At 40.9% G+C, this 1153433-nt stretch overlaps 6 protein-coding genes, 5 long non-coding RNA genes, 6 other non-coding genes and 6 pseudogenes across 50 annotated transcripts; 13 read left to right on the top strand and 10 right to left on the bottom strand.

Annotated features, from left to right (window-relative positions):
• Positions 1-4482: 4482 nt before the first annotated feature.
• On the top strand, positions 4483-13498 carry LOC135969070 (uncharacterized). The gene is made up of 3 exons (XR_010584143.1): positions 4483-4705; positions 6996-7260; positions 13368-13498. It is a non-coding gene; the product is annotated as an uncharacterized lncRNA (long non-coding RNA).
• A 17799-nt stretch (positions 13499-31297) lies between these two features.
• Positions 31298-39511, top strand: LOC135969351 (uncharacterized). Its single transcript, XM_065538843.2, has 3 exons — positions 31298-31828; positions 32218-33179; positions 36537-39511. Exons 1-3 carry the CDS (start codon positions 31578-31580, stop codon positions 37142-37144), a joined length of 1821 nt encoding a protein of 606 aa, XP_065394915.1. The 5' UTR covers positions 31298-31577; the 3' UTR covers positions 37145-39511.
• Positions 39512-62277: 22766 nt separating this feature from the next.
• Positions 62278-62721, bottom strand: LOC107128439 (protein shisa-5 pseudogene; annotated as a pseudogene).
• Positions 62722-74977: 12256 nt separating this feature from the next.
• Positions 74978-91739, top strand: DDX3X (DEAD-box helicase 3 X-linked). 2 transcript variants are annotated; one of them, XM_005593324.5, is made up of 17 exons: positions 74978-75115; positions 78168-78225; positions 79947-79994; positions 82424-82556; positions 83434-83592; positions 83671-83770; positions 84144-84279; positions 84664-84749; positions 84960-85058; positions 85167-85327; positions 86058-86202; positions 86606-86750; positions 87752-87933; positions 88025-88142; positions 88375-88528; positions 88831-88970; positions 89158-91739. In XM_005593324.5, the coding sequence occupies exons 1-17, from the start codon at positions 75071-75073 to the stop codon at positions 89235-89237; spliced, it is 1989 nt and encodes a 662-aa protein (XP_005593381.1). In that variant the 5' UTR covers positions 74978-75070; the 3' UTR covers positions 89238-91739. The 2 variants fall into 2 exon arrangements, with proteins under 2 accessions (XP_005593381.1, XP_005593382.1); XM_005593325.5 differs by having other exon boundaries at positions 88834-88970.
• A 6589-nt stretch (positions 91740-98328) lies between these two features.
• Positions 98329-109131, top strand: LOC123571257 (uncharacterized). Its single transcript, XR_006695437.3, has 3 exons — positions 98329-99282; positions 101127-101173; positions 108933-109131. It is a non-coding gene; the product is annotated as an uncharacterized lncRNA (long non-coding RNA).
• A 26169-nt stretch (positions 109132-135300) lies between these two features.
• LOC123571146 (cytochrome c oxidase subunit 7A2, mitochondrial) lies at positions 135301-135729 on the top strand. The gene has a single exon (XM_045383809.2). The coding sequence runs from the start codon at positions 135315-135317 to the stop codon at positions 135564-135566; it is 252 nt and encodes an 83-aa protein (XP_045239744.2). The 5' UTR covers positions 135301-135314; the 3' UTR covers positions 135567-135729.
• Positions 135730-201809: 66080 nt separating this feature from the next.
• On the top strand, positions 201810-266626 carry LOC102145523 (uncharacterized). The gene is made up of 3 exons (XR_010584141.1): positions 201810-201900; positions 202233-202310; positions 266378-266626. It is a non-coding gene; the product is annotated as an uncharacterized protein (transcript).
• Positions 224781-225156, bottom strand: LOC141409478 (gem-associated protein 7-like; annotated as a pseudogene).
• Positions 266627-270566: 3940 nt separating the features above from the next.
• CASK (calcium/calmodulin dependent serine protein kinase) lies at positions 270567-683874 on the bottom strand. Of its 25 annotated transcripts, none has more exons than XM_005593335.5 (27): positions 683318-683874; positions 609139-609251; positions 541314-541419; positions 500969-501046; positions 495130-495202; positions 422979-423081; positions 416528-416703; positions 410940-411062; positions 390933-391016; positions 380938-381037; positions 376296-376313; positions 365565-365686; positions 343527-343604; positions 340923-341003; positions 333322-333510; positions 325488-325566; positions 317346-317431; positions 315898-315966; positions 313146-313214; positions 311710-311745; positions 309832-310028; positions 298926-299041; positions 290816-290881; positions 290629-290709; positions 286939-287141; positions 279548-279631; positions 270567-276190 (listed from the first exon to the last, which is right to left on the bottom strand). In XM_005593335.5, the coding sequence occupies exons 1-27, from the start codon at positions 683374-683376 to the stop codon at positions 276014-276016; spliced, it is 2766 nt and encodes a 921-aa protein (XP_005593392.1). In that variant the 5' UTR covers positions 683377-683874; the 3' UTR covers positions 270567-276013. The 25 variants fall into 25 exon arrangements, with proteins under 25 accessions (XP_005593392.1, XP_005593391.1, XP_015298821.1 ...); XM_005593334.5 differs by having other exon boundaries at positions 290816-290896; XM_015443335.4 differs by having other exon boundaries at positions 609121-609251.
• LOC123571456 (U6 spliceosomal RNA) lies at positions 326615-326721 on the bottom strand. The gene has a single exon (XR_006695619.1). It is a non-coding gene; the product is annotated as a U6 spliceosomal RNA (small nuclear RNA).
• On the bottom strand, positions 349572-350383 carry LOC135969075 (uncharacterized). Its single transcript, XR_010584155.2, has 2 exons — positions 350073-350383; positions 349572-349754 (listed from the first exon to the last, which is right to left on the bottom strand). It is a non-coding gene; the product is annotated as an uncharacterized lncRNA (long non-coding RNA).
• LOC135969076 (uncharacterized) lies at positions 375213-407447 on the top strand. The gene is made up of 2 exons (XR_010584156.1): positions 375213-375350; positions 406115-407447. It is a non-coding gene; the product is annotated as an uncharacterized lncRNA (long non-coding RNA).
• Positions 438892-448934, top strand: GPR34 (G protein-coupled receptor 34). 8 transcript variants are annotated; one of them, XR_012430410.1, is made up of 4 exons: positions 438892-438995; positions 439656-439745; positions 441073-441160; positions 446206-447765. XR_012430410.1 is itself a non-coding variant. In XM_015443342.4 (4 exons), exon 4 carries the CDS (start codon positions 446212-446214, stop codon positions 447355-447357), a length of 1146 nt encoding a protein of 381 aa, XP_015298828.1. In that variant the 5' UTR covers positions 438892-438995; positions 439653-439745; positions 441073-441160; positions 446133-446211; the 3' UTR covers positions 447358-448934. The 8 variants fall into 8 exon arrangements, 7 of the variants coding, with proteins under 7 accessions (XP_015298828.1, XP_005593388.1, XP_045239327.1 ...); XM_015443342.4 differs by having other exon boundaries at positions 439653-439745; positions 446133-448934; XM_005593331.5 differs by having other exon boundaries at positions 439653-439745; positions 446206-448934.
• On the top strand, positions 479419-483443 carry GPR82 (G protein-coupled receptor 82). Of its 2 annotated transcripts, XM_065537863.2 has the most exons (3): positions 479421-479553; positions 482046-482116; positions 482268-483438. In XM_065537863.2, the coding sequence occupies exon 3, from the start codon at positions 482302-482304 to the stop codon at positions 483310-483312; it is 1011 nt and encodes a 336-aa protein (XP_065393935.1). In that variant the 5' UTR covers positions 479421-479553; positions 482046-482116; positions 482268-482301; the 3' UTR covers positions 483313-483438. The 2 variants fall into 2 exon arrangements, with proteins under 2 accessions (XP_073886430.1, XP_065393935.1); XM_074030329.1 differs by lacking the exon at positions 482046-482116 and having other exon boundaries at positions 479419-479553; positions 482268-483443.
• Positions 503528-504039, top strand: LOC135969127 (small ribosomal subunit protein uS8 pseudogene; annotated as a pseudogene).
• On the top strand, positions 585724-587648 carry LOC141409479 (uncharacterized). The gene is made up of 2 exons (XR_012430411.1): positions 585724-585895; positions 586220-587648. It is a non-coding gene; the product is annotated as an uncharacterized lncRNA (long non-coding RNA).
• LOC123571409 (5S ribosomal RNA) lies at positions 604003-604121 on the top strand. Its single transcript, XR_006695575.1, has one exon. It is a non-coding gene; the product is annotated as a 5S ribosomal RNA (ribosomal RNA).
• On the bottom strand, positions 679602-679697 carry LOC123571468 (U6 spliceosomal RNA; annotated as a pseudogene).
• Positions 683875-868565: 184691 nt separating the features above from the next.
• LOC102146297 (ATP synthase F(0) complex subunit C2, mitochondrial pseudogene) lies at positions 868566-869043 on the bottom strand (annotated as a pseudogene).
• Positions 869044-910345: 41302 nt separating this feature from the next.
• On the bottom strand, positions 910346-910451 carry LOC123571447 (U6 spliceosomal RNA). The gene has a single exon (XR_006695610.2). It is a non-coding gene; the product is annotated as a U6 spliceosomal RNA (small nuclear RNA).
• A 10822-nt stretch (positions 910452-921273) lies between these two features.
• Positions 921274-921358, bottom strand: LOC123571550 (small nucleolar RNA U3; annotated as a pseudogene).
• A 16748-nt stretch (positions 921359-938106) lies between these two features.
• On the bottom strand, positions 938107-938213 carry LOC123571413 (U6 spliceosomal RNA). The gene has a single exon (XR_006695579.1). It is a non-coding gene; the product is annotated as a U6 spliceosomal RNA (small nuclear RNA).
• Positions 938214-1090927: 152714 nt separating this feature from the next.
• On the top strand, positions 1090928-1091032 carry LOC123571432 (U6 spliceosomal RNA). Its single transcript, XR_006695596.1, has one exon. It is a non-coding gene; the product is annotated as a U6 spliceosomal RNA (small nuclear RNA).
• Positions 1091033-1153433: the final 62401 nt, after the last annotated feature.

The raw sequence follows: 1153433 nt of genomic DNA on the forward strand, positions 1-1153433 counted from the left end.
GAGCGCGTTGGCTCACACCTGTAATCCCAGCACTTTGGGAGGCCAAGGCGGGCAGATCACCTGAGGTCAGGAGTTTGAGACCAACTTGACCAACATGGTAAAACCCCGTCTCTACTAAAAATACAAAAATTAGCCAGGAATGGTGGCGGGCACCTGTAATCCCAGCTACTCAGGGACTGAAGCAGGAGAATCACTTGAACTTGGGAGGCGGAGGCGGAGGTTGCTGTGAGCCGAGATCGCGCCATCGCACTCCTGCCTAGGCAACAAGAGTGAGACTTCGTCTTAAAAAAAAAAAAAAATTAGCTGGGCGTGGTGGTGTGCGCCTGTAATCCTAGCTACTCGGGAGGCTGAGGCAGGAGAATCACTTGAACCCGGGAGGTGGAGGTTGCAGTGAGTCAAGATCATGCAACTGCACTCCAGCCTGGGCAACAGAGTAAGACTCCATCTCAAAAAAAAAAAAAAAAAATATATATATATATATATGTGTGTGTGTGTGTGTGTGTGTGTGTGTGTGTGTATATATATATGTGTGTGTGTGTGTGTGTGTGTGTGTATAGTTTGGCTGTGCACGGTGGCTCACACCTGTAATCCCAGCACTGGGAGGCTGATGTGGGCAGATCACTTGAGGCCAGGAGTTCGAGACCAGCCTGGCCAACATGGCAAAACCCTGTCTCCACTAAAAATACAAAAATCAGCCAGGCATAATGGTGGGCGCCTGTAATTCCAGCTACTTGGGAGGCTGAGGTAGAAGAATTAGAATTGCTTGAATATGGGAGGTGGAGATTGCAGTGAGCTGAGAGCCTACCACTGCACTCTAGCCTGGGTGACAGAGCAAGGCTCAGCCTCAAAAAATAAAAATAAAATAAAATAAATAAATAAAATTAAAGGCCAGTCACGGTGCCTCACACCTGTAATCCCAGCACTTTGGGAGGCCGAGGTGGACGGATTACCTGAGGTCAGGAGTTCAAGACCAGCCTGACCAACATGGAGAAACCCTGTCCCTACTAAAAATACAAAATTGGCCAAGTGTTATGGTGCATGCCTGTAATCCCAGCTACTTGGGAGGCTGAGGCAGGAAAATCGCTTGAACCCGGGAGGCAGAGGTTGCAGTGAGCCAAGACTGCACCATTGCACTCCAGCCTGGGTAACAAGAGTAAAACTCCATCTCAAAAAAAAAAAAAAAAATATATATATATATATATATATATATATATATATATATATATATATATATATTTATAGTTTATGAAAAGGAAAAGTTATGAATGAGCTGGGTGTGGTGGCTCATGCTTGTAATCCCAACATTTTGGGAGGCCAAGGTGGGAGGATCACTTGAGGCCAGGATTTTGAGACCAGCCCGGGAAACAGTGAGACTCCATCTGTATAAAAATTTTAAAATTTAGCCAGGTGTGATGCTGCATGGGTAGTCTCAGCTACTCGGGAAGCTGGGGCAGGAGGATCGCTTGAACTTAGGAGTTTGAGGCTGCAGTGAGCTATAATGGCACCACTGCACTCCAGCCTGGGCAACAGAGTGAGACCCCCATCTCAAAAGAAAGGGAAGAAAGGAAGAAGGAAGGAAGGAAGGAAGAAAAGTTATGTTGATGGAAGCAAACTGCAATAGATTGTTGAAAGGCTATTGGCCAGGTGCAGTGGCTTACGCTTGTAATCCCCACACTTTGGGAAGCTGAGGCAGGTGGATCACTTGAGGTCAGGAATTCGAGACCAACCTGGCCAACATGGTGAAACCTCGTCTCTACTAAAAATACAAAAATTAGCAGGGCATGGTGGTGTGCACTTGTAATCCCAGCTACTCAGGAGGCTGAGGCAGGAGAATGGCTTGAACTCAGGAGGCAGAGGTTGCAATGAGCCGAGATCACACCACTGCACTCCAGCCTGGGCGACAGAGCCAGACTCTGTATCAAAAAAGAAAAAAGCCACGAATTCCTCTCATCCTAGTGTACATACCACTGTGCAATCTCTGCCATTCATTCGTCCCATCCATTGCTGAGACTTATTTCTCCCCCTCTCCATTCTCCCTTCACCTCTCTAGTCTGGGCTGGCTTTGTGACTTGCTTTGGTCAATAGAATGGGGCAGGAGTGACTCAGGACTCTCACAGGTCAGGAAGTTTGAAGCTTCTGCCTTGATTCTCTTAGAAAACTCTAGGTGCTATATAAGGAGGCTCATCTAGCCTATTAGAGGATGAGGGGCCATCTTAGACATTTTAGGAGGAACTCCAGTCAAAACTGGCAGAGGAACTGCCCAATCCAATCACTGGAATAGTAAGAAATAGTAAACTATTGTTGCTTTGGGCCACTAAGTTTTGTAGTGGCTTGTTACACAGCCAAGCCTAACTAAAGCACAAGCTCAGTTTATCTTATCATTAAAAAATAAAAATATGCCAGGAGTGGTGGCTCACACCTGTAATCTCAGCACTTTGGGAGGCTGAGGCGGGTGGATCACCTGAGGTCGGGAGTTTGAGACCAGCCTGATCAACATGGAGAAACCCCGTCTCTACTAAAAATACAAAATTAGCCGGGTGTGGTGGAGCATACCTGTAATCCCAGCTACTCAGGAGGCTGAGGCAAGAGAATCGCCTGAACCCGGGAGGCGGAGGTTGTGGTGAGCCAAGACCATGCCGTTGCACTCCAGCCTGGGCAACAAGAGCAAAACTCCGTCTCAAAAAAAATAAAAAATAAAACAAACAAACAAACAAAAACACCAAATAAGTAAAATTAATTAAATAAAAATATATAATGGCCGGGTGCAGTGGCTTAAGCCTGTAATCCCAGCACTTTGGGAGGCCGAGACGGGCGGATCACGAGGTCAGGAGATCGAGACTATCCTGGCTAACACGGTGAAACCCCGTCTCTACTAAAAAATACAAAAAAACTAGCCTGGCGAGGTGGCGGGCGCCTGTAGTCCCAGCTACTCGGGAGGCTGAGGCAGGAGAATGGCCTAAACCCGGGAGGCGAAGCTTGCAGTGAGCTGAAATCCGGCCACTGCACTCCAGCCTGGGCGACAGAGCGAGGCTCCGTCTCAAAAAATAAAAAAAGAAAAAAAGAAAAATAAAAATATATAATGGGGAGCGTAGGTGAGGATATAGGTGAAAAAAATTGGCTCTACATTGTTAATTTTTTTTTTTTTAAAGACATGGTCTTGCTTTGTCAAAGTGGCAAGGTCACAGCTCACTGCAACCTCCTGGACGCAACTGATCCTCCCACCTCAGCCTCCTGAGTAAGTGAGACTACAGACACGTGCCACCACGCACAGCTAATTTTTAAATTGTTTTGTAGAGATGGGGGGGGGGTCTCACTATGTTGCCCAGGCTGGTCTCGAACTCCTGGGCTCAAGTAATCCCTCCTCAGTCTCCCAAAGTGCTGGGATTACAGGCGTGAGCCACCGCACCTGGCCTACATTGGTCATTGTTGAAGGTGAGGATTTGTTATCTACTTATCTACTTTTATGTATGTTTGAAATTTCTCATAATAAAAAGTTTAAAAAGCAAAAGAGAGGGTTAGAAAGATTTCATTAGAAAATTTTATATACATGCTTGATATTTCACACCTTTCCTAATGGTTTGTATTTCATTTTCTTTTTATGTTGCCTTTTGTTTTTAAATTTTTACCTAGTTAACTTTTTTTTTTTTTTTTTTTTTTTGAGACAGAGTCTGGCTCTGTCACCCAGGCTGGAGTGCAGTGGCGCGATCTCGGCTCACTGCAACCTCCGTCTCCTGGGTTCAGGTCATTCTCCTGCCTCAGCCTCCCGAGTATCTGGGACTACAGGCGCCCGTCACCACGCCCGACTAATTTTTTGTACTTTTTAGTAGAGACGGGGTTTCGCTGTGTTGGACAGGATGGTCTTGATCTCCTGACCTCGTGATCCGCCCGTCTCCGCCTCCCAAAGTGCTGGGATTACAGGCTTGAGCCACCGCGCCCTGCCCTTTTTTTTTTTTTTTTTTTTTTGAGACAGAGTCTTGCTCTGTCGCCCAGGTTGGAGTGCCTTGGCGCAATCTCGGCTCACTGCAAGCTCCGCCTCCGGGGTTCACGCCATTCTCCTGCCTCAGCCTCCTGAGTAGCTGGGACTACAGGCGCCCGCCACCACACCCGACTAATTTTTTTTGTATTTTTAGTAGAGACGGAGTTTCACCGTGTTAGCCAGGATCGTCTCGATCTCCTGACCTCGTGATCTGCCCGCCTGGGTCTCCCAAAGTGCTGGGATTACAGGCGTGAGCCACCGCGCCCGGCCCCTAGTTAACTTTTTTTTTTTTTTAATTTCCTCCTTTTCCTTTTTTTCTCTTGAAGTTGAAGCCTTGGAGGTGCTTTTCATTCAATTACAGAAAGCACCACCCCAGCTTAAAATGTATTTAATTTTATTTACAGGATTACATAATATATGGAAAATGAAATACATGTTTTTCCCACGGGGTCCCATTTTGACTCCCCCAATACCCTCCAGTTCATCCCGGAATGCCGTAGAAATCTATACATTTCCTGGATGTCTCAGGAGGTGAAGAAAAAAAAGGCAGGGAGTGAGCCCAGCTGACTCTACATCCAGAAACCTCTCTCGCCCCCAGGCAGGATTCCAACAGTGCGGAAGCCCCCAGTCCCCAAGTCCGGGGTGGCAAGGACGTCCAGCCTCCCCGGGGAGCCACCTTGGCCCTCCCTCCCTCCTGCTGGCTGGGTGCCGCGCTGCGGGGCTGCTCAGGTTGGTAACTGTGCAGACTGACGCCGGGGCCCGCCTGCTTGACGATGGGGGTTGGTGGGGTGGGGGTGCTGCGAGGGGCGACAAGGCTCTGCCTTGCTGCAACCACGGAAAAGGCGGGTCAGCCTCCATTACAAACCGCTGTAGGAGGGGCCAGAGGCTTGGCTTGGCCGGACCCGGCCGTCGTTGAATCCCTGCATCCATCCTGCCCAGGTCCCCTGCTGAGTCCCCCCTGGGCTGTGATCGTTGCGGATTTAAACACCACACTGTGGAAGCGGCCCTCCGTGTACCCATGAAGTGAAGGGGCGCGTGGCAAATAAGGCGGGGCGAGAGCGGCCAGAGCAGACCCCGGCGGGGTGGCCCGCCCGGGAGGTGGCTGAGGGTCCCCGGCTGCGGGGTGAGGGGTGGGACCGGGCGGCACCCCCTCCGTGATCGCCACCAGAGGCGCCTGGAACCCGAGTTTCAACCTCCCGGTGGATCCTGTCCCCGCTTCCTAGCTATGTTTGTCATGACTGCTGCGAATTCTCCGACCTCAAGGCCACTCTCCTTTCCTTCCAAGGACGCCCAGAACCCGCGGAGGGAGGGGGGGTGAGGGAGGGGGGAGGGAGGAGGGAGGAGGGAGGGAGGAACATGGCGGGGAGAAGAAGAGAGGGAGGGAGGAAAAGGAACGAACTGCGTTGGCCTGTCGCCTCCGCACTGTAAGATTCTGGCACCCTGGGTCCCGGCCCCCTCTCCTGGGGCCAAACGTTCCGGTTCCTGATGCCAGGCTGCAGAAAAAATGAGCACACAGAACACGTGGACTAGCACATAAATAAGGTTATTACCTCCTTTTTATTTTTTGCACACTAATTAATAAATAAACTACTGCAACGGAAAAAGAGAAAGCAGGCAGAATGCAAACAGCCTGTCGGTGGCTCTGTTATATAAGAGGGATGCATGGAGGCTGCTTGGTGGTCAAAGAATTCCTCCAATGCCCGCTCCAAAGCGGAGCCCTGCAATGGCCTTAAATCAAAAGGAAAGCGGGCGTCAGCAGCAAGCACAGAAAGTGGGGCCTGGTTCAGCCAGAAACTAACACAGTATTCCTGCTGGAGTGGGGATGGGGGCACGACTATTACAAAACTAGGCCCCCCTGAAAGCGCGCTGCCCCACCCAACACACACATTCACTTCCTTGCAGGTTTCCGCTGCAGGCAGCTTCCATTGAACCATACCCTGACCTCCACTCCCATGACCAGAGTTGCTGGGGCTGGGAGCAGGCACCTGCCCCAAGCACTGGGCCGCCAGCGTCCCCTTGCCCAGGAATTTAGGACTGGGGTAGAGAAAGGGAAAACAGTGTATATGGAAAGCGAGAGATCATCCTGTGTAAACAGGGGAGCTGGGGAGAGAGAGGCTACAGGGATTATGCCTTCCGCCTCACTGCAGCATCCTCCCAGCATCTGTAACCATCCCTGTTTTCCGGTTCCCGAGGCACCTATGACCTATAACGTCCTTCTGAGGCTCAGTGAGCTAGAAACTTCTGTTACTTGCACCCAGCAGAGTTCTAAATAATATGCCCTCAAAACCAAGCTTGCTTTCTCGTTTTACTTTTTTTTTTAATAGACTTTATTTTTTTTCGAGCAGTTTTAGGTTCACAGCAAAACTGAGAGGAAGGTGCAGAGATTTCCCATATTCCCCCCTGCCCCTGCACAAGCGCAGCCTCCCCCCAGCAGCATCCCCCTCCAGATGAGCCTGCATGGACATATCATTATCACCCAGGAACCACAGCTGACATTAGGGTTCACTCTTGCTGTGGTACATTCTGTGGGTTTGGACTAATGCATAATGCCACACATCCACCATTACAGTGTCATACAGAGTATTTTCACTGCCCTAAAAATCCGCTGTGCTCCACCTATTCATCCCTCCTCCCCACAACACCTGGCAGCCGCTGAATTATTTTTCACCTTCTCCATAGTCTTGCTTTTTCCAGAATGTCATATAGTTGGAATCATACAGTATGCAGCCTTTTCAGATTGGCTTTTGCTTAGTAATTCCTTTTACTTTTACAGTAAAAGTTTCCTGCTTACATTTTCCCAACCCTTCTTTCATGTAGTGTATGGTACATACACGGTACATCACATCTTCTAATTGAGGAAAAATCTCATTTCAGGCCTAGAAAAAAATTAGAATCAAGTGTTTTTCCTTTCAGAAAAAGGAAATTAACATTTGTGGAAAAGTTGAAATGAGAGATCCCAGCATTTCTATTTCCAGCCATAGTGCAACCTGTCTAAAGCGTTCTCTGATTTATCTTCCAGAGAGAGAGTTTTAAACACCTGGGGAGGCATGTGCAGAAGAGCGGTTTCCTCACCCAAGGATGGGCACCACCCTGTGGCCTGGCACCCATGGCACGGTTCTGAGGGCTTCCCCCTCTGCCCTGGCAGCGTGATTCCATCTGTCGTGAGGAGAGTCCAGCGGCGCTCTGCGTTGAAACAAAGCCATGGAGCCCTGTTGCAGGAGCACCTGCAAACACTCATCACCTCCTTATTTCTCCGGCGGTCATAATCGGTGTGCCATTGGCAGGTGTTTGTCTCATTTAATCCCCACTCTGTTTCTGCAACATTCTCCCGTCAGCCATAATAACAGCAACAGCAGTTTAAAGGTACTGACTGTTGATTATGTTCCAGGCACCTTCCTTTTTTTAATTTAATTTTTTTGAGACGGAGCCTCACTCTGTCACCCAGGCTGGAGTGCAGCAGTGCGATCTCTGCTCACTGCAACCTCCGCCTCCTGGGTTCAAGTGATTCTCGTGCTTTAGCGTTCCGAGTAGCTGGAATTACAGGCACTCGCCACCACATCTCGCACATCCAGCTAATTTTTGTATTTTTAGTAGAGATGGGGTTTCCCCATGTTGCCCAGGCTGGTCCTGAACTCCTGACCTCAGGTGATCCACCTGCTTCGGCCTCCCAAAGTGCTGGAATTACAGGCATGAGCCACCGCACCCAGTCTCCAGGCACCTTTCTAAGGGCTTTATTTTTATTTATTTACCTTTTTTTTTTAGACAGAGTCTCACTCTGTCACCCAGGCTGGAGTGCAGTGGCATGATCATGGCTCACTGCAGCCTCAACATCCTGGGCTCAAGCGATCCTCCCACCTTAGCCTACTGAGTAGCTGGGAGTACAGGTGGCATGTGCCACCACACCTGGCTAATTTTTGATGTTTTGCAGAGATGAGGGTTTCACTATGTTGCCCAGGCTGGTCTCCAACTCCTGGGCTCAAACCATCTTCCTGCCTTGGCCTCCCAAAGTGCTAGGATTACAGGCATGAGCCACTGCACCCAGCCTAGCACTTTTATTATTGTTGTTGTTGTTATTTTCTTTCTTTCTTTTTTTTTTTTTTGAGACGGAGTTTTGCTCTTGTTGCCCAGGCTGGAGTGCAATGGCGCGATCTCAGCTCACCGCAACCTCCGCCTCCTGGGTTCAAGCGATTTTCCTGCATCAGCCTCCCGAGTAGCTGGGATTATAGGCATGCGCCACCATGCCTGGCTAATTTTGTATTATTAGTAGAGACGGGGTTTCTCCATGTTGGTCAGGCTGGTCTCAAACTCCCAACCTCAGGTGATCTGCCCGCCTCGGTCTCCCAAAGTGCTGGAATTACAGGTGTGAGCCATGGCGCCCGGCATTTATTATTTTCTTAGAGACAGGGTCCCGCAATTCTTCTGCCTTGTCCTCTGGAGTAGCTGAGACTATGGGTCTGCTTCACTGTGTCTGGCTTATTCTCATTTTTCAAGATTTTTTTTTTTTTTTTTTTTTTTTTTGAGACGGAGTCTCGCTGTGTCTCCCAGGCTGGAGTGCAGTGGCGTGATCTCGGCTCACTGCAAGCTGCGCCTCCCGGGTTCACGCCATTCTCCCGCCTCAGCCTCCCAAGTAGCTGAGACTACAGGCGCCCGCCACCACGCCCGGCTAGTTTTTTGTATTTTTAGTAGAGACGGGGTTTCACCATGTTAGCCAGGATAGTCTCGATCTCCTGACCTCGTGATCCACCCGTCTCAGCCTCCCAAAGTGCTGGGATTACAGGCTTGAGCCACCGCGCCCGGCCTTTTTTTTTTTTTTTTTTTTTTTTTTTTTTTTTTTGAGACGGAGTCTCGCTGTGTCTCCCAGGCTGGAGTGCAGTGGCCGGATCTCAGCTCACTGCAAGCTCCACCTCCCGGGTTCACGCCATTCTCCCGCCTCAGCCTCCCAAGTAGCTGGGACTACAGACGCCCGCCACCTCGCCCGGCTAGTTTTTTTGTATTTTTAGTAGAGACGGGGTTTCACCGTGTTAGCCAGGATGGTCTCGATCTCCTGACCTCGTGATCCGCCCGTCTCGGCCTCCCAAAGTGCTGGGATTACAGGCTTGAGCCACCGCGCCCGGCATTTTTCAAGATGTTAGTTAACTTGCTCAATATCACTTACTAGTTGGGAGACAAAGTCAACACAGGTGGATCACTTAGCAAGGCAAATGGCTACAAATCCTGTTTAATAAAGCACACATTCAGTCCAAGAAAGTTGAGGCCACAGAGTGTATGATGTAGTTATCTATGGAAAGGTCCCTAAAAGTAAGTGCCTCTTCCTTTTTTCTGAGGCAAGGTCTCACTCTGTTGCCCAGGCTGGAGTACACTGGCACAAACACGGCTCACTGCAGCCTTGTCCTCCTGGGTTCAAGAAATCTTCCTGCTTCAGCCTCCCCAGTAGCTGGGAGTACAGGCACGCACCACCACACCCAGCTGATTTTTTACTTTTTGTAGAGACAGATTTTGCTATATATTGCCCAGGCTGGTGTGCCTCTTTCTTTCTTTCTTTTGGTTTTGTTTTTGAGATAGAGTCTCGCTCTGTTGCCCAGGCTGGAGTGCAGTGGCACCATCTCGGCTCACTGTAACCTCCGCCTCCCAGGATCAAGCTATTCTCCTGCCTCAGCCTCCTGAGTACCTGGGACTACAGGCGCCTGCCACCACGCCTGGCTAATTTTTTGTATTTCACCGTGTTAGCCAGGATGGTCTTGATCTCCTGACCTCGTGGTCCACCCGCCTTGGCCTGTGTTAGGATTCCAGGTGTGAGCCACCGTGCCCGGCCCTATTTTTATTTTTATTTTGAGACAGGGTCTCACTCTGTCACCCGGGCTGGAATGCAGTGGTGGGTTCATGGCTCACTGCAGCCTCAACCTCCTGGGCTCAAGCAATCCTCCCACCTCAGCCTCCCAAAGAGCTGGGACTACGGTTGTGAGCTACCATACCCAGCTACTTTTAAAAATTTTTGTAGAGATGTGGGTCTTGCCATGTTGCTCAGGCTGGTCTCAACCTCCTGGATTCAAGCAATCCTCCTGCCTCAGCCTCCCAAAGTGCTGGGATTACAGGCATGCGCCATCGCGCCCTGCCACAGTTCCTATTTTGTAATCTGCTGAGCTCTGCTGCAATGCCTCTGCCCTGTTCTGCCTGGAATGCCGCTCCCTCCCTTCCCTCACCTTTCTGATGGCTTCTTCAAAAACTGAATTCACGGCCGGGCGCGGTGGCTCAAGCCTGTAATCCCAGCACTTTGGGAGGCCGAGACGGGCGGATCACGAGGTCAGGAGATCGAGACCATCCTGGGTAACACAGTGAAACCCCGTCTCTACTAAAAAATACAAAAAAAACTAGCCGGGCGAGGTGGCGGGCGCCTGTAGTCCCAGCTACTCGGGAGGCTGAGGCAGGAGAATGGCGTGAACCCGGGAGGCGGAGCTTGCAGTGAGCTGAGATCCGGCCACTGCACTCCAGCCTGGGTGACAGAGCGAGACTCCGTCTCAAAAAAAAAAAAAACAAAAAAAAAAACAAAAAAAAAACAAAAAAAACAAAACTGAATTCACTATTCACCTACAGACATTCCTACCACCTCAAAAAAGGTGGGGTGTCACTGCCAAAGTGAAAGACAGGCCATACCACCTACCATTAAGAAAGAGGCAGCCGGGCGTGGTGGCTCACGCCTGTAATCCCAACACTTTGGGAGGCAGAGGTGGGCGGATCATGAGGTCAGGAGACTGAGACCATCCTGGTTAACACAGTGAAACCCTGTCTCTACTAAAAATACAAAATTAGCCGGGCATGGTGGCACATGCCTGTAATCCCAGCTACTAGGGAGGCTGAGGCAGGAGAATCGCTTGAACCTGGGAGGCGGAGGTTGTGGTGAGCCAAGATGGTGCCATTGCACTCCAGCCTGGGCAACAAGAGTGAAACTTCATCTCAAAAAAAAAAAAAAAAAATTGGATATTACATAAATACTGAATTTGGCCCAGGCCTGTAATCCCAGCACTTTGGGAGGCAGAAGTGGGTGGATCACCTGAGGTCAGGAGTTCGAGACCAGCCTGGCCAACGTGGCAAAACCCTCTCTCTACTAAAAATACAAAAAATTGGCTGGGCGCGGTGGCTCACGCCTGTAATCCCAGCATTTTGGGAGGCCGAGGCAGGCGGATCGCCTAAGGTTGGGAGTTTGAGATTAGCCTGGCCAGCATGGTGAAAACTCAACTCTACTAAAAATACAAAAATTAGCTGGGCGTGGTGGCAGGCACCTGTAATCCCAGCTGCTCAGGAAGCTGAGGCAGGAGAATCACTTGAACACGGGAGGCAGAGGTTGCAGTGAGCCAAGATCACACCATTGCACTCCAGCCTGGGCAACAGAGTGAGACTGTCTCAAAAAAACATATACAAAAAAAAACAAAAAACAAAACCAAAAAATTAGCCGGGTGCAGTGGTGTGCGCCTATAATCCCAGCTACTTGGGAGGCTGAGTCAGGAGAATCGCTCAAACCCAGGAGGTGGAGGTTGCAGTGAGCCAAGATGGCGCCTTTGCACTCAAGCCTGAGTGAAACTCCATCTCAATAAATAAATAAATACTGAATTTGCATAAAATTCAGATAAAATGACTATAACAGAGCCCACTGGCCCAAGAGCAGGAAGCTGAGAGCGTTCCACCCGTCATGGGCAAGAGAGAAGCCTGGCCAAAGGGTCCCCATGTGGTGGTGTATTATTTATCTATGGCTGTGTAACCAAACTTAGCAGCTTAAAGCAACAATAAATACTTATTATCACAGGGTCTGTGGGCCAGGAATATGGGCACAGCTGTCAGGGTCTCTCTAGAGGTTGCAGTCATGCCTGGGCTGCAGTCTTGAAGACTTGACTTGGGCTGGAGGACCCACTTCCAAGATGGCTGACTCACATGGCTGACAAGCTGGGGCTGGCTGTTAACTGTAGGCCAGGCATGGTGGCTCACATGTGTAATCCCAGTACTTTGGGAGGCCAAGGCAGGAGGATGGCTTGAAGCCAGGAATTCGAGACCAGCCTAGGCAATGTGGTGAGACCCCAACTCTACAAAACTTTTAAAAAATCTAGCAGGGTGGCCGGGCGAGGTGGCTCACACCTGTAATCCCAGCACTTTGGGAGGCTGAGGTGGGCAGATTGGCTGAGGTCAGGAGTTCAAGACCAGTCTGGCTAACATGGTGAAACCCCATTTCTACTAAAAAATACAAAAAATTAGCTGGGTGTGGTGGCAGGCGCCTGTAATCCCTGCTACTTGGGAGGCTGAGGCAGGAGAATCATTTGAACCTGGGAGGCTGAGGTTGCAGTGAGCCAAGATCACGCCATTGCACTCCAGCCTGGGTGACAGGAGCGAGACTTTGTCTCAAAAAAAAAAAAAAAAAAAAAAAAAAAAATCTAGCAGGGTGTGGTAGCTCACACCTGTAATGCTAGCACTTTGGGAGGCTGAGGCCAGTAGATTGCTTGAGCCCACGAGTTCAAGATCAGCCTGGGGGTCAGGCTGGGTGGCTCGCACCTGTAATCCCAGTACTCTGGGAGGCTGAGGTGGGCAGATCACTTGAAGCCAGGAGTTCAAGACCAGCCTGGCCAACACAGTGAAACCCCACCTCGTCTCTACTAAAAATACAAAAATTAGGCCAGGCGAGGTGGCTCACACCTGTAATGCCAGTACTTTGGGAGGCTGAGGTGGTCGGATCACTTGAGGTCAGGAGTTTCTAATATAAATATATTTTTAAATATAAAAAAATTAGCTGGGTGTGGTGGTGCTACTCGGGAGGCTGAGGCAGGAGAATTGCTTAAACCCAGGAGGCGGAGGTTGCAGGGAGCTGAGATATCACCACTGCACTCCAGCCTGGGGGACAGAGCAAGACTCAAACAAAAATAAAAACAAACAACAATTAACTAGGGGTAGTGGCATACACCTGTAGTCCCAGCTATTCGGTAGGCTGAAGTGGGAGGATTCCTCAGTTCCTCACCACATGGGGCTCTCTATAGGGCTGCTCAAGTATTTTCACAGCGTGGCAGCTGGCTCTCCCCAGAACAAGTGATTCGAGAGAGAGCAAGATGATGTGAAAGGAAAATAAAAACTTATTGGGACCTCAATTCACTCTGCCAAAAAAAAAAAAAAAAAAAAAAAAAGAAGCTGAAAGCTGAGTCATGCAAGAAGCTGCCTTTCCTTTTATTCCTAAGCAGATAGCTACAGATAAAAGGTTAAATACCTCCACAGGTAGCTATGTTTACCTTATCTTATGGAAAGTGGTGATTACTGAGTGCGAGTTGAATACATAATTGACTGTTCCTCTACTTGCTCCTTTTCTCTTGCAAGATGTGGATTCAGTAATGTGACCATACCCTCCCTCTTTCTCCTCCAGCTTGCTTTTCCCCTTTGAATACCGAAGCTCTCAAAATCATCTTTGGAGAAAGGCACAGACCACTAACTGTTTCTGTGACTCATGTTTATTTCTTCCGGGCATGTCCTTAACCTTGGCAAAGTAAACTTCTAAATTGATTGAGACCTGTCTCAGACACTTTGGTTTATAGTGTAAACAAACTGCAATGTCTGTAATGGGCTACCTTCAGAAGTCACACTGTCACGCTTCTGCAGTATCCTATTGATTACACAGGTCAGCCTACTGAACTAGTGAACACCGAGATGTGAGGATCATTTGGGGCTTTTTTTTTTTTTTTTTTTAAAAGACGGAGTCGCTGGCCGGGCGCGGTGGCTCAAGCCTGTAATCCCAGCACTTTGGGAGGCCGAGACGGGCGGATCACGAGGTCAGGAGATCGAGACCATCCTGGCTAACACGGTGAAACTCCGTCTCTACTAAAAAATACAAAAAACTAGCCGGGTGAAGTGGCGGGCGCCTGTGGTCCCAGCTACTCGGGAGGCTGAGGCAGGAGAATGGCGTGAATCCGGGAGGCGGAGCTTGCAGTGAGCTGAGATCCGGCCACCGCACTCCAGCCTGGGCGACAGAGCCAGACTCAGTCTCAAAAAAAAAAAAAAAAAAAAAAAGACGGAGTCGCCGGGCGCGGTGGCTCAAGCCTGTAATCCCAGCACTTTGGGAGGCCGAGACAGGCGGATCACGAGGTCAGGAGATCGAGACCATCCTGGCTAACACGGTGAAACCCTGTCTCTACTAAAAAAATACAAAAAAAACTAGCCGGGCGAGGTGGCGGGCGCCTGTAGTCCCAGCTACTCCGGAGGCTGAGGCAGGAGAATGGCGTAAACCCGGGGAGGCGGAGCTTGCAGTGAGCTGAGATCCGGCCTCTGCACTCCAGCCCGGGCGACAGAGCATAAAAATAAAAAAAAATAAAGACGGAGTCTTGCTCTGTCGCCAGGCTGGAGTGTAGTGGCAAAATCTCGGCTCATTGCAACCTCCACCCCCTGGGTTCAAGAGATTCTCTTGCCTCAGCCTCCTGAGTAGCTGGGACCACAGTTTTGGTAGAGATGGGGTTTTACCATGTTGGCTAGGCTGGTCTTGAACTCCCGACCTCAAGTGATCCACCTGCCTCAGCTTCCCAAAGTGCTGGGATTACAGGTGTGAGCCATCGTGCCTGGCCATTTGGGGCCATCTTTGTGGCTGCCTACCACAGATGGCCTCTGGAGAATGGCAAGAGCTCTGGATATGTGGCCCAGCCTGCATGAACTGTTGCTCTGGGCTATTCTTCTTCCTCAACTCTAATTTTGTGCTTGCTATACTAGCTAGGATTAGGTGTGGCTCATAAAACAGAAAATCAATTAAGTGGTTTAAAAAAGATAGATATTTACTTCTCTTTCACATAAAAGTCCAGAGAAAAGTCTCAATAGGCTCAGGTTGGTTCTTTCTATCTTTGTACATTTTCACCGACAGGACATGGCTTCCATCCTTAAGATCACAAAATGGTTGCTGGAAGTCTACCATCACACCCACATTTGAAACAGGAAGTAAGAGAAAGGCCAGGCGCAAAAGGCCTTTCCTAGCAACCCCATCCATCAACTTTCACTTACATCTCAATGGTTATCCCCACTCAGCTGCAAGGGAGGCTGGGAAATATCATTTTCTTGTCTGGGCACAATTCTGTCCCCAATAACATAGGGGGACTGTTAATAAGATAGAAGGGGAGAAAGGGGATCAGTTAGGCATGTCTACCATTTTGCTAAGCAAACTTCCCACACAATAATTTGGTCTCCCCAGCTCCTTTATTTACAACAGGAGGGCTCTCAATGGGGAACCCTGATGCTCTGTGCAAGCAGGATGTGAAGGCTAAGGTGGGATTGTCAGTTGCCTGGCTGAGTTTGAAGGTGTGCTCCAAAAACCCACAGTAAAGACCAGCAAAGACTGGGAGAGTTATGGTTTCCAAATACTTAAGGAAATCTCAATCCATTCATTAGCTGACCACTAAGCTATCCCAGTGGACTTCAGTGGCTGCACATGACAAAGAACACACAGAATTAGTTCAGAAGAAAAACAAGAATAGACAGCAGCAACACAATGCAGCCTGGAGGGGGAGAGAATCTGATTTCTAGAGTTATTCCATAATATTTCAAGGGTCCAATTTTCCAAAACTTTATGGGACAAAAAAAAAATAAAACTGAAGTGATGATAGTTGCAAACATCTGTGAAAATACTAAAACTACGGAATTATACACTTTAAATGGGTGGATGGTATGGTGTGAATTTTTTTTTTTTTTTTGAGACGGAGTCTTGCTCTGTCTCCCAGGCTGGAGTGCAGTGGCATGATCTCGGCTCTCTGCAGCCTTGCTTCCCAAGTTCAAGTGATTCTCCTGCCTCAGCCTCCCTAGTAGCTGGGACTACAGGCACCCACCACCACGCCTGGCTAATTTTTCTACTTTTAGTAGAGACGGGGTTTCGCCATGTTGGTCAGGCTGGTCTCAAGTCCCAAAGTGCTAGGATTACAAGCATGAGGCACTTTGCCTGGCCAGTCGTATGTAAATTATGAAGCTGTTTAGAAAAAAAAAGAAAGTGGGGCCAAGTGCGGTGGCTCACGCCTGTAATTCCAGCATTTTGGGAGGCCGAGGCGGGTGGATCCCCGAGGTCAGGAGTTCAAGACCAGCCTGGCCAACATGGTGAAACCCCATCTCTACTAAAAATACAAAAAATTAGCTGGGCATGGTGGCAGATGCCTGTAATCCCAGCTACTCAGGAGGCTGAGGCAGGAGTATCACTTGAACCTGGGAGGTGGAGGTTGCAGTGAGCCGAGATCGTGCCACTGCACTCCAGCCTAGGCAACAAGAGCAAAACTCTGTCTCAAAAAAAAAAAAAAAAAAAAAAAGTAAAGAAAAGAAAAAAAGAAAGTGCCTCTTTGAGAGGTCAAGGTGGGCAGATTGTTGAGCCCAGGAGTTCGAGACCAGTCTAGGCAACATGATGAAATCCCATCTCTGCAAAAAAATACAAAAATTGGCCGGGCATGGTGGCTCATGCCTGTAATCCCAGCACTTTGGGAGGCCAAGGTGGGCAGATCACTTGAGGTCAGGAGTTCTAGACCAGCCTTGCCAGCATGGTGAACCCTGTCTCTACTAAAACTACAAAAATTACCTGGATGTGGTGACATGTGCCTGTAATCCCAGCAACTTGGGAGTCTGAGGCAGGAGAATCACTTGAGTCCAGGAGGTAGAGGTTTCAGTAAGCCGAGGTGGTGCCCCTGCACTCCAGCCTGGGCACTATAGCAAGACTCCGTCTGAAAAAAAATACACATTGAGCAAAAAAAAGCAAGATACAAAATAATAAATGCTACATGATTAGATTTCTTTTTTTTTTAATTTTTTATTTTATTTATTTATTTATTTTATTTATTTATTTTTTTGAGACGGAGTCTCGCTCTGTCGCCCGGGCTGGAGTGCAGTGGCCGGATCTCAGCTCACTGCAAGCTCCGCCTCCCGGGTTTACGCCATTCTCCTGACTCAGCCTCCCGAGTAGCTGGGACTACAGGCGCCTGCCACCTCGCCCGGCTAGTTTTTTTTGTATTTTTTAGTAGAGACGGGGTTTCACCGGGTTAGCCAGGATGGTCTCGATCTCCTGACCTCGTGATCCGCCCGTCTCGGCCTCCCAAAGTGCTGGGATTACAGGCTTGAGCCACCGCGCCCGGCCTAGATTTCTATCTAACTGTAGAAGAGACAAATGTAATCTAGAGTGACAGCAGATCAGGCCAGATGTGGTGGCTCACACCTGTAATCCCAGTGCTCTGGGAGGCCAAGGCAGGAGGATTGCTTAAGGCTGGGAGCTCATGATCAGCCTGGGCAGCATAATGAGACTCTATGTTTAATGTTTATTAAATAGAGACCATCTCTATTTCATACAAATTAATTTTTAAAAAACAGAATGCCTGGGAGGTGCTGGGGAGACTTGTAATAGAGTTATGTGACAGCTGTCAGTGGTTTGGGTCACAGGAAGGAGAGAGGCTGTACTAAGGACATTATTTGGGTTTGATTTTTTTCAAGGACAGGAGATACGGATCCTGTTTACAACCTGCGAGAATGATGTCTGGTGAAAGAGAGAAAGAAAACATAAGAGGGATTTTGGAAATTAAGAAACACCCAAGAGACAGGGAATGAGTCGGATGGGTTCAAGGGCTAGGTCAGGCTTGGGAAGGTACATGACCACTCAGCCAGTCTGCTTCAGGAAGGATCTGATGGGCACATGGAGACACACACACACACACACACACACACACAGACACACACACACACACCCAGAGGTGAAGGCAAGGCCAGTTCAGCAGGCCTGGGAAGAGGAGGCCCCAGTGAACTGTTCTGTAGGAGCCTGGGGCTGGGGGAGAGCCACGGCTTTGAACCTACTCTTAGGAAGAGCAGGGAGCCGCCTGGGATTGTCAGGCATAGAGCTGGAACTTATTAATCAGTAATGAAGCCAGTCAGCGGGTTTATGGATTCTACCCTAGCAACCTGGGAGCAAAGCAGAGGAATAAACATTTCAGATGCCAGTTCCCTCGCAGTCCCCCGGACCGTGCTGGCTTCTCCCTGCAAGGCAGAATGTCTGGATGGGCCTGTCCCTGGTGGGGTGGGGAGGTTGCTGCCCAGATGAGGTTGCTGGCCTGTGCCCTCCAGCAAGGCGCCCACCTCTCAAGGGCCTCTGCTTGTGTGTGTCTTGGCTGCTGTGCGCTTGGCCATCTCAGACCCCTGACCAGGCCCTAGGTGTGTGTGGCAGTAGGTGAGACTGGATGTGGGGTGCATCTGCTGTGTTCACTCCCAGCCCCCAAGGTCCCTTTGCTCAAGGGGGAGAATGGGCAGAGGTTCCTGGGAGTCAGCTTCCTCCGGAGCCCTAACCTTTCATCTGCTTCTCAGTCATCCCCAGGGATTTACGTGAAAGCAGAGCCCCTGCTCTGAAGAAGGAAAACCCTCCCCTGAGGTGGCTTCCAGCCAGAGCCCCAGCACTTTTTATGCTTATCTGTCACATGACATCCTCCTCTGTTTAGTTTTTTCCACCTTTAATTATCTTATTGTTGCCAGATTACATGCTTATTGTCAGACATTCAAACTATGTAGAAAGGCTGGGCGCGGTAGCTCACGCCTGTAATCCCAGCAATTTGGGAGGAGGAGGTGGTCAGGAGTTTGAGACCAGCCTGGCCAACATGGTGAAACTCCGTCTCTACTAAAAATACAAAAATTAGCCAGGCGTAGTGGTGCACGTCTGTAATCCCAGCTACTCAGGAGACTGAGGCAGGAGAATCGCTTGAACCTGGGAGTCGGAGGTTGCAGCAAGCTGAGATCATGCCACTGCACTCCAGCCTGGGCGATAGAATGAGACTCAGTCTCAGACAAAAAAGCCAAAAAACCCCACAAACTATGTGGAAAGATCCTTTCTGTAGGAGATAGCTAAAGAAAAAAGAAAGAAAGAAAGAAATGATGTGGAAATGATAGAATATTCGCTATACTCTCACCTTCCAGAAATGACCACCGTTCAGTCTAGTCTATATTCCTCAGGACGTATAAGAATATTCTTATACATAAGAATGTAGTCTTTATTTATTTTTTATTCTGGTAAATATACACAACTTTAAAATATCTTGTAAAATTTTATAAAATATTTTTTAAAAGGCTGGGCACAGTGGCTCATGCCTGTAATCCCAGCACTTTGGGAGGCTGAGGCAGATAGATCACTTGAAGTCAGGAGTTCCAGACCAGCCTGGCCAACATGGTGAAACCCTGTCTCTACTAAAAATACACACACACACACACAAACATTAGCCAGGCGTGGTGGTGCACACCTGTAATCTCAGCTACTCAGGAGGCTGAGGCAGGAGAATCGCTTGAACCCAAGAGGTGGAGGTTGCAGTGAGCCGAGATTGTGTCACTACACTCCAGCCTGGGCAACAGAGCAACACTTCGTCTTAAAAAAAAAAAAAGAAAAATTAGACCAGACGCGGTGGCTGACGCCTGTAATCCCAGCAATTCGGGAGGCTGAGGCGGGTGGATCTCCTGAGGTCAGGAGTTTGAGACCAGCCTGACCAACATGGAGAAACCCCGTCTCTACCAAAAACAGAAAATTAGCGGGGCATGGTGGCGCATGCCTGTAATCCCAGCTACTTGCTGAGGCAGGAGAATCGTTTGAACCCAGGAGGCAGAGGTTGCGGTGAGCTGAGATCACGCCATTGCACTCCAGCCTGGGCAACAAGAGCGAAACACTGTCTCAAAAAAAAAAAAAAAATTAAAAATAGAAAAAATATATGATTTACTATTTTAACCATTTTCACGTGTCCAGTTCAATGACATTCCATGTATTCACATTGTTGTGCAACCATCATCACCATCCATCTCCATAACCTTTTCATCTTCCCAAACTGAAATTTTGTATCCCTTAAACACTAATTCCCTATTTTCCCCTTCCCACTAGTTGCTGACAACCACTATTCCACTTTCTGTCTCTATGAACCTAACTATTCTAGAGACCTCAGATAAGTGGACTCACAATATGTGCCCTTTTGTGTCTGGCTTCTTTCACTTACTAGAATATCTAAGTTTCACCTATGTTGTAGCATGTGTCAGAATTTCCTTCCTACAAAATTTAGTTTCTCCAAAAAATAAACAAAAATTAAAAATACAAAAATTAGTTGGGTGTGGTGGTGCACGCCTGTGGTCCCAGCTACTTGGGAGGCTGAGGTGGGAGGATTACTTGAGCCTGGGAGGTCAAGACTGCAGTGAGCTGTGATTGTGCCACTGTGCTCCAGCCTGGGTGACAGTGAGACCCTGTTTCAAAAAAAAAAAAAAAAAAAGAGTACTTCCTTTTTAAGCCTGAATGATATTCCATTGTATCGCACTTGTTTACCCATTCATTCATTCACTGATGGACATTTGGGTTGCCTCCACAAGAATGTATTCTTTTTTTTTTTTTTTTGAGACAGTGTCTCACTCTGTCACTCAAGCTGGAGTGCAGTGATGCAATCTCGGCTCGCTGCCACCTCCGCCTCTTGGCTTCAAGCAACTTTCCTGCCTCAGCCTCCCTAGTAGCTGGGATTACAGGCATCCGCCACCATACCTGGCTAATTTTTGTATTTTTAGTGGAGATGAGGTTTTGCCATGTTGGCCAGGCTGGTCTCAAACTCCTGGGCTCAAGCAATCCACACGCTTCTCCCTCCCAAAGTGCTGGGATTACAGATGTGAGCCACCATGCCTGGCAAGAATGTATTATTATATGAAAGAATATCAGTGAATCTTGTTGATTCTCACTCCCAAAAATTCATTGGATAGTTTTAGTTCCTGATCGACGCAGAAGAGCCCAGCAGGCGGGCCCTCTCTCCTTCCATGTCTATAATCAGATGGCCTCTTAAGCCAGGCCCCTCTCACATTCTGGATCCTGCGGCGCTTTTTGCCTCTGCACCTTTGTCCCACTAATTTTGCCTTTCTTCTGGCAGTTTCTGTTGCCTAAAAACTCTCTTTGTGCTCCTTCCTGCCTGGCCATTCCTTTCTTGGCCCCTGGGACTAGGCCAACTCTCCGTTTACCCAATCACTCCCTGCTGTTTGTATCTAAAGCAGTACTTCGCAGATTAGCATGAGATTTACCTCATTGTGTTATTTTGACTTTCCAACTAACTGTAGACACCCCTTGTAAGGTGTCCTTGTCTCTGGCATTCTCCCTGGCTCTAGGTTTGTTACTGGACACAGTCATTTACGGAGGGCTTGACTCCATAGGATCCTGAAAGTCCGGCCAAGCAATTGAGACTCTGTGCTAGCGGGACATGCTTAAGTAAAGCAGTGACAAAACCAAGAAGTATTTTATGCAGATTTGTGTTGGGGCAGGAGAGTAAACTAAATGCCCTTTGCAAGCCCTATGAACTGTGGCTTTCTCTCCATATCTGGTTAATGCTCCCTGTCTTATTAATAAATGGACAATATACATTTACTGCACATTTGCAGCTGGCATTCAGAATAATGATTACAAAGTCATTGTGCAGGCCTTGTGGCACGAGACTGGACAACAGTCAGCACGGTGGAGAGGAAAATGTACTGAAGAGATCTGAAAAATCACATGCAATCGCTATGAACAGCTTTATTTAATTTTGAAAACTAGATGACAGAGACAATCTTCTAGATGTACAATAACTAAATCAATTAAGAAATGGGATATCAGAATAACCAATAACCCTTTTTAAAAATACAAAACCGAAGGACTGGGCGCGGTGGCTCACACCTGTAATCCCAGCACTTTGGGAGGCCGAGACGGGTGGATCACGAGGTCAGGAGATCGAGACCATCCTGGCTAACATGGTGAAACCCCGTCTCTACTAAAAAAATACAAAAATTAGCCGGGTGCGGTGGTGGGAGCCTGTAGTCCCAGCTACTTGGGAGGCTGAGGCAGGAGAATGGCTTGAACCTGGGAGGCGGAGCTTGCAGTGAGTGGAGATCGTGCCACTGCACTCCAGCCTGGGCGACAGAGCGAGACTCTGCCTCAAAAAAAAAAAACAAAACAAAACAAAACAGAAAGCCAAAAATCTCTCCCAAGGCCCCCACCCTACCTCCACAAAAGAAAGAAAAAAGAAAGGAAGAAAGGAAAGGGAGAGAGGGAAGGAGGGAGGAAGGAAGGGAACCAGGTTCAGACAATTTCATGGATGTGTTTTACCTAATCTTCAAAAAAAGGGAAATCCTACCTAATGTAAATGGTTACAGAAAATAGAAAAGAGGGCTGGGCGCAGTGGCTCACGCCTGTAATCCCAGCACTTTGGGAGGCCAAGGTGGGTGGATCACGAGGTCAGGAGTTCGAGACCAGCCTGGCTAACATGGTGAAACCCTGTCTCTACTAAAAATACAAAAATTAGTGGGACATGGTGGTGCACACCTGTAATCCCAACTATTTGGGAGGCTGAGGCAAAGAGAATCACTTGAACCTGGGAGGCAGAGGTTGCAGTGAGCAGAGATTGCACTCCAGCCTGGGCAAGAGAGTGAGTCTCCATAAAAAAAAAAAAAAGAAAAAAAGAAAAAAAATAGAAAAGAGAGAAAGCTGCCCAATTCATTTTATGGAGCTATTAGAATCCTGATATTCAGTCTACGGCCATACCACCCTGAATGCACCCAAACCCATCTGATCTTGGAAGCTAAGCAGGGTCGGGCCTGGTTAGTACTTGGATGGGAGAATCCTGATATTGAAACAAGAAAGTAGAGTAACGAGATAAGAAAGAAATAGGCTGAACTCACTTATGAACAGAAATCCAAAAATCCTAAATAAAATCATACCAAATTGAATTCAGCAGTGTGTTAAGACACTAAAACATGGCCAAGCAGGATTATTGCAAGAATGCAAAGATGGCTCAACATCAGCAAATCTACCATGACATTCACTGTGTTGATAGAAGAAAACAGAAAGAACACTGGTATGGGCATTAAAAGACAGACTTAAGTTCCATCTCTGCTCTGCCATTAACTAGCTGTGTAACATTTTACCTCTTTCCCATCCCCACATGGGTTCCCAGCTCTTCTCTGGGGAGGGGAGCACAGCATTGAGAATCAGTCTGCTCCTCTCCCTGCCTCATTTTCTTCATCTGTAAAATGAAGAAACATTCGAATTTTATGATTTTGCAGGCTTTGTGAAGGAAGCATGATGGAGTCCAACAAACAGTGAGGGAAATTTGCTGTGTAGCTGGGTCCTGGTTAAGTCATTGCATCCATAGTGCTGGTGGCCACCTCAGAGGAGATCAAGCTGGCAGTGCCACCCTGTGGCCTATTGGGAAGTGCATAAAAAGCGTAGACATCACTAGGGCAGACTGCAGACCAGAAGAAACACTCTGTTACTAAATACAGTGGTGGATGAGGGAAGTCACCATCACCACATGAAGTAGTTTTAAACACAAAACGAAATATTTGGGAGGCCGAGGTGGGCGGATCACGAGGTCAGGAGATCAAGACCATCCTGGCTAACATGGTGAAACCCCGTCTCTACTGAAAATACAAAAAAATTAGCCGGGAGTGGTGGCAGGCGCCTGTAGTCCCGGCTACTCGGGAGGCTGAGGCAGGAGAATTGTGTGAACCCAGGAGGCGGAGTTGCAGTGAGCCGAGATCACGCCATTGCACTCCAGCCTGGGCGACAGAGCGAGGCTGCATCTCAAAAAAAAAAAAAAAAAAAAGAAAACTCTGCTCAAGCCTCTAGATCTACATTGTCCAATTCAATAGTCACTAACCACATGGGGCTATTTGAATTTAAATGAATTAAAATTAAATAGGCCGGGCACGGTGGCTCATGCCTATAAGCCAGCACTTTGGGAGGCTGAGGTGGGTGGATCACTTGAGGTCTGGAGTTCAAGACCAGCCTGGTCAACATGGTGAAACCCTGTCTCTACTAAAAATACAAAAAAAAAAAAAAAGGCCGGGCAAGGTGGCTCACACTTGTAATCCCAGCACTTTGGGAGGCCGAGGCAGGTGAATCACCTGAGGTCGGGAGTTTGAGACTAACCTGACTGACATGGAGAAACCCAGCCTCTACTAAAAAATATACAAAATTAGCTGGGCGTGGTGGTGCATGCCTGTAATCCCAGCTACTTGGGAGGCTGAGGCAGGAGAATCGCTTGAACCCAGGAGGTAGAGGTTGTGGTGAGCCAAGATCATGCCACTGCACTCCAGCCTGGGCAACAAGAGTGAAACTCCGCCTCAAAAAAAAAAAAAAAAAAAAAATCAGTCGAGCATGTTGGCGAACGCCTGCAGTCCCAGCTACCTGGGAGGATGAGGCTCAAGAATCTCTTGGACCTGGGAGGCAGAGGTTGCAGTGAGCTGAGATCACATCACTGCATTCCAGCCTGGGCGACTGAGACTCTGTCTCAATAAGTAAATACATAATTAATTAAATTATTAAATTAAATTAAATATGCAGCTCTTCAGTCGCACTGGCCCCATCTCAAGTGCTCATAGCCACACAGGACGAGTGGCTACCATCTTGGAGGATGCAGCTGTAGAACATCTCTATAATTGCAGAAAGCTCTATTGGATAGCCCTGCTTTCACTCTAACTTCCAATTTACAGAGAATACCAAGGACAGAGGAACATGTGAAACTGCACCATGAGTGTGCACTAAGCAATATTCAGGCAATGAGAAACTCTTATGGACAACTATTCAGTTTCTTTAACAACAACAAATTGCAAGAAAAAAAAATGAGATGGAGGATAAACCTACAGACTAACAGGCTTAAGAAACGTATCAACCAAATGCAATGTATGGACTTATTTGGATCTCGATTCAAACAAACTATTAAACATGTGTAAGATGGCCGGGGGCAGTGGCTCACACCTGTAATCCTAGCACTTTGGGAGGCCTAGGCAGGAGGATAACCTGAGGTTGGGAGTTCGAGAGCAGCCTGGCCAACATAGTGAAACCCCGTCTCCACTAAAAACAAAAAATTAGCTGGGTGTGTGTTCTGTGTGGGAAATGTGAGAGGGGAGAAGAAAAGACACACACACAATACCTTCAAGGGTAAACAACCTGTATCCCACGTAAATGGCAATGCAGATATAGTAGGCAAACGATATAATAAGCAAATTGCAATGGGAAGGGGAAAAGGGAAAAAATATATATATATATATATATATATATATATGTGTATTTGCATTCACCAGACTATGGAGGATTCACCACCAGACCGGGAAGCAACAGCCTGGGCTCCAGAGTCAGACACTGCACTCACCAGACTATGGAGGACTCACCACCAGACTGGAAGCAACAGCCTGGGATCCAGAGTTGGCCACTCGTCCGTGCACAGACGAGGAGAGGTCTCATGAAGCTTCAGCGTGGTCTGGGACCCTAGTTCTTTTTGTAACGAGTTGTTTAGCATGAGACCCGGTCATGAGGGCCCTTTGCGACTGGGCTCAAGGACCACAAAAAGGTCAACTTGTTTTTGCGATTGTCTGTTGTTTTTCTTTTTCTTTTCTTTCTTTCTTTCTTTTTTTTTTTTTTTCTTTTGAGACAAGTCTCTCTCTGTCACCAGGCTAGAGTGCAGTGGCTCGATCTTGGCTCACTGCAACATCTGCCTCCCGGGTTCAAGCGATTCTCCTGCCTCAGCCTCTCAAGTAGCTAGGATTACAGGCATGTGCCACCACACCCGGCTAATTTTTGGGTTTTTAGTAGAGACGGGGTTTCACCATGTTGGCCAGGATGGTCTCGATCTCCTAACCTCGTGATCCACCCGCCTCCGCCTCCCAAAGTGTTGGGATTACAGGCGTGAGCCACCGCGCCTGTCTGTTGTTTTTCAATAACTAACGTATAGGAATAGACTGAAATAGAGATTTCTCTGAAACAGTGCTGGATGAATGCCTCAAGGGGCTCACGCAAACTGTTCTGGGACTTGGTGACCATTGTTTGTGCCCATGTTCAATTTAGTTCAAGTTTAATATTTAACTTTTCCGGCTGGGCATGGTGGCTCACGCCTATAATCTCAGCACTTTGAAAGGCCGAGGTGGGTGGATCATCTGAGGTCAGGGGTCCAAGACCAGCCTGGGCAACATGGTGAAACTCTGTCTCTACTAAAAATACAAAATAAGCCGGGCATGGTGGCGCATTCCTGTAGTCCCAGCTATTTGGGGGGCTGAGGCAGGAGAATTGCTTGGACCCGGGAGGTAGAGGTTGTAGTGAGCTGAGATCACGTCATTGCACTCTAGCCTGGGCAACCAGAATGAAACTCGGTGTCAAAAAAAAAAAAAATTAATATTTAACTTTTCCTCCACAGTGTGGTGGCACATGCCTATAATCTCAACTACTCGGGAGGTTGAGTCACGAGAATCGCTTGAACTCCGGCGGTAGAGGTTGCAGTGAGCCGGATTGCACCACTGCACTCCAGCCTGGGCGACAGAGCGAGATTCTGTCTGAAAAAAAAAAGTGGGAAAATGTGAACACTGAGTAGATACTTGATGATATGAAATAATTATTGTTATGGTGAGTGTTAATGCTACTGCAGTTATACTCTTTTATAAAAGTCCTTAGCTCTTAGAGCTATCTTTGGAAAAATCTACAAATGATATGATAACTGGGATTTGCTGCAAAGTATTCTGGGCATGGAGGAGTGGGTGAAGGTATGGAGGCAATAAGATTGGCCATCAGTTTTTGTTTTTTTGTTTTTGTTTTGAGACAGGGTCTTGTTCTTTCACCAGGGCTGGAGTGCAGTGGTATGATCACAGCTCACTGCAGCCTTGACCTCCTGAGTTCAAGTGATCCTCCTGACTCAGCCTCCCGAGTGGCTGGGACAACAGGTGCATGCCACCACGCCCAGCTAACTTTTATTTTTGTAGAGATGGGGGTCTTGCTATGATGCCCATGCTGGTCTCAAACTCCTAGGCTCAAGCAATCCTCCCTCCTCAGCCTCCCAAGGTGCTGGGATTACAGGCATGAGTGACTGCACTGGGCCAGTTTTTGAAATGGGGTGAAGAGTACAATGAAGTTTATTTTACTGTTTCTCTATTTGGATATATGTTGAAAATTTCCATAATAAAAAGTTTTAAAGGCTGGGCATGGTGGCTCATGCCTATAATCCCAGCACTTTGGGAGGCTGAGACGAGTAGTTTACTTGAGCTCAGGAGTTCAAGACCAGCCTGGGCAACATGGTGAAGCCCTGTCTGTACAAAAAAATGCAAAAAAATAATAATAATAATAATAAATTTAGCCGGGTGTGGCGGCACACGCCTGTGGTCCCAGTTACTTGGGAGGCTGAGGTGGGTGGATCACTTAAGCCCAGGAGGTCAAGGCTGCAGTGATCTGTGATTGTGTCACCACACTCCAGCGTGGGTGACAGAGTGAGACCCTATCTCGAAAAAAAAAAAGTTTGAAAATGTTCAAATAAAAATGTGTGCATAAATATGTACAGCTGCTTTCCTGGTCGCACTACATTTACCATAGAACCGAATCCAGGACAGAGAAGAGAGATGTTCCAGGACAGCATGCCCATTGTAGATGGACTTCCAGCCACTTGGCCAACTGCAAGGAAAAGGAGAAAAAGAAAAGAAAAGTTGGGGCCGGGCGCGGAGGCTCACACCTGTAATGCCAGCACTTTGGGAGGCCGAAGCAGGTGAATCGCCCAAGGTTAGGAGTTCGAGACCAGCCTGGCCAACATGGCTCAACCCCCCTCTACTAAAAATACAAAAATTAGCTGGGCATGGTGGCGCTTGCCTGTAGTCCCAGCTATTCGGGAGGCTGAGGCAGGAGAATTGCTTGAACCCAGGAGGTGGAGGTTGCAGTGAGCTGAGATTGCGCTGCTGAACTCCAGCCTGGGCGATGGAGCAAGACTCTGTCTAAAAAAAAAAAAAGAAGAAGAAGAAAAAAAAAGAAGAAAGAAAAGGGAAGTTGGGATGATGATGAGAAGAGAGGGGAAAGGAAAGGAGGTTGTGGAAAGGGAATTCTACATGGTGAGAGAAGCAAACCAGAAGGGCCCAGAGGAGGGTGCCTGGGATAGTGAGATGCCTGGAAAAGGACAAGGTTGGAAAGGACCTTACTGCACAGCCCTGGGACGCCCTCTCCCTCCCAGCTGCTTTACCCAAAAGCCTCCATCTGCTTTTTGAACACGCGACTCAGACTGTATGCCCACTGGGACCATATGCCCACAGTGCATGCACACCGTGTGCCCACAGAGACTCTGGGAGAATCCCCCAGATAACCGGGGGCCTCTTTCACCAGTTCCGCCTGCCAGTCCCCTAACTGCTCCAGTGGCTGTTGCTGATGGTTCACACCTGTGACCCTTGACAGAGGTTTGCCCTCAGATGATTGGAGCCACTCAGACCCGAGGTTCTCTGGGGCTAGGCATCTTCAACCACTGATTGGTATAGAGGCATACAGTCACCTTTCCCTGGCTTCGGCGCAGAACAGATTCTGAGGTTCAGTGTCTGCTCCAGAGCTCCCCGTAGGATCAGGCCTGAGGCTAGACTCCTGGAACCACATCCTTGCTAACCTTCTTCTCTCCTCCCCGCTTACAGCTTCCTGCTGAGAGCACCCCCACTCAATAACTGCCACTTGTGCAAGAACCCATGTTCCAGGCTCCACTTTTAGGGAGGCTTACTTGAAACAGAAGGTGGGGTAGGCACGCAGTTTGTTTTTCTCTGGGTTGTCATGCTCAGAACACAGTGTAGAGATTATGCAGAGGCAGAGACCAAGTTTCATACATATTTCTTTCCTCTATCCGACCTGAAATGATTAAAGCCAAAAAGATCCTGGCTAGAAGTGCCCACTGGAAAGGATGTACAAGTGCTGGAGCTACTGGGCTACAAAGGAAACTGTCTGGTGCCTTGGTCTAAGCTGTGTAAGAAAAAGAAAAAAAAAAAACAAAACAAAACCAGAAAACCTAGCTCTGTGGACTGTTACACCCAAGCTAAGCCACTAGAATTCAGCTTGGGGACCTCTCTGGCTGATTGCGGCCTGAAAGTTTTCTTTTTTTTTTTTTTTTGAAATAGAGTCTCGCTCTGTCGCCCAGGCTGGAGTGAAGTAGTGCCACCTCGGCTCACTGCAACCTCTGCCTCCCGGGTTCCAGCGATTCTCCTGCCTCAGCCTCCTGAGTAGCTGGGACTACAGGCGCGTGCCACCACGCCCGGCTAATTTGTTTTTGTATTTTTAGTAGAGACAGGGTTCCACCGTGTTAACCAGGATGGTCTCCATCTCCTGACCTCATGATCCACCTGCCTCAGGCTCCCAAAGTACTGGGATTACAGGCGTGAGCCACTGCTCCTGGCCCTCTCTTTTTGTTGCCCAGGCTGGAGTGCAGTGGCGTGATCTCAGCTCACTGCAACCTCTGCCTCCCGGGTTCAAGTGATTCTCCTGCCTCAGCCTCCCGAGTAGCTGGGAATTACAGGCACCCACCACCACACCTGTCTAATTTTTTTGTATATTTAATAGAGACTGGCTTTCCCCATGTTGGCCAGGCTGGTCTTGAACCCCTGACCTAAGGTGATCCACCCGCCTTGGCCTCCCAAAGTGTTGGGATTACAGGCGTGAGCCACAGCGCCCAGCTGCCTGCAGGAGTCACACCTGTAATCCCAGCACTTTGGGAGGCTAAGGTGGGTGGATCACTTGAGGTGAGGGGTTCGAGACCAGCCTGGCCAACATGGGGAAACCCCATCTCTACTAAATATACAATGATTAGCCAGGTGTGGTGACACATGCCTGTAGTCCCAGCTACATGGGAGGCTGAGGCAGCAGAATCGCTCAAACCTGGGAAGTGGAGGTTGCAGTGAGCCAAGATTGCATCACTGCACTCCAGCCTGGGCAATACAGCAAGACTCCGTCTCAAAGAAAAAAGTAAAGTAATCACCAGGCTATTTCAGAAGCGGGTGTTACCACCAGCAAACTGGGGGAGAATCATGTCTTGAATGATTCTGAGACCATGTCTAATGGGGATTTCATTAGGATTCTGACTGTGAAGACGTTGCTTCAGGGATTGGGGGGGATGTTGCCTGCAGTTCAGAGGGCAGAGTCTAAAACTGAGAGCCAGAAGGTACTAACCATGTGTCAGGCAGATGGGGGCTGGCTAAAGGGTGAAGGGGTCAGGGATTGGGTAGCCAAGGGTCAGGGTCAGGTTTAGCAGGCCCCACAGGAGGTCCTGAGCTAGTTCTAAGAATATTACTGGAATGTTGTCTATGCTTGACTCATACATAATGAAAACACTACTTTTATTGAGTCTTCTCTAAAATCCATTCAATGGGCCAGGCATGGTGGCTCACACCTGTAATCCCAGCACTTTAGGAGGCTGAGGTGGGCGGATCACTTGAGGCCAGGAGTTCAAGATAAGCCTGGGCAACATGGTGAAACCCCGTCTCTATAAAAAATATAAACATTAGCCGGGTGTGGTGGTGTGTGCCTGTCATCCCAGCTACTCAGGTGAATGAGGCAGGAAAATCACTTGAGCCCAGGAGGTAGAGGTTGCAGTGAGCCGAGATCACGTCACTGTGCTGCAGCCTGGGTGACAGAGTGAGACTGTGTCTCAAAAAAAAAAAAAATAATAAAATTAAAAAATAAAATCCGTTCAGTGGACATTGCCTGGATGTGACATTGCCTGGATGTGTTGGTTAATTTTGTGAGTCAACTTGACTGGGCCACAGGGTGCCCAGGTATTTGGCTAAACATTATTCTGGGTGTTTTCGTGAGGGTGTTTTTGCATGAGATTAATGTCTGAATCCATCGACCCAGCAAAGCAGATGGCCCTCCCTAATATGGGCAAGCCTCATCCAAGCAGTTGAAGGCCTGAATAGAACAAAAGGGCTGATATCCCCCAAATAAGAGGGAATTTCTTCTTCCTATCTTCAAGCTGGGACATTGTTTTTTTCTCTCTTCAGACTCAGACTGAAACATTGGCTCTTCTTGGGTCTCCTGCTTGCTGAGTCACTCCGCAAATCTTGGGCCTTGTCAGCCTTCATAATCATGTGCCCCAATCCTACTGGTTCTGTTTCTCTGGAGAACTCTAATATGCTGGATAAATAAACAACTCCATTCCTGTATAAATGCTCCAGTGGGCCTGGTGATTTTCAGCTGAGTCTTAGGTAATAGTCTCATAGTTCCTCAAAGGCACAAATGTAGCCTCTCCCATAATCAGAATATCCAGTCTAAGAGATTCTTTATAACTTCTCCTCTCCCCAATTCAGGCCTGCTTCCAGTTGGAATCTTCCAGCAGGAAGTGGGCAGGAAGTGGATGTGGCTGGCTTCCTATTTCTCCACCTTGTACTTCCTTCTCCTTCCCTCCACCCCTACTAGCTTCTGAGGGTGGGGAATGGGTGGAGGGTGGAGTGGTAAGGGAACGGGCAAGGCCTCCCTTGGCCAGGTTCTCTCTGAGCCTGACAGGTGCTGAAAGGACACAAAGATAGATGTGTACCCGCCCCCCACCCGCTACACCCTTGTTCTGCTCTCTAATCTTTGCACATACCAGAGATTTCGTAAGTTCTGTGAGTACCTGGTTTTCTGCACGTACCAGAGATTTTGTTTTGCACATACCAGAGATTTTGTAAGTTCTGAGGCAAGGTCACAAGACGTGTTTAAGTAAGATAAACTCTTGCTGCCATAAACCTGCTCTCCCGCCTCAAAGTTTGAACCAAAATATCAGAAATGGCGGGAACCAATCATAGTTAGCCAAATCGCCTTGTTCAAACACTAGCCAATCATATATCTGATTTGTATAATAACTCTATGCCCACTTTTCTTAGACTATATAACACTGCTCGGAGCTCAGTGGGGGAGCTCTCCTGCCCGTCTCGTTTCACGAGCGAGGGAGAGTTCCAGGTTCGAACCTGTAATAAAGATCCTTGCTGCTTAGCTTTGACTCTGGACTCTGGTGGTCTTCTTCGGGGAATAAACGGTCTGGGCATAACAAATGGGGGCTCGTCCGGGATTTCCCCCAAGCCCACCAGACCCCCAAGTCAATGGATCTTAATCTGTAGGTAAGCCGGCTTTGTCACTGTCTCTGTCTTTGTCTCTGTCTGTCTCCCTGAAATTTCGCGAAATCCGTAATCTGTAATCTGTATTGGTCTGTTTTATAAGTGGCATGGTCTTGGCAGACGCGCTAAAAGACAGCCACTCGGGACTGGTGGGAGACGTCCCCCAGTGCCCATCTGGGGGCCTCCATCCTTGGTTGCCCCGTCTGACTCAGGTCGGAAGTCCGACACGCGCTCGCGAAGGCTCATCATTTCTCACTGTCTGTCCGTTATTGTTAAGTGTTAAGTGTAAGTCCAAAACGAAACATAAAACCTTTTCTTCCCCTTCCAGGACCAGACCTGTCGGATACTCCCCTCTGCTTCACACTCATTTTCGTCCCTCCTTCTCTTTGTAGGAGCAGTCCAAAGATGGGCAACAACCAGAGCACGCCGCTCTCACTCCTTGTTACCAATTTTAAGGATGTGAAGGCTCGGGGGCGTAACTTAAGCGTAGAACTAAAGAAGGGAAAGCTAGTTACTTTCTGCCGTTCGGAGTGGCCCTCTTTCGGCGTAGGGTGGCCCTCCGAAGGAACTTTCTGTCTCTCTATTATTACTAAGGTAAAAACTAAGATTTTCCTGCCAGGGCAGTCAGGACATCCTGATCAAATTCCTTATATTCTAGTGTGGCAAAATCTTGTGGAAGACCCACCGCCCTGGATAACTCCATTCATCCTTGAGCCTTGCAAGGTCCTAGTAATGCGACCTACAAGACAAAGGACTCCCTCTGCTCCCTCGGCCCCTGTGCTGCCAGACAGCCAGGACCCCCTAACGTTAGAACCCACACTTCCCCCACCATATCCGCACCTTATCCCGCAGGACCCAGTCCCCCAGGGTGGTGCTTCCGTAGAAGGAAACCGAGAAGCGGAAGCAGCCGAGAGCGAAAGTAACCCGGGGGGGCCGGCCGGCCGAACGCGAGGCCGCCTACTGTGGGACCAAGCTTCCCGACTCCCTGACTCCACCGTAGCCCTGCCTCTCAGAGAAATAGGATCGCTCGATGATACCGGGCTCTCCCGTCTCATGTATTGGCCTTTTTCCACTAGTGATTTATACAATTGGAAGTCCCAAAATGCTCGGTTCTCCGATAATCCCAAAGATCTAACCTCGTTGTTAGACAGTGTCATGTTTACTCACCAGCCAACCTGGGATGACTGTCAACAGCTCCTCCGAATCCTGTTCACAACGGAGGAGCGGGAAAGAATCCAAGTTGAGGACAGAAAACTGGTTCCAGGAGATGACGGCCAGCCAACTGCAAATCCTGACCTCATTAACGCGGCTTTTCCTTTGACCCAGCCCAGATGGGACTACAACATGGCAGAAGGTAGGGGACGACTGCTCATTTATCGCCAGACTCTAATGGCGGGTCTCCGGGCTGCAGCTCGCAAGCCCACCAATTTGGCTAAAGTATATTCTGTGTTACAAGGTAAGACAGAAAGCCCCGCTGTGTATTTAGAGAGATTAATGGAAGCTTTCAGACAGTATACCCCTATGGACCCGGAAGCACCGGAAAATCAGGCTGCGGTAGTAATGTCCTTTGTAAACCAGGCAGCATCAGATATTAGAAGAAAACTCCAGAAATTAGAAGGTTTAGAGGGAAAGCAGATTCAGGACCTCCTTCAGATGGCCCAGCGAGTTTATAATAATAGGGATACTCCAGAAGAAAAACAGTTCAAGGCAACCAAAGAAATGACCAAAGTTTTAGTAGCAGCTTTCCCCCAGGCAGGGAATGGCCAAAGCAGAAAGCAGACAAAGCAAGGCTCTAGGCAAGGATTAGAAAAGGATCAGTGTGCTTATTGCAAGGAACGTAGTCACTGGATTAAAGACTGCCCAAAGAAACGGAGACCAGCTAACCCTACCTCCGTACTCGTTACCCAGGACTCTGACTAGGGAAGACGGGGTTCGGACCCCCTCCCCGAACCCAGGGTAACTTTGCAAGTGGAGGGGTCCCCAGTTCGCTTCTTGGTCGATACTGGGGCGGAACGCTCAGTCCTAACCAAACCAATTGGAAAAATGTCTAAGAAAACATCCTGGGTGCACGGGGCCACAGGCATCAAAAAATACCCCTGGACAACCCAGAGGACTGTAGACTTAGGAATGGGAAAAGTCTCCCATTCCTTCCTAGTCATCCCAGAGAGCCCCTGCCCTCTACTAGGGAGGGACTTGCTGACAAAAATGGGGGCCCAAATCCACTTTGAGCCAGAAGGGCCCAAGATAACTGATTCCCAAAACAGGCCAATATCTGTCACCTTAGAAGATGAGTACAGACTCCATCAAAAGCAAAAGCCCCCCGATCAGGAAATTGACTCTTGGCTCCAGCGTTTCCCTGAAGCGTGGGCAGAAACTGGGGGCTTAGGGCTAGCTAAACATCCACCTGCCATATTTGTGGAAGTTAAGCCAGGGACGGACCCGGTTCGGGTTCGGCAATATCCTATGCCCCTGGAGGCAAGAGAAGGAATTACGCCCCATATCCGCCGACTCCTAGACCAGGGAGTCCTACGGGCTTGCCACTCATCCTGGAATACTCCACTGTTACCTGTTCGTAAACCCAACAGTACGGACTACAGGCCAGTACAGGATTTAAGAGAAGTTAATAAAAAGGTCATGGACATACATCCCACTGTGCCCAATCCATACACCCTTCTGAGTGCTTTACATCCCGAAAAACAGTGGTATACCGTTCTTGATCTAAAAGATGCTTTCTTCAGCCTTCCTCTGGCTCCCAAAAGTCAAGGACTCTTTGCATTTCAATGGACGGATCCTGAGAGGGGCATCAACGGTCAGCTAACATGGACCAGGCTGCCACAAGGGTTCAAGAACTCGCCAACCCTATTCGATGAAGCCCTTCATGAAGATCTGGGTGAGTACCGGCGGCAACACCCTGAAATAACTCTTTTGCAATATGTTGATGATCTCTTAATAGCAGCCAGATTCCCGGAAACTTGTGTTCAAGGGACTGAGGACCTCTTGAAGACTCTGGGGGAGCTAGGCTACCGAGCCTCAGCAACAAAGGCTCAGATCTGCAAGTCGGAGATAACTTATCTGGGGTACCTATTAAAAGGGGGGCAACGCTGGCTAACCAAAGCCTGAAAGGAAACAGTCCTACGCATCCCTAGACCCCAGTCGACACGGCAAGTGAGAGAATTCCTGGGGTCGGCAGGGTTCTGTAGGTTATGGATACCCGGATTTGCTGAGTTAGCCAAGCCCCTATACCAGGCAACAAAGGAACGGCAGCCCTTCAATTGGACGGAAGAGGCTGAGCTGGCCTTTCAACAAATCAAAACTGCCTTGTTATCAGCCCCCGCGCTGGGGCTCCCTGATGTCTCCAAGCCCTTCCACTTATACGTAGATGAAAGTAAAGGTGTTGCAAAAGCCGTGTTAACACAGTACCTAGGCCCCTGGCAGAGGCCAGTTGCCTATTTGTCGAAAAAATTAGATTCAGTGGCTGCTGGCTGGCCACCCTGCCTGCGGATAATCGCGGTGACCGCCCTAATGGTCCGAGATGCTGATAAACTTATCATGGAGCAAGAGTTGCGCGTTATAACCCCGCATGCCATTGAAGGCGTCCTCCGGCAGCCGCCGGACCGATGGATGAGTAACGCCCGGCTCACCCACTATCAAGGACTGCTGTTAAACCCCCTCAGAATAACTTTTCTGCCCCCAACCTCTTTAAACCCTGCTTCACTGCTGCCAAATCCAGACTTGGACGCCCCGTTCCATGAGTGCACTGAGATACTGGCTTAGGTGCATGGGGTGCAGGAGGACCTGCAAGATCGTCCGCTCCCTGACACAGAACTCATCTGGTTCACTGATGGCAGCAGCTACATCCACCAAGGCCAGCGGTATGCAGGAGCGGCTGTAACGTCAGAGACTGAGGTAATCTGGGCAGAACCCTTGCCTCCAGGGACATCGGCCCAAAGAGCCGAACTGATAGCCCTCACACAGGCCCTCACCCTAGGGGCAGAGAAAAAACTAACAGTATACACGGATAGCCGCTATGCTTTCGCTACTGCACACATACATGGGGCCATCTACAGAGAAAGGGGACTATTAACAGCCGAAGGCAAAGAAATAAAAAACAAGCAAGAGATCCTAGCTCTATTAACTGCTTTGTGGAAACCAAAGAAATAGGCTATCGTACATTGCCCTGGGCATCAGAAACCAACTACGCCAATTGCTCGAGGCAACTTCTTAGCCGACCAAACCGCAAGGAGCATAGCAAAAGCTCCCAGTCAGCTCCTCGCGCTCCAGCTCCCCGATCCTGGCCTGCGAAATTTGCCATGTTTTCCCGACTATACCGAACAGGATCGCGAATGGATGAACACGCTTCCCCTAAAACAGGTTAAAAATGGGTGGTGGACTGATATAAATGACCAAACCATCCTACCAGAAAAATTAGGACGGCAGGTGTTGGAACACATCCACCGGACAACCCACCTGGGTGCCCGGCGAATGATGGACTTAATCAGGCACGCCAAGTTTAGAATCAGGCGCATAGCTGAACTGGCCAGCGATGTCACAACAAATTGCAAAGCCTGCCAACTAAACAACGCTTGCCCCCAAACCCAGACCACCACAGGAATTAGGTGTAGAGGAACTAGGCCTGGTATCTATTAGGAAATAGACTTTACTGAGATAAAGCCTGGAAAATATAAGTATCAGTACTTACTTGTCTTTGTAGATACTTTTTCAGGATGGACAGAAGCGTTCCCAACTAAGAGAAAAACTGCTCAGGTTGTAGCAAAGAAAATTTTGGAAGAAATCCTCCCCAGGTATGGCTTTCCCGTCCAAATAGGGTCAGACAATGGATCAGCCTTCGTTGCTAAGGTAAGTCAGGATTTGGCTTCCATTCTTGGGGCAAATTGGAAATTACATTGTGCTTATAGGCCCCAAAGCTCAGGACAGGTAGAAAGGATGAATCGGACTCTGAAGGAGACCTTAACTAAATTGACCATGGAGACTGGCGCTAATTGGGTAGTACTTCTCCCCTACGCTCTGTTCCGGGCCCGAAATACCCCTTACAGACTAGGCCTCACACCATATGAAATCATGTATGGCAGACCCCCACCCCTGGTCCCCAGTCTAAAAGATGACTTACTCAAACCTGAAACTGAAAATGTCTCTGAGCTCCTGTTCTCCTTACAAGCCTTACAGAAAATTCACCAGGAAATTTGGCCCAGACTACGAGAACTGTACGAGGCGGGACCTCCGCCGACGCCTCATCCATTCCAGCCGGGAGACTGGGTCCTAGTCAAGCGCCACCGGCAAGAAACTCTTCAACCCAGGTGAAAAGGACCACTGCAAGTACTCCTGACTACTCCCACCGCTCTCAAAGTAGAAGGCATCGCTTCGTGGATCCACTACACACACGTCAAACCAGTGGACCCAACATCTGACCTTCTCGAGCCGTCTGGAGCACCGGTTACATGGACTGTAGACAAAGCTAAGAACAATCCCTTAAAGCTAACCCTGCGCCGTCACCCACATAGCCGTAACCATGTCTAGCTTGCCTATGCTTTTATGCCTTATACATCTGACTCTCCTAACTGCTGCACCGTCTAATCCCTATGTCTGGAGGTTCTGGCTCTATGAGAACAAAACTCACCCCGGGGAAACCCCCCAAGCGGGTAAACTGCTAGCTAGTGCAGACTGCCCCCCCTCCGGGTGCAATACTCCAATTTACTTCAATTTCACTAATTTCCAAATTGCCCAACCGGGGATACCCATGATTTGTTTTGAATATGATCAGACTGAATATAATTGTAAGAATTATTGGTGGCACCAGAATGCAGGTTGCCCATACCACTATTGTAAAATGCACTCAGCCAGGGTATAGGACGAATACCCGAGAAAGTCTAACCTCCTCAGGACTCGCTACCCGACAGGGACTCCCAACATATTCACTTGGATAATAACAGATCCAGGGCACTCCCGGTGGACATCGCCCCAACATGGGGCAGTCTACTACGATGCCAGTAGTAGCTGGCCTAGTAGCCACCTGTACTTGTGGCGGAGTCTAGTCCAGATTCGACCCTTAATCCATACACAAATCCACAGACAGGAAACCAAGCTATCACAAGACTTGCAGCCCTTCTCCTGGCTAACCCTATTACAAGAAGGGCTAGCATTCGCCAACCTCACCGGTTTAGGCGACCTGTCCTCTTGCTTTATGTGTGCAACCTTAGGAAGACCACCATTAACCGCTGTTCCCCTTTCCTCCCCACCCACAAACTATATGCCAGATTCTAATTCATCAACAGTTGCAATACCTGATGTAGCCCTGTACCGTGACCCATATCAAGAGAAATACCCCTACTGTTATTCAGCATTTAGTAGCAGCCTCTGCAACCAGACGGCTACATACCCTAATAGCCCCATACGTGCTCCCCCTGGTGTGTTCTTCTGGTGTAATATGACTCTGTTAAAAACTCTGTCCAAAAGCATCTCTGACGGACAGTTGTGCATCCCTGTTACACTAGTTCCCCGACTGACCCTGCTGACCCCGGCAGAGTTCATAGGCTGGGCAGGGACTGCCCCAACTGAAACTGCGCGACATAGACGAGCAGTTTTTCTACCACTAATTGCCGGAATATCCTTAACCACCTCTGTCGTCGCAGCGGGGTTAGCAGGAGGGGCCCTACAACACTCCATGATAGAAAACGACAAGCTGTTACAACAGTTCTCTGTTGCTATGGAAGACTCCGCCTATTCCCTAGCCTCCCTTCAGCGGCAGCTCACCTCCCTAGCACAGGTCACCCTTCAAAACCGCAGAGCCTTAGACTTACGGCTGAGAAAGGAGGTACCTGTATGTTCCTCAAAGAAGAATGCTGTTTCTATATAAATAAGTCAGGGTTAGTTGAGGAAAAAGTCCAACGCCTACACGAACTAAGCTTAGAAATGAAAAAGCAACAATTCACTACAGCCGCTAACAATTGGTGGAGCTCTTCAATGTTTTCCCTTCTGGCACCCCTTTTAGGCCCCCTAATGTCTTTACTACTTCTATTCACTATAGGCCCCTGTGTGGTAAATAAAATTTTACAATTTGTCAGAGAAAGGTTTGATACCATCCAACTAATGGTCCTCCGTAGCCATCACCAGCCTCTCCTGCACCCAGAAAGTGAGGCTATATTATAAGACTCTGGAAATCCAAGATTGGACATCCAGTTACTTATGAGAAGGGGGAAATGAAAGGACACAAAGATAGATGTGTACCCGCCCCCCACCCGCTACACCCTTGTTCTGCTCTCTAATCTTTGCACATACCAGAGATTTCGTAAGTTCTGTGAGTACCTGGTTTTCTGCACGTACCAGAGATTTTGTTTTGCACATACCAGAGATTTTGTAAGTTCTGAGGCAAGGTCACAAGACGTGTTTAAGTAAGATAAACTCTTGCTGCCATAAACCTGCTCTCCCGCCTCAAAGTTTGAACCAAAATATCAGAAATGGCGGGAACCAATCATAGTTAGCCAAATCGCCTTGTTCAAACACTAGCCAATCATATATCTGATTTGTATAATAACTCTATGCCCACTTTTCTTAGACTATATAACACTGCTCGGAGCTCAGTGGGGGAGCTCTCCTGCCCGTCTCGTTTCACGAGCGAGGGAGAGTTCCAGGTTTGAACCTGTAATAAAGATCCTTGCTGCTTAGCTTTGACTCTGGACTCTGGTGGTCTTCTTCGGGGAATAAACGGTCTGGGCATAACAGTGCCTAAAGCTGACTTTCTGTCCCCTGGCAGTTTTTATGGGCTCTTCAAAGATTCTCATGGCTGGGGGATCTCCCAGGCTTGTGAATACAGAGGCATGAGTGTCACCTCCTCAGCCCTGGGCACTGGGCAAGTACCCTCTGACTTCTTTATGCTGAGGCCTCCCCAGCCCCCAGAAGTCCTCTTGAGCAGCCTCCCAGACAACTCTAGGGACGTTGCCTCCTGTGGAGTTCAAGGAAACAGACAAGTTTTCTCCCATTGTGCTCTGGAAGGATTGGGTGATTCCAGTGCGGCAGCACTCCCCTGTCTTGGTCACCATGGTAGCAAGCCAGCCATCATTTACCTTTTATTTATTTTGATTTAATTTTTTTTTTTTTTCTGAGACAGAGTCTCACTCTGTTGCCTAGGCTGGAGTGCAGTGGTTCGATCTCGGCTCACTGCAACTTTCACCTCCTGGGTTCAAGCGATTCTCCTGCCTCAGCCTCCCTAGTAGCTGGGATTACATGTGTGTGCCACCACACCCGGCTAATTTTTGTGTTTTTAGTAAAGACAGGGTTTCGCCATGTTGACCAGGCTGGTCTTGAACTCCTGACCTCAAGTGATCCACCCACCTCAGCCTCCCAAAGTGCTGGGATTACAGGTGTGAGCCACTGCGCCCGGGCCATCATTTACCCTTTAGAAGTCCCAGGTGGGAGTCGACCCCAGTCTACTTCACCACAGCCTGCTTTATTCTTCTCAAGCGTGGGTCTGACAGGGTCCCCCATGGTTCTAGACAGTGGCACCTCCCTCAGCATCATGAGCACCTCTCACTCTGGCCCTGGGGCTTCTTTGTGGCTGCCCGGGTTGGGAGACTCCAACTCAGCATTCTGAAGCTTGTGCAAACACCCCGAGGGCAACCCTTGGCCGAGTGGGGCTAGGAGCCATAGATAAATACTGTCCTGTTCCAGCCTTCAGGCAGAGAATTCTGAGAGTCGTTTACATGGCCTGGGAAAGTCCCCAGTGATAGCAAGCCCCAGTTACCTACAATAATGAGGAGCTTCGATCAGCTTTCCCTCCTCCCCTGTTTCACTCTTTCCTGTCCCTCGCTCCTGTTCTTGCGGACCATTCCAAGCAATCAATTAAGTGTAAAGAAGCCCTGCTTTGGGGGCCAGGGTGGGGAGAGTGGCGGTGAGGAGACAGGCTCAGACAGATCCCTCATTAGACTTTGGTTAAGAGGTAAAACCTTCCCACATACGTCCTTCCCCATATAACCTTTCATTTTAAGGGCTTTGGTGGGGTCTCAGACACTGCAGTTACTACCCCTTTCCCCTAAATCTCTTCCTCTATTTCCCCTTTCTCGCTCTCTGACCTTTCCTATCTTTGATCTGACTGAGACCCTCCAGAGACGCTGAACAGGCCCGGGAACCATTTCTTTTGTAAATCTATATATGGCGATTTGGCACCTGACTGAAATTTCACGTTTATTGTAGCTCAGTGTCTCTGTAGAAGCTTCCATTTTTATATCCTGTTACACACTGATCATTCCACCCAGAGTTCCTCTTCCAGAAAACGCTGACACCTAGTTTTTTTAGTGTCTGTTACACAAGTTCCAGTTTTCCTGCCATCCCGGTCCACCCCTCTGGTCCTGTTCTGAGCTGGGTTAGTAACGTCAGTCTTAAAATATGCCCACTCCCTGCCCACTGCCAGCGAAGCCAATGAGGCACACTCCACAAAAGACCTGACTGGCAAATAGTCGATGACTACCTCTGCCTGAATACTATGCGGCTATAAATGCAGCCTCATCTTGTCCTCGTTTTAGCAGCCACGTCATCTGGCTACATAGTAACTGCTGATCCCTATTTCCTAATGCCTGCCGGACATTTCCACTGAGATGTCTTCAGGCTCCTCACATTAATAAGCCCACGATAGCTCATTATGTCGTCCCACAGAGCTCTGCCTCATGTATTTGTGGTCTCGGAGAATGGAGTCACCCGATCTCCCAGGCTAGCCACCTCAGAGACTCTCATAAAGACTCCAGCCCCTCCACCCTCCCCATCCAATTCCACCTCTCCCCGATCCTCTGGGTTCTACAGCTTGAACGAGTCTCCAGCCCCACTACCTCAGTTCACGTCCCTTCACTCCAGCAGCCTCCTATCTGCTACCCCTCTGACCTCCAAGGGGTCTTATCTTTCTGAGTTGATTCAGATCTTGTCACTTTTTGGTTTAGAAACTTTTGTGGTCTTTCCATCGGCCGTATGAGCGGCTAGCTTTCAGTTCACAGGTGAGAACTATAATAAAAGTATTCACAAATCAGCCCCAAGACCTTTCCCCAGCCCCAGCTGGGGCACATATACGACGCCCCGACCTTCCTCGAAGGTCACAATCTTGGGTCCAGTGGGACCAAGGTTTGAAGCTCTACTTTCCTCTTCATTTCTGCCACCAAGTCTCTGAATTCCTGCCTCTGACAGTAACCCCGTGACTGTGGTTCTCCAGTCTCCAGTCATTACTCTCGGCTCTCATTCTCTTCCTATATTGAGTCAGGTTTCTCAATGATGACTGCCTGCTATTAATTTTCAAACTCCCAAGCAACCTGCTGGCTGCATCCAAATAACAGTCATCTGAGTACATAGTCCCCAGTCCCCCAGGAAGCATCAAGTGGCCAAAGCTCATTAAGAAACTACAGAAGTGTCCTGCAATGTTCACTCTTCCTACCTGCTTTGAGGGCAAGATTCCAGAACACAGCGATCTTCTCCACCCACTCTTTTCAGTTGCTGATGTTGTCCTGAGAGACTCAACTCCAGCACATCAGAGTACCTGCATGAGTCCATTGATATTCTGAGGACAGACCCGCCTGCTCTTGGAGTGGTCAAAGGGCTGGGGGTGGGGGAGAAGTCTGGGGACCCCGGCACCACTGGAGTACATGCCAAGAGCCAACCAAATCAGCCGGGTGTGGTGGCTCACGCCTGTAATCCCAGTACGGTGGCAAGCGCCTGTAACCCCAGCAACTCGGGAGGCTGAGGCAGGAGAATCGCTTGAACCCAGAGGTCGGAGGTTGCAGTGAGCACACAACTACACTCCAGCCTGGGTGATAGAGTAAGACTCCATCTCAAACAAACAAACAAAAACAAAAAAGAAGAGCCAATCAAATCTATATACAGGGTGGAAGCCACCGACTGTAGATGAACAGTTCTGAACTCAGGGCCTATGAACCCCTAGGTTGTGAATCCCCAGAAATTATAGGTGAAATCTGATAATATATATACTGGCACTTCTGGGAAGAAGATCCACAATTCTCATCACATTCTCAAAGGAGTCTGTGACACAAATGAGGTTCAGGAAAGGAGAACAAAGTGGCCCGCCGGATTGATTATTTTGTTAGAATATGTTTCTTCCTGATTACAAAAGCAATCCATGTTCATTGGAAAACTGGAAAATAAAACAAGCACCAAGAAGACTGTAAAATCAGCCCTGGCTGGGCGTAGTGGCTCACGCCTGTGATCCTAGCACTTTAGAAGGCCGAGGCGGGTGGATCGTCTGAGCTCAGGGGTTCAAGACCAGCCTGAGCAACATGGTGAAAGCTCATCTTTACCAAAAATACAAAAAATTAACCGGTGTGGTGGTGCACACCTGTAACCCCAGTTACTCGGGAGGCGGAGGTGAGAGGATCACTTGAGCCTTGGAGGCAGAGGTTGCAGTGAGTGAAAATGGTACCACTGCACTCCAGCCTGGGTGACAGAGTGAGACCCCGTCTCGAAAATAAATACATAATTAATTGTAAAAAATCAGCCCTGATTCCACCATCCAGAGATAACCATGTCAATATTTTTGTGTGTATTCCTCCAGCCCTTTTCCTGTGCACACATAACATACCTTATCCTTCTAAACCTGGGGAAGATGCTCCTTTGTGATCTGCTTCCATCTACTTAAGATATCATGGACTATTTTCCAGTTCATTAAATATCCTTCTATAACTTTCATGACTTAGATCAATTCATAGTATTCAATCATTTCAGCGCCTTATTTTATATTGCTTTCTGGTGTTTTCTGCTATTATAAATAATGTGGGGAAAAATACCCTCTTACATACACTTTTTAAAAAAGAGATGGGGGATCTCAGTATGTTGCCCAGGCTGGCCTCGAACTCCTGGGCTCGAGTGATCCTCCTGCCTCAGCCCTCTTCATAGCTGGTACCTACAGGCATGCACCATCTTTACGTATACTTTTAAAAATATTTCTTTGTTTTCTTTTAATACAATTCTAGAAGTGGAGGGGTTTTTTTTTTTTTTTGGCAGAGGGGGGATTTTCTTTTTTTTTTTAGATGGAGTCTTGTTCTGTCGCCCAGGCTAGAGTGCAGTGGCATGATCTCAGTTCACTGCAACCTCTGCCTCCCAGGTTCAAGTGATTCTCCTGCCTCAGCCTCCTGAGTAGCTAGGACTACGGGCGCACACCATCATGCCCGGCTAATTTTTGTATTTTTAGTAGAGATGAGATTTCACCATGGTAGCCAGGATGATCTCGATCGCTTGACCTCATGATCCGCCCACCTCAGCCTCCCAAAGTGTTGGGATTACAGGCATGAGCCACCGTTCCTGGCTTTTTGGGATTTTTTGAGACAGAGTTTCCCTCTGTCACCCAGGCTGGAGTGCAGTGGTGCGATCTTGGTTCACTGCAATCTCAGTCTCCTTGGCTCAAGCGATTCTCCTGCCTCAGCCTCCTGAGTAGCTGGGATCACAGGTGCATGCCACCATGCCTGGCTAATTTTTGTATTTTTTGTAGAGATGGGGTTTTGTCACGTTTGGCCAGGCTGGTCTCAAACTCCTGGCCTCAAGTGATCCGCCTGCCTCGGCCTCCCAAAGTGTTGGGATTACAGGCATGAGCCACCGTGTCTGACCAGAAGTGGAGTTTTCGAATGAAAGAGTATAAACACTTTTATTTAAGGATTTTGTATTGAAAAACTATTCTCCATAAAGTTGACTGCAATTTATTCTCCTACCACCAATTTATGAGAACACTCACTCCCTTGCATCCTCTAGCAACCAATAGTTGTTGGGTGTTACCTTTTCAGGAGGAAGGAGGGGAATGTTCGTAATCTGGTAGGTAATAGAGCACATTTCAGGTTTTGCTGAAGCCCTGTGTAGATGCCGGTCAGGACTGCAGCTGTGGATTGCATGGTTAACATTGCCTGAGAATTTTCCCCAGAGTTTTAGCAACCCTCTGACAGGTGCTATTCAATAGAAGATGACTCTGCTTTTTTTTGCCTGTGACCTGGAGACATGGCAACGGCTTAATTTCCAGGCAGTGACTAGTTTAGAGTCCATGAGATTGAGTGGCAGCAAGTAAATATTTGGTGGCTCTTTAAAAAGAAAAGATTCCCTCCCCTCGCCCCGGTTTAAGTCAAAATTTCTTTCTTTTTTTTTTTTTTTTTTTTTTGAGATGGAGTTTCACTCTTGTCGCCCAGGCTGGAGTGCAGTGGCATGATCTTGGCTCACTGCAACCTCCGCCTTCCCAGGAGCAAGCAATTCTCCTGCCTCATCCTCCTGGGTAGCTGGGATTACAGGTGTGCACCACCATGCCCGGCTAATTTTTTTGTATTGTTAGTAGAGACAGGTTCTGCCATGTTGCCAGGCTGGTCTTGAACTCCTGACTTCAGGTGATCCGCCCACTTCAGCCTCCCACAGTGCTGGGATTACAGGCATGAGCCACTGCGCCCAGCGTAAGTCAAAATTTCTATGTCTTGTGAAAGTTTTAAGAATTGTGGCTCAGGCAGGGCACGGTGGCTCAAGCCTGTAATCCCAGCACTTTGGGAGGCCGAGACGGGCGGATCACGAGGTCAGGAGATCGAGACCATCCTGGCTAACACGGTGAAACCCCGTCTCTACTAAAAATACAAAAAACTAGCCAGGCGAGGTGGCGGCGCCTATAGTCCCAGCTACTTGGGAGGCTGAGGCAGGAGAATCTCAGTGAGCTGAGATCCGGCCACTGCACTCCAGCCTGGGCGACAGAGCTAGACTCCGTCTCAAAAAAAAAAAAAAAAAAAAAAAAAAAAAAGATTTGTGGCTCATCCCTTGGCCTGTAGTCCCAGCTACTCGGGAGGCTGAGGCAGGAGAATGGCGTGAACCCAGGAAGCAGAGGCTCATCCCAAAGCCCCCCTGGCATGCACCAGTTTTCTGGATAATTTGAGGAAATAATGAGCCTGTGTGAATAAATATTATTCATAATTAATAAATTAATAAGTATCTGCCTAAAGACATGTCTTATTCTACACAGTAGACTTGTTGGGGACTCCAGAAATGTGCATGTAACTGAAATCCTATTTTTTATAAAATTTTGTTTTAATTTACATACAACTTACATTTCTCTATTTTTAACTTCTCTAGGATTACCCTCAAAAGTAAGCCCAAGGCCCAACACAGTGGCTCACGCCTGTAATCCCAGCACTTTGGGAGGCGAGAGGATCACTTGAGCCCAGGAGTTCGAGACCAGTCTGGGCAACACAGTAAGACTTCGTCTCTACACAACAAAAAATAAAGTAAAATAAAGTAAGCTCAGGGTGATTCTTTTCTTTTGAGGTGGAGTCTCGCTCTGTCGCCCAGGCTGGAGTGCAGTGGCGTGATCTCCCACTCACTGCAAGCTCTGCCTCCCGGGTTCACGCCATTCTCCTGCCTCAGCCTCCTGAGTAGCTGGGACTACAGGCGCCCGCCACTACGCCCAGCTAATTTTTTTTTTAAATATATATTTAGTAGAGACGGGGTTTCACCATGTTAACCAGGATAGTCTCGATCTCCTGACCTTGTGATCCACCCGCCTCAGCCTCCCAAAGTGCTGGGATTACAGGCGTGAGCCACCGTGCCCGGCCGATTCTTTTATAAAGTAAATAATAACCTATGTTGCAAATTCACATTTTTGCCTAGCTAGAGTGCTGGAAGTCACTTATTTAGTTAATTCACTCTCCTAACATCGTTACCTCACATAGGGTGCCTAACACTGTGTTTGGAGTTGTAGAAGGGATTTTGATTTTTGTCTTGTCTCTTGGGGCTTTTTTTTCTTTTTCTTTTTCTTTTATTTTTTGAGACGGAGTCTCGCTCTATTGCCCAGGCTGGAGTGCAGTGGTGCGGTCTCAGCTCACTGCAACCTCCACCTCCCGGGTTCATGTGATTCTCCTGCCTCAGCCTCCTGAGTAGCTGAGATTACAGGCACGCGCCACCATGCCCAGCTAATTTTTGTAATTTTAGTAGAGACGGGGTTTTGCCATGTTAGCCAGGTTAGTCTGAAACTCCTGAGCTCAGGTGATCCGCCTGCCTCGGCCTCCCAAAGTGCTGGGACTAAAGGCGTGAGCCACCACACCTGGCTATGGGGCGTTAATGAGGAGTGTGGCAGAGTTCCCTGACAGCCGTGCCCCTACCATGGTGGGCTTGCGGACAGGCAAGAGTTGGTGTCACAGGCTGGGTGTACTGCTCTCCCTCCTTCCTGCTGGGGGCACTGCTGTTGCCACAACTCTTCCCTCCTCTCCTTTTGGGTACCAATAACTGAAGGGTACAGCTGAGGGAAAGCAGACACATGTGGACAGTAACCCCAGAGGTCACCAGCCCAGATAGCACTGATCCCAACTTGGCCAGTGATGTTAACCAGCAGTTTCTGCTTAAGTGGAAAATAGGTCCTAAAGGAAAGCTCCTGCCCTTCTGTGGTTTGCAGTAGGGCTAAGGGTTAGACTGGTGGAGACAGCATGGCATGGGGAAGTCCCAAACCGACACAGAGCCTGCCTGAAATGCCCGCATTGACTTTGCTTTTCAGTATTTCAATGTCATGCACAAAATCCAAAAGTTCATGGTGTATGTAGCTCAATGGAAAGAAGCAAATGAGCAGGCAGGAGTCAGATGCAAATGGGGTGTGTCCACAAAATGTCATTTTGAAGTTTGTGGTTTGGCATTTGGAATGTATTTTCCTAGAGGAAAACAGAACTATGTTTAAATGGATATTAGATTCCTAGACTAGACTTCAAAATTCTATATAACTCATAACGTGGCTAAATACCCTCCCTAGTTTTTTTTTGTTTGGTTTTTTCTTTGTTTTTTCTTTTCTTGAGATGGAATTTCACTCTTGTTGCCCAGGCTGGAGTCCAATGGTGTGATCTCGGCTCACCGCAACCTCCGCCTCCCGGGTTCAAGCGATTCTCCTGCCTCAGCCTCCCGAGTAGCTGGGATTACAGGCATGAGCCACCATGCCCGGCTAATTTTGTATTTTTAGTAGAGACGGGGTTTCTCCATGTTGGTCAGGCTGGTCTCGAACTCCCGACCTCAGGCGATCTGCCCGCCTCGGCCTCCCAAAGTACTGGGATTATAGGCGTGAACCACCGAGCCTGGTGTATACCCTCTCTTATAATGAAAAAACAGTAGTAAACAAAATGTCAGTTTGTAACAATAATTTTAGAAAACAAGAAAAACAATTTCCAAACAGAAAATAAGAGTTTTGGCCAGGTGCACTGGCTCACGCCTGTAATCCCAGCACTTTGGGAGGCTGAGACAGGTGGATCACGAGGTCAGCAGATTGAGACCATCCTGGCTAACACAGTGAAACCCCGTCTCTACTAAAAATGCAAAAAAAATTAGCCAGGCATGGTGGCGGGCGCCTGTAGTCCCAGCTACTCGAGAGGCTGAGGCGGGAGAATGGCGTTAACCCGGGAGGCGGAGCTTGCAGTGAGCCGAGATTGCGCCACTGCACTCCAGCCTCGGCACTCGGTGACAGAGCGAGACTCCATCTCAAAAGAAAAAAAAAAAAAAAGAAAAAAAGAAAAGAAGAATTTTTATTTATTTATTTATTTTTTGAGACAGAGTATTGTTCTGTCGCCCAGGCTAGGGTGCAGCGGCATGATCTTGCTTCACTGTAACCTCCGCCTCCTGGGTTCAAGTGATTCTTGAACCCTGGAAGGGGTTCAGGAGGCCTCAGCCTCCCGAGTAGCTGGGATTACAGGTGTATGCCACCATATCCTGCTATTTTTTTTTTGTATTTTTACTAGAGATGGGGTTTCACCATGTCGGCCAGGCTTGTCTTGAACTCCTGGCCTCAAGTGATCTGTCCACCTCACTTGAGGCACTGTGCCTGGCCAAGAGTTTTTATTTATCTGAACCACTAGTGCTTATAGAAACCAGACCTCATAGAAAAGGAAGGAAGAAGTCATTAACTTTTGGGAAGAGTTTGATCAGGTACTTCCGGGAACTCTCAAAATTAAGGGCTTGAAATCATTGGCTCTTTTTGTCTAATTTTATTTACAATTTATGGCCTTTCTTTTTAAAATACTGCTGTATAACTAAAACCACTTTGGTTTAACACCAGCAGTGATCGGAGGGTTGGGTTTTGGAGTTAAAAGCAAGAGAGATTTTACTGAGGTAAAATTAAACATTTAAAAAAATTTTCCAAGTACTGGTTGGAAAGAAGCCATAGAAGATAAAGATAAAAGGTGAAAGTGGTCGGGTGCAGTGACTCACGCCTACAATCCCAGCATTTTGGAAGGTAGAGGCAGGCAGATCACCTGAGGTCAGGAGTTTGAGACCAGCCTCGCCAACATGGTGGAACTCCGTCTCTACTAAAAATACAAAAAAGTTAGCCGGGCACTTGGGAGGCTGAAGCAGGAGAATTGCTTGAACCCAGGAGGCAGAGGTTGCAGTGAGCAGAGATCGCACCATTGTACTCCAGCCTGGGCAACAGAGTGAGACTCCGTCTCAAAAAGAAAAAAAAAATGGCAAAGGTGGACACGAATGAAAGAAGACTGTCGGCCGGGCGCGGTGGCTCAAGCCTGTAATCCCAGCACTTTGGGAGGCCGAGACGGGCGGATCACGAGGTCAGGAGATCGAGACCATCCTGGCTAACCCGGTGAAACCCCGTCTCTACTAAAAAATACAAAAAACTAGCCGGGCGAGGTGGCGGGCGCCTGTAGTCCCAGCTACTCGGGAGGCTGAGGCAGGAGAATGGCGTAAATCCGGGAGGCGGAGCTTGCAGTGAGCCGAGATCCGGCCACTGCACTCCAGCCTGGGCGACAGAGCGAGGCTCCGTCTCAAAAAAAAAAAAAAAAAAAAAAAAAAAGAAAGAAGACTGTCTAAGGTGGATTACTGTGCCCTGAGTGGTGAAAGATGGCGGTGAGCAGAGAGAATGGTGAAGGTAAGTAAGGCTCAGGCCCGCCAGTACCCTAAGCATGAAGAATGTTCTATGAGCACCCCTGAGAGCTTGGGTGCCGTACCTGGAGTGTTGAGGAAGGGCTAGAAGGCACTGTGTGTATCCAGCCATTCAGATTTGAGACCTGCTTTAATGGCTGGTGTTTGAAACTTAGGGCGTGTCTTGCTCTGTAGTACTAGACTATAGGAGCTAATCTCTAAAGATGGCCACCCCACAATGCACTGCTATTCATTCCTTTGGATGCTGGCTGACCCTGGGACTTGCTTTTTCGCTAAGAGAATCCCTTGGACTGATACTGCATGACTTCTAAGGCTAGGTCCTAAGAAGTCTTATAGCTACCACCCAGATCTCCTGGAACATCGTTCGCTCTAGGGGAAGCCAGCATAGGGAAGCCCAACTACTCTGATGGTTGTGCTGTGAGGAAGCTGTTTTCCAGCCATTCCAGCCACTCCAGCCACTCCAGACATGTGAGGAAAGAAGATTCAGATAAGTCCAGCTTTATCCACCATCTAACCAAAACCAAATTCAGATGCTCAAGGAAGAACTTTGCAGTTGAGCCTGTTATCCCCGAGAACTGTGAAGAATAATACATAGGCTGGGTGTGGTGGCTCATGCCTGTAATCCCAGCACTTTGGGAGGCCGAGGCAGGTGGATCACGAGGTCAGGAGTTCGAGACCAGCCTGGGCAATATGGTGAAACCCTGTGTCTACTAAAAACTACAAAAATTAGCGGGGCTTGGTGGTGCGTGCCTGTAGTCCCAGCTACTCGGAAGGCTGAGGCAGGAGAATCGCTGGAACCCGGGAGGCAGAGGTTGCAGTGAGCTGAGATTGCATCACTGCACTCCAGCCTGGGCGACAGAGTAAGACTCCGTCTCAAAAATGAAAAACAAACAAACAAATAAATAAATAAAATAGTCATTCGAAGCCACTGAATTTTGGAGGTGGCTTTTACACAGCAGCAGCTAACTGGAACTCGGGTTAAGTCCTAAACTTGCTTTCCTACCAAGCTCACCAACATTTCAGTTCCATCTACTCCCATGAGGATGTGTTGACCCACCCCAATCTACTTAGTGGGAGGGAACATCAGGAATCTCCCAGCATGCCAGACGCAGTGGCTCATACCTGTAATCCCAGCACTTTGGGACACACAAATGGGAGGATCACTTGAGCCCAGGAGTTCAAAACCACCCTGGGCAGCATAAGGAGACCCTATCTCTACAAAAAATTTTAAAATTAGCTGAGCATGGTGGCAGGCACCTGTGGTCCCAGCCACTCAGGAGGCTGAGGTGGGAGGATCACCTGAGCCTGGGAGGTTGAGGCTGCAGTGAAATGTAATCCTGCCATTGCACTCCAGCCAGGGTGACAGAGCAAGAAAAAAAAAAAAAAAGAAAAGAGCAAGAAAAAAAAAAAAAGAATCTCTTAGCACACTCAGCCTTCAGACCTCAATTAGTTTCTCCTTAAATCTTACTCACAGGCCCTTTGCTAGGTTAGAAGTCTAAAGATTATAATTAAGAAAAAGAAATAAGTAATAAAGACCATGAGCTCTTGAGTGAGGTTCATCCTGGAAAGTAACCAAGGTAACATTAGCTATTTGTAGCAGTCTGGTGGGGCAGCCTTGGTGGAACCTGGAGATAATTCTGGGTCAATGATCCAGAGCTGACTGAAAAATTGTTTCCTGTCTCTATAGTGAAAATCTCTTATGTTTCTGTATCATGTCTTTTTTTTTTTTTTTTTTTTGAGAGACAGAGTCTCACTTTGTTGCCCAGGCTGGAGTACAACGGTGCGATCTCTGCTCACTGCAACCTCCACCTCCCGGGCTCCCCACATCCTGAGTAGCTGGGATTACAGGTGTCCACCACCACACCCAGCTACTTTTTGTATTTTTAGTAGAGATGGGGTTTCACCATGTTGGCCAGGCTGGTTTTGAACTCCTGACCTCAAATGATCTGCTCGCCTTGGCCTCCCAAAGTGCTGGGATTACAGGCGTGAGCCACCGTGCCCAGTCTCTATCGTGTCTTCTTCTTCTTCTTCTTTTTTTTTTTTTTTTTTTGAGACGGAGTCTTGCTCTCTCACCCAGGCTAGAGTACAGTGGCACGATCTCGGCTCACTGCAACCTCTGCCTCCCAGGTTCACGCCATTCTCCTGCCTCAGCCTCCCGAGTAGCTGGGACTACAGGCGCCTGCCATCGAGCCTGCTAATTTTTTGTATTTTTGGTAGAGATGGGGTTTCACCATGTTAGCCAAGATGTTCTCTCTCCTGACCTCATGATCCGCCCGCCTTGGCCTCCCAAAGTGCTGGGATTACAGGCGTGAGCCACCGCGCCCGGCCTTCTCTATCGTGTCTTCTAAGAACCAGTTGCTTCCAGAGACATAGAGCAGTGCAGGTGTCTGTTTGTTTTTCAAAGACTAGTTTAAGCAATTGAGTAACAAAAGGCCTTCTGGGCACATTGCCGGAGATTTCTTGTGCTATGGAAATGACTTGAACAGAGAAGTCGTTTTCCAGATGAGTTGTCAGTGGGTTGTTGTTGTTTCTTATGACAAGGCTGGTAGACTCATGGTTGAACAATTACACAAATTCAGTCAGTCAGGGTAACACAGCCACTGAGGTGATGGAGGTTCACTAATCCCTCCCTGTCAGAAGAATGAAGCATGTGATTATGTTAGACGAACTGATAAGACCCAGAGTTTGAAGCCAGGGGAGGTGTCTCATGTTTGTAATCCCAGCTACTTGGGAAGCTGAGGCAGGAGGGTCCCTGGAACCTGAGAGCTCAAGACCAGCCTGGGCAACACAGAGAGACCCTGTGTCTTAAAAACACAACAACAATGGCCGGGCACAGTGGCTCATGGCTCACGCCTGTAATCCCAGCACCTTAGGAGGCCGAGGCCGGTGGATCTCTTGATGTCAGAAGTTCGAGACCAAACTGACCAACATGGTGAAATTCCATCTCTACTAAAAGTACAAAAAAAAAAAAAATTAGCTGGGCGTGGTGGCGCATGCCTGTAATCCCAGCTACTTGGGAGGCTGAGGCAGCAGAATCACTTGAACCCGGGAGGCGGAGGTTGGAGATTACAGCATTGCACTCCAGCCTGGGCAACGAAAGTGAAACTCCGTCTCAAAAAAAAAGAAAAAAGAAAATTACAACAGCAAGAATAAAAATAAGACACAGAATATGTCTGGGGGTCAGTGCTCCCTACGAGGTTGATAATCAACAGCAGTTGCTTTCCTCCGCCTACCTGCAATGCTGTCTTGAGGTGCAGATGGCACTCAAAAATGTCTGCCTAATGAATGAATCTATGACTTAGAAGTCCTGAAACTGAGTAGCTTGGAGTCAGGTAACCCACAGGGATCCTATAAATAGCAAGACTGAAAACAGTTCCATTCATGCAGTAATTGAGTTACACCCTAGCTGACTATACAGGGTGTCCATGCAGTCTGGAAACAGGCAAAAATATAGGATGTCATCAAGAATATCTTCAGAAAATAAATAGTGGGCCGTGTGCAGTGGCTTGCACCTGTAATCCCAGCAATTTGGGAGGCCGAGGTGGGGAAATCACTTGAGGCCAGGAGTTTGAGTCCAGCCTGGCCAACATGATGAAACTCCGTCTCTACAAAAAATACAAAAATTAGCCAGGTATGGAGGCGGGCGCATGTAATCCCAGCTACTTCAGCAGGCTAAGGCACGAGAATCGTTTGAACCCAGGAGGCAGAGTTTGCAGTTTGCAGTGAGCAGGGGTGGCGCCCCTGCACTCCAGCCTGGGCAACAGAGCAACACTCAGTCTCAAAAAACAAAAACAAAAAACAACAACAAATACAGTAATGGTATGTGCATTTCAAGAGTTCACAGACACCCTGTATGTTAACATCAACCATTTCAGATCTTTGACTGGCTTAGTCTCACCGGATGCGACAAATCATTTGGTTTTCTGAGGCTTTGTGCAAATTCCTGTATGGTGTAAACTCTCTTGTCAGTGCTGCCCAGGGGCCTCCCACAGGGAGGAACTCAGAAGTGACAAAGGTGACTGGGAGTCCAGCTGTGACAGACAGAGAAGCCAGCGGGCAGCAGCGCGAGAAACAGATCACCTCATTCCAGTCCTTCCCCAGCAGCGCTGGGCTGCAGGGCCAGAGGCAATAATGGCAACAGGGAAGGCAGGAGCAGACATGGGGCTGGTCCACAGAACAAGGAGGGCCCTGATTCCACCCCCACGCCGCTGGCTCCCAGGTCTTTCTGGAGAAACAGTTCCCCTAACAGGACTTGCCTTTCTTTTCTCTCAGCTTCCCCAGCCAACCCAGTAGAGGGTCACCTCAGATTGGAGGACCTGGGAGAATCTTCGTCACTTGTCCTTGTGATGAGGTCAAGAAATAATACAAGGGCCGGGTGCGGTGGCTCATGCCTATAATTCCAGCACTTTGGGAGGCCAAGGTGGGTGGATCACCTGAGGTCCCGAGTTCAAGACCAGCCTGGCCAACATAGTGAAACCCCGTCTCTACTAAAAATACAAAAAAAAAAAAAAAAAAAATTAGGCCAGGCAAGGTGGCTCACACCTGTAATCCCAGCACTTTGGGAGGCCAAAGCTGGAGGATCACGACGTCAGGAGTTCAAGACCAGCCTGGCCAATATGGTGAAACCTTGTCTCTACTAAAAATACAAAAATTAGCTGGGCGTGGTGGTACACGCCTGTAGTCCCAGCTGCTCTGGAGGCTGAGGCAAGAGAATTGCTTGAACCTGGGAGGGAGAGGTTGCAGTGAGCTGAGATCGCGCCACTGCACTCTAGCCTGGGAAACAGTGAGTCTCAAAAACAACAACAACAACAAAAATTAGCTGAGCGTGGTGGTGCACACCTGAGGTCCCAGCTACTAGGGATGCTGAGGCAGGAGAATCGCTTGAACTTGGGAGATGGATGTTGCAGTGAGCCGAGATTGTACCACTGCACTCCAGCCTGGGCAATAAAGCAAGACTCTATCTCAAAGAAAAAAAAAAAAAAGAAATGAAAGAATACAAGGAGGTTGTGATTGTTAATTACCAAGTAAGGAGGCTTTCCTGCTATTAAAGATAGGTTAATGAAAGAGCACAATTGGCCAATAAAACTTTGGGGAAAACAGTAAAAAGGATGCTCTAGCATGGGTGCAGTGGCTCATGCCTGTAGTCCTAGCTACTCTGGAGGCTGAGGCAGGAGGATCGCTTGAGTCTAGGAGGTTGGGGCTGCACAGAGCTGTGATTGCACCACTGCACTCCAGCCTGGGGGACAGATCAAGACTTGTCTCAACAACAACAACAACAAAAAAGAATGTTCTAGCATGTACAACGTCAACTGGTTTACGTTTCTAGACACTATAATAATCTTCCAGGATCCTCAGAAAACACTTCACCCCTGGCTGGTCCCAGTGCAGTGGTGTTTACAACTAATTGATCACAACTAGTTACAGATTTCTTTGTTCCTTCTCCGCTCCCACTGCTTTACTTGACTAGACTTAAAAAAAAAAAAAAGAAATAAAATAAAATAAAATAAAAATAAAAATAAAACACTTTACTCCAACATTTGTCAGAAGAGTTTTACCAAGGAGGAAGGCAATGATGATTTCTATGCTCAGGAAGGAAGGGGAAGGAACCTGTATTGGGCCTTTAAAAGAAATCCGCTCCCACTATTGCCACCATGAAACAATCACAAAAGATTCAAACTTTAAAGGCACATTTGAAGCTCTACATATGTTTATTGGCTGTGAAGTTCTCACACATCATGACGTAAGAAACAGTTTTAAAAGAGACAGTGTGGCCAGGTGCAGTGGCTCATGCCTGTAATCCCAGCACTTTGGGAGGCCGAGGCGAGCAGATCACCCGAGGTCGGGAGTTCGAGACCAGCCTGACCAACATGGAGAAACCTCTTCCCTACTAAAAATACAAAATTAGCCTGACATGGTGGCGCATGCCTGTAATCCCAGCTACTCGGGAGGCTGAGGCAGGAGAATCGCTTGAACCCAGGAGGTCGAGGTTGCTGTGAGCCGAGATCGTGCCATTGCACTCCAGCTTGGGCAATAAGAGCAAAACTCTGTCTCAAAAAAAAAAAAAAAAAAAAAGAGAGAGAGAGACAGTGTGGGCTGGGCACGGTGGCTCACCCCTGTAATCCCAGCACTTTGGGAGGCCGAGGTGGGTGGATCACTTGAGGTCAGGAGTTCAAGACCGGCCTGGCCAACATGGTGAAACCCTGTCTCTTTTAAAAATACAAAAATTAGCTGGGCGCAGTGGTGGGCACCTATAATCCCAGATACTTGGGAAGTTGAGGCAGGAGAATTGCTTGAACCCAGGAGGCAGAGGTTGCAGTGAGCCAAGATTGCGCCATTGCACTCCAGTCTGGGCAACACAGTGAGACTCTGTCTCAAAATTAAAAAAAAAAAAAAAAGAAAGAGAGTGTGCATAAAAAAAAAAAAAAAAAGTTGCGAGTCACAAATACTGACTAGTTTCTTTTTTAAACTTTTAATTTTGAAATAATTATAGATTCACAGGAAGTTGCATAACTATAGTACAAAATCAAAACCAGGAAATCGCCATTGGTACAATCCACAGAACTTATTCAGATTTTGCCAGTTTTACAGGAGCTCATTTCTGTGTGTGTGTGTGTCCCTATGCAATTTTATCACATGTAGGTTGCACCACATCAAGGTGCTTAACTCTGTCATCACCACAAGGCTCCCTCGGGCTGTCCCTTCATAGCCACATCCACTCCCCTCCCCCTCCCCCACCCTAATCCCAGGCCACACTAAACTGTTCTCCATCTCTAGAATTATGTTATTCAATGAATGTGATATAAATGGAATCATGTGTCATGTACCCTTTTGAGGTTGTTTTTTTTCCCACTCAACATAATTCCCTGGGGATCTGTCCATGTTATTGTTTGTATCAATGGCTCATTTCTTTTTCACTGCTGAGTAGTATTCCATGGTATGGCTGTATCAAAGTTTGGTTAACCATTCATCCATTGAGCAACATTTGGACAGTTTCTAGGCTTTGGCTATCACAAAGCTGCTGTGAGCATTCGTGTAGAAGTTTCTGTGTAAAAATAAGCTTTCATTTCTCTGGTATAAATGGCCAAAAATGCAAGTGCTGGGTTGTATGGTAAACCCGTTTTTAGTTTTAAAAGGAACTGCCATGGCTCATGCTTGTAATCCTAGCACTTTGGGAGGAGGATGGCTTTAGGCCAGGACTTCAAGAGCAGCCTGGGCAACACAGCAGTAGATAGATAGATAGATAGATAGATAGATAGATAGATACATACATACATACATACATAGGCCCGGCGCAGTGGCTCATGCCTGTAATCCCAGCACTTTTGGAGGCCGAGGCAGACAGACCACTTGAGGTCGGGAGTTCGAGACTAGCCTGGCCAACATGGTGAAACCCTGCCTCTATTAAAAATACAAAAATTGGCCGGGCGCGGTGGCTCAAGCCTGTAATCCCAGCACTTTGGGAGGCCGAGACGGGCGGATCACGAGGTCAGGAGTTCGAGACCATCCTGGCTAACACGGTGAAACCCCGTCTCTACTAAAAAATACAAAAAACTAGCCGGGCGAGGTGGCGGGCGCCTGTAGTCCCGGCTACTCGGGAGGCTGAGCCAGGAGAATGGCGTAAAAACCCGGGAGGCAGAGCTTGCAGTGAGCTGAGATCCGGCCACTGCACTCCAGCCTGGGCAACACAGCGAGACTCCGTCTCAAAAAAAATAAAAATAAAAAAATAAAAAAATAAATAAATAAAAATACAAAAATTAGCCAGGTGTGGTGGCACACGCCTGTAATTCCAGCTACTAGGGAGGCTGAGGCAGGAGAATTGCTTGAACCTGGGAGGCAGAGGTTGCAGTGAACCAAGATCATGCCGCTGCACTCCAGCCTGGGCGGCAGAGTGAGTCTCCATCTCAAAAATAAATAAATAAATAAATAAATAAATAAATAAATAAACTGCCAAACCATCTCCAGAATGGCTGTACCATTTTACGTTCCCACCAGCAATCTACAAGTGACCCAGTTTCTCTGTGTCTCCAGCATTTGATGTCACTATTTTTTATTTTTGCCATTCTGATAGGTGTGTGGTGATATCTCATTGTGGTTTTAATTTGCATTTCCCTGATGACTAATGACAGTGAGCATCTTTTCACATGCTTAATTGCCATCTGTATATCCTCTTCAGGGAAATATCTGTTCATGTCTTTTGCCCTTTTTCTAACTGGATTGTTTATTACCAATAAGTTTTTTTTTTTTTTTTGAAACAGAGTTTTGCTCTTGTTGCCCAGGCTGGAGTGCAATGGTGCAATCTCAGCTCACTGCAACCTCTGTCTCCTGGGTTCAAGCGATTCTCCTGCCTCAGTCTCCCAAGTAGCTGGGATTACAGGCATGCACCACCATGCCTGGCTAATATTACTGATAAGTTTTGTGAGTTCTTTATATACTCCAGATACTAGTCCTTTGTAAGATATGTGATTTGCAAATATTTTTTCCCAGTCTTTGCCTTTTCATCCTCTTAACAGGGTCTTTGGCAGAGTAATTTTTAATTTTGATGTGGTTTCTCCTTAAAAGTTAAAAAATAATAATGATCTCAGGCCGGGTTCAGTGGCTCAGGCCTGTAATCCCAGCACTTTGGGAGGCTGAGGCAGGTAGATTTCTTGAGTCCAGGAGTTCCAGACCAGCTTGGGCAACATGGCAAAACCCCATCTCTACAAAAAATACAAAAAAAAAAAAATTAGCCATCTGTGGTGGCATGTGCCTGTGGTCCCAGCTACTTGGGAGAGTGGGGTGGAAGGATCGCTTGAGGCCAGGAGTTGGAGGCTGCAGTGAGCTGCGATCATGCCACTGCACTCTAGCCTGGAGTGACAGAGCGAGACCCTGTGTCAAAACAATAAAAATTAAAATTATGAAAATAATAATAATCATTATCATCTCCTGGCTTGCCCTTTAATCCATGCCAAGTAACGGCATGTACAAATTTCATCTACCCATTCAGTCAACGTTTATTGAGTACTTACTATGTTCCAGGTTCAGTCCCAGGTGCTAGTGATCTGAAAATTAATATAATACAGTTGCCTTTAAGTGTTCATAGTCTAGTGGGGACAGAGACTTTTTTTTTTTTTTAGATAGAGTCTCACTCTGTCACACAGGCTGGAGTGCAGTGGCACAATTTCGGCCCACTGCAACCTCCGTCTCCCAGGTTCAAGTCATTCTCCTGCCTCAGCCTTCCAAGTAGCTGGAACTACAGGCCCCCACCACCACACCTGGCTAATTTTTGTATTTTTAGTAGAAATGGGGTTTCACCATGTTGGCCAGGCTGGTCTCGAACTCCTGACCTCAGGTGATCCGCCTGACTTGGTCTCCCAAAGTTGTGGGATTGCAGGTGTGAGCCACTGCACCTGGCCGGGACAGAGACTTCCGAGCACATGCCTTCCGTGGAAGTGTGGTAAGGGATGGAAAGCAGGCTGTGGGAGTTCAAGACAGAGCACCTGCTCTGGCCAGGGAAGTGGGGAAGGCCACTCCTTGCTTGTCAGTTACAAACCAGTTGAAATCTTAGTGTTATTCTTGCTATATACAGGTTATAGTATATTCTATAAAAACATTTCCAGCTATTATTTTCATCATGATTACCACTGGTTCATTTTCTGCAAGATTCTTTTCCCAAATGCCAAAATGGCTAATCCCCAAACTGAGATCTTGTGAAATTTGTGGAGGATGCACCCCTAGAAGTGATCGTTTTTCAAAAATACAATGACAACTGTTAGTTCAACAAGTGATCTTTGCTGTGAAGCTCAGGTATCAAGGAAAGGTGTAGATAGGTCTTGTTGCATAACAGTCCTTGGTCCTAATATAGCAACGTTCATCTGAGAAGCTTAAAGGACTTGCCTCACATGACAAGCTGTCTCATTTTTGCACTGACTCTTTGAGGAAGGCAAGATAAGATTTATTATCCAGTGGCCTATATTCCAAGTAGAGAAGGATCCTCTCTACCCAGGTAACTAGAAAAGTGTGTCTAATGACACATTTGGGAGGAAGGAAGGGATCCAGCAGTAAGAAGGGGATTGAAACTTTGGTTTTAGGCTGCAGTTCTCCACCAAGAATTTTTTTAAGTGTAAGGCCTGATCTTGCTTATATATGACTGATTAAATTTTTTTCTTTCTTTTTGTTTGTTTGTTTGTTTGTTTTGAGTTGGAGTCTCACTCTGCAGCCCAGGCTGGAGTGCAATGGTACGATATCCAGCAATGCAACCTCTGCCTCCTGGGTTCAAGCGATTCTCCTGCCTCAGCCTCCCCAGTAGCGGGCACTACAGATGCATGCCACCACGGCCGGCTAATTTTGGTGTTTTTAGTTAGAGACAGGGGTTACAGGCGTGAGCCACCGTGCCCATACTAAATTTTTTTTTTTTTTTTGAGATGAAATTTTGCTCTTGTTGCCCAGGCTGGAGTGCAATGGTGCGATCTCAGTTCACTGCAACCTCTGCCTCCCAGGTTCAAGCAATTATCCTTCCTCAGCCCCTCCAGTAGCTGGAATTACAGGCGCCTGCCACCATGTCTGGCTAATTTTTGTATTTTTAGTAGAGATGGGGTTTCACCATGTTGGTCAGGCTGGTCTCGAACTCTTGACCTCATATGATCCTCCTGCCTCGGCCTTCCAAAGTGCTGGAATTACAGGCATGAGCCACCATGCCTGGCCCTTAAATTTTCATTGCAATAAATACTTGAGCCTCAAAACCTGAGAAAGCTTTTCAGCCCCATGTCTAATTAGGACCTTGTCTTATCGATTTTCCCTCCATGAGACAGCTCTGGTGAAACAGTAACAGAGGGACGGGGAACACCGAGGTATTCATGTCTGGGCCAGAGCTGCCATCCAGGGCCCCACACCACACCTTTGGTCCAGACAGCCCCTTGGCCCAGGTGTCCCTGCTGCCAGAACACACTGGATGGACTGGGGTATAGGAGTTGCATATTCCATGAAGCCGGTGTCAGGGGAAGCAGAAACTCTCACATTAGCCAGGTTATTCCTCTCCTCCGGGCCAATTTCCCTCCACAACCCAGGGGTTTCAGTCTCATATCACCTATCATGGTTTTTTTTTTTTTTTTTTTTTTTTTTTTTTTTTTTTTTTTTTTTTTTTTGAGACGGAGTCTCGCTCTGTCGCCCAGGCTGGAGTGCAGTGGCCGGATCTCAGCTCACTGCAAGCTCCGCCTCCTGGGTTTACGCCATTCTCCTGCCTCAGCCTCCCAAGTAGCTGGGACTATAGGCGCCCGCCACCTCGCCCAGCTAGTTTTTTGTATTTTTTTTTTAGTAGAGACGGGGTTTCACCATGTTAGCCAGGATGGTCTTGATCTCCTGACCTCGTGATCCACCTGTCTCAGCCTCCCAAAGTGCTGGGATTACAGGCTTGAGCCACCGCGCCCGGCCACCTATCATGTTTTAAAACAGAAGACACACCTGTAATCCCAGCACTTTGGGAGGCCAAGGCAGGTGGATCACCTGAGGTCAGGAGTTCGAGACCAGCTTGGCAATCAAGGCGGAACCCCATCTCTACTAAAAAAAAAAAATTAGCCAGGCATGGTGGCACGTGCCCGTAATCCCAGCTACTAGGGGGACTGAGGCAGGAGGATCACCTGAACCTGGGAAGCAGAGGTTGCGGTGAGCCGAGATCGTGCCATAGCCCTCTCTCTAGCCTGGGCAACAGAGCCAGACTCTGTCTCCAAAAAAAAAAAAAAAAGAAACAAACAAGAAAACCCAGAAAATAGGCAAAACGTTTGGCTAAAATCAAATGAAAACACTGCAGGGAAGAGGCTTGAGTGTGCTGGTGGACAGGCCGCCCTGCTCACCTGTGGGAAGGGCAGGGCCAGCAAGGGCAGGAGAGCTCCCCGTGGGCAGCTAGGCTGGGTGTGGATGTGGCCCTCCAGGTGGTCCCAGGGAGGATGCAGGGACAGGAACAGTCCAGGTAGACAGCTCTCAGGTGAGCAGGGCTCTGCCTGAGGTGTTCTGGCTTCAGGAGGCTGCCTGACCCCCAGTGGGCATGACACAGGCTCCAGGGAGCAATGGGACATCGGCCCAAAGGATCAAAGCCCAACTTGGTCAGATCCCAAGCTTTACCTGCATTATGTCTCTGGCTCTGCAAAGGGTACCCCCAACTCTGGGGACAAGCTATGGCCTCAAGTGGCAGCTGGCTATGCTGCTGAAATCAGGACACATCTGCAAAATACTCACAGAAAGCTGCACCATCCTAGTGTGACAGGCCGCACTCTGTCGCCCTAGGGTAAGCTGGAAAAGAACTCCAGATGTGCCCTGGAGAGTCCCCCACCTCTCAGGGGCCACCTCCCAGGGTGCCCCCACCACCCCATTCTTCAAGTTTGACTTGAGATTCTAGGAAGCATAATTTCAGGTGAGGAAGAGAACAAAGTCTGGTCCCAGCCCACTCTGGCAAGGATCACTCCCCACCTAGTAGACATCAGATGAAGCCACATATACAGACAGGACACATGCAGCACACACGGGGTGTAAGGAACCGTGCCTGCACACCACTCACATACACATGACATGAACAAGTGGCAGCCAGAGAGGCCAGGGCACGCTCAGGGGGCCGCCTTCGAGGCATCCATGTAGGCCGGGTTGGAAGGAGGCTGGCTGGTGGGGTAGGGTGTGGCTGTTCCTCTAGCCAGGGTCTCGAGGTAGGCCGGCAGGCCCGTGGGCTGGGCCAGGTAAGGTGATGGGTACTGCATTGGGTAGGGTGCTGCTGGCATTCCTGGCTGGGGGAGGGGGGCATGGGGTGGTAGCCCTGGTAGTCCAGGGTAGCTAGGTGGCATACTTGGAGGCTGAAGGTAAGGGGCATGCACCACAGTGGGGGACATGGTGGTGGTCACAACTGGACGCGGTCAGCGGCACATCTTGTAGAGGGAGCAGCAAGAGCAGGTGAAGCAGATGATGATAGTGACGACAGAAAGCACAAAGACGGTCAGGCCGATGGCCACGGTCGCTCTGAACCCCACGTTAGCCTCTGACTTCACCCAGGGGCTTCCTGTACCCCTAGACTTCCCCTCTTTCCATCATGGGCCACTCAGTTTCAATTTCCTCTTCTTTCAGAGAAAAGGAAAGCAAATCTCCCGATGACGTCAGTCACAGGAAGGACCGCTTCACGAACTTTCAAGTCCACGATGGCATCTTCCTCCTTAGAATAGCTACTGTGCTTTTGGTACTATTCATTCATTTGCTCCACATTTACAAAGACGAATATAATGCAGGCCCCGCCGTAGAGGAGCTCACAGTCTAGATGGCCGGCAATACATATTGCCTCATGTTGTGTCATAATATTTTGTGCGTGTGTCTTGTCTCTCCAATTCCATGACAGTAGAGGCCATGTCCTAAACTTTTTTGTCTTCCCCAGAGCCCTTACTTACTTACTTAGCATGGTGTTCAATAAATATCCTTTTTTTTTTTTTTTTTTTTTTTTTTTTAGATGGAGTCTTACTTTGTCACCCAGGCTGGAGTGCAGCGACGCGATCTTGGCTCACTGCTTTCTCTACCTCCCGGGTTCAAGCGATTCCTCTGTTTTATCCTCCCGAGTACCTGGGATTACAGGTGCATGCCACCACACCCGGCTAATATTTTTTGTAGTTTTAGTAGAGACGGGGTTTCACCATGTCGGCCAGGCTGGTCTTGAACTCCTGACATCAGGTGATCCACCCGCTTCAGCCTCCCAAAGTGCTGGGATTACAGACGTGAACCACCGCACTTGTCCAATAAACATCTCTTGAATGAGTAAAATAATTTGATTTGATTTGGTACTTTCCTCCTCTGTGGTTTACTTCTGCCACCTAGATAAAATAATGTATCACACATATGTAGAAATGTATTTTATTTATTTATTTTATTATTTTTTTTTATAGAGATGAGGTCTCGCTTTGTTGCCCAGACTGGTCTCGAACTCCCAGGCTCAAGTGATCCTCCCACCTCAGCCTCCCAAAGTGCTGCGATTATAGGTGTGAGCCACCGCACCCAGCCTAGAAACTTATAAGTGAGGAAATTGAGGCACAGAATGGTGAAGTAACTTGTTCCAGGCTGCAAGTGACTCATAGTTACTTCATCCAAAATATGTGCTGGACAACTTTGGAACCAAAGACAGCTATATATCCTTGGTGCCAGTATTTAGATGTCTCTTAGATTCTGAGATGCAAATTGTGCCTTCATATACACACATACAGACTTTATCAAAATCATGAGTACGTTTGAAGTCAGACTTTGGTTTATGCAGAATGATTAATATTTCTTCTTATATTCAATATCAAGTTGTGTGAAAGGTAACACATGATAGGTTCAAAAATATTCCAGAGAGGAAAGAGTGGGCGGCAGTTGGTGAGCTGCAACATTTTTCCTTTCACAGAACAATTCTTGTAGAAGAAACAGCACTGCTGACTTTTTCTATTTTCAGCACAAAGTAACACTTAACTGATTAATATTCAAGTGAAAGTGTATAGCCACACACCTCATTTAATCGACAAGTACTGCAAAGCAACAAGCTAATACCCAGCAGGGGATGCAAATGGGTGGTCTGCCGGCAAAACTGAACTCACAGAAAAGGTTTTGAGAGTTCTCAATTTAATTTTGAATACATATGAAATGATATTTAAAATATTCTTTTTTTTTTTTTTTTGAGATGGAGTTTTGCTTTTTCACCCAGGCTGGAGTGCAGTGGTGAAAACTTGGCTCACTGCAACCTCTGCCCCCACCCTGGGGTTCAAGCAATTATCCTACCTCAGTCTCCTGAGTAGCTGGGATTACAGGCATGCACCACCACACGTGGTTAATTTTTGTATTTTTAGTAGAGACGAGGTTTCACCATGTTGGCCAGGCTGGTCTTGAACTCCTGACCTCAGGTGATTCACCCACCTTGGCCTCCCAGAGTGTTGGGATTACAGGCATGAGCCACTGCACCCGGCCGATATTTATATTTCTATAAGGCAAGAAAAATACAGGAAAACCAAACACTCATGTACCCATCAACCCGGCCTGAAAAACAGAACAGTACCAGTAGCCCTGAAGCCTTCTAGACACAAACAGTGCACTGAAATAATCAGAATTAGCTGCCAACAGTTACAAACTGGGACATTTTACACAAAAATCTGGATTTCCAGCCTCTCTTGAAAAAGCTGGCATCACTGTGCCTATATTCCCATAGGGAAATAATGGGCTGGCCCTTCATGGGGCACCCATGCCGATCACCCCATCCCACCCTCATCTGTTCTCGGCTGCCTCCTCCACCCACATGACCTGTCTAGCCCTGGAGGCATCTGCGTTGGTAACCCCTGCCATGGGTTTCCTTTCTGGGTTGGCTCCTTCTCCCTTGATGCTGTTCAAGCTCTCCCTTTCTCTAGTTCTCCTGCCTGTGTTTTGGGGCATCTCCTTTCTTGATGGAGCAGGACCTTTAAGAGGCCAGGCAAGGTGGCTCATGCCTATAATCCCAGCATTTTGAGGGGCTGAGATTGGAGGATCGCTTGAGCCCAGGAGTTCAAGACCAGCCTAAGCAACACAGTGAGACCCTGTTTCTACAAAAAAAAAATTTAAAACCTAGCCAGTCATAGCGGTACACCTCTGTGGTCCTAGCTACTGAAGAGACTGAGGCAGGAGAACCACTTGAGTCCAGGAGTTCCAGGCTGCAATGAACTATGATCATGCCACTGCAACTCCAGTATGGGTGACAGAGTGAGACCCTGTCTCTCAAAAAAAAAAAAAAAAAAAAAAAAAAAAAAAAAAAAAACCCACTAGATTCCATGGAGTGTGCAGACCAGGAGAAATGGTCTGCCCTCAGTGGATGTGTAGCTATGGAGGAAACTGACCTGTGGACCAGGCACAGTGGCTCATGCCTGTGATCTCAGCACTTTGGGAGGCCAAGGTGGGAGGATCACTAGGGTCCAGGAGTTTGAGATCTGCCTGGCCAACATGGTGAAACCCAGTCTCTACCAAGAATACAAAAATTAGCTGGGCGTGGTGGTGCAGGCCTGTAATCCCAGCTACTCAGGAGGCTGAGGCAGGAGAATTGCTTGAACCCGGCAGGCAGAGGTTGCAGTGAGCCAAGATCGCACCACTGCACTCCAGCCTGGGTGACAGAGTGAGACTGTCTAAAAAAAAAAAAAAAAAACCGACCTGTGTCTGATTACATATCATACAAAACAGGCAAAGATGGATATACAATAAGGGTTATGGGAGCGCAGAGCAGGAAAGACTGTATTAGTCAAGGTCTTCCAGAGAAACAGAACCAATAGGATGCACGGGTATGTGTATATGGGGGGGGAGAGAGAGAGAGTATGTTTGTATTTAAGGAATCGGCTTACATGACAGTGGGGTTAGCAAGTCCAAAATCTTTTTTTTTTTTTTTTTTTTTTTGAGATGGAGTCTCGCTCTGCCGCCCAGGCTGGAGTGCAGTGGCCGGATCTCAGCTCACTGCAAGCTCCGCCTCCCGGGTTCCTGCCATTCTCCTGCCTCAGCCTCCCCAGTAGCTGGGACTACAGGCGCCCGCCACCTCGCCCGGCTAGTTTTTTGTATTTTTTAGTAGAGACGGGGTTTCACCATGTTAGCCAGGATGGTCTCGATCTCCCGACCTCGTGATCCGCCCGTCTCGGCCTCCCAAAGTGCTGGGATTACAGGCTTGAGCCACCGCGCCCGGCCAATCCAAAATCTTTAGGACAAGCTGGCTGACAGGCTGGAGACCCAAGGAAAAGTTGATGTTGTAGTCTTGAGTCTGAAGGGAGTCTGGAGGCAGAATTCCCTCTTCCTAGAGAGACCTCAGTGTTTTAAAGTCATCAACTGACTGGATGAGGACTGCCTGCAATGTGGAGGCTAACCCACTTTATTCAGTCTACTGATTCAAATATCAGTCTCATCTAAAAAATACCTTTACATGGCTGGGCACGATGGCTTACGCCCATAATCCCAGCACTTTGGGAGGTTGAGACGGGTGGATCACCTGAGGTCAGGAGTTTGAGACCAGCCTGGCCAACATGGTGAAACCCCATCTCTACTAAAAATAAAAAAATTAGCCAGTGTGGTGGTGCACACTTGTAATCCCAGCTACTCGGGAGGCTGAGGCAGGAGAATCACTTCTACCCGGGAGGTGGAGGTTGCAGTGAGCCAAGATTGCACCACTGCACTCCAGCCTGGGCGACAGACCGAGAGACTCCGTCTCAAAAAATAAAAAATAATAAATAATAAATAATACCTTTACAGTGACATCTAGACTGATATTTGACCAAATATCTGGGTACCATGGCCTAGCCAAGTTGACACATTAAAATTAACCGTCATTGGCTGAGTGTGTACGCAGGGATTAGAAGGTGGAAGCACAGGTGCTGGGAGGGACGTGGTGAACAAAGGTGCAGAGGTGGAGAGATGTTGAGCACGCTCAAAGAATCGTGAGAAGTCCAGTGGAGGAGCAAAAAGTGCAGCCTTGGGGTGGGGTGGCAGAAGGGGGCAAAGTGCACAAGAGGGGTGGGGAACCGTGGAGGACAGGAGCCATCCTGACTGGATGGGTGCTAGGTCCGCAATGACCTTGAATGCCATGGGAGGTGTCAGAGGTTTTCGAGCAGGAAAATGGCACAATAGGACTGTGTTCAAGAAGAAAACTCTGGTAGACACACAAAGGGTGAGGTTGCGGGGAGAGATTGGAAAGTTCTACAGGACAAATGATCCATTTTGTTTGTTTGTTTGTTTGTTTGTTTTTTGAGAGGGAATTTCGCTCTTGTTGCCCAGGCTGGAGTGCAGTGGTGTGATCTCGGCTCACTGCAACCTCTGCCCCCCAGGTCCAAGCGATTCTCCTGCCTCAGGCTCCCGAGTAGCTGGGATTACAGGCGCCCATCAACACGCCCAGCTAATTTTTGTGTGTGTGTGTGTGTGTGTGTGTGTGTGTGTGTGTGTGTTTTTAGTAGAGATGGGGTTTCGCCATGTTGGCCAGGCTGGTCTTGAACTCCTGACCTCAGGTGAGCTGCCCGCCTCAGTCTCCCAAAGTGTTAGGATTACAGGCGTGAACCACTATGCCTGGCCTTTTTTTTTTTTTTTTTTTTGAGACGGAGTCTGGCTCTGTCGCCCAGGCTGGAGTGCAGTAGCCAGATCTCAGCTCACTGCAAGCTCCGCCTCCCGGGTTTGCGCCATTCTCCTGCCTCAGCCTCCCGAGTAGCTGGGACTATAGGCGCCCGCCACCTCGCCCGGCTATTTTTTTGTATTTTTTAGTAGAGACGGGGTTTCACTGTGTTAGCCAGGATGGTCTCGATCTCCTGACCTCGTGTTCCGCCCGTCTCGGCCTCCCAAAGTGCTGGGATTACAGGCTTGAGCCACCGCGCCCGGCCTTTTTTTTTTTTTTGAGACATGGTCTCACCCTGTGTCTGATCACGCCTCACTGCAGTGTTGCACTCCCAAGCTCGAGCAGTCCTCCCACCTTAGCTTCCTGAGTAGCTGGGACTACAGATGCATGCCACTACACCTGACTAATTTTTCATTTTTTGTAGAGATGGCAGCTTGCTATGTTGCCCACGCTGGTCTCAAACTTCTAGATTCAATGGATCCTCCCACCTTGGCCTCCCAAAGCTGCAATTACAGGCGTGAGCCACCATGACTGGCCCAGTTTTTCTTTTTCTTTCTTTCTTTCTTTTTTTTTTTGTTTTTTAAAAAATTTTTCTTTATTTAAGAGATGGGGTCTCGATCTGCTGTCCAGGCTGGACTATAGTGCACTTATAGCTCTCTGCATCCTCAAACTCCTGAGCTAAGTCATCCTCCAGCCTCAGCCTCCCAAGTAGCTAGGACTATAGGCATGAGCCACTGTGCTCAGTTTGTATTTCTTTTTTCTTTTCTTTTCTTTCTTTTTTTTTTTTTTTGAGGCAGATTCTTGCTCTGTCGCCCAGGCTGGAGTGCAATGGCACAATCTTGGCTCACTGCAACCTCCGCCTCCCGGGTTCAAGCGATTCTCCTGCCTCAGCCTCCTGAGTAGCTGGGATTACAGGAGCCCACCACCACACCCAGCTAATTTTTGTATTTTTAGTAGAGATGGGGGTTTCACCGTGTTGGCCAGGCTGGTCTAGAACTCCTGACCTTATGATCCACCCACCTCGGCCTCCCAAAGTGCTGGGATTACAGGCATGAGCCACCTTGCCCGGCCAATCAGTTTGTATTTCTTGAGAGGACACTGAGTTGGACAGTTATAGCAAGATGTCTTTGGGCCAGGTGTGGTGGCTCATGCCTGTAATCCCAGCACTTTGGGAGGCCAAGGCGGGTGGATCAGGAGGTCAGGAGATGGAGACCATCCTGGCTAACACAGTGAAACCCCGTCTCTACTAAAAAATACAAAAAATTAGCTGGGTGTGGTAGCATGTGCCTGTAGACCCAGCTACTCGAGAGGCCGAGGCAGGAGAATCGCTTGAACCTGGGAGGCGGAGGTTGCAGTGAGCCGAGATTGCGCCACTGCACTCCAGCCTGGGCAACAGAGTGAGACTCCGTCTCAAAAAAAAAAAAAAAAAAAAAAAGATGTCTTTAAAGGGCTGAGTGTGGTGGCCCATGCCTGTAATCCTAGCACTTTAGGAGGCTGAGGCTGGAGGATCACTTTAGCTCAGGAGTTTGAGGCTGCAGAGAGCTATAAGTGCACTACAGTCCAGCCTGGACAGCAGATGGAGATCCTGTCTCTTTTTTTTTTTTTTTTTTTTTTGAGACGGAGTCTCGCTCTGTCGCCCAGGCTGGAGTGCAGTGGCCGGATCTCAGCTCACTGCAAGCTCCACCTCCCGGGTTTACGCCATTCTCCTGCCTCAGCCTCCCGAGTAGCTGGGACTACAGGCACCGCCACCATGCCCGGCTAGTTTTTTGTATTTTTTAGTAGAGACGGGGTTTCACCGTGTTAGCCAGGATGGTCTCGATCTCCTGACCTTGTGATCTGCCCGTCTCGGCCTCCCAAAGTGCTGGGATTACAGGCTTGAGCCACCGCGCCCAGCCCCCGATCCTGTCTCTTAAAAAAAAAAAATTAAATAAATCAAAGTTAAAACCTTGAAAAAGTTTTAAAAGCTTTAAAAATGATTAAATCTAGGCTAGGCGCAGTGGCTCACGCCTATAATCCTAGCACTTTGGGAGGCTGAGGCAGGCGGATCACCTGAGGTCGGGAGTTCGAGACCAGCCTGACCAACATGGAGAAATCCCGTCTCTACAAAAAATACAAAATTAGCCGGGTGTGGGATTACATGCCTGTAATCCCAGCTAGTCGGGAGGCTGAGACAGGAGAATTGCTTGAACCTGGGAGGCAGAGGTTGCAGTGAGCCGAGATCGTGCCATTGCATTCCAGCCTGGGCAACAAGAGCGAAACTCCATCTCAAAAAAAAAAAAAAGATTAAATCTAATAGACATCAAGAAAGGTCTGTAGCACAATAACAGCAATAATCTGTAAGTAGGAAGGTGTAGGGGAGAGTAAATTGGTTTGAAGTAAATATATAATTCCAACACAGGACTGCTATGCAGCCCGCAGCCCTATCTGTGAGGTATGGCTAGGCTCTAAGTTCTGCATGGCCTGAGAGAGTGACTGCTAAAAATGCTCCTACTGCCTAAGAGGCAGCTTGGCCTCCTGAGGGCACATGACCCAACCCCCTTCACTGTACTTCCAAGACTTCAGTCTTCGGTCACTTTGCATAAACAAAGGCAGAAGTGCACTGAGCTTTGCTGTTTGAAAATATTTTTAGCAATTTTAGTGGTAGAAAAGATGCCCTTTGATACAATTTTGTTTTTGATCTTGTCTTCTTTGTGGAAAGTAAGCAGATTCCATGCTGGATCTGCTGTTTGGGAGTATAATAATTGCCTAAGGCCAGGTGTGGTGGCTCATGCCTGTAATCCCAGCACTTTGGGAGGCCGAGGCGGGCAGATCACCTGAGATCGGGAGTTCCAGACCAGCCTGACCAACATGGAGGGAAACCCCATCTCTACTAGAAATACAAAATTAGCCGGGCCTGGTGGCACATGCCTGTAATCCCAGCTACTCGGGAGGCTGAGGCAGGAGAATTGCTTGAACCCAGGAGGCAGAGATTGTGGTGAGCCGAGATCGCGCCATGGCACTCCAGCCTGGGTGACAGAGCAAGACTTCATCTCAAAAAAAAAAAAAACAAAACCACCAAACCAGAGAGAGTAAGTAGGGAACTGCATTTACCTCCACACATATAATTATCCTTCTTATTATAGTGAAGGTCCATGTCTTTGAACTTTATTCCAAATCCACCCTAAAAAAAAGTATGGATCAGCTGGACCCAGGAGGCCCTTCCCCTGGACCTTGCAGAAAAATGACTGGCAATCATGAAATTCACTAAAGGCTTTAGGGTACCTATCTCTTGGAATCCTTTCTACAACTCCTTTTCTTCTAGCTTCGGAATAGTCTAATTATCTTTGTCCCAGGTTTGAGGTTACTTGGGCACATTATTTATGTGCATCGCGATAATGTGATTTCAGTCTACCTCAGTCTCCATTCTGCATAGAGAGGTGTGGCAAACTTCCTGTCCTTTGTGGGCTCACACACAGCTGCAGTACCACACGGAATTACAATGGAGGTTTGAACAGTGGAGACGGTGGGAGTCCAGTGCCCAGAGCAACTTACTCTACTAGGGGAGTTGAGAGGATGGGAGCTAGACACGTGTATGTGGATCCAGAGCCACTCGGTACCAAGCTCTTACTTCCTGCAAAGCACTAAAATAAATAAATAAATAAATAAATAAATAAATAAATAAATAAACAAACACTACCTCTCCTCCCCACCCCCCGTTTTTTTTTTTTTTCTTGAGACGGGTTTCACTCTGTCGCCCAGGCTGGCGTGCAGTGGCGCAATCTCAGCTCACTGCAAACTCCACCTCCTGGGCTCAAGCCATTCTCCCACCTCAGCCTCCGGAGTAGCTGGGATTACAGGCGCGCGCCACCACGCCGGAACTCGTGGACTCAAGTTATCCCGCGTGCTTCGGCCTCCCAAAGTGCTGGGATTACAGGCATTATCCACCACGCCCTGCCTCGCAAAGCACTTTCAATTCATGCACAAGTCCTTGAATCAGAAACACTCTTGGAGGCAGAGACTACTTGTATTCCAACTTTATAGATAAGGAAGCCGGGGCACTGTCAACACGGTTGCCTGGTGCCTGTAAGCAGGGAGCTGAACTGCTAGTTAGAGGAGTTGCAATTCCTAGGCTCTGGTTCACTGCGCTACCTCCAGGAATGGGGGTGGAAGTGGGGCGGCGGCAGAAGGGGCGGTGTTGCAGGAAGTTCATTTGCTTCAATATGGGCACTTAAAATGCCTGGAAACATTAAGAAAGGGAGCGTGCAAAAAAAAATTTTCCTGGTTTCAGCCATTTCTAACCCTTTTTAGGTCACTTCAAATAAAATTTGCAAATAAGTGCCATGTGGAGAAAATATGCAAATGTTGCTTAATGGAAAAGTCATTCGGAGTGCTGTGAAAGTTGGCTCATTTATTTAGCTGCCTCAAGTGTGCACATCATTCTTTTTCAGAGTGAATGTGTTTGAAGACAAAGCTTTGTATGTTTTCCCGCTTCCTCTCCAATTGGATATTTCAATTATAACATATTGATTAACAAAATACCCTGTTGGTTTGAACTGAGTATGCCTATGAGCAGGGGTTAATTGAAAATAGGGAACTGCTGTATATTTTAATTCTTTTAGGTACTCCCATGGCGGTACCCTGTACTCGGCTCTACTCAAAAGTAAAACAAAGCCCAGAACCAGGGTAGTCAGTGCATCCCATTGTTGCTATATGCATTTTGAAGAGCTATCGGAACTCACAGTTTTTGAACCTGACTCATGTTTACCCTGGTTCATAGGAAAACGAAACTGAAACAAAACCGAGGTCCTTCACCAATACTCCATGAGAATCCACGAATCTCAGGGCAGGAAGGGACCCTAATATCATTAAACCTAGTGACTCTCCAAAGGGCATTGTAGAAATCTGTGTATTTCTGGTCGTCACAATGACTGGCGAGGGCTACTGGCATTTAGTGGGCAGGAGCTAGGCATGCTAGGATGTTCTGTGATGCTGGTCATTCCCATAGAGCGAAGAATTGAACCACTGGACACTGATGTCGGTGAAAAGCTAGTTCATTATCATCTAAGCCTAGAACTAACACTGTTTTACATATGAACACAAAGTATCTTTGCCCAGTTTCCATATATTCTGAATTTTCCACAAATGCAACTACTATTTCAACGGAAGGAAGACTGTACTGTTTTATTTAAACATTATTAATAGTTCAACATTGTGGAAAATGAGGTTCCTAGTAACAATGCTGTACATGGAACTCGAGTTGTGAAATCAAAACACCTTTCCAGTTCGCATTTGTGGCTCTACTGGGCAGGTATCTTCCTACCAGTTAGCGTAGCTGTGCAGCGGCATTAACATATTATAATACGTTGTTTTATTATAATCATTTTGCTTCCGTTTGTTAATAGGTCATGTTTTTTGAAATTGTGTTTGTAGGTTTACATAGTATTACCTATGATTTGTTATTTCAGTATAGGTAAAAGGGGCGTTAGAAAATACTAGTTATGAAAAGGAGTTGGGTCTTTCACAGGGTTATGGAATGTAGCAGACTCCTTTTACAGATGAGGAAATTGAGACCCAAAGCCGTTAAACCACTTGCCCCCGACAGTGTGATATTCTCTCCCTATCTCGTTCGAATTTCCATTTCGATTTTAAAAATTGGGGAGAGAAGTTTTGTGTATGGTAAATTATGTGATGAGCACGAACTATTTGAATCCTGCCAGCAGAAGACCCTTTGGAGGGTGGTGGAAACCACTGCGTTTTATTTAATTCCGTCGGGCTGAGGGTCAGAAGGGAGAGGGGAAAGCGGTCGTAAGAAACCACGGATGTGCGTGTGCCGGCTCAAAGCCGGGAATCCACTAGTAAACACATCTTCTTGTATTTAAGGGCCTGCGGCACCGAAGCCAGGACTTGGGGTGGCCTGCCTGGGAGGGGGCCACGGGAAGAGGTTCCTCCGACGGCAGAAACCTGGTTCCTGCCGTTCCTCATACACCGCAGCGGCCTGAGGGTCACCCCGAGCCCAGGCCGGTAACCCCGCTGCAGCCCCTCCTGCAGGCCCAGGTTGCACCGACCACAAACATTCCCGACACCCTTGGGCCCTAGAAGAGCCGTTCGCCACCCGCAGGCTCCCCGCAACGCCGGTGTTCACCTGCCCTAAGCAGCTGGGTGCCCAGCGAGAAGCAGCTAGGGGCAAATGTAGCCCGCATTCCTGCGGAGGGCAGGGGTCCCGGGAGGGCGCGCCAGCGGCGGCTCTGGATCAGCGCGTGACTGTCTCATTGTTCCCTCACCGCGGGGGGTGGGGGCGCGCGCGCACACGTCGGGGGGTTGGCCGGGAGGGGCCATTGTGTGTTTCTAGGCGGCGCCCCCGCTGCCTAGGCAACAGCGCAGGGAGGTGTCGGGCCACCAGCGCGCCGCCGGCTCCCCTCCATTTCCCCCCGACTCCCGCCCCGTCACCATCCTACCCTCCTCCCTCCTCCTTTCCCCTTCCTCCGCTCCCCTCTTTTTCCTCCCCCTCCTCCCCTTCCCTCTGTTCTCTCCTCCTCTTCCCCGCCCCCCCGTCCCGAGCACTCTATATTCAAGCCACCGTTTCCTGCTTCACAAAATGGCCACCGCACGCGACACCTGCGGTCACGTGGCCTGCCGCCCTCTCGGTTTCGGGACTGTCTGCCTAGCTCCGACTTCGGGGAGGCTACATGCGGAAGACCGAGGGCAGATTAGACCGGAGAAATCCCACCACATCTCCAAGCCCGGGAACTGAGAAAGGAAGAAGAGTGAAGGCCAGTGTTGGAAAAAAAAAAAAAAAGAAAAACAAAAAAAACCCAAGAAAAAAACCCCGAAAAACTAAAGCTGAGTGCATAGGGTTGGAAAGGGGAGCGAAGAGGCCTAGGTTAACATTTCCAGGCCTTTTAGCTGGTGGTAAACGGGAAACGCAAGTTCTCGCGAGATCTCGAGACCTCCGAGGCTGAGACTACGGTTTTAGCGGAGAGCACGGGAAGTGTAGCTCGGGAGAACTGGGACAGCATTTGGCGCTCCAAGCTCCAAGACAGGACTGCTAGGGGCGACGGGACTAAGTAGGAAATCCCGTGAGGTTAGACCTGAGGGAGCGCGCAGTAGCCGGGCATTAGTCGCCGCGACAGGGGATTGCAGTGTGAGAGGGAGGGCACACGTTGTACGTGCTGACGTAGCGGGCTTTCAAGCGGGTATATTAGATCCGTGGCCGCGCGGTGCGCTCCAGAGCCGCAGTTCTCCCGTGAGAGGGCCTTCGCGGTGGAACAGACACACTCGCTTAGCAGCGGAAGACTCCGAGTTCTCGGTACTCTTCAGGGATGAGTCATGTGGCGGTGGAAAATGCGCTCGGGCTGGACCAGCAGGTGAGCCGCAAGGACCCCACTGGGCTGGCTGCTGCGTGAATCCCTCCTCTGACCTAACCTGGCTAATGGCGCAGCGCTAACCGGGACCCTTACTTTTCATTTCCTGGGTGCCCCGGGGCTATGGAGGGACAGGAACGTTGGTTGGGGCTGTCGCCCGGGCCCGGTCTCGGCCCGCTGTATTGTCCCCGGGACGAGCACAATGGCGGCTTTTGTGTGTGCGTGCGCAGGCGGGCGGAGGGGGGAGGGAGTGCGCGTGCTCTCGCGGGGACGCGCATGCGCGAACCCCGACTGATTAGTGACCGGGGGGGTGGTTTGCGGGAGTGCGCAGCGCGGCGGGACGCGACTGGAGACCCTTTTGGCCTGGAGGGTTTCGGCCTTCACGGCTGGCGCAGCCTGGATTACCGTCTGGAGGACCCGGCGGCATTCGGTGTTTGCGTGCCTGCGAGCAAGGGGTGGAACGCGGCCCAGGAATGTGGGAGGGGGCGGCGCGGCGGGGAGGGGGTGGCCTTCGCTTGGGGTAATGGCGGCGGTCTCTTTTGTGTGGTGCTGGGAGGCGCTGTGGCTCACTCCCGGGAGACGGCGGGTCCCGGGCGGGCGAGGGCCTGGAAAGGAGGATGGAATGGGCGTCTTGTTTTTCCCGGGTTCCTTCCGCAGGCCTTTTCGCTTCAGCCCAGGTTCCGCAGGGTCCGCAGGCCCGGCGCCGCGGCCGGGGAGGCTGCGTTTCCGGAGTGGAAAGTTTTGTGACGCAGAAGATTGGGGAGGAGTGGGGGCGGGGAGGGGAGGCAGGAATGGGCCGCTGGGCTCTGAAGATAGAGGTTAGACGCGGCGGGGAGGTTAGCCAGCGAGGCCCTTTCTCCTCCTTGCTTGGCCCAGGTTGTCCCTGTGTGGCGAGTTAGCCGGGAGCCCCGCGTTTTTCTGGAGTGGAGGGGTCATCGCGGGTTGTGGGAGTGTCTTCATGTTAGTGACTTTGATCCAGGAATCCGCCTTTGGAAAAACACCCGGCTTTTGGGGGAAGTAAACAGTTTTGTTGTTGACTTGTTGCTGCCTGTGGAGTAGAATCTCGCGATGGGTCCGAGGCCCCCCCAGTCTTTTAGACAGAATCTCCTCTTCTAAGGATTTAGGGGCAGAGGAGAGGAGGACGTGTGATCTGAGAGAAGGTTTTGGGTTTTGGTGGCAGGAAGACTGCATCCCGCCGCAACAGTGGCACCACGTTTCAGATAAGCTCTTGTGTGGGTTATGCGGAGCCTTTAAATACACTTCTGATTAGGAGTTGATTTCACAAACTCCGGAATAATCCTGGGACTAAGTTTAGTGGCACAAATTAATTGAATACGTATTTTAATGTAGTCATATGTAATATTTTTTAGGAATTGATCTGTTCCTTTGGGAGCATTTTCTCCCTGTTAATGAACCAATTATATTAAATCCTCTAATTGTTGACACTTCATATGTTGAATTGAACACAGACATTTTAACAATCTACCAGCAGCACAGAGTATTCCCAGTTTTACCATTTTCCATTTAGCTACAGTGTCCTTTTAAGGATTCTAGGCAGCAGTGAACCTTATTTAAAAAGCAAAATTGTACTATAACAAGTGCAAAAGGAAAGTTTGTGGTTCTGCCGTGCTTTAAAGTATTAACGGTAGCAAGAGAAAGCGCGGTGGTGTTTTTTCTCATAGAAATTCTGGAAATTAGGTGCCTGAAGTCTTACACTCAGCATCTGCTTCCAGTTTTCAGTGACTCCATTGATGATGCCTGCAGTTTGGCAGTATCATACTGAGCTTTAAACACAAGATTTATAAACATGGTATATAGTGTATCTTTTGCAAACAGGTTGGCAACGGTACTGTGTAACTTGGTCTTTTGTGGCTTTTTTGAGAAAAATGAAACACTTTGCATGTACAGTTTTTTCCACCAACTACTTGTGAGTAGTTCCTGGTTAGTTATACAACGTTACGAAGGTAGCATATAACCCTTTTCAAGAATGTTGAGGCTTTTGAGATACCAGTGTAAGGGAGATGGGTAGAAATATAGATGAAAGGCACTAAAACGTCCTACTCCCTAAGAGCATTGAATGCCAGTTGTACCATTTATTCAAAGTCATTTTTGAACTTCTGTTACAATGGGGTAATAAACAGGTAACTACTTCAAGCCGGGCTCATGCTTGTAATCCCAGCGCTTTGGGAGGCCAAGGCAGGTGGATCACCTGACCTGAGGTCAGGAGGCCAGCCTGGCCAACATGGCGAAACCCCGTCTCTACTAAAAATACAAAAAGCCTAGCGTGGTGGCGCACCCCTGTAATACCAGCTACTCGGGGAGGCGGAGATTGCAGTGAGCCGAGATCACACCACTGAATTCCAGCCTGGGTGACAGAGGGAGACTCTGTCTCAAAAAAAAAACCAAACGAATTAACAGTCAAACTACCTCAGAGTTGTGCTTAACATAGTGTTTTGTGTAAGTGGTTGGTATATTGCTTTTTTTTGTTGTTCTTAAGAGTACTACCCGACTAAAAATACGTAGGCAATATTTGGGGATGAAGGAACTAAAGAACGGCCAATTCAAAATTTGTCCTGACATTTTTCAGGTGTGCTTTTTAGGTTTAAAATACCAGGTACTACAGAAAGTTGGCGTTGGAAATGTTTATGACTGGCACTAAAACGAATCCCTTATCTATTTGACATTGAAGAATAATTTTGAGGTTCAGTGTAAGCTTTAGTTTGGTGATTAGGGAGCCTGTGCTATGGAACATGTTGCAGTGAAAATTCGTTTTGAATGAATGAATGAAATTTGGACAGTTTCTACTGAATAGCACAAGCATCTTGGTGTACCGCCTTCTGTAGTATATACAATAGTAATATTTTGCATTTGCCTAGAGCGTTACAGATTTGAAAGCATTCTTAGTCACTTTCTCATTAAGAGTTGGTATCAGCCCTGTGAGGTGGACTGGCCAACTACTTGAATGCAGTGCTAGCAAATGCTAGAGGGCGCGACTAGTTTTCTCTTAATACAGTATTTGAGCACATGGGGTGCTAATCATCTCACTCTCTTCTAGTTTGCTGGCCTAGACCTGAACTCTTCAGATAATCAGAGTGGAGGAAGTACAGCCAGCAGTAAGTAAAACATCTTATGGATTTATTGAATATTAGAGCTTAATGTCTTAAGATTTCATTGGGCTTATTTAAAATTTAAGAAATTTGCCTTTCAATTTTTACTGCTTAAAGAATTATGTAGTCTTTGTGTTACAGGGTTATGTAGTACCTAGTGATCAATCTAAAGCATTGTTGCCTTTTTTTTTTTTTTTTTTTTGAGATGGAGCTTTGCTCTTGTTGCCCAGGTTGAAGTGCAGTGGTGTGATCTCGGCTCACTGCAGTCTCTGCCTCTGGGTTCAAGCGATTCTCCTGCCTCAGCCTCCCGAGTAGCTGAGATTACAGGCATGCACCACCACACCTGGCTCATTTTGTATTTTTAGTAGAGATGGGGTTTCTCCATGTTGGTCAGGCTGGTCTCGAACTCCCTACCTCAGGTGATCTACCTGCCTTGGCCTCCCAAAGTGCTGGGATTACAGGCATGAGCCACCGCGCCTGGAGAGCGTCGTCGTTGCCTTTCTAGCTGGCTCTCTTGAGTAAAAGCAGTTAACCATTGAAAGGAACCTTATTATATCATATTATCGCTAGAAGAGTTTTCGTCCATTATAAATCCTGAGCCCAGTTTAGAGGTGATGGGGATGTGTCCCTGTTAACTGACTATATTCATCGGTTATAGCTGCTCCTTTCTCCTGAAGAACAGAAGACTATACTGAATTTTGGATTGGTGGTTAGGTTAGAATTTCAAATGTGTCATTTCTTTTAAAAAGGCATTAGAAAAGTTGCTTTTTTTCTTTTAAGGGGGGTTGTTTAGAGACTTGTTAGAGGTTAGTGTTAAGATAGGGGATCTTACTGGTTTATTATAACGTAATAAGGCAATAGACCCTTATGTTTAGCTCAGATCTCTTCCTACTTATTAAAACAAGTGGGTATGGGCTGTGATGTGTCCTCATTTTTAGGCAAGAACAGGCTCACTGGGCACAAAATTGGTGTTTGCTTTAACTTTCACCTTATTTGTCATGCTAAGAATCTTTTAGGAACTGATTGTCCTAATGGAGATTTTTAAAAACGTTTAATTCAGTCTAGAAAAAGAAAGTTAAATGACATGTTTACTAGTTATAAAGCAAATTGATTTTATTTGGGTTTATATTATGTGCTTTTTTTTGCTTATCCATAGTTTAGGCTGTATTCCTGCCTGCGTACAGAGCAGCCGTCAACTTAAACTCAGCAAGCCCCAAATTAAAACCTGCAATTCCTTGAAATTAACTCCCCTTTGCAGCTTTTCCTTATATGTTTATTGTATGTTTTGCAACTTACTGGCATAGAAACAAAAGATTGTGAGATTTATTACATGAGTAATCTTAAATTGTTACAGTAATACTTAATGCTGTAAGTGATCCTCTTAGTTTTTATGACAGTTCTCTTAAATCTAGCAGGCCTTTAAAAAAAGTCACATTAAATGACGACTAGTGGCTAAATGTGCTCAATTTGTGGATTTCAACTATTAGGTTCCAAATCAGCTTTTTTTTTTTTTTTTTTTTTTAAATCAAACTCCTTTCAAAGTTCTCCTTATGAAGCAATAACCCATTTAAAATTAGATTCTTTTTTTCCCCCCTCTCAATGTCCAGGTAAGTAATCAGATTGGAAGGCTGGAGATTTTAATTTCCCGGAATCATTTTTTAGTAACAGAAATTTAAATGGAAGGTTTTTTGGCATTTAATTATATATATATATGTATTTTTTTTTAGAAGGGCGCTATATTCCTCCTCATTTAAGGAACCGAGAAGCTACTAAAGGTAGGTCCCCACAAGTAACTTCGTTGGTCTATTTTTTTGCCTCCTTTAGAAGTTAGTCAAAGCCTTAAGGAAAATGAGGCATTTGGGGGATGTCTAAACATAGTGTTCTTTTATGCTTCTGTCAGCCTTGGTTCAAATATTAGAGCTTAATAACGTTGGAAAAACTCATCTAATGTTACACAGTGGGAAATTCGGCATTCCTGTGTCAAACTGTTCTGACGCCAAGGGCATGGTTTTGTACAGTTTCGCTAGTCTTGTGCTGAATCTGTTTGTAATCATTCACAGCATGGTTTTAGTTTGGAAGAGGTGGGTGCCCCTACTGTGTCAACCAAGCTGCATAATGATAACAACCTGGTTATTTCTGTCTTGGCACAGTTGTCAGAAATGAAGATGGGCTTATCATAGAATAGTTAACAAGTTACAGCGTTGGGAGTGATTCTCTGGTTTCATCTCCTTGCCTTGCTGCTGTTGAAGGGTTTTGTCCAAAATATATTACACTATCTGGCGTCTTTCCCATTGCAATTGTAATGTAGCGATAGATAACAGCTAGTGTATGTTTCATATTATGAGACAGCTGTTCGGGTGCTTTATATTCTGTAAAATTAGACCATTCAAAATTTGGAGGAAAAGGGAAAGTCAGGAAAACTAAAGGAGGAGGGAAGATACTGTATAAAGAAGGCAGATAGGAAGAGTGGAGAGTCCACACGGGAGCACATGGTTTGCTGCTGTTCCTCTCCATATGTAGTCTGTGTTACCTTCACTGTCCTAGCGATACATGTATATAAAATCTGTATTACTTCTATGGGAAGATCACTTTGGCATTATATTCTTTTTTTATTTTTATTTTTTTATTTTTGAGACAGAGCCTCGCTCTGTTGCCCAGGCTGGAGTGCAGAGCCTCACTGCAACCTCCACCTCCTGGATTCAAGTGATTCTCCTGCCTCAGCCTCCCAAGTAGCTGGGATCACAGGCATGCGCCACCACGCCTGGCTAGTTTTTGTGTATTTTAGTATTTAGGGGTTTTGCCTTGTTGCCCAGGCTTGTGTGGAACTCCTGATCTCAAGTGATCCGCCCGCCTCAGCCTCCCAAAGTGCTGGGATTACAGGCGTGAGCCCCCGTGCCTGGCTGGCATTATATTCTTTTTAAGGGGAGGTTGCTGTGGAATTTGTCTTTATCGTCATGGATGTTCTCAGTATTCTGAGTATACTAGCTAGAATTGACCCTCATGTATATGGCAGTATCATAGAGGTTTTAGAGCTGGAAGAGATCTGGCACTCTAACTCAACTATTTCTTGCTAGCAAAGGCTGTTGGTCACCTGACTGGCCTAACAGTAGGAGGTAGAAGGCAGAAGGAAAGTAACTGAATTCAGAAGCTGTTTCTAATAAGGTGTTGCTGAAGCTAAACACTCTACTTGTGTTTAAACCCTCTATCTGTCTTTGGGCTAATTTACATGTTTGTCATCCACTTACTTGGATATTTATAGCTGTACCCAGGAACCTTGTCTATACTGAGAATATATAGTGATGAGGGTTTTTCTTTTTCCCAGGTATTCCTGATTGTCATCAAGCTTATAGTAGACGAACCACTAAAATAATAGTACCATTTGACAGTAGTATTCTTGTGCTTTATACTATTGAAACTGAAAAATATTGTATTAAACCAAGTAATCTGACAGTCTAAGAATGTTCTAAATGAATACCACCTCCAAGAAACATGGAAACAATAGTAACTGTTTCCTAGTAAACCCATTCACACCTATAAAATGAATGGAAATTAAATTGTGATGATCATACAACAGTATCATAATCAATGTGTTATAGGCAAAGCTGTTGACCACTTAGAGGTAGTATTCATTCAAAAACAAGTCAGATTGCTTGATTTAGTGTACAGTAAAATTTTTTTTTTTTTTTTTTTTTGAGACAAGAGTTTCACTCGTTTCCCGTGCTGAAGTGCAATGGCGCGATCTTGGCTCACTGCAACCTCCACCTCCCAGGTTCAAGTGATTCTCCTACCTCATCCTCCTGAGTGGCTGGGATTGCAGACATGTGCCACCACGCCCGGCTAATTTTGTATTTTTAGAGAGACGGGATTTCTCCACGTTGGTCAGGCTAGTCTCGAACTCCTGACCTCAAGTGACCTGCCTGCCTTGGCCTCCCAAAGTGCTGGGATTACAGGCGTGAGCCACCGTTCCTGGCCAGTGGACAATATTTTCTGGTGGGGAGAATTAAAAACTTTGTCCTGGTGTAAACCAGCTGTAAATCTTGGTTGTCTTATAGGACCATGGTAGGAATATCTTGAGATTGAACCTCGAGCCCACAGAGATAAGATAGTCAGTGGAGGCCTTCAAATTCAGAAAGATTGATAATACCTTAACATGGTTCCTATTTCTAATTAATAATAAAATGGATTTGTGCTCTTTTAATCGAAGGTTTCTACGACAAAGACAGTTCAGGGTGGAGTTCTAGCAAAGATAAGGATGCGTATAGCAGTTTTGGATCTCGTAGTGATTCAAGAGGGAAGTCTAGCTTCTTCAGTGATCGTGGAAGTGGATCAAGGGGAAGGTAAGTGATTTCTTGTCTTACCACCTTATGTGTATGTGTAATAACAGTTTAGTAAGTTCTTATCCTGACCACCCATTTGGATGTCAAGCATTATGTCTGTTTAGTCATTGTATTTTCTTAGCTGTAAGAGGCTTTTACTAAATTGAACCTCTTAGTTAGAAATTAGATGAAAATAGGAATATGTTCATTGGCATAATGAAATGAGTTATTCTATTTCTCGAGTTTTATATGTTCCACTTAAAAGAGTAAGTTCCTCTAGTGAATGGCCTAATTTGGTTGGGATTTTTGTGGACTCTATAACAATTTCTAAATACCTTGTATTTTTGGTTACACAAGTATGGTGAACTGACCCCATGTGCCTAATAGCTGTTGTTAGTCCTGTGTCCTGATTTTTCGCAAACAGGCCTAAAACTCTAATAACATCTTAGTTCAGGTAAGGATTATTTTCTACCTTTTATCCAAAGTCACACAGGTGAATTGTCCTTTAAGTGACATCCTATTATAACTAGGACAATTGATATTCGGTGTGCTATTTTCTTCTTTTCCCTACCATTAAATATATTTGGATGAGCACTTTAAATGAAGGTTGTGAGCTGTTTGCCAGTTTCAAGTAAAATCTTTATTCTTAATTTTGTCATCTGCGAGGCTTTTTAGGCTATACGACTTTATAGAAATATAAAGATTACTGATTTTAGAAAATGAGGTTATGTAAATGATGCTGGTTAGAGAGCCTTATTTGTCAAATAACTCAGAATTGGATTGTTGACATCCTTATAGTTAGCCATAACTTAAGTCTCCAGATACAGTTCTAGAGTAGGGATAAGAATCTGATAATGGTTAAATGATATGATTCTGATTAATTGCTTGTGCTGTTCAGGTTTGATGATCGTGGACGGAGTGATTATGACGGCATTGGCAGCCGTGGTGACAGAAGTGGCTTTGGCAAATTTGAACGTGGTGGAAACAGTCGCTGGTGTGACAAATCAGATGAAGATGATTGGTCAAAACCACTCCCACCAAGTGAACGCTTGGAACAGTAAGTTTTTGAAGTGTATGTTACTTGTGATGAAGCATTATAGTATAACAAATGAACTTACCCATCTTTTGATTTGAGGGAACTCTTTTCTGGAGGCAACACTGGGATTAATTTTGAGAAATATGATGACATTCCAGTTGAGGCAACAGGCAACAACTGTCCTCCACATATTGAAAGTGTAAGTATTTTTACTTGACTTTTAAAGACACAGGGAGGTGTAAATGTTTTCATGGTACATTAGAATGTGAGGTGAGCTTCATAAAGTCATGTAGACCAGCAGCTTCATAGATTTGTGGAAAAGGAGAAGTTGAGTTCAGTGTCACCATTATGAATAATTTATTACCTAAAATAGAAAATGGGTCAAACATAGGAACAACCCAAAGTCTTCTTTGTGCAGTAAGCCTGGGGGTTGTTTTTTCTCAAAAGTATAATATGGTAATTTTCTTAAACTATAAGCTGAGTTACAAATCAGCTGTTGGTTGTTTCCATTATTAGTATAAAACAGAAATAGCTTTAGATAGCATTTCTAACCCCATTGAATTTCTTCACAGTTCAGTGATGTTGAGATGGGAGAAATTATCATGGGAAACATTGAGCTTACTCGTTATACTCGCCCAACTCCAGTGCAGAAGCACGCTATTCCTATTATCAAAGAGAAAAGAGACTTGATGGCTTGTGCCCAAACAGGTAAGCTCAGCTCATAAGAGTAAAACATTATCATATTTTTTCTGTAAAGGACTAGACAATAAAATATTTTTTTATGGGCCATGCAGTTTTGCAGCTGCTCAGCGCTGCTATTGGACTGTGAGAGAAGCCATAGATGATACATAAATTATTGGGTATGGCTGTATTCCGTAAGAGCTTTATTTATAAAAATAGCAGGCTTTATTTACAAAAATAGTTGTCTCAGTTTGCTGACTCCTCTTAGAGATGGACCAAAGAAGCCACTTTTTGGAAAACTTAATCATAAACTAAAAGTACTAATTACTAGTAATAGGGCAGTTAAAAAACACTGTCATCTACCAATGTCTGTTTAAAATTAATGAGCAGGATTTGTTTGTTTTTGAACAGGGTCTGGAAAAACTGCAGCATTTCTCTTGCCCATCTTGAGTCAGATTTATTCAGATGGTCCAGGCGAGGCTTTGAGGGCCATGAAGGTAGATGTTTCTTTATAAAATGGGAAATTATTGTAGAACTTTGTAGGAGGCCATTGAGAGGGCTTTCTAAATGATGCTAAGACTTAAGTCGAATGAAAAACAGTTTTCAAGTGTAATCTGTAATCTATAAATTACAAAAGGGAATTATGTTGTGATGAACTTTTCAAACAGGGTAGGTAGAGTTAACTTAAAAATTGATTTATTTCTTAGGAAAATGGAAGGTATGGGCGCCGCAAACAGTACCCAATCTCCTTGGTATTAGCACCAACGAGAGAGTTGGCAGTACAGATCTACGAGGAAGCCAGAAAAGTAAGTATGAGTTCCAGTGATTATTAGCTTTTTCATTGATTCTAATTAAATGTTTTATGAATATGTAAAAATTTTGATCTTGAAGTTCATAACTTTTTTTGCTTACAGTTTTCATACCGATCTAGAGTTCGTCCTTGCGTGGTTTATGGTGGTGCCGATATTGGTCAGCAGATTCGAGACTTGGAACGTGGATGCCATTTGTTAGTAGCCACTCCAGGACGTCTAGTGGATATGATGGAAAGAGGAAAGATTGGATTAGACTTTTGCAAGTATGTTTTTTTGTTTTGTTTTGTTTTTGGCGGAGTTTCACTCTTGTTGCCCAGGCTGGAGTGCCATGGCACGATCTCGGCTCACTGCAGCCTCACCTCCCGGGTTCAAGTGGCTCTCCTGCCTCAGCCTCCCAAGTAGCTGGGATTACAGGCATGTGCCACTACGCCCAGCTAATTTTTGTATTTTTAGTAGAGACGGGGTTTCTCCGTGTTGGTCAGGCTGGTCACGAACTTCCAACCTCAGGTGATCCACCTGCCTTGGCCTCCCAAAGTGCTGGGATTACAGGCATGAGCCATCGGCGCTTGGCTATGTTAATTTTTAAATGTATGGGATGCAGTATTAAAGTTACTGGCCATTAGTGGTGGCAACATTGTCTAAATTTTAAGATTGAGAAGTGATGTATTTCAGACATCTAACTTTTACAAAAATCTTGTTCATGGTAATTTTAATGTTGAAAAATCAGTAGTAACATCTTGGTGGAGGCTTAGAATGATCAGCTCGTGGGACAGTCAACTAGGATGGGCTAATTTGGCTGTGTAATCTTGAATGACTTATGTAGTGGCAAGGATCCTGTGCTGGGTCTGTAAAATTACGCAGTGTGAGGCACCACCTTAATGAATATATAATTGTAGTAACTTACACAATTGCAATTATACTAACAGCCATACTAAAACCATCTTGATTTCTCCTCATTCTAAACTCAGGTTTTTTTTTTTCATGACATGACAGATACTTGGTGTTAGATGAAGCTGATCGGATGTTGGATATGGGGTTTGAGCCTCAGATTCGTAGAATAGTTGAACAAGATACTATGCCTCCAAAGGGTGTCCGCCACACTATGATGTTTAGTGCTACTTTTCCTAAGGAAATACAGGTACTGTTGGATGTTGCAAATTTTACTTATTTATTTATTTATTTTATTTTTTTTTGAGACGGAGTCTCGCTCTGTCGCCCAGGAGTGCAGTGGCGCTCAGCTCACTGCAAGCTCCGCCTCCTGGGTTTACGCCATTCTTCTGCCTCAGCCTCCAGGTAGCTGGGACTACAGGTGCCCGCCACCGTGCCTGGCTAGTTTTTTTTTTTTTTTTTTTTTTGTCAGTAGAGACAGGGTTTCACCGTGTTAGCCAGGATGGTCTCGATCTCCTGACCTCGTGATCTGCCTGTCTCAGCCTCCCAAAGTGCTGGGATTACAGGCTTGAGCCACCGTGCCTGGCCCCGCAAATTTTATTTATTTAGAAATTTGTTTATCTCAGGTAATAAAAATATTTTTTTTCTTTCAGATGCTGGCTCGTGATTTCTTAGATGAATATATCTTCTTGGCTGTAGGAAGAGTTGGCTCTACCTCTGAAAACATCACACAGAAAGTAGTTTGGGTGGAAGAATCAGACAAACGGTCATTTCTGCTTGACCTCCTAAATGCAACAGGTAACATTTTGATTTTTTTTTTTTTTTTTTTTGAGACAGAGTCTCGCTCTGTTGCCCAGGCTGGAGTGCAGTGGTGCAATCTCGGCTCACTGCAAGCTCCGCCTCCTGGGTTCACGCCATTCTCCTGCTTCAGCCTCCCATGCTCCCATGTAGCTGGGACTACAGGCGCCCGCTACCGCACCCGGCTAATTTTTTGTATTTTTAGTAGAGATGGGGTTTCACCATGTTAGCCAGGATGGTCTCGATCTCCTGACCTCGTGATCTGCCCGTCTCGGGCTCCCAAAGTGCTGGGATTACAGGCCTCGTGAGCCACCGCGCCCAGCCAGCATTATGAATTTTTTATTTTTTTTTTAGAGATGGGGGTTTCTCTGTGTTGCCCAGGCTGGAGTGCAGGGGTTATTCACAGGCGCGATCCCATTACTGATCAGCATGGGAGTATTTGACCTGCTCTGTTTCTGACCTGGGCTGGTTCACCCCTCCTTAGACAACCTGGTGCTCCCTTGCTTCCGGGAGGTTATCATGTTGATCCCAAACTTAGTGTGGACACCTGATAGGCATAGTACACTACAGCCCAGAACTCGTAGACTTAGACAATCCTCCTGCCTCAGCCTCCAGAGTAGCTGGGCCTACAGGCACGTACCACTGCACCCATCTAAAATTATGAATAATTTTCATTGCTCTGGTGGTGATCCATTTGGGCTGGGTGCAGTGGTACGTGCATGTAGTCCCAGCTACTTGGCAGGCTGAGGCTGTAGTATGCCATGATTGCACCTGTGAATGGCCAGTTTACTCCCAGCCTGGGCAATATAGTGAGACCCCCCCATCTCTTAAATGTATTTGGATTACCTTTATTACTTTTCCTCCTCAATTCAAAACATGCTGTTAAAAGCCCATTTTTAAGAAGATATGTATTTTAATTGACACATGAAAATTGTGCATACATAAGTGCAAAGAGAACTAAGCCATATTAGTGACAAAAACCTATAATTTTTCAACGACAGGCAAGGATTCACTGACCTTAGTGTTTGTGGAGACCAAAAAGGGTGCAGATTCTCTGGAGGATTTCTTATACCATGAAGGATACGCATGTACCAGTATCCATGGAGACCGTTCTCAGAGGGATAGGGAAGAGGCCCTTCACCAGTTCCGCTCAGGAAAAAGCCCAATTCTAGTGGCTACAGCAGTATGTATAAACATCCTTCTTTGATTCAAGTTGAGCATGTTCAAGTATTTTTCTTTTAAGTGGGCCATATCTCATATAAGTTATTTTTCAGGTAGCAGCAAGAGGACTGGACATTTCAAATGTGAAACATGTTATCAATTTTGACTTGCCAAGTGATATTGAAGAATACGTACATCGCATTGGTCGTACAGGACGTGTAGGAAACCTTGGTAAGTATTTGATTACTTGATGATTTCATGTTTTTAGCTGTGATGCGTGCAGCAAAGAACTTGCTAGGATCTAAAATACATTTTTAACAATGAAAGTGACAAAAGATTTTGCTCAAAGCACTTGTTTAAATAATAGATTGTAATATTTTAAATATTTCTGCATAGGAAAGTAGGGTAGCAAGTTACTTTGTGGAAGACGTTTGTTTATATAGTTTTTTGGGGACTCTTTTAGGCCTGGCAACCTCATTCTTTAACGAGAGGAACATAAATATTACTAAGGATTTGTTGGATCTTCTTGTTGAAGCTAAACAAGAAGTGCCATCTTGGTTAGAAAACATGGCTTATGAACACCACTACAAGGGTAGCAGTCGTGGACGTTCTAAGAGGTGAGGTATATATGGTGTAATAGGTGTTGACTTACAGTTTCTAGTGTTTCCTCTGCATGCATGATGTCCAGCGTTAACTTCACAGTATTTAAAAAGCTGAATCATCTTAGGCTTTCTAGATTCTTTGGTAAGGGGTTGTATTAGAATGGATGACACTCCATTCTAATGTTGGGGAAAATATGGCTGGATGGGGAATTGTTTGAATGGAAAAATAGAAATTGGTCATTGGGAAGTATGTAAGAGTTAGGTTACTTCAGTGGAATTTCATCTTCATGTGAACCAACATAAATTTTTTCTTATAGTAGCAGATTTAGTGGAGGGTTTGGTGCCAGAGACTACCGACAAAGTAGTGGTGCCAGCAGTTCCAGCTTCAGCAGCAGCCGTGCAAGCAGCAGCCGCAGTGGCGGAGGTGGCCACGGTAGCAGCAGAGGATTCGGTGGAGGTAGTGTTAATCTGTAACTTCATAGCTTTGGGAAGGGTTTTTTTCCGTTTAGTCATCTTTTTCAAAGTCTAATTAAACCATTTAAGATCAGCACTATAGAAACTTGATGGCAAAGTACTTAAGGGAAGGATTGTATTTAATGATGGATAACTTCATTAATTTATCTCTCTTTTAAATCTCTCATTAGGTGGCTATGGAGGCTTTTACAACAGTGATGGATATGGAGGAAATTATAACTCCCAGGGGGTTGACTGGTGGGGTAACTGAGCCTGCTTTGCAGTAGGTCACCCTGCCAAACAAGCTAATATGGAAACCACATGTAACTTAGCCAGACTATACCTTGTGTAGCTTCAAGAACTCGCAGTACATTACCAGCTGTGATTCTCCACTGAAATTTTTTTTTTAAGGGAGCTCAAGGTCACAAGAAGAAATGAAAGTAACAATCAGCAGCCCTGTTCAGAAGGTGGTTTGAAGACTTCATTGCTGTAGTTTGGATTAACTCCCCTCCCGCCTATCCCCATCCCAAACTGCATTTATAATTTTGTGACTGAGGATCATTTGTTTGTTAATGTACTGTGCCTTTAACTTTAGACAACTTTTTATTTTGATGTCCTGTTGGCTCAGTAATGCTCAAGATATCAATTGTTTTGACAAAATAAATTTACTGAACTTGGGCTAAAATCAAACCTTGGCACACAGGTGTGATACAACTTAACAGGAATCATCGATTCATCCATAAATAATATAAGGAAAAACTTATGCGGTAGCCTGCATTAGGGCTTTTTGATACTTGCAGATTGGGGGAAAACAAACAACAAATGTCTTGAAGCATATTAATGGAATTAGTTTCTAATGTGGCAAACTGTATTAAGTTAAAGTTCTGATTTGCTCACTCTATCCTGGATAGGTATTTAGAACCTGATAGTCTTTAAGCCATTCCAGTCATGATAAGGTGATGTATGAATACATGCATACATTCAAAGCACTGTTTTCAAAGTTAATGCAAGTAAATACAGCAATTCCTCTTTCAACGTTTAGGCAGATCATTAATTAATGAGCTAGCCAAATGTGGGCATACTATTACAGGGAAAGTTTAAAGGTCTGATAACTTGAAATAGGTTTTTAGGAGAATTCATCTACTTAGACTTTTTAAATGCCTGCCATAAATGAAATTGAAATGGTAGAATGGCTGACCACAGCAATGACCAGCCCTCATTAGGGCCTTGGATGATTTTTGGTCTAATAACGCATGCTAGTGTTGATGTTTTTTGGTCAAGAGGGTATGAACAGGAAGAATTAAATGCAGCAGGCTTTATTTTAAATGCCGATTCACATTACTCTGTTCAAGCTGCGTTGAGATGTTAAACTGGCTTACTATAGACTTTGTAAAATGGCTCCAGAAGAGTAACAAACTGAAATCTTTGAGATCACACAGGTTGGAAATATGTACATAACTGCACAAGGTGTCAATTCTGCTCTACAGTGCAGTTTTAGTCAGTTTTAGTTGCATAGGTTTCCATTGTATTTATAGTCTGTTTATGCTAAATCTGGCCAAAGATGAGCATTGTCCACCACTAAAATGCCTCTGCCACTTTGAATTCTGTGCTAATTTTGTGGCCAGAATGCAGTGATGAAAACGCTCCATCTTTTTACAGTGGCATAGGAAGACGGCAAAAATTTCCTAAAGTGCAATAGATTTTCAAGTGTATTGTGCCTTGTTCTAAAACTTTTATTAAGTAGGTGCACTTGACAGTATTGAGGTCATTTGTTATGGTGCTATTTCAATTAGTCTAGGTTTAGGCCCTTGTACATTTTGCCCATAACTTTTTACAAAGTACTTCTTTTATTGCACATTCAGAGAATTTTATATATATGTCTTGTGTGCGTGTCCTTAAACTTCCAATCTTACTTTGTCTCTTGGAGATTGTTGAACGCAGCTTGTCTAGGAAGGGGATGGGACTAGATTCTAAAATTTATTTGGGACCATGGGAATGATAGTTGAGAAGAAAACTATTTGCACACGACAGATTTCTAGATACTTTTTGCTGCTAGTTTTATGTAATATTTATTGAACATTTTGACAAATATTTATTTTTGTAAGCCTAAAAGTGATTCTTTGAAAGTTTAAAGAAACTTGACCAAAAGACAGTACAAAAACACTGGCACTTGAATGTTGAATGTCACCGTATGCGTGAAATTATATATTTCGGGGTAGTGTGAGCTTTTAATGTTAAGTCATATTAAACTCTTAAGTCAAATTAAGCAGACCCGGCGTTGGCAGTGTAGCCATAACTTTCTGATGTTAGTAAAAACAAAATTGGCGACTTGAAATTAAATCATGCCAAGGTTTTGATACACTTGTCTTAAGATATTAATGAAACACTTCAAAACACTGATGTGAAGTGTCCAGAATCTCAGATGTTTGTTGTGTGAATTTTGTTTAGTTGTGTGTTTTTTTTTGTTTGTTTTTTTTTTCAGTGAATGTCTGGCACATTGCAATCCTCAAACATGTGGTTATCTTTGTTGTATTGGCATAATCAGTGACTTGTACATTCAGCAATAGCATTTGAGCAAGTTTTATCAGCAAGCAATATTTTCAGTTAATAAGGTTTCAAAAATCATGTAAGGATTTAAACTTGCTGAATGTAAAGATTGAACCTCAAGTCACTGTAGCTTTAGTAATTGCTTATTGTATTAGTTTAGATGCTAGCACTGCATGTGCTGTGCATATTCTGATTTTATTAAAATAAAAAGTTGAACTGCACAGTCTCCTTTGTTGTTGTCAATTGTGGTTTATTTTCAGAGGTGAAAATAAAGTGCTCTTGCCTGAAAAATTGTAAAATGTTATTTTTTTGGTTGTCATCCAGTGCTGTTTTTTGAGATGCCTCTTGGATACAGAATGACTCTCATAAGTATTTGCAATGAAAGATGAAGATGTTAGCTTGAAATACAGTGAAACAGAATTTTTGTAATAGATGGAAATCTAAAAGGCCCTTACTGATGTACAGCATGTACTAGAAATTGGCTTATACTTCCCAACAATTTTACATGGGTGAGAGTCTCACCGTTCTTTGAAGTATCCGATATGAAGGATGGTTGAACAGTGGAAGAATGAGCAGGATAAAAGTCAAGTGTGTCAGTAGTCCAAGTAATGGTAAGTATGTACTTAGGGAAGGAATCAAGAATGTATTTGGGCCAGGTGTGATGATTGCATGGTCCTATGGTGAGTGCTAGCTTACTCGGAACCTGAGGGGCAGGAGGATTCCTTGAGCCCAGGAGTTAAAGTCCAGCCTGGGCAACATAGCAAGACCTTACCTCTACAAAGAAAAGAAAAAAAACAGGTAATAGACATCTATGCTTACCATACACACTGCTGCAACAGGCTGCTACCTCAAGTGCATAGGTGTTTGATTAGTTGTCGTACTAGCAGTTTGGTATGTTTCAACCTCTAAGGAATATGTGTATTCAGCTTTTGTTTCACTGTAGTTGAAGGTTTGCAGTATGATTTAAGAATTTTTTGCACTGTAAGGAAGTACAGTTCTGGATAGTTAACCTTTGTCCAGTCATGAACTCAAGCCTAAGTTTTTGGAGCAGAATTTTGAAACATGGCCATGTGTATTTTGAAGATAGAAAAGATGATCATACTTCGGTCTCAATTTAGTCAAACATGGAAAGGTTTAGGATGGCTAGATTGAATAGTCAATGGCTGAAAATGACTCGTGAAGTTGGATGCTAAAGAAGAGTTCAAGTTCCCCTTCATGTGAATGATGAGGAGTGAACATGACAATCAGCTTGGGGGAACTGCCAGAATTTGAGATTATTTCTAGTCTAGCATGGTTAGGATTATGGTGACAAATTCAGTACGTTTATATACTACATTAATCTGGTTTAATTACACTTAAATGCAGTTGTCACTCCTGTGCACTGTTTGTGTTTCCTGGATTCTTGGCTGAATTTCAAGATTTTTAAAATGGCTTTATAGGAGCTATGTCTAACCTTCATGCTTAAAATGTTTCCCTTGCTCCTATGCTCTAAGTGACCTGCTTGAATGGCCACAGGCTTGCTCTTTGGAGTTCAGTGACTTAATACATTGTTGATAGGGCTTCACTACTCCCAGAATACAGAGGTATCTACTTACTGTAGGTACAGGGCATTGAAAGTTATAAGACTATCTTTGGGTTTCGCTTTCTTCTGTTCCATTCTATTTTTAATACAATTATGGGTATATTTAAACCTGCTTTGTTGCTTCGTGTCATTTCAGCTTATGATCTATTTTTCAGCATGTTTAGTGTCATTGTTTCTAATGTGGCTGTCCCTTCTATAATGACTACTCTTTAATTTTTTTTTTTTTTTTGAGATGGAGTCTCGCTCTGTTGCCCAGGCTGGAGTGCAGTGGCATGATCTTGGCTCACTGCAAGCTCCGCCTCCTGGGTTCACGCCATTCTCCTGCCTCAGCCTCCCGAGTAGCTGGGACTACAGGGGCCCGCCACCACACCTGGCTAATTTTTTGTATTTTTAGTAGAGACAGGGTTTCATCGATTTAGCTAGGATGGTCTCGATCTGACCTCGTGATCTGCCCACCTTGGCCTCCCAAAGTGCTGGGATTACAGGCGTGAGCCACCGCGTCCAGCCTAATTTTCTCATTCTTCATTGATTTCTTTTTCCTCTGAGTTTTCTCTGCATACACCTGACTGGGTTTTCTTTAGGATAATTCTGAGACAGGACTTTCTTGACAAAGCACTGTTTAGTTATATTATGAAAGGGTATTTTGTGACTTGGAAAGATGTTTATTATGGGAGAAAAAACGGACCAATACGATTTAAGAGCAGGAAATAGGTGTCTCAAAACGAGATAAAGTCAGCAATTCCACTCGTAGGAGGATTCTACCCAGGAAAAATGAAAATGCTAAGTATGTGAATGTTTTGTAGCATTATTCATGGTAACCAAAAAGTGGAAACAAAAATGTCCGTCAACTGGCAAATGGACAAACTAAATATATACATAAAATGAGGCACTGGTAATATCTCCTCTCTAGGGGACCAGCCACATCTCCAATTGCCTTCCCCCTCTTCAAAGGATCATTAGGCAGGCTATCAGTACGTGACACATCTATATTCTAAGGCATTCTGTGGCTGTATTTCTGGTTTTTGTCCTTTACTGTGTGAAGCAGATAAATCATGGTTTATTGGGTATTTACTGTCTTCCTTGTTACATCGAAGATGTTTCATTTTTCGAGAGAAGTAAAGCGCCTCCTATCTTTCGCTGGAAATCCTCCATTCACTTCCTTTTCCACTCATTCTATTCACAACAGCCCATCTCATTTACCTAACAGTCAACATTAGTGGTGTGCAGAATGGTCCCTGAACCTCTCCTCCAGACCTCAATCACCTGATGGGATCTTTTAGTGCAAGGCGAGGGTTGACTTAGGGTGCAATCAAAACCTGATTTGGTGTCTGAGTATTGGCACTGGGAGATGTAGTGATTAATATAGATTAGTCTTTCCTCTCTTGGAACCTAGCCATTTTCCTTTTGTGTTTCTCCAACTTGGTGTTGCAACATAAAGTACCTGGGAAATGATTCTAGGGCAACTCTCCTAACAGGATCCTCCACCTCTGGGGTTTTCTCAGGAATCTGTGGTTTTAGTTTTGGTTTTTGCCTGTGTTTTTATTCCTAAAGCTCCCCAGGCAATTCTGATACAGCAGGCTTAGGTGTGGAGTCCACTGTTCTCTCCCCTTCTTTTTGTCATCTGTTTCAAACTTAGCATTGCCGTGATCATGTTTCTGGTTCTTCATGGTGGAAGCATCTCTATATTCCAAATTAAAACACTGCAAACAAATTAATGGCATTCTATTACGTGGCCCCTATGGTGTGGTTCTAATCTACCATTGCAGCTTTAACTTGCTTCCCAGATCTTATCCTGTAGCTGAATGTCATGCTACTGTCTATACAAATCCTGTGCTTCTGCCTCTGCCTGTTTTTGCTCACCATGTTCCTTTTAACTAGAATTGGAGCTAAATTAATGTTTTAAAATATTATATATTGTATTCAGAATATTAAGCTGCTGGCTGGGCATGGTGGCTCACACCTGTGACCCCAGCACTTTGGGAGGTGGGTGGATTGCCTGAGGTCAGGAGTTCAAGACCAGCCTGGCCAACATGGTGAAACTCCGTCTCTACTAAAAATACAAAAAAAAATTAGCTGGGCATGGTGGCAAGCGCTTATAGTCTCAGCTATTTGGGAGGCTGAGGCAGGAGAATCACTTGAACTTGGGATGTGGAGGTTGCAGTGAGCCAAGTTTGTGCCACTGTACTCCAGTGTGGGCAACAGAGTGAGGTTCCATCTCAAAAAAAGAAAAGTCTCTATACACACACACACACACACACACACACACATATATGTATATATAAAGCTGCCATTTACAATTACTAGTGACGGAGAACATACTTGCTCTGGTGGGTAGAGAAAAAAGTAGGTTACATCTCAGTGTGTAGAATGATCTTAAGTATTTTGAAAATACATAGAAGACCAGAAGGAAACCTGCTAAAATATTAATAATTTTTGCTTCTGGTTGAAATTATAAAGATTTTCTGCTGCTTTATCTTTTCCTGAGAAAATTTTATACAATTAAAATTATTTTCTTTTTTTTTTTTTTTTGAGACGGAGTCTTGCTCTGTTGCGCAGGCTGGAGTGCAGTGGCCAGATCTCAGCTCACTGCAAGCTCCGCCTCCCAGGTTTACGCCATTCTCCTGCCTCAGCCTCCCAAGTAGCTGGGACTACAGGCGCCCGCCACCTTGCCCGGGTAGATTTTTGTATTTTTTAGTAGAGACGGGGTTTCACCATGTTAGCCAGGATGGTCTTGATCTCCTGACCTCGTGATCCGCCCGTCTCGGCCTCCCAAAGTGCTGGGATTACAGGCTTGAGCCACCGCGCCTGGCCAATTAAAATTATTTTCTAATAAAACGGTATAGATTCACAGGAAGTTGCAAAAACAGCACAGAGAGGTTCCACTGTACCCTTCACCCAGTTTCCCCCAATGGTAACATCTGGCATACTGTAGTATGAAACCAGGAAATTGCCATTGGTACAATTCACAGACACTGTTCCAATTTCACCAGTTTTACTCATTTGTATGCACTCGTGTATGTAGTTCTGTGCAGTTTTATCATATGTGTAGATTTGTGTAACCTCCACAGAAAGGTTCCATCATGACAATGATCTCCCTTGTGCTACTTCTTTTTTTTTTTTTTTTGAGACAGGGTTGCCCAGGCTGGTGTGACCATGGCTCACAGCAGCCTCGACCTCCGGGCTCAAGTAATCCTCCCACCTCAGCCTCCTGAGTAGCTGGGACTACAGGCATGTGCCACCACCCCTGCCTAATTTTTAAATTATTTGTAGAGATGGGATCCCACTATGTTGCCCAGGCTGGTCTTGAACTGAACTCCTCAAGTGATCCTCCTGCCTCGGCCTCCCAAAATGCTGGGATTACATGCGTCCACAGTGCCCAGCCTGCTACCTCTTTTTAAATCCTATCAGCCCCCTTCCTGCTTCCCTAACCTGTCCCTAACCCCTGACAACTTTGTCTGTTTAACATCTCTAAAATGTAACTTAAAAATTGTTACATAAATGCAGTACGTGACCTTTTGAGACTAGGTTATTTTGACTCTGATCAAAAAAAATTTTTTTTTTTAGATGGAGTCTCACTCTGTTGCCCAGGCTGGAGTGCAGTGGCGCGATATCGGCTCGCTGCAACCTCTACCTCCAGGGTTCAAGCAATTCTCCCCAAGTAGCTGGGATTACAGGTGCACGACACCACACCCAGCTAATTTTTGTATTTTTAGTAGAGGCAGGGTTTCACCATGTTGGCCAGGCTGATCTCGAACTCCTGACCTCGGGTGATCCGTCCGCCTCGGCCTCCCAAAGTGCTGGGATTATAGGTGTGAGCCACCGTGCCCGGCCAGTTTGTTCTTTTTTATTGCTGAATAGTATAGATATTCCGTAGTTTATCCCTTCAGCCATTGAAGGATATTTGACTTGTTTCCAGTTTGTGACTTACAAATAAAGCTGCTATGAACATTCAGCTACATATGAACCTATATACAGGTTTTCGTGTAGACATAAGTTTTCATTTATCTGGCATAAATGCCCAAGAGTACAATTGCTGGGTCGTCTGTTAAGTACGTGTTAGTTTAAAATGCTGCCGAACCATTTTTCAGAGTGGCTGTACCATTTTACATTCCTACCAGCAATGCAGGGCAGATCCAATTTCTCTGCATGCTCACCAGCATTTAGTATTGTATTATTATTATTATTATTTTTTTTGAGACAGGGTCCCACTCTGTTGCCCAGGCTGGAGTGCAGTGGCCCTATCATGGCTCACTGCATCCTTGATCTCCCAAGCTCAAGCCATCCTCCCACCCCAGCCTCCTGAGTAATTGGGACCACAGGTGTGTACCAACATGCCCCGCTAATTTTTTTTTTTTTTTTTTTTTTTTAAGAGATGTGGTCTCACTATGTTGCCCAGGCCAGTCTTGAATTTCTGGGCTCAAGTGATCCTCCCATCTCACCCAGCACTCTCAAAGTGCTGGGATTACAGGTATGAGCCACCATACCAGGCCTGTCATTATTTTTAAATTTTGGCCGTTCTAATTGGTATAAAGTAATATCTCATTGTCTTAATTTGCATTTCTCTAATGGCTGGTGATGTTGAACATCTTTTCATATGCTTATTTGCCATCCTTGTATTCTCTTTGGTAAAATATATATCTATGTCTTTTGCTCATTTTTAAATTGATAGTTTTTTACTGTTGAGTTTTGAGAGTTCTTTATTCTAAGTACAAGTCTTTGTCAATTTGCAAATATTTTCTCTCAATCTAACTTGTCTTTTCATCTTAACAAGGTCTTTTGCAGAGCAAATACTTTTAATTGCTCTCAAACATTTAAAAGTTTGATGTAGTCCAGTTTGTCAGTTTTTTGTTTGTTTGTTTGTTTGTTTTGAGACAATGTCTCATTCTGTCACCCAGGCTGAAGTGCAGTGGTGTGATCTTGGCTCACTGCAACCTCTGCCTCCCAGGTTCAAGCCATTCTCGTGCCTCAGCCTCCCAAGTATCTGGGATTATAGGTGCCCACCAGCACGCCCAGCTAATGGCTAATTTTTGTATTTTTAGTAGAGATGGGGTTTCACCATGTTGACCAGGTTGGTCTCAAACTCCTGACCTCAGGTAATCCACCTGCCTTGGCCTCCCAAAGTGCTGGGATTACAGGCATGTAATGAGCCACCTCGCCTGGCCAGTATTTCTGTAGTGGCACAATCTTGGCTCACTGCAACCTGTACCTCCTGGGTTCAAGCGATTCCCCTGCCTCAGCCTCCCAAGTAGCTTGGATTACAGGTGTGCACCACCACACCCAGAAAATTTTTGTATTTTTAGTAGAGACAGTGTTTCGCCATGTGGGCCAGGCTGGTCTTGAACCCCTGACCTCAGGTGATCCATCCACCTCGGCCTCCCAAAGTGCTGGGATTATAAGCGTGAGTCACTGCGTCTGGCCGCAATTATTTTTATCTATATAGTAAGTCTTAAAATTGGGTAGGAGTGATTCCTCTCACTTTATTATAGTTTTGCAAAAGTAATTTAGCTCTTCTAGTTCCTTTGCCTTTCCACATAAATTTTAGAATAAGCTTTTTTTCTACAAAAAAACTTGCTGGGATTCTGATGGTAATGCTGCTAAACCTATAGATCAGTTTTGAGGAGAATCGACATCTTTACTATGTTGGGTTCAAAACTTTTTGTTTTTTATTTATTTTTATATTTTTGAGACAAGGTCCAGTCTTGCTCTGTCACTGGGCTCAAGCAATCCTCCTACATTAGCCTCCTGCATAGCTGGGACTACAGGCACACACCACGCCTGGCTAATTTTTGTATTTTTATTTTTAGCAGAGACAAGGTCTCGCTATGTTGCCCAGGCTGGTCTCCAATGCCTGAGCTCAGGCTATCCTACAACCTCAGCCGCCCAAAGTGCTGGGATTACGGGCATGAGCCACTGCGTCCAGCCTAAACTTATTTTTATGTTGTGAACTTAGAATAGCCAACCAACAGTAAAGATTACCTAGTGCTTCCTAACATGAGATTCTCCTATTTGTTCATCCTAGGATCGTGCTCCTCTGTGGAGCAAGTGCCTCTATGAAAAGCCACATTTTGTGACGAAAGTGCATGCAGGAATATTCAGGAGTCCAGTGTGTAGTCATGGCAGCCTTAGGTATTTGAGAACGACCGACCCTCCTGCTGACGACAACCATAACTCATGCAGGCATGAGTCTGTAAGCATTCTTAGTCTGTAAGCACCTTTTGGAAGGTTTCCTATCTGGGACAGAGAGAGACGCTTTCTAGTAGTCAATTAAGTAAGTTAATAACTGCCTGGGCAGAAAATGCAGTATTCAGCTAATCCCAAACTTGGAAGGAATTTTCTACCTTTTCAGTTTCATCTTCTTAAAACTCATCATTTTGAGAGTACTTTGGAGTTACTTGAATATTAATTCTCAGCATGCATTCAACTTAATTACCTTAATGTCCCAGGATTTTAATAACGCTTAAAATTTCCATGTCAATTTTCATCAGGGAACCTTGTCCTTGAATGCTGCTGCTGTGACTTCCTGTAGAAGTTCTTTAATTGGAACACACTTGGGCAGAGCCTTCCCTTTCATATGGAGCACAGAAGCAGCTGCCATGCTCAATTTGCAGTCCTCTTTATTGCACAGGGATTTTTTTTTTTTTTTTTTTTTTTTTTTTTTTTTTTTGAGATGGAGTTTCCCTCTTGTCGCCTAGGCTGGAGTACAGTGGCGCCATCTTGGCTCACTGCAACCTCCGCCTCCCAGGTTCAAGCAATTCTCCTTCCTCAGCCTCCTAAGTAGCTGGGATTACAGGTGCCCGACACCACTCCTGGCTAATTTTTGTAGAGACGGGGTTTCACCATGTTGGCCAGGATGGTCTCGAACTGACCTCAAGTAATACACCCACCTCAGCCTTCCAAAGTGCTAGGATTACAGGCGTGAGCAACTGTGCCCAGCCTATACAGGAATTTTGAAGAAATCTACAGTGTTAACAGAACCCGTGGTATAAATTTATCCCAGGTATCAGTGTCACAAATATGCTTTGCGTCTAAGAAACATGTTTTCTTAGAAGCAACACTAGGAAAACTATGTGATTTCACTTTTGCCCACCACAGGAATGAAGTCTTACTGCATTTATTAGCAACACCCATGGTTGAATCTTTTTTACTTATTTTCTTTTATCCAACCTTTTCATTTTCTTGCATGGACATCTGAAAGTTACCTCCAGGCCGAGCACGGTGGCTCATGCCTGCAATCCCAGCACTTTGGGAGGTGGGCATATTACCTGAGGTCAGGAGCTTGAGACCAGCCTGGCCAACATGATAGAAACCTCTACCAAAAATACAAAAATTAGTCGGGCCTGGTGGTGCACACCTGTAATTCCAGCTATTTGGGAAGCTGAGGCAGGAGAATTGCTTGAACCCAGGAGGCAGAGGTTGCAGTGAGCCAAGATGGTGCCACTGCACTTCAGCCTGGGCGACAGAGTAAGACTCCGTCTCAGAAAAAAAAAAAAAAGTGAGCCAAGATCATGCCATCAAGACAGAGCACCTGGGCGACACAGCGAGTCTCCATCTCTCTCTTTTTTGTTTTTTCTTTTGAGGCGGAGTCTCACTCTGTTGCCCAGGCTGGAGTGCAGTGGCGCAATTTGGGCTCACTGCACCCTCTGCCTCCTGGGTTCAAGTGATTCTCCCGCCTCAGCCTCCTGAGTAGCTGGGATTACAGACACACACCACCATGCCTGGCTAATTGAGACTCCATCTCAAAAAAAAAAAAAAAAAGAAAGAAAGAAAAAGTGTACTGTTTTGGCTTTTTACCAAGCAAGAAGGAATATTTTGAGACAGGAGAATTTAGATTTAATGGTGATAATAAAAAGAAGAATGGGAGGAGGGTGAGTCTTACCTAAAGTTTGGCAGCAGAGTAACCCAGGTCATCCTATTCATTTCCTGCTTCGGAGGAGTTGGGATACAACTCTTAGGTTTTATCTCATTTTACAGGGAGGTGGGGTTTTATCTTTCGGAATTGTTTTAGAAACAATTGTTTTATCTTCCTTACAGAAGCGCATCAAGACTGGATGGTTCCTATGACTGTATTCTCTACTAAGGTAGATAAAATAACTAATGAATAGTAGTGTCAATAGAGTGGACACAGCTATAGACTTACTATGTCTTAATGATTAAGCAGTCAAAATAAAGGTGTTGCAAGATGTGTTAAGTACTAGAAGACAAGTATGTATTTTGGAAATAGCTCTGTTTAAAACCCCAAGAGAGGAAGTAGTGTCACTCCAGCCATATGTGTGCCTTTTCTTCTCTTAGAAGCTTTCAATTTTCAGCTGGGCATGGTGGCTCACACTTGTAATCCCAACACTTTGGGAGGCCGAGGTGGGCAGATCACCTGAGGTCCGGAGTTCAAGACCAGCCTGGCCAATATGGTGAAACCCCCGTCTCTACTGAAAATACAAAAATTAGCTGGGCATGGTGGTGCATGCCTGTAATCCCAGCTACTTGGGAGGCTGAGGCAGGAGAATCGCTTGAACCCGGAAGGCAGAGGTTGCGGTGAGCTGAGACCATGCCATTGTATTCCAGCCTGGGCGGCAGAGTAAAACTGTCTCAAAAAAAAAAAAAGAAGCTTTCTGTTTCTTCCTAGTGGAGGAGGTATGGAGTGTTCCTGCAGTGGCATGATCTCAGCTCACTGCAACCTTTGTCTCCCAAGTTCAAGTGATTCTCCTGCTGCAGCCTCCCAAGTAGCTGGGATTACAAGCATGCGCCACCACACTCAGCTAATTTTTGTATTTTTAGTAGAGACGGGGGTTTCACCATGTTGGCCAGACTGGTCTTGCACTCCTGGCCTCAAGCGATCTACCTGCCTTGGCCTCCCAAAGTGCTAGGATTACAGGCATGAGCCACCACACCCAGCCTAGTGCCTCTGTTTAAGGCCAAATCTTCTATTTGTTTCTCAGGAAACTAGCGCTTGTGCTTGTCTGTCATCTATTCACGCATCATCTCTATTTCCCACTCTCCTGGCTCACTCCCTTAATATCACCCATCTTTTTTTTGGTTGGGGGCACAGTTGAGGCACAGAGTCTCACTCTGTCACCCAGGCTGGAGTGCGGTAGCACCATCACGGCTCACTGTAGCCTTGACCTCCTGGGCTCAAACAATCCTCCCACCTCAGCCTCCCAAACTGTTGGAATTACAGGCATGAGCCACGGTGCTCGGCCCAATATCATCCATCAAGCCCTCTTGATCTCATGTCCCTCTGCAGCTTGCTGCTCTGTTTTTTTTTTGTACTGCCCCCTGCTTCCTGCAAGACCTCAAATCCACTGTGTCTACTTCCTTGCCTTATTTTTATTCTACTGTAATCAGCTTTTGTCATCCCAATGAAGTGGCTCCTATTAAAGTCACAGTCGGCTGGGCATGGTGGCTCATGCCTGTAATCCCAGCACTTTGGGAGGCCAATGTGGGTGGGTCACGAGGTCAGGAGATCAAGAATATCCTGGCCAACATGGTGAAACCCTGTCTCTATTAAAAATACAAAAAATTAACTGGGCTTGGTGGCTGGCACCTATAATCCCAGCTACTCGGGAGGCTGAGGCAGGAGAATCACTTGAACCCGGGAGGTGGAGTTGCGGTGAGCTGAGATCGTGCCACTGCACTCCAGCCTGGCAACAGAGTGAGATTCTGTCTCAAAAAAATAAAATAAAAAAAAGTGATAGTCACCTATTCTTTGTCGTTATACTAGGTCTTTCAGCAGCACTGTACACTTAGCACATCCTCATGGACACGCTTTAGTCCCTAGGTTTCCATGCGTGCACACTTCTTGGTTCTCCTCCTCTTTGGCCTCTCATGCCTGGCCCTCTTCCTCCTCACAACCCAAATATTAGACAATATATCACAAACAAATATTAGAGACCCTCGGGGTTCAGTTACTGACCAGCCTCTCTGACTCTAGTCTCTCCCTAAGTGCCTTCACCCATCTTTGTGGCTTTGGATATCATCTCTTTTAATGATTTAATGTTTTTTTTTCTTTTCTTATTTTTTTTAATTTTTTTTTTTGGAAACAGAGCCTTGCCCTGTTGCCCAGGCTGGAGTGCAGTGGTGAGATCTCGGCTCACTGCAACCTCCGCCTTCCAGGTTCAAGAGATTCTCCTGCCTCAGCCTCCTGAGTAGTGGGGATTACAGGCATGAGCCACCATGCCCGGCTGATTTTGTATTTTTAGTAGAGATGGGATTTCACCATGTTAGCCAGGCTGGTCTTGAACTCCTGACCTCGTGATCCACCCACCTCAGGCTCCCAAAGTGTTGGGATTATAGGCATGAGCCATCACACCCGGCCAGATGCATATTTCATGTGGAGTTTATTCCTAGGTATTTTATTTTTTATTTTTATTTTTGAGACAGAGTCTCGCTCTGTTGTCAGGCTGGAGTACAGTGGCATGATCTTGGCTCACTGCAACCTCAACCTCCCAGGTTCAAGCGATTCTCCTGTCTCAGCCTCCCGAGTAGCTGGGACTACAGGCACACATCACCATGCCCAGCTAGGTCTTTTATATTTTTAGTAGAGATGGGGTTTCACCATGTTGGTCAGGCTGGTCTTGAACTCCTGACCTCAGGTGATCCACTCGCATCGGCCTCCCAAAGTGCTGGGATTACAGGCGTGAGCTACTGCGCCTGGCCTTTCCTAGGTATTTTATCTTATTCATTGTGATTATAAATGAAGTATATTCCATTGTATTTTCTAACTGGTAATTGTATATATGAAAATAATTGAGTGTATTTGTATATATGAAATTAATAAGTGTATTTTATTTTTTGCTACCTTACTGTAAGAATTTTCATATTAGGCCGGGTGTAGTAGCTCATGCCTGTAATCCCAGCACTTTGGGAGGCTGAGGCAGGTGGATCACGAGGTCAGGAGATCGAGACCAGCCTGGCCAATATGGCGAAACCCCATCTCTGGCCGGGCGCAGTGGCTCACACCTGTAATCCCAGCACTTTGGGAGGCCGAGGCGGGTGGATCACCTGAGGTCAGGAGTTCGAGACAAGCCTGACCAACATGGAGAAACCTCGTCTCTACTAAAAATACAAAATTAGCTGGGCGTGGTGGCGCATGCCTATAATCCCAGCTAATGGGGAGGCTGAGGCAGGAGAATTGCTTGAGCCTGGGAGGCGGAGGTTGTGGTGAGCCGAGATCGTGCCATTGCACTCCAGCCTGGGCAACAAGAGTGAAACTCCGCCTCAAAAAAAAAAAAAAAAAAAAAAGAAACCCCATCTCTACTAAAAAATAAAATAAAATAAATACAAAAATTAGCCAGGCGTGGTGGTGCACACCTGTAGTCCCAGCTACTCAGGAGGCTGAGGCAGAAGAATTGCTTGAACCTAGAGGCAGAGGTTGCAGTGAGCCAAGATCGTGCCACTACACTCCAGCCTGGGCAACAGAGCGAGACACCGTCTCAAAAATAAATAAATAAATAGATAAATAATTTTCATATTGTTTATAGTAGTTTCTCAGTTACTTCTCTTGGCTTTTCCAGGTTCACAATTATATCATCTGCAAATAATGATAGTTTTACTTACTCCTCTTCAATTCTTAGACTGCTACTTTATTTTCTCTCATCTGATTGTTTTGGTTAGTATCACCAGTACAATGTTAAATAATAATGGTGAATTCTTCTGGTGTTTCCCCATTTAGGCATGATGCTGGAATAATGTTAAAAATGTTAAGAGGAGGCCAGGCAAGGTAGCTCATGCCTGTAATCCCAGCACTTTGGGAGGCCAAGGTGGGCAGATCACTTGAGGTCAGGAGTTCAAGGCCTAGCCAACATGGTGAAACCCTGTCTCTACTAAAATTACAAAAATTAGCCAGGTATGGCGGCTTGCGCCTGTAATCCCAGTTACTCGGGAGGCTGAGGTGGGAAGATCTCTTGAACCCAGGAGGTGGAGGCTGCAGTGAGCTAAAATCGTGTCACTGCACTCCAGCCAGGACAACAGAGAGAGACTCCATCTCAAAAAAAAAAATGTTATGAGTATCTCTTCATGTTTTTAGTTTTTATTAAGAATAGGAATTGGGCTGGGCTTGGTGGCTCATGACTGAGCACTTTGGGAAGCTGAGGGAGGCAGATCACCTGAGGTCGGAAGGTCGAGACCAGCCTGATCAACATGGAGAAACCTGGTCTCTACTAAAAATACAAAATTAGCTAGGCATGGTGGCGCATGCCTGTAATCCCAGCTATTTGGGAGTCTGAGCCAGGAGAATCGCTTGAACCCGGGAGGCGGAGATAGCAGTGAGCCAAGATCACACCATTGCACTCTAGCCTGGGCAACAAGAGCAAAACTCCATCGCAAAAAAAAAAAAAAAAAAAAAAAAGGAATTTAGGCCAGTAGCTCATGCCTGTAATTCCAACACTTTTCAAGGCCAAGGTGGACAGAACACTTGAGGTCAGGAGTTTGAGGCAATCCTGGCTAACATGGTGAAACCCTATCTCTACTAAAAATATAAAAATTAGCCAGGTGTGGTGGTGCACACTTGTAATCCCAGCTGCTTGGGAGGCTGAGGTGGGAGGATCTCTTGAACCCGGGAGGTGGAGGCTGCTATGAGCCAAGATCCAGACACTGCACTCCAGCCTGGGTGACTGAGTGAGACTCTGTCTCAAAACAAGACAAAACAAAGCAAAAGCAAGCAAACAAATAATAGGAATTTAATTTGTCACATGTCTTTCAGTCTTTATGGAGATAGTTTTATTTTTTTCCTTTCTAGATTTATTAATATACTTAAGTATTTTCTTTTTCTTTTTTCTTTTTTTTCAGACAGAGTCTTACTCTGTCGCCCAGGCTGGAGTGCAGTGGCGCGATCTCGCTCACTGCAACCTCCGCCTTCCAGGTTCAAGTGATTCTCCTGCCTAAGCCTCCCGAGTAGCTGGGACTACAGGTGTGTGCCACCACACCCAGCTAATTTTTTATTTTTAGTAGAGATGGGGTTTCACCATGTTGGCCAGGCTGGTGTTGAACTCCTGACCTCAGGTGATCTGCCCACCTCGGCCTCCCAACATGCTGGGATTACAGGCATGAGCCACCATGCCCGGCCTACTTAAGTATTTTCATAGATTATCTAATGTTCAAATAATGCAATATTCCTCAGCATCTGAACAAAAGCATGGAATGGATGGTGGATAGCAAGAGATACTTGTACTTCCTCCCTCCCTTTCCCTGCCTTCTCCAGGGTCCCCCCACATCTCATTAAATGTCATCTTCTTTCACCTAGTCACTCAGGTCAAAGCTGATATAAGTCATTCCTTTTTTCTTTATCATACCACTTGTCATTGAATCTCCTAGGTTCTATCTCCACACCTGCCCACTGCATCATCACCACTGCTAAAATCCTGAGCCAAGTTAACTTCTTCTTTTTTTTTTTTTTTTGAGACAGAGTTTTGCTCTTGTTGCCCAGACTGGAGTGCAATGGCGCAATCTCGGCTCACTGCAACCTCCGCCTCCTGGATTTAAGCAATTCTCCTGCCTCAGCCTCCTGAGTAGCTGGGATTACAGGCGCGTGCCACCACGCCCAGCTAATTTTTGCATTGTTAGTAGAGATGGGGTTTTGCCATGTTGGCCATACTGGTCTCAAACTCCTGACCTCAGGTGATCGGCCCGCCTTGGTCCCCCAAAGTGCTGGGATTACAGGTGTGAGCCAACACGCCCGGCCGAGCCAAGTTAACTTCTTTCCTCATCTGAGCTACTGGAACAGCCTGCTTACCTGGTCTCCCTGCCTCCATCATGACTTACTATACAAGACTCCTGCCAACCTTCCCTCATCCACTGTGCTCCTATCATACCAGCCACCTGTCAATCCTTAACCACGCCAAGTTCATCCTTTCTGCTGGAACCTCCTTTCTTCACATGGCTGTCTCCTCCTCATTCAGGACTCAACTCAAGCGTCACTTCTCCAGAGAGACTCTCCCTGACATCTCTAGCTAACTACTCTAATTATAGAGTTCCAAGGAAGCGCTACAGAAAAGACATCCGTCCCCTGACAGGGCTCTGGGCTAGTCTCTTCCCTATGGGAGATGGGGCAGGAGCTGCTGAGGCTCATGATTCTTCTTTGGCCACCTCACTCCCAGCTGATGAGGGACAGGTCAAGGACAGCCTGTGCTTCCACTGGCTCGTGGTCACTACATGTAGCGCACTCCAGGTAGACATGTTATTCCTGGCTCCCATATTATGAGCTCATCAGACAGCCTCCTCTGCTGTCTTCCTGCCTTGAAAGGATCTAACATGAAAGCACTTTTACTTTCTAAAAGTAAAATGCTCTCTATTCATGTGCAAGAGATTACCACCTCACTGACTGGGACCTTCAGTTAATGCCTTTATGTCTGGGCATTGCTTTCTTTGCTATGAAGTAAGAAGAACCATACTTGCCGTATACAATTAAGAAGTGATCTATTCAGGCCGGGTGTGGTGGCTCACGCCTGTGATCCCAGCACTTTGGGAAGCCGAGGTGGGTGGATCACGAGCTCAGGAGATCGAGACCATCCTGGCTAACATGGTGAAACGCCGTCTCTACTGAAAATACAAAAAAAATTAGCCGGGCACGGTGGCGGGTGACCTGTAGTCCTGGCTACTCAGGAGGCTGAGGCAGGATAATGGCGTGAACCCTGGAGGTGGAGTTCTCAGTGAGCCGAGATCACGCCACTGCACTCCGTCTTAAAAAAAAAAAAAAAAAAAAAAAAAGAAGTGATCTATTCAAAGAGTCACTTGATGACCGAGTGCAGTGGCTCACACCTGTAATCCTAGCACTTTGGGAGGCCGAGGCGGGTGGATCACTTGAGGTCAGGAGTTTGAGACCAGCCTGGCCAGCATGGTGAAACCTTGTCTCTACTAAAAATACAAAAATTAGCCAGGCATGGTGGCAGGCGCCTGTAGTCCCAGCTACATGGGAGGCCAAGGCAGGAGAATCACTTGAACCCAGGAGGTGGAGGTTGCAGTGAGCCGAGATTGCACCACTGCACTCTAGCCCGGGTGACAGAGAGAGACTCCATCTCACAAAAAATAGAAGAGTTGATGATTTCATGGTTCCTATGGACATATAATAGTTGACTGTCACAAAAAATATAACCCTGGCCGGGTGCGGTGGCTCAAGCCTGTAATCCCAACACTTTGAGGCCAAGGCGGGCAGATCACTTGAGGTCAGGAGTTTGAGACCAGCCTGACCAACATGGAGAAACCCCGTCTCTACTAAAAATACAAAATTAGCCAGGCGTGGTGGCACATGCCTGTAATCCCAGCTACTTGGAAGGCTGAGGCAGGAGAATCACTTGAACCCGGGAGGCAAAGGTTGCAGTAAGCCGAGATCGCACCATTGCACTCCAGCCTGGGCAACAAGAGAGAAACTCTGTCTCAAAACAAAACAAACAAAAAACCCAAACCCTGCCCCAATCCTTCCACTACTCTCCCATGGGAGGAAGCTTAGAGCCACCCTGACTGCTCTTCATTTCACCACCTCTTTCTATTAGTCAGTGACCTAAGGCTGCCTCATTGTTTCTGAGCACTGCTCGTGTCAGCTGCTCTTCCGTGCTTGCTTCAGCCTAGACCCCAGAAACAGCTGCCCCTCCGCCTTCATTCTCTCACCCTTCTGTAACAGATATTCCCTTCCACTCCTTCCTTCCTAACAGAACCCCAATTTGGTTCGGGATGGCAATGTGCCTCTCTAAGAATACTTGGCTCCTCAGCCTCGCACCCCAGGAGAGACTTGCCTCCCAGTTCCGGTCAATGTAATAATGGGAGTAGGTGGGAGTCCATGGGGCAGGTGCCCCTTCCCAAACAAAGTCCCACAAAAAGAGGCTTTTGGCTCTGTTCTTTTTTCTCTCCTAGAACTTGGAGTGTGATGCCCAAAAGTGTGTGAACCAGTCTGTGACCACAAAGATGAGAACCGCACGCTGAGATTGGTGAAATGGAGACTTCAGTGAATCTACCTGCAGATGACACGGTGACACCAGTGCCCAGCCTGAGCTGTTTTCTTCTGGCTCTCTTATTACATGAGAAAAATAAACCCCTACGCACTTTGGCTTCATCCCCTGGGCTGTCTATTCTTGCAACTTTGGGGCAGGTTTAAATTTTTTTCTAAATTAAAAATTGGGGCCAGGTGCAGTGGCTCATGCCTGTAATCCCAGCACTTTGGGAGGCCGAGGCAGGTGGATCGCTTGAGCCCAGGAGTTACCAATGAAATGGAATGATGTCTGAGATTTGCTTCCAAATAGAGGGGAAGTGGGTCAGGGTATAGATGAAGCAGGATTGATCATAGTTGACAGTTGTTGGAGTTGGGTAATTGGTAAGTCTTTAAAAAAATATTCTCTTTGGATAAATTCCCAAGCATGTTTTGCGAACACTTGTGAGCTTGGCATTGTGTTATGAATTGATTCTTTTTTTTTTTTTTTTTTTTTTTGAGACGGAGTCTCGCTCTGTCGCCCAGGCTGGAGTGCAGTGGCCGGATCTCAGCTCACTGCAAGCTCCGCCTCCCGGGTTCACGCCATTCTCCTGCCTCAGCCTCCCGAGTAGCTGGGACTACAGGCGCCCGCCACCTCGCCCAGCTAGTTTTTTGTATTTTTTTTGTAGAGACGGGGTTTCACCGTGTTAGCCAGGATGGTCTCGATCTCCCGACCTCGTGATCCGCCCGTCTCGGCCTCCCAAAGTGCTGGGATTACAGGCTTGAGCCACCGCGCCCGGCCTTTTTTTTTTTTTTTTTGAGAGACAGAGTCTTGTTCTGTCACCCAGGCTGCAGTGCAGTGGCTCGATCTTGGCTCACTACAACCTCCGCCTCTGGGGTTCAAGCGATTCTCCTGTCTCACCTTCCCAAGTAGCTGTGACTACAGGTGTGTGCCAACATGCCCAGCTAATTTTTGTATTTTTTAGTAGAGACAGGGTTTCACTGTATGTTGGTCAGGCTGGTCTCGAACTCCTGACCTCAGGTGATCCACCTGCTTCGGCCTCCCAAAGTGCTGGGGTTACAGGTGTGAGCCACCATGCCCAGCCTTTTTTTTTTTTTTTTTTTTTGAGACAGTGTCTCGCTCTGTCACCCAAGCTGGAGTGCACTGGCATGATCTTGGCTCACTGCAACCTTTACCTCCTGGGTTCAAGCAATCCTTTCCCCTCAGCCTCCTCAGTAGCTGGGACTACAAGCGCCCACCACCATGCCTGGCTAATTTTTGTATTTTTTGTGGAGGCAGGGTCTCACTATGTTGACCAGGCTGGTCTCAAATTTCTGGGCTCAAGGGATCCTCCCACCTTTGCCTTCCAAAGTGTTGGGATTACAGGCCTGAGCCACCTGGCCCGACCTGGATCAGTTCTTCTCCACACTGCTAATGGTGCATAATTGCTATCTGCTTAAACCCCATGGTTTGTGGTTCCTGAAACACATTTGTCTTCTCCTAATGTAAATGATTTGAAAAGAAGGTAAAAGGTATGTTGGTTCCAGCCCCCTGCATAGACTAAAAGGACACAAAAGGAAAAGGATGATGTTAGTAAGAAAAGGATTACGCAGCTCAAAAAAGCTGAGCCCAGGCTCCCTTGACTTCCTGCATGGCCCCTGTGCCCTCATCAACACCCCAAAATGCTAACTCCAGTGGGCTCCATTGTCCAAGCTCCCCTCAGATGCCTGCTTCTCCTAAACTGCCTGCCGCCACCCTGATCGAGGCCCCCATCGATGCCCTCACCTTAACTGCTGCAGCAGCCTCAGAATTGGTCCAGCTGTCCTAAGGGCTCTCATATTCCATCCGTTCTCTACCCAGAAGTCAGAACCACCTTCCCAAAGGGCAAATCAGATTTATTATTATTCTGCTAAAATAAACCCTGCAGTGTCAGTTTTTTTAAAAAATGCAGAAAAAAGGCATATCACATAATTTAATTTATTTTATTATTATTATTTTTTTGAGACAGAGTCTCCCTCTGTTGCCAGGCTGGAGTGCAGTGGCGTGATCTCAGCTCACTGCAACCTCTGCCTCCAGGGTTCAAGCAATTCTCCTGCCTCAGCCTTCTGAGTAGCTGGGACTACAGGTGCGGGCCAACACGTCAGGCTAATTTTTGTATTTTTAGTAGAGACGGGGTTTCACCATGTTGCCCAGGCTGGTCTCGAACTCCTGAGCTCAGGCAATCCGCCTGCCTCGGCCTCTCAAAGTGCTGGGATTACAGGAGTGAGCCACCACGCCTGGCCTAAAAAAAAAAAAAAAAATTTTTGAGACAGAGTCTGGCTCTGTTGCCCAGGCTGGAGTGCAGTGGTGCCATCTTAGCTCACTGCAGCCTCGATCTCCCAGGCTCAAGTGATCCTCCCACCTCAGCTTTCCAAGTAGCTGGGACTACAGGTGTACACCACCACACTCTGCTAATTTTTTTATTTTTATTTTTAGTATTAATAGAAGCTAGGTCTTGCTGTGTTGTTCAGGCTAGTTTTGAACTCCTGGGCTCAAGTGATCCTCCCGCCTCAGCCTCCCAAAGTGCTGGGATTACAGGCATCAGCCAAGGTGCCAAGCCGATCATATAATTTATAACACAAATGCCAGCCTATTAATAACTGTCTCCCAGGCCAAGAAGCAGAGCTTTGCCAGCATCCCAGAGGCCCATCAGCGAGACTTTCCTGGCTGGACACGGTGGCTAACACCTGTAATCCCACCACTTTGGGAGGCCGAGGCAGGTGGATCATTTGAGGTCAGGAGTTCGAGACCAGCATGGGCAACATGGTGAAACCCAATCTCTGCTTAAAATACAAAAATTAGCTGGGTGTTGTGATGCATGCCTGTAATCCCAGCTACTTGGGAGGCTGAGGCAGGAGAACCGCCTGAACCTGGGAGACAGAGGTTGCAGTGAGCCGAGATCGGGCCACTGCATTCTAGCCTGGGCTGCAGAGAGGGACTCTATCTCAAAAAAAAAAAAAAAAAAAAAAAAGGCCGGGCGCGGTGGCTCAAGCCTGTAATCCCAGCACTTTGGGAGGCCGAGACGGGCGGATCACGAGGTCAGGAGATCGAGACCATCCTGACTAACACGGTGAAACCCCATCTCTACTAAAAAATACAAAAAACTAGCCGGGCGTGGTGGCGGGCGCCTGTAGTCCCAGCTACTTGGGAGGCTGAGGTAGGAGAATGGTGTGAACCCGGGAGGCGGAGCTTGCAGTGAGCTGAGATCCGGCCACTGCACTCCAGCCTGGGCGACAGAGCGAGACTCCGTCTCAAAAAAAAAAAAAAAAAAAAAAAGATACACTTTTCTAATCTTAACCCCTTCTTCCTAGGGGCAACCATACTCCTTCCTTGCTTTATAGTTTAATCACCCAGATACACAGCCCTAAATTTTGCTTTGCCTGTTTTTGAGCTTTCTTTGTTGTATAATATTCCATTTCATGAACACCACAATTTATTTGTTTGTTTGTTTGTTTTTGAGACAGAGTCTTGCTCTGTCACCCAGGCTGGAGTGCAGTGGTGCAGTCTCGGCTCACTGCAACCTCCGCCTTGAATCGGGTTCAAGCGATTCTCCTGCCTCAGCCTCCTGGGTAGCTGCCACCATGCCCAGCTAATTTTTGTATTCTTAGTAGAGACAGGGTTTCACCCTGTTGGCCATGCTGATCTCAAACTCCTGACCTCAGGAGAGCCGCCCGCCTCGGCCTGCCAAAGTGCTGGGGATTACAGGCATGAGCCACCGTGGCCAGCCAACCACAATATGTTTAATCCATTTTATTATTGCTGGACATTTGAGTTGTTTCCAGTATTTTGCTACTGAGAACAATTGCAAAGTAAGATTGGGGGTTACAGAATTTTCAAATCGACACGAAAGTAGAGAAGGAATGGCACAATTAACCCCCATAGCGCTGTCTGCAGCTTCAACAATTAACACTGCAATGCAATTGTTTGTAATGAGGGATGCACATCAGAATCTCTGGAGGTGCCTTTGCCAAACACATAGGCTCCAGCTCAATCTCTGGAGATTCTGAGTTGTTGGCTTGGCGTGTGGGTTGGGAATGTGTAGTTTGCAAGCATTCCCCATGTGACTTTGGGGCACACCTCTGGGTAGGAATCACTGTTTCAGTGGCTCCCTGTTGCCCTTATTCTTTAATGTGACTGATATGGCCTGGCTCCCGCTTTAGCTTTCCTACGGTTTTGCCTGCCTTTTATTTATTTATTTATTTAATTTTATTTATTTATTTATTTATGAAAGAGTCTAGCTCTGTCACCCAGGCTGGAGTGCAATGGCACGATCTCAGCTCACTGCAACCTCTGCCTCCCGGGTTCAAGCGATTCTCCTGCCTCAGCCTCCCAAGTAGCTGAGACTACAGGTGTGCGCCACCATGCCCAGCTAATTTTTGTATTTTCAGTAGAGATGGGGTTTTGCTATGTTGACCAGGCTTGTCTTGAACTCCTAACCTCAGGTGATCCGCCTACCTCGGCCTCCCAAAGTGCTGGGATTAAAGGCATGAGCCACTGCACTTGGCCTATTTATTTATTTATTTATTAGAGGCAGGGTCTTGCCATATTGCCCAGGCTGGTCTCAAACTCCTGGGCTCAAGCAATGATCTTACCTTGGCCTTTATTCCTAAAGTCGGATTATAGGTGTGAGCCATCGTGCCCAGCCCCTACCTTTTTTTAAACTGCTCCCTCCTTTACACTCTCACTCTAGTCACACTAAGCCACGTTTATTCTTCTGATGTTTTTCTCACTTCCTGACTTGCACATGCAGTTTCTTTCTTTCTTTTCTTTTCTTTTTTTTTTTTTTGGAGGCAGAGTCTTGCTCTGTCACCCAGGCTGGAGTGCAGTGGTGGGATCTCACAACCTCCGCCTCCCAGGTTCAAGTGATTCTTGTGCCTCAGCCTCCTGAATAGCTGGGATTACAGGCATGAGCTACCACACCCAGCTAATTTTTGTAGTTTTAGTAGAGATGGGGTTTCACCATGTTGGCCAGGCTGGTCTTGAACTCCTGATCTCAGGTGATCCGCCCACCTGGGCCTCCCACAGTGCTGGGATTACAGGCGTGAGCCACCGTGCCTGGCCTGCACATGCAATTTCTGTCAAAGACATGCTTTCCTTTCCCCTTCTTCTGCCTATTTTCTCCTTTAAATCTCTTTATAGTGACTGGATCAGTCAGGGGCCTGAGAGAAAGCAGAAGCACACCTGGCAAGATTTTTTTTTTTTTTACTTGTATTTTTTAAAGTTTACATAGAGTAAAACTGAATTTTTGAGGATGTGCAGTTCTGATTTTTACACATACACAGACTGTGTAATCACCACCACAGTCAGGACACAGACCATCTCCATCATCTCTAAAATCTCCCTCTTGCTGTTTCCATCACACCCTCCCCTGACAACCAATGATCTGTTCTCCATCACTGTGGTTTTGCCTTTTCCAGAGTATCATATAAATGGAATCATATCACATGTAACCTTTTGGACTGGCTTCTTTCACTCTGCATTCTTTTTTTTTTTTTTTTTTTTTTTTGAGACGGAGTCTTGCTCTGTCGCCCAGGCTGGAGCGCAGTGGTGTGATCTCAGCTCACTGCAAGCTCCGCCTCCCGGGTTTACGCCATTCTCCTGCCTCAGCCTCCTGAGTAGATGGGACTACAGGCGCCCGCCACCTCACCGGGCTGGTTTTTTGTATTTTTTTTTTTAGTAGAGACGGGGTTTCACTGTGTTCGCCAGGATGGTCTCAATCTCCTGACCTCGTGATCCGCCCGTCTTGGCCTCCAAAAGTGCTGGGATTACAGGCTTGAGCCACTGCGCCCGGCCCACTCTGCATTCTTAGAGATTCAACCATGTCGTTGTGAGCATTAGTACACCTTTCCTTTTATCTTGGAGTAAATACAGTATTTCATTGAATTGACGTACCACAATTAGTTTAACCATTGACATGTCAAAGGACAGTTTGATGACTTCCAGTTTTTGGTGATTATGAATAATGATGCCATAAGCATTCATGTACAAGTTTTTCTGTGAAAATAGTTTTTATTTCTGTAGGGATAAATACCTACAAATAGGATTATTGGATCACATGGTAAGTGGATATTTAACTTTATAATAAACTGCCAAACTGGTTTTTATTTATTTATTTGTTTATTTATTTTTTATTTATTGTGACAGAGTTTCACTCTGTCACCCAGGCTAGAGTGCAGTGGCACGATCTCGGCTCACTGCAACCTCCACCTCTCAGGTTCAAGTGATTCTCCTGCCTCAGCCTCCCAAGTAGCTGGGATTATAGGCACCTGCCACCACGCCTGGCTAATTTTTGTATTTTTAGTAGAGGCAGGGTTTCACCATGTTGGCCAGGCTGGTCTCGAACTTCCAACCTCAGGTGATCTGCCTGCCTTGGCCTCCCGAAGTGCTGGGATTACAGGCATGAGCCACTGTGCCCGTCCCCAAACTGTTTTCCAGAGTGGCTATACCATTTTGAACTCCCACCAGCAGTGTATGAGAGTTCCAGGGACTCTTCTGTCTCACCAGCTGGTGTTGTCAGGGTGTTTTTTATTCCAGCCATTCTAACACTTAAGTTAATATCTCATTGTGATTTTGTTTTGCATTTCCCTAACAGCCAACGATGTTGAGCATCTATTCATGTGCTTATTTGCCATCCATATTATTTTGGTGGACTATCCATTCAAATCTTTTGCCCATTTAAAAAATTGGCTTGTTTTCTTATTGTTGAGTATTGAGAGTTCTTCATATATTCTGGATATAGGTCCCTTGCCAGATACGTGATTTGCAAATATTTCCTTTCTGGAGCTTTTCTTTCCATTCTCCTAACTGTGTCTTTGTTGTTGTTGTTGTTGTTGTTGTTTTGAGACAGAGTCTCGCTCTGTCGCCCAGGCTGGAGTGCAGTGGCGATCTCGGCCCACTGCAAGCTCCGCCTCCCGGGTTCACGCCATTCTCCTGCCTCAGCCTCCCAAGTAGCTGGGACTACAGGCGCCCGCCACCATGCCCGGCTAATTTTTTGTATTTTTAGTAGAGATGGGGTTTCACCGTGTTAGCCAGGCTGGTCTCGATCTCCTGACCTCATGATCTGCCTGCCTCGGCCTCCCAAAGTGCTGGGGTTACAGGCGTGAGCCATCACACCTGGCCTGTTGTTTTTTGAGACAGGGTCTCGCTCTGTTGCCCAGGCTGGAGTGCAGTGGTGTAATCTTAGCTTACTGTAGCCTCAGCCTCCCTGGCTCCAGCAATCCTCATACCTCAGCCTCTTGAGTAGCTGGGACTACATGCATGTGGCACCACACCTGGCTAATTTTAAAGTTTTTTGTAGAGACAGGCCTCGCTATGTTGCCCAGGCTGGTTTCGACCTCCTGGGCTCAAGTGATCCTCCCACGTCCGCCTCCCAAAATGCTGGGATTACAGGCATAAGCCACGGTGTCTGACCCTAATAGTCTCTTTTGAGGACCAAAATATTTTTAAGTTTGGTGATGCCCAGTTTACTGATTTTATCTTGTATGGATCAACTTTTGGACTCATGTCTAAAAACTCTTTTTTTTTTTTTTTTTTTTTTTTTTGAGATGGAGTCTTGCTCTGTCACCCAGGCTGGAGTGCAGTGGTGTGATCATGGTTCACTGCAGCCTTGATCTCCCAGCTGAAGTGATCCTCCCACCTCAGCCTCCTAGGTAGCCAGGACTACAGATGTGCGCCACCACAGTCAGCTAATTTTTGTATTTTTTGTAGATGGGGTTTCACCATGTTGCCCAGGCTGGTCTTGAACTCCTGAGCTCAAGCAATCCTCCTGCCTTAGCCTCCCTAAGTGCTGGGATTACAGGTGTGAGCCACCACGCCCGGCCAGTTGGAAGGTTTTTAACTACAAATTCAATTTCTTTACATGGGACTATTCCACTATGTATTTCCTCTTGGGTAGTTATGGCTTTCAAGAAATTGGTTCATTTAATCTAAGTTGTCAAATTTATGTAAATAGAGTTATTTATGGTATGCCCTTACCTTTTTAATATCTATGGTATTTATTGTGATACCCATTATTTTATTCCTGACATTGGTAATTTGTGTCTTCCTTTGTTTCTTTGTCAGTCTGGTTAGAGGTTTATCAATTTTACTGATTTTTTTTTTTTTTTCAAAAAACTAGCTTTCAGTTTCATTGATTTTCCTTTCCCTCCCTCCCTCCCTCCCTCCCTTCCTCCCTTCCTCCCTTCCTCCCTTCCTCCCTTCCTCCCTTCCTCCCTTCCTCCCTTCCTCCCTTCCTTCCTTCCTTCCTTCCTTCCTTCCTTCCTTCCTTCCTTCCTTCCTTCCTTCCTTCTTTCCTTCCTTCTTTCCTTCCTTTTTGAGACAGAGTTTCACTCCTGTTGCCCAGGCTGGAGTGCAGTGGCATTATCTCAGCTCACTGCAACCTTTGCCTCCCGGGTTCAAGCGATTCTCCTGCCTCAGTCTCCTGAGTAGCTGGGATTATAGGCGCCCACCACTGCGCCTGGCTAATTTTGTATTTTTAGGAGAGACAGGGTTTCGCCATGTTGGCCAGGCTGGTCTAGAACTCCTGTCCTCAAGTGACCCGCCTGCCTCGGCCTCCCACAGTGTTGGGATTACAGGTGTGAGCCACAGCGCCCGGCCCATCTCTCATAAAAATACAAAAATTAGCCAGGCATCATGGCGCACACCTGTAGTCCCAGCAACTTGGGAGGCTGAGGCAGGAGAATCGCTTAAACCTAGGAGGCGGAGATTGCAGTGAGCTGAGATTGTGCCACTGCACTCCAAAATGGGCGACAGAGAGATACTCTGTCTCCAAAAAAAAAAAAAAAAAAAAAAATCAAAGTAGACTTCAGAGCAAGAAAATACCAGGGTTAAAAAGAGACATTACAAAATGATAAAAGGGCTAATTCACCAAGGAGACAGAACAATCCTAAATGTGTACAAGTATCTAAATTCAAAATATAGGGAGCAAAAACTGAGATAATTGAAAAGAGAAATGGACGAACCTACAATTATAGAGACTTTAACACTCCTCTGTCATTAACTAATAGAACAAGTAGAGGGAGAATCAGCAAGGATATAAAAGAATGGAGCTGGGGCGGAGCGCAGTGGCTCACGCCTGTAATCCCAGGACTTTGGGAGGCCGAGGTGGGCAGATCACGAGGTCAGGAGTTTCAGACCAGCCTGGCCAACATGGTGAAACCCCGTCTCAACTAAAAATACAAAAATTAACTGGGCATGGTGGTGGGTGCCTGTAATCCCAGCTACTCTACTCCAGAGGCTGAGGCAGGAGAATCGCTTGAAACTGGAAGGCAGTGGGTGCAGTGAGCCAAGATTGCACCATTGCACTCTAGCCTGGGCGACAGAGCAAGACTCCGTCTCAAAGAAAAAAAAAAAAGAATTGAGCAACACCATCAACCAACTGGATTTAATCAATGAATGTAGAACAGTCCATCCAACGACAGCGGAATATACGTTGTTTTGAAGTGCACATGAAACGTTTACCAAAGTAGACCATATCTTGTGTCATAAAACAAACCTTAACAAACTTAGGAGAATTGAAATAATATAGAATGTGTTCTTTGTCCACAATAGAATTAAACTAGATAATAGATACCTTTAAAATCCCCAAATACTTAGAAATTAAATAGCACATGCTTAAATAGCTTATAGGTCAAATAAAACGCCTAAAGAGAAATTAGAAATTATTTTGAACTGAATGGTAATGCAAATACATCATACCAAAATCCGTGGCATGCAAAGTGCAGTGCTTAAAGGAAAATGTCTAGCATTAAATGCTTATGCTAGGAAAATCACTGGGCGAGGTGGCTCACGCCTGTAATCCTACCACTTTGGGAGGCCGAGGTGGGCGGATCACCTGAGGTCAGGAATTCGAGACCAGCCTGGCCAACATGACAAAACCCCGTCTCTACTAAAAATAACAAAAATTAGCTGGGCATGGTGGCGGGCAACTGCAATCCCAGCTACTCCAGAGGCTGAGGCAGGAGAATCGCTTGAACCCAGGAGGCAGAGGTTGCAATGAGCCGAGATCATGCCACTGCACTCCAGCCTGGGCAAAATGAGTGAGACTCCATCTCGAAAAAAGAAAAAAAAAAAAAAAAAAAAGAAGAGAAAAGTAGTCTATCCTATTTACTCAGATATTTACCATTCCTTTTTTTTTTTTTTTTTTGAGACGGAGTCTGGCTCTGTCGCCCAGGCTGGAGTGCAGTGGCCGGATCTCAGCTCACTGCAAGCTCCGCCTCCCGGGTTCACGCCATTCTCCGGCCTCAGCCTCCCGAGTAGCTGGGACTACAGGCGCCCGCCACCTCGCCCGGCTAGTTTTTTGTATTTCTTAATAGAGACGGGGTTTCACCGTGTTAGCCAGGATGGTTTCGATCTCCTGACCTCGTGATCCGCCCGTCTCGGCCTCCCAAAGTGCTGGGATTACAGGCTTGAGCCACCGCGCCCGGCCGATATTTACCATTCCTATTGCTTTTCCTTTATCCCTAAAGTTCCAATTTTCTTTCTGGTCTCATTTCCCTTCTGTCTGAAGAACCTCCTTTAGCTTTTTAGAGCAGGTCTGCTGGTGGCATACTCTCTCAGCTTTCGTTTGTCTGAGAATGTCTTTATTTTGCCTACATTTCTGAAGGCTATTTTCACTGGATATGGAATTATGGTTGACAGTTTTTTTCACTTACAGCACTTTAAAAATATAATTTTAAAACTTGACTTTGGCTGGGTGCAGTGGCTTGTGCCTATAATCCCAGCACTTTGGGCGGACGAGATGGGTGGATCACCTGAGATCAGTCAGGAGTTCGAAATCAGCCTGGCCAACATGGTAAAACCTTGTCTCCACTAAAAATACAAAAATTAGCTGGGCATGGTGGTGGGCGCCTGTAATCCCAGTAACTTGGGAAGCTAAGGCAGGAGAATCACTTGAACCTGGGATGTGGAGGTTGCAGTGAGCTGAGATGGTGCCACTGCACTCCAGCCTGAGTGACAGAGCGAGACTCCATCTCAAAACAAACAAACAAACAAACAATCAAAAAACAGTATATATGAAGCACATACTGCATGCCAGACCCTTTGCTTACAGATACTATGGGGATACAGTGGTGAGCCAGCCAGCCAGTGATGGAAGTAAGGAACAGCCCTTCCTCCCATTGGAAGTCTCTCCAACTGCCCTGTGTCCTGCCCAGGCCAAGTTCAGGCCTCTCTGGCATCCTTTTTATCTCCTCCAGAACTCTGACCCAGCACACAGATATTTTTGTTTTTTAATTATTTTAAATTTATTTATTTATTTATTTTTGGAGACAAGGTCTCACTCTGTTGCCCAGGCTGGAGTGTAGTGATAATATCATAGCTCACTGCAGCCCGGAACTCCTGGGCTCAAGCAATCCTCCCACCTCTGCTTCCCAAAGTGCTGGGATTACAGGCGTGAGCCATTATGCCTGGCTGTGCACACAAAGAGTTTTCTTGCCTTTTCCTGTGAACTGAGTTGTGTCCCCCAAAACTCATATGTTGAAGCCCTTACCCCCAATGGGATTGTATTTGGAGAAAGGGACTTTGGGAGGTGATCAGGTTTGGATGAGGTCATGAGGGTGGGGCCCTCATGATGAGGTCAGTGTCCTTACAAGAAGAGACACCAGAGAGCTTGCTCTGTCTATGTGCACACACTGAGGAAAGGCCATGTGAGAACATAGCGAGAAGGTGGCCATCTGCAAGTCATAAAGAGAGCCCTCCCCAGAGCCTGATCGTGCTGGCACCTTGATCTCAGACTTCCAGCTTCCAGAACTGTGAGAATTGAATGCCTGATGCTTAAGTTACCCAGTCTGTGGCATTTGGTTATGGGGGCCTGAGCTAAGACAACCCTTGAGGTGACGAATGCCCCACACCCTGCCCCAGTTCTAGGGGTATGGCTCATGATCCTTGGCTTCAGAGGCTGCTGATGGACATGAGTCCTGGGAGCTGTGGTAACGGCTCAAGATGCTGGGGTCCTAGGGTGAAGTGCCCAACCCATAGAACTGGGGCACATGTGGGCCTGGCTCAGGGGATTGGCAGGGAGGGTGCTCTGCAACCGACCTAGCACAGCAGGACCCCAGCCTGAAGCGCATTTGGGGTTCTTTGTAGCTTCTCGAGTGAAGTTTAAGTCCAGCGCCCCCGCAGCCGTGCACCACTCTCCCCCCTTACCATGTTGCAGGTTCGGCTCCTTTAACAAGCAGGCTGGTTACGGAGAAGCAAGGATACATGGCACAGAGCATCCCCAGGGTCTTCAAGGGTGACACCCCCAGTGCTTAGGGCTTGCCCTGTGCCCTCTGGGTGGAGCTGGCCGGCCTCCCTTGGCCAACAGCCTCTCGGCACTCTGCAGCACAGTCAGGCTGGCCTGGGGTTGGGCAGGCGGCATCCTGTGGTCTCACCTCCACCCTCCTGCCCAGCTGGCTGTGTCACACTCACCCTTTTTTTTTTTTTTTTTTTTTGAGACTGAGTCTTGCTCTGTCTCCCAGGCTGGAGTCCACTGGCGCGATCTCGGCTCACTGCAACCTCCGCCTCCCAGGTTCAAGCGATTATCTTGCCTCAGCCTCCCGAGTAGATGGGATTACAGGCACGTGCTATCGTACCCGGCTAATTTTTGTATTTTTAGTAGAGATGGGGTTTCACCATGTTGGCCAGGCTGGTCTGGAACTCCTGACCTCAGGTGATCCGCCCATCTTGGCCTCCCAAAGTGCTGGGATTACAAACATGAGCCACCGCTCCCGGCCCACAGTCACCCTTTTAAGGTCAGGTTGGTTCCTGGCAAAAGTGTCCTTTCCGGGGGGCCTCCAAATATAGGATTTGGAAGACATAGGAATAGAGCACGCAGATGACCACGTTAGCAGAGCAGCTACACTCAAATGACGCCTTCTCCATTACTTGAAGCTTCTTTTTGTTCAGCCATTAAAGAAGAAACTTGACAAAATAGGAACAAGGTGATATTTCTCTTTTTTTTTTTTTTTTTTTTTTTGAGACGGAGTCTCGCTCTGTCGCCCAGGCTGGAGTGCAGTGGCCGGATCTCAGTTTACTGCAAGCTCCGCCTCCTGGGTTTACGCCATTCTCCAGCCTCAGCCTCCCGAGTAGCTGGGACTACAGGTGCCCGCCACCTCGCCCGGCTAGTTTTTTGTATTTTTTTTTTAGTAGAGACGGGGTTTCACCGTGTTAGCCAGGATGGTCTCGATCTCCTGACCTCGTGATCCGCCCGTCTCGGCCTCCCAAAGTGCTGGGATTACAGGCTTGAGCCACCGCGCCCGGCCACAAGGTGATATTTCTCAATTGCAAACCTTTGTAAAGGGACCGTTGGCCTCTAAAGGCTTTTTTTTTTTTTTTTCAAATTTTTAGTAGAGATAGGGTTTCACCATGTGGCCCAGACTGGTCTCAAACTCCTGAGCTCAAGTGATCCTCCTGCCTCAGCCTCCCAAAACGCTGGGATTACAGGCGTGAGCCACCACACCTGGCCACTTTTTTTTTTTTTTGAGACAGAGTCTCACTCCGTCACCCAGGCAGTGGCATGATCTTGGCTCACTGCAACCTCTGCCTCCTGGGTTCAAGCGATTTTCCTGCCTCAGCCTCCCAAGTAGCTAGGATTATAGGCACCCACCACCACACCTGGCTAATTATTATATTTTTAGTAGAGACAGGGTTTCGCCATGCTGGTCAAGCTGGTCTCAAACTCCTGACCTCAAGCGATCCACCTGCCTCGGCCTCCCAGAGTGCTGGGATTACAGGTGTGAGCCACTGTGCCCGGCCAAAGTATACTTACTTTTGAGAACAAGTTTTGCGGTTGCCAAATATGTACACAGATGCTGATGCCTCTCCTGTGAGCAGCATCCCAGGACCACACACCTGCCCCAGCTCTTGTCCTCATCCTCACTGCCTTGGCCAGCTGTTGTCCACGTGAACAGCCACTGCCATAGGCAGCCTGTTCCACTGTCCCTTCTGCCCGGCTCGCCCTCTGGGTCCTGTGGGGGCTTGGCATGTGGAGAAGGTTCTGATGCAGGCTTCCTCCCTGGTCGTTATGTGTGTGCTTTTCTTTATGTCCTGACCCTTCTTCATTGCACCTAAAAGTGCTGGCTGGGTGCAGGTGTAACCAATGGTGGATCTAGAAATAAGAGCTTTGTGTGATAAGATTCTTACAACTGTCCCTGTCTTACACCTGGTCAGTGACTGAACCCTTGGTTTTTTTCAGGAGCTGGGATGTCTAAACCTGTTGAAAATGAAACTGGAATTCCTGACATGGGAATTCGGTGTTTTCTCCTCACTCCACCGAAACACTCACTTCTAGCATCGGGATTTGGGAAATTGGCATGTGGCTTCCAGAGTCGTTTTAGAATGTCACAATATAGACTTTTTTTTTTTTTTCTGAGATGGAGTCTCGCTCTGTTGCCCAGGCTAGAGTGCAGTGGTGTAATCTTCGCTTACTGCAACCTCTGCCTCCTGGGTTTAAGCGATTCTCCTGCCTCAACCTCCCGAGTAGCTGGGACTACAGACATGCGCCACCATGCCCAGCTAATCTTTGTATTTTTAGTAGAGATGTTGGCCACCATGTTTAGCCACCATGTTGGCCAGGCTGATCTCGAACTCCTGACCTCAGGTGATCCACCTGCCTCAGCCTCCTAAAGTGCTGGGATTACAGGCATGAGCCACCGCGCCCGGCCTTTTTTTTTTTTTTTTTTTTTTTTTTTTTTAATGAAAGGCACCCATCAGTGGTCCTCACTGTGGGTCCCGGAATGTGGTCAGGGGGCAGGTTCTGTCTTCCTGCATCCCTTAGGGGTCCTGGGGCTGACTCCGCCTGTGAGCCCCATCCTGGGGTCATGTTAAGCACTTTTTGTAGACATCGTAATTTTTTTTTTTTTTTTTTTTTTTTTTTTTTTTTTTGAGGCAGAGTCTTGCTCTGTCGCCCAGGCTGGAGTGCAGTGGCGCGATCTCGGCTCACTGCAAGCTCCACCTCCCGGGTTCACGCCATTCTCCTGCCTCAGCCTCCCGAGTAGCTGGGACTACAGGCGCCCGCCGCCATGCCCGGCTAATTTTTTTGTATTTTTGGTATAGACGGGGTTTCACCATGTTAGCCAGGATGGTCTCAATCTCCTGACCTCATGATCTGCCCGCCTCAGCCTCCCAAAGTGCTGGGATTACAAGCGTGAGCCACCGCATCCAGCCTTGTATTTTTATTAATAATGTAAAATCTGACCGGTCACGGTGGCTCACGCCTGTAATCCCAGCACTTTGGGAAGCCGAGGCGGGTGGATCAAGAGGTCAGGAGTTCAAGACCAGCCTGGCCAACATAGTGAAACCCCGTCTGTACTAAAAATATGAAAATTAGCCAGGCATGGTGGTGTGGGCCGGTAATCCCAGCTACTCAGGAGACGGAGGCAAGAGAATCACTTGAACCTGGGAGGTGGAGGTGGCAGTGAGCCGAGACTGTGCCACTGCACTCCAGCTTGGGCCACAGAGTGAGACTTCATTTCAAAAAAAAAAAAAGTCTAATCTGTGTTCCTGTAACAATGCAGAGTAATATTTCTGAATCACTTGACATATGAGTCAGAATGGAAACTGTGAGCATTGTCTGTGTGTCTGCGTGGGCTGCAATCTGGGTCCTGGGGAGCCCCCCAGTGACGTGTGCAGCTGCAAGACCCATACCAGGAGGAGCCTTGCCGTCCTGTGGGGGTTTGAGTGCTGGGCCCCCTTCCATGGGCTCAACCCTTAGCTCCAGGCCTCCTGCCCTGTAGGACAGGTCTACAGAGTTGGGACACCCATGTTGCCTGATCTTGTGACAGCATGGGGTGCTCATGGAGTGGAGTGTAGGAACCCTGCTGCTCAGATGTCACGCTGCGCCAGGCTGACCAGGGCTATGATGGTGACCAGCTACATGGCCGTGGTTTCTAAGTACACCATTTGATATGAGGAGATGATTTAATAAAGCATTGTCTTAAAAAAGAAAAAAAAAAAAACTGGGGCAGATGAAAAAAGTTTTCATTCTTGTTGAACAGGGTATACTGGGTATCCTTCAACTGCAGCAGGAGAGATGTAGGCTAGACAAGGAAATCATGCTGCTGGCAAAAATGCTGAGCTCCAGAATGGTGCTGGGTGGAATGTGACCATTTCCTGTTTTTGTTTTTTGTGTTTGTTTTTGAGATGGAGTCTTGCTCTGTTGCCCAGGCTGGAGTGCAGTGGTGCGATCTTGGCTCACTGCAACCTCCGCCTTCCAGGTTCAACAGATTCTCCTGCCTCAGCCTCCCGAGTAGCTGAGATTACAGGTGTGCACGACCACACTTGGCTAATTTTTGTATTTTTAACAGAGGCGGGATTTCACCATGTTGGCCAGGCTGGTCTCCAACACCCGACCTCAAGCACCTTGGCCTCCCAAAGTGCTGGGATTACCAGTGTGAGCCACCGCACCTGGCTGAATGTGATCATTTTCTACATGAAATTGCCACATGAGCTCATTTCGAGCTTTGTATATTTATTTTGGTAATGAGAACTCTGTGGGATTATCCTTTAGAAACTAACAATATAGGCCGGGCACGGTGGCTCAAGCCTGTAATCCCAGCACTTTGGGAGGCCGAGACGGGCGGATCACGAGGTCAGGAGATCAAGACCATCCTGGCTAACATGGTGAAACCCCGTCTCCACTAAAAAATACAAAAAACTAGCCGGGCGAGGTGGCGGGCGCCTGTAGTCCCAGCTACACAGGAGGCTGAGGCAGGAGAATGGCGTAAACCCGGGAGGTGGAGCTTGCAGTGAGCTGAGATTGTGCCACTGCACTCCAGCCCGGGCGACAGAGTGAGACTCCGTCTCAAAAAAAAAAAAAAAAAAAAAGAAACTAACAATATATCTATTAAAACTGAACATGCATATTCTCTGACCCAGCAACTCCACTCCTAGGTAGATAGCCAAAGGAAATGCAAATATTTGATTACCCAAAGGCAAAAATGTTCAGAGCGGTGCTCTTTGTAATAGCCCCAACTGAAAACTACCCAAATGCCTACCACCTACAGGGAATGGAGAAATAAATGGTGTATTCACCCAGTGGAATACTATACAGTACCAAGAATCAGTAAACTCTTGAGAAGACATGGAGGAACCTCATGCATGTAATGTTGCACAAGAAGGCCAACAAAATATAGGAGTCCATACGATATGATTCCATTTATATTCCAAAACAGGCCAAATGAGTCCAGATACTACAACTCAGAAGAGTTGTTATAGTTCACTAAGTTTTGTTTGTTTGTTTGTTTCTTGAGATGGAGTCTTGCTCTGTTGCCCAGGCTGGAGTGCAATGGCACGATCTTGGCTCACTGCAACCTCTGCCTCCTGGGTTCAAGCGATTCTCCTGCCTCAGCCTCCTGAGTAGCTGGGACTACAGGTGCGCACCACAGCACCCGGCCAATTTTTGTATTTTTAGTAGAGACGGTGTTTCACCATGTTGGCCAGACTGGTCTCAAACTCCCGACCTCGTGATCCACCTGCCTCAGCCTCCCAAAGTGCTGGGATTACAGGCGTGGGCCACTGTGCCCGGCCATAGTTCACTAAGTTTTTAAAAATCTGTGTTAGTGCCGGGCGCGGTGGCTCACGCCTGTAATCCCAGCACTTTGGGAGGCCGAGGCGGGCGGATCACAAGGTCAGGAGATCGAGACCACGGTGAAACCCCGTCTCTACTAAAAATACAAAAAATTAGCCGGGCGCGGTTGTGGGCGCCTGTAGTCCCAGCTACTCAGGAGGCTGAGGCAGGAGAATGGCGTGAACCCGGGAGGCGGAGCTTGCAGTGAGCCGAGATCGCGCCACTGCACTCCAGCCTGGGCGACAGAGCGAGACTCCGTCTCAAAAAAAAAAAAAAAAAAAAAATCTGTGTTAGCAAATGGTTTACAGGGTACAAAGTGCCTTTGCATATGTGTTATCTCACGTTTTGCTCATTTTCATGCCAAGTGGACTTTACTGAGATACTATTTACATATAACAAAGTGCATACATTTTCAGTGATGACCCTAATGAATTTTACCACACATATACACCCAGGTTACCCACACCAAGATCAAACTACAGAACATTCCAGAACTCCTGAGAGTTCCTTCACATGATCTCTTTGATCATCATGACAATCTCAGGGCAGTAGAGCCACTATCTGCCCATGTCACCTCTGAGAAACATCAGCCTGAGAGGCCAAGACCTGCCATGGTCCCAGTGCCCCCTCTGGGTTGGGACGGTGCTGCCCTCATGGCAGAGAAATGGCTGAGAGGCTCTCAGCAGCTTTCTCAGAACCCTCTGACTTGAGCTGGCATCATTAGCCTATGAATTCACTTTCTGGAAAATGAGGTTCTGTCCCCTTGCTACACAGCTAGGCAGGGAGCTGGAGAGGTGGGGTGGGTGGCACTAGTTAGTTATATTTTATTTTATTTTATTTTTTGAGACAGTCTTTGTTGCCCAGGCTGGAGTGCAGTGGAACGATCTTGGCACACTACGACCTCTACCTCCCGGTCAGTTTGAGAAAGGGCTTGGAAATGGAGGGAGAAGACCTCACGAAAGCCCAATGTGCACCTTGTATTTGCTCTGGGCTTGCCTCGGGTCAGCCCTGAAACCTCACCCAGGCCCAGGCTGGGACTGGGGGCGGTGAGAATCAAACCCCGAGTGCGCTCACACTGAGCCGCTCCTGAAGCTTCAGCATGAGGCCCACACAGGCCTCATTCCCTTGCAGCATCTGCCTGTTTCTCACAGGAGCCCTGCCCACCCAGTTGGGCTGGTTGGTGGCCACTCCCTCTCCAAGGGCAGTTTCTCACAGACACTAGCATCCCTCACCTGGCACTGCCAACCTGGCACTGCCAACCCCCAGGACATGGCCCTGGGGGCGAGGCCAGAATCCCTTGTGGTCTCTTTTCTTTCTCTCTCTCTCTCTTTTTTTTTCCGAGACGGAGTTTCGCTCTTGTTGCTGAGGCTGGAGTGCAATGACGTGATCTCGACTCACCACAACCTCCGCCTCCCGGGTTCAAGCGATTCTCCTGCCTCAGCCTCCTGAGTAGCTGGGATTACAGGAATGAGCCACCATGCCCGGCTACTTTTGTATTTTTAGTAGAGATGGGGTTTCTCTAGGTTAGTCAGGCTGGTCTCGAACTCCCGACCTCAGGTGATCTGCCTGCCTTGGCCTCCCAATGTGCTGGGATTATAGGCGTGAGCCACCGTGCCCGGCCTTTTTTTTTTTTTTTTTTTTTTTTTTGAGACGGAGTCTCACTCTGTCGCCCCGGCTGGAGTGCAGTGGCGTGATCTCACCTCACTGCAACCTCCGCCTCCCGAGTTCAAGGCATTCTCCTGCCTCTGCCCCCCGAGCAGCTGGGGTTACAGGCGCCCACCACTACGCCCAGCTAATTTTTTGTAGTTTTAGTAGGGCCGGGGTTACACCATGTTGGCCAGGTTGGTCTCAAACTCCTGACCTTGTGATTCGCCCTCCTCTGCCTCCCAAAGAGGTGGAATTACAGGCTTGAGTCACCACGTCCGGCCGCGTGGCCTTTTTTCTGTAGGGGCGACCTGATGGGTTCATCTGGAGCAAGGATGCCCTTCTTCACTTTGCTCAGAGCTCTGGGAAATTTCTGGGCCCTCTTAGGAAGTTCTCTTGACTCTCCCAGTCATGAACAAAGGCCCCCATTCCCCACTGGGACTGGAAGTCCTTGTTCTGGAAAGCCGAGTACTACGGGGCAGGCCTGGGTCAGAGGCCACTGCCTGGTGTTCCCTCGGGGCAGAGTCCCCTCTAGCCACACTCTCACTGGCTTCTGAAAGAGGAAGGCTGACTAACTGGGTGACTCAACCCATTTCTGGAAAAGAGAGGATCAGAAGTTCAGATGAGCGTGTTTATGACTGAGGTCTGGATGAGATGACACGATAAACATAAGGGCTTAACAAAATTTAGCAAAGACTTGGGCAGCAGCCCATGAAGAAGCCTTTAGTTTCTCTATTAAAAACAAAAATACCCGGGCGCCGTGGCTCACGCCTGTAATCCCAGCACTTTGCGAGGCCGAGGTGGGCAGATCATGAGGTCAAGAGATTGAGACCATCCTGGCTAACACGATGAAACCCTGTCTCTACTAAAAATAGAAAAAATTAGCTGGGCGTGGTGGCGGGCACCTGTAGTCCCAGCTACTCGGGAGGCTGAGGCAGGAGAATGGCGTGAACCTGGGAGGCGGAGCTTGCAGTGAGCAGAGATCCGGCCACTGCACCCCAGCCTGGGCCACATAGTGAGACTCCTTCTAAAAACAAAAACAAAAACAAAAACATAAAAACCCAGAAAAACAAAAAACAAACAAACAAAAAGCCGGCCAAGCGGCTCACACCTCTAATCCCAGCACTTTGGGAGGCCAAAGCAGGCGGATCACCTGAGGTCAGGAGTTCGAGACCAGCCTGGCCAAAATGGTGAAACCTCGTCTCTACTAAAAATACAAAAATTAGTCGGGTGTGGTGGCGTGCACCTGTAATCCCAGCTGCTCTGGAGGCTGAGGCAGGAAAATCGCTTGAACCCGGGAGGTTGAGGGAGCCAAGATCACGCCATTGCACTCCAGCCTGGGCGGCAAGAGTGAAACTCTGTCTCAAAAAAAAAAAAAAAAAAAAAAAAAAAGCCTTAATTCCAAAGTCACAAATGAGCCTACACCTTTGGCTCATCTCTCAGCCTAAGAGTCCAATTCCAGGACGTAGGAGAGGGTGACCTGCGGTGGCCGAGAAGGCTGTGACGGCTTTCCAAGGTGAATAGCTGTTTATTCTCAATGAATAGTTCCACATGGACCCATAGACCCATTTCGGGGATTTGCTGTTCTTTAAAACATGGCAGAAAAAAAACCCAAACAGAAATTCCTATGTACACCAGTCACCCCCTTCTCTCTTCTGCTTTTTGGCTAACATCAGGCCAGGGACACATGGTGGCCCTAGCTCAGTCTTTGCTGGGACTCGGTGACAAGCCCAGGGACAAAGAAAACCAGCCTCTGCGGCCGGGCACGGTGGCTCACACCTGTAATCCCAGCACTTTGGGAGGCCGAGGTGGGTGGATCACGAGGTCAGGAATTGAAGACCAGCCAGGCCAAGATGGTGAAACCCCATCTCTACTAAAAATACAAAAATTAGCCAGGCATGGTGGCAGGTGCTTGTAATCCCAGCTACTCAGGAGGCTGAGGCAGGGAATTGCTTGAACCCAAGAGGTGGAGGTTGCAGTGAGCCGAGATCACCTGGGCCACGGAGCGAGACTCTGTCTCAAAAAAAAAACAAAAAACAAAAAACAAACCAGTCTCTATTCTGACCTTTCCCCAAAGGGTGCCTGTTAGGGACAGGGCAAATAAACGAGCTTTGCGATTTTTACATGGAAATCTCAAGGGACTAAGATTTCACGCACTCTGGTAAAACAAAAACAAAAAAAACCCTCCTTCTGTTCCCCGGAACTGAGCTTCTGAGCAACAACTGTCGGCCTCTGCCCACACACACAGCTCAGTCTCGATTTGCAGCAAGATCCTGGATGCTGGGCTTTGATATGAATTCTAACCCTTTGATTTCAGCACCTGTCTGTCCCTGCTGTGTTGTAAAAGTAGGGTGGGGGTGGGAAGCTATAACCACTTCTAGACAGGAAGTTATTTAGGCAAAAAAAAGAAAAAGAAAAACAGTACAAAGGTAGCCACACCTCAGGCTGAAAGGTTCCTTCCAGAGAGATAAGATACCGGACAGCAAAAGTCACACAGCTACATGTGATCTGGGTGAAATGGAAACTTCCTGTTTATTTTAGTTCCTTCAGCCTGGGGGTGGAGAGGGAGCAGAGATGGAAGCTGTGGCTGTTACTTTCGTTAAGAATCAAAACTGCTGGATCAGTACAGAAGATTGTGGCACCGCCTGTCCCATCAACCATGCCCTCCCGCTCCCACCAAGGACAAGAGATAATACCATGAGAATATATGAGTTGCCCACAACTGGCACCAGATGCTGTCAGCAGGCTCATTTTAACTTCACAGCATCCTTCTGGGGATGGGAATAGGAGGGAGTAGATACAATCGTCTTTTTTTTTTGAGGCGGAGTCTTGCTCTGTCGCCCTGGCTGGAGTGCAGCGGCACGATCTCGGCTCACTGCAAACTCCATCTCCCAGGTTCAAGTGATTTTCTTGCCTCAGCCTCCTGAGTAGCTGGGATTACCGGTACACGCCACCATACCCGGCAAATTTTCTTATTTTTAGTAGAGAAGGGGTTTCACCACGTTGGTCCGGCTGGTCTCGAACTCCCAATCTCAGGTGATCCACCTGCCTCGGCCTCCCAAAGTGTTGGGCTTAGAGGCGTGAACCACTGCATTTGGCTTTTTTTTTTTTTTAACCATATCAGAGTTGCGCTGGGGAGGGTAAATGACGCAATCACAGTCAAGTAGGAGCTCAGAGGCTGAGTCAGGACCTGGCTTGCTCTCAGGCCCTGCCCCTACCCCAGCTACTTCCTCCTAAATATCTCTACTTGGACCTTTAATTTTAGCACTGGGACTGCCCTGATTAATTCCTTCAGCAATGTTCACACCCATAAGTATGCCATTTCCACCCTCCCCACCCTAGGGCTCTCTGGGGAAGATGATGCAATCCAGGGCCACCTAACATCTCAGAGCAGTCCCAGGTAATTCTCAGGATGGTAGACAGGGCTTCTGAGCTCGGCACAGGGATGCTTGATCTTGTTCACACCTGTGAAGAAAGGCAGAAATACACATGCCAAAGACGTGGAGAGACTGGATCCCTCATGCATTGTGGGAGGGATTGCTAAATGTTGCAGCCGCTTTGAAAAACAGTTTGGTGGTTCCTCAAAAGGTTAAACATAGAGTTACCATACGCCCCAGCAATTCCACTTTTAGTGTAAATCAAAAAATGACTGCTGATGGCAGGCCTCGGTGACTCACGCCTGTAATCCCAGCACTTTGGGAGGCTGAGGCGGGCGGATCACTTGAGGCCAGGAGTTTGAGACCAGCTTGGGCAACATGGCGAAACCCCATCTCTACTAAAAATACAAAATTAGCCTGGTATGGTGGCTCACACTTGCAATTCCAGCTATTTGTGAGGCTGAGGCAAGAGAATTCCTTGAGCCCGGGAGGCAGAGGCTGCAGTGAGCCAAGATGGTGTTACTGCACTACAGCCTGCGACAGAATGAGACTCTCTCAAAAACAACAAGAACAAACGACTGAGGCAGGTTTCAATGAATTTAGAGGTTTATTTAGTCAAGGTTGAGGACCTGTCTGAGGGGGAAAGAAAAACACAAGTCACAGTAGAATCTGTGTCCTGTGCTTTTTCCAAAGAACAGCTGGGTGTGGTGGCTCACACCTGTAATCCCAGCACTTTGGGAGGCCAAGGCAGGAGGATCGCTTAAGCCCAGGAGCCCAAGACCAACCAGGGCAACATGGCGAAACCTCCTCTCTACTAAAAATACAAAAATTGGCCGGGCATGGTGGCTCACGCCTGTAATCCCAGCACTTTGGGAGGCCGAGGAGGGTGGATCATGAGGTCAGGAGTTCAAGATCAGTCTGGCCAAGATGGTGAAACCCTGTCTCTACTAAAAATACAAAAATTAGCTGGGCGTGGGTGCAGGCACCTGTAATCCCAGTTACTTGGGAGGCTGAGGCAGGAGAATCGCTTGAAGCGGGGAGCGGGGGGCGGAGGTTGCAGTGAGCCAAGACGGCGCCACTGCACTCCAGCCTGGGTGACAGAGTGAGACTCCATCTCAAAAAAAAAAAAAAAAAAAAAATTAGCCGGGCATGGTGATGTGTGCCTGTGGTCCCAGCTGCTCAGGAGGCTGAGGTGGAAGGATCACCTGAGCCCAGGTGGTGGAGGTTGCAGTGAGCCAAGATCATGCCACTGCATTCCAGCCTGGGCAACAGAATGAGAGCCTGTCTCAAAATAAATAAATAAACAAATAAAAATAAAAATAAGGCCGGGCGCGGTGGCTCAAGCCTGTAATCCCAGCACTTTGGGAGGCCGAGACGGGCGGATCACTAGGTCAGGAGATCGAGACCATCCTGGCTAACACGGTGAAACCCCGTCTCTACTAAAAAATACAAAAAACTAGCCGGGCGAGGTGGCGGGCGCCTGTAGTCCCAGCTACTCAGGAGGCTGAGACAGGAGAATGGCCCGAACCCGGGAGGCGGAGCTTGCAGTGAGCTGAGATCCGGCCACTGCACTCCAGCCTGGGCGACAGAGCGAGACTCCGTCTCAAAAAAAAAAAAAAAAAAAAAAAAAAAAAAAAAAAAAAAATGAAAAATAAAGGGAAAAGGGCCAGGCGTGGTGGGTGGCTCACACTTGTAATCCCAGCACTTTGGGAGGCCTAGGCCAGCAGATCACTTGAGGTCAGGAGTTCAAGACCAGCCTGGCCAACATGGTCATACCCCATCTCTACTAAAAATACAAAAATTAGACGGGCATGGTGGTACACGCCTGTAATTCCAGCTACTCGGGAGGCTGAGGTGGGAGAGTTGCTTGAACCCGGGAGGCAGCGGTTGCAGTGAGCCAAGATTGCACTACTGCACTCCAGCCTGGGTGACAGAGGAAGACTCCGTCTCAAAAAATAATAATAACAATAAATAAAATAAGGGGGAAAGAGCAAGCAGGAGGGGAAGAAAAAAAAAACAAGATGGGTAGGCAATGAGGCACCTGGTTACATTCTAATGAGACAGTGAATCTACGTTTTACATGTGAAAAGAAAGGGGAAGGGGAGGGAGTCAACTATGCATTCCTCCCCTGCTCAGTAAATCTGCATTTTACATAAGATAAAGTAAGCATGTGAAATTACAGCTATCTGTTTGGGAATGAAAGGAAAGCAGTTTTTGCATGACTCAGTTCCCAAGCTTAACTTTCCCTTTGGCATAGGGAGTTGGAGTTCCGAGTTTCCATTTTCGTTTCACGCTAGGTATCTACCCAAGAGAAATGAGACGTATGTACGCATAAAACTCCTACACGAGTGTTCATAGCAGCATTATTCATAATAGCCCCAAACTGGAAACAACCCAATTGTCTACTGAGAAAAGAAAAATAGCTCAGAGCAGGCCCAGAGAGACATGAATACGGGACTTCAGTTATCACCTCCCCAGCCCCCACCGCATGCCCGGGGACAATTGTTTAAAGTCACTTTGTTCCTGACTAGCTGGCTCACCTATTATGTTCATGAACCTGGGATTTGTGATATAAAGACAAATGTGTAGCCAACCAATAGCTTTTTTTTTTTTTTTTTTGAGATGGAGTCTTACTCTATCGCCCAGGCTGGAGTGCAGTGGCATGATCTCGGCTCACTGCAACCTCTGCCTCTTGGGTTCAAGCAATTCTCTCTCTCAGCCTCCTGAATAGCTGGGATTGCAGGCGTCTGCCACCACACTCGGCTAATTTTTTTGTATTTTTAGTAAAGACGGAGTTTCACCATCTTGGCCAGGTTGGTATTGAACTCCTGACCTTGTGATCCACTCGCCTCGGCCTCCTTCCCAAAGTGCTGGGGTTACAGGCGTGAGCCACCGCGCCTGGTCAGTTTATGTTATTTTAATGTACATTCATGGTAAACAACTCATGAACTACCACTTCTTTTACTTTAAAAATCCACTTGTAGGCCTGGCACAGTGGCTCACGCATGTAATCCCAGCAGTTCGGGAGGCCTAGGCAGGCGGATCACTTGAGGCCAGGAGTTCCAGACTAGCCTGGCCAAACATGGCAAAACCCCGTCTCTACTAAAAATACAAAAATTAGCTGGGCATGGTGGCACGTGCCTGTAATCCCAGCTACTCAGGAGGCTGAGTCAAGAAAATCGCTTGAGTTGAAAGGACACAAAGATAGATGTGTACCCGCCCCCCACCCGCTACACCCTTGTTCTGCTCTCTAATCTTTGCACATACCAGAGATTTCGTAAGTTCTGTGAGTACCTGGTTTTCTGCACGTACCAGAGATTTTGTTTTGCACATACCAGAGATTTTGTAAGTTCTGAGGCAAGGTCACAAGACGTGTTTAAGTAAGATAAACTCTTGCTGCCATAAACCTGCTCTCCCGCCTCAAAGTTTGAACCAAAATATCAGAAATGGCGGGAACCAATCATAGTTAGCCAAATCGCCTTGTTCAAACACTAGCCAATCATATATCTGATTTGTATAATAACTCTATGCCCACTTTTCTTAGACTATATAACACTGCTCGGAGCTCAGTGGGGGAGCTCTCCTGCCCGTCTCGTTTCACGAGCGAGGGAGAGTTCCAGGTTCGAACCTGTAATAAAGATCCTTGCTGCTTAGCTTTGACTCTGGACTCTGGTGGTCTTGTTCGGGGAATAAACGGTCTGGGCATAACAGAGTAACAGCCAAGATGCTGCGGAATCTGCTGGCTCTCCGTCAGATTGGACAGAGAACCATAAGCACTACTTCCCGCAGACATTTACAAAATAAAGTTCCAGAGAAACAAAAACTGTTCCAGGAGGATGATGGAATTCCACTGTATCTAAAGGGTGGGATAGCTGATGTCCTCCTGTATAGAGCCACCATGGTTCTTGGAGTTGGTGGAACAGCATATGCCTTGTATCGGCTGGCTGTGGCTGCATTTCCCAAGAAGCAGGAGTGACTTCGATCATCCCAGCAATCACTTGGTTCAGTTTCATTCCGCTCTCTATGGACCAGTAATCTGATAACCGAGCTCTTCTCTGGGGATCAATATTTATTGACTTGTAGTAACTGCCGCCAATAAAGCAGTCTTTACCATGAAAAAAAAAAAAAAAAAAAGAAAATCGCTTGAACCTGGGAGGGAGGCGGAGGTTGCAGTGAGCCGAGATCACGCACTGCACTCCAGCCTGGGCAACAGAGCAAAACTTAGTCTCAAAAAAAAAAAAAAAAGAAAGAAAGAAAGAAAGAAAGAAAGAAAGAAAATCCACCTATAACTGCTGCTAGGCAGAATGTATGTTCAGGGCAACCTGAATCTGTGCTCTCAGATAGCAATTTTAAAGCTTGACCCAAATAAACTCTCCATGTATTTTAATTTTGCCCCAGCTTCTTCCTTTTAGGTTGACGCCATCAAGTGACAAATGGATAAACAAATGTGGTATATCCAAACAATAGAATATGATTCATCAACGAAAAGGAATGAAGTACTGATACATGCCATAACACTGGTGAAACTTGAAGACATGTTAAGTTTATGGATACAAAGGTCACATATTGTATATTGTGGGATTCCATTTATATAAAATGTCCAGAATAGGCCAGGCACGGTGGCTCACACCTGCAATCCCAGCTGCTTGGGAGGCTGAGGCAGGAGAATCACTTGAACCTGGCAGGTGGAGGTTGCAGTGAGTCGAGATGGTGCCATTGCACTCCAGCCTGGGGGACAGAACTAGACTCTGCCTCAAACAAACAAACAAACAAAAAATCCAGGAGCATTGCGGCAGGGGATATGGAGCCAAAGGCCATTGCGACGATGTGAAGAAAGTAGAGTTTGAGAAGGAATAGCCTGGCATTTATGGAAAAATGTCTCAGAAGCAATGACTAGCAATAAAAGGCTGATTGAGAATCTGGGGCAGGAATCCAGAAATGAAATGATGAGGGTCTAGGCCAAAGGCATGACAGGGAACTGGAGAGAGAAGATCCAATTTACAGTCTAAAGAGGAAACTGGCACCAGATTACATGGTCACGTTAGTGAACCGAGCTAGGGCCCACTCGCCCGGAGCAGCAAAGTCAAACACTGACATCGGGGTAGCAGTGAAAGTGAGACATTCATTGCAGGACGCCAAGCCAGGAGAATTGGCCAGCTAACGCTTGAGACTGGAACTCCATGATGCCGTACAGGTAAGGGTTTTTAAAGGCAAAGAGGTAGAGATTACAGGCAAAGTCATAAACCAAGGTGGGACATCTTGAAGTCCTGCGATTGTGGGGATGGGGGCATAGGTCATAGATGGATTCAGAGTTTTTCTGTTTTTTTTTTTTTTGAGACAGAGTCTCCATCTGTTGCACAGGCTAGAGTGCAGTGGTGTGTTCTTAGCTCACTGCAACCTCCGCCTCCTGGGTTCAAGTGATTCTCGTGCCTCAACCTCCCGAGCAGCTGGGATTACAGGTCCGCGCCATCACGCCCAGCTAATTTTTGTATTTTTAGTAGAGACGGGGGTTTCACCATGTTGACCAGGCTGGTCTCAAACTCCTGACCTCAAGTGATCCGCCCGCCTTGGCCTTCCACAGTGCTAGGATTACAGGCGTGAGCCACCGGGCCCAGCCAGGATTCAGAGATTTTCTGATTAGCGATTAGTTAAGGAGGTGAAGCTTTGTCGAAAACTTTGAGATCAACAGAAAGGAATGTTAGCTCTTGCTCGTAGACATGACCTCCTCTGGGCCCCTCAAAAATACATTTAGAGCAGAGGTCAGAGTTCAGCCCTCAGTTCCCCGTTATCTGAGGTTTACATGCCAGCTGATCGGTGTGATGGGGGCCAGAGTTTCCGAAAAACAGCTCAGGGATATATATCAAGATGTTATCTTGAGTTTGTTCTTTCTTTCTTTTTTTTTAGTGACTAGGTCTCACTCTATTGCCCAAGCTGGAGTGTGGTGGCGCAATCTCGGGTCACTGCAATCTCCGCCTCCTGGGCTCAAGCCATCCTCCCACCTCAGCCTCCTGAGTAGCTGGCACTACAGGCATGGGCTATGTGACCTTTCTGTGCTTTAATCTTCCCAATTGTAAAAATTAAAGAACAGTGGTGACTACCTCCTAGGCTGTCCTGACAATATCCGAGAAAATCCATGTGGAACAGCAGAAACACCAGGAAGAATGCAAATGTGCTTTCCTCTCTTGTAGTTCCATACAGGCCACCTTTTCCCTGGGCAGCCTGTAGCCATCTCCTTGGGAGCAGGGAAGGTTTTTCCAAAGTTCTTGAGCAAATTAAATATAAATCCTAAAGAACTCAGATCACAATGTCTCTTCCATGAGAGAAAGAAGATACCCCTATGCCAACCTCAGTCAGGCCGTGAGACTTGTTGCCTTTTAGTAGGAGGATATGACCTGCAGAAACTGAAAGCCCAAAAGTCATCCCTTCCGGTTCCCAGGACTTGTAGGCAGAAACACGGAGACAGGACCAGGAGAGGTGTGGCAGTGGGTCCCAAGGTCACTTTTCTGGGCTTATGGCCAGAGAAAGGGTAGAAAGTTGAGTAAATTGAAAGGGAAACCAGAAACCAAGGTCTCTGGCTAGATTCAAATCTGGGACCCTGAGAGGAGATTGTGTCCCACACTGCCACCCCGCCCCCACTCCCCAACCTGGGGGCCACATGGAGCATCTTGGAGGTGCAGGACAGAGAGAGGAGGGCGGGGGAGCTGCTGTCCAGAGTTGTCCTGTGGTGCTGCGTGGCCTGGACAGAAAGTTCTGTTCTGGCTGGATTTCAGCAAAGAGGGAGTTCAGGCTACAGGCAGATATTGAGTCAGCAATGTCTATTGAGCCCCTAGAAAGCTGTGCCCTGGGAAACAGAGAGAGTGGTGCAAGGTTGAATTACAGTTGGAGCTCTCAAGGAATGATCTTTGAAGCCAAGCTTGGTGAGCTCACTGATGAGCAGGGTGGGGAGGGTGTAATTAGGGAAGACTGGGACAGAAGCCTGGGAGCATCCACAGCCGAGGAGAGGATGAGAAACAAGGAGGTGCTTCAGAGACCTGAAATGCAGCAGGAGAACTGGGAAAGTGTCAGAGGCATGTGAACCAGAGCAACTCCATCTTGAATAGGAGCTGGGTAAAATGAAGTTGAGACCTACTGGGCTGCATTCCCAGAAGGTAAGGCATTCTAAGTCACAGGATGAGATAGAAGATCAGCACAAGATACAGGTCATGGCCAGGCATGGTGGCTCACGCCTCTAATACCAGAACTTTGGGAGACCGAGGCGGGCGGATCACAAGATCGGGAGACCAAGACCATCCTGGCCAACATGGTGAAACCCTGTCTCTACTAAAATACAAAAAATTTGCTGGGCATTGTGGTGCGCGCCTGTAGCCCCAACTACTCGGGGGGCTGAGGCAGGAGAATCGCTTGAACCCAGGAGATGGAGATTGTAGTGAGCCAAGGTTGTGCCACTGCACTCTAGCCTGGCAATAGAAAGAGACTCCATCTCAAAAATAATAATAATAATAATAATAAAAGATACAGGTCATAAACACCTTGCTGATAAAACAGGTTGCAGCAAAGAAACTGACTAAAACCCACCAAAACAAAGATGGCGATGAGAGTGACCTCTGGTCCTCCTCACTGCTATACTCCCACCAGCACCATGACAGTTTACAAATGCCATGGCAACATCAGGAAGTTACCCTATATGACCTACAAAGGGGAGACATGAATAATACGCCTCATTTAGCATATCATCAAGAAATAACCATATAAATGGGTAACCAGCAGCCCTCTGGGCTGCTCTGTCTGTGGAGTAGCCATTCTTTTATTCTTTTACTTTCCTAATAAACTTGCTTTCACTTTAGTCTGTGGACTCGCCCTGAATTCTTTTTTGTTTTTTTTTTTGAGACGGAGTCTTGCTCCGTCGCCCAGGCTGGAGTGCAGTGGCGCGATCTTGGCTCACTGAAACCTCCGCCTCCCGGGTTCAAGTGATTCTCCTGCCTCAGCCTCCCAAGTACCTGAGATTACAGCCGCACCACCACACCCGGCCAATTTTTGTATTTTCAGTAGAGACAGGGTTTCACCATGTTGGTCAGGCTGGTCTCAAACTCTTGACCTCGTGATCCGCCCACCTCGGCCTCCCAAACTGCTGGGATTATAGGCATGAGCCACCACGCCTGGCACCCTGAATTCTTTCTTGCACAAGATCCAGGAGCCCTCTCTTGGGGTCTGGATTGGGACCCCAGTCCTGTAACAAAAGTACTGTGTCAAAGCAGCTCTGGGAGGCAAGAGCTTCAAGGATGTTCCCTAAGCACTAGGCTAATCTCCGTGGAAAGGGCTGTGTTCCTCCTATGCTGCCGAGCACCTTGCTCTCCTTACATTTCCGAGTGGGTAAGCAGAATCCCCCAGCACTTAAACATACTCTTTTCTGCAGGCCCTGGAGCAGTCCTGTTGGATCCCAGGCTGACAGGAAAGTAGGTCCCCATTCTGTGAGCCACCCAGGCCCTTACTGGCAGGGTCCCTGCTAAAGCCACACCAGTTGTAGGTAGAGTGGGTGAGCTGGGGGCTTCAGTAGCCCAGGGGAGCTCTCCCTGGTAGCAGGGAGCCCAGGTCCTGACTCCAGGCCAGAGGGCATGGGAGCAACTCAATCTCCTTCCACTTCCATGGCAACCTGGGTGGAGTGGCCGGATCCAGGTGCTAGCGTGGCAGAGGCCGTGGGAGTGCTCAGACGGGCACACCCACCGGCCTAAGGGCGGTGGGCAAGTCACTCGCATGGCCAGGCCTGCCCCATCCAGATTTATGAACTAGGCCAGAAGGGTGTGTTGGGCAATTAAGTGAGGATAGTCGTCGCTGTGCACACAACACCTGATTTCCACACGACTTGTTGCTACTTGTTCTTCCTGTCTGGGGTAACCTTAGTTTTGCCCTGGTTGTTACTTTCAATAGCAGTTAGGCTTAAAAAGGAAACTCAAAAGAAACAGCCCCTCTGTTTGGACTCACAGGGAAGTTTGAGGACGGATCCCTTGTTGAGAAGAGGATGCTGAGGAAGTCACTTCCTATGGCTCTCGGTGCTACATTCATCCTTGTGACCCGAGGTGGATATGGAACCATCTCATTTACCAAGTTGTTTTGAGACTTTTATGATTTGAAACTCCCATGTTTTCTGTCAATTTCTCTGTGTGAAAGTTCCCCACAAATTATTAAAGTTGACAACTCACTCTGGCATCCAAGCCGCTGCAATTGGATCCTAGTACCCACAAAATCTACCTGCTCTGTCAGTACTTGGTAACAGAAACTCCGGGTTTGTTCATTCATTCATTTATTCATCTATCCATTCATTCATTCAGTAAATTGCTTTTGAGCAGTCAGTGTGTACCACTGTATTGCTTGAAACCGGATACAGACATGAAAATATAGTCTAGGTTGTGTGCGGTGGCTCACACCTGTAATCCTAGCACTTGGGGAGGCCAAGATGGGCAGATCACCTGAGGTCAGGAGTTTGAGATCAGCCTGGTTAACATGGTGAAACCTCGTTTCTACTAAAAATACAAAAAATTAGCCAGGCGTGGTGGTGTGTGTCTATAATCCCTGCTACTCGGGAGGCTGAGGCAGGAGAGTCGCTTGAACCCTGGAGGTGGAGGTTGCAGTGAGCTGAGATTGTGCCATTGCACTCCAGCTTGGGCAACAAGAGTGAAACTCCATCTCAAAAAAAAAAAAAAAAAGTAAAGAAAATATAGTCTGTTGGAGTGGAGGAGGAAATACAAACAAAACTTCAATTTGCTGTGAAAGTGTTATGATAGATGTCGCAGATGCTGTCTGTGGCCTGCCCCATAGTACCTGGGCTCACCTGAGCTTACCTGTAGCTGTGGCAGGCAGGTGACCACCTCATATCCTACCTCAAGCGCCTGCCTCTCTTGGCTTCTCTTGAGAGCCCCTGGAGGGGTAACCTTGAATTGTAGGTGAGGAGGGAGTTAGCAGTTGGAGATGAGAGTTGATGAAGAAAAGTCCCAGCTTTCCTGTCCTCCAATGAGGCTTTTTTTTTTCTTCCTCAATTGCGGTAAAAAACATCTAACATAAAATTGACCGTCTTTTTTTTTTTTTTTTTTTTTTTTAGACAGGGTCTTGCTCTGTCACCATCACCCAGGCTGGAGTGCAGTGGTACAATCATAGCTCATTATATCCTTGAACTCCTGGGCTCAAGTGAGGCTCCAGCCTCAGCCACTCAAGTAGCTGGGAGTACAGGTGTGTGCCACCATGCCTGGCTAATTTTTATTTTATCTTATTTTTTGTAGGACATAAATTTTGTAGGAAGGAAATTCTTTTTTTTTTTTTGAGAGAGTCTTGCTCTGTCGCTCCAGCTGGAGTGCAGTGGCACTATCTCAGCTCACTGCAACCTCCGCCCCCCGGGTTCAAGTGATTCTCCTGCCTCAGCCTCCCGAGTAGCTGGGATTACTACAGAAGTGTGCCACCATGCCCGACTAAGTTTTGCATTTTTAGTAGAGATGGGGTTTCTCCATGTTGGTCAGGCTGGTCTCGAACTCCTGACCTCAGGTGATCTGCCCGCCTCGGCCTCCCAAAGTGCTGGGATTACAGGCATGAGCCACTGCGCCCAGCCAATTTTGTATTTTCAGTAGCGATGGGGTTTCTCCATCTTGGCCAGGCTGTTCTCGAACTCCCGGCCTCAGGTGATCCGACCGCCTTAGCCTCCCAAAGTGCTGGGATTATAGGCGTGAGCTACCATGCCTGGGATAATTTTGAAGTGTGCTCCACTCAGTCTCCTCAACTATCCCCAGCAGGGGATTGCAAACCAGTTGCCCACAGGGGTTACCAGCTCGTAAGCACCATTGGTTTTCTCCTTGCCCCGTCTCACCTCCCCTGCTCTCTCACATCTGACTCCTGATATCCTGTCCCAAATAAACCACCTGCACCCAAGTCCTTGTGTCAGCATTTGCTTTTGGGGGAATGCAAACTAAGACAGTCGAGATGTGCATGGGGGCTCTGGGAGCACAGGGGAATGGCCTCCAACCCAGACTGCCTGGATCATGTTTTAGCAAACAAAAAGCTTTTTACCAAACGGAAAGCCTTGAACCAAATCAGATATGAAGCCTGAGTTGGTCAGGCACAAAAGAGGGAGGAGGGATTAGGTTCCAGGGGGAGGTACCTACAAAGGGGAAGGGCGTGCGGGTGTGAGAAATAGTGCAGAATGGCACACGGTTCCGAAGGGCCAGACTGCAGGGTATTAATACAACCCCAACCATTGTCAGGGTGGGCAGGGCCGGATCTTCCATGCAGCTAGGTCTGGAGTCCATGCCATATTCTATTTTTTAAATTTATATATATATATTTTTGAGATGGAACGTCACTCCGTCGCCCAGGCTGGAGTGCAGTGGCAAAATCCTGGCTCACTACAACCTCTGCCTCCCTGGTTCAAGTGATCCTTTCACCTCAGCTTCCCGAGTAGCTGGGACTACAGGTACCTGCTACTACACCTAGCTAATTTTTGTATTCTTAGTAGAGATGGGGGGGTTGCCATGTTGGCCAGGCTGGTCTCCAACTCCTGGCCTCAAGTGATCCACCCACCTCAGCCTCCCAAAGTGGTGGGATTACAGGCATGAGCCACTGTGCCCAGCGCCAGATTCTGTTCTGTTTTTTTTTTTTTTTTTTTTGAGACGGAGTCTTGCTCTGTCGCCTAGGCTGGAATGCAGTGGTGTGATCTCGTCTCACTGCAACCTCTGCCTCCTGGGTTCAAGCGATTCTCCTGCCTCAGCCTCCCTAGTAGCTGGGATTACAGGCGCGCACCGCCACTCCTGGCTAATTTTTGTACTTTTAGGAGACACAGGGTTTCACCATGCTGGCCAGGCTGTTCTCCTGACCTCAGGTGATCCACCCACCTCGGCCTCCCAGAGTGCTGGGATTACAGGCGTGAGCCACTGCTCCTGGCCTGTTGTTTTGAGATAGCGTCTCTTCCTGTTGCCAAGGCTGGAGTACAGGTGGTGTGATCACAGCTCCCTGTAGCCTCGACCTCCCTGGGCCCAAGCAATCCTCCCACCTCATCCTCAAGTAGCTGGGACTATAGATGTGTGCCACCACGCCTGGCTAATTTTTGTATTTTTTTGTAGAGACGGGGTTTTGCCATGTTGCGCAGGCTGGAAATGCCAACTTATATTTATTTATTTATTTCTGAATCAGAGTCTCGCTCTGTCGCCCAGGCTTGAGTGAAGTGGCGGGATCTCGGCTCATTGTAACCTCCACCTCCCGGGTTCAAGTGATTCTCCTGCCTCAGCCTCCCGAGTAGCTGGGATTACAGGCGCGTGCCACCATGCCTGGCTAATGTTTGTATTTTTAGTAGAGACCGTGTTTCACCACGTTGGCCAGGCTGGCCACGAACTCCTGGCCTCAAGTGATCTGCCCACCTTAGCCTCCCAAAGTGTTAGGATTACAGGCGTGAGCCACCATGCCTGGCCTGGAAATGCCAACTTTTATTTTTTTTTTTATTTTTTTTATTTTTTATTTTTTTTGAGACGGAGTCTCGCTCTGTCGCCCAGGCTGGAGTGCAGTGGCCAGATCTCAGCTCACTGCAAGCTCCGCCTCCCGGGTTTACGGCATTCTCCTGCCTCAGCCTCCCGAGTAGCTGGGACAACAGGCACCCGCCACCTCGCCCGGCTAGTTTTTTGTATTTTTTTTAGTAGAGACGGGGTTTCACCATGTTAGCCAGGATGGTCTCGATCTCCTGACCTCGTGATCCACCGGTCTCGGCCTCCCAAAGTGCTGGGATTACAGGCTTGAGCCACCGCGCCCGGCCGCCAACTTTTAAATGAAAGTTTAGAAATCTTCAACAAACATTAAAAAAAAACCCCACATTTCCACCCTAACTTGGCAAGGAGAAGAACACGATTGCATCATCAGTCAGTCCTTTGCATAGACAGCAGCAAATATCGATGGGGCACCTAGTGTGCACCAGGTGGGTGTACAGGCAGCACCAGAAGCCAGCAGGGAGTCGTTCTCACAGGGGGTGTCTCTGTGCCTGTCTGCAAGTGGACATTTGCCTGGAAATGAGCCATATGTTGATACCAAGTAGAAGACAAAGATTCAGCTGAACAGAGGGGAAATGGCAGTAAATCTTGCTCTACCCTTTTCCATCTTGCTCCCTTCCTCTCTCCTCCTTTCTCTCTCCCTCGCTTCTTTCCCTCCTCCCTTCCTTTGTTATTATTAGTTTTTGAGACGGTGTATTGCTCTGTTGGCCAGGCTGGAGTACATTAGCATGATCTCGGCTCACTGCATCCTTTGCCTCCCGGCTCAAGCCATCTTCCTACCTCAGCCTCCTGAGTAGCTGGGACTACAGGCATGCACCACCATGCCCTGCCAATTATTTTATTTTTTTGTCGAGATGGGGTCTTGCTATGTTGCCCAGGCTGGTCTTGAACTCCTGAACTTAAGTGATCCTCTCACCTTGGCCTCCCAATGTGCTGGGATGACAGGTGTGAGCCACCCTGCCAGGCCTCCTTCCTTCCTTTAAAGAAACTACATTCTTGGCCGGGCACAGTGGCTCACGCCTCTAATCACAGCTCTTTGAGAGGATGAGGTGGGCAGATCACCTGAGGTCAGGGATTTGAGACCCGCCTGGTCAACATGGCGAAACCCCGTCTCTACCAAAAATACAAAAATTAGCCGGACGTGGTGGTGCACTCCTGTAATCCCAGCTACTTGGGAGGCTGAGGCAGGCACACTTGAACCCGGGAGGCAGAGGTTGCAGTGAACTGAGATGGCATCATTGCACTCCAGCCTGGGTGACAGAGCGAGAACTCCATCTCAAAAAAAAAAAAAAGAAACTACATTCTCTTCAAGTATCCACAGGGGCAGAACTACTCTTGTATTTTGTGCGTGTGTTGTTCTGAACAGGTAAAACATACATCTTCTCTGTTCTCAGATGAGAACAAAGATAACCTGGAAACAGTGTCTCTCCTTCCTGGGTCCCTCCCCAAAGGCAGCTGTCAGAACCAGTTTCTTGTTTATCTTCCAGACATCTTCTGTGTCTTCACCAACATATCTGATGACATTTTTCTTTTTTGCCCCATATAAATAGCATTCTATACACTATCCTAAACCTTACAGTTTTGCCTATAAGCAATTCCTGGAGAATTTTCTGTTTCAATATCTCTGGAGTGGCCTCATTAAGAGGGTCACACCATCATGTATTTGGCTATCCTACTATTGATAGCTATATATTTATTTATTTAATTATTTATTTATTATTTTTGAGACGGAGCCTTGCTCTGTCACCCAGGCTGGAGTGCAGTGGCACGATCTCTGCTCACTGCAACCTCCACGTCCTGGGTTCAAGCGATTCTCCTGCCTCAGCCTCCCAAGTAGCTGGGACTACAGGCACAAGCCACCACACCGGGCTAAGTTTTGTATTTGTAGTAGAGATGGGGTTTCACCATGTTGGCCAGGCAGGTCTTGAACTCCTGACCTCAAGTGATCCACCCGCCTTGACTTCCCAAAGTTCTGGGATTACAGGCGTGAGCCCCTGCGCCTGGCGAGCAACTTGAATTTTCATAGATATTGCCAATTTGCCCTCCATGGAGGTCATATCTATTTACATGCCCAAAAATTCATGTAATCATTTAAATGCAATAAATGAATGTGCTGGTTTCTCCACACCCTTTAAAACACAGCAAATTAGATTTCTATTGCTACATAACAACCACAAACTCAGTGGCTTAAAACAACACACCCATTTATAAGCTCCCAGTTCAGGAGGTCAGAAGTCTGGCATGGCATGACGGGGTCCTTTGCTCAGAGTATCATAAGGTTAAAATCAAGGTGTTACCAGACTGAGGTCTTGTTTGGAGGCTTCCAAGCTTGTTTTTGGTTTGTTTGCTTTTGTGTGTGTTTTTTTGTTTGTTTGTTTGTTTGTTTGAGACAAAGTCTGGCTCTATTACCCAGGCTAGAGTGCAGTGGTACAATCTCGGCTTACTGCAACCTTAGCCTCCAGGGTTCAAGCCATCCTCCCACCTCGGTCTCCCAAGTAGCTGGGATCACAGGCACGCACCATCATGTTCGGCTAATTTTTGTATTTTTTGTAGAGACGGGGTTTCACCATGTTTCCCAGGCTGGTCTCGAACTCCTGATCTCAAGTGATCCGCCTGCCTTGGCCTCTCAGAGTGCTGGGATTACAGGCGTGAGCCACCGCACCTGGCCCTAAACTTGTTTTTGATGTTAGTGGAATTCAGTTCCTTATGGTTGTAGGACTGATGTCTGACTCTCCTTGTTGGCTGTTAGCCAGGGGCCTGCTCTTAGCTCCCAGAGACAGCCACATTCCATTCCTTGCCACGTGAGACCCTCCCATCCTTAAGGAAAAAACAGCACATTGACTCCTTCTTGTGCTTTGGATCTCTGACTTCCCAGTCTCCAACATCTAGGCCCAGATTTAAGGGGCCCATATAATGAAGTCAGGCCCACTTGGATAATCTTAAAGTCACCTGATTTGGGAATTAATCACATCTGCAAGATCCCTTTGCAGCACCACCCAGATTAATGTTTGGGTGAATAACTGGGAAAAGGTGTCTGTACACCAGGCAGTGGAAATTTAGGGGCCCATCTTAGAGTTTTGCCTAGCACGCACAATGTTATCAAACTTTTTGATCTTTGCTAATGTGAGAGATGAAAACAGAACTTTTTTTTTTTTTTTTGAAACAGAGTTTCCCTCTTGTTGCCCAGGCTGGAGTACAGTGGTGTGATCTTGGCTCACTGCAACCTCCACCTCCTGGGTTCCAGTGATTCTCCTGCCTCAGCCTCCTAAGTAGCTGGGACTACAGGTGTGTGCCACCACACCCGACTAATTTTTGTATTTTTAGTAGAGACCAGGTTTCATCCTCTTGGCCAGGCTGGTCTCGAACTCCTGACCTCAGGTGATCCGCCCGTCTCAACCTCCCAAAGTGTTGGGATTACAGGCGTGAGCCACTGTGCCTGACCGAAAATGGAACTTATTGAGTATTTCTCTTATTATGTCTGTGAATCTTATTTTATATTTAAGACCTATTCGCACTCTGATTATTTGGTTAATGATATCTGCATATATTCTTTGCTACCCACTTTTCTTTTTTTTTTTGAGACAGGATCTTGCTCTGTCACCCAGGCTGGAGTGCAGTGGTGCTGTCACAGCTCACTGCAGCTTTGATCTCCCCCCTCAGCCTCCCAAGTAGCTTGGACTACAAGAGAACGCCACCACACCCAGCTTATTTTTCCATTTTTAATGAGACAAGCTCTCGCTCTGTTGCCCAGGCTGGTCTCGAACTCCTGGGCTCAATCGATCCTCTTACCTCTGCCTCTCAAAATGCCAGGATTACAGGTATGAGCCACTTTGCCTGAATCTGTGCTCCTTCTTCTATTGGGTTTTTGGTCTTTTTCTCCTTTTTATTTCCTTATTAACTAGAAGAGCTCTGGCCGGGCGCAGTGGCTCATGCCTGTAATCCCAGCACTTTGGGAGGCCAAGGCGGGTGGATCACCTGAGATCAGGAGTTCAAGATCAACCTGGCCAACATGGCGAAACCTCGTCTCCACTAAAAATACAAAAATTAGCTGGGCATGGTGGTGGACGCTTGTAATCCCAGCTACTTGGAAGGCTGAGGCAGGAGAATTGCTTGAACCCGGGAGGCAGAGGTTGCAGTGAGCCAAGGTCATGCCATTGCACTCCAGTCTGGGCAATAAGAGCGAAACTCCCTCCCTCTCTCTCTCTCTCTCTCTTTCTCTCTCTCTCTCACACACACATGCACACACACACAAATTAGCTGGGTGTGGTGGTGTGCACTGTAGTTCCAGCTACCCGGGAGACTGAGGCAGGAGAATTGCTGCAACCCGGGAGGTGGAGATTGCAGTGAGCTGAGGTCGCACCATTACACTCTAGCCTGGGTGACAGAGTGAGACTCTGTCAAAAAAAAAAAAAAAAAAGAACTCTTTGTAGGTAAAGATCTTTCCTACATTAATGACTTTGTTTTTCTTAATTATTTTACATGGCACTCCTTCTTGCCGTCTCCTGAAACACCATTCATTCCTTAGGGCCCAGGTCAAACCCACATTGCCTGCAGGGCTGTGCCTGGCAACACCAGTGCTCACTATTTTATTTATTTATTATTATTTTTTGAGATGGAGTCTCACTCTGTCACCCAGGCTGGAGTGCAGTGGCATGATCTTGGCTCACTGCAATTTCTGCCTCCTGGGTTGATTCTCCTGCCTCAGCCTCCCGAGTAGCTGGGATTACAGGTGCATACCACCATGCCTGGCTAATTTTCATATATTTAGTAGACACGGGGTTTTACCATGTTGGCCAGGCTGATCTCAAACTCCCGACCTCAAGTGATCCACCTGCCTTGGCCTCCCAAATTGCTGGGATTACAGGAGTGTGCCACCACACCCGGCCTTAATTCCTGTTCCTTTGTACGATAGCTCTAGCACCTTATATTAGACTTAGGATCTTCTTTTTTTGTCCTCAGTATTCTAAAATGTATTGGTGATATACATTCCCATAGGTCTTCCCCCCTCTGCCCCATTTATTGGATTGATACTTGAAAGGCCCTTTCAATCTGGAGACTGCAGTTTCAAGAACTGCTATATTAGTTTTTTCATAATTCCTTTTCTTCCATGGAATGAAAATCATAAGATTGGATGCTGAAATTTCTGGATTGATAATCATCTTTTTCATCTTTGTATTCTTGTTCTACTTTTGAAAGATTTCCTCAACTCTATCTTCGAAGTATTCTGTTGAGTTTTAATTAATTTCTATTTTTCTGATAACCAGTTTTAAATTTCCAAGATCTCTTTTCTGTTTTTTGATTGTTCCTTTCCTGTAGCATTCTGTTCTTGTGTTATTATTGAAGCCTCTCCTGTTCTCATTGTCCTTAGGGCTAATGTCCTTAAATTTTTCTTGCAAAAACTGTAGTGGGTTTTGCTGAAAAAGAGAAAAGGGGCATGGGTTTTCAAGCCCCACTTTTTTTTGTTTTTTTTGAGACAGACTCTTGATCTGTCACCCAGGCTGGAGTGCAGTGGTTCACTGCAACCTCTTCCTCCCGGGTTCAAGCAATTCTCCTGCCTCAGCCTCCCGAGAAGCTGGGATTACAGGTGCATGCCACCATGCCCCGCTAATTTTTGTATTTTCTTAGTAGAGATGGAGTTTTACCATGTTGGCCAGGCTGGTCCCGAACTCCTGACCTTGTGATCTGCCCACCTCGGCCTCCCAAAGTGCTGGGATTACAGGCGTGAGCCACCACGCCCAGCCCAAGCTCCACTTTTAAACTAAAACTCTCCACTTTCACTTATGATCAATTATGATCAATTACAGTATCTTCTGTTATTTCTCCAGGAATATTAAAGAACAATTTTTGAATATTGCTTCTTGCATGGTCATTGTTTTCTCTGGGTTCTTCTTTCTGTTGATCAATTTTTTTCCATTATCATTTTAATCTCTCTTTTTCACAGTGGAGACTTTTTTGAAATGTGTAGTGATCTTGGCTGTTTGTTGATATTTAGGAGCAAAGCACTAAAAAGCTGACTGGAAGTGCCGGCTGTGGGGTGGGGCTTCCCAGTGCATAGGCTTCACTGAAGGTGGTCACCAGAAAGCGTCCTGTTTTATTCGGGGATCTCTGAAAGTCTGTGTTAGGTCTTGTCTCTGGGAAGGTTCTTCGAAGGAGATGATGGGGAGGAAGGAAGAATCTCCTGGTTGTGTGGGGTGATCAAAGGAACCCAGGTGTCTGGACAAACTGCTCAGTACACAGACTTTGAGCTAATGTCCCTGTTTTCGACCTTTAAATAGTGACCTTGCAGACCCCGGTCCTGAGCCTGGAACTCAATATGACTGGTCCAACTCATGATGGCATCCCCCTTTGCTGGCCCCCTTGCTTGTAGCATTCTCTACCTGTCAGGTCAATTGCTCTTCCATCATCTGCTTTCCATTTTTCTCCTATCATCAACACCTATCCTTTGTTGTTATAGACTTGCCCATTCCCTTTTTCCTTTGGGTTAATTCCTTTTTTTTTTTTTTTTTTTTTCTGTTTTTGAGACGGAGTCTCACTCTGTTGCTCAGGCTGGAGTGCAGTGGTGCCATCTCCGCTCACTGCAAGCTCTGTCTCCCGGGTTCACGCCGTTCTCCTGCCTCAGCCTCCCAAGTAGCTGGGACTACAGACTCCCGCGCCCGGCCGGGTTAATTCCTTTAAAAGCCTTTGCAGGGCGGGCACTGTGGCTCACTCCTGTAATCCCAGCATTTTGGAAGGCTGAGACGAGCAGATCACCTGAGGTCAGGAGTTCGAGACCAGCCTGACCAACATAGTGAAATCCCGCCTCTACTAAAAATACAAAAATTTGCCAGGCATGGTGTCGCACACCAGAGCTACTCGGGAGGCTGAGAGAGGAGAATCACTTGAACCTGGGAGGCAGAGGTTGTGGTCAACTGAGATGGCACCACTACACTCCAGCCTGGGCGACAGAGCAAGACTCCATCTCAAAAAAAAAAAAAGAAATAAATAAATAAAGAAAAAAAAGCCTTTGCCAACCATCTTAGTGGGATTTGGGTAAGAAGAGGGGAATGTGTGTGGTTGCCATTTTAAACCAGAACCCTTCACTTTCAATTATCTATCATTGATAGCCCAACCTCAAAGAAGACTGTCTAAACTATTGGTTAACCTCAGATCTGCTGATCTGACCCCTCCTCATGGGAAATCCCTCATGCTTCCCCATGATTTATATCCTGTACGTATTCAGCATCATCTATAACGACAGTGGTTCTGCTTTCCAAATGTGAAATCTGGTCACGAAATCTGACAAGCATTTTCATATTTAATTTGTGACTTTAGCAAGTTGGCTTGATGTTCAAACCCTCACTCCGTCATTTGGTTTTAAATATATATATATATTTTTAAATATTATATATATGTATATATATATCTGTCTCTCATAGCAGCTGTGAAAGCAGATTACTTCCTAGTTTGAGTCTTGAGTTTCTTCATCTGTAAAATCAATCAGGATGATAATGCTCATCTCCTAGGGTTGTCAGGATTGAATGAAATAAAGCACTTAGTTCATTATTGGTGTTTGACGTGTGTTAGTCTCCTCGGTCCTGTGTTTATATGAAAAGTCTTGGCCAAGCGCGGTGGCTCACGCCTGTAATCCCAGCACTTTGGGAGGCTGAGATGGGCGGATCACCTGAGGTCGGGAGTTTGAGACCAGCCTGACCAACATGGAGAAACCCTGTCTCTACTAAAAATACAAAATTAGCCACGTGTGGTGGCACATGCCCAGCTACTCGGGAGGCTGAGGCAGGAGAACCACTTGAACTCGGGAGGTGGAGGTTGCGGTGAGCCAAGATTGCGCCATTGCACTGTAGCCTGGGCAACAAGAGAGAAACTCCGTCTCAAAAAAAGAAAAGAAAAGTCTTATGAATAAAATCAAATTCAGTTATATATTTAATATATGACCTACAGTGAAATGAAAAATTAAATGCATATGAAATAATTAGAATGTATATGAAATTCAGCAACAAAACACATGCTAAATAGTACATTATTCATGTTGTCATTTTTGCCATTTACCATTATGAGGTGAAGAGAAAATCATGTAGATCTCTCTACTTCCTTGAAGAGCTCAGCTCGCTCAACAATTATTTATTCTTTACAATTTCAAAAATGTCTTGGCCTGTCTCTGAGTAATTAATTTGAATTCTTAGGAGAGATTTTCAATGGTCAATTACTATTCTAATCCCTCAAACTGGATAATCAACAAAACAATCTCACTTCCCTGAAAGTGAGGAGGCCAATATCCTCGTGTTCTCATAATGAATGTCTTTACGTATGTTCAACCATTCCTGACTTGGAGATGATGCTGTGTGTTCCTTTTTAATTTAATTTAATTCAATTTTATTTTATTTTATTAATTAATTGAATTAAATTATTTATTTTTTGAGATGGAGTCTCGCTCTGTCACCCAGGCTGGAGTGCAGTGGCACGATCTCAGCTCACTGCAACCTCCACCTCCCGGGTTCAAGTGATTCTCCTGCCTCAGCATCCCGAGTAGCTGGGACTATAGGTGCGTGCCACCACGCTCGGCTAATTTTTTTGTATTTTTAGTAGAGACAGGGTTTCGCCGTGTTAGCCAGGATGGTCTCAATCTCCTGACCTTGTGATCTGCCCGTCTCGGCCTCCCAAAGTGCTGGAATTACAGGCTTGAGCCACTGCGCCCGGCCTGGTTCTAGATCTTTGAGGAATCGTCACACCATCTTCCACAATAGTTGAACTAATTTACATTCCCACCAACAGTGTAAAAGCATTCCTATTTCTCTGCAACCTCACCAGCATCTGTTGTTTCTTGACTTTTTAGTAATCATCATTCTGACTGGAGTGAGATGGTATCTCATTGTGGTTTTGATTTGCATTTCTCTAATGATCGGTGATGTTGAGCTTTTTTTCACATGCTTGTTGGCCACATGTCTTCTTTTGAGAAGTGTCTGTTCATGTCCTTTGCCCACTTTTTAATGGGATTGTTGTGTCTCATAAATTTGTTTAAGTTCCTTGTAGATTCTGGATATTAGACCTTTGTCAGATGGATAGATTGCAAAAGTTTTCTTCCACTCTGTAGGTTGCCTGTTCACTCTGATGGTAGTTTCTTTTGCTGTGCTCTTTAGTTTAATTAGATACCATTTGTCAATTTTTGCTTTTGTTGCAATTGCTTTTGGCAATTTTTGTCATGAAATCTTTGCCTGTGCCTATGGCCTGAATGGTAGTGTCTAGATTTTCTTCTAGGGTTTTTATAGTTTTGAGTTTTACATTTAAGTATTCTTTTTGACTACTGTTCTCATTGAGGAATAGCAGAAGGGTGATGCCACACTACGATAAAGAAGGGAGAGGAATATTTATTTATTTATTTATTTTGAGACAGAATCTCACCCTGTCACCCAGTCTGGAGTGCAGTGGCGCAATCTTGGCTCACTACAACTTCAGCTTCCTGGGTTCAAGCGATCCTTATGTCCCAGCCTCCCCAGTAGCTGGGATTACGGGTGTGTGCCACCACATCCAGCTAATTTTTTGTATTTTTAGTAGAGATGGGGTTGGCCAGGCTGGTCTCAAACTCCTGGTTTCAAGTGATCCACCCGCCTTGGCCTCCCAGAGTGCTGGGATTACAGGCATGAGCCACAGCGCCCGGCTGGGAGAGGGATTTTTAAAAGATTCCATGCTTTCCTCAGATCACCCCTTTCAGGACCCTTTTTATTTTCCCTATTGAAATTAGAATAGTCAATAGATGCTCTCAGAATTTGTCTATACTGTCATTAGCAATTGTATCTTACAATTTTCTTTCCAGGAGCAACAAAATTCAGAAGTTTTTCCTTTCTTTTAAACTCTTCTACAACTCTTAATTTTTGCTTCTCCAAAATCTGTATTCATTTTCTCTTGAGACAGGGGCTCACTCTGTTGCCCAGGTTGGAGTGCAGTGGTGTAGTTATAGCTCACTGCAGCCTCGATCTCCTGGGCTCAAGTGATCTTCCTGCCTCAGGCTCTCATGTAGATGGGACCACAGACACGTGCCACTGTACTTGGTTAAATTTATTTATTTATTTATTTTTGAGATGGAGTCTCGCTCTGTCACCCAGGCTGGAGTGCAGTGGCATGATCTTGTCTCACTGCAACCTTCACTTCCTGGGTTCAAGCAATTATCCTGCCTCAGCCTCCAGAGCAGCTGAGATTACAGGCACGTGCCACTATGCCCAGCTAATTTTTGTTATTTTTAGTAGAGAAGGGGTTTCACCATGTTGGCCAGGCTAGTCTCAAACTCCTGACCTCAAGTGATCGGCCTGCCTTGGCTTCCCAAAGTGTTGCTATTACAGGCATAAGCCATCGCACCCGGCCTGTACTTGGTTAATTTTTAAAATTTTTTGTAGGGACGGGGTTGGGAGGGCATCTCGCCGTGTTGCCTAGGCTAATCTCGAACTCCTGGACTCAAGCGATTCTCCCACCTGGACGTCTTAATGTGCTGGGATTACAGGCGTGAGCCACTGTGCCTGACCTAGTATTCATATTTTGAACACACATGCCAGCGGTCTTAGTGGCATGTCCTTTGTGGCTCACAGCAGTGAAAATATTAATCTAATCAGTCAGTTAATTTCCACAGTAGAATGTAAAGTCCAAGAGCTTTCATGTTAACTACAACATTTTCGTGACACATTTTAGTAATGACAGGAGCAACTTTTTATGTTTGAATTTAGATAAATCTATATAAGAGAGAAAGTTTCACCCAACACCATTCCTTAATTCTTTTGCAGTTCTGGAACAAAATGTTTCCAGAGTTGTTCTACTTTTTGTTGGTGCTGATGAAAAAACGCAAGTTTTAACTATGTGAAAATTGATGTTTAATACAATCTGAAACCATGGTTGTGTTAGATAATGACGTGAGCTGTCTAAAAGATAACTTTTTCTGATTAGAAAAGTACTCTTCCACTTTAACAGAAGAATTTCATGAAAATCTTCACACACAATAGAAGCCACAGAAGTGGCGGAACTGATGGTTTTGTTCATAAAGTCTGATTTCCTGCTGTAAAAAAGATTTATCCCACTTTTCCACTGAGTACAAAATGGCGTACGGTCAACTTTGTAAAACTACATGTTCTTCTCATACCTTTTGTACTCATTTTGATAGCAAAATAAAAATTGCATTTAAAATGTTTTCCCCGAACTCTTCAGACAACTGGAACTGTTGACAAATTTAGCCAGACTTACTCACACATACCCCAACCAGGACAGCCAGTGGAAGCATTCCATAGGCCCCCAGGCCTTCGGTTGGTGGGGAGTCACCCCATGCCTCCCTGCCTCCCACTCGACTTGTCTCCTCTGCGTTCTGGCTCCTGATGCTGGGTTTTCTCTCTCAAGTCTGGTCCTGCTCTTCCCCTTTGGTCTCCTTGAATGATCCCAGCTACCTCGGTCCTGGGCTCACCGGGCTCAGCTGACTTGGCCTTGCCCCTGGCTCACTCTGTTCCAGCTGCATCTTGCAGGTGCTCTGCACTGTCCTGGCTGAGGATGGAATCCCCAGCAATGAATTGTCTGGCCACTTGTCACTGAAACAGAGGTGCCAGGGACATGCCCTCCATTACAGGGATAGAGAAGAGATGGTTGTCAGGTCCCAGGGCCTGCCCTTGTTGGGGGTGCACACCGTCATCCCCCTGCAAGTATGTGCCCAAGCCGAGGAGAGGCTTGGGCAGCTCTTAGGTCCTGGACATCTGCTTTTGACCACCGAGCCTCTGTGGGGAGCCGTCTGCTGGACTTTCTGATGGACCTGTCCCATCCTAGTGCCACAGTGACATCTGATATGCCTCACTACCTGTGCTCAACAGACTGCCACCCGCCCTGTTTATCTAAGAGCCTTTCTTCCTCCACAGGCCACTCTATCGGATTTCCAATGGAGGCTGCAGTTTTATATAATTACAGCCTTCACTGAGTATTTTCTGTGTGCCAGGCACTGCACTAAGCATTTTGCACAGATAATCTCCTTATGCCTAATTAAAACCCTGTGAGGTAGGTACTATGTTCATCTCATTTCACAGATGAGGGAACAGAAGCTTCTAGAGTTTCTATCACTGGACAGTAGTTACCACAGTTTTCCAATTCGTGCCCAACAGCTAGACTGAATGACTCACCTGGCCCCACACAAAGCCATCATCCCCGAACAGGCCAGCTGTAAATCTGCCTCCCTGTATCCATAACATTCCATTCCTTGGACACTAGAGCTTCCATCTTTATTCCCACTGTGCCCCATCATAATGCCAGCTGCCTGTTAATATCTAGCAAGGCTTCTCCTTGCCCTAGTAGGACACAGCCCACTTCAGCTTTTTCTTTTTTTTTTTCTTGAGATGGAGTCTCACTCTGTCACCCAGGCTGGAGTGCAGTGGCGCAATCTCAGCTCACTGCAACCTCTGCCTCCTGGGTTCAAGCGATTCTTCTGCTTCAGCCTCCCGAGTAGCTGGGACAACAGGTGCATGCCACCACACCTGGCTAATTTTTGTATTTTTAGTAGAGGTTTCACTATGTTGGCCAGGCTGGTCTCAAACTCCTGACCTCAGGTGTTCCACCCGTCTTGGCCTCCCAAAGTGCTGGGATTACAGGCGTGAGGCCACCATGCACGGCCTTTAACAGCCCACTTCAGCTTTAAGGGAGGCCTATGGGATACCCTACAATATAGCCAACGGATGTTAGGCCCCAAGGAACAGAGTCAGAGAAAAGAGCCCAAGGTTCTTTTCCCTCTGCCCCCAACTGCTTCAGCTCTCCCAGTTGAAAATCAAGTCTACTTCTCGGCTCATGCAAGGTCACAGGCTTAATCAGTGCATGAAATTACATTGTCATTGATCTCTGTCCCAACAACATCTACCATCCTTGCTCATCTCCAGCCAGCCCCATTTCCTGATATCTGAGTTTCCTATTGCTGCTGTAACAAATTGCCACACATGGTCGGGCGCGGTGGCTCACGCCTGTAATCCCATCACTTTGGGAGGCCGAGGCGGGTGAATCAGGAGGTCAGGAGTTCGAGACCAGCTTGGCCAACATGGTGAAACCCCGTCTCTACTAAAAATACAAAAAATTAGCTGAGCGTGCTGGTGGGTGCCTGTCATCCCAGCTACTCAGGAGGCTGAGGCAGGAGAATCGCTTGAACCCAGGAGGCGGACGTTGCAGTGAGCCGAGATCGTGCAACTGCACACCAGCCCGGGAAACAGTGTGAGACTCTGCCTCAAAAACAAACAAACAAACAAACAAATTACCACACTTTTAGTGACTTAAAACAATAGGTTGGGTGCAGTGGCTCATGCCTGTGATCCCCACATTTTGGGAGGCTGAGGCAGGAAAATCACTTGAGGCGAGGAGTTCGAGACCAGCCTGGGTAACAGAGAGACCCTGTCACTACAAAAAAAAAAAAGACAAGAAAGAAAAACCAAAAAAGATATCCATTTATTATCTTACAGTTTGGGAAGTTAGAAGTCCTAACATCAAGGTGTAGGCTGTGTTCCTCTTTCTGGAGGCTGTAGGGGAGAATCCATTTTCTTGCTTTTTCCAGTTAGATACTACCTGCATTCTGCATTCTTTGGTTGATGGCCCCTCCCTCCATCTTCAAAGCCAGCAGCATAGTGCCTTCAAATCTCTTTCTATTTCTCTCTTGGACCTCTGTTTCCACTATGACATCACCTCTGACTCTGGCCCTCTTGCCTCCCTCTCAGAAAGATTGTAATTATGCTGGGCCTAGCCAGGTAATCCAGGATGATCTCCTCATTGCAAGTTCCTTAACTTAATCACATCTGCAAAGTCCCTTTTGTCGTGTAAGGTAATATAGTCACAGGTTCTGGGGATTACCATACCTCCCTACCACTGTAGCCCAACCACCAGAAATAGGAAGCAAGAGAACACGGGGAAGGAGGTACTTAGTTATGGCAGAGGCCCTGGCTAGCTCTATCTAATGTGGGAAGATGAGATGGACCAGAAAAATCTTGAGGAGGCTGGGCGCGGTGGCTCAAGCCTGTAATCCCAGCACTTTGGGAGGCCAAGACAGGCGGATCACGAGGTCAGGAGATCAAGACCATCCTGGCTAACATGGTGAAACCCCCGTCTCTACTAAAAAATAAAAAAATTTTAAAAAAAACTAGCCGGCCGAAGTGGTGGGCGCCTGTAGTCCCAGCTACTCAGGAGGCTGAGGCAGGAGAATGGCGTAAACCCAGGAGGCGGAGCTTGCAGTGAGCTGAGATCCGGCCACTGCACTCCAGCCTGGGCAACAGAGCGAGACTCCGTCTCAAAAAAAAAAAAAAAAAAAAAAAAAAAAAAAAAAAAAAAAATTCTTGAGGAAACCTGCCTTCCTTCTCAGGAAAAGGCAAAGATCTTCTCTTTGACAAATTCAGAGCAGCTCTGATTCTGCCTTGCCCTGTCCAGCTGCCTAGGTGGGAGCAGACAGAGTGGTGGGGGTTGCTTTTAAACCAAGGGTAGGAGTTGCTCTTAAATCACTCTAAGGCCAGACATGGTGGCTCACACCTGTAATCCCAGCACTTTGGGAGGCCGAGGCGGGCAAATCACCTGAGGTTGGGAGTTCGAGACCAGCCTGACCAACATGGAGAAACCCTGTCTCTACTAAAAAATACAAAATTAGCTGGCATGGTGGCGCATGCCTATAATCCCAGCTACTCAGGAGGCTGAGGGAGGAGAATCGCTTGAATCCGGGAGATGGAGGTTGTGGTGAGCCGAGATCGTGCCATTGCACTTCAGCCTGGGCAATGAGAGCGAAACTCCGTCTCAAAAAAACCAACCAAACAAACAAAAAAACACTCTTGGCTGGGCGCGGTGGCTCACGCCGGTAATCCCAGCACTTTGGGAGGCCGAGGCAGGTGGATCACTTGAGGTCAGGAGTTCGAGACCAGCCTGGCCAACATGGTAAAACTCCATCTCTACTGAAAACACACACACACACAAATTAGCTGAGTGTGGTAGCTCTCACCTGTAATCCCAGCTACTCAGGAGGCTGAGACAGGAGGATTGCTTGAACCCAGAAGGCGGAGATTGCAGTGAGCCGAGATCATGCCACTGAACTCCAGCCTGGGCGGCAGAGTGAGACTCCATCTCAGAAAGGAAAGAAAAGAAAGAAATAAAGAAAAAGAGAGAAAGAGAGAAAGAGAGAAAGAAAGAAAGAAAGAAAGAAAGAAAGAAAGAAAGAAAGAAAGAAAGAAAGAAAGAAAGAAAGAACCACTCTTATTGGTGGCCAATAAGGAAAGCCACCACTGCCACACACATGCCCACTGCAGTCCCTTCCAGCTTCTGCCCCTTGGACTTGCCTTGCTTTTCTTTCTTTCTCTCTTTCTGTCTTTCTTTTTTCTGTCTTTCTTTCTTTCTTTCTTCTTTTTTTCTCTTTCTCTCTTTCTTCTTTCTCTTTTTCTTTCTTCTTTCCTTCTTTCTTTCTGTTTTTGTTTTTTTTGTTTGTTTGTTTTTTTTTTTTTTTTGAGACGGAGATTGTTCTATCGCCCAGGCTGGAGTGCAATGGTGTGATCTTGGCTCACTGCAACCTCCGCCTCCTGGGTTCAAGCAATTCTCCTGTCTCAGCCTCTTGAGTAGCTGGGACTACAGGTGCCTGCCACCATGCCCAGCTAATTTTTGTATTTTTAGTAGAGACGGGGTTTCACCATATTGGTCAGGCTGGTCTTGAACTCCTGACCTCAAGTGATCCACCCGCTTCAGCCTCCCAAAGTTCTGGGATTACAGGTGTGAGCCACTGCGCCTGGCCTATTTTATTTTTATTTTTTTACATTTTTTAAAATTTTACTTTAAGTTCCAGGATACATGTGTAGAACGTGCAGGTTTGTTACATAGGTATACATATGCCATGGTGGTTTGCTGCCCCATCAACCCGTCATCTAGGTCTTAAGCCCCACATGCATTAGGTATTTGTTCTAATGCCCTCCCTCCCCTTGTCCCCCGCCCCTCTTTCTATTTTTTTTTTTTTTTTTTTTTTTTTAATTTTTTGAAGCAAGAGTCTGGCTCTCTGTCACCCAGACTGGGTGACAGAGTGGTGACAGACTGGTGAGCCACCGCATCCTGCTGCCTTTTAAGTTTTTATTTAAATGTCTTTTAAGTCACTTTTAACCTATTCCTCTCCAGTTCCCATCTCTTCTTTTCTCTACAATTGAACTGTCAAAGCGTCTGAGCCACTTTGTCCTGTAGGGTTTCCCGTAGTCTGGCTGTGACTGATTCATAGCCATAGCCATGTGTGGTTCAGCCATGTTCCTCTGACCTCCATTGCGGGAGGTTTTGGCTATGAAAAGGAGGGGCCAGGCGCGGTGGCTCACGCCTGTAATCCCAGCACTTTGGGAGGCCGAGGCGGGCAGATCACTTGAGGTCAGGAGCTCTAGATCAGCCTGGCCAACATGGCAAAACCCTGTCTCTACTAAAAATACAATAAAAATTAGCCGGGCATGGTGGCACGCGCCTGTAGTCCCCAGCTACTCGGGAAGCTGAGGAGGGAGGATCTCTTGAATCCGGGAGGCAGAGGTTGCAGTGAGCTGAGATCGTGCCGCTGCACCCCAGCCTGGGCAACAGAGTGAGACTCTGTCTCAACAATAACAAAAAACAAAAAGAAAAGGAGGGCTGGCAAACTTGACTTGATCACCTCAACAGTTCATCCATGGCTTTTCCCCAGAAACCTTGTGGATGGGGCTGGTGCATATTTACCTCTCCATGGTTGCGGTGGCATCTGCTTCTTCAGCTTGGTCAATAGGCTCCCAGCATGCCCCACTTCTTTCCTAGAACTCCCTCCTGGTGGCCCTGCCCCATACTTGGCATGTCCAGTGATAATCTCAGGGCCCAGGAGACCTTGCCCCGAGTCACGGTCTCCTAACTTCATTCCCACCTCTGGCTGGCTTCAGTAAGGTTGTAGAGGAAGAAGCCAGACTCTCTCCACAAAAGATGCTGAAGACCCCGTCTGGGGATGGGGCCTGTCTTCCCACAAAAGAACTATCTATATGCCAGCAGTAGTACTGCCTCTGGCAAGTTGCTTCGAAAGTGATCCTGGATCTCGGGAAGCGCCGGTGACTGTCCAGAAGGTTCTTTATCGTAGTCTTTTCCTCCCCTGGCCTGGGTGGGCCTACAACATGGGCTTCCCCAGGTGGCAAAGGAAGCTCCAAATCCACTATTGCCCTAGGCCTAAGGCTAAAGGGCCCTGCCCTGGGCCCCATGCTTTGGAGGCTGCCACACGCCACAAAAGCATGCGGAATACGTGTAGTAGAGATTGCCTGGGCACCTCTGCTATTTTGGGATCCAGTGGTCAGTTTTCCCTATAACCCTGAGCTATGCCCTTCTCGGGATAGCCACTTCTATAACTAACATTGCTCAGACCCCAGGGAAATACTTCTGCACAGCAGTTGCCTTATGTTCTTGAAACAAAAGGCAGCTATTTATGGATGCTGTGAAGGTTTGTGGGCTGTGCCTCTGCAGATATTGGAGATGACCCATAATTCAGAGTGTGGGGGAGGATTTCAGCTGCAGAAGGCTTAGGTGAAAGGAAAGACAAATTAAGTTGTCAAACTCTTCCTTTCAGATAGCATGAATGTGAGAGATTCACACGTAACCAAATGCCATTTCCCACTGATGCTGTGTGTCCATATTTTTGCTTCTATTTGTGTTCCAATTTTGTGGTTCTGGAGGTACCACATGGTAGCTAAGCAACACTAGAAGACGTTAAACATTTCATATTTCTTAGATGTATGTATGTGTATGTTATACACACACACATGCTGCTAATATACAGGGAGCATGATATCAGTTCTTTACAATGGAATCTGAATGGACGTTGAACACTGATAAATGCAAAACTTTCTTTTTTTTTTTTTTTTTTTTTTCTTTGAGACGGAGTCTTGCTCTGTCACCCAGGCTGGAGTGCAGTGGCCGGATCTCAGCTCACTGCAAGCTCCTCCTCTCGGGTTCACGCCATTCTCCTGCCTCAGCCTCCCGAGTAGCTGGGACTACAGGCACCCGCCACTTCGCCCGGCTAGTTTTTTTTGTATTTTTTAGTAGAGATGGGGTTTCACCGTGTTAGCCAGGATGGTCTCGATCTCCTGACTTCGTGATCCACCCGTCTCGGCCTCCCAAAGTGCTGGGATTACAGGCTTGAGCCACCGCGCCCGGCCAAAACTTTCTATATTTATAAAAACATGTAACAAGATTTAATTACATTTTCAAATAGCTAAATAAAATTTCAGCTTGATTTAGGTCATTTTGACTTTAAGTTCTGAGGTATACATTTTAAGTAGTCAGATATTAAATGGGGCCTTGCAAGTGTGGGAGCTGGGTCAGACCTTGACCTTGTGCTCCAAGCTATAAGACAGCCCTGGATAATTTCTCTTTCTTTCTTTTCTTTCTTTCTTCCTCCCTCCCTCCCTCCCTCCCTCTCTTCCTTCCTTCCTTCCTTCCCTTCCTTCCTTCCTTCCTTCCTTCCTTCCTTCTTTCCTTTCTTCCTTCCTTCCTTTCTTGGTGTTTCACTCTTGCTGCCCAGGCTGGAGTGCAGTGGGGCACTCTAGGCTCACTGCAACCTCTGCCTCCCAGGTCCAAGTGATTCTCCTGCCTTGGCCTCCTGAGTAGCTGGGATTAATTACAGGCGCTCACCACCACGCCCGGCTAATGTTTTGTATTTTTAGTAGAGAAAGGGTTTCATCATGTTGGCCAGCCTGGTCTCGAACTCCTGACCTCAGGTGATCCGTCCGCCTCGGGCTCCCAAGGCAGGGATTACAGGTGTGAGCCACCTCCCCCAACCAGACCTGGATAATTTCAAATGCTTTCTTTAAAGCTCAAGGCTCAGTCTAGCCATTCTACTTTGAGAATGCCACTGTTTTCTCCTTTCTTCTTTTTTGCCGATATTGCTATTATGAACACAGATTACTTGATTAATTACAATCCTAAAAACTTTCTACTGTTTATAACTCTTCTTGGTTGGGAGTCTGATTCATATGAACCCCAATACATTTTAAGAGAATTGATCCAGTCATTCAATGACTATTTACTGAGTGCCTGCAAAGTGCTAGGCACATTTCTGGGAGCCAGGGTGACAGCAGCAAAGCTTTAATTCTCTGAAATAAAATATTCATAATTCTATCCGAAAAACATCCAGAGAGGACTGTAGGATGAAGCCAAAGGGAAGATGGTTGGGAATGAGGAGAAGCAGGAATGGGAGGTAGACTCAACTCTGAATTGATTTGGGATTAGTTTATTTTGTCTTATACCTATGTCTCACTACCTATGAAACAATTTCAGTATGTTGTACATAAGTTTATGCAACGAACCACATTTTAAATGGATAATTAGTAATATTACAATGAAATGGAATAATTTTTGAAATAGGTTTCTGGGACATAGTGTAACTGCCCAAGGGGTTCACTCTGCCTGCTGCCTAGACAGAGCCTATTTATCAAGGCAGGGGAATTGCAATAGAGAAAGAGTAATTCACGCAGAGCCAGCTGTGTGGGAGACCCCAGTTTATTATTGTTCAAATCAGTCTCCCCAAGCCTTTGGGGAGCAGAGGTTTCTTTTGGTTTTGTTTGTTTGTTTGTTCTGGTTGGTTTTTTTGGTTTTTTTTTTTTTTTTTTTTTTTTTTTTGAGACAGAGTTTAGCTTTTGTTGCCCAGGCTGGAGTGCAATGGCGCGATCTTGGCTCACCGCAACCTCTGCCTCCTAGATTCAAGTGATTCTCCTGCCTCAGCCTCCCGAGTAGCTGGGATTACAGGCATGTGCCACCACGCCTGGCTAGTTTTTTATTTTTAGTAGAGATGGGGTTTCTCCATGTTGGTCAGGCTGGTCTCGAACTCCTGACCTCAGGTGATCTGCCCGCCTCGGTCTCCCAAAGTGCTGGGATTACAGGCGTGAGCCACTGCACCTGGTCGGGCTGGGGAGCAGAGTTTTTAAGGCTAACTTGGTGGGTGGGTGGGGAGACAGTGAGCCAGGAGTGCTGATTGGTCGGGGATGAAATCATAGGGAGTCGAAGCTGTCTTCTTGCACTGAGTCAGTTCCTGGGTGGGGACCACAGGATCTGATGAGCCAGTTTATAAACTACAAACTAAGTTTCTTCCAAAGTTAGTTCAGCCTACGCCCAGGAATGAACAAAGACAGCGTGGAGGTTAGAAGCAAGATGGAGTCGGTTAAGTTAGATCTCTTTCACTATCTCAGTCATAATTTTGCGAAGGCGGTTTCAATAGGAATACTTGTGTTTAAAAATACATTTAAGAAAAGCTTCGGGCTAGGTGCAGTGGCTCACGCCTGTAATCCCAGCTCTTTGGGAGGCTGAGGCGGGTGGATCACCTGAGGTCAGGAATTCAAGATCAGCCTGGTCAACATGATGAAACCCCATCTCTACTAAAACAAACAAACAAACAAACAAACAAACAAACAAAAAACCAAAAATTAGCCTGGCATGGTAGTGCACGACTGTAACCCCAACTACTAGGGAGGCTGAGGCAGGAGAATTGCTTGCATCCAGGAGGCAGAGGTTTCAGTGAGCCGAGATCATGCCACTGGGTGACAGAGCAAGACTGCATCTAAAAAAAAAAAAAGAAAAGAAAAAAAAGAAAAGCTTCAAGAAGTTGGGTGCAGTGGCTCATGCCTGTAATCCCAGCACTTTGGGAGGCCGAGGCCGGTGGATTACTTGAGGCCAGGAATTTGAGACCAGTCTGGCCAACATGGTGTAACCCCATCTCTATTAAAAATACAAAAATTAGCCGAGTGTCATAGCACGCACCTGTAATCCCAGCTACTTGGGAGGCTGAGGCACAAGAATCGCTTGAACCTGGGAAGTGGAGGTTACAGTGAGCCGAGATCACACCACTACACTTCAGCCTGGGCAGCAGATCAAGACACCGCCTCAAAAACAAAACAAAACAACTTCAAGAATAATCAAAATCAGCTTAATTCACAGGCTCGCAGGGGTAGAAGACCAAGAGTCACCTTCCCTAAGTGAGAAGTCCTCTGCAGATTTTGCATTGGTAGGCAATCTCAGCTTCTTGCACAGAGAAGGTTCTAGATGAAGCAGAGAACTTGCCAGCTGCTGAAATAGAATAGAATTCAGAGCTGAAAAGGACAGGGAGGGTGGAGACACCTGGCTAGCAGGAAGAACAAAGTTCAGTCCAAGCCCAATGCCCTTTCCTGGCCAGCTGCCAAACCGCTAGCCTTGGCATTCTAAACTTTAATATTTAGTAAAATGGTCTCAAATTGAAGAGAGCGTCTTTTCTGTTGGAGGAGTGGAAAATGATGTTATTCAGTCAGGCCAAGGTTAGCAACGCCCTCTCTGCCCCTACCTGGCAGGAAAGAGACAAGGAAGGTCTCAAAGATGGGTGCCTTGCTACTTTCCTGCAGGCTTTGGGTCAGGTTTGACTAAGCTATCATTAGCTGTTTCCTGGTTGACATTCAGCTGTAGCCATGGTGGCACTTCCCACGCAAGCACTGATTTTTCCTCATGTTTGTAAAACTGGGGCAAACTTGGTAAACTTACTCTTGCCAAAGTTCTGGATGCTTACTTGCTTTTTGAATTTTTTTTTTTTTTTTTTTTTTTTTGACTCTCGCTCTGTGGCCCCGGCTGGAGTGTAATGGCGCGATCTCGGCTTACTGCAACCTCCGCCTCCCAGGTTCAAGCAATTCTGCTGCCTCAGCCTCCCAAGTAACTGGGTGCCCACCACCACACCTGGCTAATTTTTTGTATTTTAATTTTAATTTAATTTTATTTTTTGAGACAGAGTCTCACTCTTGTTGCCCAGGCTGGAGTGCAATGGCACAGTCTCGACTCACTGCACTCTCCACCTCCTGGGTTCAAGTGATCCTCCTGCCTCAGCCTCCCAAGTAGCTGGCATTACAGGTGCCCACCACCACGCCCAGTTAATTTGTTTTGTTTTGTTTTGTTTTGAGATGGAGTTTCACTCTTGTTGCCTGGGCTGGTGTGCAATGGTGTGATCTCGGCTCATCACAACTTCCGCCTCCTGGGTTCAATTGATTCTCCTGCCTCAGCCTTCTGAGTAGTTGGGATTACAGGCATGCGCCATCACGCCCAGCTAATTTTTGTATTTTTAGTAGAGACAGGTTTCTCCATGTTGGTCAGGCTGGTCTCGAACTTCCAACCTCAGGTGATCCCCCCGCCTCGGCCTCCCAAAGTGCTGGCATTACAGGCATGAGCCACCATGCCCGGCCTAGTTTTTTGTATTTTTAGTAGAGATGGAGTTTCTCCATGTTGGCCAGGCTGGCCTTGAGCTCCTAAGCTCAGGTGATCCACCGGCCTCGGCCTCCCAAAGTGTTGGGAGTACAGGCGTGAGCCACCGCGCCCGACCTTGAATTCATTTTGACATGATCAAGATCCCATAGCCAGTATCCATCTTAGATCTGGGCAAGAGGCCAGGTCACACATTTCAAAAAGCCCCACATGTCACAAACATACACAAAAATGCATTTATAGACGAACACATGGGCATTCTAGTCTCAGGAGCAAGTAGTCTGCGTTGGCCCAGCCTGGCCCATGATTGTTTAGGCCCCAGGGAAACACTTCTCCACAGGTCTTGTTCTGTGCCCTTCAAGCAAAAGGTAACCATGGCCAGATAATGTGGAGATTTGTGAATTGCGCTGGTGAAGAGGTCAGAGGTAGACAACACTTTACAGTGTGAGGAGGAGTTTCTGAGAAATGGAAGTGCTTGGTCAGAGAAAAGACAACATTGACCCTGTCAGCTCCTTCCTCTCAGATCTTTGGTTGGGGCTTCTCCCAGTGGTTCTGAGGGTCCATTTTCTCGCTTCTTTTAGAATCTCAAAATTCATGGGCTGGGCGTGGTGGCTCATGCCTGTAATCCCAGCACTTTGGGAGGCCAAGGGAGGTGGATCACTAGAGGTCAGAAGTTCAAGACCAGCCTGGCCAACATTGTGAAACCCTGTCTATACTAAAAATACAAAAATGAGCCGGACGTGGTGGTGCACTCCTGTAGTCCCAGCTACTCAGGAGGCTGAGGCAGGAGAATCACTTGAACCTGGGAGGCGGAGGTTGCAGTGAGCTGAGATGGCATCACTGCACTCCAGCCTGGGCAACAGAGTGAGACTCCATCTCAAAAAAAAAAAAAGAGAATCTCAATTCATGGTTCCGGAAGTACTCATAAATTAGAATGATTTTTCCAACATGGCTGCTCAGGAATATTTGGTAATATTAAACAATTTAAACAATTTATATTACTCTTGCTTTGGTATATATGTAGATCTGGACCTAATGTGTGAAAGGTGAGACCAGTTTTTAATATTGTTTTATTGTTACAAAATACTTAATAAGAATTACATTAAAAATAAATTTAAAATGTGCTGGGCACAGTGACTCACGCTTGTAATCCCAGCTCTTTGCGAGGCCAAAGCAGGTGGATCACTAGAGGTCTGGAGTTCGAGACCAGCCTGACCAACATGGTGAAAAAATACAAAAATTCAAAAATTAGCCAGGCCTAGTGGCACATGCCTGTAATCCTAGCTACTCGGGAGGCTGAGGCAGGAGAATCGCCTGAACCTGGGAGACGGAGATTGCAGTGAGCTGAGATCAGGCCACTGCACTCCAGCCTGGGCAACAGAGTGAGATTTTATCTCTAAATAAATAAATAAATAAATAAATAAATAATGTCAGCTTTATTTAAATAATTTAGATAAAAATTTGATGTTTTATATTTGCTATTTAATTATAATTTTTTATTGTAATAAGATACACATAAGATTTACCATCTTAATCATTTTAAGTGTACAGTTTAATGGTGTTAAGTACACTTGTGTGCAACCATCTGCACCATCAATCTCTAGAACTCTTTCCATCTGGCAACAGTGAAACTCTGTACCCATGAGACCAAGGGTCCGAACCCCTGGGCCATAGACCAGTACCAGTCTGTGGCCTGGTAGGAGTTGGGCAGCATAGGAGGAGGTGAGCAGCTGGCGATCGAGCATTACTGCTCTGATTCCTTTCAGATCAGCAGCAACATTAGATTCTTATAGGACTGCAAACTCTACTGTGAACTGCACACAAACCCTACTGTGAACTGCACATGTGAGGGATCTAGGTTGCACACTCCTTATGAGAATCTAATGCCTGATGATCTGCGGTGGAACAGTCTCATCCCTAAACCATCCCTCAACCCATCTGTGGGAAATTTGTCTTCCATGAAAACGGTCCCTGGTGCCAAAAATTTGGGGACTGCTGCATTAGACAATAACTCCTCATTTCCCCTACCCTCAGCCCCTGGAAACCACTACCATTTACTTTTAATACATAATTTGGAATATTTTCTTTTTTTTTTTTTTGAGATGGAGTTTCGTTGTGTCACCCAGGCTGGAGTGCAGTGGTGCAATCTCGGCTCATTGCAACCTCTGCCTCTTGGGTTCAAGCGATTCTTCTACCTCTGCCTCCCGAATAGCTGGGACTACAGTAGTGTGCCACCACATCCAGCTAATTTTTGTATTTTTAGTAGAGATGGGGTTTCACCATATTGGCCAGGCTGGTCTGGAACTCCTGTCCTCATGATCCGCCCACCTTGGCCTCCCAAAGTGTTGGGATTACAGGCGTGGGCCACCGCACCCAGCCTATTTTGAATATTTTCAAAGGGAATTTTGTTTTTTGAGACAAGGTCTTGCTCTGTCACCCTGGCTGAGTGCAGTGGCATGGTCACAGCTCAGTGCAGCCGCCACCTCTCAGGCTCAAGTGATCCTCCCACCTCAGCCTCCCAAGTAGCTGGGACTACAGGCAGCACCACCATGCCAGGCTAATTTTTAAAGTTTCCTCTTGCTATGTTGCCCAGGCTGGTCTCAAACTCATGGCATCAAGTGATCCTCCCTTCTCAGTCTCCCAAAGTGCTAGAATTACAGGCATGAGTCACCACACTGAGCCAAAAATATTTTTGCAACATAAATAATTTAAATATTTTGATTTTTCCTACTTGCTTTATTATTATTATTATTATTTGGGTTTTTTTTTTTTTTTTTTTTGAGACAGAGTCTTTCTCTGTTGCCCAGGCTGGAGTGCAGTAGCACGATCTCGGCTCACTGCAACCTCTGCCTCCCGGGTTCAAGTGATTCTCATGCCTTAGCCACCTGAATAGCTGGGACTACAGGCACGTGCCACCACGTCCAGCTTATTTTCGTATTTTTAGTAGAGATGGGGTTTCGCCATGTTGCCCAGGCTGGTCTCAAACTCCTGATCTCAGGCGAACCGCCCACCTTGGCCTCCCAAAGTGCTAGGATTACAGGCATGAGCCACCTTGTCCAACCCCTACCTGCTTTAGATTAAATTTTTTATGTAAATATATTTAAAATGTGTCAAATTTTAATAAAATCTAAATTTTATTTTAAAATCCTTTAGATAATTACTATGACCAGATCAGAAATCATGTGAAATTTTTTATTGTAGTAGCATAATTTGTGATTGTGTAAAATAAAGACAATAAAATAAGCTTTATGGACTACATATGCTAATATATGAATTAGGTGTATCTTTATTTTATTACTCACCCAAACTTCTAGAATACACAGACATGCACAAACATAACTGATTCCAGTAGTCTTTGATATTTTACTGACTTTCAGTCAGTCATTGTGGAGGTGTATTTATTTGTCAAGATATGAGAATAGAACACGTTTTATTTATTTAAAAGTTTGTTAGTTTGGTGTATAATCTTAAAATCTTTAAGGCGGGGCGTGGTGGCTCATGCCTGCAATCTCAGCACTTTGAGAGGCTGAGGCGGGTAGATCACTTGAGACCAGGAGTTCGAGACCAGCCTGGCCAATGTGATGAAACCCCGTCTCTATTAAAAATACAACAATTAGCCGGGCGTGGTGGCAGGCACCTGTAATCCCAGCTACTTGGGATGCTGAGGCAGGAGAATCGCTTGAACCTGGGAGGCGAAGGTTGCAATGAGCTGAGATTGCACCACTGCATTCCAGCCTGGGCCGCAGAGTGAGACTCTGTCTCAAAAAATAAATTAATTAAAAAGAACTCATGGGGCGCGGTGGCTCACGCCTGTAATCCCAGCACTTTGGGAGCCCGAGGGGGGCAGATCACTTGAGGTCAGGAGTTTGAGACCAGCCTGGCCAACATGGTGAAACCCCGTCTCTACTAAAAACACAAAAATAAGCCAGGTGTTGTGGCAGGCGCCTGTAATCCCAGCTACTCAGGAGGCTGAGGTGGGAGAATCACTTGAACCTGGGAGGTGGAGTTTGCAGTGAGCCGAGATTGTGCCACTGCACTCCAGCCTGGACAACAAGAGCGAAATTCCATCAAAAAAACCAAACAAACAAACAAACTTTAGATATATGGGTATAAGGGGCCTCCTTTTGTATTCCTGTCCCGGACAGTTTAAAGTTGCCAAATTGAGCAAATAAAAATATAGATGTCCAGTTAAATTTGAATTTCAAATAAACAAGGCATAACTTTTCTAGTGTTAGCATGTTTCATGCAATATTTGAAACACACTAAAAAGTTACTTATCTGAAATTCAAATTTACCGGGCATCCTCGAATTTATCTGGAAATCTTACCCGGATTCTTCAAATGTAAGGAGCAGACTTGCCTGCAGTCTGCCCTCATGGGCTGAGAATTCTTACTGTAATTCAACTTTGTGTAACCTGATAGAGTTTTCTTTTAGTCTTCTTCATTGCAAAGTATAAAACAAAGAAGTGTCTAAAACTTACATGTGTGGTTTAACAGATGTTTCTAGAGTGAGCACCCATATCAGCAACATCCAAACCAAGAAATACATCGCCCACACCTTGGAAATCCCCCAGGAGTCCCTCTTGATCACAGTTCCCATCTTTCCTCTAAAAATAATCCCTCTCTTGACTTTTTTTATTTTTATTTTTGAAACAGAGTCTCGCTCTCGTTGCCCAGGCTGGAGTGCAATGGTGTGATCTTGGCTCACCACAACCTCCGCCTCCTGAGTTCAAGGGATTCTCCTGCCTCAGCCTCCCGAGTAGCTGGGATTACAGGCGCCTGCCACCATGCCCGACTAATTTTGTATTTTTTAGTAGAGACAGGGTTTCTCCATGTTGGTCAGGCTGATCTCGAACTCCTGACCTCAGGTGATCCACTCACCTTAGGATTACAGGCATGAGCCACCGGGCCCGGCATCTCTTGACTTTTATACTTTAACCACTCATGTGTGCATTCTTTGTGTTTGAGTTTTAGAGAAGTAAGTCATACTGTATGCATTTTTTGGCTTTTTGGGGAGGTCTAAACACTATATGTTGTGTCTTGTAGCTCTAATTTGTTCACTCTCATTGTAGTATAGCATTCCACGTTATGGATACTGCAAAGAGACAAGATCTTGCTCTATCACTCAGGCTGGAGTGCAATGTCGTGATTATAGCTCACTACAGCCTTGAAATCCTGGGCTCAAGCAATCCTCCTTCCTCAGCCTCCTGAGTAGCTTGGACTGCAGGTGCACACCACCTCATCCAGCAGATATTACATAATTTATTGATCCTTTCTTCTGTTGGACAGTTAAGGTATTTCCACTTTGGAGCACCTATAACTAATGCTACCATGACTCATGACTTTTTTTTTTTTTTTTTTTTTGAGATGGAGTCTCACTCTTGTCACCCAGACGAATGCAGTGGTGCGACCTCAGCTCACCACAACCTCTGCCTCCCAGGCTCAAGCGATTCTCCTGCCTCAGCCTCCTGAGTAGCTGAGATTACAGGCATGCCCCACCACTGCCATGTTAATTTTCGTATTTTTAGTAGAGACGGGGTTTCACCTTGTTGGCTAGGCTGGTCTTGAACTCCTGATCTGAAATGATCCACTTGCCTCAGCCTCCTAAGGTGCTGGGATTACAGGGGTGACCACCGCACCCGGCCCTACCATGACTGTTTCTGAACGTGTATCCTAGCGCACACATGTCAGGATTTTGCTAGGAACACTCTAGATTTTAGATTACCTAACTCTGGAGATTAAATAAACATCCAAATAAAATGCATTGTACAAATCGAAAGTCTGTGCTTCAGAGGCACATGAATGGAAACAAAAATGAAAAATTCTAGAAGATTTCATTTTACCTAATTCAATAAAAAAACTATTATTATAGTTTAAACCAGAAAAGTGTCACTTTCATGTATACATGAGAATATAGATTTCCATCCCCTTTTGCTTCTTCTACTTAAGTTTAGATAGCCTGTGTTTTAGTTTGTGGATTTCTGAAGTTCCCAGTCTTAGGGAAAGTGGAATACAAAGTAGTCATCTTCAATTTTCTTGGTCGTCCTTTTATCTTGCCAGTTTTGTGACATCCATTTGCTTGTTATGTCAACTCAGCTGAATTCGCCTATAATTATGGTGTCTGCGTGCAGGAAGCAAGGCTGGAAGACAAGGCAGAAACAACTCCTGCTGACCCAGATCAATTTTTTCCAAGTGAAATCTCTGCAATTAGGCCAGTAATGGTATTTTCCCGGAGAAAGAATTGAGTGAATTTAGGAAAAGAGTTTTAAAGCTCAACATGCATGTGTCTGGGGGCAATTCAGATGCAAGATAATTGAAGAGTTTGTTTCAGTATTTACTCATCCCTTTCTGTAAGAAACTTATTTTCAGTAACACCAACCCTGTCTTTTGGGAGGAGGAGCTCCCCTCAAGAGGGAGGAATAGAAAAGTTTTAGAAACACAGAGGATATATACGTGTGTGTATATATATACACACACACGCATGTATATATATACACACACGTATATATATGTGTGTGTGTGTGTGTATATATACACATATATATATGGAAAGCCTTTTAAAACAAGTTTCAAAACTCAGAATCCACAAAGCAAAAAATTGGTAGTTTTGATTATATAAAATTTAAAATGTCTATATGACTAAAAGTACCCTAAAGACAAAAGATAAATACAGATCAGAAAGAAAACAAAACAACCTTTGAAATACACATGGTAGTATATAGATTAGTTTCCTGAGTATACAAGGAGCTCTTTCTTTTTTCTTTTTTTTTTTTTTTTTTGAGATGGAGTCTCTCTCTGTCTCCCAGGCTGTAATGCAGTAGCCCAGTCTCGGCTCATTCATTGCAACCTCTGCCTCCTGGGTTCAAGCGATTCTCCTGTCTTAGTCTCCTGAGTAGCTGGGATTACAGGCACCTGCCACCATGCTCGGCTAATTTTTGTCTTTTTTGTGGAGACGGGGTTTTGCCATGTTGGCCAGGCTGGTCTTGAACTCCTGACTGCAAGTGATCTGCCCACCTCAACCTCCCAAAGTGCTGGGATTACAGGCCTGAGTCAGCACACCCAGCAGAGCTCTCTTAATGAGAAAAAGGAACAATAATCCGGCAGAAAATGGGCAAAAGTCAGGGACCAGTAGTTTACAAAATAATGAAATACAAGAGACTAATAAATATGTGATAAGATGCTAGATACAATTCCTAACTAAATAAATGCAAATTAAAACTCTCTTAGTTTGGCTGGGCATGGTGGCTCATGCCTGTAATCCCAGCACTTTGGGAGGTCAAGACGGGCAGATCATAAGATCAGGAGATCAAGACCATCCTGGCTAACACAGTGAAACCCTGTCTCCACTAAAAATACAAAAAATTAGGCGTGATGGCACGCACCTGTAGTCCCAGCTACTCGGGAGGCTGAGGTGGGAGAATCGCTTGAACTCTGGAGGTGGAAGTTGCAGTGAGCTGAGATCGCGCCATTGCACTCCAGCCTGGGTGACAGAATGAGATTCTGTCTCAAAAAAACAAAAAATGAAAATAGCTCAAGTATCCATCTACAGGAGACTAGATAAACAAACTGTGGTCTATTCATACAGGGGAATCACACAATAGGATACTGCATGTGTGAATATGAATAATATGAATACCCTATCATGTGAATATGGATATATCATACAGAGAAATTCATACAGAGGAATTCATACAGTGGAATACTCGCTATTCAGCAATAAGAATGAACAAACTACATGCCAACAGCATGGATAATCACACAGATGTAACCCTGAGCAAAATAAACCATCCACAAAAGAAGATGTACTTTTTTTGTTTTGTTTTGTTTTTTTGAGACTGAGTCTCACTCTGTCGCCCAGGCTGGAGGGCAGTGGCATGATCTCGGTTCACTGCAAGTTCCGCCTCCCGGGTTCACACCATTCTCCTGCCTCAGCCTCCCAAGTAGCTGGGACTACAGGCGCCCGCCACCACACCCAGCTAATTTTTTCTGTTTTTTAGTAGAGACGGGGTTTCACCATGTTAGCCAGGATGGTCTCGATCTTCTGACCTGGTGATCCGCCCGTCTCGGCCTCCCAAAGTGCTGGGATTACAGGAGTGAGCCACCGCGCCCAGCCAAGATGTACAGTTTATTCTATTTATGTATAGAAACTGGGAAACTAATTTGTGGTGTTGGAAGTCAGGATTGTGATTATCTAAGGGACTGGGTGGGATTTGATGGGAATGGGGTCCACTGGTGGGGGACACAGGGGCTTTTGGGGTTAGGGCCCCATGGGTCATGCTTATTTTGCAGAAATTCATGGAGCTGTATCTTATGATGTGTGCCCTTTTCCCTATCCAGATTGCACTTCAACAAAAAGTTCAAAACCAAATCCAGTTAATATAAAGAATAAACAAATAGAAGGTGGCCATTGGCTAGGTTGTGCTGGTGGTGCTGGGCAGAGCTGGGGCAGGCTGGTGGGTGCCTATGTTGTCCCAGCCTAATGGTGCCCTGTTGGCAGCAGCTCCCCAACCCCCATGCCCTGCAACCTCCAAGCAGGGCAGGCCTGGGCACATTTTTTTTTTGCACTGAAGCTCCAAAAGCTCAAAGCCCTGGTATGAGCTCCCAAATAAAACCCGAGCAGGGTACACTCCCCTCACATGCATGACCTTAGCGTCTGCTGCTTAGCATTGCGTTAAAAAAACAAAAAACAAAACTGCATTGATATCTCCTGGAACCCGAAGTGGTGAGCAGGGCTTTCCAGTGGGGACAGGGCCTCCTTGGCAGCCAGGACAGCAGTGTCTTTCTATTGCAGGCAAGATGCAGAAGTGCAAGTTTGAACAGGAGCTGCTGGCTTCTTGGCAGAGACGCTTAATTAGCTTCCTGCAGAAGGTGGTTTCATTTTTAACATTCGAAAAAGTTATTTAAGCAATTTTCTGTAACAAAGAATCTAATGAAATACAATCTTGTTGTTTAATCCATTTCTATATAGCAGTGGCTCTAAAGTGTGGTTCATGAAGCTTTGGGGACTCCTGAGACCCTTTTGGGGGTCTCATGAGGTTAAAACTACTTTCATAATAATACTAAGATATCGTTTGCCTTTTTCACAGTCATTCTCCCTCCAGTATACGGTGGCATTTTCCAGGCGCAGTATGATGTTTCCTATCACAACAGACTGAAGGGAGATGCACAGAGAGAATCCAGCTGTCTTCTATTAAGTCAGATATGAGAGATTTGCAAAAATCAAAAATAGTGCCACTCTTCTGGCTAATTACTTTTGGTTTGGAGAACATATTTTTCATAAAAATATTTTTTTGTTAATATATAATAGATTTATTATTCTTATTTATTTATTTTTTTGAGACTGGGTCTTGCTCTGTTGCCCAGGCTGGAGTGCGGTGGCACGATCATAGCTCACTGCAGCCTCCAACTCCTGGGCTCAAGTGATCCTACTGCCTCAGCCTCTCAAGGAGCTAGGACTACAGGCACACAACACTGCACCTGGCTAATTTTGTTGTTGTAGAGACAGAGTCCTGCAATGTTGCCCAGGCTGGTCTCAAACTCCTGGCTGGGCTCAAGAGATCCTCCCTCTTTGGCCTCCCAAAGTGCTGGGATTAGAGGCATGAGCCACTGTACCTGGCATATTCTTACTTTAAATCAATTAATGAATACATTATTTTATTTTATTTTATTTTTTTGACGGAGTCTTGCTCTGTTGCCCAGGCTGGAGTACAATGGCACAATCTTGGCTCACTGCAACCTCCGCCTCCCGGGTTCAAGCAATTCTTCTGCCTCAGCCTCCTGAGTGGCTGGGATTACAGGCGCACCCCAGCATGCCTGGCTAATTTTTGTATTTTTAGTAGAGGCGGGGGCTTCTCCATGTTGGCCAGGCTGGTCTCGAACTCCTGACCTCAGGTGACCCACCTGCCTCAGGCTCCCAAAGTGCTGGGATTACAGGCATGAGCCATCATACCTGACCATGAATATATATTTCAAAATTTCTGTTTGAATTTCGAATACAGTAAATATTGATAGATACAACCCACATAACAAACCTCTTTGGGATCATCAATTATTTTTCAGAGTGTAAAGGGATCCTGAGACCAAAACATTTGTGAACTACTGCTAGCTATATAGTTAAAAGGGTTTTTTTTGGAAAAACTTAAAATCTACAGAGAAGCTGTAATGATAGTAGAGTTGCTGTATAGCCCTGATTGTGCTTCCCCTAATGTTAGCATCCTGCACAGTATACATGGTACATTCATTGAAATTAAGGAGCCAACAATTGGAACATTACTTTTTTTTTTTTTTTTTCTTTTTTGAGACAGAGTCTTGCTCTGTCACCCAGGCTGGAGTGCAGTGCCACAATCTCGGCTCACTGTAACCTCCACCTCCTGGGTTCAAGCGATTCTCTTGCCTCAGCCTCCCAAGTAGCTGGGACTACAGGCATGCGCCACCGTATCCTGCTAATTTTTGTATTTTTAGTAGAGACGGGGTTTCACCATGTTGGCCAGGCAGATCTCGAACTCCTGACCTCAGGTGATCCTCCCGCCTCGGCCTCCCAAAGTGCTGGCATTACACCATGCCCAGCCTGGCACATTACTATTAACCAAACAATGGACTGGCCAGATTTTCCCAGTTTTTCCATTAATGTGATTTTTTTGGTCCAGGATACAGTGTGAGCTAGTATTTGCATTTAGAGTATGTAGCTTTTTCAAAATTTTCCACTTTGAGTCACTTTTGACACTTGTTATGAAGTGTAACATAGTACAGAAAAATATAATACACGTATCAGAGGCCCACCGCTTGGCTTTTGGGTTTTTTTGTTTGTTTTTTGAGACGGAGTCTCAGCCTACTCGATGCGAAGACAATGAGGATGAAGCCCTTTATGATGATCCACTTCCACTTGATGAGTAGTAAATATATTTTCTCTTCCTTATGATTTTCTTAATAACATTTTCTTTTCTCTAGCTTACTTTATTATAAGAATATTGTATATAATAAGGGGCTGGGTGCGGTGGTTCATGCCTGTAATCCCAGCACTTTGGGAGGCCGAAGTGGGTGAATCATGAGGTCAGGAGATGGAGACCATCCTGGCTAACACAGTGAAATCCCATCTCCACTAAAAATACAAAAAATTAGCCGGGCGTGGTGGCAGGCGCCTATAGTCCCAGCTACTAGGGAGGCTGAGGCAGGAGAGTGGTGTGAACCCGGGAGGCAGAGGTTGCAGTGAGCCAAGATGTGCCACTGCACTCCAGCCTGGGCAACAGAGTGAGACTCCATATAAAAAAAAAAAAAAAAAAAAAAGAGCAGTGACTGTAGGCTTGGTGCAGTGATCCCAGGAGGCTGAGGAGAGAGGATTGTTCGAGTTCAGGAGTTCGAGACCAGCGTGGGCAACATAGCAAGACCTTGTCTCTACAAATAACTAAAAAGAAAAAGAATAGTGACTGTAATGAATTGAAATGCATCAAATAAATATATTTTTTAAGTCCATGAATTTATAATGATATCTTAAAAAGACAAACACTCACTGGTAGACTCTGAGGGTTACTAGGGCATTATTCTGAAAAGTACTAACTAAAGGAAAATATTCACATGTGTATCTTGCCTTTGCTTTATGGACTGTATTTCAGGGTAACAAAATACAGTAGTTGATACAGGAAAGCTTTTTTTTTTTTTGAGACGGAGTCTCGCTCTTTTGCCCAGGCTGGAGTACAGTGGTGTGATCTCGCCTCACTGCAACCTCCGCCTCCTGGGTTCAAGCAATTCTCCTGCTTCAGCCTCCCGAGTAGCTGGCACTACAGGCGCACACCACCACACCCGGCTAATTTTTGTATTTTTAGTATTTTTATTAGAGACAAGATTTCACCATATTGGCCAGGTTGGTCTCAAACTCCTGACCTCGTGATCTGCCCGCCTTGGCCTCCCAAAGTGCTAGAATTACAGGTGTGAGCCACCACGCTCGGCTTATTCTTTTTTTAAAACAGGGTCTCGGTTTCTCACTCAGGCTGGAGTGTAGTGGTTCAATCATAGCTCACTGCAGCCTCGACCTCCTGGGCTCAAGTGATCCTCTCACCTCAGCCTCTTCAGTAGCTGGGACCACAGGCATGCACCACCATGCCTGGCTAACTTTTTGTTCTTTTGTAGAGATGCGAGTCTCCCTATGTTGCTTAGGCTGGTCTTGAACTTCTAGGCTCACGTGATCCTCCTGCCTCAGCCTTCCAGAGTGCTGGGATTACAGTTGTGAACTACTGTGTCCAGCAGAAAGTTTTTCTTTCGGTCGGGCGTGGTGGCTCAAGCCTGTAATCCCAGCACTTTGGGAGGCCGAGACGGGTGGATAACGAGGTCAGGAGATCGAGACCATCCTGGCTAACACAGTGAAACCCTGTCTCTACTAAAAAAAAATACAAAAAACTAGCCGGGCGAGGTGGCGGGCGCCTGTAGTCCCAGCTACTCGGGAGGCTGAGGCGGGAGAATGGCGTGAACCCGGGAGGCGGAGCTTGCAGTGAGCTGAGATCCGGCCACTGCACTCCAGCCTGGGCGACAGAGCGAGACTCTCTCGTCTCAAAAAAAAAAAAAAAAAAAAAGAAAAACTTTCTTTCTTTTTTTTTTTTTTTGAGACACTCTCGCTCCATCACCCAGGTTGGAGTGCAATGGCATGATCTCAGCTCAGTGCAACCTCCACCTCCCAGGTTCAATGGATTCTCGTGACTCATCCTCCCAAGTAGCTAGGATTACAGACATGCACCACAACACTCTGATTTTTGTATTTTTGGTAGAAACAGGGTTTCACCATGTTGGCCAGGCTGGTCTTGAACTCCTGACCTCAAGTAGTCCTCCCGCCTCGGCCTCCCAAAGTACTGGGATTACAGATGTGAGCCACCATGCCCAGCCAAAAGTTTTTCTTTATAAAAGAATCACAGCTAATAGATGCAGAGATGATAGAATGAGAAAATCAGTATGCTGCAATGACATCACGGATCCTATCAATTTACCTTTTAAAACATTGTATTTTATTTTTTAGAGATGAAGTCTCACTATGTTGCCCAGGCTGTACTCCAACTTAAATGATCCTCCCATCTCAGCCTCCAAAGTAGCAGGGACTACAGGCAGGCACCACTGCAGCCGGCTGTACCAATTAATCTTAACATGGCCCCAAAATGGCACAACCAGACATCATGTGCACCCTGTGGGATGGCAATTGATAGAAAGTACAGAGCACCACTACTGGAGAAGTATTCATATATATATATATATATATATATATATATATATTTTTTTTTTTTTTTTTTTTTGAGAGGGAGTCTCACTCTGTTGCCCAGGCTGGAGTGCAGTGGCACCATCTCTGCTCACTGCAAGCTCCGCCTCCCGGGTTCACGCCATTCTCCTGCCTCAGCCTCCCGAGTAGCTGGGACTACAGGCATGTGCCACCAGGCCTGCCTAATTTTTGAATTTTTAGTAGAGACGGTGTTTCATGGTGTTACCCAGGATGGTCTGGATCTCCTGATCTCGTGATCCACCCGTCTTGGCCTCCCAAAGTGCTGGGATTACAGGCGCCAGCCACCGCGCCCCGCCAAAAGTATTCATATTTTAAAAAAAGCAAAACGGCCAGACACGGTCCCTCACGCCTGTAATCCCAGCATTTTGGGAGGCCGAGGTGGGCAGATCACCTGAGGTCGGGAGTTCAAGACCAGCCTGACCAACATGGAGAAACCCTTTCTCTACTAAAAATACATAATTAGCTGGGCGTGGTGGCACATGCCTGTAATCCCAGCTATTCGGGAGGCTGAGGTAAGATAATCGCTTGAACCCAGGAGGCAGAAGTTGCGGTGAGCCGAGATTGTGACATTGCACTCCAGCCTGGGCAAAAAGAGTGAAACTCCGTCTCAAAAAAATAAAAAAACAAACAAACAAAATTCTAAAAAAGCCGAACGGAGCCGGGCGTGGTGGCTCACGCCTGTAATCCCAGTACTTTGGGAGGCCGAGGCGGGCGGCTCACGAGGTCAAGAGATCGAGACCATCCTGGCTAACACAGTGAAACCCCGTCTCTACTAAAACTACAAAAAAATTAGCTGGGCATGGTGGTGGGCGCCTGTAGTCCCAGCTACTCGGGAGGCTGAGGCGGGAGAATGGCGTGAACCCGGGAGGCGGAGCTTGCAGTGAGCCGAGATCGCACTACTGCACTCCAGCCTGGGCGACAGAGTGAGACTCCGTCTCAAAAATAAATAAATAAAAAAGCAAAACAGAAAGACCCCAAGGCTAATCAAACCTCCAGACCTAACTACCATTTAAAAAAATATGAGGGGCCGGGAATGGTGCCCACGCTTGTAATCCCAGCACTTTGGGAGGCCGAGGCGGGCAGATTACCTAAGGTCAGGAGTTCAAGACCAGCCTTGCTAACATGGTGAAATCCCATCTCTACTAAAAAAAAAAAAAAAATACAAAAATTAGCTGGGTGTGGTGGCGGGAGCCTGTAATCCCAGCTTCTAGGGAGGCTGAGGCAAGAATCACTTGAATCCAGGAGGCGGAGGTCACAGTGAGCCGAGATCACGCCATTGCACTCTAGCCTGGGTTACAAGAGCAAAACTCCATCTCAAAAAAAAAAAAAAAAGACAAAAACAAAAAAAACACCAAAGATACAATCAGCTAAATGTAGACTGGAAAGTTCTACAGGGTAAATGATCCAGTTTCTCCAACAAATTAATGGAATGGGGGAGAGGAGGAGGAAGGGGGACTTGTTAAGTAAAAAAGCCTTAAGAGACATCAATCAATGCCATTTTTGGACAATTTTGAAACAGTAGAAACAAAATATACACTGATTATAATCATTATAAGATAACATTAAAGAATCGATTTTCTGTTGGGCATGATCATGTTATTATGGTTCTGTTTTTAAAGTTCTTATCCATTAGGAAAAAACACAAAGTATTTATAGTGAAATGATGTCTGGAATTTACTTTATTTATTTATTTATTTATTTATTTTATTTTATTTTTTTTTGAGACGGAGTCTTGCTGTGCCCCAGGCTGGAGTGCAGTGGCGCGCGATCTCGGCTCACTGCAAGCTCCGCCCCGCCGGTTTCACGCCATTCTCCTGCCTCAGCCTCCCAAGTAGCTGGGACTACAGGCGCCCGCCACCTCACCCGGCTAATTTTCTTGTATTTTTAGTAGAGACGGCGTTTCACCGGGTTAGCCAGGATGGTCTCGATCTCCTGACCTCGTGATCCGCCCATCTCGGCCTCCCAAAGTGCTGGGATTACAGGCTTGAGCCACCGCGCCCGGCCTGGAATTTACTTTAAAATGCCCTGATGAAATGAGTGGCAGGGGAGAATTGAAACAAGAATAGCACGCGGTGGAAACTGGGTGATGAATACGTGACGTCTCTCCACTTTTGTGTATGCTTGAAATTTTTCATAATAGCTTTTAAAGAGTATGCCCCTCAGACCGGGCTCGGTGGCTCATGCCGGTAATCCCAGCACTTTGGGAGGCCGAGGCAGGTGGATCATCTGAGGTTGGGAGTTTGAGACCACCCTGACCAACATGGAGAAACCCCATTTCTATTAAAAATGCAAAATTAGCCGGGCGTGGTGGTGCATGCCTGTAATCCCAGCTACTCAGGGGACTGAGGCAGGACAATCGCTTGAATCCGGGAGGCGGAGGTTGCGGTGAGCCGAAATCGCACCATTGCACTCTAGCCTGGGCAACAAGAGCGAAACATGCCCCTCATTTGGTCCCTTTCAGATATATAACTAAATATATTTGGTGCAAAGAAAATTTTCTGCTTTTCTCTGCATTTCTTCCCATGCATTCCTATCAACTTTCCTGTATTTCCTTCATCTGAAAGTGAAAATGACCTATAAAAAGTGGAATTAGCAATTGTTCTTCTTGTTTGTTAAGATAATCTTAGGAGATGGCTCATCATAAGCAATTTCTTATGGACCCTAAAATGTGCTAGTTTTGGCTCAGATGTCTAAAGTATCAAGGTGGGAACAAATTCGTGTTCTTTATTTAAAGCCTTTAAATGTCAGTTCTTGGTCAAAGGGAAGGAGAAAGGTTCAGTTCACTGTTGAGCTGTGGGGAGGCAGCTTTCTTCTCCCAAAAGCCTTTCCCCCAAGATCCTTCTAGCATTTCATTTTCCTCTTTTGTAAAATGGGGCTGTTTTACTTCCTAATTAAAGCCTGTGGTAGCACTTTTAAAGAAGATCCTAAGATGTACGATGCTAGAGAAGTGAAAACTATCATTAATATATTTTAATCATCACATTAAATACCCACATAGACACACCCACTTCTTTGCCATTCAAGCAGATTTTGCAAAGGGGTAATTAACAGTAATGATGTCATCACCATTGCTGCTTTCATCCTGAAAGCTGTAAAGTTTCCAAATACTTACTAACTCCTGATTAGGCTTTTAAAACATACCAAATAAGGACAAACTCCCCATATCTGAGTGAAAGCCTGTGGAGAGAATCTTTTTGCTTTGTAAATGGAGTAAATGATCATTAAAAGTGGCCATACTTTTGGTAAGCCTACCAAAAACCCAGAGGGCAGCAGTCATGAAATAAAATGCTGAGACTGCGTTTTTGGAAAACTCAATGTGACTTTCTCCAAAGACTCTCAGAGACCTGTACTTGTCTTTGAAGTCCTCACCAGGAGGTAAGGAGCTACAAGTTTCCTCTCCCCTGGCACCTGATGGGCAATTTTCCAGCCAATTTTTAAATGCCAAGCCTTCTGGAAAGTAGCTGACCAGCACATTGACAATCCAGACTTCAGCTATAGGAATGAAGCTGTTTGAAATTTGAATACAGTGAGCTCAAATCCCTTGCAGTGGGAAACCCTGTTCCCTTTTCCAGAATCTACAGATATTCCGCTAGGATAGTGGGATGGGGCACAGGAGAAACTTACATTTCACCCAGTGACTTCCAGCTTGCTCAGAACTCTCTGTCATCCACATTTCACCTCTTGTTTTCTCTCCACTCCATGTCAACCCTGACATGAATAAAGCTCCCTTTCCTTGATTTCCCTAAACACCACTCACCAAAGCTGATGTGAGTGTCTAGCAGACTGTCAGTGAGGATTTGGAGGCAGCAATGGAGAGCAGCCTCAGAGAAGAGCACCAGGGAGAGTTTAAAACAGAAGAGTAGATCGCCATCAGCCATCCATCCATCTCCCCCCACCCTCCATTCCCACCAGGGACCCTTCACCGGGCATCTCTTCTATTCAGCTCTGCCTCTAGCCACATTGTGAAGCCATCTCCCTCTCCTTCACCCCAAATACCTCAATTTTTTTCTTTTAAATTTTTTTAATTTTTAATTTTATTATTTTTTTTGAGACAGGGTCTCCCTCTCTATTTTTTTGAGACAGGGTGTCACCCAGGCTGGAATGCAGTGGTGTGATCACTGCTCAATGCAGCCTCGAACTCCCGGGCTCAAATGATCCTCCCATCTCAGCCTCTCAAGTAGCTGGGACTACAGGCGAGCTCCAGCATGCCCAGCTAACTTTTTATTTTTATTTTTTTAAGATGCAGGCCAGATGCAGTGGCTCACACCTATAATCCCAGTACTTTGGGAGGCTGAGGCAGCGGGATCATTTGAGGCCAGGAGTTCGAGACCAGCCTGGACAATGTGGTGAAACCCCGTCTCTACTAAAAATACAAAAATTAGCAGGGCATGGTGGCGGGCGCCTATAGTCCCAGATACTCGGGAGGCTAAGGTGCAAGAATCACTTGAACCTGAGAGGCGGAGGTTGCTGTGAGCTGAGATCATGCCACTGCACTCCAGCCTGGGCAACAGAGCGAGACTCCATCTCAAATAAATAAGTAAATAAATAAATAAATAAATAAATAAATAAATAAATAAAGATGCAGTCTCACTGTGTTGCCCAGGCTGGTCTTGAGCTCCTGATCTCCAGTGATCCTCTCACCTTGGCCTCCCAAAGTGCTGGGATTACAGGCAAAAGCTATCATGCCAGACCTCAATTTTTCATTGTTTTCTTGTGCTGAGCAGTCTAGCTCTCTCTCCGCTTCAGTCCCAGGTCCCCTCTGCTCTGCTACAACCACAATGGTCCAACAGTTTGCTTTTCTAACAAAGACAATTATCCCCCAAGAAGAATTCTTTTTTGTCATTCAGCAATGCTTTGGGCAGTAATTGACAGAAAAACTTATCTAATGATGGCTTAAATTAGCAGCTTTGAAACTTTTTTGGTCTCAGGACTCCTTGATGGTCTTAATTATTGAGGATCTTTGGGTATCAACTCCAGAAAAAAAAAATTACTGAGGAGCCCAAAGAACTTTTGTTTGTGAGGGTTGTATCTATCAATATTTACTGTACTACCAATTTAAACCGAGAAAATTTAAAAATAAGTATTCATTAATTCATTTTAAGTGGTTTTTTTTTTTTTTTTTTTTTTTTTGAGACCTTGTCTCGCTCTGCTACCCAGGTTGGAGTGCAGTGGTGCCATCTGGGCTTACTGCAACCTCTGCTTTCCAGGTTCAAGCAATTCTTGTGCCTCAGCCTCCTCAGTAGCTGGGATTACAGGTGTGTGCCATTGTGCACCACCACGCTTAACTAATTTTTGTATTTTTAGTAGTGACGGGATTTCGTCATGTTGGCCAGGCTGGTCTTGAACTCCTGGTCTCAAGTGATTCACTTGCCTCGGCCTCCCACAGTGCTGGGATTACAGGCATGAGCCACTACACCCAGCCCATTAATTCATTTAAAAATAACATTAATAAGCTCAATAATACATTTCTATGAAAAAATTTCCAAAACAAAAAAATTAGCGAAAAGAATGACATTGTTTTACCTTTTTGCAAATCTCTTTCATGTCTGACTTAATAGAAGACAGCTGGATTCTCTATCTGCTTCTGTCTATTGAAGAGCTATCAAACATGTAGCCTCTGGAAAACTCTACAGTATACTTGTGAGAGAATGAGGCTAAAAAAATAATGTCCTAATATTATGAAAATGAAGCCAGGCACAGTGGCTCACACCTGTAATCCCAGCACTTTCGGAGGCTGTGGCAGGCAGATCTCTTGAGCTCAGGAGTTCAAGACCAGCCTGGGCAACATAGTGAGACCCATTTCAAAATATATATATACACACACACATTATATATATATATATGTTTGTATGTATATACATATACACAGACATATATATATGTGTATATGTACACACATATACATATACATGTGTATATATATAAAATCATGAAAATGTTTTGTCCTTGTGGGATCCCTTAAAGGGTTTTAGGGATCCCCAGAGATCTCCAGAATACCCTTTGAGAACTATTATCTTAAAACATACAGACATTAATTGTGTATTGATAAGAGGTCTGAGGTAGGTGGCTCTGGGTTGGTTTGGGTTATAATCTCCCCAGGTGCTTTCCTACCTTCCATTCGCCCACCACTGCATGTTGGCGTTTCAGCTTCATGCTTGTTGCAAGATGGCAGCCACAACTCCAGACATTCTGTCTTTGAAGCATATATTCAAAGGAAAGATGAAGAAGCTGTATCCAGGGAGGCTGTAACTTTCTCTTCATCATTCTGTTTCTTACCAGGAAGAGAAATTTTTTTCCAGAAGTACTCCAGCAGACTTCTCCTTGAACATTTTTGGCCCTGATGGGTCCATATGGCTACTCTCAACTGCAAAGGAAGATAGGGAGGCAAATCTCTGGCAAAAGCAAGATGCCTATGGTAGGCTGAAACCCAGCCTCCTTCATCCACTGGAGCTGGGCACAGGTTTGCCCAAACAAAATCAGGATGCTGTTAGCCACGTAGATGGGAGATTGGCTCTGTGGTAAGCAACAAACAGTGCCACCTCCAGCTCTTAAACTAATAAAGATTTCTCCTCCTACACCTTTATCCACAATAAGGAAGCAGAATGCGAAATTGACCACTGGCAGAACCTCAGACATGAGGCTTGGGATTTCTAGTAAAAATGTTCTCGTAGAAATCCCTGGTCAACTTGATCCACCAAGTGGGGTGAAAGTGTAGAAAAGCATTGCCTTTTTTTTTTGAGATGGAGTTTCACTCGTTGCCCAGGCTGGAGTGCAATGGCACTATCTTGGCTACTGCAGCCTCTGCCTCCCGGGTTCAAGCGATTTTCCTGCCTCAGCCTCCCGAGTAGCTGGGATTACAGGCATGTGCCACCACGCCGGCTAATTTTGTATTTTTAATAGAGACAGGGTTTCTTCATGTTGGTCAGGCTGGTCTTGAACTCCTGACCTCAGGTGATCCGCCCGTCTCAGCCTCCCAAAGTGCTGGGATTACAAGTGTGAGCCACTGCACCCAGCCGCTATTTTTCAAACATTAAAATGAACATTAAATTGAATGCGAAAATCCTTCATCATATAGATTCTCAAGGCCATCTCTAAGGTCATTTTATGAATATCTTATCAGAAAAGAGTTTTCTGTGGTTTCCTTGGATGTAAGATTTTTGTGGAGACAACAGAACTCCATGCTAAAGATTATCATAAAGATTAAAGAATATCATTTCACTTAAGTGGATTATCAAGCAAAGCTATGACTCCACAAAATTGCAGTGCAGTGAGTGTCCAAAGATGATGAGCCACAAATTTGAAAACGCTTACTCAATCTTTCAGGAAACATTCATTGAGCAGTCTTGGTACATATAAATAAGAGTATTATTATTATTATTATTATTTTAAGACAGTTTCGCTCTTTCACAGGCTGGAGTGAAGTGGTACGATCTCGGTTCACTGCAACCTCCACCCACCAGGGTTCAAGTGATTCTCCTGCCTCAACCTCCTGAGTAGCTGGGAGTATAGGCACCCGCCACCATGCCCCGCTAATTTTTGTATTTTTAGTAGAGACGGGGTTTCGCCATGTCGGCCAGTCTGGTCTCACATTCCTGACCTCAGGTGATCCACTTGCCTTGGCCTCCTAAAGTGCTAGGATTACAGTTGTGAGCCACCGTGGCCGGCCAAGTATTATTATTTGAAACTTATACCAAAAGGAAGTCTAGTCGCATACAACACAAAAATAAAACAAAATAAATTGGACATCTACAGTAAGATTTTTTAAAATCAACTTTTTTCTAACCAAGTGAAGAAATTGGACAGGAAGGAAAAGAGGACAGGAAAAATAGAATGAAGCCTAGGTTAGTGTCTAAAATTCATGACATAGCATAGAGTGGGTTTTTTTGGTTTTTGTTGTTTGAGACAGGGTCTCATTTTGTCATCCAGGCTGGAGTGCAGTGGCGCCATTGCAGCTCACTGCAACCTCTGCCTCCTGAACTCAAGCAATCCTCCCACCTCAGCCTCCCGAGTAGCTGGGACTCTAGGTGCAGGCCACCATGCCCAGCTAATTTTTGTATGTTTTGTAGAGACAGAGTTTTGCCATGTTGCCCAGGCTGGTCTCAAACGCCTTGCCTCAAGTGATCCACCCACCTCAGCCTCCCAAAGTGCTGGGATTACAGGCATGAGCCACAGTGCCTGGCTAACATGTATTGTTTGTTTGTTTGTTTGTTTTTTAATTTTTCATTGCTATGAAGTATGTTTCATTTGAGTTTGATTGTCATAAATATCTTGCTGGTTAAATCCCAAGTCAAAACTACAACTTTGGCTGGGTGCGGTAACTCACGCCTGTAATCCCAGCACTTTGGGAGGCCGAGGCCGGCAGAACCCCTGAGGTCGGGAGTTCGAGACCAGTCCGATTAATATGAACAAACTCCGTCTCTACTAAAAAAATACAAAATTAGACAGGCATGGTGGAAGGCACCTGTAATCCCAGCTACTGGGGAGGCTGAGACAGGAGAATCGCTTGAACCCAGGAGGCGGAGGTTGCGGTGAGCCGAGATCGTGCCATTGCACTCCAGTCTGGGCAACAAGAGTGAAACTCCGTCTCAAACAAAACAAAACAAAACAAAACAAAAACTACAACCTTGGGATTTGACATTTTAAGAGAACATTTTTGTTTGTGTGGTTTTTTTTGGGGGGGGGATGAGCTTTTTTTTTAATGTCTTCTAATAAAAGAAAACGGGAACATGTACGGAACATGCAGGTTTGTTACATAGGTATACATGTGCTCTGGTGGTTTTCTGCACCTAACCACCCATCCTGTAAGTTCCCTCCCCTCACCGCCTACCCCTCAACAGGCCCTGGTGTGTGTTGTTCCCCTCTTTGTGTCCATGTGTTTTCAATGTTCAACTCCCACTGATAAGTGAGAACATGCGGTGTTTGGTTTTCTGTTCCTGTGTTAGTTTGCGGAGGATGGTGGACATGTACTGTTTTTAGAGGTGTCAAAGAACAAAGTTTCAAGAAACTGAGTTGTAAAGATCTAATTGGTTTTTATTCGCGATTCATGAATTGGGTAATATCCTGTGTACAAAATAGAAGGAGCTTTGCTGGTCTTGGCAGACTGACCAGCTTTTGTAAGGCAAACCCAGCAGGAAAAAGGAAACAACATAATGCAAAATCGTATTGATTAACATCGGGTTACTTCAGGTTACTTTACTTGTGCGGGTTAAAGCAGAAGGGATGCCTTTGTCCATTTTGTGCTGCTATAACAGAATACTTGTGCTATGGTTTGAATACTTGTCCTCTCTGAAACTCATGTTGAATCTTAATTTCTAATGCGACAGTATTAAGAAGTGGGGACTTAGCCGGGCGCAGTGGCTCAAGCCTGTAATCCCAGCACTTTGGGAGGCCGAGTCAGGTGGATCACTTGAGGCCAGGAGTTTGAAACAAGCCTGGTCAACAGGGTGAAACCCCATCTCTACTAAAAAATACAAAAATTAGCCAGGTGTGGTGGCATGCACCTATAGACCCAGTTACTAGGGAGGCTGAGGCACAAAAATTGCCTGAACCCAGGAAGCAGAGGTTGCAGTGAACTGAGATTGCGCCACTACACTCCAGCCTGGGCGGCAGAGTAAGACCATGTCTGGAAAAAAAAAAAAAAGAGGTGGGGCCTTTAAGAGGTGGTTGGATTAATGGACTGATGGGTTATCACAAGAGTGGATCTGTTATAAAAGACAGTTGGGCTCTCAGAGCCCCTCTCACCCTATGATGTCTTCTGCCATGTTATGAACGCAGCACAAGGCCCTCACCAGAAGCTGACCAGATGGACTTCTCAGCCTTCAGGACTGTGAAGAAATTAATTTTTATTCTTCATAAATAATCTAGTCTCAGCTGGATGCAGTGGCTCACATTTGTAATCCTAGCACTTCGGGAGGCCAAGGCGGGTGGGTCACCTGAGCCCAGGAGCTGAGGCAGGAGAATCACTTGAACCCGGGAGGCAGAGGCTGCAGTGAGCTGAGATGGTGCCATTGCACTCCAGCCTGGACCACAAGAGCGAAACTCCATCTCAAATCATCATCATCATCATCATCATCATCATCATCATCATGTCTCAGATATTCTGTTATAGCAACAGAAAACAGACTAAGGCAGTTTCAGACCGGGTAATTAACAAAAAACAGAAATTTATTTCTCACAGTTCTAGAGGCTGGCAATTCCAAAATCAAAGCACCTTAACAAGGGCTTTCCTGCTGCATCCTGGCATGGCAGAAGGCAGAAGGGCAAGAGAGGGATAACCTCTGTGTCTTCACATGGCAGAAGAGCAGGAGAGAGTGAACCTACTGCCACAAGCCCTTTTTTTAAATTTTTTTAAATTTTCTTTCGAGACGGAGTCTCGCTCTGTCGTCCAGGCTGGAGTGTAGTGGCGCGATCTCAGCTCACTGCAAGCTCCGCCTCCCGGGTTCACGCCATTCTCCTGCCTCAGCCTCCCGAGTAGCTGGGACTACAGGCACCGCCACCATGCCCGGCTAGTTTTTTGTATTTTTTAGTAGAGACGGGGTTTCACCGTGTTAGCCAGGATGGTCTCGATCTCCTGACCTTGTGATCTGCCCGTCTCAGCCTCCCAAAGTGCTGGGATTACAGGCTTGAGCCACCGCGCCCGGCCACAAGCCCTTTTTATAATGGCATTAATCGATTCATGAGGGTGGTACCCTCTCTGATTTCTTGAAAGGCCCTATCTGACAAGTGAACAGCTTAGGCTTTGGTTTGGTGACATGGAAACAGCATGAGTGACTCCATTTTGGGTTGTTCTGTTGGGGCTTTGTGCAGGAGCTCAGTCTAATCAGTGGCCTCCATAAATTGTATTTAACAGAGATGAATTTCAAATTTGATGCTTAACAGCCAGCAGCCAATTAAAAGACGGAAATGCAATTAACATAGAATTCCACTGTTTCTAAGGAAAATTTTGTCTCCCAGGCCCACACACATACATACATAGAGGCATTGTGATATTTAAAAAACCAAAAACAAACTTTGAAACCCATCTCTATAATAAATAAGGAGCTAAATCGGACTACTTATTAACATCTTCAACATAGGTGGGGGGCATAATGCCAAGGCAAGTTTCCATAAATGTTATACCGCAAATGCTCACCCTGATCAGGCACAGGTACACAGCTCTTTGATGGTCCAGCTTCAGCCAGAAGTAAAATTTCAAGACAACAGAGGTTTGCAAACAGCAAGATGCAAATGAGAGATCAGTACACTCTAACATTAATAAAGGACAAGCTTGACAAGAAAAAGTAAAATAAATCAGTAACAATTTTTTAGAAATAATTGGTACAGGTTGAATTTCAATGAGATTATCTAGTAATCATAGATGATGGGAGTGGGCAGAGAACAAAGAAACAGAGGATAAAGTTTTAAAACTATATGTTTAACATCCCCACATGAGAATTCAAAGTATCCTAAGAACAGAAATACTGGAACAAAACAGTTGTGTAAAAACCTAATAAATAGAAAGGTTAGAAAAACAAAAATTAGGCCGGGTGCAGTGGCTCATGCCTGTAATCCCAGCACTTTGGGAGGGCAAGGCGGGTGGATCACCTGAGGTCAGGAGTTCGAGACCAGCCTGGCTAACATGGTGAAACCCTGTCTCTACTAAAAATACAAAAATTAGCCAGGTGTGGTGGCTCATGCCTGTAATCCCAGCTACTTAAAAGGCTGAGGCACGAGAATTTCTTGAACTCAGGAGGTGGAGGTTGTAGTGGACTGAGATAGTACCACTGCACTCCAGCCTGGGGGACAGAGTGAGGCTGTCTCAAAAAAAAAAAAAAGAAAAGAAAAGAAAAAAAATTAGTTAAGGTTATCTTCTGATGTCATTTAAAAGGAAACAAAGGCCGGGCACAGTGGCTTACGCCTGTAATCCCAGCACTTTGGAAGGCCGAGGCGGGTGGATCACTTGAGGTCAGGAGTTTGAGACCAGCCTGGCTGACGTGGCAAAACCTCATCTCTACTAAAAATACAAAAATTAGCCAGGTGTAGTGGCACACATCTGTAGCCCGAGCTACTCGGGAGCCTGAGACAGGAGAATCACTTGAACCTGGGAGGTGGAGTTTGCAGTGAGCTGAGATCACACCACTGCACTCCAACCTGAGAAACAGAGTGAGACTGTCTCAAAAGAAAAGAAAAGAAAAGGAAACAAGAAGATTTTTTTGTTTGTTTGTTTGTTTTTTGAGACGGAGTCTCACTCTGTTGTCCAGGCTGGAGTGCAGTGGCCCAGTCTTGGCTCACTGCAACCTCCACTTCCCGGGTTCAAGGGATTCTCCTGTCTCAGCCTCCCAAGTAGCTGGGATTACAGGCGTGCGCTACCATGCCCAGCTAATTTTGTTTTGTTTTATTTGTCTTTTTAGTAGAGACGGGGTTTCACCACGTTGGTCAGACTGGTCTCGAACTCCTGACCTCAGGTGATCCGCCTGCCTCGGCCTCCCAAAGTGCTTGGATTGTAGGCCTGAGCCATCAGGCCCAGCCGGAAACAAAAAGTTTAGTAATCTACATAAACTCCATAAATTGAAAGGGAAATAATGAATAAAAATTAAACCTAAAAGGAAACAGGGTATGGTAAAATTTTACCAATTAAAGAATTAAATGTAAACCGACTGAACTCTCCTATTAAAAAATGGCAGCCTACCCACTGCCTACAATGAAATCTAACAACTTGTTGCAAACAAGACACACACAAACCAAAATCATCAAGAGAGTAACAATGTTGGAGGATATTCCCGTGTGAACAGAAGAAAAGCTGGGATTACTATTTTAGTAGCAGATAAGGCAGATGTCATGTCAGCAAAAGGCAGTACAACAAATAAATCGGGTCATTACATAATGCTCAAATGTATATTACATTATGAAAATTGAAAATACCGAATGTATGTGTTAAAAATCATTGTAACAAATCCACAAAAGAAAATAGACAAAAAGGCAAGAAGAGGTAAACACAAATATGATTTCAACTGGAATCCTCAATATTCCATTTCTGGAAAAACTAGACAAAAACTAAATTGAAAAATACTGTGTAATTGAATAATTCATTCAAAAAACTGTTTTCAGGGCTTACTAGGTTTTAAGTCTGTGCTACATGCTAGAAGACAAGTCCATGAACAATATGAATTTAACAGACCTATGGAGAGATTAGAGATGGGACAAGTTAATATTGTCACTTTTCAAGTGTGCATAGATCATACCATCTGCAAACAAACATATAAAAAAACTAAGATCCTATATTGGACAATAAAGACTCATTATTTCATTATTTTAGCACACATTAACCAGTTTATTCAATGTATTAGGTTGTTTTGATATTCACAGAAAGGTAGAAATACCATCTGCCAAATGGTCAAACAACATGGCAATAAAATTTAAAAACATAAAAGCCAGCGGGGCGCAGTGGCTCACGCCTCTAATCCCAGCACTTTGGGAGGCCGAGGTAGGCAGATCACCTGAGGTCAGGAGTTTGAGACCAGCCTGACCAACATGGTGAAACCCCATCTCTACTAAAAAGACAAAAATTAGCTGGGTGTGGTGATGCACACCTGTAATCCCAGCCTCTGAGTGGGAGGCTGAGGCAAGAGAATTGCTTGAACCCGGGAGGTGGAAGTTGCAGTGAGCTGAGATGGCACCACTGCACTCCAGTCTGGGTGATAGAGTGAGGCTCAAAAAAAAAAAAAAAAAAAAAAAAAAAACAACAAAAACAGGACAATTTAGTAGCAGTAGGTACACTTACATTGTTGTATAACCATCACCACTATCTTTCTCTAGAATGCTTCCCTCATCTCACACTGAAGCTCTATACCCATTAAAAAATAACTCCTGATTCTTCCCTCTCCCCAGGAAATTCGCTTTTGAGCTTAAACTGTTTTGAGTTAGATACTTATACCTTGTAATTAAGAGTCAGCTAACACAACTTTGTAAGAGAATATATATATATTCTATATATATTTTATACATTCTATATGTATATTCTATATATGGTTTATATATTCTATATATATGAGAGAGAGAGAGAGAGACAGAGCCTTACTCTGTTACCCAGGCTGGAGTGCAGTGGCACGGTCTCGGCTCACTGCAGCTTCAACCTCCTGTGCACAACTGATCCTCCCACTTCAGCCTCCTGAGTTGTGGGACTACAGGCATGTACCACCATGCCTGGTTAAATTAAAAAATTTTTTTTGTAGACACAGGGTCTCACTATGTTGCTCAGGCTGGTCTTGAACTCCTGAACTCAAACTATCCTCCTCCCTTAGCCTCCCAAAGTGCTGGGATTATAGGCATGAGCCACTGTACCCAGCAGAGAATATTTGTTTGCTTGTTTGTTTTGAGATGGAGTTTCACTTTTGTTGCCCAGGCTAGAGTGCCATGGTGCGATCTTGGCTTACTGCAACCTCCACCTCCTGGGTTCAAGTGATTCTCCTGCCTCAGCCTCCCAAGTAGCTGGGATTACAGGCATGTGCCACCATGCCTGGCTAATTTTGTACTTTTGGTAGAGATGGGGTTTCACCATGTTGGTCAGGCTGGTCTCGAACACCTGACCTCAGATGATACATCCACCTTGGCCTCTCAAAGTGCTGGGATTACAGGTATGAGCCACCTCGCCCAGCCTGTTTTTAAAACAATGAAAACAGAATACAGCATATACAATTATATATAACAAGAACTATAAAAGTATTCAAACTCTTTGTCACAATAATTTTATTCTGGAGGATATAACCCAAAGAAGAATCCTCCACCACCACCACATACACATACACACAAACTATATTGAACAAAAGCATTCATAGCAGGCCACTGATAATAATAAATTACGAAAACAACATGATATACTACAATATGAATGACAACTAAGAAAAAAATTATAATGACATGTGTGTACCATGTACAAACATGAAAATGTTTGATATGTTTTGACTGTGCCCCCACCCAAATCTCAACTTGAATTATATCTCCGAGAGTTCCCACATGTTATGGGAGGGATCCCGCGGGAAGTAATTGAATCATGGGGACCGGTCTTTCCCATGCTATTCTCATGATAGTGAATAAATGTCATGAGATCTGATGGGTTTATCAGGGGTTTCTGCTTTTGCTTCCTCCTCATTCTCTCTTGCTGTCACCACGTAAGAAGTGCCTTTTGCCCTCTGCCATGATTGTGAGACTTTCCTCGGCCACGTGGGACTGTAAGTCCAATTAAACCTCTTTCTTTTGTAAATTGCCGGGTCTCAGGATGTCTTTACCAGCAGCTTGAAAACAGACTAATACAATGTTCATATAAAATAATATAAAGTAAAAAAAACAAGAAAAATTGCAGACACGCACTGATTGTAAGTACAAAGGAATGAATGACCTGAATGCACACTTCACAAAAGAGGGTGTTTGAATGGCCATCAGGCTCATGTAAAGTTGCTCCATGTCATTAATCATCAGGGAGTTGCAAAGTAAAACCACAATGCAATACCACTTCACACCCACCAGAATGGCTCAAATTAAAAAAGACAATACCAAGTGTTGACAAGTATTTGGAATAACCAACACTCCTATACACGGTTGCTGGGAGTGTACATTGGTACAATCATGTTGGAAAGCTGTTTGGCAGTATCTATTCCACTCCTGGGCATACACCCAAGAGAAATTCATGTACTTGAATATTCATAGCAGCACTGTTCCTAATAGCCCCAAACTGAAAACTATTCCAATGCATGTCAGCAGTAGAATGGAGCAAGAAATTGTGGATAGTCACACAATAGAATATGCAGGGGTCAGCATTCTATGGCCTGCAGGCAAATTCCAGCCTGCTCCCTGTTTTTTGTAAATAAAGTTTTATTGGAACACAGCTGCACTCATTTGTTTATGTATTGTCTATGACTGCTGTCACCCTACAATTGCAGGGTTAATTGCGCTAGAAATCACATGGCCCCCAAGCCTAAAATATTTACCATCTGGCCTTCAACAGAAAGTTTGCTGACCTGGGCTACGGAGCAATGAGAATGAACGAACTGCAACTACATGCAATAACTGAATGAATCTCACAGATTGTTGAGGGGGAAAAAGAAAAGCCAGATCCACAATCGTACGTGTTGTATGATTCCATTTACATAAAGCACGAAACCAGGTGAAACTATTCCTTTCTGTGAAAAGTCAGGATAGCGACTACCCTTGGGGAGGTAGTGTCTGAAATAGGGCATGGCACAATGGTAATGTTCTGTTTCTTGTTCTGGGTGTTGTGAACAATAACCAGGCCGGGCGAGGTGGCTCACACCTGTAATCCCAGCACTTTGGGAGGCCATGGTGGACGGATCACTTGAGGCCGGGAGTTCGAGCCTAGCCTGGACAACATGATGAAACCCCGCCTCTACTAACAATACAAAATTTAGCTGGGTGTGGTGGCGCATGCCTGTAGTCCCAGCTACTCGGGAGGTTGAGGCAGGAGAATCTCTTGAACCCGGAAGGCGGAGATTGCAGTGAGCTGAGATCAACACTGCACTCTAGCCTGGGCCACAGAGTGAGACTCTGTCTCAAAAAAAAGAAAAAAAAAACTCCAACACACACACAATAACTGGCCAGGCACCGTGGCTCACGCCCGTAATCCCAACACTTTGGGAGGCTGAGGCAGGTGGATCACCAGGTCAGGAGTTCAAGACCAGCCTGGCCAAGATGGTGAAATCCCATCTCTACTAAAAATACTACGCCCGGCCCTTGTTGTAACTTTTATTGGAAAAAAAAAATCCAAGTAGAAGTGGATCCGCGAAGTTTAAACCCATATTGTTCAAGGGTCAACTGTATCGGGAAATGGAGAGACCTACTTTGTTTTTTGTTTGACATCTGCTGCAATGGGAGAGAAACCTACTTTGAATGCAATATAAAGAGCTATGATTTCAGAAGAGGCCCCAGGAAGGTGTATTTGTGGGCAGTGAGCAGAGCTTGTTGGTGAGCTAACCCTTCATTTACAGGTGACAAACAGGCCATCTGAGCTACGCGGCCTGGTCAGGAGGACACGGCACTGGGAGACCTTCCCCAGGGTGTGACCTTTGGCAGGTTAGGTCTCCACCCTGGCATCCCTTCCAGCCCGGGCATTCTGCGACTCCAGGAACGTTTCCGGCACCAGGCACGCCCTGGGACGGTCCCCAGCCTGGCCTCCGCCCCCATCGAGTGGGTGCGGGTGCCGCAGCGGGGAGCAGGCAGGCAGGGGCCCGGGGCCGCCCCACTCCGACTCCCGAACCGCGGCGCCCTCTGGCGGCCACGCTGGGAGGGACGGGGCTCATCGGGGGCGTGGCTCGCCCCGGAGGCTCCGCCCTTCTCCCCAGGGTGGGGCCGGGGTGGTGATTACCGGCAGAGGCTGTAGAGGTTTCGCAAGGACGTGACCTTTATGAGAAAAAAACCACTGTGTCACGCATGGTTGCCAGCGGGGCCAGCGAGCTGAACTAGTTTTCCGAAGCCCGCAGGAGGAGGAGCCTGAGCGGAAACGTCCAGCCCAGTGACTTCGCTGCCTTCTGGCCCTCCAGGACCGCGGCGGCGCGTCCTGAGCCCGGGGCACCCGCTGGGGCACGAGCCCGCACCCCGACTGCATCCGGGCCTGCCGTCGGGGCTACGTCACTGTCTATACTGGGAGTCAGCGGAATGAGGGCACACTCGCCTCTCTTCCTTCAATTCCAGAAGTGAGGCCCGGCAGTCCAGGCTGGTCTAACCAGGCCCCCACCGAGCTGGGGTTTGGATTGGAAGGGCAGATGGGAAACGACAGAAGTAGGATACTTTGCGAATAAAGAACAAGGGAGTTGGGTGCTTTAGCCACAGAATAGGTTCAGCCAAGGTCGTTCAGAGGTGCCCAGCAAGAGGGGAGTGGCTACCCCTCCCCCATCCTGATCTGAGGCATGCGTAGGGGGCGGGTGGCACAAGGGCTGTGTGTGTCCTCGTTAGGGCCTGAGAAAAACCTAGGGACTGGGAGGCAGGAGGACTGGGTACCCACTGGGTCCCAGCTCCACCTTCACCTGTCACTCTGGGGAGCAGGTCACTTAACCTCTCTGGGCCTCAGTTTCCTCACTTGAAGAATGAGGGGTCTGGATAAGATTGTGGAATATGTTTGGAGTACTATCTGAGGCCTAGGAACTGAAAGTCCCTGTCCTGACATCATCCAGTAAGTCAGAGAAAAAGGAAGGGTCAGAGACCCAGGCTGTCACTCACCCGGTTCTCTTTCTATAGCTTCCTTACAAATTCTCACATGGGCTTCAATTCCCTTCAGCAAACAATTGTGCACTTCCGCCTTTGTGCCAAACACAGGCTCAGGCCCAATGTTTCTGGGGCCTGGGGCAACAGTAGGCAGGGAGGACCACAGGCTGTATGTCTGAATATTTAAAAGCTACACATCAAGCTAACAAACTGTTAAATAAAACATGTTTTATCCTCCTATCTGAGCAGATACACCTTCCTAACAATCTGGAAGGTCAAGTTCAAGTTTGCAATTCTTGCATTCCTCAGCATTCTAGGTGTGATGGCACAGCTTAAGGCCATGGCGTGGCTTCCTTCTATTCCCAGGCCGGATCCATCCCATGCTATGAGGGATCTTTCACGTCCTCATATCCAAGCTCTGTCCCCATCTCTGCAAATGTCTGCTCCCTAAAGGGTCACCTCTCTAGTGTGCACATTGGTGAGACCATCCACCTTCAGGAGACTGGACCTAGAGAAGTGGGTTCAGAACCTGTTGGCAGGGAATTCCCAGGTCGCAGGTATCCAGGACATGGTTCTGGGTGGGCAAGTGTCTTGGCCCCAATGACTCCTTGCCCTGTGTCTCCCTGCCTCTTGCCCCGTCTGAAGACGACACCAGCCAGACATTGTGGGGTGCAGACTTGGATCAAGCACAGCCCCTCCAAGGAGGCCATCCATCCAAACACTATGAACTTTGGCTGGGTGCAGTGGCTCAGGCTGGACGCGGTGGCCCACGCCTGTAATCTCAGCACTTTGGGAGGCTGAGGTGGGTGGATGACTTGAGGTCAGGAGTTTGAGACCAGCCTAGACAATGTGACGAAACCCAGTGTCTACTAAAAATACAAAAATTAGCCAGGCATGGTGGCGCATGCCTGTAATCCCAGCTACTCTGGAGGCTGAAGCAGGAGAATTGTTTGAACCCAGGAGGCAGAGGTTGCTGTGAGCCAAGAGCGTACCACTGTACTCCAGCCTGGGTGACAGAGCGAGACTCAGTCTCAAAACAAACAAACACACACACACTGAATTCAAGGCAGATGCCTGCAAGTGAGAAGGGAGGGCACTGGGAGGGGATTCATTTCTTAGAGGTGGTAGCGCTTATGCTAAGCATAGCAGGTGGATTGAGATTTCAGCAGGTGGAGAAGTGGGGAAAGAAAGGAGCAAAGCAAAGGCCCAGGGCTACCCAGGGTTGGGGTGTCTATGAATTGTCACTACAGGGCAGAAAAGCTGGAGGGCAAATCTGTGTCCTCCAGATAGCAGGCAAAGCCTCCAGTAGTCGCCAGCTGTCTTAATTAATCGGTAATTCTTACCAATTCCAAGGTGGGGAAGCCTGGCCAAAATGGCAAAACCCCATCTCTGCTAAAAATACAAAAATTAGCCAGGCATGGTGGCCGGCGCCTGTAGTTCCAGCTACTTGGGAGGCTGAGGCAGGAGAATTGCTTGAACCCAGGAGGCGGAGGTTGGCAAAATCATGCATCTTGGGTCATCACTATTTCTCAATGTCACTTACACACCCGTCCTCCCTCCTCCGGCTCCTTTTATGGGCTACCAACTGCATGATGAGTGAGAGCTAGCATGGGCACAAAACTACCCCAGGAGGGCCGGGTACAGTGGCTCACGCCTGTAATACCAACACTTTGGGAGGCCGAGGCGAGTGGATCATTTGATGTCAGGAGTTCGAGACCAACCTGGCTAGCATGGTGAAACCCCATCTTTACTAAAAATACAAAAAAAAAAAAAAATTAGCCAGGCGTGGTGGTACTCACCTATTGTCCCAGCTACTCAGAAGGCTGAGGCAGGAGAATTGCTTGAACCCAGGAAGCAGAGGTTGTACTGCACTCCAGCCTGGGGGACAGAGTGAGGCTCCATCTCAAAAACAAAAACAAAAAAATCCCTCCCCTAGCAGCCCACGAGTGGCTGGAGTAAGCTCTGAAAGGGCAGGTCTTTCTCCCATCTTGAGCTTAAAGTTTCTCTCCCAGGGGACGTCAGTCAATCACATTTCCTGTAATAACCCTGGGCCACCTGCTTTTCTCCCTGGAGCAAGGTTTTGATTAAGGGCTGTTTATCCTCCCAAGTCGGTGGTACCAGCTCACTTGGTGGATGGGCTCCTTCCTTTTTATGCCAAGAGTCTCTGATGCCTCCTTATTTTCCACTTGGGAGAAATGTTTCAGTTCACAGGTGGAGAAGAAGGTCTTCCTTAGTGGTATCCCAGTGCCAGAGCACCAGGCCCCCTGTCCTGGAGAAGATTGAAGGCAAGGTGGACCCAATAAGCTGCGAACAAAGGTTGTGGGTGCAGACAGGTTGGCTTTTACAGTCGAGATTCAGCCTCTGGACTGCTGCTGGGAGAGTGGGGGCTTCGCTGGGCCAAGGCTTGGCGTGATGGCTACAGGGACACCTCCAACACTGGTGGTCACAATGAGAGGGCTGCCCATCGCTCTCATCTAATAAGCGGGGCGAGTCCAACCCTGGGGACAGAGATGTCATTTGAGAGGCCTTCCCCACCCACATCCCTACCCCATCCCTCGTATTCTCTTCTTTCCAGCAGGTTAGACAAGTTCAGCCACATTTTGGCTTTCAAGGCTCAAATGGAAGAAAGCAAAAATTCCCTAGGGCACCGTGGCCTGAGATGCCTAGATTCACATCCGGAACCCTTTTTGTGGGCAGGGAACTCCTGGCTTCCTCTCATCAGCCCTGGCTCACCAAGTCCTGCGTGGCCAGAACTTGGCAGGTTGCCATGGATACCTGGAAGTGCTGTCCCAGCAGACAGCAGAGCCTTGCTGGGGCCAGGAGAATTTGGGGGCACCTGAACTGCTGGCCAGAAGGGCTAAACAGGCCCCCCTGCCACCCTCATTTTGATCAGACCCCCTCCACCAGTCTCCTAAAAAAGGGCTTTCTAAACTTTACTGGGCACAGGAATCTCCCTCTCCGCCGACCTGGTTAAAATGCAAATACTGGCCGGGCGTGGTGGCTCACGCCTGTAATCCCAGCACTTTGGGAGGCCGAGGCGGGTGAATCACAAGGTCAAGAGATCAAGACCATCCTGGCCAACATAGTGAAACCCCGTCTCTACTAAAAATACAAAAAATTAGCTGGGCATAGTGTAGTCACAGCTACTCAGGAAGCTGAGGAAAGGGAATCGCTTAAATCCGGGAGGTGGAGGTTGCAGTGAGCCAAGATCGCACCACTGCACTCCAGCCTGGGCAACAGAGTGAGACTCCGTCTCAAAAAAAAAAAAAAAAAAAAAAAAATGGAGATGCTGATTCAACAGGTCTGGGGCAGGGGCAGAAGGTGCTGAGATTGTGTTTTCCTAACCAGCTCTCAGGTACTGCTGCTGGCCCACTGGCCGCACTGAGTAGCCAGGACCTAAACTGAGTCCTGGTGGGTTTCAGAAACCTCAGTCAGATTCCGAAGGTCCCGATTCCTGGACCCACTGCCTTAGGCCACCACTACCAGCCTTAACTCCAATGGGAACCTGTAGCCTGCCTGTAGTGGAAGGACTCTCTCTCCAGTCCGTTTTTGGATCATTCACCATCAGCCACTTCAAAGAAAGGAAATCAGCAGCCTGCATTTCAGGGAAACGTTTTAAGCTGTTCTGTCCCTTCTCCAGCTCTCCAAGTTATATAATGCATCCTTGTTGAAAATGCTGATAATGCTATTTGGGTGGCAGGAAGCCAATGTTGGGCTACATATTGCTTGGGGCTGGGGCTGGGGTCAGAGAAGGGGGCAGGGTCTGGGGAGGGTTTAAGGAGAGAAAGCGGCCAGGCAGATGGAGAGAGGACGGGAGGGCCAGGGTGGTCAAGGCCCAGGGATAAAGCCGATTGGTATGTCAGCAAAATCTGTCACTGGCTTTAGTGATTCGAAAGGCAGACACATTCTTTCATCTCTGTTAATCCTCATCTGATACAGAGGATTTTCCTGCCATTAAATCTGGAGAAAGAAAAATAAGCACTCAAACCTGCACAAGCAACTATGCCTCTTCACCCCTTGCTCCCGCCTCCCGACCCCCACCTTCACTTCTCTCTCAGACCATTTTTAGCATTTGTGACTGCCTGACTTGGGAGATGGATGGGCTGGGGGAGTGGAGGGGCACCTCAGAGGAGCGGGACCAGACAGACTCCCAAGACGGTAAGCAACATTTGAGTACCATTCATTAATGCTTCTCTGCAGGGGTTTCCTCTCCATCCATTTCCTTGCTGGGTTGTCAGTGATGCCATCTGAGTTGCTGTCAGGGCTGTAGCCTGGCGAAGGGTTTCCTAATGGATCCAAGCTGCCCATTTGCGGGGAGCTGCTGAGTGCCTGTTGTTACTGGTTTGTCTTAGCCCAACACCAGGGTCATTAGGAAGGAAGGGATGTAAGGAAGAAAGAAAGGCAGGGCATTCAGGAGGAAGTGTGGAGGCGTGGGAGGGTTCTCACAGGGCCCTCCCAGGCACTAGGTGACCTGTCCTTTCTCCCCTCAGGTAGGGATCCCACGGCTGGCTGGTCCTAAGCCACCGGGTGGATGAAAGGCCGAGGGATGTTGGTCCTGCTTCTGCATGGTGAGTTCTCCTGCTGGTGGGTGCAGGGGTTGGGAAGAGGCATGGAAGCCACAGAGTTTCTGCCCAAGGAGTCTTTAAAGTGGCTTCTGGGACAGCTGTATCTGGACACTTCTGATCAGGTTTCACTGACCCTGTGATTGTGGGGGAGGGGATAGAGAAAGCAAGAAAACAGCAGGTGGTGGGGGTTTTTCTTTGCTTAAAACAAAACTCCTGAGCCGAATATATGAAACAGTCCTCTTGGTGATTTTCTTATTCTAATTTCAGATATGAATTCATTGGTGTAATAACCAAAAGCTACAGTTCTACAGTGGTTTTTTTCTTTTCTTTTCTTTTCTTTTTTTTTTTTTTTTTTGAGATGGAGTCTCGCTCTGTCACCCAGGCTGGGGTGCAGTGACATGGCTCTTGGCTCACTGCAACCTCTGCCTCCCAGGTTCAAGTGATTCTTGTGCCTCAGCCTCCTGAGTAGCTGGAACTACAGGCACCTGCCACCACGCCCAGCTAATTTTTTGTATTGTTAGTAAAGACGGGGTTTCGCCATGTTGCCCAGGCTGGTCTTGAACTCTTGACCTCAGGTGATCCGCCTGCCTTGGCCTCCCAAAGTGCTGGGATTACAGGCGTGAACCACCATGCCCGGCCTACAGTGGTTTCTAATCACATTATTTTAAACTCATTTAGTTAAAAACAAAAGTCCCTTAAAAAAAACCATCTTCCTAAAGGAAAAAGAAAAAATGAAAAATGTCTTAGAATTGTGGGATTATGGGATATTGAAGCTATTTGTCAAAGTTTCTCGCTCTGCTATGTGCACTTTAATATACCAAGAAGACTTGTTATGAAATATTTTGCCCGGCTCTAGCTGTTCCAATCTGACTGAGATAGCCTGAGGAAAAATCCTTTAAATTCTTCAGTAAATGATTCTACACAAAGAATCTGTTTTTTTCTAACCCTTGAGTGAATTTAATTCTTTGAGATATGATCTATGTAATAGACTTCTGTATGCGATGCTGGTAGAGAACATTTTACCGGATCATTCTAAAACGGGAGTAATGGAGTTTTCTTCTTCTTTATTCCACCTTTTCAAAAACCAGAACTTGCTCTGTTCAGTCACCCAACAGGCATACACTGTGTGCCTTCAATACGCTCAAGGGATATTTATGAGGGATATAATAGCATGGTCTTTGTCCTTGAGAAAATTCTTTTATAAGAGATTCAATAAATAAGCAATAAAAAAAAATTGGAGCAAGGCACATGGAACACTGATAAATAGGACATGACTTCCTACCTCGAGGAGGCTCTAAAGAACGGAGGTTGATATTTATATAATTACTAACAGCCAACTTCTTGCCATTCCTCCTACCTTGAAAAAATATGAAATTTGATTGACTCATTGGGACAGACCGTTTGCTTCCAACAGCCAGTATCATTTTAAACGTGCACCAAAAGCTCTACCGTTCCTCACAGAAAACAGACAGTATTCATAGCCCGCACACTGCAAAACAGGAACTGTCCCTGCTACAGAAACCCGAAATATATCCAGACTTCTTGTGACAAGTTGGAGAGCTCAGCGGTGACATCATTTGCTAACAATAGATGCACTTAAAATTAATGACCATCTCCACATCCCCTGGCACTTTAATTTAAAACACACTCTAGCAAGCACAGAGAATATTTCTCTGACTGCGAGTCACAAGCAATACGGACAATATGTTCCCGAGAAGCAGGCGGGGATACTGCTCTACCTCCTTGGCCAGAAAAAAAATGACTAAGTGAGCCTCACAAAACAAGACCTTGGGAAAATCAGAAGTGGCTCGCAACAGGGAAATTTGGGGCAAGAGAAATTCTCCTCTGGACACACAGGGCTCCTGGAAGTGCCCCACTTCTCAGATGCATAAGTGCAAATACCTCCACCTCCTCCCCCCATGTTAACCCTTGGGGTCTTCCCGCTGTTCACAGCATAATATCTGAACCCCTTAACTTGCTTTACAGGGTCTTTCACATGTGACTTTCTCTACACTGAGTCTTCAAAGAGGGTCAGGGGTTGTGTGTTTGTGTTTTTGTGTGTGTGTGTGTTTCTTTTGAGACAGGGTCTCGCTCTGTTGCCCAGGCTGGAGTGGAGTGGCACGATCTCGGCTCACTGCAACCTCTGCCTCCTGGGTTCAAGTGATTCTCGTGCCTCAGTCTCTGGAGTAGCTGGGATTATAGGCGTGCGCCACCACTACACCCGGCTAATTTTTGTATTTTTAGTAGAGATGGGGTTTCACCATGTTGGCCAGGCTGGTCTTGAACTCATGGCCTCAAGTGATCTGCCAGCCTTGGCGTTCCAAAGTGCTGGGATTACAGGTGTGAGCCACTGTGCCCCACCAAGATTTGCATTTTAAAGGAAGTCTATAGGAAATAGAATCACAATGAGATGCCACTCATACAACTAGAATGCCTACATGTTTTGCTTTGTTTTTTGTTTTTTGTTTTTGAATAGGGTCTCACTCTGTTGACCAGGCTGAAGTGTAGTGGTACTATCTTGGCTCACTGCAACCTCCGCCTCCCGGGTTCACGCGATTCTCGTGCCTCAGCCTTCTGAGTAGCTGGGATTACAGGTGCCCCCCACCATGCTCTGCTAAGTTTTGTATTTTTAATAGATACGAGGTTTTGCCATGTTGACCAGGCTGTTTTTGAACTCCTGACCTCAGGTGATCCACCTGTCTCGGCCTCCCAAAGTGCTGGGATTGCAGGTGTGAGCCACTGCACCCGGCCTTGATTTCATTTCTGTGAAGTTCTAAAACAGGCAAAACTAATCTGTAGTTCAGAAAGCAGATCAGTGGTTGCCTGGAGCCAGAGGTGGAGAAAGGACTGAAGTCAAAGGAGCCTGAGGAAACTTTCTGGGTGGTAGAAATGTTTTAGGTGTTTTTGCTGTTGCTGTTGTTGTTGTTGTTGTTGTTCTGAGACAGGGTCTTGCTCTGTTGCCCAGGCTGGAGTGCAGTGGTACGATTATGGCTCACTGCAGCCTCAACTTCCTGGGCTCAAAGCATCCTCCCACCTCAGCTTCCCGAGTAGCTGGGACTAAACATGCACCACCATGCCGGCTAATTCTTGTTTTTTGTTGTAGAGATGGGGTTTCGCCATGTTGCCCTGGCTGGTTTTGAACTCCTGACCTCAAGCAATTTTCCTGCCTCGGCCTCCCAAAGTGCTGGGTGCCCGTCCAGACATGTTCTAAGTCTTGATTGGGGTGGTGGTTACACAGGCATGTATACATGTATTATACTTACCGAACTGCACACTTAAAATGGGTACATTTTATTGTAAGTAAAGTATACCTTAATCAACTTGACTTAAAAGAAAAAAAGAGGCCGGGCACGGTGGCTCAAGCCTGTAATCCCAGCACTTTGGGAGGCCGAGACGGGCGGATCACGAGGTCAGGAGATCGAGACCAGCCTGGCTAACACGGTGAAACCCCGTCTCTACTAAAAATACAAAAAACTAGCCAGGCGAGGTGGCGGGCGCCTGTAGTCCCAGCTATTTGGGAGGCTGAGGCAGGAGAATGGCGTGAACCTGGGAGGCAGAGCTTGTAGTGAGCTGAGATCCGGCCACTGCACTCCAGCCTGGGTGACAGAGCGAGACTCTGTCTCAAAAAAAAAGAAAAAAAGAAGGCTAGAGGGAGAGAGTGGCTGTACCAGAAGCAGAAAAAATCCTTCACTGTCCACAGTCAGGCACTGTGGTGTGTCAGGCACTGTGGTGTGTCAGGTACTGTGGTGTATCAGGCAATATGTATGTGAGATTCATCAATGTTATTATGTGGGTTAGAGTAGTTTTTTCCTTTTGATTGCCTAGTAATATTCATTTGTACAGACTGACTGGTTAGTTTATCCATTCCCCTATTGTTGGGCATTTGTTTCCAGTTTGAGGTGATTGTTAATACTTAGGCCCGGAGGACTTTCTGGGGCCTTGCGTTCTTCTCCTCAGATGGGACAGATGTTCATCTCCACGTTTCACCAGACCTGCGAGGCCAACAGCAGACTACCCCTCTGGAAACATGGATTTCTCCATCCCTTATGACTTACGTTAACCAGCAAAACTGCAGCTCAAATCCTTTCTTTCCTGTCACAAAAGGTACCTGCATGGGGTGCAAACCAAGTTCTGGGGTCACAGGAGGCCAAAGGCCACGGCATGGTCTCCGCTACTGCACTTCTGTTTCCTCCAGCCAGTCTTGTTTTGAAGATCCAGCATTGGGTTTTGGTCCGAGGAGCTACTTGGTAGCATTTGCCAAGAATGGAAGGAGAATGATTTCTAGAGCCAAGGTAGCTAAATAGATTTTGCTGAAACCAGAAATTTGACCATATTTTCCCTTGCTATTTTTGGTTTCATGAGGAACAAGTTCTTTTAAAACAATGAGAATAAAGAAACATTCCAACCTCAGTCTGTGGTTGGAAACACCAAGTAACTGTTCTCCTAGCAAACCTCAAGGTGGGAAAGCACATATTTGAAAAGCCGAGGGCTTAGGAAAGAGAAACTGCTCAGCTGGTCTGCATTAGACCTCATTATGCGGTGCCTGAGGCTGGCCATCCCTGCCTCCTTGCAGCTCAGGGGCTGGCCAGGACACCCGAAAAGGACACGCAAGCAGGGAGCCATTTCTGGTGTTTATTTTCCCAGATTCAGGGACACCTTGTAACATTTTTAAAAAACTGAAGTAAAATTCACACAAGATAAAATTAACTGTTAACTATCTTATTTTCTTCTTCTTCTTCTTCTTTTTTTTTTTTTTTTTTTTTTTTGAGATGGAGTCTTGCTCTGTCGCCCAGGCTGGAGTGCAGTGGCACATTCTCTGCTCACTGCAACCTCCACCTCCCAGGTTCAAGCTATTCTCCTGCCTCAGCCTCCCAAGTAGCTGGAACTACAGGCACGCACCACCACGCCCAGCTAATTTTTGTATTTTTAGTAGAGACAGGGTTTCACCATGTTGGCCAGGCTGGTCTCAAACTCCTGACCTCAGGTGATCCACCCGCCTTGGCCTCCCAAAGTGCTGGGATTATAGGCATGGGCCACTGCACCCAGCCCATTAACCATCTTAAAGTGTACAATTTGGTGGCATCTAGCACATTCTCAATGTTGTGCAACCATCACCTCTACCTAGTTCCAAGACATTTTAGTCTCCCCAAAAGGAAACCCCATGTCTATTAAGCAGTCACTCCCTATTCTTCCCTCTCCTCAGCCCCTGACAACCATGAATCTGCTTTGTGTCTTTATGGATTGGCATATTCTGGACATTTCCTATAAAGGGAATCATAAAGTATGTGGCCTTGTATGACTGGCTTCTGTCACTCAGCATGTTTTGGAGGTCCATCTATGTTGTAGCATGTGTCAGTCCTTCATTCCTTTTTATTGTTTGTTTTTGAGACAGGGTCTCGCTTTGTCACCCAAGCTGGAGTGTGGTGCCATGATCACAGCTCACTGCAGCCTGGACCTCCCAGGCTCAAGAGATTCTCCTGCCTCAACCCCCCAAGTGGCTGAGACTACAGGCACGCTTCTCCACCAAGCCCAGCTAATTTTTATATTTTTAGTAGAGATGGAGTTTCACCATGTTGCCCAGGCTGGTCTTGAACTCCTGGACTCAAGCAATCTGCCTACCTTGGCCTCTCAAAGTGTTGGGATTATAGGCGTGAGCCACCGTGCCAGGCCTTCATTCCTTTTTAAGGCCAAATAATACTCCGTTGTATAGCTATGTCACATTTGCCTATCCATCCATTGACTGATGGACATTTACTGTTTCTACCTTGGGCTTTTGTGAATAATGCTGCTGTGAACATGCATGTGCAACTGTCTCTTTGAGACCTTGCTGTCAAGTCCTCTAGGTATATGCCTAGGCATGGAATTGCTAGGTCATATAGTAACTCTACATTACACTTTGTGATTCTTTATATCACACAGATGAATCCCATTTTTATAAAATTGGTGCATCTAGACCCTTGATTTTTGACTTTGGCTGCATATTGTAATCACCTGTGGAGCTTTAAACATACCAATGCCTGATCCCACCCCTGAAGATTCTGATGTAATTGATCTGATGTATGGCCTGGGTGCTGTGAGTTTTCAAAGCTCCACAAGGCGATTCTAATGTTCAGCCTTGGAAATGAAACATCCTAGACTCCAGACTCCTTTTTGCAGCCTACCCCAAGTAATAACTTCAGTATTCTGACAACTGGTGTCATGCTTTCCATTCTAGGGCAGATTTCCACATAGTCCTTTTTTTTTTTTTTTTTGAGATGGAGTCTCTGTCGCCCAGGCTGGAGTGCAGTGGTGCGATCTCAGCTCACTGCAACCTCCGCCTCCCAGGTTCAAGCGATTCTTCTGCCTCAGCCTCCCGAGTAGCTGGGACTACAGGTGCATGCCACCACGCCTGAATAATTTTTGTATTTTCAGTAGAGACAGGGTTCACCATATTGGCCAGGCTGGTCTTGAACTCCTTACCTTGTGATCCGCCCACCTCGGCCTCCCAAAGTGCTGGGATTACAGGTGTGAGCCACCATGCCCAGCCGATCCTTTTTTTAAAGACGGGATCTCACTCCGTCGCCTAGGTTGGAGTGCAGTGTCACAGGTACAGCTCACTGCAGCCTCGACCTCCCCAGCTCAAGCAATCTTCCCACCTCAGCCTCCCAAGTAGCTAGGAGTACAGGTGTGCATCATCATACCTGGCTAATTTTCGTATTTTTTGTAGAGATGAGGTCTTGCCATGTTGCCCAGGCCCATCTTGAACTTCTGGGCTCAAATGATCCTCCCATCTTGGCTTCCCAAAGTGCTGGGATCACAGGCATGAGCCACTGCGCCTGGCCTCTGCATGGTCTTTGAAGGATTTGTGCCTTGATGAGGTTTAATCCTGTGACAGGAATGGTTCATAGAGCCCACACCTGGCTTGGGCCAGTGTTTTCACAGCTATGTCAAGCAACAAGACACATCGGCCCCCCATAACTGTCTACACATTACAGATGAGGAAACTGAGAGAGGTTGTCTGAGTTTTTTTTGTTTGTTTTTTGTTTTTTTGAGACGGAGTCTCACTCTGTCGCTCAGGCTGGAGTGCAGTGGTGCGATCGCGGCTCACTACAACCTCTACCTCCTGGATTCAAGTGATTCTCCTGCCTCAGCCTCCTGAGTAGCTGGGATTACAGGCGACCACCACGACACCTGGCTAATTTTTTGTATTTTTAGTGAAGACAGGGTTTCACCATGTTGGTCAGGCTGGTCTTGAACTCCTGACCTCAGGTGATCCACCTGCCTTGGCCTCCCAAAGTGCTGGGATTACAGGCGTGAGTCACTGCGCCCAGCCTGAGGATTTTTCTTTTTTTTTTTTTAAGCAGTATGAGAGAACAGGGATGAGAGTTAGTGTCCTCAGAGTTTATGAGAGAACTAGGTCAAGAGGCTGTGCCCTCGGGGTGAGTATTTTAAGACCGAATGTTCTGGAAAGCCTTGCATGTGAATCCCGGAGTGATGACAGAGGCTGGCTGAGTAGGGACCTGTCATGAGCCCAGGGCAGTCCTGCTACATTTGTTTCTCATCTTCCCCTCCCTACCTCACACTGGGATAAAAAGCACTGAAGCCTTTTTCCAATTTCCAGATGGATCCTTACCCAAAATACTGGTGCAAGAAGAGAAATTGCTAAGCAACTGCCAAATGAGTTTCACCTTCTCTTTTCACAAACTGTAATCTTTATTTTTAATTTGGTAAATGTTTTTCTGGCCAAGGTATTCCCATGGAACTCAGCTCTGAATAGCCAAGGAGACTTGTTTTTGGAATGCTCACTGCTGATTCCGGGAGAGGCTATTTTTTCATTTGGATTCAGCAAAACCAGGGATGTCCTAAACAGTGTTTGATTTGATGTTATGTATTTCCTGTCAGTGAATGGGGAGCAGTTTCCTTTTGGTTGAGGGGTGCTGCATGGTCCTGAATTTGAGTTGTTTTCTCTGCTAAGGTGAAGAGGTCACTGGCCGGGTGCAGTGGCTCATGCCTGTAATCCCAGCACTTTGGGAAGCTGAGGAGAGCAGATCACTTGACCAGATGGTTCAAGACCAGCCTGGTCAACATGGTGGAACCCCGTCTCTACTAAAGATACAAAAATTAGTTGGGCATGGTGGTGCATGCCAGTAGTTCCAGCTACTTGGGAGACTAGGCAGGAGAATCGCTTGAACCTGGGAGGTGGAGGTTGCAGTGAGCCAAGATCCTGCCATTGCATCACGTAGTTCTTCAGGAAAAGAGGAGAGGCCAGGAAGAGGGAGATGGTTCTAGAGAGATTAATGGAGCCTGTCTGATTCAGGATATTGCTCAGGACTCTTGTTGCAAAGCATCTACTTTAGGTCGTCGAAGTCAAGGAGTTTACTTAGGGACATTAGGTATTCTCAGGCTTCCTACTAGAGGCCACACTGCCCAGAGCAATGCCCAAACCAGGAAGTGCCCAGCTCCAGCAAAAACCCTGTGGTCACTGCCATTGGTGGCCATACCTGGCAGCTCCAGGGAATCATGTTGGGTACTGGGTGCCAGAAATGCAAGCCTAAAAGCCCCTGCCACCATTCTGGCCAGACATTGGTTTCTGCCTGGTACCTACTTCTGAATCCAAGTCTCACTGGGTGTCTGATTGACAAGGCTATGTCATATGCCTGAGCCCTAACTGCAAAGGGAGTTGAGAAAGAAAGTTTCTGGCTTCCATCATGAGGAGGCAGGACTTACGATGTTGGAAATTCCCTAAATGTAGAAAGAGTGCTTAAATGGTGCTGGGGAGCCAGAACACATGCTATGGTCTGAATGTTTGTGACCCTCATTCCCCACCCAATTCATATATTGAATCCAACTCTCCAAGATGATGGTATTAGGAGGTGGGGCCTTTAGGAGGGGATTAGGTCCTGAGAGTGTAACCCTCACAAATGGAATTAGTGCCCTCATAAAAGAGGCCTCAGAGGCCAGGCTCGGTGGCTCATGCCAGTAATCTCAGCACTTTGGGAGGCTGAGGTGGGCAGATCACCTGAGCTCAGGAGTTCACACCAGCCTGGGCAACATGGTGAAACCCCGTCTCTATTAAAAATACAAAATTAGCTGGGCATGGTGGCGCATGCCTGTAATCCCCGCTACTCAGGAGGCTGAGGCAGGAGAATCGCTTGAACCCGGGAGGCGGAGGTTGCAGTGAGCCGAGATCATGCCATTGCCCTCTAGCTTGGGCAACAAGAATGAAACTCCGTCTCAAAAAAAAAAAAAAAAAAAAAAGGTTTCAGAGAGCTCCACCATGTGGGGACACAGTGAGAAGACAACTGTCTATAAGCCAAGAAGTGGGCCCTCGGCAGACACAGAATCTGCCTTGCTCTTGGATTTTCCAGCCTCCAGAACTGTGAGAAATCAATTTCTGTTGTTTGTAAGCCACCAAGTCTACGATAGTGTGTTACGGCAGCCTGAACTGATTAAGATAATACACCAGCTTCTTCACCTTGCCCTTTGCTCCTGCTCCCCCATAACTTTGACCTGCACATGGCTTTGGTACAAACCCCAGCCCCAAAGCTAGACAGGTTGGTGTTCACATGACCTTACTGACCAGTCATTCAGTGCCTATTCCATTTTCACGGAGAAGGAATGAATCTAATTAGCTCTGTTTAGGTCAAAGTGTTCATCTGTGGTGCAAACAGCTGTGGCTGGGAGGAGGTGGCAGAGACACATGGAACTCTGAGTGGGGTATTTTTTCTTAGAGGCAGTGGTTGGCAACACCTGCTGTCAGACTGTGGCAAATGAAAGCTACAAGTTCTCTCAAAGACCAGGATGTGCAGTGTCTTAGTCTATTTCATGCTGCTGTAACAGTACTAGAGACTGGGCAATTTATAAAGAACAGATACTTACTTCTTACAGTTCTGGAGGTTGGGAAGTCTAGGATTGAGGGGCTCACATCAAGTAAAAGCCTTCATGCGGCGCCATCCCATGGCGGAAGGTGGAAGTGTGAGAGAGCAAGAGGGGGCTGAACGTGCTTTTATAACAAATCTACTTTTGCAATAATGACATTAATCCATTCATGAGAGCAGAGGCCTCATGACCTAACCACCTCTTAAAGAGCCCACCTCTCAACATGATTGCAGTGGGGTTTAAGTCTCCAACACGTGAACTCAGGAGGACATATTCAAACCATAGTATGCAGTTTCTTCAGTTTACAGTTAAAGCAATGAAAGTTCAGAAAGGCTAGGTGTGTGGGGTGTGAGATAGTACAGTATAGTGAAAAACAAACAAAGGTTGGCATCATTTAACTGCCCTGAACCTCAGTTTCCTCTTTCATGAGAAGAGAAGAATAATCCTTATCTTGTATGGCTGTCATATTAAATGGAATAATGTCCATAGCAAGCTCAGCCCTGAGCAAATTCTTTTTGAGATGGAGTCTCACTCTATTGCCCAGGCTGGAGTGCAGTTGTATGATCTTGGCTCACTGCAGCCTCTGCCACCCGGATTCAAGTGATTCTCCTGCCTCAGTCCCCCTCCCCGCAAGGAGCTGGGACTACAGGTGCATGCCACCATGCCCAACTAATTTTTGTATTTTTAGTAGAGATGGGGTTTCACCATGTTGGCCAGGCTGGTCTCAAACTCCTGACCTCAAGAGATCCACCCACCTCAGCCTCCCAAAGTGCTGGGATTATAGGCATGAGCCACCACGCCCGGCCCTAAGCAAATTCTTATTAAAAGCTGGTTGTTGGGCCAGGCGCGGTGGCTCACACCTGTAACCCCAGCACTTTGGGAGGCCAAGGCGGGTGGCTCATGAGGTCAGGAGATTGAGACCATCCTGGCTGACATGGTGAAACCCCGTCTCTACTAAAAATATAAAAAATTAGCCGGACGTGGTGGCGGGCGCCAGTAGTCCCAGCTACTTGGGAGGCTGAGGCAGGAGAATGGCGTGAACCTGGGAGGCGGAGCTTGCAGTGAGCTGAGATCGCGCCACTGCACTCCAGCCTAGGCGACAGAGCGAGACTCCATATAAAAAAAAAAGCTGGTTGTTGGCCAGGTGCGGCGGCTCATGCCTGTAATCCCAGGAGTTTGGGAGACCAAAGTGGGCGGATCACCTGAAGTCAGGTGTTCAAGACTAGCCTGGCTAACATGGTGAAACCCCGCCTCTACCAAAAATACAAAAAAATTAGCCAGGTGTGGTGGCAGGTGCCTGTAGTCCCAGCTACTTGGGAGGCTGAGGCAGGAGAATCACTTGAACCCAAGAGGTGGAGGTTGCAGTGAGCCAAGATGGCGCCACTGCACCCCAGCGTGGGCAACAGAGCGAGACTCCATCTCAAAAAACAACACCACCACCAACGACAACAAAAAGCTCATTGTTATAAGAGCAAAAGAAACCCATACAATTTAGTTAATTTGAGTAGTATTATACATGTTCTTATTACCCAGATAACATATGTTACCACAGTACCTAAACTACGTCCTGTAGATATTTGCTGTCATTTGGGGTTGCTTCCATCTGTAGGTCTTGTTCTGTTGAGCTGCCCTGAGCCACTCCCAGCAGCTCTGTTCTAGGACTGCACGTAAATGTTATCATATAGGCTGTGTGCAGTGGCTTATGCCTGTAATCCCAGCACTTTGGGGGGCCGAGGCAGGTAGATCTCCTGAGGTCAGGAATTCGAGACCAGCATGACCAACATGGTGAAACCCCATCTCTACTAAAAATACAAAAATTATCTGGGTGTGGTGGTGGGTGCCTGTAATGCCAGCACTTCGGGAGGCTGAGGAGGGTGGATCATGAGGTCAGGTGTTTGAGACCAGGCTGGCCAACATGGTGAAACCTCGTCTCTACTAAGAGTACAAAAATTAGCCAGGCATGGTGGTGTGTGCCTGTAATCCCAGCTACTCGGGAGGCTGAGGCAGGAGAATTGCTTGAACCCAGGAGGCAGAGGTTGCAGTGAGGTGAGATTGCACCACTATACTCCAACCTGGGTGACAGAGTGATACTCCATCTTTGAAAAAAAAAAAAAAAGAAAAAAAAAAGAAAAAAAATGTCATTGTATAGTATGTTTCTTTTGTGTCAAGTTTCTTTTAACATGTTTTTATTGCTTGTAGTTTGTTCCTTTTATTGCTGAGTAGTATTCTACTCTACAAATAAATTATAATTTATTTCTCCATTCTACTGTTGGGTAATTTCTATTTTTTATCAATTATAAATTAGCCTTTATGAACATTCTTCTATAGTCTCTTTGTGGACTTTTTTTTTTTTTTTTTTTTTTTTCATTTTTCTTGGGCAAATACTTAGGAGTGGAATTGCTGAATCACATGACAGGCATATGTTTAGCTTTAATAGATATTGCCAAAGTTTTACAAAGCTATGGAACTATTTTACACTCCCATCAACTATGCGAAAGAATCTAGTTGTTCTCCATCCTCATCAACATCTGGGGTTATCAGTCTTTTGAATTTTAGCATTCTAGTGAATGTGTAGGGAAATCTCACTGTAGTTTTAATTTGCATTTCTCTGATGCCTAATGACGCTGAGCACCTGTTCATGTGCTTAATGGCCATGTAATATATTCTATTTTTTTTTTTTTTCGAGACAAGGTTTCACTCTGTCACCCAGGATGGAGTGCGGTGGTGCCATCTCAGCTCACTGCGGCCTCTGCCTCCTGGGTTCAAGTGATTCTCCTGCCTCAGTCTCCTGAGTAGCTGGGATTACAGGCACCCTCTACCATGTCTGGCTAGTTTTTGTATTTTTAGCAGAGATGGGGTTTTGCTATGTTGGCTGGGCTGTTCTCGAACCCCTGACCTCAGGTGATCTGCCCACCTCGGCCTCCCAAAGTGCTGGGATTACAGGCGTGAGCCACCGCACCCGGCCTATTCTTTTGTCAAGCATTCAAGTCTTTTATCCATTTTTTAAAATAAATTTTTAAAAATTTTCTTCTTCTTCTTCACTGGCAAAGTGAAAGCAATCATCCATTTTTACTTGTCTTTTCATTATTCATTTGTAGGAGTTATTTTTACATTCTGTATAGTCATATATATAAGACATACCTACATACATACAATTAATATTTAAAGTGTATCCTCATGAAACTATCACCACAATCAAGATAATGAACATATCCATCACCCCCAAGAATCATGCCCCATTATAACCTCTCCCTCCTACCCTTCTCTGCCTCCCTACTCATCCCCAGGCGACCCCTGATCTTTCTGTTACTATAGATTAGTTTGCAGTTTCTAGAATTTTATGTAAGTGGAATCACACAATATATACTCTTTCTTTTTTTGGTCTGGCTCCTTTCACTCGGCAGAATTATCACGATTCATCCATGTTGTAGGTATCAATAGTCATTCCTTTTTTTGGCAATTTTAACATTATTTTTTTCTCTTTCATTTTTTAAAATTTCCATAGGTTTTTTGGGAACAGGTGGTATTTGCTTACATGAGGAAGTTCTTTAGTGGTGATTTGTGATATTTTGGTGCACTCATCACCTGAGCAACAAACACTGAAACCAAATTATAGTCTTACCCCTCACCCCCCTCCCACCCTTTCCCTCTGAGTCCCCAAAATCCATTGTATCATTCTCATGCCTTTGCATCCTCATAGCTTAGCTCTCACTTATGAGTGAGAACATATGGTGTTCGGTTTTCCATTCCTCAGTTACTTCACTTAGAATAATAGTCTCCAATCCCATCCAGGTTGCTGTGAATGCCATTAATTTATTCCTTTTTATGGCGGGGTAGTATTCCATCACATATATATACCACAGTTTCTTTATCCACTTGTTAACTGATGGACATTTGGGCTGGTTCCATATTTGTGCAATTGCGAATTATGCTGCTATAAACATGTGTGTGCAAGTATCTTTTTCATATAATGACTTCTTTTCCTCTGGGTAGACACCCAGTAGTGGGATTGCTGGATCAAATGGTTCTACTTTTAGTTATTTAAGGAATCTCCACACTGTTTTCCATAGTGGTTGTACCAGTTTACATTCCCACCAGCAGCGTAGAAGTGTTCCCTGTTCACCACATCCACACCAACATCTACTATTTTTTGATTTATTGATTATGGCCATTCTTGCAGGAGCAAGGTGGTTTTGCATTATGGTTTTGATTTGCATTTCCCTGATCATTAGTGATGTTGAACATTTTTTCTTTTTTCTTTTTTTCCTGAGACAGAGGCTCACTCTGTCATCCAGGCTGGAGTGCAGTAGTGCGATCTCAGCTCACTGCAACCTCTGTCTCCTGGTTTCAAGCAATTATCCTGCCTCAGTTTCCCAAGTAGCTGGGATTACAGGTACAGGCCACCACGCCTAATTTTTGTATTTTCATTAGAGACAGGGTTTCACCATGTTGGCCAGGCTGGTCTTGAACTCCTGATCTTGTGATCCACCCACTTCATCCTCCCAAAGTGCTGGGATTACAGGTGTGAGCCTCCGTGCCTGGCCAAGCATTTTTTCATGTTTCTTGACCATTTGTACATCTTTTTTTGCGAACTGTCCAATAGTCATTCCTTTTGATTGCTGAGTGATATTCCATTGTATGGCTATATCATTTGTTTGCCCATTCAACTCTTTTTTTTTTGTTTTTGTTTCTGAGATGGAGTCTCACTCTGTTGCCCAGGCTAGAGTGCAGTGGCACAGTCTTGGCTCACTGCAAGCTCCACCTCCCGGGTTCACGCCATTCTCCTGCCTCAGCCACCCAAGTAGCTGGGACTACAGGCGCCCGCCACCATGCCCAGCTAATTTTTGTAGTTTTAGTAGAGACAGGGTTTCACCTTGTTAGCTAGGATGGTCTCAATCTCCTGACCTCGTGATCCGCCCGCCCTGGCCTCCCAAAATGCTGGGATTACAGGGGTGAGCCACCGTGCCCAGCCAGTAGTCTTTTATATTTAGTAGCATACTTACCATTTCCATTGCTTTTTCATCACTCTTTATTCCTTCCTGTAGACCTAATTTTCATCTACCAGCATTTTCCTTCAGACTGAAGAATGTCTTCATTTTTTGTGCAGAAGATCTGCTGGAGAAGAATTTTCTCAGATTTTGTTTATCTGAAAGTATCTCTATTGCCCTTCATTTCTGAAGATATTTTCACTGGAGAGAGACAGAATTCTAGGTTGCCAGATTTTGCTTTTCATTCAGTGCTTAAAGGGCACTAATCCCTTTTTTTTTTTTTTTTTTTTTTTTAAAGACAAGGTCTGGCTCTGTGGCCCAGGCAGGAATTCAGTGGCATGATCTCCACTTACTGCAACCTCTGTATCCTGGGCTCAAGCGATCCTCCCACCTCAGCCTCCCAAGTAGCTGGGACTCAAGTGATCCTCCCACCTCAGCCTCCCAAGTAGCTGGGACTATGCCACCACACATAGCTAATTTTTGTATTTTTTGGTAGAGACAGGGTTTTGCCATGTTGCCCAGACTGGTCTCAAACTCCTGGGCTCAAGCGATCCACCCACCTCGGCCTCTGAAAGTGCTAGGATTACAGGCATGGGCCACTGTGCCTGGCCACTAATCCCATTCTTGATCATCCACTCTCATGACCTAAGCACCTCTGAAAGTCTCCATCTCCTAATACCATCACTTTGGGGGTTAGAATTTCAACACATAAATTTGGAAGGCGGATATAAACATTCAGACCGTAACTGTGATTCTCTTTTACTGTTTTTTACCCTATGTAACATGTCTTTTTGTTTTGGATACTTTTAAGAATTTTCTATCTTTGTTTCTCAGCAGTTTGGCTATGATGGGCCGTGTGTGTGTGTGTGTGTGTGTGTGTGTGTGTGTGTGTGTGTGTATGTGTTTTATGTTACTTGGGGCTTGCTAAGCTTCTTGTTTTAATCAAATTTGGAAACTGTCATCAATTATCTTTTAGCCATATTCTGTATCTTCTCTCCTCTGAGACTCCACATACATGTATATTAGTCTAATTGCTTGATATTGTTCCACAGGTCATTGAGGCTCTGATAATTTTTCCCCCCGTCCTTTTTTCCCCCCGTCCTTTTTTTTTTTTTCTCTCTGTGCTTCACTTTGGTGAATAACTATTGGCCTCTCTTCAAGTTTATGAAGATTTTCTTCTGCAGTGTCTAATCTGCTATATATCTTATTCAATAATTTTTAAAATTTTAGCTATTGTCTTATTTCAGTACTAAGATTTCTACTGGGTTCCTTTTTAGAGTTTCCATACCTCTTCTAAAATTCAGATTTCCTATGTCTTTGCCCATGATACCCATCTTTTCCTGTAAATTCCTTAACATATTTATAGCAAATCTTTGCTTGGTAATTCCAACATGCAGGTTGTCTGTGAATCCGCTTCTGCTGTTTGTTTTTGTTTTTGTTTTTGTTTTTTGAGACAGAGTCTCGCTCTGCCGCCCAGGCTGGAGTGCAGTGCAGTGGTGTGATCTCAGCTCACTGCAAGCTCCTCCTCCCGGGTTCACGCCATTCTCCTGCCTCAGCCTCCCGAGTAGCTGGAACTACAGGCGCCCACCACTACGCCCGGCTAATTTTTTTGTATTTTTAGTACAGACGGGGTTTCACTGTGTTAACCAGGATGGTCTCGATCTCCTGACCTCGTGATCCGCCCGCCTCGGCCTCCCAAAGTGCTGGGATTACAGGCGTGAGCCACCGCGCCCGGCCTGTTTTTTTTTTTTTTTCTTCTTGATAAGTGTCATGTTTGCTGCTTCTTCACATGTCTAGTAGTATTTGGTTGTATACTGGATACTGTGGATGGCAGTGGTAGAAACTCTGGATTCTCTTGTCTTCTGTTGAAGAGTGTAGAATTTTGTTCTGGCATTCAGTTAAATTACTGGCAGATCATCTTGATCCCTGAAAGGCTTGGTTTTAGGCTTTTTAAGGGTAGGCCTACTTGAGTTTTGCCCTTAGTCCTGGGAAATGGTCTTCACTCCTGAGGCATGGTCCTTTGGGGTTTCAGTGGAAAGCTCAAGGTATTTGACAAGTTCCTCTAACTTGGCGTACCTTGAACTTTTTTTTTTTTTTTTTTTTAAAGACAGAGCCTTGCTCTGTTGCCCAGTCTAGAGTGCGGTGGCATGATCTCAGCTCACTGCAATTCTACCTGTAGCCCCAACTACCTGCCCACCGAGTAGCTGGGACTACAGGTGCCCGTCACCACACCCAGCTAATTTTTTTTGTATTTTTAGTAAAGATGAGGTTTTACCATGTTGGCCAAGCTGGTCTCAAACTCCTGACCTCAAGTGATCTGCCTGCCTTGCCCTCCCAAAGTTCTGGGATTATAGGCCTGAACCACCACGCCCAGCCAGGACCTTGAACTCTTAAACTGCCTCCTGTCACTGGGCAATTGCTAAAATCTGTGTTTAGGTCTTTCGGTGTTTAGTTCTTGCTTTCCCCTTGGGCTCCTTGGAGTCATCCCACACATATGCCCTTCAGAACTCAGTCAAAGACATAAGGGGAACCTGTATACCAACTTTGTGGCTCCTCTTTTGAGGCTCCCTATTTTCCATGTTTTCCCTCCTCAATTTCCAGCCACTGTGGCAGCTATAAATGCTGATCTCTAAGCTGTCAGCTCAGCTTGCTTTCTCCTTTAGCTTCACTCCCCATGTGCTGTGTGGACTTGAAAATGCCCTGAGAGAGCCGGGCCCAGAGGCTCACGCCTGTGATCCCAGCACTTTGGGAGGCTGAGGCAGGAGGATCTCTTGAGGTCAGGAGTTCAAGACCAGCCTCGGCAACATAGTGACACCTTGTCTCTACAAAACATTAGCTGGGCATGGTGATACATACTTGTAGTCCCAGCTACTTGGGAGGCTCAGGTGAGAGGATTACCCTAGCCCAGGGAGGTCAAGGCTGTGGTGAACCGAGACTGCACCACTGCACTCCAGCGTGGGCAACAGAGAGAAGAGACCTTGTCCCCCCCCCCCCAAAAAAAAAAAAAGAAAGAAAATGTCTTGAGAGGAAAAATCAGTTAGATGCACATCTCACCTAGTTTGTGTCTCTTCTTTGAAGGGTTGCATCAACTCTGATTGCCTGTTTTGGTTGTTCTCTGGGGCTTTAAAACAATTTTTTTTTTTTTTGAGACAGAGTTTCTCTCTTGTAGCCCAGGCTGCAGTGCAATGGCACTATCCTGGCTCACTGCAACCTCTGCCACCCAGGTTCAAGCAATTTTCCTGCCTCAACCTCCTGAGTAGCTGAGATTACAGGTGCCCGCCAACATGCCTGGCTAATTTTTTTTTTTTTTTTTTTTTGTAGTTTTAGTAGAGACAGGGTTTCGCCATGTTGGTGGCCAGATTGGTTTTTTTGTTTTGTTTTGTTTTTCTTTTAGATGGATTTTTGCTCTTGTTGTCCAAGCTGGAGTGCAATGGCATGATCTTGGCTCACTGCAACCTCCACCTCCCGGGTTCAAGCGATTTTCCTGCCTCAGCCTCCCGAGCAGCTGGGATTACAGGTGCCCGCCACCATGCCCAGCTATTTTTTTTTTTTTTTTTGTAGTTTTAGTAGAGACAGGGTTTTGCCATGTTGGCCAGACTGGTCTTGAACTCCTGACCTCAGGTGATTCGCCTGCCTCGGCCTCCCAAAGTGCTGGGATTACAGGTGGGAGCCACCACACCCAGCTGGCCAGACTAGTCTTGAACTCCTGACCTCAAGTGATCCGCCCACTTCAGCCTCCCAAACTGCTGGGATTACAGGCGTGAACCACCACACCCAGCTAAAACAATTTAAAAATATACATATTTTGTCCAGAGTCTACCATAGATAGCAGTGGGAATGTTAGTCTGATAGAAGCTACTCTGCCATGATCGCAGTGTAACTCATCCACATATATTATTATTAAAAGAATTTTTTTTTGGTGCCTTGCTTTTCTGGCTCACTAAACATATACTTAGTCTTCATACTGAACAAACCAATACAGTTTTGCTGTCAGTTCTGATAATTTACTTGACTTATTATTATTATTATTAATTATTTTAGATGGAGTCTTGCTCTATCACCCAGGCTGGAGTGCAGTGGTGCAATCTTGGCTCACTGCAACCTCTGCCTCCTGGGTTCAAGCGATTCTTGTGCATCAGCCTCCCGAGTAGCTGGGGTTACAGGCATGCGCCACTGCACCTGGCTAATTTTTGTATTTTTAGTACAGACAGGGTTTCACCATGTTGGCCAGGCTGGTCTCGAACTCCTGACCTCAGGTGATCTGTCCACCTCTGCCTCCCAAAGTGCTGGGATTACAGGCGCGAGCCACCGTGCCCAGCGACTTAATTTATTACTTTTTGGGGGGACAAGGTCTTTTTCTGTTGTCCAGGCTGGAGTTCAGTGGTCCAATCATAGCTCTCTGTAACCCTGAACTCCTGGGCTCAAGTAATCCTCCTGCCTCAGCCTCCTGAGGCGTACTGTTTGCTCTCCTGCAGGAATTTCAGATAGAGCTGCCCCTGATCACGAAATAAACATTGTGCATCTACCATGCTGCCTTTTCCATTGGTCCCCAAGATTGGGCTTGGGGCCTCTGGCTTCCACAGGGTAGCAGGCCACGACATTCTACCTTTTTTTTTTTTTTTTTTTTTTGAGACAGTCTCACTCTGTCACCCAGGCTAGAGTATAGTGATGCAATCTCGGCTCACTGCAACCTCTTCCTCCCGGGTTCAAGCAATTCTGCTTCCTCAGCCTCCCGAGTAGCTGGGATTACAGGTGCATGCCACCACACCCGGCTAAGTTTTGTACTTTTAGTAGAGACAGGGTTTCACCATGTTGGCCAGGCTAGTCTCGAACACCTGACCTTAGGTGATCCACCCACCTCTGCTTCCCAAAGTGCTGGGATCACAGGCGTGAGCCACTGTGCCCAGCCTCATGACATTCTACTTTGCTGCAGGTGGCAAGCCTACTGGTGGGTTTTGAAGTCTTTATCTGATCCTCCATTCAAATGCTCAGAACGAAAGTAATTTATAAACAACTTACTCTCCCATGATGATGTAAAAAAGGTTCTAGCAGGCAAGGACTGGTGAACGGAACTTAACTGCAGAGTGTCTATAATTAATTCTTTTGAGATGTGCAAGAAGGTCATTGATTTTATTTAGTATGCTGTCCTTTTGGCTTAATTTTAGTGACTGTTAAAGAAAAAAAATTAATTGATAGGCTTTTCTTTCATTCCCAATCTCCTGCTCCCTAATTCTCCCTCCTCCTTGAGGCATAATTTACTCAATGGGGATGTTCAGGAATTGAATTCTTCTGGTGAGAGGAACTACAGTAGCACCAACAGAAATATAACACAAGCCACATGTTTAAAAATTCTGAGCAGTCACATTAAAAAAAGGTAAAAAGAAACAGTTAACATTAATTTTAATATTTTATTTAACCCAATATATCTAAAATACCATTGTAACATGTAATCAGTATAAAAATCATTGATGCAGCTGGGTGCGGTGGCTCACACCTATAATCCCAGCACTTTGGGAGACTGAGGTGGGCGGATCAACTGAGGTCAGGAGTTTGAGACCAGCCTGGCCAACATGGCAAAACCCAATTAGCTGGGTGTGGTGGCACATACCTGTAATCCCAGCTACTTGGGTGGCTGAGGCAGAAGAATCACTTGAACCTGGGAGGTGGAGGTTGCAGTGAGCCGAGATAGCGCCATTGTACTCTAGCCTGGCGAAAGAATGAGGACTCAGTCTCAAAAAAAAAAAAAAAAATCACTGATGCAGTATTTTACTCTTTTTAAGTCTTTGAGATCTGGTGTGTCTTCTATATGCATAGCACATCTCAATTTGGGTTAGCCACTTTTCAAATGCTCAGTAGCCCATGGGGCTAGTGGCTACTGTATTGGGCAGTGCAGGTCTAGAGGGTAAGCTACAGCAATGCCCTCGGAGATCCCCCAGGGCCTGCAGACAACAAACCCTCAAGGCCACATTCTAGTGTTTCCTGACCAAACTGAGGGTGGGGTTGCTATTGCTCACAGCCCAATAATGAGATGCAGATGAACTGGGAAAGGAGGGAGTTTTTATTTCTGTAACTGGTTACATGGAAAAGGTCTGGAAAATATCTCCAGACCAACTCAAAATTACAAAGTTTTCCAGAGCTTATATACCTTCTTTTTTTTTTTTTTTTTTTTTTTGAGACGGAGTCTCGCCGTGTCGCCCAGGCTGGAGTGCAGTGGCGCGATCTCGGCTCACTGCAAGCTCCGCCTCCCGGGTTCACGCCATTCTCCCGCCTCAGCCTCCGAGTAGCTGGGACTACAGGCGCCCGCCACCACGCCCGGCTAGTTTTTTGTATTTTTAGTAGAGACGGGGTTTCACCATGTTAGCCAGGATGGTCTCGATCTCCTGACCTCGTGATCCACCCGCCTCGGCCTCCCAAAGTGCTGGGATTACAGGCTTGAGCCACCGTGCCCGGCCTTTTTTTTTTTTTTTTGAGATGGAGTTTCACTCTTGTCACCCAGGCTGGAGTGCAATGGCACTATCTCAGCTCACTGCAACCTCTGCTTCCCAGGTTCAAGCAATTCTCCTGCCTCAGCCTTCCGAGTAGCTGGGATTACAGGTGCCCACCACCATGCCTGGCTAATTTTTGTACTTTTAGTACAGACGGAGTTTCACACATGTTGGCCAGGCTAGTCTCGAACTCCTGACCTCAGGTGATCTGCCCACCTTGGCCTCTCAAAGTACTGGGATTACAGGCGTGAGCCACCGCACCTGACCCAGAGTTTATACACCTTCTAAGCTATATGTCCACGTGTATGTGTGCATTCATCTAAAGGCATAAGTGATTAACTTCTTTTACTCTGTAACTAAAATCTGAGTTTTGAAGACCTTCCTCTGGAGCCTCAGTAAATTTACTTAATCTAGATGGGTCCAGGTGCTGGGGTGATTACCCTTATCTTGTCTCCTGCTAAATCATGGAGGTTTGGGGAGTTCCTTCAGACCCCCAATAAACTTGTTTGTGGAGGTCTGGGGAGTTTAGACCCCCAGTAAAACTTGTTTAATCCTAAATGGGTCCTGTTAAGAATTATTTCATTATCTTGTCATGCTTTAAGGCCCAGGAAAGGCCTGGGCAAAACTCTTTTTGGGCTTTTGTTACCTTCCAGTCTTTGTATAAGGGCACTGGCTTTTTTATATATATATATATATATATATTTTTTTTTTTTTTTTTTTTTTTTTTTTTTTTTCCCTGGGGTAACTGGTTCTTTAGAAGGAGGGGAGCACTGGGGAGTATCTTCAGGGTGGCTGAACTTTGCAACCTCTTTAATAAACAACTTCCCCCTGTAAAGTCTGTCCTCCTTTATCACCACACCCCGATGCCCCAGTCTTCAGGAAATGGCATCAGGCCCATATTTCTGTAGAATTCAGAGTTCTGCGAGGTAGAGCATTCCTTCCAATGGGATCTTAGAATTCTTAGAGTTGCAGAATTTTACTGACTAGATTCAGGAGGTCTCAGGAGTCCAGACTTCCTTAAAGCTTGGCTCAAAATTCCAAGGGAGCTCATAACTCCATGGGACCCAGAGTTCCTGGCTCGGGAACATTGGGAGACCTGGGATACAGTGGCTTAGCCTCAAGCATAAAGGTGAACAATATCTTTATGGCTTGAAGGTATATGAAATAATGTTACTACATCAGAGCAGCGCCTCTGCTTGCATACCTATGGGAGTCTGTAGCTGTGACACGTAGAAGTTGGCCACATCCAGGTCAGTGGCTCCAAAGTGGGTGGCCACACGCACACCCTCGTGCAATGTGAAGCTCACCTTACGATTCACCATGGCCAGCAGGCTGCGGAGGTAACGCTCCAGAAGGGCGGCTCAGGCCCGCTGCTCCTGGAATTCCAGGGATTCTTGAGCTACGGGACACTCCTGGATTTCAGGAACCTCTGGCTTCAGGGGCAAAGCCACGGCTGAGGCCATCAGGGCCTTGGGGCAGCTGGAGCACAGGCACGGAAAAGGTCACTGGAGCCTGCATTGTCTTGGCGAGGTCCGTGACTACTGGCGCCCCCACTTCTGCCGGCGCCCCGCAGTAGAGGCCCGGGCAGGCCCCGAGCCGCGGAGCCTGGGTTCTGCCCGCGCCCCCGCCACCAACACACGTGGTCGCGGGCAATATTATTTATTTAGTTTTGATACGGAGTCTCACTCTGTCGCCCGGGCTAGAGTGCAGTGGTGTGATCTCAGCTCACTGGAACCTCCACTTCCCGGGTTCAAGGGATTCTCGTGCTTCAGCCTCCCAAGTAGGTGGGATTACAGGCGCCCATCACCACGCCCGGCTAATTTTTGTATTTTTAGTAGAGACGGAGTTTCACCATGTTGCTCAGGCTGGTGTGAACTCCTGAGCTCAGGTGATCCACCCGCCTCGGCCTCCCAAAGTGCTGGGATTACAGGCATGAGCCACTGCGACCGGCCAGCTTTTAATACTTAACCATTCAGTCAGTGCTGAAACAGTTGTTATAGGAGGCCTGCGTTAGTGAAACCTGGCCTGCCACACTGGGAGCACACTAGTGGTGGTACAGGCAGGAGGGAGTTTAGACTGGGGTCAGCTGCAGGGATTGCAGCTGGGTTTTGCTGATTAAGGTAACTGGAAAGCAAAGGAGCGGGTGTCTTAGGTGGATAAACCCGTGTGAGGCCGCGGAGGTGGGAAGAGGCCATGCGCCGGACACAGGATAACTCGGTGGAGGGCCTGCATCCTGCTGCCCGGGCAGGCAGGATTTTTCCTGGGGTGACCTTTGGCTGACTGTTGCTCCTTTTTTCTCTTTTCTCCTCCTTCCCGACCCCCCACCACCCTGTCCCCGCAGTGGTGGTCCTCGGCCTGCCCAGAGCCCGGGCCGTGGGGGCCTGCGCTCGGGCTTGTCCCACCGCCTGCGCCTGCAGCACTGTGGAGCGCGGCTGCTCAGTGCGCTGCGACCGCGCGGGCCTCCTGCGGGTGCCGGCCGACTTCCCGTGCGAGGCGGTGTCCATCGACCTGGACCGGAACGGCCTGCGCTTCCTGGGCGAGCGGGCCTTCGGCACGCTGCCGTCCCTGCGCCGCCTGTCGCTGCGCCACAACAACCTGTCCTTCATCACGCCCGGCGCCTTCAAGGGCCTGCCGCGCCTGGCTGAGCTGCGCCTGGCGCACAACGGCGATCTACGCTACCTGCACGCGCGCACCTTCGCGGCGCTCGGCCGCCTGCGCCGCCTGGACCTAGCCGCCTGCCGCCTCTTCAGCGTGCCCGAGCGCCTCCTGGCCGAACTGCCGGCCCTGCGCGAGCTCGCCGCCTTCGACAACCTGTTCCGCCGCGTGCCGGGCGCGCTACGGGGCCTGGCCAACCTGACTCACGCGCACCTGGAGCGCGGCCGCATCGAGGCGGTGGCCTCCAGCTCGCTGCAAGGCCTGCGCCGCCTGCGCTCGCTCAGCCTGCAGGCCAACCGCGTCCGTGCCGTGCACGCTGGCGCCTTCGGTGACTGTGGCGTCCTGGAGCATCTGCTGCTCAACGACAACCTGCTGGCCGAGCTCCCGGCCGACGCCTTCCGCGGCCTGCGGCGCCTGCGCACGCTCAACCTGGGTGGCAACGCACTGGACCGCGTGGCGCGCGCCTGGTTCGTTGACTTGGCCGAGCTCGAGCTGCTCTACCTGGACCGCAACAGCATCGCCTTCGTGGAGGAGGGCGCCTTCCAGAACCTCTCGGGCCTCCTCGCCCTGCACCTCAACAGCAACCGCCTCACCGTGCTCGCCTGGGCCGCCTTCCAGCCCGGCTTCTTCCTGGGCCGCCTCTTCCTCTTCCGCAACCCGTGGTGCTGCGACTGCCGCCTGGAGTGGCTGCGGGACTGGATGGAGGGCTCCGGGCGTGTCACCGACGTGCCGTGCGCCTCCCCGGGCTCCGTGGCCGGCCTGGACCTCAGCCGGGTGACCTTCGGGCGCTCCTCCAATGGCCTCTGTGTGGACCCCGAGGAGCTGAACCTCACCACGTCCAGTCCAGGCCCGTCCCCAGAACCAGCGGCCACCACCGTGAGCAGGTTCAGCAGCCTCCTCTCCAAGCTGCTGGCCCCGAGGGTCCTGGTGGAGGAGGAGGCCAACACCACTGGGGGGCTGGCCAACGCCTCCCTGTCCTACAGCCTCTCCTCCCGCGGGGTGGGAGGCGCTGGCCGGCAGCCCTGGTTTCTCCTCACCTCTTGTCTCCTGCCCAGTGTGGCCCAGCACGTGGTGTTTGGCCTGCAGATGGACTGACTGGCCAGAGGGGCAAAGTTTGCTTAACTGGGCTTGAGAGTGTTTGTGGAAAGGGGAGAGGAGACGGGATGGGGGGCAGAAGTGAAAATCCCAGTGGAGGGTGAAATGAACCGTTTCCCTCCAGAGATGGCCCCAGGGAGAACACAGGGACATGCCACTCGAGGGGGAGGATGGTATGTATTTCTGCTCTTGTCACACGGGCATCCATTGGAAAAGAACGTGGGCCAAGAATGAACGTGGGCCCTCGGGTGGGAAGACTAGGACTCGGAAGCTTCTAGGGCTTCACATCCCCTCCCCTCCCCTCTCCTCCTCTCCTCTCTCCTCCCCACCCCATCCCACCCCACCCCACCATCTTCCAGGCAACAGTGCCTGCAAGGCCTGAATTAGAGAGACTTCCATTGGCTAAGTAGTTAAGAGCCGTCCGAGTTCTCCTGGCGGGGTAACCCATTATACCCAAGTCCTTTGTTTCCTACCACAATCCTCCTCCTCCTCTCCAGGGACCTGGAAACACTAGGATTCAGGAAGGTGGGCAGGACGTGAGAGAAAGGAGATGGGAGAGAGACTTAAGACAAAGGGTGGCGGTGGTTCCTGGGGTCTGAGATGTTTTAGGAGGCGTTTAAAACAAAGATCCAGTTCATTTACTCCACAGTTATTCCCAGGGCTGGCCCTAGCCACAAAGGAACTTTAGGGCAGGGTAGGGAAAAAAGGGGCAGCAGGGGGTGTGTTTGTGGACAAATAAATTTGTAAAGTCCGAGGATTAAAAAAAAAAAAAGGTTAAACCGGTTTCTGTACTGCTGGACTTTTCAGAGTCTTTCATATGCTAACATTCATTGTGAATCTCCCAGGAGGCCACACAATCCTTTTTTCTTAGCGTTTTGTGGGAAGAATGTCCGGAAGACACAGAGAGCGGGGCAGGGAGGCTCCAGCTTGGATGATTCCATTAGGTGTGGAAATTATTATGGGCTGCACACTACGGCCAAGAGGGAAGGAGGCAGCCAGTAGCTGGGAAAGGGGATTTAGAGATTTCTCAGGTTGGGAGTTGGCCAACTATATTCCCCCAGGCTTGACTGCAAGGGCAAAGGCCAGCCAGGCCTGCAGCAAGCATGCATGGCTCGGGTATGCTGTGTCTGAGGGTGGGGCTACCAAATCCCACCTAGGGGCCCTACCAAACCCAGCTTTTCTCAGGGTTGCGGTGGGAACAAATGGTGTTTGACTGTTCTGTCTGCCTCAGCGTCAGCAGCTCGTTTAGCATAGGCTGCAAGAATAAGGCTTTGCAGGCTGAGTTGCAAATGCTGGCTCTGCTGGCCTGCCGTGCCCATCTCTGTGGTTTGCAGCAGAACTATCCTAAGCTGGTCACAGCAGGCAGAGATTCCTGACAGACTGTAAGGCAGTCAAGTCAAGAAAAGTGCATATGCTGCTCACCACTCACCCAGGAACCCAAGCTGTTCTCTACACTGCATGCTATGACTGCATTTGTCAACATTCTGGAAATTGTAATCTTTTTAATGTCCTCTCTGTATTTGAAGAGGTGGGTTTTGAAAACCCACATGAAGGCTGGGCGTGGTGGCTCACACCTGTAATCCCAGCACTTTGGGAGGCTGAGGCAGGTGGATCACGAGGTCAGGAGTTCGAGACCAGCCTGGCCAACAAAGTGAAACCCCATCTCTACTAAAAATACAAAAATTAGCCAGGCATTGTGTCATGCACCTGTAGTTCCAGCTACTTGGGAGCCTGAGGCAGAAGAATCGCTTGAACCTGGGAGGCAGAGGTTGTGGTGAGCCAAGATTGCACTACTGCACTCCAGCCTGGGCAACAGAGCAAGACTCCGTCTCAAAAAAAAAAAAAGAAGTAAGAAAACTCACATGAATTCAGGGTGCACCAAGCTGTCACTTTTTTTTTTTTTTTTTTTTGAGACGGAGTTTCATTCTTGTTGCCCAGCTTGGAGTACAGTGGCGTGATCTTGGCTCACCACAATCTCTGCTTCCTGGATTCAAGCGGTTCTCCTGCTTCAGCCTCCCAAGTAGCTGGGATTACAGGCGTGCGCCACCACACCTGGCTAATTTTGTATTTTTAGCTCCATGTTGGTCAGGCTGGTCTCGAACTCCTGACCTCAGGTGATCCGCCTGCCTCAGCCTCCCAAACTGCTGGGATTACAGGTGTGAGCCCCCATGCCCGGCCAAGCTGTCACTTCTTCATGGGGACACTGCTGTGTCTCTGTGCAATACTAAGTATTGGAAATGTCGCACAAAGTACTGCTGAGGACAGGTGTATTCAGATGTTTCAACCATTAATGGTCATTAACTCAATGGGTTTTAAATTTTTAAAAAACCAGACTGGGCACAGTGACTCATGGCTATAATCCCAGCACTTTGGGAAGCTGAGCCAGGAGGATCGCTTGAACTCAGTAGTTTGAGACCAGTGTGGGCAACATAGTGAGACCCCATCTCTACAAAAAAAATAAAAAATTACCTGAGCATGGTGTTGAGCACCAATAGTCCCAGCTATGCAGGAGACTGATGTGGGAGGATGTCTTGAGCCCAGGAAGTTGAGGCTGTGGTGAGCTGTGTTCATACCACTGCACTCCAGCCTGGGTGACAGAGCAAGGCCCTGTCTGGAAAAAAAAAGAAAAAAATTATAGAATAGAAAAGTCACAGAGTATCACGTAATATTATAAGACTAAGTATTGTTTTGTGAAACTTTTTTTTTTTTTTTGAGACAAAGTCTCGCTGTGTCACCCAGACTGGAGTGCAATGGCATGATCTTGGCTCACTGCAACCTCCGCTTCCTGGGTTCAAGCAATTCTACTGCCTCAGCCTCCAGAGTAGCTGGGACTACAGGCACTGCCCCACCGTGCCTGGCTAATTTTTGTAGTTTTAGTACAGATGGGATTTCACTGTGTTGGCCAGGCTGGTCTCGAACTCCTGATCTCGTGATTCGCCTGCCTCAGCCTCCCAAAGTACTGGGATTACAGGCGTGAGCCACCACACCTGGTGAAACTTTTTATTTAATATATATGCATTTGTTAAATTATACATGTATGTGTGTGTGTACTGGGTTACTGTGTACAATTTATATTTTATTGTGGGTTATGGTTAAAATTTCAAAGCCACTAATCTGGAGCATGTGTGATTTTTTCAAACCTACAGAAAAGTTGCAGGAATGAACACTTTGGCCATTCACCTAGGTTTCCCAATTGTTAACATTTTACCATATTTGCTTTTTCTCTCTCTCCGTATTATTATTATTTCTTACTAACAGTTTGAGTTGGTTGCAAACATCATGACCTTTTGCACCCAGGAGTTTGAGGTTACAGTGAGCTATGATTGCGCCACTGTGCTCCAGCCTGGGCAACAGAACAAGACGTCTTCTCTTAAAAAAAAAAAAAAAAAAAAAAAGATTCACTCTATATTGAAATTTTTACAGTTATCAAAATTATTAAGCAGTCATTTTTTTTCCTATGGGCTAAAGAGGTTTCTAGGTCATGGCTTGCTTTGGTTTGGTCACAGTATTCAAAGCTGGAAACCTGTTGATTGATTGTAATGTTTCAAAGTGAATTTGTTCTCCAAATGTCTTACTTTTGAAAAGCGAGAATCAGATGAGGGCAGAATTGTTGTTTGCTCAAACCGAGTGTCGTGGCCATGGTAACTGAGTGAAGGTCACGAGAATCCTGGAGACCAGATTTCTGCATTGAGGTATCCAGGGAAGTCCATGGCAGACATGCAGCCTGGGTTACTGAGGAACAAGGTGCTGCCTTGAGAGGAATGTCCTTCCTTTCATTTGGAGCCGGTTTGTGAGAGTCAGCCTCAAAATGCTGCTCCGGTTCTGCCTGGGTGGTTAGATGGCCAGCTTTTTAATGGACATTTGCTTGGCTGAATGTTTTTGAAGGAGTATCAGCATTAAAATAGCCTCCAGGGAAACAGGTTTTTATAGAGCTACCCAGCCCAGTAGAACTCTGGGAACGTGGGAGCTACTTACTGCCAAACAGACCCAGAGTTGCTTGGAATGAGTTCCCAGTGAATTTGTGGCCATCATGAGCTCTCGTGAGAAAACAGGGAATGAAGAGTTTCCATTTTGAGTTCATTTAGGCTCTCACCCCATCACTGGCTACATGGTACCTTAAGTAAATAGTAGGTACTATAGATTCTGTTAAGCAAAACTATGTGTATCAGTCAGGATGGGCCATGCTATGCTGTGGTAACAGGTAACTCCCAAAGCTCAGTGGCTTACGGAGGTTTATTTCTTGCTCATGCTACCTGTCCATTGTAGGATCATTAGTGGGGCTCTGCTCATTGTAGCCATTCAGGGACCCAGGCTGACAAAGGATACACCATCTTAGGACATTGTTATTAAACACGAAGCTCTAGGGTTTGCCACAGAAGAGGAGAGCTTGGGAGAGTTGTGTATCACTTTTTTTTTTTTTTTTTTTTTTTTGAGACGGAGTCTTGCTGTGTCTCCCAGGCTGGAGTGCAGTGGCGTGATCTCGGCTCACTGCAAGCTCCGCCTCCCGGGTTCACGCCATTCTCCCGCCTCAGCCTCCCAAGTAGCTGAGACTACAGGCGCCCGCCACCACACCCGGCTAGTTTTTTGTATTTTTAGTAGAGACGGGGTTTCACCATGTTAGCCAGGATAGTCTCGATCTCCTGACCTCGTGATCCACCCGCCTCGGCCTCCCAAAGTGCTGGGATTACAGGCTTGAGCCACCGCGCCCGGCCCACTTTTTTTCTTTTTTTTTTTTTCTTTTGATATGGAGTCTGTCTGTCACCCAGGCTGGAGTGCAATGGTGCCATCTGGGCTCACTGCAACCTCTCCCTCCCGGGTTCAAGCAATTCTTCCACCTCAGCCTCCCAAGTAGCTGGGAGGGCACCTGCCATCATGCCCAGCTAATTTTTGTGTTTTTGTAGAGACAGGGTTTCACCATGTTGGCCAGGCTGGTCTTGAACTCCTGACCTCAAGTGATCTGCCCACATCCCAAAGTGCTGGGATTACAGGCGTGAGCCACTGCACCCACCCTGTGCATCGCTGTTAAATATTTCCACCCAGATGTGACACACGTTGCTGCTCAAATCTCATTGACCAAAAAGGTCACATAGCCAGACTTAACTTCACTGAAAAATGGAAACATGATTCCCCTATGAACCCAGGAGAAGAGAACTGGGAATATTAGTGGACACTAGTAGTGCTCCAGGCTGGGTGTGGTGGCTCATTCCTGTAACCCCAGCACTTCAGGAGGCTGAGGCAGGAGGATCACTTGAGACCAGGTGTTTTAGAGTAGCCTGGGCAACACAGCGAGAGCCCATCTCTACGGAAAAAAAAAAAAAATAGCCAGTTGTGGTGGCACGTGCTTGTAGTCCCAGCTACTAGGAAGGCTGGGGTGGGAGGATCACTTGAGTCCAGGAGTTCAAGGATGCAGGCAGCTATGATAATGTTAGGGTAGGTAGTCAGGCATGAGCAGAGCAGGAGAGGGCTCTCCCCCAACCAGGAATGTCAGGCGACCATCAGGTGATGGGCAGGCAGTTGTTAAGGTGTCCCTCTCAAATAATAATTTGTTGCAGCTGGTATCAGGGAAAGGCAGGCTGCCAAAAGATAGAAAACACCTGAAACTGGTGATCAGCAGCTTCCTCATAAGATCTCAGGAGTTGGCCGAGTGGACTCAAACATGCACACAAAATGGCAAAATGGCGGAGTTTAACCTTCCTCTAGGAACACTGGATTGGTAAGGGAAGAATGCCTCAAGTGAGCATGCGTGCGACTCCAGTAAATGCACTGTGCATGCAGCCCCTCCCAAGTGCTGTCAGGTCACTGTGCATGCAGGCAGCTGACCCCAAGGGAAGACTCAGGGGAGAAGTAACACAACCCCAAAAGCACGCCAACATAGAAAACCCCAAGTCAAAGGTCACACCATGCACTTGAATCTCTCAAGTTGCCTGCTTGGCCCTTTTCCAAGTCTACTTTACTTCCTTTTGTTCCTGCTCTAAAACTTTTAAATAAACTCTCACTCCTGCTTTAAAACTTGCCTTGGTCTCTCACTCTGCCTTATGCCCCTTAGACAAATTCTTTCCTCTGCAGAGGCAAGGATTGAGTTTGCTGCAGACCCGGGCGGATTCACCACTGCTAACAATCACGGTACTGCATTCCAGCCTGGGTGACAGAGTGAGGCTCCGTCTCTAAAAAACAAATAAAAACCTGTACTTTTCAGAACTGTCAAAAGGAAGAGAGACTTGAGGGGGAAATCTGGTGAGCAATCCGCTAGCCCCCGGCGAGACTTCTGGACACTGTATTTAGCCAATAGGAATGCTATGGCCTCTTTGTATTGGTTCTTTCAAGTTAAGGGAACAGAAAATACAGAGACAAAAGGCTCATATTTTTCCTTTAAAAAATGTTTTCCTTACAAATACTCAACTTATCGTATTCAACTCCCCAGAAGCTTGATCTTTGGAAAATATTCCCCCTTAGCCCTCTGTCTCTTTCCGAGAGGCTCCTCTGTGGTGGTTTCACAACTGAGGTCAACAGCCCCCACACCCACCCGCCTTTGTTAATCTACCACAGTGCCGCCCTCTAGAGGACAATGTCTGCTGGGCACAGCTGTCCTTGGCTGGCTGTCCCTTCTGCCATCCTCAACCTGACCTCAAGGAAGGGAACCCTAGTCCTCTTTGATCCTCAGGCCCAAAGATGGTTTAGGCCCTTGCTTCACAGCCCAGAAGAGAACACCAGGCTGGGAAGTGAATGAGACTTCTCCAAAGGGTTGGTTATAATAGAAGGGAAGTGAAGAGGCCACTGACTAACACTGGACGGGGCTGTTGGCAGAACTGTTAGCCCCCAACCCCCTCAGAGGCCCCTGCAGCTGGCCTAACTTCCCTCCCTACCCACACGCACTGGGAATGCTAAGGCCTCCCTCTGTTTCTGAGGCCAAATTCTCAGGGAAGATTTTTTTTGTCCCCCAGCCTAAAGCCCACCTCACCAGCCCCACACGGGAAACTCTACTCTCCAGGTCGTGGCCCACTTTGTCCTCGGCAGCACTCTCCACAGGATGTCACACATAGTCCTACTGTGTGGGCCATCAGAGCTGCCGAAAGGAGCAGTCAAGTCCAGGTCTCTCACAGGACTGGGCTGATTTGAGGAGTCTTCTGTCTAATTCTCCTCTCTCTGGTCTCAAGCAGCCCCTGGTCTTTGGTGTCTGTCCCCACCGTGGTCTCGGGTATAGGCAGGGGCACTCAGCACTTTGGTGTCTGCCCTCACTGTGGTCTGGGGTACAGACAGGGATGAAGTGCAGCCTCTCCCAGTCAACTTCAGTTCCTGAATGAATGTTATTTCTTTTTTTTTTTTTTTTTTTTTGAGACGGAGTCTCGCTCTGTCGCCCGGGCTGGAGTGCAGTGGCCGGACCTCAGCTCACTGCAAGCTCCGCCTCCCGGGTTCCCGCCATTCTCCTGCCTCAGCCTCCCGAGTAGCTGGGACCACAGGCGCCCGCCGCCTCGCCCGGCTAGTTTTTTGTATTTTTAGTAGAGACGGGGTTTCACCGTATTAGCCAGGATGGTCTCGATCTCCTGACCTCGTGATCCGCCCGTCTCGGCCTCCCAAAGTGCTGGGATTACAGGCTTGAGCCACCGCGCCTGGCCATGAATGTTATTTCTATTCCTTCTATTTATGTTCCAGGCAGAGGACATGTAGAAGCCCTTAGACAAACATGCAATCTTCAAGGGAGTTCCCTCGACATTTTGCTGACTTTTACAACGGTGATCTCGAGAGGAGAAAAGGAGTTTTTGTTCACAGGCGGACTCACTGAAACACCAGCCTGTAGGGAAGCCCGTGGAGGTCTTTCCTTCGTGGTTCCCATTTGCCTAGCGGGAGTTCCCTAATGGGCCTACATCACCTCGGGCCTACGCCGGCTTGTGGCTCACTTGCCATCCAGTAGCAGGTCACGTGGATTGTGGCATCATTAGTTACAAGCTGCAATACAAAATAATAGTAACAAAGTAGATGGGGAAATTTCCACATGCATCACAGGTAGTAAGATAAGTACTACTTCATTAAACGTTTGCTTCAGTTATGTGTGTGCGTGCGTGTGTGTGTGTGTGTGTGTACACCAGATTACAATACAAAAATGCATCTTTCAGCTGGGTGACTCATGCCTGCAATCCCAGCACTTCAGGAAGCTGAGGCAGGGGGATTGCTTGAACTCAGGAGTTTGAGACCAGCCTGAGCAACATAGTGAAACCTCGTCTCTACTAAAAATAAAAAAAAATTAGCCACGTGTGGTGGTGCCTGCTACTCGGAAAGCTGGGGTGGGAGGCCCGCTTGATCGCTAGAGGCTGCAATGAGCCGTGATGGTACCACTGCACTCCAGCTTGGGCAATAGAGTGAGACCTTGTCTCAGAAAAAAAAAAAAAGTGGCCAGTGCAGTGGCTCATGCCTGTAATCCCAGCACTTTGGAAGCCCGAGGCGGGCGGATCACCTGAGGTCAGGAGTTCGAAACCAGCCTGGCCAACATGGTGAAACCCCGTCTCTACTAAAAATACAAAAATTAGCCAGTCATGGTGGCAGGAGCCTGTAATCCCAGCTACTTGGGAGGCTGAGGCAGGAGAATCGCTTGAACCCAGGAGGTGGAGGTTGCAGTGAGCTGAGACTGTGCCATTACACTGCAGCCTGGGCAACAAGAGCAAAACTCAGTCTCAAAACGAAAAAAAAGAGCATATTTTTCTGTCAGTCATGGTCATATTTGAAAGTCAGTGTCAGCTGGGTGTGGTGGTTTATGCCTGTAATCCCAGCACTTTGGGAGGCCGGGGCGGGTGGATCACTTGAGGCCAGGAGTTCGAGACCATCCTGGCCAACATGGTGAAGCCCCGTCTCTACTAAAAAAAAAAATTACAAAAATTAGCCAGGCATGGTGGCGTGCCTGTACTCCCAGCTACTCAGGAGGATGAGGTGGGAGAATTGTTGGAATCCAGGAGGCAGAGGTTGCAGTGAGCCAAGATCGCGTGCCACTGCACTCCAGCCTGGGCGACAGAGTGAGACCCTGCCTAAAAAAAAAAAAAAAGAATTAGCTGGGGGTGGCACACCCCTGTCAATCCCAGCTACTCGAGGCTGAGGCAGGAGAATCGTTTGAATCCAGGAGGTGGAGGTTGCAGTGAGCTGAGATTGTACCACTGCACTCCAGCCTGGGCAACAGAGCAAGACTCCATCTCAAAAAAAAAAAAAAAAAAAAAAAAAAAAAAAAAGGCCGGGCGCGGTGGCTCAAGCCTGTAATCCCAGCACTTTGGGAGGCCGAGACGGGTGGATCACAAGGTCAGGAGATCGAGACCATCCTGGCTAACACAGTGAAACCCCGTCTCTACAAAAATACAAAAAAAAAAAAAAAAAACTAGCCGGGCGAGGTGGCGGGCGCCTGTAGTCCCAGCTACTCGGGAGGCTGAGGCAGGAGAATGGCATAAACCCGGGAGGCGGAGCTTGCAGTGAGCTGAGATCGCGCCACTGCACTCCAGCCTGGGTGACAGAGCCAGACTCCGTCTCAAAAAAAAAAAAAAAAGAAAGAAACAAAGTCGGTGTCATAGGTCAGTTTGATTCCTTATTTGTTTTCAAGAAGCATGGGATTGAAGGTAAAGTGCAGTAGTACTCCATTTCATTTGTTGCTTATTTGTCTCCCGGCCAATTTATTTTCCTGTACCACCACCACAAAGTGGACTTGCCTTATTTATGCCATGTTTAAAGACATAGTTAGATCCAAAGAAGTAAGACGGGGAGTTTTGAAGGTCACCTGGGCAGTCAGGAGTTATTAGGTTGGTGCAAAAGTAATTGTGGTTTTTGCCATTACTTTGAATGGTAAAAATAATGTAACTGAAGGATTCTTCAGCCTGAAAAGGCAGGGTGAATTTTTATGTGCAGAGCAGGGCACTAATGAGTGCTGAACTCCCGCAGTGCAATTCTGTTTCGTTCAATATGTTAATAATAACTATTGATGAGAATGCCTTTGAATGACCTTCTTGGTGTCTTGTAGTGATACTTATTAAAGCACTCAATAACATGAAGAAAAAACCCCACCCAACCACCCAAGGATAAATGATTACAGAGGTTGTGATCATTTAGGATAAATCCCATCATGTCAGCTCTGTGTCCTGTTCCTAATACTGTGTCTAACTGCCTTTCCAAAATTCTCCAATTTCTACTCCAAAATGGTTGTTGCTCTGGAAATCAAATGGTTACCATGATTGACTGCCAGGCAGGTAGTCAATGCGGAATCACCTTATTCTCTCATTTAGTTCCTTTAACAATCCTCTGACATAAGTTTTGTCATCCTCATTTTGCAGGTGTGGAAACTAAAGTTTAGAGAATTAAGTGACTTGCCAAAGGCCCAGAGCTAGTAAATGACAAAACTGGGTTGTGAATCCGGGTCTTTTAAGTTCCAGAAGCTCCAGACCCTGAGTAAACATCCCTATCTCTAGATAATAAGGTGACATTTCTCTTCTGGGGCTAATAGTTGAAGTTCAGAAGAAATTACTTTTAAAAATTCCAAAAGAATTATACACCATGACCAAGTGAGATTTATTCCAGGTATGCAAGGCTGGTTCAATGTTTGAAAATTAATGTAACTTATCATGTTAACAGGCTAATGAAGAAAAATCATATGATCATGCCAACTGGTGCAGGAAAAGCAGTTAACAAAATCCAATACCCATTCATGATAAAAAATGCTCAGCAAGTTAGAGGGGAATGATTTCAACTTGATAGCATTTACAAGAAACCTATCACGTTGGTGCAAAAGTAATTGTGGTTTTTCCCATTGAAAGTAATGGCAAAGGGCCAGGCGAAGTGGCTCACACCTGTAATCCCCGCACTTTGGGAGGCCGAGACAGGCAGATCACCTGAGGTCGGAGTTCAAGACCAGCCTGATCAACACGGAGAAACCCCACCTCTACTAAAAATACAAAATTAGCCCGGCGTGGTGGTGCCTGCCTGTAATCCCAGCTACTTGGGAGGCTGAGGCAAGAGAATCGCTTGAACCTGGGAGGCAGAGGTTGCAGTGAGCCAAGATCGCACCATTGCACTCCAGCCTGGGCAACAAGAGTGAAACTCTGTCTCAAAACAAACAAACAAACAAACAACAACAACAATAAAAAAACAGTAATGTCAAAAACCACAATTACTTTTGCACCAACCTAATATTACTAATATTAGCTGGGCGTGGTGGCACACGCCTGTAGTCCCAGCTACTTGGGAGGCTGAAATGGGAGGATCCCTTGAGCCCAGGAGGTCAAGGTTGCAGTGAGCTGGGATCAGCATCAGCATGCACTGCACTCCTGACTGAGCAAGAGAGCAGACCCTGTCTCTAAAACAAAAAACCAACAAGGAAACAAAACCAAGAAACCTATAGCAAATACCATACTTACTGGTGAAAGACTGAATGCTTTTTTTCTATGAGACAGGGCCTCAAAATGAGGTGAGGATGTCCACTCTTTTTTTTTGAGATGGAGTCTTGCTCTGTTGTGCAGGCTGGAGTGCAGTGGCATGATCCAGGCTCATTGCAACCTCTGCCTCCCAGGTTGAAATGATTCTTCTGCCTCAGCTTCCCAAGTAGCTGGGACTACAGGCATGAGTCATCATGCCTGGCTAATTTTTGTATTTTTAGTAGAGACGAGGGTTTCACCATGTTAGCCAGGTTGGTCTCAAACTCCTGACCTCAGGCAATCCACCTGGCTGGGCCTCCCAAAGTGCTGAGATTACAGGTGTGAGCCACCGCACCTGGCCGGGATGTCTACTTTTACCACTTTTATTTAATGTAGTACTGGAAGTTCTAGCCAGAGCAATAAAGCAAGAAAAAGGAAAAAGACATACAGCGTTGAAAGGAAGAAATAAAACTCTCCTTATTTGCAAACAACCCAATTTTCCATGTAGGAAATTCCAAATAATCTACCCCAAAATTCCTAGAACTAAGAAGTGTGTTCAGTAAGGTGACAGGATGCAAGATCAATACACAAAAATCAGCCGCATTTCTATACATTAACAGTTCTGAAAGGAAACTATCTTGCACTCCCAAAATCACTAAGCTAAAGGGAGAAGTCAAGCTGAGAACTGCTTAAGGCAAACCTGCCTTCCATTCTATTCAAAGTCACCCCTCTGCTCACTGAGATAAATGCATATCTGATTGCCTCCTTTGGAGAGGCTAATCAGAAACTCAAAAGAATGCAACCATTTGTCTCTTATCTACCTATGACCTGGAAGCCCCCTTCTACCTTCGAGTTGTCACGCTTTTCCAGACCCAACCAGTGTTCATCTTACATGTGTTGATTGATGTCTTATGTCTCCCTAAAATGTGTAAAACCAAACTGTGCTCTGAGCACCTTGGCCACATGTTGTCAGGACCTTCTGAGGCTGTGTCGTGGGTGCATGTCCTCAACCTTGGCAAAATAAACTTTCTAAATTAACTGAGACCTGTCTGATTTTGAGGGTTCACACAGTGAACACATGGAAACTGAAATTCAAAACACAACATCATTTACAATCACTTCAAGGAAAATGAAATACCTAGGTATGCATTTAACAAAACATGTACAGGATCTGTTCAAAATGCTGATGAAAGAAATTAAAGAAGACCGGGTGCCATGGTTCATGCCTATAATCCCAGCACTTTGGGAGGTCGAGGCAGGCAGATCACGAGGTCAGGAGTTCGAGGCCAGCCTGGCCAACATGGTGAAATCTCGTCTCCACTAAAAATACAAAAATTAGCTAGGCGTGGTGGCAGGCACCTGTAATCCCAGCTACTTGGGAGGCTGAGGCAGGAGAATTGCTTGAATGTGGGAGGCGGAGGTTGCAGTGAGCCAAGATGGCGCCACTGCACTCCAGCCTGGGTGACAGAGCAAGACTCCGTCTCGGGGGAGAAAAAAAAAAAGAAATCAAAGAAAACCTAAATAAACAAAGAGACATAGTGTGCTCAGGGACTGGAAGAATCAACATAGTAAAGATGTCAGTTCTCTCCAAAAGGTTCTAGAGGAGTAATGCAATTCCTATCACAGTCTCAGCAAGGTTATTTGTAGACATAGACAAGCTCATTCTAAAATGTATATGGAAAGACACAGTCCCTAGAACAGCTAAAGCAATCTTCACGGAGAAGAATAAAGTGAGAGGAATCACTCTACATGATACTAAGTCTAACTATATAACTACAGTAATCATGACAGTGTGGTATGGTCAGAGAGATAGGAGCATAGAAACATAGATCATTGAACAGAATAGAAAACCCAGACATATGTCCATGTGCAGTGCTTCACACCTGTAATCCCAGCACTCTGGGAGGCAGAGGCAGGAGAATTGCTTGAGCTTAGGAGTTCAAAACCAGTCTGGGCAACATAGTGAGACCTCGTCTCTACTAAAAGTAAAAATAAAAATAAATTAGCTGGGCATAGTGGCATGTGCCTGTAGTCCCAGCTATTTGGGAGGCTGAGTTGGGAGGATCTCTTGAGCCTGGGAGATCGAGGCTGCAGTGAGCTATTATTGTGCCAGTGCACTCTAGGCTGGGCAATTCAGTGAGACCCTGTCTCAAAAAAAAAAAAAATTAAGAAAACCCAGACATAGACCAATGCAAATATGCTCAGCCAATTTTTGACAAAAGTGCAAAAACAGGATTTTAAGACATCATCTAGCTACATAATTAAGGCTCTGTGGTACTGGTAGAGGGATAGACAATGGAACAACAGAACAGAGTAGAGAATCTAGAAATAGAGCCACACAAATATGCCCAGCTGACTTTTGACAAAGGTGCAAAAGTAAATCAATGGAGGCTGGGTGCGGTGGCTCAACCTGTAATCCCAGCACTTTGGGAGGCTAAGGCTGGCGGATCACTTGAGTAGTTCAGTTTGAGACCAACCTGGCCAACATGGTGAAATCCTGTCTCTACTAAAATTACAAAAATTAGCCAGGCATGGTGGCGTGTGCCTGTGGTCCCAGCTACTCAGGAGGCTAAGGCAGGAGAATCGCTTGAACCTGGGAGGTGGACGTTGCAGTGAGCTGAGATGGTGCCACTGCACTCCAGCCTGGGTGATAGAGCAAGACTCCATCTCAAAAAAAAAAAAAAAGGTAAATCAATGGAGAAATGAGAGCCTTTTCAGCAAATGGTGCTGGAGCAATTGAACATCCATAGGCAAAAAAATGAACCTTCAACCCAAACTCACCCCTTAGATAAGAATTAACTCAAAATGAATCATGAAATTAAATATAGGGCCGGGTGCAGTGGCTCATGCCTGTAATCCCAGCACTTTGGGAGGCTGAGGCGGGTGGATCATGAGGTCAGGAGATCGAGACCATCTTGGCTAACACGGTGAAACCCTGTCTCTACTAAAAAATGCAAAACAATTGGCTGGGTGTGGTGGCGGGCACCTGTAGTCCCAGCTATTCGGGAGGCTGAGGCAGGAGAATGGTGTGAACCTGGGAGGCAGAGCTTGCAATGAGCTGAGATCACACCACTGCACTCCAGACTGGGTGACAGAGTGAGACTCCGTTTCAAAAAAAAGAAATTAAATGTAAAATACAAATTATAAAACCTTAAGAAAAAATAGAAAAATAGAAAATAGAAAATAGTTCTTAGCATTGAGGAAAAATTGACAAATTCTATCTCATCAAAATTTAAAAATGTTGTTCTGCAAAAGCCCATGTAAGTAGGATGGAAAGACAAGGTATGGCCTGGAAGAAAATACTTGCAAACTGCATATCCCACAAAGGAATCTCAAAACTTCACGGTAAAAAAGCCAACAATGCAATTAGAAAATGGGCATAAATTACAACAGATATTTCACCAAAAAGGATGCACAGACGGTAATTAAGCACATGAAAAGAGGCTTAGCATCACTGGCTATCAGAAAAATGCAAATTCAAACCACAGTGAGATAACACCACACAAGGATAAAAAATCGTGACAATGCCAAATGCTGGCAAGGATAGGGACAAACTGGATCACTCATAGATGACTGGTGGCAATGTACAAGGGTATAGTCATTCTGGAAAAAGTTTTTCAGTTTCTTACAAAATTAAACATCCAACTGCCCTGTGATCTAGCAATTGCTCTCCTGGCCATTCACCCCAGAGAAACAAAAACATGTTTACAGAAAAGCCTGTACATGAGTGTTTACAGCAGTTTTATTCATAATAGCTAAAAAGTGAAACCAGCTCAGATATCCTTCAATGGGTGACTGGTTAAACAAACTCTGGGCTGGGTGCGGTGGCTCACGCCTGTAATCCCAGCACTTTGGGAGGCCGAGGTGGGTGGATCACCTGAGGTCAGGAGTTCGAGACCAGCCTGGCCAACATGCGGAAACCCTGTCTCTAGTAAAAATACAAAAATTAGCTGGGCATGGTGGCAGGTGCCTGTAATCCCAGCTACTTGGGAGACTGAGGCAAAAGAATTGCTTGAACCTGGGAGGTGGAAGTTGCAGAGAGCCGAGATCGTGCCATTGCACTCCAGGCTGGGTGACAAGAGCAAGACTTCGTCTCAAAAAGAAAAAAGAAAGAAAGAAAGACAGACAGAAAAAGAAACAAACTCTGGTATCATTTTTTTTTTGGCTTTCCCCTGCTCCCCACTAGTAATTTTGATTTATAATTTTTTTTGCTTTCTCTTTTTTTCTTTCTTTTTTTTTTTGAGACGGAGTCTCACGCTGTTGCCCAGGCTGGAGTGCAGTGGCACGATCTCGGCTCACTGCAAGCTCCGCCTCCCGGGTTCCCGCCATTCTCCTGCCTCAGCCTCCTGAGTAGCTGGGACTACAGGCGCCCGCCACCGCGCCCGGCTAATTTTTTTTTTTTTTGTATTTTTAGTAGAGACGGGGTTTCACTGTGGTCTCGATCTCCTGACCTTGTGATCCGCCCGCCTCGGCCTCCCAAAGTGCTGGGATTACAGGCTTGAGCCACCGCGCCCGGCCTCTTTTTTTCTTTAAACTTTTTTTTTTGTAGATTTTTTGATTTCTCTAGTTTTATTTATTTTTTCTTTATTGTTTTAGTTTTGTTCTTCTCTAGTTTTAAAATACATCCATCAAGTATACACCTACTATGTACCCACAAAAATTAAAAATTAAAATTAAAACATAAAAAAATTAAATACATTCATCAGTAAAACAGAACATTGTGAATCGTATCATCCGAAGCTCCTCCCAGGGATGTAAAACTTTTCTCTCAAGCTGAGCGGTGGCATTGCGGGTTTGCCTGGCATGTTTTTGACCTTGTACAACAGCATCCTGTGGTTAGGAGCTGGTCTCTAGATGAACGAACCCAATACAGCACTTTAGTAATTTCAGGTGATGGCTGACGAGGAACGGCGTGTGCTTTCTGGTTTCTCTGGCACATAGCTGACATCACAGGGCTTACTCCTTGTGATTTAGGCGGCAGCTGCAGGAACAGCCTTCTGGAAAGACAAAACCGGCATCATTTGTCTCACCTCTCCTCGGAGTGCTGAAGCTTCCCTTTCCTCATTAGGAACATTCCTTTTACCTCAAAGAGCTATCGTGAAGAATGAGAAGCAGAAATAGCTGGGAAGCACTTCACACCAGCCAAGGAAATGTGAGTCATCACTTGGGTCTCAAGTAGGATTGGGCTCAGCTGTGAGTAACATAAACCCTGAAATACCAGTGGCTTAAACGAGGTAGAAGTTTATTCCTCTTTCGTAATAAAGTGCAGGAGTGTGACAACATGGATGATCGTGGAGCACATTATGCAAGTGAAATTAACTAGTCACAGAAGGACAAACACTGCATGATCTCACTTATATGTGGAATCTAAACGAGACAAACTGGAAGAGTGGAGTGGAGTGGTGGTTACCAGGGGCTGGGCAGCAGGGCTTGGGGAGATGTTGGTCAAAGGGTAAAATATTTGTACTTCAAGAGATCTATTACTAAAAATGATGACTGCCGGGAGCGGTGGCTCACGCCTGTAATCCCAGCACTTTGGGAGGCCGAGGCAGGCAGATCACCTGAGGTCAGGAGTTCAAGACCAGCCTGAGGAACATGGAGAAACCCCTTCTCTACTAAAAATACAAAAAAATTAGCCACACGTGGTGGCGCATGCCTGTAATCCCAGCTACTTGGCAGGTTGAGGCAGGAGAATCACTTGAACCCGAGAAGCGGAGGTTGCAGTGAGCTGAGATTATGCCATTGTACTCCAGCCTGGGCAACAAGAATGAGACTCTGTCTCAAGAAAAAAAAAAAAAAGGTGACTATAGTTAATAACAATGTATTGTATACTTGAAAATTGCTAAGAGAGTAGATTTTTTTTCTTTTCTTTTTTCTTTCTTTCTTTTTTTTTGAGACAGTCTCACTCTGTCATCCAGCCTGGAGTGCAGTGGCACAATCTCAGTTCACTGCAACCTCTGCCTCGTGCCTCAGGCTCCCGAGTAGCTGGGACTACAGGCGTGCGCCACCATGCCTGGCTAATTTCTGTATTTTTGGTAGTGACGAGGTTTCACCATGTGGGCCAGGGTGGTCTCTAACTCCTGGCCTCAAGTGATCTGCCACCTCGGCCTCCCAAAGTGCTGGGATTACAGGCACTAGTCACCGTAGCGGGCCAGAAAGTAGATTTTTTTTTTTTTTTTTGAGACGGAGTTTTGCTCTTGTTGCCCAGGCTGGAGTGCAAGGGCACGATCTCGGCTCACCGCAACCTGCACCTCCCAGGTTCAAGCGATTCTCTTGCCCTCAGCTTCCCAAGTAACTGGGATTACAGGCATGCGCCACCACGCCTGGCTAATTTTGTATTTTTAGTAGAGACGGGGTTTCTCCATGTTGGTCAGGCTGGTCTTAAACTCCCGACCTCAGGTGATCCGCCCACTTCGGCCTTCCAAAGTGCTGGGATTACAGCCATGAGCCGCTACACCTGGCCTGAGAGTAGATTTTTAAATATGCCAGAAAACAATGATGTGAGGTAATGGATGATATGTTAATTAGCTTGATTTAGCCATTCCGCAATGTATACATATATTGAAACATGTTGTACACCATAAATATATATACTTTTTATTTTTTATTTTTATGTTTTAGACAGAAGGTGTCACTCTGTGGCCCAGGCAGGAATGCAGTGGCGTTATCATAGCTCATATCAACCTCCAACTCCTGAGTTCAAGTGATCCTCCTGCTTCAGCTTCCTGAGTAGGTAAGACTACAGGGATGTGCCACCACACCCGGCTACTTAAAAAAAATTTTTTTTTGTAGAGATTTGGGGGGGTTCTCACTATGTTGCCTAGGCTGGTCTTGAACTCCTGGCCTCAAATGATCCTCCCACCTGGGCCTCCGAAAGCACTGAGATTACAGGTGTGAGCCACAGCACCCGGCTTACACTTTTTGTCAATTAAAAATAAATAACTAGGCTGGGCACAGTGGCTTACACCTTTATTCCCAGCACTTTGGGAGGCTGAGACCATCAGATCACCTGAGGCCAGGAGTTCGAGACCAGCCTGGCCAACATGGCGAAACCCCGTCTCTACTAAACATACAAAAATAGTGGTGGTGGCGTGCACCTGTAGTCCCAGCTGCTTGGGTGGCTGAGGCATGAGAATCACTTGAACCCAGGAGGCCACTGCACTCCAGCCTGGGCGACGGAGTGAGACTCTGTCTCAAAAAAAAAAAAAAAAAATCAGCAAACCTTAGTCAAGTGACCAAGTCAACATGAATGGGAGGCTGGGAAATGTAATTGTTATTCTATTTGGTCATGTACCCAACTAAATAATGGAAATTTGGACTGGGTGCAATGGCTCACGCCTATAATCCCAACACTTTGGGAGGCTGAGGTGGGAAGACCACTCAAGCCCAGGTGTTCAAGACCAGCCTGGGGAACATAGCAGAACTCTGTTTCTACAAAAAAGAAAAAAAATTAGCTGGGTGTGGTGGCACACACCTGTGGTCCCAGCTACTCAGGAGGCTGAGGCAGGAGGATTGCTTGAACCCAGGAGGTCAAGGCTGCAGTGAGCTGTGATCACGCCACTGCACTCCAGCCTGGGCAACAGAGGGAGACCCTCTCTCTTAAAAGTAATAAATAAATAATGGGAGTTCTGCTACTTTTAAAAGAGGGAAATTACAGGAAAAAGGGAGATTGCCACAACTTGGTTAGTGCCGTAGGAAAGTAGAGGCCTGTTCTGTAACTTCCACCGGTGACCTGTGGGAAGATTGTACCATTTGCCAACAGACTTTGTGGTTTTTTTTTTTTTTGAGACGGAGTCTCGCGCCGTCGTCAGGCTGGAGTGTAGTGGCACGATCTCGGCTCACTGCAGCCTCCATCTCCCAGGTTCAAGCTATTCTGCCTCATCCTCCCGAGTAGCTGGGACTGCAGGCGCTGGCCACCACGCCCAGCTAATTTTTGTATTTTTAGTAGAGATGGGGTTTCACCATGTTGGCCAGGATGGTCTCGATCTCTTAACCTCGTGATCCTCCTGCCTTGGCCTCCCAAAGTGCTAGGATTACCGACGTGAGCCACTGGGCCAGGCCGTTTTTTGTTTTTGTTTTTTTGAGGTGGAGTTTTGCTCTTGTTGCCCAGGCTTGAGCGCAATGGTGCGATCTCGGCTCACTGCAACCTCTGCCTCTCGGGTACAAGCGATTCTCCCGCCTCAGCCTCCCGAGTAGCTAAGATTACAGGTGTTCGCTACCACACCCGGCTAATTTTTTGTATTTTTAGTAGAGACAGGGTTTCACCATGTTGGCCAGGCTGGTCTCGAACTCCTGACCTCAGACGATCCACCTGCCTTGGCCTTCCAAAGTGCTGGGATTACAGGTGTGAGTCACTGAGCCCAGGCGCCAACAGACTTTGACCGTGGCGACAAAAATATGCACAGTGTGCCTTTCATATCAAGCCAACTCTGGGTTGCAACTGGCCTAAAAGTAGGAACCCCTACCCTTGGGAGAACTCACCCTTAGCCCTGTCCTAGGTCCTTGGGAGGTTTTCCCTGTCTTGGCATGACTGAAGGTAAGGACAAGTACATGTCCTTGCTGCCCTTAGCGTTCTCATCTCCCTGCTCTGAGGGATTCCTCGTTTGCCCGGGTTACCTGCCTGCTTTCAGGCTGGCCCCGCAGCTGCAGCAGTGCCCCTTGTCCCAGAAGGGAAAACTGCTCTCACAGCCACTACTTCTCCCATTCCTATGGCCACCTGCAGTCCCATATGGGAGACGTCGAGCAGTTTCTGAAAACACGCCGGGGATGGGAGTTGGGATTCCTTCTCTCTAGAACCTGGTGGTTCAACATCTATAACAAGCATCCACATATGACAAATCAAGTGACCTTGAACAAAACTACTTAGCCCGGGCATGATGACTCACGCCTGTAATCCCAGCACTTTGGGAGGCTGAGGTGGGTGGATCACTTGAGCCCAGGAGTTCGAGACCAGCCTGGACAACATAGGGAGACCTCGTCTCTACAAAAAATACAAAAATTAGCCAGGCATGGTGGTTCACGCCTGTGGTTTCAGCTACTTGGGAGGCTGAGATGGGAGGATCACTTGAGCCTGGCAGATGGAGGTTGCAGTGAGCCGTAATTGCACCACTGCACTCTAGCCTGGCAACAGGGGGAGACCCTGTCTCATAAAAAAAAAAAAAAAAAAAAAAAGACACAGGGGCTTAATATGGAGATGTAGCGCAGGGCAGTGAAGGCGGGATGGGCCTGTGCGAACAGGCGTTAGAGAAGACTTCACAGAGGAAACGTTGCTTGAACTGTGGTCTGAGGTGAGCAGGGTCCCTGGCTGGACAAGGAGGAAGGGCATTCCCAGCTGAGGGCACAGCGTGAGCAAAGCCAGAGAAGCTTGGACGAATGTGGCCCAGGGTAACCAATGGCAAGATGGCTGGGGCCATGGGTGCGTGGTGGGAGATGATGGGAAATGAAGCTGGAGTGGAGGCAGAAGAAGATTGGAAATATTTCTCACACTCACTATGACCCTGGCACTGTGCTAAATACTTTATAGATATTGTCTGGTTGAAATTTCATAGTGATGCTGTGAGGGAGGTGTTATTATTATTCCCATTTTACAGATGAGTGCATTGAGACTCAGAGAGGTTAGGCATATTGACAAAGATTGCATAACAAGGACTCAGTAGGGCTGGGACTTGAACTAAGTCTGTTGGACACCAGGGTCTAGTCTCTTAAACAGTAAGATGTTTTCCTGCTGGCATTAGAGGGGTTTTGGAAGCTAGCTAGCTTTCTTTCTTTCTGTCTTTCCTTCTTTTCTTCCTGTTTTTTCTTGTCTGCTTTATTTTTATTTTTATTTTTATTTTTGTTTTTGAGATGGAGTTTTGCTCTTGTTGCCCAGGCAGGAGTGCAGTGGCGTGATCTTGGCTCACTGCAACCTCCGCCTCCCAGGTTCAAGTGATCCTCGTGCCTCAGCTTCCTGAGTAGCTGGGATTACAGGCACCTGCCACCACGCCCAGCTAAGTTTTGTATTTTTAGTAGAGACGGAGTTTCACCATTTTGGTCAAACTGGTCTTGAGCTACTGACCTCAGGTGATCCACCCGCCGTGGCCTCCCAAAGTACTGGAAATTACAGGCGTGAGCCACCGTGCCAGGCCCAGCACTGCATTCTTTTTTTGTGGCTCAATCATATTCCATTGTGTGGATGCACCACACTGTGTTTATTCATTTGCCATCAGCCGATGGCTCTTGGAACCTTTTTAATATATATTTTTTAATTTGTACAAATGTATGGGGTACATGTGCAATTTCATTACCCACATAGATTGCATAGTGGTCAAATCAGGGCTTTTAGCGTATCGAGCACCCAAATAATATACCTTGTACTCATTAAATAATTTCTCATTATTCATCCCTCTCACCCTCCCCTCACCCTTCTGAGTTTCCATTGTCTATCACTCCACTGTCTACATCCATGTCTACACCTTTTCTAGCACCCACTCATGAGTGAGAACGTGTAATATTTGTCTTTCTGTGCCTGGCTTGTTTCACTGATGATAGTGACCTCCAATTCCATCCATGTTGCTGCAAAACACATTATTTCATTCTTTTTATTGCTGAATAGTATTCCATTGTGTATATATGCCATGGTTTCTTTATCCACTTGGAAGTTTTTAAGCAAAGAAGAAATGCAGTAACAGTTGTGATTTAGAAATATTATTTTGGTGAGTGAGGAGATGAGAAATCAGTTAGGATGCCATTTCCATGGCCTCCATAAGAAAGGATGAAGGCTTTCAAAGTGGGGAGGGGCTTTGCCTCTCCCGCGTCTTGGGATGATCTCCCCATATAGGAAGGGTAGTAAAACAATGTGAAATCACCGCTGCAGAGCACTAAAAAGACACGTTGTCCTTCCATTCAAAGGAAAGCCCAAAGACTGGAAAATCTAGGACTGGAGGCAGAGATGAGGGGACACATTGGAGAGACGTTTAGAAGGCGAAAGTGACTTGACTTGGCCATGGTTTGGATGTGGGAAGTGAGGGAGGAAATGGGAAACATCTAGAACACATTTGTTTCTTTGTTTGAGTCGGAGTCTTGCTCTGTCGCCCAGGCTAGAGTGCAGTGGCATGATCTCGGCTTACTTCAACCTCTGCCTCCTAAGTTCAAGCAATTTTCCCTGCCTCAGCCTCCCGAGCAGCTGGGATTACAGGCACCTGCCTCCATGCCCAGCTAGTTTACTTTTATTTTTATTTTTAGTAGAGACAGGATTTCATCACGTTGGCCAGGCTGGTCTCGAACTCCTGACCTCAGGTGATCCGCCCACCTCGACCTCCCAAAGTGCTGGGATTACAGTCGTAAGCAACCACACCCAGCCTAGAACACATTTCAGTTTGTGTCTTGAGTGATGGGTAGATTCACTCTGAAGTGGAAGAAGACAGAGGAGAAGCAGGTTTGGGTAGAAGCAAGAGGGAAGTAATGAGTTTGGTTTTGAGCTGTTGAATGTCATTTTGCAACCAGAACAAATAATATTCTTCCCCAACTCTTTCTCTCAATGTTGGGGGTCAAACATCGGAACATGATTCCTATTTGGGGGGATATTTCAAGATAGGTGGGGAGGTGGAGCCCTACTTTCCACTTTAAATGCTGAAGAGAGGCAAATATTCTTTCCTCTCCCTCTCTGGCAGGTGGGGGCGTGATCAAGGCACCCCCAAATGGATGCGTCTGTCTGGGTCTCTCAATCTTGAGAGAGGGACAGAAAGATGGAGACATTCAGCGATTATTCAAAGCAATTGTGCAAATAATCCCCCCAAAATTTGTTCTGGGATAAGATAAAGGGAAAAAATAACTGTTTTGCAATAAGGAAAAGATGAAAAAATTAAAAGAATAACATAAGTATCTTTATTTTCCAAGTAGACGGTATCCGGGTTCCTGCTATTTGTGAGTTTTGTTCCAGAAAGCAAACATCATCATAGCCTCTAACTATACACTAATAAACTGATCGTTTATGAAATTAGTCCCATTTAAACTCTCCTCTGTCTGAGAAGCCCCGCCTGGCCTCTGCTTCCATGTCTTTGTCGTCAGTCTCTTGATGATTGTCTGATGTTGTGATACCTAATTAAACAGTGCTAAACAGTACTATGCACTTGATTACAAACGGAAATTACAAACGTTGCAAAAAGATGCAGATTTTATAATGTCAATGAAAATGATGCTGAACTACATTGCAAAGCTCTTGACAAATGAGCCTCTGGTAGTGATACCAAGTAGCAAATGGAGAATAAATTGACAATGGTGATGATGGGAACATCAAAAGAGCATAATGCTACAGTTTGAATGTCCCCTCCGAGACTCATGTTGAAATTTAATTGCCAGTGTAGTGGTATTAGGAGGTGGGGCCTTCAAGATGTGATTAGGGGCCGGGCGCGGTGGCTCACGCCTGTAATCCCAGCACTTTGGGAGGCCGAGGCGGGCGGATCACAAAGTCAGGAGATCGAGACCACGGTGAAACCCCGTCTCTACTAAAAATACAAAAAATTAGCTGGGCGCGGTAGTGGGCACCTGTAGTCCCAGCTACTCGGGAGGCTGAGGCAGGAGAATGGCGTGAACCCGGGAGGCGAAGCTCGCAGTGAGCCTAGATCGCGCCACTGCACTCCAGCCTGGGGGACACAGCGAGACTCCGTCTCCAAAAAAAAAAAAAAAAAAGATGTGATTAGGTCATGAGGCCGTGCCTTTTTTTTTTTTAAATTTATAAAGAAAATAGGTTTAATTGCCTCGCAGTTCTGCAAGCTGTACAGGAGGCCTCAGGAAATCCACAACCATGGCAGAAGGCAAAGGGGAAATAAGCGTGTCTTCATGTGGCAGCAGGAGAGAGAGAGAGTGAAGGGAGAAGTGCTACACACTTTCAAACCACCTGGTCTAGGGGAAACTCTATCACCAGACAGCACTCAGGGGAGGTGCTAAACCATTAGAAACCACCCCCATGCCCCAGTCACCTCCCACCAGGCCCCACCTCCAACACTGGGAATCACAATTCAACATGAGATTTGGGTGGGGACACAGAGACAAACCATGTCAAATACAATGGATTTTTGCATGTTGACTTTGTATCTTGCAATCTTGCTAACCCCACTCATTGAATTTCATTGAATTTGCTTTTTTGTAGGTTCCTTGGGATTTTCTACATAGACAACAATGTTGTCTGGGAATCGGGACAGATTTATTTCTTCATTTTCAATCTGTATTCCTGTAATTTGTTTCTGTTGTTTTATTTTACTTGCTAAGACTTCTGGCAGATTTTTTTTTTCTTGTTTGTTTATTTTGAGACAGAGTCTTGCTCTGTCACCCAGGCTGGAGTGCAGTGGTGCGATCTTGGCTCACTGCAACCTCTGCCTCCCGGGTTCAAGTGATTCTCCTGCCTCAGCCTCCTGAGTAGCTGGGACTACAGGCGCCCACCACCACACCTGGGTTTTTTGTTTGTTTGTTTGTTTGTTTTAAGTAGAGATGGGGTTTCACCATGTTGGCCAGGATGGTCTTGAACTCCTGACCTCTAGTGATCCACCTGCCTCGGCCTCCCAAAGTGCTGGGATTACAGGCGTGAGCCACCATGCCTGGCCAGTAGATGTTGATAATAGGGGCAAGAGTGGACGTCCTCATCCTGCTTCTGGTTCTGGGAAAAGGATTCTCTCACCTCAGTACAGCACTGGCTGTACTTCGTCAGAGGTCTTTCTTAGATTGAATAAGTTATTTTCTGTTCCTACTTTGCTGATGTTCATCGTGAACGCATGCTAAATTTTGTCAAACGCTCACTGTCCATCGCTTGATATAAAAGGCTTACAACTGCGTGTTGGTGCCTTTTTGACAAATCCCAGAGTCTGTGCTCTCTCGGTGTTAGCATTTACTGACTGTTGTTTTCCATTTAAATTGATATTTTCCTGGTTCACTTATGCCAAGTGATTTTGGGTTTTGTCCTAAAGTTCAGGGTTTTTTTCTTTTTAGAGATGGGGTCTCTGTCGCCCAGGCTGGAGAGCAGTGGTGCGATCATAATTCACTGAAGCTTTGAACTCCTGGGCTCAAGTGATCCTCCCGCCTCAGCTTCCCGAGTAGCTGGAACCACAGCACCTGGCTCTTTAATGAATAAACACTCCTTGTTTTGTTGTTTGCCTTTGGTTAAATTCCAAAGCGCTGAAATGGTTGTTTCTGGCTTTCATTCAGATTTACAGGTGCATTTTGGGGAGAGGGTTTGTTGACCTCCTTACTCCTTCAGGTTGGAAATCTTTAATATCTTTCATTATGCAATTCAATCTTCCGTCCAACATACGTGTTGAATGCCTCCTACGCGGCTGGCTCTGCCTTAGCCACTGGGGACCCAGGGGTGAACAGATACACCACCTTCTCCCACAGTGCTTGTGCAACCACCAAGCAAACACACTGGGTTACTTCCAATAGTGAAAAGTGCAGCGATTAATATCCAATTTTCATTGAGCACCTGCCCCGTGCCAGATACTGGTCCAAGCACCTGCAGGAAGCATCTTACCCTCAAAGTCATCCCAGGAGTTAGATACGCCCATCTCATGGACAGGGACGCTGGAGAACAGGGAGCCTCAGCCGCTGCCCCCAGGACTTCACCTGGCCGCATCATATGCTGCCATCATAGTAGGCCTTCACCAAATATTAGTCAGCACTTCTATTTTCCTCTGCAGATGGTGATACTATCTAAGAGGCACCAACTCCAGCCAGAGAGTTGGGCAGCAGCTGCCACCCAGGATGAAAAGCCTCTGACCCCGAAGGCAACGGGCAGAGCTGGGCCACCAGGACCATGGGGCAAACATGCCACTCTCCCTCCAGGTGCCAACCAAGGAGCCCTGGGGGTCCAACCCTATCTCTGGCTTTGGCAGAACTCTCTCCTTGCCCCCAGACACCTGTGGCAGGAGGACAGTGCAGGAGGCGACAGCTCCCAGTGGCTGAGCAAGGGCTGTAAGCCTCCGCACTAGGAGGCCTCTCCCATCTAGTCCTCCCCACACACTGGTTAGGAAGGTGCCACCATCTTCCCATCCACAAGAGAGGAGACAGTGGCTATGGAATGGCAGGTAGCCCTTACGAGTGAGACTGGAAGCCTTTCCCTCCCATCCTGTGGTAAGTCTGTGGCCATCACCACCATAGTCCATGCCCTGTCCTTGTCCTCTCCAGCTGACTGTCCCCGTCAATGTCATCCCTGCCAATGATCACATCCCAGCAGCAATCTGGGCTGGACCGAGGCCCCTCTTTATGAATGGATTAATGTTGTTATTTCAGGAGTAGGTTAGTTATCTTGAGAGTCTGGCTCCCTTTTACTCTGCCTCGTGTTCTCTTGCCCTCTTTAGCCATGCGATACCTTCTGACATGCTATGATACAACAAGAAGACCCTCACCAGATGTGTCCCCCTTGATCTTGGACTTCCCAGCCTCCAGAATCATGAGCCAAATACATTTGTTTTCTTTATAAATTACCCAGTCTGTGGTATTCTGTTACAGCAGCAGAAAACAGACTAAGACATGTGATAAGCAAAAGATTGAGAAAGACCCTTGGGGAAATCAGTGAAGCCCCAGAACCTTTTACTGAAATGATTATCTTTCTGCTCCAAAAGTCAATCATAAAGTAAAAGGCATAATATATTCCATCATACAATTTTGTACAAAAATATATAAAAAATTTAATCCATTACTTTTTCTAAGTATCACAGCACAGTTGCAATTATGCCCTTTTTTTTTTTTTTTTTTTGAGACAGAATTTCACTCTTGTTGCCCAGGCTGGAGTGCAATGGTGCGATCTTGGCTCACCACATCCTCCGCCTCCCACATTCAAGCAATTCTCCTGCCTCAGCCTCCCGAGTAGCTGGGATTACAGGGATGTGCCACCATACCCAGCTAATTTTGTATTTTTAGTAAAGATGGGGTTTCTCCATGTTGGTCAGACTGGTCTTGAATTCCTGACCTCAGGTGATCCATACGCCTCAGCCTCCTAAAGTGCTGGGATTACAGGCATGAGCCACTGCGCCTAGCCAATTATGCCATATTTTTGAGGGTATAAGATCAAATATATTCATTTTCATAAATTTTAGGTTTCATTCCCAAGATAAGAATTTTTAATCAGGACTTTTTCTTTATTACTTACCACAATCTCACTAACCTATTTCAAGTGGACTCACTTTTATTGATCTTTTTCTTGTATTGATTATCTGGATATTATGAGGAACTCTCAGGACTATTAGAGTGTCCCCCAGAATGCAAGGATGGTTCACTACCTTTTTTTTTTTTTATTTTTTTGAAATAAGGTCTGCTATGTTGCCCATGCTGGAGTGCAGTGATATGATTTTGGCTCACCTCTGTCTCCCAGGCTCAAACCATCTTCCCACCTCAGCCTCTTGAGTAGCTGGGACTACAGGCACATACCACTATGCCTGGCTAATTTTTGTATTTTTTACAGAGACAAGGTTTCACCATGTTGCCTAGGCTAGTCTCAAACTCCTGGGCTCAAGCAATCCTTCCATGTTGGCCTCCCAAAGTGTTGGGATTACAGGCACGAGCTGCCATGCCTGGCAGTTCACTACCTTAACAGGGGAAAATCCATATAATTATCTCAATAATAGCCAAAGAAATTATTTGATAATGTTCAAAACACTTTCCTGATAAACATTCTTGACAAACTAGGAATAGAAAATAAGTCAGCATTCTAGAATCAAGAATCATTCTAGCTAGTTTAAGTATAGAAGGAATGTATTAAAAGTTATTAGGTCTACACAAGGTACCTTTTAATTACAAAGGGAGAAATCAGTAACTTAATAGGGGAGAAACCTGGTAGGCACCACCTTAATAAAGTGATCAATGTTCACATCACCAGAAATCAGACAAATTGACAACTTGTGCCTCCTGATATAATGCACTAAGAAGGACACACTATCACTTCTGTGGTATTCTTACAGAAATGCATACCTGAATTTAATCATGAGGAAACGTCAGAGATGCCAGAATTGAGGAATGTTTAACAAATAACTGGTACGCTTCAAAAGTGTGAAGGTCATGAAAGACAAAGGAAGACTCAAGAACTAGCCCAGATTAAAGGAGACATGTTGACTAGGATGACGTGTGATCCTGGAGCAGAAAAAGGACATTAGTGGGGCAATTGGTAAAATTTGAATAAAGTCCCTATATTAGATTACAGTAATGTATTAGTGTTAATTTCTTAATTTTTCATCTTTGTACTATTATATTTTTACATATATATATATATATATGTAAAAATATATATATATACACTTTTTTCTTTTTTTTGAGATGGAGTCTCACTCTGTCACCCAGGCTGGAGTGCAGTGGTATGATCTTGGCTCACTCCAACCTCTGCCTCCTGGGTTCAAGCAATTCTTGTGCCTCAGCCTCCTGAGTAGCTGGGAACTACAGGTGCCTACCACCACACCCAGCTAATTTTTGAATTTTTAGTAGAGATGCAGTTTCACCATGTTGGCCAGGCTGGTCTTGAACTCCTGACCTCAGGTGATCCACCCACCTCAGCCTCCCAAAGTGCTGGGATTACAGGCGTGAGCCACTGTGCCCTGCCTTTACTGTTTTTTTGTTTGTTTTGTTTTGTTTTTTTGAGATGGAGTCTTACTCTGTCACCCAGGCTGGAGTGCAATAGCATGATCTTGGCTCACTGCAACCTCCACCTCCCGGGTTCAAGCGATTCTCCTGCCTCAGCCTCCTGAGTAGCTGGGATTACAGGTGCACACCACCACGCCCAGCTAATTTTTGTATTTTTAGTAGAGACAGGGTTTCACCATGTTGGCCAGGATGGTCTCGATCTCTTGACCTCTTGATCCACCTGCCCTGGCCTCCCAAAGTGCTGGGATTACAGGTGTGCACCACCGCGCCTGGCCCTGTACTGTTATATAAAATATTAACATTTAGGGAGTCTGAGTATATGGAAATTCTTTGTACTATATTTGCGACTCTTCTTTTTTTAAAAAAATAGTCAGGCCTGGCACAGTGGCTTATGCCTGTAATCCCAGCATTTTGGGAGGCCAAGGCAGGTGGATCACCTGAGCTCAGGAGTTTGAGACCAGCCTGACCAACATGGTGAAACCTTGTCTCTACTAAAAATACAAAAATTAGCCAGGTGTGGTGGCGTGCACCTGTAATCTCAGCTACTCGGGAGGCTGAGGCAGAAGAATCACTTGAAACTGGGAGGTGGAGGTTGCAGTGAACTGAGATAGCATCATTGTACTCCAACCTGGGCAACAAGAGTGAAACTCCATATCAAAAAAAAAAAATTCATTTATTTTTGTGTCTTACTATGTTGCCCAGGCTGGTCTTGAACTCTCAGGGTCAAACAATCCTCCTGCCTTGGTCTCACAAACTCCTGGGATTACAGATGTGAGCCACTGTGCCCCACCTATATTTGGAACTTTTTTGTTTCAAAGTATTTCAAGTTTAATTTTTTAAATTTAGAATTATAGAAGTATTAGGGTAGATCAAAGAATCCTGGGGTGAGCTGGGCATGGTGGCTTGCACCTGTAGTCCCAGCTACTCAGGAAGCTGAGGTAGGAGAATCGGTTGAGCCCAGGAGTTTGAGACCAACCTGGGCAATATAGCGAGATTCCCTCTTTAAGAAAAAAAAAAGGAATTCTGGCGTGGACCGGAAATTCAATAGTGAAGAAAAATTTAAAAAAGAAAGAAAATTCAAACTATCTTGAGAGGTTCCTTTGGTGAAACCCCATGGCCACTGCTGCTGAACGTGGAGGTCAGAACCTCTGTCACCTCTGCCCCTGACAGCCAGGTGCCACCACTGCCACCCTGATTATAAAGCTCCTCTTTGGACACTTGCTCCTCATGTTGCTTTCTTCTGAATCCAGGTGCCTTACAGGGGTGGAACCTAGATCACACACATGCCTGGTTGTCAGCTGCAAGGGAAGCTGAGAAAGAGAGCCTGTGGCTCTACTTTGAGGAGATTTATTTATAATGTAGGAAATTCCAAATTTCAGAAGTTGTTCAAAAGATGCCAGGACCAGTCTGTGGTTTTCCTTTTCAGCTTCTTCTTCTTCTTCTTCTTCTTTTTTTTTTTTTTTGAGAGATGGTCATGCTCTGTGGCCCAGGCTGGAGCACAGTGGCATGATTATAGCTCACTGTAGCCTCGACCTCCTGGGCTCAAGCAATCCTCCTTCCTCAAGCCTCCTGAGTAACTGGAGCCACAGACACACACAACCATGCCTGCTTAATTTTATTTTTTGTAGAGACGGGATCTCGCTATGTTGCTAAGGCTGCCTTTTCAGTTTTTTATTATATCTTTTGATGAATAGATCTTAATTCTTAACATCTTAAATTTATTTGTCCAATTTATTAATCTCTTTCTTTATGGTTTGTGCTTTTGTGTCCTGTTTAATTTAGCTTAGAAGTTATACATTCTTATTTTTCTTTTAGTGGTTGCTTTAAGCTTGCATCCTTGACTAGTCAAATTAATTAATCCTAATCCCTTCTCCCTTGACAATGTAAAGACCTTAAGACATGTTAACTCTATTTCCCTCCTTTGTAACTTATATGTCAGAGTTATCATGTATTTTAATTTTTTTTTTTTTTTTGAGACAGGGTCTCACTCTGTTGCCCAGGCTGGAGTGCAGTAGGCACAATCATGGCTCACTGTAGCCTTGACTTCCTCGGCTCAAGCAATCCTCCCACATCAGCCTCCTGAGTAGCTGGGACTATAGGTGTGTGCCACTGTGCCTGGCTAGTTTTATTTTATTATTTTTAGCAGTGACAGTGTCTCACTATGTTGCCCATGCTGGTCTCGAACTACTGGCCTCAAGCGATCCCCCTGCCTTGGCCTCCCAAAGTGCTGGGATTACAGGTGTGACATGTATTTTAATTCTATGTTTGTTTATTTATTCATTTATTTATTTATTTATTTATTTATTTATTTATTGAGACAGGGTCTCACTCTGTCATCCAGGCTGGAGTGCAGTGGTGTGATCTTAGCTCACTGCAATCTCCACCTCCCGGGTTCAAGGGATTCTCCTGCCTCAGCCTCCCGAGTAGCTGGGATTTCAGGCATGTGACACCATGTGCACTAATTTTTGTGTTTTTGGTAGAGATGGGGTTTCACCATGTTGGCCAGGCTGGTCTTGAACTCCTGACCTCCTCACCCACCTCGGCTTCCCAAAGTGCTGGGATTACAGGCATGAGCCACTGCGCCTGGCCTATTCCTATGTATATTTAAAATCCAAAAGATCGGATTGCTATTTGTTTATACAGATGTATCCATCTGTTTACCTGTTTTCTCCTCCTGTGCCTAATTATTTTGTGTCATTTGTCTCACTGTATCTGCTAAATTGTAGACATTATTTAAGACCTAGGAGTATGTTAACTTCCTCCAGGGATGAATGACATTTTCTTCTGGGAAGCACCCAGGACACAACCAAGCTGGGATCACTTCAATCAAATGTCAGGGCTAGCTTGAGAAGATCTGAAGGTGAGCAGTCGCTGTGAGGACCTGTTTGAGGTCACCCTTCCTCCTAGGAGGCAAACTTTCAGGGTCCTCACTGAAAGTGAGAGAAGTGCGCTAGCCCCTTTCACTGCAGCAGACGCGCCCGACTCCAGCTCCTTCCCCCATCCCCTGTGCTGGTTGGCTTCTAGGCTGCCTCCTCTGGAGCGGGCAAATGGCACCTGAGGAGAAGTGGCCTTCAGTGCTCTCTCCTTCCCTTGGACATCAGTTTTCTCCCAGATCCTGGCCCAAACTAACTATCTTGTTAGTTTGCAAAAGTTTCCAAACAGGTGTTTTTAATATTTCAATCAGCTGCTTTAGTTGTCTTAAGAACGAGGGTTGGGTCCAAATTACATAGTGTGCTATTCATGAAATATAAATCCCTTATTAAGATTTTTTTTTTTTTAAATTTTGGAGATTGAGTCTTGCTATGTCACCCAGGCGGGTCTTGAACTCCTGGACTCAAGCGATCCTCTTGCCTCAGCCTCCCGAGTAGCTGGGATTACAGGCGCGTACCACCACACCTGAAAAGTGAATTTTAGAAGTTCTTTATAAATTCTGGGTGGCAGTTCCATGTGCTGCTAGTATCTTCAGGCCTGTGGTTTATCTTTTTAGTTTGTTTATGGGATTTTCTTTCTTTTTTTTTTTTTTTTTTAAGAGACAGAGTCTTACTCTGCGGCCCAGGCTGGAGTGCAGTGGTGCAATCTATAGTTCACTGCAGCCTCCAACTGCTGGACTCAGGCCACTCTCCTGCCGCAGCCTCCCAAAGTGCTGGGAGCACCTAACTTGTTTATGCAGATTTTTGCAAATAAAACTTCTCAGTTTTCAATTTCAAGACATTCAACTTTATCAATCCTTTTCTTTCATAACTTATACATTTTGTGGGTTTTTAAAAATTGCTCTCATTGAGATAGGTGTCTCTCTATATTGGCCAGGCTGGTCTCGAACTCCTGAGCTCAAGCAATCCTTCTACCTCAGCCTCCCAAGTAGCTGGAATTAAAGGCATGAGCCACTGTGTCTGGCACATTTTGAGTTTTATTTAAGAAATTTACCAGGCCTGGTGGCTCACACTGTAATTCCAGCTCTTTTGGAGGCTAAGGCAGGAGTAATGGCTTGAGGCCAGGAGTTCAAGACCAACCTGGGCAATGACGTGAGACCCTGTCTCTACAAAAAACTTTTAAAAAATTTGCCAGGTGTTGTGGTGCTCTCTTGTAGTTCCAGCTACGGGGGTAAGATCACTTGAGCCTAGCAGGTCGAGGCTGCAGTGAGCCATGATTGTGCCACTGAGCTCCTGCTGGGAGACGGAATGATACCTTGTCTCAAAAAAATAAAAAAGGAAAAAAAAAAAACACCCAAAGAAATCCTTTCTTATCCTGTGGTCATGAAAAATATTTTATAACATATTTTATATATATATATATATATATATATATATATATATATAGCCCAATATGTGTGTGTGTGTGTGTGTATGTAATATTTTAAGATTTTCACAGATCTTTTAGCCATGAAAATTTTATTTTTTATGTATCATGAGGTAGGGATCTAATTTTATTTTTTCCATATGAATACTTCTCGAAGAGTTCATGATTTTACCACTGCATTGAAGTCCCATCTTTTTCTTTTCTTTTTTTGAGATGAAGTCTTGCTCTGGAGTGCAGTGGCGCAATCTCGGCTCACTGCAACCTCAGCCTCCCGGGTTCAAGCGATTCTGCTGTCTCGGTCTCCCTAGTAGCTGGGATTACAGGCGTGCACCACCACGCCCGGCTAATTTTTCCTGTTTTTAGTAGAGATGGGGTTTCACCACGTTGGCCAGGCTGGTCTCGAACTCCTGACCTCAGGGATCTGCCCGCCTTGGCCTCCCAAAGTGCTGGGATTACAGACATGAGCCACAGCGCCCGACCTGAAGTCTCATCTTTGTTTTTCATCTGCCCGGGCTCTGTTTCTGGGATCTCTATTCTGTTCCTAGGGCCCTGCACACTGCGTTCACTGCTTCACTTAAGCCCGCTAATATATTTTGTTCTCTGATTGGGCAACTCTGCCCTTAAGTTGTTTATTCTTTTCAGCCTAATACAACTCTCCCATTGCAGTTTGTTTAGATGAATAACCTGTGTAGCTCACTTAGCGGAAAACTGACAGCTTGAGTTCTTAGGCAGAAATCCAAAGCACTTATTGGGGTGAATAAATTATTCGGACTGAATTTCATGTCTTGCTATGAGGTGTCCTTTGACTTCGTCCCTTTTCCTCTTTGCCACTCTGTGAGCCCCCACTTCTCAGGTCTGGCTGGCTGGAGAAGGGCGTCCTCGCAGGAAAGCAGAAATGTTCTCAGGCTCCTGACGGTGGCAGCCAGGCCTAGTGACAGGGTGAAAGCGGATCCGGAGAGTGGCTGGTGTCAGCCATTCCCAGGCCATGCTCTCTGCTACACTCACATCAGGCTGCCGTAAAAGAAGCACTCAGGTTGATTCACTTTAAAAACTGTACAGAGACCGGGCACCGTGGCTCAGGCCTGTAATCCCAGCCCTTTGGGAGGCCGAGGCGGGCAGATCACCTGAGTCCAGGAATTCAATACCAGCCTGGCCAACATCACAAAACCCCGTCTCTACTAAAAATACAAAAATTTAGCCTGGCGTGGTGGTGCACGCCTGTAGTCCCAGCTACTCAGGAGGCTGAGGCAGAGGATCATTTGAGCCTGGTAGGCAGAGGTTGCAGTGAGCCGAGATTGCGCCACTGCACTCCAGCCTGGGCGATAGAGTAAGACCCTGTCTCAAAACAAAACAAAACAAAACAAAACACAAAACGAAAACCCAAATAAAAACATAAAGCTCCCCTACCTTTGCTTCACTTGAGCAATGATACCTATAAAATCACCATTTTCGGGCCGGGCGCGGTGGCTCAAGCCTGTAATCCCAGCACTTTGGGAGGCCGAGACGGGCGGATCATAAGGTCAGGAGATCGAGACCATCCTGGCTAACACGGTGAAACCCCGTCTCTACTAAAAAAAATACAAAAAACTAGCCGGGCGAGGTGGCGGGCGCCTGTAGTCCCAGCTACTCTGGAGCCTGAGGCAGAATGGCGTAAACCCGGGAGGGGAGCTTGCAGTGAGCTGAGATCCGGCCACTGCACTCCAGCCTGGGCGACAGAGCCAGACTCCGTCTTAAAAAAAATAAATAAATAAAAAAAAATAAATAAATAAAATCACAATTTTCATGTAGATGTGCATTTAAGCAGCTATTATCATAATGAAAAAAATGTCATCTGTGTTCCACTACAATGGTCTAGTCCCACCAGGAGCGAGTGCCTTTGGCATATACATATGCGGGTAGATGAAGAGGAATTAAGAGGAATTTCAGGGAGGAGGAAGGGGACCAAGTGAGCTTCAGCAGTCGCACACTCTCCTCACTCAATGCTTGCAACCAGCCCAGCGGATGGATGCTGTTCTCTGTATTTTATCTATGAGGAAAACTGAGCTTAGGAGGTTGAGCAAGTTGCGCAAGATACTTAGATGCAAAAGGCAGCACTACCGTTGTGCACAGGCTGGCCTCTCTCTGCTCCTACCCCATGTCACCAGCACTGAAGGCAGAGAACACCAAAGATAGATACGTAAATGATGTGGGAACTTGGCCATGATATCATCCCTGTAATGTTTCAACAGTCACCTGAACTAAGGGAACAGGTAAATGCGTTTGAGAGACATTTAAAAATGTGTACTTAAACCTGTAATCCCAGCACTTTGGGAGGCCGAGGCAGGTGGATTGCTTGAGCCCAGGAGTTCGAGACCATCCTGGGCAACGTTGCAAAACTGCATCTCTACAAAAAATACAAAATTTAGGCAAGTGTGGTGGTGCACGCCTGTAGTCCCAGCTACTTGGGAGGCTGAGATGGGAGGATTGCTTGAGCCCAGGAGGTTGAGGATGCAGTGAGCCATGATCTCACCACTGCACTCCACCCTGGGTGACAGAATAAGGCTGTAGTCCCAGCTACTTGGGGGGCTGAGGTGGGAGGATGACTTGAGCCAAGAGGTTGAGGCTGCAGTGAGTTGTGTTTGCATCACTGCACTCCAGTGTGGGTGACCAATCAAGACCTTGTCTCAAAAAAAAAAAAAATTGTATGTGAAATATTACAAGTAGGCCCAGTGTGGTGGCTCACACTTGTAATCCCAGCATTTTGGGAGGCCAAAGTGGGTGGATCACTTGAGGTCAGCAGTTCGAGACCAGCCTGGGCAACATGGCAAAAACCCATCTCTACCAAAAATATAAAAATTAGCGGGGCATGGTGACAGGTGCCTGTAATGCCAGCTACTCGGGAGGCTGAGGCAGGAGAATCACTTGAACCCGGGAGGTGGAGGTTGCAGTGAGCTGAGATCAGACCACTGCACTCCAGCCTGGGTGACAGAGTCAGACTCCGTCTCAAAATAAATAAATAAATAAATAAATAATAAAAAAGAAAATATTACAAGTAGACTTGTAAAATAAAGAAAAACTTCATTTATTATCCTATCATAAAGCACTGTTTAAATTTGGAGATATTTATTAATGTTTATGGTTAAGAGCCCTCAGGTCAGAGGACTGAGGATGGAGGTATGCTGAGGCATGCAAAGCACTCAGTGACTGGAACCTCAGAGTAACGGCTCAGTCAATGGTACTGATTGCCTTTTTACAAAAATTTTTTAATCAGGGTTTTGTTATGTTGCTCAGGCTGGTCTCAAACTCCTGGCCTCAAGCAATCCTCCTGTCTAGCTGGGATTACAGGCGTGAGCCACCACACCCAGCTTGATTGCCTTTATTTTTATTTGTTTATTTAGAGACAGGGTTTTGTTCTGTCACCCAGGCTGGAGTGCAGTGGTGCAATCATGGCTCTCTACAGCCTCGACCTCCTGGGCTCAAGTGATCCTCCTGCCCCAGCCTTCTGAGTAGCTGGGACCACAGGTGTGTGCCACCATGTCAGTTTGCCTTTATTATTTTTATTTTTATTTTATATACTTATTTATTTTGAGACGGAGTCTCATTCTGTTACCCAGGATGGAGTGCAGTGGCAGGATCTCAGCTCACTGCAACCTCTGCTTCCCGGGTTCAAGCAATCCTCCCACCTCAGCCTTCTGAGTAGCTGGGACTACAGGTGCACACCACCACACCTGGCTAATTTTTGTACTTTTTGTAGAAATGGGGTTTCGACATATTGCCCAGGCTGGTCTCGAACTCCTGGGCTCAAGCAATTCACCTGCCTCAGCTGCCGAAAGTGCTAGGATTACAGGTGCGAGCCACTGTGCCACTTAAATTTTCTTGATCATTGAGATATTTTTTCAATGTTTTTAATAGTAGCTCTCTGTGTAGTCTGTGAAATGTTCATCATATTCTTTGTTCATTTGTTGGAATGTTAGCATTTTTAACCACTTTATATAACTTCATTGTATAATAAATATATTAACTCTTTGTATATTATATTTGCTGTAAAATGTCTTTCCTTTCTGTTTGTGGTCTACAAGTTTTCATATCAAAGCTGTAATGGTTTCGGCCGGGCGTGGTGGCTCACTCCTGTAATCCCAGCATTTTGGGAGGCCGAGGCGGGTGGATCACCAGGTCAGGAGTTTGAGACCAGCCTGGCCAACATGGTGAAAACCTATCTCTACTAAAAATACAAAAATTAGCTGGGTGTGATGATGGGCACCTGTAATCCCAGCTACTCTGGAGGCTGAGGCAGGAGAATCTCTTGAAACCACAAAGCGGAGGTTGCAGTGAGCTGAGATCGTGCCACTGCACTCCAACCTGGGCAACAAGAGCAAAACTCCGCCTTAAAAAGAAAAAAAAAAGAAAAAAGAAAAAAGAAAAAAAATGCTGTAATGGTTTCATGGGGTGAAATCTTTCAATTGCTTTCTGACTTTTTCCTCCTGCATAAGCTTAAAAGGTTACCCCTCTTCCAGAGTTTTACTGACTACTCATTCTATCTGTTTTCATTTTCTAGCACTGAATTTTAGTATTTAACCCTTTAATTGGGCTGAAACTAATTTTGGTGTGTGTGTATGTGTATATATATATACACATATATACGTATACATATATATAATTTTTTTTTTTTTTTTTTTTTTTTTTGAGACGGAGTCTTGCTCTGTCTCCCAGGCTGGAGTGCAATGGTGCAATCTCAGCTAACTGCAACCTCCGCCTCCCGGGTTCAAGCAATTCTCCTGCCTCAGCCTCCCGAGCAGCTGGAATTACAGGCGTGCCCTGCCACACCCGGCTTATTTTTGTATTTCTCTTTTAGTAGAGACGGGGTTTCACCATGTTGGCCAGGCTGGTCTCGAACTCCTGGCCTCAGATGATCTGTCTGCCTCAGCCTCCCAAAGTGCTGGGATTACAGGTGTGAGCCACCGCACCCAGCCTGGTGTATATCTTAATTGTTTTAGCTTGAGAATAAATTAACATCAGAAAAGGCTACTCATCCTTCATTTATTCTTTTTTCCTTTAGAATTTCCTGTAATTTTCTGTTTATTATTCTAGATGAACAATCTTTTTTTTTGTTGAGAGGGAGTCTCGCTCTGTCGTCCAGGCTGGAGTGCAGTGGCCTGATCTCCGCTCACTGCAAGCTCCGCCTCCCGGGTTCACGCCATTCTCCTGCCTCAGCCTGCTGAGTAGCTGGGACTATAGGCGCCCGCCACCACGCCTGGCTAATTTTTTGTATTTTTTAGTAGAGACGGGATTTTACCGTGTTAGCCAGGATGGTCTCGATCTCCTGACCTCGTGATCCGCCCGCCTCGGCCTCCCAAAGTGCTGGGATTACAGGCGTGAGCGACCGCGCCTGGCCAATGAACAGTCATTTTATAAAGATCCAGAAAAATCATTGTGTGGTGTTTGGTTTGGTATTATATTAAACTTACACATTAATTTGGAAATAACTGATGCCATTAAAATATTTAATTCTTTCATCCAAAAACATTTCTCTGTTTATCTGCATCTTTTATATTCTCAATGCAGCTTTGCCCTTTTCTCATATCGATCCCATGGATTTGTTAGTTTGAAAACACTTGTAGCAGTTGAGAATGGCATCCTTTCCCCATTAAATTTTCTAACTTTATTGTGAATATATAAGAGTACTATTGATTTCTGGGTGTTTTTGTATCTGCTGTTTATTATTTATTATTTATTTTTTGAGACAGGGTCTTGCTGTGTCACCCAGGCTGGAGTACAATGGTGCAATCTCAGCTCACTGAAACCTCCACCTCCCAGGCTCAAGTGAGTTTTCTGTCTCAGCCTCCTGAGTTGCTGCTCTGTAACTCAAATGGTTGTCTAGTTGTCCTTTTTTGTGTTTCAAGGTATACAATGATATTATTAGCAAATATGGATAATTTTATGTCTTTTCCAACGGTTATACTTTGTTCTGTTGTTGAGAAATGCTTTAAAAGCAATAGTAGCACTTTGGGAGTCTGAGACTGGCAGATCGCTTGAGCCCAGGAGTTTGAGACCAGCCTGGGCAACATGGCAAAACCTTGTCTCTATAATAACAAAATACAAAAATTAGCCGGGCATGGTGGTGCCTGTAGTCCCAGCTACATGGGGTGATGAGGTGGGAGGATCCCTTGAGCCCGAGTTTGAGGCTGTAGTGAGCTGTGATCACACCACTGCACTGCAGTCTGGGTGACAGAGTGGGACCCTAAAAATAAAAATATAAATTAAAAATATAAATAAAAGCAATAGTAAATAATTATGATGGAGGAAGATATGTAATAGAACAGTGTGTTTAGCATGACTTTCTGACTGTGTTAAAAATATGTATAGGGCCGGGTGGGGTGCTCACATCTGTAATCCCAGCACTTTGGGGGCCCAGGTGGGAGGGCTACTTGAGTCCAGGAGTCTGAGATCAGCCTGGGCGACATGGCGAAACCCCATCTCTCCAAAAAATACAAAAATTAGCCAGGCATGGTGGCGCACGCCTGTAGTCCCAGCTACTGGGGAGGCTGGGATGGGAGGATCACTTGAGTCCGGGAGGTTGAGGCTACAGTGAGCTGTGATTATGCTACTGCACTCCAGCCTGGGCAACAGAGTAAAAACCTGTCTCAAAAATGAAAAAAAAAAAAAAGCAAAACATATGTGTGTGTGTGTGTGTGTATATATATTTAGTATATATATATATTTAGTATGTGTATATATATACATACAGACACACACATATATAAATTTACACTAGCCTGCTAGCCTGACAGATATACATAGATATGTTTATAGCAGTTGGCTCTGCGTAGCAGAATGTGGTTGAATCTACCTTTTTTTTGTTTGTTTATCCATATTTTCTAATCGTTCTATGATGATCACGTGTTATGTAATTTTTAAATAATGGCAACTTTAATGCCTTTGTGTGTCACTTCTAGGTGGATTATGTTGGCTGTGGGTTGAAACAGTTATTCTGTATATGTTAAGAATATGTCCTATCTTATTTTTAAGGATTTTTTGTTTGTTTTTAAATTAGAACTGGGTGTTGAAATGTGTGAAGTGACTTTTTTTTTTTTTTTTTTTTTTTTTGGCAGCTGCAAAGATGATCATGGTTTTCCTTGTTTCCTTTTTGTAACCAAGATATATTTTACAGAAAATAAAATGCGCAGATCCTAGGTGTTCAGTCTGATGTGTTTTGACCATTGTATACACCCATGCAACCGCCACTGAAAACAAGAAGTGAACATTTCCACCACCCCCAGAAAGTTCTGGGGAAAATTCTGTGGTAAGCTGTTGATTTATGTGGCTAAGCTGCTGCCACCTGCTTTGTACATGGTCTCCATTTCCCCATCTCCGGCCTCAGTTTAACATCCTACAGGCCTGAAGCCACTTTTTTTTTTTTTTTTTTTGAGACCGAGTTTCTCTCTTGTCGCCCAGGCTGGAGTGCAGTGGCGCGATCTCCGCTCACCACAACCTCCACCTCCTGGGTTCAAGCAATTCTCCTGCCTCAGCCTCCCGAGTAGCTGGGATTACAGGCACGTGCCACCACGCCTGGCTAATTTTGCATTTTTAGTAGAGACAGGGTTTCTCCATGTTGGCCAGGCTGGTCTTAAATTCCCGACCTCAGGTGATCTGCCCACCTTGGCCTCCCAAAGTGCTGGGATTACAGGCATGAGCCACCACGCCCGGCCTGAAGCCACTTTTGAGGTCCCAGCAGGCTGCTCTGTCACTTTCAAGTTGTTCATCAGACCACTCTGGTGGCAGAAGGGAGCCAGATTCTCTGCAGGGCAAGTGGCCATGGGGAGGGGTTATAAAGCTGCCTTTGGAGGAGTGAAGAGGGCAACAGCAGCGGATTGAAGCTTTTCGAGGTCCTGCCTAAGAATGCATCTATGGCAAAAACGTTTCTGGGCACCACTCCCTGAAAGGTTTATTTTTTTATTTATTTATTTATTTATTTTTTTTTTTGAGACGGAGTCTTGCTCTGTCGCCCAGGCTGGAGTGCAGTGGCGCGATCTCGGCTCACTGCAAGCTCCGCCTCCCAGGTTCACGCCATTCTCCTGCCTCAGCCTCCCGAGTAGCTGGGACTACAGGCGCCCACAACCGCACCCGGCTAATTTTTTTTTGTATTTTTAGTAGAGACGGGGTTTCACCGTGGTCTCGATCTCCTGACCTTGTGATCCGCCCACCTCGGCCTCCCAAAGTGCTGGGATTACAGGCGTGAGCCACCGCGCCCGGCCTTTTTTATTTTTTTTGAGATGGAGTCTTGCTCTGTCACCCAGGCTGGAGTGCAGTGGCACAATCTCGGCTCACTGCAACCTCTGCCTCCCGGGTTCAAGGGGTTCTCTTGCTTCAGCCTCCCGAGTGGCTGGGATTACAGGCACCTGCCACTACGCCCAGCTAATGTTTGTATTTTTAGTAGAGATGGGGTTTCACCATGTTGGCCAGGCTGGTCTGGAACTCCTGACCTCAAGTGATCCGCCCGCTTTGGCCTCGCAAAGTGCTGGGATTACAGTTGAGAGCCACTGCACCTGGCTTGAAAGGTAATGATGGGTGAGGAGAGTAGGGAATACGTGTGGTGGGTGCAGTATTTCCGACAGTGCCACAGCCATGGGATTTTATCTGCAGGCCCCATGCCTTGTGTGTGTGTGCTCACTTGTTGATAAAGTCACATACCACTTTCTGGAACATTCTCTCCCAGAGCATCCCTTCCTTTAGTGACTGGGTAACTCACTTGCACTACAACATTGACCTTTCATAGGGCTTGCTACCCTCAGTGACCTTGAACTCTATTACTCTGCACTAATCTCATTGCATTCTTTTTGCATGATGTGCTGTTCATGGCGGTTCATGGAATGATCTTCAGCTTATCATATTATAGCAAACTGGGCAAAAACACAGAAAAGACATGTTTATATTTTTCTACCAGCTTAATATTGACATGTTGGATGTGTTTTAAATACCATGAAGTTCAAAAAATGAGCTTTACGGTAGCATTTTGCTTTCTGTCCTCTGTGTATCTAGGGTAAGAAGTCTGTAAAAAGGTAACAGGATTTTCTGAACTGAAAGGCCAGGGGCTCATATTTTGCGTCTGAATGTGGCCTAAACTCTTCTATACAATTTTTGTAGCGTGATATTTATTTGAGTAAAGCAAATAATCACTGGTAGTTTGTTTCCTTCATATGGGTCTTCTGAAAGTGAGCCAGGTAAGCTCATTCAGGCCTGGGCTCTTTCTGGGGTGTGTGTGACACATACAAGTGTTGCCTCTGAAGCCACCATGGTTCCTTGCTTTGGCAAAGCATAGGGCAAGGGCAGGGAAGGAATTGTGTGTAAACCAGGTTAGTGAGGCACGCCAGGAAGCACATCCCAGACTCCAGCCAGAGACCAAATCAAACCATGAAATCACAAAGGCACTGCGTGGAGCGGCAATGCTGGAGCAGGCGTCCTCCCACGGCTCTTGATGCAAATGTCAACCAAGGGCCACATTTTCCACGCTGCGGCACCTACACCACCAAAATCAATTTAGACTTCTATTTCTAGGAGATGTCACAACTTAGACTTTTTCTTTTTTCTTTCTTTCTTTTTTTTTTTCTTTAAAAGATGAAGTTATTTTAAGCCTGCATCCAAATGCAAGCAACTGAGCTGGAACTGCTTGCAGGATGCCGTCTGTTAACAGCCATAGCTGAAGACTGAAACCTGCAGGATGGGCACCAGGAGCCTGGGTTGTGCTCCTTTACAGGGGCGGGAGCTGTCCCTCTGCAACACCCCCACCCCACCCCAACCATTGCGGGAAGGTGTCTGAGGCCTAACCGTGTGGATGAACTCTGCAGGGGCCTTTAGAAATCAGGCCATCCTTCTTCTTTTAACCCTCTGTTGTTTGTCCCCAAGCTGTTTGACCTGCAATCTGAGGAGACAACTGCCTTTTCATGTTTTATACATTTTATTCATACATTTCTCCAACTTTGAAATGACAAAAGCCAAATTCTATGGTTTCCCATTACACAGCATCCTACAGGTATGTATATTCTACAAGGAATACTATGGAGTTTCTCTTCTTCCCCTGTCACACAAGATAACTGATTAGGGTTTCATCAATTTGTACTGTGCCGGCAGCGCACCAGCATTCTGGTTGTTCCGGCGACAGGGCAAAGGAATCAGGATGGGAGGGCGTGTGCTAAGGCATGTAAATAGATACACACAGAGAGAAAGAAAAGCAGGACATTTACAAAGAATCCAAACCTTTCCAATCCCTTCAGCTCCTGGGTGTTGAGGGACACCTCCTGCACAAACGCTCTTGCAAGCTAAGGCTCTGCTGTACCCTGCAAATACTTACAATTGGATACGGTGAAATATACAACAACCATTAACATCTCTCTCTTTTTATCACTGAGACAATACTTCAACACCTTTTATAAAAAGGCAATAATACATACAGAAAAAAGAACACGTTGGCAAAACTTTATGCAAAACCACCCCAGAACTGAGTTTGAATGGGGACGCGCCTACACTGCAATTAAACACGATACTCGGGTCTCAGCACGTGAGGGTTGTGTGGCCTTCACATCAGTCACGCTGCCTGCTGCACCCGGCAGCCGCCTACCTGCCTGCACAGATGACATTCCGGGAAACAGCTAAGACTGGAAATCAATTCCCCCAATTCTTGGTCTCTTCCAAATAAAAAAAAAAAAAATAGGGGGAGCCACTCATTGTGGAGGAATGCCTATTTCTGTTCCCAAGGACAACTCCTGCTACAGAGGCTGTACTTCCTCCGGGTCCAGAGAGGGTCACCCCAAGCCTCTGTCAGTAAGAACACTGGCGTGTTCTCTCAGTCACACACCGGAGAGAATGGAGCTAACACATAAATAGTAGCTAAATTTTGAGTTTCTGAGCGTGCACAGAGATTGAGCTGTGCTTGGGGCCAGAAAGGAGGTCTCCTGTGTGGTGACAAACGTCTCTTTCCATTTTCTTTTGCTCAGTCCATTTGCACAGGTTCAAGGGAGTTGATGGAGGGTCAGATGAGAGGTGGTGGGAGCTCAGGATTTTCTATCCCCACAAAGAGCTAAGACTTGGGAGTGCTGGCCCCAGAGATGGTGCGGCCCTCTTTCTACTTCTGTTTCTGTGGGCTCTGTCTGCCCACCTGCTGCACAAAGCAAGGCAGGGGAAAAACCAGATGGGAACATGGTGGGGAATATCCTCTTCTTTTCCCTTTTCTCCCACTTCCTGGATGTATGTGACAGTTAAACTTCACCCACTAAGCTGGAAAATCCGGGACTCCCCATAGCTCCAAGTTTAAGGCAAACTGATGTGTGTGTGCACAGGCAAAGCCAATCAAGCCACGAGCTTGGAGGAGAGTCCTGTATCCAGATATTCCAAACAGAGAGGGAACTCTTATTTCTAAAGGAGTTAGAAAAGGAAAGGCTCTGGCAAATGAAATGATCTGTGATTAAAGCTTGTAGCCTTTCTGTAAGCTGCAGTGAGAAGGAAAGCATCTTTTAATAGAAGAATTTGAGGCGCAGAGCAAGAGAGCCACGCTCAGGGGCCTTTAACCTCTTACAGGCTGTAATCGCTCTCAGTATTGTAAGCCCTAGTCAAGAGGATGGAATGAGGAGGCTGTGTTCAGTTCTGAGAAAACAAGAAACACACACGAGTTTGATAATAGGAAGCAAGAAGGAGGAGGGATGAGGACGACAAGGAGCTTGGTTTTGGAATGCCGATTCCAAGGTGCCTTCTCTTTCCAAAGAGACAGCGTGGGAGGCATTTCTATTAAGAATTTGTTAATCAAGCAGTTTTCTTGGTAGCTTTAGCAACACAGATTCTCTTTGCCCCGAGTTAAGAAACTGGCCTGAAATTAAAAAAAAAAAAAAAAAAAAAAAAAAAGGACATGACATCAGTGGGGGACAAAAGAGAGCTGGCTTTGGGTTGCCTTGTTTTTCAGGGGCAGTTTCCAGGGTGGGAATCTTCCTGGAGGGTGGTTCAATTGACTAAACTTTTTCAAGAAACAAACTTGAAGCCTTAAATAAGAGACAAATACAAGTGATTCAAAAACAAAAGAACTCTGCAGCGATGAGATCAAAGGCTGTAAAAAGATAATAGTAGCTGCAGCCCAGGCCTGCCTGGAGCACAGAGGAAGGCTTGGCCCACTGGCTGGCTCTAGCAGCCTAAGAAGGAATTGGATGGGGAACAGGAACACCTCCTGCATTTCTCCTGCAGTGGGGGACTTTGCGACATCTTCAGATATTCAGCCACCAATAGGATGGGCTGGGACGATGCCTTCTGAATGCAAATAGCAAGAAGTAGGTCAACCATTTCTTTTACTCTCTGAGCAAATATTTTAAATCATCTCACCTGACAAGAGATACATTTAATTGCATTTAAAAAGGCTACAATGTTATCTTGACACTGGGAAACTTCCAGATGAATTAAATTGAGTGACATTTCCCTTTTTAGCGTTAAAATGGGATATGCTGCATGTGCAAAGTAATTACTGTCTTGTGATTGGAAAATCAGGACATTTCATCTTTTTAACAAAGAATTCAACATATAAAAACACTCCCTTTCTTGCTGTGGGGAATGGAGTTGGGTGGGGGAGAGAACCTTCAAAATAGGGCTCTCCAGTACTTCAACTGACCACTAATAAGATTTAGTGCTCTAATCATTCGTTCTGGTCTTTAAAAGGAGCGGGGGAGGTTCTGCTGATGGAATGGAAGCAGTAAAGAAGCTTTTAGCAATTTTCTCTGATTGCTTAGTGGGCAATTGTAAGGTAGCAGTAGCAGCAGCAGCAATGTACTGAAATTACTCTGAATTCAGAAATTTAAGTATATGCAGCTAGGTCATAAAGACACTGCTTTAGAGAAGACATGTATTAGTGGAATGGAACAGATAACCTCTTTGAGAAGTCAATGAGTTCTGCGTGCAGGGATTTCACCATCGGAATGATGGCAAGAATGATGCCTGCCTGGGTGCTTCTCAGAGGATGTATAAAGCCACTGAGGAAGAGTACTACAGTGCCTGTGAATTCTGGGGCCACAGACATTTAAGTTGGCATTGCTTTTCTCCTCCTCTGCTTAATCCACCTTTATAAACATGGCAGATGGCTTAAGACAGGCATCGTCAGCATCTCTGGAGATGTGGGCTCAAAGGGCAAGTGGGGGCATGGGGGTTTCCACTAGAGGGGAGGGAAGTTTCTGTTTCCCTTGTGTTAGTTGTAGTTGTCTTTGTGCTTCACCAGAAAGGAGGTAGAGTGGGCACCTTCACACTAAGAGCCCAAACTGTGGTCAGTACCATACCAGGAATGACTGTCTGGCCGTGGCATCTATCAGATTTGAATCAGTCCTAACACAGCCCTAACTAACTCTTTGAAGGTTTCTCTCTCCATCTAGCGTGAGACCACTGTTGAGCTTGTCTCTGGTTTGGTGGCTTGGTCACCCCACTGTGGGGCCCAAACAGAAGTAGTTCACTCAATACCTTGTTAGTAAGTTGCAGACTCATCTGGTCACTGACAAAGAACAACATCAGAAAAAAAAAATCGTCATCATTTCATAATAGGCAGTGGGGGCGGAGGCGGGTAGGGTGCTGACAACGTAAAAGAAGTATACTAATTCCTTCTCTGTTTGGTCCTTTAAGAGGAGCTGTTCGGCTCAGAAAACACCCTGCACATCCTGCCAAGGCACAAAGTGACAAGGCCATCTAACCTACAAGAAGCAAAAAACGATGGTATGTTTTCAAGGATCACAGGTTAATATAAGTACTTCACACCCTCACACGCTAATGAAAACCATTCTACTGACCTCTGGCAAAGAGTCTGAGAACCCCAGCCCAAATCTCCTGTATTGGAAGAACGTGACTTCATGGAAGGGTTATGAGATGGTTAATGTCTCTAAAGCAACAAGGACAGATGATTCCCCTGTGCCAAGGGAAACAGCAAGAGGAAGAAGAGACCACAGGTGGCCTCCAGTACACCCGTGGCCCTTGGGCGCATGGCTCTGTGCGAGTCAGACGCGGTCCAGCTGTGCTCTGGCAGGCTCCTTTGTCGCCCTGCCAACTGATACTCACTCCTGGGCCTTCAAAGGTTCGATGAGCATCTAACAAATTATACAATTGAAAAGATTATCAGCTTGGAAGCCTGAACAAATCTATAATGAAATGAAGGACCCAAAGGCATTTTAATTATTGAACACATAAAAGGAAGTATATTTAAAAAAAATTGGTCAAACTGTCCTGTTATCATTTTAAAGGAATTTACAGGGCTGTTATAGATTATTCTTTTGGAATATTTCAGTTTATAGCAAATGCCTAAACTGGTTTCTTCATTGCACAGTATTTTCTCTTAAAATGGGTGCTTTAAAACAATTACATACAGATTAAAAATCCTCATTTCTTTGCTTAATTAAAACGTTAATACTCTTAGACAACACAGATCTGAAATGGTGAAACCAGCAATTCCCCCCCACCTTACAACAAATTAAATTGAGACAAAATTACAAACACATTTCACTACATGATTATTATTAATAAAAATCAGTTTCATTTTTTTTTATAAAGTTGCCCAAAATGCAAGGGATGTGCATAGGTTTACAACTTAGTCATAATAGCATTTTATTCTTATTCCCCTGGGTGTGCCCCATGAACGGAATGTAGAATGTACTTTGCTGTAGATTACAGATTGTTTTGTCCAACACAGACACACCGACAGCATAAACGCTCGCGACTGTCCACATGCATTAAGAGTCAAGACCCAACTTCAAATCTCTAAAAGGTTTACAGGGTGCTTCAAAGAGACAGTATCACATTATCTGGATGTTACATAAAGGACTTAAAAAAAAAATACTATTCTAAAAAAAAAAAAAAAAAGAGAAAAAAGGCCTTTAAAAATTTATGACTGTTTTGTAATCACTACACTAATTATTTCAAATAAATAAAGGAAAGAAAGATATTCCAATCCATAAAATCAGACTCTAAAAAGAATGTAGTGTTCCACCCCCAGTCAAGGTAACAGAATCATTGTTTATTATTATTAAAATAGATTATAGAAAGCAGCATCTATTTTGTGCAGTTTTTAGGGGCCTTGGAAATAAAAAGCTATGATTTCCAAAAATATAACATTCCAAAGGATTGAATAATACATACATTTAAAGATACATTTTATTAAAGTTTAGGAGAACTGATTAAAAAAGATACTGTCTCTTTAAATTAGTGTGTAATTGTTTTTCTCCTCCTATCTATTCGGACATGACAATAATTATAAATGTAGGTCACACTACAACTAGGTAGTCTCTAGGGACCATGACCTGATGACACAAGGCCGATAACAAAGAGGCTTTTCCACGTATGAGGTGCTCCCAGTTATGCTCAGCTATCTGGGGAAAGGCCTAATAGACCCAGGAGACAGGGACCCACTGTGGGGCTGTGCACACGAGCTCAACAGCTTCCTCCAGATGTCTGATTGTCTCATCAATTTCATTGTTGATAATTGTGAGATCGAAGTAGTGTGCATATGTTCTCTGTAAGATGTCAGACTCCTTCTGCAGACGCTGAAGAGATTCATCCTAAATGGTGATGAGATGGAGGTAGGGGTGGGCATGAGAGGAGGAAAAGCAAACAGAAGAGAGAAATCAGTTGGATTCATTTTCTTTTCACATTTTTGTTCATCCCAGTGTCAGAAACAGTCAAGGCCAGACCCTGACATGCCGTATTCCAGCATGAGGCCAAGTCCGCTCCATGACAGAGGAGACAGTGATTGCTCAACATGCAACAGAGGGTCCATGACAAAGCAGACGAACCAGAGAAAACAGACACTCTTCAGGAAACATGCCACCCCCACTCAGGCCTAGCTATGCCTGTCCCCAGAGTCAGGCTTGGCAGGGCCATGCCAGGTGTGGGTTAGAGTGGCTATGGTGGCCCAAACAGGCCCACAGGAAGCCCCCCGCCCTAGCCTCAAGCCACTCTCCCAATTGGGAGAGGGAGATTGTGGCAAGGCCCGAGCTCTTTGCCCCCCTCCCCTTGGTCCTCCACACTCACTGGAGCCAGGCCTCAGGGCCCAGCTGGGTTTGCACCAGCAAGTCCCTGCCCTTGGATGACAAATTAAGTTGTATTTTTTCCTCTTGTACTTAAAGGTGCCACCGTTCCAGGAATTCAATGACATATAATGGCCCTCACTCAATAGCAGCTGATGCCAGAGGCAAAAGCTCTTTGAGTGTTACAAATAATGGCCGGAATAAGGCTGTTTCCCCAACAAACAGCACCTGGCATCTGATGAATCCCCCCAAAGTGGTCTGCATTAGAAATGGCTGGACAAATGTCACTGTTCACAGGTCCTCGTATCTCTTATGAAAAAAACCAAAGGAAGAGAAGCTGCTGAACTCTAGAGAGGTTTGCTGCAACAAAGGATGTTCCCTAAGCTGCAGCTTGCCACAGATTTTAAGAACTCTCGCAAGAGGGATCCAACAGCAGGAGGGAGTTTAGGTCCCAGCTTTGTCACGCAAGTGTAGCTTCCGCTACAGAGTGGCAGTTCTTTCAAGATAGGGGTCTCTTAAGAGCCACCAGAAAGAAGTCTGCCTCTATATCTTCATGAGTCAAATTTGTCATGCTGAACTCCCAAAGGGCAAGTTCAACCTTGACACTAGGGAACTTTGTGAGTCAAATTAACCACCCCCTACCTGCCAAACACTAGGTGGGTGAGCTCTTGGGCTGAGTCTCAAATATACATAGAGATAATGAAATACCTCTTTATTTGATGAGTGGCTCTGTCTCCAGCTATAAACTTGTCTTGTGTGCCCTGTAATTGCTGTGCCCCAGCATTAGGCATAGTGCCTTACACATAGTAAGTGCTTAATAAATGCTGTCAAAAGAACAAGCACTTGTCTGACTAGTGCCAGTCATTATAGGGTTTTACAAGTATTAAATCTAAAATCAAGAGACTGAGCAATTCTTCCCAGAAATGGGGGCCCCCCAGGTGACAGAAAAAGATCTCCAGAGAAAATAAAAGATGCACTATCTTCAAGGACCTAGGAGCCGTAGTGCCCAGTACTGGCTTAGGGCCCCTCCCCTCCTCTTCTCTAAGGCCCCTCTGTTATTGGCAAGAGACCCTTCCTGGTGAGGCTGCTGGGAGGTCCAGGCAAGCCTCAGCTCTCTGGGTACAGCTCTCAAGAAAGGGGACTAGAAGTAAGATAAAGAGACTTGCTTGATTCTGTCCTGGCCCTGCAGTGGGCATGCACAGACACCACAGCAGATGGGAACTCAATCTTTTCTCTCAGGGCGCTCTGAACCAAGAATGTCCTACCTGTTTTGTCCTCTTTCACAGGCATTTCAAAGCAGGACAGGGCATGCTTTGACTGAGAGTGTTAAGTACTACAGTGTAGCTAAGACCCCAGTTAATCATCACCTTCTAGTTCTGCTTGCACTTAAAAAGCATAGTATTTTCACTGTGGCTTTACTTAATAACCAACACAATGCAAAAAACAAACAAACAAACAAAAAAACAAAAAACCCGCCATTTTAGCAAACGTGCATTCACCCAAAGATAGGAGTGCTTCCTACCAGGATGAAAAGGAACAATTCCTACAACATCACTGTCTGGCACACGGGATTCTATTTGAATATGTAGTCCTGAGCTTCAGAAACCACTAGCAGAGTTTATGACTTGCTCAGCAAGCTGGGCTGATGAAAATATTCCAGAAAATGTATGGCTGAAAGTATCACATTTTTAATGTAGGTCTCTTTACAGAAAAATAAAGCTCCCTCTTAAGAATCTTTTAAGATGAAGCTATATTTGTCAGTCTCTTCCTCGACAACAGCTTGTCTGTGTGCTTGACTCACACGTGAGCAGGGTTTAACTCAGTGAAAACAAAATGCCTTTATTCTAACAGCAAAAGCAAGGATTTGTGGGAACAAAGTGTCTACATTCTAAATCTATTAGAAGAAACAAGGCTGTATTTCACTACCTCCTAGCTGGTACTTACAGGCAATTTTCTGCACCATTTTGGCAGCTATGGAAAATTAGTAAAAGGGCAGGAAAACAGGCAAAACAAAAACAAAAGCAAAGATGATGATTCAAGAAAAATACATGGCAACTTAAGGATAAAAGCTAACCACAATGTGGAGTTTCAAACATGCTTGTGTATTAAAAAAGATGGGAAAGTAGAATTTTACAAAGGAATATACCTCTTGCAGATGAAATGACAAAAACGACGGAAAATATGAGTAACACAGGTAAATCAAAATCCTGAATCTTCCTTAAAGGTACACAAAGGGAAAATTTCCAAGCCTTGATTTAACTAGATTTTAAGCTTGGGTGAGTTTAGGTCAGTGTTGACTGAACAGAGTCGAATCCTCTGATGATTTCTAGAACCTGTGAAAGCAACTGTCTTCAGGATAACTTTGTATAAGAGTCTCCCCTTAACTAAGGAACCTACAGCAGATAGGCACTGCTACACTTAGCACACACATGGTAACTACCCTTTGGATCTGCTCAGCAATGGAAAACCTTCCAAAAGTCGGCAGCCAACTCTTATGAGTACCACGTCTGTGGCAGTTTCTGACTTGAGCTGGCTTGACAGTGGACAGAGCTGATTTCTAGGTTTGGTAGTCTCCAGGGGCCTGGAGAGAAATTCCACAAAGGTTCCACTCCACGGGCCGCACAATCCGTAACTGGGTAGGGAGTAGGCTGGCAGCCCTGGAGGTTGTGAGACACCTGGGATGCCTTGGTCCTGGTGGGAGCGAGGGGGTTTGTCCTCAGATTTTAGAAGTCAACTTACTGATAAGGCTGTCCCATGTAGCATTCTACTCCACATCCCATTTCATCAGAGCAGCCTTGCTGCAAATGTAGGTTGACACGCTTCTGACTGTGCTGGGGACTAAGGCTTGATCCTTACGGCTTATTTGGGGAAAAACAGATTGATTCTTACCTCATTTAAACCTGGAGTAATAGTTGGTGCAGCAATGAAAACAACAAAAGGAGCAAACTCTGCAGTTCTCAGGACCTTCAGTGCCTGTGTTAAGAAAAAAAAAAAAAAGAAAAATCCCGACTTAAAAGAAGAAATAACTAATGTAACTTTCAAATGAGTCTATAAAAATTTTTATACAACTGAAAATTTCAAGCCCTTGGCTCAAATTTTTGGCAAGGTATTATTAAATTTACCAACTTTATACATAACTTATATTACTTTTTTTCTAAAGGATGGACAATAGCCATCAGACAATGAAAGTTGGCAAACTGGACATTTTTCTTATGACTCATGAATCAATCTCTTTTTCTTCATAAAAGTTAACACTGATTATGTTGGTTAATGTCCATTTAAACCTGGCTATTAGTTGTAGCCTGAATTTTAATCCACAGGAAATGCATCTAAGGAGAGACTTGGACCTGCAGGCTGGTTTTACCGCTAATCTGGAGGCCACTCCCTCACATTTCAAGTTTCAAATCGCTAGCCAAGGACTGCTAGCAAATCTGTCCACTGTAACTGTGCGTTGCTCTGCTGAAAAGCCCCTGGGACTCCTGGGGAAGGGGGAAGCTTGCCCAGGGCTGGAGTTAGGAGCCCTAGACTTTGTGTCTTAGTCCTGTCGCTAAAGACACTGTGTGGCTGTGGGCAATGTGTAGGCCCATGAGAAATCGCTGCATTCAAGAGAGGAGGGTCTCTGAGATCCCTTTCAGTTCCCTTCCAAGGCACGGAAAACCTCTAACTGCAAGCTACTAGTTTGGATAGATATACTGCAACGCTGCAATCAGACGCTGCGGGAGTTAATTCTGCTAAGGGATTACTGTTTCAGCTCCTCCCCAGGAGGATATGATTATCTTGGAGGTTACAAACTCCCTTCCAAGGAACAAAACCCAACACATACAGATACCCAATTCACAAGTGACTGACATGTGATTAATTCATATGCGCTGGGGTAAATATCTTGCTGTCATTTACACAAGAACTTAACTATCCTGCTCCCCACATATTTTGCTTTCTAAATGGTCTTTACATTTGCTGGCTTCGTGCTATTCCTATTGCTCCATCTTTTGCCCGGCTTATTGTCATAGTAATCAGACTGGTTGCCCTGCCTCTGGTTTTGCTGCTTTCCAATCGACACTCTACCCTGCTACTGGAATGATCTTTCTGAAATTCAAAACCCATGGCTCTCCTGCTCAGAATTCAACAGTTCCCTCTTGGCCTCAGGATAAAATGTATACTCCTCAGCATGAATGTCACCTCTCTCCCTCATAAGCATGCCTGTGCTTAACCTCTTCAGCCTTTCTCTCTGCCCCTTTGCCTCCATGGGCCAGCCATCCTGAACTACTTTCAGTTCCAGAAAGGGCCAGACTCTCTTCTGGCTTTCCGGCCTTTTGACTTACTACTCCTTCTGCCTGGACCTCCCATCCTCTCTTCCCCTTCCCCACTCGCCCTTTGGCTTGGCTGAGTAATCCTTCAGAACTCAGCACTGATGCTCTTTTCTCCGGGAAGTCCTTTGTGGGCTCTGAGACCCTCCCATGTGCTCCTGAAGTACCCATCACATGGGAAACCCAAGACCCCACGGACTAGCGGGTACCCTCCTTCAGGGCAGGGACTGTGTCTTCTTCAGCTGTCTCACTCATGGTCAATATGGTACCCAGCATAAACTGCCCTTATAAAAACATTAAAATGTAAAAATAGTAGATATAATTTGCACAGAATTTATCTTGTCTTTTAAGGCAGGTTCATCTACAGAGCACTCTACTCTCTTGGCCGAAGGGACTCTCTTAGCCTCTTCGTGTATATAGGCATGTAAGAGACAAATCTGACATGAAAGCTTCTTTCTTTTTTTAGTGCAAGGTTGACTTTCACTAGGATTGATTATATTTCTGAATTTTAGTCACACAGCATTTTCTTGTGGGTTGAGGGAGACTGGTACATTGTATTTATCCATCAAAGTTCTTTAATTCTTAAAGTCCTAGGCTCTGATTCCTCTGGTAAGAAAGCTCTTTAAGCTTGCATATATGTTAATTTTTGAAAGAGGTAACTGGCAATTTCTTTGCCAATCCTTTTATGACTGAAGACTTTAGCAAGGAACAAACATTATGATGAAGTCCACATATAGGTCAAGCAAGCTAACAGGGATCTTCACTTAGAAATATCCTTTATGTCAGTATTATCTTAGGCCTTTTTTCCTTCCTTCCTATACTCATAGATCAGGTGAATACAGGGTCAGGTGAGACAAGGTTTTCTCATCACCCCTACTCCTGGTCACACACATATACCCATCCCATAGCCTGCTTCTGGGCAACTGAGATGGGAAAGAACCCTATTTGCTTCTATCTCCAAAGCTACTCTGAGGTCTAGATGGAAGTCCACCCAGCCTGGATGCTGAACAGAACTCACGGATGAAGTAGAGAATGACACCCTGGGCATGAAATGGTTTTTTTCTCCACCCAGTGGCCCAGCCTACCAGGTACCCAATCCTTCTCCTGTTTTCCATTCCAGCTATCACATTACAACAGCAGAAAACAAACTGTTTGGAACATTAGTTTAGCTTTCTGCAGATTGCCCATCTCTGCACTGCATTCATGTCCTTGGTCTATATCCATAGACTGCACTTACTGCATAAAACCATCAATGGTGGCCATGTTCCTCACATTGCCAGATGCCTCTCATGTCTACGAATCAGGTTATATTCCTTGATTTCCTTTTTTTTGCCCAGGTTGTCAGGAAGTTCAGAGCCAAATTTAGTATTTATCACAGTAACTAAAGTAGCCCTGTGGTTAGCATATTTGCTCTCTCCTCCTTTTTGTGGCTTTTTCTATTCCTGTACTTTATTATTGTACTTTCAAAAATTCTAAGATGCCTCAAATCCTGATTGAGATTTTCCTGTCTAGTCAGCCTTGTATTTTCAGCAGACTCACCACACATTTCCTCACTTGTTCTTGAAGGTCTTTGTGCCATACTCTGCACTACTTATGGGTCTCAAGTGAGTGCCACTTTTGGTGCTGTGGCAGCCTGACTGAGGTTCAGAGTTACTTCAGGGACAGGAAATGGAATTGCTCACAAGGATTCCCCTCTCCCAGGCAGTTAACAGGTGACTTAAAGATGAACTCTAAGCCCTCTTCCTTTCTGACTCAGGATGAGGCACAAATTTTTTAATGTTCATGGGCAAATATTTCTCTCTGAATCTCTCTGGGATTCGGAGAGAGAGACAGGGACAGAGAGAGAGAGACAGAGAGGGAGAGAGAGGAAGAGAGAGAAAGAGGGAGGGAGAGAGAGAGAGAGCGAGACAGAGAGAGACAGAGTATGAGTGTGTGTGTGTGAAAGAGAGAGAGAGAGGAGAAACAGGGACAGATATGGACAGGGAGAGAAACAGCATGCTCTAGAAGGATCACTGAAAGCATGCTAGAATCAGATAGTCAAAATAACATTAATATTTGTGGAGATAAATTGATTCTATGGCTTGGCTATGGCCAATAATTAATCTCAGGTTATTATCTTCAAGGAATAGAAACTCATTTGACCCAAGTGTATAAGATGCAGATATCTATTCTGGTTTGCAAGCTTAAAAGGCACACAGGGGCACGCATCTGAGTCATTTGGTACAAAAATCTAAGGGTGTAGGAAGAGTGCAGTGACCCCGGAACCCATCTCAAGAGAGCTAACTGATTTCACAAAATAGTCTCTGGTTCAGAACCTGGCTCTTGTTTTAAAGTATGGATTCCTAACAAGACTGTACGCTACCTCTTGATGATGACCTCTTCCTCTGTGGGCAAAAGCAAAACTACAAATATTCTGCTATTATTAACTTTTTCCTGCTACAAATGGATACATCAGAATAAAGTTAAAATCTAAAACCATCACATTAAGCTCTGATTACACAATGGGGCTATGACAGTTTCAGCTTTAGAGGCACAGATTATTTTCTGAGCCATAGCTTTATTTTCATGAGAAATAAATTCTGCAGTTTTTCTTAGGTTTGACTGAATTACAGATTTTTCTGAACATTAAAAAAGAAAAGGAGGCTTTAAATTGTACTACTATGGATAAGGTGAACCATCTTAAGGATTCCCAGGGTTACCTCTTCTAGGGTAGTACAGTGAAAGGAAGTGGGGATTTATTATAAAAGAATAAAAATTTAAAAATCAACATAGTTCAACTTCACACCTCACTTTCTTTTTTTTTTTTTTTTTTTTTTTGAGACGGAGTCTCGCTCTGTCGCCCAGGCTGGAGTGCAGTGGCGCGATCTCGGCTCGCTGCAAGCTCCGCCTCCCGGGTTCACGCCATTCTCCTGCCTCAGCCTCCCGAGTAGCTGGGACTACAGGCGCCCACAACCGCGCCCGGCTAATTTTTTGTATTTTTAGTAGAGACGGGGTTTCACCGTGGTCTCGACTCCTGACCTTGTGATCCGCCCGCCTCGGCCTCCCAAAGTGCTGGGATTACAGGCGTGAGCCACCGCGCCCGGCCACACCTCACTTTCAATTGACTGTAAAGCCTTAATCGAGTCACAAGTATGTTAAGCCTTGGTTTCTCCATCTACAAAAGTAGATACTGATCTCCAGCTCACAGGGTTACAAGGATAAGGTAAGGAGTCATAATGCCTGGCGAAATATATAGCACTTTAAGAACATAATCTATTACTATTTCATGAGAAGCCAGGTTATTAATTTCTTTCTAGTTTAATGTCTTTACCATCATCCTCTAGCTTCAAAGTTGGACCACAACATCTTATCATATAGTGTTATTAGACATGCTCAATTGGGCCTCAGTTGTCTGAAATAAGATGGCATACAGTATTAGACCGGCACTAAAAGAGTTGGACACGTGTTAGGTGGTTTTCCTATGGTCCACATGTAGTTTGGCAGAAGTGAGAGGATTTAAAAAAACGCCACAAGGCCCTTCTGTTATGGACAGTTTTGGATGTACAATGAGGAAGGAATTTCATCCTCACCATCTTGTCTTCTGAATTGTATTCTTAGCTCCTGACCCTCTGCTTGGCATATAAGTGCTTAATACAAGTTTGTTGGATTGAACTGTCTGTGAGATACAGTAGAGGGGTCATCTAAGAAGCTGGAGTGGGAAAGGGGGGTGGAGAAAAATGTTCTAAGGAGAGAGCCTCCCTGGAGCAATGAGGCTCTGCCTGAAAGCAAGTTGTTCATGGTCACAGGCATCCTGAAGGCAGGATGAAGACCTTGCCCAGCCGAGGAGAGACTGGGCTGAGGGCAGAGAAGCCCAAGAGTGAAGCCCAGGCGGCGCAGATTGTGGGCATCCTCAGCTGTACTGTGGTATGCAGCGGTCATTGTGAGACCAGGACTGGCATGAGGCTGGCCTGGGCAGCAGGGCCTGGGACGAGTGTAGTCAACCAGACCAACGGGAGGGGCAGGACCTGGGCAATCCCTATCCCCAGGGCCGCTGGCCCAAAGAGGCTCAGGCAGCCAGATGCCTATGGCCGGCCCTCGGGGCTAAGTGGATCTGAGAGATCACAGTTCTGAGATGCAGGGACCCAGGAAGCAGGAGAGAAGAGTGCAGGTGAGCTCATCCAGCACTCAGGGGAACAGAGGAGAGTGCCCAGCCGGGGTGAGGAGGTGCTTTGGGGCCAAGTGCAATGGGTAAAAGTAACTGCTGTGGGTGTCCTGAGGAGGCTGAGAGAAGTGTCTCCCACTCAGCAGTGCAGAGCAATGCATGGCTGTGCAAGGGCAAGGAGACAGGGAGAGCTGGACGCTACGGGTGGAGCAGCAGCAGCAGCGGCAGCAGCAGCAGTGGCAGTGGCGGCGGCAGCAGCGGAGGCAGGTAAGGCAGAAAGCCCTCGAAAGTGGACTTAGGTAATGCAGAGGGAGTCTGAGGAGCCCTGCAGCCAGCATACTGCTAGAGACATTACTACCAGCAGAAAACGACGTTCAGGTGAAGACCAGTGTGGAACCCAAGGAGAGGATGTCGAAGACCAGGACCAGGATTGAGACTTTGCCTCTAGCCACCCCTGGCCAGAAGATTTTTCCAATCCCTAGTAAGGAGGGATTAGCAGTTAAACAAAAATCAATCTGTGGTACACATCATATATTTAGTTCTATATAGGTCCAAGTTAATTGTTAAGTAAATTGCAGTGTTCACCCTACTGCTGCTTTCCTCCCTAGCCCCTTAAACAGATCCTTTTGTGGTTTCCAAAGTTCCAAGTTCAAGAACGCCATCAGGTGTTGTAAACGGAAATGGGTGAACCCACTGGCCACAAATTAGGATCCTGGAGCCCAGAAACTGAGCTGTCAGGTCCCACGTCACACAGACTCTGGCTATACAGGTTCTGTCCTTGCTTTAGGGATGATTAGGGGACCAAGTCTCATACAGTGGTCCTTGAACAGGGATTCGTCCTGCCTAGGATAGCCAGGTAAGCCTCCTGATGAAACACAGCCTGCTTGAGGGAAGCTGGTCTACTATTTCAGCAGGTAGCATACTGGTTCTATTTCTAAGTGTTAAAAGAGATTTGGTACAGGTCAGTCCGAGAAATGGCAACTCGGAGTCACATGGGCACCCACAAGCCTCTCCTGTAACCCACCTTGATGTCTACAACTCCCAAATCCTTCCTACTGTGCTTTACCTCCCATGTCTACTTGGTTTGAACTCAGAGATGAAAAAACAGCTTGTCAGCATTTTTGATGTAAAGCCTTCAGCTTTCTCTTTTCCAAGTTTAATAATTCCTATTGCAAGACATATCTAGAAACCATTTCGTCATCTCTGTGTCTGGCTCTCTTTTGAGTCCTCTTCCAAGTCTTTATCCCTCTCCTACTTTTCGCTCAGGGTCAGGCATTGTGCTCAGGTAAGGAAATGGCAGAGGCTGAGAGACACCATGGGTTTCCATCCCTGCTGTCTTTGACATCTGGGCTCACTCATGCTTGCTTTCATAAAGCTAGTGCTGTGTTTTAGACCCAGGCCCCAGGATCAGTTTCTCACTGGAGATGAACATAATGTGCTGGCAGAGGCTCTGATGGTCCAGCATGAGCTGTACCCAGAGAGGGAAGGTGGCTGTTGTGATAACAAAGTGCCAGAGCCTCATCCTGAGGTCAGATGATTGTAGGATTTCTGGCAGGCGTAGACCCAATCAGGAACCTTATTGAGCTTCTGCATATAATAAACCTCTTAAGAGAATAATGTCTGCTTCTTAAATACCTGGTGTGTGCACTGAGTCCAACGATTAGTCAGCTGGCATTCTAGACTGTGAACCCCCAATGCCTCCATTATTGACACTTTTCCGTAGTTTATGAAATTATGTGACCTGTGACTTTCTGATGGTATTTTTGATTTCAGAATCTGTGCTTATTGGCATGCAGGCAGGATGTCAGACATTCGGGGAGGCTGGGCATTACCTGAGGCTCCACGTCCAGTATTGCAATCAGCCCCTGCTCGTGGATCTTCCGGATGGTCTCCAGTTTTGTCCCATACATTGCATCCTCGTGGCTGCCGTACTCCAAGTACTCGTTATTAGAGATGTCTTGCATCATTTGGTCATGAGATACAAAGTAATAATTCTTTCCATTTTCTTCATCTTTCTTTGGAGGTCTGGTTGTGTCTGCAAAGCCGCATGGCACAAGAGGTTTAAAAGGCGGAGCTGATGAGCTTACTACGCTCCCAACAGATTTACTCAAACCCAGTCTCTTCCTAAAAGCTGTGGATTCTTTAGCATATATCTCATATCCCCTGTTCTCACCCCCAGTGGCTTTGCAGAACTAAATTCTAGAAACCATATTTATCTGTGTACATCACACCACAGTAGCCAGTCAGTTGTCTGGTTTGGTGAATCTTTCAGTGTTCAGGTGAGATGTATTTTATCCCTTCATGAATCACCACAGGAGGAAGACATGAAATGGCCCAAGATGAATATAACTCACTGTGTGCCTTACTGCAGTTGAGTCTTGTGTAGAAGGAAAACAGGAGAATAAAAAAATGGAAAACCGCATATGGTTAAATTTAAATAAGCCAAAATTAAATAAAATTCAAATTTTAGTTTCTCAGTCTCACTAGCGGCATTTCAAGGATTCAATAACCACGTGTGGTTAATGGCCACTGTACTGGACTGCGCAGACATCAAGTACTGTCATTGTCACAGAAAGTTCTATAGAAAAGTGATGGTCTATAACATCTTGCAAAAGGAGAATGTTAGGATACAGCAAAAGGCACATTACACTGAAAACACAATGACTGTGGCCAGACATAGCCATAATTTTTATGGAAGACGTCAATCAGGAGGTGACAAACTGGCTTATGGGCCAAATATGGCCTACTGTCTTTTATTTATTTATTTTTTTACTTTGGAGACAGAGTCCCACTCTGTAGCCCAGGCTGGAGTACAGTGGCGCGATCTCAGCTCACTGCAACTTCCGCCTCTTGGGTTCAAGAGATTCTTGTGCCCTCAGCCTCCTGAGTAGCTGGGATTATAGGCATGTACCACTATGCCCAGCTATTTTTTGTATTTTCAATAGAGATGGGGTTTCACCATGTTGGCCAGACTGGTCTCAAACTCCTGACCTCAGGTGATCTGCCTGCCTCAGTCTCCCAAAGTGCTGGGATTACAGGTGTCAGCCACTGCACCCGGCCACCTACTGTCTGTTTTTGTAAACAAAGTTTTATTGGAACACAGCCATGTGCTTTTGTTTACATATTGTCTATGGTTGTTTTCATGAGATAACAGCAGAGCTAAGTGCTTGTGACAGACTGTATGGCCTTAAAGCCTCAAATGTGCACTATTTGGTCCTTTACAGAAAAGGTTTGCCCACCCCTCACCTGAGTGAGTGTAACTGAAGTATACGCCAATAAGCTCTAGTTCTGTGGATACTAATAGGACCAGTATCCTGCAAAACACACTTTAGGAAATGTTTTTCTAGATGAGCTAGGGACACTGGTTTTAATATTCTCTCTCTCTCTCCCTACCCCCCTTTCTCTTCTCCCTTCCTTCCCCTTTTTTCCCTCTCTCTCCCAATTTCCTCGCTTCCTTCTTTCCTTGAGAAAGAACAAATTTATGCTACTCTCTCCTGTGTACATGAGCCTAAACTAATGGGGAATTCCCCCTTTCCTGCTAGCCTGTTAGAACATCAAGTGCTTGTGGTCATCAAAATGTGGACATTTTAAGAGAAGCCCTTTCTCTCAAAAGCTGAAGAACCGGCATTACTATTTATTTATTGAGACAGGGTCTCGCTTTGCTGCCCAGGTTGGAGTGCAGTGGCAAGATCTCAGTTCACTGCAACTTCCATCTCCCGGGTTCAAGTGATTCTCATGCCTCAGCCACGCTAGTAGCTGGGACTACAGGTGCATGCCACCATGCCTGGCTAACTTTTGTATTTTTAGTAGAGATACGGTTTCACCACGTTGGCCAGGCTGGTCTCAAACTCCTGGCCTCATGTGATCCACCCATCTCGGCCTCCCAAAGTGCTGGGATTATAGGTGTGCGCCACCGCGCCCGGCAAAGAACTGACATAACATATTGATGTTGTACTATCTTTAGTCGTCTTAGTAGTTAGATACATGTTACATACACATACGGGGTCAAATATTTCAAAGACTAGTCATGATTGATGTCATCAAAGGTAAGTTTTAAAACCAAACTAGTTAACTGGCCATTTAATAACATGGAAGTTCAATTGTTATGTGGTTAAGAAGAAGCTAAATGTTAGGTAAGCTTGCTATACTCATGATCTAGACAAAAGGAGAATTAAAAGAACACTTCAAGGTGTTTTACTAGAAAACCCCAGTAGTGCCAAATGAGGCACTATTGGATAAATTTCTTGTGTAAATCAGACAGGGTTTTGGGATGAAGGTTGTCTCATGAAGCCTCCCGGCTCTCTGAGGTGTACAGATAACTGTAAGTGGTGGTGACATTGCTTCAGGAAGGCATGTGAAGGCCCTATAGAATGGAGCCAATCTTCACATTTTCTCCTGTTGCTCTTAAAAAATCATTCTCCTTTAGCTCTTCCAACCCTGAACTGCTAGAAAGCTTCTGGGATGAAAATTTTATTTTATTTTATTTTTTTGAGACGGAATTTCACTCTTGTTGCCTAGGCTGGAGTGCAATGGTGCGATCTTGGCTCATCACAACCTCCACCTCTGGTTTAAGCGATTCTCCTGCCTCAGCCTCCTGAGTAGCTGGGATTACAGGCATGCACCACCATGCCTGGCTAATTTTGTATTTTTAGTAGAGACGGGGTTTTTCCATGTTGGTCAGGCTGGTCTCAAACTCCCGACCTCAGGTGATTCGCCCACCTCAGCCTCCCAAAGTGCTGGGATTACAGGCATGAGCCACCGCACCTTGCCTAAAATTTTAAACTTTAGAATAATGATGATAATAATGAAACGATAGTGGTAGATAGCTTCTACTCATCCATCATCTGCTAAGCGCTTCATACACATGATCTCAAATCCCCTCTGCAATCCTGGAATTACTTCATTTTACAATTGAGAAAATGAAGAGGGCAAGAGGTTAAGAATAAGATACAGAAAATAAAGGAGAATTAAAAATCTTACAGATTTGAAAATCTTTACAGAAACAACTGTTAGCATATTGATTGGGTTTAAAAAGTGATAAGAAATCAACAATTTAAATATTAATTAAAGGAAAAATTGTCATATCAGAAACTTTACAACTATGAAAACTTATTTTTCCGAAGAATAATTTGTCTGGGTAATGCGCATGACATGTTGTTAGAAAAATTGTTACAAACAGAATGGATGAACCTAAATTTATTTAAAACACACACACACACACACACACACACACACACACACACACACACACTCTATACACATATCTGTACTAAGACAAGCCTAGAAGGGTATACAGCAGAGAAGCCTAGAAGGGTATACAACAAAATATTTATAGCATTTATTATAGGGAAAGAGGGGTTGGGATTATTGTTAACTCATTTTCCTCCTTGTTCTTTTTTGGATTTTACGAATTTCCTACAATGAACAGTTATACCTCATGTAATCAGAAAAAAATACACACATTATAGAGTTAAAAAAGTGATAGGAAAAATATAATGAAAAGAGATTGAGACATTGCTTACGTGGAATAGGGTACGCAAACCGGTCTGGGTGCTTTGTGATGAGAGTGTTTTTTATGTGTCTTCTCCCAACACCATGTGCGCCTATGTCATTTAGGAAAAAAGAATGTTAAAATTGACAACTCTTAATAATGTTCACAAAATGTTTTGAAAGAGAGAATAAGCAACCCACTTATACAATCAAACTTACCTAATAAGACTAGTGTTTTCCTTTTGAATGCTGGCAGTTTTACTACTTCTTCATATGTGACAAGATCTAATTGATCAAACACTAAAACGCAAAGATTTAGAAGAAAGGTGAATTTGTGGAATGACTATTTCATGTACACAAATTATAATTTTACTGCAAAACTACAGTTATATTAAAACCATGTCTTAAAAATATGAATCTAACTTATGATATATGGCTTATATGTAATTTAAGTCATATAGCATCTAGGGAGAAATTTTCATTTTTAAGCCCATGAAAATGCACTTTAGAACTAGGGGCATCCAAAGATGCTGAACACATGCATTAAAATGTCCAAATCTAAAAGATGTTACATATCTTTTCATGCAGTATCCAACAAATTATATGAATTCATTCGAAACCACATGCTGTTCATATTTTTCCAATTCTAAGAAGTCAGTAATACTAAAAAGAAAAAGTCTACAGACAGTGACCAACATGAATATAGCATGAATGCAACTAAAGTTAACCAGGAGAGGGGCCAGCTAGAACATTTCTAAAGATGGATGAGAAATGCATGGGCAGCTGGTCTTTAACTTCATGGTTCTTTCTTTCAACAGAGTTGATGAAGGTGGCATGCTAGATTCTAAGGCAAGTTCTGTAACTATTTCATAAGCTTATCAATGAGCATCTCACAAGCTTTCCTGTAACCCAGATATCCATTCAATGGAGAGTCTTGAATATGTAAGGAGAGTTACATGCTTTCCTGGGCCTGAAAACTTGTCGACCATTACATGGGCAGTCTGCGCGTGGTGGATCAGGATGGAAAGAATCATGAAGCAGAGTCTGAGCTCCGAAACCTTTGCAAAAGTGGAGTTCTCTAATCACTACAGACTGAGGAGAAATATTTTAACAAATATTTTCTGAAACCTGCCTCTTAACACTATCATAAAAGCAATTTCAAGCAATGTACGAAACTTTCCTGAGCAGATGCCCATTCCTGTTGAAATTCAACGTGGTCCAATTCTCACACACATTTGGAAATTCTCACAAAGGGCTAAAATTGTATGTCTGTGTTTCCTGTAATTTTTGTATGGTCATACCCAAATGCTGTCAGTTACATACTGACATTTCTTTTTTTAAAGAATATTGAATAAACCCTGGATTTTAGAGGGGTTAAAATAAATTCAGTAAAATCGATTCAATGATGTAATAAAGGAATTTGGGCTGCTTTATTTATTTATTTATTTATTTATTTATTTATTTATTTATTTTTGAGATGGACTCTCACTCTGCCGCCCAGGCTGGAGTGCAGTGGTGCGATCTCGGCTTACTGCAACCTCTGCCTCCCAGGTTCAAGCGATTCTCCTGCCTCAGCTTCCCGAGTTACAGGCACCCGCCATTATGCCCAGCCAATTTTTGTATTTTTGTAGAGACGGGGTTTCACCATGTTGGCCAGGCTGGTCTTGAACTCCTGACCTCAGGTGATTCGCTGGTCTTGGCCTCCCGAAGTGTTGGGATTACAGGTGTGAATCATCACACCCGGCCGAAATCTGCGCTACTTTAGCCAATCATTCATTAAGAGAACCTTCTACTCCTTAAAACAATATGGCCAAATGATTGTGAATATCACCTTAATTCTTAACATTAGTGATTTGCCCAATCACTTAAAATGCAAAACAAGATACTTGGGAATAGAACAGATCAGAAACAAACAAACAAAAAGCACCATTATCACAATATATAAAGAAATACAATATATTAAAATAGAGGTTAGTGTATATTAATGGGTATTTGCGCATTTGTTTTCTTTCGATAACTTGATTTATAAAGGTTGATTGAAAGTCTTTAAAGCATATCCTCTAGCAATAGCTAAAAAGCCAGAAATGTTTTCTGTGTTCAGAATGGCAGACTCACAAAATTAAAATGAACATGAGGCCCTCTGTGGTAGGGCTAGTTACTTATACTGCAGTAGTAATGGAGTGATGAGAGTTGCAAAAATAAAAGCAGGAGTGCTGATGGCATTATTTTTTAGACCTATTGCCCTCTGAGTGATATTTCCATCAAGAAAAAGTATGCTTACGAAAGAAGTGCATTGACAAGCAGATATGTTTTAATATATTTTAATAAAAATAAGCAAGCATCTCACGAAAGAGCAAGATGATGATGATGACACAAGCTTTCTCAATGGTATATACACACACCTATCCCTCTATAGAGCCCTAACTCTAATCCTACCAAATTAAGACTTGTCATTTTTTAAAAAAAACACATAAGAATGAGTTAGATGTCAACAATCAAAACCACAAACAGGTATGTTATGAAAATGAAATGAAACAGATATGTTAAACATCAATATCTTAACCATAAAGGAGCAGCATGAAGAGGTTACTCTGGTCTAAATGAAATTGCCACACGGTCATAGGGTTGAGAAACAATAAAAAAAGGGTATTTTAAAAATAAGAGATACAAAGAATATTAGGAAAGCACTTAAAGAATGAACTTTTAAAGGTTTTAAGTTGCTTGCTGATTAAAAAAAAGGACTTAAAAGAAAATCATCAAAAACACAGAGGCATAGTCATTCAACAGGTTACTTACATGCACAGAGGCCATTGGGAGTGAGACAGCATGAAAAATGTACAGGGGTCATTGAAATATGGCTTTTCATATATTAGTAAAATAAAAGTATAATATGTACAAAATAAACTTTATCATGCAATATTCTAAACACAAGGCAAATAAATCACATTAAGAAACAAACTCATTTAATAGAAATTCAACAATAACCTTATATAAAAGCCAGTGGATTTTATATACTAACATAGACATTTTATCGAGAATAGTTACAAGAAAACCTCTTCAGAGAGTGTAGACATGGAAGCCTTTTGCTTTTCACTTTGTACTGTCCTGTACCATGTGTAATTTCTAACCATGTGTGCCTATTATTTTTATTATTATTATTATTGAGACAGGGTCTCACTCCTTCACCCAGGTTGGAGTGCAGTGGTGGGATCTTGGCTCACTGCAGCCTCTGCCTCCCGGGTTCAAGTGATTCTCCTGCCTCAGCCTCCCAAGTAGCTGGGATTACAGGCGTGCACCACCATACCCAGCTAAGTTTTGTATTTTTAGTAGAGATGGGGTTTTGCCATGTTGGCCAGGCTGGTCTCGAACTCCTGGCCTCAAGTGATCTGCCCACCTTGGCCTCCCAAAGTGCTGAGATTACGCATGAGCCACTGCGCACAGCCTATTATTATTTTTAATGCCAACAGGGCAGTGAGTGAGATTATGGGTCACTTTTCGTTTCCTTTAGAGTTGCTTGTATTCCAGAAAAAAAAAGAATAGCTTTTAAAGTCAATAGTACTAACTTGTGGTATTAAGCATAATTTAAACACACCTGTGAATGGTATTGTAGAAATCCCCTATGTTCAAATATGTGTATGCAAACATTTCGGGGCTCTAACATTTAAGAAAACAAATTAATGAAAACTTCCTAAATTTTTAAAAAGTTTACATTAGTAACTTGATCTAAAATGACTTTTGGAAGTCCTGGGGGCTGAGGAATCTCAATGCCTCTAGAGTTCAGTTGTTCTAGCCACACTACAATGCTTTTTGCACCAAGTATACATGGCTAGAAACCTTTTATGTGTTACAGAAAATGTATTTGTTGTAAAAGCTACACACACCATAATCAAATCTATTCCCAAGGATTCAGAAATACTGTCTGGCACAGTTTGCTCATATTACCCTGATTTCCTGCTAAACTACTTAACATTCCAGACACTTCTTTTAAGTATTTATGTAACTACTTTCCAGGTTGAATTTTTTCCATAAAAAAGTCATTAACGTTGAATCCTTGTCTCAGTTGGAAATGCTATCAAGATCTTCAAATACTATAAAGACCTCCAATTCAAAAGAGCATTGCACACTGGTAGCATTGGGTTAAGAAGTAGATACTTGAATGCCCGCAGGGGTCAGGTAGCTAATGTGGTTGAATGAAGTGGGCCAGGTGCAAAAACAGGGAGTGGTGTGGACAGCGTGTGCTGGAGAATGAGTGACCATTCAAAGGCCACATTAACCACCCAGAGTTACTGCGAGAGAAAGTGGGCCTGGTATTGCTGCATTCCTTGTTCTTCTAAGGGAACTCTGAAACCCAAATTTTTATGTTAAATATCCTGACTTTCACATATGATGACTTATTAAAATTTATTTTAAACACTGTGTGTGTGGGAGTTAGAAGGATAAAATTTACTCATGGGTCAAATTCAGCGAATAGGCTGTCACTTTATGATGGCAATTGTAGGTAACACAGTCTGAACAGAATTCCACTTTAACAAGCTATGTAGAATTTCCTAGTGACAAAAATGGAAATAATTCTAGTGTTATCATTCCCACCAGTTCTAGATAATGACAAAATTCCCAACCTTCATTTGTACCACAAATACAAATAATGCCAGAATTTGATAAGGTTTGGATCTTGCCATCAATATATGATGAATTCTCAAAGATTTGAAGCAGGAAACAAAACATACGGCCTTTATTTTAATTAACTGAGTAGTAGCAGAAGAACAGAGTACTGTATTTTACCATCAACTTCTAAAGAAGCCAGAAAAATCCTTTTGAGATCTTGTTTTATCTGTGGCCCATGAGCCCATCTAGTTTGGTATGAAAGGCTATGATATTTCTCAAAGCAGCTGCCTCACCAGTGGAGGTCAATAGTATTTGTTTCTCAGTCTTTTAGAGCAATTCTTTATAAGGACACTTCTGTACATTGGGATGATCTTTCATCATAGCTAAAAGCAGAACAGCTGATTAAATACTTGACAGTTTGATCTCTTGTAAAGCAAAGGTAATACTAAGCAAGTGGTTCTTCTGGACTTTCTAATGAACAAAATGGAAGGGTTGGTTGATGATGCAGAAGAAACCTGAAGAGATGGTGACAGAAAGGAATGCTAGGCTTTGCAGGCAGTGTATTTCAGAAAGTCCAGGAAAAAAGTTGGGAATCTTCTTCCAGAAAGAGACACTAAAAAGAGAGCTCACAGTGATTATTTTGCAGGCGAGGGAAGCCTAACAATGATATCCTGACTAGAGAATCACAAATAGGCCTAAACACAAAGTTCTACAAAGACACTTAAGGGTCTCTGCAAGGACCATCCAAGAAGCTCAGACTTTCTTTCAAAGGAGGGCCTTATACACAGTGACACACACTGACATGTAGAACAACCCCTCAAGCATGGCAAGGAAGGCTCTGATGCCCAGAAGACCGCTGGTTAGGAAAATACTGATGATACCAAACAGGTGGTGGCAGTAGGCTCCCCTGTCCTCTCAACCCCTCCTTTCTTCATTCTAAGCTGACAAGAACTTAGAGAGGTCAATGGTTTGGGATAGGAGGTAAGTGTCAAAAGACAGAGGAAAAAACAATTCTATTCTACCCCTATTAGGCTCCTGCCTTCTATGTCAAGGGTAATAGCTTTCAACCTGGATAGGCAATGTCTACCAGAGAGCAAGAGCCTGAGATAGACAGTACAAGAATACTTGGCTTCATTGAATGATTGCCGTTTGTCAGGCCCAGTGATGAAAGAACCTGAGACCCACTGATCTTTAGAATTAGAAAAGATATCCTTGATTAACCTAATTCCCTCATTTCAACGCCCGCAGAAGCGAAGTGATTTGCCCAAATTGCACACTCAGGTGTGCTAATTCCTGGTCCTATCTCCAGCTGCCTATTAAGCTTACAGGCGTGTTTGCAGGACCACTGTGCACCACCTAACGGGAATCAGAGAATGGGAACAATGGAAGAAGACCAGTGATGCCCTGATGGCGAAAGAGTGGAAAAAGTGAAAACACACACACTCACACAAAAGTGAAAACACTGGCTGCCAGATTGAATGCTGATTCTCTGGCAAAATTCTTAAATGAATGATTAAATTGATTCTTTGACAGTATTTAGAGAATTCTAGTTTTTCAATGAATTAATTTCTTACTTCCCTCAGAGCTGAATTAAAGAATACTGGCAAACTGAATACTCATGTTTACATACCCTCTATTAGTACAGCATAAATCTAATGATGAACTGACAGCCTGAACCAGCCATTTCTTCGCTTTTCTAGGTGTAAGTTACTTTCAATGCCATCTATATCTATGTATCATTTAACACTGTTGCAAAAATTATAAGGTGAGATGCATACATTTCTCAATTTATATGTCAACACATCTCCTTGTCAGCCTATTAGATTGTGTTAGACTGTTAGAAGCTGACAGAAATAAGGGCAACTAAGGAGACTTGGTAATAACCACTGACGTTTTGTGTGAAAGCAACATTCTGCTGATACCGCTGTGCATTTCTATTTATTTCATTTTTATTTTGTATAGATAGGGTATTGCTATGTTGCCCAGGCTGGCCTCAAACTCCTGGGCTCAGGCAATCTTCCTGCCTCAGCCTCCTAAGTAGCTGGGATTACAGGCACCACCACCGTGACTGGCTCTGCAGTGCATTTCTTCAAATAGTATACTTGAGCATTTACTTAATAGTTGCTACATTTTGTGTAACTAGTCTGCTTTAACTATTTCTTCCCTTCATAAAACCAAAAAAGCCATTATGAAACTGCTGCTCTGTAGTAGCACATAATCAGAAATTATACTGTTTTTGGAAATAAAAATGTGGTACAATGTAACTAACGAGAAGGGAATGATTCCTCATTTAACTGAGCTGTTTAAACTTAACCCATGTGGCCACTCACATTCATTCCACATTATACAGCAGTTTGAAATGTTTACTTTTAATTTCTGATTGAGAAATGAACAATTCAGAGTATGTTATAACATTTACAGAGAAAAATGCATTTCATACTTGTCAGAAACATTATGCCATCAATCTGGGTATGCATGACTGGATTCACTTGATTTTTTTGGCCACATTTCTAATTTTTGGAGCTATTTCTGAAACCTTGGGAACTAACCTAATGCCAGTCAGGACTTTCAATTCCTCAGAAAAAGTTCCTTATAAAAGGAGTCATATTAAGAAGTTATTGAAAATAACTTCTTACGTTAGCACTCCTGTATACCACTATGCATTTTCTTTAGCTTAAGTTGCACCCTGTGAATCTTCTGGATATTCTATTGCAACAACAGATCATGCTTTTTTGGTATTAATTTCTGTTTTTAACAAGACAAGTGAACATTTTGACTTAAGTTTAATACAAACTTCCATATGGGCAAACATACATACTATAAAGGGAAGGCCAAGATAAGATTCTTGCTCTTGTGGGAGCTTGGAAATATCTGCCTTTTTTTTTTTTTGAGACGGAGTCTCACTTTGTCGCCCAGGCTGGAGTGCAGTGGCGCCATCTCAGCTCACTGCAAGCTCCACCTCCCGGGTTCACGCCATTCTCCTGCCTCAGCCTCCCGAGTAGCTGGGACTACAGGCGCCTGCCACCACGCCCGGGTAATTTTTTTGTATTTTTAGTAGAGACGGGGTTTCACCGTGTTAGCCAGGATGGTCTCGATCTGCTGACCTTGTGATCCACCCGCCTCGGCCTCCCAAAGTGCTGGGATTACAGGCGTGAGCCACTGCGCCTGGCCAGGGAGCTTGGAAATATCATGAGGGAAGAAGACTACTCACAGAAATGGACAAAACCAAGTTAGTGTCCATGTCATTTGTACTCTTTCAAACCAACCACAGAACCATTTGTGACACAGTTCTCTGATAAGAGCACACCTCTACCCTTAGATGTTTATCACAGGGCCACGCCCAAGGGCCAGGCAGGAGCCAGAGTGGAGGAGATCTGTTCAAGACCAATCCCAGCCAAGGAGATAAGAATCCTGGCTACTCAGCAAACTCTCAGGCTTTCATTTCTCAGGGGACGACTTAACGTGTTGGATTCTTTTCATTCCAGAAGATACTATTTCAAAATAACATTTTTGTCCTACAAAGTATAGCTCTGTAAAATATCTAGCAAATAACCAACATATTAATTGGAGGTAGGGGTTTCTTAAAGGTTTTGAAAGTTGATGACGATCTCATATGGTAGAATTTTTTGGATAGAGAACACTGAAGACTGAATTAAAATATTACATCTCTTTAGGTCTTGGAGATGCTGAACCCAGCCTCAGTAACAGTCGTGCTTTTCCCTACCTGCATTGTGCTTTGCCAAATATTTATCTTTGTACTGCTTCTTTTTCTTGCCAAACCAAGTACAGCTGGCCTGCTGCTCCTGTTTGGTCTTCTCCATGGCAATGCAAGCTACTCGCCTAGCACACATAAAAATAAAAATAAAATAAAATGAATTTATAGTTCTGGTTGATAAAATAGAAGAGTCATCCATTTGAAGAATTTACATAAAACAGCATAACCATACTCATTCTAATCTTTTAAAAAATTTGGACAAAGGCTATTCTTTGGTTTTCATGACAATTTCCTAGAAATGTTTTTAAAATATAGGCTTATACTAAAATGGCATGGTACTCCTTGAACATACACTGACAACACAGATTAGATGCCTAAACATGTGGCCATGAGACACAGTAGAATGTTTCAACACAGGCCTGGTTTGAATTCTGGCTTTGTCACTTGTTAGCTGGTAGTGAGCACTTAATGTTAGACACTTTTCTAGGAACTTGACATGTATTAACTCCTTTAATCTTTCTAACAACAGCTTAATAAATGGTACTACTGCTACATGGAGATTCTAATATAAGATATAAAAAGTGTGCTCTGATTAAATTCACAGTTATAACCACAATCAGGACATTATAATTTTGATCTATAACATCCAGCATTGGTAACATAAACAAAGATGATGTTAAAAAGTTGCTCTTTTAGGTTCAGTCTAAGCAAATACTTACTTTTCAGGATACTGCCACAGAAGACTTTGCTCTCTTAATGATTTTGCTCATGGGGGCTAACCAAGGGTCCCCAAGTGACTCACATATAAGAGTCCAAAATCACGATCGGAATGCCATATGGTGCTATTGTAAATGGCAAGTTACTTTACAATGACATTGTACTGATTTACACTCCCACCAGCAGTGTATGAACATTCCTACTGTTCCACTTCCTTGGCAACACTTGGTATTATCCATCTTTAACTTTAGCCATCATGGTGGATGAATAATGGAATACCACTGTGTTTTTAATTTACATTTTAGTTTACGTTTCACTCATTAGTAAGATTGATCATTTTTTCATATGTTTATTGGCTACTGAATTTCCTCTTTTGTAAAGTGTCTGTTCAAGTCTTTTGACCATTCTTCTATTCAGTTGTCTTTTTCTCATAGATTTGTAGAAATTCTTTATATAGTCTGGATATTATGCTTTTGTTAGTTATTAATATATGTGTTGCAGACATCTTCTTCTACTCTGTGGCTTGCCTTTTTGCTCTCTTTGTGGTATCATTTGATGAGCATAACTTATTAGTTTTAATTTAGTCAAATTTATCAGTCTTTTCTTTAATGGGAAGTATTTTTGATATCTTAAGAAATCCTCAGCCAGGTGCGATGGCTCATGCCTGTAATCCCAGCACTCTGGGAGGCTGAGGCAGGTGGATCACTTGAGCTCAGGAGTTCACACCAGCCTGGGCAACATGGCAAAACCCCATCTCTACTAAAAATACAAAAATTAGCCGGGTGCGGTGGCATGTGCCTGTAGTCCCAGCTACTCCAGATGCTGAGACAGGAGAATTACTTGAGCCTGAGAGGTGGAGGTTGCAGTGATTTGAGATCATGCCAGTGCATTCTAGCCTGGGCAACTGAGCGAGACCTTGTGTAAAAAAAACCAAAAATGAAATTCTTAGCAGGGGATTTCCCAACACTTTGGGAGGCCAAGGAGGGAGGCTCACTTGGGACCAGGAGTTTGAGACCAGCCTGAGCAACATAGCAAGATCCTATCTCTACAAAAAAAAAAAAAAAAAAAAAATTTGCTGGTGTGATGTTATGTGCCTGTAGTCCCAGCTACTAGGGAGGCTGAAGCAGGATCACTTGAGTACAGGAGTTCCAAGCTGCAGTCAGCCAAGACTACACCACTGCACTCCAGCCTGGGAGACAGAGACCCTGACTTTAGAAAAATAAATAAAAATAAAAAGAAATCCTTCCTTGTCCCAGAAGATATTCTCCAATATTACCTTCTCAAAGTTTATAGTTTTGTCTTTTACATTTCGGGTATTAATGTACTAGTACTGCTGTTTTTTCTGTTTTTGAGACAGAGTCACCTTGTGATGCCCAGGCTGGAGTGCAGTGGTGCAATCTCGGCTCACTGTAACCTCTGCTTCCTAGGTTCAAGTGATTCTCATGCCTCAGCCTCCTGAGTAGGTGGGATTACAGGCGTATGCCACCATGCCTGGCTAATTTTTGTATTTTTTTAGTAGAGATGGGGTTTCACCATGTTGGCCAGGCTGGTCTTGAACTCCTGACTTTGTGCGATCCACCTGCCTTGGCCTCCCAAAATGCTGGGATTACAGGCGTAAGCCACTGTGCCCGGCCTAGAACTGATTTTTGCTTATGGTGTAAAGGAGGGGTCCAATTCCTTTTTTCTTCCTAATGGATACCCAATTGTCCCACATTATTGAAAAGCCTGTCCATTCCTCATTGCTGTGCACATCAAGTGTCCATTTATGTATGGGAGTGTTTTCAGGTTCTCTATTCCTTTGTAGTCTATTTGAGCATACCTAATTATCTCTAAACCCATACCTTATTATCTTGTTTACTATAGCTTTATAACAAGTCTTGGTATCTGGTAGAGCAAGACCTCCTTCCTTGTTCTTCAAGAGCATCTTGGCTATTCCTGACCTTGTGCATTTCCATGTAGACTTTAAAATTAGCTTGTCAATTTCAAAACTGTTGGGATTGCATCTTATCTATGAAATCTATCTAGGAGGAATAGACATCTCTATAATACTGAGTCTTCCAGTCCTTGAACACAGTATGTCTCTCCATTTACTTATATCTTTTTAAATGTGTATATATATATATATATATTTTTTTTTTTTTTGGTTGTTGTTGTTGTTGTTGTTTTTTCCCCGAGACAGAATCTTGCTCTGTCGCCCAGGCTGGAGTGCGGTGGTACAATCTTGGCTCACTGTTACTTTGACCTCCTGGGTGCAAGCAATCCTTCCGCTTCAGGTTCCTAAGTAGCGGACTACAGGTGCATGCCACCTAATTTTTTTTTTTTCTTGAGACAGAGTGTCGCTCTGTCGCCCAGGATGGAGTGGAGTGGCACGATCTCAGCTCACTGCAACCTCCGTCCTCCCAGGTTCAAGTGATTCTCCCTGCCTCAGCCTCCCAAGTAGCTGGGATTACAGGTGCCCGCCACCACGCCCAGCTAATTTTTGTATTTTTAGTAGAGATGGGGATTCGCCATGTTGGCCAGGCTGGTCTCAAACTCCTGACCTCAGGTGATCTGCCTGCCTCGGCCTCCCAAAGTGCTGAGATTACAGGTGTGAGCCACCGGGCCTGGCCTAATTTTTGTATTTTTGTAGAGACCGGATCTTGCTCTGTTATTCAGGACAGTCTCAAACTTCTGGGCTCTAGTAATCTGCCTGCTTTGGCCTCCAAAAGTGCTGGGATTACAGGCATGAGCCATTGTACCTGGTTTCAATAAATTTTATAATTTATTCTGTAAATGTCTTGGCATCTTTGTTAGATTTATTCCTAGGTTATTTTATTTTTTGAGACAGAGTCTCTCTCTGCCGCCCAGACTGGAGTGCAGTGGCACAATTTTGGCTCACTGCAATCTCCACCTTCCAGGCTTGACATATTCTCATGCCTCAGCCTCTTGAGTAGCTGGGACTACAGGTGTGCACCACCACACCCAGCTAATTGTTGTATATATATTTTTTCTTTTAGTAGAGATGGGGTTTCGCCATGTTGGCCAGTCTGGTCTTTTTTTTTTCTTTTTTTTTTTGAGACGGAGTCTCGCTCTGTCGCCCAGGCTGGAGTGCAGTGGCGCGATCTGGGCTCACTGCAAGCTCCGCCTCCCGGGTTCACGCCATTCTCCTGCCTCAGCCTCCCGACTAGCTGGGACTACAGGCGCCCGCCACCTCGCCCGGCTAGTTTTATGTATTCTTTTTAGTAGAGACGGGGTTTCACTGTGTTAGCCAGGAAGGTCTCGATCTCCTGACCTCGTGATCCGCCCGTCTCGGCCTCCCAAAGTGCTGGGATTACAGGCTTGAGCCACCGCGCCCGGCCGGCCAGTCTGGTCTTGAACTCCTGGTCTCAAGTGATCCGCCCACCTCGGCCTCCCAAAGTGCAGGGATTACAGGCGCGAGTCACCAGGCCTGGCCATTTTTTAATAAAGGCTTTGTAAATGGTATTTTAAGAAACACTTTGTAATACTAAAAATTTCAGACACATACGAGGATATAGTGTAATGAAACCCAGCTATCTACAACCCAGCTTTGACAATTATTAGTCATAGTTTATTTTTTTTATTATTTTTTATTTATTTATTTTTGAGACAGAGTCTCACTCTGTCGCCCAGGTTGGAGTGCAGTGGCACGATCTCGGCTCACTGCAACCTCCGCCTCCCGGGTTCCAGCAATTCTCCTGTCTCGGCCTTCCAAGTAGCTGCGATTACAGACACCTGCCACCATGCCCAGCTAATTTTTTTGGTATTTTTAGTAGAGATGGGGTTTCACCATGTTGGCCAGACTGGTCTCGAACTCCTGACCTCAGGTGATCCACCTGTCTCGTCCTCCCAAAGTGCTGGATTACAAGCGTGAGCCACCGCACCTGACCTTATTTCATTTATACCACCTTATCCTAGATTATTTTGGAACAAATCCAAGAATATAGTTTTCTTCTGAAATCCCTTTAAAATCTATAGGTTCCCTCTCCCTCCTCTTTCTTTTCTTACAATTTGTTTGTTGTAGAAACTGGTTGTTTGTCCTTTAGTTTCTGTAGAGTCTGGATTTTTCTGACTGTGTACCTGTGGTATCTTTAGTATGTCTCTCTGTCCTTTGTATTTCCTGCAAATAGGTAATAAAATCTAGAGGCCTAATCAGATCCAGTTTTGTGTGTGTGCAAGAACATTTTATAATATTATTGTGTTGCAAGTGGTGTTATGTATGGTACCCTTTAAAAGTTTTATTTTCTGTTTGTGGCTTATAAATATAATTGGTTTTCGTATATTGATTTTATATCAGCAAACTTTCTAAACCTTGCTACTAATTCTAATTGTCTACAGATTCCTTTGACTTCTACACACAGAATCATATCATCTGCAAATTTTTTTCCTTTCTAGTAATGTTAGTTGTAGGTTTACTATACATGTCCTTTATCAGGTTAAGTTCCCCTCAATTCACAGTTTATGAGACTTTTAATCTGATTGGGTTTTGAATTTTACCAAATGCTTTTTCTGCATCTATTGATATGACTATGTGGATTTTCTTCTTTAGTCTGTTAATCTAGTGGATCGGCTGATTGGTTTAGAAATGCTGAACCAGCCATGCATTCCCAGTACAAACTCCACTGGCTCATAATATATCATCTTCTTAATATATTGCTGGATTCAATTTGCTAATATTTTGCTGAGGAGTTTTACTTCTGTGTTCATGACAGATACTGGTACGTAGTTTCCTTTTCTTGAACTGCCTTTACTGAGTTTTGGTATCAGGGTAACGTTGACATCATAAAATGATTTGGGAAGTGTTATTTTCTATTTTCTTAAGGAGGCTGCCTTCCATGTCTCTTACCCACTCTTGTTCACTGAAGTTTTTATGTATTTATTTTTGGTTGGGGGAAAGACATTTACTGGAAAATACTGCGAACTCTCAGTAATAGTATCAAAGTCCATCTTCATATATTACCTATGTGGCATACAGAGGAGGCTGATGAAGGCTTGCTTTGGGGATTCTTCTGGTGCAAGTCAGTATGTGCTATTAGTCAGAACTAAAAGGCATAAGATCTTTGGAAACAAACAGAATTGAGGAATTTTTTGACAGGTTAAGGCACAAAATCGTGACCTTGTGAAGCTTATGTTACAATGTAGAGAGTATCTTATAATAAATGTTTTTAAGCTTAAAACATAAAAATACACGTTCCCAGGAAAAATCTGTGGCATTGTCTCATGTGGTGTGATGACAGAGGAATGAAATTGATTTTTACCAGACACTCCAGAAATAAACATTATCTCTTTTAGCTCAGTAAGTGCATGGAAACCGTGTTAGGGTTAAGGTCAACCTGGAAGGAAATTTCAAACACATGCTTAACAATTTATTGATGGCTTAGATCAGGATCTTGTAGGCAAGACAAGGGGAGGGATGACAGAGCCCGGGAGCTAAAATATATCGAAGGACTAGATTGATGTGCCTAGAGTAAGGCATTTGGGTCCAAAAAAAACTGATTTCTCATCTAGAAAATGTGAAGAATGTGACTTGGTAGCAACACATTTGAACAAAGTTTTGGGGGTCTGGCTGATAAAATTGTTTCAAATCTTTCTTGTTAGTATTGCATGCCCACTGACATCCCAGAGGTCAATTCAGTTTCTAAGCAAAGGAAAACTGATCTTTCTCTTCTGCCAGGAATAGCTTACTCAGGTCTTGGGGTACACACTGACCAGTGGGCCTCTTTCTTATCATCCCAGTTAAAATCCCTTTCTCTCTATATATATTTTGCAACTTTAACAGTTCAGTTTTTTGGCAATATATTGAACATATTTAAAGCATACAAATTTATCAGTATTTTTTTATCTGTATACATCCCATGAAACTATCACTACAATCAAGAAAAACATATTCATAGCCAGGTGCGGTGGCTCACACCCATAATCCCAACACTTTAGGAGGTCGAGGTGGGCAGACCACCTGAGGTCAGGAGTTCAAGACCAGCCTGGCCAACATAGTGAGACCTCATCTCTACTGAAAATTAAAAAATTAGCCGGGCGTGGTGGCGGGCACCTGTAATCCCAGCTACTTGGGAGGCTGAGACAGGAGGATCGCTTGAGTCCAGGAGTTCCAGGCTGCAAGGAGCCAAGATTGCACCACGGCACTCCAGCCTGGGAGACAGAGAAATACCTTGACTTTAGAAGAATAAAAAATAAATAAAAAATAAAAATGGCTGGGCATGGTGGCTCACGCCTGTAATCCTAGCACTTTCGGAGGCCGAGGCAGGCAGATCACTTGAGGTCAGGAGCTCAAGACCAGCCTGGCCAATACGGTGAAACCCTGTCTCTACTAAAAATACAAAAAACTAGCCAGGCATGGTGGCAGGTGTCTGTAAACCCAGCTACTCGGGAGGCTGAGGCAGGAGGATCACTTGAACTGGGGAGGCGGAGGTTACAGTGAGCTGAGATTGCACCACTGCACTCCAGCCTGGGCGACGGGATGAGACTCCATCTCCAAAAAAAGAAAAACATATTCATTACCCCCAGAATTTCCTCATGCTTCTCTGTAATTCCTCCCTCCCTCCACCCCTATCCCTAGGCAACTGTCATTATAGATAAGTTTGCATTTTCCAGAAGTTTATGTAAATGGAATCATATAGCGTGTGCTCTTTTTTGCCTGGCTTCTTTCACTCAGCATAATGATCTTGTGTTTCATCCATATTGCTGCAGATATCAATAGTTTGATCCTTTTTATTGCTGAGTGGCATTCCATTGTATGGATATATCACAATTTATTGATCTATTCACCTACTGATGAAACTTCAAAAAAATTTTAGCCATTCTAATAGGTGTGACCACTGAGATTTTAATTTTGTTACAGGATGTTTTCCCCTGGATGTTCTTTCGGTTCTTTTTAAAATCTGCTATGTCATTAGAAATTTTTTCTGCTCTCTGAAAATATTTTACAAGCTTATTATTGATTTGTAAAAACCTGGGCTAGGCGCGGTAGCTCATGCTTGTAATCCCAGCACTTTGAGAGGCTAAGGTAGAAGGATCACTTGAGCCTAGGAGTGGGAGATCAGCTTGGGCAACATAGTGAGACCTCATCTCTACAAAAAAAAAAAAAAAAAAGAAAAAGAAAAAAATTAGCTGGGTGTGGTGGTGCGCGCCTGTTGTCCCAGGTACTGGGAAGGCTGAGGTGGGTGGATTGCTTGGGTCCAGGAGGTCGAGGCTGCAGTGAGCTGTGATCATGCCATTGCACTCCCGCCTGGGTGACAGCACAAGACCTTGTCTCAAAAACAAACCAACCAACCTGGTAAGCTTATTTTAAAAATCTTTGTCTCTTAATTCCAATACATGCAGTAGGTTTGGATTTGTTTCTATCATCTGTCATTTCTGTTGGGTCTTACTTGTTTCCTTGTGTGCCCGATAATTTTGACTTGCTGGCTACTGCACTGGAAAAAGTTTATGTCGGGTGGATAGGATGAAGTTAGTGGGGGTTAGGATAAAAGTGTTTGCCTTCATATGAACCCGGGAGGCGGAGCTTGCAGTAAGCCGAAATCACGCCACTGCGCTCCAGCCTGGGCCACAAAGCGAGACTCCGTCTCAAAAAAAAAAAAAAAAAAAAAAGTCTTTGCCTTCAGAGACTTTCTTTCTGTTTACACCATACATCTGAAATTATTAGTAAAGGAAGGGGAAACTTCAAATCAAGTACATGGCTTCAGCTCCCCTGGCTGCCCCAGGCTATGTGTACCTGGGTGCAAATCCATTCAAGGTGGACTGGTGGCCGCAATTTTTTCAGGGGAAGTTTGTTCCCAATTTCCTCATCTTTTGCTTTGCTCAGTGACAAGGCAGCTTTCTCTATAGTCTTCCGGTGTTGAAGGGAAATAAGGGCATGCTTATCTGTCTCCTTTTATCCTGGGGGGATTGCCTTTTGCACTCCTAACAATGAGGAGTGTCTTCTAACAGATTTCCCAACTTGTACTGGCCTTAGATCTTAACCGTGGTTCTCTGGCACAGAAATGTTCAGTAATGACAAATGCCCTGTTTGCAAAATGGGCCATGTGGTAACTCTGATATTCCACTTATCATTCTGATTAAAGGCTTTCATATAAAAATTGGTCACTGAGGCCTGGTGCGGTGGCTCACGCCTGTAATCCCAGCACTTTGGGAGGCCGAGGCGGGCGGATCATGAGGTCAGGAGTTCAAGACCAGCCTGGCCAACATGGTGAAACCCTGTCTCTACTAAAAATACGTGGTGGCGGGTGCCTGTAATCACAGCTACTAGGGAGGCTGAGGCAGGAGAATCGTTTGAACCTGGGAGGTGGAGGTTGCAGTGACCCGAGATTGTGCCATTGCACTGTAGCCTGGGTGACAGGGCGAGACTCCGTCTCAAAAAAAAAAAAAAAAATTGGTTACTGAGCTCCCCGATACCTCTTTTTATTCCCCCGAGACGGACTCTCACTCTGTTGCCCAGGCTAGAGCGCAGTGGCGCAATCACGGCTCACTGCAACCTCTGCTTCTCAGGCTCAAGCAATTCTCCTGCCTCAGCCTCCCAAGTAGCTGGGATTACAGGTGCCTGCCATCACACCTGGCTAAATTTTTTTTTTTTTTCGTATTTCGAGTATAGACGGGGTTTCATCATGTTGGTCAGGCTATCTTCGAACTCCTGACCTCAAGTGATCCGCCTGCCTCGGCGTCTGGAAGTGCTAGGATTACAGGTGTGAGTCACCGTGCCTGGCCCCTGATACCTTTTCAGCTATTCAGTGCTTTCAAGGTCATTTTAAAACATATTTTCTGCAGCACTTTTCATTGTTTTTTCATCCGGAGGATTTATCCAAATAATCTCATCCATCATTACGGGAAATAGGAAGCAAATCTGCTTTTTGCACTGCCATCACTCAGGATTCCTCCAGAGGACTCAGAGTTCTAGACACTGGTAAAACGTTTATATAGATGATCTGACTAGGCAGAAGAGGTCTGGAATCTACACAATTATTTTCAATAAATGCCCATAATATATGGTAACACTAAAGAAGACATTTTGTAAAATGTAAATATCAGTAAGAATATAATGGCATCATCATGACAACGACTTAGAGATTGCTTTCCTCCTGCTTATGCTTAAACTGTTTCTCGAAGATCAGACTGGAAGACAATGCCAGATGGAAGGCTGCTGCTTCTCCATTTGGGCCCACGTTTCCTTATGTATAAAATGATGGTATCTGAAGTCCTCATCAGCTCCAACATTCTAAATTTAATACTAGTTTTTGGGGAAACATGGGATAGCTGAAAGAGGCGATCAAGCAAAAGAGATTAACTGACAGATCTCTTAACTAGTGAGAAAAATAGATAAAAGCAGGAAGAAATTTCTATGGACTCGATGTCTTCAGTCTCTTTTAGCTGGGTTCAAATATTTTAGGAGGAACTGGCAGAATGCTTAACGGCTGTTATTTTTGCCACATGAAACAAAACTCAGATATTATCTCTTTTGTGCTAGAAATAATCTGGTATATCGCCCAAGTACCAACAAAGGTAAAACCATCAATATTTTCCAAAAGACAGTTCAACTAAGGAAACTGTAATAATAATAGCAGAAATAGATTTTATCAAAATATACAGTGATCTGTGACTCCTCTTCCCTCAGTTAAAAACAGTGCCTAAAACCCCTAACTTTAGCCTGCTTTTAGGGCTTAAACTTTCTAGCAGAAAAGGTATTTTTAAACGACTGGCAAGGTAAAGAACAAAGCTTCTGACTACCCTTTTCTTCTAACAGTGAAATACATTTTATCTTCAAATACTCTGAGTGACACTAAAGCGCTGCACCTACGTTTTTTGCTGCTGGTGGGATGGGATGGGCATGAAAGCATGTAGAAGGGCAAGGAGAAGGTACATTTTAAAAATGCCATTCTAAAACAATTGCAACAGCATATAGGAGTGGAAGGCTCTGCTCTGAGACCATGACTTGGCTCAGGGCTGGTCAACGAATCTCTTTCCAGACCTTCCTTTCTTTGTGTGTAAAATGAAGCCCTGACTCTGTAACTGGGATCTCACTAGATACTGAAGATATAGAATTCTTGGATGACTAATTTAAATTTTGTTTGGCTCGTAAAGGAAGGAATATATCAAACAGGTTTTACACTCTAAAATAATATAAAATTGGAAAATGGATGGTCAGGGCTTAGTTTTCATAATCAAGCAAAATAAAACACGCATAAAAACATACCATTCCTGAAGTTCAGGAGAAGGAATGAGACCCGCGGTTCCATTTTTGGAGTTTTCCAGTTTACCCTGCCACCAATTATGATCATCCTTACTAATAATCTGGATGATGTCACCAACTCTGAATCGAATGCCAGCTTCTTTGCAGGGGATGAGGTCATCCTTGGCTGGATCATATTCAAATTGTGCTCTTACATAGATCTATAAAACAGGAGTTTGTAAGAAAGGATGCCATAGTGATGTGAAAGAGAAGTTAGCTCTAATGTCATAACCACACAGCAACACTTACAATACTAACAGGACATCAGATGGTGAAAGCAAAAACGATGCATGGAAATACGACACAAAAAACTTCTACCGCTAGAAACAATGTACTAGTAATCTTTGATGTGTATAGCTTCAAAACTTGGCTGTTTTTATTTGGAAGGAATACTTGAAATACTTGTTTAATAAGAATAAAGACTTAATTTATGCTTTTACTATAACAGAATAGGCCTATAATTATAGAAAAGTATGCTCGCTCTTTTTTAAACCTGCATTGGTGATGCTGGCATTATGGATAAGTTGTCATGACTGTGTGGCAGCCTTTAAGCCATAAATACTAGCAGTCAGGATAGGTTTTAACCCTAAAGCAGCACATGAATTAAAACTAGCAAGAACTCTGGGTTGGTATCCTGCTGTAAAAATGCTTATATGACAACTGGCAGTGTGTCTACACACTGCTGATAAAGTTAAGTGTAACTCAAACAATTTTTTTAAAAGTTAAAAAAATAGCTTTATTTTTTTCTAATTTAGGTTTTAGGTTTGTATTTTACTCTTCTGAGAGAATAAAAATGAATTTGAACCCTAGTTTCCCCAATGTAACACTTGAAATCAGCACAGAGCTTCAAGACATGCATAGTTCCAGGTTCTGAGTTTTATGATATGTGAATTTACTTAGGAAATAGATTAGCATTCAAGGGTTTATTATATGGCAGCATTTTATGAATTATTTGATTTTTAAATGCTTTAAGATAAGGTAATTCATATCCCATGTTGCATCAATTATACAGTCTTAAGACAAAATTATGGGTGAATTCTATCAGGTACTAATTTATACATATCTTAACACTAAATCTGATTATTTTTAATACTATATTTCAAGATAAAAATGCCAAAAAAATTCTATCTCTTGAAATTAAAATTGAATATTAATGTTTAAGTCACTGTAAAACCAACCTGAAGACTTTGGAACCACTGTGTGATTTTTTCTGTTTATTTTCAGCAATCCAGCCTATAAAATTAACAAGTCTCTGCATTTGCATTTAAAATCTATACCTCTAAAGTGCTGGCAATTTGAAAGTTACTCGCCAGTGTTAGGCAGCACTTAACTTTTCATGTTTGAACTAGCACAGGCATATCAGGATGTAAAGCCAAGATAATTTATATTCTTTTCTTATTTTTCATTGCAAATGGCTTTTAGAAATACACATGCAAATACAAACTTAAGAAAAAGCTTTCAACTTCAGAAAACTGTTGCTTAAAAATGTTCATCAGCAGGTACTTTTTAGTTATTCTTAGAATTCTAAGAATGTTATAACCTTTAAAATTCTTTTGCATGCCAGAGGCAGGCCCATAAGCCCCCCCGTAGGATGAATTCTTAACCGTTAATATAAAATTATCAGGTTGAAATTACAATAACCATCACAGCTACAAAGATGTGAGGAAAAAATTCTTTATAGAGAATTAGTCATGTGTAATGTGTTAAAATGAAATGGTACAAGCTCTCAATGCTCAAATGTTATGGTCCAAAATGCAAACATTATGGGATGGAAAGGGTTAATAAAGGATTGGCTATTAGCAGCTCAGTTTAGAGAAGTTTCTATAGAGGATATCTATTCACCTGTCGTCCTTTTGGTTGGGTAGTTGATGGCAAGTCCTGTAGAATAAAGCCAACCCAGGAGAAAAATTTTCATTTATTTTTCAAGAGTACAAAGTAATTTGTGTGTTCTGTTACAATATGGTTAAAAAAAGGAGCTAGATTTAAGTTGTAAAGAGATAATATACATTATTCCATTTCTCAGAAATGTTGAGTTATCAAAAAAATCAAACCCAGGCCATTTAGCAGCAAGCTGAAGAAAGCAGGTAAGTTTAAGCAGAGAGATAATGTGTTCTTAAGAAACAACTCAGCATCTTCAACACAAAAGCCACTGCAAGTGAAACAGCCTATTAAAAATAAATAAATAAATAAATAAAAGGAGCTGTTGCCCTTTTCAACTTAGTCACTGCAACCATTTAGATTTTGAAAAATTCAATGGCTATATGGCTTTTCATCTTAAAAGCATTAAATGTTAACTGTTACGAATGAATTCCTTTGGTAGCCTATTTTAAAGTTGAAAATAAAGTCGTAGAAAATTTTCTTTCATAATTTCTCTTACTGATATACTTAGAATATCATTCCATTTGAGATAATTTCTAAATTATTTACAATTTTACCTAATAAAAAAGTTGATACATTCTCAAATGGCAAATTAAAAGTCAGGATAGAAGAATACTGCTGCATTATTAGAACTCTCAATAATTTTAACTGGGTGATAAACAGCAGTATTAGCAACAAAAATATTGCCAACCTGCACCTGTTAAGTGCTTCCATTTGTTTAAATAAGTTAAAAACAATTCTTTCTATATTCCAAAATGGATAGTTCTGAAAAAATTTAAAACTCCAAGTTCAAGTCAAATATAAAGTACTTTGTGTTAAAGATGTGATAACAGCGTGGCTTAAGTGCAGTTTGAAGCCAGTTCTTTTTGCTTTTCATATCCAGGCAAGGCTTATAATTCACAAAAATATGTGCACGTACCACAATAACAGAGGGCACACCAATTCGTAAACTTAGATAGCGGAAACTAAAACATGTTGCTGATATCACTCAGAATAGAAAACTACAAAGCCCAAGAATACCCAAATGCCTACTCTGCAAAATTTTTACATTTATCTTTTTCAAATTAAAAAATATTTAGAAGTTTAAACAAATTTCCATTTACATCGTTTGTATAGGTTTGAGCAAAGAAATACATACAAGTGGGGTGGCATAGAAATATTTTTAGAATGACCAAAGCAGTATTGAACTACATTTCTTCAAATTTAACTGCTGAAGGGAATTTTTAATGAGAAGGAAATGTTAAAAAAGATTTTCCAGGAGTAAAGTGCATTGTAGCTGTAGTAGCCTTGTATATCAGCAGAAGACACTATTTCCACTGAACACATGTAACTAGAACACTCATGGCAGGTGAGCACCAACAAAATTGTCACACTTTGCTGTGTGGAGCTAAAGTTCTTACCGAAACAGAATTGTTAGTGCTGCTATGACCATTAGCTGGGGACTGTCTGGAAGTGGAAGGGGAATCTCTCTGAAATAAGACACAAGGTTCATTAACACAGAACACCAGCACAGAAACACAGAGATATTTACATCAACAGTAACAACCACAGTCTGACAACCATTTCCTTTGAGGTTTGAGCTGCATAAGTGCCATACTGACTTGCTTGCATGATTTCACAGAAGTATGAAAAAAATTTTGCAGTTCGAAGGCTCACATATTATAAGTGATGACCGTGTCATTCATTTTAATCAATTCTTTCCTATCTCTAACATTCTATACCTTTTCTTTCTTTTAATGAGACCTAGAAGAGTGACTTGATATTAAACCCTATCAAGTATAAGATGACAAATATTACTATAAAATTATTGTGCTGAAGATCCCAACTGCCTAATTTTTATTAAAGATTAGGTTTGAAAAGCATTTAACAATTTTTAGTACCTCAGTGTCAAGAGTTACTAACTGACCCAATCTGAAGAGAAACAAACCTAAGATTTCACATGTTATAATTCCTTCAGAATCTTTCTATTATAGAATAAATATTATTACTAGTAAGGGTAAAAGAGATATAGATCAGAGAAGAACTCTTTTTAAAGACCATTTTAGTAGATTGATTAAAACAATGATCTCAAGCCTATAATAATATTACACTTCCGGCAAAGATCCTAGGAGCCACAGCCTCTCTACCTATATCCAGGCTCCTCCATCGCTTGCTTTCTCTCTACTATTCTACACACTCAAAATATTTTCCAGGCTCCATTCCCTTAGTGTCTAAATCAACTTTAATGATAAGAACAAGAAGAGGTAGGAAATAAGTACTTTTAAATTTTTGTTTCTGTAGAGTTCTTTTAAGCCTTAGAAATGTGCATGTCTCTTTAAAAGGCATTTGTTTTTTTCCCTAGATGACTTAAGAGCATTTCTAGAACCTGTTAGCCTTAAAGGTAATGAGATCCCTTAGAAGAGCATTCTCATATGTTAGTGAGCAAGACTGATCTCCAGGTGCCACCCGCAGAGACTCAAGTCAGTAGAGCCAGGGTGAGGGGCAGGGGTCTACTCTTTAACCAAGGACCTGGGGGATGCAGATGCAGGTGGCCAGAGAGCCTTCTTTTTTTTTTTTGAAATATTGCCCTAGCTGGGAAGAGTCCAACCACAAGCTTGAATTCTGCCAGGGAACACGAGGGCCAAAAAGGCTGGGGATGGAGCTAGGAGAGAAGTATCATTATTTTTCCTACTATTCAAAGGCAAAGAAGGTAAGAGGGGTTCTTTTTACTCAAGAACATAGAATTTACATCTATGATACTGGTTCCACCCCAAACTAGTTCGACCACTTAAAAAACAAAAGAGAAACTTACGTTATATTAATAACTAACAGTACCTTCTAGTTAGTTAGCCAAAAAGACAAAAATCAATTGTATTTACTAAATTTCTTCAACAGATGGGAAATGATGTAAGGACATCTGTAATTCTAGAATATTAAAATTATTTACATAAAATGTTAAGTGTGACATTCTTTGTTTCCCAGCAAAGTTTGTGCTCTAGGTAACAAATTTCAATGCTCTGAATCCTGGAACAGAAGCAATTCTGCATTTTCTTTTGAAATATACTATTAATTGAAGTTCCACAAAAAGCCACCAAGAGGAGCTCAAGACCCGTTATAACGGACACCTCAACTGCCATGGCTCACCAAAAATACACTTGACAAAACTACACATTTTAATATGTATCTGCAATAGGTTTTAAAAAAATATGAAGCCTCTGATTTTTCTTATAACATTTACACCATCACTAGAGACTAGAAGTATTACAGTTTCTCTCTCAGGTTCTTCTAAGTACAAATCCAATAAGTTACCTGTCAGTCCTAAAAATTAACTTTAGGAAATGTGTACTTCATATTGATGCACACATTCTTAGAAGATGCACATGAAAGAACAAGCTTCAATAAATAACACTCGAGCTGAATGTGCAATGACCAAAGGATGATACCATTTATGCCCGTTTATATTTCCAATATAAAAAGAATAGATTTTTGAATCTCATTTAATAACTAACACGAAACTGAATAATATAGGTTAGAAGAACTATAATTTCTATAAGATAAACCTATTTTAAGAAAGAAACTTTGGGGCTGTATTACTCTAGAAAACTTACTTGTTTACAGATGACATACCATTCTAAATTTAAACAATTTTACAAAAGGTTGCAAAAGCCTATTTCCCTCTAGTGAAGTCAATTATCAATTCATTGCAGACTTAACTTCCATCTAGAGACCTATCGCAATTATATGAACAACTCTATCTCAACAGAAATAGATCACTTCTCAGATTCTTGGAAAGAAGAACTATCTATGTGATTTCTTAACAAGGGAAGTGAATGAACTTCCTGGAAATATTATTGCAATTATGGCCTTTAGTTTCTTTCCCTCAGACACTCCGTTTTTTCCTTATTAAGCCTTATGTCATTATTTATAACTTCTCTACATTTTGCTCAGATTTCAGCCTGCAAAATGTTCAAGTGCTGAGGAGATCCACATGGAAGCAGGGCTGAGTAGGTGGATGGGACCTACTCTGTTCCGTTATCTTTGTTGTAAAATTGGTGTGCAGTGATCTAACAGCACAGGCAGAAACAATCTCCCAGAAAGCAAAAACATACAGCCATCAGCAGACAGTTAGTTAAGAACTCAGAGGAGATGGGGGTGGTTTGTTAGAGTCATTACCTCACAGGATGAAGACTGAGTACGGTAACTTGGCACAATCTTGAAGGTAATACTCCCCCGCATTTCCCTCTGGAGAGGGGGAAAAAAAAGATAGAAAAGTTTTCTTACAAACAAATGTTCGCAAAACCATGTAAGAAGCCACTCAAAATATGTGGGGGCAATTAGCACAAGCCATCTGAGAGCACATAGCCCAACAATGAAACCTAGTCATGAAGCAGGGAGTTAACAGTAGAGGAAGTTCCTGGGAAAAGCCCAGCAGCCGATTGCCTTACTCATACAGCAATGGTCTCACAGATCTTCAATGGTCACCTTTTTATAGACATGAATACAAAACTTTCTAAGTGACATGCCTTTCAAAAGTGAATATACATTGAATTAGATAATAAACTAGGTAATTACATAAAAATTATATTGAGTATGCCACATTATAATGGTATACCCCATCGAATACGCTTTTTACTTTTTAAAAATTTTTATTTATTTATTTTGAGAGAGTCTTGCTCTGTCATCCAGGCTGGAGTGCAGTGGCAGCATCTCGGCTCACTGTAACCTCTGCCTCCCAGGTTCTGGTGATTGTCCTGCCTCAGCCTCCCAGGTAGCTGGAATTATAGTCATGTGCCACCATGCCCTGCTAATGTTTGTATTTTTAGTAGAGACGGGGTTTCACCATGTTGGCCAGGCTGGTCTCGAACTCCCAACTTCAGGTGATTCGCCCACCTTTGCCTCTCAAAGTGCTGGGATTACAGGTGTGAGCCACTGCACCCAGCCACTTTTTGCTCACTAATTTTGGCTTTAAAAAATTTTTTTGGTGAGTCTGTAAAGTTTATTTCATACTTAATAGGTATTCATAACCTGGGGGCTACTACACTGCAGTGGGAAAAGGGACCAGAGGCCCAAAACACCTCTGTCTGCTTGCTATGACAATCAACACAGGCAAAGGCTGTCATTTTGCCTTTTTTAAAAATCCAAAGCCTAATTCGAATACAGATTTTGAATATGTATGGTCAAAAATGGCCTGGTCTACCGTGGCTTTCCTCCCTTCTATGCTGTAGAGAAATCCACGACAGCTGGCTATGACTCAGCTCAACAGGAAAGAGGTTTCTGACACTGCTGATGTCAGGAGAGTTGAGGTCAGTGAGAAACTAGTTCACATGTATAAACGCTGAAAAGGTTTTCTTTAAACATCTGCTTAGTAAGAAACAGGAGATAAAGGATAAAAGGAGAGTGTTAAAGCCCACATTGCTAAAGACAGGCAAAATGTTTGTAAACGCTATTGTATTTCAACATTTTTCTAGTTGTCAGTTTTGTGAATGTTATATAAGTTCAAGTCCACATAAATATGGTACCAGAAATTCTCTGATTACAGAATACTCCTCATTTGTATATTTAAAAACAAGCTAACAGAGTAAAAGTCAATTTTAGGAAAGGAAAAACTTTCATTTACTTACAAGCATTTTTTGCAGCTGTTCCACTGTTTGGTTGGCCACACTGATGCCATTGATTTCTCGAATTTCATCACCAACGTGAAGTGTACCTAAGAAATTATATAACATTATAAACATGAAATGATATATGCTTTTATAGTAACAAAATCCAGAGGCATTAATGTAATTTTTAAAAACTAAGTTGAATATTGAGGGCCAATATTTCAGAGACAGACACAAGTTTGGTTGCAGCAGAATTATTTAACTCATGTAGTAACCTCATCAAAACAGATATATCTACTTATGGAAGGCACAGTTTTGATGGATGGCTGCAGAAATCTGTTTATTTTTCTGAGAGAGGTGGTATGTATAGTGGTTTAAAAGTATGGCTTCTGGATCCAGACTGCCTGGGTTCAAATTCCCGCTTCCTTGCTTACTAGCTTTAAGATCTTGGGTAAATTACTGGAACTCTCCATATCTCAGTTTTTACATTTGTAAAATGGAGATGAAAACAGTACCCATCTCATGGATTGTTTTAAGAGCTAAACAAATTTAATATATGCAGAAGGCTTAGAACTGTTCTTGGCGCATACCAAGCACCATGTCAGTGTTTCCTGCTATCGTTATCTGCCAGATATGATACGAAGGTTGTTAATTTTCCAAGAGTTGTGACATGATAATATCTACATAACAGCAAGTTCCGTTAAACATAATTTAATCTTTGGTTGGCATTTCAGCATCTTGTAATACTTCAGCTAGAAAGAAATGACCAAGAACCAATGCGTAGAGCGTTATTTACAATTTTGCTTCCTTATTTATAAATCGTGCACAAATTTACATACTGACCTGGCTTCATTACAAAAAGATAACTCTGCATGCAACAATTAAAGAATAAACATTCATCTTAAGTACACATGGGCCATTTATAAAAATGATTAAAGTGCTATGCTATAAAGCAAGTCTCGACAAACCTCAAAGAAATGGTGTCATACAGACTACATTCTCCAACCACAATGCAATTAAGTTAGAAGTAAATTACAAAAAGATATACAGAAAATCCCGTAAGTGTGAAAAGTAACAGAAAATTATAAATAACTTATAGGTCAATGAAAAGTATCATAATAGAAATGTAAAAATACTTAGAATTGAGTTATAAAAATGCTTCATATCAAAACTGGTGGGATACATTAAGACAGTATTTACAGGGAGAGTTTAGTCTTAAATGCACATATTAGAAAAGAAGGCTGGGCCAGGCACGGTGGCTCACACTTGCAATCCCAGCACTTTGGGAGGCCGAAGTGGGCGGCTCACGAGGTCAGGAGTTCGAGACCAGCCTGGCCAATATGGTGAAACCCCGTCTCTCCTAAAATATAAAAATTAGCCATGTGTGGTGGTGGGCACCTGTAATCCCAGCTACTTGGGAGGCTGAGGCAGGAGAATCGCTTGAACCCGGAAGCAGAGGTTGGAGTGAGCACAGGTCGCACCATTGCACTCCAGCCTGGGCGACAGAGCGAGACTCCATCTCAGAAAAAAAAAAAAAAAAAAAAAGAAAAAGAAAAGAAGGCTGGGCATGGCGGCTCATGTCTATAACCTCAGTGTTTTGGGAGGCTGAGGCGAGAAGACCACTAGAGGCCAGGAGTTTGAGACCAACCTGTGCAATAAAGCAAGACTCTATCTCTACAAAGTATTAAAAAAATTAGCTGGGTGTGGTTGCTTGTAGTCCTAACTCAGGAATCTGAGACAGGAGGATTACTTGAGCCCAGGAGTTTAAGGAGGTTGCAGTGAGCTATGATTATGCTACTGCATTCCAGCGGCTGATGGAGCGAGACCCTGTCTCAAAAAAAAAAAAAAAAAAAAAAAAAAGAAAGAAAGAAAGACTGGAAATAAATGAACTATGTGTCAAATTTGTAAAGTTAGCTAAAACTAATAGAAAGTTAAAAAAAAGGAGATAATAAAAATTAGGTCATAAAACAATGAAACAGAAAATAAACATATAATGAAGAGAATGAACCAAACCCAGAGTGGGTTTCTGAACAAACCTCTGGCAAGGTTGATCAAGAAAAAAAGAGTAGGCACAAATAAACAATACTAGAAATGAACAGGGGACGTAATGACAAAGACGGCAGAGAATAAAAAGGTGAGAGAATACTATGAAGAAGCTCTCTGCAATAATATTTTAAAACTTAGATTTTTTAAGGAAAATGTAATTTACCAAAACTCACTCAAGAAATAGAAAGCCTGGATGGCCTTTTAATGTTAAAGAAATTGAAGCAGTTGTTAAAAAACAAAAACAAAACTTTCTTAAAACTAAAAACCAAAACGCCAGGCTCTGATACTTTTATAGGCAAGTCCTACCAAACTTTCAAGATACAAATCATTCCAATATTATATAAAGTCTTTCAGAGAACTGAAGAGGGAATACTCTCCAAGTCACTGTATGAGGTAGATATAACTTTGAAACTAAAATCAGGCAGAGATATATAAGAGAGGAAAATTAACTACGGGCCAGTCTTACTCATAAATGCAAATAGTGAGATCTTATAAACAAAACATTAGCACACGGTCAGGCAGTACATAAAAAAGATAATATGTAATGACTAAGCTGAGTTTATCGGAGAAATGCAAGGGTGGTTTATCATTAGGAAATCTTTAAAAGACATTCACCACATTAACAGATAAAAGGAAAAAAACAAATGATCATCTCAGCAGATACTGAAAGAGCATTTGATTAAATTCAAAACCCATTCCCATTTAAAATGCTCAGCAACTACAAATATAAAGGAACTTCTTTAGCCCCATTAAAAGGTATGTACTAAAAATCTACATTATTCTTAATGAATAAATATTGGAAAGGTTCTTTTTTAAAAAAACATTTTTTTTCCCCTAGAGACAAGGTCTCTCTCTGACACCCAGGCTGGAGTACAGTGGCGTGATCATAGCTCACTACAGCCTCAAAACTCCTGGGCTCAAGCAATCCTCCCACTTCAGCTTCCTGAGTAGCTGGGACTAGAGGCGAGCACCACCATGCCCGGCTAATTTTAAATTCCTTTTAAAAATAAGAATATGACAGGATGTCTACAATACCACTCCTTGAAAGACTGCAGGTCCTAGCCAGTGCAGTAACATAACAAAGAGAAGTTAAAGAAATAATGATGTTCCCCACTGTCAATATCAGACAGATCAACGAGACAGAAGGTTAACAAGGATATCCAGGACCTGAACTCAGCTCTGCAACAGGCAGACCTAATAGACATCTACAGAACTCTCCACCTGAAATCAACAGAATATACATTCTTCTCAGCACCACATCGCACTTATTCTAAAACTGACCACATAATTGGAAGTAAAGCACTCCTCAGCAAATGTAAAAGAACAGAAATCGCAACAAACTGTCTCTCAGACCAGAGTACAATCAAATTAGAACTCAGGATTAAGAAACTCACTTAAAACCACACAACTACATGTAAATTGAACAACTTGCTCCTGAATGACTACTGGGTAAATAACAAAATGAAGGCAGAAATAAAGATGTTCTTTGAAACCAATGAGAACAAAGATACAACATACAAGAATCTCTGGGACACATTTAAAGCAGTGTGTAGAGGGAAATTTATAACACTAAATGCCCATAAGAGAAAGCAAGAAAGATCTAAAATCGACACCCTAACATCGCAATTAAAAGAACTAGAGAAGCAAGAGCAAACAAACTCAAAAGCTAGCAGAAGACAAGAAATAACTAAGATCAGAGCAGAACTGAAAGAGATAGAGACACAAAAAACCCTTCAAAAAAATCAATGAATCTAGGAGCTGGTTTTTTGAAAAGATCAACAAAATTGATAGACCGCTAGCAAGACTAATAAAGAAGAAAAGGGAGAAGAATAAAATAGACACAATAAAAAATGATAAAGGGGATATCACCACCGATCCCACAGAAATACAAACTACCATCAGCGAATACTATAAATACCTCTACGCAAAGAAACTAGAAAATCTAGAAAAAATGGATAAATTCCTGGACGCCTACACTCTCCCAAGACTAAACCAGGAAGAAGTTGAATCTTTGAATAGACCAATATGTTGGCTGTGAAAGTGAGGCAATAATTAATAGCTTATCAACCAAAAAAAGTCCAGGACCAGATGGATTCACAGCCGAATTCTACCAGAGGTATAAAGAGGAGCTGGTACCATTCCTTCTGAAACTATTCCAATCAATAGAAAAAGAGGGAATACTCTCTAACTCATTTATGAGACCAACATCATCCTGATGCCAAAGCCTGGCAGAGACACAACAAAAAAAGAGAATTTTAGACCAATATCCCTGATGAACATTGATGCAAAAATCCTCAATAAAATACTGGCAAACCAAATCCAGCAGCACATCAAAAAGCTTATACCCCACGATCAAGTCAGCTTCATCCCTGGGATGCAAGGTTGGTTCAACATACGCAAATCAATAAACGTAATCCATCATATAAACGGAACCAAAGACAAAAAACACTTGATTATCTCAATAGATGCAGAAAAGGCCTTTGACAAAATTCAATGGCCATTCATACTAAAAACTATCAATAAGTTAGGTATTGATGGAATGTATCTCAAAATAATAAGCTATTTATGACAAACCCACAGCCAATATCATACTGAATGGGCAAAAACTGAAGCATTCCCTTTGAAAACTGGCACAAGACAGGGATGCCCTCTCTCACCATTCCTATTTAACATAGTGTTGGAAGTTCTGGCCAGGGCAATCAGGCAGGAGAAAGAAATAAAGGGTATTCATTTAGGAAAAAAGGAAGTCAAATTGTCCTTGTTTGTAGATGATACGATTGTATATTTAGAAAACCCCATCGTCTCAGCCCAAAATCTCCTTAAGCTGATAAGCAACTTCAGCAAAGTGTCAGGATACAAAGTCAATGTGCAAAAATCACAAGCATTCCTATACACCAATAACAGACAAACAGACAGCCAAATCATGAGTGAACTCCCATTCACAATAGCTTCAAAGAGAATAAAATACCCAGGAATCCAACTTACAAGGGATGTGAAGGACCTCTTCAAGGAGAACTACAAACCACTGCTCAATGAAATAAAAGAAGACACAAACGAATGGAAGAATATTCCATGCTCATGGATAGGAAGAATCAATACTGTGAAAATGGCCATACTGCCCAGAGTAATTTATAGATTCAATGTCATCCCCATCAAGCTACCAATGACTTTATTCACAGAATTGGAAAAAACTACTTTAAAGTTCATATGGAACCAAAAAAGAGCCTGCATTGCCAAGACAATCCTAAGCCAAAAGAACAAAGCTGGAGGCATCACACTACCTGACTTCAAACTATACTACAAGGCTACAGTAACCAAAACAGCATGGTACTGGTACCAAAACAGATATATAGACCAGTGGAACAGAACAGAGCCCTCAGAAATAATGCCACACATCTACAACCATCTGATCTTTGAGAAACCTGACAAAAACAAGAAATGGGGAAAGGATTCCCTATTTAATAAATGGTGCTGGGAAAACTGGCTAGCCACATGTAGAAAGCTGAAACTGGATCCCTTCCTTATACCTTATATAAAAATTAATTCAAGATAGATTAAAGACTTAAATGTTAGACCTAAAACCCCTGGAAGAAAGCCTAGGCAATACCATTCAGGACCTAGGGATGGGCAAGGACTTCATGACTAAAACACCAAAAGCAATGGCAACAAAAGCCAAAATAAGCAAATGGGATCTAATTAAACTGAAGAGCTTCTGCATGGCAAAGGAAACTACCATGAGTGAACAGGCAATCTACAGAATGGGAGAAAATTTTTGCAATCTACCCATCTGACAAAGGGCTAATATCCAGAACCTACAAAGAACTCAAACAAATTTACAAGAAAAAACAAAAATTCCCTCCAAAAGTGGGCAAAGGATTTGAACAGACACTTCTCAAAAGAAGACATCTATGCAGCCAACAGACACATGAAAAAATGCTCATCATCACTGACCGTCAGAGAAATGCAAATCAAAACCACAATGAGATACTATCTCACACCAGTTAGAATGGCAATCATTAACAAGTCAGGAAACAACAGATGCTGGAGAGGATGTGGAGAAATAGCAACACTTTTACACTGTTGGTGGGAGTGTAAATTGGTTCAACCATTGTGGAAGACAGTGTGGCAATTCCTCAAGGATCTAGAACTACAATTACCATTTGACCCAGCAATCCCATTACTGTGTATATACCCAAAGGATTATAAATCATGCTACTATAAAGACACATGCACATGTATGTTTATTGTGGCATTATTCACAATAGCAAAGACTTGGAACCAACCCAAATGTCTATCAATGATAGACTGGATTAAGAAAATGTGGCACATATACACCATGGAATACTATGCAGCCATAAAAAACGATGAGTTCATGCCCTTTGCAGGGACATGGATGAAGCTGGAAACCATCATTCTCAGCCAACTATCACAAGGACAGAAAACCAAACACCGCATGTTCTCACTCATAGGTGGGAACTGAACAATGAAATCACTTGGACACAGGGTGGGGAACATCACACATCGGGGCCTGTTGGGGGGTGGGGGACTGGGGGAGGGATAGCATTAGGAGAAATACCTAATGTAAATGATGAGTTGATGGGTGCAGCAAACCAACATGGCACATGTATACCTATGTATCAAACCTGCACGTTGTACACATGTACCCTGAACTTAAAGTATAATAAAAAACAAAAAGGAAAAGAAAAAAAAAAGAAATAATGATGCTGTGGTTTTACTGAACATATAAAAAATTATTAAAAATAGCAAATAAAAAATACATACTGGAATCTAAAACCACATATCCTCCTGTGGGAGTGCTGTACACTCTCTACGCCCATAAAGATTCCTCCGAAAGCAGCAATGATGCCAGACATCATGTTGCGTACACAGTGGTCTCCTCTTATTCTCAAGAGGAGAATAAGGCACTAAAATGCTTAGAGTGTTACTTCTTGCTCTCCGGGGTAAGGAAAGAGGTGTTAAGTACAAAAATAACCCTATCTCAAAGACAGAGCGTCTGCCAGAAGAATCATTTTTGGAACATCCTCTAAATACTAGTGCATATAACTCAGTCCTTTCAAAGAAAAGCCTAAATCCACACGTCCAAACCCTGCCCATCCTTGAGAGTTAACTGAAGATGCACCTTCTTAAAAAATCATTGTTCAAGCTGGGCAGGGTAGCTCATGCCTATAATCCCAGCACTTTGGGAGGAGGCAGACGGATTGCTTGAGTTCAAGAATTGGAGACCAGACTGGGCAACATAGTAAAACCCCATTTCTACAAAAATATCAAAAGTTAGCCGGGCATGGTGGTGTGCGCCTGTGGTCCCAGCTACTCAGGAGGTTGAGGTAGGAGGATTGCTTGAGCCTGAGAGGAGAGGTTGCAGTGGGCCAAGATTGTGCCATTGCACAGCCTGGGTGACTGAGCCAGACTTTGTCTCTGAAAGAAAAAAACCCACATCATTCTTTGTCTATTCCAGTTCTTAGTGAATTCTCTCTACAGAATGACTGCACTCACTATGGCAGGTATTAATAATTTAATCATTGATTTGACATCTCTTACCATTTAATTTTTATATTACTTAACTCTATGACGTCCTAATTTATAAATAGCATATCTAATTCCTAAATGAATGAGATAACAGTTCTTAAATGGTTATTTATTTACATACATCTTGTACTCTAGAACAGATCTCTCTCCTACATCTTGAGGCCCAGTGTAATAATTTGCTTTATCTCCCGTGGTCCCCATAAGTTGTAATCTAACAGTGATACAGAGATGCTCCGGCTAACAGAACTCTAATATACTGTCCCTTCATTATCTACATGCTGGAGCATGTGCAGATAAATAAGAAACAATGGAGGCCAATAATGATTAAAATCAAAGATGATTTTAAAAGATCCTTTATATGTATCCTTTATACTTTGTTAGCTGGGTGTGATGACATGCACCTGTGGAAAGCTGAGATGGGAGGACTGCTTGCACTTAGGAGCTCAAGGTCAGTCTGGGCAACATAGTGAGACCCCATCTCAAAAACAAACCAAACAAAAACATTTTCTTCACTAGGCTACAGGGGAAAAAATTAAGGAAGGCAAAGAAAGAAATATATATGAAACTTACCTTGCCTGTGAATCATGCCCCCATGCATAATTCTTGCAACAATACAATGATTTAGTTCATTCATTTTTAAAGTGATTCCCTGTAAAAAAAAAAAATAAAAAGTTCAGTAAAAGTAGAATTACTATGATAGTACTTTTCTTAATATTTATGATTTTGCGGTAGGCTATAATAGAATACATACATTTTATATAATGCTTTTAACACACTATTTTCTTTTCTTTTCTTTTTTTTTGAGACAAGAGTCTCATTCTGTCACGTGCAGTGGCACGACTGCAGCTTACTGCTACCTCCACCTCTAGGGTTCAAGTGATTCTTCTGCTTCAGCCTCCTGAGTAGCTGGGATTAAAGGTGCCTGCCACCATGCCAAGCTAATTTTTGTATTTTTAGTAGAGATGAGGGTAAGGAAAGAGATGGTTCACTATGTTGGCCAGGCTGGTTTCAAACTGCCGACCTCAAGTGATCCACCTGCTTTGGCCTCCCAAAGTGCTGGTATTACAGGTGCGAGTCACTATGCCTGGCCGATAGTGCTTTTAAATCTTCTAATTATGATTATTTTCCCTGTTGCTCTAATTTTAATGTTGCCTATTATTTTTAAAAAGTTTTAATTGATATATTATTGACATACACATATTTAAAGTGTACAATTTGATAAGTTTGACATATGTATGAAACTATGGCCACAATCAGGATAGTGATATATCTATCATTCCCAAAAGTTTCCTCATGCTTGTTGATAATATTCTCCCATCCCTCCATACCCTCCCCACCACATCCCTAAGCAACTACTAATATGACAATCAAAAAGCTGATAATATAGTTGTCGACCAGTCAAATGCTGATACAGTCAACTTTTGCTGACTACAGATTTGTTTGCACTGTACATAAATGAAATCATACAGTATGAACTCTTTTTTGTTGCTTTTTTCTCTCACCATAATTATTTTGAGATTCCACCATGCTGTTGCATGTATCAGTAGTTTGTTCTTTGTTCTTGCTGAGTGGTATTCCATTGTATGGACGTATCAGTTTATCTACTCACCCACTGAATTGTTTTCTGGTTTGGGCTATTATAAGTGAAGCTGTATTCCTGGGTTAATCACCATTTGCTCATAACATATATATATATTTAAGATCTGGAACACTTCATGCATTCATATGTCATCCTTATACAGAGGCCATAATAATATTTTCTTTACTGTTTATATTTCAGTATATATGCTGCTGAAGTGAGCACATATTAACCTTTTCATATATTGTTGGATTTGCTTTGCTAAGATTTTGTTTAGAATTTTTACATCTACATTCATGAGGGATACTAGTCTATAGTTTTCTTTCTTTGTAATGTCTTATCTGGTTTTGGTATCAGGGTAAAGCTGGCTTTCTAGAATGAGCTGGGAAAAATTTCTTCTTTTTCAATGTTTTGGAAAGAGTTTGTATAGAATTGGTATTATTTCTCTATTGTATGTTTGATAGAATTTATCAGTGAAGCCATCTTGACCTGGAGTCTTCTTTGAGGAATAGTTTTTAACTACAAATTCAATTTTCAAATAGTATTGGGCAATTCAGTTTATTCCTTCTTAAATGAGCTTTAGTAGTTTCTGTCTCCCAGGGAATTTTTCCATTTTATCTAAGTTGTTGAATTTATTGGCACAAATCTGTTTATTTCCTTATCATCTTTTTTGTATCTGTAGACTCTGTAGTGATGCCCCTTCTCTCATGCCTGATATTGGTAATTCATGTTTTTTTCCCCCCGATCGTATAGTCATTTTTCCTGATCAGTCTGATCTTTCCAAAGAAAAAGTATTTTTTGTTTTATTGATACTCTATTGCTTTCTGTTTCCTATTTCATTAATTTCCACTTCGATCTTTATTATTTCTTCTCTTCTACTCATTTTGGGTTTCATTTACTCCTTTTTGCCCTAGTTACTTTTAAGGTATAAGCTGAAGTCATTGATTTGAGATGTTTCTGCTTTTCTAATATAGGTGTTGAATGGTACATATTTCTCCCTAAGTACTGCTTTAGTGGTATCCTGCAAATTCTGATATACTGTGGTTCATTTTAATTCATTACAAAATGCTTTTTAATTTCCCTTTTGATTTCCTCCTTAGTCCATGGGTTACTTAGAATTGTGTTATTTAGTTTTCAAGTAATTGGTGATTTCTCTGTTATTCATGTCTAATTTAATCCCAGTGTGGTCTGAGAATATACTTTGATATCAATAAAGCTACTCCAGCTTCCTTTTGATTAATGTTATCATAGTATATCTTTTTCTATCTTCTTACTTTTATTTATTTATTTATTTATTTATTTATTTATTTATTTATTTTTTAAGAGATGAAGTCTCACATTGTCACCCAGGCTGGAGCACAGTGGTGCGATCGTAGCCCACTGTATCCTCGAACTCCTGGGCTCAGGTGATCCTCCTGCCTCAGCCTCCCAAGTAGCTAAAACTACAGGCATGCACCACCAAACCTGGCTTCTACCTTTTTACTTTGAAACTATTCTTTGTGTATAAAGTACATGTTTTACAAGTAGAACATGATGATTGATACAGTCTGGTATAAATATATATTCTTGCTATTTGACTTCTATTTGTTCCACCTGTTCTATGTTATCTTTTTCTGCCCTTCTTTGTATTATTTTTTATTCTGCTTTCTCTCCTGTGTTTTCTCTCACAACTCTTCATTTTATTGTTTTAGTGGTTGCATTAGGGTTTATAGCATCTACCTTCAACTTGTCAGTGTACCTTCAAGTGATATTATACCACTTCACATATAGTATAAGAGCCTTACAATAGTATATAGTATTTCTATGTCTTTCTTCCTGACCTTTGTGCTACTGTTGTCATACATTTTATTTTTCCATATACTATAAACTCTAAAACACTGCTGTTTTTGTTTAAATTGCCAATTATAAGAGATTGAAGTAATAAGAAAAAGAACTTATAGATTTACCCACATAGCTATCATTTCCAGTGCTCTTTATTCCCTTTTTGTAGACTCAGATTTCAATCTGTTATCATTTTCCTTCTGCCTGAAGAATGTCCTAAATATACTGTGAGTCTTCCAGTGTGGGTTGGCTGAATTCTTTCAGCTTTGGTACGTCTGATGACATTTTTATTTTGCCTTTATTCTTGAAAGATACCTTTGCTTGGTTTAGAATTCTAAGTTGAGAAATGTTTGTTTTTAGTACTTTATGACACTGTTCTTGTTTGTACTGCTTCTGATAAGACACTGATGTCATCCTTATGTTTGTTCCTCTTTGTGTAAAATTTCTTTTTTTTTTTTTTTTGAGATGGAGTCTTGCTCTGTCGCCCAGGCTGGAGTGCGGTGGCATGATGTCTTGGCTCACTCCAACCTCTGCCTACCAGCCTCAAGCCATTCTCCTACCTCAGTCTCCCAATTTCTTTTCTTTCTTTCTTTTTTTGCTCTGTTTCTCAGATTTTCTCTTTGTCATAGGTTCTAAGCAGTCTGATTATGATGTACCTTGGTATTGTTTTCTTCATGTTTCTTGTGCTTGGGGTTTACCATGGTGTTTGGATCTGTGGGTTTATAGTTTTCATCAAGTTTGGAATGTTTTCAGTCATTATTTCTTCAAACATTTCTTCTTTCTTTTCCTCTCTCTTCTTCATGAACTCCAATTAACCATGTATGAGGCTGACTGAAGTTGTCCCACAGCTCAGCCATGCTCTTTTAATCTTTAAAAATTTTTTTCTGGCTGTATTTCCTTTTGGATAGTTTTTATTGCTCTGTCTTCGAGTTCACTAATCTCTTCTGAAATGTCTAATCTGCCATTAATCCCATAGTGTATTTTCCTGCTAATTCTATTATCTGTCAGTTCTATGTCATTTTTGATTGATTATTCTCCATATTATAGGTCACACTTTTTGGTCTTTTTACATGCCTAGTAACCTTTGATTAGATGTCAGACATTGTGAATTTGTTGCATACTTGATGTTTTTGTATTCCTAAAATATTCTTGTGTTTTGTTCTGAGACTTAGATCAGTTACTCGGACATAGTTTGATCCTTCAGGTCTTGCTTTCATGATCCATTAGGCAGGTTTGGAGCAGTTGTCAGTTTGTGGCTAATTACTTCTCATGACAGAGATAAGATTTCCCTGAGCACTCTACACAATGTGCCACGAATTAGAAATTTTTCTAGTCTGCCTGGTGGGAACAGATAGTGTCAGGTGCTGTTCCTTCCAATCCTTTCGGATGTTTTTTTTTCTCCATTCAAAGTGGAGAGTGTTGGGGAGTTTCTCAGTGTTGGGGAGTTTCCTATCAGACATGCAATGATCGATACTCTGCTGAATACTTGAGGGAGATCCTCTACAGATCTGAGGTTCTCTCTGTGTGCAGCTCTCTCCTCTTCAGTACTCTGTCCTGTGAACTCTAGTTGCTTTGGTCTCCCCAGACTCACAGCTGTGTCCCCTCAATTCAGGGAGTCTGCCTACTCTGCCTTAGTTCCCCTCCCTGTGCTATGGCCTGGAAACTCTCTGAAGGCAGCATGGTGGGGCATTCATATGGGTCACCTTGTTTCCTGTCTCATAAGAGATCACTGTCCTTAGTTGCCTGATGTCTACTGTCTTGAAAACTGTTCTTTCATGAAATTTTGTTTTTTATATGTTGGGTTGTTTCAAATGAGAGGATAAATCTGGTCCCAGTTACTCTATCTTGGCCAGAAATGAAAGTTCTACAGTCACATTTAATGCCAGAATACTATTCTACAGAGTAGATCACTTTTTGTTTTCTGATAATCCACTATTAAAAAAAACAAGCATTCATAAGCATATTTTTTGCACTAGATCTGGTTAATCCTAAGAATCACACAGGGAAATTTTAAATAATGCTGACTCTTAAACCCACTCTTTAGATGTAAGCTCAGGAGGCCTGGAATGCAGCCCAGAAATCTGTACTTTTTAACAGGCTCCCTTGCTGGAAAGTGGCCTTGAATTTGAGACAGTTAAGGGTAGGGACTGTGTCTCTTATTTTTCACTAGAGAATAACACTGTCGGAAAGCTTGATAAAAATATCTGAGACTTTATACTCTAAACTTAATTTGTACCATTCCACAAACTATAACTTTGCATGGTTCCTATTTTGCAGTTTTCAGAAGTGGTAGGCGAGCAATGTGAAAAATTGGTTTATCAAAATGTTTCCAGTCCTAAGATTCAATTGTAATATTCAAGTTTCATTTCCAACTTGTACATTCAATCAGCTTGTATGGCTACTAAGAGAAGTGTTCCTGGAAAAATGCTGTAAATTAGTGTGTAAGTCAAATCTAATTTCATAAGGGAAATGATAGTACAATAGAGGTTCCACCCTTGAAACTAATAGATTTATGTATTCATTCCACTAACATTAACGTGAACTTACTATGAGGCAGGCACTCTGCTAGGTACAGTAGCAAATGAGACAAAAAGGGTCTCTCATGGCCAGGGGAAGTTCACCTCAAACCAACTGTAGTTAACATTTATTATTCTGTAGGTCCCAAATATTTCTCTGTAGAGAGGAGCTGATTCATGTTCTCTCTGTTCCCAAGTTAACGAATTCTAGGGAAGGGATTGGCATAGCGTGGGTTAGGTGCCTACTCCTGAACCTACCAGCTTGAGGGGGGATATTAGGAAGGTTATACTCCTGGCCTTTCCCTGTTTATATAAGCCTTTCCTCGATTTTGTAAGCTAGTTCAAGCTTGGTTTTTGTCACTTGCAACTATGGGGATCCCAATCAATAAAAAAAATAATTATGAGTATGATGCTACAAATGGGAAAACAGAGGTGTGTAACAGGAGTATATCACCCTTGGGGAATGGACACATTGTAGAGGGTCTGAAAAACAAAATAGATCACATAGGAATATCCTGCACAGTAACATAATGCTTTGAATAAGACAACTAAGAAAGCAAATAAAGTTGTATTAAGTGTATTAGAGATTTATATTCTATTATTGAAAATATATATTTTATATTTCACATAAAATAATTCCTGTTTTCATGGAAACTCATCAAAAGGAGAAGAAATATACCTCTTCACTAGGATCACTAAAGGCAGAAGAGCTTTTGGAAGGAGACTTTCAGGGGAGACTCAACACCATTTTATGCTTTCTGAAAAGTAACTCAGGGATGTAGTTTTACGCTTTTATTCAGTCTATGTTTCCTTTCTTTTTTTTTGAAACAGAGACTTTCAGAGCTAGGTGGGATCCTGGGGATCATTCATTTAGTCAACTATGCTTTTAGAGATGAGCCAGCTGAGGCCCACTGACATGAAGTGATTTGCCCAAGACACCCAAAACCTGCTGTAGCCTATGCTCTCTTAAGCCAAAGAGTTGTCTGGATAGTACCAGAAGGGGTGAGGTGATCTGCATGCCCCCATGTGCTGCAAGATAATACTGTATAACGGGCAAAGATTACTAAATGAGAATTAGGATAAGAAATGTCTAAGCTGAGGGCTCGCCAAAAATCGTGGTCATAGAATCACTGCTTTATAACTTTTCCCTTAATCTAAAAGGCAACTTTTAGAAGTAGGTAAATTTGTTTTTCTATATCCTAATATCCCTTTTCTATGCTCTCAGGAAAAAGATATGAATGCGTAAATTTGAATTTTTTTCCTCTTGTAAAGATATGGTTTCTCCTCCAACTTGGAACTTATCCGATGTTCCCTGTCTCAACGTCCATTCAGTTTTAGAAACCTAAAGCTTAAGGGCTGTCCTTGATCCTTGCTTCTCCCTCAGTCCCATTGTCAATCCATTGTTAAGGCTTACTGATTTTACTTACTCTTTCATTATTTCTTAAATGTGTTCACTTCTTTCCATCTTGACATCCATCCCTCAAGTTCAGAGTTCCATGATATCTGCCCTGCGCTACTGCAGTAACAGCCTCTTAACTGGTTTCTGTACATCCACTCTTGACCCCTCTCATACATTCTTTAGAGTGATATTTTTAAAACGAAAATCTGATATTATCCTCCTGCTTGAAAGTCTTCAATAGCCTCCCATTGTTTTTAAGATAATGAACAGAATCCTTAACATGTGTTCCAACACTTGTATGATTCTGTTCCAGCCACTCACCTTGCTGTCTGCAGTTCAGCCATGGTGCCTTCTTTCCATTGGGAAACTATGATAAGAGCCTTTACCAGGTTTACACATGTGCTATCTGGTTTGCCTGAATGGTATCCCCCTGCTTCCCTCACTCCCCTTGCTCTGTTCAGTTAACATCAAGGAGCCTTTCCTTGATCTTCTCAGTCCACGAGAATTCTATGAGAATGATGAGGCAAGGTTCAGCATCAATTCTATTCCAGCTCTACTCCCAAGCACTGAGTAAACTGATTCATATTAAGTGGGTAGGTGGGAATGGAAGAAATTTCATTTCAGCAATGTTACTCAATTCTTTGAATGCCCCATGAATTAATCTTCATCTAATTTTGTTGAAGGCAAAAGATCTGAAAACTATAAGATTTATAAAAGGATGATTTTTACAATGTTACTAGACATTCACTTTTTCAATACCAATACAAATACGTCAAATTGTCCCTTTCTTTGCTGCCCCAGAGGTTTTTACACTCTGGAGGAATGTTACAGTATGTTCCCCTTTTTTTGGTTGAAGGGCAATTGTGAAAGGAGAGGTGAGAAAGAGAACCAGCATGCCTAAGACACAGTGTCAGGCAGAACAATTCTAGAAAAGAAGGGCAGGGGGGAACTGAAGATCTGGAAACATTTCTTTAAAACTATTAATGTCTTCCCTCCTTCCCCAACTCCTAGTAGCATAGGTTGAAGTTAGCTGATCTAACCCATGCTGGGATTTTATGAGAGTATTGAAAATTTTCTTTTCCTACTTACCATTGGTTCATCTGTGTTCTTTTGGAACTGTACCAGCCGAACTCTGGTCACATTCTCCATATCCATGTCTCCGTTAGCACTTTCTGGAGAATCGCCGTTTAAGTAGGGAGAGGTGGGAGGAGGTGTGACCCTCAATGCTTCATCACTGTAAACTTCATGTGCCACTACGTCGTGTGTCTGAAGTAAGGCCTAATGTTTTATGAAGAAAAAAAAAATTAATAACATTACTATTTCAGCAGAAATTTATTTTTATTTATTTATTTATTTTGAGACAGGATCTCACTCTGTCACCCAGAGTGGAGTGCAGTGGTGAGATCTCAGCTCACTGCAGGCTTCATCTCCTGGGCTCAAGCGATCCTTCCTCTGCAGCGTTCTGTGTAGCTGGGACCACAAGTGCATGCCACCACACCCGGCTAATTCTTAAAAGTTTTTTTTGTAGACATGGGGCCAACAAATTTATTATATAAACATATCTCATTCTTTTCCTCTCAAAGGTATCACTCATCTAAAGAGAACATAAAGTATGTAATATCGACATACAACTATATCTCAATTTCTTTGTGACAAATAATCATGATAAATAGATTTTTAAAAACACGAGTGAATAAATGAGTGAATCAATGAAGAGATGTGTTTGATGACTATCTGGGTCAGAAGTGTTATCAACTAACTTGTTCAAATGAAAGCAGACGGTACAATTTCAAATAATTTAGCCAAAAGAACCATCTATAAATAGAGTTGGCAAATTTGTGCTGGGGCTTGGAATTGAAACAAATTTAAAAAGAAATGGTGCAATAATTGGAGTATTGAGCAAATATCTTTCATCAAAGCACTTACAATGACACTTTTATATAACTCAAAGGATGAAAATAATTTATAGCATATGATTTAGAAAAAGAAAAAATATACATACAGATGTACCTTAAAAATGTAATCTTCCAAAATATCACATATGATATGGAACTCAAACTCTAAACATGTTAAATTGTTTTGTTCATTATATTTTTTGGAGCACTTGTTTAAATAAAAAATAAGTTGAGAATTATTATTATGACTTCTTTTTGCAAAGCCTATTAACAAAGAGAAAGTGATTTCTTTGTACTGACATCTCTATTTGTCAGCTTGGTGAACTTCAACAATAAAATGTCCCCTGTTGGCCGGGCGCGGTGGCTCAAGCCTGTAATCCTAGCACTTTGGGAGGCCGAGACGGGCGGATCGCGAGGTCAGGAGATCGAGACCATCCTGGCTAACACGGTGAAACCCCGTCTCTACTAAAAAAAATACGAAAAACTACCCGGGCGAGGTGGCGGGCGCCTGTAGTCCCAGCTACTCCGGAGGCTGAGGCAGGAGAATGGCGTAAACCCGGGAGGCGGAGCTTGCAGTGAGCTGAGATCCGGCCACTGCACTCCAGCCTGGGCGACAGAGCCAGACTCCGTCTCAAAAAAAAAAAAAAAAAAAAGTACCTTGTTTCCCTGAAAAAGAATGTCCTTCTACTGACCACACTTTTTGTGCCATCATAATAAACCCTTTTTAATAAGCATAAATATTTGAACATTTCTATTTCAAAGAGAATCTATAGCTATCGGAATGTCTGGAGCTTTACACAGATTATATTTTCTTGTGTGCTAACTATAAATTCGGTTCTATTTTAATTTGTGATCTGTGTGGTAATGAGATATCTGCAGATAATGAAATGCAATTAAAATTGCTTTAAAAATGTAACTCATAGCATCTGAAATTAAGTTATTTTATTAAAAGGCTTAAAAAAGTCATGACTTGGCTATTTTAATTTTAAAGGCATGCATACTAGGCAAAAAAAAAGGTTAACAATCTGGTAAAATCATAAAGAAGATAATGCTGATTTGTCACCAGTAAAGAATATGCCTTGAATATTATACACAGTTGGGTTTCTAATGGAAATGGCAGATATTTTACATAATCTCAGAAGACTGGTCTAAACTGGGATTTGGGTGAGGAGCACCAAGGGGCACTAAGCAATACATAGCTTGAAAGTAGGGCTCCGTGATGGCCCTGGGGACCTTGGCTTCCTCACCAGTACCCTGACTGCACCCTGTACTGGTACTCCTGAGCCCAAGTATAGAGGCTGTGCTATGTGGGCAAATCCCTCTTTTTCTGATTTAATTGTGGTCACGTAAGAAACTAAGATTTAGGACAAAAAGCAAAAATCGGTAACATAAAAACTGGAACATTTCATTTGCTAAAATTATGTTTGTCATATCACTGCAGCCTTGACCTCTTGGGCTCAAGTGAACCTCCCACCTCAGCCTCCCGAGTAGCTGGTACCACAGCCATGTGCTACCACACCCAGATAATTGTTGTATTTTTTGTAGACACGGGGTTTTGCCATGTTGCCCAGGCTGATCTTGAACTCCTGAGCTCATGCAATTCACCTACCCCAGCCTCCCAAAGTGCTGGGATTACAGGCCTCTACTCATTCTTTTAAATTATATAAGCAAACATTTGTATTTAATGCATTATTTACAAGGAAGGATAAGCCCACAATAATAAAATAATACCCAAACTGGACTTTAAAAGAAATATGCTCAAATGATGTCACCAAATAAGGTCATACTCAATATTAACCACAATTTGGCACTGTAAATGATTGCTACCATAAAATGAAACTTAACCTAAAGTTCTAATTCATATCCAAACAGAAAAAGGGGGCCACTTACAGACTATCTTTTTAAAAGCTTAAAAGAGTATGTAAAATAAAAAATAGAGAAACCAAAATTTGAACGTTTTTCTTCAAATATGTTAAGACATATGAGTGAGCAGTTGTTACTAAGCTGAAATAGCTGTCAGTTTTAAATACATAACAATCACGTAATAGGAAAAAAACACTTTCACTTTTTGTACTATAGTAAGGATATGTATAAGACAACTAACAACATCAGACTAGAGTGAAAAAATCTGACTATTTAATGTTTCATATTTTACAACTGCAACAAGCAAAGGGAATGTTCTTTTTAAAAAGTCAGCCTTTCAAATGGAACAACTAAAAAAGGAATCAGTGAGATAATATTCTTTTATGATGACCTCTAAAGATACAGATTTTAGGCCAGGTGTGGTAGATCATGCCTGTAATCCCAACATTTTGGGAGGCCAAGGAAGGATGACTGTTTCAGCTCAGGAGTTCAAGACCAGTCTGGGCAACAAAGTGAGACCCCAGTCTCTACAAAAAATAAAAAAAAGTAGACAGGCATGGTGGTGCATGCCTGTAGTCCCAGCTACTTAGGAAGCTGAGGCAGGAGGATTGCTTTGCCCAGGAAGGCTACAGTGAGCTAAGAAGGTGTCACTGCACTCCTGTCTGGGCAATAGAGCAAGACCCTGTCTCTTAAAAAACAAAAACAAAAACAAAAAAAACCACAGAGTTTTAAAGTTGTTTAAATTTACCCTTATTTCCTCTCCCTTTAGTTACTGTAAATATTTACAAGTAGCTGCATTTTCAGTGTTGGGCAATTCAATGTTAAATCCTCATGTTATAATAATCAGAAAGCAAAGAAAAATTTGGATGACTGAGCAAATAAGTCTGAAATTATAAATATGCCAAGAATAACTCCCAAACCTTGGCATAATAAAAAAATTATAAGTATTAACATATTTCCCCTTAGCTATTAATATTTCTTTAAAAATACCAAGATTTTGAAACTATGATTTAAAAAATGCTTATAAGATAGAAAGCCTCAGCATCTAAAAGCTCATTTAACATAGCATATATCTATATATATCTATATCTATCTATATCTATCTATATCTATCTATATCTATCTATATCTATCTATATCTATATATCTATATATATATCTATATCTATCTATATCTATTATATATATATCTATATCTATCTATCTATATCTATTATATATATATCTATATCTATCTATCTATCTCTATCTCAGAATTATATTTCCCACATAAGATATTATCCACACATAAGCTTATTTGGGAATGACCAATGAGCTCAACTTAAATTTATTAGAAAACTGATTAGCATTAAATCAACTGACTTTTAAGAGCATGGGCTTTGGTGCCAGCAAGATCTGGCTTGAACCTCACTGAGGCCACTGACTAGGTGAGTGACCTTAAGCAAGTCTCTTTACCTTGTTAGAGCACAATTTCCTCTCTGAATTGTGAAATGGGTTTAATCACACCAGCTTATATCCCAACCACAAGCAAGTCCTCTTGTATGTAACCATCTCCAACACAGAAACCCCATCTGCCCATGTTCTACCATCCTCACCTTTCTCCAAGCCTCTATCACCTCTCACAACAGCCTTCCGATTGGTCTCCCTAAACACTTATCCCCGCTACAGTCCGTTCTCTACACATCAGCTCCAGCAAAGCACAGATCAGGTATTTTCCTGTGTGCCATCACTTAGTGTCATCTCAATGCAATCAGGAGAAAACTGTAGACTCCCTACAATGGCCTGGAAGGCTTTTATTTATTTTTACTTTTTATTTAGATGGAGTCTCACTCTGTCTCCCAGGCTGGAGTGCAGTGGTGCAATCCCAGTTCACCGCAATCTCTGCCTCCTGCGTTCAAGAGATTCTCCTGCCTCAGCCTCCTGAGTCGCTGGGACTACAGGCGCCCGCCACCATGCCTGGCTAATTTTTGTATTTTTAGTAGAGACAGGTTTTACCATGTTGGCCAGGCTGGTCTCGAACTCCTGACCTCAAATGACTTTCATTCCTCAGCCTCCCAAAGTGCTGGGATTATAAGCATGAGTCACAGTGCCTGACATTTTTTATTTTTTATTTTTTGAGACAGGGTCTCGCTCTGTTGCCCAGGCTGAAGTGCAGTGGTGCCACCATGGCTCACTTCAGCCCTGACCTCCCAGGCTCATGTGATCCTCCCACCTCAGCCTCCTAAGTAGCTGGGACTACAGGCATGTGCCACCATGTCTGGCTAGTTTATTTTTAATTTTTTGTAGAGATAGGGTCTCCCTATGTTACCCAGGCTGGTCTTTAACTCTTGGGTTCAAGCAGTCCTCCTGCCTTGGCCTTCCAAAATGCTGGGATTACAGGCATAAGCCACTGTGCCTGGTCCAAAATTTATTATATATCTGTTTCTAGCTATGGAACACTGCACAGAGCAGTTAGCCAAGGACAGGCTAACCTATCTGAAAATGGGCAGGTTCCTAATCCATTCAAGGTTTTACTGATAACTTACTATGTGCCCTATAAATGATAGATACTATGGAGCAACTAATAATAGGTATTAGATAACATCTATTAGGCATTAAGCATATGTCAAGCATTGTGCTACGCACAGTAGATATATCAGCTATTTAATTCTTATTCTGACTCCACGAGTCAGAGTTCATAAAGTTAGGGTGGCAAGGATGGAGTTCAACCCCAGGTCATCTGAATTCACAGCTTTAACCACTTTTATACTATAGAACAGTGGTCCCCAACCTTTTTGGCACCAGGGACCCATTTTGTGGAAGATAATTTTTCCACAGATGGTGGCAGGGTGGGTGGGGGTGGGGGACAGAGGTCAGGGGATGGTTTTGGGATGAAACTGTTCTACCTCAGATCATCAGGCATTAGATTCTCATAAGGAGTATGCGACCTAGATCCCTCGCATGCACAGTTCACTATAGGGTTCCCGCTTCTATGAGAATCTAATGCCTAGGCTGATCTGACAGGAGGGGGACACAGGTGGTAATGCTTGCTGGCCTGCTGCTCACCTCCTGTTGTGCGGCCTGGTTCCTAACAGGCCACGGATGGGTACTGGTAGTGGCCCAGGGGTTGCAGACCCCTACTATAGAAGACTTGCTGTTTAAAAGGGAATGAATTATAATCTGGGGAAACACAGCACATATGCATGGAACAGTGAACAAGATAATATTAACGGTAATTTTACTGCAGATATTTTACTGTGATTCATCAAATTTGAGGATTATTAACAAAGCATATAGTTTCTTCATTCTCCTGCTCTGTGAAATAGAGATAATCACAATGACTAAATGAGATCATAAGCTCAATGAGAACAACAAAATTGGGCCGGGATATGGAAGGACAAAAAAAAATTGCCCTGGCTCATTCACCAGGAAGGGACCTGCTCTGGCAGGCCAGAAAGCATTAGAATGTTATGCAGGTGAATACAAACAAGTGGAAAACAGTTAGAGAAGAGAAAGTCCAAGAGAAGTGTAGAGAGGTTACAAGAGATCTTGACAACAGAGGTGAGATTTGAACGAAGTTCTGTGTTTATGCACCTAGGTTGTAAAAATGCACTCATCTACAGGCATTAGAACCTGTATCCTAATGGTAATTCATTGGACAGTGCTGTTATCATAGGATAAAGTCAAATACTCTCTGGGATTATACTTGAATTCAGCATTTAATGCTTGGGTGGGAGAGTTAGGAAGGATGAATATGGTAATTGCTTCTTTCCAGGTAGTTACTTTGAGGAAAAAAAAAATTATTTCAATAACTTGGTTAAAGGTTTAGAAACACTATCATAAAACAGCATATATATAATAACTCACAGGCAATTGCTTTGATACATATATTATACTGTTACTATTATTTTAGAAGTGTCACCTGTGGCCAGGCATGGTGGCTCATGCCTGTAATCCCAGAACTTTGGGAGGCTGAGGTTGGAGGTAAGGTCAGGAGCTCTAGACCAACCTGGCCAACATGGTAAAACCCCGTCTCTACTAAAAATACAACAATTATCCAGGTGTCGTGGTGCATGCCTGCAATCTGAGCTACTCGGGAGGCTTAGGCAGGAGAACTGCTTGAACCTGGGAGGCAGAGACTGCAGTGAGCTGAGATCGCACCACTGCACTTCACCCTGGGTGACAGGGTGAGACTCTATCTCAAAAGTAAATACATAAATAAAAATTCAAAGTATCATCTGCAATAGTAGTAATAAGAACAAGGCTTTTAAGTCAGATTTTCTCCCAAAGGGCAGTGAGGTAAATTTTCCACTTTTCACATATTTTCCCACATAAACTGATGTGGTTAATGCTTTTAAAATGGTATATTCAACATGAATTTCCATCTGTAATTGTGTTTTTGTATTGCAGTTAGGTAGATAAGCATGGACCTTTTTCCACAGAAAAGTATCTTATCTATTTTGAGCTTTGTTTAGTTGTTTAGCTTTATATTTGGCTAAATACAGGTGTTATCCCCATTTTCCATATAGTAGAAATGAACCAAGAAAGTACAGCAGTTTTGCATTGTCAAAAGAGATGTAATTCTTCCCATATATCAACTGGATTCAGACAATTCTTTATTATTGAAAACTGTCTCTAATTTTAGTTCTTTGTGGTTTAAGTAACATAAACAGTTCCAGTGACTAAAGGACTATCCCATAAGAAAGAAAATCCCTTGTCTGATGAGTATAGTCCCTGAAAAGCCACTTCACCAAGAGTATCTTTATGGTTGTGACACACAGTAAACAAAAGAATCTTAAAATATTTGGTATTACCTGGTATTGTAATCTTAGTAGTCTCATATGATATGGATAAAAATGCATGAGATGAAGCTGGCTACATTTTATGAGGGTAGTTTAAAAACTTCTTTTGAAAGTGAGGTTTCAGTTCTATGGAAGTTTAATTATTACTTACCATGAAATGAGGTTGTGTTAAAATACGCTTTAGTTCCTTTGCGTCGTTATTCTCAGGATAACATGAAATTTCTTCCAATACCTGAAAAATAAACAAGATATGTAATAGTACAAACATGATACAAGATTTACATAATGTTAAATTCTTTTAAGTTAAAAATTATGAATGGATTTTTATGGCAGGCAAAACAATTATTTTGAAAAACTTTTCATTTTATTCAAATGTTATTAATACATAGAAGAACAGTATTGATGGTAATAAAAATGAAGCAAATTGTTCTAATAGTCTGTCAACTATAACCTAAAAAGTTATTGAAAAATACAAAACAAAATGACAAGCCTGCAACATATATTTATTACGGATTTATGAAACTTAACGGAAGAATATCTCTGAATATCTTTTTCCAAACTCACCATAAAAATCAATATGGACAAAAAGTTAATAAGAAGTTTTCTTTTATATTAACAGCACTGCCAGTTCCCTTTAGAAATGTCAAAATGACACTGGCACAAATAAAAATGATTTCGAGAACAGTACTAATTAATTAGACTACTTAATTAAGAATACACAAGTAATTTTTCTTTAAGTAATGTAGAAAATGCAAAAATGCCTGCCAGATCAATGTTATTCCCCATAGTCATCTGCCCATATAGAGAAAGCCATGCCTCTGCTAATGGCTCTTAGGGTTAAATGCCAGGGAGCCTAAAAGAACAATTTTTTAAAGCCTTATTTTTTCTTTCCACTCAAATTTTCTTCACTAATTAGTTATTAACATTTTTCTGCACAGGTAAAAATGGTTATGTTCAAATAAAATTGTTTTCAAAAGTTCTCCTTTACCACCAGGATGGAGTTTACCTGTTTATTTATGGGACACGAACCCATGAAAAAGCCTCTGTTCTTTTTCTGAGTAAACACCTGCTGCTATTCTAACTGCAGACGGCTGGATTCAGAGAGGTTTGCATTACACTCAACTGAATTCCAACCATCAAGCCAATCAAGGATTGCTTCAGCACAACTGGATGGCAGGAGCATACCACCACTCATCCAGGAGGACTCTCACCTCAACCTGTGAAAACCATACAAAAGCTTCCTACTGGGGCAGGAGGGGATGCTGTGAGGTCACATGGCCCGAGCCTTAGATTTTAGCATCATAACTAGAATGTTCTGTGCTATTCAACTACTGCCTCAGGGAAGAAAAAACAAACAAGCAAAAATGACAGAACTTTCTTATCCAAATACCCTGTTCATTAGAGTGCTGGTTATGCTGTTAATTCATATTGTTTCAAGATGATAAACCAATTATCCTTGGTGTATTTTATGCTCTGAGTTTTTCTACTAGTGAAATGAGAGGACGAAACCACACACTCTCTCTGGGTCCTTGCTCCTCTCCTAGTTTATTTTTAAATACAGAGGTGTGGTATTTCCACATAAGCAGGGCTAGGGGAAAACCAGCAGGTTTTCATTGTCCATTTGAGCCAAAGAATTGTCCCCAGAGTCTCTGCTTCTATCCGCGTATTGTGAAGACAAGGTGGTGATTCATGCCTCTATCAGTGATACCTTAATTTCCTTCTATGAGCCCTCGGGGGCGAAGTCAGAGACAATTCCTCCAAGCTAGTCCTGACCAAGTGGGCAGGCCGGGCGGCCTCCACTGCCTGGGTCTCATTTCTCAGTAAACATACACCATGTTCCAGTACAGACTTTGTGTTTAAAATCTGGTAGGGAAGGGACTGTGTCCTTCATAGTCTTTCACTTAGTAATTTCACTTTATAAGAAATAATTTTTCTAAAAGAAAAATGTTTATTTGCACAAAGACTGACATGATCAAAAAATGAAAAGAAAAAAAAAACCTATGTGTCTAACAATGGGAGAATTGCTAATATGTTATACTTTAATAATAGCAAAGAAAAATATTACAGTCATTAGAAGTTATATTTGTAAAGATCAAGTAGAAACGTGGAACTATGCTTATTATATAACGGTAGGTTAAAAAAAGACACATTTTGATTACAACTATAAAAAATTTATATGCAAATGGAGAGTGACTGGAAAACGATATATAAAAATGGAAACTACTGTCTTAGGGTGATGAGATTATGGATCTATTTTTATTTTCCAAACTTTCTGCAATGTCGTGTTTCTATCATAAATAGGTTTTTAAAAGTTTGTGACAGATATAGCCACATACATTGACAATTTACAAAAATGACTTCTTTAAACTCAGTATATTTAATGCTACAGAAATTTAATTAACTTTCAAACATTACCACCTTCAAAAAGCACCTCAAATTTTTATAGCATGTCTATTTCCACCAAGTGTTGTAAAATAACTTTCTTTTTTAAAAAACAGAAAAAGAGAAGTAAAATTGATGGTAATGTATTCAAGTTTACATTGCAGAACCAGAACTAGAAATCTAGGCAATATTGCTGCAGAGATCTTTTTTTCTTTTCTGTATGTTCAGTAATAAACTTAGAAATACTAAATCTGAATATAATGAGTCAAATTGTGACTCCAGGGAAACTGCCTCTTAATGCACAACAGAAATGTCTTCAATAAAGGTAGCAAATATGATGACGCCAAATACTTCTATAAAATACATCACTTACCTCTTTGGCTCTCTGTACTGCATCACTTGGAGGATTCCTGATTTGTGGTGAAGACTTTGTGTTTATTTTGTCATACAGCTAAAAAGCAAAGAAGGAAATCCAGTAAACACTCACAATTCTTTGCTAAAATTCAGAGCTTTGTATTTATTATTTCACTAAACAATATTTTCCTTTTAAAAAGGCAGGCTGATGATTTCAGTGGGATCCTCTTGGTAATAACCTCTGAATTGTTCCGTGAAACTTGTCAGAATATGAGTCTCATGCATATCTTTTCAAAAAATCGCCTTTAAATAGATGGACCAAAATTCTGTCAATGTGGCAATTTCCTTGTCATTTTAAATTCGTCAATATTTCCTCAATCACAGAGTTTGTTTCCTCTGACAGAAGGAATTTTCAATAGCCTGAATATGGAGTGAAATGAAAGAATGCTTTCTGGCCAAGGCACGTCTATACGGAGTAAAATGAAAGAATGCTTTCTGGCCAAGGCACGTCTATACGGAGTAAAATGAAAGAATGCTTTCTGGCCAAGGCACGTCTGGAAGAATTTTCACAGAAACCTAAATCTTGGGAAAGGGCAAACCCAACTCCTTCTAGGAAGGAATGTTCTCACAAAGGTTTATGGTTGTTTTACTAGGGCTGTTCATTAACAGAATCAGTGGTATCTTTCAGCAGGAAGTCAAGGACATAAACTTTTTTTCTTTTGACTCTGCAACTTCAGGGTGGAGAAGACACTGAAAAGAGAGTAAATATACATCGGGCGCGATGGCTCATGCCTATAATCTCAGAACTTTGGGAGGCCAAAGTGGGTGGATCACCTGAGGTCAGGAGTTCGAGACCAGCCTGATCAACATGGCGAAACCCCGTCTCTACTAAAAATACAAAAAAATGTGCCAGGCGTGGTGGTGGGCGCCTGTAACTCCAACTACTTGGGAGGCTGAGGCAGGAGAATCATTTGAACCTGAGGCGTAGAGGTTGCAGTGAGCCGAGATCACGCCATTACACTCCCGCCTGGGCAACAGAGCAAGACTCTGTCTCCAAAAAAATAAAAAAGAAACTAAATATATTTCTAAAATTCCACAAACCTAAATATATTTCTAAAATTCCACAAACCTAAATGATCCAAAGTTCAGCTTTCTGAAGAACATACATTTAATTCTTTAGAGAAAAATCTCTGTAGTTTAGAAATACAATTAAAATATTAATTTCTACCTCAAATAAAATGTTTCATAGTCAACAGTCTGCTTTGAAAAGTGAAAAGTTAAAGATGACCTCAGCTGGTGTGAACACTTCTATTTCCTAACTTCTCTAAAATAGGTGGGGATTTTTGTTGTCAGTTTTGTTCTTTTTTTTTTTTCTTCACCTACTCTGTACACCAATGCTAGTTGAGAAGTGAAATACTGACTATAAACATTCTTCAGATTACAGTCAGATTTGTTTATACTGATGCAAGATAAATTTTTATGACTTGTAAATATTTGGGCCACATCATACATAAAAATGCCTAACAAAAGCAATGTGAAGATAGAGCAGGGACAATTTTTTAAATGATGTATTAATTAAGAAAGCACTACTAAATCAGAGATTAAATAAATAGTATAAGTAGACTAGTAAAATGCTGCTCTATTTAAAACATTATATTAACATTTTAGTGAACTGGTGATTTGTGGCTGGTCCACTAAAGTTTGCCCAAATTCCTGTAAAATATATGTGGGCAGTCTCCATCTTCTGAATGCTTTCTATCTCTAAAGAAATGTCAATGTTGTAACTGGGATCATATTTTCCCACAAAAATAATGTTATAAATAGTGATTAGGTTTCCAGACTAGCCTATAAAAATGAATTGCACTGCACGCATGCAATAAAAATAGTAAAACAACAAAAAATCACCACCCAAACCCAAACAAAATGCAAAACCAAAAAAACTATGAAACCATGAAACACACACACACACTACATTACATTTGCAAGATGAGTACGTTCTAGTGATCTGCTGTACAACATTGTGTCTATCATTAACAATACTGTATTGTGCACTTTGTTTTTTCTTTTTTTTCTTGAGATGGAGTCTTGCTTTGTCTCCCAGGCTGGAGTGCAGTGGTTCAATCTCGGCTCACTGCAGCCTCTGCCTCCTGGGTTCAAGCGATTCTCCTGCCTCAGGCTCCTGAGTAGCTGGGATTACAGGCACATGCCACCATGCTCGGCTAATTTTTTTGTATTTTAAGTAGAGATGGCATTTCACCATGTTGGCCAGGCTGGTCTCTAACTCCTAACCTTGTGATCTGCCCGCCTCAGCCTCCCAAAGTGTTGGGATTACAGGCTAGAGCCACCGTGCCCGGCCAACAATACTGTATTGTGCACTTTAAAATTTGTTGAGAGGGTAGAGCTCCTGTTAAGTGTTGTTATCACAATTAAAAAAATACATAACACTTTAAAAACACATTTAGTCATCACCTGATGTGTCATAATATTAATTATCAAGGAAAGTTTAAATAATCTAAGTGAATACATAACAATATTTTTATAAAATCTCAAACCCGGCTGGGTGCAGTGGCTCACACCTGTAATCCCAGCACTTTGGGAGGCTGAGGCAGGCAGACTGCTTGAGCCCAGGAGTTGGAGAACAGCCCGGGCAGCATGGCAAAACCCTGTCTCTGCAAAAGAAATACAAAAATTAGCCAGGCATGGTGGCATATGCCTGTATTCCCAGCTACTCGGGAGGCTGAGGCAGGAGGATTGCTTCAGCTCAGAAGGTCAAGGCTGCAGTGAGCTATGATCGCATCACTGCACTCTAGCCTGCGTGACAGAGCAAGACTTTGTCTCGAAAAAAATTAAAATAAAAAAAAATCTCAAACATGTTTGAGGAAAAGAAAGCAAATTTAATTTGAGGCTTTACAAGTTGATAGCACTATCACTTTATAATGTATAATTCCATGATAAACTAAGTTTTGCCTTTTTCTTGATCAAGGACTATTATCTTCAACATTTTCAACTATGATTATGGTTCGTTTCTATTTAAACATTTAATAAATGGACATCAATTTTTCTCACAAAGAAAAAATAATCCCACAACTCCCCAAATTGGAGACAATTTTTGACCTGGTCTTACTATGTCAAATACAGTTGCTTAGGTCTTATATCTGTAATTTCTTAAGAATGTGTGGCAGGGGCCGGGCGCGGTGGCTCAAGCCTGTAATCCCAGCACTTTGGGAGGCCGAGACGGGCGGATCACGAGGTCAGGAGATCGAGACCATCCTGGCTAACACGGTGAAACCCCGTCTCTACTAAAAAATACAAAAAACTAGCCGGGCGAGGTGGCGGGCGCCTGTAGTCCCAGCTACTCGGGAGGCTGAGGCAGGAGAATGGCTTAAACCCAGGAGGCGGAGCTTGCAGTGAGCTGAGATCTGGCCACTGCACTCCAGTCTGGTTGACAGAGCGAGACTCCGTCTCAAAAAAAAAAAAGAATGTGTGGCAGAATCAGATGTAGTACTTATGAAACATAGATTCCTGGACCCCCCTTCAGACCTACTACATCAGAATTTAAGAAGGAGGTCCAGAAATCTGTGCTTTAATAAACTCCTTAGGTATTTGAAAATCTTATGTCCAGTGCTAACTTTTGAGAGTATTAATAGTACTACTACTTAATAGCAACAATGGTAATTACTACTTTTACTGAGCACTTACTAGATGATCGTTACTAGTCTAAGCTCTTAACATATACTCATTCATTTAACTTCAAACAATCCTATGCAGTTGGTTACCCCACTTTAAGATGAGAAAAATGAGGCACAGAGTGGTCAAGTGAGAACTGCTGTTCTATCCGTACAACTTCATAGATGGCACACAAGTGCCTGGAATCTCTTTTAAGGCACTGCTCCAAGGAATATGTTCAGACCAAATTTTATTCCATACATTTGGTCTGGTCTGATCCAGTTGAATCACCTAAATTAAATTAAATTCACCTAAAGTTCAGTGGAAGTAGTGGCAGGGGGGAGTGAAGGGGAGGTGGGATGCTTAATATGAAAGGCAGATACAATGGGAAGGAATTAAAAGATGGGGCTTCTACCTGAGGTGGGGGCATTGGGCTCTGCTTCTTCTAAAAACTGCAGCTCTCAAGTCCTAGAAACTGCACCTGTCAAGCCAGCCACAGGATAGAGAGGATGGTGTCCATGTGGCAAAGAATACACTGTGAATCTCAGCTGCCGGTTCATCAACCAAAAGGGCAAGCAAGAACTGAAGCAGGAGGGAGTGAGGAATGGGCTTATTTTGTCACTGTCAGAGAGAAGTGACCCTTTGTTGGTTCATTCACATACCTATCCACTCAGTATTTATTGAAGTCTTACTATGTACTAAAATGTGGGGTTCTACGTACTAGGGATACAGAGATGAAAAAGATGAGAGTTCCTGTCTTCAAAGAGCTCACAAATTCCAAAAATCTGCATAACCAAAGGCCCAGAAATGTATGAAGGATTCATCCCTTTGGAGACCTGAGAGTAAGTAGTTTGGTCACCAGCAATTATCAACTGGCAATGATCTCAGTGGGCAACCCGAAGTTGGAGACTATCTTGATGTATATGCATAATATGTCAACCTTCATTTCTCCCCACCAACTTCTATATTTTTGTCTTAGAGACTTAAAATACTTTAGTGATATCCATAGCATATACAAAGCATTTGAGAAATATGGCAAAGCAGGTAAATAAAGTCATCAATGGAAAAAAGTTCGAATGCGATGTAACATTAAAGTGTTTAAAAACAGTAGTTAGAAACATAGTGCTTTTGGATTTCTCATTCTCATGGGTCATCTGCATACTATATGCTGCCTGCAAGGATATGCAGGACTCAAATTTCAAATCTAGGTAGAGTTTTGCCAAGGTCTGGGGCAAGTGAGAGGTAGCTGGACTTTGAGAACAAAGGAAGACTGCAGCTTGTCTTTCTTACCCTTTACCCACCCCCCATTCCATCATATATAAAGAATCTATAAAATGTTACTTGGGACCTTACCAGTAGTCTTGGACTTTCAACTAAAGCCCAAAGCTAAGGCCAAGAAGAAGTAAATGGCACTGAACCTGCTATGAAGCTGCTAGACCACTTCTCCAGGGCTTGCTGAAAGGCAGTCAAAATGACCCTTCCACATTCACCCCAGGACCCCTCATTCTGCCTATAGAGGCAGGAGTCTGGGATTTGTAGGAGTCACAGGACTAAGAAGAGCAAGTATTTGATTATTTCCTTCTCATTCTTGTTAGGGAAGAAAGGAGAGGGGATTGCACCCTCCCTCATACAAAGTGAAGGTTGGTAGATGCCCCAAAAGAACCACACATTAGACACTGGAGGTACCAGCCAGAAGAGCTCACTATCTCATTCTCTGGAGGGATGCTTGCTGAGTTGTAGCAACTTATAGGCCCACTTTGGTACACTAGGAAGGATCTCTGTGTGTGAGAGAGTCCTTGGGGCAGCTTGACATGTGGCATTTGGGGTCCTAAGCAAAAAGAGACTGGTACCTGCCTCTTTCATGGCTGGAGGCCACCTGGGGCAGATCATGCTTGTAGTGTATGTTGAGTTAAGCATATGTGTGTTTCCCATGAGTCAAGGAGACACTGAAAAAGGCAGCCTGGCTGGAGCCATCTGGATGCAGCCCTGCCCAGGAGGACAAGAGGACTCAGAAGTAAAAAGCTATGTGGTAACCCCTGGGGTCAGGCGACGAGAACATGTTTCTGAGACCAGGTGCTGAGTATACTGGCGATGCAGAAACCACACGTCTGCAACTCAGGACAGAGCCAACCCCGGGGTGTCTGCCACCCCAAGGGCATCAACAGCCAAGAGGGAACTGAATGTCTGAGGTACATTATTATAGAACATGCTGTTTAAGTGGTTCTTTTTCTTTCCCACGACCAGACTCGGGTTCTCTGACATTAGGTAACAGCCCCTAGCATGAGGCTGAGTACACAGCAGTGTTTAAGAAATGCTTCCTCTAGAAAAAATAAGTATTATATTTGGACTAGTACATAGAAATTGTAAGCAGATTTTTTTAAAATTCAGAATAACAAAATAAACACATCAGGAGTATTTATTTCAGCTTGTTTCTTTAGGAACCAGATATTATTTCTCTTCGATCCTGCATGTGCAGTTAAAAACTTTCCCTCAAAATTAAGAAATATGTTTTGACTATATTTAATTCTTTTATATCTTTCAAGTCTGACTTACTTTATACAATTTTCAAGGTAAAAGAGACCTTAGGTGGCCGGGCGCGGTGGCTCAAGCCTGTAATCCCAGCACTTTGGGAGGCCGAGATGGGCGGATCACGAGGTCAGGAGATCGAGACCATCCTGGCTAACACGGTGAAACCCCGTCTCTACTAAGAAATACAAAAAATAGCCGGGCGAGGCGGCAGCGCCTGTAGTCCCAGCTACTCGGGAGGCTGAGGCCGGAGAATGGCGTGAACCCGGGAGGCGGAGCTTGCAGTGAGCTGAGATCCGGCCACTGCACTCCAGCCTGGGCTACAGAGCGAGACTCCGTCTCCAAAAAAAAAAAAAAAAAAAAAAAAAGAGACCTTAGGGCTAGATGTGGTGGTTCATGCCTGTAATCCTGGCACTTGGGGAGGCCATACGAGGTAGGAAGATCACTTAAGCCCAGGAATTCAACACCAACCTCGGCAAGATAATGAGACTCTGCCTCTACAAAAAATAAAAAACTTTGCTGGGTGTGGTGGTGACTGCCTGTAGTTCCAGCTACTCAAGAGGGGGAGGTGGGTGGATTCCCTGAGCCCAGGATGAGTGAACTGTGATTGTGCCACTGCACTCCAGCCTGGGTGACAGAATGAGACTCTGTTTGGGGTACAAAAAAAAAAAAAAAAAAAAAAAAGGGGGAGACCTTAGGTGTCAACATGATTCAACTCCTCCATTTTAAAAAGTCAAAAGCTGAGTTCCAGTCAGGTGAAGTGTCATGGTCAGGGTCATACAGCCAGAGTAGCAGGGACCTGACCCTGCCCTGCTGATATGCTGTCCTTTCTCTCATCCAGATCTCCTCAGCTTGTTACTAGAATTCGGTAATACACAGTGCCTTGTGCCAGGGAGAGGGCTTTGGCAAATACTTGGGAAAAAAGCTGTATAAAATTCTATTTATAGGCTGCAGGGAAAAAATATACTCAATATGATTTGAAAACTATTAGCTAATCAATTACAAGCCTTGCCATGTTAAAGAATGTCAGGATTCTCACCTGAGGTGAGGAGTTCGAGACTAGCCTGGCCAACATGACAAAACCCCTCTCTACTAAAAATACAAAAATTAGCTGGGTGTGGTGGTGCACGCCTGTAGTCCCAGCTACTAGGGTAGCTGAGGCGAGAGGATCGCTTAAACCCGAGAGGCGGAGGTTGCAGTGAGCCGAGATCACGCCATTGGACTCTAGCCTGGGCAACAGAGAGAGACTCTGTCTCAAGAAAAAAAAAAAGAAAAAAATAGAATGTCAGGATCCTAATCCTATCCTGGCAAGATAGGAAATATTTTAGGCTTTGCAGGCCATATGGTCTCTGTCACAGTCACTAAACCCTGTTGTGTTGTGTGAGGGCGGCTGTTAATAATCCATAAATGAATGAGCATGGCTGTGTTCCAATAAAACTTTATTTACAAAAAACAGGTGGCCAGCTGGATTTGGCCCAAGAGTCATAGTTTGTGAATGCCTGCTCTAGAAGCTTAAATTCAAGGTATATTGGAATGACAAAATGAAATTATTTCCTCTTGCTATTTGCTTTCCTGAAATTTGAAGATATCAGGTATATTTGTAAAGCTGAGGTGTGAAGGGGGAGGAAGAGAGAAGGAAGAATGTTATTAAATTATCCCCAGAGGGAAAACAAGAATGAATCTGTTACTGTTTACTCTCTTTTTCTTTTCTTTTTCTGTTTTTTTTTGAGACAGAGTCTCGCTCTGTCACCCAGGCTGGAGTGCAGTGGCGTGATCTCGGCTCACTGCAACCTCCACCTCATGGGTTCATGCCATTCTCCTGCCTCAGCCTCCTGAGTAGCTGGGACTACAGGCGCCCACCACCAGGCCTGGCTAATTTTTTTTTCGTATTTTTAGTAAAGACGGAGTTTCGCCGTGTTAGGCAGGATGGTCTCGATCTCCTGACCTCATGATCCACCTGTCTTGGCCTCCCAAAGTGCTGGGATTACAGGCCTGAGCCACTGCGCCCAGCCTGTTTACTCTCTTTTTCTAATGAAATTACCATTACGCAAATTCAGCACTTTTTATTAAAACAAACAAACAAACAAACAAAAAAACACGCACATACAACACCAGGGCAAAACAAGGAAATGTGAACAGCTGCAAGGGAAACAGACTGTCTCATATTGTCTCACTCACAGATAGGCCTGCTCTCTGCAAATCTCTGGCACTGAGTCAGATATGACCACACATAGCTACACTGACACGCTTCATTCATCTTTCTGTCTTAGGAAGTGTCGCCACAGTTCCGTAAAGAGACCACATTCTACATTTGACATGGGTTGTTTCAAATGAAGCAGAATAAACTTGGTGGTGATATTAATTCAAATCTCCTGAGACTGTACTTTCAAACATAAGAATGATGAAATCGGTTAATATGTCACCTTTTATTTACATTCAAAGCACTAAATCAAGTTTCATTTTTTATCATACTCCATGATATCACATTATCTTCTGATTTCTTAGTTCTCAAATAGAAACCTTTGTTTGGCTCATAGTGTATGTGCAGTATTTATCAAGATCAACATTTAAAATGGAATGCATGGTAAGAAGCTATAAAATAATTATCATTCTGTAATCCCAGCACTTTGGGAGGCTGAGGCAGGCGGATCACGAGGTCAGGAGATCGAGACCATCCTGGCTAACACAGTGAAACCCCGTCTCTACTAAAAAATACAAAAAACTAGCTGGGTGAGGTGGCAGGCGCCTGTAGTCCCAGCTACTCGGGAGGCTGAGGCAGGAGAATGGCATAAACCCAGGAGGCGGAGCTTGCAGTGAGCTGAGATCCGGCCATTGCACCCCAGCCTGGGCGACAGAGCGAGACTCCGTCTCAAAAAAAAAAAAAAAAATTATCATTGAGTTGTATGTCCCACTAACATTTTTTTGCACAGAGAAAACCAAATCTAAGGACCAGAATGTATATTGGTTTGGACAAGTTTATAACTTTTGCAACTATACTGTAGGCATAGGCTCGTAGGGTTGCAAAGAACACTGATGTTCACTAGCAACCATCATCTTATCACTTATAGATACTGAAGAAGTTTCCTGCTGGAAAAGAATTAAAGTTTGCAAGAGTCAAATATTTAGCTGCAAAGTATTTAATGCATGTGTCTGTGATGATCCTAATAAAACAGATAATAACAGTGTGCACAGAATTACACTGTGTAGCAATAATGAACACTGAAATAACTTGTTCTGGAAACACAGACTATCTTATTAAGAACTTTCTTCACAGTTTCTGTGAATTATGTGGATAAATAGGAACAAAGTTCCAATGTCACATCTTTTCAGTGAACTGAGCAGATCAGCCATCAATACATAACAGGTATTTTCTCATATACATTTGAAATCCAGCAAAATATTAGGGAAAGCTGATTTAATATTGAAACACAGGGAACTGATATTCAATTACTGTACTGGAACTGATTTTCTGAAGTTGGAGACCACAGAAAACTTTGTAAGATCTAAAAATCTATTTTTCTTGCTCAAGTTTACATATAAACTTGTTGAGGCCAGGTGCAGTGGCTTGCATCTGTCATCCCAGCACCTTGGGAGGCCGAGGTGGGCAGATAGCTTGAGGAGAGGCGTTTGAGACCAGTCTGGGCCACATGTGGAAACCTTGTCTCTACAAAAAATACAAAAATTAGCCAGGCGTGGTGGTGCACTCCTATAAACCCAGCTACTTGGGGGGCTGAGGTGGGAGGATTGCCTGAGCCTGGAAGGTCGAAGCTGCACATCATTAAAGATGTAGTTCAAGCTTGGAGAACAGCAGTGTATTTAGCAGTGGCCTAAAGATTGTATGATGGGCAACGTAAGCGTGAAAGAAACATTGCAAAATTTAAAATGCCATTTTCAAAAACTTAAGGAGCTACAATTAAACACTAGGAAGAACTTTTTTTCTTTCTTTTTGTTTTTTTTTTTTGAGACAGAGTCTCGCTCTGTCACCTAGGATGGAGTGCGATGGCGCGATCTTGGCTTACTGCAACCTCTGCCTCCGGGGTTCAAGTGATTCTCCTGCCTTAGCCTCCTGAGTAGATGGGATTACAGGCACGCACCACCACTCCCGGCTAATTTTTGTATTTTATTTTATTTTATTTTTTTAGTAGAGATGGGGTTTCACCATGTTGGACAGGCTGGTCTTGAACTCCTGACCTCAGGTGATCCACCCACCTCGGCCTCCCAAAGTGTTAGGATTACAGGCGTGAGCCACGACACCTGGCTGGAAGAACTTCTATAACCTGTCTCTTACAAATCTAAACACAATTTTGTACCACTGGGATATTACAAGTTACAAAAAGAAATCAAAATCACTCAGGCCATTTTTCTTTTTTGAGGTACAAAGAATGCCTCTTCTACCTGCACCAAAAATTGTTTTTCTTGAAATTTTATATTCTACAAAATTTCTAAAAATTAATTTATTTTAAATAGTTGCAAGCACTCAAATAATAGTCATACAGATGACTATCTGCATGGAGATAGCAAACTCCATTTATTTGAAGGTAATTCATTTGAAGATTCATTTCATTCATTTTGAAGATTTCATAAATCTTAAACTAAATTTGTTTCTCATCTTAAAAAGTGTGTAAATTCCTAAATCTAGTCACTGAAATCAAGGAGCAAGAGTTCCACCCTGGAATTTAGATTTTCCCTGGACTAAGGTTCAGGGCTGCTCCCAATACCATGGCCCAGTTTGTACTACATAACTCAAATTGAAGATGGACGTGTAATGGACAACTGCTTACTGTATTTAGCGGCCAATAAGAATGTTCCTGGATGCTCTTGAGTTTGGTGTTCCAGCTTTAGTTTAATAGCTTAGCAGTGAAATGCTAGCTTAAATCAAGTTTTAGTAAAATCATGACGGAGAATATATCCTTACTTGAAGGTGCAAGAAGGAGTGCAGCTGGCCTAGTAATATGCTGCTCTAAATCCATTATTAACGTTTTCTTCTGTCAGCAAAAAAGGCAATTAAAAAATCAGTACATCTGGGCCAATACAAGATTTCCTGAAAAAGCTGCAAAAATCCTTTGGATCTTGACAGCAAAAGAACCTCTAAGGAGGCCCTTGTTTTGTTTAGGTTTTATTTGTCTGTATACAGGGCTGCTTTTGTTCTAATCTTATTAGAACATTGCACTTACAGGGATTTATTTTTGAATTCAAGAAATTAAGACTTGCTTGACCTCCTAGTTCAATCCAAGAAGACTGTGCCTTTGGTGGCCTAACAACATAGGCCAGTGTGGCAGATTTCTGGTCAGTGGCAGCTATTTCTGAGAAACTCAAAACACTTGCCTCAGATGACCTAGCTTGACTGTTCTCTATGCCTTTTTCAAGTGGGCAAATAACTCTAAAATTAAGCCCTGTAAAACACAAATCATAATGCCTATTCTTGAGCAAAAGAAAGCATGAGAAAAAAAAACCAGTTACATGATATAATATAGGCAGATTTTATTTTGTTTTAATAAAGTCTGAAATACGGTACTTTTTAGTATCAGATACAAGAGCTTGCCCAACTATGAGAAATTTTCACTGTGATATTAATTTCCTTTCTATTTTTTTAAAGTGTTAAAATCACATTTCCTAGCTTGGCTCTTCTTAAGCAACTACAAGAGTTAAATGATATTTACATTAAATGAACATACCATTATTAATGTGCTGCTTTAAAAGATAACATTTATATTACATTAGGTGTGTCAGATAATATTTTATTCAATTATTTTTGGCTTTTGCTAGCATTTTTATTTTGCATAGGTAAACACCAAGCATTTGTACTTGGTGTAGCTGTAGCAAAAATGAATTTCTGTCATGAAAAATTTAAAGAGAATAACACAAAGGCAGTCTGGCAGAAGAGTTTTATGAGATAATGTTTGAAGGGCCACAAAGAGAAGAAAACAGCTATGTTCTTGGATTATGAATGCTGCAAGCCACTCCATTGAACATTCTTTAACTGAGCATATCACATTCCTTTCTAGGGGGAAACCCCTCCTTTCCTTGAGAATAGCATAAAGAAGAATCAGTGCTTGTTGTACTTTGAAGGCTTTCTGCAAATTCCTTCGCCTTTTGGTAAAGTTGATCATGGTGTCATAAAAAGAGAATGGCACTCAGTGGGTAACACTGGTACTGGTGACAAGCTGATTCATTATTCTTGGTATTCTAGAGTAAATTCGAAACCTCGCTTTAAGAAGTAATTTATCTGAACAAATAAGGGAACTGGAAAGACTCCCGTAGTCATTAATACTTTCAGTGGAAATCACACATTCCTTCACATAGATGTACAGCGTAAGACCTAACTTGCAACCTAGAAAGAGTAATTGTGTGGAGATGGAACGAGGCAGAATACCCTACTATTAGACAGCCTTATTCTGAGAATTTGGTTTTTCCTAGCACATAATTATCAACCACAAAACATCAATATTGGATGAGTAGACAAACAAAATGTGGTATACACGCACGATAGAATATTACTCAGCCTTAAAAAGGAAGAAAATTCTAACACATGCTACAACATGGATGAACCCTGAAGATACCATGCTAAATGAAATAAGCCAGACACAAAAGGGCAAATACTGGATGATTTCACTTATATACGTGGTACTTAGAGTAGTCAAATTCATAGAGACAGAAAGTAGAAGGGTGGTTGCCAGGGACTAAGGAGAGGGGTGAATGGGAGTTAGTATTTAATGGGTACAGACATTTAGTTGGGGAAGATGAAAGAGTTCTGGAGATGGATAGTGCTGATGGATGTATAACAATGTGAATATACTTAATGTCATTGAACTGTACACTTAAACATGGTTCAAGTGGCAAATTTTATGTTATATATACTTTACCACAATAAAAAAGACCAAAAATTGATGTTAAAAAAGTGTCAAAAAGCTGTGAATTTTTGGAAATGGCAAATATGTACTTGAATGTAGAAGGAATGAACTAAAATAAGTTGCTCTGAGGTGTCTTCCATATTGAAAATACATAAAATTATGTAATTCATAACATTTTCAAACAAAAAACACAATTTGGACTTCTTCCATAAGGCACAACTACACGCTGGTTAATAAAACAGTTCTTGGGAGAAAAATCCATATTTAGTATTTTTGAATCCGTGGTAAATTCTTAGCCACAAAGCTAAATTTTAATTTAGTGTAATGGCCCTGTGAAATCTAGTGGGATGATAGTAAATTCATGTATTTGTACAACCACCATCTCCATCCAGTTTTAGAACATTTCCTTAATCCCCCCAAATTCCCTTGTGTCACATCTAAGAACTCTTTGCCTAACCCAAGGTAATGAAGATTTACCCTATATTCTTTTAAAAGTTTTATAGTTTTAAGCTCTTAAAGTGAATCTATGATCCATTTTGAGGCAATTTTCTTTTGTGTATGGTATGAGACAGGGTCTAAGTTCATTTTTTGCGTATGGATCTCCAACTGCTCCAGGATCATTTGAAAAAAAAACGACTATCCCCTTTTCCATGTAATTGCATTGGCAGTCTTGTTGGAAAAACATTGACCATAAATATGAGGGTTCATTTCTGGACTCTTTTCTGTTTCAGTGATCTGTATATCTATCCTTATGCCAACACCATACTATTTTGATTATTGTAGCCTTATAGGAAGTTTTGAAATCAGTTATCCAATTGTTTTCTTTTACAAAATTGTTTTGGCATTTCCATATAAATTGTAGGATCACCTTGTTGACTTCTACAAAGAAATCCTACTGGGATGTTGATAGGGACTGCACTGAATCTATAGATCAATGTGGAGAAAAGCGCCATCTTAACAATATTAAGTCCTCCATTCCAACAGTATATTTCTGTTCATTTATTTAGATCTTTCTTTCGCAGCTTTTTTTTAGTTTTCAGTATACAAATCCTATATTATTTGTTCGATTTATTCCTATTTTATTCTTTTTATAATATTGTGAATATTTGTTTAATTTTATTTTTGGGTTATTTTTTGCTCACATATAGAAATTTAGATAACGTGTGTATATTCATCTTGTATCTTGTGACCTTGCTAAGCTTGCCTACAATGCTATTAGATTTTTGTGGATTCCTTAGTATTTTCTACATGCAAGATAACATTTCTGGGAAAGGATGATTTTACTTCTTCCTTTCCAATCTTTATGCCTTGAATTTCTTTTTCTTGTCTTAACTGCACTGGCCAGAGTCTCTGGGACAATGGTGAATAGAAGTGGGGAGTGGACAATCCTCATCTTGTTCCTGGTTGTATCAGTTTTCTATTGCTGCTTAACAAAGAACCATATGCTTAGTGGCTTTTTTTTTTTTTTTTTTTTTTTTTTTGCTAAGCTTATTGACATTTACTTACGTTAAGAAAGAAGAAAAAATACTTTGAGAATATTCACAACATATGGTATTTCTAGCTTTCAGGTAATTTGTTTCATGCAGTACTTTTACACTGACAATAATACTTCAAAACACGGAGGGAAACAGATACGGGAGGTTTTGCCCATCCAGTTAGAAAACAGTGGAGAGACACTCAAATTTAAAGTGAGCAGCAATGCACTTCAGTCTACAGCCCCAGGAGGCAAGCACAAAGACCACCACAACTGGGCAGGGGCCCACTATGCAGCTGGTTTCATAATTGACAAAGCTGACTCTTGAGACTGGATGGGGCCCTGAGAAATTACTAGTAGCTCATCCTCTGAAGGTCCTCAGATAGGCTTTATTATTCTAGACATTTATTTTTTTATTTTATTTTATTTTATTTTTTGAGACGGAGTCTCGCTCTGCCGCCCAGGCTGGAGTGCAGTGGCCAGATCTCGGCTCACTGCAAGCTCTGCCTCCCGGGTTCACGCCATTCTCCTGCCTCAGCCTCCTGAGTAGCTGGGACTACAGGCACCCGCCACCTCGCCCGGCTAGTTTTTTTTTGTATTTTTAGTAGAGACGGGGTTTCACCATGTCCGCCAGGATGGTCTCGATCTCCTGACCTCGTGATCCGCCCGTCTCGGCCTCCCAAAGTGCTGGGATTACAGGCTTGAGCCACCGCGCCCGGCCTATTCTAGACATTTAAATGCAAATGGACTGGACTACACATTCTTGGGAAACTTAGTTTTGGCATTTCCTGATTGGCAATCTCTTCAAATATCCAAACCTAACATTGTATTTAACTTACTTCTCAGACCCCAAATTGCTCAAAAACATTATCACCAGATTATTGTAGAAGTTCCACCTTTTTCCTTTAGGAAACTTCTGAGTTCTAAAAATAAGCTCTTCTAAATATGGCTACTAATTTAATGTCATCTCAAAAAAGCAAAATAGTAAATCAAGAATTGTAGTTTTCCATGGCTAACTCCAGGCCAGAGGGAAAAATGCTAACTCTCCCTAAACAGTAAAAAATTATAATAAAGATGTTGGCCATACAAAATATGAAAGATTCCAAGTATCAGTTAATTGCTAATGAAATATTTAAAAGTTACTAAGTCTATTATAAAAGTCTACTTATAAATTAATATTATAAAGACTTCTAAATTAATTGCTACTACAATTTTAAAAATCCATCAATAAATTGCTATATTAATCTAATCACCCATTATATTTTCAGAAACCATAATTTTGAGACTTCCCACAAAAATAATCTTAATTAGGTGGGGCATTTACTATGGAAACAGCAGTGAGTAACAAATGCTAACAGCTGTTCAGAGGTATGACAGATGGCCAGTTAATATTTAAAACTTAGTTGTCAAAGTTTGGCAGAGAGATGTGTCATTTAACAATGCTTTGTAACACTGGTGATTTACAAACTAAATAGTTATTCTTTTAATAGGAAAATTTATACTAGAAACTGAGAAGACTGAAAACTACTACCAAATAATATTTGTGAAACGCTTTTTATCTGAAAAACGTGGTTTTTCAGTCCATCAAAAACTCACCCACCCACTGACCTTTCAATGTATCACATACAAATTCCAACTCTGATTCAAAGTATCATTACAAGACATAAATAACACTTTAACACACCAATTTCCAAGAAAGCATAATTAATGGATGACAGGGTAACATTTCATTATTTTATATTAGATTTGTGTAATTTGCACTCACATGTAAATAATTAATTCAGGGTTAAATCAGTTTTCCATGCTGTACTGGGTTGAATATTGTCCTTCACTCAAAATTTATGTTTACCCAGAACTGCAGAATGTGACCTTGTTTGGAAATAAGTGTCTTTGGAGATGTAATTAATTATGAAGATGTCATACTGGATTAGGGTGTCCAATGACTGGTGTCCTTCTAAGAAGGTCATGTAAATACACAGACACACACGCACAGAGAATGACATGTGATGACGGAAGCAGAGACTGGAATGATGCATCTATGAGTCAAGGAATGCCAAGGATTGCAGGCAACCACCAGAAACTGGAAGAGACAAGGAAGGATTCTTCCCTGGATCCTTTGGAGGGAGCATGCCCCTGCCAACTCCTTGATTAAGGACTTTCCAGCCTCCAGAACTATGAGAGAATCAATTTCTGTTGTTTTAAGCCACGCAACTTGTGGTACTTTGTTATGGCAGTCCTAGCAAACTAATGCCAAATTGTACTTTACTAGTTGATCTATACATTTCATATGAAGATCATCTTAGCACCAGTGCTTTTAATTTTTAAATACAGGCATACTACAACAAGCTGGACAAAGCAGTTACTCATGCCTCTGTATCTCTTCCCACAAAATGAGAAGCTGCGTATGTGTGCCAGGTTGGAACTACTTGGATAGCAAATATTTAGAGTTTTCTGTATCAGTTTCTAACTACAGATTTAACTAAATGTGTTTTACTCAAATTCAAAAACTTTCAGAAAGCATTTCCCTTTCAGTAGAATCACAGTACTTCTCCATTTTAAAGTAAATGTTTCAGTTTGGCAGTTTTGTTTCCTCTAAACAAATTCTAATAACGCTTCTTCAAATTTTGAGCTTGTTATTATTTTAAGAACATGACTAGAAAAAATAAAGTCCTAGATAATCTTTAGTTTTTCTTGGGAACTTAATTCTGTTTCTTTTTGTCAGCCTTAAAATTATGGCTTCATACCTAGCTGTTTACAATGTTATTGAGTTAACAGGAATAACATAAATATAGTAAAGATATTTCCTAAAATGGCTCAGTGGGATTAATTAGCCTTAATTAATCCATGGCCCATAAAACTATGCCCCCTGGGTGTCCCGACTTGGAATCCTTAAAAAGGAATTCATGCCAGGGACAGTGACTCATGCCTGTAATCTCAGCACTTTGGGAGGCCGAGGCAGGAGAACTGATTGAGCCCAGGAGTTTAAGACTAGGCTGGGCAACATGGTGAGACCTGTCTCTTCAAAAAAAAAGCTGGGTGTGGTGGTACACCTGCGGTCCAGATACTTGGGTGGCTGAGGTAGGAAGGTGCTTGAGCTCACAAGGTCAAGGCTACAGTGAGCCAGCCTGGGAGACAGAATGAGAGCCTGTCTTAAACAAGAAAGAAAAAACAAACACAAAAGGCAGAAGAATTCATGTTGATTCTACAAAACAAAACAATTCCAAATCAACCATGGTATGTGGAACATAGGAAGAAAGAAAAATGAAAGGCCAATTTTTTTTTTTTTTGGACACAGAGTCTTGCTCTGTCTCCCAGGCTACTATGCAGTGGTATGATCTTAGCTCACTGCTACGTCCACCCCCGGGTTCAAGCGATCCTCCTGCCTCGGCCTCCCAAGTAGCTGAGACTACAGGCGTGTGCCACCATGCCTAGCTAATTTTTGTATTTTTAGTAAAGACAGGGTTTTACCATGTTGGCCAGGCTGGTCTCAAACTCCTGACCTCAAGTGATCCTCCTGCCTCGGCCTCCCAAAGTGCTGGGATTATAGGAGTGAGCCACCGCGCCCAGCCTGAAACTCCAAAGTTTTAACAGCTGCTTGTCAAGAGTTGGTCATAGCCATGTTCCCTCCTTAATGTATACCATAAACATTTAAATATTAAAAATTTTTAAATGATTAGATTTCTCTATATGGCAGTCACCTGAATTCTTCATTGATTATATTATTAAAATGTAGCCTGTTAGCCGTGAAATGGGCTTAATAAGCCTTATTTATGGGATGTAGGGTATGAGGGCACATTCTAATGATGGCTTATTTCATTCATGATGAATAAGCTTTCATTCATTCATTCATTTATTCATTCATTCATTTTTGAGACGGCGTCTCGCTCTGTTGACCAGCCTAGAGTGCAGTGGCACGATCTCAGCTCACTGCAATCTCCACCTCCTGGGCTCAAGTGATTCTCCTGCCTCAGCCTCCTAAGTACCTGGGATGATGGGTACCCACCACATTTTTGTATTTTTAGTAGAGACGGGTTTCACCGTGTTGGCCAGGCTGGTCTTGAACTCCTGACCTCAGGTGATCCGTCCGCCTTGGCCTCCCAAAGTGCTGGGATTACAGGCGTGAGTCACTGTACCTAGCCTAAACTTTCATTTAGAAATAGCTCAGTTTGGAGATTCAGAACCACATGCATGCAAATATTGTCCAGGGCTTGGCCTCACAGTCATTAATTTGACTGGAGTTTGTATATGGCACCTGCTTCCAAAATTCAGAAGATACTGCACCTTTTTTTTTTTTTTTTTTTTTTTTTAGAGATAGGGTCTCACTTTGTTGCCGAGGTTGGAGTGCAGTGGTGTGATCATAGCTTACTGCAGCTTTGAATTCTTGGGCTCAGGTGATCCTCCAGCCTCAGCCTCTGGAGTAGCTGGGACCACAGGCATACACCACCATGCCCAGCTACTTTTTAAATTTTTTGTAGAGATGGGGTCTTGCTTTGTTGCCCGGGCTGGTCTTGAGCTCCTGGGCTCAAGTGATCTTCCCACATTGATCTCCCAAAGTGCTGGGATTACAGGTGTGAGCCACTGCTCCTGGTCTTATACTGCATCTTTTTAACAGGCATGGTTCATTTCCAGTTCAACAGCTCCTCTTTCAAATTGACCTGCACTGACAGGGCAGATGCCAATAAGGCAGATACTTCTTTAGGTTTATAATGTAAACAAATACAAAGGAAAGTTAAGTATGTTTTTCTCACTAACATCTAAGACTCTCCTCTGAAATTGTGACAATTTATACCAAACAGTGCAGCAGTTATTCCAAATGAATGCTTTCTGTGAGGTCTGAGATGTTCACCATTGGGGAGTGAGTGGCAGCCTGGCTCAGTCTGAAAGTCCAGTTTGTGTTGGAATAGCTGCCCCTTTCTTTGTGTAAGCCAGTAATGTTCCTGCTTCTCCCCTGCAATCTCAAGCTTGATGTGCTCAGATACCTTGTTATATCAGTAAGAAAAAATACAACTTTGAAACCAATTTGGGCTTCTCTTAGTGTTTAAATTACAAAAAGTCTTTGTTACAAAAAGTCCTTGATTCAAAAGGTCAGTAAATCTACCTGGCAATGACCTAACCACTGACCACACTGAAATAAACAAAATCTCCACACACTGCTGCAGCCTTTTCTAAATATTCCACTAACCAGTTCTAGTAAAGGGTATACACTTCTGTGGGAAATTCACAATTGTGAAAACTTTCTGCAGCAATGACAGTGAACAGATACTACTTAAGATAAATTACACTAAAGAGAAGACCCAATTCCTTATCTTCCTGAGCACATTTCTAAACTATGTTCCCCAGCTCTCACATCCAGGTGGGCACGTGACTAGCAGTTGCCAAGGAAGGTGAGATAAACCCATTTCCAAGCTTGACCCTGCAATTTTCTCCATGTTCTCTCTTCTCTCATTTGCTGGCTAGGTACAAAGGATACAGTAGAAGATTCCAAGACCCTGGGAAATAGCCATGTGACCTAGTGGAAAAGACCTCCTTCATCTACCTGCATTGGACTGTGAAGTGAGCAAGAAGTAAATTTTTATTCTGTTAAGCCACTCAAATTTTAGAATCACACGTTATAATGGTTAGTCAGCCCTAATTAATATGTACACTATATACAAAGGCCAAACTAGGTATGAAAATCTGATAATTAATTTGAACTGACCACATGTGGGGAAAGAAGCAACTGTTAGATACCTACGGCTGCATTTAGTGTGAAGCTGAAGCATAATGCAACAAACACTCTTAGTTGAGCTTTTCCCAAACTGGTCCTCATCAAAACAGAACTCAACAGGATTGTGAATAAAAGTTCTGTGCCTAAATTAGTTTGAGAAATGCTGTTAAACAAAGTTAAAAAGGTTTCTTTCCTTTAGATCATCTTAGAGCTGTCAATATACCAATGCCCATTGTGCATCTGTATAAAAAGACTAAAGAATGTAGCATTTCCCAAACTTATTTAGTTAATAAATAATTTAACCACTAAATTTAAGATCTACTTCCCCTTCCCACCATGGCAACACCCATAGCCACCTCCCAGAGCAATGTTCTGTGGAACACATTCTGGGAAATTTTGCTTTACTTTCATTTACATCATATGGTGAATTATTCAGCACCAAACAGTTCTAGGCACCCCAAAACAAGTATGATTCTCTCATTAAGGGAAGGTTTTTCTTGTAAAAAGACTAACATGTTCAAATACCATCAAAATCACCCAAGAGTTTTCACTGTTGAAGTGAACCAAGTTCTCTAAGAAAGGTATTTTACTTAAAATGTGACTGAAATGAAAATGATCAGCTTTGTTTTTTTCCTTTGTATCCCAGTCTGCTGTCAGTGGAGCCTGTAATATTTAGACGGAGTATACGCTTATGTTTTAAGGAGAAGACTTTGAGTCTATGGAACAAAACCATGTTAAATATTAAATGTGTGTGGGAATACAGCCTATTGTACAGTATCTCATTTGCTTTTCTCTCTCCTATACTCATGCTGGAGGTATAATGTTTTAAAGTAATGTGCAAAGCAATAAAAAGTAATCACAGCTAACCTCAATGGATTCTTCTAATAGAAATATAAGATAATTCAGTAAAGCAGGTTTGTACTCTACTGTTTTTAAAAACTCACATATCACTTGCATGCATTATGTACATATAATTTATAAAGATATATAATTTTTCCCCATTGTAGCCTGCTAGGCTCTGTTGTATTTGTACTGTACATATACTGTATTTCTTTTTTCTTTTTTTTTTGAGATGGAGTTTCACTCTTGTTGCCCAGGCTGGAGTACAATGGAGCAATCTTGGCTCACTGCAATCTCCACCTCCTGGGTTCAAATGATTCTCTTGCCTCAGCCTCCCAAGTAGCTAGGATTACAGGCATGCACCACCACAACTGGCTAATTTTGTATTTTAAGTAGAGATGGGGTTTCCCCATGTTGGTCAGGCTGGTCTCGAACTCCTGACCTCAGGTGATCCACCCACTTGGCCTCCCAAAGTGCTGGGATTACAGGCATGAGCCACTGTGCCCGGCCATATACTATATTTCAATCATGAATTTTTGATGGATGATTTCCCACATTTCTCATAGACTTAAGGCAACTGAAAAGGATTGTTATGATAGACATTTGAGAATTCATGTAAAGTAAAAAGGTATGCTAAATATTCAATTTTTTTTTTTTTGAGACAGAGTCTCGCTTTGTCGCCCAGGCTGGAGTGCAGTGGTGTGATCTCGGCTCAGTGCAGCCTCTGCCTCCTGGGTTCAAGTGATTCTTGTGGCTCCGCCTCCTCAGCTCAGTCCTAACTGGGACTACAGGCATGCGCCACCACGCCTGGCCAATTTTTGTATTTTTAGTAGAGACAGGGTTTCACCATATTGGCCAGGATGGTCTTGATCTCCTGACCTCCTGATACACCCGCCTTGGCCTCCCAAAGTGCTGGGACTACAGGCGTGAGCCACCGTGCCCGGCCTGTATTCAATTTACCAAAAAACAAGAATAATAAAAAGACAGACTTACATCTAGTAGTGTGTGAAGATGCTGATCCTGGAAAACACTGTGTAGAAAATCTAGGTCCTTTTCACTGCAGTCTGTAAGTGCATGAATCTCTTCCAGGCTGTCCAGCACCTGTGAGACTGCTCCTAAGGGGGACAAACAGAAAAGAAACAGCCAGTACAGAAAGTCAATGTCAGACTAACTTTTGTAACCTAAATCTTACATTTAAGAACAATGAATTCATATCAGAACTTCAAAGGCTAGTGTCTTTACTGAAGGATAGACTTAAATGAGTTTCATATCATTTAAGGACAGAGTATTTTCAGAGAGTTCATGTTCTTACCAATGCATTTGTGTGCTCTTCATTTTTCAAAGGAAACTGCAGCTTATCTTATTTGAATTAATGAAATTTATCAAGTATAACTGAAGCACTAGAAGATCTGGACACAGCAAGTTTTATGTCAGGAAGAGAGTATGGGTTTGAGGACTCCAAGATGTTTTGAAATATTATATAAACAAGATTGGCCTTTTACCCAGGTGCATTCCATCAAGAACCGACGGTAAAGCCAGCTGTAGATACAGGGAACAGATCTTCAACTGGGAGCTCCTGCTGCCTAAAATAGGCTTCTTACATTTTAAGACTCAAACTTTAGTTGACAAAAATCCCAGTCCACTCCTTTTTTTCCCTTTACATACAGACTCAAGAGACCCAAAATCATTCTCATTCTGTCTTACTCTTACCCTTCTTATTCAGAAGATAAAGACAAAGTGTAGGTACACTGACACTTCCAAATACCATATTAAATTTCAAGGCAAATCATTTTTGTAGGGCAAAGCAAATGGAAGTGCCATCACAAGTTTCTTCTCATAACCAGGAAATCAGGCAGATGTCAGTAGGGAAAGATACATAATGAGGAGTAACGAAGCCATTTTACACAGCCTTAAAAAAATGATCAGCCTCTTTTACACTGCAGGCAATATGCAGAATACACATATATACTCCACAAAAACAGAGCCCCAAGGAGCTAAGCTTCAGAACATTAGTACACAGTAGAGAAACTCTAAGAATAAGTGCCTCATTGCACATTTAAGTCTTTGGATAAGCGGTTCTCAACCAGGCGCAATTTTGTTACTCAGGTGGACATTTCCCAATGTTTGGAGTTATTTTTGGTTGTTACAGCTACAGCCGGAGGGCGGCTATTGCTATCTAGTGGGTAGAGGTCAGGGATGCTGCTAAATATCCTACAATACCCAGGACAGCCCCCACAACAAAGAATTATCTGGTCCAAAATGTCAGTAGTGCTGTGGTTGAGAAATTCGACTTTTGATTAAGATAAAAATCTTCATGCTCCAGAACTCTGTTTCTAATTCTTCCTGTCTTAGACCTCATCCATTCTCATGCAATTATTGGTGAGAATATATATCAGTACTACTTTTCCAGAAAGCAATCTGGTAATATATATCAAAAAGCCTTAAAAATGTTCATGCACTTTGATTTAGTAATTCCATTTACGAAAATCCACCTTAAGGAAAATAATGGAAGATTTATATATAATGATATTATCATACAAAATGGAAAATAAATCTAATAGAGGATGATTACATAGGTTATAGAATATCCATATAATGGAATATGTAGCCAAATGAAAATTGTTTTTGAAGAATTTCAAAGACATAGAAAAATCTTCATGATATAGAATTCAAGAAAGCAGAATGCAAAACTAAATAAACTCTATATTCCCAGTTATGATAAAAAAACAAACAAAACATATATACAAACTCAGGAAAAACAAAAAACAGAATGAAACACAGCAAAAGTGTTACAGTAGTTATCTTTACTGTCCTATTTCTATTTCATTCTGTTCTTGTCTATACTTTCCAAGTTTTTCTACAATAGCAAATAAATAAATAAATAAATAAATAAATTGCTATATAAGCTACGATTTTTGTAGCTCTATTTAATTATGTTGAAGATTTGGGTCTTAAGCCACATACTGTGTGGTTGTCCACATGGAAATTACTGTAGTTATTTTTTAAAATTTGACTTTTTATTTTGAGATAATTGTAGATTCACATGCAGTTGTAAAAGAATATAACACAAAGGTCTCACGTACCCTTTACCCAGTTTCCTCCAATAGTAACATCTTGCAAAACTGTAGTACAATATCACAACCTGGATATTGACATTGATACAGTCAAGCTATAAAACATTCCATTACTACAAGGATTCCTCATATTGCCTTTTCATAGCCATTCTCATTCCCCTCCTACTCTATCCCCTCCTAACCTGTGGCAAGTACTAATCTGTTCTCCATTTCTACAATTTTGTCATTCTGATAATAAATGAGGCTCCTAATCTGGGCATACTGCCTATGGGGTAGCCCTGGTCTGCAAGGAGGAGTCCCTCTAAAAATTAAAAAATAAAATAAAATAAAATAAAAAGAATAAATGAAATCATACAGTATGTAACCTTTTGGGACTGCATTTTTTCACTTAGCATAATTCTCTGGGGTTTTATCCAGGTTGTTGCGTGGATGTACCAGTTTGTTTGACCATTCGTCTGTTGAAGGAACCATGGGTAATTTTTTTCTTTTTGAGACAGAGTCTCGTTCTGTTGCCCAGGCTGGAGTGTAGTGGTGTGATCTTGGCTCACTGCAACCTCTGCCTCCCAGGTTCAAGTGATTCTCCTGCCTCAGCATCCTGAGTAGCTGGGATTACAGGTGCGTGCCAACACCCCCAGTTAATTTTGTATTTTTAGTAGAGATGGGTTTTCACCATGTTGGTCAGGTTGGTCTCGAACTCCTGACCTTGTGATCTGCCTGCCTTGGCCTCCCAAAGTGCTGGGATTACAGGCATGAGCCACCACGCCTGGCCTGGATAATTTTTTTTTTTTTTTTTTTTTTGAGGCAGAGTCTTGCTCTGTTGCCCAGGTTGGAGTGCAGTGACACAATCTCGGCTCACTGCAACCTCGACCTCCCACACTCAAGTGATCCTCCCACCTCAGCCCCCTGAGTAGCTGGGACTACAGGTACGCGCCACCATACTCAGCTGTTTTGTATTTTTTGTAGAGATGGGGTTCTGCCATGTTGCCCAGGCTGGTCTCAGACTCCTGAGCTAAAGCGATCCTTCTGCTTTGAGCTCCCCAAGTGCTGGGATTACTGGCGTGAGCCACCATGTCCGGCTGGATAATATTAAATTTTGAATTATGCCTGCCAGGCTATTGGTATCCTTTCAACATTAAGTGGATATTAAGTGGGATAAAAGAGATAAATGGCAGAAATCAGTCCTCATCTCCCCTGTTATTCCTAAAGAGGTATTAACCCAATCTACTTCCTTCTACCTGATCTTCTCAGGATTTTTACTTTGTTCAGAGTGCCCCCCTCCCTCAAAAAATCTGGAAATTAGTTAAAAGCCGATTTTCTCTTCATCCCTTATTGAAAGCCTTGGAAAGCAAGAGATGATGTGAAGAAATTAGTCACAAATGTCCCACTGAACCCCTGACCCCAGCACGTCATCAACAACAGAATTGAATGATGCTATGTTTATCAAGTTACTAAAGCCAGTTCTAAACTTCTGGACTTATGAAACCACAATAACAAAAATACTAATCAAGTGCTTTTTTTGTATATTAAAAAAATCCACTGATACCACAGAAACCTAATTATCATCTTCACTCAGTTATCTTAGTGTAATCTTATTTTATTTTATTTTGAGACAGAGTCTCACTGTGTCACCCACACTGGAGTGCAATGGCATGACCTCAGCTCACTGCAACCTCTGCCTCCTGGGTTCAAGCGATTCTCGTGCCTCAGCCACCCAAGCAGCTGGGACTACAGGCTACCATACCCAGCTAATTTTTGTATTTTTAGTAGAGATGGGGTTTCATCATGTTGGCCAGGCTGGTCTTGAACTCCTGGGCTCAAGAGATCCGCCTGCCTCAGCCTTCCAAATTGCCGGGACTACGGGCGTAAGCCACTGTGCCTGGTCTCTTACCAGCATTGCTCGTGCTGATATATAGTCTATACGTAGCAGTTTATTAATAATATAAGATTAAAGCAAAAACAACCTTTTATCAAGTGAATACTAAGATGGTCAGTCTCAAGACTGGGAAGCAATTTTGGCTGTACCAGAACAGGGATGTATCATTTGTTGGTCTGTGAACTTCCCAAGTGCTCCATGCCATTCCTGTACCACCAGCGCACTCCATGGGTTACTTATGCGTGTGCTTGTTCACCCTTTTTTCCCCTGAGCTGTAAGGTCCTTAAGGCAGCTCTTTATTTTATTCATTTTATAATATCTATAAAGTATGCACTGAATTAAGCACTTAAGGAAACATTAACAGCAGCTCCCAATTCTTGAGTGTTTATTATGTTCCAGGAACATCCTCAGGACAACATGGTAAGTTTATTATCCCACCTTCTAGATAGGGAACTGAGCTTCAGAAGGGTCATGGAAGGCCATAGCTAGTAAACGGTGGAGCCAGGACTCAAACCTGGGTTTGTCTGGCTTCAAAGTCTATGCTTTGCCTAACTTACTACACTAATAGGCTATGCTAGGAAACATACGAAACCTTCAAAATTTGCTAGGAAACCTTCAACAGCAAATTGTGTGGTTTATGCATGAATATGGAGGTTGGAAAAGAACTTGAACAATGCCCTATTGGGTCAGACAATAACCAAAATCTTTTTTTTTTTTTTTTTTTCCTGAGACAGAGTTTCACTCAGTTGCCCTGGCTGGAGTACGGTGGCATGATTTCAGCTCATTGCAACCTCCGCCTCCTTGGTTCAAGCAATTCTCCTGCCTCAGCCTTCCAAGTAGCTGGGATTACAGGCACACACCACCACATCCAGCTAATTTTTTGTTTTTAGTAGAGACGGGGTTTCACCATGTTGGCCAGCTTGGTCTCGAACTCCTGACCTCGGGTGATCCGCCCACCTCGGCCTCCGAAAGTGTTGGGATTACTGGTGTGACCCACAGCTCCTGGCCCCAAAATCTTTATTGGATATTCCTGCTTTTTGCTAGGTACTAGGCAGGGGCTTCAGAGAAATCAGAGATATGATCCCTGTCCCTGAGGAAGGGGCTCTCAGACTGATGTGTGAAGTAGGCATATTATATCCTGAAGCAAATGATATAAAAAGAGGTAAAGACAAACTGACACACAGGTTGCCTAGGGAGGAGTTGTGGAGCTGCAGAGAGGAGGTGGATGAGCAGGAATTCACCCCCCCCACACAGGATCAAAGCTGTGTTGACAGAACCAGCAGATGCTTTGCTGGAAAGCACAAAGGTATCTGTTAGCAGGCATTTAGAGTAGGCAAGAGCCACAATTCCAACAGGTCTATTAAACCTCCTTGGATCTGTCACCTCTTCTGAACTGATTTATAGTCTTATCTTGTACCCAAATATGATTAACTTGATGGGTTCTCAATCATGAAAAGAAGCATTTCCCTAGTTGTACTCAAGTTGTCTATTTCAAGCTCTGAAAAGTGCCCCCATTTTTAAGTTTCTGTAATTAGGTAGAAAAATTAGAGTTTTTATTCCATTTCTCCTTCATCTTTTCAAATGGAATAAATACATATTTTTGGCTTAACCTCAAAATCTGTCTTCACCCTTGATCATTTTAACACCTTCCATTAACACCTGTTCTAGTTCCGTTATTTCTTTCTTTGGGTATGACAAACAGAACAACAGAACACATTCTTGGTTGGATAGATTTGTGTATAATTGATATCTGTAGTTCAGTACCAACCATCTAAAAGTCCCATGGTGTTTCAATTCATTGTAAGATATAAATAGACACAAAGACACTTCTTGGGCTTTTCCATTGCTATTGTTTTAGATTTTAAACCCCGAGGCAGTAGTGATTATTAATATAACACATGCAGCATATGCTAACTAAACTCTTACTAGTTTTCATTTTGTAGATCAATACTGTCACATATAAAAGAGCTATTTATTTTTCTCAAAGACTAAAAAGGCTGTTTTTCCTATAAAACCTCTGAATAAACTTGTAACTATCTTGAAAACAAAATCAATCAATAAAAAGTATACAAGTTCACCTCAGAGGGCAGTTGATTTAATGGCAGGACTGTAGGTATTCTATTCACCTCTGTATTCTGGGGTGTACTTTGCAGAGTGCTTTGTACCAAAAGACACTTCATAAAATGGCCCTTGATTAAAATGATGTTTTTCTGAGTAAATTCTGAAGAACTGAAAACAAAGTATGAGAAAGACTTAACCACAGAAGACAATTTCTTTTATAGTACTGTTTTCTTAAAGCCACAGTTGAAATTATTTTCATACTTATATTTGTATTAACAGCTTATAATTTCCAAAGTGCTTTTACACTCACTACCTTATGTGATTCCACAATAACCCTGTCTCTGCAGGCAAGTGTTTTTTGCTTTTTTGTTTTGTTTTGAGACAGGATCTTGCTCTGTCGCCTAGGCTGGAGTGTAGTGGCGTGATCTTGGTTCACTGCAGCCTCGACCTTCCGGGCTTGAGCAATCCTTCCACCTCAGCCTTCCAAACAGTTGGGACTACAGGCATGCTACCATGCCTGGCTAATTTTTTAAAAGTTTTTTGTAGAGATGGGGGTCTCTTTCTGTTGCCCAGGCTATTCTCAAATTCCTGGGCTCAAGCAATCCTCCTGCCTCAGCCTCCCTAAGTGCTGGGATTATAGGCATTGAGCCACTGTGCTTGGTCAGCAAGTGTTTTTACATTTGAAAAACCAGAGGCTCAGTAGGGTTACATAACCTTTCCAAGGGCCACAGGCAATGAGCAGAAGATCAAATCCTAGAACCCAGGTCTCTGACTCCTAATTCAGTGTTCCTTCCATAACAGACTGTCCCCCACCCCCAAAATCATGTTTTATCCTCAGCAATGCACCAGAATGATTTGCATTTGGTAATGAGGTGATGTCCAATTTCTTTTGCTTTTTTTTTTTTTTTTTGAGACAGAGTCTCACTCTGTCGCCCAGGCTGGAGTGCAGTGGCGCGATCTCGGCTCACTGCAAGCTCCGCCTCCCGGGTTCACGCCATTCTCCTGCCTCAGCCTCCCGAGTAGCTGGGACTACAGGAACCCGCCACCACACCTGGCTAATTTTTTTTTTTTTTTGTATTTTTAGTACGGGGGGGTTTCACCGTGTTAGCCAGGATGGTCTTGATCTCCTGACCTTGTGATCCACCCGCCTCGGCCTCCCAAAGTGCTGGGATTACAGGCATGATGTCCAATTTCTATTCTCTCTTTAATCTCAATTTGATTTACCATATAAGGTTTTGTCCTAGCCCTCAGTCCAAACTTCCACATTCATGAACTTATTAGATATTATAATGCCCTGCCTTCAGAATAGTATTTTGTTTTCATAATTCATTTGGCAATAAAGTTTATATCTAAAAATCAGGTTTATAATCATACTTTTTTTTGTTTGTTTGTTTTTTAAATAGAGATGGAGTCTCACTATGTTGTGCAGACTGATCTCAATCTCCTGGCCTCAAGCAATCCTCCCATCCCAGCCTCTCAAAGTGCTGGCAAGGCATGAGCCACCATGTCTGGCCTGCACATTTTAACTTTGAACACTTCTACCTTTTCAAATAATCTCACCAGTACAAACAAGTTTTTCAAAAGTTTTCTGCTACTATTATGAAATAATAGTCAAAAAAAGCATAAATATGTCAACTGTTTAAAAAATGTTTCTAAGTCTATTTCTTTAGAGAGGAATATGCTTTTAAGGTCAATAAAAGCTTTGAGTCCAGAATAATTTCATTACAAGAGTGGAAGTCTCATAAAAAGGTTGACCAAGTAAAAATAACCCAAAAGGAGGACAGAAAAATAAACAGTCAAATGTTTAGACTAAAAAGTTCTCAGTGTTAAAGTAGGCTGAGTATGTCTTAAAAGTTTTTCCCCTTACATTTTACTACGAAAAGCTTCAAACATACAGAAAGTTTGAAAGAATCGTGGCCACCACCTAGATCCTACATATGTTGACAGTTTGCTGTATTTGCTTTATCACATGTCTACCCATCTATCCATCAGTTCACGTATTTTTCATTCATTTCAAATTAAATGGCAGAGTGGCCAGCATTAGTAGACTTCACCCTTAAAGACTTCAGCAAAAATTGCAATGTTTATTTTTCTCTCTGAGGTAAAATTTACATAGAATAAAATACACAAATCTTAAGTGTACCATTCAATGAGTTTTGATATACCCAGGTTTTCACTGTAATTGTTTCAATAAAGATTTGTGTGTGTATTTCTTTTTTAAAAAAATAGTACAAACTTTATTCATAAATAAAACATAAAGATAAAAGCAGGGACATTTCCTGTTTTTAAAAGGGAATGGTGGAAGGCAGTATGCCATCTTATTTAAAATCACAAGTTAGGTTTTTCAGATGGATGACAGTTGAGATTATTAAATCCCATTCCTGCTTCTCAGATTTTCACAAAATAACACATTAAATTCTCAGTGTGTGTGTATTTCTTAATTTATAATGTATAGCTATGAAACTCAGCATCACTGAGCAAATCTAGAATCTGAATCTAGCCTAGCTTCTTCTAAGAGTAATCAATACCTTTTCTTTCCTATTATATTAGTGATCAATTAATACATTATGTTACTACACATACACATTATTGTCACTTACTCAATCAAAGCCCCTCCTTGCAAGCACAATACTTTTTAAAAAAAATCTGCTTACTAAGGTATAGTGTTTTAAGTTAAAATTCGCCATTTAAGTGTACACTGTCATCACTTCAAAAAAGTTCTCTCTTGTCCCTTTGCAGCCAATCTCTTCCCTCTATCACCACACCCTGTTCAATACCTTTTATTCCCACTGCACAAAGCAAATTCTTTGTTATCAATCAAGATATAAGCAATAATGAATCCTGTAATGGAAACTATATTTTGGATATAAGCATCTGTGCCATATCCAACTCAAGTTATGAAAACTTACATATGGTGATACATGCTTTAGATTCTCCATATGTAGATTATGGTACAGATACCTTGAAATTTATTAAAGGAAGTAAATTCTGCATATGTATTCTGTCAGCATATAGATGTTATAATCTCTAATGCCATTATGATTATTAAAATAGTCTATGCTTCCAAACAGAAACATCTTCGAGTACAAATTTTTCAAAGTACTTTAATAACATTCTGCTGTTAAGTACCCACTCGTGTAAAGCTTTACAACTAAGGAAAATCACTACTGATACATTCAAGATGCCCATTCTCAAATAACATGACAGGTTGGTTGATTAAAAAAAAAAAAAAAAAGAGGAACGCTAAATCTAGATGGAAAGAATCTTACATTTTAATAGTTATTAATTTACACGTGGTGGGCAGCCTCTAAGATGGGCCCCAGTAACCTGGTCTCCTGTATTTCCACCCTTGTGTAATCAATCCCCTTCCCTGGAGTGCAGGCTGGACTTACTGACTCATTTCTAATGAACAGAATAGAGCAGAAGTGGTAAGATGTCACTATGAGATTAGCCTGTAAGACTGTGTCTTCAGTCTTGGGCACTCTCTCTCACTTTTGCCCCCTCTTTTATGTTTCATGCTGGGAAGTGAGCTGCCAGGCTGTGAACAGCCAGCCCTGTGAAGAGGACCACAGCCAGTGAGGAACTGAAGCCTGGCAACAACCACGTGAGTGAGCTTGGAAGAGGATTCGTCCTGCAGTCGTGCTTTCCTTCCGGTGAGATAGCAGCACTGGACTACAATCTCAGGAGAGATCCTGAGCCAGAGGCACACAGCTAAGCCACGCCCAGATTCCTGACCCAAAGAAACTGTGAGATGACAACTGCTACTTTAAGGTAATTCATTACCCAACAATAGGTAACTAATATACTGTGAGATTTATATTAAATCAGCTGCAATTTGAGCTACAGATAACTAACGTAAGAAAATGTGAAAATGAATTCAATCATTAGTACCCAGGCTTTCTCATTTATCTTTGAGGTAAAGGTTTATTTTTTTAATTAGAATTTTTGTTGAGATAATTATAGATTCACATGCATTTGTAAGAAATAATACAGAGAGATCCCTTGTATTCTTTGCTCAGTTCCCCCATTGGTAACATTTTACAAAACTATAGTATATTATCATAACCAGAATACTGACATTGATACAATCCACCCATCTTATTCAGATTGCCTCAGTTTTACAGGTACTCAACTGTGTGTACATTTCTTACATTTTAATTTTCTCCCATACTCAAATTATGCCCCTTTGTAATTAAAATCTAGCCATTACATTATTCCTTATAAATGTTCTATCTGATGGTAAAAGTTGTTAAGAGACAAGATTTCAGAATTTATTTCACAGCTCCAAACAAATTGAAAATGGACTCAGTAACAGGAAGCAATAAAGACCACTTATAGGTGATGTAATTGTCAAAGAAAAATTCACTTACCCTGAAAGTTTTCTTGAAAGCAAACTATAAAACAAATGTTACCCTTTCCCCAGAATTAATGTATTCGTATGTGAAATTCAGATGTGAAGTATTAAGTGCGGTTGAAATTTTAACACTGCCTTTTTTCCTCTTATGAAAGAAGTGAGAAGTTAGTATTGTTTGTGTAACAACGCCTCAAAAATCAATATATCCAAGTTTTAGTTTTATGACTAGGCAGTGTTAAAATTAATACTTAAACATCCACACACAAACAGCCAAGGAAAAAGTCAAGCTGATTACGAACCATGCAAAGCCAAACACTTTTGCATAAAAGATACACCTTAAAGGAAAACAAAGGGATACCTACTTTCTGCTGCTAGAAGTCCTAGGAGGAAGGCAGCATATGGACAAACAACAAACAGTATGATTTTACAACAAGTAGGTTATCAAGCCACAGTTTGGCCCACTACATGAGCCACCAGAAGCACGGTCCCCCAGCCGACCCCAAAGTGAGCCCTTATGTTCCACGAGTACAATCACTGGAACTGTTTGGGATTTCAGACATCAAACACTGGGTTCTGATTCCGAATTATTTGATTTGAAATATGAGAAAAGAATATTTCTACTTTGAATTTTTTTTTTTTTTTTTTTTGAGATGGGGTCTCACTCTACCACCCAGGCTGCAGTACAGTGGCACAATCTTAGCTCATTGCAACCTCTGCCTCCTGGGCTCCAGTGATCCTCCTACCTCAGCCCAGCTCCCTCCCCTCCTGGTAGCTAGGACTACAGGCACATGCCATCATGCCCAGCTAATTTTTGTATTTTTAGTAGAGACGGGGTTTTGCCATGTTGGCCAGGCTGGCCTCGAACTCCTGACCTCAAGTGATCCACCCACCTCCACCTCCCAAAGTATTGGGATTACAGGCCTGAACCACCATGCCCAGCCTCACTTCAAGCAACACACAGTTTATCATAAGATTAAATGAATTCTAGTAAATGCATAATGTATGCATTTCAATAATCAAAATAGAAAATTATCATTTACAGAAAAATTGTTTTACATCATAAACAATATACCTAAACATGTATGACTTTTCATTAGATGACAAGTTTTTAAACTGTTATTTTATATATTCATATTTTCCTAAATGCATAGAGTATTACTCTTTTTATTTTCCTTTCCTTTCCCTTTTTTTTTTTTTTGAGATGGAGTCTTGCTCTGTCGCCCAGACTGGAGTGCAGTGGCACAATCTCAGCTCATTGCAACCTCCATGTCCTGGGTTCAAGCAATTCTCTTGCCTCAGGTGGATTATAGGCACGTGGCCACTATGCCTGGCTAATTTTTGTATTTTTAGTAGAGATGGGGGTTTCACCATGTTGGCCAGGCTGGTCTCGAACTCCTGACCTCAAGTAATCCACCCACCTTGGCCTCCCAAAGTACTGGGATTACAGGCATGAGCCACTGTTTCTGGCCCCTTTTCTTTTTTTTGAGACAGGGTTTTGTTCTGTCATCCAGGCTTGAGTGCAGTGATGTACTCACAGCTTACTGCAGCCTTGACCTCTTGGGCTCAAGTGATTCTCCCGCCTCAGCCTCCCTAGTAGCTGGGACCACAGGTGTGTGCTACCACGCTTGGCTAATATTTTGACTTCTTACAAAGTAGAGGGTCTCCGTATGTTGCCTAGGCTGGTCACAAACTCTTAGACTCAAGCAATCCTCCTGCCTTGGCTTCTGAAACTGTTGGGATTACAGGCATGGGCCATCATGCCTGGTTCTTTTTTTTTTTTTTTTTTTTTTTTGAGACAGAGTCTTGTTCCGTTGTCCAGGCTGGAGTGGCAAAATCATAGCTCACTGCAGCCTCAAACTCCTGGGCTCAAGTGATCCTCCTGCCTCAGCCTCCCAAGAAGGTAGGACTACAGGTGTGTGCCACCACCCCCGGCTAATTTTGTTGTTATTGTTGTTGGGGGGACAGGGTCTGGCTGTGTCACCTAGGCTGGAATGCAGTGGTGCCATCTCGGCTCACTGCAACCTCCGCCTCCCAGGCTCAAACAATCTTCCCATCTCAGCCTTCCAAGTATCTGGGACAAACAGGCACATGCCACCACACCTGGTCAATTTTTGTATTTTTGGTAGACATGGGGTTTTGTCATGTTGCCCAGGCTGTTCTGAAACTCCTGAGCTCAAACAATCCACCCACCTTGGCCTCCCAAAGTGCTAGGATTACAGGTGTGAGCCACTGCACATGGCCCAGCTAGCTTTTTTTTAATCTTGTAGAGACAGGGTCTGACTATGTTGCCCAGGCTGGTCTTGAACCCCTGGGCTCAAGTGATCCACCCACCTCGGCATCCCAAAGTGTTGGGATTACAGGCATGAGTCACCATGCCCAGGTTTTAGCCCCATTTCTAAAGATGAAAATGGTAGTAGAGATCTTGACCTCAAATCTCAAAGAGATGTATCCTAAATATATTATAAGCATGTGATTATATCATACAGCCACAGTATGACAATACAAACCATTACTGGATCCACTTCCCTTAAATAGGGCCCACTGTAATCTGAGTGTGAGGAGGGAAGAGAGAGGTTTCAGCTAACACAAGAAGTTACAGGTGGAGGGAACAAAATGGAGTGGAAGAAAAGAGAGACATGAAGCAATAAGCAGAACTGGGGACCACACCTATAAACACAACCAGATCCCTGCCTTTCTTGTGGGAAGGGCTCTGGATAATGACCAAGTCAGCACAAGAGAAAAATGGCAAGGCTTTCTCCTCAGAATCTCTTCTCTAAGATTCCCATTTCTGAATGTTTTTGGAAATCACCTTCATTCAAAAGAGGAAGATTCACATCCCAATTGGTAAAGGTCAAAATGAGGAACTGTAAAACTGCTGGAATGGGAAACTTGATCTTGTCATTTTAAAAAAGTTTTAAATTTTTATGGGTACCTAGTATATATCTATGGGGTACAGGAGATATTTTGATATGGGCATACGATGCGTAATGATTACATCATGATAAATGGGGTATCCATCACCTCAAGATCTTGTCATTTTGCACAAGGTACAAGCACATACTAATTGGTAAGAAATTCTGTGTGCGTGTATGTGATTGTGTAGGTGCACACACATGTATAAAAAGAGGAGAGGAGAAGCATAAATACTGACAGATGCTCATGGTACCAATAGGGAAGAAGCATTAGTACATTCATTCTTCCTATATTGCTGTGGGACAAAAACCTCAGACTCTAGGAAGGGCCCAGGGCCTCAGTCCCAGTGGTAATATATGAATATTAATGAAGCTAGCACCAGAGTACAAAAATCAAAGTCAGCACAAAATCAAACATGACAAATATGGAGTGACTCTAACGAAAGAAAGAAAAAAAGCTGAGGCCAAAGGACACATGATTCAGGAGTTAAGTAAATAAAAAACGCATAAATAAAAATTTAGAACACACACATGCACACACACATCTACATATACATATAAAAGGACCCTATGGGCTTTTAATAAATGATCCTTGAGAATATCACACTGGTAAGATGGAAATCTGAGCATTTTATAAAATGGTTTCGGTTTTTTATTTTTTTTAATCTCTTTTTTTTTTTTTTTTTTTTTTGAGACGGAGTCTCGCTCTGTGGCCCAGGATGGAGTGCAGCCGCGCAATCTCGGCTCACTGCAAGCTCCGCCTCCCGGGTTCACGCCATTCTCCTGCCTCAGCCTCCCGAGTAGCTGGGACTACAGGCGTCCCCCACCATGCCCGGCTAATTTTTTTGTATTTTTAGTAGAGACGGGGTTTCACCGTGTTAGCCAGGATGGTCTTGATCTCCTGACCTCGTGATCTGCCCGTCTCGGCCTCCCAAAGTGCTGGGATTACAGGCGTGAGCCACTGCGCCCGGCCTTTTATCTCTTAATTAAGAGGAGAGGTCTCATTTTGTTGTCCAGGTTGGAGAGCAGTGGTGTGATCACAGCTCACTGCATCCTCAAACTCCTGGGCTCAGGTGATCCTCCTGAGCCGGGTGCCTCAGCCTCCTGAGTAGCTATGACTACACATGCACACCACTGCACTGGCTTATAAAATGATTTTGTGAACACTGGCAGGTTGTTTCAGGGGTACCTATATACAGTTCATCAAAACAAATAACTCTTCTATTTTCTTCCACCTTGGATACTTGTATGCAAGTGTCACAGATTTTTTTTTTTTTTTTTTTTTTTTTTTTGAGATGGAGTCTCGCATTATCACCCACGCTGTAGTGCAGTGTCATGATCTCGGATCACAGCTCACTGCAACTCCGCCTCCTGGGTTCAAGTGATTCTCCTGCCTCAGCCTCCCAAGTAGCTGGGACTATAGGCGCAGGCCACTATGCCTGGCTAATTTTTTTTTTTTTTTTTGTATTTTTGCAGAGACGGGGTTTTGCCCTGTTGGCCAGGCTGGTCTCGAACTCCTGACCTGAGGTGATCTGCCTGCCTTGGCCTCCCAAAGTGCTGGGATTACAAGTGTGAGCCACCATGCCTGGCCATGTTATGGATTTTTATATATGGAGAAGAACTTGGTAACTGTTTCAGGAGATAATCCACACGACAGCTCTACATTGAAAGATTCCATTCAAAGCAGTGCTGCTCCACAGTCTGATCTAATACGACTGACCTGGGGAAAAGTTTATATCAGAAGTTTTTGTTGAGAGAGAAGGTAATCAGAAAGATCCCAAAAGACTGACTAGGATGTCGGATTGGATGGAATGCAATGCTGGGTCAAGAGTGTGGAAAGGGGAGGAAGTATTACTGAGGTAAAAAGAAAAAAAAGTGAAATGTTGGTTTTGGAGCCACAGGAGAAAGCAACTTTGGTATTAAAATGAAAAGGAAAAAGACATATGTAGACAGGATTTGGTTGCTGACAAACTTCCTTAGAATCCGTTGGAGGATTTAACTAAATGCACAGAAAAAGTTTATTCACAAGAGGAAAGAATGGATGTAAATACCAAATGACTCACACAGGTGAATAAGTGAATTATCCAGTTACCTGAGGAGGTAGGGTCTTCGGAGAAATCTGGCAACTCTTCAGGGGGATCCCCATAGAATGAGTTGAATTTGTGACTTGACACAGCGGCTAGTACTGCACCCTAAAGCAAAGAGATGAAAAAATAGATTATTAAAACAAATACACAAATATAAATAAGTTATTTAACAAATTATCTATCTGAAGGATTATCCATTAAGTCAAATATATGGGAGATGATGGCTAGAAGAGAAGTAGCTTTTAAATTATTTCAGATTCCTTTACATAAATTACATATGCATATACCAGAATAACACTAATTGGGAATTGGAAAAGTATATGAAATCACTTACATCTTGAATTCAAACATGCAACACAGAATGGAATATTCTGCAGTTATTATAAATTGATGTTGTAGAAGGGTGTTTAGTGGAATGAAAAGATGTCTGTGATTAATTACATGAAGAAGGTTTAAAATCAATGTATATTATAATCTCATTTTTGGGTAAAAAAGTTAATATGGATATAAAAGACTGCATATACACCAGAATGTTAATAGCATTAATTATCTCTGGGTGGTAGGATTATGAGTCATTTTTCTTTTTAAAATCTTTTTTCCCTCTTTTAGTTTTAACAATGACAATGTGTTACTTTTGTATAGTAATTATCCATCAGGCCACACAACAGAATCAACTACATATGACTCTTTTAAGCTATATGCATAGCCTCCCCTCATTCCTAGTTGGAAATCACTGCCATTTGAGTGCATGACATCCCTTAGGACTGTTGAGTGGAAAAATGTTGGGAGTTACTGCTTCAGTAAATCATACTTATTATTATTTTTTATTTAAACAGCTTTAACGGTACAAGTGGTTTTTGGTTACATGCATAAACGGTACAGTAGTCAAGTGTGGGCTTTTAGTGAATCTGTCTTCTGAGTAGTGTACGGTGTACCCAACAGGTGATTTTCTATCCCTTGCCCCTCAAGTCTCTAGTGTCCATTATACTACTCTGCATGCCTCTGTGTACCCACAGCTTACTTCCCACTTACAAGGGAGAACATGTGGTATTTGGGAGTAAATCATTTAACATCTCTAGGCTTTCTTATCTGTAAAGTAAGAATATGAAAACGGGCCGGGCGCAGTGGCTCATGCCTGTGATCCCAGCACTTTGGGAGGCCGAGGCGGGCAGATCGCCTGAGGTCAGGAGTTTGAGATCAGCCTGACCAACATGGAGAAACCTTGTCTCTACTAAAAATACAAAAAGTTAGCCAGGCGTGGTGGCGCATGCCTGTAATCCCAGCTACTCGGGAGGCTGAGGCAGGAGAATCGCTTGAACCTGGGAGGCAAAAGTTGCGGTTAGCCAAGATCGTGCCATTGCACTCCAGCCTGGGCAACAAAAGCGAAACTCCGTCTCAAAAAAAAAAAAAGAATATTAAAACGGACTTATCTTACAGGATTGGCAAAAGTCATAATGTATTCATGAAAGTGCTTTGCGAATTGTAAAGCATTTTGTAAGTGTACATCATTACTAACTCTGCTAATAAAGAACTAGAACGTGAGCACAGCCTTTTGCTGGTCTATGTAGAATCACTCATTTAGTTAGTTTATCAAATCACCTAAGTAGTCTAAGTCTACATTTTAAATATTAACTCTTGAATTTTTCTGGAAAGATAAAACTTGTGTGTGTTTAGGTATCTGCTAATATGAGAACATTATTACTATTTTTTGAGACAGTGTCTCGCTCTGTTGCCCAGGCCGGAGTGCAGTGGCATAATCTCAGCTCTCTGCAGTCTCAACCTCTCAGGCTCAAGCGATCCTCCCATCTCAGTCTCCCAAGTAGCTGGGACTACAGGCCTGTGCCACCATGCCTGGCTAACTTTTGTATTTTTTTGTAGAGATGGGGTTTCACCATGTTGCCCAGGCTGGTCTTGAACTCCTGCTCTCAAGCGATCCACCCGCCTCAGCCTCCCAAAGTGCTGGGATTACAGGTGTGAGCCACTGTGCCTGGCCAGAAAACATTAATAAAATATATTTCCACAAAGTTTACTTACTGTAGAAAGGGAAGAGCAAAAAGAGAGAGGTGATACTGATGTTAACATTCCAGGTAACTTGAGATTTCCAAAAGTCTAAAGTTACGCATGAAAGGTTCTTATGCAGAATTATAGCTGCCATGTTGAAAAAACAGTAGTGAATGTTGAGTTCTTCTTTCTATAGAAACTTATTTCACTTTACGTATTATACATGTTTCCTAAAAGCTGAGGGGGAATGGAATTTTTATATATCAAATCGCGTTTCCCACACACTGAAATTAGGCTTTTAGAGATGCTTTATTTTTATTTTCAAATGAAGTACAACTGTATTTCTTAAATGTTAGTTATATGCTTCAAGGCCTGTTCTTGCTACTGCTATCGTCAAAGATCTATAATAAATACCTATACTACTAGGAAAACACTATTTAAAAGAGCCCTGAGATGTAAATGCTTTTGAAACAATAGTACTATGTTTTAAATTTATCTGTCTTATGACTAGCAGTTTTGTTTATGTAGTTTTTTTTTTTTTTTTAAATAATAGAAACTGAGTCTCACTATATTGCCCAGGCTGGTCTCAAACTCTGGTGCTCAAGCACTCTTCCGGCCTCAGCCTCCCAAAGTGCTGGGATTACAGGTGTAAGCCATGGTGCCCTACCTAATATTTAGTTGTCTGAACCCAGTGACTATAGGTGGTTTAAATATTCAATGCAAGCCATTGTGTAAAACAGCAACATCGTTCTGAAATAGGTCATGGATTCATAGAATTTTATTAGAGTTTGAGAATCAACCTTAGAGATTATTGATTTTAAGAGATTCATTTTGCAGATGAGAAAACTGAGGTCCAGAGAGGCTTAGCAACCTGTTAAGGTCTCTGTCAACTTAGAGACACAATGAAGAGTAGACATAATTGACATCCAATGACTACTCTTCCCAGTTCAAGGATTTCTACTATACTAGGGGTCAGCAATTTTTTTTCTGTAAATAACCAGACAGTAAGTATTTTAGGCTCTAAAGGTCATATGGTCTCTTTTGCAACTACTCAATTCCTGTATTGTAGTGTGAAAGCAGCCATAGACAATATGCAAATTAATGTACTTTGCTGTGTTCTAATAAAACTTTATATACAAGAATAGGCAGTGGGTTGGATTTGACTCCCAGGTCATAGTTTGCCAACCCCTGTATTACATTATTGCTACTGATGAGCAATAATGAATACAGGGGTTGGCAATAATGTAATATTGCTCATCAATAGCAATAATGTAATACAACAATAAAAAAATCAGATTTTATGCAAGTAGTTCTTCAAACTTTCTGGTTTATTAAACCCTTGACAAAGAAGTTTTCTACCTGCTTTAATTTAGAAGGTATAATTTAGTATCTTTTAAGGGTGAAACATAATACTTTTGAGTTAATTAGACTATTCACAATCTGTTAAGATAAATAATATTAAAGTACTTTTTTATCAAGCAAATTAACCTAGAAAGGAGAAGGCAGATTATAAATTCAGAGAAAAAGAGCACCACAAGTTTTTAATTTGTAGTTAAGAACCAGAAAGAATTCTTAATCATAATTATAGTTTTCTTGAAATGTCAATATGTCAAACATCAAAATGGAATGCTTCTGGCTAGATGATTCTGTGTAGCATTTAAGGAAGTGGAAAACAAGAAAATGGTTAGGTCAGATTTCTGCTAAATTAAACTACTGAATGCACTTAATGGGGGAACAAAGATATTGAGGAACACAAGAGCTGAACAAAGATGTATTGCTGACCTGAAGACAAAAGCCAAAAACTGAATACTCCCTTTTTGGTATTTCCTGAGCTCAGAAACATGCATCATGAAGTTTGATAGGTACAATGGCAGAAGGGTACATTTTTAAACACTAAATACAAAACACACAAGTATTGGATATAAAATAATTGGTTTTGTACCCAAATAGCAAGGTAATACACAGTCATGACAGGAGGGTACATTTTAAAACATCTAAATACAAAATATACCAGTATCAGATACAGAATAATTGGCTTTGTACCTAAATAACAAGGTAATATATAGTCATATTCCTGAGTCAACAGGGAAATATACTGAGGGGGGAAAGTGTATCACCAGAACATACCAAGAGGAATGTGACAAAAAATTTGAAAGATAATCATCCTATTAGAATTCAGACGACTGAACTCAAAAGCCTTAAAAAGGGTGGAGAATTTGGAGAGGTTGAGGCTGAACAGAGACGAGCAAAAGTCAAGAAAATAATTTCAAGGTAGAGATGTTAAAGAATTCGGGTTGATTATACTTAAGAATTAGGTCCTAGATGATAATTAGGTGACATGATTAATTAAATCAGAACTTTTGATACGTCTCCATATAGTCACAACCAAAGTTATCATTCAGTTTAGTCTGCATAGTCTATACATATATAATACTCAAACATAACCTAAACATAGGTTATTGGTATAACCTGGAATTTCATAATATTCAGTCAGGATATATGACTAAAAGAGGCTGCAGTATTTTCTCTAGAGAAAATGAAAAATGACACTTGTAAGTGTACTAGATATGGCTATATTTAAGAGTAATTGCACAGAATAGATATCTTAGAAATTCTTTTGGGTCTATGTAAAAGTATTTTATAAAGATGGTCTTAAATGTACATAATTTTCAAAATCTATTGCCCAACAGGAAGTAATAAATTCTACATTTCAGAATCATGAACTGGTTGGTGGCTCATACTTGTAATCCCAGCATTTTGGGAGGCCAAGGTGGGAGGACTGCTTCAGTCCAGGAGTTTGAGACCAGCCTGGGCAACAGAGTGAGACCCTGTCTCAATTAAAAAAGAAAAAACAACATATATCTATATATGTATTTCTTTTCTTTTCTTTTCTTTTTTTTAAGATGGAATTTCGTTCTTGTTGCCCAGGCTGGAGTGCAATGGTGCAAACTTGGCTCACCACAACCTCCAACTCCCAGGTTCAAGCAATTCTCCCGTCTCAGCCTCCCGAGTAGCTGGGATTACAAACATGTGCCACCATGCCCGGCTAATTTTGTATTTTTTTCAGTAGAGATGGCGTTTCTCCATGTTGGTCAGGCTGGTCTCAAACTCCCAACCTCAGGTGATCCGCCCGCCTCAACCTCCCAAAGTGCTGGGATTACAGATGTGAGCTACCGCGCCCGGCCTATATATGTATTTCTTAAAAAAAAAAAAAAATCACAAATTAACTGATCTGTAAAATCAATATATAAGATCAAAATCACTTCACTTATTATTTTTGGAATTGTTCATACCAGAATATTTGTGGAACTGTTCATACCAGAATAACAGTTTTTTCAGTTTTTAGAATTAAGGTCCCCACCCTGCTAATTTTTGAGACAGAGTCTTACTCTGTCACTTAGGCTGGAGTGCAGTGGTGGGATCACAGCTCACTGCAGCCTTGACCTCCCAGGCTCAAGTGATCCTCCCATCTCAGCCTTCCAAGTAGCTGGGACCACAGGTGTGTGCAACTACACCCAGCTAATTTTTTATTTTTTGTAGAGCCGGGGGTCTCCTTATGTTGCTCAGGCTCAAAGGTTATCTTTTGGATACCAGATTTAATGCTCTGATTAGCAGACGCCCACAACGATTGCTATCTCAATTTACTGCCTTTGTACAAACCCTTACTACAGAGAGGACTGTATGTAAATGCTGGGTTTCATTAAGGCACAAAGGTCTTTGATAAATCTTTAAGTTAGTTTTTGTTGAATTAACAGAAAGAAGATTGCCAAAAAGTATCTATTATAGCTTCCTGGTTGACCTGTCAAAAAGTGCTGCTTAGTGTATAAGCATTACTCTGCAGGTACCAAGACTCCATAGCAATACCGTACAATAGAACTATCTGCGATGAAGGAAATTTTCTAAACCTGTGCTGCCTAATACAGTAGCCATCAGCCACACGAGGTACTGAGCATTTGAAAGGTGGCTAGCGCAACGGAGCAACTAAATTTTACATTTTATTTAATATTAATTTATTAACACTGAAATGTAAATAGTTACATATGGCTATTTACTACTGTACTGGATAGTACAGCTATATACAGTACTAGAAAATGGCACTCCTAAACAAACCTTTTGTAGTTATGCATAGTTCAGGAGCACAAGAGACCAATCAGTAAGTCAGAGAATACTTTTGCAATTTGCAAAATTAATAAAGGCCAGGCACGGTGGCTTATGCTTGCAATCCCAGCACTTTGGGAGGTACTGAAGCGGGCGGATCACTTGAGGTCAGGAGTACAAAACCAGCCTGGCCAATATGGTGAAATCCCATCTCTACTAAAAATACAAAAATTAGCTGGATGTGGTGGTGCCTGTAGTCCCAGCTACTTGGGAGGCTGAGGCAGGATAATCGCTTGAACCTGGTAGGCGGAGGCTACAGTGAGCCGAGATTACACCACTGCACTCCAGCCTGGCCGACGGAGTGAGACTCTGTCTCAAAAAAAAAAAAAAAAAAACAAACACAAAAACAAAAAACACCAAACAATAATAATAAAGAAAAACTGTAGAAAGTTATTAGAAATCCTTGCTTTCTGTATATATAGGAAATAAATGATTTTATTCTCTTAACTGGATCACGTGGACTCAACTCACCATTTCTTAAATGGACTGCAATAAACTTACCCTAACATAGAATATTGCTTCTATTTGTATAGAATTTCTTCAGCATACTTTACTGTGGGGAATTTGCTTTCTAGGGGTAGAAATAATTGCAGAAGCAATGGGGATGACTTCAGAATACATTCCCTCCTGTGTCTTCTCTGAATAGACATCCTCAGATACCCACAGTTACCACTTTCCTTAGTACCTCCTTCAGTAGATGACAGCCAGGGTTAGAGTACAGGTGTGCCTCCTTAAGAGCCCCGACCACAGAGCACAAATTTTCCACAGAGCCTGGAGATCATGCAGTCTGTCTCATGTATCCTAATATTCAGTTTGAGTAAATATGATCCTCATATTCAGTTCTGTGCTCAGAACTATGTAGTTTATTAAAGAAAGTATTGTTATCTAGAGGATTCTTTTTTTTTTTTTTACTGAAGTATTACAATTCCAGAGCTTAGTATGAATTAGGAGGAAAAAACTCGACACATGAAACGTGTGGTAACCAAAATGGGGAAAATACATTTTTCCATCATCATTCCATCATGACTAGGTTACCAAGGTAATTTTCTTCTTCTTTTTTTTTTTTTTTTTTTTGAGACAAGGTCTCAGTTTGTCACCCAGGCTGGAGTGCAGTGGTGCGATCCTGGCTCACTGCAACCTCCACCTCCCAGGCTCAAGCGATCCTCTTGCCTCAGGCCCCCAAGTAGCTGGGATTACAGGCATGCATGGCCACCACACCTGGTTAATTTCTGTATATTTTGTAGAGATGGGGTTTCACCATGTTGCCCAGGCTGGTCTTGAACTCCTGAGCTCAAGCGATTTGCCCGCGTTGGCCTCCAAAAGTACTAGGATTACAGGTGTGAGCCACTGTGCCTGGCCACAAAAGTAATTTTCTACTGCTTTCTGTGAACTCCCTTTTAATCACTTCCAAGGGAGTCATTACAAATTCAACTGTCACCCACCATTGAGAAGGTTAAGAATAGTGTCTGGGTAGGATGAGCACCTAGTTGTGTGAAAATAAAGTGTGTGGTGAACTCTGAAAGCCAAGGAAGTTGCAATCTCTGTTCTAGAAGTCCACTGAAGAGGCAGAATGAGAATTAGTTCCTTGAGGATGGTAGGTGTAACATGTTTTAACAAGGTGGCTGAACTACTCAAAAGAATACAGCCTTATCAGAAGCCAAACATGTTCACTAATGACCCTGCTGATGTTCCTAGTTCTAGGTTGTTTGGTGGGTCTTAAAACTTTAAATAGCCCTGCAAAGGGATGTGGTAAATCCACATGACCCCTCTGTTTTGACAGCTTGGCCCTGTCCAAACGAATCTTAGTCACCACTTTGGCTATTTTAGGCCCAAGTCTGATTCTGTGGCCCTGGGAGAAGTACAGCATGTGTTCCTTGTGATGGGGCAAGCCCAAGCCCTCTGGTGAAATGTCTGTATTTGGGCAACGAAAGGTTCAACCCCATACAGTGTAATGTCACATGAGGCCAAAGCAGCATTAGGTTTAGAAGGACTTACAGAAGAGTTGACAAAAAAGTATAATAATAGTTCCTTTGGGGAGGAAACTAACTTCAAAAACAGTTGACCAAATTTCACCATGGAAAATAAGAGTTTTTTATTTGTAGGTTACACAGGTTTAGGTGGATATCAAGGCAAAAAGAATAAAAGTTTTGGGAAACTTCCTTGGGTACCATCTCAATAATGGCTTATCATTAATAATTATTTTGGCCAACCACTGTTAAAGCAAATAGAGAAGAGTCAGTTTGAACCCTTGACTGCAAAATCAGTGAGGAGAAAAGTTAAAATGGGAATAATCAACACCAACAATGATATGTTAATATTTCCCTTGTTCTATAGGAGCACGGTTGAATAGACCCTTCTGTAATGATGGAAATGTCCTACATTTGTGCTGTCTAATATAGTAGCCACTAGCCAAATGTGGTTATTGAGCACTTGAAATGTGCTAGTGTGACTGGGAAACTGACCTTTCATTTAATTTTAATTAATTTAAATAGCTGCATGTGGCTAGTGGGGACCATGTTAAAAGTTTCAGGTCTGTAGGATAATATTGTGGCCTAATAGTTTCCTCAAAATTCATATAAATGTTTTTATAAGTCTAGAGTTATACATAATAATTCACTAACTTCAGGGGTTGAAAAATAAATTCACAGTATTATTAGAATTTATGGCATATCTGAAAATACTTAAGAAGAAAAGTTTTATAGTTGGCAGGAGTCATGTGACTAAGGAAGACTACTATCCAATCAACCACTTAGAGAACAGTTAACATTTTTCAGTATCAAAAGTAAGTCAAACATAAATTAATTTTAAGAAGTTAAGATAATCAATTTTTCTTTGTTACTCTGGAGGGTTGGCTCTCTCACAGCATTTTCTCTCAGTGCTGAAAAGATTCCATTATTTTATGTTTGGTCTTTTTCAGAACCTTTTAAAGTCAAACAGACTCCCCATATGGGGTGATTACCAGTTTTCTTCTTTCTTTTTTTTTTTTTTTGTGAGGTGGAGGATAGGGAGAGTGGTAAGAGGGAGAAAGACACCTGGGAAGAATAAAAAAGGTGAGAAAAGTGATCTGAGCTGTAAATATTTTCTAGTAGATCAAGGTAGTGTAAGATTTTATTTACTGCTCTCTGATAGTTGTTCAATCTTAGTTCCAATTCTTTTTTTTTTTTTTTTTGAGATGAAGTCTCGCTCTTGTTGCCCAGGTTGGAGTGCAATGGCACTATCTCAGCTCACTGCAACCTCCACCTCCCAAGTTCAAGCTATTCTCCTGCCTCAGCCTCCCGAGTAGCTGGGATTAATTACAGGTGCCCGCCACCACGCCCGGCTAATTTGTATTTTTAGTAGAGATGGGGTTTCACCATGTTAGCCAGGCTGGTCTCGAACTCCTGACCTCAGGCAGTCTACCCACCTTGGCCTCCCAAAGTTCTGGGATTACAGGCATGAGCCACCGCACCCGGCCCCTAGTTCCAATTCTAATTCAAAGTTATTTCCATTGAACTAAACATACATTTGTCAAAATATTTAAGTTTGAAAAAACATGGTCTAGATTTATATTCAATAATAATGGATAATAATATAACTATATCTCTGCTATAAATTTAAGACAAATCTAAAATACAACTAATCTTCTATTATAATTTATTGTTTAGACTCATACTGACATATTACCTTAAATAATTTAAAAAGCCAAAATCTTTTTGAAGTGGTGGTAATTTTTGGAAATGAGAATTTAGCTATAACAAAAACAATGGCCAGCATTAGTACATATTTATGGGCACCAAAACAGAATAAAAACATGATCATTAACTATATCTGCTTGGCTTTTTTGCTGATTTGTTCAATTTACCTTTAGTTTCCTCCTTGCATTGAATTTCCTCAGCTGCTCTACTGTTTCTGGAAGATGAATCTTGTAGGCATAACGATCCCGCTCCTATGTAAGATGAAAGATAATGAACATATATAACCGTTTACAAAAGTGCAGAAGCTTAATCTAAAACAAATAATAAAGCTAAAATTCTTAAATAGAAAACTCAGATTGAATTTTAGATTGGAGATTTTATTCCATGATACTGGTAAGCAATCTGAAATGAGGGACATTAAAGTTAAACTGATAGTAATAAAATAATATTTCATTTTCTGCAATAAAGGGCTAAAATAATAGGTCACATAAATTTCATACATATGGCTAAAATAACAAATCGTAATTATTATAAAGGCATTGTTACTTTTTTTTTTAGAGACAGGGTTTTACTCTGTCGCCCAGGCTGGAGTGCAATGGCACAATCATACCTCACTGCAACCTTGAACCCCTGGGCTCAAAGTGATCCTCCCACCTCAGCCTCCTGAGTAGCTGGGATATAAGTGCACCATGTCTGGCTAATCTTTTTTTTTTTTTTAATAGAGAAGGAGTATTGCTATGTTGTCCAGGTTGGTCTCAAACTCCTGAGCTCAAGTGATCCTTCCGCCTCAGCCTCCCAGAATGCTGGGATTTACAGGTGTGAGCCATTGTGCCTGGCCTCAAGTTACCTTTGATGTATTTGCCAGGTAAAACAAGCATTTGAAAAATCAATTCCACAACTGATTCAGCATTCTACATTGTCATGGACTATAACAATTACAGACTTTTCTAATTAGGACACACTTATTTTGTTTTTTTGTTTGTTTGTTTTTTGAGACAGGGTCTTCCTCTGTTGCCCAGGCTGCAGTGTAGTGGTCTGATATAGCTCACTGCAAGCCAGGTGTGGTGGCTCACACCTGTAATCCCAGTACTTTGGGAGGCTGCGGCAGGAAGACTGTTGGAGCCTGGGAGGTTGAGGCTGTGGTGAGCTAGGATCTCACCACTATACTGCAGCTTAGGTGACAGCATAAGACCCTGTTTCAAAAATAAATGAATCCCCCATTATTTATTTATATATTTTTAGAGACAGGGTCTCATTCTGTCACCCAGGCTGGAGTGCAGTGATGAGATCCTGGCTCACCACCGCCTCAACCTCCCTGGCTCAGGCAATCCTCCCACCTCAGCCTCCCGAGTAGCTGGGACTACAGGCAAGTGCCACCATGCCTGGCTAAGTTTTGTATATTTTGTAGAGATGGGGTTTTGCCATGTTGCCCAGGCTGGTCTTGAACTCCTGGACTCACGCGGGTTCCTCCCGCCTTGGCCTCCCAAAGTGCTGGGATTACAGATGTGAGTCACTGTGACTGGCCCCTCATGTATATTTTAAATCTCTTCTTACTCTTCTCCTCACTTTGGTCCTACTCTAATTTGCCAATGTATCTTGAGGATTCATATGCTATAAGTACTCATTAATTTCACAAATATTTCAAGAGCTGATTATATGCCATGCATTGTCCTATGCATTTGGCATACACAAGGAAATCCAACAAAGATTCCAGCCCTCATGGTAGATCATATTCTAGTGCAAGAAGGTGAGAAAACACAAAAAAGGTAAATTATAGAGTATGTCAAAAGTACTATGGAATAAGGCAAAAAAGTGAAGCAGGTAGGAGGGATTGGGTACACTGAAATTTAAAATAGGGTGGTTGGCTGGGTGTGGTGGCTCATGTCTATAATCCCAGCACTTTGAGAGGCTGAGATGGGAGGATCACTTGAGGCCAAGAGTTCAAGATCTAGCAAGAACCTGTCTCTATGAAAAAATTAAAAAATTAGCCAGGTGTGGTGGCATGCACCTGTCATCCCAGCTACTCGGGAGGCTGAGGATTGCTTCAACCCATGAGGTCAGGGCTGCAGTGAGCCATGACTGCAACTGTACTCCAGCCTGGGCAACAGAGCATGACCTCATTTCTAAAAAACAAAAACAAATTGGGTGGTCAGAGTAGGCCCAATTGAGAAAGTGACATTTAGAAGAGGTGAGGGAGTGGTCTAGGCAGAGAAAATAATCAATGCAAAGGCCCAAGGGAGGGAGTATGTCTGGAATTTTCAAGAAGTAGCCAGGAGACTAATGTATGTGAAGTGATGTGAAGGGGTCAAGGAGAATAGTGGATCAGATCAGAGAGATGACAAGGCTGGGGTAGGCCATGCGGGCCTTTGGCTTTTATTCTGAGTAGGAGAGGAAGCCAGTGGAGGGTCTTGAGCTAGAGTGACATGATCTGACTTTATTTTTATAGATTCTGGGGTTACACATGCAGGTTTGCTACATGGTTATATTGCATAATGGTGAGGTTTGGGCTTCTAGTGTACCCATCACTCAAATAGTGAACACTGTATTCAATAGGTAATTTTTCTTTTTTTCCCTCACTTTTATTCAACATAGTACAAGATGTCCAAGCCAGAGCAATTAGAGAACTAATAGGTAAGTTTTCAACCCTCAACTTTTATTTTATTTTATTTTTTAGGTGGAGTCTGGCTCTGTTGCCAGGCTGGAATGCAGTGGCGCAGTCTCGGCTCACTGCAACCTCCGCTTCCCAGGTTCAAGTGAATCTCCTGCCTCAGCCTCCCAAGTAGCTGGGACTACAGGTGCACACCACCACATCCAGCTAACTTTTGTATTTTTAGTAGAGACGAGGTTTCACCATGTTGGGCAGGATGGTCTTGATCTCTTGGCCTCCTGATCTGCCCACCTTGGACTCCCAAAGTGCTGGGATTACAGGCGTGAGCCACCACGCCCGGCCTTCAACCCTCAATTTTAAAGAAACATTAGTGGCTGTGCCAAGAATAGATTGGAAGGAGATGAGAGTTTTTTTTTTTTTTAAAAAAAAGCAGGAAGACCAGTCAGGAGGCTTTTGCAGTAATTCAGGTGAAAGATGATGGTGGATGAAACCAGTTGGAAATAATAAAAAGGGTGAAAGAGAGATAGACTCTGAATATATACTTTTTTGTTTTCTCCAAAAAGCTTTACTGAGGTATAATTACATACAATAAGCTGCAAATGTTTAAAATGTACAATTTGATAAGTTTTGACATATATTTACAACCATAAAACCATTACCGTGATCAAGATAATGAACACATCCATCATGCTCAAAAGTATCTTCATGCCCTTCTGTAGCCCTCATCCCCATTCCCAGTCAGCCACTGATCTACTTTCTGTCACTTAGTTTGCATTTTCCAGACTTTTATATAAATTGAATAATATAGTATGTGCTCATTATTGTCCAGCTTCTTTCATATAGCATAAAGATTTTGAATCTATCCATGTTGTTGCATGTATCAATAGTTCATTCCTTTTTAACACTGAGTGGTATTCCATTGTATGCATGTACCGTAATTTATCCTTTCACTCGCTGACGGACCCTGAGTTGTTTCCATTTTTTGGCTATTACACATAAAGTTGCTATGAACATTAATGTCTTTGTATGAAGACGTGTTTCATCTTTCTTAGGTAAATACTAAGGAGTAGAATGGCTGGGCTATATGATAGGAGTATGTTTAACTTTTAAGAAACTGCCAAACTGTTTTCCAAAGTGGTTATACCATTTTACATTCCTACTAACAGTGTATGAGTTTCCATTGTTCTATATCTTTGTCAACACTTGGTATGGTCAGTCTTTTTTATTTTAGCCACTCCAATACATGTGTACAGGTATCTCATTGTGGCACTAATTTGCGTTTCCCTAATGACTAATGATGAACATCTTTGCCTGTGCTTATCTGCCATCTATATATGTTCTATGTTGAAGTATCTGTTCAAATCTTTTCTCATTTTGAATTGGGTTGTTTGTATGTTTTCTCATTATTGAGTTCTGAGGATTCTTTACATATTGCAAATATGTTTAAGTTTACTACATATCTGACTGTGAACTCTATTTTTAGCAAACACCTTTTCTGCTCACCATTCACTAAGGTGATGTGGAAAGACAGGTAAGGACAGAGTCAAAATGTATTTTTTTAAATAAAATTATGCTTCAATTATGATATCAATTATTTTCTAAGCTAGTAGAATCACAAGATTAAAAAAAAATCTGTTAAGGTATCTCTTGTCTTTTTTTTTTTTTTTTTGAGACAGAGACTCACTCTTGTTGCCCAGGCTGGAGTGCAGTGGCATGATCTTGGCTCACTGCAACCTCCGTGTTCTTGGTTCAAGCTATTCTCATGCCTCAGCCTCCCAAGTAGCTGGGATTACAGGCATGTGCTACCACACCCAGCTAATTTTTGCATTTTTAGTAGAGATGGAATTTTACCATGTTGGCCAGGCTGTTTTTTCTGAATTAAATAGTACCTCCTGATACTACTAATAATAACGTAATATGCATTCAGAAAAAATTCAATAGTAATGTGCCTTGCACTTTAATGAAGTACATGATTCATAGTCCCTTGTGCATATAAGATTTGGAAAATACGTGTAATTGGTGTGTTCATTTCCCAAAATTCAAATTGATTAGCCTGATATAAATATCCTTTTCACTTTTCAATTTTTTTTAATGACAATATACTTTACAGTCTATATATTAAGGCTACAGAGGGTGTGAGAAGAGCTCAACCATCTGTGAAGAAAATATACTCTTAGATGCTCTACTTTTGTTGGAATAAATATTCACACCAAGTATCATTAATTCAGAGAGATAAAGGTGTTAAATAGATATCATTTAACAGTCATAAGACATTAACATATTCCTTGGTCTAATACTCAAATTCTTTTTTGATGTGAAATAAGTAAACAGAACTTTCTTTGGTGGTTTTATCAAAGAAATAATTCCTGTTTTATTTAATTAAAAAACTTTACTTTTTTTTTTTTTGAGACAGAGTCTTGCTCTTTCACCCAGGCTGGAGTGCAGTGGCACAATCTCGGCTCACTGCAAACTCCACCTCCTGGGTTCACGCCATTCTCCTGCCTCAGCTTCTCAAGTAGCTGGGACTACAGGTGCCCACCACCATGCCCTGCTAATTTTTTTTGTATTTTTAGTAGAGATGGGGGTTTCACCATGTTAGCCAGGATCATCTCGATTTCCTGACCTCATGATCAGTCCGCCTCGGCCTCCCAAAGTGCTGTGATTACAGGCGTGAGCCACCGTGCCCGGCCTAAAAAAGCTTTACTTTTATTTACTTTTTCATGTTATATATTTTCTTTTTTTATTATTATACTTTAAGTTCTAGGGTACAAGTGCACAACGTGCAGGTTTGTTACATAAGTATACATGTGCCATGTTGGTGTGCTGCACCCATTAACTCGTCATTTACATTAGGTATAGCTCCTAATGCCATCCCTCCCCCACCCCACCCCATGACAGGTCCCGGTGTGTGATGTTCCCCACCCTGTGTCGAAGTGTTCTTATTGTTCAATTCCCACCTGTGAGTGAGAACATGTGGTGTTTGGCTTTCTGTCCTTGCGATAGTTTGCTCAGAATGATGGTTTCCAGCTTCATCCATGTCCTACAAAGGACATGAACTCATCCTTTTTTATGGCTGCATAGTATTCCATGGTGCATACGTGCCACATTTTCTTAATCCAGTCTATCATTGACAGACATCTGCGTTGGTTCCAAGTCTTTGCTATTGTGAATAGTGCCGCAATAAACATACATGTGCATGTGTCTTTATAGCAGCATGATTTATAATCCTTTGGGTATATCCCCAGTAACGGGATGGCTGGGTCAAACGGTATTTCTAGTTCTAGATCCTTGAGGAATTGCCACATTGCCTTCCACAATGGTTGAACTAGTTTACAGTCCCACCAACAGTGTAAAAGTGTTCCTATTTCTCCACATCCTCTCCAGCATCTTTTGTTTCCTGACTTTTTAGTGATTGCCATTCTAACTGGTGTGAGATGGTATCTCATTGTGGTTTTGATTTGCACTTCTCTGACGGTCAGTGATGATGAGCATTTTTTCATGTGTCTGTTGGCTGCATAGATGTCTTCTTTTGAGAAGTGTCTGTTCATATCCTTCACCCACTTTTTTAAGGGGTTGCTTAATTTTTTCTTGTAAATTTGTTTGAGTTATTGGTAGATTCTGGATATTAGACCTTTGTCAGAGATGGGTAGATTGCAAAAATTTTCTCCCATTCTGTAGGTTGCCTGTTCACTCTGATGGTAGTGTCTTTTGCAGTGCAGAAGCTCCTTAGTTTAATTAGATCCCATTTGTCAATTTTGGCTTTTGTTGCCATTACTTTTGGTGTTTTAGTCATGAAGTCCTTGTCCTGAATGGTACTGCCTAGGTTTTCTTCTAGGGTTTTTATGGTGTTAGGTCTAACATTTAAGTCTTTAATATGTCTTGAATTAATTTTTGTATAAGGTGTAAGAAAGGGATCCAGTTACAGCTTTCTACATATGGCTAGCCAGTTTTCCCAGCACCATTTATTAAATAGGGAATCCTTTCCCCATTTCTTGTTTTTGTCAGGTTTGTCAAAGATCAGATGGTTGTAGATGTGTGGTATTATTTCTGAGGGCTCTGTTCTTTTTCCATTGGTCTATATCTCTGTTTTGGTACGAGTACCATGCTGTTTTGGTTACCGTAGCCTTGTAGTATAGTTTGAAGTCAGGTAGTGTGGTGCCTCCAGCTTTGTTCTTTTGGCTTAGGATTGTCTTGGCAATACAGGCTCTTTTTTGGTTCCATATGAACTTTAAAGTAGTTTTTTCCAATTCTGTGAATAAAGTCATTGGTAGCTTGATGGGGATGGCATTGAATCTATAAATTACCTTGGGCAGTATGGCCATTTTCACGATATTGATTCTTCCTATCCATGAGCATGGAATATTCTTCCATTTGTTTGTGTCCTCTTTTATTTTGTTGAGCAGTGGTTTGTAGTTCTCCTTAAAGAGATCCTTCACATCCCTTGTAAGTTGGATTCCTAGGAATTTTATTCTCTTTGCAGCTATTGTGAATGGGAGTTCACTCATGATTTGACTCTCTGTTTGTCTGTTATTGGTGTATAGGAATGCTTGTGATTTTTGCACATTGCCTTTGTATCCTGACACTTTGCTGAAGTTGCTTATCAGCTTAAGGAGATTTTGGGCTGAGACGATGGGGTTTTCTAAATATACAATCATGTCATCTGCAAACAAGGACAATTTGACTTCCTTTTTTTCTAAATGAATACCCTTTATTTCTTTCTCCTGCCTGATTGCCCTGGCCAGAACTTCCAACACTATGTTGAATAGGAGTGGTGAGAGAGGGCATCCCTGTCTTGTGCCAGTTTTCAAAGGGAATGCTTCAGTTTTTGCCCATTCAGTATGATATTGGCTGTGGGTTTGTCATAAATAGCTCTGATTATTTTGAGATACGTCCCATCAATACCTAGTTTATTGAGAGTTTTTAGTATGAAGGGCTGTTGAATTTTGTCAAAGGCCTTTTCTGCATCTATTGAGATAATCAAGTGGTTTTTGTCTTTGGTTCTGTTTAAATGATGGATTATATTTATTGATTTGTTTATGTTGAACCAGCCTTGTATCCCAGGGATGAAGCCGACTTGATCGTGGTGGACAAGTTCTTTGATGTGCTGCTGGTGCTGGATTCGGTTTGCCAGTATTTTATTGAGGATTTTTGCATCGATGTTCATCAGGGATATTGGTCTAAAATTCTCTTTTTTTGTTGTATCTCTGCCAGGCTTTGGTATCAGGATGATGCTGGCGTCATAAAATGAGTTAGGGAGGATTCTCTCTTTTTCTATTGATTGGAACAGTTTCAGAAGGAATGGTACTAGCTCCTCTTTGTACCTCTGGTAGAATTCGGCTGTAAATCCGTCTGGTCCTGGACTTTTTTTTGGTTGGTAGGCTATTAATTATTGCCTCAATTTCACAGCCTGTTATGGGTCTATTTAGGGATTCAACTTCTTCCTGGTTTAGTCTTGGGAGGGTGTATGTGTCCAGGAATTTATCCAGTTCTTCTAGATATTCTAGTTTCTTTGCGTAGAGGTGTTTATAGTATTCTCTGATGGTAGTTTGTATTTCTGTGAGATTTGTGGTGATATCCCCCTTTATCATTTTTTATTGCGTCTATTTGATTCTTCTCTCTTTTCTTCATTAGTCTTGCTAGCGGTCTATGAATTTTGTCAATCTTTTCAAAAAGCCAGCTCCTGGATCCATTGATGTTTTGAAGGGTTTTTTGTGTCTCTATCTCCTTCAGTTCTGCTCTGATCTTAGTTATTTCTTGCCTTCTGCTAGCTTTTGAATGTGTTTGCTCTTGCTTCTCTAGTTCTTTTAATTGTGATGCTAGGGTGTCAATTTTAGATCTTTCCTGCTTTCTGTTGCGGGTATTTTGTGCTATAAATTTCCCTCTATGCATGGCTTTAAATGTGTCCCAGAGATTCTGGTATGTTGTGTCTTTGTTCTCATTGGTTTCAAAAAACATCTTTATTTCTGCCTTCATTTCGTTATGTACCCAGTAGTCATTCAGGAGCAGGTTGTTCAGTTTCCATGTAGTTGAGCAGTTTTGAGTGAGTTTCTTAATCCTGAGTTCTAGTTTGATTGTATTGGTCTGAGAGACAGTTTGTTATAATTTCTGTTCTTTTACATTTGCTGAGGAGTGCTTTACTTCCAACAATGTGGTCAATTTTGGAATAAGTGTGATGTGGTGCTGAGAAGAATGTATATTCTGTTGATTTGGGGTGGACAGTTCTGTAGATGTCTATTTGGTCTGCTTGGTGCAGAGCTGAGTTCAATTCTTGGATATCTTTGTTAACTTTGTCTTGTTGATCTGTCTGATATTGACAGTGGGGTGTTAAAGTCTCCCATTATTATTGTGTGGGAGTCTAAGTCTCTTTGTAGGTCTCTAAGGACTTGCTTTATGAATCTGGGTATTCCTGTATTTGGTACATATATATTTAGGATAGTTAGCTCTTCTTGTTCAATTGATCCCTTTACCATTATGTAACAGCCTTCTTTGTCTCTTTTGATCTTTGTTGGTTTAAAGTCTGTTTTATCAGAGACTAGGATTGCAACCCTTGCTTTTGTTTGTTTTCCATTTGCTTGGTAGATCTTCCTCCATCCCTTTATTTTGAGCCTATGTGTGTCTCTGCACGTGAGATGGGTCTCCTGAACACAGCACACTGATGGGTCTTGACTCTTCATCTAATTTGCCAGTCTGTGTCTTTTAACTGGGGCATTTAGCCCATTTACATTTAAGGTTAATATTGTTATGTGTGAATTTGATCCTGTCATTATGATGTTAGCTGGTTATTTTGCTCGTTAGGTGATGCAGTTTCTTCCTAGTATCGACGGTCTTTACATTTGGCATGCTTTTGCAGTGGCTGTGAACTTTAAAAAATTATATAGCTGGGACTATAGGTGCATGGCATCACGCCTGGTTTTTTTTTTTTGTTTTTTGGGTTTTTTCTGACACAAAGCAACGGTATTATGACTTTGGGTAGCCGTCATTGCAAAGTTTTTCTTTATGTTATTTCCTTTTTTTTTTCTTTTTGTGGAGACGGGGTATTGCTCTTATCTCCCAGAGTAGAGTACAGTGGCATGGTTGTAGCGCACTGCAGCCTTTCACTCCTGGGCTCAAGTAATCCTCCCACCTTACTCTAATTACTTAGAGTAATTACTCAGTAATTACTTACTCAGCCTCCCAAGTAGCTGGGACTACAGGCTCAAGCCACTGCAACCAGTATCATTTTATTTCTTCAACTTGCAAGTTATCCAGGAGTTTTTCATATTTAAATTTCAACCATTCTAAAAAAATCCCTCTTACATCGACAGTAATGATTTACAAATACACATGGACAAATACTGAAATATAACATAAGCCTGCTCATACCAGCTGGATAACATTCTAATTGAGTTTTTCCATCTTCAGATGACATACGTAGTGAAGTTAAACTGTTGTTTAGACATGGCATGTGATACTCAGCTCAAAGAGCTGTCTTAAACTTTTTCATTTAAGTTTACTGACTTTTTTTTGTCTTTTTCATGCTAGAAATTTATTATGCATCAAGCTCAAATTACTTAGAACAAGAACTATAATCATTGGTAGGAACAAAATAAATACGCTATTAGCCAAGATAAGCTTTGAAAGTCACTGTAAGTAGGTAGTGTATAATGTTAAAACTATCTTCTAAAAGATTTGAAAAATGACTAAAATGGCTGCCATTTTCATTGTTATTTGGCATTTAAACTAGCTTTGAATGAACAAAAGATCCCTGTTATGGAGAAAGTGAGAAAAGTAAAGGAGAAATAGGAATTACCTCTAAACTGTTCATTACGTATCTGGGAGGGCAAAACAAACAAACAAAAAACAAAACAAAACAAAGAAAGTATCTAAAAATTATGCACTACTCTTTTCTGGGGGAAATCAGGAATAACTAGCACTGAGTATCAGAGGGGTGAATGCATATTTGAGAAGTAGCAGTCCTCCTACCTCAGGCTCCTGAGTCGCTGGGACTACAGGTGCGCACCACGAAGCTTGGTTAATTTTTTATTTTTATTTTTGTAGAGATGGGATTTCCCTATGTTGCCCAGGCTGAGAAGTAATATTCTTTTTTTTTTTTTTTTCTTTTTTTTGAGACGGAGTCTTGCTCTGTCGCCCAGGCTGGAGTGCAGTGGCCGGATCTCAGCTCACTGCAAGCTCCGCCTCCCGGGTTCACGCCATTCTCCTGCCTCAGCCTCCCGAGTAGCTGGGACTACAGGTGCCCGCCACCTCGCCCGGCTATATTTTTGTATCTTTTAGTAGAGACGGGGTTTCACCGTGTTAGCCAGGATGGTCTCGATCTCTTGACCTCGTGATCTGCCAGTCTCAGCCTCCCAAAGTGCTGGGATTACAGGCTTGAGCCACCACGCCTGGCAAGAAGTAATATTCTTAAGGAGAATCAAGATCCACTGAAATTGGCCGGGCGCGGTGGCTCAAGCCTGTAATCCCAGCACTTTGGGAGGCCGAGATGGGCGGATCACGAGGTCAGGAGATCGAGAGACGATCCCGGCTAACACGGTGAAACCCCGTCTCTACTAAAAAATACAAAAAAATAGCCGGGCAAGGTGGCGGGCGCCTGTAGTCCCAGCTACTCGGGAGGCTGAGGCAGGAGAATGGCGTAAACCCGGGAGGCGGAGCTTGCAGTGAGCTGAGATCCGGCCACTGCACTCCAGAGCAAGACTCCGTCTCAAAAAAAAAAAAAAAAAAAAAAAAAAGATCCACTGAAATCTCAAAAGTGTCCTGTAATACTATTCCATGTCATGGCCTTAAGATACATTATTAATCTACTTTTAAAATATTTTATTGTTTTGCATAATATGAGGAAGTAGCATGGTATAATAAAATGAACATTCATTCATTTATTAAATCACTAATATTCATTGAGCACCTACTGCATGCCAGATACATTCTAGGTGCTAGACAGAAGTGAACCAAGAGCCAAAAATCCCTACACTTACGCAGCTTATATTTTATGAGGTAGACAGACAATAAACATATAAGTAACATATGGGTATGTCTTAGGGTGACAGATGCTATAGAGGAAAATAAGGCAGGAGAAGGGGGATAGGGAATACTGGTGGCATTCCTTCCCCTACATTTTAAATAGGGTGGTCAGGGAAGGTCTTACTAAGAAGTTGATACCTAAGCTAAGACCTGAAGATGGTGAGGGAACAAGTCATGATATCTGAGGGAAGAGTATTCTAGGGAAGGGTCATGCAAAGGTGCTGAGGTGAAATGTGCCTGCAGTCTGAAGAACAGCAAGGAGGCCGATATGATGGGAATGGAGTAAGAAGGGAGAGTAGGAAGGGGTGAAATGAGTCAAGTGTCAGGAAGCCAAACTGTATAGAGAATTAAGAAAGAATACCTAGAGGGAGAGGCCTGGATTCAGGAGTCATTGTTGTACAGATAGCATTTAAAGCCATCAAAACTAGATGAGCTCTCCAAGGGCAGGGAGTGTAGATGGATGTGATATTGTGAAATATATATTTGGTCTACAACTCCGTTTCCTGGAATGCAATTCCTAAAATCCTTAGAATGGTGTAAGGGCTATCTTTTTGTATGCTAATAATTAACTGATGGCTGGCAGCCCCTAGGCAGTTGCAGGATGAGGGCTGGTCACAGGAAAGAACAAGGAGGGATGAGAGGGTTGGGACTTTTGGCCCCACCCCCAACCTCCAGGGAGGGGAGAGGGGCTGAAGGTTGAGTTGACCACCAATGGCCAATGGTAATGAAGCCTCTGTAGAAACCCAAAAGGACAGGGTTCAGGGAGTTTCCGGATAGCTGCACACATGGAGGTTCCTGGAGGGCAGTGCATCCACAGAGGGCATGGAAGCTTCCCACTTCACCCCTACACCTCCATCAATGCATCTCTTCATCTGTATCCTTTGTAATTTTCTTTATAACACAATGGTAAAAGTGTTTCCCTGACTTCTGTGAGCTGATCTAACAAATTAATGGAACTCAAAGAGCAGGTGTAGGATCTCTGATTTGTAGCCAGTCAGTCTGACGTTCTGGAGGCCTGGACTTGTGACTGGTGTCTGAAAGGGCGGGAAGGGGAGGCCCTGGGGACCAAGCCCTCAACCTGTGGGATGTGATACTATAGTGTCAGAATTGAATTAGGGAATACCCAGCAGCAGGGCTGATTACTTGCTTCTTAATGGGGAGAAATTCCCACACATTTGGTGAAAGAAGTCTTGCGTGTTGATTGTTGTTGCTGTGTGGTGCGAGAACAGAGGAAAACAGTTCTGAGTTTTTCCACCTTCAGTTAGTGTCAGTGAAGTAGGGTTTGCTAGAACGGTCCTGGCTCACAGAAATATGTGGTTTGGGAAGAGAAAGAATGAAAGGGTGGGAGATGAGGAACCTTTGACTCCTGGGTAGACTACGTGATCTTCTATGGTTTGGAGCTGCAACTGTGCTGCAATCAATTACTAAAGGTAAAAGTTACCAGTGGAATTTAGAGATGGATCCAACTCAGGGAGTTGGTTCACTGGATGCATAAGGATATGCAAACTAGAAAGAAAAAGGTGAAGTATTCAATCCCTTGGTGGTGGTTGTCTGTAATAGCTGAACGGAAATGAAACAAATGCTGGATGAGGCCTTGATGCTAGATCAAGCTCAGCTTTCAGTCTGTCTGAGCCCAGGCCACTAGCCTCCAAGCTGACCCCCAAAGGAAAAATTATACAGGGATGACAGTACCTCTACTACCTGTGGTTACCATGACGGTAGTTCATGTGAGAGAAGGGCAAAACCAAGAAACTATTGAAACCAGAGGGTACAGTGTGAAGAAATTGTCTCATTTCATAGATTGGTATAATCAGTTTACTGAAAATCCTTTATTAAAATGGATTGTGAGAGTAACTCATTTAGGGCACTTTCTTTGGTTTTAAATGTCGCAGAGTGGACAGGCATGTTTGGGTTGATGCAGGACCCACAGCTCACTATTGAACAATCACAATGGGTATAATGTGATCCATACACACAGGAAGTTATTCCTGAGGGAACAGTCAGCCTAGTGAATGGAATAAAAGCCACTGTAAGGTCTGTATACCCTGAGAAGGTAGAGACTGTCCAACTCTACCTATAAATGCCAAATGGAGTACCCCAGGTGAAGCAGCTCATTTGGTTCCTATGCAGGCCATGTGGGACTGGCTTTATGATGACTGGGATATTTACTCACTGAATACATCCATTGCTCTGGTTGTAGTAAATGCTATGGCTAAGGGAGCCTCTTTTGTATGGGCACCAATGAAAACATGACTGTAATTAACAAAAGACTGGGGAAAGGCAGAGGGAAGAGTCACAGGACTCATCCCAGGAAGGTGAAAAGTTTAAATGGTTATTAAGAAATAAGGTGAATGAAGAAACATTGATTGGGTGAAACTAAGAGAAAAAAGAAAGAGGAGAATCATGGGACTCATCTCAGCAGGGTGGAATCTTTAGAGGGCTATTAAGAAATGGGAAGAATAGGGCTGGATGCAGTGGCTCACACCTGTAATCCCAGCACTTTGGGAGGCTGAGATGGGTGGATCACCTAAGGTCAGGAGTTTGAGACCATCCTGGCAAACACAGTGGAACCCCGTCTCTACTGAAAATATAAAAAATTAGCCGGGCATGGGCGTAGGCACCTGTAATCCCAGCTACTCGGGAAGCTGAGGCAGGAGAATTGCTTGAACCTGGGAGGTGGAGGTTGCAGTGAGCTGAGATTGCACCACTGTACTCCAGCCTGGGTGACAGGGCAAGACTCTTTTCTCAAAAAAATAAAAAAATAAAATAAATAAATAAAAAGAAATGGGATGAATAAAGTGGAAATTGATGGGGTTAAAACAAAGATCTCAATATAATACTATCAAAGGTTGGTAGGGAGCCTCTGCTGTTCTCCCAATGTTAAGGGGTTCCAAACAGGTTTGCTGTATTCACCCCAGTTTGGAGAAATTGAAAAAGTCAGAAGGCAGAGATTACAGTGAGAAAGCTGACCAACAATTACTTGGGGTAATGTTGAGGCAGGTTAATCAAGACAAAGATTGACAAAAGGAGCAAGGTCCCTCGGCTCAACCTGCTGTTGCGGACTCAATGCTTTTTTTTAAAAAAAAAAAAAAAAAAGAAAAGGGTAAAAGTAAGGGTTGATAGGAGTATGAGATTTGGAATGTTTAAACGGGATATACATAAATAAGTTATGTCTCCTTTACCTAAACATTTTATGGAACTGGATAACTATGACTGGGTGGGGGACACTTCCCCTACTCAGTATTGTAAAACAGAAGAAGTGTAAATCTGCACTTCAAGCAAATATTAATTGGACATGCTAACTAGGCACCAGTAAGATTGCTTGAGCTCACACAGTGTAGAGTAGAGAAGCTGAAGTGCTAGTAGGGACAAATTCTCCATCTGCTTGCCCTTTGCAGGGTGTTTACTGGGGCTTATGGCCAAAGTCTGTGAGCATCTCCCAGTGACAACTACTGGGAGTTTGCACTAGAGAATTTCCACTTGGGGGCATTTACTACCTTGCTATGGGACATTAATTGAAGCTAACCCCTATGACTGAAGGACATAAAATGATCTTGACACCTGAAATACCCATGCTTTCTCACATGATGTCAGAGAAACATTCAAATGGGGATGGCAGTGCCCAGAATAGTTCCATAATAAAATGCAAATGGTTTATACAGGAGCATCCTCCCTGGGAAGTGCAAGGAGGAAATACTCTCAAGCAGGGAGCCTCTTTTTCCCTAGGACTGACTCCGGAACTGTGTGAGGACCTGCGGGATTCTACCGACCCTTGGACGGAGCCCCGTGAACAGCTTTCAACTGACCAGCAAAGAGCTGCCTGGTGTGTGGATGACAGTTCCAAGGTGAACAATCCTGTTTGGAAGGATGCCACTCTTGATCAAAGAAGGTAAGATCAAATTAGCTTGGCGGCTGAATTGCATTCTGAAGAAATGAACACAGGCAAAAGCCCCTGCGTTTGATTTTTTTACTGACTCAGTGGCCTGGCCACCTGGTCAGGCAGAAGGACAGTGGAAACCTGGCCTATTTATTAAAGGGATGCCCATATGGAGAATGGCCCTATGGAAATTTGAGGGGTGCAATAATTAGAATATGTTGATGCCCATCAGAAGAGCCTCTTTCTGGGTTCGGATTGACATTGATTGACATTGACAAGCAGAGAACCCTGCGTGCTCCCTTGAAGTGGCCACCTGGGTCCATGAAATGAGTGGATAAATGGGTACTGCAACAGTGCAGAGATGGCCTGCATCTAGACAGGTTTCTTTTGCACCATCTCAGGCACAAAATGCCAGTAAGAACTGTTCTGTCTGCCAGCAAAAGAGACAGACACTGCCCATGGCTGTGGGGCAGATTTCCTGATGGGAAAGCCCGGAACAAGCTGGCAAGTGAGGCTGATGCTGGTAGCCCTGGGAGGCCACAAATCGGTTTTGACAGGAGTGGACACTGATTCTGGACTGGGCTTTGCTTGCCTGGTGGAAGATGTGAATTATGAGAATGCCATAAAAAAGCCAGGACAGAAGATATTGCACAGATTTGGAGAGCTGAACACCATTTCTTCAGGCCAAAGAACACACAGTACAGCCCATAATGTTCCAGCAGTGGGCAGAGATATTCTTCTCAGAGTAATAGTTTGATAGAGACTAAAATGGGCAGTGAAAACATTGGTTGTCTAAAACAGGGGGAGATGAAAGCAAGAAGGGCTGGCTTACTTGCCTTTACCAGTGTGTACTCACACTCAACATGAGTGGGGCTAAAGGAGTGTCCCCACTAGATATTCTTTTGTTTTTCTGATTGATCTGGGGAAGAGAGGGTGGTGGAGGATGCTGGTATGACTATGCAATTCTTGACAAGAGGGGAGTATGCTGATATAATGACTATACTTCTTTTCTTTCCTTCTTTTCCATATTACCTAAACTCCCCCCGCCCCTCCCTATGCAGTGGTTCTAGGACCAGAGCCATAACTACCAGTGTTAGAACCAGGGATGATTCCTAAACAAGAAATTGTAACTATGTTTTAATTGTAAAATCCTAAACAAGAAATTGTAACTATCCTTTTAAACCTCGTGTCAGAATTCCTAAGGACCTGATGGGGGTAAGTTGTGCAAAATGGGTTAATCGTGAATGCAGCTATATTGCCTGGTGGTAAAAACGGTCCACTAAATTGGCACCTATGTAACCTTAGTCTCCCTGCATGGGAATGGACTAAGGAGGAGGTAATTACTAGACTAATATTGCTGCCTGCCATCTAGACCAGCACCGTGTTGATTCTAATGTTTCTTCCAAAGGTTATTAATAAAGTGAAGAAAAAAAATTAACAGCTGAGAGTAAAAGAATAAATAAATAGGTTATGAATTCAGGGAAATCCATTATTACATTACATTAACACCTTGAAAGAGACTCAAAGCAAGAAAGGTTACTGTCTCTTAGCTCAATTATATCAGGTTTCTGAAAGGGTGAAACCAAGACCATTCCTGCTTTTAGAACCTGACAAGATCAATGGAAAGCCTGCAAACCTGAGTGGCCGCATGCTGGGAGACCTATTCATCATTATGATGATGGACTGAACTAATTATTAATGCTTGACTGAGATTCTAGTAATGTGGCAGTGTCTTTTGAGTTACATATTCTTTTATATTTCTTTTGTTTGTTTGAGACAGAGTTTCGCTCTTGTAGCCCAGGCTGGAGTGCAATGGCATGATCTTGGTTCACTGCAACTTCTGCCTCCTGGGTTCGAGTGATTCTCCTGCCTCAGCCTCCCAAGTAGCTGGGATTACAGGCACCCGCCACCACATCCAGCTAATTTATATATTTTTAGTAGAGATGGGGTTTCACCATGTTGGCCTATGTTCTTTTAATGTAAGGAATCCAGGTTTGAAGACCAGAGGTATACTGTGAAATATATATTTGGTCCTCTAGCTCATTTCCTGGCATACAACTCCTAAAATCCTTAGAAACTCCAAAGATGTCTGATGGCTGGCAGCCTCTAGGTAGCTTCAGGATGGGGTCACAAAGACCCAGGCAGGATTAGAGGGTTGGGACTTTCAGCCCTATCCCTCAATCTCTGGGGAGGGGAGAGGTACCAAAGGTTAAGTTATCACCAATGGCCGATGGTTTAATCAATCATGCCTATAGTAATAAAGCCTCCACAAAACCCCAAAAGGACAGGATTTGGGGAGCTTTTGAATAGCTGTACACATGGAGGTTCCTGGAAGGTGTTGTGTCTGAGGCAGGGTATGGAAGCTCTGCTCCCCTCCTCTCCTATAACTTGTCCTATGCATCTCTGTATTTATATTCTTTGTAATATCCCTTGTAACAAAATGGTAAACATGAGTAAATGTTTCCCTGAGTTCTGTGAGCTGCAGTAGCAAATTAACCACCCCAAAGAGGAAGAGGCTGTGGTGTCCCCAATTTGTAGTTGGTTGGCAGAAGTTTCAGCGGCCTGGACTTATGACTGGTGTCTGAAGAGGTGAGGGTTGTGGGACTGAGCCCTCAATCTGTGGGATCTGATGCTATCTCCAGGTAGACAGTGTTTGAATTTAGTTGTGAGGACACCCAGCTGCAGTCTGCTGCAGAGTTGATTGCTTGCTTGTTGGTGGGGAGAAATCTCCACACCTCGGGTCACAGAAGTCTTCTGTATTGATTGTTGCTGTGTGGTGTGAGTAGTTTGAGTTTTTTCAGTTTCAATAGAGAAAAAGAAGAGGAGCAAGGATGGAGGCCTATGGCATTCCAGTGTGAAGAGGTGGGAGAGGGGAGATGAGGAAGAATCAACAGGATCTGCGAAGGAGCAGCCAGAGAGGTAGAAGGACAACCAAGAGAGCAGGTGTCCCAGAAGCCCAGAGAAGACAGTGTTTCAGAAGGATGGATGCCAAATGTTGCTGACAGGCCAAGAACAAGCCCTGGGATTTGAACACTGGACTTAGCAATATGAAGGTCAGTAGTGACTTGACAAGAGCTGTTTTAGTGCAATAAGTAAGACTGTGATATTAACTAGACTGGGTTCATGAGAAAGGAATGGGAAATTGGACAATGTGAGTAGTCTATAAAACTCTTTTCAGGAATTGCTGTCAAGGGAGGCAAAGAGTAGGGGCAAAAGCTGGAGGGGGTTGTAGGGTCAGGAGAAGGTATATGTCTATATAAGTGTGTGTATAATACAAATAAACTATAGCATGTTAAATCCAACAGAGAGAGAACACTGATGATGCAGGAAGGGAGGAAGTTGTTGGGTCAATGTGGTCAAATAAGAAGGGATAGGATCTAGTAGACAGATGAAAGGGTAGTGGCAGGCTGAATTAGAATCCTGGTTCCACCACTGACTTATGTGACTTGGTGCAAATTCTCTCTCTTTTTTTTTCTTTTTTGGAGACGGAGTCTCGCTCTGTCACCCAGGCTGAAGTATAGTGGCATGATCTTGGCTCACTGCAACCTCCACCTCCCAGGTTCAAGTGATTCTCCTGCTTCAGCTTCCCGAGTAGCTGGGGCTACAGGTGTCCGCCACCACGCTCAGCTAATTTTTATATTTTTAGTAGAGACGGGGTTTTACCATATTGGCCAGGCTGGTCTCAAACTCCTGACCTTGTTATCTGCCCGCCTCGGCCTCCCAGAGTGCTGGGATTACAGGCATAAGCCACCGTGCCCGGCCAACTTGGCGCAAATTCTTAACCTCTCCAAGCATTAGTTTTCCAACCTCTAAAGTGAAAACTGCCTGGAATTATTGGGCTATATAATGTCTTAATCAAAAAGTACTGTTTCATTGCTGTCCCAAGTTATAATTTTCCTTAAAACTCACTGGCAAGATGGGACATAAAATGAACTTTTAAAATCTGCCTTTTGGCTGGGCACAGTGGTTCATGCTTGTAATCCCAGCACTTCGGGAGGCTGAGGCGGGCAGATCGCTTGAGTCCAGGAGTTTCAGACAAGCCTGGGCAACATGGTGAAACCCCATCTCTACAAAAAATACAAAAATTAGCCAGGTGTGGTGCTGCATGCCTGTGGTCCCAGCTACTGGGGAGGTTAAAGTGGGAAGATCGCTTGAGCCCAAGAGCAGAGGCTGCAGTGAGTAGAGATGGTGCCACTGTACTCCAGCCTGGGCGATGTTGTCAGCCCTTGTCTAAAAAAGAAAAAAAAAACCACCTGCTGTTTTCCTAAGACAGGAAATTCATATCTAGTATCTACTGAAAAACAGTTAATGCTATAAAGCACACAGTCACACCCAAAATAAAGATAATTGGTTTATTATAACATGGTATTATTTCAGTTGTTGATGTTGCATATCTTTGGAACACATGTTGGCAGAGAACAAAGAGGCCTTCCCCTGATGTATTCTGTCTTAATCCTGTTTTTTACCTCTGATAGCTGCATGACACTCAAATGGTATGTCTTCTATTCAGATGTTCACAGATGATGTGCAGGAACAGCAAACAAGATGAAAAAACTAATGAAAACTGCTCAGAAAAAAGAAAAGGTAAAAAGGACCATCTTATAAAGCAATGCATTCCTGTCACTGGAAGTGTTCAGACAAAGTGTAGAAGGTGACCTGTGAATGCTCATGTACCTTAAGCCATGGGTGATTCAGTGCTTCATAAACAGTGATCCTTTCAGCTGGATCCAGCATCAGCATGCGACGTACTAGGTCTTTGGCACTTTCAGAGATATGGCTCCACTGCCTTGGATTCATCTGAGGAGGAGGAAAGGAAAACTACATAGTTACCTTAAGTGAGACATTAACATTCACTATTATTTAATATTCCTATACTGTTTCAATGTGAATAAAATTCTGAGTGCAAAGAACAGAAATTTGATTATAAAGCCTTGCATTCTAAGGAAGAAAAGGACAAATGCAATTCTTCTGTTGTTCTTTACTATATAAGAATTTGTGCTATTAAATACTCCATACACAAATTCTTGTTATGTAAGTCTTAATATTTCAATAATCGAAGACTAGAATGTTCATTATTCCAGTTTCTATCTTTAGATCCTTAGCTAGGGAGACTAGAATACATTGATCCAGAAAGAACTAAAATAAAACTTAAAATTTTTAAAGAAATATTTTTTTTTTTTTTTTTTTTTTTTTTTTTTTTTTTTTTTTTTTTTTTTTTTTTTTTTTGAGACGGAGTCTTGCTCTGTAGCCCGGGCTGGAGTGCAGTGGCCGGATCTCAGCTCACTGCAAGCTCCGCCTCCCGGGTTTACGCCATTCTCCTGCCTCAGCCTCCCGAGTAGCTGGGACTACAGGCGCCCGCCACCTCGCCCGGCTAGTTTTTTGTATTTTTAGTAGAGACGGGGTTTCACCGTGTTAGCCAGGATGGTCTCGATCTCCTGACCTCGTGATCCGCCCGTCTCGGCCTCCCAAAGTGCTGGGATTACAGGCTTGAGCCACCGCGCCCGGCCAAGAAATATTTTTAATATATGTTTTTAAAAATTGAGGTTAGCAATAATTGTGAACTATGCAAAGTTATTAATAGGATATTTTGGTCACTGCATATCAATTTCAGTGTTTAGGAAAAAGTATTCTACTACCATAGGTCCCACAGAATAACTGATTTGCTTGAATATTGTCCTCAGTGAAGTTACTTTTGTCTCTTTTAGAGATGAGACCACTAAGCCACATGGTATATGGACTAAAATCACACAAAAATAATTATGAATTGTTGAAAAGACACAGGGCTTATGCGAAAGGCTGTGGATCTGTGAGCCGAGTGCTAGAAGGCTCCAGGGAAAAGGGATATGTCTGAGACCCAGAATCATAAAAAAAAACTCAGAGTGGTTAGGCCACGGGGTTGAGAAGGCAAGTGGGGAAAGGAGGCAGAGACAGAGTAGGGTCTCATTCCTTGTTCAACATCAACAGGTTTACTGATGGGGTGAGCTTATGTGAGCTACCCAGTGCCAGGACCTTCAAGCAAAGCCATGGCTTCAACAGGCAGAGACCTACATCACCTTCTAAGGAAGAAAGATGAAGAATAAACTCCACAACATTTTTAAGCCAAGTGAAACTGCAGCACTTGCAGTGCAGTATAAATGAATCATTGCAATTTGAGCAAGGGCTAGCATTAGCTCTGACTAATGTGAGACTTTGTACTTGAAGACGGGGAGTGAAAAGTGTCTTTATGTTGGGGAAAGTCCTTAAGATTGAAGTATGCTTCATTTTCCCCCCCAACAGGCAGAATTTCAAATAGTAGCCACTTCTGCTTGTCAAATCCCATTAAGACTAATGTCATAAGTATGCTGTTTAATTATCATTATCTGGCCGGGCACAGTGGCTCATGCCTGTAATCCCACACTTGGGGAGGGATGAAATCCCACACTTTTCATCCTAGTGAAATTGTGGTCAACTGACCAGTTCGAAATGAGGGAAGTGATTAGACAGGGCTTGGGTAGACTTATTTCCTCTCCCTATCCTGGAGCGAATGTGTTCTTTAAAGTCTGAATAATTTTTCCTTGACAAAGGGGTTGAGAAATCATCTGAAAGGGGTGGTAAGATTTCTGAAATGAGGAGAGGTTTAGAAGGATACTCCCTTGTCCTTTTTACAAGAGAGTCCAATATAGGATTTTCTATTCCTTCAGCTGAGATGAGTAGCTAAAATAAATTTGGGAGGTTGAGTCTATAAGGCGGAACAAAATAAGCTATAAAACAATCTTACTTATTTGAATACCTAACCCATAGCAGCTTAGAATCTTGCTGTTTATATACTAACTGGTTACCTGTAATAATGATATGACATTACACCTCTTATATATAGTTTGGGAAATATATTTTTGCCCTTTATAAAGAAGTTAATTGAGGTTAAGTGTTAGCATATATTCCAGTTAAACAGTATTTTCTAATAGCTACTTTAAAAGATCAAATAACCTAGCAAATGATAATTTAAAAGTCAAATTAAAATCACTTAAGACCAGTAGCAGTTTATAAACTATGACAATTTAAATGTACCATAATAACGGTCTCACATTTGCAAGTGCTGGAGGTAAAAAAAGAAAAAAAAAGTACTACATTTAAAAGGTGTCTTCAAACTTTTCTTGAAAATATCCATAGAGATCAAGAATTTTGTTAATAGTTCTTTTGCTCAGAACCATTAGGGTGATGAAATGAGGCCGGGCGCGGTGGCTCACAGCTGTAATTCCAGCACTTTAGGAGGCCGAGGCAGTCAGATCACTTGATCCAGGAGTTTGAGACCAGCTTGGCCAACATGGTGAAACCCCCATCTCTACTAAAAATACAAAAATTAGCTGGGCGTCGTGGCACACACACCTGTAATCCCAGCTACTCGGGAGGCTGAGGCATGAGAATCACTTGAACTTGGGAGGGGGAGGTTGCAGTGAGCCAAGATCTTGCCACTGCACTCCAGCCTGGGCGACAGAGCAAGACTCTGTCTCAAAAAAGAACCACCAGGGTGATGAAATAATTTTTTTGAAATCTAATTTTTTTTTTTTGGGGGGGGAAGACGGGGTCTCGCTCTGCTGCCCAGGCTGAAGTGCAGTGGTATGATCATGGCTCATTGCAGCCTTGACCTCCCAGGCTTAGGTAATCCTGCCCCCCCAGCCTTTCAAGTAGCTGAGATTACAAGTGTGTGCCACCACACTTGGCTAATTTTTGTACTTTTCGTAGAGACCAGGTCTCCCTATGTTGCCCAGGCCAGTCTTGAGCTCCTGAGCTCAAGTGAGTCCAGCTGAGATCTGCTTTAAAATAACATAATAATATGTAGAATACAGATAAAACAAGATTGCCTGTGTTATTGAAGCTGGGAGCTCATTATACTATTCTCTCTGCTATTTTTGTTTGAAATTTTTGATAATAAAAGACAGAAAAATAAATGCTGACAGAATCATATCACAGTATACTAAAAGAAAAAGGCCGAGATTCATCATAGATGGTAGAGATGGATCTATACTTCAAACTAAGGTGGTGAAAACCTAGGCTTTTTGTAAGGAAAGTCCTGAAGATAAATGAGAGGTGAGGTTAGCCAAGTAAAATACTAAATAAATGATTAACCTCAAAGCTTCAAACCCCAGGTACAAAAAAAATTATGATGTAGCTGCCACCATCCATCTGACTTACTATAATACTGGGAAGAGGGAATTTTAAAATGACTTAATTTTTGCACATGTGTGAATAGTCTAAGTCTTTTTACCAAGAAACAAAAATAACTATTCAATGTTTTAAAAATAGACGAAATAAAATACCAGAGTCTGTTGGAATGAAGCACATTGCCTTGGAAACTAGGAAGTTAACAACTGAACAAACACAAAGGAAGAATTCTATTATTAGCAAATGCCTATAACTCAAAAACACAGGTGGGGGATTATTACATGGTACCTACCTCACAAGTTGCTGTGAGGGTTAAATGAATTAAACTGTTCTTAGCACTTTACTTATGTAAAGTATGCTATGCTATGTGCTATGCCTGAGTTAGCTATCATTATTGGTAGTATTATTATTATGCTGATGTATCACTAATCATGTTTCTTTTAAAATGTTAGTATCCGTGATTTCACTTGGCTAAATTCAACCAGAATCTGGCTGTGCATTCCTGAGAGCAACTTACAACTTCCCTGGATTGAAGAGGGATGACTACTTACAGGCAGTTTCCTGAGACATTTAGTTACCCGATAAGTAATGATTTTATTCCCCAGTGGCCAACTGACTCTAGGAGGAGCAGAAAATGCTATACTTAAAACATCTTTCTCTGTTAACAGAGTTTTGGTATATATCTTAAACTAACTAAAACAAAAGACAAACTTACATGCACTCATAAACTGATGGTGAGCGAGGTAAATAAACCAACAAAAGTATACACCATTCTTATCTCCATAAACTTCAGTTATGGCTTAAAAGGATAGGACTGTAACTCTGGAACTACTTTACTTTTCTTCTTTTTAAATTTTATGTTTCCAAGTCCTATATAAAATTCTAACATTACTGAGGAATTGAAGAGAAAACTTTAGGGGCCTCACAGTTCCAGAGTCCAGTGTTACATACACATGTTTTTGGTTTTATGTTGTCAGTCATGGCTGAAAATGAAACAGTGATGAGGTTGAATAGAAAGTATGAGTTTCAGTAATAATGAGAGGAAAAAGAATTTCCCCAACTTAAACAGCCTTAACCTGATATCCAGACACACACTCCCCCATGCTTCCCATGCCCAGCCTCCTAGTCACTGTCAGCTGTACCCTGTGGGACAGGGCAAAGGAGTCTAAAAGCTGGGGTGGTGAAATCAACCTTAAGCCTACTTATTTCCAAGAAGTCCTTAGGTGTTTGTGATATAGCTATTCATAATGTCAGTAATGAATTTTCAATTTTTTACTAAAGTAATGATTTACTAATCACAAGTCTGTGATAGTACATGAGGCTGCTAACACCTAGTAACTAAAGAAGAATAGGAATGTTTAAGCCACACTGAAATACCTCTATATTGTATCATGAAATGCAGTTGTCATCCTGGCATTTCAGTTTATCCTGGAATGTAAATGGCAAATGTTTTCAGCTGTGCTGGCCTAAATTTAAAATTAAGATAAAGAAGGACTAAAATTACACCTGGATGAAATTCTATTTTAACTTTACAAATTAAGCAGAAAGCTTTAAAAATGTAGCCTAGGCCGGGCGCGGTGGCTCAAGCCTGTAATCCCAGCACTTTGGGAGGCCGAGGCGGGCGGATCACAAGGTCAGGAGATCGAGACCACAGTGAAACCCCGTCTCTACTAAAAATACAAAAAATTAGCCGGGCGCGGTGGCGGGCGCCTGTAGTCCCAGCTACTCAGGAGGCTGAGGCAGGAGAATGGCGGGAACCCGGGAGGCGGAGCTTGCAGTGAGCCGAGATCGCGCCACTGCACTCCAGCCTGGGCAACAGCGTGAGACTCCGTCTCAAAAAAAAAAAAAAAATGTAGCCTCTTTCTCAAATTAGACAAAGAAGGGTCATAAATGTTTTCTTCACCAGGGTGACGGCTCAGCTGACAGTGACCCAGAAATTTACCTGAGGCCTATGTTGCCTACCAAGGCCACTGGATCAATGATGTAAGCAAAGACCTTTTCTCTGATGGGGTAACTACCTGGCAGTCAACCAGTGGGCAAAGACAGACAGTAACGTCAAAGCAACATTTTTCGGGATAAATTAATCTCAGTGGAAAAAGAAAATGTTCATGATGCATTACCTTATATTTTCCTTTAATAATGCCTTCAAACAATCTTTCCTTGGTTCCGTAAAAAGGCAAACAACCACTGAGCAGGATAAAAAGGATCACACCGCACCCCCAGACGTCTACAGGCTTTCCGTAAGGCTCTCTTTTGACCACTTCTGGTGCCATAAAATGAGGTGTTCCAACACGTCCTACATTTAAAACAACATTAAGGAAAAATGTTTACGTAAAATAAGATTTTCATATGAAAACTAAAAATAATAGAACAATAACAATCCAAATAAAAAGTTTACCAATACATATACTCTCACTACTTCTCCCCCTCCGCATAAAATCAAATTCACACAGGTGAAAAAAATTACTTATCTAATCGTTTCCTGAAAATATTGAGCCCAGAATAGGTATTCTGTCTTATAACATTGGCACTCCCTATTGAATTCTGCATGCTACATAGTAAGTATTTATGTGGTTCTTACCTCATGAAGAAGTTTAAATTTTCTAATTCTCACATGGTTGAAAGTCATTAAATATATAGAGCAGAGGCAGGTGAAAGAGTCAACAGGCAGAGCCTGTAGCTGTCCAGGAAAGAGCTGGGAGGCCTGCCCTGGGCAGAGGCAGAGGCAGGGGAAAGGAGTGGAGGAGGGAGAAAGGTATGAAAAAAAATCTGTGGAAAAAAGATGACTTGACTGCCAAATGGAAATTCCCCAATGAAACCTAATGCTGAGAACTGTTATTTGAAATATGAATTTGACTCTGAAATCCTGTTCAGTTGATTTTATGGGTTAATTATAGCAATTAACAATAGTAATATTTTGTTATAGTAGGAGTTTTTAGCTTCCTCCTAACATTAACATATGAAGAGAATGAAAGCAAATATTATATGGCATAAACAAAAGCAAAATTATGAAGCTCCTCCCATTCAATCCTCTTTGACTTTCATTTTTTTTAAACAGTTTTGTTTCTCTATCAAAAATTAGCTTTCTGTAAGGAATCTGATATCAGCTGTTTGCACATTCATAACTATCTTTAACTCAGTATCCCAAAAGAAGTCTTCTATTGTAGAATGAAAGGCTTGTACCCTGTTGGAAGATTACTGTGGGATGGGGCACTGCCCACTAGACTTGGCAGCTCTTCTAGATGTATGCAAGCCCAGTGACCGCCCTTCCTCCCTCTGTCTCTCTCTCTTTCATCATACTGAGTTCAGGATAATTTTTAGTTTGAAGATTGTGAAATACTTTATCTAGAACTCAGAACTGTGATTTTAAAAGACCTTAGAGATCTTCTGGTTCAGCTAGAGAGAATATATCAATTTCTGTTCATGATTATCAAACTCAGTTGGATGCAGAAAGATAAAAGAGCTCTTAGCTTGTGTATCAGGATGTACCTTTGCTGCAGATCATATGGTTTCCCTTCCTCTCCCCATAATAGAAAAGATTAAGTTCAGGGTTCCAGTAGTGAAAATATTTTCATTTAAAATGTACGATAGATCAGTGAAAACTATTGGCTGAAGGACCTGGCTAGAGAAATACTTTTATTTCTGTATTTGCTTCCTCAAGTAACATGAAGAAGCTAAGCCTTTTATACTTCATTAATAGCCTGGACAGGGAGGGGCCGCTGGAGAATTAGCCTTGTTCTGATGGACAAGAGCTAGCAGGAGTAGGGGAAACCAGTATCATTCAGGCTACTGGTACCAGGGTACCAGTCAGGTACCTGCTGACAGTTTGGATGATGCTTTGAAACTCAACTTGACTCCTATCACTTCCTGGGCCAAGCCACTCAAAATGGGGGCCTTACCCTGGGAATAATCAGAGCGACCATGGCCAGTCCCAGCCATCCTGAGAAGGTTCTTTCCCTTTAGCTAGACGAAGACTAGCCAATTCTGGAGAATTAATGTTCAATCTTCGGGAAGATGCCTGTCTTTTGGTTCAATAATTTGCTCATAGATGATGGGGGAAAACCACAGTAGAAAGAATGTAGAGGAATGCTCTTTTATTTCATGTAAATCAGTAGAAGGTAAAAAGGACTGGAGTTAATCTTTAATATATACCAACTTCCTAAAAATCCTTGTTTTTGCTGATACTTCTTCAGTGACCATTTCACTTTTAGGACTTAGACCACAAAATTTTAAGAAAAGGAAACAAATTAGCAAACTAAATTAAATGGCAGTTTGAGATATTTTGGACAAATATTTAAATGTTATATATTTTGACAATACAATAAAACCTTCCTACCTAGAATCTCAGAGGGAGAATTGTTCTGAATAGCTACTTTTGAAAATACATTGTGATTTGAATCTTTATGCACACAATCCTTTTCGCTTTAATAATTTTTTTGGAGATTCTATTTTCCCCAGGCTAGTCCCAAACTCCTGGGCTCAAGTGATCCTTCTGCCTTGGCCTCTCAAGTAGCTGGGATTACAGGTGTGAGTCACTGTGCCCGCCTTAGTTAAATAATGTTGTATGGCTTTCTACAATTTCCTGACTTCTTTTACACAGAATACTGCTCATAATTTAACCTTTTCTTGATGACTCAGAGTTGTCATTGTAGATATTGATTAAAGAACTATGCTATAGAACAGAAAGCACCCTCAGGAACTTCAGAGGCATGCAACAGTTGATTTCTTTTATATTAAAAGGCTGTTGCGCTTTCCAAGTTTTGGTGTCTGCTCAGTATATATCATATATATTTTTGTTAGGCTTTTATTTCTTTTCTCTCACTATGCTTTAGTTCTGCGTTCTCCTAATTTGTTGCTTTTATAATCTCCTATTAAGTAGAACCTGACTAGCAACCAGATTCCTTCATTAAATAGCAATTTCCTAAGTGCTTGCTAGGTCCTAGATACCCTCAGCTACAGTCCCCCTTACTCTTACAAATCACAGTCTTTGATGTAAGTCCCTGCATCCAATGCTACATGGAGGTATGTAGCCCAGATAGTTATGGGAATATAGAAGAGAAGGAATAGGGCTTTCCAACTCAGGATGGTGAAGATAAGCCTGCTTTAAAGAGGAGACAATTGTTAGCTCAGCCTTCCAGAACAATAGGAGTTAACCAGATAGATAAAATGACAAAAGGCACTCCAACTAGAAGGAATAGCATGTGCAAGGTATGAAGGAACACGAATCTATACAGCTTTTTAAAACATGGGAGCAAGTCAGCCTTAGAGAGTGTCTTTAGGTGCTCAATTGTGAGGAGCATGAGTGGATTTTTAAGGGTAGGAATAATTTTGCTGCTATTATAGTTATTTTCTAGGTTTCTAGTTGTATCCTGGATAAGTAAGTTTCCTAAATAGCTGAGTTTCAGGTAGGGGGAGGGTAAATATGTTTAAATGATTTTTATTATATGCAACATATAAAGAAATGAATTCCTTTCTATTTGGAGGACTAGGGATTGGGATTTCAAACTGACAGGAAAATGGCTTTCTGCTTTAAAGTTGATAAATAATTAAATGATTGGCAGAATTTTTTTCTTTTTTTTTTTGAGATAGGGTCTTGCTCTGTTGCTCAGGCTGGAGGGCAGTGGCAGGATCTCAACTCACTGCAGCCTCTGCCTCCCGGGTTCAAGCGATCCTCCCGCATAGCTGGGGCAAAGACTCTTGCCACCATGCCTGGCTAATTTTTGCATCTTTTTGGAGAGATGGGGTTTCGCCATGTTGCCCAGGCTGGTCTTGAACTCCTGGGATCAATTTGTCCGCCACAGCCTCCCAAAGTGCTGGAATTAGAGGCGTGAGGCACTGTGCCCAACCTTAATTAGCAAAATTTCAAAAGTACCTTAAACAGCAGAAAAGCTTTTTCTAAGAGAAATAATTTATCTTTTATTCATATTCTATTTTTTAAAACGTAACATTCGGCTGGGCGTGATGGCTCAAGCCTGTAATCCCAGCACTTTGGGAGGCCGAGATGGGCGGATCACGAAGTCAGGAGATCAAGACCATCCTGGCTAACACGGTGAAACCCCGTCTCTACTAAAAAATACAAAAAAAAACTAGCTGGGCGAGGTGGCGGGCGCCTGTAGTCCCGGCTACTCGGGAGGCTGAGGCAGGAGAATGGCGTGAACCCGGGAGGCGGAGCTTGCAGTGAGCCAAGATCGCACCACTGTACCTCCAGCCTGGGCGGCAGAGCGAGACTCTGTCTCAAAAACAAACAAACAAACAAAAAAAAAAAAAACGTAACATTCAAAGTTATTTCAAGAATACAAAACAGGTGTGCTAAGAAATGACAATATTTTGACCATCAGGAAGTATTTTAATTCTAGAAGCATGGAGAAAAATCAATTTTGAATACTGACACACCACGGGGTGGTGGGGGTGGGGGTTCAAAATTAGCTTTAAAAATAAACAATTTAGGTGAAAGGTTCATGGACTTTAGAAAAAGATTAATATGGAGAAAATGTCCAGGTAAACGTAATGCATCTATTTTTCCCCTTCAATCAAGATGTACAATAAAATACGAAGCCTATGACATTCTGAATACTAACAGGATGTAGATCCAGAGCAACAGAAACAAAGTAATTATATATGGCCACTATATAACATATAAAATAAATTCATTTCATTTCATCCCATTAACCTTGGGAATATAATCATCAGAAATTATTTGTTATAATTACATAGTCTTAACATAGAAATGATCTGTATAAGTACCAGAATTGAGAGAGTTAGCTTAACAGCAACAATTGTTTAAAAAATAATTTAGGATTTTCACTTGATTACAAGATCAATATGAACCATCAGTGCTATGTAGTTGTCCAAAAAGCTAATGCAATTTGGGAAACCTGAGAGAAATTTAAGGCCCAGAACACAAAAAAGTGATAGCCCAATGCTCCTGTCCACTGGATCAGCTGTACTGTACCACCTGTAGTTAGAGTGTTCAGTTCAGGCCCTGTACTTTGCCGATACTGAAGAGATTTTGAACCAGTTTATATGAAGAATGGCCAAATCACCATAGGGAAGTTAACTTGGATAAGACCTAGGTGGACATGGTAGTTGTCTACAAACAGATGAACGGTTATCATATGGAAGGATGAAAATTGTTCAGAGTGGTTTGAAAAGTCAGGATTAGGATGACTGGGTAGAAGTTACAGAAAGATGCAAAGATGAGCTTTTTAATACTTAAGGAGTTGTCCAAAAATTAAATGAACTGTCCTGGGATGTAGTGACTACTTTGCTCTCTGAGTTTAATACTAGAACTCAATCTTTTCTTGGGAATATTATGGAAGAATCCAATCATTAGATATAAGACTGGAGAAGTTAAGGCCCTTTGGAGTGCTGAGATTCTATGATTAAACTGTGCCTTACCCTTTGGTCAGTCTTCCAATCACTAACAGAAAGTTTTAAATTAGGGGAAAAAATTAGCATTCTTTGAAACTATACTCAGCTTGCAGTTTTGCACATTATTGGAAATGATTAATTGGAAAAGAATGTGAAACTAAAAGAAAATTTGAATGTAATTTAATTTTAGAAGGCAATGTCGTGAAAAAATTATTTAAAGAATACAACTGTGGGCTGGGTGCAGTGGCTCACACCTGTAATCCCAGCACTTTGGGAGGTTGAGGCAGGAGGATTGCTTAAGCCCAGGAGTTTGAAACCAGCCTGGGCAATGTAGTGAGACCTTGCCTCTACTAAAAATAAAAAAAGTTTGCCAGGTATGGTGGCACACGCCTATGATCCTAGCTACTTGGGAGGTTGAGGTGGGAGGATCACTTGAGCCTGGAAGGTCAAGGGTGCAGTGCAGGGTGCCATGATCATGCCACTGTGCGCTCCAGCCTGGGTGACAGAGCAAGACCTTGTCTGGAAAAAAAAAAAAAAATTACAACTATGACCAATGGCTCATTTTTCTGAAGATGGTCTATGTTGTTACTGCTTGAAGTTCTAGCTATAATGAACTGAGTTATATGAAATGTGCTGTGTAAGATTATTTTTGATATTTACAATTTGTAACTTTTTTCTTTTTATTCTGGCATGGGAATTTAAAAATTATGTTTTGCTTTGGCTAATAATAAAATCAGTGTGCATTCACATCTGCTTATTCTTTGCTAATATACAGACTGATGGCTTGAGCAGGATTCTTTGATAAATGGAAAAAAGAAAACAGTATGAAATTAAAAATTAGCCATCAGCGTAAACCAGGAAGTGGCTAATCTACACATTTTAGATTTGACTTCATTTGGCCAGTTCAACTTTAAAAGGCACTATGCTTCAAACTTATTTTCTTTGAACACTGTTTTAAACTCTTACAGTCTTTTAAGTACTGGAGGTACAAAGAGAAAAGAGTCTATTCTTAAGGGACTAAAATTCTAGTTATGACTACAGTTATTAAATTCAAAACTATCTGATGATGCTTTTTGGGGGTTGGGGTGGGGTGGAATGAGGTATGAAACACTGAGGTTGAGCTAATATGTAGCTTGAAAATTTTATACCAGCCTGAAGTGACCAGGTTTTGAAGACAAATTTTTTGTAAAGCAGTCTTACCTCCAGCTACAAGTCCAGACTCCCCTAATTGAATAGCTACCCCAAAGCCTCCAAGTTTAACAGGTGCCGAGTTTTCTTTTGAGGCGAGGAGAACACAGTGGGGCTGAAAAGAAAAACAGACGAACAAACAAACAAAAAACAAACCCGAAGATAAGGATTAATTGAAGATGAACAATTCAGTTTACATAAAACTAGATAACATGATAATAGAGAAACACTTTAAAAACTTTTGAATTATTTTGGATGCTTGAATTATTTGTCACATTCTCATGCCTGGCTGATTTCTCCAAATATATACCTGTTCCATCCAATGTTCTTTAGGAATTATTTGCTTGTAAGGTTAGAGTACAGTGCTAGGAATTACTAAGGAAGCATGGATGTTCAAGAAACACAGATACGTTTTTTTGCCTTACTATGCAATATTGTCTTCCTTTGAGTGACAGTCTAGATTTAAGAAAAAATATATTTTACACTTCTTTCAAAAATGTTTCTTGAAACCTCCGATTTTACCTACAGAGCCATTGTATCCTGGTTTTTATGGGATAGTCATGGCCCTTTCTTTCTCCAGCCTGCCCAGTCCTCTTTTCTTTGCTTTATTCATTCCACCCTTAAGTCAAGGAGTACTACATGGATGGGTCAGACTGAATGATTTTAATTAAGCCTTGTTCCCAGGGACTTCAATGCTCTTCCTGGCCATGTCTTCTCTGGACCTGCTTTTCCTTTCTGTGGGGGTGGGAGGTGAGAAAGAAGAAGGGGAAAGGAAACCACTTGCCTGATTCCTAGTCCAGAGCAAAGACATCCTCTCCCCAAGGGGTATCCTACTTGACCAGGGCTCCCTTATATCATATGTTTTGTGATAACAATGAGGGTTTCTTTGTAGCATGTTGTCCTCTGCATCTATTTCTTACTGGGACCTAGTTGGGGCTGGTGTAAGGAAAGAATTTCATCATGGAGCACTCTGGTCTCTGCTCAAATACTGTGCTCCCCAATATGACTAAAACTACATCTGACCGGCTCTCAAAACAGGGGCTAGTAAAAAAGGCAAGTCTCTTTAATCATGGAAGACAAAAGGTTTTTAAAAATTATCTCCTATACTTTCTCATTCATAAAAGGACACAGTTTTAGCCAACATAATAGGTATGAAAAAAAGTGTGCAATCATACTGAGCTGGTACACCTGCATTTGATGATGACACACAGGTGGGAGGAATCCTTACTCTGCCCAATGAAAGCATCAGAATTCTACTTTGGAAGTTATTCTTTCTGTCCAAAGAAGTTTAAAGACTTTTACAATAGTCTAGCACAAAGAGAGATGAGCCAGGAAATATAAGTGTGTATGTGAGAGCCAGAGAAAGAAGGAAGGCAAGTATACAAATGAATAGTGAGCAAACCACAGCATGACACAGAGTAGCAAGAAGAGTCTATGGGAGAGCAGGCAAACCTCTATAGAAATCAACTGATAGACTGCTGTTAGTTAGAACTTTCTGTTGGTTCAAAGAGAGAACAATGACAACAGACTAAGATGGCAATACCCCTAGCATGATTCTAGTATGGGATACAGCAAGTGAGCAAGCCTAGAAAAGAATGAACATGATACAGAAGAAACAAATGCAAACTAGACTCCAACAGGGTCTTCTGGCCATGCCTGTGTAAGTGTTATCACCTTAGGAAGGAGTAGTAGAAGCTTAAATCAGAACTCCAAAGTATGTATACCCTTAACAGTGTGTTGATGATGTTTATGCTTAAGTTAATGTTACAAGGGAATCTATATAATTCTCCTCTGTGTAGATTCAGTCATTCTCAAATCCTTAAATAAGACAAGTTATAAAATTTGAAATTAATTAAGTTAAATTAATTTATGTTTAAAAAGAGATGGGGTCTTGATATGTTGCCTAGGCTGGTCTTGAACTCCTGGCCTCAAGTGATCCTCTCACCTTGGCCTCCCAAAGTGCCCAGATTACAGGCATGAGCCACTGTGCCTGGCCTAAAGAGTTGAATTTAAGAAAGAAAATAGAGCCATAGGCCGGGCGCGATGGCTCAAGCCTGTAATCCCAGCACTTTGGAAGGCCGAGACGGGCGGATCACGAGGTCAGGAGATCAAGACCATCCTGGCTAACATGGTGAAACCCCATGTCTACTAAAAAATACAAAAAAAAAAAAAAAAAACAAAAAAAAAAAACTAGCCGGGCGAGGTGGTGGGCGCCTGTAGTCCCAGCTACTTGGAAGTCTGAGGCAGGAGAATGGCATAAACCCGGGAGGTGGAGCTTGCAGTGAACTGAGATCCGGCCACTGCACTCCAGCCTGGGCGACAGAGCGAGACTCCGTCTCAAAAAAAACAAAGCAAAACAAAACAAAACGAAAAAGAAAATAGAGCCATAAATGCAAATTAATAGAATATAAAGCCAGGTAGTATTACTTGTTAGGAAGTAAAATTAAGCTGGTAAGGAGGTGTTATAGGCATGGGGACTAGGGAACTGCTAGTTTAGTTGGGGTCAGAGAAGGCACCTCTAATGGGTAATATCTGAACAGAGACCAGAATGAAGTGAAAAAGCAAGTCACATGGAAGCAAGTTCCAGGTGAGAAGAACAGCCAATACAAAGGCCCACAGGAATAAGGAGGGTTGTTTGGAGAAGAAGAAAGAAGCCGGTGTGTCTGGAAAGGCATGAGAGCAAGGGGCAGAGTGGTGGGAAATGTGATCTGAGGGATGATCAAAGGTATAGGGCCTTGAAACTGTGGTGAGAACTCTGGGTTTTATGTTGAGCGAGATGGGAAATCACCATAAGGTTTTGAAAAGGGGAGTACTATCATCAGTTTTAGGTTTTAAAAGGATCACTCTGGCTGCTGTGTGAAGAGATTGTGAAGAAACAGGGAAAAAGGAGACCAATTAAGAGGCTACTGCAGTTGCCCAGGCAAGAGAAGATGGTGACTTGGACTAGACTAGAGTGACAGAAGCAGAGATGATGAGAAGTAGTCAAATTCAGTTTATGTTCTAAAGGTAAAGCTGACAGGAATTGCTATTGAATATGAGCGTGAGAGAAAGACACAAGTCAATTATAACAATTACGCTTCTGGTCTGAGCAACTGAGTGAAAATGAAGATGCCATTTACTGAACCGGGGAACACTAAGGGAGGGGTTTGTAAGGTGGATCAAGAATTTGGTTTCAGGCTGGGTGCGGTGGCTCACACCTGTAATCCTAGCACTTTGGGAAGCCAAGGCAGGAAGACTGCTTGAGCCCAGGAGTTTCAGACCAGCCTGGGCAACATGGCAAAATCCCATCTCTATTTTATAAAAAATGAAAAAAAAAAAAAAAAAAAGAATTTGGTTTCATACATATTGAGTGTGAGATTTTATAAGATGAGATTAAGGGGAGTCTGGGATTAGAGGTGTAAATTTGGGAATCAACAGTACATAGATGATATTTACAGCCAAGGTAATGAATGAAATTGCTTAGGAAGTCATAGAGAAGAGTCAGAGGATTGAGTCCTAGTGCACACCAATATTTGAAGGGTCAGAAGATGAAAAAATCTAGAAAAGAAAACAAGGTCTAGACAGTGAAGCAGGAGGAAAATCAGTTTGGTATCCTGAAATCAAGTGAAGAAACTTTTTCAAGTAGGAATGATTAGTAGTAATCAATGTTACTAAGGTCATTTAAAATGAGAACTGAGAACTGACCATTAGATTTGGCAATTTGGAAGTCACTGGTGACCTTGATAAGAGTGGTTTTGGTGGCATGATGGAGGCAAAAATCCCCATTGGACTAGGTTCAGGAGAGAATGGGAGGAGATAATGTAGCGACAGTAAACACAGATATCTTTCACAGTCTTCCTGTAAAAATAGAGAAATGGGATGTAGAAGAAAGTGTGAAGCTGAGGATGCTTCTTTTTAACATTTACAAATGGAGAAAATAGATTAATAAACTTCCATGTATCTATCACCCAGCTTTGGCAATTACTGACATTCTTTCAGCTCCTCCCCTGGCCCGCTGGGATGTATGGGCAGCTTGCCCATCTCCAGGCAAAAATAAAACAGAAATAAACAAATGAAAAACCCCAAAACAAAGACATTCTTTCATTTTTCCTTCACCTATCCCCAACTGTTTACTTTTTGTCCCCAGAAGTATTTTAACATAAATGTAATTTAACCTGTTAATAGTTCAGTACGTCTATTACAGGACTTAAAAATAACCATAATATTGGGCCGGGTGCAGTGGCTCACACCTGTAATCCCAGCACTTTGGGAGGCCGAGGCAGGCGGATCACAAGGTCAGGAGATTGAGACCATCCTGGCTAACACAGTGAAACCCACAGTGAAACCCCGTCTCTACTAAAAATACAAAAAATTAGCCGGGTGTGGTGGTGGGCACTTGTAGTCCCAGCTACTCGGGAGGCTGAGGCAGGAGAATGGCGTGAACCCGGGAGGTGGAGCTTGCAGTGAGCCGAGATCATGCCACTGCACTCCAGCCTGGGCGACAGAGTGAGACTCCATCTCAAAACAAACAAACAAACAAAAAAAACCCCACAAAACCCCCCCCAAAACCCATAATATCATTATTAAGTCCAAAAAAATGAGTAATACTTCTTTAGTATCATCTAATACCCAGTCCACATTCAGTTTTCCTTGACTGTCTCAAAAATGTCTTTTCTCTACCAGTAACTTAGAGACTAAAAAAAGAAGAAAAGTCTTATTACGGTTGGTTAGTTCTACACAGGATCCAAGGTCTGTACATTGCATTTGATGACTATGTCTTGTGAGTGTCTCTTACTCTGTAACAGATCCCCTTCCTTATGCTTTTTTTTTCAATGTTCATGCCATTGATTTGTTAAGATACTAGGTAATTTTTCCTGTGGAATCCCCCACAATCTGTACTTGGCTAATGGTACCACATGGTATTATTTAATGTTCTTTACTCTCCTGTATTTCCTGTAAATTTATAGTTAGATCTAGAATCTTGATTAGATTCAGATTCAATTTTAGTTTTATGCACTAATACTTCACAGGTGATATATCCATTGTATTGCATCAGGAAGAACATAGAACCTGGCTATCCTACTTTTAGTGACAGGATTGAGCAGTGGGTTCAGGTGTTGCAAGATTCACCATCAACTTTTCACTTAGTGATGTGAGTGGATGTTGATGCCTAGACCCATAATTAGAGGTTCCAAGATGGAGGTTTTCTTCAACATTTTGTTATGAAAACTATCAAACATATAGAAAATAGAAAGAATTATATTGTAAAGAGTCACCTAGATTCTACAATTAAATATTGTTACATTTGCTTTATCAGATGTCTATCTCTTTATCCTTCTATCCATCTTACTTTTTACTACATCTTAGCACACATATCATTGAAATGTAATATTTGTTTAAAATTATGCCTCTACTTAAAAAAAAAAAAAGCCAGGTTTGGTGGTGTGCACCTGTGGTCCCAGTAAGTTGGGAGGCTGAGGAAGGAGGATCACTGGAGCCTGGGAGCTTAAGATTGCAGTGAACCGCAGTTGTGCCACTGCACCCCTGCCTGGGTGACAGCAAGACCCTGTCTCTTAAATCTTCTATAAAAAGTTTAAAAAAAGTAAAGTTATGTTTAAGGTAAAAAATGTATATACTGTGAAATGCATAAAAGCGTACCATTAGGGTTTTGATGAACTGCATACATTTGTGTAACCCAAATCCCTAAAAAAATTTATTATCCCACAAACCTCCCTCTCTCATCCCCTTCCCATTCAATCTCTGCTGCCATCTCCCCCAGTGCAAACCACTACTCTGATATTTTTTCACCATAGGTTTGTTTTGCCTATATTAGAACTTGATAGACACAAAACCGTAAGTATGTATTCTTTTATGTAAGGCTTCTATCATTCAGCATGTTCTGAGATTCATCCACTTTGTTGTGATCAGTAGTTCATTTCTTTTTACTATTGCATAAGTATTCCATTGTACGAATATATCAGTTTGTCCATTCTCCTGTTGACAGACATTTGGGCTATTTCTAGTTTTTGGATATTACGAATAAAGCTGTTATAATTTATTTCCAGAATACCAAGTTAGTTTCTAGGCAACCTCCAAAGGTGACTGATCAGGTTTTTCCTTTTTTTTTTTTTTATGAACTTATAGATTTTTATATATTTAATGTGTTTTAATCAATTGCTGCCTTTACAAATTTTTGTGCTCAAATTGTCCCATTTTAGGCCAGTGGGAGCCCTTTTAAGTCAGTTCTTTTGTATTTTTGTAAGACTCCAGGAGTCTGATAACTTCCTTGCTTTCAGTCACAGGAGGATGTTCCAGGCTTGTCATGTCCATTTCTTGCCCAGATCTGGAATCAGCCATTTCTCTTAAGTAGCCCTGTTTCTTTTCAGTGTGAAAAAGGATTTAAATCCATGATGTGGGCTGGGCGCGGTGTCTCATGCCTGTAATCCCAGCACTTTGGGAGGCCGAGGCGGGTGGATAACTTGAGGTCAGGAGTTCAAGACTAGGCCGGCCAACCTTGTCCCTACTAAAAATACAAAAATTAGCTAGGTGTGGTGGCACACGTGTGTAATTCCAGCTACTAGAGAGGCTGAGGCAGTAGCTTCACTTGAACTCAGTGAGCTAAGATCACGCCACTGCACTCCAGCCTGGGTGACAGAGCAAGATCTTGTCCCCCCGCCCCCCCCCCCCAAAAAAAAAATTGGCTGGGTGCAGTGGATCATGCCTGTAATCCCAGCACTTTGGGAGGTCGAGGTGGGTGGATCACGAGGTCAAGAGATCGAGACCATCCTGGCCAACATGGTGAAACCCAGTCTCTACTAAAAATACAAAAATTAGCTGGTGTGGTGGCATGCACCTGTAGTCTCAGCTACTCGGGAGGCTGAGGCAGGAGAATCACTTGAACCCGGGAGGCGGAGGTTGCAGTGAGCCAAGATCGCGCCACTGCACTCCAGCCTGGTGACAGAGCGAGACTCTGTCTCAAAATAATAATAAAAATAAACATAAAATAAAAAATATAAATAAATCCATGATATGGGTACTAGGCATATTATTTTTACTGGGTTATTATTACTTTGGCTCTTCAGTGGACAGTGCTGAAAAAAGAATGCATTTTTTTAGGAGAAAAATAAACCATGCCGGGTGCAGTGGCTCACGTCTGTAATCTCAGCAATTTGGGAGGCTGAGGTGGGAGGATCACCTGAGGTTGGGAGTTCAAAACCAGCCTGACCAACATGGAGAAACCCCGTCTCTACTAAAAAAACAAAATTAGCTGGGTGTGGTGGTGCATGCCTGTAATCCCAGCTACTCAGGAGGCTGAGGCAGGAGAATTCCTTGAATCCGGGAGGCAGAGGTTGTGGTGAGCCAAGATCATGCCATTGCACTCTAGCTTGGGCAACAAGAGCGAAACTCTGTCTCAACAAATAAATAAATAAATAAATAAATAAATAAATCAACCAACCAACCAACCAACCAACCAACCACAAGTTCATACTGGTATTTCTTCCTATTCAATTATAGCGTTTTTACTTTAACTTGTGGTTGAAAAAAAAAAAAGTTTACTTAAACTTTTACTTTAACTTTTACTATAACTTGGCAAGTACAGTTGACCATTGAACATGGGTTTGAACTGTGTGGGTCCACTTATACATGGATTGTTTTCAATAAAATATATTGAATTTTTTTTTGGAGATTCGTAACAATTTGAAAAAAAACTCGTGGACCAACCATGTTGCCTAGAACTATTTTAAAAATTAAGAAAAAGGTGAAGGATGACTTCTGGAATAAAAAATTAAGAAAAAGCTGTATCATAAATGCATAAAATACATTTAGATACTAATTTATTATTTAGTACCATAAAAAGGTACACAAATCTATTATAAAGAGTTAAAATGTATCAAAGCTTACACCTACACAGACTGTAAATGGTGCCATTCACAGTCAAATGTGAACAAATGCAAAGATGCAATATTAAATCATAACCATAAAATTAACTGTAGTACGTATTATACTACTGTAATAATTTCACAGCTCCCTCCTATCGCTATTGCAGTGAGCTCAAGTCTTGCAAGTATTCACCTAATATGTTGTGTGATGCTACTTATCTCTGCTTGAGCAGTTCATCTCTCCAATAAATTGCATATCACAGTAAAAGTGATCTCACAGTTCTCACATTATTTTCGTTGTGTTTAGTGCAATACCCTAAACCATAGGATCCATACAAAGTGCCACTGGTGATACTAGAAGTCCTCCTAAGAAACAGAGGAAAGTCATGACATTACAAGAAAAGGTAGGCTGCAGCTGAGGTCAGGAGTTCGAGACCAGCCTGGCCAACATGATGAAACCCCATCTCTACTAAAAGTATAAAAATTAGCCGGGCATGGTGGCAGGTGCCTGTAAATCCCAGCTACTCAGTAGGCTGAGGTGGGAGAACTGCTTGAACCTGGGAGGCGGAGGTTGCAGTGAGCCGAGATCGCACCACTGCACTCCAGCCTGGGTGATAAGAGTGAGACTCCATCTCAAAAAAAAAAAAAAAAAAAGAAAAGAAAAAAAGAAAAAGCTGAATTGCTTGATATGTACTGTAGACTGAGGTCTGCAACTGCAATTGGCTGCCATCTCAAGATAAATGAATCCAACATAAGGACCATTGTAATAAAAAAAAAAAAAGGAAATTCATGAAGCTGCTCCTGCAGCTACACCAGTAGGTGCTAAAATCTTGCACTTTTTGTGAAATACCTTTTTAAGTAGTACTGAAAATGCAGCTTTTATGTGGGTGCAGGATTGATATAAGAAAGGTATATCTATAGATTCTAACATAATTTGAGAAAAAGCGAAATAGCAACTTAAAGCAAAAAGAAGGTGAAGGGGTCAGGTGTGGTGGCTCATGCCTATAATCCCAGTACTTTGAGAGGCTGCAGTGGGCAGATTACTTGAGTCGAGGACTTTGAGACCAGCATGGGCAGCATGGCGAAACCTTATCTCTACTACAAACACAAAAATTAGCCCAGCATGGTAGCGCGTGCCTGTAGTTCCAGCTACTCAGGAGGCTGAGGCGGGAAAATTGCTTAAACCCAAGAGGCTGACACTACACTCTAGCCTGGGCGACAGAACAAGACTGTCTCAGGAAAAAAAAAAAAAAAAAAAGTGAAGGATCTAAAAGCTGGAGAATGCAATGATGGCAAAAGACGGTTTGATAATTTTTTTTTTTTAAGAGACAGGGTCTCACTCTGTCACCCAGGCTGGAGTGCAGTGGTGCAATCATAGCTTACTGTAGCCTTGAACTCCTGGGCTCAAGCGATCCTCCTGCCTCAGTCACCACAGAAGCTGGCACTACAGGTGTGTGCCACCATGCCTAGCTAATTAAAAACTTTTTTTTTTTTTTTTTTTGGGTAGAGTGTCTCATTATGTTGCCCAAGGTCATCTCAAACTCCTGGCCTCAAGTGAGGCAGATAGGCTGACTCTACTGTTTTGTGCAAATGCAGCTGGAATTATATCAGGACTATGCTTATTAGAGTTAGCGTATCCCTTCCTGCCTTAAATCTTGGTGCTTGCTTCTGTTCCTTATTAATAGATATCTTTTGTGGCATTTTTTCCCCCCCAGAATAGGGCACTTTTCATCCATATTAACAGCCTGTTCAGGCAGATATTGTTCCTCTTCAATAATTTTCTGAATGGCATCTGAGAACTCATCTGCTGCCTCTTTGTTGACAAAAACGGATCCTCCTGTTATGTTGACATTATTTAATTTTAATTTATTTTCACAGGTGGGGGTCTCACTCTGTTGCCCAGGCTGGAGCACAGTGGCTATTCACAGGCACAATCCCACTACTGATCAGCACAGGAGTTTTGACCTGCTCCGCTGACAACCTGGGCCAGTTCACACTCCTCCTTAAGCAAGTTGGTGGTACCCCCCTCCTGGGAGATCATATTGATGCCAAACTTCATGTGGACACCTGATTGGGATAATGCACCACATCCCAGAACTCCTGGGCTCAAGCGAACCTCTTGCCTCAGATTCCTGATTAGCTGGGACTACAGGCATGTGCCACTGTATCCTGACATCTTGACTTTTTTTTTTTTTTTGAGACGGAGTCTTGCTCTGTCGCCCAGGCTGGAGTGCAGTGGCGCAATCTCGGCTCACTGCAAGCTCCGCCTCCCGGGTTTACGCCATTCTCCTGCCACAGTCACCCGAGTAGCTTGGACTACAGGCGCCCGCCACCATGCCCGGCTAATTTTTTTGTATTTTTTGTAGAGACGGGGTTTCACCATGTTAGCCAGGATGGTCTCGATCTCCTGGCCTCGTGATCCTCCCGCCTCGGCTTCCAAAGTGCTGGGATGACAGGCTTGAGCCACCGCGCCTGGCCCGACATCTTGACATTTTTAAAGCCAAACCTCTTTCTATAATTATCAAACCGGCTGGGAGTGGTGGCTCATGCCTATGATCCCAGTGCTTTGGAAGGTCGAGGTGGGAGGATCACTTGAGGCTCCCTTGATGCATGTAACACAAAATATGTGTTAATCAACTATGTTATTGGTAAAGCTTCCGGGAGTAGTTAAGTTTTGGGGGAGTCAAAAGTTATGCATGGATTTTCAACTGTGCAGGGATCAGTACCCCTAACCCCCATGTTCTTCAAGGGTCAACTGTAATCTTGGTACCTAATGATACTAACATAATTACTCATTTGCTTTGTGCTTCAGAATGTGTGTGTGTGTGTGTGTGAGTTTTAAAAGAATAGTAATACCTACATTATCAATAACACCACCACTGAAGGCTGTTTAAGATTTTGTGGTTCTTTTTGTCCTTAAGATATATCCCACTAGATATGCCCGGTCAAAATACCCTTTTACTACTGAGTAAAGTAAGAATCCATGAGTCTATGCTGATGTAAATAAATAAACAAATAAATGAATGGGGAAGGAGGAAAAGTTTTAAGTAGAAAATCAAATGTAGAAGAAATGCTGGAATTTGGCAGTTTTCAATATCATAACTGATTCAGGTAAGAATCATCAAGGATGCTAACTTGTGGGTGAAAGTTTGAAGAGTGGTAAGATATTTATGTAATCTCTAAATATCTCCCTACAGGATACTTATTAATTACAAATGGGAAACTAGTAATTTTACAGGGGAGAAACCCAGCAGAAACTAGCAAAGTTAACACTACTTCTAATGGGACTGATTGATAGCATGTGCTTCCTGATATGATGCATTGAGAACTTGGCAACACTGCTGTGGTATTCCTGCCAAAGTACATAACCAGATCTAATCATGAAGGAACACTGGGCAAACCCAAAGAGGGACATTCTAGAAAGTAACTGGCCTATATTCTTCAAATACAGTTCCAGGTTAAAGTGATTAAAGGAGACTGAAAAGATAGATCTTGTTTTTAATATATATATATTTTTGAGACAGGGTCTCACTCTGTCACCCAGGCTGGAGTGCAGTGGCATGATCTCTGCTCACTGCAACCTCCACCTCCTGAGTTCAAGCGATTCTCGTGCCTCAGCCTCCCAAGTAGCTGGGGTTACAGGAGTGCGCCACCATGCCGGACTAATTTTTTTTTGCATTTTTGGTAGAGACAGCGTTTTGGCATGTTGACCAGGCTGGTCTCGAACTCCTGGCCTCAAGTGATCTGCCCGCCTCATCCTCCGAAAGTGCTGGGATTACAGGTGTGAGCCACTGTGCCCGGTTTGTTTTTATTTGTTAGAAAGGATATTACTAGGACAACTGATGAAATTGAAACAAGGTCTGTAGAATACATAATGATATTAGGTCAATATAAATTATCTAATTTTGATAACTGTACTGCAGCTATGTAAAAGAATTCCTTATTTTTAGGAAATATGTAAATGGATAAGAGTGAGAGATTGAGAAGGATTAAACAAATGAAAAAAAAATGTTAACATAGAGAATCTGAGTAAAAGGTATCTAGAATCCTCATACTTGTTCTCATAACTTTTCTGTAAGTCTAAAATTATGTAAAAACAAAACAAAAACCCCTACCCTATTTTAAAGTTACTAAAAATAGTAACTATTTTAAAGTTACTAAAAATAACTCCTTGTGGTTATGCTTTCACTTTGCAATAGAGCAAAGTTCTTTTGTTTTCATTAGATTTTGCCTTAATTTGGTGTTTTAATTATATAAAACATGTACATATGTTCTAAAGTACAAACTGTAAAACATACTATTCAGAGAGGTCTAGCTTTTGCACTCTTCCCCCACTCCCAATCTTTTCTTCACCACTGGTAACTATTTTTATTAGTTTTCAGTTTATCCTTCAATTTTTTAAAAATAATACGCACAAATATTCAAAATTTCCACATAACAATATATTCTATAGGTAATTCCATTGCAGTACCTAGAGCTTTTTTGTGGAGGTTTTTAAATTTTTAATTTTATTTATTTTGAGACAGGGTCTCACTATGTCGCCCAGGCTGGAGTGCAGTGGCACGATCATGGCTCACTGCAGCCTCCAACTCCTGGGGCTTAAGCCAACCTCTTGCCTCAGCCTCCTGAGTAGCTGGGACTACAGGTACGTGCCACCACACCCGGCTAATTTTTGTGGTTTTTTGTAAAGATAGGGTTTCGCCATGTTGCCCAGGCTAGTCTCGAACTCCTGAGCTCAAGTGATCTGCCCACCTCAGCTGGCCAAAGTGCTGGGATTACAAGCATGAAACACTGTGCCCGGCTTTTGTTTCTTAAAGAGAGACATTTGTATATACTAGCAGAGGTGGACATTGGAAGACAATAAAGTTCTCTTCCGAGTGCTTCTATTTTCTTGGTGAAATAAAAAGCGGTCACCAGGTGGGAGTGAGGAAGGAGGGGGGTTCCTGGCAGTCTGAGAAGAGTACAGGTGTGAAAAAGTATTTTCAAGGAATAGGAGAATGAACTGATTAAACAGTGGTCCTCAAACCTTAGCATCAGAATCACACAGGTTGCTGAGCCCCATCCCCAGAACTTCTGGCTCACAGGTCTGGGATGAGGTCAGGAATATGCATTTTTTTCTTTTTTTTTTTTTGAGATGGAGTCTCGATCTGTCACCCAGGCTGGAGTGCAACGGTGCGATCTCAGCTCACTGCAACTTCTGCCTCCCAGGTTCAAGCGATTCTCCTGCCTCAGCCTCCTGAGTAACTGGGATTACAGGCGCGTGCCGCCACACCCGGCTAATTTTTGTATTTTTAGACGGGGTGGCACCATGTTGGTCAGGCTGGTCTTGAACTCCTGACCTGAGGTGATCTGCCCACCTTGGCCTCCCAAAGTGCTGGGATTATAGGCATGAGCCACTACACTCAGCCTTTTTTTTTTTTCTTTTCTTTTCTTTTTTTTTAGGGACAAGGTTTTGCTATGTTGCCCAGGCTAGACTCAAACTCTTAGGCTCAAGTACTCCTCCCATCTCAGCCTCCCAAATAGCTGGAACTACAGGCGTGCGCCACCATGCCCAGCTAAGAACATACATTTCTAACAAGCTTCTGAGTGATGTTGATGCAACTCGTTTGGGACCTGTTTTGAGAACCACTGGACTAAGGAAATATACCAGGATTGTTGGCAGCCCAGGGGCCCACTTGAGGTTTGTAGTCATGAATTTGAAGCAAGACCAATCAGCATCATTGAATGTTTGTATCCAGCAGTCTTCATTTTAGATGGCAAGGTTCAGGCCTGGAGTAGGTGGTGAGCTGAATTTAACCGGGGTTGGGATTTAAAGAGAACGGTGATATCAGTAATAGATGGCACCAAACAAGCGTATACATTTATTCTTTTCTACTTCTATCTTTATATAAATAAATACCTTACAATCTCAACACGAGAAAGAGGAAGTGTGAAGGGAAAAGGACATATAGAAAATGAGCTAAGAACACAGAGACAAACCAGAAAATCCAGAATGAACAGGAAAAAGCATATATAAAGAAATAGCTAGAAAAAGATTATACTCAAATCTGGTGGTAGCTGTGTTGACTCACATTGAGGAGAAAATGTGGTCACAATATGAGGAAACTGAAGATTAAAACAATTAGTATTTTGAAAAGGGTTGGCTTAGGTGTAGGAAAATAATATAGAAAAAAACATATTCATACTAGATTATATGAAATAGAATGCACATAGGTAAATGCCTATTTAGTCATTAAAAAATTCCTGATAGGATCTTGAAGAGATATATGCATACTCATGCTCACTGCAGCATTATTCACATTAGTCAAGAGGTGGAAGCAACCAAAAACTCCATCAACAGATGAATGCATAAGGAAAATGTGGTGCATATACAGTGGAATATAATGCAGTTTGATAAAAGAAGGAAATCCTGTAACATGCTGCAACACAGATGAACCTCGAGGATATGACACTAAGTGAAATAAACCTGTCACAAAAGGACAAATACTGTGTGATTCCACTCATATGAAGTATCCAAAATAGTCAAAATCAATGAAACACAAATCATGATTGTAAGGGCAGTGGAAGAGGAGAGAAATAGTTTAGTGGCAAAGGGTTTTAGTTGTGCAAGACGAAAAACTTCTAGAAACTGTTGCACAACAATGTGAATATACTTAACACTATTGAATTGTACACTTAAAAATGGTTAAGATGGGGCTGGGCACGATGGCTCATGCCTGTAATCACAGCACTTTGGGAGGCTGATGTGGGTGGATCATTTGAGGTCAGGAGTTCGAGACTAGCCTGACCAACATGGCAAAACCCCGTCTCTATTAAAAATACAAAAATTAGCCAGGGATGGTGGTGCATGTCTGTAATCCCAGCTACTCAGGAGGCTGAGGCAGAAGAATAGCTGGAACCTAGGAGGCAGAGGTTGCAGTGAGCTGAGATCGTGCCACTGTACTCCAGCCTGGGCGACAAGAGCGAAACTCCGTCTCAAAAAAAAAAAAAGGTTAAGATGGTAAATCTAATGTTACATATTGTACCACAATAAAAGAAAATCCTGCCAGACCAATACAGTAACCACCTTCCTTCTCAGAGGTTCTGAGGGGAAGTAAGAGCTACAAAACATTTTTATTCTAGCAATTTAAAAATATCCTGTCCCATATATCATATTTACAACAAACAAAAAGCTCTGGAGAATATAATGTTCAGAAGAGTGTACCCAGAAATAATTAGAATGTTAGATACAGCCCAATGAGTCAAATATTTAGTGTAAACAAAGCCGCAGGACAACACTTATGGGGAGAATGAAAACTAACTCTTCTTCATTTCAAATGGCAACAAAAAAAGGGAAATAACACTAAACTGCATGGCCAGCAGTTACATAGATGGACAGATAGTGGTTAAATTTTGGACTAGCATCAAAACCAAAACTGCAGAATCCCATCATTATTTTGCTTAAAATACAGGTGATGTTTTAATTTGCTTGGAGAGTTTATCATAGTGATAAAAAGGGGAGACCACCATTAGAAATCTCATCTAGTCCTAATAACACAAGACTGTTTTAGCAAAGGTCTTAAAGGAATACATGGAAATATGCTAAAATAATGTACAAATGAAGTAAAACTTAAAAAAGAGTAAAATAATTCATCACTAATGTTATTATAATTCAATAAAGGAATGCCACTTTATCTGAATAACTTAATTTCTAAAACAAATCCAAAAAGAAATAGAAATTCAGTGCTTGTGCTTTGAAAGTCCATATAGCATATTATGTATCATTTCTTACAAAAAATAGAAAATACATATTTCTGCTTAGAATTTATAGCTTTTAAATTTTGGGTGGGGGAGGGAAACTTTCCACAGTTATCAAGTTGGAAGGTATTTATAAAAAAGATATAAATAATTTCCTAAAGTTCAGTGTTGCTTGAGCTTAAAGTTGTTCCATGGTGGCAGGGCTTTTTAATATTTTCAAAAGGAATCTGAGAGTTGTCATAATGAAAAAAGAAACAAAAAAAAGAAGGGGAAAAAAAAAACCCTGCCACCACATGTGAACATAAAAAAGAAGAGAACCCCAACCAATTGCACCACGACCGGATGGAAGAGCCCAGCTGACACAACCAAGACGAGTCTCAGTGTCTAGGGAAGCTTAGGGTTCAGCTACTTTTACTTCAGGCGAACCTGAACTGTGAGTATTGATTTCAGCTCTATAAATGAACCTTTATTTCAGCTAAAATTTGATTATTTGAACATTCAAAGTGAAACGTGATTCATGGTGATAAGGCTACTGTAATGTCAGCAGTTCTTTGCTTTTAGAACTACTGAGTAAATTGCTTGAATGACGCCTCTGCCTTGATTTCAAATGAGACTGCCTTTTTAGTTATTTTAAGTACTTTAAGACATTCAAGGTATTTAAGCTCCTACTGTCAATATAGTCACATTGTTGATACTGCATTTGGATACTGCCATCAAGATTTGCAGATCTACTTGCATGAATTAAAAGTTATTTTCATATGCAATACATTTTATTTCTAATGTATTATATATTATAACTTATTGACTTTATTAAGTTATGCTGTCTCCCTATTTTCTATTACTGTCTTTTCTTTATTATATTATTACTACTTTATAGTATTACCAAACCATATAACATTTAAGTTTGGTGTTTCAGAAGTAAATAAGGTGAATATTAGATAAGAGAGAAAGCAAAATATGCTTTAGTTCAAATAATAATTTTTAAAAATGTGTTTTTTATGGACACAGTTAAATTTGTAACAAAACCTAACACATTACTAATAGTATTATTTCTAAAGTAATATGTTTTCAATTTTCATTTTGTATACAGCAGTTAATGCAATTTTGAAGCATGCCCTGAATAGATTCAGTCATTATCAAGTCAAACTAAAAACGGTGAAAGGTTGCGACTATTACCAAATAGGTATGTATTTCAACATAGCAATGTGATATTTTCACAAACATACCCAAACTGCATTTTAAAAGCTTCTGCTCATCTGGAGTCACAGTGGAATCTGTTGGGTCCTGCCCTCTGGGTCCAGTACTCCTACATGAGCCAGTTGAAAAAAAAACTGCAGGAGTAGGTGGTGGTGCGAGGGTACAATGCGCTAAACTATGTTTTTGAACTTGTGAATAGGATTTGCCACGTAACAACATTTAAAAAACATTATCCACTATTACAAAACTATTGTGACCACTTCAATATAGCACATGGGTCACAAGCAATGTCCACTGGGAAATTAATCCCCTATGTAAACACAGTGGTTTGTTTCTTATCTTCACAAGCAATTCTTAACATATCAAACAAGTAAATTTAAAAGTATCAATAAATAGCCTTATATAGTGAATGACATTGTAATGTACCAACCAACTTCAAAGGAGAAAAAAAAAACCAGTCACCAAGTTTAAAACAGAATCTAATTGTGATTTTTAATTAAAAAAAAATTTTTTTTTTGAGACAGACTCTCGTTCTGTTGCCCAGGCTAGAGTGCAGTGGCATGCACAGCTCACCGCAGGCTCTGTCTCCCGGGTTCAAGCAATTCTCCAGCCTTAGCCTGCGGAGTAGCTGGGACTACAGGTGCGTGCCACCACGCCCTGCTAATTTTTTTTTTTTTGGTATTGTTAGTAGAGGCGGGGTTTCGCTATGTTGGCCAGGCTGGTCTTGAATTCCTGGCCTCCAGTGATTTGCCTGCCTCGGCCTCCCAAAGTGCTGGAATTACAGGAATGAGCCACTGTGCCCAGCCAATTTTTTTTTTTTAATATTCTTTTCTTATTTTTTTGAGACAAGGTCTTACTCTGTCACCCAGGCTGAAGCACAGTGGAGTGATCTTGGATCACTGCAACCTCTGCTTCCCAGGCTCAAGCGATCCTCCCACCTCAGGCTCTTGAGTAGCTGGGAGTAGCTGGGACTACAGGCACACGTCACCATACCCAGCTAATTTTTATATTTTTTGTAGAGACAGGGTTTCACCATCTTGCCCAGGCTGGTCTAGAACTCTTGAACTCAAGTGATCCTCCTGCTTCAGCCTCCCAAAGTGCTGGGATCACAGGCATGAACCATGGTGCCCAGCTGTCAATTTGTGAATCAATAATTGTATGCAAGCTGTCTAAAACATGTTTGTAAATGATGGCCACTATTATAATGTAAACAAATGCATTGGCTTTGCTTCATTCTCTTTAAACTGAAGACTAAAGCAAAACCAGAAACGCTTACTGACAGACCATCCAACTATTACTTATTTTACTTGCAGATTAGAGCTGAGGCAAATGGTTTCAGGATATGTGCTTTGTGCTAACAGCTTTCTGGAGACATCCTGATTATGGCTATCGGGTCTAGAAGTAAGTTTAAAAAGATATGCTCTGCGGGTAGTGGCAATCATTCTGATGAATGATTTGTGATTCTGTAAACTCTAGATTTACTTCCTTATAATAATGGACATAGCAAATAAGAAGATTAACACCCTTTGTAAAGAAGTAAAGCCAGATGGCATAATCTGTTCTTAAAATTGTTAAAGTGTATGTTAAAGGAATCATGCCAAAATACTGCTGATAGAACTCAATATTAATCAAGAAAATGCTGATCTTATGTGAAAAGGAGTGAGGTTTGGTGAAAAGCATCATGGGCTCTAAAAGTCAGATCTGAGTCCCACCTTGGGCACTGTCATTTAAGAATTGTGTGGCTTGCCAGGTGCGGTGGCTCATGCCTGTAATCCCAGCACTTTAGGAGGCAGAGGCGGGTGGATCATGAGGTCAGGAGTTCAAGACCAGCCTGGCCAACACAGTGAAACTCCGTCTCTACTAAAAATACAAAAATTAGCTGGGTGTGGTGGCACATGCCTGTAGTCCTAGCTACTTGGGAGGCTGAGGCAGGAGAATTGCTTGAACCCAGGAGGCGGAGGTTGCAGTGAGCTGAGACCATGCCATTTGAACTCCAGCCTGGGTGACAGAGTGAGACTCCATCTAAAAAAAAAAAAAAAGAGTTGTGTGGCCAAGAGTAAAGATCATAACCTCTTGAACTTTCTTTCTTTCTTCCTTTTTTTTTTTATTTTAGAGACAGGTTCTTGCTATGTTGCCTTGGCTGGCAGGCTGGTCTTGAACTCTTGGTCTTAAGTGATCCTCCAGCCTCAGCCTCCCAAAGTGTTGGGATTACAGGCGTGAGCCACTGTACCTGGTCAACCTCTTGATCTTTCGTTACCTCTTTTGTGATACCTACCTCACAGAGTATTGCAAGGATTATGCAAAGGAAGTAACATAAATGGGTTTAACACAATGTCTGGTACACAGAAAGTACTACATAAATATTAGTTAATGGTTTGGCCATCTAGCTTAAGGGTTCAATTCTGACTGCACATTAAAATCCCCTGAGGAGCTTTTAAAGGAAACCAGTGCCTGAAACCCATTCCAGACCAATTAAATCAGAGTATCTGCGGAAGGAGCCAAGCACTGGTATCTTTAAAAAGCCCTCAAGAGGATTCTAATATGTAGCCAGGATTGAGAACCACTGATAATCCCTTCTACAAAGACTCCAATTAGTGGTAGTCTCAAAAATCTCCAGTGGTAAGATCCTTATATTGCCTCCCAAGAGAGATCATTTCATTAGAAAAAAATGATTTCCTTAAAAGGAGGCAACATCTGTCTCTGCAATTTCTATCATTGGTTCTTGTTTTGCTTTGCGAAGACACATATAACAAAGTGAAACCCTTTTCTCTATGGCTTTGTAAAGCATTCTCATCTTCAAGGTAAAGTGCCTATTTCCTTCAATTTGCTTCTATGACATGATTTGAGTTCTTCTCTCCATTTTGTCCATGGCCTTTTCTAAGTGTACTGCTGTGGATCAAACACTACATTAAAGGGGAGATCCTACCAGCTTGGGATGGAAGCAGTTTAGTAGTAACAATTTTCATTTCAGACACCACATATCTAGGAATTCAATAAAAGATGGGTTTTTCGTTGCCACCACACTACGCTACTGATAGAGCAATTGCAATTGTGTTTGTTAATGCAGCTAAAGCTCTTCCTGTACTTGTAAAGCTGCTTTTAATATCCACATGTAGAGCTTCATATGTATTTCTAATAAATTCCCTTTTTGATTTAGTATTATTTATTGTGCTAAGCATTAGGTACAGAGAGCCAAACAAAATTGATTTGGTTCTTAATCCTAATGGAACTTAAAATCTAGCATGAGAGAAGAAAAAAATCCAAAATGACTACTTACAGGTGAGTTTTCATGTCATTTCAGCTACTTGAGCTCTCAAAATCACATCACTTCCTGTGCCTCAGTTCCCTGAACCTATGAGAGCTCCCTAGATAACCACACAATATAGGTGGTCCCTCTACAGACACCCATTTCCTGGTAATGCAGGTTGCATTATTAGTTTCATTTTTGGCAGCCTGACATTCTTTCTAGATTGCCCTTTCCTTTTAGAATCTTAGATCACAGGCTGGGCATGGTGGCTTACACCTGTAATCCCAGCACTTTGGGAGGCCAAAGCGGGAGGATCACCTGAGGTCAGGAGTTCAAGACCAGCCTGGCCAACATGGTGAAACCCCATCTCTACTAAAAATACGAAAATTAGCCGGGCATGGTGGTGGGCGCCTGTAATCCCAGCTACTAGGGAGGCTGAGGCAGGAGAATCGCTTGAACCCAGGAGGCAGAGGTTGCAGTGAGCTGAGATCGCGCCATTGCACTCTAGCCTGGGTGACAAGAGCAAAACTCTGTCTCAAAAACAAAACAAAACAAAACAAATCAAATCAAACAAACAAAAAAACCAGAATCTAAGATCACAAGAAACACGCCTATATCTTTCTATAAACTTTCTGAAATTTGTCTTCCTGAAGTTGAGACATGACAGACTAGACCCAGTCCTTCCCCGCTCCCTTCCTTTCTCCCTCCACCTTCCTGAATTCTGGAAACAGGCTCTTACCAGGGATTACATAACTTCCTCTTCACCAGCCAGTTCCTCTTCTGTGGAATCAATGCTCCCCAACTTTACAACATTTTAAACCTTAATGTTACCCTCTACAAAAATGCTTTGTTTTTAATCAAATTATGGGTAGAGCTTTAAGAAAGGCTATTTTTCTCTGTGTATAAGATCAAATCAGGGACTTAATTTATGTAATTCAAATCCACTTTACATGGTAGCAGTCAGGGTTTGAATGTCCACCTCTCCAAAATGTTTACTAATAGGGTCTCTGTCTTATTCACCTTCCTTTCCCACACAGTACTTAGCCAAGTGTGAGATATTTACTAAAATGAGATTAATCAAGAGGTGTTTATTAAAGCTAACTTTTATTAAGCAATCACTATGTGCCAGGATTAAGTTCTTCTTATGCATTTTTCATTTTCACAAATGAGAAAACTAAGGCATAGAAAAGATTAAGTTATTTGCCCTTGGTCACAAGTTAGTTGGGTCTGATTTTGAAAACCTTGCTCTGGGCATCTTTATGTTAACCCTGCTAAGTGGCTGCTGTAGAGAAATAGGGCAGTCACTCTAAGAGAGAAATGTGATGAGACCTCCAGAAACGCTTTCTTTACTTGTTGTGACCAGCTCTCAGACTAAGCTCTTCACAGCAGTCATTGGGCCAATAATAAGTAGCTTTGCAAATATTCTCTGCTGCCACAAACAAGTAGAATTCAAACACCATCTCTTCGAAGGTTCTAGCAAGTCTCAAATTATTGAACCCAGGGCACATTTAAGCTTTGGTCAGGTTACTTTCTTTCTTTTTTTTTTTTTTTTTTTTGAGACGGAGTCTTACTCTGTCGCCCAGGCTGGAGTGCAGTGGACGGATCTCAGCTCACTGCAAGCTCCGCCTCCCGGGTTTACGCCATTCTCCTGCCTCAGCCTCCCGAGTGGCTGGGACTACAGGCGCCCGCCACCTCGCCCGGCTAGTTTTTTGTATTTTTAGTAGAGACGGGGTTTCACTGTGTTAGTCAGGATGGTCTCGATCTCCTGACCTCGTGATCCGCCCGTCTCGGCCTCCCAAAGTGCTGGGATTACAGGCTTGAGCCACCGCCCCCGGCTGGTCAGGTTACTTTCAAAATCTTAGATTGCACATGCTGTTTCCCATCTACGTTATCACTCTATGCTTCTAGGTTAGGAGTGGCTAACCAGCAGCTGCCAGCTGACTTGGTTTTGTTTGGTTACTTTTTTCTCCTGTCCACTGATACAAGAGTCTGTGTAACCTTGCAGGTGCTGTGTTCTCTTAGTCTATTATGTTAATTGCATGCCCTAAGATCCCTACCTTGGTCTCAGGCTGAAAAGAAATTTAGGATCCTCTTCTTTATTCCCACTTATAGAATGAGACCGCCACAGTAAGTCACACGCCATGTAGCAATACATGTCAAAATGAATGAATGCCACATACGAGGGAAAAAGTCAAGGCAGGAAGTGGTTCTGAAGCTGGGCAGGGCCAGCAGTGGGCCCAGCTCTCTTATGGTTGTACATACCTTTAGAGAAACGGATGCTCATCTTTGAGAAATATGAGCTGTCGGCCGGGCACGGTGGCTCAAGCCTGTAATCCCAGCACCTTGGGAGGCCGAGACGGGCGGATCACGAGGTCAGGAGATCGAGACCAGCCTGGCTAACACGGTGAAACCCCGTCTCTACTAAAAAATACAAAAAACTAGCCGGGCGCGGTGGCGGGCGCCTGTAGTCCCGGCTACTCGGGAGGCTGAGGCAGGAGAATGGCGTAAACCCGGGAGGCGGAGCTTGCAGTAAGCTGAGATCTGGCCACTGCACTCCAGCCTGGGTGACAGAGCGAGACTCCGTCTCAAAAAAAAAGAAAAAAGAGAAATATGAGCTGTCATTTCTCTTCACTAGCATCTCTATTCCCATAAGAACTTCCCTAAGAGAAGATGATTTCATAAATTGAGTTGTTTTAATATAATACATGAAACAGACCTTGAATGTAGGCCATAGCCACAGGAAAGGTTAGAGCATGAAACTCTATGAGATACCACACTATGTGCTGCTTGTTTAATGATACAATAATGTTACTAGATGAAGTAGGATAAAAGTAAAGTTTCTCACAATGTCTGAAAATAAATCATTTATTACTTACTCTGTCTTTTTTTTTTTTTTTTTTTTTAAAGAGATGGGGTCTTGTTCTGTTGCCAGGCTGGAGTACAGTGGCACAATTATAGCTCACTACAGCCTTGAACTACTGGATTCAAGCAATCCTCCTGCTGTAGCATCCCGAGTAGCTAGGACCATAGGCGTGTGCTGGGAGGCCCAGCCTATTATTTATACTTTTAGTTAAAGTAACTATTATTAAAATAGCAAATGACTCAATGTTTGGCATTCTGTTGTAGGAAAAATCTGAAGACATGAGAACTACACATGAGGAATATGTCATTTAGCACTTTCACTTTTTGATCTCCACAGAAGACAATGAGAAGTCACACCATAACAATGACAACAACTTCAGTCAGCAGCTGGCCTTACTCCTCCCACAGAATGCGCTTTATAACCAGTCATAGCGACCAACCGCCACAAAACTTCTCAGGAACACCAAATGTTACTACCTGTCCCATGGATGAAAAATTACTATCTACTGTGTTAACAACATCTTACTCTGTTATTTTCATTGTGGGACTGGTTGGGAACATAATCGCCCTCTATGTATTTCTGGGTATTCACCGCAAAAGAAATTCCATTCAAATTTATCTACTTAATGTAGTCATTGCAGACCTCCTACTCATCTTCTGCCTCCCTTTCCGAATAATGTATCACATTAACCAAAACAAGTGGACACTAGGTGTGATTCTGTGCAAGGTTGTGGGAACACTATTTTATATGAACATGTACATTAGCATTATTTTGCTTGGATTCATCAGTTTGGATCGCTACATAAAAATTAATCGGTCTATACAGCAACGGAAGGCAATAACAACCAAACAAAGTATTTATGTCTGTTGTATAGTATGGATGCTTGCTCTTGGTGGATTCCTAACTATGATTATTTTAACACTTAAGAAAGGGGGGCATAATTCCACAATGTGTTTCCATTATAGAGATAAGCATAATGCAAAAGGAGAAGCAATTTTTAACTTCATTCTTGTGGTAATGTTCTGGCTAATTTTCTTACTAATAATCCTTTCATATATTAAGATTGGGAAGAATCTATTGAGGATTTCTAAAAGGAGGTCAAAATTTCCTAATTCTGGTAAATATGCCACTACAGCCCGGAACTCCTTTATTGTACTTATCATTTTTACTATATGTTTTGTTCCCTATCATGCCTTTCGATTCATCTACATTTCTTCACAGCTAAATGTATCGTCTTGCTACTGGAAAGAAATTGTTCACAAAACCAATGAGATCATGCTGGTTCTCTCATCTTTCAATAGTTGCTTAGATCCAGTCATGTATTTCCTGATGTCCAGTAACATTCGCAAAATAATGTGCCAACTTCTTTTTAGACGATTTCAAGGTGAACCAAGTAGGAGTGAAAGCACTTCAGAATTTAAACCAGGATACTCCCTGCATGATACATCTGTGGCAGCAAAAATACACTCTAGTTCTAAAAGTACCTGAGGTAAACATACTAAAATGAATTATATAATACAGCCTCTTAATTCTTTGAAGAACTAAAAAAATTAGGAAACAAAGTTCTAGCATTTACAAAAGTCAGATCTCAAAGCTGTGCTTGTAACTGTGATATTTCATTTGCTTAACTGTAAACCATTTCAAGGTACTATCTTTTAAATCTCTATGTAAAATCTTTTCAAAATACATTTTTAAGCTAATACTCTTAACATAGATTATGAAGTTAGTGAAATTTATGACTTTAACAGCAAAATAATTAAAGTGCCATCGTTTCTCATGTCACTAAAGTAGTTATTAAAATCAAGCACTTGATACTAATTTAAAGTGTGTTTAAAAGTAAATGATTTGGGAACTGACAATGTGTCAGAAAATATATGTTCACTTATCATTTTAAAATCTTGTATAATTTGCCACTGTGTTCATTTATGCCTAAATCTCTATAATAGATGAGAAGATAATAAAATCCTAATTAAAAAATGAGATCACCCACTATCTATCACTGCTTAGATAAAAAGGGAAAGAATTTAAATACTGTACAGTAAAAATTAACAGATAAGCTAACGATTCAAAAGCCTAGCAATAGGTCTTAAAACCACACCTTACTTAAAACAGGTTTATAAACAATAGGGTCATTTCAGACACACTTTGATACAGTAACATTGAACATGCCTATTCTGTGATCCAGCAAGTCATCTACAAGGTATACATCTTACAGAATCACTCAGATATGTACACAAGAAACATGTAATGATGCTCAGTGAACTACCATTCATAATATGAAACAATTGGAAATAAGTATATATCAGCAAAGGCATGGAGAAGTGAACTGGTTTACTTACAAAATGGAATATGATATAGCACTGCAATGAAATGAACTACATTCACATGCATCAACACGAGTATATCTCATATATAATGTTGAGTAAAAAAACCCCGCAAAATTGCAAAAGGGTATGTACTGCATGAAATCATTTACGTAAAATATAAAAACATAAAACAATACCACATTCTTTTTTTTTTTTTTTTTTTTTTTTGAGACAGAGTTTTGCTCTTACTGCCCAGGCTGGAGTGCAGTGGCGCGATCTTGGCTCACTACAACCTCCACCTCCCAGGTTCAAGCAATTCTCCTGTCTCAGCCCCCTGAGTAGCTGGGACTACAGGTGCCCGCCACCACGCCCGGCTAATTTTTTGTATTTTTAGTAGAGACGGGGTTTCATCATGTTGGCCAGGCTGGTATCGAACTCCTGACCTCAGGGTGATCCACTCGCCTCAGCCTCCCAAAGTGCTGGGACTACCAGCGTGAGCCACCACGCCTGGTAGAAAACAATACCACATTCTTATGGATCAATACATATACAATAAAGATACAAAATATGTATGGTAATATATACAAGATATATACCAACTTCAAGTTAATGGTTATATCTGGAGAAATTTGAAGCAAATATGGCAAAATGTTAATGTCTGAAATCTAGGTAGCAGGTACGTGATTATATTATTTTTGGTAAATTCCTGGGTATTTGAAATACTTTACAACAATAAAATCTGTAAATTAGAATTAAAAAGAGCAAACTCTGCAATTTTCATGCACATTAAAAAATAACAGGACAGTAAGCTCTAAAAGAAAGGGGTCTTAGTCTTGTTTGTCATTGCCTCCCTGGAGCTTAGTACATTTCTTGGCTATAGGAGATCAATATACATTTGTTGAATAATTAACAAGAATGAACAGATGAATAAGATAGGGAGAAAGGGAAGGAAGGAGTGCTTACAAGAAAAAAAGTTGGGTGTAATTAGCTTTTATCCTGGTCCATTTGAATATAGCTGTATAGAACACCATACAGTTGCAATCTAGGGGGTGTCATTAGGCAAACATTCTTGAAAGTTTGGCCAACATTTGTCCAGTTCTTTGGTCATACACAGAACCTGAATGTTATTGACTGAATATGTAAAAGCCTCTTAGAACAAACTCCAAGGACTCATCTGAAAGTTTCTATCATGGTGTATAAAAATTTTTTATAGTCAGAATACTTCTTAAAACTGAAGGTAGGCCATTGGCTGAGAAATCAATCTGAATGAGCATGAAGATTTTGATCAGAACTGAGTTTATTTTAATGAGATTTGTCTTGTATACAGTGCTCAGTTAACTATATGTAGATATATTTTTTGAGATGGAGTCTTGCTCTGTTGCCTAGGTTGGAGTACAGTGGCATGATCTTAGCTCACTGCAACCTATGCCTCCCAGGTTCAAGTGATTCTCCTGCTTCAGCCTTCTGGGTAGCTAGGATTACAGGCACCCACCACCATGCCTGGCTAAGTTTTGTATTTTTAGTAGGGATGGGGTTTCATCATGTTGGCCAGGCTGGTCTCGAACTCCTGACCTCAGGTGATCCACCCACCTCGGCCTCCCAAAGTGCTGGGATTACAGGCATGAGCCACTGCGCCAGGCCAGTTAACTAATTTCAATAAGTGCCCATAATTAATTGAATAAAGAATAAGTCAAAGCAAAAGTATATTTTAAAAATAAGTAATATTTGAGGATAAATACTGAAATTTGCAGAAAAATTAGAGGGTCAGAAAAAGGTGACAAAATTAATTACTTTGCCCTGACAATGTTAACACATACCATCTAAATGAAATTTAGCATTTCTGTTTGTATGGTTTTAAGTTATGAAAACTTCTACTTTCCTTCATGTCCTCAAATTTAAAATTTTATTTTACATTACTGGTAAACATCTTACATATCTCATTGTATACAGTTCGGTGAAATTATATTATCAATTATTATCACTTTTAAGGAACATTAAAATGAATATAAATACACTCATAGTTCTAGAAGCTGTCTCATTATACTAGATAAGATGATTACTATAAAGCTCTGCACAATGGCATTCTTAAGAAAGTTTTAAAGTATACTCAATTAATTCTTGCTATATTATTTGCAATAAAATACATTTTGATATAAATCAATCTATTTATAACAGATTGCTTACTGAGAAAAATCTGATAACATGCCTTAGAGTAACTTGAATCCTGAGAAGGTTTCTAAATTTTTAGAAAAAATATGCTACTGACTTACCAAAGTTAAGGCTACTTATGACATACAATCTTTTATTTCTTACTGAGCCATTAGTATTTGCAAGCAGGAAACAGTTCCTACCTCTCCTAACCCAAGGTTTAGTTTTAGAAGCATACAGAAAAAGGAAATTCAGAAGTATATACATATCTTTACCTTGCAAAGACCTTCAGAACAGGTTTCTAAATAACATCTCATATATGCAAAACCAAACACCGGTAAAATGAATTGTCTGGCTGTCAGAGTGAGATCTCAGTGTTGTTATTAGTTAATATTAATATTGCTGTTAGTTTTAGAGCCAGGTTTGATGGTGGTTGAATTTCTAAGATTAGGTCAGTAGAAAAAGACAATTCTCTTCCAGTACAGTTTTATTTTCAACTTTAAAAAATGGATTATTTATTCCTGCTGACATAAAAGCATAGGTAATATAACTATTTGAACAAAAGCCTTACTGAAAGTTATCCCACAAGAGAAAAGCAATATGAGAAGAGTTCTCTCAACAAGCAGCCTGGATGCTGCAGCAACGTGTTAATGGGCTAATTATTTTTTATGTTTTCAAAATATAATACTTTATCAGATATTAAAATATATTCTTATCCTTCAGTAAGGATAACAGTGGGGAGCAGACACAAGGATAAATCTGTGGAACCGAATACACATGTCTAAGCAGATCCTAGATGATATGATGATATATGAGAAAAGTACAAAATGGGTATATGACTTTTTTTTTTTTTTGAGACAGGGTCTCACTCTGTCACTCAGGTTGGAGTGTAGTGGTGCAATCTCAGCTCACTGCAATCTCTGCCTCCTGGGTTCAAGCAATTCTCCTGCCTCAGTCTTTGGAGTAGCTGGGATTACAGGTGCGTGCCACCAAGCCTGGCTAATTTTTGTATTTTTAGTAGAGACAGGGTTTTGCCATGTTGGCCAGGCTGGTCTGGAACTCCTGACCTCAGGTAATCCACCCGCCTTTGCCTTCCAAAGTGCTGGGATTACAGGCGTGAGCCAACGTGCCACACTGAGATCGCACCACTGCACTCCAGCCTGGGTGACAGAGTGAGACTGTCTCAAAAAAAAAAAAGGTGGGGTTAAGTGTATTTATGCAAAGCTCAGGTGACCCCCATACATTCTCCTTCCTCAGAGAAAATCACTGCAAATAAAGGAAACATCACAAAAAGCATCAGGAAGGAAGGGATGGATTAATAAATAATAGTGCTGTGCCTATTTAAAATAAAAGGCCAATTTACAGCCTTACCTTTTATCATACCCAAAAATTTATAAGCACACCCAAGAATTAAGTGTAAATAATGAGACCATAAAAGATCAAAAAACGACTAACTCATCTGTAGATGGGAAAGAACTTTTAAACAAAATAATAGAAATAACTATAGGGAAAAATTCATAGCTTTGACTTAAAAATGTAGATTATTTGTCCCAAACCATAAAAACTGAAGCAAAAGTACAAAGTAGGAAAAATATTCACAACAGATATAACATTTACTGGAGAGTCTTTTATTTCAGCCACCAACAAACAAAGTTCCCTTGTAAAGACACTTGTAGGGGTATTTTTAATCGGAAGAAAAGATTTTAAACTCAGAATATAATCTGAATTAAGTAAACTCAGACAAGAGATAAACTATGGGGCATTTCCACGTTGGATGATGTAGTGTCCTCTGTCATAGCTACATGGCCCAGCTGAGTGGCTGCCATAGTGCCTCAGTTCAGTCCACGTTTCCAGATGAAGACTTGGAGAGCTGGTTGGGGATGGTAACAGTGAGCACAGAACTGGAAAGGAGGTAGTAAGTTTGTTCGAAACTTCTATTTTTCCTTTTATTTCCCCACTTCAAGTTCACATGCAAGGGATTAGGAAGTAAAGTAACATTTGTTTATTTATGCACCCTTCACTGTTCTAGGTGCTTCCCAAGCATTATCATTAGTTAATCTCCATGGCATTGTGATGTAAGCAGCAACTGTATTTTACATATGTAGGGATGCAAGTTGGTAGACTTCCATTCTACTGACATTGTCTCTGCTAATGCTTTTCACTTTTGTTTAATTCTGTCCAAGCACAATGGTGATTGCTGAGATGTCTTTTATTTTAAAAAACATAAATTGCCATTAATATGTATTGGGGGCAAAAATCTCTGCTTATCACTCATCAAAATTGTGTGATGTCAAAAAAACAAAATCTTTGTTGGGTGCGGTGGCTCACGTCTGTAATCCCAGCACTTTGGGAGGCCAACGCGGGGGATCACGAGGTCAAGAGATCGCCATCATCCTGGCCAGCATGGTGAAACCCCGTCTCTACTAAAAATACAAAAATTAGCTGGGTGTGGTGGCACGCACCTGTAGTCCTAGCTACTGAGAAGGCTGAGGCAGGAGAAGTGCTTGAACCTGGCAGGTGGAGGTTGCAGTGAGCCGAGATTGCACCACTGCCTGACCAGAGTGAGACTCTGTCTCAAAACAAAAACAAAAAACAATCTTTAAGACTAGTCTTCTAATCATCACACATTTGTATACTCTGGAAGCTCTCTCTGAAACATGTATGATAATCCAGAACAAACTCACACAGGTTAAATAGAAGAAAAAAAATGGAATCAAATTAGAGCATCCTACCCTTATTAGTTTTGCTTCTGGCCCATAAAATGCATAAAGAACCATCAGAAGATGGAAAAGCCTTCTAAGTATGGTTTGGATACAGGTGTTGATGATACATGGAATCTCTTTTTGCTTTAATAAGTCACGCAAGTGTTTTGGGAGCAACAGTTAACTGTTACACTTATACTCTTTTTTGGTAATTTCACATATAAATAGTTTTTGGTTTTAAAACATTTCAAACATACAAAAATGGAAAAACACAACATAACAGGCAGCTAAATACCCATCACCCCAATTGAACAGATGTTAACGTTTTGGTTTTACTTAAAAGTTTTTTTGTACCCATATACAACATCCAAAAAGTTAGATATATTAAAGCTCACTTCACATCCTTCCCTGAGGAAACCTCTTTCCTGAAGTTGGTGTATATCACTCTGATATATATTTTTGTGCTTTTACAACATACATATGCATAACAATATGCACTTTTTCTTTTAAAAATTTACACAAATGGTGTCTTACTATTACATTCTTTGTAACTCTTTCCACTCAAATTATGTTTATCTATGTAGATTCATGTAGGTCTTGTTCATTCATTTTCACTGATGTAGTGTTTTACTGCATGAATAAACAACAGTTCATTTCTCCATATACACTGGGCAATTTGGTGGTTTCCACTTTTTCCACTAATTGAAACCATGCTCAAGTGAAGTCTTTTGTATACCCAGTGCCCATGTGTGAAGTTTATGGCTGACACCTAAAAGCAGAAATGCTTGGTTGTAAGGGTATGTACATTTTCAGCTTATCTCATTTTTGACAAATTGCTTTCCAAAGTGATTTTACCAATTTATATGCCCATCCCACTACGAGGCAGAAATGAGTTCCTGTTTACCCACATCCTTACCAACACTTGGTTTTATCAGATTTACTAATTTTTGCCAATTTGGTAGGTGTGAAATGGTATCTTATTGTGGTTTTAATTTGCACTTCCCTGACTACTAGTGAAATGAAGCATCATTTCATATACTTTTTGCTCATTCAGGCTTCTTCTTGGATGAATGGCCTATTCATATATATACCCCTCCCCCTCCCTTTTCCCCTAATGAGTTGCTTATCTTTTTTTTCCTTTTTCTTTTTAAAAAATTGTTGAAGTAGTTGTTTACATATTCTGGGTTCTAAATCCTTTGTTATTTATATAGTTTGCAAATAACTTCTAACACTATGCACTTGTCTTTTACTTTGCTTATGGTTTCTTTTGTCAGACACTACAAACAAACTTAAAAAATTTTCCGATCAATAAATCTAAATAAACACTGGCCCTGATGCATTCCTCAAGGACCAAGCTAAAGAACTTGCAGATGAAATTATCTTACAATTAGATAGCTTGGTATTTCAGTTATAAATAGTATAGAGGAGTCGAAATCAGATGTTCCCTGAGAACATGAAAATAGAAATGTTTTCTAAGAATTCAACTACAAAATCCATATACCTGAGTAGAAATATGTAAAACAACTTTAGAGACAGAAAGTCTCTTAGACCAGGAGATGAACTGATTAAATGCATTAGCATATCTAAAGAAAGAATTGGCCATTCACTAGGGGATGAGGGAAAAGTAGAAGAAAAAAAAGTGCTAGAAAAATGTTGGTATTGCCCATCCAACACAGTTCAGGGGATTGATCTTGGCCAATGTATATGGATTATTAGGATCCCATTGTTAAGGCCATGGCAAGAATTCTGGTAAGGCTGAATCCAATAGGTTTTCTTATCCCAATAATATTAAGCATTATTAAATAACAAACTGAAAGGCAGCATAAAAGACTGGTTAAAAGGGTGAATGATGCAGGCTGCCTAAGTTATTTCTGCTGCCATCACTTACAATGTAACATTGGACAAGGCCTATTTCCTCTACTGAGAAAACAGGAATAATAGTAGTACCTAACTCATAGGGTTGTTATGAGGACTCAATGAGTGAATAAATGTACCTGGCAAGTAAAAACATACAATATATGGTATCCAAATACCCAAATGCCAAGGGAAAGGCAGAGAAAATACATAAAATGGAATGGCTAGAAGCTGAGGGTAAACATCAGAACTAGGAAGATATATAGTGGAAGTTGATCTGGATCAAGTGAGGTGGGGGAAGTAACTCAGAAAGAGTAATTTTATTTAGCCTCAGCTTTCACTAATAATAGTGATGTCCAGGACAGGAGAGGTAACAGATCCACTGTATTTTATGCTAATCAGAACCATACTCTGAAACTTGAGCAAGTAAGGAGGAGAGTGTGAGGGCACCTGGCAGGATGCCAGTAGAAGAAATGTTGGGCCAGGCACAGTGGTTCATGCTTGTAATCCCAGCATTCTGGGAGGCTGAGGCGGGAGGATTGCTTGAGCTCAGGAGTTCCAGACGAGCCTGGGCAACATAGCGAAGCAGTCTCCACAAAATATTAAAAAATTAGCTGGGCATGGTGGCATGTGCCTATAGTCCCAGCTACTCAGGAGACTGGGGTGGGAGGATCACTTGAGCCCAGGAGTTTGAGGCTACAGTGAATTACGATCATGTTACTGCACTCAAGCCTGGGTGACAGAGATCTTCTCAAAAAAAGAAAAAAAAGAAAAAAAAGAAGAGATGTTAATACATATCTGATTCTTGGTTTTTCTCCATGTAATAAGAGATGCCAAACAGGTCACCATATTGCATTCTGAAGTGAGGACAAGGCACCTTCATCTACACCTGGCTCCATAGCATGAACTCAAGCAGGCCCAGTAATCATGCAAATGTGGTATATTTTGAAATTTTGTCCAACAGCAAATTTCTAAACCAAAAGTTCTTAATGCCTTCCATTAATACTGCTGGCATAGCTATTATAGGCCCTTTGCAGACAGTTCCTTTCTACATTTCCTGCCTCGTCCTGTGTGCCATTACGTATTGAGACTTTCTAGCACCCCGGTGCCCCTCCTCGTGGTCTGCTTTTTTCCTTTCCTGTACTCAGCAGCACCTCTCTCTTCCCCAATTCAGTTTGTCTCTTTGTTTTCCTACTTTCTCTTTTAATGGCCTTTCTCACAATTTGGTGCCCTCTTCTCTTGGGTCCTCTAAACTGTCAGAAGATGAAATGCTTCATATTTGTGTGGAAATTCAGTTTGTATTCAGAAGAAAAATGCTGTTTCCTCTATATGAAAAACAACTTTCAGCTGGCTGCAAAGGGAACTGGTGAGGTTTGCATGCATGTTCATATTCAGTTCCCCTTTGTGGCTAGTGAAACTTGAAAAACACAGGAACACACAGGGTCAGCTCTTGTGGGGACTGACTACAGAGTTCCAAAAAGATGTGACAAGTAGGGAGAGGATGCAGCTAACTAAGTGAATGCGAGTCTCATGGCCCAGTAGTTTGACATTTATGATCCCGAAAATAATGAAACCTTGAGTAATGAGTACAACCCAGCATGGTAGGAGGGAAAGCTACCCCACCATGCTAGACTAATCATCTTTCTACATCCTTTTAAGCTCTGGTATTGAAGATGTCAATGAACTTATCCAGTTCTCAGGATCAAACCAGCTATTGGGAAGCAAGAGCAACAGACTTTTCTTCTGGTTTTACTGAAAAGTTAGATTAACATTCTGGAAAGAGAAGGTAAAGGGAGAGGATTTATAGAAGATAAAAAGTACAAAGGAAACACCATGGATTAATGGCATATTTTATATATATACATATACTTTTTTTTACAGACAGAGTCCCACTCTGTCACCTAGGCTGAAGTGCACTGTCACAATCATAGTTCACTGTAGCCTCAAACTCCTGGGCTTAAGCAATTTTCCTGCCTCAGCTCCCCATATAGTAGGGACCACAGACAAGTGCCACTGCACCCAGCTGGATTCATGGCACACTGAATATACCTTTTAATACAAGAAACAACCAAAACAACATGATAGCTCCAAGACCAAAGTGGGACACAGTGGGTATCTCTCACAAAGTAGAATTTCCTTTTCTTTTAGGAATATTACCCAGGAAACTATGAACTTTTTGAGATACACATACTATAGCAATCCCTAAAGAAAGAGCCAATTCACTGCACTGCAAGGAGAAAATATAACAAGTCTAGTTAGAACATTAAAGTTGCAAGCACATCTAAAGAAATGTGTTAAAAACTGCCCCCAATTCCTGGCCACTCTTCTCATCCAGAGGTGGAGTCTACTTTCCCAGTTGAATCTGGGCAGGTATTAAGACTTGCTTTGACCAATAAAATGTGGTAGACATTGTATGACATTTGAATAAGGCCTTAGGAGACCTTGCAGCTTCCAGTTTTGCCTCTTGGAACCTGAGACCATCACATTGTAAATAAGCCCAGGATGAAAGATCACATGGAGAGAGGGGCACGGCCTGCTCAACTCTTCCAGGTGATGCTCCAGACACGTGAGTGAGGCCACATTGAACCAGCTAGCCTCAGCTGAGCTGCCAGATGACTAAACTGCATGAATGACCACCAGGTGAGACAAACAGAACTACCCAGCTGAGTCCGGAACAAATTGCAGAATTGAGAGTGAATAAATGGTTCTTGTGTTAAGCCACCAAGTCTGGGGGTAGTTTAGTATGCAGCAATAGATAAATGATGCATAAAAAATATAAATGAAGAATATGTGTAGCACTGATTTCTAAAAAGATGACAATAAATATAGTAATTTCTTTTTTTTTTTTTTTTTTGAGACGGAGTCTCGCTCTGTCACCCAGGCTGGAGTGCAGTGGCCGGATCTCAGCTCACTGCAAGCTCCGCCTCCCGGGTTCACGCCATTCTCCTGCCTCAGCCTCCCGAGTAGCTGGGACTACAGGCGCCTGCCACCTCGCCCGGCTAAGTTTTTGTATTTTTAGTAGAGACGGGGTTTCACTGTGTTACCCAGGATGGTCTCGATCTCCTGACCTCGTGATCCGCCCGTCTCGGCCTCCCAAAGTGCTGGGATTACAGGCTTGAGCCACCGCGCCCGGCCAGTCGCGCCCGGCCAGTAATTTCTTTAACAAAAAAGACAATGCCTCGAGTTATTTTACTTGAAAGCTTTGTGTGTGTGTGTGCGAGAGAGGGAGAGCGAGAGAGAAACAGAGAGAGAGAGAGAATGTACCTTCCAAACCAATTAAGGGCAGGGAGTGGTGGAGCTGCTGAAGATTTAGTAACAAACCATGTGTTCTCAGAGATAAAAACAAGTACATGCTTCCCCTGATGAAGAGCGCTGAATAAAGAGGTAACGGTTATTATAAGCTATCTCTTCACTTCGGGAGGCCGAGATGGGCAGATCACAAGGTCAGGAGATTGAGACCATCCTGGCCAACATAGTGAAACCCCACCTCTACTAAAAATACAAAAATTAGCTGGGCGTGGTGGCGCGTGCCTGTAATCCCAGCTACTTGGGAGGCTGAGGCAGGAGAATCTCTTGAACCAGGGAGTCGGAGGTTGCAGTGAGCTGAGATCGCGCCACTGCAGTCCAGCCTGGTGACAGAGCGAGACTCCATCTCCAAAAAAAAAAAAAAAAATTACTTAAGTGGAAGGAATATGCAGCATAAGTTGTTAAACTGACAAGAGGAAGTGACTATAGTCGAGGATAGCGGTGATTTCTCCTATACTGTCTTCATTAGGTGAAAATACTTTAAATTACATTTATTAATAGACATAACATGTTTTTATTACAAGCTTTTCAGTGATATTTGACTTTTAAAACTGTCCATCAATTTCTATGATCAAAAAGAGTTAAAGAAAAACTAAAAGATACAGTAATAAAAACTTTCACATACTAAAATGTAAGACTTTCTTTCTACCACTAGGATAACTGTAGTTGTGAATATTTTACAAAAGTAACTCTTGTGATAATCACTAGTACAAAACAAAACCTATCCCTAAAGGACATATCCTATTAAAGGCTGATGAGTGGCACTGGGCTTTCATCTTAAGGACAGAAATCCATTGTCTATACAATTTTTTTTTTCTATCATGTGTAAAGTGGTTTTCAACTACTAAAAGAAACGTATTGTTGTATTAGAGCTTCAAAAAATCCCCAAACTTTTCTATTGTTTTATGTTTCTAGCTGGAAAATAGTGCAATGTGGGCAGTTTATGTGTCAGCAAAAGAGGTTTAACTAGGGCTGGTAATATATTGCCCTCTGCTGGCCAAGGCACCATTAAAAAAGTGAGCCTCTTAAAGACTTTTCTGTGTTATTATAAAATTTAACACAGGTTTCGTCTTTCCAGTTTTTTTTTTTTTTCTCTCCAGATATTTCTGGAACTCTAGAGAACTTATACTTCCCAGATTCAATATTTTATTTGTAGGTTTATTAAAACCATACATTTTTAGGCTGGCTTTTGATAAGAGGAAAGGGAAGAAGAGGCAACATGAAAATATTAGAAAGTATGCCACATACAGTGCTGTTTGAGAAATAATATAAAACAACAAGACTTGTTTAGAGTGATGTCTTAAAAGGACTACTTCAAATCGAGTATGTCCATTCACCAAAAGATGTCTTAAAAGCACAACTTCAAATCTAATATATCCATTCACCAAAAGATTACCAAGATGCTACCACCAAGGAAACAGCTGATTTGGGCAAGAAAAGAATCAGCGAAGAATGTTAAAATTCAGTGGGTGAAAGGGAAACACAGTATATTCATAGAGTCTCAAAATATGACCTTCAGATTACTTATCAATTACAATGACAACAGGGTACCTTTACAGTTGGCAGGAGTTAATAAATCTCGAGATTGAAAATTGGAAACAAGTATATAAATGAGGTATATTTTTGGTCATTGGGGATAGCTGGTCTCCTTATTTAAAGCAATAAACTAGATTCTATTGAGTATTATCATATATTATGAGAGTCCATACAAAACAGTAGCTAAAGAATGTGGGCTCTAAAGCCAGACTATCTGGGTTCAAATCTAGACCTTATAATATAGCAGTTCTATCACTGTAGGCAAGTTATCCTCTGTGGATCTACATCCATCATTTAGAAAATGATAGTAATAATAGAATCTATCTCAGAGATATTTCTAAAATTATATGAATATATATACAGTGGCTATTATTTATTATTATTAATTTTCTAAATGTGGTTCTCAGAGAAATCTGTGACTTCAACGCTTGGGGCTCTTAAGAGAAAATGAATATAGACACTAACGGGTATAGGAGGGAAGACGTGAGATATTCAATTCTTCTTTCTCTTCCCTTGACATCTATCTCTCTTTTTTTCCCCTTGATTAAGGACAGGAAGTTACATGGAGCAGGGGACTTCACCTTAAGACAATTGTATCTAGAAATTCAAAGAAGTGATTGGTAATAAAATGGCCAGGACACTTGGTCCCAGAAAGAGACAGAGACAGTGGAGTGGAGAATTCTGGGCACTGATATATGATGCCTTTTAAATTCCCTAAATCTCACTGCAATCCAAGTCACTGTTTCCCAGGGTATAGATTTTGTGTGCCTCTGTGTGTGTGTGTGTGTGTGTGTGTGTGTGTGTGTGTTTTGTAACTGGGGCGATACAATGGAACAGCATTATTTTTGGAATTCTATCCTCAACTGTTTCATTCTTAGAAATCTTTATCTACTTTTGGCTTTTTAAAGAATCTACAGAAAAGAATGGTTAGTTCTGAAGCATAATATGAACAAAATTTGACTGATATGAAGATGTTAAAATTCAAAATTTGTCCCTCAAAGATATTTTTGCCTCATCTAATTCAATGCTAAAGTTTCTCCCCTATTCTAAATCTGCTAATTTCCTGTCTGCTTTTCAACTACCACCCCTGAAATGATTCCAATTCTTATGACTGCCACTGAAGTCGCTATGCTGTGCATTCCTAAAAGACAATGTTTAGCCAGCACACTCAAGCTTATATGAAAAGCCAACAAGCCAAAGCTGAAGGATAGTGAAACTTTGATGATCAGGTCTGTGATACTGTAAAATATATATCTGGTCTTCAACCCTCTTTCCAGGCATACAATCGCTAAAATCCTTAGAAACTCCAGAATGATGTCTTTTTGTATGCTATTGGCTGACTGACGGCTGGAACCCTTAGGTAGTTTCAGGATGGGCCTGGTAGCCTTGAAAGACTAGGCAGGATTGGAGGGTTGGGACATTAAGCCCCATCCCCAACCTCCAAGGAGGGGAGAAGGGCTGAAGGTTAAATTAATCACCAATGGCCAATCGTTTAACCAATCGTGCCTACACAATGAAGCCTCCATAAAAACTCAAAAGGACAGTGTTCAGAGAGTTTCTGGATAGCTGAACTTGTGGAGTTTCCCAGATGGTGGTGCCTCTGTCCAGAGAGGACAGGAAAGCTCCGTGCCCCAGCATTATGCATCTTTTCATCTGTATCCTTTATAATAAATGAGTACATGTAACTGTTTCCCTGAGTTCTGTGAGGCGCTCTAGCAAATTAATTGGGCCCAAAGAGGGACCCGTGGGATCCCTGATTTATAGCCAGTCAGTCAGAAGCACAGGTGACACAACCTGGGGCTAGCCATTGGCATCTGAAGGTGGGGGCCAGTCTTGGGGACTAAGCCCTCAACCTGTGGGATCTGATGCTATCTCTAGGTATATAGTGTTAGAACATAACTGAATTAGAGGACGCCTAACTGGTGTCCACTGCAGAACTGCTTGCTTGCTTGTTGGTTGGGGAGAAATCCCCACACATCTGGTCACAGAAATCATCTGTGTTAATTGTTGTTTAAAGAGTAGAAAAGCACTTTGTGAGTTTTGTTTTCTTTCCAAACTGTGAATTGGTTTCAATGAGGTAGGGTTTGCTAGAATGGCCTTGGCTCACAGAAACACGTGGTTTGGGAAGAGAAAGAATGAAAGTGACAGCAGCAGAAGGCAGACAAAATGCCTAGACAGATAGGGGCGAGTCCTCAGTGAAACCAATTTTCAAGCTGAAGACAGTTTAAAGCCTAGCTACATGTCCCGGGTAAATCCATGAACCAGATTGAGAACCTGTCTTCCTGTTCGGTGCACTTTCCTCTGATTGATCACCCCTCACCTATTTTACATATACCTACCCTTCCCTAATTGGTTTTCTACACTGCTGTGCCCACCTTTGAGTGGTGTCTTCACTTTAACCTTTTCTGCATACTCACAAACCAATCAGCACACACGCCCCATTCTGAATCCATAAAATACCCTGGACCCAGCCACACTGAGAGAGACAAACCACACGACTGCAGGGGTGAGGGGCCATCCCTGTGTCCCCTCTCTGCTGAAAGCTGTTCTGCTGCTCAATAAAATTCTTCCCTACCCATCCTCACCCTTCAAATTGTCAGCATATCTTCATTCTTCTTGGATGAGGACAGGAGCTTGGGAACTGCTGAACGCAGGTACAAGCCATAGCACTGGTGGGCTGAGTGGGCCTGACGCCTCAGCAGGCCCGTGGCCAAGCAAAGGCCAGGTAGGGGGGCGTTGCTGGCCGTGGAGGTCCCTGATTGGCAAAGTGGCCAAGAAAAATCCTGTGTCAAAAAGGTGGGAGATGAGGAATCTTTGATTCCTGGGTGGCCACGTGGTTTCTCACTGTTTTGAGCTGCAGCTGTGCTGCAATCAGCTACTAAAGGTAAAAGTTACTGGTGGAATTCAGAGATGGATGCAACTCCCGGGCAGTTGGTTCACTGGTTGCATAAGGGTATGCAGACTAATATGAAAAAGTGAAATACTTAATTCTTTGGTGTTTATCTCTAACAGCTAAATGAAATTAAAGGAGAGTGCTAGGTTAGACTTTGTCTGTCTAAGCCCAGGCTACTAGCTTCAAAGCTGACCCCCAAGGAAAAAATTATGCAAGGACAATGAGGTACCTCTACGACTGAAACTGCCTTTGCAAAATTATAACTAAGGAAATTATGACAGTGAAAAATATCAGACCTAACCAACTCCATCTTGCTTCTAACCTCTAAACTGTCCTTGTCCATTACTGGGCATAGGCCAAACTAGCCTTGGGAAGGAACTTACAGTTTAAATAACAGTCCTTCCCAAAAGCTAAACTGTTCTTGTAAAACGTATGAAAGGCCACCAGCCACCAAGTACTGATGAGAGGGGCTGGAAATCTAAATGTTACCAGCCATTATTCTGGAGGTCATAAGATTTGCAACTTACATCACTATCGTGAACCTAACATGGGCCTTTTGAGATGTCTTTTCAGGTATTTGCATTTCCAACAACTGGATGGCCCAATCTGGACCTGCCAGCCAGTTCTGTGCCTCCCACCCAGGAACTGAATCAGCATGAGAGGACAGCTTTGACTCCCTATGATTTCATCCCCGAGTCAACCAATCAGCACTCCCGATTCACTGGCCCACTACCCACCAAATTATCCTTAAAAACTCTGATCCCCGAGTCTTCTGGGAGACTGATGCGAGTAATAATAAAACTCCGGTCTCCTGCACAGCTGGTTCTGGGTGAATTACTTTTTTTCTATTGCAATTTCCCTGTATTGATAAATCAGCTCTGTCTAGACAGCGGGCAAGATGAACCCACAGGGCAGTTACACAACCTGTGGTTATCAAGAAGGGTAGTCAATGTAGGGAAAGGGTAAAACTGATAAACTATTGAAACTGGAGGGTATACTATGAAGGAACTGTCAGAGCAGTTTCTTTGGTTTTAAATGTGCGAGAATGGAAGAGCATGTTTGGTTGAGGGAGGACCTGGAGTTCATTATTGAACAATCATAGATGGAAAGGTAGCTTTCCAGACACACAGGAGGTTATTTTCAAGGGAATGGCCAGCATGGTGGACTGCATGTGTTTACCCTGAGAAGGGGACTGCCCAATTTCACCTATATATGCCAAGTGGAATACCCTGAAGCAGCAGGTCATTTGCTTCCTATGTAGACCATGTGGAACTGGCTTTATGATGACTGAATATGCCTATTACCCAAGTCATGGCAAATGCTGTGGGTAAGGGAGCCTCTTTTGTATGGGCACCAATGAAACCATGAGCATAATTAACAAGAGACTGGGGAAAGGCAGAGGGGAGAGTCACAGGACTCATTCCAGGAAGGTGGAAAGTTTAAATGGTTATTGAGAAATAAGGGCCGGGCGCGGTGGCTCACGCCTGTAATCCCAGCACTTTGGGAGGCCGAGGCGGGCGGATCACAAGGTCAGGAGATCGAGACCACGGTGAAACCCCGTCTCTACTAAAAATACAAAAAATTAGCCGGGCGCGGTTGTGGGCGCCTGTAGTCCCAGCTACTCGGGAGGCTGAGGCAGGAGAATGGCGTGAACCCGGGAGGCGGAGCTTGCAGTGAGCCGAGATCGCGCCACTGCACTCCAGCCTGGGCGACAGAGCGAGACTCCGTCTCAAAAAAAAAAAAAAAAAAAAAAAAAAGAGAAATAAGGTGAATGAACAAAATATTGATGGGGTGAAACTGAGGAAAAAGAAAGAGGAGAGTCATGGGACTCATCTAAGCAGGGTAGAGTCTTTAGAGGGCTATTAAAAAATGGGATGAATTAAGTGGAAATTGATGGGGTTAAAACAAAGGCCTTCACTATAGAAGGCTGGTAGGGAGATTCTGCTGTTCTCCTAACGGTAAGGGGTTCCAAACAGGTTTGCTATATTTACCCCAATTAGGAGAAATTGAAAAAATCAGAGGAAGAGATTACAATGAGAAAGCTGGCCAACAATTACTTGGGGCAATGTTGAGGCAGGTTAATCAAGACAAAGATTGACAAAAGGGCCAAGGTCCCTTGGCTCAACCGTCTGCTGGGGATTCAAAGCTTTTTTCTAAGGAGAAAACGGTAAATTGGTCTGGGAGTGAAGAAGAGAAATTCTGGGACTGGGACAGAAAGTAAGGGTTGGTAGGAATACGAGATTTACAATGTTTATAAACAGGCTTTATGTAAAGAAGCTATGTCTCCTTTAACTGAATGTTTGATGGAACTGGATATTATATGTGGGTGGGGAACTGTTGCGGGCAAGCCTCCCAAAGTCTGGCCATAAACTGGCCCCAAAACTGGCCATAAACAAAATCTCTGCAGCACTGTGATTTGTCCATAGTGGACCTAACGCCCAAGCTGGAAGGTTGTCGGTTTACAGGAATGAGGGCAAGGAACACCTGGCCCGCCCAGGGCGGAAAACCGCTTAAAGCCATTCTTAAGCCACAAACAAAAGTCTGAGCGATTTGTGTCTTAAGGGCGTGTTCCTGCTGCAATTAATTCGGCCCATCCCTTCGTTTCCCTTAAGGGATACTTTTAGTTAATTTAGTATGTGTAGAAACAATGCTAATGACTGGTTTGCTGTTAATAAATATGTGGGTAAATTTCTGTTGGGGCTCTCAGCTCTGAAGGCTGTGAGACCCCTGATTTCCCACTTCACACCTCTATATTTCTGTGTGTGTGTCTTTAATTCCTCCAGCACTGCTGGGTTAGGGTCTCCCCGACTGAGCTGGTCTTGGCAAGTGGCGTCCATTCGTGGGGGCTTGGATCCAGGTCGAAGGGTCGCCGGAGCGATGGTTGGAATGGAAAACTAGCTGGAGGACACCTGAGTACTCTTAAAGCCATCCCGGTGGTGAGTAAGAAGGGGAGCTCGGAAGCGTCAGGGTAACAATGGGACAGGGGGTCTGGTTTGTTTCACCTTGGAACTTTTTCACACTGATGACGAGGAGGAACAAGCGTATAGCAAAGTAATAGAAGAGGTTACAGAGCATGTTTATTTGCCAGCTGAAGCTAAAGCGGCAAAGGAAGGAGAGGTTCATCCCTACCCTTATGCACCCCCTCCTTATTATTTTGAAGAAAATGACCCCCCAGATCTTTCTTTTCCGGAGGATACTGGGCGAAAAGTAGTTGTCCCAGTGACTGAGCAGCGCCTTGAGCGAACACTCTTAGTTCTATTCAGGCAGGAATTCAGCAAGCTAGAAGAGAGGGTGATTGGCAGTTACCTGTTAGAATACACTCCCCAGATCAAGAGGGAAATATTATAGCTATACTTGAGCCTTTTCCTTTTAAATTACTCAGAGTTTAAACAAGTTATTCATACTAAAGAAGAATGTAGAAAAAATCAGCGAGTCAGGCCGCCAGATAGGGGAAAAAAGAAAACTGCTGATCCTGAAATATGTCCAAAATGTAAAAAAAGGAAAACACAGGGCTAGTCAGTGTCGCCCTAAGTTTGATATAGATGGGAACCTGATTTCGGGAAACGCCATGAGGGGCCCGTCCCGGGCCCCCTTCTAAACCGGGGCATTTCCAGCTCAGGCCATTCCCTCACCCCTTTACAATGTCTGTCCCCGGCCACAGCTGGTAGTGCTGCAGTAGATTTATGCTGCACAAAAGCTGTGAGCCTTCTGCCTGGGGAACCCCCGCAAAAGGTCCCAACAGGAGTCTGTGGACCCTTGCCGGCAGGGACGATAGGATTACTTTTAGGAAGGTCTAGTGTAAGTTTAAAAGGCGTACAAATACATACAGGAGTCCTTGATTCAGATTATCATGGAGAAATTCAAATTGTTATATCTACTTCTGTTCCCTGGAAAGCAGAGCCAGGAGATCGCATAGCACAGCTCCTGATTGTGCCGTATGTGGGGATGGGAAAAAGTGAAATTAAACGAACAGGAGGATTTGGAAGCACAAACAAACAAGGCAAAGCAGCTTATTGGGTAAATCAAATTACTGATAAACGTCCTACCTGTGAAATAACTATTCAAGGAAAGAAATTTGAAGGTTTGGTAGATACAGGAGTGGATATTTCAATCATTTCTCTATAGCACTGGCCGTCCACGTGGCCAATTCAACCCGCTCAATTTAACGTAGTTGGAGTTGGTAAAGCCGCTGAAATATATCAAAGTAGTTATATTTTGCATTGTGAGGGGCCCGATGGACAACCTGGGACTATTCAACCAATTATAACTTCTGTACCTATAAATTTATGGGGAAGAGATTAAGTACAACAATGGGGAGCACAAGTTCTAATTCCAGAACAATGATATAGCCCTCAAAATCAACATACAATTCCTGAAATGGGGTATGTCCCTGGTATGGGACTAAAAAAAAATTTGCAAGGTTTGAAAGAACTGCTTCTAGCAGAAAAACAGTTCCCGCCAAAGATTAGGAAAAAATTTTTGATGGCGGCCATTGTTAAGCCTCCAGAACCTATACCTTTAAAATGGTTAACAGATAAGCCAATTTGGATAGAACAATGGCCGCTAAGTAAAGAGAAACTGGAGGCTTTAGAGAAATTAGTTGCTGAACAATTAGAAAATGGGCACATAGCTCCAACATTTTCTCCTTGGAATTCTCCAGTTTTCGTAATTAAGAAAAAATGAGGTTAATGGAGAATGTTAACTGACTTAAGAGCCATCAACTCAGTTATACAACCTATGGGAGCATTACAGCCAGGATTGCCTTCTCCTGCTATAGTTGCAAAAAATTGACCTTTAATAGTCATAGATTTAAAAGACTGTTTCTTTACTATCCCTTTAGCTGAGCAAGACTGTGAACGGTTTGCATTTACAATTCCTGCAGTAAAAAACCTGCATCCTGCTAAGCGTTTTCATTGTTTTACAGATGGGTCTAGTAATGGTAAAGCTTCTTATTCTGGCTCAAAAAGTAAAGTTTTTCAGACACCCTATACTTCAGCTCAAAAAGCAGAGCTTGTAGCTGTAATTGAGGTATTGACTGCTTTTGATATGCCTATTAATGTGATTTCTGATTCTTCATACATTGTTCATTCCACACAGTTAATTGAAAATGCTCAGTTACGATTTCATACAGAAGAACAACTGATGACAAAAACAAAAAAGGAGAAATAGGGATTACAGGACAGCCCATAGGCAATTGAATCTAGCATTATTTGGTGGAGAGATCCAATAACAAAAAGTTGGGAAATAGGTAAAATAATAACTTGGGGTAGAGGTTATGCTTGTATTTCTCCAGGCCAAAATCAACAGCCGATCTGGATACCATCAAGACACCTGAAACTTTATCATGAGCCAGATGCCGAGAAGAGACTCCGGGAGGATCCCGAGGATGCCCCAGTTGCAGCCGTGTTGAGGCTGACGCTGAGGAGGACCCCAACTGTCATGAGCAACACCCGTCGAACACAGCCACCCACCTGGGGACAGGTCAAGAAACTGTCACAGATGGCAGAAGAAAACCTGAGGAAAGCGGGACAACCAGTCACAATGAATAATGGTAGCTATGATAGCAGTTATCACCACTGCCGTGAGTATTCCTTCGATAAGGGCTGGTAATAATGCCTGGCTGCAATCACTGTATGACACAGTTACACATGCTTTCTGATTTCAGTATTTACCATAATAAATCTACTCTTATAATTGAGGCATACCGCCCTCAAAAACCACAGAATTGGACCCAGTTAGAAAAACTGAACATACTTGTGTAGGAAGATTGCTTTGCAGAACACGCAGAGGTGCTGCACAATGATTCCTACGGAATCATTATTAATTGGTCCCCTAAGGGGATGTTTAGCTTGAATTGCACCTCTCAGTCTGCATGCCACAGCCACACTATGTTCACATGATCTGAACAAAACGGTCAGATGGTAGAAATGATAAGAAGTACGGCAAAAGTTCCTATTATCTGGAACCATGGAGGTACAGTGGCACCTCAACCTCAAATGATATGGCCCGCTCTAGGAGCTAAACATAAGGATTTGTGGAAACTATTACATGCTCTTAATAAGATCAAAATTTGGGAAAGAATAAAAAAAGCATCTAGAAGGACACTGTACAAATTTGTTTTTGGATATAGCAAAATTAAAAGAACAAATATTTAAAGCATCCCAGGCACACCTGACCTTAATGCCAGGAACTGGAGTGCTTAAAGGAGCTGCAGACAAATTAGCAGCTAGTAACCCATTAAAATGGATAAAAACACTTGGAAACTCTGTGATTTCAATGATGATTGTGTTTTTAATCTATGTTGTTTGTCTTTGTATAGTCTGCAGAAGCGGATCCCAACTGCTGTGAGAAGTAGCTCACTGTGACAAAGCTGCCCTTGCTTTTATCTCTTTGCGAATCAAAGAAGGGAGACCCAAAGTCTGGCCATAAACTGGCCCCAAAACTGGCCATAAACAAAATTTCTGCAGCACTGTGCTATGTCCATAATAGCTCTTAACACCCAAGCTTGAAGGTTGTCGGTTTACGGGAATGAGGGCAAGGAACACCTGGCCCGCCCAGGGCGGAAAACTGCTTAAAGCCATTCTTAAGCCACAAACAAAAGCCTGAGCGATCTGTGTCTTAAGGGCATGTTCCTGCTGCAATTAATTCGGCCCATCCCTTTGTTTCCCTTAAGGGATACTTTTAGTTAATTTAATATCTATAGAAACAATGCTAATGACTGGTTTGCTGTTAATAAATATGTGGGTAAATCTCTGTTGGGCTGTCAGCTCTGAAGACTGTGAGATCCCTAATTTCCTACTTCACACCTCTATATTTCTGTGTGTGTGTCTTCCTCTAGCGCTGCTGGGTTAGGGTCTCCCCGATCAAGCCGGTCTCGGCAGGGAACACTTCCCCTACCTATTATTGTAAACTCAAAACCTGATGGTAAAGTCGTAATAGAGGCTACAGTTAGGAAAGTAAGCATTGAGAAAATTAAGGTAAGTTGGTACATTTGAACACATTTTACATGAAGTGGTTGGGTCTCTTTTACTTGACTGTATTATGGGGATATTGTGTCTGACTGGGGAATGTTTCCCTTACCTCGTATTGTAAAATACCCTTGTAGCATGCTAAATGGGAACATGCTAAATGGGAACCAGTAAGATTACCCAAGCCTACAATGTGTAGAATAGAAGCTGGAATATTAGTAGGGACAAGTTCTCCATCTGCTTGCCCTTTGTGAGCGTTTACTGGGTCTTACTCAAAAGTCTGTGAGCATCTCCCAGTGACAACTACTGGGACTTTACACTAGAGACTTTCCACTTGGGGGCATTTACTACCTTGCTATGGGACATTAATTGAAGCTAACCCCTATGACTGAAGGACATAAAATGATCTTGACACCTGAAATACCCATGCTTTCTCACATGATGTCAGAGAAACATTCAAATGGGGATGGCAGTGCCCAGAATAGTTCCATAATAAAATGCAAATGGTTTATACAGGAGCATCCTCCCTGGGAAGTGCAAGGAGGAAATACTCTCAAGCAGGGAGCCTCTTTTTCCCTAGGACTGACTCCGGAACTGTGTGAGGACCTGCGGGATTCTACCGACCCTTGGACGGGGCCCCGTGAACAGCTTTCAACTGACCAGCAAAGAGCTGCCTGGTGTGTGGATGACAGTTCCAAGGTGAACAATCCTGTTTGGAAGGATGCCACTCTTGATCAAAGAAGGTAAGATCAAATTAGCTTGGCGGCTGAATTGCATTCTGAAGAAATGAACACAGGCAAAAGCCCCTGCGTTTGATTTTTTTACTGACTCAGTGGCCTGGCCACCTGGTCAGGCAGAAGGACAGTGGAAACCTGGCCTATTTATTAAAGGGATGCCCATATGGAGAATGGCCCTATGGAAATTTGAGGAGTGCATTAAAGTAGAATATGTCAATGGCCATCAGAAGAGCTCCTTTCTTGGCTGGGCGTGGTGGTTCACGCCTGTAATCCCAGCACTTTGGGAGGCCAAGGTGGGTGGATCACCTGAGGTCAGGAGTTCGAGACCAGCCTGGCCAACATGGTGAAACCCCGTCTCTACTAAAAATACAAAAAAATTAGCTGGACGTGGTGGCACACACCTGTAATCCCAGCTACTTGGGAAGCTGAGGCAAGAGAATCACTTGAACCCAGGAGGCGGAGGTTGCAGCGAGCCGAGACATTGCACTCCAGCTTGGGAGACAAGAGCAAAACTCTGACTTGAAAAAAAAAAAAAAAAAAAGGACCCTGGTTCGGAAAGTGATTGATATCAACAAGCAGACAACCCTGCGTGCTCCCTTGAAGTGGCCACCTGGGTCCATGAAATGAGTGGATAAACGGATACTGCAACAGTGCAGAGATGGACTGCATTTAGACATGTCTCTTTTGCACCATCTCAGGTACAAAATGCCAATAAGAACTATTCTGTCTGCCAGCAAAAGAGACAGACACTGCCCATGGCTGTGGGGCAGATTTCCCTGGTGGGAAAGCCCTGAACAAGTTGGCAAGTGAGGCTGATGCTGGTAGCCCTGGGAGGCCACAAATGAGTTTGGACAAGAGTAGACACTGATTCTGGACTGGGCTTTGCTTGCCCGGTGGAAGATGTGAATTATGAGAATGCCATAAAAAAGCTAGAACAGAAGATACTGCACAGATTTGGAGAGCTGAACACCATTTCTTCAGGCCAAAGAACACATGGCACAGCCTATAATGTTCCAGCAGTGGGCAGAGATATTCTTCTCAGTAATAGTTTGCTCAGAGTGCCATAAAAGCTAGAGCAGAAGGTATTGCACAGATTTGGATGGCTGTCACTTCTTCAGGCCCAGGAACACATTATATAGCCTATGATGTTCAGCAATGGGCCGAGAGACATCTTCCTCAGAGTAACAGTTTGATAGAGAGTGGAACAGGCAATGAAAACACTGGTTGTCTAAAACAGAGGGAGATGAAAGCACGAAGAGCTGCCTTATTTGCCTTTGCAAGTGTGTGCTCACATTCAACACGAGTGGGGCTAAGGGAAGTTCCCCACTCAGTAGATTCCTCTGCTTTTCTGAGGTATCCTGGAACGGGGGGTGTGGAAGGATGCTGGTATGACTATGCATTTCTTGCCAAGGGAGGAGTACATTGGTATAATGAGCATACTTTATTTTTCTTTCCCATATCACCTCAACTTTTTTTTTACGTTTCCTCTACCTGATGCATTGGTCCTAGGACCAGGGCTGCGACTATAAGTGCTGAAAGGAAGGTGATTCCTGAGTAAGAAACTGTAACTATGTTTTTAAACTTTGAGTCAGAATTCCTAAGGGTCTGACAGTGGGGTGGACTCCTAAGGAGTGGCTTGTGCCCTATCCCATCTGACAAAATTGGGGCTAACAAATAATGCAGCTATACTCCCTGGTGGTAAAAACAGCCCACTCGTTCTGCTGCACCTATGGAACCTTACCCGTTCTGAAAGTCAGATACAGTCAGGTTCTCTTCAAAAGTTTGGCATGTTAACTCCCTTGTTCTTTGTCCTCAAACTCAACTTCCTTGTTCTTCATGTCTCCTTGCCCCTGACTGCAGTAAACAACCTTCCTGCCAGTCCTAATCTATAGTTCACAGCTGTTTCTTGCTTGTTGCCCTTAGTCACTCACTCTGCAAATTACCCCTCCTGCCATAACAGCTCTTACCCCCAAAACTGCCCTTCCTGCCAGTGTAACCCCCTCCCTGCATACTTCAAATTAGCCAACCAGGACTAGTTTCGATTGTGCAGTCCAGCTCCAGCCAATGGAGACAGGACACAGTAGTAGAAACCTATTGTATTAGGAATAAAAACCCCTGCTTTCCTTTGTTCTGTGTGCTCTCACCATTGCTCCATCCGTGAGATGCACCCTTCTATAGAAGTTAATTTGCCTTGCTGAGAAAACTTTTTGCAGGAGTGCTGATTCTTCTTTGTGGCACCAAAAATTTATTTCTAACATAAACGGGAGTGGACTGAGGGGGCAGCACTTGCTATACTAGTATTGTTGCCTGATCTAGACAAGCACAGTGGCTGATTCTACTATCCCATCCAAAGGTGGAAAAGTTTGGGAGTTTATAGAGATAAGGAAAAATAGTAGTGAGAGTAAAGAATAAATGGGTTATGAACTAAAAGAAATCCAGTATTATATTAATACCTCAAAAGAGGCTTAGAGCAAGAAATGATATCTTGTCTCCTAGCTCAATTATATCAGCTGCTGTAAAGGGTGAAGCTATATGTTCACCGAGAGCACTCTGACAAGACTGAATGGAAGCCTGCAAACCTGAGTGGCCTCGCCTTGGGAGACATTCATACACTATGATGAGCTGGACTGATTATTACTGATTGAATGAGATTCTAGTAATTTGGCTGTATCTTTTGAGTTGTACATCCTTTTGATGTGAGGGATCCAAGACAGAGGGTGGACTGGATACTATGAAGTATATATTTGGTCTTTGGTCTGTTGTCTGGCATACAACTCCTAAGATCCTCAAAAACTCCAAAGTGATGTCTTTTTATAGGCTAATGAGGTGACTGCTGTCTGGCAGTCTCTAGGTAGCTTCAGGATGGGGCTGGTCACAGGAAAGACCAAGACAGGATGACAAGGTTGGAACATTTAGCCCTACTCTAAACCCTCCAGAGAGGGGAGAGGGGCTGAAGGTTAAGGTAATCAACAGTAGCCAGTGCTTCAATCAATCTTGGCTGTGTAAGGAGGCCCCCATAAAACCCCAAAATGACAGGATTCAAGGAGCTTCTGGATAGCTGCACATGTGGAGGTTCCTGGAGGGTGACACGCCCAGGGAGGGCATGGAAGCTCCGCATCCCTCTCTTCCCCCACACCTCACTATATGCATCTCTTCAACTGTATCCTTTGTAATATACTTTATAATAAATCGGTAAACATATTTCCCTGAATTATGTGAGCTGCTCTAGCAAATTAATTGGGCCCAAAGAAGGGGCTGTGGGATCTTTGATTTATATAGCCTGTGGGTCAGAAGCACAGGTGAAGCAACCTGAGGTTTGCCATTGGCATCTGAAGGTGGAAAGAAGTCTTGGGGACTCAGCCTTCAACCTGTGGGATCTGACGCTATCTCCAGGGAGATAGTGTCAGAATAGAACTGAATTAGAGGACACCCAGCTGGTGTCCACTGAATTGCTTCCTTGCTTGTTCATTGGGAGAAATCCCCACACATTTGGTCACAGAGGTAATCTGTTTAGACTTTTGTTGAATGAGAGAATAGAAAAAGCACTTTGAGTTTGTGTGTGATTTTGTTTTTCTTTCTTCTACCCTCAATTGGCATTGTTACCGATCATGGGTTCTTGGGTTCTCAATGCAACAGAAATTGATAGGAGGCCAAAAGCGTTTTCATAGACAAAGCTTCACTGGAGCTTATGCCCAAACAAAAGGGAGGCAGCACAAGAGAGAGAATTCCCGGCTTCCTCCTGAAAAGAGTCATAGGGCTTTTTTATTAGGCAAAGTGCAGGAACTAGTAACAGGGGAAGGGTATGCAGGCTGGGCTGAGCAAAGCAGGTCAGCAGATCTGGTTGCTATGGTTATCTTGAGTAATGGGCCACCTGGTGGTCTGGCCTGTGGCAACAAGGCTGTAAATCAATTGTTCAGCATTCCTTCCTGAGGCAATCTTAATTATCTCATAAGGCCAATTCCTGGAATTCTTTAAGAACTATTAGCATTCGAGGTAGTGGTGTGGGTTTTGTGATCAGTGCTCTAGTGGAGGTGAGCTGAAGCCAAGCCTGTCTCTACTCCGTCTCAGTGTCAATGAAGTGGGGTTCGTTGGAATGGCCCTGGTTCAGGTTCACAGAAACATGTCGTTTGGTAAGACAAAGAATGAAAGGGCTGGGAGATGAGGAACCTTTAATTCCTGGGTGGTCACCCACAGTTTGGAGCAGCAGCTGTGCTGCAATCGGTTACTGAAGGTGAAGTTACTAGCGGAATTTAGAGATGGATCCAACTCCTGGGGAGTTGGTTCACTGGATGCATAAGGAAATGCAAACTAATAAGAAAATGCCCTTTGAGTTTGTGTATATGTGTTTTTCAACTCACAAAGTCCATTTTTGTTTTGTCATTAGTCTTTTCTTAAAAGTGTTTGAAATGCTTGTTCCCCGGTGCCACAAAGAAATAGCACTTGAGCATAAATTTAATTTGCTCAGCAAGGCCATTTTTACTTCCTACAGAAAGGGTACACTCGCCAGCAGTTTTGCCACAGGAGGACACCAAACAAAGGAGACAGGGTCATTTATAACGTGATGCGTCCACCTTACTGCTGTGTCCGGTTTCCATTGGCTGGAACGGGACCTCACATTCTGTATTTGTCTTGATTGGCTAGCAACTTAGAACTTTTTAAAAGAGGCAAAGGCAGAGGAGAACAAAGGAAGGAGGAAGTAACTTGTGGAATGCTGAGAAAGGTAAAAACACCTTCAAATAAGGAAGAGGAACAGGCTATGACCCAATGTTTGCTTGGACCAGTATAAGCATGCCAGGGCAAATATTTGGGCCAAATTGTGGGAGCTAAGAACATAAAGTACACTGATTTATTTATTACAGCTAGCAGATATTTAAGAATGTTAGCACAGGTCTTTGAATAAATTTTGCTTCTAAGAGAAGTTACTATTTATTCCTAATTAAATGGAGAGGAAGGTCTTTGAAGAGGAACCTCTATTTTACTTTTTACAAAAGCTGATAACTTTTCTGTGTTATTACAAATTTACAAACTTCAGATTGTATTTTCTGCTGTTTTTAAAAGTAATTCTTGAGAGAAATGCTCCCATTGCTTGCTGAGAAACCAGCTCTTCAGAACAAGGAGAGGTTTTTCTTCATACTCTAATTAAGGGTGGGACACCCACGATCAGAGCTACTTGTGGCAGGCGGTGAGGGCCTGAGAACAGTGTGACTGGAAACAAGGCTGTGGCCAGATACCACTTCCTGGAGAGGACAGGGGGCTCAGTGAGCCTTGAACAAACCATAGCTTTGGGTAACTGCACTGTGCCTCACTCCTCCTAAAGATAACCACTGGCTTGGGTATATGTTGAACTGGACAAGGCTTACTTACTACTGCCCCTGATTTAAAGAAATAATTATCTTTTGAATACGATAGTCTAATGTGTATAAATTAGTCATGTCTTTTCTTTCTGCATACCAGCCTCCCAATGCCCTGAGCTCCTGATTGGTTAGTGAGAGTACTTAAAAGGCCAATTGCAGCCAGTTTAAACACTAGTTTGGATAGCCTAAAATAATTTCTAGATGAAACACATGGCTTCAGGAATGACTAAGCTGTCCTGTGTCCTCTGGGTTCTGGCTCTGAGGGAAATTGATAAGAGACCCTAATTCTAACCCCAACAATCCATGTGAGTCAGGAAAGCTCTCATGTCCCCCTGCTATGTACAGCCCACCGTGGATTTCCAAAATAAATGTCCGCATGCCTGCCCTTTGATTATGGTATCTCCTCTGCCAAGTAAGTATGTGCCTGCCCTTTGAAACACTCTCACTGAACCACTCCAAATGAATTTTGGGGCCAAATTAAAAAACACACTTGATACACAAATCCATCTCAAAAGCAGGAAAATTAATACAAGACAGAACTTCAATTGTAGGACATAACTCTAATACCTCAAGGAAGTAAATCCTAAGGGTGAGAGCAGAACACTTAGGAGATCAATATTTGGCAGATGATATAGGAAGCAACTAGAACTGTTAGGTCAAGTGCATTTGGACTTGGGACAATAGAAGGGGAACCTTGAAGAAACGGATGGGCAAGATGAATGAGAACCAAAGAAAACTACTGGTGATTTGAATGAGAAAAGTCCAAAGGGGCCACTTTACAGAATACTTGTAACATACTTTATTAATCTAGTATTCCCTGACATTTACTCTTTTTACCAATTGTAACAGTATTTCCTAATTTCTTAGAAGAATGAAAATAAAATTCACCTATATTTCAACTGGGGAACTCAAAATCACTGAATCCTAAAGAATTTATACTGACATTGTTGGAATAACAGTTTGCTTAACAAAGTCCAGAGTTTTCGAAGATAGAAAAAAACTGGACTTGATTTCTTCCATAGTCAGTTTCTGCTACCTCAAGTCTAGAACAGGATACACAAATACATAAATCAAACAGGAAACCCTATCTGAACAAAGTTAAAAATACTTAAAACATGACCCTATCGTGAGTACCATAAGGTACCCTTATTGACCTGCAAGAACAACCAATAATTTCTTTCTAAGGCAAAGAATGAGGTCATTTTAAAGCGAATTTACTAATTGTATTCCTCTAGGCAAGCTATTTAACCTCTTTGAGCTTCCTCCCATGTAAAATGGGACTCCCACCACACATCTCTAGGGTTCTTAGGCATAAAATGCTCTGTCCCATACCTGGCACAGAACTGTCACTCACTAGGCTATGTTCTCCTCTCCTTCCTTCCATTTGCTTTCACAAAGCCTTTCAGAACCACTTTGAGTCACTGTTTCTGCCCTTCTCTAATTCACAGAGCATTTGAAATCTGTATCACATATCACATATTAATCTAAATTCTTGGCTTGCTTGTGGAATCTGTTCAATTTCCAGAGACCTCAATTAGTTTGTGACTAAACATCCTACTTCTGTGACCTCCACATGCTGCTAGGAACATAGTAGAAACTCCAATAAATATTTGTTGAATGAATTACACTGTTTAACAAAAATAGACCTAAAAACCAAAATAGTGTAAGAACTGGCAAAACTTACACCTATCCAGGTATGCTTGCCCAATAAACAACCAGTGGACTGACAATGGTTTTTAAGCAGTACTTCTGACTCTTCCTTTGTTTCAATGGTTGATTGACATCTGTGGTAGCCAGTTTCCAATATGGCTCCCAGTGATCATCACCTCCTGATATTTACCCCTCCCACACGGATCCAGGGCTGGCTCTGTGTGACCAATAGAATACTGCAGAAATGACAGTGTTGACTTCAGAGGCTGGATCACAAAAAGGCATTGCAGCTATGGACTTGTTCTTGAATTACTTGCTTTGAGGTGAGCCAATCACCATCCTGTGAGGACAGATGGCTGTGTGACCTTGGGCAACTTATGAGATCTTTCTGAGTTTCAGTTTTCCTCACCTTTAAAATGAGACATTTCACAGGGTGTTGTGAAAACCAAATAAGACTTGAATGTAAGGCACATAGCAAGATATCTGGCACATAGTAAGCTCTCATGAAATGTGGCTAATGAATGATGGTAGTGATAGTAGAAGCTGTAGTACCAGCAATTGATTAGATAGATGTGAGATGTGAAAGAAAGAGAAATTAAGGATGATTCCTAAGTTTTTGGCTTGAATAACTGAAGGAGTGATGGTATCATTTACTGAGTTTGGAGACAATGGAGGAAAACAAGAGTGTTCTTTCTTTCGGACCAAAGATGCTTATGCCTGAACGGATAATATTACAACTATTTTTCAATCACTTAGAAATAGCATTCCATTTCTGTTCTTCCCTAAATTACTTAAAACTGTTTTTTGTTCTATGTAATTCCTTCCCGGAACATGATACATTACTCAAGTAAAAGTGATAAGAATTCTAAAAGCCAAATTACTCTGTAATGAATGGCCATGAAACCCTGGATGAGTCACTGTTCTTAAGTAAATGGTGGCAAGGCAAAGATGAACAGCAGCAGAACACAATCCGGACCCTTTAGGCAGTTCTCACTTTTGTTTTAGAGAGAAATATTAGCAAACATCAGAGAGAATTTATGAAATAAACATGAAATAAGGTAAGCATCAGGGGTTTATGAGAAATGGCAAGGTACCTCTGTTAATTTTAAGTGAAGATTTACTGATAACTAAAGTGCTCAAGTTTGATGAAATTAGATTTCTGTTCTCTTTTTCAGACTCCCACTGGTTTAACTACTCAAGGATGAGAGGGAGTGCTTGATGCAAGTCTTCCGCCTCAGATGTACACACTTAGCTTTCATTTAGTTAGTAAGTCACAGGCTGATTCGACAATCTTGTACAAAAAATTGGTTTCACAATTCTATTTTTAAAATTTTTATTGTTTTAGACTAGTCATGGTTTCACAATTCTTTATTAATATAACTATTCATTTGATCTGAGGCATACTTGGCACTCCCAGGATTTGCCAAATCTATTATGAAATGCCCCAAACAGTGTATTATGTTGATAAATGGAGGTAGTGCAGGGCAATCAGAAACAGAGTGGGTTAACTCATTAGTAACCAAACTGGGACCCAACCCTGGGTGCAGTCTGTGCTTACAGTGAGTTCCTCTGGGCCTCAGCTTCTTCAACTTTAAAACAAAGGGTCTCAATCCATAGATGATCATGAAGTTCTATTTTAGCTCTATAATATTTGATTCTAGTAAGTTATAAGAAAACTTTGAGTTTTGTTTCTATTTTTGATAAAGATGGATTGCAAATAAGCCATCCACAAACAATTTCTATTTTTGATAAAGATGGATTGCAAATAAGCCATCCACAAACAATTTTACAGACAAATTTGCACCAATATTTGTATTGGGTTACTAACAGAGTGGCTCCTTCTATCACTGTGTCATATAAAACTAGCCATGGGGGATTAAATCTGTGAACTTCAGTCAATCGTGCAAACAAAGCTTACTGGGGTGTAACTAGTTCATGAAATAATCATAAGGAAGTATAATATGTATATTGTCCACCAACTTCCTCCCGCTACAGAAATAGAGAAATGAGGGTTTTTTGAGGAGGTAGTTGTCACATTGACCATAACTATTGAATTTCTTCAATACTGTTTAATTTCCCCTTTTCCTCCCACTGTAGTTGGTGTCATACAAGAGTCTATTTACACTGACTAAAGATATTGGAAGAGCGAAGATCAGAGAATTTTAAGTCTGAAATTTGGCATCACTGCCCTGAAAAATATAACCTTAGTTGGCATAAACTACTCATACAGGTAAGAGTGATTATTATTCATTTTTAGCTTAAAAATTAAACTCTATAAAAATAAACAGGACCTAATGGTTTAAATTTTGAAAGCTGATCCTTAAGAAAGGCAGTCAGCATATAATTATGTAGATAGTCATTAGTAACTGAAGAGTTGTAGAACTTTTTTCATTTAGCAGAGACAAAATGTATGCACGAGTGACTTGAGATAGACATTCTCCTGAGGGGAATATAGACTTACAGACATTTTCTAAAGACCAGTTTTGCATCTGTAACATGTAATTTTTATTTCATTTCTTAAGTTCAACAGTAATTTCCAAATTTTGGAAAATAGTTATCAAGTAGTTTTATGATCAAAGTTTATTTTTGAAGGAGATGTACATAGTAGATACAAGTTTGGGAAGGTAAAGATGGTGACCTAGTTGTTGATTGCTATAGTGAGAGTCCTATAGAGACTCAACTTCTGTCTGATAAAGCTAGCCTCTGCAGAAGTATATTTTATCTCCTTTTTGTTTGGAAGCATTTACTATTCATACAGAAGCACCATTACCTTTGCAGTTTTTAGTATACTATGCATTATCTGCACAAGGCAGGAGCTAATGCTTTTCTTTAACAGCATCATAAAAGGAAGCTCCATTCCTTATGTAAAATCAAAATCTACTGTGAGCAGATAATTTTTTTTCTTAAATAAACCGGCTCATTTCACACTCCATCTGCCTGATTTTTGAACTGGTGAAGTTACAGATTAGGTTTTATATATTTATGCCAGGGTCTACACTAACTGCAACCAGATTATAATTCATCAGGTTGCACTAGATTCAGATACAAACTTACAATGAAGCATATGGACTGTTTTCTAAATACAAATAGCAAAGAAACAAAATTATAAAGACACTGGTAGACATTAATTAAGAATCTCGGTATTTAAACCCACACACAATGCACAGTCCTCAAGTTTTCAAGACTTTGGGTGTGGATTGGTTTAAAAAGTTATTACAAAATTATAACATTATTTTGAGAAAAAAACCCAAATTCTGTAATCCAAGATACAGAAAATAAATCAAACCATAATTCTGAAGGGGGTAGAGAGTAAAATTGCCCTGAGGGGCTGGGGGGATATAAGAATTTCCAAGGGCTGTGTATGGTACAATTTTTATGTTTATCAAAAGAGAACATGATTAAAAAAAAGATTGAGAAACCTTGCTCTAGATCATGAAAGAGTGGAAAATGTGGTGCCCAGAAGGCTATGGTGAAGGACACAGAGAATATGGCACATTTTGAATAGAGATCATGGTTCTTATTTGACCAGAATCCAGTAACTTTTGTTATTCTCACCTGAAAGAAGTGAGGAAATAAGGAGAAAAATAAGAATAAAAGCAATTTGTATATGATTCTTCAGCACTTCACATGTACCCTTTGAAGTGAGAAAGATTTAAATATAAGACACAAAAAAGTAAAAACCAGCATTTATGTTGTGATTAAAACATCATATCCTTTAAAAAAAAATCCTCTGAAAAACTCAGATACCAATTTACACACAAGGATACTCTAACCAACAAGCATAGCAGCTACAGTTTTTTTGTTTTTGTTTTTGAGACAGGGTCTCTTTCTGTTACCTAGGCTGGAGTGCAGTAGAATGATCATAGCTTGCTGCAGCCTTGAACTTCTAGGCTCAACTGATCCTCCAACCTCAGCCTCCCAAGTAGCTGGGACTCCAGGCACATGCCAGGATGCCTGGCTAATTTTTTTGTAGAGACATGGTTTCACCATGTTGCCCAGGCTGGCCGTGGCCTCCCAAAGTGCTGGGATAATAGGCATGAGCCACCATACCCAGTCTAGTTTTTGTATTTTTTTATAGAGACAGGGTCTCACTACATTGCGCAAGGTGTTCTTGAAATCCTGGTCTCAAGCAATCGTCCCACCTTGGCCTCCCAAAGTGCTGAGATTACAGGTGCAGAGCCACCACATCTGGCTGTAACTACAGTTTTGACATACATGTGTAAACTTTTATTGAAGTATGACAGTTTAACATTGAATATTTGAAATGACATTTTAAATACTCTTTGGTAATGACCCTGGGATTTTGGAGTCTGTCCTTGGTTGCTACACTTTTCTTCTATTCAGTTCAGGATTTTGCCTGAAATTTTGCTCACGTGGAATTGAGGTAACTTCTGAAATATGAAAAGAGACTCTTCTAATAGTATTAGGTTATAAAGGAGTGTTTCAGCCTAGACACAAAAAGACACCATTTTGAAAACTATATATAAGTAATGTGGTAATTAAAAACCAGTCAACTCTCTATTATTGTGGCCACAGAATACTTCTGTAATACTTTGGCCAACATGTATTGGTTGCATGTGCCTTAAAAATTTTTAAATTATATTTCTAGGCAAAATCAATCATCACTTACAAATTGTTTTACAATCTAAGAACTATCCATTTCTCTAAGTAAAATTTTAAATCCCAGGCATGTAACTATTTACATCAAATTTTGTTTTTTAGACAAAGGCATTATCCATCACAATAAGTAACTTTTTGTCTTTATTTCAACCGGACAATTGTGATTGGAAAAGGTAAGAAGCCATCTACACTTTCCCGTTCCATCCAATACATTTTTGTTACTATTTTATTTAATTCAATGCTTTAAAAAAAAAAAAAAACTATTCAGCTTAAATGCTGTACCAAAAATAATTTTAATATTAAATATCTGCAATTCTGTTCTAGCTCCCGTGACAAAATTCAAGAAAATCTGACATAAATGAACAACAACACAACATGTATTCAACCATCTATGATCTCTTCCATGGCTTTACCAATCATTTACATCCTCCTTTGTATTGTTGGTGTTTTTGGAAACTCTCTCTCTCAATGGATATTTTTAACAAAAATAGGTAAAAAAACATCAACGCACATCTACCTGTCACACCTTGTGACTGCAAACTTACTTGTGTGCAGCGCCATGCCTTTCATGAGTATCTATTTCCTGAAAGGTTTCCAATGGGAATATCAATCTGCTCAATGCAGAGTGGTCAATTTTCTGGGAACTCTATCCATGCATGTAAGTATGTTTGTCAGCCTCTTAATTTTAAGTTGGATTGCCGTAAGCCGCTACGCTACCTTAATGCAAAAGGATTCCTTGCAAGAGACTACTTCGTGCTATGAGAAAATATTTTATGGCCATTTACTGAAAAAATTTCGCCAGCCCAACTTTGCTAGAAAACTATGCATTTACATATGGGGAGTTGTACTGGGCATAATTATTCCAGTTACTATATACTACTCAGTCATAGAGGCTACAGAAGGAGAAGAAAGCCTATGCTACAATCGGCAGATGGAACTAGGAGCCATGATCTCTCAGATTGCAGGTCTCATTGGAACCACATTTATTGGATTTTCCTTTTTAGTAGTACTAACATCATACTACTCTTTTGTAAGCCATCTGAGAAAAATAAGAACCTGTACGTCCATTATGGAGAAAGATTTGACTTACAGTTCTGTGAAAAGACATCTTTTGGTCATCCAGATTCTACTAATAGTTTGCTTCCTTCCTTATAGTATTTTTAAACCCATTTTTTATGTTCTACATCAAAGAGATAACTGTCAGCAACTGAATTATTTAATAGAAACAAAAAACATCCTCACCTGTCTTGCTTCGGCCAGAAGTAGCACAGACCCCATTATATTTCTTTTATTAGATAAAACATTCAAGAAGACATTATATAATCTCTTTACAAAGTCTAATTCAGCACACATGCAATCATATGGTTGACTTTTGAATGGAAAACCCCACAATACAGAAAAGCATTCATATGACTTTATTAGGGACACTAAACTACATCATTAACATGTCACAGCTTGGTTGACAATAATCACCAAGAAAATCTCTATGGTTTTTAAAAATAAATAAATATATATTCAAAAAACTCAAAAAACAGTTCTACTTATACTGAAAGTTGAGACGGCAGAAACTTTCAGAAGCAAAAATTAAGCATACTGAAAGGATCCCACTCATATGAAACTAACAGGCTGTTTAAACTCAACTGTGAGTGCTTCTGTTCAGAACATGTTATTTCATGACTAGGATAAAGAAGCAAATGGTTTATGACTTGTCTGCTTTCTGGTAGTTAGAATACAAGGGTCAATCTATGACCAGTGTTTATTGGTAATTTTAAAATCTTTAAAAGTAAGTAGCTGGGCTCAGTGGCTCACGCCTGTAGTCCCAGCACTTTGGGAGGCTGAGTTGGGTGGATCATTTTGAGGTCAGGAGTTCAAGACCAGCCTGGGCAACAGGGTGAAACCCCGTCTCTACTAAAAATACAAAAATTAGCCAGACATGGTGGTGGGCGCCTGTAATCCCAGCTACTCGGGAGGCTGAGAAAGGAGAATCGCTTGAGCCCGGGATGGAGGTTGCAGTGAGCAGAGATCGCGCCACTGCATTATAGCCTGGGAGGCAGAGCGAGACTCCGTCTCAAAAAAACAAAACAAAAAAATAAAAATAAGTAAAAAAAAAAAAAAAAAAAAAAAAAAAAAAAATCCTCACTCAAGTCTTATCCAAATGCATGAATAATACAGTGAAAAAAATCCAAGGTTTTATAAACACATTATTTATTTGAAATTATCTGGCTCATGTTATTGGGAGAAGCAATATTCATTGACGCTATATTTTTAAAGCAGATGTTACTTATGCAAATGCTTAAATATTTGGATTAGGCTCTGTCAAAGTAAAAAGCTATGTCATTATAAGCCCATCTTCATCGCATTGTGCATATTTTCTTCTGTCTTCAATATAAATAATGTTATTAGTGACAAACAGTACCTGGCAGTTAATTTTTTGTGAAATAAATGAATGAATAATAAGGGAGTGTAATAGTATTATGGTTTAGAGATTGGTCTCTGAAATTATACTTCTTGGGTTCAATCTGGCTCTACTTTTTATTTAGCTGGACAATCTTAGGCAAATTACTTATCCTCTGCAAGTATTAATTTCTTCATGTGTAGAGCAGAAAATACTATCTTTTTTTTTTTTTTTGGAGACGGAGTCTCGCTCTGTCGCCCAGGCTGGAGTGCAGTGGCCAGATCTCAGCTCACTGCAAGCTCCGCCTCCCGAGTCTACGCCATTCTCCTGCCTCAGCCTTCCCGAGTAGCTGGGACTACAGGCGCCCGCCACCTCGCCCGGCTAGTTTTTTGTATTTTTTAGTAGAGACAGGGTTTCACTGTGTTAGCCAGGATGGTCTCGATCTCCTGACCTTGTGATCCGCCCGTCTCGGCCTCCCAAAGTGCTGGGATTACAGGCTTGAGCCACCGCGCCCGGCCAGAAAATACTATCTTATTCACAGATCCTATTATTAAATCAGCTGTTACTATTATGAGTAGCCATTGCTTAGTAAGCACTTGCTGTTTGCCAAGCATTCTACTTATATGCTGTATATCTATTATTTTAATCACTACAACTCTAAAGTGTACTAATTTACTGATGAAAATATTGAAGTGGGCTGGGTGCGGTGGCTCACGCCTGTAATCCCAGTACTCTGGGAGGCCAAGGTGGGCAGATCACCTGAGGTCAGGAGTTCAAGACCAGCCTGGCCAACATGGCGAAACACACCTCTACTAAAAATACAAAAATTAGCTGGGCGTGGTGGTTTGTGCCTGCAGTCCCAGCTACTTGGGAGGCCGAGGCAGGAGAATCACTTGAACTCAGGAGGCGGAGGTTGCAGTGAGCCACGATCCTGCCATTGCACTCCAGCCTGGGCAACAGAGTAAGACACTGTCTCAAAAAACAAACAAACAAAAAGGATATATATATATATGTGCATAGTTAAGTAAATCACCCCAATTTTTTCCAATATCTAAGTGAACATTTAAAGATAAACATTTCTTAATGTTAATTTCTTTTTTCTATGTAATCTTGTCAGTAGACAAATGATGGTGACTATATTCTGTAATAAGTTACATATATTACGATTAAAAAAAAAGCGTGTTCTGTCTGCCCAAAGAGATCATAAGCACTTTGGAGCTATAAACTTCTTGTCTATTTCTACTTCCATGGTACTGGTATTCTCTTCTCAGGTAACCAAACAAAAACAACTGAATAAAACCAACCATTAATAGTAACTTGCCACTTTGTTAGAGACTGCTTAAAGACTCATTTTTTTCTTCACACAGTAATTCCTTCAGTGTCCAAAATGAAGTTTAAAGTAAGTTCACATAATCCTTCCAAGCCTTTAATCTCATAGCATGTTTTGTTCCTGAATTAGAGCTGTAAAAGCAATTCACAGTACATTGCCCAAGAGCCATGTGTTCAAAAATCACTAGAGCTTATTCCGAGAGGGAAACAAACAAACAAAAACACAAAACAACCCAGCAAATTTTGTTTTTTTCCTTTTCTACTTCAATGCTTAACTGAGACATGAAAATGTTCTGAGAAAAATCTGAACATGTTCTGGCTTCAAATACTTATAGTGAGTATCAATTCGTTTAGAGTAGTAACTGGATTTTTGGCTCATTAATGTGCAGAGACAAAGGAGACTTGGGAACTTGAGGTGACCTCCCTGAATGCTAGCTCTAAATGGAAGTGTCCAATCTAGTGACTTCCTAGACATGCAAACCACAGAGTAACTCAAAGTTCATCAGGGAGAGTTTCTGAGATGCATAGATTTCTCCACAGTTACAAAAGTAGTTTTATTCTTTTTATTTTTTGAGATGGGGTCTCACTCTATCACCCAAGCTGGAGTGCAGTGGCGTGCAACCTCCGTCCCCCAGGGTCAAGTGATTCTCCCACCTCAGCCTCCCGAATGGCTGGGACCACAGGTGCCCACCACCATGCCCGGCTAATTTTTGTTATTTTTTTGTAGAAATGGGATTTCGCCATGTTACTCAGGCTGGTCTCGAACTCCTGAGCTCAAGCAATCTGCCCATCTTGGCCTCCCAAAGTGTTGGGATTACTGGGGTAAGCCATTGTGCCCAGCCTAAGTAATTTTATTCTTATGTGAGTTTTGAAACCAAAACTCATCAGACTAAGACAGTAATGTTTGTTTAACATAAGCTATACTGCAGTTAATAATCTCATTGGACTTAGGAGTTTTAAAAAAATATAACTTCTGGTCAGGTACAGTGGCTCATGCCTGTAATCCCAGCACTTTAGGGGGCTGAGGTGGGGAGATCACTTGAGCCCAGGACTTCGAGACCAGCCTGATCAACATAGTGAGACCATGTTTCTACAAGAAATAGAAAAATTAGCTGGACATGGTGGCACATGTCTCTAGTCCTAGCTACTTGGGAGGCTGAGGTGGGAGGATCTGTTGAGCCCAGGAGGTTCTGTTGAGTCCAGGAGGTTGAGGCTGAAGTGAGCCATGATTGCGCCACTATATTCCTGCCTGGGTGACAAAGTGAGACCCTGTCTCAAAAAAAAAAAAAAAAAAAAAAGGACCCAAAAATATAACTTCTAAAAATAATTATTTAAAAAACAATCACTTTACAGCTCTACCACTACTTTAAACAAAAAATATTTCTAGAGATTCTTACATTTAAAAAGACAGAAGAGATATGCAATTTCTCTTTAAGTTACTCATTCTGATAAACTCACATTTTAATTTCCTATACTGAAGAATGAGGTATATACTCAGCTCATTATCATCATGGATATCTCTACACCATAGATGCTTTCCTAAACAGGTGATTTTAAATCATGTTGAATTTTTTATGTAATTTAAGGACTGGCTGTTTAATGGCATAGTAAATATTTTATTTAAAATATCACTTTTGTTTTTGGAGACAGGGTCTGTCTATGTCATCCAGGCTAGAGTACAGTGGTGATCATAGCTCACTGCAGCCTCAAACTCTTGGGCTCAGGTATCTCACCACCTCAGCCTCCTGAGTAGCTAGGACGAAAGGTGTGTGCCACCATGCCTGACTAATTTTTTTTTTTTGGTAGAGATGTGCTCTTGCTATGTTGCCCAGGCTGGTCTTGAACTCCTGGGCTCAAGCGATCCTCCCGCTTCAGCCTCCCAAAGTGCTGAGATTATAGGAGCAAGCCACTGTGCCTGGTTTTAAAATTACCTTCAAAACTTACCCTATTTTAAAGTTTGGATTTCAAAAAAAACAGTGTTTTTAATACGTTTGTGTGAGTTACAGTCAAACACAAATTTGGGGTTTCAGAAATCTCAAATTTTGACTCAAAGGCCAACAAGGTTTTATCTTAAACTGTAGAAAACAGGCATACACATACTTTCATTAAGGCAGCTTTCAAACTATAATCAGGAACACAAACCATTAAGACTAGACAAACAAAATTTAGGATAAACAACTTAACAGGGAAGTAAGTTTCTACTCCCTGGATAGAAGAGGAAGATGGCCCATTCTGTTCAATTTGCTGAGGACTCTGGGCCTATCCCTGGCCTTGTGCTCTGTCAGGGTGGGAGTTATGGGCAAATCTGGGAAGACAAGGTGAAAGGAAATCCTGCTGGCAAACCACAAAGGGAGAACAGAGGGAACACTGGTAATCTGCTAAGCATTTCAATCGAGCAGCCTAATGCCACGAACCTTCCTCTGACGGGCCCTACACTCAAATGGAATTGATAACACTGGAAAGAGTTACTACAGCTATAGTTATACCTGACAGAAAAACCTCTGGCTATATCATACATGTTACTCCTGGCTCAGAAGGAGAGGAAAAGTAAAAGGATTCACTTCTAACAAGCAAAAGAATTTTTTTTTTTTTTTTTTGAGATGGAGTCTCACTCTGTTGCCCAGGCTGGAGTGCAGTGATACAATCACAGCTCATTACAGTTTCAACGTCCTGGGCTCAAGCAATCCTCCTGCCTCAGCCTCCCGAGTAGCTAGGACCACAGGTGTGTGCCACCACACCTGGCTAATTTTTATTTTTTGGTAGAGATAGGGTCTTAATGGCCAGGCGTGGTGTCTCACGAGGTCAGGAGTTCGAGATCAGCCTGGCCAACACGGTGAAACCCTGTCTCTACTAAAAAAATTAGCCGGGCGTAGTGGCAGGCACCTGTAATCTCAGCTACTTGGGAGGCTGAGGCAGGAGAATTGCTTGAATGCGGGAGGTGGAGGTTGCAGTGAGCCGAGACCGCACCACTACACTCCAACCTGGGCAACAGAGCAAGATTCCGTTTCAAAAAAAAAGAGAGAGAGAGAGATAGGGTCTTACTATGTTGCTCAGGCTGAGAAACTTAAAACTAAAGAGTTGATTTCTTTTTTTTTTGTAGGAGTAGGCTGGGCGAAGAGAAGTATAGTAGTTAGAAACACAAGATAAATTTATGATGATCATGTAATCCATGAGATGTTCCTAAGTACAATTATTAAAATGCCACATTCAAACTGAACGTGCACATTATGTTCAAAAATCTTACAAAAGAAATGCAGATTAACCAGTGTTAATATAATAATAAAGAATAGTGGCCGGGCGCAGTGGCTCACACCTGTAATCCCAGCACTTTGGGAGGCTGAGGCGGGCGGATCACGAGGTCGGGAGATAGAAACCATCCTGGCTAACATGGTGAAACCCCGTCTCTACTAAAAATACAAAAAAATTAGCCGGGTGCGGTGGCGGGCGCCTGTAGTCCCAGCTACTCGGGAGGCTGAGGCAGGAGAATGGCGTGGACCTGGGAGGTGGAGCTTGCAGTGAGCCGAGATCGCGCCACTGCACTCCAGCCTGGGCGACAGAGTGAGACTCCGTCTCAAAATAAATAAATAAATAAAATAAATAATAATAAAAAAAAGAATAAATACATTTTTGTTTTATGAGAGTTTAAATTTCTCTATACAACATGATCAACTTTGGGGAGTTGTGGTATCAGATGTAAAAGAAACATCAGTAGGCCGGGCGTGGTGGCTCAAGCCTGTAATCCCAGCACTTTGGGAGGCCGAGATGGGCGGATCACGAGGTCAGGAGATCGAGACTATCCTGGCTAACACGGTGAAACCCCGTCTCTACTAAAAAATACAAAAAACCAGCCGGGCGAGGTGGCAGGCACCTGTAGTCCCAGCTACTCGGGAGGCTGAGGCAGGAGAATGGCGTGAACCCGGGAGGTGGAGCTTGCAGTGAGCCGAGATCGGGCCACTGCACTCCAGCCTGGGAGACAAGCTCCATCTCAAAAAAAAAAAAAAAAGAAAAAAGAAAGAAACATCAGTAAGGGAGAACAAGAGACTACGGAATGCTTTAAGAAATCCACAATGTCATGCCAACCAGTGTTCTGTGATGAACACAAATTTGTCATAGTCTGGCTCTAAACAGGTAAAAGGAGAACTGAGACCAGAAGGGAACCAAAAAGCAGCCAGGCGTGTTCACACAGGTTAGCAAGGAAAACCATTTAAAGGAAGCACACTCAGAAACACTCTGGCCTCTGGCTGAGTGTTTGTGTGACTGGGGTTTGCACAGTTCTGAGAACTAAAAACAGCACCCAGACCTTCTGGGCAAAGGCACTATTTAGAATAGAAAGTGATTGTGTGTAGCAATTTGCATTCTCAGAGAAACTGTTTCACTTCAACTTCAGTTATTAGAATTATACATGAGTAGGTCAGAGTGACAGAAAGGTCTAAAACTAAGTCTCCCCATACCCTCATGATGTAAGCCTGCCTGCAGGAGTTAGGAGAGAGGAAAAACTTCCATGAACTCTCAGTGCTTAGTAAAGCCCATGAAAGAAGGCAAAGAGCCAGGAGTTGCATTTACCTTGACAACTGTGCTATTTCTTTCTAAAGTACTTTTAATTCAAGGGTGAGAGGAAGAAAAAAAAGTACCAGAAACATAATGAAAGTTTTCACATTCTTTCACAAGAAAAAGTAGAATTAAAGGGAAGATGACAGAAAAAAATAGAAATTTATATGCATGCCTTAATTAATACCTGTAGGGAGGCAAATCTTGAGAATTATAAGTCTATTATGACAGCAGGCCTTAACCAGGGACAATTTTTGTGCCCCAGGGAACATTTAGCAATGTTTGGAGACATTTTTGGTTGTCACAACTAGGGGGAGATGCTACTGGCATCTAGTGGGTGAAGGATGCTTAGCAGCATCCTACAATTCCCAGGACAGCCTCCCACAGCAAAGAATATAGCCCGAAATGTCAATAAGTATGGCTGTGGGGAGGCCCAGTACTATGTTCACACATCTCTCGAATTTCAAAGGATTATATGATTGCTTTTTATGCAATTTTATGTGAAATTGCTTCTTCAGAGCAAGCAGTTCCCAAAAACAGATCACATGGTACCATATACTCAAATCTAGCCAAAGAATCCTTTTAAGTACTCAGTTACAATGATTACAAAAGGAAATGCCTTTAGTAAAAAAGTAAAGAAAAAAGTATTAGTAAATATAATAATAGGATCCTTGGGAAATGTAATGCTTTTGGATCATATGACAAGAATTATGAGAGAGAAAAAGAGAGAGAGAGAATGAGAATATTCTTGGCTAGATGAAACAGATGATAAAATAAATTTTTCTTAGAGAAATAAAACATTGCAATGCTCTTCTATTTTCTTTATTAAATATAAGGGAAGAAAACTTAGACAAAAACTTAACTGCAGAAACAAAAACCTACATACAGATAAGTCACTGAATATATATCTGAATGGAAAGAAAAGCTCATAGGTTGCTTTATTGGCAAAAATATTAACAAATCAAACCAAGTGAAAATTTACATTATTAGCATGTGAAATGTATTGTTCTTGAAGTTTCACAATGACCGCTATGCTGGAATACCCCTGAAACAAGGTCTTGAATAAAACTAAGTTTTACCTAGTTTACCAAAGTTATATTAGGAAATCCTATTGACATAATCTTCAAAATATATCAGGAATCTAACTAATTTTTTATTTTTTTACTACCTCCACTGCTACTACTCTGGTCTAAGCCAGGCAGGATCATCTCCTGTCTCCTTTTTACTCTCCCCTTTGCACATTTTACCTCAGCCACACCGGCCTCCTTGCTGTTCCTCAAGCAGGCTACTTGTGTTCCTGTCTTTTGGTCTTTGCACTGGCTGTTTCTTTTACCCAAAATGCTCTTCCCTCAGCTATCAGATTAGCCCACTTCCTCTCTTCCAAGTCCTTGCTCAGATATCATCATCTCAATGTGGCCTGCTTTGACCACCGTATTTACAAAAGCAAGCCCTTCTCTGGACACTCCCTAACCTTCTGACTACTCTAGTTTTTTCTGTGATACTTTTCACATTCTAGCCTACTACGTAGTTCATTTCTGTTTACTGAGTATTGTCTCCCTGAACTAGAATGTCAGCTCCATGAGGGCAGTGATTTTTGTCCGTTTTCTTCACTGACGTAGCTCCAGTTCCTAGGACAGTGCCTGCTACACAGTAGGCACTCAATAAATATCTTTTGGATGAATGTCTTAAGAAAAATACACCAAAATTAAAAATTTTCAATTAACTAAATGTGAGTATTTTATTCACCCATGTAAAAACGTGTGGATTTCAGCTTCTGAAATATAAAGACCGGGCGCGGTGGCTCACGCCTGTAATCCCAGCACTTTGGGAGGCCAAGGTAAGAAGAATGCTTAAGCCCAGGAGTTCAAGACCAGCCTGGGCAACAGGGTGAAACCTTGTCTCTACAAAAAAATACAAAAAAAATTTAGCCAGGTGTGGTGGCGCACACCTATAGTCCCAGCTACTCTGGAGGCTGAGGCATGAGAATTGCTTGAGCCTAGGAGGCAGAGGTTGCAGTGAGCCGAGATTGCACCACTGTACTCCAGCCTGGGTAACAGAGCAAGTCCCTGTCTCAAAAAAAGGAAAAAAATAAAATAAAATAAAAAATCAACATTAACGTGTGCTCTGTGTTGAGTGTGTCTCCCAACTGAACAATGGCTATTTTTGGGGTGGTTTCTTCTTACTAATTTGCAGTTTGAGAACTATTTCTTTTTCATTCTTTGGTATGTTTCTACGGGCTTCCTCTAAATTATTTAGCATGTACTTTAGAAATAATAAACTAATCTAATACACTCCAATGTAAGACTACTTTTGGGCCTTTGCCCAAATTCCTTCTGCCTGAAATGTCTTTTTGTCTCCATATAACTACCCCATGATTCAAGACCAAGCTCCAATGTGACCTCCCCCAGGAAATTTCTCTGACCTCATCTTTTAATGATACTTATCACCTTCTACCTTGCATAATAATTATGTCTGTCTAAAGGTGGCCACCAACAAGTTCTCCCATCCTTGTATATATCTGGCACTCCATCAATCAAAATATGAACCTATGTTTCTTCCCCTTTAACTCAGACTAGCCTTGTGACCTTTTTGTGATGTATGTTTCAACTAATGAAATACATAAGATGTGATACAGTGTCAGTTTGCTTCAGGAGGCCTAACACCTTCCATTTTTGCTCTTTTGGAGCCCTAACACACTGTCTTGCTGGACATAGGGCCACGTGGAAAGAGAGAGAGACGTTTTGAATGAGAGACTGCAAAGAGTGCCCAGCCAGCTCCCAGCTGTTCTACTCACTTCAGTTGAGATGCCAGAAAAATGAGTGAAGTCTATGTGGAAACTAGCCATGCTACGTCACCAACGTCCTGTGAAACAGAATTGAGCAGTCCCTATTAAGCTCTGCCCAAACTGCAGAATTGTGAGCAACTAAGCAGCAGTTATTGATTGAAGTCACTATGTTTTAGCATGTGTTGATCTGCTGCCGTAGATAAGAGATGCCCAGCCTTATCTCCCTACTGAGACCATAATACTTTTAGGGCTCCAAGCACAGTAATCTAAAAAATAGGCACTCAAATATTTGTTAAATAAATAAATCAGAAGGTAAATTAAAAGGTGAGGTCAAATTATCTACTTTTGGATATTATTTAGTTTTAGGTTGTCATATCAAATACCATTGCTAATCAAAAGCTGACTATATTATTGAAAGTATTACAGTATAATATGCTGTAAATCATTGTTTATTGTATGATGCTGATATAATTATCTTTCGAGAATAATTGATTCAAAATAAAATTGCCTCTTGAGCAAAACAGTTCTTAACATAATGCTATTACATGAACACATTTTAGGTTTTTAAATTACTATTTTTTTCTTGTATATATTTTAGAATATATACAAAGAGATATACATTAATTAATGCAATCTAATTGCACAGCAAGCTACTACAGTTGACAATTTCCCACCTTTTACCTTTCCACACTTTTATTTCTCTTTGGATAACTGAAGAATACTTTTTTTTTTTTTTTTTTTGAGACGGAGTCTTGCTCTGTCACCCAGGCTGGAGTGCAGTGGCACAATCTCGGCTCGCTGCAACCTGCGCCTCCTGGGTTCAAGCGATTCTCCTGCCTCAGCCTCCCAAGCAGCTGGGACTACAGGCATGCGCCACCATGCCCGGCTAATTTTTGTATTTTTAGTAGAGATGGGGGTTTCACCATGTTGGCCAGGCTGGTCTTGAACTCCTGACCTCAGGTGATCCACCCGCCTTGGCCTCCCAAAGTGCTGGGATTACAGGCATGAGCCACTGGGCTCGGCCAGAATACTTTTTCATAAAGGGGGACCCATTGAGATGCTCGGTGTTGAGTTTTGATAATAACAATATCATTTTCTTAACACATCCGAAAAGGATGAATGAGATATTTTACAACTAATTTACACTAATGTGTATTTTGTACATTTCTCCAGTGATTTTCATTTGCTATTAAAATATTTTACTAGATGGTTTTGGAATTGCTCATGCTTTCCCTCAGCTTTTAACTACAAGGATTTCTGTGAAAATTTTCCAAACATTATAGATACTTTAATTAAACTCTGCTTAATTTTCTTAATCATTTAAAGTATTAAATACATTGAAGAAGCCAGGCCTTTAATAATATATCTCGAGGGAAGGAACACTATGTCTGCACATGCCGGAGGTTAGAGAAAGACCAGTGACAAAATATCAGAGCTTAAAAGTGTAGCCCAGGGCCAAAGGGACCTCAGGGGCTCCCTAGTGATTCTGGGCCTTGGGAGAAGCTAGGGATCAGGAGGAAGGCCTATTGGTCTCGTTTCTTGCCTCCCTCTATGTTTGGCTTGACACCATTAAAAAACCAGGAACTGAGAGTTCTCATTAACCCGATACTGGGATCAAATAGGCAGAAAGACTGAATAATGATAATATTGGTATTCCAAGCATAAAATCGTATTATATGTATAATTATGATTTCATACTATATTTAAAAATTATCTGCAAAAAAAAAATGCTGACTATTCTGCATTGCAATATTATGAAAATATGTGTATGATTAACTTTTACTATATAAACCAAATTCTAATTTTTCCCCCAATTAACTCAGTATAGGATATTGTTTGGTTTTTCCTATTTATTGGATTTTTCATTTCTCTCACACACACAATGGCCAAAGAGAAATAATACAATTTTAGATTGCATGAATACTTTAGTAAAAATAAATAAATTGAAATTATAGTGTTCCTAGTTAAGAATTAGTACAATGACTTCCCAAATACAAAGCAGTTCAATACATTTTTACTTATAAGTAAAATTAAGATGTTCTTCATGATAATATTAAAGAATTCTTGATTATCATTGCCATATCAGCATTTTTCACAAACATTAAAGTTAGTGATAACAAATGACTTACCTTCACATCCCTGTGAATTATGTTATTATCATGGCAGTAGCGTAGAGCTTCCAGTATCTGTCTCATATAATGGCTGTAAAAAACAAAAGAAATCTAAAAACCGTAAACAATTTTTATTTTAAAACTTAATATACAGTGCTCCTAGTTTATAACTCCCACTCTCATATTAGCTGTCCATGGCCACATTTTATTTGAGCAGACAAGATGGATGTAAAGTGATGCTTAATAATGAAAATGTTGGCAGACTCACAAGTTTATGGGCTTCATGAAGAAACAGTATGCTCTATATTTTCTAAGCTATCTAAGTCAAAAGAATTACACACCGTTCATAAGTAAATTTGCTTTGCAAACTAAAAATTCAAGCTTAAAACATGACAATTTTTTTCCCCAATACTCAGGTAATTCTACTTAAACTGGACTGCTGTTATATAAACAGTGCTCAGGGCTGCCCCAAGGATTCAGACTAGAGCGGTGGGAGCCTTTGATCTGCCAGCAAATAATAAGATGCTCTCCATCTTACTTCCATTTAGCTGTGAGGACAAATGAGGGAAGAACGGCCCTTATCAGACAATTTCCTTTTGTAACATAATCAAGTTTTAGTTGGGGCTCCCTTGAACTAAGTGGAGTTAGTTCTAGGCACATGTCCTAGAAAGCCTGACTCCTTACATGGCCAGCTGAGGATCCCTCCTGGAGCACAGGTGAGAACAAAGAAGAAATCAGCATTTTAAAGAACAGGCATTAAAAAATGGTAACGGGGTTAACTAGCAACCATGTGTGACAAGAACAGTTGATTCAGTACTACTTTAGGACCGCCTCCTATTTCTAAAGTTCTTCTATAATTGCCCTGTTACTCTTTCTCTGAGTATCTGTTTCATTTTCTGTATTTTATTCCCTCTATATTTGTCTTTCTCTTTTCTTCCTATTATCCCCCTTCTTTTCTCATTTTTTTCCTTTTCCTTCGCAACCAGCATGACAGAAATGCAACAGACTTAACACTGTTCATTGTATAATATATATAGAATTTTATTTTGTTTCCAGATCTTACATTTCTGATACAAGTGACCTTGAACATGTGTATGTGACTCAGGAAAAATTAAAAAAAAAAATTCCTATTCTGGCTTTACAATTAAAAGACATTTCCATCAAGTTCCCTCTTTGGCATGATACCATCTAATCAAGCTCACAGGAGTATTCCTCTAGTTAGCATATGCATTATTTCATGTATTACAACTAATTGGAAGGGTTCCATTTTAAAAATGAAATGTAGGAGAAAAAAACAAAAACAAAAACAAAACCAAGCCTTGTTCCTGTACTAATCACAGGCTCCTTACAACTGGGCTTTAAGCCAGAGAGCTAGGCTCATGTAATCATTACTTCTGATGTTTAATTTATCTTACTTTGCAAATGCACATATAAGGGGTTGTGCTCATATACTCTTTGCTTGGGCCATTGTAGCCTGTAATTAAGTTTTGTTTATTTTTTATTTTTATTTTTTGAGATGGAGTTCCCCTCTTGTCTCCCAGCCTGGAGTGAAGTGGTACGATCTCGGCTCACTGCAACCTCTGCCTCCTGGGTTCAAGCGATTTTCCTGCCTCAGCCTCCCAAGTAGCTGTGATTACAGACACGGGCCACCACGCCCTGCTAGTTTTTCTATTTTGAGTAGAGACAGGGTTTCACCATGTTGGCCAGGATGGTCTCAAACTCCTGACCTGAAGTGATCAGCCCGCCTCAGCCTCCCAAAGTGCTGGGATTACAGGCATGAGCCACCATGCCTGGCCATAAGTTTTGTTTAAATGAGGGGTTGTTAACTTGGTGTTGTGGCCCATTACTGGTTCAAATCAGGCTTTGGAGGATCTGTAACCCCTTGAAATGGCTAAGAGACTACACCTGTCAAAGTGCTTTGTAAACTAAACCATGCTACAAAGGTTGAGTCATTATTATTACAATATTATTATTGTTAAGTTCAGTCAAAGGTTTAGGAACAGCTTATTTGTCCATCTAGATGTCAACATGGAAATAATGGATAAATTAAAATTAGTTAAAGTGGACATAGCTTGTACCTACGGAATGAACTATTTGGGATACAAAGCACTGAGACAGCCACCTAAATTATCTTTAACCTAAAGAAAATTCCTATCTCAAAGTCTCATAACACAAAACAAAACTCAATGAATGAGGATTTTTTCATTTGCATATGAGAACACTCAATTATTTGACCCAAACATACGTACACAGCAGAATCTTTGTGGTGTGTGTGGAGACAGTAGAACTATTTTTCTCCCCAAGTTATAACAGAACTGAACTATCTTTCTCCACCCTCCCAATCATGATCCTGGGAGGCAATGCATGTCAAAGTGTGCAAGCAGAATAAAATAAGAACTAAAATCTGCCCAAATGTTCTAGAAAGTTGATGACTAAACTTTTAATCAAAAGATTTCACTTCATGAAGCATCATAGGGACCTGTGCTTTCAGAGAAATTCAGCAATATATTTGTTTATCTTTCCTAAGGATCAGCAAGATAACTCCATGGAAGAAAAGAGCTGGCCAGCAATGCATTTACTGCCTTTGGAAGGAGGCATTTCAGGGGTGCAGCATGGTAGAAGAGAGGTGATTCAGTCTGCTCTTCTTGTTAATGCAGGTGACAAAGCCTAATGCCATTTGCTAGGCAGAAGAGACCTTATCTCTGAAATGCCCTTAACAGGATATCTCTGGCTAAGGATTACTATGGTAAGTAGAACATGGGATCTCTGAGGCACAGATGGCTTCCTGGAGAATGTCATGGAGCTATCCAAATCTCTGGGGTGTAAAATAAAGATATTTGCAATGCTCCCCTTTGTGTGTGGAAACTCACAAATCCCAGTATAAACCTCATCTATTCTGGGCCAGAGGTGCATTTCTGAGGCAGTAAGAAGTGACGTGGGGGGCTGCCCTTCCCTTCTCTCTGCTTCACTTGAGCCTTCTGATTGCCTGTATCCTTGAAATTATTTAGTAAAGCTTGGTACTAGTTAAGAAGATCTCTGAGAGTTTGATTTGATAATATGATCTTGTGTGTTAGCTCACTCCACAACTCATCACCCCTGAAAGGATGGAGGTAATCACTAATTGGGTTGCATTAAGGACTGAATACAGTTTTACTTTATGCCATGCTTTGCTGCTCCTCTTGAAGCTCAGCCAGCTGGAGAAAAACAACATTATCAATTTGATTACTTGGTGTCTCAAAGTCTTCTTGCAGTCGGTCTCACTAGAATACTGATACAAGCTAAATTTCCTAACAATAAATCACAGAATCAGCGAGGATGAAAAAAGATTAGAAGTCATCTGTCATTAAACCAATGGAGGAATCTATGCGCACTTGTTGCATGGTCATTGATCCTCTGCAATAGGAAACACACATAATAATACTTTCTGAGTCTCCGCCTACTTTTTTTATTGTTCAGAGGAAGAACCTTTAATAAACTGCCTCCAAACCTCCCTCTTTGCAACGTCACCTACTGGTGTCAATGCTACTCTTTTTTGGTCCACTCTGGAAAGTTCGTTTCACCATTTTAACAGCTTATACAGGTGGATTTAAAAATCAATAGGCTTTCATTTTGATGTGTATAAACATCTACCTTTTCTATAAATCTCAAGATTAGGAGAGATCACAAGTCATGTCATTGTATGACATCATCTCTTCACACTACCATCCTGCCTATCCTGACACATAGCCCAGTGGCAGAGATAGGCTTGAAGTTAAGAAAAAGCAATATAGATGACTGGGGACCAGAGTAAAAGTGGTACTGGTTTCACATCAATCCTGTCAGCATACCTGCCAGGTATCCCAGTGTTATTGTGGTTCAAGAAGGAAAAAAATCCCCTTCTTCCACTGAGTTTCACTAGTATTGACTATTTTTGGTATGAAAGAATGCTTTAAAATTTTGAGGGACAAGGAAGAATAAAAATTTAAAATTGTAATAAAAACTCAAAATAATAGAAGATAGGATTAAAAAAAAACCTAGAATGTGCTTTAGAGAACATGGCACAAAAGAAAAGAGGATATTTAGCTTCAGTTCTACCACGTATAGATCAGAAGCCTAAGGAACACACATAAACTTTCATTTGCTCCTTCGCCCTAGCCCCAGCAGTACAAAAACACAGCGACCACACATTGAGCATATTCTTTATTTTGTGCTATAGCCATGGCTGCTCCATCCCTGAGACTAGGTCCCTTGCTCTTCAGCTAGAAGGAGTCAGGGCAATGAATTTGAAGACATTCAAGTCATGCTGAGCTCAAAGCTGTATTAAGGTGGTCTCCAAGTTGTTTCCAGCTATGTTTGTCTAAGATGCTATAATTATAAAAGAAATGATAAGACAGAGGAAATCATTTAATATAACTGTTTTTCAAATGATAGAAAGTTTTCATAAATCCTAGGCTAGGAACGGGAGTTCATGCCTATAATCCAAGCACTTTGGGAGGTTGAGGCGTGCAGATCACTTGAGGTCAGGAGTTCGAGATCAGCCTGGCCAACATGGTGAAACCCCATCTCTATTAAAAGAAATACAAAAATTAGCTGGGCATGGAGGTGCATGACTGTAATCTCAGCTACTTGGGAGGCTGAGGCAGGAGAATCACTTGAACCTGGGAGGCAGAGGTTGCAGTGAGCTGAGATCACGCCACTGCACTCCAGCCTGGGCGACAGAATGAGACTCTGTCCCTCCTCCCCCACCCAAAAAAGTTAATATGTTTGTGAGTTTGAAACCTTCAACATATTATGCCTGGTGACTAAGGAGGGATGCTGTATTCCATGTATTAAAAAGGCAACCTACAGCAGTGGGTAATTATGATATGATTGAATGTAACCAAAACAGAAAGCTGTGTTGCTCTAAATTTATAAGCAAGTGGCCCAGCACATGCATGGCTCCTGCGATTTTTCATATTTACTTCTTATTTTGAGTCATTAGGTCTTTACAACAACTTCTCCACTTAGAACAAACAGCTGCCATTTGATTGGTAGGTCTCACACTGGCCTGAAGCAAATATATTTTTTAAAATGGTGCTTCTATTTCTCTTCCTTTTACTGTTCTTTATTTTTCGTTAATTATTGTGAGATAATTTGATATCACTAAAAGGCAAAATGAAGAACTAATGAGGCAGATTTGCTAAAACAAAAATAAAAAAAACCCAAGTAAAATTCTACATAGTTCCTGAGCTATTAGATCCCCGCTTCTTGTACAAAAATCATCACAAGTGGGAAAGATAGCAGTACTGAAAATGTAAGCTTGTATTATAAACCCATGTTTTTATTTTATTTATTTATTTTTGAGATGGAGTTTTGCTCTTGTTGCCCAAGCTGGAGTGCAATGGCGCAATCTCGGCTCACTGCAACCTCCTCTCTGTGGCCAGGCTGGAGTGCAGTGGCGCGATCTCAGCTCACTGTAACCTCCGCCTCCTGGGTTCAAGCGATTCTCCTGCGTCAGCCTCCCGAGTAGCTGGGACGACATGTGCATGCCACCACGCCCAGCTAATTTTTGTATTTTTAGTAGAGAAGGGATTTCACCATGTTGGCCAGGATGATCTCGATCTCTTGACCTTGTGATCCGTCTGCCTCAGACTCCCAAAGTGCTGGGATTACAGGTGTGAGTCACCGTGCCCGGCCCCTATAAACCCATGTTAATAGATAACTCATTGTTTGGTATTTTGCATTTCCAGTGACTATCAATTCTACTAACACATACTAAAACAGAGATGTTCCTTGCAGCAAAGAGCAGCAGTACGCTCTTCATCAGTTTGTCATGTGATGTCTTTGTCATTTTTTTACTTTCACCTTGACCTCTGGGGATTAGATATACACTACATACCTGGCTACAGCTTCACTGTACACAAAACCAGCATCCGCTCGCTTTACGATTTCAAAACACAGATCTGCTCCATCCATACTGTAAAGAAATGTGAAAAAGAACATAAGAAAAGAGGAAATTCCAGGAAGAAAACACTGAAAGTGAATACATCGTAACTAAGTTATTAGTTGGTTTACTGCTAAGGATTATGTTATTTAAATCTCCTTTCTTTCAATGAAATATAGACATAAATTACAAAGGGCATGATAGTCATCTTCACATTGAAAATCTGCAGGGAAAGAAACAGGAAGAACAGGCTAACAGTAATATCAAATAATATGAGTATATAAAATTGACTATAAATTTTCTTTAGGTTTTCACAAAAAGAAGCATCAGAAAATAGCAATGCTAGGGTTGTGTGCATATTTTAAAGTCAAATTCCAAAAATATTCAGTTATGTAGCATACAAGGATTTAAAAAAAACATCTTGCTATTGTTATTACCACCAAATGGAAAAATTCAGGCTATATGCTGTGGAAGGAAAAAACAATGACTTATATATAAAATAAAATGTATTTTTGTTTACACTGCCATTCCCAAAGTTCATTGCTACAAACATATTGTAACACACAGATGTGTTGGTAACACAGTGTCATGATATTGTCTTAGAACTTACAGTCGTTATCTACTTCTCACCAGATAAGTAATGCCTCTTGTTGTCTTGGCCACACCTTGCCCTTCTACCTACCCTGTCCACTGATGTTTCAAGAAAATCTTCCTCTCTAGGCAGAATGGTCTTATCATCACTCCCCGAGTACACCATTTTCTTTTTTACTTTTTGTATATATTGCTTTTCATTTTCAAAACCTACCTTAATTCAAGGGTTCATTCCAAACCTACCTTCCCCAGAAGCCCCCTCAATGATTACCAGCCATATTAATGTCTTCCTTTGCTTTTCATTCTATAACAACCCTATATGGTCCATAACATTTAGCACTTACATACAAACACCTCCCCTTCCCCCCACGTATACCTATATATGTATACATGAATTTTGCCATATTATACATATTAAACTATTCAAATATTAATAGCTAACATTTTCATAACGCTTTAAGGCTTATAACATATTTTCAAATGCAGTATCTCATTCATTCATTCAGTAGTTCAGTTTCCAATATAACTGCTGCAGACATTATACTGAGGAAATAGAAACTTCTGGAAGGGAAAGTAAAGGAACTAACATACTTCCTATTCATGAGGCATCACAGGAAGCAGTCCTTGTTATGCCTCCCCTCATACTTATAACCACCCCATGAGGTCAGCATCATTTTCAAATAATTTGTCTAAGTGAGTGGACAAGTATGTGATAGGGACAGGATTGAAATCCCTGTCTAGCTATGTACTGTGTGTGCTCTTCCCATTGATTATAGCTATATCTACTGGGTGTGCAAGGAACAAATGCACATCTTTAAGCCCTACAACAGTTCCATGATAGTGTAAAGTCCTAAAGAACAAGAAAAAATATATTTATACTACCTAATACCCAGCAGAAGACTGAGCACGCTGTAGACACCTAATGAACAGTTGATTCTATTATTTGGATCTTGGTGTGGTTTTATATAAATGAATGAAAATACTTTCACATTTATATAGGCTCCAAAAACTTTACCAAGTTTCCATTTCACACCTAAGGAACATTTTCCAATGTCAAATAGGATTCTTCTCCAAAATAATGTTTACAGTGGCAGAGTCTATTACAAACATTACTATAAAGGCCTAGTGTACTCCCTAGTATGGCAGCACTCATTTTTCACCAACAGAAATAAAGCCTAGATGAAAGCGATCATGAATCTTGGTGAACAACTATGATTATCTGTATGGTAAAATTCCTACAAGCTGAGTTGCTAGGACAAGGGGTATATACAATAACACTTTTTTTTTTTTTTTGAGACGGAATCTTGCTCTGTAGCCCAGGCTGGAGTGCAGTGGTATAATCTTACCTCACTGCAAGCTCCGCCTCCCAGGTTCACGCCATTCTCCTGCCTCAGCCTCCCGAGTAGCTGGGACTACAGGCACCCGCCACCACGCCCGGCTAACTTTTTGTATTTTTTTAGTAGAGATGGGGTTTCACCATGTTAGCCAGGATGGTCTCGATCTCCTGACCTCGTGATCCGCCCACCTTGGCCTCCCAAAGTGCTGGGATTACAGGCGTGAGCCACCGCACCCGGCCTACAATAACACTTTTGATACACACACAACACCAGAAACAGTTAACAATTTATACTCCCACTACCAAGTGTGAATGTGTCCCTTGCTCTACTAGGATAATGATTATTTTTTTTCATCTTTGCCAATTAGATAAGAGGAAAAAAGTCATTCGTGATTGCTTTAATTTGCATTTCCTTGATTACTAGAGAGAATAAATATTTTTCATTTCTTTGTCCCATGGGGAGAAAAGAAATGCTATTTTAAAAACTGGCTGTAGTTTAAGCTGGTTGGTTGATCTATGAGGACTAAAAAACATCTCATAGTGAAGGAATCAGTTTTGCTTAGGCTTTTTCCTTTGTAATTGTGATATATGAGGGTAAGCACTATTCAACTTAGATGAGACAGGGGTTAGGAAAAGGAGAGAGCTAAACTGATTGCCTAATGAAGCAATAAGAATTTAGGTTCTTTCTGCCGTCTCTCCATGCTGCCATAATGGTGTGCATGAATGTCCTGGCCGATGCTATCCAGAGCATTAACAATACCAAAAAGAGGCAAACACTAGGTTCTTACTAGGTTGTGCTCCAAAGTTACTGTCTGGTTTCTAACTGTGATGATGAAGCATGGTTACACTGGTGAATTTGAAATCACTGATGATCATAGAGCTGGGAAAACTGTTGTGAACCTCAGGCAGGCTAAACAAGTGTGGAGTGATCAGCCCCAGATTTGATGTGCAACCCAAAGATCTAGTAAAACGGCAGAATAACCTGTTCCCATCCTACCAGTTTGGATTCACTGTATTAATGACCTCATCTGGCATCATGGACCATGAAGAAGCAAGATGAAAACACACAGGAGGGAAAATCCTGGAATTCTTTTTCTAGGAATGTAATACATACTTACAAATAAAATGCCTCAATGGACTCTGGTGTTTCCAAAAAGAATTTGGAAGATGTTCTGAGAGCTAGAGGACTTTCTGGAGGGGCCTAGAAGGGATGAGGGAAAAGACGGGGCCTGGGGAGGAGGCAGCAAAGTGGTGAGAAGTATAAAGCCTAAGGAGGGAACCAGTCAGTGAGAAATACTTGGAAATTATTTATTGCCCTGTGCTATAATTACCAGCATGGATCAATCCATTTTGTCTGGTCATATCTGAAATACTAGTACTTGAAATGACAATATCTACCCATGTGCATACACACATGGGGGTACTTTTAGGTTTCTACTTTCTTCCACTGACTTGCCTATTCTTGCATCAAGTTCCATACCATTTAAAATACTGTAGGGTCAGACGTGGTGGCTCACACCTGTAATCTCAGTGCTTCGGGAGGCTGAGGCGGGTGGATAGCTTGAGGCCAAGAGTTCGAGACCAGCCTGGCCAACACGGTGAAACCATGTCTCTACTAAAAAAATACAAAAAAATTAGCCAGGCATGGTGGCCAGCACCTGTAGTCCCAGCTACTCTGGAGGCTGAGGCAGGAGAATCACTTGAACCAGGGAGGCAGAGGTTGCAGTGAGCTGAGATGGCACCACTCCACTCCAGCCAACAGGGCGAGACTCTATCTCAAAACAAAAACAAAAACACGGACAGACAAAATAAAATACTGTAGTAGCAGATTTTAATATTTGGCAAAATAAATCTCATTATTCTTCACCAACTTTTTTTTTTTTTTTTGAAACAGAGTCTTGCTCTGTCACGCAGGCTGGAGTGTAGTGGCGCCATCTTGGCTCACTGCAACCTCTGCTTCCCAGGTTCAAGTAAGTCTCCTGCCTCAGCCTCCCAAGTAGCTGGGACTACAGGTGCTTGCCACCATGCCCGGCTAATTTTTGAATTTTTTTCGTAAAGACAGGATTTCACCGTGTTGGCCAGGCTGGTCTTGAACTCCTGACCTCAAGTGATCTGCCTGCCTTGGCCTCCCAAAGTGCTGGGATTACAGGCACAAGCCACCGCAACTGGCCTTCACCAACATTTTCTTATGATTTTTTTCTTCCCAGTTGACCTTTAAAATCATTTTGTCAAGCTATAAATTTTTTTTTTTTTTTTTTTTTTTTTTTTTTTTTTTTTTGAGACGGAGTCTGGCTCTGTCGCCCAGGCTGGAGTGCAGTGGCTGGATCTCAGCTCACTGCAAGCTCCACCTCCCGGGTTTATGCCATTCTCCTGCCTCAGCCTCCCGAGTAGCTGGGACTACAGGCGCCCGCCACGTCGCCTGGCTAGTTTTTTGTATTTTTTTTTTTTTTAGTAGAGATGGGGTTTCAACGTGTTAGCCAGGATGGTCTCGATCTCCTGACCTCATGATCCGCCCATCTCGGCCTCCCAAAGTGCTGGGATTACAGGCTTGAGCCACCGCGCCCGGCCTAAAAAAATTTTTATATTTTGATTCAGATGGTAAATTTATACATTAACTTCTAGAAATTAACATTTTTCTAATATTCTCATCAATGAACATGATATGTCTCTCCACTTCCTTTCATGTCTCTAAGTTATAGTTTTATGATTTTCTTTATATTAGTTTAAAATATTTATTACTAGGTTTTTTCCCTATACATTTTATATTTTAGTTGCTATTATAAATGGGATCTTTCAGCCATTATATATATTTTTTAATTCAATGCTTCGTAACCACGGATATCAAACAAAATCACCTGTGCAACTTAGTAAATATACAGGCACATTCTTTGAAGGGTTATTCTGAAAGAGAGGCATCACTGTGAAAATATTTTTCTATTATTAAAGCTATTTATTTATAATATTAATTGACATTAAAGTAACAGAAGCAATCCACTAATTTTAAATTTCATGAGATACAGAAATAAAAACTAAAAATACTGTTATTTATGCAAACTTTATTCAAAGAAATTTAAAATACACATATTCAGAATACACACCATCCTGATATCCTAACCTTGAACCTTCTGAACAAAATTGATGACTCAATTCTTTGATAAACTTTATTTGATAATATAATGATTCTACAAACTGACAAGGCATCTTTTATTGCTTTTCTCTTTGGCTTCCCATCTTGGGGTGCTTCTGGGGCTGTCAAGAACCCCCAAAGAACACATTCTGAATTTTCCTAGTTGGCTCCATTCTGAGGGAATGAAAGGAGAGGGAGAAGAAACCCTTCTACGGAAGAGTATGGGGGAGGTGGACTTCTACACTGTATGCAGAGAGAAATTAATTGTGAAAAGTAGAGGGATTACGAATGAGCTTAGCTGTCTCTCCTTTTCACCCATCTGAATTTTTAAAATTTATAATAAACATGCATTATTTATATAATTAAGAAATTATCCAAGACCAAATTCATCAAACAAACAAAACAGATCACACGTCTTGAGGCACAAGGTATTACTGGCTACATATTGAGGGAGATCAGAATATGCCACTCCAAAATATGCTGCTTTGGCATCAGGATTATCTGGAGTTGAAGGCACAAAATCACGTGCTATGATTTCACAGCAATGTCAAATTGCGATAACAGTTTCTAAATGTTTACTCTCAATTTCTGTACGTATCTCATGGCAGACTGGTGACAGATTGGCATTTATCTGCAAATATCCTTGAAGAGCACTGTTGTACAGATCAAATCTGGATTTTTCCAACCAGCATTTTTTCTGAGGGTGACAAAAACGCCAACTACAAAAACTGTATGAAATGTTTAAAATTATTTATTTATTTTTTAAATGGAGACAGGGTCTCGTTTTGTCACCTAAAGCTGGACTGCAGGGGCACAATCATGGCTCACTGCAGCCTGGAATGCCTGGGCTCAGGTGATCCTCCTGCCTCAACCTCTGAAGTAGCTGGGACTACAGGCATGCACCACCATACCTGGCTAATTTTTTTTATTTTTAATTTTTGTAGGGACAGGATCTGGCTATGTTGCCCAGGCTGGTCTGGAATTCCCGGGCTCAAACGATCTTTTTGCTTGGGCCTCTCATCTTAAAGTGCTGGGATTACAGGTATGAGCCACTGCGCCCAAACAAAAAGTTTTTGTTAAAGCTTCTGAGAATTAACAGTATAGTGAGTGAAAAACTAGTCCTGAGAACAGAGAAGGGATTACAGCTCAAAGACGTGAACAAGAGCTGCTTCTGCCCTAGGGGAAGAATGTGGGTTTTGGAAAGGAGGGGCACTTTTAGGAACTCTGGAGAGGTAGGAGCGGGTGGGGTGGTCAGATGGAGAATGACAGGGTCCAGCTGCTTTTGCACTAGGGTGATCTAAGATGTTAAGGCTCTGATGAAACACCCTTTGCTCCTGGCTGGGACCATAGAGCTGCACCATGAAAACTGGGGTACAGAATATATTCTGGTATGTCATGTTGGTAGCACAGAAAAACCTCAGTGCTGGTTGGGCATGGTGGTGGCTCAGGCCTATAATCCCAGCACTTTGGGAGGCTGAGGCAGGCAGATTGCTTGAGCACAAAAGTTCAAAACCAGCCTGGGCAAAAGAGTGAGATGTCGTCTCTACAAAAAATAAAAAAAATTAGCTGGGTGTGGTGATGCACACCTATGGTCCCAGCTACTTGAGAGGTTGAGGTGGGAGGATCACTTGAGCCCAGGAGATCGAGGTTGCAGTGAGCCATGACTCTGTCAGTACACTCCAGCCTGGGCAACAGAGCAAGACCCCATCCCCTCCCACCAAAAAAAGTTAAAAAAAAAAACAAAACCCAAAACCTCAATGCTTATCATGGAGACAAAAGCTCAGCCTAAAAACTTCAGCAAGAAACAAGCACTCAGAGTATGTTTCCTAACCACAAAGTAGTTATGTTAGAAATAAATTAACAAAATAACTAGAAAACCTTAAATGCTTGGACATTGAGAAATCATGCTAAATAACCAATTAATCAAATGAGAAATCATCATAATGAAAATTAGAACTTTTGTTTTTTCTTTTTTTAGAGACAGGGTCTTGTTTGTTGCCCAGGCTGGAGTACAATGGCATGATCTTGGCTCACTGCAGCCTCCACCTCCCAGGGTCAAGTTATTCTCCTGTGTCAGCCTCTGGAGTAGCTGAGATTACAGGCACGCACCTCACGTCCAGCTAATTTCTGTATTTTTAGTAGAGATAGGGTTTCTCTACGTTGGCCAGACTGGTCTTGAGTTCCTGGCTTCAAGTGATCCCCTCTGCCTTGGCCTCCCAACGTGCTGGGGTTGTAGGCGTGAGCCACCGTGCCTAGCAAAACATATTCCTAACAATGACAATGAAAAGAACTTGTACAGGATTGGTGCATTACATTTCAAGATCATGGTTTTGCCATTAATAGACCACAAATATAGAAAAATGGCTGAAAGGAGGAGGGGCATAGGTCCAATCTTACAGTTTAAGAAGTTGGTGATCCATGTTACAAACACAACTTGGCATTGGAGAAACCTTGCTTAAATTAGGTAATCCACTGTTGATAGAAAAATACACCAATACAATTTTCTGAAGGGCAATTTTATAATGCGTGACAAAAACTTTACACATGTACATGTCCTTTGACTCAATTATTTCCTTCCAAGGGAAATAATTAGGAATATTGGTCAAGTTTTAATGAGAAGAGTTTATCACAGCTATTTATAATAGGGAGAAATTAGAAACAACCTAAATGCCCAACAGTAGAAGAATGGTTACATAAATTGGGGTAACTAGAGTAGAATATTATATTGCCATTAAATGATGTTATAGATATACATTTATTGACAGATGTTCATAATACATTAACATGTATAAATATATACATGCATATTTATGTATAAGATGCAGCGTGAAGGCTTTGGTATTAAAATGGGGTGTTAAAGACTGGGTAGAATTATATTTGAAATTTTTTGTTTTCTTATTTTTACCTTTACTTTTTAAAAAAATGAATAGGCACTATACTTTTGTCATAGGAAATCAGTTCTGTTAAAAAAAAAAAAAGCAGAATGCAGAGGAAACGGCACTTACAAAGTAGTTTGTATCCATAAACTTGTTTTAAAACTTTAATTAGAAATTTAACAGAAACATTCTGAATGCTGACTTAAAATATTAGAAAATACGAAAAGTTACTAAGTCAGTGACATCTCATCATGAGACATGTTTTAAAAAACAGCAAATTAAACCCAACGAAGGCAGAAGGAAATAATAAGCAGAAATTAATGAAGTAAAAAAACAAAATAGAGAAAAAGCAAAGCAACAAATAGATTCTTTGAAATGATTAATAAAGGCCAGGTGCAGTGGCTCATGCCTATAATCCCAGCACTTTGGGAGGCCAAGGTAAGAGGCTCACTTGAGGCCAGGAGTTTGAGATCAGCCTCGGCAACACAGTGAGACTCCTTCTCTACTAAAAATTTAAAAATTAGTTGGGCATGGTAGCATATGCCTGTAGTCCCAGATACTCTGGAGGCAGAGGTGGAAGGCTTGATTGAATCCAGGAGTTTGAGGCAGCAGTGAGCTATGATCGCACCACTGCACTCCAACCTGGGCTATGGAGCAAGACCTCATCTCTAAAAAACTAAATAAATAAATTTTAAAACGATTAATAAATCTAGAAAATTCCTAACATTTGGAAACTAGACAATATACTTTTATTACATAGATCTCAGAATAAATCATTAGAAAATATTTTAAATTGAATAATAATAACAACAGTAAATACATCAAAACTTGTAAAATGTAGGTAAAACAGTACTTAGAGGGAAATTTATACTGCTATAGATGTACATATTAGAAAAGAAAGGCTGGCCAAGTGCAGTGCCTCACACCTGTAATCCCAGCACTCTGGGAGGCTGAGGTGGGAGGATCACTTGAGCCCAGGAGTTCCAGACCAGCCTGGGCAACACAGTGAGACTCCCACCTCTTCAAATAATAATAATAAAAAAATTAGCTGGGCATGGTGGGGCCTGTAGTCTCAGCTACTCAGGAGGCTGAGACAGCCGAATTGCTTGAGCCTGGGAGGTCAAGGCTGCAGTGAGCCATCACTACACCACTACACTCCAGCCTGAACAACATAGTGAGACCCTGTCTCAAAAAAAGAGAAAGGCTAAACATTTAAGAACTAAACATCTACCTGTGTAAGTTACATAAAGATCATCAAATTAAATTCAAACAAATTAGATGAAAGGAAATAGAAGCAGAAATTAATGAAGTGGAAGACAAACATATTAAAGGAAGTGACAAAGCTAAAAGTTGTTCCCTGTGAAATGATGAATCTCTGGCAAGACTGATAACAAAAAGAAAAGAGAAAAGACATATAGCACCCAGTATTAAGAATGAAGAAGGAGACATCATTTCATATGCTGCAGAAATGAAAGATGATACTGAAACTTTATGTCACAAATTTAAAAATGTATATGAAACTGACAAATTCTCAGAAAAATAAAACTAACCAAAATTAACAAAAAGAATTAGAAAACCTGAATAATCCTTTACTGATTCAAGGAATTGAATCAGTAACTTAATCTTCTGAGACAGAAAACTTTAGGCCTAGATGCCATTTCTGACAAGTTTTTTTTTTTTTTTTTTTGAGATGGAGTCTCGCTCTGTCGCCAGGCAGAAGTGCAGTGGTGCCATCTCGGCTCACTGCAACCTCCGCCTCCCGGGTTCAAGAGGTTCTCCTGCCTCAGCCTCCTCAATAGCTGGGACTATAGGCGTGTGCCACCACACCCAGCTAATTTTTGTATTTTTAGTAGAGACGGGGTTTTACCATGTTGGCCAGGATGGTCTCGATTTCTTGACCTCATGATCTGCCCGCCTCGGCCTCCAAAGTGCTGGGATTACAGGCGTTAGCCATTGTGCCCAGTCCATTTCTGACAAGTTCTATTGAACATTCCAAGGAGAAATAAAACGAATAAAAAGCAGGAACAGTTTCCAAATCACTTTATGAAAATTGTTCAATCTATATTATACTAAAACCTACTATGGACAGTATGAGATAATTCAAAGACAACCTCATTAAGAACATAGATGCAAGTAACGTAAACAAAAGTTTAACAATCCAAATCAAGCAATATATAAGAATTACACCAGGTCCAAATTGGGTTTACCTCAGCAATGCAAAACTTTTAACATTTGGAATTAATAAAATTGTGTACATTGATAGAGTAAAGATGAAAAATTATGTGATCATGTCAATAAACATCAAAACACTTAAAACTATGTATTTGTGATTAAAAAACTTAAAAAACTCTTAGATCAGGAACAAGTCAAGAAAGTCCACTCTAACTTAAACTCAACATTACTCTGGAGGTCCTAGCCAGGGCAGTAAGGCAAGATAAAGAAATAAAATATGTAAGAATAGAAAAGGAAGAAACAGTCATTAATTACAGATGGTATATACAGAATATCCAAAATAATCTAAGTTAAAATTAGAACTAATCAGAGTTTAGCAAAATCATTGTAAGTTATGTGAAATTCTGAAAGAGTGTTTAACAATGTAGAAATAAATCTAAAAGAAAGGTGTATAGGATCTCTGTGGAGAAAAGTATGATTTTTTAAAGAGAAATTAAACAAATGAAATAAATGGAGAGAAAATTATCCTGTTCACGGACAAGAAGACTCAATATTGTAAACAGCCGATCTCTTCCAAGTTGAAGCATAGATTTAACAGACTTTGAATGAAAATCCCAACAGGTTTTGTGGAAACTCTAAAGCAGAATCTAAAATGTATACAGAATTGCAGAAGGCCAAGGAGACTCAAGATATTCTGGAAGAATAACACCTCCTGGAGTTTTTGCTGTACTTGATTTCAAAATTTAGCCTCCACCCCCATGTCCACAGCTACCGTGTACAGGATGTCCTATAAACCTCAGTAATTAAGTGTATGACATTGACACTAGGACAGATAGCACAAAAGAGCATAACAGAGATCCTAGAAACAGATCCATACATATGGAGATGCTTGATTTATGATGAAGGAGGATACTGGGCAAACACAGTCTCTTCAAAGAAATGTGTGCTTATATGGACCAGGATATGTGTACCTGAGTGTTCATAGCAGCATTGTTCACAACGGTCACAAACTATCAACAACCCAATGTCCATCAATAGTAGAATAGATAAAATGGGTATAGTCACACAATAGAATACTGTATAGCAATGAAAGGAAATTAATTACAGCTACACAAAGGAATATGGCGAATCCTGCAGATAAAATACTGAGTGAAGCAGATGTAGCCAAACCTAAACTGCTTGGTTTATTTTACATACAGTTCAAAGACAGAAGTAACCTTATTTTGCTGTAATAAATAACTAAAGCTAGCATTCATTGAGTGCTTAATACGTGAATGGTATTTTGTTTTTTCTTTTTTTTTTTTTGGAGTTCCTTTTTTTTAAAATTATACTTTAAGTTCTAGGGTACATATGCACAATGTGCAGGTTTGTTACATATGTATACATGTGTCATGTTGGTGTGCTGCACCCATTAACTCGTCATTTACATTAGGTATGTCTCCTAATGCTATCTCTCCCCCCTCCCCATGAATGGTATTTTCTAAGTCCCTTACATGCATTAACTCATTCAATGTTTACATGAGAAGTCTACGAGATAGGTATTATGACTACCTCCCCTATTTTACTTAGGAGAAAACTGAGAAACAGCAAAGGTTAAGTAACTTGACCAATAGATCACACAGCTTGTAAGGGGTAGAGCCTGGATTCCAACTCAGGGAAGCGGACTTAGAGCCCATGCATTATCCTCCACAAAATGCTCAGTTTACACAGAGGGAAACCTCCTCACTTCTGCTTCACGCTTTCAGTTACTTAATGGAAGACAAGGGATTACAACTAAGTAGGTAAAATCATAATGTAAAGAAAGGCTCTGTATATGAAATCCATTTTCATGTCTATTATGGGGGCCCCATGTTCCAGAACCATCCAGGGGGATTTTCAAATTGCTGAGCCTGTGTCCCCAATCTTTCCAGATGATACATATGAATACTATGTAATTGATTTAGTTTAAATGAATTGTCTATATTTAGTAAGTTTGTTGATAAATGCTGTAATCTTTGCATATACAAATCAGTCTTTTTTTTTTTTTTAAAAAAAGAACAAAACTTTAATTCTATTTTTTTTTCTAATTCAGGGCTTTGTTTGTGGTATGGTTTTGACATCTTCACAAATGTCCCATAACTACCATCTTTTCCCAACATTTTTGCATTCTTTATGCTTCTGCCTGGGATGTCCTTTCTTCACCTTTCCAGCCATCTGACTGGTGTTGATGCCCTTTATTAACTTCTTACAAGCCTGCCTGCCTATTCTAGCTCCTGTTTCTTCCAATGAACTTATGAGGCCCTAAGAATCTGCGCCTCTCTATGGTCATTTAGACCCATACTACAAGTTGTTTGTTTGTGTGTACGTATGTATTTATTTATAAGTCAAGAATGGCAGTCTTGCTCTGTCACCCAGGCTGAAGTGCAGTGGTGCAATCACAGCTCACTGTAACCTTGAACTCCCAGGTTCAACTGATTCTCCTGCTTCAGCCTCCCAAGTAGTGTTACCATGTCTGGCTAATTTTAAAATTTTTTTCTAGAGATAGAATCTTGTTATATTGCCCAGGCTGGTCTCAAGTGATCCTCCCACCTCATCCTCTCAAAGTGTTGTGATTACAGGGGTGAGCCACTGCGCCTGGCAGTTATTATTATTTATTTCATGGGTAGGTGCCTTCTGGTCTGTATAATTGTCTATAGACAAATAGAGAGCATAAACAGGTATTTTATCTTCAGCATACTATCCCACATACTGATGAGTATTTACAAATATTTGTTGGTGGTGAATTCATTTCTGAAAGAAAGGAGTCATGTACACACAATCTTTTTCACCCTATCCCCATCTAAACTATTCCATAGTTGTGGGGGGATTGTTTCATTCAGTATTCAATCATTAAACATCTATTATTTGTAGAGGATAGAAGGACCAGTTACATGAAGATTCCATCTTCTAAGAGCCTACATTACAGAAGGAGAGATTAAGAAAGTCTTCATGGGCTGGGCGCAGTGGCTCACACCTGTAATCCCAGCACTTTGGGAGGCCCAAGCGGACGGATCGCCTGAGGTCAGGAGTTTGAGACCAGCCTGGCCAACATGGTGAAACCCCGTCTCTACTAAAAATACAAAAATTAGCCAGGCGTAGTGGCAGGTGTCTGTAATCCCAACTACTCGGGAGGCTGAGGAAGTAGAATTGCTTGAACCCGGGAGGCAGAGGTTGCAATGAGCCAAGATCGCGCCATTGCACTCCAGCCTGGGTGACAAGAGCAAGATTTTGTCTCAAAAAAAAAAGAAAAAGAAAAAGAGTCTTCATGGAGTAGTCAGCCTCTGAGATAGGTCCTCAAGAAGCAAGGGTGACAGCATGGGGGAGTGGTGGCGACTACATGGTAGTTAAGAGGATAGCAGCATTTCAAGGCATTTCTTCCGACAAACAACAATAAGGCCTGGAGCACCAGGAAATGTGCCAACATAGTAGGTGGGTTTGGGGTTGGGAATGCCTGAGGTGCTATAACTGGAGTTAAGGCCTCCTCTTGCATTGATACTGTAAATAGGATATAATCATATTTTTTCAATATGAATGGTGCTTATTCAGTATTGTTAAGATATGCAAGTAGATAGAAACCTTCACCTTTTCAATGGAGAAAGGGAATATTCACTGTTTAATAAAGCAATTCTGATATACTGTCAAAGACATCAAAATGACTGAGCATATCCCCAAATGCCTCTTTACCAATTGTAGTTCTTTTGGTGGAAGCTGTCTATTCCTGTCCTTGCCTGTTTGTGTATGAAGCTTAATATCTTCCCTTTCATTGGGGTGAACTCTTTATGTTCAATAGAATGTAAACCTTTTATGTCAAGATTGAAGCAAATTAATTTTCTATTTTTTTCAATTTTTGTTAAATCTATTGATGCTTTTTTTCTTTGTGGATCCCAGTTTTTTGAAGTTTTAAAAGCTCTCTAAAGATCTGTTAAATAATTTTATCTTTTGCTAGCTTTCCTATGATTTGATTAGCTTCTATTAACTCTATTTTGTTTGTAGTTTTTTTGTTGTATGTGTACGTGTGTAGGGAAGGGTGAATCTAAATTGATTTCTGAATTGTTGTTTTCTCGACACTATTTAAAAATCCTTCTTTTCCCTGTTATATTTACCGAACTTTATTGTATATACTACTGAAAGGACTCCTACTGAAGAGGAATGCCTAGTGCTGCCTGACTAAAAAGTTGTTTTTCCTTTCCCCCGTCCTGTATCCTTCTAAGTGAATCTGATGCCAAGTGTGGCCTGTGGTAGCTCTGTGGGTCTAAATGTTTAGTAGTGCAAATATCTGCCATTTTTAGCTTTTATAGTAGAAGATGGGATTTTTCCCCTATCAAGACTCTCAAAATGAGGGATTCTCCAAATACTTGAACAGAGTTCAGGTGTTGGGATGGCCAAAATCAATGAGAAATGCTCCCCTACACATTGGTTCTAGACTCAAGTCTACCTTTTAACTGCCTGGCAGATCTTGATCATGATACTTAACCTTTCTGGGTTGACCATGACTCCTCAATAAAGATGGGATTTGGCTTAGTAATTTTTAAAGTCTTTTTTCATATCCTACAGATTTGTTTCTTTGAAAAAAAGACTGCCTTGAAAGATTTTGCCACTTATAAAATTGATATGTAGTCTGAAATACTGTTTATCGAATTTTAGAAACTGAGAACTGTTCTAGTGTCCATCTAGATATCAAAGATTGATTTGTCACAATTTCCAGGGTCCTATATTTACCTATTTTTCCTTCTTTCTAGACATTTTTCCTCTCCAATTGCTTAAAGGATCGAGAGCTCTTGACCCCTAATCAATGTTGTTTGACAATGGTGATGGTGCCTCCTAGTGGATAAGGAAACTCCAGCTACATAGGATAGCAAATAATTCTAAGATGACCTCTGGATTTGTTGTTTACGTTAACATACATATCTGTATGGTTTTCTAATAATTTTCAGAAAAAAAGCAAGGCAGATGAGAGCAATAGCCCCTATTCTGCTCTAGCTTCTACCATGTAGGAACTTTACTGTTAGTCCTCAGTGTACTCACTAATTCTCACAGCTAAATACCCACCTCCCTAACCTCTAACACTAAAGTGAGGGGGAGGGACCTCCAGATATAAATCACGATGAGTTACATCACAGAATCTTAGAAATGGAATTTTAGGAGACTTGCTTTAGGTTAGTAACTAATTAATAGCAGATAGGACTAGAACCTCAGTCTCTTGATTCTCAGCCGGCTGTATAACTCCATGCTTCCTGTTTACCTTTTTGAAGGAGGAGGTTGCTACTGCCTTAACTTGGACTTATGGGGGTTATTGAGAGAACAGTCAGTGACATTGTAATTCTTCAAGGGGATTATTTTTTTAATTACTGAAATCCTCACAAGTTCTTTCCCAACTGACCAGGAGACAGACAGGGTTTCATGGTGTTAGGTAGAACTAAGTTTCCAAGCTACTATTGTTTCTATACTCAAAATGAGCTCTGTTCAACTAAGACATTGGTTAGTTAAATGGCCCCAGTTATGCTTGCAGTGTCTAAAGGCCCAAGTTCTCAAGCTTCTCTCTTTTCTATCCAGCCCTCTCTCCCCAAATTTTTTAACTTCATTATTTCAAAAAAATAATTATTATACAAATACCTGATGTGCAATTCTTTATCTACCGGATGTATTAGCTCAGCTGGTTTAAACACATTTTTGTTTTAAGTTTCTTAGACCTTTGACCTAGTCCCACTTACTTTTGCAGGTAGAAGCTGGGATGGATCCTCTGCCACCCCAAACCAAAGCAATCATAACCATTGCATCAGTTTGCTTGCTATCCTGTGTAAGTTCTTGTAACTGTGGGATGGATGAGTATCTGTGATTGTTCCTAAGTCTCGCTAGCCCTTATTTCCATTCTTCTCTCTAGAAATAAGTTCTCCCTCTTGCTCCTCAAAACCTTCTCTTCATTCAGAGGCAGGTATATCAGTGCAGCCCCTGCCACCACTAATAGTAAAGTTCCTGATCTCTAGGAGAGGGAGCGCCCTTTTCAAACGATGTAGATATGAAAACCACAACAAATTCCTTCTAGTTGCTTGTGGAATTCAAGGATTTTGGGTCATTTTTTTTGACAGTTCTACTTGTGTCATGTCTTCTGTTTATCTGTCTCACAGAACATCTAAATAACTGTAAATAACCATGCCAGTCCTGACATGGCCTTGCAGATCAGGAAGGTGGTACAGGTGAAGGATGAATCTGGAAAATGATCTCATCTTGAACAAACATACCGGGGATTACAAGATAATCATACAGTTAATTTTTGATTTTCTGCTTTCATTTTACTGCCATTTGCACTCTGAAATCAAACTAACTCATGTAATCTTACTTTTAGGCAAGTTCCTGTCTAAAATGAAAATGTCAATATTGGCATTTGTAAAACTATAGATGTATACAGATATAAACAAAAACAGAAGCATAAGCATAGGTATTTGCTCAAGATTAAAGTGTTCCAACTTAGCAAGAAAAATGGAACCATTATTGTGTTCTCAGGAGAATATCCCATATGCCCATGAATTATTTCCAAGTTTCAGACATTACCAAGAAAAAAATAGAAGTCCTTGAGTGTTCAAATAATATCATGAGCAATCTGCAAACAGCCACAAAACTCTTTACATAGACAAAAGGCAGCAGTTAACTAAACTGATCCTTTGAGTATTACAGGAAGACACAGATACCTAAATTTATTATCCTCATAGACTATGATTTTTACATTAGTCACTCCTCTGGAATAAGACACTGAAGATTCCTGTTAAATGCAGGTACGTTAATAGCTAATAGCAAAGATTTACTGCCCATTTAACTACATGCCAAGTGCCATTTAAAGTGCTTTACAAGTAATAACTTATTTAATCCTCATAAAAATACTAGGAGATAGGTACTCTTTCACAGATGAGGAAATTGAGGCTTAAGACAAATGTTATATAACTTATCCAAGGTCACACGGTTACAAAGTAACAGAGCCAGGATTTGAACATAGGCAATCTGGCTCCAGGTTCCTTAGCTCTTCTCTAATACTGAGGCTCTATACTAAATAGAATTCATGACAATGAAAATGAAGACAATGGTAAAACTATGTAGTGTTGTGATTATCAGAGTACTTTTACACTTCATGTCATCCTCAAAAGTTGCTAGGGTAGAAACTGAGGTGCCAAGAAGTGAAATGGACCCTGTGCTAATGGTAATGCCTCCTAAACTCTTATTGCTAGCCTAGGTTCTCCTCCTGGGGGCCAGACTCAGGCAGTCTGGAGTAGACACCTACAGGTGGGTGTCCTACAACCACCATAAACTCAAATGATCCAAGAAAATTAGCAATTTTCTTCTCCAAACCTTACATCTATCTGAGATTACAATGTTTTTTCAATTTGGGAACGTTTTGGGCTATTATCTTTTTGAATAAGGTCTCTTTTCTTCACAATTCCCTCTATGCTCTACTTCTAGAATTCCTGTTTATGTGTGTTGGATATTCTCAACTGGCCTCCATGACTCTCAGCTTCTCTTTCATACTTACCAATGGTTTTATTTTTACACCAAACTAATCTCTATTCTCTCATCTTGCACCTTGCTCCAAAGTCATAGCCCACCACTATTAGTGGTGCCCCAACCACACAAACTGGCTCATATTTCTGGCCATTCATTCCACATGCTCTTTGCCTGCCTGTAATGCCTCTCTCTTTTCCCACTCATATAGTCGATTTGCCATCTGTATTCTATTAAACTCTCCCACCTAGAGCCCCAGCCCAAGCATGGAAACAGCAGTGGGCTTCTGTTTGCCGCTGGTTGGACATAAAACAGATCCCTGATTCAAAAGAAGGTTATTTATAGGGGGGTTAGGTCAACAACTTAGGCCACTCAGTTGTAGAAAAAAGGGGGGTAAACTGAGATAATGAGAGAGATACATTCACTCATTCAGTTTATTTTTTCTCTATCTGGAATGTGAAGTAAGAAAAGCAGAAAGAAATTACTTGGGTTTCAAGGCCATACAAATTTTGGAAACTGGGGTGCCTGTTTTGGGGTCATGTGCAGGTGCTTGAATAAATGGAGAAAGCTGGTTCTTCCAGAGCAAAGTAGATGCAAAACCCTAAGGAATGAAGAGAGCAATAACTTGGGTTCCTGATATCTTTTTTCCTAGTTCCTATGAGGCCTGGCTTCATTCTATTTTCTTTCTTTAAATTTTATTATTTTGCCAGGTGTGGTGACTCATGTCTGTAATCCTAGCACTTTGGGAGGCGGAGGAGGGTGGATCGCTTGAGCCCAGGAAATTGAGACCAACCCGGGCAACATGGCAAAACTCCGTCTCTACAAAAAAATACAAAAAGTATCCGGGTGTGGTAGCGTGTACCTGTAGTCCCAGCTACTTGGAGGCTGAGGTGTGAGGACTGCTTGGGCCCAGGAGGTCGAGGCTGCAGTGAGCCATGATTGTGCTACTGCACTCCAGTCTGGGAGACAGAGTGGGACCCTGTCTCAAAAAGAAAGTTTTATGATATTTCTGTATCTTTATAATATATTTACTACTTTTGTCTAGTTTCATCCTTGCCAGTCCCACTTGGCAAACTCCTGGTCATCCTTCAAGTCTCAGTATCACCTCCTCTGTGATGGCTCTTTCTCTTCCTCTCTCTCCTTACCTCTCATTGTAATTGTTTCCATGTGTAGCCATCTCTGTCCTGATATTCTAGCTGTATCTCACAAATAGGCATAAAGAAACAAAATTACTAAATAAAGTTGGTGACAGAACTAGGACAACAGTATAGGCCTTTCCATTTATCCTCTAATGTTCTTTCACTCACTATGTCCCTCACTAAGGAAATGAGATATCAGATAGGGATACCAAATGGCAGCAAAGAGATACCAATAGACACCAAAAAGGCAGCACATCTCAGAAATGAGGCCAAATGGGAGCTGTGCAGAGCATGAACACTGGAAACTAGTTGAAGAATACAGGAATTTAGTAAAGGATGGAACTAAGAATTACCCAAACCCTTCGTTTTCCTATAATATTGTAAAGGATGGAACTAAAAAGTACCGAAACCCTTCATTTTCCTATAATATTGTTCCTGATATACTTTTTTTCCCCTGGCTTCTGCAACTCCTTGCTGTCATGATTTTCTATCTCTTCAGCTATTCCTTCTCTATCTCATTTGCTAGCTATTCCTCCTGTTTTACAACCTTCAAAATTTGGAAGAACCTCAGTCCTCAAATCCTTTTTTCTTCTCCCTCTATATACTCTTCTAAATCATCTAAGTAGCAATCATTCCCAAATCTCTGTATCCACCCAAGATCTCTCTCTGTGCTCCTAATTCACATACCTAACTTTCTATTTAATCATTTCATTCAGATATCTTACAGAGACTTCAAACTCAACAGGTCCAAAGTATATTGCATCATCTGCTTCCAGGGTTGCCCAAGTTAGTCAATGGCACCATCATATATCAGGTGCCCAAGCCAGAGATGGCAAGTCAGCTTTGACTTCTCTTCCTCCTTTACTTCCTTTATCTAACCATCAAACCCTATCCTTTCTAATTCCTAATTCACTTCTGTTGCTCTCTGCTGACACTGATCTATCCTAGCCATCAATATCCATACTGAACAATGGCAATGGCCTCCCAATTCTCCCCACATCCAAATATGTTCCTTCCTACACTATAGCCATACTGTAGCCAAAAAAAAAAAAAAAAAAAAACCACCTTTAAAAATGGTGATCTGATCATATGCCTTAGGATGGCATCCACATCTTTCACATCTTCAAGATAAACCCCAAATCCTTGCCATGTCTTAAAAGTCCCATCAAAATCTTGCCTTTATTTCCTGTGAACCTCTTGAGCTCTCAATGGTGTGTATAAGAAATATGAATAGTTTTAGTACTTTTTCGAGTCTGGCAAAAAGAGCAAGTATGTTTTTTATATTTCCTAATAAGATTCAATGACTTTGCCTACTATCTAAAGTAAACAAATGGCAGAGGGACAGATGACCTTCTCTCTATTCCTGAGTATTACAAATTTTCTTAGACCTAGTGACCTTACAATGGTAAGAGACCCACTCTAGTTAAAAGCATTCTGGTCAAGTCCACAGATATGAATGAGGGCCATAAAATAAATCAGAATTTATCTATGACTCTCTTTGTCTAGCCTTATACATATGAGTACAGTTTTTTAATGAAGTAAGACATATACTAATTGATATGACAGAGATTAGTTTAGTCCTTTAAATCACAATTTAAAATTAAAGCCTACAACTCTCACACAGTGCTGGTGGCAATGCAAAAAGACACAACATTTAAGGAAGGAATTTGACATTAGCAACACTATGAAATAACGTATGCACAAGGTTATTCATGTAGTAAAAGAAGGCTGAAAATAATCCCGAAGGCCATCATTAGGGGAATGGTTTAATAAACAATTCTATACCATAATGGAGTGTTCAGCAGGCATAAACGGGAAAGAAGATGTCTACTTACTGCCATGGAGTGATCCCCAGTGTTTTCACATTAAAATTTTTTAAAAATCAAGGTTTAGAAGAGAATATATGGAAGTGTGTAAGAAGGGGGTGGCACAAAATCATATACATATCTTCTCATATTTTCAAATAAAAATAATGGAAAAATAAAATAACTAATTTTTAAAAATAGTTTTCTTTAGGGCAAGAAAGTGAATGGGGACAGGGATACAAACCAGACCTTTCTGAATGAATCCTATTCACAGGTTTGACTTTGTGTAATCATACACATGCTTTTCATAATCTAAAAACAAAATTAAAGCAAGAAGAAAAAAAGACAATTATAAAAATTAAAACAAACTGATGCAGATATCTGAATAAGATTAGTGGATTGTATCAATGTCAATATCCCGGCTGTAACACAATAGTTTTACAGAATGTTAATGTTGGGAAGAATTGGGCAAAGTCTACAAGGATCTATATTTCTTATAGCTGTATGTGAATCTAAAACTGTAATAAAAACTATTTAAATAAAAAAACAAACAAACGGAAACAAACAAATTTAAATCTATCTATATCAAGCTTGTGGCATAATCACAATGAGAAGAGTTATTTAAAATTTCTTTAAAACCCAGCGTTTTGATTGTGCTTTCCTGTGGGATACACCCTTCAGATGAAAAGAAGTGCAAAGAAATCCTAATCTGCATTCAGTAGTCTTATTTTTATTGCATATTTAAACTAGTAGGATGAAGCAAATAAGTATATTAATGTGGCAGGGAACCCAGATTTTCAGAGATAAGATATATAAATACAAAACTTAAAAAGTTAAAAAACTGTAATTTCTTTCTCACTTAAAAAAACTTTATATTATGGAAAATTTCAAAAGTAGAAATTACAGAGTTTCATACCTTCATTATACTGCTCTAACAATTAACAACGCATCGGCCAATCTTGTTTCACCTGTATTCCAACACAGTACCCACTGCCTACCTACTGCTTGATTTTGAGGCAAATCCCGGACATCAATAAAACATTATGCATAAATGACCGGGTGCACTGGCTCACGCCTGTAATCCTAGCGCTTTGGGAGGCAGAGGCAGGTGAATCACTTGAGCTCAGGAATTTGAGACCACCCTGGCCAACATGACGAAATGTCGTCTCTACAAAAAATACAAAAATTAGTTGGGCATGGTGACGTGCACCTGTAGTCCCAGCTACTTGGGGGGCTTAGGCAGGAGGATCACTTGAACCTGGGAGGTGGAGGTTGCAGTGAGCCGAGATGGGGCTACTACATTCCAGCTGGGGCAATAGAGTGAGACCCTGTCTCAAAAAAACAAACACAAAAACATTATGCATAAATATTTCAGTACTTATCTCCAAAAGGTAAGAACTCTTTTTTGTTATATAATACCAGAATTACTTATAATAATTCCTTATTATTTAATAACTGTCTTGCAAATAAAAATCTGTAATTGCTATTTTAAACTGGAAATGGTGTAAACTCATGGTTTCTTTTTTGTTTGTTTAGAGTAAAGAAAACTTTTTATTTTAGAATAATTTTAGATTTACGTAAAAGTTGTAAAGATAGTACAGTTGATCCTTTAACAACACAGGTCTGAACTGTGTGGGTCCACTTATATGCAGAATGTTTTCAACCAAATGCAGATAAAAAATACAGTATTTGCCAAATGCGAAACCTGCCTATACGGAAGGCCGACTTCCTATATATGGGTTCCACAGGGCTGACTGCAGAGCTTGAGATGCGTGGATTTTAGTACACGTGAGGTTCCAGGAACCAATCCCCTGCATATATACTGAGGAATGATTGTACAGAGAGCTCCTGTATACCACCAAACGAACTTCCTCTAGTGTTATCGTCTTAGGTAACTATAGTACACTTGTGAAAGCTAAGAGTAACTCTGGTACATTTCTATTAACTAAACTCCAGACTTTACCTGGACTTCATCAGTTTGTCAACTATATACTTTTTCTCTTGCAGGATCCCATTTAGGATTCCACGTTGCATTTAGCCGTCTAGATTCCTTAGTCTCCTGGTTGGTGACAGTTTCTTAGTCTTTACTTGTTTTTCATGACCTTGATAGTTTTAAAGCATGCTGGCCAAGTATTTTATAGAATGTTCCTCAGTTTGGGTTTGTCTGACGTCTTCCTCTTGCCTACGTCAGGGTTATGGGTTTCTTGGGAAGAATATCAGAGGTGAAACGCCCTTCTCATCACATCATATCAAGAAGCAGATGATATACACAGGAATTATCACTGGTAATGCTAATTTGATCACTTGGTGAAGATAATCTGTTAGTTCTCTCTCTGGTAAAGTTACTATTTCCCTCTCCATAATTCTTTGAAAGTGAGTTACTAAGTCCACCCTACACTCAAGGGTGGAGGGAAATTATCTATACCGAACACTTGGAATTCTTTTTTTCTCTCTCAATTGTTCATCTATTTATTTCTTTATATCACTATGCACTCATATGTATTTATTTTATACTTTGGATTGTAATCTAATTCTATGTTATTTTTTTGCTCAAATTGTTTCAGTTTTGGCCACTGGAAGTGCTTTCAGGTTGGCTCCTATGTCTCTCTGATATGCCCCCATCTTTTTGAATACTTCCTTACCTTCAGGCACTCTAAGATGCTTCATGTTTATCTTATATTTTCTCTGTTCCAGCCCTAGAATTTATAATCATTTCTCCAAGGATCCCTGGCTGCTTAAATTAAAGGAGGACATTCAGAAACAAAAATCTAGGTGTGGGTATGCTTTAGGCTCTTTAAGTGGACAGAGTTAGGAATGTATGTGTACTAATTCATGTATGCACATATAATTTATGATGATTTCTGTATATATATGTACATGTATGTGTATGTGTGCATGTGTGTATACATATAATAAATTCAATATGAGATTATATTGCTGTCTTCAACTCTAATCTAGTAGCTAAGAGTTCATTCTAGCCTTCCCTATTGCTTATTGCTTATCTGTAATTTTCTGACAGAATTTTAATATTCTACATGTTAAAAAAAAATCAATAAACAAAATAAAACAGGCAGATTTGGGGAAAATATTTACAAATATATGAAAAAGGTAAATATCCTTAGCAAATAAAGAATTCTTCGCCAGGTATGGTGGCTCATGCCTGTAATCCCTGCACTTTGGGAGGCCAATGTGGGAGGACTGCTTGAGCCCAGGAGTTCAGAACCAGCCTGGGCAAGCAAGGGAAAGCCCATCTCTATTAAAAACAAAAAACAAAAACAAACAAACAAAAAAGAATTCTTACAACTAAAACGACTAAAGAAAACTAAACAACTAATGAAAGTGACTAGATGTAAAAGAAATGGGTAAACATACTTTTAAAATATTTGACCACACTAATGACAAAATAAATGCAAATTAAACCAAAACATCCTTTTGACCTATCAAAATGTAAACATAGATACATTTATTTACCATGTGTGAATATAAATTGGTAAATCTTTACGGAGAGTAATATGACAACTACATTAAAAGAGTTTTAAATACATTGCTAGAGTTCTGCTTCTTGTAATGGTAGACTAGATGATGTCTCCCATTATCTTGGCTCATTGTAGCCTCCACCTCCTGTGCCCAAGTGATCCTCTCGCCTCAGTCTCCTGAGTAGCTGGGACTATAGGCGCATACCACCATGCTTGGCTAATTTTTAAACTTTTTTAGAGATGAGGTCTCACTATATTTCCCAGGCTGGTCTCTAATTCCTGGGCTCAAAAGGGAAAATGAGTCAGAATTCAAGAGAATCTGATAAACTCTACTCTCCAGCACTGAGCTGGTGCCCTAAAGAGCTAGGAGTGAACTAGAAGCAATCAGCCCCTTCACAGACTTGCAACCTGGCTTTACATCTAGATGGCACTGAAAATCTAAGCCTTGAATCTTGAGTAAGAAAGTCTTAAACAGCTAGTGCCTGAAGGTTCGCAGTAGAAGAAGCAAATACAAATCTTCTTTGGGCCAGGCATGGTGGTTCATGCCTGTAATCCTAGCACTTTGAGGGGCAGAGGCAGGATGATTCCTTGAGCCCAGGAGTTCAAGACCAGCCTGGGAAACACAGTGAGACTATGTCTCTACTAAAAATAAAAAAAAAATTAAGCAGCTGTGGTAGCATGTGCCTGTCGTCCCAGCTACTCAGGAGGCTGAGGCAGGAAGATCACTTGAGCCTGGGAAGAAGCAGCTCAGTGAGCTGTGATTGAGCCACTGCATTTCAGCCTGGGCAACAGAGTGAGACCCTGTCTCAACAACAACAACAAAAATTCCTCTTTGGAGAAAGAAAGCATCATCTAAGACCAATAATTCTCAACATAATTTCTAGCACAAGATCAAAATGAATAAGGTACATGAAGGGATAAGAGATCGTGACCAATTACCAGCAAAAATAACAGACAATAAAAGCAAACCCACAGGGACTTCATATACTGAGATTATCTAGCACAGATTATCAAATAATGAAGCTTACTGTGTCCTAGAACATAAAAGTTGAGCTTTTTTTTTTTTTGCAAGAGAATAAAAGCAAAAAATATTACAGTCTATCTATCTATCTATCTATCTATCTATCTATCTATCTATCTATCTATCTATCTATTTTTTGAGATGGAGTTTTGCTCTTGTTGCCCAGGCTGATTGGCTCACTCCATCTCCCAGGTTCAAGCGATTCTCCTGCCTCAGCCTCCCGAGTAGCTGGAATTACAGGTGCCTGCCACCACGTCCAGCTAATTTTTTTGTATTTTTAGTAGAGACGGGGTTTCACCATGTCGGCCAGCCTAGTCTCGAACTCCTGACCTCAGGTGATCTGCCTGTCTCGGCCTCCCAAAGTGCTGGGATTACAGGTGTGAGCCACTGCACCCAGTCAAAAATTTATATACAGTAGATTTTAAAAAGGAAATAGAAACTATAAAACTGAAAAATATAATTAACATTTAAAAATTAGTGACTAGATTAACATCAGATTAAACAGTACTGAAGAGAAAGACACCAGTAAGAGAAGACAGAAGAAACAAAAGACCAAAGCATGGAGAAAAAAAACATGCAAAATACAGAAAAGAAGGTAGGAGACATAGAAAATACCACAAGGTATACCTCTACCAATATTTAATTTGGTCACAAAGGTGACGAAAGAGATAAAGGGGCAGAGGCAAGATTTGAAGAAATAATGGCTGAGAATTTTCCAAAACCATGAATAATATCAATACACTGACTGAAAAAACAAAGAACCTAAGGCAAGGTTCAAATACACATAAGCACACTCTTAAGACACATCACAAACTACAGAAAACAAAAGATGATGAAATAATTTTTAATAACCTGAGAAAAAATGACATTACCTTCAGAGAAGTTATAGCCCCTGCTAGCTGAATTCTCCGCATCAATGGATGACAGAACATAGTAGAATGATATCTAACGGAAAGAAAATGCCAATCTACAATTCCCTACCCAGTGAATATCCTTCATGACTGAAGGGGATATAAGAAATAATTCTGAAACTAAGAAAAATGGAAAGTTTGCATCCAGCAGACTGACACAAGGAAAATGAACCCAGATAAAACCTTAGAGATGCTGAAAGAATACAGAACAAGCAAAGGATAAGTGTGTGGGTAAATCCAAGTCAATACAAATAATGTAAGAAATAGGAGATGATAGAAATACATAGGATTTATGCTTTTATACACACAAATATAATTTAAATACATGAAAAACACAGCCTAAAACTCAAGGAAGGCATTATATAAAATTAACATGTTCTACAGCACTTGCACTGTTCAGGAGGATAATAATGGTGTCAATATCAGAATTTGATGTGTTAGGAAGCATGCTGTAATTCCTGGGATACACCCTAAGATAAAAGAAAAGAGTGCTTAAACTTCAAAATTAACAGAGGGAAAATAGAATGATAAAAATATTCATTTGACTAAAATAAATCAAGAAATTATTTTTTCAAGAGAAAAAAAACATGGAATAGGTGGTGCAAATAGAGAACACATAAGACTACAGATGTAACTCAAAATATACTAAAATATAATTAAATGTAAATGGACCAAATGATCCAAGTAAAAGACAAAGATTAAGAGGCTGGAATAAAACACAACTATATGCCTTTAACAAGACACAACTAAAACTCAAGGATACAAAACGGTTGAAACTAAAAGGGAAAAAGCCCCCAGAAAATTAAACCCAAAATAAAAGGATGGAAATAACAGCAAGTAGAAATTACCAAAATAGAAAACAACACAGAATAAAAAGAAATTACAGGCCGGGCATGGTAGCTCATGCCTGTAATCCCAGCACTTTGAGAGGCCAAGGCAGGCAGGTCACTTGAGGTCAGGAGTTTGAGACCAGTCTGGCCAACATGGTGAAACTCCGTCTCTACTAAAAATACAAAAATTAGCCTGGCATGGTGGCAGGCACCTGTAATCCCAGCTACTCGGGAGGCTGAGGTGGGAGAATCACTTGAACCTGGGAGGTGGAGGTTGCAGTGAGTCGAGATCACACCGCTCCAACCTGGGCAACAGAGTGAGACTCTATCAAAAAAAAAAAAAAAAAGAAAAAGAAAAAGAAAAAGAAAAGAAAAGAAAAGAAAAAAAAGGAATTACAAAGCTACAGTTGTCACTGAAAAGAATAATAAAACTGGTAAATGTCTGGCAAGGCTGAGAAAGAAAAAGAGAAGGCACAAACTACCAGTATCAAGAATGAAAAGAAGACATGACTATAGAACCTGCAGCGATATTTTGAACTTTATGCCAAAACTGTTTAAAATTTAGATAAAATGCACTCATTCTTAGCAAAATACAGTTTACTAAAAGTGACAGGAATGAATAAAAACCCTGAATATTCCTATAAATATTTAAGGAATTGAACCAAGATTGAAAACTCTGGCCTGGATGGATTTAGAGGTGAGTTCTACAAATCATATAAAGAGAACAATAGAGGCCGGGTGTGGTGGCTCACGCCTGTAGTTCCAGCACTTTGGGAGGCCCAGGCAGGTGGATCACCTGAGGTAAGGAGTTCGAGACCAGCTTGGTTAACATGGTGAAACCCTGTCTCTACTAAAAATACAAAAAATTAGCCAGGCGTGGTGGTGCACGCCTGTAGTTCCAGCTACTCGGGAGGCTGAGGCAGGAGAATTGCTTGAACCCAGGAGGCCGAGGTTGCAGTGAGCCGATATTGCACCACTGCACTCCAGCCTAGGTGACGAGAGCAAACTCCATCTCAATCAATCAATAGAACAATAGTAACAACAAAAAAATCCAGAGAACACTCCCCAATTCATTTTATGAGGCTAGTGTAATCCAGGTATGAAAACCAGGAAGGCACAGTGGTTCATACCTATAATCCCGGCACTTTGAGAAGCTGGGCGGACAGTTCACTTGAGCCCAGTAGTCTGAGACCAGCCTGGGCAACATGGCAAAACCTCATCTCTACAAAATTATCCAGGCATGGTGGCACGCCTGTGGTTCCAGCTACTTAGTAAGGGGCTGAGGTAGGAGGAATAACTGAGCCCAGGAGGTTGAGGTTGCAGTGAGCTGTGATGGTGTCACTGCCCTAGGGCCTGGGTGACAGAATGAGACCCTGTCTCAAAAAAAAAGAAAAAAAAGTAAAAATAAATTAAAAAACAGAGACATAGAAAGCCTAAACCAAACCCAACAATATGTGAAAAGGATTATGAAGATTATAAATCATGACCAGGTTTGGTTAACCCAAGAATCAATGCAACTCATTACAGCAATAGATTGAAGGACGGTATTATACAATTATTTCAGTATAGTCATGTGTTGCTAACGATGGGGATATAGTCTGGTAAATGCATAGTTAGGGGATTTTGTTCCTGTACAACCATCATAGAGTGTACTTACACAAACCTGGACAGGATATCCTACTACACACCTAGGCTACATGGTGTAGCCTATGGTTCCTAGGCTACAAACCTACATAGCATGTGACTGTACTGAATGCTGTAGGCAACTGTAATACATATTTGGGTATCTAAACATAGAAAGGGTACAATCAAAATATAGCATAAAATATAAAAAATGGTACACTGGTATACGGCACTTACCATGAATGGATTTTGCATTCACGGGAAGTTGCGCTGTGTGAGTCAGTAAGTGGTGAATGAATGAGAAGACCCAGGACATTACTTTCCACTATTGTAGACTTTCTATACACTGTACACTTAGGCTACACTAAATTTATATAAAAGTATTTTTCTTTCTTCAATAATAAATCTTAGCTTACTATAAATTTTTTATATAATAAACTTTAAAAATTTTAAAACCTTTTTGACTCTTGTAATAACACTTAGCTTAAAACACATTGTACAGCTGTACAAAAGTATTTTCTTTCTTTATATCCTTATTCTATAAGCTTTTTCTATTTTTGAAATTTTTTATTTTATTTTTTATACTTTTTTGTTAAAAAACAAAAGCACACACATTAGCCTAGGCCTACACAGGGTCAAGATCATCAATATCACTGTCTTGCACTTCCACATCTTGTCCCACTGGAAGGTCTTCAGGGACAATAACACATATGAAGCTATCATCTCTTATAATGACAATGCCTTCTTTTGGAATGCCTCCTGAAGGACCTGCCTGAGGATGTTTTACAGTTAACTTAAAAAAAAAAAAAAAAGTAGCAGCATACTCTAAACTAACAATAAAAGTATAGTAAATACATAAACTAATAACATAGTTGTTTATTATCATTATCAAGTATTGTGTGCTGTATATAATTGTATGTGTTATACATTTATATGACTGCTAGCACAGGTTTGTTCACAGCAGCATCACCACAAATATGTGAGTGATGTGCTGAGCTATAATGTTATGACAGCTATGATATCACTAGTCGATAGGAATTTTTCGGCTCCATTATACTCTTACAGAGCACCCATGTATATGCGGTCTGTTGTTGACTGAAATATCATTATAGGATGCATGACTGCATATGCAGAAAAAAAGCATTTGATAAAATTCATGATCCATTCATGCTTAGTAAACTCTAAGATCAGACATAAGCAAAGATAACTGCCATCACCATTGCCCTGAATGTTTTATCCATTGTAATAAAGGCAAGAAAAGAGGTAAAAAAATTGTAAAGGGCAAACAAAATCCTCTTTATACACAGATGATATGATTATGTATGGAGAAAATCCAAATGATTCTACAGATTAATTGTTGGAATTAATTAAGCCTGATGAATAGAAAGGAACACAAATACAAAGTTAGTACAAGGAAAGGGAAAGAGAAGGGAGAGTTAGAGAAACCGACTTACCCTAAAAACAAAATATCTAAGAATAAATCTGACAACACATAAATCTAATACACATGTACACAACCTCTACAGAGGAAAATATAAAACTTTATTGTGATAACTCAAAGAGCTAAATAAATGGGAAGACAGACACTATGCTCATGAATTGGATGATTCAACACTGTAAACATGTCAATTATTCTCAAATTGCTATCAAGATTTGATACAGTAATTCAAGACAAAAATCTCAATAGTTTTTTTGTTTTGGTGGAAATTGACAACCTCATTCTAAAATGTATATGAGAAATGCAGACAAGTACATCCCTTAAAACATGGCTGAAGAAGAACAACGTGGAAGGATCTGCTCTACAAAACAGTCAAATCTGGGAATCACCCAAATACTCATTAACATTAAAATGAATAAATAGTGCAAGTTTGTTCACTGCAATACTACATAGCAATAAAATAAAGGAACAGCTGCACAAAGCAACCAGATGAATCTCAGAGACCAAAAATAGAGTATATACTGTAGGATTCCATTCAAATAAAGATTTTAGGCTGGGTGTGGTGGCTCATGCCTGTAATCCCAGCACTTTGGGAGGCCGAGGCAGGTGGATCACTTGAGGTCAGGAGTTTGAGACCAGCCTAGCCAACATGGTGAAACCCTGTCTCTACTAAAAATACAAAAATCAGCCGGGCGTGGTGGTGCGTGCCTGTAGTCCCAGCTAGTCGGGAGGCTGAGGCACGAGAATTGCTTGAACCCAGGGGGTAGAGGTTGCAGTGAGCTGATATAGCATTGCACTCCAGCCTAGATGACATAGCAAGATACCGTCTCAAAAAAAAAAAAAGATTTTAGCAGACAACACTGAACTTTATTATTTGAGAATTCCTATTTTGATGCTAGGGACATAAAAGCACAGAAGTGAAGTACAGATTAGTTATTTCTGAGAGAAGAAGGGGATTATGATGAGAAAGGGGAATTCAGGGGCTGTTGAGGTACTGGCAGTTTTAAAATCTCTTGACTTGGGTTGTAGTTACATGGTTGTTCACTTCTACAATAATTCTTTAAGTTGTATATTTATGTGAATGTATTTTTCAAAATGTGATGCATTGTATTGAGAAAAAGGTTAAATCTAAGTATGATGTATGTATTTGTATATATTCATATACTCTTTTACCCAGTTATTCTACTTTCAGAAATGTATTCTGAGGAAACAAAGCAATCAAGGGGCATGAACAAGTAATTATGTACAAGATATTAATTATAACATTATTTCTAATAGGGAAAAACAATGTTAATGTTCAACTATAGGGAAATTATTAAATTAAACATGGCACATACACACATTTAGATGTCTTAATGAAGTCATTAAAATACTGTATCCAAAAAATATTTAATGGTATAGCAAAATGCTTCCAATAAAAGGAAATGGTCCAAAATGTTTGTGAATGACATTTATTTTTGTCACAATTTTTATAACAAAATTATGACATTATTTACTTTTTGTCAAAATTTTCTGTAATTTCTAAATTTTTACAAGTTATGTATATGGCAAAGGTTGTACACTAAGAATTTTTTTTTTTTTTTTTTTGAGACTGAGTCTCATTCTATCAACCAGGCTGGAGTGCAGGGGTGTGATCTCGGCTCACTGCAACCTCCGCCTCCCAGGTTCAAGTGATTCTCCTGCCTCAGCCTCCCGAGTAGCTGGGATTACAGGTGCCCGCTAATTTTTATATTTTTAGTACAGATGGGGTTTCACCATGTTGACCAGGCTGGTCTCGAACTTCTGACCTCAAGTGATCCGCCCACCCTGGCCTCCCAAAGTGCTGGGATGACAGGCGTGAGCCACCATGCCCAGCCAATATTTTTATTTTTAAATGAACAAACTATACTTCTTCTAAATAACAGAAAATTAACTGAATTTTCTTCATATTTTATATGTACCCAAATTTATTCAAAATTATTTTAGTGGCTGGAAGATTAGTTTTCATAGACGAAAAGTTATCAGAGTGACAATTTCAAATGTATTTCTAAGACAGTAGCATCTGAATACAGTCTATCTTCTAATATAACATTCAAAGCTTAAAATCTGTTCTACACTGTAACATCCCAATCCAGGATTTGTTTTATACAAATATCTGACCACCTAAAATTTTTTAACAGATGTAAAAATGATACTGTATTTACAGTTAAAAAAAAAAAAAAAAAAAAAAAAACCCAAAATGCCAAACCCTGTCATTATCTTTACAGGCAATTATATTTTGTTTGCAGATCCAGGAGTTTATATCAACTCTTTTAAAACGCTTCTTCTATTTATCTCTATTTTAGTTTGTGCAGAAGAGTTAACATAGCAGGCCTAAACTACTATCTCGTGAAAGGCTTGAAAGGTCTACTAAGGTTGGCCCTTGAGAGGCGTATCTGGGAACTTGGATTTCAGGAGGGTCCTCTACATTCCTAACTGAAAAGAGTGACTCACTGTGTCTAAATTGTTTGTGCTAACAATATGATTTATGCTGAACACCTGCTTTCTTTCTGGGAGTCTGGAATTTGGTTAAGTGCCAAGTGGAAGATGCCTATGTGACCAGCCCCCAATAAAAACCCAGGGCACTGAGTCTCTAATAAGCTTCCCTAGTTGGCACCATTTCACACGTGTTGTCACAACTCATTGCTGGGAGAGGACCCTTGAAAGCTTGTGCCTGGTTTCCCCTGGACTTCAACTAATGTATCTTTTCCTTTTGCTGATTTCTCTTTATATCCTTTAGCTATAACAAACCATAGCTGTGAATAGGACTATATGCTGAGTCCTCTGAGTTTTCTTAGTGAATCATCAAGCCTGGGAGTAGTCTTGGGGATCCCTGACACATAGTTTGTAAAACTAAAATCAACTAAACATTTTGATACTGTGAGTCAAAAGAAATGTTTACTTTGCTGAAAGAACAAATAGCAATTTATATCATTACACATAAAAAGAAAAATCAAAATAGATTATTATATAAGACTAGCTATGAAAATATGTACAAATCTTCAAATAGATTAAAATGTTACAGTACAGATATTTATTGCTTGGTATGAGACAAACATATTTTCCCTTAAGCAGCAAGTTTGCTGGTAAGTAGTAATCAGTTCCACTCTATCAGTATAAATAAACTTCACAAACGCTCCTTTCCCTAGGCATAAATACCAGACCAAAAATAAAACAAAATAAAATTAAATTAAATGTAAAAAGAGCTTTCAGTTTATCGCCTTTGTGAGCTACAAAAACAAACTGCTAATATTATTTTAAAAGATACAAACTATTGTTTTCATGTCAGATGTGTTTTAAATCCATATTTAATTACTGTAAAAGTCTCCCTGTGGTATATGTAATCACTCTGTAATAAGGTAATTAAAATTCCTTGGCCAGCCAATTTAGGATTTACAGCTTAACTCAAGTACTAGACACTACTAAAGACAAGCCCAAATGTGTTTCTTAGAAATAAATATTTAATTTGTGGGGATAACCCAACTCAGCCTGTCTTCAAAACTGAATCTGTATTTAAAATACATTTCAGCAAATTGCTACAGACAGGTTCAAATTTAAGTGTAATCCCGAAGTAATGGATGTGCAAACATATGCAAATGCCTACAAAACTACTGTGTATGTTGGGACAATGACGATATAGCCTTTACCTTGTATTCCCCTATTTTAAAGGTCAATCATCTCTTGACCTGCCCCATCAGAACTCATATCTGCAAAAGTGAATGTCTAGGGGTGGGACCTGGGTACCTGTTTGTTTAACAAGTTTTATACCGGATTTTCTAACCTAAAATTTGAAATTTACTAATCTAATCTTTTCCATATCTAAAATTCTGGTTTTGTGAGTCTCTGTACTTAAGCATGCTTTAAACTTATAAACCATTTGTGATTAAGTAGATATGAACTATTATTATTATTATTATTATTATTATTATTATTATTATTATTTTTAGAGACAGAGTCTTGCTCTGTCACCCAGGCTGGAGTGCAGTGGCATTATGTTGGCTCACTGCAACCTCTGTCTTCTGGGTTCAAGCGATTCTCCTGCCTCAGTCTTCCAAGTAGCTGGGATTACAGGTGTGTGCCACCACACCTGGCTAATTTTTGTATTTTTAGTAGAGACGGGGTGGCTGGTCTTAAGCTCCTGACCTCAAGTGATCTGCCCGCCTCAGCCTCCCAAAGTGCTGGAATTACAGGTGCAAGCCACCAAGTCTGGCTTATTATTTTTGAGACAGGGTCTCACTTTATTGCCCACACTGGAATACACTGGCATGATTTTGGTTCACTGCAGCTTCTGCCTCCCTGGCTCAAGTAATTCTCCCACCTCAGCCTCCCAAGTAGCTGGGACTACAGGTGTGTGCCACCATGCTTGGCTAATTTTTAAAATTTTTTTGTAAAGACGAGGTCTCACTATATTGCCCAGGCTGGTCTCAAATCCCTGAGCTCAAGAGATCCTCCTGCCTCGGCCTCTCAAACTGCTGGGATTATAGGCGTAAGCTACTGAGCCCAGCCATCAACTAGACATTTTCTAACATGATAAACAACATTCTTGGGCCATATAATTTCGTGACTTCAGTTTAGGAAGAAAAAAAGGAGTGTTGGTTATACGTAGTCTGTGGCAAAGACAGATATGGACACCACATTAAGAAACTCACTGATAATCCAAATATATTGTTTTGTCTAGCCTTTTCTCCACCAAAATGATAAATGCTGTTTCTAAGTAGCCAACAAACAACAAAACTAACTGACCTAATTTTATTTTATTTTTTGACTTTCATTGTCTACACTGTATGGGTGTCATGTTACAAAAACTGTAAAAAGGATCCAGATAACCCATAACCTGAGCAATGAGCCCCTAAATACCAGGGGCAATTACATCTATTGCCAGAAACATGGAAGTAATTGGAGTAGCTTAGTCTACACTGAAGCTATAGAAGCAATCTCTCACCTAGCCAGTAGGTGGAACTATACACAAGTGCATTGGCTTTGCTTTTTGATCCACATGACTTTAAATCTTACAGTAATTGATATTTTTGGTTTGTTTGAAACCCAGGAGATAAGGAGGATGCAAAAAACTAGGTAAGGTCAATTGTTGAGGTGAATTTACAAAACAATGATACAAAAGAACAATTTTCTATTTCTATTTTGTTTCTGGGCCTTTTGAGAAATAACTAAGTTATTTTAACTGAATTTATAATCTACGTCCAGGTCCCTAGAGCTAATAAAACAATTCTAAATTTAGAAATCTGTCAGTTAAAATTCATGTTCAATCAGGGAAAATTGAGTATCAACTGATCATGACGTGATATTATGGAATTATTGTTGATTTTGTTAGGTATAGTAATAATATGGTCATTTAAAAAATCATTATCTGTTAGAAATACAAACGAGAGTATTTATAGGTGAAATGATAGTGCTTTAGAAATCTCCAGGGGAGAAAAAGACATCAGGAAGAACAGAATAGGAAAGGAAAAACGTTTTGATAACTATTGAAGCTTGGTGACCAGTATGCTGGGGTTTCTTATACTATTCTCTCTTTTCATTTGAAATTTTCCACAATTACACTGTTAAAAAATAAAAAAAAGAAAAGAAAAGAAAAGAAAACATAAGGCCATGTTCTAGTGATTTGGGTTAACACCGGGATCAGGTCACTGGAAAATATTCAATTTAAGCAGGTCTCATCTCGATATACAGCCAACCATTAATTATTTCCATCACAACTAAGTCATACAAAATTAGTCACATAAAATCCCATACAGACTACTTCAACAATGAGGGACTAAAACTATCCTGTTAAAGCCACTGGAAATAATACTTTACAGTTATAAAGCACTTCACCATTTACAAAGGGAAGTCACATACAGTTTCTCATCTAGTTCTCATAATCTTAGGAAGATTCTGAAGGCAGGCAAACTGAGGCTCAGGGAACTTACAAGACTTGGCCAACCTCACATAATTAGTAAAACTGACAGAGCTGGGATGCTAACCCAGGTTTTATGAAACCAAAGATCCTTTTTCTACTACATTGTCACTAAGTCCCCTTTGATACAATTAGCATACATGGTGAAATTTAGGTGAATTTTTAAAATTTGCTTTCTGTGATCATTACTTTATATAGTATATAAAACTTGCTTTTTAGGAGGCTGGGCGTGGTGGCTCACACCTGTAATCCCAGAACTTTGGGAGGCTGAGGAGGGTGGATCACCTGAGGCCAGGGGTGTGAGACCAGCCTGGACAACATGATGAAACCCTGTCTCTTCAAAAAATACAAAAATTAGCCAGGCGTGGTGGCATGCGCCTGTAGACCCAGCTACATGGGAAGCTGAGGCAAAGAATCGCTTGAACTTGGGAGGTGGAGGCTGAAGTGAGCCGAGATGGCGCCACTGCACTCCAGCCTGGGCGACAGAGTGAGACGGTTAAAAACAAAAACAACAACAAAAAACAAACCCAACTTGCTTTTAGTTTTCTCAGAAAATATACATATAGACAGAAATAGATTTCTTGAATAAAGAATAAAATTAAACCAGAAAAGTAATTTTAAAAGAATTATAATATCTTGGCCAGGCACAGTGGCTCACACCTGTAATCCCAGCACTTTGGGAGGCCGAGGCAAGCAGATCACCTAAGGTCAGGAGTTCGAGACCAGTCTGGCCAACATGGTGAAACCCTGTCTCTACTAAAAATACAAAAATTAGCCAGGCATGGTGATGTGTGCCTGAGGGAGGAGAATCGCGTGAAGCTGGGAGACGGAGGTTGCAGTGAGCCAAGATTGTGCCACTGCACGCTAGCCTGGACAACAGAGCAAGACTCTGTCTCAAAAAAAAAAAAAAAAAAAAGAATTATATCTTAAAATTAGAAGGGATGTTAGAAGCCAGCTCTAGTCCAAAATTAAAACCTTATCTTCAGTCCCCTTGGAAGGATCCAGCTTCAACTTGAGTGCTTCTAGTGAGAAACTGCATAGTCTGTGAGACAGCCTGCTTCATTCATGGAGTAAGTCTAATCATCAAAAAGGTCTTCTTTAGTTAGAGGTGACGTCCGCCACTTGTTGATTCTAGTTACTGCCTCTGATGCTACACTTGAATAAGCATATGGTTTTATATATGACAATCTTTCAAATAACTGTGGACATTGATTATGTTCTATCTATGGGCTTCTGCTTTGGGGACTCTTCTAGCAGAATAATAAAACGAATACATTCGTGGATAACTAAAGCCTCCCAGTCTTTTCAAAAGCTCTTCCACGCCAGTGGTCTTCAACCTGGGATTTGGGTATCTCTGGGAATACCCAAAGTCCTTCCAGGAGCCACATGAAGTAGGATATTTTTAAGGCAATCAATTTCCATATCTTCATTTTTCATAATTTCGTCTGTCTGTAAACAAGTCTGTGGTCTGCTTGTTTTTCTTTTACACCTCCACATCTACAATCACCCATCTCCACATCTCCAGTTACCCATCCAAAAGGCAAACTACTCCTCCATCCCAAAAAGCCTAACTTCAAAGAGATGGCTGGGAAATGCACAGCCCCTGAGGGAGGGAGAGACCCTTGAAAGCAAAACAAAGAGAGTTTGAGAAAAAAAGGGAGGTGCCACCTTACTCGAACCAGACAATATATTCATGGTGAGCTGTTTTAGAATTCATAATCAATACTAAGATGAGTGTCACAGGGATGTTCATTTAACACTTTAATTTTATTTGAAAAATGAAGTCAGATTTTTTTTTCCCTGACAGAAAATGAGTCTGATTTGGCTGACTGATTTGACAATAAGGACTAGCACTGTCATGTAGGTCACATAGCAGACATTTTCCATACAGTGAATGAGATAAACAGGCAATTCTACAGTTGTGTAGAAAATATATTTAAGGCTGGGTGCAGTGGCTCCCGCCTGTAATCCCAGCACTTTGGGAGGCCAAGTATGGCAGATCACGAGGTCAGGAGTTTGAGACCACCCTGGCCAACTTGGTGAAACCCCATCTCTACTAAACAATACAAAAATTAGCTGGGCATGGTGGCGCATGCCTGTAGTCCCAGCTATTCAGGAGGCTGAGGCAGGAGAATCACTTGAACCCAGGAGGTGGAGGTTGCAGTGAGCTTAGATTGCGCCACTGCACTCCAGCCTGGGTGACAGAGTGAGACTCTGTTTAAAAAAAAAACAAACAAAACATATTTAAAAGAATATTCAAGATATTGAGAATTATATTCTCACAACGAAAGTTTTTATATATCAACCTAAAAAATACGTGAAGGGGTACATACGTTTTTCAAAATTCTTTTTTGTTGTTGTTGTTGTTGTTGTTTTGAGGCAGGGTCTTGTTCTGTTGCCCAGACTAGAGTACAGTGGTGCAATCATGGCTCACTAAAGCCTTGACTTCCCAGGCTCAGGTGATTCTCCAACCTCAGTCTCCCAAGTAACCGGGACTACAGGTGTGTGCCACCACACCCACCTAGTTTTTGTATTTTTTGTAGAGACAGGGTTTGGCCATGTTGCCCAGGCTGGTCTTGAACTCCTGAGCTCAAGCAATCCACCTGCCTTGCCCTCCCAAGGTGCTGGGATTATAGGCATGAGCTATCACGCCTGGCCTCAAAATTCTTTTAGCAGGTTTGCCAGAAAAGATTTTGAAGGCTGTGTCTCTATGACACAATTTCCAGGCTCCTTTCCATTCTGGTTATCCTATTCTGCAGACATTCCAGTGTCCTGCTTACTATGAATGGTCCAGGGTGAATCGGGGGAGTATGGCTTTGTTCTGAATACTATATATTCCTAATTAATGTAGCCTAACCTTCCATTCAGGGCTTTTTAAGCTGTTGCAAACAACTAAAATGTTTACATCTTTTTTCACATAATCACAACTAAATTCACACTGATCTTGCACTTATTCATGTTTGAATGAAGGAGTTAACATTAACTGGTCTTAAATTTCACCTTCTTTGTTTCAGCTCCTTTGCTACAAACTTGTAAAAATATTTTTGAATTTTGATGTAGACCGTCAATGCGTTAGCTAGTCCTTTGTAGGGAGCAACTTGTGAAATGCCTCCCAGTGATCCTCGCCTCCTGATATTCAGGCCCTGGTATAATCCCATCCCCCTTGTGTATGGGCTGGATTTAGTGACTCATTTCTAACTGCAGAAGTGATGGTGTGTAATTCTGGAGATTAGGTTACGAGACTGTGACTTCTGTCTTGCTCATACTCTCACTTATCCTCTTGCTTGCTCTGATGAAGCCAGCTGCCGTGCTGTAAGCTGCTCTATAGAGAGGCCCAACGGATAAGGAACCAAGGGAGGCTTGGGCCAACAGCTCTTACGGAATTGTGGCCCTCAGTCCAGTAGCCTGTGAGGAAGGCAAGACTGCCAATAATCATGTGAGTGAGCTTGGAAGCAGATCCACATTGTAGTGGAGTGTCAAAATGACTTCAGCTCTGGCCAACAGCTTTATTATCACCTTGTGAGAGACCCAGAGCCAGAGGACCCTGCTAAGTTGGAACACACATTCCTGATGCACAGAGACTGAGATAATAAATGTATGTTGTTTTAAGCCATTATGTTTTGGGGCATTTGTTATGAAGCAATAGGTAATGAATATACCCTCTGACCTTGGTATCTTTTGAATATTTAGTATCTTCCGTTTTTTTTTTTTTTCCTAATCAAAGTCACTGATCACAACTTTTTTTTTTTTTTAAAGAAAAAAATAGAGAGATTTTGGTATGTTTCCCAGGCTGGTCTCGAACTCCTGGCCTCAAGCAATCCTCCCTGCTTCAGACTCTCAAAGCACTGAGATTACAGGCATGTCACCACTCCCGGCCTGATTACAATTTTGAACAGAGTGGGATCAAAGATAAAACCCTGCAGGATGCTGTCCTATAAAGCGTTATACAATCTCCTTGGACACAATCATCCGACCAGAGCTGGATGATCCACTTGTACTATCCTTAGCTCACAATTCTCTATCTTACCAACAAAAAGTCTGTGACAAACATATCAAGTGACTTACTGAAATCAAGATACACTGTGATCTATAAAATTGCCCTTATATGCCATACGGTGATTATATCAAAAGAGGAAACTAAGTCTGTCATTACTTGTTTTTAGTTGCCAAGAGTCTTGCTACATGGATGCCTCCACTTTCATCCTACTCTTCTTCACTAAGACTTCTACTGGTCAGAAGTTTATATTTTGCGGTCCTATCCCTCTGAACTCGATTTCCTTTTGGAGTCTCTTCTCTGAAGCATGCTGAAAGCATGAGAGTAACTGAATATGCCCAGCTTTTGCTTCCTTTGCCACTGTAAACCTTATGATGACATAATCCTTTTGTCTTGTGACTTTAGGTCTTTCTGAACAGAGAAGTTCACAACTACTGTTAAACTTCAAGAGAAAAGTGTTAGCATTATCCAACACCAACATTGCTTAAAGTTTTACCCTTTAAGAATTAAAATACACACTCACAATTCGAAAACCATGTAAAGCATTCCATCTGAGCTATATGTCTCCAATAACTCTACAATGTGTGGATGTTTCAGCATATGACAGATACTGGCTTCCCGCTTTAGATCTGTAAAATAAACATACAGCATACTTCATTAGGTAGGAACAAAAGACAATTAGAGTGAATGATGAATGAATGGATGTGATCTATGGTAACATGGATACTTCTCTAACTAGAGAGATGAAATCCCCCATTTAAACTTAGCTTAACTTTTTACCCTTTAAAGTCTTTGACAATATAGCTTTTCATATTTTTTTGCAAGCTTAAATTTATATGCAGTATAGAGTGAGCTCTTAATAAAAAAGTATACATTTCTTAATATAAATACTTTCCCCCAAAGCAAAATAAATACACAAATAAATACTTTCCCCAACTCTTTTAATCAAATCTCAGCCTCCAAATTTGTAACTCTTCCTTGATCTGCTAATAAACTAATAACTCAATTTACTGTTTTGATTTTTACCTCTTTTTCTTAGTTTTCCCTAAATAAAAATATGTTGTCTATTCTTTAGCCTAAAATCTAGCATTTATAGACCTATCAGGGAAGTTATATGGAATAGGGAACAAAAATAGTATGGTTTAAACAGAAAAGGCACTACTCCTAGAGTCAAAGTCAGAATTTTTAAAATATCATTTATAAAATGTGCTGGGGTCAGGTGTGGTGGCTCGCACCTGTAATCCCAGCACTTTGGGAGGCCGAGACAGATAGATCACTTCAGGTCAGGAGTTTGAGACCAGCCTGGCCAACATGGCAAAATCCCATCTCTACTAAAAATGCAAAATATTAGCCAGGCATGGTGGCAGGTGCCTGTAATCCCTGCTACTTGGGAGGCTGAGGCAGGAGAATCACTTGAACCTGGGAGGCAGACGTTGCAGTGAGCCAAGATCGTGTCACTGCACTCCAGCCTGGGCAGCAAGAGTGAAACTCTGTCTCAAAAAAAAAAAAGTGTTGGATAATTCCAAACTTTACCTACCTCACAATGTTACTTTGAAGAACAAATCCAAATAATGTATGTAAGACTACTGTGTAAGCTCTATAATACTATTTGGAAAACAAAGTTGTTAATATCATCATCATCATCATCATCATATAAAACAGTTTGGGCATGGAAATCACTTGCCATGTCTACATGAAATAGAATAATGAAAGCCATCCAGTGCTAATAGCGCTGGGGCTTTACCTATTTGCTGATGACTAAAATCCAATGTGACATTTTTATATTAGAAAGTAGAAGGGAGATAGGTAAGGAAGAACCAAGGCTAAGGATGTACTGCACAAAGCAAAATAGATAACATTATCTCCTTTCTGATTTATTAATTCAACTTAGTCTTGTCCACAGAGCAATGATCGTAGATGGAACCTTAGAAGACTGACTTACATAAGGGTAGAATGAGAAAAAGAAGTCAGAAAATTTGACAAAAGAGAAGCCACAAGGAAAGGAAGAATCAATAATATTAAGAAAATCAAGAGAATAGAGGAAATTAAGCTGTAAGTAGCTGGAGAAGGCTGAAAGCTGAGAAAAGACCATAAGATTCAGCCAGAAAAGGTCACGAGAATTCTGGGCAAGATCAACTTTTGGGGAGGAGTCAGGGTTGAAGTCAGTATGCGGGAGACAATTATGCAATAATCAATTAAAATGATCACACCTCTCATTGGGCTAAGTACTTAATACAGTCACTGTCACTTGATGTCCCAACTACCCTGTGAGGTAGGTATTTTATGGATGGAGAAACTGAGACTTAGAAATGTGTTCAAGATCACACAGCTATCGTAAGGGTAGGTTTATGAACCCTGGCCTGCCCAATTCCAAAGTCAGCAGTCCTTCCATTATGCCATGCTGGGTTTGAGCACGATCATATTAGAAGAATCTGGCAGTAGCAAAGAAATAGTGGGGTCAAGAGAAGGTTTTACTTGTTTGTTTTTTTAAAGGAAGCACTCTGTGTTTGTAAGTGGTAGTGATGAAAAGCCTATAGGATCTGGAGTCAGAAAATATGGTGCTGGTCCTGCCTTTGTCCTACCATCTGCAGGCTGACTGCTAACTTCTACAAATGACTCCCTTAGAGTCAATGAAATGGGGCAGTGACAGGTGATGTAGTACCTGCAGAGTCTACCAAATCAGTTTGAAAGGGCAGTGTTAAGATTCTAATGAGAAGCTGGATGTGTGGAGCCAAGCACAGCAGGGCTGGGGGCTCAGTGTTTACTGCAAAGGAAGAGATCAGAGGCACAGGAAAGATGCCTCCATCTCCAAAAGTAGTTAGGAAGGCCCCACAGGCGGGGAGGATGTGAAGCAGCTGTGGGGTTTGTGCTGGGAAGTCATAACCATGAGGAAAGCTTTTAACAAGTGTGCTGGAGGGCCAGGCTGAGCCAGACAACATCAATCACATGCCTGCACAGATTTTTCCTCTCCAAGAGTGTTCTGCCTTCTATTTCTAGGAAAAGCTTAAAATTTTTAATACTCATTTTTATGTTTATCTCTAGTTTCCCATTTTTATTAGAACTCACCCTTTCATATCTTCTGTTTTCAACTTAAGTTTTTCTTTTTCCATTCCTCTCTATTCTAATCAAAAGCCTGATTTTAACTCTATCCTATGACACTGGAGTCATGAAATAAACAGATTGGCGTTTGCCACAATTAAAATGGATCTTTTCTCTTCTTTCCAGTTTATTTTCTATTTTGCCTCTTTCATGTAACTAAATTGTATTTTTCCTTTTTTGAGACAGAGTCTCGCTCCATCGCCCAGGCTGGAGTGCAGTGGTGTGATCATGGCTCACTGTAGCCTCCACCTCCCAGGTTCAAGAGATTCTCCTGCCTCAGCCTCCTGAGTAGCTGGGATTACAGGTGTGCATCACCATGCCTGGCTAATGTTTTGCATTTTAGTAGAGACTTTTTTTTTTTCTTTCAGAATCAAACCATCACAAATGAGGATTTTTTATTTGCCACTATTATAAGTCTGAACTTTAAACAGATTCTTGGACTGGTGGTTCCTATCCATCAGTTCATTCAACGTTAGCACCTGGAGATGGGGTTTTACAGTGTTGGCCAGGCTGGTCTTGAAGTCCTGACCCCAAGTGATCCAACCGTCTCGGCCTCTCAAAGTGCTGGGATTACAGGTGTCAGCCACCGTGCCCAGTCTAAATTATATTTTTATCTCCACATTCACCATTTGCTATGTGATACATTGGTTATATTGAAAGTTTGTAAGCAGAAATGGATGCTCTTTAGACCCCTCCATTTGAGCCACACATTTTGATTTGGTAAACCAAAAGTCCTTGGTCTAGTCTCTTATCACCTACCCACTCTCAAAATAAAGGCAGAATTGCTGGGGGACCAGCCTTCAAAGCAATTTAAATGTCACTGGATCTGACATTTCAGAACTAAAATCAGAACACTGATTGGACAGTATGAAACTAACAACATAAAAATATATTTCAAATGATAAGGGCAATGATCTAGAAAAATTGTGATCATGTTTTCCTGAATTCAAGCATAAATTAAATAGCTCAAATAGAAAGCACAATTAAAAACACAAATACATTATATATCCTTTCCAGCTGTAGATTCCACGAATATCAAACTCAAAATGTTTGTTTCTAAATATGAATGTGAGTTAAAGATGTATGTATTAAGTGCTATTAAGTCTACGCTGATATAGCAAACTAAAAACACTATTTGCCTACAAATCAACTCTAGAGGCAAAGTAGGAAGGAATTTGAAAGCAGGTGATAAAAATATGATTTAAAGTTGTGATTATCTGACTGCTTACAGGTGTTAGCACAGAATGTACCTGTGAATGACATGACCCAGGGTTACCATCTCTATTTTGGAGTATTGTTTTGTTTACAGACTAGTAACTGGTACCTCTCTTTACTTTCCTTTGTACTTTCTTTTTTTTTTTAATGAGTAGATTTTTTTATTTCAATAGTTTTTGTGGAACAGGTGGTGTTTAGTTGCATGGAAAAGTTCTTTAGTGGTGATTTCTGAGATTCTGGTGCACCTGTCACCCAAGCAGTGTATACTGTACCCAATGTGTAGCCTTTATCCCTCACCTCCCCTCCCGCCCTTCCCCCAAAGTCCATCGTGTCATTCTTATGCCTCTGCATCCCCGTAGCTCAGTTCTCACATACGAGTGAGAATATACAATGTTTGGTTTTCCATTCCTGAGTTACTTCACTTAGAATAATGGTCTCCAGCTGGGTGCAGTGGTTCACACCTGTAATCCCAGCACTTTGGGAGGCCGAGGCAGGTGGATCACCTGAGGTTAGGAGTTCGAGACCAGCCTGACCAATATGGTGAAACCCCGTCTCTACTAAAAATACAAAAATTAGCTGGGTGTAGTGACGTGCATCTGTAGTCCCAGCTACTCAGGAGGCTGAGACAGGAGAATTGCTTGAACCTGGGAGGCGAAGGTTGCAGTGAGCCGAGATCACGCCACTGCATTCCAACCAGGGCAACAGAGCGAGACTCTGTCTCAGATTTAAAAAAAAAAAAAAAAAAAAAAAGGAAGAAGAATGGTCTCCAACTCCACCCAGCTTGCTGTGAATGGCATTATTTCATTCCTTTTTACGGCTAAGTTGTACTTTCTTTTTTGTAATTTCTCAGGAAATTTTAAAAATATTTTAAACTAATCTATTTCTGTGTTTAGTGTCCTTATATTTAACTATGTGCCTATATTTATTTTATCAATTTATTTCCCTTTAAAAGGGGAACTAGTAGGCCGGGCGCGGTGGATCAAGCCTGTAATCCCAGCACTTTGGGAGGCCGAGACGGGCGGATCACGAGGTCAGGAGATCGAGACCATCCTGGCTAACACGGTGAAACCCCGTCTCTACTAAAAATACAAAAAACTAGCCGGGTGAGGTGGCGGGCGCCTGTAGTCCCAGCTACTTGGGAGGCTGAGGCAGGAGAATGGCGTAAACTCGGGAGGCGGAGCTTGCAGTGAGCTGAGATCCGGCCACTGCACTCCAGCCTGGGCGACAGAGCCAGACTCCGTCTCAAAAAAAAAAAAAAAAGGGAACTAGTAATACAGATAGCAATATTTAATTTTCTAACTCAAATTAGAAACTTAAATGAAATCAACCTGCCATATGGCATTAGAACTACTATTAATTTCCTAAAATGTTTGGGCTCTTCAACAATAGTAAAGCAAGTATCCCACCAGAGTCTGCCTATCGCTGGTCCTCAAGTAAGGGAAAGTTAGGGAAGCTGGTTCAAGTGGTTTGTTTCAAAAATAATTTTCCTGTAAAGTACTATTTTACTACTACTTTTCTTGAAGAACTAGGAGAATTTTTCATTCTATCTTTATCTGAACTTAAAAGATCTAAATTTAAGATTTTGTTTGCTCAAGAGCATTCAGTAAGGATTTTTTTTTGGAGCTAGGGTCTCATTCTGTTGCTCAGGCTGGAGTGCAGTGGCGTGATCACAGCTCACTGTAACCTCGAACTCCTGGGCTCAAGGGATGCTCCCACCTCAGCCTCCTGAGCAGCTGGGCTACAGGCACGTGCCACCATGCCCAGCTGATTTTTAAATAGTTTATAGAGACAGAGTCTTGCTATGTTGCCCAGGTTGATCTTGAATTCCTGGCCTCAATCAATCTTTCTGCCTTAGACTTCCAAAGTGTTAGGATTACAGGTGTGAGTCACTGCACCCAGCTCAATAAAGATTTTGATCAGCACCAACCGACTGAAGTATAATGTAAGCCATGTATATAATTTTAAATTTTCCAGTAGCCACATTAAAAAATTAAAAAGAAACAGGTAAAATCCATTTTAATAACATATTTTATCCAATTCAATGTATACAAAGTATTATTTCAATATATAATCATACTAAAATTAATAAAATAAGTTACATTCTTTTTTTGTACTATGTCTTTGAGATCTAGCATGTATTTTTACACTTACAGCAAATCTCAATTTGGTCTGGTCACATTTTAAGTGCTCAATAACTACATGTGGCTAGTGTCTACCAAATTGGAATGGTGCCACTCTAGATAAGTTGACTTGCTTTAATTCTTATCCTCTCCTGATTGTGAGTTCTTCTGTAATTCTTACAGATATTTATAATGTCAGTCATTCCAAAAAGAATCTAAATTCAAACAGATGTGTTTTTAATAAATACTTTCACAAAAGGAAATCCTATAGCTTCTTTTAATAACCCAAATCCATCATTTAATAACTAAATCTGGAATTTCTTCACTATCGTTAATCTAACGCAACCTTTGAGACTTTAAAGTGTCCCTCTATAAGTCCTCATTTAATTGTTATTGTAATAACCCTGCATGACATACATATACATATACACATACATATATATGCACATATATCTCCCCATTTTACAGAGGTAGAAACTGAGATACAGGGCCCAATGATATAAATCACACAGCTAGTAAGTGGAGGAAGCAGGACTAATAACCAAAGTCCTTTGCTCTTTACATCACACCACAGTGCCTCCTGGGTCAGCATAGTTTTTACACATCCTAAGATCTAATCACACAATAGTGCTAATATGGTAACACTGACTTGAATGACAGGCTATCAAGACTGTTACAGAACTGGCTTATTTCAGCTGCACTGTAACTAGTGATAGTCAGAAACTAGATACTGCTCTTTTCCTAACAAATATATAAGTATTCTCGTTAATTTCCAAACAATGTCTAGATTGTGTTAGAAATTCAACAGTTAAACAAAATTCGCTAAGAGCTGACCTGGACTCAAAATCAAAATAAAGAATATTCTAATCTAATCATAGAAAGAACTAGGACAAGTATTAATGTGTTCATTTCAATAAATATTAATAACAAAATAAGTAAATGAAAGTCATTATTGACTCAACGTATTTTTTCCTTAGTGTACTGAAATTAATGACCAAATGATATTTTAAGAAAGGAATCCAAGCAGAACCTTGGAAGGATTATAGTAGCAAAGTCAATTTCTGCTGCTGGGTTCTACCTTTATCTAATAACCAAGTTGAAGAATAAAGATCACAGCTGCCTTTGGCAACAATACAGGTCAGGTTGGCTTTAATGAGGCTATCTTCCTCATTGACCTTTAGAAAAGTTGACCTCAGCTAGTGAAGAGTAGAGGACTAGACAGGCTCCCATAGAAATCTGGGTCAACTGCAAACTCATAATTTCTTTGATTTTTTTTTCACATGTTTCACTACTAGCTCTATACATTTTGTTGTCTTTTTTCACACACACACAGAGAAATTCAAGCAGCTTCTAATTTCTTTGAATTCTTGCTCATAGAAAAAAAACTCCTGTGGCCCCAAATATCATAATCAGGTGAATAAAGAAAGAAAGCAGCACATCATTAATTCAATGTTTGACTAATGTGAAAATTTTCTTAAATAGGCAAATGTGTATTAATTAGAAATCAATCTTAACTGCATTAAGCATTTACAAATTAATGGGGTTTTGGTAATATATTTCCCAAAGAGTTTTCAGTTCTGATAAGTGTAACAAATTTGTATATGACAAAAATAGAAATACATTGCTCTAAATTTGTCTAAAAGGTGCAACTGCTGTGTTGCTTTTCATTTTGGCAAATGTAAACCAAAGAGGGGAAGATCAGGGCATTTTACTATTAGAAAAACCAGACATCTATTTCAACATGGTATTCCTTACTTTATAAAAGAAAATTGAGAAATATCAGTTCATAACTCAATTACTTCTCAATATTAAAGTCTTAAAAATCATACATGTTAGAGCCTGAAGGAACTTTGTGGGATGACAGAATGCATACATTTGTCAAAACTCACTGAAGTGTACAATTAGATGGGTTCATTTTATTGTGCCTATGTTCTTCAATAAAATTTAAAAAGCAAAGAGAAGTTACTGAAATAAAATGGGAATTCAACTAATATATCAAAGCAAAAAAATGTTCTTCACATACCTGTGCTTTATATTTTCATAATTGTGTTATCTATAATTTACTTTCTATATTTATTAACTGATAGCTGAGGAGCTCAACAAGGACATGCTGACAGGATAGATTTCCTTACCACCCACTTCTCCCCCAAATCTCCTTCCAGGATGGGGCCAGCCCAGGAAATACTGACAGCAGGGCCAAAAGTTTTCCCAGAAAGCAATTTGTGGTCTGTTTCAATACGTAAAAAAGGAATGACTGAGGTAAAAATTCTGTACAGCATAGCGAAATGATTATCTGAGGTTTTTTTTTCTTTTAATAATATGGGTTTCCCCATCCAGCTACAGAATCCTTTTATCAGCAAAGTCTCCTAAAAATAGTATAAAACAAATTTATCATAAAAAACCCTACCAATATGTGACACTTATTTGTAAAAGGACCAAGAAAAATGAGTTAATTGTTTTGATAAATACTTTGAAATCACGGATACTGACAGCCCTGCTTGATTTTTCCCTGAATAGCTCTTCTGCCATTTCATCAAATTTGGAATGGGCAAAGCATAAGTTTCCTTAAAAACTGAGTTAGAGACCAGGCGCGGTAGCTCATGCCTGTAATTGTACTAGCAGTTTGGGAGGCTGAGGCAGGTGAATCGCTTGAGCCTGGGAATTTGGGACCTGCGTGGGCAACATGGCGAAACGTTGTTTCTACAAAAAATACAAAAATTAGCTGGGTATGGTGACATGTGCCTGTATTCCCAGCTAATGAGGAGACTGGGGTGGGAGGATCACCTGAGCCCGCGAGGTGGAGGTTGCAGTGAGCTAAGATCATGCCACTGCACTCCAGCCTGGGAGAGAGAGTGAGACCCTGTCTAAAAATAAACAAACAAATAAATAAAAATAAAAAATAAAATAAAACTGACTTAGAAGCAAAGGCTTCTAGTATCTGATTCACACACAGTTGAGTGTAACTGCAGCAAGGCAGGATGCTCAGAGCCAGTGAAAACAAACAGATGGAAGGAAGGCAGGGCCTTAACTCCTCTTCACTTAGGAATCATTTGTCACTTAGCATTGATGACACAATATTATGGGAAAGAAATACAGTAAATACCTTATTTAAGTCATTCTAGATAATGGTTTATTTCATATAAGTGACTTTTCTGGATAGGGTACCAACCTGTCCTGGTTTGCCTGGAACTTTCTCAGTTGTGGCACTGAGGATCTATCCAGGTTGAAAGCCCTGGGTTCTGAGAACCCGCCCTCATTCCCAGGCAAACCAAGACGACTGGTCACCCTACTTCCACAGATCTGGCATCTATCCTTTTAAGCACTAATACGTTCTGCTGGCAGGCAGTTATGATAGGGCAATAGACTTGTAGTCAAAAGGCCTGTCTTTCCTGTCTTCATCACTTTGTAGCTGTATAACCTTAGATCATCTGTTTCCTCATTTGTAAAATAGAAAGGGTAAGATAACAACTCCTATACAGGGTTGTAGTTAGGCCTGGATGATTAATAAAGTATGTGAAAGTGCTTGCCATGGTGCACATGCACAATAAGTTTTGTTTTCTTTTCCTTTCACCATTTTTGGTAGAAATCATTCTTTCCTACATTTAACTAATGTTAATCAAACCAAGTTTGACGCCAAGAAGGCAGCAATGTGAACATCTATTAGTAAACCACACTGCTATATATAGTGTAATTCTATGCCTACTTTAACCTTGCAGTTTTTCATCTACAGTTTTTTGGGAAATCATGTATTTCATAAAAAACCTCAAGTTGACCGTAGGATTATTTGGGGAAAGAACCAGACACACTCAAAATGTTTAATAATAAGCACACTAATTAAGAAAAGTAAAACAGAACCCACGTAGCTGTATGTGTGTGGCCTACTGATTACCAAAATTGTTAATCTTCCAGACAGCCCTTGGAGTCATCTTCACACCATCTACCACTTCTCCTCTACTTCCTATATGCAGCTGCCAAAACCTGTCCATTCTATTTCTGCAACACCTGTCAAAACTATCTTTCTCTTACTGCGGTTACCCTAGTTTCAGCCCTCACCAATTCTTGACTGGATCACAGCAAAGATCTTTAAATGGGTTTCTTTGCCTCTAGTTTCTTCTCTTTAGACTCATTAAAGTGTCACCATAGTTTTACTCTAAAACAGGTATTATTATATTATTCCAAAATCTTCACTGAGCTCCATTCCATACAGCAAGACATTATAATCCCTCAGCATGGCTTTGAAAGCCTTCCAAAAAATCTTTTAAGTCCAACAACTTAACTAGGGTTCACAGACCTATTTAACAGCATAACTGGAAATAGAAGCTAGCTCTCATGCTTCTTAGTCAAACAATTTAGCTTTTGCTTTTCTTTTTTTGAAGTCACACATTTATACATTCCTTTCCATTAGCTTCTTCCTTCAGCCTCCCTGACCCCAATCCTGAACCACCCGCAGCTTGTGCACCAGCCCCCTGCTCTCTGTCCCCTAACAAATGCTGTTCCCTCTGTATGATACTCCATGTGCTTGCTTCCTTCTCTGCCTGGTAAACCCCTACTCGTTCATCAAGATCCCACTTAGACGTTGCCTCAAAGTTCTCTTTAACAATCTCCCAAGCTAAGGGAGGCATACCCTGCTGCAATCTAGCAACCGCCCCCATAGATGCCTCAAGATCTTGGCATTTACCAAATTATTCCACTGCTGGTGATTTCCATGCCTGCGAATCCTGCTAGAAGGCAACATCAAGCATACAGGACCCATTTACCCAACTTGGACTCAACATCTATTACACATCTCCCGTCTCACGTCAAAGTGTATGTATCACTGAATCAGAGAATGTTAGAAACAGAAGTGACAGTTAAGAGAGCCATCATCACATGCTCCTCTCTATCCTCAAATTTTACTCTGAAGGAAAATGAGGCCCTAGTAAGACACACCCAAAGTCACACAGATAGTTCACAGCAGAAGTGGAAGATGAACCCAGGTCTCAGATTCCCAATCTAGCAATCTTTCTGTTACCACATATGCTATGTGGAAGAGGATGCTAAAAATGCCGAAACTTCAAGGAAATCTACTCCAGGTGGTATATCATAATGATTAAAGACTTCTCAGAGAATGATCAAGAAATGCCATCTACTTGCAGATAACTGGGTACGAATGTTAAAATGGAAAACTTCAAGGTACTACTACTACTGAATGTACTTGCTTTAAACAAAAGTAATATATGCCTAACTTTTTATGTCACTGGTTGGTTTATATACTGTATTACTTAATATTATAAATTACATGTCCCCAAAAAAGTTTCATTTGGAAAGAATATGTAAGATTGTAAGTTTTAACAATTTCTTAAATCCATTTATGTATGTGGATATTGTCTTTGGTTAATTATTCAGGGGTAATTTTATTAGGTTAAATGACCACAATTCCAAAAGCAGCATGTTTATGCAAAGAGCCTATCTAATTTTCTTCCACTAGAGGGAACTAAAGATCATATTATAGCTAGTTGGGCACCCAGCATTTCACCAACATCTCTGGCTTTAAACAATATTATTGGTCTCAATAATAAAATACAAAGATGAGATGACTATTTGCCTTTAACATATCTAACAACAATAACCATCAGCTAACATTTACTGAGTACTAAATATGAGTCAGGCTCTATTTTAGATGTGTTGACCCACTTAACCTCACAATAATTCTAAGAGGCAGATGATGTTCATGTTATATATGAATAGACAGAGCGCAGTTAAGTAACTCACTCACAGAACTAATAAGCTGCGGCCAGGCGTGGTGGCTCGTGCCTGTAATCCCAGCACTTTGGGAGGCTGAGGCAGGTGGATCACCTGAGGTCAGGAGTTTGAGACCAGCCTGGACAACATGGTGAAACCCCGTCTCCACTGAAAATACAAAAATCAGCTGGGTGTGGTGGCACATGCCTGTAATCCCAGCTACTTGGGAGGCTGAGGCAGGAGAATTGCTTGAACTTGGGAGGTGGAGGGTGCAGTGAGCTGAGATCATGCCACTGCACTCCAGCCTAGGTGACAGAGCAAGACATTGTCTCAAAAATAAAAATAAAAAGAACTAACAAGCTGCAAAGCAAAGAGATTGGAACCTAGGTAGTCTGGCCCCAGAACCTATGCTCTAAATAACTCTACTATACCACTTCTTAGGTCTACAACAACTCAATTCTGAATATGAACTTTATAGGTTAGCTATTTCTCTGAATTACTTCTAAAAATGGATACATAAAGTCTTGATTAAAATAAAGCTCAATCAAGCAAACTTCCGTAATAAAATCATACCTTTCAAAAAACCTTAAGGTTTCAATTTCAATTCAATTTTCAATTTCAATTCAGTTTTCAATCTTAGTCCTTTCAATTGAAGTCACTTGATAGTATTTGTATAAAACTAGTTTTCTATTAAGACAGAATCATTAAAAACACAATGACAGCCAGGCGCAGTGGCTCACGCCTGTAATCCCAGCACTTTGGGAGGCTGAGGCAGGCAGATCACTTGAGGCCAGGAGTTCAAAACCACCCTGGCCAACATGGTAAAACTCTGTCTCTACTAAAAATACAAAAATTAGCTGGGTGTGGTGGCATGCGCCTGTAATCCCAGCTACTTGGGAGGCTGAGGCAGGGGACTCACTTGAACCCGGGAGGCAGAGGTTGCAGTGAGCCGAGATCACGGCACTGCACTCCAGCCTGGGCGACAGAGCAAGACTCTGTCTCAAAAAATCCCAAAAAAACCCCACAATAACTAGGTGGGGCTTCTGGAATGGCTGTATAAAGGAGCTCAGGGATATCTCTCCCCTGGAGAGACATATATTTAGCTGGTCCAAAATCACAATCATTCAAAGTCCTTGGAGACTGATCAAAGGGCTTACAACAAATTGAGAAGCATTTATTCAATAGAATCTACAGAAATTCGATAGGAACAATAAGAGTTTGTAGCATTTGAGATAGGGACCGCACAGGGACTGCACATGTCCCTCCACAGCTCTGTTTCGCCAAAGAATTGTTTTAAGGAGTTCAGCAGCTAAGGGCACATCCGCTCCTTGAGGTGGAAAAGCTACTCAGGGTGGATTTGGCAGCTAGTAAACATTGGTAGATCCCATTTTCCATGGCTCCATGCTGTGGAAGGCCTATATGGAGCAAGCGGCAGAAGCTGATGGCAGCAGTCATTTCTTTACCCTAAATTCCAGCTAAAAACAGAGGAATCAGGTGAGGAAGCTGGTAGAGTGCAGTCCCCCCTGCCCACACAGCTCTGTGTTGTCAAGAGAGCTACAGAGGTGTGTTTGGCAGCTGACTGGCAGCTCCCATCTCCTTCAACTTTGTAGGGTGAAAGAACTATTCTGAGTACATTCAGCACCTGGTGAACACTGAGAGATATCATACTCCCTGGTTTTGGGCTGTGGAAGATCCATACTGAGCAGCAGCAGAGGCAAAAGGAGACACGGTTCATACTTCCTCCTTCCCGGCAACACAAAAACCCTGCTGCACAGGGTGGAACAGCCAATGAGGAGTGAGTTCCCCATTTTCCCCAGCTCCTGCTCTATAGTGCAGAGATTCTGCTCAGGAAAATGTATAGCAAGTCTCAAAGACTAGAAAAACTTGTCTCTGACAAGGGACACAATTTTAATTGGATCAGACTATGGAGTAATTTATACCACAGGGCATTGTCAAAAAGAAGGGAGCAATCAGCTATCGATTGGTTAAGTTTAACACCAATAGAGGTAGCAGAGAAATGCATGGATGAGAACCACACCTGTCCTGAAGAGGGACATCAGAGGTTGCAATGAACTAGTCTAGCAAGTTGCTAAAAAAGAACAACCCTGGAGTGGAGGAACGTGTCAGTATCCACAGTTGCTATAACAAAGTGCTAAGAGACACACAAAAAGCAGAAAAGTGTGACCTTTACAAAGGAGGGGAAAGAAAAGCAGAAAATAGAAACTGCCTTTGAGGGAGCCCAGATGTTGGAATTAGCAGAAAAGATTTCAAAGCAGCTATTATAAATACTCTTAGCTGGTGACTGACAGCAGCAGGAATACTCAAGCAGACTAATTCCTGTGAGATATGGGTCTCTGATGGTCAACTTTGTCTCAAGGACTCCCAATAGGACTTACCAAAACATCCTTGAAACTGCACCTTAGTCAAATAATTTTCCTACCCAATCCTCCTCCTTTTCTTCCCTTTTTCCTCCAACGGGGTCAGACCTGCATAACCTGTGATGGTTGTCCCAGCCTCCTCCAGCTCCCTACCCATTCATTTTCACTCTCAATAAATTTCTTGCACATCAAATCCCTTCTTGACATCTTTTTGTAGAAGCTGAACACAAGCTTTCTGTAGAACCTGCACACAAGCTTTCAATAAGGCGAGCCAGTAAGAAGCACGCTGATATGCCTGTCAAAATGTCCCCCAGGAAGGTTTAGGAATAGGAAGCACCAGGTATCTTTGAGGGTAGGGTTGCATGGCAGAGCAGATAACAGGAGGACTGGCTGAACCTTTATAGAAGCAGTATGACCTTCGATATCTTTGACCAAACAAATTATCCTTCCCCCACTTTTTGGGGACTTTGGTCACCAGATCGCTAGCTCATGTCAAACTGAACTGCTGTACTTAAACAAGAGGATTAACTGGAAAGTTCCATGTATTAAACATGTTAAAGACCCTTAGCCTTTATCTCTCAGAACCACTGCAGTCAGACTTAGATGCCCCCATGCACCCTTTCTCCCCCTAACACACATACCCCCAGCCCAAGGCAGAAGATCAGAAGATTCCTGTCGGACTGACCTGCTTAAGAACAAAAGATCTACAGATAACGGATATCCATAAGGCTCTCAAAAAATGGCCTAGTCTTTGCCTGATCACCGATAATGAATTTACCCATATACAAAGTGTTCCCAGGCACCTATTTAACACTTCCCTCTTAATATTTTTCTGAGGAAACTGTTTCCTGTATAAGGCAAAGAAAATTTCAAAAAATACTACTTTGAGATAGATAAGAATATGAACCCTATGAAGACAAGAGCATGAAACTATATAATAGTTTAAAAGAAAAACATTCAGAAAAAAGTCCTTGAAAATAAAAAATGAGAGCTAAACCAGGAGACTCAAACAGAAGGGTTAGAAGATCAAGTTGAAGAAATCTCTCAAAGTAGAGCAAAAAGATAAAGAAAGAGGAACAGGAAAGAAAAGGTTAGAGATGAAGCCCTATCTTATAAGCCCTTATGTTATTTGAATCACAGCAACTCCTGAAAAGAAGAACAAAGAAACTGGAGAAAAGGATGTTATCTAAGAAACATTTTTAAAAATTTCTGAACTAAAGAACAATGAGTTTCCAGATTTAAAAATATTTCTAAGCACTCAGTATAATGACTTTTAAAAAGGCCCACAGTAAAGCACATCATTGTAAAATTTTAGGGTACTGTGATAAAGAGAATATCATTAAAGCTTTTGGAGAAAAAAAAGGCACTGCCCTAAGTGCTTTACATACATTATTCAATTAATCCTCTCAATAACTGTAAGGGCAGGCAAGATATTATGCCTGATTTTTAGATGAGAAAACTTAAGCACAGAAGGGTTATGTGATGTGTCCATGTCACACACAGCTGGTTAAGTATGATATGAACCCAAGTAGTATGGTTGCATCATAAAAGCTTTTATCCATATGCTATATATGTTCAAAATTGTCACCTAGAATAGTTTGTACACCCAGCCAAACTATCAAACTGTAGAGTAATATAAAGACATTTTCAGGTATCTCAAAAAAGTACCTCTTCTCAGAAAGTTACTAGAGGGCATACTTTAACAAAATGAAGAAGGAAGCCAAAAAAACCAAAAAAGCAAAAAAACAAGAAACCTAGGGAACAAAGACTCTAGCACAGATGAAAGGCAAAAGGAATTCTCATGATGAGCCCAGTAGGCCAGGACAGCAACCAACTTAGAATGAAACAGATGAAAGGCTCACAGGGAGGGGGCCCTCTGTCACCAAGAAAACCAGTGAATGTGATAAATTATCCAATGGGGTTGAATGTACTGAGGAAAGTTACACAGTTTAGTGGGACAGCCTACGGATAAATTAGCAATAATACATAAAAAAACAAGCAATCGGGCTGGGCACAGTGGCTCACGCTTGTAATCCCAGCACCTTGGGAGGCAGAGGTGGGCACATCATGAGGTCAGGAGTTTAAGATCAGCATGGCCAACATAGTGAAACTCCATCTCTACTAAAAATATAAAAAAAATTAGCCGGGTATGGTGGCATGCTCCTGTAATCCCAGCTACTTGGGAGGCAGAGGCAGGATAATCGCTTGAACCCAGGAGATGGAGGCTGCAGTGAGCCGAGATCATGCCATTGCACTCCAGCCTGGGCAACAGAACGAGACTCTGTGTCAAAAACAACAACAACAAAAAACTAAGCGATCAAATAAATGAGTCAATGATTCACCCCAGATATAACAATAAATTACACAAGAAATACAATCATATTATATGAATAACCAAAATACGAATATTATAAAAGTGGGGAAGGGAAAGTAAGTAGGGACCAGGAAGTGGGGTGGGAGGGTAGCAACATAAAAGAGCTACATCTTTCATAGCAGAAAGGCAATAACTGATGATATCTGAAACTATTAAATAAAGAAACAGTAATATAAATATATGTTGTTAGTTACAGAAGAAACAGCAAAAATGCTTAAAGTGGCGGAGTTGGAACAAATTAGGAGAGACACTGCTTTTTTGTTGTCGTCAGAAGTAGCATGATTTGACTTTTAAAACCATGTGCTTACATTACTTAAAAGTAAAACCTAACCATATAAAGAACCAGAATATAACTTTCTATATGGTCCATTAAAAAGCATATATTTATGATAATTAGCCAGGCGCGGTGACTCATGCCCGCAATCCTAGCACTTTGGGAGGCTGAGATGGGTGGATCATTTGAGGTCAGGAGTAAGAGACCAGCCTGGCCAACATGGTGAAACCCTGTCTCTACTAAAGATACAAAAATTAGCCAGGTGTGGTGGCGGGCACCTGTGGTCCCAGCTACTCGGGAAGCTGAGGCATGATAATTACTTGAATCCAGGAGGCAGAGGTTGCAGTGAGCCAAGATCATGCCACTGCACTCCAGCCTGGGTGACGGAGGGAGACTCCATCTTAAAAACAAACAAACAACCAATCCTCAATTGGTCACATTCTCCCAAGAATTCCCCATGACATATTCAGCTCTGAAATTGGGGCTGGGTTCAAACATTTTCTTACATAGGTGCCACCATATGTATATTTATTTACATGCGCATACATAGAGACACACACATTAAAATAAGAGAGCAAAAAAACCTTAAAGCATGAAAGACAGAAAAGACAGAGAGCACAACTGTGAACTAGTGTCCTTAGAAACCCCATCTTTCTCACTAAAACTACTAAGATGACACCAGGGACATGCTTGCTTTGTAAGTAGTTCAACACAGGTCCTGGCTCTCTTCTTTTTTGGGAAGGGTTATTTTACATGCTACAAATTATAAAGCTCCTTGTCGAGGGTAACAATGCTGATGTAATTTGCTGCGGCTGCAAGAGCCTATCACCACCAACAAAAGTAAACAATTTCTATCTGTTTTATTTCTTGTTTAAACTTCATTTGTTTAGTCAATTTAGTGTTTGTTCTCTATAATACAACAACAACAACAACAAAAAACCCAAAACAAAACAAAACAAAAAACCCTTTTGTTAAAATAGACACTTAAGCATTATCTAATGGTGGTAATATTCATTCAGGTCTGGGATACTCTAATAAACACAAGGTTCTGTACTGCAGACTGATGGCTTTCCTACTTTAACATAAGCACTCATTTTAAGCTGTCTCAATTCATAAGGAGCTTGATGCATTGTTAATGGAGTACTAAAAAACACAATTAAAATGGCCTTTTCTTGTTTTATTTCTTGGTTAATTACAATGTTCAAACAGACCACTGGAAATAACTCCCTTTTAAAATTCTCAGTTTTGCCCATTTTTATCCTTTGTTTTAAAAAATATAGCATGGTTCTCATTAATGTCATTAGCTGTGATGCCTGCAGAGAGAAAATGCTGACTTAGTGAACATGGAATCAATTTCCTGAATTAAAAAAGGTTTTTTTGTGAGGCTAATTCAGGAATAGTATTCATTTTCTCAGAAGCCTTCACTATAGGAAATGCTTTAAGAAGTGTAGTAGGTGCTAGATTACCACATCTACATTCACGTAGTGAAATCATACGAAACTTCTTGAGCATGTTCCTTCACTGCTTTTCAGCCATTTAACCTAGATGCAACCTACAATTGTATGAGGAAGCATACAAAGACCTGAGAAGTTTCCTTCTCTAGGAAAACTAGACAAGTAACGTGTCCTAGCTTTATATTTGTGGATTTAGGGACAAGGGTTACGCTTGACTAAAGCCACACAGAGTGTGTGGAAAGAAATTAGAAAACCTAGAGAGCAACTGGGGATAAGGGAAAGAGAAAGGGAGGGGGGCATTATATGCAGAGTTCAAGAGCAACTAGGTTAACAGGTCCAGGATGGAAGAGCCAGGAGTAGCCAAACGATAACATGGATAGACTTCAGGGCCACTACTGGAGGATAGGAAAACCCAAGGTGTAATCAAGATGACTTTAAGGAGAGACACCATATTCAAAGATGCAAAGTCAGACTCAAGACCCTGAGAGATGGAGTGCCCCTAAGAGCCAACAAAGAGATAGGAAGGACAGTATCTAATAAGCACAGATATACCCACTCCTGTGACAAAGTACCATAGGTGAGCTGCTTTCAATAAGGCTAGGCTAGTACTCCCAGAGCCCCAATGCCTAAGTCTTCAAAGAAAAGTTCAGCACTTTATGAGGTACGGATGTTAAAGAAGTAAGGAATACTGGAGAAGAGTACAGAGATGTGAGTGAGGTACAGAAGATGTTACAATGATAATGGTTGGAGTAATATTGGGAATAAAGAGGTGCCAAGTTTTTTAAAGGATGGTATAATTATAGTAATTCAGACTGTCTGGTATATTCTGAATTTAGAGGGACTAAAATTAATAGCAAATATTTAGAAATAGCATACATTCAGATGATGTACTTCTCTGTCTCACACTTTACAATCATATATCTAAGTATTTTAAATGTTGGGATGTGTTCCTAGAATGCTTATAAATACTACTGACATGACATTAAAGATAATAGAAACAATAGATGGCAAAAAATTTTTACTCTGTTCTCTAAAAAGAAGATGGGTAAAAATAATTATTACTGGATCAGCTACTGTATATCAGGGAGAGGAACACATTTTTAAAAGTATTTTAAAATTCTGTAAGTTTCTTGAGGGTGAAGACTATATGTTGTTCATTTCTGTTTACCCTACAATGCTATGCACTACCCTTGACAGATGACACACACAGTAGACAATAAATGTTTATCAAATGAGATTTTGAAAAATTTAAATCCAGTGGAATATCCTGGAGCTTTAAAAAGAAAAAAGGACAATCTTAATACCCTGCTATTGAGTGAACTCCAGAGTATCTACAACTTAATAAAACAAGAAGATGTAGAATAGTGTGTAGAATATGCCACCTTTTATCCAAGAAAGAGGGAAATGTGTGTGTATGTATGTGTATGTAAAAACACACACAGATACAATATTTACAATTTTAAAGCAAAGACAATGAGTATAAACTGAAAGCTAATGAAAATGATTACTTATGGAGGAGGGTGGGAACAGGGATAGAAAACATACTTTCTTGAATATGCTTTCTTTTATAGTTTGCCTTTGGAACCATGTAAATGTTTTACATGATTATAAAAAATTAAATCACAATAAAAAACCCCCCAAAATCAAAATAAAACATTCTAAGAATATAGGAAGCTGGTGGCTAAACAGAAAAGAGAATAATTATTTTAGGTAAATTTTTCTTAAAAATCTTTTGATTTTGAAATAATTTGAGACTAAGAACATCATTGACTGTTTTGCTTTTATAAACCTAGCCACCACTTGTCCAGTAATGTAATTCTGCTCCCATGGTACGTTATCATTCTCAAACAACAACAACAACAACAACAACAACAACAACAAAAACCCCCACTTCAATGCAAGTTACAATAAAAATGATGGTCAGTGACAAGGTTCCCAAATGCTCTTAGATTTCCAATCATATACAGATATAAGGAAGATGCCATCAGAACCTACCCATAAATGTTGCTTAAAAGATGCCTGACTTGACCTTTTGAAGTAAAGAGCGGTGAAAATGTGACCCAAGAAAGACTGCTGTACAAAACTTGAAAATGGGCCCCCAAACCATTGCATCCCAGACACTTAGTACTGAAGCTGATTCCTTAATTGTCCCAGCTGCCCACCCACTTCAAAGCAGCATACTATGCTATCTTAGTCTGTTTTCTGCTGTTATAACAGAAACCCACAGACTGGGAAATTTATAAACAACAGGTTTATTTGGTTCACTATTCTGGAGGCTGAGGAGTTCAAGAGCATGGCATGAGCATCTAGTGAGGCTCATCCCATTGCAGAAGGGCAACCAAGCACAAGACAGAGAGAGAAAATGAGCCCAAGCTCATTCTTTTATCAGGAGCCCACTCCTGCAATAACTAGCCCACTCTTGTGACAACAACATCAATCCATTCATGAGGGAGGATTCCTCATGACCTAATCACCTCTTTATGTATTTATGTATTTATTTATTTGAGATGGAGTTTCGCTCTTATCGCTCAGGCTAGAGTGCAGTGGCAAGATCTCAGTTCACTGCAATCTCCAACTCCTAGGTTCAAGAGATTCTCCTGCCTCAGCCTCCCAAGTAGCTGGGATTACAGGTGTCTGCTACCTTGCTCAGTTAATTTTTGTATTTTTGGTAGAGATGGGGTTTCACCATGTTGTCCAGGCTGGTCTCAAACTCCTGACCTCAGGTGATCCACCCGCCTTGGCCTCCCAAAGTGCCGGGATTACAGGTGTGAGCCACCGTGCCAGGCCAATCACCTCTTAAAGGATCCAGCACCCAATACTGTTACAAAGGCAATTAAATTTCAACATGAGTTTTGGTAGGGACATCCAGACCATAGCACATGGTGATGATAAGCAAGGCCTTGGCAGTTTGACAAGATTGAGTTTGAATCTAGGTTTTGCCATTTACTTGACATGTGAGCTTGAACAAGTCACTTAACTGTTTTCAAGTTTTAGTCCTTCCTTCTGTAAAATAGGCATAATATGGCACCTTTATAATAGGATTATAATGGGACCTGAGAAACCTCTTAGCAAGGTGTCTCACATCACCGAAATGCTAAATAAATGTTAGCTTTCTCAGACAAAACTCTGTAATAGTCTGTCTCTACTTGAAAGTAATATCATTAGAATTAAGATTCTTTAAAATCACATTAAAACTCATGATAAGAGCTTCTAATCATGCAAATTTAATTGGAATAGGACTTTCTTTACCCACTGAACTAGAAAATTGAATAAGATGTATGAAACAAATATTATCAGGCACTAAGACAATAGGCAGTAAAAGATTTGTGATTCCTATGGAAAGGGAAATGAATGGAATGAATACCAAATTAGAGCCTGGCTTCTTCCTGGAAGCAATTTCCAGTACACAGCACAGGGAGGGGAAGCAAAGCAGTGCATGCAGTGTCACTTGAGTAGAGAAAACAGAGATTATGGTTTGGGGAGGATGAGGGAGATGGAATGTTCAGGAGAGGGTACTGAAAAGAAGGGACTGAGGTATAAAAAAAGTCCCAACAATACTTTAATAATAATTTGTCCTTGCATAACTTGAAACTCCATGAAGCTGGTCAAAAAGAGCTGGGAGATACTGGAGTTCTAACCAGACACGGTAGAGAGACCTCACTGAAATGCTAAGGATAACTCACACCTAAGTAGTGGAACTAAATTAGGCACTAAAATAATGGCTATTCTAGAAATAGACTCATAAAGAAAGCAGCAAATTGTAAAATATAACCAAAAGAAAAACTAGTCAATACAAATAGACCTATAAATGATAGCTATGTAGGCATTAAAAGGCAGGAATTTCAAAATAGCTTACAAATATGCTCAAAGATTTAAAAGAAAGCATGGACATAATGAGAAAAGAAATACAAAAAATAAATAGGAACAAAATGGAGCTTCTAGAATTAAAAAAATACATTATCTCAAATGAAAAAGTCACTGGATGAACTAAACAGGTTAGACAATGCATGAAAAAGTATGAAATTAAAATACAGAAGCTTAATGACACGTGGGACAATATTAAGGGGTCTAACATACATGTAACTGGAGCCCTTCAAAGGAGAGGAGAGACAAAGGGAGAAGAAAAATATCCTGAAGAAATAAAGTACAAAAAATTTTCAAATGTTATGTAAACTATAAGCCCACAGATATAAGAAGCTCAAAGAATCTCAAGCAAATTAAAATGCAAATAAAAAAAGGCACTAAGGCAGATTATCAACTATTACATAAAGACAAATTTTTTTTTGAGACAGGATCTGGCACTGTTGCCCAGTATGGAGTACAGTGGTAAAATCTCAGCTCACTGCAATCTCCGCCTCCCACACTCAAGTGATCCTCCCACCTCAGCTTCCCAGGTAGCTGGGATTACAGGTGCACACCACCATGTCTGGCTTATTTTTGTATTTTTGTAGAGACAGGGTTTTGCCATGTTGCCCAGGCTGGTCTTGAGCTTAAGTAATCCACCCACCTCGTCCTCCCAAACAGCTAGGATTAAAGGCATGAGCCACTGTGCGCAGCCAAAAAACAAAATTTTTTAATTCAGAGAAAAGGTCACACTGCATAAAGGAAGAACAAAGAAAAAAGATCAGTTCATGATAATAACATTGTCAACTCATCAAAAGGACATAATAATCCTAAGTGTGTAAGTATCTAATAAGAGAACTTCAAAATACATAAAAGATAAAAGTGATAAAAGTATATGAACAGACAAATCCAAAATTATAATTGATAAAACAAGTAGGCAGAAAATCAATGAGGATATAGGAAAGTTGTACAATACTATTAATAGTATAATACTATTAACTAACTTGATCTTGGTCTCCAACTTAATAAACTAGAAGATGAGAAAATTAAAGCAAAATAAGCCCATGAAAGGAAAAGATAAAGACCAAAGTTGAAATAAATAAAATAGGAAAAAGTAAATCAACAGAAAAAATAAATGAAACAAAAAACGGATTCTTGAAATAGATCAATGAATTGATAAACCTCTAGCCAGGCTGCTCAGAAAAAAAAAAAAAAAAAAGAGACACACAGAGAGAAAAGGCATGAACTAATAATATTAAGGACAAAGAAAGGTAACATCACTAAAGGTTTTACAGATATACTAAGAATAATAAATGTTACAAACAACTCCATGCCAATAAATTTACCCACTTAGGTAAAACAGACAAATTTCATGAAACAAACAACCAAACCTCACTTAAGACAAAATAAACGGGATATTCCTATAACTATGAAAAATACGATTTTTAGTTAAAAATCACCCCTCCAAGAAAACTTCAGGCCAAGATGAACTCTACCAAACATGAAGAAATAATACCACATCTACACAAACCTTTCCCCCCAAACTGAAAAGGAACATTTTCTAATTCACTCTATGAGCTCAGCATTACCTTGATATCAAAACCAGTTAAAGATGTTATAACAAAAGAAAACTAGAGGCCAATACGCAGTTTTTAGAATACAGGTTGGTTGATCACTACAAAATTAATCAATATAATTCACGATGTCAATAAACTAAAAAGGTCATCTCAATAAATGCAGAAAAAGCATTTGACAAAATCCAACATCCATTCCTAATGAAAATTCTCAGCAAACTTGGAATAGAAAGAAACTTCTTTGACCTGAAAAAGGTCATCCACAAAAACCTACAGCTAATATTAACACTTAATGGTAAAAGATCTAATGTTTTTTCTCTAAGATAAGGAATAAGAAAACATTTGCTGTCATGACTTTTATTCAACATTATACTGGAGGAGACGTCTAGCCAGTCAATGCAATAAGGCCAGAAAACCAAATGAGGAATCCAGATTGGAAAGGAAGATGTAATTAATGCTGATTGTATTCAAGATGACATAACTGACATATAATCATCCATGAAGAAAATCAGAGAGAATCTACAGAAAAGCTATTAGAACTACAGGTTGAATATCTCTTACCCAAAGTCCTTGGGACAAGAAGTGCTTTGGATTTAGGTATTCGCTATGGAGTATTCCAGTTGTGATGTCATACAGGTACTCACAAAGTTTCAGATTTTGGAGCATTCTGAATTTTTGGACTAGCAAGCTCAATGTGTTCTGAGTTTAGTAAGACTGTAGAATACAAGACTGATACACAATTGTATATCGGTTGTATTTATATATCCCAGAAGTTAAAAAAAAAGGACATTAAAACTAGAAAAATTTTACAATAGCATCAAATATATGAAATACACAGAAAAATTCTTACAAAAGGTTGAAAAAACATGCATACTAAAAACTATAAAATGCTGCTGAGAGATATATGAGAGAGACAAATAAAAGAAAGATATTGGATTGATGGGTTGGAAGACTCAGTATCATTAATATGTCAGTTCTCCCCCATATTATTCTACATATAGGCCATACTTACTTTGCACAGTACTAGTACTGTGTTAACTGAAACGTGCTTATTGGAACTGTGCACGGTGAGGCCTTGGTTTCAATATGCACGTTTCATTTAACATAGTACCATACAAGGTGAGGACTACCTGTATTCAACATAATCCCAATAAAAATCCCAGGAGGCCTCGTGTGTGTGTGCGTGTGTGTGTGTGTGTGTGTGTGTGTGTGTTTGCTGAAATGGACAAACTAATTCTAAAATTCATATGAAAAGGACCTAGAAAACTGCAAACAATTTTGATAAAGTAGAACAAAGTTGGGACACTGACACCTGATTTCAAGACGTATAAAACTACAGGGTTGGGTGTGGTGGCTCACACTTGTAATCCCAGCACTTTGGGAGGCTGAGGTGGGTGGATTGTTTGAGCCCAGGAGTTCAAGATCAGCCTGGGCGGCCGGGCGCGGTGGCTCAAGCCTGTAATCCCAGCACTTTGGGAGGCCGAGACGGGCGGATCACGAGGTCAGGAGTTCGAGACCATCCTGGCTAACACGGTGAAACCCCGTCTCTACTAAAAAATACAAAAAACTAGCCGGGCGAGGTGGTGGGCGCCTGTAGTCCCGGCTACTCAGGAGGCTGAGGCAGGAGAATGGCGTGAACCCGGGAGGCGGAGCTTGCAGTGAGCTGAGATCCGGCCACTGCACTCCCGCCTGGGCGACACAGCGAGACTCCGTCTCAAAAAAAAAAAAAAAAAAAAGATCAGCCTGGGCAACATGGCGAAACCCCATCTCTACAAAACATATGTGACGGTGCACGCCTGTAGATCCAGTTACTCGGGAGGTTGAGGTGGGAAGATCGGTTGAACCCGAAGGGTCAAGGTTACAGCGAGCTGAGATCACCCCACTGCACTCCAGCCTGGGCAACAGAGCGATACCCTATCTCTATTTTTTTTAAAAATCCAAAGACACATAAAATTACAGTAATCAAGATAGTGTGGTATTACCCTAAAGACAGATCAATAGGTATATGAAACAATATAGAGTTTTGAAATATATCCACACAGGTATGTACAATCAAATTTTAACAAAATTGCAAGGGGAAATTCAATGGAGGAAAGATAATCTTTTCAACAAATGATGCTGGAACAACTATATATATGGAAAAAAAGGACAAGACTAAAAAAAAAAAAAAAAAAAAAAAAAGACAACTTGTATCCAGACTTCACAAAATATCTAAAAATTAACTCAAAATGGACCAAAGACCTATGTAAAACCTAAAACTATTAAGCTTCTATTTTAAAAAGGAGAAAAGCTTTCCAACCTTGGATTAGGCAAAGATTTCTTAGAAGGAGCACTGAAAGTACAATTCATAAAACAATATATTGACAAACTGGACTTTATTAAAACAGTGACAGAAATGACTCAGAAAATGAACAAACAATAAAGTTAATGATACCAAAACCTGGTTCAGTGTATGATCAATGAAAATAATAAACCCCTAGCTAAAAATGGTAAACTAGAGTTTGTCAATATTAAGAACTTCCGCTCTTTTGAAAGATTCCATTGGAAAGATTTTAATGATCAAGGAAAATGAGAGAAGACAAAAGTTGATCAGCAGTGAAAGGGGAGACATCACTACAGATATGTCAGACAAGAAAATTGCAAGAAATATAATAAAGATATACTAATATATCCAACAAATAAAATGAAACTGACAAATTCCTTGAAATAAATTACAAGAACTATCACAAGAAAAAATAGAAAATCTGAATAGCCCTAAATTTATTACAGAAATTACATGTATAATTTAAATTCCCACAAAGAAAATCCCAGGCCCAGGAGATAGTGACACTAGTGAATTCCACAATACACTATGAAAAAGTAATACCAATCCAATACAAACATTTTGAGAAAATAATGAGCTAATTATATGAGACCAATAAACCTGACTCTACTGATACCAAAGCCAGTAGAAACTTTAAAAAGAACACTAGAAAGCAATAACCATCACAACCATTGATACAAAAATCTTTTAAAATATTAGTATTTTTACCACATGGGTATATAAAAAATTTAATAAACCATGGCCAAGTAGGGTTTATCCTAGGAATGCAAGGTTACTTTAGCATTCAAAATTCAATGTAAATAACAGAATAAAGGAGAACTATGTGAAAAACTCAATTCAGAAAAAAAGCATTCTAAGAAATTCAACCCTTATCCATAATAAAAATTAAACAAATTAGGACAAGAAAACAAATTCTTGAATCTAATAAAGGGCATTTAAGAAAAACCTGCAGACAATACTTAATGGTAAAACACTGGTTTGCTCCCTAAGATCATTAAATTGAATGTCCTAACTAGGGCATTAAGGTAAGAAGAAGAAACAAAAGTCATACAGAATGGAAAGAAATAAAATAACACAATTTTTCAAATAGAAAATCTTAAGGATTTTTTAAAAGCCACTAGAATAAGTGAATTTAGCAAGGTTGCCAAATACGAGATCAATATAAGGTCACTGAATTGAACGCCCTAGCTAGGGCATTAAGGTAAGAAAAAGAAATAAAAGGCATACAGAATGGAAAGAAATCAAATAACACAATTGCTCAAATAGAAAATCTTAAGGATTTCTTTTAAGCCACTAGAATAAGTAAATTTAGCAAGGTTGCCAAATATGAGATCAATATACAAGAATCAACTGTGTTTCTATATACTATCAATAATCATTAAATTAAAAATTTTAAAATAATACTATTTACCATAGCATCAAAAATATGAGGCCCTAACAATAAATGTAATGAAATATGAATAAAATATCTACTCTTAAAACTACAAAGATATTTTCTGGGAGAATGTAAAAAAGATCTACATAAATGGAGTAGTGTTTATGGATTGGAGGACTCAATATGGTTAAGATTTCCATTCTCCCCAAATTAATATATAGATTAAAAGTAACGCCAGCCAGGCGTGGTGACTCAAGCCTATAATCCCACCACTTTGGGAGGCCGAGACGGGCGGATCATGAGGTCAGGAGATCAAGACCATCCTGGCTAACACGGTGAAACTCCGTCTCTACTAAAAAATACAAAAAACTAGCCAGGTGAGGTGGCGGGCGCCTGTCGTCCCAGCTACTCGAGAGGCCGAGGCAGAAGAATGGCGTAAACCTGGGAGGTGCAGCTTGCAGTGAGCTGAGATCGGGCCACTGCACTCCAGCCTGGGCGACAGAGCGAGACTCCTTTTTTTAAAAAAAAAAAAGGAACGCCAATCAAAATCTCATGCTTCATTGCAGAAATTGACAAATTTACTCTAAATTGTTTATGAAAATGTAAGTAACCTAGAATAGCCTAAACACAAAATCCTAATTGTAGGATTTTGGCTACTGGATTTTAAGACTTAATATAGAACAATCTAGACAGTGTGAATCTGATATAAGGATAGAAATACAGATCAGAATAGAAAGTGCAGAAAATAGATTAACACATTATTTTTGATAAAGGTGCTAAAATAACTCAATAGGGTTATTTCAACAAAGAGTGCTGGAGCGAATGGCTACCCATGAATCTCAACCCTTACACTTCACATGATATACAACTCTTATGCTAAAGTGGATCACAAACCTAGCCAAAACTACAATTATACAAGAAAACATAAAGAAAATTTTCACAAATTTGATGTAGGTGAAATTTTCTTAGGTCATAAAAATTATGAACCATGAAGGAAAAAAACTGTAAACTGGACTTCATCAAAATGAAAAACTTCTACTCTTTTAAAGATTCCATTAAGAATATAAAAGGGAAAGTTACAAACTGGGAGAACATATTTGCAATATGTATATTTGACCAAGGAAATGTATCCAGAATATATAAAGAACTCCACTTAATACAAAAGACACACACCTCAATGAAAAATAGACATAGGTGTAAGATCTGAAGATATAGTTCAACAAAGATATATGAATGGCTAATAAGTACAACATTTTTAGTCATAAGGTAAATGCAAATGAAAACCACAAGAAATATCATGACACACCGACCAGAGTGGCTAAAATTAAAAAGGATGGCAATACCAAGTATTGGCAAGGCTGTGGAAAAGCTGTAACTCTCACACATTACCAGTAGTAACATAAAATAGTGCAACCACTATGGAAAATAGTTTGGCAGTTTCTTAATGACCTAGTAACTGCACTCCTGCATTTATGTGAGAGAAGTGACAATATGTCCAACTCAAAAGATTTACATTCAAACATTCAAAGCAGCTTTACTAAGCCCCAAACTGGAAACAACCTATATTTCTAAGAACAAGAAAACGGATTTAAAAACTTCGGTATATGTATGAAATGGAACATTACTAACCAATTTAAAAAGTACTAATACAACAGACATGGGGATGAATCTCAAGACCATTATTCTGAGCAAAAGGATGTCTCTCTCAATATTTGCCCTTGGAACTCAGCTGCCATGCTATGAGGAAGACTTTTCACATAGAGAAGTCACATCAAGTGTAGCCAAAGTTCCCAGTTAAAGTCTCTCAGTCAACAGCCAGCATCAATGGCCAGATGTGAGTTAGTGAGCCTTTAGAAGATTCCTGCCCTAGCCCTCGAGTCTTCTAGATCACGCCCCAGATTTGCCCTGTCTAAATTGCAGAGTCCCAGAAGCTGTAGTATATTAAATAGTTGCTTTATGACACTAAGTTTTGGGGTAATTTGTTATGCAACCACAGTACCTTGTGGTGAAGTAAAATATTCTAATCAAAACTGGCTATTGTAATCTTAAATTAAAATTAGAGCGGGCACTGACTTGTTTCTTTGTGCCAGAATGGCATCTCTAACATGTTGTATTGCACCTTCTTTTTTCTTGAAATTATCACTCCATATTAAATATCTGTTGAGCATTTACTATGTATAAAAATTCAGGTGGCCGGGTGAGATGGCTCACATCTATAATCCTAGCACTTTGGGAGGCTGAGGCGGGTAGATTGCCTGAGCTCAGGAGTTCGAGACCAGCCGGGCAACATGGTGAAAACCCATCTCTACTAAACACAAAAGATTAGCTGGGGGTGGCGGCGTGCACCTGTAGTCCCAGCTACTTGGGAGGCTGAGGCAGGAGAATCACTTGAAGCTGGGAGGCAGAGGTTGCAGTGAGCCGAGATGGCACCACTGCACTCCAGCCTTGGCGACAGATGGAGACTTCGTCTCCAAAAGAAAAAGAAAAAGAAAAAGAAAAAAAAAATGCAGGCTTGCTTAGAAGTTAGGTAACTTTCATAAGGTCAAAATAAATAAATGGCAGCATCATTATTTGAACCCAAGTCTCCTGAAATTAACTTCCTTTTCTTACTCACCACACTATTGTCCCTCTTATGGTGATGTCGTGACAACTACTGTGACTGGTGAGGAGACTGACCAACTATAACATGTTTGATACACCTCTAAAATCTTCCTCCCCATCCAGCTCCATGGTCTTTTCTCTTGCTATTACTATTACTTTCATCTCTCTTGATTCCTTCGTCCATCATGTCTGCTGTGTGTAATACTTCTCACTCTAGCACAATCTTCCTTTCCTCAATTATAGGCTATTTTCCTTTCCATACAATTTTCCTTTCCTCAATTATAGGCTATTTAGTACTGCTGAGAGAAATCATATCTGCATGTTGATAAGCACTGCTACAAATTCCTTGCATTTAGCCTAAGGGAGGTGGCGGGGGGAGGGGCCTTGAGGCAGCCTAGCAATTTTTCTTCTCTCTCTTAACCTCTAAGGTGCTATTACTAACTCTCTTCTCTCTCTCCTCTCTACTACCATGCCTACTCTCAGTAGGTGGCTCTGCCTCCCACCTGCTGAAAATCAGGCCATCAGCTGAGGGACATCCTCTGGTTCCTTCTCCTGCCTGCAGGCCTAGCTCTATCAGTACCTTGACTTTCTTTTGGTCTTGATGGAAGAGTTGCCCACCCTCCACCTGCTGCCCATCAAAGATCTCAGTCCATCAATGCACCCGTTTCTTTCCTCTTAGCGTTCTCTTTCGGCAAAAAAGGAAAAAAAATGATACTGGAATCCTTCCCATTTTAATCTCTACCCCTGCTCCACATGCCCCTCCATCTATGACTGTTTCTCTCTCCTCTTCTCAGTCTAGCCGTTTGAAAATTATTCTATATTTATTTTTCCCGCTTCCTCACTCCCCGTTCCTTCCTCTGCCTACTACAATCTTGCTTTTGTCCCCAGTGCAACACCGAAATTGCTCTGGCCAAGCTTCACACTTGTTTCCATGTTGCCAAATTCCACAGACATTACAGTTATTCCCTCATTTGGCTTCTCTATAGCATTTGACAACACAGAAAATATTTTTGATCTCAGCGTCTATGACAGCATTCTCTGATAATAATTCTTTTACTTCTCTTTCCCCCTCCTGGTTTCCTCTGTTTCTTTCCATCCTTTCTTTAAATTTAGGTGTTCCTCAGGATCATTCCTCATGACCATTTTTCATGACCAAAAATGGTTCCTCATGACCATTTTTTTTCATTGTGGCCTTTTAATGCACTTTCTTTAAGCAATCATAGGTGTCTCTGAAGTTTCATCTATTACCCAAATGATGAAGATTTTCAAATCTTTTCTCTTTTGTTCAGACTGTGGTCCTAAATTTTAGACTAAAATATTTAACTTATCAACATTTATATTTCAAAAGTTACTGAGATGCAAGATGTCAAAAATTCATTTATTCTCCCTGACTCTTTGATAGTATCCATTTGAATAAAATTAAGTAGCACCACTATCCAATTAGTCATATGAAGCAAAAATGTGGGCATTTCCTTCCTTAAGCCCTATACCACTAAGTTGTATTGAATGAGTCTCCTTAAAGGAGAAAAAAAAAAGCAAAATGAAATAAAAACATTGTCAAGAATAATGAATGGGGTTGCTTGATACATGTCATCAAAACTATACTCACTGTCATATACACAATCTCTCCTCTCCTCATGCCACTTATCAATCTATTGTCTGTCAGCTCCAAATCCACACTTCATTGCCTGCTCTGCACTACTGGAGACTGACTGAATATTCTTCCAGCTGGCACAACATTAAGCTTTGTCCATAAAGGGCACTGGATGGGCACCGAAGGAGAAAGGGTTCTATTGTCCCAGTTCCAGCGTTTTTCTCATCAGGCTCCTGCAGTGTGTGCAGTTTATCTGCAGTGCACAGTGGCCAGCAGCATGCACCTTTCCATGCACAGCTTCTCTTGGAACTCCTTTCAGGTGCCTATGCAGCACAGTGCTGCTGGTAAGGTACTCTCCTTGTTACTGACTTCCCCCAGCAGCCCCTCAGGGAGCTTGCTGCATGTTCAGAGGTCTGTCCCTAAGGATGGCTTCCCCTGGACTCCAGAGGGCAGATTTCCAATGAGTTCCACTAGCATGGTGTCTCAGTGAACCTCACTGTGATCTGGTGAGCCATGGCCATGTTCTCTTCAACAAGGTTCAGATCTTAGTGCTGCTAGGAGGAAGGCCAAACCTTTTCCTTGAGCATTCTATCTCAGCCATTGGAATAGCAGCTGTTCCTTATGCCTGTATTTTTCAGTTCTCTAATTCTTACTAGCCAATTACCCCAACCCCTTGGCAATAATTCCTTATGCTAAACCTTGCTTGTTCAAATTAAATTACTACTGAAAAAGACCTAGTATTTGAAATCACAACAGGGTGACTATAGCAGATAATAATTTAATGGTACATTTTATTTTTTTATTTATTTATTTTTTGAGTACCTATTACCTTTGTTTTTAACATAATTTATTCAATTGTATTTATTTAACTTGTGATAATGTCTACATTTAATACTGGCTGTGAAATAACGGAAAATTCAGGAATTGGCTTTCACATGCTGGTATAACCCAGCTCCAACACATCACTGTAACAGCAACTATGTATTTAACAGCCACAATCATGTAATCAGTTAGTTTTTCCTTCACATTTTACCATATGTTCGAAATATATCTCAATAACTTTGCTTTAAAATTTTTTATTTGGCTGGTTTTTTCTTTTTAATAAATTAATTATTATTATTATACTTTAAGTTGTAGGGTACATGTGCATAACGTGCAGGTTTGTTACATATGTATACTTGTGCCATGTTGCTGTGCTGCACCCATCAACTCGTCATTTACATCAGGTATAACTCCCAATGCAATCCCTCCCCCCTCCCCCCTCCCCATGATAGGCCCTGGTGTGTGATGTTCCCCTTCCTGAGTCCAAGGGATCTCATTGTTCAGTTCCCACCTATGAGGGAGAACATGCGGTGTTTGGTTTTCTGTTCTTGTGATAGTTTGCTAAGAATGATGGTTTCCAGCTGCATCCATGTCCCTACAAAGGACACAAACTCATCCTTTTTGATGGCTGCATAGTATTCCATGGTGTATATGTGCCACATTTTCTTAATCCAATCTGTCACTGATGGACATTTGGGTTGATTCCAAGTCTTTGCTATTGTGAATAGTGCTGCAATAAACATACGTGTGCATGTGTCTTTATAGCAGCATCATTTATAATCCTTTGGGTATATACCCAGTAATGGGATGGCTGGGTCATATGGTACATCTAGTTCTAGATCCTTGAGGAATTGCCATACTGTTTTCCATAATGGTTGAACTAGTTTACAATCCCACCAACAGTGTAAAAGTGTTCCTATTTCTCCACATCCTCTCCAGCACCTGTTGTTTCCTGACTTTTTAATGATCGCCATTCTAACTGGTGTGAGATGGTATCTCATTGTGGTTTTGATTTGCATTTCTCTGATGGCCAGTGATGAGGAGCATTTTTTCATGTGTCTGTTGGCTGTATGAATGTCTTCTTTTGAGAAATGTCTGTTCATATCCTTTGCCCACTTTTTGATGGGGTTGTTTGTTTTTTTCTTGTAAATTTGTTTGAGTTCTTTGTAGGTTCTGGATATTAGCCCTTTGTCAGATGAGTAGATTGCAAAAATGTTCTCCCATTCTGTAGGTTGCCTGTTCACTCTGATGGTAGTTTCTTTTGCTGTGCAGAAGCTCTTTAGTTTAATTAGATCCCATTTGTCAATTTTGGCTTTTGCTGCCGTTGCTTTTGGTGTTTTAGACATGAAGTCTTTGCCCATGCCTATGTCCTGAATGGTACTACCTAGGTTTTCCTCTAGGATTTTTATGGTATTAGGTCTAACATTTAAGTCTCTAATCCATCTTGAATTAATTTTCGTATAAGGAGTAAGGAAAGGATCCAGTTTCAGCTTTCTACTTATGGCTAGCCAATTTTCCCAGCACCATTTATTAAATAGGGAATCCTTTCCCCATTTCTTGTTTCTCTCAGGTTTGTCAAAGATCAGATGGCTGTAGATGTGTGGTATTATTTCTGAGGACTCAGTTCTGTTCCATTGGTCTATATCTCTGTTTTGGTACCAGTACCATGCTGTTTTGGTTACTGTAGCCTTGTAGTATAGTTTGAAGTCAGGTAGCGTGATGCCTCCAGCTTTGTTCTTTTGACTTAGGATTGTCTTGGAGATGCGGGCTCTTTTTTGGTTCCATATGAACTTTAAAGCAGTTTTTTCCAATTCTGTGAAGAAACTCATTGGTAGCTTGATGGGGATGGCATTGAATCTATAAATTACCTTGGGCAGTATGGCCATTTTCACGATATTGATTCTTCCTATCCATGAGCATGGTATGTTCTTCCATTTGTTTGTGTCCTCTTTTATTTCACTGAGCAGTGGTTTGTAGTTCTCCTTGAAGAGATCCTTTACATCCCTTGTAAGTTGGATTCCTAGGTATTTTATTCTCTTTGAAGCAATTGTGAATGGAAGTTCATTCATGATTTGGCTCTGTTTGTCTGTTACTGGTGTATAAGAATGCTTGTGATTTTTGCACATTAATTTTGTATCCTGAGACTTTGCTGAAGTTGCTTATCAGCTTAAGGAGATTTTGGGCTGAGACAATGGGGTTTTCTAAATATACAATCATGTCATCTGCAAACAGGGACAATTTGACTTCTTCTTTTCCTAAATGAATACCCTTGATTTCTTTCTCTTGCCTAATTGCCCTAGCCAGAACTTCCAACACTATGTTGAATAGGAGTGGTGAGAGAGGGCATCCCTGTCTTGTGCCAGTTTTCAAAGGGAATGTTTCCAGTTTTTGCCCATTCAGTATGATATTGGCTGTGGGTTTGTCATAAATAGCTCTTATTATTTTGAGGTACGTTCCATCAATACCGAATTTATTGAGCGTTTTTAGCATGAAGGGCTGTTGAATTTTGTCAAAAGCCTTTTCTGCATCTATTGAGATAATCATGTGGTTCTTGTCTTTGGTTCTGTTTATATGTTGGATTATGTTTATTGATTTGCGAATGTTGAACCAGCCTTGCATCCCAGGGATGAAGCCCACTTGATCATGGTGGATAAGCTTTTTGATGTGTTGCTGAATCCGGTTTGCCAGTATTTTATTGAGGATTTTTGCATCGATGTTCATCAGGGATATTGGTCTAAAATTCTCTTTTTTTGTTGTGTCTCTGCCAGGCTTTGGTATCAGGATGATGTTGGCCTCATAAAATGAGTTAGGGAGGATTCCCTCTTTTTCTATTGATTGGAATAGTTTCAGAAGGAATGGTACCAACTCTTCCTTGTACCTCTGGTAGAATTCAGCTGTGAATCCATCTGGTCCTGGACTTTTTTGATTGGTAGGCTATTAATTATTGCCTCAATTTCAGAGCCTGCTATTGGTCTATTCAGGGATTCAACTTCTTCCTGGTTTAGTCTTGGAAGAGTGTAAGTGTCCAGGAAATTATCCATTTCTTCTAGATTTTCCAGTTTATTTGCGTAGAGGTGTTTATAGTATTCTCTGATGGTAGTTTGTATTTCTGTGGGGTTGGTGGTGATATCCCCTTTATCATTTTTAATTGCGTCAATTTGATTCTTCTCTCTTTTCTTCTTTATTAGTCTTGCTAGGGGTCTGTCAATTTTGTTGATCTTTTCAAAAAACCAACTCCTGGATTCATTGATTTTTTGGAGGGTTTTTTGTGTCTCTATCTCCTTCAGTTCTGCTCTGATCTTAGTTATTTCTTGCCTTCTGCTAGCTTTCGAATGTGTTTGCTCTTGCTTCTCTAGTTCTTTTAATTGCGATGTTAGAGTGTCAATTTTAGATCTTTCCTGCTTTCTCTTGTGGGCATTTAGTGCTATAAATTTCCCTCTACACACTGCTTTAAATGTGTCCCAGAGATTCTGGTATGTTGTATCTTTGTTCTCATTGGTTTCAAAGAACATCTTTATTTCTGCCTTCATTTCGTTATGTACCCAGTAGTCATTCAGGAGCAGGTTGTTCAGTTTCCATGTAGTTGAGCGGTTTTGATTGAGTTTCTTAGTCCTGAGTTCTAGTTTGATTGCACTGTGGTCTGAGAGACAGTTTGTTATAATTTCTGTTCTTGTACATTTGCTGAGGAGTGCTTTACTTCCAATTATGTGGTCAATTTTGGAGTAAGTACGATGTGGTGCTGAGAAGAATGTATATTCTGTTGATTTGGGGTGGAGAGTTCTATAGATGTCTATTAGGTCTGCTTGCTGCAGAGATGAGTTCAATTCCTGGATATCCTTGTTAACTTTCTGTCTCGTTGATCTGTCTAATGTTGACAGTGGAGTGTTGAAGTCTCCCATTATTATTGTATGGGAGTCTAAGTCTCTTTGTAAGTCTCTAAGGACTTGCTTTATGAATCTGGGTGCTCCTGTATTGGGTGCATATATATTTAGGATAGTTAGCTCTTCCCGTTGAATTGATCCTTTTACCATTATGTAATGGCCTTCTTTGTCTCTTTTGATCTTTGATGGTTTAAAGTCTGTTTTATCAGAGACTAGGATTGCAACCCCCGCTTTTTTTTGTTCTCCATTTGCTTGGTAAATCTTCCTCCATCCGCTTGGTAAATCTTCCTCCATCCCTTTATTTTGAGCCTATGTATGTCTCTGCGTGTGAGATGGGTCTCCTGAATACAGCAGACTGATGGGTCTTGACTCTTTATCCAGTTTGCCAGTCTGTGTCTTTTAATTGGAGCATTTAGTCCATTTACATTTAAGGTTAAGATTGTTATGTGTGAACTTGATCCTGCCATTATGATATTAACTGGTTATTTTGCTTGTTAGTTGATGCAGTTTCTTCCTAGCCTCGATGGTCTTTACATTTTGGCATGTTTTTGCAATGGCTGGTACTGGTTGTTCCTTTCCATGTTTAGTGCTTCCTTCAGGGTCTCTTGTAAGGCAGGCCTAGTGGTGACAAAATCTCTAAGCATTTGCTTATCTGTAAAGGATTTTATTTCTCCTTCACTTATGAAACTTAGTTTGGCTGGATATGAAATTCTGGGTTGAAAATTCTTTTCTTTAAGAATGTTGAATATTGGCCCCCACTCTCTTCTGGCTTGGAGAGTTTCTGCCGAGAGATCTGCTGTTAGTCTGATGGGCTTCCCTTTGTGGGTAACCCGAGCTTTCTCTCTGGCTGCCCTTAAGATTTTTTCCTTCATTTCAACTTTGGTGAATCTGGCAATTATGTGTCTTGGAGTTGCTCTTCTCGAGGAGTATCTTTGTGGCGTTCTCTGTATTTCCTGGATTTGAATGTTGGCCTGCCCTACTAGGTTGGGGAAGTTCTCCTGGATGATATCCTGAAGAGTGTTTTCCAACTTGGTTCCATTTTCCCCCTCACTTTCAGGCACCCCAATCAGACGTAGATTTGGTCTTTTTACATAATCCCATACTTCTTGCAGGCTTTGTTCATTTCTTTTTCTTCTTTTTTCTTTTGGTTTCTCTTCTCGCTTCCTTTCATTCATTTGATCCTCAATCGCTGACACTCTTTCTTCCAGTTGATCGAGTCGGTTACTGAAGCTTGTGCATTTGTCACGTATTTCTCGTGTCATGGTTTTCATCTCTTTCATTTCGTTTATGACCTTCTCTGCATTAATTACTCTAGCCATCAATTCTTCCACTTTTTTTTCAAGATTTTTAGTTTCTTTGCGCTGGGTATGTAATTCCTCCTTTAGCTCTGAGAAATTTGATGGACTGAAGCCTCCTTCTCTCATCTCGTCAAAGTCATTCTCTGTCCAGCTTTGATCCGTTGCTGGCGATGAGCTGCGCTCCTTTGCCGGGGGAGATGCGCTCTTATTTTTTGAATTTCCAGCTTTTCTGCCCTGCTTTTTCCCCATCTTTGTGGTTTTATCTGCCTCTGGTCTTTGATGATGGTGATGTACTGATGGGGTTTTGGTGTAGGTGTCCTTCCTGTTTGATAGTTTTCCTTCTTACAGTCAGGACCCTCAGCTGTAGGTCTGTTGGAGATTGCTTGAGGTCCACTCCAGATCCTGTTTGCCTGGGTATCAGCAGCAGAGGCTGCAGAAGATAGAATATTTCTGAACAGCGAGTGTACCTGTCTGATTCTTGCTTTGGAAGCTTCCTCTCAGGGGTGTACTCCACCCTGTGAGGTGTGGGGTGTCAGACTGCCCCTAGTGGGGGATGTCTCCCAGTTAGGCTACTCAGGGGTCAGGGACCCACTTGAGCAGGGAGTCTTTCCCTTTTCAGATCTCAACCTCCGTGTTGGGAGATCCACTGCTCTCTTCAAAGCTGCCAGACAGAGTCGCTTGCGTCTGCAGAGGTTTCTGTTGCGTTTGTTATTGTTTACTGTGCCCTGTCCCCAGAGGTGGAGTCTACAGAGACAGGCAGGTTTCCTTGAGCTGCTGTGAGCTCCACCCAGTTCGAGCTTCCCAGCGGCTTTGTTTACCTACTTAAGCCTCAGCAATGGCGGGCGCCCCTCCCCCAGCCTCGCTGCTGCCTTGCCGCGAGATCGCAGACTGCTGTGCTAGCAATGAGGGAGGCTCCATGGGTGTGGGACCCTCCCGGCCAGGTGTGGGATATGATCTCCTGGTGTGCCTGTTTGCTTAAAGCGCAGTATTGGGGTGGGAGTTACCCGATTTTCCAGGTGTTGTGTGTCTCAGTTCCCCTGGCTAGGAAAAGGGATTCCCTTCCCCCTTGCGCTTCCCAGGTGAGGCAATGCCTCGCCCTGCTTCAGCTCTCGCTGGTCGGGCTGCAGCAGCTGACCAGCACCGATCGTCCGGCACTCCCCAGTGAGATGAACCCAGTACCTCAGTTGAAAATGCAGAAATCACCGGTCTTCTGTGTCGCTCGCGCTGGGAGTTGGAGACTGGAGCTGTTCCTATTCGGCCATCTTGCTCCACTCCCGGTACATTTTAAAATAACTGCAAGAGTATTATTGGATTTTTTTGCAACATAAAGGATAAATGCTTGAGGGAACAGATACCCCATTTTCCATGATGTGATGAATATACATTGCATGCCTATATCAAAACATCTCATGTGCCCCACAAATATACACTCCTACTCTGTACCAACAAAAATTTTTTTAAAAGTCAGAAGAAACACATTAAATTACTGTTTGGTTTCTGTCTCCTAACTGGACCCTGATTGATACACTACCCCACCTGGGAAAAAAAATAACCAAAACTGTTATTACTGGGCTTAAGAGGCCTTTGATTGGACTAGATTATCTAAAGTGATAAAATAGTCACTCTAGATACCCAGCAAATTCTTTCATTGCCCTGAATTATAAAAATTAAACTGGTCACATATAGAATCAAAGGAAAGACAATTACCAGCTTTAGAATTTTTGTTTCAGAATCAAATGTTTTAAAATGTATTATAAACCAAAAACAGCAAAGTATGTTTTATTTCATGAAATGCTCAAAGTTAATCCATCAATATCTGCCTATTGTGATGAAATCAAACTAGCTCTGCGCTCAGCTCTAAGAATTACATGACAATTTTATGATGTGTTTCAGGAGTCCTGAGCCTTCCAATAGATACTCTACCACTGGTTGGCAGATGATCTATCTTTTCAGATTATTTTATAGACATAAACCTCTTACTAAAAATGAAAAGCACTTTATAGTTCAAAAAGCAATCACTACCTGTTTCCTTATATTATTCACTCTTAAGAATGACAAAACGAAATTATAAAAACAGCCTGCCTGAAATAATTTTCCTATCTTTTGATTACAAAAACATTAAAATTATGTTTTAACAAACAGTGCCAGACTGGATTTTAAATAGTCTGTAATTGTGGAACATGATATGTCCTTATTTTAGTCTCCTATTCGGAGTGACAAATTATTCACTGCTGTCATATGTATCCTGAATTGGGACTTAATGAGGACATTTGATCCTCTGGTAGGATTTTAGTACTGCTTTGGAATGGAGTAGCATCAACTACTACAATCTCACTCAAACATTAAGGCAACAAAGTTTAACTTTAAAATTACTTGATGTGGCAGATTAAAGATGGGCAGAAATTTTTTTGTCATCTCTCCCATCCAGAGGTGGGATCTACATCCTTTCTCCTTCCAATCAGGTGGGCTCTGTGACTTCTCTAACCACTCAAATATAGTGGAAACGAAACTGTGCCAGTTTCCCTGTTAGGCTGATGTAGAATTTTCTTCAATATATTCTTAGACATGAATCAATGGTAATCACTGTGTCCTCACATGGTAGGTGAAAGGGGTGAGTCAGCACTCTGGAGTCTCTTTTATAACGGAAAATAGAAAATATTTCCCTGTCACCACACCATTTTGGCCCTTGGTTTAGTTTTTTGTTTCGTTTTGTTTTTGAGACAGGGTCTCACTCTACTGCCCAGGCTGGAGTGCAGTGGCGCCATCTTGGCTCACTGCAACTCTGCCTCCTGGGTTCAAGCAATTCTCCCACCTTAGCGTCCTGAGTAGCTGGGACTACAGGTCCATACCACCATGTCTGGCTAATTTTTGTATTTTGGTAAAGACAGGGCTTCACCATGTTGGTTGGCCAGGCTGGTCTCGAACTGACCTCAAGTGATCTGCCCACCTTGACTTCCCAAAGTGCTGGGATTATGAGTGTGAGCCACCACACCCAGCCAAGATTAATTTTAAAATACCAGATTTTGTGTATGGCTAGTCTAATAATTGTCAATTTTCACTTAAGAGAAACCTTTATAAGACATAAATATCACTTTAGTGTAATTGTATCCCTTTCATTATTTTTGGCTTAATTTTAATAATTATTGACTAATGGAATCTCCTGAATAATTTCCATCATTTTCAATGTGCATTGGTGAAACTGTTATTAACTCCTCTTAACTGAAGTGTTAGCAGTTTATTAAGGCAAAAAGTGTTTTAAAAATACAATGTAACGCATTTACTTTAAGAGAAAGATCTAAAAGAGATACCATATAAAATTGAAATGGGCGAGGGAAATTCACTTGGCATCTGTTAATAATCTCGAGAAAATTTTTAAGAAAAAAGTAAACATGAAAATGCCCTCAAACTAAATCTAAGTCACAGAAACATACACTAGAGAAAAGAGGGGTTCTGACTAGTAAAATAGCCATAGTTAAATATGGTAAGCCAGAACATAAAAGGGCCCTGTCTTAGTCTGTTTGGGCTGGCTATAACAAAATACCATAGACTAGGTGGTCTATAAACAACAGTAATTTATTTCTCATGGGTCTAGAGACTGGGAAGTTCAAGATCAAGGTACCAGCAGATCTGGTATCTAATGCAGGCTGCTCTCTGGTTCATAGGTGGCATCTTCTCACTGTGTCCTCACATGGTAGAGGGGGCAAGGGATCTCTCTTAGGCATCTTTTATAAGAGCATTAATCCGATTCACGAGGGCAGAGCCCTTCCAAAGGCACCATCTTCTAATACCATCACCTCGACAATTAGTATTCAACATATAAATTTGGGGTGGGGGACATAAACATGCAGACCATAGCAGGTCCATACTTCCTAAATCAGCAGTCTTCAATAAGCATCTCAGACTAATGAGTAGAAAATTAATATTATCAGCCACCCTGGTGACAGAGTTTAGAAAACACAGTAACTTCCTTGAACACGTTTGGTTTTTTATTTAAAGGTTTTTTTGGACATCTGTTTTAACATTATTAAAAGAAGAAAAATGTACGTCCTGTCAGAGTCCACAAAAACTACTCTCCGGTAGATTTATTTAGGAAAAAAAGTAAGAGGAAGACAAAATAATTAAAATAAACAAATGGAAATTGTAGAGAATGGATTGAGGTAGGCAAGATAAAGATAACTCCAGAATTAATAGAGGATAAATCACAACAGAGAACAGGAAAATTACTGACCACCTACAGTGTGCTAAGCACTAAGCTGAGATGCTTCACAGATATCATCACCCTTAATCCCTGCACCAGCCCCATGAGGACAATATCATTCTCCTCATTTGACAACTAGGAAAGCTGAGGTTTATGGAACTACAGGGCAGATTTGGAACGTCTGGCATGTCTGACTCCAACTCTTCTCATTATTTTCCTACTTTGGTGAATCTGTAAGAAAAGCTGTAAACCCTTTAACTATCATCCACTTAGTACTTACATTTTCTTTGGATTTTATAAGAACTCAACAGGACAGCATTGTTCTTAGTCTCGTGCAAGAGATGGGTATTTTCAAATGACATGAGGGAAGAGGATCATACTAAAAAGACAAAAGGTTCATTTCCAAAGCTCAGCAAAAAAAATCACTGAATGAACAAGGGTGGGGATCCAGGAGAAACTTGGTAGTATTTTCATTCACATATTAAAACTGTTAAGAAATACTACACATTATAGAGACAAATTGGTGAAGCTCCTCAGAAAGCTGGCATTGCTTACTGCCTTTACACAAAAAATGGGTAATTTGGCAATCATTCCTCAATCAGTAGCCTTAAAAATCTCCTGGCAGTTATTTCTGAAGAGTAAACAAAATAGATAAAATCTACTATACTGATGGGGAGGAAATTTAAGCTACCCAAGAGAAAGCCAAACACCACAGACAACACAAGGCCAATTCAAATAGACTAGTGGAATTTTTTCCAAAACGCTTTAGAAATGGCACTTACGTTGTAACTTTAGATACATTTTGCACCAATGCCTTTTGTCATTATTATTTTTTTTAATGAAGTGAACATTTATTTTAAAGAAAAACCTTTATGCAATGGATGATAGATGGATGCAGATCTAGGCTTTTTAAGATAAATGGACATGACTGAGTTAAGAACACAGGTGACCTTTTTGATTTTCCATTTTTCTAATGTGTCTTTTTTTTTTTTAAATTTATTTATTATTATTATACTTTAAGTTGTAGTGTACATGTGCATAACGTGCAGGTTTGTTACATATGTATACTTGTGCCATGTTGGTGTGCTGCACCCATCAACTCATCATTTACATCAGGTATAACTCCCAATGCAATCCCTCCCCCCTGCCCCCTCCCCATGATAGGCCCCCGTGTGTGATGTTCCCCTTCCTGAGTCCAAGTGATCTCATTGTTCAGTTCCCACCTATGAGTGAGAACATGCGGTGTTTGGTTTTCTGTTCTTGTGATAGTTTGCTAAGAATGATGGTTTCCAGCTGCATCCATGTCCCTACAAAGGACGCAAACTCATCCTTTTTGATGTCATTATTTTTAAAGTAACCAATAAGGATAACAAAGCAGATTCACCTGTACCCTGAGTCACTCTGTCTCTTTAGCATTTACTATTGAGGAAGAGCATCTTATGTCTGGATTACTAGAGTTAAAGATACCTGTGTTTTCTTTCTATTTTTACATATCCCAGTACTTAGCATTTGGCACAGAACAGGTATCGCATCACCCTTTTCTCCCCAAGACTGAATGAGTGCTTTTGTGAACAAGTCAGATCCTCATTATGCAAAATATAAATATTTAAATAGCCCAGACAGATCTTTATGCCAGACCACATGAGTTGACAAAATAAAACTGCTCCACTCTTTCCCTTTGGACAATGTATACCCATCCTTCACACAAATATCATAAATATACAGCTTGATGAATTTTCAGCGAACTTAACCAGCGTCCAGATCAAGAAACAGAACATGACCAGCACCTCCGTAGCTCCCACCATGTCCCCTCCAGGTCACTACTTTCCCGCTCCGGTAACCACTACTTTGACCTCAAACTTCATACATTAGTTACACTGTTTTTGTACTTTATATAAATGGAATCATAGAGTAGGTAGTTTTTTTTTTTTTTTTGAGACGGAGTCTCGCTCTGTCACCCAGGCTGGAGTGCGGTGGCCGGATCTCAGCTCACTGCAAGCTCCGCCTCCCGGGTTCACGCCATTCTCCTGCCTCAGCCTCCCGAGTAGCTGGGACTACCGGCGCCCGCCACCTCGCCCGGCTAGTTTTTTTTTTGTATTTTTTAGTGGAGACGGGGTTTCACCGTGTTAGCCAGGATGGTCTGGATCTCCTGACCTCGTGATCCGCCCGTCTCGGCCTCCCAAAGTGCTGGGATTACAGGCGTGAGCCACCGCGCCCGGCCCGAGTAGGTAGTTTTTTAAGCCTGGCTTCTTTCACTTATCATTATGCTTGTGAGATTCATCTGTGTTTTTTTGTGTAACAAAGGTCCATCCATTCTCACTGCTTTGTTGTGCTCCACTGTATGAATACAGTGGTATTTATTTATGTCATTTCACTACTGTTGGACATTTGGGTTGTTTCCAATTTAGGCCTATTACGAAGAATTCTGCTAAAAGCATTCTTGTACCTGTTTTTGTTTTTGTTTTTTTGGTGAACATATGTTAAGACATTTCTGTTGTGTATATACCCAGGGATGCAAATGGTAGGTCACAAGATAAATATATATGTCAGCTTTGGTAGATATTCCCGAACAGTTTATCAAAGTGGTTAAACTAATTTGCATCACTATTAGCAGTAAGAGTTTTGGTGGCTCTCCATCCTCACTGCCACTTTGGAACTGTCATTTTCATTTTTTAGCCATTCTGTTAGGAATGCAGTGGTATCTGAGGTTTTAATTTGCATTTCTCTGATGACTAATGGAGTTGTGCATTGTTTACTGTTCATGTGGATACATTTTTTTCTGAAATATCTTTTTTTTTCTTTTTTTTTTTGAGATAGGGTCTCACTCTGCAGCCTCAGCCTCCCAGGCCCAAACAATCCTCCCACCTTACCCTCCCAAGTAGCTAGGACTACAGGCACACATCACCATGCCTGGTTAATTTTTTATTTTTTGTAGAGATCGGGTCTCACTATGTTGCCCAGGCTGGTCTTTTTTTTTTTTTTTTTTTTTTTTTTTTTTGAGACGGAGTCTCGCTTTGTCGCCCAGGCTGGAGTGCAGTGGCCGGATCTCAGCTCACTGCAAGCTCCGCCTCCCGGGTTTACGCCATTCTCCTGCCTCAGCCTCCCGAGTAGCTGGGACTACAGGCGCCCACCACCTCGCCCGGCTAGTTTTTTGTATTTTTAGTAGAGACGGGGTTTCACCATATTAGCCAGGATGGTCTCGATCTCCTGACCTCGTGATCCGCCCGTCTCGGCCTCCCAAAGTGCTGGGATTACAGGCTTGAGCCACCGCGCCCGGCCGCCCAGGCTGGTCTTGAACTCCTGGACGCAAGTGATTCTCCTGCCTCGGCCTTCCAAAGTGTTGGAATTAAAGACATGAGCCACCGTGTCCAGCCTCTGAAATATTTTTCAAGTCTTTTGTCCATCTATGAGACTTCCTAATCTGTCTCTGGGATCTCTGCAGAATTTATTTTGAAGATACCTAAACATCTTCCTCATAGTTTGAGAAGGGTCACCATCTACTACCATAACTAATTATATGACCTCATTATATTAATAGCAATCTGCACAACAAGCGTGTACAATAAAGTAGTTTGGATAAACTAGCATGCCAGCCAGGTAAGAAGTGATAGATAAACATGGATTAGAGTAATGTGTTTTTATAGCCCAGCTTTGGAGTCCTGATCATGAAAGTGTTACTCAGCCTATTTACCTTTTACAGATGCAATCTTTGCCAAAAAGCAGAAACCTTCCTTTGTTCATCACCTGTCACGCTGTTCCCTTACTGCACCATCCCGAGACTCCTCAGTAAATTCACAAAACTTACATGGCATTCCTTCATTCACTCAATAAGTATTACCTATATTGTGCCAGGCATAGTTCTAGATGGTCAGAGTAAAGCTGTGAAAAAACAAATCCAAAAAAACAAAACTCTCTACCTTCACTTCACACAAGCACCACTTTTGGGTTTGGGGGTGCAGGACACATAAAGTAGCTGGGCACTAGGATATAAAGGGTGAGGGTTAACAGCCTGAGATGTGGGAAAAATATTGCTTTTGGAGTCCAAAAAACAGACCAACTTGGATTCACCTGGCTCTACCACTTCCTGTACATCAATCCAAAAGTTATTTAACTTCTTTAATCTTCAATTGCAAAATGTAGATAAAGTATTTTTTTGCAAGGTTTCTCTGAAGATAAGACAACAGATATGAACAGCACCTAGCAACATGCCTGGCATTTTAAATAGTGTTTGATTAGTACATGGCAGTAATTAAAAAGGAGAATATGCTTACTGACTCAGTTATAGACACAGTCTTTACTACAAACAAGCACAAAACTGCTTCTGTTTGTAGATACTACTCTTTTTGATGTACCATCACTAAAGTCTTTTAATCATATAGTAAATTATTCATGCTATCAAAGAAGTAAACAATTGAGATATTATAAAGCAACAGTTCACCCAGGTGTGGTGGCTCATGCCTGTAATCCCAGCATGTTGGGAGGCCGAGGTGGGCTGATCACCTGAGGTCAGGAGTTCGAGACCAGCTTGGCCAACATGGTGAAACCCTGTCTCTACTAAAAATACAAAAAAATTAGCCGGGCATTGTGGTGCACGCCTGTAATCCCAGCTACTCGGGAGACTGAGGCAGGAGAATCGCCTGAACCCAGGAGACGGAGGTTGCAGTGAGCTGAGATAGCACCACTGCACTCCAGCTTGGGTGACAGAGTGAGACTCCGTCTCAAAATAAATAAATAAATAAATAAGCAACAGTTCATATGAAAATGCTTTTTAAAAAACACAAAACTTAAAAAAAAAAATAAAACACTAAGCTTTAACCCACTTGTAGGCTCATCAACTTTCTATGTAAGGCTTATACTCTCTAGATTCAATCTCATAAACCAGCCATCTAGGAACTGGGAAAGAGGAAAGTGAGACAGATGGTGGAAAGCTGGTATAATGAACAAAGAAAACAGTCTACTCTAGGAAAACTATAATTGAACAGCTTTGGACTTTCCTGAATGTGGTGATTTCTTCCACTTGGACATGTCTCTTCAGGGGTCCTTGGAAGTTATGTCTATGGAAGTGGCACAAAAGGTGACACTCCTGTGTGTCATGGGGCCAGTTCCACACCAGCCCACCAAGGACCTCACTTTCTTGCATCTGGTAGAATAAGACAGCGCTCAATACAAATTCTATTCCTATTTTCACTTTTATAGATGTAAACACTAAGAACCCTTGTTCACAAAACAAGCAATGTTATCATATGACCTAGCAATTCTATTCCTGGGTATACACCCAAGAGAACTGAAACTGTATGTTACATGAAACCATATACAGTCAATCTTCATTATTTGCAGTACTTATATTCTATAAAGTCAACACAAACACTGAATGAGGAAACACAGGAACACTGTTCCTTCGGGAAAATACAGGTTACTGTGAATCTCTGGTTGCACCATATTTGTCCACAGATCATTACATAACCTCACTATATGTGTGTTTCAGTTTAAAGACATGTTATTTCATATATATTGTTGATTTATTAACACTGAACCCATGGCCAACAGCCCTATAACTCATGCCTGAATGACACTTGTCTAATATATGTATTTTCTCTGTAAGGCGCATCACAGCCTTCTCACACTTAGGAACACTATACAGCACTCAACACTATGCTTGGGGGCCACTTTAAGAAGCAAAATCATCAGCAAAAAACACAAAAGGGTGAAAATGTGGAACTAAGTAGACATAGAAAAGGGAACTCATTTATGGTATGAGAGCCCAAACAACAAGATAGAAGAGTGTTGCCTTGTCTGACCTTAGCTGGGAATGTGCATGTTGAATGATTCAAATTTGTCATCACTTTGCACATGTCTGTGCGTGACGCCAAGAGTATGAGTTTGGGAGTTATAAATATTATCAATTAGGTGAATTTTTAAATAAAGAATCCTTGAATAACGAGGATCAACTACACATGAATATTCATATCAGGATTATACCTAACAGCTAAAAAACTGATACAACCCAAATGTACATCAACTAATGAATCGATATATATCTACGCAATGGAATATTATTCAGTCATAAGAAGGAATAAAGTATTGACACCTGCTACTACATGGATGAACCTTGAAAATATGTAAGGCGAAAGAAGCCAGATGCAACACATATTGTATGTTTCCATTTATACGAAATGTCCAAAAAAGGCAAATACATAGAAATAGAAAGTAGACTGGTAATTGCCAGAGACCAGGAGGGGGGAAAATAGTGGGTGTCTATGAAAAGGTATAGGGTTTCTTTTGGGGGAGATGAAAATGTTCTGAAAATAGGTAGCAATGACAGTTGCACAACTCTTAATATACTAAAATCCACTGAGTTATACAACTTAAAGGAGTGTTTTATGGTATGTGAATTATATCTCAATAAACCTATTTGAAAAAAAACCAAGTATATAGGAATAGATGAAGTTCTGTTAAAGCAATCTCTTTTTGAGTTATATACCATGAATTATAATGACTTAATAAAAATTACGCTTTTTTTGAGAAAGGATCTTACTCTGTTGCCCAGGCTGGAGTGCAGTGGCACAATCACAGCTCACTGCAGCCTCGATTTCCTGGGCTCAGGCGATCCTCCCACCTCAGCCTCCCAGGTAGCTGAGACTACAGGCACATGCCACCATGCCCAGCTAATTTTTTGTATTTTTTGTAGAGATGGGGTTTTACTATGTTGTGCCCAGGGTGGTCTTGAACTCCTAGGCTCAGGTGATCTGCCCACCTCTGCCTCCCCAAGTGCTGGGATTATAGGAGTGAGCCACAAAAATTACTCTTAATAATCCATCAACTTACAAATTGATAAGGTCATCCATCAATTTTGTTGAAAGCAAAGCAAGAATAGACCTAACTTGAAAAAGTATGTTATTGGTCTTTCAGAGTTATTCACTGTCTCAACAATGATGCCAATTTTCAAACTGTCCTTTCGTTTGGCGCCCTGGAAGTTTTGATACATATTACAACAGATCTTGTAACACACCACAATTAAGATTCTGGATGCGTAAGAGGAAGGACGATAGTAAAATGAGAGAAGAAAAATTTGTGAAAGGGGATATGAGAAAGGAGAACTTCTATGTCCATTACAGACATTTTCTTAAGTATATCAAGTTTACGAAGAGTATATATAGAAGTAAGAATTTGAAAAGTGGGTCCCTTAAAATTATTCGTGCTTGATATTGTATAGAAGTTTTTGTGAACAATTAGGAGCTCTTACACCCAGTCTGAAGTTGCTTGTTAATCAAACTGGTTAAGCTTCTCTCCTTCCCCCAGGCCTTCCCACTTCCTCCTACCACGTTCTTTCTAATCTTGTTTATTCCTCCCATAAAAGAAAAATATTTTTTGCCTAACCCTTGAGATACTCATAGATCTTACGGTGAGAGTGTTCTCTCTATTAAAATAGACCCCACTCCCTATTGCAATAGTTTCTCTCTCCCCCTTGCAATAATTCTTTTGAATAAACTGTCTCCTAAGTTGGAATTTATTATATTTTCTATCTGACATGTATTATTTAATTGTGTAATACAAATTTCTTACAGAGGAAACTTAATAACAAAAGACACTTCTTAGGTTATTTCCAAAGGCTCTTCACATAGATGGGATAATGGTAACTTATTCAATACATCCAAGAACACCCCTCATCTAATTCTTCAGACTCAAATTTTAATTAGCAAGTATACTGCAAAATTCATCTTGTATCTAGTGTATAGACTGAATTTTCCAGCTACTGTAGCCCATACATCAAGGGTTATGTCAACCCACCAAATTCTCTGTCTTCATCTATTTTCTATTCCCACAGTTTCCTAATGAATTCTCTACGTCGCATAATGTAAAAGCTAGCAAAATGCAGATTTGAAAGAAAATAGGTAGCTATTTGTATAGAAAAAGAGAACAACAATGATAAAAAGCACTTTTTAACTTGTGAAACACAAATTCCACATATAGTAGAGGAAAAACATTAAAAATAAATATTTTTAGTAGAGACAGGGTTTCACCATGTTGGCCAGGCTAGTCTTGAACTCCTGACCTCAGGTGATCCACCCACCTTGGCCTCTCAAAGTGCTGGGATTACAGGCATGAGCCACCATGCCTGGCCACTGTGCCCGGCCTGGAAAAACATTTTTAAAAAGCTGCTTTATTTTAGAATAAAAAATGAGCAGAGAAACTCATCTCAGTTTTTTTTTCATATTGCTACATTTCCTGAATGTAACATTAAGATAATAGTAAGATAAATTGAATATGTGAGCCAATGAGCTTTGAGAGCTCTATTACATAAACACAAGCCTCCTCATCAACACAGTGAAGTCATATGAGATGAGAAATTCAGGTTAAGAGACATTTGCAAATAAAATGTTGATATTGGGGATTATGGCCAACATGTTACATGTAATATCAAGCCATGTTTACACCTAGAATTATATTGAACAAGTTTGAGTCATTTTAGTTAACAAATAGCCACATACTTTCAGAAGTAGGCAATCTACACTGTTTTCTAAAAGGCAAAAAACAAGATGAAAGAAATAGGTTTTCTTTTCCCATGCAGTTGATCTCAGGCATAATCACTATAAATTGTCTCAGGTTTAGAGGTTCATCAGCAGTTTTTCACTAGAATAGCAGGATCTGATTAGCAAGACAAGTATAAATTTTACATTTGTAATATTTGTATCTCATTTTAAATACAGTTATCCAGAAATGCTTGTCATAATACAGCAAAATTAATCATTAAGAAACAGACATATTTAAAGTTGACTCTCATTAGCCTGAAAAAATTCAAAACAGACACACATACACAAAACCATTAGGAAAAACAGCCAAAGATGTGCAGTTTGCTAAAACAGTACTCATAACTTATTGTCTAAGGTCTACAGATAGAAATTGCCCTGTAGAAAAAAAAGATATAAGGTCTACAGAAATACATGAAATTCTATACAAAGAAAATTTGCTTTAAAAGTAAAGAAAAACAAAAAAAAACCTAAGGGAAATCCCCTTTAGGAAAAACTAGCCAATGAGCAAAACAATAATTAAATTACTATTATAATCGGGAACTGTGAAAAGGAGGTGTTTCGTTGAAAATTATTACAGCAGCTAGAAGCTGTTCTCTAGCAGTTTTGCTCAAACTATTCCATGAAATACAAAACCCTTCTCTCCACAGAACCACAATTAACGTTTAAGGATTTCATCATCCTTAAGAATCTATAACAATACCAATGCTCAAAATGATTATCTGACAACTCAAAAATAAAATATTGCACATTTATATTATGTGACATATTCATTATATCACATAATGAACATAATTCATTAATGTTTCAAAGAATTAGTCTTTTCATTTTAAATATTAAATTTACAAACTATAATTTGATATATTAAATATGGGACTGGAATTAAAAAATACATGATCAAACTGTTCTGGAAGCATATTCTATAGTATTTTGCATGACAAAATTAAAAGTATAAGCCTTAATATCTTGAAATTTGCTGGATTACTTCTAACAATATCAACTGCAAGCCATAGTCAAGCAAATGATGACACTAAGAAAATGCAACTGTGAATAAAAGGTTTTGGCAAATGATTTCTGCATGCAAAGGAAGGTATATAGATTTATTAACTAAACCAGTAACTATTCCACAAAATGAATATAAATTCCCCATGTAAATGAAATCTATTAAATATTCATGTTTCTTGAGGAAAACAAGTGATAGTTTTTGATGATGCTATCAGTTACATCAGTCAGAGTTTGCCTGTACAGAACAATTTGGATTGTTTGGAAATCAAAACCTTTAGTTAAAATGTTTTTACCTATACTCCCAAATATTTGTGGGCTAATTATCTCTTTCATGGAAGAGCAAACAGTTTATAAGGGAAACTTTACAATTTTTTAAAATTTTAAAATAATTGTACATTAACAGAAAGTTGCAAAAGTAGTACAGAGATTTTGTGTACCTTTAACGCATTTTCCCCCATAGTAGCATATAATAGTAGTACAATATCAAAACCAGGAAACTGACTATTGATACAACCAACAGACTTTATTTTGATTTCAATAGTTTTACACGCACTCATGTGTCTATGTGCAGAGCTATTCAATTTTATCACTGTGTGTAAATTCAAGTAGTCACCACCAAAATAGAGATATAGAACTGCTACATAATGATCTCCCACAAAAACCCCATGTGCTAACCCTTTCTAGTCACACCCACTCACCCATCTCACAATCCTCACCTAAACTTTGCAGAGTCCCACACCTGACAATCACTAATCTGTTCTCCAGTTCTATAATTTTATCACTTTGAAACTTATATAAAGGAAATCATACAGTACACGACAGTTAAGAGATAAGTTTTTTTTAATGAAGTAGAATTTCTTGAGATCTATCCAAGTAGTTGCATGCATCAGATTTTTCATTTTTATTGCTCAGTAGGATTCCATGGTATAGATGTACCACAATTCATTTAACCATTAACCCATTGTAGGATATTTTGGTACTTTCCAAATTTTAGCTATGAGTATAGCTGCTATAAAAACTTGATTACAGGTCTTACTGTGAACATAAGTTTTCATTTCCTTAGGAATGTACTTATGTACATTTCCCAGGAGTATAACTGCTGGGTTGTATGGCAAATGTATGTTTTAGAATTTTAAAGAAGCTGCCTAACTCTTTTCTGGAGTGACTGTACCACTTTATATTCACACCAGATACATGAAAGATCCAGTTCTCTGCATCCTTGCCAGAATATGGTATTGTCATTATTGTTATTTATTTGTTTTAAGAGACAGGGTCTCCCCACGTTGCACAGACTGGTCTTGAACTCCTGGGCTCAAGCAATCCTCCCACCTCAGCCTGTGAAAGTGCTGGAATTACAGGTGTGAACCACTGCCCCTGGCCTCACCTTTTTATTGTAGTTGTTCTATTAAGTGTGGAGCGATATCTTATTGTGGCTTTAATTTGCATTTCCCTAATGGATAATGATGTTGAACATATTTTCATGTAATTGTTTAGAACCTGTATAACCCTTTTTGGGAAAAATGTTCATGTCTTTTAACCATTATCCAATTGGACTATTTGTTTTATTTTTTACTGTTGAGGTTTTTTTTTTCTTTCTTTTTTCATCTACGAATTGTGCATTTAGTGTCATGTCTAAGAATTCTTCATCTCCCTCCATGTCGTAATGATATTAGGGTACATTTTCTTTCAAAAGTTATGTATTTCGGCCGGGCGTGGTGGCTCATGCCAGTAATCCCAGCACTTTGGCAGGCCAAGGCAGGTGGATCACCTGAGGTCAGGAATTTGAGACCAGCCTGGCCAACATGGTGAAACCCCGTCTGTACTAAAAATACCAATAATTAGCCAGGCATAGTGGTATGTGCATGTAGCCCCAGCTAGCTAGCTACTCAGGAGGCTGAGGCACAAGAATCACTTGAACCCGGGAGGGGGAGGTTGCAGTGAGCCAAGATCGCACCACTGAACTCCAGCCTGGGCGACAGAGTGAGACTCTTTAAAAAAAAAAAAAAAAAAAAAAAAAAAAAAAAAAAAAAAGCTATGCAGCTTTAGGTTTTATATTTAAATCTATGATCTATTTTGAGTTAATTTTTTATAGGGCATGAGGTTTAAATTGAGGTTCATTTTTGGCCTATGGATGTCCAATTGCTCCCCACCATTTGTAGAAAAAAATTACCCTTTCTTCATTGAATTGGGTTTGAATCTTTCTCAAAAACTATTTGGCTGTACTTGTGTGGGGGTACTTATGGGTAATCTAATCTGTTCCATCAAGCTACGTGTCTATCTCTCTGCCAGTACTACCCTATATTAATTCCTATAGCTATATAAATCTATATAGTGGGTAGAATGATTCCTCCCACTATATAGTGGGTAGAATGATTCCTCCCGCTTTATCATAGTTTTTCAAAATTGTTTTAGCTATTCTTACTCTTTTTCCTTTCCAGAAATATTTTAGGATAAGCTTTCTATATCCATAAAAAAATCTTCCTAGGATTTTAATTGAAATTGGGTCAAATCTAGAGATAAATTTGGGGAGAAATTATATATTTACTATGTTGAGTCTTCCAATCCCTGAACAGAGTACATCTCTTCATTTATTTAGATCTTTAATTTCTTTCACCAGAGTTCTGTAGTTTTCACCATACAAGGTTTGTGTATGTTTTGTGGGATTTATACCTAGGCACTTCATTTTATTTTAAGCAACTGTAAATGGTATTATGCTTTTAACTATGGTTTCCAGGTGTTCTTTGTGAGTATAGAGAAATAGCTGATTTTTGATATGTTTATCTCATATCCTTGACAAACTCGCTCACTAGTTCTAGGAGTTTCTTTTTTTATTTGTAGATTCCTTTTCATTTTTCTATGTAGACTGTCACGTCATCAGCAAACAGGGACAGTTTCATTTCTTCCGTTCCAATCTACATGCTTATATTTACCTTTCTTCCCTTACTGTGGTAGCTTCCAGAAATATGTTGAAGAAGAATGGTGAAAATTGATCAACTTTGCCTTATTCCTGGTCTAAGGGGAAAAGTATTATGAAAAAACTTATTGGAAAAATGTAAGGTCTATGTCTAAATTCATTTTTATTCATGTGGATGTCCAGTTGTTCTGGCACCACTTGTTGAGAAGACTATCTTTTTTCCATTGGTTTGCCTTTGCTACTTTGTCAAAGATCTATTGACAATATTTGTGTGGATCTACTTCTAGGGTCTCTATTCTATTCTATGGATCTATTTGCTTATTCCTTCACCAATACCACACTGTCATGATTACTGTAGCCTTAAGGTATTGAAGTCAAGTACTGAAGTCAGGTAGCGTCAGTTCTCCAACTTCGTTCTTATTCTTCAATAATATGGTGTCTATTCTGAATCTTTTGCCTTTCCATATAAAATTTAGATCAGTTTGTCAATATCCACAAAGTCACTTCTTGAAATTATGCTTGGGATTGCACTGAATCTACAGATCAATATGGTAAGAATTGATTCTTAACAACATTGAGTCTTGTTATCCACGAACATGGAATATATATTTATTTAGATCTTTTTTGATTTCTTTCATCAAAGTTTAGAAATTTCCTTTGTATGTATCTTGTATATATTTTGTTATGTTTATACATAAGCAGTTCAATATTTTGGTGTTAATATAATGTGTTATATTTTAAATTTCAAATTTCACTTGCACATTGCTGGCATGTAAGAAAGCGATAGACTTTTTATATGTTAACCTTGTAACCTGCAACCTGCTATAATCCCTTATTTGTTCCAGGAGTTTGTTGTTGATTCTCTGGGATTTTTGGGACTTTCTACATAGACAATCATGTCATCTCAGAACAAAGATAGTTTTACTTCTTTTCCCCCAATCCGTATAGCTTTTATTTCCTTATGTCTTATTGCATTAGCAAGGGTTTCTGGTAGGATGTTGAACAGGAGTAGAGAACAGGAACATTCTGGTCTTGTTCCCAATTTTAGGGGAAAAACATCTAGTTTCTCACCATTAAGTAAGATGTTAGCTGTAGGGATTTTTTTGTAAACGTTCGTTATCAAGTTGAGGGTGCTGGATTTTGTCAACTGCCTTTTCTCCATCTACTAATATGACCAAGTAATTTTTCTTCTTTAGCTTGTTGACGTGATGGATAACATTAATTGATTTTCAAATGTTGAACCAGTTTTGCATACCTTTAATTCCTTTTTAAGGCTGAACAATAAATATTCTATTGTATGTAATATTCATTTTGCTTACCCATTCATCAGTTGATGAACGTTTGGTTTGATTCCACATTTGCCTGCTACAAATAATGCTGCAATGACTATTCACGTACCAGCTTTCCTGTCTACCTATGTTTTCAATGCTTTTGGGTATATACCTAGGAGGAGAATTGCTAGGTCATAGGGTGCTCTAAGTTCAACTTTTGAGGAACTGCCACACTTTTCAAGAGCGGTTACATCATTTTATATTCCCAATAGCAATGTACGATGGTTCCAAATTCTCCAAATCCTTGCCAACACATGTTACTGTTTGTTTTTGTTTTTTTTTGTTTTGTTTTGTTGTACTACAGCCATTTTAGTGGGTGTGAAGTGGTATCTTATTATGGTTTGGATTTCTATTTTCCTAAAAGCCAATGACACTGAATGTCTTTTCATGTGTTTACTGACCATTTGTAAATATTATTTGAAGAAATGTCTATTCAAATCCATTATCATTTTAATCAGGTTATCTGTTTTTATTTATTGTTGACTTTTAAAGAGTTCTCTGTATACCTGAGATACTAGATTATCAAATATATGATTTGCAAATAGTTCCCCCAATGCTGTGTATTATCTTTTTCTTTCTTTTTTTTTGGGGGGGGTGGGGGCGACAGTCTCACTCTGTCACCCAGGCTGGACTGCGGTGGCATGATCTTGGCTCACTGCAACCTCTGCCTCTTGAGTTCAGGTAATTCTCATGCCTCAGCCTCCTGAGTAGCTGGGAAGCTGGGATTACAGGCATGCACCACCACCCCCGGCTAACTTTTGTATTTTTAGTAGAAACAGGGTTTTGCCATGTTGGCCAGGCTGGTCTCGAACTCTTGACCTCAAGTGATCTGCATGCCTCGGCCTTCCAAAGTGCTGAGATTATGGGCATGAGCCACCACACCTAGCCTCTTTTTACTTTCTTGATAGTGTCTATTGAAGCATAAAAATTTTAAATTATGATGAATCCCATTATCTATTTTTTTTCTTCAGTTGCTTGTGCTTTAGGTGTAATAATGAAGAAACCATTACTTAAACCAAGGTCATAAAGATTTATGTCTATGTTTTCTCTAAAAATTTCATGGTGTTAACTCATACATTTAAATCTTTGATCTACTTTGCGTTAATTTTTGTATATGGTGAGGGGTAGAGGTCCATCTTCAATCTTTTGCATGTCAGCATCCAGTTATCCCAATACCACTGTTTTGAATAAACTATTCTTCCTCCATTGAACAATCTTGGCACCACAGTTGAAAATTATTTGACTGTGAATATGTGGATTTACTACTGGATTGTTAATTCAATTTCATCAACCTATATGTCTATCCTTATGCCAGGATTACACTATGTGTATTGATGTAGCTTATAAAAAATTCTGGGCTGGGAGCAGTGGCTCATGCCCATAATCTCAGCACCCTGGGAGGTCGAGGCAAGTGGATCATCTGAGGTCAGGAGTTTAAGACCAGCCTGGCCAACATGGCGAAACCCTGTCTCTACTAACAATACAAAAAAAACAGCCGGGTGTGGTGGCACACACCTGTAATCCCAGCTACTCGGGAGGCTGAGGCATGAGAATCGCTTGAACTCAGGAGGTGAAGGTTGCAGTGAACCGAGATTGCACTCTAGCCTGGATGACAAGAGTGAAACTCCATCTCCAGAAAAAAAAAAATTCTGAAATTGAAAAATGTGACTTTGTCCGTTGTTTTTCAGGATTGTTAAGGCTATTCAGGGTACCTTGTTTTGCCATGGAAATTTTTAGATCAGTTTGCCAATTTTTACAAAAAGCGCCAGTAGGGATTTTGAATCCATAGATCAATTTGGGAAATATTTTCACTTCACCATTAAGTCTTCTAGTAGACAAACATGAGGGATCTTACCATTTACTTAGGACTTCCTTAATTTTTCTCAACAATATTTATAGTTTTCCATTTATAAGCCTTGCACTTCCTTGGTTAAGTATCTTCCTAAGGATTTTATTCTCTTTGATGCTACGGTAAATGGAATTGCTTTCTTAACTTCATTTTTAGATTTTTCACTGCTTGTGTATAGAAATACAATTGGTTTTTGTATATTGATCTTGTATCCTGCAACTTTGCTAAGCTCACTTATTACATCTAAGTCTTTTTGTGAATTTCTTTGGATTTTCATATATACATGATAATGTTATATGCAAATAGAGGGCATTTTAAGTCTTCCTTTTCAATCTGGATGCTTTTTATTTCTATTTCTTGCATAACTGCCCTGGCTAAAATTTCTAGTACAATATTGAATAAACATATTGAGAACAGATATTCTTATCTTATTCCTGATCTTCAGAAGAAAGAATTATCTTACAACATTAAATGTAAAGTTAGACTTTGGTTTTTCTTAGATGCCTTTTAAAAGGTTAAAGAAGTTTCCTTCTATTTGTAGGTTGTTGAGTGTTTTTATCATGAAAGGGGGTTGAATTTTGTAAATGCTTTTTGTCTGTTGAGATGATCATGTGGACTGTTGTTCATTTTTCTATTAATAAGGTGTACTACAATGATTTTAAATGTTTAAACAAGCTTGAATTTCTGTTATAATTCTACTTACTTGTGGTACTTAAAAAATCCTTATTCAACTTATCATACAATTTGTCCACAAAGTATACAATTTAATGGATTTTAGTATATTCACAGTCATGCAACCATTACTGTGTTCAAATTTTGAACATTTAATCACTTCAAAAAGAAATCCCATACCCATTACCAGACACTCCCTATCTCATCTCTCTCCATACCCTGGGCAACCACTAATTTACTCCCTTCTGTTCTGACACATTTGCCTATTCTGGAAATTTCACATGAATAGAACATATGTAATCTCATGTGACTTGCTTCTTTCACTTAGCACAATGTATTCAAGATACATTCATGTTGTAGCTTATATCAGTATGTCATTCCTTTTTATGGTTGAAAAAATCATTCCATTGTATGGATATACCATATTTAGTCTATACATTCATCAGTTGGTAGACATTTGGGTTCTATCTTTCAGCTATTATGAATAATGCTGCTATGAACATTCATATACAAGATTTATCTGGATATATGTTTCATTTCTCTTAGGCATACGCCTAGCAGTGAAATGGCTGGGTCATATAACCTTAGATTTAACTTTCTGAAGAACTATAGAACATTTTTTAAATTGCTAAACTCAGTTTGATAGTATTTTCTTGAGAATGTGTGTGTTTATATTCATAAGGGATATTGGTCCTTTCCTGCAGTGTCTTTGTCTAGTTTTGGTATCAGGGTATTGCAGGCCTTACAAAAAAAGTTGAGAAGTGTTCCCTCTCTTATTTTTCAGAAATATGTGTGAAGGAATGATACGAATTCTATAAACATGTAGTAGAATTCACCATTAAGCTATCTGGGCCTGGGCTTTCCTTTATGGGAAAATTTTGAGTACATATCAGTCTATTCTTATCACAGGTTTACTCAGATCTTCTATTTCTTCTTGAGTCAGTTTTACTCAAGAAGTATACTCAATTTTTATTTTTACCTTTTCAAAGAAACAATCTTTGGTTTTATTGACTTCTTCCATTGTTTTTTCTCGTCTCTATGTCTCCTATAATCCTTATTACTTCCTTATTTTTGCCTGTGAAGTTTAGTATTCTTTTCCAGTTTCTTAAAGTGGAAGGTTAAATTATTGATTTGAGCTCTTTCTTACTTTTCAATATAGGCATTTACAATAATAAACTTCCCCCACTCACTGCTTTTGCTGCATCTCATAAATATTGATATGTTATATTTTTGTTTTCATTCATCTCAGAGTATTTTTTAAGTATTCTTGTAATTTCTTCTTTGACCCACTGGCTACTATGTTAATTTCCACATCTTTGTGAATTTCCCAAATTTGTTTCTGTTATTGATTTCTGGGTTCATTCCATTGTGGCCAGAGAAGATACTTTGTATGATTTCAGATATTTTTAAATTGATTGAGACATATTTGACGGGCTAATGCAGTCTATCCTAGGTAATATTCTATGTGTACTTGAGAAGAATGTATAGTCTCCTGTTGTTGAGTGGAGTGTTATACAGATGTCTGTTAGGTCTTGTTGGTTTCTAGTGATGCCCAAATCCACCTTCCCTTTCTTTAATGATCTTCTGTTTAGTTGTTGAATCCATTATTAAGTCAGGTATTGAAGTCTCCAACTATTATTGCTGAATTCTCTATTTCTCCCTCTAATTGTCTTTTTCTGTTTCATGTATTTTGGAGCTTTGTTCTTAGGTGCATATATGTTTATAATTGCTAAATCTTCTTGATGGATTAATGCTGCTATTTATGTCCTTCTTTATCTCTAGTAACAATTTCTGTTTGATTATTAAATTTCTGATTTAATTATTAAAGTCTATTTCATCTGATATTAGTAATAGCCACTTCAGAGCTCTTTTGGTTACTGTTTGCACTGTATATCTTTTTCTACTCATTTACTTTCAACTTACATGTATTTTTAAAATCTGAAGTATGTCTCTTGTAGACAGCAAAAAACATGAGATACCATCTCACCTGTTTTTCATCCATGTTCCCAATCTCTGCCTTGTAATTGGAGTGTTTAATTCATTTATATTTAATATTATTACTGAAAAGGTACAATTTATGTTTGTAATTTTACTACTGGTTTTCTATCTGTCTTTTTTGTTCCTGTATTCCTCCAATACTGCCTCCTTTTGTGTTAAATAGATATTTTATGGTGTTCCACTTTGATTTCTTGTCATTCCTTTTACTATACTTTTACTATACTTCCTTTTACTATACTTAAAATGGCTATTATCTAAATGTTAGGCAGTAACAAATGCTGGCAAGGATGTAGAGAAAAGGTAACCCTCATACACTGTTGGTGAGAATGTAAATTAGTACAACTACCATGGAGAACAGTTTGGAGGTTCCTCAAAAAACTAAAAATAGAGCCATCATACAATCCAGCAAACCCACTCCTAGGTATATACCCAAAAGAAAGGAAATCAGTATATCTAAGTGGTATCTGCACTCCCATGTTTACTGCAGCACTATTCACAATAGCCAAGACTTGGAATCAACCTAAGTGTCCATCAACAGATGAATGGATAAAGAAAATGTGGTACATATACACAATGGGGTACTATTCAGCCATAAGGAAGAATGAGATCCTGTCATCTGCAAAAACATGGATAGGACTGGAGGCCATTATGTTAAATGAAATAAGCCAGGCACAGGAAGACAAACATTGCATGTTTCGCTTATTTGTGGGAGCTAAATATTAAAATAATTGAAGTCAGGAGGATACAGGTAGAAGAGTGCTTACCAGAGACTGGAAAGGGTAGTTGGCAGGGGGTCTGGTGGGAGGTGGGGAAAGTAGGGATGGTTAATGGGTACAAAAAATAGAAAGAATGAATAAGACCTAGTATTTGCTAGCACAACAGGGTGACTATAGTGAAAAATAATTTAATAATTTAATTGTACATTTTAAAATAACTGAAAGAATATAACTGGATTGTTTGTAACACAAAGGTTAAATGTTTGAAGTGATGAATACCCCACTTACCCTGATGTGATTGTGTATCAAAATATCTCATGTAACCTATAAATATATATATCTACTATATACCCATAAAAATTAAAAATTAAAAAAATTATTTTTTTTCTTTTTAGCATAAATAATGACTTTTAGTATTCCTTGTAGGGCAAGGAAGCTAATGACAAATTCTACCAGTTTTTGTTTATCTGAAAATATCTTCATTTATCCTACACGCTTGAAGTATGTTTTTGCTAGATAAAGAATTCTTGGTAGATATTATTTTTCTTTCAGCACTTTGAATGTTACCCTGTTGCCTTTCAGTATCCTCGGTTTTTGAGAGAAATCTGCTGTTAATATTTTTATAGATCCCTTGTAAGTGATTTTTCAGTTCTCCCTTGCTGTTTTCAAGATACTCCCCTTGTCTGTAGCTTTTGACAGCTTGATTATGGTGTTTTTTTGCATTTATCCTACTTGGAGTTTGCTGAACTTATTGGTTGTGTAGATTTATGTTTTCATCAAATTTAAGAAGTTTTGGGCCATTATTTCTTCAAATATTCTTTCTACTCCTTTCTCTCCTTTCCTTTTGAAGTTCTCATTATGCATATGTTGGTATTCTTGATGGTATCCCCAGAGGTCTCTGAGGCTCTGCTCATTTAGCTCATTCTTTTATCTTTCAGTTCTGGAGACTAGATAATTACAATGAACCTATCTTCATGTCTTCTGGTTCTGATTCTTTATTCTGCCTCCTCATATATGCTGCTGAGCCTCTTTAGTTATTGTATTTTTCAATTCCAGAATTTTGATTTGATTTTCTCTTTTCATTTTTTATAGTTTCTATCTCATTTTTGATACTTTCTATTTGATAACTCTTTTTCTAGTAAGTCCAACGTCTGGGCATCTGGGTTTGCTCAGGAACAGTTCCTGTGGATTGCTTTCCCCCCCAAAGTATGAGCTATATTTTCTTGTTTCTTTGCATGTCTCATAATTTTTTGTTGAAAACTGGGTGTCTTAAATAATATTATGTGTCAACTCTAAAAATCAGAATCTCCTTTTCTGCAGGATTTGTTGTTGCTGTTTATTGTTACTCCTGCTCTTTGCTTAGTGATTTTTTTGGGGGAACACATTCTGCTGTCTGTATTCTTTTTTATGTCTCTGCTTATTTAGCTTAGTCTTTGCCCAAGGGTTTTGTGGATGCATAGGGCATACCTTCAACACTCACTCAGGGAGATCACATGTCTACCTTATCATTCAATTCCTGTTTGCATAGCCTGAAAGTCAGCTAGAGGTGAGAAATTAAGTCCTTCTTAGATTTTTCCTGAGCTTGTTCACAGTCTTATATATGTGCATGACTTTCTTAACATAATATTTTCTAGAGAATACATTGTAGCTTTTTCAAAGCCTCTATGGGCATCTCATTCCCTTACTTTTTGTTTTAAGGTTTTAGGTTAGCTTTTTGTTTGCCCAGCTGTTATCTATGCCTCAGGCAGCAATGAAATTAAATAACTACCTCTAAAGGTTTTTGGCAAATGCCCCCAGAGGAAACTTTTTTCTGCACTGGGTGATCTCTGAGTCAGGCCAATTAAAGACAGTCTTGCAAGAGAGGTTGCTATAGTTGGGATGTCTGTCCCCTGAAACCTCATGTTGAAGACTGATCCCCAATGTTGAAGGTAGGGGCCCAATGGAGCTATCTGAGTCATGGGGGTGGATCCCTCATGAATGCCTTGGTGCCATCCTGGCAGTAACGAGTTCTCACTCTGTTAGTTATCATGAGAGCTGGTTGTTAAAAACAACCTAGTCTACAGCCATACCACCCTGAATGCGCCCGATCTCGTCTGATCTCGGAAGCTAAGCAGGGTCGGGCCTGGTTAGTACTTGGATGGGAGACCGCCTGGGAATACCGAGTGCTGTAGGCTTTTGGGCTTTCTTTCTTGGCCGGGCGCCGTGGCTCAAGCCTGTAATCCCAGCACTTTGGGAGGCTGAGGCAGGCGGATCACAAGGTCAGGAGATCGAGACCATCCTGGCTAACACGGTGAAACCCCGTCTCTACTAAAAATACAAAAAACTAGCTGGGCGAGGTGGCGGGCGCCTGTAGTCCCAGCTACTCAGGAGGCTGAGGCAGGAGAATGGCGTAAACCCAGGAGGCGGAGCTTGCAGTGAGCCGAGATTGCGCCACTGCACCCCAGCCTGGGGGACAGAGCAAGACTCCGTCTCAAAAAAACAAACAAAAAAAAACAACAAAAAAAAACCTAGTACCTCTCATCTCTCTCTTGCTTCCTCTCTTGCCAGGTGATCTCTGTACACACTGGCTCCCCTTCCCCTTCTACCGGGATTGGAAGTTTCCTGAAGCCCTCACCAGAAGCAGATGGTGGTGTCATGCTTCTTGTACAGCCTGCAGAACCATGAGCCAAATAAACCTCTTTTCTTTATAAATTACCCACTCTCTGGTATTCCTTTATAAAAACACAAATGTACTGAGAAGTCTTCCAGGGAACTACCAGACAAGTAAAAAAATGACATTATTATGGGAATGCGGCCTTGGAGGAGCTCCATCCCCATTCAGCCTCCTTTGATGGCTGTCAAGTTGCTGGTTTTCATCGTGATTGTGAACTGTTTGTTTTCAAGGTTACTACAGAACTGGAAGAAAGGGGGAAGTGAATGGGACAAATTATTATACAATGCTATGAAGTTCACTGTTCTTACCAAGAATCAGTCAGTTTTCTTGAATAAATTATTCCTGGATAGCTGTAAGCCTTTGGTCAATCTCCAGAGCCCCGAACAAGTTGAGTCTGACATTTCTGTCAGTTTTCTCTTTTTTAAAAATTAAAATGAGAATTGTCAAGGTCCTTACTTCTTCAATTTCACTGATATCACCTACTATCTAAGACTTGAGAATGAGACATTCTTGAAGACTAAGCAAACTAGAACCCAAAATATACTCTTTCTAGAACATAACGTATAATACTCCCAAATAGAAATTGTTAATTTTGGACTTTTACAATAAACCATAAAGAACTGAGTCCTATCAAGAACTCAGAACTTTGATAATTTAGCTTCCAATTCTATATATCTTACTTTCCTTTAGTTTCCTTATTATAATTTGTCTGAATTAGTTTTGATACCTATTTTTAAAACAAAAAGTCTAATTTAATTAGTGGCTCTGTAGAATAAGAGACAAAAAGTATATTAATTAAAAGTTCAAGATAATAACCTAGAAAATTCATTAATGGAAGCTGTATATGTAAGTATAAAAAGTCCCCCATCAGAAGTCATATCCTAATATAAATTCATCCAGCTTTGATTTAGTAGAAACTTCTTATTCATCTCATGTTCATAACCATGAATTTCATTTTTCCATATATGTGAAAGGAGAAATTCTAAATCATTTAGGAATAATATACCTTTTTAGGAATCTAATGAGAGCTATGGACTCTAAAAAAAATAAACATAATTCTGCTTACAATTTCAAGGGATTATTGAATACTCGGCAACCTGCAAGTTAAGAAGTCCTATAAAATAAAAATTATAATTTTGATGGCAAAGATAGAGAACAGATATTCAAAAATATCTCATCTTTTATGAAATATCTCATCTTTAGCCTCATCAATTATAATATCTCATCTTCATTAGAGCAATGAGAATTTAAAATATTAAAACATGTACAGGTGGTCTCCAACAAATCAACACATTTCATTTCAAAAGTAAATTTGTGGGCTGGGAGTGGAGGCTCATGCCTGTAATCCCAACACTTTGGGAGGCCAAGGTGGGTAGATCACTTGAGCTCAGGAGTTTGAGATCAGCCTGAACAACATGGCAAAACCTCATCTCTACAAAAAATACAAAAAATCAGCTGTGTGTGGTGGCGCATGCCTGTAGTCCCAGCTATTCAGGAGGCTGGGGTTCAGGGGAGGATAACCTGAGCTCAGGGAGGTCAAGGCTACAATGAGCCATGATTGCACCACTGCACTCTGGCCTGGGCAAGAGAGAGATCCCATCTCAAAAAAAATTAATTTGTAAATGATTTACTTCAAATTTATTACACATTGTTTTCCTAATAAAAACCATGTTATAAACAATGGTTGGAGACTATTAAAACATAGGTCCCTTAAGGCTAGGGGCTCTTTTTATTTATCATTTGTATTATAATGACCTATTCAAATAAATAGCATATGGTAGGTTCTTAGATAACCCTTTAAAGACCTATTTCACTCAATAATGTATTTGAATACAAGTACACTAGGAAAACAAGAAAAAATATTGAGATAATAACAAAGAGCAAACAAACCACTAAGCTAAAAATAAAATAATAAAATGAAACAAAAAGGAAAGAATAAAGATAAAATAGATTTTAAATTATCTGTTGCTTAAGAGATAAGTTTATTTGGGAAAGAATGTAACAGTAAATATAGATATTTCTAGATATTATTTGAACTTACGGATTCCTTTTTACTGTGTTAAATTTTACTTCAAAATATGTGTCTTCTTATGTAGCATCTCCTTCTATGCTAAGCCATGAATGACGTCATTTTTGGACCCTAACAATTTGTAAATGGACCAGAAGAGCAGAGGAGTTAAGATGTGTTGCCCATAGTGACTGGAAAAGGGTTGAAAGAAGTTGAGGGAGGGGAAGTCCTGTTCATAGAGACTTTATATAATGAAATAATTTACTATTTATTACATATATTATACATCTTATAATAAAATGTGTCCAAGTTAGAATCAAGACAGCTAGTATGAACATGAGCAATAGAGGGTATGGGAATCCCATTGCAAAAAAAAAAGGTGGAGGTGGTGGAGATGGAATTTTGATTGTTTCCTAACTTTATACTGAGTACTAAGTGATTATGCTAAAGACGATGGAAACACTTAATTCTGGTGCCATAAATATAAAGGGCCAATTGCCTATTTTCACTTGAATACCACTGAACTCTGACCAAAATCAGATAAAGTCATGAGTAATATCCCGAATCCAACTGGATACCATTTAATACCTATACGTTGTGGTCCTACCATATAGGAAGGATATGAAAAGAGCACAGGATTCTATTAAGTTCAAGGAAGCTTAAGAGGATGAGGGATCAATAGAATGGCTGGGTTGTCTTCAGAATAGGACTTGAAGACATTTATATAGCCAAAGCAATGGCAAAGCAATGAAGGAGTGAGCTATAACTTCAGCGATAGACTCCCACATATTATATTAAATGAAGTCAGGACTTAATATCAGGTATATGAACTATATACTAAGTCCTCTCCCCTTTTGTAAATTTGGAATTTGACCCCCTGACCAAGTGACAAGAGACAGAGGTTCGCTTGGCATTCTGAGTCTGTAGCTCAAGAGATCTGAAGAAATCTGTCAATAAACAATTTCAGCCAATGAGAAGGTAAGTAATTGTTTCCTGAAAAAATATCTTTAGCCTGGAGAGAATTAGAATTTGGTACAACAATGAGGTAAGTCAAAATTCTGGTATTGATAATTTTGGGTTGAAAAAGAAGCTATTAATATTTATTTTAATTATTTATAACAATGTTTATGAGAATTTGGCTTATATTATTCCAATTTAATATTGGTAATTGAGTAACTGACTTGGACTTGTGATTTAAAATTGGAATCTTACTAAGTTTATAAACAGCATCAGAACATATGTCTAATGAATTAGGTTTATACAAAATCACCTCAGTATTTGCTCAGACAACAGAGGTACAGAAAAATCAAACACAGAATATTAATCTTAAAGGCAGTTAAAAGTGTAAGGAAATATAATTTTGTTCTAAACTCTACTTAAAAGTCAATTTTAAATGTTGCTAGATTTATAAAATAATTTATATTCAAAAGCAATAAGAGCCAATTCCAGAGTATAAAACCATAAAATATAAAATCTCTAAATCTTACCATAATATTTTAAATATTAAAGCACTAAAAACAAATCAGTTAGTTATTCTTTGTGAGTAGCAACTTCTAAGAATCTTCCATAATCATTATATGAATAATAATAATTCAAAGGGTCACAAAAGTATTTCAAAGAAAAAAAGATCTCCAGGAACAGATTAACTCACAATTATGTGGGCTTCTACTTCCCAAGGTAAAATAACTGGACAAAATATAAATAGGCTACACTGCCCTAGATTTTCTAATCTAAATTATCAACTGTATTGCTCTTGGGATTAAAAAGGGAAGGACTAAAGAAGGATTCATTTTTTTACTGAACTGTGGAAAAGTGAAAAGTTAGTAATGGGCTAATTAGAAAAATTAATATCATGATCAATTGTGCCATCTGAAGTATGAGCATGTACGTCACAGTTACATGAAACTATGGCTTAAAAAACAAAAAAAAAACTTTAAAATGTTTACATACTGTTTATAAATATACATATAAATATGATTATCCATAATAATGTGTTGAAACAAAATTTTAAGTCCTGAAAGTCCTAACAGTACTGATCTTTCAAAGTTTTACACATATATCATATGTGACTTAAGTCAAATGTGAGATACGAATGTTTTAATTCCACTAAATCATAATTCTAAAGGTAGTAAGCGATGCATTTTGAGGTAACTAAGTTTCTTCTGAATCTTCAATTATCATCCTTGCCATTATTTCACCTCTCTCCTTTCCCATCCCATGACCCATGTCATAGAATTCAAAATTAGACCCTAAAAAATAAATGTCCAGATTTTTGCTTTCTTCCTAGTCAAAAAACACAGGCCCATAGAAATCCTAGATGATTTTATAACTCTGTAAATTACCCTGTCTTTCAAATACTATGTCCTAGAATTCTGACAAACTAGAATAGAGTTTAAACTGTCTCCACCCACTTCCCTCTACATCACACCCTCTGCTTCCCCATCCCCAGATGAAGGTTAGGTTGGTAAATGGATTTTGGAGATGAAATAAAGCCAGACATCAAATAACTTACTTGAAATCCATCTCTTACCTTCTGTACTTAACCCTGGACTTGATGTGAACTTGGCTACATCAACAATTTTTACAGCAAATTGTTGCCCAGTTTCTCTGTTGATACATCGTCGTACAACACTGAAGGGACCCCTATAAAACAAAAAGTCAATTTTAATTCATTGATTTTCTTAAGTTCCTATTTCCCATTAAGGTCTTACTGTTTCATCATCTACTAGAGCCATATTATATAACCACGAAGCCATTCTACTTTAGACTCCAAATTGAACATAGTTTTCAAAATAAAATTTAAGTAATATAACTTCCAACGTATTTTTTATAATCCATGAGGTAACAATTTAAAAAGATTACTAAACCATAAAATGACCAATAAATTTGCAATTTGCAGTAATTTTTTTAAAAATTCTAAATAGTAGTCTTATGCTTAAGGCAAATAATGACTGTATAATTCTATGTAGATTATCAACATCTTAAACAAAATAAGTGAAGTCCATAGTAATGGTGGTATTCTTATGAACCAGAAACTGAAGCCATTCTTGACACTTCCCTCTCATCTTACCCACCATTTACCTTATCTTCACTAACAAATTCTACTGAGTTTATCTCAAATATCTCTTGAACCTGTCCTCTTCTCTCCATGTCCCACATCCTACCATCTTCTACTAGAACTACTGAAAAACTTGTTTCTCCCATTCATTCTTGTAATGATATTTAAATGAAAATCTGATATGATATCTGTTTAAAACACCAGAGAGACAGAAAGTATTTGCAATACACAGTCCAAGTCAAGAACCAAAATATATAAGTAACTTCTAAATACAATAAGAAAACACACACACACACACACACACACACACACACACACACACACACACACTCCAATAAAATCTGGGCAAAGACTTGAACAAACACTTCACAAAGAGAAAGGCCTGCATGATTTGGTCTCCAACTACCTCTCCAGTTTCACCTGAAATCAGAGAAATCCTTAATTTTCCTCAAACTTCAAATTAGAATTGTTTGAAATTACCAGAGGAAGGGAAGTAATTTCTACGAGCAGAGCCACTGGTCTGGCTATTTGCTGACCCAGACCTCACAGTTGAATCAGCTGAGATGATTTAAAGATGCCAATACCCCAGCCCAGGGAACACGCACACGCACACACACACACGGTTCCTTGTGGTTAACAGTTATAAAAGAAATATCTGAACTCAATTAAGATAATCCAAAGATAGATTTGTGTGTGTTTGAATGACTATAAAATACAGAATGCAATAGCAATGTGATTGGTTTATTTGAAGGTTAATATGGTGGTCATTAAATACATGCGTACATGTATACATGTGTGTATTTTTCCCCTCCTGGGGAGAAGGCAAACAAACAAAAAAACCACCTTCATTGGCTTATTACAGGGACGAACAGTACACCTAGATGCATGTGCTCAATTAGCAGATAGAGAAAAGTTCTTTATATACAGTACAATACTTATGATACTGCTGGCCTTAAAGTTTGTCCTTCTTTCAACTACGGGACAAACTACTAAATTTAATCTTAGACTTAAACATTTATCCAAGATGACATTAATGCCATTATGAGGACATCAACTATACAACAGCTTCAAATCTCTCTTTTCAAGCAACTGAAATAAGCTAACCTGGGAGGAAAAGAAATGGTAATATAATGTATCTTTCAGAACTCTACAGAAAGAGGATCCTTTTGATAATCTCTCAAAACTGTTCAAAGATTTTCCTCTGTGAGAAGACAATATTACAAAGCTAGGGACAAACGTTTTCATTCTCAACCTGATGTCTTACTTGTGATTACTTACCCTGACAATAGCAAGCAATTTCAGGAAATGCTTCACGTAATTGGTTTTTGTCCACATATAAACCCTTGGGACTCTATTTATGTATACATTTGTGTAGTCTGCTTCAATTCACTATATCTTTTTGGAAACTTCCCAAGACCTGTACGTGGGGTTGATTGTTCACGGTCAATTGAGTCAATTCTTTACTTTTTCCTGCTTGAACAAAGGTGAGGAAGAAAGCATAGCTTCTCCCCCCTTTTCTTTTAGTAACAATAAAATTAATAGAGCTAGGGAGAAAAGAGAATACTTAGACAACAAAACACAAACTTTAAAAAATCTGTGAATAAAAACCAAATCAAATCCCCAATTCTTTAATTTTATAATATGAGGCAAAGAAAATAATTATATCTATGAACTACTGAAGACCTGAAGACAGGTTACAAGTAAAGCATTTTAAGGGTCTGTCCGTCAATGACATCCAGGGAGTTAATCAAATTTAACACCCTAAAAAGATACCAAAATATATTTTGAGGTTTTTGTGATTTAACCCATTAACTGGAAACTCAGCAGAAACTGATAAAAAATCTAAAATTTGGCTTGGTTTCCCATCTTAAAAAGGGAGGAGTGATAAAGTAGTGTGACACACCTACTATATTACCCTTATTACTTATGCTTCGATGACAGCTTAGAGAACAGCAAAAATTCAGGAGGTATAGGTTTCAGTCTGCCCTGTACCTTTTATTGATGTTCGAAATTTCACCCTTAAAAATTTAAATCTAAGGTATAGTCAATTCTTGAATATTTATGTGGGGGAAAATACTGGTAGAGATAGTTACAAGCCATCATCATAAACAACTATCTTTCTCATATTTCCACTAATTATGACCACAGTATTAATAAAAATGGAACAAGATAATTGACAGCAATCCAGATTTAATGAAATATATATTCTTTATTCAACTTTTTACAAACTCTGAATATTGACTGGGATGGTAACACAAGGTTCTACTTGAGGCAGATGGCTGCTTACAGCAGTCTATGTTTTTAAGCAAAAACGTCAATTAAACCAGAATATGTTGGAAGTGAATATCACTATAATATCCCCTAAGGTTTTGAAAAGAATTCAACTGTGTCCCTATGCAGACACAGAATAATATCCTCTAGTTTTCATTTATGTGAAGAAAACCGAAGTCTAGGAAATAATTCTGATAACAAAGGTAAATACACCAAAATAAGACCAGAATTAAATGAAATTATGCTAGAATATAATATGTTGGTTTCCAGGATCATGGGATAGGTTGAGCACAATGTATCTAATTTATTTCCCTATCCAAACTCCACTAAAATGATACCAAAGGGGTTTTAAAAAAGGATTGGGAAAACAAGAGAGGAGATGATAGTAATAATTAAATTTGGAATTCAAGAAAGCAGATGGAGAGTAGTAATTGACTTAGCAGACCTGGGAAAGCTGAACTGCAAAGAGAAAATAAGGAAATTTCAGAACCAAACCCATCTATACTGTAGAATCCTCAAGAAACTCATGAATGGGTTCCAGATAACTCTGGAACTGGAAGTGAAGAGAGGGTAGAGTTAAAATAGCAAGGTTTGAATGAAACGTGTTAGAGAAGCAGTTAGAGCCCTAGGTAGTCTCCTGTACTCCATACCATGGATAACTGCCGCTCCCTCATCCCAACAAGTTAATTCTCTGGAAAGAGTAAATAAAACATAGGGTCTCAGAAAAAAATTAGCCAGGCGTGGTGGCGGGCACCTGTAGTCCCAGCTACTTGGGAGGCTGAGGCAGGAGAATGGTGTGAACCCGGGAGGTGGAGCTTGCAGTGAGCCAAGATGGCGCCACTGCACTCCAGCCTGGGTGACAGAGTGAGACTCTGTCTCAAAAAAAAAAAAAAAAATAGGGTCTCAGAACTGGAAACACAAGGCTGTTGAGGAAGTGGGTATTATATGAAAAGCAACGGTATTATGTGGTCACATATACACTAAACACAGACAGCTCGAGTCCCTTTTTGAGTAACGGGAGAATATTGGAAGCCAGATCTTTACCCTTAAGGCAAGAGATATGAAAGACTTTTCTATATCTGACTAGCTCAGAAAAAAAGACCTAAAGATAATGAAGAGGTTCTCCAAGCTACTCAACTAGATCATCCTCCAGCAAAATCCAAAGTCAACAGGTTCACTTGCACCTTCGGAGCTCTCTTAATCAGCTTTGAGGCCCTCTATTACAGAGTTTCCAATATCAGCACTATTAACATGTTGAGCTAGCTAATTTTTTGTTGTGCAGGGATGTCCTATGCATTGTAGGATGCTCAGCAACATTCCTAGCCTCTACTTACTAGATACTAGTAGCATAGCACCCCCTCCAACTTTAGCCACCAAAAAGGTCTCCAGATATTGCCAAATATCCTCCTGGGGTGGGGAAGGTTCAAACTGCCCCCAGTTGAGAACCACTGTTCTATTCCTAATCATGAGTATACAACAACTAAGGCTCCTAAGACATCTGAAGAGTCTCTAATTTGGAAGATAGAACCAAAAACAAACAAAAAGAGCAACTTAGAGGAAACACACTATACAATAAGACTTCAAATTACCATTAATATCCTCAGAAAGATATCACAATTGTGAAACAAAAACCAGAACTTTCAGAAAACAAGAGCCCTTGAAAAACACCCAGAGAAATTTATCAATAGAAGCGTTGGCCGATAAACTTGGGAAAAGCAGAGCAAAAATAACAAAGAAAATGAAGGGGAAGAAATTAAAGGAATAATCCAAGAAAACTTCCCAGAATTTAAATCATGAGGAGCTCAAATTAAAAGGACCCACCAAGTACTCAGCAAAATAAATGACCCATATCCATACACACACTACTGTGAGATTTAAAATCACTGTGGACAAGGAGATTGTCAGGTTTCCAGAAGTGGGGGTAAAGATGTGCAGCGAGGAAGGATGACACAATTCACCCAGAAGAGCTTTGGATCTCTCAATGGCAACACTAGAAGACAATAGAGCAACACCATCATAATCATGAAGGAAAATGATTTCTAATCTTGAATTCAACATCCAGCCAGACCATCAATAACCATAAGGACATTTCCAGACACAAAAAAGCTCAATAAATTACTTGCCATGCATACTTTCTGAAGAAATTATTGTAGGATGTGTTTGCTAAAATAAGAGTAGACCAGTAAAAAGCATGCCTGGAGACAGCAAATAGGAGATCCAACACAGAAGAGAGATGAAGGGAATCCCCAGGAATGCAAGGAAGGGAAATCTCGGGCTGACAGCTGTGCCTCAGGCACAGAGGACAACCAGTCCAGACTGAGAGCCATAAGTTTCCCACTGCCACGGGCCACCTTTTAAACCTGAAAACAGAATAGTTAGGTGAGCTGGATCCAGATTCTTCCATTTTTCTTTTCCTGACAATGGGTTGAGGAGATTTCTGCCCTTCTCTGCTGCCTAGACTAGCAGAGGACTCTAATTTAACCCTACAGCAGTGCCTGCTTTGATCTATTCCTGAGAATGGGAGGCAGGCATCAGGAAGCTGAAGAGCAGGAAATGCAGGGCAACCATTGCCCCCCACCACATTCCTGCTGGGTGCTCAGCACCTCCCCCTATCCTGCACTACAGCAGAAATGTCCTGCCTGTGAAGAGCCCCTTGTCTTGGGATTTATTTGGGCATGACCTTGGGATTTATTTGTGCATGTGCCAACCGACTTCCCAGAATGGGCTCCTAACCACTCTCAGAACATCTGAAGCCAGACTGTGAACAAGAGCTTGTTCAGCTTCTCTTCTAAGTCTTCATACAATAGTAGTAATATTGTCCTTTCTTTACCCAGATAAGTTTATGTTTGCTACTCAGTTCTAAAAGATTAAACAATATACTCCTTAGAGATACAAACATAGGGGGTAAAGCTATAAAGAGAATTTTAAAAGATTAATATAAAAGGCAGGATAGTGGTTTGAGGGGGAGGGAGTTGCGATTGGGGAAGAGCACAAAGGGCTTTTGAGGGCACTTCAAAAAAACACTGCATCTCAAACATAATAAAGTCAATATGAATTGTCAGTTATAATTTTTTATCTAATTGTAATAAACTTAAAATAATACTTTGAGTTGCAACACGTAAACTTTGGAGTTACATGTTAAATTTTCACCCTATGAGAGGTCTATAAACAAAAACACATCATGTCTCAGGAAACCTTTAAAAAACGCGGTGAAATTTCCGTCCATAACACAAGCCTAGAAGCCCCATTACATTTATAATGAATTGTGCAATGTACCACAAGATACATAGGAAAACCGTGAATGATTTAAAAAAGAAAAGACAAAGATAGGGAAAGTGAAGGCCAAGAACAAGTTTTTACACACATATACACACAACACAGACATAAAGCTGATATACAGCTGATCCTCATTACATTGCACAGTGCATGTTTGTAAATTCACCTACTTGGTAAAATTTACTTACAACCCCCAAATCAATAGTCATGGCACTTTCAGTCGTTTACAGACACGCATGTAACGGTGAAAAATTTGAGTCACCCAATGTGCATGATGCCAGCTGAAGGCAAACAAGATGATGCTCTGCCTTCTTGTTTCAGCTCTCATGCCATCAACAAGTGATCTTTTCAAAATCTATTTAGAGCATTTTTTGCATTTTGTGCTTTTTCTTGGTGATTTTGCTGTTTAAGATGGTCGCCAAGCATAGTGCTGAAGGGACTGTCTAGTGTTCCTAAGCACAAGAAGGCTGTGATGTGTCTTATGGGGAAAATATGTGAGTTAGAGAAGGTTCCTTCAGGCATGAGTTATAACAATGTTGGCTGTGAGTTCAATGTTAATGAATCAACAGTATATATTACATGCAGTATCTTTAAACAGAAGCACACATAAAACAAGGTTATATATTGATCAGTTGATGAAAATGTTGTGACCAGAGGTTTGAAGGAACCCAACCCTGTATTTCCCCTAGGAGCAATGGTTCAGTATTGGTTCATTCAGCGTTCATGGTAACTTTATAGAACACAACTACCATGAATAATGAAAATAAACTGTGTGTAGTCACATATATACACACACATACATGCATTTATATTATTTCATATATACTTATAATATGTAATGTTATATTTATGTGTGTATTCATATTAAAATATAAACTTAACGAGTGCCCAGTACATACTAGGCCCTCAAAAAATATTTGGTGAATGATGTAAGAAAAATGACAAACTAGAAAAGAATAAGCCATTGATATATTTATTAAATAACAATTTTATGTAAGTATATAAAGTTTTGAGAAATCATGGTGCTTCTAGATATTTCTCTACCCATTTTCTAAATCTGTATCTTCCTACTACTTTTTACACAGTTCTGACGTTAAAAATTGAGGAACATTGATGATGGGTAGGTAAAAAGGAAACAAAGCTAAAATAAAATAACTATAAATGACAACATTAGCAGTAAGAATAAAATCTTGAAAACTATAGACATACATAAATTTATATAAAAACTATACCAATGAAAGATAATGATGGTCTGTTCCCTCTTATTTCAACACTATTTAGGGTAGTCATTGCCACTAAAGAAGAGCTTATGCATATAATTTCATCAATAAATCCTCTCCTTGTCTTCCTGTGCTCTGTGATAGCTTTGTGAAAGCTTTTCAACCTAAAGGTTTACAAAATCAGCTGTGACAATGATTATTGTGGTAATCAATGTGACAGCGGGAAGGGAACAGAGATGCTGTCCTGACACTTTTTAACACTTCTGGTACCCATCCCCAGGCTCCAACACATGTGCTTACATACATTCACCAAGCTGAGTTGCTTTAGGTACAGTGATTAAACCAAAGAAAAAAAATTTTCCTACTCATTGCTACTGCAAAAAACACACACGAAATGGAAAATTATGAAAATAAAAGTCTCAGGAGCTGTTGCCTAAATGTTAACAATTAAAGACCTGACAAAGGAATTAAGCGCAGTATGATTCAGATCATTCCTTGAAAATAGAAGGGGGAGGCTTATTTGAAACAGCTAGCAATGAATCTCCAATAAGCTAACAGAACAAATCTAGCTCACCTGTCAAAGCTGAACAATTCAGAGTTAAGACTAGCATTTACTAACTCAGTACTTATATTGACATAATTAGTACCTCTGTCACACCTTGATACATCAGTGAAGTTTAGTAGACCTCACTTTAGATTTCATGTAGCACACCATCTTCTGGTCTGAGTCTACCTATAACACACTCATCATTTACTACTTCTGTGAGAGGACTGCTGGTCACATAAGCCAATTTCTTCTCAAAGTAAAGGTTCTGGAAAATTTGATTTGTGTGTGTGTGTGTGTGTGTGTGTGTGTGCTTGAGTGTGTGAAAAAGGCTGGGGTTAGAGCCAATGTAGAGGGACATCGATTCTAGGTCTTTGTTAGCTCATACTTGATGGAGGATATATCAATAACTATTAATAAGAGGATAAAAAAGATTTTTTGTAACATAAGAAATGTGAAGAAGGAGATTAGACATGGATGGAAAGAAACAAGCAAGAAAATATATAAAATATATGAAGATAAACACATTACAAAAGTGAGAATTCTCACTTGGTTACACACTTTAAGCAATCTTAGCTAAATCACAAATACATATTAAAGCACTAAGATTTTAAAAATTCTACTGACATTTGCATTTTATCTTATTTACCTCATTTCCCCAATGAAAATAAGACAAAGACTATAAAGAATAAACAAGAAAAAAGATTAATAAAGCAATTCTTGTCCTCAGGGAACTTCCAATCTAGTAGGCCGCTGTTGACATATGTGTGTGTGTATATATACACACATATATAATGTATATATACATATATGTATATATAATGTATGTATACATACATATATGTATATATAATGTATATATGTGTATATATACATATATAGCATAATATAATATATAGTATATATAATATATTGTGTATATATATGCATACATTATATAATGCATATATGTATATATGCATTATATAATATGTATGTATATAGAATGCATGTACATATAATTATATATAAATATACATATACATATATAGATACATGTATACATACAGCATATATGTGTATATACTGTATATATATGCATATATATGTACAAAATCTATGGATAGCATGGTACTCAAAATCTATGGATAGCATGGTACTCAGAGAAGGCCTCTATGACATACGGACATCCTGGAGGGCTTGGAACAATGAATAGGAGTTTTTTGGGCTAAGCAGGGAAAGGAAAGGATTCCAGAGCTAAGTAATAGCCTGTGCAACAGCCTACAGCCAAGTCAAAACACAGGGCGCAGTGTTTTGGGCCCTGGCAGGGCACAGTGGCTCATGCCTGTAACTCTAGCACTTTGGGAGGCCGAGGCAGGCATACCACTTGAGGCCAGGAGTTTGAGACCAGCCTGGCCAACATTGTGAAACTCTGTCTCTACTAAAAATACAAAAATTAGCTAGGCATGGTGGTTCACGCCTGTAATCCCGGCTACTTGGGAGGCTAAGGAAGGGGAATCGCTTGAACCCGGGAGGTGGAGGTTGCAGTGAGCAGAGATCATGCCACTGCACTCCAGCCTGGGCAACAGAGCAAGGCTCTGTCTCAGAAAACAAAACAAAACAAAACCCACAGTGTGTGCTGGGCACTTTAAGCTATTTGGTACTGCTAGCATGAAAAACTGGAGGGTGAGAAGTGGCTGGAAAGGGAAAAGAGGGCCAAAGATCACTATGACAGAGAGTGAGAGACGTTGTGGAGTGGGTGGGAGCCACTCAGGAAGTTACTGCGTTAGCCCAAGAAAGAGGTGATAAAGTAAAGGCGACAGACAGATACTTAAGAAAATAAACTCACAAGATAACACAGTGAATGATTAGCTAGAGGGTGGTTGGGGTTGAGTCGTAAGAAAACTTACAAATTACTGGCAACAGTTACTGGGTGAATGATACCACCAAATGAGAAAGAAATTACAAGAGAAAGAACTGACAGAAGGCTGAGAAAGAAACAAAGCACATGGCTATGTTTGGAAAATACTGGTTTCCATGGAATATCCAGGCAGAGATTTATAGAGGGCATACAGATAGGAGTATAAAGTTCAAGGAAGGGGTCATGATAATGAAGACATCAACAACTGTCATTTATAATATAACATGTCAGCAGCAAGCATGCTGCCAAGAAGTTTACATAGATTCTCGTTATTTATCATAATTTATTTGTCATCATAGCTAATACAATACCAGCCTCATTTTATAGATAGGAAACTGAGGCTCAGAGGTTGTCTGTGGTCAAACAGTGGAAGTTAGAGCTAGGGCTGGAGCCTAAACATATGGAACTTCGAAATCTAAATTCTTAACCTCTATACTCCCTAGGTAGCATGAGTGAATGAGAGGTAATTGAAGCCATTGCTGTTAATGACAGCACTTAAGAATAAAGAGGACAGACCCCAGAAAACATGAATATATTCCCAAACCCCTCCCTAAGGGACTGCTGGACACATCCCCATAGAAAGATTATAAGAAGCCCAGAAAGGAAAAAGAAGAAGTGCGAAAGGCAAGCTCTTAGGGTACCATATCTTGTGGAAATAACAAACAGGAAGGCCTAGCAGGGTCTGCCCTAAATAGGAACACTCCTCTTAAGGCTGGTGCAAGAAAACCATAACTTTCATTTTTATGTTAAGAGCTATACATTCACATTTTGTTATTTTCTAAATGTGGGCCTATACATCAGAAATTGGCCCAATGAAAATATTTAGTGGAGAAACAACTTTTTTGAAACTCACTACTGACCTTTTTCTCCTCCTCTTCACTCCTCCTTCTCTACTAGTGTTCATAAACCTAATTACTTTTAACTAGTACCTAGCATTATCACAATTGTCAAATTCTCTGTGCATAATCCACACTTTGTAAATGGAAACTAATAATTATGGAAGTCTGAAGTTACACTGAAAATCATATTTGTAAGGGGTGTGCTCTGTTAATATGCCACTAACATAGGTTGTTTTCCAAATGCTACATTATCCTATAATAGTATTGTTGCAAGCCATTAATCACAACTCTGCAACTAGGGGGCGGAGGTTAATATCTGCACTCTGAAGTTGTTATCCTCCTTAACAGATTTTTATTTCAGTGACACTTCTGTGGAATACTGTTAATCTCTTCTCATTTAAAACCATGTTTTAAAGATCTCCATAACCAGGTAAACCTACTTCTAAATTAAATAAAATTAAATTATCTAATTTAAATAAGCTAGTGAAAGAGATCTTAAAGCCACCAATATGCCTCTCTTTATTCATTTCAGTTGCATCAGGAGTATACAAAATTACACTGTAAAACAGAAACAAAAATGTAATTACCTAACACTCTAAGTCAGGGTTTCCCAAATTGGCATCTTGTGGAGTCCTTAAAGAATGAAAGTTTCTTGTTCAAGTTAGTTTGGGAAAAACCATATAAAATACCTACCTCTTGCCCCCATACTCATATTACACCTTAGCAGTCCAGTCTTGTGGTTAAGAAACCTCTCTCTTCTGTCACACTCCACCCCATTGCCCATGTAGCATTTATTATCAGTGGACTTTGGACATGATAACCTAAATTTTAGTATGTATAACAACAACACAAATACAAATTATGAAATTGAAACAGTTAAGAACCTTCTGATTTCAAACAACTTTTTTTCTGTAACAAATATTCCCTACCCAAATGTGGCATGGAAATTGTCAATTAAATTCTTATGGGGGGTAATCCAATTGTTTGCTTAGTAAAGGATGGAAAAGATTTAACTATGCAATTTAAATGCCTATTCATTAATACTCCCAAAAGTAATTTATTTTTTTACAATTGTTAATATAAGCATATTCAGCAGGCAATAATGCAACCTCTGGTCTTTTAACCAAAAAACACTTAACACAAAGGCAAAGCATGCAAAGGAAATAACCATTTACACCCAATTACTCAGCTCAGTGCAGGGCAGCAGAAAATAGGTTTTGAATCATAATTGTAGTAATCTGTTTCTAGGTCTAAAGACAAAGTAGATGATCTGGAAAATAATTGCTTTAGGGAAAAAAAATCTGAAAATAAGAGTATAGTGGATGTAACTGTTTAGGCAACATAGTAAAATCAAATATCTAAACACTTGGGGAATTTTTCAAGTTAGGTAAGAAACCAAAGTCCATGCATGTGAGTATGCAAGTTAGTGATGCTCACTTTTAACCAGTTTCCCATGGACGGACCAACCTCTCAGTCTCTGTAATGACTCCTGCTAATCAATAAGGCATGGAAGACAAGAAGAGAAAGGGCAATCATATCCCCCAAAACATCTGAGTGAACTGAGCTTTCTAATCTCTCCTCTCGCTATCTCACTTGAAGGCAACTCCGAATTTCCTTCTGACAGCTTAGCCAAAAATTATGACACCATTCTTGACCCTTTTTTTTCTCTGACATTCTAGTTCATTAGGAAATGCTCTTAGCTCTACTTTTCTGAGATCTTCTGTCTTTTCATTTGTTTCAAGAAAATTTGCAACTGACTGTTGGATAAATTGTATGACAGCTGAATTAAAAACTTCATCAAATTCCCATATCTGATTCAACTGGGTATTGGAATCAGTTGATGTCTTTTTTCATTCATATTGTATCCTAGATAGTTTGTGATGCTTGCTATGACAAGTGGTTTTCAATTGTATTCTGAATGTTTTGCTTATTGTTAGGAGACTTGATGACAAGATCTTCTATTTTAGCAGGGTGGTAACCCTGCTTAGGTTTAGTGTGTAGGTTCTAGACTACTTTTGTGGGCTTCAGTTCCAATGACAGTTTAGTTTTCTGAGCCCTCACAATGCTATTTTGGTGTGCTTCATTCTCCTGGTGATGTTGGGACTCCCACTCAATCCCTGCTGATGCCATCTGCAAGGACAAAAGGTACTTCCCAGGGCCACTTGCTATTGCTGGGAAACCTTGAAGGGGAGGGGGTCACCTACTGGGGCCTGGGTCTCCTTAAGCCATGAGGTGGAGGACAGGAAGACACATGGTTTCGCTGCTGTTGCAGCTGCTTACTGCTCCCTACAGAAGAAACCACCTGCTAGGGCCAGTTGGGAGCAAAGGCAGTATAGCCTGGGCTTTGCTGTTGCTGCTGCTGTCTACAGAGCAGACCATAGGGGCTGAAATGGCCTGGTCTTCACCATAGTTGGCAGAACAAACCACCCGTCATGGCCCCAGTTGTAGAGCAGTGAGTGGGAGGGCCAGGGGCTTTGCTGCTCCTGCAGCAACTGGGGCCATAATAGGGACAGATCAGAGTACCCACTGTGAAACAGTGGGGATGAGCACTCCCACTTAGTTCTTTGTTGGGCTTTCCCTTTCCTGGTCCTTTGGCCAGAAAAAGCAGGCTTTTTGTTCTATTTTCTTTGCCCACTGGTGATTCTGGGTTGCAGGTATCTCCAGCACCCAGTCTAGGAGAAAATGGGAGATTAAAAGAAAACCCAGTGAACTTGCACTTATTGTCCTCAAACCTCTAGTCCTGAGGTTCCTAGCTACTCTGCTTTCTTCCTAACTTTCAGAATCCCTTTATTGCCGTCAGTTGAATAATTTCCAGGACATTTAGTTATATTTATAGAGGAGGGAAGGGGCAGTGAAAAGTAAGTCTACGCCTTTTTGTTCTGGAAATGGAAATCTGTGCATTTTCAACCTATTTTATTCTGGCTAGCATTAGGAGTCCATTCTTTTTGTTGTTGTTGTTGACAATCCCTATTACAGAAGGAGTCCAATCTATTTAAAATGAGAGGACAAGCTACAGTTCTTTTACGATCAACATACTCAGTTAAAAATGGCAGGCATTAAACTCATCAGGTCCATAATGTAGTCTTTCAGGATTCCTGGCTCTACTTTAGAATTTTAGGGTCTCAAACAACTGATGTTTCTCAATCTTTTGGGGTTTGATGAATACCAACTAACCAAAGCATACTAGACTAGGGGTTCTGCTCTGTTGTTTCCTCATGCACACACATATACATCCTCACTCACTCACCCTCACAGTCTTTCTGAGTCAAAAAGGAAATCTAACATTGCCACACTCTATTTAGCATATAAAAGTCACGGCACACTATTTGGGAATTGGTGTTTTTAATAACAATTTCATCACTTGGCCTTCCATATTACACAAATAGGAAAGTTAGGGGTTACAGTATTCTACACAAACACGGTTATGCATAACTGAAGGTCAGCTCTTAATAAAGGACCTACGAGTTGACTAAACTAGTTCTTTGAAGGCAGGAATTTTCTCTTATCCATCCTGTGTCTCTAACATATGGAACTGTGCCTGACACTGTCTGTGCTAATGAAGACCCAGTAAATGCTACTGGATGGACAAACAGATAAGTCCATTTTAGGATGTACAAACATGGGTGCCATCTTCCAGACACTTACATTAGTATAGTTATATTTAAGTTAATTTGAAGTTACAGCTCTTAGATACCTTGGGGGAGATTTTCACTTATCTAATACAAATAAAAATGTTGATTTGTCAATGCCAATTACTGAAAGGTAAACAAATGCTACAAAATCATATAACATGTTAACTATTTTTTAAACACATCCTCAAAAACAATTTTGTTTTACTAGAGATGTTCATTGCCAATTCAAAATCCTTCCAGTGATACCATAACTAAGACTCAAAAAGCAGACTTTTTAACTTTTACCATGTAATAACATCTATTCTTAAATACTTAATGATTTAAAATAGGCCTTATAAACTTGAGGCATTTTACAAAATAGTATTTTATAATAGCAGAGAACTGAACCGAACATAGCTCCTAAAATTCAAAAAGCTTTTCAACCTAAAGTTTTACAAAATCAGCTGTGACAATGATTAGCTCAAAATTAATTCAAGCTTTTTGTTGGCTTGGATGTTTTAATAGTTTGCTAAAAATTTTCAGTTTGTATCATCTGGCAAGATGAAATATGACACTCAATCACTATAATAGCTTACCACCAGAAAATACCATTAAATGGAAATAAACTACTTATATTATCCATATGATCACTTTTTTGTGAAGTTAGAGGTATATAAACTCAATTAAGACTCAGACGACAAAGAAAACTTCATGGTTCCTAATTAATGCTGGACTGAAGACTGACAATTTTGAGCACAAATGTAAACCAGTAAATAGACACAGGGTGAGATCATAAAATTAGAAATATTTTGGCCAATGACTGTTTAGCTTCAGATGATCAAATTTCTCCAAGTTAAAGGAGGAAGTTCAAACCCATTGCAAAGAAGGTAAAAACCTTGAAAAAAGATTAGACGAATGGCTAACCAGAATAACCAATGCAGAGAAGTCCTTAAATGACCTGATAGAGCTGAAAACCATGGCACGAGAACTACGTGACAAATGCACAAGCTTCAGTAACCGATTCAATCAACTGGAAGAAAGGGTATCAGTGATTGAAGATCAAATGAATGAAATGAAGCGAGAAGAGAAGTTTAGAGAAAAAAGAATAAAAAGAAATGAACAAAGCCTCCAAGAAATATGGGGTTATGTGAAAAGACCAAATCTACATCTGATTAGTGTACCTGAAAGTGACAGGGAAAATGGAACCAAGTTGGAAAACACTCTGCAGGATATTATCCAGGAGAACTTCCCCAACCTAGCAAGGCAGGCCAACATTCAAATTCAGGAAATACAGAGAACACCACAAAGATACTCCTTGAGAAGAGCAACTCCAAGACACATAATTGTCAGATTCACCAAAGTTGAAATGAAGGAAAAAATGTTAAGGCAGCCAGAGAGAAAGGTCGGGTTACCCACAAAGGGAAGCCCATCAGAGTAACAGCGGATCTCTTGGCAGAAACTCTCCAAGCCAGAAGAGAGTGGGGGCCAATATTCAACATTCTTAAAGAAAAGAATTTTCAATCCAGAATTTCATATCCAGCCAAACTAAGTTTCATAAGTGAAGGAGAAATAAAATCCTTTACAAACAAGCAAATGCTGAGAGACTTTATCAATTCATTAAAAATCAAGACATATGCAATTACTATGCCCTGTCCTTTAATGGAATCCTTTATTTTATATCAACCAGTAGGGAAAAAATAAGGAATGAAGCATGAAGAATATCTATCATAGATGCAAACAGATGGCTTGAGATCATATAAAAGAACAAGATGCTTTAACACAAACTTTTTAAGGCAGCTCCACTGAGAGACAACTGAACTTTTTAAAGAAAAAATAATTTATTCTATTAACCAAGAATCCCTGCACATTAATATTTTACAATGAACCTACAACTTCCTTTTGGCAAGCCCAGGCAATCTGGAAGTACAGACACTCCAGCTGCAAACACCCCATAATTATGGGAAAGTCCCCTTGAGAGAATGCACTTTAGCCTCTGATAGACTAACTTTTTCCTCTTGGAATCAAAGCCACCACAACATAAACAGAGCAAGGGCTTGATAGCTCAAAAGACCTGGGGCTGCATCCTGGATGTGCCCATTACTCATTACTAACTATAATGAGAGGCCAGTTATTCAATCTCTCTGGGGCTACTTTATTTACACTGTGAAATGGAGATAATAGCTACTTTAGAGGGTTCTCAGCAGTACAGGAAATAACAAGGCATAAAGGGTTGTGTCTGGCGCATACCAACAACAGGAGACTTCTGGGGCTGATCTGCTATTGTACAAGTACTTCTTCATTACTTCTCCCCTAAAAAGTATCATGTCTCCCATACTAAAAGGGTACCCTTTCACTACCAAAACAAAGAATCAAGGAAGAATCTGAGAGAGTTCTGCTTCCAATGATCATGAAATAGATAACCTGGACTAGCCTTCCTACTGAAAAACAAAACAAAACCTCCCCCCTCCATCGTTTTTTTGAAAGTATCAAACATAAGGTACTTAAATTTCGCCAGTTGAAGATCTAGTAGAAAAAGGGAACTCACAGTAGTGAGTTCAATCACATAAAACTACTTTTGCCTGGAGGGCAATTCTCCACCCCTAGGAAGCAGCTGCCCCATAGGGCTCAGAGGGCCTCACAGGAATGAGTGAGTGAAGACCTACAGTCCATTTGATAAACCAACCCCCACCTTATTGTGGTTTCTTCTGAAAGGCTAAGCCTAGGGTGGAGGTGAACCCAAAACAAATCTGGCCTTGCATGGACCTGGAGCCTGGCTCTCCTTTATCTGGTGGTCCAAGGAATTTTAAATCTTAAAGTTGGATTAAAGCAGTCCTGGCCATGAGCTTCCCAATCCCCTAAACCTGGTAGGTAGATCCTCTCAAGAAAAGATACTGTATCTTAGAATGAGCAAAAATAAAAGACAAAAGACATGAGATATTGAAACAAACAAACAAAAAATACACGCTGGGAGCAGTGGCTCACGCCTGTAATCCCAGCAATCTGGGAGGCTGAGGTAGGTCAATCACTTGAAGTCAGGAGTTCCAGACCAGCCTGGCCAACATGGCGAAACCGTGTCTCTACTGAAAATATAAAAATTAGCTGGGCACAGTGCCGCGTGCCTGTAGTCCCAGTTACTCAGGAGGCTGAGGCACAGGAATCGCTTGAACCCAGAAAGCGGAGGTTGCAGTGAGCCGAGATCGCGCCACTGCATTCCAGCCTGGGTGATGAAGTAAGACTCTGTCTCAAAAAAAAAAAAAAAAAAAAGCCAAAATTTAAAACTCAATGGATGGGTTTCAGAGTAACTGAAAGCTGAATAAAATTAATGAAGAGAAATATAGGTCAAAGTAAATGATCCAGAATACATCATGGAGAAAAACAAAAAGGTGAAAAACACAGAATTAGGATAAGAAACTTAGACGAAATAATGAGAAGATTTAATGTATGTCAACTGGGGTCCCAGCAGGAGAGGAAAGAGAGAATGAGTTAGAGAAAATCTATGAGGAAATGGCTGATAATTTTTCATAGGATCTTTTCACAGAATTTTCATCAGATATGTCTATCTACAAATTCAAGATTCCATTGAATCATGGCAGGATAAACAAAAAGAAATCTATACCTAGACACACCATAGAAAAATAAAGACAAAGAAAAAACCTGAAAATAACCAGAGGTAATAAAAGGACAGAGTATCTCCAAAGAAGTGACATTTTGACAGTGGACAATAGAAATCGGAGGACAATAGAATGATGATGTACTTGATGAGTTAAAATAAAGTGCCATCCAAATAATTTTTTAAGCAGGGAAAATAATCTTCAATGATGAAAGCAAACTTAAGACAACACAAACAGTTTGTCATAGCAGACCCACACTACACAAATTTCTAAAGGATACTTTAGGCAGAAGGAAAACTACCCTGGATAGAAAGTCAAAGATACAGCAAAGAATGAAGAGTCAGATAAAACATAAATATGTGAATAAACCTAAGTAAACTGACTGTAAGTAATAATAATGTCTTGCTGAGTCTCCAAATACAGAAAGAATTAAAATATATGATAGACATTAACATGTAAATCAAGAAGGAATAAAGTTAAAATGTCCTAAGATCCTTGCATTGGCTGAGATAAGGCTAATGAGACTTACTAATATTATACTTGATAAGTATATAACACATGGTGTTATTTTAAGGGTAACCACTAAAAGAACTGAGACACAGTGTTTAAATTCCAAACTAAGTGGGAGAGGAAATGGAGTGATAAAAACAATCACACAAGGAGAGAAAATTAAAAATTGAACAGAAAAGGAAGGACAAGCAAAGTACAAAATAAGATAGGATATTTAGGTTCAAAAATATTACTACGATGTGCCAGGAACATGAAGAAATATACAAACAATAAATATGATAAGTTATAAAATGTATTAAAAGGAAATAAGTTTATGGGGAAAAAATGTAGAATACTGTAGAGAAATTGGAAATACTATGGTGGGATTGGGACAGCTTTTAGTACTAAATAGGGTAGTCAGGGGTGGCCTCATGAAGAAGGTAACCCTTGAGCAAAGATTCCTTCACTCCATAGTGGACCTAAAGGTACATATACCTCCAGCTACAGCTCTGCTGCTAACTTTGCAGTGAACATTATTTTCAATATATCATATCCTTTCCACATTTGTCACTCCTCCATTTCCTTGAGGGCTTCCAAAAAAATTCTTTCACCCTGGACTTGCCCTGATGATGACAATAGCAGCAGTACTACTATTGATTAGATACCTACTGTTTGGGCCAAGCACTCTTACTAAGTGCTTTGCAAAAGGTCTCATGCAATTTTCTCAACAGCTCTAGAAGAAAGACACTATGATTCCCATTTTACTGACAAGGATGTTAAGACTTAGTTAACTTTTTTTTTTTTTTTAAATCACATTCTTTAATGGTGGAAATACAAATGTGTTTTATTCTAGTATTCTTTGTTTTGTAAATACATAAAATGAGTATGTCACAATTTCTATCTAGAGGAAATAGGAGTTTTACAAATATAAAGTTGCTATCTATTTTTAAATGGAGCATACTAGCCTCCTTGATCAGTTTATGAAGTACAATTTACATTGACTATTATTTTAAAATTGTTTTAAAAAAAAATCTAGCATAACCTGGAACCTTTACTCCAAATGCATTATGTAACTGAGATTAAAACTTGTTGGGAACATCTAAGTGAGGGGTGGACAACCTTGTTTCTGTGAAGTGCCAGACAGTAAATATTTTAGTCCTTGCAGGCCATACCGTTTTTGTCACAACCACTCAACTCTGCTGTAGCACAAAAGCAGTCATACACGTAAGCAAATGAGTGTGGCTGTACTCCAATAAAACTGTATTTACAGAAACAGGCAGCAGTCTGGATTTGTCCTGTGGTCTGTAGTTTGCTGACCCCTGATCTAAGTGATCATACTGCCCAGCTCCATTAGGTGTACTATAATATCTGTTTCAAAAAGGAATGCAATCTGAGCAAGATAGAATGATATTGCCTTCCCTCTGTTTTCAAGGAGAGTAGAAATGGCAGCAGTGGAGGGATAGAAGTACATGGTTTACTTGTACATACGGTCATTGTGCCTCTGGAAACGCTAAGATCTGTGTATCTGAACTCAGAGCAATTTATTAACCACACTCTTTTTAGATTTAGTCTGATTATGGTCTTTTTGTTTATTTATTCTTTTTTTTTATACTTTAAGTTCTAGGGTACATGTGCACAATGTGCAGGTTTCTTACATATGTATGCATGTGCCATGTTGGTGTGCTGCACCCATTAACTCGTCATTTACAGTAGGTATATCTCCTAATGCTATCCCTCCTCCCTCCCCCCTCCCCACAATAGGCCCCGGTGTGTGATGTTTATTTGTTTATTCTTAACTGATTTTACTATGACACAGTATTCAGAATCCTTATACCACTTCTCTTTCCAACCAAATTTCGAACCAGGGCTTAAAGTAATATTTTCCCAAGTGCACGACAGGTATTGTGGTAGGCTGTGTTTTTAGGTGGTACCCCAATAAGTCATTAAATAAACATTAATAAGCAGAATTATCTATAGTCTTCTTTCAGTCTTTATTAATATGTTTGAGAAAATTTAGTTTTAATATAGCATAAACAACCAACATAGCCTCTGTTTTTTGTTTTTGTGTAAGTGAGAATAGCCGTCAAGGTCACAGCATTTGGAAAGGAACAATACTTTGCTGGACTTTTGTAGTGCTATTGTTTTAGTTTGTTCTGTTTCTTTTTAAGGTTACCTTCTGTTTATGGCAAGTGATACTGTTTCCTGTTAATGAAAGTGGTATAATTAAAAAAAAATTAAGTAAAGAGAGTCAACTTAAAGGACATTTCCTGAAGAAAGAGATTCAAATTATGAGAAGAAATTGGTATGAGAGAGATTCTCCATTGCTGGCTTGAAGATGGAAGGGGCTGTGGCACAAACTGAGTGGCCCCTGGCTGATAGCCAACAAGGAAATGGACCTTCAGTCCTACAGCTGCCAACAACTTGAATGAGCTTGGAAGTGGATTCTTCCCTACAACCTGTAGATAAGAGCCCAGCCCAAGTAACACCTTGATTTCAGCATTGTGAGACCCTAAGCAAACAACCTAGCTGAGACACCTGGACTCCTGACCTACAGAAACTGCTAGATAATAAATGTGTGTTTTAAGCTGGTAGATTTGTAGTGATTTGCTGTGCAACAGTCAAAAACTAATGCAGCCTATAGGCTTTATTCTTACTGCTCTTAAAACAGAGACCATGCCCTCCTCCCCCAACACCAAGACCAAAAAGGTGACAGGAGGTATAGTTGTTGAAAAGGACTGAACAGTGGCTTACCACTCTAGTCTGTAGACCCTGTTCTTTCTGCATTTTTTTGTAGCTTGTCCTTGATCATAAAAATCTCCTCTATGAATCCTCAGCCAGCCAAATGCATGGCTATGCCATAAGCAGTGGTGCTTCCCCCAAGACGAAGAGACTGAGGAGTCTTTCTGTGCCTGGCTTATTTCACGTAACATAATGTAAGACTTAGTTAACTTTAAAATCTTATACAGTACCCCATAGTTAATACACTGCAGAGCTAGGGTTTCAACAGGAAATCGGCATAGCCATAAGGTCTGTGAACTCTCCACTATCCATGCTGCATCTTGTGCCAACCACTATTGCCAAGAATGAGAAAAAGTGAATTTAGAAGAATTTAAAGATTCCACAAATGGTCAGTAGATGCTGTTTGACACATTAAAGACACTCAACATGCATTTGGCTGGCTGAGGATTCATAGAGGAGATTTTTATGATCAAGGACAAGCTACAAAAAAATGCAGAAAGAACAGGGTCTACAGACTAGAGTGGTAAGCCACTGTTCAGTCCTTTTCAACAACTATACCTCCTGTCACCTTTTTGGTCTTGGTGTTGGGGGAGGAGGGCATGGTCTCTGTTTTAAGAGCAGTAAGAATAAAGCCTATAGGCTGCATTAGTTTTTGACTGTTGCACAGCAAATCACTACAAATCTACCAGCTTAAAACACACATTTATTATCTAGCAGTTTCTGTAGGTCAGGAGTCCAGGTGTCTCAGCTAGGTTGTTTGCTTAGGGTCTCACAATGCTGAAATCAAGGTGTTACTTGGGCTGGGCTCTTATCTACAGGTTGTAGGGAAGAATCCACTTCCAAGCTCATTCAAGTTGTTGGCAGCTGTAGGACTGAAGGTCCATTTCCTTGTTGGCTATCAGCCAGGGGCCACTCAGTTTGTGCCACAGCCCCTTCCATCTTCAAGCCAGCAATGGAGAATCTCTCTCATACCAATTTCTTCTCATAATTTGAATCTCTTTCTTCAGGAAATGTCCTTTAAGTTGACTCTCTTTACTTAATTTTTTTTTAATTATACCACTTTCATTAACAGGAAACAGTATCACTTGCCATAAACAGAAGGTAACCTTAAAAAGAAACAGAACAAACTAAAACAATAGCACTACAAAAGTCCAGCAAAGTATTGTTCCTTTCCAAATGCTGTGACCTTGACGGCTATTCTCACTTACACAAAAACAAAAAACAGAGGCTATGTTGGTTGTTTATGCTATATTAAAACTAAATTTTCTCAAACATATTAATAAAGACTGAAAGAAGACTATAGATAATTCTGCTTATTAATGTTTATTTAATGACTTATTGGGGTACCACCTAAAAACACAGCCTACCACAATACCTGTCGTGCACTTGGGAAAATATTACTTTAAGCCCTGGTTCGAAATTTGGTTGGAAAGAGAAGTGGTATAAGGATTCTGAATACTGTGTCATAGTAAAATCAGTTAAGAATAAACAAATAAACATCACACACCGGGGCCTATTGTGGGGAGGGGGGAGGGAGGAGGGATAGCATTAGGAGATATACCTACTGTAAATGACGAGTTAATGGGTGCAGCACACCAACATGGCACATGCATACATATGTAAGAAACCTGCACATTGTGCACATGTACCCTAGAACTTAAAGTATAAAAAAAAAGAATAAATAAACAAAAAGACCATAATCAGACTAAATCTAAAAAGAGTGTGGTTAATAAATTGCTCTGAGTTCAGATACACAGATCTTAGCGTTTCCAGAGGCACAATGACCGTATGTACAAGTAAACCATGTACTTCTATCCCTCCACTGCTGCCATTTCTACTCTCCTTGAAAACAGAGGGAAGGCAATATCATTCTATCTTGCTCAGATTGCATTCCTTTTTGAAACAGATATTATAGTACACCTAATGGAGCTGGGCAGTATGATCACTTAGATCAGGGGTCAGCAAACTACAGACCACAGGACAAATCCAGACTGCTGCCTGTTTCTGTAAATACAGTTTTATTGGAGTACAGCCACACTCATTTGCTTACGTGTATGACTGCTTTTGTGCTACAGCAGAGTTGAGTGGTTGTGACAAAAACGGTATGGCCTGCAAGGACTAAAATATTTACTGTCTGGCACTTCACAGAAACAAGGTTGTCCACCCCTCACTTAGATGTTCCCAACAAGTTTTAATCTCAGTTACATAATGCATTTGGAGTAAAGGTTCCAGGTTATGCTAAATGACTATGTTTCCTACCTCTTCAATTCTTCTTCAAGTGAATTCAGCGTGTCAATTATACTTAGAATTGCACTTGTCCAAGAATTGATACTGCACTACCAGGATTATCAAATTCTACATCTCATGGCATAACCCTACCTATGCTCCTTGTGCTTTTGTTAAACATTTATCCTACACCTCATTACCAAGAGGTCATCTAAACAGAAAGTCAGACCACCTCTTACGATGCTGTTCTTTTAAAACAATAAACTTTATTTTTCAGAATAGTTTTAGATTATCAAAAAAAAATTACAAAGATAGTGCAGAGACTTCCATATACCCTGAATCTAGTTGCCCTATTATTAACATCTTCCATTAGAATGGTACATTTGTTATAATTAATGGACCAATACTGATAAATCAGCATTAACTCAAGTCCATTCTTTATTTGGATTTCCTTAGTTTTTACCTAAATGCCCTTTTTCTGCTCCAGGATCCCATCCAGCATACCAAATTAGTCATCATTCTCCTTCAGCCCCTCTTGGCTCTGACAGTTTCTCAGACTTACCTTGTTTTTGATGACCTTGACAGTTCAAATCACCTCATGGAACTAATCTAGCATTAATCCTGTATAAGATGTCTAACACATTAGCTGAGGCCATGGGCTACTCCTAGTTTCTTCCTGTGTCCTCATATAATCAAATACTTCATGACTGAAGAGTAAAAGAAATGAAAAGCTTACAGAAAAGGACTTTTGTCAGAAGTAATAACAAACAAAAGGACTAAAATGATGTCATTTGAATATTACCTAAAATGCAAAATTTCAGAAGGGGTTTTTATCAAAAATATGTAGTCATTCTACTACTATATTTTAGCTAAAGAAGAAGTAGTAGTAGTAGTAGCAGTAGTAGTCAGTATTTTTGACCCTGACTCAACTCTGACTCCATTCAAGGAAAAACAACCTGGGAGAAAATGCAAAGCCTATGCTGACCTTACTTTCCTCCTCACAAAAAAAAAAAAAAAAAAAAAAGAGAGAGAGAATCCAATTATGTCACCTAGAAAGACACATTTATACTGCTTAACATTAAGTGCTCCAAATGAAAGACTAAAACTGAAGTAAAAGATGAAAAATGCATGCAAGAATCAAGACTTTAAAACAGTATATCAGTTATGCAATTCATTGCAGGGTTGTAGGCAATTAGAGTTTCCTGAAACAACTTTCAAAGAGCCAGCTATAACAGAGAAGAAATGAGTTCCACTGCACATTCCTATTTTATTTTGGCTGTAATATTAGTAAATGACACCTAAAGCACTAAATAACAAAAAGTATATCTACTGAAAAGATGATGGACCACAATTCTTTCTAGGGAACACATCAAAAAAGTCATTATCATTTCATTTCTGAGAAAATTCTGGTGCTTCTACAATATACAATGCAGAGTTACTGTGCTTAATGAGATTGTATTAGGTTGGTGCAAAAGTAATTGCGGTTTTTGCTGTTACTGTTTTTTTTGGAGATGGAGTCTCGCTCTGTTGCTCAGGCTGGAGTGCAGTGGCACGATCTCAGCTCACTGCAACCTCCACCTCCTGGGTTCAAGCAATACTCCTGCCTCAGCCTCCTGAGTGGCTGGGTCTATAGGCGCACGCCACAATGCCCAGCTAATTTTTTGTATTTTAGTAGAGACAGGGTTTTTGCCCAGGCTGGTTTCAAACTCCTGAGCTCAGGCAATCCGCCCGCCTTGGCCTCCCAAATTGCTGGGATTACAGGCGTGAGCCACCACGCCCAGCCAGTTTTTGCTATTACTTTTAATGGCGAAAACCACAATTGCTTTTACACCAACCTAATAGTTTGTTACTACCATATAACAGACTAGATTTTTTTTTTTTACTTTTAAGTTCTAGGATACATGCGTAGGACGTGCAGGTTAGCTACATAGGTAAACGTGTGCCATGGTGTTTTGTTGCACCTATCAACCCATCACCTAGGTATTAAGTCCAGCATGCATTAGTTATTTTTCCTAATGCTCTCCCTCCCCCGCCACAGGCCCCAGTGTGTGTTGTTCCCCTCCATGTCCATATGTTCTCATTGTTTAGCTCCCACTTACATGTAAGAACATGTGGTGTTTGGTCTTCTGTTCCTGTATTAGTTTGCTGAGGATAATGGCTTCCACCCACGTCCCTGTAAATGACATGATCTTGTTCCTTTTTATGACTGCATAGTATTCCATCGTGTATATGTACTGCATTTTCTTTATCCAGATATCAGACTAGAATTTTAAGCATGTTTTAGACCTTTGATTTCCCACAAATATTCAGCTAATCTGCAATATAAACAATCCAAAGTACTATGTATCTTCTGCTTTCATTTCCAGAACAGATGAAATGGATCTCAACACTAGCTAAGGAAATTGCATTATGCTAAAAGTCTCATCTATAGGTAACACACTATTAATCAAGACTAATCATTCTTTTTGAAAGTGATCACTCAGCTAAAACCTCAACTCTAGTACATAAAATGCATTATAATGATCAGAAAATAAAGACAATTATAGTGATCAGTCCAGTTAGCAAAGGCTATTATTTCAATTACTGCTCAAGATACTCTTAGCTCTGCAATAATGTTGCTTTTCACAGAACAGACAATCACGAATGGTAACAGATGCTTACTGGTTTGGATTAGTGGTTGATTCAAACACACAACGCTTAATGTTTATCAAACTTAATAAAACATTAAACTATCAACCACAGTGTATAACACTAAAGTCATTAAAGCAAATCTGCTTTTATTGCTTTAAAATCTTGGTGAGTCCTATCCTAAACTAAGAAGTCATTGCTTAGCAGAATAGTTTCAATAATGTGTTCTTTAAAAAGTGAAATTCTGCATTATATCTTTGCCTAGAGTAGAATTGATGAGAGAACAAATATTTGAAAATAACCATGGAAATACTCTTTGGTTTTTCCTTAAGTTTCAGTGAGTCTTCTTTACCACTTAACTAAACATTGTGGCCTCCTTTTCCTGTTGAAATGCCTCTCTTCATAACTCAGATGCTGTAGAGCATTTGCAAAATCATTTTAGCTTTCTTCCTTTTCCCACCTTTAACCTCCCATGCAGAACATCTTGGTGTACTCCAAGACTCAGCCATGCTACTCTTCTAATCATCAGAAACAGCACTACGGGGTCATTTCACTTTCACCCACAACCTACTGCTTATGCTCTCTCGCTCTAGAGTACTGAAGAAAGTGATGTTAAGAATAATACGAAGGTCGGGGGTAGGGATTGGTGGAGAGGACTGTAGGGGAAACAAAAATACACTTTAAATGAAGCATAATAGGGAGGTGTAATAACGCTTCTTTTAAAAAGCTATATTGGTTAGCACATTAGTGTATAATGATAAAGAAAAAAATAATGTACTTCAATACCAGTACAAAAGTAGACTTAAAATAGTGGAAACCATGATTAATACAATTTGATACTTTAAAAGTCTGGTTTTAGTATTTAAACAGAAAAAAAGTAATCCCAATGAATATACTTTCAGGAGCATAAACATGAAAATAGAAAAAATAGTTTAACTGCATGGTACAGAAAACTGATCACAGAGTTGGCTTAGTGGAACCATCTGGACTGGGAAATATTTTCTTAACAAAAAATTTCATTAATTGTTGTTTAATTATGATTAAAATATTTGTATTTAAATCCAAGTAGTCAAAAGCATCCACAGGTCAAAAGTCCTATACTTGCCATAGAAACATAAAAGGATTACCTGTTCACATGTCATCTTTACCATAATCTTCCAACAAGAGCAACAGTAGCAATGATAAAATTATTAGTAACAGGTACTTTATTAGTATTAGTATGTATTGGTATATTATTATTATTATTACAGCTATTGAGTACTTACTATATGTCAGTCATGTTTCTAAGAGGTACTGGTATTAACTCACTTAATTCTCATAACTCTCTAAGGTAGCATATTTATCCCCATTTTACAGATAAGGAAATCGAGTTTCAGAGAAGTTAAATAACTTGGCTGTAGCCCCAGAGCAAGTAACTGGTTCAGTCAGAATCTGGATCCTAAAATTCCAGATCCAAAGTCCATGACTTTTTTAATCAATATGCTATCCTTGTCTCATACCTATTATCAGACATATGCCAAGGTCCCCTGTTGAAGTTATCTAATCTTTATCTCTTTCATTAGAAGATTCACTTATTGTATATATTGAGAAGGTGTACAGATTTCAGTTGCCTTATATGTTTATGTTCTGTAGGACTTTAGGCTTTTAAAAAAATAGTATATAGCAAGTATTCACTTATATGAGAAAAATACTGTATATGTACCCATCAAAATTTATAGAAAGCATCTCTCTTTATAATCAATATTTACTTTAAAAACAATTTTCACATTTATTAAAGTGAATTTAACACTGCATATTGATTTAGATTCCTTTCTGCTGAAAGACTGCACCATTAATTGGCACTAAAAACATCTTGTTCCTAATTGGTTAGAAGGTGATACAAAACTAGAATATCAAAAATATTTCTTTTGAAGTAATTCTACAGTAATGTGGCACTGACAATTCCACTAAATATCTTGTAGTCAAATAAACTATTCGAGGCAGGCACAGAGTCACACTTCCATATATTTGGCACTAGGGCAAAAGTCAAGATATATGGGTGTCCAGTTCTAGCTTTGCAACTAACTGGTTATATATTTTTAAGTTACAGTCACTCTGAGCCAGTTTCCTCATTTTTAATTGAGTGGGTTAGAACTAGATAAATACTTTCATTTTTTCAAGCTCTAAACTCTGACTTCAGGAAAAACCATAAAGCAGTGGAGATTTATTCATAGGTTTTTCTACTGACTGTCCCTCTCTCATCGACCACCACAAGACAATCAACCTCTCTGACTGGAGATTGGAACAGGTGTGTTCTAGTTCTAAATGCATCACTAACTATTAGTTCCAACTCTCTGGGGCTTCATTTTTTCAAGCTCTAAATTCTGACTTCAGGAAAAACCATAAAGCAGTGGAGATTTATTCATAGGTTTTTCTACTGACTATCCCTCTCTGTTTCATCGACCACCACAAGACAATCAACCTCTCTGACTGGAGATTGGAACAGGTGTGTTCTAGTTCTAAATGCATCACTAACTATTAGTTCCAACTCTCTGGGGCTTCCTTCAAATAGGGGAATGAGACTGGTCTCCAATCTTTTTTTACGGATGAGTAACTTTATTTACCCAAAGATTTAGTATTACCAATCGGGAGCAGGAGGGAGAATACTTAGGAGACAACAGCCATTTCCACAGTGGACAGGAAAGGTTTGTTCCCAATAGAAGTTACCAGATTTCAGTCCCATTGCCAAATAGACATGATGAGCAAGGAAGAAATCTATAGTAGTAACTTAATACCACCAGAAAGATCAAAGCCCAGAGGGTGAGGGTATGGCAATAAATATTAGACATATTTCTAATCCTCTTTTGTTTGAAATACTCATTACCCTGTGGTACTGGAATGCCTGTGCCTACAAAAGCAGTTATTCAATAACGTACTTGCTGGTTTGAATTCTGGCCAATCACATCCAACTATAACATTTACCAAAGGATTTACTTAATCCAGTTCTAAAATAATAAAACTATCTTAAGAAATCATTTAACAATTCTATACCATTGTAGATATTATGGGAAGAGTTCTTCCTTCTTCCCATATCTACATAGGGTAATAAAGCACAAAGGTATAGACATAGTGGTGATGGCTACACAACATTGTAAATGTAATGAACGCCACTAAATTGTACACCTATAAATGGTGAAAATGGCAAATTTCATGTTATATAATTTTACCACAATTAAATTTTTAATGGGAAAGAAATAAAAAATACACATTTTAGACACAATGCCTCTTATTTTCATGAGGTGTGAAGATATGTTTAAAAAAATTAGCTAGCATGTGTTTTAAGTGAAATAAGTAGATTCTGGTGCTTCCATTTTAAAGCACCAACTTCTTTACTAATAGCACTAACCAACATCAATCACATAATTGCACAAATCATTCTTTAAAAAAAACAGAAAATGATATTTATTTGGGATTAGGGCATTGCAATGAAAATATGTGTGCTACAGTAAACTATGTGTGTATTCAGGGAAGTAAAGGAAGACAAAGATTTTCAAAGAAAAAATGAGAAGGATTACATAATTGTTTTTAGGTCATTGTCCTTGGCTTCAAGGATCCATAATAAGGCTGGGCAGATGTCCTCAACAGAAGTGTTCTTTTTTTTTTTTTTTTGTATAAGGTTGCAATGGCCTTTGCGCAAGGTCACGGTTTTTGCAGTCTTTCCTGACTTTTCAAAAAATTTTTTATTTCCATAGGTTTTTGTGTATTTTTTGCAAAGCAAGCTGCCAATAAATTATTTACATATTCAAAAAATATCCTTCACTGTAGAGAAATCACTGTGGGTTCCTTTTCACGCTGAGTTTTGTCAGTTTTTCCCTCAAATTCATTCATTTGTAACTCTCATGTAACAAAGTCTTCAGAAACACAACAAGTGTAAATGTAACAGTTTTCAGAACTGTAACATGAGGTTCTTAGAATGTTTCTAAGAATGATACAATGGACTTTGGGGACTGGTGGGAGGGAGGGGTGGGAGGGGGGTGAGGGATAAAAGACTATACATTGGGCCCAGTGTATTTTAAAATCTGGAAATCCTGCAAAAGAGCCAAATGTTTATTATAAATAAAGCTGCTCTATTTGTCTATCCCTTAGAACTGTACTGCCTATGTTAAAGACTTCCTTAAATTATCAATCAAAAAATTTACTAAACTTTTGAGCTCAGCAAAGATAATTTTATATATCAAAGACAAAAATATGCTAATAAAATGATCTTACCTTATAGAAATTAAAAGTCATAGTTCACTGTACACAGGCAAATGACAGAATAGATCTTAAGGGAATCTAATAGATAGCTGTACAGGGAGATGATGGAGAATTGGAAAGTAAATAGGCCTGATAGAAAAATGCAGATTATTGTGGTGACTAGAGCTATTGTCATGTAAGAAATGGTATGCAACAATCTGTTATTATACTAAACAAATTTGAAACTTTTTCAAAAAGTGCTACAAGAGTACAGCAGTCCCCTACCCTTATCCACGTGGAATACATTCCAAGACCCCCAGTGGATGCCTGAAACTGTGGATAGCACCAAATCCCATATATACTATGATTTTTCTGATACATACATACATACCTATGACAAAGTTTATTTTATAAATTAGGCGCAGTAAGAGACTAACAACAAATAATAACATAGAATAATTACAACAATCTACTATAATAAAAGTTACTTAAATGTGGCTACCTCCTCTCAAAATAGTTTATTTTTGAACTACTGTTAACATTTATGAACTACTGTTGAACACATGTAACAAACCATGGAAAGCAAAACCTTGGATAAGGGGGGACTACTGTATGTAATTTCATTTATGATTACTTTGTTACTTTGAAGAAAATCAATTTAGCTAATGGCATTAAGAACATGAAGGAGGACTTCCCATTCTAAAAGTATTCCTAAGCATTCAGATTAACAAAAAGAGACTCAGCATCAGACTTCTTGAAACCCAAACAGAAACATTTGGTGGATTCAAGACTTATGGTTATTTTAAAAACAGAACTTACTTTTATTTCAGGAAGCTACCATTTCTCCAGCATCCTCAAATAATGAGAATTGTTTCACATTTTTTGAACAGGTAAAAATATACAAGTTGCTCTACTGAATCCCAAGAATGACAACTTATAAGAACAAAAGGCATCACATATACTATGCCCATGCATCCTTATGATTCATTTTAGACAACTGTTTTGTCCTTTGCTTTGTGGTTTTCAGAGTGATCTCCGTATGCATCCCCAATTTAATAGGTTTACTAATAATACTATAAGTAAGCTCTATGTACTTCTACAACTTTGGAAGCTGGTCCTACTTCCTAGCATCTCATTTCACTTGTATAACAACACTGAGAGAGATCAAGGTACTTTTCAATTTGTCATTTTCTCAGCACTTCTAAAAGGGAAGAAGACATTATTACTCCTATTTTAAAGATTAAACAAATGGAAGTACAGGTAGCACAAAGAGGGCTTCTGGTAACATTCTAGTTTCTTGACTTGGGTGCTGGTTACAGGAATGTGTTCAGTTTGTAAAAGCTCATCAAGCTACATACTAATAATAATTTATATACTCTTCTGTATGCCATGTTATACTTCAACAGGAAGTTTGGATTCAGATTCCAAAATACCCAGAGACTTGCCTATGGTCAGTGGTAGAGGCCAGCTCAGATGCAAGCCATGTGTCTCCTACATAGTTCTCAGTGCTCTACATCAAACTGCCCATGTTGCTTTCACTGTTTAATAATTTCCTCCCACTTGATCTGTTATTTCTCCTTTGATCATTACCAAAATATTCTGCCTCATCCTTGGAATATACCTGGAACACCACACTTAAACCTTCTCTTCGGGCAGACCCAATCTTATACACATGTGGTAATATGTATTTCCACAACACTCAAGCCTCAGTCTAGCCAGGAGATCCAAATGTATTTCACTAATTAATTGCCTTGCTTTGGATATCTGACTGCAACCCTTATAATTACTGCATTACGTACATTTTAAAACTATAAGATATCTCACTATACATCTATTTAAGCCAATCCTTACACTTTACTTAAAAATGCTAACAATTAAAATATGGGGGAGAAAAGAAAATCTCACATCTCTTAGATCCTCTGAAATACAGGAAAAGGTTAATAGACCAACTCTACAGAAACCAGATTTGGTTACATAAATATTTCACATCTTCTATCTATCTTTCCAGCCTCATCTCTCAATACCATCTAGACACACACTGCATCCAGCTATACTAACCATAATTATCTTTAAAGGATTATGTTCTCATCTGCCCCCAATGCCTTTGTGTAAACTTTATATAAACTGTTTCCTCTGCTTAGAATACACTTCCCCTGGTCTAATTCCTCTCTACTATCCCTTCAAGATTTAGCTTAAGTATCTAAGAATTGTTTTCATTTCCCCTCAGACCAAGTTAAGCTCTCTTCCCCTTGGTGCTCACAAAGCATAAGACTGCAGTATACTAGTAGAAGGAAAAACGGATCAAGAATTACAAGACTCACTGATAAAATATTCAAGTATGTTATGGAGTTTGAAAGACAGCTCTACTCAGAAGATGAATCACTGCCTTGATTCTTACTCTTGAAGTAGGTTCAGTTCCCTTTTGATTCTGTTGTAGCACTTCCATGGCTTCCTTCACAGTACTCACCACCATTGAATTTTAAACAATTGTTTGTAGAATTATTTAACCTGTCTCTCCCTCTCTAACTTGCAAGCTCCATGACAGAAAGGACAGCTTCTATATTATTCACAACTGTACCCTCTGGGCCCAGAAGACCCTGGACCATAATAATCATTCAATAAATTTCGTAGACTGAATGTTTCCAAAAAGCTTCACGACATTTTGGGTCACCTGACATACCATTTTAGTTTACTACTTCAAAAATGATATTCTGACATCATACCAAAGGTGCTTCATATGTGCCAACTTATATTTATAGAAATGATTATTACAAAATGATCATAACTACTATGGCCAAACTAAGAAAGGGAAATAATTCAATTTATTATTTCCATGTTTACTTCCTCTATTAAACCAAGTTCCCAAATGGCAGGGACCATCTACAATTAGAGCAAGGTAGCTACACAGTTCAGACTTTGGAGTTGAACATCCTTAGACTCGTAGCTTTACCACTCAACAGCCTGGTAACCCTGGGCAAGTGGCTTACATCTCTCTGAGCCTTGGTTTACATATATCCATAAAGTGAAGATAACACCACCTATCTCTCGGGATTGTTGTGAGGATAAAATGAATATACATAAAGTAAAATGTTTACCACTGTGCCTGGTATTTAATAAGCACTCAATGAAAACCAACTACTATTTACTATTATTAAGCCTTACGGTGTGGTAAAAGGCTGATAGTTGGTGTTCAAATGTTTATTGTTTGATAACTCTTCCCTTCATATCTCATAGGATATGAAAATATTTAAAACATTATGGAAAATAAGATTCTAATAAAGGCCAGGTACTATTTATTCTCTTCTTTGACATGTTAATTTTTTAAAGATTAAAAACAAAAGAAATACCTTGAGGAATCCTAATCAAGAAACACTGAAATGTAGAGAAGTCACAACACTACATCTCAAGTTAAACAGCATAAAGGATTCTCTTGTATAACTTGACTTTTGAGGCTAACTCTCAGTCTAGCATGCTGTTAAAAGGTAGAGCTCAGGAGTTTAAGTCTTACTAAAATTGATCGAGCACATTTACATAAAGGTAAGTTTAAGAATATATAAGTACTAGAGAAATCGGCCACAAAAGAATGTAATACTTTTCATTTAGAGGAGAAAATGATTAGACACCATCCAAAGGGTAAATGTGGGAGAACATATAAAATCCTGGTTGTAGGTTCACTTTCTTCTTAACCATGGTTGCTCTCACTGAGGACTGGAACCCAGACCCTGGGTAAACTGCATCATTTGGTGGCTGAAATAGGAAAATGGCTGGCACAATATCTATTAACAGGATCACACGGAGATCACACTGTCCATTTTTTCTTGACCATTTCCCCATCATTGATGAACTCCTTTCTTGGCAATTACATTCACATATTTCTTCTGTCATACTTTTTCCTTGTCTTTTATAAATGTTCATGTCCTTAAAAAAATCATTTCCCTTAGTCCTAATTTCTCCCAATTTATAAGTCTAAAAAGTAAATAAACCCCAAGCTGCCCATCAACACTTGGAATATACCTATATCAAGGAAAAGGAAAGACTTTAAGGAAAAATAGTCTTAACTAATCCCATCAGTTTCTAACCAATTCACAGTGACTCTTAAAGCTGGTTACTCTTGTTAGGTAGTGGCAAAACATTTGGTAATACCATATACCAAATGAGGCTATAGTTTATGGAACTGTAGGACATTTTCGGGATATGGATGTATGATGGTTTCCTCTTGCAGCTTTTGAGCCCAGTCCTAGGAAAGACCAAATAGAACTTGAGCCAGCCATTCTGTGCCTGCAGCCTTCAATCTAAATTAACTGCAAGTCACATAATTTGAAGCTTTGGAGGACTACAAACATCAACAGCTCCTGTACTCTCAAACTGAGGTGATTATAAGCAGTAACTCAGAGAAGTGGCTGTCTTAGCCGGAGATGAAACCACAACCCCAAGCTGTTTTAAGAGTTCCCTTCAGGACAAGGAAGAAAACTAGCCAGCAAAAATCAGATTAAGGGTGTTGCCTACCTTGAGGCAGCTAGCTATTAACTCAAAAGGGAAAAGAAAAGGGCAGAGCACAGAGGCCAGTAAGTAGAAGAATTTTCAGGCTAAGAAACTATGTCTAGATGTGGCTTCTTCCCCATGGAGCTTACTAAAAACAAAAAGAAAAATATCGACATTTTTTGAGGGAACGATATTGTCATGGAAACCCCAAAACTGCCCTGCAGCAGCTAATAGCTATTAAATCTCTAAAATAATTCATGGCTCCAAACCTCAACAATAATATGTCAGCTATGAAAGCCATATAGTCCCCAAGAAAAATAAGCTCCCCAAAGAGCATTTCAGATAGGGCCATGGAGAAGAATGGACAATAAAGAATCTCCAGAGAACAGCCAGGGGCCTGCTTGGAGCAAAGGAAATCATCCTGTACTAGTCAGTTCATTCCAATTGTTGCTTTGACTCTGCTGTCCATTTCAGTAACCATGCCTGCACTTCCTTTGGCAATTAAGTGCTACTGGTTCTTGCCATCCTGGGATCAAATAACCCCCATTGTATTTAGGTTTCCCAATTGGTGGCCGCTGTTCCCGCTGTTAATTTCTCACTGATCACAGAGCTCTTCAAGGATGCTGGGGGTCCCCTCACAAATTTCTTTCCCAGGCAAAGGAAATTCCCCTAGAGCAGAGCTGGGGCCTGCCAGATGGGCCATCCAAGAAGCCAGGACAGACAGTCTTTGCTTTTCCTGTCCAGTAGGATCTGCTAAATGCTGTTTCCTACTCTCTCCTTTTTGGTTGGGTGGGAACTTTTACTAAAGTTATCCTATTCTTTTTCTATCTATGTAACAATGAAGGAGGGGGCAGTTTGTGGGACATCAGACTACAAGAAGCCACACCTAGACCTAATTGAGAGGACTGTGCATCACCAAGAAATCAAAGACTTAAAAGTTGGATATAGTAACTAGATAAGATTTCGGGGTGTTTCCATTAAGGAAGGGGTAAGCATGTGGGAAGATGACTTGAGTAAGGACTGGATAGCTAAAGAGGTGTACTGTAGCAAAGATTATTAATCATCCATCTGCTTCTTTTTACTGTCAGAAGGCCATTGATGCTGGGTTCCAATGTGCTTAAGTAAAAACACATTTCCTAGCTTTGTGGTAGATGAGACAGTCATGTGATACAGCTTGGCCAATGAGATAAAAGCAAACTTCAATAGATGTGGTTCACAGCAAAGCTCTTTTAAGAGGTCTTACTGAGCTGGCAGGCACCATTTTGCTCCTCCCTGTCTTCCAACCTGCCTGGAACACAAATGGGATGACTGGAGCCTCAGGAGCCATCTTATAACTAGGAGCACACAACAAGGATGGCTGGGAAGAAGTTCAGCGCTTAGGGCCCTAATGACATCCTGGAGGCACTCTATCAACCCTGGAATGTTTAATTCTCTCATTTCATGACAGAAAAATGAATCCAAATTTACTTAAGCCACTATTATTTGGGTTTTCTGTTCCACATTGCAAATTTCAATTCTTGATACATACAGAATCCTGTAACTTACTGAAGAATTTGCCAAATTTAATAGAAACTCACATTAGACAGAATCTGTAAAAAGCCATATCAGCTACTTTCAAAATGCGATACCAAGTTTACTGAGTCTGACTGCCACATATTTGTCATCTATATGTTGCCCCATGTCCACTTCAGGCATGGTTAATCAATTAGGGCACTCTCTGCCAATAAATTGGAAATAAGTCAATAAAAATGTCTCAACTCCAAGTATCAACAGCTACAATTGATATTAACCTGGCACTCAATAGAGAACCTATTTTCCATTTGTATCAGCTTAAGTTTCTCTCAGCTCTAGAATTCTAGGATTCTGAGACAAAATTACAAACCTTACAATGTCAAAAATTTGTCAAGTATAGATTTCTACACATATTAAGTAACTCAGATCTGTTTATAAAAATCTAATTCTACAACTTTGGGTAAGTCACATTTTCACAAAAAACCTGTTTTTTCATTTATGAGATGGAAAAAGAAAAATCTACTTACCTCATACAGTTGATGTGAATGTCATATATAAAATAAGTGTTAACAAACTTTGAACCTTAAGTTACTATGAACATGTAAATTATTAATAAATCTATAATATGTAATTTATCCCTCACAATTAGCAAAAACAATTTGCCACCCATTAGGAACACTCAACATCTAAAATTAAGTCTATTTCAAGAGCATGGTTACATTGTCTTGTGTAGTGGTATGAGAACTCTACTAAGATTTCATTCTTCTCATTTTATACCAAAGGTATAAAACAGACCAGGGTGGAGGGAGCACAAAAAGTTCAAGGTTATACCCTAATGGTCTCCATTGCTTTAATTTTGCCAGATAGAAATAATACCACCATTCATGGAATAATTCAGATTTTACCCTACTGGGTTAATCGTTTACAAACAATGAAGAAAAAGTAGTTTCATTATGGTGAGGGGGAGTTTACCACACATATGTGGCTTTTTCTTAATTCAAAGAAAAGGGGAGAAATCTCCTCAGCTCTATAGACCAAAATTTACAACAAGGTAAAAATAACTAGGCAAGTTTAATTAAATCAGCAAGCATTTGGTTGCCTACCAAGTATTATAATCTGTTGCTATTACAATAGTGAATAACATAGGACCCCCAACCTCAAGAAGAGCAGTGAAGTAACCCCTTTGGATTCAAGTCTTAGTGCCTAGGATAAATGTAATTGAAGCCTCAGTGCTTAGAGAAGGTTGGGTAATATATTAAAAAAAGCACTCAATTAACATCTCACTATCAGCAGCCTTTAAAACAGCTGCTACCATACATGTTTCCAGTTGAAGCTTATTAACATATTCCAAAGCTTACTTCGATTTCCTTTTCAAAACTTTGGAACCCCTCGGAAAGTCTAGAATGTAACTTAAAGAAGCTTGGAAACTTAACTTTCTGAAGGAAATAGTAACAATGTAGACAAGTTACAAAGACATCTTTAAAGTCAAGCTTGACTAGATAACTTTTATAGTACCTTACACTGAGTATATAAGTATAATACAGATCTCAACTACAGAAAATAAAAGGCATATATGCAGATATTGCAACTGATTGCTCTACAGGTGCTATAAATGAATGTGCCTAAATGCTAAAGGATAGTTTTAAAAATAAACACATAAGGACATGCAAGAAGAGTTAGGAAATTTCAAGTTAAAATCAAAACATTCTGGCCAGATGAGAAGATAAAAGCTTCTTTCAAAGACTTAGCTACCTGCCAGAGATAAAAGCACTACATATATCATGTTGTCTAATCCATCCTTCTAGTTGGCTGATATGGACAGAAATGCCTTAGTAACTTTTTAAAAGCCATAATAGGTATGCTGTAACATATCTTTGACACCAGGCATATATACCTACAATCAGGAGACATATATGCTAGAAGCTGTGATATTAACAGCTTTCTTCCTTGCTATTACTATCCATAATGGTCACCATCTGGGCTGATTTAGAGATTTGTACACACAAAAACAGAAGTTTCAAAATATATTGCATACTCTCCTGTACAAATTTATCTGTAAAGAGCTACCTACAATGATACTAGATTTTGCCAATCTGGAAGTGCCAATTTCTGAGGAAAATGGTCATGAATTAAAAGTTGTATCAAGGCCGGGCGCAGTGGCTCAAGCCTGTAATCCTAGCACTTTGGGAGGCCGAGATGGGCGGATCATGAGGTCAAGAGATTGAGACCATCCTGGCTAACACGGTGAAACCCCATCTCTACTAAAAAATACAAAAAACTAGCCGGGCGAGGTGGCGGGCGCCTGTAGTCCCAGCTACTCGGGGAGGCTGAGGCAGGAGAATGGCATAAACCCGGGAGGCGGAGCTTGCAGTGAGCTGAGATCCGGCCACTGCACTCCAGCCTGGGCAACAGAGCGAGACTCGGTCTCAAAAAAAAAAAAAAAAAAGTTGTATCAAAACATAAAAACAAAATACTACACAACCTTCAAAATCAGTCACATGGAAGAGAAATCAGAGGACAAATTCTTCATCACAGGTACATCCCAAACTAAGTTTTCATAGATTTTTTCCCTCTAGCTTCTAAGAGGCATTTATCTTTCTTCTAGGCTAGTTGAGTCCACACACACACACACACACACACACACGCACACACACACACGTGTCAAATTCCAACCCAAATACTCAAATATTGAATATTCCTGAAGTCTTTATCTGCTATCTAAGCAAATAAAACTGGGTATGATACATCTATACTATTTCCAAGAAAAAGGCACTTAAATATTCTAGACATGTCCTAGACATATAGTGAAATGTTAAAACAATGTATGAGGTTGAAGAATCACCTTGGATTTAAAAAGGGCAGTAAGCAACACAGTGTGCATGAGTAGAAGGGAATAGCTGAGATCAGGACCATTTTACTCTTTTAAAGTAAATCGTAAGACTTTTTTCTTTTAATGTATCAGGCACAGCAGGCTCAGCTAACATTGAATTAAAAGTTTAATAACATTCTTTTTAAGACCTATACAAAACAATGATGTCTTTCTAATTAAGCCACTCCTCTGAAGGCACCACCAATAAAATCATATCTATTAAAACTATCAATACAGATGCCACTTTTCCTCAGCTAATTCTAGGTGAAGAAATGTGACTCTTAAAAAAACAATCCACCACTACCACCATGACCAACAAAACACCCCAAACAGTAACAACATCATCTATAGTCATATTCTTCTGAGAAATGTCAATACTTCTTGAACGTCAAGAAAATACCACAACCTACAATGTCTTCTTTCTCCATTTCATTTTCTCTTCTATTCTGGAATTTAAAAATAAGATAAAACCCTGACACAAAGATCCCGGTTTAGCCACCTGCCAATAGATCATAGGTCCTCTGAAGTTTTAGACTACACAGCAGCCACAGGTAACTCCAGATGGTCTAAAAAACTTGGGGACACTGGCTGCATGTGCTCTGCCTATGCTTTCTAGTAAGAATCCCCAATATCCTACAACTGGGAGGAGAAAAGAGGGCTTGGAATTAGTACTTTCCAGAGCAAGAGAAGAAAACAACTTTAAGAGACTAAGGCCCTCCAGCTGAAACAAATCTCCCATATTGGTTGGTTGTTGGTTGGTGATTCATTTATTTTTATTTTTTTATTTCTGAGATTTTGGTGCACCCATCACCCAAGCAGTGTACACTGTACCCAATGTGTAGTCTTTTATTCCTCACCCCCTCCCACCCTTTCCCCTGAGACCCCAAAGTCCAATGTATCATTCTTGAGACTTTGCATCCTCATAGCTTAGCTCCCACTTATGAGAACATACAATGTTTGCTTTTCCATTCCTGAGCTACTTCACTTAGAATAGCAGTCTCCAATTCCATCATATATATATATATACACACACACATATATGTATATATATGTATGTATATATGTATATATGAGTGTATATGCATATATGTATGTGTATATATATGTGTGTGTGTATATAAGTGTGTATATATATACACAAACACACACATTTTCTTTATCCACTCTTGATTGATGGGCATTTGGGCTGGTTCCATATTTTTGCAATTGCAAATTGTGCTGCTATAAACATTCGTGTACAAGTATCTTTTTCATACAATGACTTCTTTTCCTCTGGGTAGATACCTAGTAGTGGGACTGCTGGATCAAACAGTAGATCTACTTTTAGTTCTGACCTTCCTCTCCGAAGACTCAGGCAAAGTCAACCCCTATTCTAATTGTTGAGAACTAGAAATGACATTTTTGATCTGTCCCTTTGAAGAATGCAACTGCTATACTGGAAAAAAAAAATGGCACGTTATTTGAGGGTGGAAAATCTATTTAGATGTTAAGGAATCGCCATACTATTTTCCATAGTGGTTGTACTAATTTACATTCCCACCAACAGTGTAAGAGTGTTCCCTTTTCACCAAATCCACGCCAACATCTATTATTTTTTGATTTTTTGATTATGGCCATTCTTGCAGGAATGAGGTGGTATCGCATTGTGGTTTTGATTTGCATTTCCCTGATCATTAGTGATGTTGAGCATTTTTTTCATATGCTTGTTGGCCATTTGTATTTCTTCTTTGGAGAACTGTCTATTCATGTCCTTAGTCCACTTTTTGATGGTGATCGGTTATTTTAACGCAATGCTGGTGAGTCAGTATGAAGTAACTCATAATACAAATAAATGTTGGAAAGAGTGAATAGAACCTATCAACACCAAACAATATTTTGAAAGTAACATTTATACAGTGGTCATTTAAAGATAAAACGTTTTAAAACTTAAAATCAGCATAAACACCACTGTATAATAAAATTTTCCACTGGTGACATTTGCTTCATAGCAGCTTCTTAATATTAATCTCATATTTTTCATACAGTACTTCGAGGCCATTCATAGCCTTAAAGAGTATTATGCCTAATATTTCACTAACTGACCTAATGCTATGGCCCAGGAAAAAGCAATGATTGCACTGAGAGAAGTTGACTTATTCAAAAGACTGAGGGAATGACCATAAATAATTTCCCAGTAGAGACTGGCAAAATTGGTGGGGAAAAACATGCTTTCAAGTTTGACAGCTCTGTAGAACTTTGCATAATTACTTCCTTGTTGGCATACCTTTTATTAATAAATAGTAGCTTATTAACTATTTAGGTTTATTAAAATGCTTAATAAACTACTTCACCTCACTATAATTCATCAAATAGAGCCCAAGTACCCTTCAAATTTTCATTTTGGAAAGGGCCTGCATTCTAAAGAGGGTTCCTTGGACAATATCTTCTATATAACTAGCTCTGTTATTACCCAATTTCTCAGTTATCTTTTTCTCCTTATCATGTGTGTGTGCATGTGTGTGTGTGTGTGTGTGTGTGTGTGTTTTAAATTCTACTCTATGCTCTGCCTGCCCTTCCCCAACCCCAAGGACCATACTGACCTTCCACTCCCAAGACCCAGACCCATTCAACCCCTATTCTAATTGTTGAGAACTAGAAATTACATTTTTTATCTTTGCCTTTGAAGGACGCACTTGCTATACTGGGGGAAAAAAGAAACCGGCACGTTATTTGAAGGTGGAAAATCCATTTTGATGCTTACATCCTTACTTCTTACTAAAAAACAAAATAAATTTCAGATGAACCAAAGAGTTAAATGTATAAATCAAAAGAAAGAGAGAAAAATGTAGGTGAATTTTCGCATAACTCTCAAGAAGGGAAGGACTTTCTAAGCATGGAAACAACCACAGGAACAACAAAGAAAAAGACTGATTAGATTCTGACCATGGTAGAAGCACTCTTAATTAACTCCACTTAACAAATTCCACAGACTGATCCATTCTCCATTCCCTCTGTAGAAACCTAATGAATGCCCGCTGCATGCTGACTGCTCAATGCTGACAGAGTGCTGTGTAGTACATATGAGCCCATGAATCCCTCAAATTAAGTTGTCTACTTACCAAGAGCTATTTGTATTTGTTCCTAAATGTGTACCTCTTTATGTTGGTTGTGTAGGTGTTACTATAATTTTTTTTTGGGGGGGGGGACAGTCTCACTCTGTCACTCAGGCTGGAGTGCAGTGGTGCAACCTTGGCTCACTGTAACCTCCGCCTCCCAGGTTCAAGAGATTCTCATGCCTCAGCCTCCCAAGCAGCTGGTATTACAGGTGCGTGCCACCATGTCCAGTTATTTGTTTTTATTTTTAGTAGAGATGGAATTTTGCCACGTTAGTCAAGCTGGTCTTGAACTCCTAACCTCAAGTGATCTGCCCGCCTCGGCCTCCCAAAGTGCTGGGATTACAGGTGTTACGCACTGCATCCGGCCTATAATTCTTAATTCTATGTTACATATATGTTACAGCAATTGAATGTGACTACAAAAGAGAAGAACTGGCTGCAAAGACCAGATAAAGGAGATACTGAATTAAATGTGGGTGACAAAGCTGCAAAAGACTGGGTGAGGGGGCGGGGGGAGCGAGGATCTATAAAATATCCAAAAGGATTTTGCACTCAGATTACAGCTCATTAAGTCATTACTCCATTTTAAATAAATCAAAACTGGACATCGTTGATGATGCATTTTGGACGAGATATATAAAAGAAATATAGAGCAGGTTTCCAATCAGACTTATTCAAAGAAAAGGGTCACACAATATCAAAGGATTAGCTACTTAATATATATTTTGTCTTTAAGTTAAAATATTGAAGAGATATCTGTAGACTTTTTTAATACTCCTCCCTCTTTAGCAGACCAGTTGTAAGATCCAATCATATCAAATAAAGAGGCTTCTTCTGTATGATTTTTAGTTTCTGCACATCCAAACTCATCAGGAACAAAATGAAAAATTTGAAAAATATATAAAAGACAATAATAGATAAATATCTTTGATATATAAAGTTTACATAAATAACAAGAAAAACATTAGGCAACTAAGAGCAAAATGGGGGAAAAGCAAATAGCCAATTTAAAGAAAGAATTTTTTTAAAAAGCATGAGGAAATCGAATACTTTCATTGGTTATCAAAGAGACACAAAAAAGCTGGGCATGGTGGCTCATGCCTGTAATCCCAGCACTTCAGGAGGCCAAGGTGGGAGGACTGCTGGAGCCCAGGAGTTCAAGACCAGGCTGGGCAACATGGTGAGACCCCATCTCTTCAAAAAAAAGAAAAAACTTAGCTGGGTGTGGTGGCACACACCTGTGGTCCCAGTTTGAGAAGCTGAGATGGGAGGATTATTTGAGCCCAGGAGGTTGAGGCTGCAGTGAGCTGTGATTATGCCACTGCACTCCAGCCTGGGTGACAGACTAAGATCTTGTCTCAAAAAAAAAACACAAAATAGTTCGAGAATTTTTTTTTTTTTTTTTTGCCAATAAGGTCAATAAAGCTTGAGCAACTAGCACATTTGATGTCGCCAAATATACAATGCAACAGATAGGGATGCTGCTGAAAAAACAGGTTCTATTTTCTTTTCTCTTTTTTTTTTTTTTTTTTGGAGAGACAGAGTCTGGCTCTGTCACCTAGGCTAGAGTGCAGTGCCGTGGTCTCGGCTCACTGCAACCTCTGCCTCCCGGGTTCAAGTGGTTCTCCTGCCTCAGCCTGCCGCATAGCTGGGACTACAGGCATGTGCCACCACACCCAGCTACATTTTTGTATTTTTAGTACAGACAGGGTTTCGCTATGTTGGCCAGGATGGTCTTGAACTTCTGACCTCAAGAGATCCACCTGCCTCAACCTCCCAAAGTGTTGGGATTACAGGTGTGAGCCACCACACCCGGCCAAAAGGTTCTATTTTGATAGGACCTTTTAAGAAATCAATCTGGCAACCTATGTCAAGAGGTTTAGAAATGTCTATATCCTTTGACCAAGCAATTCCATTTCTGAAACTCCATTCTTAAAAAAAATCTGAAATCTGAATACAGTTTTGGCAGTAAAATCCACCTCAAAGTGTTATTTATAACATTTTAAAAATTGTGGGGTGACTTTATTTAACAAGAATTACTGTGTCAGGCACTGAGGATGAAGTAGTAAACAAAGCAGTCCCAGGCCTCATTCAGGTTACAGCCTGTTGGGAAAGGCAAATTACACCAGTGATTATCTGAAGTCCAACAATAGGAGAAATTACCAAATCAATTATGAGACATTCAAATGATGAGAGCCAGTAGAAATTAGTTATAATGAGTTATCAAGAACATGAGAAAATATTTATACTAAATGAAAAGCCACAAAATTATAAACAGCTATAAAAACACATTGAAAACCTAAGGCAGAGATGGGGGGCGGGACTTCTGGAATGGCAGAGTGAGGACCTCAGCTACTAATGATCCTAGGTAAGACCAGCAGGATCTGTGGCATTTTAACTTGGGTCCGCTTCTACCACAATTTGCTGGCCTTGTAGCTTTGTGGACAGTTCCACTGAAGGAAGCTGATTTGATCTGGAGCTCCAAGAGAAAGCCCCATGGCCAGGGGCACTGTCAAAAACAATGGCAATCATTAGCAAACAATCCCAGCTGCTTAAATCTGCAATACTGGTTGGGGTAAGCAAGACATTAGCCAAACATGTAAAAGGTAGATGTGGGGAATGAGACAGCCGTAGAAAGCTTAAAGCTCTGACATACTTGGGGGTTCTGGAAGGTTGTGTCCATTTGGAGGGCTGTGTGCATGCATGCATGTTGCTCCTGGTTGACTGTGAAGCCCTGCACAAGCAGAAAGTGAAAGCCAAGGCAGACTTTTAAACTGTCTGAACTTTCAATGTATGCTCCAACCCACACAGAGATTCCCTCAGCAAAAGATGGAAGGCTTACTGGCTCTAAGTGTTTAAGGGAAACTTGTGGCCAACCAGTGGATGACCAAGGGGAAAACCCTAGGAAGCCAGGCTTAAAAATAAAATCAAGAATATAAAACAAAACAAAAAACCCTAGCAGAAACTTCAGTGGCCACACATTTCAGCCAAGACAGCCTCTGTAGAATTAGTCCAGGCAAGTCATTAAGCAATAGAAAAATAAAAGTAAAAACAATAACCACCACCTGAGTGGATCAGAATCCAGAGTTGCTACAATATATTATCTAAAATGTTCAGTTATCAACAACAGAAAAATTATGAGACAGTCAAAGAAAGATGGCCCATAAGAAGAAAAAAAGCAACCAACAGAAATTGTTCCTGAGGGGGCTCAGCTGTTAGACTTAGTAAAGACTTTAAATTAGCTATTATAAATATATTCGAAGAACTAAAGGAAACTATACTTAAAAAAAATTTTTTAAGTATGAGGATAATGACTTACCAAATACAGAACATCAATAAAGAAAAAGAATTCTTAAAAAAATAGAAATTGAGGAGCTGAAAAGTACTATAATTGACAAAAAATTCACTAGAAGGACTCAACAGCAAATTTAAGCTGACAGTAGAAAAAAATCAGCAAACTTGAAGCTAGGTCAAGAGAGACTATCCAGTATGAAAAACAGAAAGAAAACCTGTAAGATAAGACAGCAAAAGATCGATAATATATAGTTAGATTACTAATTTTTGTTATTCATAATTTTAAAAATGTCAACGAGTAATCCATTTATTCTTTTCAATAAACAGTGACTTAAGGCCCAGTATGTACCAAGCACTGGATACAGCAGTGAGTAACAGAAATGTGGTCCAGGCTGTCATGGAGCATATAGAAAAAAGAGAATGCAAGAAGAAACCACCCAAATACAAAATAACAACAACAACAACAACAAAGCAAATTAGTGAAGGTCAGGGGTGGGAGGTAGAGAAAGGAGGTGAAAAGCAGACCCAGAACAATTCCAAGTTCAAAGTCATTCAGAATTCAGTAGGGAGCTTCATAGAGGAAGAAACCTGTAAATATTAAGAGATAAAAGTGGGGGCAGGGATGGTGGTGTTTAGATCGAATACCTCCCAGGTAAATAAACTGAAAAAGAATTAACCAGAAAGCGCTTAGCATTTAAAGCAAGGTAATGACAAGGTTTCTATCAGTACTTACTTTAAGTGGAATTTCTAATGGTATATGTGAATTATCTAATTTATGGACATTGGTTTTCATTTAGATTTTTGTTTCTAAGCAGCATCAGTGAATCTTTGAAATCGTATATCCCACCTCTCTATCCTAATGCTCCTGGTTATGGTAGACAGAACAGTGTACATACCAGGCTCATTAGGAAAGGTAGACATGGTATCTAGAAGGCACAAAATGACCTTTCTAGAACCTCAACAACTTAAGTGCTAGAAATACACCCAACTTACTCTTACTTTGCACATTACTTTGAATAGCTCTTAAAGCCAAATACTTTACCAATGAGAAAACCAAGAAAGAATGATCCATTCTTTTCCTTCACGAGATGCACTGTGGATAAAAATAATCAAGAATCAAGGAAACAGGAGAGCTTCCTAACTTATCCGTAAGAGAGACTTCACTGTTTTATTTGAATTTATTTTTCAAGTCAGAGAAATCTATAATTGAAAATAAAGGTATGTTCATTTATTTAATAATCCTACTACACTCCAGGCATTATACAAATGCTGGAGCTATTAAACACCCTGGTTCCTACCCTTGACAAGCTCTTATTCTAATGGTGGAAACAGAGTCTAAGAAACAGAAGTCCAAGAAAAAGATAAGGTGTCAAGGGAGGGAGGGGCTTTTGTTTAAACATAACTGATCAGATACAAGCATTTATCTAACTCCCTCTACAAATCAAAAGACTGGAGAATTAGAAAAGATATAAACCAACAAGATTAAGAGAGTGGGGAGATGATGACAGAAAAGGAGATATGTCCACAAAATTTAAAATGAAAAGCATTTGGGAAAGAGGTAACTGACTTGATTGTATCTTTCTTCTTTGTGCCAAGTACCTGCAGTGGGGAAATCTAAATTGAGGCAAGTAAGCCAGTTCACTCCTGAGCGCCCTGGAAGAACAGAAGGTAAAAGCTCAGGAATTGCAGCTTATGGGCACATTTGAAGAAAATAATCCTTTTTTTAAGCAAGTGGTGGGGGGATGTTGAAAAATTATTTTAAAAAGAGAAGATTTTCACATACTCTCACCCCAACCAGAGCATCTGGCAACTGCCTTTTCTCCACACAGCAGAGGACCTAAGTTACTCACTGGAGAGGTTGAATCAGAGCCCCTGAACTCAGGAACACCAGCCATAACTGAGAACAAAAATGGGATGCCTTACTGAAAACAAAGATTAAATAAAAGTCTTTGCAGCCAGTGATTAAGGATCCAGCTCTAGATGTGAGTTTATTACTCCCAAACTCCTTCCCACAAGAGATTCAATTTAGAAATCCTATTTAGAAAAGCTGAGTGGCTTAAGAAAAAAGAACTGATAGGTTCCCCATAAACACCCAGGTTTCCCCCAATCACCACATGAGGCCCATCACTGAACAAGCCACAGTCATGAACACAGTTTCCAATAAACTTTTCCTTAATAGCAACAAACAGCTAAAGATGCTTGAGAAATACCTCTAACATGAAAGATAGACAAGTACCAAAGCTAAAAAACAGGAAAAAAAATCAGAGAAAACAGATAATATAGGGAAAAGACAACGTCAAATTAATTTTAATTCCATTTCCCTCTCTTTCTCTTGGAGGACATTAGACATAGCATACAAGAAACAAAATCTTGAAGCTATATAAAAGGAAAAGAGAACAAATAAACCTCTTAGAAATGAATTATATATTTTTTATTCTATTGTAGATGGGACTTCCGTGATTTCTTAGTTCATTGCTAGTGCATACAAATGCTATTGTTTTTAATTTTTAATTTTTATGAGTACATAGTAGGTGTAGAGATTTATAGGGTATGTGAGATATTTTGATAGAGGCACAATAATCACATCAGAGTAAATGGGATATCCATTACCTCAAGCACTTATCATTTCTGTGTGTTATAAATATTCCAATTATACTCTTCTAGTTATTTTCAAATGTACAATAAATTACTGTTGACTGTAATCACCCTGTTGTGCTATCCAATACCAGATTTTATTTATTCTATCTAACTATATTTTGGTGACCACTAACCATCTCTACTCCCTCCTCCCCCACTATTAATTTTTGTAGGTTGATTTTGTATCTGCCACTTTAGTGAATTGTATTAGTTTTAACAGGTTTTTTTGGTGGAGTTTTTAAGAGTTTCCGATATGTAATTTTAAGTTATCTGCAAACCGAAAATTTTATTTCTTCCTTTCTGATTTGGATGTATTTTTCTTGTGTACTCTGGCTAGGATGGACTTCCCATGTTATACTGAATATAAGTGGTGAGAGTGGATATCCCTGTCTTCCTAATCTTAGAGAAAAGGGTTTCAGCTTTTCAGTATTGAGTGTGATGTTAGCTGTGGGCCTGTCATATACAGCCTTTATTGTGTTGAGGTATGTTCTTTCTACACCTAACTTCTTGAGAGTTTTATCGTGAAAAGATTTTGAATTTTGCCAAATGTTATTTTCTGCATCTACTGAGATGATCATATGGTTTTTGTACTTTATTCTGTTAATGTGATTTATCAATTTGTATATGTTGAACCATCCTTGCATCCCAGGGATAAATCATCTTTGATCATGTTATATAATCCCTTTTTTCTCCCATTCATGCTGTCAGAAATGTATTAGAAAGCAAATGAAGTGTGATAATAGTTTTTAAGTGAATTTGACAGATAATGAAGAAAAAAGGTAAAGTTAATGAATTAACATCTAGTTAATGAATTAAACACTTAGAAATTATAAAATTACTCATTTCTGAGCTCAAAGGGACTTTAGAAATTATTGGAGCCAACCTTCCCATTTTCCCATTGGAAAAAAAACCTAAAGACCAGAGGAGTAAATTTATTTCGTTAAGGTCACACAGTAATATTTTGAGCTTCCTGTACACTAAGAGATAGTGACAATCAAGAAGAAACCAACCATAGAGAAAAGAGTCTCTTCAGATATACTCGTTGTACCAAGCATGCATGATTTTAATATGCTGTTGAATTCGGCTTGCTAATATTTTATTGAGGACTTTGGCATCTATATCCATCAGGAATTTTCTTTTCTTATATTTTCTGTAATTTTCTTTTCTTGTACTGTCCTTGTCTAGCTTTAGCGTCAGGGTAATGCTGGCTTCATAAAAAGGGTTTGGAAGTATTCCATCTTCTTCAATTTTTTGGAAGAGTTTAAAATGGACTGGCATTAATTCCTCTTTACAGGTTTGACAGAATTTACCAGTGATGCCATAGGTTCTGGGATTTTCTTTTGGGGGAGGTTTTTGATTACTAAGTCAATCTCCTTTCTCATTATAGGTCTGTTTAGATTTTCTATTTCTTCATGATCCAGTCTTGATAGGCTGTATTTTTAGGAATTTGTCAATTTCTTCTAGGCTATCAAATTTGTTGGTATATAATTGTTCATAGCAGTCTCTTATAAACCTTTGTATTTCTTTAAGTTGTAATGTCTCTTTTATTTATAATTTTGAGTCTTCTTTTTTCTTAGTCTAGCTAAAGATTTGTCAATTTTACTTTTCAAAAAACCAACTCAGTTCTGTTGATAACTTCTATTGTTTTTCTAGTCTCTATTTCATTTATTTCTGCTTTGATCTTTATTATTTCCTTCCTTTTTGGCCTCGAGCTTAGTTGTTCTTTTTCTAGTTCCTCAAGGTGTAAAGTTAGGTTGTCTATTTGAGATCTTTCTTTTTTCTTCATGTATTGGTATTTATCATTATAAACTTCTCTCTTCGAGCTGCTTTCATGGCATCCCATAAGTTTTGGTATGTTGTGTTTCCATTTTCATTTGCCTCAAGATTTTATTTCCCTTATAATTTCTTCTTTGATCCACTGGTTGTTCAGGAATGTGGTGTCTACTTTCCACATATCTATGAATTTTCCATTTTCTTTTGATTTCTAGTTTTATACCACTGTGGTCAGAAAAAAACACTTGGTATGATTTCAATCTTCTTAAATTTGTTAAGACCTGTTTTGTAGCCTAACATATGATCTATCCTAGAGAATGTTCCATGCGCACTTGAAAAGAACATTGTATTCTGCTACTGTTGGATAAGATATTCTGCAGATGATGACTCTTAGATCCATTTGGCCTACAGTGTAGTACAAATCTGCTATTTCCTTATTGATTTTCTGTGCATTGTTGAAAGTGGAGTATTAAAATCTGCTAGTATTATTGTATTGCTATCTACTTCTCCCTTCACTTCTATTAATATTTGCTTTATATATGTAAATGTTCTGATGTTGGGTGCATATATATTTATAATTGTTGTATCATCTGGATGAATTGACCCCTTATCATTATATAATTATCCTTCTTGTCTCTTGTGGTGGTTTTTGACTTAATAGTCTATCTTGTTTTATATAAATATAGCCACCTCTATTTCTTTTGGTTACCAGTTGCACAAAATATCTTTTTCTACTTCACTTCCAGCCTATGTGTGTCCTTAAAACTAAAGTGAGTTTCTTGTAGGCAGCATATGGTTGAATCTTATTTCTTTTTATCTAATCATTCACTCTGTGTCTTCTGATTGAAGAATTTAAGCCATTTAAAGTGATTATTGATGGGTAAAAACTCACTACTGATATCTTGTTTTCTGTTTTGTAGTTCCTTTGTTCCACTCTTCCTCTCTTGCTCCCTTCCTTTCTGATTTGATGATTTCTCTGTAAGAGTATGCTTTGTTCCTTTATCTTTTGTGAATCTACTACAGATTTTTTCTTTGTGGTTACCATGAGGTGTACATAAGCCATCTTATAATTATAAAATATCTTAAGCTGATAACTTCAACCACATACAAAAGTACGACATTTTTTCTCCTCTGCCCCACTATTATTGATGTCACAATTTACATCTTGTATATACTGCATGTCAACAAATTATTGCGACTATAGTCATTTTTAATATTTGTTTTTAACTTTTATACTAGAATTAAGAGAGATTTATGCACCATCATTACAGCATTAGAGTATTTTGAATTTAACTATATTCTTACTTGTATAGTGAGTTTTATACTTTCATATGTTTTTGTGTTGTTAGAGTCCTTTTGTTTCAACTTGAAGAACTGCCTTTAGCATTTCTTGTAAAATAGGTCTAGTGGGACATGAACTCCCACAGGGAAGTCTTTATCTCTACTTCATTTCTGAAAAACAGCCCTTCCAGGTATAGAATATATGGTTGACAGGTGTTTTTTTTTTTTTTTTTCCTCAGCACTTTGAATATATCATCCCATTCTCTCCGGGCCTGGAAAGTTTCTGCTGAGAAATCCACTGACAGTCTTATAGAGGTTTCCTTGTAGGTGATGGTTTGCTTTTCTCTTGATGCTTTCAAAATTATCTTTGACTTTTGAGAATTTGGTTATAAAGTGTCTCAGTGAAGATCTCTTTAATCCAGTTGGAGGTTCTTTGGACTTCATGGATCTGGATGTTCATTCATGTCTTCAGATTTGGGACATTTTCTGTCATTATTTCTTTAAGCTGTCTTCCCCTTTTTCTTTCTCTGCTTCATCTGGAAATCTCATATGTATTTATTGGTTTGTTCGATGGTATCTCATAACTCCCATAGGCTGTCTTCACTCTTTTTCATTTGTTTGTCTTTTTCTTCCTCTAACTGGGTAATTTCAAATGACCCATCTTTGAGCTCACTAATTTTTTCTTTTACTTCAAGTCTACTATTAAAGCTTTCTATGGAATTTTTCAGTTCAGACACTGTGTTATTCAGTTCTAGAATTTCTGGTTTTTTTCTTTCTTTCTTTTTTTTGAGGTTTCCTTGTTGAACTTCTCATATTGTTTGTGTATTGTTTTCCTGATTTTGTTGTCTATCTGTATTCTCTTTTAACTCATTGAACTTCTTTTAAGATGATTATTTGATTATTTTGAAATCTTCTTTTTCTTTTTTTTTGAAACGGAGTCTTGCTCTGTCACTCAGGTTGAAGGGGAGTGGCATGACCTTGGCTCTCTGTGACCTCTGCCTCCCGCGTTCAAGCAATTCTCCTGACTCAGCCTCCTGAGTAGCTGGGATTACAGGCGCATGCCATGATACCTGGCTAATTTTTGTATTTTTAGTAGAGATGAGGTTTCACCATGTTAGTCAAGCTGGTCTCAAACTCCTGACCTCAAGTGATCCACCCACCTTGGCCTCCCAAAGTGCTGGGATTAGAGATGTGAGACACTGCACCTGGCCTTGAATTCTTTATCAGTCAATTCATAGATGTCCATTTCTTTATGACTGGTTACTGGTGCTTCATTTTGTTCCTCTGGTGATGTCATGTTTCCCTGATTATTGGTGATCCCTGCAGCCTTGCATGAGTGTCTGCACATTTTACAAAGCAGCACTTGGCTGGGCATGGTGGCTCACGTGTGTAATCCCAGCACTTTCAGAGGCCAAGGCAGGTGGATTGCTTGAGCTCAGGAGTTCCAGACCAACTTGGGCAACTTGAAGAAACCTTGTCTCTACAAAAAATACAAACATTAGCCAGGCCTGGTAGCACTTGCCTGTGGTCCCAACTACTCAGGAGGCTGAGGCAGTAGGGCTGGCTGAGGCAGCAGGATTGCTTGAGCCTGGGAGATCAAGGCTGCAGTGAGCTGTGATCACTCCACTACACTTCAGCCTGGGCAACAGAGCGAGACCCTGTCTCAGAAAAAGGAACCAAAAAAAAAAAAAAAGAAGTAGGCACCTGCAGTCTTCACAGACTGGCTTTGGCAGGAAAAGCCTTTTAGCAGTCAGCCTGTCCAGAAATTCTGGAGGGCTGTCTGGCAGGTGGGCTTGCTGCTGGAGTTTTCAGGTAGGCTATCCTGAAACTTGGGTCCATTAGGACAGGCCTACGGCTTGAGTTTGCTGGGGTGGATCTGAATCCTGGTGTGCGTGGGGACCAGCCTAGTGCCAGGGTCCACTCAGGTAAGCCTGTCAACTGGGCATGCAGGGCAGGCCTAAAGCCTGCATTCACAGGGGCCAGCGTGAATCCTAGGTCCATAAAGCTCAACCTGGTACTGCAGTGGGCCTTGAGCCTGAGTCCTAAGGGACTAGCCTGGTGCTAGAATGAGCCTGGTACCTGGATTCAAGGAAGCAGGCTTGGTGCTTGGGATCATGAAGGTAGGTCTGAAGACTGGGAATGCAGGGGCAGGCCTGGAGTCTGAGACAACTAGGGATGATCCTGGAGCCCAGATACACCAGGGTGAGTCTGGAGGCCAAGTCTGCTGGGGTGGGCTTGGAACCTGAGTCCATGGATGGTGGGCCTGGGTCCTGGGTCCACTGCAGCGTGCAGCCATGGAGACTAGTATATGTACATATATATTAGGTAGGTCTACATAAACTATCAATCAAGTCAAAGGGCATAATGACATTTTTATACATGGTGTATTCATAATTTCCTATTACTGTTGTAATAAATTACCACAAACTTAGTGGCTTTAAATGACACAAATTTATTCTCTTACAGTTCTGATCAGAGATCAGAAATCTCAAATTAAGATGTTGGCTTCAGGGGAGAAGCTTTTCCATCTTCTTGAAGCTGCCTGCATTCCCCGGTTTGTGGCCCTCTTCCTCCATCTTCAAAGTGCATCACTCCAAACTCTGGTTGACTCCATTGTCGTGTCTCCTTTTACTTACTTTGGCCCTCCTGCCTTCCTCTTATAAGGACCCTTGTGATTAAACTGGGCCCACCCAAATAGTCTGGGATAATCCCCCATCTCAAAATCCAAAATTTAATAACATCTGCAAAGATCCTTTTACCATGTATAGTAACATATTCACAGGTCCTAGTAATTAGGATGTGTACATCTTTGGTGGGCCATGATTTAGCCTACTACACGTAGTCTCAAAATTTGCTTCCCATTAAACCTTTCTTCAGAAGCTACAGGAATACATGCTCCATATAAAACAAGAGAGTAAACTGATGTTAGCATAAAGTTAGAAAATATGACCTCAGAATCAGGCAAAGCCATGAAAACACTTCCGAATTCAGTCAGGTATCTTTACCATTAAGAGTTTTGTGAGCAGAAAAATAAAAAAACATGGCAGTATTTCATCAAGTTTAAAAAGCTTAAGCAGAAAAACATATGAAGAGGCAAAGAAAGGCAAAGTTCAGTCAGGTACTGTAGCAGTGAGGGTGGGGATTAAAGAAGGCTGTGAGTGGAAAGGAGATAATGTATAAATGGGAGCCAAGGGCCTGGACTAGAAGACCATTTCCTTGTTAGAGTCACCAACACAGTAGCTATGAATTGGGCTCAATGTGTCATAGTGTCACAACAAGAATCCTGTCAGCATTCTTGCTTATATCTTGTGACATTATGTAACCTTAATCAGGTGAGAGAGTAGCCCCTAAAACTGTGGTATCGGATAGCTTCACAAAGGAAGAGAGATGTGCACTATGCTTTCAGGTAAGTGGGGCCAGTAAATGTGTGCACATGCACATACTAGTGTGGGAAGATGGCAGAAGGAGGAAGGAGGATTAGCACCTGCTATGGCACAAAAAGAACTGTGCATTTAGGGTACTGAAAATAGCTCTATTGGGCTAGCAACAAAGTGGGAGTGGAGGATGGTTGGTAAGAAAATAAAACACCATAAACAAAGGTAAACAATGTAACAGAGATTATGTACCTAGGTTAGAAATTTTGCTCTACCTTACCACACAAATATCTTAAAACTCATTAAAGCCTCAATTAATTCATTCATAAAATGTGAGTATAACAGTACCTACCACGTGCATTTGTTTTGAGAATAAAATGAAAATAATGTTGAGCGCTCCTAGTAGTCAAAGAGCAACAAAGGGTAAAACTACCCCAAAGTAACATTTCTTCAAAACATAATCTGTTCTCCATTCCCTGTGTTTTTTAGACTGTTTTTTCTTCCTTTATTTTTTGGTCTCAGATTGAGACTCTTAGATCAGTGCTGTCTAACAGAACTTTCTGTGATGATGGAAACGTTCTAAATCTGCACTGTCTACCATGCAGTCACTAGCCACATGTAGCTACTGAGCAACTGAAATGTGGCTAAAGTAACTAAGGAACTGAATTTTTAAAAATAACATTTATTGAGATATAATTAATACCATAAAATTTACCCTTTTAAAGTATACAATCTGGTGGGTTTTAGTATATTCACGAAGTTGTGCCATGATCACTAAGAACTACCTAAATTCCATTAAAATTTTCATAACCTCAGAATGAAACCCCATACCTATTAGTAGTCACTGCCCACACTCTCCTCCTCCCAGTCCCTGGTAACTACTAATCTAGCATCTATATCAACAGATTTACCTACTGAGGCCATTTCTTAAAAATGAAATCATACAATATGTGGTCTTTTGTGTCTGGCTCCTTTTACTCAGCATAATGTTTTTGAAGTTAATGTATGTTGCACCGTGTATCTGTACTTTATTTCTTTTTGGGGGGAAAGGAAGTCTTTATTCACAGATGATATGATCATCTATGTAGACTATCCAATGCAATATACATCATTCTACTAGAATAAGTGAGTCTAGCAAAGTTGCAGGACACAAGAGTAATACACAAAAAGTAAATTACATTTCTATATACTAACAACAATCAGAAATTCAAATGAAAAACAGATTTACCACAGCATAAAATATGAAATATTTAAGAATGTGACAAAAGATGTACAAGACTTGTACTTTTAAAACTACAAAACACTGCTGAGAGAAATTAAACAATACCCAAATAATAGAGATATACCTTGTTCATATATTGGATGATGCAATAATTTAAGCTATCAATTCTTCCCAAAGTGATCTTTTTTTCCTCTTTCCAACTTTTATTTTAGGTTCAGGGGACACATATTACATGGGTAAATTGCATGTCACAGGGGTTTGGTGTATAGATAATTTTGTCACCCAGGTAATCAGCATAGCATCCTATAGTTTTTCGATCCTAATGCTCCACCCTCAAGTAGGCCCCAGTGTCTATTGTTCCCTTCTTTGTGTCCATGTGGACTCAATGTTTATCTCTTACTTGTAGGTAAGAACATGCGCTATTTGGTTTTCTGTTCCTGTGTTACTTCACTCAGAATAATGGCCTCCAGCTCCATCTATGTTGCTGCAAAGGATATAATCTTGTTCTTTTTTATGGCTGCATACATAGTATTCCACGGTATAAATGTACCACATTTTCTTTATCCAGTCCACCATTGACAGGCATCTAGGTTGATTACATGCCTTTGCTATTATGAATAGTGCTGTGATGAACATACACATGCATGTGTCTTTATCTTAATTTATTTTATAAATAATTTTATAAATAATATTCCATTGTGTGCAACTACCACATTTTGTTTATCCATTCATCCACTGATGGACACTGGGGTTGTTTCCACCTTTCGGCTATTATGAAATGCTGCTATGAATGTTCATGTGTAAGTTTCTGTGTAAATATACATTTTTAATTCTCTTGGGCACATACCTAGGAATGGAATTGCTGGGCTATATGGAAACTCTGTATTTAACTTTTTGAGGAACTGCCAGTGTGTTTTCCATGGTGGCTGCAACATTCTACATTCCCACCAATGTATGAGAGATCCAATTTATCCACATCCTTGCCAACCCTTGTTATTGTCTTTTTGATTCTAGCCATCCTAGTGTACGTGAAGTGGTATCTCATTTGGTCTTGATTTGCACTTCCATAATGACTCGACATTGAGCACCTTTTTGTGTATTTATTGGTCATTGATAAATTTTTTGGAGAAATGTCTGTTCAGTGAGTTTTAAATTTTAATTTTAATTAACTTGAAATAGCCACATCTGGCTAGTGGCTGCAATATAAACCAGACGCAGGATGTGGCGTATGGCCCCTTCACTTTGCCCAAGGCTGGGTGGGACTAGCTAGGTGACTGATTAGGAAGCTCTCAAAAATTACTGTTGATGTTGAAAACAATTCATGCTCACTGCGCACCTGCAAGGCTCCAAGGACTTCATACTCAGTATCTTATTTAATCTTCATAACAATACTATCAGTTAAAGTCTACTGTCTCCATTTTACAAACAACGAAACAGTTTTAGATAGATCAAGTAAGCCACTCATTAGTAATTTCACTCACTATAAAATTCTCCATTCCATTTCAACCTTAAGAGACTTCTTTTCTCCATCTGATTTAATCAGAGCATTGGTCTTACAGATCTCAACTAGGGAAACCAGGTATTACTCAGAATTCCACTACTATGTTCGGCATATACTATACAATTCTAAGTCTACTAACCTATTTCAAAAGAACATTATGAGAACTAAATGGTTTTGAAGCAGCAAGATATTAGCACTAAAAGAAAATATGAACTTCTGACTTTGTGCATTATAGGCCATAAATTTTATCTTTTCTAATGTGTTCAGCCACTTCTTCCCCTTGTTTGAACTGGTTCAACTATATACTGAACATCTACTATGTACCAGACACTACTCTAGGTTGCAGAGATACAACAACGACTATGACAGCCAAGAATCCTGACCTAATGAAGCTCAAAATATGTATTAAACATATGGTTTTAAAAGTACACAAGCTCCAATAGGTTTATGTCACATGGAGGCCTTGTTGTAGTATCTATTTCACAATGAACCTTATCCAATACTGCAGCATAAGTACCCTTAAATAATATTCTCTGCCTACTAAAAAATTTGAATCTATACATTATAGCCTTTAAAATGGCTCAAAATCTACACATTTGGCAGAACTTTTCTACAGCAGTTGCTACTCTGGAAGTAGCACCCAGCTCCTAAGCATGGCCAGCTGCCAAGGAACCCAGGGAAATTATTAAAGCTTACCTCTAGCTCTTGGGGCTGCCCCAGACTCCTACGCACATGAGGGGAGGACAACACAGCAAGAGTCACCAGAGCATTTCTCTTGCCTAATGCATGGCATGATTTCCCAAACTTTCATCATCACCTACCACTGACCCCTATTTCAGGTAGATAAAACAGAAATGAGGAGGTTGTTCAGATGATTCATGTGGGTGGCTACTGCGCTAGCTGGGACAGTAACACTACTCTCTTTTAAAGAGTTCACATTTTATTCACTGCTATAAATAACAATTTAATTTTTAAAATACTGCATTTCCAACACTATACTGCAGAAGACCGTAAAGCTCAAATTTTCCAGTAGATAGGTTGCTTTTGGCGACAGACCTAAGTAACCACACTTTGAGGGATGGCCTTTGCCTGACCCCTCTTATTGTTCCTCACCTCTAGGATGAGTAAGCAGGGCAAAAGGTATGAAGTAAGTTGATTGGGAAAGCCTAAATTAAATGTCTAACTCAATAATTTCCAGTCTCCAGCTCACTATTTCCTGTATCTTCCCCGGCATCCACTACTAAAGTATTCAACCCAGATGTACTGAAAGCAATCAGGAACCAAACAAACTCACCAGTAATATAGCTCAGCATCATTTGGCGAAGTCATATTTTCCGACCTAAAACATCAGTTACATAAGGGAAAATACAACCATGGAGTCACAACTGCAAAAACACCACTTTTGCCTGACCTTGCTACCAGAGCCAGGAGACTATAAGAAGGCCTTTCTTTCAAAGGCTATTATACTTCCCTCAGTGATATGCGTAAAGAGAAACATTCAAGTGCATCAATAAGAACAATGGTAAAATTCAGTTGTATTTTATACGAATTTGACCACCAATCACCTTAATGGCTGAGAGCAGGTACAAAGGAGAATCAAGAGTACAATATGACATTCCAACTACAAAGAGAAATAGCCATCCTTGGATGGATGTGGGAAGGCTAACTTTTAAAACTGTCCCAGTAAACAGTCTAAGATTGCCCAAAGTATTCAATATCTATGTGCTCACTAACATCCTGGTGAAATACCAGTGACTACAGCACTCTAGGACAAGGGTAACAATTTTCCAGAAGGGATGGCACTATTTCAATGGCTTAGAACAGTGGTCCCCAACCTTTTTGGCACCAGGGACTGGTTTTGTGGAAGACAATTTCTCCATGGACGACGGGGACCAGGGGTGGGGGTGGGAGGGTTCGGGATGAGACTGTTCCATCTCCGATCATCAGGCATTAGATATTCCTAAGGAACACGCAACCCAGTTCCCGCGCATGCGCAGTTCACAATAGGGTTTGTGCTATGAGAATCTAATGTCGCTACTAATCTTACAGGAGGCAGAGCTCAGGCGGTAATGCTGGCTGGCCTGCTGCTCACCTCCTGTTGTGTGGCCTGGTTTCTAACAGGTCATGAACCGTTACTGGTCAGAGGCCCAAGGGTTGGGGACCCCTGGCTTAGAACACACCAAGCACTTTGGGAGGCTGAGGGAGGCAGATCACCTGAGGTCAGGAGTTCAAGACCAGCCTGGCCAACACGGCGAAACCCCAACTCTACTAAAAAATACAAAAATTAGAAAAATTAGCCAGGCGCGGTGGAGGGTGCCTGTAATCCTACCTACTTGGGAGGCTGAGGCAGGGAGAATTGCTTGAACCTGGGAGATGGAGGTTGCAGTGAGCTGAGACTGTACTACTGCACTCCAGCCTGGGTGACAGAACAAGACTCTGTCTCAAAAACAAACAAACAAACAAACAAAAAAAAAAAAAAAAAAAAAACCCATACCAAACAGCTCACATGAATCCCTAAACTTAGGAGTCACAAGGTGGGTTTTCTCTTGAGGAAGTAAAAAGGCAGTAAGAATTGGGAAAAATGAAGATTATAATACATGATTAAGTTAGATTACACCAGAGTACAGAAAAACCAAGGACACCAGCACAAAATCAGTGAGAAAAGGTCACAGAATTGTTAAACAGGCTACCACCATTACCTAACAGAAAAGGAAAGGGCAGAGTAGTATGTTATTTTCATTTACAAGTCTCTAGTTACCGAATTAATAATTTGATATCAGAGAGAAGAATGGACCTGTAGAAGTAGGACGGTCAGGTGTAAAGGCAAACACAAGTGTTTACCTAAAGATTTTAGCAGTTCGCAGTTCAGAATTAAAGGAAAGAAAACAGCATGAAGGCTTCATCTTGAGTAGGGATTGGCAAGCTTTTTGTGTAAAAAGCCGGATAAACAGTTGAGGCTGTATGGACCATTTGGTCTCTGTCACAGCTAATCAACTCTGCCCCATAGCATAAAAGCAACCACAGATGATACTTAAATAAATGACGGCGGCTGTGTTCCAAATAACTATTTACAAAAACAGGCAGTAGGATGATTTGGCCCATGGACCATAGTTTACTGACCCCTGATCTAGAGTTCTAAGACAGTGGTTCTCAATCTTGAGTGTGCCTCAGAATTCCCTCGGAGGGCTTGTTACAACAGAAATAGTTGTGCTCCAACCCCAGGGCTTCTAATTCTGTAGGGCCAGGGCAGGGCCTGAGAATCTGCATTTCTAACAAGTTTCCAGATGCTGCTACTGGTCAGAAGATCCACACTTTGAAAACCACTGATCTAAACCTCACTGACTAAACAGGATGTTCAGTATCAGATGGAACATTCTGTTCCATCTGATTGGCTACAAACATTTTTCACTTGTAGTAAGTACCAAACATCAAAGCTCCAACAAAATTAAGCAATTTAAAAAGAAGCTGGGGGAAAAAAATACTCAGGAGTCTTTCTTTACTTTGACTTCAGTGTAAATTTATCATTGCCCCACCAGTAAAATAAACATAACTCATTCCCAAATCTCTTTATTCAATATTTTCACCTAACATGTTCTAAGCCCTATAAGGAGTTGAGAAGTATTAATGTTTATAAATCAAACAAGAAAATAAAATCAGTTTTAAAGGCAAATGTAAATGATTCTTAGAAAATCAAAGTCAACAAAGCCCATGTTCTTGCTTTTTATTTTTCCTTTTTTGAGACGGAGTCTCGCTTTATTGCCCAGGCTGCAGTACAGTGGCACGATCTCAGCTCACTGCAAACTCTGCCTCCCAGGTTCAAGCTATTCTCCTGCCTCAGCCTCCCAAGTAGCTGGGATTACAGGCACACGCCACCATGCCTGGCTAATTTTTTGACATTTTTAGTAGAGATGAGGTTTCACCATTTTGCCTGGGCTGGTCTCGAACTCCTGGCCTCAAGTGATCCACCCGCTCTGGCCTCCCAAAGTGCAGGGATTACAGGTGTGAGCCACCGCGCCCGGCCAAAGTACAAGTCCATTAGAAGTGTTTTAGTTTGGGCCAGGCATGGTGGTTCATGCCTGTAATCCCAGCAGTTTGGGAGGCCGAGGCAAGCAGATCACCTGAGGTTAGAAGCTTGAGATCAGCCTGGCCAACATGGCAAAACCCCGTCAGTAATAAAAATACAAGAATAAGCCGGATGTGGTGGTGCATGTGTGTAGTCCCAGCTACTCGAGAGGTTGAGGCAGGAGAATCGCTTTAATCCAGGAAGTAGAGGTTGCAGTGAGCAGAGATCGCACCATTGCACTCCAGCCTGGGCGACAGAGTCAGACTCTGTCTCAAAAAAAAAAAAAAAAAAAAAAAAAAAAAGTGTTTTATTTCAATAAAATTGAAACAATAATATATGTAAGGTAGTTTAAGACTTAAGAATTATGTAATTTTATGTGCATGAGAATCTCATGAGGTAGATAATATAGCCATTACTATCCTTCTTTTACAAGATGAAGAAACTGAAGAAAAATCAACTGGTGATATCACGCAAATTATTTAAAAATTTTCCTTAAAATCCCTTTTTCCTAGTAACTCTTAAATTGCATTTTTCAAATCCAACTTACACATATCTTTTTAGGACCATGTTTATGAATGTGTCTTTATCGGGGAAAATATTGTTCTAGTAAGATCTTCAAGTCCATATTCATTCATATTTGTGGGCCTAATTCTGAAGCCACCCAGGCAAGTCTAACTAAGAAGCCTGAACTTTAATCAGATGCCAGTTTAAAGCCCATTCTACCATTAGAGCAAGTGGGTCATAGATTATGGAAGTGTGATGATCCAGCAGTATAACAGAAATACTCAGCAGTGGGAGAAATATTAATGTAGATAATCCAAAAAGTAGAGCAGCAAGCTTAGAATGCTCCCTCTCCAGATACCCACACTCCTTCTGCAATGATAATGAGTATTTTCATTTGAATACACACTTACACAGATTCACTTTCACATCCATAAGAGCAAAATGTTTTCTTTTTTTTTTTTTAAAGCATTGCCTATAATGTATGGTTGGTAAAGGTTTTTTCTGTCTTTAGCATGCTTTTAAAAATGTTATGTATGCTGATTATGTGAAATACATTCTCACTGTAACCTGTGATTTTAATATTCTAGTAACGGTTCTCTTAAATTTATATGAAATGTAATTAAAGAAAGTCCTCAGTGAAAACAGCTTCTTGCTTGTTTTACAAGTATCTAATTATTCCACAGCTGACAAAATTTAAAAAAAATTTATTAAAAAGATAGTCTCAAATTTAATGCCACACTATACTGCTAACAAAAAGCCAGTTAAGAAGATATTAAGCCTATGATGAGGACCAGCAGAGATTCTATGTAAGTAAAGACTGATGATTCTGCTTTTGAACTAATAACTCAGATGGATGTCAGCAAAAATTTCTAACCTAAATAATGCAATATAAATAATACTGTCCAAGGATTTCTGAAATCAACCTAAGCAGTATTTCCATAGAAGTGATCTAAACAGACCAACCACTCAATTTCAACATGATCATTCTTATACCTGACAATGTAATAAGAATTAGTAGATGAAATGCTGTTCTGTGGATTTAGGTTATTTAGATTCAGTGCCCAATCATGTCAGAGACTACAACTTCAGAATCTTTCCACCTCATTTTGCTCACTGTTAAGATGTAGAAATTGCTGTTGTAATAAAATTTGGGGAAGTTACATAAAGGAACACTTTAATACTCATAAATCCTATATATGGGTGTTTCTGAAATATATATTCTGGGATTTTCCTTTTTTCAGTCTTGAAATTTCACACGATGAACAATTAATTAATCTGTCAATTGTCTAAACGCAAACATAAGAAGTGTGATAAAAAATTCCTTCTTTTAACATAATCTTGGGAGTTTTTCACAACACTACAGAATTATAATCTAGAACAGACTTGGAAACAAATTATGAAAATCTATAACTCAATACTGTCTTTTCTATGTACATAAGAGGCAATGACAGTTTTGTTGTTTTTTCTTGTTTTTGTTTTTACTTTTTTAAATTATACTTTAAGTTCTGGGATACATGTGCAGAACAGACAGGTTTGTTACATAGGTATACATGTGCCATGGTGGTTTGCTGCACCCATCAACCCGTCATCTACATTAGGTATTTCTCCTAATGCTATCCCTCCCCTTGCCCCCCACCCCCCAACAGGCCCCAGTGTGTGATATTCCCTTCCCTGTGCCCATATGTTCTCATGGACGGAGCTGGAAACCATCATTCTCAGCAAACGAACACAGGAACAGAAAACCAAACACTGCATGTTCTCACTCATAAGTGGGAGTTGAACAATGAGAGCAATGACAGTTTTAAAAGAATTTTTTTAAGACAGCGTCTTGCTCTGCTGCCTCGGTTGGAGTGCAGTGAAGTGATTACAGCTCACTGGACAGTTTGTTTGTTTGTTTGTTTTCTGTTTTTGTTTTTGTTTTTTGAGACGAGTTTTGCTCTTGTTGCCCCAGCTGGAGTGCAGTGGTGCAACCTTGGCTCACTGCAACCTCCACCTCCCGGGTTCAAGCAATTCTCCTGCCTCAGCCTCCCAAGTAGCTGGGATTACAGGCATGCACCACCACGCCCAGCTAATATTTGTATTTTTAGTAGAGTCAGGGTTTCACCATGTTAGTCAGGCTGATCTCAAACTCCTGACCTCAAGTGATCCACCTGCCTCAGCCTTCCAACGTGCTGGGATTACAGGCATGAGCCACTGCACTGGGCCTGGATGGTTTTTAAAAAGACACAAAACACTCTTCAACATATTTCTTAGGCTGGGTGCAGTGGTTCACACCTGTAATCGCAGCACTTTGGGAGGTTGGGGCCGGAGGACTGCCTGAGGCCAGGAGTTTGAGACCAGCTTGGGCAACATAGTGAGATCCTCTCTCCCTCCCTCTCTCGCAAGTAATTTATATATATATATATATATATATATATATATATATATATATATATATAAAAATATATAATTTATGAAAGTCATACTTTTAAAAAGTTATATATATAACTTTATTAAAATTTCTTTAATTTTTCCCTACTTGTATTCCTCTACTCCTTTTTATAAATGAGGAAACAGGCCTACAAAGATAACATGAGTTACCCAAGGACAAGACTGGCAAATCATTCAAGCCTCACCTCCTCTGTAAAGATTTCCCCAACTTCCTTCTCCTACTAGGTGGTCACACAGTCTCTGGATTTCTCAGTTAATGTACTCACTCATTCAACAACTGCTGACCAAATATTTTACTATGTGTCTGTCAGCTACCAAGTTATGCAGAGGATATGTGCATGAGTGTGTGAATAAGTCATTTGAGCTCCTTGAGGCCAGAGAACTCAAGTGTTTGGTGAATAATAATGACAATGGCAATTAAAATAATAACAACCTTTAGACATTTCACATAGATCATGCTATTCAATCCTCACAACAACCTTACAAGGTATATACCATTAACCACATTTTACAGCTAAAGAAACTGAGGGTCAGAGAGGCTAACTAACTTGCCCAGGGCCTCACAGCTAGAAATGAATGCAAAAATGAACAATGAATAAAAGTTAGCACCACTAACAATTTTACACACATGGTAGAAAAGAATGTTCATTTCACCATATTATTTATGTAATAGAGCCTGTGTTTAGCACTGAGAATGTGCACATTTGGAAATTGTTGAAACTTACGTACATAACTGCCAAAAGTAATTTGAGTATCTGAGACATTCTAGAAATAAAAAATACTTATGCTGCACTTTACAATCCACTAATCCATGCAAATGGTTTGTGAAGCAGCTATCATTCCTTTTATAAATAAGAAGAAAAGAGCCACACTGTGCCCAAAGGTTACCAGATCAGAAGAGGGCTGCCTAACAAGCCACGGAGCAACGGCAATCCATATGTTTAGGGGAAATCACATACCAAGGGTAAGAAAAAAGGCCGAGAATCAATGATGTTTTCTAAAAACACAAATTAGAGTCTATGAAATAGCAGTAGTATAATGGTAATCTGCACACCATGGAAGGACTATAGAGAGACCTCTGTAACTGAATGAATATTATCATCCTTTAATTTAAGAAAACATTAAAATCTGCATGTAGGTGAATGGTAATACAGTGTACTTCTATCTTAGATTTAAATATACCAAAATACTCTAACTTCAGAGTTAAAAGCCTGAAATACAGACTGAACATAGTATATTTTGGATATTATTAAACTGCATGAGAGACAGAACAATCCTCATTCTTACCTGCAAATAATTCAAATACTCAAAACAATGATTACAAAGCAAAAAGGGAAAAAAAAGTATATTAAAAGAAATCACAAAGACTGGGGGGGAAAACAATGTACAACAGCCCAGTAATAAATAGAATACAAGAAGCTGAAGTGAAATAGCATGCACTTAGGTACCAAAAAACTGGCTTACATACAATGAAGCAATCATTTCTTATTGTGAATGGATGTGGGCAACCAAAAATAGCCAATAAACAAATTTAGTTAGGAGGTGACAGGAGGAGGAATGTGAAAGAGAAGGACAGTACTACACTCATCCAGCGTGGACAAAAACTCTTGAGGCTAGAAATAATTCAGTTTCCTATCGTAGAAAGACACAAGACAATAGCAGTGGTTTGACACATACCAAGAACTTAGAGTAAATGTAAAGTATCTAAAATTTACTTTGTCACTTCATGAAAGGCTTCCATTTAATTGACAGTCAAGCACAAGCTCAGGAATGAAAAGGACATAATCTTAGGAAAACCAAATGATTTTACCTAAAAGCCAGCCATCAGAAATCTGCAAAACACAGTTACAGTGAAAAAGAAATTTTCGTTTTTACCCTAAATATGTTGGTTCTGAGACAGATTTACAGAGAGATAGGATAAAATTACTAGTATTCACAGAAAAGAAGCCAGACCTAGCTTTTCAGACACATCATGAATCGAATATTAAACAAAATATTCATTTTGATAAGTGCTTTAAATTTTCTCTCCGTTATAGCCACGCGTGTTCTTAGTCCTCAGAGAATATTGGCATTTTACATTATTGATCCTCCCCTCACTTTTAAACTTCTGTGCAGTCCATTATCCTGATTCTTCTAACTCTATGAGTTATACTCCAAACCACACGCCCTAGAGCAGTCAATCCCCAAGAATTCGTTCACTCAGTTTTACTTCCACACAGATGACTCCCAAATCTTCACTGCCATTCCATACCTCTCACCCAAATTCCAGTTCAGCATTTCCAGCAATGTACAATTACAAATGGCCTGCACTCAATCCAAAGCCAAAGTAACAATCCATATGACAGAATACTGGGCAGCAGTTAAAGAGGAGATAGAGACAGACAGATACATTAACGGATATGACAAGATCATCAAGTATATACTATTATTAATGAAAAATCAATATTTCAGCATACTATACAAATATGATCTCACTTTTAAACAAAAAGCTTCCAGAAAGATGTAGAAGACACTGAACAATGGTTACCTCTAGAGAATGGGGATATGGATGATAGGAGAATTGAGACAGACTCACTGCTTATCTTTGTATCACCTATATTTTAAATTTTACAGCCGGGTACAGTGGCTTACGCCTGTAATCCCAGCACTTTGGGAGACCAAGGCAGGTGGATCACCTGACGTCAGGAGTTAGAGGCCAGCCTGGTGAAACCCCGTCTCTACTAAAAATACAAAAATTAGGCCGGGCACAGTGGCTCACGCCTGTAATCTCAGCACTTTGGGAGGCCGAGGCGGGCGGATCACGAGGTCAGGAGATCGAGACCATCCTGGCTTACATGGTAAAATCCCGTCTCTACTAAAAATACAAAAAACAAAACAAAACAAAACAAAAACATTAGCTGGGCGTCGTGGCGGGCGCCTGTGGTGCCAACTATTCAGGAGGCTGAGGCAGGAGAATGGCATGAACCCAGGAGGCGGAGCTTGCAGTGAGTCAAGACTGCGCCACTGCACTCCAGCCTGGGCAACAGAGCAAGATTCTGTCAAAAATAAAATAAAAAAATTAGCTGGGCACGGTGGTACACACTTGTAGTCCCAGCTTGTTGGGAGGCTGAGGCAAGAGAATCGCTTGAACCCGGGAGGAGGAGGTTGTAGTGAGCTGAGATCGTGCCACTGCACTCCAGCCTGGAAGACAGAGCGAGACTCCATCTCAAAAAAAATAAAATAAAATAAAATAAAATTTACTATGTGCATCATTACTTTTATAATTTACTGTATAAAAACTAATTAATACAGAAAAGTAACACAAAATTGTTAAATCTAAATGTTGGAAATACATATTAACTTCAAAACAAACTAGCTTCGGAAATGAAATTTTCCCAGGGTAAAATTCAGATACTCTATACTGACTCGGGCTCTACAACCAATACCATAGTGGCTCCAGGACAGAAAGAAAGGAGAGCAAGTTCTGTAGCATCTTAAATCCTATAGCATAAATCCAGAGCCATATTTGGTGGTTCTAGAATCTTCACTGTCATTTGCAACTAAAAAATAAAACCAAAAAATGTGAGAACAGCACACCCCATCAGCTTGTTGGCTGGGGTCAGGTACCTGCTCTGCAATAGTTAACTCAGTCTCTTGATTATTGAAGGTGTACAGTGCTGGCAAACAGCTAGAAGCTCACAGACTCAGCAGCTGCAGCTCACTACATGGTTTTCAGAATTAGAGAGAACAACTTCCGTATTTTTATCACAGGATACAGGAATAACTATCCTTTGGAAACCACTCCACCCCACTCCCAACAAACATCTACCTCTGAAACCTTATTACTTCTAGTCTGGCAAGTTAGGAGTAATTAATCAACTATCCTGTCTGCTGGGGCAGGGGAAATGAAAGAAAAAATCTGGAGAATAAAAGGAGTAGAGAAAGTTCCAAAACAAATTATATTTTGGACAGATGGCCAAGAGTCTATATTTTCATTGCTAAACAATACACAGATTTACCAGTTAGTTTGGTAACAAATGCTGATGTTTTATTAAAGAGAAAAACAAAAATAAAAAAGAAACAGACGAAAGAATAAATAGTATATGGAACCTCTACTGAAGAGGTAAGAAATTTAACCAGAAAGTCAAACAAATAAAATTTGCAGTATAGAAACTCTGAAAATGAAGACATGTGTCTTTAAGAAAATCCAACGCAGTATTTTCACAACTTGAATTAGCAGCCGAATGCAGCACGAAATGAATAGACTTTAAAACCACGGAACCGTGTTGGAATCCATGTAATCTTGGGTGAATTACTGATCACCCCCTCTGAATCTCAGTGTTCTTTGTAAAATGGGTTCGATTAAATGAAATAATACATCCAAAATGCCTAACATTAGAGGGATAAATGTCAATTCCCTTTACAAAGTAAGCTTTAAGTTATAAAAGCTTTTTAAACAACCTTATGTCAAAGTTCCTTTAAATGTAGTCAGTACTCCTACCACATTTAAAATGTGAAAATGTTTACAAAAACGTAATAATTCAAGAATAATCTCAAGAAGCAAGGTATACCTGCTTCTTTAATGTATTGAGTAGAACTACAGCTGGAGACAGAAGAATTTTCAGCTTAAAGAAAATATCCAGGAACACAATTTAGGGACATTTGAGACATAGTTCATCAGGTGAAACTGTTGCAGATACAAGGAAAAAATGGAGGGAGCTGAACTGCTTATGTCAAGTACATAGAAGCGTGTTACGGTCATAAAAATTAAGGGAGTCCACAGGAAGTATTTATGAAGACAACTTCAAACAACATGCCCTAAAGCAATCTGTAAAAAGCAGACATGAAGAGACTCGAGAAGGTTGTATACATGCAGAAAAGCAACGGAGTAGCTCTGTTCTCCCTCCAAATGGTCCTAGGATCAAACTCCGTCATCAGGAATCAATATTGCTTCCCTACTCCCATTGAGGCCTGCTATCTGTAGGATCCACATCCTGAGTTCAAAAGGTTTTTCCTCTGTAGAGGTACAGCTTAACTCCCACGGCTTGCATTCTTTCTGGGCTACCAACAATTTAGCTGCTGATTACTTCTTTTACCTTGTTACTTGGCTGTCACTGTGATCATGCAGTTCTTTCACGATCACTGGTATTTTTGGAATATCTACTCATTTCTGGAAAATTCTTGGTTCCTTCAGGCAAACACTTGATCTTTTCCTAACATTAAAAACTAGTTTACCTACAAAGTCTAGTTAAAATTTCCAGGAAACATTTTTTCAACACAATGCGACATTCTCCCTATGGTACTAGAAACCTAAATCATTGCGTGAATCAATACATGTGAAAGTCATAGTAATTAGTACAAATTAGTAAAGCTGAATTTTTCTGTATGCTGAATTATATACTTTACATATTATTAATCCAGTATTTACATAAAGACTGCATTAACTCAATTCTCCAGCTAATAGCATTACTGGAATCACAAGTATGTAATTTAAAGCATACAAGCAACTTAACCATACTCTTTTAATAGAGTGTATGTACAAACACAATCCATACTAAACTGATAAATTTCTTAATATTAAATCAAGCCATTATAGTGGAAAACCATCATCAACTGTTATTGAAGCAATCCTTGTTCTGTGTTGTTCCAAACATCAGACAATCGCCACGTTAGCATTAGATGAGTGTCATAAATCAATGTGGATCTTAAAAGGCCAAAGAAATCAAAGCCAAACACAAGCTAAAACTAAATTCTTACACAATAAGGCTGAGAAACACAAGTGCATAGAAGATAAAATCCATGTTTTAGCCATTTAGCTTCATTCGATACCTTCCAAAAAGAGTTTATTCCACTTTGTAAGAATTGCAAGCCTCTGAAAAGCCAATCCCAAAATATTACATACATAATCTAAGTTTTAAGCCAATGACTCCCCATCAGAGCTGCACATTAGAATCACACAGAGAGCTTTAAAAAATATCAGTGACCAGGACCCACTCCCAGAAACTCGGATTTCACTGCTTTGACACAGGGCTCTGGCATTGATCTTTCTTAAAAGCTCCCCTGATGATTCTAATATGCAGCCAGGTGGAGAACCACTACTTTAATGCAGGTTCTTGGGACAATAATTGCTCTGAGGTTGATAAACATGCTTTTTTGCCTTTTAATGAGATTTTATTAAAACTACTCAATTCATTCCACAGCTAATGAAAGGCTGTTACATTGCAAGCACTGTGTTAATGGGGAAAGATGTGTAAGAAACATTCCCTGCCCTCAAGAAGCTCCTTATTAGTGAACTAGAGAGATCCATAAATAAGTAACTGTAATTAAATATAAGTGCTCTCGAGGTGTAAGCAAATACAGCATGCCTCACACAGTTGCATGTCATCCTTAAGCAAGGGTCATGCTGCATCATTCCAATTTTAGTGTATGTCCTATCAGAGCAGGAAAGTCAGAAGCTACAGGTTACTAAATAATACGGCAAAGGTACCAACACAAGGTAAAAATGGTGTGTATTTTGTTATTCTCTTTCATAGACACTGCTGTACCAAGAAAGTAGGCATTTTTCTATGTTTTAATTTGGATGAATTGTCTTAAATTTCCTTCATGTAGTATTACCGGTTGTACACTTACTTATACTTGTAAAAGATACAGTAAATGATCATGACATAAAAATTAGTCATTAACCTTATTTGCATAACGCCTTTCCTTTCCAGTAATTGCTACATTTGCTAAGACAAGAAGTTTTGGGACTACGATAAGGTCGTATTATTGGAGATTTGTTTCAGTCATTTGAAAGAGAGTTACGTAGAAAATGTTATAGAACCAACAAGCATTCAAAGGAGTTTCTGCAAGATTTTCAAAAATGAGAAACACAGGGAAAAGAGTTTTAATTTTTAAAAAGGGAAACGACATCCTTCCAATATTTGTAACAAATTGGGCACATGTTCCCTCAAAGACAGCTTTAACAAGGGTAAAGGCTGCAGCCACTGGAAAGAAAACATATTCCAAATAATGATCTTATATTTCAAAACCTCATTAACTCTAGAAGTTGTCTTTCTCAACCAACGGGAAAAAAAAGCACACTGAAGGGTCTAAATTAGACGAGAACTTTCATTTATGCCATCAATTAAGGCCAAGTACACAGAGGTAAGTGAGTAGGTGGTTGCGTAGGTAGAGGAGTGAGTGGGAGGTCAATTAGTCTTGAAAAGTGAAATCTATTTTAAAGTACCTTAGTAAAAATTTAAACCTATTACGATCTAGTGGTGAAAAACAACTTGTGATACTAATTTGGTGAAAAAGAAAACAAAATTCCATAGAACTTGAATAGAAATCAATAAAAAGGTTTTCAGTACATGCGAACATCTTCAAGGGCTTTCTGTTCAAATTCAGAGGTGAACAAATTCTAAGTTAAAAATGTATGCTGTCAAGGTCCCTGCAAGAAAATCTCAAGCTAATTTCAATTTCCAGATCAATATATACTAAGACAATTTACTGGAGAAACCTTCAACCTTTACTCAGGTTGAGGAACACTATTATTACATTATTTAACAATAAGGCTAGCTTGAATTCATTATTTCACGTAATGGCATTTTATAATTGGCACTGACCAAGTCAGATTTGAATTGGTTTCAAATATGAATGAGATTTCACAGTTCATAGTAGTTAAGGTAGCCACAGAGTACCTATCACCTCAAAATTAGCTTGCTGCCCCTCTTTATGCAGCTCTGAAACAGCCAGAAAAGATGAATTTTCTTCTCCCAGGGGTGTTTCCTGAAAATATTCTATCAATTACAAATCAGCGGAATACTGACTGTGTTAATGTGATTCTGACCATTTCTTTTTGATATCCAAAGAGATCACATCATCGCCCTTCCAGACCTTAAGGAATCAGAACTGGTTACCAAAACTGATTCAGTGATGGCTATTTTCCATCTTCACAATATAATTAACATTTTAATCTCACATTTTCCAATTATGACTTTGTTAGTTCATTTACATCAGCTATAACTAAGATGCAACAAACGTAATTCACCCACACATACGGTCATTTGGAGGCTCTTGGGAAACACCTAATTTATCTTCACTGGGTGCTGCTAAGAATGAGGAAACCAAGGAGATTTTTGATACATTTTTCTCTCTAGAACTGTGCTATTCACATGTGGCTACTAGGCACCTGAAACGTGGCTGGTCCGACTGGGAAACTGAATTTTGAATTTTATTTAATTTTAATTAATTAAAATTTAAATTTAGAAAAACGTACTTGATTCAGTTATTGGAAAACTTTTATGTATATTGGGTATGTATATTGGGTAACTTGGGTATGTGAATCTACTTTTGTAAATGCACATTTTATGAAACCTAAATACAGATTAAGTATTTCTGATTTTTATCAGAAATGTAGCTTAGTGTCAGAATTGAGATGTGCTGTTAGTGTAAAATACACATTGGGATTTCAAAGACTTAGCATAAAAGATGTAAAATACTTCACTAATATTTTTTCATACTGATTACATGTTTAAGTGTTAAGTTTGGATCTACAGGGTTAAATAAAATATTTTAGTAAAATTAATTGCACCTGTATATTTTTATTAAATGTGGCTACTAGAAAATTTTAAATTACAAATGTGGCTCATAATATATCTTTTGGACAGTGCTGTTCTAGAACACTTCACAACCACTTTAACAGGACACATTTGGATACTTTCCTTTTAACAGTCTGGCTGGTCATGTAACAATAGGGCAAGGAGTAACATGTCCTCATATCAATTGGGTCTGAGTAAAGTGTGTAGCAAGCTCTACCCACAATTTCACCATGTGAGGCAACACTGTAATACCTCAATATGGAAAGAAAAGGAAACAAATTAGCACTCAAATTGAAATCGTGTACTGCAGACAACTTAAAAGAGATAGGGCCAACTGCTCTAAGGTCTTGGTTTCATTTCCCAACTGTGGACCTTAAAATAGACAATAAAGCACCGCTTCCAAAAAAAAAAAAAAAAAAAAAAAAAAAAAGAGGTAAGATATTTCAATGGTAGCTCTAGCGATCCTTATTAAGCAAAAATTTGCTCTTAAATCTTATCTCCTCAACTTCTAAAGCCACAGAATACACGCCGTGTTAGGAAATCAACTTCAGATTGCCAGCATTTCCTTCACAAGCAAATTAGCAGGATTGTGCACTTGGAATACTGTTTGACAAGAATGAAAAGGAAACTATTCAAAATAGATTTAAGGAATGGACAATTAGATGAGGAACTGCAGATTTAATTCTCAATCAGCACTGTGATTAATCTGATTCCCTGCTTTTCCCCAGCGTAATTATACAACACAGATGAAAGGATGAGCATTTGGACTGTCAGTTCTATATTCTAGACCAGCCCGGTGACTCAAAGCAGACGGCTCTACCACGCTAACCACCATCCCAACAACAGTCGAGGGGAGCCTCGAGCACTGATTGAACAGTCATTGCATAACGAAGCATTAAAAATTCGAATGCCCCCAACTCTTTCCACGTTCATGTACACCAGGAGGGAATGTGCTGAAACTGAACGCACCCGGTCTTAAATGATCCCCTCCAATCCGGGCATGGGGTGTACACAAAGGCATCTGTCTAATATCCCGCACAATAGACACACACCCCACAATTAAAACCCTGGACTCACTCTCTCTCTCTTACCACACAAGCAAAGGAAATGCAAGCTGCTCTTTTCAAAAATGGTCTATGGCACATGCAAGGTAACAAAAACCCCAACTGAAGCAACTATAAAATCGGCTGTGCCACGTCCCTGTGCAACCGTCAGATAAAATGCAGGCAGCCGGCCCCACGCCTTACGGGGTGGCCAGCCTCGGCTCGGTGGCCTCAATGGACCGCTGAGAACCCCCAGGCCCCCGCCTGGCAGGAGCTCCAGGTACACGTCTATAAATACTCCAAGATGAGAAGGACGAGAGGGGAAGAGGGGAAGAGGGGAAGGAGAGAGGGCAGGGGGCAGGCCCGGAGCGGGTGCGGGAAGACCGGGGCATCACTGAAATGCATTTTTCCACACTCCCGCTCCCTCGCGTGGAGACTCACTTTCCGATCACCTCGCACAGCTCGTACACATCCTCGAACAGCACGTCGTCGTCGGCCATGGTCCGGAGGGGATAGCGGCCGCAGCGTGGAGGGCTTCGAAAACGGGGGTGGGGGCGCCCAAGAGCTCAGTGCCCAGCCCCGGGATCGCCTCCTCCCCTCAGGACCCGCGAGCCCTCGGTGCCGAGGACGCTCGAGTGGTGCCGCGAGGCCCAGAGACTGCGGCGCCTTCCTCTGCAGGCGACCGCCCCGGCGCGGGCGGCGGGGCCGGGGCGTGGGAGCGAGGGCGGCCCGGGCCCGGCGCCGCCCGCCCGCCCGCTGCTCCTCGCGCTGCTCGGGCCGCGCTGCCCGGCGTGCGGATCCTCGGGGACCGCGCGGCGTCGCGCTCTCCGCTAGTCAGCCCGCGCGGGCCGCGAGGCCGCGACCGCTCCCTCTGTCCGAGGCCGGCTCCGTCGCGTCGCGGAGCAGCTCGGGCTATAGAGGGGGCCGCGGCAGGACCATGGAGGGAGGATCGCCGCGGAGGGAGGTGGCGGCGGCGGATCGGCGCTGGGGACCAGGAGGCGGTGGCAGAGACGCTCCCTCCTACTTCTCCTCCTCCCGCAGCCGCCACCGCCCGCCCGGGAGTGGGAGGGGGCTTCGCGGGACTGGCGCTCTGTGCGGGCGGGAGCCGCGGCCGCCGCCTTCTGCTCCGCCCCTCCGCCTCAGCAGCCGACCGGCTAGCCAGCCCCGCGCACCCGCCTCGCGCAGACACGCCCTCCTCCCCCGTCGGCGGCGCGGCTTCCAGAACCACAGACTCCGCCCACTCTAGCCCGTCGGGAGGCGGTGGCCCAGGGTAAGGGGAGCGGGCTGAGCGGCGCATGCGCGCGGCGCGGGCCGCGTCACGGCAAACGGGCGGGCACCGGGATTCTAGAGGGCGCGGGGGGTTGAGCGGGGCGCGCCGGCTGCAGCTGCCGAGGCGGGGCTGGTTGGGGTCGTCGCCTCCGCGCCTAGCGGCGACCAAGCCGCGAAAGGGGCTGGAGACAAAAGGTCCACGGCTGTACGCTCGTTGTCCCGCAAGAGGCTCGAAACTCTGGCCGCTCCCCTTTCCTTCTTTTGTAATCGCAGGGAGCCTTTCCCAGCTTTTTGCTGGGAAAAGAGGCAGGGATAGGGTGCTAATGAATGAGAAAGCTAAAAGAGAGGTGGAGAGAGGTTGTCACTGAATCCGTGCTTGGCAGCGGATGCTTTTAGTGCTACCCTGTCATTCCTTAATGAAGATGAGGGCTGGGGGCAAGGGGAGGTCGTCCGAGAAAAGGACTAAACAAAAACTGCCTAGGAAGGTGTGCGACAGCAAACGGTCATCTATAGAGACAGCTTCTCCCACGTTCTGCCCCAAACTCAACAAATACCTATCCAGCGCCTACCCTCACTAGAGACCAACCTAGAGAGAAGCCAGGAAGACAGGGACAAACCGCGACTTTAAGCTCCTTTGTATATTGCCCTCAAACTCCCAGCACCTACTCTGCTCTGTATACTCCCTATACATGTTAGACTTGTCAGGAACAAAATGCAACTAGAGGCAGTGCAGGCACAGGAGCAGCCAGGGAGTGAGGTTCTGGGTGTTGCCGCTGTGCTAGGTTGCATTCAATATGAAGATTTCTGTTCAACTGAGCATGTGCGGAATGAGCCAACGCCATCAGACAGGTATATGCCTCAGTTGAAGACCAATAGAGTCTTTGTTCCTCCGCATAGCAAAAGTGCCCAATTAGTTCATAAGTCAGTTTCCAGAAATCGTATGGTAAATTTCTCAGTGTGGTAATTTTTTTAAAAAAGTATTTATTAATACCAAAGTGGAGGGGGTGATGTGGAGACTCACAGCCTATTTTCTCTTCAGAAACGTTTCGTGCAAACCCTTGACCACTCCCTCAAAAGGCTGAGAGATTTGCCTGCTAAGGATTTGGGTACTAAACCTTTAAAAAAAAAAAAAAAAAAAAAAAAAAAAAAAAAAAAAAGCAGACCAGAGGACAAGTGTAATTGCACACGGTTTTCCTCCTTTCTCAAAGAGCTTGTGCATTCTCTAGAGATGGGGGCTTCAGAACTTGAGAAACATTGCCTCCTTTAAGGGTCCAAGAGTAACTCACCACAAGTTGGCATGTCCAGCTCATGTCTAATGAATAAGGAGTCACTCCATTCTGCCCTGAAGTGCACAGGGACCCTCTCAAGTCACCTTGTCAGCTTCACTTCTTTTCCCCAGCCCAAGACTGAGCTATGCCAACACTTGTCGACTTCATTTTGGGGTTTCTTATCTTCCACAGGGACCTATGCTCAGAGGTAGAAAAGGACAATTATAAAGTAAAACAGAAAAGAAAGTGCAGGTGAATAAAAGAGAGAGACGATTGCAAAAATAAGTAAGCACTCTGCTCATGGGATCACAGTTGGTTTGGATCTGGAAAGAGCCTCCCTCATTTACAGATGGAAGAATGCGGTGGTTGCTCTCCCAAAAACCATCCCACCCCTCTCCCCCACCATAGGGTAGCAGCTCTGAGCTTGAGGTGAGATTGTAACCATCTTAACTGGAGAGGTGGGCTCTGATTAATTAAACTAACACATCCAGCCCCCTTCCTACAGCCATAAGCCTAATTTAATCAGCTCTTGGCACTCCCTGGCCACAAGCTTTGAGTGGTTCGAGGTCTGCCAATCAGCACAAAGCTCAGGACTTCTTTTCCTAATCTGTACTTAGATCTCCCAGTTCCCAGTGTGATATTTAGTCATACAGAAATTCTCTGCAATACACATCCCTCAGAAGTTGTACCATGTATGATGGCTAGAGGTAGATCCTCTCTGCCTTGGGGACTAAAATAACCAAACCTTTTAAATTAATTTTTCTCTGAATGTCTTCCAAAAATCCAACACTGTTCCAACAACTAAGCCCATGTATTAGTGAGTCAGGTGTCAATAATTTGGTTCTGTTTTCGTTTCCACAAAGAAAATGTTAAAGTGTGTGCATCTATTAGATTGTATTCAGATGTTAGTAACTGAATATTCAACTAACAGTGGTTTAAACAAATGCAAGGGGGCGTGTTGCTGTTTTCCATGTAGCAAGGAGCCTGGAGATGTATGGTTACTAACATTGATCAGCTATTCAACTGTATCATCGGTGACCTAGGTTTGTTCGTTCCACTCTGCCATTCTTGTAATGTTAGCATCTCATCCTCAGGCTTGTTGCCTCATCATTATGAGATGACTGCTGCAATTTCAGACATTAAAGGGAGGAAGAAGGAGGGCAGTAAGGACAGGAGAGGCCTTTCTGCTCCCTCTCTCATCTATTCGGGAAAGAAAATATCTTTTTCTCAAATCATGGGTCAGGACAGAGTCACAGGCAGCAACACTTACCTGCAAGGGAAGCTGGGGACACAGGTATTTGTCTTCTCCTGCCTCCTCTTGGGAAGTAGACAAGGGAGAAGTAGGGGGAAAATGGGCTTCGGCAGCAGGCTGGAGTGCAGTGGCACAATCTTGGCTCACTGCAACCTCCACCTCCTGGGTTCAAGAAATTCTTCTGCTTCAGCCTCCTAAGTAACTGGGATTACAGGCGCTTAACACCATACCTGGCTAATTTTTGTATTTTTAGTAGAAGCAGGGTTTCACCATGTTGGCCAGGCTAGTCTTGAACTCCTGACCTCAAGGGATCCACCCTCCTCGGCCTCCCAAAGTGCTGGGATTACAGGCTTGAGTCACTGTGCCCGGCCAATTTCTAATGCTAGGAAAATTACCAATAAAACAGAACTACGTCTCCATCATAATATAGCTATACCTCTAGTATATAACTGATAGGCCTTAAAAAATGTAGAAACATCTAAAACCCCACAAGAATGGAGTTGGTGCTAAACAAATTTGATTCTCAGATGTCAGTGCAAATTTTCAGTGACTTTGAGGTCTTGGACTTCCGTCACAACTGCACTAGACATTCTCAGGTTGTCGGGCTCCCACATCATTTCAGCATGACACAGATATACAAGGGAAAAACACACTCCAGAGAAATAATAGCATGAGGGCCACACACAGAGGTCAGTGTGGCACAGGGCTAATTTAGGCAATTTAGAGTTCAGCCTCACTCTGTAGTATGATTGTTTAAGGATATAAATTATTACTGAATTAATGAATAAAATTAAGAATGACACTGTTCTCAACTGGAATAGTTATTGCCTCATGGTATAAACAGGATGTTCTAAGCTAAAATGAAAGACATCCTCCCTCTCTCCAGAAAAAGCTACATATATCAGACTTATACTCCGACATCACTTTGCAAGTTATTTATTTTATATTCATTCAATGAATGTCTGTGTTAGCCATGGGGGCTATAGCTGCAAATGATTCCTGCCTTTTCTGAACTTCATTCTAAAAGAAAACAAGTTGTTGGCAAGTAATTACACTGAAGAGTGATGTTTGTTAAGGTTTGGGAAGTACGGGGAACACATATTGAGAGGACTTATGGGTTGGGGAAGGCCCAGTTGAAAAAACGTTTAGACCAAGACTAAAGAAAATATAGAAATTAATCAGGTGAAGGGAGTAGGGGCCAGTTGATTATCAGTAGAGAAAACAGCATTTGTGAAGTCTTGGAGGTGAGCAAGAATATGCTCTTCTAGAAGAAGAATATGCTCTTTTGGAGAAGTAGGTCATGGCTAGATCATAGCCTATAGGAAGAAAGAGGCCAGAGGGAGTTAGAGAAATAGTCAGGGGCCAGATACTGAAAGGCATCGATTACCATTTTAAAGAGTTCACTCACTGAAAGATTACAGATTTCAGTGGTACTGGAGTCTTATGTGTAGACTGAGTTACCCTGAAATCCCAAGCATGAACAGAATTCTACTTTTAAGTAATCATTCTCTTTGCACTGGGTGCATGTTGTTCTCTCCCTTACTTTTAAAAATCCAGATACCCTTGTAGTAAATATGAAATCCTTTAAATTGTTTCAGCAGACACTGTAGGTGCTTCACTCAAGTTCCCTCGGATCCCCTTTACCATTTCTGTGTGCCTCACTCCAGCTTCAGTGTATTTTTGCTTCCAAAGTCCGTGCCTGTGACTCCAGAGGACTTCCCGCAAGCTACTGGAATCATTTTGCCCACATAGAAGTGCCTGGGAGTTTAGGTTGATTAGCCGTTAGCCAATGACCCATAGTGCAAGAATATGAAAGCCTTGACTGGGGAAGAGAGGACAACTCTGAGGGGTTACTTACACTCCAGAAGTCCTCCCTGGGATCAGGCTGAAGGTACCCTTCCTAGGGTTTTCCCTGAAATCCGACCCTTGTTTGGTTCCCTTTACTACTTCTCTCATTACCTACCAAGTTTCTCCTGGGAGCACTTCCTTACTAAATCACTTGTTCATGAATACCCTATCAGGATCAGCTTTTGGGGAATCCATTCTAAGACAATGGTGTTTCTCCAAGTGATAACTGCCTCAGAATCACCTGGAAGCTTATGAAAAATGTTAAAAATGTTGATTCCTGGGCCCCACCCAAGACATACTGAACCTGAATCTCCTGGAACATGTTGCAGGGATCTGTATTTATTTTTATTTATTGAGACGGAGTTTTGGTCTCGTTGCCCAGGCTGGAGTGCAATGGCACAATCTCGGCTCACTGCAACCTCCGCCTCCCGGGTTCAAGCAATTCTCCTGCCTCACCCTCCCAAGGGATCTGTATTTTTATGAGCTCCTCAAGTAAGTCTAGTACACCTAAAAATTAAGAACCACTGTCCTAACACTGGCTGCTGAATAAGCTCTCTGGAAAAAAGGATCCAGGGTTGACCTCATCACTAGGGTGGAGAAGATGTAAGAAATACAAAAGAACACTCCAGGGAGCAGAAGAGGACCTGACTACAAATGTGATTCCTTCCCAATTTCTTCTGGTGCCAGTCCTGTAAACCTCTGTCTAAAGATTCATTTTGTGTGGTATATATACATACATATGCATACACACAGTGGAATATTATTCAGTCATAAAAAGAATGAAATCATGTCTTTTGCAGCAACATGGATGAAACTGGAAAGCATTGTCTTACGTGAAACAACTCAGAAACAAAGTCAAATACTGCATGTTTTCACTTATAAGTCAGATCTAAATAATGTGTGCACATGGACATGGTATATAGAATAATAGACATTGGAGACTCAGAAGGGTGGGAGGGGGTCAGGGATGAGAAATTACTTAATGAGTACAATGTACATTACTCGGGTGATGGTTATGCTAAAAGCCCAGACTTCCCCACTGCCGCTATGTGATGTATCCATGTAACAAATTGTACTAGTACCATACAAATAAAAATGAGTCATTTTGCCCTTCTTTCTTTAATATCAATGAACAAGTCACTGGAAACTTTGACAGTGGAAACAACATTGCCTTTGGAAACAGCACAGTGTCAGATTCTTTGAGTTGCAAGTGACAGAAAACCTAAACAAGTTTAAAAATACAAATAATCTATTGGCTCACATAATTGAAAATTGAGATGTAGGCTAGCTTCAGGTGAGGCTTGATCAAGGACTCAAGTAATATCACTGAAGATCCACTTCGTCTCCCAGTCTCAACATTATGCATTCTGTGGTATTGGTTTTATCCTTACTTAGGTGCAGCAACGTAGTCCCCAGAGCTCCAGGCTCTCCCTTTGAGGTAGCAAACCAGCTGCCACTGTTTCAGACTTCATCTCCTTATACATCTAGGACAAGAGAAAAGGAGTCTTATCCAATAGATCCTGCCAATGTTCTAGGATTCACTTTCTTTCATCAGCTTGATAGTGGGGCACACGATTATCCCTGAACCAATCAATGTAGCTGGGAAATGAGAATCACTAAATAACTTAACCAATCAGGGTTAAGTTATTAAGCTGGGGGTGGGAATGGGGATAGGAAAAATCCACAAAGGAAAATCCAGACACTTTCAGCAGGAGAAGGGCAGAATGAATGGTGGGAAGGCTTCCTACTCTCCTAGTCATCCAAACACTGGTATTGGCTTTTTCTTAGCACTCTATTTTTTTCTACATGTTCAGCTAGTCACCACACCCTGTCAATTTGTTGTTTCAAAATTTCATTTAGATCCTCCTTTCTTTCCCCTTTCTTCAGTCTCCACCCCAATCCACTTCGCCATCAACCCATACTAAAATGTCACTCCACTTTACTAACTGGACCTCTTCCTCCAACTGCTTGTCCTATCCTACTCACCCCGGGGAGGCTCAATTCATGTCCATGAGAGAGGATTCTCAGCATCTAGAACAATGCCTGATGTGTAGTAAGCATTCTAAAGGCATTTGTTGAATGTGGAATGAATGGATGACTTCATATCCCTTATCACTTCTTGGAATTCCCTTTTATTCATTTTGTTTATATCCTTTTTTTTTTCCCCTTCACCACCAACTCCTAGAAAGTGTTTGAAGCATAGTGGGTACTCCATATATATTCAGTAAAGAAATAAACTACTATATATTTACTGATTTAGATAATTATGCATACTTAGGAAAAGAATGAGAAGTCAACAGAAACAAAATGGTTCAATTCTTGGGGAGAAAATGCCTAACAGAAGAAACAAGATTTTCTCAGGGGAGGGGAGAGTCAACAATATTAGAGCTAAAAAGGTATCAAAGAGAACAGAGACAGGAAAGAGGGCACAGGACTTGTTTCTACTAATTGAAAATTGTTCTACTAGCTATCTTTTATGTAGAAAAACAAAATCTCACACATCACTGGAATTTTTCCTTCTGTTTTTAGCTATGAAAGATTTCAAAGGTAAATGTGAGAAATTAAATCTCTCCCTTAAATTCTTTTATCTGTATTTCTTGGTGCTTTCTTTCCAAGCTGCCATGAAACTGTCACACCACATGGGAAAAACATGCAATCAGCTACAATATGTTCACTGGGTGACTTATATTGAGCCCAGCCCTGAGTAAGTTGCAAAGAGTCATGTAAGTCACCCAAGTCCCAATAGAAAAGAGTATAATTTGCTATGCTAAGTGCACTGTGGAAAAGGTCAAGTAATTAATAAGTCACCAATATGAGATACAAGCCTATCAACACTGGAAGGTTTAATCATTTACCCTCCTTGGGGCTTCAGTGAAGCAGATCCTTTCAGGGGGTCTTTTCTGGCAGTTTGAGTCTATAAAACTCTTAAGGAGGTATTTCCTTCTTAGCATACTTTCTCATAAAATGATATCTTCTTAAAAATGGAGGCGCTCTTCCTGAAAAATCTTTATTCACAGAGGTAATCTATAATGTCAGGATCTGCACTAATGAGATGTTTTCCATTTTGGTCAAGAGAAAAAATACATAGGCTGTTTGTGCTAATTTCCAGGTCTGTTAGGAACTCTTTAGTAATATTTTACCTTAAGTGTCCTAATCAAATATTTCCCATTCTGGCTTATTTACCCTTGTCATCGCTTTTAAATTGTCTTAAAAATGGAGACAATAGCCAAGAAAGTAGCATTTTTAGAGATGGTAGCAAAACCAAACTGAGGGGAAAAGATAGAGATTCTAACGATTCGTAAAGAAATAACAGAAGGATCATTTACTGGAGGCTTATTGTAAATGCCGGACACTATGCAAAGACATTACACATGTTTCCTTCAACCCATATAACAAACTTATAAGATAAATATTATCACCTTCATTTTACAGATGAGGAAACTGAGACTTGGAGAGAGGTTGATTAATATGCCGAGGATCACACAACAAGAAAGAGATAGGACCAATGTTTGAACCAAATCTGCCAGATCTCAAAGGCTGAATCATTGTAAACTCTGCCTTTGGCTTTTGTGTATTTCTCTGAGGCAGTAAGTCTTATCTTCACTTTCTTCATATTAAGCAATGTATGCCCCAGGCAAAAGGTAAAACAGGTTGAATAACAACAGCAATGACAATAATCATTCCTGTCTATTGAAGTTTAATTTAGTGGCAGGCACTGCGCTAAGTGTTTTTCAAGTATTTATTGGCTCATTCAATAAAACTTTATTGAACCTTTATTATGTACTAGGGACTAAAGGTACAAAAGTGAGTAAAATCAACAAGATTCTTGCCCTCTTGGAGCTTATAGCTCAGTGAGGGAGGCAGATATTAATCAAATAATCACAAAAATAAATGTATAATTATTTTGGCAAGAGTGCCAAGACCATTCACTCGGTGGAAGGATAGTCTTTCCAACAAATGGTATTGGGAAAACTGGATATCCACATGCAAAAGAATGAAGTTGGAGCCAGCCTTACCTCATACCATACTCAAAAATCAATTCAAAATGGATCAAAGAACTAAATCTAAGACTTAAAATTATAAAACTCTTAGAAGAAAACATAGAAGAAAGTTTCATGATATTAGATTTCTCAATGATCTCTTGAATAGGACACCAAAAGCACAGGCAACAAAAGCAAAAACAGATACATTGAACTGCATCAAAAGTAAAACTTCTGTGCATCAAAAGAGTGAAATTTCTGTGCAATCAACACAGTGAAAAGGCCACCTACAGAATGGGAGAAAATATTTGCAAATCACATATCTGATAAGTGGTTAATATCCAGAATATACAAGGAGCTACAACTCAACCACAAAATGCCAAATAATCCAATCAAAAATGGATTTGAATATTCATTTCTCCAAAGAAGATAAACAAATGGCCAAAATGCTTATGAAAGGGTGGTCAACATTAGGGAAATGCAAATCAAAACCACAATGAAATATCACTTTATGCTAATCGGATGGCTGCTCTCCAAAACAAAACAACACAACAACAAAAACAGAAAATAATGTGTGGTGAGGATGTGGAGAAATTGGAACCCTTATGCACTACTGGTGGGGATATAAAATGGTGCAATTGCTATGGAAAACAGTATGGTGGGTGCCTCAAAAAGTTAAAAATAGAATTACCATATGATCCAGCAGTACCACGTCTGGGTATATATCTAAAAGAATTGAAATCAGGATCTCAAAGAGATATTTGTACACAGATGTTCACAGCAGCATTATTCACTATAGCCAAAAAGTGTAAGCAACCCAAATGGCCATTGATGGATGAATGGTTAAACAAAATGTGGTATACACATACAATGAAATATTATTCAGCCTTAAAAAGGAAGGACATTCTGACACATGCTATGACATGGATGAACCTTGAGGATATTATGGTAAGTGAAAGAGGCCAGTCACAAAAAGGCAAACACTTTATGGTTTCCTTTATATGAGGCATCAAGAGAAGTCAAATTCATAGAAAGTAGGATGGTGGTTGACAGAAGCTAGGGGGATGGAAAAAGGAGAAGTTGTTTAATGACTTGTTTAATGAGTATACAGTTTCAATTTTGCAAAATGAAAAAGCTCTGGAGATTGGTTGCAAAATGTGAATATAATTAACATTACTGAACTGTACATTAAAAATAGTTAAGATGACCGAGTCCACTGGCTCATGCCTATAATCCTAGCACTTTGAGAGGCTGAGGCGAGAGAATCATTTGAGGCCGGGAGTTGGAGATCAGCCTGGGCAATATAGTAAGACCTTGTCTTTACAAAAAATACAAAAAGTAGCCCAGTGTGGTGGTATGCACCTGTAATCCTAACTACTCGGAAGGCTGAAGTGGGAGGATCACTTGAGCCCAGGAATTCAAGGCTGCAGTGAACCATGATTTTTGCCTCTGCACTCCAGCCAGAGTGACAGAGCAACACCCTGTCTCAGAAAAACAAGAAAAAAACAAAAACAAAAACAAAAACTCACCAAGATGGTAAATTTTAAATGTGGTTTATTGCAATTATTGCAATTAAAAGCTTTTTAAAAATTTAAAATGTAAAATTAAAATAGTTATCTCCTTTGATCTTTAAACAACTCTGTGAGAGCTTTTTATTGTGTTCATTTTATAGAACAAACTCAGTTTTAGAAAGACCAAGTCACTTGCTCAAGGTGACATGATTAGTCATGGGTGGAGATAAAATTTGAGCCCATTTCCTGCTCTTAACATTCATGCTCTAAACTGTTACCCAGCTTAGATAACCAGGTCGTCAAATGAATGAACAAAGCCACCTCTTGTTGGGTTGAATCACTGCCATTAAAGAGATCACAGAGCAACAAGTTTAGAGTATGGGTACCAGTGGATATGAAGGGTGCTCATAAAGGGTTTATCTCTAATAATAATGACAGTCCTTCTACCTACCCCAACAATGAGAAATGCATCTACGTGGGGAATCAGGATAACAGTTTTTGGTTTCCTTTGTTGTTATTCCAATAATTTTCTTTCCTTCTGCACCAAAGATATAACACTTTTAAACGCTGGTGGAGGTAGAGCCTAGATTTTTTTTTTTTTTTTTTTTAAGTAGAGTAGCTGCCTTAAAAGCCTGTTGTTGGCAGGGCAGAGTGGCAACTGAGGGCATGACTTCCTAAGACAAAGCCCTTGATTACATGCCAGAGTTCCGGTTAAATCACAGATTGCTTTCACTTAAATAAGGTAGTTGGTGGGTGTGAGCTGGAGAGCGGTTCTCCCAGGGAAAAGAGAAAAAAATGCAGATGCCCTGGCTGGACAATCATGGGGACTGTGTGGGGGTTACGACCTGTTGGAGCTACTGAAGCACTTAAGACCGAAGCTACTGTGACATTAAAGAAAGCCATTCACACCCAGGCACGGTGGCTCACGCCTATAATCCCAGCACTTTGGGAGGTCGAGGTGGGCGAATCACCTGAGGTCAGGAGTTTGAGACCAGCCTGGCCAACATGGTGAAACCCCATCTCTACTAAAAATACAAAAAAATTAGCTGAGCGTGGTGGCGTTCGCCTGTAATCCCAGGAGGCTGAGGCGGGAGAATCACTTGAATCTGGGAGGCGGAGGTTGCAGTGAGCTGAGATTGTGCCATTGCACTCCAGCTTGGGCAACAAGAGCAAAACTCCATCTCAAAAATAAATAAATAAATAAATGAAAAGAAAAAGAAAAAGCCATTCACACAAAGTTGTTGAGCAGAGCAAGGTTGATGGATGCTGTTGGGAGGACTGTGCTTTAGGCCAAAGGAGAAATACTGACAGGCAGCCTGGGATCAGGCAGTGGGTGTCAAGAATGGAGCTGGGGAGAGATGGACCTGCTACTGGCTTAAGTGGGACAAAACAGGGACAGAACTTGGGTCAAATGAAGGAACGTAGTCCTGCCGTTCCTCTATAAGCTCACAAATACTGGGGTAACATGGAGGTGGTAGATGGAGTTCACAATTGCACACGCAGGTTAGAACTTAATTCCCAGAAGGTCTGAATCTCTAGAAATTCTTTAGGGCCATGAACTTGAGGATATAAAAATGGCTGGAAGAAGAATCTGGGTGTGTCGATAAAACAGCTTCTCTGTCAAATGTGATGCTTTTCAATAAGAAGAAAAACCTGGGCAAACTGTCCTCCCTTTAGCCTGTGAGCTATTTTCCTTACAATTGCTTTTTCTGAAAGCAATGTAAGAAACGTTAAAAAGAATGCTGAATCCACAATGGTTTGGAATAAATTTTTTTCTGGAGATAAGGCATCATTTGAGCAGATTTATCACATAAAAGATCATATAGAGTACTTGGAATAGTAAGTTGAGGCTCTCCAGCCAAAGTACATGATGCCCATTGCCTTATAAATATTTCAATTAAGGAAACTAAGTTGGCCTGGGCACGGTAGCTCACACCTGTAATCCCAGCACTTTGGGAAGCTGAGGTGAGTGGATCACCTGAGGTCAGGAGTTCAAGACCAGCCTGGCCAACATAGTGAAACCCCAGCTCTACCAAAAATACAAAAATTAGCTAGGTGTGGTGGCGGGCACCTGTAATCCCTCCTGCCCAGGCTGAAGCAGGAGAATTGCTTGAACCCAGGAGGCAGAGGCTGCAGTGAGCCAAGATCGTGCCACTGCATTCCAGCCAGAGTGAGGCTCTGTTTCCAAAACAAAACAAACAAACAAAACCCTAAGAAACTAAATTAGTACTAGGCTTGTGGAAAACCTGCTAAACTTGAATGTTTAGAATTTACAGACTTCTAAGACATAGGGGGTCATTTTTTTTAAGCCTGGGGTTATTGGAAGTCATAAAACCCACCATTAAAATTCATTACATATCAACATACACATAAATAATTATACCACCAAGTACTACGATCTCTTTTTATATCAGCCTTTAGATTGAGATGAATAAATACTGCAGCTGGTCTATAAGTTGAAATTTCCTGAGTCATGAATTCTTCTCCTTCATGACCTGAGAGGTAGGACAAATGCAGAGGAGGGAGGCAGGGAGAGGCTCCTGGTTAAGTCATCATTTATGTCTAGAACATGGAGGCAGTTTTATTGTACCTTACCAGGCACTTGTGGGAAGCATTGCCTCCTCTGGGAGACCAGGCGCTGAGGCTGTGCTGGAGAAAATGGTTGCAGGAGAATGATGGAAGGCATCATAGCTCTCAGAAATGAAGGGATGGAACACATTTTGGCAAGGAAAGAACTGCTTTCTTTAGCAGGTTCCTCTATAACTGGATTTTAAAGCTAATTTTCTTTCCCATATCCACTTTAGCTTCTGCTTGAATTCAAAGAAATTAACTCAATTTCAAGGTAATTTACTAATATTAGACTTTTTTTACATTTACATAATTTATTTAATATTAGTCTTTCATTCTTTTGTGTTTTTTTCGTGCCTACTAAGTTCCTAGCACAGTGCTCAGCACAGGATACCTGTTGGATAACAAAACAGAGGAAGATAACTTCATCAAAGGATCACACCAAATAGATAAAGAATTGCAACCTAAGAGAAGTACACTAAGGAAAGACACCATTGTGTATAAAACGGAAACTTAACCTAGAACTGGGGATATAACAGTGGGAGGTCAGGTAAGCCTTCCCCAGAGGAGGTGTTGGACTAGGCCAAGAGTTGGGTTGGGGAGTGGGGAAGTCCAGACAGAAAAAAATAGCACGTACAAAGGCCCTGGGGCTGGAAGATGCAAGACATATTGTAAGAACTGAAAGAAGGCCTGTGGTGACCGGAACAACGGGAGTGAGGAGAAAATAGACCCAAGATGAGATTGGGGATATACTGAGGATTTTGATCCTTTTGGAGAAGCCATTGATGGGTTTTAAACAGGGATTTACTATAATCAGATTTGCATATTGGAAAGATCACTTCAGCTGCAGTTTGGAGTACATACTGGAGGGCAGCCAGCGTGGATGGTGAGAAACCATTTAGGCTTTCGTGTGGTGGAGGGATGGTGATCGATGGTATGAGGGGACTGTGCTGGACATTCTCCATCCCCCCCACTCCGCATTTTGCTCTCCACCTTCTTCATCCTGCTTTATGCCCTGGGAAGCTGAACCGTATGAACTACAGAAACAGCATTCTGTGCCCTCTGGCTTCTGGCTGAGTTTGGCCAACAGGAAGCCCCTGTAGAAGAGAATGAGGTCAGGGTATTTATTTCCCCAGTTCCTTTCCTCCTGGGCTGCCTCTGGCTGGCTGTGTCCTTCAACAAGAGATGTATTCCTCTCAAATTTACCTCCTGCACATGACTCTCTTTCCAGGCTCTTGTAACTGCTCCCTCCTCAGGTCCCTTCAGGACTGGGGGTGGTAAAAGCTTTGCTCTTGTTGCCAAGGGTTTCTATATTTTCTATTTGGTGTGGTGTCTCTACACTCACACCTTTGTAAATAAACCTTTTTCCAATTCTCCTAATTTGAGTGTGTCACATGTTTCCACTTGGTACCTTCAGTGATGTAGGTGATGGCAGGGTATGAAGGGAAATGAACAGATTATAGATGTAGTTAGGAGGTTAACAAATTTGCTGATCATAAAAAACGTTATTTATAGGCATAAAAATATTAAAGTAATAGTACTTCTGTTTTTATTACTAACAAAATAGATGCCATGGACAATTAGCTGAGAATAATATTTGCATTCATTGTCATATACAGGAATCATGATTTTCAAAAGCAGCAAGATTCTAATAGCAAAAGGGAGACGACAGTGATGGGATGGAAAAGTTCTATTTGGGAATTCCACTTCAACCCTCCCTTTTTTTCCTTTTTAATTTGCTTGTCTTCTCCTTCCATAAATCTGTTGTTGAATATCTTAACAGGAAAGTGAGTCATATAACTTTAGATCCAAATTCTAGGCACACATTTTCTCCAATTATTCTACCTGTTTTTGTAACACGTATTCCCTGGTAGCATCCCCTGGGCTTTGCTCCTAAACTCTTTCTAATCATAGAGAAATATAAGCAAATCTACTGCAAGGTCGCTTGTGATCTGCGCAACTCATAAATGCTTGGTGTTGATTCTGCTTTCAGCTGGATTGCACCTAAACCATACCAGAGTGGTAAATTAAACTCCCCCAGTGTTTAAGTTCATTCTGAAGAAAACACTGCAATTTTCTTTGATGAATTAAAATGTCTAATGATGTTACAAATCTATGCCTCTTCCTGATTTCTGTGGGGATTAAGACTAGCTTGCCATTATACGATGAATAAAAAATGTTCATTTGCTTGAAAACTTGATCTTTCCAGAATTATCTGCTCCATTTCCTTGAGTTAACCTTTAGCTTCTGTAATGGTTTCTTATTGCTGCGGTAACAAATTACCACAAATTTAGGGTCTTAAAACAACATACTTTTTTTCCCCTCTTACAGTTCTGGAGGTCAGAAGTCCTCAAATGAGTTGGCAAGGAGGTGTTTCTTTTGGAGGTTCTAGGGAACAATCTGTTTCCTTGACTTCTAGCTTCCTTGACTTCTGCATTGTTTGCTCACGGCCCCGTCCTCCATATTGAAAGCCAACAGTGTAGCATCTTCTTTCCCTCCCTCTCTCTCTGTTTCTCTGTCTCTCCTTCCATTATCACATTGCCTATTGTCTTCTGTGTCTGTGACCCTCCTGCCTCCCTCTTATAAATCCCTTGTGATTACATGGGACCCACCCAGATAATCCAGGATAGTCTCCCTGTCTCAAGATCTTTCCCTTAATCACATCTGGAAAGTCCCCTTTGCCATGTAAGGTAACATCTTCATAGGTTCCTGGGATAAGGATGTAGACATCTTGGTGGGGAGAGGGCATTATTTGACTTACCCCAGATTCATTCCTATTTGTCTATTCTAAACATACGTCATTTACCCAAATTCACCTCATTTGCTCCTATTGCATAAGTGTTCTGCTACTACCTCTCCATGTATCAAAATCTTCCTTCAATTCAATGGCAATTGAACAAATATTTTCTGAGTATAGTGCTAGATTTGGAGGTGCAGTGGTGAATAAGACATTGCTAATATGTTCATTCCCTCTGAAACCTCCCCACTGTGCTTATTCTTGGCAGGGAGTGCTAAGGATGAGAGGTGAGCTCTGGGTTTTAATACACATCTCCTCTTCAAGTTCTCACCACCCTAATCATTTCAGCATTTTTTTTTCTTTTTAATTTGAGAGAGAGAGAGAGAGAGAGAGAGAGAGAGAGAGAAAGAGAGACTAGGTCTACCTCCATTGCCCAGGCTGTAGTGCAGTGGGATGATCATAGCTCACTGTAACCTTGAACTGCTGGGCTCAAGTGATGTTCCAACCTGAGTCTGCTGAGGACTTCAGGCATCTGCCACTGCACCCTGGCTAATTAGAATTTGCATGGGTCTTCTTTTCCTCACCCCCTTTAGTTTTGGAACCTGGTACAAGACACACTTCTCTAGTAACGTTTTAAATGTTGCAGGAAACAATCAAAGAAAGATTAATCAATGACATGATTAATAATATCTTTGCAGTCACATGGGGCACGAGGAAGGTATATTTCTGAGTGATTTTGTTTATGCTTTATGTACTTACCAAATATTCTACAATAAACATAGTTATCTAATTTAAAAAATACAAAATAAAAACACAAAATATTTTCAGTTTCCAGATCTTAAAATTCAAATTTCCTAAAAGCAACTAACACTAGATTTTGCATAGACCCAGAAAACAGACCTGCTTCATAGTTTAAGCAGTTGTTTATAATCAGGACCGACCACACAATTTGTGGGGCCCAGTGTAAAATGAAACCTTGTTAAAAAAAATATTAAGAATTTCAAGTCAGCAACAGCAGAGCATTAAATGAAGTGTGGGCCCCTTCTAATTGCAGGGTCTTGTTCGACTGCATAGGAGGTCTGCCCAAGAAACCAGCCCTGGTTATATTTACTGTCACACATAGATACAATGTTTTATTCATTACGTTAGGCAAAATCTGAGAGCTGGAACTAAGTTTTGCAAATTTCAGTGATGAGAAACAAACTTTACCTGTGGTGATAATTACCTTTGCTAATTTTTGGTATTTTCCTCTTCTTTGTACCATTTTGATAATAATTACTAGTTTGGCTGTGTCTACCCGACACCAAAATTCATAAAAAATGTGAAACATTCAGGGCCGGGCGCGGTGGCTCACGCCTGTAATCCCAGGACTTTGGGAGGCCCAGGTGGGTGGATCACAAGGTCAGGAGATCGAGACCATCCTGGCTAACACACTGAAAGCCCGTCTCCACTAAAAATACCACACAAAATAATAATAATAATAATAATCATCATCATCATCATAAAAATTAGCTGGGCGTGGTGGCACGCACCTGTAGTCCCAGCTACCAGCTACTTGGGAGGCTGAGGCAGGAGAATTGCTTGAACCCAGTAGGCGGAGGTTGCAGTGAGCCAAGATCGCACCACTGCACTCCAGCCTGGGTGACAGAGTGAGACTCTGTCTTGAAAAACAACAATAACAACAACAACAAAAAACCAACAACAACAAAAGTGTGAAACATTCAGTTAGTTACCTGGATCTTTCCCCAGAGCTAGATACTTCATATTATGCAACAAACAAAGGGTGCTCAACCTTCAATAACTAGACTCAACCTCAGGGTATTACCTCCTACCAAGCCTGCCAACAGATTGGACTATCTTCTTCAACTAACAAACACCTTGGCCATCAAGTTAGTGGTTAAAATATGAGCTCCTAAGACTGCTGAAGTTTCTTTCTGGCTCTGTGTTTAAATGACTTTGAATAGCTTATTTCATCCCGCTGTGAAAGGGAAATAATTAAATTCTTCAAAGTCCCAATCCAGAGGAACCAAATGAAGCCAATGCTTAGAGAGTCTCAGATCAAATATGCTGTGAAAATGCAAATCTTCTTCCACTTCTTCAGCCCTGGCTACTTTTTAGCTGAGGGGTACCTCTCTCTAGAAGCCTTTTTTTTTTTTTTTTGAGACGGAGTCTCACTCTGTTGCCCAGGCTGGAGTGCAGTGGCGTGATCTCCACTCACTGCAAGCTCCACCTCCCATGTTCACGCCATTCTCTTGCCTCAGCTTCCCGAATAGCTGGGATTACAGGTGCCCGCCACCACACACAGCAATTTTTTTTTTTTGTATTTTTTAGTAGAGATGGGGTTTCACCGTGTTAGCCAGGATGGACTTCATCTCCTGACCTTGTGATCCACCTGCCTCGGCCTCCCAAAGTGCTGGGATTACAGGTGTGAGCCACCGCGCCCGGCCTAGAAGTCATCTTTTGATCCCCTCTCTGGCCCAGACTCTGCTCTGTATTTCTATAGCAACCTACACACACTCTATCATAGCTTTCCCCATATTGTGATTCAAATTATATTTGGGTTATGTCCTTTCCATCATACTATGATAGACACAGCGATGCACTGCCCAGATCCTCCTTTGAGGGAGGACTTGCTGTCCAGTTGCAGGGAGGATGGCCAGCCCCTTCAGGGTCTATTTCTGCTGTGGCGTTCCCTTGCCCTGGGTTCCTTCCTAGGCAGCCCACAATCAATGACTGATGAAGCTGCTGGTATTCAGCCTCACCCAGTTTCGTAACAACCAGCCAGATTCGTAACAGCCAGATTCGTAACAACTTCAATGGACAATTCTTGCTCCAGAGCTCCCTGCTGGGTTGGGAGAGACTGTCAGACTTGGATTGTACTTCAACTTCTCTCTCGGCTCAATCCCAATTCCCCCATATTCCTTTCACAGGTGTTGATCACTAACAACCAAACCTTGTTAAGGCCACAGTACACACCCAATAAATGCTGGTTGAACTGAACGGTTTGCTATGGACTTAAAAAAACAGTATTATTCTTGATTTTCTCTCCCCCGCCACAGAGCATCATATGATGAAAATCATTGTGAAGATTTTTAACATTGTTAAACATACAACCAATAAAGAAAAATGTAATAAAGTGGTACTGAAATATCTTTAAACAGATTATTCAGCCAATATAATCTTTATGTGTTATCTGTATAATTTTTAACATGATAACATCAGCATTTTAATATAGTATCAGACTTTGCCAGTCTCTTTATAGACTGTTAAAGCAGTGCCTTTGTTTAAGCCTTGGGAAAATGTTTATTTGTTGACAGAAATGAAGGCGATCCCCAAAGTGCTTTTTTAATATGAAGAATGCAGCATGAATTCTTAGCTGTGGGTTTTCCTTGTAATACATTTTTGTTTGTTTGTTTTTGAAAAAGATGCTTTAGAAGAGAAATCAGGTTGGAGGATCTGAAGGAAGCAATGAAGAAAAGAAATAAACAAGTTGTGAGCAACGTCAAGAGGCTGTGAGTGACGTTACACCTGCTATATCAGTTCCCATGGCATTTAGGTTAGGGAATAAAATTGAAGGGAAAATCAAAAGAAAACAAAGCAAGTGCCAAACAGCACCCCTACAACCATCCTCCTGAAGACACCTCTCCTAAAGCCACAAAAATGTACCTGCCCAATCATTTAACATCATACCAAGTACACCAGATTTGATTTCCAGTTAATAGACAGTAAATTAATCCAAATGCCATGTGTTTGCAGCTTAAAAGATGCCAGAAATAGAGGGAGAGGGGTATTAAAGTGCACAAGAGTAAGAAGAGACAAATTGGGGTAAGACTAAATTTGCAAGAACACAACAGGATCTGATATATAGGTTGTCAAATTCAAAAAAGCAAGTTTATCAGTTTGTAAAATAATCTCCATTTCTTCCTTTGAAAACAATAGAAATTTTGATAACATAGAATATCATTTTCAAATCCTTTACAAGTGTTTGTTCAAAACAATGTTTCAGTCAACACTGTGGAGACAGTAAAAAGATCAATGGTTTCAGGGATGGGAGGAGGGAAGGAAAGGATGACTGGTGGGCATAGAGGATTTTTAGGGCAGTGAAACTATTCTGTATAATTCTGTAATGGTGAATACAGCCATTATACATTTGGCAAAACCCATAGAATATACAAAACCACGAGTGAACCCTAATGTAAACCATGGACTTTAGTAAATAATAATGTACCAATATTGATTCATCAGTTGCAACAAATGTACCACACTAATGCAAGATAGGGGAAATGGAAGGGGAAGAGAGGGAGTATATAGTATCTCTCTGTACTTTCTGCTCAATTTTCCTTTAACTGTTCTAAAAATAAAAACCAATTAATTTAAAAATAAACAAACCCTGTTTCTGTTTATGTTAATGACTGCTAAAATTGATAGGAACAGTTTTTGTTTTTGTTTGCCAAGAGCTCCTTCTTCCATACTTCTGCTGGTAGCCAGACCCCTTTCCCCATCTCTGTAAGTGGTTAAGTGACCCAGACCTGGCCACTCTTCTTTGGTCACAAGAATTGGTCCAGATCATATGAGTCAAAGCCAGACCTCTCAGACACCTTCCTTGGGATTTTTCAAACTGGAGCTGGGAGAAAGGAGTAAGCCCTCTTTCTACCAGCCGCCATGCCCCGACACCTGATGAATGTTTCAAAGAACAAAGCAGAGTGAAGCAATGGGCAGAAAGAGGGTGTCCAAAGTCCCAGCATCCAGTAACCTGAGGCCAGCTTACCTATGTTCTTTGTTTGGTTCCATAGCCCAATACAAACCCCTTTCTGCTTAAGCTTGTTTGAATTGGGTTTCTGCCCATTGCAAGCAAAAGAAAACCAACTAATGCATGATGGGCTTAATGCCTAGGTGATGGGTTGATAAGTGCCACAAACCACTATGGCACACATTTACCTGTGTAACAAACCTGCACATCCTGCACATGTACCCTGGAACATAACATAAAAATAACATTTTAAAAAAAGAAAAAAGAAAAACAAAATTTTTGTCTCTTTCATTTTGAGCAAGTAGCCATTTATTTATTGGACACTTACTATGTGCCAGGCACTTGCTGCATGGTATCTCTTATGGTTTTCACAGGAAATTTATGAGGGAGCTAAATTGTACATGTGATGAAGTGGGAGTTCTGCGGGATTAGGGGATGTGCTAAACATTGCACACTAATAAGAGGCAGGATTTGAACCCAGGTCTGACTCAATCCAAAGCCGATACTCATAACCAGCATGCTAAATGTGTACAACAAACCTTTATTGTCTACTGAAGCACAGTTTATTCAACCCTGGGCCACACCTATTAGAACCACTTTGAATCCACAAGCTTTGTTCTCAATCTGGATTCAAACCTGCACTCTAATATTTACTATTAGTTTCAACCAGATAAAATTGTTGATATTTGACCATTTTGACCTGCAGAAACAACAGTTTCATTTAGTTTAACCTAGCAGCTATGTGGTGTGGTATGTGTTACCCATCCATTCAGAGTCTCAGTTTCTTAACCTATTACATGGTGATGTTGTAGCCTAAGAAGAATCCTGAGATAAACATTTGGTCAGTAGGCTCCGAGACAAAGATTTAGGTGCAATTATTTTGTTTCGGAGAATTTTGCAGGAAACCCAGTGAAGGAGTGGGGAAAGTGAGACAAGGAAAGGAGAAAGCCAATAGAGAGTGTGTTGATGAGCAGACTACTGCTATGGGCAACTGGGGCTCAATCTTACTGTGGACATTCTAAGCGACTGTGTAGCACGCACCTTGAAAACATTGCCTGTGAAAGCCAAGGAAGCTAGGGTATTTATCCACCAACTCTTGTCACTCATTGGATGAGGGTCACTTCCTGGCACTTCTAGCCCACACCTCCTGCAAGTCCTGAAGGTTCCTGTACCCAGGGAATGTCCCCAGGCAAAGAGATGCAGGAAACAGGGCCTGTACTGGAATTTTCTGTAGGTCACCTCTGAGGTGGGTCATGGGATATGAAGAGGGCATTGACAGTGACTACTCTAGAGGATGCTATTGTCCAGTTTGTGGAGTTTTTGGTAAGGGCGAAGTATATATAATATATAGTTGTCAAAATAGCCGATCAATTTAGTTGGAGGGTAAGGGCCAGATTAAATAAAAAGATTCTATGATGTCTCATGGATTTGGAAACTCAGTGGTTTGATTTCTAGGTATTTTATCGGCACAAATAAGCATACCTATGTTGTGAATATCCAGCCTTCCCTTTGTTTTACACATATGGAATCATACGGAACATACTGTTTTGCAATTTGGTGTTTTGAAAAAAATATATATCTTGGACTTTTTTTCTGTCAGCCCATATGGCTATATCTCATTCCTTTTAATGCCTACATGCTATGTGCAGCATTTCATTCTATGGATTTACTAAATTTATTTAATCTTTACACTGTCGATAGTTAACTTATATTCTAGTTTGTCACTATTACAAAGGATGTTGCAATAGAAATCTTATATACATATTGTTGTACCCTTATGCAAGTATGTCTGTAAGATAAATTCCTACTAGCGTATTTGTTGGGTCCAAAAATATGTACATTTAACATTTTGATAAATATTGACAAATGGCCTCCGAGAAGCTTGCTCCTATTTGCACGCTCACTAACAGTGTGCAAATTGCTATTTCCTCACACATTTGGCTGTGCTGCTTAGTTTTTTAGATGCTATTTTTGGAGTAGAGCACATTTGGAAAGAATCTTCAAATTGTGTGATGAGCTTTTGCTGTTTAAATATTGCACCAATAATAATAATAACGGATGGGATAAATCATTTGTTGATTCATTCAACCAATATGTTTTAGGAACTACACATAACAGCATGGTACAAAAGGCTGGGACTTGGAGGCCAGCAATCACATTGTTAAGGATTTATAAATACAGTTATAGTCATTACTTCAGTGGCAAATTGGAGTGTACAATGAGAGAGGGTAACGGTTGCTAATGGTACCCTGCCTGAATCCCCTCACCCTTACAACCTTAAAGCACATTGGCCTGAAAGTTTTCTCTGACCTCCAGGGCCTACTTTGCCATCCATACAGCAGGCTGGAAGTACAGGAAAACTAATGCTCCCCTGGGAGTATTGCTTATTCAATAAATAACAGGAATTGGTGTATAAATATCCCAGCTCTCTGGCCCCTTGTGTGGAACAACTCTCAGTGTATGTGCTCCATTGGCTACCAGGATTCCTCAGTGAACCTGAATTCAAGTCGCCAACAGTGAAAACAGGCAGTTTTATTGGCTCCTTTCCATTTCCTGTTTTACTTCTTCACTCTACTTTTGGGTATTTCATTTGCCTTCCGAATAAATGACTTGTACTCCAGTTCTTTTCTGAGTCTACTTTGGAGGGACCCCAAATTAAGGCCTATGCCTAGCCTACATTTTACCCTGATGAATTGTCCTGTAACTAACCCTTATTCCTAGATGTTGTTTTCATAATCTCTGCCATTTACAATCCATGAAACAATAGTAGAGTTGATTCCTAAGAGCTTACTTTCCAAATGTCTCTCAAACTCAGAGAGTTCATAATAAGCATTGGCGATTTTAGTTTCAAATGATTAAAGGAAACTTTTGAGAACAGTCATAATGCTGTTGATTCTTCCATAGCTCAAAAATAATCTTGCCCTGAAGTGTAGAGGTTGTTGTTCTCATTTGAATGTGGTGTTTTCTCCCTCTAGCATCTTGGATGTGACAGATATCTGTGCCCTTTGTCTTCTGAGATTTTAAAATATGCAACAATTGGCACACATGGCCTCCAGTTTTACATCTTTACAACCCTTTATGGCCTTACCTGACTGCTCTTTTTTTTTTTTTTTTTTTTTTTGCTATGGTCTTTTCTTTTGCTAATTCTGCCCAAGCAATGGGAGTGCAAATATTTAGGGTTCATTTGGATTCTCCAAACTTAAACCCATCACATAAGCAGTCAGTGACCAAACTGAAAAGATTTCTTTGTCCCTAGTGAATTGATTAAACATGGAATTTCATAAAGCTACTACTGTCCTGTGAACTGTGAGTTGACAATATGTTGAGTTAATTTGTTCCAACAAAACTTTATAGGCTTCATTATACGTCATGATTTTTAGATATAGTGCAGTGGCACTTTCTGCAGCAAAATAATTTCATTTTAAAGCTATAATGCAAATTAGACTTTTTCTTTCAGATTTTAATTACTTAAATTTCCACCCCTTGAGGGTTGTGAGGGAGAAGGGCCAAAAATAAAGATAACGTTTCAGAAATTGAGGTCTTTAGAAACAGAGTAGGTGAAAAGGATGTACACAATTTCAGGAGCAAACAGACCTGAACTACTGTTGTCATAGCACCTACAGGAAAAGTTTTTATTTGCAAATGAAAAATAAATTTAAAAGGGAGACCTTCTCAAGGAAATGTTGGAGGAGGGTAATTTACCACCGACGATTCATGAAGGTGTACTGGGTGGCTTGGTTCTGGTGCAAAATGGAAATGCAGGGTTATGAGGACAGCATAGGCATAACAGAACAAGAAATGTTGCTTGCTAGATACTCTCTGGCGTCAGTCTAGGTACAGAAGGCATAATTCAGTTGCAGTTGAATCTCCCAGTTTCTTGACTGTGAAAGGAAGCAACAATTCCTTTAAGGACAGAGCAAGCAGGAGAAAGAGAAGTGTCTTATCTGACCTTCTGGGCTTGCTCCTTTCTCTATGCTTAGTTTCTCCCCCATCTGGCCCTTCCCCTGTAGCGTTAAATACCACCAGGCTGCCTCCGAGGAGAGGGGATCAAAGGGACTGTGATCTGCAGAAGTTTCTGTGTGTAAGTCCTGGAAGCATTTAATGCAGATGCTGTCTGGAAACCCCAAGCTTTGAAAACTTTTATGTTGAAGGTTTGAGGATAAACTTGGTTTCCTTGGCACTAAACAGACCCCATGTGGAGCATCATGACTGATATCTAAATTCTTTCTCTGTCCCATGTTCTGCCACCAAGTCTGTGACAGGATCCACACCTGATTCAGCTCCCAAAATTGTAGTTGTGTTAAGAAAACAGAGGATGGTTATTTACTATGTTATAGTTAAAAGTATAAAGATGTAAGTTACGTAGGAAATGACAAGTTTCAGGAGAATAAACTGAATCTACTCTACCTCCTTGGCATGGACAGAAAGCAGTAACTTCTTTCATTAAAGTGATTTTCTCATATTTCCAGTCCTGGTTCCATTAGACTTCTTATATTGCTTCGTTCTTCATTTATTTAAATTCTAAATGTTCTGTGCCTCATACTTCTCTTAGTGGCTTCTATTCACCTTTGTTTTTCTTTGCTATTAGCTTTTTGAACTTAATAGCCAGTGACATCATAAATTTCAACACTGGCCCCTCAAACAAAAATTTCAGAAATAGCTGCATGTCCCTTGTCAAATAAATACGTTTCTATATACAAATATCTTCCATGGCTCGAGCCTCTTCTTCCCTTTCCCTTGTATTCTTCCACCATGCAAGTAGACCACCTACTTGTGTGTGTGTATGTGTGTGTGTGTGTGTATATATATATATATATATATATTCTTATCCACATGGTTCAGAAGTCAAATAGATACACAAGTCTACATAGCAAAATGTTTCCTTTTAATTCTTATTCTCACCCACTCGGTTCTCCTGCCTGGAGGTGATCATGTTAGCAGTTTGTGTGTATGTGTGTGTGTGTGTGTGTGTATTTCCAGATAACCAAGCATACACAAGTCACATGCACATACATATATACTTTATACACACACACCCCAACATGTATCTATGTTTCTTCCCCCATTTTTACAAAAATGGTAACGTGCCGTGCATACTGCTCTGCGTCTCACTTCTTTCCACTTAACAAAATGTGAAATAATCCCATTTTAATGCATAAAGAGCCACCTCATTCTTTTTTATGGATTTATAGCACTTTATTGCATGGATGTGTCATGGTTTATTTAACCAGCCGCTTACTGATGAAAAATTAAAATGTTTCCATTTGTTTGTTTGTTTGTTTTTTTCCTGAGATGGAGTCTCCCTCTGTCGCCCAGGCTGGAGTACAGTGGCACAATCTTGGCTCACTGCAGCCTCTGCCTCCCAGGTTCAAGTGATTCTCCTGCCTTAGCCTTCCAAGTAGCTGGGATTACAGGCATGCACCACCATGCCCTGCTAATTTTTTAAATATTTTTAGTAGAGATGGACTTTCACCATGTTGGCCAGTCTGGTCTTGAACTCCTGACCTCAGGTGATCTGCTCTCCTCGGCCTTCCAAAATGCTGGGATTACAGGTGTGAGCCACCATGCTCGGCCCCCATTCTTTTTTTTTTAAACAAACAGTACTGAAAAGTATAACTTGGTATGTGCTTCATTTTTTCCATGAGGAAATCTATCTGTAGAAACACAAATTAAATGATGCTAGTGTCAGGTTAAAAGACAGGAAATACTAGTTTTTGTTTTCCATGGCCTCTGTTCAATCTCATCACTGGTTTATCTCACAGACACAGGATTCATATCGTGCATTAGTTTTCTGGTGCTGCACTGTGAATTACCACACACTTTATTTTTAGAAGTAGGAAATCATTCTTAGAAGTAGAATTTCTAGGTTAAAGGTCATATACTTTTGTTGGGCCGGGGTGGTGGCTCACACCTGTAATCCCAGCACTTTGGGAGGCCGAGGTGGGTGGATCACCTGAGGTTGGGAGGTGGAGACCAGCCTGACCAACATGGAGAAACCCCGTCTCTACTAAACAAAATACAAAATCAGCTGGGTGTGGTGATACATGCCTGTAATCCCAGCTACTCGGGAGGCTGAGGCAGGAGAATTGCTTGAACCCAGGAGGCAGAGGTTGCGGTGAGCCGAGATTGCACCATTGCACTCCAGCCTGGGCAACAAGAGCAAAACTCCATCTCAAAAAAAAAAAAAAAAAGGTCATATACTTTTGTAATTTGGGTAGATGTGGTCCAATCGTCTTTCACAGAGTTATTCCCATTTGTTGGTGTTATATTGCCTTCTGAGCACCATCACTGTGTCTGAATCACACTTGCACATTTGCCCATGTTCTTTTCAATTGCCACACCCAGGACGCTCTTACATCAGTAACTCTTTTCTTCTTTTTGTCAAGCACACATCACACAAAATATTTTGTTCTCATTATGAATAACAATCTAAAAATAAAATGAAAAAAGGAAATTGGGATCAAAAGACTTGGGTGCAAGTCTTAGCTATATTTCTTACATGCCTTGTAACACTGGGCAAATTACTCATCTATTCTGAACCTAGTTTTTCTCATGTATAAAGCTAGATAAAGCCCTCATCTCAAAAGCTTTGTGAAAATTAAGAGGCACTACATAAGAAGCACCCAGTATTGTCCTGGAATTCAGTAGGAATTCCATAATTGATGATTCCTCCCCCTCTTTGTCCTATTCCTTTTTTTTTTTTTTTTTTTTTTTTGAGACGGAGTCTCGCTGTGTCTCCCAGGCTGGAGTGCAGTGGCGTGATCTTGGCTCACTGCAAGCTCCGCCTCCCGGGTTCACGCCATTCTCCCGCCTCAGCCTCCCAAGTAGCTGAGACTACAGGCGCCCGCCACCACGCCCGGCTAGTTTTTTGTATTTTTTTTTAGTAGAGACGGGGTTTCACCATGTTAGCCAGGATAGTCTCGATCTCCTGACCTCGTGATCCACCCGCCTCGGCCTCCCAAAGTGCTGGGATTACAGGCTTGAGCCACCGCGCCCGGCTATCCTATTCCTATCTTGATTTTCTTATTTTTAAAAATAGGCATTAGGTTTCTGAGATTGTGAAGTGATAACTATATTGAAATGTTTTGTAGACTATGTATGATAGGCAGAACTCTTAAGATGACCCACAATGGCTCATACCTTTATATAATCTCCCCTTGAGAGTGGGAGGGAGCTATATATGTGATGGGATATCACTCCCATGATAACTTTATGTTATATGACACAGTTGACTGTAAGAAAGGGAGATTATCCTTAGTGGGGCTGGCCTAGTGCAGTGAGCCTTTTAGAGCCAAGAGTTTTCTCCAGATGGTCACAGAAGAGGAAGGCAGAGTGACACTGTCTGGCTGGCCCAGAAGAAAGCAAACATCCACATGAAGTGCCTAGGGGCTATATGGCAAGGAACTATGAGCAACCTCCAGAAGCTGCGCACCGTCCCCAGCCAACAGTTAGCAAGAAAACAGGGATCTAAATGATATAACTGCAAGGAAATAAATCCTGCTAACAACCAGTGATCCTGGAGGAGGACCCCAAGCTCCAGATGAGAGCCGCAGCCCTGGCCAATTCCTTGATGTCAGCCTGGTGAGACAGTAAGCAGAAAAATCCAGGTACCCTGTGCCCAGGCTTTAACCTACAGAACTGTGAGATAATATATTTGTGTTGTTTGAAACCACTGAATCTGTGGTAATTTGCAGTGCAGCAGTAGAACACTCATACATGATATGAATCCCGGGTCTGGGAGATAAACCAGTGATGAGATTTAATAGAGGCCATGGAAAACAAAAACTAGTATTTGCTGTATTTTAACATGACATTAGCATCATTTAGTTTGTGTTTCAGTTGATTCATTGCTTATTATCTTCTTTCTAGGAGCCAATTTCCCTAAGCAGAAGAATGTGCATGGCACCATAATAGTCCTTTTACATTTTTAGGGCCTTGCATTGACTAAATGCCCATTGCTTGCTTCTAAGAAAACTCTTTTTACTTTTCTTTTTCTTAACATAGTTTTTGATTAATTTGTAAGTTAACTGTACTGTGTTTCAAATGACAAAAATCTGACTTAAAATACACTGATGTGATTTTTGCTACGTTTCATTCTATTATTCAGGGATGGTAGAACTAACCCTCTCTGTCAAAGAGTAGGCTAAGGATTCCATGTTCTGATTTTGTTATTGTTCTTTAGTATCTATTCACTTTGTATTTGTTAGTGCATTTTCTATCTCTTACAAACATAATTGTTCATTCTAAGTAAGATGAGCAGCTAGTTGTGCATTTTCTTAAGAGAAAGGCATTAGGTGACTAGACTTCAACTGATATCAGTAGTATCCATAAGAACAAAATTATGAATCAGGAGAGCATGTAGAAGCTTAATTTGAAAGTTTATGAGGGGTGTAAGACCAGCTATTATATAGAAACAATTATCTGAAAGATAAAACTGATAGATCCTATAAATGTTTTAAGTATGCTGGCTAAGACTTCTTAACTTTTCAAATTATCACCTTAGTCTGGTTTTTTTAAACCCCAGAAAATTAAAACAATTATTATTCATTAAACATATATTTAATAAGAGCAATATAATAATCAGATATTTTTGTCTAATTTTGAAAATTGATTACATTTTAAGGCACAATGTATGAAATTTTATATTTATAATTTAGCATTCTGGGTCCACAGGTAACATGGAACCTTATGCTCTGAGCTATTTGGACGACTTAAAAAAGGATTTGGTGTGCGTGTGTCCTTGGATAATCTCTATCTCTTTTAGAGGGTTCAAAAGAAAAAAAAAAAAAGGGAGGGGGAGCAAATTTCTAGATGGCACATCTACTCCTGGTTGTTAACTTGATGAATTAACTGATTAGGAGTTTGTAACATAGATGTCTGTATCTGGCAATGATAGATGGTGCTTATGTTTGTTATTCTTTATTCTTAAAGCTATTGATTCTTTAAAAACTAGTTTTTGATGGCTTATCTTTCCTAAATAAGAGAATGAAAATGTCAACGCACAGGCCATCTGCTTCTATAGTGGTCTATTAGCATCTAGTTAATAGACTTCGACTGTTGTCTACGTACCTCACTGTTCCCTTTGGAGCTCAAGGGATTGTACAATTAATCCTCCTAACATCCATTTACACTTGATTAAGAACAGGTGGTAGTATCTTCATTTCACAAATAAGACTCGTACACATAAAGAGTTTAATGATTTGCTGACAAGCCAGGAACAAAACCAGTCCTCACGGCAGCTCTCCTAGCCCAGCATTCTCTGCTCCACGCCATCACACTTCTGCCTTTGCAGTCATACTTCCAGTGAAACTAGTTTTCATCATTAACCACATGCTTGCTTTGGGGATGAAAATAGAAAACCAGCCAAAGCAGACCTTTTATAATACTGTTTTTATCATATTGTTAAAATAGTCACTGGTCAATGTTTGTGTTTACAAAACCATTTTTGTTAAGACTTTGTCCCCTCTTTTGTTCATCTATGTGAAGATGTTAGAAAGAAATGAAGTGGTCTATCATATTTTTATTTTTGGCAAATGCCTCTGGAATGCTATTATAACAATATACAATTTTAAGGTGAAGGGCTGATGTAGGATTATCGTCCTCGTAACATCAACATAGCTGAATACCAAAGAAAATATTTTTTATTCCACCAGTATTTCATGAAGTGAGCTTCCTTTGTAGCCATGTTTGCTGCTGGAGACACCGAGAGATTTTATACAGTCATGATTATAAAACAAGTCTTAGAATTTGAGGAAACATCAGAACACCTCAGGACCGCATTGTGCAATTTGAGCAGCCCTACCGTGTTTTAAGTTTTAAAATGGAAAGAAGTAATTGTAGGCCTCACTTTGAAGATATCAAACATGAAAATTTCACTCAAGCTGTCGTCCCTCTTTCCAGCTGGCAGCATCATCACCAGAATCACAAACAACAGCAGGTAATTTTAGCAGAATGTATCTCATCCAAAAGTGAAAAAAAGTTTAGTTGTACCAACAGATAAGTATATTCAATAATTTAGCAACAATTAACAGATAATGTGACATCAGTTCTATAAAGAATATTTGAAAATTGTAACTGAATGTGGGAAAATGCAAGTTAACTTTGTTGGGGAAAATTGATCCAAAATACAGAAAACTCACAGTTGTCTAATAGGGTCAGGAGATGGAATGTTCTTGTAAATCAACATTTTGATTAATAAAGGTAGTATGGCATTACATAAAGAATTTTATTCAATTATGGTTCAGAAGATCAACTCTGCTTCTGGGATAGCTGGGTGACATTTGTCCATTCATTTGACCTCTCCAAATTGTTTTTTTTTTTTTTTTTTTTTTAACCTGTAAAATGGGATAGTGGTGGAAATAATGCATACCCTTTCTATCTCACAGGATTATTGTAAGAAACAAATGTGATTGTAAATACAAGGTTTTTTCAACACCATATGCAGGGGGTCAGTTTTAAATGATTGGGCTAAAATAAACCGTGTATGGCATGAAAGCTAAACTGTATGTAAATGCCCCTTTGGTAAAGCAAGCGTGTAGCATTAATGAATGTCAGTCCACAAACCCATGTGTGCAAAAAATGACCTTTTGTAAATTTTTCTAAAATGTCACTTTCATCATTTTTGGGTTTGCCTTCCCTAAAGCCTATTTAATTCTCATGGCTGGGATCCTACCTCAAGTCAATATACTGTGTATGTGAAAGTGTCCATCTGGTGCTCTGTGATTGGTCCACACTGAGACATACTCTAACCTTGACTGTGTGGTGGCCATTAGTTTCTTAGGTGTTGCTCCCTCCCCAAGGGCATTGCTGAGAAGCAGGGCACCAATCCCTTTGCTCTAAGGTCCCATGAGCCCTTACTTCCGCCAGTTTGAGGAAATCTCTTTCTAGTCTGAGGGAAATTCTTTTCTTTACATGTTTCTTCAAGAAACTCTATATAGACCTATAAATCTTTTCCAAAAGAGTTAGGCTTTTAGAAAACAAAAGTCAGGAAGATTTGTAGGCTTTTTCCACTCTCTACCTTGAGGTTCAGAGCTGGCTATCTGATTGAAGGTGTGTATGAAAAAAAAAAAAAGGAGAAATTCCAGATTATGAATTTGGAATTACGAAATTGCAAAATATCCATATTCATTTATTCATTTGACACATGGTTATTGAGTATCTACTATATACTAGGTACTGTGCTATGCCCTTGTAATATACAATTTGTAAACAAGTTAAGTACAATCTCTGTTTAGGTGCTTGCATTCTAGAGGAGACAGATATGAAAGAGTGACTTAAATGATTATACAGTTACACTTGTAGTAAGTGCTGGAAAGGACATGCTGAAGGTGTTAAGAATGGGTAGAAAGGGAACCCACTGAACCTGGGGGTGGATATTTCTTTGAGGAAGGGCCATTGAAGCTGAGCTTTGAAAGATAAATAGCAATCCATTTGGAGTGGGGAAGGAGCATTTGTGTAGAAGGAATGGTGTGTGTCTTACAGACAAGAAGGTAATAATGGTTCATTGAGCCAGGTTCACATCACATATCATGGCACAAATGTGCAAATAAATATAACATCATTTTTTTGTTATCGAACTCAACTTTAGTTATGTATTAGTCTGTTTGCACACTTTTGATAAAGACATACCCAAGGTTGGGCAATTTACAAAAGAAAGAGGTTTAATTGGACTCACAGTTCCACATGGCTGGGGAGGCCTCACGATCATGGTGGAAGGCAAGGAGGAGCAAGTCTCGTCTTACGTGGATGGCAGCAGGCAAAAAGAGAGAGCTTCTGCAGAGAAACTCCTGTTTTTAAAACCATCAGATCTTGAGAGACCCATTCACTATCACAAGAACAGCACGAGAAAGACCTGCCCCCATGATTCCATCATCTCGCACAGGGTCCCTCCCACAGCACATGGGGATTATGGGAGCTACAAGATGAGATTTGGGTGGGGACGCAGAGCCAAACCATATCAAGCTAGATCAAGGAAACTTTAGCTAAAGCAGATAACTTGTTTTTATCATTTTCCACTATGCTTGATCCAATTTATTAAATATTTCCCCAAATTCAACGACCATTATTTGTCACTACCCAATTCAAAAGGATGTCAATTATCATTATTTGCCACCATCCAACACCACTCCTGATATTCTTGGATTCTCACACAACTATCTGAGTTTCTACTGTTCATCCCAGATTTTGAGTCCAAGGTGGGGTGGGATCCTGGGTATTCCTGGGAAAACTTGTGTGTTAATTTTCCCTTTCTCAGTAGAATCCAGAATGGATGTAAGGGATGTGAAAGAGCACAGGAGACTACCTGCAGTGGTCCAGGTGAACAGTGGCAGTATTTGAATCAGAGAGATAGGAGCAATGATGAAAAACATAGATTAATTTAAGACATGTAGAGGAAGGAGAATAAATAGAGCTTGGTGGTTGACTGGATATGTGTGAGAGGAATATTTAGGGAAAAGATAGTGACTCCTGGGTTTCAGGATAGATGGTGTTGCCACTTACTGAGATACGGAACATTGGAGCAAGTTCAGCTTTGGAGGAAGAAAACTGGCAAGGAGTCTCTTGTAGGGAGATACATCATCAAAACGTATCTTTCTGGCAAGGGTTGGCATCCTTTGAATTGAAGCCTAGCAATTACTTGGCTAGACTGTCTGCTGTGTTGTTTCAGATCCTGAGAATTTTCTGATGATACAACAGCCTCCTTAACAGGTCCACTTGGGTGTGTAATTGGCACCTTACGCATAACATGTCCCAAACGGAGTTTCCAGTCTTCCTTCTAAACCTGCTCCTCCTGCAGTGTCCCTTACTCAGGAAATAGCTGTCTTTCCAGTTGCTCAGGCCAAATCCCCTGGAGTCATCCTTAATGCCTCTCTTCTACACCATACACATGCAATCAATCAGCAAATCCTATCGTTTGTACCTTCACAATATATCCAGAATCCAGTTACTTCTTCTCACTTCCACTGCTACCCCATTTGCTTCAAACCAATGTAATTTTAACCTTTCACTCCTGGACTGTTGCAACAAACTGCCACTGGCCTCCTTTCTTCCACTCAAGCTCCCCATCCACAGAGCAACCAGAGTGATCCTGATAAGCCAGATCATGTTACTCCTCTTATCAATCAAAACCCTCCCAGACTCCTCACTTTTGTCAAAGTCAAAGTCTTCATTGTGGCCTACAAGGCCCTACATGATCTGACTTTAGCTGCTTCTCTGATCTCATGTCCCACCCTTCTCCCTCTTGTAGACTCCTCTGTAGCCACATTGGCCTCTGGATGTTTCTTAAATTATGGTAAGCATGTTTCCATCTTAGGGTCTGTGCAGATTCTTTCTGCCTGGAATGCCTTTCCTCTCTCTATATGCATGGCTCACTTTCTTACCTCTACTCGAATGACACCTCAGTGAGACTTTCCCTGCCATCCTATTTAAAATTGAAGCCCTATTCCCAGTCATTTCTAGCCCCCTTCTGGGCTTCATTTTTTCCACAGCATTTATAACTGTTTAACATATAATATACTTGACCTTTTTATTATCTGTTTCCATCCCCCAACACCCTGCTAGAATGCATGCTCCATGAAGGCAAGGTTTTTCTTTTTCTCCCTTATTGCACCTTCAGTGCCTAGCTTGGTACTTGACACATAGAATGAACTTCAGTGGCTCCTGCTTGTAACCAGTCCAGCTGCATCTCAGGCTTGGTCTTATGTTTGGAGGAATCATCATATTTGTCCAGCTGGGAGGACTCAGAGGTTTGGAGGAGTCCCGGGGTTTGGACTTTTTCAGTTCCTTTGCCTCCTCCATGATATTCCCATTCTAATGACTAAAATTTGAGTCTTTTCCAAGTAGGGCATTCATTTTAATCCAAGGAATCCAGAACAGCATAGAAGCCAGATAGTGCTATTTGGCCTGGCGCATGCCCACTTGCGTCCAGCTAGGCTTGCAACTGTCTCCTCGTTTGAGTCCCAGTAGACTCAAACCTCCAGAATATTGGGTTAGTTATGACTTAAAATCAATAGTGGAAGATTTTGTAAGCCTTTTTTTATCCAAGTTATTTTCCTGTCTAACAAGTCTTTATGAAAATAGTGTTGGTCACAGAGACGGGAGCAACCAAAAGTGAAATCGTACTATGTCAGCTGGGTCCTCTGCAAAGTCAATGTGGAGATGGAGTTAGGAGGGCAGTAGGTTTATTGAGGGCAAAGCTTGTGAAAGATAAAAGGGAGTTGAAACAGGATTGGGTAGGGAAAACCTACAGATTGCTATGCAAATGTAGCTAAGAATCAACCCAACCATAAGCTATGGATCAAAGATTGCCATTAGAGGAGTCCTGCACTAAGCAGAAATGGTCAGTCCCTGGTCCTTCTGCCATGATGCGTCATTGGCTGGGGTTGCCTGAGCTGAGGCAGATCCTGAAGACATTACATCTGGGTGTGGTCAGCTGCCTGAGCTTCTTGCAGCTGAATGACAAGTTTCTTCTTGAAGGACAATCTGAGCAGCACACCTCTATGACTGCCACATGTACTCACTTTATTGTTATTATTTTGACTAGTCCCGGATCTCCAGATGGGTCCATGGTGGACTGGGGAAGAAAGAACAGGGAAGGCAGGCTTACATAATAATTCACTGTGTCTGGGGGTTGTAGGCCTGCCCTCAATTAACTGAGGAGGGGTTGGTGGCAAGATCTCTTTTCTTTTCTTTCTTCTTTTTTTCCCTCTTTGGTTGGGGGAGACAAGAATCAATAACAATGGATTTTGTGAATTTGATTGAGAGAACTGCCTTAAAATAGGAGCTTTTGGGCATTAACCAAAGCCTTATCTTTTAGTGACAGATAGGGCAATCCAGGGCTATGGGAGAGCGTCAATCCTGTTTACATATTTTAAAATATCTCTCACAATGAATGCAAATCAGATACCTTAAAATTTTAAATCATTCCCACCAGTGTGCACTTGAAACAGTGAACTAGCACTGGTAGTTACTACATCATCTTAAAAAAAAAGCCACTCTCTTGTAATCAATTAAACTCATTAAACCTGAATAATCATTACCAATGATGTATCATTTAAATTATCTCTGCAAGATGATTTATTTATGACTATCAGGCCTACTAACAACTTTCCAAATCATCACTCAGTAAAGTATTATAAACTTTCCTGCTGAAGACATTTCAGATCTTAGAGAGTTTTCAGTATTTCCCTGGGACAAACTGTTACAGACAGGAAGAACAGCCTATGAAGATGACCTAAGTGTCTTGTTTTTCTTTATCTTCCTCCAGTTGGGCACTTTGGAAATAATTTGTCTTTTTCTTGATGTTCTTTACTTAAGTCACCAGATGTAGCTCAGTCACTCAGATATCCTTACATTTGGCTACCAAGTCCCCTAAACCCTCCTTCTTGATGGGTGTCCCTTCAGAGGCACTTAAGACTGCTGGCTATAACTTAAGCCATTGCTTTGCCACCTATACAAGTATTGCCATTTTCCCCAGCCCAGAGCCGGAGACACCTTATGACCACTGATTCTACCAGCACTCTATGGGTAGTTTCAGATGATCTCTCTATTGTATGCAACTTCACTCCTATTTAGGCATGTTTGATAGCAAGAGATAAAAATCTACTCAAGCTATCTAGAAGTAAAGCAGGATTTATTGTCACATAAAATGCTACAATCTCATAAACACTCAAGGATAAGAACTGGACTGTGGCCACACCACAGAGGAATGGGAACTGGGACGTCAGGCCCTGAAGGGGGTCCTGCCAACTCTTGTGGAGCCACAGCACAATTTCTTCTCTTGGCAAGGTTCCTTGGTGCTGTCTTGCATGGCTTTTTTTATACATCCAGAACTTTAGCTCATGTGTGGCTTTAGCTTGCCATGGCACTGGCTCCTGCCCTGTCTCTACTCGATTTTCTATCCAAGATTCAGTCTCTCAGCACCCTGATTTCTGAATTCAGTTTCACCATGTTCCAATTCCAAATTTCCAGGAGAAAGTAACTGATTGTCTCAGATTGGGTAAGGTATAATCCCCGGTCCAATAAACTGTGACTAAGGATGGGGATGACATAACATGGGATGTAGTAAGCTTGCCATTTCTATGGTGGAAGATAAAGCAGGTTTTCAAAGAAGAGAATATAGGTGGCAAAGTAATGATTGGCATTACAACTGAAAGCTGATATTCAGTTTCTTGATTCTCAGAAAGTAATTAGGAAGAAGAAGAATCTGAATAAATGTTTAGAATAATTTTATCATCTAAACATCAAGAGACAGTGTAGCATAGTAATTAAGAACATGGACTCTGGAGTCAGACTTACAATCTATGTGACCTTGGACATGTTACTTAACTTCTCTGTACCTCAGTTTTTTCATCCCTAAAATGGAGATAATGATATCTATCTTATAGCGTTGTTGTCAGTTAATATATGTAAAACATAATGTATGTAATTAATTAATTAATTTGGAGTCACCAACACAGACTTCATTGGATGACTGGGTGTCATTGACTGGAAAATACGTCATAGGCCTATGGTGCCTGGCTCATATTAAGTGTTAAATAAGCATCAGTTATTGTGATCTTATATTTCTTAGGTTCCTTACTGAACTTAGTTTCCTTACTTAGCAGTCAAAAATTTATTTACACTTTACTGTTCAAATTCTGTTTATATAAAATATATATCATTCATGTTATCTTATTGGTGTCAACTGGTTGACAAACAGTTGGTGTGTGCAGACAGGTAAGTTCAGTTTTATGACTATTTGGAGGCATTTGCTTTATTTCACAGTACAGTATTTCACATTTTAGTCGTGTAAGTACTGACTTTTGTTTTATCTTACCACTTATCCTACTACTTAATATTTGTCTTCAAATTAACACGCTTAAATGAAGAAAAATATTAACTATATTACCTTAAAGGTGGAAACACTTCATTATCACCGTAAATGAATATCCTGTATCACTTGCCTTAAATAGAAGATTACCATAGAGAAAAATATAATGAAAACAGCACAATGTTACTGAATTCTAACTAGATACACTTGCTTGCTCAGGGCCTGAGGTCGACTTTCTGTTGAGAGAGAGAGAGAAAGAGAAAGTGTTACAGAGTATTATGGACTAGCTCACTGAATTGAAACTTTGGTAGTGATGTAATCAGAGGATTAAAAAGAATTGAACAAGGAATAATGCTGTCACTATGTGACTTAATGTTATTTAATGGTAGGTGTGAGGCCTGCCAAAAGCCATCTCTGAAATGATCTCTCCTACCACCATGAGTAGCACAAATTCCACACAATGGGAATCCACTGTTCTGAAGAGACTAAAAGCCTAGAATCAGGGAGAAGAATCAGAACAGTGCTTTATTATTTTTTTTACTCCATTTTCTCTACAGGAGAATTATAACTCAAGGAATATCTCAAGTTGGGGGGTCTGGCATTAAAATCTTTTCTGTAACACTTACTAGCCTTGGAAGTGACTTATCATCTCTTAGTTCCTCACCTTTAACGTGGGGGGAAATAATAATGACCAATTTGTAGTGTTATTATGAAGATTAAATATGACAACACATGAGGAGTGCCTAGCATAGGATCTGGCTAAAATAAGTCCTAATAATATGTGTTTTGTATTACAAATTCGATCATGCATTACTGACTTGCTTTTTTTACTAGCAATAATAACTTATAATTATCTCTCCATGTGAATTCCTATAAATGTACCTCATTTTAAAAAACGGCTGCATAGAATCCCAAATTATGTATATTCCATATCTTCTTTAACCAGCCTTTTCTTGGGGTGTATTCAAGTTGTTTTGCATACATTTTTTTTTCTTTTTTTTGCAAGTGAGGGGATTGAGGTTGAAAGAGGTTAGAGAAGCCTGAGCATACCAAAAGTAACACCAATTTCTGTGCCTCTACACTTGGAAACATTGTCAATAGCAGTTTCATCCCCACCAGTGATGATGCCTTATCTACAGATTCCAGAAGTATCAGCTGCCCCTGAGTGTACAATTTCTAAACTGGAGTCAAGGTAGATTTGATTGACATGTAAGGGGCAAATGATATTACTTAAGGGGTGTGGAAAAGATCTGCCTTAGGAAGGATCTTAAATGTATGGAGTGGAAGGGAAAGGGGGTAGCCAGAGGCTGGAGAGAATTGAGAAAGACTGGAAGGATACCTGGGAGGTGACAATACCAAGACTCACCAGAAGAAAAGTGAAGGAAAGAGGCAGGAAGAGCTTTCTACCCACATCTCAATTTCACATCTTCTTTTGTCACCTGTTTATGGTGTAGAGAAAACAACAAAGGACATGTCAGTGCCTGTCTAGCATGATGCCTCATCTTGCAGATGCTCAACAAATAGTTGCTGAGTGGATGAAGAGATTTACATTCCTGATTACCTAAGACCCAGGGAATCCGGGAGTGGCAGGGACGCCATCTGGGAATAAAGGCACCATTTGATTTGGCCCCACACAGATAAGCCAAGTCAGAGACTAGTGGGCAGAAACAAGTACTGACATTTATGGTTGCCACATGGAGTTAGACACAATTAATAATGTTGCTTCAGGTGCTACTGGAGGAAAAACTTTTTGAAAGAACCATTATAAGACTTCCCATGCCCTTTGTGCAGCACCATTAAAATAGGATATCTCACCCAAGTTTATGATTCTAGTACAAAAGAAAAATAAAGCGATTCGTAAATCTGAGGAAAGTAATTGAGAACGTATCGCTTTGTCCAAGTTAGTTTGCAGAACATACTGAATTGGGCTATGTGGCCCCCCAAGAGCAAAATCTATGAGTTATTTTTGGTGGAATGAGAGCCTGTCTAAATAAGTACAAGCCCTGTCTGCCTTGGGTTGCTCGTTATGTGCAGCAATAGTATCCCCTTTATATACTGGTCAAGTTTTCAAGGTGCAATACTTTGAGCACAGGCAGGCTGCCTCCAGGTCGAATAGCTGTGAACTGAGTACTTACAGAACAGTGTCTTAAATTGATCAGAAGTAGTTCAAGTCAAACGTGGGCTATGGAGTTTGAATTCTGGTTGTACCTTGTCTCAGCTCTGTGTGTTATTCATGATTTTGCTAAACTAATACTGTGTAACAAATAACTATCAAATCTCCCTTATTTTTCTCACTAGTAAGCCATTGGGTTGACTGTGGTTCTCTTGAGCTCAGCTGGAATCAGCTGGGCTTAATTCCAGGGTACAGATTGGATTCAGGTCTGTTCCATGTGTCTCCGTATTCTGGAGAAGCAACTCAGGGCATGTTGCCCCATGGCAGATGGGCAGAAGTTTAAGAAAGAAAGCCAAACTACACAGGCACATTTAAAACCGTTACTTGTGTTACGCCAACTAACATTTCATTGGCCAAAGCCTATGTTAATGGAACAGGGAAGTATACTTCGCCTATGCAGGGGGGACATGGCAAGAAGCAAAAATTGCGAGCAAATAATGCAATCTAACACACCATGGGACTTTGGTTAATACGGCAAACCTCTTTGTGCCTCAGTGCCATCATCTGCAAAATGGGCATCATAATGTTATTTACTTTAGATTGCTGGTTGGAGACTTATGTGAGTGAATATATGTAAAGTAGTTGGAACAGTACCTTGCCCATAGTAAAAACTCAATAAATGTCAACTTTTCATACTTAAGCTATTTTCTAAGCAAGAAAAGTCAAAAGTTCTTGATTTCTAGTAATCTGAATTCCAATAAGTTTTTTCATAATTATATTGTTCATACTGGTGAACATAATAGCACATATTCAGAAAAATGATAAAATAGAGCTGGAATAAATACAACCCTGATTAATCAGAACTCAAGTAGCATGGCTGTAAAATTTTAGACTGTAGAAACTGCAGGAGACATTGAAGATCCTTTCTTCTGAAATAACATGGGATTGGGGTCTACAGATAAAGCTTAAGATTAAGTCTTTATTACTTGGGCATGTCCTTAAACCTAATCTGAAACATCTATAAAATTGGGATAATGAAGTCATTATTATGATCAATCAGCTGATATGCAAATATTGCACTGAAAAATGTAAAACACTACACAAACAGTATTGCCCTATTTTTTTTTTTTTTTTTTGAGAAAGAGTCTCACTCTGTCACCCAGGCTGGAGTGCAGTGGCATGATCTCGGCTCACTGCAACCTCTGCCTCCTGGGTTCAAGTGATTCTCCTGCCAGCCTCCCGTGTAGCTGGGATTACAGGTGTGCGCCACCACACCCACCTTATTTTTGTATTTTTAATAGAGACAGAGTTTTGCCACGTTGGCCATGCTGGTCTCGAACTCCTGACCTCAGGTGATCTGCCAGCCTTGGCCTCCCAAAGTGCTGGGATTACAGGCGTGAGCCACTGTGCCTGGCCTAACAATATTCCTTTTAACCCAATCTCTTTTATATTAAAGAAGGCGGAATTGAGGCTTAAGAAAAGACCCGAGTTGTACGAAGTCATCTAACTTGTAGCAGAGCCAAGGCTAGAATGTAGTCTACTAACTCAGATGTACTAAAAATACAAAAATTAACTATTTGACCTGGAGGTAGCCTGCCTGTACTCAAAGTATTGCACCTTGAAAACATGTCTAGTATATACAGGGAATACTACTACTGTACATAAAGAGCAACCCAAGGCACTATTCTTATAAAAGCAGAAAAGCTAACCAATATATTTTTTAAAGGATGCCAAAAATAAGGTTGAAACAAATAAAAATTTTCTAGTTGATCTACAAATTACATGTACTTTAATACATGCCGTTGTTATCATTCATCAAGGTTTTAATCCATTGATAAAATGTGACAGTTTTGGTGTTGAGAAATTTTGTGCTGGAAAATGTGAGCTACTGACTACAGTGAGACCATGAGAGGTAGCTTGATTCAGTATAGAGAATATAATTGTTGGGGTCAGAGAATTAGGTTCAAATTCCAGCTCTGACACTTAATAGCTGTGTGGTTTGGGGCAGGTTACTTACGCTCTCTGGGCCCCGTTGCTTCTCTGTGCCTTGCTGAGTCATGCCAAGGATTGTAAGAGAGCATAAGCTCCTTTCAGGTAGGATCTTTGTTTTTTTCCCTGTTGTATCTTTAGGGCCAAAACAATGATTGGCAGAATAAGCATTAGAGATAAACTGTCAAGTATCCAGCACAATATCCAACACATAGTAGATGTCAATACAAAGTAGCCTCTTTTATTATCATGAGGAGAGGAATAACGTTTTTGGGAAGACTGTATAATCTCAGTTTCGAGCCAAGCAGGAGGTACGGGGCTCAAACCCAGGGTAGAATTTCAGGAAGTTGAGGAAAGATAGGCATGCAGCCAAAGGCCTTCAAAAAAACTACAACCAGGGCCAGAGCTGGAGCAGACAATTAAAGAGCTAGCTCCAGGGAAATACCACTCCAAAGCAACTTGGCAGAGAATAGAAAATTCCAGCATCAAATTCAGTGCCTGGCATATAGAAGGATTTCACAAATATTTGTTAAATGAATGAATGAGTGAATGAAGCAATGAGTCTTTAACTTGAGGCCACAAGATGGAACCCATTACTGGGAGAAGAATGAGAGGCAGGGTCTGGAAAGGTTCTTTGATCTAGTTCTGACAATCTGTAACAAAGGATGGGGTGGGGGTGCTTATAAAAAACTATTGAAAGAGGAGTAGGAAGACAATTTACAAACTGCCTGTCCATAGGACATTATCTGCTAGGGGAGAATTATACGACAGTATAGAGGGACTTGGGGACAGACCAGGTGAACTGAGCACTGCTCACTGAAAGAAACAGCCTTGACCTTAGTTCACAGAAATCACTGTGATATTCTGAGGACAGGATCAACTAAACTAATGAGGATAGAGGGAAAAATTAAAGAAGCAACAAATAACGATTACCCTATAAAAATTGCTCAAGAAATAGAGAAATATTGAATTCATTTTCAACAAGGAAGTCAATGCAATTCAATGGAAGAAGAGCAATCTCTTCAACAAATGGCACTGGAGCTGGTAAATATCCACATGTAAAATAATGAAGTCAGACCCTTATCTGACATCATACACAAAAATTAACTCAAAGTGGATCGAAGGCCTAAGGATAAACTTAAAACTCTTAGAAGAAAACATAATGGCAAGCTCTGCATAACCCAGATTTGGCAATGGTTTCTAAAATATGACACCAAAAGCACAGGTGACAAAAGAAAAAAGAGATACATTGAACTTCATCAAAATTAAAAACTTCTGTGTGTCAAAGGACACTATTCAGAGAGTATAAAGGCAACCTACAGAATGGGAGAAAATATTTGCATATGCTGTGGACTGAATATTCATGCATACCTGAAGTTTGCATGGCAAAGCCCTATCCCCACTGTGATATATTTGGAGGTGGGGCCTTTGCAAAGTAATTGGGTTTAGATGAAATCAGGAGGGTGGAAACTCATAATGGGATTAATGTTCATATAAGAAGAGGAAGAGAGAACAGAGCATGTTTGCTTTCTGTGCTGCACAAAGAAAAGAAGTGGGATGGTAGCTACCTGCAAGCCAAACAAAGAGGCCTCAGAATGAAACCTATCTTGCCAGCACCTTGATTTTGGACTTTTAAGCCGTCAGAAATGTGAGAATTTTTTTTTTTTTTTTTTTTTTTTTTTTTTTTTTTAAAGACAGAGCCTTGCTCTGCCTACCAGGCTGGACTGCAATGGTACAATCTTGGCGCACTGCAACCTCCGCTTCCTGGGCTCATTCTGCCTCAGCCTCCTGAGTAGCTGGGACTACAGGAGTGCACCACCATGCCGGGCTAAGTTTTGTAATTTTTGTAGGGATGGGGTTTTGCTATGTTGTTCAGGCTGGTCTTGAACTCCTGAGCTCAGGTGATTCCCTCGCCTCAGCCTCCCAAAGGACTGGGATTACAGGCGTGAGTCACCACATCCAGCCAAGTTTCTATTGTTAAAGCCACCCAATTTATGGTATTTTGTTATGGCAGCCTGAGCAGACTAAAACATCATATATCTGATAAGCATTTAATATCCAGAATATATGAAAAACTCATGTAACTCCACAACCAAAAGACAAACAACTTAAATTTTAAAATGGGCAAAGGACTCTAAAAGACATTTCTCCAAAGAAGGTATACAAATGGCCAATAAGTGCATGAAGACGTGCTCAACATCATTAGTCATTAGAGAAATGCAAACAAAACCACAATGAGATATCACTTTGCACCTATTAGGATAATTAAAAAACAAAAAACAAAAAACAGAAAATAACAAGTGTTGGCGAGGATGTTGAGAAATAGGAACCCTCATACATTGCTGATATGAATGTAAAATGGTGAAGTTGCTGTGGAAAACAATTTGGCATTTTTTTTTCAAAAAGTTAAACATAGAACTATTGGTTCCTGCATAAAATTATATGTTCCTGTAATTCTACGCCTTGGTATTTACCCAAAAGAATTGATATCAAGGACTCATGCAGGTACTTGTATACTAATGTCCATGGCAGCATCATTTGCAAACTAAAAGGCGAAAACAACCCAAGTATCCAACAACAGATGAATGGATAAATAAAATGTGGTATATACATATGTCAGAATATTATTCAGCCATGCACAGAAATAAAGTGAAATAAGCCAGATGCAAGAGGGTAAATTGTATATGATTCCACTTACATGAAATATCCAGAGTAGGCAAATCTGTAGAGCCAAAAAGTAGATTATTGGTTACCGGGTAGAGAGAGGAATGGAGAGTTATTGATGAACAGTTATAGAGCTTTGGTTTGGGATGGTGAAAGGATTTTGGAAACGGATAGTGGAGATGATTGCACAACATTGTGAACATACTTAATGCCACTGAATTGTACATTTAAAATGGTTAAAATGGCAAATTTTTTGTTACGTATATTTTACAACAACAATAATAATAAAAAGAGAAACAGAGGCAATGCTCTCATGTGGAGTCACTGCCGTAGGCTGAATAAGGCCCTCCTCCCCCAAAGATGTCTATATCCTAATCCCTACTGTTATGCCTGTATGTGTTATATTATCTGGCAAAAGGGACTTTGCAGATGGAATTAAGGTTAGGGATCCTAAGATAAGGGGATTATCCTGGATTACCTAGGTGGACCCAATGTAATCACAAGGGGCCTTAAAGGTAGAAGACGAAGGCGGAAGAGTAGGTCAGAGAGATGTCACGGAAGAAGAGGCAGGAGAGAAAGGCAGTGTGAGAGAGACGTGCCTCAACCACTGTTGGCTTTGAAGCTAGAGAAAAGGGGCCATGAGCCAAGGAATTCAGAGACCTCTAGAAGCTGAGAACAGCCCTCAGCTGACAGCCAGCAAGGAAATGGGACCTTAGTCCCACAACTATAAGGAACTTAATTCTGCCAACAACCTGAATGAACAAAGAAACAGATTCTCCTTTAGAGCCTTGTGGAAAGGAACGCAGCACTGCCGACACCCTGATTTTATCTGGTGAGACCTGTGTTGGTCTTCCAGAACTGTAAAATAATAAATTTGTGTTTAAAAAAGAAAATAAATATAGAAGCTATTGCAGAGGAGGCTTTTACTGTGTGATTGGAAGATAGCCAGGGCTCAGACGAGGGGTTTTGCTGAGTTGTTACAAAACAGAGAGCAAAAATGACCATCAAAAGTGTTGTAGCAGATTGTATTTTCCAAAGATGGCTACAACCATATCTCCCATCCCACATGCTCTTCTGCAGTGAGAACTTGCCACTTCTCCGTCAAGGGACCCCTCCCCTTCAATATGGGGTGGCCATAGTGACTTGCTTGTAACCAATGGAATGTAATGAAAGTGATGCTGCATGATATCTGAGGCCATGTCAGAAAAGACCAGGCAGTTTCTACCTGCTTCCCTTGAAATACTAATTCTGTACATGCTACTTTTCAGGACACTGCCTCTTGGAAGTGAGGCTCTACTCTGTAAGGAACCCCAAGCCACACAGAGAGGCCACATGTAGGTGCCCTGGTCAACAGTCCCAACCAAGCCCAGCCTTAAAGTCATCCCAGTCCAGGTGCCAGATGGGTGAATGAAGAAGCCTTCAGATAATTCCAGCTCCCAGTCATTTGAGCCACTTGCAGCTAAATCTGAATCTGTGTCCCCCAAATTATAGCACATAGACAAGCCATCCTTTCTGGGCCCAGTCTAAATTTCTAATCCACAGAATCTGTAAGCATTAAATGGTTGTTGTTTTATGCTACTGAGTTTGAGGTGTGTATTAGTGTATTAGCCAGGATACTCCAGAGAAACAGAATAGGGTGTGTGTGTGTGTGTGTGTGTGTGTGTGTGTGTGGTTTTGCTTCATAATTATGGAGACTGAGAAGTCCCATAATCTTCTGTCTGCAAGCTGGGGAAGCAGGAAAGCTGGTGGTGTAGTTTAAAGGCCTGAGAGCTGGAAAGCTGATGGGGTAGATTCCAGTTTGAGTCTGAAGGCCTGTTCAACCAGGAGGGCAGAAGACTGATGTCTTAGTTCAAGCAGTCAGGCAGAGTAGCTTGAATCCAACCTCCCTCCACCTTTTTGTTCTGTTCAAGTCCTCAATAGGTTGGATGATGTCTACCCACACTGGGGAGGGCCATCTGCTTGACTCGGTCCACCAATTCAAATGCTTATCTCATCCAGGAACACTCTCACAGAAACACCCAGAAATAACGTTTCACCAGCTACCTGGGCATCCTGTGGTCCAGTCAGGTTGAAACATAAAACAAACTATTGCAGGGTGTTTTGTTACCCATTAATAGTAACTAGAATGCGTGTGAAAGAAGAAAAAACAGATTTTAATAACACCCACAGGGAGGCATGAGAGTGAAGAGGCAAAGATCATTCCTGAGTCTCTTGCTTGAGGGCTAAGGGAATGGTGGTCCTCATTACTCATGACATGCAGATTGCCAACGATAGCAAATAATCAGGGAAGGCGAGAAACGTGATCATCCCTTATCCCTTAGAAGCAGCATCAAAATGAGGGATCCCTTCTGTTTTGATAAAAATCTCCCCATTGCCATTCTCAGTACTATGAGGAACACCACAGAAATTCTCATAAGTATTAAAGTTTCAATTCATTGCAGCAAGGATGACCCTGAGTAAGGATTGACCGCCTACAAGAATTATTGTCAGTTGGGTAGTGTATAGACTTGCATATTGAAGTGCCAGTGAGGAATGCATTCCAACATATTGAATTCTTATGAAAACTGTTAAATAATGAAAACTACCACTGATGCTTGCTGCAGGCCTTTTCAAATAAATTATGACTGTTCAATAAATATAAAACTGAAAAAATTATGAAATTGAAGAATTATGTCCAGAATCGAGCCATCTTCAGAAGATACAACAAAAATGCTTTAATAGCCTCTTAGTATTCCACAAACATAACTATACTAAGAAATCAAGCTGTGATGCAGATTAAAATAGGAGAGCCTTTAGCTGAACTAGAGATTCATCAAATTGGTACCCATAACCTTGGCTAGAGGACAAATTAAGGAAAAAGTAGACTACAGGTAATTGAGGTTGAACAAAAGATTCCTTGAAAAGAACCTCATGAAAAGCAGACTTTTTTCTTTTTTAATTAGTAAAGATCCCAATAGGTGGCCACACCTATGTTCTTTAGAATCCTCTGGAATCTGCATTACCATTCTTTAGAACTGTATTATTTAAGAGCGCCATTAAAACCATTTGGCCAAAGCCAGTGGCACAAATTTACCTTTCATTCTTAACTACTCAGCTGTGCTACATTAACTACTTGAATCTCTTTAAATGTCTCTGTTAAATTCTGACATTGGTTGTGTTTTTTCTTATCTTTTTGACTCTCCTGTGTCTTTGCTAATTTTTCTCCTCTGTTAATGATAGTTGGCTTCTAAGCCCCATCCGGTGGTTTCTGTTCTTTTCACTTTGGGCTTCGTACCTTCAGGAAGCTTATCCACACATACAATGTCAGTACTCCTTCAAGAACTACTTACTGATTCTTACATCTGTAGCTGCCAGTTCTTTCTTTTATCCCACTCTTCACTTCTGTCCCTCCACTGAGCTGTTTTTCCCAGTTTAAAACATGAAAACACATTATGTAAAGTGGCTGGAAGGATTTTTAAGTGGAAATGGTCATCAAACCATTTTATTTTAATCTAATTCATTTGCTTTGTGAATCCTGTTTGCAGTAGTAAGCATTCAAGTAAAAACCCAGTCAGCCACTCTGAATAATTCTGATCCAAATTATGAGGATTTTTAAAAACAAAGATAAAGTCAATGTTTGATAACATGGTATGATTTTGTAGATTTTGGGGGAGAAAAGTTGGAATTCTCTCTCCCCATTAGCAAGAGAAGGCTGGAGTAGATGACTGCTTGTTAAATTGGGTCAAATGAACACTAGGGGTTTTCTGACCTCCTCTCGAGGGTGCCAGTGGGATGTGAGGGAGGGGGCACTCAAAAAAGATACAACCCTTCAACTTTTGCCCTGTCACAAGTGTCAACTTGGACAACTCCACTTTCAGCTGTTTTTGCTATCGTAAGATTTTGTTTGCAGAAAGATTTGAATCTGATTTTTTTTTTTTTGAAAACTTGCAAACAAGTTGATCTCTTAGATGTTCTCTAGTTCTTATTTTCTGTGATTCTGTCAAGTCACTGGAAAGAGGGTATAGGATCAGAACTATAAACAAAATAGTTTAAATATATCTTCATAATATACCTTCAGGCATTCGACAAGTTCAGACAGCAAGTGCAAAGGGAGCGTTATTGTGTTGTATTGTGCAACTCTGCCGTGGCTCTTGATTTACCAAGGCAATAGTACTCTTGGTTCACTGCAATTGTTTTTTTTTTTCTTGAGACGGAGTCTCACCCAGGCTAGAGTGCATTGGTGCGATCTCGGCTCACTGTAACCTCTGCCTCCTGGGTTCAAGCGATTCACCTGCCTCAGTCTCCCGAGTAGCTGGGATTACAGGCACGCGCCACCATGCCTGGCTAACTTTTTTCTATCTTTAGCAGAGACAGGGTTTCAACATGTTGGCCAGGCTGGTCTCGAACTCCTGACCTCGTGATCCGCCTGCCTCAGCCTCCCAAAGTGCTGGGATTACAGGCGTGAGCCACTGTACCCGGCCACTTCAGTACAATTCTTTAGGCAAAATAAAACGTGCTCACATTTCATAATTTCCTGTGCCACTTAAGGTAACTTTAGGCTTTGAATAGCTAGACCTTGAAGACTTAACAATCAATGTAGCAGATGCTGTTGGTACTCACCTATCTTTTTGTCCTCACCATTCCTGCATATGACCATATATATGTCTGGTGCTGGTGTCTTAGTGTCTTTTTCTCTAAAAGTCTCACCAGGTCTGGACCCAGACCCATGAGAAAGGGGTACTGGCTGCCTGCGTGTCTCTGAGAAGGGAACATAATGAGACTGGTTCTTGCCATAAGTATCTGTGACTCTGCCTGAGGGCTTTCTCTGACCATAGGAGCATGCTTAGTCTCTGCACAAAGAAGACTGGAGGTGCTAGGGAGTTAATGTCTCCAGGACTAGCTCTCCAGTAATGAAGGACAGGAGCTGGTGGATAAATACCCTAGCTTCATCATCCCTTCAGTAGGACAATTCTGAGGCATGTTCTACAGAGTCACTCAGAGGTCCCCAGGAGGGTTAAACCCTAATTGCCCATAGCAGTAACTTCATTAACTCACCCTGTATTGCCTTCCTTCCTTTCCTTGTCTCTGCTACTGGTTATTCTTGGTATCACCTCCAAAATAAACTACTCCCCAGTAAACTACATCCCAAATAAACTACTTGGAAAAGAAAGGGAAAATGGCAGATAGGAGGCAGGACTAGATTGCAGCTCCCACTCAGACAGACAGAGCAGCATGTGGAGACACACATTATGAACTTTTGCTCCAGAACTACTGCAGAAATATACGAGGAAAGCTGAGAGAATCCACAGATCCTCTGAAGGAAGTGGACTGTTCCTACAGGATACAGGAGACAACTCAAATACTGTGAGTACTCAAGCTGTGAAAGTGGGAAAGGGGGATTGTTCGCCCCCAAACACACACCCTCACTGGGGACCCTGAAGGTCTAGATCACAGGAGAAGGATTCAACCTTAACTGGAGCTGAGTCAATTTAGAGAGCTGAGTGAAATACAGGGGTAGAGGAAGCAGCAGGAAAAGCCCTGTGGGCTCTCTGGGTCCCCAGGGAACCTATTTCTGACTTGTCTTACAGGGGTCCTTGGGAAGGGCTGCCAGAGGTACTGGGAAAAGACCACAGGGAGAAGGAAACCTCCAGCTGCACTTTATAACAATTCCGACTGATTGCCAAGTCTCCTGGCCAGAACTCTGGGGAGGGCATGAATCCAGTTTGCAGACTTGACAGGCAGGGAGGCGCAAAAGCCCTGCTTGCTTTCTCAGCTGGGAGGCTGGTAGCCTGGGGCAAGTTCTCAGCCCTGGTCCCCCACCGCCTGGAAACCAAATAAACTACTTACATTCACATCCTTTTTTCAGGGTCTGCTTCTGGAGAGAATCCCAAGTATCAGCCCGGGTCTAGTCAGGAGACAGAAATCCCACCACTTATTATTATTATTATTATTATTTTGAGACAGAGTCTTACTCTATCACCCAGGCTGGAGTGTAGTGGCATGATCTCGGCTTATTGAAACTTCTGCCTTCTGGGTTCAAGTGATTTCCAGCTAATTTTTGTATTTGTAGTAGAGATGGGGTCTCACCATATCGGACAGGCTGGTCTCAAACTCCTGACCTCAAGTGATCTGCCTGCCTCAGCCTCCTAAAGTGCTAGGATTAAAGGCATGAGCCACTGTACCTGGCCCCCCACCACTTATTTTAACATAGAGAATTTACTGTAAAAATTGTTAATTAGGTGTAAAGTTGTCAACTTAGTATTTATATTCGTTTCTTGGGGCTGCCATAACAAAGTACCACAAACTGGATGGCTTAAATAATGAGAAATTTATTGTCTCACATCCTTGGAGGTCAGAAATCTAAGATCAAGGTGTTGGCAGCATTGGTTCTTTCTGAGGGCTATGAGGGAGAATCTGTTCCAAGTCTCTCTCTCTTAGTTTCTGGTAGCTTCAGGCTTTCCTTAGCTTGTAGATGGTCTTCTCCCTGTGTCTTCATATTGCCTTCTCTCTATATATGTTTGTCCCTGTGCCTCAATTTCCCCTTTTTGTAAGGACACCCGTCAAATTGAATTAGAGCCTATCCTAATGACCTAATCTTAACTCGATCATCTACAAAGACCTTATTTCCAAGTAAAGTCACGTTCACAGGTACTGAGGGCTAGGACTTCAACATCTTTTTAGGGGACACAGTTCAACCAAAAAAATACTTAAAGAGGCAAAGAGAAAATTCTAACATATCGTGTAGGTAGCAACTTTAGGAAACAGCTACCATCCCTATGGCTGAAAAAACAAAGGGAGGAAGTTGAAATCATTAAAACTTAAAGGCCTGGAAGAGGGACTACATGAGGCTGAGATGCAGGTGCTTGAGGAAGGGACACCAGCCAGTTGACTGGTGCTGGTGTCTTTGTGCTGAGAGAAGAGGTTTCATGGGGCCTGGACCCAGCTCCTGAGGAGGGGGTACTGGCTGGCTGGGTGTCTCTGGGATGGGGGCATGATGAGACTGGTTCTATAAGTGTGGGAAAAGCTGCAAACTGGATTCAGCTGCTGCTACAGGTAGGGACTGTCACTGCTGGAATTAGGAAGTGAGGTTGGGGTGACTCTCACAGAAGCAAGAAGCAGATAGAAAATCCCAAGAAGAGGAAGTAAACCGGAAGGAGCATGTCTCTTTTTCCTCTTCTAATCTTGCATCTCTCTCTAGCGTTCCCTATAGGCAGTGCCTAACAGGGAGCAGTTAACAAAGCATAAATGTGGTTTGTATTTGTTTGCATCATAAAACAAAGTATAGAAGGCTGGATTTGGAGCTGAGAGAGAATAGCTTAACGACTGGCACAACAACTTTTGACAATAAGGCAACTCAGAAAAGTTAAGATTTCTATCCCAAGGAAAGTAAAGATTAGGCCTAAGAACATTAACATGAATGCTTGATTAATGGCAATTAATGAGGCAGTATGTGAGTGAGAAAGAAACACCTCATGTAGAGGTGTGTCTATAAAGTAATGTGATTGAATTTTTAACAACACACTAGAACTTCAGCATACAAATGAGAACCATTCTCTTCAAAGTAGTTTCATGGGAATTTTTTCAACTCATTCTTTCAATATGGCCATGGTTCAAAGAACCTTTGAAACTTCTACTTAGGGAGCCTGTGGCCTGAACTTTTGAATTTGTCTCTGTTGTCACTTGTTTGTCTTTTGAGGATGAATTAACTTTTTGGAAATAACTTAATGTCATTCCAAGATAAACAAGGTAAATACAAGTTATATATTTAGGTTTGATTTTACTTTTTTTTGGACAGGTTGGGAAGAGGGATTTTGGAGGTGATGTGTCAAAATTAAGGTGTAATTTTTGTCTTAAGGTGGTATCTGGTTGGTGGTTTCTGCTGCTATAATTCTTGTCAGTAAAATAATCATGAACACAGAAAAAGATGAAGGCTCATAATAACAAAGAAAATCAAGACTGACATTTTGTCGTTTGCCAACTCTGTAGAATTTCACTTAATTACAAGGGTGATATACTTGTTTGAAAAGTACAATTTGTGATCTGGTACTTTGCCATCAATTTCAGAAAACAGAATCTGCCAGTGTTATAAAGGAGGTTATTTCATGCTTCCTTCACTGTCTGTTCTGTGACTCAGAATCATCAGGCATGGACCTACGAGAAAACATGGCAGCCATTCATTTGCTAGTGGGGAGATTTTATGAGACAGCCAGAGCATTCTTTCTTGTATATCTACTTTTATATTAGTATATCTCTTTTTATATTTAGTAGAGACCAAAAATCTTTCAGAAAACAATTAATAATACCTCATTGCAGTTGAAGAGACCAAAAGAACCCTTACATGTATATAAGGGTTGCACTTTTGATTCAATCCATGTTGTCATTTGTCTTTTGGGGGTGAAGCAATTTTTTGGAAACAACTTAATGTCATTATAGTTTTCCATGTTCTTTATTGACTTAGAGCATTACAAAACCAAGCCATAGGGGTGGGAGAAAGTTCCAACTTAGTATATCAGAGTTGCCCAAAATGAATATCTTCTGGACAGTGAAAATTGGATTGAGAACAGTGAATATCAACACAATTGAACCCTCAGAAGGTGAACTGAGCAATACCCAAAGGAAAATGAGAACAACCAAAGTTGTCTTTTTGTCAAGAACTGGGCCAGGCTAGATCTCTCCTTATTTTTGGAATGTGCAAATAGAAAAGAGGTACATAGGAACCTATGAAAAAAACCTTGCAAAACAAGAGAAACACCACAGTGAAGACTCAGGAGAAAAATAGGACTGTGGAAATGATTTACTACTGAAACTAGTAGAAAATTATATCTTGTAGGTGTGCAGTCTTAAATTAGTTCAGCCATTGTGGAAGACAGTGTGGCAATTCCTCAAAGACCTAAAGACAGAAATACCATTTGACCCAGCAATCCCATTACTGGGTATATACCCAAAGGAATATAAATAATTCTATTATAAAGGTACATGCTTGCATATGTTCATTGCAGCACTATTCACAATAGCAAAGATATGGAATCAGCCTAAATGCCCATCAATGATAGACTGGATAAAGAAAATGTGGTACATATATACTGTGGAATACTATGCAACCATGAAAAAGAACAAGATCATGTCCTCTGCATGGATATGCATGGAGCCAGAGGCCATTATCCTTAGCAAACTAACACAGGAACAGAAAACCAAATACCGCATGTTCTCACTTATAAATGGAAACTAAATGAAGACAACACATGGACACATAGAGGGGAACAACACACACTGGGACCTATCAGAGGGTAGAGGGTAGTAGGAGGGAAAGGATCAGGAAAAACAACCAATGAGTACTAGGCTTAGTACCTGGGTGGCAAAATAATCTGTATAACAATCCCCCATGACACGAGTTTACCTATATTACACACCTGCACTTGTACCTTTGAACCTAAAAGTTAAAAAAAGAAAATTATATCTTTAAGGCTAGAAGAAGATGTGACTTCTATAAAAGAGGATCAGAAAGCTTAGGGAAACTGTAGCAGAAATGAAGAAAATTGTAAGAGAATAACAGAAAAACAATTGAGGTAAAGAAAAAAATTTAAAAAAGAAACCATGAGAGAGCTAAAAATTCAATAATAGAATCAAAAATCCTTTCTGGTGATGGAGAAGAACAGAATTGACACTAAAAATTGAAGTGGTAATTCAGAAAACAAACACATTTTTTTCCCCCCAGAATGTATGGAACAAATAGAAAAAAGTGAAAAGGCATGAGTAAGAACAATTATCAAACCTAAAAATTACAGATATACTAGAGAAAGAGATCAGAATGATTAGAATACAAGCAATAATCAGATATAATTGCAAAAAATGCTCATGAGTAGAAAAAGATCTGATTGTGCAGACTGAAAGAGTCTAGGAATCTTCCAGACATGGAAAATAAAAAGAATTTCCTATGTAGACATATTTTATATCCTAAAGATTTAAACATATTCTATAAGTGTCTAGATATTTAATTAATTTACATATAAAAGAAAAAATAAGGCTAACACCTGCATTTTCCACTAAAGCAAGTGCTAAAAGATTACAAAGCAGTGACTAAAATGTTTGGACAGAAAAATATTTGGTTCAAGTAGTCAATTTTCTTTTAGGAATGAAGGCAACAGAAAGACATGAATAGCAGGGACTCAGAAAATAGTCCATCCATGTTACTTCTTGAAAAATAAGTTGAAGATATATTCCTTCTGTGTAAACATTTACTACATGGATTATACATATGTACACACACACACTTCCTGAAAGTGAAGACAAATTATTAAGATTATATGACTACCAACAAATAATAAAAGTTGGAAAATGGCATAGCAAGTGAGGGCAAGTTAAGTGGAAGAGCCAGAGGATATCATAAGACCATTTTTAACTTGGAAGACTAAAGTACTAGGTTAAAGACTATTCTTTAAAAATTACATATTCTCTTTAATACAAACAAAGTTTATATTTTCTAAATGACCAAATGAGGTAAGCACAATGTGTAGAGCATATGTGGCTTTAAAGGAACAATGAGAACATGAAAAATGTCATAAAAGCAACAAAACATCAGTTATAACAATAAACATAAATTGCTAAAACTTCTTGTTAAAATAGAACTACTCTGTGATTAGATTGTAATATAAAATAGACCTATATATTACAAAATAGCATACAAAAAGACACTAAATCTTAAAAAGAAAGAGATGGACAAAAAATTATCTTTTCTGCAGATGCAAGCAAAAAGAAAGCAAAGGTGGCAATATTAATTTCAGGTGAAGTGGAATTCAAGACAAAAAGCATTATACAGAGCAAAGGTATAATAAACTATATATGCTAAATTACTTAGTGTCACTATTATAAAGCAGAAACTGTTAGAAACTCATTGACAAATTCACATAAATCTAATAGCTTTGAGACTTTGATACAATCCTATTATTTATAAAAACAAAAGGATGTGTAGAATTTGAATAACATAATTAATAAGATTAATTTAATAAAAAATTGAACTTCATACCTTACAGAGAAAATATTTTCTTTCTAATTAGCCACACCATAATTACAAAATTGATTTTACTATGCCTTAAGGAAAACTTAAAAAAGCGAAATTGTGCAGGCACTGCACTATGATCTGGGGATAAAATGGTGAACAAGATAGACACAATTCTTATCCTCGTGGAGCTTATAGTCTGGTGAAGGAACATAGATAAGCAAACACTCAATCCACATAGTTATCCCGCAATGCAGTGTAATACCCTATGGTATGAACAAGTTATTTTTGAGAAACTGAAAGAAGCTCAGTATTCCTGGAGCACAGGGTTTGAAGGGCTGACTGGTGAGAGATAAATTAGGAAGAGGTTAGCAGGGGCCCCTAACATACAGGACCTTTTAAGCCCAAGGAATCTGAAATTTATGTTAAATGCAATGGGGATCCATTACAAGATTTCAGGCAGAAGAGGTTTATAACCAGATTTTCATTTTGGGAAAATTACTGTGGTCTCAATATAGAGAATGGTTTGAAGAGGAGAAAATTGAAGTATAGTTTGCAGACAATTTTAATAATCTATTTGGAAGTATATCTTCTGAATCCAGGGGGATGGAAAAGGTGGGTGGATTTGGGAGATATATAAGAGACAGACATTACAGGACTTTGTAACTGATTAGACCTAGGGAGTGAGGTAGAGAGAAGAGTCACAGATGATGCCAAGCTTTCTGGTTTGTACAACTGAGTGGATGGTAATGCCTTTCACTGAAGCGGGGATTCAGGAAGGGCAGGATTTAAGGAGCACATCACCAATTCTGTTCTGGATACATGCAGGTTGAGAGAATTGTGGGGCTTCCAAGTAGAATAACACCTAGACAATTGGATATATGGATGTGAAGCTTAGAAGAAAACTCTGGGCTACAGATACAGATTTGGAAACTGTCAGCATGTAGAGATGGTAATCAGAGCTATGGACATCCATGAGAGTGCCCTGGAAATAGATGAGAGTGAAAATGGAACTTGCTACTTGGTTAAATCATAATAGCTGCTGAGGTGCCTCAGTTTACCTATCCAAATGAGCAGATTGAAGGAAATAGTAATTTCATATAGAGAGTGGACACTTATTTACTAACTAGACTAATGCTCTAAATTGTAAGGCTTTTTTTCTGGGCAAGTGAGCCAAACCATTCCATCCCTAGAGACAGTCATATCCCTATTTCCTTCAGTGAAGAAAGTCTATTCTATGTGATCGACAGGAGGCTTCACCTTGAAAGCAACCAACTTCTTTGAGTTTTAATTCTTGGTTTTCAAGATGAAGTTCACTTTTCTACTTTTTGGTCCACTGCATGGTCCAAGATGATTTTATGAACCATTGCAAGGACAGTGGAACAGTCTTTCTGTAGAATTACTGAACTATATCAGTGTATTGTAAAACCATATGAAACAGTATTCTTTTAACCCCAGCAAAACTCAAATATGTACCCATCTTGCCATTATTCTAATTTCCCCTACTCATAGGAGAATGCTGAATCCTCCACTGGAAATATTTGAGACAGAAACTCAGATACTGACTTGCTTCAAGGACTTCAGATAGCTATTTCTCATGTGTCAATAGATGCTCAAGGTTGTTGGTCTAGAAAGGAACAGGTACATATATTCTTCAGAAGGAAAGCCAAGATTTTGTTCAATTCATCAGAGCCTACCAGACTAAAGTTGCCAGAATCAAAACACAATTTTGAAGAAGATCCCCGTTGCATTTATTAATTGTCAAATAAGAAGTGAGATTTTTGATTAGAATATGTAAATATTTCATAATCTTTGGACTTTCATTGAAAAATAATAGCCTTTGGAGGTTGAGAAGGAATTGCAAGTGACTATAGAAAAGCATAGCCTCACTTTTCTTAACTAATTTGTTTACTGAGAGAAATATGTGGAATAAAGATAAATCGGGATCATTAGGCAAATTGGCTAGTTTCCTTTGTTTTTAATGAAAATTCAAATAAAGAAAGTTGGTTAAACAGAACAATGGACACCCATATACCATATACCTAGAATCACCAATTATTTATGCTTTCTCATATTTGGTTCTCTTTCTCTCTCCCTCTTTCTCTGTATACATAAAAATTTCCCCCAAACCATTTGAAAGTAAATTGTAGCCGTTATGACTCTTCACATGCTAAATACTTCAGCATGTATTTCTTAAGAACATGGCTATAATGAGAATACATAATGAGATATCATTTTTACACCAAAGAAATTAATATTGTTATAATATCTATTTTGAAATCTGTATTTAAAATATCCCCATTGTCCCTAGTAACAGCTTTTATCACTATTTTTTAAAAGTCCAGGATGCTTTCGAGCACCGCACATTGCACTTGACTATGGTATCTTTCATTTTTTTTAATCTAGAACAATTTTTGAAGTTATTTTCCGGGAAGGCCGAGGAGGGAACTTTTACGACAATGACAGTTTTGAAGTAGTCCAGACAAGTTGTTTTGTTGTCTCACAATTCAAATTTGTCCAACTATTTGCTTATGATTAGATTCAGTTACACATTGTTTGCAAGAATCGCTAGTGTATAGTGTTCAGTGCATCACATCGGGATGCATATTGTCTCAGGCTTTCTCATCATTGCACTAAATTTGAGCAATTGGCTAACTAAGGTAAGTGTTGAGTGGATTTCTCCATTGGACCTTTTCTCCTTTGTGCCTTGAAAGTGTTCTGTGGTCAGACGAGATCGGGCATGCTCAAGACGGTATGGAGAGGGAGAGCCTTAGGACAAATACCTAATGCATGTGGGGCTTAAAACCTAGATGACGGGTTGATAGGTGCAGCATGTAACAAACCTGCACATTCTGCACTTGTATCCCGGAACTTAAAGTAAAATAAAAACAACAACAACAAAAAAGAAAAACAGAAAGTGGTCTATGGTGAAGAAAGCAAGACTGTGTGTAAATATCTTGTGCTTCAACAAGCTTTTCACCAAAGTTTGAATCAATTATTACAGTGGTGGTTGCAAAATGATAATGTATTAGTCGGTTCTGGCGCTGCTATAAAGAAATACCTGAGACTGGGTAATTTATAAAGAAAAGAGGTTTAATTGGCTCATGGTTCTGCAGGCTGTACAGGAAGCATGGTGGCATCTCCTCCCAGGAAAGACTCAGGGAGCTTTTTACGCATGGTGTAAGGCGAAGAAGGAGAAGGGGTCTTACATGGCGGGAGCAGAAGGAAGAGAAAGAGGAAGGAGGTACTACGCACTTTTAAATAACTAGATCTCATGAGAACTCAGAATTCACCTACTATCAAGAGAGCATCATCAAGAGGGAAATCAGATCCCATGATCCAATCCCCTTCCACCAGGCCCCACCTCCAACATTGGGGAGTATAATTTAACATGACATTTGGGCAGAGACACAGATCCAAACCATATCAGATAATGTTCTAATTTCTATCATTTTCTTATGGTTGTTAACTGGCATTCTTCTGAGAAAAAAGACTTTGCCTCCCTCCTCTTTTCTAGAGTATCACTGTAGATTTATGAATATTTCTTGTAAAAGTCAACGTGTTATAATGTATTACCATTATTATTTACTTTGATGTTCAAATTTACCCAAAGTTGTCCACTCTGGCCATTTTTGTTTGAGAAGGAATACAGGTAGAAGTCAAGGGAATACAGTTACTCACACAGTAAAGAAGGGAATGATCAGAGATGAAATGCTGGAATATTAGGATGCATTCCAATCTCATTATGTCACAGGGCTTAGGAACATCTCTTTCTTTTCTCCTCTGAAAGCAACAAGGACTCTGGCTTCCACACTTCTCAGCTTTTCTAAGGAAAGGTTTTAATATCCCTGCTTACAGAGACTGCTGGCAACTACTTTCCTCCAAGGTCATTTGCTCCTGCCTCTAGGCCTGGTCTTGGTCCATCCATCTAAGATAATACCTTGTCTTATCCTTATTTGCTGCTATGACTGAGCATGGTGTGGTCTAATCTCAAATTCTGTTTTTCTGCCTGCTACAGAGTTGATTTTGCTTACAAAAAAAAAGAGAAAGTATCTATGCTAGTTAGGATATTGCTACAGCTGTTGTAACAGAGAAACCCAAACTAATAGTGGCTTAAACAACATGGAAGTTTTTAATTTCCTTTTAATATAAAAATCTAGGTAGACCATTCAAGGCTGGTATGTTGGTTCCATAATCATATGGACTCAAGCACCTTCTATCTTGTTTGTTTCTCCTCTACATTTAATTCCTTGCTTCCAACTTAGGTTGAAGATGTTTGCTTCAGTTCCCACCATCATGCCAGCATTCTAGTATTAAATACGAATGAGTCAAGTGCAAGGTGAGGGCAGGCCTTTGCTCCATAAGGGCACAATCTGAAAGTTGAACATACTACTTCCATTCACATTCCTTTGGCCAGAACTGGATAATTTATTATACCTAGCTGCAAAGGTGGTTGGGTAATGTATTCTGGGTGGTCATGTGCCATTGCCGTCACTATGAAAGTCAAGGAGAACGGACTTAGGAGGGCAACAAGCAGTCTCAGCCACAGCCTCTTGTTTAAATTCTCAGAAATAAATTCTCAGAAAATTTACACAGCAATAATTTTAACCATGCAAAAACCAGTGTCAGTTTTCAACTGAGCCTCACACCCTCCTGTACAAACCAGTATAGAAGGGATGCAAGAGGGAAAGTGTCAGATGGCATTGGTAGGCTTCTGACATGTTCTGTTTTCTTGCCATAGGACTGTGTGTACGCCTAAAACCCACTAGAGGAATCTACTTGGAGAAATTGGATCAAACACATCTGGGGATAGAAGATCCATTAATATATAGTATCCCAACTTTAGAGATGTTTGATCCTAATTTCTTTAAGATTTTATAGCAGTTTGGGTTTCATAAACAGAAACTGCTGAGTCACAGTGCAGGCAACCCAGACTATCTTGCCATAAATCCTTTTTTTTTTTTTTGAGCTGGAAAAATAAGTGGGTGGGAGCTTAATTAGTGTACACTATGTAGGAATGAGTCACGATCAGTTAAAAACCTTTTCTTTTTTCTTGGCCACACCTACCTAATATTCAGGCTGATGTAGGCATGAGCACATCACTCCAAGCAAAATGTCTGGGCAGCCACCTCCTTCTATCCTCGATTCCCTGTCTTCCTTATAACAATTAGAAAGACACTTACTTCCCTTTACTCTTTTCTTTCTTTCCAACCTACCACTGCTTTATTGGAAAGCATTAGGATTGGAGTAGGTGGTTGGAACAGTGAAGATAAGTTGTTAGATGGTAGAAATAAAGCCTCATGACAGTTCTCAGGATTGATGGCATTAATAGTAACAAATATCATGTGCCTCACTCTTAATTGCCAGTGGCCTTGTTTAGCAATTCATCATCCCTACTGGGAAAGGAACAGTTGTGATACTACTAAAAGGCAGTTGGGTGGAGAGAACCTATGTTGTCTTTCAGTAAATGCCTGAGAAGGCCAAGGACTTTACAGATTAAAATTCTTTGTACAAGTTACGCTCAATAAAAAAAACTAACATTGATGAAGATTTTGTTCAACGTATTATTTCCTAGAATAGTGAATTTTAATCAGAAGCAGTAATTATGAAATGAGTCAACTTAAAAAAAGAACTTAGTATGAATATATCAAATTTTCTACATCTAAGGGATGGTTTCCTTCAAAGAAAGATGGAGATCTAGTCAGTGAAATAATTGGTTTAGGTTTAAAAATCTACAGTGACCCCTAGACCTTTGCACTCAGGCTGTGTACTTAATGAATGCAGCCCTCAAACTTAGATTTCAGGGACTGTCTTGTGACTAAATATCTAGCTAAATTAACAGCAACCTGAGTAAGTCTGTAATGACCTAGTGAGCCAGCCTAAAAAGAAAGAAAACTCACAGTATGGTTCCAACACCACAAGGCAAGTATGTGCCAGATAATTTCTGGTTGGACATGGGTCATTATAGGGAGAGAACTCTGTTTTGTCAGAAACATGGAAGTACAAAACGTGGACATGTATTCATTCAATTGTCCTTTCATCTAACATTTATTGAGCTCCTATTGGCAGTCAGACATTGTGTTAGGCTGTGGGGATAGATCAAAACCCTTTTCAGTCCAGCCAGGGGAAACAGACATATAATCACACACATCACATGTGATAAATGTTGGGCCAGTGCTTCTTAAATGTTAATATGCATAAGAATCACCTGGAGAGCTTGATGAAACACATGTCCGGATGGAAGCACATGAAGGACATGGTAGGTACATGAAGAGGGAGTCATCTGTTTTATCTGAAGGCAGTGCTTGAAGGGAGTCTCAAAAATTAAAATATGTAGATATTCATCAGGCAAAAAAGGGGAAGTGGATAGAATTCAGAAACACAATTTGCTGTGTTCGGGGCACAATGTGTGACAGATAAGAATGTAGAGATAGGTGTGGGTCACATCATGGGTCTTAAGTGCCATGCTGAGGAGTTGAAATTTTATCCTGTGTGCAATGGAGAGCCACTGATAGTTTTAAGCAAGGGAATAAGTCATGCAAGTATTTAGTGAAAAATATTCCCATGAGAGGAAACATTAAGGGTTAAGACTTTGAAGTTGAAGTATCTTTGGCCTGTTCATGGGCAAGAAAGGAGGCCAGTGTAGGTGGAATACAACGAGTGAGGAAGGCAATACTAGGTGATGAGGTCAGAGAAGTTATCAAGGGGCCAGATCATGTAGGGCCATAGGGATCATGGTAAGAACATTGGATTTTATTTTAAGCCTGTTGAGCATGGGTATGACATGATATGACTTAGGTCTGAAAGTATCATTCTGGCTACCATATGCACTGTAAAAGGGCAATACTGGAGGCAAAAGAGCAGTTAGGAGACCACCGTAGGAGTCTAGGGCAGAGTTGATGATGGCTTGGACCAGGAGGGTTTTGACAAATTTATAAATTCACATATCCACCACCAAAGTCATGGTATAAAACAGTTTCACATTCTAAACATTGCCGCATACTGCCTCTTTGTAGTCATACTAGTCCCTCAAGCCCAATAGCTGGTAACCACTGACGTGTTTTCTGCCCCCATGGGCAGAAATTCTTTTCCAGAATTTTACATAAATTGAATCATATGGTTTGTAGACTTTTGTGTCTGGCTTCTTTCTCTAAGCAAAATGCATTTGACATTCATCTATGATGTATGAATCAAAGTTTATTTATTTTATTAATAACTGCTGAGTAGAATTCCACTGTATAGATGCACCTCAGTTTGTTTTTCTGTTCACCACCTGAAGGACATTTGGGTTGTTTCCAGTTTTTGGTGATTACGAATAAAGTGTCTATAAATATTTGTGCACAGTCTTTTGTATGAACATAAGTTCTCATTTTTTGGTAAATATCTGGGAATATGATTGGTATATGTGGTAAGTGCATGTTCAACTTTATAGAAACTGCCAAACTGCTTTCCATCGCAGCTGCATCATTTTGCATTCCTGCCAGCAATGCAAGAGAGTTCCAGTTGCTCTGTAACCTTGTCAGTATTGAATATTGTTGGTACTTTTTACTTTAGTCATTCTCTTAGACATGAAGTGGTATCTCATCGTGATTTTAATTTGTATTTTCCTAACAACTAATGATGTTGAGCCAAGTAGAGCCAGATTTACTGATGTGATGGATGTGGAATGTGAAAGAGAGTGAGGAGTTAAGGATGATTTCAAGGACTTTGGCTTGAGCGAAATAACAGTGAAAGAGGTGGATAGAATTTAGAAACAGGGTAAAATGTGACATGATCTCAGTGGTTCTGGAAAAACTCGGGAATAGTCATTAGGAAAGAGAAAATAGGTGCTGTTATTGGGCAAAGGAAAAGTGATAGCATACTTCTATCCCACATGCCCATCGGGAACTGTGAATAAGATTTATTCAGAGCAAATAGAACTGAAGATGATTAAAGAACTTTTATGGGTGGTGTGTGGGTGGAAAATGAAAGGTGTTACCCTCAAGGAAAGACATGTCAGTCGGGGAAAAGCAGGTTCCTGTTAACATCACAGGGATGTGATTCACTATGAAAACCTGAAACCGGTTTTATAGCCTGGGTGGGTGGTGGCTGGGGCACGGTTGTTTTAACTGACACAGAGTAGGCAGAAGGTGACCGTTTGGATAATGGAACCTGGTACCTGAGTATAATGGACCATGGCGTCATCTCCAATAAGCAAATCTAAGGAAACAGTTACACTGGCCCATACCAAGCAGAATCACAGGAAAGCTGACAAAGTAAGGAGGATTGCCAGAAATATTATGCCCTGGTTTCTTCTTCTGGCTTCTCAGAGGGACCCAGGCTAATTATTCATGGTTGGATTGTCAGTCATCTCTGCTTCAGATATTGGTGATGGTCATTTAAGAAACAACAAAAGAGAGATTATCTGGAATCCCCTGACTGGTGCCGTGGTGACAGGTTCCACTAAAAGAAGACACAGAGAGTTTTTCTCGCCATGTTTCTGGGATGCTTCATTGCCCAATTTCTAATTCTACTTTGACTTTTCCCTCCTTTCAGCTTTCTACCTTTATTTCTACTTATTGTTTTACCAATGAAAATAGCTTTTAAAAAATTGTTGCTTTTCAAAAAATTCAAACTATTTAGGAAAACAGGTATGGAAGAAAGTAAAAGTTTTCTGAAATCTCACCACCCCAAGATCCTCACCATTAATGTTTTGGGAGACTATCCTTTCACGTTGATGCATGCATATTTATATGAGTACTTTTACTTAAAAGAGAAAATATGATACATACTATCTTTTAAATTGTGGATAACTTTTTTTGAAAATGATTTTTCTTTTTAAAAAATTAAATTTTTTTTATTTTTAATTTTTGTGGGTACATAGTAGGTGTATATATTTATGGGGGTACATGAAATGTTTTGATACAGACATGCATTGAAAACATGAATTTTGTTTAATTTTTTATTGATACTTTAACCTCCCACCGACACCTCCACTAAACTGTATGACTTGGTGTTTATTTTTCCAGACCTTTTCTCAAGATCATAGAATTTCTCTCTCTCTCTCTCTCTCTCTCTCTCTCTCTCTCTCTCTCTCTCACACACACACACACACACACACACACACAGAGTTAAGAATCATTTAACAGAAACAGGATCTAGATATGTAAGCACTATACTTCAATACAATGAAAGCCATATATCACAAGCACACAGCTAACATCATATTCAATGGTAAAACGTTGAAAGCCTTTCCAATAAGAGCAAGAACAAGACAAGGATGCTCACTTTTGCCACTTCTATTCAACATAATATTTGAAGTCCTAGCCAGAACAATTAGGCAAGGAAAATAAATAAAAGGCATCCAAATTGAAAAGTAAGAAGTTAAATTGTCTCTCTCTGCAGACAACATGATCTTCCATATAGAAAACCCTAAAGACTCCACTACGAATTGTTAGAACTGACAAATGAATTCAGTAAAGTTGCAGGGTACAAAATCAACATACAAAAATCAGTAGCATTTCTATACACTAACAACAAATTGAGAAAGAAATCAAGAAAACAATCCATTTACAGTAGTATCAAAAAATAGTTAGGAATGCATTTCACCATGGAGGTGAAAGATCTGTACACTGAAAACTATAAAACCTTGATAAAAGGAATTGAAGGAGACACAAAAAAATGGAAAGATACCCCATGTTCATGGATTAGAAGAATTAATATTGTTAAAATGTCCATACTACCCAAAGTGATCTACAGATTTCATGCAATTCCTAACAAAATTCCAATGACATTTTTTACAGAAATAGAAAAAACAATCCTAAAATTTGTGTGGAACCACAAAAGACCGTGAATAGCCATAGCAATCTTGAGCAAAAAGAACAAAGCTGGAGGCGGCTGAGCGCGGTGGCTCACGCCTGTAATCTCAGCACTTTGGGAGACTGAGGCAGGCGGATCACGAGGTCAAAGGTTCGAGACCAGCCTGACCAACATGGTGAAGCCCTGTCTCTACTAAAAATACAAAAATTAGCCGGGCGTGGTGGTGTGTGCTTGTAATCTCAGCTACTCAGGAGGCTGAGGCAGAAGAATTGCTTGAACCCGGGAGGCGGAGATTACAGTGAGCCGAGATCGCACTACTGCACTCCAGCCTAAGTGAGAGTAAGACTCTGTCAAAAAAAAAAAAAAAAAAAAAAAAAAAAAAAAAAAAAAAAAAAAGAGCACAGGCAACAAAAGCATGAGTAAACAAGTGAGATTATTTCAAACTAAAAAGCTGCACAGCAAAGGAAACAGTCAACAGAGTAAAGAGACAACCTATGGAATGGGGGAAAATCTTTGCAAGCCATACATCTGATAAGGGGTTAATATGCAAAATATGTAATGAACTCAACTCAATAGTAAGAAAATATATAGTCTGATTTAAAAAATGAACAAAGGACCTGAATAGACATTTCTGAAGAGAAGATATACAATTGGCCAACAGATATATAAAAATATGCTCAACATCAGTAATCATTAAGGAAATGCAAATTAAAGCCACAGTGAGATATCACTGCAAAGCTGTTAGAATGGCTATTATCAAAAAGATGAAAGATAAGAAGTGTTGGTGAGGATGTGGAGAAAAGAGAACACTTGTATACTGTTGGTGGAATTTAAATTAGTACAGCAATTATGAAAAAATTATATGGAGGCTCTTCAAAAACTTAAAAACAGAACTACAACATGATCCAGTTATCCCACTACTAGGTATATATCCAAAGGAAATGAAATCAGTATATCAAAAACAGATCTGCCCTCCTGTATTCATTGCAGCATTATTCACAATAGCTAAGCTATGGAACCAACCTAAGTTCCATCAACAAATGAATGAAGAAAACGCGGTATTCTATACAATGAAATACTATTCAGCTCTAAAAAATCTGTAATTTATAGCAACATGGATGAACCTGGGGGAAATTATGCTAAGTGAAATAAGCTAGACACAGAAGGACAAATACTGCGGTCTCACTTACATGCGGAAACAAAAAAAGGTGAAACCTATAGAAGCAAAGAGTAAAACAGTAGTTACAAGAGGCTGGGGGAGTGGGAAATGTTGGTGAAAGGGTACAAAGTTTCAGTTAGAAAGTTAGAATGAATAAGTTTTGGAGATCTTCTGTGATCTATTGTGCAGCATGATGACTATTATAGTTAATAATAATGTATTACATATTCGAAATTGCTAATAGTAAATTTTAAATGTTCTCACCACAAAAATGGTATGTGAGGTGATGAATATGTTAATTAGCTTGATTTACTCATCCCACAATGTATACATATATCAAAATCTCGCATCGTACATCATAAATATATGATTTTTATTCATCAATTTTAAAATAAATTAATTAAAATGGAAAAACCCAAATCCCAGAATCTTTGTAATGTATCTTCCTTTTCTCATTGTACATTTTTTTTTTTGCCTCATTCTTTTCTATATCTGCCTAATATTCCATTCTCCAACTAGTTTGCATTGATTTTTATTTTCATGGGTTTTTTTGGGATTACTTACATTGCTGCAATAAATGTCTTTGGATATATTCCATATACATGGGACATTTGTTTCTCAATTGGTGTTTTTATTTCTATGCGTTAGAGTTCAAGGAGTAGGATTTCTGAGTTGAAAAGTATATGTAATTACAGTTTTAATAAATATTGCTAAATTACTTTGTAAAAAATTATTCATGATATCTTATTATATTTTTAATGTCTTTTGGATCTGTAATGATGTCCTCTTTTTCATTTCCCATGTTGGTAATTGATAATTCTGTTCTCTTTATTTCTTGATCAGTTTTGCTAGGAGTTTATTGGTTATATTCATCTTTTTAGGAAATATTTTTTGGCCGTGGTAATTTTCTTTCTTGCACAATTGTTTTTTATACTATGATGCTCTACTCTTATCTTTATGATTTATTTCCTTCTTTCTTTGGATTTGATTTGCTGCTTTTTTCTTAGCTTTCTGTAATGGAAATTTAGATGACTTATTATTCAGCCTTGTTTATTTTCTAGTTTGTGCATTTATGGTTACATATTTCTCTCTAAGCACTGTATTCTATAAACTTTTGATATGTTGTATCTTCATTACCATATGGTTCATATATTTTCTAATATCCCTTGTAATTTCTTCTTTGTCCCATGGATTATTCAGAAGCATACTGATTAATTCTAACACATTTGGGGATTTTATTTCAAGTTTAATTCACCTGTTTAGGTAATTCAATTTATGTCTGATTTTAACCATTTGAAATTTGTTGAGATTTGACTAATGGCTCTACCTTATGTTCAATTTTGGCAAAAGTTCCATATTCACTTGAAAAGAATGTTTATTCTGCAGTTTATTGCAATGTTCTATATATGTCTATTAGGGCAAGTTTTTTAGTCCTGTTGTTCAATTCTTCTACATTCTTAATGATATCATTAGTTACTAAAAAAGAGATATATTAAAATTTGCAAATATTATTTCTGATTTCCCTATAATTTTCGTCTAAGTTTTGCCAATTTTGCTATACATATTTTATTAGTCACATACAAATCTAGGATTGTTATAGCTTACTGTTGAATTGAATGCTTTATTATTATAAAATATCATTCTTTATCTCAAATAATGTTTATTGCTTTAAATAATACTCTATCTAATATTATAGTTGTACCAGTTTTCCTTTGGTTAGTATTTTTCCTTCCTTTTAGTTTCTTACTTTCTGTGTCATCATATATAAAGCATGTCTCTTGTGAACAGCATATAGTTGATTTAAAAATTCCAGTCTGATAAATTTGTCTTTTATTTTCTATTTTACTTTTTTGGTTATTATTTTTAATTGATACATAATCATTGTATATATTTTGGAGATACAGTGTAATATTTCAATACATGTATATAATACATAATGATCAAATCAGGGTAATTAGGATAGCCATTACCTCAAACCTTTATCTTTTCTTTGTATTGGGAACATTTAAAAACCTCTCTTCCAGCTGTTTGGAAATATGCAGTAAATTATTAACTATAGTCACCCTACCAAACTATCAAACACTAGCTTTTATTTCTTCTATCTAATTGCATTTTTGTACCTATTAATCAACCTCTTTTCATGCTCCCTCTCCCCTGTCTTTCCCAGTCTCTGGTAAACACTAATCTACTCTGTAGCTTGATGAGATCCACTTTTTTAGCTTTTGCATATGAATGAGAAGATGCAGTATGTGTCTTTCTGTGCCTAGCTTATCTCACCTAACACAATGTTCTCCAGACTCATCCATATTGACATGAATAACATAATTTCATTCTCTTCTATGACTAAATAATGTTCCATTGTGTATATATACCACATTTTCTTTATTCACTCATCTATTGATGGAAACTTTGGTTGATTACATATATTGAATTGTGAATAGTGCTGCAATAAACATGGGAGTGCATATATCTATTGGACATAGGGACTTCCTTTCCTTATGATATATACCCAGCAGTGGGATTGCTGGATCATATGGTAGTTCTATTGTTAGTTTTCTGAAGAATTTTTATATTGTTTTCCATAATGGTTGTACTAGTTTACATTCCTACCAACAGTGTACAAGAGTTCCCTTTTTCCACATCCTCACCAGCATTTATTTTATGTCTTTTTTTTATAATAATCATTTTGACTGGAGTGAGATGACATCTCATTGTGGTTTTTATTTGCATTTCCCCGACCTTTTTTTTTTTTTTTTTTTTTTTACATTTATTCCAGCCATTTAGGCACCGAGATCATACACTGGGTTAAGAACAGTTTTCAATATATGGTGCTGGGAACACCGGATGTACACATGCAAAAGAATAAAATTAGAACTCTATCCCTCACCATATACAAAAATCAACCCCAGATGGATTAAAGACTTAAATGTAAGACCTGAAACTCTGAAGTTACTAGAAGAAAACCTAGGGAAAATGCTTCAGGACATTGGTCTGGGAAAAGATTTTATGGATAGGACCTCAAAAGCACAGGCAACAAAAGCAAAAATAGACAAATAGATTATATCAAATTGAAAAGCTTCTGCATAGCAAAAGAAACAATCAACAGAGTGGAGAGACAACCTACATAATGGGAGGGACTATTTTCAAACTATACATCTGACAGGGGGTTTATAACGAAAGTGTATAAGGAACTGAAACAACTCACTAGCAAAAAACCCAAATAATCTGATTTAAAACTGAGTAAAAGATGTAAAGAAAGATTTTTCAAAAGAAGATGTACAAATAGCCAACAGGTACATGAAAAAATGCTCAATACTACTAATCATCAGGGAAATGCAAATCAAAACTAAAATGAGATATCATCTCACCCCAGTTAAAAGAATTTTTATCAAAAAGACAAAAATAATGGATACTGGTAAGAATGCAAATTAAGGTGCAGAACCCTTGTACACTGTCGGTGGGAATATAAATTAGTACAACCACTATGGCAAACAGCAATGAGATTAATCAAAAAACTAAAAATAGAACTACTATATGATCCAGCAATCTCACTGCTAGGTGTATATCTAAAAGAAAGGAAATTAGTATATCAAAGAAATATCTGCACTCCTATGTTTATTGCAGCACTATTCATAATATTCAAGATGTGGAATCAACCTAAGTGTTTATAAATGATGAATGAACAAAGAAAATGTGATATATAGACACAATGGAATATTATTCAGCCATAAAAAAGAATGGAATTCTACCCTTTGCAGCAACACAAATGAACTGGGAATACATTAGTGAAATAATCCAGGCACAGAAAGGCAAATATCACATGTTCTCACTCATATGTGGGAGCTAAATAAGTGGATCTCATTGAGATAGGGAGTAGATTGGTGGTTACCAGAGGCTGGGAAGAGTAGGGGAAGGGGAGGATGAAGAGAGGTTGATTAATAGGTACAAAAATACAGTTAGATAAAGGAATAAAATCTAGTGTTTGATAGTTCAGTAGGGTGACTATAGCTAACGATCATTTACTGTGCATTTCAAAATAGCTAGAAGAATTAGAATGTTCCCAACACAAAGATGAATGTTTGAGGTGATGCATATCCCAATTACATTGATTTGATCATTACATATTGTATGCATGTATCAAAACATCACATGTACCCCCAAATGTGTACAACTATTATGCATCAATTAAAACAAAACAAAACAAAACAATCTGATTTAAAAGTGAGCAAATGATTTGAATAGACATTCTCAGAAGAAGATAATCGAATGATAACTGTGTTTTGAGTATTTAGTTCATTCAGTTTTAATGTAATTAATGATAGAGTTGATTTTGTCTACTATTTTACTTATATATTTGTCTAATCTGTTCTTGTTTCCTTTTTCTTCCTTTATTTCCTTCTCATACACTATTGAATTATTTATTATTTCATCTTCTGTTAGCTTATTAGTTATATAGTTTACAATTTTATTTTAGTAGTTGCACTTCCAGTATGATAGTGCGACAAGCTCTGTCATACTGTGCTGGTTCAGTGGCCCTATGGACACACAGCAAATGACTAAACATATATTTAAGAAAATCTTCTAAAACTTGGTAAGAATTGCAAGAGTCTTTGGTATTTGAACCAATATCTGTGCCATCCTTCCCCTTCCCACTTTGGTGAGATGGAAGCTCCATTCTAGACTGGTAAACCAAGAACGTAAGGCTCTCTCTCCCTAGCTCCTAGATAAAAGGCTAGTTTCCAAGGAGAGGCAGAATGTTAACATTTCTCAACTTGCTCCTAGCTACCTGTTGCTGAGACTAAGTTTAGTATGAGTGGGGCTGAGAGACTCATATGAAAGTCTCTCATATGACTTTCTGCTCCTTCTGCTCAACACTACTTGTGAGATGAAGGCTCTACCTTGGGCATGGTGCTGCTTAGAATACTGGGGTCCAGAGTGCCCTTGCACCCAGCCCGTGGGGCAGGGGCTCCATGCTGAATGCTCTCTCCTCCCCGATCCATTGAGTGCTCAGTTTCTAAGGCAGTGGTGTCACTGGAAAAGAAGCATGCTCTCTGTGTACTCAGTGCTAGAACCTTGGCTCAAAGGTTTGAGCTGGGGAGAGAAAGCAGACTGTAGAACATAGAGCTACAAATCTCTACTCCCAAAAACTAATTTAATTTCAACAGACCTGGAGCAATTCAAGCCTAAGAAGCTCACAGAAACAGTGGAAATGGTAGTGAAAGGCAACTGTAAAAAGATTGATTGATTTATTAGACATATAGGCCATATTGTAAGTTGACTAGTTTGCTAGAGAGAAACAGGAAAGAGACAGTTGGGGAGACCTCCTGGGGTCAGAACAAATTTCAAACCCTGACCTCAGGAACTATCTCTTCAAAGGAGCTAGAACTGCAATTAATGGAGCTTAAAAATGTGGTGTGGTCAGAAAATGAGTTAGTCAAAGAGAGCTGTGGAATACCACTGTCATCCTAGAGTAACTCTGGGCATATCCAAGGCTGTATCCCTGAGGAACAACATCAGAGATTTCACACTACAGGGGAGACAGGAATAGAGTTCCTTAAAACAAGCCATTCACTAAACTAGTAAACAAGCAAATAACAATGACCAGGCCCAGACAGGGAGAATGAGTACCCAGAATTGCTACAATATATTATTTAAAATGCTTGATTTTCAACAAAAATTATGAGATATGCAGAGAAACAAGAAAGTATGGTCCCTACACCAGAAACAAACAAAAATAAAAGCAGGCAGCTGAAGTGTTTGTGTAAGTGACCAGGTGTCAGAATTAACAAAGATTTCAAAATGGCCATTATAAATATGTTCAAAAAACTAAGGGAAACCAATATTAAACAAGTAAAATAATGTATAATGACAATGTCACATCAAGTAGAGAAAATGATAAAGAGAAATTAAAAAAATAGAAATTCTGGAATTGAAGAGTACAGTAATTTAAATGAAAAATTTACTAGAGGGGCTCATAATGTATTAGTACTGGCAGAAGAAAGAATCAGCAAACTGAAAGACAGAGTGAAAGAGATTATGCAATCTAAACAACTGAGAAGAAATAATGATGATAAACGGAGTCGTAGAGAAATGTGGGGCACTGTTAAGCATGCTGCCAGTGAATGGATTAAATAATCCAATAAGAAAGGCAGTGATTTTCAGACTGGGTCGGAAAACAATATCCAATCATACGCTGTCTATAGGAGAAACACTTTGGATGCAAATATACAAATAAATCAAAAGTAAAGGTATGGAAGAAGATATATCATGCAAACAACAACCACAAGAAAGCTGGAGAAACTGTACTAACATGAGAAAACATAGACCCTAAGAGAAAGAATATTACTAGAGATAAATAGGGACATTTTGTAATAATGAAAGGGTCAACCATCAGGAAGATATAAGAATGATAAACATATGTATATCTAATGGCAGAACACCAAAATACATAAAGTAGGAACTGACAGAAATAAAGGGAAAAAAACAAACAAGCAGGCAATTCTACAGTAATAGTGCCTTCAATGAATGGAAAGAACGACCAGGCAGAAAATGAGCAAGCAAATAGAAGAACTGAAAAACACTACAAACCATCTAGACCTAACAAACATCCCTGCATCTAATGCAGGAGAATAAACATTCTTCTCAAGAGCAGATGGAGCATTCTCCAGGATAGACCATATATTACATACATTGACTGAATACATTTAAAGTGATAGAAAAATACAAAGTATGTTTTCTAACCATAATGGAACAAAATTGGAAATCAGTAACAGAAAGAAATTTTGGAAACTCACAAATGTGGAAATTAATATATACTCCTAAATAACCAATAGATCAAAGAAGAAATAAAAAATGAAATTAGAAATACTTTGAGATGAATAAAAATGAAGACACAAGATGCTATAATCCTTGGGATGCAGCTAAAACAGTGCTAGTGGGAAATTTATACCTGTAAATACCTATATTAAAAAAGAAGAAAATGTCAAATCAATAACCTAACCTTCCACCTTAAGAAACTGGAAAAAGCAGAGCAAAGGCAACAGAAGGCAAGAAATAATAAACATTAGAAAAGAAATTAATGATACAGAGACTAAAATGATATAAAGACTACATAACAGAGAAAATGATTTTTGACAAGGGTACAAAGACCATTTAATGGGAAAGAAGAGTGTTTTCAACAAATGATGCTGGAACAACTGGTTGAAAAAGAATATAGTTAGACCCTTATCTTCATACCATATACAATTATTACCTCAAAATGGATCAAAGACCTTAAAGTGAGAGCTCAAGCTATAAAATTCCTGGAGGAAAACATAGGGGTAATTCTGCAAAAGTACAAAAAAAATAGGTAAATTGGATTTTATCAGAATAAAAAACTGCTATGCCTCAAAGGTCACTATCAAGAAAAAGAATAAATATCTCATAGAATGGAAGAAAATATCCACAAATTATATATCTGATAAGGGATTTGTTTCTAGAAAGTATGGTAATCTCCCCCTCTTACCTGCAGGGCATATATTTCAAGACCCTCAGTGGATACCTGAAACCACAGATAGTACTGAATTCTATATGTACTATGTTATTTTTAAAATCTGGTAACTGAGATGGCTACTAAGTGACGTTGGTTAGTATACACAGCATTGATATGCTGGATAAAGGGATGTTTCACATTCTGGGTGGGATGGAGGAAGATTTCATGCAACTCAGAATAGAGTGCAACTTAAAATGTAGATTATGTCTGGAATTTTCCATTTAATACTTTTCAACTGCAATTAACCATGGGTAACTGAAACTGTGGAAAGTGAAACTGCAAATAAAGGGGGAACTAGTCTATAAAGAACAATTATAATTCAATAATAAAAAAATAATTCAAAATGGGCAAATTATCTAAATAGATATTTCTGTAAAAAAGAAGATATATAAATGGCTAATAAGCACATGAAGAAATGCTCAACCTCATTGGTTGTCAGGGAAATGCAAATCAAAACCACATGGTGAGATACCTCTTCATACCCACTATATGACTATAATTAAAAAGGAAGATAATAACACGTGTTAGTGAGGATGTAGAGAATTTGGAACTCTTATACACTGCTTGTGGGAATGCAAAATGGTGCCACCACTTTTGAAAACAGTCTGACAGTTCCTCAAATGGTTAAACATAGAGTTAACCTATGATTCAGGAATTCAACTCCTAGGTATATACACACAGGAAATGGAAACATATGTCAATGCAAAAACATATTCATGAGAAACATTATTTATAACAGCCAAAAGGTGGAAACTACTCATTTTTTTTCAACCAAACACAGGATTAAAAATTGTGATATATCCTTAGACTGTAATATTTTTTAGCCATAAAAGGGAATGAAGTACTGGTATATGCTGCAACATGGATAAACCTTGAAAATATTATGCTAAGTGAAACAGACCAGTCACTAAAGTTGTATGATTCCATTTGTAAGAAACATCACAGATAGACAAATCTGCTTAGAGCTGACTGGGATGGGGAGATGGGGCAATAGCTAAAGAGTACAGGGTTTTGGTTCTTTTTTGAGGTGACAAAAATGCTCAAAATTGAATGTAGTTATGGTTGCCCATATCTGTGAATATACAAAAAGCCACTGAACTGTGCACTTTACATGCATGAATTGCATGGTATGTGAACTATATCTTAATGAAGCTGGTATAAACTTTTTATTTTAGTGCCCATTCTATAGATTATAACATGCTTAATCAACATATTGCAGTTTAGTTTAAATGAATACTTTTATCATTTCTTGAGCAACCTAATAACTTCATAACCTTTTTTTGAGACAGAGTCTCACTCTGTCGCCCAGGCTGTATTGCAGTGGTGTGATCACAGCTCACTGCACCTTTGACCTCTTGGGCTTAAGTGGTCCTCCCACCTCAGCCTCCTGACTAGCTAGGACTACAAATGCACACCATCATGCCTGGCTAATTTTTGTAGATGCAGGATCTCACTATATTGCCCAGGCTGGTCTCAAACTCCTGGATTCAAGCAATCCATCTGCTTCAGCCTCTCAAAGTGCTGGGATTACAGGTGTAAGCCATTTCGCCTGGTTCTTTCTAACTCAACTCCATTTGTTCTCCTTCACATTTTTGTGTTACTAATGTCAATATTTACTTCTTCATATATTTAAAATTTTACAATGATATATTAAAGTTATAATTTTAAGCCCTAAGGAAAGTACACATTTAGATTTAGTCACATATTTATTCTTCCCAGTGCTTTTAATTTCTTCTTGAATTATTCTATCTGAGATTATTCTCCTTCCATCTGAAAAACTCCCTTTAGTATTTCTTTTGGTGGAGGTTTGCTGGAATTGTCTTATTTTTATTTGTTAGAACATTTAGGTTTTGAAATAGTTTCACTGACTGTAGCATTCTATGTTGGCACTTTTCTCTTAAAGCATTTAAAGATGTAATTCCATTGTCTTGTGGATTCTACAGTTTCTTCGGAAAAGACAGTTGTTGGTATTATTACTATTTTGATGGTTATATGTCATTTTTCTCCTCTGGAAGCTTTAAATGTCTTCTATTTGTGTTGAGTTTTTAGGAAGCTTATTATAAAGTATCCTGTTAGGAGTCTCTTGAATTGATATTTTTATTATTGATTTTTTCTTTTTAGTTTTGGGAAATCTTAGCCAGCATTTCTTTGATCATTGTTTTTGTTTCCTTTCTCTTCCTGGGACTCAATTACATATCTTAGATCTTTTAATTTTGTCCCATATGTTTATTTTCTGCATTTTCCATCTTTTTATTTTCTCTCAATTATGGATATTTTCTATTGATCTATTTTTCAGTTTGCCAGTTCTCTCTTCTACTATCAAATTCATCTACTGAATTCTTCATTTCAATAAATGTGTTTTTCAGTTCTTGAGTTTTATATATATATATATATATAATTTCTTGAGTTATATATATATAATTTCTTGAATTATATATAATGAAGTTCTTGAATTTTATATATATATAAAATTTCAGTTTTCTGGTGAGATTCTTCATTCTTTGCTTTCTTAAACATATTGTTTATAATTATTTTAAGTTCCATGTCTGATAACACCAATATTTGAATCGTCGATTTTTATTATCTGGTTTATCTCTTGATTTTCAGGCATCTATTTATGTTTCTTGATGTGTCAAGAAATTCTTATTAATTGGATGCAGGACACTGTGCATGAAAAATTGTGGCTGCTTCAACTCATGTTAGCTGTTTCCTCGTAGGCACACAGCATTTGAAGATCGCCTTGTCATGGCTGGTCTATTTCCAGTTTGTTGTTACTGGCAGAATATTACCTTACACTTAGGAATTTTCCCTTCTGGAGTCCCAACTTAAACCCTTGTAGGCTTAAAAGGACCATCCCACTTTGCTGAGCTTGAACTTCATTCTCTGATTCCCTAGCGCTATTAGACTGCTGAAGTTCTTTAATAACTCTTTAGCCTCCCAGATGTGACTTTCGTCTTGGCTTCTGGGACTCTCACTTAAGCATGCACATAACTTAGGAATTAGAAAACATCTCAAGGTGAAGTTGATTCTAGAATTTTTTTAGTTTACTTCTCTCCTCTTATTTGAGACATTGGTCCCCTGGGCAACACCAAACTAACTCTTCTCTGCAGCCCAAAGAGATTTCCACAAGCCCCTGACCACCAATTTCTGCTAGGCTCCAACTTTCAGTGCAGTGAACTAGCAAATGTCCTAAAGGAAAAGTCACAGGTGAATGTGGGGCTCACCTCAATGTACCTCCCAACTGTAACATTTTGACCCTTGCAATTTTGCTTGTCTTGTTGTTCTCCAATAATGTTAAACAGATACTTGATGTATCCAACAACTTTTATAATGGTTGTTGGCAAGAAGATTATTCCCAGAAATGTTGCTCCTTTGTGGCTGGAAGTTGAAATTCTTTGCATTGTGTTTTGTAATATTTTTCCCTTTTGATCTTTCATACCGTCACTATGAGTCTTAAAAGTGTTCATTTTCTCTTTCATTTCATCCACTGATTTTCTTAAAAGTGAAAAAATAATCATGTTTATTGGCCTCAGAAACTCTTATTTTGAACTGTTTGACCCTCATTAGGTGTTTTTTTTTTCCTTTATGATGTCCTTTAGGAAGTCTGTTTTAGTACTGCGGCTCCTCTTGGGCAAGTTGTTTGCTGCACTGCTCACTGTCTTTTCAGAGTGAAGACCAGATTCTCGCAATCTCTCTGGCAGGGAGGACTCACCTTCAGATTTAGCTCCCCCACAGCTCCTCTCTAGACCACTCTCAGTGGCTTTCACTACCCTGCCTCTGGGTGGGGTGAGTTCTGAGATTTTTAGGGAGCAAACGTATCTCTAGGAATTGAGAAGCTCTGGTTCTCAATCCTAGAGTTTCTTGCCACAGGAATTTCCCAGACTCTAGTTCAGTCTGGAGGGAAGCAAAATTGTGTGAAAGTTCCTTCCTCAGAACTCCAAGATGTCTGACCAGGCCTTCCTCACACTTTTCAGCCTCCACCTGCTCTCTGGGCCCTGTGGCTGCCCCTGTGCAGGAGAGGTAAAAGGCATTCAGATTGGCGATGTGAGACATTGGGCAGCAGGGATGCGTGTTTCTGTTGACATCTTTCTAGAATCCTTTTTAACCCTCTTTCCACCTCTGAGTATAGGGGATTCCCATAGAAAGTGAGGTCAAGGCCATTGGTGCATAGAAAGTCATGTGAGCTGAGATTCTGAACAGTATTGAACATTACTTAGGTTAAGGCATTCAAAAATCAATCTGCCATCATTAGCAAACAACTGAAAATATATTTGAAAGAAATGAAAATTTGGCTTAAAACTCTGAATATCTGCACACTAGGAAACATGTTTCAATTTGGCTCTGGGTCTCTATGAAAGAAGAGTACGTTTCATTAAAATTAGACATGCATCAATATGAATTCCAGCACTTCCCAAACTTGCTTTAACTGGGAGGCTAACAAAGGTGCCAAATAAGTTTGGTTAACTCTGAAACAATGTTAAAGAGGTTTTGGTTTTGCCACTTGCCTTTTTTTTTTTTTTTTTTTTTTTTTTTTTTGAGATGGTGTTTCGCTCTTGTCACCCAGGCTGGAGTACAATGGCGTGATCTTGGCTCACCATAACCTCTGCCTCCTGGGTTCAAGCAATTCTCCTGGCTTAGCCTCCCAAATAGCTGGAACTACAGGTGCACTTTTTGTATTTTTAGTAGAGATACAGGTGCATTTTTTAAATTTTTAGTAGAGATGGGGTTTCACCATGTTGGTCAGGCTGGTCTCGAACTCCCAACCTTAGGTGATTCACCTGCTTCGGCCTCTCAAAGTGCTGGGATTAAAGGTGTGACTCATCATGCCCGGCATGCCACTGGACTTTTTAATGTTGTCCTTATCCTAATGTGTATTGTAAATCTCCAAGAAGAGCAAATCAGTGGTCACGGATATCCTGTGGATGTCTGTTTGGGGAAATGCCGCTCTATTCCAGTGACTTGTGAAATAACAGATCATTCTGTCAGTCATCAGTAACATTCCCACTTGGCTGAGTTTTTGTGTTTTAGTTTGGATTCCCCAAAAAGCTGATCTTATGAGTAGTCTGAGTGAAGAATTTTACATGGGAGGTAATGTTGGGAAGCACTTCTAGGGACATAGGGAAGTTAGACAAGGAAGGAAAAATAGCCAATACATAGTCTATTAATGTGGGTAATTGGGTTTTATTCTGCTGGGGATCTCTAGGAGAGTGTACAGTACATCCTACTTGAGAGGTGAAGAAGCAGAGGAATTGATTAACCAGCTTTCATGCTTCTGCGTCTGAGGGCAGTGTGCAGGGAACAGAGAGTTACAAGGGGATACGGGCTGAGTGTCAATAGTGTCTGCTACATATCGTAAATAATATCACAAAAGCTCATGCATTTACACTGTATATTTTCTGCCTTTTTCCCTTTATTCCTGGTACTACTGCTTCTTGAAATCCTAACCAACTTTACATTCTATGTCAAATACTATGTCTTCTCTTGTGTAATTTCCTGCTATTGCATTATAGTTATTCATACGTAAATTCTATCTCTCCTACCAAGACACTTTTGGAGAGATGGATGTATTTCATTCATGTTTCTAGACTTGGAGCACAGTGGCTTGTGCTGGACAGGTGTCCAATCAATGTGTGTTGACTAAAGGTCTTCAAATTCTAGAATAGAAACAGTGTTAGCACAGTATGAATTAAAGTATGAAGAATTCAGTTGTTACTTCTACAAGCAAGCGGATGGTTTGAACCACTTATTTTTGGAATGGTAGTTCTTATTTGTGGATAAAGTTTGTATCTGGACAGCCAAACATTTAAATACATGCCAGGAGGGTCTTGGAAGTTTCATCATTCCATCTGGACTGCAAGACACGTATATGGGTACGTCTGTTCTGAAAGCATGCTTAGAAGTAGTTAAGTATATCCTTGGGAATTTTCTGACTTTATTCAGACAGATGTTTTCTCTAACTAGTATTGGCCTTTGTTTAGACAAGTCTGAAAGTCAGGATAGTTCCATTTTGCTTTTTAAAAATAGAATAAACAGTGTTTCTTCTGCATTCATAATTAATGTTTATAGTCATTTATATATATTAAATGCTATTAAGAAAAGTAAATGAGTTAAGCTATTGTCCTAAATAAGTAAAAAATGGGAACATAATTGGAAATGGCTTCCCCTTTCCTATTTTTGTACTGTTCTACTTAATATTTAGCAGATGGAGTATGAATAGAAATGCTTAAGTTGGAATGCTTTATGGGGTTATAAACTATTGTTAATTAGTCATGAAATAATTTTAATTACTTAAAAATTCCATTATGACAGTGCTTCAAATATGTGCCACATATTGGCGTCCTATTACAGACCATCATTTTGTAAATCCAAACTGGAGTGCAGTGGTGAGATCACAGGTCACTGCATCCTTGACCTCCTGGGCTTAAGAGATTCTCCTATCTCAGCCTCCCGAGTAGCTGAGACCATAGGCGTGCGCCACCACATCCGGCTTTCTTTTAATTTTTTTTGTAGAGACAAGGTCTTTCCATGTTGCACAGGCTGGTCTCAAACTCCCAGCCTCAAGCAATCCTCTTGCCTTGGCCTTCCAAAGCACTGGGATTACAGGAGTGAGCCACTGCACCCAGCCCCTAAATCATTTTACTTACACTTATATTGATGGAAGGAAAATAAGGTGAATCTATTTGATATATTTATAGAGAAGAGATTTGACAGGGTAAAGAAAAATAGTTTACCTCAAATTGGGCTATAAAAATACCAAGCCTTTGGGATTTTATCAGCCATTCAAAGCAATTTCTTTTAAAAAAATGGAAAAAGTAATGTGAAAGAAAGAGGAAGATCAATTGGATCTAGCCCTCTTCTTCTAAACTCCTCTTTTTACTCTATTCTTTATTTTGTCTATTTGTAGTTTCACTCCTAGCCTAGAGGAAGAAGGTATCAGTCATGACTACCAAAAGTAGCCTATTTTATTTTTTTCCAGCTTTATTAAGGTATAATTGACAAATAAAAATTATATACATTCAGGTGCACAAAGTGATATTTTGATATCTGTATACATTGTGAAATGATTATCACAATCAAGCTAATTAACATACTCATCACCTCACACAGCCACCTTTTTTTTGCAATGAGAATACTTAACCACAAATTGCAAGTATACAACACAGGATTATTAACTATTGTCACCATGCTGTACATTAGATATCCAAAACTTATTCGTTTTATAAGTGAAAGTTTGTACCCTTTGACCAACATCTCTCCATTTCCCCCACTCTCTGACCCCTGGTAACGACTCTCCTACTCTCTTTCTATAAGTTCAACTTTTAAAATTTGTGTGTATAAGCGAGATCATGCACTGTTTGTCTTTCTGTGCTTGGCTTATGTCACTTAGCAGAATGTCCTCCAGGTTCATTCATGTTGTCGCAAATGGCAAGGTTTCCTTCTTTTTAAGGTCAATAAAGTATTCTCTTTTTAATAGCTCTGGGAAGATTTTCTGAGGAAGGATGATGTTATATATAAGGCACTGGGGAATAGAGAGAGATTCATCCCTTAGTTCATTCAATCATTCAAATACTTGTTGAATGAATAAATGAAAGATTAAGAAGGCAGTTTTCAACTTTAAGGCATTTATTATCTAGTATGAGACAAAACATATGTAGTCAAATTATAAATTTATAGGTATTATAAATTATAGACTATGTAAGTACTCAAAGACAGGTTAAAAATGTTAAAAAAAAAAAAAAAAAAGAAAAAAGAAAAAAGCCCGGGCACGGTGGCTCACACCTGTAATCCCAGCACTTTGGGAGGTCGAGGCAGGCAGATCACGAGGTCAAGAGATCAAGACCATCCTGGCCAACATGGTGAAACCTTGTCTCTACTAAAAATACAAAAATTAGCTGGATGTGGTGGCATGCGCCTGCAGTCCCAGCTACTTGGGAAGGTGAGGTGGGAGAATCGCTTGAACCCCGGAGGTGGAGGTTGCAGTGAGCTGAGATCGTGCCATTGCACTCCAGCCTGGGTTGCTGAGTGAGACTCCATCTCAAAAAAAAAAAAAAAAAAAAAAAAAAAAAAGTTAAAAAAACGTAAAAGAGGGAGACTTTTAACTAAATATACACTTACAGTTTGGGTTAATGGTGGTGGAGTCTGGGAAGACTTCTTTAAAGAGGTAGCATTTGTAGAAAACCCTAAAGTCTTGACTAAAAGGCTCCTATGGCTGATAAACAACTTCAGTAAAGTTTCAGAATGCAAAATAAATGTACAAAAATCAGTAGCATTTCTTTACACCAATAATGTTCAAGCTGAGAGCCAAATCAAGAATGGAATCTCACACTAGCCACATACACACACAAAGTACTTAGGAATACATCTAACCAAGAAGGTGAACGATCTCTACAAGGAGAACTACAAAACACTGGTGAAAGAAATCCAGATGACAGAAACAAATGGAAAAAACATTCCATGCTCATGGATTGAAAGAATCAATAATATTAAAATGGCAATTCTGCCCAAAACAATCTGCAGATTCAACACCATTTCTGTCAAACTACCAATGTCATTTTTCACAGAATTAGAAAAAAACAGTTCTAAAATTCATATGGAACCAAAACAGAGCCCAAATAGCTGAACCAATCCTAAGCAAAAAGAACAAAGCCAGAGACATCACATTACCCAACTTCAAACTATTCCACAAGGCTACAGTAACAAAAACAGCATGGTACTGGTACAAAAACAGACACATAGACTAATGGAACAGAATAGAGAATACAGAAGTAAAGCCAGACACCTATAACCATCTGATCTTTGACAAAGGTGACAATAACAAGCAATAAGGAATGGTGAATTTATCCCTATTCAATAAATGGTGCTGGGATAACTGGCTAGCCATATACAGAAGGTTGAAACTGGACCCCTTTCTTTCACCATATACAAAAATTAACTCAAGATGGATTAAAGACTTTAATGTAACCTCAAACCATAAAAATCCTAGAAGAAAACTTAGGAAATACTATTCTGGACATCAGCCTTGGCAAAGAATTTATGACTAAGTCCCCAAAAGCAATTGCAATGACAACAAAAATTGACATGTGGGACTTAATTAAACTAAAGGGCTTTTTGCACAGCAAAAGAAACTAACAGACAACCTACAGCATGGGAGCAGATATTCACAAACTATGCATTCAACAAAGGTCTAATATTCAGAATCTATAAGGAACTTAATAAATTCAGCAAGCAAAAAGGAAATAACCCCATTAAAAATGGGCAAAGGGCATGAACAGACACTTCTTGAAAGAAGATATATAAGTAGCCACAAACATGAAAAATAGCTCAACATCAGTAATCATCAGAGCAATGCAAATAAAAACCACAATGAGATATATCTCACACCAGTCAGAATGGCTATTATTAGAAAGTAAACAACAACAACAACAGATGTTAGTGAGGTTGCAGAGAAAAAAGGAATGTTTATACATTGTTGGTGGGAATGTAAATTAGTTCAACCACTGTAGAAAGCAGTCTGGAGATTTCTCAAAGAACTTAAGGCAAAACCACCACCATTTGACCCCACAATCCCATTACTGGATATATACCCAGAGGAAAAGAAATGGTTCTACCAAAAAGACACATGCACTCATATGTTCACTGCAGCATCTATTCACAATAGCAAAGACATGGTATCAACCTAGCTTCCCATCAGTGATGAACTGAATAAAAAATGTGGTACATATACACTATGGAATACTATGCAGCCATAAAAAGAATGAAATCATGTCCTTTCATCAACATGGATGAAGGTGGAGGCAGGTATCCCAAGTGAGTTAATGCAGGAATAGAAAACTAAATATCACATATTCTCACTTATAAGCGGGAGCTAAATATTGAGTAAACATGAATATAAATGTGGGAACAATAGACACTGGGGACTATGGGGGAGAGAGTGGGAGAGAAGCAAGGGTTTAAAAATTACCTATTGGGTACTATGCTCACTACCTGGGTGACAGGATCATTTGTACACCAAACCTCAGTGACATGAAATTTACTCATGTGACAAACCTGCACATGTACCTCCTGAAACTAAAATAAGGTTGAAAAAAATGTAAAGAGGTAGCATTTGAATCTTATCCCGACAGATTGGTAGAATTATTTCAATAGGCATGCAGGAGGACATTCACAAGAGACATATTACCCAGTCCCCTTCCTAATTGTACCCTACCCTTACAGCCCATGTATGTTGGAGAGAGCTGACCCCATTCCAGGCTCCTGGGATGGCCTCGGTTGACTTAAACAGATCTGCATCTTTTGTTCCATGGGCTGAGTTAGAAGAAAAGCCAGGGTAATTACTGGATCAGAAATTTATGTGAGGTCTCTGAATCAGAGACCTGGACTGAAGGAGGATGGACAGTGAGAAGTTGAAGTGATTGGGCAGTGGAGCTGTAAGAGTGTTAGGGAGTTGGGTTGAATAACAAATATCCAGGATCCATAGCTTAGGTCAGCAAAGTTGATTTGACTAACAGAGGGCAATTATTCCTGTGGTGTGTCTAGAACTCACTGCCTTTTTAACACACTGGCTCTGGTGCACCAAACCATTCAGCTTGATTTTAGCTGGGCATCCCCCTGAATGCAGTGATTAAGTCTTCAGTTGTATCTTCATAAATTTTTCAGATCCATTCACTTTTCTCTGTCCCCACTGCAGCTGTCCCAGTTTCCCCTTCATTACTTCTCATCCATATGACTGCAATCCCCTTTTAATTGGTCTCCCTGGCTCCCATCTGACTTATTCCTATTGCAGAACGACCTTTTCAAGACAAAAACTGAATCATGATGGTATTCTCAAGCCTTGTCTTTCATCACTCCTCAACCTCTCTGTGTGTCCCACACAGCTGAACATGTAATAGCTTCCTAAATACAACAATGCTCCCTTCCTTTACACATGATGGTTCTTTGTCTATAACAATTGTGTCCCCTTCCCTCTGTCCCCAGATTATGCTCTAATTCTTCCCCAGAGTATGACTCCCCCTACCGCTCAATTCTCAACCCACAGGGACTCCAGGGCATTTTGCATTAGTCTCCTGTGACTATGGGGGTGAGCACTGGGCAGTAGAATGTCAGCTGGCTTGGGTGTGGTGTTTAAGGAAATGTGGTGCAGAACTGAGCCCCCTATTCTTGCTCCTGCCCCAACTCTCATGAAGCTAATAGTGAGTGAAGCCAGGGCATTGAACAGTCTGACCAAAACAGCCAGAAGTCAGAGTCTAGAGGAACACAGACTTTAGAGCAGTGTAGGGTTTTGAAACAAGACAGGTAGGGCAAAGAGTTGAAGGTCCTAGACTCTAATCCCTTATCTGTCCCTTGGTTTTGTCTTGCCTAGCCAGCCTTCACCATCCCCACCTCCTAAAGGTGGTTGATGAAAAATTATCTTGATGCTTAAGAAGGCTGTTTTGCGTTATTTTAAAGACACCTTATAAAATTTAACAAGAACTTCTAGGTTTTGAAACAGTTTACATTTGAAAAATTTTCCAGCAATATTCGTCTCTAAATTAATTTTGTCCTATAGGTAGAGAAGGCTAATTAAATCATTCATAAGAACAGGCATTTACAATAATTCCTCTCTTGCCTCATGCCCTGTGGAATTTTAACTAAGTACCAGATAAATTAGTTCTGCCTCTGTGGCATTTTCCATAACTAATGTTTTACAACTCTTCAAAAACATAATCAGTCATTGTAGGAGAGCAGCTTTTGCAGCTGCATTACAAAGAAAGTTGCATAGTCTAGATTTGTCATGTTTACCAATCTTAACGTTATTGCTATTAAACTCACATTAATAAAGATTAAATAAACTCAGTTATTCAACAACTGTTTATTGAGCCCTTAGTATAAACAACACATTGTTTTAGGCACTGGGAGGTATACAAAGATGTAGAAAATCCATTCCAGCTTTCAGGGAGAGGATCTGGTAGGGAATATAAGATACATAGAGAAAAAGTAAAATAGAAGGAAAGATGTAACATGTGTCACTAAAGAGATATAAAGTTCAATAGTCATTTCACTGGAATGATTGAAGAATAATTGAGTCTTTGATTATCTGTAGGGAGCAGAGATGGGGAGAGAGATAAATGTCAAGGGAGAGAGAATTCCATGAGTAAAACCTCAATGATAAGAAAGTATAGGGATTTCTCAGTGCAGTGATGAGCAAATATTTGGGAAATGTTGATTGGAACAGATTATGTAAGGCTTTTAAAACATACCAGTGTAACATGCTTACTTTTTTGACCAGTATTTCTTAAAATGGGATCTACAGACCTAGTCTCCAAGATCCATGTCTTTTCTTTTAGATTATTTTTACAACAAAGCGTTATTTCTAGCTCACATTACATCTACTTCTTGGGTCAGTTGTGGCTCTGCTTTACCACAGGGCCCAAGCTTTTACAATGGCATCTATCTGGATCATTCCTGGTTGGCAGGGCAGAAGCAAAGACAACTATGGGAAGCCATACAATGTCCTTTGAAGCTTTTATTCAGAAGTGATGCATTTCATTGGCCAAATAATGCCTATGAGAATTGAATAATTTTTTGTTTTTATCTAAATGACAATAAAAAAAAATAAATTCAGTGTGTTCTGGATGACCCTTTAAACTGAGGACAGTCATAAGATTTCAGAGGCTGCATTGGCTTCAGTGATTAGATGGCACAAAATAATACCAACTGGGTTGTTTTATTAGGACTTCCTAGGCAATTAGAGACAGTCGGAAAAAGTAAATGATCCTGTTGTCTTTGCCCTAGTTGAAGCCAAATGACATCACCAGTGTTCAATGAAGATGTTCCAGGGCTTTGAATAAAGAAGTGGGAGGATTTAGTCATCACAGATGCATTGCAATATAGGTGTGCCAAAAATAACAGCAATAACCACCACCACCACCACCAAACTTGGGCCATAACATTCAGTTCCATACTTATGTTTAAGAGGATAATTTAGTGTAAGCCAGTTATTGTTACATTAAATTGTAGTTTGACTTTTGTTGATTTGGTGATTTTGTTTTATTTAATTAGTAAGTTACATCATCAGATCTACTTGGATTTATGGGTAAGTTTTATTGAAATTGTAAGCAACAGATCATCCTAATTTTACACAAAGTCTTATTCAAAGTCTTCTAGAAAAGTTAGCAATTGATACACTTCCAAATTTATTCTCTAAGCTTGTTACCAAAACCAGACAAGGACATTATAACAAGAAATTACAGACCAATCTTACTAGTGAATCTATGCAGACATCTTTAACAGATATTAGGAAACCCAATCCAGTCATGTAAAAGAAAGGTGAAAATAGGATTTATCCCATTAATGCAATGAGTAGCTCAGAAAGAGATCCATACATATATGGAACTATAATTCATGCTGTGGATGCCCTTGCAGATGAGTGGGAAAAAAAAGGGAATTCTTAAATAAATGGATATTAATATATATGAATATATTAAAAAGTGAGATTAGATCCCCACCCTACACCATACATAGAATTCAATTCCAGGTGGACAAACGAGAAAAATGTAAAAAGCAAAAGCTAAAAACCTTTAACAGGAGATCTAGAAGAATATATTTCAGACCTAGGGGCATGGAAGGATTTCTTAAACAAGATAAAAAGTTTCAAACTACAAAAAAATTGTTGATAAATTTGTCTACATTAAAATTAAGAACATCTGTTTATCAAATGACAGCTGAAAAGCAAATGAAAAATAGGCTACATATTGTGAAAAGATATTTATAACACGTAAAACTGACAGTATATGAAGAACTCCTAAAATTAATAAGAAAAGGAGAGCAACCCATTAGGAAAATAGGCAAAAGACATTAGTTAGCATTTTATTAAAAAAAAAAAAGAGAGAAAGAGACTATCTTAGGCTGGATTCTCTAGAAGCCTGAGACAGGGATTCTTGAGCGAGAGAGGAGTTCTGTAAGGAAAAACCTGTAAGGAAGTGAGGGAAGTAGGATAGAGCAGGAGAAGAAGCCAAACAAGAGGTATGTTCTCAGACGGATGCCATGGTATGGCACTACAGATTTGTCCCACTAGAAGACAAGGGACTGGGCCTTTTTATTCCTATATGGCCAGTCATTGACTGTGAGCTGCCCCAGGCTTCTTCAGGTGAGATGACTCACATTGGCCAAGAGCATTTCTCCAGAGGAGAGAGAAGCTGTGAGCCACTAGCAGCCAATCTGGCAGTATCTGAAGGAAAAATGCACTGGCTCAATAAAGGAGATCCGCTCAGGGCACCAATAGTGTCTGCTACACTCACTCTTGTTAGTAGTCAGGGAAATGGAAATTGTGACCAAAATAAAATATTAAAAACATTTTGGCCTGGCACAGTACTCATGCCTGTAATCCCAGCACTTTGGGAGGCCGAGGAGGGCGTATCATGAGGTCAAGAGATCGAGACCATCCTGACCAACGTGGTGAAACCCCGTCTCTACTAAAAATACAAAAATTAGCTGGGTGTGGTGGTGCGCACCTGTAGTCCCAGCTACTCAGGAGGATGAGGCAGAAGAATTGCTTGAACCCAGGAAGCAGAGGTTGCAGTGAGCCGAGATTCTGCCACTGCACTCCAGCCTGGCGACAGAGCAAGACTCGTCTCAAAACAAAAACAACAATAACAACAACAACAACAAGACAAAAAAAATTCTTAGCTTGTTAAGATACAATTTACATACAATAGAAGTCACTCATTTTAAGTGCAGTGTGATGAATTTTGGTAATTGCATACATTCATGTAACATCCACCACAATCAAGATAGAACAGTTCCATCATCTTTTTTTTTTTGTATTTATTTATTTTTATTGTTATACTTTAAGTCCTAGGGTACATGTGCACAATGTGCAGGTTTGTTACATATGCATACATGTGCCATGTTGGTGTGCCGCACCCATTAACTCGTCATTTACATTAGGTATATCTCCTAATGCTGTCCCTCCCCGCTCCCCCCTCTCCACAATAGGACCCGGTGTGTGATGTTCCCTTTCCTGTGTCCAAGTGATCTCATTGTTCAATTCCCACCTATGAGCAAGAACATGCGGTATTTGGTTTTCTGTTCTTGCGATAGTTTGCTCAGAATGATGGTTTCCAGCTGCATCCATGTCCCTACAAAGGACACGAACTCATCCTTTTTTATGGCTGCATAGTATTCCATGGTGTATATGTGCCACATTTGCTTAATCCAGTCTGTCACCAATGGACATTTGGGTTGATTCCAAGTCTTTGCTATTGTGAATAGTGCTGCAATAAACATACGTGTGTATGTGTCTTTATAGCAGCATGACTTATAATCCTTTGGGTATATTCCCAGTAATGGGATGGCTGGGTCAAACGGTATTTCTAGTTCTAGATCCTTGAGGAATCCCTACACTGTTTTCCACAATGGTTGAACTAGTTTATAGTCCCACCAACAGTGTAAAAGTGCTCGTATTTCTCCACATCCTCTCCAGCACCTGTTGTTTCCTGATTTTTTAATGATTGCCATTCTAAGTGGTGTGAGATGGTATCTCATTGTGGTTTTGATTTGCATTTCTCTGATGGCGAGTGATGATGAGCATTTTTTCATGTGTCCGTTGGCTGCATGAATGTCTTCTTTTGAGAAGTGTCTATTCATATCCTTTGCCCACTTTTTGATGGGGTTGTTTATTTTGTAACTTTGATTGAGTTCTTTATAGGTTCTGGATATTAGCCCTTTGTCAGATAAGTAGATTGCAAAAATTTTCTCCCATTCTGTAGGTTGCCTGTTCACTCTGATGGTAGTTTCTTTTGCTGTGCAGAAGCTCTTTAGTTTGATTAGATCCCATTTGTCAATTTTGGCTTTTGTTGCCGTTGCTTTTGGTGTTTTAGACATGAAGTCCTTGCCCATGCCTATGTCCTGAATGGTATTACCTAGGTTTTCTTCTAGGGTTTTTATGGTTTTAGGTCTAACATTTAAGTCTCTAATCCATCTTGAATTAATTTTCGTATAAGGAGTGAGGAAAGGATCCAGTTTCAGCTTTCTACTTATGGCTAGCCAATTTTCCCAGCACCATTTATTAAATAGGGAATCCTTTCCCCATTTCTTGTTTTTGTCAGGTTTGTCAAAGATCAGATGGCTGTAGATGTGTGGTATTATTTCTGAGGGCTCTGTTCTGTTCCATTGGTCTATATCAGTTTCATCATCTTAATGCTCTCCTCTTCTGGCCCGAGCAAACACTGACCTATTTCCTATCACTAGAGTTTTGGTTTTTCTTGAATTTAATATAAATGGACTCATACAGTATTTATCCTTTTACATTTGGCTTTTTTCACTTAGCATGTATTAATATCTGAGATTACCCATGTTGTTTTGTGTATTAATGTGAAATAAGATTTTATACCCACTATATTTGTAATAATGATGCAGTCTGACAATAGCAAGTGCTGGAGAGGATTCGATTCATGGGAACTCATGTGTTGTTGATAGATTGCAAGTTGTTGCAACCATTCTTGAAAAAATTTTGGCATTTATGCTGTAGAGTTAAGCATTTGCTTACCGTATGAGCTAGTGATTCTTCTTTTTTAAATACCCAAAGTAAAATTTTTCCTGTATGTTCCAGGGAATATACATACATGGAAAAAACATAAAACAAAATCACTAAATGTTCCACAGAAGAATGTATCAAAATGTGCTGTATGTATAAAATTGAATATTGTACACAAATGAAAATCAATGAACTATATCTCCAAGTGACAACATGAATTATTTTGGGGAGCATAACATTTAGTGAAAAATCAAGCTATAAACATTTGTACTTTTTAGGTAATAAACTTTTCCTATACCTAGAGTTTTGATTTTTCTTGAATTTCATATAAATGGAGTCATACAGTATTTAGCCCATATTACTTATTTAGTAATACACACTTTTATACTCAAAATAAGGAAGCTTAATAATATAGGGTTCAAACACACATACATATTTGATAAAACTGTAAAAAGGAATAGAATGATGAGTACAAAACCAAGATAGTAAGTACTTCTGTAGGGAGGTGGGAGACTTGGATAGGAAAGAACATATAAGTAGATACAAGTTATTTACAATGTTATAGTGCTTAGGTAAGGGTTTCGCTGACTTTTATTATATTCCTGTTTTTAAACTTAAGTATTTCATTTATCCTTTCACGTGGATAAAATATTATATAAAATAAAAAGAAAAGCACAATATTTGAAATTAATAATTTACAAGTTGGAAGTAATTTTTTTTCGAGTGAGCCATTTGATGACAATTTTTATCTAGATTCCTTGAGTAACCCATCTTTTCCTCAAATTATTTATTCATAGTAACTCATGCGTCATATTCTTTTTCTTTGGAAAAAGTTCCAGAGTAAATATTTGATCATAGTTGCTTAGCAGTTTCTCCTCAAAAAGTGTTGGTCACCTGAAACTGCCACAGATTTAAACAGTCCCAAATTGAAAAAATTTCATCCAAGTAAACCGTATCGGAATATGATGACTTGTGAACAAAAACCATATTATCTTCCTTCCTCTTTCAGATATAGCTGCTCTTTTTCTCTCCAATTCGGACATTCTAGAAAATAATTTTTCAAGAAGTACCTTCTGTTATGAAAATTTTGAGATGTTTCTGGGTTTCCCACTTAAACACTGAATCTGCTGATCTCTACTGAAGAAAATGAAGTAACCTTGGGGATAACATCACAAATAATAGCCTCTAACTTTAGCTGACTTACAATGCTCATATCAATCCGCCTACCACACCTCTGCCCTTTAACTTTCAACAGATGAAATGAACCGACAATTTCAAGGAGAAGATAGATGCATGTTAGACACGAAGACCCACAGTTTTGCAATCCATCTCTGTAAATTTAGGACTTTTCAGTGACGGAGTCTTGCTCTGTCGCCCTGGTTGGAGTGGATCTCGGCTCACTGCAACCTCCGCCTCCTGGGTTCAAGCGATTTTTCTGCCTCAGACTCCCGAGTATCTGGGACTACAGGCGTCCGCCACCACACCTGGCTAATTTTTGTATTTTTAGTAGAGACGGGCTTTCACCATATTGACCAGGCTGGTCTCAAACTCCTAACCTCGTGATCCGCCCGCCTCAGCCTCCCAAATGGAGGGATTACAAGGATGAGCCATTGCACCCGGCCTTGACTTCTCAGTTCTTATTTTACTTTAGCTCTCTGTAGCACTGACCATCCTGGGCAGGTAACTTAAATAAGTGCAGTGAACAAGGGTAAGATACTAGGGAGGGTGGGGACTGGCTAAACTGAAGAGCTGATTTTTTGCTGTGTGAGAATGTGAACTGAGGTCTTCTGAGTTTTGAAGAGAATCTGGATTTATGGATGTTAACTAGCTATTGAAGCCCAAAAACATCTATTCCTTGTGACTTCTCCATATGATGCAAACTTCGTCTCTTTCTCCATGCTGTATTCTGGTTTCTTAAAGAATCTATTGCTGCTTCAGCCACCTCACCTGCTGTAATCTCTGTTGAAATAGTGGAGGTGGGAGTGGCCCTTTTGTGAGTTAGAAACCAGATACATTTTCTTGTAAGAAATAGGACCCTTAGTACAATTTTTTCAGGTACTTTATGGGTTAAATAGACCAATAGCTCTGGTTGGCTTGGGAATCTAAATAACCTTTTATAACACTGCTCCTAAAGAAAAATGCACACAGTGTTCCAAATAATTGACTTAAAACATGATTTTAAAAACACAGTCAGTGCCTGATTTGGGAACTGCTTGTTTTGGAAGCTAGAGATGTAGTTGTTTTTAAAAAGTGACTTTTCCTCTTCTTTCCTTAAGTCAGCCATACTTTTCTGAATCTTGCTTTGTGTGTTTTACTACATCAATTAAAATAGTTTTCTTTGATATTATACTAGAACATCTGTTCATCCATCCATCAATATGTCCAGTTGCTCCTTTGGATAATATGCTCATTTTTGATGTGGTATTGATATAGTATTTTTAAAGCATCACTACTTTTGAACTGTCCTCCTACTTGCAAATAACTTTTCTCTTTGCATTAATTGTGTACAGTTTTAATGTATGAAAGTTAAATGGAAAGTTCCAATGGTCTATAAGCTTCTCTACTGGACTGTAAGATTCTCCAGAATGGGACTAAATCTTATTCTTTTTTGTATGCTGTTTGCTTATCATAGGTCCTGGATGGTAGGTGCTGAAGAAACCCTTCTTACAGTGAACTGAAATACTATAGTAGTTCTGCTCCATTTTGAAATATGTTAGCATGACAACTGGCAATGAGGAAACTACCTCATTATAACTTTCTTGACTACTGAGATTAAACAGGTTAAAAATCTCAATTATGGTATAGCATTTTCCGGAATAAGGAAATTATTTTGTATACTTGTGAGAAAGAGTGCCTGCTTGCTCATCAAACCCATTTTCTGGTCTTGGGTTCACAGCTAGAGTGCATTTCCTGAGATGCTTTGTAGTAAGACGCAGACTAAATTCTAGGCAATGGAATGTGAGTAGAACATTTTCCATATATACCCTCCTATGCTCTTTCCCCATTTGTTGAGTGTGTGGAGTATTCTGAGGCCCCGTAGAAGGTGGATACCCAAGATGGAAGACCACCCAATCAAGAACACCACTTTCGGATTTCATATGAGTAAAAAACTTTTATTGAATCCAGCCATGAGATTGTGGGTCTCACTCCATCACCCAGGCTGTACAGTGGCATGATCTTGCCTCACAGGAACTTCTGCCTCCCAGGCTCAAGCAATTCTCCCATCTCAGCCTCCCGAGTAGCTGGGACTACAGGCATGCACCACTAAACTCAGCTAATTCTTTTGTATTTTTAGTAGAGATGGGGTTTCGCCATGTTGCCCAGGCTGGTCTCAAACACCTGAGCTCAAGCGATCTGCCTGCCTCGGCCTCCCACAGTGCTGGGATTACAGGTGTGAGCCACTGCTCCCAGCTCTAAACATTCTTGAGTACTGTTTTTCCGTTTGTACATGTAGATGATAGTTTTGTTCTGACAGCAATTATCTGATACCAAATGGTTGTCCTGAGATTGAATTCAACTGTGACATTAACTACTCAGGAGTTAGTGCAGACCCCACAAGTTAAGGGTTTCTGTCTCACAAGGAGTCCCCTGCTTCAGATGCCAGTCACAAGTTCTGGGTGTTCCCAAGCCACCTGCACTTCTGCCCAGCCAGCTACATATTTGGGGGTTCTTATGACCACTCATCCTTTCAGGTCCATTAATTCATTAGAATGACTCAGAATTCACTGAAAGTGCTATATTTACGATTATAGTTTTATTATAAAAGATACAAAGCAGGGACAGTCAAATGGAAGAGGTGAATCGGGCAAGGTCTGGGTGGGAAATGTGTGTGGTGGGAGGCACAAAGCTTCTATGACCTGTCCTCATGAAATCAGGGCACACCACCTCCCAAGAACATCAGTGTATTAACCAACTAGAAGCTCTACTGAGACTCAAGGTCCAGTGATTTTACTGAGGTTTCATTATATAGAATGAATGATTAAATCACTGGCCACATGACTGAACCCAATCTCCAGTTCCCTTCCCCTTTCTTGGGACTGTCTTTCTGATGACCAGCTCTTGTCCTGAAGCTATCTAGGGAAGCCACCATAAGTCACTTCATTAGCATAAACTCAGATGTGAAGGAAAGGGACTTGTTATAAATAAAGATACTCTTATGGGGAATTCCAAGACTTTTGAAACTCTGTGCCAGGAACAGTGGACAAGACCAGATACATTCTTTATTATATCACAATGGTAAGTGACAAAGATCAACCTTGTATTTTTAGTAGAGATGGAGTTTTGCCATGTTGCCCAGGCTGATCTCAAACACCTGAGCTCAAGCGATCTGCCTGCCTCGGCCTCCCACAGTGCTGGGATTACAGATGTGAGCCACTGCACTCAGCTCTAAACATTCTTGAGTACTGTTTTGCCGTTTGTATATGTAGGTGATGGTTTTGTTCTGACAGCAATTATCTGACACCAACTGGTTGTCCTGCGATTTAATTCAATTGTGACATTAACTACTTGGGAATTAGTGCAGACCCCACAAACATTTGTTGTTTGAGCTTATTGACCAAAGAGTCTCTGAACTGAGGCTTGCCCATGAGACCTTTCCTCCTCAAGCTCTAACATTTTCTTCTTCATCCTGGATCTTCTTAGTTTCTCACCCCTATCGCAGCTTCAACATGCACTTGCTTTCAAGTCAGAAGGAAAGGTCACACACATTTGACAGACCAAGAGCCTGTTTACCTATTTTAACTTCAGTATTGGTTTGTATCATTTTGTGTCCAGAATTCTACTATGTTGTCAATTTACTTTATAGAAAATGACTCAAATACCTCAAAATAGACACATACGCTCATGAGCATGATACGTAGATGGAAGAAATGATGTGAGTATGCTGCTACTTGGAAATATGTATAAAAAATAATGTTAAGTGACAAAAGGGGAAGGTATAGGAAGTATACACTGGCCAACTAAGAAAAAATATATTGCTGTATATTGATAAAAATTGAGAGAGGATTTAGAGTAACATCAATATTAGTTATTTAAGCATATAAGAGCCTTTTTTGTAAGCTTGTTTAAGTGTTGTGCCAATTTATCTTTTAAGCTCACTCTTTCAAGTTACCTCAGGAGAAAGGAGGACTTATTATTTGGATGTCCACATGCTAGAAATAAAGAGTAGGAAGACATCAGCAATTGATGTGGTTCTAGAAATCAGTCTTTCTCCCTCAGTTCTGTGCATCATCTTTGCTTCACACAAGGATCTGCCCTGACTTGGCTTTGGTCTGTTCTTTTCTTTTTTTCTACCATCTGTTTGTTCTTCTTCTTCTTCTTTTTTTTTTTTTTTTTGAGATGGAGTCTCGCTCTGTCTCCCAGGCTGGAGTGCAGTGGAGCGATCTCCGCTCATTGCAAGCTCCGCCTCCTGGGTTCACCTCATTCTCCTGCCTCAGCCTCCCGAGTACGTGGGACTACAGGCGCCCGCCACCACGCCTGGCTAATTTTTTTTGTATTTTTATTAGAGACGGGGTTTAACCATGTAAGCCAGGATGGTCTCGATCTCCTGGTCTCATGATCCGCCTGTCTTGGCCTCCCAAAGTGCTGGGACAGGCGTGAGCCACCACGCCCGGCCTACCGTCTGCTGCTTATAATCCTGTCAGGCACTCAGGATTATAAGTAACTCCAAGTTACTTTATGGAGTGAGGTGCCCTGATTTTCTTGGGAAATGTTAACTTGAATGTTGGGGGTCTTGAGGATACTGACTAATCTTGGGCCCTCTGCCTAGTTCTGCCCAACTCATGCTACCAATAAATACATAGTACATGGCCACTTTGACTCACCTCTTCTGTGAAGCCACAGGCCATGTGGTTTCCTCCGAAGTTAAGGCAAGCACATTTAGCCTATAAAAGGGTATGTGTTTTTTTTTAAGTAGTAAATGAGCCTTTAGGTGTTTGAAGTTTAGGTAATATAAAGAAGATATTTGAGAAAGACTTGCCCTTAGGTCACTGAATCACCAATTGGCTCCTTATAGCATAAATGAGTAAAAAAGCAGTTCTTTAAATCCCACATGGGTTTTAATGACAGAGCCACACTACTTCATCAGATCCTCCTTGGGGCGAGATGTTAAGGTGGGAGATGGGAAGAAATACCTGGGTCAGAAAAAGATAGGAATGTCAACAGAGTAGCTTCTAGCTTTTCTCTATGCAAGGAAACTAGCTTTCCTGAAAGTGAAATCTATGATTTACAGTGTGTGAGCCTTGTATTGTAACTAAACCAAGTGTCCCTCGCTGAACATATTCCCATACCTTTAAAATTTCCCAGAGTATGAAAAAGGTCTGCGCTTCCATCTTATGGCTCAGCTGTATTATGGCTCCAAGAATGTCCTGGTGTCAAGGGGCTGGAAGATAGTGTCAAGAGAAAGCATGGAGGATCAACCATGTAACCACCAGACTTAGTCCATTTGTGTTGTTATAAAGGAATACTTGAGACTGGATAATTTGTAAAAAATAAAAACAAAGAGGTTTATTTGGCTCGTGGTTCTGCAGGCTGTACAAGAAGCATGGCTCTGATATCTGTATCTGGTGAGGTCTTCAGGCTGCTTTTGATCATGGCAGAAGGGGAAGTGGAACCACCATGTGCAGAGATCACATGGCAAGAGAGGAGGGAAGAGGTGGGGAGGTGCCAAGTTCTTTATAACAACCAACTCTCTGGGGGAACTAATAAAAAGAGAACTCACTAATTACGTTGAAGACAGCACCAAGCCCTTCATGAGGGATCCACCTCCATCACCCAAACACCTTCCATTATTAGGCCCCCCCTCCAACATTTGTTATCAAATTTCAACATGAGATTTGGAGGGGACAAGCAAAGCAAACTATAGCACCACCTTAATCTGGAAGTAATGAGCATCAGTTCCAGTGAATTCCATTGGCAAGAATTAATCACATAATCCCAAATCGTTGCAGGATAGGGGCAGGAGGAGCTGGTGAGTGTAGTCTGTCTGGATAACCACTCTCAAGCCCCAACTCCATACCAGAGAAGGGTGCATTTTTATTGGTCAGCTAGCTGTCTCTATTACACTCTCCTAACTTGTTTTCTGGTCTTCTCTATCTCCTTGATTAAATCTAGCCTACACATTGATAATGAATTAAGTAGCGCTAACTATAACAGTTAAATTGCTCAAAGAATCTGTGACATTCCACCATCTGCCAAATTAAGTACCAGCTCCTCACTCTGGTATTCAACCCCCAAAGAACATAATCCCAAGCTAATATCTTGGCTTCACCCCCCAATATTTCTGTAACTTTTAAAAATGTCTCAGCTAAAATGGACCACTTGCTGTTTTTCAAACACAAGATCTTTGATTCATCCTCTGTTCCCATCTGGTACCTGTTTACCTCACCATTCTTCCTCTCATGGGTGGCATGCATTTTAAATAAATTCAGATTATTACTTATTTTATGCCTTTCTGAGTCCTTGATTGAGGGAAGCCACCAAATTTTAAACTGTCAGGGTCAAAAATTGTGTCACTGTTTAATATTACAACACTTGGCATCAGTGGGAGGCTCGGCCCACCAGCCCAGGAAGCTGGGTCCTTTCCTTGACATGTTATGATTAACTCCCATGGAGACAGTCCCTTACATACAGCCTACTGCGCATAACTGCTGGTTGAAAATGTCACCGTGAAGTCATTTCCTAGGGTACACTGCTCACCATCTAGACATCAAAATTTTGTCTTCTTTATAAAGCAAAATCTAGGACATTTCCAGATGAGTACAAGGGCTCATCAGAGTACAAGAGAAAACAAAGTGAAAGCAAGAGGCCTTATACAGAATACAAAAGACAATGAGGAGAGTGGTGCAATAAAGAAGCAGAAAAGTATATGAGAACTTCTAAAACCAGCTCTTTAAACTTATTAACCTAAGGTTCCCAGTACCAAAAAGCTAATCTAGCTGCTGACACTTCGTTACCTTCATGTTTAGTAACTCAGTTTACCAGGTTTTCCTGATGTTTCTGGTTTTTGAATATTCTGTAGAATATTGCCTCCAGGCATCCAGTCAAATCCATCCATCTATGCAGACCAATCTTTGCTGTAGTCACCATTTCCTTCCACTGGAATTACCTCTCTACTCCTCTCTGAGTTTCTCAGTCTTCTTCTGAAGATGTAGACATTATGTCTGTTAGCTGTCTGTTCAACATTTACTTTACTCAACCTGAATTCATTTGGACTTGGCAGGTTCAGAGTACCTACTCATTTTTGTAATAGGTAAGCTCCCCAGAAGTTTGCTTAATATTCAGTTGTTAGGCTGAGATGAATTTTTAAAATGATGATATAAAAAAAGTTACATTCGTAGTCTTCAAGATATGAAGTACCAGAACTGATATCCAGGTTCTCTAAACTAAATTATTAGGTAGAAAAAATGCTTTGACAGTGTCCCTTTCCCATCATTTCTTTTAACTACCCATTTCTCCATCCATTTGTTCATCTATTTACTGTGTGCTTATTCTGTGTAACCATTGTACTAGGTGCTCCTGCAATAAGACAGGAAGTTTCCTACTCTGTACTTACTCTATTTTCCTTTGGCAAACTTCCTGATATTGTTTGAGCTGTTTTATTTTTAGGTTTGATCATCACTGGACTAATAGCACTGACTGTGCTACTTCCATGATAAAAAAAATTTCAGTTCTTTTTTTTTTTTTTTTTTGAAATGGAGTCTCACTCCATCACCCAGGCTGGAGTGCAGTCGCATGATCTCGGCTCATTGCAACCTCTGCCTGCCAGGTTCAAATGATTTTCGTGCCTCAGCCTCCCAAGTAACTGGGATTACAGGTGCCCGCCACCACACCTGGCTAATTTCTTGTACTTTTAGTAGAGACAGGGTTTCACCATGTCGGCCAGGCTGGTCTCCTACTCCTGACCTCAGGTGATCCACCCACCTTGGCCTCCCAAAGTGCTGGGATTATAGGCGTGAGACACCATGCCCAGCCTAAAAATATTCAATTCTTTAAAAACAAGCAAAATGCCCCAAACCTACTAGGTAATGTAGAGGAAGTGAAGTATAAATCTCACAACTTGGCATTCAAAGCCCACTATCATCGGGGCTTTACCTTGTTTCCCCAGCTCATCTTTTGGTCAGTCCCCTTTGTTTCATCCCGACTGGACTCCTTGTAGTTCCTTGAAATTCTCTCCTGTATGCCCCTACCTCAAGATTTTTCCTAATATGATCCTTTTTCCCCTGATGCCCTTTTACTGAACTCTCCTGTCAAAATCCTAATCATCCTCAAAGGTGTTGTGCAAATGATGGAGTCTTAAAGTTTGGTTTTTAAATTTACACCAAATCCATTGATCCCTCTCTGTGAACACTGATAGGGTTCAGTATGTTATGTTATGTTGTGTTATGTTATGTTATGTTATGTTATGTTACGTTATGTGATGTGTGTGTGTGTCTTTGTGTATACTTCTCACAAGGCAGTTACACAAATAACACAAATACACAAATAACTTTAAGGACAATCATTTTTCCCCTCCAATTAAGGACTATCTCTTTCAATTATTGAATCTCAGAGAACACCTAGAATAGTGTTATGCACAATTAGGTTTGCAATAAATGTTTGTTGGCTTGAATAGGCAATGTTCAGTCATTTAAGGTCTGTGAGGAGGAGAGAGAGCACCTAGCCAGACTAGAAGAAAGAGATGATAAAGGACAACTAGGAAGCTTTTGTTATAATTGAGACATAAAAAACATCTGGGCCCCAACCAGGGTGGGAATGGAAACAAAGGGGTGAATGGATATGAATGTCTACACAGAGAATAGATTCTAGGAGAAGGGGAAATGAATAGATATAACATCAAGGATTGGAGCCTGGGTAACTGGGAGAATGGTGGCATCCTGAACAAAAATAAGAAACTCAGAGTGGAGTTGTTTGGGCAAAGGGGCAGGGTAGGTAGGAGATAATGAATTTAATGTTTTAGGTATTGAGTTAGAAGTGCAGGTGGAACCAGGTGGAAGGGTACAGCAGGTGGCTGGCGATGTGGCATTGCAGCCTTGGAGGGCCACCAGCTTGGAGGCGATGGTTGAAAATGAAAGAGTGAAAGAGATTTCACAAAAGAAAACCTTGTAGAGCCAAGGAAGAGGGTTATGAAGTAGACCCTAGTGAATGCCTGGATGCACAGAGCATTGCCATGGGAGACTCCTTTTTTTGTGACAAGATTTGCTGACATAAATTACATCCAGCACTTAGCCATCTGTCTCACTGTAGCTGTTGAGATTTCTCTGGTTGTTAGTTTTCTCTCCTTCACCTAGACCTTAAACTGAGGGAAGGAAGCTATTTACAAAACCCTCTGATCTTGCCTTTCAGAAGGCACCAGATAAAGCAGTTACTTTTTAACCAGAGATAATGAACTGAATTCTTCTGCATATCAGAATTAAATGTACTTTGAACTTGGAGTGGTGATCAAAGAGAAATACATAACTGGGATGGGAGCTGGATAAAACAGTCCTCGGGAATTCTATATTTTGGTAGAAGCCAACCCAGAAACTGTCAGCCTTTTTTTGTAAAACTTGGGAAAGCCTCCTAAACAGACTCCAGAAATATCTATTAAGCATCTAATTTGCTACAGGTCCTGTGATCATTTTTTAATTTTGGCATCATTTTCCCCAAACCCTGTGAAGTAGATATTCTCTTCATTTTCAGAAGAGAATGTATCCTGACATTTTAAAAATAGTGAACCTTGAACTATCTCTGCTAATACCGTTGCCAGGGGCACTGGTTGGTGTGCCCACTGCTCCCACCAAGTGATAGATCCCATTGCATCAGAGTCCTCAAATGCTGACTCAGACCTCTGATTGGCTAAGCCTGGGTCACGTGCCTGTGTCCTGGCTGCAGCCTTGTGGATTTTGTAGTTGCTTCCTCCGAGGTTCACACAACAGGATCTTCTCCCCTATGGGAAAGGAGATCAGATGCTGGGGAGCCTCCAAACCCCATTAGTAAATATCTACTCCAATGAGGAAAGCAGAGTTTATATGTCCAAGGACAATAGTAAGCACTGGAGCTGAACAAAACCGAGGTCTTCAAAGTCCGACTAATCTTTCCATTATACTATAGCTGTTTAACTGCAACTATATGAAAGAGGACAGATAATTCATTTCACTTTTCCAAAACTCTCCACAATTAACAAAACTTCCTTCTGTGTACTTTTAATGTACCAGACATTAAAAGTTAGGCACTTTACATACATTGTTTAATCTCTATGAAAACCTTTGGAGACAAAGATTATTAGGAGGAATTAGAATTCTTATGTTACAGATTAAGAAAACTGAGGTTTGAAGAGGTTATGTGGTTTGGTCCAAGATTGTCAGTAAATAAAGTGCTCTTTCTATCTAATTACAAAGTTAAAGGTCTTTATATATCATGGTGCTATCAGAAGCTGTCTGGGTAAGGGTTTGAGCTTTATTTATATTTGCTTTTTCTCCTACTTGCAGCTCCTAATTCGATGACTGGCACATATCAAGCTCTCCATCAATGCTTGTTGAATGAGTGAGTGGGTATGCCTGAACTAAGTGGAGAGGGGAGGGAAGAAAACTTTAAAGAGTGATAGTGACTATTAACAAGGAGGCATTTGGGATGCGGGGTGAGAGGAAATCACTCAATGAAGTAGAATTATCTCTCACTAGATTAAATCAAGGAAGGTAAATAGGTTAAGAGTTAAGGCACATTTAGAAAGCTTACCCTGTGGTGGTTCCACCTAGGAGTATCAAAGCCCAGCTGCCTTGCCTCAAGTCTGGACAACTCTGCAGTGTAACTTACACTCCAGAATTCTCCTCTTGGGGCCAGAATGCACTTCTTTCCAAGGGACTTCGCCCGAAATCACCCTCTTGCTTGCCTTCCTCTCAATCTCTGTCTTGCTTCCCCCACTCCCTTCCTGGCTTCCCTGGAGGGCAAGTTCTTATTAAATCTCTTGCACATGGATCTTCAACTCAGGGGTCTGACTCTGGGAAACCCAACCTAAGCCTGGCAGTCATTCTCGGAAAGTTTGTAGTGTGCCTGGAACTGGTAGACACTCAATAAACACATATTGAATGAATGAATGAATAAATGAATCCTAGAGCTGTCCCTCTCCCTCATGACAAATATCCATAGGGCCATAGCTCTCTCTTTTAAAACATTTTTTTTTTATTTTTAAATTTTTCCATACGTTATTGGGGTACAGGTGGTATGTGGTTAAATGAGTATGTTCTTTACTGGTGATTTTTGAGATTTTGGTGCACCCGTCACCCGAGCAGTATGCACTGCCCCATAGTTATAGTCTTTTATCCCTCATCCTCCTCTCACTCTTCCCCTCAAGTCCCCAAAGTCCGTGGTATCATTCTTATGCCTTTGTGTCCTCATAGCTTAGTTCCCACATATCAGTGAGAACATACGATGTTTGGTTTTCCATTCCTGAGTTACTTCAATTAGAATGATAGTACCCAGTCTCATTCAGGTCACCTCAGATGCTGTTAATTCAATCCTTTTTTTTTTTTTTTTTCCTGAGACAAAGTCTCGCTCTGTCGCCCAGGCTGGAGTGTAGTGGCACCATCTTTGCTCACTGCAAGCTCTGCCTCCCAGGTTCACGCCATTCTCCTGCCTCAGCCTCCCGAGTAGCTGGGACTACAGGCACCCACCACCAGCCCGGCTAATTTTTTGTATTTTTAGTAGAGACGGGGGTTTCACCTTGTTAGCCGAGATGGTCTCGATCTCCTGACCTCGTGATCTGCCTGCCTCGGCCTCCCAAAGTGCTGGGATTACAGGTGTGAGCCACCGTGTCCGGCAATTCAATCCTTTTTATGGCTGCATGGTATTCATATGTGTGTGTGTGTGTGTGTGTGTGTGTGTGTGTGTGTGTATACCACAGTTTCTTTATCCACTTATTGATTGATGGGAATTTGGGTTGGTTCCACGATTTTGCAATTGTGAATTGTGCTTCTGTAAAAAAGCATGTGCAAGTATCTTTTTTGAATAATGACTTCTTTTCCTCTTGGTAGATACCCAGTAGTGGAATGGCTGGATCAAATGGTAGTTCTATTCTTAGTTCCTTAAGGAATCTCCACTCTGTTTTCCATAGTGGCTGTACTAGTTTACATTTCCACCAGCAATGTAGAAGTGTTCCCTGTTCATTGCATCCATGCCAACATCTACTGTTTTTTGATTCTTTTGATTATGGCCATTCTTGCAGGAGTAAGGTGGTTGCATTGTGATTTTGATTTGTATTTCCCCGATCATTAGTGATGTTGACCTTCTTTCATATGTTTTGAGAATTGTCTATTCATCTCCTTAGCCCACCTTTTGATGGGATTGTTTGTTTCTTCCTTACTGATTTGTTTGAGTTATTTGAGAAAAATGTGTATTCTGTCCTTATTAGGTAGAGTGTTCTATAGATGTTTGTTAGTTCTAATTGGTTTATGGTGTTGCTGAAGGTTTCTGTTTGCATTGATCTTCAAACCAGTTGTTCTGTTCATTATTGAGAAGAAAGTATGGCAATCTCTATCATTGTTGAATTGTCTACTTCTCTCATTATATCCGTCAGTTTTTGCTTCATGTATTATGGTGCTCTGTTGTTAGGTTAATTTTTCTTCCTGATGGATTGACCTTTTTGTCATTATGTGCCCATCTTAATCCCTAGTAATTTGTTTGCATTAAAACCTATTTTCTCTTATATTACTAGAGTCACTTCACTTCAGCTTTCTTGTGGTTGCTATTTGCATGATATATCTTTTTGCATCCTTTTACTTTCAATCTATTTGCATACTTGAATCTAAATTGTTTCTTCTCTAGTTAGCATATAGTTAGATCTTATTTTTTAAACCCAGTCTGACAATCTGTTTTTTATTAGATTGTTTAATCCATTCACATTTAATGTTATTGTCAATATAGCTGCATTTATATCTACCATTTTACTTTTTGTTTTCTATACGTCTTCTGTCTTTATATTTTTCTTGTTCCTCTGTTCCTCCATGTGTGCTTTCTTTGGCATTAAATGAATATTTTCTAATGCAGCATTTTCATTTCTTTAATGATTTTTCTGACTATGTATTTATTAGTTATTTATCAGAGATAGCTTCAGATTTATACTAATTTAATTCTAGTAAGATACAGAAATGTTACTTCTCTATGGTTCTATTCCTTTCCTACTTTTTGCAGCATTCTTATACATATTACATCTATGTAATGTTAAATCTCTTGCACTTGCTCATGAATCTTCAACTCAGGGGTCTGCTTCTGGGAAACCCAACCTAAGCCTGGCAATCATTCCAGAAAAGTTTGCAGTGTGCCTGGAACTGATAGGCACTCAATAAACACAAATTGAATGAATGAATGAATGAATGAATAAATGAATCCTAGAATTCAAGAACTTGCCCTCCAGGGAAGCCAGGAAAGGAGTGGCGGAAGCAAGACAGAGCCTGGGAGGAATGTTAAAAATCCAAAAATACACTTTTATAATTATTACTTTATAAAATTCTATGTCTTTTATAGAGTCTAAGAGAAAAAGGAGAATAAGTATATATTTGTAGCTTTCAGTATAGTAATCTTCTTATTTATCATTTCTGGTTCTCTATATTTTTTCTTGTGGATTCCAGTTACCATTTGGAATTCTTTTCTTTAGCCCAATACAGCTTGCTTCCACCCCCTTTTTTGTGCTTTTATTGGCAAATATATTACATTTCTATATGTTATAGGCTTAATGACACATTATATACACATTGTTTGATAATATTGATTTTTAAAAGCTGTTAAGCAAAGAAAGGAGAATAAATATGCATCTGTACTGTCATTTATAATTACGTAATTAGCTTTATTGATGTCCTTTGTTTTTTGTGTGTGGATTAAAGTTACTACCTGGAGTCACTTGGTTGCAGCCTAAAGAGCTTTTATTATGTCTTGCAAGATTAGTGTGCTAGCCACAAATTATATATTTTTGTTTATCTGGGAATTTTTAACATTTTGTCTTCATTTTTGAAAGTTAGGTTTGCTGGATACAGGATTCTCCACCGACAGTCTTTTTGCTTTGTGCACTTTAAATATGTTATTCCACTGTCTTCTGACCTCCATTGCTTCTGATGAGATGTTAGTTATTTTTATTGTGGTTCTTATGTAAGTGATTGTTTTTCTTCGTTTTCAAGATTTTCTCCTTGTCTATGACTTTTAGCATTTTTACTATAATGTGTCACTTTGTAGATCTCTTTGTACTTATCCTACCTAGAACTTACTGAGCTTCTTATATGTATAGATCAATATTTTTTGATAAACTTTGGCAGGTTTTAGCCATTATTTCTTCAAATATTTTTTCTACTCCTTTCTCTCTCATTTTTCCTTTTGATACTCTCACTATACACATTTTACTTTATTGGTATTTTATATTTGGTGCAACTTTGTTTCCATACTTTACTTCTATAATTATTATTTCCTTTAGTTCTTTGAATGTATTTATAATGGTATGTTGAAATCTTTGTTAAATCTGACATCTGGTCACACTCACAGGCAGCTCCTGTTGCTTGATTTTTCCCCTTTAGCCTATGGGTCATACTTTCCTGTTTCTTTGAATATCTCATATTTTTGAAACTAGACATTTTTAATAATATATTACAGCACATGGGTACTTCCCCATCACTGACTTCAGGGCTTGTTATTATTACTTGCTTCCTTACTTATTTAATAACTAGTTGGATTATTTTAGTGAAGTGTACTTATTCCTACACTCACAGTGTGAGCCTCTGATGTTGCTCCTCGGAAGTGTCAGTCTTGAGTATGCCCATAGTCACCTTGGGATGATAGTGGTTTTGGCAGTACTCTCTTTGACTGCCTTTTTCCCCGACTACACTTAACTGTTAAGACACTTCTCTAATTGTCAGTTGAATGTTCTATTTTTTTCAACAAAGCCCTGGTACACAGATTACTTCTGAATCTAATCCAATCACATTTGGGCTCCTTTAAAGGAGTAGTTCCTGAGGTCAGTGTTTTAGAAATGTTCTTACCCAAAGAGAGGTCTTTTCAGCTGTTTCTTTCCTTGTTTCTCTCCAGCACACTAGTTGGCCTACAATGTAGCCTATATCTCCAATGAATCTACTAATGTTTCCCCATTGCTTTTCAGCACACTTCCACTATTTTTGAGAGTGCCCTTAGGCTTGAACTTCTTCACTCTCTGTTCCAAATGAAGCCAATTCCTTTGTGGTGGGATTTGGAACTCTCTGCTCTATGGATTGCTTCTCCCTTCAGGCAACATCTCTTAGTCATGGCTCTGGTGCTGATGGTAGAGTCAATGGCTGGTCTCTGAATGACACCCTTGTATTAGGAGCTGAATGCTTGGTGGATGGAGTGGGGGCAACTGTCCTGGTCTCCTAGACTTGCCTATTTTGGCATGAAAACCCTGTCCCAGGAACTAAGGCAAAGACAACTGGGGCTCCATTATTCTTAGAGGCATTGAACGAAAGGTAGAACTTCTGTTTTGTGAGTCGTGGCTAGGCAGAAGAAGGCAGCACATACCTCTCTGTCTCATTCACCTGGAATTTAAATTTAGCAGCAGCTAACTGGGGGCAGGATGTGAAATGTTACTTTCCTTGGATGGATAGCCCTCTGACTGGGAGCATGGTAAAGGGGAGTACTGTATTCCTGATTGTACCAGTCTGAAGTAGAGTTTCCAGCTCACTTAGTTTGGAAGTGGGAGGGCATATGTTTTGGTTCATATACTACAGATTCTTACAATTCTTACCGAATTTTAGTAGGTTTTCTTGAGTAAACATTTCCTCATTTGCCATATGCTCATATGGCCATTTCCAGAGGATTAAATGGTTATTTTAAAAACAATTTTCACCAATTTCTTAATAGCTGAGGAGTGGGTCCATGGAGCTTTTTGTGTTGTCATGTCAGAAGTTGAACTCCTCCAGTGATTTCATTTCCAAGCATAGATTATTATTTTTTCTATAACCAGATTCTGGCTGTATTGATTTCCATAGTCGTCTATCTTAATGTTGTCCTCTAATCAGCAGTAGTGAAAAAACACTAAATCAAAGTCTTCTATACATTGATTAAGACTATCTGCAAGTTTAAAAAAATAAAAAAGAAAGGTTAAACTGTGTTTTAAAGCATATTTCAAAGCTATGAAGAATTCTAAAATTTTTAATGGAAAATTTGCTGTCTCATCCATGGGTCAGTGCAACCTGTGGTCACACATTGCCCTGTGTGAACTTAACTAAACTGAGTTGAATTTTGTTCTGGGCATTTGCCAGTCACAGTGCAGCAGGTGAGCAGGAAGGCTGCTTTTACTCCTTGAGGACTAAGACTTGGTGATTTTCAGAGTTTCTAACATGGCCATCAAGAGTTCAGTTTCCCAGCAGCTATTTTGTAGGTGACTGCTTTAGTTGTCATAGAACAAGGTTTTGGCGTGCGTGGATGCTCCCACATAGGCAGAGTACCTGTCATTTGGCAGCAATAAACCTCTTCACAAATGAAGGACAATTGTGTTCATGCCAGCTCTTAACTCTCTGTGTTAATTTAGTTCAGGGAAAACACTTGCAAAACTGCAATCCTATGAACCCCTAAATCCATATATGAACCCCTAAACTAAATTTAGTTAATAAACCCCCGGCTCCTCAATTAAATTTTATTTTAGTCTGCAAACTTGAGAGGATAAGAGACATTACATTGCACTCTTTATTTTTTTTCTCAAATCAAATCAAATCTGACTCTAGTCTCCATCCTGCCTGGGCTGTGAGAAATACTACCTCAGATACAGACAGGTCCTTATCTCTTCCTTCCTTGGGCTGTGTTGGAGCCTGGTTTTTAGATCACATGATTACTACTGCCTTGTTTTTTGAAGTTTAGGCTGCTTCCAGCTCAAGCAGCTACTGGAAATTTTTCTTGGGGCTTCTCATGCCATGGTGCCTGTCTCTATGTGATTCTCCAGTCTCTCACTACTGAGGTCCTCTCCAAGTGAGGGGTCAGGTTCCATACCAGACTCAGAGATGCCCTCTTCTCTGATTTAGCTGCCTCTACTCTTGAACTCCTCAATGCCAAAGGGGATAATCCCTTTCCCCTCCTTTCTAGGATCTAATTTAATCACCCCAATAAGCTCAAGGATTTGAAAACCAAATCCAAAAAGTGTATGTGCCTCCTGCTTTCTGCTGTGTAACAACACTTCCCCCTCTTGCTTGCACAATCTTTCCATACCCTACACAAAGGAATACAAAGGCATTTGTCCTTTCTTTGGGGAAAGGAAAAATACAGCAAAAGCAAAGTCAAATCAGTTCATCAATAAATAACGTTTTCACGGTTACTAATAGCCTGTAGGGACCACTTTCTCCTCATTCCTTGTCTACTCTCTAGTGGAGTGTCTTAGTAAGATGGTTAAAGGAAGAGAGAAAAAAGTAAAGAAGTTTAGGGGACTAAGTTAATTTAGCCTGCTTGATGAGTAATGGGCTCCTATGTTATTAACTGATATCAAACTACATGAACTACATGTGTAGCAATGCTAGGTGTGAACAGTATTTGCTAACACTTCAAATATTCTTTCTTCCCTCTCCTTATACCTGACCCCTACACTGACCCCTATGCTCCCTCAAGCGTTTGGTTTTTGCCTTAAAATACCTGGTATGCTTTAAGGGTGATTACCCATAGCCCCTATGACTCTTCAAAAATCTTCCCCACCAGCAGACTGATTCCTGCAATTCCATCATCAGAGCTACACCTTTCTTAAAAGTGCAAATGAGAGGGTTATATTAGTTTCTTGTGGCTGCTGTAACAAAGACCACAAATTTGGTGGCTTTAGACAACAAATGTGTTCTCTCATAATTCTGGAGGTTAGAAGTCTGAAATCATCTTGTCTGCAGCACCATGCTCCCTCTGAAGGCTCTGGAGGAGACTGTTCCACATCTTTCTTCTAGCTTCTGGTGGTTGCCTGTGATTCTTGGTATCCCTTGGCTTATAGCTGCATCACTTCAATCTTTGTATCTGTGGTCACGTGGCCTTCTTCCCTGTTTGCCTCTCCGTCTCCCCAAATCTCTTTCTTCTTATAAGGACTGCTGTCATTGAATTGAGGGCCCACCCTAATCCTGTATGACCTTGTCTTAACTTGATTACATCTTCAGCGACCTTATATCCAAATAACATCACATTCGCATGTACCAGGGATTAGGATTTAGACATATCTTTTGGGGGAATGCAGTTGAACCTACAATAAGGGTTAACACTAATTATTGCCAGTTAGGGTTGAGTGGGAGTATTTTTAGCAGACTTTATTTGAGAAAGAATTCAGAATCAGAGACATGATAATGGAGGATGGGGCAGATAGAAAAGATTGGAAATGAGCTGTTAACTGCGCATTAATGTTGAGGGTGGGTCTGCTGTGGCCCTGTGACTCTCTGCCAATTTGACCATAACAAAAAAGAGGAGGCTAAGAAGACAGAGTAGCTACAGCTGGACAGAAAAATAGGAATTAAGGGACCTTGGTGATATTTCGGATGAGTCCAGAAGGAAAGAAATCTTGGTGCAATGATCCATGATTTGAGTAAAACACATCTCTCTAATTTAAATAGATTTGGGAAGTGATTGAAATTTCACATTCGTAAGTTTTTAAATTTTGCTTCATCATTGGTTGTTTCATAGTTGAGCTCCTAAAAGTTTAGCTTTTTGTTTCCTTTAATAGGATTTGAGTTAGAATTCTAAAGAACCACTAGGTCTTTATTCCTTCCTGATTGTATCATCTAAATTATTTAACGTTTAGAGAAACTGTCAAAACAAAGTGTCAAAGACGAAACTAAGTCTGTGGCAAAATTAACCAAGGCTGTTTATTCATCAGCTTGCAGCAAGGGAACCCTTGTGCAGTTCATTTCCATTTCTGCATGGGTTCAAAGGTGTTAGAGAGGAGAGTCAGTTTTACAGCTAGTGAAGAAATGCTGAGACAGTCTGATTGGCAAGCGTTCTATCAAGGTGAGATTTTTTAGAATGGAGGGAGACTTTCTAATGGCCCCTAGGTACATTTAGCCATCACAGGTTGGTTGCAAGGGGCAAGTGAGCTGTTTGGGAACATTTCATAAGAGGAAGGATTGCCTAGTGTTGGGATGAAAGGTTTTCTATGGCTGGCCATATCCTGGAAGGAGATGGGGCTCATGGTGTGCTTTTTTTCTGAAGTCAAATTGTCACTGTGGTCCTTACCGGGGAGGGGGAAGCTACCATGGCAGACAATCTCCCAGAAGCAGTGAGAACTATAGCTAATACATCTCATTGGAATGAGATGGAAAGGATAAAAAAGAAGACTATAGGCCGGGTGTGGTGACTCACGCCTGTAATCCCAGCACTTTGGGAGGCCGAGGCAGGCAGATCACGAGGTCAGTAGATCGAGACCATCCTGGCTAACACAATGAAACCTCGTCTCTACTAAAAATACCAAAAATTAGCCGGGCGTGGTGGTGGACGCCTGTAGTCCCAGCTACTTGGGAAGCGGAGGCAGGAGAATGGCGTGAACCCGGGAGACAGAGCTTGCAGTGAGCCCAGATCACACCACTGCACTCCAGCCTGGGGGACAGAGCAAGACTCTGTCTCAAAAAAAAAAAAAAAAGAAAAGAAGACTACCAAATGGCAGTTTGAAACAAAGCTAAATTTATTTGCTTGCCTGACAACACACAAATACTGGATCAGCAGACTCTCTTAGCAGAAATAAAGGTCTAGGTATGCGGTGAAAAGGGAGAAAGTACATCAAATGATGAGACATTCTGAGTTCAGGTCTCTGGCTGGTTCATAAAATGGATTGTAAACTCTTCTAAGCCAGTGGCTAGTTTCAGGTGTTTCATCAGTGAATGCCGGGAAGCTGAGTTTCAAACAAGTTCAAGATTGGCTGTGTTAAATTCCAATGTGTCTAGGTTAATTCAGCAGAATGCTCATATGCACATGGAAGCAGCTCTGGCAAGCTTTTTCTTCAAAAGGGAAAACAATATAGCAATATTAAAAAAAATTACAGGCAAGAAAGCATCCACCCTCTTACAACCTTATTGACTATACAGTGTTTTATTTTGGGATATTGTTTTTGTGTTCAATACACACATTTATTTTTTATTTTTATTTTATTTATTTATTTTGAGATGGAGTTTTGCTGTGTCACCCAGGCTGGAGTGTAGTGGTGAGATCTCGGCTCAATGCAACCTCCACCTCCTGGGTTCAAGCGATTCTCCTGCCTCAGTCTCCTGAGTAGCTGGGATTACAGGCATGTGCCACCATGCATGGCTAATTTTTAAAAATATTTTTAATAGGGAGAGATGGGTTTTCACCATGTTGGCTAGGCTGGCCTCGAACTCCTGACCTTAAGTGATCTGCCCACCTTGGCTTCCCAAAGTGCTGAGATTACAGGTATGAGCCACCCTGCCTGGCCAATAAACACATATTTAATAGTTGTAAACACACCACACATACTATTTTGTATTTCCAACTTGCTTTATGACTTGAAAATAATCCTAAAATATTTTTCCATGTTACTACATGGTCTTTATTATGAGGATTTAATGACTACATAGTATTCTTTCAAGTCAATATGACATCAACTATTTATTCATGTTTCCTATTTTTGAACATTTGGTGAGTCCAATGACCTCTGTGTAATGTGTGTGTGTGTGTGTGTATGTGTGTGTGTGTGTGTGTAGGATAGCAGTGAACATCTTTGCTGATTCAAGAATTTAGTTTTTCTCTTATTTTCTTAAGATCAGTTCCCCCAAAGTGAGCATTCTATGTCAAAGTGAAGGAACTCTTGCTGACTCTTAATATGAGGGGCCAAATTTCCTTCCCATTTCCAGGGGTATTTCCCTCACTCTCACCCTTGAGCAGTAGAAGTATACCAGTTTTATCCCTATGTTGCCAGCACACAATGTTCTTACCATTAAAAAATCTTGCTAATTTGATGTAAGCGTAAAATAACAGCTCAAGGTTACTTTAAAATGTATTTCTTTACTTGGGAGGATAAACATTCCCTCATATCTTTATTTTCTAATGTTAATTAGTTCTTTATGTCTTTTGCTCATTTGAAGTATTTGATTTTGAACCAGAATAACACACTGCACACCCTTCCACCTATCCCAATGAAGACTTAGTGTAAAATAATGTTGTTTTGTTTTTCACCTTCTGCATGGGGCGGCTGCCCACAGCAAAAGCAGTCTTTATTTTTAAAAATTTCTTCTTGAAGTTCAGCCCCTGCAATATAAATAAGAGTTCTTTGGTACACTTGTCCTTGATGAAAAAACAGATTTCTGCTTGCAAAAGAGGCTCTCAAGAATAATGCAAATGTCTTTAGCTTCTGATTTTTTCCCAACCAAATTAAATGGTATATTTTATTGTCTATGATCTATTTAGTCACATTGCGTGGCTTCTAGCCATGTGCTCTACAAAAGTGTTCTTCTTGAATTTTTTTTTAAACTTTGATTTTAGGTTTGTGGGGACATGTGAAGGTTTGTTACATAGGTAAACTCGTGTCACGGGGGTTCGTTGTACAGATTATTTCAACATCCAGGTATTAAGCCCAGTACCCAGTAGCTATCTTTCCTGCTCCTCTCCGTCCTCCTGCCCTCCCTTGTCAAGTAGACCCCAGTGTCTGTTGTTTCTTTCTTTGTGTTCCTAAGTTCTTATCATTTAGCTCCCACTTATAACTGAGAACACGTGGTATTTGGTTTTCTGTCCCTCTGTTAGTTTGCTAAGGATAATGACCTCCAGCTATATCCATGTCCCTGCAAAAGACATGATCTCGTTCTTTTTTATGGCTGCGTTGTATTACATGGTGTATACGTACCACATTTTCTTTATCCAATCTGTCATTGATTAGCATTTAGGTTGATTCCATGTCTTCGCTATTGTAAATAGTGCTGCAGTGGACATTGAATTGTCCACTGAATTGTCCATTGAATAGTGCTGCAGTGGACATTGAATTGTTTTGATTTGCCACCAATTGTAGCCAATTAATCTCTTTGGATACTTATCACCCTTTGTGCCCCTAGCACCCCTTTCCTACCCTGGTGTTGGAACCACCAACCTACTTTCTGCATTGGAAGGGATATATCAGAGATTCATCCCAAACACTTTTCCCAAATATTTTCACTTTTTCACAGTCTCTGTTTTAGTGGAGATTGATTATTTGGTATTTATTCTGTAAACGGAATGAATGTATGCAGAGCTTTGTACATTCAGTCCCTATTTTGTGATTTCATATAAATTATACTTTCATTCGTAATGCTACCCCAAAGTCAATATATTATTTTACCACCCAGCAAACTTCTTCTGTAAAGGACCAGATAGTAAATATTTTAGGCTCTGTCAGCCAGATAAGGTCTCTGTTGCTTTCACTGCTTCTGTCTCTTCTTCTTTCTCCTCCTCCTCTTCTTCTTTTGCAACCCTTTAAAACTGTAAAAACCATTCTTAGGTCTAGGCCTTACAAAAAATCAGGCTGTGATTGGATTTGGATTTGGCACATGACCTGTAGTTGGCCATTGCTGATCTAGAAATATTCAGAAAAAAAATTAAGATTTTAATTGTTTTCTTTGTGAGATAAGTAATGCATGACTAGCATTAGTGAGCTGGTTGTTTATTTTTTCTTTTTAAACAATAGCAAAAAACATATTCATGGCAGTGAGGATGGGCCCCATTTGAATGGCTAATATTTATCTCAACACAGCTATTTTTGAGTAGTTGGTGATATTCTCTTACTAAAAGGAAAGAAAAGAAAACGAAGCTGCCAGACAGTACTTGAAGCTTGGGTTTACTTTCTGTACCATTGCAAGAAGGTCTTGCAATGAGAACCAAAAAATTATATTTTCTGATGGTACATTGGGAAAACTAGTGGTGATTGTAAAATGTATTTAGAGTTTAATTAAAACACAGTTACTGCAGAGGCTTCATAATAATGTATTGTTTTTCTGCTTAGATTTGTATCATCAGTGTGCTAGCTACTTGTGCTTTACATTGACCAAGAGGACATACTGCACAAGTATGTGGATGAAGATTACTGGACTTTTACCTTAGGAAATATTTCTCAGTAGGCCACATAATGAAGTACCTCCATTAATTTTTCTTTTCTAATACTATATTTGAATTTTTTAAAAGTAATTTCTTATTTATCCAGTAACTCCACTCTGACATAACACAAGCAGAATACTGAAAGTTGGCAACCCCACTGATACGGTTTGGCTATGTCCCCACCCAAATCTCATCTTGAATTGTAGCTCCCATAATTCCCATGTGCTGTGGGTGGGACCCAGTGGGAGATAATTAAATGATAATTAATTGCCCCATACTATTCTTGTGATCTCGTGGTAGCGACTAAGTCTCATGAGTCTGATGGCTTTATAAGGGGTTTCCCTTTCCACTTGGTTCTCATTCTCTCTTGCCTGCCACCATGTAAGATGTGCCTTTTGCCTTCCACCATGATTGTGAGGCCTCCCCAGCCACGTGGAACTGTGAGTCTATCGAACCTCTTTTCCTTTGTAAATTACCCAGTCTCAGGTATGTCTTTATCAGCAGCATATAAACAAACTAATACACCCACTCCCTTTCAAAAAACACAGGCAAAAACACAAACACATTTCCCTATGTGGTCTGTGCCTGTTCACGCTGCAGTAACTGAATACCAAGGACAGGGTGGTTTAAACAACAGAAATTAATTTTTTTCACAGTTGTAGAGGCTGGAAGTTCAATATCAAGGTGCCCTCAGGGTCAGTTTCTGATGAGGTCTCCCCTCCTGGCTTGTAGATGGCCATACCTTTTCCCTGTGTCCTCACATGGCCATTCCTCTATGCACACATGGAGAGAGGGAGAGCTCTCTAGTGTCTCTTCCTCTTATAAGAATACTGGTTTTACCAGATTAGGGCCCCATCCTTATGACCTCACTTAACCTTTATTCCTTCTTTATAGGTCCTGTCTCCAAATACAGTCACACTGGGAGTTAGGACTTCAACAGAAATTTAGGAGGACACAACTTAGCCCATAACACAGTCAAGACAAATATTTCAATATTATAACATTCCTTGCTCTCTCACCTAGAATCTGCTTACCTTTCAATTCTAAAATTTTTTTGTGTGTGTTTTGAGATGGAGTCTTGTTCTGTCACCCAGGCTGGAGTGCAGTGGCACGAAGTTGACTCTCTGCAACCTCTGCCTCCCAGGTCCAAGCGATTCTCCTGCCTCGGCCTCCCAAAGTACTGGGATTACAGGCATGAGCCACTCCACTCAGCCTAAAAATTTTTTTATTCCATTTCTAAGGCAACACAAAGTTTGTAATAGCAAATGAAAGTGAAAAAGGAGAGGAACTGCTGTGGGGAGACATACTGATTGACCCCAGGCAGGAAGGGACATTGGACAAGAAGTTGCCAGCCATCAGGAGACAAAAAAAAAAAAAAAAAAAAAAAAGGAAAAGAAAATTCAAACATTACTTTAGCGCTGTAGTCTAGGGCCACGGATTGCAGAGGTAAATGACCCTATGGATTTAGAAAGAACTGTGAAGTATTACTCACTGGAGCTGCCCAGTAATGAATGTGCATAATGACTATGACAAGAAGAAAAGGTGCCTTGTTCAGGAAGGAGGAATGAATGTAGCACATTTTAGACAGGATAGGTTAGGACAAGCAAGTGTGATTGCTTATAACAATCAACCCTTAAGTCCCCTGGAGAGGGTCTGGCCCATCTCTAGGATCTTTTCTTCCTGGAAAGCACAGTTTGGAGCCCAACCTACTAGAGTTCAGAACCCAGAGTTCAGAACTGTCCCTGCTCTTCTCCTCTTTTCCCCTCATCTCTCCTTAGAGGAATGTTGCTCCATCTGGATTCTGAAATCTTTCTCCTTCATTTTTTTTCCTCAAACTTTTGATCTGCAGTTCAGAGGCTCTCTGTTCTCCTAGGTCCTAGGGGATTAGGCTTTTGTAAACTGAAGCTGGGAAATGTGTAGACCATTTCAGCTTTCAGCCCAGTTCCTCTCCCCACCCCTCCTCCAGGCAAGGAACTTAAAGCTGACTCTAGGCTTGAAGGGGAAGGGAGGCTGACCAACCCTGCAAAACAAAGAACACGTACATTGTCTCCCAGACACTTCAAAACAAGCTTTTGAGGTAGATACTCTCACCATCCTCATTTTGCAGAATAGGAAACTGAGACTTAGAGGGGTTAAGTTGCCCAAGGTGAAACAATTACTTAAGTGATGAGGTGTTAGAGAGAAGCAGGATTCAGACTCAGTCTTGTCTGCTTCTATGTCTATAGCCCCTCTGTGCATCCTCAGAAGGTAGAAGGAAGGCAGTTTCCTAATTGATGTGATGAACTTTGAAGGAATTAACTCTGCATTAATTACTTAACAAGTAGGAACGTCTGCAATCCTATTTTATGAGAGCTCATATTTTTCAGCAGCAAACCTGGGGCAGGAAAATGATTTTCCTGAGATATGGGGCTTGGCAACCAGAGCCAATCACAGGAAAACCAATGTCAAAACAGGCAGATCACGTGGCCCAAATGGTTGGGACATTAAATAACACGGTAGATACACCAAGGATATGTCCTAATTGTATGAGTCCAAGGGCAGTATTTATTTTCTAAAGAAATCAATGAGCAGCCTGTATAATTAGAAATTAACTACCATACTTGAAATTATGCAAACAGCGTAACAGGCAGAAAACTAAACAAAATTGTGAAAAACTCTTGCAGCAATATTTGTACTTAACTTGAGTCTTCAAGGTTGACTTTTGCACAGAGTGCTTTTCTTTTCTTCCTGTGTTAGCGGCATTCTTCATGTGGAAGCTGTTGGTCTCGATCCCAGATTCAAGAGCTGGAAGCTTCACCCTGCTGAAAAGTTTAGGCTGGCATCATTCAGCAGGCTAAAGCTTCATTAATGGCAACATCTCTCAGCCATATGTCAATAAATCAATGCTCTAACAGGAAACAAATGCAGAAGGCATATCATCAGCTTCCTGTCTCCTCCTTAGGAAACTTGCGTTAGTCATAGTGAAGGGCAATTTCACCCCTTTCTCTTCAAGACCTTTGTGTAAGTCCTGCTTCCCTTGAGTTTCCAAGGCGACTGCAAGCTCAGTTGGAAGCAACAAGTAACTTAGATGGCAAGTTCCCAATGGAATTGGAAGTGACCACCACAGACAAGGACAGCATGAAACAGAAAACAAGCTGCCACGCAGCTGGTCGGTGGATTCAGAGGCCACCCTTTCTTAGAGTCTGGATTTCAGAATGCTTCGTAGGATGAAGTAATCATATAAACAACCAGCTGTGGAAACTAAATAAGCCTTTTCATAGTTTCCATTTTTGCAGCTGGGAAAAAACATGTAAAATAAAGGTGAATTTTGGTCTGACAGCCTAATGTTAATTAGAACAGGGCCTTCAAGGATTGAAATCCATTATACTTTAGGGAAGGGTTGATTATCCCTCCCACTTATCCCTTTAACAAACCAAATTGACTTGTTCTTAAACATGGAAAGAATGCATAGCACCTTGGGACGGATTATTGAAATCTTAATCCCGTGGTCCCATCCACTGAGGCCCCCACAGCAAGCACTATTGAAATTATTTTTCTTGTCCAATCAGCAACTGGTAAATGCTTTGCAGTCATGGACTTGGCTAATATGTTCTGTTCAGTGACCATTTCAACAGGCTCTCAGCCACAATTCGCCTTCGCCTCTGAGGGGACACAATTCACCTTTACCAGGCTACTCATGGGGTATGTCAGCCATCCTGCTGTCTCACACAATTTCACAGGTGAAATGTTAGCCACATCTATCTTTCTCAAGGCACACAGGTATGACATCAAACTGATGACATCCTCCTCTGACGGGATTCACTTGACATACTTATTTAGGCCATACAAACACAAAGGAGCTCTCAAAAAGGGGATGGACCATTGCCTCACACATAATACTAGGCCCTGCTATCTCAGTTAAATTCCTGTCATTGCTGGGAAATGAACATTGACTCTCTTAGCGCCCACAATCTTAAAGAAAGCCCAACATCTTTTAGGCATTTTTGGGTTCTGGAGGTAATGCATTCTTAATGTACAAATTTTACTTAAGCCCATTTGTGTTACTTACAAATTGGCCTACCTTGAGTAATATCACCAACAACAAAAGGCTCCAGAATCTGTCCAAATTTCAACAAAACAGGCACTCCTGTTCGTGCCCCACCCTACCCTGAGACTCCTTTACTGTAGAGGCTTTAGCAATCTCCTCTTGGGCCTCCTGGAGTCTCTGGACCACCCATGATGGTCATAGATTGCCAATGCCTTCTGGTGCAAGAAACTGCCCTCCTTTCCCCCGTCATATGCACTATTAGAGGGAAAAGTGGTGGCCACATACTGGGTTCTTCTGAAGATGAAGGCTCACATAGACCTTGAGTCTATGACCTTCCACACCCAGCTGCCTATTATGTCATAAGAGCAGCACCCTGCAAGTTTGTCATGGACACTGAGGACTCCTTGCTATCCAATGGAGTCAAACCTGGGTCTTCTAGTGTATCCCACTTGAAGAAGCGGGTAGATAGCTTCCCCTGTCCTTGGTTTCTTGCTAGATGCCATGGAGCTGGAGGTCACCCCTTTCCAAGTCCCCGTTGTTTGTCTGGGAAACCCCTTGGGATCAACTGAGTGAACAACAATGGGACTTTATACATTTTATGTATGGTATCACCACCATTACATACAATTAATCTTGTGGGAGAGCTGCTGCTTTTCATCCCTTAGCCAGATCTTACGTGATCAAGGATGATACCTCAGCACAATTGGCTGAACTTCAGGCAGTCATTTTAGTAATGAATTCCCTGGCCAATAATTAGCCCCATTTCCACATTTATACAATCATGGGCCATTGCCAATGATCTGACTGTCTGGTTTGGGCAATGGCAGCAGCAACAATTCCTTGCCCAAGGTTGCCCTCTTCAAGGTAAGGAACTCTGGGAAGCTCCTGCCTCGTAGAGCCTCAAAGTATGAATATCACACGTGTCTACACATCCTAAAGTCACAATGCAAGACTTCACGGACACACTGCTTATCCCTTTCAGAGTTCCAGACATTATGACCAAGGCACTCACTTTCTCTTTCATCTTCTCTCAAAGTCATTTTCTGACCTTGTTGGGAGCCTGCCCAGAAAGCCTCATTATGTGAAGTAATAAACCCTTTTGTATGTTCTTGGTGTATGTGTCATCATCAATCTCAATCTCCAAACCAGATTTTGAGTGGTGGTCCATACTGTTTCTGCCAAATAACTACAACATGTACAATGGTCCCAATATAATAGAAGTTTATTTCTTGCTCATTAATATTCTAATTGGATATTTCTCATTAATTTCGTTAATGGTTGGTTTTCCTCTGCATGATGATTCAGGCCACCCAGGATCCTTCCACCTTACGGTTCAACTATACCCTAGGACCTTATATTCATTATCTGCATGTAGCCATGGAAAGGGAATGAGTATGGTGAAGATACACCTGTTTCTTAAAAGTCTTGGCCTGGAATGATGTACTTCATTTTTTGTTCTCATTCCATTGGTAATGACTGGTTATATGGTCACACCTAAATAATAGGGGATGCTGGGAAATGTAGCTTTGTGTGTTTTGGCAATGTCTATTTTATTGAAGGGGCAAGAACTTTAGTGGACAAGTAATTATTTTTGCCACAGGGACATAGCCTATATCTACAGATGTTTGAGAATCTGAATGGAATATGGCCCTACCCTGGCATAGGAGTCAATATACATATGAAAGCCCTACTCTCTAGACTATGGAACAACCATTTTTAGAGTGGAGTTGCTTGCTTGGAACAGGTGTTTCAGTAGCTTAATTTTTGCTTTCACTTGAGCCGTCCTTTCTTGCTGCTGCTTTTTGTCTTTTTTCCCCTTCTCCTTCTACATTCATGAATAAAGGCCAAAGTGGTGGGGGATAATGGGGTTGGGAAAGAGAAGCATGGATAAATCTTGCTTGGCCATGTTAACAGGGGTGGGTGCAGAGGAGGACCAATCCATCCTCCCATCTCTCTATTGCAAGAGCTGAGCCAAATTCCCGTGAGGCCTGTGTATGAAATCTTTTGTTGCTGTTCACATGGTCTTGAGCTCCTGAGCTACTTTAATTTCAAGCAATTAATTTTGGAGACAATCAATTTGGGGACAAATATGCTGTCTACTGAGAAAAGAGTCCAAAGAAATATGTATTTTTATTTGGCTCCCTGTATCAACTCACCATTTCCACAGTGCCCCTGACTGCTTCCATTTCTCTATTTTATTTCCTGAGAGCTTAAGAAAAAAAACACTATCATGGCCTAAAGAGCTTTGATGACACCACCTAGATTATCCTTATATTAGAGTGTTTTTTGGTTGGTGTTCAAGTAATCACTTCCACTGTGTTCATGCTTATGTACTGCATTTTAACACTGTTCCATGAATCAAAATATCAATAACAAGCTAATAAAATAATATCGAGCTGGGGTTGAATGAGGGGAATCAGTAAGCCACAGGACTTTCATGCTCTTCTTTGGCATATAGATTTAACATCACATCTGATTTAAATCCATACAGTAACTAAGCCCACCATGTGCTGTTTTCATTTAAAAAAAAAAAATCCTCCTCAGATACATCTTGCCAGGTCTATCTCTTTTTCACTTTAATACCCTTTAAATGATTGAAAATCAGATTTTCCCACTGACTGTGCCTTTTGTCCCAAATGATAAATGATGATTTCTGTCTCCTCCTTTCTCCGTCTGGTTCTGAACGTTGTTCAAAATAAGCCGGCTCTTTGCACTGAGTTTTTGCTGCTGTCAGGGGATTTATGTAGGATGTGAGCTGAGCTATGGCAACTGCAATGATTGGATAACGGTTCCTTCAGAGCTGCAAGCAGAGCACAAGCCATGGTGGGTCTTTTTTTGGTTCTTCCCCAAATAGCTGCAGTTCTTGTTTGGGGATTTAAAATGTTCATGTATTTCCAAGTAAAAGAAGGAACGAAAAAAAGAAAACTCTTGGCAATTTAGGATTTGGCAAATGACCCTTACTTCATTACAGTGGAGGTGTGACTTTGGGCAAAACATTTAGCCTTTCTGAGCCTCAATTTATTTATCTGTAAAATGAGGAGATTGGTGCTGCATGAATTTTAAGATCCCGTCCATATATGAAATTCCATGTTCTATATTTGATGCCTTAAATTACTTGACTGAAATTATCTTTAATAGCTCTTTTCTTTCTCTTTAAGTAGGGAATTCAAGAGAGAGATGGTATTCTTTTGCACTCTGTGTTCAAAAACTGAATAAATAGCATTCCCCCATACTTAAAATGTCCAATACTGAACTCATTATGTTCTTCTCCACAGAACCCCTCTTCTCTAGCATTCCCCATCTTGGGTAACAGCACCACATCTACCCAGTTTCCTAATCTAGAAACTTCCGAGTCATCCTCCCTGTCAGCTCCTTCCTGCATCTCCTAACTGTGCCTTTAACAGCAATCAGCCATTCATTGCGTTTGTGAAATGTGTTCCTTGGAGGCTGGGCCCACTTTGCTGCTAGGCTGGTCACAGAAGGTAGAAATTCTTAGTGGAAAAATGCCTGCATCTAATCAGACAGCCTGGGCTCCAATCCTAGCTCTGTTCCTTGCTATTAGGTCTGTGACTCGTCCCAGGATGGACTGGGAGAGCTTGACTCCTAGAAAGTAGGACGGGCTGAGCTCCATGTATGAGTGTGGCACTACAATTACTAGCCTTATGACATTTCTGCATTATAATTTCTTTTCTGGAAAATGCTTATAATGATAGTACCCAGCTCTCTGGGATTTAATGTATGTGAAGTGCTTAGCCCAGTGCCTTGATGTACAGTAAGTGCTTAATAAGTGTTAGTAGTTATCTCTATGGATTATTACAGCAGAATGCTCATTATTAGCCTTAGCCGCCATGTGTGGTAAGACCTAGAATAAAACATTGCTGCCCAAAACCTTCTGTTGGTTGGGTTAGGCATTCACTCTGGGTGCCTTTGTGACCATGAATCTGTAGCTTACCCCACCAGCTTTCACTGCTTGCAATGGTGAATCAATAGGCTCTGATTCTTCTATCTTATTTATTTATTTTTTGAGATATGGTCTCACTTTCACCCAGGTTGGCGTGCAGTGGTATGATCATGACTCACAGTGGCCTCAACTTACCGGGCTCTAGTGATCCTCCCACCTCAGTCTCTCGAGTAGCTGGGACTACAGGTGTGCCCACAAAACCTGGGTAATTTTTCATATTTTTTGTAGAGATGGGGTCTTACTATGTTGCTCAGGCTGGTCACAAACTCCTGGGCTCAAGTGATCCTCCCGCCTCAGGTTCCCAAAGTGTTAGGATTACAGGCTTGTGCCAGCACACCTGGCCTGGTTCTTCTACTTTTAAAACTCCTGTCACATTGCTAGGTGGGTGGATGGTCAGTAGAAAGTGGATGAATTGGGGGCACCCAAGATGGCTGAATAGGAACAGCTCCAGCCTCCAGCTCCCAGTGTGAGCGACACAGAAGACTGGGGATTTCTGCATTTTCAACTGAGGTACCAGGTTCATCTCACTGGGCCATGTTGGACACTCGGTGCTGGTCAGTGGGTGCAGCCCAACCAGCAAGAGCTGAAGCAGGGTGAGGCATCGCTTCACCTGGGAAGTGCAAGGGGCAAGAGAATTCCTTTTCCAAGCCAAGGGAAACTGAGACACACAACACCGGGAAAATTGGGTAACTCTCACCCTAATACTGTGCTTTTAACAAGGGTCTTAGCAAATGGCACACCAGGAGATTATACCCCATGCCCGGCCCAGAGGGTCCCACGCCCACAGAGCCTCCCTCATTGCTAGCACAGCAGTCTGAGATCTAACTGCAAGGTGGCAGCGAGTCTGGGGGAGGGGCGCCCACCATTGCTGAGGCTTAAGTAGGTAAACAAAGCTGCTGGGAAGCTCAAACTGGGTGGAGCCCACCACAGCTCAAGGAGGCCTGCCTGCCTCTATAGACTCCACCTCTGGGGACAGGGCATAGCTAAACAAAAAGCAGCAGAAACCTCTGCAGATGTAAATGTCCCTGTCTGACAGCTTTGAAGAGAGCAGTGGTTCTCCCAGCACAGAGGTTGAGATCTGAGAACAGACAGACTTCCTGCTCAAGTGGGTCCCTGACCCCTGAGTAGCCTAACTGGGAGACATCCCCTACTAGGTGCAGACTGACACCTCACACCTCACATGGCTGGGTACACCTCTGAGACGAAGCTTCCAGAGCAAGAATCAGACAGCAACACTTGCTGTTCAGCAATATTCTATCTTCTGCAGCCTCCGCTGCTGATACCCAGGCAAATAGCGTCTGGAGTGGACCTCAAGCAAACTCCAACAGACCTGCAGCTGAGGGTCCTGACTGTTAGAAGTAAAACTAACAAACAGAAAGGACACCCACACCAAAACCCCATCAGTATGTCATCATCATCAAAGACCAAAGGCAGATAAAACCACAAGATGGGGAAAAAGCAGTGCAGAAAAGCTGGAAATTCAAAAAATCAGAGCACATCTCCTCCTCCAAAGGAACGCAGCTCATTGCCAGCAAAGGAACAAACTTTGACAAGTTGAGAGAAGAAGGCTGCAGTAGATCAAACTTCTCAGAGCTAAAGGAGGAACTATGTACCCAGCACAAAGAAACTAAAAACCTTGAAAAAAGAATGGAAGAATGGATAACTAGAATAACCAATGCAGAGAAGTCCATAAACAAACTGACAGAGATGAAAACCATGACACGAGAACTACGTGCCAAATGCATAAGCATCAGTAACCGACTCAATCAACTGGAAGAAAGATTATCAGTGATTGAAGATCAAATGAATGAAATGAAGCAAGAAGAGAAGTTTAGAGAAAAAAGAGTAAAAAGAAATGAACAAAGCCTCCAAGAAATATGGGATTATGTGAAAAGACCAAATCTACGTCTGATCGGTGTGCCTGAAAGTGATGGGGAGAATGGAACCAAGTTGGAAAACACTCTGCAGGATATCATCCAGGAGAACTTCCCCAACCTAGCAAGGCAGGTCAGCATTCAAATTCAGGAAATACAGAGAACACCACAAAGATACTCCTCGAGAAGAGCAACTCCAAGACACATAATTGTCAGATTCACCAAAGTTGAAATGAAGGAAAGATGTTAACGGCAGCCAGAGAGAAAGGTTGGGTTACCCACAAAGGGAAGCCCATCAGACTAACAGCAGATCTCTCAGCAGAAACTCTACAAGCCAGAAGAGAGTGGGGGCCAATATTCAACATTCTTAAAGAAAAGAATTTTCAACCCAGAATTTCATATCCAGCCAAACTAAGTTTCATAAGTGAAGGAGAAATAAAATCCTTTACAGATAAGCAAATGCTGAGAGATTTTGTCACCACCAGTCCTGCCCTACAAGAGATCCTGAAGGAAGCACTAAACATGGAAAGGAACAACTGGTACCAGCCATTGCAAAAACATGTCAAAATGTAAAGACCATCGATGCTAGGAAGAAACTGCATCAACTAATGAGCAAAATAACCAGCTAATATCATAATGACAGGATCAAGTTCACACATAACAATATTAACCTTAAATGTAAATGGGCTACATGGTCCAATTAAAAGACACAGACTGGCGAATTGGATAAAGAGTCAAGACCCATCAGTTTGCTGTATTCAGGAGATGTGTCTCACATGCAGAGATACACATAGGCTCAAAATAAAGGGATGGAGGAAGATCTACCAAGCAAATGGAAAACAAAAAAAGGCAGGGGTTGGAATCCTCATCTCTGATAAAATGGACTTTAAACCAACAAAGATCAAAAGAGACAAAGAAGGCCATTGCATAATGGTAAAGGGATCAATTCAACAAGAAGAGCTAACTATCCTAAATATATATGCACCTAATACAGGAATACCCAGATTCATAAAGCAAGTCCTTAGAGACTTACAAAGAGACTTTGACTCCCATACAATAATAATGGGAGACTTTAACACCCCACTGTCGACATTAGACAGATCAACGAGACAGAAAGTTAACAAGGATATCCAGGAATTGAACTCAACTCTGCACCAAGTGGACCTAACAGACATCTACAGAACTCTCCACCCCAAATCAACAGAATATACATTCTTCTCAGCACCACATCACACTTATTCCAAAATTGACCACATAGTTGGAAGTAAAGCACTCCTCAGCAAATGTAAAAGAACAGAAGTTATAACAAACTGTATCTCAGACCACAGTGCCATTAAACTAGAACTCAGGACTAAGAAACTCAATCAAAACCACTCAACTACATGGAAACTGAACAACCTGCTCCTGAATGACTACTGGGTACGTAATGAAATGAAGGCAGAAATAAAGATGTTCTTTGAAACCAATGAGAACAAAGATACAACATACCAGAATCTCTGGGACACATTTAAAGCAGTGTGTAGAGGGAAATTTATAGCACTAAATGCCCACAAGTGAAAGCAGGAAAGATCTAAAATTGACACCCTAACATCACAATTAAAAGAACTAGAGAAGCAAGAGCAAACACATTCAAAAGCTAGCAGAAGGCTAGAAATAACTAAGATCAGAGCAGAACTGAAGGATAGAGAGACACAAAAAAACCCTTCAAAAATCAATGAATCCAGGAGCTGGTTTTTTGAAAAGATCAACAAAACTGAAAGACCGCTAGCAAGACTAATAAAGAAGAAAAGAGAGAAGAATCAAATAGACGCAACAAAAAATGAGAAAGGGGATATCACCACCGACCCCACAGAAATACAAAGTACCATCAGAGAATACTATAAACACCTCTACACAAATAAACTAGAAAACCTTGAAGAAACAGATAAATTCCTGGACACATACACTCTCCCAAGACTAAACCAGGAAGAAGTTGAATCCCTGAATAGACCAACAGCAAGCTCTGAAATTGAGGCAATAATTAATAGCCTACTAACCAAAAAATGTCTAGGACCAGACGGATTCACAGTCGAATTCTACCAGAGGTACAAGGAGGAGCCGGTATCATTCCTTCTGAAACTGTTCCAATCAATAGAAAAAGAGAGAATCCTTCCTAACTCATTTTATGAGGCCAACATCATCCTGACACCAAAGCCTGGCAGAGACACAACAAAAACAAAGAGAATTTTAGACCAATATCACTAATGAACATCAATGCAAAAATCCTCAATAAAATACTGGCAAACCAAATCCAGCAGCACATCTAAAAGCTTATCCACCATGATCAAGTGGGCTTTATCCCTGGGATGCAAGGCTGGTTCAACATATGCAAATCAATAAACATAATCCAGCATATAAACAGAACCAAAGACAAAAACCACATGATTATCTCAACAGATACAGAAAAGGTCTTTGACAAAATTCAACAGCACTTCATGCTAAAAACTCTCAATAAATTCGGTATTGATGGAATGTATTTCAAAATAATAAGAACTATTTATGACAAACCCACAGCCAATATCATACTGAATGGGCAAAAACTGGAAACATTCCCTTTGAAAACTGGCACAAGACAGGGATGCCCTCTCTCACCACTCCTATTCAACATAGTGTTGGAAGTTCTGGCTAGGGCAATCAGGCAACAGAAAGAAATAAAGGGTATTCAATTAGGAAAAGAAGAAATCAAATTGTTCCTGTTTGCAGACGACATGATTGTATATTTAGAAAACCCCATCGTCTCAGCCCAAAATCTCCTTAACCTGATAAGCAACTTCAGCAAAGTCTCAGGATACAAAATCAATGTGTAAAAATCACAAGCATTCTTATACACCAATAACAGACAAATAGAGAGCCAAATCATGAATGAATTCCCATTCACAATTGCTTCAAAGAGAATAAAATACTTAGGAATCCAACTTACAAGGGATGTGAAGGACCTCTTCTAGGAGAACTACAAACCACTGCTCAGTGAAATAAAAGAGGACACAAACAAACAGAAGAACATACCATGCTCATGGATAGGAAGAATCAATATCGTGAAAATGGTCATACTGCCTATACTGCCTAAGGTAATTTATAGATTCAATGCCATCCCCATCAAGCTACCTTTGACTTTCTTCACAGAATTGGAAAACACTGCTTTAAAGTTCATATGGAACCAAAAAAGAGCCCGCATTGCCAAGACAATCCTAAGCCAAAAGAACAAAGCTGGAGGCATCATGCTACCTGACTTCAAACTATACTACAAGGTTACAGTAACCAAAACAGCATGGTACTGGGACAGAGCCCTCAGAAATAATACCACACATCTACAGTCATCTGATCTTTGGCAAACCTGACACAAACAAGGAAAGGATTCCCTATTTAATAAATGGTGCTGGGAAAATTGGCTAGCCATAAGTGGAAAGCTGAAACTGGATCCTTCCCTTACTCCTTATATGAAAATTAATTCAAGATGGATTAGAGACTTAAATGTTAGACCTAAAACCATAAAAACCCTAGAAGAAAACCTAGGTAATACCATTCAGGACATAGGCATGGGCAAAGACTTCATGTCTGAAACACCAAAAGCAACAGAAACAAAAGCCAAAATTGACAAATGGGATCTAATTAAACTAAAGAGCTTCTACACAGCAAAAGAAACTACCATCAGAGTGAACAGGCAGCCTAGAGAATGGGAGAAAATGTTTGCAATCTACTTATCTGACAAAGGGCTAATATCCAGAACCTACAAAGAACTCAAACAAATTTACAAGAAAGAAACAAACAACCGCATCAAAAGGTGGGCAAAGGATATGAACAGATAGTTCTCAAAAGAAGACATTTATACAGCCAATAGACACACGAAAAGATGCTCATCATCACTCGCCATCAGAGAAATGCAAATAAAACCACAATGAGACACCATCTCACACCAGTTAGAATGGCAATCAGGAAACAACAGGTGCTGGAGAGGTTGTGGAGAAACAGGAACACTTTTACACTGTTGGTGGGACTGTAAACTAGTTCAACCATTGTGGAAAACAGAGTGGCGATTCCTCAAGGATCTAGAACTAGAAATACCATTTGACCCAGCCATCCCATTATTGGGGATATACACAAAGGATTATAAATCATGCTGCTACAAAGACACATGCACACGTATGTTTATTGTGGCACTATTCACAATAGCAAAGACTTGGAATCAACCCAAATGTCCATCAGTGACAGACTGGATTAAGAAAATGTGGCACATATACACTATGGAATACTATGCAGCCATAAAAAAGGATGAGTTTGTGTCCTTTGTAGGGACATGAATGCAGCTGGAAACCATCATTTTCAGCAAACTATCGTAAGAACAGAAAACCAAACACCGCATGTTCTCACTCATAGGTGGGAATTGAACAATGAGATCACCTGGACACAGGAAGGGGAACATCACACACTGGGGCCTATTGTGGGGAGGGGGGAGGGAGGAGGGATAGCATTAGGAGATATACCTACTGTAAATGATGAGTTAATGGGTGCAGCACACCAACATGGCACATGTATACATACGTAACAAACCTGCACATTGTGCACATGTACCCTAGAACTTAAAGTATAATAAAAAAAAAAAAAAAGAAAGAAAGTGGATGAATTGCTTTGACCTGGTGCCACCTCCCACCTGACTTTGAGAATCACCCACCATGCCCTGCACACAGGACCTGTGCCCCTGAATTTTTTTTTTTTTTTTCTTAAGACAGGATCTTGCATGATCTCAGTTCACTGCAGCCTTGACCTGCTAGGCTCAAGCGATACTCCCACCTCAGTCTCCTGGGTAGCTGGGACTACAGGTGTGTGCCATGATGCCCAGCTAATTTTTGTATTTTTTGTAGAGACAGGGCTGACCAGGCTGCTCTCGAATGCCTGGGCTCCTTTGCTGCCTCGGCCTCCCAAAGTGCTGGGGCTGCAGGTGTGTGACCCACCACGCCCTGCCCTCTTGAGATGTTAATGTCAGTGTCCCTTACTTCTGACACAGCCATAGTGCTGCTAGCTGGGCCTTGTCCATTGAAGGTCCATTTTTCTTCAGACCCTCTTCTGCCTGTCACCACCTTCCTCCTCTACTCCCCTCAACATTACTGAGATGGTATTTTCCAAAGATCTCCAAACCAAAGCTCCCATCCCACAGGCTCTTCTACAACGGGACTTACCACTCCCCCATCAGAAGATAAAGTCTGATTTCATTCTTCTTGAACGTGGGTTGGCTTTAGTGACTCTTTGAATAATTAACATTAAGGTTCTTATTAATTAATGTTATTGATGATTATTTGGCTTGCTCTCTCATCACTCAGGAGTCTAGCCCAAGCTTTTTTACATGGCTGCAGGAGCACTGCAAGAGAGCAAGAGTAGAAGTGGCAAGGCTCTTGAGGTCTAGGCTCTGAAATTTACTTGTAGTTTTTGTATTTATGAAGGTTAACTATTAATAGAATGTGGTGGACATGACTACTTGTGGGCTAGGTCAGAAAGGGCCATGCAACTTCCACCTGGGTGTCCTGGAATCCTGGCTCACTGGGCACTCCTTCTCAGGGCACTTCCTCCCAGAGCCCAGTCCCTGTGTCATGAGAAATGTAAGCCATAAGGAAAGGCCACGTGTGGGTACTCCAGTCAAAGTCTCAGCTCAGCCTGTCCTTCTGCCATCACAGACCAGACCCACCTGCTCTCATCTGAGGCCTTCGAGTTTGCATGGGCCCACCCTGTGAGCATAGCATGTCCTGTTCCTTTTCATCCTCCATCCATGTGACTCTGCCTTCATTCGAGTCTTCATTGTCTTGTGCCTGAATCTGCACCACCATCTCACACCCATTCTTCTTGTTACCAGTCTTTCACCCTCCATATGAGTGAGGGAGTCATTTGGGAGAGGATCCTCCCACCCCAGCTATTTGAGTTGGTCTTAGCTGTTCAAGTCATTCTAAACATTGTGGAGCAGACATGTCTCCACTGTACTCAGTCCAGATACCTAGCCCACAGAGTCCATGTGCATAATAAATTGGTGGTTCTTTTATGTCACCTCACCTGCTCTCATTTGAGGCCTTCGAGTTCACATGTGCACACCCTGTGAGCATAGCATGTCCTGTTCCTTTTCATCCTCCATCCATGTGACTCTGCCTTCATTCGAGTCTTCATTGTATTGTGCCTGAATCTACACCACCATCTCACACCCACTCTTCTTGTTACCAGTCTTTAGCTCTCCAATTCAGTGTCACACCCCTGCCAGGGTCATTTTTCTAGAAAACAAGCCCAGTCATATCAATTTCAAAGTGCTAGATGTAGCCTTCCCATTCTCCACCGTCTCTAACTAAGCAAACAAGGTTCTTCATAATCAAGTTTCAACCAAACTCTCCAGCCTCATCTGCCTGCCATTTGCTTACCGGAATTCTATACTCCTGCCACCCAAACTTCCTACCACTCCCTAAACACATGGTGTTCTTTCACACTCTGCAATGGTGCGCTTGCTGTTTAGAATAACCTTTCCCCCAACTTTTTCTTTTCTCTTTTTCCTCTCTCTTCCCTCTCTCCCTCCTCCTCTTTCTCCTTCCCTTCTACCTCCTCCCTCTCTCCCTCTTTCCTTCCTTCCTTTCTCAAATAATGCCTAATTCTGAGTTTTCTATTGTTGTGTAACAAACCATTGCAAAACTTACTGGCTGAAAATAACAGTAATTTATTATTTCTCATAAAATTGTGGGTTAACTGGGTGTTCTCATCTTGACTCACTCATGCAGCTGCAGTCAGCTGCCAGCGCAGCTGGCATTGGAAGGTCTAAGATGGCCTCACTCACATATCCAGGTTGCAAAGCCCTTTGGGGTATAGGCTCCAGAACTCAGTTTCACTTCCACTACATTCTATTGGGCCAAACAAGACACACGCCAATCCAGATTAAAGAGATAGGGAAATAGGGAAATATACTCTACATCTTTATGGGAGGAGCTGCAAAATCTTGCGGCTATGTTGATCACAGCCCCATATATACTTCAAGGTCAAGTTCATCTGCGAGCATTCCCTATTCATTAATTATTTTTAAATTCAGCCATCAATTCTCTTATTTCACTTGAATTTGAAGATTTTTTCCTCTTATTTATTTATTTATTTATTTTTATTGATACATAATAGCTGTATCTATTTTAGGGGCACATGTCATAATTTGATATATTCGGATAATCAAATCAGGGCGATGAGGATATCTATTAGCTTAAACATTTATTTATTTTTTTTTACTCTAGGAACATTATACTTATTCTCTTCTAGCTATTCTGAAATTGATTCATGTTAACTAGAATTGATTAATGTTAATTATAGCCACCCTACTGATCTATCTAACAACAGGTCTGATTTCTTCTATCTAAGTATATATTTGCATCCATTAATCAACGTTTCTTCATCCCCTCCTCCCCTTACCCTTCTTGGCCTCTGGTAATCACCAATCTACTCTCTATCTTCATGACATCCACATTTTTTAGCTCTCACACATGAGTGAGAACAGGCATTATTTGTCTCAGCCATCCATTCTTCCATTTACTTAGAAAATATATCTAGCATCTTCTATAAGCCAGATACTGAGCAGTGAAAACCCAGAAGGAAACTCCTTATTGTCCCACCACCTTTTGTCCATACCTCTTTATAATATGTGTCTCATTGTGTTGTAATTGTTTGTTTACACGTTTTATTCTTTTAGTAGTCTGTGAGGTCCTGTAGGGGAGAAATGATGTCTCCTCTCACTTTTGGTAGGAGCGACAAAGTATTTTTTAAAAGATAACAATAATTATGTTGTTTGTTTCCTATTGTTCCTGAAGGGGTAGCTGATTAATCTGTGGAGGATCCTACACTGCTGTTTTAATTAAGGGGAAAACACTTTGATGAACTTTTGGCCTGTGGAAAGCCTGAGCACACACAGTTCATAGAGAAGTTAAGGGCAAAACAAAAGTGCAAACCTGAACATGCTTCCCTAAGGACTTCTCTGCTAGTGCTTGCCATGTTAGGAAGGAAATGAAAACCCCCAAGTGAAACCTTAGGGGAAGACTAAGCGGGTTTCTCCACAGGAGGACAGTGATCAAGGCTCTTTATTCTTTGGATGTCATAATCACATTTCCTGCAGTGAAATGTTGTTAAATAAGATGATCCAACAATTGGACTTCATAGGGATTGTTTCTTTCATATCCTGGAAAAATATGGAAGGATGTTTTTATTAGTTCCATAGTTTAGGCAACCGGGCAGGTGCTGCGTTTGAGTGGTTAAATGCTTTCGTTTTGCATTTTGCCTTTTAGTTTGACTTCCCATTTTCAAGTTAGTTTTTTCCATCTATAAAAAAGTTTGTGGCCGGGCCCGGTGACTCACGCCTGTAATCCCAGCACTTTGGGAGGTAGAGGCGGGTGGATCACGTGGTCAGGAGATCGAGACCATCCTGGCCAACATAGTGAAACCTCGTCTCTACTAAAAGTATGAAAACATTAGCTGGGCATGGCGCTGCGTGCCTGTAGTCCCAGCTATTTGGGAGGCTGAGGCAGGAGAATCACTTGAACCCAGGAGCGGAGGTTGCCGTGAGCCGAGATAGTGCCACTGCACTCCAGTCTGGGCGACAGAGCAAGGCTCCGTCTCAAAAAAACAAAAAACAAAAAACAAAAAACAAAACAATTGTGACCCATTTTTCCTAATTCACAAATATATCTACATACAAATATATCTATAAACTTATTCACACATCCACACACATTATAACCTAGATGAAATAGTTTGAAGATTTATAGTCTTTTTTTTTTTTTTTTTAGTAGAAGTGGGATTCTAGCATGTAAAAGCTGATGTACATATATTTTCTCTTAATATTATCATGAGCTCTTTCACATCTAATTAAATGTTCTTTGAGGAGAGAATTTCCAGTAATGTAGCACAATTTATTTAAACATTTTCCCACTGTTGAGCAGTTTTTAGCTACTGTAAATAATGTTTCAAAGTATTTCCATGTACATACATTTTTGTGTTTATCGCCATTTCCTTGGTATATGTTTCTTAATGGCAAATTATTGGGTCAAAGAGCATGATCATGTATAAGCTTCTTGCTCTATATCGCCACATTGCCCTTTAGAAAGGTTGTAACACAATTTCATGGAAAATAAAGAACTTGAGAACTTTCATTTTTCTCTAATATAATTCTAGTTTAGAAAAAAGAAAGGTTGTAACAATGTACAATTTTTCAAATAGTGTAGGAGAGTCCATCTCTGTGCAGATTATTCTCCTATATTGGTAATCTCATTAAAAATCACTTTAATAAACTGATAGTGAAAATGCTGTTGGTTTTAATATGCCCTTTTTTGTTGTATTGATGTAGGTTCTTTTTTAACAAACTGTGGGCTTCATCTTTGGATCCTTACAATCAGAGAGGCACAGTATGTCTGTCTCCTTGGATTCTGAGAGTTCACATTCCCATTTTCTGAGCTAGAACTTGACTCTTTTTCATTGAAAGTGAAGGCCAGGCACAGATAGCTCCATAGCAACCTCTCTGAACTCCCCAAGGGGAATTTACTCACACGAAGCAAACAGTGTCCAATTTACTGAAGATTTTGCAGTGGAGACAGAAGAGAGAGAGAGAGAGCTGGTATTGCACACCTCACTGTAAATGACTTGAAATCTCCGGATGTTTTATTTACCTCCAAGTTCCTCCCTTTCTTTTCTCTGTTGCCCCATAGCCCAAGTCTTCTTTCAGTTCTTCCTACATACGGCACTCAATCTCACCAAGTTCTCCCCAGTTCTTGAATGTCCTTTACTATCTCAGCCAATTAGTGACCATAATTTGTGAATCAGCCATGCCACTTGAGGCTCCCATCCCCACCTCCAAGGGATTCACACTTCCAAGGGATTTTTAACATTTTCCCATTGTGAGGAGTGATTCTGATGTAGCAGCTGTTAAAAGAACAATAATTTTCCGCATTGTTTCAGAAGCATTATGTAAAATTATCAATGAATTTAAAAATAATGTATTCCTTAGGCCAGATTCTCAGTTTTTTCTGTATATGGCAGCGTGTCCTTAGGATTAGAATTTTTCAGCCATAAGAGAAGCAGGATTGGGCAGAGGGAGGAGTTAAGTTGAGATGCGGTGACAACTGAGGCCTCAGCCGACCCTGTGGGGAGCTCTGAAACTGGCGTGGTCCTTCAGAATTACCCCAAGTTGAGACAAGGGGGCCAGATTTTCGTATCCCACACCCATGGACCAGACCTTGGATATGACTGTCCTTGAGGGAGTGAGTGTAACTTTGGCAAGTTCCTGTTTACCAAGGGCAAATTCTTGGAAGGGACTCAGCTTCCAACCTTCAGCAACCAACACTGAGCAAGAAGAGAATGTGTCTTGGCTCTGGAGGGGGATCTGGGTGATTTTCTCAGGGACTTTATTATTTTTGAGATAGAGTGCAAACCTTTCTTACTCTAAGGTATGTTTAAGGATTAAGGCTGGAAGCATGTGTGAGGTGGAAAAGTAGAGTGAGGGCTTCAGAGTTGGATGGAGATTGGGTCAGAACACTAGTTCTGGCTGTTTTATCTGTATGATCCTATGTAAGTCACTTATACTCTCTCAGCCTTTTTTTTTTTTTTCATCTGTAAAATGTTGTAAACAATTTCTTTCCCTTTAAGGCATAAGATGCAAGAATTTCAATGAGATGACTAATATTAGATATTTAGCACTGTGCCTCCTGGCACTTTGTAGATGCCCAATTCATGTGAGTTTCCTTTTTTCTTGCTCCTTCCTCATCCTCTGTAGCATTTCTCTCAAGTTTTCTTCCTTTTGACAATGTTGAGCCTGTGTTTGCAAAATTCTTGCATAGTTCTTAAGTAGAAGCCTGGGTTGTAAAATTAGGAGCTTGGATCACGTGATCTTTAAGTTTATGTATTTGGCTGTTCTTGCATTGTTATAAAGGAATACCTGAGACTGGGTAATTTATAAAGAAGAGAGGTCTAATTGACTCATGGTTCTTTGGGCTGTATAAGTATGGTGGTGGCATCTACTTGGCTTCTGGGGAGGCTCAGGGAGCTTTTACTCATGGAGGAAGGCAAAGTGGGAGGAAGCAGGTCACATGGCAAGACCAGGAGCAAGAGAAGGGAGTGAGAGGTGCCACACACTTTTAAACAACCAGATCTTGCAAGAACTTACTACAGTAAGGACAGCGTGAAGCCATGAAGGATCCGCCCCCATGACCCAAACACCTCCCACCAGGCCCTACCTCTAACATTGGGGATTATTACATTTCAACATGAGATTTGGGCAGGGACAAATATCCAAACCGTATCAGTATAGTTCCAACACTTTAAAGTTCTAACATTTGGAGATTCAATGCATTAGAGCACACCGCATGATTAATTCTTATCTCATTAGTATTCTCACTATTATCACCTTGGTTTTAATGAGCTACATTGGCTATCCCAGTGCTCTGTGTATTCAGATCTTTCTGGTAATTAGAAGAATTACATGAAGAGAGTCTTTTGAGACAGTTCCAGGACCAGTGGCACAAAATGATATTTCTTTGTTGTCAGTTTCTTGTGAAGGAAGCACTGATCCTCTGTCTTTAAAGGAAGAATTCCTACTACATGAAGGACATTAACTGAGAATATTTAAGTATTTTATATATTATACATTAGCTTTCTCTCCCTAACTAGACTGTGAGCTTTTTGTTGGGATGAATGGTCTCTCCTATTTCTTGCAGGGCCATTTTCTTATTGATCAATTAACTCTAAAACCCCTGTGACCAACCACCACCACTAGAATCACACAGATACACACACAGACACAGACACTGACACAAACTTTGGTTAATTGACATTATAGCAGCTCAGTCAATTGGCTGCTGTGTGTACTGATCGACCCCACAGATGATTTGGGAATCACTTTGTATGCTCTGTACTTCCAAAATATCTCTTATTAGTCTGCTTGGGCTGCCATAACGAAATACCATAGATTGGGTGGCTCAAACAACAGAAATTTAATTTTCTTACAATTCTGGAGGCTAGTGAGGCCTCTCTTCCTGGCTTGCAGATGGCTGCCTTCTTGCTGTGTCCTCACATTGCTTTTCCTCTGTATGCATGTAGGGAGAGAGTGAGATCTCTCTCTTCCTCTTTTTTTTTTTTTTTTTGTGATGGAGTCTTGCTCTGTCACCCAGGCTGGAGTGCAGTGGCGCGATCTCGGCTCACTGCAAGCTTCTCCTCCCGGGTTCATGCCATTCTCCTGCCTCATCCTCCCGAGTAGCTGGGACTACAGGCGCCCGCTACCACGCCCGGCTAAGTTTTTGATTTTCAGTAGAGACAGGTTTTCACCGTGTTAGTCAGCATGGTCCCTATCTCCTGACCTCGTGATCCGCCCACCTCAGCCTTCCAAAGTGCTGGGATCACAGGCCTGAGCCACCGCGCCCGGCCCTCTCTCTTCCTCTTCTAATAAGGACACCAGACCTATCAGATTAGGACCTTTCTTTTATGACCTGATTTCGCCATAATTAATTCCCTACAGGCCCTAGCTCCAAATACAGTCACACTGATGGTTAGGTCATCAATATATGAATTGGAGTCGGGGACACAATACAGTCTGTAACAGTCTAAATTTGGTATTGGCACTTGTGTAATTATCTAGTTACTAGATAATCAGTTAAGCAAATCACTCACTGCTGTAATTCATTAGCTGTTCATATGGAAGAGTTAGCTATACATAAGTAAATATGCACAAAGTGATGTTGACTTGCTCCTGAATAATTATTCAAGAATATTAAGTGTTCACAGGCTCCACATTGTCAAAAGGAAGAAAACATCTTCAGACCTCTTATAAGGTTTGTAGAATGAGGACTTGTCAAATTTGGCCATTCACAGTTGGATGGTTACTTGGGGGTGGTTTAAGTTTTTAACTTTTAATTCCTGTTTTCTGTTCAAATTTTCTTTGTATTTTAAACGTTTTTTTTTTTTTTTTTTTTCCTGAGCACTGATTTGCTATGTTATGACTAGTCATCAGAGATGAAGCTCTTCTGTTTCACTTAGGTTGAAAAGTTGCTGTTTGAAGCTGTTTTATGTGAATTTTGCCCCCTCTTTCAGAGCAAATAAGTTTTGTTTATTTTCAAGGGAACTATTTTTCAGAAAAATGATTCCCTGCAGGTTTGTGATGGTTTTAATACATCTATAAACAAGGCCATTTCCCCAGAACTGCCATTGTTACTTGAGAGCATTTTTTATTTGTCTCCATTCAAACCTATGCCGTATTTGAAAATAATAGATTTTTATTTTATATTATCTATTCAAATCTCACTTTAAGCTGTATTTACTCATTTCCAAGCCCCTTGGAAAATTTGACAGTAGGTACCCAGAGCTGCGTGAGACTACCTGCTCTGAGCTTTATTTGGTGTTTTCTACTTTTGTTTGCAAGAAGAAAAGATGTTTATACACTGGGTCTCTGACTGTTCCCCAACATAAAGAGCCTCTCATGTCTTAGCTTGGTTCCACTCTAAACAAAATATTCTTGAGAAGGCATCCATGCCCATCATGCCTTCAGTTGCATTACTGATTGCTTCCTCTCTGGAGGGGAATGAGGCTTTTTAAACAAGAGCTGCTCACAGTGAGGGCTGTTCTATGTGATTGGTGAAGTAGTCACTCCTGGTTCATGAGGAGACAAGTTAAAAATCGAGAGTCAGCATCTAAAAACCGACATTACAAATATACCCAAGTATATATTCACTGAACTCATCTCGAATAGGCCATACACCTGCACTGTTCAGTATGGTAGTCATTAGCTGCATGTGGCTAATAAGCATTTGAAACATAGCTACTCTGAATTGAGATACCTGCAAATGTAAATTGAACATTGGATTTTAAAGGTTTAGTGTGATAAAAGAAATACAAAATACCTCATTGATAATATTCTTACATGTTGCAATGATAATATTTTTCATATACTGGGATAAATAAAATGTAATATCGATATTGAGGTCACTTGTTTCTTTTTACTTTTTTTCCCCTTGAAATAGACCGTATGTTTTAGTGCAGTATTAGGTTCCCCATAAAAATGAGCCGAAAGTAAAAAGAGTTCCCATAAACCTGCTGCCCCCATACATGTGCAACCTCTCTTACTATCAATATCCCCTACTACAATGGTACATTTGTTACAACTGATGAACCTATACTGACACATCATTATCATCCTATATTAGGCCGTTCTTGTATTGCTATAGAGAAATAACTGAGACTGGGTAATTTACAAAGAAAATAGGTTTAATTGGTTCATGGCTCCACAGGCTTTACATGAAGCATGATGCTGGCATCTGTTCAGTTTCTGGGGAGGCCTCAGGAAACTTACACGATCATGGTGGAAGGAGAAGGGGGAGCAATGGTGGGGGTACAGTTGCTACACACTTTTAAACAACCAGATCTTGTGATAACCCACTCACTCTCATGAGAACAGGATGAAGAGGATGTGCTAAACCATTCATGAGAAATCCACCCCCATGATTCAATCACCGTCCACCAGGCCCCACTTCCAACATTGGGGATTACAATTGAATATGAGATTTGGGTGGGGACACAGATCCAGACCATATCACACCCAAAGTCTATAGTTTACATTAGGGTTCACTCTTGGTATTGTACATTCTGTGGGTTTGGACAAATATATAGTGACATGTATTCACCATTGTAGTACCATACAGGTACTGCCCTAAAAATTCACTGGACTTCACCAATTCATTCCTTCCTCCCCTCAGCTCCTGGCAATCACTAATCTTTTTACTGTCACCATAGTTTTGCCTTTTCCAGAATGTCATGTAGTTGGAATTATACATTATTTAGTCTTTTCAGATTTGTTTCTTTCACATAGTAATACGCATTTAAGCTTCCTCCATGTCTTTTCATGGCTGTATAGCTCATCTTTTTAGCTCTGAAAAATATTTCATTGTCTGGATGTATCACAGCTTATTTATTCATTCACCTATTGAAGGACATATTGGTTGCTTCCAAGTTTTGGCAATTATGAATAAAGCTGTTATAAACATCTGTGTGCAGGTTTTTGTGTGGACATTAAGTTTTCAACTCATTTGGGTAAATACCAAGTAACGTGGCTACTGGACTGTATGGTAAGAGGATGTTTAATTTTTGTAAGAACTGCCAAACTCTCTTCTAAGGTGGCTGCCTTATTTTACATTCCCACCAGCAATGAATGACAGTTCCTGTTGCTCAACGTCCTTGTCAGCATTTGATGTTGTCAATGTGTTGGATTTTGGCCATTCTAATAGGTATATGGTGGTATCTTATTCTTATTTTAATTTGCAGTTCCCCAGTGACATGATGTGGAGCATCTTGGTATCCTTTCACATACTTATTTGCCATCTGTATATCTTCTTTGGTGAGGTATCTGTCCATGTCTTTTGCCCATTTTATTTACTTATTTATTCGACTAACCAAAAACCAAGTTTTTATTTCTTACTTCTATAAGTATAGCTTATTTTCTTGTGAGGGAATAGATCCTTGCAGCTTAGCCACAGTTCACATGTGGAAGCCCTCTTTTCTTGTCATAAGGATAAAATGACTGTTGCATGGTGATGACAAAGACATCTGCCAGAACAGAATTTTCCTGAGGATTTTCATGGCAACACCTAGGCTGCAACTGATTAATTTTCATAGCATTTTCTCCAAAATTTTGTTCTTCATTACAATTTTCTTAGTGATATAAGAAGAAAATTGCCTTTGCATTATGGCAAAGACAGTAAAAAGTAGTAAAAAGTTTGTAGGCATCCCAGTATATTTTATTTAAAAATGAGCTAGATATTTATGCATGTCATACTACATTAATACTTTTCTTTCTTCTTTTTTTCAAAATAATTTCAATTTCTATTCTAGATTCAAGAGGTATATGTGCAGGTTTGTTACCTGGATATATTGCATGATATTGAGGATTTAAGCATGATAGATCCTGTCACCCAGGTACTGAGCAAAGTACTCAATAATTAGTTTTTCAGCCCTAGCCCCCTCCCTCTCTCCTCCCTCTAGTAGTCCGCAGTGTCAATTGTCACCATCTTTATGTCCATAAGTACCTATTGTTTAGCTCCCACTAATAAGTGATAACATGCAATACTTGTTTTTCTGTTCTTGTGTTAATTTTCTTAGCATACTGGCCTTCAGCAGCATCCATGTCGCTGCAAAGGACATGATTTCATTCTTTCATATGGCTGAGTAGTGTTCCATGGTATATAGGCACCACATTTTCTTGATCCAATCCACTGTTGATGGCCACATGAGTTGATTCCATGTCTTTGCCATTGTGAATAGTGCTGTGATGAACATATGAGTGCATGTGTCTTTTTGGTAGAACAATTTATTCCCTTTTGGATATATACCCAGTAATGGGATTCTGTTAAGTGGTCAAATGGCAGTTCTGTTTTAAATTTTTTGAAAAATCTACAGACTGCTTTCCACAGTGGCTGAATTAATTTACATTTCCAACAACAGTGTATAAGTGTTCACTTTTTCCATAGCCTCACCAGTAACTGTTATTTTTTGACTTTTTAATAATAGGCATTTTGACTGGTGCAAGATGGTATCTCATTGTGGTTGTGATTTCTGTTTCTCTGATGGTTAGTGGTGTTGAGCATTTTTTCATATGTTTGTTGGCTGCTTGTGTCTTCTTTTGAGAAGTGTCTGTTTCTGACTTATGCCCATTTTTTAATGAGGTTCTTTGCATTTTGCTTGTTGAATTGTTTAAGTTCCTTACAGATTCTGGAGTAGAATCTTTAGACAGATGAAATCTTTGCCAGATGCATAGTTTGCAAATATTTTCTCCCATTCTGTAGGTTGTCTGTTTACTCTGTTGGCAGTTTCTTTTGCTGTACAGAAGCTCTTTAGTTTAATTAGATGTGTGGCCTTATTTCTGGGATCCCTATTCTGTTCCTTTGGTATATGGAACCGAAAAGTAGCTGCTTTTCCCAGTACCATTTTGTTTTTGTTACTGTAGGCTTGTAGTATAGTTTGAAGTTGGGTAATGTGATGCCTCTGGCTTTATTCTTTTTGCCTAGGATTACTTTGGCTATTCAGGCTCTTTTTTGGTTTCATGTGAATTTTAGAATAGTTTTTTCTAGTTCTGTGAAAAATGATGCTTGTACCTTGATAGGAAGTGTTGAATCTGTAGATTGCTTTAGGCAGTATGGGCATTTTAATGACATTGATTTTTCTAATGCATGAGCATGCGATTTTTTTCCATATGTTTGTATGTATTATATATGCTTTTTTGAGCAGTGTTTTGTAGTTCTTCTTGCAGAGATCTTTCATCTTCTTGGTTAGATGTATTCCTAGGTATTTTCGGGGGGCTATTGTAAATGAGATTGCACTCTTGATTTGGCTCTCAGCTTGCACATCATTGGTGTATGGAAATACTACTGATTTTTTACATTGATTTTGTACCTTGAACCTTTACTGAAGTCGTTTATCAGTTCCAGGAGCCTCTTGGCAGAATCTAGGGTTTTCTAGGTATAGAATCATATCATCCATGAAGATAATTTGACCTCTTTTCCTATTTGGATGACTTTCATTTCTTTCTCTTGCCTGATTGCTCTGGCAACAACTTCCAGTAAGTACTATGTTAAATAGAAGTGGTGAGAGTGGTGAGAGTGGGCATCCTTGTGTTATTTCAGTTCATAAGGAAATGCTTCTGGTTTTTGCCCATTCAGTATAATGTTGGCCATGGGTTTGCCATAGATGGTTCTTATTATTTTGAGGTATTTTCTTTTAGTGCCTAGTTTCTTAAGGGTTTTTTTCATGAAGGGTTGTTGGATTTTATCAAAAGTTTTTTTCTGCAAATATTGAGATGATCCTACAATTTTTGTTTTTAATTCTGTTTATATGTTAAATCACATTTATTGATTTGCATATGTTGAACCAACCTTGCATCGCAGGAATAAAGAGTGCTTGATCATGGTTAATTAAGTTTTTGATGTGCTGCTGGATTTGGTTTGCTAGTATTTTGTTGAGGATTTTTGCGTCTATGTTCATCAGGGATATTGGCCTGTAGTTTTCTTTTTTCAGTGTGTCTTTGCCAGGTTTTGGTATCAGGGCGATGCTGGCTTTGTAGAAAGTGTTAGGAAGGAGTCCTTCCTCCTCTATTTTTTGGCATAGTTTCAATAGAATTGGTACTAGCTCTTCTTTGTATGTCTGGTAGAATTCGGCTGTGAATCCATCTGGTTGCAGTTTTTTTTGGTTGGTAGGTTTTTTAAATTACTGATTCAATTTTGGAACTTTATATTGGTCTATTCAGGGTTTCAATTTCTTCCTAATTTAATCTTGGGAGATTGTGCGTTTCCAGGATTTGCCCATTTCCTCTTGAGTTTTTAGTGTGTGTGCATAGAGGTGTTCATAATAGTCTCTGAAGATCTTTTGTATTTTTGTGGGATCAGTTGTAATGTCACCTTGGTTATTTCTGATTGTGCTTATCTGGATCTTCCCTCTTGTTCTCTTTGTTAATCTAGCTAGTGGTCTATCAGTCTTGTTTACTCTTTCAAATGACCAACTTTTGGCTTCATTTTGATTCTTTGGGTCTTTCATTGGATATTTGGGTCTCAGTTTTGTTCAGTTCTGCTCTGATTTTAGTTACTCTTTTTTCTTCTCCTAGCTTTGGGGTTAGTTTGCTCTTGTTGTTCTAGTTCCTTTAGGTGTGATATTAGATCATTAATTTGAAATCTTTCTAACTTTTTGAAGTAGGCATTTAGCCCTGTATACTTTCCTCTTAACATTGCTTTTGCTACATCCCAAAGATTTTGGTGTGTTGTGTCTCTTTTCATTTGTTTCAAATAATTTCTTGATTTCTGCCTTAATTTTATTGTTTACCCAATAGTCGTTCAGAAGCAATTTTTAAATTTCCATGTAATTGTGTGGTTTTGAGAGATCTTCTTGGTATTGATTTCTATTTTTATTCCACTGTGGTCCAAGAGTATGGTTGGTATGATTTTGATTTTTTTTTTTGAATTTATTGAAACTTGCTTTATGGCCACACATGTGGTCATTCTTGGAGTATGTTCCATATGCAGATGAGAAGAATGTATATTTTATGTTTGATGGTTGGAATATTCTGTAGATGTCTATTAGGTTCAATTGGTCAAGTGTCAAATTTAAGTCCAGAATTTCTTTGTTAGTTTTCTGCCTCAATGATCTGTCTAATGCTGTCAGTGAGGTGTTGAAGTCCCTCACTATTATTGTGTTTCTGTCTAAGTCTTTTTATAGGTTTGGAAGTACTTACTGTTTTTATGAATCTGGGTGCTCCAATGCTGGGTATGTATGTATTTAGGGTAGTTAAGTCTTCTTGTCGAATTGAACCCTTTATCATTATGCGATGTCCTTCTTTGTCCTTTTTTACTTGTTAGTTTAAAGTCTGTTTCATCTGATGTAAGAAGAGTGACTCCTGCTATTTTTTTGTGTTCCATTTGTGTGATAGATCTTTCTCTCATCCTTTACTTTGAGCCTATGGATGTCTTACATGTGAGATGAATCTCTTGAGGACAGCAGATGAATGGGTCTTATTTTTGTAATCCAACTTACCATTCTGTGCCTTTTACATGGGGCATTTAGACCATTTACATTCAAGGTTAATATTGATATGTGAAGTTTTAATCCTGTCATAAAGTTGTTATCTGGTTGCTTTGTAGATTCTATTGTGTAGTTGTTTTATAGGATCTGTGGGCTACGTGCTTAAGTGTGTTTTTGTGGTAGCAGATATTATTTCATTTTCATGTTTAGAACGTTCTTAAAGATCTTCTGTAAGGTTGGTCTAACATTAATGAATTCCCTTAGCACTTACTTATCTGGAAAACATTTTACTTCTCCTTCCCTTATGAAGCTTAGTTTGCTTTTGCCAAATTTAAAATCAATGTGTTTGTTTTCTCATTGTTGAGTTTTAAGAGTTCTTTGTATATTTTTGATGTTAATAAGTTCTTTATCAGATCTATTGCAAATATTTTCTCCAAATCTGTGGCTTTTCTATTATCCTCCTGACAGTGTCTTTTGCAGAGCAGAAAAATTTAATTTTAATGAAGTCTGGCCTATCAAGTATTTCTTTCATGAATCATACCTTTGGTGTTATATCTAAAAAGTCATCTCTATGCAGTCGGTTATCTAGATTTTCTCTTAGATTATTTTCTAGAAGTTTTATTTTATACTTTTGTTTATGATCTAGTTTGGATTAATTTTGATGAAGTGTGTAAAGTCTATGTCCAGATTTATGTTTTTGCATGTGATTTCCAGTTGTTCTAGCACCATTTGTTAAAAAGAATGCCTTTGCTCTATTGTATTGCCTTTAATTCTTTGTCAAAGATTAGTTGACTGTATTTATGTGGGTCTGTTTCTGGGCTCTCTATTTTGTTCCATTGATCTATTTATCTATTCTTTTGCCTATACTACACTGTCTTGATTATTCTAGCTTTATAGTAAGTCTTGAAGTCAGGTAGTGTGAGTCTGCCAACTTTGTTCTACTCCTTCAATATTTTGTTGACTCTTCTGGGTCTTTTGGCTCTCCATATATACTTTAGAGTCAGTTTTCTTTGTATCCACAAAATAATAGATTTTGATGGGGATTGGGTTGAATCTATAGATCAAGTTAGGAATAACTGACATCATGACAATATTGAGTCATCATCTTTTTACTGTTTTAATGTGGCTATGAGAAAATTAAAAATTATGTATGCAGTTCAACTTATATTTCAATTTAGCAGTGTGGGTATAGACCACTCTGGGTGCTGTTTACAAGTAGTTTGAGAAGCACTGCTCTCTACACCCTGGTGCCATTATGGCGTCTTGTTAGATAAAGCAAGAACTGGTCTCTTCTGGTAGTTTTTCTTCTTTCTGATTATTATTTACTTTAAATACGTTCTAGGATCTTTGGCACCTTCTCAGGGTTTGTCCCCAAGTCACCTAACATCGCAGAATTAGCATATCTCACTGAAGTCAGTCAAACTTGCATAAATTGGGTGTTATTTACCCTAAAGTACACTGTGTGTGTGTATGTGTGTGTGTGTGTGTGTGTGCTCAAAAGCATTAATCTTCCCAGCTCCCATGGAGCTACTTACATCTGGACTGGGGCCCTGTTTGAGACTGTGGACACTTTACCTCTGTGGCTACTGCTTTCCTGACTCTAGCTTGTGTGATCAGTTCATCATCATCTCCAGATTCAACATATTGATGGGCAAATCTACCCCCTACTCTCTTTTTTTTTTTTTTTTTTTTTTTTTTTTTTTTTTTTTTTTGAGACGGAGTCTCGCTGTGTCTCCCAGGCTGGAGTGCAGTGGCGTGATCTCGGCTCACTGCAAGCTCCGCCTCCCGGGTTCACGCCATTCTCCCACCTCAGCCTCCCAAGTAGCTGAGACTACAGGCGCCCACCACCACGCCCGGCTAGTTTTTTGTATTTTTAGTAGAGACGGGGTTTCACCATGTTAGCCAGGATAGTCTCGATCTCCTGACCTCGTGATCCGCCCGTCTCGGCCTCCCAAAGTGCTGGGATTACAGGCTTGAGCCACCGCGCCCGGCCTACCCCCTACTCTCAAACTGAGCTCCAGTATAGCCTCCTCTGTGAAACTGCCCCACCCCTTGCCCTGAGCTGGATGTTCTCTCACATGACTTCCCATAGTACCTGCTTCTTTTCCTAAATTTGAACATTTACTTGGTTACATAGTAAATGTGGTCTACTAAGCCTTCCTCACTTGACATCCCTAGAGTACAGGGAGTTTGCTTTATTTGTCTTAGTAATGATAGTATCTAGACAATTCAATGTATAATGTAACACTTTACAATATCCCTCAGATTGAAGCTGCAATGAGTTTTAAAAAGTCAGTAATATATTTTGGGTGGCCAGTGTCATTCATCCAATCAGCAAATATTTTTTGGCTATTTCCTTTGCAGAATGCTGTTCTGGGTCATTTAGAGGGGATATGGCCCTTCCTCTCTAAAGAAGCCACATCAGTTATCCTTCTCTGTCATTCAGCCTCCAAATCCCCTTCTCATGTGTGAAGTCTCACTTTATGAGACTTGGTGGTGAGAAGGGTCCACCTTCTATTAGGAAAACTTAAAATGCCGGATCCTCACGTTTAAAACTTCCTTTGCAGCTAAAGCATGGGCACTTGACTAAGGTTTGACAACTCAGATATATTCCTTCCACACTGGACCTGGGAGCAGTGACTCAAAGAAGCAGGCACTATGGGGAACCCTTGGATTCCCAAGGAGCAGTGTGAGTGGTACAGTGGCAGTGTCTGGCGTTTTTGGGTGGTAGCAGTGAAATCCTCTCCGGTTTGTAGAGGGGAGGTATTGGGTGTTGTTTTCAGCTGAGTTCTCCAGACCTTTTGGCATTTCTGTGAGCCACCAAATATCCTTTTGATGAATTCCTTTTCAGTCTAAATTAGTCAGAGTTATTTTCTGTTTGTGACCACTAAATATATTGACTTATTCGGGATAATAAGAAATAAATACATGAAAAGTGAAATGACAATTGAACATCCCAGTATAGAAAATGTCACAAAAGTGGCAGATTTGGTGAAAAATGCACCACGTGAGAAATATGCTATTATTGAAGAGGTAATGGATTCAGCAAGTTGCTTCAATAATCTGAGAGGCTTCACAGAGGAGGTGGCCTTGCCTTAGACTTGGAGAGTGGGCTGGGCACATGGATAGACTCACTGCTGTGAAAAATATGAATGAAGTAAAAGATGTGCATCCAGTCATAAAGTAGATTTGATCGTAAAGGATCTACAGAAAATATCAAAGTAGAAAAGGCCAATATTTACCTGAAAGGAGGCTTGCCAGATTTAGCAAATAACAAAAAGGATGCCCCATTAAATTTGAATTTCAGATAATGCATAATTTTTAAGTGCATGTCCCTAATAGATGTTTTATAGTTTATATGAGTTATTATATAATTTAGAAATTTATGATTGAATTTTTTTTAGCATAAGTGAACACTTATTTTATCTGATGACTCTACCTGAAAGGGGATACAGAACTTGAGTAGAAGAGCCTGGAATTACCAAAAGAAAATTTCTAGGACTAGTGAATTTGAGCTCAGCTTTAAAGGAGATTTGCCAGTCAAGCCAAGAATCAAATCAGGAACAAATGCCCATTCACAATTGCAAAAAAAAGAATAAAATACCTAGGAATACGGCTAACTAGGGAGATGAAAAATCTCTAGAAGGAGAACTATAAACCACTGCTCAAAGAAATCACAGATGACACAAACAAATGAAAAAACATTTTATGCTCATGGATAGGAAGAATCAGTATCAGTAAAATGGCCATACTGCCCAAAGCAATTTATAGATTCTATGCTATTCTATGCTAAACTACCATTGAGATTCTTCACAGAACTAGAAAAAATCTGTTTAAACCAAAGAAGAGCCCAAATAGCCAATGCAACCCTAAGCAAAAAGAACAAAGCTAGAGGCATCATGCTACCTAACTTTGAACTATACTACAGGGCTACAGTAACCAAAACAGCATGGTACTGGTACAAAAACAGACACATAGAGTAATGGAACATAATAGAGAATGCAGACATAAGACTGCACACCTATAGCCATCTGACTTTCTACAAACCTGACAAAAACAAGCAATGGGGAAAGGATTCCCTATTTAATAAATGGTGCTGGGAGAATTGGTTAGCCATATACAGAAAATGGAAACTGGACCCCATCCTTACAGGTTATACAAAAATTAACGCAAGATGGATTAAAGGCTTAAATATAAAACCCAAAACTATGAACACCTGGGAAAATAACTTAGGCAATACCAATCAGGACATAGTCCCCGGCAAAGATTTTATGACAAAGATGCCAAAAACAATTGCAACAAAAGCAAAAATTGACAAATGGGATCTAATTAAACTAAAGAGCTTCTGCCCAGCAAAAGAAGCTATCAACAGAGTAAGCACACAACCTACAGAATGGGAGAAAATTTTTGCAAATGATGCATTGGCAAAGGTGTAATATCCAGTATCTATAAGGAACTTAAACAAATTTACAAGAAAAAAACCTGAACAACCCCATTAAAAAGTGGGCAAAAGACATGAACAGACACTTTTCAAAAGAAGACATACATGTGGCCACCAATCATATGAAGGAAAGCTTATCACTTATCATTAGAGAAATGCAAATCAAAACCACATGAGATACCATCTCATGCCAGTCAGAATGGCTATTATGAAAAAGTCAAGCAGTAACAGATGCTGGTGATGTTGTGGAGAGAAAGGAATGCTTATACGCTGTTGGTGGGAGTGTAAAGTAGTTCAACCATTGTGGAAGACACTGTGACAATTCTTCAAAGACCTAAAGACAGAAATACCATTTGACCCAGCAATCCCACTACTGGATATATACCCTAAGAAATATAAATAATATAATATAATATAATAGTATGAATATAAAAATGAATATAAATTATATAACTATTATAGAATTATATAATTTATATTCCTTTGGGTATACATCCAGTAATGTTCTATTACAAGAATATATGTACTTGTATGCTCATTGCATCATTATTCACAATAGCAAAGACGTGAAATCAACCTAAATGCCCATCAATGGTAGACTGGATAAAGAAAATGTGATACATATACACCATGGAATAGTATGCCACCATAAAAAGGAAAGAGATCATGTCCTTTGCAAGGACATAGATGCAGCTGGAGGTCATTATCCTTAGCAAATTAATCCAGGAACAGAAAACCAAATACCGCATGTTCTTACTTATAAGTGGGAGCTAAATGATGAGAACACATGGAAACATGGTGGGAAACAGTACACACTAGGGCCTGTTGGAGAGAGGAGGGTAAGAGGAGGGAGAGGATCAGGAAAAATAACTAATGAGTACTAGACTTAATACCTGGGTGATGAAATAATCTGTACAACAAACCCCCCTGTCACAAGTTTGCCTATGTAACAAACCTGCACATATACCCCGAACCCAAAATAAAAGTTAAAAAGAAAGACACACAAGCAAAAATAAAGGAGGTTTGGAATATGGAGCAAAAGGTGATGAAGGAAATTAAAAATGCCAATTAATTAAACTTCTACTGTTTTCTGGATGCTCTAGTAGGCACTTTAACTCATTCCCATATCAGAATAATGCCGTGAGGTATAATGAACTTTTCCCCTTTTTTATACAAGTCAAGAAGTTAAGACTCGGAAGTTCAATAACTTGTGTAGAAGCCAGAGTCATGCTGGGTTGGTGGAGAGGCGGGCGCTCCTGCAAAGTCTATGATTATCAGTAAGAGAAAATATGCATGTGAAGGATGATAACCAGCTTTTCTTGCATGCAGTAAGGGCAAGCCCTGTGTTGGGTACACAAGAGATGTCACCTCTGACAACCAAGAAGTGTTTGGGTATGATTCAGCATGCAAGAATAGGGAAATTATTTTGGATGTGAGATGTACAGTTTAGTTTCCAATGGATAAATGGGAAGAATATAGAGTCAGGGAAATGGATTATAAGGTTTTTTCAGTGATTTCCATTTGAGTTTTTGTGGGCTTTGTCTGGGGTAGGAATTTGGAAAGAGTAGGGAAGGGACATACCTAACTGGAAAATCTTAATCCTGATGATGGAAAGCCTAAAAAGAGAGACATTGAAGTGAGAGCAATGAACTTAATTTTACAAACACTATTGGAGTCACTTGGCAAACGTACTAAAATAACTGGCACTGTGAGCCCAGAGAAGTCCTGGGAGGCATCTGTTATTAGGTGGAGTCTGGAGATATATGAGGGGAGGAAGAATGGGAAGATGAAAGAGAAGAAGACCAAGATCCAGGTCTTAGCAAAGGCAATGGTGGAGTCAGGTCAAGAAGGAGTGAAGAAAAGAGGTTGAGAGGAGGGCAGGGAAATAAGGGAAACAGGAGAGTAACCTGTGGGGCAGAGGGGAGCAGGAGGGTTAAGTGGTTTATCAGTGAGGCCAAACCCATGACTAGGCTTTATTCATTTGTGGAAGTCAGCCAGTCACAGGCAGTGGCCATTCTGGTCTTGTAGAAAGTCAAATTCCTATTTTATAGTGTGGACTTAATTTAATTGGAGGACAAATATCTTTGAAAGATTTGATGCATCAGTCTGGAACTCTACCCCGAACTCTAATCTTTAGTGTGTTCTTGTTTTAAAATAAGGTGACATAATCCAGTTTTGGAGTTTTTACAGCTGTCCTTTGCATTGACAATTATACTGTATGCTGTGTACCCTGACTTGCATGCTATGCCTTAACTGATTTTTGGTCATGGTCTTTTTTTCACTGTACTGAATTTCAAAGTTATTGTCTATTTCAGTCACTGACATTATGGTTATCTTTAGAGAAAATTAAACAAGTAAACCATTTATATGCCCTAAGTAGATGGAAAATGATCTAAAATTGCATGCTTCTTTCCTGGAGATCTCTTTGCCAAACTCTTGGGCTAATCATCTAAATATTTGGATTCAACACTTTCTGTTGGATCCATTTGTCTCATGACTGTTATGTTCAAAATTCCAGATGTGGAATTTGCCCCTCAAGATTTTATTTAACAAAGATGCTACTCTGGTTTGGCAAAATGTCTTAAAGGTGGTGAGCAACAATGGCTTAAATATTTAGTGTATTTGAATACTGCCTTCTCAATAGGAAAATATACTGCATTCTTTGATTGGATAATTAAAATATACTAAATGTTGTGTTTGGGCAGTAAAACCTAAATAAACACCCTGATGGAAAATAAGGCTCAGGGTCCTGTGGCAGGTCTGTAATCTTTAAACCAGAAGGGAGGGGGGCCCACATATGCGCATCCATGGTTTTGGTCATTTAGAAGGACATCCAATTTTGCGGCTTCTTAACTGACTGCCAAGAGAGGGATGGGATGGATGTTCTGAGCACTATCTAGCTTAATGCAATTTAGGAAAGTTACCTCCCAAGCTATAATGAGGAGTTCCCCCTACCTGTTGAGCTCATGCCCACAGAGAACTTGATTGTGGTTCTGAGCCAGAGCAAAGGCTGGACTTGCAACTCCTAATCCACTTAGCTGCTGAATTCCCTTTCTGAGGGGCTTTTCCTTCTGGTGCCAAGCTTCTGTTTTCAGAGCAGAGTCATCTGATGTTTCACACACAGGCTTTCCTTGCTTCTCTTTCTCTTTTTCAGCTCACAGTAGCCCAGGCCTTTGGGAAGCTTCTATAAAAGGCCTTGGAGAAGTTCCAGATATGTGAGGGTGGCAACTCAGATCGGAAAATAACACTGGGACCTAAATGCTAGTTTTGATATCCTTCTTTGGTTCTTGTCTGTTTGAATGTGGCAGACATGACCGTACATGAAAGATTTGATCGGTTGATTCATCATGGCTCACTGACCGATAGGCCTCTGAGATATACGTGTCTCTCGTCTGGTGTCCCAAGCTTTAAGGAGGGAGTCTCTCCATGTCAAACTTTACCCCCTTCTTCCCTGACCCCAGTACCATCTGGCCTCCCTCTTCTTGTGGTAGAAGCTTAAGTATTAATGTTTTGAAGAAGCCAAGAATCCCTATGTCTTAGCTTGTGTTATGAACTGCATGTTTGTGTCCCTCCACCCCAGATTTCTATGTTGAAATCTGCACACCTAAGGTGATGGTATTAGGGAAGTGGGGCCTTTCAAAGGTGAGTAGCTCATGATGGTGGAGCACCCCATGAATGGAGTTAGTGCCCTTATCAGGAGATATGAGAAAGATAATTTTTTCTTGGCCATGTGAGGATACAATAAAAAGATGGCCATCTGCAAACCTGGAAGCAGCCCCTCACCAGGCACTGGACCTGCTGGCACCTTGATCTTGAACTTCCCAGCCTCCAGAACTGTGTGAAATAAATGTCTGTTGTTTAAGTCATCCAGTCCATAACATTCTGTTATAGCAGCCTGAACGGACTAAGGCAGATTGGGTTCCCCCAGAACCTGACCCTGAGACAAGGATTTGAAGGCAAATAATTAACTTGTGAAGTTATTCTAGGAAACAGTAGTAGGGGAGTGAGAAAGAGACACGGGGAAGGGTAGGAAGGTGCAGTATCAAGCAGGTTACATCTGTGGGCAACTGAGGTCAGTTCCATGGGAGATCTCTGGGAGACAGTGTGGACCATGCCTCAGAGTTACCTGAGCAAGAAAGCTGGGATATTAATCCCCCAACTCTCCGAAATCATCCTCTCTGGGCTGCTCACAAGGGAATTAGCTCCCTAAAGCATTTGCTTCACTGAACTCCATGATGAATACCAAGGAAAAGAGAGACTTGCTGGTTTAGATGAAAAATGAAAACACTGATACGTTTAGGAGAACCAATGCCCATTTTGATTCTTGGCAACTTCTTCTCATTCTGTCTTTCGGGGAAGAAAGTGGCGAAGGATTGTTACAATACCCAAGTCCTCCTGGCTAGTAGGAGAGCCTGAGAGCCCAGTTGCTTCTGACCTGAGCTGTAACTATCTTTTTCATAGAGATTGCTCTAACTTCTCCCTACTTCTGAGTCCATCTGACACATGGTTCACAAATAAGCCCTTCTGAAAATGCTGCTTTTCTTTGCTGCTCATCTCCGTAACCTGGCTTCTAAAGTTACTTTCCCTAATTTGATTCTAGCCTACTTGCCAGGCATATCTCCTGTCTGCACTCTATGCTCCGTCCAAATGAGATTATCCTGGGTCAGCTTTAGGGTTTCTCTCTTCCGGACTTCAACTTATGTTGTTCCTTCCACCTGGAATACCCTCCATAAAACTTGTTCTTACTTTATTTGGTTTGTTGAAATCCTACCAAGTCTTTAAAGTCCCACCTAGATTTCTCTTTAATGAACCCGTTTCTTTGCCCTTTAGCTCTCTGCGACACTTTTACTACTGTCTTCTATTGTTTCTGGTATGTGCGTTCTCTATTCTATTAGATTTTAAATGTCTTGGGGGTAAGGACCATGTTTTATTCATCTCTATATCATTCCACATTCATCCAGTTAATTTAACAAAGATTCATTGAGTGTCAGAGACTGCGTTCAAAACTGGAGTTCCAAAGATAAATGAGACGTGGCCCTTACTCTCAAGGGAGCTCACAGGCCAGGCAAAAGGGAGTGACTAGTGTAAATAAGTGTGTATATCCATCTCGGTGCCTCAAATATTAGAGAATGGGCAAAGATCCTGAGCGCAGAGAATGAATGAAGGTACAGGGAGAACGTTTATTCTCATCTTATTTCCTGCAAATGCTCAGAAATTAGTTTAGGAAGATAGTTTTTTTTTTTTTTTTTTAGGGTAGAAAATGAACATACAGTAGTCTTCCCTTATTTTTCAGTATATGTTCTAAGACCCCCAGTGGATGTTTGAACCTGGGGGTAGTACTGAACCCTATATATACTAGGTATATATACTAGGTTTTTTCCTATTCCTACATACTGCTGATAAAGTTCAATTTATACATTAGACACAGCAAGAGATTAGCAATAATAACTAATGACAAAATGGAACAATTATAACAATATACTGTAATAAAAGCTATGTGTATGTAGTCTTTCTCTCTCTCTCAAAATATCTTACTGTATGTAATATTTTTGGACTGTGATTGACTGCAGGTAGCTGAAACCTTGGAAAGTGAAATAGTGAATAAGCAGGGAATATTGTAATTAGATTATGGTGGGAAGCACTTCTGTGTATCTCTCTCGGGGTGACAGAATGGTTTAGAAAAGGGCAATAAGCTGCAGAATCAGATTGCTCTGAGTTTGAATTCTAGCTGTGCCAATTTATAGTTATGTCACTGTGAGTTATCTGCTTATTTCCTTATGTATAAAAGAGATAATACCCAACTAACAGCATAGCTGTAAAATTAAAGGAGATAATACTTGCATAGGGCCTAACAAATGTTTGGAACTTATTAGATGCTTGATAACTAATGGGTTTCACCCTACCATCTCTGCTTTTAAAAAATAAAGGGAATTTTTGATTTTCTGTCTATACAAGAACAATCTGGGTGGAGAGAGGTTTGATCTCTTCACTTTTCTCTACCTAACTGGAAAGCTTTTAACTTACATTTCTTTTTCATTGCTTTTGAGTCTCCATGCCAATTTCAAGCATAGATTTCAGGTACTATTGGGCTCAGTGGTGGAAAGAGGGAGAAGCTGGTCTTCCTTTGGGGCATCTAAAGAAAGACCTTTAGATAGGATAATGTTCTAAAAGTAGGAATTGCTTTTAGAAATTAGATCTCCTTTCCACTTGAATTTGTGAATCATTAGAGCTTAAATAGTCCTTATGGTTTTTCTATTTTTAGATCATTTCCATTTATTTTTAGAGGATTCAATGAAAAGATGCTGGTTTTGGTGCCCTGGAGTCAGCTTTTTTCTTTATCTTTTCTTCCAATAAACAATTAGTGAATACCTACTGAATACCAGGCGCTGAGTAATGAGCAAGTAGTGAGCAAAACAGACAAGGGCAGTGCCCCCACAGACCTTATAACTTGGGCAATGGGGGCCGGCAGTGATTAAATAATTACATGGATAAATGTATAATGCTAAACTCTGAGAAGAAATGAAACAGAAATTCTAGGAAACTCTGAGCACTGTACTAATCTACATGAAAAGGAAATTCTAGGAATCTCTAAGCCCTGTACCAGTCTAGGTGGTGACTCATAAAACTTTCTGGAGGAGGGGGGGGCATTTGAATTGATTCGGATTTGTGAGTGAAAGGTGCTAATGAGGCAAAAGGAGTTGGGGTTGGTCTACGCACACTGGGAGAAGGGGATGACTTATGAGTGCCGCCTGAAGCTTGCAGGGACATGATTTGACCTTGGAACACGAAAGAGACCAAGAAATAAGGCTAAAGAGGTTGGAGACCAGATTTTGTAGAGCCTGGTGTGCCATGGGAAGACATTGGTTTTTGTGGGAGACTTTTGAAGGATTTTAAGAGGACTGATGTGATTAGATTTGCATTTTGAGAAAGTTTTTTTGGCTGTCCTATGGAAGATAGATTGGAGGGCCTAAGAATGGAAGCTAGGAGAACAGTTAGGGTAGATCAGGTGAGAGTCGATGGAAGCTTCATTTGGGGACTTGGCTATATGACTGAGGAGAAAGGAATGGAGTCCAGAGAGATTTAAGAAGTAAACTATAAGGAGTAAGGAAAGGATCCAGTTTCAGCTTTCTACTTATGGCTAGCCAATTTTTCCCAGCACCATTTATTAAATAGGGAATCCTTTCCCCATTTCTTGTTTCTCTCAGGTTTGTCAAAGATCAAATGGCTGTAGATGTGTGGTATTATTTCTGAGGACTCTGTTCTGTTCCATTGGTCTATATCTCTGTTTTGGTACCAGTACCATGCTGTTTTGGTTACTGTAGCCTTGCAGTATAGTTTGAAGTCAGGTAGCGTGATGCCTCCAGCTTTGTTCTTTTGACTTAGGATTGTCTTGGAGATGCGGGCTCTTAACCCAAATGTCCATCAGTGACAGATTGGATTAAGAAAATGTGGCACATATACACCATGGAATACTATGCAGCCATAAAAAAGGATGAGTTTGAGTCCTTTGTAGGGACTTGGATGCAGCTGGAATCCATCATTCTTAGCAAACTATCACAAGAACAGAAAACCAAACACCGCATGTTCTCACTCATAGGTGGGAACTGAACAATGAGATCACTTGGACTCAGGAAGGGGAACATCACACACCGGGGCCTATCATGGGGAGGGGGGAGGGGGGAGGGATTGCATTGGGAGTTATACCTGATGTAAATGACGAGTTGATGGGTGCAGCACAGCAACATGGCACAAGTATACATATGTAACAAACCTGCACGTTATGCACATGTACCCTACAACTTAAAGTATAATAATAATAAATAAATTAAAAAAAAAAAAAAAAAGAAGTAAACTAAATAGCATTAGGTGATGGATTGACTATGAGGATGGGGCCTGGCTTGTAATCTTAGTCTTTAATCAGTAAAGCTCTGAGAACCATGCACATGCTGATGACCATTGTAAAAATCACCTGCAACCTCAGAGATGTTCAAGGTGATCAAAGGGCCCACGAGAACACTAGGCTGGGTGTGAGGAGAATACTTTTCTTTGCAGTCTTCACAAATCATTGAACTTTTCTAGATCTGAATTTTGCCATCTGCAAAACAAATGGGTTGTATTAAATGAGCTCCACACATGAACTGCATACAGCTCTCTATTCTTAAGGAGCAAATCAATCTTAGATTTTCTATATTAACACTTTACATTTGCAGAACAATTACTGTGCGTGTGTATGTGTGTGTGTGGGGGGGAGGTGCTTTCATATTAATGATCACATAGATTTTCATAACAGTCTTGTGAACTCTTAAGGTTTTCTCCCCTGTGGCCAAATGAAGAGACTGAGATCCAGGAAGATTCAAAAGTTTGTCTAAGATTATAAATTGTTGGCAAAATTAGAGACCTTAAGTCTGAGTGTGGTGGGTCACAACTGTAATCCTAGTACTTTGAGAGGCCGAGACTGGAGGATTGCTTAAAGCCAGGAGTTGAAGACCAACCTAGGCAGCAAAGCAAGATGACTCCATCTCTAAAAAATACTCAAAAACATAGAGTCCTTAAGTCTCCTAATTTTTTCTGACCCCCTTTTATTAGCTCTTTCTTTCTTCTATTGTATATTTATATGGCTTTGTATTCTGTTTATCCCCCTTCCATTCCATTATTTTTAAGTATTCCATCCAAGAAAGCAGAGTGAGGCAGTGTAACTTCCTTTCAGTACTTCTGATATTTGGTTTGAAACTATACGCTCACTTGAAGCTTGGACTTCTTTGTGATTATTCTTGCCACTCCTGACCCAATTACTAAGAATAAATAATAATTTGGGCAAATTTCAAGTGTTCATATAGAGAAGATATAAGCAGATACAGAGGTCATGAAAGACTGGCCTGATTAGGAAGAAGTCTATTATTATGATGTCTTTCAACTTTTGCTTCCAAAACCAGGCAGTCACCATTTTATAAGTGGGTTTGGTTCTAAAACAGTCTTATAAATGGTGTTGAATATTGGAACTGATCATTTTTGAACCCTATTTGACATGTTCTATATCTCACAAAGATTCAGCTCAAGAGAAAAATCCAGCCCAATGAATAGCTGTTATTTGGGGGCAGTCTTTCCTTCCTGGTTAACTGGGCTGGACACTTATCCAGAAGGTCATTTGGTCTCCATTCAACAAACAAATATCCAGCCAGTTCTGATTGTTCACCTACTGTGTCAGTTTGTTCTTGCACTGCTATAAAGAAATACCTGAGGCTGGGTAATTTATAAAGCAAAGTGGTTTAATTGGCTTATGTTCTGCAGGCTATACAGCAAATATAGTACTGGCATCTATTTGGCTTCTGGTGAGATCTCAGGGATCTTTTACTCATGTTGGAAGGTGAAATAGGAGTAGACATGTAACACGACAAGAGAGTAAGCAAGAGAGAGAGGGTGGGGAGGTCCCAGGCAAATCTGAAACCCAGCAAGGAAGGCATTGAATCTTCAAGCTCCAACACAATCCTTGACTCCATCTCCCACATCCTGGTGTGAGGGGTGAGCGCCCAAGGCCTTGGGCAGCCCTACTCCTGTGGCTTTTCTGGATGCAGCCCATGTGGCTGCTCTCATGGGATGGAGTTGAGTGCTTATGGTTTTCCAGGCAGAGGGTGCAAGCTGCCGGTGAATCTACCTTTCTGAGGTCCCGAGGGCAGTGGCTCCTTTCTCACAGCTCCACTAGGCAGTGCCTCGGTGGGGACTCTGTGTGGGGGCTCCAACCCCAGATTTCTCCTTAGCATTGCCCTAGTAGAGCTTCACTGTGGGGGCTCTGCACCTGCAGCTGGCTTCTGTCTGCTCACCCAGACTTTCTCATACATCCTCTGAAGTCCAGGCAGAGGTTGTCCAACCTCCTTTACTCTTGCATTCTGTGCACTTATAGGCTTAATACCACCTGGAAACCACCAAGGCTTATGACAGGTTACCATCTCCAAAGTTGCAGCCTGACCTGTATCAGGGGCCCTTTGAGCTGAGTCTGGAACTGGAGCAGCTGGGATTTGGGAAGCAGTGTCCTGAAGCGGCTCAGGGCAGTGATGCCCTGGGCCTGGCCCCTGAAACCATTCTTTCCTCCCAGGCCTCTAGGCTTGCAATAGGAGGGGCTGCTTTGGAGATCTATGAAAAAGCCTTTAGGGCCTTTTCCCCATTGTCTGGGATATTAGCACTTGGCTCTCTTTTAGTTTTGCAAATCTCTCTATCAAGTGGTTGCTCTGTAGCCTGCTTGGATTCTTTCTCTATCACAGGGCCATGCTGCAAATTTTCCAAACTTTTATGTGCTCTGTTTCCCTTTTAAATATAAGTTCAAACTTTAAACCATTTCTTTGCTCCCACATCTGATTGTAGGTTGTTAGAAATAGGCCACTTCTTGAATGCTTTGCTACTTACAAATTTCTTCCATTAGATACCCTATGTCATCACTCTTAAGTTCAAACTTCCACAGATTTCTAGGGCATGAACATAATATACCCAAGCTGTTTGTTAAGGCATAACATAGGTGATCTTTAACTGCAGTTCCCAATAAATTCCTCATTTCCATCTGAGACCTTGTCAGCCTGACCTTCACTGTCCATATTTATTTTTCTTTTCTTTTCTTTTTCCTTTCCTTCCTTTCCCTTTCCCTTTCCCTTCTCTCTCTCTCTTTCTTTCTTTCTTTCTTTCTTTCTTTCTTTCTTTCTTTCTTTCTTTCTTTCTTTCTTTCTTTCTTTCTTTCTTTTTTTTTCTTTCTTTCTTTCTCTCTCTCTCTCTCTCTTTCTTTCTTTCTTTCTTTCTTTCTTTCTTTCTTTCTTTCTTTCTTTCTTTTCTTTCTTTCTTCTTTCTTTCTTTCTCTCTTTCTTTCCTGATGGAGTCCCTCTCTGTCACCCAGGGTGGAAGGCAAGTGGCACGATCTCAGCTCAGTGCAACCTCCACCTCCTGGGTTCAAGTGATTCTCCTGCCTCAGCCTCCCAAGTGGCTGGAATTACAAGTGTGCACCACCATGCCTGGCTAATTTTTGTATTTTTAGTAGAGACAGGGTTCCACCATGTTGGCCAAGCTGGTCTTGAACCCCTGACCTCAAGTGATCTGCCCACCTTGGCCTCCCAAAATGCTGAGATTACAGGTGTGAGCCACTGTGCCCAGTCTACTGTCCATATTTCTATCAGTATTTTGGTCACAACCAATTAACAAGTCTATAAGAAGTTTCAAACTTTCCGTCATCTTCCTGTCTTCTTCTTAACCCTAGACACTTGTCCCAGCTCTGCCCATTACCCAGTTCCAAAGTCACTTCCACATTTTCAGGTATCTCTATAGCAACACTCCACTCCTTGGTACCAATTTTCCTACCATGTTCCCATTTCTTACCTTTTTTCTTCTGGAACCTTCTAATTTTCTACACAGAGGATACTGCTTCACTAGTCTAAACTAGAAAAACAGAAAGAAAGCCCACAATAGCCTGGAAATCCTCAACACTCCATAGAGGTAAAAGCCTGAAAAGTCCATTGGCCAAAAAGAATCTTTGGCCTGTGTCTCACTATCCACTGCTGCATAACAACCCCAAAACTCAGTGCTCTAAAACAACAACAAATTTGTTACATCTTATGAATTCATGGGTCACAAATTTGGTGCAGGTTTCTCCTAATCAATTATTCTGTTCCATGTGGTGTTGACTGAGGTCACTCAGTGGTATTCAGTTAATGGCTCATTTGGCCGGGAAGATTCAAGATGTCTTCAATCACATGTATGGTACTCTGGTGAGGATGGCTGGAAAGATGACTGGAGAAAGAGACCCAACATCTCAATGGAAGATGTGTCAAATTTGTAGCCATGGTTAATCCACCACACTTTATATTTCATAATTATTTTATTTCTTCGGTCCCAGCACTAAGTCTGAATACACCATTTACCTAAGGAGCTAGTATTGTTCTAGCTCTTCCAACTTTCCTTGCCTGGCTTGTCCATGGTTGGGACCCATTGGTAAGGAGTGCTTTGCCTTATTACTGGCCTCTAAGGCCCAGGAATCTTGACCCTCTGAGTGTATCATTATCCTTTGGATGTTCTTGTTGCTTCCTTGAAGGATCCTGCCCTGAAGAGGCTCTTGATCTCCTGGAAGAGTGTGATGTATTTTTAAGAAATTTAATCTTGGCCGGGCGCGGTGGCTCATGCCTGTAATACCAGCACTTTCAGAGGCCGAGGTGGGTGGATCATGAGGTCAGGAGTTTGAGACCAGCCTGGCCAATGTAGTGAAACCCTGTCTCTACTAAAAATACAAAAATTAGTCAGGTATGGTGGCAAGCAGCTGTAGCCCCAGCTACTGGGGAGGCTGAGGCAGGAGAATTGCTTGAACCCAGGAGGTGGAGGTTGCAGTGAGCTGAGATCATGCCACTGCACTCCAGCCTGAGCAACAGAGTGAGACTCCATCTAAAAAAAAAAAAAAGAAATTTAATCTTAATAAACCTCTTACATATATATTAGCGAATCCCTCTTTGGTAGGTTTTCAGGCTGTGTGGCAAAATAAACACAAATCTAGGAAGTGTGTTGGGTGAATCATACTTGGGCACAAAGTTCCATGCATACTGATCTTACTTTAGTTCTTCAAACATACCAGGCTCTTTCCCACTTTCCAAGAACTTGTGTATGCCTTTTCTCCTGTCGGAAACAGCTTGTCTTTCCTTCCGCTGGGCTAACATCCATTTAACCTAGGAACTGCAGCTTTGATGTCATTCATCCACAAAGGCTTGTACTTAATCCCTTTTCTAAATTAGCCTCCTCATTTTTGGTCTTCTAGGCCCTGTTCTCTTCCTTTGTAGTATGCATCATAATTTATAATTAGATATTTATTTTCATGTTTATTTCTTTGTCATTTGTCTCCCCCATGATATGTATGCTTCTTGAGGGTAGAGATTATCTGTTACATTCACTGTTATATTGGCTTAACAAATATTTGCTAAATGAATGTGTGAATGTGTGTGTGTGTGTGTGTGTGTGTGTGTGTGTATGAGAGAGTATCATATGGATAGGCAGGCTGTATATCAAGTTGTGCTTCTGTCATCACTTCCCAGACTTGTTTCTGTTTTTTGTAAGAGTTCTCCTGTCTCTATTATTCTAAACATTTAAAGTCATTTTTAAGAGGCAGTCTCATGGTGAGTGATGGCATCAGAATGTGTGACTCTAGAGAAGGAGGTCACATTTGTAGGAAAAGATCAGCCAGGAAATGACCTTTAGTCAGGACCTATTCCCTCAAAATGTTGAACATGGAATTGGAGGAAAGACAGAAAAGAAGCTGGAGTAATGATTGATAGTTTTTCCTGAATAACTTTTCTCTCTTTTTATAGTATTAGGATTTTCACCTTTGCATGTATTGTTTGAAATAATGAATACATTTCCTATTCTCCCTTGCTGCTAAGTATGACCACATGTCTATATTCTGGCCAATGGGATGTAAGCAGAGGGATTATGTAACTTTTTTTTTTTAAACTATTATTTTGTCTGTCTTGTTTCTTATAATCCAAATGATGCCATCTTGGACCACGAAGACAAAGAGTAGAACCTCAGGGTAGAGGAGCAGTGAATTGGAAGGAATTTGTGTTGTTAAAGACTTCGTGAGGAGAGCTACCTTATTAGCATGGTCTGCATATCTCCAGACTTTTATAGGAGGGTAAAATAAAATTCCACCTTTTTAAAGTGTTTTTAAACAGGTTTTCTGTCCATCTCTGGCAAAGCTAATATTAATGGGTATGAAATTATGTCTCATATCAGATTATGTGAGTTCGGTCCCCAACAATATCAGAAAAACAAAAGATAAGACAATACCAATGGTAAGACAGAGAGTGTATCACTGACCATGGGCTCCAGGATATTTCTTAACATATTTCCAAAGGTAGATTTTTTATGGGGGAAAATAAATCCACATTTCAGGCTCTCCTTTCTTGACTGTTAAAAAGGATTGGGAAAATTATTCCATGCCTAGAGGACTTTCTGATTTCACCAGCAACTTCTGCTATATCTTAAAGCACAAATTGATTTCTTTATTACTGTTAGAAAGTTCACCTGCCAGATTATACTGATTTCCTGAAGTCATTTTGGACAAAGGAAAGGTCACATTGTTTTTTAGTAAAGACATGTTTTTTCTCTTGTATCACTTGCCTGGTTTTCTTTTTTTTTTTTCAGCCTTTCTTTTGTGATGTCTTAAATGAGACATTTCCCCAAGATGTTTAAAGCAACAATACTTAACCGTTGTACAACCCTTTTATCTCTAGAGTCTTTTGCAATGGGTACTGAATGAAGACAGAAAACTTCTTGCAAAGGATCACTGGTGACTACAAGTGAGTATGGGGAGAGTTTTGAGTTCATGAACTATTAGATACAATTTTAAAAGTAGAAAAAAACATTATCAAGAGTGGTTGACACAAGCTGTCATGCTTGGTGCTAATGAAAATAATTCTGGACCCTGAAGAATCTGGTCTAGTAGGGTCTCACATAGATATACCTAAAATTATTCAGCATAGAAAGAGGCATCTCTATCATAACTACTCTTATTTGGGTTCTTTCCATTCACTCTTCCCTCCTTTCTCTGCCTTTCCGCATTTCTTAACCCCATCTTTACAGATATTTCACCTTTACCTTATCGAGATACCATCTCCCATGGTCTTGGGTTGGATTTCCCTGGAAGTGGACTTTGAGACAAGGACTTGAGTGCAAGGAGTATATTTGAGAAGTGATCTGGTTAGAACTAGTAGGGGAATAGGGGAAGGGAGACAAGAAAGGAAAAACGAGGAGGTTATGAGTGTGAGCAACTGGGGCTCAACCCCACTGGGGACCTCTGGGAGACAGTGAAGAACATGGCTCAGAGTTCTCCCACCTGAAGGAGAGGGTGCTGGATTATTTATTAAAAATAAAGTTAAAGGGAAAAGAAGTATGTTTGAGGACAACTGATTTTTAAAAGTAAGTCTCATAGAACTATTTGACTTCCGGAATTATGTGCATGTATAACAAGAAACAATCTATAGGGATTACTAAGAATTTTATTGATTTGCGTATGTCAAATAGAAAAATATAACAATTTTAACATTAAAACGGGCTTTTCTCTACTCCACCTTTCTAGTATTTATTATTTTTAATTTGACTTTGGGGCTCAAGGGGTACTTTTGAGCACTCACTAAGTGTGTGGCATTATGCTAGACCGTCAGAGGTTGGAAGATAGGAGAACTTTAGTCCTAGCCTTCTAAAATTTATAACAGAACAAGGAGAAAAGTCATATGTTGGAAATTACAAAGATTAATTCTATAATTTATTAGAAGTGAATTGAAAATTAAATTTAAGGTTTATACAAGCCAGTGTAAGGCAGTGTCATTCAGGATATATGTAGTAACGCTAAAGGAAGGATAAATAAGGTAAATAGCACTGTAAAGTAAGTAAGTGCAGGAAAAAGTGAATTTAGTACTTGATCTGAAGGACCTGGCTCACAGAAAAGGAAGAGGGAGGGAAGAGCAGAGAGGTGGAATGGCATGAGCAATACCATAGTGATGATGGAGTAGGTGTTAAGTTGCAGAGGGAGACTGATGGAATTGATCAGGTGGGAGCAAGTGATGAAGGGCCAGGTAAGAACAGGTGATGGGGCGGGTGCAGTGGCTCACGCCTGTACTTCCAGCACTTTGGGAGGCCGAGGCAAGTGGATCACAAGATCAGGAGTTCGAGACTATCCTGGCTAACATGGTGAAACCCCGTCTCTACTAAAAATACAAAAAATTAGCCGGACATGGTGGCATGCGCCTGTAGTCCCAGCTACTCAGGAGGCTGAAGCAGGAGAATCACTTGAACCTGGGAAGCAGAGGTTGCAGTGAGCTGAGATTGCACCACTGCACTCCAGCCTGGGCGACAGAGTGAGACTCCGTCTGAAAAAAAAAAAAAAAAAAAAAAAAAAAAGAACAGGTGATGGAGGACCCTGACAGCCAGGCAGAAGTCTGGAAACTAGGTGGAATTCAGAAATAGGAAAAAGAAAGGTTGAAATGATTAAAAAAAATTCTGCCTAATACTACATTGTTTATTTTTAGTGGAGGTATCATTACATAAAATAAGATGGACAATTCTAAGTGTACAGTTTGATGAATTTTAACACATGTACACCCATGTAACCATCACCCACATATGGAATATTTTCATCACCCAAGAAGGGCCCCTTATGAAGTTTCCCAGTCAATAATTGCCCTGTCCTTACCTCTTAACCACTGTTGAGGCATTATTGAACTGTTTTTGAACTTCATATAAATTGAATCATACAGCATGTATTCTTTTATGATTGGCTTCTTTCACTCAGCTTAAATTTTTTGAGAGAAGTAATTTGTTCCTTTTTATTGTTGAGTGATATTCTATTGAAGGAATATACTACAATTTGTTTATCCAGTCTCCTATTAATGAAAATGTGGGTTGTTTCCAGTTGTGGACTATTATGAATAACAAGTCTGTGAGCATTTTTGCACACGTCTTTTGGTGAACACGTGCACTCGGTTCTCTTGGGCATATACTTAGGATTGAGGTCATTGGTTCATAGGGTAGGCACAGGTTTAGATTTAGTAATTACTGCCAAATAGTTCTCCAAAATGGTTCCGTCAATTTAGACTCCCACCAACAATGGGGGAGAGCTGTGTTTGCTCCACAGCCTTGTCAATAGTCGGTATTGTCATTTTTTTCAATTTTTGCCATTCTGGTGGCTGGGAAGTGGAAATGACTTGTTAAAAAGAAAGATTAATTATATACTAAGTAAAGGACGGATTTGGTGGGAAGGGATACCAGACACAAATAAAGCAGTTGCAAGGCTGTTGTCCCAACGCCAATGAGAGGACTCAAGACCCTAGCCTGGGGGAGTATAGAAGCTGTGGGGAGAAAGCGTTTAAACTGAGTGACTTTATAGAGCTTGACAGAGGCTCAGAGCTCATTTCTCAGGATGTCTCTTCTGTCTAGAAAAATCTTTGCATTTCAGTTACTTGCTGTTAACTGTAGCCAGAAGAGTGGGATCACCTTTATTAAATCTGCCTGAGAGATATCTTATTGTATGGTGGACACTGTAAATATTTGGAGAAATTTACTAAGAGAGCCTGGAGAGGGTTTCAGAAGTGAGAGGGTTTGCCATGGATTTAATGAATTTCCACGTGAGGATTTATTTATTTATTTATTTTGAGATGGCGTTTCACTCTGTCACCCAGGCTGGAGTGCAATGGTGCAATCTCAGCTCACTGCAACCTCTGCCTCCCGGGTTCAAGCGATTCTCCTGCCTCAGCCTCCGGAGTAGCTGGGATTACGGGCGCCCACCACCACATCCGGCTAATTTTTTGTATTTTTAGTACAAATGATGTTTTGTCATGTTGGCCAGGCTGGTCTCAAGCACCTGATCTCAGGAGATCCACCCACTTCGGCCTCCCAAAGTGCCAGTCCACACATGAGGATTTTTAATGTACTTTTCTGTTTGCTCCTTGCCTTGAGGACCTGATGTTAGGATTTCTTCTTTTCTCCCTTATTCCACTGCCCTCCTTCTTTCTTTCCTTCCGTTAATCCATCAGTGAATAAACATTTGCTGAGGGCCTGCCCTGTGCTGGGTCCTGGCTGGGTAACACAGTAGATCCAAAAATTAATTCGACATGTTTCAGTCTTCCAGAAGTTCAGTGCACTCAGTAAAGGATTTGAAAAATATACAAAAAGCTTACAATACCAGGTAACGCTGTATAAATCCCCACTGTCCTGTGTCTGTGAGTGTGCTCTTCCACACTACCGCTTAGGACTGTTCAATGGAAAGAGGGAGTAGCTAGGTTTGAAATGGAGGGTGAGTAGCGGGGAAGGTGTCTTGTTTGAGGTGGCAGCTAGGTTAAGCCAAAGATGGATAAGATTTCAATAGCAGAGATGAGGGAAAGGTATGATAATAAGAAGCAGCCTGAGTAAAGGTGTGGAGAGGCAAAATGTAGGGCACAGTGAGGGAATTACAAATAGAATTTGGCCAGACCATAGGGTGTATGGAAAGGAGTATATCAAGTAGGAAGGCAGGACGGACTGTGGGCCAGAATATGAGCCAGGTTACAAATTTTGTCTATTTTATGGGCAATAGGGAACCACTAAAGTTTTTTGGTGAAAGCAATGGAATCGGAGCTGCCTTTCACAAAGATGACTCTGGCAGTGATGAGCTGCAAGACTGAAGACACAATAATGTTTGAGGAGGCTACTATAATAGTCCAGGGAAGAATTAATGAGGGCATGTATTAGGTTGGCTGGGATAGAAAGGAGGGGATAGGTAACATGAACAAAAATTTTTAAAAAATAGGGAGTTCAGAGGCGAAAGGGATGGCAGAACAGAAACAACTGTTTTCCCTTTTCTTTCACACTGCTGTATTTTGAACGTGAGCCAGACTTTGTGTGAAGTAGGTGTGGGTGCTGATCAGGATTGCATTCCTGATAGCTGAGCTGTGGGTAAGAGGTCAAATGGACAGAACCCAGAGTGGAACATTCTGCTGTGCTCAACATGGAATTCCTTAGGAAACAAAACCCAACCAAAGTCAAAAGCCCTGCTCCTCAACTCCACACTTTTCCTGCTGCTGCTCCATCTCTCTTGTGCCGGCTTTTCAACATCAAACTTCTAGAAAAACTTGCACATTCTCAATGCCATTATCTTTTCATTTCTTATCTACTCAGCTCCCTCCAATCTGGCTCTTAACTCCTTCACTGCAAGAAAATTGTGCTCATTATGTTACCAGGGCCTTCCATGTTGCTAGAGTTAATGGTTATTCTTCTAGTCTCAGCTTACCTGCAGTATCAGGTGTGTCCAACCCCGTCAGCCACTCCCCCTCTTTAGAATGCTCTCCTTTCCTGGATTCTGTGACCTGCTTCTTGTATTTTTCTCATTACCTCATTGACTACTCATGCTCAGTCTTCTTTTCAAGCACATCCACCTCTACTAGGCCACTACATATTGGAGATGTTAGACCTTCTTTTGTTTTTACTCTATGCTCTTTCCTTAAGTGACCCCCTAGATACTCATAACTTCTGTTTTTATCTATATGCTAATGGTGCGTACATTTCTAGCTCCAGTCTAGATGCCTCTCTGCTGAGCAGCAGACCTGTAAACCCAACTGTCTGTTTAACATGTTCACTTGACAGTCCCCAAAGTAGCTCAAACTCAGCATGTGCAAAACTGAATTCATGATCTCTTCCCTCCAACACTTCCTCTGTGGTAAGTGGCACCACCGGCCATCCATGTATGCACTCCAGAAGGTGGAAAAACAGTCTCAACCACCACCTCTCTCTTAATTCTTCATATCAAATCCATTAATTTCTTATTGATTTTACTTGTTAAAATATTTCTTAAACTCATTCATTTCTTCACCCAAGTCCTAGTTACCAACAACTCCCACGCTGACCTCTATCATGAACTTAACCTGAATCTGAGCCCAAGCTGCCCTCTACTTCAATGCATCTTCCACTCAGAGCCAGTGTGAACTTAAATAGGCTTAAATAGGATAATGTTATTGTCTTCTTAAGCAACTTGAATGGTTTTCCATTGCTCGTAGAACAAAAGACATAGTGTTCATCTGGCCTTGTAGGCCCTACAAGGGCTGGTCATTCCTGTCCTCTTTGGCCTAACCCCTCCCCGCTTTTCTCCATTCCCTTCTTTAGGCTGCAGCCACTCAGATCTTCTCTCTGTTCCTTCTTCCCCACAAAACCCACTCTTCCAACAGGACTTCCGCAGCTTCAGATTGCCCAGAATTATCCCCTCTCACCACTTCTCTGCCCAGTTAACTTCTACTCATGGTTTGAATCTCAGAATACATACCACTTGCTCAGGGAAGTCTTCCTTGATGCCCTAATTTAGATCATACTAGACCTCCTACCCCCACTTGTTATATAATATGTTCCTAGCCCTGGATCCCTTTCCTTGACAGCACTTTGCACAGTTTATAATGAGCCACCTATTACTTTGATCATTTGATTAAGATTTGTCTAACCCACCAGACCATAAATGCTATGAGGGCAGGACAGTTTTTATTCACCTTTATCTGGCTGACATAATTGGTAGTGTCTGGAGCATAGTAAGTGTTCAATAAATACGTGCTGAATAAATAAATTAGCAAATGAGTTGAGTTAAGCTGTATTATACTGTGTCTCATGGAGGGGTATTGGAGAAGCCTTCAGTGCACACAGTGGCTTTGCCATCAGCAATGCCAGCTAAGTATGTTAATAAATATTATAATCAGAGGTTGAAAATTGGTGATCCTGGGCCATATAGAGCCTGGTAGAAATTTTTAGTTTGGTCTGCACAATGTTTTGGGAAAAATTCGAACTGTATGCAAAGATTTCAAAATGCGGAGATTTCATTGTAAAATCTGATTTTCTCTTTTTTCCTGAAAAATAAAGCTCTTGCATCAGTGGGCCCAGTGGATTTCCTTCATTTCCTTGTAGCAATCATCGAATGGAGTTGAAAAGAGGCTGCCCCATTGTTATGAGACATTAGCTCTTCAACTCGCTATTGTCACCAACTAGCCTCCCTCACTCATTTAATTACCAGCCTGGCCTGTAGGGGCATATCCCTCATCAAGTTTGCTTTTTTTGGTCTAAGTCTCCTTTATTAGAAATGGTTGGAGCCAGTTAATTGGGTAGCCTGAAAAACCCCTGAATTGTTGCCATGCAAAAACGCAATTTCTTTTTCTTAATTCTTAGGAGGTTTTCTTAGAAATGTTGAATGAAAGTGAAAAGCTCAACAGACGTACCTTGACTCAGACCCTTATCTAACCCTTTCATTTTAGAGACGAAAGAGCTGAGGGCCAGAGTGGGTAATGACTTGCTCAGGCTCACAGAGCGACTTCTCTGTCTTATGACTGGTGTGCTTAGAAATACCAAAGAAAATATTTAGGGAAATGTATTCCTTTATAAATCTTCCATTTTAATTTTTTATCTTCTTAAATCTAGAAGAATTAATTGAAACACAGGAATTGATCTTTCAAGTCTCAAGTTAATCTCGCTAATTTTTTCCTTGAATTGTTTGGGAAACTTAGTGTTGGTTGCGTACAAGTGGCAGTGTGGCAATAGTAGTAGTGAAACTGCCTTTGCAAAAATTATAACTGAGACAGTGAAAGAGATCTGACCTAACTGGCTCCATCTTGCTTCTAACCTCCAGAGCTGTACTTGTTCATTCCTGGGTGTAGGCGGAACTTTGGGAGGAACTTAGTTTATGGTTTAGCTTTGAAAAAGGAAGATAACAGCCCTTCCCCAAACAAACCCCCTTCCTGCCTGGGGATAGTCTGACTTTGTAGGACTAACAAATTAGCTACAAGATTAGAAATTACAGTTTAGGGGCCATGCAGCCTCTGGCTGCAAGTCTCTGAACCTCCCCAAATTGTTCCTGGGGATAACATCATTTTGTAAAAACTAAGATCGCTGCGTGAGATATTTTGCAGACTCTGCACTCGATGGATCAGCTGACGCCACCTGGACCTTTTATCTGGCTCAATGAGTTCTGCCACTCCACCCCGGAACAAAAAAACTCAAGAAAAACAGCAAGAAAAACTCACTTTGACTCCCCTATGATTCCACCTCCAACCTGACCAATCAGCACTCCCAACTTCTTGAGCCCCTACCCACCAAATTATCCTTAAAAACTCTGATCCCGGAATGCTCAGGAAGACTGATTTGAGTAATAAGAAAACTCCAGTTTCCCGCACAGCTGGTTCTGCGTGAATTACTCTTTCTTCACTGCAATTCCCCTGTCTTGATAAATCAGCTCTCTCTAGGCAACTGGCAAGGTGAACCCATCAGGCAGTTACAGTAGTAGTAGTAATAGTAGCAGTAGTAGTAACAAAACCCAGTATGTGAAAATGTGAATTGATAATCCTGGGCTAATAGTTTCCTTCTATAAAGGTTGCTGATTTTTTTTTTCTTTGTGGGTTTTTCTTTTTTGAGCCTGTGAATTTTGATTCCAGTTTTATATTTAGCTTTTTAAAAAACTGAGGTAAAATACATATACACAGTGATAAAACTTGTGACTGTAGCCATTTTAAAGTGTACAATTCAGAAAATGGAAACCCCACATTCATATCCCTGTTTCTGCCTACCCCCAGCTCCTGGCAACCACAAATACGCTTTCTGTCTCCATGTATTTGCCTATTTTAGGCATTTCATATAGATACAATCGAACAATACGTGACCCTTTGTGTCTGACTTATTTCACTTAGCATAATGTTTTCAAGGTTCATCCATGTTGTAGCATATATCAGTGCTTCGTTACATTTTATAAGTGAATAATATTCTACTGTATGGATAAGCTACATTTTGTTTATCCATTCATCCATTGATGGACATTTAGATTGTTTCCCCCTTTTTGCTATTGTAAATAAAGTTGCTATGAACACTCATGTACAAGTTTTTTTTTTAATTCCAATTTATGAAGTTTGTATTTCAGGAACTCATCTATCATTTCTGAAATACTGCTTGTCTATTGTGAATAAAGGCAAAAAAAGGAGTCGGCAGGTCAACCAGGTGTCAATTTCTATTGATTTCTCTTCTGTATCTCTGCATCTGGCTTAAAATTGCAGACATTTACAGTCAAGAAATATCAGTTCATTTTCAGTAGGCATCTATCTGGAAAGTACAAGGTGCTTTAAACAAATTACAAAGAAGAAATCAAACTAACCAAGTGATGTGGCCATGATAAGCTATCAAATCTTATGGGGGAAAGTATGGATCTTATTCAGGAAGGTATCGACAAAAGAAGAGCTTAGCTCTGAGTCAAGGTACATCTGTTGAGCTTTTCACTTTCATTCAACAAACATGTATTGAGTGCCCACAAGGCTGATCTTATGCACAAAGGGAGATTAGAGTCTAGTGAGGAAATGTAGATATTAAGTAAATACACACGTGTAATTACAAATAGTCCTTGAAGAAAGTGTGTAAGGAGTATGACAGTACATAATAGGGCTACCTGCTGTCTTCTGGGGGCTATGACAAAGCCTTGCTGAGAAAGTGACTTTTGAGCTATGTGAGAGTTAACAAGGTGGGCAAACAAGTTTTGAGTACCTAATATGTGCTAGTTACTGCCATAAATGTTTTGACTTCAAGGATGAATAAGAAGTGGCCTCTGCTCAGAAGAAATTTGGTTTTCTAGAGAATGGTTAGGAAACCCCCTCCTGAATCATTTATTATCAAGAAAAGCTTAGCTCTGAGTCAAGGTACATCTGTTGAGCTTTTCACTTTCATTCAACAAACATGCATTGAGTGCCCACAAGGCTGATCTTATGCACAAAGGGAGATTAGAGTCTAGTGAGGAAATGTAGATATTAAGTAAATACACACGTGTAATTATCTTAATGAATGACAAAGAAAGGGCTCCTGGAACCCCTTCATTTTCCTGGGAGTTTCCAGGGGAGCTCTCTCAGAGAAAGGCTCAGTATAGGCAGAGTAATTTCGATAGGAATGTTTTCAAATTATTCAATTTTAATTCAGATCTAAAGTTTGATAGATTCATTGACAAGCAAAGGATCTAAGTTGAAGTAGTGAAATCAACTTCCTTCAGGAAGTAAATAGTTGATTAGTTGATTTCAGCACATTTTCTTGGACAATTGTCAGTCTGGTACTTTTCACAGTGAAGTGCATACCCTTATTCAGCAACATGCTCCTCAAAATCCCAAGAATGATTATTCAAGCTTCAGGATACTGTGCAATAATGTATAATGCACCAGTAAGCTTTGGGCTGGACCTGCAAAAAAGTTCTGATGAATAAGGACACTTGCCTTTGTAATAAAGCCTTATGCTTCCTAGTGTCACAGTTCTGATGAGCAGGATAATGAGAAATGATGATAACAACGAAAAACAACAGGTTGTTTGGTCAACAATGGGGTGGTGCCAATTGGAATGTCAGATAATGCCAATCTGCATTGTTTAAAATAGATCTGGGTGGAAATATACCATTCTCATGGAATGATGCCCTTCTTTGCAGATCAATTTCTAAATAATTTTTACATTTGTCAATGCCTGCTTTGAATTCCAAATCTTGCCCTGCTACTTAAGTGTTAGGACCTCCTTTCATAGGAGTGTTGTTACATGGCGCAGAGTATTGCTGTCTTGGGGCCAAATATTGTATTATTTTGGATATAGGGATGCATTTTAAATTTTAGAAGGGTATCTTCTGTAATGGTCACTCAAATACAGTGCCGAGATCACTTGATATGGGAAAAATATCTTCTAGATGAAGAAGTTTAAGTGATTAGTTGATTTATAAAAGTTTTCACAGTGAGATTCCTCTAACTGACAAGTCTTCCAATACATTTTAAATATTGTGAACCCTGGATATCTGAGAGAGGTTTCAGTTAATTTAGAAAGTTTATTCTGTCAAGGTTGAGGACATGCACCCATGACACAGCCTCAGGAGGTCCTGATGACATGTACCAAAGGTGGTCAGAGCACAGTTTGGTTTTGTACATTTTAGGAAAACATGAGACATCAATCAACATATGAAAGATGAACATTGGTTGGGTCTGGAAAGGCAAAGGTGGGATGACTCGAAGCAGGTAGGGGGCTTCTAGGTCATAGGTAGATAAGAGAGAAATGGTTGCATTCTTTTGAGTTTCTGATTAGCCTCTCCAAAGGAGGCAATCAGATATGCATTTATCTCAGTGAGCAAAGGGGTGACTTTGAATAGAATAGAAGGCAGGTTTGCCCTAAGCAGTTCCCAGCTTGACTTTTCCCTTTAGATTTGAGGCCCCAATATTTATATTCCTTTCACATTTCCCCCTTTTCTTATTTTTTTCTTTTTTTTTAAATTACACTTTAAGTTCTAGGGTACATGTGCACAACGTGCAGGTTTGTTACATATGTATGCATGTGCCACGTTGGTGTGCTGCACCCATTAACTCGTCATTTACATTAGGTATATCTCCTAATGTTATCCCTCCCTGCCTCCCACCCACTCCACAACAGGCCCTGGTGTGTGATGTTCCCCTTCCTGTGTCCAGGTGTTCTCATTGTTCAGTTCCCACCTATGACTGAGAACAAGCAGTGTTTGGTTTTTTGTCCTTGCGATAGTTTGCTGAGAATGGTGGTTTCCAGCTTCATCCATGTCCCTACAAAGGACATGAATTCCAGCTTCAGTTGGCAGGGCTTTTATGAAAGCACAGCTTAGTTTTCAGTGACTCCAAATTAGGAAAAATGGGGAAAAAAAGAAGGAAAAAAAGAGAAAACATTATTTTGAAGACTTGTAGCCAAGAAAAATTAGAATTTGGTCCAAACTGTTGAAAATAATAAAAATAAAAAACATTAGGCAAGACTACAGTCTAACAACAGGTGTACTATACTTTTTGAAACATAATTTTTCTCTCTCCACTTTCCCATTTTCTTTTTGACGCCTACGTTCTAGATTTAAAAATAAATTTTTCCATAGGTTATTGGGGTTCAGGTGGTGTTTGGTTACATGAGTAAGTTCTTTAGTGGTGACTTGTGAGATTTTGGTGCAACCACCATCATAATAGTATACACTGCACCCTATTTGTAGTCTTTTAACCCTCACTCCCTTCCCACCCTTCCCCTAAAGTCCCCAAAGTCCATTGTATCATTCTTATGGCTTTGCGTTCTCATAGCTTAGCTCCCACATATCAGTGAGAACATACGATGTTTGGTTTTCCATTCCTGAGTTACTAGTAAGTTCTTTAGTGGTGACTTGTGAGATTTTGGTGCAACCATCATCATAATAGTATACACTGCACCCTATTTGTAGTCTTTTAACCCTCACTCCCTTCCCACCCTTCCCCTAAAGTCCCCAAAGTCCATTGTATCATTCTTATGGCTTTGCGTTCTCATAGCTTAGCTCCCACATATCAGTGAGAACATACGATGTTTGGTTTTCCATTCCTGAGTTACTTCAGTTAGAATAATAGTCTCCAGGCCGGGCGCGGTGGCTCAAGCCTGTAATCCCAGCACTTTGGGAGGCCGAGGCGGGCGGATCACAAGGTCAGGAGATCGAGACCACGGTGAAACCCCGTCTCTACTAAAAATACAAAAAAAAAAAATTAGCCGGGCGCGGTGGCGGGCGCCTGTAGTCCCAGCTACTCAGGAGGCTGAGGCAGGAGAATGGCGGGAACCCGGGAGGCGGAGCTTGCAGTGAGCCGAGATCGCGCCACTGCACTCCAGCCTGGGCAACAGCGTGAGACTCCGTCTCAAAAAAAAAAAAAAAAAAAAAAAAAAAAAAGAATAATAGTCTCCAATCTCATTCAGGTTGCTGTGAATGCTGTTAATTCACTTCCATTTATGGCTGTGTAGTATTCCATTGTGTGTGTGTGTGTATGTGTGTGTATATATATATATATCGTGTGTGTGTGTGTCTGTGTGTGTGTGTGTGTGTATATATATGTATATGTGTGTATATATATATGTGTGTGTATATATATATAAAACAGTTTCTGTATCCACTCGTTGATTGATGGGCATTTGGGTTGGTTCCATGATTTTGCAATTGTGAATTCAAGTATATTTATCATATAAATGACTTCTTTTCTTCTGGGTAGATACCCAGTAGTGGGATTGTTGGATCAAATGGTAGTTCCACTTTTAGTTCTTTAAGGAATCGCCACAGTTTTCCATAGTGGCTGTACTGGTTTACATTCCCACCAGCAGTATAGAAGTGCTGCCTGATCACTGCATCCATGCCAACATCTACTGTTTTTTTATTTTTTTATTATGGCCATTCTTACAGGAGTAATGTTATTGCATTGTGGTTTTGAGATGCATTTCCCTGATCATTAATGATGTTGATAATTTTTTCATGTTTGTTGGCCATTTGTGTATCTTCTTTTGCGGATTATCTATTCATGTCCTTATCCCACTTTTTGATGGGATTGTTTGTTTTTTTCTTGCTGATTTGCTTGAGTTCGTTGTAGGTTCTGGATATTAGTCCTTTGCCAGATATATTGATTGTGAAGATTTTTCTCCCACTCTGTGTGTTGTCTGTTTACTCTGTTTCTTTGGTCATGCAAAAGCTCTTTAGTTTAATTAAGTCCCAACTATTTATCTTTGTTTTTATTGCTTTTGCTTTTGGGTTCTTGGTCATGAAATCTTTGCCTAAGCCGATGTCTAGAAGGGATTTTCCAATGTTATATTCTAGAATTCTTATAGTTTCAGGTCTTAGATTTAAGTCTTTAATCCATCTTGAGTTGATTTTTGCATAAGGTGAGGGATTAGAGTCCAGTTACATTCTCCTACATGTGACTAGCCAATTATCCCAGCACCATTTGTTGAATAGGGTGTCCTTTCCCCACTTTATGTTTTTGTTTGCCTTGTCAAAGACCAGTTGGCTGTAAGTATTTGGGTTTATTTCTGGGTTCTCTATTCTGCTTCATTGGTCTATTTACCTATTTTTTATACCAGTATCATGCTGTTTTGGTGACTATGGCCATATAGTATAGTATGAAATCAGGTAGTGATGCCTCCAGATTTGTTCTTTTTGCTTAGTCTTGCTTTGGCTATGCAGACTCTTTTTTGGTTCCACATGAATTGTAGAATTGTTTTTTCTAATTCTGTGAAGAATGATGGTGGTATTTTGATGGGGATTGCACTGAATTTGTAGATTGCTTTTGGCAGTATGGTCATTTTCCCAATATTGATTCCACCCATTCATGAGCATGGGGTGTGTTTCCATTTGTTTGTGTCATCTATGATTTCTTTTAGCAGTGTTTTGTAGTTTTCCTTGTAGAGGTCTTTCACCTCCTTGGTTAGATATATTCCTAAGTATTTTATTATTATTATTGTTATTTTTTGCAGCTATTGTAAAAAGGGTTGAGTTCTTGATTTGATTCTCCGCTTGTTCACTGTTGGTGTATAGAAGAGCTACTGACTTGTGTACATTAATCTTGTATCTGGAAACTTTGCTGAATTCTTTCATCAGTTCTAGGAGCTTTCTGGAGGAATCTTTAGGGTTTTCAAGGTAAATGATTATGTTGTCAGTGAACAGTGACAGTTTGACTTCCTCTTTTTACCAATTTGGATGCCCTTCATTTCCTTCTCTTGTCTGATTGCTCTGGCTAGGATTTCCAGTACTATGTTGAAGAGGAGTAGTAAGAGTGAGCATCCTTATTTTGTTCCAGTTCTCAGAGGGAGTGTTTTCAACTTTTCCCACTCAATATTATGTTGGCTGTGGGTTTGTCATAGATGGTTTTTGTTACATTGAGGTATGTCTCTTGTATTCTGATTTTGCTGAGAGTTTTAATCATAAAGCAACGTTTGATCTTGTCAAATACCTTTTCTGCATCTACTGAGATGATCATGTGATTTTTGTTCTTAATTCTGTTTATGTGGTGTATCACATTTATTGACTTGCATATGTTAAAGCATCACTGCATCCCTGGTATGAAATGCACTTGATCATGGTGGATTATCTTTTTGATATGTTGTTGGATTCTGTTAGCTAGTATTTTGTTAAGGATTTTAGCATCTATGTTCATCAGGGATATCAATCTGTAGTTTTCTTTTTTGGTTATGTCCTTTCCTGGTTTTGGTGTTAGGGTGATGTTGGCTTCATAGAATGAATTAGGGAGGGTATTGCGTTTCTCTATCTTGGGGAATAGTGTCAAAACGATTGGCAGCAATTATTCTTTGAATATCTGGTAGAATTCTGCTGTGAATCTGTCTGGCTCTGCACTTTTTTTGTTGGTAATTTTAAAATTACCATTTCAGCCTCACTGCTTGTTATTGGTCTGTTCAGTGTATGTAATACTTCCTGATTTAAGCTAGGAGGGTTGTATTTTTCCAGGAATTCATCCCTCTCTTCTAGGTTTTCTAGTTTATGTGCATAAAGGTGTTCATAGCTGCCTTGAATGATCTTTTGTATTTCTGTGGTGTCAGTTGTAATATCTTTTGTTTTGTTTCTTATTGAGGTTATCTGGATTTTCTCTCCTCTTTTCTTGGTTAATCCTGCTAATGGTCTATCTATTTATTTATCTTTACAAAGAACCAGCTTTTTGTTTCATTTATCTTTTGTGTTTTTTGTTGTTTCAATTTCATTTGTTTCTGCTCTGATCTTGGTTATTTCCTTTCTTCTGCTGGGTTTGGGTTTGGGTTTGGTTTGTTCTTGTTTCTCTAATTCCTTGAGGTGTGACCTTAGAATGTCAGTTTGTGCTTTTTCAGTCCTTTTGATGTAGGCATTTAGGGCTATAAACTTTCCTCTTAACACCACCTTTGCTGTATCCTAGAGGTTTTGATAGGTTGTGTCATTATTTTCATTCAGTTCTAAGAAGTTTTAAATTTCCATCTTCATTTTGTTTTTGACCCAGTGCTCATTCAGGAGCAGGTTATTTAATTTCCATGTATTTGCATGGTTTTGAAGGTTCTTTTTGGAGTTGATTTCCAGTTTTATTCCACTGTGGTCTGAGAGAGTGCTTGATATAATTTCAATTTTCTTAACTTTGTTGAGGTTCATTTTATGGCCTATCATATGGCCTGTCTTGGAGAAAGCTTCATGCACTGTTGAATAGAATGTGTATTCTGCAGTTGTTGGATGAAATGTTCTGTATATATCTGTTAAGTCCATTAGTTCCAAAGTGTAGTTTAAATCCATTGTTTCTTTGTTGACTTTCTGTCTTGATGACATGTCTAGTGCTGTCAGTGGAGTACTGAAGTCTCACACTATTATTGTGTTGCTGTCTATCTCATTTCTTAGGTCCATTAGTAATTGTTTTATAAATTTGGGAGCTCCAGTGTTAGATGCATTTATGTTTAGGATTGTGATATTTTCCTGTTGGACAAGGCCTTTTACCATTATATAATATTCCTCTTTGTCTCTTTAACTGCTATTGCTTTAAAGTTTGTTTTGTCTGATATAAGAATAGCTACTCCTGCTCGCTTTTGGTGTCCATTTGCATGAAATGTCTTTTTCCACCTCTTTATTTTAAGTTTATATGAGTCCTTAAGTGTTAGGTGAGTCTCCTGAAGGCAGCAGATAGTTGGTTGGTGAGTTCTTATCCATTCTGAGGTTCTGTATCTTTTAAGTGGACCATTTAGGCCATTTACATTCAATGTTAGTATTGAAATGTGAGGTACTGTGACATTCATCATGCTCTTTGTTGCCTGTGTACTTGGGTTTTTTGTTATTTGTTTTGGTTTTTAACTTGTATTTTTATTTTATAGGTCCTGTGTGATTTATGCTTTAAAGAGGTTCTATTTTGATGTGTTTCCAGAATTTGTTTCAAGATTTAGAGCTCCTTTTAGCAGTTCTTGTAGTGGTGGCTTGGTAATGGAGAATTCTCTCAGCATTTGTTTGTCTGAAAACAACTGTATGTGTCCTTCATGTATGATGCTTAGTTTCACTGGGTACAAAATTCTTGGCTGATAATTGTTTTGCTTGAGGAGGCTGAAAATAGGGCCCCAATTCCTTCTAGCTTGTAGAGTTTCTGCTGAGAAATCTGCTGCTAATCTGATAGGTTTTCCTTTATTGGTTACCTGGTGCTTTTGTCTCACAGCTTTTAAGATTCTTTCCTTCATCTTAACTTTAGATTATTTCATGACGATGTGCCTAGGTCATCATCTTTTTGCAATGAATTTTCCAGGTATTCTTTGTGTTTCTTGTATTTGGATGTCTAGGTCTCTAGCAAGGTCGGGAAGTTTTCCTCAATTATTCCCCCAAATATGTTTTCCAAAAGTTTAGGTTTCTCTTCTTCCTCAGGAACACTGATTATTCTTAGGTTTAGTCATCTGACATAATCCCAGACTTTTGGAGGCTTTGCTCATATTTTCTTATTCTTTTTTCTTTGTCTTTGTTTGATTGGGTTAATTTGAAGACCTTGTCTTCGAGCTCTGAATTTCTTTCTTCTACTTGATCGATTCTATTGCTGAGACTTTCCAGAGCATTTTGCATTTCTATAAGTATGTTCAGTGTTTCCTAAAGTTTTGATTGATTTTACTCTATGCTATCTATTTCTTTGAGTATTTCTCCCTTTGCTTCTTGTATCATTTTTTTGATTTCCTTGCACTGGGCTTGGCCTTTCTCTGGTGCCTCCCATATTAGTTTAATAACTAGCCTCCTGAATTCTTTTTCAGGTACATCAGGGATTTCTTCTTGGTTTGGATCAATTGCTGGTGAGCTAGTGTAATTTTTGGGGAGTGTTAAAGAGCCTTGTTTTGTCATATTACCAGAGTTGGTTTTCTGGTTCCTTCTCATTTGGGTAGGCTCTGTTAGAGGGAAGGTATAGGACTGAAGGCTCTTGTTCAAATTGTTTTGTCCCATGGGGTGTTCCCTTGATGCAGTATTCTTCCCCTTTTCCTATGGATGGGGCCTCCTGAGAACCTAGCTGTAGTGATTGTTATTTCTTTTGAGTCTAGCCACCCAACAAGCCTATCAGGCTCCAGGCTGGTACTAGGGATTGTCTGCACAGAGTCTGGTGATGTGAATTGTCTATGGGTCTCTTAGCCATGGATATCAGCATCTGTTCCAGTGGAGGTGGCAGGGGGGTAAAATGGACTCTGTAAGTATTTTTAGTTTTGGTGGTTTAATGCTCTATTTTTGTGCTGGTTGGCCTTCTGTCGGAAGGTGGCACTTTCCAGAGGGCATCAACTGTGGTAGTATAGAGAGGAACTTGTGGTAGGTGGGGCCCTAGAACTCCCAAGAGTATATGCCCTTTGTCTTCAGCTACTGGGGTGGGTAGGGAAGGACCATCAGGTGGGGGTGGGGCTAGGTGTGTCTGAGCTCAGACTCTCCTTGGGTGGGTCTTGGTGCAGCTGCTGTTGGGGATGGGGGTGAGGTTCCCAGGTCAATGGAGTTGTGAACCTAGGAGGATTATGGCTGCCTCTATTGAGTCATGGCAGGTTGTCAGGGAAGTGGGGGAAAGCCTGTAGTCACAGGCCTCACCCAGCTCCCACGCAATCTGAAGGGCCAGTCTCACTCCCACTGTGCCCCTGCTAACAGCAGCAAGTCTGTTTCTAGGCAGTGGGTAAGCAGGGCTGAGAACTTGCTCCAGGCTATCTGCCTCCCAGCTATGAAAGAAAACGGTTTTAGATCTTCCCACACCTGTGGAGTCTGCATGCCGGACTTAAGCCCTCCTCCAAGTTCTGGCCAGGAGGCTTCATGACCAGTTCAAATTGTTACAAAGTTCAGCTGTAGACTTCCTTCTCCCTGTGGCATTTTCCCCATGCCTCTGGCCATCCTCCCAAAGGATCCCTGGGATGCCAGGCAGGAATGGCCTGCTTGGGGCCATTACGTGTCTCAGTTTCTGTCTCTAGAGGTCTATGACCTCTGAGAGGGTTCAGAGTGCCAGGTGATTAGCCCTTATATGTGTTTCCTGGATGAGCTATTTTTTTAAAAAGTAATTTTTGTTGGGAATTTCCCTGTAGGGCTGCTGCATGTCACAGGTGGGTCAGACCCCCAGACACTCCCATGAGGCCCCTGGTCATCCAGGGGTGCCTTTTGGCTGGGAGGAGCAAAATGCCCTTTGTCTTCGGAGCTGAGAAAACTCAGTCTCTCATTTACCTATGAAAACAACAGTTCAGTTCCTCACGCAGATGCACACAGACAAGCCGAACTGAGATGAATTTGGGGAGAAAAAGCAATAGGGAAGACCCCTTAGAATGTATCTCCGAACTAGAATTAGGATCCTTAAGCAACTTCCTAGGAGAAAAGAAATAAAACAACAGCCAAGACTACTTCCTGTAAACTGTGCTCAGTCACCCCTAAGTTTGTAGCTCTCGTCTGCCGTTACACACACCAAACTCAAATCCTCTCACAGTACAAGGTAATCTCTGGTATCCTTAAGGAGGTCAGGTTATGCAATACAGGAAAACAGAGCTTTAGACCTAAGAAGAATCTGCCCAGGACTCTTGAAACTCCAAAGAAAACAGAACTCCCCAAAAGGGGTGAGTGGCACCTTTGTTCTGATTTATTTAAAGGGGTTCAAATCATTAGAAGCCTTCTCTAGATTTTTTGGTGCTGAAGATGGCAAAGGGGGAAGGCGGTATAGGGTGGAAGAAAAGTACATGAAAGAACATTTGTTGGTTTTTAAGACAGGAAGCAAATACAGAAACTAAGTGCATTTTTTCCCCTCTTTTGCAGCTGCAAGGAGTTTTAGCCAAATTAGAGAGGATTTGTTACTCATAATTTGGAATTCTCACTCGGATTTGACCAAGTCAGGTAGAGTTAGTCAAATCTGATGGAAGAAAGACGGGAACAAACAACAAAAAAACCCCCAACAGTATGATCACCGAGCGCTCTAATGGTAAGGGGAAATTAAGACCAGCTGGTTGTTAAACTTTAGCCAAGACAAAACCCCAATTCTGCTACTTACCTCGGGATGGGTCTCAGTCTAAAGGCTGCTTTCTACCATCCTAGAAGCAGGAAAAAAACCCCTCAAACTCGTCCTCCCTGACGGGAGCAAGCTCAAACTCCATAAAGGAATTACCTGCCTTCCATCATTATGGCAGTTGAAAAACTTGCCTTTCTTGTTGGAAGCAAGTAAAAGTCCAAAAAAAAAGGGAGTTGTACAGCAAAATAAAATTTTGATTTCAACCAAATTTTGGGAGATCAGGGATTTTCTGGAGTAAGTGCTCCCAGACCTCAGCAAATTGTCCTATTGGTTTGAGCCATAAAGTTAGCTCATGCGGGTACTCAGCACTGATAGCAGATTTGTCAAAGGTCAGGGGCACCTCCACTCAGAATCCCCCCGTGGTTACCAAAATGTGAAACCCGAATATCTGAGACAGGTCTCAGTTAATTTAGAAAGTGTATTTTGTCAAGGTTGAGGACGTGCACCTGTGACACAGCCTCAGAAGGTCCTGATGACATGTCCAAAGTGGTCAGAGCACAGTTTTGTTTCACACATTTTAGGGAGACATGAGACATCAGTCAACATATGTAAGATGAACATCAGTTCAGTCTGGAAGGGCGGGACAACTCTAAGCAAACGGGGGAACAACTCAAAGTGGGGAGGGAGCTTCCTGGCCATAGGTAGACAAGAGACAAATGGTTGCATTCTTTTGAGCTTCTGATTAGCCTCTCCAAAGGAGACAATTAGATATGCATTTATAACAAAATGGGAGACAGGTTTTTCCCAGTTCCCAGCTTAACTTTTTCCTTTAGCATAGTGATTTTGGGGCCCCAAGATTTATTTTCCTTTCACAATATGATTAGGTTAATAGTGATTTGTCTTATAACCTTTCAGGAACTCCTTTACTGAAAATGAGGATATTGTGAATAAATTATCATTTACATACCCCCATTGTGGAATGTGATCATAATTTTAGCAAAGGGCTTGCTGATTACTGGACTGAGAATCACCAAAGAAGTGAGGTAGCATGTGTGGAAGGGTTTGGAAGGCCTCTGCAAAGAGCAGGGAGAAGGGTGGGGAAAGATAAGGCAAAAGCACACAGAAATGAAAAAGAGTATACAGTAGGTCCCTTGTACCTGAAGGTTCCATGTCAGCAGATTCAACCCACTGCAGATCAAAAGTATTTGAAAAAAATAATGAGAAATAAAAATAAAATCCTAAGACCCCCAACTGACTGAACAGACCTCCTCTTGGCTAAGGGGAACCCCAGAGAAACCTGAAAAGTGGAGTTCCTGGCCATGAAAGGATAAGAAGTAAGACATGCCTCAATAGGCCTTTTTCTTATTAATTTTTAACCCGAATTCTTTCCTAAGAAGTAAGCAGAAATCAGTAGTGAAAAATCAGAAATGGACGACTCATTCCTTTCTCATCCTTAGCCAAGTAGCTGGGGCGGTGACCAGACTCTCCTTCCCGTTTGTGGTTTCAACACAGCAACTGACCGGCATTCCTTCCTGATAAGAGGCCACCAGTCATGGAGTGGTTCTGGCCGGTCTACATAGGATGTACAGTGAGGGTTTTCACATCCTCTGCTTCACCTTTTGACATCAGAAGGCTAAGAACTCCACCCTCTGATCATGCTAACACACCATTTTTTGTACATGTGACCCATGAAGAGGCATGAAACTCAACTGGATATATGCGTGCTTCTTTCATAAATATTCATAAATCCTCCTATAGCTTATTAAATGTGTATACTTACACAACCCATCCAGCACAAATTCCTGTCTTACCCTTCCCTCCTTCAAAGTACTTGCTCTCAGCTTTCGCTGGAAGCTATGCATCCCAGCCTGTGGGATGGCCAGCCTGTAGGCTGCAACCCTCTATGAGAAATACAGTTCTCCTTTCCAAATTTATAAACCTTGTGCTTCTTCAGTTGACAATAACAATACAATAATAAAAAATAATCCAAATAAAAATATAGTATAACAATTATTTACATAGCATTTATATTGTATTAAGTGTTATAAGTAATCTAGAGATAATTCAAACTATATGGGAGGATGTGTGTAAGTTATATGCAAATATTGCACCATTTTATATAGAAGACTTGAGCATCCACAGATTTTGGTATTCTCTTGGAGTGCTGGAACCAATCCCCTGTGGATATGGAGGGATGGGCAACTATATTATGAAGTGTGGGTATGACTGAGAACCAAATGACATTGCCTTAGTATCACTGGTCAGTTGCCTGAAGAGTTTTGGGCCCCTCAAGCTGAGCCAGTGGGAAGACCCATTTTCTGGGGCCTATGCCTGTTAAAACTGCTCTTTCCGACTAGATGGTTCTAGTAGAATCTTAGTGGCCCCAGCCTGTTTGGAAATGCCTGGAACTTTTTCAACAAAAGCAGAGACTCTTCCTTGATGGTGGAGAAGCACAAAGGGGAACCAGGAAAAAGCACACATCTTGCTCAAGAAGACTTTAGAGAAAGAAAAACTGTAGAGAAAAAGTAAATGAACACTATAGAATCAAAACAAAAACAAAATCACTATTTATGAAGAAAAACTGGAAGGAAATAACAGTTGATATGGTGATGGGATTTGAGCTATCCTTTCTTTATTCCAAATTTTCTGTGATGTGATTATATTGTAAGTTTTTCATTCTAAGAGAAAGTAATTCCGGCAGTTAGCTGTGTGTGTGTGTGTGTGTGTGTGTGTGTGTGTGTGTGTGTGTGTGTGTGTAATGGGGTAGGGAGTGGTGATCAAGCCCTGGACTTGTAGTCAGGGGCTATAGGTTAAACTTTAGCTCTGTTACCAGCTGCTCACTTCTGAGCTAGTTATTTAACCCCTCTCTGCCTTGGTTTCCTTATGTTGAAAGCTGAAATAACATAAATTCCTGTTCCTGTGTTTAACAATACTGAGACCAGGCATATGTTCCTGTTCCCATGTTAAAAAATACTGAGAGCAAACAAAAATAACTTAAGCTACTTGCTCTAGGAAATAATAGTTCCTAGAAGATAAGACTGTTAACTAACTAGAATAACTCACCTACGAAGACTAACAGCTTACTCATAAAGACTCGTTCAAGTCTTTTGCTGTGCCCACTGATCCAAAGCTAGTATGTCATAAACTCGGCCCAATCCTAGTTTTGCACCTTGTAAAACCCACCTTAAAATCACCCAGCTCAGGTCCTAAAATTGTATAAAGATACTTCCAACTTACCCCTTCTGAGACACTACTAAGACTGTCAAGATGGTGTTCTTCCTTACCGCAGTGAGTCTGATCAGGATACCCCTCTACTGCTTTGCATGGTACTGTAACAGGTTCTCCTGGCAGGTTTTTTGAAGACTTGACAATATGTAAAAGAGGATGGTTGGACTCTACACTCTCAGAAGTCCCTTGTGTTTCTCACTTTCTCAGATTCATGTTGGTGACATTTTCTTCTTCTTGGCTGTCTTTCTGACATGGATTCAGTCACTTTTACAAACTGTTTTTTCAGGCTTTATTGTTTTTCTTTTTCCTTCCTTAATTTGAAAGTGCAATCTAAGCTGGGCATTTCGGAGGAACAGCCACTGGTAGGTTCTAGCTGCAATTAAGAAGCTGAAGGATGGATAGTGGTGATGGTTGTGCAACAATGTGAATGTATTTAATGCTACAGAACTGTACAATTAAAATGGCAAAAATGAAAATTTTTATGTTATGCATATTTTACCATAATTTTTTTCTTATTAATATAGTACTTATTTGTCTTTTCTCTGTCAATCTGTGGATGCTCAAGTCAAACCCTGAGCCAACCATGTTCCCCAGGCTACTTGAGGAGGTATAGGAAAAGGAACACACAGGGCCGACCAGACATGGGAGAAAGAACTATGGGAGGTGGAGATGGCTCCTTCACATGGCAAAGAGGATGAGAAAGGCCACCACCAAGCAAAAGCGCCCCATGGCCTCCCAGAGGGCAAAGCCCAGAATGGCGTAGGAGAAGAGCTGTTGCTTCAGAGAAGGGTTCCCGGCATAACCAATGATGAGGCTCCCAAACACAGTCCCAATCCCAGCCCCAGAGCCAGGCACCCCAACTGTGGCAGCCCTAGCTCCAATGAACTTGGCTGTTGTGGTGTTGTCCCTTGAAATGGTGCTGGTTTGGAAGCTGTGGCTAGAGACAAGTGAGGTAAGGGGACGTGAGACTACCAAGCTGCTGAGGCTCTCATCTGTCAGTATCTCTGGTTGTTACTGCAGATAGAGCATGGCTCAGCAGCTGTGAGGTGCTCTTGACCAGCAAGGGAGAGGAGATGAACTTGGAGCAGGCGAACATTTTCAGGGGACGAGGGGCTGTGGCAGGAGAGCTGCTCCCGCTGCGGAGGAGACAGTACCAGAATTTTTTTTAAAAGAAGAAGCTAAAGGCAATTTCCTCTTTCCAATATTTATACTGGCACCATAGGATGCCAGCAAAGGGCTGCTGGAAACTGTTCCTCTTCTAGGTTGAAAGACATATACACGAAATATACAGGTCTAGAGCTTGTTAGAGTAAGGAGGTGCTCAGTGTCCAGCCTTCTCCTCCTCCTTCTCCTCTTCCTCCTCCTTCTCCTCCTCTTCCTCCTCCTTCTCCTCCTCTTCCTTTCTCCTTCTTCTTCTCCAGGGAAGAGTAGAAGAGGCAACACTTTCCTTCCTATTCCTATTTAGCTGGATTTCAAACCTAACAGTATAAAGACAGAGTGGGTAAATACCTGGAACCTGGTTCAGGAATATCTTGGTTCAGTATACCCTTCTATTCTGATCCAATGTTTGCACTGGTGGATTGGGGTACAATGACAGGAAGGGTAACGTTATGGTTAGACCAACGTTAAGTTTAGGGAGAAGGTGGATGTAACTTGAGGAGAGGCAAATGTGGTCAGAAATGGCAGACACAAGCAGTATATCTGAGTATCAATTTTTCTTTGGCAGTGAAAGCATAAGGAATACACAGGTTATTTTATGTATGTATAAGCTTGATAAATCTGGCATTTCTAGCTCTCACCAAAAGATCCATCCAGTGTCAGCTATATAATTTGTGGGGCCCAGTGCAAAATGAAAATGCAAGTTCCTTTGTTCAAAAAGCAGTGAAAAAATGCTGTTAAAGATACTTAAAATATAAAGCTTTTCCCTTTCGTCCATGGTCTCGCTCTTTGGACTTCCATGGTGTTTTTTATCTGCTATTTAATGTAGTTCCAAGTGAAGAAAAATTAAAAATTTAAATTACTAGCATGCATTTTACCATTCAGTTTTGTACTGTGCAATGACAGTTTTAAATGCAAATATAAGAGTACTTAAGTCATATGTGGAATAATCAAATACGCGATTTGTCTTCTGTAGTTTGTATGTGTGTATGTGTTTCATTCTTTTCAGAACAGTGGGAATGCTGCAGAAAAGGAACCATTTTTATTCTACTTCTTGATGCACACACATTCTACCAACACTCTCTACCTTCAGCTTACTGATGAATAAGGAAGAGTTGAAAGGAAAGGAAAAGGTTTGCAAAGACAGGGCAACCCTTTTCCTTTCCTTCTATGTTATCATTTTCTGTGGAAGTGGTTGGTTAACATGGAGGAGTAATATGAGTAAGAAAGTATATGATAGAGTTCCTTGGTCATTCGTGTTTCTGAGAATGTCCCTGCTTTCTTTCTGCGTTCAGAGCAAATTCTAGTTTGTATGGAAAACATGATCTCTCAGGACTGTCAGCAATCACACTTATTTACTCATGGATGTAACACACTTACCTTGTACTTGCTGTGGGTCTCAGTGAACTCTCATGCATTGCGGGCCCATTGGAATTCTGTGCTTATGGAGAATGACAAAAGCTATATCTGAATGGGGTGGCAAGAAATGGTGGACACACATACAGTGTGTATCTCCTCTGCTCATGCTCCATTGAAATCCCATTGGACATCTACAAAACATAACCTCAAAGATAAAATGATTAAGAATTTCAAGATGGTGGTAGCTGAGTATTAAACCAAGCCTGTGGTCTTTCTGACTGTGGGGCTTGGTGGGACTGCACAGGTTTTGTGTTCATGAAGTGGGCCCTGGACCCATCAGAGTATGATATTACATCTGAAAAAAATACTAATGTGACTCCAAAAATATCCATGAAAATCAACCTTGCTTTTACTGAAATTTTCTTGAGATTACTGAGGAGAGGGTGTCAAAGTACACCACCAGGTAAAATTTCCCACAAATCCTTTTAAGTTTCTCTCTCACCAAAGAGAGCTCTTTGAGGCAGCTGTTATGTTGGCAGTCTCTGGCCCCTGGAGTTCCAGGCATTAGGATGAATGTGGGGGAAGATGGCCTGGATTGGTTTATAGCTGGCCCCCCTTATTGACCATAAGCACTTGCTTCCCTAAAGAAGCCAGCTGTCTAAGGAGAACCAGTTGGGATGGATTGAAGGATTTATTTCACTTTACTTTATCAGAATGGTTAGTCCATGGACATATAAGGTAACTGAATTAATTTTTGTAAGTTTTGAGATAAAAGGGTGGGGTGAGAAGGAAAACAAATTAATAACTCTTTAGTACATGATGCACATGGGAGTTCATTAGTGGCTCAAAGTGAGTGCCTCCACTGGGATTTGAAACCGGCTCTCTCTGCCTCTAAAGCTGGGCTCTTTCCACTTGATTGTGCTGGGTACCACAAAAGGGAAGGCAACTCTTGAGCACCCACTGTATGCCAGCCATGTGGAAGATGTTTTATGTGACAACTATGTGATGGAGGTATTGTGAGTTCCCATTTTCCTGATGAGGAGACTGAGGCTTGGTGAGGCTAAGCACCTTGTCCAAGGTCACAGAGCAAGTAAGTGACAATGCCAACACCCTTGTCATTTCTGAGCCCAAAATTCAGGTTTCCTCAGTTTGCACGAGGCTAGGGAAGAACCTAGCTCTCCTAGCTTCCCCTTCATTGGTCTGTTCAGAATATCAGGCTGCCTCCATCATTAAGTCATTTTTGGCTGATTGATTGATAGACTCTAAAGGGCTGTACTTTGTTTGTCCAGGGATATAGGACTTGATGTGGAGGAAGGAAGAGGGATTCCACCAATCACCGCTTTGATTTAATTTTTCAATGGTCAAGCCCCTTCTCCAGGGCCTGTTAATTTTCTCCACTTTGGTCCTTCCCAGAACAGTTTCTAGGGTTAGTGGGGCATGGGGGAGGGGTGGGGTAAGGGTGGTCAGGAATGAAGAAAGCAGAGGACCATATTTATAATTCCTTTCATTTTTGTCCTGCCCCAAGCCCTGTTGGGATATTTCTTCAAACATGTTTAGTGACCCACCACAGGGATTTGCTGAGTTAGTTCAGTGGAAAGAGTTTGAACTTACATGAGATTTTAATTTTGGCTTCTGACACTTTAACCCAGGTAGGTTAGAATTGCAGTGCTTGTAGCCAAAGGCTATCAAAAAACTTCTGGAACAAAAATCAGTTACTTTTTTTCAGAATAAATTGTGAGATAAAAACAATGTATCACTTCTGGTTTTCAAATATAATTTGTAGCTAATGTACAATGATCTGTAAATGTTTTGTAGGAGGTCTACCTTTCTTTCTTCATGTCTGGAGGAATGAATGAAGTGAGGGTGAGGAGATCTGTGAGGTGGCAGCATTCCTGGACCTCATCCTCTGAGATTTGTCTGAGAATTTTGTGTTTTGTATTGGTGGGTGACTCTCAACTGACTAGATTGGGCAGTTTCTCCCAAATAACATCCCACTGAAAGAAAAGGTAGTCATGGTGGTAGGGGCAAAGGAGAGAGGGAAAATCAACCCTGAATATTCTCTTCTAGACTCTTGGGCCTCTGAAGCATAAGGGCAGGAAAGAGCTTCTGTGCAACGTAAGAAGGCTTGGTCTCTCAGGTTCTTTGGGTTTATGGATCCCCAGTGACCATTCTGTGCTGTCTGAATTCCTGGGCATAGCCAGTGGCCTGCTGACTTTTAAATATGAGCACCTGTGAAATCTGCCTACAGGCTTTCTCTGGCTGCTGGTGCAAGCCAAAAATGCCAGAGAGTTAATTCCCCATGCTCTCCTTCTCCTCAGTAGCCCTCCACAATGACTGAAGTGAGTTGGTGGAGAAATTCCCCAGCTTCCTAGTCCCTTGGCAGGGGAAACTTCGAGATGTGTCCTATCTAGTCTCATAGAGTTCTCTAACAGGATTGGGCTCCATTTATTGACTGCCTTTCCTTCCCTGACTCATCCCCCCCTCTCCTTTACTGGTGTTTTCTGGGATCACCTCCCAAATAAACTTAAAGTCTTGTCCTGCTTCTGTGGGAGCCTAGCATAAAACAGACCCTGTGTAGCCAAAATGGCTTTCCTCTAAAGTGACAAGAAAGCTGCAGACACTACCCCATCTGCTGGGGGCAGTATGGGAATGCTTCTTTATTGTTGAGCAGCTTAGAGAAAGCCAGTTGAATGGTATTGCCTACGTTTTCTTCTAGGGTTTTTATAGTTTTGGGTTCTACATTTAAGTATTTAATCCATCTTGAGTTAATTTTTGTATAAGGTGTGAGGAAGGGGTCCTGTTTCAATTTTCTGCCTATGGATAGCCATTTCTGCATATGAATAGCCCAAAAGCAATTGCAACAAAATCAAAAATTGACAAATGGGATCTAATTAAACTAAACAGCTTCTGCACAGCAAAAGGGACTATCATCAGAATGAATAAGCAACCTGTGGAGTAGAAGAAAATTTTTGTAACCTGTCCATCTAACAAAGGTCTAATGTCCAGAATCTACAAGGAACTCAGACAAATTTACAAGAAAGAAACCAAACAACCCCATTAAAAAGTGGGCAAAGGACATGAACAGACACTTCTCAAAAGAAAACATTCATGTAGCCAACAAACATATGAAAATAAGCTCAACATCACTGATCACTAGAGAAATGCAAATCAAAACAACAATGAAATACCATCTCATGCCAGTCAGATGGTGATTATTAAAAAGTCAAGAAACAACAGATGCTGGCCAGGTTGTGGAGAAATAAGAATGCTTTTACACTATTTGTGGGAATGTAAATTACTTCAACTATTGTGGAAGACAGTGTGGCAATTCCTCAAATACATAGAACCAGAAATACGATTTGACCCAGCAATCCCATCACTGGGTATATACCCAAAGGAATATAAATCATTCTATTACAAAGATACATGCACATGTATGTTCACAGAAGCACTCTTCACAATAGCAGACATGGAATCAACCCAAATGCCCATTAGTGATAGACTGGATAAAGAAAATGTGGTAAATGTACACCATGGAATACTATGCAGCCATAAAAAGGAACGGTATCATGTCCTTTGCAGGGACATGGATAGAGCTGGAAGTCGTTATCCTCAGCAAACTAACACAGGAACAGAAAATCAAACACTGCATATTCTCACGTATAACTGGGAGCTGAACAATGAGAACACAGGGACACAGGGAGGGGAACAACACACCCCACCTGTCAGGGGGTGAGGTGAGGGGAGGGAGAGCATTAGGAAAAATAGCTAATGCATGCTGGGCTTAACACCTAGGTGATGGGTTGAAAGGCACAGCAAACCACCATGGCACACGTTTACCCTATCTAACAAACCTGCACATCCTGCACACGTACCCTAGAACTAAAAATTAAAATTAAAATTAAAAAAAAAGAAAAAGCCAGTTGAATGAATGACTCACAGCTGGAGGGTATCTTGGTGCTCCAGGTGTGATGGAGCACTTGGGGTCTCAGCGCAGCCACAAGGAAATCAGCTCTCCTCAGCAGGGAGCTCTGGCAGGGCTATTTTCTGTCTGGGTTGGCCAAGTAAAAGGCAGAGCTGTTTGGAGTCTAGGGGAGTCCTGGGGTGCCTGAAGTTCTGTGACCTTTCAGTGGTGCTTTCAATTTTAGCCCGAGGTCTTATGAGAGATACAAAGACAGCAGGTCTCAGCTATACCTTCTAGTAGCTTATAATCCCAAGGGGTAGGATGAGGCAGGTGTTCAAACACTTCTTATCCACGGTGGAAGGGAACAGGAGAAACAAGACTTTTCTGTAATGAGTGTTGACAATCATGGATTTCGTTAAGCATCTGAGCTGTTAACTTGAGGCAATTGGAAATAAACGGGGACACAAATTGCTTTCACTGTATGGCGCTGTTATAGGAAAAGCAACTTATCAATCATAGAAAATAATGAAGCCACAAAGGTTCATATCTAGAAGACCCACATAAAATTGCTGATAATGACCGAGTGGCAGAAATGTAGATTGAGAAATATATCTTTGAATATAATATTCAAAAGGAGCTAATTTATTTTAGATGAGTAGGTCAAAGAAAGCTGCATTATTTTTAATTATTGTATTATTCATAGCAATATTTTGAATTTGTCTAACACCTTTCTTTTGAGGAGCTTGAGGCATTTCACATATATTATCTCATTTATCTTTTATAACATCCCAGTAGAAATATGTATTATTAACTCTCTATTGCCATTGGACTACATTTTTGCAAATTCTCTTTCCTGGGAATGAATGAAGCTGCATCATTACAGAAGCAGACGCTGGCTGGAAGTCACCTACAACTTGCTACTGAATGCAAGTTAATTGTAATAGCTAAATATTCTGATTTTTCTTTGGGAAGCCATTTTGCCTCTCTCCACCTCAGTTTATAGGAAAACGAAGGAGCCTAGTTAATGAGAATAGTTATGAAATCAGCCCATAACCTTTGAAAAGAAAAAACCCTCATGCATAGTAGAAAAATGTCATGCAGAGTTAATTATTACATATGGAATTTGCTAGTTATAGCTAAATATTGATATAACGTTTCAATAGAAAAAAGGTTATATAATGAACTTTTTCTGCCACCCACTTTTAAGTGGGGAAAACTCTACTTAACAGAAAGTGCCTGGTTTTGGTCCTAACTGAAAGGTAAATTTCTTTGTCAAGTTAGGGAACACTCTGTCCAATCATTACTGAATAATAGTGTTTAAATCCCATTTCTGCTGTGCCCAAGAGGAAAATTTAGATACGGTTTTTCTCATTAACTTGAAACACTACAAAGTTCATCCATGACTTCTTCTCTATAAATTACTCTTTAGTAAGGTTTGCCAGAAAAATTAAAAAAAAATTCTTTTTCCAAGTCATAACTAAGGAGTAGCAGGAGGTCTGTGAGCCGCTTTGTAGAACTCTGGGAGCCATTGTCATCTCTGGGCTTGAGGATATGGATGCTAAAAATGGGCCACCTATGTTGTCTGGGGAGGAGGATTGTCCCTTCCTTTCCCCATGGTCTGCATGGCTTTCTGGCTTCAATCTGTGTTGAGGCCTTCAAGATATGGGTAAACACCTCATTAAACATACGAAAAAGAGGCTCTCGTTCAAACATTGTCAAAAATCTGGGTCAAGAGAAGTCTTTTAACCCTGAAATATTGTCAAGTTTTACAGTCTGAATTTAGGGTAATCCTTTTAAGAATTTAATTTTTGTATTTCTACTCTGCAGAAAGTTCCATAGGATTTACAAATCCCCCTTCTGTTGGAAAGGCATGCCAAGAGAACAGAAATGGTCACCCTGTGAAATACAGCAGAGGAAGCTCTGCTCCCCCAGGGAAGCTCACAATTGCTCCATAGCCTGTTTGAACTGGATGAGGTCCTTTTGCTGATTTCAGCTCAGTTTCTTCCATGTCTGACTAATAGAGGTGCCCCACTTCCAATCTCCTGCCAGGGTTCATCCTGTACTTGGTCAGAAAATTCTCCAGCGGTCATACTAGACTTCTTGGTAGGCTTTAAATAGATAACTTTATAAGCATTATATTTTCTTTTCAGTAACGTCATAGTCTTCTATAAGAATGATTAAGCAAATCTGGCTTCTTTTAGTTCTTTTGATTCAGCAGAGCTGTCTCCTGTTTATAAATCCCTTTCTGTAATCAAATCCTTCTGGCCATTCCTTGTAGCCTCTAGACTCCAAATAGCTACCAAAACTGTAAATAAAGGGCTGCTGGATACTTAAAAAATCCCTTTCTGCTGTCAAGAAACATGTGCTTTATACAAACCATGAAAATGGAGAGTAAGAAGTAGGTGAAGTAGAAAGTAAGAGGGATAGATATGTCAGTGCTTGGAACATAGTAGGAATGCTCCAAATATGTAGTGATTGCAACCAAAATTAAAAATAGAGTCTTCCACATTGGTCAGGCGTTTTTTTAGTCCCTTGCTGTCAGAAGTGGGGGTTATAATATACTTAGAATGGTGGCAAATGGATCAGAAGTTCTAGTGACAATTTGTCAGCTGGTATGTTTTGGCAGCTTAAGTTTTCACGTGCGGTAAGAATTTTATTTATTTATTTATTTATTATTTCTTTAGTTTTATTTCTTTAGTTTTCACAACATCCCTGACAGCCCCAAGAGCTGCTTGGGTGCACATTGTGTACAGTGTGTGGCACACATTGCAGTGGGATCATGGGCAAGATATAGGACACAGGTATTATCCACCTGAAAGAGACACAGTATCATTTAATGGGATGGATTCACATTGTGAATCCTCATACCATTTTATTAGTATAATTATTTTTGAATAATGGAAAAAAGTAGGGGAGGCAGCAAGTCATTTGGAAATTATAAGCATTATCACTTGTTTACAGGTCTAAGAATTGTGACAGAAGTAAGCATGTAGTGCTATGCAAACACAGAAAAGGGGAACTTGGTCCAGCCTAAAGATTTAGAGAAGGCTTCCTGGAGGATAAGATAGTCTAAGCTAGGTCTTGAAGGATGCACTGGAGTTAGCCACGCTCAGAAAGAGGGTGAGAGCAACATGGACAAGAAATTGAACATGAATAAACACACAAAGGTTTTCACACGAGGAAATCCTGGTCTTTCAGTTTTACTAAAGAGTGGGAGGTGAGGTTGGAGACCAGTCACAGAAGGCCTTAATTTATTCATTTACTTACTCACTCATTATTCAACAAATATTTGCTGAGTTTCTGCAAGGTGGCAGGCAGTGTTCTAGGAATTTTGGCTACAGAAATGAACAAGATAGACAAGGCCTGGTTCACAAGGAACTTACATTCTGGTGTCGGGAGGGGCTTGTAGATTTCATGAAGTAACTAGGTCTTTATGCAACAGAATAGGCATCAGAGAACCACTGAAGAGTTTTAAGCAGCGAAATGACATGGTCAGATCTGTGTTTTAGACAGATTGCTTTAGTCTAGATAGATATAAGTGTGACTCTAGTACTTGGTGACTGTAATCGGAGTAGTTAAACCAATGCTGCCAGGAAAATTTTTGATGATTTGCCTATTTCAGAACAAAGGACATTTGGGTTTACATAAGAAAGAATTTATTGATACTAAAACGTTGAAATACGGAAGGGCTTATCATTCGAACTCAAGAAGTATTCAAGAAGAGAATGTCTATACTTTCTCTATGAAGAAACAATGAACAAAATGTCTTGAATGGGTCAATTGTTCTCTTAAGTTAAGCAAGAAGGTTGAAAGGTTTAACAGATGCCCTTTTGGAGTTTCTTACGGCTTTATTACTTTATGATTTATGAAGTGAAAATAACTACAGTATAAACTGTGTACTTAAAACTGGGAGTAAGGATGTGATCAAAGTTCTGGGGGCCTGGTCAGGGTAGGAGGTTTAATTTTTTTTTTTTCCAATTTTACAGAGAAGTCATTTATAGAGAACTTATCACAGAGTAGCTGGAACTTGGAAGCCCGTGATATATTATATGATTTTTAGTTATCTCCTCTTCCTCATTATCCTTTTCCTCCTTTTTCAATCCCACTGTTTTCATTTGTCCTAGAGAGTTGAGATTCCTTTTTACCATATTATTGTGTATGTTTTAGTTGAGTGAGTTTATTAGAAATGCCTACTAAATGGACTTCATTTTTATTTACTGTGGATGACTATAACATTGTTCCCAATAATGCAAGCTTACCTTCCCTATAAGAAAATTATGTATCCTCACCTGTTTCCATGTAAACTTGCCATGGCTACTTGAAGAGGACTATATTTCCCTATCCTATTGTCAGTCTTGACTGTGTGACTTGCTTTGGCTAATGAAATATGAGCATAAGCTTTATGTGCATTTGCCAACTCTCTTATTCATTGTTAAGGTCCCAGATAGGACCCAGGATGAAGGAGCAGACCCTAAAATGAAAACAGAGAGCTGGTGTCAACCCGTGGCAGACAAAAATTTCTAAGTAAGAAATCCCCTTTGTTGTTGTAAGCTACTAAGATTTTGAGATTATTTCTTACTGCAACACAATGTAGCAAAAACTGCCTGATTCATATAATCAATAGATGTTACATTCTATTACAATGAAAGATAGTGGCAATGAAAATACCTTTACTTTTAGATTTCCAAAGCTTGCACTAAACAACGTTTATGCAATGAAAGTTCAGTTTCTTACAACATCAAAATTAGACCATTCCTTGGTATTCACTTGTTGAACCTTAAACTACGGTCCTCATTGGCATAAAAAAGCCTGCCCTACTGAAGGATTTGAGGTTGTTAACTGGTACTGTGTTTTAATAAAAAAACGAACACTGAATTCTGTTGGAATGTGAGCTAGTGGTCCATAGTACTAATCTGAATTTCCCGTCACGTTTAGAAATGAAGTAGGGGTTGCAAAATGTTGTTTCAGTTCCGTATGTAACCCAAGACCAAGACATTCACTTGATTTAATAGTCTTCTGGCTTCTAAATCTTTTGACTTGTGAATGTGTCTACTTGTTGAAGCTGAAGATGTTTGACTGAGTTTTATTTTGTTTCTTTGTTTTAGCTAACTGAACTCCCTACTTTCATAGTGTGGCACTATTAGGACAGTCTGGTGGGACTTTGTGTCTGCTTCTTCCTGTGCTGGCTTTCTGAAAGGGCCACTTTTTCACTTTGATCAGCTTCTCCTGTTTTCTCTTCTACCTGATGGTGCTTTAAACCCACTTGGTTTCTTTTTATTATCTTTTTTTTTTTTTTTTTTTGAGACGGAGTCTTGCTCTGTAGCCCGGGCTGGAGTGCAGTGGCCGGATCTCAGCTCACTGCAAGCTCCGCCTCCCGGGTTTGCGCCATTCTCCTGCCTCAGCCTCCTGAGTAGCTGGGACTACAGGCGCCCGCCACCTCGCCCGGCTAGTTTTTTGTATTTTTAGTAGAGACGGGGTTTCACCATGTTAGCCAGGATGGTCTCGATCTCCTGACCTCGTGATCCGCCCATCTCGGCCTCCCAAAGTGCTGGGATTACAGGCTTGAGCCACCGCGCCCAGCCTCTTTTTATTATCTTATGAGCTATCTATGCTGAACAAGCATTAGAGATTCTTTGATGAGAGCAAATATATACAAAGGTAAAACCTTCTCTTTTTATCCTATTAAAAATTGTGAATGAATATCGAACTGTCTCAATGAATGAGTGATATGATTGTCCTCAGGGGTTTGAGTGGTGTAACAGAATTGGCTGCCAGGGTAAAGAACACATTTGTGAGGATAGGAACCCTATCCTTACCTTCATCCTAATTCAGTGTATCCAAGCGGACCCTATCATAGGCCACAAACCTTGCAGTCTACTCACTACTATTAGTTATAAGAGACAGAAGTTGACTTCAAGCTATATATATATGTGTGTGTGTGTGTGTATGTATATATGTGTTTATATGTACACATACACACATACATATCACATATATATGTACACATACATTATATAATATATAAAATGACTGCTTGCTATGTATATATTGTGGGAGAAAAACTTTTCCTTTACCAACTTATGTTCAAGTGGTGGGGGCCTGTGAATTATTTGACAACAAATACAATATGAGGAAAGTTTATTCCACATGCATGTGGGGACACTCAATAAAAGTTGGCATGCTGAACAGCCAGTGTTAAGGATTTATATACCGGCTTAACAAAAAAGGGGTTGTAGGGCTTCAATGGGAAGTTATGGAAGGCTCTATTGGGCTTATTTATCCCAATGCTAACCGACAGTCTCCTTCCAGGTGGAACTCCCATCCCCAGTCCCCCATCCCCCTGGGACAGGGGAAAGGAATTTGCGGCAGCTGAATTCATACCTCCTGGTGCTAAGGGTAAGTAATCTCCAGAACAGGAAACTCCCTTAGGGTTAATGGCAGCTGTATTTTCAGGAGGCTCTGCCTAAGTTTAGATAAGGCTTCTTTCTGTGGCTGCTGTTTGTTCAGAGGTTTTCAGTTTAAAGTAATCTTCATGCCACTCTGTTGATCCCTTCTCTCTCTCTCTCTCTCTCTCTCTCTCACACACACACACACCTATTTAAAATCTATTTAAAACATCTCTTTAAAATCAGAGGTAGAATAACCTGAGGGCACAGGGACTGAAAAGAGGTCATCAGGGTTTACCCTATCTTCCTTTCCATCTTTCTGTCAGGCTCCCTTCATGTGGGAGGTTTAGTGGCTGACCGCGACCAGCCCCAAGTTCATATCCTACCAGCTAGGCAGCTCCAGCAAAGAGAGCACCTTCCCATCATTGCTCTGGCAGCAACACTCCAGAGAGGATGCCACTTTACCTGATTGATTTCATGTGACCATTTTTGACTCAACTGTGATCAAATGGAAGGGGTCCTCTGGGGTGCATGCTGTCTTATAGGCATGAGACCACATGGAATGGGTATTCCACAGAGTTCTGTTTCGAGAAGAGAGGGGACTCCAGGCAGGAAAAAACACACGTTCTCCCTCTACTGTTCTGCCTGTCTCCTTTGCCCTTGAATCTCTACCTCTATTTTAAGGAACTCTAGTAAAATAACTAAATGTTTCTAAGGGAAATGGCATAAAATCAGTGAGATGGAATAACATCTGAAATCATGTTTAATGATTTGTTTTCCCCAAACCTAGTGATTCTTGTGTAAGTCTGAATCTTCTCTCTTGAGTTTTGTGCTGAGCTTTTGATTTTGATTTGATGCGGAGACATAAAATAAGCCACTTCACCTTTCTACCTGATAATTACACACCCTTAAATTAAGACAGTGATAACTTCACAGAGGTGTATGAGGTCTAATTAATGAAGGCCTGTAAAGTTCTTAAAGATCCTTGAATCGAAAGCACTTTACGAAAGTACAAAATGGTAATATTATGGGTGAAGCTCATGACAATAAGCTTCAGAGTTTTTGGTTGTATTGTATCATTTGAAATATACAAGCTGGAACTAGGAAACCCATTTAGTATACAGAGAACATGTTGTATCATGATATATGAGTCCGTTCTCACACTGCTATAAAGAATACCACCTGAGACTGGGTAATTTATGAAGAAAAGAGGTTTAATTGACTCACAGTTCTGCATGGTGGGGAGGCCTCAGGAAACTTACATTCATGGTAGAAGGTAAAGGGGAGGCAAGGCATGTCTTTTTTTTTTTTTTTTAACTGAGAAAAATCATGGTTTAACTAAAGCACTGAAAACAGCCCATAGGAGACTCAACAAATTGCTGTTGGTTAGTGTGACTAAATTTGTAGATAGAAAAATTCTATAGGCACAGTGTGTTTGGATTTTAGCAAGTCACTGGTCAAAGCATGTGAGAAAGAATGAAGGATAACAATGAAACAGTAGTAGAGAATGGATGGGTTCAAAAGTGATAGGTGGACCATATCCATACTGTTGACTAGTGGGTTGACACAAATCCGAACCACTAACATTGCTTTGTGGTCACATCCCATACATACTTCTGCATTGTTCCAATTAGCAGAGTACTAATCTTAGATGTATAAGTTGGATTTGCATTATGAATCTTATAAGATTACAAGATTCATAATGCATCCATAAGATTACAAGATTAATAATGCAAATCCAACTTATAGGTAGAGATTATTCTGTTCTTTTTTTAAAAAATACTATAAGTTCTGGGATACATGTGCAGAACGTGCAGGTTTGTTACATAGGTATACATGTGCCATAGTGGTTTGCTGTACCCATCAACTTGTCATCTACATTAGGTATTTGTCCTAATGCTATCCCTCCACTAGCCCCCCCACCCTCCAACAGGCCCCAGCGTATGATGTTCCCCTCCCTGTGTCCATGTGTTCTCGTTGTTCAACTCCCACTTATGAGTGAGAATATGCAGTGTTTGGTTTTCTGTTCCTGTGTTAGTTTGCGGAGTATGATGGTTTCCAGCTTCATCTATGTCCCTGCAAAGGACATGAACTCATTGGCAAGGCATGTCTTACATGGTGACAGCAGTGAGAGAGCAAGAGAGCATGAGGAAGTACCACACTTTTAAACCATCAAGATCTCGTGAGAACTACCTCACTATCACAAGAACAGCACAGGGGAAAGCACCTCCATGATCCAATCACCTCCCACCAGTTCTCTCCCTTGACACGTGGGGATTACAATTCAAGATGAGATTTGGGTGGGGACACAGCCAAACCATATCATTCCAGCCCCAGCCCCTCCCAAATCTCATGTCCTCACATTTCAAAACACAATCATGCCTTCCTAACAGTCCCCCAAAATCTTCACTAATTCCAGCATTCACCCAAAAGTCCAAGTCTAAAGTCTCAGCTAAGACAATGCAAGTCCCTCCACCTGTGAACCTGTAAAATAAAAAATAATTTAGTTACTTTCAAGACATAATGAGGGTACAGGCACTGGGTAGATGTTCCCATTTCAATGGGAGAAATTGGCCAAAACAAAGGGTTTACACCGTCCCATGCAAGTCCAAAACCCAGCAGGGCAGCCATTAAATCTTAAAACTCCAAAATGATCTCCTTTGACTCCATGTCTCACATCCAGGGCATGCTGATGCAAGGGGTGGGCTCCCGTGGTCTTTGGCAGCTCCAGCCCTGTGCCTTTGTGGGTACAGCTCCCACAGCTGCTTTCACAGGCTGGTGTTGAGTGCCTGTGGCTTTTCCAGGTGCTCGATGAAAGCTGTCAGTGGATCTACAATTCTGGGGTCTGGAGGACGGTGGCCCTCTCTCAGAATTCCACTAGGCAGTACCCCAGTGGGGACTCTGTGTGGGGGCTCCAACCCTACATTTACCCTCTGCATTGCCATAGTAGAGGTTCTCCATGTGGGTTGTGCCCCTGCAGCAGACTTCTGCCTGAACATCCAGATGTTTCCATATATCCTCTGAAATCTAGGCAGAAGTTACTAAAGCTCAACTCTTGTCTTCTGTGCACCCGAAGACTCAACACCACACGGAAGCTGCCAAGGCTTAGGAATTGCACCCTCTGAAGCAACAGCCCAAGCTGCCTGTACGTTGGCACCTTTTAGCCAAGGCTGGAGCTGGAGTGTCTGGGACACAGGACACCAAGTTCTGAGGTTGCACAGAGCATCAGGGCCCTGGACCTGGCCCATGAAACCATTTTTCCTTCCTGGGGCCTCTGGGACTTGTGATGGGAGGGGCTGCCTTGAAGCTCTCTGACATGCCCCTGGAGACATTTTCCCCATTGTCTTGGCTATTAACATTTGGCTCCTCATCAGTTATGAAAATTTCTGCAGCCAGCTTGTATTTCTCCCCAGAAAATATGTTTTTCTTTTATACCTCATGGTCAGGCTACAAATTTTCCAAACTTTTATGCTCTACTTCCCTTTAAAATATAAGTTCCAATTTCCAATCATCTGTCAATGCATGTAACTGTATGCTTTCAGGAAAAGCCAGATCACCTCTTGAATGCTTTGCTGCTTAGAAATTTCTTCTGCCAGATTCCCTAAATCATCTCTCCCAAGTTCAAAGTTCCACACATCTCTAGGGCAGTGGCAAAATGCTGCCAGTCTCTTTGCTAAAGCATGAATAGCATGAATGACCTTTGCTCCAGTTCCCAATAAGTTCCTTATCTTCATCTGAGAACACCTCAGCCTGGACTTCATTGTCCATATTACTATCAGCATTTTGGTCAAAAACCATTCAACAAGTCTCTAGGGAGTTCCAAACCTTCCCACATCTTCTTGTCTTCTTTTGAGTCCTCCATGCTCTTCCAACCTTTGTCTGTTACCCAGTTCCAAAATCACTTTCACATTTTTGGGTTATCTTTATAGCAGTGACCCAAACTCCCGGTACCAATTATCTATATCAGTCCATTTTCACACTGCTATAAAGATACTACCTGAGACTGGGTAGTTTTTAAACAAAAGAGGTTTAATTGACTCACAGTTCTGGCTGTCTGGGGAGGCCTCAGGAAACTTACAATCATAGTGGAAGTCAAAGGGGAAGCAGGCACCTTCTTCACAAGGTGGCAGGAGAGAGAGAAGAGAGATCAGATGAGGAAGTGCCACACTTTAAAACCACCAGCTCTTGTGAGAACTCACTCACTATCACGAGAACAGCATGGGGGAAACCACTCCCCATGATCCAATCACCTCCCACCAGGTCCCTCCCTGGACACCTGGGGATTATAATTCAAAATAAGATTTAGGTGGGGATACAGAGCAAAACCACATCATATGGTTTGATTTGTATCAGTCTCCAAATAGTCGTGAAGTTCTCTTTGACAGGTGAACAACTGAGGTGGGCTACCTAATTTAACTGAAAATTAACATTGGCAGCTGTTCCTGCTAAAAAGATAATCTGTCTTTCAAATTGAGTAGAGCAGTGCTGACCCCTTTCCAGCTTCTTTCCCATAATTGTGGACAAATGACAGTTTCCCTCCTGCAAACTCTAAACTCGGAGACATGCCGGGCCCTTTGTTCTAGGTCATGTCAAATGGGATCCACAGCTGCCCTCTATAGTAACAGCCACTGATAGCAGTCCTTGCCTCTGTTTAACGCTGTTTTCACCATGGTACTCACTGAATGAGATAGATCAACACTGGCCTCTTATTTAGTCTTAATACCATCGAAAATCCTTCTGAAAATCTTTACTCCCAATGTAAAAAATTCTATTCACTCATGTTTGGAGTGCATGAATTCAGTTATATTTTTGGATTTTGGGAATTTTGGAAAATACCTAGGATAGTTTCCCCGAAAGCAGACACTGAGATGGAGACTTGCATGCAGGAGGTTTATTGAGGGGGGTGAGTGATGAGGGAATCAGCATTAGATGGAGGGAGATGCTGGGCTACAATGTAGTTGTAACAGTGGCCTCAGTGATGCCATTGGGAGCTCTGGAGTTAGGCTGGCCCCTCAGAGATGTCTCACATTAAGGAAAATGGGACAAACTAAAGGAAGTTGGATCCCTATATTGACTAGTGATTGCTTGAGGGTTGTCCCCAGGGAAGGGGAGTAACTTTGGATGGGACTGTTCTTTTCTGCAGAGAGCAAGACCTAAAGAGGCACTCAGCTGTGTGCCATCAGCAGCCAATGCTCCCAGCAGTTAGGATAACATGTGCCTTGTCCTACAGAGAGATACGGGTGGTGCACTGAAGGCCATTACAATCCCAGAAAATACAGTGATGCCAAGATCTATTTCCCCTACACCTTTTTACCCAGAATAAACTCTGGTGACATTTTGACACATTTGAGTCCTGTCTTTCATCTATGTATATATTTAAAGATTACTCGAGTAGTATATGAGTGTAATCTCCTAAGAATTAGAACATCACAAATAAAGTTCCTTGGACTACCTCCTCTATCCTTGTTCCATCCCTGCAGCTCTGGTAGAACCAAAACTAGCATAAGGCAAGTTAGGCACTTGTCTCAGGTGCAAAATTTAAGAAAGCACCAAAACATTCAAGAATCAAGATACATGGTATCTGGGGAGGTCATTATGTTGGTTGAGATAAGCCAGGCACAGAAAGACAAATATCGCATGTCCTCACTCATATGTGGGAACTAAAAAAAGTGGATCTCATGCAGATGGAGAGTAGATTGGTGGTTACCAGAGGCAGGGGTGGGGGGATGAAAAGAAATTGATTAATGAGTACAAATACACAGTTTCACAGAAGGAATAAGACCTAGTGTTCAAAAGATCAGTAGGGTGTCTATAGTTTACAATAATTTACTGTTCATTTCCAAATAGCTAGAAGAGAATGATTTGAATGTTTCTAGCATCAGCAAAGGATGAATTTTTAAGGGGATGAATATCCCAAGTACACTGATTTGATCTTTACAATTGATATGAATGTATTCAGTTATCACATGTACCCTGAAGGTATGTACATCTACTATGCATCAATAAAAAATAAAAAAAGTTACATAGTATTTAATATAATATTTTAAAAAATCAAAATTGGTACAAAAATTCCTCAATGAACAAAATATCAAAATGTTAAATACAGGGTCAGCAACTGTGCAGTGTCGAGTCACACTGGAGCTTGAGGCAAAATGAAAAATCAGCCATAGTGATATTGTCTTTATTTAACGTTTTGATATTTTGTCATACATGTTTTCATTAATTTTGATTTTAGAAATAATAATGCATTAACATATTATCTGTCTTTATAACCGAATATTTTGGCACCCTGTTAACTTTTGTGCCTGAGTTGAGTGCCTCACTTGCCTCACTCTGATCCCAACCCAGAGATGTCGCTGCTCAGGGCATATACTTCTGACCATTCCGTGCTTCTTTGCATAGATGTACACATAGTCATCAGAATCCTGTTGACTTTATTTCTAAGACAGATTTCCCAGTCCTTCTACATCTCTGCATCCCACCACTACCATCTCAGACCAAGTTACAATATTCTCTCACTGGAGATAATTGCATTAGCCTCCTAACATTTAAATTTTAATGAAATTCAAATTAATGAGTTTCTGTTATCTAAGTCATTGCAATACCCACACACCCAACATCGTCTAGAACTTCCCCTGTTATCTTCTAATATTTTTATAGTTTTGCATTTTGTATCTAGGTTTATGGTCTATTTTCAGTTAACTTTTGTGAATCTTTTTAAAAAGCACTGTTCTCCTAACTTTTTTACTCAACCATGAATTTTTGAGATCTCACTCTCTCCCCCGACCCCCTGTGGATATATATGTATAGTTTCACATATGTCACCACTCTATTGTTTTCTATCACATGTATATGTCACTTTCTGCTGACATGGTATATTAAGTGATAGGCATTTGGATTTTTTGCTTTTTTTTTTTTTTTTTTTTTTTTTTTTGAGACAGAGTCTCGCTCTGTCACCCAAGCTGGAGTGCAGTGGTGCGATCTCGGCTCACTGCAAGCTCCGCTTCCTGGATTCACGCCATTCTCCTGCCTCAGCCTCCCGAGTAGCTGGGATTACAGGCACCTGCCACCACGCCCGGCTAATTTTTTGTATTTTTTTTAGTAGAGACGGGATTTCACCGTGTTGGCCAGGATGGTCTCGATCTCCTGACCTCGTGATCTGCCCGCCTTGGCCTCCCAAAGTGTTGGGATTACAGGCATGAGCCACCGCGCCCAGCCAATTTTTTCCTTTTTCTGACAGTACAAGCAATGCTGCATCCTTGTCTACATCTTCTTGTGCATGTGTACAGGTGTTTCTCTAAGAGAGATGCGTGGAAGTGAAACTGCTGCTTCAGAGTGGATGCGCATTTTCAGTTTGAATAGATCCTGGCAGAGTACTGTCCAAAATGACTGAGCCAACTTGCTACCACAAGCAGAGGATGAGAGTATGTATCTGTTTCCCCACAACCCAGTCAACATTTGATGTTGTCTAACTTTGCCAATCTTAAGGTTGAAAAAAATGGTATCTCATAAGAATTATTTTCGCCTAATTATCAGTGAGAATGAACATATTTTTACATGTGTATTGATTTTTAAAATATTTTATCTGCTGTTAAATGATCATTTTCTCTTTTGGCCATTTTTTTCTATTGGTATGTTTTTCTTCTGGTGAATTTGAAGGAGTTCTTTACACTGCATATCAATATTCGACTGTTATATTTATTGCAAATACTTTTCCCCAGTCTCTTTGTTGTATTTTAAAGTTGTTTATGGTATGTTTTGCCATACACAAGTTTCCAATTCACCTGTAGGCAAATACATTGATTTTATTCCCCTTATTGTTTCTGGGTTTTTTTTTGTTTTTTTTTTTTTTTGAGACCAAGTCTCGCTCTTGTCCCCCAGGCTGGAGTGCAGTGCAGTGGCAAGGTCTCGGCTCACTTGGCTCACTGCAACCTCCGCCTTCTGGGTTCAAGCGATTCTCCTGCCTCAGCCCCCTGAGTAGCTGGGATTACAGGCGCCTGCTGCCTGGCTAGTTTTGGTATTTTTAGTAGAGACGGGGGTTTCACCATGTTGGCCAGGCTGGTCTCCAACTCCTGACCTCAGGTGATCCACCCGCCTCGGCCTCCCAATTGTTGGGATTACAGGCGTGAGCCACTGTGCCTTGCCTGTTTCTGTTTTTTAGGTCTTGCTTAAGAGAACTTTTCTTACCTCTAGATTACAAAGTTATCACACTACATTTCCTTATAATAATTTTAAATATATATTTGCTTGTTGATTGATTTGTAGGTCTTTTGTTGACTTGGAATCTGTACTTCTGTATGATGTGAAGAATATAATTTTATTTTTTAAAATAATGAATTTCTAATTATTTGCTTATACTCTACACATCAACTTGTTTCTGTATGGAGTTTATCTTTGTGGGCTATATCTTGGTGGGTATGAGGAGATAAGCATGGTATCTACAGAGTCTGATCTATTCCTTTCTGCAAACTATAAATACTTAGATTCTTAGTAGTCATTGGCTAATGAAAAAGATTCTACATCACTAAATGGTCAGGATGGGACCATCCACCGTATCAGTGCAGGCTACCCAATGCCAGCCAAATGTCCCTAGATCTAGATTGGAGAAAATATTCCTCAAAGTTCCTTAAGGAAGACAATGTAGTATATTGTTTTTGCAATCACACAGAGCTGGGTCTGAATCTCAACTCTGCCATCTCCATCTGTGTGGCCCAGGGCAAGTTTGCTCATCTCTAAGACTCAGTTTCCTTATCCCTAAAAAGGAAATAATAATTCTTGTTTTGTGGGCTCATTGTGAAGATCTGAGACAATACAAAGTACCTGGCACATGTTTAGTGTTCAGTCATGTTAACCATTGTTACTTCTGGCTATGCTAATGACTTCTGCAAAGATGTGACTATTGGGGGCATGGGGTGCACAGAGGAGAGGTAAAAACTGAGAAATGGCAACCATTCTTGAAGACCTGAGCGGGGAGATGTGTGAGGTTGTTGGTATCCCCAGAAAAGCCCAGGAGAGACATTGGAGCCAGCACCAAAACTGTCTAGTATTTGTGCTAGGCCAGCAGAAAAGCCCCCAGGGATCTAGACTCTCGCCTTGTTAAACAAAACCGTGAGTCATGACCTCGGGAAAGAGTGTGGAAACCCAGAGAAGCAATGTTTGAACAGATGGTCTATTGTTTGAGAGCAAATAAACTAGGGATATCTTCAGACAGGGGTAGAACAAGTTATCACGTGGCAATGACTTAATAGGTTCTAATAGAAAGCTGGCTAGGGCCAAAGCTAGAGTAACAAAGAGAAACTCAAAGGGATGCCGAAGCAGAGCGTACCTGGAGCATCACTGAATTGTATTATAATATATTGTAATATAATTCAAAGATTATAACTATGTAACAGTTACAATGTTATTGCTATATAGTTATAATATTATAAGCCTCATTGGTTGGCACTGGGAAGCCCTGCACCATTCTTAAGGTAGGGCACAGTGGTTCTCATCTTGCTGGGGAGCTTGGGCTAAAGCAGTTCAGATGTGGTAGATGAAGACAAAGAGAAAGGAATGGGTTCTGAAGAACGTGGTCATAGAGCAAGCCTTGGTTACCTGTTGGGAGCAGAGCTGTATAGACCCTTTGTACTCAAGGCAGAGTCCATAAACCAGTAGCATAGGCCTCATCTGGAAGCTTATTAGAAATATAGACCCTTGGGTTCCACCCCAGACCCACTGAATTAGAATCTGTGTTTTATCAAATCCCCAGGTGATTTGAATACATTCTAAAGTTTGGAGAAGTGCACATCTAGGCCTGGGATAAAATAGGCTCTAGTGGAAGGAGGATTTCCTGGAAGATTTGTTTATTCACTTCTCTCAAAGTCAAAATGTTCAGCATAAAACATTTTTTAACCCAAGGATTTCAAATAATTCTATTCCGAATGTGTTGCATCTACTACCTGGGTCAGGTAAAAAATACTTTATTTTGGCATAATTATTAATACCCAAATAATAAAACCATTTTCTTACTTTAGATAAGATAGAAATACTACTTCAATTTTTCCACAGGGCAAAAGGCTTATCAGTATTAACAAGTACTATACTATCTTTAATTCTTTTCTTTGTCTCCAGTGAGAATCATGCTTAATTATTGAACTGCTGAGTAAGAAAAAACAATGCCTATTAGATATTAACTGAGATAATTAAATCTACTCAATTGAAGAATTTTGCTCAACTGGGATCACCTCAAACATTAAACAGCCTTTAGAGTTTTATCTTGGTGATTCCAGGGGAAAGTGCGCAGGTAAAAATTCATTTTGTTCCACTTGTCACACTTTTGAGTAAAATCAAAACATTACTTAGCTCATTACCTTCTAAGAAAGCATTTCCCTGTAGTCCCTGGACCAGCATTATCAGTATCACCTGGGAACTTGTCAGAGATGCACATTCTCTGGCGCCACCCACGACATACTGAACCAGGGTCTCTGGGGGTGGGGCTCAGCAATCTATATGTTTAACAAACCTTCCAGGTGATTCTCATTCATGCTAAAGTTTGAGAATCCGTGTTCTAAGTCATGTGGTCCAGGAGATTAAAAAGTCAAGTGCATAAACAATGGAAAGAATGTGGAAGTTGATCCAGAAGCTGTGGGTTCCAGTCCCATCTGTGAAACTTTGTTGTGTGACCTTGGATAAAGCATCACGCTACTCTGGGCTTCAATTTCCTCATTTTTAAAATGGAAGAGTTGGAATCGATGATACTCAAGGTTCCTTAGGTTTCTAAGAGATTAGATGTGGCTACTGGAACAGAGTGAGTTTTCACTCAGGCACTTTCTCCTGGAATGACCAAAATAAAAAGAAAAATCTAGGAAGATCTTTAATGTTAAGTAAAAGGTAGATTTTGAGGTGACCCCAATTGAGAAAATTTCTTTTGAGTAAATTTAATGATTTCCCATTCATGTATCCGATGTCTGTTAGTGATAGATCATATTGCTAGTTATCTATCATATGGATATGTTTTGCTACAAGTTAAGCATGATACCTGATTCCTTGTATGGTAAACACTTATACATTCTAACTTGAGAGAACTTATTTTCCTTCTGGAAATATTTCAGCTTTCACCTTGGAATTATACTAAATATATCCCCATGGATATATAGTAGTCAGTGTAGTCAAGCCTATTTAATTTTTTTAGCACTTGATTATGTGGTGTTCTTGCACATGAGTGATTAGAAGTACCTAACTCTATGGTGATACTGTCAACGAGAAGAGGCTGCATTCTGGTATCAGAAAAAAGAGTGATGTCCTGCTGCACTGGCTTCCTTGCTGTCCCTTGAGTTCCTTCCCTAAGCAGACTTCCGTCTTAGAACCTTTGCATTTTCTATCCCATCTGCCTGGGAAACAGGTCGACACAGGTGTCATTGTGCCTAATTAAAATTGGCATTTGGAGATTGCTCAGTGGAAGAGTTTTATTTATATGTATGCTCTGATTATCTTGAAGTCACAAGCAAAGCCATAAAGTTATTATTTGTGCACAACCTTCTTATGTAAATAGACTTTCTCTGTATAGAAGTCAAAATACAGAAATAGATGAAATATAGAATTAAAGTGAAGGCCACATCTTTCTACTATTAAATTCAATAATGGTGATTTAGTTTTAGCAAAGCAACATAATCCATCATATTAAATTATGATGGATTAATGCTGATCATCTGAATTTATTGGCTCTGTAATTTTGTTTGCATTTAATTTATTAATTAGTTGTATAGTTGCATAAAGAGTGATAAGCATGAGGAGCTTATTTTTAGTGTGTGACTATTTAAGTAATATTATGATAGAAATAATGAGACAACACTGGAGTCTGCAAGCATAAGTCAAATTGGAAAAATACATTTTAGGTGATTACGTGATGATTGTCACGATAAAATTCTTCGTAAGAGAGTAAACAAGGGGGAACGTGTGATAGGCTTAAGTATTTCAGACCAAAGTTAAAAAACAAGAAAAGCCTTGGCAGTACATTTAGCCAGTAATAAAGAGAACTACAGAAAAAAAAAAAAAAAAAAAAAAAAACTAGTGAAACTCAAAAAAAAAATTATGCTTCTTGGCTAAGGAATTATTAAACATTTAGAGCCAGGAAAGAAGTTTATATTAATTTTCCAGACACTTTCTACTTTCCATTCCTCCATTCCATTAGACACGCCCCGAAGAGAAAAAAAACAGAGACCTGAAGATGAAATTAAATAGCATGGAAAATATTGAGAGACTTTTTTCCCTAAAACAAAGCTAGATGTATTTGTGCCTTTTTGGCGTTGCAGGAAGCGGCTTTCATAAAGGGACATTTGAAAAGTTGGTGCCATTGTATCTGGTGTCTGTGAGACAAAACAAAAACACAAACACAAAGCACCTCTAAACTTAGTCTTCATTTAAAAAGGGAGATTTGGAAGGAATTTTGAAAATTTCCAGAGTTTCCTCATGATTTCACTCCCCTCAAATCTCTGACAGAATGAACAAGCTTTCTAAAACACAGTTAAAATCACTGAACAGTTAGTTAAATTGGCTGTTTGGCATTATGGAGAAAGAAATCGCAGTAGGTAGGATTCTAAGATTCCTGCCCTACCTGGTGTACCTGTGCTTTCTCCCAGTTATTCCTCAAACACTAACCTAGGTGACACTGTGAAGGGATTTCGCAGATGCCATTAAAGTCCCAAATCATCTAACTTTAGGATTATCTGGATATGCTTTGCCTAATCATGTGAACCCTTTGGAAGCAGAGAGTTTTCTTCCACTGATCACAGAAAAGAATCTTAGAGAGACATTTTGGCTAGCCCGGAAGAAAGCAAACACCCTAGTGAATTGCCTTTGGGCAGCTTCTGGAAGCTGAGAGTAGTCCCCAGTTAACAACAGGACAATGGGGACCTCAGTCTGACAATCACAAGGAACTGAATTCTGCCAAATACCCGTGAACTTGGAAGAGGACTCCAATCCTGAGAAAAGAAGCACAGCCCTGGCTGACCTTTTGATGCCAGCCCAGTGAGAATGCTGAGCAGAGAATTCAGGCACTCTGTGCCCAGACTAACACCTACAGAACTGTGACATAATAAATGTGTGTTGTTTTAAGTCAGTAAGTTTGTGGTAATTTATGTAGCAATAGAAAACAAATGCAGAAATACAGAAATTTCTCTTTTCAACCAATTGTAATCATATAGAAACTGTCAATGTTGCCTGTTGGAGCAAGGAAGGGTAGAACTAAAAATGGCTATTTCTATTTATTCCATTGCCTTAAATGTAATGAAGTTAGGACTATGTCCTAAAAGTCTTCAGAATGTCAAAGAATACAGAATAAATAATCAAAACCCAACAACAACAAGGGAAACACAGCGTATAACATGAGGTGTTGAGTTCTTTCCACTACAGCCATGGACAACCAGCTGTGAGTCTTGACTTAGTCTTGAGGAACCTGTGATATGATGTATAGAATTACAGGTATATGCTCATTTCAAAACGCCCACAGGGATAAAGCTCATTACATAATAGGAAGTCAGTTTTCAATGACAAAAACTGTGATAAATCAACACTATAAACTCTGCATACGAGGCAGACACTGGGCACCATGAAGGCAAAATTGTTGGCATATTCTCCTTGGTGGCAAAAAATACCTCTGAGGAATTAAAAGTCTAAGGGTGTCTCTTCTCTTGCAGATTTATTCAGGCTGTCTACACCAGGAGCTGGCAAAGTTTTTCTGGAAAGGAGCAGATTTGAGGCTTTGCAGGCTGTTACAGTCTCTGTTGCAACCACTCAACTCTGCTGCTGTGGTGTGAAATCAGCCATAGACAATATACAAATTAATGAGCACAGCTATATTCCATAAAACTTTATTTACAAACATAGGTGGAGGGCTGAATTTGGTTCAAGGGCTGTGGTTTGCTAACCCTGATCCAGACAGATGAGGAGGGTCTGAATTCGTGGTGGCACCTGGGGGAATAGAAAGGAGAGTACAAATCTGAGAGGTATTGTGGAAACCGAGATCACAGGACCTGACAACTAATGGGCTTTGAGGGGAAAGAGAAGATTGAGAAGATGACTTCTTGACTTCAGACTTTCTAGTCTTGGAGGACATAGCACCATTATCTGAGTTGGGAACAAAGGTGGAAGAGATGGTGTGTGTGTGTGTGTGTACATGTGTTGGGAGGGCTGTGGGGAAAATGAATTGAGTGTTGAAGTAATGAATTTGAGATGTCTTAAGAATATTTATGTGGAAAGGTTTAGGAGGCAGTTAGAAGTCGAGAGAGAGACAGAGACAGAGAGAGAGAGAGAGAGATTTGTTGGGCAACTTGGGAGTTATCTCCATGCAGGTCATATGTCTTGAAGTCATGGATGTAGGTGAACTCATACATAGAAGACTTGTAGAATGTGAGCTAATATATAGAAAAGTGCTCTTTAAACTGTGAGGCATTATACAAATGTAAAATATTCCTATTATTAAATGTGACAAACAGAAACATAAAAGGCAGTAACAACCGTTTTATGTCTCAGAATCCCTACTAGCTCCCAATTATTGTGTTTTCATCCTGTGACGGCCTTTGAACAACTCTTTTTTTTCCTCCCTCTGCGTACATCCTGACATTATAATGCATTAAACATTATTTGTGTGATGGCATAATGCCTTTTTTCTTCCCCCAACACATACTCTCAAACCTCTTTTGGTAGACACAAATTTCTAAGAAGGCTGAGACAAAGACAGAGATGCCACTTTGATATTAGGGTCTGATGCTTGGAGTTTTATATACATGAGGAATGAGGCAGCAGGTGTAGGGGTATCAATGTTTAATCACTTAGATAGGACAAGAGAAACAGAATACAGGGGTGGAGTAGACTTAAGAGAAATTATCAAGTTAGAATCGAGGTGACCTGAACCCTTGAAAAGTCTTTTCCATGGGGAATTGCTCTTTTTCCTAATTTCTTTTTTTTTTTTTTTTTTTTTTTTTTTTTGAGACGGAGTCTGGCTCTGTTGCCCAGGCTGGAGTGCAGTCGCCGGATCTCAGCTCACTGCAAGCCCCGCCTCCCGGGTTCACGCCATTCTCCTGCCTCAGCCTCCCGAGTAGCTGGGAGTACAGGCGCCCGCCACCTCGCCTGGCTAATTTTTTTTGTATTTTAGTAGAGACGGGGTTTCACCGTGTTAGCCAGGATGGTCTCGATCTTCTGACCTCGTGATCTGCCCGTCTCGGCCTCCCAAAGTGCTGGGATTACAGGCTTGAGCCACCGCGCCTGGCCTCTTTTTCCTAATTTCAAGGAGAGTAGTGCTATCTCTTAAGTAGGCTTGACCTGAATTTCCAGGTGTTTTAGTTATCTATTTCTGCTGAACAAAAGATTCCCAAACATAGTAGCTTAAAACAACAACTATGTTGTTATATTTCATGATTTTGTGGATATGAAATTTGGGTACAGTTTGGCTACATGATTCTTCTGTTCCTTGCAGTGTCAACGGAGGTCACTTGCTAGTATTTATCTGGTGGACTGATAGGTCTGAGATGGCTTCATTTACATGTTGTCCTAGTCTGTTCAGGCTACTATAACAAAATACCATTAACTGGGTGGCTTAGAAACTACAGAAATGTATTGCTCTTGGTTCTTGAGCCTGGGAAGTCCAAGATCAAGGTGCTGGCAGATTTGGTGTCTGGTGAGGGCTAACTCTATTGTTTACTGATGGCACCTTCTCTCTATGTCCTCACATGGTAGAAGGGGCTATTTTTCTGGGGTCTCCTTTATAATGGCACCAATCCCATTCATGAGGGCAGAGCTTTCATGGCCTAATAACCTCCCAGAGGCTCTACTTTCTAATACTATCACATTGGGTATTAAGTTTCTGTGTATCAATTTTGGGGAGGACACAAACATTCAGACCGTAACACATGTCCAGCACCTTGATCAAATGGCTGGAAGACTGGGCTCACCTGAGACTGGAGAACAGAGTACCTATACATGGCCTCCCCAACATGGTGGCCTCAAGATAGTCAGATTTGGTGTGTAGTAACTCAAGGTCTAGGAGCGAGTGATCCAGAAAACAAAGTACATGTTGCAAGCCCTTGTATGACCTAGCCTTGAAGCCGCATTGTGTTACTTTTGCTATATTCTATTGGTGGAAGTGGTCATGAATCTGCCTAGACTCAAGGGGAATGAGCGGTCATAAACCATACCTATTTATGGGAGGAATGTCAAATAATTTGTGGTTATGTTTTAAGACCACCACAGAAGCCGTCTGGCAGAAGGACATGCCTCCTTGATGATAGCTCAGATGATACAAATGCTAGGAAGCCCTGTCCTCCCCAGACCTAGCATTTCTTGGAGTGATGGAGACTGTGACATTCCACATGGGTTATAAATTGATGGGATGCGTTCTCTTACCCATAAAGAGCAGCTCCTGAGGCCAGAACTTGGAGGCAGGTAGTTTCTTTAGGGAAGTGATCCCAGGGAAAAGAAACAGAGAACTGGAAAGAGTGAATCAGGGAAGGAAGGAGAGTCACTCCAAGGATGCATTGTTGAATTGGTCACTGCTGTGGGCTACTGGGGCTTAGACCAGTTGCGAGCATCTGAGGAGCTGTGTGGTTGTACCTCTGAATTGTCTTTCTGGGGAACAAAAGATAAACTCACCAATTCTTCTCCCCCATTAGTCAGGGGCTTCCCCATGGGAGGTTGGCTTCCTCTTACTTCCAGCTCTACTATGCATGAGTCATTTTATATTTTATTTTATTTTTGATTTAGGGGGTATGTGTGCAGGTTTGTTACATGGGTATATTGTGTGATGCTGAGGGCTTCTAATGATGCCATCGCCCAAGTAGTGAAGGTAGTGCTCAATAAGTGGTTTTTCAACCATTGTGCTTTTCTCTTTCCTCCCTTTTGAATCTTCAGTGTTTATTTTTCTCATCTTTGTGTCCACGTGTACCCAATGTTTAGCTCCCACTTATAAGTGAGAGCAGCCATGCATAAGTCTTGAGGATAGCCCATACTGTAGCATCAGAGGATCCTGGGTCAGAGAGCCAAACACACAGTGAGCTAAACTGAGGTGCTGTCAAGTTACGTGTGCATAAAGCGGGTAGCCATGGCAATGGATAAGGTAAAAGGTGGGCTGGGAGTATGTGAGATGGTCACAGAGGTATCTGATGTTCATGCACACACATTTGAACTTCCCAACTAAGTCGAGGATACAGGCTTTGAAGCAAGGAGGTTATGCAACATTAATAGATGCAATCTAGCTTGTCTCTGTTTTTTCCCTTCTCCTGGATTTTCTGCTGTGCTTGTGGCTACCAGAGATACTCTCCCCATGTGGGTCCTATCTGAGTTGGGAAAATAGCCACATTCTTGATATAAAACTCTCCTTTTCTCCTCAAGATTCACGTGAGCATTCTGGAAGTATTTACATTAATAATCACTGTACTTCTAATTAGGAAAAGCTTTGCAAAGATCAGACTTTCTTGGTTTGTGAGGAGGAGAAATCATAATCAATGACCAGTCCAGGTGTCCCCAAACCATGTCCCTGCCCCCAGCTCTCTAGTGAACAGGAAAACCCATTCTTCACAGTGCAGATTAATAACCATTCTCCACTCTTTAGTCTCTAAAGGGGAGTTGAAACTGAGTGGCTGGTGATGTTTATCATTTTATCCGCTTGCTGGTATCAGAGGACATACCAGTGGTTGGAAATGAAAGGAGTGAGGAGATCAGTGCAGTCCCAGAGGCCAATTTCAAGGCTCCTGGTGAGGGAGACGATAAGCTCACCCCATTCTAAGTGAACCTACGTGTGAAATCCATATTTTTATATAATAGAAAGATGGTTCATCTCTTTACAAAAGGCATCTGCAGGGGACTAATCTGCCTATTGAGCTCCCCTGGCCTTTTATTTGTGGTTTCATTTATTGAAAGCAAAGGCCTGCCTGGCATGCTGTAACGGTTCTCAAAATGATTCTAGAGTGTGGATATGTTGTTTCAATGAAAGCGTTTATGAAAGTTCAATATGAGACTCAGAGGGAAAAGGGCTGCTCAGTTTCACTTTGGGGTTAGGGGCCTGTAATTGTAGATTCTTCTCTCTCTCTTCATCCCTCACCTTTCTTGACCCTTAAGGGACAGCAACATATTTTCTACAGCTCCTAAAATCACAGTTTGGAGGTCTCTGGGACGCAGTACAAGTTAGGAACGGGTCCTGCTGCAAGTGAGAAAAATCTGACGACAGTGGCTTAAAGAAGCAGGGAGTTATTTTTCTTTGCTTATCAAGAAATCTGGAAGTGGGCGACTGCTTTTGTTTCAGCAACTTAGGCCTTTTCTCTATTTCTGCTATACTTAGTCTATTGACTTGTTGTCTTACGGTTGCAAAATAACTGCAGCATCCCTAGGGGTGACACCTGAGTTCAAGGCAAAAAGAGAGTTGAAAAGGATTTTTTTTTTTTCCTCTTCTGAGGTTCTGTATTTTTCTTGGGAAGGAGGGGAAATTACACATTACCAGAAGACTGTCCTTTAGATCTCATTGGACAGAAATAAGTCACAGGCCCATGGCAGACCAATACAGGCTAAAGGATATGAGAAGACCACTTAGTCCAATAATGATTTATTTGCTGGGGCTGGCAGACGGGCTCTTCTTTTTTGAAATCACAGATTTTCCACCTGTGGTTTTCTTTTTTTAAAAAAAACAAATCAGGATTTTATGAGCAGGGAAGTAGGAGATGGGGAAAGATAGAGGGATGGGCAATTGGATAGGCAACAAACTGTGTATGGCAGAGCCAATGAGCCAGAAAACCTGATTATGAATTCTAACTTGGCCACTTAACTTATTGTGAAACACTGGACAAGCCACTTGACATGGCCTGGCTGCAGTGACTTTATGTATGAATTGAGAAAAGTGGAGGACAACGTGAGTGCCAAGTTTCCTTCTCGTGCCAACATTCAATGATTCTGTGCAATTCTAATAACTTCCTGAATGTTCATGGCTAAACCAAAACTGGTTTGTAATTGAAACAGATGCCCTAATGGTGCTGTTCTGTTTCCAAGAACTGGCTGCTTGCACTTTCATGCAGTAAATTATGTGCTGCAGATTTCAAAGAAATTCTACCTCCCCACTGTTGGTTTTTACCTTTGAAGAAAAAATCAGCTCTCCATTTCCTCCTCTTCCCACATAGTAAAATTCTGTATTTGAATAGTACAGCTTTCTTCCATCTAATTCTTATTTAGTTTTTCTTAATAAAACAAGACAAAACAACCCTGCTGTTTGGCATAAAGCTCCTTCTAAATAATAGGAAATTATTATTAGCCCTCTGATTGATTGTCCAATATTAAATGAAAGTAGTTGTCTTTTACAATATACAATTGCAATTAGTGTTTGGCTGTATGGTGTATACAGTCTTCACCAATTGCTAACAAAGGTAAAAAGTGAAGGTTCCAATCAGGTGAGGTACCTGTGGTTACTCATTGCCTGGCTTTTGCTAATTACTCAGTAAAAGTTTTTCGAATCAGTGAATTATAAGATGTAAATGAGCCAGAGTAGACTAGGGCAGAATTAATTCCTCAGAGTTAGATTTTCATAGTTTTAATATCCCTGATGTCATTAAGGAGGGCATGGGAAAAGACCTTACTTAAGATATTTGATTGATAGCTTATATTATTTGTACATTAGTGGATGTACAAAAGGATGTCAGAAAGAGTGCGGCATGCCAGTTCATTCATTGACTATTAATTGAGTGCCCTCTTGGTGCCAAGTACTCTTCTAGGTAGTGCCATACTCCAGTGAACAAGAGAGACAATGGTTCCTGTTTCCCTGGAGCTCGCACTGCAATGGAGGACACGGACAATAAACAAGTATGCAAAAAGTATTTCAAATAAGTTCTACGAAGAAAATTAAATGGGGTAATGTGATAGTGAGTGGGTGGACAGAGAGCATTAGCTGGGGCAGTCATAGAAAGCTTCTCTGAGGCTACTGTTATGACACTTGAGCTGAGACCAGAAGGGAGCTAGTCATGTGACAATCTGGTAGAACAGTGTTCTAGGCAGATAGAACAGTAAGTACAAATGCCCTTAAGTGGAAATAAGCATGGTACATTTGAAGACAAATAAGAAAGCCAGTGTGGTGCAAGTTCAATAAACAAGTAGGGGGCAGTAGAAGGAGATTAGGTGGGAGAGGTGACCTGTGTAGAACCTTATAGAACAAGGACATCATTATTCTAACTGCAATGGAAATGTATTTCAGATTTTAAGCTTAGGAAGGACATGATCTGCTTTAAATTTTTATAAGATCTTCCATTTGCTGGGTGGAGAATGGATTGGAAGCAGTAAAAGCAGAAACAAGGATATCAGTTTGAGGATCACTGCAGTAGTTCCAGTGCATGAAGAAGAGGCCTTCTGAGCAGAGAGATGGGGAAAAGTGGTTGAATTTCATACCTATTTTGAAAGCAGGGGGATAGGACTTGCTAATGAATCATGTATGGTGGCTAATGAGGGAGGGAAATTCAGAGGGAGGGCCTCTGGATTTTAGGCCAAAGCGACTGGGAGGAAGGAGGTGACTGTTTTCTGATAATGGGAAGGTGGGGGTGGGCGATGGGGAGAAGCAGTTGGGGTGGAAATAGTGGCCAGAGTCAGAAGTTCTGATTCGGGAATATTAAATCTGAGCTACTTTGCAGACATCTGCACCTCAAAGGTCTTTGAAGCAGAGGCTTCATAAAGGAGTCTTCTTAGGATTGCAGTGGTTAAAGACAGAGGAAAAAGGAGTAATCCTTTCCAACGCCTCAATAACAGAATCTCAACAATGCTGTGCTTTTTGCAAACTCTCTTCTTAAGGAGACAGAGATAACTCTTCCAATGTAATCTCCCAGATCAAGAAAATAATTGAGAACACACATGCTTAAAACCTTTAATATGGACCTCCCTAATCCCCTCTTCACCTTTTTGATCAGCCCAAGCAGTTACATCAGCAGAAAATCTAAGCGAACAGAGGTAACGCTGTAGAGAAATGAATTGTGGGGAAGTCTGCTAGGATTACCAAGATGAATGCAAAAGAACACAATGGTCCTCAAATAAGCAGAAGATAAAATGCCAGAATGATGCAAGGGAAAATAATCATCTGGGGTTATGTTTTCATTTTAATAAAGTGGAAATATGTAGGCAGAAAATCATTTAAAAGTTTTTCACTTGGTGAAGCTGTTCAAATAGAAGCTACACCCTTTTAATTATAAATTGAACAGAAAGGATTTCTGGTGTCTCTGAATTTGGGATCTGAGTTATGGTGTTGATGTGGTAGGAGATGTGAGTGGCAGAGTGGACCAGGTTTGAGCTCTTACAGGCCCCTATAAGTTGTCTTAAGGTGGTATTAAGCAAGGTGAATTTGAGAATAAAGTCTACCTATGATATTCTGGTCATAGGAAAACAGGAGGTTTTCTTAGAATCTCTTAGTCTTTTGGTGCGTTGCTAGGAATTCTGTTACTGTACACTTTGTTTAAGGCAAATAGATTGCTTCTCTCTTTTCTTGCCCTCCTCGTGGCTAGATTCTCGCTTAGTGCACCCTTGAGTAGGGGCTATCCACTGGGTTACTTGCTCAGGCTTTTAGCTCTCTCTTCCTCCTTCCTCTGGCAGGTGAAGGGTTGCAGTGTAGGCAGGTATTCAGCCTGGCAGTTGCTTGACTTTGATGGACATACCTAGAAGGGTCTTGAAAATTTTTGCAGAGTCTCACATCCATGTGACTATACAGGTTTTTCTGTGTAGTAGTGTTTTTAAAATTATATTGGTGGTATTGACCAAGATATTTGACCATTACTTTTAAGGGCAAAAATGCAATTACTTTTGCACCAACCTAATATTAAAAAGTAAAATAAGACAAATAGAATAAAAATATTTTGCATAGTAGACATTAAGTATTGTTTTGTGAAACTCCTTTTACAGATATACTTGTATATCCTGGGTCAGGATGTATTAAAGAAAATAAGCTTGAGGAACACAGCTGTAGAGAGTAGGGGCTGAGAATTTGGTCTAAGCAGGTAGGAGGCTCAGAGGGAAGAATCTCAGCTCCAGTAATTACCAGACACATGATTGTGGGTGAGTTTCATAACCTCTTCAGTTCTCAGATTCCTCATATGTAGAGTGAGGATAAGGATGAATCCTGCGTCATAGGGTTATGTTTGTTGAGAGGGTTGAAGCCTTGACTACAATGCCGGATGCGCAATGTGTCCAGTAAATGGCAACTATTATGATTATTTGTGAAAATTGTTTTTTCGTCTGTTGTGGGTATGTGGGGCAGGAGAGTTGTGATTAAAATGAGTCATATGGGTCAGTTTCCAGTGTGGAACATGGGTGTGGTCTCACTGAGTCCTCCTTAAACTCTAATATTTACTATTGGTATTATGTCTGGAAGGACATCTGATACTTTATTTCAAAACACTTGTTTGAAAACCAAGACTCCCTCAATAGGCACGTAATTCTTAGGATTTTCAGACTAGTGTAAATTGTAATTTGCTCTCCCTTCTCCTTTTGGAAAAGTATAAGATCGGGAGTGATGGATGCAGCAATGGGATATGGTTGCACCCTCCTCAAAGCCTCCTGGGATGGGAAGCACAAGACTGTGCTCCTCTTGTTCTCTGTGGGGTCTCTTCATTTGTTGAAGTCAGGCTTCTGTCTCTAGGAATTAATTCCTTTCCTTTAGGCTGTGCTTTTGGTAAATTCATCCACACTGCTGTTCTGGTGACTTAATATGATTAATAGTAATTTATTTAGGGGTAGCCTTTTTATTATCATAGTTTCATTTAATTTTTTAAACAGCTTTATTAAGGCATAATTTATATGCCATAGGTTCCCCCATTTTAAGTGTACAATTCAATGATTCTTAGTGAGTTTATGAAGTTGAGCAGCTATCACCACAATCCAGTTTTAGAACACTTCTATCTCCTCAAAAGAGAAATCCCTCATGCTTATCTGCAACTCTTTCTTTTACCCCCAGCCTCAGGCAGTGACTAATCTACTATCTATTTTTGCAGATTTGCCTTTTCTAGACATTTCATACAAATGGAATCATACAATATGTAATCTTTTGGTTCTGGCTTCTTTCACTTAGCATAATATTTTTGAAGTTCATCCATATTCTAGCATATATTAGTACTTAATTCTTTTTGATTGCCTGACAATATGCTACTGTATGGATTTACATTTGTTTCTTCTTTCCCAGTTGATAGATATTTGATTGTTTCTACTTTTTGACTTTTATGAATAATGGTGCTATGAATACCCACATACAAGTCTTCATGTGGACATAAGGTTTTATTTCTCTTGGGTAGATATCTAGGAGTGGAGTTGATGGATCGTCTGCTAAAATTATGTTCAAATTTTGAGGAAATCACCAAATAGTCTTCCGAAGTGGTTGGACCACTTTACATTCTCACCAACAAAGTATGAGGGTTTTAGTTTCTGTATATCCTTGACAATGCTTATTGTTTTCTCTCTTTTTGATGATAGCAATTCTAGTGGGAGTGAAGTGGCAGTTCATTGTGGTTATGATTTGAATTTCACTAATAAACAATGAGATTGAGCGTCTTTTCATGTATTTATTATTCATTTAGGTATTTTCTTTGGTGAAGCATCTATTCAAATCTTTAGCCAAAATTTTAACAGGGTTGTTTGTCTTCTTACTGTTGAATTGGAAGAGTTCTTTATATATTTATTAGATATATGATTTGTAAATATTTGTTTTCATTATTTGGCTCATCTTTAAATTTTTGTAAAGGTGCTTTTTGAAGAGCAAAGTTTTTAAATTTTGGTAAAGTTCAATTTATTAAGTATTTTTAAATGGATTTTGCTTTTGACATAGTGTCTAAAAACTCTGTCTGACTCAAGGTCGCAAAGGTTTTCTTAGGAAAGTTTTATACTTTTAGCTTTTAAATTTAGATTTACAATGCGCTGAGTTATTTTCTTTTTGTGAATAGTGTGAGGAAAGTGTTTAAATTTTTTTGCATGCACCGTTTGTTAAAAATTGTCTCTGTTGTTTGTTGAAAAAGATTGTTGTTTCTGTATCATATAGCACTGACACCTTTGTAAACAATCAATTAACCATAAATGTAACGGTTTATTTCTAGCATCTCAATTCTGTTCCATTGATCTATATGTCTATCCTTATGCTAGTACTGCATTGTCTTCATTACTATAGCTTTATAGTAAGTTTTGAAGTCAGGAAGTACAAGTCCTCTGACTTTGTTCTTGTTTTTCAAGATTATTTTGACTATTCTGGGGCCTTTGCATTTCCATATAAATTTTAGGATAGTCCCTCAGTTTCTGTAAAAATGGCAGCTAGGACTTTGATAGGAATTGCACTGAATTTATACACCAATTTTGGGAAAATCGCTGTCTTAATAATATTGAATCTTCCAATCTGTGAAAATAAAATATCTTACCTTTTATTCATATTTTCTTTAATTTCTTGGCACAGTGTTTTATAGTTTTCAGTGTAAAGCAATAGACTTCTTTCATTGCACTCATTTCTGAGCATTTTATTCTTTTAGGTGCTGTTATGAATAGAACTGTTTCTTAATTTCATTTTCCAATAATTTATAATAAGTACCTAGAAATACAATGGATTTTTTTGTCTATTGCTCTTATATCATACAATTTTGTTGATCTTGTTTATTAGTGTTAATAGGTTTTCAGTGGATATTTTGGGACTTTCCATATACAAGATCATGTCATCTGTGAATAGAAAATGAAATCGTTGAAAATGGAGTAGGGAACTCCAGAAGTCTGCCTTTTCATAAAAGTAGTGAAAAAGGTGGCAAAAACTGTCAGAATCAACTTTTTCAGAAGTTTGAAAATTAACCAAAAGCTTGCAGCAACTCAGAGTGCTTATTCAAGAAAAATGGCTGATTATCGGCAAGAACAGAGCATCGTAGCATTTTAACTCACCCTGGTTTTATCTACCACTCCCCAGCTTAGTTATAGTCTTGGAAATAATATCCTACATTCCAATAGCAGTACTAGATGGGGCAGAAGGACCTCATTTGCAAAGAATTGCCTTTAGTTGATCTGTCTGGTGGCCCTCTGGAATACCTGGTTGAATAGTATGTCTTTATCTTGCCTAGCTCCAAACTCACCCAGTCCTAAGGTCACTACCTGGGGGCATATTTGTTGAAATATTTACAGGCAAATATTTTATTTATTACTGCCTGAGGCAACGGATAATGGTTGAGACAAACAATAGACTTACCAAAAAGCTTGGGAAGAAAGTCTAAGATGTGTAGGGGAATAAGGGCTTTGAACATTTCCAACGTATTTCTGGGAATGTAGAAGACTGCATGCAAGTCCAAGGCTGTGTGCATACTCAGAAAAGACCTGAGAAGGCCTTAAGCTCACCTCTCTGGTCAACCTTGAGGCCCTGCACAAACTAGAAGTAAAGACCAAGGTAGTATTGTAGACTGCCTGTCTGAATGTTGAAGACATGCATCAGCATGCACAGAGAACCCTTCTGCAAACAGTGGGAGAATTTTTGGTTCCAGGCTTGAAGGAAATCTCTGTTCAATTGTTGGCTAATCACCAGGCTGACCAGAGTCCTCAGTGACCAAACATAAGAAAGAGAATAGACTTTACAGAACTATATCAGTAAATTATATCAGTAAAGTTGTTAGAAAAACAACAACAAGCAGTAACATCGACAAGCTCTGGGGATGAGGGAATATCTGATTTCCAGAGTTGCCATATTATGATATTCAAAATATCCAGCTTTCAACAAAAATTTATGAGGCAAGCAAAGAAACAAGAAAATATGGCCCATACAGAGCAGAAAAAAATGACAATCAACAGAAACTGTCCCCGAGGAATCCCAGATGTTGGACTTTGTAGATTAAAACTTTAAAATAGGTATTTGAACATTTTAAATATGTTCAAAGAGCTAATGGAAACCATGTCTAAAAAGCGAAAGTAGGAAAACAATGTATCATCATATAAAGAATAAGAATATAAAGATAGAAATTACAGGCACACCTCATTTGATTGCACTTCACTTTATTGTGCTTTGCAGGTACTGCATTTTTTACAAATGGAAGGTTTTTGGCAACCCTGCATTGAGCACGTCTATCCGCACCATTTTTCCAACAGCATGTGCTCACTTTGTGTCTCTCTGCCAACATTTTTAAAGCAATAAAGTATTTTTAAATTAAGTTATGTGCATTTTTTAGACATAATGCTATTGCACACAATAAACTACAGTTAGTGTAAACATAACTTTTATATGCACCAGGAAACCAAAAATTAATGTGACTTGCTTTATTATGATATTTGCTTTATTATCATGATCTAGAACTAAACCTGCAATATCCCTGAGGTATGCTTTTATAAAAAAGAACCAAACAAAAATTCTGGAGTTGAAAAGTAAAATGACTGAAATGAAAAATTCACTAATGGGGCTCAACAGCAGATTCGAGCTGGCAGAAGAAAAAATGAGAAAACTTGAAGATAGGTCAGTTGTGATTAGTCAGTCTGAGGAACAGAAAGTAAAAAGAATGAATAAGAATGAACAGAGTCTCAGCGACCTGTGTACTAACATACACATAATGGGAGTCCAAAAGGAGAGGAGAGAAAGAAAGGGGAAGAAAGAATATTTGAAGAAATAATGAAAAATATAAATCTACACATCCAAGAAGCTCCATGAACTCCCAGTAGGATAAACTCAGTAAACTTGGAATAGAAATAGTTTTACTTCTTCTTTCAAACCTGGATGCCTCTTTTTGTTTGTTTTTTGCCTGATTGCACTAGCTAGGACTTCCATTACAATGTTAGATGGAACTGATGAGAGTGAACATCCTTGCCTTATTCCTAGTCTTAGAAAGAAAACATTCAGTCTTTCACCATTAAGTATGATTTTATCTATAGATCTTTCATAGATGATAGGCTGTTGAGAGTTTTTATAATGAATGGATATTAGATATTGTCAAACACTTTTTCTGAATTTGTTGAGATAATCATGTGGTTTTTGTCCTTCATCTTATTAATATATTACATTAATTTTCAGATGTTAAATTAACCTTGCATTCCCGGGATTAAAAGAATCTCTTGGTATGATGTTTAATATTTTTCACATATTTCTGGCATTTTAGCTTACTTAAATTTTATTGACATTTTTGCATCTATATTCAAGAAGTATATTTATCTGTAGTGTTCCTTTCATGTCATGTTTTTATCTGGCATTGGCATCAGGGTAATATTGGTCTCAGAAAATTAATTGGGAAGAGTTTCCTCCTCCCCTATTTTCTGGAAGAATTTATGAAGGATTGATTTAAATTCTCTAAATGTTTGATTGAATTCCTCAGTAAAGCCATCTTAGCCTAGACTTTTCTTTGTGGGAAGATTTAAAATTACTAATTCAATTTCTCATTGTAGGTCTAGTCATATTTTTTATTTCTTCTTGCGTTAGTTCAGGTGATTTGTATCTTTCTAAGAATATGTCCATTTCATTTAAATTGTTGAATTTTCTGGTATACAGTTGTTCATAGTATTCTCGTTTAATCCTTTTAATTTCTATAAGGTCAATAGTGATGTCTCCTCTTTCATGTTTGAATTTGGTGGTTTATGTCTTCTCCTTTTTTCTTGATCAGTTTATCTAAATTTTTGTCAATTTTGTTGATTGTTGCAAAGAACCAATTTTTGATATCATTGACTCTGTCTATTGTTTTTCTGTTTTCTACTTCATTGATTTTCACTGTGATCTTTATTATTTCTTCTTTTTGCTTGCTTTGGGTTTAGGTTTCTCTTCTTTTTTTACTTATTAAGGTAAAAGGTTAGGCAATTCATTGGAGATCTTTCTTTTTTTAAATATAGGCATTTGAAGATATAAAAGTCTTTCTAAACACTGTTTTCTCTCTCTGTCATAAAGTTTGATATATTGTGATTCTGTTTTCCTTCAGTTCCTTTCTAATTTCCCTTGCAATTTTTTCTATGACCCATTGGTTATTTAGAAGTGTGTTGTTTAATTTCCAAGTATTTATTGACTTCACAAATTTCCTTTTATTGATTTATAATTTGATCCCAATGTGATTGGAGGACATATTTTATATTGTTTTAATCCTTTTATGCTTATTAAGTGTTATTTTGTGACCAAGTGTCTTAATCCATTCTCTGCTGTGACAACAGAATACCTGAGACTGGATAATTTATAAAGAAATGAGGTTTATTTGACTCATAGTTCTGGAGACTGGGAAGTTCAAGATTGGGTGGCTGCATCTGGTTGGCTTCCAGTGAGGGCTATGTGCTGCATCATAACATGGTGGAGAAGCGGAAGGGGAAGCAGCATGTGCAAAGAAACCAAACACGAGAGGCAGCCTTACTTTATAATAACCTTCTGTCATGGTAACTAATACAGTCCCATGAGAGTGAGAACTCACTCCCATGAGAAAGGCATTAACCCCTCTTAGTGACCTACTCATTTCTTAAAGGTGCCAGCTCCCAACATCACCACACTGAGGATCAAGCCTCAACATAAGTTTTGATGGGGACAAACAATATTCAAGCCATGGCACCTGGCATATGGTCTATCCTCAAGAATATTCCTTGTGCACTTCAAAAGAATGTATATTTTGCTATTGTTGGATGGGGTGTACTATAGATACAGTTGATTGATAATGTTGTTCAATTCTTCTATGTCTCTACTGATTTTATGTCTAGTTGTTTTATCCATTCTATAGAGTGGACTATAGAAGTCTTCAACTATTGCTGTGGAATTTTTTATTTCTTACTTCAATTCTGTAAGTTTCTGCCTCATGTATTTTGGAGCTCTGTTGTCAGGTATGTGTATACTTTGTAATTGTTATATCTTCCTGATTAACTAATGCTTTATAATTATAAAATGTTCTTCTTTGTCTGTAGCAATATTTTTTATCTTAATTTTGTCTGTTACTAGTACAGAGACTTTATCTCTCTTATGGTTACTATTTTCATAATATAATTTTTGTACTTTTACTTTCAACTTTTACTATTTGTGTCTTTGAATCTATGTGTGTCTCTTATAGACAGCATATAGCTGGGTCTTGTTTTATATCCAGTATAACTGTGTCTACCTTTTAATTTGGATGTTTAATCCTTTTACATTTTTAATTAAAATTTTTATTGAGATAAGTTTATATTCATATATAGTACTAAGAAATAACCCAGAACAGTCCCTGGTACATTTTGCCTAGTTTTCTCCAACAACAGTAACATTTTGCAAAACTATAGTATAATATTACAATTTGGATATTGTCAGTGGCATAATCTGTAGCTCTTATTTCTATTTCCCCAGCTTCATTTGTAATCGTTTGTGTGTGTGTGTGTGTGTGTGTGTGTGTGTGTGTCTGTGGGTGAGGGGGTTTATTAAGCTCTATGTAATGTTATCACCTGTGTAGGATAGTGTATCCACCACGACAGTCAAGGTACTGAACAGTTCCAACACCACAAGTATCCCTCATGTTTCCCTTTCACAACTATATCCATATCCCTGCCACCCCCACTGCTGCCCCATCCCTAATCCGTGGAAACCACTAATCTGACCTCTACTTCTAAAATTTTTTCATTTCAAAAATGTTATATAAATAGGACTATGCATTATGTAACCCTTTGGGATTAGCCTTTTTTTTTTAAACTCAGAAGTATGTGGAACACTTCATGAATTTGCATGTCATTCTTGCACAGAAGTCATGCTAATCTTCTTTGCATCATTGATATTTTAGTGTATGTGCTGCTGAAGGAGCACAATCATTTGATTTTTAATGTGGTTATTGATATATTTGTATTTAATCTCATATTTTCAATTTGTTTTCTATTTGTCTCATGCCCTTTTGTTCCTCTATTCCTTCTTTACTGCTGTTTTTGTCCTAAATACTTTTTTTTAGTGTATTATTTAAATTCCTTTTTAAATAGTTTTTAATTATATTTTTGGGAATAATTTTTTTAGTTTTTCTTCTGGAGGAAGTACAGTATACTTCTAAACTAAAAATGATGTATTTCAGGTAATACTAACTTAATTCCAGTGAAATACAGAAATTTTGCTTCAATATAGTTCTATCCCTCCTTCTTTGTGATATTATTATTTATACATATTACTTCTTTGTATGACATATTTCCAACAGGAAAATTTTTATAATTATTCTTTTGTACAATTGTCTTCTAAATAAATTAAGAGAAGAGAGAAACTACCTTTCTAAAGTTTCTTATATTTAAATACATAGTTATTTTTACTCATGTTCTGTATTTTTTGTGTGAATTTGAATTACTGTCTAGTGTTATTTTCTTTCACCCTGAGGAATTTCACTTAGTATTCTTTGTAAGAGAGATCATGTTTATCTGGAAATGTCTTTGTTTTGCCTTCAGTTTTGAAATATAGTTTTGCTAGATATGGGATTCTTGGTTGACAGTTTTTTTTTTCTTTCAATACTTTGAATATGTCATTCCACTGCATTCTGAGCCTCCATTATTTCTGAAGAGAAATCAGTTGCTAATCTATCAAGCTCTCCTTTCCACTTGTCTGTGATGAATTGGTTTTCTCTTTCTACTCTCAAGATTTTCTCTGTCTTTGCCTTTCAACATCTTGGCTATGTGTCTCTGTAAATGTCTTCTAGTTCATCTTACTTGGAATTAATTATGCTTCTTGGGTGTGTGGATTAATGTTTTTAATCCATTTGGGGAAGTTTGGGTCATTATCTCTTCATTTTTTTTTGCCTCTTTCTCTTTTCTTCTTTTTGAACTCCCAGTACACTTATGTTGGAATACTTAATTGTATCTCATAGGTCTCTCAGCCTCTGCTAATATTTCTTCATTAGTTTTTCTTTCCATTCTTCAGGTTGGACAATTCTTCGTATTTTACCTTCAAATTTGCTGATTCTTTCTTTTGCCACTCAAATCTCTTGTTGAGCCCCTTTGTGTATGTTTTATTTCTGTTATCGTTCTTCTTAACTCTAGAATTTAAGAATGGTCATTTAAAAATAATTTCTCTTTGATATTCTGTATTTGATGAGTCATTGTTATATTTTCTTTTTTGTCTTTTACATTTTTATTATTATATAATAATTGTACATGTTTATGGGGTACCTGTGATATTTTGATACCAGCATACAATGTGTAATGGTCAAATCAGTGTAACTGGGATATCTCTCACTTCAAACATTTTTATTTTTTCTTGGGAACCATATTTTCTTTTGATTCTTTAAAGGGGGTTTCCTTTGTATTTTTGGGACATATTAATAACACCTACTTTGAAGTCTTTGTCTGGTAAGTCCATCACCTGGGGTCTTTCAGAGAGTTTCTATTGCCTGCTCTTTTTTGTTATTGTGTATGAGTCACACTGTCCTGTTTTTTTTTTTTTTTTTTTTTTTTTTTTGCATGTCTCATAACTTTTTGTTGAAAGCTGGACAGTTTTGATAATATATTGTAGCAACTCTGGACTCTGATTCCTCTCTCCCCGGGTTTTGTTGTTGTTATTTTTGTTATTTATTTGTTATTTGCTATTATTGTTATTTATTTACTGAAATAACTATATACTGCCTGTCTCTCTGGCAGTGTGCAGCCACTGATGTTTCCACTCAATTAAAACAAATCTTGATCTTATTTTTAAGCCTGTGTCTTTTGGAGTCATGTCTGGGTCAGCATAGCATAGAGGTCAGCCAAAGATTTAAACTCCTTGAGCCAATAAGGCTTTTACCGTATCCTGATGGATCTGTGTATGGTTTGGAAAATGGCATTCAAAGTTTAGGTCGTTTGCAAGTCTGTCAGTCTTTACTTTCTGTGCTTTTAGAGTCTCACATTCATTCAGCGACAAGTAGCTCACTAAGCTCACTAAGACCCTCTTCAGTCTTTCCTGAGCATAAGCACAGCCATGGTACACATGCAGATTTCCAGGCCCACTCTGGCCGTCTTGATCTCTGGATCTTGCTGATAAATTTCTTGCTCTTCTGCTGGTATGATTGCCTACTGGCCCAGCCAGTAGGGCAATTCCAGACTAGTTATGATTTTGGATTTTTCTGATTGTTTATCCCCAAGATTGCTATTGTTTTCAACCATGGGTTTTTCCATCTTCCATTCCATATCACATTAGCCCTTCCAGCCATGGAGCTGCTGGTCCTCAAGGCCTGCCCTGCCCTGGTAGAACTACAGTGGCATGAAGCTGGGTGGAACAGCATGAAACAGTCTTGGACAAAAATAACAATCCCTCTCTATTCTTACCGAGATTCAATCATTTTTCGTGAATAAATGTTTCTCATTTTTTTGTTTTGTTTTTGGTCAATTTCCGGATTCCTGAAATGGTTGTTTTTGACAATTTTATCCAGTTTTATTTTTGCTTTTTGGGATGAGGATTTGGTGAACTCCTTGCTCAGCTATTCTGGAAGTCTTGCCCTAGTAATGGCCGTCTGAGGCTGTGTTTACCATACACAACACCCAAATGGAATGCTTCTTAGAACATAGTGGTTCATATCCAGAGTAGTGTCTGCACATTGTGGGCAGGGCAAGAGTGGAGCAAGTTCCAGTGATATGCCTCCATAATATCTCATCAGCTTTCAAAAGGAGACTTACAAAGAGTTTGAGCATCCTGTATTCAGAGAGAAGATAAGCAATCAATGCCCAAGAATTTGCCATTCCATGTGGCAGTAAATGTGAAGGCTGGTGTGTATGGAGGCTCCACACATCCAATTGAGGAATGGTCTTTAGGATGGGAAATCAAGAAGAAGAGGGGAGCATTTTCCTTCCTAAAACATTAACTGTGGGAAATGAGACGATGGAAACCCACCTGTGAGGGACATTTCCAGTTTAAAAAAATTACTAAGGAATATGTTTCTCATCCTCTTTATATACTTGTATATCTAGAAATACTTCTTTGTCTCTTTGTCCATTGTTCAACTCAGTGGTCTCTCTGGGTCAGGCTGTAAATATATCGATGAAGCTGGACATCCTTCATAGTTGGAAGGAATGATGGCTGGCTCTTGTAGCATCGTGAGAGGTCTCTATGTATCTGTGTGTGTTCAATAGGAAACCCCTTCCCACACAAAGCTTCTCAGAGTACCAGAGCTTCTATATGCAAATGAAGCTCTTTGATGTGTATTTTCAATTAATCACTGACTCTTGCACAGGATAAATGAAGTTATTTTTCCCCGTTACCAGCTTTAATTCATAGGTTATAATGCTAATGAAGGTTGGCCTTTTTTTGATGTTGCTTCTATTTTTATCATTGTCTCTTCCTTATTTTACTAATTACCTGTGCAATGACATGGTATCTAAATTGATCTAAAGGCATCATTCTAAATTTTAAAAACCAACATTAAAAAAAAAGTAATCCCCACAAGTGTCTTATGAATAAGGGTGAGCATTTAATTAATTACTATGCAGAAACCACATGTCAATTGCCGAACAGTTGCCTGAAGGGAGCAGCAACTCACATAACCCCATTTTGGAAAAGTAGATCTGTTTTTATTTTATCTTTCTCAGTTTTAGCTGGTGTTTTAAAGAGATGTGATTTTGCAGCTTTGGGGATCACTCGTCTATTTCAGGAAATTGTCAGAACCAAGAACTGGAGGAATTCAGGAAGAGGGCTCTAGAGCTCTGTTCTAAAAAATATTGTAGAAGCAGAGTCTTTGGTTTTTAATGGCCAAGCTCTGTCCATTTTGTGAGCAAATGTCACAGTAAAAGACAGAAATACAGCTCAGAGAATAGCTTCAGAAGACAAATGGCAGGGGAGGTCCAGGTAGCTATAACTTAGTGCTTTAGTCATCTTTAATGGAAATGGAGCCTCTAGCCAAGCCTAATATATAATGTATCATAAAACATATGTCTGTCAGTCTCCCAGGTACAATAAATAGGGAAAACACAGACCTCAAAGGGAGGCTATGGCATGCCTTGCAGAGGGGCTCAAATTACTTGGCTTGTTGTGGGGGGTTGAAGGCTGTGGGGGACGAATGATGTAATGTATATTTTTAGTTTTTCTAAGAAATGATTGTCTCCAGCCCTGTTCCAGTGGGCTGTGGGAGAGGGAATGGAAAGGGAGGGGCTGGGTTTATAGACCTGCATGAGAAAATTGAGTTGAATACCCGTTTTACAGGTGATTAATCTCTTTCTTTTTTATTTGGAGTGTAGTATAGCAAAGAAAAGATGGGACATATTCAACTTATGGCATTTTCCAGAATGCCCACCAACTTCTTTTCATTTCACTGTTGCTTTTTCCTTGGTGAAACAGCAGCCCAAAACACCCTAGTAAGGACCAGCTGTCTGATCCTGTGCTGAAGAGCTCTGGTTACCCTCCCTCAGCAGCGGCTCAGCCACCATCTGAATTTCCTGTGGTCCCAGTATGTTCTGCCTCTGAGACGGACAATCCTTCTGGGTAGATTCTTATCTTTTTCCACTACTGAGCCTACTTCTTTGAGTACTAGTTCTTCATATGAGCTGCAAAATCTTGGGTGTAACCTCTATGACTCTCAGTTTTCTAATTTGTATAATGGGAAGAATAAGCTATCTCTCTGGGACTCAAATACAGGTCTGCTTATTTCAACTCTAAAGCATGTTCTATGGCTTGCCATATATCCCCATGCTCAAAATGTCATCTCTGCTGTGTTTTTCTAGATTATGTCCTGCCTTTCCTTAGAAAAGCCTGCTGAAGTCCTCTCAAAATGAATTAAACCAGCTCCATTCATTCTGTTTATGCCAGGAATTCTCAATACTTCTTGATCTTTCTATTGTCCTACCTCTCCTGTGTCTCAGCACACAGGTAAGTATGTGCTTAAGCATACGCATGTGCACACACATGTGCACATACACACTCATGCTCATACACAGCCTTACACAGTATCAAGAGAGTGGCTCTTTGTGTGATGTGATTGGAAGTTATATTGAGATCAGATCTGATTTTTTGCCCTAAAATGTGAGGAAACCAGCCCTTTATTCAAATTTGAAAGCCTAATTCTTTTGATTCATGATGATTTTTCCATGCAAGTTCTGCTAGAAATGACTAAATTATCCCCTCATACTTTGCATGCACGGGCATAGGTGAGATCCTTGGAGAACAGGGGTGGGCTGCTGTCAGAGGAGTGGGTGGGTACCTAAGTCCAACCTGACTCACTTGTCAATGCCAGTGTTTCTCAGGATCAGCCCAGTCTACACAGCTGCGTCTGGTTTGTTGATGTTATTGTCACTTATGAGCATTTAAGCATGTTCACACTTGCCCAGTTTCTCAGTGATTTTAAAGCTCTCTTCAGAGCTTGAGCCCTCATTTTTTCCTTTGGCTATCTCTTCTAATACTGTTTATATGGAAATTTATTTGGTAGAATGGCTTTAACTTTTTGACTGTGACGCAGTATAAGAAATACATTTTACACACAAGCATGCATACAAATATATAGATGACTGAAACAAGGCTTTTCCAAAACTATACTAACCTTTCCTATATTCCAGGTCAAATGAATCTTGGCTTATTCTATTCTATTTCATTTAAAAATGATGTCCTTGACTACTGTGGCAAAATTATTTACCAAACTGATTTCTTCATCTGTGTATACAGCTAGACTACATTTTCTAGCATCCCTCATGGTTCGAAGTGATCAAGGCACTGAGTTCTCGCTAATAAAATGTGATCAGGAATGACCTGTGCGTCTTTCAGGTATGACTCATAATTCCATGTGGAATCCACCAAGCCTTTTTCCAATTCACTGGCTTGATACAGACAAACATGGTGGATATAGACAGAACATTTGTGTCCCCCCAATTAATATGTTGAAATACTAACCCACTATGTAATGGTATTAAGAGGTGGGGGCTTTTGGGAAGTGGTTAGGCCACAAGAGTGGAGCCCTTTTAAATGAGATTAGTGCACTTACAAAAGAGACCCCAGAGAAATCTCTTCCCTCTTTTAACCATGTGAGGATGCAATGAGAAGTTGGCCATCTGCAACCTAGAAGAGGGCCCTCCCCAGAACCTGAGCATGCTGACACCCTGATGTCTGACTTCCAGTCTCCAGAACTGTGAGAAATAAATGTATAATTTTATAAGCCACCTAGTCTATGGTAATTTGTTATAGTGGCCCAAATTAAGACATGTGGAACTCTTGGAAGCTACTTGTTAAAGATGGCAGTGCCTCAAGATGAAGTGAACCTTAACCCCAGCCCCTGAATATCTGCCTAGAACACACATTTTGAACTTTATGTGAGACACTAATAAGCTTCTATTGTTTTGAATCACTATTCATTTGGTTCTTTATTATACCAGCTAACATGATCCTAACGAATTTACTGTCAATAGATTCATCAATTGACTCTGTTTTTACAACTACACATATCATCTTGGCTATTTTTTGAGAGATAAAAGTTTACATTTATTTGCTGATATTTGTAGAAATTGTGTAAGTATACAAGAGTAATGATTATAATCACATATGAAGGTAGGGTGACCATATAATTTGTTATTCAAGTGCAACCATTTCTAGAGTGAAAGGGATTATTAGTCACGGCTCTAGGACTATAGATGGAAAATGACATTGTCCTCAACAAACTGGAACATATGATCAACCATTATAAAGGGTACAGAGTGGGAGGAAGAATGGGGACTTTTTAAATTATATTTTTAAAAGTATTGGTCTATGGTGAATTGGAAACAAAAACAGTTACTTCTTTACCACAGGTAGTTTAAAAGCTGCCTTAAAGACTGAAGAATGGCAAACCATAGATGTGAGACACAGAACTTGGTGAAAATGCTTTCAGGGATGCTCAACAGACTCACTCCCTTGGAGCTGTTGGCCAATCCAAAGTCCAGGCATGGGAGCCAGAGCCTGTAAGAGAGGTCTGGACGGACCTCAGACATGAGCAGAGGAGCTCCATGTCACTCAATCCTGAGGACAGAGCTGGCTCCTCCGTCTTTTTTAGTTTAAAGTTGTCCAAATAGTGACTTTCCTTAGCACCTGCCACCACTCTTTGATCCCTCTGAATCCACCAGACCCACAAGCAGCACTTTGCTATTGAAGAAACCAAAGCACTGTACTAAACAGATCGTTGGAGTACAGTTGTCAGAATATATCTATGACAAGTATTTGGGCCCACATCTGCAGGCCACTGATACTTCACCTAATCATCTTGTGCTCACAGCCCAGCATTTCTAAAAATAGCAACTGTGGGTTGTGATAGTGAGAGGTTAAACTTGATTAGTGTGGAGACTTCTTATTATAGAACTTTGAATGAAGCAAAATCCCCTGCCTGGGATTTAGAACAAGTAAAGGGACTTCCTTAAGAATGGTCAAAGTATACTCTGCCCTTCCCATTACTGATGCTTTCAGGAATTTTTAGGGTTTTGTGGTCCCTGATTATTGTTGCTAAACTCTGGATAAACTCACAGTGTAGAATTAGCCTGAACAGGAGACAGGCTTCCTGGCAAGTTACGAATACCTTCATCCCTGGGGGGGAAATCAATAGAAGAATCCATGGGATTGCCATTCTTCTGTTTTGTCCCTGTAGCCCTTCAGTCTTCCCCTCCCAAAGGCCTGGCATTGCTAAAGTTCCTTTGCTGGGCTTCTTACACAGTGCTGACTTGAGATGAGTGACTTATGTTTTTCATCTGTCACCTTCTTTCCCATCCTGCTAGGGGGGATACTAATAACGCCTGTACTCTGTAAGCCCTAAAACTCCCCAGGCAGTTCCAGTGTGTAGCCAGGGCTGAGAACCACCTTTGGACTCTGCAGGCAGATCAGTGCTTCTCAAGCTCTCTGTCCATATCAATCACCAGGAGATCTTGTTAAAATACAGATTCTGTCTCACTAGATCTGGGATGGTCCCAAGATTCAGCACTTCTAACATACTCCCAGGTGATGTCTTTTGCTGCTGGTCCTCAGACCACATGTTGAGTAGCAAGGAGGCAGGTGATCTGGTGAGACTGCTATTCATTATCAGATGCTGCAGGCTCTCTTCTGGTAGAATTAGAGTCAGGCATCATTTTTCATGCCTCTTATATTTATTGGGTTATGTAGCTCTATTCCACAAGATAGGCCCCATGAGGATTAGCATCCATCTCCAGACAAGGTGGGATACTTTTACCAGACTCTGATAGTCTGGGAACCTTGATGTTTGGATAATCAGGTTACTTGGGCTCTTATTGCATTTGCGCTACTGTAAAAAAATACCACAGACTGGGTAATTTAGAAACAATAGAAATGTATTTCTCACAGTTCTAGAGACTGGGAAGTCCAAGATCAAGGCACTAGCTGGATTGGTGTCTGGCGAGGGCTGCTCTCTGCTTTCAAGATAGTGCCTTCTTTCTGCATCCTCTGGAGGAGATGAATGCTGTGTTCTCACATGGAAGAAGGGACAGAAGTGCAAGAGAGGACTCTCTTCAACCTCAATCCCTTTTATAAAGGTGCTAATCCCATTTGTGAGGGCTCTGTCCTCATGACCTAATCATCTCCCAAAGGCCACATCTATACCTCTTAATATTGTCGCATTGCGGATTAAGTTTCAAAACATAAGGAGGGGACACCATCACTCAAACTACAGAATCTAGTGATAATTTTTAGATTCTTTGTTCAGGTAGAATTCACTGTTAATGTAGCCATCCTTAAACCTTTCCGAAGTTTTTACTTTGAAAATTTCTCTAACAAATAAGCTACCCTACTAAATACTTTACACCATACATTCACAGAAGGAATCATACTATATTGGCACCCAAAGGGTCTTGGAACCCAGCTCACCTACCACTCTGCATTTGAGGAGACTGGAGAAACTGCAGACTCATCCCTAGTATTGAAATATAATTTTCAAAATGTTAAGAACAGGACTTTTACACAAATATAGAATGAATGCTGTCAAAGATTTTATCCATCTCATTAATTAATGAGAGAGTCAACAAGATAGTAAGGTTGTCTCAAAGGACAGATATTTATGTATAGTCAGTCAAAGGAATGATGAAATAAATTTGCCACTAGATACAAAACTGGCAAATGTCTTATGGGACCATAAAACTGTAGCTAGTGGGGTCATCTTCTCTACTGGACAATATACAAATTCACAACTAAATTCAGTGTCTGGGCTCCAATTAGATAGAAATAGCAAAACCAAACATAAGTGCATTCTCCTGTGCAATCAAATAATTCTTGAGTGAGCCTGCTTAAAAAGGCATTGAAGGGACATGCAGTCATTTTCTTGCATTAGTTCCCAGTTTGGGGTATATATATATATATTTAACACTAGGCAGAACCTGAACCAGCATCAGGATTCCAGTGTACTTTTAAACTTCCCTGCTCTTGTGTATCAGTAATAACATCATGTTTGGCAGCTGTTTTGAAGCATTTCCCCACCGAAACAATGATATCAGTTGACAGTAGCATGTGTGATACACTTTCCTGGGCTTGCCTGTGGTTATATGGGGTCTCTAACCCAACCCTTTTTTCTCCGACTAGAGAAAGCGTATGTAAATGTGTGACCTTGTAATTATTATAAGATATACATATATATATATCACTATTACTACTTGTATGATATATATATATATATATATATTATATATTTGCTTTTTACTTAAGAAACTGTTCTTAAACTTTGCTACTTAAACTATTATTTAAAAAAAACTTTCTTCACAGCTTACACCATAGCTGACCTCAACATATTAGCATGACATAACATGGCTTCAGGAAAGATAATGTATGAGATGCAAAGCTCGCATGTTTTACAAAATCCCATTCTGCCTTACTTCAATTTGTTTCTGTTTCTTTGTGACTGGCCTTGCCTTGTGCTGTGGAATCTCAAATTCCATGCACTTGGCCTGACAGCAAGAAGTGCTGGAACATATGTTGTTTGAGACACATTGAGTAATCCTTAACCATTTACTGCCCACCCAACAATTACGGCCTTGTGGTCATGGGGACATTTGGCAAGCTTCGCTAATGCCTGATGAACTCTAGTTCATCACATAGCATCTGCCAAGCCTATATTTCAGCTATTCAACAGTGATGAGGATGCATTTTTAAAATCATCTGGGTCACATGTCTCAGTGGTTTTCCTCTGCTGAGATGACGTTCAGGCTCATGGTGGCTTCAGGATTATTGTAAGCACCCTTTGTCTGGACATGTCCTGAAACTCGGCAGAGGCCTTCTCTGAACATGTCCTATACCCTGTGACCTTGTCCCTCTGTCTATGACTGATTGATGAGTGAAAGAGAGTAGAAACCCAACTCCATTGAGATTGATGAGGCTCTCTCTCTTGAAAATTTGGACCTTGGAACAGAGGGAGACAGCACTTGGAGAGGTGTTGGCACTGAGTCCTTGCTGAACATAGCTTTTTGTTCATTTGTTTTTAGTTTTCATGCTGTAGTTAAGTACAAAGACCTTTCCAACACATCATCTAAAGATCATTTCACCCACTGCTGGGTTTGGCCAGCATTCTCTTGTCTTTCTCTTCAGCAATGGTGAAGTGGATACCTTTTCACTGAGGAAGACAAATCCGTGGTTTATTGCCTTTGCTAATAACAAAAATGTTGGAAAGCCAGGTGGCAAAGCTGTTGCCATTGGCATGTTTCACCTGAACCACATTAAAACAACCAGAATGTCTTTCTCTCTAAGTCACACCAGTTCTTCCCAGGCTAGTACCTACATGATCAGAAGCGCTTGAGTAAATATACTACAGAAATGATCCCTGAAAGTACAGTAGTCCCCCCTTATCTGTGGTTTCCCTTTCTGGGGGTCTTGAACATATCCCTGTGGATAAGGGAGAGACTAGTGTACAGTCTTCAACCACAGCTCTTTAGAAATTCAGTGAATGCCACCTAAGGGCCCTGGAACTGCCTGAGGCTCACCTCATCTGGTAAGCTAACAATTCCTTTGACTCTGAGATATGTTGAGGGTTTTTCTATGAAATTTCCCTCCATCTTTTGTTGTTGTTGTTATTAATTTTGTAAAAGTTGGTTTCAGTTGTTTAAAAGTAAGAACACATTAATAGAGACCGCTACAAAGTAATAGAGTAGATGGAGGCTGGACTGACTTGAGTTAAGGGAACTTTGGTTCTAGCCCTAACTGTGTCACTCATGTGGTGTGACTGTGAATAAGCCATGTGCATTCTCCAAACCTTTATTCCCTCTACCGTAATAAAAGGGGGTGAACCAGAAGAGCTTTAAGTTGATGCTGTTTTTTCAAGTGACTCCAAAACTGTTTGACATCCTTCCATTGAGACATGGGGCTATGTTTCCTCTTTTTGAATCTAGGTGGGCTTGTGACTGTTTCAACCAATAGAGAGTGGCAGAAGTGATACTGTGTGACTTCTGAGTCTGGGTCCTATAAGGCAATGCAGCTTCTGCCTTGTTTGCTGAGACCCTTGTGCTGCAGCCGTAAGCCACCATGTAAGAAGTTTGGCTACACTATGGTAGCCTTACCGTGATGAAGCCCAAGCCACATCCAGGGGCCACATGTTGGTGTTATAGTTGAGTCTCAGCTAAGCTCTTTGCCAACAGCCATTATCAACTGTTAACTATGTGAATGGCCATCTTGGATGTCCAGTCCAAGCTAGCCTTCAGATGACATCTGCCTACAATCATGCGACAGATCCCATAGTGAGAACAGTCCAGGCAAACCTTTCCAAAATTCTTGGCCAAAATTCTCTTTATAGCTCCATCTGACTCTAATAAAATGGTTGTTTTATAGCAATAAATTTGGAGGTTGTTTATTACATAGCCAGAATCATGGAAACTGTTACCCTCTGGCTTTGACACTACTTTACACCCTTCCTCCCTTCTTCTCTCTGTCCATCCAGCCAGCACTTTTAAAGGTATGACCGTACATGGCACTGGGACCTCAAAGATGAATCAATAACTGTTCATGGCTTTGCAGAGCTTCCAGAGTACATGGGAAGGAGAGGACCAGCATGAATCAAACCAGCTCAAACCACATGATGTATTACAAAAGAGTAGCATGACAGCATGGGGAGCAAGCACTGGAAACTTTGTATTTGGAATGGTTAAATCTGACTGGTAAGCAAGATTCCTAAGGTCCTGGATCTCATGAGGGGATATTGTAATAGAAGAGACAATCAATAAATTACTAAACAAGGGAATACATTAGCAATGGGGAGGATGGAGTGAGGTGAGTGAGGCTGAAGCATGGGAAGTCAATTGTGAGGCTGAGGTAACGTGCAGGTGAGCAAGGAACAGAAGGGAACAGGATGAGTGAAATGGAAGAAGGCTGGCAGGAAAGCCAAGCAGCATGGGGCACTAGACTGGGCTTGGCAATTGATTGAAGTGTCTGGTCTGGGTTGGCTGCCTCACATCATTTCTAGGCTCATCCACCCTCTTGGTTGGAGGGTGCATTGCCCTTCCAAGGGGCTGTCCTTGGACTCTACTGAAAACCTCCATCTCAAATCCTGCCTTTGTGAAAGATTGTGAAAACGTCATTCACATGAAGGTGTTAGTGACCAATAGTAAGATTTAATGTGTTATATTTTCCTAGGACATCAGTAGTCTAACATGTTAAACTAAAGGAATGAAACCCTAAGAATCAGAGTGTCTGTAATTGACAAGAGGGGACTGTGTATTACTCAAGTCAGCCTGAGTCAAAAGGGGGTAAATGCAGCAGGGCTGTATGAGGGACCATTCAATCCCTTCCTCTTTATCCCCTAGCTTTCTATGTATCTTCTCTTTCATTCTCTCTGTGGCTCTGCATCATTCTCTCTTTCAGGTTGAATGGCTTTTTTTTCTGCTTCTCTGAACACGTGGGCCAAACACGGGAGCCCCAAATGGTGCCCTTGGCCCTGAAGTTTGCATTGTCTTTCAAGTCCATCACCTGTAGTTAACTACTGACCCAGTTCAGTCCCGCTTCCAAAGAGGGACTGAGCAAGAGACCATAGCCCAGCTTGGATCCAAGTCTTCCCCATTACATTGAGCTGTGAGCCGGCTTGTGGGGCTCCATGGCAAGTCAGGAGCAGGTTGTGTGGCAGAAGGTTGCCTGAGCAGAGCCCTGCATGAGGAGGAGACAGTGGTCACCTCTGTTGCACTAGAGGGAGCTTTTGGTGAAGGGCACCCCAAGATGCATATTCCATCTGATGTATGATTACTCATAAGGCATAATTTGTCCTCAGTATTTATTCTGGAGACTATTGGCAGCTATTGCTAGAAACATTCTTCCCCTAGCTACACTGTTCCAAAAGGAGATGGAAAAGATCAGTGACAGCTGGTGGCTTGTTTCAATTCTTTTAAGTTTTAGATGACTGTAGTTTTCTGTTAATTAGCCTCCCGGAAAGCCCTCCTTTACTTTGTTTCCTGTGATGGAGCAATGGGCATTTCATTCTAGACATGGTGGCACTTTCTCTGCAATTTTGCTTGCCTTGTTTTCCCAGAAATTAAGGTGGATGCATTCCCTGTTGACCCAGTTGCTACAATAAAGAAGAGAGTCTAGTGCTTCTGAGAAAATCCTGCCCACTCAAACCTCAGGGGGCAGGGAGCAAGGCACTAGCCATCATTGAGTTCCTATAGTGTGCCAGGCACTGTGCCAGGAACAGTCCCACCAACCTCCTCCACTGATCTTACAGCAACGATGTGATGCTCAGCAAGGAGAACTCCCATGTGGTGGATGGGTTTGTAACCACAACGACACAGTTTCTTATTTAGATTTTTTTTTTTCTATACATGGCATCATCATGGTTGTTTTTTGGAACACGGAGTTATAGGGTTATTAGATACCTTGTTTGAAGTAACGCAGCATAACTGTATTAGGAAATAACCTTCCCCTTGAATATTCTGATACTTCTAAGTGGGGATGCTGTGTGTCTATGGAGGCTTTGCTAGGAAGGAAGGATCTTCATTTTTGGAGGATGAAGAAACCACAAGAAGTGGAACCTCAAATGGAAGGTCTAAATTTCCTTTGTTTGAACTTAGATTTTCTTCTAAGAGAGCTTTAACATTTGAAAATCTTGCTTCTTGGAATGGAATAACTCCTTTAATAGGCTTCAAACAGAAAATTGCACAGTAGTGTGCACCTTCTTAGGTTGACTAATCATTGTTTAATGCCTATAAAGGAATTGCTGGCCACTTTTGAACCTTCTAGCATTAATCGCCAGTTTCCTACACTGGAGAACTTCTCAGGAGGAAGGTAAGCAGGTAATATTAATGTTGATATTTAACTCAAAAGCTGTGAATGACTGGAAATTCTGTAGTCATAAAAGATTGCTGAAATCTATTGAATACATCAATCACACAATATACTTTATTTTTCACAATTATCTTAACTGTAAGCAGTGTTATTCCAGCTTTAGAAAGAAGGGAATTTTAGGTTAAGAAGCTAAGTAACTTTCTCTGGAGAAGCATAAGAGGGTAGAGCTTAATAAAAATAGATTCAAATGCTGACTTATTGCTTGTTAGGTGAAGGATCTTTGCCTCAGTTTTCTCATCTGTAAAATGGTGATCAGAGTCTCATCTGTAAAATCATGATCAGAGTCATCTATTTCACAAGGTTTGAGTGAAGATGAAATAAGTTTCTATATGCTTGGCTCCCGCTCTGACTACTCCACAAGGCCACACAGTTCATAAGAGGCAAACCTTAGACTTGAACCCAGGGCCACTGGATTCACATTGCCTTCCTTGGTGAGATTTTGATTTTAAAATGAGGATAGACTGGTCAAGGAAAAGGTCTGTGGCTCAGAGTCGGCCCCCACATTTAACTGATGGGTGACAACCATCCCTCTTCCCGATACCTACATACACACATGCATAATTCTTTAAGAACATGCGTGTATGGATTTAAGGAGAATTATATTAGGATAGAGCAAGACAAATCATACAATGATGTGCAATGTATACTTATTGACAGATGTTAGTTCTGCTAGGCAATCCTTTTGTTGTTACTTGTTTTTATTCATAAATCAACTTTATTGAAGTATAATTTATATACAATTAAATGAACCTATTTTATTTTTGATAAGTTTTGACAAATATATACATCTGTGAAACCACCATGACAATCAAGTGATGAAGCAATCTCATTATACCAGAAAGTTCTCTCATGCCCTTTGTAGTAAATTCCCCCACCCTTGGCCCCAGGTAATCACAAATCTGTTATCCCGATAGTTTCTATCTGTCTGAGTTTCATAGAAAGGAAGTCACATATTTGTACTTTTTTTCTGCTTTCTTTTACTTAACATAGCGTCTGAGCTTCATCCATCTTGTTTTGTTGATGAGTAGTTTATTCCTTTTTATTGCTGTGTAGTATTTCATTGTGTTTATATGCACATGTGTTTCTCCATTCATCCTGGCCAGCAATTATTCAGCAAGGGTTAGAGCCAGATAGTACCACCTTAGACCTGGCCAACTGGAACCCATCTCTGGGTCCTATGCTTCAGATGACCTCACTCTGGCCCTCTTGCAAACACGTTCTTCCTCATGAGTTAGAATGATCGTCAGGCCAAGGGGATGTGACCACCTGGAACCCTTGCCTGGTTACACAGAACCAGAGAATCCCCTGCTTAAATGGTCATGAGTCTGCTTCCAGGGCCTGCATAGGCCGTTCCCCTGGATTAGTCCTCCCAAGGGTAGACAGTGATATACCCCCAAGCCTGAAGCAGGGTGGTCAGCAGTGGAAAAGGGGTGTAAGGGGTTGAGGGAATAGAGAGAGTACACAGATCTTGGATATGCAGGTTGAGCTGCTCATGTTTATGCATGCAAGTTTTCTCATGGGAAGAGAAGACAGAGTCTGCTGTATGCTGGGGGCCCTTATTTCTATTAATTCCCCAGCCCACAAGTGATAGAGGCAGGCATGTAGCCATAGGAGTAGGAGCAGAAGGAAGGAAGAAACTCCAAGGCAGAGATAAAACTATAAAAAGACAGCAAAGCAATTTTAGAGGTCACAGAACAGAGGGTTTTAGAATTAGAAATGATTTTAGATTCCATGTTCTCTCATTCTTTAATTTCACAGATGAGAAAGCTGAAGCCCAGAGAGGTTAAGTAATTTCTATAAGGTCACACAGCTAGTTAGTGACAGAGCTAAGATAAGAAGTGAGGTTTTCTGATCTTAGGCCAGAGTTCTTTCAATACACACAAGAGCAGTGGTCATCAAACTCTTTTGTTTGCATATCCCCTAAAATATTTTTGTTAAACCATGAATCCTCTTCATATATTTTGAGGTTAACTTCTACAATATTTTTAATTAGAAAGTTAAATGGTTGCAAAGGATATAATTTCTAGCATATGGAAAAGATTGTCATTTTAAAATAAAACTGTCATGTCACTCTTGGAAGCAAAATCTAAATGCCATAGTCATCTGTTACCCATCAACATTCCTTTTTTAAACTTTTAAGTTCAGGGATAAATGCGCAGGTTTGTTACATAGGTAAACTTGTCTCATAGGGGTTTGCTGGACAGAGTATTTAATAACCCAGGTATTAAGCCTAGTACCCATTAGTTGTTTTTCTTAATCCTCTCCCTTCTTCCACCCTCTACCCCCAGGTAGGCCCCAGTGTGTGTGGTTCCTCTCTGTGTGTCCATGTATTTTCATCATTGAGCTGCCACTTGAAAGTGAGAACATGCAGTATTTGGTTTTCTATTCCTGCATTAGTTTGCTAAGGAGAAAGGCCTCCAGCTCCATCCATGTCCCTGCAAAGGACATGATCCCATTCTTTTTTATGGCTGCATAGTATTCCATGGTGTATATCTACCACATTTTCTTTATCCAGTCTACCGTTGAAGGGCATTTAGGTTGATTCTATGTCTTTGCTATTGTGAATAGTGCTGCGGTGAACATACACATGCATATGTCTTTATGTTAGAATGATTTATATTCCTTTGGGTATATACCCAGTTGTGGGATTGCTGGATTGAATGGTATTTCTGTTTTTAGCTTTATAAGGAATCACCATACTGCTTTCCACAATTGTGGAACTAATTTACACTCCCACCAACAGTGTATAAGCATTCCTTTTTTCTCCGAAATCTTGCCAGTATCTGTTATTTTTTGACTTTTTAATAATAGTCATTCTGACTGGTGTGAGATAGTATCTCACGATTTTTATTTGCATTTCTCTGGTGGTCAGTGATGTTGAGTTTTCTTACATGTGCATATAGGTCAGATGTATGTTTTGTTTTGAAAAGTATCTCTTCATGTCCTTTGCCCACATGTTAATGGAGTTTTTTATTTTGCTTGTAAATTTGTTTAACTTCCTCATAGATGCTGGATATTAGACCTTCGTCAGATACATAGTTTGTAAATAAATTCTCCCACTCTGTAGGTTGTCTGTTTACTCTATTGATAGTTTCTTTTGCTGTGTGGAAGCTGTTTAGTTTAATTAAATCCCATTTGTCAAATTATGCTCTTCTTGTAATTGCTTTTGGCATCTTCATCATGAAATTTTTGCCTGTTCCTATGTCCAGAGTGGTATTGCTTAGGTTGTCTTCCTGGGTGTTCATAGTTTGGGGTTTTACACTTAAGTCTTTAGTCCATCTTGAGTTGATTTTTGTATATGGTATAAGGAAGGGGTCCGGTTTCAATCTTCTGCTTGTGGCTGGCCAGTTATCCCAGCACCATTTATTGAATAGAGAGTCCTTTCACCATTGCTTATTTTTGTCTGGTTTATTGAAGATCACATGGTTATAGGTGTGCAGCTTTATTTCTGAGCTTCGTGTTCTGTTCCATTGGTCTATGTGTCTGTTTTTGTACCAGTGCCATGCTGTTGTGGTTACTTAAACCTGTGGTATAGTTTGAAGTCAGCTAGTGTGATGTCTCCAGTTTTGTTCTTTTTGCTTAGAATTATCTTGGCTATTCAGGCTCTTTTTTTTTTTATTCTATACGAATTTTAAAAGAGTTTTTTCTAGTTCTGTGAAGAATGTCATTGGTAGTTTGATAGGAATAGCATTGAATCGATAAATTGCTTCGGGCGGTGTGGCCATTTTACCAATATTGATTCTTCCTATTCATGAGCGTGGAATGTTTTTCCATTTGTTTGTGTCATTTCTGGTTTCTTTCAGCAGTGTTTTGTAATTCTCATTGTAGAGATCTTTCACCTCCCTGGTTAGCTGTATTCCTAAGTATTTCATTCTTTTTGTGGTAATTGTGAATGGTATTGCATTACTAATTTGGCTATTGGATTGGTTGTTGGTGGTGTATAAAATGCTAGTGATTTCCGTACATTGATTTCGTGTCCTGAAATTTTGCTAAAGTTGTTTATCAGTTCAAGGAACTTTGGGGCCAGGACTATGGGGTTTTCTAGATACAGAATCATGTCATTTGCAAACAGGGTTAGTTTGACTTCTCTTTCTATTTAGATGTGCTTTATTTCTTTCTTTTGCCTGATTGCTCTGGCCAGGACTTCCAATATTATGTTGAATAGGAATGGTGAGAGACGGCATTCTTGTTTTGTGCCAGTTTTCAAGGAGAATGTTTCCAGCTTTTTCCCATTCAGTATGATGTTGGCTGTGGGTTTGTCATAGATGGCTCTTACCATTTTGATGTATATTCCTTCAATACCTAGTTTATGAGAGTTTTTAGCAAGAAGCAGTGTTGAATTTTATTGAAACCTTTTCCGGATCTCTTGAGATAATTATGTGAGTTTTTTCTTTAGTTCTGTTTATGTGATGGATTATATTTATTGATTTGCATGTGTTGAACGAAATGTGCATCCCAGGGATAAAGCCTACTTGATTGTGGTGGATAAGCTTTTTGATGTGCTGCTGGATTTGGTTTGCCAGTATTTTCTTGAGGATTTTTGCATTGATGTTCATCAAGGATGTTCGCCTGAAGTTTTCTCTCTTTTTTTGTTGTGTCTCTGCCAGGTTTTGGTACCAGGATGATGTTGGCATCATAGAATGAGTTAGGGAGTAGTCCCTCCTCCTCTTTTTTGGGGGAATAATTCCAGTAGAAATAGTAGTACCAGCTATTCTTTGTACATCTGGTAGAATTTGGCTGTGAATCTGTCTGACCCTGGTTTTTTTTGTTTCTTTGTTTGTTTGTTTGTTTTTGTTGGTAGGCTATTTATTACTGATTCAATTTTGGAGCTCATTATTGATCTGTTCAGGGATTCAATTTCTTCCCAGTTCAGTGTTGGGATGGTGTATCTGTCTAGGAATTTATCAATTCCTTCTAGATTTTCTAGTTTGTGTGCATAGAGGTGTTCATAATATTCTCTGATGGTTATTTGTATGTCTGTGGGGTCAGTGGTAATACCCCCTTTGTCATTTATAATGGTGTTCATTTGCATCTTCATTCTTTTCTTCTTTATTAGTCTAGCTAGCAATCTATCTGTTTTCTCTCTCTCTCTCTCTTTTTTTTTTTTCTAAAAACCAACTCCTGGGTTTGTTGATCTTTTGATTTTTTTGTGTGTGTGTCTCAATATCTTTCAGTTCAACTCTGATTTTGGTTATTTGTCTTCTGCTAGCTTTGGGGTTGGTTTGCTCTTGGTTCTGCAGTTTTTTAAATTGTGATGTTAGGTCGTTAACTTGAAATCTTTCTAACGTTTTGATGTGGGCATTTAGTGTTATAAATTTCCCTCTTAACACTGCCTTATCTGTGTCCCAGAGTTTCTGGTATGTTGTATCTTGGTTCTCATTAGTTTCAAAGAACTTCTTGATTTCTTCTTTGATTTAATTATTTACCCTAAAGTCATTCAGGAGCAGGTTATTCAATTTCCATGTAATTGTATGGTTTTGTGCAATTTTCTTAGACTTGATTTCTAATTTTATTGAGCTGTGATCTGAGAGAGTGGTTGGTATGATTTTACTTCTTCTGCATTTATGAGGATTGTTTTACATCCCATTGTATGGTTGGTTTTAAAGTATGTGCCATGTGGTGATGAGAAGAATGTATACTCTGTTGTTTTTGGATGGAGAGTTCTGTAGATGTCTAGCAGATCCATTTGATCCCGTGCTGAGTTCAGGTCCTGAATATCTTTGCTAATTTTCTGCTTCAGTGATCTCTCTGTAAGTGGGGTGTTGAAGACTCTCGCTATTACTGTGTGGGAGTCTAAGTGTCTTTGAAAGCCTCTACAAACCTGCTTTTTGAATCTGGGTGCTCCTGTGTTGGGTGCATATACATTTATGATAATTAGGTCTCCATGTTGAACTGAACCCTGTACCATTATGTAATGTCTGTCTTTGTCTTTTTAAAATCTTTGTTGGTTTAATGTCTGTTTTGTCTGAAATTAGGATTGTAACCCCTGCTTTTTTCTGTTTTGATTTGCTTGGTAGATTTGTCTCCATCCCTTTATATTGAACCTATGGGTGTCCTTGCATGTGAGATGGATCTCTTGAATACAGCACACCATTGGGTTGGGTTTTGCTTCTTTATCCAGCTTGCCACTTTGTTCTTTTTAATTGGGGCATTTAGCCTGTTTACATTCAAGGTTAGTATTGCTATGTGTGCATTTGATCCTGTCATCATGATGTTTGCTGGTTATTATGCAGACTTGCTTGTGTGGTTGCTTTATAGTGTCACTGGTCTGTGTACTTAAATGTATTTTTGTAGTGGCTGACAATGTTCTTTCCTTTCTGTATTTAGTGCTTCTTTCAAGAGCTCTTGTGAAGCAGGTCTGGTGGTAATGAATTGCTTCAGCATTTGCTTGTCTGGAAAGGACCTTATTTTTGCTTTGCTTATGAAGCTTAGTTTGGCTGGATATAAAATTCTTGGTTGGGATTCTTTTCTTTAAGAATGTTGAATATAGGCCCCCAATTTCTTCTGGCTTGTATGGTTTCTGCTGAGAGGTCTGCTGTTGGTGTGATGGGCTTCCCTTTGTAGGTGATCTGCCCTTTCTCTCTAGCTGTCTTTAACATTTTTGTTTTTCATTTCAACCTTGGAGAATCTGAAGATTATGTGTGTTGGGGATGATCTTCCTATGAAGTATCTTTCTGGGGGTTCTCTGCATTTCCTTAATTTGAATGTTGGCCTCTCTAGCTAAGTTGTGGAAGTCTCACAAATGATAGTCTGAAATATGTTTTCAAGTTGTTTCCATTTTTCCCATCTCTTTCAGGGACACCAAAGAGTCGTAGGTTTGTCCTCTTTACATAATCCTATATTTCTTGGAGATTATGTTCATTTCTTTTTATTATTTTTTCCCTATTTTTGTATGACTGTCTTATTTCAGAAAGCCAGTCTTCAAGCTCTGAGATCCTTTCCTTCACTTGGTCTATTCTGCTATTAATACTTGTGATTGCAATTATGCAATTCTTACAATATGTTTTTCAGCTCTATCAGGTTAGTTACATTCTTTTCTCTACTGGCTCTTTTATTCTGTCAGATCCTATATCATTTTATTGTGATTCATAGCTTTTTTGGATTGGGTTTCAACATACTCCTGCATCCTGATGATATTTGTTCCTATCCATATTCTGAATTCTATTCCTGTCATTTTAGCCATCTCAGCCCTGTTAAGAACCATTGCTGGAGAAGTAGTGCAGTTTTTTGGAGGAAGGAAGGCACTCTGGCTTTTTGAGTTGTCAGAGTTCTTGTGCTGGTTCTTTCTCATTTTTGTGTGTTTATGTTCCTTCAATCTTTGAAGTTGCTGCCCTTCAGATGTTTTTTTTTCCCCCTTTAATCCTGTCTGATAACCTTAAGGATTTTGTTGTGGTATATGATGGGTTCAGTCAACTGGCTTCATTTCTGGAAGATTTTAGGGGGCCAAGGCTCAGATCAGGACTCCTTGACTGCATGCTGTAACTCTGGGGTACTGGTATTGGGCCCCAGCTTCGTTCTCTGGCTCCTCAAGGTTAGGAAACTAATGAGCTGGAGGGGCCCAGGTGCTTCTGGACCATTGGTCACAACACTCCAATGGGTGGTGTCAGCCAAAATGTTTTATAGGGCAGTGGGGTCTATCCTCATTTGCATGTGTCAGCTGCAGTGGCAGCAGCAGCAGCAGCACGGTGGGGTGCATGCTTATCAGCTGTAGCAGGGTGCTAGTGGGTGCTAGGGTGTCGGCCTCTGGGCAAGTGTTCACAGCAGCAGCAGTGACAGCACCACTTAGAGTTGGGGACAAAGACAAAGGGGGCACCTGCTGGTGACTGTGTATGTGGTCATGCTGGTGGTGGTGTTAATGTGGGGGCAGGGCACTGGTGGGCACAGGACTGTGTGTGCCCTCTGTGCACTTTCATGCAGGTGGAAGTGGTGCTCAGGGACTAGCAGGTCCGCTGTTCTCCACGCCTATCTTCATTCGGTGGCAGTGTTGGCGCAGGAACAATGTGCTGGTAGGGGCGGAGCTGGCAGGCCCTGTGCCTGCCAAGGCCCCAACTGCAATGGCAGTATGGCCAGGGCATGAGGTGGAGTGCACTCGTGCTAGCAGCAGTGGCAGGGCAGGGTGCATGTGCATATTTGTGATGGCTGGGAAAGAAAGGCAAGATCCCTTCATGCCCAGACGTGCAGGCAAAGCAATGTGGGGGATGACTGTGGGCATGAGGGAAACTGCAGTGGTGGGAGGGAGCAGGCAGACTGGTGCATGTCTGCAGGGGCTGTTGTGTTGGAGCTCTCTGCTGGCCAGGCACAGTCCTCCAGCACAGGAGCTATAATACAGGCCCCCAGGGTGTCCAAGGCTGCATTGCAAGCAGGTGTGGCCAGGTTGGGGCCCCGGGAGAGGCCAGCAGACCAAGGGGTGCTCAGGTTGTTGGACTGATCCCATCTGATGGGAAAGAGCACCCTGCAGGCTTCAGGTTCAAAAGTTCTGCTAGGGCTAAAGTCTTCTCTAGGAGCAAGTCCTGCCTAAGGGGTTGGGCATCACTGGCTGTGCTGGACTGCAGACACTCCCACACCAAACCCTCTGGGCTCTGCACAGGCTGGAGTACTTCTCCTAACACTTCTCTAGGCAGCTATCCCTGCCAACTCCAGTGTCTGTGGTGGTCAAAGGGTGTCCTTCTGCTGGGATTCCAGAGGCCTGTGGCAAGAGGAGGTTGCTCATTGCCAGTTCAACTCACCCTTTTCCCTGGAGTCATTGGGAGACAGGAATGAGACCTGGTGCACAATAGCCCCATGCAGTCTTCCCATCTTCCTCCCACTTCAACCCAGCTTCTATGTCTTCCCTGCATCCAGATTCAGTGTCTTCCCTCTGAAGATCTGTTAGGAATGTGCTAGTGGTCCCAGTTCCTCAGTGGCAGCTGTTCCACCTGGCTGCATCTAGTTAGCCATCTTGCCATCAACCTCCAACATTCATTTAAAAGAACACACGAACAAGCTCATCCTTAATAGATACAATTTTGGATCATTCCTTTTTTTTTCTTTGAAGTTGAATGTTCTTTCTATTCTCCCCAAGAAATTGTCTTAACATACTTTATGTTTGAAACATTTTTATTCATCTTATTATAATTTTCTACATACATCTATGTCTATCTACTCCCCTCCACACACCTACACATGCCTATACATATATGCAAATTTATACACTGAAATTAAATATTACCATTTTCTGTGGTCTTTCGTTTATTAAACAAATATTTGTTGAATGCTTATTATGTGCCAGACATCGTCCTAAAACAGACAAAATTCCCTGCCCTCATTGAGCTTACTTTATATTGTGAGAGACAGTCAATAGTATACAAGATAAATAAGCAAAATATATATAGTTTTAGATATTAAAAAGTTCTAATAAGAGAGACAAAGCAGAAAAAGTAGATATATAATGTCAGGTATCAGGCGGTGTTGACATTTCAGATGAGGTGGCCTCTCTGAAAAGGTGACTTTTATATACAGATACGAAAGAATTAGAGGACCCAGTTATGTGTACATGAGGGAAGAGCATATCAGATAAAGGGAAAAGCCAGTGCAAACACCTCAAGGCTGGAGCATGCCTGTCATGTTTGAAGAAGGGCAAGAAGGCCGATGTGGCTGGAGTCAGAAGGAAGATGGGAGCTCTGGAGATGAGCTCAGAGGTTAAGGGTATCTAGATTATGTAGAGTCTTGGAAGATATTTTTAGGATTTTTGGCTTTTACTCAGAGTGATTATGGAGGATTTTCAGCAAAAAAAAAAAAAAAAAAATTATGTCATCTGACTTAAGCTTTAACAAAGGATTTTTGGATGCTGTGTTGAAAATTGACAGTGACAGGGTGTGAACCAAGACAGGGAGAGCTGTTAGTCAGTGTAATGATTTATTTTATGTATCAACTCGACTGGGCTAAGGGATGCCCAGATAGCTGGTAATACATTATCTCTGGGTGTGTACGTGAGAGTGTTTCTCGGAGAGATTAACATGTGAGTTAGTAGACTGAGTGGAAAAGATCTACACTCAGAAATGCGGGTGGGCATCATCCAGTCCATTGAGGGCCTAGACGGAGCAAAAAGGCAGATAAAAGATTAATTCATTCTCTCTGTTTGAGCTGGGACATTCATCTTCTCCTGCCCTTGGACGTTGGCATTCCTGGTTCTCAGGCCTTTGGACTCAGACTGAATTACACCACTGGCTTTCCTGGGTCTCCAGCTTGCAGACACCAGATTGTGGGACTTCTCAGCCTCCATAATTGTGTGGGCCAATTTGTGTCTGTGTATGTGTATGTGTATGTGTATGTGTATGTGTATGTGTGTGTGTGTGTGTGTGTGTGTGTGTCCTATTGGTTCTGTTTCTTTGGAGAACCCTGACTAATATGCGAGCTGCTAAACATCTTTTCTGATCTACTTTCCACCCTTTCCCACCCTACTCTGTATCATGGGAGGCTGACCTACATGGACTACATCAGTGGGCAGCATGGCCTCCGGCTTCCAGTGGGTTCAACCGATGGGGACCAGTAGAAGATGAGAGGTAGAGAGAAGAATGAGCGGACATTTATTCCATTTATTCTTCTGACTTCCTCTCTAGCAAGAGTCACTGCAGGTTGGCTGTGTCCCTCTACCTAAGGCCATAACCCCTTTCAGGTAGTCCTCCCCCTATAGCTACCCTTTCAGGATTCTAGTAACTGTTGTCTTCTATTTCTCCTTTAGGCCTAGAGGTAGACATGGCAGCCCCCTGATGTGAGTCCCTGGTGCTTCACGATTCCTTGTTAGTTTCCATAATCCTGGCCATACTTTTGTAAACATAGTCCCTTAATTAAACTCTCTTCACTTACCTCTTCAGTATGCCATCTGTTTTCTGTTGGGACCTTGACTCTTGATTATTTATTGTTGTACAAAAGAAATACCCCAAAACTTAATGGCTTAAAACAACCACAATCATTTATTTATTCATGATTTTGCAATTTAGGCAAGGCTTGGCGGGGATAGTTCATCTTTGTCTCATGTGGTATCAGCTAGGGTAGCTGGGACTGGAGGGTCCATTTCCAAGATGACTCACTCACATGACTGGTAAGTTGGCTGTCATCGGGAGCTCAGCTGGGGCTGTTGGGGATGAACTTAGGTTCTGAACCAGCCTTGAAGGGTTGTGTGAGGAGCAATGATAGGATGGGAGGTGGATAAATTGCTTCATCTCAAGAGGTCTGACTCCTTAGAAGATCTCTTCCTACTTCCTTGGACATCATAAGGTCTCCTCACACTGAAGGTGGCTGGGAAGCCTGCTATAAGGTGCCCCCGGGCCCATTCCCCACTTAGTGTCATGGAAAGATCAATGCATTCAAGTCAGAAGGCCAAAGTTACACCTGCATCTATCCCCACTGTCTGTGTGGCCTTTGGAAAACTCCATTATGAGCCCCAGTTTTCTTGCCTCTAAAATGGGAGCAAAATATTTACTTCTGCTGCTTTTTAATGTGGTAAAAATCAAAGGTTAATATCTGAATGTGCTTTCTAAATTATGATGCACTGTATAAGTAAAGGCATAAACAATTCAATTCGGTGTCAGTGAGTACCTGCTATGTTTCAGGCAGCATGGGGCAGGGAGTGGGGGGTTACACATAGAGGGCTATATGAGGACAGAGACTGCCTAGGGTGAAAGCCAGATACTGATAAAACGCAAAACAAAGGAAAATGAAAGAGATATACTTGGTGTGCTGGTAAAGCAATCTGGAGCCACAAGAGGGAGGGGTAATCAATTTCAACTCAGGGGATCCAGGAAGGTGTACATGGAGGTGGAGGGATTTGCCTTGGGCCATGAAGGCTAAGTGGGAATTTGCTGAATAGAGAAGTGGGACAAGGGCATTGCAGGCTGAACATCAGCAAGGTGGTAATGTGAAGGTGTGGAAATGCCTGGAATGTGCAGATGACTGTGGACATATAGATTAGATCCTCTTTTTTTCTTTTTAAAAAATTTTTTATTATACTTTAAGTTCTGCGATATATGTGCAGAACGTGCAGGTTTGTTACATAGGTATATATGTGCCATGGTGATTTGCTGCACCCATCAACCCGTCATCTACATTAGGTATTTCTCCTAATGCTATCCCTCCCCTAGCCTCCCACCCGCTGACAGGCCCCAGTGTGTGATGTTCTCCTCCCTGTGTCAGTGTGTTCTCATTGTTCAACTCCCCCTCGTAAGTGAGAACGTGCGGTGCTTGGTTTTCTGTTCCTGTGTTAGTTTGCTGAGAATGATGGTTTCCCGTTTCATCCATGTTCTTGCAAACAACATGAACTCATCCTTTTTTATGGCTGCATAGTATTCCATGATGTATATGTGCCACATTTTCTTTATCCAGTCTATCATTGATGGGCATTTGAGTTGGTTCCAAGTCTTTGCTATTGTGAATAGTGCTGCAATAAACATATGTGTGCATGTGTCTTTATAGGTAGAATTATTTATAATCCTTTGGGTATATACCCAGTAATGGGATTGCTGAGTCAAATGGTGTTTCTGGTTCTAAATCCTTGAAGAATTGCCACACTGTCTTCCACAATGGTTGAACTAGTTTACCCTCCCAGCAACAGTGTAAAAGCATTCCTATTTCTCTCCAGCCTCTCCAGCGTCTGTTGTCTCCTGCCTTTTTAATGATAACCATTCTAACTGGTGTGAGATGGTATCTCATTGTGGTTTTGATTTGCATTTCTCTAATGACCAGTGATGGTGAACTTTTTTTCATACGTTTGTTGGCTGCATAAATGTCTTCTTTTGAGAAGTGTCTGTTCATATCCTTCACCCACTTTTTGATGGGGTTGTTTGTTTTTTTCTTGTAAATTTTGTTTAAGTTCCTTGTAGATTCTGGATATTAGCCCTTTGTCAGATGGATAGATTGCAAACATTGTCTCCCATTCTGTATCATCTCCTGTTCACTCTGATGATAGTTTCTTTTGCTGTGCAGAAGCTCTTTAGTTTAATTAGATCCCGTTTGTCAATTTTGACTTCTGTTGCCATTGTTTTTGGTGTTTTAGTCATGAAGTGTTTGCCCATGCCTATGTCCTGAATGATATTGCCTAGGTTTTCTTCTGGGGTTTTTATGGTTTTAGGTCTTACATTTAAGTCTTTAATCCATCTTGAGTTAATTTTTGTATCAGGTGTAAGGAAGGGGTCCAGTTTCAGTTTTCTGCATATGGCTAGCCAGTTTTCCCAACACCATTTATTAAATAGGGAATCCTTTCCCCATTGCTTATTTTTGTCAGGTTTGTAAAAATATGGAACACTTCACGAATTTGTGTGTCGTCCTTGTGCAGGGGCCATACTAATCTTCTCTGTATCTTTCCAATTCTAGTATATGTGCTGCTGAAGCAAGCACAGATCCTCTTTTTTTCTTGCTATTTGAAATATTATTGCCATGAGCACTCATACCCATACAAATATTCTTATACATTTCTCCAATTATTTTCTGCATATAAATGTTTAAAACTGAGATTAATACATCAAAAAGCTCCTTGTAGGCCTTTGCGTTCATACCGCTTACCGTATTGCCCTCCAGAAAGGTGGTGCCCCCGTCTCCTGTAAGACAGTTCTGGCTTTACCACACTCTTCCCCTGAGCCTGCAATGACTTTTTATGCCAATAGAACAAGATAACAATTTCTGAGGATGGCGTTTGATCCATGATCTACAACGTGACCCCAAACCTCCTTTTCAATTTTGTTTTTATCTCAGAGGCAGTATTCACAGTGGTTAGGAACACATCTTTGGAAGAGGCTACTTGGCATTGAATCCTGAATCTACTGCTTTATAGATGAGTATTCCTACAAAAGTGACTGAGTCTCTCCCTGCCTTGATTTCCTTATCTCTGGGGGATGTGGTTCCATTAAAATTTGCGAGGGAGCTCATTTTTAGTTGTCAAATTTTCTTATGATTAAACATTGTGAGTATTATTTAAAAAGTCTTATAAATGTGAGTGGTTTGCCATCATCAGATGCCATGAGGACAATGAATCTGAGAGGCATGGAGGAAGCTGGCAGAGCAGCTTGGACAGAGGTGCTTAGGGTTGGGGAGGAGAGATGGCGAGGGCTGAGATGGTGGTGGTGAAAATGGCAAGGGAAAAGGAACCATGTGTAAGGATAAGCAGAGAAGGCTAGCAGAGGAAGGGCTTGGCTGCATGTGAATGTCCTGAGGGCTTGAGGCTCCCTTTCCAGTGTGCCTGCTGCTGCCCTCTGCCCACTATCCTTCCAAAGTCTGGCGAATGCTGCAGTTTACTTTCACTCTGCCTGTGGGGAAAATTTGGGGCTGTATTCAGCATGCTAGAGAGAGCTGAATTTTATTGCTAGCTCACTGCACCACTGGTTTTATCCCAGCTTCAAAAGTGTTCTTGAACAGCAAATGCCATTTGGATGAGACTGTCTTTCTCATCCTCCACCTTTGCTCTCCCTTTGCTCGTCTTTACTCTTTCATTACTGTATCTCTGGGTGTGTACCACAGGTAAGCACCATGGCACATGCTATGGGGTACATATATAGGAGACAACATGAACTTCATTCTGCAAGGGACACAGAAGGGCATCTCCAATCAATCCCTCATGGCTTCTTTCCCCAGAAGACTTCAGAAATCACAGCTTTGACAAGGGAAGGAGGAAAGGAGACCGCTGGTTGTCGAATCCCTATTGCTACGTGCCAGGTAGCATGCTAGACACTCGTATTGTGGCGTGTCCCCCACCAGGTTACTTAAGGGTACATGCCAGCTGCTTAAGCCCTAAAGGCTAGGCTGGGAGCCAAGGCCACGTTACCCAGCTGAGGGACAGGTGTTCCCAAGAACCCAGACATCCCAGAGGGTATCTGAGAACCTACCAAGTAAAACAGTCCCATCACACACACACACACAGTAGGCAAAGAGCCAGAAAATCAGTTTAAAGGACCTTAGAGACAGAAAGTGATATGGAGCTCTACAGTTGTCCTGCTGCCACCCAGGAGTGTCCCATATCAAGTCTTAATAAAGTCATCTACTCGCCAAGCTGGACTTGTCCGAGTCATCCTTTGGTCTCTTAGCACCTTTCCAGTTTGGGAGGCAGGAGCAGGCGTTACAGTCCCAAGTCTTTCTCATGACAACACTGTATATAAAATGTTCTTGTTTGATCCTCTCAATGACTATAGTGGCTTTATTATCTCATTTTATAGTTGAACAAATTGTGGCTCAGAGAGTTTCAGTAACTTGTGTAAGGCTATACAACTGGAGATTGCAAGACAGGTCTGTGTGGCTGACATTTGACCCCACTTTGGCCTTCATTATCTTTACATTTCTTGGCCAAGGGACTATGGAAACCCACATTCATCCTTCTGTTGTTCAGAGGACCTCACTTATACTTATTCTCGGAGGGAGGTGAGGTTCTGGAAGCGAAGTCATGAGCAGAGTTTTCCCACAGGTTCCGCTATACTGTTGCTTCTGAAAGAGGCATACATGTTGGCTAGTGCTATGGAGGGTGTCAATGTCCTTGGACTGGCAGAAGTTCTGGAGAGTGGTGAACTTTCTCAGTTAACCTCCTCTCTCAGGCTCCTTAGGTCCACACTGATAATCTGGCTGGGTTACCTATGGCATGAGGAAAGCCATACCCAGTTCAGCAAGAAACCTAGTATCCTAGTTTTCTGCAGAAAACCCTGGGAGTCACGTTGCTGCGGCAGCTGAGTCTTCTGACTCTGGATTTTGGTGATTGATGATGAGAAATGGGATGACTGCAGGGCGTCCTACAGAAGGGAAGTTAGCAAGCAGCCAGGTTCTGGGTTGGCTCGGTTTTATCCATGGTGTGGCTTCTTTCAGGTTTCCATTGATTAGCCCTCTTGAGAACAGTGGCAGCTTGGTTGCTCCGTGGCAGCCTGGGGTGTCTCCCAGGACAGGCTGGTTGCTAGGCATCCTGAGGTAGCAGCTGCCATGAGAACTGCAGGCAGCCCGAGCTGCGCTGTGCTCGGCACTCCGAGGCTTCTGAGAGCCCTGATCTGATCATCTGATATACCAGGAAGGTGTGTTTCTTGTTGAAGGAGAGGAGGACATTCCCCAGAGGCTGATAGATTTTTAAGGCTGCACATCTCTTGTGTTCTTCCCTGTGGGGAGCTCCAGGAAGCTCTTCGGGCAGGCTGGGTAGGAGGCTTCCCTGTGGGAGTTCATAACATCACATCTACTTTTATTCCTGCATTTATCTTGGTAAGTTGAAATGATCTACCTATGAAGTTAAGGACAGATCACTAGAGGAGGATGGGGAGTCAGTGTCCCCAGCACCTAGAATAGTGCCTGAAACATGAGAGGTCCACAATCAATGGAGACTTGTTTGTGAAGCTGAGAGGGCTGCTCTCAGAGACTCAGGTTCCTTCCGTCTTCCCGATCTGCTTCTGTCCTCACAAGCAGTCGCAAGATGGCTGATCTGTTTTTATACCTCACGTCCACATGACAGACAGTAAGAAGGAAAAATTGAGACAGAAAAAAAGATGGCCTTTTATTGTATAAGCAAGGCTTTTCCAGAAATCCCTGGCAGGTTAGTGTCACATGGCTATCTCTAAGCAGCAAGGGAGTTTGGGAAAATATATGTTTTCACTTGGGCTTGTTGCCCTCTTAAAGTCAGGATTCCTTTAGCCAGTATGAGAATGTATTAGTTTTCCAGGGCTTCCATAACAAAGTACCCCACACTTAAATGGCAGAAATGCATTGTCTCACAATTCTGGAGGCTAAAAGTCTGAAATCAAGGTATTAGCAGGGTTGGTTCCTTCGAAGGCTGTGTGGAGAACCTGTTCCATGCCTCTCTCCCAGCTCCTGGTAGTTTCGTGGCAATCTTTGGTATCCCTTGGTTTGTAGGTGCATCACCTGATCACCACCTTCACCTTCACACGATGTTCTCCCTCAGGACATGTCTGTCTCTGTGTCCAACTTTCTCCTTTTTATGAAGATGTAATCACATTGGATTAGGGCTCCTCCCGATGACCTCATTTTAACTTGATCATCTGCAAAGACTTTATTTCCAATAAGGTACACTCACAGATACTGCAGGTTAGGATTTCAACATCTTTTGGGAGAACACAATTCAACATATCATAGGAAGTTTTAAAACATAGCCTTCAAAATCTTTGACACTCCTGTTATCAGGAGGTGATGTCTATGCCCCTTCCCTTGAATCTGATTGCTTGTGATTGTGTCGACTAATAGGGTATGGTGGAAGAGACTTCCAAAACTAGGACATAGAAGGCCTTGCAGCTCCTGCTTGACTTTCTTGGAACACTCTGGAAGAAGCCAGTTGCCATATTAGAAGTCTGAACATCTCGAGACTGCCATCCTGGAGAGGCCACATGTAGGTGCTCTAGCCAACATCCCCAGCTGAGCTCCCGGCCAGTAGCAGTGTCAATGCCAGCCTGTGTGTGTGCCATCTTGGATGTCTAGTCCAGTTGAGCCATCAGAGGACTACAGCTCCAGCTGGCATGTGACTGCAACCCCAAGCAAGGACTACTTGTATAAGCCCTTCTCAAATTCCTGAACCACAAAGTTATGAACAAAAGCAAATGGTTGTTTTTAAGTCACTTGTTTGAGAAGTTGTTGTACAGTAATAGAAAGCTAGAATAATCAGCAAGTAGGAGAAAATGAATTTTGATCAGCCAAGAAGAGTAGTGGGGCCTCTGAGATTCAGGGAGAGTTGTCATCAGGAGGCTGGCCCCCATGAACCCCTTTGTCAGAGGTTTTGTATTTTTGGGTTTCCACTGGTGTTGGGACTCCCTCCTTCATGCTGAGATACTTGGTTGAGTGTTGATAATGGTAATGTCATCTGATTGTTGAAATAATTATCTTCAAGGGAGAAATTACATCAGAGTTTATCACTGTTAACTGGTGTAATGAAGGTGGTGGTCCCTGGCTTGCCCTATCAGTAGGCTGCTTTGCCTTAACTGAGAGAGAATTGTCCTTGGAAAACAGAATTCTAGCTCGTATAACTTGTTTCACCAAGGAGCAGGTACCTTCCCCTCCCCCATTTTACAGGCAAAAGCACTAGGAGAGGGTCTTCTGCAAGACCCTGGATTCTACAGCATAGTTCTCGGTTTCCCAGTTTATTCTGGGGGCCCCAGAGCCAGACTGTGTCTCTCAAATGATTAGTGAAATGGAGGCTTGTCTTATGATAGAATTTTGTGAATGTGCTTATGGTCATTCTGTGCTGAATAGCTCACCTGTGGGTGGCTGTTCTGCCTCTGGTGTCCAAATCCCACTGCTTTTCTGTCCTCTGTGTGCTTTGCCAGATCTCAAGACTTGTCATTTCTCTTTTAGACCTCCTTTATACCATGCCTAAGCTAAATCCTTGCTTGGGGTTGACCTTTATTGCATTTCTCTTGGCTTCTTCAAATTCACCTTTAAGCTTTGAGCCATCTCCCCAACAGCAGTTGCCAAGCAACTTCTTTTCCTTTCTATAGATTCCTCCTAAAATTCCATCTGTTTCATCAAGCCCTTTGCTCAGCCATGCTGCTGCTTTCTACTTTGCACTGTATTGAAACTATAGATTAAAAACCAAGTTATGCTATGTGGAGCAGGGTTTAGGGTAGTTAGGGCACGGGCTTTGGAGTCAGAGAGGTCTAGGTTCAAATTCTGGCTCTGCTACATGTTAGCTGTGTGACATTAACTAAGTTTTTTAACTTTCCAAACCTCAGTTACCTTGTCTGTAAAATGGGTGTAGCAAATTATATTTTCCAATGATGACCACAACAATTTCTCCCATTTCACATACTCTTCTAGAACCTTCTTACTCAAGAGATGGGCTCTATGTCCCTTTCTTTTGAATCTGGACAAGTTCATGACTTGCTTGTAACCAGTTGAATGCAGTGGAAATAATGCTGCATGACTTTAGAAGTCAAATCAGGAAAGGTGATACAGCCTTCCTGGATAGAACACTCACACTGGAGCCCTGAGCATCCGTGTAAGTTGCCTGGCTGCCCAGAGCCCACTAGACTGCAAGGAAGCCCACATGAGCTCATGTGAGAAACCATATGGAGAAGCTCTGAAAATATACTTGATTCTTATTATTCACAGCTTCTGTATTTGCAAATCTGCCTAGTCACTAAAATGTATTTGTAACCCAAAATCAATACATGCGGTACTTTCAAGGTTATTTGTAGACATGTGTAGAGTGGTGAATGATTTGAGTCACCTGATGTGCACATTCTGAGCTGAGATCAAAGAAGATGATACTCTGGCTTCTTATATCAGCTCTCATACTATAAACAGGTGACATTTTCAAAGTCTATTTAGTGGTATTTTTTGCATTTTGTACTTTTAGTTGGTGATTTTGCTGTTGAAAATGGCCCCCAAGCATAATGCAGAGGTACTGTCCAGTGTTTCTAAGCTCAGGAAGAGTGTGCTGTGCTTTACGGAGAAAATACACATGTTCAATAAACTGCACTGCATTGAGTTATAGTTCTATTGACTGTGAATCCAATGTTAATGAATCAACAATATATATTTTGTGTATTATCTATCTATCATCTATAAAATAAGGTGTCTTTAACAGAAACATACACTAAACAGGTTATGTACTGATCACTTGATGAAAACATTGTGACCAGGGACTCGCAGGAACCTAATCCTGTACTTCCCCTAGGAACGATGGTTCAGTATTTGCTCATTTAGTGTTCAAGGTGACTTTATAGAACATAACTACCACAAATAATGAGAATAGACTATACATGAACAGAGAGAGATGCTCAGTCAGCCCCTGGCTTCTGAGTTTAGAAGAGCCGACATAGACTCCTGCAGTTCCAGCTCAGTCACTGTCCGACTGTGACTACTTGAAAGACCCCGAGCTAGACAGCCCAGGAGAGCCACTTAAATTATTGACCATCAGAAACTGTACATTATAATAATTTTATCTTTAAACAACAATACTTTTAATATTTTGTTATTTTTATTTATATAGCTATACTGTTCATACTTTTTGTTGCTATTAAAAATGTTTTAAGCTGCAATAGTAACTAGAATAATGGAATTAACAATGTATCCCTTACAGGGTAGGTGGGAGGATTACATGAGACATCATTAGATCATGTTGAAAGAGCTAAACGTTGCTAAGTTCCAAGTACTTCACTGCCATTAATATTATGAGTCTTCTGTATTAGCCTTTATTTTATAGAAACATGATTATTACAGTTGGAAAGAGGCTTTAAAGATCACCCAGGCTAATCTCTGTATTTTTTGAGCAAGAGAACAGAGGTGCAGAGAGGGGAAATTGTCTGCGCACAGAAAGTTGATGCCAGAAAATGAATTAGAAACAAGGCTCTTCCTCTGTGCTGAATAGAAAACCCTTTTAACTGCTTCTTTTTATGTTTCAATTGTAGATGTGCCTTAGTTATTGACAAAGCCAAGTAGAATCTTAATTCAAATACACAGTAAACTTGAAGGATAATTCATCCTTTTGGTCCTAGAATCACAGGCGACATGATCTTTTATTATCTGTCTGCACAAAAGATGGTTGCTGTGGGGGATGGAAATTGTGCCCTGGGATATACCTTAGTAGATACCAATGTTGCTGGTTTTAGATTAAAACTTGAATAAGGTCTTGGTCCCTGCATGGCAACTTCCAGCACACAGTGACAGGCTAGCATTGACTGCTGGAAAAGCAAGCAGATTTTGAAAGGGCTTGGGGTGAGGGAGGTGATGATGTCCGTAACCATGGTCTTAAAAACTCTTGATTTCAGATCCTGTTGACAGTAGCTGGTATTTGACCCTAGTTTCTATTATATACTAGAAATGAGGTGTTTCTGATGTGATTCTGAGAGTCACTTTTTGCCCTGTATTTTCTGGGTAATGACGTGTCATATCTGATGACACAAAATAACACCAATAAAAACTTCCAAATACTTGTGCCTGTGGGCTCTAGGCCAGGCTGGTGAGTAGTGACAGGGAGATATGCATGGGGCCCCAGTCTAGAGTTAAGGATTTCTCACCATCACGAAGGAAATGAGGGGCTCAGGGTCAGTGTGAGGAGGAGGGCTTTCATTCACCCTTGCCCATTCTTTACTAAATATCTGTCCCTTTAAAGGTACTTAGGCCTATAAATGTATACCTCATCTACTGCATTTGCTAATGAATTGTCTCTCTTTGCATAATTGGTATAATCTATCATTTTGAGAATAAAATTGAAAGATTATAATTTTGATGTAACAAAATGTCATTTTGTACAAACTTGAAAAGTACCAAAGCCAAATGCAAAGTCAAACCAGTAACTTGGCCATATACTTTGTCTATCTCTGATTACTCAGGAGGCCCTCTGAAGAACTTTAGGAATGTCCTTCTAGTTCCCGTTATTTGTCTCTGGCCACACGGCCACAGGGACCACCTATAGAAAGTGGTTGCTTTCACCCTACTTCTTCACCCACAGCCAGAACTGTTCTTATTCTTTCTGTGTCCTGGGGGCCGGAACCTCAAAACTGTTGTAAGCCAGAACTTAAATTTGCTTCCAAGAATGAATGAAAGACAGATTACATCTCTTTCCTTTGATCTTTTACATGTTATAGTTGAAGTCTTAGAGAGAAAATTTCCCTTAAAGAGACAGGATGACTTCTAGTCTATAATCACACAATGTATATAGATTGAAGGGATTCCATTATTATGAGTTAATTAATAGTTCAACAGATAGTTATTTTATGACTCTAAAGAGGGTGTGTACCCACCAGAAGATAAGTTGGTTCCTTTATGGGCACATAGGCAAGGGCATATCATTGAGACTAACAGCAGTTCTTCTCCAAGTGTTGTCCAGGGTAGAGGCTGCCCTGTCCCATTGGGTCCTGGTGGGAAGTAGATCTCAATTGTGTGGACAGAGACCCTTGACGCTCTTAACCTCATGGTGCCCACTAGTGATTTCTTTACCCAAAGCCCTTGCCCAATTCCACATCAAGTAAGCAAACTGTTGATTATAATCTGCTTCCCATGCAGATTTCTTCTAGGGAAATGTTTTAGTCCATTTGTATTGCTATAAAGAAATACATGAGGCTGAGTAATTTATAAAGAAGAGAAGTTTATTTGATTCACAGTTCTGCAGGCTTTACAAGAAGCATGGCCCTAGCATTTGCATCCGGTGAGAGCCTCAGGCAACTTGCACTCATGGCAGAAGATGAAGGGGAGCTGGCGTTTGCACAGGTCACATAGCAAGACAGGAAGCAAGAGAGAGAGTGGGGAGGTGCCAGGCTCTTTTTAACAAACAGTTCCTGTGGGAACTAATTGAGTAAGAACTCCTTCCCCACTCCCTCGAGGCAGGGCATTAATCTATTCATAAGGGTTCTGCCCCCATGCCCTAAACAGCTTCCATTAGGCCCCACCTCCAATGTTATGGATCAAATTTCAACATGATATTTGGTGAGGACAAACAAGCCATATCCAAACTACAGCAGGAAAGAATGCAGTGAAGGCAAGAGTCCAGCCCCAGCTGAGGACAGATTTTCTTTTTAAAATAAGTCAGTAGTCTGGCATTCCAGTTTTACATATCAAATTCACTGAAGGATTTGGTTAATGAGAGTCTATCGTGGAAAGACAAATCCACAAACCCTTCCTGGAGGTGCCATTGAGTAGCACTGGGTAGGACAAATGGAGGTGAAGTAAGAAAACTTGTCAGGACCCAAACTTTTGGGAGTATTCATATACACTGAAAAAGGACCCAAAGATGTTATGTAGGAAGTTCAACAAGATGACCGATTAATGTGTGTGTGAGTGTGTGTGTGTGTGTGTGTGTGTGTGTGTGTGTAAGTGCATAGAAGATGTCACTGGGCAGAAATAGGGGCCCACTTTTGTAGGCTCTAGCTCAGTGTTTTTCACAGTATAGTCCCAATCTACTGAAACAGAATCTTTTGGTTTGGGGCCTGGGAATTTGTGTTTTCAACAAGCTTCCATGTGATTCTGATGCCCATTCAAGTTTGAGAACCACTACTCTGGTCCATGTTATCATTGTTCAATTCTCTTTTCCTCCATGTTGGTGTGAGAAATAATGAGTAAAAAGATAACACTATGTGTCTAAATCTAATTCCTCTTATTTCTGTAGTTAAGATAAGCAGAGGTCCCCCAAGAAATGAATTTTCCATGAACTCATATCCCAGTGCCAAATAAACTAGCTTTCTAAAATTTTTAGCACTTGGTTCAAATATCCATTAGATAATGAAATAATTTGGGGGAACAAGTGTTGGAATGAAGAGAGACAACCATAGATGTAAGGTTTAAAGTGGTTTTTAAACATTGTATTCTAAAAAAATGAGATTTTATGGCCTTAAACAACTGTTTATTAAATAAGCATTTACTTAGAACATATGGTATTCTTTGCATCAAAGACTAATTAGAAAAGTGTGACTGGGGAATCCTTATCTTTCTTTATACCTTTTAAGCATCTTTCTTTGCCCTCTCGGTTTTGGCTCCAGCGTTCTCATGCTGGTCCCTGATGACTCAGTCTGTCTTGACACCTCAAATTGCCTTTGGTACAGACTTAGCTTTCTCTCATCAAAACTTACCTGTTGCTATGAGCTGTATGTTTCTGTCACCTCAGAATTTCAATGTTGAAATCCTAACCCTCAATGTGATGGTATTAAGAGGGGAGGCCTTTGGGAGGTGATTAGATGATGAGGGTGGAGCCCTCATGAATGAGATATGTGCCCTTATAAAGAAGCCCGAAGGAGCCTGTTTATCCCTTCCACCATCTGAGGACACAGTGAGAAGATAGCCATCTATAAACCAGGAATCAGGCCCTCACAAGACACAGAACCTGATCATGCAGGCACCCTGATCTCCGACTTCAGCCTCCAGACTGTGAGAAATAAATTTCTGTTGTCTATAAGCTACCCAGTCTCTGATTTGTTCTTATAGTGAGCTGACCAAGTCACCTATATTGAATTTCATGCCCGCTACTCAACCAGTTGTCTCTCTAGAAAGCAATCTGACTAATTTATCCATGCCAAAGTGTTGATACAGGATAATAGCTTAGAATGTATTCCTAAGGACTCTTTTGGGTCTAATCTGTCAAATCAGGTGAAATGTGTTTCTAATGGAGGAGTCTAAGGCATCATAGAAGGAAAGAGAGGGGAAACTATTTGGGCAGGTAGACGTTCTTAGGATTCCTAAAATAATACCATGGAGTAGACTAATCTGATTAATTTTAAGGACAGTCTTCCCTAATTCTGAGGTTAGGAAGGGATAGTATAAGGATTCTGAATACACCTGGAGACTCAAAGCCAAGTAAAATAGGTGATTAAACCCCCTCCAAAGAACGTATGTAGAATTCATTACAATTTAACGAAAACCATCTAGTGACTATCACCCCCAGCAGCATATTTAAGATGAGGCTAGAAATTCTAGAAGGGGATTTAAGGAAGCACTAAGTGCTTGGCTTTTCTCCAGCCATTCCAGTGTCTTCTTGGGCTGGAACAAAAGCACTGTCATGCTGCTCTTGGGAGAGATGTATATGCCTCGCTTGGAATTTAGAAGTACTGGGGATCAAAGAGACTGACTGATGCCTGCTTCTCACCTGGGGAAGTCTAAAGGGAAAGGTTGGCTAAGGAAGCCACAAGAGCAGTGCAAAGGCTGGGGGCCCAGATGGGTGAGTACTCTTGCCACTTAGTGGGCAGGATGCAGCTCCTGGGGGCCAAGAGGACTGTGGGCAAGGTAGCTGGAGTCATCTTTCAGGGACCCTATCCAAGAGGGTGGCCTGCTGGGGCAAGGGGATCCTGGAAATAAGAGGCTTCAGGTTTCCTTTTGGGTGCAAAAGCTGAGGAGGTCAGAACTGATCAGTTAGAGTGTGTTATCAGAGTCAGGAAACTGCCACCCAGAGGTCTGTGCAGACTATTCAAAGAGCACATTCCCCTTGCTTCTGCATCCCTTAGAAAAGCCAATACTTGAATGGTTGCTATGACAGAGGCATGTTGCAATAGCATCACTGAAATGAGATATTGCCTTGTCCCATAATTTTTCTCTTTATTTCAGAGAAGCAAGCATAATATGGAAGAAGGGGTAGTATATCAACATGGGTCCCATGAGAAGAGCAGAATTATTATGAGTGATATAGAATGAGTGATCTGTTATAGGAATTAGACCTCACACATTGTGGGAACTGGTAGAGAAATCTGTGTGCAACTGTTGCTCTGTGTCTGCTGTTGGGGCTGATGTCTTTATAGGTCAGCCAGGCCAGATGGTCAGGAAAGGCAACTGGAAATGAAATGAAAGTGAGAGGCAGCAAGGACAAATTGGAACGTATGAGGTCAAATTGGAACTTTCAACTCCCTCAACTCTGATGAAAAGGGTGACCTGTGGGAGAAGCTGGCACTATCTGCTACAGAGCAGCACACATGCCTGGCCCAGGACTTAGAGAAGCTAAAGGAGAAGATCTCATTGGAGTTGGAGAAACTGCAGGTCTGGGTGCTGCCCACACCAACAAGGGGAATAAGCAGATCAGTAGCAATGTCTACGAGCTGGCTGCAGTGCCTGGCACTCTACTTCCACCTTCAGAGCACAAAATGGTGGTTCCTTCACTTTTGTCTGGTGCAAATTTCTCTTGTAAATTTCTCCACCCTAACTCATGGGAAATGTAGTTTCAGTTTAGCTAAGTGGCTGAACCATGCAAAAAAGTGTAGAAGGAACTGTTATGGTTTCTGATCCCTAAAATAAGTTCTCTGAGCCAGGGGTCGGGCCCGAGCCAGGGAAAGGGGAGAGCTTTGAATTTGATATGAAATTATTGACTTAGATTAGAGTTTTGAATACCAAAATGGGGTTTCTTAAATTGGCCTAAAAGTCACAAACTTTGTTTAAGATGTTTTCAGGAGGCAGGGAGACTTGTTTGACATAACAAGGTTAAAAGGAATGATGGAAAATACAGTCACTTCCTATTTATACCCAGTCAAGTTCAGCCTTTTAAATAAACCAGTTTCACAGGCATTTAACTTGTGCAAATTTCACTGTATACATTGCTACATTCTTCCATCTCAATCTTTCTGTCTGTCTCACATAATTTAAAATACTTGAAATTATAGTTTGCATCTACCCTTTATTAAATATTCTACATCACTGTGTACTTTAAATGTACATATAGAAATACATATCACTATGCAGGGTTGCACTGTATATACAAAACTACCTATATTGTTTATTGTCGACAATGTAAAGTGCTTTTCAAGGATATTTTCACAGTATAGAATTTTTACTTTGTGTTCTTATTGTAGAAATTAATACTCTGCATAAAATGAAGATGTGGCTCTTCTATTCCCCAAACTTCAGGGACAAAAGAGGATAAGAGGAAGAGATCACATGGCTTTAAAAAGTATTGATGGTTCTAGCACATCCAGTTCATCCAGTCCCTTCTGGATCATCCAGTCCCTTCTAGCACATCCAGTCCATTCAGTCCCTTCTGAATGTGTTCACATTTTCACTTTATGAAATTATAACATGTTAAAGATGAAAGAGACCTTAAAAGTCACATTAGGCACCCCTCATTCTAGGAGAAGGAATCCAGTCATTAGAGGGGTGATGTGTCCAGGATCACATGATACCTGGGTAGCAGGTCCAGAACTAGAACCCAGTGTTCTCGTATTAAAATTGACTTTGCCTTCCATATTGCATGCTGCCGTCCATCTCATGAGTCCCTTTAGCAGGCACTGTGAGCCTGACATCGTTTCAAGCCATCTAGGGACAGAGGGTCCCCACAGCTTGGACCAAGCCATTGTCTTTTGTACATTCTGGGACAGACAGGGATACAGGACTCACCTCAGAAATGACAAGGGCTCTCCTGTTTTAGATCTGGTTTTGCCTTTACTGCAGGATTCCCAAGGTGGATCAAATCTCTTGTTCTTCCCATGTGCCCCCTTGTATGCAGCCTGAGCCTCTCCCCTGGGCATGCACACTGCCCACTGCCCTGCTATGGTCCAGGCCCTGGGGCTGAGGCTCATTTGATGACCACAGCCAACGCTGTGGCAATCAATCATATCAGACTGCGAGGGTGTAGTCCCGGCCATGCACGGTCTCTTTTAAACACTGTTAGACAAGAACTCTGATCCCAGTGGTTTGAACTCACTCTGGAAATCAGCTTTCCCCAAGCCTCCTCAGGCCTCCCTTGGGATTCTGTTCTCAGAGCTCGCCTCTGTAAAGGGTTATAGTCCCATAAGGGTTCTTTGTGAATGAGAATGATCATGTTCGTCTACCTCCTCCATGGCCCATCTGATTCCAGGCGAGATAGCACTTATAATCTTTGGGCACTTATGATCTTCAGTCCCTTTGGGATGTCAGATACTGAATGCCGTTCTTCCCCCATCAGAGGATTGTCTTGATTTGGTTGCTTTTCCTTTTAGAGTTTCAAAGCAGGTAAAATGAAGCCTTCCTGTGACATTTGGCAACACCACTGCTAAGGTCTTTTTCTGTACCTCAATTGGGAGAGAAAAGCAAGTGAGATCTCTTGATAACACCAAATTTCTAAGCATTTTGGTTTTAGACAACCACATAAAATCTGAGCTTCTATTTTGTTTGTTTACACCTGCTGCTCACTGCTACTCCCCTGACCACAGTGAGTGCTTCTGCTGCATTTCCCAGCCTGAAAGAATTCATTTGCATCCTCCACTTTCCCTTAAGACAACATAAAAACATAACAATGCCCCTACAAAGAGCAGCGATGCCTGTGAGTAGGGGGATTTTTCTACTTCAAATCGGTATTGCATTTTTCCTGTTCAGTTGTTTTTGGCAGCTGACCACAACGAGACATCTCAAATAATGCATTAATTGTAGCGAGCTGAAGGTCTCTCTCATGGAACACATATCTGATTCAGGGCTTCTGCTCTTTCTTGCAGCTCTGACACTGTGATGATGACGCGATTGGCATATAAATCTTCTCTTTCACACTGGAACAGGAAATAAAAGCAGAGCATGCGCCAGGCCCTCAGGTATTGTGGGATAAGAGGAGGCAGCTACAGAGCTGGAATGGAGTGGATCCTGTGTCCCACCAGGGTATTTCCAAGGGTGTTTTCCCAGTGTGGGGTGGGGGGAAAAACTCCAGAGAAGCCACGATTGTCAAGTTGCCCTTTTTGTGTGCTCTGAAGTGTCCTTGAGGATTTAGGAGGAGGCCAGGGATGATGCCAAATCTGTTTCAACAGATACATATTTTTATGATAGCTTATTAGGGGAATTCAGAAGATGGGGGCTCAGTCCTTGATCACAACATCGTGTCAACAAGTGCTCAGACATCAATTTAATGAAAGGTTGAAAACAAAGACCTTTCCTGAATCCAGCTGGGAAAGTCCTAACAAAATGTTGATCAGGAAATATCAGTCTTCAAGGGGCTTTGCCTTCTTTTCTTCTGGGCCTAGACCACTCAGGCCAAAAGTACTCGCCATGTGCCAAACCCTTGTGTAGAGGCCTGGGTGATGAGGATACAGTATGGAGCAAGACAGGTATGTTAAGGAGATCTGAAGACATAAAAGAGATTAAAGAAGAAAGATATGGCAATTCCTGGCTCGTTTGGAATGGATCCTTCTGCATACATATTAAAATTTACACATATGTATTAGGCCTTATATATGTTCTCATCCAACAAGCATCCATGTTCAAACAGCTGAGTATTTTAAACTGCAACTAGATGTTTCAGATTTTCTATCTGTAGGCCAGGGGTTCTTATAGTGTGGTCTCCGAACTAGCAGCATCGGCATGACCAGGAACTTGTTAGAAGTGCAGACTCTCGGGCCGGGCGCGGTGGCTCAAGCCTGTAATCCCAGCACTTTGGGAGGCCGAGACGGGCGGATCACGAGGTCAGGAGATCGAGACCATCCTGGCTGACACGGTGAAACCCCGGCTCTACTAAAAAAATACGAAAAACTAGCCGGGCGAGGTGGCGGGCGCCTGTAGTCCCAGCTACTCGGGAGGCTGAGGCAGGAGAATGGCGTGAACCCGGGAGGCGGAGCTTGCAGTGAGCTGAGATCCGGCCACTGCACTCCAGCCTGGGCAACAGAGCGAGACTCTGTTTCAAAAAAAAAAAAAAAAAAAAAAGTGCAGACTCTCTGGCCCTAGTCCCAGACCTGCTGAGCCGGAAACTCTGAGGTGAGGCTCAGCACTCTGTGTTTTCACAAGCCTTCCAGGAGATCCTGACGCATGTTCAAGTTTGAGAACCACTGCTTTGGTAGAATCTGTCCTCACTGCTTTAAGTATCAATGTCCTTCACTTGCCTCCAAATAGCAATTAAGATAGTCAAATAAAAATCAAATGGAACACTCCATCTGGAAAAAATGGTACAATTTTTGCATATGCTCACTTGCTAATATCGCCCTGGTCTCTTCTAGTACCTGAATGGGAAAGTAGGTGGTGTAGGAAAAAAAAAAAAAAAAAAAAAGGAATCTGCGGGCATGATGACCCCAGAGATTTTGAATAACTCTAATGATGGTGAGACTTTGTTCCACAAACGACTTACATGTTCTTTGACTCTGGGAAATCTCTTTCTTAAAAAAATAAGTTGAGTTGCAAGGAAACTTCGTATTAGATTTCCAGTACAGATAAAGGGGACATAGAGAATGGATTGTCTTATAAGATGTAATGCTGTATTGAGTTGAATGCCAAGTTAATGATCTATTTTCTTTGAAGTTAAGGTTATAGAAGATCTTGAATCAAAACGATTCAGTGAGGCGGCAAGGCAGCAAGTTCCTTTTAGTGATTTATTGGTAAATTTGAATAATTCCCCTGCCGTCTGCCTCATCTACTTGCCCTACTTCCTTTAATGACAGAACTGTATAGACTGTGTTTGGTATTGATGGTGGTTCGCAGATCTAACATCTCATAAGCATGCCATTTTTGGTGTGAAGAATTACTATGTATATAGGGCAGACAAGAACTTTAGTATTATGAAACGGGGGTCTTGGGTGATGTTCTGCCCAAGGAGAGATAATTTCCCATTGTGCCAATAAGTGAACACTGGAGCTATGTCATCCCCCTGCCTAATTGGACCCATTAATCTCTGCTGATAAGAGTTAGCTAATGTACAATTGGGGGCAGGTAACTACAGTGAGTGAATCAATAAACGTCTGTCAAAGACCAACTGGGTGTGGAAGATGCTGAGTTTAGGGTTCAGGGAAAAGAGAGGCATGTTGGATATCTTTTGTTGTTGTTGTCATTGTTTTATTTTGTTGCTGTTGTCATTTTTTTGTTTTGTTTTGTTTTTAGACAGAGTTTCGCTCTTGTTGCCCAGGCTGGAGTGCAATGGCATGATCTCGGCTCACTGCAACCTCCACCTCCCAGGTTCAAGCAATTCTCCTGTCTCAGCCTCCCGAGTAGCTAGGATTACAGGCACATGCCACCACGCCTGGCTAATTTTTGTATTTTTAGTAGAGACGGGGTTTCATCATATTGGTCAGGCTGGTCTCGAACTCCTGATCTCAGGTGATCCATCTGCCTCAGCCTCCCAAAGTGCTGGGATTACAGACATGAGCCACCGTGCTCGGCCTGTTGGATATGTTACTTGCTTTCGAGGAACTTAAACTCTGCACAAATATGCTGCTTTAAGAAAGCCCTAGAGGGTGACCAAATGTGGGCATTTTAGGCATTATTAAAATGTAAATCAGAACATGTCACTCTTCTGTGCAAAACTCTTCTAGACTTCCTATGTCACACAGAGCGAATGCCTGCAACCCTACTAGACCCTCCATGTCCCAGTTCCCTGTGACCCTTCTGACCACATCCTCCTCCTACTTGCCCTTCATTCACTTGCTGGTTGGGGGACCATGCCAGGCACATTCCTGACTCTCTGCTTTTGGACTTCCTGTTGCCTTAGCCTGAATTTTTTCCCATTTATGCTTGCTTTCCCTACCTTTCTTTAAAAGAAATCCTTAGCATTGCACACCGTTTAACATACTCTGTATATTTTATATCTTATTTATTATTTGTGTCTCTCAGTAGAATGCGAAAGTCTATGACTTCAGGGTTCCTTGTTTGTTTAATTCGGATAATGAAAGAATGAGTGAATGCACTTGGGTGGGCCAACAGAGGACAATTTTCAACACCCCTCCTATCACCTACTTCTTTACTGAACAAAAAGAGCCTAGCAGAGAAATTGGGACCAATATTTAAAACTGTTCTCTGTCAGCATGACATTGGCTAAAACCATTATATTTTTCTTCTTAAAAATTTATGATTAAAGTTCTTAGGCAAATAAATAAATTAACCTCCAATTGTGATTCAGTTTACATGTGATGCTTTAGTTTGGATTTTAAGATCAAGTAAATTCTGATATGCTACCTATCTCTAAAACATACACCTTTCTTTTCACTTTATTGAATATCATTGTCCCAGAACAGTCCCTATTCATTCTGTTAATTCACTGAAGCTGTTATTTATTGAGTACCTGCTATGTACTAGATACTTCTCTAGGTGCAGTGGATACAGAAATGAACAGACAAGACTAAAACCCCTGCCTTCATGGAGCTTACATTCAAGTGGGAGAGGTAGATGATTTTCAAGAGAAATATATGTTAGGTTAGGAGGTGATGAGCATTATGGAAAAGAAGAAAATTGGTACAGGGCAGGGGGAGGGGCTGCTATTTTCAACAGAGTAATTAGGGAAGGCCTCAATGACTAGGTGATTTTGGACAGAGCCCTGGAAGAGTTGAGTCAGTGAGCCACATGGCTATCAGGAGAAGACCTTTCTCTGTAGGAGGAATAGCATTTGCAGAGGCTGTAAGGTGGGACAATGTCTGGAATGTTTGAAGAATAGCAAGGAGGCCAGTGTGGTTAAGGCAGAGTAAGCAGGAAAGAGTGGTACAAGATGACATTGGGAGGGTGGGACATGTGGGATCTCAAAAGCTATCATGAAGACTCTGGCTTTTACTCTGAGTGAGGTGAGAAGCCACTGGAGGACTTTTTTTTTTTTTTGAGATGGAGTATCACTCTTACTGCCCAGCCTGGGGTGCAATGGTGCAATCTCGGCTCACTGCAACCTCTGCCTCCCGGGTTCAAGCGATTCTCCTGCCTCAGCCTCCTGAGTAGCTGGGATTACAGGCATGTGCCACCATGCCCAGGTAATTTTGTATTTTTAGTAGAGACGGGATTTCTCCATGTTGGTCAGGCTGGTCTCAAACTCCCAATTTCAAGTGATCCGCCCGCCTTGGCCTCCCAAAGTGCTGGGATTACAGGCACGAGCCACTGCCACTGGAGAACTTTGAAGAGAGACTGCAGGAACTAACTTGTGCTTTTGAAATGTACTGCTTACTTAGAGAACATACTAGGTTGGGGCGTGGGGAGATGAGACATAGGGAGACGATGTGGCAGACCATTTCCATATGCCAGGCAGAGATGATGGTGGCTTGGACCAGGGTGGTAGCAGCGGAGATGGGAACAAGTAGCCAAATCCTCATATATTTTTAAGGTAGAGCCAGCAGAATTTGCTGACTGATTAACGTGGGATGTGAGAGAGTGAGATGTCACCAAAGTGTTGGCCTCAATCTCTGAAAGTACAGAATCACTATTTACTGGAAAGGAGAAGACTGGGAAGGAGTTGGTTTGGAGTGAGGGTTGGAATTAAGAATTCGGTTTGGGCCGTGGTGAGTTTGAGATGCCCGTGTGATATTTAAGTGGAGTTGTGCAGTAGGCAGGTGGATGCAAATCATTGATGTAACCAAAGAAGCTGGTGCATTTTACAGTAACATCATCTGATTTAAGAGGGAAACTGGACTGTAACTCATCTTTTAGGCTGACTTTCTTGAACATATTTCTCCTGTAGTGCTGGAAGGGCCTTGGTGGTGTCTGTAATCCTGTGATGCTTTACTTTGTTAAAAATCCACATCCCCATCAGCATAAGTTCAGGGGAGCAGATGCCACTGACACTACATGAAATTTCTCATTAGGGTAACAGACCCATGTGAAATTTAAATTTCCTTTTTTTTTATACACTTAAAGACAATAGCTCCCCAGCTTCTGACTTTTTCTTCTCTACCAACTGGTTATGCATGTTTTTACTTCTATATTATCAGGGAGGTTAATGGGATGATCATCACAGTCCAAAAGAGTGTTTTTTACTTCTGTATTATCAGGGAGGTTAATGGGATGATCATCACAGTCCAAAAGAGTTTCAAGCACTTCTTGATGTGTGGTGCTAGGCCTGGAGGTGTGGAGGGCCTTCTGACTCCTTGCAGGTGAGTTATGCATTGGAGTGAGAAGTGCCGAGAACTCAAGCTGACCACTGGATGTCATGCCAAAGTTGGCAGCAGGTGGGTGAGTGGGAGTGGAGCAGCCATCAATGATTGGAATGCCATTTTTGCCATACTTGCCATAGGTTGTTAACCTGCGTGTTAGAAGACATACGAAGCAGTTAACAGGCTTTATCTAGGGATAAAGACTACAAAATACACACACACACACACACACACACACACATATATATATATATATACACACACACACATAAATGAGCACTATAGTAGGCTACATAATGGCCTAAAGACCTGTGAATATGTTACCTTACAAGGCAAAAGGGGCTTTGCAGATGTGATTGAGCTAAGAACCTTATGAGAGGGAGATTATTCTGGATTCCCTGGGTGGACCCAATGTAACAACAAGGGACCATATAAGAGAGAGGGAGGAGGGTCGGAGTCAAAGAAGGAGATGGGATGATGGAAACAGAGGTTGGAGTGATGAGGCCACAAGCCAAAGAATGTAGGTAGCCTCTGGAAACTGGAAGCTGGAAAGTGGATTCTCCCCTAGAGCCTCTAGAAGGAACATAGACCTTTGGCAAACCTTGATGCTAGCCCTGTAAAAACCCATTTTGGGCTTCTGATCTCCAGAACCATAAGGCAATAAATGTGTTGTTTTAAGCCACTAAGTTCATGGTAATTTGTTGTAGCAGCAATGAGAAATTAATAAAAGCATTTTCAGTGTACAAGGCACTGTACTAAGCCCTTACATTTATTATCCTATGTAAACTTACAAACAATACTGAGTAGTAGGTCCTATGACTACTCTCCATTTTGGAGATGGTAAAACTAAAGCTCTGAGTAATTCTGGCTACTGAACTCTCCTGTGGTCACATAGTAAGTAAGTGGCAAAGCCAGGTTTTGAACCAAGATGTTTTCAACTCCTAAGTTGGAATTCCTAAATAACATGTTATACTTCCTTTCCATATTTTTTGGTACGAAAATTGACTTCGAAAGCATAAGCCAAAAAAGCAGAATGGAGTTTTTGTTTTTGTTTTTGTTTTTTTTTAAGGAATGAAGGGCAAAATTTACTAAACTAGAGTCTTGAGGTTCCATGCCGGGTATCTGATAGACCTTAAGAAGTATTTGTTGAATGGTCAAATCATCAGGCCAGGCATGCTGGTGGGATTACAAAGAATATATGCTATTCTTTTATGTATGCTGTAAATTTATCCAGCTGCATATTTGCAGCCAGGCTCGGCAAGGTGACCAATCCCTCCCCCGGTGTATGTCTCTTGGCAGAGTTGTTTGCGCAGTTACTTCCTGAATTACCATGCAAATGGAGGGAAGCTGTGAGCCCAAATAATTAAAACAACTCAGAATAATCAGAAATCATTTCTCCTGGGCTTTTGCATGCACATGAATATCTTTATCTCCTCATCAAATTTATCTTAAAATGGCTTTGCATTTCTTGAATATATATCAGCCCATGTTCAGGGAAGTCACCAGGTACAGTGTGGATGTGAGAGGGAAGCCAGGCTAGAGTGTACATTTTGCTATTCATCGTCTGCCAGCTAGGTAATCCACCTGAGGTGGAAGAAGTATGGATAGATGCTTCCAAGTTTTCCTTTCTGGTGTTTATTTGTGCAGATATTTTGTTGATCTGTCCTCTCTGGAGGCTGGGTGTCTTGATAAACAAGACCGTTTTGCACCTCTTGCACTCACCCTCTGTCCCTTTCTGGGCTTTGCTTGACATTTACCAACACCTCTGCTCATTTTGCCTATGGTCACTAGTTTCTGTGCTACTAAGGCCAGCTTCTCTGTTCCAGTATTCCCAGTAGCTTCTCTCATGGTCACTGTTGGCTGTTCTGTGAAGAGTTCTCTGACCTTCAGTAAACCTTCAGCAAACCTTCAGCAGCAGTGTCTGAAGCAGGATGGGAGTCATCAGAGCTGGGATCCTACCCAGTGTCCTTCTCCCTGTCCTCTCACATTCCCTCTTCCTACCTCTCAGGGTCACTGTATTAGTCCATTTTCACACCGCTGATAAAGACATACCTGAGACTGGGTAATTTATAAAGAAAAAGAGGTTTCATGGACTTGCAGTTCCATTTGTCTGGGGAGGCCTCACAATCATGGCAGAAGGTGAAAGGCACGTCTTACATGGTGGCAGACAAGAGAGAATGAGAGCCAAGTGAAAGGGGAAACCCCTTATAAAACCATCAGATCTCGTGAGACTAGGAAGTAGCTTATTTGAGAGGTAGAGATCCTAGGAAGCACAGGATGTGGGTGGATGATGAGACAGCAGACAATAAAGAGTATGTACTCCTGAGCCAGTTACCATGGCAGGTGACTGGAACTCAGAGAGACAGTGGGGAGGAGACAGGTCTCCATCTCATTCCACTTGAGGTGTGAGGAAGCTAGAGTATTTGTCCCCAGTTCCAGTCTGCAACTGGTTGAGAGCTGCCTCTGGGGACGCTAACTGCTTTCCACTTCCAGTTTGCCTGTGTTCCAGGGAAGCATTTGCTGAGTCCAAAAAAGGCCCCAGGCAGATGTTGCAGGTGTTTGCAGTAGGAAACTCTTCGCATGCAAGGGAATCTGAGATGTGAGGTGTGAGCTGAGGAGGTTGGGTGGGACTAACAGCAGCTGATACAGCATCAGAGTCCCCAAGGCAGATTCAGCTGCAAATTCTCCTACTTCACAAGGCTTTTTAAGCTTGGGCCTGAAGCTTCTCAAACTACCTGGCTCCTAACAAAGGGCTTTGCAGGCAGTAAGCACACAATGCATACCAGGCGATGGATCAAATGAGTGCCCCGTGGCAGACGTTGGACCCTCATCCCAGGCATTACTAAGAACTATTTCTTGTGTGCCAGGTGTGTGCATTCTCCAAATGCATTTTATACTTGTTGTAGAACCTGGGCTTTCTGGGAACAGGGATTTTTCCTGTTGCTGCCTCAGCTTAGCCTATAGTTTGCAGGTAATATATTTCAGTAACATTTAGAAAAATTTACCACACAGCTTGTTCTACACACAAAAGCTAAATGTTAACGCAGTGTTTTACTAACTGTGCTAAAATCAGCTAGCCAGCTGGTGAATTACCCAGAGGCCCTTTACTGTTGAGACTCACATGGGGTTTTGTAGCCAGCCTGAATGTCATTTATGTAAAATCGCAGTGGTGATGTCAGGCGGGTGCTCTTCAGCTTTATGGTCGGACTGGGCAGATTAGGTATTTGTACAGGGTTTGTTCTTATCCTCTGGCAGGCTCCTCTTCAGTAATCCTGCCAGGTGGATGTGCTCATCACGTGGAGGGCCCAGGGCATGGCAGAGCCACACTGGGGTTCCAGCTGGGAAGCCTTCCTGCTCAGGGGGTTCACCATTAGCAGAAGGAATCACAGATGTAGAGTGAAAGTGAGAAGTCCAGCTTTACTGCTCAGTCTGGCTCCTGGTTAGAAAGCAGAATAGTGCCAGGGTAGACACCAGTGTGGTCGTCAGCACAAGGGAATCAGACTCAGTCTGGTGGACTGAAACACTGAACTGGGTCTCTAAGTTCAGGATTTAGCCTTAAGGTTTTTGCCTGTCATTGTTTTCTCCGTGGTTATTTTCAGTGAGCCATTTTATACCCTCAGAGCTCTGGCTTGCTTATTGGTAGAACATGGAGTGAGTATTATAGTTTACTTCTTTAGTATACATTGGAACTGGTACTGGGGTGAATGTTCACTGATGCATTCATTCATTCACTCAATACCTTGAGTGCCCACTATGTAGATGCTGAGAATGTAGCTTGCAACTGAAAGAGTCCTGGCTAATTCTCTCAATAGTACTCTGACCCAGATTGGAGGAATTAGGAAGCTGTGCTTCTAAGTGATTTCATTAGTAGTGGCTGAATCGGGGGCTAACGGTTTGGTTATTGCCAGGTGGTAGTCGTTTTAAAGAATGCAATGTTGCTACTGCTTCCTTGAGGAACTGGGAATCCTTATCTCTGGAAAGGTAAAATCTTGTTGATAGCCAGGTGGTTCTCGTTTCTTTTTGTACTTTATCACGCATTCCTATCCAAGGTTTGATCTGCTAGTTAAAACATTATTCTTACCATGACAAATCTTGCTTGTAATCTCAAATTATTCTATCTAACATGCTCGCTGACCTGGTTTGAGAAATTTTCACCTTCTGGCTCACGTTCTGTCCTGGTTTCTGGAGCTCTCTACCAATGGGAGCGGGCTCAAGTGCATTTTCAGCAGGAAGGACATATAAATGTGCATCCTGAGAGGCTGGGTGGGTATAAGCTTAATGTAGTGCAAAAGAAGACACACTATATGGAACACACTTTTCTGCATTTGAAAGCTACCTTAATTTCACACTTGCTGCTCTTTTTTTTCTGTTTTTTTTTTTTTTTTTTTTTTAAATGTATTGCCTAAGGACACAAAGATAGACGGGATTCAAAACTAACTGCTTCACTCCAAATTCCACACTCTTAACCACTCACCTATAATGCCCCACTTCTCATCCATGGAATTACCACATCACAGTAACTTTTTGCATTAAGAAAAATTGGACTTCAATGTGGTCTAAGTCTCTTAAACCGAAGTCGTTCTTTGTGTGTACTAATTCTAGGTCCTAGAGGTATCTGGCTGCTAAGCAACCCTGTTTCAAGGGAGGAAGTTGGGAAAGAGAAGCATCAATTATAACCAAGGCATATATTCATGTAAGTTTATATTTTTATTATGATTACATATTAAATTTTATTCTTAATTGGCAAATAATAATTGTATATATTTAAGGGATTCAGTGTGATGTTTTGATACATGTATACATTCTGGAATGATCAAATAAAGCTAATTAACATGTCCCTTGCTTCACCTACTTATTTTTTGTTGGTGAGAACATTTAAACTCTACTTTTTTAGCAATTTTGAAATATACATGAACTCTATCACCATGCTGTGCAATCTATCACTACAACTTATTTCTCTTAACTGAAATTTTGTACCCTGTGACTCACTTCTTCTCTTTACTCACCCCTCTTCCCTCAGCCTCTGGAAACCACCATTCTACTCTTTACTTTTGTGAGACTGACTTTTTTAGATTCCACATATAAGTGAGATCATGCAGTATTTGTCTTTCTGTGTCTGGTTTATTTCACTTATCATGTCTTCCAATTCCATCCATGTTGTTGAATATGGCAGGATTTCTTTTTTCTTAAAGCTGAATAAAATTCCATTGTGTATATATACGAAATTTTCTTTATCCATTCACTTCTTGATGGACATTTAGGTTCTTTTCAAATTTTAGCTATTGTGAATAATACTGCAATGAAGATAGGAGTGCAGAGATCTCTTTGACATACCTTCTTCATTTCCTTTGGATATATATCTGGAAGCAGGATTGCTAGATCATGTGGTAATTCTATTTTTAGTTATTGAGGGACCTCTGTACTGTTCTCCAAAATGACTACTAATTTACATGCCCACCCCACCAACAATGTGCCAGGGTCCCCCTTTCTCTGCATCCTTACCAACACTTGTTATCTTTTGTCTTTTTTTTGAGATGGAATTTCACTTTTTCGCCCAGGCTGGAGTGCAGTGGCACCATCTCGGCTCACTGCAACCTCTGCCTTCCAGTTTCAAGTGATTCTCCTGTCTCAAGTAGCTGGGATTACAGGTGCCCACCATCATGCCCAGCTAATTTTTGTATTTTTAGTAGAGACGGGGTTTCACCATGTTGGCCAGGCTGGTCAGGCTGGTCTCAAACTCCTGACCTCATGATCTGCCTGCCTCAGCCTCCCAAAGTGTTGGGATTACAGGCATGGGCCACTGCGCCTGGCCTCTTTTGTCTTTTTTATTTTAGCCATTCTAACAGGTGTGAGGTGCTATCTCATTGTAGTTTTCATTTGTATTTCCCTGATAATTAGTGATGAACATTCTTTCATATATCTGTTGGCCATTCACTTGTCATAATAGTGGAATGTTCCCCTCTACCAGCCCAGAGGGGAACAAATTAAACAATGCATTTCTTTCTGAAACTCACTTTATGATAATGAAAATCTTAACACACCATTTCAAGCACTGGGAAACTGCTAAGTTTGCCCATTATTTGTTCTCCTCCTGTTTCTCTAAATCGCCTTTCTCCATTTTGACTTGGAAAGTTGGGCTTATTCAATAAATAAAACCGGAAGTAAGTGCAGCCCTGATGGGTGGTGCACTTACTTCTACCCATGGGTGGTGGTTAGGGAACGAGGCAGAAAGAAATATTTAAGGTAAAAGTGGAAGTGCCTACTCTTTCTGGGTGAGGGAGCCAGTCAGACTGTACTGTGAAGATGCGTTATATCTGAATTTATGTTATTGGAGTAGTGAGGACATCTCATCACAGAATTTAATGATAATAATAATTATTATATTTGCAATTCAGGGAGCTATCAGGAGAGGTCAACAGGCTTATATAACAACCCATGCCTGAGGAAGAGCTGAGGGAAGCTGCTATAGTACCTGTCAGATAACTCTTTTTTTTTTTTTCTTTCTCTCTGTGTATTGGGGGTGGTGGAGAGAACTTTTATTCTAACCTTGGTAAAGTGGTTACATAATCTAAGATGGGCAACTATAATGCAGGAATGTAGCTGAAAATAACAGCAAATGAAATCAAATACCTCTGCACAAATTGAATACATTTTTTGTATACTGTAATTCTGTCTATTACTGCCAGTTTAACTACAGTCTTCCTTTGTCATATTAACCAGCCAGCCTTCCAGCATTGGTTAGGTGGATAACTAACCACCTTTAAATAAATTAATTAATCCCTGCTGCAAGTCATCATGGGGCATCTTCTTAGAGCTCTTAAGTGAAAAACATCCCCATCACAATTCAATGCTTGCAGACCACAGAATCCAATTAGAGACTCAAAGTTGAAGTCTGTCTTTTTCAGGTGTTTCTCTTCTCATCAGGAATCTCATAGGTACCTTGTTGTACCTCAGTTTTGCCTATCTTAAAGACTGACTACTTCTCCTATGAGGAAAGGCATCTAATGGGCAACTCAATATGTATTTTCCATACACTACTCAGCATATATTTTATCAGGTAATTCAAAACATACCGTCAAAATCTGGTAAAATTCCATTCAGTGATTTCCACATGATGTGGCAGCAGACAGAAACTTGATTTCATTTATTTAGAAGAGAAACTTTTGATTTTTGCCCTATGCTTTTTGTGTTCAGAGCTTTCCGATAGCTGTTGACAACGGAAACAAATAATGAGGAGTGCCTTTGGACATCAGCGTTTTTCAGCATTCAGAGCATTGCTAAGATCTTTTCAATACAGCCCTAACAACCAATTGACAGAATATTTCCAGAGCTCAAGAGCTGCTCCATAATTGTTTCTTTGCGTTCTTGGCCATGAAAATTTGTGGCGTCTTCAATTTATGTGTCCTGCGTCCAAGAACCCATTCTTCGTGTCCTGACTGTGGGATTCAGAAGTGAGGAGAGTTATATGTTACTTCATTCCTGAACATTTTTGAGCAAAAACCAAAAATATGGTTATGGTATATGGGCAACTAGATTTCAGATATGGGTTGTAGTGAGAAATGGGAGTAGACAATCATACCTGGTTCTCATTTATTTAGAAAGTGTGGTAGGAAAATTCATTCAAGTATTAAATTGTGCTTTTATTCTCACTATAATTTTGCCTCTTGGGCTCCAAGAATGTTTGCTAGCCAGATCGTTCCCCTGTTTTGGGGGAGATTTATGCTACAGGGCTAAGTACCCCATTGTGCTCCACTTCTCTTTCTCTGGCTGGCTTTTTTTTTGTTTGTTTTTGGAGAGAGAGTCTTCCTCTCTTGGCAATCTCGGTTCACTGCAACCTCTGTCTCCTGGGCTGGAGCAATTCTGCCTCAGCTTCCTGAGTAGCTGGGATTACAGGCGTGCGCCACCATGCCCAGCTAATTTTTGTATTTTTGGTAGAGACGGGGTTTCACCATGTTGGCCAGGCTGGTCTGTAACTCCTGGCCTCAGGTGATCTGCCCACCTCAGCCTCCCAAAGTGCTGGGATTACATGCATGAGTCACTGCGTCCAGGCTGACTTTTGTTTTTAAAAGCCACAGCATAGAATGTTAAGGTTGGAGAGAGAGTTGCATTTTCTTCCACAATTTATTTGAAAAATCTCAAGTATACTGCAGAAGTGAAAGAATTTTGCATTGAAGTCTCATTACCCATCATCTAGATTTTGCCATTAACCTTCTACTATACTCGCTTTATCACATTCACTCATCTTTCTATCCACTCAGAGAACTACATATTTTGGAAGCAGATGTTATACCAGCAGAAAGAAAAGAGGGAAACTCTCCAAGACTGGAAAGGGGATGGTGCTTTGGGGCTTTATGGATGGCTCATAGTCCTGGCTTTCACAGTGCCTGAGAGGAGGAATAACCTGCGAGTGGCGTGGCTAGGAGGTGTGCAAGGGAAGTAAGTCCCCAGGCATTGGGGTTTTCAAGTGGGGCACAGACGTGGCAGAACTGCATTCCAGGGACCATGGTGGCTCCAATACTAATGGTGATGAATGTGGATTGAAGACCAGAGGGCCTTTCCTGACCTTGGAGTGCTGCATCAAATTCCTGAGGGTGTTTGAGCAACTTTCCAGGAGTCGGGGAGATAGAAATCTCTAACGACTGATAGAGTTTTTCTTCAGCCCAGTGCAGTTCATGTCAAACGCAGTTCGGTGTTAAATGCTACTTTATTTTTGAAAAATAATGTACTTTCATTTGCCCACCTGGGTTTTTGGAGTCCAATTCACCTGTTATAAATCGACTTGCATATGGAAACTTCATCTAGTGCAGTTTTTCAACAATTGGAGGGGTGGGGGAATGTGAAAGGGATGAGAAATTACTTAATAGGTACAATGTACATTATTTGGGTGATGGTTACACTAAAAGCCCAAACTTCACCACTACGCGGTATATCCGTACAACAAAATTGCACTTATATCCTTTAAATAAAAAATAGATGCTATAGGAAAAAAATTCATAAAGTTGTTTTCTCCACTTTTCTGGTAAGCAGTGGTTCAAATGTCTTAAGAATTGAGGGAAGTGTCTTTGAGGATATAGCCTGCTTCTGCTTGCTTAATTGAGAGTTACAGTCACTTAAATTCAGTCTCTACTTTAATGTTACCTTTGTAACCAGGGCAATTAGTTTTTTCATTATCTACCTGCAACCTCCTGCTTCAGGGAGATGAGGAGGTATAATTCAATGTGTAGCTGTGGGAGGGGTACATCAAAGCAAAACCAATAATGAGCATTGATTAGTTTCCTGATTTCCACTGGATAAATGATGTCAAATGTTTCTTCACAAAGAATAGAAAATTATATCAATTTTCGCTCTTTTGTCCCAATTTCCTGTTTATGAAGAAACTCTATTCAAAGAAACCGTCCCTTTAGAATAAGGCATTTGTAGGCTCTGTTTTGTCCTCACTCCCAAATACATGTTTGACTGTAAGATGTGATATGGAGGTTGTATGGATTAATGGATCTTTTCACATCCAGGGATGCTATTTGAATCGTACTGTTACAAAGCCAGAGGAGATAAAGTCTTTGGTGGGCTCAACTAAGCACCTCTGGTCTATGTTCTATAATAAATCACACATTGGGGGGCCTGATGCTTTAGCTCGAGGTCCTAGATTTCGATCTGTGCTTGTTTCCTGTTTCCTTTCCCAGCTTTTGTTTTTCCATAAAGCGATGGCTTATGTGGGGCTGCTCTGTCATGTGTGGGCAGATTTTTGAGCTGTATTTTAGAAGGGTTGGGCAAGGAGCTGCAGAGACCTTGAGATTAAACTCAGCCCCACCAGTCACAGTGACAGGAGCAGTGAGGCTGGAGCAAGTTGACTACTACTTTAGATGTTATCCTGTAGCCTGTACAGGGGTGAGCCTTCTAGCCATGAAGTATTCCCTGCTCTCTGGACTTTGGGTTTTAGAATATAGCCATATGCAAGAACTGTGTACTGCCAGACAAATACAGAAGCAGGTTAAATTAAAGGGAGATGAGCAAGACTGGGGTATTATAAAATAGAGAGGATTGGCAGAGAACTTCATCTAGAAAGTGCCTTTTCCTCTTTAAGTTGCGCTCTGATCTGGTCCATGCCTTTGTGTGCATGATGAGTTGGCAAAGGGCCCAGCATAGTGCCTGGCACATCACAAACCCTTAATAAATGTTTGAATGAAGACCCAACACCCAAACCAAGACAAGACACAAGACACCCAAGACCTGTCTCTAGTTGGAGACCTCATATTTTTATTCCTTTTTTGTTTGACTAGACTTCTTAAAAATGTCTAGAGAATGATGCTTTGTTTCAACCATTTTTCTTTGAGCATGTTAGGCAAAAGTCAGTTAGGCTAACCCATCACATATGTGCTAGTTTCTGCTTGGTGAGTCAACTGAAATGTGCAAGGAGCTTCTTGCAATGCTTCAGACCCAGGAAATGTTACTGATTGCTCTGGAACCCTGAGTAGCAGGCAGAATGAGTTTAAGCAGTCAGAGATCCCTGTCATATGAGTGGTTGATTTAATGCTACCAGAATGGTCAAGATGTAGTATGGCTATTTTTTTGAGGCTCAGCATAGGAAATGGTAGACAGGTAGAGGTGGAGGGTTGGAGAAGAATGGAATAGAGGACTATGGCATCTTAAAACATTTGTGATTGATATAAATGATTACTGGTTAAAAATACAAATGTGTTAGCTGTGTTGAATATAGATTCCTAGAGGGGGCCAAGAAAGGGTCTGTCTCATTGGTCACATGATCCATCATGATTGTTGAGCAGCTACCATGCTAGATACTCACCACTGTGTAATGTTCTTCCACATATAGAGAAGAGTATGAGGTGTTGCCTTCAAGGAGACAAAAGTGTGTTTTTTCTTACCAACCAGAATCACAAAGTGTCATTTCATTGTCGGCAGTAGAGGAAGATAATATGGAGGTATACTATGGCATATGCCTTGGCACTTATCAGTTCTGTACATGTTCTTCCGACTTCCGGCTGCCACCAAATATGACTCAGTTTGTGGGTGTTCTCCAACCATGGAGCATGTTGGTGCCAAGAACTTAACATGGTTCAAGAGCAGCCTTCAACCAATAACTGGCGAGCTTTGGTATGTAATACGCCAGCTTCTTTACGTCTAATTTGGGATAACTCTACAGTGTATTCAGTAGTGTCCCCAGAGTGATTCAGCTCCAGTTGCTCACGGTGGTAACCTCTTTGAAAACACATTTTTTTTTTTTAAAGATTTACTTCCTTCCCTTCCCTGTCTCATGTGTTTATTTCCCTGTTGGTGTTTCCTGGGATCGCCTCCCAAATAAACTATTTGCACTTTAGCCCTTGTCTCAGGGTTTGCACACTAAGATGTGTGTGTGTGTATACATGCATGCATAACTTTATACACACACACTAATACACACACACACATACACACACACACAGAGTCATGTACCACATAGTGATGTTTTGGACAACAATGAACTACATGTATAATAGTGGTTCCATAAGATATAAAGAAGATGAAAAATTATTATTGCTTAGTGACATCTTGATGAATCTGACCCTGTATAGGGTTAGCCTAATGTGTGTGTTTTTGTCTTAGTTTTTAATACAAATGTTTCAAAAGATTTATTTAAAATACAAAAAAAACCTTATAGAATAAAGCTATAAAGAAGATACTTTTGTACAGCTGTACAATGTGTTTTAAGTGAAGTATTATTACAAGAGTCGAAAAGTTAAAAAAGTTTATAAAGTAAAAAATTACAGTAAGCTAAGGTTAACTTATTATTGAAAAAAGAAAAATATGTTTTATAAATTTAGTGTAGCCTAAGGATATAGTATCTATAAAATCTATAGTAGTGGACAGTAATGTCCTAGGCCTTCACACTGACTCATGAGTCTGACTCCCTCAGAGTAACTTCCAGTCCTGCAAGCTCCATTCATGGTGAGTGCATGTTACTGTACTGAATACAGTAGGCAATTGTGACACAATGGTAAGCATTTATGTATCTAAACATATCTAAACATGAAAAAGTACAGTAAAAATATGCTGTACAGGTTTGTAGCCTGGAAGCCATAGGCCATACCATATAGCTAGGTGTATAGTAGGCTCCTTTACCATCTGGAGCCTACTACACACCTACGTTACACTCTGTGATACTTGCATAACAACAAAATCACCTAACAATGCATTTCTCAGAATACATCCCTGTCGTTAAATGATATACGACTATATTTGTGTATATATGTATGTATATATGTAAATATAGTTAAGTAAATGTGCTTTTGCCACTTACTTAAAAAATAAAAATAGGTGTTGAAGATCTCATGCCAGCACATATAGATTTATCTTATTATTTTTAGTAACTCACAGTGTGGCTACATCCTGTGTGTCCATAGCATTTCACAGTATGGATGCATCCTATTTTATTAACCATTTCTCGACTGAAGAAAATTTAGTTTTATTTTCCTAGATTTTTTTCCCCTTCTCATTAACGATGAAGCACCAAACTCCTGTTAAGACTCAGTTTGCATTGTGTCTATTATGATGCTGGTACAAAAACAAAACTAAACAAAACCACCCCAAACTGAAGAAATCCTTCTGGAAGTATATACCAATAAATTTTAGCACATGTGCTTGAGGATCAGGAATGGTTATGGGGATAGGAGAATCATTTGCTAGGGGTGACAGTGGTATCTGCATAACTTATTCCGCTGGGTCCCAAGGGAAGACTCCTTTGTTCACGGGGTACCTGTGAGTTCCAAATTCAAGTTCTGAAGGGAAGGGAAAGGTCAACTGTAATTACTTTGGGGATCTAGTAAAGCCAAAGGGCATGGGGTAGGGATTAGGAAACCTGCAACCAGGGTGGCTACTTCATGTTTTGGCAGAGCCAGTGGAGATGAGGTTATGTGGACTTCTCTGTCCTATCTTTGAAATTCTCTATCTTTGAAAATCTTTGAATTTGAGAGCACCAGATTTGTTTTTTGCCCTTGCTTAACTAGCTCATTGGAAGGGCCCTTAAAATGATCACGTGGAGCTACCTTCCCATTTAACGTAAGTGGAAACTGAGGCCCAAAGCGATTATGTGATGCCCAAGGTCACATGGTGAGACGATATGTTATATTTAGTTGGGGACATTTATAATCAGGAATGTTGTTAGACTGTATTGAATTGAAGTCATCTTGGCCATCTACGGGAAGATGATTCCAGATGTAAGTGCTGATGAACGTTGAAATGGAGTCATCTTCCCTGGAGATTTAAAAAGGAAGAAGATACCACAATGAAATGTTCTATGTGTTTTAGATGCTCTTCCTAGAAACAGGAGGTCAGACTAGATCAATTAATAGATGTTTCTCCTGCTACACCTGCTACAGGCGGAGGAGACAGAGGAGGTCATACATGGTCTTTGCCCTCCCAAAGCTTATAGTCTACTTGGTAGCACAAAGTGTAGTCACCAAATGACTGCTCAGAAGGCTGCAAGCAGAGCCAAATTGTTCATTAGGCAAAACAGACATAGCAACTAGGGGCTCATTATACTTTCAGGAGCCCATGAAAATGGTTTAATTACTTCTAAAATCAGAAACAAAGTGAACTTTTAAGTCAAGGAATAAGTTTAAATAAGTACTATTCCAATATTTATCTTTATAACGATGGAATAATACATAAAATATAGTTTTAAATATTTTTTGTATAGAGAAAGGGGCCCAAGAAGGCAAGTGTCTAGAGCCACAGATGTCAAAATGTGGCCCTGGCCCCAAGTGGCAAATCCTGAGTGAGGATTAGTTTATTAGTTTGCTGTGGCTGCCATAACAAAGTACCACAAACTGGGTGCCTTAAGCAACAGAAATGCATTGTCTCACAGTTCTGGGGACTGCAAGTCTAGGATCAAGAAGTCAGCATGATTGATTGCTCCTAAAGGCTGTGAGAGAAAGATCTGTTGCAGGCCTCTCTCCTTGGCTTATAGATGGCTGTCTTCTTCCTGTCTCTTCACACAGTCTTTCCTCTGTGCATGTCTCTTTTTTCTTTCACATGGCATTCTCTTTAAGGACATCAGTCATATTAGATTGAGGCCCACCCTAATGACCTCATCTTAACTAATTACATCTGCAACTACCGTGTTTCCAAATGAAGTCACATTCTGAGGTACTGAGGTTTTAAGATTTCAACATATGAATCTGGGGGAGGAGAATGCAAGTCAACCCATAACAGGCAGTGATAGTAATTGCCCAAGAGGGTCAGAACAGGAGGGAGGTGGAGGGCCTGGAAGCTGGAGAACAGAAGAGGGGGACTTGGGTCACTCTCAAAGGATGATATGGGGAGAGGAGGAGAGAAAAGATATCAAGGGTGCAGAAAGATGTGAGGGAAACTGCATAGGCGAAGTGTCACAGGTGGAAATGCAGAGCACGAGCTTGGGGGACACTGAGGAGGCCAATTTGTCAGGAACCAGGGAAATAGCAAAGTAAAGGTTGGAAAGGGAGCTGTGGTTTTCATCCTGCAAAATCTTAAACACAGGCTAACTGGGAACGCTGGAAGATGCTATGATTTCTGACAGTCTATTCCAGGTTTATTATTGTTTCCTTTTCCTCTTTCGTCTACCCAAACTAACTAGCTCCAGGAGATTTAAGAACCCAAAGGCTCATTTTTATTTCAAAAGCTATTGCTTTGTCATACAAATTTCTCATTTGTTTCTCTTCATTTTTGGGCAACACCTTAGCAAGACATCTTTATTCTGTATTTCCATCTACTCATTGATTTTTTGTTTCTGGGAATACATGAACTTATTAAAAACAATTGAGGCCCCAAAGTACTGAAAAACAGAGTTGGGTTATTACAGATAATCTTAAAATAGTAATCAGTCCATGTGTGTTATTGCTTAACTGGCACACAGTTCCTATATTAAGGGCATGGTTAAAAGGAATAGAAACCTTAGTCTGTCTCGGCTTTTCTATAAAACTTAGTCCCTTTGAAAAAACATCTGGGACTAATGTGGATGCTAAAACTGTTAGCTCACACACACCAGAGTTTCATTTACTCTTTCATGATAAAAATTTTCCCCTTATAGTTGCCCAGATCCACACGTATATTATTTAGGATCTGACATAGCATGGTCACCATTTGTGGCCACATCCTCTGAAAACCACTTCAAGTGGGTTTCCAGAACCTTTAAAAATAGACTGGGTTCTGGCAAAGCTTGTAAGCATAGGAGGGAAGAAGCAACAACCTTAGCCTTTTGAAAATAGTTTTAATTTTAGCCATATCTTCCTGCCGTGACTCCCTTATGGATCTTCTCAGGATATTAGTAGGGCTAATATTCCAAATTTCCTAGTTGTTGTTGTTGTTTTTTAAAATAGATTAAGATTGATCATCTAATATGAATCCCTCAGCTACAAAAATCCTGTTTATGTATTGTTCTGATTTCCTAAGAGCATTTAGTTCCGTGTTTTCTCTACTCAGCAAACCAGAGTGTTTTGACCCTCTGTATATGGTGACTGGATCACTTCTTAGCCACCGTTAAGCAGTGGTGTGCATCCCTTCCAATGGTGACATTAGAATAAGTTGCTTCTAAATGGCTGTAAAGCATGTTGCCATAGCAATGGAACTTTCCTGGTCAGCTGGAAAGAAAGTTCTTCAGTTCTGCCAGCACTTGGTGTGCCACAGGAAGAATTATCCAGGTGCTTGTTAGAAATGCTCACTCCCAGACCCCACCCGTAAGCATCGTGCTTCAGGAAATTTTGGAGGTGAACCTGCATTTATAGCCATCTTTCCAAGTAATGACCATGCTGGTGGCTCACAACCTCATCATCAGAAAGACTGTGTATAGTACCAAGATATGGCCAAAGTTATGCCCCTTAGAGAATGCTGATATTCATCCCCATAGGGTCATGTTTTGGACTGTCCCCTCCTCCAAGTTGCTGAAGAATCTGCATTCTGCCTTTTTCAGGATCTTTATATGGGAGCATCTGCCATGCATATGCTTTGTATTTACTCTCCAGTCTTTCAGGGTAAGATTCCCCAGCTTCAAAAAGAAGGTCATCTGTTGGTAATTCTCTGCTTCAGTTGGCAAATGACCTACCTACCAAGGACATGCAGTTGAAATGAGCATGTGCCTCCTGAGAGGTTTAAAATTTCCTTCTGCCTGTGACCTTTGGAGATAGCTCATCGTGGTGTGTCCATTTACCTCATCGATGTAAATGGGGTCCCTGGGAAACCGTTTTGAAAAGACGAGCACATCATCTACGTGAGAAAGCAATTTCTGGGGTCTAGACTAATAGGATGTTTGTGAACTTGAGAGTTCTCTCGACCCATTGGGAATCTTAGGTTTTTTAAGGAATAAGGATCAAGCATGTTGGTTTATGAGAACAAAAACAATGAATTCTTCGTTGAAAACAGTGATTGGTATCCTTGTAATGTGTACCATCCACCCTTAGGACTGGAGGATTTTATCTTTATCGATTACTTAGTAGAGTTCCAGAGAGAATGGTGAAACAGGTTTTTTGTTGTTGTTGTTGTTTGTGGTTTTTTTTTTTTTTTTTTTTTTTTTGAGACAGGGTCTTACTGTGTCACCCAGGCTGGAGTGTAGTGGCATGGTTGGTGATTAGCTAACTCTGAAGGGGATGAAGTGGACGGGTGGATAGTTGTAGTGTCAGCAATGACTTAGAGGAGCAGGGAAGACTTCTCAGCCCCTATTATTATAGAAAACCTATTTCAGCCACCTCAGATGGAGGAATACCTATTTATTTGTTTTTTAATTTGTCAACCTCTCAGCTTCTCAAAGGATATCCTTGGTGACCCATTTTCTGTTTAACAATTGCTCACAAATTCAACTGCATTTATTAAGTATTATGCATGTATTAAAAGCACCAATCATGTCTCAGGCATTGTGCTAGGTGCTATCCGAAACAGAGATAAAAATAATCCTTTCTGAAAAGTGTTTCAGCTTCATGTTTTCCCCAAATGAGGTGGCTCAAGCAGGACTTCACAGGGCATGTAGCACATATGCCTATTTGGAACCAAAGACCCACACAGAACAGGGCTGGGTGAGTACTTCTTTTGCAGTTCCCAGTGAGGATAGAGAATAACTGACTCTATTTTCCATTTTATGAAGGAGAGTAATCCTTCAGAGCTCCAAAAACTCTTGGTAAAATGCTCTCAATCTCAAATCTCTTTTCCTGGCTGAATAAGTTCAGACACCTGTGATCTTTCTCTTTTGGTCTGAGTTTTTAACTTTGCGAATCTTTATCATCTTGAAACAAGTAAACGTTGCTCTAAACTGGAAACCAAGGCAGATTTTTTTGCATGGAAAATGTATTGCTACTTGGAAATGATTTCAATGGCCACAAAATGCAAGTGGATTGCAGTGTGGAGAAGAAATGGTGCCAGTGTGGGCTTTGCAGTCAGATGGATTTAGGTTCAAATCTCATCTTGGCCAATTAGTAGTTATTGGAAATTGGGCATGTTTCTTAATATCTGAGCCTCAGTTTCTTCTGTGTGAGGGCACAATAATAGCTCCTTGAGGGTGTTGTTGTGATGATTAAATCAGACTCTCAATATAAAGCACCTGGCATATAAATGTCAGTTTCCTTTCTCAGCTTTTCTGCTACCCAAAATAAGAACATTTAAAGATGGAAATGCATTAAGCAAAGGCTGTACATCAAGAAGAGGAGAGAGTTTTGAGCTTAAATGACCTTGATCTTTAGTTAACATATGAAGTTATCTCTTGGTTCTGAGCAGATTTCAAATTAGGCTTCTAAGATGTATTGGCTATTACCAGTTTAGCAAAGCCAAATTCTTGGATATTTGCTTTATCTTTCTGCCCACCAAGCACCCCTCCACAAACCCTTTCTTTGAAATGAATATTGTGAAAATAAGATAATTGGTCAAATGCATTCTTTAAAGCTATAATGGATGACTACGTAGTAATTCTTATTTAGAACTGTGTCTATGAATCACCTGGGAGCTTTTTAAAGCTATACATTCTGGCCCCACCTCAGACCTAGTGAATCCCATACCCTGGGCATGGGGAGCTGGCATTAGAATGCTGCCCTGGTGACCTCAATAATAACCGTAACTTTAGGGCAATGTTTAAAAACTTGAGCATGCATCAGAATCACCTGGAGGGCTTGGCACCACCCCCCTTCATCCTCCCAAACCCTGATACTATATGTCAGGGATGGCGTCCAAAAATGATATTTCCAACAACATAATGCTTATGGCAAAGGTCTGGGCATCACCCTTTGAAGACAACTGATTTAAGGCTTCCTATTATATTAGTAGAGGCTCAATTCAAACTTCGGCAACCTTAAACCATTTACTGCATTTCTGAGCCAAAAGGATAAAGTTTAGGGAAAGCCTAGAAACTGAGTTCAGCAACCCTAAACCATTTATTGTACTTATGAGTCAAAAGGATAAAGTTTAGGGAAAAATATTCCAGTATATTAAGAAATAAGCTTTAACAGGAGAGTGAAAGAAAACAATTGGTAGGTTTAAGCACTTAGATGGTAAGGTTAAGTGGTAAAAATTACTGTCTTCAATAATGTGAATATTTTTGTTTATATAAGAAGACTGACTCCAGTGATTTGCAGAGAAGCTAGATAGACTTCACACCTTACTAGTGAAGGGTGGCTATTCACAACATAGGTTAGAAACCTCTAGAAAGCGGGGCAGACTCTTGGGGCCACATTCTCTGATCTCCTGACCAGTTGTGGAGATATTAGGCCCGTAGTCTGAGATAAAATCATAGGCCCAAGTGCCCTCTTATGGTGGTGGTGTGGGATCAGGTGCCCCTCTGACTTGTGCATTTTTTAATAGACTTTATTTTTTTTAAGAGCAGTTTCAGTTATAGAGCAAAATTTAGGGAAGGCTATAGAGATTTCACATATACCCCAAAACACATGCATAGCCTCCTCCACTATTAACATTCTCTACCAGAGTGGTACAGTGTTATTATTACAATCAATGAACCTACATTGACACATCATCATCACCCAGCGTGCATATAGTCTACATAAGGGTTCTCTCTTGGTGTTGTATACTCTATGGATCTGAACAAATGAATAATGACATGTTTCCATCATTATAGTATCATAGAGTTGTTTCACTGCCCTAAAAATCCTCTGTGTTCTGCCTATTCATCCCTCAATGGAGTTTTTAAGAGTAAAAATGAGAGTCTCAGCACAGCAAATAAAAACAACAGATTTTCAGTTCTGCTTCCAGAAAAAGCAGAAAAGAGTACATAGGAAGCAATATTTTGAATTATGAGAAGAGTAAAACAATGTATAGTTTTATGTTTTGATGTTTTAATCATATGTTTGGAAGTCTACAACCTGAGCCTTCCAGCATCAGTCAAATAGAAATGTGACTCCCAGGGTTGCAGCATCTGCAGGAGTATTAGGCTTCTTTGTGTAAAACATCATCTTACCATTGGGGAAAGATCCTTAAACAATTCCTCAAAATATGGATTTTTAATGGAGCTTGAAAGATAAAGTTATAATTTTCACACTGATGAAAAGTAAGAGGATAAAGTTTTCAGAACACATTTAAGGAAGCGAATGGAATTGTGAGTGCTGTTAAGAAAACATAAAAATAATCAAAGAATCTTGAGGCTGGTATTCTACTATCTCACAGGAAATGAATCTATGAATATATGAAGGGCTACCAGAGTCTGAAAATTATATAGTTTGGTCAATTTGATTATCAGTGGGTGGATTATTCAGCTTGTTGATTATCCGCAACAAAATTTTAATCCCAGTATGGCTTCTTCAGCTTGCTTTGCCTGTAATTAGTTAGCATGTGCTTGGGGAATGCCAACCAACTCTAATATTAGCTCCAGGAAAACATAATCACCAAGGTAAATCTGCAGCTGCTGCAAGAATCAGTGTGTCCCAAACTGGATGCCACTGGGTTTTATATTGGATGTGGTTTTGGATTATTCAGGTTATAAAAATGCAGATAATCATGAAAAGTGTGAAATTTTTCTCTTTCAGCATGTGGGACTTCCTTTTGGTCATCTTCCTATAGTCCTGCTTTCTAGTGAGCTACCTTCCTGCTCAGCATCCACCCAGACTTCCTGAGCTCAGAAATAGAGAGCTTGGATTCATGTTGCAAGTACATTCCTATGGCTCATGCCTGTGATGGGACAACTGTGAACCACATTGGGCTTCCCCTACCACAGTTACTGCTAGTTGCTACTGTCAGTTTCAGGCGAGGTCTCCGAATGCCCCTTATGGGTCACAGGCAAAGACGACTCTGTCCCCAGGAAAGTATGTACACGTGAGTGAGCAGAAGGCAGTAATGGAGGGTGATAATGAGTTGAAGTTTAGCTATAAATAGAAATGTATTTTTTCAGAACAACAACTATAAATTGAAATTCCTCAGGAAACAAACAACACAAACTTTCCTAAGGGCTCCTTTTGCCATCAGTTAGGATTAGGTTCAGCTGCATATGACAAAGCACCCAAAATAACAAAGCCTAAAAGAATCCGAGTAAAAAGAAGTGTAAACGCCACTCTTTCTTCTGTAGAAGGCAGTTTTACAATGTTATCATAGTCACAGGCTTCTGCCATCTTGATGCTCAGCCATGCTCAGCGGCTGGTTTTCATCAAGATGGTTGCTCAGGCTCTGGTCACTGTTTCCACCTTATAGCTGGCAGAAAAATGGAAGGGTCAAAGAAGGACATGTCCATTCCCTATAAGGACCCTTCCTGGAAGTTGCCCAGGCCTCTCTTCAGCTTCCATCGTATTGGCCAGAAGACTTAGTCACGTGATTGCATCTAGCTACAGGTGAGGCTGAGAAGACTTTATTCTGGGTGGCCCTGTGTAGTTAAGTATAACTGAAAATGGAGGATTCAGTTACTAAGAAGAGGAGAATGGGTTTCAAGAGATAATTAACTGTCTTTGTCACAGACTGCTTACCTTTTATTAAGGGCAATGCAAACAGACCTCCGGCAGGGATGGTATTAGATTATATTACAGGTTGTCCTTATGTTTCAGAGGAAGGAAAAACCTGTTCTCTTTCATTGTCTCTTTCTATGTCTGTCCCCTTTTCCCAGTGCCCTTACCTCAAGGGGCAATTATAGTCTCAGACAACTTTGTAGGACTTATCAGGAAAAACTGTGAGTCTTCAAAATAGAAAAAAACCTGAGTGTCCTGTCTAGTATACCTTTCATGGTTGTCTCCACCATTCACTGTCTTTGAGTTTTTTTACAACCCCGTGGGTTGTAGAAAACTCATAGTAATGCAAATTATTTTTGCCCATAGAAATGCAAATTAGTTGTGTCTGGTGGAATGCAATTGATTTTTGACTCATTTTGCATCTATTTGCAATTTTATTTCAGCATTCTTTATTTGCCTATGTATGTGTGGTGCTTTGAATTCTGCTTTGGACAAGTTGCAACATCTTACTGGCTCCCTCATTAATTAGCAAGTTAAATAAAATATTTGATGTGTGTTCATTCTATAAAAGAGTTATGTTTATATCTTCTTTAAAAAATTGTCCTTTATCAGAATGGTGAGTCTGATTCTGTGCCTGGTGTCTTGATATACTCTGATATTCTTGATCCTCTTCACCCCATCAAATCTATCATCTCAGTGTCTTTCATGTACTCTGTCATACTTTTAGAAAACAACTTAAAACATAACATCAGTAATAATGGTAATGACAGTATCATTTACTTGGTGCTAATTAGTCAGACCCCATACATACCCAACCCATTTAACTTTTCTCAGTCCACCCTGCTGAGATGAGTACTATTATAATAACCACTTTATAGGTATGAAACTGAGCTTGGAGTAGTTTGATATCTTTCCCAAACTCACACAGCTGGAAGGTGGCAGAGACTGGATCTGAGCTCAGGTCAAACTCCGAACCAGTATCCATTTCCCAATTTCCTGAGCTTGAGAGTTAATGGCCTGAAGTGGTCACTGTTGCTACCTCTTTCAAAGATACTTGCACATTAACAGAGAATACTCAAAGAAATGAATTCCCGATAGTGGGATTTCAGACTTTTTTAGTGTGTTGGTGCTGAGATGCTTCCTCAGGTGGCAATTTCAATCTTCAGATGGATTGTTCTCTGCCTATTCAACTTATTAAAAGAACTCACTTTACTCAGGGAGCAATGACTACTGGGGATGGGGGCTGGAGACCTGACTTCTAGTCCCAACTTTGCTACTGAGCTACAGGACATACCCTAATGGGACCATGAAAGTCTTAATTACTCATTTCACAGATGAAAAAACTGAGGGCTAAAGGAGAATTTCTGACTTGCAGAGACTGTTCACTAAAACAGCACATGGCGTGGTAAGGATTTAGATGGCAGTGATGAGAATGCAAGGGGAGACAGCCAAGAACGTTGAAAATGTCTGATTTTGACTTGAAAGACTTGAGTTTGAGGCTGACTCTACTGTGTGATGTTGGATAAGTTACTTTGGCTTTTTTCACCCAGCAGATCTCATCTTTAAAGTCAGGGATATATGGTTTCTAGGATCTTTCTAGTACTAAATGTCTTTTTAAAAAATGTACAGATTTATGGTGTACATGTGAAATTTTGTTACATATATATAATGTGTAGTGATCAAGTCAGGGTGTTTAGAGTGTCTACCACTTGAGTATAACACATTTTTGTTAAGTATGGTCACCCTATTCTGCTATCAAACATTGGATTTATTCCTTCTATCTTACTCTGTGTTTATACCCTTTAACTTACTTCTCTTCTTCCTGTCCCCTTCCCCCTACTCACCCTTTCTGGTCTCTGTTATCTCTCTTTATACTCTCTACCTCCATGTGATTAAATTTTATTAGTACCCCCATATATATGAGAACATGTGATGTTTGTCTTTTTATGCCTGGCTTATTTAATGTAACAATCTTCAGTTCCATCCATGTTGCTGCAAATGATATGATTTTATTATTCTTTATGGCCAAATAGTATTCCATTGTGTGTGTGTGTGTGTGTGTGTATGTGTGTGTGTGTGTGTATATATATGTGTGTGTGTGTGTATATTTGCACCACATTTTCCTTCTCCATTCATCAGTTAATTGACATTTAGATCGATTTCATGTGTTTGCTATTGTGAAGAGTGCTGCAATAAACATGTGAGTGCAGGTATACCTTTGATATATTGATTTCTTTTCTATCAAGTGGAGTAGATATCCAGTAGTGGGATTGCTAGATAGAATGGTAATTCTATTTGTAGTTGTATGAGAAATCTCCATACTGTTTTCCATAATTGCTGTACTAGTTTACATTTCCACCAACAGTGTGTAGGAGTTCCCTTTTCTCTGCATCTGTTATTTTTAATAATAGCCATTCAATAATAGCCATTCTGACTAGGGTAAGATAATATCTCATTGTGGTGTTGGTTTGCATTTCCCTGATGATTAGTGATGTTTAGAATTTTTTCATATACCTGTTGGTCATTTGTATGTTTCCTTTTGAGAAATGTCTATTCATGTTATTTGCCTACTTTTTAATGGGATTACTTGCTTTTTTTCCTGTTGAGTTGCTGGAGTTCCTTGTATATTCTGAATATTAGTCCCCTGTCAGGTGATTAGTTTGCAAATATTTTCTCCCATTTAACAGGTTGTGTCTTCATACTGTTGATTATATCTTTTGCTGTGCAGAAGCTTTTAAGTTTAAATAAGTCCCATTTGTCTATTTTTGTTTTTGTTGCCTGTGCTTTTGAGATCTTAATCATAAATTCTTTGCCTAGACCAATATCCAAGAGAGTTTTCCCTAGATTTTCTTCTAGTATTTTTATGGTTTCAGGTCTTACATTTAAGTGTTAAATCCATTTTGAGTTAATTTTTGTGTATAGTGAGAGATAGGGGTCCAGTTTCATTCTTCTGCGTGTGGCTTTCCAATATTCTCAGTACCATTTATTGAAGAGGGTGGCCTTTCCCCAGTGTAAGTTCTTGTTGACTTTGTCAAAGATCAGTTGGCTCTAAATATGTGGCATTATTTCTGGGTTCTCTATTATGACTAATTAATCTTTGTGTGTATTTTCATAACAACATCATGCTATTTAGGTTACTATCATCCTGTAAGATATTTTGAAGTCAGGTAATGTGATGCCCTAGCTTTGTTCTGTTTTGCTCAGGATTGCTTTGGTTATTTGGGCTCTTTATGGTTGCATATGAATTTTGGGATTGTTTTTTTCTAATTCCTTCTATGAAGAATCACATTAGCATTTTGATAGGGATTGCACTGCATATGTAGATTGCTTTGGCAATATGGTCCTTTTAATGATATTAATTTTTTATATCCAAGAGCATGGGATGTTTTTCTATCTCTTTGTGTCATCTTCAATTTCTTTCATCAGTGTTTTGTAGTTTTCCTTGTAGACATCTTTAATCTCCTTGGTTAAGTATATTCCTAGGTATTTTTCTGTAGCTATTATAAATGGGCTTGCCTTCTTGATTTCTCTCTCAAGTTAGATCATTTTTAGTGTACAGAAACACTATTGATGTTTGTATGTTGATTTTTTGGTATCCTTGAACTTTACTGAATTCATTTATCACATCTAAGAGTCTTTTGGTGGAGTGTTTAGGTTTTCCTAGATATAAGATTATGTCATCTGCAAAAAGGTACAATTTGTCTTTCTCTTTTCCAATTTGGGTGGTTTTTATTACTTTCTCTTCCCTGACTGCTCTAGTTAGGACTAGAGTACTACATTGAATAGGAATGGTGAAAATGGGCATCCTTGTCTTGTTTCAGTTATTAGATGAAAGGCTTTCAGCTTTTCCCCATTCAGTATGACATTAGCTGTGGTTTTGTTGTATGTGGACTTTATTATTTTGAGATATATTCCTTCTATGCCTAGTTTGTTGAGAGTTTTTTTAATCATAAAACGATGTTGAATTTTATCAAATGCTTTTTCTCTTATCTATTGAGATGATCGTGTGATTTTTGTCCTTCATTTTGTTGATGTGATGTATCACATTTGTTGATTTGCATATGTTGAACCATCCTTGCTTCCCTGGGATAAATCTCAGTTGATCATGGTGTATTACCTTTTTGATGTGCTGTTGAATTCAGTTTGCTAGTATTCTGTTGAGGATTTTTGTGTCCACGTTCATTGGGAATATTGGTCTATAGTTGTGCATGTTTTTTTTTTTCCACATCCTTGCCTGGTTTTGGTATCAGGGTAATGCTGGCCTCATAGAATTAGTAAGAGAGAATTCCCTCCTTTTCAATGTTTTGGAATTATTTAAGAAGAATTGGTATTAGTTCTTCTTTGTATGCTTGGTAGAATTCAGTAGTAGAAGTTGGTAGAAGCCATATGATCCTAAACTTTTCTTTGTTGGGAGACTTTTCATTACTGATTCAATCTCATTACTCACTATTGATCTGTTTAGGTTTTCTATTTATTCCTGATTCAATCTTGGTAGGTTGTATGTGTCAGGGAATTTATCCCTTCTTTCTAGGTTTTTTAATTTGTTAGTATACAGTTGTTCGTAATTGTCTCTGATGATATTTTATATTTCTGTGGTATCCATTATAATGTCTTCTTTCATTTCTGATTTTACTTATCTACATCTTCTCTCCTTTTTTTCTTGTTTTTGTCTAACTCGTGTTTTATCAATTTTGTTTATCTTTTCAAAGAACAAACTTTTCATATCTTTGACCCCTTTGTGTTTTTTTAGTCTCTAGTCCGTTGAGATCTGCTTTGATCTTTATTATTTCTTTTCTTCTGCTAATGTGGGATTTGGTTTGTTCTTGCTTTTCTAGTTCCTTGAGGTACATTGTTAGATGATTAATTTGTAATCTTCTTTTTTTGATGTAGATGTTTCATACTATAAATGTCCTTTTCAGCACTGCTTTTGCTATATCCTGGAGACTTTGATATGTTGTGTTTCTATTTTCATTTGTTTCAAGAAATATTTTGATTTTTGTCTTAAGTTCTTTCGTGATCTAATGGTCATTCAGAAGCATGTTGTTAATTTCCATGTTTTTGTATAGTTTCTAAAGTTCTTCTTGATATGACTTCTAGTTTTATTCCATTGTGGTCTCAGAATATACTTGATATGATTTCAAGTTTTAAAAATTTGTTGAGACTTGTTTTGTCATGTAACATATGGTCTACCCTGGAAAATGTTTCATGTGCTGATGAAAATAATATATATTCTGTAGTTGTTGGATAGAATGTTCTGTAAATGTCTGTCAGGCCTATTTCATCTAAACTCCATTTTAAATGCAGTGTTTCTTTGTTGGTTTTCTGTCTAGATCTTTCTAATGCTAATAGTGAGGTGTGAAAGTTCCCCACTATTATTGTGTTGCTGTGTGCATTTCTCTCTCTTAAGAGCTAGTAATATTTGCTTTATGAATCTGGGTGCTCCTGTGTTGGGTACATATATATTTAGAATTGTTATATCCTCTTCCTGGACTGATCCCTTTATCATGACCTTCTTTGTCTTTTTTATTTTTTTTTAACTGTTCTTGACTTAAAGTCTGTTTTATCTGATATAACTACTCCTGCTTCGTTTTGGTTTCTGTTTTCATGGGACATCTTTTATTTCCATCCCTTTACTTTCAGTCTATATGTGTCTTTTCTGGTATGGTGAGTTTCTTATAAACGGCATATAGATGGATTATGCTTTTTAAAAAGTCCATTCAGCCATTCTATATCTCTTAAGTGGAGAATGTAATCTGTTTACATTCAGGGTTATTATTGATATGTGAGGTTTTGTTCCTGTCATATTATTGATTGTTTTCTGATTGTTTCATATGTTCTTTGTTCATTTCTTTTTCTTTTATCGTTTGTTGTGGTCTGGTGGATTTCTATAGTGGTACTATTTGAGTTCATTCTCTTCCTCCTTTGTGTGATTGTTTTATCAGTGAGTTTTATACTTTGTGTGTTTCATGATGGTAAATGTCATCATTGTGCTTGCAAGTTTAGGACTTTCTTGAGCATTTCTTGTAGGGCCAGCCTAGTGGTAATGGGTTCCCTCAGCATTTGCTTGTCTGGAAAATACTTTATTTCTCCTTCATTTATAAAGGATTGTTTTGTTGGGTATAGTATTCTTGCCCAACAGTTTACTTCTTTCAGCACTTTGAATGTATGTATCATCCTATTCTCTTTTCTCCTGTAAGGTTTCTGCTGAGAAATCTGCTGTTTGTCTGATGGAGTTTCCACTATAAGTAACTAGACATTTATCTCTTGCCATTTTTTTTGATTCCCTCTTTATGTTTCATTTTAGACAATCTGATTATAATATGCCATGGGGAAGAGCTTTTTGCATTATTTCTGCCTGGGAATCATTGAGCCTCATATATTTGAATGTCTAAATCTTTTGCTAGACCTAGGAAGTTTTTATCTTTTACTTCATTAAGTAGATTTTCTAATCCTTTCATTTCCTCTTTGCCCTCAGGGATACAGAATTCCTATATTTAATTGCTTTATGTTGTCCCAAATGTCATGAAGCTTTTTCTCATTTTTAAAAATTATATTTAAAAAAAAATTTGTCTGACTGTGTTATTTCAAAAGATCTGTCTTCAAATTCTGAGATTATCTTTTTTTTTTCCTGATCTAGACTTTTGCTAAGGCTTTCAAATGTATTTTGTATTTTCTTCAATGAATTCTTTAGTTGGGAGGCTGAGGCTGGCAGATCACCTGAGGTCGGGAGCTTGAGACCAGCCTCACCATCATGGAGAAACCCTGTCTCTACTAAAAATACAAAATTAGCTGGGCATGGTGCCATGTGCCTGTAATCCCAGCTGCTCAGGAGGCTGAGGCAGGAGAATCGCTTGAATCCAGGAGGCGGAGGTTGTGGTGAGCCAAGATTGCGCCATTGTACTCCAGCCTGGGCAACAAGAGTGAAATTCCATCTCAAAAATATATATATATTTGGTTCCTTTTAAAAAAATCTATCTCTTTGGTAAATTTCTCATTCATATCTTGAATTGTGTTTTTCTGATATCTTTGTATTGTTTTTCAGAATTCTGTGTTATCTCACTGAGATTCTTTAAAATCAGTATTTTAAATTCTTCATTTGTAATTTGGAATATTTCTGCTTGATTAACACATATTGCTGGAGAATTATTGTGTTTCCTTGGAGATGTCATATTTCCTTGCTTTTCATGTTTCTTGTGTCCTTACACTGATATCTGTGCATGTAGTGTAACAGTCACTTCTTCCTATTTTTGAATTTACTTTCATAGGGGAGGACTTTTTTCTGAAGATGTACCTGTGGTGTTGGTTTGGTTGGATCCTTTGGCTTTGATTCTGGGTGTATGCAGTAGCATAGTCTTCATATTGTTTCTTTGGTTGTAACAAGTGTTAGTGCTTTCTGTGATTTACTTGGAGGGTTAGGGTGAAGTTATTACTGGAGGTTGTGGTGAAGTCATATTGGATATTGGGAAGTCAGGTAGCCCAATCTGCAGGCTCCAGTGGTGGCAGTCATGGGCTGATCATGCATGTCTTTGTGCACCAGGGTGCTGTAGACTGGCACTAGTATTGGTGGTTACTGGTGGGTCAATTATTGGGCCTTGAGGTGGCTTGCTCATATACCACTAGTGGCAGTACTAGGCTGGGTGGGTGAGTGGGTTCTTGGGTCCCTGGGCAGTTGGTGTGCTGTGGGTGATGGTAGTAAAGGCCCCCACAAATAAATTTTTAGAGGGAGAAGCTCCTGAACATGTTGGTATGTCATAGAGCTTGGGGTCTTAGGGAAGTGTCAAGTCCTCAAAACTATGGTGATAATTAAGCATAACTTCTAAATGTGGTTTTAGCCATAGCAAATTAAAACATTTGAAAAGTTATTTGATGGGATTCATTTGCTAGGAAGGTAATAGTTGGCTTCATCTCTAAAATGAAATTAATAATACCTGCCTTGCAAAGGTGTTGAAAGGATTAAATGAGATAATGCATGCAAGACATTTAGAACTCTACTGGGTACATATTGGGCAGGCAAAACATCTAGAACCCTGCTGAGCACACACTGGGCACACGCAAAGATTATCTGATGTTACTGTTAATACTGTTGTTGTCAGTACTACTATTCAGACATCTTGAAAGAAATTTGCTCATGGTACCTATCAATGTGACTGCCTTTGCCAACAGGCATTCAATTTCAGCACTTTGTATCAATACAATAGCCCCATGACTATAGCTCACTTATCTCTAATTTAAAATCAAATAAAATTCCTCTGGAGGAAAACAACCACCTAATAGCATAGAGAATACAAACACAATCATCGACTTGGGCAAGAAGTGCATCTGTCTCTTTAATTTAAGCTGTTGGATTTGATGGAGTGTTTTCAGCCGGCGGGACTTCACAGGATCATAGGGATTTTTAAAAACTACTTTATTTTTTAGCATAAAACTAATACATTTGCACAATAAATATTTCCAGCAGAATAAGACTTTATAAAATAAAAACTGCTATGTAAACTATTTTTTCTTTAACCCCCATCACATCACTCAAATAACCCTGTTAGCTATTTTCAGAATACTTCTACAGATTTTTGATGCATATATAGGTATATTTATCTCATCTTTTTTGAAAAAACATAAATAGGATCACATTGTTTTGTACCTTGCTTTTCATCTCTTAATAATGTATCTTGGAGATTATTCTAGATTGGCATATCTTTACCCTTTTTTTTTGTAGTAATGACATGACACTCCAGGTATGGATATATGATTATTTACTAAATCTGTCTCTTTCAGATGGTTACTTGGGTTATTTTCCCTTTTTCCTCTACTACAATCCTCAATAAAGAGCCCTATAATATATTTGAATAGCTGTGGGAATATCGCTAGGGTTGTGCATGGACACATGATTGGGCTGCCCATTATTATGGGATGGATTGGGGACTTAGAGGACTGTTACTCTTTCCTACAACGTTTATGCCCTGATTGAAAGCAGTGACTAATGGAGGGACTATTAGAGATCACTTCAGCCCTCTTATTCATATGTAAATATTTATCAGGCTCTTCCCAGAACAGGTTATCTTGTTAAGCTAGTATGGGTCATGATGTTATAGTAAAACAAACCAAGAGATAATGAATAGACTCTTGGAAACTCAAATGTGTTATACAGGTGACCAATCCTCTTCTGACTAGCATTATGGTATTGGTTACTAGGATGTGTCACTGAGGTGGGGCTGACCAAAGCCCAAAACTGAGTCCTCTTTGCTTTATTCCTCTCCTTCAACCTTCTCATCAATCATTTATCAAATTATTAAATATGTTTGATTTGTCTTTCATAGTTGGTCCAGCTCCATCTCTTCTCTTTCCCACTACCTTCTTTCAATATGCCATCACATCTGCCATTTGTGCTGGGCACTGTGTTAGGAGGCTTATGTACATTTTCTCAGGTAATCTTCTCAATAACTCCGTGAGGTAGGGACCACTCTCCCTCTTTTACAAGATGATGAGGACAAAACTGGGGTTCAGAGAGGTTAAGTGATGTGTCCAAGATCACACTGCTTGTATTTGGTGACCTGGGATTGAAACCTAGATCTAATCAACCCCAAAGTCTTTGTCCTTCCTGCTATATCAGCTGCCTGCTAATTGGTCTCTGTTCAGACCTATTTTTCCTCTCTAGTTCATTCTGCAGGCCACTGCTAGATTAGGCTGAATAAAACAGCACTTAAACACAATACTTTTCTACTCAAAGGCCTACAAAGACCTACTTCCCAAAGACCTGTTAATTTTATCAGTGAAATGGACATGTTAACCTGGAATTTAAAGCAGTATGAACTAGGGACCCTACTTAAATTTCCAGGAAAATTGTCTCCATATCTTTGCCTCTCTGTAGTTACAGGGGAAACAGTTTATGTGAGAGAGTCAGAAGGAAATCTTTGGAGTCAGACAGACCTGGGTTCCTTCCCACTCTACCACTTAATAGCATGTGTGACATTCAGTCAGTGAGGTAACCTTTCTAAGCCTCCATTTCCTCATCTATAAAATGGGGATAACATACTTCCATCATCTTAAATCCTTACACCACACTAACTATAAAGGGGCAGGGAGCTATTGTTGTTACATATATTCTGTTCCTAGCCCATTACTTGGCAGCTATTTGAATGAATGAAAGATTTGATAGGTGGAATAAACTGGGCCAGGCAGACTTCGGCAAGGGACCAGTTTGAAAACCTTGAGATAATGTGTGTTATGTGCATGGGTAACTGTGATGAGGAGAAAGATGTGGAAAACGAAGGGAGTCCCTGAGAGAACACATTTTTGAACAGAAAATCTGTAAAGTAAATGATTGTGCTTGATTGATCCCCAGTGGAGAGTCAGGAAAGTCTAAGAAAAAGGCATTTATATACTTGGCTCCTCCTTTCCATCAGACTGTACTTGGGATAATTTTTTTTCTTTTTTCTTTTTTTTTTCTCTTCAGCTGAGTAAAGTGAGGCACAACTTACATTCTACAATTCCCACAACACAGAACATGCATGGCTAAATTCTTAACTTTACAGGGTGTTAGAGTTTGATATTCTCAAGAGGAAAAGTATATTAAAGGCATGCTACCATTTAGAGAATTTTGATTGATGTTTTCTGTAGTTCCTCTGCATTCTCTGAAGGCCTTTATTTGCTCATTCCATAAAGGTAGGGTCCACTAACATTAAACATAAACATGTTTGCAGTAGGTTTAGATTGACCATTTAAAAGCCACCTGGTTGGGGATTTGATGCTTCGCAAGAGTGGGGAAGAAAAGAAAAATGAAAACAAAAACAAAACCAAGCAAAGACCTTAGGGAAATACACTTCGAGTAATGTGAAATTGTAAATTGTTCTTTGTGTTATTATTTCACAGCTGGATCAGTTCAATGTTTGCAAAAATTGAAGTTACTCTACGTCACTTTTTAAGATTTCTGACTGTGGGATTCACAGTTGAAAATGCAGTGAAAGGTGATGTGACTGTGGGAAACAAAGTTAAGGTATAAAACAATAAAAAGGTAAGTGTGATCATCCAATATATAAGCATGTTCAAATTCAAATGGTATTTCAGAAGTAAGTAGACTTAAAAATATGAGGAATAAAACAGGTCTGTGCAGAAAAGTAAAAGAAAAGTACAAGGACAGTGATAAAATAGATCTGTTCATTTAACATCTACTGGTATAAATGTTTGCTTCTCTGCATAGTTTAGATACAAAAGCATAATATATTTTGTTCAATCTTGGAAGAAAACCAAATGACAATAGGGTTCTACCTAAGGAAGAATTGCAAGGGTATCAGAGGAGTTGGCCTGGGACTCACCCCCACATGGTAACACATGCAGGTGGATGCATAAGGCTGACCTGGGCAGAGACGTGTGTATATAGGAGGGGAAGGAGATGAGAGGAGTTTAGACCACCCCAGGGAAAGTGCTGGTGGGAACCCAGAAGGGGAGTGTGTCAAGAGAGGGAAGAAAAGAAGGAGTTTTGGTTTGGATTATATATATATATAAAATACATGATGCCTGGGGTTTTGAGAGCATCTGGGAAGTTCTGCAGATGTAGTGTTTTTCTCATTTATAAATAATTGAAGGTTGGAAGTTTTGCATTTCCTCTACTTCACTGTTTATATGCAGTGGTTCTCAACTTTAAATGTACATTACAATCACTTGAGAAACTTTTAGAAAATAGGTTGCCTAGGTGTTAATACAGACCATTTAAATCAGAATTTCTGGGGAATAGAATCTGGGCATATCTGTGTGTGTGTGTGTGCGTGTGTGTGTGTGTGTGTGTGTGTGTGTGCGCGCGCGCGCATGTGTTTCAAGCTTCTCAGGTGATGCTGATGTACAATGAGGATTAATTACTGGCACAGGAGTATTGCTTTAATTGAAGTGCTTGCGACTGCAATTGAGATGCAAGCCAGCAACCCACTTTTGGTACTTTAGGGTTTCTGGTGGCCATACAGATGAGATGGTCTCTAGGTCACAGCTGTATGTGGATTTTGGTGACCCAAGTAGGAATCCTGGTACCACCACTTGCTACATGTGAGGCCTTAAGCAAATTGCTTACTTATCTGAGCCTCAGTTTTTGTACCTGTAAGTTGGAGATAGCATTAATTTAACAGGATGATTAAAAGGATTAAGTGATAGAATGTATGTATTAATAAATTATCTGGTACAAGCCACCATTTATTCAGCACCATCCACATGTTCACTGGGCTCTGCCTCACAAGGACCCAATGAAGATGTTTCAGACACTCATCAAATCTGCAGATAAAAAACTGGGAGATAGAGCTGATATAAGAGATATTAGAATCAAGATTCAAAAAAGATTTTCATCAGCTGGAAGGATGGTCAACCCTTGCAAAATAAGTACAGGGATTTGAACTTAAAATTTAATAAAAATAAGGATAGAGCCATGATTTATACCAGGACAGGATATGAGAGTAGTTCCTGTGCAAAAGGTGTGTGAGTTTCACAAACAGGTTTAATAAGAAGTAGCTATGTAGTGTTATTGTTCAGAAAGCTGAAGTGATTGGAGGTTGAATGAAGAGAAATGTGGGATGCAGGTCTCATGTAGCCACAGACTCTATGGGCCCTGCCCTGGATTGACTCTCATTTTCTTAAGGGTCATTTATTCATATAACAAACATTAAAGACCTACTACGAGCAGGGCTCTGTTCTAGGCTCTGGGGATATAACATTCCTTTCCCCGTGGAGCTTAAATTCTATGGGGGTGGGGTGGGGAGACAATACACAAATATATAAGTTATATGAGCAATTAGAGATAAGAGCTATGGGAAAAAATAAACAGAGAAGGGGGGAAGACAGTGCCATAAGTAGATGGGGCTATTTGCAGTTTTAGATAGGCCAGCCAGAGAGGGCTTCACCGAGAAGATAACATTTGGGCAAAACTTGAGAACAGTAAAAAAGATAAGTGGATATTTGAGGAGGAAGAGCACTCCGGGTAGAGGGAACTGCAAGTACAAAGATCTTGATGTAGGATGTGCTTATCTTATTAAAGAAAAACGAAAGAAGCCCTAATTGGAATACTGTGTTCAATCCTGGGCCTCATCCTTACTGTTTTTAGCTGAGTATAAAAGGAAAATATTTGGAAAGAAAGCATTTGAAAAATATAAAAAATTTAAAGACAGTATAAATCATCTACTATTCAAGTATTCTTGGTATTTTGGCATACATTCTTCCAGCTTGTGAGTAGACTGCTATGCAGAAGTAACAGAAAATAGCATAGGTGAATTGAGATTTAGTTTTCAGGAGCTCTCCAGGGCTCTATTTCTAGTTCTGGTGACTTCATTCTGCATTCCTATTATGTGGTATCCAAATGTGAACCTCAACATACTTTCAAATTACTATGGATCAAATCTAGCCCTTGAGTTGTTTTCAAATAGTTGAAATCCTTTACATTCAAGGATTTACAGTTTTTAAACTCTTTGCTACTTTGGCAGGTGAAAAATGCCCTTTACTTTTGGGTTTCATTACCATTGGCATTGAGCATTCTTCTCTATGTTTATTGACCATTTGCAATTCTTCTTCTGTGGTGTTCCTGCTTACCAATAACCCTTTACACAATGTGGCGCCTAAACTAGAGTATTTCTAGAGGATGCTGAGCAGAATGGCAGAGACCCTATCATTTTATTCAAGGTTATAACATTGAATGGTAGGTAGTTACCAAAAATGGCTGCAACCATTCCTCCTATCCCACATGCTCTTTTGCAATGTGACATTGCCTATCCTCTGACCAAAAGGTAGACTCCATTTTCCCTCCCTTGAATTTTGGCTGGCCTTGTGATTTACTTTGACCAATAGAATGTGGCAGAAGTGATACTGTGACCTCAAGAACTTACAAGGTTAAATTAATTGCAGAGTTTTGTTTCCTTAGACTAGACATTCCAATTTTTGAATTGCGACTTTGGGGATGCAAAGTAAGGATAGGATTATTTTACCTCAGAGTAAGCAGAAAATTCAGGGGCCTGCAGACACTTTCATTCAGAGGCAGAGGGTAACCCCCACCTAATTAACACTAAAGGGACAGCATACGGACAGTAAGATCATAGTAGAGATGAACTTTCATTATTTCATGAATTGATCACTCCTCACTTGGCTGGAAGTCCAACAGCCCCCTTCTGGGAGAGAAGCTTATATTTTTCTGAGTCCGAGGTACTGCCCCAGTTTCTTGGAAGCCCCAAGCTCTTGACTATTCTTGACTATCATTCTGTGCTCTGTGATTGTTGCCCTTTCTAACATTCCAACTTTGAACCCCCAAAGCAAAAGGTCTTCCTTTTTTTGATTTCCCCAAAGCATCACCCACCCAAGGTAGTTGTGTAGCAGCTTTTTGAGGTCTCAACCACCACAGCAAACAGTATTAAATTGACTACTATGAATTCATATTCTTACAAGTCTTTCAGCTATTGAGAAACTCTCAGTGGTAGGAATGGCTGCTTTTTACCTTGCATGTTCTCCCATCTTTCCTATCTGGTATCAAGCCTCTGAACACCCACATTTCTATTATTTTCTAAAGCAGAAGAATTCAGCTTCTACCTCAAATTACTTTCAAGCCTACCTTTACAGGTCCTCAAACCCATCAAGTCACTCTACTACACGTGTAACCATACACGCCACCTTAGGTTGATGATAATGGCCAACTAACATTTATTGTTGTTCCCTAGTGGCCAGGCTCGCCTGCCAAGTCATTTAATATTTACAAGGTAGATATTACAACAACCCCTTAGTCTCCTTTTATATTTAAAGAAACTGGGGAGCAGAGAGGTTAAGTCAAGTGTTCAGGTCACACAGTTAGGTAATTGAGCCAGGACTCAAGTCCAGGGAACAGAAGCCACCAACTTAACACTAGTACTGCCTTTAAAATTATAACTCTCTTTAAATGATGACATCCTTAGATAAGGCCTCACTTCCCACTGAGCATTGTTGAGAAACTGTATATACATTTATTCATCCCCTGTTTAGAACCAGTACCACAAAGGACATGTATTTTTTTTCCCTTTCTTCGTGTTTATGTTTACTATAAAAAACATTCAAAGAAAACTGATAGAAATTGTAGTGATATGGGATGTTATGAGGTGACATTGGGAATTGTTGTCTTAATCCTACCTCCATCTCTTACTCCTACTCATGAGATGCTTAGAGAAATTATATGCCTGAGAAAAAGGCTGGCAAATACTGGCAAAACAGTAGTTTTGGGTGAACTGTGGCTTTCTCTCCAAACACCAATACAGAACCCTAGCGAAACACTGGACTTCAGCATCCTGGCTACAGACCTAATGGCTCTCCTTCTGAATCAGAATCTTACCTCTCAAAGAGCAAAGGGTATTCTAATTCCTACTTTGTATTCCAGAGGAGAGATGGAAACTTCACTTTCCCTTGTGTTCCTCAAGGTAGCTGAGTGCTACCTTACCTGTCAGGCAATGGGGAAAGACTTGAGGACGTGCTAGATGCAATGCCTTCTGTTATGGAGCTTATAGCTTGGTAGGGAGACAGACATTAAACAGAGCAGCACATAATGCTAATGATAATTGGAATATATATTCTGCAAAACAAGTGCAGAATCTTATGTAGATTGGGGATGGAGATGGGGGCAGCTGTTCATGAGAGGGTCTTAGAGGCGAGCAGGAGCCAGCCAAGTGAAGACTGGGATAAAGTGTGTCACATGTAGAGGGAATAGTAAGTGGAAGGCTTGAAGTCAATGATGGATTTGATGAATTGCAGGCCCTGGAACCTGGTGGGGAGAATGAAGCAAATGGCACATCCGATGGTTGGGCGATGGGGCAGGGCCTTTGAGACTATGAGAAGTATGAGAGTTGACCCCTTTTTTGATAAGCAGACCCACCCTCTTCCCACACTTGATATGGTCCCGGTGGCCAAAGGGATTATCACACAAGCTAGGCTACTCAGAATGTGTGTCCTGAGGATCTGAATCTCAAGCAGAGTGACCTAAGGACAAAAAACCATCAGCACCGAACTGTTCTGATGTCTTCAGTGTTCTATAAGTTTCTGACTGAGCTTCCTAGAGTCACTGGATCTCCTGATCTTCCCAAGGACTACTTATTGAGATTTTCCTTCAATTCTGAAAAGTTAGCCAGGGTCGATTTCTGCAGCTTGTGACTAGAAAAAAAAAAAAGTGGGGGTGGAGGTGGTGCTGAACAGGATCTCACATCAGTAATAATAAAAGTAGATTAAAAAGCCAGCAATGTTGACCTTTAAAGGCTAGCATAGGATAGACATGATCCAATGCATTTTAAAAATCACTCTGCTCTCCCTGTTTCCTCTTTTATTCTTTCTCCTTTTAATAACCCATCAGCGATGTATTCTGTAGTTCAGATGAGAGGTGATATGCTTGGCCTAGAGATAACAGGGCAGTTGCAGAAAATGAGACAGGGAAAAGCCTGGTTATCCCTAATGCCCTGTACTAGGCAGGTGATAGAACTTGGTGGCTTGCTTGCACTCCCCTGCCATCCTTCCAGCAGAGTTGGTCTTAATCTGCCCTATCCTCTGAGTGGGGTAAGACATAGGAGACCTTTTTATACAGTGACTCTGCCTCCTAGAAATTATGATCCATTTAGAGTCTTGCGATTTGATCAAGCAGAGTGAGTGAAATGCCTTGAGATTTTGACTCGTCTTTGCAAGAGGAATGAAGGGATGGAAATTAGGACTGGCTTACCTTTTAAAGCAAGTGGAGAGCTGTATCAATTGGTCAGCCCTCAGTTTATACTTTCACTCTTCTATTTTTCTGTGCCTGCTAGAAGACATATTTTTCCTATGATTCTAGGCTGCTCTAGGCCAGCTGATCAAATTTCTGAGGCTCCCAGGGAATGGATAGAATAAACACCCATTACCAAAAGTAATCTGTGGCTGAGAGTGCAGATAATTTGTGGTGGAAGAAAAATTTGCCCCTTCAGCAACATAATCCTGTGAGGACTGAGTTTTCTTGGCTGAAGTAGGAGCTGTGGGCCTTCATTGGTAACCTGCAGAATAGTCCTAAATGGCTCAGGGTCATAGCCATGAGCAGAAGAACCTGCCTTATTCTTATTGAAATTCCAGAACAGAAATTGAGTAGACAGAGAATTTGAGTGGGTTGTTTGCTCAGAAGGGTCCCCCTAGTTGAATTCCTTGCTTAGCCCACATATGGTTGTCTTTAGCTCACACCTGGGCCCTGATCTAATCCCCTGTAGACAGAGCAGGGACATAGAGCACCCTACCCTGATATGGTAAGTAGACAAGGGAAGTTATAGTTGGGGCTGCTTTTCTCCTTAGGTGTCTAAAGAACCCATGAGTTCTCAAAGCCTCCCCTCCCACTACCTTACCCAGTTTATCTTTGTGTTTTTCGGCTGGGCACCAGTGTCTCCAGTCCTATCCTCAGATTATATTTTCTGGTCATTTAGTGACTTTAACAGTTCCTTCTCATTTATTATAATCTCATAGTTTTAATATAGTTTTAGGGCCATAGAGGTCATCTATATCAGCTGTTCCATTTTATAGACATGAAAACTAGATATAGTAGAGCTCAGGATTGCGCAGCATGAGTTGGGATCCTGAGGTCACATTATATGTCAGTAAAATAATTCTGTAAACCAACATTTTAGGAAGGAAGTGTTATGGTGAAGTTTCAAAGAGGAAAAATGTAATTATCAAGGTCAGTTTAAGATCTTTATATACATGGAATCATATAATACGAATTGGTTTTGTGTCTGGCTTCTTTTGTTCTGTTTTGTTTTTGAGATGGTATCTCACTATGTTGCCCAAGCTGGTCTTGAAGTCCTGGGCTCAAGCAGTCCTCCTGCCTCAGCCTACCAATTAACTGGGACTACAGACATGCACCACCATGCCCAGCTCATGTCTGCTTCTTTAGCTCCAAATAATAGTCTTGAGATTCATCCACATTGTAGTATGCATCAATAATGCAGTCCTTGTTATTGCTGAGTAGTAGTCCACTTCATGAATGTACCACACTTTATTCGATCATTTACCTGCTGATGTTGCCTCCAGCTTTCATTTTGAATAAAGCTACTATGAACATTCACATACAAGTCTTTGGGAGGACATATATTTTTACTTTGGGGTGTAAATGTCTAGGATTAGTATTGCTGGCTCAGGATACTTAGATTTTATTATTAGCTCTGAACTAATGTGTTGTTACTTTAAGCAAATTACATCCCCTCTCTGGGCTCCAGAGTCCTCATTTGTAAAAGGAATGGATTGGACTAGATGAGTCTTTTTGAAACTGTGCTCCTTACATCCTCTCAATTCTGAATTGGCTAGTGGCGGGAGAGGGAAGGTGAATAGCCAAGGGCTGAGTCCCCACTCCTACCTCACCTAGACAGCTTGACTAATATCTAAATGTTGTCTTTCTCCATTGGAGTTCATTTGAACAAAGTGTTCCATGACTAGGAATGTTAAACTCTTGGTCTAGATAGTCTCTAAGATTCCTTTGACTCTCTAAAATATTTGGAGTATACCAGAGTTTTTGCCTGCTTTCAGGCTTCCATGAGTAATGTTCTGGGAACAACATCTAAGGTCACAGAAGAGCAAGCCTAAGTGAAAATCACCTCTCTTTTCTCTTTATATATGACAGCAGGTGAAACTAAGCTGTAACTGAACTGAAATATATATGCAAGAGGGCATGTCAGACTTCTGTGCCAGACAAGATGGTATAGACACATTTTCCCCAGCTCTTCCTAGTTAAGTACTATTGTAAATCCAGGAAAAAATGCAAAAAGCAACCAAAGGAGAAGTCAGAATGAAAGGTGGTAACAGGAAGGCGAACTGGTTTGGGACCCCAGAATTGAAAGAACAACACAGATGTAGAGCATTCACATCCCCTCATCCAACAGAAAAAGGTTACCAGGCCCGGTGTTTCTGTAACCCTAACTTGGCAACAGAAGGCAGCCAAGGTAAGCTTGTTCTACCCCTGGATCAAATGGAAGGCCCTCTGGCAATGAAGGCAAGCCCAGCATCACCAGTAAGAAGGATTGATAAGGAGTGCTGTAAACAATAAGTAGTCAAGGGAGGTGTTCTCTTTCCCTGCCCAGCCTGAGACTCCCCTCCCCTCCTGAGAGATACCTAGGTACCAGCACAAGTATCCCAGCCTGCCAGGAAGCATTTTTGTCCCTGTAGACCTAAGACTTGCTTCTCCCATTGAGATATACTTGGCTGCCTGACCTGAGGAAATCTCCTCTGCTGTCTCAGGCAACATACAAATGAAAAAATAGAAAATCTCAGCAAAGAAATAGAACAGACATTTTATGGAAGAGGATACACAGATGGTGAATAAGCATATGGAAAGATGTTCCTATCATTAACCATCAGGGAAGTGCCAATTAAAGCCACAATGAGATATCACCAAATATCTATCAGAATGGCCAAAATAAAAAAATGGTGACAACATCAAATGCTGGTGAAGATGCAGAGAAACCGGATCACTCATACATTGCTGGTGGGAATGGAAAATCATACAGCTACTCTGGAGAGCAGTTTGGCAGTTTCTTAAATAACTAAATATGCAACCACCATATGACCCAGCAATTGCACTCTTGGTCATTTATCCCAGAGAAATAAAAACGTACATTCACACAAAAACTTCTGCATGAATATTTATAGCAGCTTTATTTGTAATAGCCCCAAACTGAAAATAACCCAGATGTCCTTTGGCTGGTGAATGGTTAAACAAACTATGGTACATCCATACCATGGAATACTACTCAGCAATAAAAGTGAATGAACTCTTGATATATGCAACAACTTGGATGAATTTCTAGAGAATTATGTTGAGCAAAAAAGGCAATCCCCAAAGGCTACAGGCTGTGTGATTCCATGCATATAATAATTTTGAAATGACACATTTTTAGAAATGGAGAATAGATGAGTGATTTTCAGAGGTTAGGAACTGGAGTGGGTGGAGACAATGGGTGGAGGAGGGGCTAGAAGAAGGTAGTTGTGGTTATAAAAGGGCAGCAGGATGCATTCTGTCGTGATGAAACTATTCTGTACATTGATTGTGGTGTTGGATACACGAAACTACACATGGCATAGAATTGTACTAAAACTAAACACCCCCCTCCAACACACAAAAATGAGTACAAGTAAAATTGAGGAAATCTGAATACGTTGGGTGGGTTGTTATAGTCTTGCAAGCTGTTACTACTGGGGGAAACTGGGTAAAGGGTACACAGGATCTCTGTATTATTTCTTAAAACTGCATGTGAATCTACAATCATCTAAAGAAAAAGTTCAATGAAAAAGGAGGCCATTTCAAAAAGAAGGAAGTAGATGATATACACAGATCACCATCCTAGGAAGGGCAGGCATTGGAGGAGTCTGGGCAGCTCTTGGCTCCTAGAGAGAGCAGTGACTGTGGAGAGAATGTGAGATTCAGGCGACCACGCTCTCCTGCTCCTGAAGAGAGTGCCTAAGTACTGAATGCTCTTTATTTAAATTTGAAAAATGAGGTAGCCTGCTTTTGTTTGGGCCTGCCACTAAATAAGACTGTAATTAGTGAAGTATTTTCAGGAATACTAAGGCTCTTACCCGCCGGATCTAGGATGTTTTAATTGCTCTTTTATAACAAGTGCCTTGACAGACACTTCTGCCTTCAGTCTACATGTGGAAAGAAAAAAAAAATCCACAACCCCGAACACCACAGCTTAGAAGTAAAACCCTTCTGAGAAAACATGTTTTGAATATAACTTCACATCATTGATGGAATTTAATTATATATGAGCACTTAAGTTTAGCACCTTGTAGCCAATTTTTACACTTGGGATTTTAGGTTTCTTTAATATATTTACTCAGTATGCCAAATGTAACTTATTTTTTTCCTAAACATTGAGTCTATAGGGAAGTTTCCTCTCCAAGTGAAGGCTGGCTGCCGGAGACGGAGAGATGATTGAATTTGCAGGGCTGTCAAAAGTTGCCAAGAAGGAGGGATGAGGCAATGATGCAAGAGCTCTCTAGTGGACACTGTACTGCTCGGCCTAGATACCTCTTCAGAGCCAACACACTCATAACCAAGCTGCTGTGGATATTGATTGCAGACGGCCAATGATTGGCTGAGCCCCCTGCTTCAATTTAGGACAACTCTTAGGAGCCGTGCCAGCTCTACAGAGCCCCTTGTTAGGATTGGCTGAGGTCTCAGTGGAGGTCTCAGCTGGGGTCTCACCTTGCGGGTCAGTTTCACCTTCCTCACCCAGTTACAAATGTATCTCTTGAGGTTTCTCCCTAATAAGTCCTTTGTACAAAACTCTCTATCTCAGAGTTGGCTTCCAGGGAACCCAATCTAAGATAATACATTTAATTGGGTTCCCTGAAAGCAGAGCCTACAAGGAGAACTTTGGTGCAGGAGGTTTATCTCCCAAGAGAGAATTCTAGGTATTGGGAGTGAAGGAGCAGGAGGAATGAAACAGAAAAGGAAAATAGCCAATATGAAGTGCATAATCAAGCTGGTTGTTGCTGTGGGCAACCAGGGATCAATTCCTCTGGAGATGTTGGAGGAATCTGAGTGTGGCTCAGATATGTCTCAACAAAGAGTGAGATGCTGGGGCATTTATCCATATACTATTGCCCCCACTTATTTAAGGGTTATCTCTAGAGACACTAATGTCCCCAGGCTTCTGCTTGTTCTGTGCACAAATGGGACAATTTCTCAGCATTTCTGAGCATACCCTAAGGCAGAAAATAAGAGAGGCCCAGTAGGTATTGAGGTGGGATAGTTCCTAAATCAGAGGTGGCTGAGGGTCTGTGATGTGTAGCACCAAAAATGTCTGCTACTTAGAAGAAGGAATACCAGCCTTTTTATTTGACAGGAGTCAGAGGAGCTCATATAATTCAGGTGAAATTTCCAGGGTAAACTAGATATTTATCACACCAAGCCTCTGTGTGTGGCACTGAACTGGCAGTGGAAAGGAAGGATATAGGAAAGTCAAAAGGAGACCAATTACAAGGTCTTTCACTTACGTACCTACTGAGCTGGCTGAGCAGTCATTTTACTGGACCCTCTTCTCTCTGTGTAAAGCTAGACGTATAAAAATTATGTTCTGAGATGGAATCCAACAATATCTCAATTGTGTTAAGATGTGTTTATCTCCAGGGGTGGAAAGAAGGCAAAATAATATTGGTTCTGCCAGAAAAATACAAAGGAAAGAACTGATGAGACAACACCAATGGCTGATCTATGTTCACTTTGAAATGTTTAGGCTGGCAAATCTCAGCGCATGGGCTTGAGATCAGCAGTATCAGTACTATCTGGGAACCTTCTAGAAATGCAAATTTTCAGACACTTCCCCAGACCTGTAGAATCAGAGACTCTGGAAGATGGACCCGGCACTCTGTGCTTTAACCAAGCTTCCAGGGATTCTTGATGAGAGCTAAAGTCTAAGAATTTTAATGGTCTAATTCTGGAGCATTCACTTATACCTGAGATTTTAGCAATGAAACCATAAATCTAATTCACAAATTTTGCTCCAGTTAGGCCTGGTTTTGAAACAATGTGGCATACACAGTGAAAATTATTCAGCAAGTATTCCCTTGGTTAGTCTCTGTGTTGAGTAGGTGTCACATGAAGAGAAATTTTACGGATTTGAAAAACATCTAGAAGATAGCTTTTATTGTTTTATATCTCTGTAGTTGGCCATTGCCTATTTCTCTCCTCCTTGCCCAACAAATGCTGACTTATCATCTATCATGTGCTAAACACTCGTGTAGATGCTAGAAATATAGCAATGAATGAAAGAGATGCAAATTCTTATCCTCATAGAGCTTGGTGTGTGTGTGAGAGAGAGAGAGGGAGAGAGAGAGAGAGAGAGATGGAGAGGGGAGGGATGACAAAATAGTCATTAAACATAAAGAAATTACATAGCATATTAGAGAGTTCTTAGTGCTCTGGAGAAAAGTAAGGCAGGAGAGGAGAATAGCGAATTTTAAATAGGGTGGTCAGGGAAGGCTTCACCAAGGAGACGTGGGAAACCAGTTTTGAAGGATATGAGGGAGAGAATAGTGAAGAGAATTTGAAGAATGAATGTTCCAGGTGGAGGAGTGGCAAGATCAAACAGATATCTCGAAGTGGGAGTGTGCTTCTAGCATTCAACATTAGTTCTGAACCTAGGTATGGAGAAAATGCTATGTGACCGCAGAGCTTTATTGCTAACTATTGGCAGGTGAGCAGCAAACCCCTGGCTAATTTGAAAGTAGAAGCATTGGAATCTGTGTTGAAATCCACTTTATGTATAATATGTGTTTAGATGGCTCTTGTTATCCCTTTAAAACACAGATGCAAATGCCTACGTGTGTAAATAAACTGGTGTACATTTTATTTATAATATGTACTTAACAGTTTATCTAGGCTTGTATCTATACCTATTTGTGCAGATTTTTTATATTTGTCAAACTGATTTATAATACATAAATGTAAATCAAACTGAGCTGCAGTTTTAAGGAGACAAGGAACCCCGAGTGGAGGATGGGACTTATTTTTTCCGCTAACAAACAAAACATTTAGAAATTGTCGTGGAGCCTTCTGAAGTCATGTTCAATGATACAAGCACAAGCTCTGAGCCCAGCAGGAGTAATTGCACATGGTGGGTGAGGCTGGGCTGCCCGCTTTGCCTCAACATTTCCTTCCATTTTTGGCTTTGTGTGGGACTTCAACTCACTTTCGCTTCTCTTCAGGTTCAAACAATTTCATAACACAAATAAATAACCTTTTGGAAAAATTGTAATGTGGAGTCTTAATGGCAACCTGTTTCTTCTGGTTGTGTAAGAAAATTGGTAAGGATCTCAGAGGGTGGATAATTTCACCCTGGCTGGTAAATCAGGCAGTTCCTTACATCTTGTAATATCTACAGGAGAGTTTCCAGTGATTATGAGAGAAGCCCGCTGATGTACAGCTTCGGACTTTTTCGTGTCAGCACTGAATGTTTTGATTCAGGTTAAACACAAACCACCTCTGCTTGGAAGAAGCAGTCCTCAGCACAATCTTTCCTAATCAGTTTGCCGGAGATGATGATTTATTCAGTGTATGAAGCATAGGGGTGACTTTTCCAGTCAGCACTGGGAAATATCTGGAAGGCAGTCTCGAGTCTCCATAGTGAATAGGGTTATTTTTCCCATATGTTTCCAGGCACCCCCTCAGTCTATGGTGGTCTGTGTGAACACGTTTGCAGGAAACCTGTGAAGTTGAATTACTGTGGTGTCTACAACCGCTGAATTCTGAGTGTTGGTTCAATGCAATAAATGATGAACAATTCAATGCTGAATGACGTGTCCTACCGTCGGCCACAGAGAATTTTCCTTCTGAGGAATATTTAAGAAAACATGTATGTGGGGAGGTTTCAGAGCAGATTTGTCAGAAAATGATGGGAAGATTACACCAGCAATTCTTAGTCTTTTCAGGTATGAATATTTTAAAAATCCAAATATTTCAGGAAGCTGCTGCTGCTATTTCAGTATTCATTATATAATAGATATGATCATTTAAAAACATTCCTTAGTTTACTAAGTTAGGCTTAAAGGGTTTATTCCCTAACACAGCTTCTACAAATTATTAGAAAAAAATGAACAGTCCATATATATGTGAGGTATATTAGTTTATTTAACTGGCCCACAGAGGACTTCTTAGATTTCCCTCCCCCAATTCCCTCCAAGTAAAGCTCACAGCCCAGAGACTGGGAATTTAGGATGAAGTGCCTTTTCAGAATGAACTCCTGTAGCTCCAGGGTGCAATTAGTTAGCGCATGGTACTTATAAGGCAAGATAAATGCTTTTGTACCTACTAGCCTTCTACCTCCACCCTCAACAACATACGCTTTGTTAAATGCACTGGCATTCAGAGGTGGGTGGGGGGGGATAAGGTAGGACTAATGGACCTGCTCATTTGTGGCAAAGGGCAAAAAGCAGGACCCAGCAGGTGTCATTGTGCAAGGTTTTAAGTCTAGTGTCACCATATTATGTCCGCAGTGCCAGAGGGCCACCAGACTTTGCTTAGAATGACTTCCTGCTGTTTTCTCTTCCCTGAAGGGATTTCTTTAAGTCTTAAGGTCATTGTGTTCCGGTGTCATCATTTATAATCTCTCTTGTAAGAATCTTCTCTTCCCCATGTCGCTCATCCATGGAGGGTGCCTCCTTTTCAGAACAAAAGGCTCAGTGTGGATTTTATTCTGAAAGAACAACCTAATTGTAATAAAGGCCCCACTGACCCTGTAGCTTATGTTGGTAAGGCTTCATTTTATTTCATTTAAAAAAATCTAATCTTTTATGAACTCGAATTTCAAAACAAGAAATTCACTCTTCCCAAAATGATAGTCAGATGGCTTTGGAAGGGCCCCAGTTGCTTCCCTGACTCCTGCGATGGGGGGTGTGTGTTTTATATATCCTATCATGCGCAGGACTCACACAGACCTTTTAAAGTTAATTAAAAAGTCTTCTGTAGGCTGCCAGATCCGGGCAGGAGCATTCCTCGTAACCTTTTGTCCCAGATTAAAAACCTCTGACAATCAGGGATGTTGCCAAATTTCAAATGAAGTGTTCAGAGTAAATTCAATAAGCTGTACAATTCAGTCAGCTTTAGAGTGACTCGCCTTTCTGGTTCAGCAAGAACTGGAGGATTGATGGGGACTGAATTCCTTCCTTTGAAGATTTCTTTACCATCCTACTCTTTTCAATAGCATCCCCCCACCCCCAATGAACACCCATAATGTTTCTAACCATAGGAGAGTGTTGCTCAAAGTCTCGTGGGCATGCCTTTGACAAACGTGTTCCTTATGATGTGCAGGTTGGGAAACCCTGCATACCATATTCCCTGCTTGGAGAGGCACAATGCACAGGAGCATATCCAACTCGAGCTTTTCTGCAGAAAACGGTTTCGTTTTGCTTAACACAGTGTTTCCTAGATATATTTGACCATGCTACCTATTTTCCCCCAATAATCTTTAATAGCTTCCCAAGGAGCTTGCAATATCCCACAAAGGACTAGGTTGAAGGTTCTGTGAAAATGAACTCTATGGCGTATAAATCTTGTACAAGTCATGGTTTCCTGTGATAAGCACAAAGAATACATTCCCAGCAGAGCATACCAGGAGACAGTGGACTGAGAGGGATGTTTGGTAAGCAGACTTCCGAGTTGCCCCAGTTCCTTTCAGGAGACCTGCTTCATTGGTGATGATGTAAGAGTCGGTTGCTTCTGAGAGAGATTCTGCCAGTTCACAAGATCAAGTGAACCTCGTGCTCCCAAATATATCGTTCTAAAATACCACCTTATATGTGTGGTTGCAAACACTGTCTCTAGCAAACCATGTCACTATGATCTGTCATCTGGCTATAATTTCTTTCTACCCCACTAGCACATCTTGCTCTTCTGCCCACCATGTATATAGTAATGAACAGGCATCACCCCTGTGCAGTGGCCTTGCAACTACATAAGAAAGATCCGTTTGTGGGCACACATGCTTAGTTCCTTATGAAGTTTAAGTGGACCTTAGCACAGCAGGGATGGTCAGGGTGTACCCCAGAACAAGTGTTCCGAGGAGAACATTTTGACCTGTCATTACCAGCTTTTTAACAGTCTGGGTCGGTAGAGTTTGGAGAATGCTGAACATTTTGAGTTTTTTTAGCAAGGGCAGAGCCAGGGTCCTGGCAGAAAAACAAATGACACGCTCAGAGAATTTTAACAGACAGCTTACAGAGGTAAGGGTGAGGTGAAGGGAATGGTAAGGGATAAGAAAGCACCCGGAGAATAGCAACAGCAGGAAGCTGTTACCACCCTAGGACTTCTCATTTTAAGCCCAATTTATCCCTATTTGTGAAAATAAAATTAAATGACAGTGTTTCAAATGACACATTTGAAAGCCATACCGAAGTCAGATACAATTCTGAGTTTCTTAAAAAGAATCATTCCAGGACAGATTTTGAAGTCAAACCTCTGTCTTGCTATAGATCAAGGAAATAATACTTACAAACTATTGACTGTAGGCCTGCATAGGCTAGCTCTGGACAGCAGGGAAAACATTGTGGAAATTTGTGTGACACCTTTTACGCTTCCCCAGCTCCATTTTCATATTGGGCAATAGGAACAACAAAAGCAAATTTGAAGAGGAAAAGGAGTTTCACAAGAAGTGCCTGAGGGATCTAGCTAAGACATGGGATCTTTACACACTGGAACCCTATATTTTGTTGTAAGGTTAGAAGAAAGTAATGTGTTACTAACACTTAAAAGTATAGAAGTTTTGTAAATTATTTACTTATAAACATAAAAAAGATCAAAGGTATTCCTCGTATTCTAATACCTTTCTTTAGTGGGAAAGAGGGTAAGAATAGCTAGCTCAGGCAAGGAATGCTATGCCCATGTCATCAGAATTCCACATGGGTACAGCTGCACACATTTTTAAAATTTACTAACAACAGTGAAGCATAGATTATTAGTTTCATACAAACATAGTTTTTGATATAAATACGAAAGCAGTCCAAAAGTAGTTTAATCAACTTTATTCATACAAATTTGCAAATTTCTAGGTCAAGTGCTGGCCATTAATCAATTTTTGAGAAAGTTGATGTGAATCTTGACATTTTACAGATCGAATGGGATCTATGCTTCTCCAGAAGAGCTTAATTCAAGTACTTTTAGATTCATTTGTCGCCTCTAGACTGCTGCTCCCTCCTCATCTCTTTTGAGAGTATACCATCCTTTCCTTTTTCCCTATGAATCATTTGTTAACTTCCCACATACTCTCCTCCTCATGTATTAAAGATTTGGCTCCTATGTCAATGTTTTCACAGTTCTTTCCCCATTATTCTGGGAGTAAATTAAATGTCCCCATGGGGGAACCACCCAACAGTGTGTTTGCTGTTTTTTAACCTTTTCATCTTCAATGGCTTTCTTATTCACTCTTTCCTCAGCCACCCAATCCCACAGTCAAACACTGGATATCATCACCATTGAAAACCACACCATCTCCACATTACTCTTTGAACATTTCACTCTATTCACAACTTCCTACCTTTCCAGTTTATCGCTGAGTTGCATTCTCTGTAACAGTTCTTTAATTTCAACAAGTTCCTCAATCCATTGAACTTTCCACTTTTTCCCTGTGCACCATGCTCCTCCTGATCCCTCTCCCCTCTTTATCCAGTCTAGATTAGATAGTTCTTATCAATACAACCATTCCCTTGTAAATATTTTTAACCACCCTTTTCCTTTTCCTTCAGTCACTATCACTTGGGTGAACTCAATCATTTGTCATCTTCATATGGGTCAGTTGCGTAACTCACTATTTCTGGAGGAACTTCCACAACAGAATAGATTATCCTGCTAAATTGATGATTGTTAGGCCCAAGCAGGCCTTCAAAACTGCCCAGCAGGCCTACGTGCTCATTCTCTACTTTGTGGAGTCACTATCTCACACATCTTTTATCTTAGTCAAACTTCTGATTATCTCCTCTACCATCACTCTGTTCTTATTCTTAGTGGATGACTTTACTTCACACTTCATATGGAAATTGAACACTGTTACTTTATTTAGTTTTGGAGACAGGGTTTTACTTTGTCACCCAGGCTAGAGTGCAGCCTTGAGCTCCTGGGCTCAAGCAATCCTCCCACCTCAGCCTCCCAAGTGGCTGGGAATACAGGTGTGTATTACTACACCTAGATAATTTTTAAAAAAATGTTTTTGTAGAGACAGGATCCCACTATATTGCCAAGGCTGAACTTAAACTCTTGACCTCAAGCAATCCTCCTGCCTCAGCCTCCCAAAGTGCTGAGATTATAGGCAGGAGCCACTGTGTCTGGCCTGAACACTATTGAAAGGAACTCCCTCAACCTCTGGTCATTGATTTCCAAAATCTAATTCATTGCTCATTTCTTTCTTTCTTTTACAATGGACAAAGTGTTCCTTTTTATATCCAAGGTCAAACCCTCCACTCTCCTCTAGATTCCATCATTCCTGCTTTTTGGTGGAACCTCATTTTATTATTATTATTACTATTATTTGTCTCTTTTGTGTCTTTAGCCTGTTACTTTCTTTCCTGGATTTTTCCTAAACATTAAGCTTGATTTAAGCACTGCTATCAAAGCACACAAAGACACATAAGGACACAGACACACACACCACTTCTCCCAGGCATTATATCCCTGTCTAGCTCCTATCCTATATCTTCATTTATTTTTATTTTTTAAATAAGCTTCCTAAAATGGTGCCTTATACTCACTGTCTCTGTTTCCTTATCTCCTATTTATTTTGTAGATGTTACTAGAAGTCATCAATGTCTGGTTCTCCTTTTCATCAGCAGATGAAAATCTTCACTTTCTGCCTCCTTTGCAGTAGGGCACCATGTGGGTAGTCTGGCCAAGAATGAGTTCATGGGTCTCTATGCTTTCTTTCCCTGCCACAGCAACTGAGGTAGATGATAATGTAGATGATCCAACTTTAAGATGATAGAATGTCTGTTGCTCTAGGCAATCCAGCGATTTTGGCAGAAAACCGCTGCTGATGTGCATTATACATGTTACAATAGCAAGACATAAGGTTTTGTGTGTTAAACCACTGAAATTTTGCAGCTCATTTTTACAATAATACCTACCTTATAGTGACTAATTCACTCTTTAATTTACTCTGCTTTGGCATTTTTTTCTGACTACCATCAACCAAAATTGCTTTTGATAAGGTCACCAATGTCCTCTATATTGCTAAGCACAATAAACATTTTCAATCCTATCTCTGTTGACCTCTTAGCAGTATTCAATACAGCCTTTCCTTCATCCTTCTTAAAATATTCTACTCGCTTGGTTTCTAGGACACCAGATTCTCCTTGGCCACTCCTTCTTGGTTATTTTCAAGGCTCCTCCTTTTCTTTCTTATCTTTACATGCTCAAAACCCAGCCTGAAAAGCTTCAGCCATATTGACCTTCTCTCAGCTCCTTGAAAGAACCATACTCCTGTCTCATGACCTTCACACTTACATATTTCTTAGCCAAGAACAAAGAGGACAATGGAAGAATGAAGGCAGACAAATGAAAAAGGAAGATTATTGCTGATATATTCCTGCTTGTATTTTAGATTTTAACCTGACTGCCTGTTCTTCAGGGAATATGTGAATAACCTCTCCAGACTAGGTTGGATCCCCCCAACTATTCTCTCTTATAGTTCTCTGTACATTTCTTTTACAGCATTTATCATATATGAATGTAATTATTTGTGTAATTATTAAGTATCCCTCTCCCTCATTAGTATGTAAGCTGCTTAAAACAAAGATTCTTTCTATTTTGCCTAACATTGTATCTTCAGTGCCCATCACAGAACTTGGTGTGTAGTAGGTGACCAATATGTACCTGTTGAATAAATGCATGATTGGTAATTTTCATCTTTGCTATTATATTTTTATAAGATATGTATTTTTAAAGTCATGTGGAGATAAACATTGTCAGACTATGGCCATACGGTCAGTAGTTTCCGTTTAATCCTAGAAATTATATACATCTTCAGTTTCCAGGGACAGTATGTCTTAGAGAAGCATAGTTCATGTTCACCCTAAATGGTTGCTCCTGAAACTGAGTCGCACATTTAGAACAGATGCTTAATACAGATACATTGTGAGGCCTGCCTTTCAAAGAAAGCTTCAGAAGTTTGAAGTATAATTTGATGCATAAAAGTATATGACTCTTTTCCGATATTGTCATTTTATTTCTACCTAATAGGTCTGTAATTTTTAAAGTCTCATATATTACATTGAACTCAGTGGAATCTATGCAGAATAAGTGCAGTCTTAAGGTTAATTTGTTCAATCTGTTTGAATGTGAAAACATGTACTTTTTGACTAAATAACCAAATTAGCCAACACCAAACCCTGCAGATTTTTTTTAACAGCCACAACAACAACAACAACAAAAATCTGAAGAATTAATTGTTATCTGTCAAAAGCCTTCTCAGGAGGGACCCCAGAATGAATAAATTAACAATTTTTGATAAGTTCCTCCATCTCTTATGCAATGAACCTTATTGCAAAGTTAGTAGCATAAATTCTCCTTACAAATGTTGCAGTGGAAGCGGTACATAACTACCTTCTATTTTCACTCAAAAAGAAAAAGAGATAAATTTCTAACCACATGATCACTTTTATAGATGCAGAAAAAGCATTTGACAAAATTCCACACCCATTGATGATAAAGAACTCTGACCAAACTGGAAATAGAAGGAAACTTCTTCAGCCAAATAAAGGTGATATATGAACACCCTACAGCTAACATCATACTTAGTGGTGTAAAACTAAAGCTTTCCCCTGAAGATTGGGAACAAGACAAGTATGTCTTCTCTCACCACTCCCATCCAACATCATACTTGAAGTCTTAGTGCAATAAGGCAAGAAAAACAAACAAAAAGCATTCAGGTTGGAAAGGCAGAAGTAGAACTGTATTTTCAGACAGCACGATCCAGGATGTAGAAAATTCTGAGACAGTCACAAAAACTACCACTAGAACTAACAACTTCAGCAAGGTCGTAGGATACAAGATCAATATACAAAGATTAATTGCATTTTTATTTACTAGTAATGAACAATCCAAAAACTGAAATTAAGGAAACAATACCATTCGCAATAGCAGGAAAAATAAGAAAATGTTTAGAAACAAACTTAACAAAGACCAAGACTTCTGCACTGAAAACTATAAAACAATGCTGACAGAAATTTAAGAAGATTTGAATAAATGGAGATACACTGCATGTTGATGGATTGGGAGACTCAATGTTATTAAGACGGCATTTCTTCTGAAACTGATCTATAAATTCAATGCAATCCCCATCAAGATTCCATCTCGCTATTTTTTTTTTTTTTTTTTAGAAATTGACAAGCTGAAATTTATGTAGAAATGCAAGAAAATGCATGGGACCCAGGATAGCCAAAGTAACCTTGAAAAAGAGAAACAAGGTTGGAGCATTTAAACTTTGTGATTTCAAAACTTACTACAAAGCTAGAGTAATTAGGAAAGTGTGGTACTGGCATAAGAAGAGACATATAAATCAAAGGAATGGTGCTGGGACAACCAGATACCCACATGCAAAAGAATGAATTTAGACCTCTCCTTCATACCATACATAAAAATCACAGACACAAATGTAAGAGCTAAAACTATAAAGCTCTTAGAAAAAAACATATAAGTAAATTTTTGTGACCTGAGGTTAGACAAATGATTTTTGGATATGACACTAAAATTACAAGCAATAGAAGAAAAAAATGATAATCTGGACTTCTTAAAAATTAAACCTTTGTGCTTCAAACAACATCATTAGGAAAATGAAAAGACAAGCATTTCAAATTGTAATGTAGTAAAGGACTTTTATCTGGAATATGTAAAGTACTTTTGCAGCAAAATAATAAAAAAAAAATTAAAAATGTGCAACCTACCTGAATAAACATTTCTTCAAAGAACTTATACAAATGTTCAATAAGCACACGAAAAACTGCTCAACATATAAACCTTTAGGGAACTCCACATCAAAACCACAACGAGATATTACTTCACACCCACCAGGGTAGATGTAACCAATGAAAACAGACAATATGAAGTTTTGGCAAGGATGTGGAGAAGTTAGAGCCTTGAACCATTGGTTGTGGCAAGGCAAAATAGTGTAGCCACTTTGGAATGTGGTTTGGCAGTTCCATAAAAAGTTAAATATGAACTTACCATACAACACAGCAATTTCACTCCTGTCTGTGTGTGGAAGAGAATGAAAACATGTTTACACAAAGTCTTGCATGTCCATATTCATGGCAGCTTTATTCATAATAGTCAAAAAGTAGAAACAATCCAAATGTCCATCAATGGGTAAATGGATAAACAAAATGTGGTCTAGCCATACAATAGAATACTATTGGGCAATGAAAAGGAATGAGATACCAATACTCTTCCACCATGGCTGGACTTCAAAAATATTATGCTAAGTGAAGGAACTTGGATATAAAAGACCACATATTGTATGATTCCATTGATATGAAATGTCCAGAACAGGCAAATTCATAGAGATAGAAAGTAGATTAGTGGTTGCCAGGGGCTGGGAGTAGAGTGAGGTGGAGTGGGGAATGAGGAGTGACTACTGATTGCCAAGGTGTTTCTTTTTGGGGTGATAAAAATGTTCTGGAATTAGATAGAGGTGATGGAGGCAGAACTCTAAGTTTGCTAAAAACCATTCAATTGCACACTGAAATAAGTAAATTTTATATTATTGAAATTATATCTCAGTAAAGCTGTAAAAAAGAAATTTCTAGGAAGGGATTAAGATGACGGATAGGAGGCAGGACCAGCCTGCAGACCCACTTGGACAGATAGATCAGCATCTGGAGACTCTCACTGTGAACTTTTGTTCCAAGAACTACCACAGGAACATACAAGGAAAGCTGAGAGAATCCACAGACCCTTTGAAGGAACTGGATCACCACTGCAGGCTCCCTGAGATACTGAAAAACTGTGAGTCTGCTTGCTTTCTCAATGGAGAGGCTCATGGTCTGGGGCAAGTTCTCAGCCCTGGTCACCAGCTGCCTGGAAATAGACTTGGTGCTGTTGGGGGAGCACAGTGGGAGTAAGACTGGTCTTTAGGAATGCTGACTGCATGGCAGAAGGGTGAGGCTGGTGACTGTCAGCTTTTTCTTACTTCTCTGGTGACCTGTATAACTCAGCAGAGGCAGCTATAATCCTCCTGGGAATATAACTCCATAGGACTGGGAACTGCACCCCCATCCCCCACAGCAGCCCTGCTCAAGGAGAAGCTGAGCTCAGACACACCTATCTTTGCCCCTACCTGGTAGTCTTTCTCTACTCGCCCTGGTAGCCAAAGACAAAGGTCATAATGTCTTGGGAGGTCTATGGCCCTGCCTATCACCTGAGAATTCTAAATACTTAACCAGGTGTCCCTAGGGCAAGCTTGCATCCTCCCTATAGGACCACAGCTGATGTGCTCTTGAAAGTGCCACCTCCTGGCTGGAAGCCAACCAACACAAAACCAATGCACTAAACAAAAACACAACCAAGGACCTTCACACAGTCCACTTCACTCGCCTGCTACCTCCACTGGAGCAGGTGCTGGTATCCATGGCTACAAGACCTGAAGATGGATCACATCACAGGATTCTTTGCAGACAACCCCCAGTACCAGGCCAGAGTCTGGTAGCTCCGCTGGGTGGCTAGACCCAGAAGAGCAAAAATAATTACTACAGTTCACCTCTTAGGAAGCCCCATTCCCAGGGGAAGGGGATGAACACCACATCAAGGGAGCACCCTGTGGGACAAAAGAATCTGAACAGCAGTGCTTGAATCCCAGATCTTCCCTCTGACATAGTCTACTCAAATGAGAAGGAACCAGAAAAACAATTCTGGTAATATGACAAACATGGTTCTTTAACACCTCCAAAAGATCATCCTAGCTCAACAGCAATGGATCCAAACCAAGATGCAAATTCTGAATTGCCAGAGAAAGAATTCAGAAGGTTGATCATTAAGCTAATCCAGGGGGCACCAGAGAAAGGTGAAGTCCAACTTGAAAAAATGAAAACCATGATACAGGATATGAAAGGAAAATTCTTCAGTGAAATAGAGAGCATAAATAAAAAACAATCACAACTTCTGGAAATCAAGGACATACTTAGAGAAATGCAAAATGACAGTAAAGTATCATTTACAGAATTGAACAAACAGAAGAAAGAACTTCAGAACTTAAGACAAGACTTTTGAATTAACCCAATCCATCAAAAATAAAGAAAAAAATTAAGAAATGAACAAAGCCTCCAAGAAATCTGGCACTATGTTAAACATCTGAACCTAAGAATAATCAGTATTCCTGAGGAAAAAGAGAAATCTAAAAGTGTGGAAAATGTATTTGAAGGAATAATCGAAGAAAACCTTCCTGGCCTTGCTAGAGATCTGGACATCCCAATACAGGAAGCTCAAAGAATACCTGAGAAATTCATCGCAAAAAGATCATTGTCCATGGACATAGTCATCAGATCATCTAAAGTCAAGACAAAGGAAAGAATCTTAAGAGCTGTGAGGCAAAAGCATCAGGTAACGTAAAAAGGAAAACCTGTCAGATTAACAGCAGATTTCTCAGCAGAAACCCTACAAGCTAGAAGGGATTGGGATCCTATTTTTAGCCTTCTTAAACAAAGCAATTATCAGCCAAGAATTTCATATCCAGTGAAACTAAGCTTCATAAACGAAGAACAAATACAGTCTCTTCCAGACAAATGCTGAGAGAATTCACCACTACCAAGCCAGCACTACTAGAACTGCTAAAAGGAACTCTACATCTTGAAGCAAATCCTCAGAATACACCAAAATAAAATCTCTGTAATGCATAAATCTCAGAGGACCATATAACAATAACACAATGAAAAAGAAAAACAAGGTATTCAGACAACAAAGAGCATAATGAATAGAATAGTACCTCACATCTCAATACTGTTAGGTTGGTGTGAAAGTAATTGCAGTTTTTGCCAAAATGGCAGATTGCTTTTGAAGCAGTTGCTTCAATTGCTTCTGAAGCAACCTAATAGACTGTAAATGGCCCAAATGCTCCATTTAAAAGATACAGAATAGCAGAACGGATAAGAATTCACTAACCAACTTTCTGCTGTCTTCAGGAGACTCACTTAACACGTAAGGACTCATATAAACTTAAGGTAAAGTAATGGAAAAATATATTTCATGCAAATGGACACCAAAAGCAAGCAGGAGTAGCTACTCTTATATCAGACAAAACAAACCTCAAAGCTACAGCAGTTAAAAATGACAAAGAGGGACATTATATAATGATAAAAGGACTAGTACAAGAGGAAAATATCACAATTCTAAACATATATGCATCTAACACTGGAGCTCCTAAATTTATAAAACAGTTACTACTAGACCTAAGAAATGTGATAGACAGCAACACAATAATAGTGGGGGACTTTAATTCTCCACTGACAGCACTAAACAGCTCATCAAAAAAAGTCAACCAAAACACAATGGACTTAAACCATACCATACAACAAATGGACTTAACAGATATTTACAGAACATTTCACCCAACAACTGCAGAATATACATCCATTCATTGGCACATGGAATATTCTCCAAGATAGACCATGTTATAGGCCACAAAACAAGTCTCAGTAAATTTAGGAAACTCGAAATTATATCAAGTACTCACTCAGACCACGGTGGAATGAAATTGGAAATCAACTCCAAAAAGAACCCTCAAAACCATGCAAATACGTGGAAATCAAATAACACGCTCCTGAATGATCATTGAGTCAACAATGAAATCAAGATGGAAATTAAACATTCTTTGAACTGAATGATGATAGTGACACAACCTACCAAAGCCTCTGGGATACAGCAAAAGTGGTGCTAAGAGGAAAGTTTATAGTATTAAATGCCTACATCAAAAAGTCTGAAACAGCACAAATAGACAATGTAAGGTCACACCTCATGGAACTGGAGAAACAAGAACAAGCCAAACCCAAACCCAGTCGAAGAAAAGAAATAGCAAAGACCAAGCTGAGAATCAAATCAAGAAATCAACTCCTTTCACAATAGCTGCCAAAAAAAAAAAAAAATTTAGGAAGATACCTAACCAAGGATGTAGGTGAAATACCTCTATCAAGAAAACTACAAAACACTGCTGGAAGAAATCATACATGACACAAACAAATGGAAACACAACCCATGCTCATGGATGGGCAGAATCAATATTGTGAAAATGATCATACTGCTGAAAGCAATCTAAAATTTCAATGCAATTCCCATCAAAATACTACCATCATTCTTCACAGAACTAGAATAAACAATCCTAAAATTCATACAGAATCAAAAAAGAGCCTGCATAGCCAAAGCAAGACTAAGCAAAAAGAACAAATCTGGAGGCATCACATTACCTGACTTCAAACTATACCATAAGGCCATAGTCACCAAAACAGCATGGTACTGGCATAAAAATAGGCACATAGACCAATGGAACCAAATAGAGAACCCAGAAATAAAGCCAAATACTTGTAGCCAACTGGTCTTTGACAATACAAACAAAAACATAAAGTGAGGAAAGGGCACTCTATTCAACAAATGACGCTGGGGTAATTGGGAAGTCACATGTAGAAAAACGAAACTGGATTCTCATTTCTCACCTTATACAAGAATTAACTCAAGATGAATCAAATACTTAAATCTGAGACCTGAAACCGTAAACATTTAGAAGATAACATCAGAAAAACCCTTCTAGACATTGGCTTAGGCAAAGACTTCATGACCAAGAACCCAAAAGCAAGCGCAACAAAAACAAAGATAAAGAGATGGGACTTAATTAAACTAAAAAGCTTCTGCACAGCAAAAGAAATAATCCGCAGGGTTAACAGTCAACCCACAGTGTGGGAGAAAATCTTCACAGTCTATACATCTGACAAAGGACTAATTTCCAGAATCTACAAAGACCTCAAACAAATCAGCAAGAAAAAAATGAGCAATCCCATCAACAATAGGCTAAGGAAATGAATAGACAATTCTCAACAGAAGATATACACATGTCCAACAAGCATATTGATATGGTTTGGCTGTGTCCCCACCCAAACCTCATCTTGAATTGTAGCTCCCATACTCCCATAATCCCCATATGTCATGGGAGGGACCTGGTGGGAGGTAATTGAATCATGGGAGCAGGTTTTTCTCATGATAGTGAGTAAGTCTCATGAGATCTGATGGATTTATAAAGGGCAGTTCCCCTGCACATGCTCTCTGCCTGCCACCATGTAAGATGTGCCTTTGCTCTTCCTTTGCCTTCCATCATGATTGGAGGCCTCCCCAACCATGTGGAACTGTGAGTCCATTAAACCTCTTTTTCTTTATTAATTACCCAGTCTCGGGTATTTCTTCATAGCAGTATGAAAATGGATCAATATACATATGGAAAAATGTTCAATAGCACTAATTATCAGGGAAATGCAAGTCAAAGCCACAATGAGATACCACTTTACTCCTGCAAGAATGGCCATAATCAAAAAATCAAAATAAATAGATGTTGAGTGAAAAGGGAATACTTTTACACTGTGGGTGGGAATGTAAACTAGTACAACCACTATGGAAAACAGTGTGGAGATTTCTTAAAGAGCTAAAAGTTGATCTACCATTTGATCCATCAATCCCACTACTAGGTATCTACCCAGAGGAAAAGAAGTCATTATATGAAAAAGATACTTACACACACTTGTTTATAGCAGCACAATTCGCAATTGCAAAAATATGGAACCAGTCCAAATGCCCATCAATCAACTAGTGGGTAAAGAAAATGTGGTGTATATATACCATGGAATATTACTGAGCCATAAAAAGGAATGAAATAATGGCATTTGAAGCAACCTGGATGGAATTGGAGATGATTATTCTAAGTGAAGTAACTCAAAAATGGAAATCCAAATATCGTATGTTGTGACCAATACGTGGTAGCTAAGCTATGAGGATGCAAAGGCATAAGAATAATACATTGGACTTTGAGGACTCAGGGGAAAGGGAAGGAGATGGCGAGGGATAGAAGAATACAAGTTGGGTACAGGGTACACTGCTTGGGAGATGGGTGCACCAAAATCTCAGAAATCACCACTAAAGAACTTATTTATGTAATCAAACACCACCTATTCCCTAAAAGCCTGTTTAAATAAAAAATAAATTTCTAACAATGTTTTCATTACCAATATCATTCCTGTGGCAAGTGAACTCAGTTTCTCCACAGTAGATCAAACTTTAAAAATTCTTTACTTGTGGGATGTTAGTCCTTCGATGTTTATGTGAGCAAACTAATTAGGCAATGGATTTTTCATTCTTTCTTTGTTGGTTATTTTTTATCCATTAATATCTCAGGAGGAATCTTGCCCAGGGTCAGCTGAATTACATTTGCTGTGTGGTGGTTAAACTCTCAGACTGTGGGATCTGAGGATCCTGCCTCCATCACTTAGCTGTGTTAAATTTGGGGCACAATTACTTAGACTTTCTAATTCTTCCTCTTCTTTACAGAGGAGGTAAAAATAGAAATGACTTCATGTTTATTGTGAGGAATTAAAATGAACTTTTTACAGCACCTGACACATAGTAAATGCTCAATTGAAATAAATGCAATCTACTCTGGGCTGAATGCTAGACACCCTGGTATAAAGGAATACATCATTTATTAATTACAAGATTTGCCTCAAGCTTGTCTAAGGCCGAACTGGAACTAACATCTTCTGGATGGTTTTCTGTTTTATTTCAGATTTCAGCATGTAGAGTGGCTGCCCTATCTGTTCCTCCTTCCCAGTCTCTACCTGGTCTTGATTTTGAATTTCCTCAACTGCTTGTATGCATAAAAGTCTCAGGATCAGCTGTTACAGTCTAAGTGCACCCCTGAGTCACTGTCCTCCAGGTGGGAAAAGTTCCAAACCCTCAGAGCCCCTGGGTAAAACTACAGTTGCTTTGAGGATGATCTTAGACCTATAGTGTATATGCAACAGGAAGAGATTTTGCTTTCCGTTCATGGTATCCATCAGATTTTACTCTTTGGCCAGACATGATGGGATTTTTCACAGCTTCAAAATCAGACAGAAACTGTGCCTAAGATGGAATTTATAGCCTGGGATATAAATTGAAATGGATATCAAAGGGGGGCAAGTGCCCCTTAAAATAAAACCAGAGAATAGGGAGCAATGGTCTTAGAAGTGATGCCTCTGAGAGGAATTCGTAATAGAATTTAACTCAGAGTTAAATGAGCAGTTTGTACAGTAAAATATCGTGTTCTGGCTACATGGATTATCATTTTAATTTATAAATTAAAAACAAGACTCCATGTTGAAGGCACACACTGACATGTTGAAGGAGAATTTCTACCACTTTGGAAAAGAGTTGTTTTTTTTTTTTTTTTTTAAAGCCCTCCGTAAAAATTTCGACTTGCCTACATTCTTGCTATGTCTTCATTCTCTTTTCTGCACTTCCCCTCACCTCTCCACCTTCCTTTGCTTTGGTGATTTCTACCTGGCTCCACTGTGCAACAAGGTGAAGAATGAGGGGAGATGTGAGTGAATGTGGTGTAGCCTACACACTGATTTATCTCTGTCCAAATCTTTCCTTGTTCACTTTAAGACACAAAACCAAACATTTCCTTCCCAGTCTCCCAAGGATTGGGTGGGCCTGATCTAATAAAGGTCATTAGAAGCAGAGAACCTTTCCCAACTGTAGTTAGTAAGAGATGTGACAATAGAGCAGGGTGAGAGAGAGAGAGAGAAAGCAGATGTTGCTGGCTGTGGAGGTGGAGAAAGAGGCTGTGAGCCAGGGCATGTAAATAGCCTCTAGAAACTGGAAAAGGCAAGGCAACACGTTCTCCCCTGATGACACTAGAAGGAAGGCAGCCCTTCCAACACCTTGATTTTAGCCCAGTGAGATCCATGTCAGACTTTTGACCTACTCTATTAGGGTTCTCCAAAGAAACAGAACCAATAGGATATATAGAGAGAGATATATAAGAGGAGATTTATTATGGGAATTGGCTCATGTGATTATGGAGGCTGAGGAGTCCCGCAACCTGCCATCTGCAGGCTGGAGACCCAGGAAAGCCAGTGGTGTAATTCAGTCTGAGGCAGAAGGCCTGAGAATTTGAGGGAAGGCTGGTATAAATCCCAGAGTCTGAAGACCTGAGACCCAGGAGCTCCAATGTCCGAGGGCAGGAGAAGATTGATGTCTCAGCTCAAAGGCAGAGTGAAAGAATTCATCTTTCTGCCTTTTTTGTTTTATGTGAGCTCTCAGTGAATTGGCTGATGTCCACCACATGGGTGAGTGTGAGTCTTCGTTACCCAGTCTACTGATTCCAATGCTAATCTCTTCCAGAAACACCCTCACAGACACTCTCAGAAATCATGTCTTACCAGCTACCTGGGGATCCCTTAGCCCAGTCAAGCTGACATAAAATTAACTATCACCCTTACAGAATTGTAAGATAATACATTTATGTTGTTTTAAGCCACTGAATTTTTGGTAATTTGTTACAGCAGCAATAGAAGGCCAATATACCTTCCCATTCTTTTCCTTTCGCCTTCATTCTCCCCACACCATTGTAAGAAGATCCTTCATTAACAGCCCTTCGTTGAAGTCATTTAAAGCGAAACCTGTTCTCTGTCCTTACAAATGTGTAGTCTCATTTTATTCTTCCTTCCTTCCTTCTGCCATTTATTCTCTATGCCCATACTCATTGTTCTTTTTCAGTTAGGCACCCTTTCAAATGTTTAATACATGTCCTTGTATATGCAACCCACCTAAAAGACATATGTGAATGTGCACCTTTTAAACTTAAATAAACTATCTTCTATAATAAGTCTAATTTTTCCATAGGTTTTAGTTTTTATTCAATGCCACATCTTTAAGAATGATCAGTATGGCTGTATATGAGCTGGTTCCTTGCATCCGATTGCTGTATCCATGAGTCCTGAGATCTAGGCATGAAAGAATCCAAGTGAACCAAGGCCCTGAAGGATCCTGAGAAGAGAGCAAAGTTCCCATCTCAGAAGACAGGGTGAAGGCAGACAGCAGGGAAGCTGGGAGTGGAATGAGATAGAAGGTGAAGGGATGTGACTGGAGAGATGCCCTTAGGAACCAAAAATTTATGAAATGAGTGTGAAAAAGTGAGTTCATTCATAACAAGTAGCTTACAAGCATTTTCATTTGATCCAGCCTCCATAAATTTCTCTGCTTTTTCTTGGCTTACCTTGGACATTTATCTCTGACCCTAGAAAGCAAAGCAAAACAAAGCAAAGCCCAGTCTGTCTCAGCCTGGTCTTAAATCTTGCTGCTAATCAAGACCTTATTTACTATTCTGACACCTAAATATTTATCTCCTTTGTGTGAATTTGGAGCTATATGTAGATTTAACTCATGCAAATGACTTCTTGAGTGACCCATGAGAGTATTTCTTTCCAGATAAATATATATGTATTTTTTCTTAGTGAAAATAGTATTTTCTTGCTTTTATTCCAGATTACAAAAGGAATTCATGCTTATTATACAAAATCATTATTATAATACAGAAAAGTAATATCATACAGGAAAGAATGAAGATATAAATATTACTTATTCCATCATCTGATTTTAACATTTTTCATGTATATTATTATTTCAGCCTTTCTTAATAATATTAAACCAATAAATATTTATTATGCAATTTAATGGGCTAAGTGCTGGAATATAATAAAAAGTGAAAATGGGCACAGTTTCTGCCCTTTGGACCTTGTAATTTAGTGAGAGAAAATTACATTTAATTATACGATTATTTAACGTCTGCAATAGTTACAATGCTTTTGCTGGTATATCAGCCAGCTATTGACACAGCAATGCTCCATAGTAAATTACCCCAACACCCAGTGGCATATAACAATAAACACTTTTTCCCATGCTCACAGGTCTGCAAGTCAGTTTGGGAAACTCTGCTTTAGGTTGTAGGTCTGTGAATTGGCAGAGGTGGCTCTGTTTTAGGGTGTGAGTTAAATTTAGGTCCTCTTTATTCTGTTACCCAGACTGGTGGGAAAACAGCTACCTAGAGGATAATCTTCTCATTTAGAAGAACAAGTAAAGCAAACTAAATCATGCAAGTACATGTTGAGCTTTTTCTCTCATTATGTTTGCTAACATACCATTGGCCACAACAAGACACATTACCAAGCCAAAAGCTAAGGGACAGAGAAGAACACTCTTGCCACCATGAGGATGTGGCAAGGGTATGTATGGCTATCTATTACAGAGGCATGAAGAATTGGAACAAGGAATTCAACTAATCATAGTATGTACAACCAGAAGTGTTATTTATCAACTGTTTTCTCCTCATGGTCATAAAATGTCTGAAACATTATTAGGCATCATATCATCTCACAATATTATCTAAAAGGGAAGAGATGTGTCCTATCTCATTCCTTTCTAGAAGGCCCACTCCCCATCTCCTTGTTATTTGACTTCTCATTAGCAAGGGTTGCTTCACGTGCCCATTCCTAATCCAATCACTGGTAAGAGAATGAAACTGACGTGATTGGCCTACACTAGAAAACATTCATTCCCTGGGGCTGGAGAATGACTCCTGACACAAGACTGTAGAAGGTCCAGAGCATACCTTTCAGGGCCTTGCAGATCAAGTTAAAGTTTTTATTCTTCATCCTGAGAGCAATGGAAAACCACTAAAGAGTTTTAAGAAAGAAAGTGATATAATCAGAATTGAGTTTAAAGGAAGTTCATACTATCTACAGTGTGGAGACAAATTGAGGAGTTGCAAGAATGGATAGAGAGGGACGAGATGGGCATTTATTGTGTAGTTCAGTTGAGAGAAGATAATCGTTTAGCTGGAATGGTAGTGGTAGAATGAAACAGATGTGATTAAATCTGAGAAATATTTAGGAGGTAAAGTTGGTAGTATTTAGTGATGAATTAGGTTTGAGGATGGCGATGAGCGAAGGTATCAAGGGCTATTTTTAGATTTTAGGACTACATAGCTGAACCAATGTTGGTACTATTCATTGTGATAGGGAATAGAGGAAGAGGTTCAGATATGAGCAGGAGGACCTCAAATACAAATGTTGAGCTTGGTATGCCTCTGAAATGTTTACAAAGGGATATTGGATTTGTGTGTCTGAGATAACATGTATGCATCTGCACAAAAATGGAAATTGATGCCAAATATGTTAATAAGGGAGAATATAAAATGGGAAGAGTGAATGGTCTAGGAGTAAGCTTTGAGGAATACCAGCATTTAGTGGGTTAATAGGAGAGGACGAGCTTATGATATGGTGAAGGAAGCTGAGAAAGACCGATCATTGAGGTAAAAGAAAAACTCAAATGTAGAAAGAAGACCAGAAGCCGAGAGAACAGAGTGTTTAATTAAAAAGAGAGTGAAGTCAACTGAAGTTAGATTGGTTAGTAACATTGAGATCATAGCTCATAAGTAAATCAGCGAGTACTGTTTTGGTAAACTAATGGGTACAGAAGATGAGAAAATGGAGGTGTTGGGTAGAGGAAATTTTTTAAGAGCTTGGCTTTGAAGGGGACAAAATATGAAGTGGGAAGTGTAACTAAGGGGGCATTGGGAGATAACTGAATGGGCTTGATGCTGATGAGACGTATCCAGGTGAGAAGAAGCTTTATATACAAAAGAGAGATGGTATAAGAAAGACTAAGACTCCTGGGAAAACAGAGGGTAACAGAATCTATACATGTATCTTTATGTATTTATGTAGTTAAATATCTCATCCTTATACAACAGCATCCCAAAGAGAAAAGCAAGTGGACAGGTGTGAGTGGCTAAAATGCCTTCTATATCCACAGCTCTCTTTTTATTTGGGTGAAGTCTTTTTTTTTGAGACAGGGTCTTATTCTGTTGCTCAGGCTGGAGTGCAGTGGTGTGATCACGGCTCACTGCAGTCTCAACTTCCCAGGCTAGGGTGATCCTCCCACCTCAGCCTCCTGAGTAGCTGGGACTACAAGCGTGCACCACCATGTTTGGCTAATTTTTTAAATTTTTGTAGATATGGGGTTTTGCCATGTTGCCCAGGCTGGTCTCCAACTCATGGACTCAAGTGATCCTCCTGCCTTGGCCTCCCAAAATCCTGGGACTATGGATGTGAGCCACCACACCCGGCCAGGATGAAATTTTAACCTGAGGCCACCAACAAACTTCTATATCTCATTAGCCAGAACTGGGTCACATGCTTACTCCTGGGTCAATTACTAGCAATGGGAAATGAAATGTCCATGAATGACTTATAGTCACCCCTCATTTTTCATGCTTGGGCCTGGATACATTGCCACCAAAAAACATCGAGGCAAGGAAGACTGTGAAATAAGTTTTGGACTGGTGGCTCCAAGACTGTGTACCACCAAGAATGTTTGTCTCAGTAGCTATTTTGATTGGCTCTTGTATGTTTGTGTAATTACAAAATTAATTGATAATATAAAAAATTCACATAATGTTGAAAGATATAATAAAAAGTGAAAATAAAATAATGCATAATTCCACTAATCCCAAAATAAGCAATTGTGATTAACATTTCGGTATAGAGGCTTTCAGAACTTTCATATGCTTCAAAATGATTTTTCTTTTCTTTTTCAAAATTGGGAGCATACTGTGTGCGTGTGTGTGTATGTGTGTGTGTGACATATTCTCCTTTTTTCACACGAAACATATTTTTTGAAATGAAACACTAAAATATAAACTAGATCCTGGTAAATTGTGTGTTTCCATTATGTTTATGGTTGTTCCATACATAGTTCTAGGGTTATATGAGCATGCATGCCTGTTTCTTTATTCCCTGAACAACGTTAGGTATATCAGTTTTAAAAATCTTTGATAATCTTATAAAATAAAAGTGATAAATCAATCTAATTAACCTTTTTGTTTAGGTTTAAAAAGCTTTCCATGGATATATTTGCCATTTTAACTTTTTATTCTTTCATTTTGCTTGTATTTCTTATTGATTTGTGAGAATCTCTTTATGTATTAAGGACATGAATTCCTTAACATATGTTTCAGATGTTTTAATTTTTTTTTAGTTCATGTTTTCTCTTTTAACCTTGTTAATAATCTTTGGGGTTTGTGCAATTTTAAAATTTCTAGATAAATTCATCAAATCTTTTTCTTATGGTTTCTTAGTACAATGTAGTATTTAGCATCCAGGTTTTCAGAGTCAGAAAGAATGGGGCTTGAATCCTGGCTCTTTCCATGATTCTGTTGTAATGATCTTTGAGAAAATGACTCAACTTTTCAGACACTTTGTTTCGCCATCTATAAAACAGAGACAAAAATGCCTCCTTCAAAAGACTGTTATGCAAATTATATACAAATCATGAATGAAAAGAGTTCGATGACTGGTGCATTAATGTTCAATAATTTTAGATATTGTTATAAGAATAAATATTAACATGATTATAAAAGATCTTTGTATTAAATCTTTTTTTTTTTTTTTTTTTGAGACGGAGTCTCGCTCTGTCACCCAGGCTGGAGTGCAGTGGCCGAATCTCAGCTCACTTCAAGCTCCGCCTCCCAGGTTCATGCCATTCTCCTGCCTCAGCCTCCCGAGTAGCTGGGACTACAGGCGCCCGCCACCACGCCCGGCTAGTTTTTTTTTTTTTGTATTTTTTAGTAGAGATGGGGTTTCACCGTGTTAGCCAGGATGGTCTCCATCTCCTGACCTCGTGATCCGCCTGTCTTGGCCTCCCAGAGTGCTGGGATTACAGGCGTGAGCCACCGTGCCCGGCCTGTATTAAAATTTTATAAAATATGCATGTATTTCTTGTCTTTAAATGTAAATATGAAAATATAAATCTTAATTTTAAACATAATGATAATACCAAAACAGTTTCACATGGATTAAAATTTGAATTTGAATAATGTAAATTCAAAGACTTTATTATTAGAGATTTTGAAGTCTTAAACAAATATAGTCCACTTTTTTTTTAAATGTATGGTCTCTATTTAAAGGTTAAAAGTTATTTTATGAAGTTATTTATCCTTTATTCAACCATTATAGCTTTTTAAATTTTCAGTGAATCAAATGAATTATCAACTATGGAAGAAATTAATTAAATATTTTTCATATTCATGCTTGGTTTGTAAATGTTATTTGAAAGTCAGAGAATTTTAAAGATTTCATGAAACCATTGGGTAAAGAAACCATAGCTCCCTTTTCAGCATTTTTTTCACCCATTTTAGTTAATATCCAGAAGGGATGGCCATATCTGGGTAGATGACCACAAACAGATTACTTATGTAGTCTTGGATTTTCTCTACATTTCATGGGTGATGAAGAGTTCACTATACACATATGTGTGTGTGTATATATATATATGTCTCTCTCTCTCTCTCTTTCTCTCTCTCTCTCTCTCTCTATATATATATGAGGTGCTGACTTGTGATAACAACAAGAATTATTGCTTTGAGGATACGGAATGTGTAATGATTCCTTCCACTAGAAGAAGCTGTGCTTCATAAGAACCCAGACAGGATGGGAGGGTTCCAGAATACCGTGCTCCTCTTCTTAGACAGGCAGTGTGGTGTAGAGCTTAGAACAGGACTTTGCAGCCTTGCTGACTGGATTTGAATTCCCCTTGTGTTGCTTAGTAGCTCTGAGGCCATAGGCAAATTATCTAACTTCTCTGTACCTCAATTTCTTTGTTTGTACAGTGGGGATGAGAGTAGTGCCTACCTTGAAGGGGTATTGTGACAGTTCAGTGACTTAATGGCTTTAAAGCACTTAGAACAGTATCTGATATAATTAACAGTCAATAAATATGATGTGATGATCTTGTACTCCTCTATCTAACTTCTATCATAGCACTGTGACATTTAAAGTTAAACTATAGTGTTCAGTACAGTTATAGAAATATCTTGAATTTGTTGGTTGTCCTTATGGAGAGGAAACCCCTGGATCTCTTGAGGTTTCATGCTCCAATCTGAGTAGAAAAGCCAGGGCAGACATAGAAGGTAAGGAAAGTGAAAAGCATTTGACAATGCATCAAGAAACCAATAACAGCACCTCTCCTTTTAATGATGAAAGGCAATTTTTATATACTATACTAAATAAAATGGTTTGCAAGTATTCATAAGATAGCATCAAAATCCATTCATTATATCCACTAGCTATTGTGTTATTCAGGTATCTGTTGGCATATTGCTTGGTATAACTGAATAATGAAGCTTTCATTCAATTTGCAGATCTGCAGTGCAGTGTATTTAGTAATTAGCTCAACGTTTCATCTGTGTCTGTTATGAAAAGGACAGATAATAGAAAGATTGCCATGCTGTCTGGTAGCAAAACCATCTCATAGGATTGCTAAATGAGGTGCAAGCTCATCTGGAAATCCAAGCAATCTTCCTTTCTTTTCTTACCTTTTCCCCTTTACATGAGAATTTCTTCCATTTCATTTGTGCCAGCTTTGATAGAGAGGTGTAGGAAATTATGATGAAATGTGGAATTTTTGCCCAGAATTTTGGTTGTTCAGAATTAAACAGCAGCCCTTTAGGCTGAGAAGTATCTACAGAGTCAGCCCTGACATCAAGCACTGACATTGTTTCTGTATTGAAGATGCTGTCTTTGTAACACAGTGTGGTTGAGATCTAAAAGATAAAACAGAATGCTTTCTAATAACCTCAATACTGAAGTAAGAGAGAAAAATTCAACAGTGCAGTCTTCCTTTCTTAAGGAGGCTGCCAATTTCTTGGTGACTTGAAAAATAATCCTTGGATTTAATAAAGTTCTGTGTCTTTAGTTCAACTCATTATGCCTCAGGTAGCATTCCATTTTTAAGACTCAAGTCACACAGTGCATTTATAACCAGATTTAAAATAATAACATCGTAGATTCATACAGGTCAACCCAGTGTCCATTAGTATATACCACTTGAGGGAATGTAGCCTTATTGGTAAAGTCAACATCAAATGTCTTATACATGTAATTATCGGCTGAGTGGCACCAAAGTACACTTTAATTCAAAGTCATTGCAATCTCTGACTTTATTTTTACTCAAATGTGAAGGGAAAGATGTGGGCTTCTCTCTGTTTTGGCGACTCCTTCAAGCAGTTCCTTCAGCATCTGGCCTTTTCCTGAATAGAGAATGAATGAATCCTGTCCCAAGATGGTTTTGAAGATAAAATCGACCAATCTATGTGTGAGTCCATAGTTTTCTGCCACATATATATTACCTCCTCTTATATTCCTTTTTGTTGTGATTAAAATACACATAACATAAAATGTATCATTTTAGCCATTTCAATGTGTATAACTCAGTGGCTTAAGTACATTCACATTGTTGTGCAACCATCACTGCCATTCATGTCCAGAATATTTTCTTCTTCCCAAAAAGAGACTTTGTACTAATTAAATAATAATTCCTCATTTCCCCCTCCCTCAGCCCGCGGTAACCTCTAACCTACCTTCTATCTCTTTGAATCTGCCTGTTCTAGGTACCTCATATAAGTAGAATCATACAATATTTGTTCTTTTGTGTTTGTGTTTTCTAGTTGCATTGGCATGTAATATACTTTTCCGGAAACACTGGCCACTGGAGACTTGACCTGTGATTGATTTGAGTGATTGGCAGTATTGTATTGAAACACTTAGTCATACATGTTGATAAAAATAGGTACTATTTGTAACTAGAGTATAGAGGTAGAGTTAGAGTTTTTCCGGAATAAATTTTCCTTTGGATTTTTAGTTGGAAATGTTGATTAGTTCCCTTTCACTAAAGTACAAAGCTATACTTTAGTTCTAATGTTAAAAATAATCACCACATCATTGTGTAAAAGAGAGTTGAAAAGAAACATAATTTCCCATGGGAGCTAGAGAGCCTATCCCTGAAAGTTTTGCTTTATCCAGAGTTCCACTGAAAACGTCAGGTTGTCTGATACTGTGTCTATAGAGATTACCTGTCTGTGTGTTAAGGGGGTGAAGTAAATCCAACATTAGTATCCAGTTTTCTTGAGACAAGGGAGAGAAAAGAAAGTGACATCACCTTTTGGTGACATCATGGAAAAGTCAATCTTCATTTTGAATTAGCTCTTGAAAAAGCTTGCCTTAGGTTAAAAGCCTTAGGAAAAACTATGAGTAACACTATAAAAAGAGGATTGAGAAATTCAGGACCAGAATACGATCTTGCTCAATGTGCAAATGTAGTTTGTTTAGAGGAAGCTTTTAGGAAGTGTATACATGCCTGCGTGTACACACACACACATGCACACTCACACGTTGCACTGAACTGCAATATTGCAGCTTCTGACATTTGATGTCTCAATTTTGCTGGAATTTCCAAGGGCATAGTTTGGAGTAAATAATAATCATTTACTGCATTAATCTTGCATTCTCCTAAAATGCCATTCTGTTTCCTCAGGACAAGAGTGTCAACTCAAATTTACTCATGGACCAATTTTTCTTCATGAAAATCCTGGTGGGCTGAACTGATATTTCATTTAAAAATATGCCAACTAAAATAAACCTGTTTTCACTGAGGGTGTTATCATTGAATGATGACCTTTTGCAGACTGAAGCTGGCCTTCAGGCTCAGTGTTTGGCATTTATACTCTAGTATATTTCTAATAATCAAGGTAACATTGGTTTATGGGCTCTTAGGCATGGAAGGGATTTTGAGAACTCATTTGTTGATCTAGAAATGAATCCTTTTCTCTTCAATTGGAATTTTTTTACGTATGTGAGACAGATGACAATATGTATCCTATTTAACAATGCTTTTGGAAAAATAGCAAGAGGAAATAAGTTTTAAGTGGAGGAATTTAAGTTGGATACGAAGAAGTAGTTGCTGAAAGAACAAGCAAAATGTATTAGAAATAGCTATCAGTGTTGGCTTGTTAAATCTCTTTCCCTCTCTCATTTTGTGGGTGCATATCTATGGATGCAATTTGTTAATGCATACACACAATCATAATTTTTTCTTTTTCTTTTTCTTCTTATTTCAACTAGCTCAGTTCTTGCTATTATAGACTAAAAAGTACTCACCATGGTGAGTAGTGGCCTAACCTGAGTGATTATAACTTGGTCCAATGATTGGGATTGGCCTTCAACCTTGTTAGACATGGTTCTAAAGCAAGGTTGTTTATTCAAAGTAGGCAGATCACGAGATACAGATTTACAAATGAAGTGCAGGTGTGTTATGTTCCGGGGGAAATATTCCTCCCTGGTGAGCAGAATGATCCTATCCTCCACTCAAGGTACCTACCTCCCGGAATCAAAACCAAATGCAATAGGAAATGTTGGTTGTCATCCTGGCATCCATTCCCTCTTTTCCATTCCTAGCTAAATTGTGATTTTGTGTAGGTGTCATCTACTCCCACACATAACCCACATGCCTCAGGGGAAGCTGGTCGACCCCAGACCTTGAAGCCCCGATTAGTCTAATCTAGTCATGTAAGCCGGTCTGTTAAGTAGATAGTCTGGCCCAAATCAACTTGGTCTAATGAAAAACAAAAATAACTTCTCTAAGAGTTTTTGGAAATACAGCTTTCTTGTTGATAAGCACAGCTACAGGAAGTCAGTTTCTCACTGGTTATGAATGAGTAACAATTAGCACTAGTTACTATAAGGGAGTATTCTATAGCCATGAGGGGAATCAGCTTCAGGATGAAGCTGATGTTGTTGGTGTTAGAATGAAGAAATGGAAGTAACCTGTGTCCTTGATGATTTTCTTGCTCAACTAACCCTGAAGTCTATCCTATAATAGGATGAAGCACTATGAGGAGATATAGCAGGCAAGCAGAGGTCTGAGATCAGTTGACTTTAGTTTTGGCCAACAATACATTTTATTATTATTGAAGAGAGGTTGAGGCCGGTTTTCAATTTTATACAGCTCAAAGAACTGAGTTTTTTGAGAACTCAGCTCAAAGCTTGAGTTTTCTATCATTGTCATTGCCAGAGTGAAACATTTGTCATTCTGTAATTAAATAATGTACCTGCCACAACTGGAACATTAAAAGATTTGGTAGAAAAATTTCAGGCTATTGACTACTTCTTACATATTCCAGTAAAGTCTTAACAAAAATGAGATAAGCTTCAATGTTCATCTCAGAGGTTGCCATTGGAAGACAATGGAGTTTCTTTCAGAGAGAACGGTGGGATGCCAGATTGGTTGTCTCTCTTGAACTCCCTTTACTACTAGAATAGTAAACCTTGCTACCATGTCCGGGAAGAAATATATCCATAGACTAATGATCATTGGTGGTATTTTTCATTCTTTTTTCTGTTTTGTTTTTTGAAACAGAGTCTCACTCTGTTGCCCAGGCTGGAGTGCAGTGGCGTGATCTCTGCTCACTGCAACCTCCACCTCCTGGATTCAAGATATTCTTGTGCCTCAGCCTCCCGAGTAGTCACGGCTATTGTTATTTATTTATTTATTTATTTATTTTTTAAGTAGAGATGGGGTTTCACCATGTTGGCCAGGCTGGTCTTGAACTCCTGACCTCAAGTGATCCACCCACCTTGGCCTCCCAAAGTGCTGGGATTACAGGCATGAGCCACCATGCCTGGCCATTTTTTCTATTATTATTTTCTAAAAGGAAGGTTTTATTAGAGCTTCTGTGCTTTATCAGCCATTGTGTATTACATGTGTTCAAGATGTATTATTTAATACATTGGCTATAAAGCCATCTATTGCTTGATCACCTGGAACTATATCTTGACATGATAGAGAGGACTCAGTGTCAACCAGGGATGGGCTTGCAGCTAAGTATAGCAGCTGGGAAGACACTGGGTTGCTTCCTTTTGGGAGTGGCCAAAACAAGAAGAGGCTTTTTGTGTTTTATGTTTCTATGAAGTTTTCAATAAACTTTTACCAATATACTCCCATCTCCTTGGCCAAAATTTGGTCACAAGTCCATTCCTGGACCAATCATTGGCAAGGAAAATATGGGATTAGCCTTAAACCAATCATTCTTGTCTAGAGTTGAAGCTAGCTCACCAACTTCCTCTAAATCTGCTCATTGGAAGAGAGAGAGAATGGATGTTGGAGAGTCAACCACAGCATGTACTTCATGGATTTAGTAATCAGAGAGTTGTTTCATAAGCATAGAATGAGGTGGAGGGCTGAGACTCTGCATATGACAATAAGGAGAAATTGTACTTGTTTTCCAAGTTCTTAGGGGCAGTCACACTTGCTACCATGTACTACCATCCATGGGATGGTAGATCCTTAAGACCTAGAGGTTTAATGTTAACTTTCTCACACTTTTGTCTTTGATTAGGCCTCTCTAGCACATAACACAGTGAGACTATGATTATATGATATCAGAGATTCTTTTTTTTATTTTATGTCTGGGATGATATAAAGTTTCTTTTGTTTTCATATTAATTTTATTACTACTATTCTTGTGGTACATGTGCACAACATACAGGCTTGTTACATACATATACGTGTGCCATGTTGGTGTGCTGCACCCATTAACTCGTCATTTACATTAGGTATATCTCCTAATGGTATCCCTCCCCCCTCCCCCTACCCCATGATAGGCCCCAGTGTGTGATGTTCCCCACCCTGCGTCCAAGTGTTCATATTGTTCAATTCCTACCCATGAGTGAGAACATGTGGTGTTTGGTTCTCTGTTCCTGTGATAGTTTGCTCAGAATGATGGTACCCAGCTTCATCCATGTTCCCACAAAGGACATGAACTCATCCTTTTTTATGGCTGCATAGTATTCCATGGTGTATATGTGCCACATTTTCTTAATCCGGTCTATCATTGACGGACATTTGGGTTAGTCCCAAGTCTTTGGTATTGTGAATAGTGCCACAGTAAACATACATGTACATGTGTCTTTATAGCAGTATAATTTCTAATCATTTGGGTATATGCCCAGTAATGAGATGGCTGCGTCAAATGGTATTTCTATGTCTAGATGCTTGGGGAATTGCCACACTGTCTTCCACAATCGTTGAACTAATTTACAGTCCCTCCAACAGTGTAAAAGTGTTCCTATTTCTCCACATCCTCTCCAGCACCTGTTGTTTCCTGACTTTTTAATGGTCTCCATTCTAACTGGTATGAGATGGTATCTCATTGTGGTTTTGATCTGCATTTCTCGATATCAGAGATTCTTAAACTGGCTATGTTGAACAAAGGATTTTCAAGATATTGATGAGTCTTATGGGCAAAAGAATTGTATGTTTCTGATAATTTGTGAAATATGTGACTTATACCAAATATGACTGCCAGTGATTTTTCCCCTCCCTGTATATGCAGGCTACTCTTCACATTAAGACTCTGTCCCTCCTTGCCCCTTGAGTCAAAGCCAGTCTTGTGACTTACGTGGATCAATATAATGTGACAGAAATGATGTTTTGGGATTTCCAAACGCAGGTCTTGAGAGAACTAGCAGCTTTGGCTTCTTTTGTCTGGAAGTCAGCTACCATATAAGAAGTATGATTGCTCTGAGATCACTGTATTTTGAGAAACTCAGCCTAGCCATTTGGCGAGGTCACATGGAGGAGCACTGAGGTACCATCCATATGAGTGAAGCCATGTTGGGCTTTCCAGCCTAGCCACTAGCTGAATGTGGATAAATGAAGCCTGAATTCCTGACCCATAAAATCATGATAAAGGGTAGAGCATTGTCTTAAGCCACTAAGTTTTAGGGTAGTTTATTATATAGCAATAGATGACTGAAACAGTTAAACATATTTCGTTACTGCAGAACATTTTGAAGCTTTTAATATGCACATAATCTTTAAGCATATCCAAAGTGTGACAGGGTGATTGGCAATTGGGAACCCTCTTCTCTTGTTACAAATATAAGTGTATGTTCTGAAGGTCAGAATATGAGAAACTAGTCCAGAGTGTAGTAGATGGGGGCTTGATGCCCCATGGCCAGCAGAACTGCCAAGGAAGGAGTTCCTGGGTGCTAGGCATACCAATGGAGGTGACCAAAGTCTAGGTCATAGAAAGTGTTCTAGCCAGGCAAGTGAAGCAGAGTGTATAGAAAGATTGAAAGATTGGGGCAAGTGTTATAAAGGAGGAAGAGCAAGTAGTCAGCCTCAGGGAGGTCTAGCACAGTGTCATTGCTCATGAGCAGGGCATGTCCTCAGGGATAAGGCACTATGAGAAGACATAGCAGGCAATCAGAGGTCTGAGTTCAGAGATCTAGAAGCTTGCACACCCTAATCACCGAGATGGAGTTTAAGAACAGGATTCCAGCTTACAGGAATCCTGTTCAGAAAGGGGAGACATTGTTGAGAACGAGGCAAGATCCCAGACTTAGCATCTTAGTGCACCAAGTAGGTTATAAAGGCAGGGTCTTACAGTGTTGCCCAGAGAGGGCTGAGAAACTTAGTCCCGTTGCTGCTGGAAGGCTTCAACTGTCAGCCCTTTTTGGGGATTTTCTCAGCTGAAGATAGCCACTTCCACTGAAGAGAGCTGCCTTGCCCAAAATAATATCTCCTACCCGAAGATGGTATAATGTTGAAGTATAAATGTCTGACCCCTCACCCCAACTTGGGACAACTCTGAAGGCCTATCCCATCTCCAGATCTGCCTGTGGGGTTTGAATGAGGCCTTCATCAGGACTGTATGTTAGTCTCCTCAGGCTGCCATAACAAAATACCACAGACTAGGTGGCTTAAACAACAGAAATGTATTTTCTTATAGTTTGAAGGTTAGAAGTCTAATATCGAGGTAATGGCGGGTTTGGTTTCTGGTGAGGCCTGTCTTCCTGGCTTGAGTAGCCACTTTCTCATTGTGTCCTTACATGGCCTCTCCTCTGTATTCTTGGGGAGAGAGGGAGAGTCTCTGGGGTCTCTTCCTCTCCTTATAAAGACACAAATCCTGTCAGATTAGGGCCCCACCCTCGTGACTTCATTTAACCTTAATTACTTCCTTATAGGTCCTATTTCCAAATACAGCCACATTGAGACTACAACTTCAACAGATGAATTTTGGGGTAGACAATTCAGTCCACAGCACACTGGACTCCTAGCATTCCCACTTCTCTCTCTGCCCACTCCTGCTTCCTTGGTAGCTTTTCCACAGCTGTGGATCCTAAGAGCACTCCCTAATAAAATTCCTGCACACAAATCTGTGCTTCAGAGTCTCAGTCCCAGGGAATCCAACCTGCGCTGGGTTTGAACTGTTCAAACTGAGGTACAGATTGAGGATTGGCTATGGGAAGTACAAACTTCTCTAGGAAAGAGATCCCAGGCTCACTGTCTCTTTTATATTTGTCTTTTTATGTTCTGTACCTGACTCAGGGATTGGCAAATGGGAGGTGTTTAATGGATAGTTGAAAGAACTAATGGATGAATGAATAAACAGGAACAATGCCTGTTCCTATACTTGGGATACAAGTCCAGAGCTAGCCTGGTTCCCTAGATCAAGCCAGATTACGTAACTTCTTGAATCAGGACTCCCTAAATACACTGTGAAGCCATAGGATCAGACCCAGAGCCTGGGCTGGGGCCGAGTCTGCAGATGGAGGTCAGCTAGATCCAGTTTTGAGGACTGTAGCTCTGTGAAGACACAAGGGTCAGTAGCTCCCATAGAGTGCCTTGTACGATTAACTTCAAATGCATTAGGATTTTAATATGGCCATGTATTTAAATTAATGTCTTATAAAATGTCTGTCTTTGATACTATCCCACTTACACTAACATCTTAGGGTTCAAGGTGGCAGTTAGGCCCTAACACATTGTCAAGTATTTGTTTATTCTGTTGATCATTTAAAACAAATATTTATTGAGCATCTATAATACTCAGGCTCTATTCCAGGCATTGGTGATTCAAAATTAGTGTTCAACGAACTCCATAAACTTTTTTTTTTGTCATGTTTTAAATCTTACTGGGAGTATAATGGAAGGAAGGCTCAAGGTCACAGCTGCATGGTTTAATACACAAGCTTTGGGGTTAGGATGAGTTTAAATCTTGGCTCAGCAATAAACCTGGGCAAACTGCCTAACTTTTGTGAGCCTCAATTTCCTCATTTGTAAAATGGAAATAGTAATACTAACATTTCCCTCATGAGATTATTGTAAGGATTATATGAGACAAGCTTAGAAAAGTGTCTGATTTATACTTTGTGTCCCACAGTAAATTCATAAAATAATGGTAACCTCTTTCCCAACAGATTACCACTTTCTTTATCCCACACATATAATCCAGTTATGAATGATAAAAGAAGATATGGTTGTGTGAGATGTGTAAAGAAACAACGTGTACTGATAACTCTGGTAGATTACAGTATTGTTTCCAACTTTTTGTTCACCCTGTAATAGAATGATACGTTCACTGACTTTGCTATATGACTTTGTGGTATCCCCCATACAAAGAAGCAGAGTGTACTTCTCCATCTTATTGCTTTTAGGACTTGGCCATGTGATTTGTTTCAGCCAATGGAATGTTAGCATATATGGGCATTATAGTGGGTTGAATAATATCTCCCCAAAATTCATGTCTACTTGGAACCTGTGAATGTGACCTTATTTGGAAATAGGCTCTTTGCAGTTGTAGTCAAGTTAAGATGAGGTCATACTAAATTAGGGTGGACCCTAAATCCAATGACTAGTGACTTACACACACACACACACACACATACACACACGGTATAAGGCTATGTGATGATGGAGGCAGAGATTGGAGTGATGCAGCTACCAGCCAGGGAATGCCAAGGATTGCTGGGAGTCACCAGACACTAGGTAGAGGTAGGGAAAGATTTTTTTCCTCGAGCCTTCAGAGGGAGCATGACCCTGCTGACACCTTAATTTTGGATTTCTAGCCTCCAAAACTGTGAGAGAATAAATTTCTGTTCTTTTAAGACACCTGGTTGTGGTATCTTGTTATGGCAGCCATAGCAAACGAATACACACAAATACAGAGGATTTAAATGTGCTTGTGTGTTTGACTTTGTCTCTTGCACTTCTGGCATTTGCCACGAGAAGAACATGCTCTGGGTAGATGCTGGTCCCAGAATGAGGAGGCTTGTGGAGTATATGTGATTCCAACCCACAGTTATGGGCAAAATCCAGCAAATCTCAGAGGATCTCAGCAGAACCATAGTCAGCCTGTAGGCTGTGAACAAGAAATAAATGCATGTGGCTATATTGCATTTTGGGCTTGCTTGTTGCACAGGATTAGTGTAGCAATAACTGAGTAATATAGTGATGGATTGGGAGTGAGAGACAAAGGAGAAGAAGCAGTTTCTTAGAACTTTAAAAAGTTCCAGATCACCTTATTCATTGTCTTCAGGAATAGATGCAGCCCAAATGTATGGGGGCGGGGAGTGGGGGCAGTGGTGGGAGAGAGTAAGGTTTCATTCTAGAGACTATTTTTCTTTTTTTCATGGGAAGATGGGAAGAAAATGAAACCTACTTTGGAGTCACTTATCTATCCAGTTTTCCAGATATCCATTTGGATGAACAGGCAACAAAATGAAACACAGTGGAAGGAAGGAGAAGGGAAAACCACGGAGGCCCCTAAACTGTTTCTGTCTTTGCCAAAGGAGCCAACAACCCAAACAAGAAGAGGTTGTCTTTAGAAATGACATATGGTTAGGTAGGTTTTGAAAAATTAAAAATAGCAAAGGGTTTCTAGTGTTCCTAGCTTATTATGGGATAAAAATGAGAACCAATTTGCAAAGATGTAGGCAGTAGCAGAATGAATAGTGGAGGCTGATTAGGTACATTTGCCCAGGGCAACTCATTAAAAAGCACCCGAGTATGGTACTGAAACCCTTGTAATTTCCACTGCCTCCCACCATTACCACTTTATCAGCTTCAGAGAGAAAGTCAGTTTATTATCCAAAAAGCCCACTCCTGAAATGTGTTTGTTCCCAAAGCCCTTTTCTTTCTTGTAGAAACACACTGGAGTCATTCAATTGCTTTTGGATGGGGGTGAATGGCAATACCTCTCCTTAGCCTTAAGGCAGGAGGTTAAAGATTGACATTGTGCCTCTATTTCTGTTACTTTTTTTTTTTACCTTTGTCTTCTTTCTAGTCAACAACATACCATTACAGATGAGGTAAGACACCATGTGCTCATTCTCCGTGTGCATTTAAAATGTGGATTCAGCAAGTTCATCTCTTGTCTTTGTTTTGTCAATGGGGAAGGGAAGACTGCTTTGATCTTTGAAAATTATGGCTATAAATAATGGCTATTCAAATATTGACTCAACAGTGATTGCTTTTGAGTTGTTTTTAGAATCTTTCTAAAGCCCTCTTTTCTCCTTTGGATGTGTTAGATGCTAATCAAATTTGAATTCCCACATCGTATTTATGTGTCTCAAGTATATTTGACAAACAGATGCTGTCCTATATCTCAGGTAAATATTTTATGTTTTGGTTTTTTTCTTATCATAAAAGCAATGTATGCTTATTATAAAGTTGGACTGCATACCAAAAAAGTGTAAACAAGCAAAAAAATGTAAAAATCCAATAAACTTACCACTCAGAAATACTGATAGAATCTGTATCTATATCTGTATATTTTTATAAATATGTGTATATGCAAATTTTATATATGTCCATACAGTTTCTTTATAAATTTGGTATCATACTGGTTATACAGTTTTGGAGTTCCTGTTTTTAACATAAGGTATTATGCTAAGTACTAGATGGTACTCAATTTGGTGTGTCTGTTGTGTTTGTGGTAAGGCTTATTCTTTTTCCTATTGGCACTTAGCTTAGGGATATTTTGTAGCCCAGTTCTTTTACTCTGTCTTCATAGTGCATGGAAATGGAAATGTGCTCTCCCCTATGCATGAATGAGGATCTTTCATTTGCTACGCTTTCTTGAGAGAATAATAAATCCAGTTCTACAGTTTCAGATTTAACTCTAAGACTGGTTTGTATGTGGCCATAAGTTTAAGTGCTAGGTAGTCAGGCTTCCAACATGTATTAATCCCATGCCATGTGCAGAACATGATGCTAATTGTTTTAGAGTTTCTTGTGGATGTAGAAATACATCAGTCTTCAAGTGACCAGCAGTTCATGAAATAATTGGTGAGGGGAGAATGGGTTCCGATGGATTCTGGCCCTGACTGGTTCTTGGGGAAGTGAACAGAGTGGACTGGCTAAACTCTAGAGTTCATCCTTGGAACAAGAAATGCAATAATCACAGGCTCAAAGGCAGAGAAATTCTTTGTAAGTGTAAAGAATGGCAAATAGCTTGGCTTGGCAACAGCAGAGGAGCCATGCAGGGGAGAACAGACTGGAGGCTGATTTTTTTGTAGGACCTGGATGCTGAGCAGACAAGCCTGAATTTGACAACACAGATGGGAAGGATCCCGAGTAGGTTTCTCAGCAGGGCAGTGATATAAAGATGAGGGCATTCAAAGTAGATGATTTTATTGCCTGTGTGGATCTGTAGCTCTCATTATCTAGTGTGATCATTCTAAGAGCGTGCCTGCTAGGCTTCTGCCCCGTCGGAGTCTGGCCATCTAAGTTGTGTGCAGCTTGTGCAGCTAGTATCACATCCTGTCCCACTGGGAAGGTCTGAGGTGGGCCAATTCCGGCCCCTCAAAATAATTAGTTCCCACTGCTCTCTGTGTACAGAACCGAAAGGAGCAATTATTGGCATTGTGGGTAATGCCCAGACACTGCCAACAGAAAGTATTAAGCTAACTGATTTGTAGAAGAGGACAAGGGGGATTATTTTTCAACCATAAACCCAACTTGAGAGGGAGTAGTTGTCTACTCTTTAAAATTAGCACTAAGTTTTATCTCACAAAATGCACACTCCTGCTCCCATACATTGCTGGCAGGGATGCAAAATGGTACTTGTGAAGGAGAATTTGGTAGTTTCTAACAAGATTGCATATGCAGTTACCCTTTGAATTATGAATGCCACTTCTAAGGATCAACTGTAAAGATATAAAGGCAAAAAATATAGAACGACACATATGCAGCGTTATTCACTATAACACACTGTAGCAAAAAATTGGAAACTACTCAAATTTTATCAATGAGACTAAAAAAAGATCACACATCTACACAAAGGAATACTATGCAATTATAAAAAGGAATGAGGAATAGCACTATACATTGCTGAGGAGTGGTTTCCAGCATATATTATGTGAAAAAGCAAGGTAGGAAAAGTATATATTATAAACAATCATTTATTCCAAGAAAGGGGGGTATGAATGTATATATTCATATGTGTCTATGAATATATATACCCATATGTGTATATGAATGTACATGCAATATAATATGTTTATTTGCTTATAGTGAAAAAGGAAGGACAAACTTGAAGCTAAAAATGAAAAGAGAATAAAAGGTTACCAATAGGGAAGGGGAACAGGAAGTAAGAAAACATGGTGAAGGGAAAGGAATAGAGTTGGGACTTCTCTGAATATACCTTGTTTTGTAGATTTGAATTTGGAAACAAGCAATTATATTATATAATTATATTACAAAATTAAATTTTAAAAAGCAATCTCTAAAAATAAAAAAGCAATGTAAAACAGATGAAACAACAAACTATGTAGTAAGTTTGTTGGCTTAACCACACAGAGAACAACTGTTCCATATGATTTCAATTAAACACAGTAATTTGGCTTTACATTCCTAGAGGGATTATGTGCTAAGGACAGAAAGAACTGTAAAAATATCTTGGTAATGTTAGTGTTATAATTCTGATGTTGTGTGTGTAGTGTAGGAAAAGGCAAATGAGTATGCTGGTGTTGTTGGGAATTGGGAGTTTTGGCGTGAATAACAGGCAATATAGATATAGTACAGATGAGATTAAGTAAAAATCTTATATTCCTGGATTTGAAATGAAAGTATCATTACAAACTCACATTATAGCTCATCTTTTGTAAAGTAGATTTTCTAGCTTTGAACGCTGAAAAGACCTAAAAACAATGATCACTCCAGTAGCAATGCACATCCCTGGTGTCCAGGTTGTGGTCTTTAAGTACCATTTTCCATTAAAAGGAACCTGGGTTCCTTGGAAAATTAACTGATATCAGAACTGGGGCAGAAAATGTATAAGATAAGCCTAGAATAATTTATGATACTAGGAGGTAAGGAAGCTTTCAAAGACTACTGTAGGTTTCTTAAGAGGACACAAGAGCCACTTGAAGGGGGATGATTTGATTATCAATAAGAATAACAATTGCAGTGGATTGAAGCATTTGTATATGTTTAATCCTTCCTTATGCTTATTCTGATTAAAAAAATAAAGCTCACCGGTCACCTCGGATCTTCTTTGTATTAGAGAACCAATGGGTATCCTGAAAACTGGAATATAAGTGGAAAAAAATCTAGCTTTTATCTTTGTTTCCTACCTAAAAGTACGTCATTATAATCAATTAATTGATGAGTAGAAGTTCCTTATTCTTCTTCTTTTACTTTTAGTTCAAAGTACTCATCACGAAAGTTCTCTCTTAAGCATATTAGCTGGTAAATGAAAGAATGATAGAATTATAACACTTCTATGTTGCAACCTCTAATAAAATGTTGATCTGGACAATGATAGCGGGTGACTGCTAACATCACAAAAAGAGAGAAAACCAATCTTTCTTGGCCTTTTAATGGATACTCACAGCACTACCTATTAAAGATTACTGCCAAAATAGTATAACCAAATATGATCAAGGTTTTAATTTTAGTAACCAATTTACAGGAAATACAGGGACAGAAAAACATGTTAAATAATATCATGAGATATGCTATGGTTTGAATGTTTCCTCCCAAACTCAGGACGTTTGAAATGTATTTGTCATTGTGATAGGGCTAAGAGGTGGGACCTTTAAGAGGTGATCAGGTCATGAGGGCTCTGCTCTCATGAATAGATTAATGCCTTTATTGTAGGAGTGGGTTAGGTATTATGAGAGTAGACTCCTGATAATGGATAAGTACAGCTCCCATTTTCTCTCTGTCTTGTGTGCTTGCTTACCCTTCTGTCATGTTATGAAGTAGCAAGAAGGCCATCACCAGATGTGGCCCTTTGATCTTGGACTTCCCAGATTCCAGAACCATGAGCTAAATACAGTTGCCCCTCAGTATCCGTGGGGGATTGGTTCCAGGACCCCGTACAGATACCAATATCAGAGGATGCTCAAATTCCTGATATAGCATGGTATAGTATTTGCATATAATCTACACATATCCTCTCCTATACTTTGAATCTCTAGTTTACTTATAACACTTAAAACAATGTAAAGGTTATGTAAATAGTTATTATACTGTATTGTTTTTTATCTGTGTTTTTATTGTTGTATCGTTATTTTATTATTTTTTCCCAATATTTTTAGTCAGTGGCTTGGTTGAATGTACAGATGGAGAAATGGTGGATACAGAGGACCAGCTATAAATCTCTTTACTTTATAAACTATCTAGTTGGTCGTATTCTGTTATGGCAGCAGAATACAGACTAAGACAAGATACAATTTGCAAAATCCAGACTGTACAAAACATTATGGGACCATCAACCTAGTTTATCCAATAAAAAAATTGCAAGAAAAAAAAAGATACGAGTGAACTAAGACTTAAAAAAAGGAAACCAATTGCTACGTACAGATCTTATTTGGATTCTGATCCAACACATCACAGAAATGCAGACATGAGACAGGGAAATTTGAATATTGACTAAATTTTAACAATACTCAAAAATTGTTAAGTTTTACAAGTTATATTAGTATTATTATTTTGGGCAGTAAATACTGAGATATTTGCAGATTGCATGTTAGGAAATTGTGGATTTGTTTCAAAATAAGAAAGTAGCATGGGCTGGGGAGGGTAGTAGGTGGGGAATGTGTGAGACAAGATTGGCCATGAGCTATTGGTTGAAACTAGGTGATGTGATGAGTACATGTATTACCACATCATAATAATCAGGCTAATTCTCTCACACAGATGAAGAAGTAAATATGAGGAATAGAATACAGAGGAAAAAAGCAACATGTTTATTTCTTCAAAGTTTACTAATCTGCTTTAAAGTCTTGAGTAATCTTTAAGGATTCTAAGCTTCTATTAAGATTTCAAAAATATAATTTATTTATTTATTTTTGACTCTTTTAAAATCATCATTTAGAAACGAGAACTTCCATAGCAAATTTGGATTTTAACTCAGTATTTAGTGATGAATTATACAAATTCTAAATATTTGGACTTGTTAGAAAAGATGACGTTTTCAATTGTAATGTTTATATATGAGTTATCTCTTGTACGGGAGTCCACTGTTTATAGTAGCCTAGGCTTTTGATAAGTTATAGTTGCTGCAGGCTGTATGCTACATTTCTTGGTAAGGCTTGGTGGGTGTTAGCACAAACACTGCTCATTTGTCATCTTTTACTAAGCTAAAACTTTTCTGTGCAGTTGGAACACAAGTCTTCTCTTTTATCCCTGACCTTCCTGGGACCTTTATCCCTATCAGCAATCCCTTCCTTGACTGCCTCACTGTCATCTCAAATGGAATCTACCAATATTGTATTCCTCTTATTTCTTCTGAAGTGGTTCTCTCTTGACATAGCCTAGCATCTGATAACCCTAGACTCAAGAAATACTCTTTGTGTTTGTCTTTCTTTGGCTATGACTGCAGGTCATCTGGGGAACTGTTTACAGTTTCAGATATTACTAGTCACTACTGAGAAGGAAGAAAAGTAAAACTATCTTTGAACTCTGTGGAGATAAAGATTTTCAAACTCTGAAAGACAGGAAGGGAGGGCCTTATTGAAACCTTTACCTTCATTGTCACAAGGGTCTCTACTCTTCTTATTTCAGGGTTGTTACTGAACTGTTTTCAGTACAGTCCAATTCAGAGTGTAGATAGTAGATAGTAAGTAGATGACTTCTTTTAATAATTGTATTAAATGGATGTACTCATCCAATTACCAATCTACTACTTGGGAGTTAGATAGTTTTAAATTTAAGGTAATACTTTACTCAATTAATAAATCTGTGTCACCCTTTAAACAGAGATTAATTGAATTAATTTTGATAACATTATTCTTCATATTTCTCTTTGTATGTGCTAGCACACTAATAATAGATGTTAATAATGCCTTGTATTTGTAAAGAATCGCTGTATTCACACCATTTACAGTGATGTCTCATCTAAAATTTCAAAATAATTATTTGAAAAATTAGAAAAATTTGATCCTATGAGGTCAGAAGACTTACCAAGTTAGTGATAGAACCCAGAAAGCCAAGGAATGCTCTTTCTACATCCCTTCTTCCCAAGTCACATCCCCAACCAGTGTATGGGCTTGATTTCCACTTCACTTTTCAGAGGACCAGCTTTTGGTTTTCTTTTGGCTTGGAAAAGCGCCCATTTATTATTTCACTGGGCTATAGATTGAATGTTTGTATTCCCCCAAAATTCATGTGTTGAAATTCTAACCTCCAAGGTGATGGTAATAGAAAGTGGGGCACTTGGGAGGTGATTAGGTTATGAGGGCATAGCTCTCATGAATGGGACTAGTGCCCTTATAAAAGAGGCTCCGGAGAGATCCCTTGCTCCTTCTGCTATGTGAGGACACAGTGAGAAGACAACTGCCTTTGAACTGGGAACGAGTCCTCACTGGACACAGAATCTGCAGGCACCTTGATCTTGGATATCTCAGCCTCTAGAACTGGGAGAAATAAATTTCTGTTTTTTGTGAGCCACCCAACCTATGGTATTTTGTCATAGTAGCCAGAACAGACTAAGGCACACCGTTTTTGTGGTTCAGGAGTCTGAGCATTGCGTAGCTGAATCCCCTCCTTAGATCTCACAAAGATAACATCAAGGTGTCAGCCAGAGCTGTAGTCTCATCTGATGCTTAGGAACCTCTTAAAGCTCATTCAGCTTACAAACAGAATTCAGTTCCTTAAGGCTGTTGAACTCATGGTAGCTTTTATTTTCTTTGAAGCCAGCAGGAGACTGTCCCTCTACTACTTCATCCTCTTTTAAGAACTCCCCTAAGTAACTCAGGCCCACCCAAAATATTTTCTTTTTTTATTAACTCAAAATCAACTGATTAGTAACCTTATGACAGGGGTGAAATCCCACACTCAGGGAGAGAAAATTATGCAGGGCATGTACACCAGGAGGTGGAAATCTCGGCCAACTACAAACTGTATACCAAAACCTTTAAAACATCATTGTGAGAAATTATAAAAAGAACTAAGTAAATGGAGATATATATGCTCATGAGTTGGAAGGCTCAATATTGGCAACATATTCTTTTGAAATTGATTTATATGTTTAAAACAGATTAAAATCCCAGCAGGTTTTTTTTTTTTTTTTTTGTAGACGTTGACAAGCTGATTCTAAAATCTGTATGGAAATGTAAAGGACCTAGAACAGCAAAGACAATTTTGAGAAAGGATCAAAGTTATAGGACTAACGCCACTGAATTTTAAAACCTATAATGAGGCTACAATGATCAAGTCAATGTTGTATTGAAATAAAGATAGACAGATAGATCAGTGAAGTAGAATAGAGATTAAAGAAATGGACCCACACATATATGAGCAACTGCTTTTTACCTTCATTTATTCCTTCTTTAATATTCCTTTATGTGGATCTGAGTTTCTAACTTATTTCATTTTCTTTCTTTCTGAGGCTTTTTAAAAAACATTTCTGGCAAGAATCTCATTGATTTTTCTCTATTGTTTTTCTGTTTTCAATTTCATTGATTTCTGCTCTTAAATTTGTTTCTTCTTGTTTTGAATTTAATTATTTTATTTTCATGTTTTTTAAGGTTGAAACTTGGATCATTGATTTGAGACCTATCTTCTTTTCAAATATAAGCATGTAATGCTCTAAATTTCCCTTTAAACGCTGCTTCAACTGCATGCCAAATATTTTTGTATGTCATATTTTTGTTTCTTTCAATTCAAAATGTTTTCCATCCATAGGTTATTTAGATGTGTGTGATTTATTGGGTTATTCATTTCTAGCTCAATTGCATTTTTGTTATATAACATAATGTGTCTGATTTCAATTGATTTTATTTTGTTCAGTTTTGTTTCTTGATTCAGGATATGGTCTATCTTGGTGGACATTCCACACATACTTTTAAAGAATATGTATTTTACTGTTGTTGGGTAAACAAATTAGGTTATGTTGAATGATGGTGCTGTTCACATCTATATCTGTATTAGTCAGCTCAGGCTGCCAGATCAAAATATCATAGACTGAGTGGCTTAAACAATAGAAATTTACATTTCACCATTTTGGAGGCTGGGAATCTAAGATCAAGGTGCCAGCTCATTCTGTTCTTGGTAAGGACACTCTTCCTGGCTTTTAGATGACCCCCTTCTTGCTATGTTTTTCACATGGCCTCTCCTTGATGCTAGGGCTTCAACATATGAATGGTGGGGGGACATATTCCGTTTATAGCAAGGTCCTTGTTAATGTTCTAATTATTCTATCTAATCATTGAGAGAAGAGTGTTACAGTCTCTGACTATAATTGTAGGTTTGTTTATTTCTCCTTTCTGACCTGTCAGTTATCGCTCCATGTATTCTGAAGTTGTGCTAGTAGTGCTTACATATTTAGGATTGTTATTTTTTTGTGAACTGGCTCTTTTGCTAATAGGTAATGTTTCTTTATATCATTGGTAATTTACTTGTTCTGAAGTTCTCTTTGTTCAACATTAATATAATCCCTTCAACTTTCTTTTGATTAAAATTTACATATCTTTTCCTATTGTACTTTTTATATTTTTATGTAGACTCTTTTCATTTAATGTTAGTTTATTGTAGACAACCTCTTGTTAGGTGTTGTTTCTCATCCAATATGATAATATCTGCTTTATAATTGTGCTTTTAGACCATTTAATGTAATGTAATTATTGATATGTTTGGATTTATATATACTACTTTTTATTTGTTTTGTTTGTTCCCTTTGCTTTTTGTTTTTCTGTTTCTCTCTCTCTTTCTCTGTCTCTCTCTCTCTCTCTTTTTCCTGACTAGTTTTGGGTTATTTGAATTTCCTTTATTTGAATTTTAACTTGTCTATTTTTGACTATCTCTTTGCATTAATTTTTGTGGTTGTTCTAGAGATTGTACTCTCTCTCTCTCTATATATATATATTTTAGAGCTAATAGTATTTCACCACTTCAAGTAAATATAAAAGCCTTATAACCATATACATCCCCTTTATGCTTCCCCCTTTATGTCATAGTTGTTATATGTGTTTTATCTACACACATTGTATTAGTCCATTTTCACACTGCTATAAAGAGTACTACCTGAGACTGGGTAATTTATAAAGGAAAGAGATTTAATTGACTCACAGTTTCACATGGCTGGGGAGGCCTCAGGAAACTTACAATCATGGCAGAAGGTGAAGGGGAAGCAAGCATCTTCTTCACAAGGTGGCAGGAGAGAGAGAAGTGAAGCACAGGAAAAACTGCCACATTTAAAACCATCAGATCTCGTGAGAGTCACTATCACAAAAACAGCATGGGGGAAACCACCCCCATAATCCAATCACCTCCCACAAGGTTCCTCCCTTGACACATGGGAATTACAATTCAAAATGAGATTTGGGTGGGGATACAGAGCCAAACCATATGACACATTGAAATCCCCACCAGACAATGTTATAATTTTTGCCTTTACAGTCATACATACTTTGAATAACTTAAGAAAAATAGTATTAATATTATATAATGACCCTGATATTTATAATTTTTGTTGCTCTTTCTCATTTCTGATGTTCCAGATTTCCCTCATGTATCATTTTGCTTTCTGTCTAAAAAATTTCCTTTAATTTATTTTGGAACAGGTCTGCTGGTGAATAATTCTTTTAGTTTTCCTTCATCTGAACATGTTTTATTTTGCCATCGTTTTGAAGAATACCTTTGTTTTATACAGAAGCATTGACATGCTTTTCTTTCAGCACTTAAAAATGTTGTTCCATTGTCTTCTGGCTCCCTGGTTTCTGATGAGAAATTTGTTCTGATGGGAGCAATTCAAGTCATTGTCCTCCTCTATACAATGTATCACTTTCTTTTTGGCTGCTGTCAAGATTTTTTTCCTTACTACTGGTTTTCAGAAGTTTGATCATGGTGTCTCCAGTATAGTTTTCTTTGAGTTGATGCTGTCTAAGGCTTACCGAACTTCTTGAATCTCTAAATGAATATATTCCACCTTTTTTTCCCCCACATTTTTGGTAATTGTTTTTCATTTTTTCCTGCATGAGTATTTTTATTATCTTCTCCTGGGACTCACTGACACAAATGTTAGATATTCTGATATTGTCCCGTGCCTGCATCTCTGTTCACTTTTGAAAATCTTTTTCTCTCTGTTATTCAGATAGATAATTTCGACTGACTCATCTTCAAGTTCACTGTTTCTTTCCTTTGTTATTTTTATTCTGTTGCTGATCTGAACCAGTGAATTTTAAAATTTAAGACATTGTATTTTTCGATTCTAAAGTTTCCTTTTAAAATAGTTTCCATATCTACTTTGTGAACTGTCTTTCTATTTATAACAAGTGTATTTACCTCATGGAGCATAGTTATAATAGCTCCTTCAAAGTCTTTGATAATTTCAGTATCTGCGTCATCTTGGTGTTAGTACATGTTGATTATATTTTTCTGTGAAAATTGGTCATCTTTTCCTAGCTCTTTGTATATGAAATCATTTTGGAAAATATTCTGGACATTTTGAATATCATACTGTGAAACTGAATCATTTTAAACTCATCTGAGAAATGTAGATCTCTCTCTCTCTCTCCCCACCCCCTTCTCTGTCTCCTCTGTGTGTGTGTGCGCGCGTGTATTTTAGACCACAAGCTCTGTCTCATCCTCTGTCAGCAGTAATTCCAATGTCTGTTCAGTTTTCAAAATCTTTGGTTTGTTTCTTTGGGTCTGTGCCATACATGTGCCACTTTGGGGTCAGTCTGTAAGTTGAGAAGTAGTATATGTTGTATTTTAGTTCTGAAAGCTTTTGCTATGCTGTTTTTGTTCTGCCCCATGCATAAATTATTCATGGATTATTCTAGGACTCAGGAGTGAGTTATATCTTAGTTCAGTTCTCAAAGTCTTTGCTATGCTGACTTGGGTCTGTCCCAGGCATCTACAGCTCGGGTGTGAGTTCAGGTCTTATCTGAGATGATACACAATATTCAGAAATAATCTTCTCCCTTTTGTCTGGGATTCTTCAACCCTTCACCTACCACCACCCCCTGCCCCCCGCCCACATACAAAATACATACATCAGCTTGCAGAGACTTCTTTTCTTGGTCCAATGGCTAGGAAGATGGATATTTTATTGCCTGTGCAACTATTGCCACAGCTCCTAACTAGTGTCCATCTTTGGGCCATGAGATAAAAGAGAAAAAAGATAAAAGACTCTTATTCTCCCATATGGGTCTCTTCTTCAAGATTTGATTCCTGTCCCCAGTCTGCCTACTTTTGTCTACTTTTGAGTATTCAGGTTGTTACTTTTTGTGTTTTGTCCAGAGTTTTTAGTTACAATCAATAAGCTCACTCCATCTTGGCCAGCACTGGAAGACTCTCTTCACTTCACTTTTAAGAAGAGAACTTGGGCTTCATGTTTGCTCCACAGTCTCCTGTCAGATTCTGGGTAAAACATGACTTTTAAAGAAATCATAGACCTATGTCCACTAGGAGGCAGCACTAAGAAACCCAGCATTTCTCCAGGTCTCTGCAGCCTCAAGGACATGGATGAAATCTTGGCAGCTTGTGGCTTCAAATTCCCACAAAAAGAAACACTAGGACCCTAATCTCCCCTCTGCACTCTACCTCATTCCCATTCTTTCCTTAAGGGTTGTAGGTATGTGGCCAGTGCTGCTGCCATATCCACCTGCTTCTAGTGCTTGCTCGTTAACTTGCCGTGGCTGCATGGATGGAAGAGGGCTTCTCCCTGGTAGTGTTTACAATTATTTCAATAGGCTCCCAAAGCTGACTCTTTCAATATCTTCAAAGCCTCCTCTCTGAGAAAAGCTGGAATAAGTTAGGTTGAAAACTGAAGACACGGCCGGGCGCGGTGGCTCACGCCTGTAATCCCAGCACTTTGGGAGGCCGAGGCGGGCGGATCACAAGGTCAGGAGATCGAGACCACGGTGAAACCCCGTCTCTACTAAAAATACAAAAAATTAGCCGGGCTCGGTGGCGGGCGCCTGTAGTCCCAGCTACTCAGGAGGCTGAGGCAGGAGAATGGCATAAACCCAGGAGGCGGAGCTTGCAGTGAGCCGAGATCGCGCCACTGCACTCCAGCCTGCGCGACAGAGCGAGACTCCGTCTCAAAAAAACAAAACAAAACAAAACAAAAAAAAGAAAACTGAAGACACTAGTTGCTGCTCATCACATACTTCTGGCTCTCTAACTTCTCAGCACTTAGTAGGGTCATCTTCTTGGCTCTTTTGTGGTTGAGTCAGGCCACATGATTAATTCTGGTCTATGAGTTGAGTTGGAAGTGACGAATATTACTTCCAGGGTGGAACATTAAATTGTCAGTGTGAAACTTTCTAGAGTTCTCTTTTCCTTTGTCAGAATGACTGTAATGTTCCAGGTTGTAGCTCCTCTATCAGGCAAGGTCTCAGAGTGAGGACCACGTAGTGCATAAACCCCTGTCAACCTACAATGACCCTGTAGTATGAGCGAGAAATAACTTTTGTTGTTTTAAGCTGCTGAAGTTTTGGGGTTATTTGTTGGTGAAATATTATTATCTAACCTACCCTGACTGATACAGAAGCTATATGAAGAGTACTACCTAGCATTATAGTAAAATTTATTTCTCCTTACCCACTTCAGATAAGGGTCTCAGGGCATAGACAAGTTATCTTGAGGTGGTCCTAGCTAATTGTTAGTTTTCTGTCCATTCGAGCACTCCTCTTAGAACTTGAAGCTGTCTCTGTCTTGCTCGAATTTGAGTCTTAGTTTCCAGGATCTGAGTATCATTTCTTAAATTTATACCCTACATTTATTCCTCAAGACCAGGTAATCTTCATACAAACAGAACAAATGGTAACCTGCCAACAAAACCCAGGATTCAAGAGGTGGGCTAGAGTCGAGACTCCTCTCTTTCTTCCATTCTCAAGTTGTTTATTTCTTTTTTCCTTCCTTTATTCCAGTAATTTCTGGCACTTTTACCTTTTAATATTTTTTCCTTTATTCCCCCTTTATAACATCCCACCCTGAAGACATCTAGTTACTTATAGTTTTATATCCTTCTTTCTTTTAGTGGACTACCCTTTTCCTTACTCAGATTAAATTTGGTGTTCTCACTTCAAGGCCCTTCAACATTTTTATTAAAGTTGATTCTATCTGTGGCCCTTGTTTAATTCTTTCATCGCTGGCCTAAAGAAGTAATGTACTGAATTTCCTGGAATGAGAAAATATAGAGATAATGCTACATGGTCATAACAGCCCATATATAGCACTTGTTATGTACCAGGCACTTTTCTAACCTCATTAAGATCTATTAACTCATTTTCTGCTCACAAAAGCTCCATACATACATAAGTATTATAATCTCTATTTTTCAGATGAGGTAACAGGCACAACGATTATTTGACTTGCTCAGGGTCACACAAGTTGTAAGTGGCAGAGAGAGAATTAGAAACCAGGTTGTTTGATACCAGAGTCCATGTTTTAGTCATTACATTCTATTGCTTCACTGTAATGCAGAAGGTTTTAAACCATGGGTCGATAAACTGTGGTCCTCGGACCATATATGCCTTGGTATACATTTGTATAAATAAAGTTTTATTGGAACACAGCCACTTCAACTTGTTTAATATTGTCCATGGCTGCTTTCATGCTATAAGGGAAAGGGTGAGTAGTTGAGACAGAGACCACATAGCCCACAGAGCCTAAAATATTATTATCTGACCCATTTTAAAGGGTGAATAGGAGTATTTCAGACAAAATGTTTCTGATAAAGGGAATGGCATACAAAAAATTATGGGGCGTACAACCTCAGAGTTTTTTGCACCTGCACTATAAATGTTTCAAGAGAAGAGTCTCATTTCATCATGGTAAGAACACCATACATACTCAATACACAATTGTTGAAAGCATTTGTCCAGTTTATCCACAATGTTAAGCTACTCATAAATGTGTGCTGCTGTACCTATTTTTTGTGTTTTCCAGCATTATTTTTCTTCTAATATTTAATTTTTAAATTTTGGTGGGTGATATGGTTTGGATCTGTGTCCCCACCCAAATCTCATATTGAATTGTAATCCCCAGTGTTGGAGGTGGGGCCTGGTGGGAGGTGATTGGATCACGGGGGTGATTTCTCATGAATGGTTTAACATTGTGCCCTCCCCTTTAGTGCTGTTCTCATAATAGAGATCTCACGAGACCCGATTGTTTAAAAGTGTGTAGCACCTTCCGCCTCATTCTCTCTTGCTCTTTCTCCAGACGTATGAAATGCTGCTCCCCCTTTGCCTTCTGCTATGATTGTGAATTTCCTGAAGCCTCCCCAGAAGCCAAGCAGATGAGCCAATTAAACCTCTTTTCTTTATAAATTACACAGTCTCAGGTCTTCTTTATAGCAGTGCAAGAGCAAACTAATAAGGTGGGTATATAGTAGGTGTATATATTTATAGAGTACATGAGATGTTTTGATACAGCCATGCTTAGTGATATCGATTATGACCATATGAGTCAGGAACAAGGAAGGATAATGAGTAGTCCAGTGAACTGAGTATATTATAAATTCACATTATTATGATTTTAATTATATTACATTTATTCATCTAAGTATTTGTTGATAGGTTGTATATCTTGTGTTCAAATGTGTTTTATAATAGAAAACAATCCTAGTGAATCTGATGACATGTCAAAAAATTTGTCCCTGAATTTGTGGTGGTGGTGGTAAGGGGCTTAGAACACACGTATATACACACACTCACTGTTACCAGATCTTGCCCCTTCCCAACAAGCACACTCACAGATACATTTTAATAATTAATGTTTTATTTAGACCCATTTCAAAGATGAACATTACAATGACAATTATGTCACATTGCTTATTCAGTTTGCACAGTTGTTTATTGTTTGCAGCAGTAGAAAGGAATAGTTTTGTGTCATAATAACTTCACAAGGCTTTGACATTTAGTAAAATGGGAAACTGTTGCCTGGGAGAGTTTTTTAATACAGAAGGAAATGATTGCATGTACTAAAAACTTTTGAAATTTAGTGTATGTGTTAGATTCAGGTTTATAGGCAGGAAAGTGTTTGATCTCTCTGATAGATCATGTTTTTTTTTATCTGATGAATAAAATAGTGTTTTTGTTTATACCTGTTTTTACTGAATACCTAAGATAAATGATTCATTGTATAAAATCTCATTGTAATAAAAATTAAATAGTTTCCATATTATGATTCCATAGTTTTAAAATTATTATCTATTTAGAATACTCTTTTTAAAAAAGCAAATCTTTATTTTAGGCTCAGGGGTACATGTACATGTTTGTTATATAGGCAAACTCATGTCATGGGGGTTCATTGTGCAGATTATTTCATCACCCTGGTACTAAGCCTAGGACCCAATAGTTATTTTTTTCTGATTCCTTCCCCTCCTCTCACCTTCCACCCTTAAGTAGACCCAGTGTCTGTTGTTCTCCCTTTCTGTCCATGCAGAACACTATTATTTACACATTAGGATTTTTTTTTTGTTTTATAATATGTTTTAGAAACTATCAAAGTGGCCTACTTGTTGAAAAAGTATTTTTTAATATTCTAAAGATCTGCTATGTTCTCTTTTCATGTTTCAGTACCATTGGACTGTTTATCTTAACAGTGTCATCTGGTAATCTGAGACTTCTTGAACAAACAACCTCATCTTTTTTAGAGACCATAATACTTCAAACTATATTTTGCTTGACTGTACAGGGAATACTCAACAAGGGTTTCAGTGGGGGCATCTATAAGAAACTCTATGATCTTTCCCTCAGCAATTAAATTCTTGTTTACTAACTGTAGTTTAATTAATTGAATATGCTAAGTTTGTCTAATTTTTTAAACTTTTAAATTCAGGGATACATTTACAGGTTTGTTAAAACAGTAAACTTATGTCACACAGGGTTGTTATTCAGATTATTTTGTTACCCATGTATTAAGCCTAGTATGCATTCATTATTTTCCTGAGTCCTCTCCCTCCTTCCACCCTTCACCCTCAGGTAGGCCCCAGTGTCTGTTGTTCCCCTCAATATGTCTATGTGTTCTTATCATTTAGCTCCCACTTATAAGTGAGAACATGTGGTATTTGGTTTTCTGTTTCAGCATTAGTTTGCTAAGGATAATGGCCTCCAGCTCCATTTGTGTTTCTGCAAAGGATATGATCTCATTCTTTTTTATGGCTGCTTAGTATTCCATGGTGTATACGTACCACATTTTCTTTATTCAATTGACCATTAATGGTCATTTAGGTTAATTCCATGTCTTTGCTATCATAAATAGTGCTGTGGTGAACACACATGTGCATGTGTCTTTATGATAGAAAAATTTATATTCCTTTGGGTATATACAGCCAGTAATAAGATTGCTGGGTTGAATGGTAGTTCTGTTTTTAGCTATTTCAGGAATCACCACAGTGCTTTCCACAATGGTTGAACTAATTTACACTTGCCTCAACAGTGTATAAGCATTTGTTTTTTTCCTAAATCTTGCTAGCATTTGCTATTTTTTGACTTTTCAATAATAGCTATTCTGACTGGTGTGAGATGGTATCTTATTGTGGTTTTGATTTACATTTCTCTAATGATTATTGATATTGAGCTTTTTCATATGCTTGTTGCCTACATGTATGTCTTTTTTTGAAAAGTGTCTGTTCATGTCCTTTTCCCACTTTTTAATGGGGTTGCTTTTTTTTTTCCTATAAATTTGTTTAGCTTCCTTAAACATGCTGGATATTAGGCCTCTGTCAGATATATAGTTTGCAAAATTTTTCTCCTGTTCTATTTAGTCTGTTCAATCTGTCGATAGTTTCTTTTGCTGTACAGAAGCTGTTTAGTTTAATTAAATCCTATTTGTCAATTTTTGCATTTGCTGCAATTGCTTTTGGTGTCTTTGTCATGAAGTCTTTGCCTATTTCTATATCCAGAATGGTATTGCCTAGGTTGTCTTCCAGGGTTTTTATAGGTTTGGGTTTTACATTTAAGTCTTTAATCCATCTTTAGTTTATTTTCGTACATGGTATAAGGAAAAGGAACGGGTCCAGTTTCAATTTTCTGCATATGCCTAGCAAGTTATCCCAGCATCATTTATTGAATAAGGAATCCTTTCCCATTGCTTGTTTTTGTCAGGTGTGTTGAAGATCGGATGGTTGTAGGTGTGCGGCTTTATTTCTGAGCTTTGTATTCTGTTCCATTGGTCTATGTGTCTGTTTTTGTACCAGTACCAAAGAGAAAGAGGAGTATACTTCATAACTTTTTTCTTTCTTTATTGATACATAATATTTGTACATATTTATGGAGTGCATATGATAGTATTTTTATATGCACAGAGTGTGTAATGATCAAGTCATGGCATTTGGGGATTTATCATTTCTGTGTGTTGGGAACATTTCAAGTCTTCTTTTCTAGCTATTTTGAAAAATATAATACATTGTTGTTAAATATAGTCACCTTAATATATATATGTATATTATATATATAATTAAGATTATATATTATATATATAATTAAGATAACATGGTATTGTCTTGGAAATAGGCACATAGAACAATGAGACAATATTGAGGCTGGGTGCAGTGGCTCATGCCTGTAATTCCAACACTTTGGGAGGCTGGGGTGGGGAAATGGCTTGAGCTCAGGAGTTCAAGACCAGCCTTGGAAACATAGTAAGACCCAGTCTCTACAAACAAAACAAAACAAAACAAAACAAAAACCAGGCATGGTAGTCCATGCCTGTTGTCCCAGCTACTCAGGAGGCTGAGGTGAAGTATCACTTGAGCCCAGAAAGTTGAGGCTGCAATGAGCCATGATCGTGCCACTCTACTCTAGCTTGGGTGACAGAGTGACATCCTGTATAAAAAAAAAAAAAAAAAAAGGAAAGAAGAAAAACAAAAAACAAACTGAAGGGGCAGAAATAACTCACATATATATGGTACTCAATACATGACAGAGGTACAGATGTGGCACTATAGGTCAGTGGGAGCGTATTAGTTTTGTAGGAATCCCACAGAAAATTACCACAAACTTGGTGGCCTAAAACAGCAGAAATGTATCCCCTCACAATTCTGGAGACCAGAAGTCTGAAATCAAGCTGTTGGCAGTGCCATGTTTCCTGTGAGGACCCTAGAAAAGAATCCTTCCTTGCTTCTCCCAGTTTCTAGTGGCTCCCCATGTTCCTTGAGTTGTGGCAGCGAAATGATAATCTCTGCTTCCATCATCACATGGCCTTTCCCCCTGTGTGTCTATATCTTCTCCTCATCTTATAAGAGCACTTGTCATTGAATTTAGGGCACACCTTGTTAATTTAGGATGATCTCATCTCCAGATTTTTCACTTAATTGCATCTGTAAAAACCTTTTCTTCAGAATATGCTCACATTCATAAGTACTGGGTGTTAGAACTTGAATGCATCCTTTTGGGGGCGACAATTCAACCCACTACAGGGGCTAAAGAAGAGAGAGTTAATAAATGTTGCTGAGGCAAATGGTTATTCATGTAGGAAAAAATTGCATTCCTAAATCACTCCATATCAAAACCAGACTTCCATGTGGATAAAAATGCAAAAAGACAATTTTAGTGGGAAAGAAAATATGTAGAATATTATAATCTGTGTAGAATTTTTAAAAATCCTTGTTTAAAAAGAGACCCTGAAAACACAGGCATAATGGAAAAAATTGATAAATTCAATTACATTGAAATTTAATACTCCTATACACCAAAACTACCATAAATAATGAAAACACAAGTTATATTAGAAGAATATATTTGCAATGTATATGATTAATAATGAATATGTATAAATCAGTAAGAAACAGAAACAAAACAAAGCAAAATAATAATTTTTAAAATGGGCAAATGTGTAAACAGGCAGTTCATAGAAGAGCAAATAAACCTATGAAAAGATACTTCAACTCCTTGCTAATATGGGAAATGTAATTTCAGTGAGGAATGAGATTCCGTTTTGCAAACATCAAACATGTAAAAAACTGAAAAACTATACATTAGTATAACAACTTTGGAGAGCAATTTGGCTTTGTCTAGTAAAGTTGAAACTGTATATACCTAGAACCAAGAAATTCTCCTGGAGATATGTGCATTGCAGCTCTCAGTCATCAGTGAGAGAATGAATAATTTGTAATAAATTCATGGAATATAATATTCTGTGACAGTTGAAATAAATGAACTAGCTCTGTCTGTGTCAACCTGAATAAATCCTTAAAATAATGTTAAGATAAAAAAAAGCAAATTTCAGAAGAGTAGATGCAGTATGAGAGTGTTAAACACCAAACTCTGGAGAATTACTCCTTTGGTGGAGGTGGTGGAGGGAAGAAAACTTAATGGAAAGAGATAAATATAGGACTTAAAGTTTATTTGCTATGTTTTCATTAGGCTAGATCGTGAGTACATGAGTATTTATTATATTATTCTCTAGATTTTTGGTATTTCTTAAAACTGAAAATCTTTCATCATTTCAAAAGCAAAATGTAAGAGATGATTGATTGAGTTATTACAGGGAAGATATTGTTCTGATGATTTCAGTCCTCTCAAATTTAAAATAATATGAATTGTAGCTAAAATTATAGCAAGATGGAATTTAAATACAAGGAAGAATAAGTGAAGAAGGAACATGGGAAATCTGGAGGCCTGGGACTCTATTTTGGTTCTGTCATCAACTAGTTCTAGGACCATGGACAAATCCCTTAACCTGTCCAAAACTTCGTAAAGTTGGATTGAAAACAGACCCTGATCTTGATTGTAGGTAAAATGTCTATGGTTTGTAAAATTTACAAAACACATGACCATGTGAACTGACAGATAGGAGGGCTGCTCCAGAGGAGGTAGACAAAAGCTAGACCTTTGTTGATTGAAGTTCCAGGATGCTGTGATTCTTTGATGTTAAGGCTGTGGAGTGAGGAAGATTTGAAGTCGGATGAATTTGGGGCTATCTAGTATAATTGAAAGTGCACAACCCTACCCCAGAACCTAGTATTTCCTCTGGAGATGTGCAAAAATGTTCACGGCAGCTTCAGAAGATGATGAAGAAGAAATAGGAATGTGGCAAAGAATACTCTTTAGTGCAGACGTGAGGATAATCAAAGACTCCAGTCTTCTCCCTAGATAAATTGGGAAATATTTTGTGTGTGGTGTTTCTCATCTTGCCAATCATGTTACACATCAAATAATATTTTTACTGACACTTTGCAAACTGTATAAAACAACACAATGTTGCAGAACAAGCATTAACTGCAGATTCCTTTGAAGAGGAGGGCTGGCTGACTGGCTGACCCCTAAGGATCCTCAAAGGGCAACATTCATTATGATAGACCAGAGCCTGCCTCTCAGTTGGTGGAAAATTCTTCTAATCATCAAATGTGTAAAATTGAAGCCAAGGATTCAGATCTTATCTATGTCTAATCAAAAATGGAAGTTTTCTCCTTGAAAGAGATTTTCCCTAAATCTAACAGATAATCCTAAGAAACCCACACATGACATTATTAATAAGTTGTAAGTTAAAACTTTTCTAAACTATTAATAACAAAATTTTTTGAACAGCCATTTTAGGAAACTGAATTATCTTTCTCTTCTCTCTGTTAAAATGGTACTACAAAAATCATTATCACATGTAAAGACAAAAGTGCATGCATCAAAAAATGTGAGAAAACTGTATTATAGAGGTGGGTCAAGCTTTCAATTAGTAAAAACATTATGTTAATTTTTGTGGATTTTGTTTTACTTACGGTATTTTCCAGATATTTAAAATGTGTATTTATTGTGATTTTTCTCATTCTAAATTAATATTTACTTTTACATGTAAATTTTACTCTTTTTTTTTTTCTTTTTTTTTTTTTGAGACGGAGTCTCGCTGTGTCGCCCAGGCTGGAGTGCAGTGGCCGGATCTCAGCTCACTGCAAGCTCTGCCTCCCGGGTTTTTATGCCATTCTCCTGCCTCAGCCTCCCGAGTAGCCGGGACTACAGGCGCCCGCCACCTCGCCCGGCTAGTTTTTTTTTTGTATTTTTTAGTAGGGACGGGGTTTCACCGTGTTAGCCAGGATGGTCTCGAACTCCTGACCTCGTGATCCGCCCGTCTCGGCCTCCCAGAGTGCTGGGATTACAAGCTTGAGCCACCGCGCCCGGCCTATTTTACTCTTATTTTCATATTTTTTTTCTTTCCAGTTTTTATTTTAGGTTCAAGAGGTATCAGCGCAGGTTTATGTCACGGGCAAGTTGCATGTTTTGGGGGTTTGGTGTACAGATTATTTTGTCACTCAGGTAATAAGCATAGTAACTAATAGGTAGTTTTTTGACCCTCACCCTCCTCCAACCCTCCACCCTCAAGTAGGCCTTGGTGTCCATTGTTCCTTTCTTTGTGTCCATGTGTACTTAATGTGTAGTTCCCACTTATAAGTGAGAACATGCATATTCTTTTCCCAAAAGGATGTGCCTCAGACTGCATAAGCCTCAGATACCACAGAACCTGTATTTTCCCTGAGCTTAAGAGATTGTAAATTCCAAATACCAATTTACCATGTACATTATGGATCCTAACGGTCAGGAATTGTGATACTTGAAATCCTTATGAACAACCTTTTCAAAGCCTGGTGTCAGACTTACTAAATTACAGGTACTAGTTGAAAATGGGCAAAAAAAAATGTGACAAGAATCCACATGACCTGGTTAAAAATCTATATTGATAGAGGTAAATAGAAATAATAATTATAAAAATGGTAATAATCATAGATAACCTTTGTTGAGCACCTACTATGTACCAAGCTCAGTATTTTATGCCTTTTATATCAATTCTCAGTTAATCTTTGCACTAACTTTATTAAAGCAGTTTTTATGCAAATAAGGGCAAGTGCTGAGACAACACACATGTTAAGACCTGCTAGATCAGTGATCATTTGGAAAATCTCATGGAGATTTTAAGCAGTAGTAGGTGTAAAGTACCTTTCTTGCTCATTCATTCTAGGGTAGTGCATGGTGATCTAGCAGAGCCAGACATTCAATTTCAGGAGAGGTGCCCTTACTATTGGTCTGGGGCTTTTAGGCTACATGATTAGTGTGAGAGCTTTGTAATGTGTCAACTTGGCTAGGCTAAACTACATTTCCCAGAATTCCTTTCTTGTATGTTTCTGGTTAAGAGGACCACAAAGGAGATTCTGAAGAGATTTGGAAAGCTAGGGGAAGGCAGCTGCCATTTTATAGCATGCACAAATTGTTGCCGATGTGCTGACTTACCTCCCTGGCATGACACATCAGCTGGGTTAGGGGTATGTGTTTAGCTCTTTGATGAAGGACCCTGCTTCCTCCAAGGTATCCTGGTGTCACTGGCAACAAGAACAGATACTGATTTCAGTCACCCCTTGTGGGTTTCCAACTCGTGATCATGGAGTCCCCGGCTGCTTGTATTCTTCCTTTCCTGGATGCTTTCCCTGTGAACTTCAAGTTCTAACATCAGGCATGAAGACAGCCTCACAGAGACTGCTTAACTAATCCCCACAATTGTATAACCAATTCTCTGTAATGTCTATAGATACACATGTAGATGTAAATATATAGACATAGATATTTATCTCCTACTGGTTCTGCTTCTCTGGCTGAATCCCGACTGACACAATTAGAGAAGCCTTGGCCCGTCCCTTGGTATAATAAGGGCCCTGAAGTCCATCATTTGCAGTTCCAGTGATGGCATGGTGAAGTACTGCTAAGATTCATCAATTCATTATTCATGATTAGAGAAAAATTAGTTACCTTCCTGGCATAATCAAGGAGCTAGGTGCCAGGCCTTAAAATTGAATAGGGTTGATTATTCTTATTACTAGACCATAGCTGGTTTGCATGGAGCTTTGCCAGAGGCTATTTCCTGTACTGAGAGGGCAATTTGCAGGAATTCAGTCTTGGACAAGTATGGCAGATGGTATTTTCTAACGATAGCTATACCAATATACAGTGCATCCCACATGCAATGCAATGTTGCCACTCCTCCATTGAGAGATGGGGGTCTGTATTCCATTCCTTTGAACCTTGGAAAATCTTTGTAATTGCCTTAACTACCAGAATGCAGCAGAAGTGATACTATGTGACTTCCAAGGCTATATTATAAAAGTTTATATGGTTTCCATCTCTCTCTCTCCTCTCTCTCTCTCTCTCTCTCTTTGTTTTTCCCTCCCTCCCTCTTTCTCCCTCTCTCCTTTCCCTCATCCATGGCACACAGTCACCATTATAGAAGAAAGCCTAAACTAGCCCCTGCAGGGAGACCACACAGACACACCCATGTGGAGAGGAGCAAAAGTCTCCAGTTGTTTCCCAGCCATCAGCCACCAGACATGTGACTCAGTGAGGCTTTAGAAGTTTTGATCCCCTAGTTTTTTAGTCTTCCAGCAGAGGCCTCAGATACTATGGAGCAGAGTGGAACACAGATGGGCTGTCCGCAGAAAATCCTGCCCAAATTGTAGATTCGTGAAGAGAATAAAATTGGTTGTTTTTACCACTAAAGTTTGGAGTAACTTGTTTGGTATTAGTTACTGGAAAAGACAAGTTAACTGTGTGTAATAGTGATCTACTGCTGTGTAACAAATTATTTGAAAATTTAGTGACTTAGAAGTGTAAACATTTATTACCTCACAGTTTCTGAGAATCAGTAATTCAGGAGTTGCTTAGCTTGGTAGCTCTGGCTCAGGATTTCCCATGAGATGGTAGATGAGATGTTGGTCAGGGCTGTAGTCATTTGAAGGTTTGAGTGAGCAGGAGGATCACCTTCCAAGATATCTCCCTCACATGGTTATTAGGAGGAAGCCTTAGTTCCTTCCTGGATGTTGGCAATAGGCCTCAGTTTCTTGCCACACAGGCTCCTCACAGGGCTGTCTTAATGTCTTCGTGATGTGACATTTGGCTTCCCTCGGAGCAGATGAGAGAGAGAGAGAGAGAACAAGGTTACAGAAAAAATTCTACTCATGATCTAGCCTTGCAAACTGCCCACTGTCATTTCCACCACATGCTGTTTGTTGGAATACAGCCCACACTCAATGTGAAGGCAATTATGTTCCACCTTTTGAAGTGGGGAATGTCAAAGAATTTGTTGGTATACTATAAAGCCACTACACCCTGACCTCAACTGTGGCTTCTATGCCTCCTTCTCCCATTCTGTGACCATTCCATCTTCTTTCAACAAAAGAGGGCTGTGAGGCTAATTACTGCCATCATTCTAGGAAACACTGGAGAACAGTTCAGAATGGCTGGATGACTATCCAGGGGTGCAGGTCATGTTTACCTGAGGCAGTTGGGGGAAGGCAATTTGTAAGAAGGATCCAGAAGGCATGCATTGTGTGGTCTGCAAAGTGATAAGGCTGACACCTACTATTGCTGTTTGAAGACTGAGGGAATGTTAAACACAATTTGCAGAATTGATCTTGAGTTCCTTCCAATGGGAACCTGTGTCATTTGGAGGAAGAATGAGCACTCCTGCCTTGTTGCTCAGTCCTGGATCCTAGGATCCATTGTTGATATTTTTATTGATGAGGATTAGTGTTTTAACTTAGTGGAATTTGCAAAAGACTGGGAGATGCCAGTAGCAAAGTGGTGATGTTAGGAGACACTGGAATGGCCTTGATTTACTTCAAGGAGTCATGAGGATGACAGTTTTCCTGGACTGCAGGGTGGTTGGTGATTACTGATCTCTACCCCCTTCCTCCTATAATTTTTGGTAATGTTTTTCTACTAGTTGAGGTGCTTCTTCTTCTACTTCAGATGAAGTATTCATTTCATCTGGTTCACGTCCGGGTTGATAATCTTGGTGGAAACCCAGACACTCAATTACTGCCACATTTAAACAGTTTGTTATTAGTAGTTATATCTTGCTTTTTAAAAATTGAGGTAAAACTCACATAAAATAAAATTAACCATTTTAAAGTATACAATGAAGTAGCATTTGGTGCATTCAAAATGTCGTGCAACCACCTCTCTCAAGTTCCAAAACATTTTCATCACTTTAAAATAAAACTTGTATGCATTAAGCAGTCATTTTTCATTCCTCTCCTACTAGACTGTGACAACCACTATTCTGCTTTCTGTCTCTATGAATTTACCTATTCTGAATTTTCAATGGACTATTCTTCAGCCATAAAAATTGAAGTACTGATACATACTACAATGTGGATGCACCTCAGAAACTTGCTAAGTGAAAGAAGCCAGACACAAAATGTCTCATTACTGTATGATTCTATTCGTTTGAGTTTCCTTCTATTTCTAGTTTGTTTTTATCAAAAGAGAGTGCTGCATTTTGTCAAGTTCTTTCATTTGGCGTCAATTGAGATGATTGTGTGTGTGGATTTTTTCCGTCATTCAGTTAATGTGGTGTATTACACTAATTGGTTTTCAATGTTGCACAATTCTTACAGTCCTGGGATAAATACCACTTGCTTATGGTGTATAATTCTTTTAATATGCTGCTGGATTCAGTTTGCCAGAATTTTGTTGAGATATTGCATCTAAATTCATAAGGGATATTGGTTTGTCGTTTTCTTGTGATGACTTTGTCTGGCTTTGGTATTAGAATAATTCTGGCATCACAGATTAGAGTACAAAGTATTCCCTCCTCTTCTATTATTTTTTGGTGGGCTTTGAGAAGAGTTGTTGAAAATTCTTTCTTAAATGAGTGGTAGAATTTACAGGTAAAGTCATCTGGTCTTGAGCTTTATTTTGTTGGGAGGATTTTGATTACTGATTTAATCACTGATTAATTCTCTTATGCTCCTTTTAAAAATTTCTATTGGTCAGTTGTAATGTCTCCATTTTTATTTCTGGTCTTAGTAATTTGAGTATTCTCTTTTTTCTTAGTCAATCTAGCCAAAGATTTGTAAATTTTGTTGATCTTTTTAACCGACCAACATTTGGTGTCATTGATTTTCTGTATTTTTAAAAAATTTTAGATCTCATTTAATTTCATCCTAATCTTCATTATTTCTTTCTTTCTGCTGGATTTGGGTTGGATTTTTCTTTTCTCTTTCTAGTTCCTTAAGGTGTAAAGTGAGTTTATTGATTTCTTCTTTTTAAATGTGTACAAGTTTTTACAGCTATAAATTCCCTTCTAAGCACTGCTTTTTCTATACCCCATACATTTTAGAATGTTGTGCTTTCATTTTCATTTGTCTCAAAGAATGTATTTTCTAATTTCTCTTGTAATTTCTTCTTTGATCAATTGTGTGTGTGTTTTTTTTTTTTTTTTTTTTACATGGGGTCTCACTTTGTTGCTCAGGCTAGAGTGCAGTGTGCAGTGGCACGACCTCAGCTCACTGCAACCTCCGCCTCCTGGGTTCAAGTGATTCTCCTGCCTCAGCCTCCCGAGTAGCTGGGATTACAGGAGCTTGCCATCACACCCAACTAACTTTTGTATTTTTAGTAGAGATAGGGTTTTGCCATGTTGGCCAGGCTGGTCTCAGACTCCTGACCTGAAGTGATCTGTCCACCCTGGCCTCCCAAAGTGCTGGGATTACAAGCATTAGCCACTGTGCCTGGCCTTTGATCAACTGGGTTTTAAAGAATGTTGTTTAATTTCCAGATATTTGTGAATTTTCTAGTTTTCCTTCTGTTATTGATTTCTAGTTTCACTTCATTGTAGTAGAAGAAAATACTTTGTATTGTTTCAATCTTTTAAAATTCATTGAGATTATTTTGGCCTAATGTATGGTCTTCCCTGGAGAATATTCCATGTATATTTAAGAAAAATGTATATTCTGCCGTTCTTGAGTGGAGTGTTCTCCGTATGCCTCCTAGGTCTAGTTGGTTTCTAGTATTCTTTAAGTTCTCTATTTCCTTATTGATCTGCTGTTTTGTTGTTCAATCCATTATAGAAAGTAGGGTGCTAAAGTTCCCAACTACTATTGTAGAATTATTTTTGCTTCACATATTTTGGGTCTCTGTTGTTAAGCAATATATGTTTATTATTGTTGCATCTTCTTAGTGAGTTGACCCCTTTGTCAGTATATAATCCTTGTTTGACTTTTGTAACAATTTTCTCATTTAAAGTCTATTTTGTTTGATATTAGTATAGCTACCTCATCTCACTTCTGGTTATAATATGCATGTAATATTTTTCCTATCCTTTCACTTTTAACTTTATGTTTTTGCACCTAAAATTAGTCTCTTGTAGATAACATATAGTTGAATCATGTTTTCAATCTATTCTGCTCATCTCTGCCTTTTACTTTTAAAATTTTTATTTATTGTTTTACTTTTGTGACTACATAGTAAGTGTTTATATTTATGAGGCACAGGAGATGTTTTGATACAGGTATGCATTGTTAAATAATCACATCATGGAGAATGGGGTCCCCATCCCTTCAAGCATTTATCCTTTGTGCTGTTAAAAGAAAAACTTTGGCCAAACTAATTTAAAGGAGTTTAGGGATGGGGCCAAGATAGCCAACTAGAAACAGCACAATTCGGAGGCTCCCATAAAACAACAACAACCACCACAACATAATAAGCATGTGAATCTTTCACTGGCAACCAAGGTATCCAGGTTCTTTCATCAGAACTGACTAGGAGGCTGGCATGACCCATGGAGAGAAGGAAGAACAGTGTGGTGTGGTGGCCCACCTGAGAGCCACACATGGTGGGGAAGCCCCGTCTCCCCAGTCAAGGGAGGCGGTGAGTGAGTGTGCTACCCAGCCAGGGAAACCATGCTTTTTCCACAGAACTGTGCAACCCACAAGGATTGGAAGGTCCCACTCATGAACCAACGACACCAGGGCCTAGCATCCCAACCCTGGAATGCGCAGACATGCAGACTCTTAACAGTTTCTCAGCTGAAATCTGCTTAAGCCTGCTGAACTTCCTGGTGGAGAAGTGACCAGCACCATGGCTGTGGCTGCCTGCTGTCTAAGCCATTTGAGCTCCTTGTGGGAGAGGCAGCAGCCAGCACTGGGACTCGAAACTGCCTAACACACTAAGCTCCCTGGATGGGGCAAGGGCAGCAGCCATCTCCATAGCCCCAGAGTGTACTTTTCCTCCACTGGAGTCAGGGAGGCTGCATGGCTTGGTCCCAAGACTTGTTCCCTACAGCCCAACACACTGGCTGTGGCCGTCTGCTTCCAGAGCACCTCTTCAGGCCTGACTCTGACCCATCCTTTCTCACTGGGTGGGGCTTCCCTGCAGGAAGTCCAGTAACTCCAGCCAGAGGCTCAGGGACAGAACCCAGGTCCCCCTGGGCCTGAGCCCCTAGGGGGAGGGGTGGCCGCAGTCTCTGTGGACAAGCAAACTTAGCCTTTTCTCCCAGTAGTTCTGAGGAATCTGGGCAGCCCAAATGAGTGGGTTTCCCCCAAGTGAGGCACACCCCTCTGCCAAGGGGCAAAGTGCCTGGTTAAATGGGTCCTGTTCCCCATGCCACCCAACTGGGTGAGACCCTCCAACAGGGGTTATCAGACACCCTGTATAGGAGTGATCCTACTGGCATCAAGTTGGTGCCCTTCAAGGTCAGAGGTCCCAGTAGAAGGAGCAGGCACCCATTTTTGCTGTTCTCCAGCCTCCTTGAGTGACATCTCCAGGCATGGGAGCAAATCAAATGAATAAGGCCTGAAGTGAACTCCCAGCAAACTGCAGCAACCCTACAGAAGAGGGACCTGACCGTTGAAAAACAAACCAACAAGCAGAAAGCATCATCATCATCATCATCAACAACAACAACAACAAAGCCCCACAAAAACCCCATCCAAGGGTCAGTAGCCTGAAAGACTGAAACTAGACAAATTCTTGAATATGAGAAAGAATTAGCAAAAAAATGCTGTAAACCCAAAAGGCCAGAGTGCCTCTTACTCTCCAACTGATCACAACATCTCTCCATCAAGGGCACAGAACTGGGCCAAGGATCAGATGGACGAATATACAGAAGTAGGCTTCAGAAGATGGGTAATAAAAAACTATGCTGAGCTAAAGGATCATGTTCTAACCTAATGCAAAGAAGTGAAGAACCTTGATAAAAGGTTAGAGGAATTGCTAACTAGAATAAACAGTTTAGAGAGGAACATAAATGACCTGTATGGATATTCAACATTCTTAAAGAAAAAATGTTTCAACCCAGAGTTTCATATACAGCCAAACTAAGCTTCATAAGTTAAGAAGAAATAAAATCCTTTCCAGACAAGCAAATGCTAAGGTATTTTGTTACAACCAGGCTTGGCCTGCAAGAGCTCCTGGAGAAAGCACTAAACATGGAAAGGGAAAGCTGGTACCAGCCACTGCAAAAGCACACCAAGGTATAAAGACCAATGACACTATGAAGAAACTTCATCAACTGATGTACAAAATAACCAAATAGCGGCATGATGACAGGATCAATACATATAAAAGTACAATTCACACATAACAGTACTAACCTTTAATGTAAATGGGCTAAATGTCCCAATTAAAAGACACAGGCTGGTAAATTGGATAGAGTCAAGACCCATTGGTGTGCTATATTCAGGAGACCCATCTCACATGCAAAGACACACATAGGCTCAAAAGTAAAGGAATGGAGGAATATTGACCAAGCAAAAAAAAAAAAAAAAAAAGAAAAGAAAAAAAAAGCAGGTGTTGCAATCCTAGTCTCTGACAAAACAGACTTTAAACCAACAAAGATGCAAAAAAATTACAAAGAAAGGCGTTACATAATAGTAAAGGGAACAATTCAACAAGAAGTGGTAACTATTCTGAATATATATGTACCCAATACAGGAGCACCCAGATTCATAAAACAAGTTCTTGGAGACCTACAAAGAGACTTAGACTCCCACACAATAATAGTGCGAGACTTTAACAACACACTGTCAGTATAAGATCAATGAGACAGAAAATTAACAAGGATATTCAGGACTTGAACTCAGCTCTGGGTCAAGTGGATCTAGTAGACATCTACAGAACTCTTTACCCCAAATCAACAGAATATACATTCTTCTCAGTGCAACGTGGCACTTATTCTAAAATTGACCACATAATTAAAAGTAAAATACTCCTCAACAAATGCAAAATAAGTGAAATCATAAAATACAATCTCTCAGACCATGATGCAATCAAATTAGAGCTCAGGATTAAGAGACTCACTCAAAACCACACAATTACATGGAAATTAAACAACCTGTTCCTGAATGACTCCTGGGTAAATAATGAAATTAAGGCAGATATGAAGAAGTTCTTTGAAACCAATGAGAACAAAGACAATGTACCAGAATCTCTGGGACACAGCTAAAGCAGTGTTAAGAGGGAAATTTATAGCACTGAATGCCCATATCAGAAAGCTTGAAAGATCTCAAATTGATACCCTAACATCACAATTAAAAAGGATAGAGAGCCAAGAATAAACTAATCCAAAATCTAGCAGAAGACAAGAAATAATTAAGATCAGAGCAGAATGGAAGGAGATAGACACACAAAATCCCTCCAAAAAATCAATGAACACAGGAGCTGTTTTTTTGTAAAAATTAGCAAAATAGACTGCTAGCTAGAGTAATAAAGAAGAAAAGAGAGAAAAATAAAATAGACACAATAAAAAATGATAAAAGAGATATCACCATTGACCCCACAGAAATACAAACTACCATCAGAGAATACTATAGACACCTCTATGCAAATAAACTAGAAAATCTAGAAGAAATGGATAAATTCCTGGACATGTACAGCCTCCCAAGACTAAACAAGGAAGAAACAGAATTCCTGAATAGACCAATAACAAGCTCTGAAATTGAGGCAGTAATTAATAGCCTAGCAACCAAAAGTAAAGCCCAGCACTGGATGGATTCACAGCTGAATTCTACAAGAAATACAAAGAGGAGCTGGTACCATTCCTTCTGAAACTATTTCAAGCAATTGAAAAGGAGGGACTCCTCCCTAACTCATTTTACAAAGCCAGCATCACCCTGATACCAAAACCTGACAGAGACACAACAAAAAAGAAAATTTCAGGCCAATATCCCTGATGAGCATTGATGCAAAAAAACCCCTAAATAAAATACTGGCAAATCGAATCCAGCAGCACATCAAAAAACTTATCCACCATGATCAAGTTGGCTTCATCCCTAGGATGCAAGGCTGGTTCAACATATGCAAATAAATAAACATAACGTATCACATAAACAGAACAAATGAAAAAACCACATGATTATCACAATAGATGCAGAGGAAGCCTTTGATAAAATTCAACATTCCCTCATGTTAAAAACTCTCAATAAACTAGGTATTGATGGAACATATCTCAAAATAATAAGAGCTATTTATGACAAACCCATAGCCAATGTCATATTGAATGGACAAAAGCTGGAAGTACTCCCTTTGAAAACTGGTACAAGACAAGGATGCCCTCTCTCACCACCACTATGTTCTTCAACATAGTATTGGAAGTTCTGGCCAGGGCAATCAGGCAAGAGAAAGAAATAAAGGGTAATCAAATAGGAAGAGAGGAAGTCAAATTGTCTCTGCAGATGACATAATTGTATATTTAGAAAACCCCATCATCTCAGCCCAAAAACTCCTGAAACTGAGAAGCAAGTTCAGCAAATTCTCAGGATACAAAATCAATGTGCAAAAATCACAAACATTCCTTTATATCAACAACAGACAAGCTGACAGCCAAATCATGAATGAACTCCCATTCACAATTGCTGCAAAGAGAATAAAATACCTAGGAATATAGCCAACTGGGGATGTGAAGGACCTCTTCAAGGAGAACTACAAACCACTGCTCAAGGAAATAAAAGAGAAGACAAACAAATGGAAAAACATTCCATGCTTATGGTAAGAAGAATCAATATCATGAAAATGGCCATATTGCCCGAAGTAATTTATAGATTAATGCTATTGCCATTAAACTACCATTGAAATTCTTCACAGAATTAGAAAAAAGTATTTTAAATTTCATATGGAATCAATGAAGACCCCATATAGTGATGACAATCCTAAGCAAAAAGAACAAAGCTGGAGGCATCACTCTACCTGACTTCAAACTATACTGCAAGGCTACAGTAACCAAAACAGCATGGTACTGGTACCAAAACAGACATATAGACCAATGGAGCAGAACAGAGACCTCAGAAATAACACCACACATCTACAACCATCTGATCTTCAACAAATTTGACAAAAACAAGCAATTGGGAAAGGATCTCCCATTCAGTAAATGTTGCTGGGAAAACTGGCTAGCCATAGGCAGAAAACTGAAACTGGACCCCTTCCTTACACCTTATGCAAAAATTAACTCAAGATGGATTAAAGACTTAAACATAAAACCCAAAACCATAAAAACCCTAGAAGAAAACCTAGGCAATACCATTTAGGACATAGGCATTGGCAAAGACTTCATGACAAAAACACCAAAAGCAATTGCAACAAAAGCCAAAATTGACAAATGGGATCTAATTAAACTAACGAGCTTCTGTACAACAAAAGAAACTATCATCAGAGTGAATAGGCAACCTACAGAATGGGAGAAAATCTTTGCAGTCTACCCGTCTGACAAAGGTCTGATATCCTGAATTTATAAGGAACTTAAACAAATTTACAAGAAAAAAACCACCCCATCAAAAAGTGGGCAAATAATTTGAACAGACACTTCTCAGAAGAAGACATTTATGTGGACTGGGCATGGTGGCACATGCCTGCAATCCCAGCACTTTGGGAGGCCAAGGCGGGTGGATCACAAGGTCAGGAGTTGGAGACCAGCCCAGACAATATGGTGAAACCCTGTCTCTACTAAAAATATAAAAATTAGTCGGATGTGGTGGCACACACCTGTAGTCCCAGCTACTTGGGAGACTGAGGCAGAAGAATCGCTTGAACCCAGAAGGTGGAGGTTGTAGTGAGCTGAGATTGCACCACTACACTCCAGCCTGGGTGACAGAGCAAGACTGCATCTCAAAAAAAAAAAAAAAAAAAAAAAGACATTTATGTGGCCAATAAACATGAAAAAAAGCTCAACATCACTGATCATCAGAGAAATGCAGATCAAAACTGTCAGGCCTCTGAGCCCAAGCCAAGCCATCGCATCCCCTGTGACTTGCACTTATACGCCCAGATGGCCTGAAGTAACTGAAGAATCACAAAAGAAGTGCAAATGCCCTGCCTGGCCTTAACCGATGACATTTCACCACAAAAGAAATGAAAATGGCTGGGCCTTGCCTTAAGCAATGATATTATCTTGTGAAATTCCTTTTCCTGGCTCATCCTGGCTCAAAAAGCTCCCCCACTGAGCACCCTGTGACCCCCACTCCTGCCCGCCAGAGAACAACCCCCTCTTGACTGTAATTTTCCTTTACCTACCCAAATCCTATAAAACGGCCCCACCCTTATCTCCCTTCACTGACTCTCTTTTTGGACTCAGCCTGCCTGCACCCAGGCGAAATAAACAGCCATGTTGCTCACACAAAGCCTGTTTGGTGGTCTCTTCACACGGATGCTCATGACAAAAACCACAATGAAATACCATCTTAAGCCAGTCAGAATGGCAATTATTAAAAAGTCAGGAAACAATAGATGCTGGTGAGGCTATGGCAAATAGGAACACTTTTACACTGTTGGTGGGAATGTAAATTAGTTTGACCATTGTGGAAGACAGCATGGTGATTCCTCAAGGATCTAGAACCAGAAATACCATTTGACCCAGCAATCCCATTACACTGAGTATGTCCCCAAAGGAATATAAATCATTCTACTATAAAGACACATGCACACATATGTTTATTGCAGCACTATTTACAACAGCAAAGACATGGAACCAACCCAAATGCCCATCACTGATAGACTGGATAAACGAAGTGTGGTACATATACATCATGGAATACTATGCAGCCATAAAAATGAATTAGATCATGTCCTTTGCAGTTGCAAGCCATCATCCTTAGCAAACTAACACAGGAACGGAAAACCAAATACCGCATGTTCTCACGCATAAGTGGGAGTTGAACAATGAGAACACATGGACACAGAGAGGGAAACAACACACACCAGGGCCTGTTGTGGGGTGGGGGTGGGTGAGGGGAGGGAACTTAGAGGACATGTCAGTAGGTGCAGCTAACCACCATGGCACATGCATACCTATGTAACAAACCTGCACGTTCTGTGCATGCATTCCATTTTTTTTGAAGAAATAAAAAAAATTAAATGAATAAATAAATGTTCTCATCACACACACACACACACAAAATAAATTTAAAGGAGTTTAATTGAGCAAAGAACAATTTGTGAATCAGGCAGCCCCCAGAATCACAGAAGATTCAGACAGACTCCAGGGATGACTTGTGGTCAGAACAAATTTATAGACAACAAAAGTAAAGTGATGGACAGAAATGGAAGTGAGGTACAGAAACAGCTGGATTGGTTACAGGTTGGTGTTTGCCTTATTTGAACACAGTTTGAACACTCACCAGTGTATGAGTGGTTGAAGTATGGCTGCTGGGATTGGCCAAGACTCAGCTATTGTTACAGGTGCATACTCCTAAGTTAGGTTTTCAATCTTGTGTACCTATTAAGTTACATTGCAGTTCATCCGCAAGGACTTGCATATGGAAGTACAGAGTCCTCCTCAGGCCATATTTAGTTCTCCTTAGTAGTGTTACAAACAATCCAATTATACTATTTTAGTTATTTTAAAATGTACAATTAAGTTGTTATTGACTGTAATCACCCTGTGGTGCTATCAAATAATAGGCCTTATTCATTCTTTCTAACCATTTTTTGTACCCGTTAACCATCACCATGTTCCCTTCCAGTCTCCCATTAGCCTTCCCAGCCTCTGGTAACCATCCTTCTATTCTCTGTGTCCATGAGTTCAATTGTTTTGATTTTTAGATCCCACAAGTAAGTGAGAACTTATAATGTTTGTCTTTCTGTGCCTGGCTTATTTCACTTAACATAATGATCTCCAGTTCTATCCATGTTGTTGCAAATGACAGCATGTCATTCTTTTTATGGCTGAATAGTACTCGATTGTGTATATATACCACATTCCTTTATCCCATTCATCTGTCAATGGACATTTAGGTTGCTTCCAAATCTTGGCTATTATGAACAGTGCTGCAACAAACACGGGAGTATAGATATATCTTTGATATACTGATTTCCTTTCTTTTGGCTTTGTACCCAGCAATGGGATTGCTACATCATATGGTAGCCCTGTTTTTAGTTTTTTTGAGAAACCTCCAAACTGTTCTCCATAGTAGTTGTACCATTTACATTCCCGTCAACAGTGTATGAGGGTTCCCTTTTCTCCACATCCTCGACAGCACTTGTTATTGCCTACCTTTTAATTAGAGAGTTTATTATTGACAAGAAAGGACTTACTTCTAATGTCTTGCTGTTTGTTTTCTATTTGACTAGTATATTTTGTGTTACTAATTTCCCCTATTATTACCTTGTTTTGTGTTCAATTGACTTTTTGTATTGTGCCATTTGATTACTTTTTCATTTATCTCTTTCTTCTTTCATTCTTTTCTTTCTTTCTTTCTTTCTTTCTTTCTTTCTTTCTTTCTTTCTTTCTTTCTTTCTTTCTTTCTTTCTTTCTTTCTTTCTTTCCTTTCTTTCTTTCTTTCTCTTTCTTTCTTTCTTTCTTTCTTTCTTTCTTTCTTTCTTTCTTTCTTTCTTTCTTTCTTTCTTTCTCTTTCTTTCTTCTTTCTCTTTCTTTTTTCAGAAGCTATTTTTTGTTGTTTTCTTGAGGATTGCTATTAACCTCTTACATGTGTGACAACTCGTTTTGAATTAATACCATCTTAGTACCCTCTTAATGTTTCATACAGGGAAAATCTGCTAGGGGTGAACATTCTCAGCTTTTATCTGTGAATGATTTACTTTCTGTTTCATTTTAAAAGGAGTGTTTTGTTGGACATAGCATTCTTGGATGACAATTTTTTCACTTTAAATATGTCATTTCACTGCATTCTGGCCTTCTTGGATTCTGCTGAAAATGTAGCTGTTAATTTTATTGATGATCCTTTGTACATGATGAGTTGCTTCTCTGTTGCTACTTTTAAGATTATTTCTATCTTTTGAAAGTTCAATTATAGTATGTCTTGGTGTGATTCTCTTTTTGTTTATTCTATGTGTTGAGCCACTTGGAAGTATAGATTAATGTGTTTTATTTTTTTAAATGGGAAGTTTTTCACCATTATTTCTTCAAACATTCTTTTGGTACATTTCTCACTTTTTATTCTGGAAATCTCATTATGTATATGTTGGTAGGTTTGATGGTGTTCCATAAGCCTCTTAGGCTCTGTTAATTTTTCTTAATTATCTTTTCTTACGGATCCTCGGATTGGATGATCCAATTGACCTATCTTCAAGTTTACTTATTATTTCTTTTCCCTGCTCAAATCTGTAGTTGGGATCCTCCAGTGAATTTTTAATTTTGCTTATGTTTTTCAGCTTCAGAATTTCTGTTTGCTACTTTTTATAAGTTTTAATCTCTTTAGCAATATTCTCTATTTGTTCTGTACATCATTTTCTTGATTTTTTTTTTAGTTCTTTGAGCATGTTTAAGTCAGTTGGTTTAAAGTCTTTGTCTAGTAATTCCAATGACTTTGCTTCCTTTGGTACAGTTTTGGTTAATTTATTCAGTGAATGGAGTATATTTTCTTGTTTCTTTGCATTTTTTGGTAATTTTTGGTTAAAAATTGGACATTTTCAGTAGTATAATGTGGTAACTCTGGAAATCAGTTTCTTTCCCCTCCTCAAGGGTTGTTTTGTTGTTTGATGTGGGTTGTAACTGCTTTTTGGTTTAGTGGCTTTCTAAACTATCTTGTAAAGACTGTATTTTTTTCTTGTGTAGTCTCTGATGTCTCTGTGCCTTTAGCTTATGTTATGATAGAGATTTTCTTGAATGGCTGGAGTCAATAAAGGAAGAAGAAGAAAAGAAAAAATCTTTTAGTCTTTTAAAATTGGCTCCATTGGGGACTGTATTAGCCCATTCTCACACTGCTATAAAGAACTACCTGAGACTGGTAATTTATGAAGAAAATAGGTTTAATTGACTTACAGTTCTGCAAACTGTATAGGAAGCATGGATGGAAGGCCTCAGGAAACTTATAATCGTGGTGAAAGGTGTAGAGGAAGCAAGCATGTTTTACCATGGCAGGGCAGGAGAGAGAGAGGGCTAAGGGGGAAGTGCCACACACTTTTAAACCCTCAGATCTCATGAGAACTCCCTATCACAAGAACAGCAAAGGGGAAATCTGCCCCTATGATCCAGTTACCTCCCACCAGGCCCCTCCCTCAACATGGGGAATTGCAATTCAACATGAGATTTGGGTGGGGATACAGAGACAAACCATATCAGGGACATTCCTTCAATGCTTAGCCAGTTTCTTTATAACTCAGCTGTAGTCTTCACTCTATATCTGTGCTGAGCCTAATAATAAGCCTCAGGTGAATGCTTAGGGTCTTCTCAGGTCTTTTCTGAGTGGGAGCCCTCCCCTGGGGGGATGCATGAATTTCTAAATTCCCCAGCTGGCACATTAAATTAAAGCATTTTCAATGCTTTAATTCTTCAAAGAATATTTCTCTCCAGTTTTTTTTTTTTTTTCCTCCCGGGCTTTTAGTGCACCCTTTCTTTTTTTTTAATTTTTTAAAATTTTATTTATTTATTTATTTTTATTATTATACTTTGAGTTCTAGGGTACGTGTGCATAATGTGCAGGTTTGTTACATATGTATACTTGTGCCATGTTGGTGTGCTGCAACCATCAACTCGTCAACACCCATCAACTCGTCATTTACATCAGGTATAACTCCCAATGCAATCCCTCCCCCCTCCCCCCTCCCCATGATAGGCCCCGGTGTGTGATGTTCCCCTTCCCGAGTCCAAGTGATCTCATTGAAACACTGTTGCCTAGGGCAAAAGATTGCAGTCAAGGTAAAGAATGGGTGCACTATTGTTCAGTTCTAGTGCACCCATTCTTTACCTTGACTGCAATCTTTTGCCCTAGGCAACAGTGTTTTGTTAATTTGCCTTTTAATGTTTTTCAAGAATATCCTCTGTATACTCTCTTTTTCTCCCTGAGAGAGTTCTTACTTAGATGAAGCAAAGGCAAGTCCCTTGTATCAGTCCTTTAGGCAGTTGCCCTATAGATCAAAACAGACAAAAAATCCCACAATTATTTGAGAACATAGCCTACTGTCTGTCTCTGGAATAAGGGACCAGGGTCTTACACTGGGACCAGAGGAACTGTCTTCAAGACTATTGTCAAGTCAGAGATGGGACGGTGCAAGAGCAAGTAAAAACACTGAAAAGTTCTACAATTTTAAAATTGCCTTTTTCTTGACTCAGCATTTACTTGGTTTCTGCAAAATTTTGACTATTTTCCAGAATTCCTACAAAGGTGATTCTGAGCATGTTCACCCATTTCTTGGTATTTCTTTGGAGGAACAGGCCCTTGGAGCTAACTACTTTGCCGTTTTTGCTAACATCCTTTCCACAATTTGTTTTGGATTCTTCTAGTATTTATTAAGGACTTGCTATGCATCAGGCACCATGTTAAATGTTTTATGTCTATTTAACCCTCATACTAATTTTATGAGGGCAATATTATTATCTGCATTTCACAAAAGAAGAAAAATAGGGCAGATTTGTCCAAGGCAATACTACAGATAGGAAGAGATACACATGAGCTTGAACTCAGATCTGTATGATTTCTAGCCCCAGGCTCTTAACTACTAGGATAAACCAATATACTAAGAAAGGCAGGAATAATAAAAGGTGTTAGGTGACCTAATTCTAGACACAATTTTATGCTAAGGGATTAGCTATAATTTGTTTATATGAAAGATGGTTTTTATTTTCTATCTCTCATTCATGCTTTGCATCTGAATGGTGTAAGTGAGTGTGAAGGGTCTCAGTAGAAGTAAGAGAAAGAAATATATCCAAGATATCCATCAATAGTCATGCAGGATGAATAAACAGATGTTGATTACTGTGTATGTTAGCGTGTAATGTTTTTATTAAAAGATTTAAGCTAAGAGAATGGCCAAAGTAAATAGAAAAGGCGTGAAGGGAGGCTGTGTGGATACTTGATACATGATTATCCTATTCTTGTGTGTTGCAGCTGTTCCTGATTATTTTGATGGAGGACTGTTAAGGAACTGCAAGAGTTGCAGATTTAGACTCCCTGAGTTCAAATTCTGACTCTACTTTTTGCCATCTCTATGACCTTCGGCAAATGAATTAATCTGTCTATGCTTCAGTTTCCTCACTATGAGGTATGGGGATAATGATGGTACCTACTTCATAGTGTACTTCAGAATCAGAGAAGCTAGTAAAGTGAACAGCATTAAGAACTGTGTCTGGCACAGAGTAACCATTTTAAAATGTTGGCTATTAGTATTGTTATAAAACTAAACAGAAAAAAATAAAAACACATTTTTTTCCCAATAAGATTTTAATAGTCACACTTCATTATCACCTTCCTTTGCTCACTTACTTATCCTGGTGGACCCTTATGGGGTACATGGCACTTTAGAGGCATCTCTTGTTTTGCATTTGACCTTCTTAGGGTAACTGTAACTCACAAAAGGAAAAAGAAAATTGAATGACTTTGCTATCATGCTTCTTCCTGACAACTTCTTCAATTCTCCTTCATTTCAAAGAGGATGAAAATGTACAGACAGTCATTTTTTTTATAACTGAAATTGTACAAACATCCCTCATACTTGTACTGAAAGTTCCATTTTCATTTAACATTTTATTTCCTTCTGTGTAATTTTAAGTTTACAAAATCTCAGATAACATTAATCTCAACAAAATTTTGTTAATGGTGTTACTTCTGGTACTCCAATATGATGAAGCTAAAATATAAATAGATGGAAGTCTTTTTATGAATTTTTATTTGAAAGTGTCTTGGGGATCCTATGGACATGAGGATTTATATTGTTTTTCCACTGTGATACATATGAAGGATGATGTTGATGAGATTAACACAGTCCTATGGACTCATCTAAAAATTCCTTGTGTGTGCTAACAGATGGTAATCTTCATATTTCCTCAAGAAGTCATTTAGGAATGCCAGCAAATAAGTGTGACATTATTGTTTTTATATAGATTTTATATTTTAGAGCAGTTTTAGGTTCACAGCAAAGTTGAGCAGAAGTTACAGATATTTACCATATATTTACACATAATATCTTTCCCCATTATCAACATCACCCACCAAGGTGGCACATTTATTGCAATTGATGAACCTGTGTTGATATATCATTATCCCTTTATGTTCATGGTTTACATTAGGGTTGCCTCTCGGTGTTGTACATTCTATGGGTCTGAAAAATGAATAATGACATATGTCCATCGTATGTCAGTATTATACATGGTGGTTTTATTGCCCTAAAAGTCCTCTGTGCTCTGCCAATGTGGCACTGTTTTAACAAATAAATTTGACCTTTTTCTTAGTCACACTCCAAAAAGCAAATCCTTTGAACATGCTGAAACTTTATAGTTAGTGATGATACTGACAAGAAACCTAAGAAGTGACTCTGAGTCATAATGGACCCTGAGATCAAGAACCAGCTAATTTGCCGAAGTGCTTCACTTTAAAAAAGAAGAGAGTGGTGATTAGTTGCCCAAAGTCACACAGTGGTGAGCAACTCCAGGGACACTTGACTCGGGGCTTAGTTATTCAGTCCACAGACACTTATTGAGCTTCTTCTGTGTCTAAGGCCTCTTGCCCAACAAAATGGTGAACAAGACTCCACCTACTTCAAGGATTGGGAGAGTAGAGAGTGGAATGGGAACAACTGGTGAGTAAAGCATCAATTATGTAACAGTATTAAGGTGGCATACAGAAGTTGGTAGAAGCACAGATTAGGGGAATCAAACTGGAATTTGTAGTAGGTTTGAGGAAGGCTGCCCAGAAGAGGGGATATCTAAGGTAGACTTGAAGAATGAATGGGAGTGAAGTCATATTTGGCCAATTGATAATTGATATTAAGGTACGACTATGTCCAAAATTGGCATCATAGAGAAAAAAATAGCCCTTTTACAGTCCTCCTTTTGTAACCTTAGCCAGAGTTAGAACCTTTACTGGGTAATGATAAACAATAATACTCATTGGTTTATTGTTGTTAATTTTTAAGCATATCTGTATTACAACTTCATGTGATTCTTTTAGTGATTCCATGAGTAAGGAAGAGCAGGAATGATCAATGTCTCAAAGAATGACCTAAAATAAATCTGGAAGTAAATAAAGTGAAACCACAGTGGATGTGACCCTTTTGATTTTTTCTTTGAGATATGAAATAGCCTTTGGTTGCTCAAACACACACTGACCATCTTGTGGAGTAAAGTTTGGTCGGTTGGAGAAGTGAAAAATGCCTTATCAGTCATGTCAGTCGATGTTCTACCTATGACCACTTTGTATTCTGATCAGACTACCTCACCCACAGCCTGTGACCCTATATCCACAGGATGAGCCTATCTTTCCTTTGGTTGAAATTAATTGACTAGGATTGGATACTTTGATCGTGGTTCTATAAAGCAGTGCTATACAGATAAGATTTAATTATTGGGCCCAACTTTTTACCCTTCTGTTTTAGTCTGTTTGTGTTGCTATAAAGGAATACGTGAGGCTAGATTATCTATAAAGAAAGGATATTTATTTGGCCTATGGTTCTGCAGACTGTACAAGAAGTGTGGCACCAGTATCTGCTTCTGACGGGGACTTCAGGAAGCTTCCAGTCATGGCAGCATCTGCTTCTGGTGAGGGTTTCATGAAGCTTCAGGGAAGGGGAACAGCTATTACATGGTGAGAGTGGAGAAAAAAGAAAGAGAAAGGAGATACCAGACTCTTTTAAATAATCAGATCTCTTGGAAACTAATGGAGTGAGAACTCACTCATTACTGTGAGAACAAGAGCAAGCCATTCATGATGGATCCACCCCTGACCAAAATATCTCCCACCAGACTCCACCTCCAATGCTGAAGATCAAATTTCAACATGAGATTTGGAGGGAACAAATACCCAAATTATATCACCTTCCCTTGCACCCATAGTCTTATGGTCTCATTATGGGCAGAAAGTACTTTCTGACTCAGGACTTTGGACTTGCTATGTGACTTGTCTTGGCTAATGGCACACAGGCGGAAGTGCCAGCCATTCTGAGCCTACGCTTTAAAAGGCTTTCTGTGTTCCTTCTTATCCTCTTGTGCCTCTGTCATCTCATGATAAAAACTTCTCTTGGATAACTTCCGCCCTGTAGCCTGAGTCTTAGAGTAAACACATGTGGAGCAGAGCTGCCAAGCTAAGTCAGTTAAGTTTAGCTGACACCAGTTGACTCACAGATCCATCAGAATCAATGGTTCATATCTTGCCCTTGATGTTTGCAACTAACTTGATGGAAGATCAGTAGATATTGTCCTCTTGACCTGAAACCTAAGGTACACTTTGTGGCTTGGATTGCCATTTTGGGCTCCAAATGAGTATATAGAGGAAGTCAGTCTACAGAGAAAGACAGGAAGTGAAATATACAAGTGACAGAGACAATCATCTTTGCTTCCAGCTGTTCTCTAGATTTAGCTTCCACAAGGCAGGAAGCTATAAGGGCAGGTAGTGGCCTTTGGACTGGCTGACATTCTCATCTATGAGCGGACTGGTTGTTATTGGACTGTCTTGCAAAAACTGGGATACCATATGGTTTCTTGAAATTAGGCAGAATTACTAGCAGTAAGACTGAGGAACAATGTTAAAGTATGGTTTCTGCAAGGTTGTCTTGAAGCTGAGTCACCTTAAAACAAGGACAGCATCTACAGGAGATCAAGTTTCCAGACATGAGTAAAGGAGATGCAAGAGGCAGCTATTATTTTGTCTGTACAGTTTTCTTTTTCAGGTTTACTCTAAAAATGTTCCTGTGAGAAATATGCTGCCTTGCCTAACTTCTCTTTTCAGCTTAAATTGTACCATCCCTAGCCAGACTCAGAGGTGGTCAGTCTTAATACCATGTCACTCTACCTTCCCTCTCTCCTCATCACAAAGTAAATTGAACCAAGGGAGTACTTCTGCCTGACCCAAAGCAAACCAGTCCATGTGGCTTCTGTGGGGCTCAACCTGGTTACAGGGGTGTAAAGATCTGGCAAGCAGACTAACTCATCTGCCTGGCTACAGTGATTGGTTCAGTCTTAATATAGGGCCCCAGCCGCGGCAACCATAATCCTCTCTAGGGTTTTTCTTCCAGAAGGTTGAGGAGAGACTATTATTTCTACTCTGATGGCTGAGCTGGCAGCATTTGAGGGAAGAGCTGCTAGTGACTATTTTGATGCTATCAGATGAGAACCTAAGGATTAATTCTGACAGATACAAGAAGTATGGTGAAGAAGCAGGAAGGTGGGAGGGAAGAAGGGAGAGACAGAGGAAAGAAAATGAGAGGGCGCTGAAAATAGTGCCTGAACTCTTGGATACAGCCCTGCTAAAGCTAACTCTATCCCCTGGTTTTGACAGGTGCTAGTCCAATAAATGCCCCCTTCTCTTTTTCTTAAACTGGTTTGAGTTAGGTTTCTATCACCTCTAACAGACAGTCTTGATGAATCCAGAAGGACCATTGAGGTAGAGAGGAGGCAGCCCATTGTGGGGACTAGGTCTTCTTCACTGGCACAGAGCTCAGCCCCTTAAAATACAAGAGAGAAAGGCTGCATAGATTCCTCTGAAATCAGAGAGTAAATTGTAAAATCATGAAGGAAACCAAAGCAAAAAATATGAGGCCTAATTCAATTTACATTATTAGGTAAAGGTTTTTATAAGACTTTTAAGACTTGCTGTAATTTCATAATGTCTGTGGTAGGCACTGCTCAAAGTAAACTGCATGGATTCAATCCCACCTTCAGTATTTACTAACTGTGAATATTAACCTCTCTGAGTAGTAGCCTCATCTCTAAAATAGGGATAAAAGTAGTGCCTATCTCATGCAGTTGTTGCAAGAAATAAGTGACTTAATTCATGCAAACTTTTAGAAGAGCGTTCAATAAACACATAATAAGTGAAACTGTTATTATGAGCTGTTTTTATTTCTCACATTTGTTACCTTGATTTGTAAGAGGGATGGTGTATTTGTGTAGGCTCAAGAAGGTGGGATGATGAACAACACAGGTGAGCAAATCCCTAAGGTTTCTGGGAAAGAGGAAGCAGGTAAACTGTGAGTGAACCAGAACTCATAAATATCCCTGGGTATTCATTCTGGCTTAAGGTATTTGGGAATCAGTTATCTATAATGTACAGGTAAAGACATTGAGGACTAGAGACTGATGTGCTCCAGGTCCGTCAGAAGTTATAGGCAAAGCTGAGACTTGAGCCCAGATCTTGTGACCTTAATTGGGCACCCTTTCCAGTTCACCATAGTATGAGCAATGTGAAGGCAGGGACTGTATTTGTTATCCTGAGGGTTTGAAGAAATTTAAATGGAATGAATGATTGAATGAATGAATCTGGTCCAAAATGACTCTTCTGGTCACGAATGCTATTTAACAAATTATTCCAACCTTAGTGGCTTAAAACAATAACCATTTTATTATGCTCCTGGATTTGGGGTGAGGAATTCATGAAGAGCTCAAGTAGGCAATTTTCATTTGAGGTTTCTCATGCAGTTACAGTCAAATGACATCTTGATTCAGTCAAATGACATCTTGATTCATCATGTTCAAGATTGCTTAGTCATGTTGCTGGCAGTTGGATAAGGGTTGTTTGCTGTGAGCTCAACTGAGGCATCTGAAGCATCTATACATGGCCTGTTCATGTTGGACTTCTTACAGGATGGCTCAGGACTCCAAGCAAAAGTGTTGCAGTGGCAAAGTAGAAGCTACCTTTCCTTTTCAGATCTACCCTTAGAAGTCACATAACATTACTTCTACTGTATTCTGTTGGGTACAAGTGAATTGCAAGCTTGCAAGGGGAGAGGACATCGATTGTACCGTTAAATAGGTAGGGTGTCAAACAATTTATGGCCATAAAAATAAAACTTCCACAATGACCTTCATTATAGTTGTAAGTTATATCCATGTAAATAGACCCTGCAAGGGTGAGACTTGATGCTGGTCCTGTCCCAGGTTACCTGATGTTCCTCAGAACATGAGTAACTGAGGTGCCACCTGTTTTGTTTACTGGTTATGGCTACACACCCTCTTTGTGCTGCTGCTTATTTGTATCTCAAGCCACCAGTGAGATATTACTCTTGCCTCTGTATGGCATGATTCTTACTCTTTGCACCATGCCCATATCCGTCCTCCTGTTTCTCTCTTTCCTTGGAAGTCAGGCTACACCCTTTGCAGCAGCTATTTCTGAGTGAGGCTGTCACAAGCCCATTTTCCCATCAGAAGCCACTCTGAGAGTTCCACTTAGCTCAGGGCAATGCACACCACTTTGGTGCCACTCCTAGTTTTACTGCCTACAGTTCAAAGGGTCTCTAGATTAAGTCCCTTTGGTTTAGGAAAATATCCTTGCTAAAGTCTCTTTAATGGAGGATGAACTGGTGAGGTGTAGGAGTGATTCATCCTACCAACAAAAATGAGACAAAATCCTGAAACGTTTGCTGCTTTTCCTGCAGAAACCCTTCCTAGGGGACATTAGGGTCACCAAACAATGGTTTCTGAAGATGATGCTGCTGATTCTGAATCTAGTAATTTTTCCAGGAACCACCTAGAAATAAAACATAACCCTGATACTTTTACTGTAGTAAAAATTTTAAAGCAAATCAAAACACAAGAAATACAATATGCAGATCAATGCAATAAATCTCTATATTGCTATATTTAATATTTTCATTTTTGAAGAAGTTTGATTCACTGCCAAAATAATCTGAAACACTAGAATCCCATTAGTTATTAAGAACCAATTAGGTGGGAAGTTGTCAATTTGTAAGCTAATTTTGGACTTATAAGAGAAAAAAGTAAACTGAATTATTTTAAGGGACCACAAGCATCTCTCACACTTCTAAGTATAATTATGCCACAACCAACATAGATAATGCTGCCCAAAATGGAACTTTAAGATAAGACTAAACAAAACCTCTTAAGCCCTGAGGAAAATATTTATGAACAGTCTAAAAGAAGAATAATGCTAATTTATAAGGTAGATTGGGAAATGAGAGTCAAAGGAATATTATGTTCAAACTATATGTTATGGCTAGAGTGTCCCTGAAGCTTAGAAGAAAAAAAAAATCATGAAATTAGAAAGCTAGTCCTAAGGAATTGAAAAATGCAGTAATTATCTTGGTTGCAGTTAAGGGTACAGGTAATTCATTTTAAGTAACAAACAAACAAACACACTGTATTTTCCTTCCTGAAATCTCACATAAAAGCAATTTCAGTAAGATGAAAAACACCAAATTGAAAAAAAAGGTTGATTTGGCTTTCCTCATCACCCCATGGACCAAATCAAAGAGATTGTAGAACTCATTGCCCCAGTTGTGAAAAAATCAACTGGCCCAGAGAAATGAGTCCTCCCAAAGCAAATTCAGAAACCAACTAAAACTGGTGTATATTTTTCTTGATTCTTTTTCATTTGAGAACAAAGAACCTATATTGCTCAGATTTAAAAAAAAAAAAACCAGAGAGAATTCAGGAGTCATAACTGAACTGAAGGTTTAATAGAATCAGGGTGGGTCATCAAAGATGGTAGACCTGGGATAAGATACTTGGAAGTCTGTGTTATGTGTGTCCTTTTGTCTCTGACAGAAAGACATGCAGTATGCTTCATGGGGGGAAGGCCTGTAGCTTTCCTAACTTTTGCTGGCTTCCTTGTGTTAGCAAATAATTAAGAGTCATTACTATAAGATATGACACTCCTATGAAGAATTTCAGAAGTTAGAGGCTTCCCGTAAGTGTCCAAGGGAGAAAAACTTACCTTTGGGTAGTGAAAAATCTGGTCCTTTTTGGAAGATATAATATGTTCAAGAGATGATAGATGCTGCTTCACATGAACTTAAATTGATCCATTTGCAAGTTGAGGCACATGTTCATAGAGGCCATCCAAAAGGTTGGCTGTGGAGGATAAGGCCTATACTGCTTGTTCAAGACTGTGGAGCTGACCTCTGCAAATTCCCCTTGCCTTCTCCTGCTCCCCCTCTGACAGCCCCAGTGGAGGGGGTGAGCTGTGTGGCATGGTAGTTCTGGGCTCCGTGGGATCTCATAGGAACCTAAAGCAAGTTAAAGAGAGCTTCCCCAGAGCCCATGTCCTTTTAAGAACCAAGCAGAGTATGTCCCATGGCATTTTGAGTGTTTTTTTTTTTTTTTTTTTTGCCTCTAATTTATTTTAAGAATCTATTTACACAGGAAGATCCCTTAAATCACTAACATCCAGCTAACAAGAATCCTTGCTTACAGAAATGGCATCTAGCTCACCTTGTTCCACCTGTTTTAGGCTCTCTTTCTCAAGTAAGATATCTTGAAGCTTATTTTTGGAGAATTTGAAATTTAATTTTGGTGTGTTTGTGGGCTCACAGGTAAAGGAAGGAAGGAAGCTGGAAAAGAGGTTATATTCTAAGGCAGGAACGGGTAGTACTTCTCTTCTACCATCTTTCTCTCCTACTGCTCATTTTTACTTTTTTTGTCCAACTTTGGTTGAAGTTGACAGGCAAACATTTGGGGAGCACATATAGTATTGATTTCAAACTCAAACTTCTCTGGACTCTAGTTATATAGATCTAACTCCTATACCATACCTCTACTTAGACAGATCAAAGGCACCTCAAACACAACACTTCCAATGCAAAAATCATAGTTTATTTATCCCCCAACAGCCGCTCTTACTGCTCTTCCTACTGAACTTTCATACAGCAACCAAAGTCAGCTTTTAAATATGTAAATTGCTGATTTCTTTGAGCAGTGTTTTCTAATTCTGATTGTAGAGATCTTTTAGCTCCCTAGTTAACTGTATTCCTAGGTATTTTATTCTTTTTGTGGCAATTGTGAATGGGATTGCATTCCTGATTTGGCTTTCGGCTTGACTGTTGTTGGTGTATAGGAATGCTAGTGATTTTTGTACACTGATTTTCTATCCTTAGACTTTGCTAAAGTTGTTTATCAGCTGAAGGAGCTTTTGGGACAAGACTATGGGGTTTTCTAGATATAGCGTCATGTCATCTGCAAACAGGGATAATTTGACTTCCTCTCTTCCGATTTGAATGCTCTTTCTTTCTTTCTCTTGCCTGATTGCTCTGGCCAGGACTTCTAATACTGTGTTGAATAGGAGTGGTGAGAGAGGGCATCCTTGTCTTGTGCTGGTTTTCAAAGGGAATGCTTCCAACTTTTTCTCATTCAGTATGAGGTTGGCTGTGGGTTTGTCACAGATGGCTCTCATTATGTTGAGGTATATTCGTTCAGTACCTAGTCTATTGAGAGTTTTTAACATGACAGTTGTCAAATTTTATTGAAAGCCTTTTCTGCAAATACCATTTGACCCAGCAATTCCTTACTGAGTATATACCCAGAGGAATATAAATCGTTCTATCATAATGACACATGCACACATGTTTATTGCAGCACTAGTCACAATAGCAAAGACACGGAATCAGCCTAAATGCCCATCAATGGTACAATGAATAAAGAAAATGTGGTACATATATACCATGGAATACTATGTAGCCATAAAAAAGAAAAAGATCATGTCTTTTGCAGGAATATGGATGGAGCTAAGGGCCATTATCCTTAGCAAACTAACACAGGGACAGAAAACCAAATACTGGATGTTCTCACTTATAAGTGAGGGCTAAATCATGAGAACACATGGACGTATTGAGGGGAACAACACACACTGCAGTCTACCTAAGGGTGGAGGTTAGGAGCAGGGAGGGAACCAGGAAAAATGACTGATGCATACTAGGCTTAATACCTGGGTGATGAAACAATCTGTACAACAAAGCCCCATGACACAAGTTTACCTATGTAACAAACCTGCACATTACCCCGAACTGAAAATAAAAGTTCAAAAACAAGATCAAATGAGGGAAAATATATATGTAAATCAGAGCATGCCCTTGGTCTGCCTAAAACCCTTGTATGGCTCTCAATGGCTCTAAGAATAAAGATCCAAATCTATCTTAAAAAGTCTCTTGGCCGGACGCGGTGGCTCACACCTATAATCATCCCAGCGATTTGGGAGGCCGAGGTGGGCGGATCACGTGAGGTCAGGAGTTTGACACCAGCCTGGCCAACATGGTAAAACACTGTCTCTACTAAATATACAAAAATTAGCCAGGCTTGATTGCATGGGCCTGTAATCCAAGCTACTTGGGAGGCCGAAGCAGAAGAATTGTTTGAGCCTGGGAGGCGGAGGTTGCAGTGAGCCGAGCTAGCACCACTGCACTCCAGGCTGGGTGACAGAGCAAGATTCCATCTCAAAAACAAACAAACAAAAAAGTCTCTTATGACCTGGCTCCACCGTACCTTTCCAGATTCATCACAACTTCCCTCATCTGGGTTTTCCAGCAGCAGACACTAAGACAAAGTTTGGTGTACACAGTGTTTATTAATGAATGCCAGTATATGTGAAAGGAAAGGAGAAGGAAGCAGAATGGAGCAGAGGAAGAAGTTGAACTTCAATGCAGGGCCAAGAAAGCCTTGGCCAACATAATGGGGAGCTCCAAAGTGAGTTTTGCTCATCACAATTATCCTGCTTCAGGCCTTTCTATCTTGCCTAACATGTGTTTGGGCATGACTCTAGGCATGAACTTGGGCAAAGTGGGTCTCTTCAGCCCTGGCAGATGTTGGTGCAGCTGACAGCTGGCGTAAGTTCTTCCCTGGAGGGGGGTCTGCGTGACCCCTCTCCATGTCTATCATGCCCTTCACCACGTGCTCCAGCTGCACTTGATTTCTCCACTTTCTCAGAACTCACAGAGCACTTTCCTCCCCTCAGTCCTTTGTGTCTGCTGTTCCTTTTTCTTGAAGCACTTCTCCTGGCTCCCCTTTCCCTGAATTCTATGACCTTGGGCAAAACATTTTTTTTTCAGATATCAGCAATAATGAGTAAAGAGTTACTTCTACTCATAGCACATCTCATAGTTTGTAATTTGTGCTTTTTAGGAGAGTAAATCCTTCAACTCATTATTCTACATAATTATTTGTGTATTGCTTATGTCTCCTGCTATACTATAAGCTCCATGACAGCAGGATTGTGTATATTTTATCTTCAGAGACTAGTGGGGTACCTAGAATATAATAAATGCTCCATAACTATTTGTTGAATGAATAAATGGATGAATGATTAAAAAGTAACCTGGGGGCTCTGGGGGTCCTACTGAAGGAAGTACCAGGAGGTGGGAGAAGCGTATAGGTGGAAAGATGGAACCACATTCAACTAATATAGAGAGCTGGCTTCTTAACAATGATGTTTTCCATTCAGACCTAATGTTGTTGGTGTCCATTCAGACCTAATGTTGTTGAACTGAGCATACATTTAGGATCTGGCAAGCCATTTTTGAGCGAAGAATGCAGGTCAGAATTTTTTCTTAGCACTACGGCTCATGGGCAATTCTGTCCAGATTTTTACCATTATGCCTATTAGAAAGTGTGACAATCTGTAATCTCCCTTTCAAGAATTTCTTGAGATCAAGAAGTCTAACACCCACAGTCTGACTAGTCCTAAAATCAACCAGATTCAGGTCCTTACATGGATGATCTAGCCCCACAGGAACAGAAAGATCTTAAACTGCTTACCTAGATCCTAAAACCATGAGGTTCAGCCTGGAAGTTCATTTGGACCCATCTCATGGACAGGTAGGATAGAAAGAAGTATAGTTGCCATCAGCCCTGCATGTGCTGGGCTTGGTAGAATGTGTTCATGTGGGAATTCTTTCCTAGCCTTTCCCAAGAAACTTAGATATTTTCCCAAATCCAGGATCCTCAGGAAAATCAGTTGAGAAATCAGAAAAATGAGAAAATATATTATAATATTATAATTCCTTGACAAGAATTAAAGCTTAAAAATCAACAAAGAGATGTTGCTGGTTGTAAGGAATCTGCTGACCTCAAATGGAAGACAAGAGCAGGAAACACTGGAATTCTGAGCAGGAGGTTAAGTGAACAGTTTCAGGGCAGGAACACAGAAGAGAAATGGTTACAGTTGAATCAGTCAGTCTTGCTTGTAGCTGTTGCCATCTAATATGTGAGTGGTTGTGGGCCTGTCTGCTGCCAATGGTGAATTATTCTTGCAAATAAAATAAACATTAGTCAGTTTATATGTGTAGAATACTTTAAACCAATCCTATGGGTCGTGTTCCAAGAAATACAAAATTTTAGGATCAAAATAAGTCCTTAAATTGGCAATTTGATATGTGATTTTATGTCATGCTGTTAAGCTTGGTAGGATATACAAATATATTATTTGAATACCACCCAATAATGTTCATTGCCATTTTTCAGTTTGAATATCTGCTAATAGCTACAGGTCTTTGTAAATATTACAAAACTTAATATTCTTATTTATTAAATATATATATATTTCAGATATCAGCCATACTGGGTAGAGTATGAGTGATTTTGGAAATACTTCAGGAAGAGCTTGTGATTTTGAGAATTCCTGACAATACCCAGGTATTCTGATTTCTCATTTCTGAATCCCAAAGACTAATAACTGTTAGAAATGTGGAAGCACTAACCAACATGAGCCCCAAGCACCCCCAGGCTCACTCAGCAGCAGTCTTTCTTGTCAGTTTCCTCATGTAGGCCTCAGTTTTCTCATGTAGGCCCCAGGTAGGTGGCTAAATCATTGGGAACTAAGGACTTTATTTCAACTTGGAGGTTACTTCACTGTTTTACCTCTGGGTGCCATCCTGAGCTCCATTTTCCTTGACTAAGGCCTTTTCCTCCTGCCCAGCTTTTCCTAGAGTCACCAAGGAGAAGAGCAGTGGACATTGCTCTTCATATCCCTCGTGAAGAGTGAGTTGTTGCTTTATGCCAAACGGGCTACCTGAAGAATTGTATGCTGGTTATTTTCTATTTGTGGCTCTCTCCTGGCCCCAGATCCATGCTCTCTCTGCTTCTCTGCCCTGCTGTGTGTCACAAGTGGCTGATTCTGGCAGACTACCTCACCTGGACTCCCTTTGGGTTAGATTCTGGCCCAGAGACTGAATCCAACCTACTGCCTGTTTTTGTAGATAAAGTTTTATTGAAACACAGCCATGCTCATTTGTCTCTGTATTGTCTATGGTTGCTTTTACACCACACTAGCAGAGTACAGAAGTTGTAACAAGGATAGTATGGCTCACAAAGCCTAAAATATTTGTTACTATACCTGACTTAGGCCAATGTGAGGTGAAGCTCCAACATTAGATAAGAGAGTGGAAGCTTCTGCTTGATGTTCAGCTCTGGAAGCAGCAGTATCTCTCCTGGCCTATAGCTCTTACCAGGAGGCCCCTCCCCATGGCTCCAGCTCTGAGCTGGAGGCCTAAGAATAGTGATGGCTTCCTGCTGTTGTTAGTCTCTGGGTGACTCAATGTCCCTTCCTTGTTCTCTTAATTCTGCTCAGAATTTTGTAAGTAGACCTTAAAGTGTCTTTATTTGCACCATCTGAAGTGATTGTTTTCCTGCCAGAATCTGACCAATGCAACTTGACTGCAAGCCTCACCTTGGCCACATACTTGAGCAGACCCCCTTGGCAAGGGATACCAGTCTAGGTTGAGCCCGAGTCTGATGTACCACCACAGGCAAGGTGATTTGCCTCTTGGCTAGCCTAGCAATCCTTACTGATGAATTAGGGTCCCTAGTCCAGGCTTTGTCCTTAAGAATAGTTTAATCCCTTTCCACTGTTGAACCATCTTCAAAGTCCTAGCATGCTCTGTGGTTGACTCTTATACAAATTATACAAGAAAGCAGGAAGTTTCTTTATACTTTTTTCTAGTAAAATATGATGAGCTTAGAAATCTCTTTGAGTTAGGTTGGTATCTGGATTAATTTATTCTAAATGGGAGTTGAAATAATTTCTTCTTTCAAGTCTTATCAGAAACACAGGTTAGTCTCCATCTAGATTTATAGGATTTTAGTTGGAATGGGAATACCATGACATCAACTCTAAGTCTGGCATTTTGTATTTTGTATTTGAGGCAGTGATTTTCAAATCACTACCCAAATAATACATGGTTGCTGGCATGTCTGTCTCTGGAATTTATAGAAGAATCCTTTTTTTTTTCTTTTTTTGCAATGTTGACTATCACCCAGGTTGCCCCCAAAGCTTTCTCAAGAATAAAAATATAATTTTCACATTTTCAGTTATACTTGCTATCTGAAATAGTAACTACAGAATATGAATTTGGTCAAGGAAGGTTATGGAAGAAACAACATTTGAAAATGAGAAATCCCCAAGTATTAGAGTCATATATGGTGCTATTGACTTCAATAATCTTACCTCCCATCTTCTTTCTGCCTCTCTGTAGGACTATATATAAAATTTCCTATAAAATAATTAATTTAAAAAACAGACACCCCCATTCAAGGGGCATTATATAAAAATTTTAGGAATGTATGTGCTACATCTATAGTATTGGTGGTTAGATTATTACTTATGAGTTTGTGCTCACTTTGGCAGCACATATGTACAAAATTGGAATGATACAGAGATTAGCATGGCCCCTGGGCAAGGATGGCATGCAAATTCATGAAGCATTCCATATTTTTTAAAAAATTGATAAAATAGGCCACTAGCTAGATTAAGAAGAAAAGAGAGAAGATTCAAATAAACACAATTAGAAATGATAAGGGGGATATTACCACTGACCCTACAGATATGCAAACAAAAATCAGCATTATAAACACCTCTATGCACATAAAATAGAAAATCTGGAAGAAATAGATAAATTCTGGACACATATACCCTCCCAAGACTGAACCAGGAAGAAACTGAATCCCTGAATAGTCCAATAATAAGGTCTGAAATTGAGGCCCTAATAAATAGCCTACTGTGATGGTTAATACTGAGTGTCAACTTGATTGGATTGAAGGATACAAAGTATTGATCCTTGGTGTGTCTGTGAGGGTGTTGTGAAAAGAGATTAACATTTGAGTCAGTAGGCTGGGAAAGGCAGATACACCTTTAATCTGGGTGGGCACAATCTAATCAGCTGCCAGAGTGGCTAGAAGATAAGCAGGCAGAAAAATGTGAAAAGAGAGACTGGCCTAGCCTCCCAGCCTACATCTTTCTCCCATGCTGGGTGCTTCTTGCCCTCAAACATCGGACTCCAAGTTCTTCAGTTTTGGAACTCAGACTGGCTCTCCTTGCTCCTCAGCCTGCAGATGGCCTATTGTGGGACCTTGTGATCATGTGAGTTAATACTTAATAAACTTTATATATATGACAGAACTAATGGAATATACATATACTTAATAAACTCCTATATATATACACACATATATGGGACAGAACTAATGGAATATATATATATATTCATTCTAGAGGTACAGAACTGTCCTTCTGGAGAACCCTGACTAATACACCTACCAACTAAGAAAAGCCCAGGACCAGACAGATTCACAGCTGAATTCTACCAGAACAAAGAAGAGCTGGTACCATTCCTACTGAAACTATTCCAACAAATGGAAAAGGAGGGACTGCTCCCTAACTCATTCTATGATGCCAGCATCATCCTGATACAAAAACCTGGCAGAGACACAACAGAAAAGAAAACTTCAGGCCAATATCCTTCAGGCTAATATCCTTGATGAACATCAATGCAAAAGTCCTCAACAAAATACTGGGAAAGTGAATCCAGCAGAACATCAGAAAGCTTATACACCGTGATCAAGTAGGCTTCACCCCCAGGATGCAAGGTTGGTTCAATGTACACAAATCAATAATTGTGATTCATCACAGAAGCAGAACTAAAGAGAAAACCACATGATTATCTCAATAGATGCAGAAAAGGCTTTCAATAAAATTCAACATTCCTTCATGTTAAAAACTCTCAATAAACTAGGCAGTAAAGGAACATACCTCAAAATAATAAAAGCTACATATGACAAACCCACAGCCAATATCATACTGAATGGCCAAAATCTGGAAGCACTCCCTTTGAAACTTGGCACAAGACAAGGATGCTCTCTCTCTCTCACCACTCCTATTCAACAGAGTATTGAAATTTCTGGCCAGGGCAATCAGTCAAGAGAAAGAAATAAAGGGCATTCAAATAGGAAGAGAGGAAGTTAAACTCTTTTTGTTTGCAGATAACATAATCCTATATCTAGAAAACCCATTGTATCAGCCCAAAAGCTTTTAAAGCGAAAAACAACTTCAGCAAAGTTTCAGAATACAAAACTATTGTACAAAATCTGCTAACATTCCTATACACCAACAACAGGCAAGCAGATAGCCAAATCTGGAATGCATTCCCATTCACAATTGCCATAAAAAAATAAAATACCTAGGAATACAGCTAACAAGGGAGGTGAAAGAGCTTTACAAGGTGAACCATACAACCACTGCTTAAGGAAATCAGAGATGACACAAAGAAGTAGACAAACATTTTATACTCATGGATAGAAAGAATCAATGTCTGTAAAATGACCATACTGCCCAAAGCTATTTATAGATTCAATGCTATTTTCATTGAACTACCATTGACATTCTTCACAGAACTAGAGAAAATAATTTTATAATTCATATGGAACCAAAAAAGAGCCTGAATAATCAAGGTAATCTTAAGCAAAAAGAACAAAGCTGGAGTCATCACACCATCTGACTTCAAACTATACTACATGGCTACAGTAACCAAAGCAGTATAGTACTGGTACAAAAGCAGACAAATAGACCAATGCAACAGAATACAAAGCCCAGAAATAAGACAACACACCTACAACAATCTGATCTTCAACACATCTGACAAAAATAAGCAATGGGGAAAGGATTGCCTATTTAATAAATGATGCTGGGATAACTGGCTAGCCATATGCAGAAAATTGAAACTAGACACTTTCCTTATACCATATACAAAAATAAACAAAAGATGGACTTAAATGTAAAACCCAAACCTATAAAAACCCTGGAAGACAACCTAGGTAATACCATCTGGATATAGGAACAGGCAAAAATTCCAAGTCAAAGACGCCAAAAGCAGTTGCAACAAAAGCAAAAATTGACAAATGGGATCCAATTAAACAGCTTCTGCACAGCAAAAGAAACTATCAACAGATTGAACAGACTATATAGAATGGGATAAAATTTTTACAAACTATGGATCTGATAAAGACCTAATATCCAGTATCTATAGGAAACTTAAACAAATTTACAAGAAAAAAACAAAGAGCCCCATTAAAGAGTGGGCAAAGAACATGAACAGACACTTTTCAAAAGAAGACATAGATGTGGCCAACAAGCATATGAAAAGAAGCTCAACATCACTGATCATTAGATACATGCAAATCAAAACCACAGTGAGATACCATCTCACACCAATCAGAATGACTATTACTAAAAAGTCAAAAAACAACAAATGCTGGCAAAACTGTGGAGAAAAAGGAATTCTTATACACTGTTAGTGGGAGTGTAAAGTAGTTCAACCATTGTGGAAAACAGTGTGGTGATTCCTCAAAGAGCTATAGACAGAAATACCTTTCAACCCAGTAATTCCATTACTGGGTATATACCCAAAGTTATGTAAGTCATTCTATTATAAGGATACATGCACATTATTCACAGCAGCAAAGACATAGAATCAACCCAAATGCCACCAATGGTAGACTGGATAAAGAAAATGTGTATATATACACCATGGAATACTATGCAGCTGTAAACAATAATGAGCTCGTGTCCTTTGCAGGGATATGGATAGAGCTGATGACCATTATCCTTAGAAATCTAACGCCAGAGCAGAAAACCAAATACTGCATGTTCCCGCTTATAAGTGAGCTAAACGATGAGAACACATGAACGCATAGATAGGAACAATGCACACTGGGGCCTATCAGAGGGTGGAAGGTGGGAGGAGGGAGAGGATCAGGAAAAATAACTAATGGACACCAGGCTTAATACCTGGGTAATGAAATAATCTGTATAACAAACTCACATGATACACGTTTACCTAAGTAAAAAACTTGCATATCCTGCACACCTCTGTACTTAAAAGTTTAAAAAAAGATTGTTACTTATGAGTTTAATGCCATACATATAGTAAGCACTAAGCAAAAAACTCAATATCGAACACTTAGTTCTTTGTAGTTGGCAAAGCATTTTCTCATGCATTGACTCATTGATCCTCATAATAATCCTGTAAGGTAAATATTATTAACTCCAACTTTACAAATTAGGAAGTAGATTTTCATATTGCTAGTGGGCTCAAGGATGGTGTGGAATTGGGGGTTGATATGTGGAAACCCCGATAGGAAGCAATGAGAGGCTGGTAAACTGAACTAGCTGCAGAGTATGGCCTCAACAAGAAACCTGAGCAGGTTGATTTCAGGGGCTGACAGGAAGATCAAGTTTGGGCTTTAGGCAATATTCAGAATCAAGGGAGAGACTGCTCCATCAGATAGATCACAGCAATGAAGAAGGATGCTGAGCTATTCTGTAATATTCAGCAGAGAATCCCGGCAGGAACTCAGTGCCATGGACTGGTTCAACACAGGAAGCAGGGAAATGTCCATCAGTGCTGTCAATTCTAGGTACCACCCAAAGGAATGCTGAGGTTCCTGTTATGTATCCTGCCTTTGTCCCATTGACTGGCCCTGTGTGTGGGTACTTTCAGTAGTAGGGACAGGGATAATGAGAGCAAGAGGCATTAGGCAGGGGTGAACCTGGGGAAGCAATTCTTTGTCTTTTTACTTCATAACCTACGCAATTTCTACCGTACCTCACTGGCTGGCATGAGTGAGGGAAGAAAATTAAGAAGAGGCGAAGAGACAAAAGTCAAGTGGCCAATTGGTGTATAGAAAGATGGGTGTATTAACTAGAATTAATGGTAACTTGTGAAAAACAAAAGAAAGATGGGTGTAATCAATAATGGCTTCACAGTGCAAATAAGTTTTTAACTGATTCTCAAAGGAAACAGATAATGTAGCCTGACATTTGCTGTGATCCTTAATACAGTAAAATGACAACATTAATTGTACCCAAGCCCAGTTATATATTTTATCATCTTCTCCAAGGAAATCAGTTTGGTCTACTTTCTTACAATCTTCTCCTTGAAGTGTCCATTCTTAATTCCAAAGACTGAGTGAAGGAAATGATCCTGCCTTCCATTTTTCATGGATATAAAAACTGTTTAGAGCTGCATTGTTCAGTATGGTAGCCATTAGTTACATGTGGCTATTGAGTGCTTGAAATGTGGCTATTCTTAATTGAGATATGCCCTAAGTGTAAAATTTGCACTGGGTTTGAAGACTTGAGGTGAAAAAATGTAAAATCTCATTAATAAGTTTTATATTGATGGCATTTTGAGATAACTATTTTGGATATATTGGATTAAATAAAAATATTATTAAAATTAATCCCACCCTTTTTCTTAATGTTTAAAATATGGCTACAATAAAATTTAAAATCACATATGTGGTTCACATTATATTTCTATTGGACAATGGTTTTTTAGAGAGAAGTGCCAGATTCTTAAGGGGTTGCTCCCTTTCAGATTTTACCAAATGATTCTCTCCCCTCTAGGCCAGTTTTAACAAGTCAAATAATACAGATTTCATAATTGGAAGGAAGGCTGCAAGTCATTTGGAAATTACGTGATGAAGCTGCAATGGGATCATAACTCCTGCAAGACAATTTGCTTTTCTGAGCCTTTCTTATTCCAAATGGAAAAGTCACTGCTCTGTTCTCTCCTCTAGCTAATTTACATCTTATTTTCTTTCTGTCAGAAGTGTCATTTCCTGTGATGGATGAAACCATCTTTGCTAAGTGCAAAAACAAGGCCACCACGTTATTAAAACTGGATTCACTACAAATGTTTTCATCCTCTGGATTGGGAAGAATTCATATAGTTGCTTGGAAACCCTTTTAAAAATTGCAATGTTTAGTTACTTTCAGAAATTGAAGTCAGGATTACAGGAGCAAAAAATATCACTACCTTTACACATATGAAAAAAAGGAGACATTATCTGGCAGAATGATTTTCCTTTAATCCTAAGTCATAGCTATACATTGGCTCTGAATTGGCCGTTTTTTGATTCAAGGGTTTTAAGGCCATCTTAATGCTGGGCTTCTGTACAGTTAATTAGATTGACAATGCAATAGATTTTATTCACTTAGAAAAGAATTGATTTGGTCTTTAGAGAATTTTTATAAGTCTGTAGTCTTCATTTTATGAGCACAGCTGAGTCCGTAACAGCAATGTTGGAACTTTATAATGATTACTTCAAAATAAGGAAGACATGTTAAACAAAAGGAAACAGACCCTTTCTCTTTAAGAGGCAACTGGGACAAATTGCATAGTTGTATTTACTCCCATGATGCCTTTTTCCTGTTTTGCTTTGGTTTCTTTGTCTTTTAATTTTATTTTGTATAATCTTCCATTACATAATATACATATTTTATATATTTATTAAAATATCCACAACTCAGACTTGTTTACTGTTGTTTTTTATATTACAGATGGTAAGAGTTACAGATGGTAAAATTTACTTTTAAATTATAACAAATGTATAAATTTTTGTAACCATCACTAACAGGATATAGAACAATTCTGGTACTCTCCAGAATTCCCACTTGCTACCTCTTTGCGATTAGACATTCTCCCTACCCTTGATCCTTGGCAACCACTGATCTGTTCTCTGTCCCTATAAATTTTGCTCTTAAAGAATGCCATATGAATGGAATCGTATAGTATGTAACTTTTTGAGACTGGTTTCTTTTACTTAGCATGATGGGTTTGAGATTGATTCATGTTATTGCATCTGTTCTTTTGATTGCTGACTACCATAGTATGTTTATGCATTCACTTATTGAGGGACATTTGAGTTGTTTCTGTATTTTTCTGACTGAAAATAATGCTGATACAAATGTTTATATGCAAGTTTTCATGTGAAAATAAGTTTCGTATCTCTAGGGTGAATACCTAGTAATAGGATTGCTGGGTCACATGGTAAGTGTATATTTATATTTTTAAGTCTATGTTTAAATTTCTAAAAAATTATGCCTCTGTTTTCCACAATGGTTGTACCATTTTGCATCCCCACCAGCAATATGCGAGTTTCAGTTGCTCTGCAGTCTCACTGGCACTAGGTATTGTTGGTAGTTTTTTTTAAGCCATTTTAATAGAGATATAATGGTATCTCATGGTGGTTTTAATTTGCATACCCTTAATGACTAATGAAGTTGAGCATCTTTTCATGTGATTATTTGCCATTATATATTTTCTTTGATGAAATATCTATTCAAATATTTTGTCTGGTTTTAAATATTAGATTATTTTATTATTATAGAGCTTTATATAAGTCTTTTGTTGGATACGTAACTTTCAAATATTTCTCCCAGTCTGTGGTTTGTATTTTCACGTACTTTACAGTGTCCTCCACAGAGCAAATTTTTAAATTTAAAAGATGTACATTTCAATTTCTTCTTTTATGGATTGTGCTTTTGGTGTTACGTCTAAGAAATCTTTACCTAACCTAAGGTCACAGGGAGTTTTCCTATATTTTCTTCTAGAAGTTTAGAAAATTGACCCATTTTTGTTTTTTGTATACAATGTGAGATGTTGGGAACAAGCCTCCCAAAATCTGGCCATAAACTGGCCCCAAAACTGGCCATAAACAAAATCTCTGCAGCACTGTAACATGTTCATAATGGCCCTAACACCCACGCTGGAAGGTTGTGGGTTTACCAGAATGAGGGCAAGGAATACCTGGCCTGCCCAGGGCAGAAAACTGCTTAAAGGCATTCTTTTATTATTATTATTATTATTATTATTATTATTATACTTTAAGTTCTAGGGTACATGTGCACAACGTGCAGGTTTGTTACATATGTATACATGTGCCATGTTGGTGTGCTGCACCCATCAACTCGTCAGCACCCATCAACTCGTCATTTACATCAGGTATAACTCCCAATGCAATCCCTCCCCCCTCCCCCCTCCCCATGATAGGCCCCAGTGTCTGATGTTCCCCTTCCCAAGTCCAAGTGATCTCATTGTTCAGTTCCCACCTATGAGTGAGAACATGCAGTGTTTGGTTTTCTGTTCTTGTGATTAAGAAAATGTGGCACATATACACCATGGAATACTATGCAGCCATAAAAAAAGGATGAGTTTGTGTCCTTTGTAGGGACATGGATGCAGCTGGAAACCATCATTCTTAAAGGCATTCTTAAGCCACAGACAATACCATGAGCGATCTGTGCCTTAAGGACATGCTCCTGCTGCAGTTAACTAGCCCAACCTATTCCTTTAATTCGGCCCATCCCCTTGTTTTGCATAAGGGATACTTTTAGTTAATTTAATATCTATAGAAACAATGCTAATGACTGGTTTGCAGTTAATAAATATGTGAGTAAATCTCTGTTCGGGACTCTCAGCTCTGAAGGCTGTGAGACCCCTGACTTCCCACTTCACACCTCTATACTTCTGTGTGTGTGTCTTTAATTCCTCTAGTGCCGCTGAGTTACGGTCTCCCCAACCGAGCTGGTCTTGGCAGTGAGGTATAGGTCAAGGTTTATTTTTTTTCATATGGATGTCCAATGGTTCCAGCATCGTTTGTTGAAGACTGTCCTTTCTCTATTAAATTGCCTTTACATCTTTGTCAAAAAATCAATTGAACATATTTACATGGCTCTATTTTGGAACTCACCATTTTTTCCATTTGTCTGTATATCTGTCCTTAAGCCAATACTGCCCTGCCTTGATTTCTATAGCTTTAAAGTGTATCTTAATATTGGGGACCGTGTCCTTCAGCTTTGTTTTTCTTCTTCAAAAATGTTTTGGTTATTTCACTTTCCATAAAATTTTTAGAATCAGCTTGTTAACATGTACAAAAAATTTTGGAATTTTCATTGGGATTGCTTTAAATATGTACATCAATTGGGGTGATTTGACATTTTAACTATATTGAGTCTGTGAATAGCATGATCATGATATATCTTTCCATTTATTTACATCTTTGAATTCTTTCATTAGTAATTTGTAGTTTTCACATACAGATTCCATGCCATTTAAATATATTTATACTGAAGTATTTAATATATTTCAATGCTATTGTAAACGGTATTTTTATTTAAATTTTAAATTCCAACTCTTCATTATTGATATATGGATAAACAATTGCCTTTTTAATGTTAACTTTCTATCTTACGACCTTGCTATACTTGCTTATTACTTCCAGGATATTTTTTTTTTGTATAGGCTTTGGGATTTTATACATATATAATCATGTCACATGCAAAAAACATTTTTGTTTCTTCTTTTAATGTATACACATTTATTTCTTATTCTTGTCTTATTGTGCTACCTAGGACTCCAAGTACATGTAGAATAGGAGTGATAAGAGAGGATGTTTTGCCTTGTTCTCAACCTTGGAAGAAGGCACCCATACTTAAGTCCAGTCTTAAGTATAATGGAAGCTATGGATTTGTTGTAGATGTTCTTTATCGAGAAATTTCCCCGGTGTTATCAGTCTTCCAAAAGTTTTAATCACACATGTGTTAGATTTGTCAAATGCTTTTACTGCATCTATTGATATGATTATGTGATTTCCTTCTTTAGCCTGCTGATGTGATTGATGTTGATTAATTTTCAAATGTTGAACCAGCCTTGCATAACTGGAAGAAAATCTCACTTGGTTGTGGTATATAAATTTTTAAATACATTGCTGGATTCAATTTGCTAATATTTTCTTGAGGAGTTTTTTGTCCATGTTTATGAGAGATACTGGTCTGTAGCTCTTTCTTGTGATGTCTTTATTTGATTTTGGTATTAGCATAATGCTGGACTTACAGAATGTGTTAGGAAGTATTTTCTCTGCTTCTATTTTTCTAGAAGAGATTGTAGAGAATTGGTATCCTTTCTTGCCTAACCATTTGGTAGATTTTACCAGTGGAACTATCTGAGCCTGATGTTTTCTTCTGGACGATTCTTAATTGTTGATCCCATTTCTTTAATAGGATTATTGTTGAATAATATGTATTTCTTCTTGCGTGAGTTTTGATAGTTTATCTTTCAAGGAGTTGGTCCATTTTATCTAAGTTATCAAGTATGTGGGCAAAGAGTTGTCACAGTACTCCTTTGTTGTGCTTTTAAGGTCCATGTGAAATCAGTAATAATGGCTCAGCTTTCCTTTCTAATATTAGTAATCTATGTCTTCGCCCTTTCCCCCTAACCATGGTTAACCTGGCTAGAGGTTTATCAATTTCATTGACTTTCTTAAAGAGCCACCTTTTGGTTTTGTTGATTTTCTCTCTATTAATTTCTGTTTTTAATTTCATTGATTTCTCTTCTAATTATTATTATTATTATTTTTTCTATTTGCTTTAGTCCTACCTGGCTGTTCATTCTTTTTTTTATTTTTTTATTTTGTAAATTTATTTTACTTTATGTTCCAGGATACATATGCAGAATGTGCAGGTTTGTTACATAGGTATATGTGTGCCATGGTGGTTTGCCGCACCTATTGACTTGTTCTCTAAGTTTCCTCACCCTCCCTCCCCCTCCCTCCACCCCCAACAGGCCCTGGTGTGTGTTGTTCCCCTCCCTGTGTCTGTGTGTTCTCATTGTTCAACTCCGCTTATGAATGAGAATGTGCAGTGTTTTTGGTTTTCTGTTTCTGTGTTAGTTTGCTGAGGATGATGGCTTCCAGCTTCATCCATGTCCTTGCAAAGGACATGATCTAATTCCTTTTTATGACTGTGTAGTATTCCATGGTGTATATGTGCCACATTTTCTTTATCCAGTCTATCCTTGATGGGCATTTGAATTGGTTCCATGACTTTGCTACTGAAAATAGTGTTGTAATAAACATACATGCGCATGTGTCTTTATAGTAGAATGATTTATATTCCTTTGGATATATACCCAGTAATAGGATTGCTGGGTCAAATGGTATTTCTGGTTTTAGATCCTTGAGGAATTGCCGTGCTGTCTTCCACAATGGTTGAACTAATTTACATTCCCACCAACAGTGTAAAAGTGTTCCTATTTCTCCACAGCTTCACCGGCATCTATTGTTTCTTTACTTTTTAATAATCACCATTCTGACTGGTGTGAGATGGTATCTCACTGTGGTTTTGATTTGCATTTCTCTAGAGATCAGTGATGTTGAGCTTTTTAAAATATGTTTTTGTTTTTGCCATGCAAATATATTCTTTTGAGAAGTGTCTGTTCATATCTTTTTTGTTGTTATTATACTTTATGTTCTGGGATACATGTGTAGAACATGCAGGTTTGTTACATAGGTATACATGTGCCTTGATGATTTGCTGCACCCATCAACCCATCATCTACATTAGGTATTTCTCCTAACGCTATCCCTCCCCTAGCCCCCCACCCCCTGACAGGCCCTGGTGTGTGATGTCCCCCTCCCTGTGTCCATGTGTTTTCATTGTTCAACTCCCATTTATGAGTGAGACATGCAGTGTTTGGTTTTCTGTTCCTGTGTTAGTTTGTTGAGAATGATGGTTTCCAGCTTCATCCATGTCCCTGCAAAGGTCATGAACTCATCCGTTTTTATGGCTGCATAGTATTCCATGGTGTATATGTGCCACATTTTCTTAATCTAGTCTGTCACTGATGGACATTTGGGTTGGTTCCAAGTCTTTGCTATTGTGAATAGTGCCGCAATTAAGATACATGTACATGTGTCTTTATAGTAGAATGATTTACAATCCTTTGGGTATATACCCAGTAATGGGATTGCTGGGTCAAGTGGTATTTCTAGTTCTAGATCCTTGAGGAATCACCACACTGTCTTCCACAATGGTTGAACTAATTTACACTTCCACCAACAGTGTAAAATTGTTCCTATTTCTCCATATCCTCTCCAGCATCTGTTGTTTCCTGACTTTTTAAGGATCACCATTCTATCTGGCGTGAGGTGGTATCGCATTGTGGTTTTGATTTGCATTTCTCTAATGACCAGTGATGATGAACTTTTTTTCATATGTTTGTTGGCTGCATAAATGTCTTCTTTTGAGAAGTGTCTGTTCATATCCTTCATCCATTTTTTGATGGGGTTGTTTGTTTTTTTCTTGTAAATTTGTATAAGTTCCTTGTAGATTCTGGATATTAGCCCTTTGTCAGATGGATAGATTGCAAAAATTTTCTCCCATTGTGTAGGTTTCCTGTTCACGCTGATGACAGTTTCTTTTGCTGTGCAGAAGCTCTTTAGTTTAATTAGATCCCATTTGTCAATTTTGACTTTTGTTGCCATTGCTTTTGGTGTTTTAGTCATGAAGTGTTTGCCCATGCCTATGTCCTGAACGGTATTGCCTAGGCTTTCTTCTAGGGTTTTTATGGTTTCAGGTCTTACATTTAAGTCTTTAATCCATCTTGAGTTAATTTTTGTATCAGGTATTAGGAAGGGGTCCAGTTTCAGTTTTCTGCCTATGGCTAGCCAGTTTTCCCAACACCATTTACTAAATAGGGAATCCTTTTCCCATTGCTTGTTTTTGTCAGGTTTGTCAAATAACAGATGGTTGTAGATGTGTGGTGTTATTTCTGAGGCCTCTGTTCTGTTCCATTGGTCTATATATCTGTTTTGGTACCAGTACCATGCTGTTTTGGTTACTGTAGCCTTGTAGTATAGTTTGAAGTCAGGTAGCATGATGCCTTTAGCTTTGTTCTTTTTGCTTAGGATTGTCTTGGCTATGCAGGCTCTTTTTTGGTTCCATGTGAAATTTAAAGTATTTTATTCTAATTATGTGAAGAAAGTAAATGGTAGCTTGGTGGGGATAACATTGAATCTATAAATTACCTTGGGCAGTATGGCCACTTTCACAATATTGATTCTTCTTATCCATGAGCATGGAATGTTTTCCCATTTGTTTGTTTCCTCGCTTATTTCCTTGAGCAGTGGTTTGTAGTTCTCCATGAAGAGGTCCTTCACATCTCCTGCAAGTTATATTCCTAGGTATTTTATTCTCTTTGTAGCAATTATGAATGGGAGTTTACCCATGATTTGGCTCTGTCTATTATTGGTGTATAGGAATGCTTGTGTTTTTTGCACATTGATTTTGTATCCCGAGACTTTGTTGCTTTTCAGCTTAAGGAGATTTTGGGCTCAGATGATGGGATTTTCTAAATATACAATCGTGTCACCTGCAACCGAGACAATTTTACTTCCACTCTTCCTATTTGAATACTCTTTATTTCTTTCTCTTGACTGATTGCCCTGGCCGGCACTTTCAATTCTATGTTGAATAGGAGTGGTGAGAGAAGGCATCCTTGTCTTGTGCTGGTTTTCAAAGGGAATGCTTCCAGCTTTTGCCCATTCAGTATGATATTGGCTGTGGGTTTGTCATAAATAACTCTTATTCTTTTGAGATACATTCTATCAATACCTAGTTTATTGAGAGTTTTTAGCATAAAGGTGTGTTGAATTTTATTGAAGGCCTTTTCTGCATCTATTGGGATAATCGTGTGGTTTTTGTCATTGGTTCTGTTTATGTGATGGAGTACATTCATTGATTTGCATATGTTGCACCAGCGTCGCATCCCAGGGATGAAACCAACTTGATCATGGTGTATAAGCTTTTTGATGTGCTCTGGCTAGAGAGAGTGAACTTCTCTTGAATCTTACTTTATCTGTACCTGTTAGTAGTTTTGATTTTTGTCTGCCACGGAGTTTAAGCCAGGATATAGAAGACAGGGGGCAAAACAAACCAACAGGCAACTTATTGCTGATTGGTCCTTTGAGTACTGAATTCTATATTCAGACTACCTGGTCTTATCTTCCTTTCAGAGTCTTCTGAGAGCTGTTTTATGTATTTGGTGCAGAGTTCTTAGTTGTAATCAGTCGAGGAGGTAGGATGGAGTTATTTACTCCATTTTTACTGAAACTGGAACTCATCTGCTTTGCGTTTTACAAGTACATTGTATTTATGATATGAAAATGTATATCTGGTAAGGAGTATTTTTAAAAATGCAGATTCTCAGGTCCTATCCTTAGACAAAATAAATCAAAATATTCTGGGAGTGGAGACTAATAACCTATATTTTATGGCATATCCCTATATGGGATTCTGATGGAACGGTCAGGTTTGGTACCTACTTTTTCTCATTTGCAGATGAGAAAATAGAGACCTAGGTTGTATTCTGTTCTTATCCAGTTTTTTCTTTATTACCCATGTTTTTTCATTTTACCCTCTGAGCCATGTTTTGTGCTAATAGGGAATATTTTCCCACTGTATCAAGAGCCAAGCTTATTAGTGCAACTGCAGGTGTTTAACCCACAAGGCAGCGGAAGAGGAGAAAGGGTAAAATTGGTTATGTGTGATAGTTGAATTTGGTTTCTTATAAACATTTTCCGTTGTGAAAGCTTCATAGCCAATCAGAAGAGAAAAATCATTTTACAGAAATTCATGGAATTAAAAACTTGGGACAAATTATCCAATTGAGATATAAGGAATAGACCCGAATCCCAGACAGGGAGAGAACTAGAAAAGAAATTTTCAGATTTGAGCTGAGGACATAAGAGGGCAATGGGGAGGAAGAGCTGATAAATATCTAAATGTTAGAATAGAGGCAAAAATAGGACTGGTTGAGCTACCTGTGAAATTAGTTACAATACGAGTGAACATCATAATTAATAAGTGAAGCTATATAAATCTTGTTTAATTTAATGGGACTCCGTACTTGTTTGTTCCCTAATATATATCATCTTGCATACTATGGATGGCTTTGTAGATTGTATGCCACACAACTCCATAAGGCACCCTATGCATATATTAGAATACCTGGAGTTGTATACAACTGCATGTGCTACCCTTTCTTGTAGCTCCAAAGGTTTTTGCTTGTTTGTTTTCACTAAACAGTAAAGTGGTACCTTTTCTAGATAATTGAGTGTGTACTATGATTGAAAGGCAGTAGAAGAGGATGAGTGGAGAAAGCAAAATGGAGGGGCCTTAGTGTTAATCAATTGTAGGATGTATGGGGTTCTAGAAATAGTGAGAACTTATAACCTGAACTCATTAAATTCTCTACTACCACAGTTTCTTCCCCCTTCATCACCCCTCTGCAACCATCCCACAGAACAGACTTCTAAAGGAAACATTTGGCCAGAGGACAAGGCCCAGCAAACATATACTCTTTTTACTATTATTCCAGTATAACTTCTGGTGAGCCAAATTGAGTGACACGGAAGACCCTTTTGTCTAGAACTAAACCTCTTCTTTCCGACCATCCTGTGCTAACATCCAAACTTTAGTCCTTCAAATCTTACCCTGCAGGAAAAGATAGACTCATAGCATGAAAAGTAGAAGGTAAATTGAAAATTGGAGGTGCAGTGGAGTGGTGTGAAAAATCTTTTATAAGGCTTGTTTTTCAAAATACAATCCTCTATAAACATTAGGATCACCTGTTTCCTTTTTGCCAAAAGAGGCTTTTTCCTGAGTTTCACCACTGGAGAGTTTCTGATTCCATAAGTGTGGATTTGGGATCAGGAATCTGTACTTTTCACAGGCTTTTCAGGTTATTTGTAGGAACTTTAAAGTTTGAGAGGGAGGAGGGCAGTATCATAATATTGGAGGAAAGTTGACCTTATTTACCCACCTTACCTTGATTATAACACGGACCCCTGATTATTCATTGAACTGAGTAAACCTAGAAAACTAAGAATAATTTAGTATTATGTATATAAGGGCAGTCAGGGGTACTATCTTAGTAATACAATACTTGTCCAATTCTTACCGAACAATTAGCTCAGAAAAGACAAATTATTTTGTAATTATAGATAAGTTACCTTACAGTTTATGTTTGCATTTGTGTTTCTTTTTTCTTTTAGAACTTTATGGAAGAAAAAAGAATGTAAAGTTTGTTTCTCCTTATTCATTCTTTTTCGAGTTTCACTTATTTTAAATATTTTTTTCCTTTTTATTTTTGCACATTTATGGGGTAGATATGCAATGTTGTTACATGCACAGACTGCATAGTGGTCAGGTCAGGGCTTTTAGGGTATCTGTTATCTTAATAACATACATTGTACCCATTAGCCAATTTTTCATCATCCTCCCCTCTCCCACTCCCTCACTCTTCTGTGTCTTCATTATTTATCATTCCACTCTCTATGTCCATGTGACCACATAAAATAATTTTCTGTAGTTTTTCTAATACGTAGCATACAAATAGATGGAGTTATCAAGGGGAAAAGACAGTGGAGAAAGGAGATTTTTAATATTGGCAGGACTGAGTCACATGGGGCTTCAGGATTTACTTAGATTTCACATATAAATTAGAAGACTATTTTATTACTTCTAGTTAGCATGTAGTGTCTTCACACATCACATTGCTACTTAGCACTGAATTTTTTTTTTTTTTTTTAAGACAGCGTTTCACTGTTGTCATCCAGGCTGGAGTGCAGTGGCACTATCTCGGCTTACTGCAATCTCCACCTCCTGGGTTCAAGTGATTCTCCTGCCTCAGCCTGCCAAGTAGCTGGGATTACAAGCGTGCACCACCATGCCTGGCTAACTTTTTTTATATTTTTAGTAGTCGGGGTTTCAGGATGTTGGCCAGATTGGTCTTGAACTCCTGACCTGAGGTGATCCGCCTGCCTCGGCCTCCCAAAGTTCTGGGCAAAGTTGTATTTTCGAGGCACATTTTCTATCATAAAAATGATCTAAAAGAATATTTTGGTTTTGTCAAGACAAACATTTGCAAGTCACTTGTGGGAACCTAAGAAATTAATGTATGTATTATAAAATAGTCTTTTACTTACCCTTTGTCTGAGAAATTTCACTTCTAGATATTTACCCCAAATAATGAAAATGCATGTTCACAAAATACAATTACAAGAACAATCATAACAGCCTTAGTTATAATACTGTAAAACTTGAAAGAACTTAAATGGTTAACTTTAAGAGAATAGATAAATAAATTGTGGTATATTCATAGAATGAAATACTAGAAAGAAAAAAAAGGAAGAAACCACTGATACACGCATCATCATGGATGAATCTCACAAACCTTATTCTGAGTGAAAGATCCCAGACACAAAAGACCATATGCTCTGCAATTCTATTTATGAAGTCCTAGAATTGGCAAAACTAATCTGTGGTATGGAAAAAATTCAGAACAATGATTGTCTCTGGGTTGGGAGTGTAAATTGATTGGAAATGTACATTAGGGAACTTTCTGAGATGCTGAGAGTATTGTAAATCTGGATAGGGAATATGGGTTATATGGGCACATTATATTTCTCATATGGTATTCCCCAAAATTACACAGTTAAGATTTTTACCTTCTGATATATATATGGATATATAAATTTTACTTCTCTAAAGAATGTTATAGAAATAATAATTGAGTTAGGAATAGAGGAAAATGTAAGAAACAAGAATGACAGAATGTTGTAGTTGTTGAAGCTGGATGATAGATATGTTGGGTTTGTTATACTAGTCTGTTTACTTTGCATAGGCAGAACATTTTCCATAATAAAACATTTAAAAGGTTGCACACGGTGGCTTGCGCCTGTTGTCCCAGAGCTTTGGGAGGCTGAGGCAGGTGGATCATGAGGCCAAGAGATCGACACCATCCTGGACAACATGGTGAAACTCCGTCTCTACTAAAAATACAAAAACTAGCTGGGTGTGGTGGCGCATGCCTGTAATTCCAGCTACTCAGGAGGCTGAGGCAGGAGAATTGCTTGAACCAGGGAGTGGGAAGTTGCTGTGAGTTAGAGGTTGCAGTGAGCCGAGATCATGCCACTGCACTCCAGCCTGGCAACAGAGCGAGACTAAAAAAAAAAAAAAAAAAAAAAAAAAAAACTAGGCTGGACATTTCTGATTCTGATCAGATTTTTTTGGTCTATATGATTTTTTGTTGTTGATCTACTCAAAATTGTGATGTTTCAGTATTAATATAAGGAAATAAAAAATAGGGAGTATCATTAATCGATAAACTCTGAAATAATTTGTGCCTGCAGTTTACAAACTCCATGCATGCTAGACTTACATTCTAGCCTTCAGTTTTTATTAGTTGAAAGCTTTTATAAAAGTTATTTTAGGAATCAAACAAATGAATACTGTACTTGAAAGAGTCTGAGGACATTGTTAAAGTTTCCATGAGGAGTTGAAGTGGTAATTCTTGTTCTTAATAATAGCCATACTCTTTAATATCTGTCTTAGTTTGTTTGGGCTACTATAACAAAAAACCATAGACTGGTGTCTTCTAAACAACAGAAATTGCTCACAGTTGCGGAGGAGGAGAAATTCAAGATCAAGGCACCAGCAGATTCTGTATCTAGTGAGGACCTGCTTCCTGGTTCATAGATGGCACATTCTTGCTGTGTGTGTCCTTATGTGGTGGAAGGGGGATGGCAGTTCGCTGGCATCTCTTTTATAAGGGCACTAATCCCATTTATGAGGACTCTTCCTCCATGACCTAATCACCTCCCAAAGGCTCCATCTCCTAATATCATCACAATGGTGATTAGGTTCCAACACATGAATTTGAAGGGACACAAACATTCAGACCATAATAATATCTGTGCTTTGCAACCCCTCATGGTTGTTTTTGTTTATTTGTTTGTTTTTTTGACAGAGTCTCATGCTGTCACCCAGGCTGGAGTGCAGCGGCGTGATCTTGGCTCACTGCTGCAACCTCTGCCTCCCGGATTCATGCAATTCTCCTGCCTCAGCCTCCCGAGTAGCTGGGAAAACAGGCATGTGCCACCATGCCTGGATAATTTTTGTGTGTGTTTTTTTTTTAAATAGAGACATGGTTTCACCATGTTGGCCAGGCTGGTCTTGAACTCCTGACCTCGTGATCCACCTGCCTTGGCCTCCCAAAGTGCTGGGATTACAGGCGTGAGCCACCACGCCCAGCCCACTCATGGTTATTATGGTGATCACTCAGAAAGAGATCATTATGGCCATCAGTTTGCTTCAGAGTAGAATGTCTTCAGGTTCAGTGTAGTATCTGCACATAGCAGACAACTGAAGATTTGTTGACTGAGTCGCTAGTAGACAAGAGAAATACCCAGACACTGTGACCACCAATAAACTTGATTTCCCTTTTGCCTTATAAGAGGATGTTCTCAGTTTAACTGGACAGCCTATATCCCCACAACCATCCGTGCCTTGGGCTGTGGTACTTCAACGGCCATTTGTTTAGTAGTGGATACAAAGTATTTGTGAACATTTCCCAGTTGCGTGAATTATTTAACCTTTTTTTAGCTCCCTTTCCTCATTTGTAAAATGAGATTAATACTAGTACTTACTTCATAGGTGTCTTATAAAATTAAATGAATCAATATGTATAATGCACTTACAACAGCACTTGAGACATAGTACCATGAGAGTGCTTATTAGAATCATCATCATTATTATTACTATTATTATTTACCATGATTAATACTGATCTTTGTTGTTGTTTTTCAAGCGAGAGCTCTTATTGTCTAAGTTAAGCCCCATGTTCCCTTTAAATGTCCAAGCAACCTAGTATCTTTTGGCTGTGTGGAGTTGGCTTTAGCAATTTCTTGGTATGAAATCACCACCTATTCCTGTAATTCTATTCTCTTTTGGATCTTGATAACCCTACAATACCACTGCTATGGCCTTAGCCCCTAAAAAGTGGTTTTGTTGGGGCCTGCTAAGAATTATAACCCTCGGAGGGGAATCTACAAAAACGTGGGGACTTTGAGGAACATGGACCACTCCATTCACTTGAGGGGCACTTAAACTCCACAAAATTTCCCGAAGACCACGCTGAAAATCTTGGATAGCACAACTGCCAAGAGTCTTAGATGGAGAGGGACTCACTCTTATGTCAACAAGGCTCTCTGAATAATAAAAATATGTGGCTCTTTTATACCCGTAAATCGTGACTTTAGAGGCAGAGAGGCTCAGACGGTATGAGGCTTCTTCCGGAATGAAGGGGTTTATTTATGCTGTTCAAATTTAGGATTAAGGTTAGCGTTAGGTAACTTCATGGTTATCTGTGATGTGGGTCTCTAACTGAGAATTTCTGCAGCCTCTCTAGATGCCAAAGTAGCATCACTTAAATTAAAGGCCTCAACCTCTGGATGCTTATCACTAAATTTGCCTGTGGTGATCACATTCATGATCAGAGATTTGTTTATTCCCACAAAAAATGCAGCCTGGAACCTAACCCAGCAGCTAAACCCAGACTAGCCTTGTCATCCTATGAGGGTTGGAATTATCTACCTGGATGGGGTTGTCCACATTTACAGGGCAGGGTTCCCAGACCCTAAGTGTGATTTCCAAGAGTTTCTTCTGGCTGTCTTTGCTGTAAGGGCCCCCAAGTATGGGCAATTCTTTTGCTTGCAAATGAGAATCCAAACATTCCTGTGTTTTCTCTGCTTCTCAAAATCATCTACGCATTGAGCAAGCTGCCTTTTGAATTATAACATCATTTATATTTTAGTTCATATGATATTTATGATTGTATCTTCTCTGTTCATGGTCTGTTTCCCTTTCTTCCTCTCTGTCCAATTCACAGTAATTATCAAAATGGGTTAAAATATTTTTACAGGGAGGAGAGATTGAAACCAGCAAAAGTAAATACAGTAAAAGGGAAACTAGGTAGCCTTAGGCAGGTACCTTTGATTAATTTTACAAAGTTGTTATGCATGAATTGCTTGTATGCAGTGTAAGCAAGAATAGAAGTTTATGAGCTATTAACATTTTCTTATGAAAGTAGGAAACTGACTGGCTATTCTATGATTCCTGAGGTTCCTCTGGGTGGTGGGGGTGGGGGGGAAACACCTTACTCTTCATGTCAGGAATTGTTTCTACTCTAGACCTTACTGAAAGCTGCCTGTAATGCATACCACATGCTCTTTCTTGTCTGACCTGTCCTAGGTTCAGTTTTCTATATTGGGTTCTCAATTGTTCAACACTTATGAAATGGACATGTCTCAGCTGGTAGCAAAGACAGCGAGAAACATTTAGAGAGTGGCAAATAATTGACAAACATGAAGATACTGAGCCCTTCCTTTCATGTTGCCACCAACTGTTAGCAAGTTGGCCTGCCAGAAAATAAAGAGTAAGCTTTACAGACAGTTTCTGACTCGCCTGTAATCCCAGCACTTTGGGAGCCCAAGGCAAGCAGGTCCCTTGAGCCCAGGAGTTCAAGGCCAGCCTGAACAACATGGTGAAACCCCGTCTTTACTAAAAATACAAAAATTAGCTGGGTGTGGTGGTGCGTGCCTATTGTCCCAGTTACTCGGGAGGCTGAGGCGGGAGAATCACTTGAACCCGGGAGGTGGAGGTTGTGGCGAGTCAAGATCTCACCACTGCACTCCAGCCTGGGTAACAGAGTGAGGCCCTGTCAAAAAAAAAAAAAAAAAAAGTCTGTAAAACTCAAACTTTGGGTGATACTTTCATAAAGATAAAAGGAGTAAGACAGAAACTGGTAATACCGGGAATCAAAACCAGGAGGCACATCACTAGAGACCCTCATGCCAATAAATTGAAAATTTAGAGGAAGTGGACAAACAGTAAAATACTTCAATATGCTGAAAAACTTAAAACACTGAAACCTGAGAGCAGATGTACAAACATGATCTGAACTGTATATATGAAATAAATGCAATCAGTAATTAAATAATTTTGACATTATGTTTTTATATGTTACACAGAAGCCAGTTATTTGGACCTGGTGCATGTAGTCCCAGCTACTCACTGAGTAGCCGAGAGACGAGAATGGCTTGAACCTGGGAGGTGGCGGTTGCAGTGAGCTGAGATCACCTCACTGCATTCCAGCAGGGGCGACAGAAAGAGACTGTCAAAAAAAAAAAAAAAAAAAGAGAGAAAGAGAGAAAAGAAAGTTCCTGACTCATCTCTTGTGTTGCAGGTGATTTGTGCTTTTGAATAAATGACAGAAATGCCTGGAGCCCCTTTCCCTGGCAGGCAGTGATTAATCTAGAGAAGTACATGTAAGTCCTTAGTGAATTTTAAGGGTTAACAAGATATTGATGCTAAGAGTGTCGGTCCCTTTCCCTATTCCATTACTTAATGAAGGAGAGATGTCTCTGCAGGGATCTTACTGGCAATTAGAGAATGCATTTGCCCTTAGTATTATTTCAATAACTATTAAACCTCAACGGACTTCATTGTTTGTGTTTGTAGTTGTAACTCACATGATATACTCTACAAACCTGGTACAAATATGGACATACTTTTTGTATACAGGTTGAGTATCTCTCATCCAAAATGCTTGGGGTGAGAAGTATTTTGGATTTTTTGACTTTTTGAATATTTGTATATACACAATGAGATATCTTAGGGATGGGACCCAAGTCTAAATATGAAGTTCATTTATGTTTCATGCACACCGTATATGCATAGCCTGAAGGTAATTTACTATTTAAAATAATTTTGTGTATTAAAGAACGTTTTTTGTTTGCTTGTTTGTTTTTGAGACAGAGTCTCACTTTGCCACCCAGGCTGGAGTGCAGTGGCGTGATCTCAGCTCACTGCAACCTCCACCTCCCGGGTTCAAGTGATTCTCCTGCCTCAGCCTTCTGAGTAGCTGGGATTACAGGCATGCACCACTCTGCCTGGCTAATTTTTGGTATTTTTAGTAGAGTTGGGGTTTCACCACGTTGGCCAGGCTGGTCTCGAACTCCTGTCCTCAGGTGATCTGCTTGCGTCGCTAAAGAAAGTTTTGACTGTGACTCATCACATGAGGTGAGGTCGAATTTTCCACTTGTGGTATCATGTTGTCACTTTAAAAGCTTTGCATTTTGGAGCATTTCAAATTTTGGATATTTGGATTAGGGATGTTCAACCTGTATTTTCATTTAACTGCTCAAGGCTGCATTCTTTTGAAGTACAGTTTCTCGCTCTCTCCCAAGACCCTCCCTTTCTCCTCCCCTCCCCACATGTAGTCTGGGAATGCAAGAGCTTATGATCTTAGTTGAAGTCAACCTGGTTTTCACAGTCAAGTGGAGAGGGAGCTGGGCCTGATCGGTGGACTATGGTCCATGCTTCTGGAATCCATAATGTGTTGTTATTGAACACTCATCCTGCATGGTCCAGCAGGGATGCTTGTCGACTGAGGTAGTGAGGCTTTGGTGACCAGATTCTGGAAAATGATGCCATGATCTTTCCTGGGCAGACCAAGTCATTATCACAATGTGGAATCAACCAGTGTGCCCTATGATGGTTGTTTGCTCTTCACACACATTCATTATCCTGTCTCCCCACCACCCCCAAGGTTTAAATTGGCCCCTAGAATGTCAGGACAGGTTTAGCTATTCATCACCTATTGAAGCCCGCACTGTGGTTCCACTTCATTCCTTGGGGATTCACACCCTAGAAGTTGAGCATCTTTTACTATTAGACATTGAAAACACAATACAATGAATATGATGATACCCATTTTCTCTGGCATCTGAGATCCTGGACAACTCCTTAGGGCAACACTACCTTCAGGGCCATCAGAGTGCTTTTTCACTTTTTTCCTGCTAGAGACAGGGGAAAATAACTGTACACATACACTGTAGTATATAGTATAATTCAATATATATGGGTTAAAAAGGCTTTTGTGGTCCAACATGGTGATCTACCTAGTGCATCTATTATTATATTTATAGATACGTGCACCCGGTCCAAACAATTGGCTTATGTGTAACATATAGAAACATAGTGTATTAGTTTCTTGGGCCTGCCGTAACAAATTACCACACTCTTGGCGGCTTAAAGCAACAGGAATTTATTCTCCCACAGTTCTGGAGGCCAGAAGTCCAAAGTCAGTTTTATTGACTTAAAATCAAGACGTCAGCAAGGGCACACGCCTCTCCCTCTGGAGTCCCTAGGGGAGAATCCGCTCCTTGCCTCTTCCAACTTCTGGTGGCTGTAGGCATGCCTTAGCTTGTGTCAGCATCCCTCCAGTCTCCACCTCTATGGTCACATGGCCTTCTTCTCTTCCATGCATGTGAAATCTCCACTGGGCTTTGTCTTACAGGGATATTTATGAATCATACAGGATAATTTCCCCATCTCAAGATTTATAAACTAATCACATCTGCAAAGCCTTTGCCATATGAGGTAACCTCAGAAGTTCCAGGGATTGTGATGCAGACATACATTTTGGTACCATTATGTAGCCTATGGCATGTAGCTAATTTAAATTTAAGATTGACTATGTAATACATCCCACTCATCTTTTCCTTATTCACAGAAACTCATGACACTAAGAAATACTTACCATGTACATACTGACTGACTGGACAATGAAAATGAAGACTGAAATGGCATTATTCAACAAAAGCTGTTAGTAACTCTACAATATGCTTCTGAGACAGATAAGCTTGATCAGTTATAACCATTTGTAAACACTGAAAGGAATTGCTTGAGTATCTTGGTATCTCTGGGAATAATTTGGTGATAAAAAAAACCCAGCAAAACATAAATCAATAGAAAAACGTACAGAGTGTTTAGAAAAAGAAACATTGCTATATATTGATTACCCACTTTCTCCCTGGTTTAAATTCAAGCACTGTGGAATATGTTAAATAAGCACATTTAGCATACTCAGTTTATAAAAGTGTCTTTTGTCAGTTTGATGCAAAACTACATTGGGGGAAATAAAAAATAAAATCCAGAATTAATGTTCCAAACTGCAATTGCCGAAAGCGGGGAGGGATAGTGAAAAACCCCAAATAGAAATGACACTTAAAAATAAATCCTTGAGTGACTTCCAGCCTGTCTGATATCTGCTTCCTAAAGCATAGAGCATTTGTTGTCTCGCATCTGAAATAGATGGTTTTGTTTTGCTGGAGCTTACACATATGTACATTTGTTTATTCTCTGAAGGTGATTCTTCATCATAAGGTATTGGAAACAGATTCTTCAGGGAAAACATCTGTTCAGCTATAATGCTAGCATCTGCCAAGTTAGGTGTGCTGAGAAAAAAGAACTTTATCTTAGTGGTTCAGAGACCTCAAATTTACAAGCTGACAAAATATCAAATGCAGACAAGCTGCATCTTTCCTCCGTTACTCCTGCACATAGTCTGGAACTATATCCAGAATCCTAGCCTAGCCCTGGCTAAATTTGGGAAAGTTAACTTAACCTCTCTGAGCTTCTATTTCTTAATTTGTAATATAGGGACAATTACTTCAGATTTGGGTATAAATGGACAAGATGTGTAAAGGTGCCACTACAACTTGAAAATATGTACTCTTAGAACTGTTTAGAACGAATCACAAAATAGTTCATACTGACCTAGTTAAACCTGGGGAGTAACTAACCCTTTGATAAAAATCCCCCACGGGAAAATGCTCTTTGCCTTCAAAGTACTGTAATCTACATATATCCTTAAATTAATCCAGTTCTCTTTACTCCAACAGAATCTACTGGCCTCCCTCACCTTTTTTTAAAATTTTTATATATTTATTTATTCTTTTTTTTTATACTTTAAGTTCTAGGGTACATGTGCACAACGTGCAGGTTTGTTACATATGTATACATGTGCCATGTTGGTGTGCTGCACCCATTAACTCGTCATTTACAGTAGGTATATCTCCTAATGCTATCCCTCCCCCCTCCCCCCTCCCAACAATAGGCCCCGGTGTGTGATATTCCCCTTCCTGTGTCCAAGTGATCTCATTGTTCAATTCCCACCTATGAGTGAGAACATGTGGAGTTTGGTTTTCTATTCTTGCGATAGTTTGCTGAGAATGATGGTTTCCAGCTGCATCCATGTCCCTACAAAGGACACGAACTCATCCTTTTTTATGGCTGCACAGTATTCCATGGTGTATATGTGCCACATTTTCTTAATCCAGTCTATCATTGATGGACATTTGGGTTGATTCCAAGTCTTTGCTATTGTGAATAGTGCCACAATAAATACACGTGTGCATGTGTCTTTATAGCAGCATGACTTATAATCCTTTGGGTATATCCCCAGTAATGGGATGGCTGGGTCAAATGGTATTTCTAGTTCTAGATCCTTGACGAATCACCACACTGTTTTCCACAATGGTTGAACTAGTTTACAGTCCCACCAACAGTGTAAAAGTGTTCTATTTCTTCTCCCTCACCTTTAATTTGTGCTCCCTGCCATAAAAGTGGTGAGCAAGTTGAGTACTTTCCAGAATTTGCAGAAGATTTACAAGTCCTGAGCTTATGAAGCTTCAGCACTCACTCCATTCCCATTCCACAAATGTTTTCTTAGTGTTTGTATGGGGCAAGACATTTGGTCCTGAGTAGAATTTTGGTGCTAGCAAAAGCAACTATTGGTTGTAAAATGTGTTCTCTTTTCTGTTTCCCTTGATCAACCATTATCTAATTCTGCATTATGCATTTAACTCTGTGCTAACAGCTTCCTTTGCTGCTTATTCTCCGTTGTTCTTGTGTCCACTGTAATGCAGATCCAGATTGTTGTCATTCCTGGAGGCCACAATGAGGTGCCAATTTAGAAACTTAGAAAAACTTAGAGAAAATTAAAATAATATTTCTGTTTGAGAATTCAACTTTAAAGGTCATATGTAATAGATCAGAAGGAAGGAAGAGTTGTGTAAAGAGGCAGCATGGCTCTAGGGCCAGCAAGGCTGGACAGCAACCAGACCTGTTATGTTAACATTTCTGAAAAACAAAACAGCCTTGATAGTAGTGCCAAAGGGAGTCATACACAGTCAGGACCCTTGTAAGTACAGTAGAGAAGAAATCTGGGCCAAACTGGCTGGCAGGTACAACATTCTTGGCAAGACTCTCCATGTGCTGAGTGAGGAAGCTCAGGCTATGTCAGCTGAGGAATATTTCTCACCTAAATTCTTTCTTTGAATCCATAGTTATCAAGACCTCTTGTCTCCATACAGAGGGGGAATATACTGATCTGCTGCGTTGAGCCTTCTATTACACTTGACATTTGAATTTCTGATGGTAAATAGATGAGTCGGCATATTTTTGGGTATACCATTTTAGTTCCATGAGCTTGAAGAGTATGAGGACAACCCTCAGGGTCCCTGGGTCTGCTACCTAAGTCATAGGCCTTATTTGATGATGCTATTGCCTACTGCTTTTTAATTTTGACAAAAAATAACCTCTTGCCTAGATTGCAATATCACTTTCCAAATGAATTTTCCATTTTCCTGCCTCTTCAAGTCTATACTGTACCTAACCACAAATGCTTCTTTCCCAGAATTTGCATTTCATCATAGCACCTACTCAAGAAACTACTATGATTGATTGCTCTCCCAAATAACTTGAAGAGGCATGTAAAAGATCCTCACCAAAGAATGTTTTATCCCATCCTAACTGCCAAACTACCAGAAATTTTACCATCAGAGCTTTATTCCTTTTAGTTTAAGGCCCAGAATTTTGGACCATTCTGTTTCCATTATCTTCTGGCCTCCATTGTTTTTGATGAGAAGTCAGATATCATTCTTATTTTTATTCCTTTGTATATAAATATGCTTTTTCTCCTTTGGCTACTTTTAAGATTTTCTCTTTATCTCTAGTTTTCAACAGTTAGACTATGATGTGCCAATGTTTGGCTTCCTTTGTGTTTACATTGATTGGGGGGTCACCAAGCTTCCTGAATATCTAGGTTATTTTTCTCTATTAAATGTGGGAAAATTTTACTCAATTTATCTTCAAATAGTTTTTATGCACTATTGCCTCTCTTCTCTCTATTTGGGACTCCAATTACATTTGTGTTAGTCTGCTTGATACCATCCTGCAGATCACTGTGCCTCACTTTATTGTTTTTTCAAATTATTTTTCACCTTGCATTTCAGTTTGGGTAATTTTATTGTCCTGTCTTCAATTTTACTGATTCTTCTTCTGTTGGTTCCAATCTGATATTAAAGCCATTCTGTGAATTTTTTAGTTTTGATATTTTTTTAGTGCTAGAATTTTTATTTGGCTCTTTTTTTTCAACAGTTTAAGAATCTCTCCTGAAAATAATTTGTATTAGTCCATTTTCATGCTGCTGACAAAGACATATCGAAGACTGGGAAGAAAAAGAGGTTTACTTGGACTTACAGTTCCACATGGCTGGGGAGGCCTCAGAATCATAGCGGGAGGTGAAAGGCACTTCTTACATGGCAGCAGCAAGAGAAAATGAGAAAGAAGCAAAAGTGCAAACCCCTGATAAACCCGTCAGATCTTGTGAGACTTATTCACTATCACGAGAATAGCACAAGAAAGACCGGCCCCCATGATTCAGTTACCTCCCCCTGGGCCCCTTCCACAACACATAGGAATTCTGGGAGATATAATTCAAGTTGAGATTTGGATGGGGATACAGCCAAACCATATCATGATTGTTCTCCCATTTATCCATTTTCCCCTGTAAATTTTTAACATATTTATTATAGTGACTTAAAAATATTGGTTAATTCTAACATATGGATCACCTGTGCATTTTTTATATTAATGGATTTTTTAAACATATTTCCAGTTTTTTCATTTGTATATCTAGTAATATTTTATTGTACACTTAATATACATTATAGAGATTCTGGATTCCAGTTTCCTCTTCTGAAGAGTGTTGAGTTTGTGTTGGTAGGCCGTTAAGTTACTGGTGGAGCACCTTGATATTTTGAAGACTTGGTTTTAGGCTTCATTAAGTCAGATCTATTTTAGTTTTACCTTTTGTCCTTGGATAAATCCCTTCACCCTGGCATGTGATGGAATTATAATGGAAAGTCCTAGTTGTTTACCAAGCCCTTCCAATTTGAGAGTACTCAAACTCCAAACTCTTTCTCCTCTGCAGGGGGCAGTTGGTAAAATTGATATTCAGTGTTTCATCTTTCCAGCTGTCTTCCTCATGTATTACAATTCAGAAGTCAGTCATGGATTTGAGGAATGTTTGCATGCAAATTTTGTAGCTTCTCTCTTTGAAACTCCTTCTTTCTGGGATTTCCTTCTCAATTCTCAGTTTCTCTGTCAGGTCCAAAGTTTGTCCTCTGAATCTTCAGGTCAAGAAAACTCAAGCTTTCTGTTTCAGCCATATTCTGGAGATTTGTGAGAACTGAGAGCTGTCCTAAGAAAAAACATATAAATATGAATCTCAGCCAGTGTGATTCCCCTTTTACACAGGCCAAATTTCCTCTACTTTCTTCCTGCCCAGTGCCTCCAAACAATTCTTTTATGTTTTTCAGAGTTTATGGTTGCTATCATCAGAAGGGCTAGTTCAATACCAGTTATACCACTATTACTAGAGGTCCTGAGCCTTCTCTTTAACATTATAAATCAAACTTGTCCAACCCACAGCCCAGAACAGCTTTGAATGCAGCCAAATACAAACTTGCAAACTTTCTGAAAACATTATGAGATTGTTTTGCAATTTTTTTTTTTTAGTTCATCAGTATCATTAATGTTCATGTATTTTATGTGCGGCCCAAGATAATTCTTCCAATGTGGCCCAGGGAAGCCAAAAGATTGCACACCCCTGTAATGTAAACTATCCCTAGAGTGGTTAATGCATTGTATTAGTCCGTTTTCACACTGCTATAAAGAGCTTCCCTGAGACTGGGTAACTTATAAAGGAGAGGTTTAATTGGCTCACAGTTCCACATGGCTGGGGAGGCCTCAGGAAACTTACAAGCATGGCAGAAGGGGAAGCAGGTGCCTTTTTCACAAGGTGGCAGGAGATAGAAAGTGTGTGAAGGAAGAACTGTCAAACACTTATAAAATCATCAGATCTCATGAGAAGTCACTCACTCATAAGAGCAGCATGGGGGAAGCCGCCTCCATGATCCAATCACCTCCCACCAGCTCCCTCCCTTGACACATGGGCATTATAGGGATTACAATTTGGCATGAGACTTGGGTGGGGACACAGAGCCAAACCATAAAATGCATAAAACTTATTGCCTATTAATACATTTTTAAGAGAGAAGCTGGGGTTCTTTTTGATTTCTAAACCGTGACCACCTGTCCCCACTGACCAACTGTTTGCTGCCTGCCTCATCTGCCTACACACAGTGGATATTTTGGCACAAAAGGAGCTTGTGGGAGTGATGTTTATAAAGTGGTATGAATTATAGGGACTGACCAACCACCATGAGGTTAACTGAATGAGCACTGAAAATAACACACTATGCTAATGGAACTCTATGGGAGGCCAGAGAATGTAAAAATTTGGAACAAATGCTTTGGTGTCTGATGTTTTGGGTTTGATTTTGAAGCAATTTGCTTAGCTTCTCTGTCCCCATTCTTTTATCTGTAAAATGAGGTTATTATCTTACATGGTCATTGTGAGAATTTAACAAACAGATATATATATGTGTGTGTGTATATACACATATATATATATATATATATATATATATATATATATATAGCTAAGTACAATACCTGTTATGTAGTAAGTGTTCATTAAATCTTTATAGTAGTCCATGCTTATCTGTAGGGGATACATTCCAAGACCCCCAGTGAATGCCTAAAACCATGGATAGTACCAAACCTGTACAGTTGGCTCTCTGTATCTGCAGGTTCCACATTCTCAGATTCAATCAACCTTGGATCAAAAATTTTGGGAAAGCAATAGAAAATAACAATATAGCAATAAAAATAATAAAATTAAAATAGAGTATAACAACTGTTTACCTAGCATTTACATTGCATGAGATGCTATAAGTAACCTAGAGATGATTTAAAGTATATGAGAGGATGTACATAGGTTATATGAAAATATGATGTTATTTTGTATAAGGGACTTGAGCATCCATGGATTTAGGTATCTTTGCAGGGATCCTGGAATCAATACCCTGAAGATACTGACAGACAACTGTATATACTTTATTTTTTCTTACACATACATTTAGGCACAGTAAGAGATTAACAACAATAGCTAATAATAGAACAATTAAGCAAAATAAGTATTACTTGAACACAAGCACTGTGATACCATGACAGTCAATCTGATAACCAAGATAGCTGCTGAGTGACTAACGGGTAAGTAAGTAGTGTATACAGAGTGGATAGGCGAGACAAAGGGATGATTCATGTCCCAGGAGAGACAGTGGGAGATTTCATCGTGCTACTCAGAACAGCCCACAATTTAAAACATGAATTGTTTATTTTCTGGGATTTTCCACTTAATATTTTTGTTCCACAGTTGACCATAGTTAGCTGAAACTGTGAAAAACAAAACTGTAGATAAGAGGAACTACAGTATTAAAATTTTTTTAAAGTCAAGAAAATCTTTGCTATAACCACACTGTTCAGAAAGGGCTAAAGTAGCACATTCACAATGTTGTCACCGAAACAGTCACTCTTTCTCTGTGTGTAATCGGCAGACGTCTGCTGCAGAATTATCTGAGGTTGCTTTTTAATAAATTTGATTTCCTGCCTCCCACCTCAAAACTACTAAACTAAAATTGACAAGAGTGGGGCCTAAGAATATGAATTTTTAATAAGCTCTCCAATAACTCCTATGTCACTATGTTCTGAAAAATACTGGATAATTCAGAGGCAAAGAGAAATTTCTTGAGGGATGAGTGGAGAGACTAAGACTTTGAACTCCCATCTCACCTTCCAGAAGTCTAGATTTTATTGCCTTTCTGGCATTGATGCCTATAAGCTTATTACTTTAGATGGAGACTGAAAAGTTTTAGTCATTCTTAAGTGTCTGGCTGGAGGGCGATCGGCAGTGATTAAACCAAAAGAGGTTATAATTCATCCTTCAAATCTGTGGTTAAAGGCATTCTGCTGCATAACTTTTCACCTGTGAAGTACTCCAAAGCTTTTAAATCGTCTTTTACTAAGGGGAAATTCCAGCTTCCTAGCAAAACAGATAGCACTTTTATCCCTCATTTCTCTTGCTTTTTCAACAAATATGTTAAAAAACAATTACATTTCAGAGTGCAATTTTCATTTCCTTTTTATTGTGGAATCGTGGCAGGGTTTTATAATCTCTTTAATATTACACCTGGACTTAACACAACATAGGGTAATTATAAGGGTCTTCAATACAGTGTGATTACGATTTTTAAGATCTGAGGTTATTTTTGAAAGAAGACAGAAGTTCCTATCTTTCGTAAGCAAATAGAAAAACCAAGATAGTGTCAACCAAGGTCAAAGGGAAAAGAGGAAAGGATCAAGACTCACTAGGATGATCTTAATATCTAGTATATTGCCTGTCAGTCAACAGGCATTCAGTATAGACTTATTGTATGAGTTGAATGAATGAATGAATAAATGGATGGACATTATGTGCTTTATGTTTGGAATTGATAGAGTCCCACTTTTGAGTGGGTAAATGAGTACGTTCTGTCCTATGGGAGCCCTCCTTTCACAGTTTCTCCAATTTCATTTAACCAAATGTTCTGGGATGGAAAAACCTGCTGATTGCGAAGTTGCAGAATAATGTCCAGGTTGAGATAGTGTCCTGGATGGTCTATCAGTAGGCCCCTGCCCGTGGCTCCCTCTGTAAGCACACTCTTCTCCACCCCATCCTTTACCCTACAACTCACTTCTCAGATTTTCCAGTTTTCTTAGCTTACTCATCTATATTGCTTCCCAGAATGCTACTTGACTCTGGATCCTTCTCGACTGTTCCCTCAAAGGGATGCTTTTGAAAATCATACCAGATAAGTGAATAAGGAGAAGCTATAACCATGGAACGAACCACTTTGATCTGGAAAAATAAATCCAACACTCGGCAAAAACTGACAGGCACCTGCTCATGAACAGCAGTAGCAGTGCTATGGATCTGCTTGCTAGCTGTTTCACCTGCTGAGGGAATTGTTTTAATTTTTCAGGCTGTGGTAGACCTGGGGAAACATACTATAATATGCAAAGCACAGACCCCAATTAATATTTCACCCATTGCATGTGGCTTGATGGCGTTCCTGACTTGTTGCAATCATAAGTATGAAACTCTGGGGGTTTCAGTTAAATTATTTTGTAACATTAGCCTAATATTTTTGTTCCCTAAGCTCACCTTCTATTAAGATAATTTTAGGGTATTGCTTGTATACAGTGCCACTATATATATTATATAAACCATGTTTTATTTACAAAAAGTTTTTTAAAAGTGTAAAGACATCCCATCCCTGTTTGTTGTGGTTATTGCTTTTAAAGATCAATTTATGTTTGATAAATAACCAATAAGCCCACAGTTCTGTATAAGGAAAGTATTCACACTATGAAATCATATAGAGGAAAGGGAAACAAGGTCAGCAGTTAATGCAACACTCATATAAGCTGAAAGCTGATCTTAGGTGAATGGTTTATACTGGTGGGTGAAGGGTGAGAGGGTACAGAAGTGACTGTGATTGTTACGAATTACTAGATTGTAGCAAACACTATCGAGGTCCTTCTCATACCTCCCACCCATACTGCCTGTAGTGGATAGAAGAGTGACCTCCCAAAAGATATGTCCATGTCCTAACCCCTAGAATGCATGAATGTGACCTTGTTTGACAAGAGTCTTTGCAGATGTAATTAAGCTAAGGATCTTGAGATGAGATCATCCTGAATTTAGGGTGGACCCTAAATCCAATGGTAAGTATCCTTAGAAGAGAAGAGTAGGGGAGAAGATACAGAGACATGAAAGAGAAGGCGATGTGAAGACAGAAGAAGAAATTAGAAAGATGTAATCACAAACCAAGGAACCTCAAAAATGCCTTGAGCCACCAGACACTTTAAGAAGCAAGAAAAAATTCTCCCCTAGAGCCTCCAGAGGGATCATGGCCCTGATGATACCTTAATTTCAGACTTCTGGCCTCCAGAGCTGTGAGAGAATAAATTGTTGTTGCATTTAAGCCACACAGTTTGTGATAATTTCTTGTGGCAGCCCCAGGAGACAAAGGCACTACCTCAGTGTATGCAGGCTGGCCCGACTTCCAGCTGCCAGAAACTGCATTTCTTTACCCCAGGCTTCCTCTGGCTGCCGAGACCCACTCTGCCCGCTTATTGAACAAGCTAGGCTGATTGTGCTGAGAAATTAGTGCCCCTGCCTCAGCAGCTGTCATGTAAGGACTGACGGGGGGAGTCAGTGTATACCGACATCAGCCCCCTTGTCCCTTGGGTGGGGTAACTCTGCAGCACTCATCCTATGCTGACTCCTGGGATTTAGCTCCAGTTCTTCACAGTGTTCACCAACTGGACCTACTCTGTACTGGCTTCCCAGTATAAAGTCTTATCTTTCACAGTTTCAATTGCCCACTCTCATACTAGTTTTTGCTGGAATATTCTGCCAAATAAACTATTTGTATTTGAATACTTGTCTCAGGGTTGATTGGCTTCAAGGAGGAAGCCAAACTGTACCATAAATATAAAAGGACATTACAGATCATCCTGGTAGCTTAGAGAAAGTACCCAACTCAGTGATGTGAGGCCTTGGGCATTTTCCGGGGCTGTTTTATGAGAGTTGTCTGATTTGACCTTATACCAACAGAAATCTGCTGTAATTAAAAGTGATCTCTCCAGTTATATGTTTATCCACAGTCTCCTCTAGAAAAGGATTTAAGGTAGCGTTAGAATTATATTTAATATATCGTGTCACATTCTTTTATTCTCTCCACTTGGAAAACATTGTGATGATTTGATAACAAGTAAAAATATCAATTTTCCAGATATCATATTTCAACTTTCCTATTATTTGTTTTCATTTAATATGTTCTCCCCTTTTTATTTCCCATAGACATATTCTCTGCTTTCATTTAAATAAGCAAACCATAAATATCCAAGTGAACGAAAATGTGAATATTTTCTCTTATGATAGTTTTTACTGAATGTAAAGCCTGGTCTCATATTAAAAAATGTTGTAAGGAATGCTTGCTTGTTTGATGTTTGTTTTAAATGGTTGAATGAATCTTCTCCAAGTTTTGACAAAAAGTTTTGAAGCCACTGACTTCCTTATTCTTTTTATCTCTTTTCAAAACACTGAGAAGATGGTCTGAAGGTGAAGTAAGCAAGTTTACAAACAAAGGGTAATAAGCTTTACAGGATTTTAAAAATCAAAACTTTTGAATGTAGGTAAGCTCTGGGGCAGCCAACGTGTTTTAATCACAAAATTATCTGGAAATAACTGAACAGCCAAGTCGCTGTAGAAAGTATTATATTTGACCTTTTAAAAAATATACTTCCCATGCTGATGACTTTTTTTTGTTAAGAAAATGTAGGAAATTATGACAAATAGGCTGGTTCAAGTTTCTTGAGAAAGAGGGCATCTGGCTGTGGGAAAGGCAGCTAAAGTCAAGACTAAGAAATGACTATTTTGCTCCTTGAAAAAGTAGCAGACTCCCTTTAAGTATTTTTTAAAATTTATTTTTAATTTTTGTGGGTACATAGTAGGTGTTTATATTTATGGGGTACATGAAATATTTTGATACAGGCATGCAATGTGAAATAAGAACATCATGGAGAATGGAGTATCTATCCCCTCAAGCATTTATCCTTTGTGTTATAAATAATCCAATTATACTCTTTTAGTTATTTTTAAATGTACAGTTAAGTTATTACTGACTATAGTCACTCTGTGGTGCTAGTAAATAGTAGGTCTTATTCATACTTTCTATTTTTTTGTACCCATTAACCATCCCTACCTTCCCCACCAATCCCCTCACTACCCTTCCCAGCCTTTGGTAACCATCTTTCTACTCTCTATGTCCATGAGTTCAATTGTTTTAATTTTTAGATCCCACAACTAAGTGAGAACATGCGATGTTTGTCTTTCTGTGCCTGGCTTATTTCACTTAACATAATGGGCTCCAGTTCCATCCATGTTGTTGCAAATGACAGGATCTCATTCGTTTCTTGTAGTTCTCCATTGTGTATAAGTACCACATTTTCTTTATCCATTCATCTGTTGAGGGGCACTTAAGATTGCTTCCAAATCTTAGCTATCGTGAACAGTGCTGCAACAAACATGGGAGTGCAGATATCTCTGCAATACACAGATTTCCTTTCTTTCGAGTATATATGCAGTAGTGGGATTGCTGGATCACATGCAAGCTCTGTTTTTACTTTTGAGGAACCTCCAAACTGTTCTCCATAGTGGTATTACTAATTAACATTCCCACCAACAGTGTACAAGGATTCCCTTTCCTCCACATCCTTGCCAGCATTTGTTACTGCCTGTCTCTTTGATATAAGCCATTTTAACTGGGATGAGAAGATACCTCACCGTAGTTTTGATTTACACTTCTCTGATGATCAATAATGTTGAGCACCTTTTCATATGTCTGTTTACCATTTGTGTGTCTTCTTTTTAGAAATATCTATTCCAATCTTTTGCTCATTTTTTGAATCTAATTGCTAGATGTTTTCCCTTTAGCGTTATTTGAGCTCCTTATGTATTCTGGTTATTAATCCCTTGTCAAATGGGTAGTTTGCATACATTTTCTCCCATTCTGTGGGTTGTCTCTTCACTTTGTTGTTTCCCCTTTAATTATTATTACTCATTTCTTAACAAAATACTTTTGGGTTTATGCATTCAATCAAGAAATCTTTGTTTGAAGTTTCTTAGATCTTCAGAATGAAGTGGATAATTCTTCTTGCTTCCATTTATTAATTTATTAACATAAACAACATTCACTGGAAAAATATGAGCAAACTTTATGTATATTAACTTTAATCTTTAATAAAAATTTACAGAGTGGGACAGACAGAAAAGTGATAACCTTTGAATTGAAAGCTTATCCCTGTTTTCTCATAGCAGGAAACAATGTATTTTTTATCCAAGGGAAGACATTTGCTGATATGTGGATTTGTATGTGATTTTAAACATTGTTGAAAAGTGCAAAGTCTGGAGGACAAATATCACATAAGAAAGAAATTAAACTGAGATATTTTGCATTGAAGTACAAAATCCAGGAATTAAGGAACTGATTGATCCAAGGACGAAGCCTATGTTAAGATTCATTATTGTGCCAGCTTTTCAGCAAGGAAAAAATCCCATCATCTAGATTTTATCATAAATGCTGGTGCAAATAAGTTTTCAGTTGAGGTTATGAATTGGATTTAACGTAGCACAAAGTACTTGATTAATAACTTTCAGACATTTTATTACTCTAAGTAGCAATCGGTCCAGACATCACACAAATAAAAAGGTAAGCTGCAGCATTTCTTTGCTGTAGAAGCAACTATTTCACGTAATTTTTTTTCATTTCTAGACTAATCTACTATCAGCATGCCTCTCTCAATGACTTCACCATGATTTTTAATGGGTTTTGGATGGCTTCTTTTTACCTTTGCGACACAATTTCAGGTGTAAGGATATAACACTTCTTCACAATTATGCTTACGGATGGCGAGGACTTATGGTCCATGATAATTGCATAATTCATAGACCACATTGCAATGCATTATATGATATTCTTACACTGATCTGCCTAACAGGGTTGCTTATGCTCAGTAGGATCCTGACAGTTGTCTGCATTTTATGAATGGTTACTGGGCACTGCTAGGGTGTGTGTGAGAGGCAGTGTCAAGGCGGCATGGTAGGGTGGTAAGAGAAAGCCAGAAATTCAGAAAGCTTTGGGGATCTCAGCAAAGTGGGTTCTCAGGTCCTGACTGTAGGTTTTAGGATATAAGGTCTCATCTAGCATTCTAGCCCCGCAGTCATAACAGTGGGATATCTACTATTCTTCACTCTGGGTTACCTTACCAGGAACTGTGCTAATCAGGACCCTCTCCTACTCAGACTCTAAGCTCAAGACTCCTAGGCGTCATTCCTCGTTCACCAGCACAGGGGGGATCTATGACAAATCTCTTCTGACAGTGTATCCCTCTCACATAGTGGTTTAGTTTCAAAGTATTTATAAAGAAATGTAAAAAGAGAGATAGTCCAAGCTTCATCTACAAAAGAGATGGAACCACCAGTCTGTGTGAGGTGGATGCAGCAGGAACTGAACCGGCAAGTCAAGATTTCCCACAGGGCTGGGTTGTTGCTGAAGTCGTGTGTGAGGCAAGCTTCTTATCGGCACTCAACACAAAATCTTGCAGTTCGTATTAAGAGCATGTGAGCTGAGAGTCACTGTCATCCATGTCTGAATGGGACATTTTCAGAGATTCTGTCACTGTTTACCACTTTTCGGGGCTGTCCACGAAGAAGGAAAACACTGAACAGAAGAGTTAAACACTCAGGTATGTGAAGTAGGCTTTAGCAGCTTGCAGTGAAAACCATCCGTCCTTGTCTTCATCACCAGCCTGTAGAAAAGAGTGGCAGGATGGAGACAGCAATGTTCTGTTGTCACCAGCTTTGCTTTTCTGCTGTCTGCCATGGCTGAGCCTCGCAAACATTACAGCAGAGTTCTAGACAGTGCACTTAGAATGGCTGCTGGGGAAGTGTTGGTTACAATAAGAAAAAAAAAAAAAAAAAGCAAAACAGGATGAGGATTTTTCTCAGGGCTTCTCTAGTCAAGCAAATGTGTTTGTAAAGAGTGATTGGTTTTAGAGGTTGCGTGAGACACCATCATTTAAGGTATTTCCAGACACAAACTAGATGATAGCTTCCATAAGTCAAATACACATGAATCTTTTTCCTGCTACAGATTTAAGCCTTATGACACTAAAGACATCAATACCTGTGTTTGGTGAGAGATATTCTGTCTACAGGACGAGTGATTTATGGCTACTCTATAATCCCACAAAGCCCAAGCAATGTCTTCTGTATTCCTTGTGGAACTGGGCCCCCAATGTAGATTACAAAGAGCAGAAATTATATCAATTTGTCAGACTATACCCATTGAAGCTTTCCATGACAAGGCTCCAAATTATATTTATCCCTGGGGTCAACTGAGATGAACTCTTTTTACTTCATCAAAGACTGGTTACACTGTCAACGTATAATTTTCAAAAAGTTAGAAGCATGACTCTCGTATGCACATAGTGTCAGCACATGCTCAAGATTTATTAACTCATTAATGAAGAAATCTGTAACATGGTAAAACTGGTTGAAAAAGTGTTTTGAGGGCCTGAGTATTTACAGACATTTAAAAAGAATATTACAATAAATTGCTATTAGATACAATACTGATTTATATCCTACAGGACAATAAAAATCCATCACCTTTGAAAATTTTTTTTCAACTGTATAGAAATTATTTGCATCATTACTGGAAAAGATCTACAAGTCAACATGTAACTTCACATAATCTCAGCCAATAATTTAATAGTAAATAGCAAAGTCAAACAAAGGTACATTCCTGTAGATAATTAAACAATTCTTGGTGAGCTAGTTGTAATATGACATTGAAAGGACTTTATTTCTAAGTTTTAGACGTTTTAACACCTTGTGTTCCATTTAATAATACGAGCCTAGGTTTCATTTTATCCTGCCCCCGTTTGATTTAAGGCCCCCAGACTCTACAAAATATTCACTTTCCTCTCTGCCAACAGGAATTTCAGGGACTTACTAGAAGGGGAACAGGTCATCTTTTTGTCTGACTGCAGCTCTATTTGGTGGGTGCCTTGGCTGCCACTCTGCCCCTCTGACCATCACAGTCTCTAAGTCTCTATCATTGCTCAGCTGTTCATAGAGTGTCTGCAGCCTCTATAGGTCATTACCTTTGGTGTACTAGAGCCCTCAGCCCTGCTGTAGAGTGCATGGTAGTCTTTTCTAAGGTGGGTCTACACTGTGCTAATAAATGTGTAACAATTGGTTCTCAAAAAAAAAAAAAAAAAAAAAAAAAAGGATCCCGAATGATTTGTAACATTTGCCAGTTTCCATGGTGTAAATACTTCCACCATGGTCAATTTCAAGCTGCCAACATGGTGTTAACCAGCTAGCAAAAATTCCTGAAAATGTAACAATCAATTCTGGCAAGGCAATGTAAGCCAGCTTCTGCACACCACTGGCTGGAGAGCAAGGAGGGCTGCCTCGCATTGCTGGGATGGGAGAAGAGATGAACATTATTCAAGAATCTCACAGCAGTGCTCCTGAGGCTGTTCCAAGGGTTTTAGAAAACAAACAAACAAACAAACGAAAAATCCTCTCAGCATTTTTCCTTACAGCTTCCAGGTTTGGTGGTTTGGCTCAGTAACCCAGTAGGAAAGCCTCAGTCATTGTAGGGAAAGAGGCAGTTCCAGTGGGATTCACAGCAATCCTGTTGCTGGCTTGCCTAGACTGGTGACTGCTTGATTCATGGCTGAGTCTTAAGCGGCACATAGAAAGCCACAAGAACAAAAACGCTTACAGCTGATTTACCAAAATGTTGAGAAACACAGCCTCAGGAGCACTACTGTGGGATCCTTGAGCAGTCGGATCTTATCTTAACTTGTTTGGAACTGTTATAAACTATACAAGTTTAAATGTGTACAACCCAAATACAAAAAAATTGTACTCCGTATTCTGCCTTAGATATAGGTGAGAATCATATATTTGGGAGAAGGCTTAGAGGCTACCTATTTGCCAGAGGGCTGAGACACTACCACACGTTTATGTCTTGCTGTTATATTCAATATCCAAATTCTTGCCAGTTCTGAATAGCCAATAGATTTTTTTCCTTCCATTGATATGGCTAAAATTGACCAACCTAAGAATTGTCTGTCAACCTTCGTCTTTTCTGAGGAATTGCTCATTCAGGATCCTGTTTCACCACATCACCTAGAGCATTTTATTCCCTAGGACCTCTTCATTATCCTTTAAATACTTCTTGAGTGTTGTGACCACAGCTCTACATAGTGTCTCAGGTGTGCCCACATTGCATTTGGTACAAAGATAGAAATAATTTCTGATTTATTTTACATACCTCTTCAGAGGCCTTCAAGTATTTTGCTGGTTTCTTTTGTCCGTAGAGCCATGCTAAATCAATGTCTTCAGGAATTCAGCCAAATTATCTGCATGGTTGGAGATTTCCCATTCATTTCACCTCTCACATGCAGGGACCTGACCATGGTATGTACTAGCTCATTTGGGGCCTTTGTCCAAAATAGAAAGATGCTCTTTTCTGTAAGTGAAAGTAGCCCTGCATCAGAGCACAATACTTGTTGAGCAGAACATGAGCCGGACTTTAGTACTGATTCCTACGGGATCTGACTGCATTCACCTTCCTACCTGGAGCAATGCTGATCATCCATCCCTGTGCCTTGTCTGCTGACTCTAAACCAGACCTTTAGCCTCTACCAGAGTCCCTGAAAACAGAAACATTTTCAGATACTCTCCTGAGAGATGCTACCAGGGCATTTATTCCCATTTATTTCATTGGGAAATGAAGTAGGCTGAGTATTAGCTCCATGTGGCTGAGGTACCCATCCATGTCCCCATCCCAGACCTCTAAACTAATTTTAATGAAAACTACATGACCTCTAGAACATTTTTAAGCTGATATGTAACATGTTTCATCTAAAACTTAAATAGCTGAAAGTATGTAATTTGTGGTACATTATAAACATTGATATTGAAAAAATACAACTCTTACATCACCCTTTTGAATAAATCTAAGGGAATCTAAATATCATAGTGATTTGATACCAGCTATCACCATTAAAAAATACATGAACAAGCTCTTCTGTAACAGACAGACATTTTAAATCCTTGATTTATTTCATTGTACTCCTTTTTCATTCTGCTTCCCTTGCGGAATTTTATTCTAACATAATGTATTTTTATGTATGAAAGAATTTTATTCATCATTGTATTATACTTTTCTACAACTATATATATAGAGAGAGACATTATTATAGGCATTATATATAGACATATATTATATATAGTATAGACATTATATATAGACATATATATAGACATTATTATTATTTACATTTCCTGTGACTATAAGGCTCCAAGTGCTTAAAAATGTCTTCTGGATTGAGTTACTGTTACAAAAACTAGCTGTTCCAAGCTGATTACAATAGTATAAATATATTACAAATTTTGATAATCATTAAGTGTAAAAAGTAAAATTTTATTGAAAATGTGTTTCTTAATAAAAAATGGGGATCTTTAAAAAAATATTTCATGTATCTGTGGATGAATATTTTTATTGCTAAAATAAAACAGAGCGTAGTGTGATTTTATCCCTATTTTTTAAAAAGATGTGAGCCATAAATAAGAAGATGAAAGGAAGGGGTTTGCTTTATCGGTTTTACTCAGTTGTTTAAACTCCTTGCAAGTTATATACCAAAAAATCACATGGAAATCTCTTTCCAAATGTAATCTTAAATGATCTATCAGCTGACAACTCAATAATCTGATAAAAGCTGGAACCACTTAAGTTGCAAAAGTTTTGTGACCCCGTCTTGAGAGTTTTTTGCTTTCTTAACACCAATCCCACTTATTTTGAATTGTACCTTTATTTGGCGTTTGGAGATTTTCACACCCCAGGGTAATGCACTAGTGTAAGATTCAGGAAAGTAGGAAGGAAGAGAGAGAGATACTTCTTTATTCTATAAAGCAGGGAGAGGCAACCATGAAAGGGGAGGTGGGAGAGGGAGATAACTTGCATCACAGGCATGTTCCCGAGCAGATCACATTTGGAAAAATTGAGGACTTGAACATTGTTCTCCTTAAAAATCCAGCTGTGTCCACATAGCTCATGGAATGTCTTCATGGGTCCCCAAGATAAGTACCAGTTTGAAGACCATTGTACCTGCTACTTATGGTTGCCAGATTTAGAAAATGAAAGTACAGAATACTCAGTTAAATCTGACTTCAAATAAACAATGGATACTTAATTAGTGTAAGTATATCCCATGGACTAACTATGACATGCAATATTTAGGACATACATATACTAAAAACATATTTATTGTTTACCTGAAATTAAAATCTAACTGGGTGTCCGACGTTTTATTTGGCAATGTTAACTACCTTTATAGTGCAACTTATTATCACTGCTCTTGGAAGGTAGTGTCTTCCCTGCAGATGACTAAACTCCTCAAAGGTAAGTTTGTGTCTAACTCATCTTTGTAGTTTTTGTTTTCTCAGCAAATAGAAAACTAGTAATCATCAAAGAGTATGTGTTGACTGAACAAATGAATAGATGGCATATAATAGGCGCTCCGTAAGTATTTATTGAAAGGAGAGGAACAACCTGATCTTGGCCTCTGGACAATGGATTTCTGGACTGCCCTTTCAGTAACATTTAGTGTCTTCTATGTGAATAATTAACTGTTCCTGACTCTGCTACTCATCCAGCCTCCTGCTTCTCCATTTTTGGTTACATAAATTCTCATCCTCAGCTATGTACTTGTCTAATTCAACATACCTATGCATACCAGTCATTTCATGCAGTTTTCATGCCCCTGCATATGGAGGAACCTTCCAATGGCTTCCCAACTTACCTTGGATAAATCCAAATGCTTTTTACTGGTTTACAAGCCTATCTCTCTGGGCTCAGCTCTCCCCATCCCTAGTTCTGCTCAAGCCACATTGATTCTCACCTCAGGGTTTTGCACTTGCTGTTCCTTCTGCCTGAAATGTTTCCTCAAGATCTTTGCATGTCTTACTTACTTCATTTGGGTCTCTGCTCAAATGAAGCTTTCTCAAGAAGATTTTTTTTTCCACCCTAAATGTTATAGTTCCCTTCGTCCCTGTACCTTGAAGGCTGTCCTGACTCTTCTATTTGTGACCAAACCCTGAGCTTTCTGCTAAAGATGCTGGAGAAAAAAACAAAATGCCTTCATCCTGAGCTTGCCAGCCCAAACAGCAGGGGGCTTTGAAGCAAAGTCTGTCCCTCACTTTCACCTTTCAAATCTCATCTAATTAAAGGAGACTTGATCATACTTAGGAGTCTAGCTGCAAGGGAGCCTGGGAAATGTAGTTTTTAGCTATCTAGTTGCCAACTTCAGCAAAGTACAGGAGAGGGAGGGTGGAATGAAGGTTATATCCACCACAACTATGTGACTACTACATATAATGTTTAAAAGAATATTTATATGTGAAAAAGTTTATAAAACAGTAAGAAAATATAGTTGTTTTAAAAATTAACTTGATGGTGTCCCCCACCATGAACTAGAATTATATATGAACTAGATTATATACCAAAGTTAGTAATGTTTTTGAGTAGTGGCTGTATTATGTTGACAGAATAAATTCTTGAATAGGATGGTGATGGAGATAGGATTCAAACATGTGATGGGATTAGGCCTGGAACAGAAGAAAGGCCATCTTCTCCTATGAAGTAGGAAAGGAAAAGATAGAGACAAGTGTTCAAAGACAAGACATAGGTGGGGCAGGGGCAGTGAGATGGTTCTTAATTGTTGGTCTCCATTTTTGCTGTGAAATGGAGGCAAGGCCATTTCTGGGAGTGAAAGGGGAAGTTGTAGGATTGGGGGTGATGAATTAATGGTGAAAGTTCCTGACTACAGATATGGGGAATGGTAAGACAACTGGCCAGGCTCAGACACAGTTGTTTGTGGTGGGCAATTAGGGCCCAGATGCTGAAAAAACAAAAAACAAAACAAAACAAAACAAACATGTACTACCAAGGTCATTTCTTCAGCAGGATTTAATAGTCACAGAGGCCAATTGTGGCTTGTCGTGGTCTTCAGCCCACCTGACATTTTCTAAGTGAGATGAAGTTCTCTATCAACAATCATTAATTTCAGCTACACCAGAAATGATTAGGCATTCATTAAACAGTAATTTTTATTAGAGAGGCAACACTACTGTAATCAATAAGATCTTGGGTTCTCAAATACAGCTGCCTAGGTACAAATCCAGGCTGCATTATTTATTAGAGTTATGTGACTTCTCTATGCCTCAGTTTTCTCATCTGTATACTGGAGGCAAGAATAGTATTTATTTCATAGGGTTGCTCTGAAATTTAAATGATAATACAAAGTGTTGAGAACAATGCCTGGCACATAGTAATCTCTTAATATATCTTATTTGCCATTGTTATTATTATCTGTGTTAATATGGAAAAGGAAAAGTGTGTGTGGCAGGGGGAAAGTGTGATTTAATTTTATTACCTATTTCTACCCCCACCTGACTTCATCTCAGTCATGCTTGTTATGCCAACGTGGTTGAGAAGTAGGGGCCTTTAATTAATCAAATATTCTTATTTGTAGATCATATATTGATTGGCAATTGCCAAAGCAGCACAATACAAGAAAATAGGCAGAACATGGACATTCTCATTGCATATAATCTACTCTTTGATGGCTTAGGAGAATTTAAATACCTGTTACAGATTGGTTCCCCACAGAGCAGATCGTGAGTTATAAATTAACACACAGGAAGTTTATGAGGGAGAGGTCTTGAGATCAACACCAGTGAAATGAAGGAGAAGGAAGCAGGAGTGAACAGGTGATACAGCCTGTATTGATACCTCGGCTTATCTTATGAGGAGCTCTGAGCCTTGGATGGCCCCTGAGAGTTGTCATGAATTGGAGCAAGGTTGTCCAGCCCTTATATCTGTGCACTGATTGAACATTTGATGCAGGTTACTCCTGGAAGGAAGCTTGACCTTGGGTGAGGTATTTTATTTTATCAGAGGCAGTTCCCAAAAAGGGCTGACAGCTGAGGGCCACCTTTTACTAGCACTCCCAACAGCTGAGAAAATTGTCCTTCCTTCCTTCTGAAAGGGCTTCTGGCTGCCATATCAGAGTGTACACCACCTGATTCTTTGAGTGTCATTGTTTGAATGTCAGTTGCTCATATATGATAGACTTAAGGATTTCTTAAAACATTGTCTTGACCAATTAAATATCAGGTAAAAGAGATTCTGCAGTTTGACTTCTTATGGCAACAGAATTGAAGTGGCCTATTTATTGCCTGTGAAATGATGTCATCCTTCCACTGTGGAAGAGTTCTGAGAACGTAAGTGTCTGCATAAGTGTGTGTGTGTGCGCGCGTGTGTATATGTGCCCTCCAATACATAAAAAGGCAATTTTCTCTTTCTCTCTCTTCCTGTAAACCATATCTCCACTTTCCCAGCCTTGCTTTACCTGTCTCTTCTGTTTAATGTTTTTAATACTACATTTCCTTGTAACAGAAGGGAATGTGAGCCAGAGCCACAGGGAATTGACCTTCGTGTGTTGTTTTCTACAGGTGCTAAGGATTAGCTAAAACAGGCACTTTTGAGGAGAAGGATTACCCAAAAGACACAGTAGGTCCTAGGGCAAAGAGGTCAGTATTCTGGCAGAGGTGATAGTCACAGCAGCTGGTATCAAATGGCAACGATGGCTTGAGGACAGTGGGGTAAACACTGGTCACTAGGCTTCTGTTTGGCAATCATGAAGGAGAGGCCTTCTTTGTACCTGACCACAGTATTTCACTATGCCCAGTGTCATCTGGGGCTGTGGATTAAACATGGAGCTGGTGAAAGCTTATATCTCACTTCACCTTCATATTAACTTGATCCATCTGGGACTTAAAATTTTTAAGCAATTGAAAAGCATTTCTCTCACCAGGGCTGCTTGTTGGCAAGGGCCTGAGGAAGAAGGCAAGACACTGTTATTGTTCCTACCACTGTTTCAGTCTTGATGGTAGTGTAGGTAGTTGTTCTCTGGTAACATTTATGGTAACATTTGATAACACTTATGGTAAAGTAAAACAAAGAAAATCTCAGAGACCTTATCTGTAATTAATGGGAAATGGTGGCAGTAAGTGGTGTTCAAATGAAAGGTTCTAGCATCGTTTCCCCCAAAACCAGACCCCATTAGGAATTTTTTTTTTTTTTAACATAGGTTTTGAGAATCGAGAACTGGATGGTAGAATGCATGACCTTTTAACAGAGGGAAAAAAATGCTAGTTGTACTAGAGTGGATGTGATAATACAGGATGCAGTCAGCCAGATAACAAATGCTTATTGAGTGCCTACTAGCGCCATGCAGTGCACTGAGGAGAGCAAGGGAGCTTGCAGTTAGTAGTAGAAACCATCCGTGTCTTGCCCCTGAACCTTGCCTGTCCTACATCAATGCACACAGGCCCCTCTTACAATTGTTGGCACCCGCATTCTGTGACCAAGGGGTTGGAGGGGAATAAGAGGAATAGAGAGGGAACTTTACATCCCACCGGGACTCGGGAGCTTTTTCTGGCTGTCGGAGCCCAGTTGCCTGTACCCCGGGAGTGCTGGGAAATTCACGTTCCTTCGGGGCAGCCCTCAACCGTGACTGACATGAGTTAGTATATAAATATATCACCTTTATCATCCTCTATGCTGGCTCTGGAGGTCCAATACTGGATTAAGTTCCACTGGCCCACAGTGATAGCTATCTTGATAATGGACCTTGATAACTGGCTTCCTTCTCTGTTCCTATCTCCCTTCCCCACACCCCTATGGAGGTCCCATATAAATGACTTGCACTCCAATCCTGAGGGCATCGTGAGGTCTTCTGAGGAACCCAAGCTAAGATCCAGTCTATAGGGGAAGGCAGACATACTGACTAGTGTGAAGAGGGCAACAAGGTGAAGCACAATTTGTTTCCAGTTACCATCTTCCTGCTTAATTTTCTGTGTGACATTCAGGGTCCTCTGTTATAAAGAAGAAACATAGGTGAAGAAGTACTTATTTTGTTATGTACAGTGTGGGGAAAACGTTTCATTGTTTTATTGAAAATGGAGAAATATGACTATGAATCCAGCCATGAGCATGATGCCTCTGTCATCCGTAATGGGAAAATTAAGGATGCTTCTGATTTGTATTAATTGTAAAAATTGGGCCAGGTATGGGGCAGAGGGCTCTGCTGGGCAGCAAAGAGAGGTACAATGTGGTTTAAGTTATCCAAGGCCTTAATGGTGGTTTCAGTAACCTTAAATATCGGTTTGATAACTTAATAAATAAAGCTCTTTGTTAGATTTCAAAAATAAAAGCAAAAAGATCAAAAGTAATAGAATTGGGGCTGGAAAAAAAATTATTTTCCAGGCAGGTACTGACCATTACAAAATTCTTTCTTTGTGTTTATAGTGACAGGCCACCCAGCCTCCAAGTTATTTATTACAGTGTAACAGCTGCATTCTATGTGTATGGGTGCATTACCTAAAATCCCTTATGCTTTCTTTCAAATAGTGATTTTATTAGCATCAGTGATTGTGTCTCTATTGAGTAGTTTATAGGATATAGTGAGCCATGCTGCTCATCTGTAGCTGAAGCTCAAAAAGCGTTACTAAAGCAGCGTAAAGGAAAGCTATTTTGCTTTGGGCACACTGACTCAAACCATTGTTCCCTCTGTTACCGTGTTATTTACCTAGTATGGAAACAGGGGTGCTGCTGAGGAGAAATGAGCAGTGGGAACACTTCTTTCGCCTCAGAAAACAGGGGAAAGAAGTGCTAATAGCATCTGGGATAAACTGCACTAAAAATCTTGCTCTAGGCTGGTTGCGGTGACTCACACCTGTAATCCCAGCACTTTGGGAGGCTGAGACGGGTGGATCACTTGGGGCCAGGAGTTTAAGATCAGCCTGGCCAATATGGTGAAACCCCATCTCTACCAAAAACACAAAAAAATTTACAGGATGTGGTGGTGTACACCTGTAATCCCAGCTACTCGGGAGGCTGAAGCAAGAGAATCACTTGAACCCAGGAGGCAGAGATTGCAGTGAGTTGAGATCGTGCCACAGCACTCCAGCCTGGGCAATAGAGTGAGTGAGACTCTGTCTCAAACAAAACAAAACAAAACAAAACAAAACAAAACAAAACAAAACAAAACAAGTCTTGCTCTACAGGGACATACGGGGTCTTGGTTGCCAGTCAATTCAGTCACTGTGGACTGGCCTTTCATTTTCTTGCCTCTCGGTTAGAAGAAAGCGTTGTCCCAGGGTTCTCCCAGGCAGGGAAGAAGCTCAGGAAGAAAGACTGGGTTTGAGCCTCTGATCAAATGCTTGCCAACGTGCAGGAAACAGATTCTGTCCGCTCCACATGAAGGATCTCTTCTATCATGTTCCCTTTTATCCAAAGAATGTGGAATGTGTGGAGAAACACATTAAGTATCCAACACCAACAGCACATTAGTATAGCTTAGTTCATCATGTTCCCTTTAGAGAAGAACCTTTCTCCTTCTGGGTAACAGTATAAAGTAATGGCCGTGGTGGTGTTTCCTGCAGGGAGAATAATAGACATTTTGATGCGACAGATTCTGTGTAATGGAGAACCCTGGCTAACAGAGCTTGCTGATTTCACAGAAAATAATTTGATTTCTGGAATCATTATTTAAGGAGCACATGTCTTTTTTTAATGAGGACCCCACCTGCTGTACAGGGAGGAGTAAAGGAAAGACGCCAGGAAATGAAAGCCTGGTGAAGGAAATTAGAGATGACTAAGTATTCTTAAGAAGCCGCGTCTAACACTAGGCATAAAGGCTGGCATTGGAGAGGGGCCAGCCTGAGAACAGGAGCTGACTGTACTCCTTGCCAACTCCAGTGGGCAGAACCTAGTGGAGAGGAAGCTGAAAAAGGGCAGTTGAGGGGATAAAAGTGGATAAAAAGGAGGCTATTAGTTCAGAGTCTTTAAGAATAATTTGTGCTTTTACACTGCAGCTGTTATTTAAGTTAAGGGAACCAAAAGGCAGAAAAGAAAGGATAGAACCACACGTCTGCTTTTAGAAGAGTTACTAATAAAGAGCACAGACCTTTCTCTGTCACTTCATCATCAGGCTTTATTTCTTCACTGCATAATTCCCTCTGGTCCTTGCTCCTCTGTGAGGGCATCTGATGAATTAAGCTACACTGATGTGTTATTGGGTGCTGTACATTCATTGTATTTCTCTTCACAGGTAGTATATTTGTATTTCAAAGGGAATTCAAGCTTGAGGAACTAATTTATCATGGGACAGTGGTAAACAATTAGGTCAAAGCCAAATTTTGCCCTCCCTATTCCTGTCACAGATCCATTAGTTGTGAGCTCAAAACACATTCTCTCTCTAGATTTCTGTTGAACTATTCATCACATTATTTAAACATGTGGAGTATACAATATAAACTATTATCTTAGAAAGGTATAAAGAAACAACAAAGGCAAGGTACAGGACTGAATGGCAGAGATATGTGACTTTACAAATACCCTCACTCCTACCAACCTCATGCTTGGTTGAAGGCATCTTCAGAAGCTGTAAGTTTCACCACTCTATGACATTTGAATTGATCATCAACAAAAGACTTATGTAGAAGTGGTTCATTCAGAGCTGGTTTCTTGCCAGAGTTTTCTAGGATACAATGGATTGTCCCAGAGCTTCTCTATGCCTGCAGCACCTTGTCAGGTGACCACCTAACATAATTTATATTCTGAGGCACTAGGCAGGGTACAAGAACACCAACTTTCAGTCAACAGTGAACAGGTTTATTTCACTGTGCTTTAAGGCAGACCAGCATTGTTCAGAAGAACGTTCTATGATGAAGGGAATGTTCTACATCTGTGCTGTCCAATACGTAGCCACTGGCCACATGTTTTTGAACACTTGAAATGTGGCTAGTTTGACTGGGAAAATGGAACTTGAATTTTATGTCATTTTAATTAATTTGCATTTAAATTTAAATAGCCACATGTGGCTAGCGGCTACTGTCTTATACAGTGCAGAAGTAGACCTTGGAAAATGAGGAAATTGAATAATTAACAACTTTTATCTTTAACATTAGAGAGAAGCCTGTTAGCCTGGGGTCACCCTTTTAAAAATCACTGTTTTTCCTGGTAGCTATGTATGTCTGTGAGTTTGAGTGACTATGATGTGACCTAATGTTTCCCCAGGAAACATGTAAATTTGGTGTTAAGGGTAGAGTCCCCTTGCCCTCTTTATCAGCCTCCAGGTAAGACTAACAAGTAGGACTGCTTTCTCTTCCAGACGCAGCAGGCATTGCCTCACAAAGCTGGATTGGGCTTTTTGGTAATAGCAAAAAGCTGGAGTCTTTCCAAAAAATAAAAGCTTTCCTTAAAGAAAAGACATTCTCTAGGTACTGGCTGTGGAAACAAGTAGAGGCCTCTTAAGTAGAAATAATGGCAGCCCTTCCTTCAACTCTCCCCAGGAATGACAGCATTAGTGGTATGAATATGTTAAAGGCTGGATCACTCAATCCCCACTCCAGGCGGATCAAGCATATACGTGTTTTTAATTCCTTGCCCTTGGTCAACCAACAAAAGGGGATTGGGACTGAAATCCCATGTGCGTCTCCTTGGAATTTAAAGCCCACTTTGCTGAGACAGGATTAGGCAAGATAAAGGAAAAAGCAAGAAAATGAACACAAACACAATTAGACTAAACCGGCCCTGGAGTCAAGTCATGTGTAATTTCCAATAGAAAAAGATTTAATTATGCCATCATGACCAAAATCACTTATTAAGTGTCCATTTATATGTGATGCTGGACTGAGAAGATATACAGAAAAAGTCAGACTTGGTTTCAGCCCACTAAACAGACAATAATGAAACAGAGAGATATTCAGGGTGGGAATTAAATACACTAATGAATATTTACATTCAATGCAAATGTAGCCCCCATAGAGCAGGCTTGAAACTCAAATACCTAAAGAACAAAGCTCTGGACTGTTGTCACTTGGATGGGTTGGATGCAGAAGGTTGGGGGAGGAGGAAGAAGGAAGTTACTTGGATCTGTTATTCTCTCTGTGATATACATGATGTGCTGTTTGTCCAACGGGGAAGTTATATAGGTAATGGCAGGTTGAGAGGGAGGAAGTCCAGAACTTATACAGCCTGGAAGCTGTTCCCTTTCTGCTCCAAACCAGAGAAATACAACCAAGCCTGCACCTCTCTCTGCAGCATATGCTAATGTAGGTCACAGAAGGTGTGTGGAAGAGAGAGACAGCAAGCGAGTAGTTGAACTCCATGAACCACCAGGTGTCCCTCTAAACAGGGTGGAGCAAGGGTTTTCCCACCCCAGGCCGTTGAGATAAGAGAGGCAAACTAGTCTTAAAGTTAAGCATGAGGCTAAAGACCAAGAAACCAACTGAAGGCACCCAAAAGTTTGCCAAACCAAAGGAGCTAGAGGTGCAAAGTAGGTACGAAGTACAAAGCCGGGAATCTAGAAACCAGGAATGTGGGTGAAAGAAAATGGGTTGAGAAAAAAGAGAGAAATTTGGGGCAATTACTTAGAACAGTTACAATCATTTGAAGTTTGTCTATAGGCTGGCATATGCTGAATTTGAAAAGTTAGATGAGTCATGGAGGTAATGACAAGTGGTGACTTTGTAGGGCAAAAATTGGAAGTTCCAGCATTGAAAAAATCTGTGCAATAGCCAATTAGAAACCTAGAGCTCGAGGATAGTCCGTGTCCAAACCAAAGTGTCATCTTTGAGAGATTAGGAAAATAAGGTGTGAAAATTCTCCAAGTGTGCTGGCTCTGATACAAAGAAGTGGTTCTTCCATCACAGACTGGTGTGGGGGCATGGAACAGTCTGGAACACAGGCAAAGGCTAAGAAGAAGAAAAATCTAAAAGAACACAGGATCCTTTTCTTAAGCACAACTCCTTAAATGTCTTACCTCACTAAATCCAATGGGAATTTTTCAATCCTTGCTTATTTTCTTAGTCACATTTGATAGTATGGATCAGTGTTACCCTCTTGAAAACTTTTGGCATTGGTTCGGTGACATCACATTCTTCTGGCTTTCCTCCTCACTTGATATCAGTTTCTTTTATGGAGTTCATAGATGGCCATAAGATAGTTGAATGAACTTCTAAAATTGTGTATGAAATATTGGTTGTTTGCACTTGAACATTGTTTTTCCCTTTGAAAAGGGGGTTTTAAGCTTTCTTTGGATCCTCAAAGCAGTCCTTCACTCCAAACAAGTTAAGAACCACTGCTCTATTCACTCTTCTTGGACGATCTCCTTCTTTTCTGAGGCTTCAGTTAAACTCTATATGACAAAGACATCTGAATCCATATCTCCAGCCTGTTTCTTTCACCTGTGCTTTAGATACATATATCTAACTCTCTACGGAAAGCACCAGCTGGCACATAAAATTCATCGTGTTCCAGATCAAATTCATTATTTTTTCCTACTGGCCTCAATTCTCCTCCTCTACCTGTGTTTTCTGCTTTGATTAATGATGTTATGTTTTCTTAAGTTTCCCCAAAAGTAGAATTTGAGACAAAGATTTGAGTGTATTATATTTTAGAGATGATCCCAGGAAGCATTGTGAGGGCGTAGGGAAGTGAGGTTGGGAAGGGAAAATGGTCAATAAAGTGTAAACAATCACACCAGAAACCACTATGGGAAACCAACATTATTCCTACTGAGAAAATTCTGTGAACACTATAGAACATAGACTAAAGCTGAGATATTTATACATTAGCTCCTATCTATCATTTGTTGAGGACTGCTTTCCATGGGTGTTACTTCTCAGCACTGCTGGCCTCCAGCAGGGATGCGCAAAATGTGCTTCAGCGGCCAGAGAAAGACCTCAGGTGAAGGAATGCAGTGGCTGGGAGCTGGAAATGTGTGTGGCATTTTCCAAGGGGGTAAAGTCAAGAAGACACGAGTAGGGCACCAACAGCATATACTACAACCATCCACCCAGTTGGTCAGGTTAGAAACCTGAACATAATCCTTTATTTCTTGCCTCTTTTTCATTCCTCACATGCAATTATTCAGCAGGGACTGTTGATTCTATCTCTGAATATCTCTCAAATTCATCTACCTCTCTCTTTAATCCCTATTCCCTGTCAGTTCATGCTGCCATTTTCTTTCACCCAGACATTCCACAGCAGGCCCCTAAATTATTTATTTTTAAAGAGAGAGCATTTTCTCTCTCTCTTTGCATTCTTTCCTCAGTTCATGAGATGGGAACTTCTGCTGGCCTTTCTCCCCTCAGGGAAATGCTGGTGAATGCCAACACTGCTACCCTCTCCATGAAGTTTAGTGGAGGAGACTTAACAGTTTTTGATTCCTCTCTGCTCCTGACTTCAATGCCCCACAAAGAGTATTGAATTTATCTGAGGGATGGTATTGGGGTAAAGGTCATTGTTCAGCATGGGGCTTTCTCTTTCTCACCCAAGCAATGCCCTCCACCTGTCTGCCTATGAAGCAGCACCTTCTCCTTCCTGTTCTTGCTTCCATGTGGTAAACTAACCAGAGAAAGGCCTCTCCACCTTAATATGGAGTTTGTATATTTCAAATTCATCCAATTGGATAAACTCAATTCAGAAGGAGGAAACAGGAGGAGCCATTAGAACTTGGGTCCCAGTGTCTATCAGGGAAATGTAAGTCAAAACCACAATGAGATATCAATTCACACCTGTTAGAATGGCTGTTATCAAAACAACAAAAGATAGTAAGTGTTGCCCAGGATATGGAGAAATTGCACACTGTTGATGGGAATGCAAAATGATGCAACCACTATGGAAAATGGTATGGAGGTTCATAAAAAAATATAAAATAGCACTACCATACGATCCAGCAATCCCACTGCTGGGTGTTTATCTGAAAGAACTGAAATCAGGATCTTGAAGAGATATCTGCACTGTCATATTCATTATAGTACATGTAGAAACAACCTAAATGTTCATTGACATGTAAGTGGTTAAAGAAAGTGTTTTATACATGCAATGAAATATTATTCAGCCTCAAGAAAAAGGAAATCCTTCCATATATGACAACATGTATGAAACTTGAGGATATTATGATAAGTGAAGTAGTCACAGAAGGACTAAATATTGTATGATTTCATTTATAGGAGGAGTCTAAAATAGTTAAACTCATAGAAGCAAACAATATAAGGGTAGTTGTCAGTACTCAGGAGGAAGGGCAAATGTGAAGTTGCTGTTCAATGGATATGAAAATTCAGTTTTGCAAGGCAAATAAGTTCTAGAGATCTGGTGTGAAACATTGTGCCTATAGTTAATAGTACTGTATTGTACACTTAAATTTGTTAAGAGAGTGATTTAGGTTAAGTGTTCTTACCATATACAGCCATGCACACAAAAGTGTCCAGATGTGGACAATAAAATATATGATCACCCTACATCTAATCTATACCTCCCCTTAGCATGACTTAGTTAATCTCGCCTTGGCTTTCCTTCCTCCTGTCATTGCCAATCTTCTTCCCCTGCTCTCTCAACTCCAGCTTGTTTTACTCCTGCATTCTCCTCTGCCTCACCTCTGTGTGCCCTCAGCTGGAATATGCTTCTGTGCCTGCTGCCTGATTCATTAGCTATCCCCTACTGTTTATTGGGTCATAGCTTTGTTATCACTCCCTTTGGGAAGTCTTTCTTCACCATCTTAGCCTAGGTTACTGCTCACAGCACTCTGTGCTTTCCTTATTATGACATGTGTCACACTGCATTGCAATTGCCTATGAGGGTATCTGTACCCCTGCTAGACTATGAACTCCATTTAGACAGGGACTGTGCCCTGTTTGCCTTACTGTGCCCAACACTTGGTGTAATTTACTCTCTGCACACTTTAGATTCTCAGGAGATACTTGTTGAAAAATGAAAATGTATAGAAAACCAATGTGTAACCTCATTATGTAAGTTCCATAGTTTGTTAAGGTAGTACAAGAGTTAGATGGATGAATTTCACAGTATATTTCTTAAAAATTACAAGGCACTTTAAATACAAAATTGCTTGCATAGGCAATGGATAATGGCTATGACCTGCAGTGGATTGAAAGGACTTGAAGAATGAATTGACTTGAGAAGATTGGAGAAAGCATGGAGGACAGATCCATGAGGACAATCAAGTGGGCCAAGGCACATAGACCCTTGACTTGAACCTAGCATGTTCAAGGGACAGTGAGCAAAGCAGTTTGGCTCAAAAACACTATATGTAAATCAAGATGGAATCCGAAAATGTGTTTAAGTAACCCATAGGAAGGCAAGAAAAGATAAACACAGGAATAAGAAATAAAGGAAACAGAAAACAAGTAATAAAATGGCATGCTTAAGCCCTAACATATCAATAATAACCTTACTTGTAAAATGGTGTAAATGTACCAGTCAAGAGACTGAGTGAACAAAAGATATAATCCACCTATATACTTCCTGCAAGAAACTCAGTTTAAATATAATAGCATATGCAGGTTGAAAGTTAAAAGAATAGAAAAACATATACCACGTAAACATTAATATTTTTTTGAAAAGCAGGAGTGGCTATATTAACACTGGTCAAAGTCCACTTCAGAGCAAAGGAAATTACCAGGGACAGATAGGGGCATTACATAATCATGAAAAAAATCAATCCACTAAGACATAACAATTCTAAATGTGCATGTGCAAAACAACAGAGCTTCAAAATATGTGATGCAAAATCTGATAAAGCTGAAGAGAAATGCGTAAGTAAATGCATAATTATAGTTGGAAACTTCAACACTGTACTCTCAAAAATTGATAGTACTACATTAAAAGGATAATAAAGAAATACTGTGTGTATTAGAGTCTTCCAGAAAAAAAGAACCAATATTTTAAACACATAAATATTGTGTGTGTGTGTGTGTGTGTGTGTGTGTGTGTGTGTGTAGGGGAGGGAGAGAGAAGGAGAGAGAGAAAGGGGTTTATTAAAAGGTATTGGCTCATGCAGTTGTAGAGGCTGAGAAGTCCCCTGATCTGCCATTTACAAGCTGAAGACCCCAGAAATTTGGTGGTGTAGTTCTAAGGCCTGAGAACTAGAGGCCCAATGATCTGGTGCAGCCTAAGTCTGAAGGCCTGAGAATCAGGAGCGCTGAGGGCAGGAGATCAATATCCCAGAGCAAGTAGTCAGGCAGAGGGACCATGAATCCAATCTTCCTCCACTTTTTTGTTCTATTCAGGTCCTCACCTGATTAGATGAGGCACATCCACACTGGGGAAGGCCATCTACTTTACTTAGGCCTCCAATCCAGATGCTAACTTCTTTAGATAATACCCTCACAGACACACCCAAAATAATATTTAATCAACTATCTGAGCATCTCATGGCTCAGTCAAGTTGTATGACACATAAAATTAACCATCACATTGTGAACAACTGTATACTCATAAATTCAACAACTTAGGTGAAAGAAAGCAATTCCTCAAAATGTACAAACTACCAAAACTCACCAAGATGACCTGAATAGACATAAAACCATTAAAAATTGAATTTGTAATTGAAAGCTTTTTAAAAAAAGTAATCTCTAGGCCTAGATGGTTTCACTGGTGGATCCTACCAAACATGTAAAGAACTAACCCTCATTTTACACAATCTCTTCCTGAGAATAAACTATTATGGATGTTTTAAGCCACCAAGCTTTGACGTGGGTTGTTATGTAGCAGTAGGTAACTGAAACACCAGGTTACTCACATTCTCTTCTAGTGGTCTTATTCTTTCTGTAACCCGTGACAGTCCAAACTGGCTCCTTCTTTGAAAATGAGCTATTATATTAATTATAGAGAATTTGGCTGATCTATCTGCAGTTGTTCAGTTTCTACACTTGGCATAGAGTTGACCAGTGCCTTACTTATATTGTTCTGTTATTTCTGTTTCTGAATGTTTATGCTTCATCTTAAGCAATGTTGAAACTCTTCCTAGGACACACTGAAGTAAAGTGAATCTCAGAGCACACTCCAGCTATTGTCATCTCAAATCCCTCTATCTTTCTGCCTTAGGCCTCTGCTCTGCTCAGAGTGGGCATGGAGCATCTTTTTATCTTATGGTAAGGGAGAAACTTAGGTTGGTTTTTGTGGTTATAACTGTTATTTACTACCAACATTTATTGACTGCTTACTATGTATCAGGACTATACATGTATTCCTCCATAGTTGTTATGCCTGTGCCTATTGGCAGTTCTGGGTTGGAGATGTCTGCAGTCTGGTATACATGAGAATCAATAAGGAAACCCAAGAAACTCATTGCTGGGCCATTCTTTAAGTCCCAAGGTCCCTAGGCATTTCACCACCTTCTTTCCACCTTTCAGAGTTTTCCTATACTCAGTTACTGTGTTGTGTTATATACTTGGTTATGTTTAGGTTTTTATTTTAATTGTAAGAGAGAAGACCTGGGATGAATGGAGCTACTCCATTTTGGCCAGAAGTAGAAATCCATAACCATTTATTTAGCTTATGAATCTACAATTTGGTCAGGACTCAGTGAGGAAGGCTTATATCTGCCACTTGTGTTGTCAGCTGGGGCGACTCAAATGGAGGCTGGAGGATCCACTTTGAAGATGTCTCACTCCCATGACTGCCAAGTTGCTGCTAGCTGTTGGCTAGGAGCTGATCCAGGGCTGAGGGCTGGGGGCTTGGTTTTCTTCCGGTCTGGCAGCTGGGTTCTCAGGACAAGCATCCTGCTATAAAAGAGAAACTGCATTATCTTTTATAATGGCCTTAGAAGACACATAGTATCACCTCTGCCTTAGTCAAAAGCAAGCCCTGATTCAAGGGGAGAGAATGTAGATGCCAGTCTTTCAATGGCAGGATTACTGAAAGCTCATCATAAGAAACCAGGTGGCATGGCAGATATTGTTGTGGCCATTTTGGAAGGTATTAATATGATCTGCCGTACCTGTAATCAAAATGATAAAAGGAACAGGTACTCTGGCAGACCCAGGACAGAGATGATTGTTAATCCTCCCTCCGATAAGAAGCTCTTAAATGAGGAAAGCTTGGAATTTTTTTTTTTTTTAATGTAGCGATTAAGAGCATGGGCTTTTGAATCACTTGTCGTGGGTTCAAATCTCATCTCCCACTTCTTGGTTGTGTGTCATTGGACAAGTTGATTTATCTTCCCACGCCTCATTGTCTTTATTTTCAGGGCGATAGTAACAATAAATACTACATAGGGTTTTGTTAGTATTAAATGGGTTAATGAATAGAAAATACTCAGCACAGTACCTGGCCCATGTAAAATTATCAAGCTATGGTGATTATTGAAGCTTTCGATGTATGTATCACAAATACATACATCACGTGCATTACTAGAATGTTGAATTATATGTATCATATAAATATATAGAATTATACACATTATGCTTTAATTGTTATTAAAGTTGAATTCAGTTATTTTCAATGAACATTTCGGTTTTCTTCATAAAGTCCTCTGTTAACACATCCCTCTAGGTATCATTAAATATAACTGATTCAGACAGGAATTTCCAGAATGGAAATTGCTGCCAAGATCTTGGTGCACTGAGTTGGGAGAGGAGAGGAGGTAAGCTCCTCTCACAAAAAGCTGGCTGCCTTCATTAACCACCTGGACACCCATGAATATCCCACATCTTTCACTACTGCAACACCTACACAGAGTAGATGCTCTTTAAATGTGTCAATGGCTTTAAATTCACATTAATACCAGCCTCTCAGAAAACTCTTGGTTGGAGATTGCTAGCAATTACATATCTAAAAATTTCTCAGTAGGGAAGAGCTGGATAATAATATCACTTAATCAGAAGATACCAGTGGTCTGGCTGTGACTGTGTTTGCAGAAGTCCTGGCATCTCATCAATTTCTGGACCTGCTAGATTAAGCAAATGCCTGAAATTCTGATGCTCTGAATATGAACTCCCTGATCAACCAGTTACTCTGATGCAGGCCCCAGATAAATCTCCAGGGCTCTGTTTCCCTTCCTGCAAAATAACATTCTCCTTCTTCACCTCTCATTTCTCCTGCTGAGTGGAGAAAGTGATATCTTTATGACCCTAGGAGGCAATGCATGATTTAGAATAGCTAAGTAAAGAGAGCCATAAACAATGGTTGGGATGCAGAGCACTCGCCACCTTCTAATTTATTTCCTCTCCATCTGACTTTAGATGGAAAAGTAAAAGTTGCTGTTTATTTGCAGGAACAATGTTTTTATGTCTCAGCTTTATTAAGCTAGATTTTGAGTCTGTTTAACATAAATTTCTCAGAGTTAAACCTCAGTTCCAACTAGATTTTCTAAGATGGAAGTATAAATTAAATGAAAGTTGGACAGGGTAAATAGTTCAGTAAAAGTATCTATATTGCAGCCTCTGTTGAGGCTTTGGGTCCACTGTGCCCAACATACTCAGAAGAAGGTGGGTAGGCCCTCTCCCCTGTCACTCAGACTCTAGTAAACCAGGCTGTGTTGACCTGCCAACCTCTTCATATTATGAGATGCTTCCTACGCCAGACCTTCCCTTCTTTCTGCCACTATTGTGTGTGTCTGGCCTACTATCTTGGTTTGGTTCATCTTTCCCCCACCCAAAAGCAGACCCTGAGATGGGGATTTAGAGGAAGATTATTTGGAACATGCCCAGGAAATATGTGAGGGAGAGGGAAGTGAGAAGGAAGGATGACAACAAAAAAGGTATTAATGAGAGGGTTACCTCTGTGGGCAACTGGGGAGCATTCCTACTCAGGATCCACTGAGAAATTGTGTGGAACACTCCTCAGAATTGAGAAGCAAGAAATAGGGTATTTATCTGTTAACTCCCATCTCTCTTTGGTTGAGGGCTGCTCTCGGTGCTGTTAACTCCCTGACAATTTCAGCCTGTCCTGCGGGTAGGATGATAATTGTTTTGTAGCCATAGAAAGCCCTCAGGCAGAGTCACAAGTGTTTGCAGTAGAAAGTCACTGTAGGTGTACAGATGACAATAAGGAAACTGTCAACGGAAGCTGGGTGGGTCAAGGGAATATAGATGGGGCATCAACAAAGCAGCTGCAATGCCTATATTCTACTTCCTTTATCTCTTCTCACTGCCATCTCCCACCCCAGCACCTGGCCCACTCTTACCTTGCCTTTCAAATCTCGTTTCAGTTAGCTCAGTTCCATTTGGCAACATTCGCTATTGTCTCACACCATCCAAACTCACATGTTTAAATTACCTGCTTGGCCTTTGTAGGTGTTTACTTTGTGATCCTTGGAATAAATATAAGTGTAGACATGGCTGATAATGGATAAAGCTTTGGGGAGCCAGAGTAATTGATGTGACTGTGGGTAGGAATAGCAGAAATTGAGACTAGGAAAGGAGATTGGGACCAAATCATGAGGCCTGGGGAATTTTGTTAAGGAGTGTGAGCTGTGTTATGTATTTCATAATGAAGTATGGATTTTAAGTAGTGTGATCAGATAGGCACTGGAGATAGATAACTTCAGAGAAGTATGATAGGTATAATAATTTGTGTGTGTGCAAGTATGCATTTAAATCCCTCTGGGTGATTCTGATGTAGCTCCTAGTTTGAGGCCCATTGACACACAGGATGAAAGGGTGGGGAAGCCGTTGAAAGGCAGACATTAGTGAGGGGCTATGATGGTTAGTTTTATGTGTCAACTTGTCTGGACTACAGTACCCAGTTATTCAATCAGACACTAATCCAGGCATTGCTGTGAAGGTATTTTGTAGACATGAGTAACATTTACAGTCAGTTGACTTCAAGTAAAGGAAAGTATCCTCCATAATCTGGATAGGCCTTACCCAGTTGACTGAATGGCCTTAAGAGTAGAACTAAGGTTTCCTTGAGGAAGAAGACATTCTGCTTGTGGACAGTGGTGCAGCTCCTGCCTGGTGGCTCTGAGTCTGCTACCTATCTATACATTTTGGACTTGTCAGTCCCCATAATCATGTAAGCCAATGTCTTGAAGTAAATCTTTCTTCCTCTCCCCTGATTGTTTCAATTTCCCTGGTGGAATGCAGACTGACATGGGCCATTGACAAAGTTCAAATTGATGAAAATCTATTTGGGACTGTAGGAACAGAGATATGAATTGTGTTTAAAAGATATTTTTGTGATGGAATCTGGAGGTTAGATGTAAGGCTTAAGGTAAGGGTGAGAAATAGAAAAAAAATAAGGTAAGATTTATAGTCCTGGAGAGTGCAGGGATGGTTATGCTATGAATGGAGATTAAGAACTCAGCAATGATGACATGTTTGGTATGGGAAAGAAACCAATATTTGGGGACACGGTAAATTTAAGGTGTTTGAGGAACTTCACTATTATGTCCAGCTGGCATTTGAAAATTAGTCTGATTCTCAGGGAGGAGCTGTTTGGGCTGGAGAGAAGAATATGATTGTTGAAAGAATGTTCTCTTTTTCCTAAATTATTCCTATTTCCTTTTTTAGTTCATTTCTATTTGTTCATCTTTTTTATGATAACTGTTATTCTCAAATATCTGATGATCTTTGGAGGTCAGTTCATAGGCAGGCAGAAGCTATATTCAATGCTTATACTGTGTATAACTATGGGGGGTGGGATGAAGACCCATTGACATGTGTACCTAAGACAATTCTTTCATAAAGTACCCAGAGCTTTTGCATTCTTTACATTAACAGGCTGTAGTCTTGAGCCCTTGAAGATGACTGTCATATTTTAAGTTTCTGTTTCTTGCCTTCCTTTTCCATAAATTCAATCTCATGTGCTTTTCCTTCTTCTTGGGTTTCAAAATTTTTCATTCAACTCCAGTTTTCTTTTTAAATTTCTTTTCTTGTGTTATTATTTAATATTTTCGTATATTAAAAAATTATATTTTTCTTTCCTTGGTATCTTAGAGGAGAAGTGTGGTGGATATTCTACGTTTGCCTCTCCAGATTCACATTACACCCAACTCTGCCCTCCCCTGTGTCTCAGGAGCTGACCTGTATGAGCTGCATCAATAGGCCCTTTTGCCCTCCATTTGGTTTGAGTTCAGCTAACAGAAGGCATTGACAAGAAACCGGAAGGCAGGAAATGAGAGAGAGGTTAGGTGAGGCCAAAATTTGGTAAGGGTTTCATTCCTCTACCCATAGCTCCTATTCAACAATTCTCTCCTACAGCCACAAGTCTCACCAGGTTCTGGTAACTGCTCTCTCCCCTTGCCCACACCGTGCTGGGGATGGTAGTAGCTTAGTATTCTTGCTGAACCTGGGGTGCTTCACTATTCCTTGTTGCTTTCTCTTAATCCTACCTATACCTTGTAAGAATCCCTTAATTGAACTCTTTTAAATCATACTCTTTGAGAGTTCCCTCTAATTCCTGCCAGGATTCAGACCTATACAGGAGTGGAGAAAGATACGTGAATTAGAAGCCCAGTGAAAGAGATGATGAGGGCATTTGGAGGTTTTCAATACCTATTATTTAACTTGAAATGACCATTTTTTCCATTTGTTTGTTGTTGAGACACAATCTAAAAGTTAAAATTTCAACACTGGAATCAGATTGCTTGGGTCTAGATACCAATTCCACAATTACTAGCTGTGAATCCTTGGAAATTTACCTTACCATTTTGAGCTCCAGTGTTTTCATTTTTAAAATAGAGATCATAATAGTATCTACCTCATTGGTGCTATTGTGAAGA

This window comes from Macaca fascicularis, chromosome X (genome assembly GCF_037993035.2).
Source record: "Macaca fascicularis isolate 582-1 chromosome X, T2T-MFA8v1.1".
NCBI classification, from domain to species: Eukaryota; Metazoa; Chordata; class Mammalia; order Primates; family Cercopithecidae; genus Macaca; species Macaca fascicularis.

Bases quoted from the DNA above. Each gene is read 5' to 3' on its own strand.
- LOC135969351 (XM_065538843.2), top strand. From the start codon at position 31,578: ATGCCCACTTTTCTTAGACTATATAACACTGCTCGGAGCTCAGTGGGG. The intron at 31,829-32,217 runs GTAAGCCGGCTT...TTCTCTTTGTAG, and splicing joins CAATGGATCTTAATCTGTAG to GAGCAGTCCAAAGATGGGCA. The intron at 33,180-36,536 runs GTAGGGGACGAC...TTGTCTTTGTAG, and splicing joins GGACTACAACATGGCAGAAG to ATACTTTTTCAGGATGGACA.
- DDX3X (XM_005593324.5), top strand. From the start codon at position 75,071: ATGAGTCATGTGGCGGTGGAAAATGCGCTCGGGCTGGACCAGCAG. The intron at 83,593-83,670 runs GTAAGTTTTTGA...TTTTGATTTGAG, and splicing joins CCAAGTGAACGCTTGGAACA to GGAACTCTTTTCTGGAGGCA. The intron at 84,280-84,663 runs GTAAGCTCAGCT...GTTTTTGAACAG, and splicing joins GATGGCTTGTGCCCAAACAG to GGTCTGGAAAAACTGCAGCA.
- LOC123571146 (XM_045383809.2), top strand. From the start codon at position 135,315: ATGCTGCGGAATCTGCTGGCTCTCCGTCAGATTGGACAGAGAACCATA.
- GPR34 (XM_015443342.4), top strand. From the start codon at position 446,212: ATGAGAAGTCACACCATAACAATGACAACAACTTCAGTCAGCAGCTGG.
- GPR82 (XM_074030329.1), top strand. From the start codon at position 482,302: ATGAACAACAACACAACATGTATTCAACCATCTATGATCTCTTCCATG.
- CASK (XM_015443334.4), bottom strand. From the start codon at position 683,376: ATGGCCGACGACGACGTGCTGTTCGAGGATGTGTACGAGCTGTGCGAG. The intron at 609,252-683,317 runs GTGAGTCTCCAC...TTTGTTTTATAG, and splicing joins CTGTGCGAGGTGATCGGAAA to GGGTCCCTTCAGTGTTGTAC. The intron at 416,704-422,978 runs GTAAGACTGCTT...TTTTAAATGTAG, and splicing joins GTCTGGACTTGTAGCTGGAG to GACGTGTTGGAACACCTCAT.